Source organism: Ambystoma mexicanum, chromosome 12 (genome assembly GCF_040938575.1).
Source record: "Ambystoma mexicanum isolate Mex_15411 chromosome 12, UKY_AmexF1_1, whole genome shotgun sequence".
NCBI lineage: Eukaryota > Metazoa > Chordata > Amphibia > Caudata > Ambystomatidae > Ambystoma > Ambystoma mexicanum.
The window spans coordinates 431023035-432176467 of NC_090936.1; the positions used below are offsets into that span (position 1 = coordinate 431023035).

The 1153433-nt window shown below is 46.1% G+C and overlaps 2 protein-coding genes across 3 annotated transcripts in view; one reads left to right on the forward strand and one right to left on the reverse strand.

Moving 5' to 3' along the window:
- Nucleotides 1-284689, forward strand: part of B4GALNT3 (beta-1,4-N-acetyl-galactosaminyltransferase 3) — a 946759-nt gene extending 662070 nt beyond the window's left edge. Inside the window, exons 5-20 of the mRNA XM_069628599.1 lie at nt 547-637; nt 42035-42135; nt 63228-63295; nt 95582-95660; nt 96737-96803; nt 137135-137278; nt 141224-141333; nt 150319-150419; nt 152204-152283; nt 168211-169312; nt 236803-237107; nt 249336-249489; nt 254354-254426; nt 259449-259602; nt 278388-278514; nt 279299-284689. Coding sequence (XP_069484700.1) covers nt 547-637; nt 42035-42135; nt 63228-63295; nt 95582-95660; nt 96737-96803; nt 137135-137278; nt 141224-141333; nt 150319-150419; nt 152204-152283; nt 168211-169312; nt 236803-237107; nt 249336-249489; nt 254354-254426; nt 259449-259602; nt 278388-278514; nt 279299-279407 — 2865 coding nt within the window. The 3' untranslated portion in view covers nt 279408-284689. The remainder of the gene's footprint in view (nt 1-546; nt 638-42034; nt 42136-63227; nt 63296-95581; nt 95661-96736; nt 96804-137134; nt 137279-141223; nt 141334-150318; nt 150420-152203; nt 152284-168210; nt 169313-236802; nt 237108-249335; nt 249490-254353; nt 254427-259448; nt 259603-278387; nt 278515-279298) is intronic.
- Nucleotides 284690-337009: 52320 nt separating this feature from the next.
- NINJ2 (ninjurin 2) lies at nt 337010-925817 on the reverse strand. 2 transcript variants are annotated; one of them, XM_069628600.1, is made up of 4 exons: nt 925670-925817; nt 427364-427595; nt 411073-411258; nt 337010-339255 (listed from the first exon to the last, which is right to left on the reverse strand). In XM_069628600.1, the coding sequence occupies exons 1-3, from the start codon at nt 925700-925702 to the stop codon at nt 411095-411097; spliced, it is 429 nt and encodes a 142-aa protein (XP_069484701.1). In that variant the 5' UTR covers nt 925703-925817; the 3' UTR covers nt 337010-339255; nt 411073-411094. The 2 variants fall into 2 exon arrangements, with proteins under 2 accessions (XP_069484701.1, XP_069484702.1); XM_069628601.1 differs by lacking the exon at nt 925670-925817 and adding an exon at nt 537686-537860.
- Between the last annotated feature and the right edge of the window lie 227616 nt (nt 925818-1153433).

The following is a 1153433-nucleotide window of genomic DNA, read 5'->3' on the forward strand; positions in this document are numbered from 1 at the left end:
CAAATCTTAGTTTAATATCTTTCATAACCTTAATGAGTACTTTGCCGATTGTGTGCACGTGGCGATTGATAAATGTGGTTTCAGCTAAGTGCAGACATATGTAGTACATGAGCCGAGGGAGCACCTTCTGAAGATGCAAGGCAGGAGCTTGTTTTTTTTCTCCACACTGCATGGATATACTTGAAATTATATGTTTACAAATCTTGCATTTAGCTGCAAAACTTTGTCATGAAGGGTTAATCAAGAAAGTCTGGGCTAATTATTGTGATCGGAGCTCAACAGAAACCGCGAAACGGAACAAAGTGGGGTGAAACATAAGAGCAAACTTTATTTGGTTGGATGTTAAATGAGTAATGTCATTCCTGTTGATATGCGTGTGGATGTCATTTACACAAGAATTGCCACAAATTGCCCATTTGCCTCTGTAAGAGTAAGACCAAATGGGAGAACTCATTCCAAGGAATACAGTATTTGGCTGTTGACAAATTGTTAAGTATTTGCTGTGTGTGTGTGTTTGTTGATTTGTGTTCTTTTTTTAAATTCTAGACACGAACAACAGTGAAAAAACTGGCCGTTGCCCCAAAATGGACAAACTACGGACTGCGTATATTTGGCTATCTGCACCCTTTTATCGATGGTGAGAACGGGTAATTTCTGGGCGTTTTCTTTCTGGATCCTGCCTGCTGACCTTTCCCCCAAACCTCAAGGACTTCCCTACATCCTGCATATCACAGTGGATCACTTAAACTGTACCAGTTACTACCGTAGTGGTCTTCGGAGTGGGTCGGTGTAGGTGAAAAGCGAAGCAGGGAGGGGAAAGAAGGGAGGCAATAGAAGGAGCGGGTAGCCCACAGGGGGAGCTTGGGTAGCTCAAGAAGATGGGGAGAAATGCTTCATACTGCTTGGATGTCTGGGATCTCACGGTTGGTGGATTGGGCGAGAGGTAATGCTGAAGAAGTAGTGATAATGGTGAGCCGCTAGTTAGTCTCTTTGAGGAAGGTTTATATTCCACATTAAGGTACAAGTGAATATTGAGGGTTGTGTGATGGGCTTGACATGTGCTCACCTGGGCCATTGACGTTTGGGGGGAATTTAAGCTATGGAATTGTATGCTCCATCCCAGATTCAGCAATGTCTGCAGACCCTTTCTTAAAGCCAACATGAGTGCAGTTATTGAGTAGATGATTACGCATTTAAATCTAAAATTGTGATCATTGGCCCAGCTCCCACCCTGTGGCCCGCATAGGTTTGGTCTACAGAATTGAACATCTGTCCTAACACAAGCACTGTGGTAAAGAATTTGGGATCTGCAGGGGGGGGGAGGCAAGATCTTCCATTGGGACCTCAGGATCCATGCAATACTTAACATTGGTTACAAAATGTCTGATTTAATTACTTAAAAGACTTGATAATATAAGTGCACATTGTTTTAGGTATAAATCGCTGGGATCTAGTGGTGTATAGTGGAGCAGTGCATTGATTTTTAATACCCTGTGTAGATTCACCAGGCCTTTTTTGACTAAAGAGCTCCACCTCTTTAAGAGAGGACGACCCGCTGTATTAAACTTAGATCATTTAGAATGTCTGTCTAATACTTCTCTTGTGAATGAGCCTATGATACACACGTCTTGTATAAGAAGTCCAGGATTCTGCTGAGCTATGGAATTCCCTGCCCTGTATACTTGTCCTCATGAGAGCAGCGTTAAATTTAAGAACTCAAAACGTCTTGTGTCTTCTGTGAAGCCTCATTTTCACTAGCTTACTCTGTGTACTGGTTGTGCCAAGACGCCGATGAGTGGTAGGTTTGCAAATCACAGGTACAACAACGTAATGTGCTAGTTGTGATGAATCTAGTGAAATTATCACTGAAAACCCAGTATGGGCCTCCTCTCGTGTGGGCAGGGGAAGACAGCCACTACCTAATCCTGACCCTGGGGGTGGTAATATGTGTGAGGATCACATGGGAGGGGGCTCTTATAGGGGGAATCAGGGACCCCTTTAACCAATGATTCCCCTACTCTTCCTAATGTATTGATGGCATATTATAAAATGGAGGAAACCAATGTAAAAACAAAGAGGTGATGGCTGGAAGGTTTAGACTTAATCTTAACCACTGGCAGTGCTCTGGGCAACCCTCCAGACCACCGTTCTTCGCCTGCCAAGCCATTACAGAAGGGAAAGACCATATGCAAATCAGGCTTGGCCCCACCCCAAAAGGGGCAGTCCAGCCCGAACTGCTAGGCCACATCCCCTCTGCACGAGACCACAAGCATCCCCAAACATGTTTCGCCCTTGTTGGGGCTCATCAGTGAGGAGTAGCCTGGGTCTCTAGGCCCAGCAGGCACGGGACCCACGTCTGGGCATACCCGTCCCACTCGGGGTGACATAGCAAAAACAAAGAGGTGATGGCTGGAAGGTTTAGACTTAATCTTTACTATGTCACCCCGAGTGGGACGGGTATGCCCAGACGTGGGTCCCGTGCCTGCAGGGCCTAGAGACCCAAGCTACGCCTCACAGATGAGCCCCAACAAGGGCGAAACATGTTTGGGGATGCTTGTGGTCTCGTGCAGAAGGGATGTGGCCTAGCAGTTCGGGCTGGACTGCCCCTTTTGGGGTGGGGCCAAGTCTGATTTGCATATGGTCTTTCCCTTCTGTAATGGCTTGGCAGGCGAAGAACGGTGGTCTGGAGGGTTGCCCAGAGCGTTGCCAGTGGTTAAGATTAATTCTAAACCTTCCAGCCATCACCTCTTTGTTTTTACTATGTCACCCCGAGTGGGACGGGTATGCCCAGACGTGGGTCCCGTGCCTGCAGGGCCTAGAGACCCAAGCTACTCCTCACTGATGAGCCCCAACAAGGGCGAAACATGTTTGGGGATGCTTGTGGTCTCGTGCAGAAGGGATGTGGCCTAGCAGTTCGGGCTGGACTGCCCCTTTTGGGGTGGGGCCAAGTCTGATTTGCATATGGTCTTTCCCTTCTGTAATGGCTTGGCAGGCGAAGAACGGTGGTCTGGAGGGTTGCCCAGAGCGTTGCCAGTGGTTAAGATTAATTCTAAACCTTCCAGCCATCACCTCTTTGTTTTTACTATGTCACCCCGAGTGGGACGGGTATGCCCAGACGTGGGTCCCGTGCCTGCAGGGCCTAGAGACCCAAGCTACTCCTCACTGATGAGCCCCAACAAGGGCGAAACATGTTTGGGGATGCTTGTGGTCTCGTGCAGAAGGGATGTGGCCTAGCAGTTCGGGCTGGACTGCCCCTTTTGGGGTGGGGCCAAGTCTGATTTGCATATGGTCTTTCCCTTCTGTAACGGCTTGGCAGGCGAAGAACGGTGGTCTCGAGGGTTGCCCAGAGCGTTGCCAGTGGTTAAGATTAATTCTAAACCTTCCAGCCATCACCTCTTTGTTTTTACTATGTCACCCCGAGTGGGACGGGTATGCCCAGACGTGGGTCCCGTGCCTGCAGGGCCTAGAGACCCAAGCTACTCCTCACTGATGAGCCCCAACAAGGGGGAAACATGTTTGGGGATGCTTGTGGTCTCGTGCAGAAGGGATGTGGCCTAGCAGTTCGGGCTGGACTGCCCCTTTTGGGGTGGGGCCAAGTCTGATTTGCATATGGTCTTTCCCTTCTGTAATGGCTTGGCAGGCGAAGAACGGTGGTCTGGAGGGTTGCCCAGAGCGTTGCCAGTGGTTAAGATTAATTCTAAACCTTCCAGCCATCACCTCTTTGTTTTTACTAGGAAACCAATGTAAACCATTTTGGATTTCAAGATCCATAATAGCCGTGGTACTGGGATGAGGAAGAAGGGCCCATAGTTAGTAAGGATCAAAGGTGCCATTGACCAGAATGTATATATAGAACAAGACACCTGGGTGGGACATTTAAACTCTGGAATGAGTTGCAGTTGAATAGAGCTGCAGTAGTTGAAGCAGAGGCAGCCCAGAGTGCTGGGATTGCTGCAGAAGTAGAAGGAAAAGAGCAAGCTGATCCCGACACGAGAAGCGAAAGAGTGAGACATTGTAGAGGGCGCGCAGCAGGAAGCAGCATAAAAAAAAAGGCCAGCCAAAGGGGAGACGTGCTCCCAACCAGACGTGTGGCGCTTCGGTGTGCGAGAGGACAAGGAGGAACAACAGAGCTGGCAGAGCTCCAGAGAAGAGCCGTATGGTCAGCTGAAGATACGCAGGAGCTGGCGACAAAGCAGGCAGGATGCAGGAAGTCCGCCACAGCAACAACCAGGGAAGCGGAGACGCCAAAGAATACTGGCGAGTTGGCCTGATGATAAAGGTGACGCCGGGCGCTCTGAGCAGGACAATTGACAGCAAACAATAATTTTGAATACTGAACAAATAATGTAAAGAGGCAACAAGGGTGCAATTCCCCCTTTATGGGATACCAACTGGGGGAAACCTGCAACCTGTATTGCCATCAGCCAAGAGGCTGTAACATAGCAGTATAGAGGCAACAAGGCTGCAACGCCCCTTTTTTGGGACATCAACTGGGAGAAACCTGAACCCGCATTGCCAACAGCCTAGAGGCTGTAAAGCAGTAGTACAGAGGCGGCAAGGGCGCAACTGTCCCAACTGTCTTCAGAGTCTGAGTAACTCCCCTTCCCCTCACCTGATTTTCTCTGACTGGTGGAAGGAATACCTTCTTCACAGTCCTTCTTTCCTTTCTTCTTCTTCTTGGTGGTTTTTCTTTCCTTGAAGAGGTAAGGTCTGTCGCGGGGAGAAGCCACTATGTCCGTCTGGATAAACAGGCGGACTAGTGGCTCCCTCCCCGGAACAGCCGGGCATGGAAAAAAGTGAGAAGGCAACAAAAAAAACAGAGAAGGATTCGGTAAGCAGCAAGTCCAAAGACAATTTCTTTGAGAGTGAATCCTGGCAGAAGCTGGGAGTTACAGATCCAAAATATAACTGTCACCAGCCCAAGAGAGAGGGAATTGGCAGGGGGGAGGGGGTGCAGGAGACAAGTGGCAGGTAAGAGGCACACAGGAAACAGAGGATCTGAGAACAGGCGAGTCGAGTGAGCCACAGGGAAACCAGGAGGAGTGACAGCGAGCCAAAAGGGGGAACCAGAAGGGGCGACCAGCTAGCCACAGGTGATCCAGAAGAGTGACCAGCTAGCCAAAGAGATTCCAGAAAGAGACCAGCGCAGCACCCTAAGTGAGAGAGGAGCACAAGCAAAAGGTAAGGCAGTCCAAAGCAGCGAGTAAAGAATAATAAGCAGCAAGCCTAACTACCGTTAAACCCATAAGGACATACAGGGGTTGCAAAGTGCTGTGTTGAGAACAGTGAAGGGTTTTAACTCCCCCAGTGGCTGCCATGTTGGAAAAACAACTAGACCGTAACTCTGCATTTCGGAGTTGCGTGGCGGCTCAGTGATGGCGGATTGTCCATCTGGCCCAGAGATGCCACAGGGGACACGTTGTGACAGCAGCAACTCTTCTATGGGACACCAACTGGGGGAAATCTGTAACCCGCATTGCCAACAGCCAAGAGGCTATAAAGAAGCAGTACAAAGACGACAAGGGCACTGTTCCCCTTTTATGGGGTACCAAATGGGGTGTTAGGCAGAATCTTGTGCAGTTCCCTTAGGGAGCACTACAGAAGATTAAGACTACAGGTATATGCAATAAATCCCCTTTGGTATCAGTCTGTACCACAAAGATTTAGTTGGTAGCTGTGGCTAAGCAGTCAGACTTATCTCAAGAGGGAGATGAGCAGTATTCAGGGTTTACACATTAGGACTACAATACTATGGGACAAGGAAACACTGACCAAAGCTTTGTATCAAAAATGATATATATATTTATTTTACACACTGATGTTCACACACAAATCACTATTATAAAAGCAAGTTAAATCGGTCAAGAAAAGTATATACAACTCCCTATTTAAATTGTAGACAAGTTTGAGCAAGAGTGAAAACTGAGCAAAACAGCACAGTGAAAACCAAGCAGAAATGGCACTCTAACAATTTCTCAAGAGGGAGGGAAAGGACAAGTTATACAGGAATATACTCTTAAACACACCAGCAACACTTCCCAAGACGATTGTGAACAAGTTAAGCAAGGCAGTACTTTAACATGTATAATACTGTGGTAAAAACCGAGCAAAATGGCACTTGATAAGTTTAAAAAGAGGGAAGAAGAGTTAGGTGCACCAACACATTTCTAGGTGAGAAGCAATCTAGAGAAGGTAGTTGTAACAGATTTAGCCAGAGTCAATAGGCCTGTGCCAGAGTCAGTGGTACAGGGCAAAGTGCCCAGGAGAAAAATGTTCTTGTCGCTGCAGTCAAGTCTTTGTTAGGTAAGTAAAGGATTTAAAACACCTTTAACCAGTACCCAACGAAAAGGGAGGCCTGGCAGAACAATGTACCTTAAAAGTGGAAGAGGCTCCTCCAATGGCGGTAATTGCTGGCAGTTCCTGGAGTTCGGGAGATCCAGCAGTGGAAGAGTGGCTCTCGTCGTGGAGGAAGGTTAGAGTTACTGCACTGCTCAGGGATGAAACCAGCCGCGGTGCTGCCAAACGAATAAAAGGTACGCTCCTTTAAATCACGGTCCGGGTGGACGGGTGCCTGGCTACCCGTTCTCCTAGTGCTTGGCACTGGAGTCGTTGGAGAAAAGTGGTGAGGATCTGCAGCAGGGCTTCACCGGTGGTTCAGTCGTTGCAGATGTCTTTGTCTTCTCTCCTCTTTGGATTCTTAGTTCCAGTGGTGACGTCTTGTGCTCCAGTCCTCAGGACCCTGCTTTTATGCAGCAAGACCCCCATTCATACAGCCTAGCTGTCACTCACACAGTGGGTTGGCTCTCCTGGTGGGAGAACCCCCCAGCCTATCAGGGCAGAGTGCAACTTGGGTTGCGTAGGCAACCCTGCCCAGGGTGCCTATTCCCCTTCCCACACATCCTGTCTACCCCAGACTCGGTGGCGCCGAGAGGAGGGCTTCTGTGCAGAAGCCCGCCAAAAGGACGAACAAAGGATCCCCGACCTGGGTTAGGACTATAGAGAAAGACACGAGAAAGAAATTAAATCAAAGTTCTGGCAATAAAAACCTACCGGAGTAAAGTTAATATTAAAATAAACCGGCGGTATGTTAGAGGCTGTCAGTAAAAGTGGTAGCCTCGAACAATGGGAAAATCCCATAGGAAAATATTTGCGGTCGAATATTCACAGTAGTAACCACTGCCACCAGCCAGAAACTTTTGAGAGAGGGACTGTACGATACCCCCTCGAAAATTAACACTAGGGAAAAAATATTAACCCTTCCCAGTACCTCCATAGTAAGATGGGTTGTACTGGTTTTGTTCATAAGATTTGACTAGTAAAGTCAATGGGGACTTTACATGCCGTGGGAGACAGTCAGTCCCAGGGAATGGAGTTTGTTTGGAGGTCACTACGACACCCCTGTGGTACGGCACGGAGGGTGCTGTGTACCCCACATGTAAAAAGATGATTCCTATGAGGGTGAGAAAAACCCCATGTACCATAAGCACACAAGATAGCCTAAAACACACATTAGCAATCTGCCTAAGAGTGGGAAAAAAGGGTCTCACTCTTAGCAAGAGAAAAAAATAAACCCCTCAAATCCAGCAAAGCTGCTGGGGGACTCTATAGGTAAGGGAAATTAGCCATAGAAGAGAATTCGCCCTAACAGGGGGCAATCTGTAAACAACATTGCCAAGAGTTAAGAGACTATAGAAAGAGTCTGCCATTGTTCAGCCCTTCCCACATGGATACTGGTGTGGAGAAGCTTGGAAGAAATATTGCCACTAAGATCAATTATAGCTGTATGAGTTTTCTTCCTGGCAAGCAAATACACCAGGAAAAGGATTGTAGTGGTTAGTCCTGGCAGGCGAGTACACCAGGAAAGAAGATGTTATGAAGAGATTTGTTTGTGGCAAAAAGGTGTGGTGGAAAGAACTTGTGTATATAACTCTATTATCATTTTGATAAATTGTTCCATCACCAAAGGTAGTTGCTGTGCTATCCTGGCAAAACTATTCCATTGGAGGAATAATTGTGATATACTATTACTTTCTTTACATCCTGAGGAGAACAATTTCCTTGGTGTATCAACCTTTGTTTTGTAAGAAAGACATTTGCTCTACCAAGAAGGATATTGTGGACGATACCAATTGCTTTGATTTTTGAACAAGTGTTTGTGAAAGAGACATTTACTTAACCAAGTGGAAGGACGCAGTGGAGGGAAAAGACATTTTGAGTTGAACAGAACTTCATTGAATCGGAACCTTTCCAAGGGTATTCCTGAATTGAACCAAGGGAAGGGAGCACAACCCTGGTCACAAGGAATACTTTGAGTTCGAACTTTTACACTGTTTTGTTGATCTGAAGACAGCCAATTTTTTTGTTTGTATTAGGGTGAGGGTTAGAGTCTTTGTGAAGAGTAGGTCATCTTTCTTTTGCTTTAGTTTGCTAGGTAGTAACATCCTTGTTTGGATAGGGAAAGATGGGCATTTATCTCACCCTTTGTCATTTAATAAATGACAAACATTGAGAAAACTATACCTTTGTGTCCATCTCGCATTTATGAACCCTCACATGGTGGACCTGGACTCCTGTTGGAGGTTAACCAGTCTGGGTCACATGATATCACACTGCTAATTTCCCCCACTCCTGAGCCAAGAATAAGTAATTAAAAATGTTGGTTAGATGGAAGATTGGAGTTGGAGTCATACTTTCAGATTGTATCTGATTCTGTGGCTAAACAGAAGTAGTATTCGGACTAATGACTGACATGTTCAAGTGAGTTTATTAAAATTAAAAGGAAATGCCTCTCTAGCCGTGCCTCTATGAGGGAAGTTCCCTGCCTAGAAACTAAAACTAATGCTGCTCGTCAAGAAAACAGTCCTTACTCCAGATCCTATTCTGTGGCCTTGCCCTACCAGTTATGAAAACTTAACAGAAAGGAGGAGCCCGGAGCAATAGCCTCTGTTTGGCTTTTGCCTGGCATAACATCTGGATTTCGTCTCGAAGAAGCAAGTTTTAAAAGTTCATCAATTCCTTGCAGTACATTCCTCAGCCTCTCTGCAGGTTCTGTGTGGCACGGTTCTCAGTCTTTATAAATGTACTTCAAACGGTTTGCTTTTCCACAGGAAATATAAGATTTTAAATAAAAGTTTGTGAAATTTTGGGTCTCTTTCCAAAGGAAGGCTTTAAACAAAAATTCATCAAATTCTGAATTTATTTGCAAATAAGGGTTTTAACATATAGTTCTCACAGGGTTTTTATGGTCATAGGGCTTTTCCACAGTTCGTTTGCCCTTTTGTATATATTATCTGGTAGGATCTTGCTTTGGTGCCTGCCCACATCAACGTTCCGGTTTCTTGCATTCCCATGACTCTCTTGGCTTCTCCAACCTTTGATATTAAAGTTTTTTGGTTTCTCAGGGCTCTCAAAAATCCTTGTGGCTTTCCCAGCTTTGGATATGCAATTCTCTCAGTTTCTCCATTTCCTAGGGCTCTCTGAAGCACTCTGGCTCTCTGATAGCCTTGCTTCATCTCTGTTGGGGTTTATCTGGCTCCTGTAACCCTTGTGGCTTTCCCAGCCTCAGATATTCTATCTCTCAGTTCCTTGGGGCACTCTGAAGCCCTCTGGTTCTCTGCTAGCTTGCTTTTTCGCTGTTCGGGTTTATCTGGCTCCCGTAACCCTAGTGGCTTTTCGAGCATTGCTTATTCAAATCTCTGGGTTTCTCCGTTTCTTAGGACTCTCCAAGGTCCTATGGCCTTTTGGTAGGCTTGCTTTCTATCTGTTGGGGTTTATCAGGCTCCCCTAACCTTTGTGGATCTAACAGCCTGAAATGTCTCTGTTTGCCTCTTCCGACGCGTTCTGTTCGGGATCGTTCAGTTCCCTTCCGTTGCTTGGATCTACAGCTAATATACTTCTCGTGCAGAGCATCGGGATTTGGTCTCTCTGCTGCACTCTGGTCTCACCATCAGTTGCCAGGACCCAGGCCCACCACTGCTTCCATCGGGTCACGCCACTAGGCGAGACAGTCACTTTACCGTACCTGACTCTTTCCTGACCCAGGCCTCTTTGGCGGTCAGGACACCAGCCGTCTGGCATCTTGCAAGCGTGTCCTTAGCTCTCCACGCTACCGCTGGTAGGACCACCATCTTCAATTCAAAGTTCCTCTTGGTTTTATCTACGTCATTTCAAACAAATTGAGTGCGTTTTTCCCCTTTGACTATGAAGTTCAGGCGAGGTACAGCATTTCCTGAAACCAAAGTGATTGAAGAAATGTCACTATTTTGTGAATTCAAAACAAAAGTAACAGCAGTATTTGCAATTCCCATCTAGACAGATAACCTACGCTGGACTGGGAGTTCCCAATCGGAATGGGAGGCCTTGTCCCAGAGAGGGGAGTCACTCCCTGTGAGGTCCCACTTTTCAAGACCCCTAGGGGGAGGGCCTTGCTAAGCGAGCTCACCCCCTACCCACAAAGGGGTTATCTCTTCTCTGGGGACAAGGGACAAATTGTCCAGATTCATCACAATACCTAAAACTGAACTAGAAGATGTACAGGCTTATTTCAACTGGACCCAACATTTTAACATGGTTTATTGCTTTATGTGAGCCCGTTGAAAGGATTTCAGTATTCATAGGCTCAACCTGACGTTTTGGGCTTCAAATTTGTTCAATGCTATATTCTGAATATTGGAAAGCCTATCCACCTGCTTTGCAGAAAAACCTAGATTATTAGAGATGAATAATTAGTTTAGCAATTGATATTGGTTTCAACTACAATTGACCAAGAGAGAGTTTTTCACACAAGATTCAAATACAAAAAATAGTACTGGATCACTGTACCAATCTCCCCCAGTGCGATCATTACATCATCCACTGTTACCCACAGATATTGAGCTTTAACATAACTTGAGAAGTCTTTGGACCAAACATAGCGTGATTCAGAAAGGCTGGTCCTCATGTGGTGTACCTGCTCTAATAATGAAAATCTCCATGTTGATGTTATGTGGTTTTAGCCGTTTAAGCGAAATCTTTTCTGTTGCACTGGAGGAAGCCTCTGAGCTGATCATTGATCATCTTGTTCTCCAAAACAGGATTGTGTCCATGATCCCCTTATTCATGAACTATCTAAAGGCCCAGCTATTCTAGGACTTCCTGTGCAAGCCTGCTCGGAGCAGACATGGCTCTCTGCTATTGGGACTCCCAAGACCTACAGTGGCACCCCTTTCCCGATCCCAATCACTTCCCCTTGCTCTTGTTCTTTGATAGAGTGCCTGACGCCAGTTTAAGTAATCCATTAATCCCAACAGAGAAAGGTATGAGGATTTGATAGCCTGTTTTCATTCTTAAGGAATTCCCAACATCATCTGTTGTGGAAGCTTCATTAATGTTTTAAAAAACACTATTCCTTTGTGTATATATGTTTTTGAAACTGAAAAAGGCGACTTTTTATTTTATTGGCGGTTTTTATCGTGCTATGTTGCGAGTAAGCTATTAAAGCATCTGACGGGGACAGACATTTCTCAATCATCTCACTGCTTTGTCTGTATGAATGTTTGAATAAAATTGAAGTCAAGCAGCCAGCTTGCTAACTGTATTTTTTTCTAGATCCCTGCTTTGCAATTTTAAGTGAGGCACTGCAGTAAGATCACGTTTGCGCATAGGCCACATCGGGTGTAAATGAAGAGATAAATGCTTAAGCGTTCCATTTTTAGAATTCTTGTTTTTAATTCAAGGTGAGCACAAAAAATAGGAGTCAATGCCCAACGTGCTAGTGTGTTCTATTTTGACAACAAGCCTTTCACCTTACTACTCCTTCAGGGGACTAAATTAACATAGATCATGTGGCCATGTAAGAGCTATGGGGCCCAAGAGGTGGATGACAAATGGAGGATTGTGCAGCGGTGTGATTCTGTAGGTATTAAGTGTAGTGGAGTAGAGGTGTCTTCTGTGGTATGGAACAGGTTTTCACTGGAACAAGGGTGTAATCTGTAAAGTCAGTAGCTTTGCTGCAGTAGGCTGACGGGGTGTGATGTGTTATGCTATGGGTTTATTTCCTTGAAAATATTGAGCCGATCTGTAGATTTCTTTGGGTCCTCCATTATTGGAATTTGCCAGTAAGGGTTTTTTGCTTGTGAAATTGTTGCTGGGCATTCTTTTTCAGTGTGTACGGAACGCAAGCTTGTCGTCTGATTTAAGGTTTTCATGCCAGGTTCCCTCAGGTTTCTGGCAGCTAATTCTCGAGTCATGCATTTGTTGTTGAGTTTCTAGATGTTTTTTCACATAAGGCAAATGAGAAGAACTCAGTTCATGAGTTTATAGTTCGATTCTCTTCTACCTGCCAGATAAAAACATATTTTCAGTCCCTTTAGTGCTCAAGAGAAAGCCCTGGAAATACACACAGTACTCTACTGATTAATCAGTGGCAGTTGTTTGCCCTTACTCGTCCTCACTATTAATGATAAGACTGTCGCCATAAACATGAAAATAGTGGTTGTTTGTCAGAGCCCAGGCTAAAATCTGAGTAGGAGAACCTAAGGTGAGCCAGATAATTGAATTTCCTCTCCGATCATGACCTTCGGGTTCTCTGTGATTTCATACTAACATTGGGTGAGGTTCGGGCAATAATATCTCAAGTATCCAAGCATGGTTATGTACTTTCACCCTTACTCCTATAAAAAAAAGATGAACTGTGCCCTTTCCCCAGTACTCCCTCCTTAAATGATGATGATGTAGTGACTCCTTCATGCTCTGTGTACAGATCTGCAGTTTCCCAAAGCTAGGCCTGTGCTCTATAGAGATCCCCAAATAAAACCAAAGTGTATAGATGCTGCCCATAAAACTGTGTCTTCGCTTGGAATAGGAAAGATTATTTCAATACCTCCCAGCTGTGGGTGATATTCACAAGGATCTTGTTTGGATGTTAAATGGAGCCGGCTCTTTTAAGCTCACGTTTTTAACCTTTTCAACCTTTTGGTCTCTAATTCAAATTTTTTGCACAATGTGCAGAACTTTGCAACGGCTCCCCGCCCCCACCCTCTGCTTTCTGTTTGCAAACCTCTTCTACTTTTCGGGTATCGAGGCTTGTCCTTTTTCTATCTTCTGTAGAAAGGCTTTTCTCCTGGTGTTATTAGTTTGAGCGTCTTCTTCCAAGGTGTTCTCTTCAGTTACTCTTTTGGGTCTTCTCTTTTGCAGTAACTTTGCTTTCCTTTCCTTGCCACAGCCACTGTCTCTTCCACATGGAGATTGTCAATATTGCGCCATTATCAACTAATTCTCACAGTGCAATGTCATCTTTGTGCGTAGATCCCATTGCACCTTGTTGGTACACATTTCTGCTTCGTTACTCCCAAAATGCATATCGATTGCTCAAACTTTTATTATTTCTATCGAGTATTACTTGTTATTAACATTAAAAAGTTCAAAGGCTCTGTTGAACTTCCATGGGACTGAGAAGCATACCATGGTCTCGGTATCACAGACAGCTTTTGCCAGTGTTTACAATGAAGGCTTTGGGAGCCCCCACACGCATGGTACATTTGCAACTCTCCAGAGACAACACATCAGATCTCGCTTAAGGGGTACCATCGAAACTCCATGTAATCTTTGGGAGCGCATTTCCCCCCTGATCCTGGTCATGTTTTTCAGCTGTAGGTACTACAGTCTTAAACAGGGTTGATTTTATACCTGCAGTGTTGCAGGAAATCTGTGTGAAGAGTCCCCATCAATGTCTTCCTCATAATCGGCCATGTACCCACTAGTACGATTTCCAGGGACTGGTAGCCACTATTTGCACAAACTAGGTTGATATAAGGGCCAGATTCGGGTCTATTTGTTTACTTGGATCTCTGCTCTTGGTACGGTGCCAATTCCCTTTTCCATATCATCGGCCAAATGCCAAGCTTTTTATTACTTCACCCAAAACCACCACCCATAGGTCAAGCTTCTTAATACTTCACCCAAAACCACCACCCATAGGCCAAGCTTCTTATTACTTCACCCAAAATCACCACCCATAGGCCAAGCTTCTTATTACTTCACCCAAAACCACCACCCATAGGCCAAGCTTCTTAATAATTCACCCAAAACCACCAACCATATACCAAGCTTCTTATTGCTTCACCCAAAACCACCACCCATATCCCAAGCTTCTTGTTACTTCACCCAAACCCAGCACCCATTGGCAAGCTTCTTATTACTTCATACAAAACCACCACCCATAGTCCAAGCTTCTTATTACTTCACCCAAAAACCACCACCCATATGCCAAGCTTCTTAATACTTCACCCAAAACCACCACCCATAGGCCAAGCTTCTTATTACTTCACCCAAAACCACCACCCATAGGCCAAGCTTCTTATTACTTCACCCAAAACCTCCCCTCATAGGCCAAGCTTCTCAATATGTCACCCAAAATCACCACCCATAGGCCAAGCTTCTTAATACTTCACCCAAAACCACCAACCATAGGCCAAGCTTCTTAATAATTCATCCACAGACCCCCACCCATAGGCCAAGCTTGTTATTACTTCACCCAAATTCCACACCCATAGTGTACCAAATCCCCTGCACCTTGTTCAGCTAAATAAGAGTGCACCCCCTGGCTGTGATCTTCGTCTGACAGCAGCGCTTTTGGACTTTTCCTGCTAAACTCGGAATGTCTTTAGGGCACGAAATCCCTTGAATCTTCACTTCCTTCCTTCGATGGTTTGGACCACAGTTTATCAAAAGTGAATGTATATTGTATTTGTTTAAATGCTTTCAACTGAATGATTTGCGGACCGCTATTCATGTGGAGGATTAGGACAGCCCACAGTGTGCAATAAGCCTGCTACAGCACACGCTATTTCTGTGCCCCATAATGTTATGTTTCTGGCATTTATATTGCACACAGCTGCCATTTCTGTTGTCGCTGTGTGGGTGTTTATCTCTGTACTGTACTGGACTCTTGTAGTTTCCTGGAGTAGATCATTAGTTTCTAGGTTATTGATTGGTGCTGAGCCTATGTTCAGATGGGTATGCAGTAATAAAATCGCGTCAAAAAATGTTGCCTGTGCAAAAAATCGCGGCAAAAATGCAGTGGTTTGACCCAGTAAAGGTGTACCCCGTTACACTGTTTAAGGGGAGCAGAGTTTGTGGTGGTGTCCTCCGCTCCCCTTAAATGGTATAATGGGTCTTGAGGTTGTGGGGGTGTGTCCTGCATCCTTTAGATGGATTGTGGTGTCAAAACCACAGCCTTTTTGCCGCGTTTTTTGTGTAAATGGCCATTTTGCCGCAATTTTAACACATGCAACCGTTCAGATGGCATCCCTCTGTGATTGCCCGCTATGTGCCATGCAATTCGTCCCTGTGCTCTCAGTCTCTGCTCTTAATGCGTGCCAGATAGTCTGAAGGAGAATTTGCTATAGAGAAACATGACCTGCCGTGTGTAGTTGCCAGGGTGTTTGGGCGAGTTGGTTGTTTGTTTATTTGTTTGGTAATGCGCACCAAGCCCTTAGGTAGACGAGCGCAACAGAAACAAGAAATCTTAAAACTTAGTTGCAGTACAAGGTAGCAATACATAGAATAGTGATTGCAGTAGGAGCAAAAATACTGGTACAAGATACATTAAATGCAAAGCAATGGTCTTGGTAAGTCAAGGAGCCATTATTGTGAGTAACAATATATGCACAAATACATATACAGATATGTATATACAACCTTACATGTCTACGTTAACGTGTATCCATGGTGCATGCAAATATGACAGAACAGACGACCATGCGTTTATAGTTAACCAATCTACAGTGTAGTTTGAGGGAACAAAGGGTCGTGTAGGGGCTGGAGAGGAGGAAGTGTAGTTCGGCAGTTAGGTGTCATTAGTGTGTAGCCAATTGAGTATCTTACGTCTGAATATAGGGTAGGGTTATTCTAGTCTGAGGTCAACTGGTAATTTGTTCCAACATTGTGCCGCTTTAACAGGGAAGCTGGTTCCTCCTGCTGTCAAGCGTTTGAACCTAGGAATCTCTAACATAAATGGGTTAGCAGATCTCGTAGGGCGGGTAGCTGTTCTCCTGGTAATTTTATCCATAAGGTATGGGGGTGCTAGGTTATTCGGGCATTTGGAGGTGAGGGATGCTGTTTTGAGGATAATTCTGTCTGTTATTTTCAGCCAGCTTGTATCTGTGGATGTATTATGTTATGTGGACTGTGTTGCTGAAGTTATTGTATTCTAGACTGGAGCATGTATCGCAGTTGTAGAGGACAGGGGGTGCGGGGTGTTTACATTTTGTTGTATCGTCCTGGGCGCTGCCAACGCTAAATAGTGCTGCCGCAAAACTAGCATTGGCGCTCTATTTAATTAAGTGCTTAACTCCCCGCTCCCATGCAGGAGCGAGGAGTTAATCACTTCAATACAGCGCAGCTGTCATACCAAGATGGGGCATCCTTTCAAAGTCTGCCCGATGCTGGTTTGACAGCAGGCATATATTGTAATAAAAAGCACCCTGCTCTCCTGCTGCCGCGCTCATTGCCAGCACAAGAGCAGGGTGCATTTCATTATAATAGGCTTATTCACTTTTGGGTTGCTTGCACCCTCTCTTAACTGTCCATTTTCCTTTGCACTGTCTCTTTGCTGTCTCTCTCGATTTCGGGTCACTTGTACCCCTCTTCTTACTTTTGGGTCTCTCTTGTACCCACTCTTGGCTGTTTCCGCTCGGCCAGCGCACTTTGCTGTCTTTCATTACTTCTGTGCCTCTAGCGCACCTTTTCTGTCATTCCACTTTGCTTTCTACCACCGCTTTCCAGCTTTCGCTCACTGGGCTCTTCTCTCAACAGCGCTCCTGCTCCCGGTCCAGCCACCCGCAAGCTACTGAGTTTCTGTATGTCTCATGAGAATCACCAACAGTAGCACAGCAATGGGGAGCAGGTCCAATTGGTTTGAATCGAGGTCAGGGTCCCACCACCTGACCCTCAGACACTCTTTGGACCGGCACACTTCCCAAGGGAAACAAGCATTTTACTGAACACGCCAGCAGGCTACAGGCTGCCTCGCTCCAGCTCCCTGGAGACATGGCTCCCGAGCCACGCTGCAGCCTCTCACGTACTCCGGGCCAGCATCTCGGCATGCCATTCCCTTCTGGATCCTCCAGGTTTCTCTTCCTGCAGCTCCCTGTTACTTGGCCCGTCAATTGGAGTCCGGTGTGCACAGTTGGGGAAATGTGCATGACCTAGCCTGACTCTTAGTGGGACAATTCAAAGGTGTTAGATGGTAAGCCTCACTTTGTATCCCAATGTTGTTTCTGTGGACAATTCTCATTTCTCCCAATCACCTCTTCCTCGTTTTAGTACTTATTAGAAGTGGGGAGGAGGAGATGGGACAAGACCATGAGGGTTCTTGCAGGGCGAAACGTAATAAGGTGGTTGAAGTTGGGGAGAAGGGGAACACCCAGCTTGATTTTTTTATATCACCGGGACAATTACCTTTTCCCCATTTCGTTTTTCTTTACTGGCGATTTGAAATTGTTTGGACTGATATGGATAAGAAGTCCTTTGACTTGAGTTGGGGAAGGACCCATTGATGTTACAGCTAAACATATTCTGTTCCCTTGTGTTCCCGTACTTCCCCACCCTTGACATTCTTCTATGATGGGACTTCTCTTCCTTATTCAAGCGAGATAGACCTGATTATCCTATGAAGGCTTCAGGGATGGTTTCCTTACCCTCTGTTATCCTAATCGGATACCGCATCTCGCCTGAGTGTCTCCCATATGTATTACCCAAGAGCCCCCTATCTCCACATCACCGCTCCCAGGGACGAGGTCAAGATGAGTCTGTTGTGTCCCGGCCACATGAGAGAGGTCTTTGACCCAGGATTTGGGAAGAGTCAAGGCTGATCCTTCACAAAGCCCCATCCAGTTGCCAAAGAAGAATAGAACAGGATTCCTAACGTTGGGGTTTTTGAGTCTACAGTCTTCTAGCAGACACGCATGTGTCCCCCCACTTTATGTAGTCTCTTGTCCTGCAAAAGGGCACACATTATGATAACAAGGACGTTCTTCCGTTGATGTTTGGGTATTTGCTTTGCTTGTGGCCTCCTTGTGACTACCCTCTTTAACATTTTTAAAAATGGAGCAGCCGTCATCGTCTGTTCCACACACTCTGATTACATCTTCTAAAGTCATGCACAATCAGTGTTCTGTCTTTCACGAGAAGAGGTTGGGCCCTAGCCCCTGGTCTGCAGCCTGCTGGGAGTAGCCACAGTGTTCAGGGAAGCAAGATTGGAACGCGCTGAAGCAGAGATTGGCCTGGGGGTAGCGTTGCTCCGCCTTCGCAGGTAAGAAGATGCAGCATCCTTGCTTCTCCCGAGCCAGACCAAGGAAAATGGTAGGACGTGTGCTAAAGATTATCGGGCACAAAGAAAAAGTGGCCCACAATCACACATGGTTCCCTTTTCACGCAGTTTGAATAGTACCCAAGGGGTAGGTTTTCAGTAAAAATGTGTTGCAAATTATACATTTTAAAGAATATTTGTTAATTTAACACTGGTCAAGACTACTAGCTGCACAGTGAAGTAGCTCATCAAACTAGCCCACGTTGACCAGAAAAACGGGCCCACACAAGCATGTTGTGCCCACACTTCAGGCATTTCTCTATTGTCCTATGGGCCAGTTAAGCCTGCCAAGAAAACCAGGTGGGGTTCTATGTAGTGTGTGGGAGTGGTGAAAACGGGGGCGATGGAGAGGGGCAGAAAACAGAAGGTTGCTGGTGATGAAAGGTAAAGGGGGAGTGGATGGAAGAGAGATAGGAGAGCAGGTGGGAAGGGAACATTGGTTGACGGAGGTTTCCACATTACTTTTCGTGCTTCTCTTTCGCTCTTGTTTTGAACTGTTTCAATAGCTCAATGAACGCATTCATGTTGAAAAAAGTGAACATACTTTTCATGCTTCAGGCATGATTATTTGGGATAATTCACTGCAGGCTCTTAGTTCAGGGGTCTGTGGTAAACAGTTTTAATGTGTCATGCTGTGACAAAGTCTATATCCTTAACGCGGCAGGAGAGAGTGGATTAAAGGTAGAGAGTAGCAAATGGAAGCTGAAAGGAGTAGGGGTGCTTCAGGAAGGTTGTCTGGAAATGGGGGGCACATTTCCCACTTGCAAAAAATGAGTGATCTTGGTCAAAAAAACCTTGTGAGGCGACTAGGTTGTTTCCAGCCAAAGGCAGGCCCCTACACACACAACTACAATGTAAAAACCATGAAACATTTGTCCCTAAAGTTGGTCATTGTCACGCTCCTGACAACCATTAACTCAATCCACCTCAAGTTTAGCCTTCATTGCCCACCTCCCCCGGGCCCTCTGTGAATCTTGCCCACTGGACCATTTAACAGACATCTCCCACTGTTTCAAATGTAACAAAACTACAAGTCCCAGAATGCCAGTCACAAGCAGGACAGGATGGCCTTCTCGTATATGGCCATGGGAAACTTGAGAGCTCTGCTTTTACCACTGTCTTGTGCTCCTGCATGCAGGCACGGTATGGCTCTCCGCTTCCTATTCTCCCCTCGCCCCCCCCCTCCATTAGTCCCCCCCATACCTTCTAAGTGTGAGGACTGGGGATCTTGCGGAGCAGCAGCTGTCAAGCCTGTTCCTCGCAGCTGCTGCACATAGGCATGACAGGGCATGTTTGCTTTCTAGCGCGTCCTAATGAGGCCGAATTAGAGCCCCGGGATTGGCCCTACACTGCACGTCGGGCACCCTACCGCCGCTTCAGTAATGCAATCGGATTAGCATTGCTCTAGCAGTGTATTTAAGGTATTACAGTCGTCGACCAACTCCACATGAAGCTCTCATTAGAGGGAGTCATTATTGCGTATCATCACGCCCACCTTTGTGTAAACGGCCGCACCTTCCTTCGCCCACAGGCAGGCCGCTGCCATTTGTAATGCTCAATTGTGCAGCACACCTTTCACGTTTTTGATGACCAGGGTCAGATTAATCATAGACCCTAGAGAGCATTGCATTCTCCCAATGGTGCTGGCTGTTGCAAAGTGAACCCCTGGGAGCATGGTAGCTCCCAGGATGTTGTCATGGGTCACGTGGCAGTAGCCACGTGACCAACATAATAAAAGTAACGGGCCGCTTCCGGATCGTCAGTCTTACCACCATCAGGCACCAGCGTCGTTCCTGGGAGCACCATGCTGGTGCTGCGCTGGGCCCAAGGACGGGGCCCAGCTCCAGGACGGTGCCCCTGCCGGGCAGCGCAGTCCCTGTGGGTCCACTCTGCCCTGTGAGGCGGGCTAGGGTGGCGACCCCAGCCTGGGTGCCCTCAGAGCCGGGGCCGCTGGGCGCCGGGTGTCCCTGGCCACGTGTGGAACTCCGGTGTCCCGGAGCGGGTGGGATGAACCCCCACCCATGAGTCTGCGGTGTGGACACCGCCCTAGTGCGTCCTGTCGGGTGTCCCCCGACCTGAGTATGGGGCTGCCTGGTGACCCGGAGCAGCCCCCAACACTGGCCACAGAGTGTGGTGGCACTCTTGTAAGAGAAATAATTTGCATTCGGCTAATTCAGGTTTAACGCCGTTTGCGCTCTCCCTTGAATGAGTCTTTTAACAAGCTACCTCCACCAGCCAGGCCTGCTAATTTATGAATGTTTCAAAGGGCTGCGCAGCTTTTGCAACAGTTGTGCAGGTGTTGACTTGCTACATTTGTGCAGTCTATTTTCGTACACCCCTTGTTTTACTGTGACGTGTTTAGGTGCCAGCTAGACGGAATACAATAAGCAACCTGGAGACCGCTTGTTGGTGCCAGTAGATATCAGAGGGCTAAAACTCTTTCCCGGTTCTTGAGTGTGTTGCTGCATTTGCTGCCGTGTCCGTCCACCCTGCGCTTTTTATTGCGTCTCTTTGTGTCCACTGAGGCGTGCACTGGATTCAGATTGCACCAGCCCTGCTGACATTTGCGACAGGGCCGGGTATCGGTCACTGCCTGGAGCGGATGTGGGACCCCTCCCAGCCGGAGGTGGGAGTTGGATCGCATCCTTCTCCATTCTCCCTGTGCTTGCATGCTTGAAAGCACCACCGCCAATCACCCCATGCCTGCACAGGACCATTCTTGTTAGTTTCTTTCCGTTTGTCCTACAGGACTTCCAGTATCTGCAGCCTTAATGGCGGGACAGCTGCCCAGCCCCCAGAGAGAGATACTGAAGAGAGGGTCCATGGAATGCCCCTCCTCACCAACCCCCACAATGGACACAAATGTCTTTATGGATACAAATGCTTCAACAGTGTTGTTGGACTCGAATGCATCAACGGATGACGTTGACTAATGCCGAAAAACCAATGTGCTTACGTTATTAGTGACACCACGACATAGCCACGTTAGTCATGAAGTACACTCGCAACCATGCAGAAAGTTACACAAACACACACGTGAACACACAAAGAACATTCTTACACAGTTCTGTAGAGAAAGGACCGATACATATGCATAATGTCAAAAGCTTTTATTATTTTTTCTCATTAGCTAAGTGCAGAAATGCTGAACGCAAGGCAACAAAGAGATGCAGAACAAGCTTGCAGATGCTTATGGCAACTAACGTTAGGGAACTACAGGATCACATAAGAAGCCTGGAAGGACCAAATATGACTAACCCATGGGAAACATAGCATGGTATAGATACGTAGAAATTGTAGTATAAGTATAACGAGGATCACATGAGGCCACAAGCCGCAGGACGAGACACGCGGGAAAGCAGAACCAAGCTGCACAGAACACCAGGGCTCGCAGTCAAGGTCCAAGACCAGCAACACATTCCAAACCTAAAATGAAAAGGGGCCATCTTCAGAAAAAGGGAATACATTCTCACAAATGCAGATAAGAAGAACTTGATTTCGTGGTCCTCAACCACGTGATGCAGCCGCGCTAGGCAATGGTCATTCACCCGCGGTAGGAAGATGAGCGGTTCTCAGCAACACAGACAGGAAGTGAAACATGCACGTGTTAACAACATTGCAATGTTGAGAGCACTCTCACAGGCAAAAGTGGTACTGCTAACAGATACTTGAAGAGGTGCACAGAGCGCTGAGAACATTGCTGGGTCCTAGGCCTGGGGAGACCAGTTCCAGCCAATCAGGGGACAGAAATCCAGGGGTGGATGGCAGAGCGCAAGGGCCAATGGTAATCCTGTGACCCTGCAACAATGTCATAGTTTCTTGGGGAAGGGGAAGGTCAGCCACATGCAAGGGCCAATCAACTATGATCTATAGGGGTTATCCATAAGGGATACAACTCCAATCACCCAACCAAAAGGAGTGATTGGTTTTTCAGGGAAGGGCCCATTTTGTGACGCAAGAGGACCACAAAACTGTCCGACACAGGCTTGGGAGGTGTGATTCTGGGAATGCTCAAATGTCCTGAATGATCCCTGTCTGTTTTTGTAATAAACAACAGTAGTAACTTGCCCTTGGCTGAGTCCTCTGTTTGTTACTAGGGGTGGGTTGTTGGGCCCTGGGAGTTGAACATGTAAGCTCTTAGTAACCCCCAGACATCTGGCATATCTAAGCCAACTAGACGAACAGTGAAGATCTAGAGCAAACCAAGCTGATAAGCTACCCGCACCAGCGCGAGCCAGAGAACGGAGCATCCTGTCTTCATTCACATGCTCAGAGACAGTGGACTGGACCAGCTCATCACAGCGGTTTTGCTGCATTTGTAGTGGGGGGTGCTAGCTTTTTAAATATCTACGAGTAGTTTGGGAAGTGTTGGGGGGCATTTAGGGGGTTGTGGCATGCTTGCCCCCCATAAAATGGCACGAAAAATGTATGGAAACGGCTTCAATGAGTTGGCCCCAGCAAGTTGTACGAACTCTGGGACAGTGAACCGCACTAGCACAATACCAAAGCAAGTCATAACACAGTGTTGCAACTTGGATCCACATGCTCAGAAACATTGTACTTGCCTACGCAGCACCCTCACCAGCCAGCCTCTGAGAAACTGGCCAGGGAGCCCTCATGCTTACTGGGACAGTGAACGCTGCGGGCTGCCACGGCTGGAGACTCGCAGACTGTGTACGGAAAAGGGGTGGGGCTTAAGACTCCTTTTGTATGGTTCCTTGCTTGTAACAACTCTCCGGAAGGAGGACAGTCAGTGGTTTGCCCGGGGGAACCAGCAGAGAGAGAGAGCGCCAATGGAAGGGGGTTAGGGGAGGTGAGGATAAAATGGAGGACAGGAAGCAGGAATGTATTGGGTGTTTGGGTGAGGTCAAGGGAGGCGAAAGAAGACCAAGATATGTAGCAGAGCACAGTGAAGGAGAATTGCTGAACGAGTGTGCAAGGTGAGGTATTGCTTGGTGGGAAAGAGTGGTACTTGGGCTTGAGTGTCTAAGGTGAGATAGGGTACTATAGAGAGAGAAGAGAGTGAATGGAAATGTGTCTGGGGAAGTGAAAGGAGAGTGATTGTGAGAGTAGGTGTGCGAGGAGTGAGCAGTAGCCTGGAGAGGGGGAGAGTAGTAGTAGACTGGAGAGGGGAGAGTATTAGTGGTGTGGAAAGGAATGAGCAGTAGTGTGGAGGTAGGTTGCAGAGAGAGGAACATCAGGAGAAGCAAGTGTCGGGCAAAGCGAGGAGAGACGGTGGGTGGAGTAGCAGGGAGGAGAGTAAGAGGAGGAAAGGGAGAATGACCGAGAGACACCGGGAGAGAAACATCAGAGCAGGGAAGGATAAGACCAAGTGGGTCTGTGTTTCCGGAAGGCACAAACCCTTAAGTTACATAACAATGGGGAACTTAGAGCAGGGGCCACATAGATTGCTCACAGAGGGAGCTTAGCCTTTAGCTAAGCAGTTTTTTGGATAGTTAGGGCTACCAATCTCCAGTTATAATCCGGGGTTGAGGGCCAGCCCCTTTACTATTAATGGGGTAAGGTGGACTGGAGAAAGGGGTTCTACCATCATGCATTTCTGTTTGGGCTCATTCCCTTCCTGTCCCACTCTGGATAAGATGTAGTAAGGCAAGGGTCACTTGCAGCAGGCACTGGCCCCCTCAAGCAGTCTTTCTTTTGTCCAATCCCCAGTCACAATTTACATTTGTAAGGAAGGGGTGTCATCCACACCTTCCTGGATGTATTTTTGGACTACAAGATGAGAAGTATACATGTTTAGACCTCTGTACGGAGTGCAGTCCATTCTAAAGTCCTCTGCTTGAGAGTGAAGACAGAAGGCATCCAAGGGAGAAGAGAGCTATGCCCCTAACCATGCCCAGGAAACAGTGGGAGTGAACTGCTGTTAAACCAAGGCCTCACTTCTGGCTGCACTGCAACCATGACCTAGTTCACTAGAGGCAAAATGATCCCCTGAGTGTTCCAGCCAAGCTCCCTGGAGTGGGAGTGCAACCAAATGACTTGCTAGTCACTGGAGACCCCGGATTGGGCGTCCCAGCAGAAAACCTGAAGTCAAAGAACAGCTCTGGTCCCCGATTCCTGCATTGGACCGCTTGTGAGCTACACCAACCCAGACATCTCCTGCTTGTTCCAAGCTTCCTTGTGCCACATGCTGTTGCTGCTTGGACTGCACTATGTGTTGAACCCAATTGACCAGCTCACCAACCCAACTCTGAATCACTGCCTCAGGAAGGTTCTAGAAGCCCGGCCCAACGCTGTTGGGCTCCAAAGACAAAAATAAGTTACTTTGGGGAGGCCCTGCCCTACTAGTCCACTTTTGGGACCACTATGACATTCAAGCAAACCTCAATTAGGTTCCTCTATAGGGCATCTTCCAGGAGCACTGCATCCTCACTGTGCATTAACCCGGTTTCCTAGCTGTCATTAAGTTCTGTGTGCGGGGTACACCCATGCATGATTAGGTCCATCACTTTGAGACGGGTTAGAATGTTTTCGATCCTTAGATCAGGCTATATCGAAAGTCAAAATGTTTTCAGAAGCAAAAGTGTCAATTTTCTCCCAGTCCTGGTGAAAACGCCAATGCTGTACACAACGAGGAGCAAACTCATAAGGTCAGAACAGTTCAAAGGTTTTTGTCAGTAATTACCACAGGTGTGTCACCAAAGGGAAACTTGCCGATTGAGTCATGCATTTTCTTTGGTTATAGATTATTTGTATAAGACTTATGCTGCCCCGAGTCCGGTTTAGAGTTCTGAGGACCGTTTTTGGTTTTGTGCATTTTGGCAATTCTACTTATCGTTTTACACCTACGATATGGGTGTGATGGGGTTATGTTTGATCATGCTTCATCGGAAAGGGACCCCAATCAATTATTTGGGATACCCATCAAGAAAAGGGGACTCAAGACCTCTGCTGTTTTGGGGCGAGGTTAACGGAGAGGGTGCCATAGCATTTCGGTGCTGGACTGCCCATGTGGGCGGGACAAAGACTGATATGCAAATGGATGTTTCTCATCTGTGAAAGGTACAGTGAGCAAAAAGCGTGTGCTGCAAACTCTCATCTCAGAACAGGTTATCATGCCATGTTCTTTCTGGAGAGGAGCGCCTGCTACCTTTTTTTCAAATAAGGTAGAGGGTGTGCCTTCAGCCAAGGCACCAACTACACCAACCAGGGGTCACTGGGGATTTTCAGGATCTGACTGAGTTTGTACGGGAGGTAGATATTCTTGCATTTATCTCTCATTGCATCCCCTTACTCCATGACGATCTTTTTTTTACTCGGAAAAGGGCCGTCCTTTCTACCCACTAAAATTCTTATGTAAAATTTGGCTTAAAGTCTTTTCCAGACAAAATCGCATTATCTGCTGTTGGATAGCAGTCCAAGAACCACAGCTGTTCCACCCATAATAGTATACTACTAGAAGCCCTTACATTGCTAAATATATGCACTGAACAGGCACATGATGAGCTTGTGTAGATAGCAATTCATGTGCATTCATGGACTGTGATGCTCCAAGTCTCAGGTTAAGTAGTCATGCCCAACACCGCAAGGAGGAAGTTTATTTTGGGTTGTGATTCTCTTCTGAAGCCTATACATTTGTGTTGCTTCCTTTGTTGGCCCAAAATACACCATCTTTTCTTTTGTAGGGTTCTGGGCTATGATTAGAGTAACTGAAAGAATTTACTTTGTTTCTGCACCTGCAGTTCTTGATGTCTATAGGCATTAATTAAGCCATTGCACCTTCTGGGGATTGAATTCCCAGGCATTAGGTGCCCCAAAGTCCAGAGTGAAGCGAGGGCATTAAGGAGGGCTCTGGGCACTGAATGCTCTGTAGTTTCCCTATCCACTAATACAGATTGGTAGTAGCACTAGGGCAAAGTTTGCCTTGGAACAAAAATGCATTGAAAATGTATGTTTTTTTGCGCTAGGGCAATTTTTGCCCTGCTGCTTATAACATGCCAAACTGCACTTGTCACTGTGAAAAGGTTTTCTATATGTCACATTGTTTTAAAAAATAGGGAAAACCTTGCCCTAGTGCTAATACCATGCAAACTTGTAACGGTGCACATTTTCTATAGTATGGCCCCAGAAGAGCAGTACAAACCTGTCGTACCTGCAGGAAAATTTGCAGCAGGGCATGGGGAGATCCTTGTGGGGAGATATCTTCTACTGTGTTGTATGTAGCAAAGAATTATACTAAACGTTAGGTCTCTGTTTGCAGTCTCAGTACTTTTATACACAATTCAGTGCACAAGCTGTCTGAAAGAGAATGTAGTTGATGGTATAAGGCCCTTCCTGGATCCCGCTACTGTTTGACCCTTCAATGCTGTATGATCCATAGGGGGCGAGATGAAGTAGCGAAGCTAAGCAGCCTTGGAAGTTTTCAATTGTTTCCAGTGGGGGTTAGTTATCACAATGGGGACATAGCCCTACCGGCTACGTTGTGTAGTTAAACGCATAATTTGTAAGCATTGCCTGTTAAAACAATACATTACATGTGCTAGTTGCACATACCATAAAGAAAATGGGTACGTTAAGTACAGATGAGCTAAAAATAAATTGGGGTTATGCGATTAGCGTGTCCTCTGTGGCAAAAGGCTTGCAGGAGCAAAACCATTGAGATTGTATTCGCGGATTACCAGGATAGAAGAACAATTGTAGAAGCAAAGGCTAGTTTGCAGAATGAACACAGGATGGCGGACATATGTTTAATTACCTTGGCTAGCGGAGTCGGAGGGTGGTCCTCTAGCCAGCACTGATGAGCTGAGCAAATAGTTGTTTGAGGAGGCCTTTCCCAATTGCGGGTCACATTACCACCAGTCACCCAGCTAAGAGCAGTAAGATATTACATGTATCATCTGTACAATTGCCCGGTGTCGGAACCTGGTGGGAGAGTCTCAATGTACCAACGCTAGACCCGGCGACTTCAGCAAAGACTAAGAAAGACCCAGCGAAGGCGAACCTAGAAGAGAAGGATACTATAAACTCCAGGGAGTGAGTGGCTGTTTTCTGCCAGTGAGACATTCCTGAGGAGAGAAGAAATGACAGAGGTCGATAGACCTAAAGAAAGTCTGATTGAGTTGTAGAATTCCAACACCCATTCATGGAACACAGTCAAAACCTGATCCATGTTTTGTATATAGGCCACACACATGCCGTATGCCTAGTGAGGTCCTGAATGGCATGGGATAGTCTACATTCTGAACCATTATGCCAAAAATATGCCATTTTGAATGTGTTACTTTAAAGTTAAAAAACAAAGTGACCACTGTGATGCATTATTTTTGGGGGATTTAAGAAAGTTGTCTATTTGTGATTGTCTGTTTTTTGTAAATAAATAAAACAAGCTTGCTTATTGTATTTTACTCTGTAGTGTATACTTAATTTAATTGTATTAGACAAGCATCATTTTAGTTAACGTAGCGTGTGGGCATGTCTAGTGTGACGAATCATGGCATGACGTCACATCTCCCCATGGGGGAGCCCTTCCCTGTAAGGTTATGGTGGTGCGGCAGCTAACCAATAATCCCCCTAGGGGTTGTAACATGTGTGAGGACCTTCCAGGGGAGGACTACCCTCTTGGGGATAGGGACGTTCATCCATGACTCACTTCCCTGATCCCCTTTCCTCTCACACCCCAAGCTCCTCACCACATCCTCACACTACTACCTTAACACTAAGGTACTATATTGTAGCACTAGTACCTTTCCGAGTACTGAGATGAGGAGGTCCCGAGGAAACAGATTACCACAGCCTATCCTCAAGGTACTGAAATGAGGAAGCCCAGAGGAGACCTAAAGATCACTCCATGGAAAGAAAAGACAGACCATGACAGCCTGATGGGGAGGAACCAGCAACCAGGTATACAAACTGACAAAGGAATTGTTTGTTTTATTGATTGTGTATGGCGTGCCAAACCCAAAGGTAATGGGGTGCTACATAGAACAGGAAAACAAGATTGCTTAAAAACTTAGTTGCAGGCATAGTATAAATATATACATTACATCACATGAAAAAGAAAACAGTTGGGAGATAAACATATGTACAGTCAGGTTAATAGGTAGGGATAGTACTTGATTAGTCAAGGAGGTCATTGGACTGTAGCCATGCAAGAATATTCCATCTGAAGCTATAGTACGACTGGTCTGTTCTGATGTCAAGTGGGAGAGCATTCCAGTATTGGGCTGCATTAACTGGAAAGCTGCTGCCACCTGTTTTTTTTTCGTCTAAATTTGGGTATCTGAAGGCAGTAGGAGTTGGCGGTTCTGGTGGGGTGGGTGGAAGTTTTTCTTACAATTCTGGCTGCCAGGTATGGGGGGGCTGCATTATTGAGACATTTGAAGGTGAGTGATGCTGTCTTAAGTGCGATTCCGTCACAAATTTTAAGCCATTTGTGTTTTCTTCTAGTGTTGGAAATGTGTTCTTTAGAGGGTAGGTTGAGGGCAGTTCTAAGGGCATTGTTTTGCAATGTTTGAATTTTGTCAATTATGTATTTGTTAGCTCCCAAAAACAGAGCCTTGCAGTAGTCAAGTTTGGAGAGTATTAGGGCATTGGCAATGATGATGCAGCTGGCTTGGGCAAGGAAAGCTCTACCTGTCCTAATAAGTTTACACGTGTAGGCTGTAGAGGATGCAAGGGAGTTAACTTGTTTCTTTAGGGTTAGGGCTGAGTCGAGGTGAAAGCCTAATGTTTTTACTATTTTGGAGACTGTGATTATGTTGCCATCAATGTTAAATGCTGAGTAGTTGGGGCTGAGTTTTTTTTAAATAAATGTATTTGTTTTCAAAAACAGTACAATATTCAACAAACTTCGAACCCCCTCTCCCCAATCCCCCGGGGCAATATCTTCATTCTGTAGGTGGACCGCTCATCCACGAAATATGTCCGTAATTTTTTATATTATGGGGGCACCACTGTTCCATGTAGTCTGACTGTAAATAGTCCTGTACTGCACCCCATTCTTTTACAAATGTGTCGCCCGTGCCTTGGATTGTGTGAGTCACCTTTTCCATTGCCATTTGTGCCCATACCTTCTGTAGCCATGTAAAAATCAGCGGGGTGTCTGTCTTTCTTCCAACTTTGGGCAATTGTTGTCCATGCCGCTCTAAGCAGTCCCATTATACTTCTCCATTGTGGCTTTTTGTATTTCCTGGCTGTTTTGTCCTTCATTCTCAATAGCCATACCCCTAAGCCCCATTGTCCCACCTCCTGGAACATTTTCCCCATCTCCACCATTACTTCTTCCCAGAAGCTCGTAATCCCCTTGCAGTCCCACCAGATGTGTCTCCATGTTCCCACCTCTTCGCACCCTCTCCAGCATTGGTTTGACGTTTGTGGGAACATTGTATGCAATCTTTCAGGGGTATAGTGCCACTGGGATAGAATTATGACCCACATTTCCCTTGTTTGTGCCGAGCGGGTCATTTTCGGGATCTGAGTCCACAGCTCCACCTATTGATGTTTCGTTGGTACCTCCCCCAGAGTGTTCCCCACTTAATCATATATGATCATTTTATTTCTTCATCTTGGGAGTTTATAAAGGAGTATAGTGTCGAGACCCATTTCTTAACCCCTGAGTTATTGGTGACATATACTTCGAATGGGGTGAGATTTCTGGTGGCTGCTTTCGTGATCTCGGCGTCTTGAGCCAGTGTCTAAGTTGATCGTATTTCAGTTTGTTACCCACTGCGAGGTGTAGAATTGACTTGCACTCCCCGAATGATCTGATTTCCTTGTCCACAAACATTTCCCTTATTTTTGTGTACCCCACCAGTTCCCATTTCTCGAACGCCCCTCTCTCCATTCCTGCGGGAATTGGGGGTTCTGGCATATGGGTGTAAAGGGGCCCTCCGCGGAGGACAAAATGCCCTTCTGAGTTTGATTGTCCCATGCCTCCAGTGAGGTCCTCATTATTTCGCTTATACGGAGGTTGGGGTGTCTATGTTGTTTTTGTTTCCACAGCAGTTCCACCAGTGGGGTTCTGGCTACGACTCTGTCTTGTTTTGCCCATATAGGAATTGGATCTTCCCCTATCCACTCCCGTAGCACCCTAAGTTGTGCAGCCTGATGGTATTTTCGGAAGTGTGGCAGTGCCACCCCCCCTCCCGAATAGGTGCAGTCATGGTCCCCCTGGCTATTCTCGAGGGTTTCCCTTTCCATATAAAGGATGTGACCGCCTGGTTGAGAGCTTTAAAGAAGGAGACTTCCCCTGTGTCGTTTTGCTCGAAGTATTCCTCCACCATCTCTTTAACTGATTCCCCCATTACGGGGTCCAGGAGTAGGTCATGGGGCAGTCTCCATTTCCACAGCCCGTTTTTTTCCCCCGGTAGATCCAGTTCGAGCCATAACGGGGCATGATCTGACAGTGAGATTGTCCCTTTTTCCACCCCCTGAGTCCTGCCCAATAGACCCACTGCGATCCAGAAGTAATCGATCCTTGACATGGTATTGTGGACATGCGAAAAATATGTGAATCCCCTCTGGTCCCCCCTGCGTTCCCTCCACACATCGCATAGGGCCATATGCTCCATCTGTTGCTTAAGACTTTTCGATGGTGCCCCTATCGCTTGGGAGCCCCCGAGCTTCTGTCTGTTTGAGGGTGCCATGCCATATTGAGGTCTCCCCCCTAGGATCACCTCTACCTTTGCATAGTCTTCCAGCTTCCTTAGTGTGTCTCTCAGAAAGCCATCCTGACCCACATTGGGGGCGTAGATTGAGGCCAGGGTGATGCGGTAACCCTCTATCACCGGATTGACAAATGCATATCTTCCTTCCTTATCTGTGTGCGTGTCCACTAGATTGGCGTTCCATCCTTCCTTGATCGCTATTAGCGCACCTACTCTCTTTTCGGGTGCGTTTGCCTGCGCCCAGATTCTATATCCCCTTATGTGTATTTTCTGCTTGTCCCTGGCTCTGATGTGCGTTTCTTGAAGTAACAGAACCTCGGCTTTCTCCCTCTTGAGCAAGTGCTCAAATTTCTTCCTCTTCACTGGGTGGTTTATGCCCCTGAGGTTAAATGTTAGAATTCAGATTTTCCCCATTAGATCTGGTTCAGGTCCATTGTCCCAGAATCCACCTACTTTCAATGCGTGCCCCTTTTCTTGCCCCTCCTCCCTCACCCCATAACTTCCCCCCAAATAGAAACTTTAAACCGCATAACTGTCCCCCGAGTGGGGCACAGGTTCCTATGTATGCTTGGGCGTTGCGCCCATCGCCCCCTGCCCTCCATGAACTCGGGAGAAATATCGCAGGGATCCTAAACCCCACATTTCAAGGTGTCCTTACCGGGTTCCGAGGCCATGATTTCGCCCCAGGCTGCCTCGTCGAACGATTCTCGATATGCCTGCGTCCCCACCGTGTTGACCCTAGGATGCTTGTCGTGCCTGGGTAGTAGCTCAGTTGCCTTTGCCGCTGTGTACGACCCCTTCGCTCCATCTATGGCGACGTCTTGCGGCTTTCCTTCCCTATGTTTTTCTTTCTTTGTCTGACGGTTTCCCATCCTCTTGGCCTTCTCTGTGACTCTCTCCTTGTTTTGGGATCTCCATCTTCCTCCTCTTCAGTCTGTAGCCCCATCATGTTGAGGCCTTCCTCCCACGTCGTCGCTCTTCTCTGCTTGCCCTCCCATGTGAACAAGAGTCCAAATGGAAAGGTCCATTTATATCGTATTTGTGTCGCCACAAAGCTTTGACTAGGGGGGCCATCACTCTTCTCTTTTGCACTGTTACCAGTGCCAGGTCCTGATATAATTGGATGTCTTCCCCATTCATTCGAATGTGGTCCATCTCCCTTGCTCTTCTCAAGATTTGCTCTTTTTGTGGATATGATGATAGGGCCACCAGCACATTTTACGGCCTCTCCCCGGGCGCTCTGGATCTTTTCGGACCCACCCTGTGCACTCTATCTATCCCAACTTCTTCTGCATCTTGTGCTTCCAGGACGTCTCTGAATACCTCTTTGACTGCCATCTTAAGATCCTTGTCTTGAACTGACTCTGCCATGTTCTTAATGCGTATGTTGGATCTCCGCGATCGGTTCTCGAGGTCCTCGCATTGGATCTCCAGATTATGGGTGAGCCTCACCAGGTGTTCCTGCGTCTCACTGACTTGTTGAATTTCTTCTTCCATACCTTGGACCACTCTTTCAAGTGGGTCCGTTCTCTCCTCCAGATTGGCCACGTCATGTTTCAGGTCTGGGACCACCTGTTTCAAGTCGTCCTTCATCATTGCAAATTGTTCTTGTACTGTGGACATGAATTTCTCCTGGAGTTCCGTGAACCACGTCTGCATATCTTCTCTTGACGGCATCTGATGGTGTGGCCCATGGGCTTTGCCTTCGCCTTGGGGAAGGTCTTCTTGTCCCTTTCCTCTAGTTTGCATTGGAGAGTCTGTTGACCACATCTGAAGGATGTTAGCATCCTGTTTCGTGTTCTGTGCGGCTTGTTGTGTCAAGCTCCCTTTCCCCTTGGCTTTTGACATGGTCCCTGGGGGGATGTTGGGTTGCTTCTATGTTCGCCGGGAGAATTCCCCCCTTCTCACTGCTTTCCAGAGAAACCCAGCCGTAGCCTGTTCCGTGGCGTGTGGGAGGGTGGTTGCTGAGTTATAATGTGGCCAATATTCCTTGGGGCACCGTTGTTTGCACCAATGAGGACCCCCTCCTTCTTCCTTTTGCTTACTCTGTTTTCCCTGTTCCCTTCTGCTTGGCACCCCTTTCCACTGCCCCCGGTGAGGAGAGAGAGGGCCCCCCTCTTGGTCTCCTTCTGTCTGTACTGCGCCTTGGAATAGCCTCTGCTGGTCGTGGGGGTGGGGGGGGGGGCAGCCCTCCCGTACACCGTTGCGCAGCCTTTAGGGGGTGAGGGGTATGAAGCCTTTGTTGGGACACCTCTTTCTTCGCTGTGCCTCCTGGGTTGCTGGATTTGCTTCATCGGCCTGACCCTCGGGCTGGTCTGACAGCGCTGTGTTTTCCTCTTATACCAGGCAAAGTCCCTCCACCACTTCTGTGGGGGAGGGTTAATGTCCCACCGCTCCGTGGGTCAGATCCCTCTCCCCCTATATCCCGTTGTCATCACCCGCCTGGGGGGGGAGGAGAGCCGGCACCCCACCACCCCAGCATCCAGCCTATTAGTCCCTTAGGATCCTGTCCTTGCACTTTGGGGTCTCAACTCTGGCTGCCGAGCCACACCGCTCACAGGGCCACTGAATTTTCTCTGCTCTTCTCTGCTCTCCTCTCGCACTGTGCGGGCCTTCTTTGTTGCTATCCGTTGTTGGACTGGGTGCCCGTACAGCGCGGCCGTGCTCCGTAACACACGGTTCCGTTCCAGTGTCCACCACCCTCTTCACTCAACTGGGGCGGGGACAGCTCACCTCCCCAATCCGCCGCTCCTCCCGTACGACTGGAGTCTTTTCCCACTCGTGGCCCCAGTGCCACAGGGTCTTTATGTGCCCGCCACCACGGTCCACCTCCCGCACAGGCAGGATCTCTCCTCTCTCTACCGGCATTGCCGGCTGGTATCGGCTGCGCGTCTCTGAGGAGGAGGGGCAGTCTCCTCTTCTCCGCGTTCCGCCACCCTTCTGCAAGTTATTTTGCGGATCGGCTCACCGCACTGAACACCGGGGGCCCGCACCGATGGGGGACTATTTCCATCCCTTTTCCTTCGATGAATCTTCACTTGTTGTGCTTTATTGGGGTGGCCTGGGCGGAGAGCGCGCTCACTCGCGCCTCAACACCCCGGCGGCCCTCTTGGAATCGGGCTGAGTTTTTTAAAAATTGGCGATGGATCCGATCCAGTAGTATTTCGGTTTTATCATCATTCAGGCATAGTCCATGTGTGGTCATCCATGCCTGAATGATGAGATATATTTTGTTTACCAAGGCCGTATCTCTATTGAAATTGCCCTAAAGGTGAATGAGGATCTGAGTGTCATCTGCATAATTAGTGTAGGTGACACCCAGTCTGTCCGATTTGTCGAATAGGGGCTTGGTAAAGATATTGTATAGTGTTGGTGAGACGCAAGAACCTTGGGGTACACCGCAAGTTATTTCGATAGGGTCCGCTAATGCCAATGTGGAGAAGAATCTCATTGTGCGGTTGTCCAAAAATGATTGGATCCAGGTTATAGCCTTGTTTGAGAAGTGGGCAGCCGATGCCAGGTGTTTGCACAGGACTGCGTGATCCACCAAATCAAAGGCTGCCGACAGATCAAGGAGGAGTAGTATGGCGGTATTTCCCTTGTCATTGAGTTCGTCAATCTGTACTTTAAGATCAATTAAGGCTGTTTCTGTGCCGTGCTGTGGTCTGAATCCTGATTGGCGGGTGCCTAAGAGTTGGTTAGTTTCAAGACAATGCTGGATTTGTAGTTATGCTACTCTGTCTATTATCTTGAGGAGAAATGGTACTGTGGTGATAGGTCTATAGTTAGTGGGAATGGCAGGATCTAGAGTTTGCTTCTTGAGGAGGGTTAGGACCCAGGACTCTTTTAGGTTACTTGAAATGGTGTTGTAAGAGGAGGCATTGATCAGTTTGGTTATGAATGGGGCTAAGTCTCTTGCAGCATCCTTAATTAACTGGGCTGTGCAACTGTCACCCTTACAGTTGGAGGGTTTAAGGGATGCAATGATCTTTTCTGTTTCCGAGATGGATATTTTTTTTTTAACTTGAAAGGGTCGAGGCCGGGTGAGTTGATGGCCAAGGTGATAGTGGTGACTGAGGTTTCATTGGAAATTAGGGAGTCTTTTTTAGCGGTAATTTTAGTTTGGAGTGTTTTAATTTTATTTGGTAGGGCATTTTTGATGCTGGTGCACCTTTGTTTGTCTTTGACAATGTTGTCAGGAGGTGGTACTGGGGATTCCAGCTCTCTTAGGTTGGTAAATAATTCTCTAGTGTTGGACGTTGCGTTGCAGATTCTTTAATTGATTTTTATTTTTGTGAGTAGGATTTCTTTTTTGTGATTATTGGCGAAGAGTCTAAGATTCAATTCATTTTCATCAGATGGGGTGTGGCCCCATATAGACTCTAGTTTCATTTTTTGTATTCTTAGTTCTTTTAGGTATGGAGTGAACCAGGCATTTAGGTGAGCTTGTTTACTTTTTTTGAGTTTTTAGAGGGGCAGCGGTATCTAGTGCTAATTTCATAGCATTATTGTAGCTTTCTACCAGGAGCTCTGGGTGCTGGTTGTTTGGAAGAGTAGGTAATAGCAATGGCAGGAGATTGTCTGGGGTTATGGTTTTTTTGGCTCTAGTGGGTAGGGGGGATTCCATGATTTTCTCTTTGGTGGTTTGTTTAAATTGTTAATGTGAAGTCGATAAGGTAGTGGTCTGACCAGTGTTGAGGGGTAATTTTGGTGATAATGGTATCACAGTTCAAGGTGGCGATCTAATCCAAGGTCCTTCCTTTGTTGTGGGTAGGGGTGAGGACTTTTTGGTTTAAGCCATGTTCAGCTAACATAGTGGCTATAGATTGGGCTTTTTTGTCGTCTGGGTCGTTAAAGCCTAGATTCAGGTCGCCTAGTAGTAGGATTTGTGAGGAGTCTTTGGTGTTATTGGCTAAGAGACTGAATAGATCCTCTTCGAAGGTCCCAATAGGGCCAGGTGGCCTATATATTAGGTAAATGGTTAGTGTGTGGCAGTTGGATATGGGCAGTTTGGCTATGAGGAGTTCGCATGATTTGAGAGGGGATGAAGTTTGAAGTCTGATAGCAAGGTTAGTTTTAGCTATAATAGCTAAGCCCCCTCTTTGGCTATTGGGTCTCTCCATTCTGATTAATTGGACATTTTCAGGGATGGCTATTGAGAGTGCAGGACCTGCAGCTTCATGTAGCAATGATTCGGTGACTGCTAGGAGGTCAAGGTTATTGGATAATAGGGTGTCTGCTATTTCAGTGGCGTGGGCCACTAGGTCCTGGCATTGATCAAGGCACTGGATAGGGTGGTTACCTTAGGTGTGTTTTGGATTTTTATAGGAATGAGTTTGGGCTGGGTAACATTGTTGCAAGGGATAGTTAGGTTGGGGTGCAGCTTAATGTACCGTGAGGTTGGTATATACTGGGGGTTAGGGGCATTGTTACTGTGACATATAGGTTCATAGAGGCAGGGTAGTCTGGCTCTAAGTCTATTATTTCTGTCCATGGTGGGGCATGGGACGCATTTATAGGAGGACATAATGAAGGCAATGCTGAGTATGGTGAGGCAGAGTAGAGATGCTATCTGGGTCTTAAGGCACATTGTAGTGGGTAGTGGTGGGTCAGAGAACACAGATATCTATAGTAGCATTGGGCAAGATAGGCCAGTATACAATAGGTAGCTCAGGGCAGGCAAAGTACACCAGTATACAATAGGCAGCTCAGGGCAGGCAAAGTTGGTGAATACACAATAGGCAACTCAGGGCAGGCAAAGTAGGCCAGTGTACAAAACTCAGCTCAGGGCAGGTAAAGTTGGCTAATACACAATGGGCAACTCAGGGCAGGCAAAGTAGGCCAGTATACAATAGGCAGCTCAGGGCAGGCAAAGTAGGCCAGTATACAATAGGCAGCTCAGGGCAGGCAAAGTAGGCCAGTATACAATAGGCAGCTCAGGGCAGGCAAAGTAGGCCAGTATACAATAGGCAGCTCAGGCAGGCAAAGTTGGTTAATACACAATAGGCAACTCAGGGCAGGCAAAGTAGGACAGTATACAATAGGCAGGTCAGGGCAGGCAAAGTAGGCCAGTATACAATAGGCAGCTCATGGCAGGCAAAGTTGGCTAATACACAATAGGCAACTCAGGGCAGGCAAAGTAGGCCAGTGTACAAAACGCAGCTCAGGGCAGGCAAAGTAGGCCAGTATACAATGGGCAACTCAGGGCAGGCAAAGTAGGCCAGTATACAATAGGCAGCTCAGGGCAGACAAAGTAGGCCATTATACAATAGGCATCTCAGGGCAGGCAAAGTAGGCCAGTGTACAATAGGCAGCTCAGGGCAGGCAAAGTAGGCCAGTATACAATAGGCAGCTCAGGGCAGGCAAAGTAGGCCAGTATACAATAGGCAGCTCAGGGCAGGCAAAGTAGGCCAGTATACAATAGGCAGCGCAGGGCAGGCAAAGTAGGCCAGTGTACAATAGGCAACTCAGGGCAGGCAAAGTAGGACAGTATACAATAGGCAGCTCAGGGCAGGCAAAGTAGGCCAGTATACAATAGGCAGCTCAGGGCAGGCAAAGTAGGCCAGTATACAATAGGCAGCTCAGGGCAGGCAAAGTTGGCTAATACACAATAGGCAACTTAGGGCAGGCAAAGATGGCTAATAGACAATAGGCAATTCAGGGCAGGCAAAGTAGGCCAGTGTACAATAGGCAGCTCAGGGCAGGCAAAGTTGGCTAATACACAATGGGCCGCTCAGGGCAGGCAAAGTAGGCCAGTATACAATAGGGAGCTCAGGGCAGGCAAAGTAGGCCAGTATACAATAGGCAGCTCAGGGCAGGCAAAGTTGGCTAATACACAATAGGCAACTCAGGGCAGGCAAAGTAGGCCAGTGTACAAAATGCAGCTCAGGGCAGGTAAAGTTGGCTAATACACAATGGGCAACTCAGAGCAGGCAAAGTAGGCCAGTATACAATAGGCAGCTCAGGGCAGGCAAAGTAGGCCAGTGTACAATAGGCAGCTCAGGGCAGGCAAAGTAGGCCAGTATACAATAGGCAGCTCAGGGCAGGCAAAGTAGGCCAGTATACAATAGGCAGCTCGGGGCAGGCAAAGTAGGCCAGTATACAATAGGCAGCTCAGGGCAGGCAAAGTAGGACAGTATACAATAGGCAGCTCAGGTCAGACAAAGTAGGACAGTATACAATAGGCAGCTCGGGGCAGGCAAAGTAGGCCAGTATACAATAGGCAGCTCAGGGCAGGCAAAGTAGGCCAATACACAATAGGCAGCTCAGGGCAGGCAAAGATGGCTAATACACAATAGGCAACTCAGGGCAGGCAAAGTAGGCCAGTATACAATAGGCATCTCAGGGCAAGCAAAGTAGGCCAATACACAATAGGCAGCTCAGGGCAGGCATAATTGGCTAATACACAATAAGCAGCTCAGGGCAGGCAAAGTTGGCCAGTATACAATAGGCAGCTCAGGGCAGGCAACATTGGCTAATACACAATAGGCAGATCAGGGCAGGCAAAATTGGCTAATACACAATAGGCAGCTCAGGGCAGGCAAAGGAGGCCAGTATACAATAGGCAGCTCAGGGCAGGCAAAGTAGGCCAGTATACAATAGGCAGCTCAGGGCAGGCAAAGTTGGGTAATACAGCACAGATCATAAAAGATGCAGCTAGGGATCTCTCCCCATTTATCACCAAATTAATAAACCTGTCCTTCGCCAACAACATGGTCCCCAGCAATCTGAAACAGTCCTGGGTCCTACCGCTACTAAAAAAAACTACTCTCAACCCTGACATCCCCACGAATTACAGACCCATTACCACCGTCCCATTCCTACTAAAAATCTTGGATAGAGTGGCTTATTTACAAATCCAGGACTACCTTGAGGCCAATCACCTACTAGGAACTCGCCAATCTGGCTTTCGACCACAACACGGGACAGAAACGGCCCTTGTTGATCTCAAATGCCAGATAGACGAACTCAAAGACAAAAACAAGGCTGCCATCCTTCTACTCCTTGACCTCTCCGCTGCCTTTGACCTGGTCGACCATAAAATCCTGTGCAACCATTTGTCTCTGGCAGCACACTTCTCCCATTCTGCAGTCACATGGATCCAATCTTTCCTGGACAACAGAACCATGCGGGTCTTCTCCCCCCTAGCCGCGGCTGACCCCATCCCCATCACCTGCGGTGTCCCACAAGGATCCTGTGTCTCACCTACCCTTTACAATATTTTCACCAAGCCCTTATTCGACAAGCTGGACAATCTGGGTGTCACCTATAATAACTACGCAGATGACACCCAGATACTCCTCACCCTATCAGGCAACTACAACAAGGACGCCAAATGGATCAATGAAGTCTTTTCCATCATTCAGGCATGGATGGCCACACATGGCCTATGCCTGAATGATGACAAGACTGAATTGCTTCTTGTCGGCTCACCGAACACTATCAGTAAACTCTGTCCCGGCTACACTAGCTTCACTATTGACGGTAACACCATACCCATTGCCAAGAGCGTAAAAACCCTCGGTTTCTACCTAGACACGAACATCAACCTAGCTAAACAAATCAACATGACCGCCTCAGCCACTGCCTACACCGGTAAACTAATCAGGGCCTGCAGACCACTGATCTCCCCTAGCAACTGTCTCATCCTAGCCAGAGCACTCATTCAATCTAAACTGGATTACTGTAATAGCCTCTATGTAGGTGCCAACAAAACAGTAATCAATAAATTGCAAGTTTTACAAAATAACGCACTCCGTGCCGCCCTCAATATTCCTAGAAGGGAACACATCTCCGCCACCAGAACTGCCTGCAAATGGTTGTCCATCCAACAGAAAATTGACTTGAAAACCATATGCCTTACTTACAAAGCCCTCAATCATCTTGCCCCACCCTACCTCTCGAACAAATTTACACTAAGACAGAACACTAGAACCACCAGATCGTCCAACTCATTACAACTAACAGTTCCCAAATACTCCCTCAAAAGAGCTGGAGGATCCAGCTTCCCAACTTTGGCATCACAACTCTGGAATTCCATCCCACTGGATATTAAATCTACACCTACTTTCCAACCCTTCAGAACTAAGGTCATTTCCTGGTTAACCAACAAATAACTGTCCTACCACATATGTATGCACTCCGAATGTCCAATTTTATGTATATTGTTTGAATACTATTATCTATGCCCTATCATTACTGTACTATTGTCTTTTACCTGTAACCTGATGTTCAAAGCGCATATATACCCCCGGGTCAAGAGCGCTATATAAATAAATAAACAAACAAACAAACAAACACAATAGGCAACTCAGGGCAGGCAAAGTTGGGTAATACACAATAGGCAGCTCAGGGCAGGCAAAGTTGGCTAATACACAATAGGCAGCTCAGGGCAGGCAAAGTAGGCCAGTATACAATAGGCAGCTCAGGGCAGGCAAAGTTGGCTAATACACAATAGGCAACTCAGGGCAGGTAAAGTAGGCCAGTATACAATAGGCAGCTCAGGGCAGGCACAATTGGCTAATACACAATAGGCAGCTCAGGACAGGCAAAGTAGGCCAGTATACAATAGGCAGCTCAGGGCAGGCAAAATTGGCTAATGCACAATAGGCAGCTCAGGACAGGTAAAGTAGGCCAGTATACAATAGGCAGCTCAGGACAGGCAAAATTGGCTAATACACAATAGGCACGTTTACTAGAGAATCAGTTTAGTGGAGAGGAAAGTTGAATCGGACAGAGTCCAGCAAGGAAGCTGGAAACCCTGGGAAGTTGGAACCTGTCAAGAGGAAGTCCCAGCAGCAGGTCAGTCAGAAGCAGTCGGTGGAGCAGACCCAAGAAGGAGAAAAAGCTGACCAGATTAACAGCTGGAGGGACAGTAGCAGTGGCGTGACCTCAGCGGGGTGGACCTAGTGGTCCAACAGCACGAGACCAACGGCTCTCAGGCCCTGTTGAAGCAGGGCGTAGTGGCGAAGAGCAAAGAAAGGCAACAACCGCTACCAACACCCCATGATGAACTAGAGACGGGCCGCCTCCACGAGAGGTAACAGTGGCTCTGGGAGACCCGGTTGGGGTTTGGGTGTAGAAGGTTGCATCAGGAGTGATCTCCCTTGTCTCAGTACTCCTGTGAAGGAATGCATCATTAAGAAGTGCATCAGGAGTAATCTCCCTCAGCACAGTACTCATAAGAAGGAGGCCATCATTGAGGGGTACATTGGGAGTAATCTCCCTCATCCCAGTATTTCCATCAAAGCTACTGGAAGAAAATACTTTGAAGAATGTATCAGATGTAATCTCCCTTGTCCCAGTGACGTCTATAAAGTGGTTGACTCTTGTCAGAGGGGACAAGAAAGGAGTCTCGGCACCCCTGACAGGAATTGTGGCCAGAGATGCAATTGCTGATGAACAGTGTTGGTTGAATTTAGGAAGAGGCTGGTTTACCAGAAGAAGAGAGGCATTCTCCTAGCCGCCTTTGTGCACTTGAACTGTTATGATCTCCACTAAGAGACTCTTTTGTTACTAGGAGGAGGGAGTCATCCTCCTAGGGGTGCTATTTTGTTATTTTCTATTTACTAGTGATGGGGTCAGATCAGCAGTTTTGGACAGAGGATAGGCTTATTACTTATAGGGACATTCTTATGACTTGCACCCAAGATTGTTTCTTAGGTAGGGGAATCACAAAAGTGTTAGGGACAGTTAGGCCTTTATTATGTGTTAATAAACCACGCTCTTAAAACATGCCAACCTCGTGCCCGACACCTGCTTCTTACGCCTTGTCGCACTAGCCACGTATTGTATTGTATGTTTTATGGCATTATGAATAGTCTTTTTCTAACATTACATTTTCTATCATTTCCATTTTTGTATTCCTATAAAATATAAATGAATACAATACTTTTATGTTGTTCATGAATGTTTGTCAGTAAATGAACCTAGTGCCACATGAAATGATTGTTTTGGTCTGTGATTTGGGCTAATTATTTCATGAACTCTTCATTTTAAACTCTATATTTTGACTGGTCACCCCACAAAGCCTCCAATGACATGCCGGTGTCTCTTGCAGGCGAGTTCCAGTTTGCCATCGCTGCAGATGATAATGCAGAGTTTTGGCTAAGCACGGATGAAACGGTGCATCGCCTGCAGCGCCAGGCCAGCATTGGACCAGTAAGTTTAATTAAACCTTTTTTATTCTTTAACTCATCTCAGCCTTGCTATTCAACATTGTGTTAAAACGATCCTTTGTTTTGATTGTATGGTGCAAGAACCCTGAGGGTGTTCTCCTGAGTAGACCTCGAGAATCCCTTATTCAGGTGGCCAGGGAATGGCTGGCACTCTCAGATCCAAACCCTGGGGGTGGACGAGCGAGGGAGGATCACCTGGGTAGGGGAGCTCGGGAGTTATGCTTGGAGAAGTGCTCCAAGTGAGAGACGCTATTATACCGGGGGAAAAGGAGAACAGGATGAAATCCATGAGGCCTTTGTAGGCTATATTACATCTACCCCCTTTCTCCATTGAATCCCTCTCATTCAAAAGCCACGACCCCTCGATGTCTGACAAGTCCGATAGGAGTCCAAACACTGTTGCACTCAAAACCCACAACTCCCAGATTCCTTGGTTTCCTGTTTTCCACTCAAATACTCCCCATCCTTCGTCTCCACGTCCTTCTGGTTATTCTTTTCGGAACACCCAGTCTACTAGGACAAAACACTAACGTTCCCACAATCCCCCTTATTTATTTCAAGATAGTAAACCTGGTCATTCCCGTCTGTCTCACAAATCGGATCAGTTTCAAATCTTATCAGTTTCACCCTTCTAAGTTTATCAACCCCCCCCGGTACAAACTCTAGAATTCCCTATAACACCTCTTCCCCTTCCTGTCACGCAGAATACTTGGAAACTCTACATCTCCCCCTTTTAAGACACAAACACTTTTCGACACCATAAAAGACAACAAACTAACCACTGAGCCGTGTACTGGGCATGTCCCAATACAAGGGTCAGGCAAAGTCAGGCTATTGACCAGAATCACACACACCTGACGGCCCTTTCCTTTCCCCACATGGATAAAAGGTGGAGCAACAGAGCACAGGACGAGCAACGCAGGCCGCACGACGAGACAGTTAATCAAGCCCGGCAGTTTAAGACAATGAGAAAGGCGGCGAGAATCGAGATGGTGCAAAGGAGAGAAGCGGCCTTATCTTTTCTGACCCAAACCTGTGAAACCTGCAAGGAAGAAAACGCAAGCCAGAGAACAATAGCTATACAGTCTTGCAGCAGATGTCAACGGTACAGAGGGAATGCCAACGCCGATAAGCCGGAGCGAGGGAGACTCCTGCTACCGTGGCACCAGCCTTCACTCCAGATAGAAGGAAGGCCAAGCAGTTGATCACAGCCGATGAGTCGAAGGGAGAACCGATAAGGACCGGGCTGTGTTGAAGAAAGTTGCAATTTGAGAGAAGCTGAAAGAACTTTAAAATTGTTAAAGGAAGACCAGCTGCAGAGGGGACCAGCACCACATGGGTGCTGTCTCGAGAAAAACTGTGCAGGCTTTCTAGTGGCGGATCCGTCAGGATTTGCGTCTTGAGTTGCCTTGGTGTAATAATGTAGTAGCATTGATACATTGTTGCTACGTAGTGCTTTCAGAGAGTCTTGCAGCTTCTTAGCAGGTGGTGTGTATTCCCTCTGCCCACCCCTCTCAATCCGTTTAAGCAGCCTCGACGGAAAGGAACGATAGAGCCGGGCTCACCGGCATTTCTACCTGTGGCATCCAGGTTGCACATACGATTTCTCATCAGGAATATTAATTTGTTACCCCATATTTCCTGCTTTAGTGCAACCCATTTAAGGATTACATTGTATGCATTGTCCACTTTTTTCATTGGCAACCGCATCGCCGTTGGTGCTCTGGAACATTGTGGTAAAAGGAGTAAGCCTGTCTACACATGAAAGCACTGGGGCTGCTGTTGGTTGAAAGATTTTGCAGAGCAAAAATCCGACCTGTGGCAGTACGTCTGTGGACACTAAACTATATGCATGGTCGCCCGGCAAATGTTCACCACAACTTCATGAGAACAGAAGTTTCATGCATCATTGTTGGTCGTGTTCAGTGAATATATATATAAAGGTTAGTTTTGCGCAGAAATGTTTATAGGACATGTGCCGCAATACATGTATGTATGCAACTTTGCACAGTATTAGCCCCGGGACACAAATTGCTCTGTTGCAATAAACATATTCTTCCAATTAATATTTTGCTACTGTGTACATGTTCTCCTGCATTGGGTCAAGGTTTCTGTAGTGCCTGTCCATGGTGCACATTTGTTTGTGTGTCTGCTTTCATATTATGCTGAAGTCTTCATGAGCACAGTATTCAGTCCCATAGCCCCTTATCACCATACGATGCATGTAAATCCTAACTTGCTACTACAGCAGGAATGTAAAATAAGTGTGTGTGATGCCCCCACCCCTGATACTGTTCATCCTGTCACCCATATGCTCCAGGATCCCAGTTGCTCTCGCACATGCGTGGAAGAGAGTCAGACATTTGCAGATGTTCCAGGCTCACTGCAACAGGGCCAAATGCAGCACTCCAGTGTTCCCCAGTCATCCCTCACTGCTGCTCCTCCTTATTTCCCCATACATCCCAAATACTCAATGTTTGAAGCAGTCCTGTGAGGGAGGCCTCCTATTCTTTAGACCCAGGGCACCGCTATGGCAATGAGGAGGGGGATCTGTCTATCCAACGCTCACAGATCATCACAGCGGGAATCCATCCTCCTTTTTAAACCTTCTGTGACCAACTCGGTTTTCTTTGATAAGTAAGAACATACTTGCACAACTATCCTTGCCCCTTCTCCCTCGGAATAAGAACATACTTGCACATCTATCCTTGCCCCTTCTCCCTTGGAACTGGTTGAGGCAAGTGCCCTTTCTCTCGATTCCTCCTCTGTTTCTGTATTTTCTTGCTTTTTCCCTTTATAGCAGTCTACGCTAGCTAAACTCAATCATCTAAAATCCGACCCAACACCCCACACCCCCTTTAGACCCTGTCTTTTCACTGTCCTGAAGCAAGATTTCTGGTACTTACCCTCTTTTATCACTCTTCATCTCCTCACTGTTTGAGGGCTTTTTAGGGAAGGGCTTCAAGAAAGCTGTGCTGGTCCCTCTGTTGAAGAACTTCTCATCGATCCCTTACCAGCTAACGTCCCATTTCTCGCCTCCTTTTAGCATCAGTGCACCTTGAATCCGCAGCCACGGCTCAATTAAGAGCATTTCTTGAGTTATCCAATGTTTCGGGTCATTTCCTAGTCAATTTACAACTTAATAGGGAGTGGAATCAGTCTGGGTCTGCCCTAGGTGTGCCATGCCTCTGATGTAGACAGTGTCACCACCCTGAACTGTGTTGGATCTTCCAGCAGCATTTGACACTGTTGACCAGAACATCATATTAAATTACATGGCAGAGGGAAACAATGGAGGGGTGGTAATGGACCGATTCTGATCTCACATTCTCTTCATTTAACAGAAACATGTGCTGCCCCCAACCCAAGAATATATTTCTACTCCCTGAAAGTCCATCACAAGGTTTACTTCTTACTCGGCAAGAACTTAAGGCTATAATGCCGTATCTACATTCATCACATCAAAAGTTAACTATGGTAACTCTGTACTTTGTTGTCCCAAAATACCTGATGTGATGCTTTGAAGTCTGTAGTGCATTCGCTCTACTGTAACTTCTATTCTTGAAGAAATTAACTCGTTACCACTCAAGGACAAGGTTAAGCTTAAGGTACTTTGTATCATTCACAAAACATGTTGGGCCCATGTTTCTTGCAGACTGGCGTTGCCACTACAGCAGTGATCTTCTAACCAGATTATTTTCGCAGTGCCTATGTTCCACCAAGAACATAAAGGAGGTTTTGCTTTCTCGGTGCATACCCACCTCTGGACCCAAATCCCCTTCACCATCAGTGCTTTATCCAATCATCTTTCGAAGATAGGCCTGAAAAACTGAACTAATCAGTTATCCCAGTAGATTTCCTTTTCCCCCTGATTTTCAGTAACAAAATTCCTCTGTGTGAGTGAACACTCTGTAAGACGCATAGCCATCCATTGCAATCTTCCCATCATGCAAAGTGCCACACCACCTCCTTTCTTGCCTACCAGGCAAACCTCTCATAGTACGGCACCGTTGGTACTGAGGATCTCGAGAACTATCCAGAACCGGTAAATGTCATGGTGTCTGTAGCAGCAAGGAAGGAAGACACTGCTGGTGAACGTGCTGGGTCTATAGGGGCGATTGATCTTTGGAGGTCTAGTGACCCAAAATGATGAGATTTCACAGCAAAGAGAAAATGGCATTGCATCGGCTGAATTTCAATAACAGAATACAAGACACCCATGAAGCCACTGAAGCTTGCATAGTGAGAATAAGGGGAGTGAGCAGTGAAATGAGATTTCAAGCATCAAATGGGCAGTGTGAACAGCTACATGGTGACCAATCAATGGGAAGAACCCCAAAATACAGGATAAAGTAATACAAGTGAAAGATCCTTCACTCGATGATGTAATGTGCAGTAGCGTAGTCAACGTAAGAGGCAGTGTTATGCGGGGAAAATGCAGACAAACATCCTGCAACACAGTGAAGTGAATGACTTGTCACACATGGAAAATGGGTTTCCAGTGATTGCAAAGTTTTCAAGAAAGGGAACTCAAGCTCAAGACCACAAAAAGATTACAAGGGACAGGTGCATTAGACAGAGACACCTAGCCAACAAAAAGGAATGCCCCACCCGAGACAAGCTATCTTCATGTGACCGCATGGGCCATTTTGTAAATGTGTGCTTTGAAAAACACTCCCGATAAGTAGCAGTGGTCATGGAATGTAACGGCGATGAAGGCCTCGGATAGAATTGTGAAAACTGAGATGTCGGGAGAGGGTGAAATATATAACTACTGGAAAGCCACAACCACACACTGGACCTCCTGCAGCAAAAGTTGTAGTATTCAGTCCGAAAACTTTGAAATGAGACGTGCCAGTCACAAGAGGGAAACCTATGGCCTTCCTGCAAGATTGAGTGCATGCATCTTCAGACGGAGATGGTCATGGAAGAAAATGTTATCCTTGTAAAAAGTGGGAGTCTACAGTATACATATAATGGAAGGCCTGTTGAGGCCATTCACTACTGCCATTAAGAACGGATGGTACAGAAATAACTGCAGAACTGGATTTAATAATGAGATTCAATACAATAACTTAACCCCGCTCCCCACCCCCACGTGACATGCGATCGACAGTCATGGAGCCAGCTCATGTGGGACACATGAGCACCCACCCGGACAAAAAGCAGGTTGAGGGAAGCACATTGGTGGTCCGGGGCGGGCAGAGAAATAGAACAGAAAATATATAACTGCAAAGCAGGCCCCTCACCATGACAAACATCACAACACCAGGCAAGCTCCACTCCAACGCATGTGGTGTCCGGAATGGGTTCCATGTGTTAATATCCCCGCATAAATATCGGCATACAAAAATATCGCCATATTTTTGCGGCGATATTATGGCATGGAACCTGCGGGGAACACCCCCTGCATTATTTTTAAAGGAGCGGGGGACACCCCCGCTCTCAAAATCCCCCAAAATTATCCCCCACCCCCCAAAATATCACATTATGGCCATTCCAGACGACCATATATACGATATTTTTGGTGGGGAGAATATGTAGTGATACCCCCAGAATGGTGTGAGGGAAAGAAAAGTGGTGGTCTGACAACGGAGCAGATGCAGCCTGAAAGTAGAGTCAGCCTTGTGTAGGTGAACTATTTGTCTGAGTGGATTAAGTTGACATTTGTGTTAGTGATAACAAGGAGAACCGCCTGTCACATTCTCTAAGACTTTTCAAAGAGAGGACTGGTGATGGATCATGACATTATCTTCCAATTGCAGTTGCACGTGATAGGAAATTACCTTCCGACATGGAACATCAAGCAAGTCAAGGCAGCCATATATAACCCTGAGCAGTGTCCAATGACCAGTGTTCTATAGAAGCACTGTATAGTTACCATAAATAAATACATGTCCAAGGGCCAATAGATTAATTTTAAAAAGCCTGCAGTTGGAAGCCTCATCTGGTCAGGAAAGAGAAGGCATAACCCTCACAGTGGTAGCAGCTCACAGGTTCACTCCCTACATCACATGGGAGAACCCTTTAAAGTTGATGGCGAGGCAGAGAGTGTGTTGAATTCCCATACAGTCATGGTTGCCCAGTTTGAAAAACAAAGGAGCCCCAGGGTTCAGGACACACTGTAGAGAGTCGGAAAACATCAGCAAAGCAGAAAAGAAAGGCCTCACTCAAACCAACCTCTCACGCTACCGACAGCAAGACAGACATGCAGTGTGGATCTCTGGTGAGCGTGATGAAAGTGGGATGAATGTGGAAAAATGTCAAATGCGGGAGGCGTAGCTAAATACATTGGAAACAATAAAAGATAAGCAAAGAAGATGCATTCCTCGGTAGCGCATCCATCCAGAAAGAACACAGTGGTGACGCAGATACAAGCAAAACCAGTGATCATGCAATAGGGCACACTCCACAGATCTGACGGAGAAGAAAAGGCCTACCAACTTCAGAAATGAACTTGCCTAATCACAGTGCCCGTCCATTCTTCATTTAACCAGGAGAGATTTGCGGCACACCTGCTTCAGAGTGTTATAAATCTGTGATTTTCAGGTAGTCCCCACCTCAACCCATTCTGCCCATTTGTAAGAAACCTGTATTGCAAATTAATCTTCGCGCCGCACACTTATGTATTCAATAGGAGTACATCATATACATTATACTGACATATTCACGTTTAGAAACAATTAAGCTAATGTGTTTGTGTGAAACTATTCAGGGAGCAAATGACATCTGTAAGATTTCTGTTGGCAATGGCAGGCGTTGTAGGCGTTGTACTAATCTTTTCACACAATGCATGTAGGTGCCATTGCCAGGGGGTTGGAATCGGGCTGCAATCAGCTGCTAGGTACAGTGGGACGTGAATATCCATTCATGTTATGCATTTCTGGTGTAGTTGCACATGGTCTCGTCCATTCCCAGGCATTGAACATCAAGTATGATGACCTCTGGAAGGGAGAATACAGAAGGTGTAAGGGTGCAGAAAAAACCAGTCTGACGCAGTGGTGGTATGTAGGTTGTCAAATACTTTTATTTATATAAAAGTACAAAGAACAAAAGCCTATCTTGCCCTATTTCTATGAGCAGTTGCCCTACCTCAACAGAAATACTAAGGACTCTGTCAGGATGTCTTGTAAAGTAAAATGTCCAGCTTCTGGCATCCCTTACATGCTAAACTAAGGAAAGAAACTGGGTGTCTTCTTGATCCAGAAGGAGGCTTCTCTCGTTCTGGATACAGGTTTCAAATGTTCAGTTCTTGATGGGAAAACACGACAAGGGATTCTTTAACTTAGAAGTACTTGATCCAAAATGCTCTTCCAAACTTATGCAAAAACAAATACATTTCCACCCAAGTATTAGGAGGTTGTGGAGACAGTGAAAGTCTCTTTCCCTATTCTTCTCGCCAGTTTGTAAACATAATATCAAGTCTGGTTCACTATCCTGCCAGACTTGACTGCAGAATTTCTTATCACAAAACACAGATCCCAGGTATTAGCGGGAAGTCTCTTCCCCTGTTCTTTTCTTCAGCAAAACAATGTACTGTCAAGTCTGGTGCACTATCCTGCCAGATTTTTCTGTAGATCCTAAAATTCCAGAAGCATGTCTCTTCCCTTGGTAATGGGTCCTCGACCCCTTGTTTTAGCTTTTTGCACCTCTTTCTTACACGATTTCCAGATCCCTCTGAGCTATCTCAGGGTCTCCCTAACTTGCTTTGTAGCTTGTTTCTCTTTTGTGTAGGTTCCAGACCCCCTTATATCATCTCAGACTCTACTAGATTTGCTCTGGTCCTCAGCCCCTTGACTGTGTGTTTATTCAGTCTCGTATGGGTCTTTGACCCATGTGTTTGGCTTTTGTGGGGTTTGCCCAACTTCATATGCGTCCCAGATCCTAGCATGCTGTTTTTACGGGTTTTCTACCCGAGATTCACTCCATGTCCAACTGAACAGATCTGGTGTACTCTCCTGCCAGGTACTGCTCCACATTGGATATTTTGTAATGTTTGTTTCAGCTTTTACAGTTCATTATTTATCCCTTTCTGCTTCTCAAAATATTGGTATGTGTCTTTTTAGCTTATCTGGTGCCCTCAGTCTCTCACCAGCCGGCCCAACCATTTCCCTACCTTTGGGAAATGTTGCAGTCTCTGGTCTGTCCTGGGAGTAGAACAGGGCTTCTCAACTGCTTCCACGTTCAACATCCTGCTCTTGTTGGCTCCGCAGTGGCAAGCTTTCTCTCGCATCCTCAGTTGCGCGTCTTCCTCATGCTGTGGGTTTGCCGGTCGGTTTCCTCTTTCCACATCACCGGACAGGTTCCTGCTCCCTGGAGCTACTGGAAACACTTGTCCCTCTCGTTCTCTTCTCCTCTGGTCTCTTGCCACGGAACCGGCATTTGGTTCCTCGCTCCTCCAGGGCCGGCTTAACAAGGTACACAGTCCTTCTTTACTCTTAATCTCCAGGGCCATCTTTAGTAGACTGGACCACTTATGTTGGTTCCGCGTTGGGCTTTTGCCTCCTTGTCTGATCTTCTTTGTGTCAGTGATTGTATGCACTCCATCTGGGTAAGCCTCACGCTTCCTCGTCCCAGTAAGATCTGTATGAACGAAATCCTCTACTCTACAGAGGCACCTCCAAAGTCTTTCATATACATCTCCCACTCATTCAATTTGCTCTGTCTACCTATTCTCACAGAAGCCTGAGGGATTAACTTTGTCTGTGTTTGATATGGATTTACCTTCTCGAATGCTCCATGAAGCTTTCATGGTTATTTTACCTTTGACTGAAAGGGATTCCTTTCCTCTGAGCATCCCCTACTTTTGTTTTCTTCCAAGATTTCTGGTTGGCCACAATAAAGGAAAAGGATGGAGCCTGTATCTATATCTCATTCTAAGAAGAAAAGATTGTTTTTCAAAACTAAAGCCTTAATCATTCGTGCCCCAAAGTCCCAGCTGTCTCCCCAATATCTAGTGTCACCCGGGTTGCAGGTGCACACATGCCCTGTAGAAGGGGCTCCTGTGGCAGACCGACAAAACGCATGACATAAAAAGTAATGGTTCAGACTTGATTACTTTACAAGTACGAGGGGTTTCGGATAAACATATACATGGTCTGGTGGTTTATCGTCAAGTTCTGATCTGAGCTAACAGTGTCAGGCTAGCTCAAACATTGAACGTTTACGTGTCTGAGTTCTCTCTCTCGTGGATTCTGGTCTTGCTCGGGGTTCCCGACTCAACAGTCACAGGGATAGCGCCCAGCTGCTTCTTTGCCAAACATTCTCTTTACGACGAGACATCACCCAGATCGCCATCTCTAATCCAGCTGGGATAGTGCCTAGACCTCTTTTACTGGATCTGAGATTAAACTGCCCCAGTAGACTCTTAAGGAAAGTAGTGCTCTTCCAACTAAAAGCGGATATGGTGGCTTTCTCACCAGCAATCTGTTTTGTTCCCTTCAGAATACTGAGGCCGTTCAGCTCCTAAAACCGTTTCCTCAGCCCCAGCAATTGGGTCAGCCTGCTCAGTTGGCTTAGGATTCAGACCTCTCCTCTCCTGGGTTTGGGTCCTGTGTCAGGCTCTCCTGCTTTGTCTTTGTGTCCGTTTTTCTCTTCCCTCATATTGCTACTGGCTCCAGAAGGGCTGATTCTCCTGCTTTGTCGGTCTCCTTCCTCTCCCTTTCCCTACCTGCTTCACTTGCTCCTACCTCCTTATTTCTTTCTTTTGTTCTTTTAGATTGGTCTGGTTCTTTCGCCATGTGACATAGCCTTTTAATGGCTTTTTTAGGGATTTTCTTTTCCCCGACCAAAGCCGTTCTGTACCTTTTTTAAACTTCTAAAAAGCTTGGCAGCCATCTTGTCATCAGGCAGAGGTCCTGTCTCTGTGCCGCCTATATGCTGCCCCGCGTACACTTTATGCCTCACCTCAATGGGACCTGCCCGCTTATGCATTCTCTTTTTCTCTGCAATGCTGATCTCGTTGGACTCTTTACTGATGACATGGGTTGCAAAAGCTCTCACATGGATACTGGCTTTTGCAGAACCCTGTGTCCGCACAGTGCTATTCAATTTTGTTTTGTCTGTGCTGCCACACAAGAGGCAATTTCCCATTTTGCTGTAAAGATATTCCCTCTGACATACAGATTCCCTTTGTTTTATCTCATTATACAATCTTAGGTTATGAGGATTTTTAGGATGTTATCCCAAATGAACACCTATGTCTGGAAACGGTCCTAAAGCACCCATGGCACAGGTATTGTCAAACCCATATTTGTATCACCATTGGTGTCTTCGTCTCCCAAATGCATACAAGAGCTAGGCACAGGGTATTTATTGGTCAAAGAAGACGGGTGTAACTGAGACCCCATCACTCGCATAAGGACGACGAGACAGGCACCTGCCCTGCACAACTTCCATATAGGTCAAGGAAGGATGGATAGTGAGGAAGGATAGCTAATGGGCAACGCGTTTTGTCTTGGAAGCAAGACAATGCAGCGCAACACAGGTTCGAATCCCAATCCTGCGCTTAGAAACCACTTGCTGGTATTGAGCGAGTTAATAAAAAAGAACAATTATAATAATTATGAAGGCTGTTGTGATATTGTCCTGGTAGGTCAGCTTTTCTTGGCTGCAGAATCCCTTCCAGGCCTTGTGACAGCATTGATTGATTGATTGATATTTTATTTCTATCGCTCGTACACAAGTGTTTCAGAGCGTGGCAAGGGTGGGGAACAGGGCAGAACAAAACAGCGATCTTACTAGGCTCAGTGACATTGAGAACGCGCAAGTGCATGGGAGGGGGGGAGGGGAAAAGTGCATGGGAGAGGGGGGAGAAGTGGAAAGTGCGAAGCAGAGGAGAAACAGATAAATAACAATAAATAAATAATAAAGGCAACAAACAGTGGTAATGCAGCCAGCAATTTGCAAGTGCTAGGTTTAAGGCAGCAGATAGGGTAGGGATGATAAGTGCAGGAAGAAAAAGGGGGGGCTGTATGGGTACAGATACAGACCCCCATTGCAAGGGGTGGCCCGGAGGCAGTGCGGGAGGGTGGCAGGATGAGCAGGTACCTGGGCCCAAAGGACGGAGGGTGGCCAGGTGCATGGTGCCAAGAGAGAACAGATCAGCGGGGCACAGGGGGAGCGAAGGCAGAAGAAAAGAGGAAGGTCTTGAGGTGCTTCCGGAACCGGAGATGGTTCTCCTCAAGTTTTAGAGTGGCAGGGAGGCTGTTCCAGAGGGAGGCCCCAGCCGAAGACAGAGATCTACCCCCAGCTCGTTTCTTAGAAAAAACGACTGACCCCGAGGGAGTTGGAGGTAGAGGAGCGAAGAGCTCGAGAGGGTAGGTATTTTCAGAGGGATAGCTGAAGATATTTTGGACCCAGGCCCCAGAAAGCCTTGTGGACAATGCAGAGGGTTTTGAATTTAATCCTTGCATCCACTGGGAGCCAGTGGAGAGACTTCAGAGCTGGAGAGATACGATCCCAGGACTTGAGGCCAAGGACAAGTCTCGCAGTCCTGTTCTGGATTAGTTGCAGAGGGCGGACAGTAGAGGCAGGTAGATTTAGAAAGAGGCTGTTACAATAGTCCAAGCTAGAGAGAACCAGAGCTTGGGATACCATGAGCTTCTGGGGGAAGGAGAGGAAAGGCAGAGTACCTCTGAGGAAGTGCAGTCGGAAATTTGACTTTTTAGAGACCTCAAAGATGTGGGCGGAGAAGGAAAGGGTGAAGTCAAAGATGACCCCGAGGTTCTTAGCCTCGCAGGTGGGGGCAGGAGGAGGGCCAAGGGAGGCCGGCCAGAGAGTGAGGGAAAAGGATGGTGAAGGTATGCCGATGAGGAGGATCTCCGTCTTGCTGGCCTTCAGGCAAAGATCATTGGCGGCACAACAATCTTGAATGGCAGTTAGGCAATCAGAGCTGAGAGGGAGAGGAGGTGGCCGAGGGCAGCCTGAAAATGAGTTGTGTCGTCAGCGTAGCACTGGAAATTTGAGCAGAAAATGGCAATGCAGTGGGCGAGAGTTGCCAGGTATTGGTTGAAAAACCAGGGCGAGAGGTTAGACCCCTGGGGAACACCACAGGTAGAGAGGAAGATAGATGAAAGGAAGGACCCATGTTGGACCTGGGAGGGTTGATCTGAGAGGAAAGAGGTCAGCCAGGCCAGAGCCAGCCTGATCAGTGATACCCAGGTTTTCACAGAGACGGTTGAGCAGGATGGTATGGTTGACCGTGTCGAAGGCAGAAGAGAGATCGAGGAGGATGAGGACAGAGGGAATGTTCGAGTCAAGGTTGGAGAGCAAATCTTCTTTGTCATACTACCCAGTATTTCTGACAGAAGTTCATGATGACCTGGAACTGGAAGCAACCAACCTCATCTAATGTTAGGGCTCACTATTTGAAATGGCAGAAAAAAATACCAGAATCTGTAAGAAAATCTCTGAGCTTTTCAAACTTGTGCAGTTTCTTATGGACCCTAATGAACTAGCTACATAACATTGGCGACATGAGCTTTGTTGGAAAACCTGATCGTAATGGATACCTTCCTCTGACAAATTTCTCATTTGATCAAATAACTTGTAAGTTCTCCAATAGCCCCTAAGGGGCGTACCTTGGCTCCTCTCTGACAAAGCATCATTGGCGCCTCCAGCGGCAGACATGACTTCAGAAGTATATAAGGGGAGTTGTACAAGCTTCATGACCGCCAATCCTTTTTTACACATGCTCAGAGACTATTTATGGAACCGCTGCACTGTTGTTGGTGCAACAAGTTTCCACCCAAGGTCTCAGTGTTCAAACTCTGATGCAAATTAAGATAGATCGATCCGCACCAGAGGTAAGTTTGGTGCCTGGGGCTGAATCAATACACTGATGACTGTGGTTCCTGTCAGTCAGTGCACAACAAGGCCATCAGAGGACCGGTAGTTAAGGTTTTAAGGCCTTTCGCCACCCTGACAAAGGGGGAAAAGTAGTGGCGCTATTGCTCCTCTAGCCAATTAATTCTGCTGGTCGCGCCATTCAATTTTCCTGATCCAACACCCTGCCCAAATATTAAGGAAATGGAGATTACTCTCACATAGGAAGTCATCCAATTTGAAGCACCATTCTTCTTACTCCTTCAAAAAACTGTACCACTGATCCCCCTGAACCCGCACCCCACCACCCTTTTGTCACCTCACTCGTCGGAAGAATCAGTACCTACTTTGCTACCTGAAACATAAGTACCTTTCCCTAAGACCTCCTCTATCATTGCTAAGTAGGAATGCTTCAGATAGTCGGTTGGATAGCACAGCGAGCTGAGCGCTTGCCTCGTTATCTCTGCGCAGCCTGCTGTGGTAGGTTCGAATCTCCGCAAGGTCAACTCAGCCTTTCATCCTTCCGAGATTGGTAAATTGAGTACCACTATGTAGCATAATAATGTCATCTGTTATTCTCAGCGCTCTGAGACCCATGGCTGTGTAGTGCTAGATAAGAAAAAGATATTATATATTATTATAAAAGGTGTACGACATCTTCCAGCAGGCTCCAGTCCTGGACACAGGGCCCATGCCTCCTGCTCTTTTGCTGGATACTGGGGGTTGCAATGCTTTCTGCAACTGAATGCCTTTTGGCTTCGTCCTGGGTAATGTTAAAAGGTCCTTTGGGCCTAGTGCCATTGACTTTGGTGTTTGCATTGTCTTGCACTTGTGGTTAGCCAGTGCCAGGTTAGGCACAGCTTCTACCAGGGGCAACGCTTTTCCTACTGACTTACCTCCCTCTCTCTTCAGTTTCTTCCGCAGGATTTGATTTCACTGATCACTTTCATGAGCTTGATTTTTAAGATTTGGCTACTTGATGCTTTATATCCCTCCTCTAAGGTGAAGAAAACAGCAGGCATACACCCTTTTGGCAGTGATTTACATCATTCCATAAAATAGTAGCCAAAGTAGTTGACCGCTTACGTCTTTATGTCCCGGGGCAGAATGGCATGTAAATGCACTGTTGGACATCCTTGATAATTAAGCCTTTGCTTAATTTAACTTGGTCCCTGACTGAAACATGGTTGCCAGTTTGGGATGCACCCTTCTTCATACTAGAAGATTCAAGGAAACCGACTAAAATGCACAGATCGCCCCATTGTGAATCCAGTTTATCAGGCCCACCGGACCCTGGAAAACGTTTTCACCCTATTTCTGTGTCTTTTGCAATTTCCCAGTCTAGGGATTGCACTTCATTCTTAGTGAGGGAATGTTTGTGAGGACACCTGCTGCAGTACCTACGCGCCCCGTTAAATTAAAAGGGTTTGTCCATGAAAGTTGAGGTGATGTTAAAGATCTTGCGTCGCACCAGGTTTAGCTACTACGGAGACTTAGAGTCCCTCCACTCCGTTTGTGACAATATATAATGGTTGTGTTGAGCTATCCCTTGATAGTGCGCCGAGAAATAATGGAATGGCAAGTAGTGATGATTAATAAATTCCTTTTATTTTTGTGATGTTAGAGCCTTTGTGGATGACACGTGTTTCGGCAGGGCTGCCTTTTTCGAATCCAGGCTATATAGATAGCTCATAAGTCACTGCATAATGCATAAAGGTGCTGAAGTTCACTGGGATGAATCCCTCCTGGTACAAAGAAGTCCTCCGTATGACACTCGTACATACAGAGGACTTCTTTGTACCAGGAGGGATTCATCCCTGTGAACCTCAGCACCTTTATGCATTATGCAGTGACTTTTGAGCTATCTATATAGCCTGGATTCGAAAAAGGCAGCTCTGCCGAAACACGTGTCATCCACAATGGCTCTAACATCACAAAAATAAAAGGAATTTATTAATCATCACTACTTGCCATTCCATTATTTCTCGGCGCACTATCAAGGGATAGCTCAACACAACCATTATATAGGGATTGCACTTGTTAGCCTTGTTTGCAAGGCTTCTGATGACCTAGGTGGGATGAATCTGATAGTCGTCACTGTTCTCCTGGCGGGGACCTCCTCCCATGTGGCCAGGGGATGGCAGCCGCTACCTGATCGTAACCCTGGGGGCAGTTATATGAGGGAGGATCACATGGGGGAGACAGTCTCTGAGGAGATGTCTTGGCCTCATCAGATGAAACATGGTATGCCCAATTTTCCCTTGAGGATAACCCTCCCATACCTAATACCCTCATGGCCTATTGTCATACATCTCCTCATCCTCTTATGAAGGGTAGTGACAACCTTTTCCCAAGACCCATAGGCCAACCTTCCATCTCTGATCTGCCTTGTGAAACCTATGAAAACGCCTTCTCCAGTTCCACCTACCAATCATCCAGGACTGACTTGCCCTTGAAAATCATTAAGAATGTTTACCCAAGTTTATCATGCAAATTGTCAAGAATGGACTTCCTTCCCAAGAATTACCAAAATACTGGGACGAAGAAGAGGAACCAAGCAATTTATTTATTTATATATTTGTATAGCGCTGCAGCCCACAGGCATCAGAGCGCTCCACAAAAAGACAGACTAGAGTATAGAAACGGGATAGGCCAATGCCACATGTAACAGACATATGGAACAGAGTTGGGCTAGCTGGCTAACGGAAGTAGGGATCTTAGTTAAAGAGAAGTGTCTTGAGATGCTTCCTGAAGAGTAGATGGTTAGTTTCCAATCTCAGCACAGGAGGAAGTTTATTCCAAATGAGGACTGCCTTGGTCGTGAATGCCCTACCTAATCCTTTAGCTTTTTTAGTAGGAATAACTCGCAGGAGGCCAGATTTGTTAGACCTCAAGTTGCAATGTGATTCGTACCACACAAATTGCTTTTTTAGGTAAATGGGGCTTTTCCATATAAGCATCGGTGTACCAGGGTAATGGCTTTAAATGTGATGCGATCCTCGATCGCCAGCCAATGTAAGTCCTTTCTGTCTTTTGTGATGTGTTCTCTCTTGGGTCTATTGGTGATTGTTCTGACTGCGTTATTTTGCACCACTTGGCATTGTTTTAAACATTTACTGCTTGCGCCTAGGAGTAAGGAGTTTCCGTAATCCAACTGGGAGAGAATTGTGGCTCTTGCTATTGTAGTACTGTTTTGTGGGCTCAGCAGGGGTCTAATTTTTTTCAATAGTTTCTGATAATATTGACAATTCCTTTTGAGGTAGGCAGTGTGGGCTTCTGCTCCCAAGGATGCCTGAAGATAGACGCCTAGTGTTTTAACTTTTTCTGCTATAGCTATCTGTGTCTCTTTGATCTTGAATTCGGTGTATTGTGGACTAAGTTTTTTCCTAGCATAAGGAGAACCGAAGATCATAAGTTCCGTCTTGGAGGCATTTAAGCACATCCAATTGTCCTTCATCCAACTCTCTATCATATTATAGATTCTCGAGAGTTTTTCGCTGTCCTGTTCGTAGTTACCATTAAGCTCGAACACTAATTGGGTGTCGTCCGAAAAGTTGGTGAAAAATATACCGAGTTGGGACAGAAGTGAGCATAGGCATCGCATGTACAAATTAAACCGCAGAGGGGAGAAGCTTGCGCCCTGTGGGACTCCACAATTAACTGTTTTTGGTTTAGAAGAGTGTTTACCCCAGACGATCTTAGATTGCCTATCCTGCAGAAATGATGACACCCAGTCTATGGCCTCAGCAGAGCAGTTTCCTGAGGAGAGATGGAGGCCACAAGCCCAAGGAGTGCTCCAGTTGTTACACACACACACACACCTGTGACTGGGAAATTTAAAGAGAAGAAGTAGAGAGTCGCAGTGTTCTGTTGGCAGGAGAGAGCTGCACCTTTCTGCGTGTATCGAGATACTGAAAGGCTGAGAGCAGTGCGGTGGAGCCGTCCGGCTCGTGAGCCAATAGGAAAGAAGCTGCCACGCGAAGAGGACACGCTGCAGGAATGTCGGGAGCGGACGATAGATTCCTTGATGTTTGCAGCTGTTGGATAGTAGCACCTAACTCACCGGAGCCTGGAGCGAAGCAGACCAGCCCAGCTGAAGCCCGAGAGAAGGGAAAGCCAGTTGTGAGAAATAAAGAAGTGAAGAACCGTCACCGGCTGGCCATGGGAGAAACCAACAATGCCAACAAGAACTGGTGAGTCCACTGAGAGACGGCAGGATCATAGGGGCATATCAGTGCCCACGCTGAATGCAAGCAAATGTAAATGAAGAAACCAAGCGAGAGAGAGCGCAAGAGAGCTTATTGTTAAAAGAGGAAATGAACTGCGAGTGAAAACCTTACAATTATGTGAATGTATACAGTGCAAGTATATGGGAAACCCAAGCAGGAAAATATATCAAGAACATATATTATCAAACAAAGTAAATGCGCAAGACTGGGAGAGGGCAACGAGTCTGTATCAACAAGAAGCTCTGGCAAGAGAGTATACTAGGCAGTTACAAGTGTTTGAATACAAGAAGCCTGTTGGAAAAGGATTTTGATAACCAGTACAGAAGGAGCAAAACCCTGGCATGAGAGTACACAAGGTATCCTGAAGGAGACAAAATTACAAAACCAGACTTTTTTATGTGTCAGTGTTGCTGGTCAAGAAAGGAACAAGGAATGGGTACTTGTGAAAATATCAGAAAGTAAAGAGGAATCCAGGTGAAGGGAGCCAGCCTCTGGAGCAAGGATCTTTATCCATGAGGAACTTTTGTGCTGGAGCTAATTATTCTTCCTTTTTTAACACCTTTCTAACCCAGCCAAGGCTAAAGACATTACCATCTTCCCCTTAGAATTTAGTTTATAGTGTGAGGGTCAGAATAGAGCTTTGGACACAGGGCAGTTTTGTTTTGGACAGTCTGACGCAGACATATCCTTATTTTCTGGTTTATATAGGGAAATTCCTCCTAGAGCAGGATCAGAGAGGCATTTTCCCAGCCCCTTTTTTTAACCGAAATCTTGGCTCACTTGCGTCTGTTTCATTCCTGACTCCTCAGAGGTCAGTAGTTCCAAATTTGGGGCAGTATGCATGGCCTTCTGTGGGTTTTGCCACAAGTGGCTCGTTATTTCCCTAGGTGAACTGCAGCTATGCCCCTTCCTACAGGTGAACCATAAGACAACCTCAGCCTCAGGTCTCATCCATTAGTTCTAGATACCACCTTGAAATGGTGGGGGTGCACACTCGCAAGAACTGTCAGTGAGTGGCCGTTCAGGACAACACGACTGGTCTGCTCACAACAACCTCCTACAACTATATGCTGTGCACCTGGTCATGGTTGCGTTTCTTCTGTCAATCAGGGGGAAAGTTATTTCAGATATTGATGGAGAACACAATGGTCATGCATTCCCTCAACAAGATGCAAGGAGGCCATATTTGTGTGATTTCTGGGCTCTGAAAAACAATGTTTCATTCACCATTGCTCACATGGAAGGCAAGGAGAATGTTCAGGTGGGTGCTCTTTGTCGTCATGCAACCGCATTCTGTGAGTGGGTGTTGTCAGGAGGTGTTGGAGGTGACTTCTGTCTTGTGGAATGCCCAACAAATCAATCTTTTTGCATCCATTCTGAACCAAAAGTGTAATCTTTTCTGTGGGGGACAATTTCCTACCCAATCTTTTCTGTGAGATGCTCTGTGTGGACTGGACATTCAGCCTCTATGTAATTCCTCCAGTTTTACTTTTCCTAGTGGTACTGCCACAGCTTCTGAGGGTTTGTGCCTTTAAAGATCCTGATTGCTCCAGATTGGGTGTGAAGGACATGATATCCGGGCCTTCTCAAACTGTCGGTCTGCCATCCTTGGAGGTTGCTGCTTCGAGAGGGTCTGTTTTGGCAAGCTTACGACATAATTCTTCGAACGTCTTAAGTCTTCACCTCTATGCCTAGCTTTGGAAAGGCTGAGATACCAGCATTGTGACCTGAGGATGGTATGCAAGTGATGCTATCTGCCACAAGACCTGCTACTAAGTGTATCTTTGCATATGGTTAGAGGAAGTTCTCTTGTTGGTGTCTTGCCAACTTTGTTGACTCACTGGTTTGCAGATTGCTCTGTTATTTATTTGTTCATTGTCCCTAGCTAAAAAGGTTTTTTGTTGCCACATATATACATACAGGTTATTTAGCAGTCCTACCAGCCTTTGACGGGACTCCTGAACCACCTTTCTGTCCTGTGACGCAGTTCTCGAAGGGCTTAATGAATGACTTTACACCCAAACCCTTTGTCATCCCAACTTGTTTTTTTCAATTTGGTTTTAACCTTCCTCATGACGGCTCCTGTTCAGCATTTAAATTCATGTGTTTTGAATTTGTTTCCGCTGAAGGTTATTTTATTGGTGTCCTTCGCCTGTGCTAGATTCAGGTGTGAGCTTCCCAATCTGAGTTTGGAGCCACTTTTCCTGGTGCATTGTAAGAGAGAGTTTACCTTGAGTGATGGCGCATCGCGCTTCTCCAAGGTTCTCATCAAATTACATCTGACGCAGGATATTCTGTTTTTCCAGCTCCTTGTACTTCCAGAGAGGAGTGTTTTCATAGACATGATCCTAAGCAAGCTTTCAGCTTCCACATCTCTGGGACCAAAGAGTCCCATGAGCATCACCAGCTGTTTGAAGGTTTTGCAGGGCTTTATAAAGAATGAACTGTTACCACCCAGGGCGTTCTGACTGGATTGTTCTGTGCTTTATGGTGTGTTTTAGACTAGCAGCACGAAAGTGCCCTTTGGTGTCTCTGTACATACTAAACAGGGCAGGTGGCTACTTCAGTAATGGTGTTCTCATTCTGGTCATTTTTCAGGCCACTATATGGGTGGCTTTATACGTCTTTAGCAAGTAGCATTGCTTGTACATGCTGGCAGAGGTTGATGTGCTTGGTGCTCCAGTGTACCTTTTCTAGATCGGGTTCCTGGAATCATCCAAAAAGTCCAAAAATAAGACCGAATGGGACAATTGGCCGAAATTTCAGCCGATCGAAAATTCTGAACGGCGAAAAGTTCACCCAAATCCCCCATTCAGTCCTTGAGGGCTGCTGGGGCTCTGGGGGTGTCTCCGGCACCCTTGTCCACTATACTGTGAGTCAAATTTGCAGGGGTGTCCCCCTCAGCCGATCCCGTAAAAAGTTTTTTTTTTTTTTTTTAAAGAAAAAAAGGACCCTGTGGCGCCAGTTCCCGATCACGGAAGTGAAAGGGAACAGGCGTTGCAATGACACAGCGATTCAGCGGCACACAGCAAAGTGTGCCACCGCAAGGTAAGTAGGGGTGTTGGCATGGCAGGGGTATGCAAAGTCTGAAATGTTGAGGGGAGAGAAGACCGAAAATAATATTCGGAAAAATTACTTTTGGTGTTTTCTCCCCCGAACGTTTCAACCACGGGCTTCCAACCCCAATCCCTGGTTCCTTACGTTCTTCCCTCCTTCTGCAGTTATACTGCTGTGGGAGTCTGCCTTCAAGTGAGGAATCTGTGGAAGGAAGCTATCTATTAGATCAAGTGACTTAACTTCAGTTCTTTCTGATGGATATGTTCTTCCACCCACCTAGCCCTCTTTAGCCCTCGATTTCAACCCCTTTTACAAATGGTGCATAGCGAACGCTTGGATGTTCTTCCATTTCTTGGCCACTGAGAGCAGGGTCAACTGGTGGAACTTAAGACGTTGTGCTTCTGAGCCTCCTTTTTTCAATCCGTGCACGTGCCATTGCGGGTGCAAAGCCGCGGTGCGTCCTCTGGCAGCTGTTGAAATTGCTTCTGGACCCATCTTACACCTGGAATGTGTTTCGTCAGATTAGAAATCCGTGAGAGGAAGGACGTAGCCAACCAAAAGAACATTACAGGAGGTAAGTCATGTATTGACCAGTTGTGTTACGGGACGATCAGAGGTTACTAAGATACAGCAGAAGATATGGAATAGTGAGCAGGTGAAAACCAAATATAACAATTCATTAAATTCTACACATATTCTATTCAAAGGCTTCTCAGATGAAGATCTTGGCCAGTGCCAAAGATTGTCTTTAGCAAAGGGCCAGAAAGTGGCTTTGAACTTAAGATGAATATACATGAACTGGAGAGAGTTCTAACAACATGTAAGCTATTTGCCGCAACCTAAAGTCTCACAAACTGTTGTTTCACGGTTGTCTTGTCTTATCTTATGTTTCTGACTCTATTTGTATTAAGTATCTTGAACTTTCATTGCTAACTCAATAAATGGAAATTACCCTTTTGTACAGACTGGGAAAGAGTGGACAGCACCCGGGGAGTTCGGCAAATTTAGGAGCCAGGTATCAAGGCCTCTAAGGTGAGTTGCCATCTTTCCTTTTTAAATGCTAAGTAGTAAACCCTTTCTGGCGTGCCAGTATTTACCAGTAAAACCAGTTTCAAAGTACTTATAACAATTTATAATAAAGATATAACATGAAATTTGAGACAAAATGAAAATAACCAGTACAATCAATGTGATGCATACAAATGTATCAAGCTAGGCAACACTAAAAGAAGACATGTTTCATGATGGCCGATAACAAGTATTCAAGGAACAGCATGCCCAAGCCTTTCCAGTTAAAGAATGCTGCTCTTTGGTTCGCACACCGTGCTGCAAGGTCAGTAACATGCAGTTTCCATGTGTGAGGGATTCCTGTCAGTCGAGGCATGCAACACCCGTACAGGAATCGTCCCTCCGACAAAATGGTGGCCTCTGCAAAAGGTAGGAACTAAACCCTCAAGAGGGAAAGGTGCTGTTCTTTTATTTATTGTGCTGCCCCAAGAGGAGTAAGCAGAGGGCTGAAAGGTGCCAAGAAGCCGAGTAGAATCAACAGGAGGCCGTCACCAAAGTAGTGTTTAAAACAAAGGTTTATTAAGAATATGTACAGGTATGGACAATATTAGAAGAATGCAAAAGATCTTTAACAATACCAGGATGGCTTTTCCATTCTTAACAGTTCAAGTCTTTCTCAATTCGAGTTCCCTTCCTGAAAGAAATAACAAATTCACTGTCGCTCACAGTCCTGGGGTTTAAAGTTTCCCTGACCTACTTTCCCGTCTCCTTTGGGTGGTGACTCGGGTTGCTTTTTGTCATAGTTTCTCCTTTACATCCTCACTACTTTGCAGAGTGCTCAAGCCTCCATCCTTTCCAGCCTCTTTCCCCCCTGCCTCCGGAGGGCTGACTCTGACTTCTCCTGTGGTGATTGTCATGCACTCCTCCTGGTCTTTCCTTTCCCCCTCCTCTCCCTCTCAGGATTCTCCTCCCATCTCCTCTTGATGTCTCCTTTCAGTCCTCGCCTCCTCTTTTCTAGTATCTCCGTCAGCACCTCTCGATGTCTCCTAGAAGCCTCCTCCTGCTCTCTAATCTCTTTCAATCTCAGCCTGACATCTCCTTTGAACTTCCTGCTCCTCTCTGGTATCACTTTCCAGACACGCTCTCCTGTTTCCTTCAACCACCTCGTTCCTCTTCATAGAAACCACCACCTCTCTGTGTCCCCACCAATCTCCTCTGCAACTTGCTTACCAGCTCCTTCTTACCCTAACTACTGCAAAACAGTTCATACCTTTAATAGGGTCCTAGCCCTTGCCCCATGGCCACCCTCTGCAGAAATATGTGCACCTGCGTCTCATGATTGATTTGGTAACTCGATTGGAGTGACGGGGTTAGGAAATCTCAAACACCTGATTATCTTGTCCTGCCACACGATGCTGCAATCAAGACCAGGCGTACTTCTGGCCTGTAAGTCAACATTGTTGCCACTAATTCATGCAGGACATCAGCAAGTGTATTGTCATCACTCAAACCTTTCCTCACTCTACCATATAGCAGGTGTGTTTTCCTTCCGCGTGCCCATAGATTACCCTAAGGATTCGATCTGTTTGTTCCCCACAGGTGGCCTCCAATTGGGGCATGGTCCACCAAACCTCTGGGGCTGAATGACTATAATGAGCATTTCTTAAAGGGACAGATGCTGAGTCAGTAATGATGGGTTGGGTGTCTCAAACCCCCCCATACTTCATTGTACCCAGCATCACACTACTTGTGACACACCCGGCACGCGTGACTGCCCACCCTCGGGCTCAGGCAGAGGACATTGTCACCAAGGGTAGGAGGGGGATTTGATTAGTCAAAGACCTTGGAGCATTTCCGATCAGTTAAGTGCAGTGGGTAGGGAACATGGGCACGTGCAGAAGTCAGACATCCTACAAGCAAGTGTACGGCCATTTAATCAGCAAAGAACATCCCTACGGGAGCAAATGGTGCATACGTCCGCTCTGGTAATCTATCAAAAAAAATTATAATCTAAAAATCTGAGTGTGCCTTTATATTTTATTCTTGCATATATCCTTTGGGAATGAAAGCGAAGAGACGAACAGGAATCAAATAATATATATTTTTGAAAAGAACGTTATTAGCGTTTCCTGGAGTTCAAAGGGTTCTTGAACTCTGTCATCGGCCGGTTGTTCTTCAAGGCAGCACTGGTGACGTTAAGTCCTGCTGTGAAATCTCTTCCCAGACTCCTTGACACGCTTGAGCAGGTCTAGAACCTTCGCGAGACACGCCACCCATTGCGCAGTAAATATTGACAACACCGAATCGATGAGCAGGGCAGAGGTATTCGTATGATTATGCCGGGGTGGAGGGAATCGTCTATTGTGTTCTTGTTTGAACCCCGATATCTTATCCAGCCGTTCCCGGAGATGCTGATCACGTGCCACTGGAATGCTGTGGCCAATCGGATTGTCCATTTTGCAAAATGGAGTGTCTGTTTGGACGTTGTGTTTATTGGGACACCAAGCACCCCCCCCCCCCCCTTGAGTCACGGCGTGGGCATCTGCTAAAGCAGTGCATGCTGGGTATTGCACTCTCCGCATGCAGCAGAGTCCACAGGTGCCCCAGCACCGCTCCAACTATGGGCGGAAGAGCGGAAGATTGCACCCGCAAATAGAGCGGGGGGCCCTTAAACACGTGCATCTTCATTTCGGCCTGTTGAGCACCAGGTCCGGTTGCAAGGATCGTTTCAAACCTCAATATTACTTGTTGAATGGATTTCAAAGTAAAATCGGCGCGTTCAGTCAAGTGTTTGCATGAGTCAGATGACCTCTGCTTTGATGTAGTCTTTGGAAGGCTTGCTTTTATCCATCTTGTTCCTATAAAAAGAAGCAAAAAGGATTTGTGCAGAACTCTGGACAGTTTTAAAAAAAAGTCATATATATATGATAAGGTAGTTATGTGACTTCTTTTGCATTTGCATCTATTTCACCCCAATCCAGCGGCGGAGTAGGAATACGTTGCGTGCCTTATGATATGATGGGTTGTTTATAACGGGCTTAATACGCAGAGGTTTCTAAGCGTGGACCTGGGAATCGAACCTGTATTGCTCCATGTCGTCTTGCTTCCAAGGCGAACACGTTGCCCCGGAGCTATCCTCCCGAGACTCAAAAAGTTCCAGTCCCCACTCTCCTGGTATGATTTGAGGGACATCACAATGCAACCGCCAAATGAGTGCCTATAGGGGACGTGGATCCTCCACAATGGGCTGCAGGTTGTTCCCCACAACCCAATGTGCTCGTTCTATGTGGGGTGTCTTCCCTAAGGCGCAGAAGATGGTTCTGCAGTTGCTAGGCTGGCCAGCGTGTATCTGTGCACAAACACATCCTGCACATACCATGGTGCAGGGGACTGTGGGGACATAGTACAGTTCTTGCGCAGCTGCATAAGGCCACAGGTGTCCATGCACCTGGATCTACATATGTGGTTGGACGGTGAAGGCCTCCTGGATCCTTCAGCATCGCTGCCAGTGTTTCTGCACTGCCGTGCACCGGTACACACACTGGCAGTGAAGCTGTATCACAGGCTGGCTGCACGGTCTGGAAGCTGAACTCAGAGTCTGCCTCTGCCACCAGAGCCGGGATGGGAAGGCGGTGATATAAATAAAAATGGTCTAAGTAGTGTGTGGCATGCCTGAACTCAATGCAGTTTTTTTGGGGGGGGGGGTGGCAGTGCAAGACATACCCATTCTGGGTGTGGTTTGAAACTGGCACAGTATTTTCGTTTACAGGGGATTACATGGCATGCGAAGTGCTTAATGGAACCAATAAGTAATTGGCCAGGGCCCTTTTAAACTGTTGTGACACTTTTCCGGTGGAAATATTAAACCGGCATGGGGCAAATTCTTTCAAACCTTGGTATCAAGGGCCACTCAGTGTAGAGATGGCTTAGCAATATGGTGCATTATTTCAAACCTAAGTACAGTGAGGTGAGGTTCATGATTTGAAACATGTGCACCAGGAGACCTTCAAATTCCTAAATGGGAATCGCCTTAGAACAAGTCTCCTCAATGGCCCTTTCCCAGGTGCTCTAGTCACATTACAGGGACAGACCAAAATACACATCTTCTTTTTGGTTATATATATATATATATATATATATATATATATATATATATATATATATATTTCTGAGGCTTGTGGAATCTGCTTAGATCACATGTTGTGCATAAACCGACTTCTAGTGGAAGCTGCGGAGTATTAGTTTGTTTTTCGAAACTCAAAAATGGGCGTTGACACAGGGCGTGCCAGTAATACTATCCCTAGTGTGACGTCCACTGTACCCATGATCCCTCACGCGTCTAGGACCCTCAGATTGTTTTTTTCTGCCATACTGGTTGGAAGCATTCCGCGGAGTTCCCTGGCCTTAGCCATACTTTTGCTAAAATATTGTTATATTTCCCCATTTCTCCACCCCAACGTCGAGTCACCGCATCCACACTCGACGCCGGCCCGGAGAAAGAATCGACCGTCGAGAGCTGCACGACGGATTTGGGCCTCGGAAGGCCTCTGGCCTCGGAAGGCCTCTGGCTTCGGTCCTGCAAGTAGGGAGAGTGGGGGGTGGACATACTCTACACTCTTTTGGTATATAGGTACATTCTTAGATATTCCTACACTTATTAGCCCGCTGCCACAAGGTGCGTATGGAGGGTTCCCCTTTCCAACTTTGCCCCAAGTGCAATCGCAAGTACCCTTGGGTTGACAGGCACGCCACGTGCAATCTCTGCTTACCGAGGGACCACCCAGAGGCTAACTGCAGAACGTGTAGTAGGTTCAAACCGAAAACACTCAAGGACCGTTCGATCAAGCGTTGGGCCCACCACGCCAGGCGTCAAGAGGCCATGGCAGCGGAGGGCACCTTCAGCGATGGCAGACACGCCGTGCTTTCGGACGGCGAGGGCAACGTGGTGTCAATTGACAGCCAAGCGCAAGTCCCCGACCTCGGAAGGTCGTCCGGCAGGGCGGCTAGGGGGTAAGACCCCTGGCGACACAAGCGCTACCCACAGTACTTCCACAAAACACATCTAGTCCAACCGAGACTCGACGCGCGCTTCGAGTACTCAGAAAGAGTCCTCTGGGCGTTCTCGCCACATGACTCCAGGCAACCATTCACTGTTGCCAGAAGTGCCTCGCTCCCCAAGGTAACGGAGGTTCGATCGTCGGAAGACGAAACCGACCTCTATCCCCAGTCCGCACTCCAGGAGTCGGCGTCAACAGGCCACGCAACGGCTGCTCCCGAGTCCCAACCTCCACTATCCAGAGATAGGGACAATACCCCCAAGCCTCGGCGCCAGGCATCGCAAGGCTCTGGAGGGGCGAAAAAACAGGGTAAACACTCTTCCACACACGGGGAAGGGGAAAAACAACAGAGGAAGCAGTCTCAGCCTCCTTCCACACCTCAAAAACTTTCTACCCCACATAAACCGATGGACAAGTCTCGGTCTTCTGTTATCCCAAAGACCCCTGTTCAAACCAGTAGATCTAGTCTAGATAAGACAGGGAAAAGCCGTCAAGAAATAATCCTTGCCAGTTCAAGAGAATGGTCTACTGATGACATAGACAGAGTCATGTCAAGGATGTCATCATTGGCAGATTTCTACACCAAAAACCCTGAACACTTTCTCTCTTTTACCCCCGACGGGTCAACTCCCTCAGGCTCTAAGGATCCTATACCCCCCAAGTAAGAATCCCGGGTTGAAGCTCCTACTTCAGACCCCTTCAGTATACAGCCCTATTCTCAATATCAGGGAGATCCATCCCTTTATAAGGATCCAGATTTGGGCATGTTGGAAGAACAAACTGGGACGGCCTACTGTGGGGATGACGAGGACCAAGAGGAGGAGGATGAGGACAACCCAGAAACCTACAGGGTAGATTCCCCGGTAGATAAAGAACCCCCGGTTACTGACTCCCCTGTCGATAACCAGCCTCTCTTGAATGAAGTGCTGTCCAGAGCGGCAGAACACTTCCACATTGACACCCAGGGTGCTCAGGAAGAGAGGGACTTTGCCGAGGAGTTAGTGAGAGAAAGGAGACCTGTTGCACAGGCCATCCCTATCGTTAAGTCAATACAAAGGAGGATAGACCCTTCCCTTGTTAATCCCTATCTCACTAGGGCGGTAAACCCCAGAGTTGAGAAGCTTTTCAGGGCAGCCCAAACAGACCCACTGCACATAAGCGGGCATCTGAAACCGGACTCCCTGGTAGTTATAAACACCCGTAAGAGGGCGGGAACACCCTTGTCATCGTTGGAAGTTCCTCCCGACAAGAAGAGCAAGAAGATTTATGGCTTGGGCAGGAAAGTAGCCTCCACTGCTGCCTACCAGGCAAGGATTGTTAACTCCACCACCCTGCTGGTGAGTTACAACTGCCACCAGTGGGAAGAAGTCGCGGCGCTCATAGATTCCGCCCCAGAACCCTTAAAAAGCCAATTGGCACGAGTTTTGGTGGAAGGAAGAGCCGTGTCCGGTTGCATATTAAAAGCAACCTTTGATGCCGCGGATAACGCCGGCAGATTGATAGCAGAAGGTACTGTTATCAAAAGGCATGCTTGGTTGCAACAGTCTGGGGTTCAAAGCCAAAACCCAGGCTTCATTGATAGACAAACCGGTGGAGCCGGATCTATTGTTTGGAAAGGCGGTCGAGGACACGCTGAAAAATGGAAAGGACAAGTATGAGACACTAAAATCCCTAGGCCAGCTAACCAATAAACCCCCAAACCAGAGAGGGAATGGCAATTTTCGTCGCCCACGCGGGCAAAATTCCCAGAGAGGGTCTAACTATTCCCAGGGGCAGGGTACACAATGGAACAACAGCCAGCAGTCTACCCAGGGTTATGGCAGGGGTAATAAGAGAGGGCGTGGTAAGGGTAGAGGCAGCCCCAGTAGAGGCGGAGGCACGCCTCCACCAAAACAGTGACGTTCCGTTCATGGTCCCTTCTCACACATCCCCAGTAGGGGGACGCATTTCCAACTTCACCCAAGCTTGGGAAGGAATCACTTTAGACAGATGGGTGCTGTCCACAGTGTCCGCAGGATACTGCATAGAACAGTTAGAGCGTCCCCAAAACCCCCCTCCACGACAAAGAATACATTCTTTGGACCGCCAGAAGATCCTCATGAGGAGATCGTCAATCTTCTAGCAAAGGACGCGATAGAACTCGTCCCGGGACACCGGGTAAACAAGGGTATTTATTCAACCTACTTCCTTGTGCCAAAAAAAGATTTGACAATGTGCCCAGTATTGGACTTGCGGCCTGCAAACAAGTATGTCAAGCCCCAAAAATTTTGCATGACTACTCTCCAAGAGGTAATCCCCTCCTAAAAAAGGGGGATTACATGGCAACATTGGACATGAAAGATGCCTATTTTCATATTTGCATGTTCCCAGCGCACAGAAAGTACTTGCGCTTCAAAGTGGACAGTCGGCAGTACCAGTTCAAGGTACTGCCCTTTCGGGATAGCCTCGGCAGAACAAACATTCAAAGGACGATCAACCTCCTCTTCAAATTAGGCTTCTCAATAAATGAGAAGAAGTCAAGTCTGGTGCCAAGCACCTCCAAACAGTTCCTAGGAGCTATCCTAGACATGCAAGAGGGGTTGACCTTTCCATCAGAGGAAAGAATTCGGAATATACTGCTGCAAATTCCGCAATATCAGGCCGGTCGCCAGATAATGGTACGCAAGGCAATGTGTTTGCTGGGCATGATGGCGTCATGTATTTACCTGGTCCCCCACGCGCGCCTGCGCATGCGTCCCATGCAAGAAGGGTTGGCGAAACAGTGGTCTCAGGCAAGTGGTCAGTGGGACGATCTAGTGGTCGTTTCGCCAACACTGGTACTAAGCCTTCACTGGTGGACAAGAGAAAATCTGTCCAAGGGGAAACCCTTTTACGATCCCGAGATACAGGCGGTAGTCACAACCGATGCATGCCTGACAGGATGGGGAGCTCACCACCTTAATCACACAGCTCAGGGTCTCTGGTCTCACTCAGTGGCCAAGAATCACATCAACCTGCTACAGCTTCTGGCAGCATTCAGAGCACTTCAAGCGTTCAAGCCCTACCTGCTGAATCTGTCAGTGCAGATCCGGACGGACAGCACTACAGCCATGTTTTACCTAAACAAGCAAGGAGGGACTTGTTCGCCAAATCTGTCCAAGCTTGCCCAGAAAATTTGGATATGGGCACTCAGACGGAAGATCTTCCTGTCATCTCAACGTGTTCCAGGGGATCTCAATTCTCTGGCGGATGGTTTGAGCAGAGATCCCCTTCCAGAGGAACACGAATGGTGTCTACACAGAGAAATCGTAGAAGATATCTTCTCTCAGTGGGGTTTCCCCACCGTAGACCTATTCGCCACAAGCGAAAACAGCGAAAACAGACAGTGCCCAGGATTTGCATCCAGGTTCCCCCAGCCGGACTCCCAGCGGAACGCCCTGTGGATGAACTGGTCAGGGATGTTTGCGTACGCTTTTCCACCAACACCTCTCATCAGGAAGGTGGTCAACAAGATGAACAGAGAATCGATGACGCTCGTCCTAGTTGCTCCCATGTGGGCGAGACAACCGTGGTTCCCACACCTACGCAGACTAGCGGTGTGCAAACCCATCAAACACCCGGGCTGGTACAACCTACTGTCCCAGCACCATGGTCAAATAGTGCATCCTCAACCCAACTCAATGAACCTAGCAGCATGGCTCCTGAGGTCATAGAGTTCGGACATCTCAAATTACCACAGAGATGTATGGACATCCTAACAGAATCTGGGAAGCCAAACACGAGGCACTGCTACTTTGACAAATGGAAACGATTCGTTATCTGGTGCCAGAATAAGCAAATCAACCCAGTTGACACATACATGCTCCACTTGCTGGATGCAGGACTGGTATTTAACTCACTGAAGGTACACCTGGCAGCGCTGTCAGCATACACCACATCCCATAACAAGGTGTCGTGGTGGAAGATACCAGTGGTTAAAGCTTTCATGGAAGGAGTAAAGAGACTTCACCCTCCTATTTTAAACCCACCACCAGGATGGGACCTTAACGTGGTGCTATCTAAACTCATGGGCCCCCCCATTCGAACCCATGTATAAAAGCAATCTCAAACACCTGACTTATAAGACAGCCTTCTTAGTAGCAATAACATCTATAAGAAGGGTCAGTGAAATTCAGGCTCTGTCAGTGCAGGATCCATTCTTTACAGTTCATAAAGATAAACTGGTTTTACGTACACACCCTAGGTTCTCACCTAAGTTTATTTCTAAATTCCACGTGAACCAGTCCATTGAGCTTCCGGCTTTCTTCCAAGACCCACAAAGCTCGGCTGAGGTGAAACTACACACCCTAGATGTGCGTAGGGCGGTCCTCTACTATGTAAACAAGACCAGACCGCTAAGGAAAACAGATCAGCTGTTTGTCTCCGTAGATACAGGCAGAGAGGGAGATTGCGTCTCTAAAGGTGCCATCTCTAAGTGGATTGTTAACTGTATCCAGCTGTGTTACTCTCTTTCTGACAAAACTCTGCCTTTCACACCAAGAGCCCACTCTACAAGAGGCATTGGGGCCACTCTGGCTTTCATTGCAAATGTACCCCTTGACACCATTTGCAAAGCAGCTACTTGGAGCTCTATTCACACTTTTACTCAGCAGTACTGCATTGACACCTATTCCAAGACAGATGCTCAAGTGGGACAAGCAGTTCTAAGACATTTATTTGCTCATGACCCTTCTCACATCCCACCTCTTTCTTCTAACACTGCTCGCTAATCTATGCACAGCATGTGATCTAAGCAGATTCCACAAGCCTCAGAAGAGATACATTACTCACCGTAATCGTATTTTTGATGCTTGTATCTGCTTAGATTCACATGCAACCCACCCTTCCTCCCCTCTGAGAGAAGGCGCATGGATGCTTGTAGTCTTATCTATCTATCTATCTGCTTGGCTTATCTGTACTCACGCTACTCCTCATGCTACCTCATGTCAGAAAAAATACAATCTGAGGGTCCTAGACGCGTGAGTGATCATGGGTACGGTGGACGTCACACTAGGGATAGTATTACTGGCACGCCCTGTGTGAACGCCCATTTTCGAGTTTCGAAAAAAACAAACTGTAATACTCTGCAGCTTCCACTGGATGTCAGCCTATGCACAGCATGCAGATACAAACATCAGAAATACGATTACGGTGAGTAATGTATCATATATATATATATATATATATATATATATATATATATATACAGCAGAGCAGAAAAAAACGCACTCCAAACAAGAGGTACTGCAATCCCAAAAAAGGAACCAACTCAAATCTAAATAAACAAAACAAGTTTAATAATGGTAAAAAATGGCAAAGCACACACAACAAACAAAGCAGGATGCCAGGGCAGTGTCCTGAATGACGCATTTCGCGCTTCCCTGAGCGCTTGATCACTTTAGGGGACCGGAAAAACAATCACCATACATCTTACAGTGTAGTCCTCCCATTTTGCCTATCTCCATAAGTCAGCAGCTATTCCTGCGAATCGGGGCGGCCATATTGGACTAGAGTAAAGTCCCACATATACCCATAGAGAAATAGGTAGGTTATAACAATATAATACATTGCACATTGAAATAATTCAGGAAGCATGTTTAAAATGTCCCAAAAATGAGAGGTAAGCATAATTGAGATGATATGAATGGCGCACTGTCAAAGGAAATTGGCAGTAAATAGCGGCAACATAAAGTGCAAGTGCATTTCCATTTAAACATATCGACATAGCAGCATAAAGATGCAGCCCAAAGCTACAGCATAAAGTGCATGTGCATTTCTGTATAAACATATCGACATAGCAGCAATATACAATTACAGTCCAGGAATAAAGTGCCAATATCACTAAATAACATCTAATGATAGTTAAAAATAAATGCAACCCTCAAATTAAAACATGTTTCGTGCAAAAAATCAAAAAGTGCAAATGCAGTAGTAAAATGAGGAAACCAACCCATGGTTGCAGTGTAAAGGACAAATGCATCTCAATGTGGACATATCGGCATAACAGCAATAGGTAATCAGAAGGGATCGGTAAGCATAAACTGCAAGTGCATAATTTATGAGATCTTTCTATCATAAAATTACATATTCCAATACAGATGGCTGCAAATTGAAGTACACATAAAAGCATTATTTACCCTAAAATCTAGCAAAACGATATAATTTGTTTGTTCGAGTCCCCACACGTTAGGAAGCAAGTATACAGGAACAAAATCAACTAGACAGTACTGCACCTGGTAGAGTAACAAATGCAGAGAAAGGACAAAAATGGGATGAAGAACGCAATATCTATGGCAAAAAAAATGGGTGAATTTAAGATAAACATATCATATTGTAAGCATAGAATCACGTTCCCCTAATAGATCAGGATGACAAAACAGCCATAAAGCCAAATGAATTTAATTGAATAACAAAGATAATAGAATTAAAATAAATGGGGCATTCCCAGGCCAGGGCAATACATGATATTGATAACTAAGAGAAGCAAAGTTGGGTAATCGGGGAACCAAAGTCAAATGAACAAAAAAGGAAAAAAAGGTTAGACAAAAGGAACAAGATTATCAATTTCCCATAAAAGTATGCAGCTCCTCATCAACATTGTGACCATTGGGGTATTTAGTGTCAAAGTCTAAAATGAATCTGGTTTCCAATTGTCTCAGTCTCAGGGTTCGGTCACCTCCTCTCGGGTGGGTCGGAACATGGGTCACAGCAAAAAACGTAAGAAGTTGAACATAACTGTCATGTTCCTGCCTGAAATGTTTAGCCATCGGGTATGTAGGGTCAAAGTTCTTAATAGCTCTAAGGTGCTGGAAGATTCTGAGCTTCAATATGCATGTGGTAGACCCTACGTACCATTTCCGGCATGGACTTGCAAGGACTTACACTACAAAGGGGGTGTCGCAGTTGATGAAATGTTTTATCCTGAAAACAATGCCAGTAATAGGATGTATACATGATTTACAGGTAGTAGCATGAGGGCAAGCCTTGCATTTTTGACATTTAGTAAAGCCTTTTGGTAGACCTGGTAGCCAATTGGTCATGGTAGGATTTTTTTGAACAGGAGATAAGTAACTTGAAACCAATCTGTCCTTTAACGAAGGTGCTTCTTTGTACGTTAATATAGGACATTTAGGTAGTACTGGGCCAAGATCTTTGTCAAGCATAAGGATGCGCCAGTGTCTCATAATAATTTTCCGGACATCATATGACGCATTATTGAATGTGACAATAAGGCGAGGATCATCATGGTCCTTGTTTTTCTCGCTGGTTGGACCATGCAGTAACCTTTCCCTTGAACGTGCACGTGCTTTAACAAAGGCCATCTCTATGATCTTTTTGTGGTAACCCTGTTGTAAAAAACCAACGGCAGCCAAACTGCAACACCGGTCAAATTCATTAATGTCTGTGCAGTTGCGCCGAAAGCGAATGAATTTGCCATAAGGGATACTGTTCTTACACGAGGGCGATTGATATATATATATACCAAGAAAGTTATGGTGGGTTTGAAAAAAAACCTTTCACCTCTATTTCAGCTGTGTCACACTCCACAGCGCCGCTAGTAGCCCTGCAGGAAGTTCACCTCCAGTTCTGAGCCACAACAGCAAGGCATTGTGGGTATGCACATTAGCCCAAATGCAAATCTTTTTCTCCAGGAAAGGGTCTTTGTCTAAGAGGGCAGTGATACTTTATGCATAGCTTAATCAACACAAGACAGACATTTGCAAGGCTGCCAGGACAAGTACATACCTGGTTTCACCCTTATTAGGGATGATCCGTGCGGTATTGTCCGGACAGCCTTGTGGTTGGAGCATTTGACCATGTTTTCACAACACCAAGAAAGTTATGGTGGTTTTAAAAGGTTTGTAAAAAAAAAACTTTCACCTGAAATTTAAAAGTAGGAAAATCCATTTGAGCCGAAGCACACACTCAGAAAAAGGTTTGCAGTTGGGCTAATTTGCATACCAGGATCGCTGATTTATATTACCATGCCTGATCCTGATTATACATCCATGGCCTTTGGTGAAGCAAGAGGATTCATTGCCTCATAAAAATCCCTCACAGCATTCCCCCTACCTGTAGGTTTGCACAAAGAGCACAGAAATGAGCCCTGCCGAGCAGAGGGCCCTAAATGCTAGCAGAGCCTTGCCAGGCTGTGCAGAGCAGAACCCTGGGAACTTTGCTGAGACACTATGCAGTGCACTCATCCCCACTATGGATTCCTGTACTACTGATGGGATCCACTTGCCAATGGAGCAATATGAGCTTCTGCAAAGAGCACACAAGTGTTACAAGAGCCACAGACACTGCTGAGAGGCTGTGAACGGGGTAGGAGAGCTTAACACAGAAGTGGGGGGTCGCCGCCAGGCCTAAAGATTGCTGCTAAAGCTTTTCAAACTTCAGAAAGCAACACATCTGCTACAGCTGGGGATAGTGGTACAGTTAGACATGTAAGAAGATTCAATTCAACACTACAGCTAAGTCAATGCCTAGTCTGGGATACTGAATGGAAACCCTTATTGATATATCTTTATGTCCAGTTCATGAGCTCTGGATGACTACCCCTATATAACACCCCTCTCTTAGAATCCCCCTGACCCCACTGAGCCAAGAAGTAGTTCTGTTTTGCAAGTTTAAAAGGTTTATTTGAGAATTTAAACAATATATATATATCACACTTTATAATAAATTAATATCTGATAGTACACTTAGACATATGATGTTGATCAACAATGGGTAATCTGGCACTAGCACACTTCTTTACAATCAATGAGGAGTTAGTATGGGATGGATAAAGTAGCAAAACTACTTTTATCATTTCAAAGGAAAAGCAATGAGGAATAAATGCAGTACAGAAATACTTGAGATGCTTTTAGCAAAAGATAATATAATCACTTTTTCTCTGGCAATTCACCCCCCTCCCCTATGCAATGTAAGACATGGAAGTAGATGGAAAGAGGAGCACACAGTTCTCAGGAATGCAATCAAATACAATACGAAATTCAGTCCCCCCCCCAGCAAGCTTAGAGAAAACCGGTATGAGTTTTAAAACACAGGCCCAAAATGCTTTTTAAATGTGATGGCAATGGATGAAAAATATGCTGAAAATGCTTTTAATTCCCTTTAGGAGGTTCAGGGGGAGTGGTAGCTACTTGGGATGAGTTCAGGCTCACTTTAGCAATGATTCAGGGATGGTTCTTAAGATGCAAACGAATTTTAGCAGTTCAGGCAAAAGCAGCTATCTTTTTACAAGTAAAGAAATCGGTCCAAATCGCAAATCGCGGCAAAATTCGCGAGTGTGTGAATCGTGATTGCGGAAAAAGTATAAGGACGATTAAATAAAGGTAGTTTTTCGGATTTTAAGTAAACTCAAAATGACAGGTGACAGCTTTGCAGCTGCAGAATTGACAAATGACAGTGGTGCAGCTTTACAAAATGACAAGTGACAACTTCTAGGGGGCGGTTCTGGTTAGATTAAAATAGTTTGGATTAGATTATTTTAATTAAGAGATTGGTTCTGCACAGTTCTGCTAGGTACTCACAATATATTTTTGAAATAGGCCTCGCCACAGATCTGGTCAGGTTTTGGACTGGACTCCGGTTCTGGTCTCGGCACTTCACAGTGATCTGGGTCAGCTCTCTTGCTCTGCTCACAGCGGTCTGGGTCACTCTGGATCTCTGGTCTGTCCGGATACAGAGGTCTCTGCACGGCTCCTGGATCTCTGCACTGGTCCTGGCAAAAGTTCTTGGCAAGGGATTCAAGCAGCTCGCCCGGCTGTGAGTAGCTTGCAATGATTTGAGGCCTGCTGCAGAGAACTCAGCTTGTGGTTTTCAGGCCTCTGATTTAGGTTCTAAAGTATAAGTTCTAGGTTCTGGAATATGTAGCTGGAGTCAGTCTGGAACTGGTATCTTCTGGATGTTGTGTGGTCCGGCAAAGCTTCCCGCAAGAAAATGGAAAATGAAGTCCTCTCTAGATTTCAGTGGTCCCTTTTTATGTGGTTTGAAAGTGGGTGGAGAGGCTAGCTTTCTAGGCCCAACCCCTTCAGAGTTCTGATAGGTTGGAGAATTCTTTGCGTTCTCACTGGAGAGCAGGATTGTGTGTCAGAATGATGTCATTTAATGGCTTGCAGAAAGGACACTCCCCTGTCAAATTACACACAAATCTATATTTGACCTAAAGACATATTTCATAAATACACAGTGGTTTGAAATTACATGCACCCATCACATATCACATGAGGTATACTCTGTTCAAACTCTGCTCTTCCTGGGGGCTTGCATTCAGAAATGGCAACATTTTGCGCTTTTTAACTGGTTTTGCAATATTGGTTTTTCATTAAAATGTATAGAAATGTACACCCTCCTACTACACATATCTCAGTAACTTTCCATTTGTCTAGCTTAAATACAGTGTCTGTGGTGTCAATAAATGGCGGGGTTTTGCCCCAGAACATCACACAAATTGGAGTTTGGGCTTGAATTGTAGGCAAAGTTTCCATTTTAAGGTTCCCCACATTTCACATTTCTATCATCCGGTTACCAAGAGTTATCAGTGTTTCTGTAAAATATATATTTTGCTTTTAATTCAGTTCTCAGTGTTGGAGTCCGCCTCCAAGACTTGGGTGGGTCAGTGATCACATGTCTCTTCTGCTGGGAGCTCTTTGTGTACAGTCAACAGTCAACATCAGCATATTCTATTCAAGTGCAAGAGCCTATTGTGTGGTCTCTGGGAGGCTGAGGTCAGCAGACCAGGGAGCCACTTTGCATTTGGTTAGTATGACCATGTGGTTTCCTGGGATTCCTGAGGTGAGAAGGGTTCCCAGCCTTTTGGCCTGTTAATTAAATCAGATTGTCTTCTGGGAACAGCATGTGGTTAAGATTTTAATTAACTCCCAGCCTTTGATGTAAAGGCCTCTCCTGCAACTCCTGACATGCAGTTTCCCTGTCAGAGTTTAGACCGCTAGCGCCGCCTTGAGGTATTTATCGGTACTGTGTCCATTTTTTGGGTCAGTCTTGAATGAATGCATTCCAAACAAGAGATTTTACATGGAAGTATATTATCCAGGTTCAGCACATGGCACTGGTGTGGTTCTGCAGTAAAATGATTTTGTGCCCGTTGAAGGAATGAATTCCCAATAGTTGTGGGTTGCTTTTGGCAATCGGCATTGCCCATTTTGCAATGGTATCAGGCTACTGTGTGGGTAGCCCAATGGTGGTTTTAGGCAGTGCCCTCCTGTGCTCACAACATAGGCAAAAATGGGTGGCAGCCTATTCTTCATGCATTTCCCTGTGCATTTTCTGGGAAGTTCTGGCCATCATGATGTTTTCCATGCCAGTACTGCACAGTTTTCCTATTCTGGCGTACATGTGGGCTTTTTGGCCATCTTGGATTTTCTAAGCCCACAGCACCAAATGTTGCAGCATGATAGCTCAAACGTGGGTCAGGACACCCAACAGACACCAAAGCCTATCCGGAGGCTGCAAGCAAAACAGAACAGCGATCCACCAATGCGAGGCTACAATAGATCTGCCCTTGAGGAGAGCGGTCCATATTAGGGTGGAAGTTGTGATGTTTATAGCAACCGTCTACCAGGGAGTGGAGAAGGATGACCAGGACTCAAACCAGAAGCAGCAGCGGGAAGAGAACGCAAGCCAGACATGGCTATACCAACTCTCAGAAAGGGAGCCAATTATCCTGAGGTGATAGAGAGGTCTGACCAAGCTGCAGGTGCTTCTTGTCTGGTTCCATCCAGTGTTGGTGGAATGGCCGACAATGTAGTCTGCCTAATATTAGCTCTCTTTCTCCCGGTCCCAGCATTCATTATTTCTTTTGGTCATGATTTTGACCATAAGCTGCCAAAATGTGTCCTCTACATTGCAGGATGCAGTGTCTTCTAGAATCTCACGCAGGGAGTCCCAGCACGCACCATGTCTTACAGTTTGGACCTTCTATTCCTCCAATGAGTTCTAGGGACCAGAAACACCCACCCTCCCCATTCAGCTTTATTTTTCTACTCAGGCTTTTTGGTGGATTCAGGGTTTGACTTATGCTTGCTTTCTCTCCATCTCCTCATATCGGTTTACTTCACCTACTCCGGTCTAATGCATATGTCTGCATGCCTGCCCATCCACCTCGGCAGCTGCTCTCTGCTTCTCATGTGCACCCCTTGGTGAGTCGCCACCCAGCATTCCTCCAGTGCCTCAACTCTCCTGTGGCCCACCTTCGCCACCTTTCAATATTGCTCTGGTATCTTCGACACCTTCAAGGGATCTCTCCTCATCCTTGACACTTTTCAGTATCTGCATGGCAGACATCTAGGACACCTGGTCTCGGCCTCCTTCCTTCATCTCGGTTCCTCCACCAGCAGGACAGTATATGGATATGTCAGACTCCATCTGCTCCCATTTTTTATTTTGTCAAAATCTTTTTTTATTGAAACATTGACAAACATAGAGTTCATTCAAGGAAGACAAATCAATAGCAATGTGCAATGTCAATTAGTCCCAGAAGTGTTCCGCTTCTAAAGTTCAAGAGTAAATCCAACTGGGATCTTAATCTTTTCCCGAGAAAGTCCATTGCCCTCGCGGCTCTCAGGGATCTGAAGATGGAGCATTATGCTCTGAGGCTTTCTTATTATGCAACAAATATTTTCTCTCATGCCTAATCAGATAATCAACTTCAACAGATAATAAGTTCAACCTTTATCATTAATCTTACAACTCTGATCAACTTGTAAACAATGCATCAACATTTCATTTTAACTGCTTTGTCATTTCTTTTGTGAATCCGTTTTGTAGCCACCCTTGGGGGTGTAGTATTGCTTTGTGTCGTAGCTTTCCTGGCAAAAGAAAAGTGTAAGAAAGAGGGGGAGGAGAGAAAAAAACAAAACAAAAAAGCCAATATATTCCTATCACCATATTTATCCTAAGTTTGCGGCTTTACCCTCCGTGACCCTGTCATGTCTCTCGGTTTTGTGTTCATGTGGGCGGGCGTTTCCATGTTCCGTAGACTTATCAGGGTTGGAGCAGATATTTGACCAGTCTAGGCTGGAAGAACATGTGTTCTTTCTCTGCCACGTGGTCCAGGAAAGAGCCCCAAATGTTTTGGAATTTAACTGACCGGTTCTCTATAGCAGCCGTCAATTTCTCTACTCCGAGAAGTTCCCATACCTTGACCCACCAGTACGCGATCTGAGGGCCCTCTCGCTCCTTCCAAAATCGAGCTCGCGTGATGCGAGCTGCCATCAGTAGTTGTGTAATTAGGTTTGTTCTGGGACCAGACTGAGGGTAGGTCCCGTCATCCGGGGTGTCTCCCAATAACAGCACTAGTGGATCCATTGGAAGAGTGGTTCCACAAATGTCCTTAATCTTGGACCTGACCTCCAGCCAAAATGATTGAATGGTCGGGCAATGCCACCATAGGTGCCCCAAATCCCCCTTCGCTCCGCAGCCATGCCAACACACCTCAGGGTATTCTGCATTCATTGCATGCAATCTCTGTGGCGAAAAGTACCATCGATAACATATCTTAAGTGCGCATTCCCTGACCGTAGTGCATCTAGAGGCCTTATGTGCCAAGTCCCAGATTCTCTGCCAAGATTCTGAGGTAATCTCTTTCCCCAATTCTCTTTCCCATGCTATCATGTAGGGGAGTTTCTCTCCCTCTGGTACATTTTCCAGATGGCGATATGTTGTCGCCACTCTATGCGATCGTTGTCCTTCTGATACCGTTAGCTCTAGGCCTGTGGCGGTCCTAATGGCAGCCTTCGTTACGACCGGATTAGAAGCCCAGTGTCTAAGATGGATGTAATTGAATCTCTCTAACTCTGCGAGGTCAAATATTTCTTTACATTGGATGAAGGTCAAGGGGCTGTTATCGGCGTAGAGCTCTTGCAATCTCAAGGTTTCGGTTTTGGACCAATTGCAGTATGATTTAGGTTGGAGTCCTGGGGTGAAGGCTGGGTTCTGGGTGATTGGGATCAGGGGGCCTAATCCCCGGGTGATCCCTCTTAATTTGTAATGTCTGTCCCAGCAGTGGAGCGTAGTTCCTGTGGTGGGGAGGAGAGGTCTCCGGGAGGCCCGAACTTCACGCGGTTTGAAAGGGAGATGGGAAAGGGGAGCGTCTGCAAACAGTTGCTCAATACCCTGCCATTTGGGGGGGTCGGATTGGATAGACCAGCCCAGGATGGGGGCAATTTGGGATGCCCTATAGTATCTCAGGATAGAGGGGACGCCCAATCCTCCCAGCCTCCTGCCTCTCGTGAGGATTTTGCGCTGAATTCTGGGCATTTTACGCTGCCAAATAAACCAGCATATTTCCTTCGGTAAAGTATGTAGATCCCGTTCTAAAATTTGGACCCGAAGGGCTTGGAATGTGTACAGAAGCCGGGGCAGTAGGGTCCTTTTAATGGCATTTATGCGCCCCAAACCATGATATTTCTTGAAGGGTCAATTTTTGCAGAGATTCCTTTGTGTCTTTTATCAGTGAAGGGATGTTGGCTTTCCCCAGGCCCGAGTATGTCGGAGTTAGGTGTATGCCCAGGTAAGCGATTTTGGAGTTTCCCCAACTAAGAGCGAAAGTGTTCTGTAAGGCGTTTAGGACCTGTGAGGATTCAGACAAGTTCAGGCCCTTTGATTTGGCCTTGTTTATTGTGAATCCCGAGATCTGCACAAAATAGTCAAGAAGACTCATAAGTGGGGGGACCGAGGTTTGGGCCTCCTTTGGGAAACAAAGCACATCATCTGCATAGAGTGCTACTTTATGACTCTGGTCTTTTACTTCGAACCCTCAGATTTCAGGGTGGAGGCGGATGTGTTGGGCCAATGGTTCCATTGCCAGGGCAAAGACCAGTGGCGAGAGGGGGCACCCTTGCCTGGTTCCCCTGCCGAGGGGTATCTGTGGTGTCCAGTGTGCATTGACCCATACTCTAGTGGAGGGAATTTGAAAATTGGACAGCACCAACTTAGAGAATTGTGGGCCGAAGCCAAAACCTTCCAGGACCAATTGCAGATAGTCCCACGACATGCTATCAAAAGCCTTATGTGCATCTAGGGAGAGCAATGAAAAGGGGCCTGACAGGGTGGGGGCCAGAGATATTAAGTCAATTGCTCTCCTGATGTTATCAAGGGATGCCCGGCCCTGGATAAAACCCGTCTGGTCCCTATCTATTATTGTGGGTAGCACTTCCCCCAGTGCTGCGCTATAATTTTACTGAACAGCTTGGCATCCGTGTTAAGCAAGGCTATGTGCCGGTAGGATGCGCAGTCCTCCGGATCTTTCCCCGGTTTTAAGATTAAGGTAGTGTTTGATTCAGCCATGGACGGAGTGACCGCCCTGGAGTCCCATACCTCGTTAAATAATCTTGTGAGGCGCGGTATGAGTTCCTTGGCAAATGTTTTGTAAAATATGTTCGTGAATCCGTCTGGGCCCGGGGCCTTGCCCATAGGGAGGGCTTTGATAGCGCACTCGACTTCTTCCGCGGATATTGGGGCTTCTAAGGGTTCTAATAGTGCCTGTGGGAGCCGTGGGAGATCCGCCTTAGTTATGAACTCTTTGGCAGACTGTGGGTCCTCTTTATGTGGGGTTGTATGTTCCCTGAAGAATTCCTCTATAATACGGCATTTACCCTCCTCAGAGTAGGCGCTTTTGTCTGATGTGTCCCGCAGAGAATCTATTCTGTTTTGTTTATTTTGTTTACCCAATTTGGCTGCCAAAAGTTTATTAGCCTTATTTCGTATAAAAGAATTGCTTGGTGCGCATCATCCCATAGGACGCCCTCCCCATGTGGTGCGTTTCGAGGGCTTTTTTCGCCATCCTCATGTCTAGCAGAGCCCGCTGAGAGGGTTTCTTTTTATGTGCTTCTTCTAGTCTCCGGGCTTCTCCCTCCAGCTGTTCCCGCAGTAAACCCTGGGCTCTCCCTCGTTGTGCTGCTTGTTCTATTAACTGATCCCTAAACACTGCCTTACTAGCGTCCCAGATAATGCCCCAGCTCACCTCCCCGGTATCATTCTCTGCATAGTACAGCTCTATCGTTTCTCTGATGTGGGTATGCACCGCTGGGTCGTCTAATAGAAATTAATTTAGTCTCCATGGGGGTTTTGTACTGGGGAGAGGCTCAAGGGGAGTTATTGACAATAGGACTGGGGAGTGGTCTGCCAGTGCTTCTGGGAGAATGTCCACCTCTAATACATTGTCAATGAGCGTATCTGCCAACATAAACATGTCCAGCCTCGAAAACCCCCCATGAACTGCTGAGAAGTATGTGTAATCCCTTTCATCTCGATGATAAAATCTCCATACCTCAATCAGAGAGTGGTCTTTCAGTAGTGCGGTAAGGGCCCTAAAGTTGTTCCTGTCATGGAGTGTTGGAGCTAGTGTTTTATCAACCAAAGGGTTAATCACCGCATTAAAGTCTCCCCCCTAGTATCACTTCTCCTTCTGCATGGTCAGATATGGCTTTCGAGAGTTTCATAAAGAATCGGTCTTGGTTAGTGTTTGGAGCATAAATAGAGACCAGTGTTACCCTTCGGCCATCTAAAGTGGCATTCACCAACAGAAACCTTCCCTCTTCATCTCGGACCATTCCCAAGGTCCTGAATCCGATCCACTTGGGGACCAAGATGGCAACCCCTCGTTTTTTCAGCCCACTAGAGGCAAAGAATTTAGTGGGGTATAACTTATCATTTAAGCGGAATTCATCCTCCGGTTTTAAGTGAGTCTCTTGGAGGAACAGGAAGGATGCATCTAGGGATTTCAGTCTGTGGAGGAGAGATTTACGTTTCAGCGGGGAATTCAGGCCTTGCACATTAAGTGATATAAATTTGTAATTAAGGGCTGCCATGTTGTGGTCGTTCAGGTTTTCGCCTCAAAACCGTAGGAAACTTCCTTAGGTCAATCAATTCCATCTCGGGTGAAAAAGTATTGTGGTGAATCGGACCAAAAAATCCCTCCCCAGGTTCCCCGGGAGGGTCAAAAACATGAAATGTAAAACAGTAAGTAGGACAAAAACAGAAAAAGCCAATTAAATCTACTACTATCAACCAAAATTGCACATTTTCCAATCCTTTCAATAGTTTAACCAGATTCAAAGTCTGTCGGGCGCCATCCATTCCGGTGCCCAAGTCAATTATTAATAACAGAATTTTCTAACACTGAAATCTAACTCCGCAAGAGATGAAGAACGGCGGGCGTTATCCTAGACTCGCGCGAATTTCCCATGTGGTGTGATGGTTACACTCTGGCCCCCGGGCAGGGTTCCAACCAAGGCGTCTCCCTGAGCAGTCAACCAGGGTTCCAAGTGGGCATGTTGATGTTGGGGTGAAGTTTTCTCCCAGCACCTCGGCTGTTTTCTTGGGACTGGGATCTCGAGGTGGGTTTCTCGTGGTTTGTGGTCGTCGCCGGGAACTCCCCCGTCCCGTTTTAGCTGGTTGGCATAGAGTAGCGCTCTTAGTCTCCTGGGGTTGGGGACCGGAGTCAGATTCCCCAGGTGAGTCGGCCATCAAGCTTTTAGCTTCTTCCTCTGTGGAGATTACGTGATGTTGATTGTGGAATTCAAACATCAGCTTGCAGGGGAACCCCCATCGGTAGCGAATCTTTCGGGCTCTCAACCAGGATGTTACCCTCTGTAGGTGACGTCTGCACGCCAGAGTATAGGGAGCCAAGCCCTGAAAGAATTGATTCTTCGCGCCCTGGAAAGTTATGGAGTCTGCATCCCTGACTGCCGTCATGATGTCTTCTTTCTGACGGTAGAAGTGCACGCGGGTGAGCACATCTGGGAGTATATTTTTCCTCATTTGAGCTGATGAGTATACCCGGTGGGTTCTATCTAATTTTATCTCTTCATTCGGGTGAAGTGCCAAGAGGGTTCTAAACATAGTTTCTACATATTCCGCCAGATCTCGATCATCTATCTGCCGGGGAATCCCCCGATGGCGCACTGTGTTCCGTCTCGATCTGTTTTCTAGATCGGCCTGTTTCGCCTAGATGTCCTCAAGGTGCTCCTCAAAGGCCTTTACTTTTCCCGTCAGGGCTTTGTTATCATGGGATTGCACGCAGGTTACATTTTCAAGGTCGTTGACTCTGGACTCCAAATGGGACGTAAGGTCTGCCAGTGACTGAGCCAGGGAGTCCTTGGAGGTCTTAATTTCCTTTTTGATCTCCTGAGTGATGTCGTGTTTAAAGGACTTCAACATGCCCTCTAGTTCATCCCTGGACATTGCCATCTAGGAGGTCGGTTTAGTGGTCGAAGCCGGGAGGATTTCAGTGACAATGTGGTTGGAGGGTGGCTTCCCCGGCTGTGTTGTTAGATAAGACTGAATGCCGCGCGCTTTCTTTCTCGCCTCTGTTTTGGGCATCCCTTGGTGGTATTGCAGGTATTGCTCACTCGATTATGCCTGCTGCTGGGAGATTTCAAAGTAAGAGGCGTGCAGGGGCTCGTTGTGCTTATGCCCAGTGAGGTGTGAAGAAGTTTCGGTGGGTTGAATATATGGAGGGCCGGTGTGATCCCCCATCCCAGTCCAGGGACCTCTTATAGTGATCTTGCGCCTATAACACACCACTCCCGTGCCAAATTCAGACACTCACCGGGCCTTATGTATATGTCTGCTGGATTTTCGGCCTCGCTTTCAGCGTCTTGCATTCGGGGTGTTTTCTCCCCGCGTGAGCCACCTCCGTGTTAGATTTCCTTCAGGGGATTTCCCGGGTTCCGCCCACGGCTACAGTCGGAGGCCCTCTACCGCCGCTCGTGTCACCCTGAGCGGAGCTCCAGGGGCCAGCACCGCGCTATTCCTGGGTACTGAGATTCAGGACGGACATCTCTCATTCACTGCGGGGTTCTCCTTCGGGACTCTGGGTGCCGCACATGCGTAGCTCCAGGATGCTAGCGCTATGTTATTTCCGAGCTCCGCCGCCGAGGACAGCAGGGGAAGCGGGTTACGCTATGTCTTTGGGGCTCTTTCAGCGAGACCGAGGGTCTGCTGGCTTCCGTTCCGCTCCTCCCGCTGATCGCTCGTCACTCCTCCACCACTGCGCCCTGGGTTTCGCTCCTTTGAGCCGATTCAGCTTGGGACCCAGGCTTCGGTATTGGTTCCTCCAGGGCGTTGATGGGGATCAGCGGGTCGCATCCTCTGCGCGGCTCGGTCCTTCCTCTTACCAGGGGTGATTTAGGCGCGCGCCGCCATTTTGTTGTTGGTCACGGTCAGTTCTCCGGTAACTTTCGGTGCCCCGAATTGTGTTCATTTGAGGGAGTTTGTAGATCTACACCCCATCAAAGGCATCAGCTTCTCTTCTTCTTCCCTCCGGAGTCAGAATCGGGCGAAAACTCTCTAATTAAACGGTTGAAATTACATGACTCGGGCGTTACGGAGCGCAACTCACAGGAAACACGACCGCATGCCGTGCTTCCTAGCCACGCCCCTCCATCTGCTCCCATTTTAAGTTTGTACAAGAGCACCCTATAAGCTGAAACGATTGCATTGGAGTACAGATGGGGAGAAATGGCATATATGAGGAGGGACAGAAAGCTTGTAGATGTTTGATTATTTGCGCACCCACCATGCACATTCTAATCACTATGGCGATTCTCACCGAGTTCCCGCACCTCCCGCCCCAAACACATCCGCACAGGAACTCTTTGAGCTCGCATTAATCAAGCTATACCATCAAAATTTACACTTGAAGACCATGCCAGTCATGGGTGTAGGGGAGACCGGGGTATTTGTCACTCCCAAATTTTAGGGCACACCATTTTGTCCCACTCATTTTGCAGGGACCCCTTTCATTTAGATGTCATGTGCCCCCCAACATTTTCTGCAAAGTTACTCCACTGATGCCAGGGTTTTCTAAAAGCTGTCTTCCGGGAGTTCATAATTTATTTGGAGTTCTAAACGCCCTACTGGTGTAATAACAATGTTTTAACCAGGTCTGCCTTCAACCACTACATTTATAAGCACTATGCATGTTCTTCACTGAAGTCCTGTTAAAAACAACCATGTGCAAAGCCAACATTTTTAACATGTGCATATGTAGTTATTGGGCATTTGCCTGGCACTGCTATTAGATGCCCAGGTATTCGTACCATTTTGCACCTGCCACCATCAATAGCTAGTTAATACCACTACGGCAGTGTGTGGCAATTGCCTTTCCCATGCCTACACAAAAGCCCCAACTGTTGGCCTTGCCAAAGCATGTTACAGTTGATGTTCGTAGCAAAGACACATTACGTGCATAGCTTCTCCAGCAAAGGAAGTGCCCCCCCCCCCTTACTGGTCTCTAACAGGGCTTTCAGCAGTGACATGCTACTTGCTGGATCACCCAACCATGGTCAGGGAAAACAGACTGCACATATGTTGTTCCTCTGCCCTTTCTGTGGGTGCACTTTCTCGCACTCCCCTTACTTTTCTCCCCTCCGCCCCGCTCTGTATTCCGGCACTCCCTACGCCTTTCTCCTTCCTCCCCTTGTTTTCATCCCCCTTGAACAGACAAGGCTATCTGAAGCAGTCCCCTCTTACCCTCGTTGTCTCTCCCTCTTCGCCCCATCCCCTTCCTTTCATTTTCTGTGTTTTTATGATTTCCCTCTAGCAGGGACGTCATTTCACCAAAATGCCAGGAGCAGCGGAAGTGACATCACGCGACCCTTGACCCCCTGATGGCATCACAGGAAGTGATGTCATTTGACCCCACCCCAAAGTGATATCGCGGGAAGCGATGGAACACAACCTTTCACCCGTTGACAAAACAGGAAGTGGCATCATATAGCATTGTACACTACGAAAAATATGGTTACGATATCACTATAATGTGAGGTACATTTCATACCTGAATGGATCGCCATATGTATCATTAAGATCAGTGTGTATAGGCCCATATTACCAAATTACTGTGATTGCAAGCAGAAGTCCATGACCAAATGATAATGATGTGTTATTATATAGCACTTACGCTTAAGCGTTTTACATAGAAGAAATATACACCCAATATCACCCAACGTGTGTTGGTACCTATTTATCGACCTCAGAAGGATGAAAGGCTGAGTTCAGGCGTTTGAGAACAGACTAAATCAGTGACTCACCCCCTGAAGTGTGCCTGAAATAAACCTTTAATGAGTCTAGCAATTATTGTATAGAATTCCAGAAAGACACATTTTTTGGCATTCCTATTCTTTCTTTTTAGGTTGAGTGCTGAAAGTGTTAGACTTGTGGCCCTCATGTTCTTATTTTTCTTTTTTTTTTTTAAGGGGCCTGAACAAGAAAGCCAGGCACTCCAGAATTAAAGGGTGCTGGCCACAGCCCAGGAGCTTGAATTGCAAAAAAAAAAAAAAAAAAATTTTTTTTTTTTTTTATAGAGGTCGCAAGGGAGACCTCAAAGGTCGCACTTGCGACCTCTGGCAACCCCCAAATGACGTCCCTGCTCTCTTGTCTGTGACACTGCCCTGATGCTCTCCTTCCTTTGCTATGGCTGCCTTCTTCGTTGTTCAGGAACTTTACTTGGTACAACTGGTACGTTTCGGCAGTGGGAAATCGAACGCTTTTTTCGGAGGAAGGGATGTTGGTGACCATTCATAAACCCAAATAGCCACCATAATTATAAAATAGTGTATATATTATAAAATACATATCATGAATATATGAAAACTAGCCAGGAAAGGGATTACTAATTTGAGTGGCACATTGTTAATATATTTAGAACAGCCAGAAGCACTATCCACACATTTTAATATACTGCATATAATTACGAAATTCTGGTCAACTCTGAATCGAAAAGGAAAAAGTACACGACACACATGTAATCTGATTTAATGGATCGAAGTGCACAGGTAATTAAATTGGTAATATATGTCAGGAAACACAATGTTCTTTCTCTGTTTGACTGTCTCGACAAAATTGTTTTATCCGTTTCTGGCAAATGAAATGTTTGCAGTTCCACCGTTTTCATTCTGCTCTGCTTGCCAGGGGTTTACGAGTGACTTCAACATCCACCTTGACTCTTCGTGCACCACGTCCACTCTCTTCCATGACCTCTGCACCTTGCTCTCCCTCTCCATTCTCCTCACTGGACTGGACACGCCCTTGATGCCTTTATCCACAAAGATCTCTTGGTCTTCTCCCCACTTACCACTCCTCTCTCCTGGTCAGCCCGCTCCCTCTTCTTCTCCCATCTGCACCTCCCCTAACCTCCAGCTCTGCCAACTTCGTTCAGACATACGCCCGAGGAAACGAGGGGCAGTTGCTGCCTTTGCATTCACCTTCGTCCCACACTCTCCTCCCACTGCAAACTCTACCTCCGATTCTGCTCTCAGCATCCTCCATCTCGCCATCTCCAACCCTCTCAACATTCTTGCCCCAGTCATGAGGATCCGCCTGAAACATCCCATCAAGTGTAACACTTGGTACGATTCTGATCTAGCGACCTGAAGCGGACATGCAGAGCTGCAGAACGGAAGTGGCAGACCACTAGCTCATCCTCTGGCAAACTGGCCAGTTGTCTTCTCCAAAGGAAATACCGCCTCACCATTTGTTCTAAAAACAGCGCCCACATCCAGGCCTGTATCTCTGGAGCATCTAACAACATGGCTGAACGCTTTAGAATCTCCAAGGAACTAGCCAATCTTGCCACAGTTTCCACTTCTCCTCTTCCCTCTCTGGCCCTTTGAACTTCACTGGCCACCCATTTCACTGCTAAAACTCAGGACTTCCTGAGTACTCTATATTCCCCCCTTACAGCTCTCCTCCTTTCCCCCTGTGAGCCCCGGCCTCCCAACCCCCCTCAGCCTTTCTCTCCTTCTCTCCTATCACACCAGATGAGGTCACTAGGGTTGTCCGCTCCATGAAGGTCCCTTCCAATCAGGTCTCCCCCTATTCTTCCAGAACTTTTAAGGACATCAGCAGCTCTCTTGCCCCTGCACTTGCTGATTTCTGCAATCACTCTCTTGCTACTGGGTCTTTCCCCTCCTCCCTTTGGCACTCTAGTGTGCGCCCCCTTCTGAAAAAACATTCTGTTGTGCCGTTGTGTCTGGCTAACTACCGCCTCGTCTCTATCACTCCCTTCCTTGGGAAACTTCTTGAAAAGCTGGTCTACCCCCAACTGGCCCAGCAGACTGAGCTCGTTGGTTGCCTACACAACCATCAATCTGGATTCCGAGCATCCAGAGGCACGGAAAAACTGCTCTTCTGAACACCTGTGAAAAACTGCTCCCATCTCTTGACCCAACTCTCCCGCTGTCCTCATTCTACTTGATCTTTGCTCAGTATTTGATATGGTCAACCATTCCATCCTCATAAAATGGCTCCACAATATCCTTGTAATCTCAGAGCGGGCACTGGACTGGCTGACCCCCTTCCTCACTGACCGTCCCTCCCAGGTCATCCTGGGGCCTTTTTCCTCCATACCTCTGTCTCCAGCTGCGGCGTTCCCCAGGGCTCTAACCTCTTACCCTGGCTCTTTAACGTCTATCTTGCCCTGCTTGCTCACCTTATCTCGACTTTCTCCCCCCACTTCCAGTATTATGCAGATGACGGCCAACTCTTCTTCAAACTTCCCTCTGGTGCTCCCCTTTCTTCCTCTACCATTCTAGACTGCTTATCTGCTATCCAGTCTTGGTGTGCCTCCAATGACCCCTGCTTCAATACCAGCAAGACTGAGATCCTTCCTATTGGGACTCCCACCCCCTCTTTCCTCCCTTCACTCTGGCCATCCTCCATGGGCTCTCCGCCTTCTCCTGCTTCTGAAGCCAGAAACCTTGGAGTCATCTTTGACTCCTCTCTCTCTTTCCTCCCTCACATCTTGGACCTTGCAAAGAAGGCCCATTTTCAACTCCACCTCCTCAGAGGTATCCTTCCTTTCCTTACTTTTCCCCCAGAAGCTCAACATCTCTAGAGCCCTGGTACTCTCTAGGCTTCACTACTGCAACAACCCCTTCCTTAATCTACCCTCCTCCTCTCTCCACCCCCTCCAGCTTGTCCCAAATAGAGCTGCAAGACTTCTTCTTGGCCTCAAGCCCAGGGACCGGATCTCTCCAGCCCTAAAATCCCTCTACTGGCTCCCGGTTGTTACACAGATCAAATTCAAATCCCTCTGCATCATCCATAGGGCTGTCTGGGGCTGAGGACCAATCTATCTACAACTTGCTCTCTCCAAATACCTTCCTTCCCGATCCTTACTTTCCTTCTGGGTCCAACTCTCTGCGTGTCCGGCGCTTTTCTAAGCAGAGAGCTGGTGTCGGATCTCTCTCCTCAGCTGGCTCCCTCCTCTGGAACAACCTCCCCTTCCTCTCCATCTTGAGCCGGATTTTCTCAAATTCCAGAAGTCTCTCCTCTTCACATCCCGCTCCCCCCTCTCACTCCCGTGCTAATACCCCTCAGTTGCTGAGATTGGTGGCCTGGGACCTTATGTGTCCTCTGGGTCCTGGCCGTCCACCCAATCGCCTTCTGCCTTCCGCACCATCCCAGCACTTGCCTTTCAGGCACCCATGGCCTTGTGTTTCACAGGCTTGCACTTACTAATGGCCGGTGATCTAGCAATCTCTGCCATGCACTTACTGGTGTACACAACTGATTCCTCAGCCCTTCTCTCTGTGGAACTCCTAGCACTTAACCAGTTACCCATCCCTCTCTCTTCTCCCTGCACTTGCATGTTCTGAATGCTCAGAAGGCCTAGTAGGGATGCCCCTATTCCCTGATCATCTGCAATTTTGTTTTGTGCTTGTGTTCCTATGTTCCCTCCCTTGCCCTATACTGGACACAATTTCTTGATTTATAAGCATCCTACAAATGCACAACAAATAAATGTGACGGCTAAATGCTGCATTTACTTTTACATTACTGCTTCCTGTATTCTGGTTGGTCCTTGATGATCCATCTGCCCGCTATTGAGAATATGTATCCAAACTCACCTCGCCAACTATCTTCTATGTGATTATTTTATTTTGGATAATTATGGCGTCTCGTCCGGGTGTTAAAAAGCACCGGAGTACTGTACAGACCTATTCGTATCAAGAATATACTTGGCTTACTGTGGCAAATCAACTTGCGGGGCACCAGTGGTCCAGGGATGAATATCTGTTTCTAAACCATCAAGTACACCAGAAGGGATCTGAACAGATTGGAAACACAAGCAAATTATAAAGTTTCTTGTCCAATTTCAGTAACGTGGACGGAACGGGAGGCTAATCTCTTCAAGGTTGTGGATTGTTGATTGCAACACTGTGAAAATACAATTGTTACCCAATGCTAAAAAGGGACTGTCCAGTGAAGGTTGTATACAAATATCTACTTCATTATTATTCAACAGACAGTTCTAGCACACTACAAAATACAACCCACCCTGTAAAGGAATGCAGAGGACAGACCATTTCAAGAAGTAAAAGGGATGCACTCTGGATACTGACAGGAGAGTAGCCGGTAAAGTAATTGATCACAATAGTTCCAGGATACTTGGTTTCAGCAGAAAGGGAGCAACTACGAGCCTTCAGAGAAGGATCAGGGGGACAGAACCTGGTGCTTGTAGAAGTTCTTGGTGCTCGACTGTGTAGAGTCGATTTCAGGGCGCTTTGCAGCTTCTGCAACAGAGTTCAAGAGGGGAGACAGCTGCTGGTATCGGGCGGCAAGCAGTTCGGCGAGCGAGGATGGACAGACTGCTGCAGGCTGGCCTACATGGTGGCTCAGGGTCCTGAATCGTTGTCTCAGTTCTGGTTGGCAGGTCTGAAGAACTGGTCCAGGCGTCTAAGAAGAAGTTGGCGGCTGCGGCTTGAAAAACAGTCAGCGGTGCAGTCAGTTGCAGCTGGAGGGGCTTGAATGTCCTTTAAGGGGGACGCTGGTTGATGCTTGTCGATGCACTCCTAGCTTGTTAACTTAGCTTGTGTCGTCCTTTAAGATGGACGGCCCAAAGCGAAGGAGTGTTGGCGGCAATGGCCTTGTCCTTTGTTTGGTTCAGAGACTCTCTGGCACTTCCCACCAAGGAAGCTTTCCTGCAGATCCTAGCAGGGCACACTGTGTGCTGGCTGGGTACCGGTTCTGGAGCTGCGGGAGGGTACTCTGGATTCAGCATCTCCCTCTGTTTCCGGGGAGATGTTTAGGGGAGGGATCTTGCTTACCTCTTTGGAAAGCCTGGCCTTCCTTCACTGGCGGAAGCTGTAAGGCAGACTGTACCTTCAGCCAAGGTCCAAATGAGTTCTTCTGGTTACTCCTTGCAAAGTCTTCAGATGATCTCCCCGAAAGAGGGGCTCAGCCCTCTTTTAAAGCCAAATGAGCCACAATGATTGGTGTAGGCTAAGCCTACCTTAATAAACTAATCCTGGGTCCCCACGCACAATCTCCTGTATGCATTAGGTCATAACCAGAGTGCTTTGCAACAGAAAAGGTACAGGGGTGAAAACATGTCCCACCCATCTTCCTGTCTGTTATGAATCCAAAGGTCTTTCAGGTTAATCAAGCTCTCTGTGGTTCCTAATAGAAGCGTCAAGTCTCCCTTGAAGCTGCAGCGAGAACAGACTTTGTCTCCTGTAAACCACATTTTGGTACCTTCTGAGTAGGTTCCCCCTGCGGGGGCTGCCTACTGTAAACACCTATGCCCAGACATGACAGCTCACTGTCATTGATAATTTAGGGCCGGTGCTGGCATCAGGTTGACACAGTGCATATGAAAAGTGTGTTGGGGTTTCCTGTCTCCTTTGTTGAGCCTCTTCAGCCAGACCCCATGTGGGCCTGTTTGGATTAAACTTTGATTGCAAAGCAGCCACCAGCAGCAGAGCTTAGACAAAGGGAAAGGGTGGATCCATGGAGCCTTTGTTAGTTAATTAGGCTGGCCATGGCAGGAGGAAGGTTTTGCCCTCCCCCTTCTAAGATGCCTTGATGTACTCTTGCCTGTCATTTCCCAACTGAATACGACAGGAGGGACGGCACCTGTAGGCTGTGTCCACCCAGAGTATCCAGGTCTATCTGTGTGTCGTGCAGTGAGTATAGGAAAATGTGTGCGGCATAGCCCCTCACATTATCCGGAGGTTGATCTACCATCATTCAATTTCACTGAATTTTTTTTTTGTTAACTAGGCGATTGCACACCGACCACACGGATGGTCAAATTCCTCACACTTATATTGGAAGCATGGGTGGGGGTGCAGATCGAAAGTCGCTATACGTTTTCTAACGCAGGTTTGCACGTGTTCAATTTTCAAAGTTTTAATGTTTCCTAATCTCTAACTTTTTTTCCCTTTTTTAAAAATGTTTATTTTTTGTCTGCTTTCAGGTTATCGGCCTCAAACAAGTACTATTTTGAAATTCTGCACAAGCAAAACGATCACGGCACGGATCATGTGGAAGTGTCGGTACGTTAACTGATTGTGCCCGCCGCACTCTGTGCCATTGCATGTAGTGCTCGGCCACATTTTATGTGCCCAAAAGTAAATCCGTTGTACTTTGGTGTAAAATTTGCTTTGTAGTAATCCTCAATCACCTAAAAAAGGGTACAGTGAGAAAATGTTTACATCAAATTGACCTTTGGCATTTTGAGTGTCCTGTGGGTGCACGTGCCCAATGCTTATCTTGGTCACAAGGTTGTTAAAAAGCAACTTTCGTATTACCTGCATCTAGTTTGTTAATGGGCCACATTTAGAGAGGTTAATTTGATCTTGCAAACACAAGCCCCTTCGTCCAATCGCCGAACAGACGACGTGGTTAGAATGATAGATGCACATACTTAGACCACCATCCTCCCTAGAGGACTTGTGGCTCCCTACCACTGCCCCACGCTGTCATCCCATGCCTCCCTGCTGTCTGACCTCAGTTTCCAAGCTTTCCGGTTACCTAAATCCCTCTCAGACCCCCATATGTCATTGTGCCTAACTAGTCTCGTATGTAGCCTTCCCACTGCGTAACAAGAGAAGCACACAAATCTCTCGCTCTCCTAACCTTTAACCGGAACGTAAACTAAGTTCTACTAGGGTGACCCAAAATGTTAAAGTTCCTAAACCTTGGGTTGCTGTACAAACAGCCATCCAGGATGGGCTTGACCCCAAACAACCCCAGCCCTACGCAGGAGGGCGCGCATGCTACGCATACCAGCTTGCAGCCTACCTCTTCCATGCCATCCTTTATCCAACAAACAGACCAGGACAGAGAAAACTCTGGATGCGCCTGAAGACCCTAATGCCCTGCTATTAAAAAGGGGGAGCCTTATGCCTCCCCCTCAATCCACTGTTGAAGCATATTTAAGCAGATAGAAACTTTAGTGAAAGCGCTCATGGAAAAGGGACATCTCACACATTGAACAGCACACCCAGTCTTTCATACCACCTGCTTTCTGCCACCTTCAGCCTTCGTTAGAAAAATGCATTTATGTTCCTTTACTCACCAAAGTGCCACCGAAGGGGAACTGAGCCACTATCATTTCTTTTATTTGCAGTGGAGGCCAGCTCAGCCCGGGATGAAGTTCACCGTCATAGGCTCCCAGTACTTGTCGCTGTTCTGTAGTAAGTTCATTGTGTTGTGTTATGTGGCATTTGTATAGCGCCTTTTACCATTGGTATGATTCCAAAGTGCTGTAGGTTGAACACCCTTGGGGACCGTATTCCAATGTCAATGGAGAGAGTAGTGTAGTGAATAAGGATTAACGTGAATTAATCGAATCTAAAATGTCTGACGGAGAAAAACCCAACGTTCTTTCACTGAAAATAACTTTAGATTTCCTCTCCGCAGACATTTAGGACAACCCTCTTTCCCCCACGCCCTTACTTAGCGGTGGGTGGCACACCTCCTTGTGTGCCGCCGTCTTCTGCATCCCTTTGCAATCCCAGTTCCCTTCACTTGCATGGATGGGAATCAGTGCCGCGTGGTCCTCTCTTCTTTTATTCGCCCTAAACTTTATTCCAACTTGTGCAGGGAACACTCCCGTAACTCCTGCTGCCCTTGTTCACTGTAATGCCACTGAATGGGGGAGTTGTTAGAAGGTTTCCAGCTGTAAGTAATTTTCATACGGCCGAAATTCGGTCAAGTCTCCCATTTTGGGTGTGGGTGCAGCAAGGGCGGATTAAGTGGTGTGTAGCTGCATTCTAGTGCTAGGCATGGTGCAGTGGTTGTTTGAGATCAGTATGATGTGTGCAGCAAGGCCAAATGGACTTGGGATGCTGCGTTCTGGCGGCGGTGGAGTTTTTTAATGGGATTGTGTGTGCAGCTAGGCTGATTTTTGTGGGATATAGCCGCTTTCTAATGACTGTTGAGGGGATCATGGAGGTCTATAAGTATGTGTGCACCTACACTGAATTAATTGAGGGGTATAGCGATGGAATTATGCCTGTAGGGAGGCCCAGATGAACACCTGCCTCCTTTTATTCATTGATTTTCTTGCCATCTTTCTTTCAAAGGATCGGTCCTGTGTACTCCTACTCCCCTCTCCATATGGTCAGATCTACAGCAAAAGCATCCATGAATGTTGACTGAGTGTGTGGGGAAACATACTGAACGCATGTGGAACTCTTGGTGCACATGATGTTGGAAATTCCAGTTGACTAGTTGCAAATGGTTTCTCCCAGACCCAGGTGGTATATGGGTCTTTTGAACACTGTACAAGATATGTCCAGGACAAAAAAACCAGGGGAATTGTATTGGTTAAATGAAAAGTCTAACCAACTAACGCACAACTTTAGTCCCCTATAACCTGTTCCAAGATGCAACTAGAATGGTCTACATAGATGCCCAGACACCCCTACAGCAGCATCTGCATCCTATGGGAGCCATTTGTAACGAGTTTTCTAGAAATCCCACCAGTGGATGCAGAGATTGTTTCTCCGCTGTTTATCCAGTGTCTGTCTTTACAGGTTTTGGAGCAGCGAAATGGTGAAATGGGTTTTTTGGTTTTTATCCATAGTTGTATGCAGTCGCACTTGGAGCAGTCCATGTGCTAGATGGAATTACCAAAGAACGATCAAAGAACCAAATAACCAGACCGACTAAAAGAATATGGGAAAGTACCATCTTATTATCGGCTCAATAAAGTAGGGAAACCTGCTGAACAAACAAAATGCAGGTCACACAAACTCAGAATACATTTTGATTAAACAAAGACTTTATACCCCGATGTACGTCAGCTATGGTGTCATCCTACGTGGCAAATAGTAAAAACCTATTGGGCGGAGGGATTGGTTAAGGGAACATATACACTTATATTTTTGATAGGTGTTAGTAACACAGTTGGCTGCCCCCTGACTGGTAGACACTGTAAGGAATGCATGGTATCAACAGGAAGACGGACACAAGTGACCACAGTATAAGGGTGTTTATTGAACTTTCACAAGAGTGATATAATGCCTATGTAAACCTAAATCTACAGATGGGAGCAAGCTACGACCATCAAATCATAACAATGCAGTCCTAGTGGAGTCTTGTCAAATTAAAAAGGGCCTATACTAAAAAACCTATTGCCAATCCGTACCTCTAATTTACAAAATAAGGTGGGGTGATGTTCATGAAAAAGAAATAAGTGTTCACAAACGATAAGTCAGGATGTTCAGGCCGTTGGTCCCCCTTGCCCACGTTTTCAGCACGGGACAAGGCGGTTCACTCGAGCAAAGCATGCACTCTGGCTTCTGCGGCACGAGGATACAGTTCCATTTTCACAGTTCAAAACCTTCTGTGTCCAAGCGTCTCTACTTCTTGCAAGTCTCTTGACTCAGAGGGCCTGGTATACAACAACAGAAAAATGTTATTTTCCTATTCCGGCACTCAATTTGGGTGTTCGCCCCGGATCTCCCTCAACTGGCCTCAGTAACTTTCTTTTGCTCAATTAGTCTTCCCTCTGCCAGGCTCAGACCAATTGTGATGTACATAAAAACTATCAAAGTATCGAAGACTTTTGAATGTGCACATGGTTTAGCTTGACCCATTGCATGACCACTTCGATCTCAATATTCCTTTTTCTCACACTCAGCATCAGTTGGATACCTAACAGACTTTTGAATGAGCACCCAGGTGGTGCCGGATCACTATGTGTATGGTATCTTTTCTTGGCCTCCCAAAGTTCATTTATAAAGTTCAACTGCTCCTTTTTAGTTTCCAATTATATCCGCGTCGCTCTTTGCAAATGCCTCGCCCATTGTTCTCTTTGTACAATGTTGCCGCTTGCAACTGTGCTTCAAAACACAAGCTGGATCGGTATCATTCCCTCCGACTCATCGGCTGTGCTGTCTTTTCTGATGCCACTTTGTCGTTGGAGCCAAGGACCGTACCAAGGCAGCAATCGCTTTTCCTCGCCTTGGTTATCGACACGAGAGAACCCCGGGTACCTCCAACACACTGTTCAGGTTTGATCAGCCTTAGTTCCTGGTCTTCGGTTTCTTCCTTTCCAAGGCTCACGAAAGTAGCAGTCTTTAGTGGGCACAGGTACTTCCCTCCTTGTGACCCTCTCTGGTCTCTCCATCCTTCTCCTTGTATTAAACTGCCATCTTGCAACGGCTGTTTCCTCATGTGGTTTCCCTCGTTCAGAGTGTGCTTTCATGCTCAGCCTGTTATCTGTGTGGGGAAGTGTGATGGAAGTCAGCTGTGTGTAATAATCCATAAATGCCTGACCTTGCTTGTCCATGGTGTTGGGATACATCAGGTATACAGCTCTGGTGTTAATTCATTTTTGCTCACAGCAAACTGTCCGTGAGAAACTGCTTGTGTCTGAAAAGGGGATGGGGAGGTTGAATTCCTAGGTATCCTACCTGGTAGGATGAGGAAACAGTGTTATTGGGAAGGGGATACTGTGTCTCATCCTTTGGTGTCCCACTTCTACACCCCGAGGAACCCTCATCCAGGTGATTCTCCCGCACTGGTCCACCCCCAGGAACTGGATCCAAAAGTGATGGCGTGTCCTGGCCACCCGGATGACAGATCCCCGGGGACTAGTGGTGACAAACCTTCAGGTTTCTCACAACACGCCTTAAACTACTTTTGACAATGTATGATACAGATTAAGAGTAGAATAACAGCAGCAGATTGGCTTCTGCAACATTGTATGATCAATTGCTACATGGGCCCTTGTGATTGGTTGCATTCTCTCCTAACCTTGGACATTTGACTGGTTAGCAGCACGTAAGCAAAATGAAACCCAGGTGCAGGGAACATCATACTGCTTCCAACCTGTCCACCATCTCTCAAGCCCTAAACCAAGGCTGCTTCTTTGTAGTTTACCTTGCTGAGTGGTCTCTTCCTTTGGACTTTTAAGGGAGTGTATGTACATCGCTATCTTCAGTTGGAGCCTAATGAATAGGACTTGTTTTTGAGTCTTGCACCACCTGTGAAGAGACCCCGATTTTGTCCATTTCGACCTTTTATTTAGTGCTATTTAATTCCATTATGCTGGGTGCTATAACTCCTCCCTGCCTCTAAAGACTTGGTTGCTCCCTCTTGCATATACTTTCTGCATCCTTGATTGTTCGATACTTATGAATGTTCTTCTTTTATTTAAACTAAGAGAAATAGGTTGTGCGTATGTAGCTTATACCCTCTTACTCCTTTTGTGTCTTGCAGTTGCCGATTGATGTGGCATCCTTGATTCCAAGCCAAACAGATTTTTTTTTCTCTGTGCGAAGCAGTTTTTCCAGCACCTGTCGGCTCTGCAATCCTGGTCTCTCTCCTTAGTCGTCTTAGCTTATATTATACTATACCGGCGTCCATCTTTTCATCATGGACACTTTGTCCATGTTATATTTACTACCGCAGCAAGCTTCTATGTGTCTCATTCTACCTTGCGTTTCTGTGTATGTACGTTTACTGCATCTCTTCTTACTTATCTTCTCAGTATGTATGAGATCTTTGTACTTGCATAGCCAGTTACTTTGTTACTTCAGTTCTCATGTTTATTCTTTAAGTATTTGTGTATTGTTTCAGTGTGTCCTTATAATTTCTTTCTGACATTACTTTACTCTCATCTGGTTTCACTTACAGCTCTTCTATGTTTGATGGCGTATGCAGACATCCTTCAACCTCCTCAATGCAAGGGTACATTCGACACGGTTGTCTAAGTGTATAACGTCTTTCATATCTTCGATGCAGTATTGGGATGATACCTGGTGTCACGGACTGTAACTTCTTGTCCTTTCAATGTGATGGAGGTGATGGGCTGGGCACTAGAGATGACGTGTACATCTGTCTCTCTACAGTTGTCTTTTTCATTTTACCCTGGCCTTTTCTGTAAGAGTTTTTAGTTTCACTTAAACATGAGAGTTTAGAAAATGGATGAATTTTGTCTGTTTTATTCTATTTTATTTACAGCTTCATGACTCGCCACCAGTTTTTAGATAATCTGTGTTAGAGGGTTTCGTATCCCCATGAAGATGGTAGCCTCAAGCACCCTCTCATTCACCTGCACGTAACAGTGCCGAAATGAGGGACACAGAGCCAAGAGAACGTATGCTTTCTTTAATCTTAACTTTCACTTTCTGCTGCGAATGTGGCAAATCCCCCCTGCGCTTGCGCAAGTGTGCATAGGTTCTATTGGCTGTGTCTGGCGTGACGAGACTCCTCGTCACACCAAGTTAACTGTGTTTGTGCTGGACACGACAGAGGAGTGTCTTCAGTGCTCGGCCACATTGCCTCCTATTTATCTTCCCCAAGATCCCACTCCACCCATCATAAAGTGGGGATTTTCTTTGTAAATATGGCTTATGGCTTAATTTTTGACTTGTAAAATCATCACTTGACTCTTTTAGGTGATATTGTGTGGCTTAAGTCTGTTGGGCATTGTAGAAGTGGTACCTTGGACTAGTCTATGGTGCAGGTCAAATACACTTGTTTTTGTTGGTAAAAGTGGGCCTATTACTAATCAGGCCTTGGCCTGGTTGACCACCTTTCTCACCGTTATGCGGATGACACTTGGTTCTCTTTCAGGCTGCCCTCAGCCATCTCTGCTTCTTCTCTCATACCAGACTGTCTGGCCACAATTCTGGAATGGTGTGCCGCCAATGATCTCTCCCTTAATGCCAGTAAGACTGAGATCCTCCTCGTTGGGACACTTGCTCCCCCCCTTTCCTCTCTCACTCTGGCCACCCACTCTGGGCCCTCTTCCTGCTCCATCCTGTGATGCTAAGAACCTTGGTGTCCTCTTCGACTCCATCCTCTCCTTCACTCCTCACATCTCTGACGTATCTAAGAAGTCAAACTATCAGCTGAACCTCCTCGGAGGTATTCTTCCTTTTCTCACTTTCACACAGAGGTTCACTGTCTCCAGCGCTCTGGTTCTCTCTAGGCTGGACTATTACAACAGCCTTTTTCTAAATCTTCCTGCCTCTAATCTTCGACTTTTACAACTTATCCAGAAGAGGAATGCAGGACTGGTCCTTGGCCTCAAGCCCAGGGATCGTATCTCTCCAGCTCTGAAATCCCTTCCCTGGCTCCCTGTGGCTGCCAGGATCAAGTTTAAGACCCTCTAGATCGTCCACAAGGCTTTCTAGGGCCTGGGACCACTCTAACTCCAACTTTCTCTTCCAAAACATATTCCTTCTCGAGCTCTCCGCTCATCCACCTCCAACCCTGAGGGTCAGACGCTTCTCCAAGCAGAGAGTTGGGAGCAGATCTATCTCCTCGGCTGGGGCCTCCCTCTGGAACAGCCTCCCTGCCTCTATCAAACTTGAGCAGAACCACCTCTGGTTTTGGAAGCAATTTAAGACCATCATTTTCGCTTCTGCTATCTCTCTTCCTCACCCCACTGGCAACCTGTTCACCCTCCCAACTCGGGCCCAGGCTGCTGCATGTCCAGTTGCCCTCACACTGCCTCTGGTATCCCCGGCACTTAAGGGTCTGTATCTGCAACCCTACAGTCCCATTTCTCTGCACTTATGAGCCACCCGCTGGCTGTTCTTGTGAGTTAACTGCACCTCACTCTTCCCCTCCCCCTGGCACTTCTCCCCTTCCCTCTTCCCCACACTTGCACGATCTAAATGATACAAGGCCTAGTAACATTGTTATTTTGTCCTCCCTTTGTTTCCCTCTCTTTGTCTTGTCACGCCTGGAAACCCTTGTGTACAGGCGTGTTATAAATGCCACTTCATATATCATATCATTCATGGTGCAGCTACTGTGGTAGTTTTTGTTAAGATGGATTTCTGAACTCTGATCTGGAGGGGCAGGGGTTCAGAAGGCCAGCCTAGTTTCTTGGAACAGGGTAACCCCTGGACAAGCCAGACCAATCAGGGTAGTGTTGGCGGCGGTGAAGACTAAGTCTCAAGAGGGGTGAGGGTGATGGAAAGATATCAATGAGCACACAAAGCAAGGACACTTACAAATTACTCCAGACAGGTGTTATATTAAAAAATATAGACACATTTATTACAAGGCCTTTGTAACATCGACCATAGCAAAGAATCACAATAATACTAAAGTAAACCAACACATCACAATCAATACAATATATATACAAGACCGCGGGGTCTAAGGTGTTAGGAGCACGTAATATGTAGACCACCTAGATGGGGAGGGAAACAGGCAGTGCAAGGAATCATTAGACCCAGTTCGACATCCGAAGGAGCTATATGCTCAAAAGTACCTGCACGCGCTGGTGCCAATGGACAAATGAGGGCCTCTTCAAGGATATCAGGCAGTTCCGGAAGGTGAATGAAGCGATGCAGAACAAGTCCCCACTACTCAAGCAAGGCCTCCACTTGTGGGCAGAGGCAGGGTGAGAGTGCGGGATAGAGTCGCTATTTCGCAACAGCGGTAGAAAAGAAACGGGCTCCTGCGCGAGGGGCCACCGGTAGGGGTATGGAACTCACCGGTCCCCGATGCAGGCAGACCCAGACTTCTCCAGTTCAGTTCACGTTGCTGGCAGGTTCAGCTGCAATAATCGGGACGTCTCGACACCGTGTAGATTCTGCGTAGCAGGATGCAGGGCTGAGGGTGTCCCAAATGCAGCAGACGTGCACAGGTTGTTACCACAGCAGGGCAACACAGCAACTGCATTTACTCTGGTCCGGGCGCACTCGTGTCACTTCAGACCTGGGAATGCCAAGTGTACGAATTCGGTGTGAGGGTGCCGTGGACACAGAGCACGCAGTAAACCACGTTTCGAGGACTTCCCCGAAACGGCGGTGGTGACAGAGCAAAACGTCCTGCGTAAACTGGTCAGCCCACTGGTTGGCCCAGAGACACTTCCGAAGAGGCTTACTTGCAGGGTTTGATGAAGGTGCCGGGAATAGGTGATCCCACTATTGCAATGGGTCAAAGCGCCTTCGCAGACCTTCTAGGACGATCAGATGCAGAAGGGTCTCGCAGGACGACAGCAGTTCAGGGTGCCAAACCTTCAGCGGGTCACCAGCGGTTCCTCGACTCAGCTTCTTGTTGCAGGATACTCGGCTCCTTATCCCTTGTTCGGTGTGAACTCAGGAGATCGACATGGTAGTGGTGTTTTCAGCCTCCTCTTATCCAAAGTTCCCTCCATGCCAAAACAGAGAGGGCCCAATGGGAGATCTGCTCACAAACACTCACACCATACGTGGACCTATCACGGACCACGGTGGTCCCAGGCATTCAGGACACACTAGATTCTCTGGCACCCAGGATGTGTATTGGGAACAGACATCCCAGCCACATCCTGGAGGCACACTCAAGGCATGCAGAAGCCCTCGAAAGCGTTGTGTTTCGCGGGAAAGTGCATGACCAAATAAGGACTGCCCCGGGTCGGCTCGACCTGGGGGAAGGTGAAGGGGCAAGACGGTCAGCGGACAGGACAAAGAACCTTGTGGCATGGCCATTTTGGGAGCCAGGCCAACTATTCATGCCAAACGCGGTAAGCACGGATACATGCCGAAAAAGGGTTCAAAACACAAGAGAAACGATAGCTGCCACCAGTCCCGTCTGTGACACACTTGCACAGTTCATAATAAGTCCAGCGAGAGTTTCTAGGGCCTTTGGAACGACTAGAGACCCAAGAGCGCGGTAATGTAAGTTACGGTGCACTCTTGTTTCATGTTGCACAAAAGCTGCAACATGAGGAAAGGACTAAGGGAAACAAAGTCTCCCAGTACTGACTGTCTTAAGGGCATGTCAGTTTCCCCATAAGAATTGAGCGAAAGCCCAGAGGAGTGCGGCGGAAGGCTGCGCTTCTCTGGCAAAGTCTAGATCAGGGTGTAAAACAACAGCAAAAGGTTTGGGGGTTGTCACATGGAGGGAAAATTACATACAATATGAAATCTTTCCTAACACTTTTGACCCGTGGTATTGAACAAATATTCTTTAAAATGCACAGTAAGCAACATATTTTACCAAAATATCCCCCCCCCCCCTGCACACTATTGACACTGCATGCCACAAAAGGAATCATTTGTAACTTTGGGCCCGCGCTTTGTTGCCTGGGTACATTTTATGTCCTGCCCAGTCCCGACCCTCCAGAATTGCTGTTTCAGGCTTGCTGCTAAATAGAACTTAGTTTGTTACTACATATACTGAAAAGGAAAGTTATAGCCTTAAAAAATCAATTGATCACCACCGACCAATAAGGATGCTGTAAAAGTCATCACATGACCATTGATGCCACTCACAAATAACATCACAGGAACTGACTTCACATCATGTTCAACACAAATTGACTGGCTAGTACCTTGTTTACATTTTTTATTAGCAATCCTAAGTGAAAGCTCGATGTTGTGCCATGTTGATAAACTGTACTTCAGGACAGGCACAGACAACGTTTTAATAAACCAGCAGAAGCTGAAGCCATTGCCTTTTAACGGATTAGAAGTCAGATTGCTTAAATCGCAGGGGAATGCAAGTCCATTCACATGATTGCAAGTGGCAACAGAGTGGCAGTGATTGCTACCATCCATAAATAATTAAATAAAGCCAGCTTTTAAATCATGCTTCCTGTCGGAGACCAGCCTCTAAGCCGGGACCAGGATTTGGTGCCTATGAGCAATCCCCCCGGTCCCGCCCTGATGGCATTTAATAAATGGAGAACAAGAGAGGAATCCAATGAGGATAGCTATGTCCCCTGCACACTTTCTGTAAGGCCAGAGACGGCCTAATGGAGGTTAAGTAGAGGGTTTTTAGCAATTATAATCACTTAGAGTCTCATATGTAGGCAATTTCAAATAAAGAATTCGATAGTAAATTTGTGTTTATAAAAATCAATTTTTGCTTTTTATTTGTATCTTTGTAGCCCCAACGCGTTTCGAGTTATGTACACTCTTCAACAGGGGCAGCATATTCAACAATTAAAGTCTACAAAAAAGAAAGATTACATACAACAATATATTAGCATTTGTTTAAAGCAACTTTTGTAATTCAGTTAGTATGAACAGTGAAATCATGATAGTCAGTGTTGAGGCAAAATGCCTCTCTTTTTTTAATAATAAATAAAACATCCTGTCATCTGTCTTCACTAGTGACCCCGTAATTACTCAACATGAGAAGAGCAGATACTAATATGAAGAGGTATTCCAATTAATGGATGTTAGAGTTATTGGTCTATGGTTTCAACACATTTCTTTTATACCAAAAGTGGCCCAGCGAGTCCTACCCCTATACTCAGTGCGGGGTAAACTTAGAGAGTGTATTTCATGAGGTAGGAAAAGTAAATATCTAGATTGGGGTAATGACCCTCCAAGGATGGTGAGAATAGGTTAATATGGATGGTGCACGAGTTAAAGATAACGTGCATGTTAGAAAAAAGGGGGGATGAGCAGCATATTAATGAGAAGGAAGTCATCATCTTACCAAAGATTCAAGGTTAAGTAAAAGCTGATGGATTTAGTGGTCAGAAGTGGAAGCCAGCCGGAGGAACTCCAGTCGTTTTAGAAAATATCTTTTCTTATGTATATTTGTTCTATATGAAGCACTTAAGCTAAGTGCTATATAATAACACATCATTATCATTTGGCCTTGGACGTCTGCTTGCATTCACAGTAATTTGGTAATATGGGCCTATACGCAATGATATAAAAGATGCATATGGTGATCCATTCTTGTATGAAATGTATATCACTTTACAGCAATATCGTAACTGTATTTTTCGTAGTGTACTTAGAAACAATGCTATGTGATGCCACTTCCTGTTTTGTCAAGGGGTGAAAGGTTGTGTTCCATCGCTTCCTGTGATGTCACTTCAGGGTGGGTCAAATGACATCACTTCCTGTTATGTCACCAGAGGCCAAGGGTCATGTGATGTCATTTCCACTACCCCTGGCATTTTGGTGACTGGCAGGAGTCCTCTGAAATCTATTATTAATATTGCACTCTATAGGAAATGTTGATGCACATTTTTTTAGGTTTAAAAGGTGTGCACATTTTATACTTTGCTGACAACATGATAAGAAACTGGGCTATTTTCCAAGTGTTCATCATTATTCTTCTGAGGGGCAAATGTTTATGGAGGTGAGTAAAATACTCACTCTACGCCACTTCCCGCTCCACCATCTGCGCTGCATGGGATCCCCCAGGAAAAAGGTCAATTTCCACCACTGGTCTTCCTTGCTGCCGTTTGCATCACCTTGTCTTACCCTGCAAGCCGAGTTAATTGCCCACCATTTCTCGCCTGTCTGCACTATCTGCTGTCACGTAGCAGGCCCACAGCTCGCCTTCTGCTTCTTTTCTGAATTTCTGCCCTGCAGTCAATAACTTACATGTTGTCAATCACAGATATCCAGCCTCTAAAGCCGGCGTGTTGAATGTCACCTTACTTAATGTGCATAGTTGGAAAACAGCACTTGGTAGGTGGACTGAGAGGCGAGTGTAAAGCGCAGGTCTCTTTAGTCCAGCTCCTGGCACCTGTTTGAAAATGAGTGCTGCTCGTGATGTGTGGCGGCGTTGGAGTAACTAAAAGCACCAAAAATAGGAAGCCGAGTCCCTATGGCTCAATTTCTCTCCAAATCAAGGGTCCCCCTCCCTTATGAAATGTTTCTCAGTAAACGCAGTCTTTGTCTGTACTGCAGTCTCTCAGACGTTTTTCACCTTTTTTCTCAAGCAGGCTACCCTCTGTCCATTGCTTTCCAGGTACCCTCCCTCTCTTTCCTGGGTTGACAGCAACTCCCAGGTTTTTTGCACTTTTTGGGGCTAACGGCACCTCTCTGATGTAAATATATATATATATATATTTTTTTTTTTTCGGGATCTTGGCACCTCCCGGTGTCTATGTGCTTTTCAGGCTTCTTGTCAACTCTCAAGTTTGAGGAGCATCTGAGTCTGTGAAGTGCCCAGTTTCATAAAAAAATTGCCCAGACAGGCCATTTTTCACCAAACGGCAGCCTGTAGGGGAACAACACATGCGCGTACTGCGCATACAGGAAGTGGGCGCCGCCACCCGTCAGCCAATGGTGAGGTAAGGCCGTGGTTTCGGGAGCCGTAGGAGTATGTGTATGCGTGTGTGCATGTGTTAGGGGGACCAGATTTTCAAATAAAAAAACTGCGACAGGGCAACTAACATAAAGGTAGGACTAACTTTTGACACTGGCAGCCAGGCACTACACTTCAGTAGCGGTTGAATGGGGGCCGGGGGGGTTTGTGTCATGCATTCACCATACTAACACAACAGAGCTAGTAGGCCTGTCGGAATGAGTTTCAAAAGCAGTCTCAGTTGTGCAATCGTTTAGTGCTACAGCTGACGATAAAAGATTGGTGGTTTCAGTCCACCCAAGGATGGCTTACCTTTAAACGTGACTGTTAGAATAAACACACATTCTAATTAATTTATCACAAACTACCACTGTTGGGGGTCGCCTGCCATGGTCATCCGGCAGGCGCCCCTGGGCGCTATCTCTGCTAGCGCCGTGCAGGCCCACCATGTGTGGGGTGGGGGCCTGCCATGGACATCCGGCATGGCCCCTGGTGCCATGGGCCTCGGCACCCTGGCGTGGGGTCAGAGCCTGCCAGGCCTCTGACTGAGGGGACCTCGGCTGCCATCCTGGCATGCGGGTCCCTCAGTGTCTGGGCGTGCAGGCCTGTGCCTCCACGTGTAGGCCTGGGGCCTACATTGATAATGAGACACGGACTCAGTCGTTCCTCTTTGGGAGTCTGCAGCCGCTCTGTCTCACGTGCCTGCAGGAGCTCCTTTTATTAGCTTGGGCCATGACACAGTCATGGCCCCTCTTAAAGGGGCAACACACGTGGGAGGAACACATCCCCTTAAAGGGGCAATGCACATTGGGAGGGTCACCCGTAACACTCCTCCTTTTTCATAACAAACAAACAAACGTGGCTGAACATACTTGCGTCCCAGTGGTTACAGAGCGACAAACTACTTCTTGCTTCAGACCCTGCTGAAACAACCACATGCTAAGCTATGACACGGCCACATGCATAAATAACTCAAAATGATAACAAAACATCACACCAAACACTTCTAAACCTACTCCGTGGGGAAACAGTCACGGGGTGAGCTACCGGTGGAATGTAGGCATTTCCCCACAGTTTACAAACCCTTTATTAACCTGGGGTTAGAACCTGCAACCATTAACAAAAACACCATGTTCTGCGGCTGGCGCTATGTACGCCTCGTATATGCGGGGCCACCGCTTCACCTTATGGCTCACTACGGAGACCACTCTAAGCATGTTAGTAATATACAGGTCCACAGCGGCAATGCACCAGATTACAGAGTCCTCTTTACGCAATCATAGGACCGCAGGATATCATCTCGCCTACTACTGGCGTCAGCTCAGGATTCACTTCCCGGGTCCAGGTCCAGTGACCGTACAGTCCATGGTCGGCAAAGCCGAACCTGGGGGTACCAGGGGCCACATCGGCCTCGTTCCCTGATGTTCATAGCCGATCAGCGGGACACCGGTCACCAGTCATCGCGCTTCTCCTCGGGCTGTTGGCGGGGCCCGTTGCTGTTGATCGGGCGCGGGGTGATCGGTCATCACCTGCCCCTTCTCCGGCGATGTTCCCCGGTCCGAAGTGTCTCCTTCCACCAGGACCGCACACGGGCGGACAAACCCTCATGCTGAGCTGCGACTCACTTCTCCCTGATGTACTGATCCCTAGGGTTGGGATCCAGGGCTTTCTGGTTTGCTAGTAAGTCACACAGACCTTCGATGTCGTAGCATGCAGGGTGTCCTTGGCGACCCGCTGTCTGGGCCCACCAGTCTGGCAGGCAGGGTGGCTCTTGTTCCGCTGTGTTCCGCTGGCACTGTGCCGGGAGATGACCACCTCACTGTGGGTCGACCTCCCCTTGTCCTTGTTGTTACAGTGCCCCTTCCTTGTCTGGCTGGCATCGCTGCGGGATTTCGCGTCACCGGTGCATAGTGGGACCCGCCATCTCGGATCACCTGACAGCACCCAGCGCCCCTTCCCCGGAGTTGGGGCCCCCATACGTTGTCAAGCCCTGCAGCACCCAGAATACTGGACGTCCCGGTACTCACAACTGTGACCCGTGAGTGGCGTGAGGGTGAAAAATCCCACATAGGCCATGGTGAGACCATGGTTGGCGCTGGGTCAATGCCAGCCTTCAATGGTACAGGGCAGTCATTGGTGCACAGTCCTTCGTCCCTTCCGCATAGTGCAACTTACTCAGGTGCCCTGTGCTCTGAGTGACGCTGTGGTGCTGGCGGATTGCTACTGCCCCGCCGCTAGTGCTGTGCCGACATGGCATACATGATCGCTCACATTCCGCTGGACTGAATGGCCTCACCCCGACCTGCCCAGTGCACCACCTCTTCATGGGAGTGTCACGGTCAACCTCCACTCCTTGGTCCTCAGGTGGTCCAGTGGGGACTTCCGTGGCAAGACGTTGAGGCCCCTTGCAGGGCGGGCACAGAGTCCTCCTTGTTGGTTTGTCCTCGCACTCGATGATGCTGACATCCCGGTGTACAATGCCCAGGGATTAGGACAATGAAACGATCCGGAGTACACTGCACAGGACGTGGGATGCTGATCTGTTCCCGCTCGGGTTCTGATGAACATGAGGGTGGAAGTCCCCGGTTGATCACAACATGGCTATCCAGTGGCCACCTACGGTGTACTGGGGTCATTTCTTCCTCAGGCCGGAGCACGCACCTGTGGTAGTGCACCACTCCTGACTGGATGAGGCTGGTACCGCTGCGCCGGACGTGGTGTGGGCAGCCACCTGTTCCTTGTTGGCCATGATGGGCTGGGCTCTTCTTTCACGGCTCCAGGCCGGAGCAAGTCCTTGTGTGGCCCCGGGGTGATGCTAGTAGGCCGGCAGGGCCACCAGCTCCTTGATCCTCCGATGGTCCAGTAGGGGATCTTGGTGGGAGGGTGTCGAGGCCGTCTGCAGGGCCGGCAAGACGTCTTCGTTGTCAGGGTGATCTATCTTTCTATGGCCCTGTCACTAAAGTGTCCAGAGTGCTGGGCGTCGGATGCTGAAATGTCCTGGCTTGGAGTTCTGAGGAGTGTCGATCAGCAAATTGCCACCGTTTGTGCGCCGAGGCCATTTGTTCTTCAGGCAGTACGGCGCACCCATGGCCGTGGGACACCCGTGACAGTTTGATGTCGACAGCGGGGTTCTGTGAATGGTGTCGGCAGGCACCCGAGTCTTACTCAGTTCCCGGGGCAGGCGTCTGCGCTTTTGATGCATTTAGATTATCCATGCACTGCCACATGACCGCCATCGCTTCCCTTCTTGTTTTCTTGTTGGCACTGTGCATGGAGGTGACCACCGGTGCAGGGCACAGCACTTCCCATCATTACTCGTGTCCCCGAAGTTCCATTGGAGAATCCTGCCCTCAACCACTTGCCAGAGGGGCCCGGGATTACTGAAGAGCCGTCACTTCACGCCCTTCTGCGCCGATGACTGGCGCCGCAGTTACTTTTAGTAATTTGTCTGGCGCCGCCGTTACTTTTAGTAATTTGTCTTCCCTTGAGGCCTTCCCCTCCATGAGCCCTCTCCTTCCTGGGGGGAGATGCGGCCTCACCTTCTCCGGGCGGGGTTTGTTTTGCGGGCAGGCTCCCTCCCTCAGGGATTTTCTTCCACACTGCGGCGGGGCCAGCAGCAGCACATGCGGCCGACGCCGCTTTCCTTTGACGCAATTTTCATTGTTTTTTTTTTTTTTTAGGGCCCGGGTGAATGTTGGGGCCGCCTCTGGGGGGGGCGCGGCAACTGTTTGGCAACTCCCCCTTTCTTTTTCCTTTTTTTTGTAGTGTCCACGCGGGTGGGGGAGGGGCACTCAGCTCACCTCTTTGTTACGGCTCCCGAGGGGGGGAGGCGGGGAAAGACATCGTCACTACAGGGCAGCCGGCAACCATTCTTCTCCCGCGGGGGAGGGGTGAACAGCCGCCTTCACTTTGTCCATCTTCTCTTTTTTTCTTCCTGCTCCGGTTCCCGGAGCACTGTCCAGCCCCCGTGGGCCCTGATGGTGGGGGCCTTAAGGCGGGGCGAGGCTCTGTCTCCCCACGTCCGCGGCCACCTCCACCGCCAGACTTGTCCTCACGAGGAGAGTGCATCAGCTGGCACCGCCCCCTTCACGCGGCACAGTGCCGCCAGCATATGCATTTTCACGCGGCCGACGCCGCGGGTCAGACCACCTCCACATGGTTGGGGAAGGCGGCTCCATCCGTTGTCTTCTTTGCGGCGGAGCGCCGCCGGGTGTGCATCACACCGCGGGGCAGCCCAGGCCTCCATCGCCCATGCTGACGCCGCGGATCAGACCACCTCCACATGGTTGGGGAAGGCGGCTCCATCCGTCGTCTTCTTTGCCGCGGAGCGCCGCCGGGTGTGCATCACACCGCGGGGCAGCCCAGGCCTCCATCGTCCATGCCACGGCGGTGAGGCGCAGGCCACGCGAAACCGCGGTGGGGCCGGACGCTCCTCTTCGAGTGCACCTCAGCGCAGGGCAGCCGGGGTCTACACCGACCATGTCGCGGCCACGCGACACCGCGGTGGGGCTTGATACTCCTCTTCCTCCCCCTTTCCACTTACTGGCAGAAAGGTTCAACGCGGGCTCGTGGTCCTCGTCGCCATTGTTGGGGGTCGCCTGCCATGGTCATCCGGCAGGCGCCCCTGGGCGCTATCTCTGCTAGCGCCGTGCAGGCCCACCATGTGTGGGGTGGGGGCCTGCCATGGACATCCGGCATGGCCCCGGGTGCCATGGGCCTCGGCACCCTGGCGTGGGGTCACAGCCTGCCAGGCCTCTGACTGAGGGGACCTCGGCTGCCATCCTGGCATGCGGGTCCCTCAGTGTCTGGGCGTGCAGGCCTGTGCCTCCACGTGTAGGCCTGGGGCCTACATTGATAATGAGACACGGACTCAGTCGTTCCTCTTTGGGAGTCTGCAGCCGCTCTGTCTCACGTGCCTGCAGGAGCTCCTTTTATTAGCTTGGGCCATGACACAGTCATGGCCCCTCTTAAAGGGGCAACACACGTGGGAGGAACACATCCCCTTAAAGGGGCAATGCACATTGGGAGGGTCACCCGTAACAACCACTTTCTTGATTTGCAAAATGCAGCATTTCTTAGTTGCGGAATTGTGTAAATCTGCCTATGGGCAGCAGCTATTGAAGACCCTCTACCCAAAACCAGGATGACGAGGTTTACAAATGAAAAATACTCTTAAGAAGGGGCAAACATAGCACTCAATTCCGGGACAGTCCCTGCAAAACTGGGAAGTCTGGTCACGCTAGCATGTGTGTATTTATGGATCTGTTGCGAGACAGGCATGGTATCAGGAGAGACACAGACACACGGGATAACATTTGAAAACCTTTATGAGATTGGTCAGGATGTGTGAAATGCCTAACTGGCCCTATTGCTACGGCTGGAATTCCCTGCCTAAATAAACGAAGGAATGTCAAAGCGAGTAAATTCAAACCAAGGAGTCTGTGTAGAAGCCTATGCTTGCCCTCACAAGGAATGCTAAAACAAAAGTGAAAGGGGTGGCTCAACTCAAAGGTGATAAACAAAGTGTGGAGCAGTTTCTAGCTCCCTTCTCGAAGTTCAGGAAACAGTTCTGATGAAAGGGTCTCAGAGGATTTAGACCCTCTGGTTTAGATTAGGAGGCACCTTTAACTTCAGTTCTCAAAGTTCTCAAAAGCAAGATTCTCAAGACGCTCAGGGTTCCCTTCCCCAAACTTCAGGCGCCTATTCACAATAATTCCAGTTAGTAAAAGTTCTCAAAATGGAAAGTTCACAAAAGGCAGTCTTGGTATATTCAATCACGAGCTCGGGGCTCCCTTCCCCAAGCTCAATGCAGTTCTCAGAAAATATCTTCAACTTCAGTTGTTCCAGTTCTCAAAGCAAAAGTTCACAAGAACCCCAGGGCTCCTTTCCCTGTGCTGAATCCAGTTCTTTCTGAAATAACAATGTTCACAGGTTCTTCTCACCTTGCTGTTCTTTCGTTGGAACCTCCTGGTCGTGGCGCAGTTGCAGACCACACGGTACACCCATTACAGGTCACTCAGCCATTGGATCTTTGTACTTGGCATAGTTTTGCTTTATGGGCTCTCTCCAGGTATGTTAGGGCTTCATGGTTTAGGCACAGTTGTAGGCAGCACAGCCAACCCGTTACAGGTCACGCAACCAGTTAACCTGGTTCAGCCCTCAGCCTCTTCTTTCTCGTGACTTTCAGTTTCATGTGTTCCAGGTACTCCTCTGCCCCCCACCCCATAATACTTTAGGACTTTCACTTCTTTTCAGGGTTATGTTTACATTTTGTGTTTCGTCATGTCGGCTCTTTCTCTCTGACCCATACATCCTTCTGGCTCTCTTGCCTGATTCTGGCTTTTTTAGCTCGCTTAATACATTTGCACGCTTTTGCTCCCACTTAGCTAGCTCCCCTCGGCAACTTCTTTCACTTCTCAGTCAGCGACTTCGGGAGTTGCAGTTCAATACAATTTTTCCCCTGATTGTCAGTTACCGCTTAGGCTTTTCATTCATTCTTCAACTCGTATGCCTTTAAGAGCATGCCAATCATATGCAATCCCCCGGCTACTCTGTACTAATTCGGATTAGAGGCGTGTCAGGTTTCTTTCGTATGTAGATACTCACCGGCGGTAGCGTCTGGAATTCTGGCGTTCTCATCCTTCTTCACAGAGGTCCGGGTCTTCCCACCTGCCCCTCAGACGGCCCTGGGTGGGACTCCCAGCCAGGGTAACAGGCAGTCTCTGGCCACACGAAAAGGGACCACCAGCATACACAGCTCCCTTTAGTTCCCCTCACTGGCTCCCTCGCCAAATGAGCACCGCCTGCCTTCCAGTGCAGACTTCCAGCGATTCGGTGCTCTGCTCTCTCTGGGACATTCACGGGTTGGATTGGCCTTCCTGCTGCTCCTCGCTATCTTTGTGCTCTACTGAGGTTCTGTCTTTTATACACCTGTACCCTGTTAAGGGCTTCCATGTGTGCCTCCCTTGAATGGCTTGCCTGACTTCAATCATGCCAAACACTGGGACATGCCTGACCTTCAAAGCTCCCAGGCTTACTCTTTCTCTTCCCAGCACCAAAGTGGTTTTTCTTATAGGTAATCTTCATGAATCGAGGAGGCCTCCTCCTCTTCCCAATAGTTTGTGTACTGTTGAGGGGGAAGGTATAGTCAGAGTAGCCTATAAAGGGGGAGAGGGTGTAGGATGGGTTATCTTCAGGACAGGGGGAAGGCCATGTCTCTACCTCTGGCACCCTCTCTCTCTCGCAGTATGGTAGTGATGTTTCTTATAAGTACCCTGCATTATTACTGATAGAACTTGCTTCTTCTTAGTATTTGGCAGATATGACGGAAGGAGAACTGGAGAAGATATTTCTTCAGATTATGGGGAATTTTCCCTTCCTTTCTTCCCAGAATGGATTTGGTACTAAAAGTCTGGTGGTACTTCAATTTGGCTGGATCCTGGACTGGTCCTAACACAAGGTGCATGAGGAAAATTAGACTTTCTTCTTTGGTGTCCCCTTCATGCCCCATTGTTTCATAGGGTTGGAAAAAGGCCCATTTGGTGGGGTTGACAATAGTCCACGAACGCTGGGGGAGGGGTGGAGAGGTTAGGCTTCGGAAGGGATAAGTACCGTGTCTCGTCTTCAGGCATTCCCATTCCAAGAACCCTCCACCCAGGCGATCCTCACAAGCGATGGCCCTCCCCTGACCACCTGAATATTAAATCTTTGGGGAGTAAATGTGAGAAGGCCTTCGGGTTTCTCACATTGTGTGTGTGTGTGTGTGTGTGGGTTGCATGTGTTTGTGTGTATATGAATGTCTTTAAAGTCGGGAACGGGAGGACAGGTCAGGAGTTTGGGAGTGGCAGGGGTGTCACCACGGAACGCACAACAAGGCAAGGGGGAGGAGGGCCATGCAGAGAAAAGGGGTTGCAGGGATTTCCCCCCTGTGGGACAGACCATGTAAGGGGGCCCCTCCAAGGTAATGATGTTTCCCCACAGTGCCGGCACCAAGCTCAGGGAACCTTGCTTCGATGAAATCAGCCTGCGGGGTAAAGTCTGAGATCCTTTCTCACTACCTCTTCAGATATAGGTGCTGTTCACAGTTCTTGACACAGCTCAGATTTAAAATGCTTTCAAGGGTTTTCAGCGCCTCTCCGCAATCCTACACACTCGTTCCCGTTTCCCAGCTCCTCTCTGGTTCCAGGTGTTTCACGGGGTTCTCTGGACAATTTATGTTCCAAATGCTTTTCAGAGATTGCTGCCTTGCTCAGGTTCGAGGTGCTGTTAAGGGTTCTTGATGCCTCCCAGGTGCTTGTTGGATTTCTAAGCACTCCTCAACTATTAGGTACTTTTTGTGGTTTGCAACATCCATTAGGTTCCAAGTATTTTTCAGGGTTCAGTGCTGATTAAGTTGTGGGCGTTTCTCAGATGGTTGTTGTGAAGAGCCAGGAATGAGACGCGGACACACAGAGCCCATAGTTTTGGCTATGAACTTTTATTTAATGATTAAGGGGTTGGGAAATGTCTCGCTATCCCTATGCTAGTAGGTGGTTTCCCTACATCAACACAAACTAAGGGTCGGTCTGTTGTCAAGATGTCCAAATCAAACTGTCCTGTGTCCAAAATCCTATTCTGGCCCTCACACTTCAAACAAAACTGTAAGGTGAAAAGGAGTAATTTCTTTACCCTTGGCAGTGCACAAGTTGTTCAAGTTCCAAAGTAAAGGCGTAACTTTCACACAAGTTCCAATGGATACAATCCGCAGTTCTAGGGAAATGTTCCCTTGCCTAGGTTTTCTCTTCACCAGCACACTCCAACACAACAGTTCTCAGGGGTATGATTCTTCCTTAAATGTCTCTGTACAACAACAAAAGTGACTTGTATGTTAAGCAACTCGGCTTCACCTGGTATACTCCCCTGCCAGGACTTTCCTCTTTTATGAACTTCATTTGGCACACTTGTAAACTTCACTGTGCCTGGTGTACTTTCTTGCCAGGGCTTTCCCTTCATGAACTTTATTCAACACACTCGTAAACTTTGCTGTGGCTGGTCTACTTTCTTGTCAGGGCTTTTCCTTCAACCAATTTCGTAATCTTCACTGTGCATGGTATACTTTCTTGCCAGGGAGTTTTCATCCATCTCTCAATGCACTTTTGAACTTGATTCACAATAATGTTTGGTGGTGGGCTTAATGTGTGCCCATTTTCATAACTTCTTGTTTTTCCTCTTTGCCAATATCCATTATTACATATATTTTGGCTCACTTTCTCCTTTGGAGTCCTCCCTCATGTAGCCGCTCCCAAGATCAGGTAGCGGCTGCCATCCCCTGGCCACATGGGAAGAGGTTACTGCCGGGAAAGGAGTGATGGCATTGTCGGATTCATCACATTGTTCAAGCATGCAACTTCTTATTTGGCAGTCAGGTACTCAGAGTCAGAGGATGTCTCTATCAGCCTCTTAGAACAGCAGCTTCCTCCTTACTCAAGATGCTGACAACTGCTGTTTGCTTGGAATTTCTCTCCTATTGCCCACATCATGTGTGTTTGGTTGAATCTCCTTTTGTTTGTTTCAGCCTCCTCTTTTGTCTAAGGGTTGCGAGACTAGTTCTTTCTTCCTATCTTGCTTTTCTTCTACCCCTCCTCTTGGCTCCGATTGGTAGGGAGCTTCCCTTTATTTTCAATTCAATTACCTTTTTGAGTTTGTTTGGAAATTGTATCAGAGACATTATCCTTCTCTCCTCGGTGACACGAGTTGAGTAAAATAGACCATAAAAGCATCGGCCATTTTGGATTTTGACAAGGTTTGTTTGTGGCGACCACCACAAAGAGCAGTTCCATTATGGAGAAAAAGGTTGCTGAAATGGCAAGCTTAAGTTAACCCACCAATTTTGTTCTTGGTGTAAGGTGTGATTCCTCACATATGGAAACAGAATCTCTTTCCAGGCATGCTAAAAATCTGAGGGGCAATCCAAAACAATTTGCTGAAGCCTTTACCTGGAAGACTGCAGACGGAATGATGGTTTCAGCCAAAATGAACCAGAGGTTGTGAAGGCATAGCAACCTCATTTGAGGTGTGATGATCTCGGGGATAGGGACTAAAGAGGTTGGCATTTCCCTGCAGAAAGATTTGGTCTGATCTGTATAAAGCAGTGCAGTTTGAAGTTAGATGGACTAGTATATTTTAATGTTAAACGCCCCTTCTTCATTGAGTAGTTTAAATGGGCTGAGAGTTGATTCTTAGAATAGACGTGTAATTTTGTAACGGGTCCTTTTGCAAATACACAGGTGTGGCTGATTTGGGAAATGGCCGTCATTTAAAGTCATTGATGGGCCTCTGCAGTGGTCATGGCAAGTACTCCATTGAACCCTGTCGTTAATTGTTAGAGTAAATGAAAACCGGTGTAATAGGTCAATCGGCCAGAGGTTAAGGAAGTCCTACCTTTTTTCCATGTGCAAAAGTTCCCTACCGTCTGGGGTGTGTCAGTGCACGGTAAGCATCTCATAGGCCTGGCTGAGCGTGGTAGAAATATCTGAATAGTGAATGCATGATTGCATATGAAAGTAGCAAATGCAAACATTGAGTGTCAATGTAGTGGGGTTGTGGGCAGCTTGGGGGTGGGAGGTGAGGTGGACCAACATATTGTGCCCTTCCCCCCACGAGGGTGTCAAGGAAGAGCTGTGTGCACTAGATGCTGCTGACTTCAACTCCCAGTAATATGTTAACTAGTGTGAGTGTCAGAAGAAAAAGAATTGCAACTATATTACCTTTTGACCTGGGAGCCAGCAGGGAAGGTGTGCTTGACTGATTCCCAAAACCCAGTGCCAGCCTGCCTGAGACCCAGGCCTGTATTGCCCACCTTACGTGCTTCATGCCTCTTGCCTGTAAGGAGATCTCTCTTTCCCCTTCCTTCAGCTTACAGGCAGAAAACGTTCCATCTGTACTTTATTTTTGCAGGGCAAAATCTTTTTTTGTTTTGGCTAAAGCACTTTAATAGTGCGATTTTTATTTTAACAGCCGTGACATACCCAAGTGTATCATCCTTTTTCTTGAGGATGAAAACCCTGCCTCTATGGGTAAAACAAGACATGGTCATACATTTCTTACAACTTCACCCCCTTTAATCCCACATAAATGAACGTATTTGTGTAGACTTGAACCAGGGACATGCATATACAATATATGACAAGGAAAACAATGTAGGTCCTATAGTGAGTACTGATAAAGTAACTGAGGCGAGGAGGCCAAATGAGGATGCATGGAGTAAGCATGGGAGCTACCATCAATGTTCTAGTTGTCCTTTACTAAATGAAAACACCAAAAGGATAAAAAGTTGAAAAAGGACAAAGCAAGTGGGAGAAGGGCAGCAGTAGCAGTGATGGTTTGGAGTTGAGAAGCAGTAGCGACAGAGTGAAGCAGGGGAAACTGCGGACGAGCGAACACCCAACAACAAACGGCTAACCCTTGCATCTGCTTGGGGACAGAGAAGCATGAGAGTAGTGGATTGGGGAACACCGATAAGCGAATCAACGGGTAGTGGTTCGTTCGCGACCTCCTACTCGAGTGGGAAGTTGGTGGAGGAGCCCGGAGACGTCTGCTTCCTCCATTTGTGCTGTTGTCACACCAGAGGTTTGGGAGACCCACACAGGCAAACCCAAGTGGCAGCTAGACGCGCCACACGCTGACCCTGGATCACAGATACCTTTTAATGAATCCAGGCGCCGGGTATACAAAAGACTGGTGACAAGGCGGGTGTAATGTACCCCAGAGAAAGGACTTGATAATACAACCCACTGAAATCTACACTAAAAGTAACTGGTAGTTGGGCAGGAGAGTATACTCAACCAACCAGGAAAACCAAAACAAGGAACCAACGGGCATAATTTGAACACACATGCCTGTTCGTAGTACCACTCTTCCTCGTCCCAGTGTTTTGGTAAAAGAAAGGCAATACTTAGGCTAGTAAACCAAGTGTGCAAATCTATAGTGAATATGAAATACAAACACTGTAGTACTTGCGCTCCAAAATGAAGTTTATTTTTGTTAATATTTTCTTTTATCTCATGAGTCACTTTTTTGTTAGAATTGATTGCAATTAATTTACCCCCGACACGTGTTTCCCGATTGGTCACAATGGTTCTTCAGGAGGGTAAAAGCATTAATATATGGTAATACTGTAACATAATTTAACAAAAAACAAAATTAGTTTGTCATACTAACTGTGTAACGAGCCCAAACCTGACTCAGGAATTATTTTTTTTTTTTATTTTTTTTTTTTTTTTTTTTTTTTTTTTAAACTTTTATTTTTGCTGGCAGTGGCAGTTGACATACACACACATCAGATCGAGAGTATGGTCTTTAAACATGACAAAGTACATTACACTGGGATGTTCACACACAGTAGCATACATTTGCAGATAAAGATCAGCTTAGTGCCATATTGGGGAGCACAATGTACAGAAATGGGGTCTAGGGCGTGCTATCAGCCAAAGAGGTAGCATCGAGAGCGTTGAGATAGCTGTTGAAGGCAGTCCAAATGTTTTTGGGCCGGGACCGGCCTGGGAGGGTAATAATGTAGTCCTCCTCGCAGTCTCGGGACCAGGTCACCAAGTTACGCCATTTCTGGAAAGTGGGGGGTGCCGAGCGGTTCCAGTTTTGAAGAATACATTTTTTAGCAATTGCACAGCATACATTTAATAGCCTGGCCTCTCCTCTGGCGCCCTCAGCATCCCACTGACCAAACAACACCCCCATCGGGTCAAGCTCAAGCACCGCATCACAGAGTGCGGACATGGTCTTAAGAATCTCATCCCAGAATGGGGCCAGGTTGGGGCAATCCCAGAACATGTGGAGATGACCGGCATCTTCCGCCCCACAACGGGGGCAGAGTCGCTTGTCGGAGTGGGCGAATTTGGAGAGTCTGCGTGGCGTATAGTATAGCCTATTCAGCAGCTTGTACTGCATGGTGCGATGTCGAAAATTAAGGGAGACCCTACTGGTGTGGGAGCACATTTTACCCCACAGCTGCTCTGAAATAACAACCCCCAGTTCAGAGGCCCAGTCCTCCCTCGCCCTGGGGGGTGGTGTTGCTGAAGCAGTGAGCAGGAGTTTGTACAATGATGAGACCACTCCCCGCGCCCCCCCGGAGTTGGCAATGTAGGAGATGGCAGGGTGGTCTGGGGGTTCGCTGGGGAAAGTGGGCCAAGCCGCCCGGAACGCTGCGCGGAGACGGTAATACTGAAGTAGCTCGAGTGGCGAGCCCGAGTGGGCTGGTTTCCACGTCTGTGGCGTTATGAATACCCCATCCGGGTAAAAGTCTGTAAGGGCCAGATAGCCCAAGTCCCGCCAGTGCCGTGCCAGGGCTGAGTCATTCGTGGGCTCCAAACTGGGGACCCGCCATGCGGGGAGCCATTTGTAGTAAGGGTGAGTCTCGGGGGCAGCAGCGAATATCTGCCTCCAGGCAAACAAGGTGGTCTGGACGGGGTCTACGGGAGAGTCAGGTTCATATTTCGGGTGTAGAAGTAAGGACATAATGTTAGCACCGGAGGCGGCAATGATTTCAAGCCTGACATGCGGGCGGGGAGGAGGACCAGGATACCAGTATGTGGCAAATTGTGCCTGCGCCGCAGTCCAATAGCTCATCAAGTCAGGGGCCGTGAACCCGCCCCTATCATAGGGAAGGGACATAGCACCCCACTTTTTCCGCACCGCGCCGGAATGCCACAAGAATTGGGCACACAGCTTGTGCAGATCAGTGAAGAAACTATTTCCAGGCCAGATGGGAACATTTGTAAACGTGTACAGGAACTTAGGGAGCAGTATCATCTTGACCAGCGACAGCCGCCCGGCTAATGATAAGGGAAGAGAGCGCCAGCGCTCTAGTTTGGTTTCGGCCAGTGCAGCCAATGTCACATAGTTGTCAGCCAGAAGGGTCTCCCTGGCCAGGGACACATGAACCCCCAGATATTTGATCCCATTGGGAGACCACCTGAGCGGGTATTCAGTGGCCGGGTGGAGTGTGGAGTGTGTGAGGGGGAAAAGTTCGGACTTTGTGTAATTTATAGTGAAGCCTGAAAAAGTCCCGATGCGGGTGATGTCCCGGAGGAGAGGGTCGAGGTAGAGATCTGGGTCCCTGACGAACAGAAGGACATCGTCCGCGTATAGGGAGACCACCTCGGAGGTGCCCCGGAGAGGTATTCCCCCGCGCACGTGTCGTTCCCTGATAAAGTCCGCCATAGGCTCGATGGCAAGGGCGAACAGAATTGGGGAGAATGGGCATCCCTGGCGGGTACCCCGGAAGAGTGGAAACAGTGTAGAAGTTTGAGAGTTGACGCGGACCCTGGCAACCGGGGAGGTGTATAATAATCTGATGTAGGAGATCATTCCAGGACCGACGCCCATGGTTTCCAGAACCAGCCACATGTATCTCCAGGAAACCATGTCAAAAGCCTTCTGGGCATCCAATGTCACCGCAACCGCACTCACGCTCTGGTCTATGCGGGCCATTACGTTGAACAGCCGTCTAATATTGTGTGATGTGGATCTGCCAGGGACAAAACCGGACTGGTCCTCATGAACCATATAAGGCATGACCGGGAGAAAGCGATTGGCAATCACCTTGGCGAAGATCTTCGTATCTAGGTTCATGAGTGAGAGGGGGCGATACGAACCACATTCATCGGGCGGCTTGCCAGGCTTAAGGAGAACCGTGATAACAGCTTCACGTAGGGATGGGGGAAGAGAGCCCAGGCGCAGGGATTCATTCCAGATCTCAAGCAATTCGGGGCCCAATATGGCCACGTGCTCCTGAAAGAATTCGGCCGTAAGCCCGTCGGGGCCCGGTGCTTTACCCTTCGGAAGGCTGGAAATGGCCTCCACTATTTCGTCCAGGGTGAAAGGGGAATCTAGCTGTTCCCTTGTAGCATGGGAGACGACAGTGGTGGGGATCTGGGCAAGGAGCTCGCGCATCAGCGATTCGCTATGTTCGGGTGGCTGCGAGTACAGTTCGGAGTAAAAGTCTGTGAAGGTCTCTAAAATATGTTGGTCCAACCACTGGGTCGACCCATTGCTACCTTTGACGCAGGTGATTTGGGCTGGCCCCCACTCCCCCCTGGCCAGGGCGACCAGAGTTTTACCAGGTCTGTCCCCCTCACCGTATTTCCGCGCCGCCTGAGGTCGGCTAAAGTACTGCACCTCCCTGCCGGCCTGCTCGTTGAACAGCTTCAGTTCCTCACTTATCTGGGAAAGGATGACAGGGTCAACAGAGGTGGGGTGGGCCCGCTCAAGATCTCGCAATTTGGCTTCAGATCGCGACAGGGAGGCCCTAATGGACTTGAGAACCCCGGACTCCCTAGAGATGGCTGCCCCCCGAATGAAAACCTTGAAGGCGTCCCAGCGGACCCCCCGGGTGGTGTCCTGTGGCGAGTTGAATTCAAAGTAGGACCGAATATCCGACAGAATGTCTGCCTTGAAAACGATGTCTTGCAGGGCGGCCGATTTAAAGCGCCAAGTATTCATGGTGGGGGCTTGGAAGCCCATGTTAATGATCAGTACGACCGGTGAATGATCAGACAGAGTTCGTGCAAGTATACGAATATCTGAAACCCCACCAATGAGTTGGGCCGACAGTAGGATCAGATCAATTCTAGAAGAGCTGTCATGTACCGATGAATAATACGTGTATTCCCGCGTTAACGGATGGAGAGCTCTCCAACTGTCCAGGATATCCAGTGACTTGCAGTGTGTCAAGAGCCTGCGCGCTGCGCTCGCTAAGGGTCTGGGGGCAGAGCCAGTCCTGTCCACGGCAGGGTCTAAGATAAAATTCATGTCCCCACCCCAGATGATCTGTACACCCACGTATCTCAGGAGTATGGACACCACCTGATCAATAAACTCAGGGGAGTCTACATTGGGGCCATAAGTGTTAACGAGTAGGTAATCTCTGTCAGCGATGGCGCAATGGAGGATGACGTACCTCCCCCCCGGGTCAATATAGCTTCTGTGGAGAGAGAATTTAAGAGACTTATGAATTAGTGTCAGCACTCCACGGGCCCTTGTTGAGTAGGTCGTGAAGTACCTGAGGGGACCCCATGTGGGCGCAATGCTTCTGGCCAACGGGCCAGTGGAGTGTGTTTCCTGCAGGAGTAACACCTTGCAGTGGTGCCTATTAGCGTAAGCCATGATCCTGCGACCCTTGGTGTAATTGCTGAGGCCCCGGACATTCCATGTCATTATTGTCACAGCCATACTAGTATCCCAATCAATAACATCCCATTGCGGAGAAACCAGAGATAGTGATCCAACGTCAGAGGACGCCAGATCCCACCCCCCCCCAGCACCGGCCCCCAGTGCAATGGTCACCGGATCTCCCAGTGACAGAGTGCCCATGACCGAAGCGGACAGATATATCTCATTAAGCTTAGTGAACATCCCACCACAGATGCTGAAATGCAGAAACAGAATGATGTACAATTGGAGCATTGCGATCCGGTGCGCAACCTGCTGTCAGTCCGCCACTGCCATTTTCGAAAGCATGTCCCCAATCCCCATCCCACCCGCGTCCCACCCTCACTGCCCACCCCCAACTTGCAGTGTGAAACCCCCACCCCTCCCCGCAGGTATCTCCAGCTAACCCGACACTCCCCAGAGCATGGAGGTCGGGGGGCGACATCCAACAGGGATGACACCCTACCCATGCCCAACAGGGGCACCAAAGCAGCGGGAACCAAAAAAACAAGAACATTGCAAATGCAGCGAGGTGTGCTGTGGCCGTGTGGGCGGCTTTAAGGACAAATATGCATGACAGCAACGCCGTCTGTGACAGGTTCTGCAGTATCCGGATCAGAAGACAGGCCATCATAGCCAGCCGAGCACTTCGCCCGGCTAGGCACACAGGGGGCCTGAGACCATAGGACTGTTGTGAATTGTTACAATGACCACGTTCCAATTGACGAGTACCACGGACAAGATAGAGCAGGCCAGTTAGTGTGTGGCATCGACTCAGACATCCTCAGCCTGAGCTCCCGCCGGGCTGGGAAGCGGTAGGTGCGCCTCGATGAATTTCACCGCCTCCTCTGGTACAGTGAAAAAGTACAATTTCCCATTGTGTGTGATTTTGAGACGGGCTGGAAACAGGATAGCATAGGGGACATTCCGTTCTCTGAGTAGTTTCTTGACTCCAATAAAGTGACGCCTCTCTTGCTGGACCGCTACAGAGAAGTCCGGGAAGATTCTCACTGTGTGAGACTCAAATCGCAGGTCTCCCTTCTCTCGGGCCAGGCGGAGGATAAGATCTCTGTCTCTGTAATTGAGAATCCTGGCTATGATGGGTCTGGGAATGTCCCCTGGCTTGGGTCTGGGTGACAGAGCCCGATGAGCGCGCTCGACGGTGAAGTATGGGGACATGGTGGGGTCACCCAGGAGGGACCTCAACAATGATTCGACCGCGTCTTCCATGCGACCCTTTAAAGCGTTTTCTGGCACTCCGATAATACGCAGATTGTTCCTGCGGGAGCGCGACTCGAGATCCTCACACTTTGCTTTCACATTCCGCATATCTTGGGACAGTGATGCCACAGTATCTTGTAGCGCATGTATAGCATCTTCATTAGTTGATATACGGTTTTCGGCGTCCGTGATCCTGGTCCCCGCCTGATCCACCCGTGTCTTTAAAGAGGCAACATTGGCATTGATATCATCAAGCTTCTCGTGAAAGGAAGCAAAGTTTTTGGCCATAGCTTCCATGATCGTGGTCAGGTCAGGGGCCGCAGGAGAGGGGCAAACGTTGTTCTCCAGCTCCTCAGTAATAGGTAAGGCCCGGTCAGCCTCCTCCCTCTGGACAGCCCTTGCGAATCTATCCATGGCACCCCCCTTGGAGGATCCCTTGGTCTTGCTAGGCATCGTGGGTTGGTGCGCGAGGGTGGAGTAAGCGGTGGTCCCAATGTCAGAGAGAGGAGTGCGGGGGAAATACCAGGGGGGAGAACCCCAGCTGTGGGGGCCTCTCGGGTGAAGGAGAACAGGGCCCAGCGGGGCTGACTGGGGTGTGCTGGTGTTGGGCAGTACCCAGGGCCCACAGTGTGGAGAGGACCGGCCGCAAAGGCAGGCGACCCGGGAAGCGAATCTGGGGGGGGGGGGCGCCACCAGGCCAGTCTCAAGCGGGTTGTGCCAGCGGGCCCCCCAGTGGGCCGCAGTCCGCCCGGGGGGGCCGGGCGAGGATGTAGGGATCACTGGCAGCCGCTCCTTACCTTCCGGGGGCGCACCCCCCCGATCTCCCAACAAGGGACCACAGCCAAGGCACTCACACGGCCGGCGGAGGGCCGGGACGCATCCGCGTCGTCACCAGCCACGGCCGCTCATGGGGGTGTCAGGCCCAGGCCCAGGACGCCCGGGGGCCGCCGCGTCTCCGATCGGGCCGCAGTCCGCCCGATCGAGCGCCCAGGAGAGGTGCAGGGCCCTGAGAAGGGGGAAGGCCTCGGGCCAACGTCGCGCCCACTACGTGGGAGAGAGCCAGTCTCGTGCGGGGACCTGGTGGCCTCGGTGTGCTGACGAGTCCCCCAGCGGGCCGCAGTCCGCCCGGGGGGGGCGGGCGGGGATGTAGGGCAAACCGGTAGCCGCCCCTCACCCTCCGGGGGCGCACCCCAGCAAGGGACCACAGCCGAAGTCCTCTCACGGCCTGCGGAGGGCCGGGACGCGTCCGCGTCGCTGCCAGGCACGGGCCCCCAGTCAGGCCGCTCCCGGGGGGTGTCAGACCCAGGACACCTGGAGGCCGCCGCGACTCGGATCGGGCCGCAGTCCGCCCGATCGAGCGCACAGGAGAGGTGCCAGGCCCCGAGAAGGGGGGGGGCCTCGGGCCGGCGCCGCGCACACCGCGGAGGAGAGAGCCGGAGTCAGGCCGCCCCGTCCAGGACCCCGAATTAGGTCGCCTGACTCAGGAATTTTAACCATTTCTCCAGGTCTCTGGAAAGATCCTGGAATCTCGGGAATTTTGGTGGGGGGCAGCTTTCACTGATTGCCCTTTTTTGTTTTGTTATGCTTGCAGGACTGCGCCGGCGTGGACTCCCTACCTGAGTTTGGCTTTGTCTCTGCAGCAATGACTGTAACGCTTCCAGCACATTGGCAAAAAGAACGCAGGTGAAGCAAAATAACTCGCGTTTATTTTGCTTCACCTTTCATTCTTTTTTGCCGACTTTCAGTGCGAACGCACGTTTCTTTTGCTTTCGTTTTTTTTGCCCAGGGTAGAGTGGACTCAGCCCCATTGAACCACAGCCATCAGGTTTGCAGGCTGGACAACTCACCACTGCACTACATAACCTGAAGAAAAACAACTAAGGTGAAATGTCCAATTTCAGTACTGCAAAATTCAGGGAAAACCTTTCTATTGGTTCTTGGAGTTTACATGTGCACATTTTGACGTTGATTTTATGGAAGGCAAATGCCTTTTGTCCTATGCAATGTGGGTGGTTATGATAAGGCAATTTAATGAAATATGCATATTTCAATTTGAACTGCACATTTCCTACATCACATCACATTACAAAAGAGTTTACCTTTTTGACATATGGGCAGAGTCATGTGAAAATGGGCAGAGTTTTGTGTGACTGTGGATGGGGCATAAATCTCAGGAATTTTGATTTTCAAATGTAGGCAGGTATGATCGAGACCCTCTCCCCCTCTGACGTAGGGCTGGAGCCCTCCTCGCCGCTCCAACGCTGCAGGAGCAGCTGATCCAACTCCTGGTCCAGTCCGCTGCAGGAGCAGCTAGAACGTGAGCCGAGATGTTAAGTGTTTGTAATACAGAAGCCCTGCAACATCAGCTGATCAGGTTAGCAGGAAGAAGTCTGCCAACTCCTTTGGCTCAATTTTCTGATAATTCGCCATTATCCACGTGGAAGTCAATGGCCGCCGCATCGTTTGCCTGCATTGTTGTCCTCGGTTGTTAGGCAACCACTATGGCGTGATTATAGGCTGCTTCCGGTGAACGGAAGGCAGAAGCCATGCCCACTGCGATGAAGGCCCACAAGATAAAGGCCATCACCTGTCTGGACCTGGCCGGGCCGACCCGTGGCCGCAGGATGCCAGATTCTGCCCTTCACACACCTACCTAGCAGCCTGACCGCATCGCTGTTTCCACAATCACACATTGTAGTCCCATTCTGATTGTCAGCACTCGCACCTACTATCTCCCCTTTTGGCTGCCGCCTCCTAAACAGGCTGCTACGAGGGACCCGGTCTGATGGTGATTGACCCGAGCTGCACCTCCAGACTCTCTCTCCATTCTATGCAAAACAAAATGGCTTTATATTCTACGTACAGTCGTTAATAAGTCCCACCCACCTAATTATGTTTAATTAGCCATCGCGCCTTACCTCGCGACATACATGTAAAACATGTCTGCCGTTACCATACACTGTATGCCTGTATGACCCTATTTGCTCAAGTTATCTGTAAAATTGACACCTGCTTCCTAGCAAATATGCCTGCCCTCCCACGTATGCATTTATAACATGCTAGGTATAACCACCTGGCAATACTGTCGTCGCACCTCTTGCAAACAGACTTGTTTCTCTGCTTATTGTATGGTGTACCTACATGTCACCTTTTACCGCTGCACGTCCCCAATTAGTTTACACTGTAGTACGTCTGGTCTACGTCTTAGTCTACAATATCTGTGACCAGCAATAAATAATCTGTGTGCTCAAACAAACGCACTTAGCCTGGCCCACCTCCAGTACGTACTCAGTCTAATTTGTCTCACTGTGCCTCGCCACATTCAACCAACCTGTTAAATGACATCCGTACAACTTGAGATAACCCCTTAAACACGCTGTTCGCACCCTTATACTAACAGGTTGCCGCTTTGATATTTAGCAGGGCCACTAACCTGTGTTACTTACCAGTGTTATTCGACTGTAATATTTACTTGATATCTTAGCAGTGCCCTTAGATGTGTTACTCACCAGTATTATTCAATTGTGACATTCATTTGTATTATCCTAGCAGTTCCATTTAACTGTGCTACCTTAGCGGTGATAGTTACTGTTTTTTTCCAGTAGCCGTGATATTCTACCACTGGGATAACCAGCTGTGATAGCCAATTGTGTTACCAGATCTGCACACCCTCTGCTCATGGCCTCCTTACGTAGAGTCACGCTCACTATGGCCTCTATTCTCCCTCTATTCCACTCCATCCCACCAACAAACTTCCTAACCGCCTTCCTCCCACATAATCACACAAAGAAACTACCACTGCCTATCGCACCAATAATACTGGCACCACTTGCAGCCCCCTCAGCCCAGCGGATTGGATCCAACATTTCGCCTTGCCACCCACTCCACTGATACCTTGCCCAGTGAGCTCTAGAAATGAAAGATTAGGATCTCGCTTATTAAACTGCAAGACCAAGCCCACTGGTTGGCCCCCCTCAACCAATATACCCACTACTATAATGGCTGAAACGATGGAGCCTAATGAAAACTCTAGCCTTTCGCCACACATTTCCCAACATACGTTAGCCTTTCATCTAGCCTCCTACCATCAAAGGAGCCCTTATCAATGCACAGTCATTGGTCGCACATGCACTCGATATTGCTGATTTAATCTCCACCAACGGCCTAGACTTCCTCGCCATGACCGAAACTTGGCTGCACCAGGCAACCGGCCCTGCTCTCTCTCTAGCTCTCCCTGAGGGTTACACCATCATCAGGTCAGACGGAGACACTGGCAAAGGAGGGGGGGCAGCATTCATGGCCAAAACCTACCTTGGCCTTAGCCATTTCCTATGCCTGCCTCCACTCAGCAGAACTCCTGTCAGCTAAACTCATCTCAGCAGCCCAAACATTCCTAATGCATCTACTCTACCGACCTCCGGGTCCCGTCTCATCCTTCGAGGAAGATTTTACTGACCTCCTAAATCATAATACCAAGCCTGGCTCGCAAATGATCCTGCTTGGAGACTTCAATTTAAGCCTGCACGATCATAACGATACCTCTGTGGAAAACTCCCTATCCCAGCGGGGCTTTAAACACTGTATTCTGGGACCCACGCATAACAAGGGCAGAACGCTGGACTGGCTGGCAGTTCTCAATTGCGCCACCACAATCCTCCAGAATGAACCTACTGCATGGTCAGACCATCAATGTATCTTTCTCCATTCAGAAGAATGCACCCACCAATCCTAACTCCATCATTGCCCCTCAGATCCTAGCCAGAAATAATCGGAACATAACGCTCCAAAACTTACGACCTCTGCTGTAGGCCATCCTGGATCTTCCCAAATACAAGGACCTAGATTCTGATAAATTGGTTGACCTATATAACACCTTAGAACTTGCCATTAATAACATCGCCCCTATCAAACTAAAAAAAAGTTAAACCAGCAGCCCACCTTAATAAATGGTTCACGTTGGAACTAAAAACTCTCTGCAACGCCAAAAGGGCTGCTGAAGCCTTGTGTAGAAAATTGCCTACTACTCCTAGCAAAGCAGTGTTCACCTCTGCTGCTGCCACCTATAAACTGGCCATCCTCAATACCAAAAAAGAGACCTACAACAACAGAATCCTAAATGCCAAATCCGGCACCAAGTAGCTCTTCGGCATTCTGAGGGAACTGGAGTCTCTTACCCCACCAACAGAAGCATGCGTCAACGACGCGGCTTGGAGCGCCAAAATTCAGAAGGCTCTATCTGATAAAATTGCAACTAAAATAGAGACCAAAAAAATCAGTCTAGCTAATAGTTCCAACCCCCCACCTGCCCTCCCTTCTCCTTCTCCGTCACACCTTAGGAAGTGGAAAATATGATCCTACGCCTAAAACTGTCAAGGCGCCAGGGAGATATCTGTCCCGCACCAGTCATTAAGGAGGGCGCCAAAGACCTGGCCCCTTTCATTGCCGCTGTGATCAACTCCTCATTAAACGCCAGCTCGGTCCCAAACAACCTCAAGGAGGCTTGGGTCATGCCCCTCCTAAAAAAATGAACTTAGACCCCAATATCCCGACTAATTAAAGGCCTATTACTACTGCCCCGTTCCTCTTAAAAATACTGGATAGAGTGGCCTATCTCCAAATCCAAAAACACCTTGAGGATAATACTAGGTCTCCGTCAATCTGGCTTCAGACTGGGACACGGTACTGAAACGGCCCTCCTGGACTTAGAAATCCAAATGGATGAAGCCAAAGACAAAGGCAATCTGGCCATGCTTCTACAGTTTGACTTCTCTGCAGCATTTGATCTTGTCCATCACCAGATCCTTACAGAGCACCTAACCACAGCTGCTGCCTTCTCCACAAATGCTTCAAATTGGATCCAATCCTTCCTTTCTAACCAGTCAACGAGGGTCTTCGCACCTTCAGCGTCAGCTGATCCAATCCCCATCTACTGCTTTGTACCTCAGGGTTCTTGCGTCTCCCCAACGCTTTACAACATTTTCACTAAGCTCCTCTTTGATCGTCTTGACAACATGGGTGTCACTTATACGAACTACGCAGATGACACCCAGGTTCTCCTTACACTGACTGGTTGCTATGAAGATGACTCCAAATTGATAAACTAAATCTACCTGGAAATTCAGGCGTCGGTGGCAGCTCACAGCTCGTGACTCAATTATCAGAAGACGGAGCTACTGATCACTGGATCCCAAGCACGTCTCAACAAACTTGCCCCTCATTTCACGTCTTTCAACATTGACGGGAACACCATAACAGTTGCAATGTAGGTCAAAACACTAGTTTATCTAGACGCCACACTCTCACTTAAGATACAAGTCCACTGCATCAACAACTGCTTATACCAATAAGCTGATTAATTCCTGCATATCTTACTTGTCCCCTAACAGCTGCATCATGCTAGCCAGGGCTCTAGTCTTAACAAAGTTAGACTATTGTAATACTCTCTTTTAAGCCTCCTCAGAATGGAAGCTCAATAGATTACAGGTCCTTCAAAACAACGCTTTGAGATCAGCGTTAAACATCCCTAGATCTAACCATATATCAAGTTTCAGATGGGATGCTCACTGGCTTCCGGTGCGCGATAGAATCTCACTCCACACTTTAGTTATCATGCATAAATGTCTGACAAATTCCGCCCCCAAATACCTGTCTGACAAATTCTCCAGAAACCTACCAGCCAGATCTTACTACTCACATTTCCCCAATATCCCGGGGTACAAACTAAAAACGTCGGGAGGAGCCAGCTTACCAATCTTGGCTGCCAAATGGTGGAATTCTCTCCCTCTCATGATCAGAGCTGAACCCTCTTTCTGGTCCTTCAGAGCCGAAGTTCAGAACTGGCTCTTAGACAAGAAACACTAACCAGACACTAGGCTCTTCTATGATCCTCCTCTGCTGAAATCTATGTACCTGAACATACCTTGCATTGTATTCATGTTTTTCCTATACTGTCGACCATACTGTAACTGCCGGCGGCATTTCCATGCACTTACCTGCATTACTATGCAAGCAGACTAACCTGTAACCAACGGTTGGCAAGCATTGCTGGCTAATGAACTCTATATGTATCTGCCTGTAACTTTGTCTCAAGTCAAGCGCCCAGTTACCTCAGGGTTAGGTGCGTGTTACAAATAATTAACTAAACTCAACTATCAAGTATCATTTTGTGTGGTGACCCGGTCAGTTTCATGCATGCATGCATGTAATGTGTTTTCAGATTATGGTCAAGGGGGCTTGGCAGGGAGTGTTTTAGTGTGGTGGTGGTAGTGTGGAGGGATGTGGTGTTGGTTAGGATGTGAGGCTGAAAGGTTAGTTGGTGGTTAGTATTCCCTTTGGACACGGCCACATGTCACTGCCAAGGGTGCCTTCTGTCTAGTTCACCATTACATAATAACATATGGCACTGATTTAGTCAATTGCAGAATGGCAAAGGTTTTGCACACTTGTGCTTTGCAAATAGGCATTCAAATAACATTGTATGCGGAATTAACGAAAGCCCCACCCCACCCCTGCGCCCCCATACATCCTTGCAAGTTTTGAACAGTGACCATCTTGTGAAGAACAGCCACATGTTGAAATGTTTGCAAGCAGAGCAGCAGCACAACTGAAGGAAGAATTATACTTTAAACAAGCTGGACAATAGGACTGTGAGTAGTAGTTGAAAGAGAACAAATATTGATTTCATTTTCGAGTTAATCTGGTGAAGTGCATGTTTGGAATCTGAGGTGTGTGCATGTGATGAAGAAAACTCAACAATTTTGGTAAGTAAATGTAGTAGCTAAATTGGCTAACAAGGCAACCTAATTGGTAATGACAGGCGTTTAGTGCTCTCGTTTTTGATCCTGGAGTTGACTTCTGTTGTCGGTGGTCAATCGTACCCTCATATTGTCTCGCTACGCAGTTTATCTGGCCATGAAAATCAGGTCATGCTTTGGTTTAGAGCAGTGGCAGTTGGTGAATATTGTAACCGGAGGGTGCGAGCATTTTCCAGAAGCGAGTAACCGAGTGTGGCAAGGGATCGGCACTAACCCAGGAGGCTTGCTGAGGGGGACTCCCACCCCCATGAGCACGTTTACCATCATGGATTCAAATGGTGCGTTTTACAGCACCCTTTATGTGGAAAATTGTGTAGAAAGCTATATAATTTATAATCTGTTCAGTAGGGAAAGACAAAACAATCCAATAGATTCCAAGTCACCAATAGTACACAGAAACATTACCCAATGTGATTTCGTGATACTTGGACCCTTAAGATATGCCGGCCAAACAATTGCTAAGAAACGCCCGCCCTTGCCTGTTAGATCCCCCGCCCCCTCGTTTCTTGGTTCCATAACTTAGTTCTTCTCCCTGTGATTGTAGCTAGCTGTGCGCTCAATAATCACTCTAATAGTAATAGAAAGGGTTTGACTGTGGCTATTTTGTAACCGGCTGAGAAGATACTAGAATAGAGAGATACCAGTTGGCCCGCTTGGCAGGTTTAGCCTTCATACCACATCTCCATGGATTGATCTGAACAGATGCTGATTCCCACTGATTCTCAGCCAGGAAGATTTCTCAGTGAGTTGAAGCACAAGCTTCATAGGGCTATGTGCAACCTGCAGTGACAGGTTAAAATTCCAGCAGGGTCAGCTCTGGCATTCATCGTTCTCTGGTTAATAAATTGAATAACATTACGTTGTGTAGTAAAAATACCCATTTGTAAAGTGCACAGAACGTGGACAAATCCAGCATGTAAGCCCTACATGAACATATTATTATTATTATTATTATTATTATTATTATTTAAATATGTAAAAGTAGGAGTTGGTCTTAACAAAATTCTCCCTACCATTTCATCTGCAGATTGCATATTTATTAGAGAACAAAAAACAATGTTCTTTTTTCATCCCCAATTATGCTGCATTTGTCTGATGGCCTCATGAAGGGCATTTTCTCTTTGATAGCAAGGTTCTGTTCCAGTCCGAGATTAGGAATTGGGTCCAGATTTACGAGATGGACCTCAAAGGCTAAACGAATGACATAGCTGTGGTTACACTGGGTGACCTATTTTAGTGTTGTGTGAGAAACCGGACTGTATTCTCCCACCCACTCCCTCGGGATCTCCATTCAGGTGGCCAGGGAAGTGCCATTGCTTTTGGATCCCGACCCTGGTGGTGGACAAGCGAGGGAGGATCGCCTGAGTGGAGGGTCACAGGGGATTGGGCAGAAGATACCTAAGGGCGAGACATGGTATTTCCCCAGTCCCAAAACCACCCTAACCTACTCTCTCTCAGCCTTTATGGGGTATCTCCAGTCTCACCCCATCTCCCCCTGCCCATTTCCACCAAACACTGAGACGAGGAAGAGGTGATGAGGATCAGTAAGGATTACCCATAGGAATAACATGGGGAAGTTGGGAGAAACCTCCCATATAGAGAACTCCAGCTGTCCCACTAGCAGTCAGGCAGGGTCAGGCATTCAACAGTAACCATTGACACCTGACTCCATGTGAATGGTCTTTTCACTATAGAAGCTGTGGTCTGGCACAGGTGTATGAGGGAGTAGGAGAGCGAGTGGGCGAGCCAGCAGGAAAATGAGTTGGGAGGGAGCCAAGTGGCCAGCATTATCCAAGAGCAGAGGCCAGAGACCGGAATGCCGAGACGCGGAGGAACTGACGTGCAAAAGGGCAGTAGTGTGGCGAGAGAGCTGTGTCTCCAAGGAGCCAAGAAAGGTCTGTACACAATAGTCGAGGCGCATGCTGGTGCCCCACAGGATCTGTTTGTGAATGCTCGTTCCCCCTGGCCACTGAGACAGCCCATGAGTGTCTGAGGGACAGGTGGCGAGACCCTGACCTCGGAACATAGAGCCAGATTGAAGCAGTGGTGCAGAAGACAGCTTGGTGAGTCGGAACGCTTTACTGACCCAGGTTGTGAAGAGCGCGATACAAGGTAACGCCATAGAACGTGTACAAAAGCAGATTGCATTTGTATGGGCGTTCATTGAAGCTGATGGGAAAATCTCCCACAAAGATGAAAGTAACAGCGTAACAGTGTAAGCGCTTGACGTGCGTGTGTATGCTGGACTATAACATAATATGAATGAAAGTGGGCCAGAAGCCTGTGGAGAAGGTGCAAGAGGCATGAAGGAAAGGACAATGTAAAAGAGGGTGCAAGTGACCCAAAGGGGGCCGGAAGGCCATGGAAAAATGAGCAAGAGGCACGAAAAGAAAGGACATTATAAAAAGGGTATGAGTGTCCCGAAAAGAAAGAAACAAGTTTAATAGTGTGCGAATGCATGAAAGAAGCGCATAAGGGGCACAAGCAAGATAAAGGTCAGTGCAAGTGTGCACGGAAAAGGGGAAGGAACATAGGAGAATGGTGTAGGAAGTTGCAATGTGTAAAAGGAAGTGAAAGTAACAAAGCAAGAGAGGGACAAAGGGTCAAGGTGGCCGCGCTGAGGAAAAGTAAACAGCCTAGCGTTTTAGAAAGCCTCTGATATCACCCCACAAGAGAATGACATGCAGGAAAAGATTGTACATAAAGAAGGCACATCCTGACCTTTGTTGTGAAAGCTGGAAGAAGTCTGCACTTGAGGAAGGGAATCCTGATGGGCCTATTGAAGAAACGGACTTTGTGTTTTGCATTTAAAGCTGAAAGTGAATCAGGAGTTTGAATTCACGTTAGGGCCCTGTGGAGAAGGTCGTACGAACAACACTGGTGATTGAACCCTCTTTGTGGCATTGACCAAATTGCACCTGTTGAGAAGACCACCTGAAACCAACTTTGGTTTCGTCATTTTTGTTGAACCACTATTTTTCCTTTTCAAGAAACTCCCTATCATGTTTTTGTACAGCGTGAGGGCAAGCATAGGTTTAGACACAGACTGAATTTTATTATGGACTACTAGACTACGACGGCCATTAGAAACATCAGTTAAGGGAACCATCCTTTTAGAGTTGGGGTCAGTCAGGCATTCCACCACCCTAGGAACCTTAGTAAATACAGCTCTTTAAACAAATACTTTTGAGTATGTGTCTCTTGCTACCACGCCTGTCTCACATTTGGCGTATCACCTTTCCTGACTGTCACTTTCTGTTCTTCAGATGAATCCGGCCTGAACATGAATGAAGTTGGCCACATCCCACAAACAATGGCCAGCCATCAGGGTTCTTCCATTGGAATCTCTGGAGACCAGAAGCACCCTGCAGATATGCTCAGACCAGACCCCAGGGATAATATCCATACAGGTAAGCTGCTGCTGCTGCTGCTGCTGCTGCTGCTGCTGCTGCTGCTGCTGCTGCTGCGTGGAAGTCTGTGGATGACCCAAGTCAGTCTGTGTGAAACAGTGGAGGCAGAAAGAATTGTGTAATACGGCTATAGAATGATTTGCGCCTCCTTCTTCTATTCCCCATTGCCCCCCTCCACCAATAACAGTAAACTTTGAATTCCCTTTTTAACTGGTGTGAAAACATTTAAATATAAAATAACTTTTGTATTACTACATTTAGAATAGTACCATTTGCATTGAGGGAGTTTTCCTATTAAATGCATTATTTTGTTTTTACTTTATTTTGTTAAATCATTCTTGTCCCTTTTTAGTTTCTCCCTTTTAGTTTGCTCCATGGCGCCCTTTCTATTAATTCTTGTTGTGTTTTTTTTTCTTTTTTTCTAATTTGCCTTTACAATTTTCTTTAGGGGAGGGGACATCCATGCATTATCCCACAGTGCCCTACTCACACACCCCTTCCTCCAGCCCATCCCCAAATTCTTTATCACTCATTAATATTTTAAAGTCTGTACTTCCATAGAAGACATTTTCACATTTCACCAGCACTGTATTGTTTGGAAATTGGGATGAGGGCAAATATTAAGACTAATGGTTCCCGGGGCAACAATGTTGCGTTTTTGGGGTGTGTACCACACTGTTCTGCCATTTTTATGGTCTGCATTGCATGCATTCACCTGAATCTGAAATGTAAAAGAGGGGGTACTTAGGGGAGTTGGGGAAAGGACAGCTGTTGTGCGTTGCTGTTGGTGAGTGTAGAACAGGGAGCAATTGTCATCTGTATGGGTTTCTTTTCTGGGTGGATTGCGATTTGAATCCCAGATGTTTGCATTTCCAGATGGGAGGCCTAGGGAGTCTGGGGAAGGTCTTGTTGCTTTGGACTGTGGCATGGGTTTGCAAGTCGATAAGGGATGTAGAGTTGCAGCTGGGTTGAGGGTTTTGTTTAGCGTTTTGTGTTGGCGAGCATGTGTTAAGTGATGGTGGATGAAAAGTTAAGTTGTTCGTAGGTTACGCTCTTTGTAAGCCATGATAGTTTGGCATACTTACATTTCTCATTGGTCCTGATGATGACATTTTGAGAAAGTACTTGTTTCCTAAGTTCCTGGTTTCAGGGCATGTTTGGAGATCTATCCTGTGGTCTCTGGGGTCCACTAGCCGAGAGCTTTTGATGGATTGCCCCTTGTGTTTTCCTATCCTGTAGATTTGTTTTGTGTTTGTTAGTGCCATGTGTGATTCCCGGTCCTCTTGTGGTGGATCTGGTCATGAAAGGGCTGCAAATTGGGTTTTCCTTTTAGATGTGTTTCTTCTTGTTTGTTCGTTCCATGTGTGATTAGCGGGTCCTCTTGTTGGTTCCATGTGTGATTACTGGGTCCTCTTGTGGTGGATCTGGTCCTGAAAAGGCTGCAAATTGATTTTTCTTTTAGATGTGTTGCTTCTTGTTTGTTGGTTCCACGTGTGATTAGCGGGTCCTCTTGTGGTGGGTCTGGTCTTGAAGGGCTGCAAATTGGGTTTTCCTCTAGATTTGTTTCTTGTTGTTTGTTGGTTCCATGTGTGATTCTCGGGTCCTCTTGTGCTGGGTGTGGTGCTGGAAATGGCAGCCCCAGTTTGACCTGGCCGCCTGATGCTATTGGGAACTGTCATTTGGGTTTCTGTTGGTGGTTCCTTGTTGACTATTTGGTCATTGTGGAATTGGGGCATTTCTTGAGTGGCTACCAGGTTGTACAATGGTGGTGATTTTGTGGCAGCACATTGTAGTGCATTTCTCTCTGTACAGGATGTGAGTAGTTCTTTACCCTACAGTTTTCAAAAGCCATGTATTTTGCAGTTTTATAAACTTAAAATGGTCTTTTGTTGTCCTGATTTCTTTGCGAGTGGAGTTACACAGTTGTGTTGTGAAGGCGGGGAAGGTGGCACCTCCATATTTGCTTTTCTCAAAGTGCTTGGATTTGTTGTGAAGGAATTCAGCTCCTTGACTATGCAGTGCTATGTGTGTGATGCAGGGTGCTTTAAAATTGATTATTTCCTTCACCGGCAACAGTGGAGGCTTCTCATGGTTGAGGTGATGTGTTCCATCCTATTACCATCTGGGTTTCTCCCTCCTCGCCTCGCTGCTGCTTGTGGGCTCCATATCCAACATTTGCTAACCCTCCTCTAGTTAGCACAACTGCAATTCCATAAGGGCTCCCCTCTCACTCGTTCTTACATCCTTTTCCCTCTCCCGCTATACTGCAGGTAGGTCACATGACTATGCTAATGGCAACATAACTTTTGTTCATGTTTTGATTGAAGTGGCAGACGTGACCTCCCAAGTCTTAAAAATAAATTGCTTGTGCTCGCTTGACTGTGTGGGCAGCAGCCCTAGCCCACTTGTGTGTAATACTAGCCTTAGTAGTGGCAGAAAAAGGGTGGATTTCCCTATATCGGCATCCCACTGGAGATCTGAGGTACCCAGCATTCCCCACGGGTAGCTTGCATGGTATCCTGCCATATGGTCAGCATAACCACTTTTAAGTATTTGCGGTTCTGAAATTGTCTCAGAATGATTTAAGCCCTGTGTTGTAAATCAACTTGACTCTTCTGTTGACCTTTGGCTATAACATTGCACCAAATATCCTTTGCCCCATGCACTAGAAAGGAGACTCTGGCAGTGTCACCCCACATTAGCTATTGGTAAACAAGAAATGTGTGGGTTTCTTTAAAACCCCAGTGAACATAGTCTCTATGCTTTGCAAGTGTAAGTACTTTTAGAGGGTTTGGCCCAAAGCAAACTGGCCCATGAACGGAAAAATTAGGCAAGGGGCTGGCAATGGCGGTTGCATGTTTTACAGGTAATTTCAGGTCGTCATACCTATAGCCCAAACAGAGAATGTTAACCGTGATTTTTAGGAAGCTTAACATGTTTTGGTATTAGAGCACCGAATTAAGAGGTGTCTGTTGGATATGGTTTACTAATGATGTTAATGTATACGTTTAAGGTACACAGGATTAGACATAATAGGCAAAAGGATCCAGCAACACTCTAGCGAGGCCATACAGAAGGTTTTGCATTTTTAAAGCGCTCACACAGCCCGGGGGCATCGAGGCGCTGTTACAGGAATATGTCTCTTAGTTGCGTATTTATAACGTGCTTAATACCCGGGGGTCGAACCTGTGTTGCTTTGTGTCATCTTGTTTCCAAGGCGAGCACGTTGGCGCTGAGCTATCCTCGTAGGCATGGGAAAGGCATTTGCCAGGCACTGCTGTAATGGTATTAACTGGCTATCGATGGCAGAATTTGCAAAAGGTGCGAGTACCTGGACATATAATAGCAGTGCCTGCCAAACGCCTAATAAGATAGCCCAGCGGGTTGAGTGTTCACTGCTGCAATCTGTGTGTGGTCTGCAGGTTCGAATCCCGGCGAGGCCAACTCAGCCTCTGATCCTTCCGAGGTCAATTAAGTGTCAACTCAGGATGGGTCATATGGTATGTATATATGTTCTATGTAAAGCGCTTGGGCTTGAGCGCTGTATAAATAACACACAGTTGCAAGCCAAAACTGTTGGCTTTGCCAATGCTTGTTTTAACAGGACTTCAGTGAAGGACACGCATAGTATTTAGAAATCGAGTGGCTGAAGGCAGACCTGGTTGACATTTTCATTACACCAGTAGCGCCTTTACAGCAAGCCGCAGACGACTGCTTGGAAAAAATGAGTAACCTAAAACTGTACACGTTTTCTGTAATCCAAGTTATTTGGCTTGTTTGTTGCTGCTTCGAAATTATTCTTTAGCAACAAGATTTAATGGACAAACGTATTAATGACGTTTCCACAAGACTGCCTTTGAACTGTTGAGCTGCCATTTCTCAGACCTAACGTGACGCACGCGCTCTTACTGCCCACGTGACTCTCCTCTCGCCCTTCTCTTCTAGTGCCGCTCGTTAGCAAGATGCGCCTGCGCAAGGTTCTTCCTGAATGCAACTACAAGCCCAGCTACCTCATCAAGGGATACCCGCTCCAGCGCTACCAGGGGCTTCAATTCGTAAGTCCAACCTTGAAGGATAGTGTGGCTTCTGTGGAGGAGGTCGCTTAAATGTTTGACCAACCTTGATCACTTAGAGATCTGCAATGTCCATACAGGTTTCTGCTTCTGCCTACATGTTCACCATGTCATTTACAAGATGGTGTTTTGTGATATTAAGATATATATATATATTTTTAGAAGTGTTCTGAAAGCTGGTCTCCTACACAGTACAAAGTAACCTACAGGAGAAGTGTTGGGGGTGATCTGACCCCAATGATGGGTGCAGGAGCACCACTAGTGCTGCTTAACCACTCGAAAAAGAGAGGACTGCAGTGCACAGATGGGAGAACTTCTCACATCTGTACACTGCCGCACTGAGTACAGCCAGTGGTGCTCCAACACCTGTCCTCGGGCCATTTCACCCCATCACTGCTCCTTTACGTTACTGTGTCCATCTGGGCTAAACATTTCATTTTGCAGACTATTGACTCGTGGCGGTGCTGTACATCCTGTCTCTGTCCAGATGTTTTGGACTACTGTTCCCTTGACCCCTCACCATTGACTGGGCTGGCTAGGGGATGATGGAAGTTGAAGTTTTTAAAATGTGTGGAGAGCCAAATGATCCAGACTTTTAGTAGGCATACCATGTGCGAACCAAATGGCTTTTATTATTGTGTTGCCCAAAATGCTGAGTTTAAAAAAAATGTAACTAACATAATATTCTGCTGCATTGGACAATTCATTGGCTTTCGAAAAAGTCCCAAAGATTCTGTCATGTTTCCACATGTTTTGCTACAGTATTAGGTGGTATTATGTGAGCAGAGAGCGCCACCACGAGGTCATTTAATGAACGCCTCATTTTGAGCTGCAGAAGCACATAGTAAACAAGGTTCCCGCAGCAGAGTAGTTTTTACTTTGAGAATGCCCAGTGCGGAGCTATTCACGCAGCGTTAGTTTCTCAGACCCAATACTAGAATGCCACCAGTCATGATATCCAAACAAAAAAGATCCTAAAGACTCAGATCGCAAGTGAGATGACAAGTCGACAGTGTGCAGACCTGGTGGCGTCCCGCTTTTTCCAATCAAATCTGTGGACCTTTTTTCCCGCCAAGTACTTGATCATCTGTTTCCAGTGAAGTGCCTGCGACAGGGACATGCTGAAAGGTTGCTGTTCTCTCCAGCCGGTATCCTTAGAGAGATTTTTGCTTTTACATTATTAAACACCCTATATCAGATGGTTGCGAGTGAGGTGCTGGGAGGAGAATTAAATTACTCTGCAACTCCACCCGTTAGTATCATCAACAAATCACCCTGAAACTGCATTACCTCCAAGTCCCCTTCTCACTCGTCCCAGTCCATTACATCAATAAATCCGGACTGGGACGAGGAAGGGAATGACTATGTGTAATGAAGATTACCAGTAAATAATCCCAGCATTACCTCCCCGTCCCTCTCTGCCTCGTCCCAGTCCAGACCTCATGGTCTAATAGACTGGGACAAGGAAGAGCAGGACAAGCCGTAATGAAGACTGCCAGTAAGTAATCCCTGCATTAGGTGACATTGGCAGCAGTGCTTAATTTGTTGGGGTGTTTGCCCTGGCACTTATTTTTGAGCCCCGGCACTTATTGTCTCAGTCGCACTTTAATTATGAAGTGGTGATAGTCAGTGCATCCATCAACCGCAATGAGCAGGTGCAAGCTGTGGTGTAACCCCAAATATGTCAACACTGTGGGGAGCAACTATGGGTGGTGGCAGCTGTTGTGCCCCCCCTCAAGGCCACAGGAGTGCTAGAAAATAGTTGGGCCCTGATCACTGATTGGCAGCAACCTCTTGATTGCCTTGCATTTGGGTCATTCTGAAGGTTCGATACTGTTGGATTTATCATCTGCAGATCGCTGGTGATTTATGGAGCACTTCGTGCCCGAGTCCCATGGGTCAAACCCATGTGGCACAACGTCGTCCTGTTACCAAGGGCAACCATTTCCCCCATAGCTATCCTCCTAGCTGGTCGTTACAGTAGTCTATGAAATCCCACTTGACCTGGTGAAAAATATTGATGGGGATCTTCGGCTTAGCCTTTCAACGGATCAGTTGCTTCCTGTTTACTGTAGTCACCATGGACACAGCAGCTTGGTTGAGCAGAACAAAGTACTAGTGTTCACTCGCCAAGGATCTTAGTTGTTGCCACTGCTCGTAAACGTTTACATGTGTTTGCTGGCATGGCCAGTGCTAGCCATGGGCAGTCTGTGTTGTCATCCAGGTTTTGCTTAGATATCCTTGATATGTGGTCATGGAATACCGCACAAATTATTGACATGCTGAAACATGGTGTCGTTTGCCATCTGTATTAGCTGAAAGCTGTTTCTGTCGATAAGTGGGTACCTTACCAGTCTATAACTCCTGAAAATTCTGCCCAGTTTGGTTGGCGTTCTGGCAAAAGATTCCTTTCCAATATCTCCTTTTAGGATTTTCTACATCGCCTGAGGCGGTAGCTTGTGGGGCAGATTCCAGTGTGGGCTCTAAAGCATCGGGGGACGAGAGCGTGCATTTGTCCACTGTGCACATCCCTGATTCTGAGGATGCTCGACCCTTGAAAAGCCAGAACCCCACAATGGCCTTCCCATTGCCATATGTTACACTGTAGTCGTATACATATGTTTAAACCAAAAGCAGGAGTCTGCCAACTGTGCCTCTCCACATGTGTAGGACTGCAACTCCCATGATCTTTCACCACTGAATTAGCTGACTAGGGTTGATGGGAGTTTTAGTTCAAAGCATCTGGGGAGCCGAAGATTTCAGAGCCCTGTCCTTTACCTATTGTGTCTTTGAGGTTTAGAAAAATAATTCTTTGAACGTCACTTGCAAATCTTCCCCACATCCTTGACATGGTTTATGTGGTGGTGTGGTGTAGGACAGTTTGGACAGGTACATGGGCCCATCCTTCTTAAGGGCCTCAATTAGCATTAGACTGACTCCAAGGCAGCCATGCTATTGGCGCGTCTATGTGCCACAGTTGTTGCCCTTTCCTTTAGTCTCTCTCCCTCCTTTTCCATTCTGTCTGTACCCCGATCCCTTCACCCAGCTGTTTTTCCCCTGTACATTTTTTTATGCTAAGAATTTCCTTTTTTTCTGCGAGAGTCCAGCTCTCTCTGTAAGCATTTTCTTAAAAACCACCTTTTAATTTGTATCCATTTATGTCAATGTGCCTCATTCTAAGTCTGGCAGTCCGGAAATAAGGGTGCCGGTAGCAGGCTTCATCCGTCCATACTTGAACAGAAGATATCCTTGGAAAGGCGGAACCAAGCTGAGCTGAAAACCATAACAATGTGACTGTGAGTGACAGTAAAAGGCCACTGCCAAAGACTTTGGGAGAGTGAGAGACCTCAGCACCTGAGCGTACAGCCTAACTCTCAGGAAAATGAAGGTGACTGCGGTTGAGGCATTGGAGTGTGCAGCCTCATTCTGTTGATTTCCCCCCACCCCCTCCCATGGGATCCATCAATTACTAACCACTGAACTGAGCCGACTCCTCCAAAGTGGAGGCCTACTGCCAGAAACCCTGCCCAGCTAACAATGCTGCTGTGTCCTCAACCAATGAGATACTCTGCCCCGGGTGGGGCTGGAGGTTGAGACGGAGAGACGAGAGCAAGCGTCTCACACTTATTAGGTCTGTCTCCCCTTCATTGAGCCTGCGTTGCAGGCAGCTGCTGGAGGCTTCTTTTCAGACTGTTGACACCCTTCTGGGATTAGCCGCCTATTGCCCGGAAAGCAGACCTTCTCTGATTGAGAAACTTGGTCCTGGAGCATCCGCTGCTGGTATTGGGGCACGTGGAGCAACCACTTGAATTTGAGACATACTATCTGGGCGTCTATTCTGGGGCTAGAACCATGGACTTGACCTGAGCAGGAACAGCAGCCAACAGATGAAGCCTTTCCCACCAGACCCGACCTTGCGTCTGCTGTAGATGAGCTTGTGGGAGCTTTCATTGGCCAGTTGCGCCGGGTAGAGCACAGTGAACGTGTGAAGTCAGAGCTTCTGTGTCATCGGATGAGTTAGCAGAGCTGTGAGGGTTGTTCCCTAAAGATGTTCTGCATTGGGGAGGGTGGGGTAAGTTATCTCTGGGTGCCTGAGTGGGTCATGGACGTGTTGCCAAATGAACGGGAGCTGTGGCTGCATTATAAATAACCACGTGTTTCCAATTTAGACAATGTTTGAGACCACTGTGCGGTGAAGGGATGGGATGAGGAGTCTTACAATGACTAACAGTATGCTGGAGACATGAGTGCTGCATTTTTAAGCAATGGCCAAATGTCTCTGCCAGACTGACCTTACCTAGTATATCCTGAAGCCGATACCTTCTCCTTCTAGACAACCAGTCCGGAAGCCTCTCAGGACTCTGCCTCTGGGACTACCACCCTTCTGTGCCCAAGGGGAGGGGGTCCTCTAGACATCCACTCCAGAAGTCTCTCAGGACTCTGCCTCTAGGACTACCACCCTTCTGTGACCAAGCGGATGGGGGTCTTCTAGACATCCAGTCCAGAAGCCTCTCAGGGCTCTGCCTCTAGGACTATCGCCCTTCTGTGCCCAAGCATAGGGGGGGTCTTCTAGACATTCAGTCCAGAAGCCTCTCAGGGCTCTTCCTCTAGGACTATCACCCTTCTGTGCCCAATCAGAGGGGGTCCTATAGACATCCAGTCCAGAAGCCTCTCGGGGCTCTGCTTCTAGGACTACCCTCCCTTCTGTGACCAAGCATAGGGGGGTTTCTAGACTTCCAGTCCAGAATCCTCTCAGGGTTCTGCCTCTAGGACTATCGCCCTTCTGTGCCCAAGGGGAGGGGGTATTATAGATATCCAGTCCAGAAGCCTCTCAGGGCTCTGCCTCTAGGACTACTCCCCTTCTGTGACCAAGCATAGGGGGGTCTTCTAGACTTCCAGTCCAGAAGCCTCTCAGGGCTCTGCCTCTAGGACTATCGCCCTTCTGTGCCCAAGCATAGGGGGGTCTTCTAGACATCCAGTCCAGAAGCCTCTCGGGGCTCTGCCTCTAGGACTACCCCCCCTTCTGTGACCAAGCATAGGGGGGGTTTCTAGACTTCCAGTCCAGAAGCCTCTCAGGGCTCTGCCTCTAGGACTATCGCCCTTCTGTGCCCAAGGGGAGGGGGTATTCTAGACATCCAGTCCAGAACCTCTCAGGGCTCTGCCTCTAGGACTACCCCCCCTTCTGTGACCAAGCATAGGGGGGGTTTCTAGACTTCCAGTCCAGAAGCCTCTCAGGGCTCTGCCTCTAGGACTATCGCCCTTCTGTGCCCAAGGGGAGGGGGTATTCTAGACATCCAGTCCAGAAGCCTATCAGGGCTCTGCCTCTAGGACTACCCTCCCTTCTGTGACCAAGCATAGGGGGGTTTCTAGACTTCCAGTCCAGAAGCCTCTCAGGGCTCTGCCTCTAGGACTATCGCTCTTCTGTGCCCAAGAAGAGGGGGGGGGTAGTGGGTGGTCTTCTAGACATCCAGTCCAGAAGCCTCTCAGGGCTCTGCCTCTAGGACTATCGCCCTTCTGTGCCCAAACATAGGGGGGTTTCTAGACTTCCAGTCCAGAAGCCTCTCAGGGCTCTGCCTCTAGGACTATCGCCCTTCTGTGCCCAAGAGGAGGGGGGGGGGGTGGGTGGTCTTCTAGACATCAGTCCAGAAGCCTCTCAGGGCTCTGCCTCTAGGACTATCGCCCTTCTGTGCCCAAGCAAAGGGGGGTTTCTAGACTTCCAGTCCAGAAGCCTCTCAGGGCTCTGCCTCTAGGACTATCGCCCTTCTGTGCCCAAGAGGAGGGGGGGGGTGGTCTTCTAGACATCCAGTCCAGAAGCCTCTCAGGGCTCTGCCTCTAGGACTATCGCCCTTCTGTGCCCAAGGGGAGGTGTATTCTAGACATCCAGTCCAGAAGCCTCTCAGGGCTCTGCCTCTAGGACTATCGCCCTTCTGTGCCCAAGCATAGGGGGGTCTTCTAGACTTCCAGTCCAGAAGCCTCTCAGGGCTCTGCCTCTAGGACTATCGCTCTTCTGTGCCCAAGAAGAGGGGGGGGGTAGTGGGTGGTCTTCTAGACATCCAGTCCAGAAGCCTCTCAGGGCTCTGCCTCTAGGACTATCGCCCTTCTGTGCCCAAACATAGGGGGGTTTCTAGACTTCCAGTCCAGAAGCCTCTCAGGGCTCTGCCTCTAGGACTATCGCCCTTCTGTGCCCAAGAGGAGGGGGGGGGGGTGGGTGGTCTTCTAGACATCAGTCCAGAAGCCTCTCAGGGCTCTGCCTCTAGGACTATCGCCCTTCTGTGCCCAAGCAAAGGGGGGTTTCTAGACTTCCAGTCCAGAAGCCTCTCAGGGCTCTGCCTCTAGGACTATCGCCCTTCTGTGCCCAAGAGGAGGGGGGGGGGTGGTCTTCTAGACATCCAGTCCAGAAGCCTCTCAGGGCTCTGCCTCTAGGACTATCGCCCTTCTGTGCCCAAGGGGAGGTGTATTCTAGACATCCAGTCCAGAAGCCTCTCAGGGCTCTGCCTCTAGGACTATCGCCCTTCTGTGCCCAAGCATAGGGGGGTCTTCTAGACTTCCAGTCCAGAAGCCTCTCAGGGCTCTGCCTCTAGGACTATCGCCCTTCTGTGCCCAAGAGGAGGGGGGGGGGTCGGTGGTCTTCTAGACATCCAGTCAAGGAAACCCAGAACTGCCCAGGTAATCATTCTGCATGATTTTTGTTGTTACCTTTCACAGGTTCTGATTTGAAGAGTATTTTATGCTTAATATCGCATAGTTTTCATGTTTTACACCCTCTTCCACAGTTGGGTACTTTGCCCAGGCGTTGGCTATAATTGTGCGCAGAAAGAGTGACTATACTTAATAATGCTACTCTTCGAGAAGAGAATACAGCCTCCATAGCTGTTAGTTGGGCAGAATCTTAGAGAAATGCTTGTTCTCAGGATACACAATTGGTGGCCCTCCAGATGTTTTGCACTGGAACTCCTATGATTGTTCATCACTGACTATGCTGGATGGTGCTAATGGGAGTTCTATTCCAAAACACATGGAGGGCCACGATTTCAGTATCTATGAAGGTTCTATAAATGGGGGGGGAGAAGGGGGACTAGTGGTGGTTATCAATACTACATATAACATTTATGGGGTTTCGTATGGCATTCAAGACCCAAAAGGCCTGCTTGAGGTGGAATAAAAATGTTATTTCCCATGTTAAGCGAGTTGGAAACTCGTGGAGTGTGTTTCCAGTGAGAATGCCGGCAGTAGCTACGTGCACGTATCCACTCCTCTATACCCCATGACCGGCGAGCGCTAACATGAAGCCAAAAAGGGGGCACATTTATTTAGTTTATTTGAAAAATCCTGCACACATTGCAGTGGGTTGGTAAATTTGCATGAAAATGTTTGATCCCCGGATGCAATGAAAATAGAACATTTAATATGGGTTTGAGTGGGCACTTGAGCTCATAACATTGAATTTTCACATTCAGGACCCCCTTATCCTGACTTAAAATTAATCATTTTCTGACAGAATGGGTGGTGCACAAACCATGATTCTGTTCTAAGAGCGCTGTGGCAATTGGCTACCAAGAGGTCTCATACCAGGTGCAACAACCTAAGGCGTTTGTGTATTTTTAACCGGCTTTACTTTGCAAGCTGGGATCATTAGGCCTATGCTTATAATTGTAAAAAGCCAAACTACCAGTCCCAGCGTGCACATTGCTGCTGACGAAAGTCCATGACTAGCTCCAGGTGTGGAACATCCTTGGGGGCCAGTGGGCAGCTAAGGGGATACGCTTGTCAAACTAGAAATTATATCGTGCCTCCTATTGCTATGAATATATGTATATTGGCCTACGCCAAGCTGCTAACAAGCTGCTTATAAACTACATGTGAATAAACTCGCATTGCAAGGTCCTGACCGTAGAAACCATGTAAACTGTCATTTTGGGTCAAGCCGCCATTTTAGGTTTTCTTGCTCTATAAAGTCACCATGTGAGCTAAAATGGTAGCCTATGTTATTCAGAACAGAACTTGATTGTCATGACCTCTGTACAGCTAATGTATAACTTGCCTGCAGGCCACTTGTTAGGGTCATGAGCTGAGACCTTGTCCTTCTGCTGACCTGTGTGCAATGGATTACCTGTATCACCGAAACTGATCTATAATTGAATGAGAACACCTGCTTAACTATATTGTATAAACTAAGTCCCGCATTGTAATGTTAGGCCTAGAGCATACATTATTACCATTTCTTCTTGTTAATGTATAAACCAAAGATGAACTAGATTTGACCTGGCAAGCGACCCTAGAGCAGTAACTTATTTATGGAATGGTTAACCTGAAGAAAGGCTGGACAACAGGCTGGAGAAATGTATAAAAGCCTGACTGTTTCAATGAATATTTGCACTCACTGAGCACACCGAACCACGCCGGAGTTCGCTGTGTTGTACTGAGGGTGGATAGCTATGTGAATTCTGTTCTGTTCTTTTGTAACTGGATTCAGTATAAAATAAAGTGCTTTGTATGTTCCTTTGTAACCTGTTTGGTGTGTTTCCTTTTTGGTTACCCTGCCTCATATTATTTCCTTGTTTTCACACGCTGTGGGATGTTGCAAACTATGTAGATCTTGCAGGTTCAGTGTGGCAGAAAAGTAGGTGGTCTAGAAGGGTCTTTCGGTCCCTGGGTGCTGCAAATCTCTTAAGTGCCTGCTCCCAACTGCTGGGTCTTCTGCTGTGCAGAAGATCTGAGCTGCTTCCTCTTCCTCCTCCTTTACTTTGATCATTGATGGGACTCCACTATCAATGGCCATGCCCCCTAAAGTTCATGGCGCAACAAGCACTTTGCCGCCAATCAGATCCGGGCACGCGGCAACAGATCCAGAGGCACTGGTGTTGGACTAAGCTAATTCTGACGATCATGCGTAAAGACAAATTGATAAGGGCCTGTCCTACTTTAAACGTCCTTTAATGTCTTGTTTGTTTCCCATTTCACCTGCAGGTCCATTTGGCGCATGTGTATCCCAATGATTACACCCGGCTGACTCACATGGAGGCGGAAAACAAATGCTTTTATCACGAGAATGCCTACTTGCTGGAAAGGTACGCCTTGTACCCCGGGCTGTGTCAGGGTAACCGTGTAAGCTCATACTAAGGAGAGGGGAGGAGAAGAGCGGCGGAGATGCAAATCAAAGACTCTGGCAAGCATGCCTCACTGCGCGAGCATGCGTGTCCAGCGGGTAAGAGGTTACCTCCCACAGGCTTGTGTGAGGGCCTTCCTACCAAAAAAGAGCTAGAGATGGCTGAGATTCCCAGCTAGGGTCTCTACCTGTAAAAGAGTGTCTTTGACGCGGTGTGAAGGCCAGCGCCTTGATGACGTCATTGCACAGCTGATAACTATCTAATCACAAGTTTAAACAAAGATTGAGAACACTTTCCAGTGCAATTTCCGCGGAATCTACCCTTACAATCTGTAAGGCCAGTACATATGCAGTAGCCGCACCCATAAGGGACTGACCAGAAGTTCATTTAATGTATTGCCTTGAAAAGGACCTAAGGTCGAAACACGTGTTGGCACACTTGGATGGACTGTGTTCTACATTAGAATACCTGGCCATCAAGAATTTATTAAAATGGTTAATGGTTTATTGAAAGAGCTGTGCGATTATTTGCAGATAAGCGCAATGCCAGCAAACTAACCAATACTGTTAATCATTCAGGGATTTAGATCCCAACCTTGCATAGGTGTGCAGCTGTCCTGAAACAGTAATATAAACACTTACATGGACTCATTCTCACCCAAGCGCTCTTACTGTCCAAACAGCTCCGAATTTAGTATCTGTTTTGTGCATTCCATACACAGACAGACCAATTTAGAGACCGATCACGAAGTACACCGCAGCGAGAGGAGTAGTGTGGAGGAACTACAGGTGAGGCCAAGTTACAGTCCAAACCTGGTGCTTGGTTGTGAGCACTACGTTTTCATTGCGCTTGTAGGCCACTGCCCACCAGAGTCTAAGATTGTAGTCCCCATAGCGTCATGACTCTTTTTATTATTATTTCATTGTTCGGTTTGGTTCCAGAACAGAGCCTGCATTCAGGCTCATGTGAAGCTTTGTTAGAATTATTGTGTAAATGCATTTTTCTTAGATGTGACATGATGCCCCTTGCTTAAATTATGCGTTAGTGATCTTTAGGGCTGTAATATTTTATGGCTGGCGAAAGATTCTTTGAGAAAACAATAACATTTTCGCAGGACATTGACTTGCAAATGTAATGCTATTAAAAAAATCAGCCACTATTGCAGGGACAACAAATAAACATGCTGTAGGCTAAAAAATAACAAAACGTGCAAACCAAAAATCTCTCACCCAGATGGGCGCAGCAGACATCTCGCTCACCTCTGGCCATTAGCAGTGCATAAAGGAAAGGGGCAAGGGATTCTGGGTCCCTGTGACTGCCACATTCCATTGGTGATGAAACCTGGGCAATTGTGCAGTTTCCTTTGCAAAGCTCCCAATGCCTTACAAGACCTCCCACTTCTCGCCGCTCTTCTCTGCAAATCACAGAACTAGAGAGCACAACTAAATCCCTCGAGAGTGATCCACTATACGTGGAATCAGTGAGCCCTTTCAACTCTAATGTTTCTTTCATCTCACTCTTCTTTTTTCCAAGCTTGTATTTTTTTGTGCCCAATTCTGCTTTTTCTTTTGATTTAAAGTTCCCCAAACATTGCACCATGTTCTCGATGTGGCCCAGTGGAGTGAAATACTCTTTCCCAAGTCCTTCCCGCAGGGTGATGGATGCTCAGCCTTTCGTGCGTTGGGAGGACCACATGTAACCTCTTGGCTGATTGCTGACCTCTCTGATCTCTTTCCCTTTGCTAGGTTTGGATTTTATAAATTCATGGAAATGGATCCTCCCGAAAGACGGATGCAGGAAAACCAAGTCAATCCAGAAGAACCAGGTAGGTTGTCAAAAGACCAGCGTGCTGTCAAGGGGAGTCTGTTGCTAGGGCAACCATTGAGGGATGCTGGGCCTGCAAAGGGCATCTTCCCTAGTCATGCTCTAAGGCCACTTGGTCCAAACAAAACCCTGGCATCAGCTGCTTCGCTTAAAGTTGATTTGCCCCGGGACCCATGCTAAAATCTTGAGGTACTATTTTCTTATTGTATGAGTCTGTGCTGTCCAACCTCCCACCCTTGTTGACGTAGATAACACATCTTTAACAATATTGTAAGGCATCTAGCCACATATCTTTTCTAAGAAATCTTTTCATTCCTTCTTGGTTTTCTCCCTGATCAGTTTCTTTTTCTGTGGTCACAATTATTGAGTAGTGACAAAAACTGAAAAAGGAAATAGTCAGCCCGTGGTCACGCTGGGGAAATCTCTCTGCAAGGATTTCCACAGTTTATTGAATTGACAAGACCATGAAATTGTAATATTGGTCTGTTAGTTATCAACTGGCTAGGTGTATATAAATGTGAGCAAGTGGGTAATACGTTCTAAACAGCAGAAGAGGGCACCAATGCCAGCCATAGCTCCAGGGGAAGACCGGGTCTGACTGAAGGCCCGTCATGGCGGCAAACGCATGCCACCAAGAGTGGAGTTCTGGCGAGGGCGGATGAGGGTTGCTCAAGACCTCATGCTGATCATCCGCTTGGCAACCTGGGGCAATCGGGCATGCTCTTGCACGCCATGTGCGAAAGGTGCCTGCCTTTGCCTAATGGCGTCGCAAACCGAGTTCTGCATGCCCACATAAATTGTTCCCCTAAATCTTTTTTTATTAAAACAAAATAGCACCAGTTCGGTTGCATAAACACTGAAAAAACATAATTCCACATTTTGGTTAAAAAAAACCTGGAATGTCTTCCCTTCCCTTTAGGGGGTGATATCCTCCGGCACACCCCTCCCTTATAATAACACATAACCCAAGGCAACTTTTATATGGGAGGGAGTCCCACGTGTTCACACTCTCCAACTCCATCACAACACTTGTTCTCTCTACTTCTTACCCTTAAAAATGCCTTTTTTTGTTTTCTACATTATTTTTTTAATTATTTACATTTTTTTGCAAATTTCTGATTTTGGTAAAACAGGATTGGGGGCAACTAGATTGTCAGGTGAGAGGTTACTACAACATGGACAACAGACTGGCTATCTATTCAAGAAGAACCGAGTACAAAAACAGTTTACAGGGTGCTTACAGTTGTCTTCAGTCTTGGTTCAATATACTTAAACTGACTGCAGCTGTGCTACACCACCCACACCCCACCAGTGGCAACTTCATATTCACGGGCCTGCACCCTCTGAGCGCACCTTGAGCCGGCGCTGTAGTGTGGACAGGGGGCTGCTGCCCCCATGTGCCCCTCATTCGCATCCAGGTGGATACCCAACACCGCTGCATTTTAGCCTAGTTAAAAAAAAAAATACATACACAGGTAAATTGGTGCTGGAGTCCCCCCTGTGAGCTGAGCAGCGCCACGCATTCTCTGCTTGGTGCAGCGTATGGGTTGCTAGGCAACTGAGTTCAGATCCCAGCAGGGCCGCACCGTTTATTATTTACAACCCCAGGATTCCCGAATCCTGCTTCACCAGATAGGAGGGAGAACTGATCACTGCATGAAAGGGTACGTTTGTTTTCCCCAAAGAAAATTGCTTGGATTCGAATTTTAGGCAATGTGTGTGTTTGCACACAAGTTTGAATACGTGCGCATGTGGATGTATGCGTATGTTTCACAGAGTGAGTGTGTATGTTTTACACTGAAAATGCTGGCAACTACTCAAGCTTTTTTGAGGTATTAAGTCAAGTACCTTAACTTGTGCATGGGCAACTGGTTTTGAAAACTGCACGCGTTTCTCTTCTTTGTTCTTTTTTGAGAAGGTATTCCTAAGAGGGTCGGACTGGGGCATAAAATTGTCCCGGGCACCAATACAAAAGGGGCCCACAGTTTGTTTCAAATGGCCATTCATTGCTTTTGTGACAGACTGTTTGAGTAGTACCCAAGGGGGAGGTTTTTGATATAATGTGATGCATTTTAAAGAATATGTATTCAGCAACACTGGTTAAAACTATTAGCCGCATGGTGAAGTAACTTTTCAAACTGGCCCACATTGGCCAAGAAACTGGCCCACACTAGCATTTTGTGTTTTTGGTTCGGGCATTGCCCTATTGCCCTCTAGGCCAGCCTGGGCCTGATTCCAACAGTGTCATTTGAATTGATTACCTAATTGTCAAACAAGTTAAGGGCCCACCCCAGACAATTGTGTTTAGCCTATAGGATAAAAGTTAAAATACTGCCAGGGCAGACTTGCCCCTTCATCCGTCCGTGGCCGATAAATTCAGTGTCCTTGAACTAGGTAATGAAAACACCTATTACAGTGCTCGATGGAAGGGAGAAATCTGGAATGAAGCGCTATATGAAAGCATATCAGTATTACTTGTGTGTAAAGGGTACTGTTGGGGCAGAATACATTTTTGGGGGTTCTTCAGTATCTTTTTAGGGATCATTAAACTTTTTGTTTTTCTCAGTTTTAATCTTTAGGATTTCTGACCTCCTTTTCTGGTACAGTCATTCCCTGGGTATATGTGATATCTAGGGGAGACCCTGTTACTACACTCAATTGTTCGTTTTTTTGGGAGTGTGGTAACCTACGGGAACCTTTCTGCTGTCTTAAAGCCACTGCTGCATTTTTAGAACCAGATTTGACCTCACTGGCTGGGCTGTGTGTCCAGAGCCAAGCTTCGGTTCGGATTTCCGGCTGCTGGTCATCCTTTTTAGGCTGTCCCTGTTCTTCCCGTGCCCTCTCCACTGTTGTCTGGGCCATGACTCTTGTGCTAAGACCTTTTTCTGGCCCTTTTTACTGCTGCTACCTCCATTTAACGCCTGCTCTCCAGCCTTGGTGTTGGAAGCATCCATTGCCTGGAAGGATATTGGGACCCCAATACCCCATCTGCTCTGCTCATCTGGGCCGTCTTTGGTCACCACCACTGACATCTTCTTTCTGAGATCGCCATTTGCTGGTGGGCCACCTTTCTTTGTCCTTAGAGCCGCCGGAACCTGCTTGACCAGGCTCTTATCACCTCCTGGACAGGCTTGGACTGGTCTATAGGGCAATATGGCAATGCTTGAACCAAAAACACGCAAAACTCTAGTGTGGGCCAGTTTTTTGGGGTAAAGTGGGCCACTTTTTGGGCCAGTGTTGGGTAGTTGACCATTGTTGTTAAATAACTATTCTTTAAAATGCATAATGTGCATCACATTTTATCAAAAAACCCCTCCTTGGGGATTATTTAAACAGTGTCACAAAAGGAATGAATTGCCATTTGCAGTTGTGGGCCACCGAGACAATTGTATGCCCCAGTCCGGCCCTGCTCCTGGAGCCACTCCTCCATTCCATTCACTTCTAACTGTTGGTGCCCACTCCAAGCAAGGGCGATTTGCTCTTTTTGGCCACCGGGGTCATGAGTGTAATGGGGTTCAAGTCCCTGAATGATCGGATGCCTTCACTTTCCCTGCATAATAGGCGCTGTTGTCAACGTGTTGTTTTGTCTTCCTGGAACCATCTTTTCGGGAACAGACAGTGAGTACTTGCCTCTGGACCCTGGGTTTGATCAGTCATTCTCAATACTTACCCTTTGGGCTCTGTGGTTAAAGATCTCTGCATCCTTGTTTTTACATTGGCGTGCATTGTGCCTGGATCTTTCTGGGCCGCATCTCCTCCTGGGGATGCTAAGTTTCAAACCTGGCCCTGGATCTCTTCAGGGGGATCTTCTCTGATGTCCTCTGGTGGGGGTTGCCACCATTACTGTACTTGAGGGGTGAAACTTGGACTCTCGTTTCTTTTCACCACAACCGTAGATCTGCATACCAACTTTGTCCTGTATTTCCTAAGGTACTTTGAATACTTACTTAAAATGCTTCCTAAAGTGAATTTTAAATGTCGTTTCCCAGCCATTGATATTTTTCCTCAGTCCCCCTGGTCCCTGGAGTTTTAGGTCCAAAGACTGGAATTTTAGGTCTGGTAAGCTACTGCCAGAGGTTTCTTTTTCAGTTTCCCATCTGGGCCAATCTATTAATCACCATCCTCTCGATCAACAAGTTCAACCCTCTGAGATGAAGTGAACCTGCCGTGAAGACTTGCCAAGGCCTAACAAGTGCATTGTGTAACCTGTGAGTTTTAATAACCCTAGATTGTAACCATTCAAACAGATGCACCATGCTTGGGGGCACACCGATGAGACCAGGATAAGCCAGTCCAGTTCACCAGTAGAAAACCCTTTCCAGAATCTTGTTATTCCATCACCAAGCAGGAGTGTTTGTCTATCAAGTTTGCAGTTACTTGTATAGAAGACACTTCATCCTCGTTACTGGTCAGACTATCTTAAAACAGGAACTCTATTGCAAAGGTGTTGAGATGGCTCCTAGCCATGCAAACCTTTCATTTCTTCTTCATATACAGGACCAGAAAAACACACACAAAAGCAGATTTTTTAAACTTTATTTATCTTGCTACTCTGCTGCCTTCGAGACTAAAGCAGAGACGAGGAAGGTAAGGGGGGAAGATCTGTGGTGAAGTTTCATCTTAGACAATGAACCATCAGACGAACCAGGAGTCAATCCCGTGCAGAATCCTGAAAGACCTGTCTAGTTGGGAGATGCCGGGTACAGACCCTAAGAAGCGGAACCAAAGCGGAGCAGCTAGAGGAGCTCCAGGCCAGGAGAAGCAGACGCAAGGCTGGGGAGTAGGACGGACAGAGAAGACGGCAATGCAATCCAAGTTGGACAGTGGCTCGCAAATGCACCGCTGGTGGAGATGGGATAGAAAGCGACTCGCCCATCCACCTAGTGACGGGTAGGCATTAGAGGCTGGTGCTAGTAAAGGCATTGATAAAGTGACCGAAAGTGGAAACGTTCAAGGCTGGAACCGTGGGGGAAAATTCATAGAGCACATTCGAAAAATAAATTAATATAGATGGAAAATAGTGCAAAATGGAACTTGGAGACATTCCTAAAAAACTGGGAGAACGTGCACAGGTAGAGAACACAGCCGGCTAGAACAAGGGGACAAATATTTCTAGAGCCTACTGAGAAAGCGGATACAGAGATAGAGGTGGCATGTCGGAACCATGACAAAGCGTTCCTTGAGAAAGAGTACATGTTGGTGCTTGAAGGGAATGACCCTGAAACATTCAAGAAACCGATGTCTGCAATAAAGAGGGCATGGGTCTGTTGAGTTCTGGGTCCTGAAGTCCATTCCCTGCAACACTTAAAAGGCTGTGCAGTAGGGGAAATCTTGCAGACTGGGACTTGAAGGGAAAGCTCTCGGATACAACTAAAGAAAATATCAATAGGAGGCCCAAGGACAACCCACAGATAGGTTTTAGAGTTCACGACTACCTGCCATCTTTAGAAGACTAAAGATGGCAGGTCTGTCAAACCACAAGGTTCATCTCGTAAAAATGCTAAAACAACACATCTGGCTGCTCCAGACTAGCTCTCCCCCCTGTATCCCATGACCCTCTTTGAATTCAAGATCTCCATCTGGAGCAGTCTGTGGCAGCTAAGTGCACAGTCTTACCCAGGGAGGATCACAACAGTTTGCATTAGGGCACTCTCATATCCACACCAACACACCAAAAAGCAACACTGCATCATGCATGCACAGATAACAGAAAGATTGCAGGATGCGAGTGGAAGGAAAAGCAGAAAAGCAAAGGAACCTGCTTTCACAATGCCTACAAATCCATATTTGCAAGTCAATAAGAGGTAGTCTCACTTATCCTTAAAGTCCCCTCATGGTCTTTATCTCTAGATCACTCGTCAAACAACATCCGACACAGACAAAAGACAACCAAGTATCACCTCAAGCAAGCAACACAACGCACAGAGAAAAACTACAAAACACAAGAAAGCACACCAAACTCAAAAAAACAACCACTTCCACGACCGCTGGAGCTACACAAGCAAACTGATCAACACTTAGAAGCATTTCACTCAGCATTGATTACTACTACGCATGCTATCACAAAGCATTTGTTTCCCCACTGAATCCCTCTCACCGGTGTTTCTAGAATCTATTTCCCCCTTTTCTAATCTCTTATCTTTCCCTTGCTCATTTTCTTTCCTCTAGCAGCCCATGGACTGACTGCCCCTGGTGAAGGCACAGCATGTCATTCGCATGACAAGTCTACGCACTCTGAAACTACTACGCTGGTGATTTGGCACAGTGTAAACGCAAAATAATATCCCATCAAAAAACAACACCTTACCACCATTCCTTGCTGGAGCAGGGCCACCAAATTGATCCCAAGAAGAACCTACTCCACTTGTTTGAAGTTGAATGCAACAACACATAGCCTTCAGATGGCCATTCCCAAGAAGTGAACAAGCCGACCGGCTTGCTCGGAACCAGATGCAGCCTCATGAAGACAGGTATATCTCTGTACATTTTACTGACACTTATAATCTTGTATGCAGGACAGAATAGACGCACTTTCAATTACAGAGACTTTGCTCTCAGAAGATCTTACTATGGTTAGACACAAAACCATTCCTGCATACGTTTGCCAAAAGAATAGTTGAGAGGAGGAGGAATTGCCTTTGTTCACAGTCCCTCCATCAAAGATAAAACACCATTCTCTAACAACATCCTGAAGTGTGAATCACTTGTCTTAATCTGTTCAGCCTCACACATGTGCACGCTAAGTCTTCTTTCCATCTACAGGCAGCCATTTTGCAGCCCTTCTTTCAGAATACCTGGCTGATATAGTTTGCAATCTTTATACAGTCAACCCCTTCAATACATGGGTTGAGTAGGGCAGCATGGCCACAAAGTCACTCTATGCAAACCTCAATGTGCTACAACCCTAATGACAGGCTAAAGGATGATTATATGTGATAGTTGCTCCTTTTGATGGCCGAAAACAAGAGAATGATTTATTTTGGCCGATTTTGGTGTAGCCTTCAAAATCCTCAACCTCTGTGAATCTGATCACCTGCCTGCCCACACGCTCAAGCGCTAGTGGTATTTTGGAGAAATCGGGGGGGGGGGGGGTTTACACCCCCAAACCCATTTTTCCTTCGTCTCCACCTCCTTTCCTCACCCAATCTATTCCCCACAACCCCCACCACAGACTCACACACAAACAGGTACATGTACCCGCCCCCTTTCCATCACAAACATTCCCCCTTCTCCCCAACCCAGACATACAGATAGACACACACACACACACACACACACACGCACCCAACCCTCCACCTCAAGAGAAACACTCACCTGGGACTCCTGAGGATCCTCTTTCGGCCTAGCCACAGCTTTCGGCCCCTGCACTCGCTTGTGTGCATCCAGGGGCTGACAGTTCAATTTAGGAAGGCTGCTTGGGGCAGTCCTACTAAATCAAGTTTTTGTGAATGCGAAGAAGCGAAAAATAATGGTTTATTTAAGACCTAAAGGACCGATCCATGATTCTGGACACATCTTCTGCAACGAGAACTTCACTGCCCTTGCCTCCCCAGTCCAGTTACCCAAATAAGGTCACCTCACCATCTCTTTCACCAAATTCACCAGAGCACCAGTGCTCACGAAATCATTCAAAGCACCCCAACGTTAACCAGAGTATGGAAAGAGATCCAACTGGACATCCTCATGTAACAAAAACGTGAAGCCTCCAAATCCCATCAAACAAACAAAATAACACCAGTCAATCAACTGAACAATATCCACTACTGTGTAAAAACTACCTTGGACAGAATAGCACAAAACAAAACCTTCAAGCCCTCATAAAAGAAACAAGTCACCAAAAGGTTCACTCCGAAGCTTAATCACATCAAAAAAAGAAAACCAAAAGCTCAAGAAAATCTGGAAAAGAATCTACCTTCCTGCAGAAAAATCTGTCTCCCATTGGCAGCTCTGGTTCTAGAAAGTGAGAACTATCAAAGAAATAAAAGCTCATTCATATCGATTCGAGTCAGAAGCAAGTCTTCAAAAATCATCCAAGAATTCAAAAACCCTCCAGCCTGCCACATGGCTCTAACACATACGCACACAATTCTGCAACAACATCTCTACAGCTGTCGGCTATACAATTCTACAAATCCAAGACTACTTGAATCAACAGCACCTCTCATGCCAACATTAATACCTTGTCATCCTTTCACCAACCTGGACTTCCTCGCCACAATCCAGTCCAGTAACTCAGCAGGTTCTCCGAAAGACCTGTGCCCTTTATCCCCAACGCATGCAAAGCAGGAACTAGGCAACCTGGACTTGCACCTTCCTCTCAAACCCTGCTCAGTTGCTCCCCTGATCAAGTGGTCATCCCTCTCGCCTTCAAAACAGACTTCCTCAAACCTCTGCTTAAGATACCTGCAGCAGACTTAAATGACCCAGCAAACTACTGGCCAATCTCCAACACACCGTCCATCGCCAACATACTTTAGAAATGTATCTATCAACATCTATGAGAGAGAGTCTAAAACAGCCTCCACGTATTCAGGCCAATGTGAGGAACTGAATCCACACTATGCTATATATGGGACATCCTCAAGAACAACACGGACAACTCATCCAGTGCACTCTCAGTATGCTGGATGTGTTGGCTGCCTCTGACACCATCATAGGTGGGAAACTACTAAAAAGACAATATGACATTGGAGTAAAGGGAGTCACCCAATGCTGGATTGCCTCATTGCTGACCGAGTGGACTACAATGCAGGGCCTATTTTTAGGTCACACCATCACAATCCGACACTTGGACCCCAAGTATCCAGCCTTTCACTTCTCTTCAACATCTTCAAAAACCCACTATGCATTTAATGTACACATTCACAAATGACCCAACAATGAACAGCACATGCTCTCCACATGTGACCCGTTCCATGGATTCAAACAGACTTATGCTCAACCCAGCCAAAACAGAGTTTATGATCTGAGGTGCGACACCACCAAACCCCACACCAATCCCCTGGCCAATTGCGATGGGTACTTGTCTACTGCCCACTTCAGCAGCGTGGAAACCTGGAATCAAAATGGACAGTGATCTCGTACTGTAACCCCTGGTAAAGATATTGTAATCAGTGGTTTCTTCCACTGCCTTACAATCCAATGCATCATGCCCTACCTTACCTTCACACACAGTACCGTGGCAGTTCTCACACTTGTACTATCAAGACTAGAATATGCCAACAGCGTTCACCCTGGACTCCATATCGACTCAATAGATTACAAAGAGTACAAAACATGTCAGTGAGGAGTGTTCCTAAGTCTGAAAATATAAACGCATCACCCCAGACACTGCAATGGCTCCCAATTAAAAGGAAGATTCACTTCAAACCCCCATGTATAGCCCACTGCGCTTTCTGTGACAGCAGCCCTAAATCCATTACAAGGAAAGTGACGTGCTGCCTAGCATCCAGAAAACAATGCACCAGCAACAATGCACCAGCAACTGTGCCAAGCTTCAGCTAGAGGAGATTATCTTTTTTTCTGTCCAACCAATCAAACTCTGGCACTCTATGCCCAAACACCTGGGCACTGGGGAACCACCTGACCTTCAGGAAACAACTAAAATGTAGCTATTCAACCAACACCAACAGGAGATCGGCACCAAAACATCAACCAACAGCACCTCGACCCTGGCAATATCATCCCAATGGATGGCACTCCCTAAATGTTATGAGCAATTTGGTAACCCACACACACACACACACACACACCTCGCCGACCAAGACTATTGAAAAATGAACTCTTCCAGGCCAGACACCACGAAACCGAAAGGGATTCTAAGAAATACTACCACATGCTGGTTCCATGTGTTAATATCCCCACAAAAATATCACCACATTTGTGTATTAAGCCATGGGACCTGCGGGGGACACCCCTGCAACCCCCATAATTATTTTAATGGAACGGGGGACAACCCCTGGTCCCAATAACCCCATAAATTATCCCCACTAATAGTATCGCCTACGGCCTTACCCCACTACCATATATACAACGATATTATTGGTGGGGATAATATTACCTGATACCCACATACTGTCATCTCCCCCCAGAAGTTACCAATCACCAATTCCAAATAGTGCAGAGAGCTTCACCCTGTCTAAAAGTACCCCTTCTTTTGTCTACACCATTTTCTCCCCAATGAAGCAACACTCCTCTAAAATCTCCTATCACGTTAAAGTGCACACACATCCCCATTAATTGAGTTGTGCGACTTAACTCTGCTCTGTAACCCTATCACAGCCTCACCCCACATCTGCAGAGTCCATGTGCTTTAACCCATCATATCTGGGGCTCTCCCTGCAGCCAATATATTCCCAAGTGCCACCACCAGACCCATGGTATTAGAACAACATTCAGGACTCTGGTAATCCTGTCCTGAACCTATGAATACCACAGGTGTCCCACCTATCTCTTGATCAGCCCCCATTTTCCTAACAGCCATGCATAGCAAGGCCACCAGTGATAGCAGAGGAATGCTATTTGACACCACTTTACATTATAACTTGTACTTTTAATGAAAGTGTTGAACTCTGTTTTGAGTTTACATCGTCATTGTTCTAGAAATCTCATTGCATGTGAAATAATAGATTCCCAATATGTGCTTTCCCAATGTTTACTTCACATGTATGGCTTTAACTTGTCAGTATGCAGCCAGTTTTCATATACGGTGAACGTCTCCAAACCTGGCTTTTGTAATGGGGCGAGGATGAACAGGACATCTGAGGCCAATTTAACGTTCTAGAACTGAATTATTCTCATCACAAAAAGGAATCTGGCTTGATTGATGCGATTGTGATGGGAATGGAAATGCTACAGCAAACACTTCTGCAGCTCCCCAGCCCTTAAGCTCCGTTAGGTTAGTGTCCTTCTGCCTCTCCCTTATTTCCAGGCCACCTCCCAGATAGTTCAGTCACTCCATGTTTAGGATTGTATAGTGTTCCAAAGACTTGTTTCTTGTGTCTGAATCTTTCTTGGCTTACGTTCGGGTGGTCCAAGTCTTACATTGGTCATCCTGGACTCGGCTACCAGGCACCACCACCACCTGGCACCCTTAGGTTTTTGGCCGTCATGCACAGAACATTTGGGCCCAAGGGTAGTATATCCTCTCACGTCTTGTCAGGCTACTGAAGTCTTAAAGATTACCTACCACTTGGCTCTTTCTCTGATTTGGCTCTGGCCCTAAAACTGGCCCCTCTCCACCAGCTCTGCAATACTTTCCTGGCCCAGGTCTTAAAAGGCTTGACTACCTTCTTCTCTCTTCCAAAACATACTCCTCTTCTATCTTCCATGGGATTCCCCCTCCCTTCTCTAGTTGTTAGTCCACCTCTTCTCTGCCTCTCTCTGTTAGCACTCTGTCCTTGCCCTCTTGTAGCCCATGTCCCAAATTGGGCTCAGCTAGACAGGGATGCATACTTTTCTGCTAAGGGAATATAGAAATAAAGACACAGACACCAGGCTGGATGGAATGTTTGCTAGAAAACAGACCCAAGCTCCCTGGGCCAAGAATGGTCTGGGCAGGGGAGAAAGGAAAAGCAAAAAAAAAAACGTTAAAGAAAAAGACAATTTAAGGAAAAAGAGAGAGAAGCAGAAAAAAACGCTCCCTGGAGGGGGGCTTTGCCTCGAGCAGCACCCGAAGTGCCTAGACTCCTAGATGCACATCTTGAGCTGTATGTGGGGGGGGGAGCAGGGGGTGGAGTGATCCAGCGTTTGTACCGAGGGCACGAACTGCGTCCCCGGAGCAGCTTGGGCAGTGGGCACCCACGGGGTAGGTGGATGTCGGCCCGCCTCGGGACCAGAACAGGGAGGCTTATTCAGTAAACACCCCCCTCCCTCCCTCCAGCTATGTGCAGTCGGGGCCAGGGGGCAGGTCGGAGGTGCTGCTCCGCCGAGCTGTGTCCTCCAAACGGAGCAACGCAGCCTTGCACCTGGTCGGTCCACCTCATTGTCGGTGAGGCTGACCCTAAAGAGAAGTCCTCCCGGGCCGCGTCAGCCAAACGGCCCAGGAGGTGAAGGTGCAGCAAAGTGTATTCCACCCTGGCACAGCGGTGGAGAAACTTACCGGAAAGGGAGAGGCCATGGATGTCCTGAGCTGCCCCATTAGGCACCCTGGTGAAGAAAGGTTTGGGCTGCTAAGTTGGAGCAGCTGAGGTGAAGCAGGGATCTCTGGCATGCCAGTCGGGGCACCAGAAGATCTGCGGCCTACCCCCTGCGTCCCTGCAACGCTAAAGAGAGGGGGCGGAGCAGTGTGTGTGCAGCAGGCAGAGCAGTTAATGACGGAAGCCTGCCCAAGGCAAGGGGGGGGGGCACATGGAACTAGGACTATGTGCGGTGATCAATGGGTCACCCAAGAAGATTTAAGGGCAGAGGGCTGCAGCAGTGACCTAATGCGGCCCATAGGGTATGCAGTCCGCCGAAGAGCAGAGGTTGTGTCACAGAGCACAGTGAGCAGCGGGCCCCGCAGAAGGACTTTTTTGTGTGTGCAGGACCCATGCATGGTGTTAAATGGGTGGCCCTCACATGGTGGATGGGACCACTTGGATGAACAGACTTGAGGAAACAGCCCTTATTTCATCCGGGGCAGACACTGACCACCAGTACAGAGCCATTCAGAGGTACTGAAAAGAGGTGGCTAGCCGCAGCAATCACCCTTGTGTAAAATAAGGTTTTATATGTTTTATTTGTTATATGTCTACATGAATGTTTATAGTTGTATAGATTGTAGGAATAGGGTTTGAAGTGTATTTAGGGAATGTTAATAGATACGTAGGGAATGTGTGTAGGGATGAGAGTAGTGCATTTGAGTGTTTGGGAAGGGAGTTAATTGGGGGGTAGAAAGGGTTGAGGATGGTTTGTACCATGGTGTGGGAGAGGAAAGTGACGGTCTGCCAGAGGCTGCCATGGGGTGGAACCATCCACTGAGGCCATAAGTAAGCCAGTAGATTAAATAAACCACTGGTGCAATGGCCTGGGCTCTATTTTGTTAACCAAGTCATCAGCGATTTGAACCACATGGTCCAGCAACCAAACGCCGAACACCCTCACAAATGTACCACATAAACTGGTTGAAAGCATGTAAATAGCAGTGTCACAAGCTACTTCATTTTCTGGATCATTTTGGGGATGTTTTCTCTAATAAACCAATGAAAGTGAAGGATTTCGTCTTCCTGCAGATTTTTAGCTGCGTTGCTTATCCCTTGTCATAAATCGGGAAGGTAATTGAAAAAGTAGGCATCAACACCTACACACACCTTACACGTGGTGTTTGCAAATGCCTTTGGCCCGTCAGAGTAAGGAGAAGGCCACCTTTTCGAGCCAGGAGGGATACTTTCAGTTTACCATACTTTGTTTGGGCTGTGTGGCATGCCATACACGTTCCAGGGGTTAATGGAGCAAGTCTTAAAACAACAGCAGGCATAAATAGGAACTATCCTGGATGTCCTTGTCATCCAAAGCAGCTCCTGGATTGAAAAAATAAGCCATCTTAATTTGGTAACTTGGCCTTTGTGGAAAGTGGGACTGAGAGTTAGCTCAGAGAAGTGTTGCGCAACTTAACCCACCATCAAGTACTTGGCCCTTGGCCATAGGAAAAAAGGTAGATCTGAGGTCTGGGTCCTATTGCCAATCTCGATGCAGTGGAAGAGAAGGACACGGATGGTGACAAATAAATGGTCATGGCTGCCTAATGGTGTTGGGGAGTGTGGGCCAAGTCTGACAACCAGGAGGGCAGCGGTTGCAAAAGAGTCAGAAGCCTGATCCCAGCACAGACGCCCATGGCACCAGGGGGTGGTACCAGGTATTCCTCAAGTCATGGAAGACCAACCTGCTTTCCAGACATGAGCAACACAAGCAAAGAAAAATCTTAGAACAAGTCTTGAATGAAATATGGGGCACTAGAGACTGTGAGTTGAGTGAGTCTTTGCTAGCAGGAAGGGAGACGGTTGGTGGAGAAAGGGTGAGGACTATGGTCCTAAGCAGGCCAGGATAAGGCCCTATAGTGGTGCACCTGTTCTGGTGTGCTGTGAAAAATAAACCTACTGTAAACATTGACTTGGTCTCGAGTCGCTTTGTTGACCTACTTAGTTGTGACTCTCCTCATAGCAAGGGAGCAATCTTGCATGGCACTGTAGCACATCTTTGAGCAGTTTACAATAGGGGGACAACAGCACCTTCAATGTGGTTCCATGTCATTAAGGACCGCCACATTATCGGCTTAAAATTAATATCAGACCCTCATTGAGTTAATTATTATATATAAAGCTGAATGTATGTGTGTATGTTTGTCCGGCTATACAAATCCACACTGTTGAACCCACGTCTACCAAATTTTGCATGGATGCCTCTTTTGTCTGGGGCAAGATCGTAGTCTGTTTGGCTGCAAAAATCTTACATGCAAAAAAAAATTGGATGTGTGTGTGTATATTTGTGTATATTTGTCCGGATATACAAATCCCCACCATTGAACCCACTGCTACCACATTTTGCATGGATTCCTCATTTGCCTGGGACAAGATTGTAGTCTGTTTGGATGCAAAAATTCCCTCCGTAGACACTCTCATTTACTGATGCTCACCCCGATTCACTACAGTAGGTACTAGAAGGAGGCAAAATTTGGAAAAGTGTCTGAAGCAAAATGTTCGATGTGTTGGTTATTCCTTTGAAATGTATTACTACTGTATACAATTTGAAAGTGTTTATTAAAGCATTTTTAAAGGAATACATTTTTTTATCACGCCACTCCAAATATGGGAAATGGCAAGGTTATAGTTTACTTAAGTTCATTCACAAGAAGAGAGCACAATAAATCAATCTTTCTTGGACATTTTCTCAAATGTTCTGAACAGAGGCGGTGCTAGGGGGGGTTAAGTGGGCTATAGCCCCTGATCTTTTGGTTGTAGCCCCGGATAGAATCTCAGGAGCTACAGCCAAAAGGCTGGCTAGCCCCCAGTCCTGACAGCTCCGACATCAGCGTAGCCCTGGGTCTTTTCCAGACCTAGCAACACCCCTGGTTCTGAAGCCATTGCGTGACTGAAGCATGCCGTACAAAAAACAAACATCACTTGGAAACGCTCCATCTGATGCGAAGCGAAAATCGATATCAAGAGCTTCTGAAACACTGCAACAAACAGCAGCATGACTTGCCAACCAGAGGACAAGAGCAACTTTCTCCAGGGCAAATGAGATGCCAGAGCAAACTGAAGCAAGACTTGCTGACATGAGCAACATCCTCCAGGGCACATGAGACACCACTCGATAAGAACCTCAGGTAGTCAAAAATAAATGTGACATGTCGAATTCAAAAAAACACCCACATTTTTTCCATAAGCAGCGTTGACAGAGAATGAATGCCCTCCTTCTGTGACAAACCTTTTCCTCTCCCTAACCCTCTAGCACCCCAACCAAAATAGTTACATGTTTTTGAAATTATATTAATTCAGACTATATTAAAAAGGGATATTTTGAAATCTTTATTTGTAGACTTTGTATATTGAGTTCGGCTTTGACCAGTCAATGTGGATGACTGGTTCCAATTAGGGACAGTAGTGTTGGGAACCATTGGAAGGACATCAACTTGTTTTAGTTCTCGCTTTGGGATCCAGTGTAGTTGCATCTATATTGGTTTCACCTACTATCTTAGTCACCTCTTACCTATGGAGGTTTACACATTCAGGGTGAATTTGTAGAGGTTAACTAAATGCAGTTTGTTTAAACATGGCACTGGGAGATGTAGTTGGTCATTATGATCACAACACATGCGATGGGCAAATTCACACTCTTTACGGCAACAGAGATGAACTCTGGTACAATTCTCAATATATGCTGCTTTTGCTCTGCTTGATTCAAGGTTGTCATCTTGGTAATTTGAGTCTGTCACCTTCCTGTTTTTCAGGTGCACAAGCTGTGAAGGAATTTGAATACATTGAAGGGGATGAGCTTAACCAAGATTTGCCACTGGATCCTGAATATGTAGAGGACAATGATGAGCAAGACCAGATGAATCCTGTGGCTGTGCAAGAAGGCGTACAAATAGGCGATGACTACACTATCCGTAGACACCGAAAGCTCCTGGTTGCCACTGAGATTCCAAAAACATTGTTGCAAAGCAAAAGGAAACGAAGAAGAAAGCACCAGCTTCAGAAGATGGTTACATCATCAAATGGGGAAACCACAAATCAGACGAGGAATGTAACTGATATTGCTGGGGAAGTGCGGTTGAAGAAGCGTTGGATGAGGGCAAAGGGCAGAGACTACTCCCAAAATGCCACATTGGTTGACAAAAATGCACATCGAAACCACACACTTCGAAGAAAAGCAAGAAAGGGGTCAGTGCAGAGAATCATTGAAACACATGTATCTATGGACCCCATAGAAAGTCATAGGAACGTTTCATCCCAAATTTCTAATTTCAGGAAGAACATTTCTACCAGCAATGTTGGAAGGTATAGAAGAGCAGACAACTCTGTTTCACAGACTTCCATTGCAAGGGAAGAAACAGCCCAGAATTTGCCAGTTTCTATTGCATATGAGCAGATGATGCGTCATAAACAGTGGCTCAACAAAGTTGAGGCCGCCATCACTGCACAGATGAATCAAGATGCGGTACAACCCGACACTCAAGCCCAGAGCCCAGATGTGAGGATGAAGTGGCACGTGGTAGGTCAGAGCGAGGATCAACCAGTCATTGAAGCACTCAAAGAGGTTTTGGTGAATGAAGAGCAGAGGAAGGAAGAAGAGGATGACGACGTTAAAGAACAAGATGACGAGGAGTCTGAGGTGGATGCAGATGACGATCAGCTTGAATATCCATCAATCTTTGACCAGCCTGTTAACTGGGGACAGACGTTCAGCATGATGAACCTGGATTTTCAGGCTCTTAGAACGGACTGGATAGATCTCAAGTGTAACACGTCTGGTAACTTACAGCTCAAGGAGCAAGAAGCATTGGATATCACACGAGTGTTTCTCAAGAAGCTCAACCAGAGGAACAGAGGGTAGGTACATAGTGCTATATTGTCTTATGTTGTCGAACAAAGATCATACATCATTACAGGGGATTATCCAGCATGGCAGGAATGGTGAAATTAAATATTTTATTTATATCACGCTGGTACACAAGTGTTTCAGAGCGCAATGGAGGGGTCACACTGTGCAAGAATTCCCTTTTTTAATAGTATTTATTTGTGATATCTTCATGGGCTTCCATGTTCCACTCTGACAATACCAGTACAGTCTGGAGCAGTTGCAACTTGTGAATGTGTAAAATGGGGTCGGGGGTCTGAGGGGAAATGTTTTTTCCTGGTTAAACTGGGCATGCTCGCCTGAACTAATCTATTAAGGTCTGGTTAGTTCGTCTCCTTGGACATTTTTAAAATAATAGGTTGAAATCATTAATTTCATACAAGATTTCAGAAATGTTGGCCACCAATGTAGAATGTACCCTGTGGCAACACAGGGAACACTCCAATAGATTATGCCAGGTCACTAGCAGGTGTTGATGTTGGCTGGCCACAAAGAAAAAAACAAGGGACCTCTGGTGACAATATATGCCAGCATTGCCCCACTTTCAAGCAGGTTCTTCCCAAACCAGAGGTTTTCTTTGTGTTCAAAGAAAGTAACGAGGCTGGTCTCTAGCAGCATCACGCTTGTAAAACCATTTTCATGCTGCTATTGCCAAATAAAGGCCCTCTCAACAACATATGCTTGCGATGCCCACCTTATATGCTGCTAGTGCCCAAATCAATCATGAAATCTGTCTCAATATATGCTTATGTTGGCCCCAGTTCTGCACCGTGTCGGTCTCAGTGCCCACAGACTGTGCCTATGCCCTGCACACAAACAAACACGTACACAAATACACTCATGAAAACAAGCATGCACATACACATGTTTAAATGCTCCCTTTTTCTTTGTTATGAACCTAAAAGCCAGGAATGTTCTTAATAAGTTGAAGTGTTAGACACCGCCAGAAGATCAATTGAGATTAACCTTTATGGTTAACATTGTTTAAGGAAGATATGCATAATGCACACCAAACAAGCATCTCTAACAGTTGGGCAGAGCTGAGCAAAGGGCTACCCCTGCATTGTTTGCCTAGTCTTATCCCAGGTACTCACCCACAGCAAAACCTCAGGCATGGGGGTAGGCTGACTCTTCAAATGGTGGCTTTGTCAATTGCTAGGCCTTGGTCCATATCTATCTGCATTTCACCATAATACCATGTAAGGATGAGTGACACTACAGTTGCAGTGTCCGAGATCAGTGGGTAGTCAGAAGGGAGGTCCTAGGCAACTGAATAGAAACAGCGCCCTTGCATAGCATCGCCTGATGTCGCATCACTTAGCCTAACATCATAGACTATGGCATAATAAGGTAAGACGGCTGGAGAAATAATGTGTTGCATAGATATACACAAATAAATGTGACCAACTGTGATGTTTCCAAAGTGAAAATTGTCCTCAGTTATTGAGCAGTTGGTTGGGCAAGGCCATAGTAACAATAATCACCTCAAAGGCATTCTTCCTCCCACCTTAACAGACAACACATCTCATCACACAACCCCAGTACTGAAACAACGCAGGTTACACAATGGAACCTACACCACCAGAAGACACATGTCTCCACTAAACCTCCCTATACACCATATTGATTGTGTTGGGAAATTTTAATTACTGGGTGGAGGGTAAGGGAAATGTTCAAGCACAGGCTTTCTTGGATTAGGATTGGCTCCATTAGTCGAGGGGCCAACTCATCTAGCTAGCCACACTTTAGACAGCGTCTTTGACAATTCAAATTCGGTAGAGGTGTCCCATCCCAGACCAGTTCTTTGGTCCGATCAAGCAGCCATTTTCTTTAAAATACAAATGGAGTTTTGCCCCTCATCCATTCAGGACGGTTAGGAGTTGTATGAATTTCATAACTGGGATAATATAGATGTGGATAAGCTCAGACAATTCTTTGAGGTTGTACATCCAGCGGATTCCCTATCTGAACCAAATGTGGACACTTTCTCATCAATTGGACCAAATGGTCTATTGGAGACATTTTATTACAAACCCGTGAGGGCAGTGGAGCAGTTGACTCCAGGCTCACTGAAGAAAAGGAAAAATAGTGCAGAAAAAGAAGGAATGGTTCTCTGTTTAAATTAAGGGAAGAAAAACAAAGTTAGGGTGGCAGAGAGAATGTGGTGGAAAAAGGAGGAGGAAAATGTTAAAATAGTTTCTAAACGGGCACTCCATTCTTCTAAAAGAATGATTAGGAAAGCTAATAGGAGTTATTACCCCAATCAGATTTTCTCCAAACCGAATATATCTCAGGAAATCTTTATAGAGCTGAAGGAATTGCATGAGCCAGTGGCTATCAAAAAGACCATGATACATTCTCAACAGTTCTGTGAAGACCTGAGTGAGTTTTTCCTGGATAAAATAAATAAGATCCAGGAGGAATTTCAGGAACTAGATCTCAGCAGGAAGACCTAGAGGCACTCTCGGACTGTCCAACAGCAGGGGGCTTATTCTCAGCTTTTGCACGGATCAGTAAAGCTCACCTTTCTGAGGTTATGGGGATGCAGAGACCTTCAGGATATATTTATGGTCCCTGTCCAGCAAAAATTTTGAAAGCAGTTAGGGAAGTGATTGCGCTGGATCTGTGTCAGATTATTAACAGAATTATTTTAAACTGGCATAGTGCCTGATATTTTTAAAAAAAGGCTGCCATGACTCCCTCCCTGGACCCCTCCGGCTGTACCAATCATAGGCCCATTTCACTCCTTCCTTATTTCAGCAAACTCATGGAAAGCTTGGCTGTTGAACAATTCCAGGGTTGGTTGGATATAGCCCAGGCTGGCTTTAGACCCAGCCATAGTACAGAATTAGTAGTCTGATCTTCTGTAGATGGGCAGTTGATCGGGGAGGTGCTGGGGTCCTTATTCTTTTGGATTTATTGGGGGCCTTTGACACTGTGGACCACAATATTCTCTTGTCTAGACTAAGGTGTTCCGGGGCGGAGAGATTGCACTCTGAAGTGGCTTGCTTCTTTTCTATCGGACAGATCAGAGGTTGTGACATGCCCGCCTTTTGAATATAGTGTAAAACCAATCTCATGTCGAGTTCCACTGGGCTCTTCTCTGAGCTTGCTGCTTTTCAATCTTTATATGAGAACTTTGGCTCAAATAATGAGGTCGGCCGGGGGTTGGTTTCTACATTTAGGCTGAAGATAATACGCACATTTTTCAGCTTGATGATGCGGTCATGGAAGATAGGTTTAGATCATGTCTGGAGCAGGTCAGTATCTGGATGCGCCAAAACAAACTGAAGTTTAATATCCAGAAGACAGAGCTGTTGATGGGTTCTGCTCACAAAGCTGATGGGGCTCCTAGGGGACCCTCGCGTATGGAAACCAGGCACAATCACCACACACAAACTGATTTGCCAGACACGAGGTTCACTTCCCAAAAGCTAGGGTTTATTGCAAAGCAAATAGTCTGTTGGCCAACTGGGTCTCACGTTCCGCAAAGTGTCTCCAGACCCTGAGGGATGCAAGAGGGCGAGCATTATACAACAGTTACATATATACAAAACGAACATCTCACTATCAGTAATGACATGTTCAATACCGCCATAATGTATTTCCTTTGACATGGATTCGATGATTGATAATTGTGACAAATATGACACCTTCAGACATTCATTTAGCAACAGTTTGCAATTTGCGACTTGCAGACATGATTCTTTGTTTTAGAGAACACACTGCTCTTCCTCTTTCAAGCAAGCTGCGTGCAGGGGAGAGACACATTCCAGGCCTTGCTATCTTCTAGTTTCTATTCATGTGCTAGGGGTCAACTCGCTCTACAGGGCTCAGTGAAGGGGGGCCGTAAAAGATCATAATTTAAGATATTAATTGTTTGTTCTTACCATTTCTACCGCATCAGTGAAACTAGCTGACACCTGCATAGTGATTAAATGCCTTGTTGCTTACTTCTAAGGACTTGTGAGGGAGGAGACCGGGCATTGCTGTCTGGATTGCCTGCGTTGGGTTTCAACATGTATCTTGTGGCCTTGCTCTATGCATGAGCAACAATGAAATAGCGGAATAGAATAAGCTTACAGCAAAGCAGTTTGAACAGATAGCAAGAAGTGAAAATTAGACAAAATGGCGAATTCTAATCCATCAAAATGGACGCACTTTGGTCATGCAATGAGTCTGTACTACCGATGCTGAATACATGATGTGGTTGGTTTTCGGCCAACAAAATACATTGCCTATGGGAGGGTAATTTCTAGACTCACAAACCCTCCTCTTGGCCGTAAGCCAAACGCATCATCCATACATTGCACCCTCTTCTGACCAAGTATCCGATTCCGAATTTTGCATAATACTATAATCGTCATCATTGTCAACAATATTGAATGACATGAATTCTTTTACCGTCTTCATTTCATGATTTATTTGAGTATCCGACCCAGGAGATTTTTCCCGTGTTACTATATGTACACACTCCACACTTATTTCAGTGCAAATTATTGGTAAACAGTGTATGCAACAACAACATGTCATAAATATTCCTAGCACTGCTACTAGGATTGCTACTAGTTTCCAGCCCCATGAGCATAATATTTCCCAAAACCAGGAGCTTATGTTTAATTCCCAACTACCTTCTGTGGGATGGAGGTTGGAGGTTAAAACGTGCAACTTTTTTATTGCTTCAAAAATCGTAGGAGATGAGTCACTTACAAATACGCAACACGATGATCCCACGATTTTGCAAACTCCCCCACGATCAGCCAAAATTACGTCAAGAGCCATCCTATTTTGGAGTGTCATCAATCTAATCCCTTTTTCCTCCAATGTCATGTTGTATAGTACATATAGTCTGTTGTCCCATTTATCGTTTTCTCTAATATTCTGGACAGTTGTCTTATATTATAGGAGCTTATTGCTTGGCCCCAAAATGGTATAAATGATTTTGCTATCTCCTCCACAATTAATCCTCCCTCCTCGTCTCGTCGTGGTCTGGGTCTGGATAGTTGGCTATGTCATCTGTTTTTGAAAGAAACACCCCTGGAAACAGAATCCCTAAATAACAAGTACCTCCCCAATTTCTAGGGAACCAGGGATAAGCTTTTTCTCCACATATGAAATAGACAGGGTCACCTATATACACTGGTTCTTCCTCTCTCTCAAGGATTGCAATGTTCATACATCGGGTGTATGTCCCTACTGAATAGGAGCCTTTTTTCTTTAGACAAAATGGAACAGAGCGTGGACTGTAATTTACTGCACAGGAGGGGGCCACTGTATCTCTATTTCTTTCTAGGTTCATATGAAACGTAATTACAGATGATTTATATGGCACATATAATCTATCTCTTGGTGCGACTGCTGGTCTTATTAATTTTGCTTTGGTAAATATAGAGCAACCTAAAGATTTCATTACCATCTCCTTGAATTCATCCATATGTGTTCTATCTAATTGACCCGTTTCACTCTTATTCCATTTCCCATAGTACAATGCACTTAAGGATGTGTAACATGCATAATTTAATGGCAATGGCTGCACATACCAACCTATTCCCTTACCTCCATGCTGTGGTAAGTGAGCACACACCCAACAATTGTTTCTTCTCAGAATTGAGTGTGTCATATTCATTATTAGCAGTAGTGTGTTATTTCCATATCCTTCCCTATGTCTCTCTTCCATTGGGGACAGAGTATTAGTAATTACATGGACCGGACTTTCAGTAGCAGAAATATTTCTAATCGGCAATAACACTTCTAATGGGTGTATTTCTTCTAAGTACCATAATACCAATACTGTCATTACCGGTGCTATTATACTCATAACACACATGACTATCGTTAAGATCAGAATATAATTCTTTCGGCACAGTTTTTTCGGCATTCTTAAAGTCTCTATATTTACTACATTATCAGCATTGGTGCAGGAGGGGGCAGAAGCTAGTGCAGACATTTTTCTTGATTCTTCTTCTCCAACAATGTTCATCGTGAATACCTCTTACCGTTGTACTCGTTCAAATATTAGTAAGTTCAGGAATGTCAATAAAGTGTTTTGCCAGTTCTAACCAGCCTCGATTGCTATACGTTGGGCAAGATTTATCGTGCTTCTGCACATCGCTCAAATAACTCCTGAGCAGTTATCAATTGCCTTCATACCATATGAGCCCCTCCTGTCCGTGAGGGGTGATCTACACATGGATTTTTCAAAGATAGCACTGGGGAGCCGCGTTCTTGAGCTATCGGATTTGCACAACTCCCACACCTCTCTCCCCTGGGCCTCCGCTTCCCACTTCATCTGTGATGGGAAACGAAACAGAGGCAACAAAGATCAATAAAACGAAGATTTGATCACTCCTTGTTTCGAGGCCCTAAATTATACCGCCTTATTCCCGGTACTGTGTGATCAATGAATAGTGCGGGTGCACTTCCGGACCCAGGCTCAGTGTCAGCCTGTGGCGCAACGATAAGTGGTGGGCGCCAAAGTGTCGATGCGGGCTTGGTGTCAGCCAGCAGTGATGCAGATTCTGCTGGACAACGTTGGGGTACTCTTACCCCTTTCTCCGTTATAGCAATCCTTCCAGGCTTTGTTTCAGGATCAGACAGATTTTGTGACAAGGAGCTGGCATTAATTTCTTTCGTTTCTGGGGCCGCTGTCTCTCTTTTGTCGTCTGGATCGGTCAATTCTTTCAATGGCGATGGGACCTTCTTCACATGTGTTGCATGTATCCACGCCTTTCTACCGTTCACACGGATTGCAGTCTGTGTTGCCAAAAGGATTTGGTAGGGTCCACGCCACCTGGGTGCGAGCGTTGATTTTCTTTCAAAGTTCTTCAACAGAACCCATTCCCCTGGCTTCAGCGAATGCTCCGGACCAGTATATCTGATGGGAAGAGCCTCCTGCACCTGCTGATGAATCCAACGCAATTTCTGTATTAACAGGTTACAATGTGTACTGAGCACAGGATACTCGACTTCTCTCAATCGCCTTGGCGCTGAGGCTCACACCAAACATTCGACGGCCTCCCCATCACGATCTCGTAAGGGGAGAGCCCAGTCCTTGCCTGCACCGATGTGCGCATGCACAATAACGCTAGGGGCAACGCGTCTGTCCAACGCAACTTATTCCCCGCACAGATTTTGCTAATTTTGGCTTTTAATATGCCGTTCTGGCGCTCAACAAGGCTGGCACTCATGGGATGTCTGGTGCAATGGAATCGTTTGTCAATCTGGAGACCTGCGCAAATCTGTAGTTCCACTGCGCCCACAAAATGCAGGCGAATATCTGACCATATGACCCGGGGCAGGCCAAACCGGGAGAAATACTCCTTCAACATCACTTTTGCAGTCCTCATGGCAGTGCAGTCCTTCAATGGATATGCTTCTACCCACTTACTGAACGCACATACAACCACTAGTATGTATTCAAGTTTTGACACATTTCCATCTCTATGAAATCAAAATGGATTACCTCAAATTTCATAGAAGGTGGGCCAAAACTACCTGTTGGTGTCGCTGTCCCCTTCCCCACATTGTGTTGCAGACACGTAATGCAATTCTGGACCAGTCTTTCTGCATTTTTCTTTGTGTGTTTTTTGCCATACTGTGGCTAAGTGCTGGACTATCTTTTTTGCTCAAATGTGTGTGGGACTGTGGGCCATTGTGACCATCGCGGTTACATAGGAGTTGGGCAACATCCAATTTCTATTTTTCTTATCCACCCAGCAACCTTATAGATCTAATTCTGCGGAGCCCTCAGCCCATTCCTGTATTTCATCAGCAGTGGCTTCTGCCTGCATCTCTAACAGTCGCAATCCCATTCTTTATCATGCAAGGCACTTCCTCTGACTGTACTGTTAACATCTTGGTATTCAAATCAGTGGCCGTTTGCTTCGCAATCCTGTCTGCAAATGCGTTTCCCTCTCCCACTTTACATGTTACTTTTTTATGCGCCTCGCATTTCACTATCGCTAAGCGCTTTGGACACGTAAGTGCAGACAGCAATCGCACAATCAAAGGCCCATGTTGAATTCTAGTTTAATGTGATGTCAAGAAACCCCTCTCAGCCCAGAGTCGGCCAAAGTTATGTACCACCCCAAAGGCGTACTGGCTGTCAGTATATATGTTTACACTCAGATTTTCAGAAATTTCACATGCTCTGGTTAATGCTATTATCTTCGCAGCTTGTGCAGAGTTTTAGGGGATTCTTTTACTTTCTACAATACTTTTCTGTGTCGTAATAGAATAGGCAGAAGTAGATGTGCCATCAGGTAATTTGAAGCAGGAGCCATCACAAAACAGTTCTCCATCTGGTTCTTTCTGTGGGGTGTCTGTTAAATCAATTCTTCCTCTCGTTTCCTCCTCAGTAACCATTAAACAATCATGGGGAGGTGATTCACCCTCACCTAGTTCTCCATTGGGCAGTGGCATTAGTTCTGCAGGATTCAAAGTGCTACACCTCATAATTTGGATGTGTGGAGCAAATGGGACAATTTCATATCTAGTCAATCTAGCTGACGTGAGGTGTTGCGTCTGCGTTCTATTTAATAGAACGTCTATGGCATGTGGCACCATTAAACTGAAAGTGTGCCCCAGCACCATTCCTTCAGTTTGTTTCACTGAAGCAGCAGCCGCTGCAACAGCTCGCAAACAACATGTTAACGCGCAAGCGACAGGGTCCAGCGCGGAAGAAAAATAACCGCATGGTCTATTTCTTCCACCTTGTTCCTGTGTCAAAACAGCCAATGCGCAGCCTTCATTCTCATGCACAAACAATCTAAAACATGTTTCATAGTTTGGTGTGTCCAAAACTGGGGCGGAGCACAATGCAGTTTTGAGCAAATCAAATGCTCTTTGGCATTTTTCATTCCATTGCAAAGGCATCACAGCATCCTTTTTTGTCAATGCCACCATTGGTTTCACAATCATTGCAAAGTTCACTATCCACTGCCAGCAATAGAAAGCCATGCCTATTATGGCTCTGACTCATAGGCATACCAGCAATACTCTCTATTCTTTCTGGTGTCAGTCTTCTCCCCTCTTTCGAAAGTAGGTAGCCCAAATAAGCCACCTCCTTTCGACAATACTGGAATTTCTTCAAACTAGCTTTATGGCCATGTGCTGCTAAGTGTGATAATAACAAACTTTCTTTACAAATTTTCTCAGTATCCGCAGCAATTAATAAATCATCTATATATTGTAATACGCAACCTGCCGGTAGTTCTAACATATCTAGCTGTTCTTTCAATGCTCTGCTATAAATACTCGGACTCTCTGTATAGCCTTGTGGAATGCGCATGAATGTGAATGACCGTCCTCCTAAAGTGAAAGCAAACAAGTATCTGCTATCTTTGTGTACTGGGATGCTGAAAAAAGCATTTTTAAGGTCTATCACACTAAAATATTCTGCCGAGGCGGGGATCATTGTCAAAATCGTGGTGACGTATGGGACCAATGGGAATTGAGGGTCAATTACTTTGTTCAATGCGCGCAGATCAATTATGAAACGATACAGTATCTCATTACCTCCTTTCTTATACACCGGGAGAATGGGGCTGTTACATGCGCTACCTGTAATTTCTTCAATTACCTTCAATTTGACCAAATCTGAAACAATACTTTTCAATGCTTTCTCTCCCTCCAATGAAATCTTGTATTGTGGAATACGTGGCAACCTTACTCCCTCCTTCAAAACAATTTTTACTGGCTCTATTTTCAAGCATCCCACATCATTGTCATTCATTGCCCATATGCAAGCTGGTACCTCACTCAACTCCCCCGGCAAAGGTTTGGACAAAAATTCAGACACTGGTATATTCTGTGGCAAAATTATCAAGAACACTCCAACAGGACTGCAATGGATAACTGCACTCAGTTTTTTCAACAAATGTAATCCTAAAAGATTCTAGCCACAATTTTCTGTTAAGAGAAATGGACAATATTCAGTAAATGGACCTAATGTTACTGGAACTGATTGGGATACTGGATTGATTACTGGCGTACCTGCAAACCCTACTGAAATATTACTTTGCCCTGACAGCGGTATTTCCGGAACCAAGTGGTGGTCTATTGAGCATTTTTGCGCACCTGTGTCTACAAGGAAGTTGTGCTCTCTATTCCCGACTTTCATTTCTACGTAGGGTCCTTTTTGATTCACGGGAATAGACACTGGTTCTGACCCCTGTCTTGGGCTGTCCTATTGGGGATATTGGGGAAAAACAACACATCATCCGAGGTGTAGTCACCACAATAATATGTATTGGGTTGTGAGGAAGGTTGGTGTGTCAAAAATGTTTCCGCTTCTGCCTTTATTTTGCCCACTCTGATTTTGGTTATAAGGAACCTGACTCTGTTCTTGGCTCTGATTCTGAGTGCCATTTCCTATGATTATTCTGGTGTTGCTGCATATTATTATTTCTACTCTGTCCATTTGGTCCCGGGTGTCCCCTGTGCGGTCTTCACTGACCAAACCCATTCCTGTTTTGCAAGTGTGGACATTGCGCTCTCCAATGACCCTCTTCTCTACAATATGCACACTGATTTAATCCCAGAGGCCCTCCATGCATGTTAGAATTACTTCTCCCTTGCGCATTCCCTCTCCCTCTATTGTGTCCAGTCGCCTGCTGAAGTAACACCCTCGTTTTCAAATTTACCCTGTTCTTTGCCTCTTTCTCTTTATCTGTGTTCACCCTATTCTCATAATATTGGGCCATATGCAATACTTCACTCAATGATTTTGCTTGCCATGCACTTTCCGATGTCATTATCAAGTTTTGAATTGGAGGTATTAATCCTCACATACTTATCAACAAATAGCCTTTTACCTGCTTCCGTGCTTACATCCTGTCCATTAAAATCTGTAAACACTTCTTCAAATCTATTAAAATAATCTGTTGATAATTCAACTTTGTTTTGAACACATGCAGTTAATTTGTCACATACAATTCTTTTTTCTGGAACGATTGTTTTCAGTTTTAGTATTATTCGTCCTGGTAGCGTTGCCATATTTGGCGATGGTTTATCACCTGCTTTTCTATTCTTATCCTCTTTTGGTAGATTTTCCCATGTGGCACCGTAGGCCTCATCATCTACTTTCCTTATTTGCTTCCATATATCCCCTGGAAAAATTACTGGGAATATTAAGTCTATATCATTCATTGTAAAAATGTACGATCTCAAATAGGACTCTATTTCCTAATAGAATCCTGCCGGATTCTTCCTCAAATCAGGAATCGTTTGTTTTATGTTATTCACCTCTTGTCTGGAGAACTGGATATGTACATACTGTGCTGTATAATGCGTTTCCGTTACCTGTGCTGGTTGATTACCTGATGCAGGAATTTCTACTTTTGGCACACAAGTAGGTGGGACTTCCCTCATAGGAAATACCACACTTACTGTTCCTCCTCCCTCCCTCATATGCAATACTATTCCCAGATCAAGTGATAAGGCTGTTTCTCCCGTACCGCGTTCTATTGCTCTTTTGTATATTGCCATCAATTCGGGGGGCAAGCTTGTTTATTGTCTGTCTTTGTCCTGCAAATATTCAACCATCACCTGCAATACTTTTCTCTTCATTGGCAATGTCTATTGATCAAATATTTGATGCACTTCCATCGTGGGTATACTAGGATCTGTAATCCATTTTAGCGTGTGTACATATTTTGAATTTTTCACTCACCTGTTTTGACGGCAGAAGAAATCGCCGCTGCACATATGGTACCGCCTCTTTCCTATACCTTCTTATATCTTTTATATATACCCCGGCATGGCAAACATTTCAGCACATGCATCATCAAGTTCATTTTTAAATTCAAAAAGCCTGTCCACATGTTCTTTTATTTCTTCATCTCTCTCTCTACATCCTGCCAAAGCATTCAGATCCCGCAACTTCTGCGGCGGTACCATTCCAATTAACTGCTTCCATCTCTCCATTAAATATTCTCCCATGCATTCCAACAATACCTGCTTTTCACCAGTCTTTCTGAAATCATACATCGAATCCAGTGTTGATATTTCATAATTTCCATCTATATACATTTCTGCCTGTTCTTTCATCTCCCGTTTTCTCTCCTTGCTTGCCTCACTACGGGTTACTCTAGTGCACTCACTTTGTGCCATCCCCTCTCTCTCTATCGTCTTCTCTCATTACAGTGAATTCAAGTTCAATGGACGGAGGGGGAAGGGGAATATCTTGGGAGGGAGATGCGGATGGAACAAACGGACCGGAAACGGGGAGTGGCTGCTGCGGCGCTGGAGTTGTGGACCTCGGTGCTGCTGGCTGTATGATCTGTGGCTGTACTGGAATCTGAGCAGCTGAGAGGGGCTGGGCAATTGAAGGGGGTTGAGCAATAGGCACTGGTGCAATCCTCTTAGTCTCTCTTTTTGGGCGCTCTTGCCTTGTCTCAGTTAATATTTTATTTATTAACTCATCTGATGAATGCAATTCTCGTTGAGGATATGTTTTGTCTACCCCCAACTGACCACATCTCTCTGACTTTCACAAATTATCATCCCATTCCTTTTCATCCCGCTCTTTCACGCTTTCTGTTTTTGACTTGTGCCTGCGTGCATTTTTTACCCTGCTTTTCCAACGAAGCATGGCTTCCTTCCTCCAATCTCTGACGTCAAATGCGCAGGGCATGTTTTTTTTTTTCCAGCAATACTTTTTCCAAATAATCTATCCTTGAAATCTCATAACTCCCGTGTTTTGGCCATTGTAAATCTTCTTCGTGCCTGGTTTGCCTATGCCAAATTTCACAAAACATTACCGCCCCTACACCATACTTTACATACATTTCATACGCCGGCGACCCCACGGGTGGCGCGACCTGGCCAGTTTCCAAAGATTGTCTACCGCAGTGGAAAAAACCCACTAGGCAGGAAGACAATACCCCAGGCATGTTTTAACCTTACCCTGGGCGTTTGATTTTGCAAAACCAACTCTCAACCAATATCAGGGTTATTTAGAATCGGGGCACGACTCACCTGATCAACCAATTCGTCCTTAAAGACGCAATTTGTCCATATACAGACGCAACCAAAAATCGTTGTGTCTGCGTATCTTGGCTCACTCTGCCTCGTTTCGGGACCCTCTCCTCCTTGTTATATGGCCGGACACGTCGATCAGGGATCAGCTGTATACAGATCTGCAAAGGAGTCTCATCACTTTCACAGGGGCGCCCCGAACTCCTCTTGATCCCGGCTCGACCGTCTCATCCTCGCTTCGTTTCTCTTCTCGCCTTCTTTATATTACAATGTACACGATGGAACAAGTGGGGGAGGGTCCCTGTTCGGGTGCCATTTTGATGGGGCCCCTAGGGGACCCTCGCATTTGGAAACAAGGCACAATCACCATACACAAACTGATACGCCAGACACGAGGTTCACTTCCCAAAAGCTAGGATTTATTGCAAAGCAAATAGACTCAGTTGGCCAACTGGGTCTCACGTCCCGCAACGTGTGTCTCCAGACCCTGAGGGACGCAATAGCGCGAGCATTATACAGCAGTTGCATATATACAAAACTAACCTCTCACTATCAGTAATGACATGTTCAATACCGCCCATAATGTATTTCCTTTGACATGGATTCGATGATTGACAATTGTGACAAATATGATACCTTCCGACATTCATTTAGCAACAGTTTGCAATCTGCGTACTTGCAGACATGATTCTTTGTTTTAGGGAACACACTGCTCTTGTTCTTTCAAAAAAGCTGCATGCAGGGGAGAGACACATTCCAGGCCTTGCTATCTTCTAGTTTCTATTTGTGTGCTAGGGGTCAACTCGCTCTACAGGGCTCAGTGAAGGGGGGGGGCGTAAAAGAGAGCATAATTCAAGCCATTAATTGTTCGTTCCTATCATTTCTACCGCATCAGTGAGACTAGCTGGCACCAGTGTACTGATTAAATGCCTTGTTGCTTACTTCCAAGGACTTGTGAGGGAGGAGACTGGGCATTGCTGTCTGGATTGCCTGCGTTGTGTTTCAACATGCAACTTGTGGCCTTGCTCTATGCATGAGCAACAATGAAATAGCGGAATAGAAGAAGCTTACAGCAAAGCAGTTTGAACAGAAAGCAAGAAGCGAAAATTAGACAAAATGGAGAATTCTATTCCATCAAAATGGACGCACCTTGGTCATGCCATGAGTCTGTACTACCGATGCTGAATACATGGTGTGGTTGTTTTTCGGCCAACAAACTACATCGCCTATCCTATGGGAGGGTAATTACTAGACTCACAAAGCCAGACGTTAACTAGGGTCTGTCAGGAAATTGGAAGCGTCCAGTTGGATGCCCACATTTTGGCCCTTCTCTTTAGGACAATGTCCATTACCTGTGCAAAAAGCCAACAGTCTAGGTTTCTGACTTGACTCCTTGTTATCCTTGGAAGAGTCAAATATTGGATGTTTACAGAGTATGCTTTTTTCTGTAGAGGTCTAAATATAGGTTGGAGTTTTTTAGTTTTGTACACACATTTCAAATTCTAAATGCTTTTATTTCCAGTTGGCTGGACTATTGTAATGCTTTATGATATATGATATGATATATGATTGTTTATTTATATAGCGCCTATACACAGTGTTTCAAAGCGCTTCAAGGCAATGGAGGGAACAAGGGAAAATACAACCACATTCTTACAGGCCATGAACAGTAAGGATGTGAAATTAACTATCGTACTCGGCCTGACGACATTTCAGATAGTGCTGGAGGGATGGTGGGGAGGAAAAAAACAGTAATGGGAGGGTGGAGGAAACAGACGAGGTTGCTATCATATTAGGTCCAGGGACAATTCTAATAGAGTAAGTGCATTGAAGAAAGTAAGGAGACGAGATAGTAAAAGGGACAAGGGAAAGGAGGAGAGAAAAGAGAGTAAGCAGTCAAAAAGAGTGGAGAAGCAAGAGTGGAGAGCGAATACAATTGCAGAAGTCAGTAGTAACATATAATGTTATACCATGGACTACCAAAAACGGCCATTGGCCGGCTCCAGAGAACTAAAAAATACTGCTGCAAGGGTCCTGAAGAAAGCCGTTCGGAGTGAACACGTATCGTCAATCTTGCAAACCCTCCACTGATTTCCGGTGGAGAGCCGGATAAAGTTCAAGACGTTGTGCATCGCGCATTCTATGGCCAATCGCCCAGTTTCATTGATGCTAAACTCCTTTGCTATGTTCCAGGGAGATGTTTATGTTCGGCCTCCACCAATTTACTTTTGGTCCCCACCTTTAGATGGGTGAAATAGGGAGGCTGTTTGTTTAACATGTAGGGAGCACGGCTGTGGAACTCACTACCTACAAACCTGAGGAGGAGTGAAGGACATCTGGATTTACATCACAAAATAAGACGTTTGTATTCTCGCCACGAGTTGAGGGTTGGCAGCTTGGGCGGGGAAGGGTTCTCTGTCCTTTATCTGCTTGTGTACTCTTTGGCCCACTTGTTTCAGCACCAAAATGCCTCATTGCGAGGTAAAACGCTTAGTAAGTGTCGGACCATAACTCACTACAAATGGACCAAGAACACTCTCCACACTCCTTAAACAACACTCCGACTGACAACCATACAAACAATTTACATTAGTAACCCGCAGTGTACATTAACCACTGCTCCAGGCAACTCACAAAGTATCCAAAATGTGCACACTACAGAAAGCTCTAGCTTTTCAGATCTGCACATAGCAACATTGCAGCAAAGCAGGCTTTCCCTGTTCATAGATTAGTCCCCGACCCTACCTTTTGCAGATCATGAAGCTCCAAGAACCTGTGAAAACAGTGGAAGGCGAGTGATGCAAAACAAAATAGCATATTCCAACAAGGCATCCTAAAGAGTTTCACTTTTTTACATGTGGGGCAGTACTCTGGACGGTACAAGGCAATTCAGTGATTGGCAGCAACAGGAGTGGAAATTAATGTTGGTTCTGCCACAGACACTTTGCTATACTAGACTCTCTCGTGCACTGGCTGCTGATAACACCATGTATTGTTCTGTCAAGTCATTTTTTATTGGACGGAGGAAGAGCAACGCAAGTATAATACAATTCTAGGCGATGGTATCAAGGCCCAGTGGCAAATGAGCACAAGTATTCTGTCGCTTAAATAATTAACTCTACTCCATTTGAGTTGCACGCCTTTGAAACCCTGGTTCACAGTAAACCTTGCATCCGGTTTCCTCTATAGTACTGCCACAGATGCCAGATCAGCAGACACTGAGCATGCTGGCAGCCTCCACCAGTTGAGACCTGCCACTCATAAAGCCAAATACCTGAAGTGACCTACACAGAAGAAGCCCAAGTGAATGTAGGAATGGCGGTTCTTCTTGAAATGTTGCCACTGAACTGCATATGCAACCTTCACCAGCAGAGCTGTCTCTCCATCAAACAGTAGCGAGTACACTGTCACCACTTCACTTCCTTTTCTTCAACTCTCCCACAGCTCTACCGTTATATTGCTTGCTGAAAGATCAGCCTAACCGCTTCTCTGCCACCACCACTCCTGAGTCCCAACCTCATTTTGACCCCAGCAATGAATGGTCAAGTTTAGAAACTGATGAAGATACCTGATCATAAGTTACCTTACACTCAGCTACCCTGGACAAATGTACCCAAATGGTCCTGAACACGAGGCCTTCACTTTAACATTTGGCCACTATATTTAGTTTTGCCAGACCATGCATAATCAGTACTAGTATCTTGTTTTGTCAATCAGAAACCTGTCGGACTCTCCCATTATTTACTACAAGAGACTTACCCTTTAACAAGCTTCTTATTCTAAAACTTCAGGTGAACTTTGACCTTGCTGTTCACCCTGCCTGATAGAGTAAAGACTAAAGAATGCTCTGTTCAGAGACCTGAGATGATCTAAACCAGAATGTATTACCTATTATTGTGTCTATATGTACAATTCTAATTTTTACATGATCTAGTTTTTATACAACCTCTTGCTAGGGTCAGGTTCTGTCGACTGGTTTTTGTGCTGTCATGGATAGCATGAGCTTATGATTTCTACAACCATCACATCCAGTAATGGAAACCATATGCATTCCAGAAAAGAATTGTTCATGATAACAGTCCCTTAGTGGATTTTTGGGCTGTGTCTAGTATCTCGTTCCTGAGTGACTCACAGGTGATTGTCATGCCTATAGGTATAGTACACTATGCAGAAATGCACAACCTTTCCTTAACATCTTTGACTGACCTTCAGGCTACCCTCAATAGTTTAATTGAACAGCCAATGCAATATCAGTGTTGGTGCACTTAATTCTGTTGAATAATAGCACCTGTTGGTGCAGAGTCACAAAGTTGGCCTTGTACTCTTCCATGAATGGAGGTGATGCCGGTATAACCCCAAGTTTCTTTCACCTCTTGCAGATTATTCTTAAGCACAGTCATGAGTGTGATGGGGGCTTGTTGGCACAAGCCTCTCTAGTAAACAGGAGAGGAGAACTCAAGTGTGCCTGATCTTATAACTGGTTCAAATAAAGGCTTAATCGCAGACTGACTACTGTACTGATTCTGAAATATGCCTCCATCTACCAAGTATACATTTAGGGCGTGCATGGTCCTTTGAGGAACAAACCATATGCAGTCAACACGTTCAACAGAAAATAAAACACCTCTTTATGGAATACATTAATCTGGTTTATAATCCTAGACCGGAAAGCTGTGTTCCGTGGCTTAGCAGCTCTATCTCTTAACCTAAATCTTTATACTCTAAGAGTTAGCTATATCCATGTTAAACACATCTAAAGGACTCGGATTTCACAGGTAAACTTTGGCTAGAGTGTTTTGCTTTGTAATAAGTTGAAAAAAGTAAAGGGTGTTACTGCTTCTTTGGAGTACTTGCAGGGATATGTATTAATACAATCTGTCCACGAAGTAAGCTTGAGTCCAAGACCTCAATCATATTTATTTAATGTTTGGGAAAGTGATTTTTATTTTGTTTTTTACAGGAAATTATTGTTGAAACCACTTTTTTTGTCATGTGATTTGTATGGCTTTTGATGGTGGCAGTAAATTGGATATGTTAAAGGTTGTATATGTCTTTTACACATTTCAATATATTTCTGGTACAATTGTCATATTTTATGCAATTTGTTTTATTTCCTATTCATGAATTTGGGGATTTACTATTGGTATAATATATATTTTTTAACGTTCAAACAAAGATTGAAACACTATTTGTTTGCTTGTTAGGCGCTTATGTAATAGGTATATACTGTTTCAAAGCGTCCACCGGGCAGGGCGGGAGGGTGAGTGGGAAATAAATTACAACATTACAATATAATATTTAAGAGCAGAGGGGGAAGAGGGAGTGGGCGAGCCTACTATGTCTTGTGAGTATTCAGAATGTGCAAGTGCAGAAAGGAAGACGGAAGAGGGGGTAAGCGCTGGGGAGTCTGAGCCCATGGGCGAGCCAAGGACGAAGTGCTAGTAATGTAGAGTGCTACACGGCCTGGGTCGCGAGAGGTGTAAGTGCGAGTCTCCAGAGCAGAGGTTTGCAGATGCATAGTGCTGTGGAAAGACAGGAGCTTGTATGAATTGGTGGATTCAGCAACTGTGGGATTATCTTAGGAGAGAAGGAGGGAAGGAGGAGGAAAAGAGGAACGTCTTGAGGAGCTTCCAGAATTTGAGAAGATCCTGCTCAAGACGCACGGGGAGGGTTTTCCAAAGGAGGAAGCCCGGAGAGGAAAGTGAGCGACCCCTTGCCCTCTGTTTAGCAAAACGCTTTACACACAGAGTTGGTGCCAGAGGCGCAAAGTGGTCTAGAGGGAGAGTATTTAGTGAGATAAAGTTGAAGATATTGTGGTCCCTGGGCCCAGACAGCCTTGTGGATGATGCAGAGGGATTTGAATTTAATCCGTGCAGCAACCGGGAGCCAGGGAAGAATTTTTAGTGCAGGAGAGAGATGTGGTCCCTGGGCTTAAGGCCAAGGATAAGTCTTGCTGCTCTATTATGGATAAACTGCAGGGGTCACAGAGTGGAAGAAGGAAGATTCGGGAGAAGGCTGTTAGAATAGTCCAGTCTAGAGAGTACCAGGGCTTGGGTCACATTGAGCCTCTGAGGGAAAGTGAGAAAAGATAGAATTTTTTTGAGAAGGAAGAGCTGATAGTTGGACTTCTTAGCAATGTCCTAAGTGTGAGGGAGGAAGGAAAGAGAGGAGGCAAAGATGACTCCAAGGTTCCTGGCTACAGTTGATGGTGCTGGGGGAGAGACCAAGGAGGAAGGCCAGAGTGAAGGGAAGAAGGAAGGAGCGGGGTCCCAATGGGAAGGATGCTGGTGGGTGCAAGCAGTTCAGCAGGGAGACTGAAGAAAAGCTGCGTGTCATCTGCGTAACATTGAAAGTTGAACGGCGAATAAGGAGATGAGGCGTGCAGGGAGAGCAAGGTAGATGTTAAAGAGCCAGGGGGAGATTATAGAGCCCTGGGGGACACCACATGTGGAGATGGAAGTAGGAGAGGAGAAAGGTCCCAGGATGACTTGGGAAGAGCGGTTATTGAGGAAAGAGGACAGCCAATCCAGTGCCCAAGTGTATCGTGGAGCCTTTGTATGAGGATGGAATGGTTGTGTCAAATGCAGAGGAGAGATCGATAAGGACAGCTGGGGAGATGGTCCAGAGATGCGAGCAGTTCTTGACGGGTGTTCAGAAGAGCAGTTCAGTGTGAGAGTTAAGTTGGGGCAAGGCCAGCTTCTCAAGTAGGTTGCCCAGGAAGGGGGTGGTTGAGATAGGCTGATAGCTGGTAGGGCAGTTAGGGTCAAAGGATGTTTCTTTCAGGAGTGGGTCCACAAGGGAGTGCTTAAAGGGGTTAGTGAAAGATCCAGTGATAAGAGTGATAGCAGAACTCGGCGAGAGCAGGGGCAAGAGAGCCAATGTTATCCTTGATGCTCGTGCATGAGCAAGGGGGGGCCTGTTTAGAAGTGACATTCATGGAGCGGACAACTCTGGTAACTTCTTCCGGTGTGACGGGAGCAAAGGAGGTGGGAGGGGGGTGTGGTGGTGGGAGTGGGATGGGTTGTGAGGGAGTATAGAAAGGGTGGTAAGTATGTACTGAGTTTTGGGGGCTATGTGTAAGGCCAGTGTATTGCAGAGGGCCTGGGAAGGAGAGGGGGAGAAGGAGACTGCAGAGGGGTTGGCTAGATCCCTGCAGATTTTGAAAAGTTCAGCTGCGTTATTGGATGCGCCGGATAGCCCTGCCTGAATGTGGGCTCTTTTCTTTGCACAGATGGTGAGTCTCTATTGCTTTGAAATTGAGTTCAAGGCAAATTGAATTGAAAAGGGAAAGAACCCCCCCCCCTCTCAACAAGACTGTATTAATGTGCACAGTATACTGGATCCAGGTATTCCTTTGATTCGGCTATAAACACCCCCTAAATTCGTTGCTGAAAAGGGGTTATGGGGAAATAGAAACTTAAAAAAAACAGATCCCCAGGTTGTCTTCACTTTAAACAATTGGTCCATGGGTGGAGAAATAACATAAATCTCTGAGAGACACTAAAATATGGGAGAAATTTAAACATACATGCCACACTACACTCTCTTAAGAACATCATTATAACACCAGCATAGCAAACACTACTTTTTCTCTGGCGCACAGGTGGGGCACTAAAAGCGTGGAGCTTACGTGGCACCTACATAATAATCACCACTTCCTCTCTGGAGCGCGTACAGGGCAATGAAGTATTGGCTCAAACATAGTGCCTAGATTGCTACACACGCATTTTCATGAGCACCTGTCAAGCGCACAGGCAGCAGCACTAATGAAGGGCTTCCAAAACATGTGCAATCTCCTCCCAGAGGTACCTGCGGGCCACTTGAACAGCAGTGCTCTTATGAATGATGCATTGAAAGTTAGAGGATAAATGTGCAGCTGCTAGACTTGCACCCTGAATGAATTAGGTGCAGACACCAAAACCGCACAATTTGAGTTTGCTGAAACCACCCTGCAGTGAATTATTAGGGGATGATTATGGGTTTTTGCGGAAGCGTACACTCTTAGAACAATGCTTTAGTCTCCACTGATTCTAAGGCATGAGGCACCTAGGCCACAAGGCCCTCCTCTGTACAATGACTTTTATCCACTGTCTCCTGACAGGTGCCCAAGATTTCCTGTGGATATACCTATGGTAACGAAAGGCAGCAGTGACCCATACAGTTACAGTAGGCCTCAAATTGTGTACACATGATTGGCGATAAGGAATTTCAAGGAAGCGAGTAAGGATTTATATCCTCCTGGAATGTCTGATGACCGAGCTCCTGGGGCTCGTGCCTGTCAAAGAAAGAGCGGGAGGCCTTCTTTATGACCTTACAGTGTCCCCAAGTCTCCCTGACTGGGTCAGAGTAAAAAGAAAATTAAGCACAAAAGAGACATGGCCCTGCATAATGATCCCCTACCTCCAAGGGAAAGGCGAATATGGTGCAATTCTCCTGACACGAGATGCCAGTTGGAAGACTTCCCAGGACCCCTCTTGCCTTTTGCATATTTTAAGTAACTGTGGGTCTGGCCCTAAGTTACATGGGGAATCCAGACATGGACCCCTTGCTCGCTATTCTTAGAGAGGCACAGCACCACCCTACTGATGAGGTCTAGCCAGGCTGAAACACGTGTCTGGGGTTGCTGTTGGTACTTTGCTCAGAGGAGAGTTGTAGTATTTTGGTGCTGGACCGCCCCAGGGCAGGACAAAGACTTATATGTTTTGGATATTTCTTCTCTGTGAAAGATAGTGAGCTAAAGAATCTGGGCAAGGCTCTCGTAACTGGGACTAATGTCTGGCAGAGGGACTTCCCAGGACCCCCCTTGTTTTTTGGAATCCTGGAACCAACATTGTCAAGAGCCAAAAGAGCTTGTAAGAGAAATAAAGCGGCAAGGTTTGTACAATTCTCCTGACATGAGATGTCAGTTGGGGAAACATGGAAGAAGCATTGCCAAGAGCCCAGAGACGTTATAAAAGAGGTTGGCAGAAGGCGCTTGAACAAGCCCTCATATAAGGGATGCCGGTATGAGGGACATTGGTGCAAGTGGTAACTGAAGTCCACAAGAATTGCACCACTGAAGAGGTGCACTTGTAAGAATACCAAGGGAGGGAGTAAATGTTGCAGAGAAGCTTGAAAAGGGTATCGGGTAGTGAAAACTTTTTGGATGGCGATACCTGGCAGGACAGTACACCGGGGTATCTAAGTGAGCCTAAAGGGGGATATTCTTGGCAGGAGAGTAAACCAGGAAATCAAGAGTTTTCAGTTGAAGTTGAGAGGTTTCCTGGTAGGGGAGTGTACTGGGAAACTTACTTTGAGTTGATGTTAAGGCTTGGTCATATTAAGTTCTTGTTTCAATTGAAAATGTCAACCAGAAGCTTTGAAAAGACGTGCCTTGAATCACTGTTATGAAAAATATATTTGTGTTGCCATCCTGAAAAGTAGTAAAGACTTTTCTTTGCCTTATCCCAACCAGCGCTGTGAAAGGAACATTTGTTTTATCATCCTGAGGAAAGTGTTAGGTAAAAGAGACATTTGTAATACCCTTAAAAGACTGGTCTTGATACAAGAACATTGTGAATAAATTACCTGAAGTAATTCAGCGGAAGGCATCCAACCCTGGTTAAAGATGTGTTTTTGTGGAACTTGTATGTTTGAGTTGTTGCACTTTTCTATTAAGTTGAAATTTGAAACATCTATCTTACACTGTTTGCTTGTATATGTTAGTATGAGGGTCAGATTGGGTTCGGACACAAGGTCATCCTGCTTTTGTTTTAGATTCATAGGAAGGGACACTCACGTTAGGATAGGTAAAGTTAGGCCTTCATCCAAACCAATTTTTTTGTTAATAAAATGGCTAATGTTGAGAATGATATCTCTGTGTCCCCTCCTCTTATTGCTGACTGCTCACAGATCTTACCTAAATGACAGTTTGGTCCACTGGGCCAAACACCTAACCCAAAATGAATTGGTGAAACAAATGTTATGACAGTTAACACATTATTTTTAATTATGGATGAATTGATATTCATTTACTGCGTCATAACATTTTCTGATCCTGGTCATTTCTTTCAAGAGTGTACATATATATATAATAATCCTTTGTATCCTGCTCTTTGTTGGGTAATGGTTATGATATGATATGGCATTTATAACGCGCCTATACACAAGTGTTTCATGGTGCGACAAGGCAAGGGAGGGGAGCAGAGGGAAGACAGACAATGATCCTACTAGGCCAGGTATCATTCAGATCGCGCAAGTGCATGGGAAGGGGAGGGAGGGAGGAGAAGTGCGAGGGGAGGGGGAGAGGGCAGTGCAGTACATAGGATAAGAAAATAAACAATAAGTAATTACGGCCAGCAGGTGGCAAGTGCAAGGGTAAGTGCAGACATCAGGTGTCAAGTGCTGGTGGTGGGTCTGTAGGGATACAGAAAACCGTCTCCAAGTGTGGGGTTGCCAGTAGGGCAGTGCAGGAGTGCGACTGGAGCGGGAGGGGACCTGGGCCCGAGATCAGAGGGAGGCCCGGCAACCAGTGCAATATCAGTGTCAACCAGGAAGTCAGCAAGGGAGAGGAGGAGAAAAAGCAGAAGCAAAGAGAAAGGTTTTGAGGTGCTTCCGGAACCGAAGATGATTCTCCTCAAGTTTCGGGGAGCCAGGGAGGCTGTTCCAGAGGGAGGCCCCAGCCGAAGAAAGAGATCTACCACCAACTCGTTGCTTGGAGAAGCGACTGACCGAGAGGGAGTTTGAGGCAGATAAGCGAAGAGCTCAAGAAGGATGGTATTTAGGAAGGGGGAGTTGAAGGTATTGTGGCCCCAGTCCCCAAAAGGCCTTGTGGACGATGCAGAGGGTTTTGGACTTAATCCTCATAGCCAGTGGGAGCCAGTGCAGAGATTTCAGTCCTGGAGAGAAACAATCCCTGGGCTTGAGGCCAAGGACAAGTCTTGCAGTCCTGTTCTGGATAAGTTGCAGAGGGTGGAGAGTAGAAGCAGGCAGGTTTAGAAAGAGGCTGTTGCAATAGTCCAGCGTAGAGAGAACCAGAGCTCTGGAGACATTGAGCTTCTGGGGGAAGGAGAGGAAAGGAAGAATACCTCTGAGGTGGTGCAGTTGGTAGTGTGACTTCTTAGAGACATCAGCGATGTGAGGACAGAAGGAGAGTGTAGAGTCGAAGATGACCCCGAAGTTTTTAGCCTCACAGGTGGGAGCAGGAAAAGGGCCTAGAGAGGCCGGCCAGAGAGCTAAAGGAAAGGAGGGAGGGGATGTGCCAATGAGGAGAATCTCAGTCTTACTGACATTAAGGCAGAGATCATTAGTGGCCCACCACTCCCGGATAGCAGACAGTCTGAGATGAGGGAAGTAGAGGAGGAGGCAGAGGGTAGCCGGAAGATGAGCTGGGTGTCATCCGCTTAACACTGAAAGTTGGGGCAGAGAGCGACGATGCCGTGGGACAAGAGTTGCCAGGTATTGGTTAAACAGCCAGGGAGAAAAGTTAGACCCATGTGGGACACCACAGGTAGAGAAAAAGATAGCTGAGAGGAAGGACCCAAGTTGGACCTGAGAGTGTCGGTCGCAGAGGAAAGAAGTCAGTCACGCCAGAGCCTGACCAGTGATACCCAGGTTATCACAGAGACGGTTGAGCAGGATGGCATGGCTGACCGTGTCAAAGGCAGAAGAGAGATCTGACACAGATTGACTAACCTTGTCCAACCTAAAAGGTGTTGTTTATGTGCCAGGTCACCAATATAATTAGGTAGAACCACATGATTGGAGAAAATGTGCTTTAGGTTATTACAGTGACAATTCGCACCATTCTAATGAAACCTGGAATTGTCCCAAGTGTCAGCTTGACATACTTATGACTTTATCTCGGATAATATGGATACTAATACCCTTTTTTAACGTCTCAATTATATATCATTGTCGATTTTTGTAGGGCTCTATTCAAGTTTCATAGCATGTTTCTATGAGTCATGATTGACATTTCAGGGGCTTGTATATGTGTATTATGCTTTTGCATTTGTATTCGCTTTTGTGGATTGTTTATCCGAAATAAAGCTAAAAGAAAGAAAGGATTCCTAGAAGTTTCAGATTTTCAGGCCACATATGTGCTACATATGTCTAAATGACATATGAAGATTTTAATTTTAGAGTTATTTATTTGTAAGGAGAGGACCATTCTGATTTTGTTTAAATTGGTAAGGAACCTCTACATCCTACTAATGTCAAGAGAAAGCTATCCTCTAGTATAACTGGATGTGCTACATGTAATTGTTATCTACTATCCTACTCTCTAATACCAGTGTCCATAGTGGTTTCGTGTAAATGTTGACTAGAGTAGTCTGTAGAGGTGAGCGTTGAAAGACCTTCAAGGGCAATTCTACTTGGATGAATTGGACTCTTCCTCATCTAAAGAAAATAAACAATTTATTAACTCAATTACAATGTTTTAAGGGCTTTCCTGAAGGTTATCAGGCAAGGAGGTTGATGAATATCCAGGCCAATGGTATTCCAAAGACCAAGGTCTGGACTAATAATGGTCTCTGACCTTTATCATTGTATCTTGCATATGTGATCTCTAACAGCCAGTGGCCTACAGAGTGCAGCGCTCTCTTAGGTAGTGTGAAGTAATACCATGCTTTTTCTGGGAAATGGCGAGAGTCCATGGTGGCTACATGTCACAAATCATCCTGCAATGATGGACCAAGAAGAGGAATACATGTGATTTCCCAAGCCTCCCGACCCATTCCCAATCTGGTATGCAAAATAGGACATAGCTTATTCCCTAAACCCATTACCCACTACCTTTTTCCCAAATCATATGCCCCGAATGATGGAGCTCTTTAGAAGACTTGTCTATGTGGAGACTGCCCAGCCAACAGTTGTCTCAGGACCCTGCGGGTAAACCAAGCAAGGTATCATTGTTGTATTGTATTTTATTTATATCGCGCACCGAGCCCTGAGGCACCTGGGCACATTTCTTAGATACAGACAGATAAGCATATGTACAGTTACATGAAATAAACAAAACAAGATTACCAGCATGGACGGTAAGCAGAGTGCATAGTGCTTCTTTACATAATATTTACATAGATAGCATGGAGCACAGAAATATTTGCACGGATTGCATGGGGTACGGGAGTATATATAGAGAAATTGTGAGTGAGTGTTGTGGGTTAGATTTCATTCTGAATGAGCCAAGATTTAGCTCCGTTGCGGAATTTGTGAATCAAGCCTGATGTTGTGCGGTAGTGTGTTCCAGGTTTTAGCAGCGAGGACAAGGAAACTTCTACCCCCTGCTTTTTCCAGTTTGTACCTTGGTACGGTAAGGAGGTTGGAGTGGGAGGATCTGGTTTGTCTGACTGAAGTGTTGAGTTTGAATTTGTTCGGGAGGTATTTAGGTGCTTGGTTGTGTATACATTTATGTACGAGGGAGAGGGTCTTGAATTTAATTCTTTGGTTGATAGATAACCAGTGGACTTTACGTCTCAGATCTGAGATGTGAAGTTTTCTGGGGAAGTTGGTAGCTGCTCTGAGCGCATTATTTTGATAGATTTGTAGTTTGTGTAGGTTGTATTGGCTGGTGCCTAAATATAGCGCATTGCAATAGTCCAGCTTGGTAAGTACCAGAGCTCTGGCCAAGGTGATGCAGTTTTCAGTCGTCAGGAAAGGTCTACAAGCGTTAATGAGCTTGCATGTGTAGGCTGTAGTGGATGTTGTGTTGGTTTTCCTAGCGAGAGGGTGGTATCAATGTACATACATAATGTGTTGACGTCTTTAGATACTTTGATGTTATTGCCGTCAATATTAAAGGTCTTGAATTTGTCGTCCAATTTATCGAGTCTCGCTTGGGTACCCACTAGGAGAAGTTCAATCTTGTAGTTGAGGCAGAGACTGTGTTGTGCCATCCAAGCTTGGATGATAAGGTAGATATCGTTGAGTCGTTGTGAGTCATGATCGTGGTTGCCTGTGATGTGCATGAGAATTTGTGTCATCAGCGTAGTTAGTGTAGGATATGCCCAGTTGGTCAAGTTTGTCAAAAAGTGGTTTGGTGAATATGCTGTAGAGTGTGGGGGAGACACATGAGCCTTGTGGGACCTCCCATGCGACAGTCGATGGGGGTGCAGAAGCTGAAGGTGCAAACACTCTGGTTGTTTTGTTGTTAAGAAATGATTGGATCCAAGTTATGGCGTTATTGGAGAAGTGGGCTGCGAAGGAGAGTGTTTGCAGAGAGTTTTATGGTCAACTAGGTCAAACGCAGCTGATAAGTCTAGTAAGAGAAGGAGGGCGAGGTTGCCTGAGTCCTTGATGTTCTTAATTTGGGTTACTAGATCTATCAGGGCTGTTTCGGTGCCGTGTCTAGGTCGGAATTCCGATTGACGTAGCCCTAGCAGGTTATTGCTTTCCAGGTGGTGCTGAATCTGTAGCTTGTGGCCACTCAGACCATCGTCACCTCACGATCCTCCTGGGCACTACATCCCTCTACCATGTGACAACCGATTAAACTACAGGATGTACCGCAACCAACCTGGAAATAATCTACCCTGGACGTTACCCTTGCTTTCCTACTACGCTAAGGACTATCAGGTACCTGCCAGTGCTCCAGTCTGTTATCTACTTGCCGCACTATTAGCGCACCCTAAGCACACTTTTTACCACAAGCCACGTACAAAAGTGCAACACTCGACCTTTACCCATAGGTAATAGGCTACCTCGCATATGCCGTCGATTCTGCTACTACTCAGGCTAGCCTTAACTCTGTGCTTGCACTTACCACCCCCCATTGACATCACACAACAGACTGTACCCAACCATCTGAAAGCTATGTTGCGTATGATTGCAGACCTCCTGTGTATGCCACACATGTTCATACCCTATGCCAGATTATATGCCTGCTCTAAATGAACAGATTCTCTATATAGTCACTGCTATGCATGCCTTCCAGTAACTGTCTAATGAACAGGCCACTCTGACACGCATACCTGCCCACTTGTTCTGAATGTACCACTTAAAATGTACTGAACTGTATGTACCTCTGAAAATGTACTGATACATATCTCGACTCTAGTCGGCACTTGTATCCTGTGATACACTCAACCACAGCCTGCCTGTAACCCCTGCCACTAGCCCGATATCTGGCAACCCTAGTAATTAAGATCCCACCCGCCTTTGTTTCAACACCCTCTACTAATGCCCTATGGCCACTCTGCATACCAACCTAGCAAGGCTACTACCCTGCCTGCTAACTTAAGATCCCACCTGCTGTTGGTCCCAGGAACGAGCGTGTCAAGCTGCTGGCTTCATGAACACGTGTGTCTGCGAGCTGGAAACTCCATCTCTCCCCGAAGCTGACCACTTCACAACACAGCACAATCATACACTGAGCATACCTTGGACTACGGAGCATGTCCATGGTAGACTGACATACAATGTAAATACAATCCAGGATGGCGGACAACCCTTTTCAAGTCTTGGTCTGAGTGTCCATGAAGCACCACGGAACACAACCAATTTCACCTGCAACAAACATATACATATATTTTGTAATTCTTTGCAGTTGAAGAGGTGTAATCATATATGGAACATTTCAACATGCCGTCAAGCAAATCGATAACATGACGATCACTGCTCATTTTTCATAGTTTTCAACGTCCAATTTCTCCACCCAACTCCCTCACTTCGCCCTTCCCCCTTGATGGCCGATGGGTTAATAATCTGGATCCAACTGTAAGCAATATCCTGGGCATGTCCATCGTCCTGAATCCTCTGGGGTAGCCTTATGGCTCGAGATTGTAGACACTATCCCACTAGGGTCTGGGTCTTCAGGGAATGGATTTGTGCACGTTTGGTCTACACACTCCTCCCCTACTCTTCGTGGCTCTCCATCAAGAAAAACCTCATCTAAAGACGTAGACAAACCATAATTATGAAAGAAGAGCCCCCATTCCATTTCCCCTCAGGTGTATAGCTTGTGAATAGCACTTGTAATGTTCTCCATTTCATAGACCTCCCTAGCCTTAAGGGCCAACGTTATTTTGCTCAGCAGCTCTGGACATTTCCACCTTATGACCATGCAAACCCTTGCCACCAGAAGCAGGAAGTGAGACATATGTGAAAGGTGCTGCCATTCCCCTTCATCCTCTAGGCCGAATAACACCAACAACTGGTCACAAGCGCTCTCTATCCCCTCATGGTCCTTCACTCACCCCAACAATACCCTCAAAATTCCCTGTACCCTCGGACACACCCACAACATATGCCAGTAGTCCGCCCATTGGCCACATCCTCTCCAACAGGAATTATCAGAACCTTTAAACATCTTAGAGAGACAGTCCGGATCATACTGCCACCGATAAGAGGAGTTTCAAGCCTTGCAGCTTATACTGACAGGCGATGGACGTCTGTCTGTTCCTACAAAGGTGCTGCCACAGGTCGTCCTGAAACTCTCTTCCCAGGTCCCTTTCCTATGGTTTCCTGAGTACGTCTGTACCCCTCCATTTGGCTGCTAACAGTGCCTTATATATATTGGAAATCAGCCCCCTGGTGGAGGTGGCATTGCTCAGGATCCCCTCTGTGACCATTAGATCACGCTGTATCCTATCCTTCCACTTCTCTGACATCACGACCCCCTTTAACTGTAGGTAGTGAAAGACTGATAGACCCCAAAGTGTAGCACATCTTCCAGTTCCTTCAAAGCAACAAAGGTGTCTCCCTTGACTACCCATCCCACTCGCTCCAGCCCGGCATCAAATCATTTTTGAAAGTAAAGTGGCTCCTTCATATTGTCTCTTATTGGGGGAGCCCGTATGTGGCTCATTGGCGAGGGCCATGTGGTGATGCCTTTCATGGCATGCTTTGGCCACCATAACTTCAGGAGTGGCCCCAATATCTGGTGCTCTAGCCCCTTCCTCGGGGCTGTTGACTTTGGAGCCCACAGTCATTCCCCACACGTCACTGGCCCGAGTACATGATTTTCCATCCCCACCCATTGCTCATCTCCGTCTCCACTCCAGGGCGGTATCAGATCTCTGAACTGCGCCGCTTGATAATAGCTGTACATGTCTGGAAGATACCCCCTCTCTTTGGGTTGTATGAGGATCGGATACGCAACTCTGTCTCTGTCCCTGCCATAGGAACCAATCAATTCTGCACTTGAGCTCCGCAAAGTGTTCCCCAGGCATCTCAATGGGTAGCATCTGATGTAAATATAGGACCTTGGGGAGCAGCGTCATCTTGACTGCGTCAAGGTGCCCCAGCCATAACATGGTCAATCCTGACTACCTTTCCAGGTCTGAGAAAAGGCCATTCAGGAGTGGAGAGAAGTTGGCCTCCTATAGGTCCCTGGTGTCTTTTGTGACCTGTACACCTAGGTATCTAATCGCCCTTTGCTCAATAGGGATTCCCAACTCTTCTAGATCCCCCACGGTTGCACCCGCTTCCCTACAATAGGGGAAAAGCACCAACATTTCTATATTGAGCCCCAACCACTGCCCAAACTCTCGTATCACCAGTAGGCACCGCAGGATCAAGGAGGAGGGGTTAGATACACCAGCACATTGCCTGCATACATTCCTAGGGATCTATGTGATCACTGAGACCAAACAAAATTGCGACGGCCGAAAATGCCGACTTTTTAAAAAATTAAACCCTCTTTGCACCACATAGATATGTGGGGGGAGACCTCCCGCAGCCCCCCATACTACTATAATATCCCATTCCCCCCACATATATATGTGGTGTAAGGGGGGTTTAAAAAAAAAGTCGGCATTTTCGGCAGTCGCAATTCTCAGGTCGACATTTTTGTACGATTCCATTCCTAGCTTGTATTCTGTCCTGCCAATCTTGACTCTCCTTCGATTCTCATCTTTCCTGATCATGATCCCCAGGGGTTTGATGGACAGTGCACAAGGCAAGGACGAGAGGGGACAGCGCTGCCTGGTTCCCCATCCCAGGCTGATGTCCCTAGAGGTTTTTCCACTCACAACTACCCACGCTGTTGGGTTCCTGTACATTGCCTGCACCCCTCTCAGGAATCTCTCTCCTAACCCTTATTTCCCATTTCCTGAGCACTGCAAATAGCAACCCCCACTCCACCCGATCAAAAGCCTTTTCCAAATCTAAACTTAGCAGGTCATGGTCCCGCCTTTCATACGAGAGTGCTGATATTGAGCGTTTTGGGCATTGCGTCTCCTCCCTGTCTTCCCAACACAAAGCCAACCTGGTCCGGATGCATCAGCCTGGGCAAGATCCCCTCTAGATGCATGGTCAAGGCCCTAGTATGTCTTTTTTTCATCTAAGTTCAGAGGGGATATTTTTGGGTATGATTTGAAGCTACCAGGGTCGCTTCCTTCTTTCGTGATCACCGAGATCAGGGCCTTGTCAAACGAGACAGGCGTGACCCCGAGCTCCAATATGTCGTTGTACAACTTAACCAGATTGGGGACCAGAACCCCTCATGCATACTTATAAAATGTCTCCATGTAGCCATCCTCTCCCGGCGCCTTAGCACAGGGTAACCTATTGATACCCCCTTGTACTTCATCCGCTGCTAAAGGAGACTCTAAGGATGAAATGTCATCTATCTGCCACAAGTACTTTTCAATCTCTTCCTGGACCCCTGCCCCTTTTCTTTTATACAGCCCCTCATCATACTGTGCAAAGCACTTTGCAATATCGTTGGGGGAGACCAGCCACCGCCCATCAGAAGCGCGCACATCCCACACCCACCTTTCTGCTCTTTGCACCCTCCACCTTGCAGACAGTAGTGAGTCAGCCTTGTCCCCTTTTTCATGAAACTGTTGCTTCAGGAACTGCAGTTTCCTAATGGTATCCCCCACTCCTAGTACTTTCAACTCCACCCTCTTCTACTATAGGGCAACAAGCTCAGTCTCCTTGTAGTCTTGACTCTCATGTAGCAGGCGCTCCATTTCCACAATTTCTCTCTGAATTTTGTCCTCTACATGTCTGCGCTCGTACTTTTTCCTGGCTCCCTCACTCAACAACTCTCAGCGTACTCTTTATCATTCACTTCTAAGTATTCCTCGGTGGGGATGGGCATATTAACGCAAAACAGGCCCAGCACTTAAGAAGCAAGTACATGGTTGTACATAAAGCAAGTTGTACAAAAGCTCTGGGAAGTGTTTAGAGGGTGTTGCAGGACCAAACCAACCCAAGTCTCAAACCTTAAAAACACTCCCAGATACATTTACCATCCATACCCAAATATGATTGGACAAAACCTCTTCAAAGAAATACCATCTTTTCCCAATTATTCCATTTTCATTGGCCAGGCTTATTTTCATTATTATCTTCAGATCATATTCAAAACACACCTCATCTTGGGATTTGTCCGTAGTAGGTCATGACGTCGGTGCATGGTTAAACATTAGTATTGAAAACATAATTAATTGCTAGCAATAACTGGCTTAAGGCTTTTAACATTAAGTATGATTGCACACCATCCTGCTGACGTATTTTGGCAAATAGAGGAAGGTCTGCATAAATAGGATTTTCTTTGAACTGCAGATTGTGATCTTCATTCCACAGACTCCTGGCATCTTAAAAAAAAAAAAAAACCTAATTTATGTGGCCACATACAGCCTCTGATGAGCTGTAAAAACAGTTAACCGTCGGACCCTGGCTTCGGGCCTCATGTTTATTACCACCAAACAAATGACTAATCCTCTAAATATTTTAATACAAAGGGCAAGATGACATCTGTTCCCTTGCAAGGCCGTACGACCTTACTAGGTGATGAATTCTCTTTTCCGTCAATGTCCCTGGCTGCTTAGAATGCATATGTAACAACTAACCATGGAGAAAAGCACACCATTGTGTGGATTTGTGTTAGTGTTGCATTTCCAGTTTTAATATTGTATCTTTCTATGTGCATGAAAATCTAATATGTATACATTCTAAATAATTGTTAACACTGGAAGTAACATATAATGAACAGCATTCAATTCATATGGATTTGCAACACTATCCCAGTTTGCTGCCAACCCCCTGCCCCCCGTCATCGATATGGTATGCACAACATGAATCCCTCGTAATAAAGAGGACCCTCCTCGACCACCCCAAAACCTCCACCGCATCCCATGGTTGTCCGGCAAAGACCAAGTCATTACATCTCCACTGCGAGTTCCCTCTGTTCATCCCAGCCATGTCGAGCACTATGCAGACCATATCATGGTCAGACCAACCCACTGGCTCAATCTCCCAGATGCACACCCGGGCTATGTTTTACCTATTCAAACGAAGGTAGTCTATTCTCGTGAAGGTAGCACGTGGTCCCGAGTAAAATGTGTAACCCAACTTGCGGGGGTGTAACACTCTCCCAACATCGGCCGGTCCTCTGCTCTCCAGGGTCTTCCTGAACGTGCTTCTCCACCCGGTTGCCTCTGCCTGTGAAGAGAGCTACTCTCCAGCTGGTTGTGGCACCTCCTTCACCGTGGCTAGAGGCCCTCAGTCCGCCTTGATCTTCTCTCCTCTCAGTGGTGCAGGGGCTACATTCTCTGACTGGGCCCACCAGCCTGCTTCACCCACTTTGGTGTCTCGGTCCTGATCACTTGTGGTTGCTTTACCATGTAGGGCCATCGTGCGTCTCCTCCCAACAAGGAGGGAGCTTGGTCATATATCTGCCCCCTTGTCGGGGTACTTTTGTGGCTCTACGCTCTGCACCTTAGTGCTGTTCATTGGGCCTGCAGGGTGCTTCCCGCAGTCCCCCACTTCCTTCTTACTAGGGGTGTCTAGGCACTGCTCCCCCGCAGCACGCTCCTCCCTCCTGGGTGTGGGGAGGCCTGTACCAGCTGTCTCTGCCCGGTGGGGAATGTGCCCTGGGGCACTCCTCTGAGCTACCCCAACCAGGTCTCATTGTCTGCTGGAGCGCTGCGCTTCCGCTTTTGACCCCTCTGCTCATGTATGGGAGCTTCAGTGGCTGTGGGACTCTCTCCTGCTTCCCTGCGCTGCGGCGCACTCACCTTGCTCTTGTCTGTGACTGCCTTGTTTCCTAGGGTGGATCACGCTCCTGGCTTCTCTGCTGCGGATTCAGTGCAGGGGCACCCTGCTTCGTTTCCTGCTTGGGCTTCTGGCCCCCTCTTTGCACATCTTGGGACTGTGCCTCCTTCTCTGATGATATCAGCCGCTTCTACAGTGAGGTTCTGACACTTCCATGGGCCGTACCTTTCAATTGTATGCACAGAGGCACTGCGCTGCAGCATCCGGCAAGCCCCTTCACTTCACTGCACACTTCGCTGGCTTGGGGGGTGTGTTGTCCAAGGTCCGGGCCTAGCACCCTTTGCTACTTGGTTTTATCAGTGGGCACTCAGTTTCAGCTGGACCAGGCAGCGTTCTATGCTCTTTTGTCCTCTCATGTTCCTGCAGGTGCCGGAGCTGAATTACAGGTGGCCATTACCTTCTGCACCTCCTGGTGGTCTCTGCAACAAATATTTTTGAAGAAGTTAACCAATCACTGTATTGATCTCATGAGGGGAGACAGCTGAGCTTGGTTCAACATTGAGAGGCCCCTAGGGGAATTCCAACTGCCGCTAAGAAGCACAATTCTACATGGCTGAGTGTAGGAGTTGGGAGTTCTAGGCTAGTGGGGAGATGCTGGGTGTGACAGACCAGTAACGAATTCGAGGAGCAGAGGTGCAGGGAGGAGAAGTTGGAAGAGTGGAGCACCAGTGGTGAGAAGAACATGGATGATGAGAGGTACTGTGGAAAGAAGTTGAAGTAGAAGAGGATTAGCAGGAAGAACTAGAAAAAGGTGAAGAGGAAAGATGAGAAGAACTTGGATGAGCAGAGGCAGGAATGCAAGGTGCTAGTTGGAGCATTGGTGAGAACATTTTGCTTACTGTTGCTCCTCGTGCTCTGCGTTCCCCATTATCCCTGGGTTGTCACTGTGTTCCTTTTATACTCCATGCAAAGGTCGATATGATGCAGGTGATAGTAGTTAGTTTGAAGTGTCTGACTTTGCCTGACCTTGTTAGTGGGACACATGTATTAAAAGTACTGGTTTGCCTCTGCTCGCATCTTCTCAATACTATAATGGTTTCTTTCATAGGTAATCTTCCTCACTCGAAGATGCCTCTTCCTCTTTGCAGTACTTTGTATGTTGTCAAAGGGTAGGTACTGTCACAGTAGCCTACAAAGGTAGGGGGGAGGGGGTAGGATGAATTCTCGTCGGGACAGGGGGAATATCCAGTCTTGCCCTTTGGCATTCTCTTCCCAGTCCCCGGAGACCCTCTACACAGGTGATCCTTACTCGCTTGTCCACCGGCAGGGCACGGGATCCAAAAGCGATGGCCCTTCCCTGGCCACCTGAATACTGGGGAGTAAGAGTAGACCAGTTTAGTGCTGGGTCGCCAACCTAAGAGAGAGATAAAAAGTATGAATTCTGAAACCCATCCAGCTAAGGCCTCTGCATGTTCTCTTGCCACAGTGGCAGGAGTGCATGTGCTAGTAGTGACGTGGACAAAAAGATGCTATGCGCATCAGTAGGTCTTTGAAAGAGTTCTCTTTAAATGGAAAGGTTGTGTGGAAATCATGTTCTAAAGAAGCCTAGAGGAGAGAGAGCGGGTCGAGAGTTGTATTTTTAGTAACATCTTTCTAAATGTCTTCAATCTTCGTTACAAAGGGGTGGCTGAAGGCTTCACAGCTCTCCTGAAAAGGCATGAGTTCACCCTGGGGTTAGGATGGAGCATGAATCTCTTGGATAATTTGGAACAGTTCATGACTTTTTCAGAATGATTCAGTCCAAGTCAGTTTGTAGATTTGCTATAGTTTCCAGATGTCTACATTCATGTCATTTTCTGAGGTAAACCAGTGGGTGGTTTTAAGTTTTTGTTTAGCCTCTTATACGGAGGCAGCCAAGTTAGCAGCTTTCTCCAATGATGATTTGCAGAGCATTGAAAAGGACTGTATAAGAGGGAAATATGGCAGAGAGGATTATTACGATACAAAAAACGGTTCTTTCGAAAAGGGGATTTAAGCTTTTTCTTTCACCATACAAGGTCTAGCTCAATGAGTAACCCGGTGGGGACAATTGGTCAATCTGTTAAAAAGATCGAAGAAGCATAGGGCCCGGTCAGACCAGTTTACCACATATGTATCAGCGTTCCGACACATTACCAGAATCGGGCAGTGACCGTCCTTATTTGAGTGGGACATTTCAATAAAGTGATCTGTATTTTAGATGGAGGCCATCACACACAACTTTGAACTATTTGGTTTAAGAGGTCAATACACCCAAAAGTTGAAGCCACCAACAATCATTAAATGAGAGGCCTAGTAAACCCCAAGTTATGACAGCTGGCTAGACACTACATTAATACTCCCATTACTGCCTAGTGTGCATTCTAGCGCATAGGAAGCCTGATTGTCCAGCATCCTGTTTGAGGGCACAGACTAGTTTCTCTAAATTCTCTCATTTTAATTGAGATGCTTTTAATAGATCCCGGTTTCATGAATTATGTTGTGTATAAAGGCTGCGGGAAGAGAGGGGATATTCATTTTGCAATTCATTCTTATACTATGATGAATATGATGATGTCATCACTCCTTTCCCGGCAGTAGTGTCTCCTCATGTGGCCAGAAGACGGCAGCCGCTTCCTGATCCTGGGGGTGGCTATATGAGGGAGGATCACATAGGGAGAGGCGACCATTGGGTGGAAGGACAGTCATCATCAGATGAGACATGGTATCCCCACTTTCCTTTTGGGGATACCCCCTCTATTCCCTATGCCTTAATGGCATATTATGATAAACCCCTTCAACAGCCTATCAAAGCTGCTTATAGAACCCATGAACATTTCCTACCTTTTGAAACAACATGTACCGAGACAAGGATTGCAAAGAGCAAGAAGGCGAACCATAATGTGCAGTCTAGTGCTTGGAGTCATGTGATTGGTCCAGGAGCCTTCCAGCCTGGAGGAGGGAGTTTAAATCAGCTGCTCTGAGAAGATGGAGAGACCTTCCTTTTCCAAGCATCGGCCTGGAGGCCGATGAGAAAAGCAGTTTACAGTGCAGAGCAGACCGTGTCCCAGCCTGGAGGCGACCCCTGAAGGGGGGCGAGTGGAGGCAGCGAGAGAGAGAGCCGACTCGAGCACTCTGCGCCGTTGGGGTAGACCAGGAAGCCGGCTTAACCGAGAAACCCATGGCTGCAGAGCGCTGCCAGTGGAAAAAGAAGGGAAGAGATGAGCTGCGGGCCGGCCGCGTATTACAGCAGAGCTGGTCCACCAGAGAAGCGCCTGAAGAAGAAAGTCACAGTGGGACCTGGAAGCCAGGACAGGCTTCGTTCCAATGCAAGGGGGAAAGCTGCTCAAGGCAAGAAAACACTAAAGTGTGTACCCGAACGAATGCGAGTAGTTTGAAAGAACGCAGAATTGGTTGGTGAGCCCTGAGGGAAGAAGGGGATTCTGAAACTGAGACAAAGGGACCCTGAAAGAGTCACTTGGTTACCAAGTGTGGGGAACAAGTAACCCTCATTGGAATCAGTGTCATCTTCATCATTGCAGTACTTTTGTCATAAAGTAATTTGTGGAAGACCCATGCCCCCTTGTACTGAATGAGAAAGAAAGATTGAATTGAAAAGTCCTGGCAGGAGAGTATTTCAGGTGAAGAGCGGATCTGGGATTCACACCCATAAGTAATTATAGAAGAGAACCTGGCAGGGGAGTATACCAGGTGTATAGCGAGTCTGGGGCCCTTACCTAAGTTGTGAAGATTGGCATTGCATTGAAAGTGGAATACTGATGAAGGGAGTTATTTTGCCTGGATTGAGTTGCAACACAAGAGGAGGGAGTTAGTCTCTTGATCTTTAGAGCTTGGTTATTCTTTGAACCTTTGTTTTGGTGGAGTGTGTCCTGGGGAAGGGAGTCATCCCCATTGGAATGGTGAACATTGATCATTGGAAATCTTTTTTGGAGTTACACCTTTTGTTGGACTTGAACGTTTGTGCACTTTTGAATAAAAGACAATACCATTTCATACTTTAGAGTTGGCTTTAGAATGTGAAGGCTAGGATACAATTTCAGACACAGGACATGTTTTGCATTGGACATCTTGACACTGGATAGAGCCCTAGTTTTGATTGAGGTAGGGAAATACTTCCTAGATTAGGGACAGTGAGGCATTTCCTAGCCCCTTTACTATTTGAGTAAATGTCTGTAACAACCATCATGATCCTATGTGCCCATGTCTCATTCCTGGCTTCTCACAATACAAACACTAATTTCTACCAGCATTGTTCTACGCCAAGGAAGGTGATGAATGAGGGAGAAGACTATTCTAGTAGTATGCAGCAAGCTGAATTATTTATTTGTGCATCCAAGACAAACAGAATCGTCCATGATTTGTAAATAGAACTGAATACGCTTGTTCCTCCCGTTTTTTCTTTGTTTTGTTCCTGATTTTAGAAAATATGTGAGCTCAGGCACAGCAATGATAGTTTTTCACAGGATGACAGAATGTTGGTAAGCCAGTAAAGACAGTTTTAAACATTCTGGTCTGCTGTGTCTTCTTCATAGTTTGTCTGAAAGTAATACAGACCTGTCAACTTATCCTGTGGACCACATCTCTCTATTAACCTTGGGGATAGTTGTAGCTGCCTACTTTTTAGTACACCCCTTTTCTCATTCATGCCATGGGGCTAGAATATGTGGGGAGATTTTGGAATTACTTAACACAAAATAGATTGCATGCTGGTTTCCAACAGAAGAATGGACATATAATGTTTTTGGTTGTGATCATTTCATAGGTAACACGAAAACCGCAGCTACTACTGGTTTATGCCCATTTTCCACACTCGAGTAGTCCAAGGGAGTCTATTGAGATGATCCTTAATATTAGAATAGTATTACATTTTTGCCACACTACCTATGGTGCCACCATTTTGTTTCTGCTCTAAATTTGTAGAGTTACAGTAGGAAGCCGGTGCCATGATGAATATAAAATGCTGAAGGTTTGAACGACAGCGCGGTAGTGAATGTTACATTGAGACAAACCTTGAGATTCCTATAGTGGTTCAGCTGTCGATGTGGTATTAGGTATTGCAGTAGCTGGGACATTTCATGCAAGTAAACCACAAGAGCATGTTCTTTAGACTTAGAAAGGATTGTTACAACAACGGGGCTGTGCAACATAAATTTAGTTCACTCGATTGTATGATTATTCAAAAGACACCTGGACAATAATCTTCCAAAAACCGTTCTAAATTGATAGAGAAAATGTCATAGCCAAGTCCAACTGAAATACATTAACTTAGATTGCTGATTTTGTGATAGGGAGTAATGAGGTTTTTTCATTCCAATGTGTATTGTGCTGTCTATTGATGAACATTGCATGACAGAGCTCAAGAATAAGTAACCATATATGATGGGTTTGTTAATATATAAAAACCTATGAAATTCAGTGAAAATACTTTGTTAAAGGGGCGTTATGGTTACAGGTAAAATCAAAACAATTCAAGAAATTTGCCAGCTATGATGAGCTATAAAACCATAACTCGTGCCTCCATCATGCACTGCTAACACCCATGACATCAAAGATGACATGATCAATGATGACATCACATATCTGGGGGGTTGCTTTTGCTGAGTGACCATATTCATTTTAAGCTGAGGACTTCATGTGGTTATGCTACAATAAAGCCATGATAACCATATCATAAGGGCACTGTGCATGTAGAGCTTGACCTTGTGCTATATTCTGAAGTTCTTTTCCCTAGGTTTTACCCTGAGGTCATAATGCACATACATAGAACAAGAAGTAGGCCCCATGCAGATAATACCGTTCTTAAGAATTTGATCATTGTACTACCTAAACATACCAACTTAATACATTAGTTCTATGGTCCATACTGCATTCATTGTTTCTCTTTATATAATATTTGATTGATTTATTCACAAACAAACTTCACTAAAACGTTTATTTTTCAATAAGCATATTTTATTTGAAATGAAGTAGTGTATTGCAAAGCTACTTATCACCTTTGATATGTTGTAAATGAGACTGTAAGTGGTACACCTTATTTCAATGTTCCATTGGCATTGTTACGCAGTAGTAATATCATATGTGATGTCATATGTGATGTCATGGATGATGTCATCTTTGATGTCTTGGGTGTAAGTGTTAGCAGTGCATTGGCGGTGGCGCGTGTTGTGGTTACATAGCTTACCATAACTGGCACATTTCTTGGGTTTTTCGATTTTACTTGTAACCATAACGTCCCTTTAACAACATTTTTTCAATGAATTTCATAGGTCTTGATGAGTGAAAAAGTTTCATGATGTTGCATCACTGTATGCAAGTTTATTAATAATTCCTCTTTTAAAACATATATGAAAGGACTATAAACCTCCTTTAACAAACATTTTTTGCAACGCATACTGATGTGTGTCATTATCTGCAGCGCATGCTGGGCATGCAAGTCATGCTTGAATTACCTAGGATATGAGGCTCGACCATGACCCCAGCCCCGCCAAACCACTCCTGTTATCCACTGCACCTGCCCTGCATCCTAGTTCAGTGTCCACTATACCCTCATAATGTGACCAATGGCCAGTGCTCATGGCTTGCAAACCGTGGCCAATCTCCACAATCCATAGAGCATGTGCTCCGGCCATGTCGCATGCCCCAGTAAGCAAATCAGAGTAGACATTTGTCATTGCTGAGGGCCAGGCCCACTTCCCATGCAGCAAAGTTATATCACTATTTTTTGTACTTACATTTTGACACTTTCGAAAAAATATACACAGGGCACATTTTGCAAAAGAATGCTTTCAGATCCTTGCTGATGCTCCTCATGCAGGTTTGTTGTAATCCAGTGCAACCGGGCTGCAACCACGAGCAGAACTTTTCCCATTCAAACCTATCCTGATTTCAAAAAAACGTTGCCACATAGCCGGTCCTTGGTGGCCATGCCCACTTTAACCCCATTGCCGGTCCCTCGTGGTCATGGCCAGTAGCTAGGTAGTCCGGGTCATGGCCATGACAATGGCTACATGCTATACCTCAGTCACCAAAGGTATTTCACTATTTTTTGTACCTACATTATGACACTTTTAAAAAATAAAACATGGACACATTTGCGAAACCATGCTTTCACGTCCTTGCCAATGCCCCTTGCATGTGTTTGCTGCAAATCCGTCCATGTTTTATTTTTTGAAAAGTGTCAACATTTATGTACAAATAATAATCATATAACTTAGCTCCCACTTGACAAAATCCATTCAAACTTAGTTCACACATTCAAGCCATTCAAATAGGTTGGGACTCTGGCCCCCCCACCCCTCTCTCTCATTTTGCACCCTCTTGGCAAAAAAGCACCAAACTTTGCAGACCCATTCGAGGTTGGGTCTAAAATGATATTGCAAACTGTCATGCAGTTTTATTTAGTGGCGCAAAAGTTATAAGCCATCCAAAAGCAGAAATATGCATGGATGTTCTGGAACCTTTGGCAAGTTCGCGCACATCACAGGAAGGTCCCTGAACATCTGAGATGTTTGCAGACTTCGCAGACGACCCCCTCCCCCCTCGATTTTGGGCTTTTTATGGCCATATCCAATCCCATCCTCATAACCCCCTCACCTCCCCAGAGTTTGTTTAATTAGTTTGACTAGATTAATTTTGTGTTTTTTAATATATTTTTACAGCGATGTTCGCGGACTATGGGTGCAGTCCGTGGATCCAATATGGTGACCATTTCAAAATGTTTGACGCAGCTCATGTTGTTCAACAATCAGTGTTCGTGTTTGATGTCCGCGAACATCACTCCCCTCTCTGATTGGTCCAGACGTGTCCAGAGACACCGAACCAGGAAATGAGTCTGCGGATGGGACGCAGATATGACTAATTTGTTTTTACCTACTTTTTGGCCATTTAAAAAAAAACACACTGGATGGATTTACGCCAACTTTGTAAAAGCATGCTTTCGGGGCCAAGCCGCTGCTCTTTGCACAAGTCTTATGCAAATTCATCCAGCGGTTTGGGCTGTAGGCATGACCAAATAATTTTCCATTATGTCTGTGGATTTCAAAAGTGTTAAGACCCCCCCCCCCACTGCTTAGTTGGCAAAACCACAGCAAACTTCGTCGTATAATCATTCAGAGGTGGCCATATACTTTTCTTGCAAATGACATTTGTGATGTCATCTTTGATGTCCTAGGTGTTAGTCTTAGCAGTGCACTGTGGTGGCACAAGTTATGGTTGCTTAGTTTACCATAACTGCCGAATTGCGGGGGGGGGGGTTCGGTTTTACCGGTAATCATAACGTCCCTGTAACAACATTTTTCCATAGAATTTCATAGGTTTTTCCTAGTGCCACTTAACCATAACGTCCCTTTAACAATGTTTTTATTAGTGAATTTCATAGGTTTTTAGTAGGGCACTGTAAGCAGAACGTTGCTTTAGCATAGCATTTCTGTAAAGAGGATAGGTATTTGGTACGGCAACATAACCATAACATGCCGTTAACTACAGTTTGTTACTGAGTCCTTGGCTGCCCTCATGATAAACGTGTGGTAAGGGCAAATTGTCTGGCGTATGTATCCATTTCCGCTACCCCTTACTTTTCCAAATAGTGTTGGCGTATCATACCAATTACAGATGTACATAGTAAATGTTGTTCAGTGTATGGGTAGGCTCTCTTTTTGTGTCAACAGTGCATGATAAATCTGTGCCACACACTACTGGCCGAGATGAGTACAGATGAGCAATATGGACGTTTCCAAGGGACACTGCACCTGCTTGGCGTATGTGCGATCACACGAAGTATCCATATGACTCCATTAGTGGGTGCATGTCCGCATCTTCAAATGCACTTTTAAGTAGTTGTTGAATCGCACGTGTTTCCGTTCTACACCTAGACCCATGCATAGCTCATCTACTGTATACTAGTAACACCACCCCTGCCGCCAGCCCTACGGATTCATGCAGTAGGCTACCACATTTAAAGTGCTGCTGCCAACTTAGTGGCTGGCTCTGCAAACCTTCCAATGTGTGGCTAAAGTAGTCCTAACTGTATACCGTCCACTAGTAAACAAGGAACAGCAATCTGCAGTGTCACGTGGGCGTGTTAAATGTCGCATTACTTTGATTTATCTGCTGCTTGCCTTTCCATTACCTGTGAAACAGATACATTGGGCCTGATCATGACTTGGGCGTTACTGCCGGCGGTAATACCGCTGCCGGTAATAGCCCTACCGCCGAACTCCCCGGCGTTAATAGCGCTGGATCACGAGTTCGGTGGTAAAGTAATTAACCATTCCCCATTGAGCCCATTCGGGAATGCCCCATTCCCCATTGGGCTCAATGGGGAAAATTCACGCTCTTACCGCCAGCGGATTTCCTGCCGGCGGTAATAGCGGGAATTTTCGGCGGATTTCCCCCCAGCTAAGAGCTGGGGCGAAATCCGCCGGAGTCCTGATTTGGCGGACCCTTAAATCCGGCGGTATTAGCGCTACTGCCGGATTTAAGGGTTACTGCCAAAGTCGTGATCAGGCCCATTGTGTCTGCACTGAGCAGTGTGACGGAAAGTATCAAGAGGTCACCAGCCAGTCGTACAGTTGAACAAAACATGTAACTACAGGTGTGACGGTTTGTAATAAGTCTGCAAAATGGCAAAGCTGGTGCACCTTCCTCACGCACATACTAGTGCATGTGAAGGCAAGTAAGGAAACAGCAGAATAGGCGGAGTGCAAACCACCATACTGGTGGTTAGAAAAGCGCTGTAGCTGCATCGGTCGAACACAATAAATGGCTTCCTGCTGCATGTAATGAGGATGTGTTTCGCGTTGTTGTAAACATTATTTTATTCCACAATGTATGTATATCCGTTAATGCTACCCTTAACACTAACGGTGTAGCATAAAGGGTTTGTACTGCATGTGACAACTGAAGTGAAAGCACAAGGGACCAGTGGACAGGCTACCGCCCTTTCAACGATTACGTGCAGTACTTTCATGTACACCATTTCCCCCATCTGCTGCAGCCAACAAGCGGGGCACTCCTGTAGGGCAGCAGAGCTGTAAAACCTTTGAAAGCCATATGCCGCACTACAGACCCTTACCCGGCAAAGGGCATTGTATTATGCATGTAATGCAACGCGCTACTGTACAGAGGGAATGTACTTGGAAGAGTGTGGGGACGTCCTTACAGGAGGATTAGAATGACTGGTGCCTATGTAGGCGAGTGCTACCCAATAGTTCAGTCTCCCGGCAGGCCCCCTATAGTATCTAGGAAGGTGCTGCCCCTTCTGTACCGGGCCTTTCCTGCTGTTCGATCTGTGGCGTGTGTGATAAGACCATAATAAATGAAAATAAAGTGGGAAAGGAAAAAAGGTAAATATAGAAAGCACCTTTCACAGATCAACAATGCAATTGCCAATGCACGCATGCAGGGCGGGAGGCGTGGCAGTGTAGTAAACACTGCAGTTCAATTGGTTAGAAAGGGGGTGGCTGTACAAAGAGGTTTTGTTACGTGTTGCAGACCGTTTTCAAGTGAATCACAATGCAACACTAAGTACTAAAAAATATCACTACTTTCAAGAAGGGCACCAAGCCCAAAGTAGATGGGGTGTGAAAAAATCGGGATGGCTGGCGTAGTAAGGAGTACGTTATAGCTGTGGAAAAGTATTCGTGCTGTGAAACGCCATATTCCCATGGGGGCAAAATATGCCATTGGCACATGTTGAAAAAAGGCCAAATACACTTCTTTGCAATATACTGCGAAGTCTGCTCACCGACCAAATAGAAAATGACGCTGCCACATCGGTGGCTGCATAATGCGATAGAAACGTATGCAAGAGATCGGAAACAAACGCATGAAGAAGTGGCTCTGTAATCGCAAACGGCAGTGAAGCTCGTGTAACATGCTGTGGAATTTTCCCTGCACAATGAACAACAGTAATATTGGCATGATTGCAAGTCACCAAAGTGTCACACAGAGAAACCAAAACCAGGCATTTCATTGTAGCTACTCCATAGCACTACACATGCATGTGAAAGATTGCAAAATGAGTAGCCACTGCACAGTGTTTTTCATTCACTTTCAGTCAATGTATGTCAGAATCACATAAAACCTGCACACTGTGCCTCGTAAAACACACAGCCATAACTGCACCCTCTAGATTTCTGTTGACAAATACACTGTGTAGCACAGTCTGTCCGTGCACACCACGCCCACAAACTTTATTGGCCAATCCCGTAGCCTCTCCAGGCCCATTTCTATGGCCATTATCTGCATCTCCCTCGTCCACCAGAACAGTTCATTCCAGCTGCACCGACTGACTTCCCCCATGACTGCTACGCGGCATTGCAGCTGTGTCCCTAACTTCATTTCTTATTTCATTGCTAAAATGCACCTGCGGCCCCCATCCAGGCTTATTAAGTAAGTTCTCATTTTACCAACAATATTAGCAGTTGTATTTACACCATCCGATGTTCCGACGAGCGCCGCCTGTCCCAAAATGGTGGGCGCATCGCGGCACGAAAGCGAGGCTGCTTTTGGTTGCTAAGCAACCAGCCCGCTCTTGGCCCAATCTGCTGCCCCGGCAGGCAGAAGCCGGCTGTGGGAGAAGGCCAGGGAAAAGGCCCTGTTTGCCTCCTGTTCGCTGGTGCGAGCCACAGGACCCTCATCTGATGGGGTACGTTCTCTCACGAGTCATCTATTATCTTTTGGTAGGCAATCCTCGTCCTGCCACACATGCCGGGCCACAATAAGAATTTGTCTCTGACTTTGATTATTTGCTACCACTACTATCACTCGACTTTGCATCGCCTTGCTGCTGTAGACTTACTACATCCAGTTCTTCAATCGCCACACTTGTCATCTATAGACGTTCAATGATACATGCCCCATTTACAAGCTTTGTACCGTCTAGCTTGACCACTGTATTCTGGTTGGTCCAATACAATGCGCAAAAGTTGTTCCTGCCTAGTGTGCATGTAATGATCCAGTCCACAGTATTCTAAGTAAACTAGCCTACTGCTAACTAGCCTACTGTTCTCATAGTGAACCAGCATCCTATTCTCAAAGTGAACTAACCTAGCCTTCTGTACTTCAGTGTGCCTACCCATTGATCCTAGTAACTCAGCCCACTGCTTATGGAGCATTCGATCTAGTAGATCATAAGACCCTATGTCATCATCTGTCCTCCACTGCCAACTTCTCCCCTAAAGCCTGCAAATGGATATCATCCTTCCTCAAAGAGAGAGTGATGAAGGTATTCTCCGACTCCTCTAATGCCATCCCTAGCCCCATCAAATGCGGTGTCCCTCAAGGGTACTGGATATCAACAACTCTCTACAACCTCTTCACGAGGCCACTGTTCCAACTTCTTGACGCCATGGGCATCGCATATACCAACTATGCGGATGACACACAGGTGCTCATACCTCTGACTGGTGACTACCAGACAGACACGAATACTCTCAATCGCATCTACTCCACAATCCAGTCCTGGATGGCTGAAAACTGTCTGTGCCTAAACAGCGACAAAACAGAACTCTTGCTAATTGGATCCACAACCACACTCAGTAAACTCGATGCGCAATACAGCGCATTCACAATAGACAACATCCCCATTACCGTGTCCCAAGCCATCAAGACTACCGAGCATGACCATGGACAGACAGGTTAATGCCATCGCTTCCTCAGCTGCTTACCACTCCAAACTAATTAATGCAGTGAGGCCTTTTTTTATCACAAGACAACTGCATCACCATTGCAAGGGCCATTATAGGTTTGAGGCTAGATTACTGCAACGTACTCTATGCCGGCACCTCCCAAAAACACCTGGCAAAACTTCAAGTTGCTCAAAACAATGCCTTGAGGGCCGCAACAGGTATTGATTGCAGAGAGCACATCTCTGGGGTAAGAAGGCAGGTCCACTGGCTGCCGTCAAAGAAAGGATCATTTTCAAAACACTGGCCATTGCACACAAATGCATCCATGGACTGGCACCTACCTACTTAGCTCAGAGGATCGCCATAAAAACACCCGCCAGACCATCCAGGTCTGCGTATGCCAATCGCCTCACTGTTCCTCATACAAGAAGAGTCAGAGCCGGTGGCTCCAGTTTCCCTACTTTGGCTGCAAGTCACTGGAACACCCTCCTAGCCCAACTCAGGATGATCGAATCACACACAACCTTCCGTAAAGCCCTGAAGACCAAGCTTTTTACCTAAATTGCCTCCCCCTACTGTATCAGTCTGACTGTCTATGCTTACTGCACCTGACTTGTAACCTACTGTATTTGATGTAACTGTTCTATCAACTGTACTGGGCTGCGATCTTGTAACCCTCAAGCAAGCCTGCATATGTATTCTTCTCAGCGCCTCTATGCCCACGGGTTGCAGCGCGCTATACAAATACTAAAATAAAAATAAACTAGCCGGCTGTACTTAAACTGATCTAACCTACTACATATGTGTGAGACTACTACTCTCCACTTCCATAGTGCCTTAAGTTCTCCACACTCAGAATTGAGCTAGACTCTGCTCTGCTGTTGAACTAGCACACTGAGACGCCCCTGCCTATATGGCCAACCTCTGCAGTGTCATCCTAACTATGGCGACCTTCCTCCCGCTACTCAACGCATTCTTACCGTCTGACGTCCTACCTCCATTGCAACCATATCCTTTGCTGCAATCTCCACATACCCATGTAGAGTCCACAGATTGCAACAACTGTAAAATAGACTCCTCACCCAACTCCTCTCCCAGCCCTTCAGAATAGATCATCTCTTTGCATCACCACCCACAGCGTGGACTCCCTGCCCAGTGAAGGCGAGGGACCTAAGACTATGCTCCCGGATCCCTCTCCGTAGAACACTTCACAGGAGAGACCACCAACTCCGCCCACCTAAGCCTACACCCACCAGCCCCACTCCTCGCCCGTCTAAAGCACCTGAATCACCTAGCCTAGCTAAACAACCTATCATTAGAGGTGCACTCATTAATGCCCGATCCCTGGTCGCCCATGCGCTTGACATTGCAGACTTAATTTCTAGCAATGACCTCCACTTCCTTGCAACCACCGAGACCTGGCTGCATCAGGCAGCAGACCCAGCATTATCACTAGCCATCCTGGATGGCTACTCAATAGTATGGAAAGATAGAGATGAAAGCAAAGGAGGCGGAGTAGCATTCATTGCGAAAAGGTCCCTAGGACTTAGAGCAACCCCCACTGCCAGCCCCCCTTCAACTGAACTACTGTCAGTCAAGATCGCCCTATCAGCGTCCCAAACTATCCTCATGCACCTCATCTACCGCCCCACAGGTCATATCTCCTCTTTTGAGCAAGATATCTCTGACCAACAACACCAAACCAGGGTCACAAATAATCCTGCTCGGTGACTTTAACCTAGGCCTCCTTGATCCTAGTGGCCTCAATGCTGCATCCCGGGAAAACGCAATCTCCCAGCTCGGCTTTAACCATCGTGTTACAACCCTGACGCATAACAAAGGAAGAATACTGGATTGGCTGGCAGACCTCAACTGCTCTACCACCATCCTTCAAAATGAACCCACTGCCTGGTCTGACCATCATTTCATCTCCTTCACCATCCAGGGGAACGCACCCACCACACCAATTCCCCACCTTGCTCCGCAAGTCCTTGCCAGAAACAACCGAAAAATACCGCTGCAAAGCATACGCCCTCTGATTCAGAACATCCTAGACCCAGCCAACTACAAGGACTTGGACTCAATCAAGCTAGTTGACCTCTAGAATGAGACACTTGAGGCCACTGTGAACAGCATTGCCCCTATTAAACTAGCCAAAGCTAAACCAATAGCCCATCTTAACAAATGGTTTACTCCAGAACTAGGCCCATCACCACTGTTCCCTACATCCTAAAGATTCTAGATAGTGGCCCATCTTCAAATCCAGAAACATTTATAGGATATCAACCTACTGGGCTTCAGACAATCAGGCTTCAGGCCAAGACATGGAACGGAAACCGCCCTCTTGGACCTTAAAATCCAAATGGATGAGGCTAAGGACAATGGTAAGCTTGCCATGCTCCTGCTGTTAGATTTATCAGCAGCATTCAATCTTATTGATCATTAGATCCTCATTGATCCTGTCCACAGCAGCTGCCTTCTCCAGCAACGCCTCTGTCTGGATACAATCATTCCTGTCCAACCGCACTACTAGGGTCTTCGCACCATCTGCCTCAGCGGACCCCATTCCCATCCACTGCAGCGTACCGCAAGGCTTGTGTGTCTCGCCAATGCTTTACAACATCTTTACTAAGCTCCTTTTTGACCGTCTTGATAACCTGGGTGTCACATACACGAACTACGCTGACGACGCCCAGGTTCTCATCACGCTACCGGGGTGCTATGAAGATGACTCTAAATGGATTGAGGTATACTTGGAAATCCAGGCGTGGATGGCAGACCACAGCCTTTGCCTCAATGATGAAAAAACGGAGCTCTTGATCGTTCTCTCCCAAACACACCTTAACAAATTAGACTCCTGCTATGCATCCCTCAACATTGATGGAAACCCGATCAAAGTTGACAAAGAAATCAAAACCTTGGGGTTATACTTAGACTCTACCCTCTCTCTAAAGAAGCAAGTGAATGCCAGCGCCTCTTCCACGGCCTACACTAACAAGCTATTTAACGCCTGCAAGTCATTCCTCTCGCCTAGTAGTTGCATTACCTTAGCCAGGGCACTAGTGTTGTCCAAGATTGACTACTGTAACACCCTCTTCCTAGGCACCTCCGAACAGAACCTCAACAAACTCCAGGTTCTTCAAAATAATGCCTTAAAATCAGCATTAAGCATCCCTAGATCTACTCACATCTCTAGCTTCAGACAGGACACCCAAGGGCTACCAGTATGGGATAAAATTGCCCTTCGCATGCTCGTCATCACCCACAAATGCCTTTCAAATTCCACCCCCAAATACTTGGCAGATAAAGTCAACTAACGCCAACCAGCTAGACCAACTAGAGCTGCGTACTCACACTGCCTTACCGTTCCTGGATTCCTCCTAAAAAGAGCGGGGGGAGCGTGCGTCCCTGTGGTAGCCTCCAAACAGTGGAATGCCCTACCCCTCAGCCTTAGAATGGAACCCTCTTTTTGGACCTCTTCGGTAAGAAACAGGAGTGATCAACTATCTCTCCCTCAAATACTTTTGCCTGCTTAGTCTCTTTGTGTCCGCTGTAACTCTAGCAGCTTGGTATTGTAACTGATTCTTTCATCTTTCGACCCCCATGTGTTAAGCGGCTTCACTTCAACACTACAGCTAAGTCAATGCCTAGTCTGGGATGCTGAGGGAAACCCTTATTGATATATTTTTAGGTCCAGTTCATGTACTCTGGATGACAACCCTTATATAACACCCCTCTCTTAGAATCCCCCTGACCCCACTGAGCCAAGAAGTAGGTCTGTTTTGCAAATTTAAAAGGTTTATTTGAGAAATATAACAATATATATCTATCACACTTTTATAATAAATTAATATTGGATTGCACACTTTTATAATAAATTAATATCTGATAGTACACTTAGACATATGATGTGGATCCACAATGGGTAATGTTACAGTGGTAAACTTGATTACTTAGGGGTAGTATAGAGGATGAGGTAGCTGAAAATGCTTGATGGTTTCAAGGAAATGCAAGGTGGAATAAAATGCAGTACAGCAAATAAACTTGATATGATTTCAACCAACAACAATGTAATCACCTTTCTCTGGCAACTCACCCCCCCCTTTATACAATATAAGGAGATGAAAAGGAGAGCACACATACTTCAAGAATCCCAACAAATCACACTTGATAATGATGCAATACACAGTTCCAGTTCCCCCGGCAAGCTTAGAGAAAACAGGTATGAGTTTTAAACACAGGCAAATTACTTTGAAATGTGGTGGCAATGAAGTGAGAAGATGCTAAAATTGATTTTAATTTCCTGCAGGAGGTTCAGGGTGAGGGAGAGATACTTTATATTAGTTCAGGCTCACTTTAGCAGTGCTCTGAGTTATTACCAGGTTGCAAACGGATTTTAACAAAGGAAAGAATGGAGCTGCTATTTTGACAAGTGGAGCAATTGAGCCAAATCGCGGTAAATTTCGCGAGTGCGTAAATCGCGATTGCGGAAAAAGTATAGGGAGTAGGAAGTCGGTTCTAGGTTAGTTGGAAAGCCTAGACTCACAGCTTTAAAATGAAAATGAATTTCGTTCCTAGCCCGAACGGTTCAAGAGATACGGACGATTTAATAAAGGTACATTTTCGGATTTAAAGTAAAACTCAAAATGACAGGTGACAGCTTGCAGCTGCAGAATTGACAGGTGACAGTTGTGCAGCTTTACAAATGACAGATGACACGATTTCTAGGAGGCTGTTCTAATTAGGTTAAAATAGTTTGGATTAGATTATTTTTAACTAAGAGATTGGTTCTGCACAGTTCTGCTAGGTACTCACAATATAAATTTGAAATAGGCCTCGTCACGGATCTGGTCAACACATCCAGCGGCGGTTCTCTCTGCTCGGCGGGTCAATCAGGCACCGGTTCTGCTCACAGCGATCCGGATCTCTGGTTCTGCTCACAGCGGTCTGGGCCTGGTCTGCGGTTCCGGCAAAAGTTCTTGACAAAGAATTCAAACAGCTCGCCCGGCTGTGGAATAGTTTGCAGATGATTTTAAGGATGCTGAGGCCTGCTGAGAAGAGTTCTCAGTTTGTGGGTTTAGGCCCTTGCTTTAAGTTCTGAAGTAAAGTTCTGGTCTTTGGAGATTGATGGATGTGAAGTCTGGAGTCTCCCGGCAGAGCGTCCCTCAGAAAATGGAATTGAATCTCTCTACCTGTCCCAGCAGTCTCTTTTTATGTGTTTTGGAAGTGGGTGTGTGTGTGGCATAACTGAGCCTACCCCTCTCTACTTGTCATTGGCCCGATTCTCCCCTCTCCCATGATTGGGGGAAGGAAATGGATTGTCGTCATGATGAGGTCTGTTTATGGGTCAGAGGATCCTCCCCTGGTCAATTTGCCCACAAATCTATATTTGATTCAAATACATATTTCCCAGATACACAATTTGTTGAAATTACATGTAAACATTATATATTCCTTAGGGTCCATGCTTGTCTGCCTCTGATCTTCCTGGGGGCTTGCATTCAAAAATGACAACATTTTGCGCTTTTTGACTGGTTTACCAATATCGGACATTTACCAAAAATTACACACAAGGAGTATGGACATTAATTGATGAAGTGTCAGATTTTTAACATGAGGACATTTGGAGTAAGACCCTATTTTCCGCTAGCAACCCCCCAGAATACACCACAGGGTCCTAACGCCTCTTAAAACGTGCACAGAAAAATCACAAGAATAATGATATTACTTATATAATTTTGACCAGTCTGCACTATGAGTTATCTATCTTTTTAACGGATGCCCAAGTCAAAAAGGGGTGAGACTTCCCACATCACATGGTGGAAGAACTGGTTTATCCACTTCCCCCAAGCTCAGCTGGATCTCACAGGCACTTCTCCTCCCACTTCTCCCAAGAGGAAGACACTTTACGGCCCCCCCAATATAACATTTGCCTGAGTCCATTGAATGTTTCCTGCAGTCCCCAGGTAATTCAATCAGGGAGGTGTCGCCTCCTTTTGGTGGGGAAGCAGGATGCAGCTAGGCCTGGGAAGAGTGGCTGAGCAGGTTTCTCCTGTCGGGGGTAGTTGTCAGGCAGAATTCGGCTAAATGTCACTTTAGTTCCCAGTTTAAATCAAACTTTTTTCATATACATTAAATAATTACTTCCTTCAAGTCATTTCAGAATATAGTTTTACATTGTATCCACCTCTTAGCAAGTCTTTCCTTGGTCTGGTTTGGGTTCCTCTGTTCAGTTTTACACAAAAGTCTGGTGGTTTTAAAACGCCGGCTTTCTGATAGTGGTGAGTACCGGTATTGCAACCATTTTTGGGATTAAGAAAATGAATTCCCCACAGTTCTGAGTTGCTTTTTGGCAATCAGCATTGCCATTCCCAATGGTTTTAGGCTACTGTGTGTAGCCCAATGGTGGTTTTAGGCAGTGCCCTCCTGTCCTCACAACAGTGCCCTCCTGTCCTCACAACATAGGCAAAAATGGGTGGCAGCCTATTCTTCATGTTTTCCCTGTGCACTCTCTGGGGAGTTCTGGCCATCATGATGTTTTCCATGCCAGTACTGCACAGTTTTATGGTAGGGCTTGGATGCATGGGTAAAAACTGTCTTGTTTTCCTTTTTGTTTTTGTTCTAAACTGTCTGTAGCTCTTGCATAAGCTTTGGCGCCCAGTTACCTGAGGGTTTGGTGCATGGTACAAATAAAGAAACTAAACTAAAAGGGCCGTATGAAAAAAGTGCCACCCTGCAACTATCATGATATTTGCGCAATTTTCGTGCTGGGCGCACGCGGGAGTGGGGGAATAACTTTCAACCATGGGAGCGGACGTCGTTAGTTGTGGTGGCTCTTAAAGGAAACTTTTTTTTTTTTAAACGTACTGCTAGAAACAGTTTTGTTGTGGTTTCCATATGTAAATGTGTGTTTTCAACGTCAGTTCACATTCCTACAATAGGGTCTTCACTGCAGTGTGTAGATTGTGAAACATTTCATTGCCACTGTGCGACAAAGACATGCCATTCGGCTTGAAACGGTGTATGTATCGCGAATCAATGTTCTTATTCTCACAGGAGAATTCTGTTGATGAGACCCCATCCAGCCTCTGGCTGGCGACAGCAAACATTGGAATCCTTCCACACTACTCTCAGGGGGTATGCATGAGAAAAGCACTGTGGCAGTAGGAAAAAAGCGCTGCACTGCTTTCATCGTAATCTTCAGTTGACGGAACACACGGGAACAAGGCATGTAACCCTTAAAAAAGGCTCCAAAGTGCACGATTGCAACATCTACAGTTGCTGAAGAGGCCACGCGTCGACATTCTACAAGCAGTCAGCCGAAACAGCACGCTTCCACACTGCACCACAAAGCATCCACTTCTTCCGAACCGAAACTGCCAGACAAGTCTTCTTGGAGGGCATACACGCACAGATCTTCCACAAAGCCATCACCCACGACGAAAACTGTGCATCTTGAATGTTTGCCAGCTGCACTACACAAAGTAATGGGAAAAGTGAATGCCGCCTTTTCCTGTGAGGTAAACCTGAGCACCTGATTGGCCAAAGGCGATAGTCCCATTTCCATTGGCCAGCATTCTGAGAAGCACAGTACATGGCACGTGCCATTCTTCAAGTACCGCGAGGGCCATGCCCCAGTAAAGCAGGAGTCATCGTCCTTCGCATTGGCGCACTTTCCTGTGACACACAGCAATGGGACAATCACTACAGTCCCATTTCAATAGGTCAGCATGGTGAGAAGCGCCGAATGTGGCACTTGTGGGTCCCCAAGTGCGTCGAGGGCCGGGCCCGAGTGAAGCAGGAGTTCCTCTTCCTATTGTCGCACACCCTAAGAATCTGATTGGGCAATCCCCATAGTTCCATTTTCTTAGCGTCACCCGCAAAATCCCCGGATGTGGCTTTTGTGCTGCGTGTGGGCTTGGGGGAATAACTTGCAACCAGGATAGGGGGAGTTAGTGGTCAGGGGCGACTCTTGTAAGAGTCTGTTGCTTTTTTTATGCTTCTACAGAAACACCTTTTTTCAGTTTTTATTAGCTTTTGTGTTTTCTTATGCTCACATTAGTACAATAAACTGTTCACCGCATCCTGTAGACGAGCAAACAAAACTGCATTGCGAATGGGTGACAACAAAATGCCATTTTTTTGGACAACTCTGCATGTGCACAACTAACGATGTCATTGTTGCAGAAGAACATCCCACGACTGGACAAAAAAGTGTAAATGCTTCTGTTGATGATGCACCTACCTGTGTCTGGCTCGAAACGACATCCATGAGCATTGGGCCATTCTCCTCATGGTATTATGGATGAAGAAAGCACCTTGGTGGTGGGAAAAAGCGTCTGCACCACATCCAGCAATCTCCTCAGTCTACGGAACAAAACTAAGCAAGGCAGTTAACCCATATACATGCCGCTGTAATGGATGACGATAACATGTACTACTGGAAAAGTGGCAAGGTCTTTGCAAAGTGCATGCATATTGGTGAAATTGCACTCATACACAGCGTTGCATAATGCTTCCACTCCTTGCAAACCAACATTGACATCAAAGTGTCTTTGCAGGGCATAGTTGTGCTGATCTATGACAAAGGGATCACCTACAGTGAACACAATGTGGGTCGCCATGTATAATGTACAACAGTTTCACCTCCCCTTCCTGTTAACCACACCCACACTACCTGATTGGCTAATCCCCACACTGCCATGGCAATTGGGCAAGGTGGTGTAAAGGGCAGATTTTGGCACATGCGCCTCCCAAAGTAGCGCAAGGGCCTCACCCCTGTAAAGCTGGAGCAGTCCTTCTTCCCTTTGCACTACCTTCTGTGCAACTCGACTTCATTGGGTTACGCGTAAATAGGCACACACACATCCACCAATCGCATCGAAGCAGCCATCATCCAACACTGTCACTCCTGTACAACAGTCGAAATTTACTGTAACACTTTTACAGTATAAATGTCATGCCATTCCAAAGCATGAAATGGGAAGGTTGAGGTTTTGTTGTGCCAACTTTCGTAGGTCCTGCGCCCAAATTTAAATGCTAAATACTAGGGTGTCACAAATGTGTGAGGAGAAAGAGGCAAAGTCCCATACCTTTTTGTTTTGAAAATCAAGTAAATTCTTTCCTCACACACACAAAAACTGCTCCACACAAAATCAATGTGTTCAAAAACATAGTCTTGTTTTTTAATCATGAAACATAAAAGTTGAAACTCCTATAACGTGGTAGTGCCCTTTTAGATTACACGTGTTTCAGCACAGCATGTGCCTTTTTCAAATCAGGGCAAATTCAATCAAAACGGATTCAAATAACTCAGATTGATGGTCTATTTTCCATCTTCATTAAGTGTCATACTCACAAAGTCTTCCTGATAGGCCGACGCGGGGAGACTGGGACGATACTTTTCACTCCTACCCAACCTGCGCATCGCCATGCAGCAACAAATTCCAGCAGTTAACATAATGTACTAACAAAACACTTGTGTCACTACCCACAACATTTTCACAACATTGGGCTTATCTCAACAAATCTGCACACAGCATAGGCCTTGAACACACCCACAGCGCAACGTCATGCCACCATGCATGTCACCATGTCACCAGCTATGACCATCCGCGCACACACAGCCCCACCAGCACTCCTACCCAACCTGCGCACCTCCATGCAGCTATGCAGCAACAAATTCCAACAGTTAACGTAATGTAGAAACAAAACACTCTCTCATGCACTCCTGTACCCTTTCATTAACATACTATGGGCGTACCCACTTCCATTCAGAAACTGTCACTGGCAACTTACCCACATTCTGTTCGCAACACTGGCCCTACTGCAACCAATGTGCACAGACACACTATGCAAGCACCACCCTCTACCGAATGTAGAGTCAAACATGGGTTCCTGCGGTGGGTATTTTGCAGCCCTACACTCTTGAGTGCATGCCCTATGGCCTACGACCTTCGGCCATGCACCCAATAGTGTAATCCTTCAAGAGACCATCCACACCTTCATTCACCTATGCATGCCACCATGTGCCCAACTACTGCATTCCAGCAGCAGCGCAGAGCCACCCCCGCTCCCACCCAACCTATGTCATGTGCAATTCACTCCCCTTCTGCAATTGACCTGCCACCACTCACCATGAAAAGAGGTTGCCGCAAACGGGTAGCGCGAGAAGCTATGGGCCGTTACGACAGCTGCCTCCAATCACCACACAAAGTACTCACCTAAATATGTCACATGAACCATTTCTCACCCCCCCACCCGTTCCCTCCCTTATTGCTGCCAACACATTCCGGTCAGCACATTTTTCAGACCCTTCCACCACCGCACTGTCCTCTGATGCACCATGGCGGCCTTCCCAAAAAATGTTGACGCACACCACGCTTCCCTATAGCTAACCACCGGCTGAGTCCAAACTTCTCCATCAGCACGCCGTACTGCGAGCCAACAACACTTCTGTCCGTGGAGCGAACAGGATATCACACATTTTTTGGGACGTGCATTTCAGTTCTTTGCAACAAAAGTACTGGTCGGATTTCCACCAAACACACAAAAGCACGCTTTCTGACCCAAGCCCCTGCCGCAATTTTGGTGAATATTCATTTAGCCGTTCGGCCTGTAGCCATGTGCAAAGTTTTTCCCCATTCAGTCTATGGAAAAAAATACCCCCCTATAACTTTGCCCTCCCACCCCCTCCCCACACGAAACCTCTCCCAACTTGGGGAAAAAATTCAGAGCAAGCCATATACTTTTTTTGCAAAGTTTGGTGAGGATTCATCCAGGGGGAGCAAAGTTGTAAACTGCCGAAAAAGTGCTCTTGTTATGAGTTTAGCAACTTAACCATAACTACATGGCTGCTACTGCGGGCCGTGTAATAAACACACACACACATACACATATATATATATATATATATATATATATATATATATATATATATATTCCAATGTTGAAAAACATCAAAAGACGCAATTCAGGCGAGCAGCACTCCACACATAAATGTTCCAATAATGGTCACGTATAACCAACGACAAACGCTGCTACTCCAGTTGCACGTTATAAAAACCTTTATTTTCGTTAGTAGCAATTTAAAAGTTCAAGTTCTCCCAGTGAGAATCTCTTGCCAGACGGCAGCCTGACGCGTTTCGCCACAACCTAGTGGCTTGTTCACAGTAACCCATCACACACAGGAAGTTTATTTTTATTAAAAAACACCATTGTGAAAAACATCAAAGAGGTGACTTGCAAAATTGACATAGTGGTCAGTGGCCATCTTGGCTTGGGCTATCGAGACTGATAATACATCTTGTTATGTTATGCCAACCTTACTAGTGTGTATTATACAAATGAAACATAGCGCTTTAATAGCCATATTGGGAACATAATTCTAATTATTTAAATTGTATCATCTCTGGACTGAATAATGGAATATCACAATGACAGTGTTGTTAAAGCCAAAGTTGCAGAATCCATGTTATAATGGCCCCCGTAATGTGGACAAAAAATAAAATAACACATTTCTGTATTTTCAGATTACCGTAACCGTTGGTAATAATGACACAGTGCATTAGAGTTTGGGGAGTATATTTTGCAGACCAATAGCAATTATAGCGTGTAGGCATTACCGTTACAAGCTATGTAATTATATAATTAAAATTAACTTTGCATTGGTCAGACAGTGTTGTGATAATATAAAGTGCATAGTGATTCCAATAATAAAATACATTTCACATTTTAAAAGACAACACTGTCAGGGTCTAAAGTGCATAGTGCATGATTGTTGCTTTCTGTAAACGGTAGTCACATGATCACAATTACATAATTAATTTCTAAAGATGCAAATGTAAACATGCAGAGCAACATACGCAAGATCGGCCTGCAATGAAAAAGTACAATGAAACATTCCTATGGTTACTATATGCATTGAATGGAAAAGATAAATATAGGAGAGAAATGTGCTCAGAAAGTGCTATGTGCATAAATAGGACAAAAGATAAGATTGTCCAGGCGCTCTAAAATCAGAATAGTACTGTTTCGAATGTAAAAATATCAACAAGATGTATAATAAATACCACTACTTGAGTAACATATTAGTAATAAGATTTTTGTACATGCCGATGGCCACATGTGTACATTATGTTGTTAAAAAATGATTATATAGGTCATATTGCAAGTCGCCATAAAAAAGTGAGAATTAAGTGATGATCAAAATAGAAAAGAATAAAAGAAACTTAGCACAAGTAATTAAGGACAGGAAATTACAGTGTATAGTCATAAGCTCACTAAGGTTTCTATACTGTATCAGATACAAGTCCTTATGTCCCTAAAAAGGTATTGAGCTCTTCATCAATATTGTGTCCCACCAGGGTCTTACTTTCGAAGTCTAAAATAAATGTAGTCTCTTCTTGTCAGAGTAATCTCTCATTATCTCCCCCCCCACCCCCCGGGACCTGGAATGACTTTGTGTATGCCAAAGAATGTAAGACACGCAGGATCGGCATTGTGAATTTCAGAAAAGTGTTTTGCCATTGGGTAGGAGCAGTCTTTGTTAATAATGGCTCTGACATGTTGCAGGATACGTACTTTCAACTTACATTTTGTACTTCCAACGTACCATTTAAGACATGGGCACATCAACATATACACCACCAGCTCTGTTTCACATGTGATTGTACAATCAATATGAACCAGATGTTTCAGTATTGGGTGAGCATAACTTTTACAGTTTCTCGCATATTTACAAATTTTGCACATTTAGAGAAACCAACTCCTGTTGTGGAAAGCCAATTAGTGCCTGAATCATTCTTTTCTGTAGACATATAGCTTTTCACCACTAAATCTTTTATGGATGTGCTTTTCCGAAAGGTAATATCAGGGTGGTTATTTAGCATACTTCCTATGTCTTTATCAGCTTTCAGCACCTTCCAATATTTATTAATTATCCGTTTGATAATTCTCGAGTGGCTTCCAAATGTCAAAATGAGCCTGATGGTGTTCTCCTCTTCTTGCTTGTTAGGTCTTTCTTGAATGTTGTTAACATTTTGTGTCTGTCCATTTCTCGGACCTTCAGATATGCCCTTTCAATTATCTTTTTGGGTACTGTTGTTGTAGGAAGTTTTGGGCCGTTATTTTACTGGCTGAGTCAAAGTCCATGATCTTGCTACAATTACGTCTAATACGGATGAACTCTCCATATGGAATACTCCATAGAAGAGGCTTGGGATGTGCACTATTTGCGTGTAGATGAATGTTAGCACCTGTAATTTTTCTATACAGGCATGACTCAATTTTTGTGCCTCTATCTTTACCTCTACATCCAGAAACACTATAGACTGACGACTGTGGTGTTCAGTAAACTTGAGGTTTACGTTGTTAATGTTAAGTGATTTGACAAACTCGCACCACAGCTCAATAGAGCCATCCCAAATTATAAATAAGTCATCAATGAAGCGAAGCCACAGCACTATTTTCTCATTGTATTTTTAATTAGTTTCTGCCCATAGTGTAGTTTTCTCCCAATGACCCATCATCAAGTTCGCATAGGCGGTGCGAAGGTTGTACCCATTGCAGTCCCCTGGGTTTGGCGAAAAGTTTGATTATTAAATATGAAGACATTGTTGTTCAAGCACATTTTAATCATCTCAAGGATCATTGTTGAGTGTTGCAAATGATTGAGAAATCTTGTATTGAGGAAGTTTTGACAGGCGGAAATCCCATTGTTGTGTTTGATAGATGTATATAAAGACACCACCTCCATGGTTGCCAATAAATAAGTGGGTTCCGACGGTAGTTCGTCAATTTTCAGTAAGAAATCTGTGGTGTCTCTCACATATGATGGAAGTGTAGATACAAAGATGCACAGGACCTCAGCTATAAATGTGGACATATTTTCCAAGAGTGACCCGCACAGTGTCACAATTGGTCTTCCAGGTGGTTTGTAAGGATTCTTGTGGACATTTGGAAGGAAGTAAATGGTGGGAGTGACCGAGTTCTTGGAAAATAGGAATTTCACCATTTCCTCCTCAAGAATGTCTGCCCTTTGCCATTTAGTTAGGAAAGTCCATACATCATTTTCCAATTGCTTAATGGGACTGTATTGAGCCGTTCATAACAGTTCACATCGTTTTTTTGTTTATAAGCTTCGACACTGTAAAAACATAGTTAAGGTGCAGTTAAGTTGTGCAGATTTAACCCAACTAAACACTTAAAATTTTGCAGATGTCGGAAGTCATGACCAGTTTAACTCTGCACGCTCCCATTGATGTCCCCCATAATGCATTTTGTATGTCATTGTGAATCCCTTCTCTTATAATATGTATGTGCTTATGAGTTATGCTGATCATGACTAACCACATCCACCGAATTTCAAGTGTTTTGTTGCGTTAAATCTGCGCAACTTAAATGCACCTTAACTAAGGTTTATTCAGTGAATTTCAAGGGTTTTGTTATACCATCGTTTTTTTATGGGCCACCAGCCATTTTTAAAACACTACCGAGTCACTAGCCATGGCCTTTGGCCATGTCCACTGTACATGTTCCCCATGTATGTTTCTTTTGGACCCACTTGGTGGCCACTATATATGTCTTTCGGGCCCACTAGCCAGGGCTTTTCGGCCCTGGCAAGTGAGCATAGTCCGTACCCACGGTATATTGTAAAACACTACCAGGCCTCTAGCCATGCCCTTTGGCTGTGTCCACTTTACATTTTCCCCCAATATGTCTCTTTTGGACCCATTAGGTGGTCATGTGGCAGTGGCCACTGTGCATATGCTGCATATTGCACATTCAGTAAAGTAACCCAGTAGCCATATCCTTTGGCAAAACCCATTACCCCGCCCCATCTCACTTCAACTGTAATATTTCACTTTATTTGGATTCATCTCTTATATTTAACTCTTTTTATTAAAAAAAAAACTTTCTTCAAATAACTTTGATTATTATTAGTAATGTAGTACAAATAACCCCGGTTATCTGGAAATGACTGAAAAATACTGTGGTCATCCGTAAAAAGTATGCACAATCCAAAACTCTTCCCTGCCCTCCCAGGCACTCACCAAGTGTCCCCCTCCTCTTGCCATGCTGACCCCCCCCCCCCCCTACTCGCCTCAAGTCTCTTTTCCCTCCCTGGCTCTCTCCCATTCCCCCCAACCCTCATCATTTCATGTGATGCACTTTCATTCCTGATCGCTTTTTCTATTATAACCACGGCTATCCCACTGAATAAATCTGGTTATGCAAAAACGTTCAAGCTTGGCACTTGGCCACCAGTCATCTCCCCCACTCCCCAATTTCACATGGTGTCCTCTGTCCCCCTCCCCACCTGTAGCCTGGTGCCATTTCATCCCTTTTCCTTTTTCAAATAGTATTTTTTTCCTCTTTTTGTTTTAACTGTGGTTCTCTCATTGAGCAACATAAATTACCTTTTTTTCATTTCTGAAAAGCCTTTCTCCTGCAAAGCACCATGGGAGATATAGCTATCATTTTGTGAGAAAGGGGCACCCCCTTCTCCATCAAATATTTTAACAACTATTGGACGGGAAAACCCCAGACACCACTCCCTATGGAAATCGAGTTAACGCTTCATGCCCAAGTTGTAATATACCTGGTCCAATTCCGTCCAGTGGTTTTTGCTGTGCACTGCACAGAAATGTGTACTTTCTCTCTGGGGAAATGAAATGGGCCAAAAACAGCGTTTTATTCCTTTCATAATAATCTTTTCATTTTTTTCCCAAACTCTGCCGATTGCTGGGCCCTGTGGCAAAATATCAGCCAAATCCGTCATGCAAGCAAAATGTTATTAGCAATTCAACTTTTGGGTTTCTTACGGAACTTGATACTCAACTTAACTATAGTCCGACGAGCGCTGCACTATAACATTATAGTGCAGTGAATGGCGCACAATAGTTGTGTATCAAATTCCATAGGAAACCCGAAAAATGAATTGCTAATAACCTTTGACTTGCATGATGTATTTGGCTGATATCTTGCTGGCAAAAGTGTACTTACGCAGCCCCCCACACTGGACATTTTGATAAGGTTTCTTTATAAAAATAAAGAGGTTATTAAGACGACATAAAAACTCAGTTTCAGCCTAGTCCCCATTAATTTTCCCATCCAAGAAAAAGTTAAATGTTTGTTGAAGCGCACAGCCCAAACTGCTGGACGAAATTGGACCAGGTACGAAACAACTTGGGCACAAAGCGTTGACTCGATTTCCATGGGGAGCAGGGGCTGGGGTTATTATGTCCAGTAGTTTAAAAAAATGATTTTACAGAGAAGGAGGGGTGGGGGGAAGACACTTCTCAAAACAATATATAAGGATATCTCCCATGGTGCTTTGCAGCAGAGTTTTTTCTGAAATGAAAAAGCCTCCATTTTTGTTTTGTCAGATGCGGTCGATATTAGCGAATATTCAGGGTAATAGTTGGGGTAACCCGAAAACGAAAAGTTGAAAAAATAGCCTTTGGGGTAAGGAAAAAGGATGAAATGTCAGGCTAAAGGTGGGAAGGGGGAAAGAGGACACCATGTGAAATTGGAGAGTTGGGGGGATGAGGGTTGGGGGTTCTGGGGCTTGAACATTTTTGCATCTTCAGGGTTTTTTTTTTGTATCTTCTTGGTTATTTTTCATATTCGGAGGACTTTTGTGCATATTTGCGGTTACAAACCAAAAAGATATGCCCACTGGGAATGATATAATACATCCTCTATCCAAAATAATATTTATTTGCCCAACAGACCTTTTTCCGTGTTCTACAGGGCAACCTACCTACTGTGGCTAGACATTCTACACTTACCGACCCAACTTCAACCATGTAAAATTCATTCAACAAATTCATAGAGCACTTTTTAAAATTATAAATAAGAAAGAAATTAAGTTTATTTTGCATTACACAAAATTGTAGTTATTAACCTGGATAAAATGTATACAGAAAACAATCACATTGCAAACATATTGATATCTCGACAAAATTCACAAAAAATCAAATGAAGACACTCGAGGATTACAGAAAAAGGGGCTCCTGTGCCTAATATAACATAGACCAACTATGATCACTATAATCCTAACGTTAGCGAGTCACCCAAAAGCAGTCTTAACAATATATTTCAAGGCAGTATGCAAGATTGCATCTGTCCCTATGGATTAACTAACGCAGGGTAATTCCAACTGCACTTATTTAGGGCGACATTCGCACACAGTCACCACCTTACTAAACAGTCCACATAAGTTTATGGGTCATCTGATGGTCGAAGTATATCATAATGAGACGTATATCATATTGAAGCGTACTTAAGCCATATGTTTCTGTGGGGAAACAAATTAAACCTCCTTTGTCAGGACCACCATCAGGGAAGCAGAACTAATTGCACCAGCGGTTGCTTGACATTAGAAGGGGAGCAGGTCAAACAGTGGCGATAAATATTAAATCCAGCTCACAGAATGCTGAAGAGGAAATCTTTCACTAGTAAAATGCCTTCCTTTGTTTGCAGGCCAAATAGAGAGAGCCTACTCTGTAGTAATACAGGCTAATGCACGTGGGTCCAAAATAAACATACAGGGGGAACATGTACAGTGGACATTGCCGAAGGCTGCGTTTACTGGCCAGGACCACAGGCCCTGGCGAGTGGGCCCATAAGGCATGCAAGGCTGTGGTCATTGTGAGGACCCAGAAATGAGACATGGACACAGAGGATTCATGATTGTGGTTATAAACCTTTATTCAAATAATAAGGGGGTTGGGAAATGCCTTACTGTGCCTAATATATGAGGTCTTTTCCTACCTCAACCAAAAACTAAGGGTGTGGCCTGTGTCAAGATGTCCAAAGCAAAACAATGCCCTTTGTCTGAAATCCTATCCCAGTTGAGGGTATTGTCTCTGGCTTGATAAGTGCACAAATGTTCAAGTTCAACAGAAAGTACAACTCCAACATAGACTTACACTTGGATGGTATTCACAGTTCATGGGAATTCCTCCCTTCTCCAAGTTTCCATCCAACAAAACAAAAGGTTCCAAAAGAATACTCACGTTCCTTGTAGCCCAAGAGGATGACCCTCTCCTCTTGGCATCGCAATTCACTCCCGTGCAAAAGACTCTCTTCCCCAGGTCCTTTCCACATTTAAGGCAGTTCAAAATCCTAACGGCATGAATCTTCCTTTTTATCCTCTTTTAAATTGCCATCAATACAATTCAAGATCCTAGGGCATGTATCTTCTGTGGGATTCTCTTTTCAGTACCACTATTTACATGTGGGCCCCAGACTCTCAACACCTGGTGTACTCCCCTGCCAGGTGCCTTCACAAGTGCCTGGTTCACTGTCCTGGCCAAGCTTCTCACAAACGTTCACAAGTGCCTGGTTTACTATCCTGCCAGGGCTTTTCACAAAAGTTCACAAGTGCCTGGTTTACTATCCTGCCAGGGCTTCTCACAAAAGTTCACAAGTGCCTGGTTCACTGTCCTGGCCAAGATTCTCACAAACGTTCACAAGAGCCTGGTTTACTATCCTGCCAGGGCTTCTCACAAAAGTTCACAAGTGCCTGGTTTACTATCCTGCCAGGGCTTCTCACAAAAGTTCACAAGTGCCTGGTTTACTATCCTGCCAGAGCAATTTGAGGTGCAGGACTTAAACTCACACAAGACTTCAGCCTTTGCCATACTTGTAATGCGCAACGGGTTAGCGACCCTCCTCTTAACAGCTTGTTATTTTTCATCAACTCTATAGTGCTCTGTCATTTCCCACAGTGCGCTGCATTTGCCATGAAGCGCCCTGGCCTCCCACTTTCCCCAGCTGGGCTCAAGGGTAATGTGATGCTGCTTCGGCATCCCACACAAGCTTCTGTGGTTGCTGCAGTTTGCCGTAGGCCGGAGAAGCGTCCCATCCTTCCTCCGCTCTTCACCTGACTTCCGATATCTGGAGGCAGCGTTCTGCTGTCACTGCCCGTGCAACGTGAGAGCTCTGACTCTCTCACTTCTCCTTCTCAATGGTATCGGCAGTCTTTGAGCGTTGGGCAGCACTCGGTCTGCTCCTCCCTCATATGCACGTCTAGCAGGCAGTTGTGCTCTTGACGAGCCATTCCTTCTTCCAACAGGAGCCGACTGCTCCTGTCAGTTTCTTTCCTTCCTGTAACAGCTGTTGGAATTTTAAAGATCCTCCTATGGCACCCCTCCTTCCAACAAATAGAGTGTATGTTTGGTTTCCGGGCTCACCGGATCTCCATTCCTCTATCCCTCTTCCTCGTCCCAGTTGTATAGCTTGAGTCATGAGTATGTAGGGAATTATCAGTCGGGTTTGTTTCCTTTTCTACAGAACAATGTCGTAAGGGCATGAGGAATGTAGGGGCTATCCCTAAAAGGGAAAGGGGGGGATACCATGTCTCATCTGACAATGTGTTACCCGTCCACTTAGGGTCACCTCTTCCCATGGGATCCTCCCTCGCTTAGCCACCCCCAGGGTCAGGATCAGGTAGCGACTGCTGTCCCCTTGCCACATGAGGAGAGGTTACCTCTGGGAAAGTGATGACATCAAATTCATCACACCACCTAGTGGGTCCAAAAGAAACCTATCAGGGGAACATGTACAGTAGACACTGCCGAACCCCATGGCCACTGGCCATGGCCATAAGCCTGTGGGCACTGCCCATGGCTAGTGACCTGTAGGAAAATGATGGTATAACAAAACCCTTGAAATTCACTGAAAAAACCTTAAAGTTGTGCAGATTTAATGCAACAAAACCCTTGAAATTCAGCGGATGTGGGAAGTAATGACAAGCTTAACTCTTCGCGTTCCCATTGCAAAGCCCCTGAGCACATACATATTATGCAAGAAGAGAGTCACAATGACATACACAATGGCATTATGGGGGAAATCGCATTATGGGGGACATCAACAGGCACGTGCTGAGTTAAGCTGGCCATGACTTCCCACATCCGCCGAATTTCAACAGTTTTGTTGCGTTAAATCTGCACAACTTAACTGCACCTCAACTAAGGTTTTTTAAGTGATTATATATATATATATATATATATATATATATATATATATATATATATATATATATATATATATACTTTTTCTTTTTCAAAAAGAACCAATTCCCAGATCCGAGATGGAACCGGGAGAAAGTTGCCGGGATGCACTCCCAAGAACAGTAGAGAAAGCCAAGGTGACTCTCCACAAAGAGACAAAAACTCCAAAGTTCGTCCAGACTGACAATCCTTTATTTTTTAAGTCAGCATGGCAAGGAAAAAGAACAGAAAACGACTTGTTTCGTGGTGCACAGATCGCTTGGTCACGTATATATATTTATAATTTCATCTATTGCAGGTCAATATTTGTGATTTTGTTGATGCAACACATTAACTAGTGGCCTTGCGTCTTGATGAAGATCCCTTACCATCGTTAACAGGGTTGAAACATGCATGTTGACACATCCAGATGTGGCGTTAAGGTTTTATTAAAACATTTGATAGCGTTTCTCTACACAAAGTTGTTTATATGTTTGTGTTGTGAATTCTGTGCCCAATAGGAATTGTTTAGTTAATCATGTCACTATTTTGCACCGCTTTACTTTTCCCCTGTGAATGCGTACTGTATTTCGATATGTACCTACAAATAGAATATGAAATAGGTTTATATACATTTTAATTGCATGACTACTAATACATTACTAGAACACGTTTTCCTGCCTACATTGTGAGAGTATATAGATTAGCTCGAGAAGTGTAGACATAGAGTCTCTGTGAATAAAGGTTTCTAAATAAGCCAGATGTTTGTTATAATGCCATTGCGACATTCTGAGCTTTTCATTAGAATCCTTGAAACCAAAGCATTGTTCAATGGGGCTAGTATATCCGGTTTAAGACAAAATACTAATGGCCACCTTTTGTTTGCAGGACATACCAGCTTCAGCGCATTGTGAATGTGGAGAAACGGGTTGATCGTCTGCGGGGCAGTCGCTACTTGCTGGAGTTGGAATTGCTGGAGAAGGGATCTAAGATCGTCCGCCTCTCGGAGTACGTCTTTGCGAAAGACTGGCAAGGCAGCTACCTGGAAGAGCAGGAAGACACCAGGGCTATGCAGAACCTTTTGTGGGGTCATCGGCGCAGGCGGCTGTTGGCAGATCAGGTGGAACCTCATCTATGCTGGCCGGCAGGTTTCTCCTGGCACCACCAGGCTGTTGTCCATATTGTTGTGCCAGGTATGGGCTGACATATACACTCGTTAAAAAGTAAGCTTTTTATGTTACGATGACTAAATAGCTGTCTTTTCACCTCTCCCCCCCCCCCACACTACTTAAACATTTTCACCCTAGAATCAAGAATTGAGCAGTAAGTGTTGATGAAGGCATGTTTGTGTCGGGAAGGCCAAAATGTATCCATCAATAGTTCTAGCTAGAATCTCAGAATAGTGTCATACTCCAGGATGATTGAAATCTAGCATTGTCAGATGGTTTGCAGCAAAGTACTTACTTAGTGCAGACCATCCCTCTAGTAGGAGTATTTACAACTCCTAGTACTTGCCTTCTTATTTGTGTGCATACATTCCATAAAGTGCAGAGTCACAGGTCATTTCTGACCTCTTTCATGTATGCCGGATTAATGTTCACCAGCACAGATCTTAATTTTCTGAACAGTTTAACCACCACATAACCTGCAAGCATTTTAAACAGTAAATCACTAATGTAGTGACTTGTGTGTTCTAGTACTTGAGTTTAATGACCAGGACTGTGTGGAGATGCACAACTTCTTGTCAACAAGGGCCGTTCTGCTGTTTGATTCTTTCAGATACCCAGGTGTCATGCAACAGATGCTGCATTTCTAAACCTTACACAAGTGTGATCCCAAACTTTTAGATTCTTGTTTGGTTTAAGGAACATGGTACATTATATAGCTGGGGAGTTTTTCTTCGTCCCCATGTGTCTGGCTGTTGTAGCTGTTGGAGGAAAACAAACGCAGGTGTGAATTTACACGCATGGCCTCCCTGCTCCTCTGTGGGGTGAAAAAAGAGATGTTGCGGTTCAAAACTCCAATCTGCATTTTAAGCAATTGTCATGTGGTGAGACCAGGAAAACACCCATTGTGTCGTGTTTGAAAGAACAATGGTCAGGAAGGCTGCCCAGAGTGATGCCAGAGGTTAATATTAAAGGATAGTTCCGGGACTTTTTTTTTATTGTCCCTACGGTTCGGCCATGTGTTTTTAAGCATAACTCGGTAGATCGTAGAAAACTTTCCTATGGACCTTACCCGACTTTTCGTCCATTAACGCACTCGAAATCAGCCACCATTTTCTGATAATCCTATCATTTCCCCCCATCGCCCTGGCTCACCTGCTTTTGCGGCACTAAATCAAATCCCCCACCCCTGAAACAGACTTTATCAAAACATTCATATTCCCCGCCTCTATCCGTGACGTGACTGTGCTGCGTAGGCAAACGCGCCCAGGCGTCTTCTACGCGACTCCACACAGAACCCGGAAACCAACACAGATCAGCTCACAACACAGCGCGCCACAATTCGCAATATGAAACTGTACTTTTAAATCAAACCGCAAGATTGTAAATTTGGTAAAGTACATTTATTTGACATCAAATGTTTAGAGAATATTCAGCGATTTGCATTTTTATTTGGTCAGGTTCCAAAAAGTTTGTTTTGAGGCACGCGATGTTCCTTTGCTGTACACAGGGTCTTAGATCATCTCACAATACAGCGCCACAATTCGGAATATGAAACTGTGGTTTAAAAGCAAACTGCAAGATTGTACATTTGGCAAAGTACATTTATTGGACATCAAATGTTTAGAGAATATTCAGCGATTTTCATTTTTCTTTGCTCTCGATCCAAAATAGTTCGTCTTGAGGCAAGCGATGTTCGTGTGCAGTACACAGGGTGTTGGTTTACGATAACATAAGCTCTTCGGTCGCACTGATAATCGCATGGCTGTTCCAACAACGAGGCACTAGGCCACCACAGCGGTCTGTATGTTGCATCTAGCCGTTAGTACCGCGTAAGGGCATACTTGTACTTGGCGATCGTCCCATAAAATGGTCAGGGTGGTAACGTTGTTCACGCGGAGAAGCAACTGGCGGTTGAAAAAGCCATCCGCCGGTGTCTGGTACTCGTGACACAGACAATAATGGGTGAAGTACCTGTTTGAAAAACATAAAAAATGAAATTAGTCTCACCATCAGATCTTTATTAAAATTATTCATTTTATATATTCGGTCGGTAAATTATTTCATAGCTAGGACAGTGCAACTGGGTTTTAAACGTCAAGGGGGGGGCTGTAGGATACTGAGACAGTCCACCAGTGCAGGGGTTGACAGGGAGTGCAGGTGGAGAGTGGAAGGGCCCAGGACCGAGATCGCAGACAGTGGACCAGTTGTAGCAGGGGAGAGGGAGAGAGAAAGCAGAAGCAAAGAGGAAGGTTTTGAGGTGCTTCCGTAAAAGGAGACGGTTCTCCCCAAGATAGTGCGCGGTACAAAACAATATGCCACATAGAACGAACAAGTCCAACTTAACCCGTCTTTAAAGCTACTGTATAGTAATTAAATTGCGGTATAAACTCATCTAAAGAGTTACTTACATTATATTTGCATTTTCCATTGTGTCTGTGCGTAGGGCAGTCCCGAAATACCACTCCTTCTATGCAGACGTTATTTCTTCTAATGAACGAACATGAAATGGCTTTCGTTTCTGAAATTATATTCATTATCGTTTCTTACGTGGTCCCGGCCTGTCAAGGTCAAATAACAATAGAACCTTATACTGAGTCGTGGGCCATTCTGGCACCCTAGAAAAAATCAAAGCAGCTGACCTTCACTTTGAACGAGCACACATTCCTAGTTAGCTACATTCAGTGTAAGGCCGTCTCACAGGACTTGAAATTAACACTCCATCTTTGCATTTTGTCTGCGTGCTTTGCAGCCCCACAGAACCATAAATACGGAGACATTCTATATTTTTTGAAAAATGATTTATATTACTGTTTGGTTTAATTTAATGCGCAAATGAACAAGGGTGGAGAGACACATTGCATGTACACTGAGCAATCACTTTTATTTACACAATACATAGCTACACATATTCAATGGGCCTGCGACATGAGGAGACTCGAGAGAACAGACAATCAAATTACAATCATTTAAACCGTGATGTGTATTTCTCAATGAGTTCTTCTTTAGGTGGACATGGAACAGAGGCAATGTTGGGTGGCAATGCAGTTGTCCCCTGCACAGGTTCGTTCACAACTCCATTTATGTGCCTATCTAGGACGTCAACAATAAGTTTCTCAATAAACTCATATTGCATATCCTCAAACACTGGTTTGATCACCCATTGTTTACTTCTTTTAGTGAAGGCCTTATTGTAGCGAAGCGTCCCTAAAGTTCCGGTCGTCCTACTTTGTTGACGGCCAACATTATGGTTATGTGCCAAGACCGCTAAAAGAGTCCGATTTATCATGCCCTCCATGCCAAAATGCAATCGTTTTGGCCTGTACTTTAGGCACATATTGTGGAACACCTCCAAATCTCCTGTGTGGCAGAATTCCGTGAGTCCCCTCAAAGCTTTTGTTATAGTTTTATCAAATACAATCTTTTCAATGGCTTTGTGAGTGGGTGATGAAGGAATCAACCACTTCTTCTTCCGTGCCTCCTCTGTGGACAAATGGCCATGTTCACAATTGTGGAAATGTTGGTTCGTGTTCCATCGGTGAACGTTCGTACAGTGTGGCATTACTGACCGCCATTTTTCCAGTAGAATTTCCAACGACCCTCCACATGTTTTTGAGCTCCACCAAAAATGATTGCTGATTGACTTGGACCACTGTGAAATACCTTGCAATTCTTTTTTTTTACCTGCAGCCGACAATTTTTTATTGATTGATTTTGCAAGATGCCAAACGTCAAATTGGTGATTTATATTTTTGTACTGTTCTCTCATTGTCTTGGCAATTGAAACGTGTCTGTCCGTGGCTATCAGGTCGATCACCATTCCCCGCGATTGTAGTTCTTGCAATGATGCTACAAAGCCAACTTTCTCCATGGCCACTGAGGATGTACTTTGTGACACCTGCACGACCACCGAACTCACAATTTTCTTACTTTCCATGTCCTGAAAGTGGTAGGTGCAGTACTTGGCTGAAAATCCTGGGCTGTCGCACTGTCCATCACCGGCTAGCCTGAACCGTTTGCCCGCGAATGTACTATCAATAGACATTTTTTTCCATTCTCCAAGCTTCGCTAATGGCTGGAAATAGATAATCGGTTTGGTATTTGTAGAACTGAGTTTTCGCAATGAAATGGATTCCCACAAACTGAAAGAAAGACTCTAATTTTTTAAAACTTGAACCACTAAAAAGTGCAGCCGCTGCACAAAGTAGATTGCCTGCTGGCAGTTGTCCCAGCATAGGTTGTGCAGACCATGAGAAAGGATGATATTTTGTACAGGTGGCATGTATTTTAAGGTTAGTGCCTCGAATTGCACGAGTCACATTAATGAATGGCTCCCCACATACTTCCCCACCAACCGAATGCCCACATTTCATCCGAATAATAATATCAATCAAACAACTATCGAATACAATGAATTTGGCCTCTTTCCTTATACTGTCACTCTGCATCCCAGCTGGTTCGGCCTGTAACGTTGAGGACATGTCACTCACATGAAAGGTAGAATCTCTGATATCGTCTTCCGCTATGTTCAGTGATATTGATGGTGTTTCATTGTCGTCCACTTCATTCTCTTCCATTGCAACATCTGTTCCTTCTCCGGAGATGGGTGAATAAAACAATTTCTTCAACTTTCTCGCGGTCTTAGTTTTTGCGGGTGTGGATTCTGTGAATTGATCTCCGACTGCATCCAAACTACCAGGAGGACATTCACTATCAATGGCTGGTGGTGGTATAGCTCCGTTGTCAATCACTTCATATTCTTCCCATTGGCACGATGCATCTCCAGTCTCAAGTCCCTGCCAAAAGGTTTGACGAGCAACATCTCTCGTTCGCTTCACTGTCTGTGTAGATCTAGTTCGTACACCCACTCGCAACTAGAGGACAGATTGGAAAAGGGATGTTCAGTTTAAACACAACTTACAGTATTGAACTATTAACAGTGAAAAACAACATAATATAGTGACCAGGACACTAACCTTCTTTTGCTTTCTTTTCTTTGAAACTTTCTTGCCTCGAACTTCAACATCAGGACGCTGTTGCTCCGACTCGTGTGTGCATGTCTCCACTTCCTCTTGCGCTGCAACGACTATATTTTCATGATAAGCACATCCATCACGCACTGACGCTCCATCGACTCCCTGAAACATAGAACTTTCATTAGTATGTATAATAATATCGAAAACACAAAATGTACTTGGGGACCAATACCCACGTACATCTCAATAGCAAAACACGAATGAACGCTTTGTGTAGAACATTCAAACGACAATTATTCACGCATTGTTGATCTAGTTAGATGGAACTGTCAAGATCCATACCTCGGGCTCCTCATAGACTTCCATTGATGATATTATTGAAGATGATGCTTCAGTGACTCCCTGAAACACAGTAATTGCATTAGTATGGTTTTCTATTTTGATAAAAAGAACAGAAACTTTGTGCAGGCGTGAACGGCTCATCTAAATAGACCTGCACAAATGATCAGTTGTCTAAAATAAATAATGGATATGTAAATAAGATTCGATTTGCTCGATCGTTGGAAGTGTCACCACCCAGAGATCTGCATCAACTACTAGGGGTGATGTTCTTGTAGAAGAAGCTCCGTCATCTCCCTGAAACATAGTACTTGCGTTAATAAAGAAGGAAGTATAGCGGATGTAATCACGTCATATGATTTCGCTTGATCGAACTGTCAGTATCCATACCTCGAAATGCATAAGAACATCAAGGGACGATGTAACTGCGGTGCACACTTCTGCAAGCTGTTGCGCCGACCCGTAACTGCATGCTCCCCCTTCTTCTTGGACTAATGCTCCATCGACTCCCTGAAACATAGGACTTTCATTAGTAATGAACACAATATTGAAAAAAGAAGACACATAGGAGGGCGACGACAGAAGGACATATCAATGGCTAAAAACGAAAGAAACATTGTGTGTAACAATCACGCTACAAGAATGCAAGATCTGATGATCTCCATCGATGGAACTGTCCGGAAACGTACCTCGAGCATCTGAGTGACATCAACGGTTGTCGTCAATACGTTGGACTCCTCAGCATCTCCCTGAAAGACAGTACTTGCATTATTTTGGATAACAATAATTATAACTGAAAACAAAGACTAGAGGACGAGTACAAGGGTGTACCATTAGGTAAAATAATTACACGATAAATTAAAACTATTGATTTACATGCCTAAAACAAGTCAGTGGCAGAATAGCCAAGTAAGATTACCCGATAGGCGCTTGAAGTGGCTGATGACTGCAATAACGACACGGATGGAGAATCTTCCGCCTTCATATTGAGTGGATACATAAATGGGGAAATTATTGTTAGCTAATGCTACACACTACCGCAAGGCCGAGAGATAAATACGTAAACTTGACTCACCAGTGGAGGGATGTGGACGAATAGAGTGGGAATAGCGGTTGAGAGCAATTTTCGCCTCGCTCGCGGTGTGTTCTTCTTTATTAGCAATGATGTGGAGTACATGTCAGAGGTAAAGTGCCTGCTGCAGATGCGGTATCGATCACCCCTCTTGTCCGCAAAGACTTCTAGGACTCTACTTTCAAGCTCAGAGGGTGGATATCCGCAATATCGGACCCATTCTCTTATCTGATCTATTGTCTTAGGGAAAACATGCATTATAGTACCTTCAGATTTATTATGGGTCTTCGAAGGGCAACCGCCAATGGAACAGGCAGGCATTGTGGAAAGTTCTGAAAAGTAAAGATCAACAATTCTCTATGAATACCAATGTGTTAAAAAATTAAATGACACATAAAAGGTTCAATGCAAGGTATGTTTTGGTTCTTGGAACTATACACGTTATTCACATGCGGATAAGTATTTGAATAACTTTAAAAAAATAGAAAAATAATTTGACTAAACTCAGAACATGTGACTAGTTCCTTGCACGTACTGTCTTGAACGAAAAGAAATTGGACGCAAAATGAGTATGGTACATGGCCTTACCTTGACGAGCAAACAGTTAGATGCAGGGATCAGAGTAGTTTCTTGTCGTAGAACAGGGAGCAGTTCACAGCTTGCAAACTGACGAGTTTCCTCGAAGTGGTCACGGAAGTTCACAGAGACGAAGAGCAGATAACCAGCACCTTCACGGGTTGACTAGCAAAGCGCAAAGAAGTTCTCATTAGAAATATGAAGTGGGTTATAAAGAATTCGAAACAGGGGTGTGTTTGTGAATGAATGACGTGAATATGTCGTGGCATTATGCGGTTTGAAGGGGGGCGTCCAGCGTGAGGGGGGATGCTTGGCAGGAGACACGGGGTCTGGAGGTAGACATGGGAACAACAACCCATGCTCTATAGACCACTTTGAAGTGTACATGGTCTTTGGCACCTCTTGGCCTTTATCGCTCCCTGACAGCTCCACTTGCCAGCGCAAGTACCCCGGTGCGAACTGCCTTTGATAGGGCCGGGGGTGGATTGGGGCGGTGGTCGTGCAGACAAGACACAGGAAGACTCGTGAATGGAGACACACTTATGTGGATTGCAGGGGGCCGTCCAGCGTGAGGGGGGATGCTTGGCAGGAGACACGGGGTCTGGCGGTAGACATGGGAACAACAACCCATGCTCTATAGACCACTTTGAAGTGTACATGGTCTTTGGCACCTCTTGGCCTTTATCGCTCCCTGACAGCTCCACTTGGCAGCACAAGTACCCCGGTGCGAACTGCCTTTGATAGGGCGGGGGGTGGATTGGGGCGGTGGTCGTGCAGACAAGACTCGTTTGCCGCAGGGCCTCACCAAGGAGAGGCCATCTAACTGCATGTAAGAGGCAGGCTGCAGGATCTAGTACATGGAAGGCAGGGGGGTGAGTTTATAAATACCTCACCCTCCCAGGAGAATATATGGGTGCAGTTCACCCTGGAGACCCTGGATGCCTAGGCAGTTAGTCAGCAGCAGGCTGGCCTGTGGTGGCAAGGCGGCACGGGCCAGAGGGGGCCATCTCTGTACCCGGTGCCCAAAAGGATGATTTATTATGATCAACCATATTGATTATTTACCTATAACCATGTTTTGTATCAATAAAATCCAACGGCCTTCCTTTTATTGCCAACGCTTGAACAAAGTGGTGTGGTAAGTATTTTTGGGGGAGGAGGCAAGGCCGGGAGGCTTGATGCCAACCCGCAAAATAACATATGTATGTCTGCTGCATATGGGTTCAACGGTTATGTGGATTGAAGGTGGGCGGCCAGCGTGAGGGAGGATGCTGGCCGGAGACATGTGGTGTGACAAGACAAGGCACAGGAAGACTATTCAATGGAGACACACTAGATTCATTTAAAAAATCAAAACAACCATTGTTAAAATATATGTTGGGTTTTATTTTAGATCTTAATTTCAATTGAACATAAATAATAAACATTACACATTGTAAAGTTGCGGTTGCAGCACATCCAGGGAAAATCCGCGGTATTGTCCACTGTCGCTGGGGAAATGTTGTCTAATGGCAAGTACCGCACAGGCAGGTATTACTCTCCGAACGCGGTGTCCGAGCCTCCCGTGAAGCTTCCAAGTGAAGCAACGATAGGCCACCAGCCTGTACCACCTGTGAAAATGAAAGATGCAAACTGTATTAAAATGACAACTTTCTTATCACTGTCGATTCAAGTACAAAAATGTCATTCTGCTTTGAAAAAAATTCTATCTAGAAAATGCACAACATGGAACCAATTTACATGCATTCGAATGATATGTAGATGTAGTTTTATATGTGGGAGACGACCATGAAATAGTAGTGGCATCACTGACATCACAACCAGAGTATACTTACTCGTTACTCGGATTACGCGGACGAACAGTGCCGCAAAGTTCGTGCATAAGCACCATCATCATCCTCAACACTGTCCGTGAGAGGCAGGCTTCCCTGAACTCTGGCAGCTCGGTGATGCATTGCGGACTTGGCTCGCCTTCCGAAATGTAGGCCAAGCACCCGGAATTTTCACGGCAGCAGCAGTTCTCCTCCTCAGTTGGCATTAGCTCGCACCGATTGCACGTGCACCAGGTGGAGACGCCGTCCATGCGACATGGTCCAGGCTCTTCATCCGTTGACTGGTCCTCCCAACTGCCGTCCGAATCCCCATCGTTTTCGCGTGCTTGCCTTTCCAGTAGTTCTTCCTCGGTGTACTCGGGCTCGTACATATACGGCATTATTGTAGCCATTGTGTGGTAAAGAAAGTAAAATAATTTACAGAGATGGTACAGGTGTTCACAAGGCCTAGAAGCGGCGAAGGTAGCTGACCAGAGCACAGAAACGAGTCACAGAATACTCAAAGTAACACAGAGAGAGTAATGGAATCGAAAATCTGCTGCTGTGTGTTGTGAAACGGTGTGTTTATACTTATTGAGGAAAGAGGCGTCCTGCCATTTCCATGGCGACACGTCATTAGCTGAGGCGCAGCGATTGTTGACACGAAACGTGCTTTGGCGTTGGGAAATGGGCGGTACGCGTCTGCTGATGTCAGGCTCAGGGGCGGGGGATTTGATTTAGTGCCGCAAAAGCAGGTGAGCCAGGGCGATGGGGGGAAATGATAGGATTATCAGAAAATGGCGGCTGATTTCGAGTGCGTTAATGGACGAAAAGTCGGGTAAGGTCCATAGGAAAGTTTTCTACGATCTACCGAGTTATGCTTAAAAACACATGGCCGAACCGTAGGGACAATAAAAAAAAAGTCCCGGAACTATCCTTTAATTGTAAACATTCCAACCATCACCTGTTTTGTTTTTCTTTAGTCACCCCAAGTGGCACGGTTATGCCGAGACGTGGGTTCCATGCCTGCTTGGCGTAGAGACCCAAGTTGCTCCTTGATGATGCCTAATGAGGCTGAAACATGTCTGGGGAGGCTTGTGGTCTCGTGCAGAAGGGATGGTTGAAGGCCTAACTTGCCCTATATTAAGGTGGGATTTCCCTACCTGAACAAAACTAAGGAAAATCCTGAGTCAGTGAGTTCAAATTAAAAGTCTATCTGTGTCCAAAACCTATGCTTGCCCTCACAACTTCAACTAAATAAGGTGCAGGGATATCAAAATCAAAAGAAACTGTGTTCAACTCAAAGTTCTGAGCTCCCTCCAGCTCACAGCTTTCCTTCAGCTCCACCTTCCCCAAGTACAAGAAAGTTCCATGAAAAAGGCTCACGATTGCCTTTCTCCATTTCAAGGTGTTGCAGTTCAAGATCGCTTCTTGGGATTCCCTTCCCCAAGTTTCAAGCAACACAGTTCGAAATAAAAGGGGTCCTGAGACTGCGTTCTCAAGACAACAAGTGTGATCCCTTTAAGTCTCAAGGTTTCCTGCCCCAAGACTTCAACTATGCCACTTATGCTTGCTGCAGTCTTTCCAAAAAGTCTCAACAAAACACTAGGTCAACCTCGCTTTGCCAGTTCATATGCAGTGGTTTCATTAGACTGTTGCTCGGTGTCCTTATATTTCACCATTCAGGGCTCTCTGGTCTAGACGCAGTTGTTAGACTGCACGGTCCACCCATTACAGGTCGCGCAACCAGGGCCCTGGAACTCCTCAGCACACACACACACACACATAGGTTCCTTGGTACATGCTCCTGTGCACCAAGTTACCTTCACTTAGTTCCTTTGGTCGGCTTCTTGGCTTTATGTGTAGTCTTTCACTCTGTTGACAACTCCTTGTTAGCCTTGTGGCCTTTCCACCACGTGTCACACACCTCCTGCCAAGCTGTGGTCTTGCCACACTGCAATTACTCATCAAAGTTCACTGTGCGGCTTCCTTTAGACTTTGGTGTACTTAACTTCAGGTTTTAGGTTAAATCCTTGTGCAACATACATTTAGTATTGTTTATTTTCAGTTCAGTATTCAAAGTGCACTGGTGTTGCTTAATTGTAACATCTCATTCAGTTCGGTATTTAATATGAAGTTCTTTGCTTCAAGGTTACATTTTCATTTAGTTCGGTATTCAACATGCATTTATAGGCATCAAAGTTACGTTTCCATCTAGTTTGGTATTCAATACACTGACCCCTATTCACTTGCGGTCCTTCAGGAGTGCCCCTCTGCTTATAGGCCCCCCGACACACCCTAGCCTTTCACAAGTCTTTCCGGCGGTTCCCACGACTTCCTCTGGACTCACGAAGTCGGCAAGCCAGCCGGTGCGAGCCATGCTCGCCTGCGGTGTTCTTCTCTCTCTTCAGGCTGGCTCAAAGGCTGCTCTCTTGACACGGGAGGCATCCTTGCTACACTGGGCTTCTCAGCACCTCCTGCTGCTCGCACTTGGAGGGGGAGACTCCTAGACCTGGGGAAAAAATACAGCTCCCTCGCTTTGGGTCCCTCATGTCCTCTGGGATGATTGCCGGTGTCCTGGCTCTGTCTCTAGTCCCACCATGGATGCCTCCTCATAAGGGTTTGCTGCTTTACCTTTCGTTCTCCTCCCTGTCTGGGTGACTTCCTTTTATACACCTGCAGCCCCTTGACTGGTGACAGGTGTGGATGTCCACTTAGCCCTGCCTGACCACAATTATAGGGACATTCCTGACCCTCATAGCTCCTAGAAGTCATCTTCTTCATCCCAGTAACAAAGTGGGGAAAAGGTGTAATCTTCACTGCTCTTAGGGGTCTCTTCTTCGTCTCAGTACTGTCAAGTGTAACATGTGGAAAACTGATGGGAGCTGGCTTAAAATGGGCCATAATGGTTGGGGAAGGGTTATGTTGGTCGTCAACAGGAAAGGGTGGATACCATCTCTCGCCCAAGGGCACCCCATTCCTCAAGGACCCTCCACCCAGGTGATCCTCCCTCGCTTCCACCCCCCCCCAGAGTCAGGATCCAAGAACGATGGTCTTTCGCTGACCACCTGCACAGAGCACCCAAGGGCAGTAGGAGTGAGAATACCTTCAGGTTTCTCACAATACTTGGGCAGGCTGAAAGATTCTTGAAATGTGTTTAAGCCATATCTTAAATTTCAGAGCTCCTCCGCTGATGGGTGATAAGTATAGCGCTGCCTGGTACCCTGTTCTTACTCTTGTTTCAAACTGTGTGACCAGGTATACACTCACTTATAATGTATTGTTCCTTGTCTACATGTTTCTGCCATATAAAATGTAACAAGTTTTAGAAAAAGTCACTCTCGTTTTGCTGCTGAAGAAAGCATTGCACCGACAGCTGTGAGTGACAAGAACCTCTCTTAAAGCTCCCTAGTGTGTGGCTTTGTAGCAAATTTGTCACATACTGTTTAATAGTGTGCTTGTCCCGGCTCCTCCCTTCTAGTGAAGAACCAGGCCCGCTGGGTTCAGCAGTTCATCTACGACATGGAGGAGCTGTACCGCGTCACCCGGGATGTGCATTTTAACGTCATCATCACGGATTACAACAGCCAGGACATGGATGTGAAGGCTGCTTTGGAAAGATCCACGTTGCCCAGGTAACAAAAGATCCTGCAGAGTTAGAGGAAGGGCTCCAGATATCGTCTCGAAGAGCATGGGCTTTCACCCTAGTTTTTGATGTTTGAAGTAATATTACGTTTTATGGAGTAACAGTGTAATACTTTTCATGCCGGTGACGTAGCCTATGTAACCTATATTATATTGGCTGCCAGTTTTGTGTTAATCAGTAAGTTATTCATAGCGAGCAGATCACATAAAGTGTGTATTTATTTTTAAGTCCCTCTTTCGATCAGGCTGTTACAACACCAGAGTCCTTTGCTGCAACACTGCACTCTTTGCCATTGATCTCTGGAGCAATGCAGGTAGAACCAGCAGCAGTCTCCTGTTGCAGCTTACTCCCTATCGTTTCAATGAGAATATCAATAACATTTTTATTGGGGTATCCGTTATCAATCTTTTTTGATGAGATTAACGTAGTTCCTTTTTTTTCTTTGTTTCTAGCGTTTTTAAAGCTGGGACCGTCATCCCACCGTACAATAAAATCCAATCCGGTTACCCAAATCCAGGGGCCAGATTTTTCTGCAGAAAATGTAGATTTGATATGAGCATAAACTTTCAAAATTCTCAGCAGATTTTAGAAATCACCTGCAGATTTCTAAATGTTTGGACAGTGCCAGCAGATTTACACTAAATAGCTATGGAATTTCCGACTCCACAGTAAAATATTCCTGCAGATTTTCTCAAGGTTTTCTGTAGATTTGGGCAGCCTCTTATCAGGATATGCTCAGTGAATATATAAGATCAAAATGAATGTTCCTACGGTGAACTGTATTGGGCCCACAAGCTCAACCCTAGGCATTAGCTTGATCTGCTTTTTCCATTACTTTTAAGTCTTCTCTGCGTGGGGTTTGGTATGTTGTGTCTCCTAACGTTCGAGAACAAGACTGGTGGTCTCCTCCAGAGCAGGAATATCATCTTTCAAGCCTGAGTAAGGCCTGAACTGACAGATGTGATTTTTTTTTTTTTTTTAATGGGTTCTATATTCGGATTTCTGTAGTGTAGAGTGATTATCAAAGGTTGAAATCGGGGAATTCTGCATAAAAGGCATTAAAATAGGCCAGCATCGAGTATGATAGGGCTTCAACCTCAAGGGTTGGCCAGGTTTTTCGGGGGTGCAAGGGCTATTTGTGGAGTGAAGAATGAGGAATAGTTGGAAGAAGGCTGTTGTTTTTAAAACATCATGCATTTGGGAACTTTAGATATGCTAGTAGTAACCCTTTGAGCAGTGACTCAGACTACCGGAAACTCTAAGATCTGCCAATGGCAATTATATCCAGTATATATAGGTCTATAGGCAACATAGGACCCTTTTCTTCTGATGTGTACTTTAATCTGAAGGCCAGGATCTGAAACCTTTGCTTCTCCAGATGTTTTAGACTGACTCCTATGATCCCTCCCCATTGGTAGTGGTGGATTAAGCTGATGGGAGTTGTGGTCCAAAACATCTGGAGAGTGAACACGTACAAACCCTCTGTCCCAAAGACAGTCAAAGTTCAATACAACTCCTAGGATGTGATCAGAAATATCGATGGGACAAAGGGAGATCGGGCCTCATTACGACCCTGCCGGACCGGAAACAAGGGTGCAGTAAGTGGTTGTATTCTGATAGGGGCTCGTTAAATAACTGGTGGCGCTAATGTACAGGTTAAGGAGTTTTTGGAGATGGGTGTGAATGCTCCCATTTCTAATGGTTGCTTGTAGAGTATATTAGTGAGCATTGGAGATGCAGAAGGTAGTATTAGGTTTTTAGGTACAGCAAATAGGAATGTAAAAGAGGAGACATGAATGGATAGAATGAGTGTTGAATTGAAAGCCCTAAATGCAGAGTATATCTATTATGGGGCCCAGGTCAATTTTAGAAGAAAATAAATAATTGGTTTAATAAGAAAGAAGGCTACATGCAGTTTTGTTCATGAGGTCTTTGGTGTACCTACTGTAGTTGCCCAGAATTATGGAAGTGTTGGTGGAGGGTCAGGCACTTCAAATCTGGTAGCTGAGAGTGTAAGTTATTGTCAAGTTTCGCAAGGCTTTTGCTACCAGTATATTGCAACGATGGTGGTCTGTGTGGTGTGAGTGTTGTGAAAGTCTGTTCATAGTGATTGTTAAAGGTCATGCCACTATCTCTCAGTGTGCAAGTATATTTTCCCAAGTAATGATGAAGTCGGGCAGCAGGAGGGTGGCCTGGCACGTAGTCAAGTAAGCGAAGGGTTGCATTTTGACTAAAGAAATTGGCCATCCAATTTATGATGAGAAATGTGATTAGAGATAGTTTGCTGATTGGCTACCGCAAACAAGAGGTTGAGGTGGGCACAGTGGATGGAGGAGGCATTGTTTAGAGAGATTCCGCTATGGGCGGGCGGTCAACATTACTGCTAGAGGGAGGAAGGGCAGCGATTCCAAGGGTATGCTTTTATATCTGATATATTGCTACTGTGATAATGGTTTGCACAAGTTTCGCATGAACATTTGTAGCATCATAGTAAGGTGCAGGAGCTCCAGAAGTGAAAGTAGAGAAAGGGAAGAAGGCGGAGAGCCAGATACAGGCTGTTGGTGCCATTGGGTGCAAATGTAATGTAATTGTTCTTGTAATGTGACAACTACAGCCCGAAGGCATGTAGGCACTGTGGGAAACGAGAGAATGTCTCACCCGCTGGTCACCGGGGATCTCTCTCTCAGGTGGCCTGGGCACGGCCATCACCTTTGGGGCAAGACCCTGGGGGTGGACCAGTGCGGGAGGATCACCTGGGTGAAGGGTCTTCAGGGAGTGCGGGTGAGGCAGCCGATGGTGAGACATGGTATTCCCTCTATTTTGTTTATCCAAGCCATCCTATGCTTTAGGATGCTCCTATGTCCAACCCCCCTTTTTACACAACCACTGGGCTGAGGAAGAGGGTGACTGAGCGGAACAACATTATCTTTTACACATCGTTCTGGACATGTCCCGGTATACGGGTCAGGCAAAATCAGGCACTTAATTCTAAGTGTATACACTGGATACCAATTGGCTCTCTTCACACGAATAAAAAGCAGAACCCAAAGACACACTCTGAGTAAGGCGGAACACAAGTACGAGCACGGCTTCCGGCACTAAGGCAAACCTACTGGAGCAGAGCGATGGACCAAGGGACGAGAGCAGCGTGTCAAAATCCCAAAGAGTTCCCTACTGGAGGTCGTTGCCTCCGACAGGCCACGAAAGACACGTGGAGAAGGCCAGATTACACAAGTGAAGACTGCATTGTGTTTCAGGACACAAGCGACCCTCCCGGGTGAACGGCGAGTTGGGGAGGCGAGGCCAAGCCTGTGGTACTAACCTTGACTCATGAATTGAGAATCGCAAAACCATGAAGAGACGCACAGAGTCAGCGAATTGGCAAGCAGCCTGAAAGACCGGTGTGTGTTAAAGTTTGAAGTAGAAACATTTTATCGAAAGTGAAGGCTGAACACGTATTAATGAAACACGAGGGGAGACAGACCCTGAATGAACTTTGAAGTAAAAGAAAGCTGCGAAAAACATGAGCGATACTAAGTAATGGAGTGGTCCGGCGAAAGGAAGTAGCCCAGTCGAAAGTCTCAGTGAAAAGTAAATTGTTTGAAGCGATAAAGCGTATGAACAGCAAAAGTGAGATAAAGAAGTTAAACTCCTAAAGAAGGGGAACGTGAAAGTTGAACTGTAAACTTTGAGTCAGTGGTCCTTCAGTGGTCTGTAAAGAAAGCCACCCACATTCGTAAGTCTTAGACAGCTGAAAGTGGTCCGAGCTTGACAAAGGGAGACCCGAAGTTAAATAGGCTTAGGGAAGGGAGCCCCCTTGCAAGTTTGTGTTGAACTTTAATGTGAGAAGTCTGAGCCCGGCAGAGGGGGACCTATGAGAACTGTGTGGTGAAAGGTCTGAGCCTGACCGAGGGGGACCTTTGTGATCTTTTTGGTTGAAACATTATTTTGGAAGTCAAGAAAAGAGACTTGCACATGGAAGGCCAGACTGGCCACGATCCACGTTTTGGAAGTGTTTTTTGTGTTGGAAGCCAAGCCATAGTGTGTCATCCTGCCTACAGGGACATCCTTACTCTGTGAGGTCTAATGTAGGGAGGAGAGCTGGTCCACCCACATTTATTCATTTGAACACTGATTTTTCCTTTTGCATACATTTCTCCTTTTTAGACTTTTTTGTACAAGAGATAGGGCAGGCATTAGGTTTTGTTAGCCTAGGCCATTTTGATATAACAGACTCCACTAGGACTGCATTATTTATTATTTGATGGTCAAGACTACTCCCATCTCAGTTATAGGGCAAAATGAGTTTCTCCAACCCCAACAATTTCAATAAAGTTTTTACAAATTGTACCATTGTGTCAGTGTCACATTTGTGATACCATGCTTCCCCTGCAGCACTTAATAAGCATTGGCCTTTGCTATATGGCTGTTACTGAGCTAGCCCTAGTGACTAGTCCAGCGTGATGCACCTACACAAGTGTATAACATGCTTAGAGAAAGAGATTTCCCAATAGCAACATCATGTCAAGGCATGATGATACTTACCCCTTATCAGGGACATTGAGGAAATACTATACCTTAGCTGTTTCCTTTACCATTGGCCAACAAAACGGAACCACCCTGGTCTGATGGGATAAGATAGTGTCCTTTATTAGTTTTTTCAGGGGTATATTTTTAAAGCAAGTGGACAACATACAAATCAAGGTTCTTCTTAGAACTCTCCCGTCATCGTGCATTATCCATTTATGTTCTTTGCTATTTCTTCTGCTGCTATCTTCTCCAAAAATGGTGTCCTTGTTTCATTGGGAGATTGTAAGTGCTGCGAGATTAACGATCCTCTCTCTCCTTTGCAGCTACCAGTATGTTAAGCTGGAAGGGAATTTTGAGCGATCGGCTGGTCTGCAGGCTGGGATCAACCTGGTAAAGGTGAGTTCATGAAGAAGAGAGGTCTCCATTTTTGGAGAAAGGTGTGTGTGCGCGCGACCACGTTATGTGGAACCAACATACATTCATATATCACTACAGACCAAATTGGAGGCCCATCAGTGTCATGGTATCAAAATACATTAGGCATCTACGTACCGCCAAATGAGTCAGCCATCAGACCTTCAGTTTTTAGCATAATTTCAGAAGCAAAGCTTTGCCATTCCTAGATGTGTAGAAATGTTTAGCATAATATAGTTGGTCAAGAGGCGGACTAAGATAATCCTGCAAATAAGAACGGAAAATATGCGGTATAGCTCCCACTAGGTTATAGGTACTTTTTAAATATGCTAATCATTGCACAGCATCTTACGAGTATCTGATAGACAAATATTGATTCAGATAATATTGGGTAGAATTCTTGAGAAAATAGGAATCAGTTTTGAGGTTTTTTTTTTCCCTTGTTTCCATTTAAGACATGGTTTACAAAAGCTGTTCGACACACATACTGAGCATTTGGTACCGAGAGGGCGTAATGTTCAAGGGTATACCGCGCATTGTTGGTCTATTCTGATGCAGAAGCCTTATAAAGATAAACGTTTCAGTAGTATGGTGTGGGTGTCCGATTATGATATGTTGTTCTGCAGCTGTGCTAGAACATTTTGGACACACGGGATCCAGTCCAAAAGTAGACTGGCCGGTGGTCTTACCAAGAAACAATATTTCAGCGTTGACTGATCAAATCCTATTCAGTTATCATTTTGTAGCTTTTATTTCTTTACACAGATGTTATTACATGTGATAAAATGTAATGATCATCACTGTAATTTGCTTTGAAACATAATTTAATTTAGTTGACACTCTAATTGTTTTTATACTAAGCTATCACACTGGTTTGTATGCAAGGTCCATTCGGCCACTACAACAATACAACTGTGCCGTGCCTCACAATCTGGACCCCTCCAATATTAAGAACAAATGCTATGGCATCCCAACTAAGACGATCTAAGAAGCAAGACCTCTCCAATGTTGAGAACAAATGCTACAGCGTGCCCCAAATTAAGACAATCCGAGAAACAAGACCCCTCTAATAGTATGAACAAATGCTATGGCACCCCAAAAAAGACAATCTAATAGACCCTTCCAATAGTAAAAACAAATGGTACGGCATTCCTTAAGGAACTCGTGGTGGCAACAGTAAAGACAGACACAAGTGATCACAGTTGAAGGGTGTTTATTAAACTGTAAATGTTGGGTGGAAAAACGCCTAACCTAGATTGGAGCAAGCATTGACTATCAAATGAAAAATAAGGCTGTCCTTGTGTCCTTTTGTCAAAGTAAAAAAGGCCTATACTAAAAGAAACTATTGCCAAATAGTTACAACTAATTACAGAAAGAGTGTGGGATAGGGTTTTCAATAAAGAAAGAAGTGTTCACAAATAATAAGTCAGGATGTGATTGCCACAGGGGTCTCTATTCCCCACGTGTTTAGCACCGGACCAGGTGGGTCTCTGGAGCACAGGACACACTCGTGCTTTCCCAGCATGAGCCGATAGTTCTGCTCCAGCTATCAGGTTCTTCGATGGTTATAGTCTCTTTTCACCAAAAAAAGTATCTTGCCCCCGAGGGCCTGATAGTTTCCACAAACAAATGCAAAGTTCTAGTTCACAAATATTTTTGGTGATGACTTCACCCCTGGGACCCCTTCTGCTGGGCGCAGACCCCTCCCGTGTCATATTCAACAATTTAATCAAACAGTTCCTTTCTCAATGAACTTTGGGTGATGACTCTCCACCCCTGGATCTCCCTTGGCCGAGCTCAGACCCTAAATGACAAGGGGGACACTTCACCCCTCCCTTATCTTGCAATACTTCTTACTTCACAAATCTTAGCTTTTTACACAGTTCCTCAGGATTCACCCCTGTTTGTCGGCCTCCCTCCGCCGGGTTCGGCTTGGCTACCTTTGGCAGAACAGTTCAATGTGAACATCCGTCGATAGGATTCACTCCTGTCAAAATTCTGTTCCTAGGGACAGTAGGCTTTGTCCCTTTCTGTTCTCATCCCTCTTCCGGCTTCACTCTTGCTAACCTTTACAAAACAGTTCACGATGGGTCTTTTAGACTTCGCCCCTTCTCGTTACCATCCCTCCACTGTGTTCACTCCTGTCAACCTTCACAATGCACTGTTCGTAAACTCTTTTCACCATGCAGGATTTGTTCCTTTTTTGGTTCCCAATCCTCTGCTGGTCAAAGACTTTCGACTGCACAGAGGTTTTGACAAGACCCCCGTATGACCACTTTGACCCCTTCCGCCTTTCCCTAAGGCCTTCTGGTTACTGTAGTTCAACAGCAGGGTAATTGCCTAGCGTTTCTCAAGTGAACACCCACGTGGTGTCTGATTCTGTTATGCTAGCTTTCCCCTTTCCTCATAGTATTAGTTCTTTGTTCATTCAAAGTTCAATTAGCCGCTTGCTACTTTCATTTAGCACAGTTCCGTCTCTTTATCGGCTCTCCCCTCGACTCACTGGCTGTGATGAACTGCTTTGCTTTCCTGTCTGTAGAGTCAAGGCCGGTACCATTGGGCCATGCGTCTCTCCTCGGCTTGGCTGTCAGCGGAGGAGGCGCCTGGGTACTATTGGCATCTGCTGCAACACACGCTGGCTATGGTCTGCTGTCTTACAATTCCTTCTCTTGAGGCTTCACGGGTCTCTGCCGATAAGGTCAAGGTCACGTCTCCCCTTGGTATCCTCAAGAGTCACGCTGTCTTTCGCCTTCTCTTGAACTGTGGTGCTGAGTTAGCTCTCACCTCGTGTGGTCTGCCTTGCTCGTAGTGTGCTGTTGTGCTCCACCTTTTATCCCTGCGTGGAAGGGGAAGGGCCGTCGGGTGTGTATGATTCTGAACAATTGTCTGACTTTGCCTGACCTTTATAGTGGGACATGTCAGGTAAACGGCTCTGGTGTTGGTCCTTTGTCTTTCGTGTTGTGCGAAAGTGTTTGTCTCAGGAAAGGCGGGGCTGTGTTTTGGAATATCCTATGTGGTAGGATGGGGCAAAGGTGTTAAAAGTGTCTCACCCGTCGATGTCCCACTCCCTAAGGACCCCCCTTCCAGGTGATCCTCCGACACTGGTCACCCTAAGGAACTGAATCCAAAAGCGATGGCAGTGTCCTGGCCACCTGGATGACGGATCCCCGAGGACCAGCCAGGGAGATATTCTAAGAATCTAGACCTCTCCAATAGTAAGGACAAATTCTACGGCGTCCCGAAAAAGACAATCTAAATGTGCAGCTGTTTTGATGACAACTCATTGGTGCATAAAGGGAATATTTTCTTTTGCGGTATTAGAAGCTTGTTTGAATAAAAAGCTATTCCTGTCCGGACCCCAGATTTGTACTGCGGGAAGACTGCATGGACTGCAGAAGAATCTTCTAAGTGGGGGAAAAGGACATGCCCTATCAGCTCAGCAAATGTGTTCTTACCAGTGAAAAGGGTGCCTTCAACCTTCCAGACCTGCGAGTTTACCACAAGGCCTCATTTCTTCACCAAGTGAGTTGGTGGGAGATGGACAGTAGTCTGGAGACTTCCAAGATGGTGCAGGTTGGGGCGAAGCCTGGCGAGCAGCCTTAATCATAAAGAAATACTACACATAAGCCACCTGGGGGAAAAAAGGCAAACTCCCAACAGCATCCTATGCAAAGGCTAAGAGTAAACAAACCTTCTGGGGAAGATCCCTCTGTGTATGCCGATGCCCCAATCTTAGACACTCCTCCAATAAGCGAAGAGAGTACTCACATGATCCATTCCCTACATTGGTTCCCCCTGCATGTAAAGGATCTTTTTACAGACAAAGGTCTGATGGACTGGAGTAAAAAGACGCACCTCTACAGGGCTCCAAAGTGTAATGGAAAACGGTTTGTAGACTTTTGAAATGGAAAGAAAAGAAAAATCATGCAGGGCTAGTCTACTTGAGCAATGCCAAGATAGCGAGACAAGTACTCAAACTTTCAAATGTGTACAATAATCCGGCCAAACTGAGGGAGGAAGACCGCAGCCAGATAAGACAAAAATGGGAACTAGAATTAGGTAGCAAAGTCTCACATGAGGCCTGGCGAGACATCCTGTGCTATATTAGGCAATGATCACACGTGGCCTGACCACCCGTCTGATGCAACAAAAACAATGTTCAAATTGATTTGAGCGTCACCAGTTAAAATGTTCAATGAAGGAATTCAAGTAAATGACCGGAGGAGAAGCAGACTTAACTTGCATTTTCTTGGCATCTGATGAAAGTGGAGGACTTTCGGACTGAAGTGGAGGACAGAATAACTAGTAATAGGAGCCCAAATATCCCTTGGTACACAGTCAAACTCAAAAACCATGAGTTTAACAACCTCACTGGACCACCTGAATAAAGGACAACTGCTGTGCATCATTCGGGCTGTCACATGCGAAAGAAAAGTTGTCCGGATGGTATGAGAAGTGAAGACCAAACCACAAGTGGACACTTGGCTACTAGATCTAGATCGACTTGCCCTGCTAGAGATAAGAACCACAATCTGCGAGGGGACGATAGAAAGACACCGCTGTATTTGGTAAAGCTTTGCAGACTTGTGTGGCAGTTGATTAACCATGCCTAAGATTTAGTGACTAAATGGAAATTGTTGCCAGCAATCCACCTTCTTACTCATTACCTTCCCATTTTGTCTGCCCACTCTACTTTATCCTTCGCCTTATATTGACTGCTACCTATGAGCAACTTGAGGGACTGTCCTTGCATTAATGAATCTGAAAGGATTTCTTTCTTGGAGACAGTTTGAGTAGACCTTGTTATGTACAATACACTACCCCAATACATCTGTTTTTATTTTTTTAAAGAGTGAAATCTAGCTATTGTAAACTCATGATCACCCACTTAATGCACTCACCGTGGGCATGCAGTAGGCAAGGTCCATGATATAGTTTGCTATTGCACTGGAAAGGGGCACTAGGGGATCAAATATATTGTAATGCAAGTCTTTTTGTTTTCAGAATCCACATAGCATAATATTCTTGTGTGACCTCCACATGCACTTTCCAGCTGGGATTATAGACTCTATCAGAAAGCACTGCATTGAGGGGAAGATGGCCTTTGCACCCATGGTCATGCGGCTGAACTGTGGCGCCTCTCCACAGGAACCTGATGGTAAGTTGTTGTAGCTGTAAGATCTCCCGTACAAATCCATTCTATCAGCTGACGAATTTGAGAATGATACTTTACAGGGAGCTGATGCTTTCTGCACCTGAAAGAAATCAAAGGTTAATTGCAAAGTAAGCGTTGTGATGAGAGGAGCTTCTGAAGGAATGGACAGCATGTGTGAACTCCAGGTGTTCAACTATTATCATGGGATCCACGAGCGTTGCTCAATTTCTTTTTTTTATGTAATTATTTTGCTGTTTTAATTTTTACCACAAAAAGCAGGGGGAGACCCGCCCGCAATCCTCTTTCACTCCTACCGCCCCATTCTACATACCTTGCCCTTACCAGCTTTATGTGGTAAATAAAGTGGTATGAAAGGCGGCAAAAATGGGTAATACCATTATATCTCACATCTTTTTGGTGCTTCTTCTGCTGATGGCTGTGGTACAAGGGCCCCAATGTTCATATCTGTACTTCCTCCATTTGCCAATGTCTTTTGATGCTAGGCAAATCACTCCATCCCCATACCACTCTGCTGCCTTACCAGCCCAAATCTGGAGCACTAACCAATGCTACTACTGCTCCTTCAAAAAACTGGAGATTTAAATCTGTTTTCTGGTCCTAAATTATGTCCTGCTCCTTCCAAATGTAATTTGAAAAAAAAAAATACGATGCATTCTAAAATGACACATTACCATTTCAACAAAACGTTATAGTATACACCTAAAATCTCCTCTATACACAGACACTCATACTAAAATATGTATCTAAAAAAACATACTACCATCGCCATACCAATTTCACAACAACAACTTATATTCACATGTCAAGTACAAACAAGCACATATATAAAACATTTACAGGTAACAACATTTCAAAACAAGTTACGTTTTAAACAATTTGTCATTTTTAGTGTTTAATAAATTGCTAAACCTCAATTTTGGCTTTCTCAACTAGTAAGCATTTTCACTTTTTTTTAGATAATTACCTTAAATGTTGTTTTAAGCATTTCACCTGCTACATCACTGAGAATCAATTGTCCCTCTGCAGTTATAGTTAAGGTTGCTTTCACACTGGAAAAGAACATTTTGTGATGCCAATAGTGGTGGCACCATTTGATAATGATAAATATCTACAAAATGAAACCGTATCCTCAGAATTTCCATCCATCCATCCATCCATCAAGGTGGTGTGTCTGGCTCAGCAAAGAGGCACTAGACACAAAGTATGATTGAATTATTTATTTATTAGATGTTCTTATATACATGGTAGTGTTGGTGTATTGCCTACCTGTGCTACTGGTGTATCTACAATGCAAATGAACTGATTAAACAAGGTGAAGGTCAAGATAACCCCAAAAAACGTTTTGTGATGAGGATCTTCCCCCCTCCTTAAAAAATCCCAAGTCTTCATAAGTTGACTCCCGTTGAGGCACCCTAATCTAAAAGGTCAAATGGATCAAAAGGTGGCCAAAAGAAACACAACACCCTATTCTTGATCAGACCCTAGCCTCCAGGCTACCCTGCCTTAAAACAGAAACATCCATGGCTTCACTAAAGCAGTTGTCCAAAACCTACTCTGAAAAGTCTTTCCATGATCTAACATCATCCACGGTAGTTTCAAGGAAAAGGATCTCATAGCCAGTACTCATAGTCCGGTCCTCCATTCAGGACTCTCCGCGTACACCTCCGCTTCTGAGTCTTTTCCACAGGCTCTGCGCTCCTCAAACCACCCGGTGGGCCCACGTATCCACCTGATGGGACCCTGGGGTGCGCAGCCATGCCCAGTAGGCAATGCCTTCCTATTACTGCTCAAGCTCGTTGACCCGGCCGGTGGTCTGTAGACCTGTCACTGAAAACCTACTTTTTTTGGGGGGGGGTCATATTTTACCCCTCTGGAACACTGTTCCCTTGCCTAGGAATGGGTGATCCCCCATCTAACTCTAATATTCCCCTGGTTGGTTGCCCCATGACCCGCGGGTCCCCGGCAAATCTGCAGCACAATGCCAATTTTTCTTTCAATTTTGGAGTGGAATTTGAACCCCTCAGAGGTCAACCCTATCTTTCCATAGGACCAGTGCAACCGTCAAGAGGGCTGCAATATGTCAGTTATTTAAATTTTGTGGCACAGGTTCTGGCTAAACCCACTTAAAGTGCATTGGCCATGTTGGTAGACCTGCAAACCTGTCAGCCCCCTAGCACCCAATCAGATTGGCTGTCCTGGAGTGGCCAATCCGGTGCCTCCTTACTGCATTTGCAGCCCATGCCAGGTCAGCTGAGACATATTGACCAATTGAAAACCTAAAGAGTAGTATGTTAGTCTTATCAAACCCAGATATCGCTACCTGGGTTTTGGCCAGTTTTAAAACAAACCACTTGATAGGTTTGCAAAGAAAAAGTTTCAGGACTAGTCCCACGCCCCAGGCAAATGTTGCTCTTTTTAAAAGTTGGAACCAAAGTCGTTCAGCCCTTTGGACTGTAGGTGAGAATACACTTTCTTTCGACTTGTGGAAATGAACGGTTTTTGGACAACAACGCTTAACTTTGTGCTCTCCACCCCCCATCGAAGGAGCATCCCAAAACCTTTCAAAACAATTCAGAGGTGGTTTTTATATTTTTTTCAAACATTTTTGTGACGGATTGTCGTACTGCACCAGAAAGGTTCGTGAATATTAGTCAAACATTGCCAAAGTTATAGTGATCTCAAACAGTGCTCTTACTATGACAAGTCCAACTTAAAGAGAACTACATTGTCGTTATCGTCATTACGCAACTACATGACAACTACATTGTCGTGTTATATATTCTGCTTACATGGGGAAAAAGAGAACTTTGGACCTCATCTATGCAAGTTCACCAAATGTGCCATAAAATGGCTTGGACACATGGAAACACATGCCAAATACAGTTAACTTTCATGGATGTTTTAATTTTAAAAATGTGCAAAAAAAGTGTTTTTTTCCATTGACTAAAAAAAAAAAAAACACTTGTGATTTTCGAGACTTCCAACATAAATCTATCCCTGGCCTGGAAGTGTGGCGCGGGATGCAGACATTTCGAAAATAGGATTAGCAAAACGATATATGCTCTTTGTTTAAATCCATTATTGTATCGCTTTTGAATGTGCGGGTCATCCTGATATGTAAGGAAATATCTTCTAATGAGGATTGCGTATTAGCATTCATGCGCACAAATGGCGAATACGAACAATGTGCTCGGAGCACAGGTATATACATACTCACACACTCTGTTTGAATCACCCCCGCCCCCGCAAGGTATTACCTCAGACTAGCAAACGCATATAGAATAAGCTTGAAATACGGGTAACCACAATATACACATATTTTGCGCTTAGAATGTTGGTGCGGGCACCGATGCACTCGGAGTAAGCAAGCGCACAAATATTTTGTGAATAATATGCACAAACGCACACATACTCACCAGCACAAACCGTGAACTTGGATTACCCACAACTATCAACCATGTACTCCAAATAAACAGAGACACGTACAATCTGCTAGAAATATAAGCAAGCACAATACCCAGGTATATTACTTACAGAATGTAAGTGACAACAGACGTTATTACCCGTATGCCCCTATACGCACTTTGGATATGGCCGACCACCAGCCTCACGCGTGCGAATACACACACTAAGCTTACATGCATACATACAGTGGCGGCCCAATAAAAGTAAACAAAAGGCAGATCTACAATATTCACAGAATAGAAGTGAATGTAGACAGTACGGCCAGAACTATAAACCTGGAATGTACGTGATGTTATGAACTACTGTGATTTGAGCTGGGTGAAGGGACTGGGGTGGCCATGGGTGCCTGTGCCGCCACCTACAACGTAATGCAGGCACCAGAGGAGATAAACGGAGGAACCCCCAAGCCATCATTCCATCAACAGTCTTAGGAGCACCACACAACAGATACATTGTACTAGAATCCAGGGTAGAGCAGTTTAAGACCCTGTAAGGGGTAAGCACCCCAAAATAGGGAACATCTGAGATAGAAGTGAGGGGCTCAAGGGTTGAGTGGGGTATGGCATCTGGTAGTCAGCAAGAGGAGGCTGACCAGAGCAAGGCGACAAACCCCTTGGAGCCACCTAATTATCCCCTAAAGAAGCTGCCTACTGGCCTTAGTGGAAAAGCCATAACCCATGTAGTTATTGCAGCAGGCAGAACATGGTCTCGGAATTTGCTGCCACAGACAACCCATTGCTCGGGTCTGAGGGATATTTGCACCTTTCCCATGGCTGTACAAAATAGTCATGTGTCCATTGAAATGATTGTTCTACTCCTGCGACTGCTGTTAAGGCTGGTCACAATATACAAAGAAACACAAGCTGGTGAGAGAGGCTTTCATAGGGAAATAGTTTTTGCGGATGACACTCATGATACAACAAATGCAGGGCCCTGGGAAAATATAAACACAAACATCCAAAGTTGGTTTTTCAAGCAAAGATGTCAAGCTGAATGCGCTCTTCACACTAGTGTCCAGGAGCCTCAATGCACTTTGATGCCTACAACAAGCATCTACAGTGCTGTCTTACTGCAGAAACACTTGGAATCACAGGACTTTCCTGAGACGTCAACAATACAATGTGAAAAACCAAGAAGGTGGATCGCCCTAGTAATGCTTGGTACGAGGGCTAGCACGTCACTGTAGCCATACATCAGTAAGCACATTCTGGGACAAAATCTCCAGGTTTTTCTAATGGAAAGAGCTATGCACTGATCATCAATTAGGGGCCTGCTTACAGGACACATGAGTGTACTCCCAGTGTGCAAGAGGTGGTGTATGAGTTTGAGAATGGAGGTCCCATGCAAGTTAGGTGGTGGATCACTGAAGCAAAGAGTTGATGAAGCAGAGTAAGGAGGAGTACAAGACAGGGGAGAGTGGAGGAGGTAGTATAACAAAATCCAGGACGTTGAGGGAGACCAGAAAGAGGGTGTGTGGAGGAGGCTGGAAAGATCAGAACGGGGTGAAGCAGAAAAAGGAGGAAGTGGGGGCATAGAGAAAGTGAATGGAGGCGGTTGGGAAAGTCCATTAGCTTGCCGAGAAGAACGAGAGCAGGAGAGAGAAGGGGAACAGAGAAGGTTAGAAAAGACCCCGGTGGTGGAGCACAAGGAGGATGATGACCAGCAAGAAGGGAGAGACTGGAATAGTTGGTGTAACAGAACAAGTAGGAGGATAACAAGAGAGAGCAGAAAGCAAGGGAAATAGACCATTCAGGGAGTTGAAAAGATGAGGCCTGCGGAGCAGAATGAGGAGATGAGCAGGGTGCACAGAGATTGGAGAAGGCAGAGAAAGATCAGGAGGTGCTGGAGAAGGAGGAGGGGCGAGAGAAAGGGAATGGAGGCAGCTAGAGAGTAATCTATCAGGGAAGGAGGAGAATAGGCATTTGGAGATGAAGAAGGAGGCAAGAGAAGAGAGGAAGAAACTATAACAAAGCGAATGGTATAGGGCCAGAATGTTGCAAAGTGGTTGAGGAGGAAGAGGGGAGCAAGGCAGCAAAGGCTAGAGGGAAGACAGGGGGGTCAGGAGGAAGAGGAGGAGGAGGAGGAGTTGGAGGAGGAAGAAGAGGAGAAGGAAGTGTCCAATACTTGCAACACCTGAATCACAGGGTACACACCAACTCTGTGCCGGTGGGTACTACCAACTGCACCAGGGGGCCTGGCCTTGCTATACCCGGGTCTAGGGGTGTCTGTTCGAGCATCAACAAAGCCTGGAGACACACCCCTCGAACTCCAGCAGAGGGTGGAATTTGCTACCAAGCAGATTGACATTCTAACAAGTGCATAGAAGCTAAGAAAGAAGTGCCTGGCACCTAAAACCCAAAAAACTGTAAGTCACTTTATTTGGCCACAGGCTGGTGGCCAGAAAGGAAGAGAAGGGTGGACTACAGTCCTTAAGCAAGTTGAAATAGTTCAACATTGTCTTAAATTATACTCTGGGCTTCGATGCTCTGTCCAGCCAGTGGAGCAAATCACATTATTTAAAAACGAGTTAAGGTTTTACTAAATATATATAGGTGAATGCCAATGTTAAGATACAAAAACTCAGTCTGAACTTTAAAGAAACTAATGGTGAAGTCTACAAATGTGGGGAAAGCCAACATAAAGATGCAAACACTAAATGTAAATTAGGTATTTACCTAATGCAAGCAAAGCCTGCACATTAAGCCTTAACGCAACACGCACTGCACCACTACTTCACAACACTTGCTTTAAATTAAGATTACACACATTAGTGGTATAGTGAAAGTAAGTCTTAAGTGGATGTAAGCTTTTTGCTGGGCTAGGGATATAGCCAGTTACTTTTTCTTACAACTCTGCAAGGCTAGTTTGGGTATAGCAGAACATATGCCATGGTGTCTCTGAGAGGCTAATGTTGTCACGGCTCTGTGGGCAAGGTATAGTTAGTAATATGTCTGGAACATTAGTATGTCAGTCGCATGTTACGCCAAGGCCTCCGGGAGTTTGGAGGAGCTTCGACACAGGCAATCTCATGCTAGGCAGTTGCCTTTGGGAGGCCGGTGGGCCCAGAATGCCATCAGTCACCTCTCCACTCTTGGTCTCTGGAAGGCTTGCCAGACTGATGGCTTTGAGAGGCTGGTAGCAGCACAGCCAGTTGCATAGCAGGCTGGGCCTCTAGAAGGCCAGCTTGGAGGTATTGCTCATATGTTGCGTCTTTCACCCTTGAAGGCTGGTGCTGCGGGGCATCATACAATATGATGATTGTGTTTCTGTACAGCAGATGGACCTGGAGTACAGTCTGTCCGGCCTTGTGCAAGAAAAGTCACAGGTCAGGTATCTGAGAAGCTTGTGAGTCTGATGGGACAGCGTTGGGAAGAGTCTGAAGTCAGACCGGTGCCTTCAAGAGGTGATGGGGCTAGTGCTATATTGGACAGATGCCAGAGAAGGACCTAAAATATTGAGCAGGGTCTGCTCCAGATACTGTGGCATGTTGGCATACAGCTTGGGAATTTCAGTTACAATAGTACCTCACAAAGCTGCAATGCATCCAGTCCACCTTCAGGTGTATTTGAGTATCTCCATGTGTTTGTAGTCATGTATTTTTGCCCGTTTGATCTTGATATCTTCAATGCTATGATTGGATTCCAAAAAACTCTCACACCATAATGTCCTTTGGGCTATTGTTGATGCTTTGCCTAGGGTTCATGCCCTTATGCAATTGTTGTGCCTTAACCCTCTCCATAGCATCACTCTTGCTACCCACCGCCCATGGCATCTTATGCACATAATTAAGTATACAATGCCAGATGTGCCTGTGAAAATCCCTGCGATTTTGTTTGCCTGCCCTGTGTGCAGAGTCTGTATTGTAATACAATAGTGGCTATGTGAAACGTTAAACACATTTCGTTTTCACATGGCATGCTTCAATTTTCTAAGGTATGCACAGCAGTTTGCTTCTTACCATAATTAATTTGAGATTAGGATCTCTTTCTCTCTCTCTCTCTCTCTCTCTCTCTCTCTCTCTCTCTCTCTCTCTTCTCTCTCTCTCTCTCTCTCTCTCTCTCTCTCTCTCTCTCTCTCTCTCTCTCTCTCTCTCTCCCCCAACCTGACCCATGTGCTTCTGTGTGCTATACATACCTTTCAGACAGCAGTAAAGAAGCTTGTGGGAGTGCATTTAATGTCTTTAAGGGGGATGCTTAACCATTGAGTCCTGTGATGAATCTGGGCTATTCGTCCCTTCTCCCAAAGGGGGAGCCACCCCCTTTGAGGCTAGGGAGGTGAGCACGCTCCACAAGACCCTCCCTAGGGGACTAGGCAAGGGGGACCTCACTGGGAGTGACTCCCCTCTCAAGGACAAGGACTTCCATTCCGATAAGGAACTCCCAGACCAGTGTACATTATTCGCCTACATGAGAATTGGAAAGTCTGATGTTACTTCTGTTTTGAATCCACAGAATACTGACATTTCTTCAATGTCTTTGGATTCAGGTAATGCTGGATCTCGCCTGAACATCAGTCAAAGAAGGAGGACCCACTTTTTTTGTGATATTTATTTATTGAACATTCGTAAGGCGCCTATACACAAGGGTTTCCAGGCACCGAAAGAGAAGTTTGGGGGAGGAGGGCATGAGAAAACAACAAAAACAGTTTTATTGGCCTTGTGACAATCCTACCTTGCAAGTACAAGACAAGGTGGTAAGTGCAGGGGGTAGGGTAGAGGGATAAGTCCAGGAGTGGAATGCCCAAAGGAGGAGGGTGGCAAGTGCTGGGGGGGCCAACGTGGCAAGTGCAAGGGGAAATAGAAGGCGGAGAGAGGATGATGCTGTGGACAGGGGGACCAGGTTAGGGCTAGTCTGGGGAGGCGAACCTGAGGGAAAGTGCTGACAAGGGATGCTGAGGGGACTGGTAGGGGGTGGTCTAGCCCCTGTATGACTCTGAAGAGACCAGGCCCAGTCGCAGCGGCAGGGGGGAACATTAGCACGGGAGACAGAGAGGGAAGGAAGAGGAGAAAAGGAAAGTCTTGAGAAGTTCCCGGAATTTAAGAAGATCCGGCTCAAGTCTGGGGGGGGGCAGGAAGGCCATTCCGGAGGGAGGCACTAGCCGAGGAAAGGGATCTACCTCTCCCTCTCTGCTTGGAGAAACATTTGACCTGCAGAGAGTTGGAGCCAGAGGACCGAAGGACTCTGGCAGAGAGGTATTTAGGGAGGGAAAGCTGGATGTAGAGAGGTCCCAGGCCCCGGACCACCTTATGAATGATGCAAAGGGTCTTGAATTTGATCCTTACATCACCAGGAGCCAGTAGAGAGATTTTAGGGCTGGAGAGATGCAGCCCCAGGGCTTGAGGCCAAGGATACATTTCACAGTCCTATTCTGGATTAGTTGAAGGGGGTGAAGGGGGTAAAGAGGCAGATTGAGGAAGAGGCTGTTGCAGTAGTCGAGCCTAGAGAGAACCGGGGCTCTGGAGACGTTGAGCTTCTGGGGGAAGGTGAGGAAAGGTAGAAGGCTTTGAGGAGGTTGAGTGGAAAGTTGGACTTCTTGACAAGGTCTGTGATATGTGTCGAGAAAGAGAGAGAGGAGTCAAAGGTGATCCCAAGGTGTTTTGCCTCATGAGTGGGTGAGGGGAGGGAACCCAAGGAATCTGACCAGAGAGTGAGGGGGAAACTGGGCTCAGGTGTCTCAGTGAGAAGGCTCTCTTTCTTACTGCATTAAGGCAGAGATAATTGGCAGAGCACCATGCCTGAATAACAGTCAGGTAGTCTGGTATGAGGGAGGAGGGGGACGAGGTAGAGGATGGCAGCTTGAAGGAGAGCTGTGTGTTGTCTGCATAACACTGGAAATGCAGGGAGAAGGTGGAGATCAAGTGGGCCAGAGGGGCCAGGTAGATGTTGAAGGGCCATGGCGATAGGATAGACCTCTGAGGGATGGAAAAGGTAGAGAGTGAGGCGGAGGAGAGGGAAAAAACGATGTGCACTTGGGTGGGCCTGTTTGAAAGGAAGGTCAGCCACACCAGTGCCCTGTCCGTGATTCCTAGGGTAAAGTGGAGACCGTTTGAGGATGGAATGGGTAACGGTGTCAAAGGCAGAAGAAAGATAGAGGAGGATCAGAACAGAGGGAGTATTTGAGTCCAGTGTAGAAAGCAGTTCTTCACGGGTGTTCAAGAGAGCAGTTTCCATGCCCCAGGATGCCCTGAAACTGGACTGATGGTCATGGAGAAAGCCAGCCATTTTGGTGTGGAGGGTCACTTGGGGGGTGACCAGATTCTCCATAGTTTGTCCAAAAAGGGGTGATAGAGATAGAGCGATAGTTAGCTGGGCAAGAAGTGTCAGCAGACAGCTTTTTTAGGAGAGGGTGCAAAGGAGAGTGCATAAGGGGTTGTGGGAAGGAGCCAGTGGCAAAGGAGTGGTTGCAGAGGTCAGCCAAGGCAGGGGGAAGAGAGACAATGCTGGAGGAACAGGCGAACACCTGTTTAGAGGAGACTTTCATAGAGCAGACAAATCTAGAGATCTCGTCTGGTGCCATGGGAGAGAAGGAGGAGAGTATGGGAGGAGGAGGGGGCGGGGGGGCAAGGGAAGCAAGAGAAGAGGGGTAGGGGGGAGCAGATGAGAGGACAGGATGTCGAGAGTTTTGGAGACGTGGGTGGCCAATGCAGTGCAGAGGGCCTGGGAGGAAGGAGGAGAGGAGGAGACTCTGGTAGGATTGGCAAGTTTCTTGCAGATTTTAAAGAGTTCAGCCATGTTATTGGTTGCTCCAGAGATGCAGGCTTGGACATGAGCCCTCTTCTTGGAGCAGATGGTGAGCCGATATTGCCTTTGGAGTAGGAGGCAGGGCAGTTTGGCGGAGGATGAGCTAGATGCCTGCCACCTCCGCTCTACAGCGTTGCACTTGTGTTTCAAAGCTGCCAATTCGGAATCATACCAAGAGTTGCATTTGGAGGCAGCTTCATGCTGATCCTCATGATGGGGGCAAGGATGTCCAGGTTGTTAGAGATAGAGAGATGGAGGTTAGCTTAACAGAGTCAAAAGGAGAGTCCAATGAAGGGGGCGGAGGAGGAATGACGGAAGAGGCAAATGCAAAGACTGGCACGCACTTCATAGGTCGAATGGCGGAGAAGGAGACTGGCAGTATGGGCGGAGGCATCATCTGGGGACTGGGGAGGTCAAGGTGGGAAGAAAGAAGAGAGGGGGTAGTAAGAGGGTTGGAGAGTGGGATGTCTGTTGAGTTGAGAGCATCCAAGGTGTGTCCGGCAGAGTGGGTTGGGCCAGAGGGAAGGATAGTGAGGGAAAGAGAGTTGCAGAAGTCACGAAAGAATACAGTAGCCATATCCGGAAAGTCGAAATGGATGTTAAAGTCCACAAGGAAGATACATCTGGGGGAGGAGGCAAGAAGAGGTGGACAAGTCCGCCCATTTCGAGAGGAAGAGGGTGGTTGGCCAGTAATAGAGAAGGTAGGCGAGACAGATAGCCTGCAGACTAGGCTTTCAAAGGATGAGTAGGTTTGAGTTGTGATGATTGAGGCATGAACTTACTCGGGGAAGATCAGAGCCACTCCTCCACCAGCCCCGGTGGATCTGGGATTGGACAGGATATTGTAGTCCTCGGAGAAAAGAGTGTCAAAACCAATGACGGAGCTGACCTTGGACCCTGTCTCGGTGAGAGCAAGGATGTCAAGGTCTTCAAGGAGGAGACCGATATCAGAGGAGTGTTTGATATCAGAGCGGGAGTTGAGGGTAGCTAAGTGAAGTGTGTTGCCCCTTTTAAATGATTTGTGGGGGGGGCACAGGGAAGGGGTGTCACCACTGGATGGGATGAGTGATGGAGGAGTGACATGAGAGGGGGTTGAAGAGAGATGAAAGATGCCTGTCAAGGAGGAGGTTGGGCTAGGAACCCTGGGTCATGGTGGTGCCATTGTGATAGACATCAATGGTGCATTTGGAAGATGTGAAGTAAGCCCAGACACCGTCCCATCTGGTGCCACGAGTATTGGGTGAGGTAGAGAAAGGGGAGAGGACAAACTATATGGGGAGCCCATAGGTTAGAAGAAGGAACAGCAAAGAGAATGTCAGTGATAGTCTGTCTAGAGGAGACATTGATGTAGGTGTCTGCAATGGGCAGACCAGGGTTGGATCTCAAGAGGGCCTTTTCAAATTTGGCAATACCAGGGTTGTAAAAACTGGGGTTAGAATGGGATAAAACCTCTGAAATATACCGGAATTGTGCACCCTCGAGATATACTTGTTTAGTCAAACTGAGTGTGCTCAGGTTTTCTGACTGGGATTTTACAAATTGACTTTATAGTGCAATAGCTAACTGGGAATATACTAGTATTGCTCAAACAGGTAATATACTGGTAGTATGCATACTAGTGGTATACTGGAGTTGGGTACACTGTGCTACAAGGTGCAACATGTAAAACTGTTGAGATTGTCAAATTGATAAAGAACTAGGTGTTGGCAACACTGGAATCATACACTGGTAGTAAAACTAGAAATTTACTGGCATAGTGCAAATTGGATCTATACTGTTTTTGCTATACTGGAATATACAGTTGAGAGTCCTGACCACTCCTGAAAAGAAGACATTGTTGGGAGCAACAATATTTTTATCTCCTACTTATCGGCATTCTCAACATATGCTAGGACTGCTACTCGCCGGAATCACAGAAAATATTTAGCATTTTCCAGAATACTACTATTTGGAATGGCACAACCCATGTGCCATGCTTGTGGCAGAACAAGATGACCTACATGTCTGCCCATACCTAGACAAGTAGCTGGGAAGATAGCTGACTGTGAGGGAGTGTTTTCCCTAGACCACACCACACCATAGTACTGTTGAAGCTGTAAAACATGGAACCTCTAGTTTTGTTTTCTTATTCTGGCTTAGTGATTTCTTGTATTGTCTGTTTTTTTTGTGTTGCGCTCTGAGGCCAATGGGCAAGTAGCGCATTATAAAAATTTTAATAAATAAAATAAAGACACAACACAATGTACTTTCATGCCAGAAGGAACAACAGGCATCTTGAAGCCAAGGTCTTAAGGTTCAGGGGTCTTCAATACACAATACAAGGTTGCACAGAAATCAATATGACACACAAATCAAGCTCTCTAGAGAATAATAGTAAACACGTCCTTCTCTCTCTGATTTAGACTGTGCCCACCGGTAGTAAAACATTAACCGTTTGTGTACTGTCTACGCTGGTATATGGGCACATGGTTGGAAGCTTGTCTTTCACGTAAGTTGTTCTGCTTTGTAGGTGTAACCGCCACCTCAGGTACACAGGGTTGTCTGGATGTGATGTGGCCCAGGAGTCGGACTTCTTTTGATCTTGGCCAAAATCATGGTTGTTAGTCCCTGCCACAACCTCCTCCAGGAGTTGGGTCTCAAGTACTCCATCATGCTTTTGCTCCATGTCTCGGGCATCCCTGCCACAGCCTCCTCCAGGAGTTGGGTCTCAAGTACTCCATCATGCTTTTGCTCCTTGTCTCTGGCACCTCCTCTGGAACGGTCGCCCTTGCTTCAGAGGGAAGTCGTATGGAGCTTTGCTCACCTCCACTGAAGGTTCTGTGGTCTGTTGTCTCCACTCCACCAGGCCTATCTGCATATCATTGAAAAGCCACTCAGTTGGTATAGTTCCTCATTGTTAACTTCAGTTCCGCAGGTCAGCAGGCACTTGAGGAGATGGTTGTCTAAAACACGCATTACATTTCCTAGCAATGCTAACAGTCACATTATGGAAAGAAGGTGGGGTCTCCACATTAATGTGCTGGGGTGTTGGCCTGTAGGACCTAGAGGATCTCCCATTTACCTCCTCTCAGCAAAGTTCACATTGCAAGCGGTGCAGCCTGGCCCATATACCTCCCAGAGCCCCATACTCTGACCTGGAGCAGGGGACTTGTTCACATTACACACGCTGGGCCTCATAGTCCATGTGGAAAAATGAAAGCAGATGCTTGCACAAACCTGAAAGTCTTGTTTGCCAAGAAAGGGAGGGCCATTATCATCCACTTAGATCACGTGTCTACAACCTGTGTCTCTCCAGATACTTCGGACTACAAAACCCATCACCCCTATCCAGCACACTCAATGTTCAGGGTAGTGAGTAGTGAATACTCAATTTAACACGTTTTGTTCTGTAGTTGCAGATACCTGCACACCTAAGAGTAAATGTGTTCAGAATCGATGACAGCTAGTGAATTCTTAAATTGGCGGGGTGGAAATGTTTCCCACTCGTATGCGGGACCAACCCGCTGTAGCTAGGGCCCCCAAACCAACCATGAGATGGGCAGGGGAGGAATTTGCTCTAGAGACAACTTTTAAAATAATGGATTAAAATGGTGCATTTTACAGCACACTTTCTGGGATAATTGGGTAAAAAGACACAGTTTGCAACGAGTGTTTTTGGGTAACTCATTAACAAAATCCAATAGATGCATGTCACTAACAGTGCACAGTAGCATTTTCCAATGCATTTTAATGATGCCTTTTCCCACAATATATGCCAGAGTACAAAATATTTTCACACTGCCTTTGCCCATACATTTTCATGCTGGCTGCAACAATATGACATTTTTGAAATATAAGAACATACTGTTTGCTTTGTGCATAATGCCAGTAAAGATACTGTAAGAAACATGTTCATGCTGGTGCTGCCAATGTATACCAGTATCCCTATGTAAGAACATACTTCTGTTGACTTTGCCAGTAAAATTGCTATGCTACAATTGGTAAACAAACCCATAATGGCTGCACCAATTACGGCCAGCATGATCACATGACACTCATAATGTTGGCTTTACCCTCGATGGCCAGTAAAGAAATACCATACCACAGTAAGAAAACATGTAAAGACTGACTGCACCAATGTGGGCCAGTCTAGCCACGTAACAACACTTACCCTGTTTACCTTACCATTGATGCCTAGTATAAAATGCAGTCCCAGAATAAGAAAATATAGTCAGTCTGGCTTTCCCAAAATAGGCTAAACTAGCTAGTACTAACACTAATCATGTTTTCTTTACCATTGATGCCCAGTAAAAATCAATACTATGCCACAGTATAAATATGTATCCAGAGACTGGCTTTCAATGCCCCTTGCCCAAATCAGCGACCCCCATGCCTGGAACAGTCGCAAGGTAAAAACATTCACATAGCATTCACTCCTGATTCACATACACCCATAAAACATCCACTCGCCCATTCACAAGGGCATCCACACACCATGCTCATTCATAGATGCATACATTCATACTCTTTTTCACCCTCTGCGCCAGGCCGGACATTGCTCCGCACGCAAGCAGCCATGAAGGCCCTCTGACTCCTGTGCAGCATGAAATAGGAACCAGAAAGCAGAGGCGCGCGTCCTGCATATGTTGCAGAGATGCTGGAGTGCTCCCCAATGAACGTCCCAGGCTGTCTGAATGTGCAGAGGGATGCAGGAGCGCCCCCTACGCACATTCAGACCTGCAGCCCCCTGGCTGTATCCCCAATGGGCCATGCAAGGCTGGGGAAGCAGCCTTGCATGGCTCATTGAGCATGCTCGCTAGGGAACCCAAACCGTTTCCCTTTGACAGTTAAATCCAGCCCAAGAGTACTACCTCAGCTGCAGCAAGCAACTGAGGGAACACTCAACGTTATCACTGGGCTGGCTTGGTTTGGCCAGAATGGATAGCAGGTCAACACCCCATTGCCTATTATGGATGAGCAGCCCCTGTTAAAAAAAAGTCCTTGGAGTGATGACTTAGTGAATGCAACTGGTATCAAGAATTGGATGTGCCTATAACAGGAGTCGTTATTAGATTAATGTAGGCACTCAGTAAACATAAGGAATATCTTGGTTCTTTGACACAGCAGATAGTAGGATTTCTAAACCAGCAGACACTTTGATACCTTGTGGAAACGTATGAAATTCAAAACCCATCACCCCACCTGAAATCGCCATGGTTTGCCCCTCACAGGGGGACACTGTTAATGGTTCTGGGGCAGTGAACTTATTTGCCATCTTTTTCTACAATGAGAACATTAGTCGAGACAAACAGGACAATAGGATGCAAAATCTTGAGACAGTAACTCATTCAGGACCAATCTCTTCAAAAATGCGGTTGTGCTGTTATTATGGCATTGGGACAGAAACAGGTGCATTGTCATTGGTCACGAAGGTCCTCTTTTTGGTCCAAATACAATCATAATCAGCTGATAAGATCTAATGGGGCCTCAAAGGGCTAATAGAGGATCTAACAGTATCCAGTGATGATAGAGAATGCTATAACAGAGAAAAAAACATCGAAAATATTTAGAAATAGATTTGGGGGTGGAGTTGAGGGGTAAAACGGGTGGGAAGGGGTTTGGGGTTGGTTTAAGCACATAGAGGAACAGGGTTTGTCCCCCCCACCCCAAAGAAATTCCGATATGTTTTCATTGTTATTGTTTTTGCCGAAAAAGGATTCTCTGTTATGCATTCTCTATAATCACATAGAACCGGATCAAACATGAAGGATGTATTGCAGGGTCAGCATTAAGCAGGAAAATGCTTGGAGAAGAGTAGGGAACCAATGAAACTGTTGTGGGAATACCTCTTCTAATATCCCAAAGTGCAGGGGCCTCCTTAAAGGACTCCTTGATCCGGTAAAATATTCTGTGAAATCTATGCAATCAGTGAAGGCTGAATTTAATGAAGGCAATAGCAGAAGTCAGTTCGGACATTGCTTAATGCGAGGTAGACTGTTTCATGAGTGTAGATCTCCCTTGGGCCCCACTCATCTAAGCTGGCGTGATGGTCAAATTGAACCCATTTCAAAAGTGAATTTTGATCCTTGTAATCCAGGGGGAATGCCAAAAACAACAGTCCCCTTCCTACTTAAAATCCTTGATCAGGCAGTCTACCTACAAGTGTAGCAATTCCTTGAAGCCAGCCACGTCCTAGGAATGCAGCAGTCGGTTTCTGCCCAAGACATGCTGCAGAATCAGCCCTGATGGGCTTCAAAAGCCAATTGGATGAGATCAGAGCAAGGAAAGCCGGTACCTCTCCTCCTCCTAGATCTGCTGATTTTGACCTTGTCAATCACAAACTCCTATGCCACCACCTTACTACCTCTGCTAATTTCTCCTTTATGGTTACTGACTGAATTGCATCCCTTCTTGATGGAAGAGTCATGAGGGAATTCACAGAGAACGCCAATGCCTCAACATCCCCTATACCATGTGGGGTACCTCGAGGCTCGTGCATCTCGCCAACCCTTTACAACATCTTCACGAGGCCCCTCTTTGACATCCTGGATTCCCTCGACATAGCCTACACTAACTATGCTGACGACTCAAAGGCAACTACGTGGATTATTTCAATACCCTTGACAATATATACTCCTTGATCCAGTCGTGTATGGCAGCAAACCACCTAATCCTCAATTAGACAAAACCAAAATCTTGATTGCTGGACCCTCCGCAGCCCTAAAAAATCTCAATGAAAAATACACTGCCTTCCGGATTGACAACATCATGGTCCTTGTCTCAGTGACTGTAAAAACCTTAAGCGTGTATCTCGGCGACCCTCTCTATGTCCCACCAAGTGAACGATATTGCCTCTTCAGCAGGCTACGCCACCAAAGTATTAAACGCTGCAAGACCTTTTCTTTCCAAAGACAGCTGTCTAACAATAGCCAGAGCAGTCATTGGATCGAGGCTAGATTACTGTAATGTCCTCTTTGCAGGGACCTCCTCCAGAAACCTTCACAAACTACAAATAATACAAAATAACGCCTTGCGTGCAGCGCTTAACATTCCTAAAAATGCTCACTAGCTGCCTATCCGAGAACGCATAATTTTCAAAACCCTATGCATCACTCATAAGTGCCTGTCCTATAAAGCCCCCCAATACCGCTCTCAGAAAATAGACAAAGCCAACTCAATAAGACCTACCAGGACATCCTACTCTCACTACCTTATCCTACCGAAAATGAAATGAGCAAAAGCTGGTGGCTCTAGCTTCCCCTACCTCGCAGTCAAACAATGGCACTCCCTTCCGCCCTTGCAAAGAGCAGAACAAGTCTACTGGGTATTTCTCAAAGCACTAGAAACACAGCGGTTTAACTAGACTTAGCAACACTCTTGCTTAGCTCCTCTTCCCTCCTTGCAACCTATCCATCATCTACTCAAATGTATCATATGTGAATTGAATGTAAGTAACCTGTATCTGTAACCGCCTCTCAATGCTGTTTGTGCACTTTATAAAATAAATAAATTTGGAAACTGGCCTAGAGTAAACACTAATGCCTGCAGAGTTCAGGATGAGTATGGAAAGATGTATTTCGACATGATCTGTTTTGTGGAATTCTGCAGTTTTTGGCTAGGGATCGTTTTTGGTTGGAGTCAGACAGATTGTACAAGGCATTTGTCCTGGGTATGAAGAATTGATGTGGGCACACTAATACAATAAAGAGAAAATGAGCATACTAGTAAGCGCACCTAGGACCATGGTGTTATCCTGGGGTGTCCGGTCAAATGGTCGAAAATAAAAGATCGAATGACCATTTGATCGAAGTAAAATGGTCGAAAAAAAAGGTCGAATTTTTTTATTTATTTATATATTTTTTTTTAATTTTGGTTGGTTAAAAAATATTTTTAATAAAGAAAAAGGAGGTTTGGGTGGGAACTCCCCCATAAAATAAAATAAAAAAATACAAAATTCGACCTTTTTTTTTCCGACCATTTTACTTCGATCAAATGGTCATTCGATCATTTTGTTTTCGACCATTTGACCTACAACCGTTATCCTATACAGGGGCACAAGCTACAGAAGAGACTACCCTAAACAATGTGGTCCGTACTCGCGGTCCTGAATGAGTTATGGGGGAGCAGGAGGGGGGGGGGGGACACTCTCACTAATTTGTAGCTCTGGAAATGGAATTGCCACTTCACCAACTCTTGAAGTCACCAGGAAAAGGTTGTGACTGCTGAGTGGATTGCAATGACAAACCCTGCCGCAAGGGGCATGGCACGAGCATTGCATGGTTTCATTTTGACCAGTGGACAGTGCCCTCTGTCTCTGCACTTAGGTAACGACAAGAGGACTTGTGTTTTTTTGTTTTTAATTAAGATAAAGATGTCAGGAAAACTTTGAGCTTCCAGTTGCACGAAGGTTAGATTGGTCGTTCCTTCGTGCACTTTCTTGTTCCAAAATGACATTCAAATTGTACCGCGTTTGTATTAAATCAAGTGCCGGATTATCATGTATTCACAGTTGCTAAAGCTTTTCTGTTTTGAACAGGACAGGCCAGGTCTTGATGATGCTGTTATTTCTTAATTCCTCTCCAGGTTATTGGGAAGTCAACGGGTTTGGACTTTTGGGCATCTACAAATCGGACCTGGATGCCATTGGAGGAATGAACACTATGGAGTTCCGCGACAGCTGGGGCGGGGAAGACTGGGAACTTCTGGATAGGTGAATACATTCTTTTTCCTTTGTTAACCCATTCATTTTGACAGAAGTCCTCTTTGAAGGAAGTAGTGCCAACTTCTCTCATGAAAAGGTATTGGCTACATCTGGCTATCACGTCGTCTGGAAGCTTGGGCTCTGGTTTGCTTTCCTCAATGGCGGGTGTGGATAAAATGTGAAACCTCTCAATTTAAACTTTATTTGGTGACTAGAAAAGGAATTTGAGTTAACTGGTTCTTGGAATTACACTATGCACAGATGTGTAGAGTGGCTGTGATTTGGTTGGGGGAGTGGCTTCATTGGGGGTGATAAGAAGTTTGATAGGGGTCGAGAAGGAAACTCATCCCTCTGAATGGCCATTGTTTCAGGCTATAGTGGGTTGCAGGTGTGGCAGTGAGAGGTTTGAGGGAGCGCTCTAGGAGCTTTGCCATGGAAATGAGTGAAGGGAGACTCATCCCTCCAAATAATTGATGTCGATGGCCACTATTGGAGGTTTTAGTGCATTTTGTGTAAATTGGAGGTTGGGTGGAGCAAGGAGTTTTGCAGGGGCGTTTGAGGACGGACACATTTTTTTTCGAATACCTATTGCCATTGGCCATTGCGGGCTATAGTGTTTGGTGGCTCTCTTGTACCCTAGTGTCACATTTTACTAATATATACAGGAACAAAGTACTTGGTGATTGTATTCTGTTGAAAGTTGTAAATTCCTCGTTTTAAGATCTCCACAGTGTAATCTACCACTGGTTTTGCCTTTGTCTAAGGCTTCCATTTTTGTATGTACCCACTGCAGGATTATCGAGGGAGGTCTGGAGGTTGAAAGGCTCTCCGTGCGCAACTTCTTCCATCACTTCCACTCTAAAAGAGGCATGTGGAACCGTCGCCTGGTGAGGACGTTGTAACGTTCCGGCCAATATGAACTTTCTCCAGGGACGGAGTAACAGTGGACGCTTCTTCCAACCTGCAACCCATTTGGAAAAGTAGAATAGATGGAGCAAGACATTAGACAAAATACTGTACAGACTGTTATGTAGAGTACTTGATACAGAACATATCAACATGTGAATGCCATAGGATGACTCCACCTCAAATGAACTATGATACAGGTAGCCAACAGGATCAGAGATTGCGTTCAATCAATTTCCCTTCCTGGCCCAAATAAGGCAAGCGTGAAATTGGATTGATGCTGGACGCTATATGAAGCACTGATGACACTATGAATTATTAACAGTTTTTGTATCTTTGTAACGAGGCGGGATAGGTCAACTTGAGGGCCAAGGAACAATCCCCACCCTTGTTCGTTGTGGAAGATCGAAAGGTTCCTGCGGCTAATGGACTAGGGTAGCCGTGCCTGCTGAATCTCTGCAGCTCTGTTTTTCATTTCATTTGTATAATTGCAAAGACTGTAGAGCCTTGGTGACTTGAGGTCTGTGACCCGACTACAATCAAATGTCCAAACTCCTATGGGCAAGTGGCATCCACACTGGGTGGTGGTGTGCCTGCCAAATTACCGCTTGAAAAGGGAATTCAGAGCCTGAGCGCCATTTGTTTATCCAGCTTTTTTTTATCAGGGTTATTTATTTATTTTTAGGAATACAAAACTGTGGCCATTTCTATTGCTTTAGACTTGAAGGTAAGTTCAAACGCCTTGACATTGTGTGGTAAAATGAATAGGAACGTGTAGCTCCCACGCTGGTTGTTGTGTATGAGGGCTGCGCTACAAATGCAGTCATTCCGTGGAAATGACGACAGTGGGGTATATCCGTTAGGAGCCCATGATTGCTGTTGCACTGTTGTGGTTGGAATTCTTGGCCCACGGGGGGTGTGTAAAAGCTGACTGTTCGGTACTCATTGTTGCACTGAGTGATGGGATCCTCTAGCTCTTCAAGAGGACTTCTTTCCGTAGGACAAATGAAGAAAGTAGAAGACTGAAGAAAAGAGGGCAGAGCAGATATAGGAGCCTGGCGGAAGTGATGAAGGATACACTGTTCCCTTGTACTTCTTTCTGATGATGGCGAGGCCTTATGATATGCTTCCTATGATGGTAAACCCTCATGAAAACCATCCTCTCACAAGAGGAAAGAGTGAGTTGAATGCTAGAGTGGTGAATGGAATCGCAGGTAATAAGCCTCTGGCCCCAATCTTTTCATGACTGAGCCTTAGCGTAAGTGACTGAAGGAGTGCACTGCCCCCCTGATACCCACTTTTGTAAGGAGACTCCGTTGTTAGGAGTTCTGGACCCAGGCAAGCACATCCTTTTTTTTGAAGGATGATATTGCACTCTTCAATGGACCGGTCTACTTGGTTTCTGTTGGTTGTGTCTATGCTGCTAATTAGTGAAATGCCTGATTGTGTCGAACAGGTCTGCATCCTCCACCTTCATTTCCTAAGATTCTGTGGTTGATTGTTTCAATGAAGTAATGAAACTTATACGGCACTTGCGTGAACTTACATGTTCACGGCCACCGGTACGGATGAAATCCCTTGTGGAAAATGTTGTTAATGGGATAGAAGACGCAAAATGGTAAAAAACTCGAATGAACAGCGAGGGAAGGAGAATCCTAGAAACGGCTTTCGGAATCGATATGGGCTAGAATTAAGCACTGATGTTAATAAGGTTGCTATTGCTTAGTGCTGAATAGCGGGTACTCTTCACGGTTGTGCCTTACCAAGAACACTCACCTAATTTGTGATTTCTATGGAGAACCACTGCCGTGGCTCCTGAGGACTTGGAGAAGATAAAGAAAGGGTTTTTGTCCATAGACCATGGCATCGTAAACCGAATGAAAATCCCCCCGCCCATAACCGGCATGGATTCGCTTCCAGTGACCGTGACCAGTCACACTTGGACAGGTCCTCCATATCCCGGGGCCGATCAGTCTCCCCTTAATGATTGAATTGTTGACAATCTTTGTCAAACGCATTTCAAGACAAGTTCTACCCGCTCCAATTCACTGGTGAGTAAGTAATGTATGGTTGGATAGGCACGCGGGCCACTCATGTGGAGTGAATGGGGTGGCCTGGGAAAAGCATTGGCAATTCCAAGATATGTTTATCGTTCATACACGATTGGTCCTTTCATGTCATTTCGAAACTTAAAGTGGCTCCTCTTTCCCAGCTTAAACCAGCAAAGTAATTATTAAATGAGTTATGTGGACCGCTCTTCTTCTCACACCCGGCATCTATACTTCCTTGCCACTAAATTCCAGTGTATCTTGATTTGATATGTCTTGTGATACCTCAATGGCCACTCTTTATGCCCTGTTGTGCCATCTAGCATGATAGGCACCATTCGTCTTAAACTGTACCTTTTATGTGTAGTGGTTTGTTATAGCTTGCATGGCAGATGATTTTGGGCACTTCTGATTGCCATCTGACCGCCCCCACCAGGCAACACTGGTCTCTGGTAGGGCATGCAACAAAAAAACATCAGGAGCGCGCTGTAGTCATGTTGAATATGTCGCCAGTCCCGAGCGACTTTTGTAATATGTCTGTGAAGACCGAGAGATGCTAATGATGTTTTGTGATGAAAGCCATGCACATGTGATATTTAGAAAACTTCATTCAACCCCCTTCTCGTGTAGTCTGGTCCGGTATAAATTCTTAGAAAGAGCCAACACATAGGGCATTGTGTTCCCTAGCGTGGTCGCCCTTCTATATTTTTTGCGACCTTTTCCAAAATTGCAACCGGTATTCACTTCGGACAACCATTGTATTAATCTGGCCAAAATAGTTTTGTTTGTATTTTTCCATGTGGTTACTGACATTTCTACGTCCTACTTTAGTCATGTCTTTTGGTGGTACTCTTGCTGGCCACGTGGGTGTGTCTTGCATTTTTATGTCAATTTCCCTCCGTTTCGCTTCTTTGTTGTGCTTCCTGTTCGTTTTACTCACTGGCACCGGAAGCAGTTGCCCTAGTGACGGGATGGACTTTTTGTTGCCACAAGTGAATGATTTGTAACAAACCAAATCCTGTTTGTGCATCTCGAAGTATAACTCGCCTGGAAGCATAATTGACGTATCAGTTGTCCTATACATTGCGCTCTTTCTGTCACTGTGCACGGAGGAGGGCAATGTCAAAAGCCCAAACCTTTGAGCACAAGCAAATAAATGAAATCATTTAAAATGGTTGAAACGGATACACAGATAGGCTGTGTGGTTGTGAAGGCAAAGGCTAACCAATTGCATGGGATATTTTGATTCTGTCTGATCGTTATGCCATTATGTGATACAGCAATTTAACACTAACTTCATTAATACCAGTGTACACTGCACTATGCCATGGTTCAAGGGCTTCGTGGCTGACAGGTCTGTGGATATCTGGTATTTTACTGTCCATTATAGATGATGGGAAACCTACCTCGATACCTTCTGTGCGCAGACACGAAAAGAATGAGCACCAATGCTGTTGGCAAATGTGGTCTTCATGGGCATTTTAGGACCCCCCCAGATGGTGCACTCAAGTTTACATTGCTGCTGCCTCAGTCTTAGAAATAAGCACATTTGTGATTCGAAACGGAATTGTTTGACGCTATTGTAATTCCTGTGTGTAATTGTGTATAGCTCAGGCTCCAACAAAATGTGCTCAATTTCACACCTCTTGTACGCTTGCATTAGTATAGAAAATACTGTATCTTTGTTCATACAATTCAATGGAGACAAAATCTGTCAAATTAGAGTCGCTCATGGAGCATCCTTACCATGCTGTGGTAAAATGCGTGGTGGCATGTGGCTACAGCAAGAGGGCAGACACATATGAAGTGGCATGCCATGTCCAAAGTCGTGAGACGTGCCTGCAGATGAAATACTAAGGACCTGATTTTAGAGTCCAGCTAGACATCCCGATTCTTTCTTAAGACGCTGGACAAAACACTCTTGGCACACGGTTTCCATAACGGAGATACTGGAATAAATCTGCAATTGGCACCCTTCAGCACTGCAGGGCACAGCTTTATTGGAATCGCAGCAGTTACCAGACAGAGGAAAGGTGACAGCATCGCCATCATGGCTGGCTTTTGGCATGGGCGACCCGAGTGCTCGCCCAGGTCACCACATTAGTCTCAGGGCTAGCTTTAGGCATGGGCGACCCAGGTGCTCGCCGGGGGCGCCACATTAGTCTCATCGGGCGCCACATTAGGCCCCCTGCCATGCCGGCTCGGCGAGTCTTTCAAGGGCTCCCTGAGCGCTGGTGTGGTGAAGGCGCCCTATTGAAATGAAAAGTTCCCCACTATCATGCTGGCGTCGAACACTCCAGCAGGAGAGTCAGGCGCTTTCCATTTCACTGGGGCTCTGCTGCTACACCAGAAAGGGGCCCTTCGAAAGGCTGCCCCTTGCTGGTGTGCAGACCAACACCAAATTTGGTACCCCTGCCTGGCCGGGGGTGGGGAGGAAGAGAGATGGGGAGGGGGGCACATTTTGTTAGGCCCCGGGCGCTGCCAGAGCAAAACCCTTTTTCTCCAGCGCACTTACTTTGCATTTTTAATTATTTTCAAGCATTGCAGCTTCACTGTCCATGAACCACAGGGATGTTGTATTCTAGAATACTGGAGTACTGTGTATTCTATAATACTGGAGTACTGCGTCTCAGTCTGACCAAATGCTGTGATTCCTGACCAACCTTTTTCGCTCTCTGCCCCCTAACCTCAGTGCCTTTTATGTGCGGAAAGCCCACCGAAAAAGGTGCACTTGCTATCAAGTGGTGTAAAAACGACTTGGTGTTGAGCAAAATCGATTTTTGTGTACCTTGCCTGCCTTTGTTCCTCACCAATTGCCGTGGCTCAAGTGCCTTAATAGCTCGGGCCTCCTCGAATGAGTGCTTGTTTACAAATCCTACTCCTCATCTCCAGTGTGACGCGCCCACCTCTTGGGGAGGTAGGCGGGGGGGGGGGGGGGTAACTCTGCCGGATCTTCTGTTCCGGCCCAGACCTAAAACACTTTAGCAATACCAGAAACAAGGTCCGCGGCTTGGTTGTCACAATTTCAAAACTCCTGGCTAGAATCATGTGTAAAATTGTAATTCTTCCTTTTTGTAAAGCTAATGTCTGAAATTGTGTTTAATGACTCAGCTGGCATTCATGAACCAGTGCCTTGGATAGAATACGCTCTTGTGATTACGATGCCTTAGCGTTGATATTGCACCCTGTTGCCTTTAGATGACTGATCAATAAAGGTCCTCCGTGTTCAAGTGCTATGGTGCATGTGTTTCCATTCTGACATATTTCTTCTTTTAAGGTTGAAAGAGAGAAAGAATTTGCCATCCGTTTCGTCCCATGTGGCTGGCCAGCTGGCTACCTGGCTCTCTACTGTGTGATGTGAGGCGGTGGCGCCTCCTCAGGACAGGGCTCCGTACTGCAGAATTCACTTCCCTTCAGCTTCAGCCCTGCATGAGGAACATCTCTCTTTTTTTCTTTTCAGCTGAAAACCTGACTGGTCACTAATTTCTTGCACCTTATTCAGGGCGGTATATGTGAAGAAACACCACTACTCGGTGCGAATATCACCAACACCCCCTAGCGGAATGCCATCTGGATGTTGGGGGTGCCTAGCTGACACAAATGCTGCAATTACTTTAAAACAACTGTTTACATTCTTTACTCGGCTGCCTTGCCATAGAGGTTGCCTCAGTTAACTGTTCGTAGGGGTTACCGCAGCTTCTTATCCTCTGCAATGCTCGCCCGCGTGTTGCCACACCATGGATCGGTTCCTGATGGTACCGACTACTCCTGCTTACCTGTGTGGAAATTCTAGACGAACAGTTTCTTGGTTTATGATGGATCCAATGTGTAGCATACAGGTTTTTTATATTACATGCTATATGCCCAGCATAAAAAATGGATGGATTCTGCTGATTATAAAAGCATGTGAACTGAAACCATTACACACGACTATGCAACAATAAACTAATCCAACAGGCAAAAGTTACTCCTTTTTGCTCCAAAGTAGCTCTGTCTTTGCCCAAGCTCCATTAGTCAGCAACTGGATCCAGCAGAAAACACATGTAAAAGTAATTCTTTAATTAGTAAAAAGTCAAGGACAAAGAAGAAAACGTGAAAACGACGCATTTCGCGGCAAACACACCGCTTGATCACGTTTAGGGTGTGAACACTAAGAAAGAACTTATGAACTGGCGTGATCTCTATGGTTCCAGTGTATAGAGTGACGTACATATCCAGGCTGTTTGTTGTCAAGATCCGCCATTTTTGAGCGATATGCTCAGCATAGTAAATCATTGTAAATACACATAGATATTTTCAAAAGAGCATAAAAGTGAGTAAACTATGATCCTCATTTCTCAACAACATCTAAAACTCCACTACAATATTATATCCGAAATGAATATTAGAACATGTTGATTATATACCATCACAACTGCAGCTTGCTTGTAGTGTGTGCTGAATATAGAATCTCATTGTGTACTGCCTAATTGCTGTTTACGTTTCAAATATGGAAAAGCAAACAGCAATTTAGGCTTGGATTACTGTGCACCATTAGGTAAGTTAGACAAACGGATCGGATTAATGCACGACAAGAGTGACCTTTGTATAGTAAATTGCCATTAGAATTCGGGGTCAGTGTCTATTTGCCGTATAGGGATACATGCTGCAACGTTCTGTGAAGGCTGGTCAGTTCGGTCTTAGGGTAAAATGTGTATGTGTTGTGAGATGTAATACTCACAAGGTGATACGGTGCTATGGCTAAAGTGCATAGTGCTCTAGGCAAAGATATGTTCAGGTTCCTATGTCAAGAATTACCTCCTTGAAGTGCAAATGCATATTTATACTATCTGTGCAAACTTGCAATATACAACTTAATGTTGGTAAAGTGCAATTAGCAACTAAGAAATAGTATTCCCTATGTACGGATACATAAAGTGCTTAGCGCATGTAATATCTGGGCATTGGATAGCCATATTTTTCATAGCCTAGAAAACTGGATATTGCTACAATACATAGATTAAAAACATCAAAACACCTTAATAAAACCTTAATACATTGTACACCTAAAACCTTTTGCTGACCAAATGTGCAGTTTAGAGGAGACATAATGGATAGTGTACATAAAGTTATTAGACTACCAGTTGTCCTCTATTCATAAATGTTTAAGCAAAAGCATTGCTCACCCTATTAAAAAGAAAGAAGTATAAAATAAGATAGCAAAAGGAGAGGGAATCTAAAATTCATTCAATTCCTCTTTTAAGAGTAGAATATTGAATTGACAGTTCCTCAAACCTAAATGCAGGTGAAAAACACTTTCCTGTCACAACAACAAACGCACACCTTTATGCAGTAGATCACTTTATATTGAATCGATAGAAACCACCTATATAAAATGTATTGGACATCCATTAGGATTATACTAGAGGTTACAAAAGATCTCATCATATAAGGGAATGTTAAGATCTGGGGTCCATGTAAAGTGCATACACAGTTAACTCTAAATATATTTCATTGTGCTTAAGTGCCTAAAAAGTTATAAAGTTCTTCGTCCAAGTTATGGCCTTTTGGTTTCTTAGTTTCCAGGTCTAGGATATACTTGATCTCAGATTGTCTGAGGAGGAGCTCCCGATTGCCCCCTCTTGGTGTCTTAAGAACAGTGTGTATACCAAAGTAAGCAAAGCCTTCTAGTTTCCTTCCATGTTTTTCCTGAAAATGTAAAGCCACGGGGTATGTGGGGTCGATATTTTTAATGGCTCTTATATGTTGAAGTATCCTGAGTTTCGATTTGCCAATGGTACTCCCCACATACCATTTGTCACACGGGCAGGTAAGTACATACACAACATACTTTACTTGCACTAGGGTTGCACAACGACTCAGAGGTGATATTCTTGGGTCTGCATACATACACAACATAGTCTGTTTCGCATGTGATCCTCGATTTTATGATCACATTCTTGTGTAGTACAGGATGGAGGTAATTTTTGGTATTTTTGGCAAACTTTCACGCCTTGCATTTCATACGTTTCTGAAAACCTTCTGAATTGGCACTTAGCCAGCCTTGACCTGCTTGAATAGTTTTAGGGCTCATGTAACTGGATACTAAGTTATCCTTGAGCGAGGTAGAGCGTCTAAAGGTGATATTGATGTTGTTACCCAAAGTGCTTCCCAGATGCCCATCTTGTTTAAGTATATGCCAGTGTTTATGCATTATGTGGTGTATGTTGTTAGAGGCTTTACTAAACGTCAAGATGACTCTGGTGTCTATTACATCCGGGTCTGCCTCGGTTAGAACTTTGGACATCAATAAAATAGAACAATCCTTTTCTCGTGCTTTGTTATACGCTCTTTCCAGCACTCTCTTAGGGTAACCTCTTTGTTGGAACTTTAAGGCCATACTTCTGCATTCCTTATCAAAGGTTTCGAGTTGGGAACAGTTGCGCCTTAGGCGTATAAATTCGCCATAGGGTATGCTCCACTTAAGGGCTGTGGGATCGTTGCTTTTTGCATGTATGGGTATGTTGGAGCTTGTGGGTTTCCGGTAAAGTTCAGTCACTAATACACCTTGTGCCACAGTTACAAGAATATCTAGGTAAACGATCGCAGTCTTGCTGTGGCACTCGGTGAACTGCAAATTAAAGTCATTCACATTAAATGACTTGACAAACTCCAAACATTCAACAATCGGTCCATCCCAAATTACAAATAGGTCAACTATATAGCGTAACCAGAGTACAACTTTATCTGTATAGTGACTATTGGTTGGGACCGACACTATGAACTTCTCCCACCAGCCCATAGTTAAATTTGCATATGAGGGAGCGAAAGTTGTCTCCATGGCTGTTCCTTGCAACTGTGTATAAAAATGATTGTTAAATAGAAAACTATTTGTCAAACAAATATTATATATATGTGGATGGGGTTAAAACAGGTGGGGAGGGGATAGGGGGTTAAAACATGAGGAACTAGGTGGCTTGGAGGGGTGTGCCTCCTCAATAAATAAAGAACTCAATATTTTTACTGTAACATTGTTTCAGTAAAAAATGCCTTTACTAAAATGTTTTTGGTAAAATCACATAGAACCATCTGACTGGTGAACTGTCGCCCACACCAGGGTAGGCCCCTGAGAGTGCCCATGGATGGCTTTAGCCACAGAGCGCAGGGAGTGTGAGGCGCGCCTCACACCTTTGAAAACACAGCGGGAGGCAGTCTATTGAGGACACTTAATCCTGCAGACAAAATACCAAACAACTAATTAATTATGCTGATGCACACATCGAATAGCGTTACTAAAGATAAGGGTGCAGCTCCTTGAGTAGCTTCAGTGCGTCTTCATATTGTACACCTCCCCCTCACTCTGTGGCACTATCCCACCTCCCTGCTATAGGTTTAGATGGGCAGATGCTGTCACTTCTCTGCTTGAAAGAGAGAATGATACACCTCACAACCCCCTTTACACTTAATTCATGGAAATTATATTGAGTGTTGTTGAGCCCATGTTACACACACCTTATATTGGTGCAAGTGAAATTAGTACTAGGATAAAAAATGCATTATTCCCCCATTTTGAGATCAATCACGCATGGCAACATCCAGCATTCACAGAAAGATATATCGTTTACTGGGGACGCTATATTGACGACCTATTACTGATATGGAATGGTGACACAAGGAAACTACATGAATACATCAGTTATTTGAACACAAATTATTACAACATTAAATTCAGAGACAAAATAAGCCCAGAGAGCATAGAATTCTTGGATTTACAAATCTACACGGATGGAGATAAGATCTTGACTGATCTATATATAAAACCTACAGCAGTAAACAAAGTGTTACATGCAGAAAGTAACCATGTGAAGCACATAATTAAAAATATACCTTATGGTGAAATTCTAAGAACAAAACGAAATTGCAGCTCAAAAGAAAAATATGAAGAACATGTCCTACTTCTCAAAGAAAAGTTTATAAAGAGAGGCTATAAAACTGAGGAAGTAGAAAGAGCCATAAGAAGATCTGAAAAAATATGCAGAACTGAATTGCTGAAAGACAAACCAAAGTTGAAAAATAAAGAAACAAAGGTAGACTTCATTACCACTTATAATAGTGAAGCATACATTCTAAAGAAAATTCTGAAAAAACATTGGAATATTCTACAAAGTGATGATACGTTTTAATATAATATAGAAGCTAAACCAATGATAATTTATCGAAGAGCTCCAACATTGAAACAAAAAGTCAGCCCAAGTCATCTCAAAGAAGATAGAACTGAGATTCTCAGTCAATTTCTAAAAGTGCCGGCACCAACAGGAACTTACAGAAATTGTGTAACATGCAATCAAATGGAAAATGTAATTAAAGAAATAAGATTACCAAATGGAAGATATGAAAAGATTAAACAATATATTAATTGTAACACAAAATATGCGATCTATGCAATTACGTGTATTTGCAAAAAAAAATGTGGGAAGTACTATCAGAACACTAAAGATCAGACTTCAAGAACACATAAGAGATATTAAGAATAATGATATGCATTACAATCAAGAACATCAAATAACTGAAATTAAAGAAATAAAATTTCTAGGCATTGAAAGAGTTGACACAATGGAAAGAGGAGGAAATAGAGAACTTCAGTTAAGAAGAAGAGAAGCCAAATGGATATGTACCCTGGATACGTGTCACTCTGGCCTGAACTCTGAGCATGAGATGGCGTATTAGCTATAGAAAGCTTAATTTTGAAAATAGAGTGCTAGACCTTTCAAATATATAATTTTTGTTCTTATTATTCCCATGCTTTATGCCGATAATTCTTGATTATTAGTATAATTGCTTATTCCTTTGCTGTGTATCAATATTATGGAATGCATTAAGACAATTATAGATTGTTGATTATGTATGTTAAAAGGTTTTCTTTTTAATGGACTGATTTATCCATCTTTCCTTTTCTCACTTTCTTTTTGTTCCTTACCTTTTACCTGTAAAGCTGCATCTGTCCGGTCCCATACAAATCTTTGATCCATATATAAGAGGCCTCAAAGGAAGGATACACTCAAATAAGGAACATACTAAAAGAACATATATTTATTATCGATATATCAGAATTTTGTAATAAATAAAAATGGATGAATTAGTCTGGTATCACAGCAAAAATAGTCAATCAAAATGGCCGCTTGACGCTATGGCATGACGCGTGACGCCATCATGTAACGTGATGCGGTGACGTCATGCGTCACACGATCGCGGTCTTTATAAAGGACAGAAAATTTAGTAGAAAGGCAGCGCGGATCCTGGCAGACTGGAGGCAATCGTACCGAGTTGAACTGAAGGTAATTTTCTTTTGAACAGGGAAAGCAAGTAATAGACTCTGGGCTGGAAAGATACCTTATATATTTTTGGTAAAATTTAGCTTTGGGTACCATGGAGAGATTTATGGAAACCATGAATTCCACATAGAGTTTGGGCTAAACTTATGATACCTTCTCTCATTATTTACAGAAAACTTACTAAACAATATCTTCTCAAATGAGAGAGACAAAAATGAAAACGGAATAAATAAATTACAGATATAAGTGCCTAATGAAGAATCTAGGTGAGTATAACTAATAAGCAATGTAATCATAATTGCTCACCGCATTTCACCACCACTACTCATGATTTAAATATACATAACACAGCTAAAATTTACTTATATTCTTTTTTTCTTATTCTCTTTCATATTCTCTTTCTATTCAGTATCTCTCCTGATGAACCATGTGCACAAAACGTGGGGAAACACGTGTTGAGAGGAAATAAAATCAGTATGTGAATTAATGAATGAAAAAGGAAATCCTGTTGATGTGACGTATATTGTTTTTACCCGAAGCGCATTCCACATAAGTGTCTTCTAAAAAGGATTATTCCCCCAGGGAAATGTTTGCCCTAGTTCTAATAGGGAGGAATTTATTCTGGTTCAAAATGCATATAAAGTATACTTTTTTGGGGTATTGGCATACTTGATCATAGGCCAAATTGACCTTTTCAATTTGACCAAATTTTTTGATAGTTTTTGGGGGGAATTCCGGTCAAATTAAATTAATATGAGGGGTGGGGTAAGGGAATAGGTTGAAGTGGGGGAATTGGGGGTGGAGGGGCGGCAGCGGCGGTATCCCCCCAGCACTTTTAGTCCCAAATGATGCATCGATGAGACCCACATTGATTGGGCCAGCGCACAGTTTACTGGTCCAAGGATGAAAGTAAAGTGCAATCTGCATGCGTGTTTGATTAGGACTCGGAGGTTCCAGACACACAGTGTAACATGGCAATAGAGCACTGTATTCTGCTCCATTCAGTAGCTTCTTACAGGAGACAAACCATTTTGAGTAGCGATCATGGAGGTTATGTTATAGGTCGCAGCTCCCTGGTGATGATTGTCCAAATAATAGATCACCACTGCTTGTTAGAGGGGGGAGTACCATTCCCTCCAGCCCTCCCCCATTTCCAGTTTAGGCTTTAAAGGAACCCAGAAAAAAGAAGCGTTTACCCTGCCCCATGAAGTGTCAAAATTGTTCCTCCCATCCGGATCCCAGGGTAGTTCTGTTCAATATCCCATTTTACCCCACGGAAGAGTAGCTACTTGCCCATATTCCCTCCAGCACTCCCTCCAATAAGGCTCAATATTCGGGCTGGATCTCAAGACACGTGGAAGAATACCTACTTGCCCTAATCTCCTTCAAGCACTGCTTCCGGTAAGGCTCGGTATGTAGGCTGAATCGCACATGCGGAAGAGTACATACTTGCCCCTACCCACTTCAGTACTCCCTCCAATAAGGTTCAATATCCGGGCTGGATCTCAAGACACGTGGAAGAATACCTACTTGCCCTAATCTCCTTCAAGCACTGCCTCCGGTAAGGCTCGGTATATAGGCTGAATCGCACATGCGGAAGAGTACATACTTGCCCCTACCCCCTTCAGCACTTCCTCCAATACGGTAGTATATTCAGGCTGCAGCTCACATGCGGAAGTGTACCTTCTTGCCCATATCCCCTCCAGGACTCCCTCGAATAAGGCTCAATATTCGGGCTGAGTCTCAAGACACGTGGAGGGGTACCTACTTGCCCATATCCACTCCACACCCAAGCCCTCGCTTCAATAAGACTCAATAGTTTGGTTGAATCTCAAGACATGTGGAAGGGTTACTACTTGCCCATATATTCTCCCGACACCCTCCCCCACCCCCAGCACTCCCTCCAATAAGGCTTAGTATTCAGGCTGGATCCCACAACATATGGAAGAGTACATACTTGCCCAGACCCCCTCCAGTACTCCCTCCAATAAGGTGGTATATTCGGGCTGCAGCTCACATGTGGAAGTGTACCTACTTGCCCATATCCCCTCAAGCACTCCCTCGAATAAGGCCCAATATTCAGGCTGACTCTCAAGACACATGGAATGGTGCCTACTTGCCCATATCTTATCCCCCCTCAGCACTTCCTCCCATAAGGCTCAATATTCGGGCTGAGTCTCAAGACATGTGGAAGGATTACTATTTGCCCATATACTCCCCCGCCAAGCTCTCCCTCTAATAAGGCTCAGTATTCAGGCTGGATCCCACAACATATGGAAGAGTACCTACTTGCCCATATCCCCCTACGGCACTCCCTCCAATAAGGCTCAATATTCAGACAATCTCAAGAAATGTGGACGGATTCTGTAAAGACATCATGAAGAAGGACACAGCCAGCAGATTACAAATTCAAAATATCCAAGTTTATTAACTTAAATGTCAGGATGGAAAAAGGCCTAACATGCCCCATATTAAGGTGGGATTTCCCTGCCTAAATAAAACTAAGGAAAGTCTGAATCAAAGAGTTCAACTTAGGAATCTGTCTGTGTCCAAAACCTTATGCTTGTCCTCACAACTATTAACTATACAATGTGTAGAGAGGTCCGCAATCAAAAAGAATAGTGTTCAACACAAAGTCCTAAACTGCATCCATATTGCATCTCCCTTACAGCTCCCTTCCCCAAGTATAATATAGCTCAACAAAGTAAAGTATCAAAATTCCCTTTCTGAGAATTAGAATGTAATAGTCTCTTCGAGTCTCAGGGTTTCCTCCCCAAGTTAGGACTCCCGAAGGAAAACCAAAGTTCCAAATCACACAATTTAAATGCCATTGAAATGAAAGACATCTAGTCAGGACTCAGGGTTCACTTCAGCAAGTTCTAAATGTCACAATTCCAAAAGAAACACAAACATGCCACTGACTTCTATAGTATAGTTGGATTTTGTTTTTAAATGAACAGTTTAGATATTGTTGTAGCTTTCCCACATATTGAAAATGTCACTGTAAATCAGGCTTCAGTATCCATTGTTTGACTGTTCTTTCCACATACTTTTATAGTGCAACATACAGTGATTTATTTATATTATATTCATTTTAGCACTTCAATGTATGATAATTTATATTGATTTAAACTTTCTTTCCTCCTTTATATTTCAACTGTTTAATTCAGTTTAGTAGCAAAGTCTTACATTTGTTTAACAGCAAAGTCTTAATTCAATCCGGTGTTCAATAATTGTTCATTTCATATTAAATGCATAGTTCAATGTGCAGAGACCTTTGAAAATGTGTTTATAGCCACACACGATCACTCTGATGCAAGATATTCCCTTTTATTTAATATTGAACAAATGTAACTGTTTGTTGTATTGTAATTGAATAGTTTGGTGTTCAGAGACTTTCTAGACCGTGTTCTTTGCCATGTGTGACCACTTTGATGCAAAGTGTTTCCCTTTGTTGTATTGCTAATAGATATAGTTGTTAGTTTCCCTTTAATTGAGCAACAACTCGAAAACGTGTTTCAGGCTACACGTGGCCACTCTGGTCCAATGTATTTCAAGAAACGCTTCAGTTCACATATGCGCACCGGGTTTCTCAAGCATTAGAATGCTTGTGCTGCAACACGGATCACACAGCCCTTCTGTGTTGGGCTCGAGTTCCTTCCCCTCAGACACTCCTGGGGTGGTCCTCCACCCCAGGCGAACAAGCACGCTGAATGGAAAGGAACGGGACAGCCTTCCTGCAACTGCTCCCTTCAATTGTCCTAGTATGCCCCAGGGAGTCCCCACTTCCAAGCCACACGGTCAGGTTCTCAGATGCCTGCACCAACCTCCTGGTCCTGTCGATTCCGTCTGCCACTGGGTTGGGCTCCATTTATACACATGCAGCTCCTTCACAGGCTGCAAGTGTGGATGATTATTCAGCCTTGCCTGACTCTCATTCCGAAGAGAATTGCCTGCATTTCGGTGCTGCACTGCTCTTGGGCAGGACAAAGGGCCTCATTATGACTCTGGCAGTAGCCGTGCCGGTAAAACTAGAAAGGCTGCTGCCGGAGTCATTTTTTTCCAGCGCCCGGAAATTGCACAATTACTGGGGGATTACAGCCCCGGCGGACCCGGTAATTGCCCATTCCCGGGCGCCGGAAAAAAATGCTCCCCATTCCCATTTGAGTCCCATAGGGCTCAATGGGAATGGGGAGGTCGGATGCACCGGCACCATTCGTGAATGGTGCTGGTGCTTCTGACATGGTCTGCTCGCGGGTGCCGGTCCACCCGCTAGGTCAGACCTGGCGGGCGAAAAAGGCACCCGTGAGAAGACCTTGTAGTTTGCCGGTCCGGTAACAACAGTACCAGCAAGCTTACCGGTACCATTGTTACTGGACCGGCAAACTCACAATGAGGCCTAAAGACTGATATGTAGAGGACCTTTCTCTTCTGTGAAAGGATGGTGAGCTAAAGACTCTGGTTGAGACTTTAACCCGGGATATAGGCCGGTAGATAGACACTCCCAGAACCCCCCTTGTTTGTCTCACTAAAGGGACATGCCTGGCCTTTACTACTCTTAGCAGGCATCTTCCTCTTCCCAGTACTAGAGTGGTAAAAGATCATAGACTTCATTGCTCTTAGTTGCCTCTTCTTTGTCCCAGTACTGTCAAGGGTCAATTGTGGAGAAATGAGGGGAACTGGCTTACAATAGCCCATGAAGGTTGGGGAAGGGTTGAGCTGGTTGTTACCAAGGAAAAGGGGATACCATATCTCACCCAAAGATACCCCACTCCCAGTTCCCAAGGATCCTCCACCCAGGTTGTCCTCCCTCGCTTTTTAACCCCCATGGTCGGGATCCAATAGCGATGGCCTTTCCCTGGCCACCTGTGCAGAGGATACAAGGAGTCCAGAAGTGAGAATACTCTCAGGTTTCTCACATACCCTTCCCCGATGTGGGTTGGACCGGGGTGTTTCACAGTGAAACAGAGCAGTAAAGTTTACCTCATCTTGCTCTTAATCCTCTCGTGGTTAAACTATGATGCAACCAGTTCAATGGTCCAAGAAACCCTGCATATCCCTTAGGTTAAATTCTCTTTGTTGAGATATTGAGTCTAATTCCAACACATTAACATTTTCCTCCTAACTAGCTTTTTGGTTAAATTGGGGAGGTTCTGGTTTCATAAGGCGAGGAGGTCCAACTACAGAATTTTTAGAGTTTATTTGGGCTACCCTGGAGACCCATTGAAGAAAGTGGGGTATAGCTCTCCCTAGATCAATTGAGTTGGTAAGTGGGAGATCACTGCCACATTCTTATCTAGGTTCTTTCCTAAAATGGTAATAGGAATTCTGGTTAACAGGTATCTTTTTGCATGGCCATATAGACAAGTTACCTTCTCTTTTCCTGCTTCTTTACACTCCTGTGGAAGTAACTCTGTTCTTATGGCACTTTTCTTACTTCCAGTGTCCAATTCTGCCCAACTCAGTTTTTCCTCCTAAGATAATGGATTTTATGAAGTTTTCCCTTTTGTATATGAGAAAACATCAGGTCTTCTTTGAATCTGATCTAGTTCTCTAGTTGATGAAAAATTGGGAAGGTCAGCTACATTCAATTGACAACACTTTGCAATTTGCCCATACCTTTACAGGAATAACATTACCTATAGGGATTGGGAGATGGGTTTATTACTGCAGGGTACCCTTCCTCATTTGCTTGTTCCCCTAGGGATTCAGTTCTTACGGACCCTTGCTCTAAAGATGTTATCTGAGGAAGATGGATATCAAGTAAAGTTGAAGAGGAAGGTAAAGCATGACCAACTGGGACTCTGAGTATTTATTGAGGTTAACGCATTTTTCTCTTTCTCCCTAGCTTTTGGAATTCCGAAGCTTTCTGGAGTATGGGGTGATTCTACTAACCTATCTTCCCCACAATTCTTGTGTTTCTGCTTCTAAAGGATCAAAGATAAGACTTTGACTCCTCTCCTTACCAGAGATTTTCTTCCAATAATTCTCTCTCAAAGCTGGATAGGAAGAAGGTTTCCATAAAATGTCATACCTAAGAATCCCTACCAACTGGCCCCGTTTGATCTCAATGGGGTCATCAGAAAAATTCAATTGAACCAACTTTAATTCCTCTCTCCATGAGAGTGGAGGCAGTATTCTTAATCCTTTTCCTTTACGTGGTAATTTATAAATTCACAACCCATAGGGAAAATCAAAGAGTAGACTGCATGGGTTCAAATCCTAGTACAGTGCGCTATGCCCACTCAGTATTATACGTGGTGGCAAGCTGTGCCAAGCCTTCCCCAAGGTTCACCCATAAAGGCCTTGATTATATAATGGTGAGCTATGGTAGGGATTGCACTGTCTCGCGCTCTGCCTCTTGAGATTTAGTAAACTAGTTAGTTGCCATAGAAATTGATTCACTGTGTCCTTGGCAAATTCTTCCAATAGAACGTTATTTATTCTCAGAGTAAGTCAGCCGAAACGTGTTTTGACCTTAGTAGTTTTCTAGGCCATTGCTCATTCCTAATCATCATAATGACGATATCTGGCTGTTGAGCCCAGTTAAGATTCTTTTGTGACAAATCACATATGGGTTGCTTTCAGCATGGATATTCAAATGTAAGCATTCTTACGTATGAACAATGGCTGCTGGTTTAGTAATGTTGCATGTTCATAATGATGTGAGGTTCTATCCCTCGAAAAATCTTGCTGTAAGTCAGTGACCAGTTTCACGTTGCTAGCATGGGTTCAAATACCCTCAGCGCCACACACGAGTGCTCAGGCGCGATTAATGGTCATTATAATGATTAAGAATGAGCAATGGCCTTGAAGAGTACGAAGTTCAAAACACATGTCAGCTGACTTACTTTGAGAATAAAACACTTTGTATTGGAAGATTTTGCCAAGGGCACACTGAACTCATTTCTATGTCAACTCACTAGTTTACTAAATCTCAAGAGGCAGAGCGTGAGACATTCCAATCCCTACCATAGCTCCCATAGGGAAAATCAAGCTGTAAACCTAAAGAGACTATTTTGTCTCTCTGGTACTCGACGGTCATAAGGACAAAAAAGATGGAAGTCATTCCCCTCTGCTGACTTCCTTATAGGACAGATAACCTGTGTGTTAAAAGCCCAGAAAAATACACCTACCGGATGATCTACCTCGTTGCAAGAGTTATTTTCCCAAGGACTTATACTCTGTGAAGTTGGCCCGTAGAAAACATGTTGGTTAGCCTCCATCTGTTGAGCGTTTAGTCCATTGATGGAACCGGTCGATAATATAGTAGTGCTGGTTTTCTGGCAAGTCATACATGTCTGCATTATAACTTTAATGTTGGCGTCCATTCCAAACCAGAAAAAAACATTCCCTTAAATAGGTTTGAAGTTTCAAATGGTCCGGTGATCTTCCATCAAATGTGACTGTGCTTTATTCAAGACCATCTTTTTATGACACTCTGGGATCACCAACTGTAGTTTCACCTTACACTCTGAGGAGGTACTTCCCCTATTGAGAAACCCTTGTTTCAAAAGTAAGAAAAGCTCCCCTCTTTGCAGCCCCTGTGTCTTAAACCACTTGTGAAAAGGCTTCAGTTAGAAAGAGATCATTTCATTGGGCCACGGCTAAATCTGGAGGGGTTGTTGGTTCTAGCTGATCAATTTTTCCAGATTCTGGATTAGAAAAACCACCCAAAGTCTCATCTGCCTCTCCAAAACCCTGAGTTCTTTCATCAAGGTTCTCCTTCTCTGCCCCTTCTTTGAACCTGCAAAGCATTGCTCTCTCAATTACTCATTGAGCAATCTTATGGCCTTGGATAACTCGAATGGGATATTATCCGTGGTTTTGTAACAATACTTCAACATCACCTCAGAGGTTTGGGTCCATTAACCCTGCTAAAACATGAATCCCATATTCCCATGCTAACCCCCAATTTGGGTGCTAGTCTAATATATGTATTAGGTGGTGGAATCAATATTAGATCAGTGGGTACTAGGCTTCTTTCACTGGAGGAATTATTTCATCCTTGCTGATATATATATTAAACCCGATGGAACCTTTAGTGGCTACTGAGGGGTCTGATGCACTGGCACTCAACTTTTAGGGTCCCCCAACTTGTAACAGTTGAGCTGCATCCCATCTCTGACACTATCTGTAAAAGGCATCATGAAGAAAACACAGACAACAGATTCTGAATTCAAAATAACCAAGTTTATTAACTTCAATGTCAGGGTGGAAAAAGGCCTAACTTGCCCTATACTAAGGTGGGATTTCCCAAGCTAAATAGAAATAAGGAAAGTCTGAGTCAAAGAGTTTATTTAGTTATTTTATTCATATTTATACAGCGCTCAACAGCCCGAAGGCCTCGTGGTACTTGTTACAGAAACATACTTAGTTTCAGAAAATATCAAGTGACATTTGTTACATAGCGTGAGTATAATTGTATAACATACTTGTACATTTGTCATGTGAAATATTTAGAGATAAAATATATGTACATAGATTACATTCTATTTAAATTACATTTATATTACAATATACAAATTAGGAAGAGTGGGAGTGCTAACAGAGTTAGTTCAGGAGAGTGGTCTTGAAATTTTTACGGAAAGCATAGATGGATGATTCAGCTCTAAGGAGGGCAGGGAGTGAGTTCCATAATTTAGGTGCAATGGATGAGAATACCAGCCCTCCGGCTTTAGCTCTCCGGATATGGGGGGATGTGTAACTGGTTAGTGTATTGAGTTCTGGTAGGGCGCGTCGAGGCGGTTCTTGATATAGCTTCTGCTAGGTATGTGGGAGCTGTTCTGTTGATGCATCTGTGTGTGATAGGATTTTGAGTGTAATGCAGTCTTTGACCTCGAGCCACTGCGCTGCTTGTCTGGCTTGTGATATATGGTCTCTTCTGGGGATGCTCATAGCAGCTTGTAGGGCATTGTTTTGTGTGGTTTGTAATCTGTGAAGGTTTTTGGAGGATGTGCCAGCAAAGAGAGCATTGCAATAATAGTGTTTGGCGCCTATGGTTGCTCAGGCTATTACAAGGAAGTTGGGTGCGGATAGGTAGGGTTTAATGGCATTGATAAGTTTGGCGCTATATGCTGAGGCAGAGGCTATTGCACTAACTTGTTTGTTCATAGATAAGTTTGCATCGATGTGGACACCTAGTGTCTTGACAGAGGAGGATACCGTGATGGTGGAATTATCTATGATAAAGTTGGCGTATTTGGGACTTAGCTTTGCTATTGTGGTTTTCTGCCCGAGGATGAGGATTTCAGTCTTATCCCCGTTAAGACATAAGCCATTGACAGCCATCCATGGTTGGATTGTAGCATAGATATCGTGTAAGGCAGTGGCGTCTTGGTGGTAGGGGCCAGTTAGTGGTAGGAGTACTTCAGTATCGTCAGCATAATTGGTATATGCTATACCCATAGTCAGGTAGGTCAAAGAGGGGTTTAGTGAAGAGGTTTTAGACGGTGGGGGGCTGTACACATGAGCCTTGGGGTACTCCCCAATGTATGGTTGTGGGGTCGGCATTCGCTATGTTGGGGAACACCTTCATGGCTCTGCCTTCCAGGAAGGAAGTAATCCAGTATGCTGCTTGTTTAGAAAAGTGGGCTGCCTGAGTGAGAATGGTTGTTAGGGTTTTATGATCAACCAGATCAAATGCTGCTGATAGATCGAGAAGGAGGAGCAGGGCAAGTTTACCTTTGTCCATGTTCTGGGAGATTTGATTCTTTAGGTCTCGTAAGGCGGATTCTGTTCCATGCCCTACATGGAAATGGATTGCCTTTTACCCAGTATGGAGTTGGATTCTATGTATAGTTGGATCTAGTTGTGAGCTGCCTTGTCCAGGATTTTCAGAAGGAACGGGACTGTCGTTATAGGCCTGTAGTTGTTGGGCTGAGTTCAATTTAGGAAACTGTCTGTGTCCAAACCCTATGCTTGCCCTCACAACTATAATTCTACAATGTGTAGGGATGTCAGCAATCGCAAAGAAACACTGTTCAACACAAGGTCCCGAGCTTCTTCCAGCTCGCATCTCTTTCAGCTCCCTTCCCCAAGTATAAAATAGTTCAACAAAGTACAGTCTCAAAATTCCCTTTCTTAGAATTAGAATGTAATAATCCCTTCAGGTCTCGGGGGGTTTCCTTCCCCAAGTTCCAAATTACACAATTTAAATGAATTTTGAATTGAAGGACTTCTAGTCAGGACTCAGGTTTCCCTTCCCCAAGTTCCAATTCCAATGTCACAATTCCAAAACAAACAAAAAACGTCCTTGACTTCTATAGTGCAGTTGAATTTTTTCAAATGTACAGTTCAGATAGTTTTGTAGCTTTGCCACATGTTGAAAATGTCACTGTAAATCAGGCTTCAGTATCATTTTCTTTGCCTGTTCTTTTCCCATCCTTTTATATTACAGCATATAGTGACTGTTTTATAATTATATTAATTTTAGCAAATCAATGTATGATTTATATTGATTTAAACTTTTTCTCCTTTAGATTTCACCTGTTTAATTCGGTGTAGTAGCAAAGTCTTGTGTTTAACAGCAAAATCTTAATTCAATTTGGTGTTCAATAATTGTTCATTTCACTTTAAATGCATAGTTCAATGTGCGCAGACCTTTGAAAACATGCTTCTAGCCACACGCGATCACTCCGATGCAAGATGTTCCCTTTTATTTAATATTGAACCAATGTAACTGTTCGTTGTACTGTAGTTGAACAGTTCAGTGTTCAGAGACTTTCGAAAATGTGTTCTTTACCACATGTGGCAACTCTGATACAAAGTATTTCCCTTCATTGTATAGTTGTTAGTTTCCCTTTAATTGAGCAACTCACTAATCTGAGACCTTCGAAAATATGTTTCAGTCTACACGCGACCACTCTGATACACTATATTTCAGGAAACGCTTCAGTTCACACATGCACACCAGGTTTCTCAAGCAGGTACTCACTGGTCACTTTGAATGCTTGTGCGGATCACACATTGGGCTCCATTTATACACCTCCAGCCCCCTGACAGGCTGCAGGTGTGGATGATTATTCAGCCCTGCCTGGCTCTCATTAAAGGGACATGCCTGACACTACTCTTAGCAGGCATCTTCCTTTTCCCAGTACTAGAGGGGCAAAAGAGCATAGTCTTCATTGCTCTTAGTTGACTCCTCTTCGTCCCAGTAATGTCAAGGATCCAGTGTGAAGAAATGAGGGGAACTGCTTTACAATGGCACATCGAGGTTGGACAAGGTTTGGTTGTTACTAGGGAAAGGGGGATACCATGTCTCACCCAAAGGCACCCCACTCCCAGTTTCCAAGGATTCCTATGCCCAGGTGATCCTCCCTCGCTTCTACGCCCCCGGGATCCAATAGCGATCACCTTTCGTGGCCACCTCCACCTGCACAGAGGATCCAAGGGGGTCTAGGAGTGAGAGCACTCTTGGGTTTCCCACAGTACCTACTTGACCATATCCCCTCCAGCACTCCCTCCAATAAAGCTCAATATTCCGGCTGAATCTCAAGACATGTGGAAGTTTACATACTTGCCCATATCTCCCCCTGTCTCCCAAGCACTCCCTCCAATAAGGCTCAATATTCAGGCTGGATCCCATGACATATGGGCGAGTACCTACTACTTGCCCATATCCCCTCCAGCATTCCCTTCAATACGTCTCAATATTGAATCTAAAGACATGTGGGGGGTACATATTTACCCCTACCTCTTCCAGCACTCTCCAATCAGGGATATTATTCGGGCTGGATCTGAAGACATGTGGAAGAGTACCTACTGGTCCATCCCGCCACTGCCCCAGCACTTATCTCAGGGGTCTGCAACCTGTGTCTCTCACGTGTTTTGGACAGCAAGCACCATGGACAATTAACATTGACTATGATGGCTAAGGCTGACAGGATTTGTAGTCCAAAACATCTGGAGCACCAAATGTTGCAGATGCCTGCCCTAGCCGATTACTCATGTCCTGACTGAGAAGGATAGCTCAAGGGCAACACTCTGGTCTTGTAAACAAGACTACAAAAGTAACGATAGGAATGAAGTTCTGTGTAAACTTACTGTCAGACTATTATAAAATAGTCAATAGCGCCCCTCTGGGAGAACAAACACGGCTAAATGACCTGTTCTTTGGTAAGGTACCCTTTCGAGAGTCCGCAGCCACATTTTAGCTCACTGTACCTTTCGCAGAAGGGAAATATCCATTTTGATATCACTCTTTGTCCCGCCCACATGGGCAGTCCAGCACTGAAATTCTATGGCAATTGTCTTCTGAACAAGAGTACCAACAGCAACCCCAGACAGTGTTTCAGCCTTGTTGGGCCTCATCAGTGAGGCGGAGATGTGCCTCTCTGAGCACAGCGAGTAAGGGTTCCATGTCTGGATGACCCTAGGAAACATCGGGTGACTAAACCCAAATCCCTTAAACAAAAAATAGTCAAAGCTGCCCCTCTGTGAGACTGAACATGGCTAAATGACCTGTTCTTTGGGAAGGTAACCACTCGAGAGTCCGCAGACGCACTTAAGCTCACTGTACCTTTCACAGAAGGGAAATATCCATTTGCATATCAGTCTTTTCCCACCCAGACTAGGCACATAAGGTCTGACTGCGCCCTGTAGCTCTGAGAAAGCCTCCGATTATTCCACATTGGTTTTCTGGCCCAGTTTGATCAGTGTCCCTCTAGGGGAGTTGTGCGCGTACTACGTGCGGAAGTATCCACTGGTCTTAGATATGTGAGCCAAATGCAGTTGCAGGTTAAAATCGTAGCAGGCCTTTCATCCTTCCAACGTCCATTTATTGAGTTTCATACAAGTGAGGTGATGATATTATCTGCTGTGAAATAATGGAATCATTTCTAAAGTTCTATTGACTTTTTTTTTTACATATACCCTTGCATTCTTCTTGGGGCATGCACCTGCAACCGAACCATTTGCATACAATAAGGTTCAAATGTGCATTTCATATAAGGCTTCAACTTTATAGTGTCGTCCATAATTATAGTAGCCCCAACATTGGCCATGCCATGTGTATTTCAAATTGAGGCCCAGGGTTAGAAATTGATGGGAGCTAGGAACTATTTGCATCCTGGATAGGGCCTAGAAGAGCCTGGTTGAATGGTCCTATGTACTGGACACAAAATTATAGTTGCTTCACATTTGAAAGTTAGATTTGTTGTGTATACTGCCTATACTGCCTCATTCGGATGGAGCCGCAGGGTTAAAGAGTAAGCAAGGTCACATCACAAGGAAAAAAGAGGTGGCAGCACAAATTTAAAAAAGGTTGTGGCATTAAAGCAAAAGTAAGATTATTGCAATAACAGATATATTGGCAGAGTAACGATGCGGCGGCATAGCTAGGTAAAGACGAAATAAGTAGCAGCAAGATGGAAGAGCTGACAGAAAAGAAATGTAAAAGAAATAAAAAGGAAAGCAAAGTAAAGAGAATATAAAAAGTGAAGACACGTAAACAAGGCCGTCAGAGGGCGGGGTGCAAGAGGGGCAAACTGCCCCGGGCCTTGCACCGGGGAGGGGCCTTGCGGCACCCTCTACTCCAGCCCCCGCCTTCTCCCAGTTGCTCTCCCTCTTGCCTGTCTTCTGCCGATTCAGCGTTCCTCCGCACTTCCTGCAGCAGCAGTTACCTAGACTCTGCCGAACTTTTCTTCTGTTCAATGCGGGGCTTGAAGTGTCATTGTGGGCCCCCAACCCCTCACTCACACTGGTTTCAAATGGAGGCTGTTTCTCCAATATGCTCACCCGTGATGCAGACTGGGGAGGCCACGCTTTTTCCCACCCATAGTGCAGAACGAGGGCGCTTATCCCCACTGCTGCCAGAAAGAAGCACAGAAACATCTTCAGCCCTCATCAAGGTTGTGTGAGGTTCTCTCGTTCGCAGCATCTCCAGCTGGGAACTTTGGGAACAGTGATTGTTGACTATAAATCCTCCTGTCCGACCAGTCCGATATGTGTTTATTCTGACAAAAAATAAAAGTGAGTATCCGATACAAGTACCAGCAAGTTTTGTTTTGACGAATGACGAAATAGGGTCAGTAATTAAGCTTGACTTCAACATGTCCTGTCGCAACATCCTATGCTCATGTGTGACATTTCCACATAGCTATACTTTTTAGCTAACATCGCTGCATACATCTCACTTTGCATGCATCTGACTTAAAATACCCACATGAGCAGTACAAATTAAAGTTCAGACTGCGAAGTGCTTTTCACTTTAAGGCCAAGACACTGGTCTTTTTTCTTAAAGGGCAGTGGTTTTTTATACACAGCTTTTTTTAATCCAAGGAAGGCAGCTCTCAAGAATGCAGACATATACAGCTTCAATATTAAACATCTAAGTGATAGATTGACATCCTTTTTAGTTTTAGCTATTAGGTGTGCCACATATAAGTCAAAACTATTGTATTAGAGTACAGATAGGGAGAAATGGCACAAAGCTTGTAGGTGTTGTCTGGATACCTCCCTCTACACCACAATGACTGCCTATGGCCATGCTAATACCTATGGCAGTTCCCACCCAGTCCCTGACCCCGCCCCCCAAAAAAAACACCTCCTCATGGCAACACTTTGAGCTGGCTTTAATCAAGCCTTACTATCAAACTTTACACTCAAAGTGCCTGCCAGTTTTTTCTCAAGAGTCTTCTTAGATTTAATGACTTAATGGGCACTGTAAACACAGCACTGGTGTAATAAAAATGTCTCAACCAGGTCTGCCTTCAGCCACTTTATTTAAAAGTAACATGCGTGTCCCTTACTGAAGTCCTGCTGAAAACAAGCATTGGCAAAGCCAACAGTTTTGGCTTGTGCATAAGTATTAGGCATTTTCCAGGCACTGCTATTAGATGGGAAGGTTCTCGGACCATTTTGCACCTGCTTCCATCAACGCTTCGTTAATTCCAATACAGCAGTACCTTTCCCATGCCTACACGAAAGCCCAAACTGTTGCCATTGCAAATGCATGTTTTGCTTTACCCTTGAAGCACAGGACCATGCACCAAGGGTAGAGCAAACTTAAATGTTACTACATGGCTAATCTGGACCACTTTGAATGTAGGTCAGTCTAGCCAATAATAACACGGATGGTGTGCAGCCAGCCTGGATATACTTTCTGGGAGTCCTTATATGGTAATACTGGCATATATTAGTGCAGCCTGCATGGACATGCATGGGAACATCCAGCATTAACATATTTTTATACTGGCATATGTTTTGGGAAAAGGCGGCATGAAACTATTGGCTTGTCCATATGCTACCATACAACACCAATTACAAACTTGGCTTTCTACCAAATTGTTTTAAAGAAAGTGATGTAAAATGCACCATTTCAACCCAATGTTTCAAACATTTTCTCAGGAATGAGAACCCCTCTCAATGACCCCTTGTTTGGGCCCCCTCACCATCCTCTACTGTACATGTCACAGAGTATGATGTGTGTTGTAATGAGCATACAGGAGCTGGACCGCCCTTAATGCTGGCGCCTTGCACCACACGTCGGCATGTCATCCTATAAATATTTATGCATATGATACAAAGGTTAGTCTGACATAAACCTTTCTTCAGTAGAAAAACCTAACTTTGCTGTAGATTCGCAGTTGTAGGAATACACCTTATTTTAGTTCCTCCACAGAAAAACTCAACGGGATATTTCTTGTGTCTCCTGTTTGCGGCTTTACCGCTGCTGGCCCAGTGCAAATAATCATAAGGGGGCCTCACCACATTTTTTGCCCCGGGCCTCACCACACCTTGTGACAGTCCTGCACATAAAGCAAATTGGCACGAGACAGAGGATTCAACGGAAATAGCAAAAGAGTACAAGACAGCACAACACAGCAATTGAAAGAGATCCAACACATGAGCATCTTTGGTTGCATGCCAACATTTGGCGGAATAAAAACAGGTGCCACCATCTTTCAGGCACTCCACTCATGAAACTGGACTTAAATAGCTCAATAGCTCCTGGGTCACGATATGTAACCCCTGTGTCGAAGCGTATGTTATGCCTGTGTGTGGAAAGCGTGTGGCGCAGTGAAAAAAAGACGGAGACGGAGGTCTGCAAAGCATGTCTTCTTTATTCACACATTAACTTCCAACTGCCCTGGCCCCGCCTCCCCCCGCCCATCACTTCCCTTTCTGTGATGCACTTCCCTTTCCCTGAACTCCCGCCCTCCCCCCATGTAACTATGGGGACATCAACATGACATTAACCCCCTTTTTAAACAGGTATCGGGTCTTTCACAACAGGTGAATGTCTTATGTGGATGATCAGTCCATTTCCTCAATTCAACGGCGCTGCCTGTTCCGAGCCCTTTGAGGACGGGTGATGGCAAGTTCTGGGAGGCTTCCAATGAACCCATTGTCGGGGACACCCTGGGGGTCCGACCCGTCAGTCTCTCCCCGATTGCCCTGATATGGGACTTCAGAGGTATAGTCTATTGGAATGACGACACAACCACTCAGTCGGCAGGAGCCCGGTTGAGGAATTCCTTTGAAATGTGAGGAGTTCTGAGTGACAGTCCCCCCTGAGCCCTGCGCCGTGATCATGGATCCCTTCTTCTGCATGACGAGCAGGGGCTCCTCCTGAAAGACCGAAGTATGTTTTTGAGTTTGTGCTTGCTTGATGGCAACAACATCACCTACTTCGATCTGGGGTGCTCGAGCTCCTCGCTGTTGATCGTCATATTCCTTCATGCACTCCTTGGCCGCTTCATCTCGTTCTCTTATGTCTCTGTCACGGTCCTCGGGCGGACCACATGAGCAGTGTGGGATATATTTACCCATGCCAATGCGCCCCACTACACCCCTTTGCCAATGGGGGAAAGAAACGGCCAAAAATGGATGCGCTAACCCCTGTGCACGCCAACTCTGTAAAACTGCGCATGGTTCATAAATCACAAAAGGCTGCACAGCCCTGCCACACACAGTCAAAGTTGGTGTCAAAAGAGGACTCTCTGCAGGAGAATGCCAGTGGGTACTGTTACTTGTCACATGAAGCAAGGCCACATAAGTGGGCTACAATCCGAAAATGCCTTTAAAATGCAGTTCTCCCAATCAATTGCAACCTTCAAAGTGCTGTTTTGGTGCTAATTTCAGTTATTTTCCAAGTTAACTATTGAAATGAAAAGTGTGCTGAAACCACAGATCATCCAGTACAGTCAGAAGAAACCAGGCCTCACTGACTGACAGCAACTAAGAAATGTATTTCATGCAAAACAAATCGTAGCACTCAAAGACAGGATAATGCTGAGTTAAATGTGTGTATGCTGCAAAGAGAAAATTGGATGTAAAAACCAAGTTTAAATGTGTTTTTTCCTGAAAAAATTGCCTATTTAACAGCATGTTTGTGAAGGGCTTAATTCTTTTAAAAGTCCAAATCCCTTATAAACTGTGTTTAGTTTTGTTTTCAATAAAGGACCTTAAAGTGAATTTTAAAGTAACCTGGTTTGGAGTAACTGGTTAATTCTGACTAGACGGTGCCCAGCCTGAGAAATATGACACTTCAGACCGACACCCCCCTGCTACAGGAAGACTCAATGGGTGCTGGAGATTCTCACATATTGACAACAAAGAGAGCATCAGACATTTGTCTCTGGCCAGCCAAGGACAATGGCAGGCTGCCTATTGATCTCTACAGGGGAGCTTCCCTCCCAAGGAAGATGACACCCCTCCCTGATCAAAGGGAATGTGACAGCTGTTGCCTGTTGAAAGGAAGTTACAAAGAGAAAAGAAAAACTGCCCAGAACATTTGGTGTTCATAGGCTTCATTGTGATTAAGTTTGAAGCTTGTTTAACTTTGCAACATAAAGGAGGACACATTTCAAAATTGGTAGTTGTTAATCTAATTTTAGGCCCTTGCTTTGAAGACATTAATGAACCCTGTACCACCTAAGGAACCAAAGTTACAGGAAAACCATAATTGTACAAAACTATTAATGCTGCATGTCTCGGATTGTATATTCATGCTCCAGTGATAATCGCCCAGATATGTACTGAATTAGAAATTATTAGTCCAAACTGTTATGATTAAAATTGATAAAATTCTATAGAATGACAAAGACAGCTCTCGCAGGGATGGGGATTGAATGTGAAAATACCCATCATATATGCAATGTATGTGTCAGATTTTATTAGGGGACATCATTTTAGAAATGCATATTTTTTCAAAAGTTAAGTTTTGGTCAAAATCAATGTGGGAGTTCCTAAATCGCACCATAAAGATGATAGCTCTGTTCTGACTGCCAACCAGAACAAGGCAAGTGCCTGTGGGCACTCGCAGCCATGGGGGGCGTGTTTTGAAATTCTGCCCACATCATAAACTTTGTGATGTCACTTGGTAGGATAAATATAGTAACTTCACCAGACATTGGGACAGACTGCTTCCCGAATACATCCAGATTTCCGTGCTGCGCTTTGTTCCAGAACTCTTCATCTTGTAGCTCATTCCAGACTTCTTTGCAGAATCCAGACCTTAGAATTGCTGAACTCGTTTTAGCTAGACCCAAATTCAACCATCCCAAACTTAAGAGAATTTAATTCTGATCCAGTCTGGCTTGCTACCATCACGCTTGACTACTGACCTTGCCATCCAGCTAAATCTACCGTGTCCAGTGACCAGAAGGGCCAATCCAAATCCAGTCTGAGGTGCAGTCCAAATTGACCAGAACCGCCGCTGACCATTCCGCCAGAAGTGCCCTGCTGCCGGTAGACCTGACACAATCCGATGACCAGAACCCTGATGGTCTAATCTTAATGACAGTGGACTGTAAGTATCAACAGGAAGAATAGTAACCCATAGTATATTGCCTTGTCTTATCCCAATCTGAACCCATGCTCTCTTTAACTTAAGAACTTGTAGTAGTGTCACTGCAGTCTGCTTTGATTTCTTGTCATAGTAATAATTTCTTGAAAATCCTTTTTTGTCTTTTGAAAATCCCAAACCCTTCATATTATCCCACGGGTAATCCGACTGAGTCCTCCAAGGCGGACACAGAGGTGCCGGGGTCTGGTTTTCGCAGACCACCCTGGGGCTTACTGTGTTTCAAGCTGGTAACCAGCCGGAATACCCTAGTTTCGAGCATCATTGGCATTGTAAGAACTGAATTCTGTTTTCATTTTCGCGCCTATTTCTTCAAAAACGCCACTTACTAAAACCTCTAACTTCTTCAATTTTATTGATAGAAACGTAATTTCAACTCTCACTGATACCTAAGATCTGTAGCTACATCCACAACGAAACACTGCACCGCATAGTGAAATTTTGCTGTGAATTTACATTGTAGCAACATTTTAGCAAGTTTCCCATGTGTCTTTTTCCCATTCAAAGTGTTTCCCAACTCCCATCCTGATCTAAAGTGTGTACTGTTGTTTATCTTGTACCTCATGTGTGTTAGGACCTGTTTAGTGTTGCTTTCCTAAGAATTTTGATCCATTTAAGCATTTTTGCCCACTTTGCATTGTTTACAAAGCCATTTTCACCTGTCAATTTAAAAGTGTACATTTCAAAAAACGGTTTCCTCTCTTGTTTGGGGAGGGAAGATTGCATTCAAACTCTAGACATCGTCTTTCATCCCTGAATACCTGCTGCTTACTTACATCTGTGTAGGATTGCTCATTTGTGCCTTAAGAATTTGCAGGGGGAAATATTAACCTAAACGCTATCTTTTCACAAACCAAAACTTTTTTTTCCTGTTTTCTATTGTGCATTACTATAAGTGAATTCAATTGCTTTACTTATTTTCTGAATTGTATTGCCACCACTTGGTGATTGCTGCCCCACCTATATATATTAAAATGTATGTGTGATTTGAATATTAACTAAATAAATGAATATTTACCTTTGCAAACTAGCCTGATTCCTGCTCCAGTGTGACCTGGGGGGTATTTTGAGATGGGTGTGATATGAGTGGTATAGCATTCAGAATGTTGAACCTATAGACATAAAAATAATTATTTCACTGTGCACTACATGCTAGGCAAGATCCGGGTGTGTGCCTGATTGAAATACTTAACAGCGGGCCTGTGGGATCCTCGTTTGGATGTGTCTCCTGAACATGATCTTGGTCAGTGTTTTCCCATGGTGCTGTGGGGGGTGCCCCGGTAGTCCTGCATCAACTGGTTGAGTACTTGTTCATATGGCTGCTCCGTAAGCTTGGCGATTTGGAGGGACCTCTTCAAGTTGGCCAAGAAGCGTTTGTTCATTCCATTAGCCTGTGGCCACAACTGTGTTATCTTCCGGTGATGGAATCCGAGGTACTCTGCGAATTGCGTAAATTGATGCCCGTTGAATAGGGCCCGTTGACTGTCTTGAGCACTTGTGGGATGCCATATGCGGAGAACATGCGGTCAAGCGCTGGTATGACGTGATGAGCAGCCGTCGGGGATACTAGCTGGGCTTCTGGGTACCGGGAGTATTCATCCATCACTGCCAGTACATATTTCCCTCCTTCGATGGGCCCAAAGAAATCAGCAGCGACAGCTTCCCATATTCCCTGCGGAAGCTCCGACATCCTCAATGGTTCGGGGTGACGGTTGGGGGTGATGAGGCTGCACGTGGGGCATGATTTTAAGGCTTCCTCCACCATCGAGTCCATGCCAGGGAACCAGACCTTTTGATGCAACATACATTTGGTCGTCACCATCCCTCGGTGGTTCTCATGGGCGAATTCAAGGACTCTGGCTTGTAACGATGACGGGATTACCAGCTTGCAGTCTTTTAGGAGCAGGTGCTTCTCGGATAGGGCCAGTTCATCTTTAACTTGCACTAGTCGTTCAACCTCCCCTTGCACTTGGTCCCCTGCGGCACATCCCCTATCACGGGCTCTCCTCCACATGCCTGACTTAAGTCCTTCACACACGATTTGGCAGGCCAGCTTGTTTTCAGTCTCTTGCGCTACTGTCCCAATGTCTATCCCCTCTGGGGTGGTTTGCTGTATGAGGTACCGCAGATACCGGTCTGCTAACGAGGGTTCGGGCGTACACCCTTCCCGAGGTCTTCTGGACAGGAAGTCCGCTGGGTTTTCCCCTTTTCCTGGCCGATGTACAATTTCGAAGGCATAGTCTTGCAGTCTTAGCCCCCATCGGGCTATTCGAGGGGGCATCTTCGCCTGGGGGTTCCCGTATAGGAACAGTAATGCCTGGTGATCTGTGATGACTCGAAATGGCTTTCCATATAGGAAGAGGTGGAAATGTTTGCAAGCCCAGGCCATGACAAGACCTTCTTTTTCTGCCGGCTCCTCCTGTATGCGACATGTGTTCTTGACTGGTCTTTCGGGTTCACTTGAGCCCAGATGGCTCCCAGGCCTACAGGGCTGGCATCTGTCAGTTCAGTTTGACAACTGGGATCGTAGTATGACATATTTTCGGCCTTGGCAACCCTTTCACGAATGATCTCGAAGGCCTCCTGGCACTCGTCTGTCCAGTGGAATTTGGCATCTTGTCTGGTTAAGAGTCTTAGTGGCTCGCTTACTGTTGTGAAGTCCCTAATGTAGCGCGTGCAGTGGCTGGCGAGCCCAAGGAATGATCTCAGCTCTGAGACATTTGCTGGTGGTGCGGTCATGCAGCGCAGCGACTTTGTCAAGATCTGGTGACATGCCTGCTTCCAAGAATATATGTCCAAAGAATCTCAGTGTACTCTTCCGGAACTCGCACTAGTCCCGATTTAGCATGAGATTGGCCGCTTCCAGCGCCTTGCACACTTTCATGAGTACTTTGTCATGCTTGTTAGTATCAGCACCAAAGACCAATATGTCGTCACTATAATTGAGGCAGTTCGGTATGTGCATGATTACATTGTGCACCTCAGCCTGGAATATCTCCGCTGCAGAGGATACACCGAAGCTTAGCCTTTTATAGCGAAAGAGGCCCCGATGCGTGACGAAGTGGTAATGTTCCTGCTTTCTGGGCTTAATACAATTCAGTGGTATCCTTTCTGTAGATCTAGTTTTGAAAAGACCTTGGCTCCATTTAGGAGGTGAATCATGTCTGATATACGTGGGGCCAGGTGCCTCTCTCTCTGTATGGCTTGGTTGGGCCGCCTCATGTCCACACACAATCGGATTGCTTCTGTTCCCTTTTTGGGCACCGGCACTATGGGGGACACCCAGGTGGTGGGGTCGTGGCCGGCTCGATCATGTCCTGCTCGAGTAGTTTATGTAGTTCGTCCTCCACTTTCTTTTGGATGTTAACCGGGATCCCTTGATGGTGTTGGGCCACAGGACGTATGGAGTCGTCTACATGCAGCTTTATTGTCCGATTCTTTAACTTGCCAATGCCTCTGAATATGCGGGGGTAGAGATTGTTAATCATCTCCACTGGGTCGATGTGTTTGTGTACCATGATGTTGTACAGGATGTGAATGAGTCCCATGTTGGCTGCTGCATTGAAGCACAGAACACACCCACTGTCTGTTTCTGTTGCCAGGACGTGGATGGGTATCCTTTTCTCGTGACCTTTGTACAGGCAGGTACCCTCAAATTGTCCTAGGCACTTGAGGGGTGTTTTGGCCCCATATGTGTTGATGCCCACAGCAGCAGGGCACAGTTTTGGTGACGTGGGGAGTTCCTTGAAGACAGTTTCGCTGATGACATTAACCGTAGCCCCAGTGTCAATGAGGAATTCCGTGGGCTGCTCGTTTAGTTTAATGATCAGAGTGGGGCTATGTGCTGTGGCGGAGGGGTTGCCTAAGGCATAAACGTAGGCCTTTTTCTTCTGGTCGCTGCCCGACGAGCTAGGGTCAGAATCATATGGTGATTGCTCTACCAGGTAGCGCATGTGGCGTCTTTATCTTCGCTCGGGCCCTGCGCGCAGCACAAACCTCCTTCTGTCCCTTCTCTCCCTTCTTTGCCAGTCTTCCCCCGAATTTCTCTCTCGGGGTTCTGGGAGGGCTTGGTTTGTTGGCCCTTGGGAAGACAGGCCGGGGTGGGTCCCTGGGGAAGGGACGACTCTTGTTCTGGGTCGGGATGATGTTTCCTTAGCCCGCTCCTTACCTCTGTCTCGGAACAGTCTGCAGAGTGCTTTAAAGTGCCCTTCCTCACCACATGTGGCACACCACTGCCTGATGGCTGGACAGGTCCCTTCATGAGGGTACTCGAGCCCACACTTGTAGTAGAAGAGTTCCTCTGATCTTCTCTCCTGCTGTAGTCTATGAACGCTCTCTCCTGGTGTGGAGCTGTTAAAATTCTCAACCTGTGAGTCAGTGGCTCTCTCGGCCCTGGCTAGTGCAAGGATTTCATCTAACGTTCGTTGCTTCTGCAGCAGCTTCCTCCGAAATGTCTGTGATTCACAACCCGCTATGATCTGGGATCTGAGCGCCTCCGTGTGGAGTAGTTGGCCAAGTCACAGTGTTTAATTTTTGTGCGGAGCCGCTTGATGTAGGCGTCCATGGTTTTGCCTTTGCTCTGCTTGGTGCTGTGAAAGAGATGCCTCTCGTAATCCACGTTGGTGTGTGGAGTGAAATATGCGGCCAGAGCGTCTTTTAAATCCTGTAGGGAGTCGATAAGAGTCAGAGGGCATCTAGTCTATCATGTCACGTGTAGCTGAGCCTACGGACAGTTTTAAGAGGCATTTTTGCCGGGCATCCTCTATGGACCCCGTGGCCCCCATGTATAGTTCAAAGTTTCTAATCCATTTGGTCCATCTGGGACCCATGTTGCTCATGTCCGTGATGTCGAACACCCCTGGCATCTGTGCTGCCAGCATGTCAGGCAGCCTGTAGGGAACCTGGGCCACCACTTGGGGGCCCTGCCCCTGTTGATTTTATCCTTGTGCCTGTGCACCCTGGTCATTGTCCTGACCCAACATCACTCTGGGTTACTTTGTGGGTGCTCTCGTCCTTCCTTGTCCCCACCCAGAGATGGCTGCTTCCTCAGCGTTTGCCATTTTTCCTTCAGTAGGGTGAATCCCTTTTGGAGCCACGGATGGCCGCCCCTATTGGGCACGAGCACCATCCATTAAGTGTTCTGTGTAGACAGAAGTCTCCCTCCTGGAGCTCTTCCGTAATGAAGGGCCCTTCCCCTCTCATCTCACGTGGATGGCCTCCACACTTTGCTGGGTGTTGGCTGCTTCGCCGTGTGTTTATTCCCCTTCTCTTTCGTGGTCTTACAGCCATGGCCCGGGAGGAACTGATTCCTTTGTTCCACCTCTGCGTCCCCCGGAGCGCCTGTCCGCCCATGTGGGGACTTCTCCACCCACGTGGAGAAGAGAGAATGTTCTGCTCGGCGCTCCTGCGCCACCCGCGAGCGGCCACCCGCTGCTCTGCTGCCTCCTCTTGCAGCATTGGCACGCAGAGGCTGCCCGCCTCGTCCCCACTGTCCAAGCGTAGTTTATGCCTGCGTGTGGCGCAGTGAATAAAAGACAGACGTGGGTCTGCAAAGCACGTCTTCTTTATTCACACATTAACTTCCAACTGCCCTGGCCCCGCCTCCCCCCGCCAGTCAGTCAGTTCCCGTGATGCTCTTCCCTTTCCCTGAACTTCCGCCTCCCCCATGTAACTATGGAGACATCAACGTGACACCCTAGTCAAAGGAAAAATCTGAAACACATGAGCTACTTCTGAAAATCAACCCCTGTTAACAGTGCAGCGTTTATCTTGTGTCCTGCACTGCTATGGCTCTGTAGTTCACCCAGGTCAAGCCAATATAACATACAATGTTAGGGGTGGGCCCTAAGCCCAGTATACCCAATGGTTGTTGCGCTACTGTGTCCAGGGCCACCCGCCCTCAACTGCCAGTGTCATCATGCTGGGTACATTGTGCTCAGAGATCTGCCTTTGGCCCCTCAATTGTGAGCGCCGCACAGGTGTGGCTGCAACAAAAAACGCTGTACCTGGCCACAATGCTGTGGGCTCCAGCCTGAATGCCTACAGTGCCGTTCCCAGCCTTCTGTGGTGGTTGATCGCTCTGGCAGCGAAGAAGTGTGAAGCAGCGGCAGGCCACAGAGTCTTCTGTCAGGAGAACAGAAAGAGGACGTTACTCATGTAGCCACGATTCCCGCTGTCTGCTCTCCTCAGCATCCCAGAAGTGGAGCAGCTAGCGGCGAAGCACCAGCGCAGCACTTTCACAGCGACTCAAACACAGCAAGCTCCTTTGCTAGGTAACTACTTTTGATCAGAAGCATCGGCTCACAGAGGACCAAAATAACAGCGAGCTTATTTTAATTGTTTATATGAGCAAACTGTTTTAACTTCTTGTGTTGACTTATTACGTTCCACCTATTTCACCTTGTTGTTTTGGTTTATTGTATTAGTGCCTCAGCCATTCCATGGGAACACTGAAACACGTTTTGATACTTACTTAGTAGCCATTGGTGGGAAGACCTCTAATGCAAACAGACCATTATTTTGAACTGCTTAGGACTGGGAGGGTGCAGGGTCTTTGAACCCTCTGAATCAGGGAAACAGTGAGAGGGTGGTGTAGGCCAATTCCCCCCCCTCCTTTCATAAGTAATAAAAAGAGATGTTAGCCAATTTGAAATAAAGTAGCTACATAATGTCTTACTGCAATTAAGGGGTGCCCTTCTGCAACTCAGTGCTCATGTTTCTAGGAGTCTCTACCATGGCAGTGGAAGACGGGCCAGTGCCTATTGACACATATTTTTGAGCAACACATTACATAGTCTGGCTCAAATAAAAGCACAGTGGCTCAGCAGGACGAAATGTTGATAAAATAACGTGGTCAGATCCAGGGCAATCAAACCAGGAAAGTCCAGAGTCATGGTAGAACTAATGTAAGTATTTATTTCTTTGCATTTTTAAAGTGCTCACACAGCCCTTGGGCATCGAGGAGCTGTTACAGGAAAATGTCTCTTAGTTGCGTGTTTATAACGCGATTAATAGCCAGAGGTTTTTAAGCGTGGACCCGGGGATCGAATCTGTGTTGCTTCATGTTGTCTTGTTTCCAAGGCGAGCACGTTGCCGCTGAGCTATCTTCCCGGGACATGGCCTAAGCCCTCCAAATGTATTGGTACATGAAAGCCTCAATCGTATATCCCGGTCAAGGATTACTCAGTAAATCTGGACCTGCTGAGCAATGAGACTGTTCTGTCCGCAGGTATAAAGACCCTACTATGCGCAAATATTCCAGCAAGATATGCTTTAGCTTTTCGGGAGGTGTTGCTGTTCCATGAGAGCTGAGCCATCTGAGGACGAGCCACATGGATCGAAACATATACATGTCATGGCTGACATTTTGGAATCATCACTGTTGAAAGTCAACGTTATTCTGTGAACATGGAAATTAAAAATGTGTTAAAGAAAACAGTGAAAAATTGTGAAAGTTTGGAATGTTTGAGCATAGTAGGGTCATTATACCTGTGGATAGAACAGTCTCAATGCTCAGCAGGTATTCTGCTGCTTTTCAGGCTTCTTGGTAGATCTATCCTGCAACGTCTGGCGGCAGAGCATGGGCCAGATGAAGTACACCTCACAGGTAGGAGCAGGAGGGACATTGGGTGGCGATATGGGCCTCATGCAGGTTCAGCAAAAACGGCGTCTCAGTGCTCAATATCCACATAATCTCAGGATAGATCAAAGTGTGCTGCACATTTACTCAAAGATTTTCATTAGCATGAAAAACCTGATAAATCTAAATGTTTAAGCAATGCTGGAAGGCCTGTCTCTGACTATTGACCCCACAATCGACTTCTTGCCGATTTTGCTCTCAAGTGGAATTAATGCATATTTATACATGTAACTTTAAAACTACTTCATGAATAATAGACATTGGGGGGGCACATGCTATTTGAAAGTTGAATTTCTTTATATCTGGGTCAATTCACAGCTGTAAGCATTATCTAGTATTTCTTGGAAAGTTAGCAAAAATGCCCAATTAATTTGCAATTTTCTGTGCTTGTTTTCGAATCACTACTGAACTGTACTGATCAAGCCTTGCTGTCTTTGCCAGTATATTTACATCCAGTGCAGGTTATCAATCCAAGATAAGCATGCTGGCTGAGAATATGTGCGTGTTGGGGGTAGACGCATAGCACTAAACCTGTGAATGTTGTATGTGGGTCTTCTGGTGTTAAAATGCTTGTTAAACTTTAAACTTACTGTGAAAAGTATTCAAGAAATTGAACAATTTGGAAGGTCATATTAGCAATTTGATGATGGAAGAAACGCCTGACGCTCCAAATGTATTGTGTTTAAAAGCAGGGCTGGTGCAACTAATAATCCACTGGGGTGCTACTGAAAATAGAGGACCCTGATGGCACTATGCCTGCAGGGTACGCGCGCTCCAAAGGGCCACATATGCTCCAGCCAAGCTGCAAAGCCATGCAGACTTAGAACGTGCTCCCTGGCTGTCTCCTCCTACCTCCTTGGACAGCCTAAGGTTGACTAGTGGAAATCCTGGGTAGACTTGGGAGAGAAAATATTTTGCATTGGGTAATGGCTGTGGTGTGTGTTGTGCAAGTCAGCAACCTCTGCCCTTACCACCTTATCTTCTTCCGCCCACAACAAAGTAAGTCTGTAATGAGCTATTGACGAGTCAGAGTGAAGAAAGCAGGCAGGTTTTCACAGTGTACCCCCTGTACCTGCCCCACTCCCCAGCCAGCACGTGGTCCCTTATAGGAGCTGCTGATTGGGTTAGAGTGTCATGTAAAAGAGGAGCGATCCACATGCATGGGAGCTATTAGGCTGCATGGTTCCAGAGCTCACAATGTACCTGTTCGTTGTTAGCAATTCTTGCACTTTCATGGCTTATGCTGTCCAATTTGTCTGTTGAGGGAGCTTGCTCTGACCATGCTGAACCTGTACTAGGTTAGGACGGAAACCTGCACCGGTCTAGCAAATGCTGTACCTATATCAGTGTGTGAGGAAAGCTTGCACTGACCCAGTCTGTGCCAGAAATGTACCAATTTGAGTGGCACGTGCACAGGCCCTTGAAACCAATTGCTCTGCTAATGCTGCATTTGTTCATATTTGTGAGTGAACCTTACTCTGGCCCTGGCATGCTGTATGAGTACCTGTTTGCACAGGACATGCCCTGCCTGGCATGCTGTGTGAATACCTGTCTGCCCTGCCCATGCTGTGCCTGTTTGTTGTGGATCTTGCAGTAACACTAAACATACCGTGTTTGTGAGGGACGCTTGTCGGGCCCTACCCATGCTGTCCATGTTCCCATTTGTTAGGTAGACATGTGATACACTTGTCCATGCTGGACTTGCACCTACTTTATACGTGTACCTTTCATGAGAGACGCTTGCATTGGCTTTTTGTGAGGCAACCTCCACTTGACCATGCTGAACCGTCTGTGAGAGAAACTTTTATCTTATATAAAAGCTGTATTTGTTTTAGATGCGATGTTGCACTAGCATTGTCCATGCTGTGTGTATATGTATGTATATATATATATATTTGTTTGTTAGGAAAGCTTTTAGTGACACTTCACATGCTTTACCTGCCCTGACCATGCGGTTCCTGATGCATTTTGAGGAAAGCTTGCAATAGTCTTGTCTATGTTGTACCTTTTTGAGGAAAGCCTATGCTGGTCCAGCCTATTGTGCCTGTACCTGTACATGTTCTGTTTGTGAGGGAAGCCTGTGCTGGCCCTATTCAGATAGTAACTGGATCAGCTGTATTTGTGAGGAAATCTTGTACTTTTGTAAACGTTGCAGCACTGCTGTCTAGACAGTGATGGAATGGTGCCTGTGAGGGAATTTGGACCTGCTGCTTCTGGTGCTGTACCTGTTTGGTGTTTGATAGTAACTTGCAGTGCTGCTGCCCGTTATGCATCTTTCCAGTGTGTGAAGGAAGCTTTCAATTCTGCTCCCTATATGGTCCATGTTCTTTGTGTGAGGGTATCTTGCTCTGATACCAATATTGTCAGAGAAGTTTCTTCTCCTGCTGCTTTTGTTTTCTTGTATTTTCTGTGTGTGAAGGACATATGCACCATTTGTGCCAGTACTGTGCATGTTAGTGAGTTAAGGAAGCAGTGTGGCACACAATCCTGAAACACAATTAATAACTTTATGCAGCAAATTCATTAGTACTAGGAGGACCTTTTTTCGGCAGTTTGTGACAAATTGGACATTTTAAGTAACATTGGGCCAGTAAAATTGGTTAAAACTCCCAGCTGCATGTACGCTAAAGCCCCTGTTTAAAAAGCTTGGTGGAGGCAGACTTTTCACCACAACTTCTCTGAATCTCATGGCTACCTGACTGTGAGCCAGAGCCAATGCCCCATTTTGATATACCTAGCCCTAATGGCAGCCCACTGGCGGTCATCAGCCTTGCTAAACCATTTTCACTAAGTGGATTTCCTGAAACACCAGATGGTGCTTTCCACCTGCTTGTGGGAGGCAGAGGATGTCTCACTCCTCTTCTTGCCGTCTCTGAGACAGCACAGCATCCCTCCACCCACTTGCCTGCAGTGGAGTAAAGGGCCTTTTTCTGCCACCCCTGTTATCTGTAAAGAGGATGTGAGGGGGCGTGGGGGGGGGGGCTGCCAAACAGAGCTAGCCGTGGCGGTAACAAAGCTACTGACAGCCACTAATATCCTCTCACTTTCTGTGACTGGAGCAATGGTTTCTGCCACCCCTGTTATCTGTAAAGCGGATGTGAGGGGGGGCTGCCAAACAGAGCTAGCAGTGGCGGTAACAAAGCTACTGACAGCCACTAATATCCTCTCACTTTCTGTGACTGGAGCAATGGTTTCTGCCACCCCTGTTATCTGTAAAGCGGATGTGAGGGGGCGCGGGGGGGGGGGTGTGTGTGCCAAACAGAGCTAGCAGTGGCGGTAACAAAGCTACTGACAGCCACTAATATCCTCTCACTTTCTGTGACTGGAGCAATGGTTTCTGCCACCCCTGTTATCTGTAAAGCGGATGTGAGGGAGAGCGGGGAGGGGGCTGCCAAACAGAGCTAGCAGTGGCGGTAACAAAGCTACTGACAGCCACTAATATCCTCTCACTTTCTGTGACTGGAGCAATGGTTTCTGCCACCCCTGTTATCTGTAAAGAGGATGTGAGAGGGTGCGGGGGGGCTGCCAAACAGAGCTAGCAGTGGCAGTAACAAAGCTACTGACAGCCACTAATATCCTCTCACTTTCTGTGACTGGAGCAATGGTTTCTGCCACTCCTTTGAGTGGATGCGTAGAGGATGACACCAGGGGTAGTTTCACCTCCAAATCTGGAGTGCTTGCAGAGAGCCAGTGAGGTGGCGTGTGTGTAGAAGATGTCTGAGGCTCATTATTTTCAATTCTACTGATATTGATTTTTCATGTATATTATATTTTGTGTGTGTAAGAGTGAGTGATTTAATTTGACCTTGTTATGAAAAAGTCTAAAACATGACGGAGAATCCGCAGCCGGTGAAAATGGCGGGCAAGACATGCATGTGATGTGGTGAGGACACATCTGGGATGAGGGGAATGTATAGTTAGGACACATAGGTTTGGTAGTGGGGGCGGCAAAATTATGTTTTACCTAGGGTGCCAAACATCCTTGCATTAACCCTGAGGGCGGGGCGCAGGACATCTTCCAGGCATCAGAGCGACTGATGCAGGAGCACTTTGGGCCCAAGTGGAACATTGTCCTAATGTGACATTTATTTTTCGTGCATACTCCAGGGCCCAGTGAAAAGATGTCAATGGAAGTCATTGCTCTGCTCAGTGTTGCAAAATAATGCGACTCTCTCCTTGGAACACGCTGTCATAAATGGAAATTAACAGCCCCCAGCATGTGTGAGTTACCAGCTAATGAGCTCCACCTGAGTTGCAATCACAAGACTGAGCCAGAGTGAACTGTGAAGGTATGCTTGCCAGAACTGCGTTAGTCTAGACCTCCTGTCACCCCAAACACCTATGTTGCGCCCGCAAGGCCACATGGCGCAAGCGTGGGAAGAAGGACGACATTACCTGTGCTTACAGCGTTGAGAATCAGAGAAATCAGACATCTGGACAAAGACGTCCAAGCGATGAGAGATCAGGTTGAACACTTGATCAATGCCCCTAGCAACACCCTAGCTGCATTGTATGAGGAGGGCATGCATTCTCCATGGTGCCATTTCAGTCTTGATGGCAACGAGCTGCAGTGGATGACTGATTCAGGGTTCATGCTTCACAGTCATGGGAGCTGACATTTGGACTGGCATGAGGTGTTAACTAGCCTAGTTGGGCTCACTTAAAGTATTTCCCAAGGCATATGGCCGAGTGGACATCGACCTTCTCGGCTTCACCAACTGTTGACATTGGATACCGTGTACGGAAAGTTCAATAGGGCCAACAAGGGATCTCCTTGCTCCCCTGGCACCACCAAAGGTGCTTGGTATCCGACTCGACAACAATACCAAAGAAACAATATTTGGGGAAATGAGAAGAATTTGGGAAATTAAAGGCTGGGGAAATGAAAATCATTGGGGAATGAAAGAAATTGGGAAATGAAACAGAAAGAAAGAAAACAAAAAAGATTTTTTTTTTTACCTAAATGGCCATGGGTAGAGAGGGAATGGATAGGGAGGGAGGGGTTTACCTGATGGGGTCATCTGGCTGTTGACAGGGGGACAGGGGCGGTTGAGGAAGCCAAACTCAGCGGAGATTCATGAGGTGTGCTGGAGAAACCAAACACCTGTAAGATAACTCTTGGCTCGATGCTCAATGAAGCTTGTTGTGGACATTTTAATTTCCACCTTGACAACAGGTCCTACCTCTTTATTTAGGTGGACTGTAAGGGGGGCCTTTAGGGATGGGGTGGGATAAGGGGAGTGTGGTTTGGGGTGGCTGGTATGAATGGAGGGGAGATGGGTATGCCTGTGTTGTCAGCGCTATGCTAGGTGGCCGCGCCACTGAAAACGGCTTTTGGCGTGCGCCGCCCTTAGCAGGGAGGCCCACTAGCCCTGCTCCAGCCAAGTGGGGGAGGGAGGGGTATCTGACCTGGCTGCCCCTTCCAATATGGAAGGGGGAAGCCATGTCAGGGTGACGGGTGGGGAGGCAGGGCCAAAGGGCAGCCTATATAATGATCAGCAAGCTGGTTCCAGACAACAAGGTAGGCGGGAGAGGTTTTTTTTAAGATTGGAGGACGTCACAGTGGCAGAGGAGTGGGCGCAGCTACATCTAAGAAGGTCCAAAAAATATCAGGGAGGGCAAGGAAGGGTAATCACCCTCCACTGTATTAAGGGAAGCCCATGCTGTCCTGTGGCATGCCTAGCAACATATCTGAACATAAGACCCCAAGGCAGGTCGGAAGCACCACTCTTTTTACACACTGACGGGGTAACCCTGAGATGGTACCAGTTTAAAACCGTGATGAACCTGCCGCTAAAAGACATAGGAGCAACAGAAGGGGTCTTTGGAACACACTCGTTCAGGATTGGAACAGCCACCTCGGTGGTGTGGCTGGGTGTGATGCCGTAAGCAATTAAAAGGGTAGGGGTTGGAAGTCTGTTTCAAAAGATACATAAGGCTGGATAAAATGTGACACTAATTCATTCCCATTCCTCATCTCTCCACGCCAAACAGGACAGTTTGAATGGTGGGTCACTCATTTGTGACGAGAGCCAAGGCAAGATGGACCACTGAAAGACATTTTAAGATTGAGTGGCATGGGGTGCCAGGGATGAGATGGGGGCAGCTGTAGGAGCTTGTGCAAACGCTACTAGCAAAACACCCCAAACCCTTCATCTATGGGGAAACAACCTCACAAGGTTGGGCAAATGTGTGTTGATGAGGGAAATGATGGAGACCCTGCAAAAATTGGGGGTTTGTTTGGAAGAGACAGAAGTCATGCGGTCGGAGATCATGCCAAGACAAACGCGGAGGGGAGCAGATTCCCAATCAGCAGTAGAGAAGTCTAGGAGGAAGTTGAACGGAGCAATGGCCAGGTTCTGCAGGGGCAGGGGTTTCACGCAGGTCAGACATGGCTTGATCAACTTAAAGTCACCTGAGTACTACGAAGGGCACTGGGTGCATCTATCAAAAGGTGGCATGGATTTTTTTTTTCTGGAACTTTTGCACAAAACGTCTGGAACTATGAGGCCACAGCGTGGGGGGAGCCACAGATGGAAGTGGACCCATCAATGATGTGGGGGTGTGTAAGCAACCAGTGGCACAGAAAAAAACTACAAATGAGCTTGTGAAAGCGGGAGGCGTTTTCGCTCTTTCCGGGATCAGCGCTCCTCTGAGGCCTAGCGGCAAGGGCGCTTGAAGTATCTAAGAGGGCTCGGCCCCCTGCCCCTGTCAGCAACAACACTCCTCCAGCTCAGGATCGCCTGCAGGGTCAGGTGGAGCACGGACCAGGGTCGTTTAGGGGAGCTTTGGCCTGTAGCGGAGTTGGTTGCAAATATGGGGGAAGCAAGATAGAGATGAGGCAGTCGGCTGGTTGCCGCACCAGGAGAACAATTCTGCAAAGAGTGTTTTGCTGTGATGACAAGCATGTAGTGTTTTTGAGGAGTGATGTGTTTGTTATAATAAACCTGCAGCCTTTTATGCCAGCAAAGAAACAACTGTCCATCAGATTTGGGATACATGGAGGAATGCAGGGGTACAAGATGGTGATATGCAAGTATGTTTATGGTGTAATATGGTGTAATATGTGGACAAGTGTCCAGGTTGTGGCAGTGATAACGGGGGTGACCTCAAGGAGCCACCCAGATAACAGGGCTGTGTTCCGCCCATGCTCCCCTGATAGGGGGATGCAGGTGAAAGCCCGTGAAATCGGGCCTCAAACCCACGAAAGGAGAAAGGGGCGTGATGCCTGGGAAAACGGGCAGCAAGCCTGCGAAAAAAGGAACAAAGTAAAGGGATGGGGGCCGACAGGAAGCGCCAGCAGTATAAGGGGCCACGCCTGGCAAGCAGCAGCATCACTTTGTTGCAAAGAAGCTGGGACAAGGAGAGCCTGGATTGTTTTACTTCCCACCCACCCTACATAGGAAATTCTACAGCGAGGAAAGTACAGACGGAGGGCTTCACCGTTGAAGTTGCAGAATGGTGGGCGATGTGTAAGCGACCAATGGCACTGTAAGAACTACAAATGAACTTTGGAAAGCGGGTCGCGTTTTCGCTTCTCCTGGGATCAGCGCTTGTTGGGAGTCCGTGGTGACCCCCAGAAGCGATGTCCGTAAGCCCCCAGCACCCACAGACAGACACGTCTGCTCTGCTCGGGCTTGCCGGTCGCACTGCCACGACCGGGAACGCCCCTTTTATTTATAATGCATGCGGCGGCGTGCAATGTCACAACGCCGTGTGTTTGTCCCTTAAGGGGGCAGCACCACATTCCTCCTTTTCCATGAGGACAAACAACAATATGTCAATAGTTTAGAACACCAACAACTAACAGTTCAACCAAAACGTCAAATCTCCACCCACCACTTTATTCACAACCACCCTGGATCCCCTTAATTAACACTAAAGGCCCACGGGCCAGTTATGAAACATGTCCCAACACATAATCGCTGAGGTAAGTGGGTTTCCCTCTCCCAGCCCTCTGGGGGTACCTCCCGCTTACCTCCGGCACGGGCAGTCCATCCGATGGCACTCCCCGGGAGGGGGACACGGACACAGAGTGTTGGCCTCTGCCGCCGTCCGGCATTTCCATCAGGTCCGGTTCGAGAGGTGGTTCAGTTCTGGGATCCCCCAGCTTCTTGAAGAAGCTCACATTCCGGATGACGGCCACCCTCCTGTCCGAGGCCGTCACCACGGACCCCTTGACAGCCACCACATCAAGTGGCTCAGGTTCGTAGGGGAGAGAGAGCTTTCCATGGGGATGTCTATTCCTGATAAGCACCTCATCTCCCGGCTCCAGTCGTTGTGGGCGGAGTCCTCTCCTGGCATTCTCCTGCTCTGTCCGCAGCCGGAGATCCACCTCCACCTACTGATCATTGATCACCCTGGGCTCCTTCTCCCCCACCTCGGGCAGCAGCCCCAGGGGTACCGTTTAAACAGGGCCTCAGCCGGCGCCACTCCCGTGCATGCATGGGGGGTAGTGCGATACACTCGCAAAAACTGGTTGCGCTATCCAGAAGGTCTTGTTTAATGTCCTCATCAGCCTCTCCACCTCGCCATTGGCCCGCGGCCAGAGTGGGGTGATCTTCTTATGTCGGACCCCATACCCCTCCATCAGCTCCAAGAAACGCTCGCTTTGGAACAGCGCCCCATTGTCGGAACACAGAGTGTGGGGAAACCTGTGGGCAGCAAACACTTTTTCGATGGCTACCACCACATGCTCAAAAGCCACCAAGTCTACGAACTCGACCTCCGGGTATCGAGAATACTCGTCCACGACTACCAGGAAGAGGGTGCCCAGTGTGGTGGATCCAAAGTCTGCATGCACCACTTCCCAGGGCCGCGTCCCCCGGGGCATTGCTTCAATCGCCGGTTCTCTCTGTAGAGGGGACGCCGCCCGACACCAGATGTAGGCAGCAACAAAGTCATCGACCTTCCGCTCCAGCTCCGCAAACCGCACCTTGAGGCATAGCCGGGCCTTGGTCTTCGCGGCGCCTTGGTGTTCACGGTAGGCCAGAGTGATCACCTCCTTAACTTTTGATTGGGGCACGACTATCCGGTCACCCCTTAGCAGACGGCCGGAAGCCGAGAACGACCACTCCTCCCTCACCTTACACAGTTGCTCCAGCACCACCTTGGCTTCTTCAGTGCGCCCGGTCAGGGACTCCAGCACCGTCTTCCATGAACCCTGTTGCATGGCGTGTTTCAAAATTTGGAAGCACTCATCTCCCGCTGCCGCTGCCTCCAGATCGTCAAGGGGCATGGCGTTGGGGGTGGCCGCCTCCACCACCATGCGAACATGATCATCCGCTTCCTCGGCACACGTTTCCTGCTCCTCCCCACCGTTCAGACTGTGATGCCTGGACAGAAAGTCTGCTGTATTGTTCGACCCTGGCCGGTACACAAGGGTAACCCTGTACTCCAGGAGGGCAAGCATCCATCGTTCTATCCTCACCGGTGGTTTGGTCGAGGACCCCGCCAGTATGGGAAGCAGGGGTTTGTGGTCCATCACAACAGTCACCGGGCGGCCCAGGACGTAGAGCCTGAAATGCCTGCAACCCCACAGTACTGCCAGAGCCTCACGTTCAATTTGTGAGTACCGCTGCTCAGTGTCGGACAGCGCTATCCTGGCATAAGCCACTGGGAGGACACCGCCATCCTGACCGACTTGTGTCAGCACGGCCCCTAAAACAAAAGGGCTAGCGTCCACGATGATTTCGGACGGCAGGGTGGGGTCGAAGAATGCCATGGTGTCCTCAGCCGTGAGTGTGCTCTTGATATCCTTGAACGCCGCCTGCTCGAGGGGGCCCCAATGCCATGTTGTTTCCTTCTTTGTGAGGGTCCTCAGAGCCTCAGATCTTGATGCAAGGTTCTGAATGAATCGTCCACAGTAAGTTACCATGCCAAGGAAACTCCTCACATCAGACACCGACTCGGGTGGTTGGGCCTTCTTAATGTCCTGTACCTTTCTTGGATCTGGCGACACACCTCCTTCCTTGAAAATGAATCCAAAGAATGCAATGGTCGGGTGCAGAAACTCACACCTCTCCCTGTTGAGCGTGAGGCCCAGTGATTGTAGTCTTTGAAAGGTCTTGGCCAGTTTGCGCAGGTGGTCCACCTCAGTTCTGGCGAACACTAGGATGTCATCACTAATGTTTAAGACGCCATCCAGGTCAGCCATCCAAGTCAGCGAGGTCACCACGGATGATGTTCTGAAACACCTCTGCTGCCGACGACGCACCAAAACTGAGTCTCTTGTAGCGGTTGAGTCCGCGGTGGGTGGTGAACGTGGTTATATATCTTGACTACGGGTGCAGGATGACCTGAAGGTAGCCGGCCCGGAGATCCAGTTTTAAGAAAAACCGAGCACCTTGCACCTCAGCAATGATGTCGAGGGTTGGGGTAAGATGTCTCTCCCGCTTGATGGCCTTATTGGGTAGCCTCATGTCGACACATATGCGGACGGAGTCCGGTTGCTTAGGCTTCCTTGCCACGACAATCGGTGACACCCACGTGGTTGGAACCTCCACCTTCTCGATGATGTCTAAGTTTACGAGATTGTCGAGTTCTTTGTCTACCTGCTCCCGGAGATGAAAAGGCACCCTCCGATGTTTCAGGGCAATGGGCTGGACAGATTCATCGATGTGCAGCCTCACCAGGTCACCAGCCATTCGTCCAATTCCGTGGAACAGAGCGGAATATTTGTCCAGAACATCACTGATGTCCTTGAGATATACCGAGTAGGCAAAGCTGACAATGCCGAGGGCCTCTGCTGCAGCACAACTCAGGAGGGTATTTGTGCCCACCGGCGTGACATAGAAACAGGCGGTGATCTGCGAGCCATCATGTTCCCCTTTTGCTACAAAAGCACCGTCCAAAGGGATCTGTTCCGACCCCCCAAAAGCAAAGATACGGGCCTTCGGGCTGACCAATTTAGGAGGTGTGTCCATCGCATAATAATGTCCATGGGCCATCACATTGACCGAGGGACCCGTGTCTGTGAGTACTGGGACCGATGACTTGTTTACCTCCACCACACACCTCGGTTGGCATCTATTCGTCGACTTGAGGACCCCCACACTCGACACAAAGATGATGTTCTCTTCCTCTTCCGCTGGGGCTCCCTCCTCGCCCTGGTTCACCTGGACCATGTTCGGGGGGCGATTTTGATGAAGGAACCCGGACCGAACCAGGCCTTTGGGCACCATGACCGGCAGGGCCGCCTTGCACACACAGGAATAATGATCTGCGAGACCACACCTTCCACAAGTTCTTCCCACCGCAGGGCACTCAGCAGGGTGGGGTAAATCATACCCACAGTTCTGGCACGACTTACCAGCTCTCCCGCCCCTGTTGCAGAGGCCGGATCCAGGTCTTCTGACACCTTTGTCACCCCGCCAGATGGCACATGCCTCCTCAGTCTTCGCCGGGCGCGAGCCGGCCTCCATTCTGGACGCCGGGGCCTCGGACACTTCATGGCAGTGTCCTAACTCCAGGATACGAGCAAGCATGGTACCTGGTTCCCTCAACACCTGCCGTCCCAGTTTACCTGATGAACACGCCTGAATGAGCATAGTCCAGATCATGTCCTCCGCATCACCCCATGCACATGTGAGGGACAGGCGTCTGAGGCGGCCATAAAAGGTGTCCAAAGTCTCCTCCTGCCTTGCTGACAACATCACAAACCTCTCATAGTCCGCGTTGGTGAGGGGCAGAAAGTGAGCCTGAAGAGCAGTCTTCGCAGCCGCATAGGTGCCGTTCGCTGTTTGGAGGGACTCAAAGATTTCCTGCACCGCAGGTCCAGCCGCATACAACATGGTGGCAAGCTTGCTGTCATCATCCGTTTCCATCGTAGCCCTGAAATACATGTCTAGACGGTCCACCCATCTTTTCCACCTGGGCCCCAGGCTGGATGGTGGGCCTGAGACATCGAACTCCGGGATAGGTTGCAGCGTCGCCGGGGCCTGCACTTGCGCCATGACTGGAGGGGGTTGCTGCACAACCGGTTGTACCACTGGTGGAGCCTGAGGCAGTTGCTGAGCCTGAGGCTGCGCTTGAAGTTATGGCTGGGCTTGGGGTTGCTGCAGGTCCGCGGGCTGCCCACCGTCCTGGTCAGCAGGCACATTCATGGGTTAGAGCGCCCAGGCTCCCCCAGCATGAATTTGGGGGGGGCGCAACTCACCCCCAGCACCAGAGTTCAGTCCCCTCTGGGGGTTTCAATTGCCACCAGTCCAGGCACACAAAGGCAACACAAGTCCAAACCTGGTGGTGGTGGTGATGATGATGATGAGTGGCAGACACAGCAGCAAGTTATGATGATGAAGATGGAAATTCTCAGCTACAGCAGTGCTGTGCTCTAGCACAGATGTCCCAAAAATTGAGCCAGGGAGGTTTCAGGGCTAAGCAGGCATGGGCATCTCACCCCTTCTCCTCGCTTTCACTCAACGCAGTAGGCCCAGAAATCACAAAAAATCCAAAATCTGGGCATGAATGCGCAGGTTTATCTGCCTGCAATCCGTTTTTCCAAAAATTGGGCATAGATGCCTTTCACAGACCCAACCGGAGCTCTGCGAGTGTCCACTGCCCGAAATTCAAAATGGCTGCCTACTGCGTGGTTTCTGCACGGCCTACAGTGTGAAACGAAAAGCTTCAGTGATCTCCGTTTCAGGAAAAAAATTGAAGGAACTTTCACCGTCGGGCCCAGGCATTACACTGAACTCGTCGCCACTGTTGGGAGTCCATGGTGACCCCCAGAAGCGATGCCCATAAGCCCCCCGCATCCACAGACAGACACGTCTTCTCTGCTCGGGCTTCCCGGTCGCACTGCCGCAGCCGGGAACGCCCCCTTTATTTATAATGCACGCTGCGGCATGCAATGTCATGCTGCCCCGTGCGCGTCCCTTAAAGGGGCAACACCACAACGCTCCTTTGAGGCCTAGTGGCAAGGGCGCTTGAGGTATCTAAGAGGGCTTGGCTTAACCCATCAGAAACGGCACTCCTACATCCCATGGTCGCCTACAGGGGCAGGTGGAGCACGGACAAGGGTGGTTGTGGGAACTCTGGCCTAGAGTGGAGTTGGTTGGAAACATGGGGAAGCAAGACAGAGATGTGCCAATCAGCTGGTTGCGTACCAAGAGAACAATTCCACAGTGTTTTGCTGTGAAAACAAGCATGTAGTGTCTTTGAGGAGTGATGTGTTTGTTATAATAAACCTGAAGCCTTTTGCGCCAACAAAGAAACAGCTGCCTCCATCAGTTTTGGGATACATGGAGGAATGCAGGGCTACAAAATGGCGATATGCAAGTATGTTTATGGTGTAATATGTGGACAAGTGCCTAGGTTATGGTATGATCCCATCTCCTGCTCGACCCTAGTTTGTGTAAACTGGTGTCAACGGGACTCCACACTACACTGTTCATTGTAAAGGCACCTCCGCTGCTCCTAAGTAAAAGGCCTGATCTACTATATTAAAACAAGAACAACAAACTTCACGTTAAAAGGGTGTACATGTGAAGAAGAAGTTTGTGTGTGAGGGCACTGCAGAGGCAGAACCATGCCTTGATACCCGCCACACCTGTCTGGTGCATGAGCTCTGATCAAAAACAGGATGGGCAGGTGCCCGCCCGGGCTTCCAAACCTGTTCGATGGCAGCGGGGCCGGGAAAGGCAGGTCTCCCCGGTTTCCTGACTCTGCTTGTTAGATGTTTGTGTTGGGCGAGGACCTATAATCGCCCGGATCCCGCAGGACTGTGAAATGGCAGAGTTCACGTATCACGCTTTGACCTGTGACCTTTTACTGAGACACGCAATGGAAAGAGAAGCAGCGCACGAGCAAAGGTTCATGGGATATGTATTGTTTCCTTGAGCTTGGATGCATTCTAAACGCAACACCCAGCCCAGTGCGTTCCAAGAAGGGCCGTTTAAATGAAATGTGACGAAGCACCCAGTGGCTGTTCAAGGGTTTTATTAAGGGCCACATTTCAAGATTGAAACATTTCAAGATTGGAGTTAAGGAAGGGGGTGGGGGGGACTGGTAAACGGAGATAGGGGCAGAGATTTCATGAACAAAATGGGGCATTTTGCCATGTTTAACAGCATTCTCCGCCTATATATGAAAACTGAGTTTGAAAGTATAAGCTTTGCACGCATGGCTCAAGTTGAGGGTGCACGTGGGTGGACGGAGTCCCCCCCACTTTTTTTCAGAGGGAACTTTGATATGCTAATTTCTGGTGACGCCACATTCAATTGGTATGTAAATGACCCCTGCTTTTCAGCAATGCTTTGAATCCAACATATTTTTGAAAAGCTGTACATTTGTGCCCCATTCAGAGAAAAGGTGAGCAAAGCAGGTGGGGCTAGGCCCAGGCATGGCAAAGAGGCTGGCTCGGGCTTCGAGCCATTGCCAGAATATTACATGGGACAAGCCCTGCCTGCATGCAAAAAAAAAAGGTAAGCGTACATTTATTTAAAAGAATCTTGCAGGTCGTCTGCTGAGAAAATAGCGGACAACGCACACAAATTCTGCAGGTGCAATCCCTATTAAACCCCACTCCCCCTTTTCAAATCAAAGCAGGTGCAGGCAGCCTCCTCAATTACTGTATTCCCCCTCAAAAAAGCAAACCACCAAAATGCTACATTTCTAACCCACCCCCTGACCCTACAATCATTGGCAGTCCTCTTCCTCCACCCCAGCCTACCCCCACCATGAGTCGACCTCACAGCCCTCAGTAGGTCTTAGAGAGAAGGGCCTGACTAACAACATGCGCCTGACACCCATGTGTTTGACACCAGAAATGGCTCTTTTGACTAAGCATGCTTAATGATGGCAACTACAACAGCTGCATGATGAAGGCATGTGTTTTGGAAAGACTCACACATGTCCAGGTAGCTACCCACATCTTCTCTTTCTTGCAAAATATACAGCCACCAAACTCCGGTTTTTAAACTGCCTGCTATATTTCAATGATCTCTGCAAATCTGACAGACACAAAAAAGGTTTTATTTTTAGAACTTCATATTATCTTGACATCATGCATGATTGCAATCAGCATGAACGTGTCAAACATGGATTACAAGCAGGTGACTACATCATACCGTTTCATTCAGGCCCCTCTGCTCAACTGCATTCAGCCAGTGTGACACCCGCCTTGCACTCGGTTCACAGTCACAGCACACCCAATGCCCTTCCACAGAACTCAATGGGCTCTCACCTGCCAGAAAGAAAAACATTAGATTTCACCCACCTTGGAGTCTCAATAAGTTGAGATGTATGTTCAATTGTTGTGGGGGCTTGAAAGTACAGTTACAGAACCCGTGAGAGTGTTATTAGGATGATATTACTTTGCATTTTTAACTTGTAGCCTGCTCATGAAGGGGACTGTTAAACTACAATCCGTTTTCTTTGCTTTATATGTTTTTAGAAGGAACCACATATTTGACAAGTTGGTTTATTTTCTGATTTGTTAATTTTTTTGACTCATCTCCATTAAGCACAGTATGTTGGCCTGTAGATGCCAGGCATGAACATACATCTATATCAACTAGAACTGAGAAGATATGTGGTCGAGTGCCTCAATTGGAGACTGGCCTCAAATCCTGGTTTCATCACTTAAATAAACTGTGTCATCCTGGGCAAATCATTACATGGTAAAATTGTGAGTCCTTAAAAGACATGTAATTTGCAGAGTCCGCCATACAAAAACAACTTTATGCATGGTTAATAGCTTATAGCAGTCTTGTCCTGTGTTTAATAAGGAGTGACTATTCACACTTTGCACACAAAGTATTTGTTTCTTGAGGCCCTCTTGGTAACTTCTTGTAATGTAGCGTGTCATGATGCCCTTGACTATTGAAGATTGATATTAGACTCGGTCATGTCATTGTCTGTGATGTCACCATTGGTAATGTCAAAGCACAGGCAAATTATGTGGCTGACACATGTGTTGCTGGACATGGCCTTGCATGTCAACGGAACTGTCCCTGGGTTCCACCTTCTCTCTGATCAAACACGAGGTGGCCAACACAGGTGGGGGTGTGGAGTCAGGACAGCAAGTGTGAGTGTTTTGTTGTAAGTGGTGGGGTGACCGGACATTAGCAGTTGGCATGCCTATTATTTTGCCAGCTCAGCTTGTGTTCCGCTTTATCTCGAGGCCGGAACTGCTGACTCCCCCACCACTGTGCACGAGCCACCAACAAGTAAAGATGGTGTTCCAGTTCCGCCATCTTCCTCGACAGCTCACCCACAAAGTACCATCAAATGGCCCCAGTGCACTGACTTGCCATGCACACCCCAACTGGCCATTCGAGGCATCAGTGTGTTGGTTATCCTGCCACCTGGGCTCCCTGTGAGACTTCTCACCCCAACTGCCACCCAGGATGCTTTGATAACATGGGGAAATCGTCCAAAAGGACCTGTCCAAAATTCGTAATTGCAAAACAATAAATTGCAACAGACATGAATTGGTTGCAGGGTATATTACCCTACACTCCTAAACATTGCAGTCAATGTAATTGAGATGACTTTGCTTGTGAGGCGATTGCTAAGGAAACGTGACAAGTTCATAATGCTTGTATTGCTGACTACTACCACCCACCTTTCTCAAAGACTTATTTCGAAAAACGGTGCAGAAAAACAGCTTTCAAGTTGCCCCTTGCACTGTCCGGTATTCTCTGCCAGCCCTGGTGTTTCCGCTCAGAGCAATTTGCAATACGGTGCAGTACTTGCAGGTTTATGTTCACTCTATCAGTGCAGTTCTACAAACACCAGGATGAAAAGTGACGAAGCCAAAAAGCCAGGGCCAGCTGATCATCCCACAACTGAAGTGGGACATCCTGAGCCCTTCTGATAAAGATATCTGCTTGTAGTCATTGACACCTGCATGCTGCTTGTTGATGATTTGATTAAAAGGTACAGTCCCAGAAAAAAAAAGCAGGAGGTATTCTGGACATGGGCCTAGCACCTTTTAAGAGGTTTTAAGAAAAGGGTTTATTTACAGTAGTTATTCAGCTTAATTATTCTTTTGTCAGACGTGATAGCAGGTTGGCAGAGAAACTGTGGGCTCTCTGGGATTTTGGCATTATGCTGCTTAGGGGCCCGTCCCACCTCTGACTAACAAAGCATTCCACAAATAAGGATCTGGCTGTAGCAAATTATTGTGCGCTGAAAACCAAGAACTAAGGGGCAGATTCTGCAAAATCAATGCAAGTAAAAAAGCGCAGAGGATGTGCTTCCTCCATTTATATTCATTTTAGAAATACACGGATCACTGTCTACACAAAGATGAGCTGCACATTTCCAGGGGGCTGTGCTGCAGCACAAATGATGCGCTGGGCAAGCCCCTGGCAGACTTGGCATGAGTGTCAGGAGCGCACTCCTGCCGCTGATGCATAACTTGCTCCACGCAACCACGTTGGTGCTGGGAACGCATTTCACAGTGGTGGGCCCTTAAAGAGTCCGTCAAACTGAAATGCTAAAAAAAAGAAAAAATGCATTTCTATCCCTGCTTCACCACAGTGGTAAGAACTGCTGCTTTTTCACTTAAAGCAAAAATCATGACTGGGTCAGGAATGACCAGGGCTGCATTGCGTATCCCCCCCTGTGCCTTTTCCAAGTAGCCACAGGGGAAGTGTTTCATTTCACTGTGTCCCATAGCAGATCCTGTTTGCGATTTTGGAATGCACATTGAAATACGCAGACATGCCCCTCTTAATTGCGCAAAGGGGGTGGGAAACGCCTCCTGACTGTGTGCCTATCCGAATATACCCCGGAGGGCCACGCTGCCATCCCGGTCCCTGCTGTGCATGTAGCACCTGCCCCCTTTTCCCAGCTGCCCGTGGGGCGTGACAGTCTCAGCCGCTGCATTACTTTGCCCTGTAATGCCAGGCCACTCCCAGGGTCGAGCTGCAATGACAACTTCAAAGCAAGTTTGGTGGCACGAAGTCATTGCTTGCCCTCAATGATTGATGGCATTAGCGAGAAGGGTCACTGGAGGGAGGAGAGTCTCTCTTTTAACTCCCTCCTCCCCCCAACGCATCGCTGTGTTGGTGGTCTTGGTCCAGGAAGGGGGTGGGGGAGTGGGGGGGCTCGGCTCCTGGAAATATTAGGCTATGTGAGGCGTGTACATATTGCAGCAGCTTGGAAATGTGTTTTTGGTTGGATTATTAAGAAGGCATCATTTTAAAAACAAAAATGAGACCATTTTGCTGCCTCCATTTTTTATGGGTGGGTTTGACAATAGATGAGCCATTCAGCGACCCCCCTCCCCCCACCGCCCCCGCCCCACCACCACCACCGTCGAATTCTGTCCACACAAAAGATAAGGAAACGTTCAAACGGATACATATTTAACCAAATGAACATTGATAGAATGAAACAAATTTATACAATTCACTTTTTTTAATAACATAACATGAAATTAGGGAAAAGGGTAAGAAAAAAGTAAAATTAAGAATAAAGGGAAACATTTAAAAATTAAACATTAAAATGCAAACGAGGGACTGATCACATAAGAAAGTAGAAAAAGGATGATTGGGAAGATAGCAGAAACAAGTATAATCCGTGGCTTTGTGTGCAAATATGGTAACAGGGTTTCAATGTCATTTTTGTTTTCGAGTCAATGAGAAGGACGAATAAAAAAAATAACCGGGCCTCCGTGTAGCCTCCCACGGTCGGGATGCAAATATCTCAGCCCTGGACCTGGACCTAGACCTGGACCAGGAGGAAAAGGGGGCTGAATCTCTAGCCGTCCTAAGAGGCAAGCTGGAATATTTACTTCTTCCACAGGCCCAGATGAAGGAGAACCCTACAGGCCCAGCATTACCCAGGAAGGCAAGCTTTGGTGACTTTATTATAAGTGATTTGAATCTCTGTCTGTAGGACTTCCTCTTACATGCCGTTCATACTTAAGACATGCATGCCACAGCATTCAAGAAGTGCAAGCGTGAGATCACGTAGGTCAGTCTACGTTGCCACATGCACATACATGGACACTCTTTCAGGTTGCACTTTATGCTCACAAAGAGTTAAGCGCAGTCCAGTGCATGACTGATCACCTCAATTGGTCAGTTTGCCCTAAAGGGCCCTAACACCGGGCCCAGGTCAGAAATGTCTTTGTGGTTCTGGTAAGGAAGACACTTTCAAACCTTCTCTGCTGAGAGTTGAGGTTTGTCTCAGGTCCACAGGTTTCTGTGTCCCTAAAGAGCAAACACTTTAAAAGAAATATATATATATATAAGATGGCGTTCCAAGATGTTCAGCATGGGTGAAAGGTCATTGCACCGCCCCTCGCCACAGAACTACATCTGTGTTGCTCTGCGGCATCCCTTCAGAGAACTCCCTGTGGGGGCTTAGGCACACCTAGGCCTGCAGGCGTGGAATTCAGAGGCTAGGGTTTCTGCGCTGGCACTTTAATGTTGGAAATACATTACTTCAGGAATTCAATATGTCCTCCAACTCAAAGTTTAGGATTTCATGTACATTATTTGCCAAATACATAGGGGTCAATTCGTGGAGAGCTCCTTCTCTATGTCTACTTTAGGATTTCGTTCTTAGAGCAATCGCTTGCATTCCATCAACTCTAGCCAAATATTCAATAGTACATTTGGGTATTATAAATAACCTATCATATCATATGAAGCAGGAAAGGGTTTCAACTTGATTGCTGGGTAACTCATCCAAGAGGGAGGCATTTCTGACCCCAAGCTGGCATCGCCAAAACATGTCAATAGCGGGAAACCTTGGCCATTCTTGGGCAACACAAGACAGTGCACAGTTATTTTCAAATATTAGTTTTACTTTAATTTTCTGGAAGCCCACAGTTGATCTTCTCTGGAAATGCTCCCAGAAGTTTTTTTTTTTTTTTAAACACACATAATAGGCAAAGCGGTACAACGATGTCGGCGCACGGTCACTTCTTACTGAATGCAAATCAAAGGCAGAGCAGGGCAAAGTAGAGACACACACTTGGCTTGGATGTTCTTTCTCATAACTGCGATTTCTGCATAAAATATGAAAATTGCAAGAAATGTTGAGATGACAAGTACATTTTCCCTGGTGAACATTCCAGTTGCACATGCGTTCCACTGGATGCAGTTACAGTGATCTGAGTTTTGGACATTATATATATAAAGTAGGAACAATGGGGGGGGGAATAAACTGGTGAACTGAAAGTGTCTGCTGATTAGACACTAATAATCAGTTAACGAGGCAAGTGGAAACTCCTGGGATTCTGTCCATAGACATGCGTTAATCGGAACGTCGGCTGTATCGTCAAAACATAACCCCTGCGCAAACCACGTGTGGCCCCATTTTACCTACAAGAGCTGCTGTTTGGTATTTCCGAAGGGCCCGAATAACTCCCTCTGTAACATCCAACGCATGCCCACTGATGTTCCGGATGCTCATTGGAAAGAAGGGATTCCATCATTTTCATGCGGGTGTGGCCACATAAAATGAGGTCCTACCATTGGCTTGTGTGCCCAAAAGTATTACCAAACCATCCAAACAGACAAAGAAGCACCTGTGTGCACATTGAATGTTGAAAAGCAGGAGGTACCTGACATTCTGTGTGCACCCCCAAGGAGTCCTTATTGAAGCCTAAAAGGCCCACGGGCCCTGTGCCGACCCACCCACAAGGAGGCTGTGCGCACAACCTGCAGCCCTTGGCCCGCTTCCAAATGCAGACCGTACTCTGCTGCCCATTTCAATGTGCAGGCACTCTTACTTTCTGTGAGTGCCTGTGTACTGGAGCCTTTCCTTCATAAAGCATCTCTGAGCCCTGGTTTGCTCACATTGGGACTTGGACACTTTTGGCGGTGTCCAGTGATAAAGTCGTCTGGTAAATGGTTGCCAGGGGGCGGCATTTCCCCGAAAATGCACCCTCCGTGAAATCAAACACTTTCCCCAAATATTCTAGGATGGGAGTTTATAATATAAAATTATACCCCTACTAGAATATTTTGGGAAAGTATTTTAGGGGTCAGGAACTTTTTCCAGGCGACATTATCACATGAAACCCTTTTGCATGTGTAGACCCTAGAAATTCCTCAAAGAAGAGGTATTACCGCCACATTTAAGGGCTGGCCCTATCAGGAGTTGGGTGCTAAATGGGCTGTTTTACTTCCAGCTTTTTTCTGGAGGTAAAAACCCCATTTAACACCCTAGTTTCGGCACAATTACCGCTGGCTATATTAGCGCACAGTATTTGCCCCGAAAATGCCCCTTTGGGCCCAACGGACCCAATGTGGAATGGGGATTTAACAGACCGGTAGGCGCTAACGCAATTACAGTTGGGCGGTATTACAGCCAGGATACCACCCAACTCCTGATGAGGCCCTCTGTTTGATGCCACAGAGGTGTGAGCAGTAAGCACAGAGAAATGCTTGCTTACTTTCCCCACATGCTTGTGCAGCAGTCGGAATCTTTAAATAATGCTTTTCAAGCAGCGAAAGCGACCTGCCTTTCTCTTCTGCAGGCAGTTCATGTGTACCCCAGGCATTGAGTTCACTAATTAGAACGTGTTCACTGATTGTTTATTTAGCTAATTTACATTGTTCACACCCTATTCATGGCCGAGTAGAAGTTAGTAAATGCTTAAATGAGGCATTTTGGAAGCAGTTTGCTAGCTTAGTCAATGCTTTCATTTTGACTATGGCGCTTTCCTAAGATTTGCGATTATTTCAACACGATAAAGGCCTATTAAGCATTCCTTAGGAAAATCCAAAACTCTGCGTTTTCTTTCATGTCCCCTGCAACGGCAACATTAAGGTGCTCCTACTCCACGCAGTCCACATCACTTGCGCATGCGTGGAGGGATGGCGCGGCCGCGCAGGACACTTTCCACACCACTTGCGCATGCGTGGAGGGCTCTCCCGCGACTCTTCTGCCATCATTTGGAATGGGGAAGTGCCACATGAATTTAGTAACATTAAAAAAAAAAAGCACAGAACACGTTAAATCCCCCAGTGAGGGAGATCTCTGGTTAATGTTGAAACGGTCGTTTATCCTCGAGAGTACTCCACGATGCTGCAGAGGCCAGGAGAAGTCTTTCTTCAGTATCACGACGCGCTGAAAGAGAAAATAGATAGTCACTTTATTTCGTCCAACAGTAGTGTAGGGGATGATCATTTGTCAATAATTGTCACTATTGTAACAACGGGAGGTTTCGGGGAAACTGATAGGGTGCCTGTGACCTTGACAAGATAGGGTAGGGCCAGTCTGCCATAGACGCACAAACAATGGAGACTCAAATGCTGAATGGCAGGAACGTTGGCCAGAATTAGGGTGACCAGATTTAAAAAGTAAAACAACGGGAAAGGGCAACTAACATAAAAGTAGGACTAACTCTTGAAAATGGCTGTCAAGGCACTACACTTCAGTAGGGTTTGGAGGAGAAAGGGGTTTAAGTATTGCTGTTAAAAGAAACACATAATTAATTAATCACAAACTAACACTGTCTTAAATTGTAAAATGCATCTTTTCTTCTATGCGAGGTTGTGCATTTCTGCCTGCCAGCTATAAAGACATACTACAAAAAACCGGCACCACTGCAGTTTCCAATGGGAACACAATCTTGAGAAAGGGGGACAGAGCACCAAATACCGGGACAGTCCCAGTAAAACCGGGACGTCTGATCACCATAGCCAGAATACACAATCCATACAAACTCAAAAATGAACACTGGAGCCCAGAAAGAACAAACATTACACTTCTATAAACCAGAACAGCTGTACTGAGAGGTTTGCATAAAGCTGCACAGAGACCAAACTGGAGCGGGGTGGACTGGTTTGCATCTATGTACACAGCAGTGGCTGGCTCACTTTGAATTTTCTTTGCAATGTCTGTTATACATTGGCACACATGAACACTCCCAGCTGCAGCACAGAAGATTGTCACCATTGATTCCCCTGAATGGAAATGAGGGCTAAAGTCGAGGGTACATGCAGGTGGACAGACTCCCCCACCCCACTTTTTTAAGAGGGTGGACTCAGTCCCCCCCTCCCCCCAGCTGAAATGAGAAACATTGAACATTGAACTATCCTTGCATTTATGAATTATAGCCAACATGGGGATCGAACTGCAGTCGTTAGGTTTGCTGACTGGGCACTTCACCACTGCACTATATAACCTGATGGAAAATAACAAACCATTAAAGGTGAAATGTCCCATTTCGATACAGCATGTTCCAAGGAAAACATTTGTATTGGTTCTTGAAATTTAAAACAAGCACACCTTTTTACGAAGAAAATATCCTTGCTTGGTTTTTTGTGTGTGTGTGTTGATTTTATGAAAGGCAAATGACATTCATTCTGTACAATTTGGATGGTTTTGCAAAGCCAATTTAATGAAATTTGCATATTTCACCTTGATATGCTAATTTATTGCGACGTCACATCCCATTGCGTTTGTTGATGAGTCCCCCCACTTTTATTTTTAGGACTTCACCCTGCTGGAAATGAAGAGTTTCCCTTTACACACACACATGCACTGCTCATGGGGCAGCTGTCCATTAAATTATCTGGGTATACAAGATACTGACAACCCCAGAGTGACGTTTAGTGTAAGATCCCTATTAAGGCCAAAACACGGGTTTCCTCCAAAATCACACTTTATTTGCAATCTACAGCCATTTCAGCAGAGTCTTGTGTTGCCGGCTGTACAGCCATTTCAGCAGAGCCTCGTGTTGCCATGTGTGCAGCCATTTCAGCAGAGCCTCGTGTTGTCAGGTGTACAGCCATTTCAGCAGAGCCCCGTGTTGCCGGGTGTACAGCCATTTCAGCAGAGCCTCGTGTTGCCGTGTGTGCAGCCATTTCGGCAGAGCCTCGTGTTGCCAGGTGTGGAGACATTTCATCCAGTGACTCAGGCCCAATATGCCATATATATGGAGTCTGCAAATCGGAATCCACATGATGCCGTATAAAAGAGCAGCACGCGGCCTGCGGTACTGCGCACCACTTACACTGGGACATGCAGCTACAGCAGGGATGCACAAGATGTGGCCCTCTCTGCTGCCATGGCCATAAGGAGGTTGATGTGGGCAATTGGGAAGGTCTAGGCATATCAGCCTCCTTCGGAATTCAGCAGATGCTTCCAGTGGCGGCCAATATTGACATTGCTCTGATGTGCGTATACCACAACTTGGGGTTGCACCACAATTCAGTAGGTTCTCAAAGGGGCATTTATGGAGCAGAAACAGCGTAAACCTAGAGGAGGCACAGGACACACTACCATCTTCAAAAGGCAACACTTAAAAGAGTTCCTCAGAGCAGGGTGGTCTTGATTCTGTCAAGACCCCAAGGAAGGCAAAGGATTTCAATGCCCAGTGAACTTTGAGGGCGTGGGAGTATGTTCTCCAGGTCAAATGGTTTACCATTATCAGCAATGCCCGGTGTAGAGATAAGGAGCATCTCATTATGGATGTGTTATTTCAGATAATCTATAACATAATCCATGCTTTCCGATCGAGTGGAAACAATACTTACTCATGGCTCAGATTTAAGTGCAATATCTTTGTTTACAAAGAAAGAGGGTTGGATGAAGATCCACTAGGGGAAAGGGTTTCATCAGCAGAACAAGATGGCCTCCCAGGCTTTACTAAGCATACAGTGGCTGGAGAGGGAATGGGAGGACTATAACGGTGTTTACCTTCCCAGAAATGGAGCTCAGGTCCCCCCTGGACCTCAATAGTTAGTGCTTGACAGGTAACAGGGTGGGCTTAACTCAAAAAGTGTCTAGGCTAGGAAACTTCTTATAACTTAAAAGGGACCAGATCTGAGTGAAAGGGTGTCACGGTAGAGTAAAGAAATATTTTAAAATGGGTTTTGTGAACAGGAGCTGGCATCAGAGTGTAAGTCCCTGAGGCCCAATTGCAAACTCTCTAAGACTTACTGTGAGATTGATGGTCAAGTGCCAAGGTCCCTGGCATAGAACTTCCAACACTTATTTGTGGTTCCTCCCAGGATGCTGCTTGGGCCCCTTCCCAGGCTCTTGAAGATTGTTGTACCACACGCCGACCACCATTAATGTATTAGACCTCCATGGCTTAGGGGATATCCAAGAAGACTACCCTCAGGAATTCCGCCACCCAATTGGGTGCATGTCAGACTGAAGTCCTTACCCAACAGCCTTGGGTTGCCCTCCTGGACATGCGCCCACAAAAAGGTATGTCATGTTCTTTCTCTCTTCCCTGGATCTCTAGTTTCTGTGAGGGTTTGGGTTATAACCCCGAGCTGCCTAGCAACTACTCTTCCCTCAAGATGGCAATGACAGTATTATGTCAGGTTCTGGGTTCGCCCCAGTAGGCAAGCAATAGACCTTTTCTCCTTGCCTGTCTGCAGCCTGGATCTGGGTGGTAGCCTCCAGCCATCTTTCTGGAGCATGCCTGCTGCGCTGACTGACTTGTGTCAGGGACTGAGTTACAGATCTCAGTAAGCTCTGTCTCCATGCTTTCACCTCCTCACACTACTCCAACTCCCTGGACTGCCATTCCACTCCTTCGCTCTATGGTTCCCTTTGTCTCCTTTCATACTGTGCAGTATCTCTTGAATGCACAACAATAGACCGGATTGGTTGGCTGTTTACCCATGAACTATGGGTCCTGGGACTGGTCAGGTTTTTCTCCCCAGAATGAGTTTCACCCCTCGTCCTTATCGCTGCCATGTGCTCTGCGATTCCCTACTCCCAGTGCCACTTAATTGCTTGATTTTCATGGAGAGTGTAGCTTAGGGCTTAACTACCTCCGCCACCATCTTAGAGTCAGGCAGACACCATTTTAGAGTCAGGCAGACCTGTCAAGGCACCTGTGCATCTCTGCACACACCTCCATCTGATTTACTCCTGGCAAAGTATCCTCTGCGATGTATGTATGTATAGGATATTTATAGAGTGCACAAAGACTGTGAGGTATCGATCTCCCTGTGTTTAAGGGGTTTGTTGGTTCCCCAAACTCCCCCTTTACCCTTAGTGAACATTTCTTCTCTTCTGTGAGCGGGCGTTCTTGTGGATCGTCTAATCTGCTGGTGGACCGATGTGATTATTAATGCTTTCTTGTCACTTCTATGCATGCACTTTCTGCAGGAGGGTCTACCACCCACAGGTCCAGGGCCAGCGCAAGCCCAAGGTGAGGAAGGCGCGCGCCCAGGTCACTTTAATGGGGGGGCGTGGTTGCCATTCTGGCAGAGAAAATAGCCTATTGAATTGATCAGCAAACAAGGTCACTTCATTTTAGCACCAATGCAGTGGCCCTGTGCAGCTGAAAGTTAAACTAACCTTGCATAGGAGAGCTGCACTGGCCCTGCAAGTACGGGTCGGCCTGGCAGGGAAAGATTGTTACCGAACATATCCACGGGTCTGGAGTCAGAGCGAGAGGGAGTCTTGTTCACTCAATATTAAAAAAGTGAAGTGTAAAAAAATGAAAACGTGTTGGTGTTTGTTTGAATGTTTGTGTGTTTGCGCTTGTGTGAGTCAGTATTCTTTAATGTATTAACTTTACATGCGTTGTAACAAGGGTATGTTTTGACATAACAACTATAATAAAACCACAATTTTAATAAAACCACAATTTCTGTACTAATGTTTGTGAAGCAGCAGCCCAAAAGCAGACGTGCCCGGGCCGCCCCACCCACCCCAGACACGGCAGTGGCTCACTTTTGCGCATGTGCTTTGGGTTACGTTTCTTCGGGCGCGAGAGACTGCGCTGAAGAACTTGGCGGGAGATTGGTGGACCCGCGGAAGCAACTGTAGTTGAAGTGGGATCGGTGCTGGGATTACAAAGCCTTCTCTCCTTCACCAAGAGCAGGCAACTCCAAAACAAACTGTGCACCAGCCAGGTACACAGAGGCTGGTTCTGCACCAGCAGAGTGCTCAAGTGCACTGTCCTTTGAGGCTTACCAGGCAACATAGGCAGCTTGCCCGGTGGCACTGAGAAAAGTACTCTGCTCCCAGTTTAATGTGTGCACTGTAGCGCGCGGGAAAGCTGCATGCCATGTCTCATGTGATGACTGGTGACTATTTAAGGCCCGGGTTAGGTTGCACTATGCAGACAATTGAGGAGTAGCTCGCATTCTGTAGACATGTGAGTGTGTGGGTGTGTGTGTGTGTGTGTGTGCAGTGCACACGTGTGTGTGTGTGTGTGTGTGTGTACATACCACAACTGGGTAGAGAATGTGACGTGCAAAACCGCGACAGAATATGCAAATATTGGCATGCATTGTTGTGCTAGACCATGTGATATTCTTTGGGTGCTATTACCAGCATGACCAGGGGCCAGGCCGGGCATATAGGCACTAAATGATAGGCTTGCACCAGGCCCCTTGCATGCCATACATGCCAAGCATCGTGCTCACAATATCTCTAAAGATGTAATGGCTTGCTGCTGAGGACATGAATTCCCCACATCTGGCCGTGTGCTGCCAAAGTGCGGGATGTGTTTGAGGGAAATATAATGGCACCAGCTCTGCTTGAGAGACCGCTGCACACTGCCAGGAGGCCCACTAGTAGTGCTTGGAATCGCCACTTCGTCAAACATACAATTTGTTAGATGGAACTTCACCGCACCTCCATCAGTGAGCACAATCTGTTGGAGGAGTGTGCATTCTCCAATGCACTAGGCATGCTCCTAAGACATCTGGGTTAAAACCAGGGCCTATCTGAGTACACGGCTGCATATCTGTGCCTCGTTCATGTGGGGAAAGAGAGCGGCCTGCTTGCAGACCTACAACAGGACGCGGCTATGTGTACTCGTATACTGTTGATAACTTCACTACGTCTGTACACATTATGTTTGCACTGATGGGAGTGCACTTTAGGGTCGGGATGTTTCATGTTTGGGAAGCTCATGCTTTGGCCTTCTATTAGTAACATGGACATGTGAAAAGAAGAATAGACCACATGGTCAAAATGGCAGCCAATTGAGGGCAGAAATAGCAGACGAATGCTCTTGTATTCCTTTATCCAAGATGGCTACCAAGTAAAGGTGTTACAATATAACACATTTGAGATCACTCAAAAGAATATTGACCTACTCTTTTGCATGTAGACTCGCTATGCAGGGGCGTTGCTGGGGGGCGGTTTAGGGGGCTATAGCCCCTGATCTTTTGGTTGTAGCCCCGGATAGAATCTCAGGAGCTACAGCCAAAAGACTAGCTAGCCCCCAGTCCCAACAGTTCCGACATCAGCTTAGCCCCGGGTCTTTTCCAGACCTAGCAACTCCCCTGTCGCTATGTATCCTAGTTTCTAAGCATAGTGTACAGCCGCCCCCTTCAGCCCCAAATACAGGCAGGCACCAAGAACGGTACCTGGCCCCTAAGGCAGTGGTCTGTGGGCTCCCAGGCCCTGCAGAAGTGGATTTTTGGGCATTTCACTTATTGACGAGTAAGGCCTGCTGTTCCGGGTGCAGGTGGACCCTAGAACAGACAAGACGGCAAGCATATATATCGTGAGAATGATTTTGGCTAAAAAGAAAAGTGTTCATGTACAATGGGCTTTTTAATTACATTGTTTCCTAGGGACAACCATTATTTCCTGTGGTCCTTCATTCTGTTCAATGGACTGCATTGATTTCAATGTGCTAGAATATTCCAGCATTCCAGCGTTGCTGCCTAACCCGTCCCCCAGACCCTATTTTTCAGATTTCAGTTGTGACCCGTAAACAATTCTACCTTGGGCTCTTCCACTCTTCCTATCCCTAACATAGAGGACGGGTCTAGGCTACCTCCCCATCAGGAACAGACAGCCACCGTTGTCTAATTGCAGTCTGTCAGTTAGACACCTTCTGGAACCTCCATTTGTTTATTTAATCTTATGGAAATGAAAACGTTGTTTAATTTCGTTAGTTATTTATTTCATTGTGTCATTTTAATATTAGGAATGTTGTTTTAGTATGTATCTTTCATTTGCCACTTTACTTTCCAGTTATTATGTATAAATCTGATTTGGCTACCGCTTTATAGGTAGTGGAACTGCCCAGCGCCCCCCCACAACCAGTTCCTGGTGGCTATTTTTACTACTAAACCCCTGGGCATGGCGTGCTTTTCCCTGTACACCTCCTGGCGAGACTCTGCAGGAGTCCATGTATTGCTGTCAGGCCTACCTGAGGCCTGTCCACCTGGCAGGCCCTTAGTGCTCCTGTGCTGCATTCCATCCTGTCATTCCAGGGACCTCTGCAGGTGCTGTGCTCCGTGACTTTGTTTCAGCATCCTGACCCATTTGGACGCTACTCCGAGCTTCCTGGAATCTATGCTTGTGCGTATCCCCCCCCCTGGGCCCTGGACAGATCCCAATCCTTGGGAGTCCCTCTGGTTTGTCTACTGCCTGGCCTTGTTTTTCCTTTGAATTTCCCTGTTTTAACATACACACACATCTGCTTTGATTTGAGTGGTTTGCTTAACGCTGGTGCAGTAACCTCCACCCATTAAAGGTGGCTTTGGACTCCCTTTTACATTGACTCCCATTTTGTGAGTAATTCCTGTGATTCAGGTCCAGTGCAGTACCTACACCCACATTTAGTGGTCTCCGCTTTTGTAATTGAGTTTCTGTACTGGCCTGTGTTTCTGTTGTGCTGAGCACGTCCCTGGCTATTCTAGGTCATTTCTTTGGAGGTTAGAACTTTTAAGTCTTCATTTGAGCATTTTGTGTCCCTTTTTAGAGGGTGAAATATACTGTAAATAAGTTTACCAAGCCAGTAAAAGTGTGTGTGCTTATAGAGTGCTTTGCTGAACTAAAGCTCCACATTATTATTCACTGCTCCTGCACAGGATTGTGGGTCAGCTTTGCCCCAGTGCTTTTGGGAGATGAGAGGCTGGTGCAGGAGTTTCCTCCATAGGCATTTCATCAATACCACCTTTGCTGGTGGTGACATAAAAAGATGTTTAAAAAAAAAAAAACGATTCCAGTCCTTTTCATCATCCATGTGAAGATGGACATGAATTATGTACAGTAATGGGTCATATCACGAATGTGCATTTTTAGTATGGACACAAGGGTCAACTTTGACTCTTTCATGCATTACATTTGTAAGTTGTTTAGAGGGTTGGCCAAGCAGATAAACACATTTTCACTGTCTTAACATGGCCCTTTGTAAAAATGTTTTAAAAAAAACATATTTACTGTCTAGAAGGTAAGTACATGGGCTTTCCTTCTGTACAGTATTAAAAGTTATTTTAAAAACTGGGGCCAGTTCTGATGTTTTAACCTCCACCTCTTGGGGGTAGGTAACAATGGTTAGATTTTCTGCAATAATTCTGCCTAAAATACTGGCACAGATATTCCCATGGAATACTGCTGGTCGTATTCGATCAATACCTGCATTGGGCGGATGGTAAAAATGACAGAATTTCCGAATACTGCCGATAATACTGTTATCACCCAATTATGAATGACCTCCTTCGTCAGTGATCATTTTTATTGTCTTGTCAAGAACACTCTTCTCTGACCAACAAAAGACACATATGAAAATTAACAACAGATGCAGATATATTGATACAATGTCACATGAACACCAATACATCTTTCCACCTATACTTCACACAGTCACAAATACACTGAAACATAACACCACAGTCACTGAAACTCTCTCTCTCTCTGTCCTCTCTCTCTCTTTCCTCTCTCTCTCCTCTTTTTCTCTCCTGTCTCTCTCTCTCTCTCTCTCTCTCTCTCTCTCTCTCTCCCCCCTCTCCCCCCTCTCTCTCTCTCTCTCCTCTTTTTCTCTCTCTCCTGTCTCTCTCTCTCTCCCCTCTCCCCCCCTCTCTCTGTCTCTCTCTGTCTCTCTGTCTCTGTCTCTCTCTCTCTCTCTCTCTCTCTTTCTCTCTCTCTCTCTCTCTCTCTCTCTCCCTCTCTCCAGCTTCCTTGAAAACACAAATAAATATAACAAGTCGTTCTTGCTGCCTCATCATTATCAGATCCTAGGTGGGCTCCCCTCACAGTTCCCTCTGCTTCCATGAATTGGAATATGCAGCCGACTATCCAAGAAAGGGCAACTTGGGAGCAAAGTGGAAGCCAAGTCTATTTGGCGTCTTTCACCTTGCATTGTCCCAATGGAGACCCTATAGGCTGACTGGCAAATCAAGGTGGTCTGCTGTCTTCATGTGCGCCAACGCAATGCAAGATTGGTGACTGAGCAATGTGGGCAAGGGAAACGGGTGAGGGCAAGGTAAGGGAAGGGTATGGAGTTGAGGGTTAAATAATGGAGCAACGGCAGAGTAGAGATCTGAACGGTTGTGAAGAAAGGGGTATCAAGGATCTGGGGCAAGGGAAGAACCCCGCAGGGTGATGGGTACATGCATACATATACATTTTTATTCAAATGTCTCTATTTACAGAATAAAATAAACAATGTACAAAAAAAGCTGAACAACTCCCATCCAATCTGAAAATCCTAAATATCCCACAAGCACATTGGTGAAAATCTGACCCAACATCCTACAGATAAAACCATTAGAACATGTTTTTAAATTACAATTTCTTAAACCAGCACAGAACGTCATATAAAACATAGGTAAAACAATAAAGGCAGGCTAACCCCCCAATAAGCCTGAGTGTGCTACCGGCATGGAGCATGGAGTTTCAAAGCTACTTTAACACACTCGGTGAGATTCTAAATAAATGTCACATCACCATAGTTGATTACAAAGTCATTGCTTCTTTACATGTTTTCAACTTATCACATTTAAAGAAAGGTAGAAGCAAAAGCTTTCGTGCTGCTGGGTAGCGTGGGCAAATCAACAAAAAGTGATGCAGGTCTTGCGCAGGAATATGTTCTGGACCGACTCCAATTGTTTGTAGTTCTGGTATCTCCAAACATCACTGCCATAGAGCATCAGGCTATATGTGATTTCATCACTGGCAATAAACACTGAGGGGTAAATGATATTATTTTTTTTAACTCACTAAACCTCCTTCACAACCTATTTTAGGACTTGTGCAATTATATAAAATACTCCAGTCCTAGAATATTTGGGGAAAGTGCTGGATAGTGGCTTAGAAAAAAAAATTGTTTCCCCTCGATGTTTATTTCCAACGATTAAATAATTGGGTACCAGAGCATCATAAAAGAAACTTTGGCCTTGGGCACTTCCAGGCACTTCTTCAGTCTATAAACAGTACAAGCAGGAACAATGGAGAAACCACTTGAGTCTAAGTGTAGCTCTCTCCACAAGCTGCTTTATGGGTCTAGCCCAAGATCGGTTGCTACAAAAAGAAGTCTGAGGTTGAGAAAAGACTCAACCTCTTCAATTGGTACCCCATTTAAGGACCACCTCAGGGGTTTTCTTGGCCTGCCAAGAACCACTATTTTAGTCTTGGACCTATTTAATTTCAGCCTACGTGTTTCTAGGTAGCTATTGGCATTTTTGAGCCCTCGTTCAAGCCCCTTCGGTGGTAGATGAATAATGGGCGTATCATCCACATAGAGAAGTGCGCTGGATCGAGTTCTGTTCAGAATTGGTGCATACATATCCCCTGTGACCCCACAGGGATCAAAATTAGACATGAATAAAATAAATAGTAAGGGGGCTAACGGTCAACCCTGTTTAACCCCCTTGTTGGTAGAAAATAACAACGTTACAGAACCCTATCTAAGCTATCTTACCGAGGCCTCTGTATCCACATAGCTCGCGTGACCGGTGCCCAGTGTTTTCATTGCTGCAAATAAACATTGAGGCACAATGAGGCTAAAACATGTCTGGGGATGCTTGTGGTCTCGTGCAAAAGGATGTGACCAAGTACTTCGGGTTGGACTGCCCCTTTTGGGGTTTGGACCAAGCCTGATTTGCATATGGTAATTCCCCCTTTGTAATGAATAGGCATGCGAGGAACTATGGTCTGGGGGTTGCCTAGAGCAATGCCAGAGGTTAAGATAAATTCAAAACCTTCCAGCCATTACCTCTTTTGTATTACTCTATGCATTAACAAATTAATGTTGAGTCGATTTTTTTAAGTTTTCACACTTTCCATCTAAGTGTCTTTAATATACTAGTTGTTGCTATGTACCCATATAACGCAGTGCAACATCGACAGCCGCACCACTCAACCTGCACCTTGTCTTAAAAATCAGTCGTTGAAGACAAAAGGGACCACTGAATAAACATCATTTCAAAATACTTCAGTCCTTTCGAAATCTTTAAGAAATACCGAATCCAAATCGGACAGTCTAACAGATGTTGGACACATAGCAGCTAGAGCCTGGGTGTTTCATTTCTAGCGCTATGACCTACACAGATTGAAGCTCTCATTTTCTGTATTTTAAGCTCCAACCTTTCTTTGGTGGAATAATAATACAGCACTATAATGCACCCCGGGGATACAAAGCTGAGACTACAATACTCGCAAGGTTTTGTTTTTTTTTACCAGGAAAATGACTTACCATTTCTTGAGAATAGCAAGTAAACACTTCACAGGAGGAAGTTGGAAGGTTTTCGAACAGCTGAAATAAGACTCCAGCCATTCAACAATTCGGATGCCCACCTCGTGGCCTGCTGGAGAGTTTCATCAACATTTCTTCACGCTCCAGAGAATGTATTATACCCTACAAAGGGTTTAAGATGAGGGGCCAGAATAAGCGTATATTGGCTACCTACACCACACGTCTACACTGCTGGGAGAATAGCTTAAAACATACCGGGTATACATCTAGGTTTGGACTTGTCAGTGACTACTTTGGGGACTTCAGCTCATTTGAAAGGGCTGGTTTGCAGGGGAGTTGCTAGGTCTGGAAAAGACCCGGGGCTAAGCTGATGTCGGAACTGCTGGGACTGGGGGCTAGCCAGCCTTTTGGCTGTAGCTCCTGAGATTCTATCAGGGGCTACAACCAAAAGATCAGGGGCTATAGCCCCCTTAGCCCCCCCCACCCCCTAGCAATGCCCCTGCTGGTTTGCAGAAGTGGCGGCAGTCAACCATGCTGAGCTACAAAGGGTGGGGAGAAGAGCGCAGCAATGTTGCTATGGTGGCACGTGGCATTTGGAATGTTCTGAAAGCTTTAAAGAATCCCAAACATGTTCCCCTGTTGCCTCTTGGCTTATGGATTGAGCTTTCAACATAGTGGGCGAAGTTGAGGCTCCAGCGAAGGCATCTGTAGGGCATGCGTTGCCACGTTAGTACCAGTACGTTTGGGGGTAGCGCCTATCATTGCATTGCGTAGACGTGTGTGGAATCCTGCATGAAGTGCTGAAGAAGGACACACATCATTATTATCATAAAACACCCCTATATACAGACAAGCCTCGGTGCCATAAGTCCACTGGGTGCAAGGCACAATCTTATCATTAACACAACGCACACTGCCGTTGATTAGCCAGTGGCCAGTACAGCTGCATTTCAGTCGCCAGTGAACCATTAAACGACGGCCTTGTGATCGTTACTGAAGGGTCCAACAGCCTATTTAGTTGCCAGTGGCCAGTTCCACTGTATTTTGGTCTCTAGTACATGGTGAATTTGCATTTTGAACACTAGTGGCCCAACTGGCACATGACCTTCCCACCTTGGTCATGTCACTGCCCACCACACGCATGATACTGCATGTCCACCTCTTCCTCACTGTATCTCAACATTTACCAGGGCACTCCAGGCAGCCTCCTGCACAGTGGCCATCCTTGTGCCCCTTTCTGAACTCCCAACCAATCCTGATCCTTTCCACTCTCCAAAACTACTCTCAAATTCCTATGCTCACACCTGACTTAATCTCAACTTCCCCTCTACCTGCTGAGGCACCTCAACCCTCTCAACCCACTCAGCCCCTCCATCAAACGCACTTTAGGGGCCTGGAATGTGCCACTCCCAGTAACAAGACTGCCTTCCTAGTTCACAGTTTCAACTCGCACCACCCCCACCTCAGCGTTCTAGCTACCACAGAAAACTGGATCCTCCCAAATTGCTTCCACACTAGCAAACCTTCACACAATCTCTGCTGCCTTCTACCAGTCCACTTGCTTTTAGAAGCAGGGTGGCAGGGCGGGCCTCCTGGTCAGCAAAGACACCCTTTACACGCAGCCACCCACCCAGATGTCATGCCTTCCTGTATTGGACGCATTGCGGTTTAGTTCCTTGCTCCATCCTTTCTCAAAATAATTATTATCTGTCGCTCCGCCACCTTTTCCATGACTGTCACCTCGTCATTCTCTGCCCACTAAAGTCTGGCCATACTCATGTAAGACTTGAACCATTAATAAGGCACACTGTCTTCAACTTGATTCCCCCCCCTGAGACCACGTTCGGCCCCCCTCCACAGCCAATGAATCCACACTCATGGCAATTTATCGCACATAATCTTTCATCCGTCCTTCCAATTCTCATTGTCCCCATCGTCCACTTGCCCTCAGTCCACTCCTCCCTGAACTTCCCTGCAAGAGCCACCTTCCACTGTGCTCTGCTCTCTCTCCTACCTCCATCTATGTTGAAATCTGGTCGCTGTCTCTCCCGGCCTACAGGAAATCTCTAACTGGGACTCTGCCAACAGTTCCTGCTAAACCAACCTAATCTCCTCTGTCTGCTCTCGCCTCGTCACCTATACAAGACTTCGGTACTTTCCCAACCCCCACCACTCTCCAGTTCTCCCTCTAGTTCTGCTGATTACTCTTCTTGCTACTTCTCTAGAAAAAGACCGTAATCCATGAGAGCCTCATTACCATGGCGAAGTGCCGCCATGACAGCAATGGCGGTAGAAGTCTTCCCGTTTTCTGATCACATGGCTGGACCAACGAACCATTCAAAATGTGGAAGCCTGAAAGAGCAGAGTGTGCCAGAAGTCCCCAACAGTTACACACTCAATGGAGGGAGGAGAGACGGTTCACGACTGATGCCGATACCAGTGCCGGAAAGCCAACACTGAGTGAGGAGGTCACAGCTGGAGCTACAAGGTGCAGAGCGGCGAGGACGCAGGAGAACTTGGGAATGCCGGCATGTTCCAGAAGTGCAGAAGAGACAGAGCTGAGAAGAGAAGGTAGCATGGAGGGAGCCTTGGACGTGGAGTGTGTTAGACAGTGAGGTAGTCGAGAGTCGGGGAGGTGTAAGAGAAGAGAAAGACATTCCCCCAGTAGAACCCCCAACAGGAAAGCAGCAATTGGACCCTAGGGTCCTGAAGAGAGCAGAGAAGATGTGATATGCCACAGAGTTGGCTGACTCATGCTCTGTGAAGGGAAACCATGTGTCATTTGAGTTGCATGTTGAGAGATGTGGTCAAGATCCAGCAACAGTCTAAGGGCTGAAAGAGGGAAAAAGACTTGAGGTGGATATTGAAACAGGTGGTTCAAGACCCAGAGGCAATGTATCAGAGAGTGAGAGGGTCGCGTGAATTGTAAATGGTCACAGGACCCCAGACGTCATCTAAGAAGACCTGAAATAGTAAAGAAGTATTTATGTTACTCTCTGGGAGATGTGTTCCAAACACCCAGTGACATCATACGAAAGATTGAGAAATCATGTGTATTGGATGCCGAGACGGTTTGGATGTAGACTCCAGCTGTTATCAAAGAAGGCCTGAAAGAGTGAACAATATTTGAGTTTCAAACTGGGGCATGTGGTCCAAATCCCAGTGACCACCTAAGTGAGAGAGACAAATCATTTGAATTGCATGCTGGGAAAGGTGATCCAGCAATGCACTGCTTGTCTGAATAGGACTGAAAGCATGAAGAAGAAGAGAGTGATAACTGATTTGGATTACGTGCTGAGAAAGGAGGACAAAACTCCCATGACCATTCAAGAGAAAGTGAAAAGTCAGTTGAATTGTTGCATGTTGGGTAAAGTGGTCCGATGCCCCATGGACAGTCTCAAAAGGATTGAAAGAGCAGATAATCACTTCAGTTCTGCACTAGTAAATGTGGGTCAAAGAATAGGAAACAATATAAGAGAGAAAGCAATTGAATTGCATGTTGGGAGATGTGGTCCAAATACTCACTGATTAACAGGATTAACAGAGCATAGAAGTATTTGAGAGAGTGAATGGTATTTATCGTTTCAAATGCACGCTTGCCAGCGTGGCCCCAACACAGCACCAGGCTACGGCGGAATTAAAGAGAACGGATATTTTGGAGGTATACACTAGGAACATCTTGTCCAAGGACCCAGCAACAATCTAAGCGCAAGAAATCGTGTGAAGATTATGGAACGATATCGCCCAAAAACCTGATGACCATGTGAGAAGAACAATTATTTTAACTGTGCATGCTGGGAAGTATGGACCCAACGTCCCAGCAACTGCTTGAACATACTTGAAATGTTAAGAAGTGCTTTGGTGATAAAAAAAAAGAGCCATGCATGCTCTAAGACCTCAACCACAGTCTTGGAAAGACTGAGAGGGGGATCAGGGAAACCAAGGGTCTGGAGCCCCTGAGGAAGGATGGAAGGAGGAGAAAGGAATGGGGGACCAATAAAGCTGTCACATGGTGTGGGTCCTGAGATCCGGAACTGCATTGAGACAAAGAAAAAAAGATGCTCTGTTGAAATAACATTAAGGTAAATAATGCTTCATTGTTAAATTGAGTGATGTCATTATATTTAGGGTTGGAAATACCTACTCTACACTTCTTTCAGTTTCTTCTTCTCTTCACCCCCCATACTCTCACCCCGTCTATTCTCTCTGAGTTATCTCCGACCACCACTTTGGCCAAACTGGCACCCATCCTTTGGTCTGACAACCTCTCTTATGTAGACCTCTTTTCACCCCTGTTAATGAACAAGAACTCCTTAACGGCACCTTCCTATTTGCTCTCTTTAATCTCTCCCTGTCCTTGACCCCTAACAGACAGCTATAAGGTGTCCAGCATAATTCCTCTCTTAAAAATACCCACAGCTGACCCCCAATAACCATGCTAAATAACCATTCTTGCTTCTCCTTCATTGTTCTAATTCCATGGAAGTGCATGGACTCAGTGACTCCCTCCATTGTGGGTTCCACGGTTGGTGCTACGCCAGTCGTCGCTCCACGAAAACAGTGGTCATCCATGTCTCAAATTCCTCCCTACTGCCCCTCACTCCCAACAATCCTGCCTCCCCATGCCCTTTGAGCTTCAACACTGTTGACCACAACTTTCTCCTGACCTTTTCTCACTTAGGCTTCTAGGGCACTGTTTGCATTGATGGCCTCCTACTTAGCTTGTCACTCTTTTTCCACTTTATAGAATGCTGGGAAATCCTCTGCAGTCCCTCAAGGGGTGACCCCTGTCCTCTAACACCTCATATATTGGCCAGTTCAAATTCTCCTTTGATTTTTGTTTAATCTCTTTGCCGATGATGCATACATGTTTTTCTTCTTCACCCCAGAAATTATTTCCTGCATTACAGATGATCGCAATGCCAAATGTCACTGATGCTTAACTCCTCTGAAACTGAGGCCATGTACCACCTGGTTCCTAACTTCAACAGTTCATTACCCCTATTGCTAGGGCTGCTCAGCTTAACCTTCTCACCATCATCAAAATCTGACCCTTCCTCATATCACTCCACTAAAACTCTTATCTCCACCCTTGTCCTGAGCCGGCTAGGTTTCTGCTCCACTCTCCTCATGGGATTCAGTTTCTTCTTAACTTACCTTGAAAAGGTGCTTAACTGCACTCGCTGAACCTCCTTGCCCTCCCCAATCCTCAAGGCGGGTGGCTGTTTATGTACCATTGCCACTCCTTCCATTCCTCCTCCTCTTCAATAAATCGACTAGGCAACCTAACCACGCCATTCCTGGATAACGTTGCATCTCATAACTCCCCTTCTTGCGTCATGAGCTTTCAACCCCCTCATCAACCTCTCCATCCACTGACCTCTGTGCGCACTGTAAGGAAGGCATGGTATCAACAGTAAGACAGACACAAGTGACCACAGTTCAAGGGTGTTTATTGAACTTCAAAAAGGGTTTGCAAAAACATCTATCTAATCCTAAATCTAAAGATGGGAGCGAGCATCGACCATCAAATAATAATAACGCAGTCCTTGTGGTGTCTTGTCAAAATAAAAGGGCCCATAGTAATAAACCTATTGCCAATCCTTACCTCTAAATACAAATAGTGTGGGAAATAATGTTATTCAAAAGAAAGAAGTGTTCAAGAAATGATATGTCAGGATATTCAGGCCATTGACCTTCCTTCCGCACATTTTCTGCACGGGACAAGGCGGCACACTGGAGCTTAGCACAGTCTCTGGCTTCTTTAGCACAAAGGTGCAGTTCAAACATTAACATCAGGGCCTTCCGTACCCAAGTCTCTTTGCCTTTCAAAGTCTCTTCTTTCAGAGGCCTTGATGTAACAAACAAACAATAGGTTGTTTTCTTCTTAGGTTTTCACACATACTCAAATTCTCAGGTGATTCACTATTTACCTCAGATCCCCTTTAACACAATGCTCATAGGATGTCCATATATCTGATTCCTCTGGTAATTCACGGTTCACTCTGGATCCCCCTCCGCCAGGCTCAGTTCCATTTTAACACAGTATTCAATCAGTCTCCCTTCACTGGGCTTGAAACAATGTTTATTCACTTTAACACAAACTTGCTTTAACCCAAAGTTTCTCAATTGACCTCCTTCATTCGGGCTCGGACCAATATCTACTTCGTCATCAACTTTCTTGGCAGTATCAACATCGAAGATTTTCGATTGTGCATGGGATTTTGCTTGACCCGTTGCAGGACTAATTTGATTCACAATCCTTTGCCACTCTTTCACTTTTGCCACCTCTCAGTTGGACACCTTACAGAGACCTTTGAATGAGCATGCACACAGTGCCGGACCACTCTGTCAAAGGTATTTTATCTTGGTTTCAAAGTTCAATCACTCATCTGTTGTTCAATTTTACTTGCATTGGTTATCACATGCGCTTCATCTACTGTTCGCTACAACGCTCACCATACAATGTTGCCGCTTGCAACCTTGGCTTCAACACAGACCTGTTTGGTATCGTCTTACCCAACTCACTGGCAGTGTTGATTTCACTGGCACTGCTTTGTTGTTGGAGCCAAGGACAGTACCACGGCAGCTGCTGATTCTCCCCGCCTTGATTATTGATGTGGGAGGGCCTTTGTACCTCTGACGCACAATGTAGGATTCTTCAGACTGGTTTCCTGGTCTTACGCATTCTATTTTCGAGGGTTCGTGAAAGTAACGGTTCCTTGTCAAAAAGGTAAAGGGCTCTTCCCTCCTTACAATTCTCTTCTCTTTTGCCGTCTTTCTCCTTGTTTTAAACTGCCATCCTGGAACTGCTGCTTCCTCATGTGCTTTGCCCCGCCCAGAGTGTACTCTTGTGCTCTGCATTTTATCCATGTGGAGAAGTGTAATGGAAGTCAGATGTGTGTGATGATCAGTAATTGCCTGACCTTGCCTGACCATTGAATTGGGACACGTCAGCTCTATGGCGCAGGTGTTAGTAAGTTTTCTCTCATAGCAAGCAGTCTGTGAGAAAGTGTTTGTGTTGTAAACGGGGGAGCCGGGGGTGGAGTTCCTAAATATTCTACCTGGTAGGATGGGGTAAAGGTGTTACAGGGAAGGGAATACCATGTCTCACCATCCGGTGTCCCACTCCCCGAAGACCCCTCACTCAGGTGATCCTCCTGCACTGATGCACCCCCAGGAACTGGATTCAAAAGCGATGGCTGTGTCCTGGCCATCTGGATGACAGATCCCCGTGGACTAGTGGGTGAGACACCTTCAGATTTCTCACAGCCCCCTGTTGCTTTTTCTCCTTCACCACACTCACTCGCTGCACTGGCACGCAATACACCTTAGCATCAAGTCCATCACCATGCTGGCTTCACTAATACTCTACACCCACACCTCTGTTCTCTTGAAGGGCGACTCATGCTATTTGGTGGTATTTTCCCAATTTGACCCCCATATCCGCCGATTATGCTTTATGCATAGTTGTAAATACTGTAAGCAATCATCTTTTAACAAATGCATAGACCTCAAATTGTTAATGCTATAATATGTATGTGTGTTACAACATGCCACCCACTTCTGCTGCCCCTGTGCCTCCATGCTACACCTAGTGTAGCAGCAGTTGTATGTATGAAAACATGTTATTATTACTGCAGTTCACTGACAATGAACTCCCTTCTTTAGGGGTATGCATTTCCCCGAGTCTTCTATTCAGCATATTCGTGAAAGCTGTCAACTACATTTCAAAATCATATTATGGAGCTTTGCTGACCTTGCTATCATTTTACATTATGTCATATCTTCCCATTGTCAATTGAAGAGGGGCAAACAACAATTAACCCTTTCACTGCCCGCCCCCTCAGTAGAGTTCCTAATGGCAATTAGGATGTGTATATAGAAATCTAAAATGGGTGAAAGACATAATCAGGGTAAAATGGGACTGTATAGGTATTGGAGGGGATAATCATTCTTTTTGTTTGTCGTGTTAAGAAGTGCGACAGGTTTAGGGTCCACGAGAGGGCACCATGGGAAGAGGTATGGTGGCAATCGCCTGCAGGGCAGAGAATCCAAGCTGGAGATTTAAGCAAAGGGAGAAGTTCCCAGCCAGGCATGGGTTGGAGCAGGATCTGCAACCTTTGGCTCTCCAGATATTTGGGACTACAACTCCCATCAGGCCCAGTCAGCATAGACAATGGTGAGAGATCATGGGAGCCATAGTCCAAAGCTTATTGGGAGAAAACCTATTGGGAGCCTCTGTTACAGATCCCTGGTAGAGGATGTTAGCTATTAGTTGACACGGGAAGAATTCGTCCAGAAGATAATACTGTGAGTATAAGGTCCTCACTGTGAGGTGGCACGGCATGGATTCTAAGAGTTTTCAGTAGCATATGAACACAAACTTTTTTTCTTTACATCCTCTAAGTTTACCTACTTAACATTCAGGGTCATATAACCCTAAGGATTGCCTTTTAGAGAATAGTTTGCCCCGCTCAGTTTTCTCAAATATTGTTTTGGATTTTGTTAAAGTTCTAATGACACTGAATGGCGCATTGATGGGCACGGAGCAGCCTAACACTTTAAGAATAGGCCAGTGCTCAGAAAAACACAGAAGTGCATCGGGGAAAACACACATGTCCCTGTTCAACAGGTGACGTATCACTGAGTACACACAACTCGGGAACCACCCTTAGCCTCAATGAAGGGTCGTACCTAAGGATCTGGAAACCCGACTCGAGGCTGTGGGGTCTCTGGAGATGATGTGATGGGATGGACGTCAGAAGTGAACGGGCTGTACCTGTGGCACCAGCAGCGCTCAGGAGGCAGAGGCAGGGCGTCAAGCACTGTGGCCGAGGTGATGCAGGACGAGGTCAGGTTGTGCTTGCATGGTGTTAAGTGTCTCTCAAAGTGTGGAGTGATGCATGAGGGAGCACACCTTGGAGCAGGAGCTCCACTCATGCGCACAGGCTGAGTGTGTTCCTCGTGATGTCAGAATGGCTGAGACCCTTAGCCTGCCATTATAAAAGCAAGGAGCAACCCTGTATCTATGTTTCATCTCTGCTCCTGTGGCTTGGCTGAGCTTGCTCCTTATTTCCTGTATTGCTCGGTCTACAGCTCACGTGATTCACTCTACTCCTCCTCTTCTTTGTTTGCGCAGTACCTAGTCTTCAAGCCATCAAGGCGCCGCTGCCAGGAGTGTATTCATGTCTTCGCATTACATGAAGAATCCAAGGTGGTCGCCAGTTAAGCATTACTGATATGGCCCTTCCGTTTTGCCAGCGGTTCCGAATTTATTTACAGAACCAAGACTTAAGTCACTATCAGTGGTAGAAGTGTACCAAAAAACATAGAGGGACTGTGCCCTCGCGACAGACGGGGGAGGCGGTAGCATAAACCCCTGTCACGGGGTTGGGGCTGAGCCAGTTTGGCAGTCAGGTGAATGGTAGTGGGCCAAAGCAATATACCCGCAAACATTTCGCCATAAAAGAATGGTGCCGTTTTTTTGCGCCCATTTTACCCCATGGAACCTGCAGGGGACACCAATGCAACCCCCATATTTTTTTAAACGGAGCGGGGGACTCCCCTGCAACCCCCACTCCCATTTACCCCATAATTTATCCGCATGAATAATGTCGCCTATGCCGTTTCCCGATGACCATATATACGGCAATATTATTTATGGGGATAATATTACCTGATACAAGAGTGGGTAGCCCTGGATTGTTTCTCGGTCGGTCAGTCAGTTCAAACATTTACATATTGCCTCCACTTGCTATTCTCAACTCCGCTACACCTGCCTGAACAGATGCCGCTTCAACAGGAGCCTTGCTCTGTCATTAATAGAATGTGGACATGTGTTCCAAGGCTCATTCCCAAGACTGAAGCCTCGTCTCTTCAGGTCGGACAGAGTGCTATGGATGTGACTGTGATCCTCCATAGCCCCGAGGTTCCCTCCCAGGGTGCACTGTGTGATGCTATCCTGAAGGCGAGACGTGAACAGACCCACGGATGGATGATGCAGAGGGATGCAAACCGAATTCTCTACCCCACCGGAAGGCATAGCAGACTATTTAAAGCCGCTTGGACATGATCACTTGTTCTTCATCCAGAAACCATTCCGTTTTGCGCCACCTAAGCAATGTAATTGAAGCATTCTGCAGGAGTGCATTGCAATAGTCCAAGAGACTAGTCAGCAGCTCTCCTGCTACAACTGCAGCCTTATCCATTGCCCTGAAGTGATACATCCCACATAGGCACCTGATGTTAAAATAGCATCCCTTGTGAATGGGCTGGACATTTAGCATGTATCTAAGCATTTAACCAGATATTAGAGCTTGACAAGTCTTCTAAAAACTAGGAGGAGATGGGGATTGAGGGGTGACTCCTTCTTAATTTTAGCAGGAACTCCACCAGCTCCTCCTGGCTCAGATGAAGCCAACTAGAGTATATCTGGCTGAGATATCATCCAGGCTTCATACCTGTACGCTCAGACACATTTCTATTTAGCTGTACCTAGTCTAGGGTGGTCAAATGAAGAGGTATTTGTTGTGATGTGCTTGTCTCTGCATGTGAAAGCTGGTGATGTCATGTGGAGTGTTGCCCTGTGAATGTCGGAATGTTTACCCAAGGATTCCACACCCAGCCAGTTAGAGCTCCCCAGCCTGGGTGATGGGAGCCAGTGTTATGTCCTGTCCACTTATGTATATAACTTCATGTAACTGTGACTTAAGTACTTGTAATAAACATATAAGTTCCCAAGAAGCCTGGAAGTCACTTTACAACATTGGCGACGAGGTGGTCTTAAAAAGAAGAACATGCGAGCAAGAAACTGAAGAAAGTGGAAGAAGCCTGCTGCTGGGGGTGCAGGAAGAAGTTGGAAAAGAAGGACAACACTGCCCCAAAACACAAGTAAGACCCATCACCCAGGGCACCAAAAGGGAGGAAGGAAGCCCTATATAGGAAGGATAAGCTACCCATAAGGTGGAGGGAGAGCTGGGTCCTGGGGCTGAAGAGAGGAGCATGGCCTTGAAGGGAAGCTCAAGAAGGGAGCTAGGCCCTTAAGATTGAGAAATCTGGGTGAAGAAGCCAAGCCTGTTAAAGAAAAACCAGCAGTGTTGTCTGTTAAGTGAAGATAAAAGGAAGCTTAAAATGATACCTCGGCCCTTAAACTGAAGAAGGAATCCCACCCCATTAGTTTAAGAAACCTGTAGATTAAACAAAGCTCGTAGTGAAGATGACTCCCATGAGAGAGGGAGGAGCTAAGGAGCTGCGGGCAAGAGAAGACAGCTGAGGCCATGACTAGCAGCATCTCTTTGTGGTAGGAAGGTGTTCCTGGGGTATGGCGTGCTGGGTGAAGCTGTTGCCTGTCAGAGGTTGCATTGCAAGTGCGAAGTACTGAGGGGTGAAGAAGAAAGCTCTGCAGTGATGTTTCCATTCACCAGTCAAAGTATCATTCCCCAGTCATGAAGCGCAGGGATGTGATGCTGTTTACCCTCATATGAAACCAAAAGTAAGATTTGGGGAAAGTAAGAAGCCCAGTAAGCATTCTCCCATGTAGGAGTGTAAATCTGCTTTGAGTTCATAAGTGGGACTTGGAGAAGGATGTGAGACTGCGGACAGTGAGCTGAGGGGTTCCCCAACGAGCCACTACAATGTTAGGGAAGATTTTGAAGTGACAGTCTGGAGTGAGCAGCGAGTACTGGTTCTGCATGTCCCAAGCGCAATGTGAACTAAAGGTTAGACCCAGGCAGCGCTAGTCTGGTAGCGTATGCTCAGGGAAAGGGATGCAGGGAAAACTGCCTGTGTGCCACTTTGCTTTCAAGGATCAAAAGCGGATTGTGTTTTGGATGCAGTGAACCGTTTTAAAATATTGAAGTTGAAGCGTGACATGCGCTGGGTCGAGGTACGTGGTATGAGTGACGTTTGGCTTATGAAGATCAGCATTGCCCCGAAGCAGAAGTGTGACTGGTGACATCACAGCTGGTTTAAGGGAGTCGGCGATGCCATAGAATGCCAGATTCAAGCATTATGTTCATATTAGAATGCACTCACCATGACAGATTCCAGCCGGTAGCCGAAGTCGTTAACCGAGGCAGGATGAAGAATAAAATAAATGTTATGAGGAAAGAACCCAGCGACATGCATTGCTGTGCACAGGAAGAGGAGAGCTGAAGGCATTGGGCTGTAAGATAAGTGAATACGCCTAAGTGCATTGTGGGGTGAGAGGAGAGAACCCCTTACGAATCATCTTCACAGTGTGCCTACGATTTTATGGGTATTATCCGGCTGAGAGATGTAGAGCGCTGCTGAGCACGTCGGTGAGTCAGAAAAGTAGACAGGAATAAGAGCGCAGTAGGAAATCCGAATTCCACTATAGGATTTGCCAAGGATGTCATTATTGTCATCATGAGTGTCGTTCCTGGTGAAGGGAATGCGACAAATTTGGGTTATGGTGCATCAAGGTGCTGCGACTGCAGAGGAGGCACAAGGACCGCATTTGAAGTAATGGCTGCAGTGTATCATTTTATGTTTCAGTGATTATGATGGTCACAAATCTGGTCTTTCAGAAGATAACGTTGGACATTCAGGAGCAGCAACGTGTATCCTTTAACTGTTTTTGCATTAAGTTTGTGTTACCAACCTAGTTTTGTAACAGATTAAGGATTGACAAGCATGGGAGGTGCACGAGAAGCTTTTGTGTGGATATATACGTGCAGGAAATGAGGTTAAAAGTTAAATTTATTAGATTTAACACATTTGAGGAATTTCAGGTTCAAAAGGACCTATTTGGACATTCTGAACATGCACAATATGCGTAGATGTGTGCAAGTCAGTAGCAGGGTGTGAGAGAGGTTAGAGAAACCATTGAGGGATTGCAGGGTAGGCTGCAGCCAACATGGACATGTAGGAATAAATGCGCATAATTTCTTGGTTACGCCATAAGGGCTGTGTACGCAAATGTCACTATGAAGTTGAGTTGTTAGGCAGTGTAGACACAAGTGTTTGTGGGTGAGTGCCACAGAGGTGCAAGAACATAGTGTATCAGAGTGATTGTGGGTGAGTGCCACAAAGATGCAGGGTGGTACATGAACTTGCCAAGGATTTTAGGAAATGTAATTATATAGTTTGCTATTGCTTTAATGGTGAGAAAAGAAGTATATATATTGTGCAACATGGATTATTAGGATGGCAATTTTTGCAAAATGGTAATGCAAAATGTTGTTTTATGTGACTCATGTATGAAATGGGTGCACATGGGTAAAACATGTGTTTTGCTAAGAGTCAAAGAGGTCGAGTGTTGGGTAGCACCCAGAATATGTATTGTATGTCGGTGAAAGTGCCACACAGGTTTGGAGGTAGCGACTCCAGTGTATATGTAAGTATGAGTGTGGTTGAGTGAAACCACAGCTGTATGGGTGGTAGCACCGCCATTAAACTAGAAAAATGTGGTGAGTGTGCCACAGCGGTCTGGACGGTAGTACATCCAGTTGTGCAGGGTAAAGGTGGTGAGCCTGCGTGACCATTTGGGTATGTTAGAGGTGAGTGTGGTTAGGAATACCACAGGAGTTGTGGAATACCACAGGTGTTGCTGGGAGGTAGCGCCTCCAGGCATACTCTACTTCCCTTTCAAGCATTGCAGTGAGAATGTATGTGAGTTGGGAGGTAACATTTACAAGCATAACAGTGAGGATTTATGTGAGTTTTCATCGCTTCATAATAAGATGCATTTATGTTCCCTCATTGTTCCAGTGTGGCTTTATGTGTGTAGATTAGGAGATTAATGCGGAGTACCATTCTCCATTAAAAGGCAGATTTTAGAGAGATGCGAGGTTTGGGATGTTATGAAATAGTGTAATGGGTGAAGTGAGGTGAGAGCGAGGGTGAGTCAGAGAAGATGTGAAATGGGGCAGCACCCATAGTGTGTGTAGCCTGTGGATGTGCTACAATGAAGTGAGGAGGTAACGCCTCCGTGACTATAGTGGAGGTAGCACTTCCGTGAGTACAGTGGAGGTAGTGCCTCCCACATGAGGAGCATGAAAGTATTTTTGGAGGTAGCGCCTCCGCCAGAGTAATTGGAGGTAGTGCCTCTGCCAGAGTAATAGGAGGTAGCGCCTCCGCCAGAGTAGTTGGAGGTAGCGCCTCTGCCAGTGTGATTGGAGGTAGTGCCTCCGCCAGAGTATTTGGAGGTAGTGCCTCCACCAGTGTAGTTGGAGGTGGCGCCTCTGCCAGTGTATTTGGAGGTAGCGCCTCTGCCAGTGTAATAGGAGGTAGCACCTCCACCAGAGTATTTGGAGGTAAGACCTCCGCCAGTGGAATTGAGTAGCGCCCTGCCAGGGCCCCAGTGTAGTTGGAGGTAGCACCTCCGCCTGAGTAATTGGAGGTAGCGCCTCTGCCTGTGTAATTGGGGGGAAGGGCCCCGCCAGAGTATGTGTAGGTAGCGCTTCTGCTTGTGTCATTTGGTAGCGCCCTGCCAGAGTATTTGGAGGTAGCGCCTCTGCCTGAATAATTGGAGGTAGCGCCTCCGCCAGTGTGATTGGGGGTAGCGCCTCCGCAAGAGTATTTTTAGGTAGCGTGTAGTGAATCTGCTAGAGTATTTGGAGGTAGCGTATCCACCAGTCCGATTGGAGATATCACCCCAGATGCTTGAAGGTGTAGGTGGGTGTGTAGGGTTAGTGGCCTACAGAAGTAGGGAGAGTGTCCCTAAGAATTGATATTCCCCATGCTGGTGATGGATGTGGGAAGGAGGGGAATATGCTGTGGTGTGCTTGTCTGTGTGTGTTGACGTTTGAGAAGAAGGGAGATATGTTGTGTCTATTTGATGTATCTGTTTGGGTGCAGTGTGAATCAGTAAAGGAAGATGTGTTATATCGTGCCTGAGTGTGTTTGTAATATTTATCAGTAAAGGAAGGAGATGTGTTGTGATGTGCTTGTCTCTGCATGTGAAAGCTGGTGATGTCATGTGGAGTGTTGCCCTGTGAATGTCGGAATGTTTACCCAAGGATTCCACACCCAGCCAGTTAGAGCTCCCCAGCCTGGGTGATGGGAGCCAGTGTTATGTCCTGTCCACTTATGTATATAACTTCATGTAACTGTGACTTAAGTACTTGTAATAAACATATAAGTTCCCAAGAAGCCTGGAAGTCACTTTACAACAGTATTTGTTAAGTCCAAAGAGTATAGTTCCAGGAAAGAGGAAAAGGGTTATAAAAAGTAGTAGAATGGTTAACTGTAAAAAATAAAGGTGGTTGAACGCCACTCCCGATAGTTCCCGCTCACTTTGACCTCTGCTGCTCGCAACCACCAGAAGTCTCATTAAACTTGACCACTTAAAGGTTGTTTCTTGTTCCTCTGTATGACAATGAACCCTTTCATCACAATGGATTGGAGGACCATAGCCATTCCCTTTAGGTCAAATGGAACTCTGATTGCACCGGTAATATTCATTGCTCCTAGTACTATTCTACGTAGTCATTGTAGTTAAAAAGGAAGTAACCTGCCTGCCAACAGGAGTCTAGTTCCAAACAAAATTCTTTTAATTATTATTTTAGAATCTCTCCCCCTACCATCTGAGGTGTAAGACTCCCTCTGCTCCATAGATCATCCTGTTTGTGTCCTAGGCGAAGATGATGGGTACTCCTGAGGTAGACGTAAGAACTGTGAAGGGGAAGAGTAGGACTAGGGGTAATGTAGATTACCAAAAATAATGAAAACATTTCCTCCACACCCCCACTTCATCATCCCAGTACTCACTAATGAGATCTCCTGGAGACAAAGCCCTATAGCCCTGTGCCGGACCTGGTCTGGATTCCCCCTGCACTCCCAGAAAGGGAATTCCTGAAATGGTGAATGTCAACAATCTGCTAATGGAGATGTCCCAAAGGGAATGTCAGAGTATATGAAGCGGGCTGTTCTGTCCCGGGTAAGCCAGGACGACTGGTCTGACGTCCAGGGAATCAGGAATCTCCTTGCCACCAGGAGGAGAGGTCGCGAGATCCTAAAGGCTGATCACTTGTGACATGTGGCACCTTGGAACTAAAAGAGTGGTAACAAGACAGGGGGTTGCTGCTTGGAGACTTCGTATTATCCAGAGAGGGGTACAGAGCACTGCCCCCAGATCGCTGATCAGGAGGGTAGATTGGAATGGCACTGTAAATACCATCCTCGTCTTCATAGCAAAGAATTTGGTATTTGCGAGTGCCAGGGGATCAAAGGGAAGACACTGGCAGGTCCTAAAGGACAAGTGGGAGACACCAGAAGGGTTCCAGTGAGCTAATAGGTGAGTAAGAGATGGAGAAGCTTTTAAGGAGTCCTGATATTGATGTCCTTGTCAAGTGACCCTCCCCCCACCCCCACTTCAGTAAAGACTTTGAGGAGTGTCCCTTGAGCTTAAAAGGAGAAATGTTCCAAGCCAAGCAGTAGGCCCCCCTGAAGGAGTTAGGTTATTGTCATGAAGTCGCATTGCAGGGGAATAAGATTGCTTCTACTGCACAATGGAGTGAAAGAACCTCAATGCATGGGAAAAGATTTGAGGGCGGAAGGTCTTCATGACCCCTGAATGCTGATGCCAATCTCTCCTGATGATTATTATTCTTAGGTGGGCATACCCTTCAAGACCCCCGCATCCCACATTACATTTTCCTTGTGGGGGGTCCCTGGGCTCCCAGACCCGGGGAGGGAATGCAGGAAAACATGGGGAGAGGGCACAATGCTAATTGCAAGACTAAGGCTAACAAGGATGATCTCACCAAGTAGGGAGTAATCTGGGGCAGGTTGTCCCGGCTGTCGGTCAGTTCCAACAGAACCGTGAGAATGAAGGGAATGGGGGGTACATGCATAATGGAGGGCCTCTAGCCATGTGTTCATTAGTGCACCTGTCCCCCCAGGTGCCTGGGTGATGGACCCTTGTACAGAAAAAGGTAGAGATGTTTGTTCCCTGGGGAGGCATAAAGGTCGACCAGTGGCATGAGGTGTGTGGATGTTAATAATTGGGAATTCTTGGATCATAATGACAGGAACAGGAAAACTGAAAATGCCCTGCTCAGTGTATGTGCCACAATGTTTTCCACCCCTCTGATGTGTGAGGCAGTTGGGAAGAACAGTCTCATTTCTACCCAGATGCCCAGGGCTTAACAGAGTATTTACAAAGGTCATGCTTTCATGTTCCCGGCCAGTTTACAACAATAATGGCCCAACATGTTGTCCAGGCAACAGTTTCAATACCATGAAACTCACCTGCAGTTCGAACACATGCTAGATTCCTCGGGTGACCACCAACCTGGGACTGTCCATCTCCCTGAGTGCTTCCCAAGAGAGCTGGCATCTGTGGTGATGACCGTGGTGATTGGGTTTTTAGGCGCTATTGAGGTACTGCTACTCATTCCAGGAAGGGTGAGATTGCTGGGGTGACAGAGACGTAGTCCATTGCGCTTGTTTGCCACCAACTGTGGAGATGAGAGAGGGGGGCAGGTGTTCAGTCTGGGTGTTATAAAAATGCAGACCTCCAGCAGATCCTGAACCCTCCTTCGTTGGCTGGCTGTTTCATACTGTTGGAGCAGTGGGGACAGTTCTGCTGCAGTTAGATTCTTTGGGTTTCTGTTACAGATAAAAGGCTGTGGAGGTGAGAACCTGATGAACTGGATGTTCTTGGATGGAGTCATGTGGGGTGCTTTTCTGTTCATAAAGCATCTGTAGGCATCTGTTTTTGAGATGTTCCCATGATCAGCCAGACATCAAGGAATGGATGGATTGCTATACCTTCCTCGTGCTACCATCCAGCCAGGGAGTGCAGAACCTTTGAAAAAACTCTTGGGGTGGAGCGAGTTCCAAACATAGGGATTATAAAGCACACTGAAATATTGAGAGCATGTGGTGAAAGAGAAATAGCTGGAGTCTATTCTGCATGTGAATGTGGAGGTGATCGTCTGAGGCAAAGAGATGCAAGCAATTCTCATTGTGTGTGGGGGGGAGTTCCATGTGTTTTTACTGCATGTTTTTACCAAAGCGCCCATCTTTCCCTCCCTGCACCCAATTATCTGTGGGATGCTCTTCATTTTGAACATGGTGGAATTCACCCACCTGTTGATGTCTTGTTGACTTTGGAACCAGAAACACAGTAGAGTGACTTACTTGTTCTCTCTGATGTTTTGGTACAGGTCCTGTTGAGCCTCTTTGGAGGAAGTCCTCAATCTACTATTTCCCTATGCAGTGCTGCCTTCTTCACTGGCAATGACGTTTATTCCATGACTCTAGATGACTCTAGATGTTCAATGGGAGTCAAACGCTAAGCGGTATCCACTCTGATTGTTTTCATCACACAAATATATGTTGCAGTTGTGGTTCACTGGAAAAGAAAATTATGTAGTCTGCCTCGGACATGACTGTCTGTTGGTGAGCCAGCCTAGTCAAGATCATCACTATTGATTGGGAAGTTTGAGGGGTCAGAAATGTGAGGCAGACAACTTTGTGAAGGTTTTAAAGATGCCTCGATTTTTATTAACTAAAAAGATTGGATAGACGCCTCACTTTCCCTATCCTGTCAAGTATGTCCCTCACACTTAAACATAGAACTTAACAAGATAATGCAGGCAGTTCAACAGCAACTAATAGGACAGTTAAATTCACATAATAACCAATGGTTCTCCTTCGAGTCTAGATGAATTCCCCTTCCACAGAGGCAAGCAGAATTTTTTTCAGTAGTTCCAAATAAGAGTGAAAGAAATCCTGTCTTGTAACAAAGTTCCACTTCAGTTCTCTTTGTTCCAAATTGATAAAACAAAAGTTCAAAATGTTCTTCAACCAACAGTTCACGATTATTCAACAAAGTACTTGCGTCAAAGATCTTGAAACACTTCCTTTCATCAATATAGAATAGTTCCTTAGTTCACGGATTTCAACAAAAATGTGTGTTGTCAGGCAATTTCTGCGTCATTTCACAAAACCACTTGATTGTATTAAATACTTCTGCAGCAGGTCACACCACACTTGCTTCAGTGATAATAATTTGTCAGGATGATTCTGCATTACTCCAAAAAATACTTAAGTGGTTTCTTCAACATCTTCAAGATAAAGTCTTTATCAAGATATTTCTGCATCAGTTTTTAAAAAAAGTATTTGAAAATATTCATAACTTCTGAAGCAGTTCATACAAAACTTTCTTCAGTAATAATAATTTGGTAGGAAGATTCTGCATAAATCCACAAAACACTTTAGTAGTTCTTCCACTTCTTAAACAACTTCTTCAAGATAGTTAAACCACCCCACAGTACTTCAAATGACTTCCACCTGGTCCACTCACCTGCCGGGCTTACTACGACACAGTTCTCTGTTATGGTGTACTCTCCTGATAGCATAGATCAAAATACTGCAATTATCTCTGGCCTGGTGTACTCCCTTGCCAGGGCAGAGTAAACTGCTACTTCTAAGTACTTATGTGGTAAAGATTAAGCTTAAACAGGTTAGCAATTTCTTTTGCTCCACAACATCTGGTAAAGCAAATTCATCAAGGGAAACAAGAACCACACTGGTGCTATATGTTACACCTCTGTGTTCACCACACTCTCTGTAGGTTATCTTCCTCTCCATCTGAATATATTTACTCAGAAGGGCAGCCGGCCTGACACTCTTGTTTCTCCCCTTTAGCATCAACCAACTGCTAATAAGAATTCTGTTTCACTTTTACAATTCTTTGGCTTTGGCAATGTGGGTTTAAACCAATTTATTTTAGAACCTCCTTAACATATGGGCAATAGTACTTACCTTTGCTAACATTTTCAACTGCCTTCTTCTGGCTTTGGCAATTCAGGTTATTTCGTAATTGCCTAGGTATGTTTTCCTTTTAGCTTTGGGAATGATGGTTTCTCTTTGCCTCTATGGACATGGCTCCCTCTTGTTGTTGGCTTTTATTAGGCCTCACAATGTCACAATCACACCCCTTTGGTATGATAATTAAGTTCTTGTTCTGCCCTCTGTGCTTTTTTTTTTTTTTACATCAGCTTGGTTCACAACAGCAAAATGTATCTGCTTTGCATTTGTTTGGTGTTCAAAAGACATCTTCCCCTGCAACTGTACTTTTTAAATCTCATTTCTGAGACTAAGATCACTGGATTGTGCTAGTGGGCAGTTACAGAGCCCTCCAGGGCCACAATGTAACCGTGAACTCACCGGGTTTGACATGCACGTCTGCTCAGTTCGCTGCCTCCAGGTCTTCTGCAATGATTTCCATGAGTGGCCAAGCAACCTCCTCTGCGTGGCTTCCTGCAGCCCACCTCTGTCAATTTCGGAGTACTCCTGACCTCTGCAGATACTTGCATATCGTCCACCACCAATGCACATTTGACAGAGGGAAATGATACAAAAAGGTACACTCTCCGCTGCGCGACCTCTGCAGCTGCAAATTCAAGCCTGGGAGACCCTCTCAGGACCGGCATTCCAATTACACACCGCTGTGGTCCCGGTGTCTCTACTCACATCTGCCTTCTGCTGCCACGTGGAGTTGGAAAAGCTACTCCATCGTCTACTACTTGCTCTCTCCTAATGTCTGCAACTCAGGGGGCTTTTTATGCCTCCTAGTCCTCCTCAGGTGTGGGTCATTTTCCTTAATTGACTGCAACTGACAGTCCTGTACCTCTGGAGTCCTCTTCCTCGTCCAGTTCTCTAGGAATTATAGGACTTGAAGTTCCCAATGTAGAATTTAGTATTTCCAGAGAAATTAGTATCACTAAGTGTATTACTCTCCTTATACATATTCCCAAAAAGAAGTCCCATAAGGATACCGTAAAATATGTGGTTTTACAGGAAAATAGAGTTTCTCGGGGTTTTAATTGGTAACAGTTAAAGACTGTAAATAACTCCCTTATTTTCTGGGACTCGTAAGAGCTTTCATTTCTATAAATGTCAGTAAGCGTAAAAGGATTTTTCATACCTTCTGTACCTGACTGAGTATCACTGTCTTCACCCCTAATCCGACAGTCAGATTGAGAAAATAAAGGTGATTGCTGACCACAAGCCATTACATATTTCTTTATTAAGTATATTCATTTCGTTGAGGAAAAGAGATACCGTGTCTCATCCCACAAAGTCCTCCTGTTACCCTGGGGCCCTTCACCTCCCAGGTGATCCACCTGGCTATTACCGCCCACAGGGTCAGGATCAGGAAGCGTCTGCCTTTCCCTGGCCACCTGGTAGGAGACTTTAGGCAGGGTTTTTGTGAGGACTCCCCAGGGTTCAACACAGATGGGACCAGGCTTGCATTGAAGTAGAGGTCTGTGCTGGATCATCAGTTCACCTGGAACTGGGGCTTCTTCTTCCCCCGAAAAGTGTCTGTCTGGAACCGAAGGGTTGAGTCCTGTCCTTTCGCATTGGTCCAGCGTATTTGTCTTCTTTTTGGATCTTGTGGGCCTTGTCTTGCATTTGGTCCCCGAAGAGTATAATTCCACGGAAAGCAAGGGTAAGAACCCCACCTTTCTGGGAAGTGTCAGTAACCCAATCCCTGATATGGATGTTTCTTCTGCTGATGGCTGCCGTTGCCATCACCATCACCATCGCCAGTGGCACTGCTTGAACTGTAGGGTAGATCAGTGATGAGCTCCACTCCCTTTGCTGGTTCACTCTTTCCAAAGGTTCTATGCAGTCAGATCTTCTTGTACGGCTCCTGAAAGTTCTCCTTCGGTGCCAGTGCCAGGTTTCAGGTGTGTATCTAGGTACATAAGGATAGATGAGTGCCTGTATATTTTATCTTGAGGGCACCATCTACCTTTTGGTCCACTGGATCTCTGAGGCCCATTGACGGAATGGAAGAGCCAGTAGTGAGCCGATTTCCAAGTTTGGAGGCTCAAAACACTACTTTCCTGCTAAGACTTACACTTCTGCTAGACATCTGGGAATTGTGATCGACCAGGCTCTCTCAATTCCTTCATTATCTTGGCTTTTTGGAGTCTTCATTTGCCACCTCTGCAAAAAGTCTGATGGAGGGTTCCCCGAAGGGCCCGCGTATTTCTGCTTTAGGAAACTACATTCTTTGTTACACCTGCATGAGATTTTTTGGTATGTAAAGGGGGTCCATATATTTCCCTTTGGGTCCCCAGAGACTCGACAATCAATGTGGTGTCTCGGAGAGTAAAGGACCTTGTGGAGGATAAGAAAGGGGTAATTCTGCTGGACTTCCTCTTTCATCCTTATGTTCCTGGGCCTGCTGTCCGAGGACGTGTGTGTTTCTGTTGTCTTCATTTTGGTGGTGGAGAATAAGTAAGGGAAAACTAATCCAAGGTAGAGCAGCACTTCTCTTTGGTGCCTTTTTGGCAGAGCATGTCCTGTGAAGTGCCTTTATATGAGCCGCCAACTGTTAACTGGGGCCTCAACAAATTAGCCCCCTTTTTATTGTGTAGAGGGCTTAGACATATGCACTTCGTTTCAGGGACACGGGGTGGCGGGCGGCATGTGTGGAGCCCTGAATTGCCATAACATTTCTGGGTATCCTGGGTGCTAGTGATGTTGAAGGAAACTGTATCTCCTGCAGCGCAGTGTGCGGTACCAGCTCCAGCGGGTAAGGACACTTGCCTTATTATCAGTGCTGTGGCTCTCTTGTATTCAACCGTGAATGATTGTCTCTCTCAGTCACTGTGACCTTCCTGGGTGGGCATGGAGAGAGTTCTCTTCATCGTTGTGTGGGCTTGCGGCCTATACTTACCATGGACAGTCTGAGTTGCGGCTCATCCTCCGCACCCAGGGGAGGTAATAGTTCTGAGGGGATACGCCTCTGGACCACCAACAACAAGCAACAGAGCCAGCTCTCCCAGGTCTCGGGAGGATAGCTCAGAGGCAATGTGCTCTCCTTGGAAGCAAGACGACACGGTGCAACCAGGGTGTGATCCCCGGGTCCGCGCTTAGAAACCCCTAGGTATTAAGTGGGTTAAAAATAACCTATCATATCAGAATAGACTGGCACCTGCCAAGCAGACCCCACAGGGCCTTACCTGAAGTGCAGGAGACAAACAGGATCCTCTACTGCAAATTAGGGCGTTAATACCTTGGATGAAATGGGGAAGGGATATGAAATAAAAAAGAAATGATTTTTGGGACTAGACGTCCATGGGTGCCTTCATTGGTAAATTCTGTGTGGAGAAAGAGGGATGTGGGGCATAGGGGAAGCCAGTGCCGCACTTCTCTTTCACAGATTAGCTCTGCCATGCAAGGTAGGCGCTGATGTATAATTGCTGATATTGCAACTGGCTTGCTTACTCTTCGTTGTGTCCAGATACATTATGCAGCTCTAAGCTGCATCTCCCTTTTTTCGGATTTGCGTGAAATTACTGAGTTGAACAGTCAGACCACCAAAAGTCCCCCTAACTTACACCTATACATTTTTATTAACTTTACCCCCACACATATACATATGCGAATAAATGGGGGTCAGACCTTTGGTAGTAGGACTTTTCTACTTAGGTAATTTCGTCCGAACCCCTTTTCTCTGCTTCCTGTCCTAGTGTTCATTCCACTGATGGCCCACTCCTTCCCCTCCTGGCCCTGGCTTCCTGTGGCAGCTGAACTCAGCCCATATTGCTCATACCTTGGCCACTGTTTCCCCTTCTCACTTTCATGATGTCCTCTATCCAACCGCAATGCTACTGCAGAAGTAGGCTGCGGCGCTGCCAGTGCACCCTGCTGATAAGCCTATGGGTTTAGACATATTCAGATCAATCTACTTATAGAGGCTTAAGGCCAGGTGTGTGCAATTAAAGAAAAGAAAAACAAACAATAGAAAAAGCACCCTGTGGCGCGACCTCCCACCCACATTAGTGGGAGGGAACTGGCACCCCAGGGGTACAGGAGAGTCGGTAGCACATTTCTGTGTGTGCTGCCGGAAAAGGTAAGTGTGGGGTTGGGGGGTGGGGGTGGGGGAATGCAGGATGGCTGACAGTGATCTACATGATCACTGCGCAACAGGATTTTGCAATTCGATCTTTTCGAATTCGCAGTTTCCCAATGCGCAGAAATCACGTAGATCCCCCCACCTTGCTATCCAAGATGTTTGATCCCAGTCAACTACATACCGCCTGCCCTCTCACATTCCAAACAATATGATTGCAGGCTCTCACACATTTCTCATGCCAACTCTTTACACCTAAAAAGGTACAATTTACCCACTCAAAATGATTACTGATATTGCACCTTTCTGCAACAGGTTTCTTAACCCGCCATCTTGTCTTCTCAAACTCTCGCTCTCTGATTATTAAACAGCCATAACAATCGTGACAGCAAGGCAACATTGGGAATTTTATCCAGCACCGGCAACAGATTCCTAGCTGCAGCGTAGAAGCAGAAACAGCTCACGTTTGTGGCACAGATTTATCTATGGAAAATCATGATCTCTTTAGATTTTGGATAGAACTTCCAGATTTTGAAGATTTCTGGAAAATACCAGACGACTTTTTACTCTGTGCCTACTGAATTTCGTTCATCAGCCTCATAAATAGTTTTATTTGATAAAAGGTCACTAAAAGCATCAACAAACAATATTTAAGAAAGAGTCAAGTTAAATAAGGAATTCAAACAACAATAACGTTTTTGAGCTTCTTTCTTCTCGTCCAAACTTTATAAAACATTGTGCTACACTAAAAACTACTTCCGGATAATCTATGGATCAACAAAGCTGCTACCAATGTCCCGACCCTGTAGTTTGTGATGAATCTGATGTTGTCATCACTGTTTTCCCTGGGATAGCCTCCCCCTATGTGGCCATGGGACGGCAGCCGCTACCTGATGCTGACCCTGGGGATGTCTATATGAGGGAGGATCACATGAGGGGAGGTAACCCTCCAGACGGAGGAAAGGTATCATCAGATGAGACATAGTATCCCTCGTTCCCTTATAGGGATACCCCCTCCACTCCTCATGCCATGATGGCATATTGCAGTAAACCCCTTGAACACTTTGCCAAGACTGGTGACAAACATCTTTCAATATCCATCGTTTGAAGGTACTGAGATGAGGAGGAAGGATGGAGTAGTGAGGAGAGTTTGAGGCAGCAAGACAGCGCAGTGGTCTAGTGTTTGCAAGTTATTGAACAGTGCCGGGAACTTTCAAATGGAAACAGCTGAGAGAGAAAGAGAGAGATACTCTGCAGCACATGCCGATACAGAGTGGAACACGGAAAGTGGAGATCCAGAGAAGCGCAGCGACAAGGTTGCTTGAGGGAGAGAGCCTCGCAACTGTATTCTAACACCAGTCAGGATCCCAGAGGCAGGCAAAATGGGGAATGCAGCATGAAGGCTCTCACTGGTACCAAGCACAGTGAGCGAGCCGCCGAGAGTGTCATGTTGGACGCCCACAGGTACACGAAGCACCTGAAAGCAGAGAGAGGCGGTGCAGAAGCCAGCCGGCTAACTGCACGCCTGCCGAGCCAGCGAACAAAGAAGGAGAAGGAAGCAGAGATGTGAGGAGCACCTACGCTGCACCGTGAGCCCTTAGAGAGCAAGGGGGGAACCGTAGCGCATAGGGGTGAATGCCGTGTCGAGATTGATGGAACGAACAGTTATGAAAAAGGGTCAAGGACACGCTTGTTAGAAGGCGAAGGAAAGTCAAATACGAACTTTGTTGTAAGAAGGGCACTGGCCCTAATGTGGAAAGACATAAAGAGATGGCTGAAAGAAAGAATGAATAAGAGGAGAGACAGCCTGGCAGGCTAGTGAACCAGCCTGTGTGAAAATGGAAGTGAACCAGGAGAAGAGCATCATTCATCCTAGACAACCCAAAGGGGGGCAGCGTGCATTTTGGAATTGTAACCAAGTCCTGGTAGGAGAGTATACCAGGCAAAGCCAAGTGAAATCAAGTGTGTGGAGTGAACTGCAAAAGAGAATCGCAAGGAAGATTCATGCCCTCAGGATTGTGGAGTACATTAGAGGAGAAAGAAAACCTTGTAAGAGAGTATACCAGATACTGTGTGACTCTTAAACCCGCATTCAAATTATGGTACGTTGAAAGGAGAATCCTGAGGAAGATCCATGCCCTCAGGATTGTAAGTTGCCTAACGTGTGGAAAGGACCTTGGGGAAAGGAGTAATTTCCCCAGGAGTGGACAAAGAACTTGGTTATTCTTTTGAAGTTTTTTTTGGTGAAGAGGAACCTGGGGAAGGGAGTCATTCCCTAGAACTGTGAACATTATCCTGTTTTAGCCTGTCTGTTAAATTTATACTTTTTCAGTTGAATTTGAACATTTGTGAACTTTAAGAGCCAAAGACAATATTATTAGCACCTTAGATTTACTAGGGTAGGATTAAGGACTCAGGAACTTTTTTGATTTGGACATCTTGACACAGGAAAGACGCTTAGTTTTGGTTGAGGTATTGAAATACCTCCTAGATTAGGGATAGTCAGGTATTTTTCCAGCCCCTTTTATTCTTGAAAAAAAAGTGGATGCCAATCACCATGAATCCTCTTTGTCCATGTCTCATTCCTGATTCTCAGGTTGCTCATACTTTTTGCTCAACATTTATTTTGTCTAAGGTTTTTGTACTCTGTACATGTGAAGAGAAAAAGTTCAGTGGGTCCTGAGATCCGGAACTGCATTGAGACAAAGAAATAAAGATGCTCTGTTGAAATAACATTAAGGTAAATAATGCTTTATTGTTAAATTGAGTGATGTCATTATATTTAGTGTTGGAAATACCTACTCTACACTTCTTTCAGTTTCTTCTTCTCTTCACCTCCCATACTCTCACCCCGTCTATTCTCTCTGAGTTATCTCCGACCACCACTTTGGCCAAACTGGCACCCATCCTTTGGTCTGACAACCTCTCTTATGTAGACCTCTTTTCACCCCTGTTAATGAACAAGAACTCCTTACCGGCACCGTCCTATTTGCTCTCTTTAATCTCTCCCTATCCTTGACTCCTAACAGACAGCTATAAGGTGTTCAGCATAATTCCTCTCTTAAACATACCCCCAGCCGACCCCCAATAACCATGCTAAATAACCATTCTTGCTTCTCCTTCATTGTTCTAATTAGATGGAAGTGCATGGACTCAGTGACTCCCTCCATTGTGGGTTCCACAGTTGGTGCTACGCCAGTGGTCGCTCCACGAAAACAGTGGTCATCCATGTCTCAAATTTCTCCCTACTGCTCCTCACTCCCAACAATCCTGCCTCCCCATGCCTTTTGAGCCCTTCAACACTGTTGAACACTACTTTCTCCTGACCTTTTCTCAATTAGGCTTCCAGGGCACTGTTTTGCATTGATGGCCTCCTACTAGCTTGTCACTCTTTTTCCACTTTATAGAATGCTGGGAAATCCTCTGCTGTCCCTCAAGGGGTGACCCCTGTCCTCTAACACCTCATATCTTGGCCAGTTTAAATTCTCCTTTGATTTTTGTTTAATCCCTTTGCCGATGATGCATACATCTTTTTCTTCTTCACCCCAGAAATTATTTCCTGCATTACAGATGACCGCAATGCCAAATGTCACTGATGCTTAACTCCTCTGAAACTGAGGCCATGTACCACCTGGTTCCTAACTTCAACAGTTCATTACCCCTATTGCTAGGGCTGCTCAGCTTAACCTTCTCACCATCATCAAAATCTGACCCTTCCTCATATTACTCCACTAAAACTCTTATCTCCACCCTTGTCCTGAGCCGGCTAGGTTTCTGCTCTACTCTCCTCATGGGATTCAGTTTCTTCTTAACTTACCTTGAAAAGGTGCTTAACTGCACTCGCTGAACCTCCTTGCCCTCCCCAATCCTCAAGGCGGGTGGCTGTTTATGTACCATTGCCACTCCTTCCATTCCTCCTCCTCCTCAATAAATCGACAAGGCAACCTAACCACGCCATTCCTGGATAACGTTGCATCTCATAACTCCCCTTCTTGCGTCATGAGATTTCAACCCCCTCATCAACCTCTCCATCCACTGACCTCTGTGCGCACTTTAAGGAAGGCATGGTATCAACAGTAAGACAGACACAAGTGACCACAGTTCAAGGGTGTTTATTGAACTTGAAAAAGGATTTGCAAATACATCTATCTAATCCTAAATCTAAAAATGGGAGCGAGCATCGACCATCAAATAATAATAACGCAGTCCTTGTGGTGTCTTGTCAAAATAAAAGGGCCCATAGTAATACACCTATTGCCAATCCTTACCTCTAAATACAAATAGTGTAGCAAATAATGTTATTCGAAAGAAAGAAGTGTTCAAGAAATGATATGTCAGGATATTCAGGCCATTGGCCTTCCTTCCCCACATTTACTGCACGGGACAAGGCGGCACACTGGTGCTTAGCACAGTCTCTGGCTTCTTTAGCACGAAGGCGCAGTTCAAACATTAACATCAGGGCCTTCCGTACCCAAGTCTGTTTGCCTTTCAAAGTCTCTTCTTTCAGAGGCCTTGATGTAACAAACAAACAATAGGTTGTTTTCTTCTTAGGATTTCACACATACTCAAATTCTGAGGTGATTCACTATTTACCTCAGATCCCCTTTAACACAATGCTCATTGGATGTCCATATATCTAATTCTTCTGGTAATTCACGGTTCACTCCGGATCCCCCTCCGCCGGGCTCAGTTCCATTTTAACACAATATTCAATCAGAATCCCTTCACTGGGCTTGAAACAATGTGTATTCACTTTAACACAAACTTGCTTTAACCCAAAGTTTCTCAATTGATCTCCTTCATTCGGGCTGGGACCAATATCTACTTCGTCATCAACTTTCTTGGCAGTATCAACATCGATGATTTTCGATTGTGCATGGGATTTTGCTTGACCCGTTGCAGGACTAATTCGATTCACAATCCTTTGCCACTCTTTCGCTTTTGCCACCTCTCAGTTGGATATCTTACAGAGACCTTCGAATGAGCATGCACGCGGTGCCGGACCACTCTGTCAAAGGTATCTTATCTTGGTTTCAAAGTTCAATCACTCATCTGTTGTTCAATTTTACTTGCGTTGGTTATCACATGCGTTTCATCTACTGTACGCCACAGCGCTCACCGTACAATGTTGCCGCTTGGAACCTTGGCTTCAACATAGACCTATTTGGTATCGTCTTACCCAACTCACTGGCAGTGTTGATTTCACTGGCACTGCTTTGTTGTTGGAGCCAAGGACAATACCACGGCAGCTGCTGATTCTCCCCGCCTTCATTATTGATGCGGGAGGGCCTTTGTACCTCTGACGCACAATGTAGGATTCTTCCGCCTGGTTTCCTGGTCTTACGCATTCTATTTTCGAGGGTTTGTGAAAGTAACGGTTCCTTGTCAAAAAGGTCAAGGGCTCTTCCCTCCTTACAATTCTCTTCTCTTTTGCTGTCTTTCTCCTTGTTTTAAACTGCCATCCTGGAACTGCTGCTTCCTCATGTGCTTTGCCTCGCCCAGAGTGTGCTCTTGTGCTCTGCCTTTTATCCATGTGGGGAAGTGTAATGGAAGTCAGGTGTGTGTGATGATCAGTAATTGCCTGACCTTGCCTGACCATTGAATTGGGACACGTCAGCTATACAGCGCAGGTGTTAGTCAGTTTTCTCTCATAGCAAGCAGTCTGTGAGAAAGTGTTTGTGTTGTAAAAGGGGGAGCCGGGGGTTGAGTTCCTAAATATCCTACCTGGTAGGATGGGGTAAAGGTGTTACGGTGAAGGGAATACCGCGTCTCACCATCCGGTGTCCCACTCCCACTCCCCGAAGACCCCTCACTCAGGTAATCCTCCTGCACTGAAGCACCCCCAGGAACTGGATTCAAAAGCGATGGCCGTGTCCTGGCCATCTGGATGACAGATCCCAGTGGACTAGTGGGTGAGACACCTTCAGATTTCTCACAGCCCCCTGTTGCTTTTTCTCCTTCACCACACTCACTCGCTGCACTGGCACGCCATACACCTTAGCATCAAGTCCTTCACCATGCTGGCTTCACTAATACTCTACACCCACACCTCTGTTCTCTTGAAGGGCGAATCATGCTATTTGGTGGTATTTTCCCAATTTGACCCCCATATCCGCCGATTATGCTTTATGCATATTTGTAAATACTGGAAGCAATCATCTTTTAACAAATGCATAGACCTCAAATTGTTAATGCTATAATATGTATGTCTGTTACAACATGCCACCCACTTCTGCTGCCCCTGTGCCTCCATGCTACACCTATTGTAGCAGCAGTTGTATGTAAGAAAACATGTTATTATTACTGCAGTTCACTGACAATTAACTCCCTTCTTTATGGGTATGCATTTCCCCGAGTCTTCTATTCAGCATATTCGTGAAAGCTGTCAACTACATTTCAAAATCATATTATGGAGCTTTGCTGACCTTGCTATCATTTTACATCATGTCATATCTTCCCATTGTCAATCGAAGAGGGGCAAACAACAATTAACCCTTTCACTGCCCGCCCCCTCAGTAGAGTTCCTAATGGCAATTAGGATGTGCATATAGAAATCTAAAATGGGTGAAAGACATAATCAGGGTAAAATGGGACTCCATGATTCGTATATTCCTTTCATAATTCAGTGAAAATGTGGGACTTTTGGGTTACATATGATTTTCTGTATAGGTATTGGAGGGGATAATCATTCTTTTTATTTGTCGTGTTAAGAAGTGCGACAGGTTTAGGGTCCCCGAGAGGGCACCATGGGAAGAGGTATGGTGGCAATCGCCTGCAGGGCAGAGAATCCAAGCTGGAGATTTAAGCAAAGGGAGAAGTTCCCAGCCAGGCATGGGTTGGAGCAGGATCTGCAACCTTTGGCTCTCCAGATATTTGGGACTACAACTCCCATCAGGCCCAGTCAGCATTGACAATGGTGAGAGATCATGGGAGCCATAGTCCAAAGCTTATTGGGAGAAAACTTATTGGGAGCCTCTGTTACAGATCCCTGGTTGAGGATTTTAGCTATTAGTTGACATGGGAAGAATCCGTCCAGAAGATAATACTGTGAGTATAAGGTCCTCACTGTGAGGTGGCACGGCATGGATTCTAAGAGTTTTCAGTAGCATATGAACACAAACAGTTTTTTTCTTTACATCCTCTAAGTTTGCCTGCTAAACATTCCGGGTCATATAACCCTAAGGATTGCCTTTTAGAGAATAGTTTACCCCGCTCAGTTTTCTCAAATATTGTTTTGGATTTTGATAAAGTTCTAATGACACTGAATGGTGCATTGATGGGCACGGAGCAGCCTAACACTTTAAGAATAGGCCAGTGCACAGAAAAACACAGAACTGCACCGGGGAAAACACACATGTCCCTGTTCAACAGGTCACGTATCACTGAGTACACACAACTCGGGAACCACCCTTAGCCTCAATGAAGGGTCGTGCCTAAGGATCTGGAAACCGGACTAGAGGCTGTGGGGTCTCTGGAGATGGCGTGATGGGATGGATATCAGAAGTGAACGGGCTGTACCTGTGGCACCAGCAGCGCTCAGGAGGCAGAGGCAGGGCGTCAAGCACTGTGGCCGAGGTGATGCAGGACGAGGTCAGGTTGTGCTTGCATGGTGTTAAGTGTCTCCCAAAGTGTGGAGTGATGCATGAGGGAGCACAGCTTGGAGCAGGAGTTCCACTCATGCGCACAGGCTGAGTGTGTTCCTCGTGATGTCAGAATGGCTGAGACCCTTAGCCTGCCATTATAAAAGCAAGGAGCAACCCTGTTTCTATGTTCCCTCTCTGCTCCTGTGGCTTGGCTGAGCCTGCTCCTTATTTCCTGTATTGCTCTGTCTACAGATCACGTGATTCACCCTACTCGTCCTCTTCTTTGTTTGCGAAGTACCTAGCCTTCAAGCCATCAAGGTGCCGCTGCCAGGAGTGTATTCACGTCTTCGCATTACAAGAAGAATCCAAGGTGGTCGCCAGTTAAGCATTACTGATATGGCCCTTCCGATTTGCCAGCGGTTCCGAATTTATTTACAGAACCAAGACTTAAGTCGCTATCAGTGGTAGAAGTGTACCAAAAAACATAGAGGGACTGTGCCCTCGCGACAGACGGGGGAGGCGGTAGCACAAACACCGGTCACGGGGTTGGGGTTGGGGCAGTTTGGCAGTCAGGTGAATGGTAGTGGGCCAAAGCAATATACCCGCAAACATTTCTCCATACAAGAATGGTGCCGTTTTTTTGCGCCAATTTTACCCCATGGAACCTGCCGGGGACACCAATGCAACCCCCATATTTTTTTTAAACGGAGCGGGGGACTCCCCTGCAACCCCCACTCCCATTTACCCCATAACTTATCCGCATGAATAATGTCGCCTATGCCGTTTCACGGTGACCATATATACGGCAATATTATTTATGGGGATAATATTACCTGATACAAGAGTGGGTAGCCCTGGATTGTTTCTCGGTCGGTCAGTCAGTTCAAACATTTACATATTGCCTCCACTTGCTATTCTCAACTCCGCTACACCTGCCTGAACAGATGGTGCTTTGACAGGAGCCTTGCTCTGTCATTAATAGAATGTGGACATGTGTTCCAAGGCTCATTCCCAAGACTGAAGCCTCGCCTCTTCAGGTCGGACAGAGTGCTATGGATGTGACTGTGATCCTCCATAGCCCCGAGGTTCCCTCCCAGGGTGCACTGTGTGATGCTATCCTGAAGGCGAGACGTGAACAGACCCACGGATGTATGATGCAGAGGGATGCAAACCGAATTCTCTACCCCACCGGAAGCCATAGCAGATTATTTAAAGCCGCTTGGACATGATCACTTGTTCTTCATCCAGAAACCATTCCGTTTTGCGCCACCTAAGCAATGTAATTGAAGCATTCTGCAGGAGTGCATTGCAATAGTCCAAGAGACTAGTCAGCAGCTCTCCTGCTACAACTGCAGCCTTATCCATTGCCCTGAAGTGATACATCCCACATAGGCACCTGATGTTAAAATAGCATCCCTTGCGAATGGGCTGGACATTTAGCATGTATCTAAGCATTTAACCAGAGATTAGAGCTTGACAAGTCTTCTAAAAACTAGGAGGAGATGGGGATTGAGGGTTGACTCCTTCTTAATTTTAGCAGGAACTCCACCAGCTCCTCCTGGCTCAGATGAAGCCAACTAGAGTATATCTGGCTGAGATGTCATCCAGGCTTCATACCTGTACGCTCAGACACATTTCTATTTAGCTGTAACTACTCTAGGGTGGTCAAATGAAGAGGTATTTGTTGTGATGTGCTTGTCTCTGCATGTGAAAGCTGGTGATGTCATGTGGAGTGTTGCCCTGTGAATGTCGGAATGTTTACCCAAGGATTCCACACCCAGCCAGTTAGAGCTCCCCAGCCTGGGTGATGGGAGCCAGTGTTATGTCCTGTCCACTTATGTATATAACTTCATGTAACTGTGACTTAAGTACTTGTAATAAACATATAAGTTCCCAAGAAGCCTGGAAGTCACTTTACAACATTGGCGACGAGGTGGTCTTAAAAAGAAGAACATGCGAGCAAGAAACTGAAGAAAGTGGAAGAAGCCTGCTGCTGGGGGTGCAGGAAGAAGTTGGAAAAGAAGGACAACACTGCCCCAAAACACAAGTAAGACCCATTACCCAGGGCACCAAAAGGGAGGAAGGAAGCCCTATATAGGAAGGATAAGCTACCCATAAGGTGGAGGGAGAGCTGGGTCCTGGGGCTGAAGAGAGGAGCATGGCCTTGAAGGGAAGCTCAAGAAGGGAGCTAGGCCCTTAAGATTGAGAAATCTGGGTGAAGAAGCCAAGCCTGTTAAAGAAAAACCAGCAGTGTTGTCTGTTAAGTGAAGATAAAAGGAAGCTTAAAATGATACCTGGGCCCTTAAACTGAAGAAGGAATCCCACCCCATTAGTTTAAGAAACCTGTAGATTAAACAAAGCTCGTAGTGAAGATGACTCCCATGAAGAGGGAGGAGCTAAGGAGCTGCGGGCAAGAGAAGACAGCTGATGCCATGACTAGCAGCATCTCTTTGTGGTAGGAAGGTGTTCCTGGGGTATGGCGTGCTGGGTGAAGCTGTCGCCTGTCAGAGATTGCATTGCAAGTGCGAAGTACTGAGGGGTGAAGAAGAAAGCTCTGCAGTGATGTTTCCATTCACCAGTCAAAGTATCATTCCCCAGTCATGAAGCGCAGGGATGTGATGCTGTTTACCCTCATATGAAACCAAAAGTAAGATTTGGGGAAAGTAAGAAGCCCAGTAAGCATTCTCCCATGTAGGAGTGTAAGTCTGCTTTGAGTTCGTAAGTGCGACTTGGAGAAGGATGTGAGACTGCAGACAGTGAGCTAAGGGGTTCCCCAACGAGCCACTACAATGTTAGGGAAGATTTTGAAGTGACAGTCTGGAGTGAGCAGCGAGTACTGGCTCTGCATGTCCCAAGCGCAATGTGAACTAAAGGTTAGACCCAGGCAGCGCTAGTCTGGTAGCGTATGCTCAGGGAAAGGGATGCAGGGAAAACTGCCTGTGTGCCACTTTGCTTTCAATGATCAAAAGCGGATTGTGTTTTGGATGCAGTGAACCGTTTTAAAATATTGAAGTTGAAGCGTGACATGCACTGGGTCGAGGTACGTGGTATGAGTGACGTTTGGCTTATGAAGATCAGCATTGCCCCGAAGCAGAAGTGTGACTGGTGACATCACAGCTGGTTTAAGGGAGTCGGCGATGCCATAGAACGCCAGATTCAAGCATTATGTTTATATTAGAATGCACTCACCATGACAGATTCCAGCCGGTAGCCGAAGTCGTTAACCGAGGCAGGATGAAGAATAAAATAAATGATGTTATGAGGAAAGAACCCAGCGACATGCATTGCTGTGCACAGGAAGAGGAGAGCTGAAGGCATTGGTCTGTAAGATAAGTGAATACGCCTAAGTGCATTGTGGGGTGAGAGGAGAGAAGCCCTTACGAATCATCTTCACAGTGTGCCTACGATTTTATGGGTATTATCCGGCTGAGAGATGTAGAGCGCTGCTGAGCACGTCGGTGAGTCAGAAAATTAGACAGGAATAAGAGCGCAGTAGGAAATCCGAATTCCACTATAGGATTTGCCAAGGATGTCATTATTGTCATCATGAGTGTCGTTCCTGGTGAAGGGAATGCGACAAATTTGGGTTATGGTGCATCAAGGTGCTGCGACTGCAGAGGAGGCACAAGGACCGCATTTGAAGTAATGGCTGCAGTGTATCATTTTATGTTTCAGTGATTATGATGGTCACAAATCTGGTCTTTCAGAAGATAACGTTGGACATTCAGGAGCAGCAACGTGTATCCTTTAACTGTTTTTGCATTAAGTTTGTGTTACCAACCTAGTTTTGTAACAGATTAAGGATTGAGAAGCATGGGAGGTGCACGAGAAGCTTTTGTGTGGATATATGCGTGCAGGAAATGAGGTTAAAAGTTACATTTATTAGATTTGAGGAATTTCAGGCTCAAAGGGACTCATTTGGACATTCTGAACATGCACAATATGCGTAGATGTGTGCAAGTCAGTAGCAGGGTGTGAGAGAGGTTAGAGAAACCATTGAGGGATTGTAGGGTAGGCTGCAGCCAACATGGACATGTAGGAATAAATGCGCATAATTTCTTGGTTACGCCATAAGGGCTGTGTACGCAAATGTCACTATGAAGTTGAGTTGTTAGGCAGTGTAGACACAAGTGTTTGTGGGTGAGTGCCACAGAGGTGCAAGAACATAGTGTATCAGAGTGATTGTGGGTGAGTGCCACAAAGATGCAGGGTGGTACATAAACTTGCCAAGGATTTTAGGAAATGTAATTATATAGTTTGCTATTGCTTTAATGGTGAGAAAAGAAGTATATATATTGTGCAACATGGATTATTAGGATGGTAATTTTTGCAAAATGTTAATGCAAAATGTTGTTTTATGTGACTCATGCATGAAATGAGTGCACATGGGTAAAACATGTGTTTTTCTAAGTCAAAGAGGTCGAGTGTTGGGTAGCACCCAGAATATGTATTGTATGTGGGTGAAAGTGCCACACAGGTTTGGAGGTAGCGACTCCAGTGTATATGTAAGTATGAGTGTGGTTGAGTGAAACCACAGCTGTATGGGTGGTAGCACCGCCATTAAACTAGAAACATGTGGTGAGTGTGCCACAGCGGTCTGGACGGTAGTACATCCAGTTGTGCAGGGTAAAGGTGGTGAGCCTGCATGACCATTTGGGTATGTTAGAGGTGTGTGTGGTTAGGAATACCACAGGAGTTGTGGAATACCACAGGTGTTGCTGGGAGGTAGCGCCTCCAAGCATACTCTACTTCCCTTTCAAGCATTGCAGTGAGAATGTATGTGAGTTGGGAGGTAACATTTACAAGCATAACAGTGAGGATTTATGTGAGTTTTCATCGCTCCATAATAAGATGCATTTATGTTCCCTCATTGTTCCAGTGTGGCTTTATGTGTGTAGATTAGGAGATTAATGCGGAGTACCATTCTCCATTAAAAGGCAGGTTTTAGAGAGATGCGAGGTTTGGGATGTTATGAAATAGTGTAATGGGTGAAGTGCGGTGAGAGCGAGGGTGAGTCAGAGAAGATGTGAAATGGGGAAGCACCCATAGTGTGTGTAGCCTGTGGATGTGCTACAATGAAGTGAGGAGGTAGCGCCTCCGTGACTATAGTGGAGGTAGCACTTCCGTGAGTACAGTGGAGGTAGCGCCTCCCACATGAGGAGCATGAAAGTATTTTTGGAGGTAGCGCCTCCGCCAGAGTAATTGGAAGTAGTGCCTCTGCCAGAGTAATAGGAGGTAGCGCCTCCGCCAGAGTAGTTAGAGGTAGCGCCTCTGCCAGTGTGATTGGAGGTAGTGCCTCCGCCAGAGTATTTGGAGGTAGTGCCTCCACCAGTGTAGTTGAAGGTGGTGCCTCTGCCAGTGTATTTGGAGGTAGCGCCTCCGCCAGTGTAATAGGAGGTAGCACCTCCACCAGAGTATTTGGAGGTAAGACCTCTGCCAGTGGAATTGAGTAGCGCCCCGCCAGGGCCCCAGTGTAGTTGGAGGTAGCACCTCCGCCTGAGTAATTGGAGGTAGCGCCTCCGCCTGTGTAATTGGGGGGTAGGGCCCCGCCAGAGTATGTGTAGGTAGCGCTTCTGCTTGTGTCATTTGGTAGCGCCCTGCCAGAGTATTTGGAGGTAGCGCCTCTGCCTGAGTAATTGGAGGTAGCGCCTCCGCCAGTGTGATTGGAGGTAGCGCCTCCGCAAGAGTATTTTTAGGTAGCGTGTAGTGAATCTGCTAGAGTATTTGGAGGTAGCGTATCCACCAGTCCGATTGGAGATATCACCCCAGATGCTTGAAGGTGTAGGTAGGTGTGTAGGGTTAGTGGCCTACAGAAGTAGGGAGAGTGTCCCTAAGAATTGATATTCCCCATGCTGGTGATGGATGTGGAAAGGAGGGGAATATGCTGTGGTGTGCTTGTCTGTGTGTGTTGACGTTTGAGAAGAAGGGAGATATGTTGTGTCTATTTGATGTATCTGTTTGGGTGCAGTGTGAATCAGTAAAGGAAGATGTGTTATATCGTGCCTGAGTGTGTTTGTAATGTTTATCAGTAAAGGAAGGAGATGTGTTGTGATGTGCTTGTCTCTGCATGTGAAAGCCGGTGATGTCATGTGGAGTGTTGCCTTGTGAATGTCGGAATGTTTACCCAAGGATTCCACACCCAGCCAGTTAGAGCTCCCCAGCCTGGGTGATGGGAGCCAGTGTTATGTCCTGTCCACTTATGTATATAACTTCATGTAACTGTGACTTAAGTACTTGTAATACACATATAAGTTCCCAAGAAGCCTAGAAGTCACTTTACAACAGTATTTGTTAAGTCCAAAGAGTATAGTTCCAGGAAAGAGGAAAAGGGTTATAAAAAGTAGTAGAATGGTTAACTGTAAAAAATAAAGGTGGTTGAACGCCACTCCCGATAGTTCCCGCTCACTTTGACCTCTGCTGCTCGCAACCACCAGAAGTCTCATTAAACTTGACCACGTAAAAGTTGTTTCTTGTTCCTCTGTACGACAATGAACCCTTTCATCACAATGGATTGGAGGGCAATAGCCATTCCCTTTAGGTCAAATGGAACTCTGATTGCACTGGTAATATTCATTGCTCCTAGTACTATTCTACGTAGTCATTGTAGTTAAAAAGGAAGTAACCTGCCTGCCAACAGGAGTCTAGTTCCAAACAAAATTCTTTTAATTATTATTTTAGAATCTCTCCCCCTACCATCTGAGGTGTAAGACTCCCTCTGCTCCATAGATCATCCTGTTTGTGTCCTAGGCGAAGATGATGGGTACTCCTGAGGTAGACGTAAGAACTGTGAAGGGGAAGAGTAGGACTAGGGGTAATGTAGATTACCAAAAATAATGAAAACATTTCCTCCACACCCCCACTTTATCATCCCAGTACTCACTAATGAGATCTCCTGGAGACAAAGCCCTATAGCCCTGTGCCGGACCTGGTCTGGATTCCCCCTGCACTCCCAGAAAGGGAATTCCTGAAATGGTGAATGTCAACAATCTGCTAATGGAGATGTCCCAAAGGGAATGTCAGAGTATATGAAGCGGCCTGTTCTGTCCCGTGTAAGCCAGGACGACTGGTCTGACGTCCAGGGAATCAGGAATCTCCTTGCCACCAGGAGGAGAGGTTGCGAGATCCTAAAGGCTGATCACTTGTGACATGTAGCACCTTGGAACTAAAAGAGTGGTAACAAGACAGGGGGTTACTGCTTGGAGACTTCGTATTATCCAGAGAGGGGTACAGAGCACTGCCCCCAGATCGCTGATCAGGAGGGTAGATTGGAATGGCACTGTAAATACCATCCTCGTCTTCATAGCAAAGAATTTGGTATTTGCGAGTGCCAGGGGGTCAAAGGGAAGACGCTGGCAGGTCCTAAAGGACAAGTGGGAGACACCAGAAGGGTTCCAGTGAGCTAATAGCTGAGTAAGAGATGGAGAAGCTTTTAAGGAGTCCTGATATTGATGTCCTTGTCAAGTGACCCTCCCCCCACCCCCACTTCAGTAAAGACTTTGAGGAGTGTCCCTTGAGCTTAAAAGGAGAAATGTTCCAAGCCAAGCAGTAAGCCCCCCTGAAGGAGTTAGGTTATTGTCATGAAGTCGCATTGCAGGGGAATAAGATTGCTTCTACTGCACAATGGAGTGAAAGAACCTCAATGCATGGGAAAAGATTTGAGGGTGGAAGGTCTTCATGACCCCTGAATGCTGATGCCAATCTCTCCTGATGATTATTATTCTTAGGTCGGCATACCCTTCAAGACCCCCGCATCCCACATTACATTTTCCTTGTGGGGGGTCCCTGGGCTCCCAGAACCGGGGAGGGTATGCAGGAAAACATGGGGAGAGGGCACAATGCTAATTGCAAGACTAAGGCTAACAAGGAGGATTTCACCAAGTAGGGAGTAATCTGGGGCAGGTTGTCCCGGCTGTCGGTCAGTTCCAACAGAACCGTGAGAATGAAGGGAATGGGGGGTACATGCATAATGGAGGGCCTCTAGCCATGTGTTCATTAGTGCACCTGTCCCCCCAGGTGCCTGGGTGATGGACCTTTGTACAGAAAAAGGTAGAGATGTTTGTTCCCTGGGGAGGCATAAAGGTCGACCAGTGGCATGAGGTGTGTGGATGTTAATAATTGGGAATTCTTGGATCATAATGACAGGAACAGGAAAACTGAAAATGCCCTGCTCAGTGTATGTGCCACAATGTTTTCCACCCCTCTGATGTGTGAGGCAGTTGGGGAGAACAGTCTCATTTCTACCCAGATGCCCAGGGCTTAACAGAGTATTTACAAAGGTCATGCTTTCATGTTCCCGGCCAGTTTACAAAAATAATGGCCCAACATGTTGTCCAGGCAACAGTTTCAATACCATGAAACTCACCTGCAGTTCGAACACATGCTAGATTCCTCGGGTGACCACCAACCTGGGACTGTCCATCTCCCTGAGTGCTTCCCAAGAGAGCTGGCATCTGTGGTGATGACCGTGGTGATTGGGATTTTAGGCGCTATTGAGGTACTGCTACTCATTCCAGGAAGGGTGAGATTGCTGGGGTGACAGAGACGTAGTCCATTGCGCTTGTTTGCCACCAACTGTGGAGATGAGAGAGGGGGGCAGGTGTTCAGTCTGGGTGTTATAAAAATGCAGGCTTCCAGCAGATCCTGAACCCTCCTCCGTTGGCTGGCTGTTTCATACTGTTGGAGCAGTGGGGACAGTTCTGCTGCAGTTAGATTCTTTGGGTTTCTGTTACAGATAAAAGGCTGTGGAGGTGAGAACCTGATGAACTGGATGTTCTTGGATGGAGTCATGTGGGGTGCTTTGCTGTTCATAAAGCATCTGTAGGCTTCTGTTTTTGAGATGTTCCCATGACCAGCCAGACATCATGGAATGGATGGATTGCTATACCTTCCTCGTGCTATCACCGAGCCAGGGAGTGCAGAACCTTTGAAAAAACCCTTGGGGTGGAGTGAGTTCCAAACATAGGGATTATAAAGCACACTGAAATATTGAGAGCATGTGGTGAAAGAGAAATAGCTGGAGTCTATTCTGCATGTGAATGTGGAGGTGATCGTCTGAGGCAGAGAGATGCAAGCAATTCTCATTGTAGGGGGGGGGTCCATGTGTTTTTACAGCATGTTTTTACCAAATCACCCATATTTCCCTCCCTCCACCCAATTATCTGTGGGATGCTCTTCATTTTGAACATGGTGGAATTCGCCCACCTGTTGATGTCTTGTTGACTTTGGAACCAGAAACACAGTAGAGTGACTTACTTGTTCTCGCTGATGTTTTGGTACAGGTCCTGTTGAGCCTTTTTGGAGGACGTCCTCAATCTACTATTTCCCTATGCAGTGCTGCCTTCTTCACTGGCAATGAGGTTTATTCCATGACTCTAGATGACTCTAGATGTTCAATGGGAGTCAAACGCTAAGCGGTATCCACTCTGATTGTTTTCATCACACAAATATATGTGGCAGTTGTGGTTCACTGGAAAAGAAAATTATGTAGTCTGCCTCGGACATGACTGTCTGTTGGTGAGCCAGCCTAGTCAAGATCATCACTATTGATTGGGAAGTTTGAGGGGTCAGAAATGTGAGGCAGACAACTTTGTGAAGGTTTTAAAGATGCCTCGATTTTTATTAACTAAAAAGATTGGATAGACGCCTCACTTTCCCTATCCTGTCAAGTATGTCCCTCACACTTAAACATAGAACTTAACAAGATAATGCAGGCAGTTCAACAGCAACTAATAGGACAGTTAAATTCACATAATAACCAATGGTTCTCCTTCGAGTCTAGATGAATTCCCCTTCCACAGAGGCAAGCAGAATTTTTTTCAGTAGTTCCAATTAAGAGTGAAAGAAATCCTGTCTTGTAACAAAGTTCCACTTCAGTTCTCTTTGTTCCAAATTGATAAAACAAAAGTTCAAAATGTTCTTCAACCAACAGTTCACGATTATTCAACAAAGTACTTGCGTCAAAGATCTTGAAACACTTCCTTTCATCAATATAGAATAGTTCCTTAGTTCACGGATTTCAACAAAAATGTGTGTTGTCAGGCAATTTCTGCGTCATTTCACAAAACCACTTGATTGTATTAAATACTTCTGCAGCAGGTCACACCACACTTGCTTCAGTGATAATAATTTGTCAGGATGATTCTGCATTACTCCAAAAAATACTTAAGTGGTTTCTTCAACATCTTCAAGATAAAGTCTTTATCAAGATATTTCTGCATCAGTTTTTAAAAAAAGTATTTGAAAATATTCATAACTTCTGAAGCAGTTCATACAAAACTTTCTTCAGTAATAATAATTTGGTAGGATGATTCTGCATAAATCCACAAAACACTTTAGTAGTTCTTCCACTTCTTAAACAACTTCTTCAAGATAGTTAAACCACCCCACAGTACTTCAAATGACTTCCACCTGGTCCACTCACCTGCCGGGCTTACTACGACACAGTTCTCTGTTATGGTGTACTCTCCTGATAGCATAGATCAAAATACTGCAATTATCTCTGGCCTGGTGTACTCCCTTGCCAGGGCAGAGTAAACTGCTACTTCTAAGTACTTATGTGGTAAAGATTAAGCTTAAACAGGTTAGCAATTTCTTTTGCTCCACAACATCTGGTAAAGCAAATTCATCAAGGGAAACAAGAACCACACTGGTGCTATATGTTACACCTCTGTGTTCACCACACTCTCTGTAGGTTATCTTCCTCTCCATCTGAATATATTTACTCAGAAGGGCAGCCGGCCTGACACTCTTGTTTCTCCCCTTTAGCATCAACCAACTGCTAATAAGAATTCTGTTTCACTTTTACAATTCTTTGGCTTTGGCAATGTGGGTTTAAACCAATTTATTTTAGAACCTCCTTAACATATGGGCAATAGTACTTACCTTTGCTAACATTTTCAACTGCCTTCTTCTGGCTTTGGCAATTCAGGTTATTTCGTAATTGCCTAGGTATGTTTTCCTTTTGGCTTTGGGAATGATGGTTTCTCTTTGCCTCCATGGATATGGCCGCCTCTTGTTGTTGGCTTTTATTAGGCCTCACAATGTCACAATCACACCCCTTTGGTATGATAATTAAGTTCTTGTTCTGCCCTCTGTGTTTTTTTTTTACATCAGCTTGGTTCACAACAGCAAAATGTATCTGCTTTGCATTTGTTTGTTGTTCAAAAGACTTCTTCCCCTGCAACGGTACTTTTTAAATCTCAATTCTGACACTAAGATCACTGGATTGTGCTTGTGGGCAGTTACAGAGCTCTCCAGGGCCACAATGTAACGGTGAACTCACCGGGTTTGACATGCACGTTTGCTCAGTTTGCTGCCTCCAGGTCTGCTGCTATGATTTCCATTAGCGGTCAAGCAACCTCCTCTGCGTGGCTTCCTGCAGCCCACCTCTGTCAATTTCGGAGTACTCCTGACCTCTGCAGATACTTGCATATCGTCCACCACCAATGCACATTTGACAGAGGGAAATGATACAAAAAGGTACACTCTCCGCTGGCCGACCTCTGCAGCTGCAAATTCAAGCCTGGGAGACCCTCTCAGGACCGGCATTCCAATTACACACCGCTGTGGTCCCGGTGTCTCTGCTCACATCTGCCTTCTGCTGCCACGTGGAGTTGGAAAAGCTACCCCATCGTCTACTACTTGCTCTCTCCTAATGCCTGCAACTGAGGGGGCTTTTTATGCCTCCTAGTCCTCCTCAGGTGTGGGTCATTTTCCTTAATTGACTGCAACTGACAGTCCTGTACCTCTGGAGTCCTCTTCCTCGTCCAGTTCTCTAGGAATTATAGGACTTGAAGTTCCCAACGTAGAATTTAGTATTTCCAGAGAAATTAATATCACTAAGTGTATTACTCTCCTTATACATATTCCCAAAAAGAAGTCCCATAAGGATACCGTAAAATATGTGGTTTTACAGGAAAATAGAGTTTCTCTGGGTTTTAATTGGTAACAGTTCAAGAATTCCCTCCCTTATTTCTCTGGGACTCGTAAGAGCTTTCATTTCTATAAATGTCAGTAACCGTAAAAGGATTTTTCTTACCTTCTGTACCTGACTGTGTATCACTGTCTTCACCCCTAATCCGACAGTCAGATTGAGAAAATAAAGGTGCTTGCTGACCACAAGCCATTACATATTTCTTTATTAAGTATATTCATTTCGTTGAGGAAAAGAGATACCGTGTCTCATCCCACAAAGTCCTCCTGTTACCCTGGGGCCCTTCACCTCCCAGGTGATCCACCTGGCTATTACCGCCACCAGGGTCAGGATCAGGAAGCGTCTGCCTTTCCCTGGCCACCTGGTAGGAGACTTTAGGCAGGGTGTTTGTGAGGACTCCCCAGGGTTCATCACAGAAGGGACCAGGCTTGCATTGAAGTAGAGGTCTGTGCTGGATCATCAGTTCACCTGGAACTGGGGCTTCTTGTTCCCCCGAAAAGTGTCTGTCTGGAACTGAAGGGTTGAGTCCTGTCCTTTTGCATTGGTCCAGCGTATTTGTCTTCTTTTTGAATCTTGTGGGCCTTGTCTTGCATTTGGTCCCCGAAGAGTATAATTCCACGGAAAGCAAGGGTAACAACCCCTCCTTTCTGGGAAGTGTCAGTAACCCAATCCCTGATATGGATGTTTCTTCTGCTGATGGCTGCCGTTGCCATCACCATCGCCGGTGGCACTGCTTGAACTGTAGGGTAGATCAGTGATGAGCTCCACTCCCTTTGCTGGTTCACTCTTTTCAAAGGTTCTATGCAGTCAGATCTTCTTGTACGGCTCCTGAAAGTTCTCCTTCGGTGCCAGTGCTAGGTTTCAGGTGTGTATATAGGTACATAAGGATAGATGAGTGCCTGTATATTTTATCTTGAGGGCACCATCTACCTTTTGGTCCACTGGATCTCTGAGGCCCATTGACGGTATGGAAGAGCCAGCAGTGAGCCGATTTCCAAGTTTGGAGGCTCAAAACGCTACTTTCCTGCTAAGACGTACACTTCTGCTAGACATCTGGGAATTGTAATCGGCCAGGCTCTCTCAATTCCTTCATCATCTTGGCTTTTTGGAGTCTTCATTTGCCACCTCTGCAAAAAGTCTGATGGAGGGTTCCCTGAAGGGCCCGCGTATTTCTGCTTTAGGAAACTGCATTCTTTGTTACACCTGCATGGGATTTTTTAATAGGTAAAGTGTGTCCATATATTTCCTTTTAGGTCCCCAGAGACTCGACAATCAATGTGGTGTCTCGGAGAGTAAAGGACCTTGTGGAGGATAAGAAAGGGGTAATTCTACTGGACTTCCTCTTTCATCCTTATGTCCCTGGGCCTGCTGTCCGAGGAAGTGTGTGTTTCTGTTGTCTTCATTTTGGTGGTGGAGAATAAGTAAGGGAAAACTAATCCAAGGTAGAGCAGCACTTCTCTTTGGTGCCTTTTTGGCAGAGCATGTCCTGTGAAGTGCCTTTATATGAGCCGCCAACTGTTAACTGGGGCCTCAACAAATTAGCCCCCTTTTTATTGTGTAGAGGGCTTAGACATATGCACTTCGTTTCAGGGACACGGGGTGGCGGGCGGCATGTGTGGAGCCCTGAATTGCCATAACGTTTCTGGGTATCCTGGGTGCTAGTGATGTTGAAGGAAACTGTATCTCCTGCAGCGCAGTGTGCGGTACCAGCTCCAGCGGGTAAGGACACTTGCCTTATTATCAGTGCTGTGACTCTCTTGTATTCAGCCGTGAATTATTGTCTCTCTCAGTCACTGTGACCTTCCTGGGTGGGCATGGAGAGAGTTCTCTTCATCGTTGTGTGGGCTTGCGGCCTATACTTACCTGGGACAGTCTGAGTTGCAGCTCATCCTCCGCACCCAGGGGAAGTAATAGTTCGGAGGGGATACGCCTCTGGACCACCAACACCAAGCAGTGGGGCCAGCTCTTTTCAGGTCTCAGGAGGATAGCTCGGGGGCAACGTGCTCGCCTTGGAAGCAAGACGACATGGAGCAACTCCGGTTCTATCCCTGGGTCCGCGCTTAGAAACCTCTAGGTATTAAGTGGGTTAAAAATAACCTATCATATAAGAATAGACTGGCACCTGCCAAGCGGTCCCCACAGTGCCCTGCCTGAAGTGCAGCAGAAAAACAGGATCCTCTACTGCAAATTAGGGCATTAATACCCTGGATGAAATGGGGAAGGGATATAAAAAAAGAAATGATTTTTGGGACTAGACGTCCATGGGTGCCTTCATTGGTAAGTTCTGTGTGGAAAAAGAGGGATGTGGGGGCATAGGGGAAGCCAGTGATGCACTTCTCTTTCACAGATTAGTTCTGCCATGCAAGGTAGGCATTGATGCATAATTGCTGATATAGTGACAGGCTTGCTCACTCTTCGTTGTCTCCAGATGCATTATGCAGCTTTTAGCTGCATCTTTTGTTTCTGCTTCCTGTCCTAGAGCTCATTCCACTGATGGCCCACTCCTTCCTCTCCTGGCCCTGGCTTCCTGTGGCAGCTGAACTTAGCCCGCATTGCTCATACCTTGGCCACTGTTTTCCCCTTCTCACTTTCATGATGTCCTCTATCTAACTGCGATGCTACTGCAGAAGTAGGCTGTGGCGCTGCCGGTGCACACTTCCGACATAGCCTATGGGTTTGGGCATACTCAGACCAGTCTACGCATAGAGGCTTAATGCCAGGTGTGCGCATCCACACACGCGCACTACCAGTGCTTCAGATAGATGCTCAAACTCTTATCCTAGGACTTACGCCCCTGGCACACACTCTCTGTGTCCATTGTCCCAGCACGTGCTCCCACTGCCTCATGGGGTCAGAGCTCCCAACTCCTACGCTTATTTGCGGACGTTATGTCCCCTACAATGTAGCATGTAGAGTGGATGAATGGGAGTGCTGACCAGAGAAGTTGAGATGACAAGATGGCAGCTGCTTTTTCTCAGATTAGGAGCAGCACTAATGTCGTACTCATGGCCAGATGGGATCTAATCTGTCATTGGTTCTTTTGGGGAGGTGCCACTTTATACAATATCGGATTCTTCTGCCATTCTCTGTGGCACTGACTCTTGCACTGTGGGTGCACTTTGTTGCTTTCCTGGCTGCTGTGTGCACTTCTGGCTCCCACATGATCCGTGGCTCCCAGTTTTGGGGGTCTGTGATATTGCTGGTTATGCCTACGTCTGTGAAGATAGACCAGGCTATTGTTATGTTTCCAGCTCTTTTAGCTCCCATGCTCTTGTTGGGCACCCTACCATCTGCATGTTCCAAATGTCACAAGGCCTAGTAGGGCCGTTATTGCTATCTTCTCCCTTGTGCCCACCCCCATTTTTTGTATTGTGGCGCCTTGAATCACCATTTGTTGTGTAGGTGCCATACAAATATCCAATCAAATAAAATAAATAAAAATAAGTTGTAAACCCCAAGCATGAACATAGGCGCCATCTTGGAGGTCTATCCCTCTTACATCGCAGGAATCACACTATCATCTTGCTAGTACGCTCGGCCATATTTTCAACAACGCCTCTTAGCACCACTCCATTTCCACCCATGGAGATCATGACTGTTTTGGCGAGTACTGTTCCGGAAACCTGACATACTGAGGATTGCCCTCAAATAAATATCCCACTAATCTGAAAGGGGTGGCATTCTACAAAAGAACCCTTATTTTTGTTCTTACTTTTAAATGGATGGTGACTAGTTTAGGAGTGTTGCTTAAACTTACCAGCGAAGGATGGAAGAGACATTTGGACTCAAGCATGGTTTTATACTCTCAGACCTGCGTATATATCCCTAAATCCTCCCCTTGTTGGGTTTACCCCAGAATATTGGGGGGAAAAAGCCGAATCTCCGTTCACTGCGCCTTCAGCATTAACCAAAAAAATCGAATGCCATACAGAGGAGCGGGTGTTGCAGGGATGTCACCTGCTCCCCCTGTTCACCATTTTGGGCTTCAGGGGTTGCGGGGGTGTCTCCCACTTCCATGTCATTGGAAGCGGGGGACAACGAAAGAAAAGAAAAGAAAACACTATAGAAAAAAGGACCCTGTGGCGCAAGCTCCCACCCATGTTAGTGGGAGGGAACTCGCACTGCAGGGGTACAGGAGAGTCGGCAGCACACTCCTGTGTGCCGGAATAGGTAAGTGTGGGGTTGTGCGGTAAGGGGATGGCGGATAATGATCTACATGATCACAGTGCAATGGGATTTTGCAGTTCGATCTTTTCAAATTTGCAATTTTCCCAATGCGCAGTAATCACGTAGACCCCCCCCCTTGCTAGCCAAGATGTTTGATCCCAGTCAACTACATACCGCCTGCCCTCCCACATTCCAAACAGTATGATTGCAGGCTCTCATACATTCCTCATGCCAACCCTTTACACCTAAAAAGGTACAATTTACCCACTCAAAATGATTACTGATATTGCACCTTTCTGCAATGGGTTTCTTAACCCGCCATCTTGTTTTCTCAAACTCTCGCTCTCTGATTATTAAACAGCCATAACAATCGTGACAGCAAGGCAACATTGGGTATTTTATCCAGCACCGGCAACAGATTCCTAGCTGCAATGTAGAAGCAGAAACAGCTCACATTTGTGGCACAGATTTATTTATGGAAAACCATGATGTCTTTAGATTGTGGATAGAACTTCCAGATTTTGAAGATTTCTGGAAAATACTAGACGACTTTTTACTCTGTGCCTACTGAATTTCGTTCATCAGCATCATAAATCGTTTTATTTGATAAAAGGTCACTAAAAGCATCAACAAACAATATTTAAGAAAGAGTCAAGTTAAATAAGAAATTCAAACAACAATAACGTTTTTGAGCTTCTTTCTTCTCGTCCAAACTTTATGAAACATTGTGCTACACTAAAAACTACTTCCGGATAATCTATGGATCAACAAAGCTGCTACCAATGTCCCGACCCTGTAGTTTGTGATGAATCTGATGATGTCATCACTCCTTTCCCTGGGATAGCCTCCCCCTATGTGGCCATGGGACGGCAGCCGCTACCTGATGCTGACCCTGGGGATGTCTATATGAGGGAGGATCACATGAGGGGAGGTAACCCTCAAGACGGAGGAAAGGTATCATCAGATGCGACATAGTATCCCTCATTCCCTTATAGGGATACCCCCTCCACTCCTCATGCAATGATGGCATATTGCAGTAAACCCCTTGAACACTTTGCCAAGACTGCTGACAAACATCTTTCAATATCCATCGTTTGAAGGTACTGAGATGAGGAGGAAGGATGGAGTAGTGAGGAGAGTCAGAGGCAGCAAGACAGCACAGTGGGCTAGAGTTTGCAAGTTATTGAACAGTGCCGGGAACTTTCAAATGCAAACAGCTGATAGAGAAAGAGAGAGATACTCTGCAGCGCATGGCGATACAGAGCGGAACACAGAAAACGGAGATCCAGAGAAGAGCAGCGACAAGGTTGCTCGAGGGAGAGAGCCTCGCAACTGTATTCTAACACCAGTCAGAATCCCGGAGGCAGGTGAAATGGGGAATGCAGCACGAAGGCTCTCACCGGTACCAAGCACAGTGACCGAGCCGACGAGAGTGTCATGCTGGACGCCCACAGGTAGACGAAGTACCCGAAAGCAGAGAGAGGCGGTGCAGAAGCCAGCCGGCTAACTGCATGCCTGCCGAGCCAGCGAACAAAGAAGGAGAAGGAAGGAGAGATGTGAGGAGCACCTACACTGCACCGTGAGCCCTTAGAGAGCGAGTGGGGAACCGTAGCGCATAGGGGTGAATGCCGTGTCGAGATTGATGGAACGAACAGTGATGAAAAAGGGTCAAGGGCACGCTTGTTAGAAGGAGAAGAAAAGTCAAATACGAACTTTGTTGTAAGAAGGGCACTGGCCCTAATGTGGAAAGACATAAAGAGATGGCTGAAAGACAGAATGAATAAGAGGAGAGAAAGCCTGGCAGGCTAGTGAACCAGTCTGTGTGAAAATGGAAGTGAACCAGGAGAAGAGCATCATTCATCCTAGACAACCCAAAGACGGGCAGCGTGCATTTTGGAATTGTAACCAAGTCCTGGTAGGAGAGTATACCAGGCAAAGCCAAGTGAAATCAAGTGTGTGGAGTGAACTGCAAAAGAGAATCCCAAGGAAGATTCATACCCTCGGGATTGTGGAGTACATTAGAGGAGAAAGAGAACCTTGTAAGAGAGTATACCAGATACTGTGCGACTCTTAAACCCGCATTCAAATTATGGTACGTTGAAAGGAGAATCCTGAGGAAGATCCATGCCCTCAGGATTGTAAGTTGCCTAACGTGTGGAAAGGACCTCGGGGAAAGGAATAATTTCCCCAGGAGTGGACAAAGAACTTGGTTATTCTTTTGAAGTTTTTTGTGGGTGAAGAAGAACCTGGGGAAGGGAGTAATTCCCTAGAACTGTGAACATTATCCTGGTTTAGCCTGTCTGTTAAATTTATACTTTTTCAGTTGAATTCGAACATTTGTGAACTTTCAGAGTCAAATACAATATTCCTAGCACCTTAGAGTTACTAGGGTAGTATTACGGACACAGGACATTTTTGCTTTGGACATTCTGACACAGGAAAGACGCTTAGTTTTGGTTGAGGTATGGAAATACCTCCTAGATTAGGGATAGTCAGGCATTTTCCCAGCCCCTTTTATTCTTTAAAAAAAAGTGGATGCCAATCACCATGAATCCTCTTTGTCTGTGTCTCATTCCTGATTCTCAGGTTGCTCATACTTTTTGCTCAACATTTTTTTTGTCTAAGGTTTTTGTACTCTGTACAGGTGAAGAGAAAAAGTTCAGTGTTTCTTTTCTGCCATAACAGACTATACAATCAGCTGACACTCTTGGATTCCCACCCTTCTCGGCAGTCGCCAGAGATAAGATAGCAAGGTGCATTCTGAGATGATGATTTATGAGTTGAAACTTATATACATTGTCCCAGTAGATCTCAAAGCCAACCCAGCTTTATTTCAGAAAGTTAAAGATGACAGACCCATCCCAATTGAAGCTTCTTTAACATGTAGCACCAAACAAGATGAGTTTCCACTCCCAATCTTGATGTGGTCCAGAAGTACTTCTCTAAAAGCATTCAGGCTTAGCTTTCACTCTAAAGAAATCCAATGAAAGAGAGGCCTAATATACAATTCATTAATCATAATCATGGAAGGTAGTTCAAAGTGTACAAGGCACTTCAGGACACTTCTAGGCACACTCTGTATTTTCTTTAAAAAAATATTTTCCACAATAACCAGACTGACTGTTGGCATTTACACATCCCTAAATTTCAGCACCAATACAGGTGCAGGAAAGAGCCTGTTTCTCGTGCACCTCTAACGCGCACCTTATGATATGATATGTTATTTATAACGCGCTTAATACCCAGAGGTTTCTAAGCGCAGACTAGACTAGGGGATGGAACCTGTGTTGCTTTGTGTCCTCTTGCTTCCAAGGCGAGCACGTTGCCCCTGAGCTATGGACCTGTTACCTATCAAGTAAGTGAATTTGGTTGTTGCTGCACTCTATTTTAATAGCGAGGGCCTGCTTTTGTCCTTGAGTTTCACCAAGTCGCCCCAGGTGCTAAATCTAAAGTCTAGCTCGTCGAAGTGAGTGACTTTTTCAATTGTAACATTTTCTATCATAATGTACAAAGTTGCAATTTTTTGCCTTGCAGGCCATCAGTTAAGCTTTATTGCTATTCATCTGCAGGCCTTTCTGAATGAAGAGCTCACAAAATGTCGTATGTTTCCTTTTTCAGGCCTATTTGGAGTTTTGAGGCTAAGAACCACATCGTCAGCAGAGAGCAAAATGCCTATCTTTTGACCATTTCTTTGAGGGGCTTCAGCATTTAGACTCTAGATTGCACCAGCAGTCTCGCTATTGTACATACAGAATAGTAGAGGGGCCAGCTCACAGCCATGCCATTCTCACTTTTCTGTGGGCAACTCGCGAGATATCTCTCTCTTTTTGATTCTCATCTCAAGCAAGTTGTGTTCTTGACATATAATTCCATAACAGCCACTCAAATTTCTCAGGAGTTATTGTAGGTCAAACGGCGCTTCCATAACTCAACACAAGACACACTTTCAAAGGGGCCTTCAAGGTCCACCAACAGTAGACATAAACAGCACTTTCCCTTACTTTTTTCCTGTACTCTCTATTAGTGATACTGGTCGATCATTCCCAAGGTCATCTTTCAACCCTCTCTTGTTTTGACGGATCATCGCTATCATTTTCCGCAAATTAAGCATCAACGATAGACTGCAAATGTATGAAATGATCGAGTCAGAAAGAGAACTCAGACTAGCAGTTCAACTTTATATAGGTATCAACTAGCAGTCTATCTGGGCTTTTATGAGCCTCAAACGCATCCTTGAATTCTTCAAACGTAATACATTCCATCGGGGGAGAAGTTGCTAATTTCTCTGCAAATTACCCAACATTATCACCAAATATTGGCATTTCTTCTTCGTATAATTTTCTGCAATTGGAGAACCACCCACTGTCAGTTATACAACAATCAGTTATATTCCCAAGGCCCTGGACTAATTAGGTGGATTCAAAGGTTCTAGGTGGATTTCCCTAATAGCTGCTGATACTTCAAAGGGAAAGGGTAGCTCTTAGGGGAATACACCCAACATCTTCGAGGGTGTGTATTTTTACTTCCATTAACTTTTTATATTTGAGATGGGCTACTACAACTGCCCTCTTATCTTTGCCTAACTACACTTTCAAACGGTTAAGAAGTCTGCCTTTGGCAACTTTAGATTCCATGTCATACAATGCATTCATCTGTGGTGTCAAGTACAGGCACAGGAATTCATGAAAAACCTAGAGGATTTATGGGAAATGGAGATTAAGAGATAGGAAACATTGGTAACCTGTAGAAAGCTATGGAGGGTTATTCCATTCCAATATGGTGGCTATTGGTTTCAATTTAACACAGGAAGTTAGAAGTGCTTCCTGGTCATGGCGACCATGCCTAGTAGTTTGGGCTATTAGGTGGCACTCATGCCACTTATAAGCCAAAACTATTGCATGAGAGTACAGATGGGGAGAAATGGCGTAGGACGAGGGACAAACAGCTTTTAGGTGTTGTTTGGTTATTTCCCACCCATTGACTGGCCATGACAATGCTAATCCCTATGGCCATTCCCACCCAGCTCCTACCCCTCCCCGCCCAAAACACAGCCTCCTGGGAACTCGTGGAGCTTACTTTAATCAAGCGTTACCATCAAACTTTGCAACAAAATGTCTGCAAGTGCTTTGTCAAAGTAGAAAAGACTTAATTTGAGTTGTAAACATGCTACCAGTGTAATAACAATGTCTCAACCAGACATGCCTTCAGCTGCTTGATTTATCAGTACTATGCCTGTCCTTCCCTGAAGTCCTGTTAACAACAAACACTGGACAAAGCCAGCAGTTTTGGCTTGTGTATAGGTATTAAGTGCCTTTGCCAGGCCTACACAAAAGCTAAAATGTTTGCTATTTTCAATGCTTGTTTCATATGGCTACTGTCCTTGTGGCTGCTATTGTTAAAAAGTGTTCTGTACATATGCTAGAAGAAAGGTATGCTCATCGTGGACTCTTGAGGTTGTCCTCGAAATGCTACTTTATTATTCTGATTCCAGCAGGAGTACGCTTCCGGGCGGCCTGGTGATCGTTCATTCAGGCGTTGCCAGGTGATTGAGAGCATCTCTGTAAGGCATTAGCCAGCTGAGCTTTTACACTTACTGCAAGTGGAACCTGAAACCGCAGGCTACCCACAGTCCTCTGCAGCAGGCACCTTACCATGCGAAGCTATGTTACTGGGACTGAAATCTGTAGCTGCTAGACTATTTCACCCGCATGCCCTCGGTGATTTTCACAAGTGCACAGTCATCCACCTTTTGCTGGGTCTTGAGAGCTACAGGTTACTAGCATTTCACGCAGCCCCTTGTTGAAGCACTCGAGAAGTCACACGTTCCTTGAGGCCATTGCTAACAGGTACCATTACCCGCAATAATAGCAGTTATTTCATCACACTGTAAAGGAGGAAAGGCTAAAGTGACCTTTAGGAACTACATACCCTTTGTAACTGTGACACCAAACAGAAAACAAAGCTGGAGACTAGTGGTGCATAGGTTGGCTAGCTGATAGGGAAAGGTAATAGTTGGCCATCACCTCTGCCTCTGCATAGCTTTTGGGTGCAATGAATGGTGGCACCGCCACACCACCTCTTTGGAACTTATTCCATTCACTAGCCCGGGCATCACGAAGAACATACACATCAACTCATTGCCATGACCACCTCTCATGATAGCAACTCTTCACATGTGGGCAGGATCAGCTATGATGCCCTGCAGCTCTCAGGAAGTCCTGCAAACAGCCCAGAAAGCTGTCTCGTAGTAAGGTCATTTCATAACATATCTTTGTTGGCTGTTAATGACAGTTACTCTGAACTAATGTCAAGGATGAATAAACAGGTGTGTACAGTTGGTTAGTGGGTGCTTGCCACATAGGTGCAACCAAACAGACACATTCGGCCGGCAAAGAGGCTGGCTGCCCGGCAGTGGCGTCGCCAGGAATAAAATTTAGGAGGGGTACAGAGGGGGCCAAAGACAGAAATAGGGGGGCACAGACAAATGTAAGGGGAGAACATGGTCACTGCTCGTCTTAGGCAGGGGGGCACAAGGGGGCACATGGTTTCACAGGGGGGGCCTGACCCCCCAGGTATCTCCCTAGCGACACCACTGCTGCCCTCAGCACAAGCACTTTGAGAGGGCAGGTTCAGCTGTTCCCAGCCAGCGATCAGAGACTAATTTATGAGCTCTGCTCCTATTCGTTTGTTCCTTTTGCCTTTGTATTTCAATTACAAAGAAAAAACAGAACAGCACAGACTCTCTCTCAAGTATTTTTTATAAGACGCCTTTCTTATCAGCAGAGCATTTTAAACGGCGAGCAATTAGTGGTAGATGGTGGACAGCATCTGCAGTCATCTACGGTCATCTACGGTGGATGACTGCAGATGCTGTGAGTCAGTAATTGGCAGTCACTATGGTAAGTTGGATGCCACTTAAGAAGTTCAAATATCGTGTGCTTAGAAACGGGAGGTGTACACAATAAGCTTAATGCTGTCGTAAAACAATGACTGCAAACAGGTGAACGTTTATGCATTTTCTTAAACTGGTGACTTTAAGTCTCAACAATGTTGCTGTAAAACCCAGAGAAGATTTATTTCTGCACCATTTAGGTGAAATAGGCCCTAACTTGCAGACTTGGCTCAAATATATGCTTACCCACTTAACCAAAGTTTGTTATCCTGGACAAACCATATAGTCCTACTGTGCCTTACTTACCAAATTGGGGGTCCCTAGAAGTGATTCAGTTTGCTTTGTGCACTATTAAAAAAAATCCTCACTCATGTTTTACTAGACTATAGTTATTGACAAAGCCAGCAATTATTGGTTGTGTATAATGTATTCCCCAGACAATGAAAGGTGGGAACCTCCTTTAATGGTCATATTATCGATACCATAATAATAATAATAATAATTAGGCTTTTATATAGCGCTACAAACCCTCAGGTATCTGAGCAGCAATTAGCATGGCAGATACATGCCACCAGTCTTTATAACATGCATACGCCCGTTGCTTGCCTTTGAGATGGTAAATAGACAACTTCCATGGCATAAACTAAATGTCTGGGGTCTCCCATCCGGACTTCTCAACATTTTGGTCCACTTGCATAGTGAAACAGCATTAAGAGTTAAACTTAACTTGAAGAGTCAGCTCTCTTGCGAGATTGATACTCACTGTGGACGAAGACAGGGGTGCGTTTTCCCTCTGCCTGTTCAACCGATATATTCCCAATATTGGAGATACGTTGGACAAGGCCGCTTTTACATATCCTACCATTAGTGTGGTAACATTTTGCTGGCTGTCAGATGCGGGTGATGTATTGCTTGTAGACAACACGTAGATCTGGCTACAAAGTTTACTATTGGCATTTTATGGGTTTACACTAACCAATAAACGGATTATTAGTGCCAGGAAAACAAAGATTATCCGACTTTCAGCCTTGAGGAAACAGATAAGACGTACCCTGCATACTCATAATCACATATCGGAGACAGTCAACAAATTATAATATTTAGGTCTCTGTATCTCGGCAAGATCTACTAAATACCTATTACTAACCCACATTAAAAATAAGGCTGTATAGCTTCTGGGGCAAATGAAAAACATTATAAACAAATACGGGAGATGTGCTATACTCCCAGATATTACATTTTATGAAGGAAAAGTAGTACCCTCACTAATTTATGAGCTAAAAATCCATAATTCTTTAGGTATTATTGATTTAAGTTCCATTGGGGGGGTTTGTTTGGAAGGGTCCGATCCCTCCCTAATATGTACCTATGCCAATTATCTGGCATGAGCTGGGCTTGGTTTCGTTAAAAATTAGAATTATTTGGAAAAGACTTTTATTGCATAAAGAATTCATGGAACCCCCTCCCATTTCTTTATTTATAGATTTCTTCAAACACCTCCAAAAGGAGCAACTTCCATCTGCTTCCAAGTGGAGGAGTCGAGGGTTCTTTGCTCCACTATCTTAACTTTGAATCCCATACTTTTAAAGCAACAGCTGTGATACAGGGACTGGTGTGATACTAACTGTAAATTAAAGAGCTACGCGTTTTTCGTACATCTTCAGAATAACTACAGGAAGCTTGGCACCATGGTGCATTAATAGATTAAGTATCCCAGCTGCAGGATTCGTATCTATTTTATGAATTTCAGGCTTAACCTTCTCTTGACTAGAGAAAGCATTTGCCCACATGATAGGCCCTACTGCCTAGTGAATGTAAATACTGCTTCATGGGTAGAGGACATATTACTGCACTGTCCAGTACTTACAAATGTCTGCATTACGCACTTTTGAGAATTTGTGTACAATCTTAGTTCTGTATTCACTGATCATCGTTGGGGCCATATTTGAAGCACTTGTTCAATATCGTTGAATTTAGCCGCCTCACGATTCTTAAATAGTTTAAATGTAATTAACTTATATTGCTCTGCAAAGTAGGAAAGTGCAATCTTTAATGAATTGCTGCTCAGGCAATTTATTCCCCGCCATCCTATAGTGGTGATCAGCATTGAAGTTAACCTAAGACAGAGATTAATGGAATTTTGCTAATGAAGTACTCATTAAGGTGGACATTTTGTAACCATGAATTATGATGTTAATATGTTATTTGTGGTTTATTTATTTTTCTTTAATACTGTACAATATTTTCTCTTTATATGCTAATATCTGTATTTTACACATCTTGTATAATTTTTGTTCAATTTTAAGGAAATGGGTGGGTCACTCTGAAGGTCTTGGTTGGTTACAGATGCTGTTGCTGACTGTTGAGAGGACTTTCATCAAAATAAGTCTGAAAAAAACATATGTGTGGTCTTTGATGACTAAAGGGGGATATTGGATTGAGTTAAACATTCAATTAGGAGCAAAACCATCTAAAAATGAATTATGCAACAGTAATAAAGACTTTTGCAGGACCACAATCTTGGAGATTGTGCTTTAGACAATACAAATATACATGTGATAATGAATATTGTCAACTTTGCTGTGTCTAATTTGACTTTTAGGTACTTTATATATAAGTCAATATATGTAACTTTTGTCTATAGGGCAGTGATTTTATAATGTTGGGGAGGGGTGGCAGTATGGTTTCCTGGAAAGGAGTTATGAACATCAGGTCCAAACCAACACAGAAACTCCAGCCCTTCGTTGTAAATGTAATACATTATGATATGATATGTTATTTGTAATGCACTTAATACCCAGAGGTTTCTAAGTGCGGAACCGGGGACCGAACCCGTGGTGTTCTGTGGCATCTTGCTTCCAAGGCGAGCACATTGCCCCTGAGCTATCCTGCCAAGACAAACACAGGTGGCACCTTTGTTTGGTTTATTTTATTTCTTTTATTTTATTGTGCATTTGTAATGCGCCTATACAAAAAGAATTGTGTTTCCAGGTGCCACAAGGTAAGTGGGCAGGGAACAAGGGTAGTAAATAAAAGTGGGGAAAAACAGTGGATATACGATCACAGTCCTACTATGCCTTGTGGCATTTGGACGTGCAAGTGCAGTGAAGAGGAGTGCAGGAGAAAGGGAAGGTGGCAGGGGTGAGGGGAAAAGGTAAGGACAGGTGCTGTTGGGGGGCCCAGGAGGGAAATGCCAAGGGGAGCCAAGGGAGGGGGCCACAGGCTAAGTGCTAGGGCAGAGGAATCCCATGGGAAGGGTGTACAACTGCCAGGATTGGGGTCCGCAAGGGAAGTGCTGGGCACGTGGGGGGTGCTGATGTTGACTGGTTAGAGGGCCTGGTAACCTGTGAGATTCTTAAGGACCAGGCTGCCAGTCTCAGTGGCAGTAGAGGAGGGAAAGAGGCAGAGAAAAGGAGAGTTTTGAGAATTTCCAGAACTTAAGGAGGTCCGGATCAAGTCTGAGAGAAGCAAGCAGGCTGTTCCAAAGAGAGGCATCAGCCTAAGACAGAGACCTGCCCCCCATTCTCTGCGTGGAGAAGAATTTGAGAGTTGAAGTTAGGGGAGCGGGGGGCTCTAGCAGGGAGGTATTTAGGGAGGGTAAATTGGAGATCACATGGTCCCAGGACGCTGAAGGCCTTGTGGATGATGCAGAGGGTCTTAAATGTTATTCTCATGGCCACTGGGAGCCAGTGGAGAGATTCTAGGGCTGGGGAGATATGGTCCCTGGGCTTGAGACCAAGGAAACATCTTGCAGTCCTATTCTGGATTAGCTGGAGGGGGCATAGAGAGGAAAGGAGAGATTGAAGAAGAGGCTGTTGCAGTAGTCCAGCCTAGAGATGACCAGAGCTCTGAAGACGTTGAGCTTCTGGGGAAAAGTGAGGAAAGAGAGAATGCCTCCAAGGAGGTGAGGCTGGAACTGGGCCTTCTTGGCAAGGTCCAAGATGTGAGTCGTGAAGGAGAGAAAGGATTCGAAGATGACCTCAAGGTTTTTGGCCTCACAGGATGGCGATGGAAGGGGCCCCAAGGAGGGCAGCCAGAGAGTAGGAGGGACAAGGGTGCAGGTGTCCCAATGAGAATGATCTCCCTCTTACTGGCAGGCAGAGCTCATTAGCCGAACACCATGCCTGGATGGTGGTCATACAATCTGGGATAACATAGGAAGAAGAGGAGGTAGTAGAGGAGAGCCTGAAGGAAAGCTGTGTGTCATCGGCATAACACTGGAAATGAGGAGAGAAGGAGAAGATCAGGTGAGCGAGAGAGGTGAGATAGGTTTTGGAGAGACACAGTGATAGGATAGAGCCCTGGCGGACGCCACAGATGGAGATGAGGTGATGGAGGAGAAAGGGCCCGGTTGCAGCTGGGAAGTCTGGTTAGTGAGACAAGAGATCAGCCAATCCAGTACCCAGCCGTGATTCCGAGGGAATCGTGTAGCTGTTTTATAGTTTTATAAGGATAGAATGGTTGATCGTGTCAAAGGCAGAGGAGAAATCAAAGAGAATGAGAACAGCAGGAGAGTTAGAATCAAGATTTTTGAGCATGTCTTCAGGGGTGTTCAGGAGAGCAGTTTCCATGACTGTGGAAGCCCGGAATACAGATTGATGGTCATGGAGGAAACCAACAAGTTCAGTATGAAGGTTCAGTGGGGGAGGACAAACTTCTCTGAGAGTTTACCCAGGAAGAGGCTAGTGGAGGTAGGGCAATAGTTAGCCAGGCAGGAGGGTCAGCAGATGGATTTCTTAGGAGAGGTTGCACAAGTGAGTGCTTGAGGGAAAGAGCCATTGGCAAAGGAGTGCTTACATAAATCAGCAAGGGTTGGGACGTGAGAAGAGATGTTGTCCTAAATGGTCCTAGAAGAGCAGTGGTGCACCTGTTTGGATGAGACCTTCATAGAGCTGACAACTTTAGATACCTCATCAGGTGTTATGGGCAGGAGAGAGGAAAGTTCAGGGGGTGGAGGAAGGGGAGCCAAAGGAGGCTGGTGAGCTGGAGCGGGATTGGAGGTGGGGGTGGTGGAGAGTGAGGGCAGCATGTCCGGAGTTTTAGATGAGAAATGGGAGGCTGCAGCGGTGCAAAGAGCCTTGGATGGAAGTAAGCCAAAGGTTTAGGCTTAATTGTGTTTTCTATGCCCCCCACAATAGAAGCATTGTCCCTGATTTAAAAACTTCCATGCTTTATGGATGCATACTTTTCAATGTTCAATTGTTTTCCTCTCATTGCACAAATGTCCCGGTCGTTAAAATGGAACCCAACTTCATGAAAAGATAAATATGCTTACGTATTGAAAAGGCATCCAGCTAATTCACAGCTGCAAAGAGGTTCCATGGCATGGTCAACAAGGGTAAAGTGTTAGTAGCTTTTTCCCCTGGTTCCTCTCTCCTGGAAGTGTGGTGTTCTGGTGACCTTCAGAATCCCTGGTGGACCATATTGAACTGTATATTGCCATTTTGTTATATCTTCCAAGGAGTTTGTTCCCTCTTCCCTGTGTTTTTTGGCCGGTCATTAATCCAAACATGTCAATCTGTCAGGTTTTCCTGCCATGCATTTTTTGGGGCGATTGAAGATATGCCTTTGGCTGTCTTGGTTCAAAGTTTTGCTTTAGTGAAAACATGTAGGTTTCATTACAAGGAAGACCTCAGTGGTCCCACCCATTTCTGACATGCGTGTTCTGAAATAATTCAATGTGCCTATCATAGCAATGATCACATTTATAAACTACACTTTTTCTCATTTGCTTTGGGAGAACAGGCCAGCCCTGAACATTGCAACACAACTGGCATCTTCGAACCCACCGTTCCTATATAGCAACTCATAGAAGGCATAGAGCTGCCAAGTGGAGCCATGTCATGTGCGTTACCACTAGCCAGACCTGCCATTTTAGCCAAGAGTGCTTCAGATCCAGCTACAAAGAGGACAACGCTTATTATAAGAAAACAAAACTGCAAGCCCAGGAATAGCTGAAAGGGTCACATGTGATCAGGGGGACACCTAGGAGCTATGTAAGCACTAACATATTAACCAAAATGTCTGCAAGGAAGAGGTGTGAGCTCTCATTGGACCTAAAGGATAATGTGCTTTTTTAGCATTGCACTGAGACCACATCCTTACCTTAGTACTGATTTGACATTCCCTAGGGCTTCCGAGTGGGTCCTACAGGATACAGGCCACTCTTCTGCACCCCAAATGCAGTGATGAAGATGTTCAGGACCACAGTGATGAAGACCAGGGCCATGACCACATTGTTGAGCATGTCCAGGTTCTGCTGTTTGGCGATCACATTCAGGTTCCTGCGAGCTGCAAGGCAAAGGAGGGGAGATTGTTAGTCTAAGAAACGACCCTGACCGTGTATAGTATGTATATTATGTTGGCCGGAAACCAATCGCCTCATATGACCAACATCGCAAACACAGAATCGTCAGTATAACAAGTATAACAGCAGGGCATCCATTTTGTGTAACATCCGCCATCTTGCTTTTTTCCTTTCTGTCAAATGCTTTGCAAAATGTATTTTATTCTGAAAGCTCATACATGGTGCGAGGCCATAGCTGCATGTTGAAAGAGCAAACCCAGACAGGAATGCCAAACAGTGCAGAACTACATTGTTTTCCTCCCTCACAAAGTCCTTGGAGGCAAGCAGAAGCGGCATTTAATCAGTGGCCCAGGTGCCGGCCCGTCTCACTAAAGCTGTAGCAATAGGCAGTTAAAGCATGAATTATACTCATCAGCAGTCAGTCAGATCAGGCTGACCTCTAGTTCATGAATAGAACTGAGTAGATAACGTGCTATGGAATGTGTCTCTTTCGCGAACACGATATCCTTGCTGAACAAGTGCTTTATGTTCTCCATAACAAAGAACTGTCTCTGCAACTGTTGCTAAAATGAGTATGATTAGATTGAATAAGAAACCTGTCATAATGTGTCATATTTGTCATTATTTTCAATCACCGAACCCTAGCTCTAGAAGATACATTATGGGCGGGTTGATGTGCCTTCAAAGATTGTATGTTTGTATATATGTCGCTACTTGAGCGATGCTCGCTCTCTTGCGTCTCACGAGGTCTGGGTGACACACGTTGCAAGATGTTAGGCCCAGTTGACCGACTGAGCATACTTTGCAATACACCATAGTACTTGGAAATCGAACCTTGTGTCTGTCGTATCGGTGATTGCGCCTTAGTTTCCATATACGGAGGGTCTTCAGGGCCTAGCAAGATGAGAGTGTAGAAGCCTCTGGCCCATTTCTCTGTTTCCCATCACACTCTGTCAGAATGGACTCCACTATGTGACCTAATCCCTGGAACAATCTAAGCCTCGACCCAAGATTTCAACAAGATCCCCTCCTGTTCGGGCCGGGAGGATAGCTCAGGGGCAACACGTTTGTCTTGGAAGCAAGACAACACATAGCAACACAGGTTTGAATCCCGGTCCCGTGCTTAGAAGCTGGTCTCAGGTATTAAGTGCGTTATAAAAGAACAATTATAAAATGACATAAGGAATTGAAGACTGGTTTATTGTGTTAGGCCTTAACAGAAAAAGCAGGACTATTTGGGAACTATGATAGACTTGGACATTAAGCCAAATATCCAAAGACTAATGGGCTTTGCTTCTGGAACAATTACTCTTGAAGAGATTAACAAGACTTTTGGAATGTTACCTGCCACAATAAAATGACGTTGTTTCAGCGAGTGGCCTCTTGTTGACTTATTTATTTTTCCCACCTATCACCAATAGACCTTAAATGAAACTAATGGCACCTCTCCACTCTGTCTATGTTGTGGCGTTAGTTCAAATCACACTGCTCATGCACATGGTTTTGGCCTGGTGACCTGGTGCACTGTGCTCAGACCTATGCAACCTTGCACTGGCTTCACAAGCACAGTTTTGCTAGTGATGTGATTTTGGACAGTCGGCCCTGAAAGAGCAGCAGTCATGAGAGCTGGGATCGAATATCACCTCCTCCAATGCCAGTTTCTGTTAATCATGTTGCTTTAGTTTGCACTTTGACAAATATAACACACACATAATGGGTTAAGCGCATGTGCGCTTTGGGCAAGGATTTTCCTCATGGCTTGGTGGACAAAGGGTGTGTGCATGTGACACATCATGTGTAATAATGTTTGATAATTGGAATCCCTTCACAGATCAAAGTGTACAGGCGTGGAACAGGCTTCTCCACAATTACACTTTTCAATTGCAGATGTATACACTTAAAACGACGGGGTTCTTTGTTGAAATGTGCACTACTGTTTTGGTCCTATTTTTGGATTTCTTTCTTTTGCCTTTCGGGTTACCACTTGCTAAGTGCATTCTGATTCTGAATAGTCTAATGGTGTGGTGTACAATATCGACTTATGTACACTTGGAGCAGCAACTAGCTTTGCAGCTTGGTGTCTGTGGGGCTGTATGCACTCGCTGGGCAGCTGGATAGCTGGGCATAGACTCTCCATGTATGAGAATGCTCAGGTTCTTAGCTTCTTGACGACCAACAACCTTTTCTTTTTAACAAACAAAATATTAATAGTTAGCTGAACTGCTAGCCAGGGATAAGACCCTCCCCTAATACTAACAGTACCAGAGTACATCACTATACCTCTGGTCTGGTCAGTTCCCATCGCTCTCGGGCCATTCATGGTGGGTGCGTCAGTGAGTTTTCATTCTGACCCTGGTGGTAAGGGGTTAACGGCACCGGTAAGGATGCCGGTGATGTTAACCCCGTACCGCCGTATTCCGAGGTCCCTTAGCGGGTCCCACTAAGGCCAGCTGGTTTTACCAGCCACCCTTAGCGGGAGCCGCTAGGGGACGAGGGAGCTAATGACGGGCCCGATATTACTGGGTCCTCCAAGGTTGGAATGTCCCGGTAAGTCCCCATTCCGAAACCATGGACCCGGACCCGGGTTTGGAGGCAGCCATAGTGCTAATAGCACCATGGCTACCTCCAAAACCGGAATGACTTAGGGCCCTGAGCTGCTTATATATGGAGCCATGTGTTAGCCTCCTGCAAAGGTCTGGCCCACTTTCGCCTTATGATATGATATGATATGATGTTTATTTATATAGCGCCTATACACAATGTGTTTCAAAGCACTTCAAAGCGACTCTTTGAGTCTTGAAGTGGTGTGGATATGCCCCTTTTCTGTGAGTTACTCAGTATTCAAGGGGTGCTTGAGCGACACTATTGGCCACTTGTGATAGCTGGTTGTGTTCATAGTAGTTAGTTTAAAATGCATCCATTCTGTGGGGCGGATCTGACACCCAGCTTGAGAACAGTGTTCATCATGTGGTCCCACACCACTGGTCCAAGGTGACCTTACACCAGCCTTATTGTGCTGCGTGCAATAGCTGCGGCTAATAAAAATAAAAATGGCCTTGCCAACTACCGGAATGTACCCTCCACACTTTTCAGTGCTCACTGTATCACTCTTTTCGGGCTGTCTCTGCAATCATGCAAATGCTATCAAAATCATATTAATTACCACCCGTGTGTACAGTACACAGCGTGAATGTGAATTTGTATAATTTTCTATTTTAGTCATGCTCCCACTCAGATGGCCAGCAAACCCACATAGTGTGAGTTATATATTTTGTTACAGTGCATTACACTACTGTATAAGGCAAAGCATGAATTCTTTGTCAAATGCATATCTGTGGAACAATCTACCAGTGCTACAGAAATACATTCCACTCTGATTGTGTGTCCCAAACCCTTTTACTCCTCCATCTACTGATAGGAGGTGCATTCATGCTGTTGACTTTAGAGGCACAAGCTCTAGTTTCCCCACAGGCGGAACTCATTTGGTTACAATGCCCTCAGTCTTCAACTCTAACAATCCTTTGTATAAACTGTGACTATAAAAAGGTTCTATGTGAACATGTTGATTTTATTTGGCCGATTTGGTGCGGCCCGTCATATTCAACATATTTCACATTTAGGGGAGGAGTCACCCCCCCAACCCTCTTCATCCAATCCTCTGCCCTCTCTCCTTAAAACGAAGAAATTGCTCCTCCGCCCTCCCTTCAAAATACAAACCCCAACAAACAGATATGCTGACGCGCCCGCGCGCACGCACACACATGCAGGCACACCTACAATATCACTTACCTCAGTCTCCCGCGACTGCTCTTCCTGCCTGTCAGCCCCTGTGCGCACTCCTGTGCGGCAGGGGCGTGCCACCTCGATTTAGAAAGACCGCGGTCAAAGAGCGGTCTTTCTAAATCTGTCTTTCTTTCTTTTCACATAATAGAAAAATAGTTTTCCACTTAAGACCTTTAAGGATACTGTACTATGATATATTTCTGTGTATGGCCTTTTTCCATATCAGTATATCTGGCTCACAGGCAGGATGGTGACCATGGCCTTCTTCATTTCCCAGCTGCCTCAGAGCCACAGGCATTTAATGGGTAGTGCTATTTGGAGTTTTGGTTCAAAGCATCTAAGCCAGGGGTGCACAACTGATTTTGACAGAGGGCCGAAAGTACCTTACATGAGGGCTATAGTGGGCCGAAAAGTAAAAGTGGGCGGGGCGGTAGGCGGGACATGTCAGGAGGCTTTTTCAACCCCCAATTTGCATTAAACACATGGAAAAAGATGTTTTTGAGGGGTAACGATTTTTATTGCATTTCAAACTTACATTTTGTACTACACATTTTCCATTGCTATCATTTATTTCGATTTAGTTATTGTATATCGTCTGTTTAATTAAATTATATATATTTTATTGACCCTTGATTGGACATTCCGTTATTTTGGACTGCTATAGTTTGCTGTTTGGGTTACCCAAGAGGAGTATGGCCTTCGTTGAGTCAGGTTTCCTCAAAAAAGCAAAGGATGTACATCTCCTAACTGTGCCTGTTTTAGCTTTATTATTGAGTTCACTCTTGGAGTGCAACACTATGCCCCATGGCTCCCATCCCCAACCAAACACTATGCCCCATGGTCCCCTCACCCCCAACCAAACACTATGCCCCATGGCTCCCATCCCCAACCAAACACTATGCCCCATGGCCTCCTCACCCCCAACCAAACACTATGCCCCATGGGCCCCCTCACCCCCAACCAAACACTATGCCCCATGGGCCCCCTCACCCCCAACCAAACACTATGCCCCATGGGCCCCTCACCCCCAACCAAACACTATGCCCCATGGCCCCCACCCCAACCAAACACTATGCCCCATGGCCCCCACCCCCAACCAAACACTATGCCCCCTGTCCCTCACCCCCCAAGCAAACACTATGCCCCCTGTCCCTCACCCCCAACCAAACACTATGCCCCATGGCCCCCTCACCCCCCTAACCTCCAACCAAACACTATGCCCCATGGGCCCGTCACCCCCAACCAAACACTATGCCCCATGGCCCCCACCCCAACCAAACACTATGCCCCATGGCCCCCACCCCCAACCAAACACTATGCCCCCTGTCCCTCACCCCCCAAGCAAACACTATGCCCCCTGTCCCTCACCCCAAACCAAACACTATGCCCCATGGCCCCCTCACCCCCAACCAAACACTATGCCCCATGGCTCCCAACCAAACACTATGCCCCCTGTCCCTCACCCCCCAAGCAAACACTATGCCCCCTGTCCCTCACACTCAACCAAACACTATGCCCCATGGCCCCCTCACCCCCCTAACCTCCAACCAAGATTCTAAGCACTCTGCAGCAGGGTCAGGAGTGACCCTTCTCAGCCTGGATCATGAGGCTTTCAAAAGTTAAACTCAAAACAAGCCCTGGTACAGGTATGCAAAATGGGAGTTGTGGGTTCAACGGTTCCCGAAAAGTCCCCCCCTTGTGCCAATAATGAGAACACTAATACCACGCATATGGTTGCAATGGCTCACGATACAGTCACTCGCCACAGTTCTCTTTTTGTCTTTCCAGATCTGAATCTCCTACAATGCAACACCAAGCAGCCAGGAAAACCCAGACTGGAGCCAAACAACCAGAATCCCAGAACTCCAGCCATTCAAGCAGACTGGGATGCAGCACCATGTGCCAACCAAGACCAACACCCAGCAGAGCAGACATCTCATCAGCAATGCAGAAAAAAGAACGTTCAGCCCATAGCCTGGCAGAGAAACACTACATAACTTGTAAAACCATGCAGGAAAAGGGGGAGGGGCTTTTAAGGATAGTCGTGCAGCCACCCTCCTTCAGAAAAGGCAGGCACTGATTGGTGCAGGGAATCAGCTTAGCACTGCAACCAATGGTGGACGGGGGTGAGACCGCCCCTGCATATAGTGTCCTGCACTATAACAGCAGACAGCAGCAGAGGCACAATGTGGGTCGTACAGGTGCAGTCACAGGTGGAGTTAGAGAACGACCACGAGACCAGGTGGAGGAAGAATGACAGAGCAGAGTTTTGGGGAGGCGAATTTTGAGCAGGTGAGGTATTTGTGAGAGAATGGTATCAGTGGTGTGCAGTGCAGGAAGTGGAAAGGGAGAGCTTAGGAGTTGGGAGTGAGAGAGAAATACTGAACATAGTGTAGGAGATAGACGTTAGAGAGGGAGGCTAGTAGGGAGGGCGTAGAAGTGGGGTGCAAGGAACAGGATTTATTAGGGAAGTGGGCAGGGGCTGAAAGTAGTGAAATTGGGAATTGAGAAGGGGTGAGCAGGACACCATATCACTGAGTTTCTTGCATTGCGAAGAGGTGAGTAGGGCACCATATCCCTGGGTTTCTTGTATTGTGAAGGTGACCTGGGCATCATATCCCTGAATTTATTGTATTGTGAAGGGGTGAGCAGGGCACCATGTCCCTGAGCTTCTTGTATTGTGAAGGGGTGAGCAGGGCACCATACCCCTGAGTTTCTTGTATTGTGAAGGTGAGCAGGGCACCATATGCCTGGGTTTCTTGAGAGAATAGGGAAGGGGTGAGCAGGGCACCATACCCCTGAGCTTCTTGTATTGTGAAGGTGAGCAGGTCATCATATCCCTGAGTTCTGTGAATAGTTGTGATAGGAGTAGAGCCGGAAGTCTCATAGTAGAGTGGAGAAGGTAGGTGGAGTTGGTAGGACAGAGGAGAGTAGGGGGAGGGGTAGAGTAGTAAAGCAAGGGGAGTGATAAGAACAGGAATCACACATACACCACGCTCTAGAACTCACATCTGTGTTAGTGTAGAATTAGGTAGGAAGTCCCTAAGGGAGACACCTCCATGGGGCAATTGAGCAAAAAGAGAGTAGGAGTTACCGGTCTGTAGAAACTAACCATATCTTCAATCCCTACTTGCCTCACTCCAATATGTAATATTATGTTATGTTATGTTAACTTATACCATGCACCGCTACCACCCAGGGGCAGTCTGCGGGCGCTCTAGTATGCTCTGGCATATACTATGCCCGCCATCACTATTAATCTTATATCTTTGGTAATGTTTAATCATTTCATTTGGCATGACCTTTTTGCATTTTCTGCAATGGCGTAGAGTGTGCAGCTAATATTTCAAAAACTATTTGATACATTGTTTTTACAGTGCTCAGGAGTAAGGTCCCTGCTAGCATGCGAGACTTTATAATCCAGAAATAAAACCCACTTTAGCTTCTTGGGAACTGTTTGCACTCTGATTGAGGTAAACTCTTTCAAACAAGTTATAACTCACATTTAATCTGATTGAATATGTGTAACTTTAAATAATACGATATGTGCATTTATTAATTGATCAACTAATTATTATATTGACATTACAGTCAGAAAAACGTTCATAGTTAGGTAATCAATTAACAACTTTAAATGGTTTGTCTGTGAAATAGGAGCTATCTCTCCTTAAACAAGTTTATATAATGATGTAATGAATTGCATTACTAGCTTATTCAAAGTAAAATGAAGAAAATTACAAACATGTGTCAAAGCAAACAATTACAGCCAAGCAGTACACATATACATCCAAACAACTATTAACAACTGTGAGAACTTTATAATGTTCTGAGGTTAAGCAGCGGAATTATCTTTATGCAACACGTTTCAGGTAAATGTGCTCTTCTTCAGGGGAAGCTCTGATTTTTTTTTCCTGCAGTAACTATGGATATTTACACCTTTGCCTCTTTACTTGTCCCCCAATATCCTACCTGTTTTTTTCTTTTCAGGGGGTCCCCTGCTGAACCACCATTTCCTATGCCCCCATCACTCCACGTGGACTCTGTCACCCACTACCTCTGTGCTGCTCCACCTCCTGCTATCCTTGTCATGATTCCCCCTTCAAATAAAAAAACAGCTATACCCCCCTGTTAACCCCAGCCCTCCTCCCGCCCCTGCCTCCCCGGCCCCCTCCCCCACATTACAAGCATACTCACACCAAGCATTCCCACACCTGTCCAAGCCAATCACCTCCCACCTTTTAAGCATATCCGGCAATTCATAACTCCACCCCTGCCACTCCCCACCTTTCAAGCACATCCCAACCATGGAACCCCCCCCCCTTTCCCACCACGGTTCCATCCTCACCTTGCAGGTTGGGGTCCCTGCTCATCATTATATGGTCGATCACTTGGATAGTTTGACCTGTTTGCAGGATCTTCCAGTCCAAACTGGTGACTGCTTAATGATGAGCAGTTGTAGCAACGAGCTATTGGGGTTGAGCAATAGACCTGGTACAAAATATTCCACATGGGCATTGCATAGCGTAGATAACTTGTGTAGTGTGTGACAAGGCCAGTGTCCTGGCCTTGTCAAGCAGGGATGGAACCCCTCTCAGTCCGGGTAAGAGGACTTCCAGGGAGTACTCCACAGCCAGTTCTACCCATGAGGTAGATGGTTGCAGTTCAGCGGGCCCCAATGCATGTCCCACCTCAAGTTCCAGTCTGTTTTTTGCAGAATGTAATTGCATCACCCAATGCCTGTGACCTAAAATGCTTGCAGAGTGCTCTCTTCTAATTTCATAAATATGGAGGACGAGGAGATGAACTATCACAAAGAAGAGAACCGCGGTGCCCCATGCACAACACTGAGACAAGAAAAAACAACCCCAAGAGAAGGAGACGCTGACCTTGCAGCCATCAGTGTATGCGCACACCTTGGTGCCTGGGCAGCAGGAGAAATATAGAGTGGAGTGGGAGCTCCTACACGATAGAGCGGTCAACTGTGCATCACACACCAGCGCCGGGACGCCTGAAGGGGAAACGCAACGGGGCTCTGATACCACCAGGGAGTTAATCAAGGGGAACAAACCCTAGTAGAACAACACTCATCTTGAGGGGAGTAAAACATGGGCCCCTAACACAAACTTGAATGCTTCGCAGCGGTTCTGTAACTAAAAAAAGGTGGGGCTTAGCTTGTCATTTAAATTTGTTTTGTCTGTAACGCCTCCCGGGCGAGGAAGACGATCCCAATTGGACAGGGAAAGGCTGCCAATCAGAGGACAAGAACACCCCCCAGGAAACAGGAAGGTGTTGGTTGTTCCTTTGAGATCATAAGAGATGGAGGCGGCAGACCAAGAGACCAGCAGGAGGAAGGAGGATGGAGAGGACTATGGAGGCAGATGTGTAGAGCAGGTGAGTCATTGGATATTGAGTGCATATGGTACTCTATTGTGAGTGTGAGTAAAAGAGTAACCAAAGTATTTAGGTGAGAATAGTGTAAGGAGTGACTGTGAAGTGTTTGTGACTAAGTAAGAGGAGTATGTCAGATTAGGAGGTGGGCGGAGTGCAATAGTGGTGTGGAGAAGGGATTCGTGGTGTGGAAGAGGGAGTAGTGCATTGACTGAGCAAGGAGTAGTGTGGCAGAGGGAGCACACGTTTGGAGAAGGGAGTTGTGGTGTGACAGAAGCAGTAGTAGTGTGAAGGAGGTGGTAGTAGTGTGGAGGAAGGAGGGGTAGAAGTGTGAAAGAAGGGGTAGTGAAATTGAAGGGTGGGGGTGAAATTTAGAGGCACTGAGAGGCATTAGAGGGACAGAGTAGAAGGATGTAGGGAGTGGAGTCCAAAATGGGAGGAGTTGGCAGGAGAAGAGTAGTGAGAGAAGAGCATTAGACAGTGAGATGGAAAGGCAGAAGTGGGCATGATAGACAATAGACCAAGCTGGGCAGAGTATCTGGAAGGCACATTCCAATCCCATAAAGAATTACTAGCCCCTGGATAGAGTAGAAAGAGTTACTAACCACTGGATAGAGTAGGGAAAGTCTAGTAACTCTTTGAGGCAGTAAAGATAGAAAAGTGGGACACCCTTTAAGTCTTCATCTCCAGCAGAAGGCAGAATTTAGACAGTAGGGGTCAATATTGAGTATTTACTAAACTGAGGTGCAGGCATGCCTGGGTTAGGGAGGAGGGGCTTTATTAGACAAGAAAGAGAGGGACGGCAATAGAGTCCATTACAATAATAACAAAAAGCTTTGAACCATCTTAAAGACTTGGAGTGTTTCTTGTGACATATGTGACAAGTGTCACACATTGATGTATTTTGTAAACAATTCGGTTTGTCACTGTGTGGGTGAATACTCATATTACTTTTGATGATATAATGGCAATGTTGGCTATTATACCATGGCATTGTACCCTTAAATTCACTCCTGGGTAATACCATTGTTGAGCTCTCTGCTCCAATCAAATTATCTCTTATTGACTGACCCTTCCTACAAGGAAACGTGTTTAATTCCCTAAAGACATCTTTAAGTAATATTTAAATTAAAAAACCTTTAAATGTTTTCGGATAACATTTTCTGATTTGTCTACTCTGAACAGAATGGATCGCGATATACAGCAATTTAAATTAAATTTGTTTTTCTTTTTCACCCAGGACATCCATTCTAGATACTTGTTTAGTTTTCCCTAATACAAAATCCAGTCATTCTTGATTATAGCCTCGTTTTGCAAATTTTTCTGTCAAATTCATACTTTGTGACTTTCCGAAATGTAAGGAATATGTTTGATCATATTTGGTGGATGAAAGCTTTATGATAACAATACACTGTTATTATCAGTTGGTTTTGATTTAACTGTTTGGATTTTGTTATTAGAGTAATATAACTCTGCATCCAAAAAATGAATTTTCTTGACATTTTGCTTCATTGTGAATATAATTTGCAGATGCATTGAATTCAAATGCTGGACACATGTTTCTCAATTCTTCTTTGGTACCCTTAAATGTACCAACGATTTCACCAATAAGTATTTTATAGAATACCCAATGCTAATTATATTGTCTTACTTGTAATGCAAAATGGGCCCCTAACACAAACTTGGACAATATACAATGTGAGACACCATTGATGCTTCACAGCGGTTCCGTATGTCTCCCCTATTCCTTCTTGTTGTGGGACAGATGTGTAGAGACTAAAAACATCCATAATGAACAATATCTCTTCCTCAGGTTGAAGGGATACATCTTCTATCATTCATAAAAACATGACCAGTGTTCCTTTCCCTCTTCTGAATTATGGGTTGCACAACAGTGTCAATATATATTGAGAGGGATTCCAAAATACTCTCTGATGCTTCAATAATTGGTCTTCTCAGTGATTTCATTTGACATTTAGGAATTTTAGGCAAAATGAAAATGAAACTGAGTCAGAGGGTTTCATCAAAAGCTGTTTAGTCTTTAAACTTTGAATAGAGTATTTGCATTTTTTTTAAAGTGCTCACACAGCCCTGGGGCATCGAGGCGCTGTTACAGAATGTGTTTGTTGTTCTTGTCTTAGTTGCATATTTATAACGCACTTAAATACACAGAGGTTTCTAAGCGCAGACCCCGGGATCGAACCTGTGTTGCTTTGTGTCATCTTGCTTGCAAGGTGAGCATATTGCCACTGAGCTATCCTCCTGGGACAGCTCAGTGAAGTACAGAAGGAGTGGAAGGGCTGAGACCGGTCTACCCTTGCTGAGACCAAGCAGAGGCTGGAGACTATGAGAAGATGAATCCTGGTCGGGCACCGTACCCCCTTCTACTCCTGGAATTGCATCCACCCAGTGAGAACATGAGCACAAGGCATGTGGGGTGGATGCACCAGTGAATGGTGAAGGACTGGGGGAGTTGAACATTCCCCAGGTGGAGACCTCCTCCTTGCCCAGACCCAGATGTAAGCGGAATATGTCGTCCAGGTTTTGTGATTATGACATGTCATGAATTGTCCCCCCACCGCGTGTTGTATAGTTGTTCTAAGTTCCTGTTCTCCCCATTTCCTTGGTTGTTCATTTTCATGCGCTTATCCATTTGTTTATGCTCTTGATGGGGGATTCTTTGTGCAGCATCTAGCTCATGACTTTTCAGCTTACTTTCATCAGGGGACCTCATGAGCGATGCTGCGGGAGTTTGCTGTGGAACGGTGGCTCGAGTGCATCGAGTGAGATGTGGTGACTTTGACTTTGGGAAGGAGAAAAAACGGCCTTGTATTAGTCTCCAGCCTGCTGTGTGGTTCTTGCAGAGTGCCACCCAATCTGGGTGGCAGCTCAGTAGATATTCAGAGCTGAGGTCCCCATGCCGAAAACATCTTCCTATGACAGATGTTCTTTTGTGCTGTTCGGCAAGGCATAATCCTTCTGTGTACTATATATATATATTTGCAATGTTCTTGGGGCTACATCACCAAAAGTGTGGTTACTGTACAAACTGCATGTAGTGCATTTTGCCATTTAGGTGTAACACTTGGTTAACACAATACTCCTGGATGTGGCCATTTCTTATTTGCACAGTGGCGTGTCCACCTTGCAACTAAGGGGTGCCCCTTTCCCTGCAAGTATACTCTTAAAACAGAAGCATGAGCAAAGGCAAAGGCGCCCCGCCAGGTGGATAGCTAGCTGGATCTTGGGGCCTCCTGGGAGGACGCATGGAGGATCTTAGGGATTTTAGCAGTTTCAGATAATGGGGGGGACCCCTACCGCCCCCTACAAAGAAGAGAGCTATGTAAATAAGGATTATTAAAATGCTCTTGTAAGCCCACAAATGAGTTAAAAAAGAGAAGTGAATGCATAACATTCTACTCAATGATTAATTGCATGTATTGGCCATGGAACAGATCACCTGTGCTTTATACTTTATGCTTTATACTTTATACTCTTATACTTAGGAAGCGCTTTCACAGTAAGTACAATTTTGGAGGCAGCTGTGTTATGGAATGCTACAACACTAATGCTTGCCCTATTTCACCTGAAATTTCTCACTTGCCCTTAACCTATAGGGGTTCCATGTTCAAAGGTCAGCATCCATGTGTGTGTTGACCTGTTACAAGACTGTTACCACAGTCGACTTTAATTGAGTTAGTTTAAAAGTCGACTTCAAAAAGTCGTCCCTTGCGAATGTTGTCTTTTTTTTAATTGCTGTTCCTGGGGAAAGCTGTGTTCCAACAAGCTCCCGTTTCCCTCTCCATCCATCCCATTTTCTCTACTACTCCAATGGTCTTTGTATACTTTGAAAAATCATTATTAGAACATTTACCCGTAACCCTAACACTTTCCTGACTCCTTTATTCTTGGGCACTATTTGACCGGAATAGATTTTTTGAAGATCAACCTTTGGGCAGGTCGATAGGTCCACCTTCTTCATCAGTCTTATATTAGTCGACGCTCAAAAGGATGTAGACTTTTGAAACGGATGGATCTGCAACTTCTCCAACGGTGATCCTAAGTTCTGTATGTAAATTAGCCGAAAATAGACGTCCTTGGCATTGTGGAACTAGGATGTTTAATTCCAGAGAATTGCATTTCTGTTTACGCAAGACCCTGCCCTGCTACTATGTAAATTTGTAAATTGTATTTGATGAACCTCTGTATAACCTTTGTATCACTTGTATATTCTGTAATATTGTGTATTTCTGTATCATTTCTGTAACATTGTAAGCCTCGCATATTCTTCTGCTGCGCCCAGTTACCCCTGGGTCTGGCGCGCATTACAAATAAAATAAACAAACAAACAAACAAGCAAGAGCACAAGATAGTGTACTAAAAATGTCTACAGTGGCAAAGAAAAAGGAAGCCTTCTAGGCGTCTGTGTTGCTGGAAATGCATTGGAGGGACAGGGCCTCCAAATCCTTGTTCTTTACTCCTTTATCATGTGTGTTCTGTCAAGTTTTCTGCACAGAAGTTCATGTGGTACTCCTGGTGGTGCTGCTCTTCCTCTTTTTGGTTTGCTGAACAGACCCGTGGGATACCTTTATGGCACCCATGGGTGGGAGTACGACCCTGTACTCCTAGTGTATGTTTTGGGCTACTGTGTGTGGCCCACAGAGCAGGGTATGGGCTGGTGGCAGCTCCATGCTGAATTTGACAGGTGCTCTGAGTATCCTACATTTTGGGATACTCAGACCCTGCCATTGGAATCCATTGATTCCTGATGGGAAACAAGATGGCCCCTGTGGCCTCTTGCTTTCTATTGCCTGTTACCTTGTATTCCCGATGTCCCGGGAAGCCCTGACTCTGTCCCTTCCCCCTTACTGGCTGTTGGGTGGAAGTTCCATATATGGTAGTGTGGGGAAGTCCAGGCCAGACCGGTTGGAGCCTTCCCCAGGACTGTATGTTGTGGGTACGTCCGTGGGGTGGGACCTGGTGAATGGTGAATGTGACGAATATGCATTTCATGTTGTGGGTGTCTAGTATCTGGTGGTTGACACAATGACTGAGACAACTGGTATGAATGCTGTGTTGAGTGCTGAATGGCAGAGTGCTTGTCCGAATCCACATTCCATATTGTGAGTGTCTGGATGGAGAAGAATGGCCTGAATGCACTGTGAGCCTGATTGGCTGCCTGATTGCATGATTGCCCTTCTGAATGATTGGTTGCCTGAGTATGACCCAGCAGAGTGAATGGGAGATCAACAGTATATCTGGGGGCCTCGCACTGATGGAAAACGTTCAGAAGCTGAAGCCGAAACTGATGCTTAACCTTGAAGCCCACTGGAAGAAGAACTGCTGCTGTCCTTCGCTAATCTGAAAGCTGCGTGACTATCAAGGAACTGATCCAAGAGAGGGCCTGGCTAGGAGACCTCTTCCCGAGCTACAAGGGACAATCGTGCACCAGCTGATCTTTGCCAAAGCTCCCTGGATGCCAGACCCTTGAAAGGCTGCCAAACGGAGACAGGGACTTACGCGGAATCACGAAGAGAAGCGCCCGGACATTGAAGTCCACCACCATCGAACGGCCGCCGTTGCCAACCAGAGCTGCAGTGCTCCTTTGCCTAAGAACATTGAAACAAGCACTCCCTTGCTCATCCTCGTTGACTGCTTTCATCCTACCGGAGAAAGTCAAGGCCGCCGACGACCGAGGAGAATCCGCTGGTGGGTTTCACGCCACCCGAAGACCACAGAGACGCAGGCAACCCGATGCCCTTGCTGGGCCAAAGTACTTCATTACCTCTCTGCGGCAACCAACACTCGTCGTCGAGGTGCACCGCACGCCTCAGCTTGCAGGATGTGTTTAACTTATCGTCAACGAGCACCACAAGAACCGAAGCTGCTGCCGTAACAACAGTGTTCACCCTTTTCTTCACCAACTCTCAACGACCCGTGGCTCCTGCCTTAAAGGGAGTGCACTCAAGAAGGGCCCGTCGATGACTCACCGAAGAACTCTACGAAACCAGGTACTTTGGGGTTGTAGAACCTTTAGAGAGAATCAAGACTATATGAGGCATAATTGGACTGGGCTTGTCAATACGCTTTATTTATAGGTTGCTCAGGTGGGGGGATCCTGTCACAGAACTGTCTCTAGGTAGCCGGGCGACTGTTCTGCCATTGCTTGACTTAACTTGCTTTCTTTCTGTGTCTATCGTTGATGCATCTTACAATCTGATTTGTATGCTATTTGGGGCTGTTAGCCATGGTCTCATTTCAAAGCAATGGATAGAAAGAGTGGTATCACATAGACCTGTATATATTTGCCATTATAGTATTGCCAGAGTACAATGTGTGCATTTGTTATTGTGTATATAACGTGAACCTTATTTATATAAAGACTGTGTTTTCACTAACAGCATGTGGACATTCCTTTTTGGGTGCTTGGGGACTACATTGTATTTAAGAACCAGCCCAGATCACCTCCTGAGAGCTAAGCCTTGATTGCTCACCACGTTTTACCAATGTAGAGAATCTTGGCTGGGGTGCTCTGTGCCTCTCCTCTACGATATAGAGAGCAGGAGTACAGATGCCTCCCTCCAGTGCTTTACAGCATCAACCATTAGTTTAGCCAGAGGTATTGCTGTGGAGGGGAGGACTGACGGGGCTATAGCCCTGGGTCGGTTGGGTCTAGCCCCGGATAGAAGCTCAGGGGCTACAACCAAAAGGCTAGCCAGACCCGAGTCCTGACAATCCCGATTTAAGCATATCCCCGGATATTTTCTAGACATAGGAACACCCCTGAGTTTAGCCACTGGTATGTTGTCCAGATACAGTAATGGTTTGGGCGCCAATTGCCTCGACCATCTGCTCATATGAAAATGCAAGCATAATCCTGAAATAAACCACTTAATAACCTAGTTTTCTTCAACGTACCGATGACGATGAGCATGATTCCAATCACCACCTGGAAGAAGAGAGATATGCTGATGAGGACGATGAGCGTGGTGTAGTACTGGAACGGCGGGCCCTGCTCCAGCACGGCCTTAAGCTGTGTCGCGTTGGCCATGAAGAGCGCCACATCCAACATGCTCTCTGCCACGCTCTTCTTCGTCGCGTAGTGATTGATGTTGATGGGGATCTCTTCTCTACGGCTTGGATTACCCATCTTGGAAAGAAAAGTGAATATGTCTGAGTAACACTGTTCCATCTAACTTTAATAAATCAAAAGCATTTTTGTCTGATTGTTCAGTTCACGAACCATCTAGCTTTCAGTGTGAAAATCATAACCCCTGCAAATATGTATTTTTCTTTATATGCATTTTAGAATAATGTATTGCAAAAGCAAATTTGAGGTTTCACACTAAGTAAATCACAGGTCCATCCTTATAACTATTCTGGAGCTCATGTTCCATACTGGAGTAAGGCTGATTAAAAATGCACAAAACCCTTGAGTAAGGCTTTAACGCCTTTCAATCATGCCACATCAAATAATCAATCATTTGTGTGGTGGCGAGGAGGGGCACAGCACATCTTGTGTTTCTGCCGCTTTCCCTCTTCTCTGCCATGCAAATGCTGGCGATCACTACGGGGTCCATTGGACATGCTGCCTGCATGCTTGCATGGCAGGCAGCATGAACTATTACAATGAATCGCTGCTTGACATACAATCTGTGCATGGTAAGCAGTTTTCACAATAAAAATAACATGCTCCCTGACATGCAGGCCTGTCCAGCCATGTGCAATTGTGAGCGCTGCTTGGCATGGGAGCATGGCAAGCGGTTCTCACAATTAAAAATAAACGCTGCCTGCCAGGCGACGTGAATTCCTGGTCATATCCTGGCATAACTTGGCCAATGCTAAAAGTACCTAGGAATATGATGATAATACCTGCCATAAAATGGCAACGTCAGGTAAATCATTGGGGTGCCTGGGCCTTAAATTGTAAAACTTGATGTATGGGGCCAGCACTTGGACATTTGATTGAAAAACCTGGCATATTGTCCGAGTACCTTTACATATGTATCTTAAACTGTTATGATTATATATTAAGCTGTCTGTAACTACGCTGTGATACCTAAGGGTTTGGGCATATTATAAATACAATAAATAAATAAATATGATGGCAGTTACTATAAAATGATTTAAGTACACCAGAATTTGATGGCAATACCTGGCATATGATGGCAACGCCTGGCAAATTAGGAGCGTGTCTTGGGATTTTTGGACAGAGCATGGCACATGGTGTGGGTACCTTGGCATATGATGGTAGGCTGGCGAGTGATGAAGTGCCTAGGCACGTTGTGGCAGAACTTAGGAAATGGTCTGAGTACCTGGGCATGTAATTGCAATCCCTGTTATTTTATGCAAATGCCCAAGCTGACCATTTCATGGCAGTGCTGTCAAAGGATGGTAGTGCTGGGCATATAAGGGCAAAAGCAGTCAAATGGTGTGAGTAACTCGGCATAGCATGGCCATGGCTAGCAACACAGAAAGCATGCTCATTATATACAAAGCTAAAACTGCTAGCTTTCGTTTCTTCTGCATTTTTTCAGATGTCACTTTTTTATTACATATTTTGAACTGCAAACCTGGGGACTGAAGTGTGACACACAATTATCTGAAATGCAAATTCATGTTTAGGTTTGAAGCTTCCTGGATCAGCTAAAACATTTTACTCTCAATGGATTACACATGCAGTTCACAATAGGCTTGCAATCATGCTGCAAGCAAAGGACCCCAACACGTCCATTGACTCTTCACGGTGCCACATATGATCCGTCAGTGTTTTCAATAAAATGGGATGTATAATAACATTCCATTAAAGGGAGTCTTTGCCCCAACTTTCCCACAAGGCAGGGTTTACTTATGTTATACCTACATCCCTTGTTAGCATGTCTGAAGTGTACTTGAGCATTAAGTCAACATTAAAGACTAATGGGCCTCATTATGAGTTGGGCGGTAATTCTGCCATTACTGTCGTGTTGTCTGGTGTAAATACTGCCATATTACAACTTGGCGGGAGTGTGCACACACCAGTAGCAGTAACAGTAATTCTCTGAGGCGGAATTACTGCCAGAAATGAATATCGAATGGTAATGGAATTGTCAAAATTACTGTCAGCGCCATCACATTTGGTGGTAATTCCAACAGCGGAAATCGTGTCCATCGCTGGTATAATCCATTCCAAAACTCCCATTTTCTGTCGCCAACCCGGAGACCAGACCTGGTACAATCTTGTCACAGGAAAAGAGGAACTCCAGGTGCAGTTGATAAAGCTGTCTGTCACGCTGAGGAGCTGTATGGGAGCAGACAGCACAGGCCTTCTGGCCCGAGGAAGGCTGCCATCTGGGTCACCAGCAGGGGCAAGGTGGGTGATGGCAGTGGGCATGTGAAGACTGCCGTAAGAGGTGGAATGAATGCACTGGCCAAAAGCATGCGTCACCCAGCATAGATGAGCATAGATGAGCATAATGGGCAGGGGAATGGGCAACCACATGGCAATCAGTACAAAGTGCCAGGGAAGGTGGGATAGTTTGGAATGCACATGCACTGTAAGGGAAATGTGCATGTGAAGCCATGGAACCATGAGAAGCATCCATGCATGCTGCGATGGTCCATGCTGCCAAGTGACCCTGTGTGCCACCACAACAACAAGCAATATTGGCAGGTCAACAGGCCACGTGCACATGCATGCGCCATATACACCCACAGTAGACACTACTCTCACCTAGCAGTAGTTGTACTCAATGGCCTGAAACCAACCATGCCCATCATAAATGTGTGTAGGAAGATCAACATTCAGGTTGCCCGAGTGTCTTGCTAGCCCACTTACTTGTACACATGATGACGACCTGCATGTCATTATCCACTCAACAGGTACACTGAGGCTGAAGAGGCAGGGCTCTCCACTGCTCAGGAGATCTCCACCACTGGCAGTGCATCCACCTCCACCCCTGCACAGGTCAGATGTGGGAGTAGCGGAAGAAAGAGCAGGAGGGAGGCACCAGGGCCACAGGAGACCAGCACAGTGTCAGTTGCAAGGAAATGTAGGTCCAACACAAGCTTCAGCAGCGGCGGTACGGCAGTTCTAATGTTAATCCTGCTCTGTCGTCATGGATCAGGGAGTGTAGCTCTACAATGGTTTCCCTGTTCAGCCGCTACAGGGTGATCAGCTGGATGTCAATGAATGTCCAGGGTGAGGGCCTGACCCGGGGAATGTGCCATTGCCTTGCATGGCATCTCCTCATCCCGGTACCGCGTTGTTTTGCTGACGCAGAAGTCATTTTTGATGACAGAAATTAATTCAAAAAACTCTTTGAAATATATAGGCGTGGCCAGGGTAAAGGGTTAAAATGGGTGGGGAGGGGCCTGGGATAAAATCATTTTTAAAAAAAAGACATTACATTTTTTCAAAGTATTTTGTTCAGCAAAAATGACTTTGGAAAAATGCGTGTCGATGAAGGGGTATAGAACCGCCATCCTCCTTTCTGCACACTGTGCTGCTGTTCCTGCCTCTGAAGCTCAATGTGGAGCAGGCAGAGCTGCATGTCCCAGTTAGCGATAGCTAGTAGCAGCATGGCGTTTGAAGGTGGGTTTGGTCAGGCGCAGGCCCTTTGTAGTCTTCCAGAGTGGATTGGGTGCACCTCTGACTTGTTTTCCATCACCTGTATGCATTTACCTCCGCGTAACTGCACTGTATTTTCGGTGGAAATACCACCAATTTCCGATGGTATTTCAACTTATGAAACAACGGAAATACTCTTTTCACTCTTGGTGGCGGAATTAGCGTCTGGGTAAATTCCACCGGATGTTGGCAGTAATTTCACCTGTCATAATTCTGCTGGGGCCACGTCCGCTGGCAGAATTAGCGCCAACTCCTTATTTGACGGAGTGGTAAAAGTGGCAGCAATTCCGTTACTGCCACTTTTACCATATACCGCCAAACTCACAATGAGGGCCAATCTCTTGTATTTTTAGCCTATCGAGGGAAAATCAAAGCAACTTGCCATTTTAAAGATATATGAGCAAGTAAGTTTGAGGATCCTGTATAGCTGCCTCCTGAACATGGTTTTACAGTGGCAGTTAAAGGGTCATTTGCATGGGGCCTCTTCTGGCATACCATGCACAACTTTTTTCATTCACTGCATGCAATGCCACTGCTGGTGGGTGACACTGGACTGTTGTTCATTGGTATGCTTTAGGTCTGCTCAGGCCCTGTCTCTGCCCTGTCAGGTTACGCCATACACCGAAGGCCTACATTGTACCACTCCATCTGCCAATCCAAAAAGATGCTGGGTTGGATCAGTATGCCACTGACTCCGCCCAGCCTGTCACAGACAGGGATAGGGATGGGGCTCAAGGTCGATGTAAGCCGATGGGGCATCACATTTCTTGGCCACAGGCTGGCATCTGGGGATGACTTAACAATCCATGCAGAACTGCCAGAGCCACAAGGGCAGAGGTGTTATGACATTGTGGGAGAAGAGCACTCCGCTCCACACACAAAGGGCGCAGAAAATCGCTCTGCTGAGTGACAAGCGCGGCATGCCTATTAGGAACTGAGGTGCTCTTCATGAGGCTGCCAATAGCTCAGCAACTTGACTTCTGGGAGGGACCAAGCTTATCTATTAAGTTTAGGGAGGCTCTGCCCCACCTCCCCCATCGGACCAGCCACCAATGTAGTATTTGCTTACCCTACACATACCTCTACAGAGAGCGTGCAGTGTATTTTTGAGTTTTCCTTAAAAGAGAGTCTTGTATGAATTAAGGCACGCGCAAAGGTCCAGGCTGAGACTTGGTGCTACTTCTCACAAGCTCCAAATCGAAGTTAAATTGTCTAACGTTAAATTGAAGTTAAATTGATAAAACGTTGACATACATAGGCCGTGCTGTACTTTATGTGGACACAAAGCACATTGTCTTTTATACTTGGTGTCATCCTAAAACATGGTTACAGACAGTATGTGTAAAGCACCGAATTCTAAAAAGTGTAAACCTACCTTGACACCAATTGTAACCAAGTCAAACTTTTGGAAAATTGATATGGTCACAAGCGAAGGGACATTTGCATATTGCATATTGACATTTGCATATTGATATGTTTGCACTGTGACAGAACCAATAAAACTGGTTTCTTAATTTTACGGACTTAATTTTCTGAGTCAGCATAGTATTGAGATGAACACCCATGGGAGCTATGGAGGCCCTCCTCACTCTCAGTAAAGGATATGGTGCCCTCCTCACTCTCAGTAAGGGATATGGTGCCCTTCTCACTCTCAGCAAGGGATATGGTGCCCTCCTCACTCCCAGTAAGGGATATAGTGCCCTCCTCACACTCAGTAAAGGATATGGTACCCTCCTCACTCTCAGTAAGGGATATGGTGTCCTACTCACTCTCAGCAAGGGATATGGTGCCCTCCTCACTCTCAGTAAGGGATATAGTGCCCTCCTCACTCTCAGTAAAGGATATTGTACCCTCCTCACTCTCAGTAAGGGATATGGTGTCCTACTCACTCTCAGCCAGGGATATGGTGCCCTTCTCACTCTCAGCAAGGGATATAGTGCCCTCCTCACTCTCAGTAAGGGATATAGTGCCCTCCTCACTCTCAGTAAGGGATATAGTGCCCTACTCACTCTCAGCAAGGGATATGGTTCCCTTCTCACTCTCAGTAAGGGATATAGTACCCTCCTCACTCTCAGTAAGGGATATAGTGCCCTCCTCACTCCCAGTAAGGGATATGGTGCCCTTCTAGATCTTATTAAGGCATATAGTGCCCTTCTCGATCTCATTAAGGGATATGGTGCCCTTCTCGCTCTCATTAAGGTATATGGTGCCCTTCCAATTCTCAAAGGATAAAGTGCCATTCCCTTTATTACGCAGTTTAGTCCCATCAAGTGCGTCAGGCCTTGCACTCTAGTCTGGGCCTTTTAGCACTCTCAGGCCTCTTCATGCTCCTAGGCCTCTCTGATGTTTCAAGCCTTTAACTCACAGTCGCTCGCAACCCCCGCCACAATGTTAAAGGACCGATTAAGAAATACAATGTGCAGCTGCCTAGTCCCACCACTGATCTATACAAACTATTGCATGGGACTAGATTCCTGGGCATCGGACAATTTCACTATTCCAATGCGATCTCTGCGGGTCTTTCAATAAAAGCTGATTGAAAAATCTGAGCTACAATCTGCTTTGTGATTTATAATGACATGATATGTTATTTATAAGGTGCTTAATAAATACCCAGAGGTTTCTAAGCGCAGACCCAGGGATAGAACCTGTGTTGCTCTGTGCTGTCTTGCGTTCAAGGCGAGCGCATTGCCCCTGAGCTATCCTCCCAAGTCTGATGCATTGGCTTTACAAGAAGAACACAGTACAGCCTTATTTGGTAAACTTTACCCACAACAGATGTTAGTACGGCTGTGGGGGGTGTTGAAAAAAGATGGAGGCAACTGGGGGAATCAGAAGGGATACCAATAAGAAAAACGAGAAGACAATCGGTGCTATAAACTGACTTGACACTTGGAAAAAACAACCACGTCAGAACCGAAGCAAATTCCCCACATTGGTTGATGGCCAAGGGGTACGTTGAAAGGCCTATGCCTGGGGCATGGCGTGCTCTAGAAGCATTCGCCTGGCTAGTGTGCTGTTTGTTTTGCTTTTCACAACATTGCCGCTCTTTTGGCACTAATGGCAATTTCGTGTTCGGGTGCAGTGTGTTGTGTGTGTTGCTAGCATGGCAATGTGGCATCCCGGGAACGTTGGACAATGCTGATGCACGAGTACATTCATTCATGCTGTATTTCCAGTGTGTTTTACAACAATTTCGTAGCACAAAATGTAGAACATAGTTAAGGTACCCTTCTGGTGTCATAGAAATTGCATTCCAATGTTGTGCAGGGGTAACTACACCTATTGGGTGCTCTTTTGAGTGGATCTTCCTGTTAGGTGGTGCGTAGCACTGGTATACCTGCCATTCCTCTTTTTTCATCAGACCTGACTATAGGGGTCCTGCAGAAGATGGGACAGCCAGTGTTGTGCCACCCGTAGTGTCTGGGCATACATGGAAGAGGAGTGCGCGGGCATGCAGCATAAGGGTGGACATGTATGCGATGTGTGAGGCGCAACTTCTTCCATTGTACCGTGCTAATAGGCCACTGTGGATCTTTTGGACACAGTTAAGGATATATTGAGGCCAACAGGACTATCCATACAGTCACCCCTGTTCATTTGTGTAGCTACTGGCAGTGTTGCGCTTCTGTGTGACTGGCTCGTTCCAAGGAACTGTAGCCTTGTGTCGCATCCTGGGCTTTCCAGTGTGCTGTGTAGCCCGTGTTAAATATGATGCTACAACAGACGGGGACCGTCATAAAATTCGCTTCTGGTACAGACAAACTAAACACCGTTAAGACAGGGTTCTGCGGGTTAGCTCAGCTCCCCAACATCACACGGGCTGTTGACTGTACACATGTCAGCTTGGTGCTGCCACTAGCCAGAAGGACATGTTTAAGAAGGGAAAATGCAGTATTTGATCAAGGTGCAGATGTTTTCTTTCTGATGATCCCATCGTTACACACTGCTATGCCAATTTCCCGGGCTCGGCCCACGACGCGTTAATACTACGGAGCAGTTCAATTCCTAGAACCATGATGAACATGGTTCATACTACGGAGCAGTTCAATTCCTAGAACCATGATGAACACGGTTCATATTACGGAGCAGTTCAATTCCTAGAACCATGATGAACACGGTTCATGCTACGGAGCAGTTCAATTCCTAGAGCCATGATGAACACGGTTCATGCGACGGAGCAGTTCCATTCCTAGAACCATGATGAACACGGTTCATGCTACGGAGCAGTTCAATTCCTAGAGCCATGATGAACACGGTTCATGCGACGGAGCAGTTCAATTCCTAGAACCATGATGAACACGGTTCATGCTACGGAGCAGTTCAATTCCTAGAGCCATGATGAACACGGTTCATGCTACGGAGCAGTTCAATTCCTAGAACCATGATGAACACGGTTCATACTACGGAGCAGTTCCATTCCTAGAGCCAACTACGGAGCAGTTCCATTCCTAGAGCCATGATGAACACGCAACAAGAGCAGAACTGGTTGCTAGGTAAGTGTTGCTACCTTTTAGTGCATGCTAGTAGACGTGTGGTAGGTACAGTGTCATAAATGCCTACACCAGTGGCATTCCAATGGAGACAGTGCTTCGCCCTTGAAGGCTTTGCAACTCACCTGTATACCGTCCCCACACAATCAAGTGGAGTAAAGATAGAGCATGGCCTCACACATGGACATGGAACCCAAGAGAGTATTCCTTTGCACTTTTGAAATCTAGATTCTGGTGCCTACATATTAGCAGAGGTTATTTACTGCACTCTGGAAACAATGTTTGCTGACTAGTTGTGTTATGTTGTACTTTCCCTGGCAGTGCCATAAGATGAAATGTGCCACTCCCAGAAGAATGCCAAGACCTCTCAGACCACACACAAGTCAGAAGAGGCATCAGAGCCACCTGACGTAGCAGAAGCTGGACATGAAAATGGAGCGTCTCAAGGAAAAAACTGTAATTATCAAACATATCAAGAGGACATTAAAGTGAGCAATGCAACATGTTACTTAGTGCTGCGGTTTACACTGTTCTCAATGCTCTGCGCCTTAAATGTACTTATAGTCACAGTATTGTCTCACTGCAATTTACAGTAGAGTTTTGCAGTACTGATATAAGTAGTGCAGTACTTATGCTATATGTATATCATACAATTCTTCAAGGATGTCTGTGCATTTGGGACTAGTCAAGCACACAGCCCCATATGCATAGAAATGCTCTCGGCCCTTCCGCAACCAGCCCTTTTATTTCAGACAGATTTGTCGAGCATAATGGTGTGTAGTCATTCTTATGTTCCCAAAATGCTCTTTGACCATTTGCAAAGGAGTCAGCAAGCCTTGGTGGTGCCATTGGCTCGTTTCCTTTCTTATAGGGTATTTATAGGGTGTACCAGACTGTGCATCTTGGAATAATAGCCTTCTATTAGAAAATAATTGATTTGGTTATTCTAGCTTTTGCTCAGAAGATGAGTGTAACGTTATATTATGACTACAGTATAAACTGGAAGTGATCATTAGAAGTGAACACTGTAAAATGATAAAAGAGACAACCTTTCACTGAATAGCTTATGTTGCTGAGTATACACCCCATTTTGTTTTTCCATGTCCTGTCTTCTTGGAAATTGTTGCACTCAAATTAAAACCAATGATCTGTTTCTTCTGTGGGCACGGAGGCAATATTTCATTTGCGTGCTGGCCACTGATTGGGTGGCAGTGCCACTCACCTGTTACGCTATGGGTATACACTAATAATCTCAGACTGCTCCTCTGGTCCCTTACAAGGTGTGTCAGAACCCAGCACCCGCCGCAGAGCTGCTCTGTGTCCGCCTCACCTCCCAGTGTGGAGATGGCACCCTCAGAGTGATGGGGACATTTCTGCAGGGCACACAGGTTGACAACGTATGTTGCCAAACACCAGAATGGTCCCTCCCTCTGAGACACAAGACAGGGGTGTGTAGCCTCGTGCATTCTCCCTGTGTGTGCTACATAATCAGAGAGCAACATATCACCCTCGCATAAAGGTAACACAGCAGCGTCTTCAAATGCCTCTTCACGGTGGTGCGCTTTGTTCTGGTCAAAAATGCGCTCTCTCTCTCTCTCTCTCTCTCTCTCTCTCTCTCCCTCACTCTCTCTCTTTCTCTTTTGCTCTCTCTCTCTCTCTCCCCCCCTCTCTCTCCCCCCCCATCTGTGTGCACTTGGTAAGGCCTCTTTATCATAGCCAGGAAGCTGGGTTATGGGCAAAGGCATCACGCTTAATGACGAGGAGAGATTGGTGCGTTGGATACAGGTGGAGCTGTGATTGGCTGACCGCATCAGTCACCCTTGTCTACGGATTTGCGTTCTGTGCTGACCTGAAACAAAAATGTAAAAGAAGTGATCTCAAGAATAACTCCCCACAAACCCAAGGATGAGCATCAACCTGGAAAAATATGGCCATTGTATCAGGATTTAATTACAATAACCTGGAAAACTCCACACCCTGGCCACTTCCTTTTACGCGTTGTGTTATCTGTATCACCTGACACTTTAAACCTAAAAGAAATCCCTTTTGCTTGGTCCAGTAGGCCTGAGTGGTCTCACGCCCTGCGTACCCCCACCATGGAGGCATTGATTCTCCATTTCGGACTTCATGTGCGTGAGGCGTAAGCAAAGGGATGGAGCAACCTCACAATATGAAGACCCCTTTGTGTGGAAGGGAATTTTTCTCTAATCTCATGGGCATGACTTGGCACATCAGCACCCTATATCTAGAGAAGATTTACTGTGCTTGGCTTCCTCTGAGGTTTATATATCCTCCCCCACCCCCCATAATGTAGCACGTGGCCCAAGTGCAGCCCAGCTAGGCAGGGCTACACGCGTGTCCCCTAAGTGACACCAGGGTTATGAATGCAATATCGTGTTTAATGTTTATGTAGTGTGTGCGTTTTAAGTGTTTACTCGACTGATCCATCCAGCCCCCCATGGGTCTGCATGGAATGATGATAAAAGGAATATCCCAGCACCATTTTAATTCCAAGGGACGTCCCCATGAGGACACCTCCTAGACTCCAAATGATGCTGCTGGTGTGGTGGTGATGTGATCAGCCCCCAGGCCATGGGGCTCGCCGGAAGACGAGAGAGTGGCCGTGGGAGCGTCGGGAGGTGGTCCACCAGGCTACGGGGCCACGCCAAAGAAATCAACTGGCGGCAGGTGCAGCAGTGATTTTGGCAAGGGGCCGCCAAAGAGAACAGTGTTTGCCATGGATGCAGCGGTAAACATGACGGGCGCCACTGGGAATTGGGGCCACCTATTGACAGATATAGGGCGCAGGCCACGCATGGCGAGTCAGGGTGGCCCCACGTGGTGGACAGTGCCACCCAGAAGTGGGAACTGTGGGGGCCAGGCCCCATTTGACATCAGGGGTAGACCCCCCCATCCTCCAGGTCATCAAGGGGAAATCCACCACCAGGATATCTTAAAATAAGGTACTAAGAAGGGATGGCTGACTGCAGCAGTCACCCTTATGTGACATCATATATTACATATTTATGTCATTGTATATATTCAAGAGTAGGTTTAGTGTTATGTGAGGGGAATGTTGTGTGTGGGAATGTTATGTAAGTGTGGGAATCTAAGGGGGTAAGTAGTTGGGATAGAGGGTTTGGTACACTTGTGTACAGATAAGTAAGGGAAGTGGCGGCCTAGAGGAGGCAATCCTCTGGTCTCATGCTTGTGTGGGTGTTACCAGGTGTAGTAGGGGCCGTCAGTCTCACCCTGTGGGTCTCTCTGTCAACCCTCAAAGTAAGGGTGCGCTGATGGGAAAATTCTCTTGTTAGAAGGAATTCACATCAGATAAAATTTAGAAGGAATTAAGAAGTAGAATACAAATGTTGTATATTAAAGGGTTTAAGTGATATTATAAATAAAGAGGGGTCCCCGTTAGGATCCCTACAAAATTCACCTTGGTGGCTGTGTCCTACGAATGTATAAGGTAAGAACTGAAGGCATAGCCCATCTCCTGTTAACAGTGATTTTATTTTCCTGGTACAGCTACTTCCCTGCCCCTTCTGGGTTGAGCTGTTGCACCAAACACCAACAAAGTCGCCTGCGCCACCTGACTCGCAAGACGCTGTCTGCCCCTCAACCCCACTGCTTTTCCGTTTGTGGTCTCCATTTTGTAGTAAGAGCTTCTTTCCTGTCCCCCCACACATCTTGACACGGTATGGCCTCCTACTTCCTTGTAAGTGTTGTGGTTGCATTCCTCATATTTGCCACTTCAGAAACTGGACTGGGCAAACTGAGAGGCTCCGTCCACTCTGTTCTACCCCAGTGGTTGTCTGCCATGGGGCCCAAGTATCAAATGTAATGGCCAATGTTCCCTCTAAATCTTTTGGGCTGTGTGCATCAAAGAATAGTTGTGTGCGGGCTGTTTTTCAGACATCTGCGCAACTGAGTGATGCGTCGGTGACGGTCGGTGCCCCGCCAGTGCGCAAGTGTTTAGTGATCCATACTGTGCAAGCAAGGAATGCTAATTTGCGGCACAACAAGTTCTACTTCAAGGGACATTTGGGTGCTCTATTCTCCTCCTAGTGAGTTTTTGACCTTGCTCCAACTTTGCTGGCATTTCACGTCTTCCAAGACCACTTTGGGCATAATAGCCACCTGCCACCTGTCCTCCACTTTGGAATAAACCTGTGGCAGTTCAGAAGTCATTGAAAGTCTTATGTTTGCAATGAAATGGCTATTGACTTTATGCAAACGTGCATGTCTGGAAAGACTCCCTCTGTGCCACCTGAAAACTATTCTAAGTTCTTCTGGGTCTTCGCCAACACAACGAAGGTGACCACATAAATGGCCAATCATCTGCTGAATCAAGTCATCATCAAGGAGAAACCACCTGGCCAAGGGGCCAGAATCCAATGGAGGATGCATTGCACACCAGCACTGTCTCACCATGTTTTCTACTTTGATTTTAATTTCTTTATCCTTATATCATCTATATTTACCATAAACATTTATCTATGTAATTTCTGTCACAAAATCACACCACCACACACCTCCTTCTACTGCAATGCAATGGGTAGCTGAATGCTAAAGTGCTTGCATGAGAGTTGCAGACTGGCATGAGGCACTGCACACTTTGAGACATTACACACTAACATTAAGGGCCTCATTACATGGATGGCGCTAAGGGATTACCGGCACCGGTAAGGGAACCGGTGCCGGTAATCCCTTAGCGTCATACTACGAGGTCCCTCAGCGGGTACCGTCCTTAACGTGTGGCCAGACCACACGTTAAGGAAGGGACACGCTGAGGGACTTCAGGGCAAATAACGGTACCGCTAATAGCGGTACTGTTATTTGCTCCTTCCCCATTCCCATTTGAGCCCTCGGGGGGCTCAAATGGGAATGGGGAAGGGCCTTGGTGAATGGGGAATTACCACCCCACCAACCTTGGAATGGGGTGGTAATTCCCCCATTCAGCAAGGCGGAATCGGTAAAATACCGACGGCAACCATGGCGCTATTAGCGCCATGGTTACCGCCGTCCGTGTAATGAGGCCCTAAATGTTGCACATTTGCACGTGACATTGACTGGCATGATACATTGTACACTTGCTCCAGGAGGGGCAATGACAAGGAGTAGGGCTTCCCCTATTGTGGGAGGATTCAGGGGGATTTTCCGCAACTGCAGTAGTGCAGAGTAGTGCAGTGCAGACTCTGAACACTTTCTTTCTGTTGGCAAACCTGTCTAGTTGACTGACCAGTTACGACTGGACAATATTTCTACGTCATTTATAGGAATCATATGCCCTATGTATTGAACTGTAAGCCTACACTCCTAAACAGACCACCTTAGGGGCACATGTTCTTAGACCGCTATGCTCAGCCAGCTCAGCTCTACACGGGCCTCTCTAGCGCCAGACTAGTAGGCACACTAATCCTATTCTCAAAAGGCCCTGCACTGACATGCTCATAAGGAGGCTTGCATCTTGTTGAATCAAGCATTTTTCGTATATACATATATACATTACATTTAGTTTTTACGGGACAAAAATAATCCAAATAGGCGGTTTCTACTCAGCCGTTGTGTTTGCAGTCCCTGATGTCACATTAATTTAGTCTGTATATTCCGGTATTGGTCGTTTTGACCAAATCTAATGGTTTGCCATTAGGTCTAAAAATGCTACCACCAAAGGTTCGAACACCAAAAGTTCGATCCTTTGGTGGTAGCATTGTAAAAAAAAAAAAACTGGGGCTGCGGTGGTGTCCCCCGCATTGCCCCGCTCACTATACTTTATAGTATAGTGAGCAGGGGTTGCTGGGGACAACCCCACAGCCTTCTGTAAAAAAAAAAAGAAAAGAAAAGGACCCTGCGGCGCCGGTTCCCGATCACGGAAGTAAAAGGGAACTGGCGCTGCAGGGACCCAGCGTAAAGAAGAAGGTAAGTGAGGTTTGTTTATGTTGAGGGTGTGGGTGGGGGTGTGTTGAGGGTGTTGGTGGGGGGTGTGTTATGGGTGTCTTGTGTGTGTGGGTGTGAGTATGTATGTGTGTTCGCATGAGAAGGGTGCAAACTTTTGGTAGTTTGCACCTTCCTCGTGCGAACGTTCCGGCCGCTGCAAATTCAGCCACGGTCGGATCACTTAGAACCTTCATTCCTAGTACATGGAGGGCAAATATTAAGATATAATGCTGATAATCAAATTGTGTTTCACTAACAGGCTATATGTTATAACGTTGTGACTCATGTGACAGGCTGTCCTCAAGGGTTAAGCAGCCAAGTGATTTATGCAATGGCGCCATGACACCTCCACAGAAGTGTCATGGTGTGATGTAATGAAGCAGAACCCCAGTGCAATGACTTTAGGCTTCCGGTTTTAGCTGCGTTACGTCCATGTTACATGATATGACTGGGACCTCCATGATGAGACGCGCGTGGTGGGTATTTACTCTGGTTGCACAACGAAGGCATTGCCATTTGCCACCATTTCACAAGAAGGCATTTCAGAGTGGCTAGGAAAGGGAGGAATCTGCAGGGCGTGCTGTGTACACTAGAACGTGCATCCTAGCTCCCTCAATCCATTTAAAGTAATCGCCATCGCAAGCCACTGAAAAGACGTTCACTGTTTCACAAGAAGGCACTGAACACTGCCTAGAAAATAGAGGAGTCGTACGGCGCAGTCTGTGTGCAACAGAAAATGCATCCCTCATGATGCCTCATTCCATTTAAAGTAATTACCCCACCAAAGTCATTGTTTCCTTTTCATGTGTAAGGCTATACAGAGTCTTAGACATAACAATGTGGACCAAAGGAGCAGGATAAATAGGATTTCATTCGACATTTCAAACACTTACTTTGAATAAGGTAAACACACATATCTCCAGATTAGAATCTGTAAGAAAATTGAAAAATGAGGCAGCAGGCTGATTGCAAAAGCTGTATATCAAGAAGATTTAATAATGTGTTGAAAGGAGGTAAGTAACTGTTTTGGGTTGTTGAAGCTGCAAGGGGCGTCCTTCCACTGATGCTCTGATGCCATCTAGGGAAACAGATCTGTACCAGAGCATGATGTGCTGCAGAATGTGATAACCCAAGCACTGCATGTGTGTGCATGCAAAGCCACACTTTCTGCAGTGTCTTTACCCATTCAGGCTCCCAGACCCCATGGCCATCGCCAGTCCTTTCATTGCCATAGTTTGGACTGAAACATCGCATGGTAGCTGCACTTTTCAGCTAGCTCTCTTTTAACATTGTTTTCTTTTCATCCTACACCTGTGTTCTGCAGTGCAGTGTGCCACACATCTTGTGCGTGGAATGTTTTCTTTCCGTCCTACACCTGTGTTCTGCAATGCAGTGTGCCACACATCTTGTGCGTGGAATGTTTTCTTTCCGTCCTACACCTGTGTTCTGCAATGCAGTGTGCCACACATCTTGTGCGTGGAATGTCTCAACTTAGACCATGGCTGGGATCTCTGTGTCACCTGTGAACCACTGCCCTTAAGGACCTTGCAATTCAGGATTTCACTGCATCTCACATTTTGGCACTAACCATTCTTCATCAGACATAAATGTGCTGCTTAATAAGGCGGTATCGGGTAACATATCAAATCCTTACTCGCCTAGGGAACATTAAAACCTTATCCGTTCGTGAGTGTAAGTGCACTTCTAAACAGACATGGCATCTTCCTTCCAGATCACATGCACCCCACAATGCGCAGCCCCTCCTACCCGTGGATCAGCCAAATGTTCAAGTTACAACCTTCTACAATTGCATACTTGTACAATATATGACCACGTGTAGTCTTTGTCGGACAGCCTTGCATTGGCATGTATATACCCGCTGCCGCGTGCTCACGAATAGACCATTCACCGATTCCTCTCTTAATCCCATGCCCAGATACACAACCTGCACACACCCGCCCACAATTCTATGAGCAGACTGCCTTGCACCCATGTGACGCACACTACTGGCCTACGTTCATTGAGAGCATTATGTTGGTTGTTGTGTCTGTCAGTATCAACCCTCGCTCAGGTTTCACTTACGGCAAGTGACCTGTCTTGGCACCCTCACCAATCCTATATCCAGACAATTTACAGGGGGGATCACAGAATGTGCAAACGTTTCGGACCATACAGAAAGGCAAATGGACAGGCCCAGTGAAGGCCAGAGCAGGAAACATAACGCGTGCACACTGCGCAGTATTAATCAGCCTCTCACTTGTGCAATGTATAGTGTAAATGGCCTGCCTGGGCCACCGCCACTACCACTGCTCACTGCCACTGCGTAAGGGCCTGAAAAAGGCTGGAGCACGCCTGTACGAGCGATCGCAGGTTCACACAGCCCAACACACCACGCAGAGCTCCAAAGGAGGTGCCATGCTTTATGCATGCAGACCATCGGAGTGGGAGGCTGGAGCAACCCTGTTTAATTGGCTGTGGCAGTGCAGCACGTGCAGCCAAGCGCTGCTACAGCCAATCAGTGTCCCCCTCTTCTTTTTTTGGGCTGTGTGAGCGTGTGAGCCAATCACATGACCAGCCTGGTGTGAGTGACTACAGACTAGGTCAGTGCTTTGTTGGTGAGACAGCCTGATGATTGGATGAAGGATGAAACAGAACAGTGAACGCAATATACAGTGCACCATCCATGGTAAATCAATGCCAGCGCAGTAAAGTAAACAATATGCGCAGCTTCATAATCAAAGGTGCGCGGCCGCACAGCTGCTCACCTTACAGGTAACATTGGTAGTGGCCCAGCATTACACATAAGTGTGCACACACACACTTACACATTCATTCATTCATTTAAAGATTCCATTCACCATACACTCGCTCATTTACATGCGCACCGGGCCCTCACACATCATACACTGATTCACACATACATTGCATACACACTCCTTGCACACATGCATACATAATGAGCTAACATGCAACACCCTTTAAAACTGCTAGTTTCAGAAAAGGCTTCCTCGCATCTCAGACTAACAAAAAGCAAGTGTGCACATCCGCTTCTTCCCCTCAGATGTGAAAGAGCAGGTAACATTGCTATATGTTTGCTCGCATTGGTCGGCAGGGGGCTGATGTGTGCATTCGATTTTTGTTAGGCAGAGAGGTGAGGGAAGCCTTTTTTGTAACCAGCAGATTTAGCGTTTTGCTGCGTTTGTGCAAACACATTTTTCTGCACAAACACAGTAACACTTTATAGCCGCCGGTCTCAAGATAGGCTTCTTTCCATTCTTTGATTAACACAGAGCTATGCACGCAAGCTCACATTTGGGGTAAGGGGGTGGGGGTTTCTGAAGCCTGATTAGTTCAATGGCGTTCCACGGGTGTCTCCTTATCACAGAAGCGGCCAATGCGTACCTTACCGATTGTATCAAAAAAACAACTGACACTAAGTTCAAAGTTATATGATATGATAGTTTATTTATATAGCGCCTATACACAATTGGTTTCAAAGCACTTCAAGGCAAGGAAGGGAACAACGGAAAATACAATGACATTCTTACAGGCCATGAACAGTAAGGATGTGAAATTAACTATCGTACTCGGCCTGACGACATTTCAGATAGGGCAAGAGCTAAAACATAGATAAGGAAGGGAGGGGGAGAGTGGGAAGGAAATGGAAACAGACAGGCGACTGCCGTACTAGGCCTGACAACATTTCTGGTAGAGCCGGAGAAAAACAAAAGGTCAGGGAGATGGGTGCAGAAAGGGAGGGGAGCAACAAAACAAGCAACTATCGTACTAGGCCTGACATTTCAGATAGTGCTGGGGGGGGGGACAAGTAAGGAGAGGGGGAAGGAGACAGACAACGTTGCATTCATACTAGGTCCAGGGACAATTCTGATAGAGTAAGTGCATAGAAGAAAGTAAGGGGAGGAGATAGGAAAAGGGAGAGGAGAAGAGAACAGAGAGTAAGCAGTCAAAAGAGTGGAGAAGCAAGAGGGGAGAGTGAATACAATTGAGTTAAGAGCAGGAAGAAAGAGGCGGGGCTAAGAAGGTGGGTGGTGCTTAGGCCAGGTGCTCGGCTGTGACCAGACGTGATGTGCTTGGCACAATAAAACACCACAAATAATTAAAAATTACGATAATTTACCCCTTATTGTTAAGTAAGGGGTCTTCCCTTTTATCAGCTTCATGCATTTCCCGCATAGTTAGGGTATAAAGGAAAACAGGAAAAACATTGCGATCCGCGTGACGTAGAAAGCCCCTGGAGAACTTCTTGTTCGTGTCGCAGATCGCCTCTTGAATGTGCTACATGACCACTAGGTGGCGCCACAGTCAATCAGTAAGTCCGTGGCGATCGAATGAAAAGCTTCTCTGCCCAGGTTGCGCTCCAAGACGCTGCTGCCAACAACAGTAATTACATTAAAAGGCATTTATTTATATTAAATTTAACAAGCTTAGGAAAACGTACCCAAGGGCGTACCACTGGCAGAAAAATCCCAGTGATTCAACCTTTCCCTCCAAAACCTCTATCATGTTTCAGTCACGTCAAACGTGCTCGTACCGCTCTTTTTGAAATTCCGCTGCATTCTGCGCGTTTAGCTTTGCTGTGACCTATAACCTCGTCAGGCTTTTAGTCACGTTTTCACATCTCCCTACCGGAGAACTGCTATTTCCCAATATTAGGGGGTTGAAAAGAGACCTCTTGAGTCCAAAGCACAGACAGGCTCCAACCCCGGTCGGAATTGTGTGGCCACAAAGGAAGCTAACAATAGTCCCAGCGACAATGTATATCCGGGGCAGTTTACATAGTGCACAGCACAAACTTGTGTTTTGCGGCCTAAATAATACGTGCTATTTATTCACAAAAGCCAATGGTAGTCCTTATGGCAACCTTGGAAGGATGAAAGGCTGAGTCGGCCCTGCCAGTTTGAAACTTGTCACTTGCAAGTAGCAAAGGGTTTAAAGATCCAGAAATTGCGGACACTCATCCCCCCTTTCCGATCCGAAAGCTGAGCCTTTGCCTCCTAAACTGGTGTCACCCGATGTGCTCCCTAAATTAGGCATTCCCCTTTGCCAGTTTGTTGTCTGGCTGAAGTTATTTCACCCACTAGCCAAAGGGTAGTCCTCCGGGGATTGATTCTGTGTTACGGGCTCCGGTATTTCCGGGGCCCGGAGTTATGGGCCCAGCCAAACACACGACATAATGACGTGAGGCCACGGCACTTAGTGGTTGCTTAGCTGCCGAATGGCAATATGCTTAGCCTTTTTATCGAAACTAGCCACGTGACCCGGCACGCACCGCTGGGTGACGTGCTGCTAGCACGAGCACCTACCCATGTGACCACCCTGGCACCTGCGGTGTCCTGGTGTAGTCACAACATCCAATGCCATGGGTAAAGAACAAGTAATACCACAATGAGAACAACATCAGACAGCATCGACAATTTACATGTATACAATTGGACTGCTGGCTCCAGGCTGATGGTAGAGCACTGACGGCCAAGTCTCTGTACTGGGCCCACTTTACGCATGGGGCCATGTAGGATCGCAGCATTGGATGACCCTCAATGTTCCTTTCAAAGTCCAGTGTCACTTATGACAGAGAGCACACATCTGCACGTGTGCAGGCAAAGCCGCACCCGGTGATGCCTGGGGCCACAACTGCTTTGCGTCGGCAGTGTCCTTGGGGACCCAGTCTCCTGTCGGTGAGCTAGCAGCAGGGTGTCTGACTGGATCGGACTTCGCCCTGTTTACTGATGGGGTGGAAGGGTCTCTAGGCAGTGGACTTGGCTGCGCCATATTCAGGCTCTCTCGGGCAGGAGTGTCTCTCCCATGCAGGAGCTGTAGCAGGCAGCGGCTTATCGGCCACGCCACATCATGACTCGTCTTAATAAAAGGGGCTCTGCTGGCACGTGAGACTCATTGTAGCAGAGCCCCAGGAAGTGGCAACTTTGTCTCAGTGTGGTCCTTGTGCGTATGTTGCCGGGTGACCACGGCCTGTTGATGCAGCCACGGCCTGGGAGCCCCCAGAGCCGAGGCGGCTGGGAGCCCCCTGCGGTCCGTCCTCTGCATGCTCACAGGTCCGTTGTCTGACAGGTGATTCCGTCAATCGATGCGGCCTGCCTGGAAACGAAGGGGCAGGTCGCCACATTGGCGACGAAGGTGGTCGCCTGGACCTGCGCACGTCTGTGCGGGCTGCCAGAAGCCTATTTGCTGCCCGAGGTGGAGGAAGAAGTGGCGTCGGCTGCGTGTGTGGGGAGCGGCGTTGGCTGAACAAAGGAAGTGGGTGTGGCCTGGGAAATCCCAGGCCTGCGGCGGTCAAAGTGCAGAGGCCTGCCAGCATCTCCCTGCGCTCCCTGGAGGGAGGAAGAGAAGCAGGGGAGGAGCAGCAGGCCCTCGCGCACCAGCTGCAAGGGAATACGGAGTAGGGTGAGTGAGGCCGCAGAAAGAAGGGGCGTGGCCTATGCACACCGGGGCCTGCAGTGGTGAAGCGTGTGGAACGATGCGGCCTGGTGGCACACCCCACAGGGAGGAACAAAGACTTGCACGTGTGCGCGCCATGTCCAGCAGTGGAGTGAGGAGGAACTGCAGTGCCCGGGTCCCCCAATCACATCAGGACGGCGGGCACGAGCAGTGAAAGCCCCAAGTGAATGGAGGTACTGGGGTTGGGGCAGGTGTGGACAGCTGACCCCAGAAGGCTCTGAGATACGGGGCATGGCCTGTTTGTTTGTTTGCACACGTGTAGGCAGAGCGTGAGGCTCTGAAATCACTAATTCATGTGGAGAGGGACACATCAACCCCTCGTAGTTTGTCAGCTGCAGTCCCCCAGGAGGTGTGTCTACTTTCCACCAAGAAGAAATACCAGGGAGGTGCTGAAATCATTAAGGAGGGGACAAATCAGGGGACAAAACGCCCACGCACAGCCTGTCAGCTACCTTCTCCCAAGAGGAGAGGCTAAGAAGGAGGAAGAGATGCCTGTTGTGGCACGGGATCTCTGCAGTTGGGTGCCCCCCCATAGAGTCACTGGTGGGGAGACCAAGGTACTTGGAAGGGCACCGGCTCCAAAAGGAGTGCTTGTGCACCCTCAGTGACAACCAACTAACTGAGCCATGTGCCCATCAGCAGTGAGCACAAACTGCACAATGTCAAGCAACCATCATGGGGGATGAGGAAAATGAAGAGGCGTGTCGACAGAAGGGCCAGCTTACACCCCTGTATCCCTTCAAGGTGGTAGGAGCACCTGCCAATCTAGGACCCTGGTGGACGGCGTGGGTGGAGAACCTCGAGCTATACTTCGAGGCCGTCGAGATCAAGGAAAGAGGTGAAGAACCCAACTCTCCTGTAGTCAGCCGGCCAGGCTGTCCAGAGCCTGTTCAAGACCAGGCGGCCCAGGGCCAATTGTATGAAGCAGTCATTGAAGCACTGAACAAGTACTTTATGCCCATGGTGAACCAGGACTATGAACGGTTCAGGATGAGATGCACCAGGCAAGAGGAAGGGGAGAGCATCGATGCGTTTCATGGTAAGGTTTGTGGCATTGCGTTGTCCTGCGCGCTGGGCAACTTCGAGGATGACGCGATCAGGGCTCAGATAATTTATGGATGTAGCTCTGCTAAACTGCTGAAACATTTCCTTAGGGGGCCGGGGCTGGGCCTCCACCGAATCCTAGAACTGGGCTGCGCCCAGCAACTGGCGGTGGTGCGTGCCTCAGCGATGGACCTCTCCAGGCAACAGCTCAAGGTGGAAGCCCCCATCCAACAGGTGAAGTTGGAGGTGGTGTTGGTCGTGGGCAAATGGCAAGGAGGCAGGCCAACAAGAAAAGGGGAGTGGCCAGGCCACGGAGAGAGTCAGGTGCACTGCTATTCCCTCAGTGCGGATGGGGCTTCCAGCACGAGCATGAGTGCCCAGCCAAACGACATATGTGCAGGAGGTGCAGAAAAGAGGATCATTTTGCACGGGTGTGTCCCACCCCGATACCTGCCAGCATGGTCGAGCCAGCAACAGGGAGTGCGTCAAAGGAGACTACAGTGAGGAAGACCCCCAAAAGAGCGACATTGCAGGTGGCAGAAGACTACATGAGGCCATATGACTATGTGGAGGATGAGAAAGATGAGAATGTGTTCTTTCTGTCTTGCAGTGGCACAAGTGGCCACGAGTGCCATCAGCGGAAGCCCGGGGACCGGAGTGTGACTCCGCAGGAAGGACAGTTTGATCCAGGCATATTTTGATACCAAAATGGGTCACTATACCTTGAGTGGTGTGTAAACTGTAATGTACCACAGTTTGCTGTGATTTTGTAGGTGATAGGAGTGGTGCCTGGACTGGAATGCACCATAGTTGTGGGCCCACGTAGAGGGTTGTTGTTTTGATGTGTGTTGTGGTTTTGGTATAATAATGGAGGAGGGTTGTGTATCGCCCATTTAACTGGGGGCGTATTGCCCCTTTAAGGAAACGTGTCATGACCTCGTCATGACTCGTCTTAATAAAAGGGGCTCTGCTGGCACGTGAGACTCAATGCAGCAGAGCCCCAGGAAGTGGCCACTTTGTCTCATTGGGGTCCATGTGTGGATGTTGCCATGTGACAACGGCCTGTTGGTGCAGCCATGGCCTGGGAGCCCCCAGAGCTGATGCTGCTGTTTGCCCCCAGCCACAGTGTCCGAGTCCAGTGATCCGGACTCTGCAGGGTGCCCCCTGCGGTCTGTCCTCTGCATGCTCGCAGATCCGTTGTCTCCCGGTTGATTCCGGCAATCGGTGCAGCCTGCCCAGAAGCTATGGGGCAGGTCGCCACAGTGACCACCCTGGCATCTTCCGTGTCCAGGTGTAGTCACAACACTCTTCAGACTCTGGCTTGTCCTGTCTGCTTACTGGCTCCTGTCAGCAATGGAAAACCAATTTCCAATAAACTTGTAGGAAAGTCTCTTCCTCGCTTCCTGACCTTGCTCAGTGTCTGAGGACCAGCCTCGAGCGGGCTATTGCACTTTCTCCTTCCTGGGGTATGGTTTTCCCCAGCAGCTGAGTAGCAGCCCTCCGCAGGCTCTGGCGTTTCCTCCTCTCCAACTTCAGCTTTCTGGCTGGGCCGTCGTTCCAAGAGTGCCAAACTGAGTCAGTTCCTCTCCCTTTTTATAGGAATTTGCACTACCTAGATTATCTAATCACATGAGAGATTGGTTGGAAAATGTCTTTGTCTCCCGCAGGTCGCATGATTGGTCGGCCTCTCTCCTCCCCTGTTCCTCAAATGTGTTTCACATTCCCTAAGTGATTGCTCTCAGGTGTTGTTTTTTCCTCTTACTCATTCTCACCAATTGTTCCATTGCTGTCCATAATGTGTGCAGAACAAACCCTCAGCCCACCGTGTTGAGGTCAGGCGTAGTGTACGCAACAATGTGCATCTGCGCATCCTACCTCCAGCTTCAGGGATGGGCTTACCAATGAGTGAGTTTGGTCAATGCCGTCAATAGATTGCTGCCAAGCCCCAGGGCCTCTCTGTCTACCAGTCTATGTGTGGGTAAATGGTCCTTGCAGAAGTGGTAGTCAGACCACTTTTGGGACATGCCCCTAGATCACAGGTGCGCAACATACGGCCCGCGGGCCAGTTGCGGACCGCCATTCTGTTTTTTCTGCCCAGCGAGGAACAAAGACTTTCCTAATGGAGTGCGGCCCGCAAGCAGCATTGGCCGCCCTCCATAAGGAAAGTCTTTGAAACTCTTCTGTTCAGGACAAAACACTGGCCCTCATCGTAGTGCGTGTGTGCTGCACCAATGGAGGGCCAGCACTACGGCTGGCGTGGCCAGTAAGGCTTGATGCCGGAAGGCATTTCAGCCTTGGCACGCCCACGCCAGCTGTACTGCCAGAGACCTCGCCAGCGTTCCAGCTAGCCTGCCGTTCAACACGTCCGGTAAGTGGTCTGTTTGTTTGTGTTTCTCTGTCGGGTCTGTTCAGCCTGTTTGTTTGTGCAGTATATGTTGAGATGCGGGGGTGGGGGGGTGTCAGGTCTGCATGAATGTTTGTTTTTGTATGTTTGTGCAGTGTATGTTGAGATGCGGGGGTGGGGGGGTGTCGGGTCTGCATGAATGTTTGTTTAAAAGTGTGAGTGTGGTGTATGTTGAGATGCGGGGGTGGGGGGTGTCAGGTCTGCATGAATGTTTGTTTTTAAGTGTGAGTGCAGTGTATGTTGAGATGCGGGGGTGGGTGTGTGTTGGGTCTTCATGAATGTTTGTTTTTAAGTGTGAGTGTGGTGTATGTTGAGATGCGGGGGTCGGGGGGTGTCATGTCTGCATGAATGTTTGTTTTTAAGTGTAAGTGTGGTGTATGTTGAGATGCGGGGGTGGGGGGGTTGTGGGGTGTGCATGAATGTTTGTTTTTGTAAGTTTGTGCGGTGTATGTTGAGATGCAGGGTGGGGGGTGTCGGGTCTGCATGAATGTTTGTTTTTAAGTGTGAGTGTGGTGTATGTTGAGATGCGGGGGTGGGGGTGTCGGGTCTGCATGAATGTTTGTTTTTAAGTGTAAGTGTGGTGTATGTTGAGATGCGGGGGTTGAGGGGTGTCGGGTCTGCATGAAGGTTTGTTTTTAAATGTGAGTGTGGTGTATGTTGAGATGCGGGGGTGGGGGTGTCGGGTCTGCATGAATGTTTGTTTTTAAGTGTAAGTGTGGTGTATGTTGAGATGCGGGGGGAGGGGTGTCGGGTCTGCTTGAATGTTTGTTTTTGAGTGCAAGTGCAGTGTATGTTGAGATGCGGGGGTGTCAGGTCTGCCTGAATGTTTGTTTTTGAGTGTAAATGTGGTGTATGTTGAGATGTTGGGGTGGGGGGGTCGGGTCTGCCTGAATGTTTGTTTTGGAGTGTAAGTGCGGTGTATGTTGAGATGCAGGGGTGGGGGTTCGGGTCTGTATCTGTGCATGTTTGAGAGTTTGTGTGCTGAGTTGGGGGGTGGGGAGTACTGGTCTGTATGGGTGCATGCTTGAGAGTTTGTATGCTGAGTTGGGGGGTGAGGGCTTTGGGTCTGTATGGCCGCATGCTTGAGAGTTTGTGTGCTGAGTTGGGACCCGCCCTGCCCCCGCTCCTCCCACATTTACTTTTCGGCCCTCTATAGGCGGGGTTGGAGCCATGGGGCATAGTGTTTGGTTGGGGCTGGGAGCCATGGGGCAAAGTGTTTGGTTCCGGGTGGGAGCCATGGGGCATAGTCTTTGGTTGGAGGTGGGAGCCATGGGGCATAGTATTTGGTTGGGGGTTGGAGCCAAGAGGCATAGTATTTGGTTGGGGTGGGAGCCATGGGGCACAGTGTTTGGTTGAGGGGTGGGAGCCATGGGGCATAGTGTTTGTTTGGGGGTGGGAGCCATGGGGCATAGTATTTGGTTGAGGGGTGGGGTCCATGGGGCATAGTGTTTGGTTGAGGGGTGGGAGCCATGGATCATAATGTTTGTTTGGGGGTGGGAGCCATGGGGCATAATGTTTGCTTGAGGGATGGGGGCCATGAGGCATAGTGTTTGGTTGGGGGTGGGAGCCATGGGACATAGTGTTTGGTTGAGGGGTGGGAGCCATGGGGCATAGTATTTGCATGAGGGTGGGGGCCATGGGGCATAGTGTTTGGTGAGTGGTGGGAGCCATGGGGCATAGTGTTTGGTTGGGGGTGGGAGCCATGGGGCAGTGTTTGCTTGAGGGGTGGGGTGCATGGGCATAGTGTTTGGTTGAGGGGTGGGAGCCATGGGACATAGTGTTTGGTGGGGTGGGAGCCATAGGGCATAGTGTTTGGTTTAGGTGTGGGGGCCATGGGGAATAGTGTTTGGTTGGGGATGGGAGCCATGGGGCATAGTGTTTGGTTGTGGGTGAGGGGCATGGGGCATAGTGTTTGCTTGAGGGGTGGGGCCATGGGGCATAGTGTTTGGTTGAGGGGTGGGACCATGGGGCATAGTGTTTGGTTGGGGGTGGGAGCCATGGGGCATAGTGTTTGGTTGATGGGTGGGGGCCATGGGGCATAGTGTTTGGTTGGGGGTGGGAGCCATGGTGCATGGTGTTTGGTTGGGGGTGAGGGACATGGGGCATGACGTTTGGCTGGTGGTGGGAGCCATGGGGCATAGTGTTTGGTTGGGGGTGGGAGCCATGGGGCATAGTGTTTGGTTGAGGGGTGGGAGCCATGGGGCATAGTATTTGCATGAGGGGTGGGGGCCAGGGGCATAGTGTTTGGTTGAGGGGTGGGAGCCATGGGGCATAGTGTTTGGTTGGGGGTGGGAGCCATGGGGCAGTGTTTGCTTGAGGGGTGGGGTGCATGGGGCATAGTGTTTGGTTGAGGGGTGGGAGCCATGGAGCATAGTGCATGTTTTGGGGTGGGAGCCATGGGGCATAATGTTTGCTTGAGGGATGGGGGCCATGGGCATAGTGTTTGGTTGGGGGTGGGAGCCATGGGGCAGTGTTTGCTTGAGGGGTGGGTGCATGGGGCATAGTGTTTGGTTGAGGGGTGGGAGCCATGGGGCATAGTGTTTGGTGGGGTGGGAGCCATGGGGCATAGTGTTTGGTTGAGGGGTGGGGGCCATGGGGCATAGTGTTTGGTTGGGGATGGGAGCCATGGGGCATAGTGTTTGGTTGTGGGTGAGGGGCATGGGGCATAGTGTTTGCTTGAGGGGTGGGGCCATGGGGCATAGTGTTTGGTTGAGGGGTGGGAGCCATGGGGCATAGTGTTTGGTTGGGGGTGGGAGCCATGGGGCATAGTGTTTGGTTGAGGGGTGGGGGCCATGGGGCATAGTGTTTGGTTGGGGTGGGAGCCATGGGGCATGGTGTTTGGTTGGGGGTGAGGGACATGGGGCATAGTGTTTGGTTGGGGGTGGGAGCCATGGGGCAGTGTTTGCTTGAGGGGTGGGGTGCATGGGGCATAGTGTTTGGTTGAGGGGTGGGAGCCATGGAGCATAGTGCATGTTTTGGGGTGGGAGCCATGGGGCATAATGTTTGCTTGAGGGATGGGGGCCATGGGGCATAGTGTTTGGTTGGGGGTGGGAGCCATGGGGCAGTGTTTGCTTGAGGGGTGGGTGCATGGGGCATAGTGTTTGGTTGAGGGGTGGGAGCCATGGGGCAGTGTTTGCTTGAGGGGTGGGGTGCATGGGCATAGTGTTTGGTTGAGGGGTGGGAGCCATGGGACATAGTGTTTGGTGGGGTGGGAGCCATAGGGCATAGTGTTTGGTTTAGGTGTGGGGGCCATGGGGAATAGTGTTTGGTTGGGGATGGGAGCCATGGGGCATAGTGTTTGGTTGTGGGTGAGGGGCATGGGGCATAGTGTTTGCTTGAGGGGTGGGGCCATGGGGCATAGTGTTTGGTTGAGGGGTGGGACCATGGGGCATAGTGTTTGGTTGGGGGTGGGAGCCATGGGGCATAGTGTTTGGTTGATGGGTGGGGGCCATGGGGCATAGTGTTTGGTTGGGGGTGGGAGCCATGGTGCATGGTGTTTGGTTGGGGGTGAGGGACATGGGGCATGACGTTTGGCTGGTGGTGGGAGCCATGGGGCATAGTGTTTGGTTGGGGGTGGGAGCCATGGGGCATAGTGTTTGGTTGAGGGGTGGGAGCCATGGGGCATAGTATTTGCATGAGGGGTGGGGGCCATGGGGCATAGTGTTTGGTTGAGGGGTGGGAGCCATGGGGCATAGTGTTTGGTTGGGGGTGGGAGCCATGGGGCAGTGTTTGCTTGAGGGGTGGGGTGCATGGGGCATAGTGTTTGGTTGAGGGGTGGGAGCCATGGAGCATAGTGCATGTTTTGGGGTGGGAGCCATGGGGCATAATGTTTGCTTGAGGGATGGGGGCCATGGGGCATAGTGTTTGGTTGGGGGTGGGAGCCATGGGGCAGTGTTTGCTTGAGGGGTGGGTGCATGGGGCATAGTGTTTGGTTGAGGGGTGGGAGCCATGGGGCATAGTGTTTGGTGGGGTGGGAGCCATGGGGCATAGTGTTTGGTTGAGGGGTGGGGGCCATGGGGCATAGTGTTTGGTTGGGGATGGGAGCCATGGGGCATAGTGTTTGGTTGTGGGTGAGGGGCATGGGGCATAGTGTTTGCTTGAGGGGTGGGGGCATGGGGCATAGTGTTTGCTTGAGGGGTGGGAGCCATGGGGCATAGTGTTTGGTTGGGGGTGGGAGCCATGGGGCATAGTGTTTGGTTGAGGGGTGGGGGCCATGGGGCATAGTGTTTGGTTGGGGGTGGGAGCCATGGGACATGGTGTTTGGTTGGGGGTGAGGGACATGGGGCATGATGTTTGGCTGGTGGTGGGAGCCATGGGGCATAGTGTTTGGTTGGGGGTGGGAGCCATGGGGCATAGTGTTTGGTTGAGGGGTGGGAGCCATGGGGCATAGTATTTGCATGAGGGGTGGGGGCCATGGGGCATAGTGTTTGCTTGAGGGGTGGGGCCATGGGGCATAGTGTTTGGTTGAGGGGTGGGACCATGGGGCATAGTGTTTGGTTGGGGGTGGGAGCCATGGGGCATAGTGTTTGGTTGATGGGTGGGGGCCATGGGGCATAGTGTTTGGTTGGGGGTGGGAGCCATGGGGCATGGTGTTTGGTTGGGGGTGAGGGACATGGGGCATGACGTTTGGCTGGTGGTGGGAGCCATGGGGCATAGTGTTTGGTTGGGGGTGGGTGCCATGGGACATAGTGTTTGGTTGAGGGGTGGGAGCCATGGGGCATAGTATTTGCATGAGGGTGGGGGCCATGGGGCATAGTGTTTGGTGAGTGGTGGGAGCCATGGGGCATAGTGTTTGGTTGGGGGTGGGAGCCATGGGGCAGTGTTTGCTTGAGGGGTGGGGTGCATGGGCATAGTGTTTGGTTGAGGGGTGGGAGCCATGGGACATAGTGTTTGGTGGGGTGAGAGCCATAGGGCATAGTGTTTGGTTTAGGTGTGGGGGCCATGGGGCATAGTGTTTGGTTGGGGATGGGAGCCATGGGGCATAGTGTTTGGTTGTGGGTGAGGGGCATGGGGCATAGTGTTTGCTTGAGGGGTGGGGCCATGGGGCATAGTGTTTGGTTGAGGGGTGGGAACATGGGGCATAGTGTTTGGTTGGGGGTGGGAGCCATGGGGCATAGTGTTTGGTTGATGGGTGGGGGCCATGGGGCATAGTGTTTGGTTGGGGGTGGGAGCCATGGGGCACGGTGTTTGGTTGGGGGTGAGGGACATGGGGCATGACGTTTGGCTGGTGGTGGGAGCCATGGGGCATAGTGTTTGGTTGGGGGTGGGAGCCATGGGGCATAGTGTTTGGTTGAGGGGTGGGAGCCATGGGGCATAGTATTTGCATGAGGGGTGGGGGCCATGGGGCATAGTGTTTGGTTGAGGGGTGGGAGCCATGGGGCATAGTGTTTGGTTGGGGGTGGGAGCCATGGGGCAGTGTTTGCTTGAGGGGTGGGGTGCATGGGGCATAGTGTTTGGTTGAGGGGTGGGAGCCATGGAGCATAGTGTTTGTTTTGGGGTGGGAGCCATGGGGCATAATGTTTGCTTGAGGGATGGGGGCCATGGGGCATAGTGTTTGGTTGGGGGTGGGAGCCATGGGGCATAGTGTTTGGTTGAGGGGTGGGAGCCATGGGGCATAGTATTTGCATGAGGGGTGGGGGCCATGGGGCATAGTGTTTGGTTGAGGGGTGGGAGCCATGGGGCATAGTGTTTGGTGGGGTGGGAGCCATGGGGCATAGTGTTTGGTTGAGGGGTGGGGGCCATGGGGCATAGTGTTTGGTTGGGGATGGGAGCCATGGGGCATAGTGTTTGGTTGTGGGTGAGGGGCATGGGGCATAGTGTTTGCTTGAGGGGTGGGGCCATGGGGCATAGTGTTTGGTTGAGGGGTGGGAGACATGGGGCATAGTGTTTGGTTGGGGGTGGGAGCCATGGGGCATAGTGTTTGGTTGAGGGGTGGGGGCCATGGGGCATAGTGTTTGGTTGGGGGTGGGAGCCATGGGGCATGGTGTTTGGTTGGGGGTGAGGGACATGGGGCATGATGTTTGGCTGGTGGTGGGAGCCATGGGGCATAGTGTTTGGTTGGGGGTGGGAGCCATGGGGAATAGTGTTTGGTTGAGGGGTGGGAGCCATGGGGCATAGTATTTGCATGAGGGGTGGGGGCCATGGGGCATAGTGTTTGCTTGAGGGGTGGGGCCATGGGGCATAGTGTTTGGTTGAGGGGTGGGACCATGGGGCATAGTGTTTGTTTGGGGGTGGGAGCCATGGGGCATAGTGTTTGGTTGATGGGTGGGGGCCATGGGGCATAGTGTTTGGTTGGGAGCCATGGGGCATGGTGTTTGGTTGCGGGTGAGGGACATGGGGCATGACGTTTGGCTGGTGGTGGGAGCCATGGGGCATAGTGTTTGGTTGGGGGTGGGAGCCATGGGGCATAGTGTTTGGTTGAGGAGTGGGAGCCATGGGGCATAGTATTTGCATGAGGGGTGGGGGCCATGGGGCATAGTGTTTGGTTGAGGGGTGGGAGCCATGGGGCATAGTGTTTGGTTGGGGGTGGGAGCCATGGGGCAGTGTTTGCTTGAGGGGTGGGGTGCATGGGGCATAGTGTTTGGTTGAGGGGTGGGAGCCATGGAGCATAGTGTTTGTTTTGGGGTGGGAGCCATGGGGCATAATGTTTGCTTGTGTGATGGGGGCCATGGGGCATAGTGTTTGGTTGGGGGTGGGAGCCATGGGGCATAGTGTTTGGTTGAGGGGTGGGAGCCATGGGGCATAGTATTTGCATGAGGGGTGGGGGCCATGGGGCATAGTGTTTGGTTGAGGGGTGGGAGCCATGGGGCATAGTGTTTGGTTGGGGGTGGGAGCCATGGGGCAGTGTTTGCTTGAGGGGTGGGTGCATGGGGCATAGTGTTTGGTTGAGGGGTGGGGGCCATGGGGCATAGTGTTTGGTGTGGTGGGAGCCATGGGGCATAGTGTTTGGTTGAGGGGTGGGGGCCATGGGGCATAGTGTTTGGTTGGAGATGGGAGCCATGGGGCATAGTGTTTGGTTGTGGGTGAGGGGCATGGGGCATAGTGTTTGCTTGAGGGGTGGGCCATGGGGCATAGTGTTTGTTTGAGGGGTGGGAGCCATGGGGCATAGTGTTTGGTTGGGGGTGGGAGCCATGGGGCATAGTGTTTGGTTGAGGGGTGGGGGCCATGGGGCATAGTGTTTGGTTGGGGGTGGGAGCCATGGGGCATGGTGTTTGGTTGGGGGTGAGGGACATGGGGCATGATGTTTGGCTGGTGGTGGGAGCCATGGGGCATAGTGTTTGGTTGGGGGTGGGAGCCATGGGGCATAGTGTTTGGTTGAGGGGTGGGAGCCATGGGGCATAGTATTTGCTTGAGGGGTGGGGGCCATGGGGCATAGTGTTTGGTTGAGGGGTGGGAGCCATGGGGCATAGTGTTTGGTTGGGGATGGGAGCCATGGGGCAGTGTTTGCTTGAGGGGTGGGGTGCATGGGGCATAGTGTTTGGTTGAGGGGTGGGAGCCATGGGGCATAGTGTTTGGTGGGGTGGGAGCCATGGGGCATAGTGATAATGTTTGGTTGGGGGTGAGGGACATGGGGCATAGTATTTGGTTGAGGGTGGGAGCCATTGGGCATAGTGTTTGCTTGAGGGGTAGGGGCCATGGGGCATAGTGTTTGGTTGCGGGTGGAGCAATGGGGCATAGTGTTGCACACCAAGAGTGAACCGAATAATAAACCTAAAACAGGCACAGTTAGAAGATGTACATCCTTTGCTTTTTGAGGAAACCTGACTCAACAAAGGCCATACTCCTCTTGGGCAACCCAAACAGCAAACTATAGCAGTCCAAAATAACGGAATGTCCAATCATAGGTCAATAAAATATATATAATTTAATTAAACAGATGATATACAATAACTAAATAGAAATACATTATAACAATGGAAAATGTGTAGGACAAAATGTAAGTTTGACATACAAATAAAAATTGTTACACCTCAAAAACGTATTCTTTTTCCATGTGTTTAATACAAATTGGGGGTTGAAAAAGCCTCCTGCTACGCCCCACCTACCGCCCCACCCACATTTACTTTTCGGCCGACTATAGCCATCATATAAGGTACCTTCGGCCCTCTGTCAAAATCAGTTGTGCACCCCTGCCAAGATGCTCTATCAGTGTTCTATCGGTGAGTAGAGTATCCCCAGCACTTGTGCCTTGCTGTGGAGATGTTTGAAAGCAGAAAGGTTGGAAGAGTCTTCAGCCCCAGCAAGGTTGGGAGCAGTGGTGTCACTAGAAATCCGTATTAGGGGGACAAACCATGGGGCTCATATACAACAAGGTAGGGTGGGGCGGTCGGACAGCAACTAAAAGTCAACATGCCAAACTGGTTTAAATATACCTATATGTTACCAAACTGGTTACAAAAATGTGGCATTAGTCAATGGGTGGCCCCTCCATGCAGGTGAACTCCTAAAAGCCCCAAGACAGTCTCACTCCGGCTAAAACCTGAAAAGTGGATCCTGCTCTCTGCTAAGGGCATCCTTGGGTGAATGGCTGCATGCCGTCATCTCCTTTCCCCACTCCCAACCGCCATACTTTTTATCATTTATTTGATTTGTGTCCCTGATGCTCTCGCCTTCTGGACTTTCATTATTTATTTATTTAGACTGGTTTCCTTTCTGCTCCGCACTGCTTCACTACAGCAGTGTGCAGCGATTTCGACCACGGCGGAGATCTCTGGCTGAAGAAGATGAGCTGGTTATCCCCACCATGCTCAAGGGAAGAAGACTTCAGACTGGATCTTCGCTTAGTGGTCAAAGGGTAGATAGCTCAGGACTGCAGCGGGGCTTCACCGGGACGGGGTAGTTGCAGCAGGCATCGTTCTATCCTCTTCTCTTTGGTTCCTTGTAGTTCCAGAGGCGACTCTGACTTCTAGCCCAAGAGACCTGCCTTTTATGCGCAAAACCCCCATTCACACAGCCTGGCTGTCAATCACGCAGCAGGGGGTTGTCCAGCCGGGACAACCACCTCAGCCAATCATGGCAAAGTGCCACTTGGGTTTCCTAGAATACCCTGTGCAGGGGGTGACTACACCCCTCCCTCACATTCAGCCCACCTAGACACCCAGGCGCCTTGAGGAGGGCTTCTCTGCAGAAGCCCGCCAAAAAGACAGTGAACAAAGAAGGCAAACCTAGTTTGCTGCACAAAGTAAAACACAAGAAGGACTTTAACAAAAAGAAATGGCGAATAAACCCAACCGGAGCCAAAAGAAAGACGATTTGGTCAAGCGGGTTTATGTTCAAGGCTAATATAATAGCCAAGAACAGTACCACGTGTATCTAATATAATTGCGGTAAAAAAGTTAGGGTAGATACCACTGCCACCAGCCAAGTCTAGATGTTAAAAAAGCAAAACAATGCTCAGGGAGGTACAGACAGAAAAGGAGTACAGATTAGCCTTTGGCCCCTTTCCAGTACTCCATGTAAGATGTGGTGTACTGGGTCTGTGGTAAAAATGACTATGTAAAGTAAATGGCAACTTCACCTTTCTCTGGCGGACAGTAGTCAGCCCCAGCGAAATAGAGTCAGAGGGAAGTCTAAAAGACAACCCTGGGTTACTAAACTGAAGGTGCTGTGTAACCCATACAAGAACAGGGGCACCTGGAGTGGTGTGCTCCAGAGCCCAAGATCACACAATGAGTAAAAACACATAGGCCAAAACACATGTAAGAGTGGAAAAAGATGTACACTCTTACCAGGTGGAAAGAATAAACTCCAGAAATCCAGCAAAGCTGCTGGGGGACTCACTAGGTGAGGGAAATTAGCCCTAGAAGGAGAATTTCCCTAACATAGCCATACATCACATTTAGATATATTTGTGAAGATTAGCTATGCTTCACATTAGATAGAATTGTGAAGATTAGCCATGCTTCTCATTAGATAGAATTCTTAAGATTAGCCATGCATCACATTTAGTTAGAATTGTGAAGGTAAGCCACTGGGACGAACTTAAACGGCACCCAATGTACTAACCACCCTGCTCCTGCTCCCCTCCAACACACCTCCCAAGTACTATACAGGCCCTATGTGCTAGCCAAACTACGCATAAACACACACCCAACATAAGTAACACTCACACAATCCTAGGCACTGGACCTTACCCCTACGGATACAACAAGCAAGTGCGCACAACCACAATATTAGCTACCATCCAATCTACACATTAACACACACCCAAAATAACAAACATTTCCATTCAACAAACAACCCAGGCATTGGGCCTCACCCTTATAGATACAACAAGCCAGTCCACGCATTCAACTCATCTGCAAACCAACACACACAGACGCCAGTTTCTCCTGGTTCTGGACCTATCCTATGAATCTATCCTCACTAACCCACCCTGTCCTCTTTCTTACAGAGCCACAGGAGCACCTGGTGTCAGACTCCAGTAGTGGTAACAGTGCACGGTATAAGTCAACATAACATCACATAACATGTTCAGAGTAGGTTTAAGACAATACACGTTTTCCATCAAGTTAATACACATCCTAAAATGTTAATTCCCTTTCAACAGGAAAAATATGCACTCAGCAAGAGAGGGCATTCTTTTAACTCAAGCAGACATTACTCCTAGCGGAGCTTCAAATAACGTGTAGTTAGAGGTGGCATTTAGCAGAAAAGACATCACTTCCAGCTCAGCTTTGAATCATGGCAGTCAAAAAGAGTCAGTTTAACTCATATCTCAGTTTCAAATGATAAGCAAGGACAGTCTGTTTAACATATGAAATACTGCCTATAAGTGCCAGCTACAGGGGTAAAGGAGACAACTGCTCCCTTGGTTCTTGAGCAATGGTTGCAGGAATCTCATGTTGCCCCAATAGATTTGTTTACAGTTTTCAGCTTCCGGTTTTACATCCCAGTTGCGGCTGGTGAATTTTATTATTAGAGGGATGTAAATATTTGCCCCAAATATGCCAGAGCGACCAAGTGTAGCGAGAGAGCCAATCATACCAATCAAGAGGGGCTGTGGGGAGGAGGTGTTGCCCCCCCCTAGAGGTTTTTGTTAAATAATGGTGCATTTTACAGCACACTATTTTTGAAAAATTGGGTAAAAAACTGACCAGTTTGCAAGTGGTTTTGTAGGGTAACTCATGCAAAAAATTCCAATAGAAGCAAGTCACCAACAGCACACAGGTGCATTTCCAGGGTTCGAAATTGAGGGGAGCTGGGAGCATTTTAGCTCTTGCTTGTAGCCTTCAAGAGCCTGGTTAGCATGATAACAACATCTACCAGGGGATACTTTTGGCTCCCCAGGCCAACTGATGCCAAACCAACACATTTATGTGAATTTAACTCTGTTCATTTGGGATAATCTGCAAATAAACATTAGGACACATCTGTAAGACTTATAAAGCATAAAGTATCATAAATTATGGGCAACGTTATATGTTTGCATCTTATGTCAAAGTAAAATTTGTGGAACGCTATATACCAGCTCCTTGTTCCCTAGTATTCGCTCCTGGTCCCTTGTTCATGCTGGATACCCAATAGCTGCTTTTAGCGCCTGCTTATCCATTCTTAATTTTGATCCCTTATTTCCCCAACACATTTTTATGTCTTTGCTCACAATATATGTCAGTATAATACATTTTCATGCTGGCTGTGCCTATATATTTCCATGCTGACTGCACCAATATATGTCAGTATTCCCTATAAGAATATAATCATGTTTACTTTGCACATAATGCCAGTAATGACATTGTAAGAAAACATGTCCACGCTTATTTTTACCTGGACATCTATAATGACCCCTGAGCCCTCCAGCACATCGCACAGGGAGCTGATTTTGGCCAGTGGAAAGAGCAGTTGAGCAACAACAGCATTTTTTTTAAAAATGCCATTGTTACAAACCTCTTTTCCCCCACACATGCCAAGATCAGCTTCACAGCCCTACACGCAGACACACAGACACGCACACACATTCACAAAACATTTGCATGCAGCATGCATTCGCACAATCACACGCAAACCCATCATCATACACTCATTCATTACACACAACACAAGCATTCACGCGTACATATTTAAATTAACAAACTTTCTTCCTCGATCCTGAAGTTTCATTCCAGCACTCCATCTCCCGCATCGCATGAGCAGGAACCAGGAAGCAAAGAGCACTTCCTGGTTCCTGCACATGCACCCTGCTCTGTTTGTATGTGCGCGGAGGTGCAGAAACGCCCTCTCGCACATACAAACCTGCAATTCCCCAACCAGCATTCCCAATGGGCCATGAAAGGCTGCGGATGCAAAATGCACCCGGCTTTGCATGGCTCATTGACATGTGTTTTTGGGGAACAGAACTGTCAAGCGGAAACAGCTTTTCCCTTTGACAGTTCAAGACAGCCAAGGAGCGCTCCCTCAGCTGCAAAACACAGCTGAGGGAGCACTCAGTTTTTACACTGGGCTGGCTCCTTGGCTCCTCCATAGTGGGTGAGGGTGCCGGTGGGTCGGTGCCCCCTCTCTCATTATGAATGAACCGCCACAAGCACATCCTCAATGAATCTATGCACTGTGTCAGTGTGGCTGCAGATGAAATACTGTTGACTTTGAAGTCATGTACATGAACTGCACTGTTGGTAATGCATTGATTTTGAGCCCATTACGGGATCCATAGACTGGCCCTTTAGTAGAAGTTTACCAGGGTAGCTCAGCAGGTTGAGTAACTGTTGCTGAGATGTTATATATTTATTTAAAACTGACTGTTGATCTAATAACTTTTTGCAATTCCTTGCTATAAAATGTGTTCAACCAGGGTATGGGTTGGGCTAGTCGCTTGCTTATATTCAGGGCGGAGTTGGGGGAATTTCTGCCCATGTAGAGAAAATCAAAAGTTGGCAACTTTGAGCCCACAGTTTAGTTTCCTAATAACTACTGTCAGCCAAATAGAACCATTTATTTGTGATCAAGTAGTTTGACAAGCATAGAACATCTTCAGCAATACATCCTGACAGTAGGGGCACAAAAGAAAGGGCGCGGAAATCACAGGGTATTTGTGTGATAATCAAATAAAAAAACTAAACATAGTTTAAAGAAAACGTATGGATATGATATGATATTTTATTTGTATCGCGCTCATACACAAGTGTTTCAGAGCGCGACAAGACAAGGGAGGGGAACAGGGAAGAACACAAAAACTATCTTACTAGGCCCAGTGACATTGAGAACGAGCAAGTGCATGGGAAAGGGAAAAGGGAAAAGTGTATCGAAGGGGGAGAGTGAAAAGTGCAGAGCAGAGGAGAACAGATAAATAATAATAAATACATACAAATAAATAGATAATGGATAGTAAACAGTGGTAGAGCAAGTGCTGTGTTACCGGCAGCAGAACTGGGTAAGTCTGATAAGTGCATAAAAAAAAGAAAATGCGGGGGGACTGTATGGGTACAGATACAGTCCCCAAGTGCAAGGGGTGGCCAGGAGGCAGTGCAGGAGGGCGGCAGGGTGAGCAGGTACATGGGCCCTGGGGAAACAGAGGGTGGCCAGGTGCACAGTGCCAATAGAGAGCAGATCAGCAGAAGAGAGGGGGAGCAAAGGCAGAAGCAAAGAGGAAGTTTTTGAGGTGCTCTGGAACCGGAGGTGGTTCTCCTCAAGTTCCAGAGGGAGGCCCCAGCCGAAGACAGAGCTCTACCACCAGCTTGTTTCTTTGAAAAATGACTGACCTTGAGGGAGTTAGAGGAAGAGGAGCGAAGAGCTTGAGAGGGGAGATATTTGCAGAGGGATAGCTGAAGTTATTTTTGACCCAGGCCCCAGAAAGCCTTTTGGACAATGCAGAAGGTTTTGAATTTAATCCTTGCATCCACTGGGAGCCAATGGAGAGATTTCAGAGCTGGAGAGATACGATCCCAGGGCTTGAGGCCAAGGACAAGTCTCACAGTCCTGTTCTGGATTAGTTGCAGAGGGCGGAGAGTAGAGGTAGGTAGATTAAGAAAGAGAATATTCAGATGAAAGAGCAGGTAGTGATCTTGGATCTTCTGATCGGGAAATTGAACTAGATAGGCAGGAAGTTCATTTAGGGCTCTGGTTTCTATATTGCATCTGAGAAATCTTTTGTAGTGCGTTTGCTGTGCTTGAGTTTTAATCCAGTCATTGTGTTGTAGTTTGCGTTTTGCATATTGTGGTGTTTGAATCAGCATTTCTTCAGAGATTTCTTCCTGTTGCATCAGTTTCTCATTCTGTGTTGACCAGTGGGATAGTGCCGTCATGTGCATTGCGTTCTATTTTTTCCGAAGAATCTAGATTGCAGGGATTTTTTCGTTTGCTATGATTTTTCTGAATAGATCGATTTGTTTCCACACTATTATTGGGTCTAGTGATTGTAGCGCGAGGTCGTATCGAATTCTCAGCATTAGAAAATTTGATGGTAGTGCAGTGTTTTCCTCCAAAACGTTGCTTTGTACGATTACCACTTCATATGATGTTGAGTTTCTCCGGCGTGGGTATGTATAGGAACTACTTTTTGTTTGAATAGAGCTACAGCCGGTTTAATTGAAAATATGCCAAATTTCCTATGAATAAAATGACCTTGACGCGCGATAAATTGCGCTTTTGTTTCTAGGTGGCCTTTCCATTCCTGTTCATTGAGAAATGGGTTGATCATTGCACCTAGATATTTAATGTGCTTTAGTGTTTTAATAGGCTAACCTCTAAGTGTGACTGCTGGTGATTTTTGTTTCTTTCCTTTTTGATTTGACAGCGTCATCAGTTTTGTTTTTGCCATATTGATTTGGAACTCATTGTCAATCATATATTGATCTAGCTTGTTGAGGCTGATTTGGAGGCCGGTCCCTGTTTTGTCCAGGATAATGATGTCGTCTGCGTAGATGAGTGTTTGGACGGCTTGTCATTTAACTTTGGAGGATTTGTTGCAGCGTCTTGGATTTGATTGACAAAATCTGAGGTATAAAGGTTGTATAAGGTCGCTGCCAGTGGGCATCCTTGTTTTAATCCGTCCAAGTGTATATTGGGCTGGTCACCATTCCATCTTTCATTAATCTGATTCGTATTGTGGTGTTCAAGTACAGCTGTTTGATCGGGTTTCGGATTGCTTCCGGGCATTTCCACGCTGTTAATTTTCCCCATAGTTTTTGACAGTTGACTGTGTCAAATGCTAGTTTTAGGTCTATGAAGACCGCGTATACCTGTTGTTTTTTAGTTCTGGCTTCTTGCTTGATCAAGTTTAAGATTAGTAGGTTGATATTGGTTCCTACGTTGCGGATGAATCCGGTTTGTCGTTTAACCAGTCTTTTATTATCGGTTGCCCATTGATTCAACCTTTTCAGGAGGAAGGACGCCAACAGCTTTCCCAGAGGTTCGAATAATGCTATGGGTCTGTAATTTTCCAGCTTTTTCCGGTCGCCTTGTTTGAAGATTGGGATTAGTGTTGCAGTTTTCCAGCTATTTGTTATTTGTTGTGTGCGCGCGATCAATATGAGCAGCTGTGCAAATAATGCTGCCCACTCTTCTGGGGCGGCTTTTAGGTCTGCGTTCGAGAGGCCATCAGATCCCGGTGCTCTTGATGTTTTTAGGGCCTTAATTGTCATTTCGATAACTTCAATATCCCATTTGAGATCCCATGGCTTGCTTGAGTTAGATATGTCTGTTGTATTAATGCCGGTCCTTTTCTTGTACATGTTTGTAAAGTACTGTGTCCAATCCTGTTCCTCGACTTCTTGGGTCATCAAGGCTGACGATTTTTTGTTTTGGTTCAGGAGCGCCATTAGTTGTCTTGTATTTGTTTGATTCAGGGCTGTCAAGATTGCTTCAGCATCTGTTTGATATAATAGTGCTTTAGTTTGTTTTATCCAGTTTGTGTATTTTTGTTTTTCTTTTTTGATTTCTTGCCTCGAAGTTAGTGTGTTTTGTTTTTTTAAAGTGCGTAATCTTTTCTTTAAGCTTTTTTTCATCTGGTTGATCTTGGAATTGAAATGTTTGTGAAGTTTTTCTGGTTTCGCCTTTTTTGTATTTCGTTGTTGGTAATCTTGTAATATCCATTCATAGTTTAGTTTGTTGTTTTCTGGTTTCACCATAGAATCAAACTTCTTTAAGAGGGCATGCATGTGGTGTTGTTTTATACAAAGTTTTTTCGTGCCATTGGTTAATTCTAATTCAGGGAGTTTCAGTCGCACCGGATGGATGCGTGCGTTTTCCCAAGCAATTGCTATTAGATGTTGGTCGCTGTTCTCTTGCAGGTAATTAGTTGCGGTTGTCAGTGTTTGAGATATTCCCTCTGAGGTGAATATATAATCTATGATGTCTCTTCAATGGGCGCGTGACCATGTTGGTTGCATTTGTCCTTGGTCATCTAACAGTTTCCCTGTCAGCGTTAGTTGACGAATCGCTATTTCTTTTAGCCATTTCCTCGCTCTCGGGATTAGGTCGCTCAAGTCCCTTGGTGTTCCATTTACATTAAATAAGTGGATGTTAAAGTCTCCAGCAATTATGAATTCGATCTTAGCGAACTTTGACAAAATGTCTATTTTGTCGCATATCGAGTCTATGAACTGGTTATCGTTCATAGCAGTGGGGTTCCAGTAAATATAAAAGATTCCCAGATTTTTCTGTGAAGAATCACTGGCCGGTTGGTTCGTCTCTATTTGCTTCATCAGTAAAATCAGGTATTGGGCCCAGGGTTGTAGGTTCTTCTTTGTTAGTATGGACCAGTCGGAATCTATTTTGGTTAGTATTATCATTCCCGAAAATGGCCCGCCCTGTTGCGGTTGGATTGCTGGATTCATATATGTAATATAACCTATACAGGTTACTTCCGACATCAGCTATGTCTCTTGTAGACATATTATGTCAATTTTATTTATTTATTTGGGACTTTCCGCGAGAAGATGGCTATGTCCTCTGGTGTTCCAAGATCCTAGTGAGTACTCTTGTTGTGGCGGGTCAGTGATGGTTGATGGTTATAAGTATGTTGACCAGGGGTTTCTGTGATCCTTATGAGTTTCTTGGCTGTTGTTTCCATGTTGATTGTTATAGGTCATGTCCCGCCAGATCTCCTGTCTCTTTTGAGAGGTCATTGCGTTGTATTCTGTGTGCGCACGTGCTTCAGTATGGGTATATGCGCCATCTTTGGGAGTCTTTGGTTGTTGGTTTCGTTCATAGTTATGTTTCTCATTTCTCCATGTTTTTTTAATTTTGATATTACCGTAGGTGTAGCTTCTGGCTACTTCATCGCAGGTAAAGCGCAGTCTGGCTAAATGACCTTTTTCATGCAGGATGTGCTTCATCATTGTTTTTAGTTGTAAGTCTATGTGGACCAGCTGGAGTTGGTCATCGTTTGGAGAAAAAAAATCACATCAATGTCTTTGGATCGTATTGCGGCCAGTTGGGGGATTACGTTGAACAAATGTAATATTTTATCTCTGTTTAATATTGTTGTCTCTTGTGTTTTCGGATTTTGTTGATGCAGACAGATTCTAAATGTTTTTGAGGCTTTTTTCGGGTTAACAAATTCAGGAGGTACTATAGAGGATTCGTGTTCATCATCTTCTGGTTGGCCATCCTGTTGTGCGGGCGAACCCGCGTATGATACACTGGTTTCGGTGTCAGAAATGGTAGAGTATGAAAGTGAAGGATTTGTCGACTCGGCGCGAGAGATGGAGTTGATTTATTGGGCTTTGTGATATTTGTCCAGCATTATTAAATCTTGGTCTTGTGGGTGTTTTGTTAGGTCAATTGTCGACACTTGGTTTTCTGTATGTTCTGGGGATGTCGGTGGCAGATCGTCTTCTGGGTGAGCGTTCTGCTGCGAGTGTATTATTGCTATTAGCGTGTCAAGTGGTTCTTCAGATTGACGAGGTTCGGCTCATTGTGATTCCTCAAGGTTTTGCGTCGATTTGTTGTTCTGGTGTTGCACGGTCTGGCGATCTTTTGGCGGGTTCTTTCCTTCATGGTCTTCTGCGTCAGGTAATTGTAGTTTTCTCAAGCAGGCTCTTCATCCTGTTTGATGTTTTTTGATTTCTTTCTTTTTCACCTTGTTTGGTTTCATCATGGCTTCTCGTTTTGTTAGGTTGAAGATGTGAAATGGGGTGCACGGTGGGGCAGAGCCTTGTTTGTTTGCAGGTTTGTGAGACCATCTCGTGGGCTTTGCAGTGTTTGCTGAGCGGATTGTTGGGGTATAGTTAATTGTGGGCCATTGGCCATCTTGCTTTGCGGCACTGCTGTGTTCAGTGTGGCTGGGGAGACCGCATCTTTTTTCCCTTTGTCCTCCACCACTTTTTTGGTTATTGCTGCCAGGGTCTCTGTCAGGTATTGTTTGTCTTCTCGATCTGCTCTTGCGATCTCAGCTAGGCGATGTTGCCATGTTCTAGTAGCCCCTGCTTCATGGTTTAACCAGTCTTGTAGGTTTGCTATAAATGATTCTATGTTTATCTGTTTGGTGTGGATCAAGGCCAGTAGTGTTGCTTGGTCTTTTGTGGCGTCGACCATGACTTCTTGAATTTTTAAGAATGGGACAATGGCTACTGAAAGAAGTGCTATTAGTGTGTTCTGTAGATCGACCATGATGGTTGGTATTCTGTTGTAAGGATTCGTATCATTGGATCTTGGGTGGTGTTGCTCTTCCCGCATTTTGTGGGTGGTTTCCAGATTTGATTTAAGGCACGGATCTCGTGTCGTATCTCCGAGGTGGTTAGATGCATTATTAGGGAAGAATTTGGCTGATAATACTTTGTTCTTTCTTGGGTTTAGCACTGGAGTTGAAGTTGTGTGTATGTTGCTTGTTTTCCTTTTGTAAAAATCACCAAAAATGTCCTTTTTTCTTTCGTGCAAATTCATAATCGATTCTATTTCTGTTATATCTAACGATAAGCGTGCATCTCTCCCACCTGGCGGGGAGTTTGTCTTCTCCCATGGTAGATCCGTTGTAGCTAATTGTCTGAATGTTCTTTGCCATTTTTGTTTTGCTAGTCTTGCTTTTTCTTTCAAACAAATATCTTTTGGTGTTTCTTCTTGTTGGTTTGGGAGGTTGCATTGATGTGTTTGGATATTCTGCTTCCGATGGCTTAGGGTTTTCCCGTCTTTACTGCCGCTCCCTGCCGCACAGGCGGGGATCTTCGTTGCAGGGAGGGGATTTGCGGTTTGTATCTGTGAGTCGGTTTGATTCATCTTTCCTTGTGTAGCAAGGGGTTGAGCTATTGTTATGTCTGTGGTGTTGAGGTTTGCAAGAGGCTGTTACAATAGTCCAACCTAGAGAGAACTAGAGCTTGGGAGACAGTGAGCATCTGGGGGAAGGAGAGGAAAGGCACAGTACCTCTAATGCGGTGCAGTAGGAAGTTTGACTTTTTAGGGACCTAAAATGTTAGTTTAGGAAGCATACTTCAGTTTGGAAAGGTCTTTTTTTCTTCTTTTTTCTATGAAAGTGAAAGCTGCACATTTGTAAAACAATATATAGAAAGCCTGCCTTTATTAGTGATGGCCCCCGCCCCAGTAATATTCATGGCCCATTGATTCCCGTGGTGTCCCCTTCAGGCCAGAGGAAAGAACACAGACTTAGCAAATAAAGAGCCTTCAAACGCGCAAGTGCCGGCTGGGCGAAGGAGCATCTTAATGACTCCTGGAAATAATTCTTTGCCTATGCCTGGGAGGATGTCTGGTAGAGGAGGTTGGGTGAGGGTGGGGGGTGAACCTTCTTAAACCACCTTTCTTTAGTTTTTCACAGGGCTCTTGGGCGTCTCCTGCCCCTGGAGTCACCCCATCCTACACCGGTGGTCGCCTAAATGTGACTTTGTCACGGATGTCATACCCTGACATGACATAGCTCGTTATGACATGGCATATCATTATAGGGCAGAGCATGGCATAGGACATTCTATCTTGACATATAATGACATGATATTGAACATTACAGATCACATGTCACGAGCTATCATGACATGATATACCATGCTTAAACTTTTAGTGTCCCACACAAGATTAGGTAGGACACCTACAATTCCCACAGGCATCACATTAGACAGGCACCAGGAGCTCACTACGTGGTACCATAAGCAAAGGAGACAGGGAAAGACTGGCTGCCCCTTCCTACACCACCCACTATCCTTAGCGAACGATGGTGGACCACCTATATATGATAGTGGATAGAAAAAGTAGATGTTCAAAAGTCAATTCTGTTGCGTATGCTAGTAGTAGTTCTGTATGCAAAGTTTACACCTCCCATTATTTTATTTGTTTTTAAGAAAGATTTTTATATAAGGAGACACACAACATGTAGTGACAAAAACAAGCACAACTACTAACTAAATAGAAACACTTAAAACATATGGCGGAAATGCATTAAAAAAGATTAAAGACACTTGGGGACTCTTACTTTATTAACCCTGGAATCCGGTTCCCCGTTATGGTAATCTAAAAACGAATTCTGAAGACGCTGGATATCATAAGGACCACTCAAATGATCAAGGTAATTCAGGTTGCTACATAAAGGTTTATAGCATCCCTGGCACAGTGTCAACTGGTTTCAGTGACTAAAGTTTATTTAGAAGTGGCCTTCTTCAGGACCGTCTTCCTCTCATACATGTACCAAGTGCCATGCCTGATATATACGAGTTACAGCCACTCCATTAGTTGAGAGGGATCCTGAGTCAAACTTGGCAACCCTTTCCTGAGTAATTTCATGAGAAACTTCACGAGAGGCTTAAGTGCACCTAAAAAATAGACACACAAAAGAACACAGAACATGTACTTAATGTCTGTGATTAATAACACAAAATGTCCTTAGCTGCACATAATCTTGTCACCAAAGAGGCGTTATGTACTTACTTAGTTACAGATTTTTATTAGGCTTGTTCAGCTCCCCCCTGACCCGGGATTCATATTTTCTGCACTCTTCCTACAACGAACAGAGACGAACAATTTCTTTAGAATTTTAAACATGTGAATTGATCTCTTAATGCTGACAACCATGTTTCATCCACACGCCACTGAGAGAAATGCACACCGTAGGTAATAAACATCCAGAGGTGAAGCCGCTCGGTTCCCATACACCAAACAGTTGAACGGGTCGGCCCGTTTGTAAATCGATCCACCCGGGATCACATGATGCATCCATTGTAGCGTACGCCATTGGTAAGAGATCAAGTAAACAGAGTCGCACCGCACTAGCTTTTCATTCGTAACGCTAAAGTTACGTATTATTTTGCACTTGGAGCTCCTCAATGCACAGTGTATATCATACTCTCAGGCGCCCGTGTTAGAAAAAGTGGACTCACTCCCACTGGTGTGTTAAGACTAAAGGCTCGATTCATGGAATAATCTGCGGGCGAAATAGGGAATTTACGTGGCAATCTGCGCACACATCTGCGTTCGGCGATTCATGAAACCGACGGTGTGGGACTTTCTTGGGACTTGCGTGGCGTTTGCGCAGGCCCAGAACATCTGTACGAGTCATCGAGCACCTTGTGCGAGACACCTAGCAGAGCATGGGCGTGGCTTGCGCAGAGGGGGGTAGCGGACGGAACTCAGAAAATGAGGAAGAACATGTGAAAAAGTGGGCGTTACGAGGGACCGCCCGCAGGCCGTCACTCGCACGCCCCCATTTGCGCCAAACAACACGTATTCATGGAAACATCCTTGCAGCCTCTCGGCATAGGAATGGCCATGCAAATCCCTCGATCACTACACCACCCAAAGGCAGGCGTAAGTACACTTGGCATAGGATTCGCAGCACAGAGGTTGTTTGCATGTCAGATTAGGGGTGCGTGTACGCAACCAGAGTTCCCATGTAACTTAGGGGTGTGCTTAAGCAGTGTAGCAGGGTGCAGGGACGGTTTACGGGGGATCGCACGCAGATTTTCAGAGTTTAGACCGAGTTACGATTTTTCATACGCATGTGATCGGGGTGCCGGCAACAGTTACGGGGGACCCTGCGCAGGGTCCCCAAGATGCAGGCCTGTTTGCGGTGGAGCCCACACACTGTTTATATTCACGCCATGGGAGCACTCAAAGGTAGCTGTTATGGCTGTTTATGGTTTGAAGTGGGCGCGTCAGGGGCGTTCAGGGCAGGACTTGCGAATACAGTTACATTGCACAGTGAATTCCATGAATATGCAGAGGTGCATTTTTTATTCTGTGTGCTGGCTCACGCAATGTCCTACTTGGCGCGCGGCCCTTGTGGGATTTCGGCACACATTTCCATCAATCGGACTCTATGCTGTCCTGATCAAGGTTTATGGGGCCACAGTGAATGCTCAACAAACGAGGGAAGATCACAAGAGGCTGCCAATATCTGCCCAAGTTCTGCCCACTAACGAGGACTGAACAGAACTGCAGCCAAACAAAGAGAGATCGTTTGTCACCAGACCCGAAATAGGGACCAGTCATTCATATCTGGTGCAAAAAACATCTGCATTTCAATGAGGTGTGCCACCTGCAGAGAGCTCAAAAGTGGTGTTACAGTGTATCTACCTCAGGAGCGAAAGAAATATGAAAATGTATTAATCACAGCTAATGCTTGCCAGCAGGTGTTCTCGTTAAGACCAAAAACTTCTGTATGAATCCTGAAAATCCGCTGCTGTTCTCTCTTGAGCAGGAGAGCTTGTATGTTCCCACTGCAAGCTGGTCGGGTCACTTTTTCCAGCATAGTCCAAGTAAAATCGTTTTCAGTATGTTGTTCAGAGTGGAAATACTCCACTAAGGTGGCTGTCATTTTCTTGGTATGGATACAGGACTTGTGCTCAATCATCAGTTTTTTTTACCACCCTCTTTGTCATTCCCACATATCTAAGTTGGCAGGGACAAGTTATGAGATCAATCCCATCAGAGGTGTTAAGGTTGGTAAAATAATTTTGTCTCCATGGAGTGCACCAGCCTATATCCATTGTAAGGGTGGGATATGTCTGCTTAGATACAGAACACGTCCCGCACAGGGAATGTCCCTGGGGTTGGCTTATATTCCACAATGTCTGTTGTGTTACTACGGGGGCACTAGGTTGAAAGGAGTGCACCGCGGAATCACAAAGATTTTTTACCTCTTGATCACAAATCTGGGTAACAGCATCTGCAGCGACCCAACATTGAGTATAGGCCACAGTTTGATTATCTGGTTTTTCAGGGTATTGACTCATGGGGAATAGCTGTGTATGGCAGTAATACGCTTGTTCTCTGCCTTTTTTTTGTCTTCTTTCAGTGTGATCTCCTGGGGTATGTTTCGGGCATGCTTTTTTGCATCTCGTGAAAGTCTTTTGGGATACCCTTTATCTTTTAGATGTGAGACCAGTGATTCTGCTTGGATATCATATCATAGACTTCAGTCTTCGAGCAATTATGCCGGAATCTTAGAAACCGGTCGAAAGGAAGATTATCTCTTAGGGACCTTGGATGGAAACTGTTATAACTCAGTAACGAGTTCATATCTGTTGGTTTCCTAAATACCGACGTGCTCAGTTTCCCTCCTTTTACCCGAATTTCAAAAACCAGAAATAGACCACTTATTTATTCTGTGTGTATGTAAAACGCAGGTACCTGTTATGAGTGTTAAGCCTGGTCATGTACGCTTCAAATTCCGGTAAGTCCCCCTGAAATATCATGTAGATATCCTCAATATAGCTTGACCACAATCTGATATGATCATCAAAAGGGTTGTCTTCTGCATATATTGTGATAAGTTCGAAATTAGCCACGTATAGGTTGACCAGACAGGGGCAAAGTAGCCCCCACACCGGTACCCGACACCTGCTCATAGTATTGGTCAAGAAAAATAAAGTAGTTATTTGTTAAAGCTATCTCAGCCAGCTGGAAAAGGAACAGGCGGGGAACCACCACGGACGGGATTCTTTCCTCTAGTATTTTGTCAATAACAAGTAGAGTCTCCATCTGGGGGATTTTGGTGTACAGGGACTTGATGTCTAATGTGACTAGCATTTGAGTTACTGGGTGAAACTGTACGTCATTCACCAGATTTAATACTGCAGTGGTATCTTTAAGGTAAAGTTTCATTTTCAGGACCTCAGATTGGAGAAAAAATCCACAAGTTGGGACAGTGTTTCCAAGATAGATTCATTCCCTGCCACTATAGGTCAACCGGATGGCAGTGATATGCCCTTATGTACCTTGGGCAAGGCATAGAATGCAGGAATTTTCAGGCACAGGGGACACAAAAACTCTGCTTCCGTTTGGCTAGTGTGTCCCTCACTCAATGCTTCTTCCACTATTTGTGTGATCATACTCCTCAAGGAATCAGTCGATCTTGAGCTAAGCATCGAAAGTTTGTTCTTTTATCTAGAAGTGAAGTGACCATCTGGTTGGGGTCACTAGTGTTCATGACTACGAAGGCCCCTCCTTTGTCGGCGGGTTTAATAGTAATCATTTTACTTCACTCAACTGTTTAAGAGCCGCTTTTTCTTTTCTGGAGAAATTGTGGAAGTACCTATTCTCACTGGATTCAATTTCTTCGAGTTTCTTAAGAAGGGCCTTCTTGAAGGTGATGGATTGTGCACAGATACCAGAGAAAGGAGGATAAAACTTAGATTTATTATGTAGAGCTTTGGCATCTGCACGAGTGACACCGTCATCGAGGCCACCGAAATATTGTTTTAACATCATTTTTCTTATCAGTTGTGATATTTCAATTTGGGTCTCAAAAAGATCGTAATGGGCAGTTGGTACAAATGTCAGGCCCCTTTGTAGAACCTGCAACTCAGCTGCTGTAAGGGTATGGGTGGATAGATTCATTACTAATAATCCCGGGGGACATGCCTCCCTCTCCCGTGGCTCCTTGTAAACCTGTGGGAGATTGCTTGGCCTCTTCCTCATCTGTGCTGCTGTAAAAAAGGCTTGTTTGGCCTATCTGAGGGCGGGTGGGGGGTTGGATCCATCCTGAAAGTGGACCGACATGTCCCTCAATTGCTCGCTATCTAGGCCGGTATAGGGTCCTGTCTGGTTCCTGTGGGTTCTTTCAACTTTAATTCTCAACAGAGGACAGCATACAGTGGGAAGTGCAGGCACATATATATATATATATATATATATATATATATATATATATATATATATATATATATATATATATATATATATATATACAGGCCCAGGCCTGCAATGATGACAGGAGCCTTCAGTAGGTTAAATCTGCTTTATTCCATCCCTGTGGCAAGCTGCCACTTCCTGGGATCCTTGCTGTGCATACGTGAACATCACGCACACTGATTGGCCCATATGCTGGAGCTCCGAGGCTCCGTTAACTGTGCTCTTGCCAGGACACCACAGGTCCTGCTCGAGTCTCTTCTTCAGAACCTTTGCTCAAAAAGCTCCAATTTGAAGAATTGTTCTTTCTGAAGTTTTTCTTGTTTCGCCATCTTGATTGGGCTAACCATGGATAACCTTCTCTGTTATTATTCTCGTCATAGCAAGCGTCTGTGACATATGGATAGATTGGTTATGGGTGAAAGGATCGAATACAAAGGATTGAAATGCAATACATTCGACTCAAAAGGACCAAAAAAAAAAGACCGAATGTTTTTTCTTTTTTTGGGGGTCCCCCCAAACGACCTATTTTACCACAAAAACCATTAATTTTACCAATACCAAACCCCCCCCAAAAAAAATACATAAAAAAAAGGCATTCAGTCTTTCTTTTTTTCAGTCCTTTTGATTTGAATGTATTGCATCCGATCCTTTTGTTTTCGAATGAATGACTGGACACCGGATAGATTCTCTCATGTGTGACGGCTACTATGTCCTTCTAGAGTTTAATAATATTCTTGTGCAGATTAAACTCTCCAAATTCTTCCACTGTGACGTCAAGTTCCTCTAATTAATTCTTCAAGGGCTCTAGAACTATTTGCAATTTTAGAAGATCTTGTTTTAACTTCATTGAGACTGCCTTTGTTGTATTAATGATCAAATTAGCAAGGTTTACCAGGTCTGTGCAAACCAGGGCTGTGAAAGGTGCTTGCTGGGAGGCCGAGGCAGGTGGGGTCTGGCATTTTAGCCCACCCCAGACAAGGTGCAAGCCAACGGCAGATCCTGCTGTGCCCACTGCTAACTGCAACCTTGCTGCCTGTCGCGGGCCTGGACTGACCTGGGGGGGATTGTTGTATACCCTTCCTGGTAACACTTGCTGGGAGAGTGCAGGTAAACCCAGGTAAAGAAAGGCAGCTAAGATTTAAGTGAACATAACAGAAACCAGCCATGATCTGGGACCTAATGGGAGCTGGAAACGATGTGCAATTTGGACTTAATGTAAATTGGTAATGATCTGCTAAGCGAGCATGAGTTAATTTAAAGCTTGGCATCATGTAGACTGGTGAAGATGGTAAAGTGGGCTAGAGGCCGTCAATTATATGCTAACTTGGCATAATAGAAGCTCTCAATTATATGCATCCTTGGGAGCTCCCTCTCTGGGGTTGTTCGAGCTATGTTTAAAATAGCGCTGCCCTATAAAACAAAGACAGTTTTCTGGAGCAAAGGGCACTTTTACATACCCACAATGCATTGCTCAATGGCTCCAAATTGAAGGTGAACTTCCAGGAATGGCTACTGGAGGGTGTTGTGCCATTTCTGGCTCAGCTGAAATGGTCTATTCTACTCTCACGTTTCAGGCTGAAGTATTTTTCCACGCACTTTTTAAAACCCAACAATAACAATGATGGTGGTGTGTGTGTGTGAGAGAGAAAAAAATGGAGCGAAAAATGTTTGGCTCCGTATAGTGGCTTTGCCACTTTCATTTATTTCTAGACCCCCGTTCTACCAGCAGCCAGCATAAGATTTAGGCAAGGGGTCCAGCAAAGGGGGACCAGATCAACCCACTTTTCTAGTCCTTGGCTTTCCTTTTACACATCATTTGTTCAACAACCAGCATGCAATGTTTTGTTGCTGAATGAAAACCCAGGAATGGAATAGGACGATGTATTACATGGAGGAGTTTGGTCACAGTAGTCCGGGGTCTACAAACCTGAACAGACACAAAGCAGCTGACAAATGACCCAATGTTCATTACTGTATCCAGCTGGCTTAAGAATTTTGGGATATTTATCTTTGGACTGCACGGAGGACGACCAGCTGACCCAACAAAGGAAATCCAACTATGTAAATAATAAAAGCCAACTAGGATTTCCTGAAATACTAAACTGAAGATTCACGTGTTGATGAGCGCCAATGTGGATGCGGCAACTGGGTGTGGACTACCTTAACGATGCTTAGTCTCCAGTTTGGCTAGAAACTAATTAGAGACTTCCTCCCTAGTGCATTCTCGCGAGCATATTCTCAGCCAGTATTGTTCAAGTGAACTTCAGCATAAGATTTTCCTCTACTTTGTTTCCTGGACCTATTTTTTGCAATTGTTGTAGCTTTGCTTTGATATGTGTGCGTCTTTTGTTTCGTTTTTCTGCGTATGTCTGTGAGATGGATGTCTGTGAATAAATGGTTAGGTGATTCAAACCCCATATACCCACTTACTGCACAGAGCAGCCTGAGCATTGAGCCTCGCTATCAAATGATGAGTTCTTATAAATGCCTTTGTAGAGCCTGTGCATTCAGCCTCGCTAGCAAATGGTGAGTTCTTATAAATACCAATGTACAGCCTAAGCATTGAGCCTCGCTAGCAAAGGGTGAGTTCTTATAAATGCCTTCCTACAGCCTGAGAGTTGAGCCTCGCTACCAAATGGTGAGTCTTACAAATGCCTCTTCGACTTTCAAATCAGTGTTGTTGTGCAAGCCTGGGTATCAGAGCTTTAAAAGCAGCACATTTGGAATCCCACCCAACCCAGTCTTCCTGAGTTGAAGGTATTATAATGTTCATATTATGCAGAGGACCGAGAATATTTATTTCAACATATTAGAAAAAAGAAACACCACTAATGTAGATTTCTGGGAAAAAAAGGGAAAAGTGAAAACAATGCATTGAAAAAAAACCGTCATAGTCAGAAAACTGCTCCTGTCTGCAGCCTGAATGGAAAATAGCCATTTGTTGCCCAGCGCAAACTGGTTGGTGGTGGCTGTCTGCGAGATCTGGTTCGGTATACCGCAGTGATGAAAGTATCAATAATCCCCCCTATAGTGGACTCCCGTAGGTAAGTATCGATAATCGGCGCTCCTACTGTAATGCCTGTTCCCCCCTATAGTGGACTCCCGTGGGTAAGTATCGATAATCGGCGCTCCTACTGCAATGCCTGTTCCCCCCTATAGTGGACTCCCGTAGGTAAGTATCGATAATCGGCGCTCCTACTGTAATGCCTGTTCCCCCCTATAGTGGACTCCCGTAGGTAAGTATCGATAATCGGCGCTCCTACTGTAATGCCTGTTCCCCCCTATAGTGGACTCCCGGCGGTAACGTATGCACGTAATTATGAGCTTCACCTATTTTCATGCAAGCACCCCCTAAACGAGCGGCATTATAGTGCTATTCTATTGAATGCATGCAGCACATAGGGATATAAGCAAAAACCATTAAAGTGCCCACTTAGTGACTGACAGAAAGATAAGCATCAATAATAAATTAAAAAGCAATGATAAATTATGAGACAACGCATAAAAAATATGCGGCACAACAAAATGGCAGCGAAGGGAGGTAATGTGTAAAACTGTGGGCGGGATTGGCTGTCTATTTTGAACATGGCATACGGATATGTGGAGGAGGGAGACGGCCAACGTTGAGAAAATGTATACCGAAGCTCCACGGCACGCCCCCCCGCCCCCCACGAGAGACCACGGAGCTATGTGTGAAGCTGTAGTGTACAGTCGGGCGAGTCATGAAGGGTCGCTGCATACTGCTGCCTTTCACTGCTGTGCACGCACGCTGCAGTCTGATACCGTGCTTCGACTGAGCAAATACCTCACCCATGACTGCACGAGGGCGGGCAAGTCTGAACAAAATAGCTCGCTCATGACTGGACGAGTGTTCAGCAAGTCTGAACTACTGCGGACCTGCTGTTCTGGGCCCGAGAAACGCTGCGTCACAAGCTGGGTCAGGGGCAGAGCCGGCTCAAGGGGGGAACCAAGTCGTGCGGTCACACAGGGGCGCGAATAAAGGGCGCCAGCAGCTCACACAATGTAAAGTGTCAGTCACTGATTTTCTATTAGTGAGTGATAGTGTGTTTAGGGCCGCTCCTGGCGCAGTGTGATTCTTGCATGTACACTGCCGCTGCGCCTCTGTCACTCACCAAAATAAATGAACTAATGATGAATTAATTAGAACAGATTCCTGATTTTTGTATAATTGATCGAATTTTTGTTTTAAAAAAACACTCTAAGTAAAAAAAGAGCAATCATTTGGTTGGAAATTAGGTTTTTCCGGCAGAGAAAGTGCAGAGCATCTAAAAGTAAACTGCTTAAGGATGTCATTGGATAATTAAAACGAGAATAAAGGTAACGCTTGATACATTTTTGTTATGGGCAATTTTTGATTGTGCAACGTATTTAGACCCCAGCTTCTAACAGTAAGGCCGGGGACACCCTTCAGTTAATAGACTCACTAATAGAAAGTCATTGGGCCTCATTACAAGTTTGAGGGTGGAAATTACGGTGCCAGTACCAACGTACCGCCACCCTTTCCGGACTGCCAAACTGTACGTTTGCTGGGAGGCGTATGGAACTCCTGGCAGGCAGGACCTGCAGGGAGTTCAGGCCCCTACCGGCATGCTTTTCCCTGAAGCACCGGCCCCGTTAGTAATGGGGAATGGAAATAACCGTTCTGCCGCTGCCTTTCCTGCTAGCAGCGGGATGTCACATGACGTAACAGTGTTACGGGGTTGGCGGCAACCCGCTGAACCCGCCGGTAGCACTGGCGGAATACCGCCAACCTCGTACTAAGGCCCGCTTTACATGGCACTTTATATTGTGTGAGCTGGAGGTGCCCTTTATTAGCTGCGCAACTGCTTCCCAGTGGAGGGGGAGGTGCCTCCACTTTACACTTAGCTAGTGTGGCAAGGGCAATGTTTTACATTGGGATTTTCCTGTTTTTCAATGGGATTTTCCCATTGGGACATAGTTTTTGCAAATCAGGCCCAAAGTGTCTTAACAGCAAGTGCAGGCTGCTGGGAGCAAGGGAATTACTAGGGTAAGGTTGTCTTATGGGTCAAGGCTTGGGCTGTCTGTAGAAGGTTAAAGGCCTTTCCAGAGGGGCCATGGAATGTATGGACAGTGATGGAAACTGGAGCTCAGGCTGTGACTGGAGCGCAGCGTTAGAATAATGATCGGGATGCGGCCACCCTATGAGCCAGCAGGCAGAGCCTGACAGGTACAGGCCTTAGACAGTGGTAGAAGTGTTAACTTAGCCAATATGTATACTCCCCAGTGGTCTTATGGTGCCTGGACTTGTCCGTAAGGTCGCATATTGTGACTCTGCCATGGTGTCGCCAGATCCTTATTCTGCAGAGAGAAAGGGGAGGTTTGGTGAGGAGGTGATAGGAAAGAGCAATTAGGCAATAGAATAACCAAAATCAGAGAGGAAAAACAATTGGGATGACTGGGACGGCATAGGGTTGTGGAAGTAGGGATGCGTGTTTCTCAACTGCGATAAATTATTGGTAAGAATGAATGCAAGACTCAGGAGAGTACAGCTTGGTTAAGAGCAGAGTTTTATTATGATGGCATTATCTAGACCTGACGAAGCATGCTACTAGAGGTATTGGCCCAAAATACAGAGAAAAAATGCAGAATGTGCATTTACTGCGTATTTGGCTGCAACCATAATACTGAATCCTATTATGTCGAACAAGGGGAGCGGGAGTTGCAGGGGTGTCCCCCCCACCCCTTGTTTGGTATAATGAGTTGTGGGGGTGTCCCCTGCTTCCATTACATGGATAGCCCGGGACAATAAAGTAAAAAAAAAAAAATGAAAATAGGACCTTGCAGCGCCAGTCCGACCCATGTTACTGGCATGCGCACGTACACGCGCCCCTTCGCGGCGTAAATACGAGGATGCCGCTAATAGGAGGACATCACAAGTTACGCGGGCATGCACTTGCCAGCATCCCGAAGGCGGTAATTAGGGCCTGCAAGACAGCGGCAATAGAGGCATCGCGGACCACCCGTAAGTAGCAACCTGCAGTGTAGGCAACTGCCACAGGTGCACACAATTACCACAGGTGGAGTCAATGGAGCCTGTCCCAGTACAAAAGGAGTACACCCACACACCACAACCCTTCCTACACCAAAATGATACCACTAGCTGTTGTAATCATGGGGCTGGAGGACATGCCATTACTGCTACAACTACAGCAACAACAGCAACAACAGCAACAACAGCAACAACAACAACTACAGCTCCAACAACAGGCAGCACAGAGGAGACGCAGGAGGAGAAGGAGGGTGAGACAGGCCGAGCAAGTCCCACCAGTGCAACCAGTGGGACCATGTAGGCAGCCACCAATCCCTCGCATCAGACCCAGTCCATTCAATGTAACCCATGAGCAGATCCACACCCATTACCGTTTGGACCGGGACACCATCACCACCATAGTGGACATGATACACGACAACATCGTCAGCCTCATAGAAATATGCACTGCCATCCCCCCGCTACTAAAGGTGGTTTCTGTGCTCCACTTCCTGGCCACAGGCACCTACCAGCACACAGTGGGCCAGCTGCAGGGCATATCACAACCACTCTTTTCACGCATGCTGACCCAAGTGCTGGATGCCCTCCTGAAGCACGCTAGCACCCACAGATCCCTACCATGGACTGCCCAGGAGCTTGCTGACACTAAAGTAGGCTTCCATTCATTGGCAGGCATGCCCAATTGCGTCAGTGCCCTCGACTGCACCCATGTCGAATTGGTTGTCCCTCATGCAATAGAGGCGGTGTAACGCAATCGCAAGCAATACCACTTCATCAATGTGCAGATGCTATGTGACTCCTGCAAGATCATCACACATTGTTGCGCCAGATATCCCGGATCTACACATGATGCCATGGTGCTGCGTAACTCCACTCTACCCTGTTACATGGAGCGACATGCTGGACGACGTGCCTGGCTGCTCGGTAAATTGCCTGACTGGGCCATGGCAGTGCATCGTGGTGGTGAGGTGGGGGGATGCATACTCCACCTGGGTGGGATTGGGCGGTGAGTGGCAATGCACTCAGAGCTAAACACTGTTGACCTGAATATCCAAACCTGAACATGACACATGAATTGCATACATAATACCAATGCTGTACATCAATGACAACATGCAAGACGCACAAGCAGGCCACCATGGATATGTCAAGCGATGAATGACTGAACATGATTACAACTGTGCCAATGCCGCTAGTGTGAATAGGTACAGAGTAGCATTCACTCAATTATGGGTGGCATGACATCGTCCCGCATCCACAGTACATCCGCATCAGCATGCAAGAGAACACCCTGCATCATCTGTACAACGGAATCCACACTAGCAGACCATAGTGCAGTACACAACGCATCAAATGAACCTGTGTACATACATACAGGTATATGTGCATGTCAACACCAAATAGCTGCAGCCATGGCGGTGAATCCTAAAGGTGTCAGCTCAGATTGACTCACACATACCTGTCTGTGCTCCCATGCAGGTGATGGAGGCTATCCCTTGACGGAACACGCGTAACAGGCATGAAGAGGAGTACAATCAGGTACATAACTGTACCAGTATCGTGATTGAGCAGACCTTTGGCCTGTTGAAGGCACGGTTCCGCTGCCTAAGCAGGTCTGGTGGAGCACTCCTTTATGGCCCTGCGAAGGTGGCAACGATCACTATGGTCTGCGTAATGCTGCACAACATGTGCATCCGGAGAAATGTACCACTGCCACCTGACATTGACATGCATGCACCGGGTGAGGATGATGAGGATGGTGATGGAGGAGAAGCAGCACCCCTGCCAGTACATGATGCACGAGATGGCCGTGCTGTACGCCAATCACTGATTGACGATTACTTCTGAACCACAGGGACGTTGATGATTATGTGTCAGTGCTACACTGAGCACTGGGGCCGTGTGGACATGGACACAGGGTGTGTGGGGAGTTGGGCACTGTGCGCTGTTGTGAATTGAATGGACAGACACGAAATGAACAATGTCCAGGGATTAAATGATTTTGAACACAACAGGTGTATTAAGGATATTTACAAAAAAGTACTTCCACCTCCACCACGCACACGCCCTCCCCCCAAAACACCCAAACACCCCATACCCCAACAAACACCCCATACCCATCAATGAACACCCCCTTATTCCCCTCTACACCACCAACATCACCTCTCCCCTCCCCCATTGTCATCCCACACTATTTGTGTTTTTTTTTGTTTCCGGGGGCAGCATTTCAGTCTGCCTAGCACTGTGCCTCGTCATCCACACAGGGCTGGAGGGAGCAGAGCTCGCAGGTGTGGACGATGGGATGGATGCGGATGGGATTTGTACCGCCGGTGCAGGTTGTTGGCGCTGCATGTGTTGGAGCATGCTGGTTAGGACCTGCGTGACGGCCCCCAAACTGTCACGGTCCATGACTGCACTAGAATCTATGGCCGCAATGGTCCCAGAATTGGCCTCTCGGATCTCTCTGCGTGTTTCCTTGCCGTCAGCCACATATTGGCGCATCAGCTTGTTCATCGAGCCCTGCCAGGCCTCTACCCATGACAGGCGTGCCTCAATGTCAGTGAGGGCTGTGGAGGTAGAGGGTGCTGCGGCTGGGTGGGCCATTGCAGGGCTGGCCTCTGGGGTGGTTGTGAGATCTGGACTGTGCCGTTGCACTGCAGTATCCAGCATGGGGCTGGACAGTGTGCCCTGAGTGGTGTGTTGGGGGGTGGACGGGGCTTGGGGTGTGGGGACATTCCACATGGATTGTTCCATCAAGGTCCGCATGCTCCTCCGCTTCCACATCCACATCACTGAGTGGGGCTGTGGCTGCTGCCTCACCCAATGAACTTGTGGCAGTAGACTGGGTGCCATCAGCCCCCCCTTCAGCTGTTGTTGGCAGCTCAGTAGTCGCAGTCTCGTCCACTGCTGTGGTTTCCTCATGTGCCTGCCTGGCCTGTGCATGTGCCCTGGGTTGCACTGTGGGCCGCGGTACTGCCCCGGAGGTGGAATGGCCAGTGCCCTGTGGTCTGGCCCTGGATATAGAAGGCCTTGGGGCAGGGTCCTGACTTACACCTTCTGCATCAGTGCCTGTGGTGGAAGAAGATATGCAGGGCATCATTGATGGTGCTACATACAAGATGCATGAGTTGGTGCTGCACAGTATATAATTTCTCATGCATTGCAATCTGATAGGTGTGTCACACAGGGTAGTTTTAGGGGGGGGCATATTGGCATGAGCCGTGGCGTCTCCATTCGGCACTGATGCGTACCTGGTGGCCAAGGTTCTTGTGATGTATGACATGCAAATTGTCCCTGTGTGTTGGGTGTCTGTTGGTAATGGTATTGGCACACAGCATGCACTTCATTGTGGCAGGGTTTGGGCCTCCATCTGGACATGGATCTGTATATGTGTGTATGATGGGCTATGCATTGCCTTGGCTCACTTTCACATCAGTTGTACTACGTCATGGTATGGCCTAATGGGGTTTGCAGGGTCACTCACCTCCATCTCCCGATGTCGCGGCACCCGTCTCCATTTCCCCAAAGCCCTCTATTGACTCCATTTGGATGGTCGTGCTGCAGGTTTCCTCTGAGGGCGTCAGTTTCACTGGTGAGTGGGCAACCCCGCCTGTGGCCATGGCCTCCCTGCGATTGTTGGCCAGTATGTTCTGGACCCTGAGACGGAGGTTGTCCCATCTTTTTTTACAGTCTTTGACTGTGCAGGAGTGGTGCCGACAGCTGACACCTTGCGTGTAACCTCCTCCCAGATTTCCTTCTTCCTCAGCTGGACCTCCCTTTTGAGGTTATTAGCAAAAACCTCTTCTGCATGGGCTGCAAGGGTGTTTGCCAGCATTTTCAGCTCCTCATCAGAGAAGTGCTTCTTGCGCAGGCGGGGGGTGGTTTTGCAGGTAGCCTTCGACATGCTGGGTGGTATGGCACTGCTCTCTCCTCTGTATCACTGCCGGATTGGGAGGATGGCAATGGATTGTGTTTTTTAATGATGGCCGCCGGCGCATTTCTCATTCCGACGCAATGATGTTACTTCCGGGTCCGTTATTACGAGCCCGGTATTATCATAGTGTTATTACCGGGTCGTTATTAAGGGGTTGTTCCTTGGCAGAGGCGGTATCGGCGGGTCCCGTGATGCCGCTATCGGGGGGTTGGAGGGCCTTTTAGCGGCATGGCGGTACGGCCATTACCGGCATGGGGGTTCACGCGTGCTCGCGCACTCGTAATCAGCCGCTATTAGCGGCGTCAAGGGAGCACGGACCCGCTACTTCCTCCATGCCGGCAATGACTCCGTTTTTAGCGGGATTCTCGTAATAAGGCCCTAAAACTCCTCCTATCAATGCACACTTGTCCAGTGGCATAAAGGGCAAATGCCATATAGCCACCTGATGCTAAAATAAAAATCCCACTGAAATGGCTTGAACCTTTATTACTGTATCATGCAGGCATTTCACTTGCAACAGCTTGACAAGTTTTCCAGAGATCATTTCTTAGTCTAAGCAGGACCTCCTCCATCTTCTGACCGTTCAAATGTAGCCAGATAGAGCCCACCCAGGCTAAGATGTCATCCAGCCTGAGATGTCACCCAGACTTAGATGTCATCCAGCCTAAGATGTCACTCAGCCTAAGATGTCACCCAGACTTAGATGTCATCCAGCCTAAGATGTCACCCAGCCTAAGATGTCACCCAGGCTAAGATGTCATCCAGGCTTTGTGAATGGACAGTGAAACAGATTTCAGCTTGGATAAGAACAGTTCCAGAATGGTGTAAGCTGTTTTAAGAAGTAGCGGTATTCCACTCCCGATAGCTCCCGCTCACTTCGACCTCTCATCGGAGAGGGGAGTAGTGCTATGAAGTGGAGCGCAGATTCGGAAAGAATGGAATTTACGCAGTGTTGCCGATTGACCAACATGATAAGAGTGGACAAAGCCACCAACAGCCTCTGACCCTTCATTGCGTTGCGTGAAGTGACATCACACACATTGGACCCAGGTGACATCACAGGAAGCTAGAAGACCATGACATTCATCAATAGCAGGACTGGGGCCGCGCCTCTCTAATGGAAGGCCCCACACTTCAGATGCCAAGCCAAGAGATGAATGCAGGGGCACTTAAAACCCCAGGACTGTGAGTGACTTTACAATAAAATTTGAGCCGCAGAGGAACCCAGATGGGGAGTTCAAAGACTGAGAGTCAAAGGTGTCAAGCTCACAAAGAAGCTGTCCTACTGTTGTTGACACCTTTAAGTTATATTGCCCCTACCGCCCAAAGTATAGATTTCCCCCAAGAAACTCCAAAGTTTTGTTTCAGCTCCATGTTGATCCCACTACGCTTCGAAGCACTGTGCATTTCCATGGGGCAGTGCTGGGGGCAAAAGATGCAGTGGCCAGCCTTTAAGCATACATTAATATGACTAGCGTGCTCCTGACACTTCATATATGACAGGTTCACAACATCCAAGTGGGTGCTGGGATCACATGTCCCAGCGACGGACTGTTAAAGGGCTGTTACTATGAAATGCTAAAAATATTTAAACACATTCTATCCCATTTTGAGGGATAGAAATGCATTTCTGTGCATTTCGAAGTTCCTTCCCATTTGTGAATTTGAGATGTACTTTTTTTAAAAGCACAATTGTACAAAGGGGCTGAAAAGGTCAGCCAGATGTGTGCACCCTTGATGTACACATTTAGGCGTCCTTTGTGAATTCTTGGCAACTTATTTTAGTGCTAGGGAAGGGGATGCACTTGTACAAACCAACACTCGCGCCAAGCAATCTTTTAAGAATTGTGCCCGGGGTGTCATTTTCCAGGCAGTGTGGAACGTGGACATGCTACACGAACCATTGTGTGTGTGCCCGTCGTGAACTGTGTGATCACAAATGATTTGAGAGGAGGAGCAGGAGCAGGAGCATGGGTGCTATCTACAAAATCCAACCCCCCCCCCCATCGTGTGTACCTCAAAAACTTGTCGACACCTCCACTCTCATCCGAGCTGGATGTGGAAAGAGATGCTTGGAAGTCCCGTGGCATCTGCGTTGCTTGCCAGAATCCCAAGGAATCCGTGTAAATGCCGTCTACCGTTCACAGAGAAGGCAGGCCCGACCCACTGTGTGCATGGCATGCCCATCACAGGGAAACCCAGGTCTCAAAGTAGAACCTTGGACAACAACAATTGAAATAGCACGGAACAGATTTCTGCCACAAAAATGCAATTTTGAGCAAACCTCTACGTGCCATCTGTAGTGTGAAGAAATGAGCAGAAATTCTGACGATATGTGCATAGGAAAACATGTCATCTGGAGAGTCTGACGAAGAGCCCTGGCTGACTCTTGAACCCAAGTGTGGGGCGGCCACGGGGACTGGGTGTCGCCACCTGCCAAGAGATGCTTGACCAAACCACACCCAGTCATTTGGCAAGGGCTTGTCACAGGGAGTTAAACCATTACCCTGTCCCATTAAGGGACGCCCCTAGTATGGATAAATCCTTTCAGGCACCAACCCCCTCTCTAGGTACTATGAAAGCCAAACCATGTCTCGTGATGAATTAGCAGGACCCCTGCCCCTAAACGAGGTTACAGTAAAACAGTCATGACATCTAGTGTGGGAATGACAGCGTTTTTATGGAGAAGGGATATTGTTGTGCTTGTAATGGCGTATCATTAATGGTTTTTTAATAGGTGTGTTCAGTTTTGATATTATCTACATGTAATTTAGTTATTTGGGTAAAAGATCAATAATTGAGCTACATGCCTACATTATAAAACTATATATAATAACAAAGACTGATATGTTTAGGAAATGTCTCCTCTGTGAAAGATAGTGAGCTAAAGAATCTGGCTAAGGCTCTTGCAACCAGGACTAATGTCTGTCAGAGAGACTGCCAGGACCCCCCCTTGTTAATTTGCATAATTTAAGTAGTTTTGGGTCTCACCCTAAGTTACTAGGGGAATCCAGACGTGAACCCCTTGCTTACTACTCTTAGAGAGGCACAGCTCCATCCTACTGATGAGGTCAAACCAGACCACAACACATGTCTGGGGTTGCTGTTGGTACTCTTGTTCAGAGGAGAATTGCCTAGCATTTCGGTACTGGACTGCCCCAGGGTAGGACAAAGACTGATATGTTTTGGAAATGTCTCCTCTGTGAAAGATAGTGAGCTTACAAATTTGGGTAAGGCTCTCGCAACCAGTATTAATGTCTGGCAAAGAGACTCCCAGTACCTCCCTTGTTAATTTTCATAATTTAAGAAACTTTGGGTCTCACCCTACGTTACTAGGGGAATCCAGAAGTGAACCCCTTGCTCACTATTCTGAGAGAGGCACAGCTCCACTGTACTGAGGAGGTCCAACCAGACTGAAACACGTGTCTGGGGTTGCAGTTGGTACTCTTCTTCAGAGGAGAATTGCCTAGCATTTCGGTGCTGGACTGCCCAAAAGCAGGACAAAGACTGATATGTTTTGGAAATGTTTCCTCTGTGAAAGATAGTGAGCTAAAGAATCTGGGTAAGGCTCTTGCAACCAGGACTAATGTCTGGGAGAGAGACTCCCAGAACCCCCTTGTTAATTTGCATAATTTAAGTAGCTTTGGGTCTCACCCTAAGTTACTAGGGGAATCCAGACGTGGACCCCTTGCTCAATATTCTTAGAGAGGCACAGCTGCACCCTGCTGATGAGGTCCAACCAGACCGAAACACGTGTCTGGGGTTGCTGTTGGTACTCTTGTTCAGAGGAGAATTGTCTAGCATTTCGGTGCTGGACTGCCCCAGTGCAGGACAAAGACTGATATGTTTTGGAAATGTCTCCTCTGTGAAAGACAGTGAGCTGAAGAAACTGGGCAAGGCTCTCGCAGAGAGACTCGCAGGACCCCCTTTGGTAATGTGCCCCATATCCATTGACATGTCGTCCCAGAGGCATTTGTTGCCAATCCACATTACCTGTTAAAATCCACACCTAGACCACAGCTTGGTGACAGCTCATAAAACCCCATTAGCAGATATCACAACAATCAGAACCCCCCCCCCCAAGTCAGATACATACATTGGTATCACATAAACCCCTTCTGGACACTAAAGGTTGCAAGGTGTTATACAAAGGTCACAATGATAACACAAACATATCCATCATGTTCCATGAACTATGCCAGTGCCGTGATCAGACCAATTTCACGTAGAGGGTCTTCGTAGAGGGTCTGTAAGAATGCCATCCCAAAGTTCACCAATCATTGTGCCATCCCTTTTATGGGGTAACTGCCACCTGCACAATAGGGCAGTGCACTGCTGTAGTCAAGTCATCACCCTTTAGTTACAGAAGCCCATTTCCATTGTTTCCAGATATGTGGCCCCATAAACACATTTACACAAAGTGACATTGAGGCCTCCAAATGGCATGTGTGTCTGACCTGCCCGTAACCATCAATGCCTGTCCACACATCACCTCGCTTTCCACATTCCAACAGGTTTTGTGACAGAGACCGACAGCACCCTCTAGGAAGCCTCAACAGGGCAATGACAGGCACCACACTGGCACCAGCCACTGCAACTTCCACCTTCACCGTAACTGTGACCACAGCCGCCATCTTGACCACTCCATCATCCTGTGTGAATGGAGGGAGACAGAAGAAATAGGCCAAGTAGCTGGAGTGATATAGAACAAGCGGGGCCCCCGAGCTATCTCGGGAGGATAGCTCAGGGGCAACGTGCTCGCCTTGGAAGCAAGACGACATAGAGCAACAGAGGTTCGATCTCCGGGTCCGCGCTTACAATCCTCTGGGTATTAAGCGCGTTATAAATAACCAATCATATCACAGTCAAGTCAGTTACAGGCATAGGGGGGAGGAATCTGGTCCCAAAAGAAAAAGTGGATCTGGAGAGTAGCGTAGTATGGCATGACTCTTTCCATGGGGTGTGGGAGCGCCACGAGGCGGGTATTAAAAAATGGCGCTAGAGGCATTATTGCATGGTGGTTTTCTCGAATCGGACCAATGTTGGGTCGATTGTCTCCTACCATTGCCCCCAGCCTCCTGCACCCTCCTTGTTGTGGTGGTAGCATGAAGACCGGAGGCGGAGATTGGAGGCCCGCTTGTCTGCCGAGGTATCACAAGATTGTTGGACATGACACACATACTGGGTTAGTGCAGTGCACGAGGCACCAGCAGTCGGGCCGAGTGAGGTGGTGTCTTTTTGAGTATGTCACCATTCTACCTACCTTAGTTGTCGGTTGAGGTGTCAGAGAGGCGAAGAAATGGGGCAGCCAGGTACAGCCGCCGCGCCGCGTGAAAGAAAATTTATGATGTAGGCAGTGTTTGGCCTATGGGTATGTTCAAAGGGCAGTTTGCCACCGCAGCCAATGCGGGGCCAATTTGGAAGGGACGGAGTGCAATTTTAAACGTATCACTTTTGCAGTGTTAAATCCAGGGAATGTCGCTAGCCAGAAGGAGATTGGGGATTAGCAGGGGACGGTGCACAAGAAGACGAATTGCTTGCTGCGTGAGGTGGGTTACACTTGGGTGGAGACAATGTGGGTGCTGGGGCCCCACGGCATGGTCAGGCTATTATCGTACTACAAGTTATGCGGAATAATGAGAGTGGACTGCTTTGCTGGGTCCCTGACCCACGGACAGGATGGTTTATAGTTGCATGTAACAGGCATTGGGAAGGGGGGACTCGTTCTCGCCTTTGAGGTGAGACGACACAGAGCAACACGCGTTCAAGCACTGTGTCTGCTCTTAGAAGCCTGTGGGTATTAAGCGCGTTATAAATAACCAATGAAATAAGGGGGCAGCTTAGCGTAGGCAATTGATTGGTTTGAATCTACTAGGAGAAGGTCAAGGGTTTGGTCGTATTCACCTGGGAATGGGGATCCCGCTAGCCGGAGGGAGACAGTTCACTCAGTCACAGCATAGGTGGCAGCTGTATGCAGGCATTTGCAACAGTGGGCAAGCATTCACTTTTACACTGCACAGGATTCGGGGTCAACGCCAAATGGAGACTGGTTGGCCAAGCTAGCATGACCCTCCCTCCTTAATCTTTTCTTACGGCCAGAGCCACACAACGTAAGTTAAGCGCTTTGTAAGTTGGGTAACTTTGTTAGACAACTCTCGGTGTCAGGTCTAAATCATGCAACACGATTTTGGGTAAACCAGCACCTTTGGGGTGAAGGTAATGTGGACGGTTGCTGTGCCCAGTTTGGGCTCACATGGGTCTTTTTGTATAGTTCAACCTGGCCCACTTGACTGCCCAGGTTTGGGGGGACAACGGTTCGAGTTGCTGTCTATCCATCCGTGGACGAGTTGCATACGGCTAGTAGTTTTGACCAGGGTGGCTGAATGACCATGCGTTGAATGGCACAGGACAAGGTGGGGGTACCATGTCAGGCAAGGTCTGGTAGTTGGATTTCGGAAGATAGGTCTGGGGGACAGGTGGCAGGCGTTACCAAGCTACAAGGTGAAGTAAGAAAGGTTCATTTTGAAAATAAGGTGTTAAGCAATGCAATGGGGTACAGTGTTGGCACTGGGAGCAGAGTTGGATTAACAGGTCAGCAAGTCCAACGCAGCCTTTCATCCTTACGGGCTGATGAACAAGTAACAGTGGGGATGATGCATCTGATAGGTAGCATTGTGGGTTTTTAGTAGGACGCTATTTAAGTGCCTGAAAGATGGCCGAGGATGGCCTAAAGGGAACAAGGACAAGCTCAGATTGTCCAGGTCTTGAACGGCACTCCCTTAGCTGGGGGTCGTCTGCGGTTAGGCAGCCCATTGGGACTGCGGCTGGGGAGCTTTGGCCTGCTAAAGGAATGGAAGAGGGGAACGGATGGCCCAGCTCCTCCCGGTCATGAGCGGCACTCCTCCAGCCCGGAAAAATTCCTGCAAGGGCAGAGAATCCACTAAGGATTAGGGTTGGGGGGGTTGGCCCTACATGACAAGGAATACGGAAGGGGGGAGCCTTCTTTTAAAAGATAAAGAAATTGATCGGATTGAGACAAGGAGCAAGGAAGGCAAAGTCAGTTTTGAAATTACAAGCAAAAGAATATACCTCAACCTCACCTGTCAGGAACAGCGGTCTCCCAACATGGTAACTCCTGCAAGGGCAGGCAGTGCGAGGATAAGTTGGTTGCGGAGCTTTAGCCTAATAAAAGATGGAGATGAACCTATTGCGGGTGAGGTATGATGAACAAGTTGCCCAGACAGCCGGGTTAAAAGCAGGGGCCGGTGGTTGAGCCATTGCAAAGCCAGAAGGGTTTTCACTCTTTCGGACCAGCGACTCCTGGGACCCTAAACGGCAGGGGCATCTGGTTGTAGCAATGAGGGCTCAGCTTCCCCCCAACAAACGGCGCATCTCTCAGCCCAGGAACGCCTGCAGGGGCAGGCTCAAAGGGCTGGGGGAGTTGTGCTGATTATGGACTTTGGGACAAAGGGGGAAGCAGGTTTTGGATGGGGCATGGAGGTGTTACTAAAATTGTGCACAAAGTACACTAAGCCCCTGGAACTGTGAAGGAGGAAAGGGGGAGCCGCGGTGGGCGGTAACCCACCTTCGGCGTGGCAGTGTTTTGGCGACCAGTGACAAGAGACAGACTCCGAATGAGCCATTGCACAGCCAGAAGGGGTTTCGCTCTTCTCGGACCAGCGCCTCTTGGGAGCCTAAACGGCGGGGGCGCCTGGTGGTAGCAATGATGGCTACCCCGAAGAAACGGCGCTCTCCCAGCCCAGGAACACCTGCAGGGGCAGGCTGGTCTCAAGCACGAAGGGTTGGGAGAGTTGTGTCTACTGTGGACTTTGTTTGGAAAGGGGGGGAAGCAGGTTGGTTTTGTACACAGAGCAGTCACCGCACCTTTGGAACTATTTTCACAATTGTTTGCTGTGTTTTCTATTATGTGTGAAAATAAATCTGCGGCCTTTTTTATCCCAAAAAGTAGGGCTGTACCGAACTTCGGCTTCGAGTCCCTATTCTGCCGAAGTTTGGCTGAAATACAGCTATCCGGCTTCGGCAGAATAGTTTCTGTTTAGGGACTCGAAGCCGAAGTCCACTTTCTATGATTAGCTGCCCTCTCCCTGTTTGGGAGATGACAGCCAATCATAGAAAGTTTGACAGTGTTCAGGCTGCAGAAGCCAAACAGGCTGTTTGCCTATTGGCTTCTGCAGTCTGACCACAGAGGAACCAGCCTAACGTGTTGAAATAGGAAGCGAGGGAAGGGAACAGTTCTTCCCTTCCCTCGCTTCCTATGCCAACAGACGGGCTCCAGCAGATGCCAGCACCCGGACCCGGAGAAATCACCAGGTAAGTGACCCCCCCCGCCATCACCCTCATCACGGTGAGGCCGCGGGGGTGACAAACTATTCGGTATCCGGCCGAATACTAAATATGCTATTCGGTACAGCCCCACCAAAAAGAGACATGTCTCATTCTGCACCTTACTGGTGGGGAGAAGAAAGGGGCTGAGATGAACGTGCAAGAGTAATGTGCATTTGGTATAATAATGGACAAATGCCCAGGTTATTAAGCACGTTATAAATAACCAATCATATCAAAGTCAAGTCAGTTACAGGCATAGGGGGGAGGAATCTGGTCCCAGAAGAAAAGGTGGCAGGTGTATCCTTGCGAGGAGAACCCGGAGAGTAGCCTAGTGGGGCTCCAGACCAGATCCAAGTGGTAACTGCAAAGCATCTGCAGCCAACTAAAGGTCCTTGCAACATTGGAGAAAGCCTTGGCTGAGGGGTCGGAAACGCTGCAGCATGGCAAATTCCCAAGTAGGGGCGGTGGGAGGACTCCTAAGCAGGAGATTTCCTAGGGGAAAAGGGGAAGCAATAGGCCTTACCTTGGTAACACAACACAGAGAGCTATGACACGGGGCTGTATCGGGGCCCTTTAAACCACCCTGGGACTGATCTGAAGAATATTCATCCTGGGTGTGGAAACCCCAGGAGCTGCTGACGTAGCTCAGGCAACCGACATTGCGCTCAGGACGCTAGGTCCTATCAGACTCAGGGTCCTACTGGGCCGTCGACTATTCGGCCCGTGGCCGGGCCGATCACTAGTTGGAGGGCGAGGCCCTGGGGGGGTATCAGGTAATATTATCCCCACCAAAAATATCGCTGTATATTTGCTCATCGGGAACGGCCATAGGCGATATTTTTAGTGGGGATAATATCAGGGTTTTTTGGGAATGGGCTTGCGGGGGTGTCCCCCGCTCCTTTTAAAATAATAGGGGGGGTTGCAGAGGTTTCCCCCGCAGGTTCCATGCCTTAATATCACTGCAGAAATATGGCGATATTTTTGCATGGCGATATTTTTGCGGGGATGTTAACACATGGAACCCCTGGGGGGCGGTCTATAAGTGTGCCGGTGTTGAGCCAGCCAGGTACATATTTCACCGTGGCCATTTTAGCAGTAGCCTGGGTACCTTTGTTATCCGGTGTCTTGAAACACAGGGTCACCAATGCACGCACCTAGAGACACAAGCCCATGGCGGGGTCAGTGTAAATACAGTGAGTGCATTATGCAGCCATGCCAATCCTGTACGCTGTGCCAGTCCATTGCACGGAGCTGTGATTTGTGGCTGTGTGTAAGAAGCACTCAAAGAACGGATGAAAAGGACAACAGCAGTTGCGCGCAGCGTTCATCTTTCCGACACAATAGGACATTCGTGTGGCGACTACGGAACGTGAGCATGGCAACCAGTAAAGACCTGTAGTCAGTGCATAAATAGGGGGCAGTGGGGGGCGGCGGGGCTCTGTGAGAATGTTATGTGTTGCTAGGGTTACATCTTCGTGTATGATTCCAGAATGTTGATGGGATCATACACGAAGATGCGGCTTTGTTGAGGAGGCCCACTCGGGGGCTCCTCCAAATAAATATACTGGACTTAAGTAAAGTACATCAATCTACTTGCGTCAGATAATTGTATTTTACTACAATTGGCGACGAGGACGCGGATTAGTGGAAGGAGCCCGCAGAGTTACGAAGAGGGATGTGTAGCGTCATGCGTTGTTGATGTTGACGGAGAGGAGTCGTGTGCTAAAGAATGTGTACGGTGAGCGGCATGACAGTGAAAAGCAAAGCATTGTTTTAAAAAAAAACAAGAAATATATATAATCACCGGCAACAGTTACAGTGGGCTGTGCGCGAGGTGCGTCAGTGTGGATCAACCGTCGTTCTACTATAGAGGAAAGGACCTTTGTGCGTGTAAAACGTGCCGCCATTTTGGGAGGATCTGTTAGTTTCGTTCGTACGACGAACAGCTGTTTTGATACGTCAACGAAGCATGTGAAAGGGATAAACAAACGTGCACAAGTGCTACATGGAGGAACTGACGGTGTAATTTTTTTAGAGTGATTTTTGCTGGATGCTGGAAAAGTTGAGTGACATTGAGACATTTAAAAAAAAAAAAAAACTGTTTGAGAAGTGCAAATAAAATAATAATATAAGGAGTGTACAAAACACCTACTGGAGCATACCAGATATGAGCAGAACATTGCATACGAACCATCATCAAGCTTTAGCCATGCAGAACACGACTGCTCCAATAAAATTTTTACCGGCTCCTGGGAATCCAACATGCCCTTGGGAGCAGTGGCAAGACAATTTTCAAGTATATTTGAGAGCAATAGGGGGAGCAAAATTTAACGATGATCAGAAAGAAGCAACTCTGTTGCACTGCATTGGTACAGAAGCATTGAGGATATTCAGATCATTGCCTGAGTTGGAGCAGGATGAAGAAACATGGGGTGAAGCTTCAAGTGGGTCAAGGAAGTATGATATAGCAGTAGCTAAATTGAATAAACATTTTGGTAATAAATCCAACATTGTATTGGAAAGGTATAGGTTTTTCACAAGGAAACAGGGCAAAGAGGAAAGTATTGATTCATATTTGGCTGCTTTGAGAGGATTAATGGCCACGTGTGCATTCACAGGAGTTACGGATGAATATCTGCGTGATCAGATAGTATTGCATGTGGCTGAACCGCGCATTCAGCAACGATTATGGCAGGCGAAGAACCCTACATTGGAAAAGACTGTGGAGATAGCCAGGTCAATTGAATTGGGTGAAAAATGTATGAGAGAGGTTCAAAGTAAACCGGAGTACTCTGGAATTAAGTCAGTTCAAGAGATAACTGATGATCAGCAAAACAATCAAGAAGAGAAACTGATTGCTTTGGTCAAGAGAATGGTCAGGTCAGATGCATCTGGTGTACACAGACAAGAAGGAGGAGGTACATTCAAACAAAGTAATAGATGTACATGTTGTGGGTGGAATAAACATGAAAACATGGAAAAAGAGTGTCCGGCATTCTCGGCAGAGTGTTTTAGGTGTGGACATACAGGACATTTTGGAAAGATGTGTCGCAGCAACAGAGGAAGAGGCAGATATAATGGCAGGTTTGGTAGAAATACTGGACTATTTTATAGAACCAGAGGTGCCACTACTATGGGTGTGAGAGCTGTGGAGGAAATTGCTGGTTCCAGTAATTTGGTGGCGATAACAGATATGGCAGAAGATAGAGTCCAGATACTTACTGTCACACCAAGAGATGATGGAGTAGGATCTTGGGTTCCCCTGGATATTGATGGTATAACCTTACAAGTGATGGTGGATACAGGTTCCCCATATACTATGGTTGATGTGCACACATATGTCAATGTTTTAAAGAAGAAGATGGAAGATTTACAAGTGACAAACACCAGAGCAACAGGATATGGAAAGACACCTATCAATATCATAGGGTGTGTTTGGGTGAAACTGAAATTTGAAGGACGCAAGACTTACTGCAGGTTGTATGTGGCGGAGAATTGTTTTTCGATAGTAGGATGGTGGGAGCAAGCTTCATTGAATATCAAGATTCATCCTGGAGAGAGTGTACCCATTCTTTGCATTTCTGAGAATGTGTGTGACAATGCAGAGAGTTTAGCAAAATCTTTTCCAAATGTCTTCAATGACAAGATTGGTTTGCTTAAAGGATTTGAGCATCGCATTATTCTCAAAAGAGGTGTAACACCAGTTGTACATAAAGTGAGAAGTATACCCATCGGCACCAAGGACGCATTAAAAGCTGAATTAGAAAAACTTTGCAAGCAAGATGTGATTGAACCAATTGAAAGTTCGGAGTGGTTATCGCCTATTGTATTGGTTAAGAAAACCGACGGATCTATTAGGATGTGTGTCGATTTAAGAGATTTAAACGCCAACATATGGATAGATCGACATCCGTTACCGAACATTGGAGAGATGTTGTCCACCATGAGACCTGCGAAATATTTCACAACTTTGGATTTGTCGTCAGCCTACCATCAGGTGGTGCTTGAGGAAGGATCGAGACATTTGACATCATTTGTGACACCGTTGGGAGCTTTTAGGTACAAGAGAATGCCGTTTGGATTAGCTTCGGCTGCAGCAGTGTTCCAGAGATTAATGCATCATCTTTTTGACGGTCTACAAGGAGTGTATTACTTCCAAGACGATATCTTGGTGTCAGGAATGTCTCAGGAGGAGCATGATGCAAAATTGTTAGCTGTTCTACAAGTGTTACAGCAGAAAGGAATGACACTCAAAATTGAAAAGTGTAAGGTAAAGAAAAATGAAGTCACATATTTAGGACATCGGATAAATGCCAAAGGCATCATGCCTAAAGAATCATTGGTAGACACCATTCTCAAAATTCCAGAACCAAATAACAAAGACCAGTTGAGGAGTTTTTTGGGTCTCACAGAATATTATTCTAAATTTATAGATCACTACTCTGATAACACTGAAAGTATGAGGAATTTAATGTGTAAAGGAATGAAATATGATTGGTCAAAAGAATGCAAAAAAGAATTTGAGCAGATAAAGACTATGATTAATAGAGCACCAGCTTTAAAAATGTTTGACTCAAGTTCCAAAACAAGGATAGCAGTTGATGCAAGCAATGTGGGCTTAGGTGGTGTTTTAGAACAAGTTCAAAATGGTGAAGTTGTTCCCATAGCGTTCGCATCAAGGACATTAAGAGGTGCTGAGCGAAGTTATTCGACCATAGAAAAAGAAGCTCTGGGAGTGAAGTGGATTTTAGAGCATTTCAAGAGTCTCATTTGGGGAATTCCTGTGGATGTCAGAACAGACCATAAGCCTCTTGTTTATATTTTGAATTAAAAAAATTCGCACATGATGTCTCCACGCATAAGAAGATGGATCCTGATTATTATGCAATTTAATGTGACCATAAAGTACACTCCGGGAAGAAACAATGTGGTTGCGGATTGTTTCTCCAGATTGCCATGTGAAGAGGATGTAAATGACCGTGAGGATGAACAAATGTTCAGAGAGGAACAGCACATGGATTGTATTATAGCCCAAGTGCATCCTAGTTTTTCAAAAAAAGAATGGATAGAAGCGAAGGACAGTGACATCGAACAAGAAATGTTGAAGAAGGCTATTGAAGCTGGTTGGAGAGATACTGATGACAAGTTAAGGCACTGGGAAAGATTTAAGGATGAATTGTCCAGTGATGAAGTATGTGTTTACAGAGGAGATCGTATAACACCACCGACAGTTTTAAGGAAGAGGATCATGGACATGGCGCATGAGGGCCATGTTGGTAGAATGTTGACTAAAAGAAGAGTAAGAGAAATTTACTGGTGGCCCAACATGTGGAGTGATATGGAAACTTTGGTTAGGGATTGTACAGCTTGTGCGGTAAGCGATAAAAGCAAATCCATACGAACAACTCCATTACAACCTGTGGACATTCCTGTTACTGTTTGGACTAAATTGGCTATTGATATAGCTGGCCCATATGAATCTTTGGAGTCTCAGAAGATTTATCTTATGGTGTTGGTGGATTATACATCCAAATGGGTGGAATGTGGTATAGTAGAAGAGTCAGTGTCGGCTGTCAAAGTTGTGAAGTTCTTGGATGAAATATTTAGTAGAGAAGGAGACCCGCAAGAAATTGTCTCAGATAATGGAGCCCAGTTCATGTCGTCAGAGATTCAAGGATTTTTAAAGGACAGATCTATTAAACACAGCACTACTGCATTGTACCACCCAATGGGTAATGGGCTTGTAGAAAGAATGAATCGTTTCATTAAAGGGATTATACAGTTAGCTTGTGTTAATGAGTTACCATGGAAAGAAACACTTAAGGAAGCTCTCACTACCTATAAAGTGACGCCACATTCAATAACTGAAGAAGTACCATTTACGTTGATGAGAGGAAGACTCTTTACCAATAGGTTGAGACCTGCTTGGATGATGAACAATGAGAGTAAAAAAATCAACATGGATGACATGGTGGACAGAGTGAAAAGGAAACAAGAGAAGTATAAAAGTTATTATGACCAGCAGAAGAATGTTCAAGAGAGTAAAATAAAGGTAGGTGATATGGTGAGAGTGAGGGAACCAAAACGTGTGATGAAAGGGGAATCTAAGTTTCGCGCTCCTCAGAGAGTAACGGAGTGCTCAAGGAAGTCTGTGATACTTGAAGATGGCAAGAAGTGGTCATGTGATGATGTTGTGTTGGCAAAGGAGAAGGAAGTGATGAGATATGGAGGAGATGGATTGGTGGAAGTTGAAAATTTCGAGAATGGGTGTGATGAACCCAGAGCATTGGTCAACGAAAGTTCACAAGGAAGGAATGTACAAGAAAGTTCAATTGAAGGAAGAAATGACAGTGTTCAGTCAGGATCAAAATGTAGGAAAAGAGTATGGAATTACAAGCAAGACTATGTGTATTATTGAAGAGTTCAACACAGTTACATGTTCCAAGACTGGCTGTATATCTAAGACGCATGGAAGAAGATGTATCCTTTATTGGTTGTTAAAATACAGTGTTAGGTCATTTCATAGATTAAGTGTTTTTAGTTAAATTTAAAAAAAATATATTTTTGGTATACAAATTGAATTTTATTGTTAAGGTGGGGAGATGTGAGAATGTTATGTGTTGCTAGGGTTACATCTTCGTGTATGATTCCAGAATGTTGATGGGATCATACACGAAGATGCGGCTTTGTTGAGGAGGCCCACTCGGGGGCTCCTCCAAATAAATATACTGGACTTAAGTAAAGTACATCAATCTACTTGCGTCAGATAATTGTATTTTACTACAGGCTACAGTGGTGCCTCACTGATGGGTCATTCCAGTCCAGAATTTCGCGTGGTGTTCAAAGACCAGCTTCTTCCCATGTACTGAACGGCCCGTCCAGGATCACACACCTCTAGCTCCAACGGAGGAGCCGGGATTCAGTCTGCTGTATTTGTGGGTTTACTGCCCTCTCCCCACCGAGGGCAGTTGAAATGCCCCGGCGCAGTGTGAACGGGAATGGAAGCAACCATATACCACCTCCTTTTTACACAATAAAATAAAATAGCATTTTATAGCTGAAAATTACTGAAATCTATTTTCCTGTTAGCTTTTCAGTTTGTGTGAGCGAACCATTTCTCTCACTGTCTTGCAGTGTTTCTTGTGAAGAGTTTGAGGCGCTAGTGATGAGAGGCAGGTAAAAGGTGGGCTCAAAATGGGCACAGCATTGACTGGTTATCCTGCATTCCCTTCAAACTGCTTCTAGACACTTGAATAACACGTTTTCCCTTGTGCAAAACGCGGGCACACATTTTATCCACTCAACACTCTGCTTACACATATCTTTGCAGCAGGTACTCAACCCACTGAGCCATACCCCCCCCCCCCAACCGGACTAGGGAGATGTGCACAGGTACACTCACAAAAATACACCAGCCCTTGAGTGTCTACCCAGCGAAGAGGGAATGCTTCTGCATGTAGCAGGTGTACAGGGGGGAGGGGGTCTAGTCCTTACCGAGATACGTTTTCTAATCCCAGCTCCTCCATCTAACGCAAACCATATGATCCTGGGCGAATGCTGTATCTCTGAGTCTCGGGTCCCGTCCACTGCCAAACTGGAGTAACTGTTAGAAGTAGATGAAAGATCACTATTAAGTGCTCTGTTACACAATGGAAGCTCCCGATTCACACAATTCCTAACGCACCGACCCCTACACCCCCCACCTCACAGTTTGCAGGTGTTCTTGTTTTTGTATTGCAGAGGTACGTACCTATTTTTGTGGGTAGATTGGAGGAAAGTAAAGACGATTCTTGGCTGTTTTTAAAGGTGAGTGCTTTGAGAGGCGGCATTTGACTGGGCTACCCACAAACCCCCCTTATTTGTACCATGGTTCCCCAGGTAGGCTTTATAAATCCCGTACATACAATCCCATTCAGAGAATTTCACAACTCTAATAGCCGCCCCCTAAAAGCAGGGCCATTTCCAGGGGTGGGCTAGGGCCCATGGCACCCATGGGAAGCTGTGCGGAAGGGACAGCCACCCAGCCACAGGGGAGGGCCGCGTGCATGTATTTTTAAAGAATAAGGGGCAGTCTTTGTGTGCACCTCTTACACCCTGGAAATGCAATATGGCAAACAAAAGAGCCACAGACTATCGGGTGCGCCGCCGGGGCTCTGTGCAGGTGACACGTGATATAAAGCCACATGACAACACGTGAATCCTTATAGCAACACGTTAAACCAAAAGAATATCATTGTGACTTTAATTTTCACAACCTGAATCGTAAACTGCAAGTCCCAGAATGCAAGATAATGCCAACCTGAACAATCTATGTAAATGCACTGTACTTTCCGTGATTAAAGACATGTAATACAGGAAGTTGTGTGTAAAAAAACGAAGATAGTTATGCAAGATGCCCTAGTCGCAAACTTCCAACTCGTTGTTATGCATGATGTTCAAAACATTTCATCAGTGACTTTAACTATCACAGTTGTGCGGTGCTTTGCAAGCTCTTTGAGCTGGAAATGAATTGTTCCATCGTACATATGAATTGACGGGATTCATGGATGATGGTTCGAGGGCCACTTTTTTTGAGGCGAGGCCTGGGCCACTTTTTTTGGAGTGTCAGCGCCTATTTCTTGTCCCCGTTCGACCCTGATATGGGCTCTCTGGTGAACTAAATATATCTCTCCTCCCACTTCCCATTACGAGGCAAAATAAAGGTGTTGACACCTTCCTGCCTGTTGTGTTTTCTCTGTTATCCGGGGGAGGAATTGGGCCGGAACAAGACTGAGCATAGCTCCAGCAGAAACGATCTTGCCGGAGCGCCGTTCTGTGTAAATTCCAAACGAATTTGTAAGGTGACAACATACAACCGCAGAAACAGGCGTTTATCAATTGCCACCCCCAGATTCTGTAACTCCCTACTTTGTACTTTAAGGCAGGCCCCCTCACTTTTAGCTTTTCGAAGGCCTCTTCAAACCATTTGGTTCCTGAAATAACTGCTTAAGATAGTGTGATGTTCTAATCGCTATGTTTACAGTGTCTTAGATATTTTAGCCTTACGAATGTAAATGTAAATTGCATTTTCTGCTGCTGTTTACATATGATTTGTATTTATTCTATCTTATCTTATTGTTAAGCGATCTCTGAGGCTCTGGGGACAAAGTTCATGCTATTTTCAGCACTTTTAATAACATGCAAATTATTTTATTTGTAAAATGGAATTTGTTACCTTCACTTTTAATGCCCATGTTATTGGTAGTTGTGAGTTCACGCTTGTTGCAGCAGACTACTGTTGAGCACTGTGGCGAAGCAGCACCCAGTACTTGTAGGTAGTATTGCTCACAAAGTTGTTTTCATTTGTAGGATAGTGAATAATTCTTTGGTGTTGGATTTGACATTGGCTATTCTGGCATTGAAGGTGGTAGCTGTGGGGTGGATGGTAGTTAGTTTGCACAGCCTGGAGGCCCTGGTGAACGCCATCCTTAGGGCATCTGAGGGGGTTTTCTTCCAGCGTGATTATGCAAGTAGTTTTTTTGATCAGGGGTCAGGGGCGAAGCATGGTTTGATGTGCCCTGCAGGTTTTGCTTTTTAGGAGCTAAGTGGGCGATGGTGTCAAATGCAGTAGTTATGGTTGTGGCATAGAGGTCTGCTAGAGTATTAGGGTATTGTGGGCCGAGGTACTCTTGTTTGAGGGCATTGAGAAATGGTAACATGTGATCCTTGGTTAGTTACCGAGAGCTACGATCCCAGGACGGCGGTAGTGGTAGGTTTAGAACGTTGGGGAGTGGAAAGGTGAAGGCAATGATGTGGCGGTCGAACCAGGGGCAAGGAGAGTTTGATCTGATGGTGACAGGGCAGTTGAGGTCTGCGATCCAGCCCAAGGTGTGACCTTTAGTGTGGGTAGCAGCATTAGTGTGATGGCTGAACACCAGGGCATTGAGGGAGTTGGCCAGCGAGGAGGCTTGCAGGTCGGTAGGGTCGTTGAGGCCCAGGTTCAGGTCACGAAGGAGGATCACTTTGATGAGGGCTTGAGATTGTCTCCTAGTGTGTGGTGTAAGGAAGGCGTGGTATCAAAGCAAGACAGACATAAGTGATCACAGTTCAAGGGAGTTTATTAAACTTAATCTAACCCTAAATCTAAGATGGGAGCAAGCTGCTACCATCAAATAATAATAATACTCTCCAAGTGGAATCTAGTCAAATAAAAAGGGCCTATACTAAGAAACTATTGCCAATCCTTACCGCTATGTTACAGAATAGTGTGGCATACTGTTCATAAGAAAAGACAGAAGTGTTCACAAAATGATAAGTCAGGATGTTATGGCCGTGGTTTCCCTTCCCCACGTTTTTAGCACTGGACATGGCGGGACTTGTGAGTAGAGCACACTCCTAGGCTTTTCCAGCACGAGGTTACATATCAGGACCTTCTGTGTCCAAGTCTCTTTCATGCAAAGTCTCTTGTTTCTTAGGGCCTGAAGGATCCTAAACAACAAAACTAAAGTTCCTTCTCTTTATCTTCACGTTGGGTGATTATGGTTCACCCTTGGATGTCCCTCACTGGGGCTGTGATCCTTCCCTCAATCATCAGCCTCCCTCAAAACACTTGTCAATTTAAACAGAGACTGCTGAAAGGCGATCTCGTCTCGCTGGGTCACTCTGGTTACCTATGGCAAGTGCAGGCTTTACAAAATCATAGTACGCACAGAGTTCCCCTCAGGAGGGCGCAAATGTCATTTTCACAATTCCCTCAGTCGGGTTCACACTTTCCACAGTTCACAATTTCTTAATCTCATCAGAAAGCGGGGTTCCCTTCCCATAGCTTTCTCTTGGCATCCCTCCATCGGGTTCACATTTGCCACAGTTCAAGTTTCAACAAAAAGTAATTCTAGACCCCTTAGGTTCTTCCCTTTACCTAAGTCTGGGTCTCAGCCCCCACTCAGGCTTTCTCTACAGCCACCAGTCAGGCTTCGCACAGTTCATTCACCACAATGTTCTGGGGTATATTAGGATTTTCCCCAATTCGCAGGCATCCCTCAGTCGGGTTCACGTTTGGCCGGTTTGGTTTGACCCTTGTATGACAACTCTGACACCTTACGCCGGCCTCCCCTAAGGCCTCATGGCACTTGTTGTTTCTCCTGGTTCTGGAGAGGGGCACCAGCCAGAGACCTTTAAATGAGCGCCCACATGGCACTGGACCACACTATTTCTGGTGCCAGTTTTTCTTGCAAATGTTCCCAGGGGTCTCCCTCGGCTGGGCTCAGACCTGTCTCATTATGTTCACAGGGGTCTCCCTCTGCTGGGCTCGGACCCTTCCCTCAAAGTTCCCAGGGGTCACCCTCTGCCAGGCTCAGACCCTTCTCACAACCTTCGCAGTCTTCAGAAGGTATGTTTTTGTACTCCCAGTCCCAGAGCGCACTTGTTACAATTTTACTCCCACTTCACAGCTCTGCAAAATGGCATTTCATATTTTGAGAGCTGTAGGAGCCACAGGGGGATGTTTCACTGAAGCCAGGGTCTTACCTCCTGCCCCTCATGTACCTGGGTTCACCTGCCTGGCCCCAGGGGAGGGGTCCTGCTACAGGTACTGCTAGGCAACCCCAGCTGCCCATGGTCTTGCCTTCTGGAAGTACAGCTCCCCTCCACCCTGCAGTCTCCTCTGAAATAGCAGGGCCAGTGTTTGGGCGGTTTTCTCCTCCTCCAGGTCATCCAGGACTTCTGCAGCTCACTATGGCTCTCTCCTTTTCTCCGGCACCTTCCAGCATCCCTGACTCGCTCAAAGTGTGCTTTCCAGCCCCGCCTTTTATACTTCCTGGGAGTTTTAATTAGAACCATGTGTGAGTGATTGGAAGGGAATGCATGGCTATGCCTGCCCTCGTTAGCGGGTCAGTCTGCTGTAGAAAGGGGAGAGTCAGTTGTCTGTGTTTGTAGTTCCCTGTTGGTAATCCTTATCTTTCCAATCTCTCTCCTACTCGTCCCAGTGGATTTAGGGAAAAACACTGTGGAGGGATTATGGGAGTTGTACTTTTTCCGAAGTATGCTGGAACATCCATGTGGGTTTCCACCAGGGTGAAAGGGGTAACTGTAGTGTTGTGTACAAATGGGTTGTTGTAGAATATGGGGTGACATATGTACTTTCCTTCTCTCAGTTCTCCTATGTTTCGCTGGGTAACCTTATGGGTTCTGAAATGATGTATGGCGACTGAGGGAAGGTCGGGTAGGGGGTTGTTAATCCATTGTCCCTCACAGTGAGTTTTCTGTAGCAAAGTGTCCATTTTGGCAAGGGGCGGGTTGTGTTCCTAAATATCCTACCGTGCAGGATGGGAAAAGGTGTCACATGGAAACCGGTACCGCGTCTCACCTGGGGTATTCCCCTGAGCATAACCCTGTGTTTCCCTACCCAGGTGATCCCCCGTCATTCATCCACCCCCAGGGTTGGGATCTGAGACTGCCAGCACTTCTCTGGCCATCTGAATAGGGGATTCTTGGGGTCTACTTGGGAGAACACCCATAGGTTTCTCACAGTGGAGAAGGTCACCTCAAAGGCTAGGATTGGGCCCGGTGGGCGGTAGACAACATGGAGTGTGATACAGTTTGTGGCTGTGGTGGTCAGTTTCACTGATAGGATGTTACACTCAGGGCTGTCACAAGATGTGGTGAGGCCTAGCGCAAAACATTTGGCAAGTTCCCCTTACAATTTTTTGCGCTGGGCCAGCGGCGGCACCTCAGCAAACAGGAGAATCAAGAAATGTCCCCTTGAGTTTGTTTGAAGAATCCCAAATATGGTTTATTACTACAACTGCAAATCAACTACAGCAAAATTAGATTTCTCTACCGAAGAAAGGTTTATGCCAGACTAACTTTTGTATCATATGCATCTATATATAGGATGGCATGACGCATGTGGTGCGTGATACCAGCATTAAGGAGCACCTTGCCCCTGTGTGCGCATTAAAACACACATCATACATAGTGACAGATAGATGATGTACAGTGGAGGCTGGTACATTTCTGAACTTAATAGGCTTAAATGTTTGCGCCAATTATGCAAGATCAACAGAGCAAGCACAGTGAGGGAGCCCAAACCAAACAAGGGTCGCTTGAGGGGGGTTCTCACTCTCAAGAATGTTTGAAACATTGGATCAAAATTATTCATTTTACAGGACTTTCTTTGCAAAATTGGGTAGAAACCCATACAGTTTGCAATTGGTTTTGTATGGAAGCACATGGAAAATCCCAATAGATGCAAATCACAAACCGGGCACAGGAACATTTTCCATTACATTTCATGCCGCCTTTGTACACAACATATGCTATTATAAAAATATATTCATGCTGGTTGTTCCCATGTATGTCCATGCAGGCTGCATCAATATATGCCATTATCACCATGTACACACTCCCAGCCAGTAAAAATGCCATGCCACAGAAAGTATGTCCAGGCTGACTGTGCACCATAAGTGTTATTACTGGATAGATTGGCCAAAATTCAATGTGGGGCAATTTAGCCAAGTTGGATGTTTGCTTTAACCTTGATGCATCGTCCTGTGCATCAAGGGTAACGCAAAAAGAGCATTGGCAATGCTAACAGTTTGGGCGTTCGTGTAGGCATGGGAAAGGCACTTCTGTATTGGCATTAGCTGGCAGTTGATGGTACCAGGTGCAAAATGGTTTGAGTACCTGAGCAGCTAATAGCGGTTCCTGGCAAATGCCTAATACTTATGCACAAGCCAAAACTGTTGGCTTTGCCAATGTGTGTTTTTAGCAGGATTTCAGCAGAAGATACACAGCGTGCTTTTAAATCGAGTGGCTGAAGGCAGACCTGATGAAGACATTTTCATTACACCAGTTCCGTGTTTACAACTTCAATGAGTCATTAACTCTCAGAAGACACCTTTGAGAAAACACTTGCAGGCACAATGAGGGCAAAGTTTGATGGCAAGGCTTGAATAAAGGTAGCTCAAAGAGTTCCAATGAGGAGGTGTTTTGGGTGGGGGGGCAGGAATTGGGTGAGAAATGCCATATGGATTAGCATGGCCATGAGAAGTTGGGTGGGCAAATAACTTAAAATCTGCAAGCTATGTGTCCCTCCTCATATACTATTTTTTCCTATCTGTACTCAATGATGTTATTGGGATCTGGCAAAAAAAATTACTCACCAGATCGCAGATACAGCGCCACAATCTGGGAATCCTATGTGCACTATATGTTTATTTTAGAACTCTGTGGTGTGTTTGTGCCTTAAACTATGTTGGCCAGGGATTTGAACCATGGTTGCTATGTTCCACAGTGAGACACTTCACCACAAGACCACTTGAGGGTCTGAGCGGGAGCCCTGTGGAATCCCTTGTCAATGTTGCACTATACGGGAAATACTGATGTGCATTTTTTAGGTTCAAAAGGGGTGCAGATTTTGAACTTTGCTGACGATAAATCCTCTGCGGGGAAGAGGCAAAAGTTCATGAGGGTGACTCAAATATCTGCCGTAAACCCTCCTAATCCTCCCATCACTGGACCTGGCCCATTTGACTGCCGTAGGAGGGATGCCCCAGAAAAAAGGCCCACCACTGAAATGTTTTGGCTTATTGGTGGCACACCTAATTATCCAAATAAAAACAATGCCCTGCAGTGGTGCACCACCATTGAGCAGAGCAGGCTCTAGCCCCCTCCTGAAATGATGGGCTTTGTTGAATCGACCTGGCTGCATGGGCGGTGCCAGTCCCTGGCCACTTTGAAGCAGAAGGCCTCTTTCGATGTGTCGCCAGCCCATAGCACTTCTTATGGAGCGGCATTGGCATCAAACATGCAGAGCACAAAAACCTATCCATGCAATATCAACAGACTCACTTTAATAAAACCAAAGTCTTAACTTCTGGTCTCAGTCTTTAGATAGCTCACCTCTCCAGAGATTAGCATAGCATTATGAAAGTAAACAGCCTCTGAATTTGGGTGAAAGGTACGACTAGTGGACAAAGGGAATGTGCAATAGCTATTCGGTTTCCTATCTGGGTTCAGGGAATTGGGAGGGAAATAGGAGCAGGGCTGGCTGAAGATGTGTCAGTGCTGGTGGGGCCCCATTTCTTTTTGATGTTTGGGGGCACCCCTTGCCTGACTGTTTGGAAAAAATGACTAAGGCAACTGTGGAGTGCTTAAATCAATAATGAAGTCAAAATAATGCAGCAAGGTGGTTAAAAGCTGCATATTATCAGTAGGTTTCTGTGCCATAAGAATATCAACATGGAGGCAGCTGCTTGGGGGCCCATTTCAGCTGTAAAAGCTGAAAGGCCCAGAGAGAACTCCTCTCCTATCAGTCAGTTTGTTCACGCTGAGCAACATGAACACACTGACTGACAGGAGAGGAGCCTTCTCTTGTCATTCAGCATGTCCACGTTGTCAGCTGAATAACGGGAGGCAGCTGAGCTCACTTCTGAGCCGTGTGGTCTCCCATTATTTTGCTGTTTGTTGCAGAGCCAAACGGTTTCGCAACAAACAGCAAAATCATTGCAGGGGCAAAGAGCAGAAAACAAAGTCCCCTGTGCGCATAAAGGACACTGGTGGACTGTGCTGCCTTCTACTTAGGAGAGGGTGCCGCGAGGCCCCCTGCAAGCGTGATGCCCGGGGCAGTTTGCCCCTCCTGCCCCCTGCCTGGTGACGACCCTGGTTACATTGTATATTATGGGGGTTTTAAAGGGCCTTATATGGATATGGTCTTTAGCTATAAGGGCGACTCCTCCGCCTCTGGCGTGAGGTCTATCGTTCCTGAAAATGGTATATCCTGTAGGGATGTTTCAGTGATGGCCAGGGCATCAAGATTTGCTGTGGTGCGGAGGTTGTGGATGTCAAGTTTGTGGGCGGGTAAAGAGCGGACATTGGTGTGGGCAAAGGTGAAGGAGGGCCCTGTAGGTTTAGTATCGTTTAAGTTGGGGCTGAGGGAAGCATGTGAGATGTTAGAAGCATTTTCCTCAGTATTTTGGGTAGCTGGGCAGGTAAGATGTTTGTTGTGGTTGAGGGCAAAGCAGGCGTGGGGGCGCAGCAATGGCAACATGGTTGTTGCAGATCGCATTTTCATGGAATACATCTTAAGCAAAGGTTGAGAATTCTGTCCTTGGCAGGGTTAGAGGTCAGGGAGCAGTTTACATTTATAACATGGTTGGAAGCAGACACATTTGCATCGAAATTGGGGGAACAATTGGCACTTTTAGCATGGCTGGAGGCAAAGTAGGTGGATGCAGAAACATCTACATCCCTATTGGGGGAACAATTACATCAGTACTAGCGCAACTAACGATGCTGGGGCGTGAGGTAACCTCTAGGCAGGTGCCTTTGAGTGCACAGAGGAAGGCGTTGCTCTGCAGGTGGTGTGTTCTACGCCGCAGATTACGATTTTGCTGCTTTCATGAGGATGGGCGCGAAATGTTGGAACATTTGATGACAAACTGGCAAGTGATGAAACGAATGGAAGGAGCCGTCCAGTAGTAAAGCGTGTGGGCGACCTGCAAACGCTGGGACGGTGTGGTGGGTTCTGAGCCACAGATTGCTGTTTCGCTGCTTTAAAGATGGCGGCCATGATATGTTGGAGCTTTTGGGGAGAAACCGACGGGATTTCATACAAGTGGATGGGGGGCTAGTGAGCCTGCTGGTGGCAGTCCGTGGGAGGCGAACAGTAGTGGTAGAGAGGGTGAGGGTGCAGATACGCCTGGCAGGTGGCTCAGTGCGCCCGTCTGGTTCTGCGAGGCTGTCGGTGGCCACAACACAGGCCCCTGAAAGCTATTGCGGAGCGGTGGGAGGAAGGGGGCGGGTGATGGGGGAGAAATGCGTGGGGCACAGGCAAGAAGGATGAGGGAGTGCACAGCCACAGTTTGCCTTGGGGATCCGCAATGGAGAACATGCACCCCGAATCACAGGACTTACTTTGGACGTATACAGTAGTCTGAGTGCGGGAAGGCCGCATGATGGTAAGCCCTGGTGTGCTGTAGGAGGCCTGCGGGGCACAGCGGTCTCGGCGGAGCCCGGCAGAGACTAACAAAGGCCTTAGATTCAGGCCTTGCTGCACCTCCCGGATGGGGGCTGTACTTTTCATTTCTGCAGGAGCTGGCCCATCGTCTTTCAGGCTGCTCTGTGCCTTGGGGCTGCTGTAGTTGATCGTAGTGGTGGCGGTGGCCATTTTAAGACGCTTGGGGTCCATGGTGATTCCTGTCTCTCTCCTCATGCAGAGGTCTGTGGGATCCCAGGGGGGATCAGGATGAAATGCCCCGGGCAGAGACAAAGGCCTTGTAGACAGGCCGGCTGCGCCTCCCAGCTGTGGGCTGTACTTTTAATTTCTGCAGGAGCTGGCCAATCGGCTTTCAGGCTGCTCTAAGCCTTGAGGCTGCTGTAGTTGATCGTAGTGGTGGTGGCAGCCATCTTAAGACGCTCGGGTCCATGGTGATGCCTATGTCTCTCTGGTCATGCAGGGTCCTGGACGGTTCGAGGGGGGGCTCAGGATGAACATAACCGAGATCATGATACCAAACTTACTGCAGATCTTGTCCTGCTCTTCTGAAGACTTGCAACTTGACACCGTCTCTGCCCACTCCAGGTGTTGCTCTGCACTCCGCTCCACCAAATTGTCAAAGACCTGGAATTAGAGCCAAGCCAAATCTTCAGCCAACTGCAGCTTCCCACATGCAATGTGCCTCACGAATCTTGATATTGCGCCTCTATATCTCCTCAGAAGCACCCCAGCTTTCTCGATATGCTTGTCCCAATTAACTTATGGAAGATACTGGCAGTCCAAGGTAATCAAAGGTGATCATCTGCTCTATGGTTTCTCCCTCAATGGAGCATTGTTACTTTGTTACTTGGGAAACTTCCATTGTGTGTTTAAAAGTTTTCATTTCATATTAGCGCAACGAGCAAGCACTCGTATTTTGTTTACTTTGCTGCATTTCTATTGCATTTCTATTGGAACTACAGTTCCCAGGTGTCCTTGCCGCCTACATCTAGATACGTCAGGCGCTTTCAGCGCCGCGCTTTCAGGGGCAAGCCGGTCTGCGCCGGTCCTCGCCGTCCACGGCGTGCAGGGTGGAAACCGTTGTTGGTTTCTTCATAGACCGTAGTAACATCTTCACAGGCAATCATGGGGATGTTCCCCATTGACAAGCTCACGTCTGACCTGAGTAAGTACGCGCGCATTAATTTGGTCCAAAAAGCGGTGGATTCCGTCCTTGACCGTACCAGTCAGGATACTAGGGAACAACTTGCCATCAAAAGGCCCGCTAAGAAGGAAAAACTGATCGCTCCCCCCGGTACAGCTCCGAGCCTCACCCCTCAACTTAGCTACACCTACTAAAAATGTGCCTGCTAAACACACGCTCTCTTAATAAACATGCACAATGTGTTCATGACAGGATTATCAATGAACAAATAGACATCTTTTGCATAACTGAAACTTGGCTCAAGGACCCTATTGGCCCCACCTATGACACTGCACTACCGGAAGGCTACTCCATCTTCTACTCAAATAGAGAAGAAGGCCGGGGGGTGGTGTTGCAGTCATTGCAAGAGACTCCATCCACATGTTCCCCAACAGCATAGCATGCACAGTCTGTGAAATATTGCACCTCAAACACACCCCCACGGCTAACAGTAGCCTAAATTTGATCGTACTCTACAGGCCTCCCACATACACTCCACATTTCAACGACAAAATAACACACCAACTTAACATGCTTAAAGGACCCAACACAGCCACATTAGTCATGGGAGACTTTAATCACTGGTATGGCGATTCTAAACACAAAGAAGCTGGTAAACTACAAAGATCCCTAAACAACATTGATTTTGAGATCAGTAACCAAGAGCCCACAATGGACAACGGCCATCTTCTTGACTGGGTTGTCTCTAACAATCTCGAAACTCGAGAGCTTAAGACGGAAGCGTGCATATGGTCAGACCATCATAGCATAGCCTTTCACATCACTCTGCCTCTTCCCAAACCTAAAACCCCCAACCGCCCCACTCTCTCGACATATCGTAACTACAAAAACATCGACAGGAACCATCTCATACAATGCCTGGCAGAGGTGGATAAAAATCAAGCTGAGAATGGCTCCTGTGAAACTATGCTAGCAAACTTACTCAGTCATCTCGAAAAATGTACGGACCAAGTAGCTCCCCTCCAAACCAAGTCAACTAGACCCACTCAAAAAAAAACAACAATGGTTCTCCAAAGAACTAGCAGAACAAAAAAGGGATAAACGAAACAGAGAAAATGCTTGGCTAAAAGATCCCTCGTCAGCCATTAAAGCCCTCTGGAAGGAAAGCGAAATAAAATATAAACATATGATAACCGAGGCTAAGAAAAACTTCTATAATAAACAGACTTCTACAGCGCTAATTCCACCAGCAAACTGTTCAATATTCTAAAATCTATAAAAAAACCTAAAGCCATCACCCCTCCTTTCCTACCCTCACAAGAAGAAAGTGAAAATACTCAGATCGCCTTCTTCGACAAAATCGCAAAAGCCAGGGACACTATCATAAACTCATTGACCAATAAAAAAACGGCAGTCACCTTCCCAGTCGAGACCGCAACATCAGGTATTGGAACTTTTAAGTTCACAGAGATCAACAGCAGTGAAATGATCAAGGTACTGGCGACAATGAAACCCACGACATGTGCAGAGAATATCATCCCGCCCAAAATAATATTGGACAACTCAGACATATTCGCCCCCACCTTGACAAAGATCATTAACGCCTCTTTCAGAGACCAGAAAGTTCCTGAAGCCATCAAAAAGGTCACAGTAACCCCCTGGTAAAAAAGAACCAATCTCGATCAACGGGACCCGAATAACCTTAGACCCATAACAAACTGCAACTTCATCCTCAAAATCATGGATAGGATCGCCACCATGCAACTCCAGACACATGTGGAGGAATCAAACTCCCTCCACCCACAACAGTCCGGCTTCCGCCCTGCCCATAGTACCGAGACAGCCATGTTAGACCTTCAGACCAAAATGCTTGGTATTATTGATAAGGGTAAGACAGGCCTTCCCATCCTACTTGACCTCAGTGCTGCATTCGACCTCCTCGACCACAACTTACTCCAGAATGCATTAAAAAAGTCCACCAACTGCTCCGATGAAGCCATCAGCTGGATTATGTCCTTTCCAAAAAACAGAATATCCAGGGTGCACTGGGGGGACAAGTTCTCCTTGGAAAAAGAAATCCTTTGTGGAGTTCCCCAAGGGGCCAGCATGTCACCACTGCTGTTTAACCTCTACTTGAGGTACCTATGCTTTGTTCTCGACCATATCAACACCTGTTTCACTAACTATGCTGATGATATGCAGCTTCTATTTGAACTAAGTGGCAACTATCAGAAAGTCAACGAGCAACTTACCACGATATATAACTACATGGAGCAATGGATAGACTCCAACTGGATGTGCCTTAACGGGAAAAAAATGGAGCTCATGATTTTTGGCTCATCCTCTGCCCGCGCTAAGCTATGCCCATCTTACACATCCTTCCAGATCAAGGATACATCCATACCGGTCTTAGGCAAGGTTAAAACCCTCGGTATGCTGCTGGAAGCATCCTTGGGGGCGGATACCCAAGCACAGTACATTAAAAAAAACTGTGCCTACCACCTCCAACTAATAAAAGCCGTTAGACCCTTTATATCAGAGGACAACTGCGCGACCATAGCAAGAGCCACCATCTTGTCGCGCCTCGACTATGGCAATGCCTTAATCCTGGGTGCCTCCAAGCAGTGCCTACAAAGCTACCAAGTTGTACAGAATAACACCGTAAGAATCGTCAAGCTTAAATCTAGAACAGAGCATATCAGCAACTCCAGAAGGGAGCTTCACTGGCTGAAAATTGAAGATAGGGTGCACTTTAAGACCTTAACCATCGTTCACAGATGCATCCACGGAAAGACACCAACGTACTTAAAAACGAGAATGAAAATATACGTTCCAAATAGAACACTTAGATCGTCCCAACTCGCCAAGATTTCAACGGCCCCACACAAACTCAAAAGCGGCCTAGGCAGAGTCTTTCCGACTCTTGCTGCCAGTCTCTGGAACAACCTTCCGCACCATCTAAGACTGGAAACCAACTATACCCGCTTTCGCAAAATGGTAAAAACCCACCTCTTCAAATAAACCGCCAACCATTATACTCCCAGTCAGAGTAATCTTATGTGTTCGTCCCGTCCTATCCGTCCTTTCACCATTTGTCTGTCTTTCGTGTTCTTGTCTCTGCGCCCCGAGGCTCGCAAGCTACCGGCGCAATATAAATATTAAATAAATAAATAAAAATAAATAAATTGTCATTTGAGGATCTTTCTTCTCTTCCTTGAGAACACCATTCTTTATGTTTTTGAATAGGTAATGCAGAGCCTGTTGTCTTTCACAATGTTGTTACATTCAGCAATCTGCTTCCATTGGCAACACAGTGTTGTAAAAATAAGGACGCTGTTGTCTGAAAACATTGAAGTAGGGTACTATTGGTCCTTAACCAGGGAGGGTTCGTCCATGTCAATGGTGAACAGTTAACTGATTAAGTGTCAGGTTTCACAGACAAAGAGTCAGGGCTCACCTGATGAGACTTCATGGAAGGCTTCTTCTTGGAAGGCAACTTGGTCTTCTTCTTTGCTGTGCGGGTCTCATGAAGAAATGGATGAGCTTCCTCTGACGGTACCCTGCTTACCACTCAATTGCCCAAGCAGGCTGACACCGGGGACACTGCCCAATACAGGAAAAACCCAATAAGGGGAGAAAAACCTGAAGGTGACGTTGGCTAATGTAGCAGGCAGCGAAGGGATAAGGCATCCAAACAAGGTAAGGACCAGGATCAGAGAGAACAATCCGGACAAAGGAACCAGGAGAGGAATCAGGAGAACAGGGACTCCAACAAACAGCAGGCAGCCAGGAGAGAGGAGGAGGAAGGTAAGGCAGGAGGAGGAAGGAGGGTGAGCAGGGCACAAGGACTAAAGGTGCGCTGAGCCAGGAATGCACAAACCAGACGGTAAGAGCAACCGAGCGTTGAAACACAAAGTCACGGCTCCTCCGGCGCATAAGTAACTGCGGCCGGTGTAGCCACAGCAACTAGACCACAGCCCTGCGTTCTGCACAGGCTTGACGCGGCCATCTTGGGCGGAAAAATGACCACCGCGATAACGCAACGGCTCCTTCAAGCAACCCAGAAGGGCCGGGCATAGCACTGCACACCATTATCTATTTTGAATACACGTGAGGTCTCACTTTAGATCCTCATCTCAATGTGGCCACATTATTAGTTATTATTTATTTATTTTATTTAATGTGATTTAGGTAATAAATACACTTTTCACATATTTAAGACAGAAGATAATACCATAAATAAATAAAACAATGTTCATCAAACCTACTAAATATACTTATAGATCAAATATAAATTCAAATACAATTTACAAAATGTCATTATTACATTTTTTTTAATATAACATCTTTCAAACAATTCTTTTACCAGCCACCAGTCACACTCTGTAAAGTGCTAAGTACAGTGTTTTATTTTTGGAATTTAGCCAGTATATCCAAATTGCCAGGTCTTTAATAGAATCTAACGCATGAACATATTGGCATAGCAGGCTTATGTAAGTTGATCCCAACTCCTTACATTCTGTTAGCATGTGTCACAGTTTCTAAAACTGCATTTACCTTACAGATTAAACAAAATGTTTTGACAATGGGCAATTTCAATGCAGGACCATCAACAGACAGAACAGGAAGAGGATTAATACGCATTCAAAGTAAACATAGGATTGTGTACTTTTAAAACCGTATGTTGTGTTGACAACACAACCATCACTATTTAATCTTGATAAATGATCAAAATGTCATACCAATCCCATCCCTCAGGCTTCTTCACAAAAGATTTTTTCAACACCTGAAAGTCTTCAGGCCAGTAGGGATGCCAGTCTATCCTGTCAAAGAACCCAGTGATCGATTATACATATTCATCACTCGGGTTCAGTCGCATGAAATCCCCAAGTAAGGATAACAGGGGGCAACTGGGATTCGTCATAGCTTTTATAAATAATACTCCCTGTTCAATCAAAACAATCCCTGTTTAATCAAAACAATCCCTGTTTAATCAAACCACTGGCCTCCAATTAGATTAGACGCAGTTCTAATCTCAGGATTGCCATTGGTACACAAATTGGCAAATTTTAAGTTTTCTTTCAAACCCCCCTCCAGTAAATGAAGCCATGCTAAAATATTCACAGTCAAAGCCTCTAGACCATAGCCGATCGCAGCGTAGAAGCATTAGGTGGAAGATACCATCCAAGCTGAAACCAGCCGTTTGTTTCAAGAATTTTGTCATTAACATAGTACGTTGGCCAGCCTTCCTTTTCTTAAAGGCAATACAGTCAGCATAATCATGTCTGGTACCAATATCAACTCCCAAATATTATATCAATGCCATCAATATAACCTACAGTACCTTGGGGAGATGTAAACTTTAATCTTTTAACCGCCTTGCCAGAGAAAAGCATGGCTTTTGTCTCATCCTGATTAATTGCCAAGTGGTTTTCTTCAGCATATCTCCACATTTCACTGGTAGTTCTCCCCAATCCATAATGAGTGTGGTCAAATAATACAAGGTAATCCAGATATAGAAGGCAGACCACCTGCGATCAACCAACCTTAGGGGGACAGCTCGAAACTCACCGAAGACAGATAGATAGATCTGCAAGATAATAATTACAAACATTGTGTGTTTCTACTGGGTACACACCACCACTTGACCCAGTTAATATATCTATTTTTTATCTTTTTTATGATAGTCAATCATAACTTGGGGTTATTATTGCAAATCTTAGCATGGCATTTAACCTTGGCATACATCTCTTAGCATCTCTGACTTCCCTATGAACAACTATTGTCGTCCTGGCGTCATGAACAATATAACTACCTTTCTGCAGGGCAAGACCCTCTGAAAAATTTGACACCCAACTTTCAATCTCTTCAGTACTTAGTTGTTTCAAATGCTCAAACATTTAATCCCCAAATTGTCGAGTGAACTTAACTGCTTTCTCAACATTCTTACATGTCCACCTAATGCGGCTACCGGCATGATTTACATCCACATCACAAATTCTTTCATTGGGTTGCTCATATAGTCTAGAGGAACAATACCCAGATAATGTTGCATGGCCACTACAACTATTACTGCAGACATACAAAACTTCTACAAGAGGGATCAAGGCCTTACTGACAAAAGAATTATCTAAAGTTGCTTTCTTTCTGCCACTCCACCAAGTATAGTTTCCAGGATTATCCCCATAGTACGTCCATTTAGCATGATGAGATCCCACTTGTTTAGGATATCAGTCAAGAGTTTTCCATGTCTATTAGACATCTTCTACAACATAGTACTTCTGCTTTTAACATTTCCAATATCAGTACAGCCATTATGGCATAGGCAGTGGGCATTTAAATCTCCCCCCAACAATATTGAATCACCATTACCTCCCTCAATCCAGTCAGTAAGTAATTCTGAAATAGTATCAAAAGTGACCCTGTAAGGGCACCCCCTGGAGGGTCGTATACATTTATGACCAACATTCTATGATCACTAACAGGACTAATGCCACTAATTTCAATGGCAATAATATTATTGTCATGGAAAGATATTGTTATTATATCAGCAGAGAGAGAATGCCTCACTCCAACCAATAGACCCCCATAGGGCCTACCAACATCACCCTTCTCGGCACATATTTAAAAAATCTGAAAGCCATCTATGTGCATATTGGATAAGAACCAGTTTTCCTGCAAAATAAATATTTGATTATCCACCAGAAATGTCAAATGAACCAAAACGACTCAATAACTGGTTAAAGCCTGGGTGTTCCAAGTCAAAACAGAAAAACTTCATGGGCATGTGACCTGGTTGGCCGGTAGAGAATCCAATAACCATTTCAGCACAGATTGTACATCATCCCTTGAAACCCCTCTGGTTACCATTTTGCCATCAATATTCGTAATTATTTGCAAACCTCCCAATGATTTACCACCATCATCACCAGTAGTTGCACCAGGTAAGCACTCATCAACATCAATTTCATAGCCCAATTTTAAGCACTTTTCAAAATAAGTGTGTTTCATGCCTGCTGTTTCTGAATTATTAGTGTATGAGAGATACATTGGGATTAGAACACTCCAGTGGCTCAAGAAAATCCAAGTCATCAGTTTCTAAAACCCACAGAGGCAGAGTTTGCTTTAGTAACTATAATAAATTGGAACGACTAACCCTCTTATTTCAATTCTTTTGATCTAACCACTTATTCATAAAGATCTTACTGTCTACTTTCGAGGTAGCGACATTGTCTCATCCTTTATCTGAGTTTGTTGTGTGAATGACACTTGCAGGCACAATCCTTTCTCTATTTGGGTGTTCAAGAGTAGAACAACGTTCATTGCATTTTATACTGCAGGTTTTAAGATACACTACAATAGGCTCCAGATCATCTTCTTGAACTGAGCTAGTTTCAACACATTTCCATTAATCAGCCAGCTAGTCAATGCACCAGCTTTCTTATACATTCTTTTTTCGTTCAAATTACCTTTTTCCTTGCCCTTTTACATTCTTTGTCATTATTAGGTGGAATCATTTCACTCGATAAATTATCACCACTTAATTGGTTGGGTTGCTGTTTAACACTACACCGCTTAAGGTTTTTATGTTTAATTAACCTCTTCTGCTGGCGCATTAAATAAATGGTAGTAGAATCAGACTCCAATGTATCATTATCATCTGTTTGAGCCAAAATGTGAACAGTTCCACTCAAATTTGCAGGTACAAGTGTAGAAGTAGCAGTTTTATCAGAGATTACTGCTGAATTGTTATCTCCAACCACAACGGCTTGAACTTTAAAGATCTCCTCCGCACCACATACTGGAGGCTGAGCAGAGATACCAACTTTTTTTTACTCTTTCATGGATATTACCGCAAAGCTTTAACAAGACTTTCATGGAAAGTTATCATAAAAGATTGTATCTCCACCTAGGCCTCATTCTCATTGTGCATTGTATTTGCCCTATCAATCCTGTAAGATGACACACACAAATTAGGTGAAGCAGACATTCTGCAATTTAATTCATTTGAGGGCGGAGGTTTCACCACAGTTTGTTTCTCATTTGTATTATGAATGTGCCCACTAAGCAATGAAGACACATCCGCTACGGCAGCAATACTCTGTTGGAGCGAATAACACATATCCAGCAAGGTATTGTTATCGATAGCAGTAAAGTTAAGTGATCATGTTCATCAAGTGTAACCAGCCCGGGATTCCCTATATTCCCTATATCTCGAATGGCCTTGAACCCTGTATCCCCATGCAACGCCACTGACTCAAAAGGCAGTAATCTTCCCCTTAGGATTATTTCCAGCTTTATCAACAGGAGAGTTCTTATCTCACTTGTCCAACCCTATGTGCTCATTGTCCGTCATATTATTGCAGGGATTAACAACACCAATTAAGATCTTTTTCTTAGTCTTAGTAAGTGTTAGCAGTTGGTTTTTGCTTTCACTTTAGGTGGCATCACATTTAGTTGATGATTTGTGGTATCCAAACACTTAATTGCAAGATTTCAATTTAAGTATAGTATACCTTATTTCAGAGAATACCCATCCAACTAGCTGCCGAAGCGGCAATTGCAGGACTGCACACTTCCTGCATCACTTGCCAACGTGTGCGCTGACGCACATCTTCCTGTTTTTAAAGTTGAAATGGCAATGAGTTCAAAGGATCGCCGAAAAAACAGAGCACTCTGTGACTCTGTGAAATGTGAGGCAGATGACTTTGTAAAGAGTGTTCAACTTTAGCCATTTTATTAAATAAACAGGTTGGATAAACGCCTCGCTATCCCTACCCTGACAAGGATTTCTCTCCCTAAAAGAAACCAAAGGAAACATTCTAACAAAAAGGTATTTGACCCTCACGCTTGTACAACAGATAAAACAAAAAGGAAATATATGGCAATTCAGTTCAATAGCAATGTATAACATAAGATCTGATTCACAATAGGATCAATGTCTCTTCTCATTACCTGGGTGAGTTTCCCTTTCCCAGATTTGAACAAGGGTTTTTCTCCACAGTTCAAAGAAAACAAGGAAAGCTGGTTTAGTACAAAGTTCCAATACAATTCTTAAAGTTTGATTCTAAATCACACAAAGTTCTGTTGCTTCAATAAATTATTGCAAGGAATCACAAGTTGCCACCCCTTCCGTAATAAGAACTGTCTCCTGTTTTGTCTTCTCCAAACAAGCAACAACACTTATGTTTGTCAGGATGATTGTCACAATGTTCTAGCTTCAGAACGAAATAAACTAGTACTACACTTCCTAGCATAAGAACAGTTTTCACCTTGGAAGGAACATCAAATGTCTTTGTTAGTATGGTTTACTGTGATTTTGGTTTCAAAAGAAAGAATTGTAGTTTTTCTTTAACAAGCTTTAACAATTCTTCAAATGTTATGAGTAAACATGAGTTGTTGTTAGAACCACAGTTCAGTACTTGCTTCAACTGCCCCACAATACCTCATAGACAGACTCAATAGACACTCTTCCAACCGCCCCACTAGAACTGCCAACTCCAACCTCCTGTCTGTGCCCAGATTTAAATGTTTCAAAACCGGAGGTAACAGCTTCCCGGTCAAAGCCGCCCAACTCTGGAACGCCCTTCCTCCCGCCCTAAGGGCTGAATAAACCTACCCACACTTTAGGCACAAATACATTCACTGGATCAAGGAAAATGACTGCTAAGGTATAGACTGTCCTAAGCCCTTGTACATAATCTGTATATATATGCATATTACTGCACAGCAATGTAATCAAAGCTGAATACTTCCCTATATATATATTGCACATATGTGTTTATAATTGTACAGCAATGTAACCGAAGCTGAAAACTTTCATACTGCTTTTCTGCGTCCTGATACCCTCAGGTCTCGTGCGCATTATAAATAATAAAACAAAGAAACAAACAAACTACCATCCGGATATTTCCTTTTCCAGGCTCTTTTAGGCAACCACTTCTTGCTCTACGGGTATACTCACCTGCCCATCTACTCCTTTGACAACAAGAACAGAAAAGTGCTTTAGTGGTAGTTTCCAACTTTAAGAAACAACAACTTCATAAAGGCTTCTTTAAAATCAATCTTTAGACCAGTTACGGGGAAACCAAGGAAGCGCGTTGGTGTTTTTTAAGACTTCTTGGCAACTATGCTCAACTCCCCCTGGATAACCTTCTCCAGAAGGGCAGCCTTTTTGCCACCTTTCCTTGCCATCTGTACCAGCAACCAAATAATGACCAACAGGTAGTCTCACTTTTCCTCTAACTTGGCTTTGGCAATGTAGGTTTCTGTCACCTGAAGATCTGTATGTCATAGAACATAAGCAGTACGTCTCATAATCATTAAGCCTCTCAATCTTCCCCTCTAGCTTTGAGCACTGTTTGTTATACTGGTATTGATGGCTGGTAATATACACTTGGCTTGGGCATTTCCGGTCAGCTTCCAAACTATTTACAGCTTTTCCCGGGGGCTCTTGGGCTTTCCACACTCTCATGTGCTTATTTATACAGTCATTTTGTTTTAACAAGTACCACTTTTGCCGGTTCCGCACAGTTCGGTATTCAACATTACTTCTACTGTTGCTTTCACTCACACGTGAGTGAAGCAGACTGCCGTGAACAGCAGATAGTGTAGGAGCACTCAGGAGTCATTTACTAGCTGTGGACTCAAGGGGTAAGTCACTCCATTACGGTTCGCTTGGTGCTCGCAGGTCTTTGTTACTTGTCGCTCCTCGCGGCAGAGCGGACAGCTTTCTGTGGTCCTTCTCTGCTCACACTACTAGGGATTGAATCCTCTTCTGACACTGAGAGGGTCAAGGACAGCCATGCCACCTGGAACCTCCAAAAAGGGAATGCTTCCCTCCTTACTGCTGCTTCCCGCTGTACGAGCTCTGAACAATGAAATTCTTTCGGGCAAGCATCTCTTCCTCACGCTTCCTGCTTCACGACCACTGCAACAGGGAGAGTCATAGGCCAAGACTTTCTCAGGACCCGCCATGGCTTCTGGTGTTTCCTTGGCCCCAGTATCTTCTCTCGCCACATACTTCCCTCTCAGCTGCAATCTCGGACCACACTGTCTCTTATTCTTCCACTGCTATGCTTCCTCTCTCGCTCCTTCTCTAATGCCTGCACCTGAGGGGGCATTTTAAGCCTCTCAGTTCCCTTCAGGTGTAGGTCATTTACACTAATTAGTATATCGCTCCCACAGTAGTGTTCCTTTACATCCCTCTTCTTCGTTCCAGTACTGTGGGAATTATGGGACTTGAAGTCCCTATCAACAAAGTTAGGTTTCGTAACGCTTCGTGATTTGCTGATTTGCCTTCTAGTTTCTGTAACATTCTTTAAAGGAATTTCATGCAATTCAGTGATCAGTCTTGTTGGGAAAGAGGAATAAGGTGTTCTAGTCTTTTGGTCATTCTTATTTACAGACTTATTTCTATTACCCCCTATTGAGTTAGGGAAGCATTTAGCCCTAGAGGCTTTAGAATGGGTGTTATTCACTTTTATACCACATGAGCTTTGCCAGATTTCACCCACATTTATGTGTTTCAAATGTGGAACGGTTATATTATTGTGGCAACAAGTGGTTCAGTATTTTGGCCTTTGTAACATCTCTTACTTTGGGGAAGGTAAATACTGTGTCTCACCCCACTGATTCCCTTTCTCCTCGCAGCTGATTCTCCCACAGAGCACCACCCCCAAGGTCAGGATCAGGAAGCATCTGCCTTTCCCTGGCCACCTGGGAGGAGACTTTATGCAGGGATTCGGTGAGGAATCCATAGGATTCATCCCAAGTCCCAGCCTAGGCAGAAACAATAGAACACTGTTGCAGTTCACTCTGCTCTGTTTCGCTCGGTTTACACAGCACAAACTTAATCTGACTGCAGGACTGCACACTCCCTGCTTCACTTGCCGACACGCAGGCTGACACATAGCGTCCTGTTTTTAAAGATGAAACATCAGAGATCAAAGGATCTATGAACAACAGAGCACTCCCAAGCAAAAACAGCAGAACACTGTTGCAATTCACTCTGCACCGCTCAGTTTACACAGCACAAAGTCAATCCGAAAGCAGGGCTACACACTTCCTGCCTCACTTGCCGACTGGATTATTATTAAATAATCGTAGGACAGCAGAAAGTAGCACTGGCGGAATACCCCGGCTTTGTAGCAAATTCCAAAGATGATTACGAGGAGCGCAATCAATGCTGTTCTAGGATGTACAAACATCATATACAGATTCATTTTCTGCAGGGTTTCATATTTCTATACAAATGAATGTAATCTTAGGCCTTGGTCTATAGTACTGATTCCCAACTGGAACCCTGCTTGTAGGTGGTGTATAACCCTAGTGTCTCCAACTCATTCCTCCAGGTGGTTTAAGACACCCTCACACATGTTTTGCCCCCTGTGTCAAGCCACGAGATGGGTTGGAAATGTGCAGCGTCCTTGCGTCTCCCCTGTTAATATATTGGAAAAATGTCTGCTCTGGTCCACGCGGGAGGAGCACTATTCAATGCTACAATCGCAATATGTATGTTGTCAAATATGGAGCCCATATTCCTATCTTGGTCCTTTTTAAGCTTATGCACCTCTATAGTCGTCAAACCCTCATTCACTCCAAATACCAGCGGAGCATGGTTTATTCTCAGCCCGCACTCATCTGGGATGAACCCTCAACAGTGTAGTGGTTTTTGAAGTGGTCGACCCATCTATCCTCAGTGATGTTTCCATGCAAGATATTTCCACTCTTTTTCAGAGTTTATAACTTGCCAAATTTTGGCGCCATCCTTAAGTTATGTTATGAAGCTTTTATACTGTGCCAAACCACCCCCCCTCGAGTCTCAGGGAAGCTGGACTTATCTGGAGGTTGGTGTATTGTAGCCCTGTACAAGGTATCGAGAACGTAGCCTGCAGAGGAAACGGGCGTGGGGACGGAGGGTACAGCTGCCATAGACTTAGACAACAGTGGGGGCCTCAGGGGAAGGCATCATTGGTGATAGATTCGGGTCATGTAGGTCCAGTTTAGCTAGCCTATAGATCAGGTTTGCAGAAAAGAGGGGGTGCTATATTCTAAGAAGTTTGGCAGCAGCTGGGCTGTCTAGGTTAGGCAGTGCCTATGGCAATACGCATGCATAACCAAATGGTGTTTGTTTGAGTGATAGGCTCAAGATGTGCGTGAAGTGTGGTGGCGTTTTCCCTGGATTAAATTTGCATTTCTCCCACAGGGCGACTCCGGAATGGTAATTTATGAATGGTGAATTTGTATATCCAAAAATAAGTGGCAGTTTTTAAAAAAATGCTCCTGACAGTTGGCCTGCATATGATTAATATTAGACTGGAGCAGTTGGCATCTGCAGAACTTTCACATCAGGACTATACCACGTAAATATAATTGTGCCAGTGTTTGATTGATAGGCACACAATTGTGAAATTGTTGGGCTTCCTAATTGGCAGATATTGAATCTTGAAGAAGAAGGAAGGCCGCCTGGCTGAAGATTCCTTCAGAAGTATCCATTCTGAAATCGCCCTGTTGTGTTACTAGCTAAATTAGTCAGTTTAAGGCGATGGAGGGTGTTATACATAGCTGAAAAAGTTATATGGGATTCACCAACCAAAAGATGCTCAATAGTGTCACTACTTGGGTGTACTGCAGAAATTGGCTCTCTGCTATATTCTGCGATCTCTACTATATTAAACGTTGTTTGGCTTTCTGTACATTTCCCAAGTCGTTTATCCACAAATATGGCCCCAAAAAGGGCAACACCTGAAATGTACATGGTAAGTTAAGATGTTGCCATATTTTACTGTTTTTTTTACTATTGTTTAATATCACATGCATTCGCTGTATCACACTAATCTCAGTGCAGCTGGAATCTTACATTTCTTAAGTTTATTTTGTTTTAAAACATTTGCAATCTGTAATTAAACAGCTCCCCCCGTCTCTGGTTGGTTGAGCAAGCCAGGGATCGCCAGGGATCCAGTCTGTGGATCCTGATTTCGAATATGATTGTCTTTAGAGTTGTAAACATGGTACTTGGATGCCTACAGAAGAACGTCCCAGAATGTCTTAATCCTAGAAACCTCGGCTTGGTTGAGGGAAGACTCCCGAGGATTCCAAAAAGTCAATGTTACACCGGGGAGATCGGGCATCCTTACTTCATTGGCCAAAGCTTTGGAACCCACCGCCTCCTGGTTTTCTGCACTCCGTGTAAATGCTCAGGTGTGGAAAGAGTTCAAATCAACGCTCTATCCCCAATACTCCAGCTCTCTGCACTCTGCACTCTCTGCAGAATAAGGATAGTGCCTTGTGGTGGTTTATTTTGTAAAGATGTGTGTGTTCAAAACCACACACTTTTTGTAGGTTGAGCATCACGAGAACAAAAAAACAATACGTGTAAAAAGTCATTCGCTCCTTACCCAGTAACTCACTCTCTCCTCCTTAAATCCCTCTTTGAAAAATTGTGAATACCATGTTATTCCAAGAGTTGACTCACTACTCCCTTTCCACTTTGCGGTTTTGTTTCTCTGCCTTCTTCCTACAATAACTCGAGGGGAAACAATATTGACCTAAAATGTATCTTCTTTAAGTAAGTCACAGTTTTGTGTTTTATACTATTTTTCTATACTTTCCTATTTGTAGAGTGAAAGTATAATAGACTACTTTCTGTTCAATACAACTGATCCCGTTAACTCTTTATGGTATGGCGGCAATCCTCTGGGACTGGTACTGAATTTTCACCAGTATTTGTGTACTAACAGCAGTGCTTGGTGTCTCCAACTATCTCTATTTCATGCTATTGGAAAATGCTTTCCATAATTCTTTCTAGAATATGTGTGTGTCTCGTGTGTGATGGTATCCTGTATTCATAATGATATTTTTTGAGAATGTGCTGCACTCACTCCTTAAAGCCTGCTCCATGAGTGGCAGTTTTCAATTAGAATCCCAAGCTTCACCTGACGCCTTTTCCGAACATAGCAAAATGCAAGACATAGGGAGCCGCAGCTGTGACATCACAAAGACCCAGACAATTGGCAAAAGTAGAATACCACTTTTACAATAAAAAAAAAAGAAGCACTGAGGGCTTTTACATTGTAAGAAAACATGCATAGCAGCACATTCTATAGTATAATGCCTCATTACAAGTGTTGCGGAAAGTGCTACAGGTGCCGTTGTTACCTCTCCGCAACATTACGAGTTCTGCTTGCCGGTGCCGGACTGCCGCATGGTCTGACCAGGCGTGCAGACCGGCACCCGCGAGCAAAACTCGTGATTGTACCGGCACCGTTATTGACAGTGCCGGGGCAACCTGGGCAGAATGGGGATCGGGGGGCCGGCCATACCGGCACCCGCGAATGGGCAATTACTGGCCCATTAAACTTATGATGGGCCGGTAATGGCCCTTTCGCGGGTGCCGGGGCCGGTAGCGAGTTTGGCGGTAGCTGTGCCCTTAATAAGGGCACAGCTACCGCCAAACTCGTAATGAGGCCACAGTGTGTTTTTTGGTTGCTATAGAGATTTGAGACCCACAGTCCATCTTCCACTAAATGAAAGCAACATTCGGTTGAATCTAAACTCGGAAACCTATTTATGATCCGACTGAGCATAATTAGTCGCATAATGTTGAGTGTTTCAGCGTATACTGTCCTCTTTCTCTCTGACCTACATGCACTTATGCAGGACTGCATACTGCATGTGTGGACCAATTGTCCATTCATGCTGCCGTTTCGGGTGGCGCGGGGAGGAGGTGCAGTCTGGACCAATCCGCGCACTCCCTATTCAGAGCTGCAAAGCCAAAATATGAGCTACGAAGAAAATACACCCCCCATTCCTCCCAAATTGCATATTTCAGTGAACACTTTGCGGAGGTGGGCAAACATCTTGTGGTGACAGCTCACCCATCACCTTCTCTGTACACTGAAGCTTCCCTTTGCCCCTCTCTTTCTAGAGAGATCTCTTCACCTGCACTTGCCCACCTCCCAGGGTGGTCAGCTTGGGAGACGAAAGCATGGCAGCAAACACCAGTGCTGCCCTCGCTACCGCCATGTAGCCACCTCCTTCTTGACACAAGCCAAAGGCAATGCCTACAGTATTGAAATGCTCATGTTACCACCTCTTATATCGCCTAAAAAACCTGTCAACGCCATGGCTCTTCGTATAATAGCTTTCTTCTAGGGTCCAGACATCATCCAGTAGTCTGTGTGTGGGAGCTTATGTTGTGCACCAATAAAACACACTCTGCTTTGCTGTGACAGGGTTCTGTAGATTTTCACATTGTCCCTTAAATGTGGGGAAATGGACCACTAGGGTAGAGGGGTTTTATAAACCCCCTGTGCTGCTCTCTCCCTCCTCCCACAAGCCAAGCCCACACAAGATGTCCATGCACGCGTGGGTCGCACAGAAGTGGCGGGAGCACATCGAATTGACACAAACTCCTGTTGTAAAGAAACCCAAGCTGGGGCAGTCACTTGCACTGTTACAGCGCACAGTCTTTGATGTTTGCTTGGTAGACTTTTCCCCCTCCCTGACTGTTTTGGGTGCGCCCCTGCCGGTACTGTAAAAACAGTGTTATTCATGCCCACGGTACAGTGGAGTGTTGCTATGTCATTTGCATTCCCATCATAGGGTCCTCTCAACCTCTCGCTTTCTATTTTCCAAATCATGATGTCCTCTCTGTGACTCCTCCTCCTCTCGTTCTCCAGCATCCTCTTGCTTCTCTTCTTATTTTGTGTTTGGGATTTTCGTTTGTCCTGCTTCCTTACCATTTTCCTCATGGCTCCTGATGCAGCTTTCCATGTCCTAACATCCTTGATTGTGACAAGCATCTTTCCCACTCTTGTCACCTAGATGGGGGACCAGTACTTGAACAGTGGGCCTCATTACGAGTTTGGAGGTAGCCATGCCCTTATTAAGGGCATGGCTACTCCCAAACCTGGATCCGGATCCGGGTTCCCTGCATGGGGAAATACCGGTCCATTGCGACCTTGGAGGGCCCGGTATTTCTCCATTCAGGGAACTCGGACCATCCCCATTCCCATTTGAGCCCCAATAGGGCTCAATGGGAATGGGGAGCATGCTAACAACTGGCCCGTTAATGACGGGCCCGTTGTTAGCATGCTGGGCTGCTTGCGGGACCCACTAAGGACGTCTGGTAAAACCAGGCGCTAGTAAAGCTGCCGGCACCGTTAAACCCCTACCGCCTCACTCGTAATGAGGCCCAGTGTGTACTTGCCATTCATGAGGAACCTTATTTTCTCTCGGTTACCTCTTTGACGGAGAGTGCTCCACTGAACTTTGCTGATTGAACCATTCTTGTTGATCTCTAGTCTCTTTCTTACTCTGTATTTATTATTGTTATTATTATTAGTTCATTCTTATAACACGCCAACATGCCCATGATCCGCAGGGCGCCCATATAACAGACAAGGACAAACAAGCAAAGTTTACAGAAGTAGAAGGGGAGAAGGAGGTATTGACATCTGCTTCGCTCATCCTGGCATCAGGTAAAACAAGCGCGTTTTGATGGATTTCTTGAACACAGACAAAGAGGAGGATTTCCTCAGGGACAAAAGAAGGACATTCCATTCTTTGGGGGCTTGCACATCAAAAGTCATCCCACTGAATTTTATAAACACGTGGTTGTGCAAGTTTGTGGTTATCTGTGGACTGCAGATTTCACCTGTGTTGATCAATAACAAGGCGGCTCATTAGATATTGGGGGCCCAAACCTGTTTGACATGTGATTGTCAGTGACAGTAGTTTGTGTTTGATCCTATGCACCAGTGCAGGGCTCCTCTGGATGGTGTAACATGATCATGCTTAGATAATCTGTGGATGGCTCTCACGGCTCCGTTTTGCAAGGTCCAAAGAGCGTGAACATTAGCTCAAGGTGTTCCGATCAACAGACTGTTGCATTAAGCAAGTCTTGTGTTACCAAGAGCAGCTGCAAGAAAGGGTCTGTTTTGAAACGACAGATAAGGTCTTATCTGATGTAGGAGCTTCATGACGTAGCCACAAGAGGAGCGTAGATGAGAAATATGAGGTTTCATAGTCAGCTGCGCATTCAAGTAAACTCTGAGAGTTTTAACATGTCTGGCCACTGGATTTTGGCAACCGGAGATTGAAAAGTGTCTATAAAGAGAATCTAGCTTCTTCATTCGATGGCCCGAGGCAACCATTAGAAGCTCTGTCTTCTCATTATTGAGAGCAAGAGAGTTTATGGCCATCCAGGATTCAATAGCTGAGTAAACTCTGTTTATGGCCTCAGTGTCTTGGGAGTGATTACCAGATAGCACAGGGAGAATCTGGGTGTCTTCAGCATAGTTGCCGTACTGGACACCCAGACTATCCAAGAGGTCGTGCAAAGGCCTGATGTATATATTGAATAAGGTTGGTGACATGACCAGCCAAACAGGCTTGAGGTACTCCACAGGTGGTAGTGATAGGAGTATCCTGGGCATCCTTAGTTGCCACTCTAGATCTTCTAGGGCCTAGGAAGGATTGAATCCACTGGGTGGCTGACTCAGAGAAGCTTGTAGTGGCCTTGAGGCCATCCACCAATAGTGTATGGCCCAAAAGGATGAAGGCGGCAGAGAGGTCCAACAAGATCAATAAAGTGGGATGTCCCTTTTCCACAATACTGATAATATTGGACTTTAAGTCCAGTAGTGCTGTCTCCGTACCAAGCTCAGATCTGAACCCTGATTGAATGTCGCCTAAGATGTTATTGGTTTCAACGAATTCTTGGAGCTGCAAGTATGCAACCCGGTGCAGAATCTTCAGAAGGTACGGGACATTTGTGATCAGACGATAGTTTAGTTTTTTGGGTTCAGACTGCTTTTCTCCAGAAGTGGAGTAATCCATGCTTCTTTAAGGCATAAGGGAACCAAACCATCTCTAAAAAAAGGGTTGAGGGATTTAGTGATCCAAGGAGCCAGCAAGTCAAGAGATCCTTTGAAGATATTGGCTGGAAAAACATCCCCAATGCAAGATGTTGGTTTCAGTTTAGATACTATTTCAATAATCTCAGTTTCAGCGCATTGCCTGAATTCAAACTTGGGAAGAGTGGGCTTAATTATAGGACCGCCTGAAGTCTGAGAGAACCCAGTATCCAGACCAGAGTTTTTCAGGGAATATTGATGAGAGAGAATTGCCTGTTCATGGCTGACAATTTTCCCTACGAATTCATCCTGTATTTTCTGACACCAGGCTACATTCCTTGCTGGTAGAGGGGGTGCTGGGAGTTTACCCTCAAACTCTTTTAATATGTCTTGGATATCAAAGTGGCTACTGTACTGGTGCTTTGGTCACTAGGAAGGTAGAAGATTTGAGCATGCCCTTGGGCCTCTCATTTGGAAATGACTATCCCATTAACTTAAGGAATTTGGAGTACGGCTTCTGGCACCTCTAGCTAACAGTGCAGTTCCTTTGTCTTTCCTTTCTGGTGTTTCAGCGAGTTACAGGCTTTATTATATTAATCTATTGGCCCTCGGCCCTTGTCTCTTGGCCTGGGTGAATATGTTGTTATGTAAAATTTTCCGGTCGCTCAATCGTCTGCTCATCTCATTTGACCCTAGCTGGACTATCCACCGGTGATCATCTCTTTAGGATATCATTCTCTTCCAAAGATGTCTTCTCACATTTTGAGTGTAGTCTTCGTCGTGATCTCGCGTGAAAGATATAGAGTTATATGCTGGGGTGAACTGGTAAAAGAAGCTCACAAAACTATTGTAATTTTTTCCAATGAAGTACGCTATAAAAAATATAATACAGATTAACCTTTCTTCAAATCCATGTATGAATTTGTTTAACCATGCAATACTATTTTCCAACAATACAAACATACATAAATCTATTAATGATTCTACATTCCTGCAAAGGTTCATCACCATGTCAAGTAAATAGTGCTTCATAAAACCATTACCACAATACTGCAATGTGTGTTTCTAATAATTACCACTCTTTTAATTATTCACTACAGTTCTGATTATTTAAATTGCATAAGGATCAATCTATTGATACATGGCTAATTATTGTAGCCAAAAGTAAGCAACAGGTTTCGTTCCTGGGGTTCAATGCAATGCAAATGTATTGTGGTGATTCGGTGGGAAATGTTCTCCATTTCTGAAAATGCAATGTCTTGAAATTTTGAGCTTTTTCTTTCGCACAATATTACAAGGACGAGGAGTTATTTGCTCACAGTACAAGGCCAGAGCTCACTTTCTCTCCCAATGTCTACTTAATGCTTTGTTGCTATGATGGCTTGGAGCAAAAGATTATTACTGAAAGAACTTTTCTCAAAAGCGTTTCTTTTCTCTTAGAAAATTGTTTGAGGTTGTCACAATTCTGTCTCTGAGGTTGTCAGGATGTTCTCGGGGACACCCAGTGGCACCTCCAGTATCTGCTTAATGCAGACCACAGATTCAAATATCTGAGCATGTTTTTGTTTGTTATAAAACACACTTCTAGCTTGCGCTCCAAAACAAGCTTATTTCTATTGGTATTTATTTGAAGAACAATGATGTCCATTTCACACATTTACAGATGGCGGAGCCATTCCAACGAAGGATGCCTGCACAACAGCACAAAGATGAGAACAGCTGTTAAGCCAGTTAATAAGGGTGTGAACAACGTGGAACATAGACCAGGGACAAAACAAAACACAGATATAACAGAAATAGGTGACTCACAAAGATATCTAGGTCAGCAAGTGCTTCAAATCAAAGAGGAGTACTTTAAAAAATAGATTAAATGACACTATTGCGAGGCTCTAGGGGGAATAGTGGGTTCAGGTAGGGATAATGTTGATCTATTGAAAGGGATGGATGAAAAATGCTCATTTAAATGCTTCTTTACAAGAGGGGAGCCCTTTATGAAACATTCAATCCCATTACTGTTAAGCTCTTTTGCGCCTTTACAAACGAGGATCAACCATATGAAAACCAATCTTGACCCTGGCCCAAGGCAGCCTTCCAACTTGACCTCTCAGCAGAGCTGGAATAGGGACAGATTTCCCCAGATTGGGAAACCGGCAAAAATGGTCTCCCCGGAATGCAAATATGGGAAAAATTAAAGCCCCTGCCCAAGCTGGCAAAAACCAACAGTGATCAACTGTTCCCAACTTGCTTGCTGCAGCTGAGGAAGGGCTCCTGAGCTGGCTTAAACTGTCAAAGGAAACATGGCTCCCTTTTGCAGTTTAGTTCCAATGGACCATGCACAGCAAGGTGTTGCTTCCCCAGCGTCGCAAGCCCCATTTGGGATGCAGGTTGACCATTCGGGATGCAGGTTGGGGAACTGCATGTCTGAATATGCGTGGCCATGCCCTTGCCCGCATATCTGGACAAATGGGGTCCCTGACAATGGAGCGCTGCAGTGCCTGCCCATATGGAGGAACCAGGAAGCACTCTTTGGTTCCTGGTTCCTGTTTGTGCTGTGCGGGAGCTGGAAGGCTTTCGTGGAGGTGCCGGCAGATCTTCTGGACCGAAGTTGCAGGTAAGAGGAATTTTATTATACATCATTTATGTGTGAATGCTTCAGTGTGTGATGTGTGGGTGTGCATGTGAATGAGAGAGTGTATGGTGTATGGTACACAGGTGAATGTGAATGGTGAATGTGTACACATGTGTATGAGCAAGTGAATGTTGTGTGAATGTATGTGTGCTTGTGTTTGTGCTGGTCTGAGCTGGTTTTGTCGGGTGAGTTAGTGGGGCCTAGGTGGTGGTGGGCAGAGGGCTAAAGCAATAATGACATATGTTATTGCATGGCTAGACTGGCATTTTGGTGCAACCAGTCTTGCTATTTCTTACTGTGGCATGATATTTTTTACTGGGCATCTATAATAAAGCAAGCATGATACGTGTTATTATGTGGGTAGGCTGGCATTTTGGCGCAGGCAGGCTAGCTATTACTGTGGCATGACATTTTTTACTGGGCATCTATACTAAAGCAAGCATGATAAGTGTTATTACGTGGTTAAACTGGCATTTTGGTACAGCCAGTCTAGCTATTTCTTAATCTGGCATAGCATTTTATTTTGGGCATCATAGGTAAAGAAAACATGCTCAGTATTATTAAGTTTCTAGACTGGCCTTCATTGTTCCGCCAGTTTGCACATGTTTTCTTATAGTGGCATAGCCTTTTTAATGGCATAGCCAGCAGGATTATGTTCTAACGTGGGGGTACTGTCATATATTAGCATAGCCAGTGTAGACATGTTTTCTTATAGTATCCTTAGTGGAATTATGTGCAAAGTAAACATGAGTATGTTCTTATATGGGAATACTGGCATATATTGGTGCAGCCAGCATGGAAATGTATGGGCACAGCCAGCATGAACATCTGTTGGGAAATGCCCCTGTGCACTGTTGGTGACTTGCATATAATGGATTTTTGGAGTGGTGTTACCCAGAAAAAAACAATTGCAAACAGTCTGGCTTTTTAACCAATGTTCCCAGAAAGTGTGTTGTCTAGTGCACAACTTTAACCCATTATACAAAATGTTCTCTGGGAGATCATTTCTGAATCCCCCCCCACTTGATTTGTTCAGGCTCCCTCGCTATGGATGGTCGCTCTGGCATATTTGTGGGAAATAGTTACACCCCTCCAATAAAATAATTCACCAGCCACCACTGCTAAAGTGTCTATTAACATTCAATGACTGCTGACATGGCAAAGAGTGAATGACTAGGAGCTGCTATTTTCACTTTCGAAGTGCTAATGTTGGGTGATTAGAAAAGAGATGAGTGAATAAATCTGAATGCAATAGGAAATGACTATGAGCACTTTAAGTGTGCAACTTTCAGGTTTGATAATTCAGTTAAAACCCAGATTCTGTTATTTAGGCTCAAGATACTTGGCGTGCTGGTAATTGTTGGCTTCCATTCAAGATAGGGAAGACCAAGCTACAAACACTTTCTTTGTTCAACATGTTACTATAACAATTTATACATTGTCAAGTTGGTTTGTTGTGTGATTTGGGTATGTTTCAATTCATCCCCAGAAAACAGTGTTATTTTCTGTTTTTTACACTTTTTACAATCTTGCTAAGAGTACACCCCCAACCCTGCCCCCTCCCACTACCTTGCCTCTTGCCATACCCCCGCTCTGTGGATTTGTCTTTACATTTTCAGCACTGCTGTTAGGCTATATCCCCCTTGTAAGGGAACACAATTGAACCTCAGAGATGTTTGAACCATGTTTCACCTCATCTGTGTGGTGCAGCTTGAGTTCCTGTAGCACAGCGAGCATGGGCTATTCATCTGAAGACCCTGCTCTTCAAAGAACATGTCAGCAAGAGCTGATGGCTTCATTCAACTCTACTTGTCACCCTCTAAAGCAGGGATAGACTGGGGACAAAAAATGGACCCTGAAAATATGTTTTAAAGTGTCCCTAAATTACACCATGCAAGCAAGGCCAACCCCTCTAAGTAGGATTTGGGGGGTTTCCCCCAAAAGGAAAATAGGCAAAAATGGGTCCAAATAGTGCATTTTAAAGCACATTTTTCCCTACTTAGAGATTAAAAAGTAGTTAAATATATTCAAAAACGGGCATATAACATTTATTTAGAGTGAAGAAAAACATACTGGAAGTTTCATTAAAAATTCTTTACTTCAAGGGGTGTGGAGGATGAGGAGAGATGGAAGGAAGGGAGTGTGCTGACTGGGAGAGAAGGCAAGAGGAGCAGAAAACCAGGGTACTCACACAAAAGAGGCCCAACATATAGAGGCCCACAGAGAACTCTCCAGAGTTCCCTGTAGGCCAGTCCACCAGTTCCCTCGCTCTACTTGTAACCCTTTGGGAGAGTCGGTACTAAGTGAAAATACCTTTTCCAAAAGATCTTTTGCAAAAAAAGATCAATTTAGAAAGAACGCGCTGTGACCGCACAGAGCGGTCTTTCTAAACCGAACGGTCATGCCCTTGCCACACACGAGTGCGCAAACCGGCTGACAGGCACGGCGAGACAGAGAGGGCGAGCTGCGGGAGTGTCAGGTGACTGTGTGTGTTTGTGTGTGTGTGTAGTTTGTGTTTTAGTGCGTGAGTGTGTGTCTACGTATAAGAAAAGGGGAACTAAAAATGTATCAACAAACGGCGCTATCCCAGCCCAGAAACATCTGCAGGGGCAGGCGCGTCTCCGGGACGAAGGGCTTGGGGTAGTTGTACCTATTATGGACTTGGAAAAAAGTGGGAACCAGGTTTTGGATACGGAGCAGTCGCTGCACCTTTGGACCTATTTTCACTATTGCTTGCTGTGTTTATTATGTGTGAAAATAAATCTGCAGCCTTTTTATGCCAAAAGAAAATATGTCTCATTCTGCTCCTACTGTAGGGGAAAGAAAGGGGCATAAGCGAATGAGCAAAGGTGATGTAAGTTGACATAACAAATGGACAAATGCCCAGGTTATGTGTATGCAGTGGAGGGGGGCGGGGGGCACAAGCAGCGGGAGGGACGGGTTGAGGAGCTGAAACCCCTCAATTTTTTTTTTTTTAAAAGCCTGGGTCAACATGTCCCTTTTTTTCTTTCTGAGGGAGGGCTGCACAAAATCTACCGAAATGAATCGGTCTTTTTAAAGTGCGACCTTCAGCGGCGGAACATTGTCATAGAACCGGGAGAGTCCCCTATGTGCAGCGCTCTGCTGCTCACCAACTGGGTTCTCTCCATACATACACACCAGCCATTACCTACTTGGCAAGTATGCCCCACTTAGGAAAACTCGCTGAGAAAAGCAAAAGTGATTTAGGTCCATAAAACGGTATTCAAAAACAACAAATATAAGACAACACAACGATTTCTCTACAACAAACCTTCAGACTGGCGCCTGCTCAATACGTTCAAAGTAACAGTCAAGAAAGCCCTTTCATCACCTGAGAGATTTAAAAGCTCTTCCTGAATTTGTTGATCGGCGCAGGATCTATGCCTTGTGATGGGAGCAGACTACCATTGCAAATAAATAATTACGACGTCATCTCAAGTGGGCATTTGGAACAGAGAGCCGACGACAGTTCCAGTCGTGACGCTGCACCGCGGGACTTTCACGCCTGGGGTAGAAAACAGGTAGGAAGTCCAGTGTCCCGTCGACCCCACTCGCCCCCCCCCATGCCCTCCTCCATCATTATGCATTCTAAAAATGGGGCTTTTCGAGCCAAGAGCCATGCTTCAATTCCCCCATAAAAATGCAGGGAGGGAGAGCAGCAGTTTTTTCAGGAAGACTGTTGCCTATGTGTGCTTTCCAAAAAGCAGACAGGCGGCTCCTTGTTCTTCTGAAGAGTGAGCGTTTGAAGGAATGTGGACGCATAGTTCAGACTTCATCGGGGTGAGATAATAATTCAGTTATTGACAGTCGTACAGAGCGCATTGGCACTTTTTTTTTTAAACACTCGCCATTTTCTTTTCCTTGTACTTTTCAACTCCTGCAAGCATCAAACTCGGAGGCCATTCCAATGTTACACTTGCGAAACCCCATGGAGTCCCTTGTGTGGGGTGATCAGACAGTCCGGAATTATGTGGGGTGATCAGACAGTCCGGAATTGGGCCCTCTGCCCCCCCCCCGCCCCTCCCGAGAATGTTTTACATTTCAAAACCCTGTCCCGGTTTTGGGCAAAGAGCGGGTGACAACAATTTATAATTGTAATTATTTTCACAACTTTCAGAATTTTGAAGTTGGAGGATTGGCTTGAACCTCAACCTTTCAGCCACGACCCACAACACTTACTGACTGTGCTACAGAGACTGGCTTGGAAATAATTATACAGCAAGCCATGTATTAGCAATTAGAGCAAAAGCTTAATTAACATGCCAAGATTCATAGACAAAACTGCACAATTTAGATCATATATAATTTATAGAAAGGAGAAGTGCTGGAAATAGTGTTGGGTGGTGGTTGCGGGGGGCCTGTTGGGGGAGGGGCGGTAATGAGTGGACTGCAATTGGATAGTCCTTCTTTTATGTTGTTAGCAGTCCCGTTTTTTGTGTGGAAATCTGGTCACCCTACCCTTACGTCCCCCGCCTTGCGCTCCGGAGATGGGTTATCTTCCGTGTCTCTCAGGGCTTTATGTGGGATTTGAAATCGAGGGGGGGGCTCATTTGGGGGCATGGCTTTCATGATGGGCGTGGTCTGAAAAGTACACAAACCATAGTAAGGCGCAAACAAATATATACATGTATGTAAGCATTTATATATTTGTATGCATACCTTACTGTGGGTTGTGTATTATGCAAGCCATCTTGTATAAATATAGAAATATGTTAAATATTTCTATGTTTATAAAAGATGGCTTGAAAAGTACACAAACCATAGTAAGGTACTCAGATAAATATATAAATGCTTACATACATGTATATATTTGTAATACCTCTCATTATTAACCATTAACCTCTCAACAAACACGCAGGTGTTCCTTATGTTCATGGAATTCGCGAGGCAATATTCATCTTTTTCAGCAGAATAACCAAAACCTTAATAAGTTCCAGATTGTGTGTCTCCAGGAGACAAGGCTGGTTCAGCAGCCAGTTTGAAAAGGCTTCCTTACTTTCTCAAATCCGGCGATACAAGGACCTAAAGGATGCCCCTCAGCAGGACTCCTGACCTTAATAAAGGTAGATGCAAATTTCAAAATCATCGACTCTATTAACTTGAATCCTTGGATCCAAATTACCAGTCTGAGACACCAATCACTGGTCTCCAGGAAAGAATGTGACAGGACCTTGCCTGCCGACAAAAGGACATTGGTAATTGTGAACTTATGCTGGAATCTGGTGGCTATAAATGATGAGGTGTTTATAGACGCCGTCTTTACGGCCATTAACAATGCCATTGTACGATTCCAATAGACTGAATTTATCATATGCGGTGACCTGAATCTGAACCTCTGTGATCAACTAGGAGTCAGATATGACGAATCAAAGCTGATACCTAGAGCTCGACGATGATCCAAAGAAATGGACGATCGAAATTTCTGTCTCACGACCAACACACTAAACGAAAAAGGGGAAATATAGCCCACCTGGTCGCAATGAATGTCTATAGCGATCATTGATTACATTTACATTTCACAAGGAATTAAAGAGAAACATTTCAAAACTGATACTATCTACTCTAACAAGAGCGACCATTGGATGTTAGATATAGTTTGGTCTGAAGCGAAACCAGTCAGACCAAAACTGATCCGCCCCCAAGTAGAATTAGATGGAAGACAAACTAGACTGAGAATGACTAAAAACCAAACAGGAAGTCTCCCTGAATCTTTCCTAATGACGACGCGGCAAGGGATCGACAAATTAAACCACGAATGGCTTTGAAGTCCCTTCCAACAGAAAACATTTTTACGATCAAAGATAGACCGCAACACACTCACTGCTTTAGTTTGCAGATCGAAGAGAAGAAGACTGAACTGTGCAGGAAGATCAGCGTTATACTAAAGGGCAGTGAAGAAAACAAGTGTAAGCTGATCAGAATTGAAAAACAATATTACACAAATTGGACTAAATCTAATAGAGCTCTGGTACTCCAATATGAAGCGGAAAATATGCTTGAGGCTTTAAAGAACAGAAACTCTAGAAATGTATGGAATATTCTTAACCAACGCTCCAACACCAGCGATAGAATAATTCTGGATGTGCCAGAATCAATATGGATCAGCTATCTCACAGAGCTATACAAAGCAAGATGTATTAAATTCGACATTGTACCTGGGAAACACCCAACCAATTGGACACTGACTATACTCATGAGGACTTCCTGACCCTTATTAACAATTCGTATATGTCCCGCGCACCAGGACCGGACGGGTTATCCAACACGGTCATTAAATAGAATCCCCAATACTGGGTAAAACTGTGTATGCAACTATTCGATCTGATTGTGGAATCAAATTCCATACTTTGAACATGGCAAACAGCTATACTTGTTCCGATTTTCAAGCAGGGCGACGGAAAGAACCCAAGCAATTATCACCCATTGCCCTGCTAGACCCTTTAGGGAAAATGTTTGCCTCATTTTTATTACAAAAGCTAACCACTTGGGCTGTGAGGAATAAGCGGCAGGCAAAAAGACAAACAGGATTCATCAAAAAAGTCGGCACAAAAATCAATTTATTTCTATTAAATCTGTTAAAACAAGAAGCTATAAGAGATAAAACTCAGATATATGCAGTTTTTGTATATCTGCAGCTTGTGTTCGACATGGTTAGTAGAGAAGCACTTTGGGACAAACTCAAAGCTTGGGCATGTCCCTGCAAAATTGTGGAACCTATTAAACAATTATATAACAACACCAGCATTCAAATTCGCATGACTGCGGACGGCGTAGTGACAGCGCCGATTAAAAGATGGAATGGGTTGAAACAAGGGTTCCCCCTGGCAGCTACCCTTTTTAACCTCTTCACCTCAGACTTTGATGACTACATGAACATTCCAAATCGTAATCCCCCAAAAATAAATGCTATTCAATTGCTGCAGATGATGTACGCAGATGATATCATTATCTTTGACAAAACTCAACGAGGTTTACAGATATGCCTCGATCAACTGGAAAGCTACATTAGGGTGAACGAACTAAAAATAAACAAAAAATGAAAATCATGCTGCTAATAAAGAAACGGACAAAGGCTCAATTTACCTGGTTTCTAGAAAACAACAAACTATTGCAAGTCAAAACAGTGAAATACCTGGGCATGTGGATCAACCAAACAAAGTCCGAGGCGAATGGGTCCAACACCTGAAATCCAAAGCACATACCCTAGCTAGACAAGGTGCTTACATCCATAGGAAATATGGGAAAGTTTCATTGAAACCAGTGGTAGCCTTCTTTAGACAAAAAGTGTTAGCAATTTTAGCATATGGTGGCGAGGCAATGAGTAAAATCGAACCCTCAATATGGCAACAGCTGGAAGCTATCTTCTGGCTCAAAGTACTAGCGTTGCTTCCCTTGTTCCCCATGGCACGGATCCGTTATGAAATTGCAACGCAGTCATTGCAATCCATGATATTGAAGCACGTAGATCTGTACAGAAAAATTCAGAGTGAAGATCAGATTCAAGCCATTGAGATTCTCTGTACAAATTCTGCAGCGTTTAATAATTACGCTCTGAACAAATGGAAAAGTAAAATGGAAGAACAGCTTAAGAAGTCAGAGATTTCGATGGAAATGTTGACTTTACGTCCACAGCATGCTAAAAAAAGAATAATGCAAAACGATTGGATATCTACGTTGCATCTGAAGAGTCAATATCAAATGGACCTAAACTGTAGATCTGAGATAAGGCCGATCAACCATCTCCCGAAATACCTGAGGATCTTTCCGGATAAAGAGATTTGAGACCTGTTTTTGCAACTTTGTCTCAATCTGCTTCCAATGCGAGAACTTTTATCGTAAACTAAGCAAATAGCGACTACTCAGGCCTTTTGCAGATTTTGTAAGGAAACGGAAACAATAGAATCCCTTTTTCATGTAATAATGGAATGCAAGGCACTGACTGAAAAGCGAACTATCTTTAGAGAAATGTACCAGACATCCACATTACAGTTAGACCCAAAGGAACGATGGGCACACATTTTGTTAGGAAATGATAAAAAACTAGTACATACGATTATCCAATTTTGGATCAATATAACAAACGAAGATCCAAAGCTAATCAATAGAAATAGTTAAGATTGTATTTGACTGTTACTGTTCAATGTACATAAATGAAAAGTTTCGAAATAAACGATATCATTTTAAGAAAAGAAAGAGAATATGTGTATGTATATATATATATATATAAATGCTTACATTTACACATTAATTTGGGTGCCTTACTATGGTTTTTGTACATAAAGATGGCTTGAAAAGTACACAAACCATAGTAAGGTACACACACAAATAGATAGCATTTATATGTCTGTCTGTGTGCCTTATGGTTTGCATACTTTTCAAGCCATCTTTTTTAAACTTTCTATGTTTATAAAAGATGGCTTGAAAAGTACACAATTTAGTCCATCGTTTATAAAGCTTAACGACGGGCAAAGTCTGAGGCGTCTTTGTCCGTCGGCAAAGCTTTGTAAAGGATGGCTTGAATTGTGTACTTTTCAAGTCATCTTTTATAAACACAGAAATATGGCACTGAGTCCCCAGGTTCGCCGAGGGTCAAAGACGCCTCAGTGACCTGGGGATGAAGAAACAAAAGGATACTAACTTCCTCTTGTGAACCCTCGCGAGGGGTGACAAGAGGACGTTACAGTGACTGACAGAAGTGACAGCCAGCCACTTCAGTCAGCTTGCCTGACTCGAAAATGGCAAGTGCATCTCCTGTTGCTGCTACGGCCCTGGCGGATAATGTGTCCTGTCGTGGTGTGGTGGGGCTGGTGGGCCCCAGCTCAGCCCCACTTTTTGGAGACTGCCGGGGCCTGGCCCTGGCCCACTTAGAGCACTGGTGGCTCCAACACTCAGGAAAGTGAGGATTCAGGAGGTGTTGTGTATCAGCCGCCTCGCCCCACCACGGATGGATACCAGCAGGAAAGCAATGAGGCAGACTTTCTGCACAGTGTCTGAGTCGTGTCATCCCTAACATGGTATCAGCCTTAATGCTGACATCACTATGCCTGTGAGGCCTCATTCCTTAGAATGTAAGGGGAGTCAGGATTTCCTGAGGGTTTGGGGGGCTTTGGTGGTTGAAGGGGAAGTTAATGATATCTGGGCAGGGCCTTTGCTTTTATTAAACCACTTTTGTCCGAACCTCTGCTTGTATTTGGATTCTTAATGCTGCAACACTGCGTCACTCCTATCACCCAAGGAAGGCCCCTGTGTGACTTACAGTGCACCATTTTTTTCCAGCTTCTGTACAGTATTGAAGTTTAAGAGTAGTTTAATGCCCTAGTTGATATTGTTTTTTAATATTTATACATGTCTTGTTATTTCACATTTCATCGGACTTCAATGGCAGAGTGACATCACTCTTTTGTGAAGTCACTGGAGTAAAAGGTCATGTGATGCCACTTCCTGTGATGACATTAGGAGCAAATGGGTGTGAGTTTCACACCCACTACGATTTGGGCAAAATCACACCTGCGGCCTACTTCAAAACATTTACTGTTTTTCACAATAGAAAGTAATAAGGATATTGCAAGTCAATGAGGAGTTCTGTACCCAAATAGAGAAACAAGGCTAAAGACCATGTTCCTTTGTAAGGTCACAGAACTTCAAGATGACTTGCCTGTTCTTTTTACATGTGGTAGGATATATTTTATCCTTATAATATATGTGTGGTGTTGTAATGATGGATTGGGAGCCAGATACATGTGGGAACTCTCTTTATTCTGGGATTGCTCACACTCTCCTTCCTCCTTCTACTTTGCTCTCCTTTTCCTTTCTAGGTCTGAGGTCTTGGCCAGGTGAAAGGCATCCATCTTTGCCGGATCCACGGCAGTGCTGTTTCGCAGAGACGATGTGTCTGATGTACTTGACACTTGTCAGGCAAAACAAGCACTTGCCCACACTGACCTTTAGCCCTTGCTCCCTCAGGTTATCCAGCACCATCATGAGCCTCCTGTTGTGTTCATCCAGGGTCTTCCCAAACACAATGATGTCATCTAGGTACACTAGCACCTCCAGGAAGTTCATGTCGCTGACGGTCTTCTCCATGAGATGCTGGAAATTTGCTGGCACATTCCCTGAAGCATCCTGATGATCTCGTAAAAGCCCAATGGACAGATGAAAACCGTCTTCTCATGATCCACCAGGCATGGTGTGTTCGTCTAGAACTGTGCAAGTTTTAATTGACAGTAGTCGATGCACATCTGGACATCCCGTTCTTCTTTTGGGTGACCAGGATGGGAGAACCGTAGGGGCTACTGGACTCCTGGATAATCCCTGCCTGTAGAAGATCATCCAGATGGTGGCGTAAATTCTGCACGTCTCCTGGGGCCAGGTGTCATGACCGCTCCCTGAAGGGAGTGTCATCAGAAACCTGGATCCAGTGTTTCACTCTGTGGGCCTTGCCAATGTCCAAGGGGCTTGTAGAGAATGCCTCACCATGCAGGGTGAGCTGCTCTTTCAAGTGGTCCTTGTCCCTGTCCGCAATCAGGGAGTCTCCAAAGTCCAAGGTCTTCGGATCCAGCAATGTCTCAGATGAACTGGTAGCAACATTCGCTGGGGCTACAGAAGCGGTCAGAAGGAACTGTGCAGTGATGGTCCATCCTGGTACACAAATGGCCCTATTGTTCACATTAATGACTGGTACATTGATGGTCTTCAGGTCTGTTCCATCCATTGTCACCAGGGTCTGCTGTACCAGTAAACCCCCTGGGAGCTTTCCACCTTCTGGTGCCTCCATCACCAGACGTCTTGGTCATTGCTCCCGACTGAGCCACACTCTACCCGGAACCATCACAGTGGCATGTGCTGATATTGTGATCTGCCCGAACTGGGTGGTTGAACATTTCCAATGGGTCTATCAGGTGGAGCTCTGGACTGGAACTCTCTCTGCAAGTATGCCTGTTGGTACATGGAGTGCATGGACAATGTGCTGGCATTTTGTAGTCCAGCCAGTGCATTCGAACTTCGAGGAATTGGTTCCAATCACCACCAGTGTTGCAGGATCTTCACTCTGACTGTTGCAGATCAGAGCCAGGGTGTTGTTAGGAACACTGAATCCAGCTATATCCTTTGGAATTTGCAGTCTGACCCAGATGCCCTACAGATATTTTGCCGGGGTTGTCTCCCACGCCGAGAAGGTTAAGCTCAGCCAAGGGCTCCAAGAGGATGTGCGCCATTTGTTTTCTGTAGAATGGCTCATAGACTACGGTCACCTGTGAACCGTTATGCATAAGCGCTTGTGTCTGTCGTCGAGCAATGGTGATTGTCACGTGGCTGGTGGGCCTATGAGCCCTTCAGATATTGCCGATTATGTTGGGGTGCTGCGCTTGCTGGTAGTGAGATTACAGGTGATCTCCCTTTCAGATGGACTAGCTGGTCTGAGTGAATGCTGGTTCCTAGATGTCTTGCCCACTGGTGGTTTCACTGCAGCCATGGGCCTGTCTGGTGGCACAGACTTGCTGACTGTATCTACTCGGTCAGAGTATACTACTGTTGATCATTCAGATGTGGTCCACTTCTTGGTCCTCGCTGGCGTTTCCCACCATCGTGTGTGTTGGAGTATTCAAGGCCTGGAACCCTGCTGTGACTTGGATGTAATCTGGTGGGCTTGTGCACATACAGAAGGGGTGGCCCTCCTCTCCAGCCAAGACAATAGTGCCAAGGCTAGAGTGGTGCTGTACGCCATTGGTTCAATTGGGGCTGCCATGGCTCTTGAGCGCAACGGAAGAGCTGGTGTTCTCTCTCGCAGAATGGCGCTGTAGAACCTCATCCGTGCTCTGGTGGCCTGGATGTCATTACCGGCAGTGTCTTGGCCGGCACCATCTGCAGCTGCATTGCCTGAATGGTTTGATGCAAGGTGAGGCAGTGTATGGAAATACCAGTTGACTTGATAAACTGTACACTGTGTCCTCCATCTCGACACTTCCAGAGTATGCTCATCTCGGACCAGTTCATCAAAGGGTGGTGGTTTCTGGACCCATTCTCAGAGTTGTAACTGCAGAAGTAATAGCACCAGTGATTTGGCTCCATGCATGACCTGTTGCAGCCTGACCACATTCAGGCTTTTTGTCTCAATCCCCTTCATTTGCAAAGCCAGCTGAAGAATCGTCTCGGTCCTCACCAGATATCCTGAGAGACACCCACCCTGTTGGAGGAGGGTGGCATAGTACTTCACCATTAACTCCACACCGGACTCAGTAGATCAAAACACCCCATCCAGCATGTACATGATCCCTTCGCTGTGGGGTCTGGATGCGTGGAACAGAGCTCCGGGATTACTCTCAAAGCAGGACTGTGGAGACTATCAATGATGCGACGCCTCTTCTACCAGTCTGTAGCTCTCTAGTCATGTATCATCTGGGTGGTCTGGTCAGCCCAAAGTTGGTATTCCTCTTCCTCCCTCTGGGTTGGTTTCTCCCTAGCAGCAATCACCCCATTGTGATATTGTATTTTAAGTTGTAGATATGTTGTGAGTCTTTATATACATGTACATAGAGTTATATGTGTGTATTTATTTAAGCATTTTTATGTAGGTTAAATGTTAAGTAGGGGGAGTCATGGAATTGGGGTAATTTGTAGGGGGTATGTTAAGTAGGGTAAATGTTAAGAAGGGTAGAATGTTTAGATGGCCATTATAATAAATGGGGGGCAGAGGGGAAGTATTGTGGTGTGAGGTAGTGTGATAGGTTGTCAGCCTGCTTGAGGACACCTAGTAGGATGACGGTCACCCACAAAGGCCATCCTCTGGCCTCGCACTCCATGTGGGTGGTGCCTGAGGTTAGGAAGGGGAGCGGTTGCAGCAGACTCACCCCAAGAGTCCCTGAGATCCATCCAAGGAAAGGTGAGCTGACACAGCCGGTCCCCACTTAGGTGGGGCTCACGCCAGGGGAAACCTAGGGTAAAGTTTTAAGATCTTAAAGTGTTTAATAAAGAGGGGTCCCCATTGGATCTCTATAAAAATTCACTCTTGTGTCTGTGTTCATTAGTCATCGAGGAACTCAGGGTGTAGCCCATCTCCTGTTAACAGCAATTTTATTTTAGCAGGTGCAGCGCCACTCCATATCCATCGGGCTAGGGTACGGGGGTAGTGGAATCCATGGGAACCGTTCCTGCTTCAGGGAAGGGAAGGATACACCCTTTCACAGACCAGGGCTGGGAAACAGGGGCTACATAATGTAAGAAGTATTCCATTTGCTGATTCATATATTCAATGTAGAATCTGGAATTAAAAAAGCTAATATGCAGCTCCTAATGCAGAAAATTGTAGTTCAACAAAAGGCCTCGCAAAAACGTTTTTGTTTCGTTCTTATTAAATAAGTAATAACATGCAGATTCTCGCTCACATGTGTTAAACTCTAGCAGTGTACAAATGAAACATTCAAGTATAAACAGGTCCATGTCCATTAATGGCTGTAAAGTGTCACAGAAAACTATTTTGCCAGCAAGGAATTTTAAAATGTATCCCAGCTTTAATTAAGTGCTGCAGTGACGGCTGGAAGCATAATAACTGATTACAGAGCAGTTGCGATGTCATTTTCTTATTACAGGACAATTGTGATGTCACAACTAGCTGTGAAGGCATCTTGGAGTAAGACACAGACAGCAGAATCTGAATTTAGAAATAAAACTTTATTAACTTAAAAGTCACAATGGACAAAGCCCTATCTTACCCTATACTATGGTGGGATTTCCCTACCGTAATAAAACTAAGGAAAGTCTGAGTCAAAGTGTAGAGATTTCAGCAACCAACAAAACAGTGTTCAACACAAAGTTCGGAGCTGCGTCCAGCTCACAGCTTCATTTCAGCTCCCTTCCTCAAGTATAAAACAGTTCCAACATAAAGTCTCTGAAATGCCTTAAATTCAGGATGATAGAGTTTTAACCAAGACTCTGGGTTCTCTTCCCCAAGTTCCAAATAATACAGTTCCACACACAAAAGTATCTTGAGACTACGTCCTCATGTCGATAAGTGGGTCAAGCCTCGGGTTCCCTTCCCCAAGACTCACTTTCAATGTCACAGTAGTATTTCCAGTCTTCTTAAAGTTCTGCACCACACTTGCACCCTCTTTATATGATTGGCCTTTGTACAACATATCTTGACTGATAGTTGCAGTACATTCAGCTTTCGGAGTATATTTTATCATTTGCCATTTCTCTCACTTTGTTGTTTAATATGCCCCTCTTTGGTTCACTGTTAAAGTTTGCCTCCCAAGTTCCATTAACGTTGGAGTGCAATATGTGGTGGGTTCACTTGCATTGTTAAAGTGGTTCACTTTAAAATTCAGTATGTATTGGTTTCGGTTGAATTCAAAGTTCTTGGTTTCACTTAAGTTCAAAGTTCTGTTTACTTGAAGGTTATTGGTTTCATCCAAATTCAAAGTTCTGTTCACTTGAAGGTTCAGCATATATAGATTTCACTTTTTTAGGTTTCATTCATTTCTGGTGGTTTTATTTGAATTTAAAGCTCTATTTACTTGTAATCCTTATAGGTAATAGTTCTGCTTCTTTACTAAGGTTTCATTCAGTTTCGGAATTCAATATTCATGAAGATATATTTGTTAAGGTTTTCATTTGGTTCAGAATTCAATAATCATGAAAATATATTTGTTAAAGTTTTCATTCAAGTCATCACATTGTTTCATATCTTTGTAGATTGCCTTTTATAACATGCCCGCCACACAGAGACTTTCGAAACCATGCTTTCTTATACACGTGACCACTCTGCTACAAAGTATTCTCAATTGTTCAATAGTTAAGAAGGAATCAGATCGGAGACCTTCGAAAACGTGTTTTATCACACATGCGACCACTACGATACAATGTACCCGCGAAAGGGGAATCACCGGGCTATTCTGACCTCGGCGGACCCTGTATTTCCCCTTGTACGAGTGCCAGAGCAGGTATGTCCCCATTCCCATTTGAGCCCCCATAGGGCTCAATGGGAATGGGGAGGATGGTAGCAGAGGTACCGTTTATAACGGTACTGTTGCTACCATCATGTTCTGCTCGCGGGTACAGGTATGTCCACCTGGTCAGACCAGGTGGCTGCGAGGGCACCCTGCGAGCAGAAGTCCTAGCATGGTGGTACGGTAGCAACGGCACCGGTAGCGATACCAGTGCCGTTGTTGCCTTACCGCCATACTCCTAATGAGGCCCAGTCTCTCTGCACGGCTCCCTTTCCAGCGTTCCATCAGTTCCACTGAGCCCCAGCTCCTGGGCTGCACTCCCATGAACCATCAGCATGCTTCACAACAGTGCCTTAAGTGGCACCACAAATCGAGCCGGGGCTCACAGCGGGGGTCTTGATGCTCCGTTAGGCCACGCCCCCTTGATGAGCCCTGGCTCAATGGGCTACTGGCATCCCTGCCAGGCAGCCTTTTGTAGAGATTAGCACCCCCTCTCCTATGGGGGAGAGGGTGCTGATCTCTGCATTTATATTCTATAGGCTTGCCTGGCAGGGGACAGCGCCTCGCTTATTCAGCCTTAATGTTGGTGCTGCCCCTCGCCAGCTGGGGAGGGGCAGCCTCACCATCAAGGCTGGAAGGGTGAGGCCACTGGAAGCAGAGGCCTTTTTCCTACAGACTGAAACTCCTGCGAATCCGCGGGAGCTTCAGTATTTAGAAAGCAAGGCCTCTGCTTCCAGCGGCCTCACGTTTTCTCCATAATGGTGGCGCCAGCCCACGTGCATCACTTGATTAAAGGGATGCCTCGCAGGTGCGGCGCCACCATTATGGCTGAAAGGCATTTGTTTCTGAAGCCTGAAACTCTCGCACACGAGCGAGAGCTTCAGGCTGTAGAAAAAAATGCCTTTTCGTGTAGTGGCCGGGGCTGCCAGGGGAGATTAGTGGGCCCCGGCAGGGCCTGGCCTCAAAACGAAATTTCGGAGCCTGCCGGGGCATAGCCCCGGCAGGCCCCGGCACACTTAAAGCCCTGCTTCACAAACACAGCTCCCTGCTGCTTCTCTTGGCCTCTCTGCTTCTGCTCCAACATCACTGCCACTGCCTCCACTCTTCCCTTCTGTTTGGGGTTCTTTTTATACAGGCTGCAGGTGTGAATGTGCAATCAGCCCTGCCTGACCATCATTAAGGGGAAATGGCTGACCTCTGCAACTCTCAGCAGGCATATTCCTCTTCCCAGTACCAGAGTGGTAAAAGCACCGAGTCTTCATTACTACTGGTTGCCTCTGCTTCGTCCCAGTACTGGCAATAGTCACATATGAATAAGTCAGGGGAGTGGATTTACAGTGGCCCATGAAGGCTGGGGAAGGATTGAGTTGGTCATCAATAGGGAATGGGGAATACCATGTCTTTCCCAAAGGCATCCCACTCCTTGTCCCCAAAGACCCTCTACCCATCTTATATTTAACTCCCTTTGCTTTCTTCCTGGCCTGGACTGAGAGTATCCCATAAACCTTTCTCGGTCAATGGGACATGGATAACAATATCCCATAACTGCCCTTGGAATAAAGGTTTCCTACTGGCAGGGAAGTGGGGAATACTGTGTCTCGCCTAAAGGCACCCCACTACCAATTCCCAAGGACCCTCCACCCAGGTGATCCTCCCTTGCTTCTCCAGGGTCGTGATCCAAGAGCGATGGCCTTTCCCTGGCCACCTGTGCAGAAGGCCCCAAGGGAGTGGAAGTGAGAATGCCCTCAGGTTTCTCAGATAGCCGGTAATAAGAATATTTCCAGGCTTTTATATGGACATGGCAGTTGACCATGTATTATAAAGAGATATGAAGACGCAGTGAATACTTATTCTTTTTTCATGAACACACAATGAACAAGCTGCTGTTATTGTGCATGCCATATTTGTATACTGGCTGAAATCCCATGTGATCAAATGCACTTCTATTTTTTACTTGATTCCTTTGGTGAAAGATGGACTTTCGAATATTTGGTGTCGGCTGTGTTGTAAATTGTATGGCACGGCATGGAGGCTTTCTATTATGGGTATCACTCTTTCATTTGCTCTGCAGCTGTACGAAACAAAAACAAAACCAACTATAGTACCCATAACCCCCTTCCTCTCACGTAATACGGTTCTCAATCATTTTGGCTCCCCAATTTGAGAGATCTGGTGGTCCTTGCTGTCCACTTTGTGTGTATGGGCAGACGCACGTGCGCAGTCGTGCATATCTTTCGTTCTCCTCTGAGCTTGCTATAGGCAGCACCCCGGTCCTGGGGATAGGTTACTTCATCCCTCGAGGATAGAGTGCTTGGGCATTGGCGCAGGAGATCGGCAGCAGTCCCTGTCGGCATACAGTTATCGCAGTGAGCGAACGCAATATGTTAGAGGTTAGAGCAATGGACCCAAGCGTGACACGCATGCTTGCGCATCCCTTTGCAAATTAAAATGGTTGTTTATGATGCAGTCTCACTTTTATTTTTCAAGCGGAAGGGTATTTTTATGCATCTCTCATCCATTTTACCCTGTCTGATGATCTGGAGGATAGGGACGAGGGGGAGCCGTTAATAAATCTCACTTAGAGGATGCAGATGAGGAGCCAGCATTAGAAAGTGAATTGTGGAATGGGCAGTTTATATCCTTTGTTAATTCGTCTCTGTTCCAGGCAGTGCACCAAGCACTTGACCAGAAATTGATGGCTCTCAGTTCATCCAGTTCTCAGTCTCCCAGGGTTTAGCCTCTAGGATTCCCAGTGCCTCTCAGTTTAGACAGGCTCCAGGGGAGGGGAAGGCAACTTGTTGTCTAGGTCTGGTACTAATACCCTGTCTAAGAGAGGAAACAACCAAAACAGGCAACCTCCTATGGTGGCTTTCATCTGTCTGGTGACCCCAGGGCAGGGACAGTACTGGGACCACCCATAGTGGAGCTTCTGCAGTCACTCTCGAAAATCCTCTGGCATGGAAGAGGTGCAGAAACAACACTAAGAGGGTGAGCATGGCAGCTCTAGACCAGTCACCATGGAAACCCAGCAAAGGTTCCACCCCTTATTTGGATACAGAGCCTGTGGGACATTATGGACGCCTTGAGGCAGATTGAGATCTGCTGGACCCAGTTGAAGGTCCTTCAGGGCTGCAGGATGCAGTGGGTGACCACATGTTCTGGTGGATCACATTACCCATCACAATTTCAGAGAGTGGGTCCCCTCTCAGTCAGCAGGTGAGTGTATAGGGGTTTTCTATGTTGCAAAATAGACTCTTCAGCCAGATACAAACTAAAAGCTGAATGTTCTAGATCTAATCTCACTTTGGGTTCTGCAGCTGATCCTGTATAGACACCAACATTATCACCTTTTATCAAAATACTGGACAGATGTGTCTAAAGGAGTTGACAGGGCTTGGCAATCTAGCCAAGACTGTCTTTGCATGTCTCTGGGCTCCCGGGTAAAGTCCTGGTCCTGGATGAGGAGCTAAGGCAGCAAGGGAAATCCTTGGAGACTTAAGATCAGCAATTAGGCACCACCTGCAATATGCTTTATGGGGTATACTAATGCCACTATCATGCAGGAGAGGCAGAAGGGCATCCTTCTCAAGATCATTGCCAAATAAGGAGGTTGAGCAAGGTTCAACGGACAGAGGACATGGGTTCTTTTTTATTTGGGGATGAGGAGTTGGGAAAATATGTTAACAACTTTACTTCCCTTGAAGAGGCACAGTCCTTTTTGAAAAATATTGTCTCCCTGTGTGTCCCTTCCAAGGCTGGCCATAGCAGGGGATGTCAGGACGAACAAGGTTTACAATCTTAAAGGCCCATTGTCCACAGACAGGCAGACTTTATTCAGAGCCCACAATGACCTAGACAACCCTTCTTCACCGAAAGGAACCATAGAAGCGGCGTCCACAGCATCATAGGAGGTTGCTGGAGATCAGCCTTCTCCAAGGGTAGGTATGCTCCCTTTTCCTGTAAGGGAAGGACTGGCATGGGGGAGGTTGAGGTACTTCATTCAAAACCGGTGGCTTGTTTCTCGAGACCCTTGAATACTTTAGACTACTCAGAGATTTTGGCTGAAATGTTCAAAACTTTACTCATCGTAGATGTCCCAGGAGATTGGTATTTTTCTCCAGAAGGGATCATTAGTTGGTTTCACAGGAAATGCAGGTTCTCCTGAGGAAGATTGTGGTGGAAAGAGGAGGTTTCATCCCCTGGAAATTTTAAGAAAAGAAATCCTGGTCAGAAGGAAAGACAAGGTGTTCAGACCTGTGTTAAACCTGGTTGAATTGAACGAGTTTGTAGTCAATCACCACCAAAATGGAGATGATTGCCACATTAAATGATGGGTTGTGGCCAGGTGATTAGTTCTTGGGACTGGACCTGAAGGGTACCTATCTCACGGCCTTTGCAGGGTGTTGTGGGATTGAAAATAAAATCAGTCTTCTGTTTATTTTCTGTCCTTTGCTCTATGGTGTTTTATTAAATTGCTAAAGCCTGTAGCAGAGTATCTCAGGTCCCAAGGGCTTTGCGTGATTATTTATCTGACAACATCCTCATCATGGACAGGTTTATACAAGTCATGCGCTCGCATGCCCACGTGGTGGTGGGCTTACTGCAGGGTCTGGTGTTTATCATAAACATCTTACAATTATAGGATCTGTTTCCCTCCCAGAGGGTACAGTTTTTTTGGTTTGTGATAGACTCCAGTGCAGCAAACCCTGGTGTGCCTCCCAGGCAATTGGTGCTGATGATGAAAGAACTCATCAGGACCCTTAGACTATAAGTTATTTCGGTCAGACATATAGCCAGGTTAATCAAGCTCCTCTCATCTTACAAAAAGGGTATATTTGCAGGTCCTTTGCATTACAGGGCCTTGCAGTGGTTAAATATTAACACTTCATGCAAAGTCCTTTGTTATGCTGGATTGGTACCATTTCCACAGAAGCAAGAGAAGAACTGCTTTGCTGGGTAAGGAACCTAGACCTGTGGAATGGAAGGGCTATCTTTGCTACCTCCCCCTGTCATCAATTGGAATCTAATTCAAGTCAAAGTGGTTGGGCCATGAGGTGGGGCACATTCTTGACTGAAGGGCTTTGGTCTCCTCTGGAGTTATCAAAGCCCATAAATTGTTTGGTGATCCTTGTCAATTCTTTTGTGATCAGATGCTTCGCAGAGCAGTTCTCTTATTGCATGGTCTGTCCTTTAATAGACAATGCAGTGGCAGTGTGCTATATCATTAGCTTAGGGGGGACCCATTCTGGGTCCCCACCAGACTTGGGAATAATGTTCTGGAACCTTTGACTCCATTACTGTGTAGAGGAGGAGGCACATGTCCTCTCCTTAGTCCCTGCCCCCTTGCCACCATCATTTTGGGATGACAGATGATGAGCCATGACGGGGAACACATGCTTGAATCCTTGCAATATTCCGGCACCAGGTCCAGTATATGAGAGACGATATGCACATAAACAACCCTTCAGAGTGTAACCGCAGGCTGACATAGTGGAGGAAAAGCTGCCTTAGCTAACTTCTGTAACCATTAATTTGCCTCTGGCTCCTTTCCCCCAGCCCTTAAGCACTCCCTTGTGTGCCCTCTCCTATGAAAGCCACCCGCTGACCCTTCCTGCACGCTAACTATCTCTCCTATCCACTTCCTGGACAAGCTCTTGTAGAAGTTGGCCATTCTCCAACTGATCCCCCATACCAAACTTGCTGACTGTCGCCATGACCACCAGTCTAGCTTCTTAGCATCCAGAGGCATGGAAACTGCTCTCCTGAAAACCCATGAAAGCCTACTCTCTAACCTTGCTTCCTACTCTCCTGCGGTTCTCATTCTCCTTGATCTTTTCTCTGCCTTTGACACGGTCAATCATCCCATCCTCATAAAATGGCTCTGCAATACCCTTGGCATCATGGACCAGGCACTGGACTGACTGACTGGCTGACTTCCTTCCTGTCAAATCATCCTACCCAGGTGCAACTGGGCCCTTTCCTTTCCTCTTCCTCACTCTCTACCTGCAGCATTCCTGAGGGGTCTATCATATCACCGTAGCTATTCAACATCTATCTTGCCCCTGTTGCCCACTTGTTCTCCTCTCCTCCTTCTCTCCTCATTTCCAGTGTTATGTTGATGACACACAGCTCTCTTGCAAGCTTCCCTCCACTTCCTCTGCTTCTCCCTCTCTTATTCCTGACTGTATGACTGCTATTCAGGCATGGTGCACTGCTAACGATCTATGGCCCTCATTACACGGACGGCGGTAAGGGTTAACGGTCACTGTTAATGGTACCGGTGACCGTTAACCCTTGCCGCCTTACTACGAGGTCCCTTTGCGGGTTGGAGACTTTAACGCCTGCTTTTTGCAGGCGTTTAAAACCAACCCGCAAAGGGACCAGGGAGCTAATTACGGTACCGCAATTTGCGGTGCCGTAATTAGCACCGTCCCCATTCCCATTATGCCCTATGGGGCAAAAATGGGAATGGGGAGGGGCAATGGGGGAAGGGGGAATTACCGCCCCACCAACCTTGGAATAGGGCGGTAATTCCCCTTTCCTCCAAGGCAGTGCCGGTATTTTACCGGCATGGACTAAGGTGCTAATAGCACCTTGGTCCACCGCCGTCCGTGTAATGAGGCCCTATGTCTTAATGCCAGTAAAACTGAAATCCTTCTCCTTGAGACCCCAGCTCCCTGTTTCCCCGCTACTCTCTCTCTATCTGCCATTCTTGGGTCCTCTCCCCTCACCATCTTGTGAGATCAAAAACCTTAGTGTCATCTTCGACTCCTCTCTCTCCTTCTCCCCTCACATCATGGACCTAGCCAAGAAGGCCCACTTTCACCTTCGCCTTCTTACAGGCATTCTTCCCTTACTCACCTTCCCGCAGAAACTCAAAGTCTCTAGAGCTCTAGTGCTCTCTAGGCATGACTACTGCATAAGCTTCTTGCTCAACCTGTCTCTTTCTTCCCTTCGCCCCTTCAACTAATCCAGAATAGGACTGCAAGACTTATCCCCGGCCTCAAGACCCGGGACCGCATCTCCCCAGCCCTAAAATCTCTCCGCTGGCTCCCAGTTGCTGCAAGGATCCAATCCAAGATCCTCTGCATCATTCACAAGGCTTTCTGAGGCCCAGCTATATCCAACTCTCTCTCTCCCTAAAAATCTGCCTGCTAGAGCCCTTAGGTCCTCTAGCTCCAACTCTCTACAGGTCAGACATTTTTCCAAACAGAGAGTGGGTGGTAGATCTCTCTCTCTTCAGCAGGTGCCTCCCTCTGGAATAGCCTCCCTGCCCCTCTCAGACTTGAGCCCGACATATTCATGTTCTGGAAACCTCTCAAGACCTTGCTTTTCTCTACCTTTTTCCCTCTCTTGGTGATTCCACTTCTGCTGCTGTGACTGGCTGCCTGATCCCTCATGAGTCTTATAGGCTACCAGGCCCTCCTTGACCAGTTTTTGCCAGCACTCCCCCTTACCAGCACTGCCCCCCTTCCCGACCAGCATTCCTCCTAAGTCTGGTCCTCTCCCTTCCTCGCACCACTGTCGGTACATCCTGGCGCTTACCCATGGGCCCCCTCAACACTTGCCTAGCCCTGGGATCCCGCCTCTACCCCCTCCTCTGCATAATGTGTAGTTCCACCACCTCAACCCCTCCTATTTTCACTAATCTTTACTGCACTTGCACGATCCCAATGTCACAAGGCCTAGTAAGACCGCTATTGCCGTATTATTTCCCTTGTTCCTGTGGCCTTTATTGCCTTGTGGCACCTGTAAACACCTTTAAGGTTTTCTTATTGACCCTGCTGAAATGTATCCTGAACAATAATCTTTTCTGATTTTTTCAGGATGGATGTTCTCAGTTCATACACCGCAATACCACATGGCGATGGATTACATGCAGTAAAATGGTTCATTTCACAACATGGGGAAATTGGTGCAAATAAGGTTTTGACCCTGCTGAAACACATCCAGAACAATAATGTCTTCAGATTTCAAGACCGATTTTATCTTTATATATCTAGAACAACCTGGGCTCTAGTATGGCCCTCCCTATGCTAGCACCTGTATGTACCAATTTGAAACACATTACATACTCCAAAGATGTGGTCACGGTTCCTTAAGGTATACAAACAATATACTATGACGTTTTGTATCTGGCCAGGTACTCAAGAAAAACGTGTTTTTTAACACAAATAATGCCAAACTGAGAATGCAATTTACTATGGAACACAATAGGATTTCAATACATTTTTTAGATTTAAATTGGATGCTCAGGTCTATCAACTATCTGCTAGACTTTTCGTCAAATGACCAGACCATAGTAAACATTTTCAAGCCAAAGGTTTTCATCCATTAAATACACATACAAGGATTAACTTAAAGTCAATTCTTAGGAATCAAACACATAATTTCTGATGAAACTGAATTAGAAAACAAAATAGAATTATGTTGAATACATTTCAGAAAAGCACTTGTGATAGTGGCACTTTAGGGACAGTTGCTATCAAAAGGACATACTTATTGGGACCAACCCAAAAATCAATATAGCGCTCAACCAGGAGCTTTCGACTGCTGCTCAACTGAACTGAAATTGAGCACTGGTTGAGATTTCCACATGCAAATTAGATTGCTAAACTCTATGCAATCCCTGTAATTGCTCAATTAAAGCTCAAATACACTTCAACTAGTCCTCAACTTAACAAAATGAGGGTTTGTTGAGCATTGGTTTAGTGAAGTGCTCAACTCTCAGCGCTCAACGTGTTTGACAATTTCAATGGGACTAATAATGGGGCTCAACATGCCTTGAATGAATGCTTGGTGAACGCTCATGTAACATTTATGCGTGGGGTCCAGAAAGACTTCCAATTTGGTCTATGTCATATCATATTACTCGTATTATATTGCTTACATCTTTGAGGGTGTGAGCACAAAGGGTAGCGCTACAGATCAAGGGTATCTCAGCACGCAGTTACATCGGAGCTAGAGACCGGGATCATCAGAACAGAAAAGATTTGATACATTTTCTAAAGGTAAGATTTGTCTTTGATATTGCAGAGGTCCGCTGTCAGGATGTCCTAGAGTTTTGCAGCACCACTGGCTCCTAATTTTCCCAATTCTGTCTCCACTTATTCATGACAAAATTCCAAAACTAAGGGCCTCATTACACGGACGGCGGTAAGGGTCAACGGTCACCGTTAATGGCAACGGTGACCGTTAACCCTTACCGCCGTACTACGAGGTCCCTTTGCGGGTTGGAGGATTTAACGCCTGCTTCTTGCAGGCGTTAAAATCCAACCCGCTAAGGGACCTCGGAGCTAATTACGGCACCGCAAAATTGCGGTGTCGTAATTAGCGCCTTCCCCATTCCCATAGAGTCCTATGGGGCAGAAATGGGAATGGGGAAGGGCAATGGCGGAAAGGGGATTTACCGCCCCTCCAACCTTGGAATGGGGCGGTAAATCCCCTTTCCGCCAAGGCGGTGCCAGTAATTTACCGGCATGGTCCAGGGTGCTAATAGCACCCTGGATTACCGCCTTCCGTGTAATGAGGCCCTAAGTCAGTCATACAGAGAAATTGGAAACATGACCAACCAACTCCTAAATGATTCCCTGAATTACCTATATTTGCTTATCCAATAGGACAGTCTCTACGAAATCTTGTTGTAATAGCAGAACCTATGCCATCAAGGTGTTTTTCAAAAATGTGGTACATATCCTTGCTTATCTTGTCAGAATTGTCACAGTCTTATTCGAGGTAACAGTATTAGACATCCATATACTGGTGCACCTATTAAGCTGAAGAGTTATGCTGCATGTGATTCAAGAAATGCTATCTACGGAGATGCCAATGTGGCCTTTATTATGTGGGCATGACCATAGAAAAAGTAAAAAATGTGGTGAACTAAATACAAATCAAACATTTGAGCTAAACCTTCGAAGTCGCGGGTAGCGACACATTTTTGGTACATTGTCATACTGTAGCTCAAATGCAATGTAATCATCATCGAAGTTATCAGAATACCACGTAGAGGCCGAAAATGTACAATTGTTACAACAAACAGAATTCTTTTGGATGTAATATTTGCCAACTTTCTCCTCTAAAGGAATTAATACAGAAGGGGTCTTGGGATGTTTCATCTAGACAACATTATACAAATAATGGGATATAGTTGTTAGAACTATGTGGGTTCAATGTAATGTGCTTTATTACCAACATGATTTACAATAGTACAATGATGGTTGTCATTGAATGTTGGTTCCATAAGTAGTTCTGCATACTTGCTTAGTCCATATACATTTTTGTGCAGATTGTGCTTGTGCAATTTTGGTACATTTTTTTCATTATGTTTAAAAAATGATAGAGGTCATGCACCACCCCTTGTTTCGATGCTAGGTGAAAGTGTTAAGCAATGATTAAAAACCTACTCACATCTGTCACCTAGTGCAGTGCGTGCGTGTCCCTGCCTTAGTATGATCAACATAGGCATTGCGCATTTGTGGTGGTTTCAGGCTGGCACGGAGTGTGGCGAGGCCCCTGCTTTGTGAGGAGCTTGGGGTGGGGATTCAGCATGGCTCATCGGGCCGTGGGGTATGCAGGGGGGAAATTGTGTGCTACCTGTGAGAAACCTGAGGGTATTCTCCTGAGTAGATCCAACCCTAGGGGTAGGCAAGTGGGGGAGGATCACCTGGGTAGGGGAACTCAGGGTTGTGCGCGGGGAAATACTCCAGGTGAGGCGCTGTATTTCACTGAAGAAAGGGACAAGGAAAGACGAGCTCTTAAAACCAACACCTCTGCAAGACCTCAACAACCAGACAAGGGTAGAAAGCCCCAGCCACAATAATCTGTGGATACTCGAGAGGAAGACCAACTCGAGTTCTATGCTGGAAGGCTTGGGCTGACAATCTGGATGTTCCACAGATAGGTCTCTCAGTGAAACACCTCTGTCCAACCAGCATTGGTGAGGGGTATGTGAGAAACCCGAGGGTATTCTTCTGAGTAGATTCTGGGATTCCCTTATTCATGTGGCCAGAGATGTGCTGGCCCTCTCTTAATCCAACCCTAGATGTAGACGAGTGGGGAAGGATTACCTGGGTAGGGGAACCCAGGGTTGTGCTCAGGGAAATACTTCAGGTGAGGCACAGTATTTCACTGAAGAAAGGGACAAGGAAGACAAGGTCCTTGAGGATTTTGTAGGCTGTAACAAATCGACCTCCCTTCTTCCCAAAGAATCTTCCCTATGTGAATCCTCTTCGAACCACAAAACCAAAATACTTGCAGTCGCTCTCTCTCCCGTTCCAGTGATAATTATTTTGCGAACCCCTCCTTCTTCTGAATTTACCAAAACCCCTAGGACAAACAATACTGTTCCTAATGACACCCCTTGCTTTTCAGACATGAACACTTTCACACACACCACAAAAAACGATGGACAAACACCAAAGCCATCTACCTGAACTGTCCCACCACAGGGGTCAGGGCAAAGTCAGGCAATTGACAAGAATCACACACACCTGACGGCCCTTTCGGTAGCCCTGTGATGATCGTGAAGACGAATCATCCCGTTTTTACTTTTTCCAAGATGGCCACGCCGGGGTGTGACAGAAGACCCAGCAACGGTCTAGTTGATCCTCCTCTTCGAGCAACGCAGGATCCGGAAGTCACTTCCTCTTCGGTATATCAACCGGGAGTTCCTGAGGACCAGCGCGTTGCTACTCTCTTAGGAGTGCCCAAACGCTTAGTGAGTTTAGCGATCCTGCTCTACGATCTATCCTTGTTCCCATTCCTTTACATTCACTTATCCATCCTTACCTCCGTTTTGTTCTTTCTTCTGTCTACTCGCAGCCTTCAGCAAACAATCAGACCGAGGCTCTCGAAACCGAAACTTCCAAGCCACGCCCCCTTGGTTCGCGACTTATCTCGGCTTCGTCTCACGCTCCCTTGGCAGGTAGACTCCCCATCTAGTCCTTTTCTTTGCTACCATCCGTTGTATTTTTGCACGGTTTATGTATTGTGCTTGTTATTACAGTGCAGTCCTTTACACTCGAAAAGGCAGTTCCTGATCGCCCGCCGCTTCTTTGCCTCAGACAGTTGAATGCTGTCACGTAAGGGACATATCTTCTTTTTTTGTTTATCCTCCTTCAACCTGTATCCCTTCTAAATCTTGTGTTTCCTCTACAGTATTGAGAACACACAGACTCTTCTTTTCCCTGATACTAGACGTTTCTGTCTAGAGGTTCTTATGGTAATTTCGATCCTCTCATTACATTATTACTCCTGGCTGTGTCCTTTTTCTCTTTTCATCCTGAAACTGATTCCCGTGTCTCTATTCCTATATCTCTTCAGCATCAAAACAGCAAGTAAAGAAACATCAGGAATTCGAGACGGATCTCCAGTCCCTTCCTGCCCGTCTCGCTAAGACAATGCTCCCCAGCAGCTCCTCCCAGGGTTTTTTCCCGCGTGAGGATTTCCCTGTTATCCCTCCGGCGGCCAAGTGTTTAAACTGGGCTCTGGAGGGGTTTCCAGGGGGATTCCTATAATCTGCAGGGAAACCAATTTATACTCCACACTTCACACTTAACCTCCAATACCAGATCAGAAAGGATTCAGCCATTTGTCCGGGTTCAGGTAGTTGCAATATGTAAAGGCTGAATCATTACTGAAAACAAGTTTGTCTTGATTATAACAAGCCCACAGGGATAAAAGGTGGAGCACGAGAGCACAATACGAGCAAGGCAGTCCGCACAACGAGAAAGTTAACTCATGCTTAATAGTTCAAGAGGAGGAGAAAGACGGCACAAATCAAGAGGATGCCAAGGAGAGAGGTGACGTTTCCCTTTTCAACAGAGGCCCGTGAAACTTCCAGAGAAAGAATTGTAAGGCCGCGAACAATAGCCATCATGTGTTGCAGCAGATGTCAACGGTACATGGGTGCCTCCTCCACTGAAATCCAAGCCAGGGAGAGATGCTTGGCCCCATGGTACCGGCCTTGCCTCCACAGACTAAGAAAGCCAAGCGGTTCATCACAGCCGGTGAGTTGAGGGGAGAGCCAATAAGAAACCGAACTGTCTTGAATTAAACTAGCAAGCGGCTGATGAAAGAACTGTACAAAGCACTATTGATACACAAAGGGAAAGTCAGCATAGCAGAGCCAAGCACCACATGGGTGTTCACTTGAGAAACTATTGTAACCAGAAGGCCTTGGGAGAAAGGCGAGAAGGGGGTCAAAGTGGTCACACAGGGGTCTAGTAAAATCCTGTGTACAGTCGAAAGCCTTTGACCGACAGATGATGGTGAAACTAAGGGAAGCGAATTCTGCATCGTAAGGTTGGCAAGAGTGAACCCAACCGAGAGATACCGATAAAAGGGGGCGTAATCTGAAGTCCCGATTAACAGTGTGCTGAGAAGCGTGAACCTGGCTGCGGGATGTCCACAAGGAACTGTTTAAAAAGACATTAAGATTTGTGAGTAAAAGGGGGCAAAGTCTGAAGTCCTGATTAACAGTGTGTTTACAAGTATGAACCCGGCAGAGGGATGTCCACAGTGAACTGTTTAAAAGACATTTAGAGTTGTGAGTGTTACAGATGAAGATTGTGTTGAAAGCCATAGTGAACCCGGCATAGGGATGTTAGAAATAGAGAGGGGTCTGAACCCGAAAGAGGGGGAGCCCAGGGGTGAAGAACTATCACCTAAACACAAATAGAGACAATCAGAGAATAACTTTCGAACCAGTGTTGACCTTTTCTTTGATATTCAGGGAGCTCATCAGACCCTCGGAAACGAGAAGCTTGATTACCGAAGGGCCCGATACTGTTGAAACTTATTGTAGATCTGAGCCCAAACGAGGGGGATCCAAGGGTGAAAAGGTATCACCAAACGTGCAAACTGAAAGGAATTTTTGTTTCTTATTTTGGTGAAGACATCAGGTCCTCGGAGGCAAGAGACTTTTTTTTAAAGAGACTTAACCACCAAAGGCCTTGATAAACTGAGAGCAGAACTGTTAGCTTTTGCTGGGAAAGCTCGAGCGTGTGCTGTGCTCTGGAGTCATACCTTGTCCCGTGTTCAAAAGGTGGGGAAGGGAAACCCGACTACTGCATCCTGACTTATTATTTGTGAATACTTCTTTGTTTCCTGTGAATGCTATCCCACACTCTTTGTTGTATTTAGCCTAAGGATTGTCAATAGGTTTTTCTTAGTATAGGCCCTTTTATTTGACAAGACGCCACTAGGACTGCCTTATTGTTATTTGATGGTCGTAGCTTGCTCCCATTTTAGATTTAGGCCTAGATTAGGCGTTTTCTCAACCTGAATACACAGTTTACTAAACACCCTTGAACTGTCATCACTTGTGCCTGTCTTTACTGTTGCCACCATGAGTTCCTTACAGTACGCCACTGGGGGGAAAAACCTCAAGTCTTTCAGAATTAGCCAAAAATGTGAGTGCCCCTCTACTGAGCACACAAATGGTTTAAATAACCTGTTCTGTGGAAAGGTGCACACTCAATCACGTGTGCTTATCATTTGGTGCAGGACTGGCCTTGTGGGCTGAGCAAGACAGATTTCCAAATGAGAATTTCGCCTCTACGTGGTAGCAGACCCTCCGGAAGGACTTTGTATGCTGCACCAAAAAAGAAATGGAGGCCATTTTCTAAGTCACCAGAGTTTTAAAACAGGTGTAAAAACCTGGCATAAAGGTGTATGCCTGATTTTGCACTGTGTTTGTTGCATTTTCTTTTTCTGGTAGGCGGAGCAGTGGTATAGAACAAAGTTACCATTTCCGCCTATCCCATACGCACCCCCTAAGTAAACAAACGTGCATCCATGAGAGCGTCACATTTTTATTATGACGTTAATGCATAAGATTCCTGTGGAATCTGCCTGTTTTTTTGGTATTACCCAAATTGTTCGTTTACAATTGTTCGAATGAACAATTGACCGATTTTAAAGGGTCACAATTGACCTTTTCACAATTGACCATATATATATATATATATATATATATATATATATATATATATATATATATATATATATATATATCTCATATGGGGTTTTGGGGGGTTTTGCGTTGGGTGGGGGGTTGCGGGGGTTTTCCCCCGCATATATTTTACAATTGACCTTCACAATTCGGTCAATTGTGAAAAGGTCAATTGTAATTCGAGTAATTGTAAAACGAACAATTCGTATACAACCGTTGTTTCACCTGCCTAAAGCCCCCAGGACCCATTGTAAATGCTTCCATAAGGGTGCATTGCTTGAGGCATTTACACTTCTTTATAATAATAGTGAGACTAACATTGAGTTCTTATAGCGTGCTTAGTAGACTCCTGCAGCTTCTAACTGCTATGTAATGACAGGTGTTATTATTGCCCCATTTTGAATGGTACTTGATTTATCACCCTCAGAAGAATGAAAGATTAGGAATGTCCCTGCCGGCCGGATTCAAAACTGCGAAGTTCAGGCTACTCTTGGGTCAGAGAGCAGTGCTTTATCTTGCAGCTGCCCACCCTTCTTTACTCAGCGAAGTGCAACACATTCACGGTAACCTAAGTCTGCTAGGTTTACCACATGTTGTGCACTTTGTAGGGCACATGACACAAATTGCATGAAGGAGACGGGCGTGCACATGTTGGCGGTTCCCGCCATGCAATTTCCACATCTTAGGAAAGGACCCCGGGGTGCTGAAAGAAAAGGCTAATTTTAGTGGCCAGCTCAAGAGAAGACATGATACAGATGGAAGTGCCTTCAAATGAGGAGGGATTGGGCGATGGTGCCGGAACATGGGAGTGCTCGGGATGTGTGCATCTACAGGGAGAACATTGATTCCCAGAGGAGGGAGTCAGCACTGGGGAATCCATGTTCTGAAATCACACACAGCATCTTTTGGGGACAACATGAATTTCAACAAGCAAAGCGTATCCATCTGAGCTTTCAAGAGGAATGTGTGGGGAATTGCCGCTCTGTGACACATGATATCGGGATTCTTTATGTGGACCCAGATCCTCGCTCCCAGAAAGATATGGAAATTAACTGGTGGTTTTCAGGGTAAGAAAATGGGTTTACATTGTAACAGAATATTTTCTGGGCAGGTGTTGGCATGCTCTCTTGGCAGGGCTAGCACTGGATCACCAGTGTCCGGATGTTTGAAGAGTGCCATGAGAGTAAGGATGGCCAAGGCTGCATAATGTTCCCCAAGGTATCTGACTAATGCGAGGAAAGGGCAACAGGTTTCCTAATCAGGGACTCAAGACTATGGACTTCCGCTCTAGTATCGAATGGATTCTTTGATGCAAAGTCCGGTGTCCGAAGAGTCCGACGTAAAAATCCTCAAAGTCTGTAACAACAAAATTCCCCAATAGAGTGGTAAAGAGTCTTCCAGTGGCCAAACAAAAGTATCTTATAAAGTGTTTCAAGGAGGTCATCTCCTATCCTTATGCTGTACCCATACAGAGGCTGGCTTGCACTTCTGGCCTTGTCGTATCTCAGTGGGCACGCTCTGCTCCGGTCCCATGGCTCTCAGGCAGAATTATTTTTTGGTGGTCTGCTAGACCTTTGCCTCCTAGGTGTTCTCCCATTTGTTCGATCAGGTTTTTGCTTGCTGGGATGGTCTTGCTGGCCTTGGTGGGGTTGGAAGGGGGTGTGTGGCCCTGATTCTGACTGCCCACTTCTTCCTTCAATACCTTTTCTAGGTCATGACTGATTCTCCTGGCTCTTCCTAGTTTCGGCTTCCAGCTTCCTTTTGTTTCTTCTGGCATTCTCCTTTATCTCTTGATCCCAAATGGTCTCTCCCTGTTCTGCTCCTTGGTTTCTACGTCACTCCTCTGTTGATACCTAGCCTCATCTCTGCCCCAAATATTCTCTGTCCTTTGATGGTCTCCATCTGTTTTCTCATTCAACCACTCTCTATCACCCCCCTCAATCCAGGGTTTCTCCCCAGTCTCTTTCCCTTCAACCTTATACTATCCCTCGCCGTCACTTTTCCAGCAATCCCCCTATCCATCTATCTAGTGTAGAAATATTCTCTTCACAATCCCTTCCTCCCAATTCCCAGCTGGTCCTCCTCGCTTTCCTTCTCTGATGCAGTACCCTTCTCTTCTCTTCCAAGACAATTTCTTTCTCTCTCTCTTACTCTTCAAAACCTAACTGATGTTCTACGGTCCCATCTACTTCGGAAATGGTACCCCATACTGCCTTCACCAAGCTGATACCCTCTTTACTCTGTACCCTTCTTTCCCATGCACCCACTTTAGTTATGCTACACAACACTTCTACCAACTTACCACTCAGCATGGCTTCCTCCTTGAGGCACTTCACTGTTGTGGGATGCTCGCTGGTCCAGGTTTTCCAGAGGTCTGATGCTCCTTTCTGTCCAGCTCTCCCCAGATCTTTCTTCCTCCTCTTGCCAAGCCTCCCGCTTGGGGTCTTCTGGGATCTGCCTTTCTCTGCAAAGCTCTTTCCAGGATTAACAGCGGCTGCTTGGGCTGGATTTATTTTATCGGGTGACTGCTTTAGGGTGATAGGCTGCACATGTGTGCTGTTGGTTTTGCCATTCTCTTATTGGCCTATGTGACTGGGGTCAGGTGGTCTCTAAGGGGCTGGCCTAAAGCTATAAACGGGTGAACCACCATTTTGAATGCCATACTGACCTCTGATGCATGTGTGCTTTCATCTCACTCCCCTGAGATCTTTTCTGTGGCTTTCTGCTGTTGTCTATGGCCCTCTGTATCTGTATGTTAAGTGCATGTTTTCATCCTATGTAAACCCTCCAGTAAGGCTGCAAAGTGTTGGTTACATTTGTTTCCTCTTCCTAGGGTTTAGGACCAGAAAATGGAGGAATGTAATCTCCCACTAAGCTTGTTGGAGAGAGAGCACAATGCTTGATACATTTCACCTGTGTCTATTTTCTTTTCCTCAGTTTAGGGGAAATATGAGATAATGGGCCTCATTACGAGGAAGGCGGCCGCGGAATGAACGGTGACGGTATGGGACCGGCACCGTTCATTCCAGGCTGCCACATTACGAGGTCTGCAGCGGGTCCCGTTCGTCACGCCTGGTCAGACCAGACGTGCAGAGCGAGAGCCGCTAGCAGACTAGGATGCTAACAACGGACCCATCATTAACGGGCCTGTTGTTAGCATCCTCCCCATTCCCATTGGGCTCTATGGTGGCTAAAATGGGAATGGGGATGTACCGGGTCCGGGTCCTGCGAAAGGGAATTACCGGGCCCTCCAAGGTCGGAATGGCCCGGTAAGTCCCCTTTTGCGGGACCCGGACCCGGTACCCAGTTTGGGGGTAGCCATGCTGCTAAAAACGGCATGGCTACTTCCAAACTCATAATGAGTCCAATTTATTTGCATGAGCTTTCAGATCAATTTACCTTAGCAAAGCTGCCAATGAATACAAAGTAACAGAACCATTGTCTGAGTTTCTGTGAAAGTTTACCCTCAGTTGTTTAAAGGCACCAAGTCTCTTTTCTATACCAACATACTGGGTCTGCATTCAGGGAGATTGAAACCCTCGTACACAAACTGGCTCTGCTTCAAAAGTTATTTTCTGGCCAGTGGTGCTCTGAGCTTCCCAGTTCAGGTATGTATTTGCACTCAGTGACAGCCCCCCTGGTCCCCCCTCAGAAGGGCTGTCTCATCACAGTAGACATACAAAAACATTAGCGACTAAGACAAACAATATATATGGCAGACCAGAAAGGCTAGGCCGCAGAATTTTGGAGTATGCATTATTTTTCTGTTTTTTATTTCATTGAGATTTGGGATCTTGTTTTAGGGACATTTTGGGGTTCTTCCAACAATTTCAGAACCCTTTTGTTTGATTTAAGTCGTTTTAGGAAGATTTGTTTTCTGTAGATGACTGATGATCACTTTTGATAGGGTCAACACTGATGAACTGGTTACTCATATATCACTTCTGTTCCTTTCTCTCCTTGCAGCCATCCTTCATTTTACTCACCTTTCATTGCCTCCTCTCTTCCTTTCCTTCACTTCCTCACAGTGAGCCTCATTACGAGGTTGGCAGTAGGGTTGCCGCCAACCCTGTAACACCGAATCCGGCGCCTGACTTGCCGGTGCCACCGGGACATTGCAAGTCCTGGTGGCACGGGAAGTCAGGCGCCGGATTTTGTAACTCCCCATTCCCATAGGGTCCAGTAAGACTCTATGGCAGTGGAGAGACAGAAGCGCCGGCGCCGGCGCTTCCGTGGAGAATCTGCCTACCGGGGCTGCTGATCCTGGCAGGGTCAGACCTGTTGGTCACAGCGGCCCTGGCAGGCAGACTCGTAGTGTGACGGTCCGGAAACAAAGGTACCAGTAAGTTTACCGGCACTCTTGTTTCCGGACCGCCACACTTGTAATGAAGCCCGGAAACAAGGGTACCGGTAAGCTTACCGGCACTCTTGTTTCTGGACAGCCACACTTGTAATGAGGCCCAATGCCTTTCTTCTAATCTGTAAGCATTATTTTCATTGCCTATAAGCAGCTCACATTCTGGCAGTACTAAGAGATGCTTATGTTCACACAATCTCTTCCTGGCACATTATCATACTTATGCCGGAAAGATAGCTAAGCGGGTTGAGCGCTCGCTGCTGCGATCTGAGCTGCATCTGCAGGTCGCAGGTTAAAATCCCAGCAAGGCCAACTCAGCCTTTCATCTTTCCGAGGTCGATAAATGAGTACCACTTTCGGTTGGGTGATATTGTATGTAAATATGTCCTCTGTAAAGCGCTTTGGATTAAGGCGCTATATAAATAACACATTATTATCATTACCTTGCAGTTGTAACTTGACCTGCTCAGAAATATGGCAACAAAAACTTGTAAATTTGACTGTTTTGCAGAAGCTTGTTGGGTCGGGAAGCGTTAGGGTGGGGGAGGTCAGGTTGTGAAAAGTATAGGTCTGTCCCCCAAAAACGAAGACATCTAGCCACCCCCTCTTGTGAGCAGTCCCAGTCCGCTTTAGCAAACAGTGACCTACAGACCGTGAGAATCACACTTTGAAGTGCAATTGCGGCCCCAACCCCCTTCCTTCCCAAAGCTACTAAGGTCCTGCTTTGTCTGTAGGAGGATGGAATGAATCACGGCCCAGAGGAAACAAACGATGGAAACAAACCCTTGCCGGATGCTGAAAGTGCGTGCCATCATGTCATTCGTAGGTGTGAGGTTCCGGCCAATGGTGGGCAACTGAAAACAGACTCCTCTGAAAACGCATTGACATAGAGAACGTTCTGCCTGATCCAAGCAAGCTACAGCAATACTAACAATAGGGAACGATTGACCATAAAATGGCTGCTCAACACAGCAGTGCCATCAAAAAACACCCAGCACCTGCAACTGCCTCTGGCAATGGCATCCCTCAATTCTACACTGTGCCGCTGATTTTGGCTCACATAGGCGGTGTGTTGACTTTCATACAGCCGGTGCTTTACAACATCGAAGTGAGTCAAAGCCCAAAAGGAAATTCCACACTTCAATATTTGTCTTTGATGATGCCGCAAATCACCTTGTTACTAGCCACCTCTGCCGCAGGTACTAGGTCAATCCTGTGATTCTCGGCTTCTTAAGATGTGCTCGAGTCCATGATGCTGTCCATAGGCTGGCTGCACCGTGCCATTTTGTCCTGAGCTAGACTGCAGTAAGATCAGCCAAGGTCGCTTTTGACACGCTATGGACTTGATTTACAGATTAAGTGCATAGACCCTGCAAAGTACTCTGTGCGTACAATAACTTTGAGCGCAACTGCCCACCAAAGTATCTTCGCGCGAACCGCGTATTTATAGAATCCAAACTGCAAAGTAACCCAACCTGCAAACCAAACCGAGCTGTGCTAGGAATGCCCACAACACGGCCACACACAAATCAAAACCATTGCCAACGACCAACCTATGCGCAAACATTTGCGTCCACCTCTGGCCTACAATCCGGCACCCCTGTGAAACTGCACGCGGTCCTGTGTAAGTGCAATGGCTACACCTCTGCTAAAGTACATGCAGCACCCCGTAAGTCAACGCTACACAAAACTGCACGAGGTTCGCCATAAGTAACGCCTGCATCCCTGCGGAAATGCATGAGGTCCCCCGTAAGTAATAGCTGCACCCCTGCAAAACTGCATCCCCCGCAAGTAATGACTGTCGCCCGCAAGTAATGTCTACATGAGGTCCCCCATGAGCAACGGCTGCACCCATGCGAAAGTATGTATCGAAGCCCGCAACTGCTGCACTCCTGCAAAACTGTGCCAAATCCCCCTTAAGTAATAGCTGCACGGGAGCATGTGCAATTTTGCTGGGGTGCAAGTAATGGCTGCACCCCTGCAAAACTGTGTGTGGTCTCCCATAAGTAACGGCTGCACCCCAGCGAAACTGCAAACCATCCCCCACTACTCCCAAAATGCTGTCATATAACCCTAGGTCATAGCATCCCCCTAAAGTCCAGTCAGTAACCACCAGCCCCCTTACCTTCGCCACTATCCCCAGGCAGCTCCCCCAAGTCCTGACACCAACCACATGCCCCTCACACCTCCACCATTACCCCAGGCAGCCCTCTCGCGGCCCAACACCACCCACCAACCCCCCACCTCTGCCACTATCCCCAGGCAACCCCCTCAAGTCCTGACACCACCCACCAGCCCCCCTCACCTTCGCCACTATCTCCAGGCAGCCCCCTGACAGTCTGCCACCCTACCAGTCCACTGTCTAGCTGCAACTTACCTCAACCTCCGTGGTCTGCCTCCACCATGAAGCAGAATTGCCACATGTCCACCACCAACACGATTAAATGGTAGCAGTGGTGTTGAACATCTCCTATCACTCGCTAGAAGACCTGAATCTGCAGCACCTCAACTGGACAGCACACTGTTGCACCACCTACACTGTGGTCACACATGTACATGTGACATGTGAATGCAATGCAAAGTGGCACTTGCATATTGGTCATGTGTCATTGCAAAGGCCTTAAAGCACATCAGTACACAGAATAATAGATCAGGCATATCCACGAGGAATGACCAAGCTCATTACAGCCTGAGCAAAAGTAGCCCAGGTAATAGGGGTGGCAAAGTCCCTGTTAGGGACGAAAACCTGACAGGCCAGTACATGGGTGATGGGAAGCCAGTCAGAGAGTGTGTGACTCAGTGAGACAGGAAATGTTTGCTGCCCCACGGAAACAGCAAACATGGGACACAACTTCATTCCAGTGGCAGAGTTGGTGCATGAGATGAGAGCAGGTAGTGCATGACTGCAGATCTCAGTGGGTGTGTGAGCTTGGCATGGGAGTGACACAGCAATGAAATGTCAAATGCACAAGTGTTGTTTCCAGGCCACCCATCCACAGAGAGCCCACTTCCCACTGCAGCAGCTGCAATGCTAAATACACACCACAGTGAATAGAGTGTGGGCCCATACACAATCCCAAGTATGCACATAGGGTACACATGAACAACAGTGGACCTGAAATTAAAACAATGCAAAAGAAACACCAACTCCAGTAGCAAATGTGAAGAAGCAATACAGATGACACCAGATACGACACACAAAGTAAACATGTGGAACATGCGGAAATACATATGAACAGGTGGCAATCCATCCCTAATGAGAGTCAACAAAAACCATCATAAGACATCCACACATCATCACAACCACACCAGTATGTACACCATCACACACAACTGAAGCCTTCACGCCAACCACACTGACGAACTGACGCCCATGCACACATAGTGGAAAATTAAAATCATCCAGTGCACTCTCAAGGTGTCTGATGGCCACACACCGACATATCAGGCACATGTGCACCCCTCCACCAGCAAACATCACAGCATCAACATGGCGCACACAGTCTGCCCACAATACACATGACCTGCAATGAACAGATGCACTGAGAGAACTTTAAAAAATCTGTGTAGACAGACAAATAGACTGCACGAAGTAATGGAAAGCCTGTATTGAAATACAGCTATATGCATGAAAAACAGGGAAGGAAAAAGAGAAAATAAAGTCACAAATGAATTCTAATCCTAAAAAAGGAAAGATGTATTGTATGAATCAGACAGACAAACCTATGGGAACATGCAATTAAAGGTACCAAAACTTAACTACTTTATAAAACGAAAGAAATTTGTGCAAGATACCTACATTGAAGTACATGGACTAATTATTTATTTTATCAATTTTCCTTTCTCCTTTTTTGACATGCTTTTATTTAATTGTTCTCTATACCCTATGAATCCTCCCTATTACCAACCCTTGTTTCTCTGTGATTGTCTATTAAATATTTGTGCATACCATATCCATAATGATTGCGATTTAACTCTTTGACCTTCTATCAAAACCCCTTCACTCTTCCTACCCTCCCTCCATTCCTCTTTCTTTCTTTCCCATTCCACCTCTTATTCCTCCATTTTGTTTGGTGGTTTAATCCACATAATGTTGATATATGTTGATTGATCTATTCAACAATGTTGTTATTTTGTATGACTTTGAAATTGGCAAACTGTCCAATTTACCAACACCATCTATTTTTTCGTGTCGTAAACTTGTATAAATAAGGAGTGACTAGGCCCTGATTTGAAAAAGGCTTTTCAATACAGTCGAAACACGTGTCAACAACAAGGGCAACTTCAATATAATAAAACAAACACTTGTTTTTGAGAAACTGGATTTGGCACTGTCTTCTATCTGAGCAATTTGAGAGGAACTGTATTGAATTGGAACTATATACATGAAAAAAGGGAAGGAATGTCTTCAAAGTCCGGAGGGGAAATAACTATATACAAAGGCAGCAGGTCAGTCCTCACCAATCTCTGACAACCTTTCCACCAGGGCTGACTCACAGACCACATCCTTCTCTCTCAGGCGGGCCTCTGTTGTTGCCTGGAGAGCTTTCAGGGTGGCCACAATCTGTTGTTTGGCCTCCTCTGCTGACCTGCAAGTTGCCTCCAGGATGGCAGCACACCTGCGCACCCACCGCAGCACCACCTCAGCCCTCTGCTACCAGCTGCCTCTGGTATCGCCGGAACACAGGCGACAAAGCCTGCATGGCGCCCTATCTTCCTCCTGCCTCATAGGTGCCACCTGCCTCATCGGGATAGTGTGACCTGTCACTGTCTGCCTCCTCACAGTCGCCATCTGCTGCTGCTGTGCTGAGTGCAAGCTCTGTAGGTACGCCCTCTGACGTTATGACTGTTGTCGGGGGTATTGGCACCTGTACTGCTCCTAGGTGCCTATTGACCCTCCACTTCCTGCGACTGTGCTGGTGCCTGGGTAGGCACAGTGACCACCTCACTGTTTATTTGTAAAGTTTTCATTCAGTTTGGTATTCAATAAAGGGGCTTTGCTTTCATAACACACTTTGAATTCGACTTGCTGGTTAATAATGCTTGAGTTTTCTTTAAATGTAAAACTCTGTTTCAAAGTATTCCGGGTAATTCACTAGATGACAATGATTCATGACGGAGACCTTTGAAAACGTGTTTCCTTAAACACGTGACCACTCAGATAGAAAGTATTCCGTTAGAATGAAAGAGTTCAAACACTCGCGCACCGGGTTTCTTACTTGTCAGACATTCACTGGTCGTCTTCACAGGATTCCCAGAAGTGCGGATCGTATGACCTTCTGCTTGTGATATCAGGGGTCCAACTACTGCCCCTCAGGAACTCCTCTGGCAACCTCCTGACACAGGGGAACAAGCACCTTGACCTCAAGGAAAAGGAACAGCCTCTTCACAAGGCTCATTTCACAATGTTTGGTTTGCTCCACAGAGCACCAGCTCCTGTGCCACGCTTATATAGATCGTCTCTCTCTGCAAACCTCAGCATCTCAGCATACTTTCCATGTAAAGTTCCCTGCTGCTTGCACCTGCCTTCCTGCTGCTTCTCCAGTCACCCCTCTGCGGCTGGGCTGGTCTCCTCTTATACACCTGCAGTCCCTTGATAGGCTGCAGGTGTGGATGTTCAATCAGCCCTGCCTGACCACAATTTAGAGGGACATGCCTGACCTTCACTGTTCTTAACAGGCCTCTTCCTCGTCCCAGTACCAGAGTGGTAAAAGAGTGTAGTCTTCATTGCTCTTAGTTGCCTCTTCTTTGTCCCAGTACTGTCAGGGTTTACATGTGGGAAAACAGGGGGAGTTGACTTACAATACCCTAAAAAGGTCTGGGAAGGGTTGGTAGTCAGTAGGGAAAGGGGGTTACCATGTCTCAGCCAAGGGCTCCCCACTCCCACTCCCCAAGGACCCTCCACCCAGGTGATCCTCCCTCGCTTCTCTGCCTCCAGGGTCAGGATCCAAGAGTGATGACCTTTCCCTAACCACCTGCGCAGAGGCTACAAAGGGTTTAGGAGTGAGAATACCCTCAGGTTTCTCACAATTCTCACACATTTACTTTCTGTGGGTGTAATAATTTAGTCACGGCAAATGTCGGTGCCGATGTGTGTCTGTCCACATGCATGTGTGTGTACCCTTCCACATCAATGCATGTGCATTGTTTTTGAGGTTGCACTTCCACAATTGACAGCCAAATAATGGGAATGTGCAGCACTTATTGCACTTGAGCCATTGGCAGTATTTGTCACATTTGCACCCTTATTCATGTCCTGCATTCTCTGTGCATGTGGACTCTGTGTTTTTGGTTATTCACCACTTGCCTCACTGACCGTTATGATGTCTTCCTACTGCCACCGTTCTCCTACCCCACCCCATGTGTCCTATGGGGCCATGCAAGTGTGCTCCCTGTCCACACTTCTCTTTGACCTCTGCCAGAGCCTACTCCATACCCTTATGCGATACATGACCTGCCCTGCTACAATTACAGACGTCCATTGTCAGGTCTACACGTCATTCATTGCTCCCCTTCATTGCCTTGCCTCTGGTAACAAAGATCTGGCCATTTGTCTCTATTGACTCCACAGGACTGGTTTGGCACACTTGGTGCATCTAGGGTTGTACTAGTTTACATACGTGTACCTCTGACAGACTTTACCTGTGTACCCCAATAAAGTCACTTGTTGTTCATTGTTGTTTTCAGTATGTTCTTTCCACCTGGATGTATTGCATGACTTTGTTTTTAAATTATTTGTTGTTCAAATCCAGCACTGTGAGTGACTGCACGGTGTGTTGTGAAAGCATCATGACGCAAGACGCAGACAACAGATTCAAAATTCAAACTGAAATGATTTATTAAATCAAATGTCAGGATGGTAGAAGGCCTAACTTGCCCTATGCTAAGCTGGGATTTCCTTACATGAACGAAACTAAGGAAAGTCTGAGTCAAATAGTTCAACTTAAAAGTCTGTCTGTGTCCAAAACCTATTCTTGCCCTCACAACTAAAGCTAAACAATGTGTACGGATGTCAATATTAAAATAAATGGTGTTTAACACAAAGTACTGAGCTTCTTCCAACTCTTCACTTCCTTTTCAGCTCCCCTTCCCTAAAATCAAGAATGTCCCACAAAAGTCTCAAGGTTACCTTTCTGAAGTCCAACGCAATACAGTTGCACACAAACCTCAGGGTTCCCTTCCCTAAGTTGAAGGCAACAGAGTTCAAAAGAAGAGGCTTGAGGCACTGTTCTCAAAATTGCATCTGCAGTTCATAAAGTCTCAGGGTTCCCTTCCCCTAGACATCAGCGTAGCAACTTGTGCTTGTTTCCGGTTTTCAAAGTTCATCAAAAATCCAGGTCAACTTGACCCTCCTTCTGGATTGCATCAACAGTTCACTTATACTGCTCCTTCCTGGTGTATTTCACAATGTTACTATTTTTCACAATTTAGGGCTCCCTGGTCTAGGCAAAGTTGTCAGACAACCCGGTCCACCCATCACAGGTCGTGCAACCAGGGGCCCTAGGCTCTTCAGCCCACACAGGTTCTTCTGCATTTGCCCTGTGTCCCAATTCACATTCACTTAGCATCTCTTTGTCGGTCTCTTGGCTTTATGTGCAGCTTCACACTCTTCTGGCTTTGCCTGGTCAGCCTATTGGCTTTGCCACAAGGTGCTGCATGCCTTATGCTAATCTTTGGCCTTCCCACACTGTCTCCATTCATAAAGCTCACTTTGTGGTGGTCTTATTGATTTCCCAACTTTCACACTTGTGCTTTTTTTCATAGGTTGTTTTCAAATGGGCACTTCACCTTCTGACTTTCATCAGCTAACAGTTCTACCCAGAATGTTTCATGCAACTCGGTATTCAATGCGCATGATTAGCTTTGCTACGAATGTGCACTCAGTTCAGTATTCAATATGCCTAATTTTACTGTGCTTCAAGTTTTCATTCAGTTCGATATTCAGTTTTGCTTCATATGGCCCTTTGTTACTCATGCGTAGCCCCTCAGAGTGCCCCGGCTTCGAGTGTCATTTTCCTGCACTCACCGGTCCTCGGCATTCCTCTCTGGTGGCTCTGCTGCTTATTCTGTGCTTCACAGGCTGGCGGCCTTGTCTCTGTGAGTCCAGCTCACTCTCCGGGTGCTTCCCAGCACACACAGGTAGCTCTGCTCCTCTTCCCTAGACACAGACGGCTTCCTTTCTTCTTTCTTCCTTTTTCCGCAGCTCCAGCTCCTTACACGGAGGCTCCCACACATGTGGCAGTCTAGCGCCTACCTTGATCTGGGCTCCATGGGTCCTCTAGGTCTTCTGCCAGCGCCCTGGCTTCCTCTTAGGTCCCACCACAGATGCTTCCTCAAAGAAATGGTTCCCTACTGGTCTCGACCATAAAGGCCTCCCTGTTGCTCTCGTGTTGCTCCTTTGGTCTCCTTGTATACACCTGCAACTACTTAACAGGTTGCAGGTGTAAGTTCCTGATTGAACTTGCCTGACCATAGTTAAAGGGACATGCCTGCCCTTCACAGTTCTTTGCAGGCATCTTCCCCATCCCAGTACTAGAATTGTGAAGAAGTGAAAGGAGTTACTAGTGTTCATTATTCCTAGTCGCCTCTTCTTCGTCCCAGTGCTGTCATAGGTAAAGTGTGGGAAAATTATGGGAGATGTTGTACAATAGCCTATAAAGGCTGGGGGAGGGTTAACTTGGTCTTCAATAGGGAAAGGGGGATACCAGGTCTTGCCTGTGGGCACCCCACTCCCAATCCCCAAGGACCCTCCACTCAGGTGATCCTCCCTCGCTTCTCCAACTCCAGGGTCAGGATCCAAACGCAAAGGCCTTTCCGTGAGAAGAGGATCCTGGGGGACTAGGAGTGAGGATACCCTCAGGTTACATTGTGGGCACATGCATGTGGAACGCTGGCCACCCCCCTCCACCCAGCTTCAGTTCATCTGTTGTCCCTGTAGGTGTTACCAGTGTACCCTATGATCTCCGCACAATAACTGGGACTGTCCCGTCCAGAGTGTGTAATCTGTTGGAAGGTGACACAACGGTTTAGGACGATTTTCCCAAAAACAAATGGTCGCAATGACCATTTGTTCTAAAAATACTACCACCAAAAGTTTGAACACCAAACGTTTGAACCTTTGGTGGTAGCATTGTAAAAAAAGAAATGGGGGCTGCAGGGGTGTCCCCCGCATCACCCCACTCACTATACTTCATCGTATAGTGAGCGGGGGCAGGGAGTATGGTTAGTGAGCCATGTAGGAGGACATGCTTCCTCTGGGGCTCCTGCAGATCCGGCTTTCATCCGACATAAAACCGCATAAAAATGAACACGGATGTTCATGCTGTTCAAGGACCATGCGTGTAAAGACACAGGGTGCAAGAAGTTCCATTGTAGCATTGGCAATGGAAGGGGCTGATATGGAGAAAATCGAAGGAAACTGTTGGGGACCGAAAGCTGTGGTGAAGAAAATGGCAGATTCCGGAGCACAAAGGGTGAAACAGCTGATCGCTGATCCGGGAGGATCGTGTCCCCGGCTGCAACAGACAGTAATATGCCGCAGCAAAGGTGTATTAAGTGTGGTGCGAGACATCTTCAGAACGCGTGGCAAAGAATGATGACAATCTGCTACTAGCAGCGGAGGGCAGGCGTTGTTCGAACCGTGGAAGGGTTTGCTTGCTGACACTGCAGCATTCACAGCTGCGAAGCCTCTGGAGTGGACGCAGCTGAGCTGTAAATTGAGCTGGGCCTCGCCAGTGAAACATTGTTGCAGTGGCATAACAAGACGAGGTGAGCGGGCTGGACTCACGACGCCCGAGCCTTCGGCGAACGATTGAAGGCAGTGCAACATTTTGGATACATTAGTATCCTTGAACACTTAATTCAAGCAGGGCTGGTACGCTGTGCGGAGTAGAGCACAGTTACATGCCACAGAGAGGCAATCTTCTGCAGGGTGTCTGCCTTGCACAGTGAGGCCCTTGAGTACCGGAAACTGCACATTGGAGAGACGGTTTGCCTGCACATGCTTATCGAGCGGATGGCACTGGCAGGGGGAGAGGAATAACCTGCTAAGGTGCCCCAAACAATAACATTAACTGGAATTGCTGTGCAGGCCTGGAGCATATGAGGGCACAGAGAAGGCCAACTCAGGAGGGCTGTCCATATAGGTGTGGTGGCAGTTGGAGGCAATACGACCAGTGGCTTTTAGCTAATGGTCATCTATGATTGGTGCACTGGAGGATCCCCTGTGGTGTTAGGTGGCTAAAGGGAGCGGGTGAGGCTGCGAGTCCTGACGAGGCACGAGAGAGCATTAAGGCCCTCACCCATTGAAAACTGATATATATTTGAGAGCCCCTCAACACAGTCTGGAGTCCCACGGAGATGGGAAGAGGATAATGGATGCAAGAGTGACAGGTGCACTATACCCTAAAATAGGGCTGTAACAAGATACGAGAATTTCCAAATTGTAAAAGGCACAGGAGAGGTGGCCACACGGAAGGTCTGACAGGCAAAGACAAGACACGCAGGGCGCGAGCCGGAGCTCGCAAGCACGACCACAGGAGAGGTCGAAGTGCACTGTAGCTGACCTATTCCTGCCACACAAATCAGAGGTGCACCCATGAGGTGACCACGATAGACAAGCAGGCAGAAGGAACATCTATCTGCAGGACCTGCGAGCGACGGAAGCAGATATGGTGGCTAAGATGGGCAAAGCTAAAGGAAAACAGTCAACAATGGAAGAATTTACCAAGGCCTCCCCTGCGCCGGAGGAATCAAAGTCAAAGAAACAGGACGTGCAAGTGGAGGGGCCTCAGACACAGGAAGACCACCAGATCCTTGACGCAATAGCAGAGCTGAAGAATTCCTGGGCAAATAGGATGGACGTGTCTGCAGCAGAACTGAAATCCTCATTGGAACATGCGGTCTGCGTGGACATGAATCTCCTGCGGCTGGATGTCAGAAAATTGGCAGAATGCACAGGGACTCCGGCAACAAGTGCGCAACCTGGAAAACAGGGCGGAGGAAGCAGAAGGGCGGGCATGTAGGAACAATGTCTGCATTATTGGCCTGCCGGAGGGAGTGGAGGGCTTGGACCCGAAGAACTATGTAGAGACCATGATGCTGCAGGAGATTGGAGGCGGCACACTTTCTCAGGGATCCACAGTAGAAAGGGCACACAGGGCCCTGATCAAGTGACCAAAGCCAGAGAGCCCCCCGGGCCACTGAACGCCAAGATCCTGAACTATAGAGATCAGGAGAGGATACTGGATCATTTCCAGAAAGGTGGTACGATCAGTAGAGGGCCTGCGACCATCAGGGCTTACCCGGACTACACCTTTTTAGTACAGAGGCAACGACTGAATTACGTATCGATAAAAAGGAGACTTCGGGATGCGGGATACAAGTACATGTTGCTCTATCCAGCGAAGCTGAAAGTAATACACAACAGTAAGGCACACTTCTTCGACACCCCTAAGGAGGCAACGGCATGGTGGGATGCACGGAACTGCCCAGCAGGCGCAGATGACCAGACGGAGGGCAGAACGGACAGGTGAACATTGGAGATCTCTCTGATACATTGTAAATGGCACATGGGTGGATATGCCGCTTTTCTACATAGTTAATGTTATGGGCCAACTCTTGGAGGTCATGTTAGAGACACATAATGGTCCATGTATGTTAGACCCTCTAGAAGGGAAATGAGGCGGGTATGGGAAGTTTAACGCAGGAACACAGTTGAAGCGTGCTATCACCTTTAGTAGCTTAGGGCTAGATGCAGGGGAGCCTGCGATCCATGGATGGAGCTGGGCAATTGTTTGGGGAGTTGGGGAGGTTTAGGGTGGGGGTAGTTTTGTTGGGGGTTTGGGAGGCGGGGGGAAACTTGGGGATAAGGGAACAGAGATAGCCTGTAATCACGAGTCAGTTTTGGAAGCAAGAACACGGGCCTGTATTCACGAGCCATGGGGGAGGATAAGAGGTGGAGGAGTGGGGATGAAGGGAGTAGGGTATGGTTAAATGGGAGACCTAAGAATAGTGACCTGGAATGTGAGGGGGGTTGAATTCCTATATAAACATAACAAGGTGATGATGTATTTGAGAAGGTTGAAGGTTGATGTGGCACTACTACAAGAAACTCACCTGACTAAGGAACGGATGAAGGTGGTAATAAGGAAATGGAAAGGCACGACTTTAGGAGTGACATTTTCGGCTTACGCAAGGGGTTCCTCACATGGATTGCACCACATGTCCCGTTCCGTTTATTGCAGTCCACCATAGCTAGAGATGGGAGGATGGTATTGATTAAGGGATTGGTGGAGAACACAGAGGTAAATATCATAAATGTGTATGCCCCGAATCATGACACTGGGGCCTATTTTAAGAATGTATACACCAAGATTAGCCCATATATGGATAGGGTGGTTATATGGGGCAGAGACTTCAACTGCACATTAGACCCGAGGCTAGATAGATCAGATGAGAAGGTGGGATGGCCAACCCCTGCTGCCGAAGCTCTTATTATCCTGCTGCGTGGCTTTCTGTTGGAGGGTGTATGGAGAGTACAATACCCGCAAGATAGGGGGTATTCACATTATTCTGCCCCGCAGCATCTAAGCACTAGATTAGATTATGTATTTGTTAGATCGGAGTTACTAGACACAATGACAAAGGCTGAATATAAAGCTATAGTCCTCTCTGATCACGCGCCACTGATAGTAACATGGCAGATTTCACCCCCTAGGGCGAGAGTTCCAACGTGGAAACTTAGAGCAGAGGCCTTGAAAGATACAGCGTTCAGAGAAGGCCTGAGGAAAGACATAGTGGAATATTTTCTAATTAATACTGGGAGCGTGGAATCGGCTGGGACGCTGTGGGAAGCGTTCAAGGTGGTGGCAAAGGGGGCAGCTATATCGAAGGTGAATGGGATACAGGGTAGCATCATTAGTGACCTGAGTAAAGCGGAAAGAGAGCTAGAAACTACACTAATGGAGGTGGGGAAATCCCCAGAGGTAGCAGAGACTATAATCCAACTACTGCAAACGTGTAGAGGGCACTGGGACAGGCTATGTAATTTGAATTACAAGAAGTACGTAGAGAGACAACATGCTGAAGGTGATAAACCAGTCAGGCTGCTGGCATGGTTGTACAAGAGCGAGGCCCCACGGCAGGTCATTAGGGTGGTTAGAGGTGCAGATGGGCAGTTGCAAGATACCCAAGAGAAGGTGAATTAATGTTTTTATGAATATTATAAGGAACTGTATGCAGAGTTTATGGATGAGGGTGGAACCAACATGATGGAAGCTTAGATGGAAATGACCTTACCACTATTGGAGGAGGCAGAAAGAGAGTGCCTAGAAGCGCCTGTGCCGCTAGAAGAACTTGAATACGTTATCAAGACACTACCCACTAATAAAACCCCTGGAAGAGATGGCTTACCGAGCGAGTTCTATAAGGCATTTATGAAGGAGTTGCTCCCTCCCATGCTGGCCATGTTAACCGAGGCTTTCGAGGCCGGTGTACTGCCTACATCTCTTCGGGAAGCAATAATTATTCCACTGCTCAAGCCTGATAAGCCGGAGGTGGAGTGCGGGTCCTACAGTCCACTCTCGATGCTCAATCAAGATAGCAAAATATTGACGGCGGTGATGGCAAATAGATTGAGCCCCTGCTATATAAACTTGTTCATCCGGACCAGTCAGGTTATGTCCCGGGGAGGTGCATATCAGATAACCTTAGGCAGCTACACCATGTCATAGACCAGACAGAGGGAGCTCGCTGGAGATAGCGATAATCTTGTTAGATGCAGTGAAGGCATTTGACTCAGTCAACTGGCCGTGGCTGCTGGCAGTTCTGGAGAATTATGGGATAGGGCCAGGATATCTTAAATGGGTGAAGCTGTTATACAGCGACCCGTTGGCCCGAGTCAAAACAGGGGTGACTATATCTGAATGTTGGCGATTGGGAAGGGGCACCCGACAAGGATGCCCTTGGTTCCCGATGTTATTTGTCCTGGCACTTTAGCCCCTCATGGCGTACCTTAGACAGCAGTATGGTGAGGTCGGGATCAGTACCAATGGGAGGCAACACCTAATCTCGCTGTATGTGGACGATATGCTGTTATATTTACATTACCCTGAAGAGAACCTACAGTACATTCTGGAAGTCATGGAGCAGTTCGCACTGTTGTCCACATAACAGTCAACCCTGGGAAGTCCAGCATATTCCCTTTCAATAGATACGTAGGGGTAACAGCGAACAGACTCCCAGTACTGCAGATCAAGTGGGAACTCGATACATTCCGGTACCTAGGGATTAACATGTATCATAAGATTGAGGCGGAACATGAGCAGAATACGGTAAAAGCAGTGGCTAACATTAAAAACAGTATGATATTCTGGGCTAAGCTGCCCTTGACCATGATGGGGAGGGTGGCACTGCTGAAAATAGTGATACTACCTAGGTTTTTGCATTACTTTGCTAATATTCCGTATCTGATATGAAGACTCTTCTTTGTAGGTATACAGAGCATGTGTAGGGGGTTTATATGGCGCAACACCAGGGATAGGATTGCGCTGTGGAAGTTACAAAACCTGCATGAGAAGGGAGGGGTCCGTCTACCCAATTTTGAAGTGTATTTCTTGGCCAGCCAACTCCAATATGTGGCAAGGTGGTTAGCGGACAATACCATGTCCGAATCCAGGTTGCTTAGAGACGAGTGTGCCCCTCACTTTTTGAATGAATGGATGTGGTTACCAAAAGGGAAGTGGAAAAGCAGGTCAAGACTGTTAGACGTGGGGAGAGAAGTATGGCAGAGAGCCTGCCAGCTACTAGGTAATCCAGAGCCATGTTCCCCGCAAATGCCATTGGTAGCATTAGATGGGATTGATCACCAGATGAGGGGGATACTTAGAGGACAGTGGGAAACTATAGGTATAGCGACGCTAGGTGATATATGGCAAGAAGGTATAGTGATACAATTCGAGGAGTTGGTGAGAGATACTGGACTACACCGAGGTCAGTGCATCACATACGCCAGGTTAACAAAGATAGTTAAGAGTAAATGGACCGAGATAGCTTTAGCTCAGCAGCCAGACACTGTGGTGGGAACATTCTGTGATGTGTCAGAGGGAGGGCACGAGGTCTCTCGGATATATGAGTTATTGATGACCCGAGTGGGATAGGAGTTAACTAAAGTAAGACGCGATTGGGAAGAGGAGGGTGGCAAATTGATGGGGGGGCGGGTTGTGGCACAGAGTGCAAGGGTATCATTAAAAAAAGTCTCTAGGAATGTAAGCCTACAACAAATTCAGCTGTTTGTAACCCACAGAGCGTATATGACCCCTGAGAAGATCGCTAAACTTAAAAATGCAGGACCTCAGGCATGCCCGAAATGTGGAGAAGTGAACGTTGGAATGGCGCATATGTTCTGGACATGCCCCGAAATCAAGAGGTTCTGGAGGGAGGTGGCGCACCCACTAGCAGAGAAGGAGATAGTGCTGCACCTAGACTCCCTATGGGCGGGGATGCTTGGCGGGTTCCCTAGACCACGTAACCTTTAACATGTAAGAAAGCTTCAAGAACTGGTGTATATACTGGCAAAACGTAAGATAGCTATGAGTTGGAAATCAAAGAGGAGGCCGAGTGTGGAGGCCTGGTGGCAGGATCTCCAGAAGTGGGCGAATGTCGAAACAACAGTATGGCAGGATGCCACGAACAGAGGGGAGGATGAGGAGGGGCATGCGTTGGTAGATTGGAGACACCTAGTAGCGTCCCTGTTTGAGGGCAGAATGGATGACTCTGGGGAAGAGGGCTCCTCAATGGATGACACACACCCGTAAAAGCAGCTTAGGAAGATCGAAGTGAAGAGCAGGCTATGGGGGGTGGGGGAGTTGAGGGGTGAGAAAATGAAAAATGTGGTTATATAATGCAATTATAATGCAATGTTTTGATGTTTGATGTTTGTGTTAAACCTAATAAAAATTGTTTAAAAAAGAAATAGTGAGCAGGGGCTGCAGGGGACACCCCCGCAGCCTTCCATTAAAAAAAAAAGAAACAGGGGCTACAGGGGTGTGCCCCGTATCACCCCGCTCACTATACTTTATGGTATAGTGAGCGGGGGCTGTGGGGGACACCCCTGCAGCCTGCCGTTAAAAAAAAAAAGAAAAGAAAAGGACCCTGCAGCGCCGGTTCCCGATCATGGAAGTGAAAAGAAACTGCCGCTGCAGGGAACCAGCGTGAAGATGAAGGTAAGTGGGGTTTGTTTATGTTGGGGGTGTGGGTGGGGATGTGCTGAAGGTGTGGGTGGGGGGTGTGTTGTGAGTGTGCTGTGTGTGTGTGTGGGTGTGAGAATGTATGTGTGTTCGCAGGAGAAAGGTGCAAACTTTTGGTAGTTTGCACCTTTCTCATGCGAACGATTTGCCCGCGGTACTTTCAGCCTCGGGCAAATCACTTGGATTCGACACAACAGCTGGGTTGAGTTGTCATGTACATTTACTGCGGTATTCAACAGAAGGGGTTCGTGGTTGGTGCAGGGTCTGGAGATGTTGAAATGACTTATTTAAGTGGATGTTGGGGTCATGGGTGTCTTTCTGGTTTACATGCCATGGTGGGTTGAGCGTGTTGTTTTTGTGATGAGGAGCTGAGGATTGCCCTTTTACACTTGGCCTTTGTTTCCCAGTCTACCCTTCGCCCTCACCCACTATTGTCCATCCTCGCCTCCATCATGTGCTATTTTTCAATCTGTGCGCCTTCCAGGCTCTCAGACCATGCTGCATTTTTCCCAGTCTTTCTGTCTCTGTATTCCTCTCTTCACCACCTTCTCTCTGCTCTTACCCACTGTGACGACCAGCATCTCTCTCCTCATCTCCCCATGAGCCAGTCTCCTCCTTTCACCACGATTCCCCCGTATGGTATCCGGTCATTGCATTGACAACGAAAGCATCGACAGCCAAACCATCTAAAAGAAAGCATTGATAAAAAAAGCATCTCATGCATTTTTCTGGACGGTAAAGGGTTTAGTTTAATAAAAATGGGTTTTTAAGGTTAAAAAAAGGTGGGTTGGGGGGGGGAGAACCGCATTTTAAAAAAATGGGGAATAAATGCAGTAGATGGTTTTGTTTAGATGCTTTTTTTTAGATGGTATGGCATTAGATGTTTTGGCTGTCGATGGAATAACTATAAACCTTCCCATATCCCTTTCTCTCTCTGCTGTGCAGCTACACATTCATCACTCTGTGTCCTGTCTCCCTCTTGGCCTCTGTCATCCTTCACACAAGCTCCCACACTTGTACTTGCACTCCCCAGACCTTTGCCTCATCACGTGGTGTCCTTTTCCTCCTCTGCATCCATGGGTGACCCAAAGGCACGCATGACACCTGACAGTGGGTGTGAAGAACGTGTATTCCTGTAATCAATGGCCCCTACTTGTGCCCCCATCCCGGGGAATGACTGACACCTGTTTCCAGAGTGCATGGCATGCTGTGCTTGAAATCCATTTGCTTCCCTGCCAGTGACTTCTCTGTTGGTGAGTTTAGCTGTTGTAAGGTGGATAGTTACTCGCGCTCTGTTGTTTGTAGTTCTGAATGTTGACACTGGGTGGTCCCTGGCAGTTTCTTTGCTCCATATGGGAGTCATCAAGGCTGTCCAGTTTCTTTACTTTAATGCAAGGCATGCCTTTGCAAGCTTAGAATGTTGTTTCAGGGGTGTTGCTGTGGATGTGAGGCAGGTGGGTACCTTGTACGGGTAAATTGAAGTCACTCAGGGGGGTGCAGGTTGTGGTGTCATTGGTGGAAGGGAGTCTGGACTGAGGTGAGCAGGTCTGGCTTCATGGATGCGGGGACACATGGTGATGGTAGGCTCGTGAGCCTATGCTTGCTGTTTTTGCATGGCAATCAGGGGGCACTAGTTGCGGGGTGATTGTTGTTAGGTAGGCTGTCACTGTAGGGTGTTTATTTATTAGTTCTCCAGAGGTGAGCATGTCTGGCTGCATGGGTGCAGGGACACATGATGATGGGAGTCTGACAAGTGGTTGCTTTCAGTTTCTGCATGTGTCTTGCCTGCCATGCGGCATCCCGTTCACTCAGCTTTTCTTGGCATGACTAGCAACGCTGGCAGTCCACTTCTGGTACTTCTGCCCCTTCTGGGTGAGCTGTCCCGAGACAAATCCACACACAGCACAGCATTGCAGCCATTTGGGGGTTGCCAGGTGCACCACAGAGCCAGGCACACGCCATTGGCATGGTGTTATTGTTTGCCATGAGGACATGTATCATGCACAGAACACCAGCAAATATTTTGCTGCATGTTGACACTGCTCAGTGCATCTCAACGCTCCCTTCAGTTCCCAGCACATTGGTCCAAGGTCAGTCCAGTCCCTATGAACTCTGCTTGCCCTTCCTCTTGCCTGTTCCCTGCTCCCTTTATGTGCCTGTCTCCTTGACCTCTGTTTCTCATTAATTTCTCTTGTCTGCTTGTCTCTTTTATGCCAGTTGCCTCTGTGCCCTCCCTTCCTGTATGACTGTTGCCTCTTTGACCAGCTGCCTTCTGCTGGATCCTGTCTTCACTGCAATTGAAGAGACATTTGCATTCCATCATCTTAAAGTTTCCATCATCGGCTTCCCTGCCCATGTTTACTGCACTGTCCTGATGCCACGTTAATCAGGGGATGCCATATTGTGGCATTGGAAGTGCTTCCAAGAGGATCCTGGGTTTCCAACCTCACAGTGATCTCTATTTGGGAGTCCTCTCACTGTCATTCTGACCCACAGCCGGATCAGGCAGTGTACGTTTTGTGGGTGGGGAAGGTGTCACTGTGTGTGGTGTTTTACTTGCATTGGCCTGAGGTGTGCGGGTGTGTCTGCATGGGTTCAGGGATACATGATGATAGGTGGCTGGAGAGTTCCTGCTTGCATTTGATGTATGGCACTCAGGGGGCACATTTAGCAGTGTAATTGGGTGCATTGATGTGTTTCCTGCTCTGACCTTGTATTTTTTGAGCCTACCAAGGGATTAGGCTGGTTTGTGAGCCTACCAACGGGAGGAATGTTTCATTCCAGGATGAAGCTGCAGCAGGCTCACAAGAGAAAGGTGTGAGGCGAGATGTGCATCTTTCTTGTAGTGAACCTGTCATTTTCAAATTCTGTGTGACTATTTTGATGTTGATGGGAATTGTGGACATTATAGTTGTGAGGGAATGGGGTGGCCACTCAAGCTGTACATTTGTGTGAGTCATACACAGGGTAGCCAGGGTGGTCCACACAAGCTTTAGTTGCAGATTCAAATGTGTGCTGTGCCTTCCTACTTGTGTTCTCCTCTGTGTTGTGGGTCTGTGTGCACTTTTGTTGGTGGTGGCCATGTGACTGTGGTCTGGGATTTCATTGCTTGTGTTGTGTGCTTTGGTGTGTGCAACACGGTCACTGTTGTGTACAGTTGCTATGACTGTATCAGTGTTTGTTGCAGTTTATTTTATGGCTATGGCCATGAACAGTTTGCCTCTCCCAGACACATATTCTTAGGGTTTTGTTATGGTCACTTAGGATTGGCCCCAACTCATCATTGAATGGCACCAGGGATATGGCTTCACTGTGTGTGCTCCACAGGGGCAGATTTTCATGAGAAGTATGTTTGCACGAGCTGATTGCATGCAGACTCTCCCTTTGCCCTTTGGCCGACCAAGGGCAAGGGTGGTGCCTGTGGCTGAGGGCGATGACCCTCCTGCATATCAACTGGTATGCCACACCGCGTGGCAATATTGTGCAGGGCATATGCTGCCAGGATGATTTTACATAGAGCTGGTGCGGCATATAGAAATACCCCACCAGAGTGGTCAAAGGAGCAGCAATGTGACCTGCACACCCTGAAATTGCGCTCCACTATGCCCCTAGTTTCTATATGTGCTGCATTGTATCTCACCTCAGCTGGTGTTGCCGGATTCCTGAATGGCATGAGCAAGAATCTTGATAGCGGGTAGGTACTGTCCCATGTAAATGTGTTGATGGTTGTTATTGCCATTTATTGTCATGGTCAGTTGTTCACTGTGTCACATGAGTGACAGTTAATACTCGCCTAGGAGCCAGCTGTTTTCGAACTTTCCCGATGCCAGAGCCCGGTAGGGTGGTGACTGGCGGTAGATGTTACTGGCACGTGCGCTGCTGGGAAAATTGGCGTTGACTGCATGATAACTCGTTTTGCATCACAGATGACCTGCAAATTGATGGAATGCCAAATGCTTCCGGTTGCGGTAAATGTGCTCCATTAATCTGGGTGGGCATAGCGCAACATGTGTGCAATCAATGGTTCCAAATAAACGTGGGAAGTGTGCTACCACATATAACTACTGGCACACTCTCTACTTTTCCTGCAGTGTGCATAGCATGTATATATTCCTACGCGCACTCGCACGTGATGTTAAACATGCTAACACCTGGCTGAGGCAGAGGGTTTGTGTGGTTTGAGATTGCCACCCACAATAGCTCTGGTGCGCCGAAAGGAGCCTGTGGCGAAGAAAAGGAGTGCTGTCAGCACCTTTTTCATGGGGTTGAGGGCATGGGAGCCGATGGTGGGGGATACAAGGTCTTCTTGCAACTCCCTGACCAGTTCTAGTATGACATGGGGTGGGAACCTTGCTTACACCTGGTCGTCTGGCAACCCAAATGACATGGTGCATGTTGTGAAAATCTGGGGTCTCTGCGTCCTCCTCCTCCTTCTGTGCCCAACTGGCTCCCAGTATTCCTGCATTCATTGGGCCTCATTCTGTGGTGGGCGCAAAGGGATACCGGGTAAAAAAAAAATGACACTGGTGTCGGTAATCCCTTTGCGCCCTATTCCGAGGTCCCTTAGCGAGTCCCTCCCTTAATGCCTGGTTTTACCAGGCATTATGGACGGGACCCGTTAAGGCATACCGGGCTCAATAACGGTACCGCAATTTCCGGTACCGTTATTGACGCCTTCCCATTGAGCCCTATGGCGGCTCAAATGGGAATGGGGAATGGCTTTTACAATGTGGACTTACCGGTCCCGCCAAGGTTGGACTGGACTGATAAGTCCCCATTGAACGAGGGCAGACACAACCTCGTAATGAGGCCCATTGTGTCCGACCGACGTTAGAATGGTGTGCATTGTGCGCTTTATACATGTTGTTTCCTTTGCACATTGTACACACATTGTACTTTGCATGTACACGTGTGAAGTTTCTTCTCCCTTCAACACTCTGGTGTGGTATTGTTATATGCTGCACCAGAAGTATGTAAAATCATCCTGGCACAATCAGCTTATGCAAACATTCTTCTCATGAAAATCAGCCGCTGTGGAGCACACACAGTGATGCCACACATCCCTGGTGCCATTCAATGATGACTTGGTGCCAATCCTACGTGCCCATAACAAAACCCTGAGAATATGTGTCTAGGAGAGGCAAATTGTGCATGGCTATAGCCATATGTGGCAGTGAGAACAGGAGGGCTGCACGTGACTTTTCCCGACGTGACGTTGCGCGGTGAAATCCATACATTCGGTTGTGTTTGCGCTTTAACGGGTGTGTGGTTTCTCTGCGTGGCCCGTCCTTCAAAATGCCCACGTTCTTCCTCATTCTGTCATGGGATGGGGTATATACATGTTCCGCCCCCTATTAATTTCCTTGCGTAGGCCCATCCTGCTCTTTGTGTGAAGTCTTGCGCACTGCATTCGACTTCACGCGAAACCACAGAAGGCATGCAAAGTCCACTCCATGAATCAACAAAAGGAGTTTTGCAATGGGGACTTACCGGGTCATTCCGACATAGGAGGACCCGGTAAATCCTCCTTGCAGGAACCATTCCCCATTCCCATTTGAGCCCCCATAAGTCTCAATGGGAATGGGGATGGAGGTAACAACTGGCACATTATAAGTGTCTCGTTGTTACCTCCTTCTCCCCCTCGCGGGACCCGGAAAGCACGTCCGGTTTTACCAGGCGTCCGATCTGGGTCCCGGCGATGGGAACCCTGTAATCAGCCCTGACGGAATGAAGGGGGCCGGTCCCGTACCGGCCCCCTTCATTCCATGAGCGCAAGCCTCGTAATAAGGCCCATTGTGTTGTTCCTGTGGCCTAGATTTTCCTATATTCAGGTAAAATAGTTTGCATTATATCAAATTTGTACGTATAGCACTTCATAGCTCACTCCTCCTTCTTCTAAGCACTGTAAAACTAGGTTTTAGTACTACCAAATGTAGCAGTTAATTTATCAAGCTCAGAAGGATGAGGGCCTGATTCAGCCCTGCTGAAATATGAACTTGGAAAGTGCAGGCTAGCACATGTCAGAGTTCAAATTTAAACTGAGCTATTCAATTGCGGTAATTTCTGAAAATAAAATATAATTCTGCTATTGTAACATTTACTAGTGGGACCTGGCATATTCCTCCTGCTTCTAACCACTGTCATAATACATGTTGTACTAATAAGAAATGTACCCCCAGAGCCAATAGATTTCCAAATGCTGTGATATGCACGTTTAAGTAGAAATGTCTAAAGCACGGCTACATTCAGAGGTGGGTGTTAACATAAGCACTCTACCATCATGGAGGTGACAATATGGTCCACTATGGGACCCTCTCCCTGGTCCCTTCTGCCTCCCCTTGTGATGGCCCTGGTTACAGGGGTCCCCTATGCAAAGCCTCCATAGGGCAGGGGAAGCATGGTGCTGCTGTCTGGCACTCTGGCATTCCTCACGCTCCCTGGCAGACCCGGAAGTAATGCGCACTGAAAAAGAATGGAATGAAATCAGTGTGCTGAAAAGAAGGCATCCCCAAGTGTACCCTCTACGCGGTGGCGCCCCCAGACCATTTTTCATAGGGGGGGGGGGCTGGTGAGGTCACTTGGGGTGGCACACGAAGTTGCATTCATAAGAGGCAGGTGGCCCGTGGCCCCCTCTTGGCCACCCCTTGGTGGCGCCTCTGCGGCTCTATGGGACCCCGGAGATGCAGGTGCACTAGCCAACCAGAATGTGGCGGGTATACCTTTGGGCAGGTTGTCACCCTAGCCGTGTGGTGAGCCTGCATGCCCTGAATCATGCTTATGCCTTCGCTGCACCAGAGCTTTGAGAACAGAGGAGGCATCATGCATCCCTTTGCACGAGGAACCTAGGGTGCCACCTGGAAAAGGTGCTCACCCTAGGGGTCTCCAGTCGCAACCATTGCAATGCTTCACCACTCAGCAGTTAAGTGACACTAATCAGAAAATATGTGCGCGCTTTAAAAATAAGACATTGTGCTTTGCAAATCAGGAATTTCAGGCATTCTGGGTAGGGCAGACCAAGAGCTTCCGGCCACCAAGGCCTTTACTCGCAGTCCTGCACGTTCACTTAACAAACCTCTGCATTCTTGGATTTGAAGGCGTGGTTTGCCTCAGTTGACCCGATTGCACCAAACCATCAAAAGAAAATGGCGTGCAAAAGGAAAGCCTGAGACTGGAAGCATTGGGTACAGTTGCGACTGGAGACCCCTAGGGTGAGCACCTTTTCCAGGTGGCACCCTAGGTTCCTCGTGCAAAGGGATGCATGATGCATCCTCTGTTCTCAAAGCTCTGGTGCAGCGAAGGCATAAGCATGATTCAGGGCATGCTTGTGTGATGATCGGGGCTTTAAGTGGGTAGCGGAGGAGCCCCAGCAGTCTCAAAAAATGGCGTGTGAGCAAGGGCTTTGCCAGGGCTCCCTTCTGTGTCCCACAAACCTAAGCAAGATGCGCAGCACGACTGACGCATGCGCACGGCACACTAACACAAACCACACTCCAACTCGGAGTCGTCGCTAGGGAGGGGGCTTTAGGAGCGATAGCCCCAGGTCTTTTGGTTGTAGCCCCGGATAGAAGCTCAGTGGCTACAATCAAAAGGTTAGCTATCCCCGAGTCCCGACAGTCCCGACGTTAGCATAGCCCCGGATCTTTTCCAGACCTAGTAACACCTCAATACAAAGGAGCGGGCGCTCGGGCGGTCCTGAAACAGCGGGATGGGTGCCTGCCTCCATGATCAGCTGCACCCTGGCAGACAGAGCAATCTCTGCCTGCGCCTAATACGCCTTAACCACTTCAGTCACGGACAGAGCATGTGGCTAGTCAGGGCACATGTGATCAGTAAGGGCACAAGATCAGCTGTTACCAGCTGGCGCGCTGAGATCTCTGTCCCTGATCTCATGTGTTGTGCGCGTTGGATTTGTGGCGCAAAGGATGACAGGGGCATCTGAAGGTCATCAGCAGAACATTTAGAATGGGTGATTAGTGGATCATTGGGAGGGGGTGTTGTTGGTGTAGTAGGATGTAAGTGTCAGTACTGTCGGATTAGATAAAGCAAGCAGTGCATGCTGCATGCTGCATACTGTCTGAAACATGGACTCCAAGCAGGTGGCCTTATCAGTGGTCGAAGTGGGCAGGAGCGGTTGGGAGCGGTGCTCCTATACTTTAAAACAAGTTGTACTGTTCCTATACTTTTTAAAAAGAAACCGTTCCGGAATTATTTCGTTTTCAAATAAAAGTGCAGGAAGAATTTGAAACGTGCACTGCACTGAACATTCTCTTAAACAGCGGGTGCATTTGATTAGGGGGTTGGATTGCGCATGCGGTTAGCGCGGCGATGGGTTTATGAGGACCGGCGGCAGGCTAGCAGGGAACATAGTTCCACTACTTCTTTTCGTAAACTTCGACCACTGGGACTTATGCATTGTCCTTTGCTCTGCATCGTTCCGCCTCTTCAGAATGGCAAGAATAAAGCCACAATCATTTCGAGGGGACATTATCCTTAATGGCTCTTTAGGATCATTTTCCGAATCTGTAGATATGCGACACCCCTGAAGAAGAGAATCTTTTATCGAAACGCGTCGGGTTCAGCTGCTTTTTGTTTGAAAATTAAAACACAAGTTGTGGGACATTGAATTGGAAGTCTAAATGTGTTTTTCATTATTGGATGATCATTGACTAATTACTATTGACACCTTACTGATATGATAGGTTATTTATAACACGCTTACTACGCAGAGGTTTTTAAACACGGACCCGGGGATCGAACCTGTGTTGCTCCGTGTCATCTTGCGTCCAAGGTGAGCACGTTGCCCCTGAGCTATCCTCCCGAAACTAATATATTTAGTGTTACCGAAATCTGCTCAATACCATGTGGCCTTTTAGGCCACAGGCAGTGTGCAGGGGATGTGAGTTCCCAGCGTTGCAAACCCTTCGTTTTATCATGTTCTTATAGGCTCCATGTGCCGGGACCTTGCTTTCTCCTCTGCACCTTGACTTAGTTTCTTCACCATACTTTAGATAGAATACTCTATTCATTACACCACATATACTTCACAGAGAAGGTGTGCCCTTAGTCTAGATTCTTTTGAAGATTAAGACCACAGTCAAACATCTTTATTTACTCAACATGTTTGTAATATGATTCATATATTGTTAGGTTGGTTTACGTCATTTGTGTACTTTAATTAAGGGCGAGCATGTTCGTCCTGAATTCCCATAGGAAATCATTGTAGGCGCCGCCCACTCCCGCAGTTAATACATTGGCTATCCTAATCAAGTGGAATATTAATGTAGTCCTTTGTGGCCAAAAAGTAACACACAGCTGAACCAACTACAGCTGGGATGATATCTCTTTAAATGTGTGGACTGTAGAGTGAGCAAACATTTAATCTCACTGTGACTTTGTTGCCAAAATTAGCACCTGCCAGAAATGATTCCGTTTGTAGTGAACGCAATTAAAAACAAGTCTTGCCTGTGAATTACTAGACTATAGAGCAGTGTTGAAAAAGCCAAGCCTTTTGAATAGCTCAAATGTTTTCTTGGTTGCAACGTGTTCACTGTTTTCATAAGTATAACCAGAAAAGAATATATATATGAGACTAGAAAACAACATAACTGGTTATCTACCCACGACAAAGTCCGACTGAAAACGCCACCTCTTATCCACAAAGGCCTCAATAATAGACAGAAAGAATTAACAGAACATCCTCAAATAGACCCACAAGAACAGTCAACACTAACTGTCTCCTTGTGCCACGATTCAAATGATCAACTATCGGGGGCACTAGATTCCCGGTAAAAGCAGTACTATTCTGGAATTCCCTGCCACTCCCCACCCCCCACGGAGAGCAGACCAAACATTTACCAAATTCAGACAAAACCTCATCAACTGATTCAAAGAGAATGACAAGTAACATCTCCAGCCCAGTATCTCGCCTGATAAATAACCTAATTGCAGTGTATATAACATGCCTGCCTGTACTCTGGCTTATTCCTCTATATGCTCGCACTTACTTTAGCTTGCGTATTCTGTATTTTAGGTCTGCACACCATAATCTGTACTTTATGCTTGTATCTGCATTTATTTGTTTATTATTTGCTGTATACACGTATACCATGTTTTGTACTTTATGCTTGTATCTGCATGTATTTGTTTATTATTTGCTGTATACACGTGTACCATGTTTTGTACTTTATGCTTGTATCTGCATTTATTTGTTTATTATTTGCTGTATACACGTGTACCATGTTTTGTACTTTATGCTTGTATCTGCATTTATTTGTTTATTATTTGCTGTATACACGTATACCATGTTTTGTACTTTATGCTTGTATCTGCATTTACTTGTTTATTATTTGCTGTATACACGTATACCATGTTTTGTACTTTATGCTTGTATCTGCATTTACTTGTTTATTATTTGCTGTATACACGTATACCATGTTTTGTACTTTATGCTTGTATCTGCATTTGCTTGTTTATTATTTGCTGTATACACGTATACCATGTTTTGTACTTTATGCTTGTATCTGCATGTATTTGTTTATTATTTGCTGTATACACGTATACCATGTTTTGTACTTTATGCTACCTGCAACTAAGCTGAATGCCGCCTTTTATTGTCTGCGCCCTGATACCTTCGGGTCTGGCGCACATTATAAATAAACAAACAAACTGTGCAAAGAAATATTTGTTGTTTCAAATATGTGTGCAGCCTGACGAAAGGGGCGCTTCTATGGAGGCCCCCGGGGGCGTGCTTTCATATTGCCTGGCCCCCTTTTGGATACCTCTTGCAGTCAGAAGCAGGATGCCCGTGGGCTGTCCTGTGCTGCGCACAGAACCTGTGATGTAAGAAGCATCGGAGGGTGTTGTGTTCCTGTCTAGTGCATTCACCAGCTGAGCTATGTGCAGAATGCTGCTAGTGTGAGCTTCAGTGTTCCAGTTCTACCACAATACCTGTGCCAGCAAACAACTTTAAAAAAAATACATCCTGCCTCACGCTTTCCTCATTTCACTGTCACTTTGGCGTACTCTAATGAGCTATCATCGTACAGATGTGTGATGTGCAAGTTGCAGGTTCGAAATCTGGCACAATCAAATAAGCCTTTGATCCTTCGGTTGTTGTCACGTGCATGCTCATTTTAGTTGGGTAATAATAATTGCATATTAAAGTGTCCAGTATGAAGCACTTTGGCAACAGTGCTATATTAGTAACCGATTATCTTTATAAATGCCTGAATGTTAGCATCAATAATTCCAAGCAAAAGCTCAGAATAACGCGCTAGTCTTTCATTGGTGTGTAACTGACATGAATGACTCTTGGTCATCACCTTCAGAGAGGACGGTATGAACACCATACCCAAGCGTTCCTTTGCTCCCTTCAGACGTGTACAGATCTCACATTGTTACACTGGCATGTCTGAACCTGAATGAGGCTGGGTCATGGATGGATAACAAGCTAACAAAGCTTACTTGAGCAAAAATCCGAATGTACATTTATGAATGGCTCCATCCCATCCCTGCCTGAAGAAGTGGTGGAGAAAGGACTTTCTCAGGCAATTAATATATATGTGTATGTGTATATATATATATATATATATATGTCTGTATATATACATATATTCTTTGCCTGATGAAGTCACTTCCTTCAATCGAAAGGGTGGCATCTGTGAGTGTCTGCCCCTGATGCCGGTCGACATTCTGTGTATTTATATTGGCAGGGATTATTTATATCTGATTATTGTGATTTTTAAGGGTTAAAGGAAGTATGCGAATAATCTTTTTTTTTCCTAGGTCTTTGGTTTGGACATTATATTCTAGTTTGTTTGTTGGGGGTGGGTTTGGGGTTCAATTATTGTTGAATTTTAAGGGGGGGGTTAAGTTGTATATGCTGAAGTTATTGTGTGTGTACTTGTTTGATGGAAAATTTGAATAAATTGGTTCCAAAAAAATTAAAAATTAAAATAAAAATAAAGACCAGAGCTACCAGGTGTTGTCTTCATGGAAACGCATGACACCTGTAAATCTGGTTTAGCAGCTCTTTATTTTACCGTCAAGCAAGTGAAAGTGGGAGACAGACAGACGCGTAAAGGAACTTGCAGAAACTCTACAACTAAAAAGGGATTTCTCTATAGAACAATCGCTTATGATGGGCTAAGACATGAAGTCGTTCTCTGGTTCTGATTCACTAAATATCTTAACTCAAACGAATGCCTGATCGTCATAGGCCCCTGTTCCTCCTGGGGCACCCTATGCTCAAGGACGTCATTTCACAAAAATGCCAGGGGTAGCGGAAGTGACACCACACGACCCTTGACCTCTGCTGACATCACAGGAATTGATGTAATTTGACCCCACCCCAAAGTGACATTACAGGAAGCGAAGGAACACGACTTTTCACCCCACGACAAACCAGGAAGTGGCATCACATAGCATTGTTTCTGTGTACACTACGAAAAATATGGTTACGATATCACTGTAAAATGACATACATTTCATACAATTACGGATCACCATATTTATGATTGATATCAGTGCGTATGGGCCCATATTACCAAATCACTGTGAATGCAAGCAGACATCCAAGGCCAAACGATAATGATGTGTTATTATATAGAAGTTACGCTTAAGCACTTCATATAGAACAAATATACATACAAAATCACCCAATTATCAACCTCAGCAGGATGAAAGGCAGAGTTGTCTTTGCTGGGAGTCGAACCTGCAACCTGCAGATCACACACACATTGCAGCAGCCAGCGCTCAACCCACTGACCTATTTTACCAGCTATAGCCACCAGGAAACCAGCCACTCCAGAAACAAAGAGCCACCGTTTAAATAACCCTTTTTTTTAGGGGTAGCAAGGGAGACCACAGGGGTAGCAAAGGAGACCTCAGGGATTGCAGTTGCGACCCCTGGTGACCCCTAAATGACATCCATGCCTACGCTACATTGGAAATGTTCAAATTATATGGCCAACAGAAAGTCTTGAAACCTAGTCGTCTGTCCTTAGCCTCCCAGTTACCCTAACCTAATAAAATAAAAGTGCCATGGTTTGGCCACAGCAAATAGTTCTTCACAACAGGTCTCCTCCCAAAATTTGGTTTTTAGGTATTCAGAGTGAACCGTTTCAGGATTCACAGCCGGCCTCTCTCCTAGGCCTGGACTGGCAGCATTCACAGCCTTGGGGTATCAGGATTCACCCCTCCCCTTACTCTACAAGGGTCGTGGAAAATACTCTCCCTTTCTTCTCATCTAGGTATCACTGGGGTCTGACTTCAGGGATTGGCACAGTCTCTGGTCATTACAGGACCCCTCAAGCATGGGTGTTGCCCTACCCTTCTCAGACCTCCTTCATGCAGCCAGAGCCGCCTGGATTGCGCTTCAGAAGCCCCTTCCCTGGGCTTGACCAACCAGGCTAAGGTCCCCCGTGACAGAATCAAATCAAGGGAGTGGAGCTCCCCTCCCCACTGCTCCCCTGATCTCCCCTTTCCTCGCCTCTCCCCGCAGCAGGGACCACCAACCTTCCCCCCAGAGATGCACACAGAATTCTGCTCTCCCGCACATTTATAGAACCCCCCCCCCCCCCCACACCCTCCCATGCCTTCCCTTTTCCTGATTGGCCCTTTCTCAGACCTGCAGGAGCCTAATGGCTCTCATTCCTCACCATATGTATCCTTTACTCCCACTGGAAGACTTGCAATGCAGTCTTTCCTCTATTTTTAAGTCACAAGCGGGCTTAAAATATCTGGCGGCCACCTTGGTTGAAATTGAAACCAATATGGTGCCTTTGTACAAGGTGCTGTTGGTGTGCTCTGCAGTGCCTTGTGGATCTGATGTCCCTGTCCTGCTGCTTGGCCCTTCCTGGCCTCAGTAGTCTTCCAGCTCTTCCCCCTGGCTCTCTGGTCCTCTGTTATGTGCTCGGGTATTTGCTTGTGTGGGAATGCAAAATCCTGGCGTGAACTCCGGAATCCGGGAACTGGAGTCACATTACTCCAACCCAGCGTCAGCTGTGGTGAGGGATTCTTCTGGGTGTTATATATTTTTCCTGTCTCAGTCTCTGGTCCCATTTTATATTTAAGCTGTCCAGAATTGAGTCTGGATTTTCCTTCCTACAAAGTGGTGCTTTATGGGAGATGGAGACCAAAATAGCCTATTTCCATGTTTTGGATATAAAGCAAATGGGCCTTTGGATGCATGCTTCCCACTACCTCGGGATCGTACCTCAGCCATCTAATGGGTCTCCCTCACTTCCAGTGAGAGGTACCCTACCCACCAAATGTCTCATATCACTTACAGCACCGGCGGTGATATCACCGCCAGTGGTTGCCTGTCAGATCGCACAGCGAGTAGGGCGCTCGCTTTGACATCAGTGCAGAGCCTGCTGACGCAGGTTGGAATTTCGTCGGCACGGCCAAACTCCGCCTTTCACCTTTCCGATGTTGATAAATGAGCACCACACATGTGGGTAATAATAAGCAGCGCTCAGATGCCTGAGGCTTCGTAGCGCTCTGTAAATGCTGAAATTATTATTATTATTAACGCCACTTCAGAAAGCTAACCCATTGTTCTCAGTTCCCGCCAGTTGGAGGCCTTTTCACACAGTATGTGGCAGTGAGCCTTAATTTAGTCCCTGGTGTGTCCCTTTTTCCTGCTCTAAATGCAAAGAGTGTGCGTTTTCTGCCTGCGACTCTTAATTGTAACCCATCAGGCCGAAGCTGGGCCAGAGCGAGTAACATCACACAGCTTTCACAGCCAACGCCCCACGGCTCCAACTGCATTAAAAATAGAAGCCGCCGACGGGATGTAAAAGGTGTTATTATTAAGCCAGGAAGATGGCAGACCGTCCAAGCGAATGCCACTTGCCTTTCTTTTCCTTCTTTGCAAGGTTTGCCTTTTATGGCGCTGGGCTGCTAGCAGGTCCACTGCAGTCCAGATCACTGCGCCCTCCGTTGGCAGCCAGGTCACTGTGGCCCCTTTTGCAAGCCAGGTGACTGGTTTCAGTTGCAAGCCTGGTCATAGTCACTAGTGCGAGGTCACTGGTCTCTAGTGCAAGCCAGGACATCAGTTGGCATTAGTAGCCAGATCACTGGAGGCCAGGCCACTGGTCTTTATTTCAAGGAAGCTCACTGGTCTCTATTGCAAGCCAGGACATTAGTTGGTATTAGTAGCCAGATCACTGGAGGCCAGGCCACTGGCCTTTATTGCAAGGAGGCTCACTGGTCTCTAGTGCGAGCCAGGACATTAGTTGGTATTAGTAGCCAGATCACTAATCTTTACTGGAGGCCAGGCCACTGGCCTTTATTGCAAGGAGGGCCACTGGTCTCTATTGCAAGCCAAGACATCAGTTGGCATTAGTAGCCAGATCACTGGAGGCCAGGCCACTGGCCTTTATTGCAAGGAGGCTCACTGGTCTCTAGTGCGAGCCAGGACATTAGTTGGTATTAGTAGCCAGATCACTAATCTTTACTGGAGGCCAGGCCACTTGCCTTTATTGCAAGGAGGGCCACTGGTCTCTATTGCAAGCCAGGACATCAGTTGGCATTAGTAGCCAGATCACTGGAGGCCAGGCCACTGGTCTTTATTTCAAGGAGGCTCACTGGTCTCTATTGCAAACCAGGACATCAGTTGGCATTAGTAGCCAGATCACTGGAGGCCATGCCACTGGCCTTTATTGCAATGAGGGTCACTGGTCTATACTGCAAGCCAGGACATTAGTTGGTATTAGTAGCCAGATCACTGGAGGCCAGGTCACTGGTCTTTGTTGCAAGGAGGGCCACTGGTCTCTATTGCAAGCCAGGACATTAGTTGGTATTAGTAGCCAGATCACTGGAGGCCAGGCCACTGGCCTTTATTGCAATGAGGGTCACTGGTCTCCATTGCAAGCCAGGACATTAGTTGGTATTAGTAGCCAGATCACTGGAGGCCAGGCCACTGGTCTTTATTTCAAGGAGGCTCACTGGTCTCTATTGCAAGCCAGGACATTAGTTGGTATTGTTAGCCAGATCACTGGAGGCCATGCCACTGGTCTTTATTGCAAGGAGGGTCACTGGTCTCCATTGCAAGCCAGGACATGAGTTGGTATTAGTAGCCAGATTGCATGGAGGGTCGCTGGTCTCTATTGCAAGCCAGGCATTAGTTGGTATTAGTAGCCAGATCACTGGATGCCAGGCCACTGGTCTTTATTGCAAGGAGGGTCGCTGGTCTCTATTGCAAGCTGGATCAATGGTCTATATGTTGTGCTTGATCACTGGTCAGTACTGCAGGCAAGGTCACTGGTCTGTACTGTGGGCAGGGTGCAGATCTGTACTACAGGCCAGGTTGCTGGTCAGCAGAGCAGGCCGGGTCATTGGTCTCTAGTGCAGGGAAGGACAATGGTCTGTATTGGTGACCAGGTCACAGATCTCGACGGTAGGTCAGGCCATTGGCCTCTTTTGCAGATCACGTTCTTGATTGCAAGATGGTTCAATGGTCTCCATTTTATTCTGATTCACTGGTCAATATTGTGGGACAGGTTACTGATCTGTTCTGTGAGCTAGGTATTGGTATGTACTGCAGGCCAGGTCTCTGGTCGGCATTACAGTCCGGGTAACTGATGTTCATTCCATAACAAAATGGTCTGTATTAGTAGCCAGGTCACTGATCTCTACTGAAGGCCAGGCCACTGGTCTCTGTTGCAAGCCGGTCAATGGTCTTTATTTTGCGCTGCATGACTGGTCTATAACCCTGGCTGGGTCAATGGTCCTTATTTTGTGATGGGTAGCTGGTCTATAACCCTGGCCTGGTCAATGGTCTTTATTTTGTGCTGGGTAGCTGGTCCATAACCCTGGCTTGGTCAATGGTCTATATTTTGAATTGGGTAGCGGGTCTATAACCCTGGCCGGGTAAATGGTCTTTATTTTGTCATGGGTAGCTGGTGTATAACCCTGGCAGGGTCAATGGTCTTTATTTTGTGCTGGGTAGCTGGTCTATAACCCTGGCTGGCTCAATGGTCTTTATTTTGTGCTGGGTAGCTGTCTATAACGTTGGCCGGGTCAATGGTCTTTATTTTGCCATGGGTAGCTGGTCTATAACCCTGGCCGGGTCAATGGTCCTTATTTTGTGATGGGTAGCTGGTCTATAACCCTGGCCGGGTCAGTGGTCTTTATTTTGTGCTGGGTAGCTGGTCCACAACCCTGTCTGGGTCAATGGTCTCTATTTTGTGCTGGGTAGCCTGGCCGGGTCAATGGTCTTTATTTTGTGATGGGTAGCTGGTCTATAACCCTGGCCGGGTCAATGGTTTTTATTTTGTGCTGGCTAGCTGGTCCATAACCCTGGCCGGGTCAATGGTCTTTATTTTGTCATGGGTAGCTGGTCTATAACCCTGGCCGGGTCAATGGTCTTTATTTTGTGATGGGTAGCTGGTGTTTAACCCTGGCCAGGTCAATGGACTTTATTTTGTGCTGGGTAGCTGGTCTATAACCCTGGCCGGGTCAATGGTGCTTGTCATCATTGTGGATGTCATCAAGGTGGAAGTTCAGGCATCTTGTTTGTTACCCGCTGTAACAATCTAATTGGCCAAATTGGTTATTTTCATCTGGATTAGGGCAAGAGTGTTCTCTCAGTGGTGGGCCGTGTCCACAGCCAAGAGTTGGGTGGTCCCAATGTGCTCTGCAATGGCGCAAATGTGGGACCTCGACCTATCCCTCATCCAGAAAGAGGCAACGTGGGACCTCGACCTATCCTCACCCAGAAAGAGGCAATGTGGGACTTCGACCTATACCCACCCAGAAAGAGGCAATGTGGGACCTCGACCTATCCTCACCCAGACAGAGGCAATGTGGGACCTCGACCTATCCTCACCCAGAAAGAGGCAATGTGGGACCTCGACCTATCCCCACCCAGAATGAGCCAATGTGGGACCTCGACCTATCCCCACCCAGAAAGAGGCAATGTGGGACCTCGACCTATTCCCACCCAGAAAGAGGCAATGTGGCACCTCGACCTATCCCCACCCAGAAAGAGGCAATGTTGGACCTCGACCTACCTATGCTTGTGCACACTCATGAGGGAGAAAAGAGGCTGGGCTCTGGCAACGCCGAGGAGAGAGTATTAGGCTACCCTCTTACCGAGTGCCAAAGTCCCCCGTAGGCAGGAAAGCTGGTGAAACTCTGGGCACTCTTTAACCAGGGGCGGCATGGAATCTACATATCATGCATGCCATTGGAGTTTACTTACAAAGTGTCTTGGTAATCCAGAAAACCCTGACTGGATTTTACTATTCAGTGAGTCAACGCGCCCCATCCTATTCTTCAGTTGCACACCCATTGGGACCAATAAACTGGCCACAAAGCAACGTGTGAGTTCTGTGGTGACTCAGTGTTCCTTGCATTTTACCACTGACACCCTGATATTTTGGCTGTTCCATTTAAATTGTGAACAAATGACCCCCATTCCGAGGTTGGCGGTGTGGTAAAAAAATGGAGTGGAATTTACGTTACTGCCACTTTTGTAGCAGTAATGGAATTACAGAAATTTTTACCACAGCTCCAAATTCCGAGGTAAATCCTCCACTCTTCCTCCAACAAACAGTGCATTTACCAGGGAAAAATTACCGTTCACTGTAAATACCCCAACACCACAAGGGAGTCCTATGCACTCCAGAAATCGGGGATTACAGCGCCCTGCCATCACTCGTAATCCTGTGGTAAACCCATGCGACAGAGTGCCAGCAACAGTAAATGATGAATAACCGCCAAACTCGTAATGAGGTCGAAATCTTTTTGGTTTTTTATGTGGTTCTCTATTTCCGGGAGCCTCTTTTTTTTTTTACCGCTGTGCCAGCATTGAAAAGGCGTGCAGACAGGAAAGGGGCACAGCTGTGGGATTGTTTTCCTCTATTTTCTCCCCTGAAAGAGCAGCTGTGGCGGCACCAGAAATCCCCCGCCTGCGGTTACTGGGGCTGAGGTTATAATTGGATGAAGTAAGGGGACTTTGTTCTTCTAACGATCCCTCTCTCTCTGGTCATTTTCTGATTGGACTGGTCGGCTGGCTTTAGAAAGGGGAAGTGAAGGGAACTTGGGCTATTGCCATCATGTGACTGTTGCCGCACTGGGAACTGCTGGCGGATATTGATGGCCTGCCAACTGCTGTAACACACACTGAAGGCGTGGTGGCACAATGCCACAATATTTCAGCTGCCGTTGACAGCCACGCCGCTCCACCTCTTTCCACCTTCCTCCCCCTCTTCTCTTCCTCACTTCAGACACTTCTGCCACCACTCTCCGACCCTCCATTGCCATCTCGTGCAGGCTCCTCTCTGCGCGTGCGCACGTCAGGAACATCCTTTTGATCCCGCAAGGGTAGAATGCGTTACTCGCGACTGCCTTTTACTGCCCCTGCTTATGAGGTCTTGGACAGGGATTGTAAACCCTGTGCCAAGGACGTAAAGCAACCCTATCTCTCTAGAAGACATATTCTGTGGCTTCACATAGGACGTAACGCCGTCGTTGAAGTGATTGGTTTAATCACAGACACTTAAATACAGCTTTATACATTCAGCAGTTGCCTCACTGCTTCTCGAGTTCACTTGAGTACATACAACATTTGCTTCACTGCTGCCGGAGTCAATTAAATTCTCTCTGGAAGTCTCTGGTTCCCTTTGTTCAAATGAGGCCCAGGCCACTTAATGAGCGCTGGGGAACGTCCACTTCCTCCCCCCATGCGCATTGTAGTCTCGCGACGTCATGGCGGCCGCCCTAATCTCGCAAGGCTGCGTCCTCACATACCTCCTTTGGTCGAGCAGCCTAGGACTACTCCATCACGAAGTCATTGTACTTTGTCCGTTTCCTTGGTGATGTAGTCTCTGCTCCTTCTGCTCTTCCTTTGGCTGGTAGTAACAGGTCACCTTCGCTTTGCAGCTCTCTCGCCTCCTGTGTGATGTCTCCTGTGCTGCTCATCTCCAGAATCTCCGAACTGGTCTCTCTTCCCAACTCTCCGGTTCTCTGTATGCTTCTTGATCCTGTGCTGCTAGTTCTGTCATGGACGACTCTCTTGACTCGGGGAGCAGCCTTCTAAATATAGCAACTCTATATCTAGATTCCGCCTTCTACTGTCTAGCGTGCACACATGATGAGTGACTTCTTGCACTACTTCCACAGGTTGACTGTACCTGGATCCCGCTACTTACTCGTTGTGTGGCAATTTTATCTTCACCACGTTCCTTTCATTCATCTCTGTTCCTAGAGCTTCCCTGCGAGTGTCACTCTGTGCTTTCATCTGGTGTTTGTTTTTTTGGATTCTCCAAACCACGTCTTTCATGTTGACAGGGTCATCCTGTCTCACTTTGGATAACCACACGGGTACCAGCGTGGAGGCTGCCGTCCTCCCCCTCAACAGGTGAAAGGGGGACACGTGAGTGGTTGCATTTGGGCTGGGTTAGTGGGCAGCTATCGATTCCTTAACTGTTATATGTTTTGCATGGGTACAACCCCAAGGCGGCAGCGATTTGTAGGGCACCTTTTATAAACCGGTTCGTCCTTTCCACTAATCCGTTAGCCTGGGGTACTAGAGACTTGTTTTTATTTGCTTGATATTATGGTTTTGCAAAACTTTCTCCATTTCCCTCGATACTAGCTGGATGCTGTTCTCAGTTAATATTTATTTTGATAGGCCTTCCCTCTGAAAGACCATGTTTAACACCTCTATGACAGTACCTGTGCTGATATTAGGCACAGATTCTGCCTATATCCACTTTGACAGGTAGTCTATCATTAACACTTCATACCTGTGGTCAAGCGATATTCCATCAAGGGGTCCAATGAAGTTGAGGCCTAACTTGTCCCATACTCCTTCAGGAATCTCTGTGGGGATCAACAGCGATTACCATACCTTGAGTCCCTTGTTGCTGTTACTGCTTTCATGGCATCTTTCAAATCATTATTCTGTTGTCTTTTGCCTTGTTGATGGTATTGACTTTGTGTTGTTCTCTACCGTTTTCATATTGTATTGTTCTCCATGGTCCGTGGCAATACACTGCATTGTCTATATTTTTCACTTCCAGGTTCCTGTTGAGCTCTGTGTTTTGCTTTTTGGCTCTGTATTACCTCTGCTTTCCTACTTCTAGGTTCCTGGTTGCGGTCTATGCTTTGTTGTTGGTTATGTACTGCATCTGATTGTTAGATCCATTCTTCTTGCTTTTTGTTGTGCTTCTCCCCCACTCGTGTTCCCTTTTGTACCTACCTCCTGTCTCCCCCCCTTGACCCCTGCTTGGGCTGCCCCCTCCCTCCTCCCTCTTTCCTCCCCGCACCCTCTATAGTGCTCTCTGTCTCACCTAACTTCTGTAGCTGCTTTTCTATTGACTATCCTATCCCTCTCACTAAGTCTGGCAGGAAGAAGCTCAAAAGGGACATCCTGGTTTCACACCCAGTCCTCCCAATCGCTGATACCCACACCGGTGCTTCCCCCAGACAGACCCCTACCGACATACTCTTTGTCGTTCCCTCTCCAGGCCTATGGACCCCCCATTTGGTCTCTGTTCTCTCTCCTTTCTCCTCTTCTCCCATTAATGATGGCGACCCGGTGGGAGACTCTCCTCTCCCCATTCCACTCCGCTAAGACCATCATGAATGTTTACTTCCTTTCCTCTCCTGCTATCCCTTCTTATCCCTCTTAGGATCCTCTGCTGTCTCCTTCCTCTGCCACCTCACTGGGACCTCCTGCTGCTTCTCTAGCCACCCTGTTGCCTCCCTACTCTGCCACCCCTACGGCACTTTCTTCTATCTCTCTGACTACCCTGCCTTCTCTTCCTTCCTCCTCTGCCCATCCTGGCGCACCTCTAACACTTCCTCAGGGCATACATCTGGCCTGTACCCCTCCCAGAAGTCCTTCAAATATGGCAACCTGCTCCACATCGGTACTCTCAACTCTTGTTCAGTTGCCAAACATTCCTCTGACATCTGCCGTCTCCTGCAAGAGCTTGATTTGGATGTACTCAGTATCACCGAGGCTTGGTTCACAGCCAGCTCTGTCACAAGTTTTGACACTCTCCTTCCCGATGGCTACAAGATCCTCTCCGAACCCAGAAACAACTGTCCCGGTCAGGGTGTAGCCTTCATTTTTCCTGAGTGGATCCCTGCTTCTATCATTCCAATGCAGGGCTACTACTCCTTTGAATGCCTGGTCTGCAGGTTCTCTATCTCTCCAAGCCTCTCTCTCACTGTGGCCACTATCTACAGGTCACCTGGCAAGGTCGCCCTGTTCCTCTCTTAGTGGGCGGAGCTCTCCTTCTCCCTCCTTGCCTCTTCCTCTCAACTTCTCCTCCTTGGAGACCAGAACATCCACCTGGATGCTACCAGCCCTTCTTCGGGACTCTTTCGTGACCTCTGCGTCTCTCTCTCTTTTTTCTTCCCTCTGGCCCGACTCACTCTGCAGGGCACACTCTAGATGTTCTGATCTCCTCAGACCTCCCCCTCTCTAACCCTCTCACCACTCCTCTTTCTTGGAGTGATCACTTTCTCCTTTCCTCCCACCTATCGCTCTCTCTCTCTACCCCTCAGGCCAAGCCGACTCCAGCACTGCCACCTACCTTCTCGGTCATACGACCCATGAAGGGTGTGCCAGTTGAGGCTTTCGCTGCTACTTTCTCTCCTCCTCCTCTTGCACCTTTGGCTGACTCACACCCTGACACAGCCCTCTCTAACTTTCATATCTCTATCTATAACACTCTGGATGTCCTTGCTTCTGTCATGAGGATCCGCTTGAAGCCCAAATCCAAGTGCAACTCTTGGTACAACTCTGACCTCGCTACCCTTAAATGCAAGTGGAGGGTGCTGGAGAGGAAGTGGAGGACATGGGTCGCACCCCCAACAGAATGGCCTGCTGCCTGCTCCAAAGGCAGTACAGACTCTCAGACCTCTCTAAGAAGAGAGCCTACATCCAAGGCCGCATCTCTGCGGCATCTAACAACTTGGCCAAACATTTCAAAATCTGCATGATGCTGGCCAATCCTGCTGCAGTCTCTACCTTTCCTGTTCCCTCCCAGCCCCTCTGCACGGCCTTGGCTTCTCATTCCATCACTAAAACTCAGGACATCCTGCCCACCCTCTGTTCCTCTACCTCTTCTTCCTCCTCCTCTATGACTCCTGGCCCGCCTGAGGCCATCTCTCCTCCTTTCTCCTCCTTTCCCCGGTTCACCCCTGACAATGTTTCTAGACAGGTCCGATAGATGAAAGTCTTGTTGAAGCAGGTTCTCCCCTGCTCATCCGAAACCATCAAGGATCACATTGACACCCATGCTCCAGCCTTGGCCGATTTCTGCAATCACTCCTTTGCCACTGAAACTTTACCCTCTCCCTTAAGCACTCCCCTGTGCATCCCCTTCTAAAGAAGCCCTCAGCCGATCCTTCCTCTCCTGCTAACTATCGTCCTATCTCCATCTCTCCTTTCCTGGGCAAACTCTTCTAAAAGCTGGCAATCTCCCAACTTAATCTGCATTCTGAATCTGTTGGTTGCCTCCACGACCACCAGTCTAGCATCAGAGCTGCCAGAAGCACAGAAACTGCTCTCCTAAACACCTGTGAAGACCTGCTCTACAATCTTGACTCTCATCTCCCCTCTGTCCTCATTTTCCTCAATCTATCCTCTGCTTTTGACATGGTCAACCATGCCATCCTACTCAAACGCCTCTGTGATAACCTGGGTATGATCGATCAGGCCCTGGCCTGGTTGACCTCCTTTCTCACGCACCACCCCTCTAAGGTCCAACTGGGGTCTTTCCTCTCTTCCATCTCTCTCTCTACTTGTGGTGTTCCCCAGGGGTCTGACCTCTCTCCTTGGCTGTTCAACCACCTCTCACCCAACGCATTGCTACTTTATGCTCCAACTTTCAGTGTTATGCGGATGATACCCAGCTATCTTTTTGACTCCCCTCAGCCACCTCTGCTCCTTCTCCCATACCAGACTGTCTGGCCATAATTCCGGAATGGTGTGCCACCAGTGATCTCTGCCTTAATACCAATAAGACTGGATCCTCCTCATTGGGACACCTGCTCCCTCCTTTCCTCTCTCTCTCTGGCCGCTCACTCTGGGCCCTCTTCCTGCTGCTTCCTGTGAGGCTAAGAACCTTGGTGTCATATTTGACCCCACCCTCTCCTTCTCTCCTCACATTTCTGACGTCTCTAAGAAGTCAAACTACCAGCTGCACCTCCTCATCGGTATTCTTCCTTTTCTCACTTTCCCCCAGAAGCTCACTGTCTCCAGAGTTCTGGTCCTCTCTAGACTATACTACTGCGACAGCCTCTTTCTAAATCTGTCTGCCTCTACTCTTTGACCTTTACAACTTATCCAGAACAGGACTGCAAGACTTGCCCTTAGCCTCAAGCTCAGGGATCTTATTTCTCCAGCACTGAAATCTCTTCACTAGCTCCATGTGGCTGCAAGGATCAAGTTCAAGACCCTCTACATCATTCACAAGGCTTTCTGGGACTTGGGACCACTCTACCTCCAACTTTCTCTTCCAAAACATCTTCCTTCTCAAGCTCTCCGCTCATCCATCTCCAACACTCAGAGGGTCAGACGCTTCTCCAAGCAGAGAGTTGGGGGCAGATATCTCTCCTCGGCTGTGGCCTCCCTCTGGAACAGCCTCCCTGCCTCTCTGAAACGTAACAGAACCACCCTGGGTTACGGAAGCAACTCAAGACCTTCCTTTTCGCTTCTGCTTCCTCTCTTTCTCTCCCCTGCTGATGTACCTGACTGCTCAGTGCACTTGTCACCTGTATACCCTCTGAACTCGAGACCAGGCTCCTGCATATCCAGTTGCCCTTGCACTGCCTCCGGGCTCCCCCAGCACTTAAGGGTCTGTTCCTGCAACCCTGCAGTCCCTTCTCCCTGCACCTATGAGCCACCTGCTGGCTGCACTTATTGATTTAAATGCACTTCCCCCTTCCCCTCCCCCCCAGGCACTTCTCCCCTTCCCTCTTCCCTGCACTTGCACAATCTGAATGACACAAGGCCTAGTAAGATCATTGTTTTGTCCTCCCTTTGTTTCCCCCCCCTTGTCTTGTTGCACCTAGAAACACTTGAATATGGGCGCGTTATAAATGCCATATCATATAGGTGTGTACCGAATAGTAGATTTAAGTATTCAGCCATATACCAAATAGTAGGACAAGTATTTGGCTGGAGCCGAATACGTGCCGAATAGTTGCCTTTTAAAAAAAATAAAGTTATGCAGACAAGAAAAACACTTTGTAAATGAAAAAACACACTTTAAAATATGTACATTCATCCATTATTTCATTTCCTCTTCTTTGTAGTCTACAGAAACTTCCTGGATGGTCCTTTCACTGGGCCACCCATTTTGAGCCCATTCGATAACTCTTCTGAGGGTCACATATTTGGCCGACTGTTCCATCCAATGATTTTCACTCATTTATAGACATGTTCTGCTTCTTAAATCACTCACAGAAGCCAGCACACATTTATCTTTGTGGAACGTGGTGACTGATTCTATGTGCTCTGGCAGACGCGACATGCAGGCTGCTTGTGCATTCTTCCACCCTGCTATATGTCTTATTTCGTAGGTCTACTCTTGCAGTTTGCCTGCTATGCACGCCGGTTTCGGAGTGGACGTCTTCGTGTCTCCTGTGCTTGACATGTGAATCAACGGTTTGTAGTCTGTGACCCAGTGAAATTTTGTGCCCCATACCTAAGTCCTGAAATACTCCACTGCTCATGCACATGCAATAATTTATTTTTCCTAAGCGGAGTGTACGTTTTTTCTGCGTCAGTCAGTCATTTGGATGCAAGCGCAACTACGTGTTCCGTGTCACCTTTCATCTGGGTCAGTGTGGCTTCTAGCCTGTAAGCACTGGCATCAGCGGTTATATAGGTTTCCCTCTCGCTATTCCTTATCTCCCCCCTTACTCTCAATGGGGCTGTGGTTTCTGAAAGGTGGGGAACGAATTTTGCATAGTACTCCGCATGTCCGAGAAAGGATCTCAGCTCATCCCTTGAGGTTGGTGCTGGGGCTTTAACTATGGCTTCCAAGAGATTCTTCTTGGGACTGATGCCATCTTTCGAGTTTTTATACCCCAGGTATTCCACTTCACTTGCTTTGATCTTACACTTTTTCATATGCCTCTTGAAGTTTCACTAGTACCTTCCTTAGGACTGTATTGTGAGTCTCTGCATCTACATTTTATACAGGGTAGCGGATAACTGTCCGTTATTGGTTATTACAGGTTCAGACTGCGCAGGTAAATGCACACTCCATTATCGTTCGACTGATGTTTCTCGATGAGTACAACCGGGCTCAACCATTCAGAGGACTCCACCATCTCAATGGTACCTTCTTTAATCTTTTTTGCTTGTTAGGCATGTAGAGCGCTTGTTGTGGTTGCAGGCACAGGTCTCACCTTGTGGTTGATCTGGACTGCATTTGGTCTCAGACGGATCTTGTTGACGTCGTTTTTATTTTCCTTGGCACTTCGTAAAAGAGGGTGGGGAATGAATCTCTCAACACTGACGCTCCTCCTGTTTTGATTCACAGCATTTGATCATCTGTGCTGCAATCCAGCCTAATGTCCAGCTTGTGCTGGTCATCCCACTCCAAGACTGCCAGACCTTCATCGGAAAAATAAACTCTGGTCGTAGTTTGTCTGCCTTTGAACTCAATGCCCACATTGATGTGGCCCAAACGTTTCACTGAGGCTGCCCCAAACACAGTGCGTCTGAGGTCCTTCTTACCTCTACTTTGTGCTTCCCCACCATGCCCTTGTATGTTTGAAGAGGCAGAATGGTTAAATCTGACCCTGAGTCAGCCATCACTCGAGTTTCGTCCGCCGTCCACTTTTATTATACAATGAGGCTTCTCTCTTCTCACTCTCCAACTGTTCACAATATTGACTGTAAAACTATCTTAATCACCCGATCGTCTCCACTCATGTCCCTCTCGCCTTCGATGTAGGTAACTTTCTTTTCCCGCCATTTTCAAGCTATCGCGATATGACGAAAAATCTCCTGCATTTTGAGAATTCTTTACTCCTTGCGGGACAGTCTTTGTTATTTGCCAAGTGGCGTGTGCTGGTACATCTGTGGCATTTCAGAGGCTCTCTCTTCCCTTCCTTTTCATCTAGGAACTCGCTTCTGGGTTTGTCTCTTTGTCCCTTGCATTGTACTGCATGCACATCAGTGACTGGCACCATTCCGGCCATTTCTTTGTGCCTGCATGAGGTCTCTTCCTCCGCTCTAGCTATTTGGACGGCTTTATCCAATTGCAACTCCTTTTTCAGTAAGAATTTGTCCTGCACCTTTCTGCAGTTGATATGCACAACCAACATGTCACAATTCATGTTCTCTGCATTCTCACCATAATCACACAGTGCAACCAACTCACGCATCCTGGTGACGTAGACATCTACTGGCTCCTCATTCTCCTGTTTCCCAGTGTAAAAGTTCAATCGGTGCAGGACGGTATTCTCCTTATTCGAAAACCTCTAAATGATTCTGCGAATGGCCTCCTTAAATGAATCGTCATTGTCCCCATCCACCGGTTCAGGCTCCAAGCCAGCGAATATCCTGTGTCCTTCAACCCCCATAGCGTTGAGCAACATGGCCTTCTTTCTCCCAGCTGTATAGTCCATGCCACCCACGGCCTACAAGTACATAGTAAATAGCGGTTCCCATTGCGGCCATGGTATGTCTTGTCACCCTGTCCCTTTTTCGTTCAAAGCAGTGAATAGGAGGCTGCTTAGGGGGCAAGGGTGACACAAGGGGGGGATCCGCGCTCACCTTATCCCTCCCCTAGTCTCCCCTAAGGCCTCTATTTACAACCAGGAAATAATTTGTATTTGTATTTGTTTTATTTATAACGCGCAAAACCATCAGTCCTTCAGGCATCAGGGCGCAATTTGTGCAAAGTTACAGGAATGCATATATACAGACATAAAATTACAGAAATTAACAAAAATAGAAATATTGACAAGGTTCCTATCTACAAATATTACAGTGGTTTCAGTGCCGCTAAGGCTTAGCAGTGGATATACCCATAGGGTGTACAGAAAAAATAGAAAGGAGGTCGGCAGGTCAGAGCATGTACGACATGGGTGCTTAGCATGTCTAAAGTTGGTCGAAAAGCCAGGATTTGGTTTTGGCCTTGAATGTGTTGAATGAGTCTTCAACTCTGATTGTAGCGGGGATGGAGTTCCAAAGCTTAGAGGCAAGGACAGGGAAGCTCGAGCCCCCCGCTTTTTGCAATTTAAACCTCGGGATAGATAGACAGTGGGTCTGGGCAGTTATTAGTGGTCAAGGGGTCGTGTGGCACGACAGCCGGCTGCAGAGGTAGATGGGGGCCTTGTTAGCCAGGCATTTGTGCGTAAGGGCGAGTGTTTTCAGTGAAATTCTCTTCTTGACAGCTAGCCACTTTAGGTTGGTTCTAGATTCTGAGATGTGGTGGTTGCGGGGAATGTTTAGGGCAGCACGAATAGCATTGTTCTGGGTTGTTTGGAGTTTATTCAGGTTCTCTTGGCTGGTGCCTAAGTAAAGAGCACTGTAATAATCAAGTTTAGCCATAATGAGGGTTCTAGCTAGTGTGATACTGTTAGGGGTGGTAAGAAACGGTCTGCAAGCTGCAATAAGTTTGCAGGTATATGCCGAAGCAGATCTGACTGCATTTATGTGACGGGATAAAGAATGGTAGGGAGGAGGGACGGGGACAGAGCCGAGAGAGGGAAAGACTGGGAAAAGTAGCTGAAGGAAGACCCACCTCTGGCCCTCTGACCAGCAGCCATCAGGAGGGTGTTTTGCAGGGCAGGCCCCCATGCTCCCACAGTGCCCTTTCCCTTGTTGCACCCAGTGCCGATCACATCTGTGTCAGAGGGAGTGGGCATGGCTCCCATAGTGCAGTGGTGCTTGCACTGTCCAGCCTTTTACACCCCCTATCTGTGGGAGCATGGGTGATACTGGAGTGGGAGGAGCAACATTGCTCTTTTCCCTGTGTAAGAGGACCAGGCTCCGCCAGCTTCCACAGACCTGAAACAAGGAAAAGTGTCTACATCTAGAGACACTCCCGTCCCCTGCACACCATTGATACTGATACACTATCAGTCAATAATAATGAAAAAAGAGTGTAATCTTCTAATAAGTCAGACTTTAAGCAAAGCAAACAGTTCTAAGTACTGTAAAAATCACTTCAAATCAACATAAAGGAATAAAGGCATTCAACACATAGAAATAAGCCATTGATCATGAGAAGAATACATACAAATTAGCAACTGAAATAATAATATACAATCCAAATTTTCAAATGATGAATTTCGTGGTAGTGAACTCAGATGATCAGATGCTCTACGCGTTTCGGGAAATAACCCCTTCTTCAGGAGCAAAGTAATCTGAAAATGTATGCATCAAAAGTACAACATCAGTATTTTGATTCACAATGTTAAAACAAGGATGTACACAAAGATTGAGCAATCCAACACCGCTAAGTGCAAGAGTACAATGATTTTAGCTTATTCACAAAAGTACATGAAAATCCACATTAAGGTACACATAGGTGATCAAGATATAAAGATCGATTTAACCAAGGGTGTGACTCCAAAAAGAGATGGGAAAATGAGTGGGCTCAAAAAAAGCAAATACCTGAAATAAACACGGGCGTACTGAATCTGATGTACAGCGGTGCTGTGTGGAGAAGAATCCACAAACTGCTGAGGTGCAAATAAACTTTTTTCAAGGTCATAAACCTGGTGTAAAAAATAAATGAATATGTATAGCCACTTGTGTGAGACAAAAACCTTTTAGGTCAAAGAAAATTAAAACCTGCTGGAGAGACAGTTAACAATCGAGCTGCTTACCGCAAAATTGAGCTGCAGTCGCTTAATTGTATTAAGATATTCGGGGTTACAGCTGAAGCAATCAGAAAAGGTCCAGCTTCAATCCTAGACACTTCAAGAGTCAATCGAGGAAGTACCCAAGTAATGCCAATCTTGTGTGGAAGACTACAAGTACAGTACTACATGTACTAAAAAAGAAAAAGAAACAAGAATTACCACTAAGCTAACCTAAGCATCTAACTATAGCAAAAACTCTTGGGCTATCATTCTAGAAATGTGCCATACAGGTAAACAAACAAAGAACAAACCAAAGAAAACGCGTGAGGCAGGTAATGCACATGGAGTGCACACCCAAGATAATTACCAAAAACTGAGCAAGGAAAACGTGGTCCAAGGTACATTCATTCAAAGCACCAAGTGGCAAAAAGTAAAGAAGAAGCCTTAAACTTGGCGCACGGATGAAAGTGCCCCACATAAATAACAAAGCCTAAATAGAACTTCCAAACTCACCGTGGAAAAACGCAAAGAACATCCGCGCACGTCACCGCTCCAGTAGCTCTGCACGCTGATGCCGGACGTGTGTTAAGTAGTAATGACTCATAATGAGTCATATGACAAAGAGATGTCACATGACCCCCAGGGTTGTGGACGGAACGTTCTAATCGCGGAGGCATAGGCGGAACAAACGGTAGCTGTGCACCACTGAATGCACAGTATACCGTTAGTCAAGAGTAATAGTAAAGATAAAAAGAAACACTTACATTTAGAGGAGGGAACAAATATAAACTGAAATACGGCGCCATATATGGAGAACTAAGTCAAGAGAGCCAAAAAATAAATCTAAAGCGTGAACTTTAGATTTATTTTTTGGCTCTCTTGACTTAGTTCTCCATATATGGCGCCGTATTTCAGTTTATATTTGTTCCCTCCTCTAAATGTAAGGAGGTCATGTGACATCTCTTTGTCATAAGACTCATTATGAGTCATTACTACTTAACACACGTCCGGCATCAGCGTGCAGAGCTACTGGAGCAGTGACGTGCGCGGATGTTCTTTGCGTTTTTCCACGGTGAGTTTGGAAGTTCTATTTAGGCTTTGTTATTTATGTGGGGCACTTTCATCCGTGCGCCAAGTTTAAGGCTTCTTCTTTACTTTTTGCCACTTGGTGCTTTGAATGAATGTACCTTGGACCACGTTTTCCTTGCTCAGTTTTTGGTAATTATCTTGGGTGTGCACTCCATGTGCATTACCTGCCTCACGCGTTTTCTTTGGTTTGTTCTTTGTTTGTTTACCTGTATGGCACATTTCTAGAATGATAGCCCAAGAGTTTTTGCTATAGTTAGATGCTTAGGTTAGCTTAGTGGTAATTCTTGTTTCTTTTTCTTTTTTAGTACATGTAGTACTGTACTTGTAGTCTTCCGCACAAGATTGGCATTACTTGGGTACTTCCTCGATTGACTCTTGAAGTGTCTAGGATTGAAGCTGGACCTTTCCTGATTGCTTCAGCTGTAACCCCGAATATCTTAATACAATTAAGCGACTGCAGCTCAATTTTGCGGTAAGCAGCTCGATTGTTAACTGTCTCTCCAGCAGGTTTTAATTTTCTTTGACCTAAAAGGTTTTTGTCTCACACAAGTGGCTATACATATTCATTTATTTTTTACACCAGGTTTATGACCTTGAAAAAAGTGTATTTGCACCTCAGCAGTTTGTGGATTCTTCTCCACACAGCACCGCTGTACATCAGATTCAGTACGCCCGGGTTTATTTCAGGTATTTGCTTTTTTTGAGCCCACTCATTTTCCCATCTCTTTTTGGAGTCACACCCTTGGTTAAATCGATCTCTATATCTTGATCACCTATGTGTACCTTAATGTGGATTTTCATGCACTTTTGTGAATTAGCTAAAATCATTGTACTCTTGCACTTAGCGGTGTTGGATTGCTCAATCTTTGTGTACATCCTTGTTTTAACATTGTGAATCAAAATACTGATGTTGTACTTTTGATGCATACATTTTCAGATTACTTTGCTCCTGAAGAAGGGGTTATTCCCCGAAACGCGTAGAGCATCTGATCATCTGAGTTCACTACCACGAAATTCATCATTTGAAAATTTGGATTGTATATTATTATTTCAGTTGCTAATTTGTATGTATTCTTCTCATGATCAATGGCTTATTTCTATATATTGAATGCCTTTATTCCTTTATGTTGATTTGAAGTGATTTTTACAGTACTTAGAACTGTTTGCTTTGATTAAAGTCTGACTTATTAGAAGATTACACTCTTTTTTCATTATTATTGACTGATAGTGTATCAGTATCAATGGTGTGCAGGGGACGGGAGTGTCTCTAGATGTAGACACTTTTCCTTGTTTCAGTTTTTGCACAAACCCCGTGTCAGGGTTTGTATTCCTCCCCAGCACCCGTACTTTCTGAAGTTGTTCAATCTTTAATGTACATTTGTTAATTTGGTGTGCACCTATCCAAACCCTTCGTTGCTAGCTTCCACAGACCTGCCATTCAGATCACTTTCCCTTCGCTCCTACACAGATAGGTCAGTGGAGCCCTAAATTTAAAGGGGTTTAGGACAGAGAAGAGGTAGCAGGGTGAATTGAGGGGTTGAAAAGGCTGTAGGGACACATGAAGCAGAGCTTGGGCACTTGAGGTTGGCAGTCACATGTGCACAGACCCAGTGAAACCACATGTGCCCTGGTACAATATATACATGCTCAGTAACAATCATTTAATGCATATAAAATGGCTGATCCTGAGCATATGCATAGTTGCCAACATGACCCGTTCCAATCTGTAGGTGCTTATCCAGTGATGTTTTTTTCTTTGCATTCTGGGACTTTTAGTCTCAGTTTTGTAATGTGAAAAGTGGAACTACAAGTCCAAGAATGCAAAGAAAAATGCCAGAACTAGATAAGCACCTACGGATTGGAATGGGTCATGTTGGCAAGTATGCATATGGTTGTGCCACACCTATAAGGCTGAACATTGCACATGACTTCTATGACTAACATGGCATTACTTACCGAGGCATTTGAGGAGTAGCGTGGCCTATGATGGCAGCACCTGGGCCCGTGGAGGGTGCACTTGAATAGGTTATGATAAAATGGTGACAATTCCAGACATATGAGGCCTTATCAGGCATTTCAGGCTACACCTGACTTATGAATGCAACAGTGGGGGTTACACCCGATCTTTGAAACATCACCTGGCATATGAGGGTACTACTAAGACATGTGTGGCTGTACTTCACATATAAGGAACAATGTTACCTGCCATGTGAATCTATAACTGGCATACGACTACAGTATCTGTGATTATGAAATTCCATTCGATATATTATGCCAGCAACTTTGAGCAGTGCTCTGCTGCCTTCTAGATAGATATACAAATACCATAAATACCGTATTTTGTGGCGTATAAAACGACTTTTTAACCCAGGAAAATCTTCTCAAAAGTCGTGGGTCGTCTTATACGCCGGGTGTCATTTTATAGGGCGGGTATATCCCAAACTCTATATTTTAACTGGAAAAGTTGGGGATCGTCTTATACGCCCAGTCGTTTTATACGCCGGAAGATACAGTACATGCATACTCCTCGGCCTGTATGGTGACTATATACGGTAGGTAAGGCTATATCTGGCATAAAATGGAAGTAACTGCCTATATAAGGCTGTACTGAGACCTAACCTCTGCTGGTGGTGCTCAATGCTGAACCCCTAGTATAGTAAAGTGGCACCAGAGGTCATACATGGTTGCTAACAAACAGAACATTGTGTTTGCTTTAGTACATTTGTATAATTTCGTCAGAGGCCGGGAGGATAGCTCAGGGGCAATGCACTCGCCTTGCAAGCAAAACAACATGGAGCAGCACAGGTTCGATCCCTGAAACCTCTGGATGTTAAGCTCGTTATAAATAACCTCTTATATTTACAATCAGTCTCGTATACATTTTATTTTTTGTTTACATCTCATTAGGGACATGATATGACATGATATGGCATTTATAATGCGCTTATGCACAAGTGTTTCATTGGAACATCACTTCCAATGACATCATGGTCAAATGGTCAGGAGAAGGCAATTTCCGTGATGCCAGGGGGCACATGATGTCGCTTCCATTATCTTAGGGATTTCGCTGAATTGGCGTTCCTCTTGCCCATCCCGAGCCCTTGCCCTGTTTTCTCTCTGGCACTGCCCCAAATGATGCAGCCTAATACCATTACAGCGCAGGCAGAAACACGTCATTTCTGTGCCCCAGCGAGACCCACACATGTTCCAAATAGTGTGGATGCCGACGTTGAGGGCCTGGATTAGTTTGTGTGTGGATAGTTTATCGTTTTTGTCGTTGTTGAGCAATGCCTGTTGTGTTGCAGCTGCCGCACAGCTCGAAAATCACAGAAAAGGGATTTGTGGTACACAAGAGAGGGCAAAGGAGTGCAAAGGGCAAATTAACAATATCAGGATCGAGCAGATCCCACAGTGGGTCACCATCCTTTGTCAGCTGGGAAGCAGTGGTTGAAGTGAACGGGAACGGTCGGGAGCAGTGTTCGACTACTTTTATTTTTTACAGTTAACAGCTCCCCTACTTTTTTACAACCATTTTCACAACTTTTGTTGGTACACGTCTACCACTGCTGTGGAGGAGTTGAAGGGTGAGGATATCCATTGTTCTATCGCACATGAGATTGGAGGGAAGAAGCCTGTCGTAGGCGTCGCAGCAGCCAGAGAGGTGGGGACGTAGTCTGAGAGGTAGGTGAGTCGTTCAGCCTCAGCGCCATGTGAAAGAGGTGGTCTTCAGGCCTATCTGGAACTTGAAGAAGACCTTTAACAGTTGTAGGTGGGAAGGGGAGCCATGTCAAAGGAGCAAGCGTTCTAGTTCTAGCAGCATGCCTTCCGGAGTCTGGTGAGTGGGAAAAAAGAAGATTCTGATTGGAAGACTGCCAGCATCGAGCTGGGTGGTATTATTGGCCGGTTATTCATAAGTGCGTAGTCCTTGGCACCAGTGGTGAAAGTGGAAAAAAAGAACTAGAGGTCCTCTGGCTTTATCCAAAAAGGGACAAGTGGAGGCAGGATGGGGCTCAGAGAAGATGGAAGGGCAGGGTGAGTCTTGACTTTTGGTTTGCAATCTTCATTGGCTCAAAGGTTTTGTTGCAATTGGGCTTCACTAGACAATGCCTAGAATAACTACAAAGAACATAATGTAATGCAATGGGAACCTAAATACCAGGACTGACTGAGCATCAAATACCAGAATGCAATAGGGAACCTAAGTACCAGGACTGACTGTGCATCAAATACCAGAATGCAAAAGGGAACCTAAATACCAGGACGGCCTAGCACCAAATACCAGAATGCAATAGGGAACCTAAATACCAGGACTGACTGAGCATCAAATACCAGAATGCAATAGGGAACCTAAATACCAGGACTGACTGAACACCAAATACCAGAATGCAATAGGGAACCTAAATACCAGGACTGACTGAGCACCAAACACCAGAATGCCATATGGAACCTAAATACCAGGACTGCATGAGCATCAAATACCAAAATTCAAAAGGGAACCTAAATACCAGGACTGACTGAGCATTACATACCAGAATGCAACAGGGAACCTAAATACCAGGACTGACTGAGCATCAAATACCGGAATGCAATATGGAACCTAAATACTAGGACTGACTGAGCATCAAATACCAGAATGCAACAGGAAACCTAAATACCAGGACTGAATGAGCACCAAATACCAGAATGCAATAGGGAACCTAAATACCAGGACTCACTGTGTTAACATTACATATTCTTAGTCATATTTAATACAGTCTGCATATTATGGTGTGCATGATGTTAATACTGGTTGCATTGGCACAAAACAAACAGTAGGTACACACATGAATTGGATTTTTTTTTCTTTTAAGGTTGTTCCAATACAGGGTTAGCAAGGGGAACGGAAGATCTTTGAGCCATCATTGCTTTCATTCACGTGTTCTTGTTCGCCTTTGCTTGAGCAAAGAGCGTGCTCAGCAGGGCTTGAATTTCGCATTCAGATGTAAGCGGCCCTCTGCCCTGCTGCTGAAACACGCTTTGTCTGCAAGGAAAATCACAGCATTGGTAATTAGAGCTTGACCCTCAGGCTGGATGATCCTGCCATCGACATTCTAATGAAGCATAAGGGCGAAGCGGTATAATCACTGCACGCCCTGCCTCCTGCCTGCCACATCCTGGGCGCAGAATGAAAGGAACTAAAGACGTGCCCTGCACTTGCGCGATCTCAATGTCACTTGGCCTAGTAAGATCGTTGTCTCTGTCCTCCCTCTGTTCCCCCTTGCCTCGTCGCGCCTTGAAACACTTGTGTATACTTGGGTTATAAATTCCATATCATATGATATGATTGGATATTTATAACACCTTAATACCCAGAGGTTTCTAAGCGCGGACACTGGGATCGAACCTGTGTTGCTCTGTGGCTTCTTACTTCCAAGGCGAGCATGTTGCCGCTGAGCTATCCTCCCGAGACCATCTATCATGTCATAACTAGTGGTGCGGCACACCAATGATTAACATTACACTGCCACCTCTGCATGTACTGAAGATTGAACTTTCCTTGATGGGAAGCCAGCACAGTGACCTCAGTGCTAACGGGTCATGGCATTTCAGGCCGGTGGTGAGTAGGCAGGCATGAGTTTCAACTCTTTGCAGATTGATTTTGGGAGCCCTACGTAAAAGTCATTGGAATTAACCTTATGATGGCGCCTCAAGGACTGAAGCAATTTTGTGGGTGCATTTTGAGAGTTAAAGAGCCCCTCCTAGCGGGTGGGAGTCAAGCCCGTCAAAAGGAAGGGGAGAAGGACCCAGTGGCACAAAGAGAACCACCGCACTTCTGTACACACCCAGAGGAACTCTGGAGACAGCACTGCGGCATGAGTGAGCGTCACATGGATGGTAGGGATTAGAAATGAACTGTGGCTAAATCTCAGAGAACTTATATTTTTATTTAGGAGTTTAGCACAGGATGGCCAAATGACAAAATCAGGAAATAGGTTCATGATAGATAACTCAAGGGGTCACATCCCAGCACCATCTAAATGGTCCCAAAATGAGAATGAGGGGTGGTTCTTGCTTTTCTTGGTTATTGTTACAAGACACACTTGGCCAACTTAGGTCAGATTTTATGGTTCCCGCACACTTCCTCTTGCTACCATCTTACAACGTCCAGGTTCTGGCACCCGTGTGATCTCTTCCTCATCTAGAGGGCGAGGGTTTCCTGCACCTTTTTCTCACACTCTCTCTTGGGCTTTACAGATTCCTGAACCATGTTTTCTCTCTGCCAAGCCCTTGGCCATAAGGATGTCCTGCACCTCTCTTCTCTCTACTGGTCTTGCAGGTGTAAGACCCTGGTTTGGTCTTTGGGAAGCCGGTATTCTCGTAGCTGTTGGGATGGTGCCTTCGACTTATGTGAAATCTGGAACAACTTACAAAGGTGCTTTATGTAGAGTCGAGCAGCCTGGACAAGCCTCAGCGTCCTCGTTGGCCCAAAGAAGTTTCCCTGATTTTCTAAAGCCTGGAAGCCTCCCCTCCTAGTTGTATCTCTATGCTGGTCCTGGCCCTCCATGGCCTCCTCCCAACATGGCTCCAGCACGTTTTTCCTCTCCCCTGTCTTGGGTCCAACCGGCCTCCTTGAGCCTTCCTAGACCCTATTTATGTTTGCTTCTGCTGTTCTTCTGTCACCTGCCTTTTGATTTCTGGTTGACTTCTCCTTATTACCACCTTACGGGGTCCTTCAAACTCTCGTCTCTCTCTTTCACCTCCTCCTAATCTTTCCCCCTCCCACCTTCTTCCTTGGGCCACCTTCTTCTCTTATTCCCCACCACCTGTCCTATTTACCATTACCACCTCCTCTTGGTTGCCACCTACCTTCTTATTTATCTCCCACACCACGTCCTGAGGTTACCAAAGCTCTTTCTCAATTCCAAATCCCTCCTCCTTCTGCTTTAACACACCTTTGCTTCAATTCCTCCTTCCTCTTTCTACTGATGTTTTTAACCTTCCTCTTAATTTCTCCTTCCACCTCCTTCTCTCCCTCTCACTTCCAACTTCTTTTTCCTACTTCTCCACGGCCCCATCTTCTTCCTACTCTCAAACCTCCTCATTCTCCTCGGCAGGCTTCTGTCTAGTTCTAGTCTCCTTTTTTCTCTCCATGCACATTCTTGCCTGTAGTTTCTTCTCCAAACACCCACAGTGCCCGACAAGGAGTTTGGGCTTTTATCTCCCTGTAGCCCCTCCCACTGGACCCGCCTCTCTGTGAGGGTCTGCACCTTTGATGGCAAATTGCTGAGTGGCTGGGATTGAGACTCTGCAGGGCTTAGATGGACCAAAAACATGCAGATGTCTTTCAAACTATAACACACTATTGTTTGCCAACTACAGCTTACAAGGTAACATTTCTAGTTACTGTGGATCCATCGCGCTCTCACATTGGTACAGGGAGAGAGAGATCTAGATACCTAGAAAGACATGTCAATTTCCGCTATAGTGTTTACTGTGTATTGAAGTGATAACATGTGGCCCTGTATTTACTCTTGGACAACCAGGCCGAAACACGTGTCTCGGGTTGCTGTTGGTACTCTTGTTCAGAAGAGAATTGCCAGGCATTTCTGTGCTGGACTGCCCTTGGGCAGGACAAAGACTGATATGTAGTGGAAATGTATCTTCTGTGAAAAGATGGCGGGCTAAAGACTCTGGTTGAGACTCTAATCCGGGATATAGGCCGGTAGTAGAGAAACTCCCAGAACCCCCTTGTTTTTACTCTTGGAGAGACATTGTAGTTTTATTTGACCAATGGCAGCCTGCCAGTCATTAATCTATTTTTGTTACTTTGTAAACGTTGCTGCAGAACATTCATTCTAAAAATGGCACCGCATTGGAGTCAATTCAAGGGTTCATTTTGGATAGCAATGTGCACAATTTCATGAAGTTTATTGCTACTCTTCCAGGTGTCACCAATGATTGGTTAAGTAGTTTTTTCTATGATATGACATATGATATGATAGGTTATTTATAACGCGCTTAATACCCAGAGGTTTCTAAAGGCTGACCCGTGTTGCTCCATGTCGTCTTGCTTCCAAGGCAAGCACGTTGCCCCTGAGCTATCCTCCCATGCCAATATAACATATGATGCATGATACCACTCCCTTAATGAGGAAATGGGGGGTGGAAAATGACAAGGGGCATAAGATGAAACTGACAGAAAACCCTAATACATGACAAATGAGCAGGAAACACACAAGACAAATAGAACAATGCAAAGCTACGATCTGTCATTTGACTATGACGTGAGACAGGCAGGTGCCCAGAGTGCTCCTATGGGGAAGATGGTCCCCCAGGATGTGAATGAAGGGCAGTCACAGTCCAGAGCACTTATGGAAGGCAGACAAGTTCTCAAAGTGTCCATTTGGATCATGCATGTGCTCAGTTTGTACAGGGCTTACAGGTCTGCCAAGTGTGTATGAAAGGCAGGGGATTACCCAGAGTGTGTATTGAGAGCAGCATGGTGCTTTGTGCCTGCGCATGCGTGCGTATCTGTGCGTGTGGGTGTGTGTGTGTATGTGCGCGTGCGTGCGCGCGTGTGTAAGCACACTTGTTCCCGAATGGTGTGTGTGTATCATAGGTAGATTATTTAACAGGGCTTCACCTGAGATCAAGGAAGACCCTAAGAGAATATATCAGGGTCAATTGCTACTATTCGGGATAGTGACAAGATTGGGCAACTCATATTAGATCTTCCCAAACAAACACAAGACGGTCAGGATGGTTCTCTCCTTAGGTTGGGTTCCTTGCTCTCGGAGTCCTCATCCTTGTATATGTCTCTTCTGCATATGCAGGTTAATTTGCCTTCCCGGCGTGAAAAGCAAAGTCCAGTCCGTACAGCCCGAGGTGTTTCCCCACCCCTTCTGGCAATGTGGGCTCTAGGGTCACCTAAACCCTTTTCCTTGGTCTGAACTAGTTGTGTGCTCTCCATGGTCCTGGAACCATGACTCACTCAATAACGTTTGTGTGCAATGTGGTCAGGTGGCTATAGCTGAGAGGGAGAGCTAGCCAAGTGTCTCTGGAGTCTATCTAGGTTACCCCTTTGCTTCTCTTTCCCCACCTCTCTAAACACACAGTAATCTCCCTGACTCCAGCTCAAACCTCATTCACCGTCTTGTCCTGCTTAGCGCCAAATGGATTCGCCGGAACTGGCCTGTTTTTACTAGCAATGTGTGGTCTATCTCTCTTTTCCTGGTCCCTTTCTTTGCCACTTGATGTTCCTGTTTTGGCTTTCCTTTCTCCTGTTGATGATACTACCTCAGCCTCCTCCCTACCACTTTTAGTACCTCTACCACTACATCCTAAGGAGGTTCCCCCTTCAGCCGTTCCAAGATTATGTCTGCAGGGCCGAGGAATTCTCTGCATGTCCCGCAAACCTCATGAACTGATCCCTTTGATGTGTCACTGATGGTTGAAGAAAGACTCTCAGAGATGGTTCAAGGATTTTTATTTGATTCTTCAGGGCCCTAGGGTTGTCCCCCTCTTCCTTGTCTAGAAAGCACCTATCCTCCGTAGCCCAGGCCTTTCTACTTCCCAGGTTGGTATAGACTGTCTAAGTTCTGGCATCCAGTACATTAGCTATAGACACTCCCGCAGGGATTTCTAAACTCACCCTATGCTATCCAGGTGTCTGCAAAGAAAGCTTGGATTGTGTCTATCAGACAATCTGTCTGATTCAGCCTCCTTCCTATCATGCCCACGTACTCCTCTCCCTCTTACTTCCTGATGCTCCCTTCTTGCTACTCTGCACCGTTCCACTCCGCCCACCTTCTCTATGCCTTGCTTCTTCCTATTCTGTCCCTCCAATGTCTCTCAGTCCCTATATTCTTTACTGCCACCCTTTGATGTTGCTACTTTCTGTACTACTCTACTACTTCTTGATGCTGCTCCCTCCTCCACACTACCACTGCCTCCGCCACACTACTACTCCTTCCTCTAGACTACTGCTACTACTAATCCACCCACCTTCTACTCAAATACCCTACTTTCACTTACACAAGCACTACACATCCAAACCCTACACTTTCTCTCCTAAGCACACCCATCACTCTGGCATGCATACTCACAATGCAGCACCACTTGCACTCACTAACCAACGCCTCACCTGCTCCAGAAATCATCCCCACACTCCGCTCTACAGTCCCTCCTCTAGCCGGTCTCTTGCTCTGCCACCACCTCCTCTGACCTCACCCGAACAACCCACAACGCCCTGCTGTCTGGGTTCTCTTATAACCCCCTCCCTTTGCTCTCGTTGGTCTGCTATCCCTGGACAATCTGGTCCTATCTTCCCCACTTGGGATGTGTAGCATATACAAAAATCTTTATATAGACCCTTTATCCCAGCCCCGTTTCTCCATGCGGGCCTGCTGTAGTGCGATGACGGAGGTTCATCTTGTGCAGTATCCTAGCTCCTGTTAGGGGGTCCCCCTAAGACCTCCTGAAAAAGCTGCTGGTGGGTCACTGCAATTGTCCCCTGTTATATGGTGAGGACCAAGGTGTGGCATTCAAGGCATACTCCCCATATCACCCCAGGCAAAACATCCATTTGACTGTGGTGCCCCCCCCCCCCCCCCGAGTCACCACCCGACCAGTCCTTAAAACCATGCATGGTACTTCATCACAGTCTCCAGAATGTATGTGTAAGGCAGACAGGTACACATAGTCTGTTTGTGGAACAGGCTTGGGCCTAGAGCTTGTCTACTTCATCACAGTCTCCAGAATGTACGTGTAAGGCAGACAGGTACAAACAGTCTGTTTGTGGAACAGGCTTGGCCCTAGAGCTTGTCTACTTCATCATAGTCTCCAGAATGTACGTGTAAGGCAGACAGGTACAAACAGTCTGTTTGTGGAACAGGCGTGGGCCTAGAGCTTGTCTACTTCATCACAGTCTCCAGAATGTACGTGTAAGGCAGACAGGTACAAACAGTCTGTTTGTGGAACAGGCGTGGGCCTAGAGCTTGTCTACTTCATCACAGTCTCCAGAATGTATGTGTAAGGCAGACAGGTACAAATAGTCTGTTTGTGGAACAGGCTTGGGCCTAGAGCTTGTCTACTTCATCACAGTCTCCAGAATGTATGTGTAAGGCAGACAGGTACAAACAGTCTGTTTGTGGAACAGGCTTGGGCCTAGAGCTTGTCTACTTCATCACAGTCTCCAGAATGTATGTGTAAGGCAGACAGGTACAAATAGTCTGTTTGTGGAACAGGCCTGGGCCTAGAGCTTGTCTACTTCATCACAGTCTCCAGAATGTATGTGTAAGGCAGACAGGTACAAATAGTCTGTTTGTGGAACAGGCTTGGGCCTAGAGCTTGTCTACTTCATCACAGTTTCCAGAATGTATGTGTAAGGCAGACAGGTACAAATAGTCTGTTTGTGGAACAGGCTTGGGCCTAGAGCTTGTCAAATAGTCTGTTTGTGGAACAGGCGTGGGCCTAGAGCTTGTCTACTTCATCACAGTCTCCAGAATGTATGTGTAAGGCAGACAGGTACAAATAGTCTGTTTGTGGAACAGGCGTGGGCCTAGAGCTTGTCTGACGAGCAGGTAGGTTCCAGAGTGTGCCTGTGGCATAAACAGCAGTGTGTGTAAAACAAGGTGATACATGTATGCAAAGTAGCCGGATGCTCAGACTATCCATGCAGAGCAAGCAGGTGCTGAGAGGGAGATGTGTATGTCTGTATGTGTGTTAGGCTGGTGACTAAAGCATATATGTAGGGTGAACAGATGAGTAAATGGGCTGTTGATGCCCATATTTTAGCCCATTACCGATTTGTCAGAAAACCCCAAGACGGACAGACGCCATGATCAATTAAAAAAAAAACAGCATATAGCCCATGAACCAATGAGGGAATTGATGAGGTTTAGTCATGCCACAAATCATAAAGCCTTCTGGTAGATGGTGGCCAGAGGTGCCACCCCCTGGGACCCTATGTGGGGCTCCCACATAGGTGGGCTGACTAGATAACTCACTGCAGCTAACTTCCCAGGGCCCCTGGAGGCCACGATTGGTTCATTATGCTCCCCCACACCTGCAAAGGCATGCTCATCTCTTCAGTGGAATGGAAATCTACACGCAGGATATGAAAGTCCATGATGAGCACATGGGCACTGGGGACATGTTCAGACTTCATAGGGAACACTAGACCGATGGTTCTGTTCAACTTCGCTGCCACTGCGCAGACGCTTAGAAGAAGGGCTTCATTGTGCCCTTTTTATCTGAAGCACTTTCTACTTGTGCCAGCAAATTACATGCCAATTTGCCTTTAAAATGTCACGTCAAGAAACTTGAAGTGAGTCCTCTTGCCTACAATGGGAGCGTTCACTGAATGAGAAAATGAGCCTGAGTAAGCCATAAGCAAGCGTGGTTCGCAGGAGGGCACAGTGGATCAATGTTTTGTATTGAATGTTCTTGGAAAGTATTCTTTTACAAGGGATATGATAGGATAGGTTATTTATAACGTGCTTAATTCCCAGAGGTTTCTAAGCGCGAACCCGGGGATCGAAATTGTGTTGCTCCGTGTCGTCTTGCTTCCATGGCGAGCACTTTGCCCCTGAGCTATCCTTCCCTGATGATCCTTTCCTGTAGTTTTCCTGGATCCAAAGAAAATGTCTTTGAGAGTGTCCACTCTCCTGTGATAAACTGCAAAAGTATTCTTGCTCACAGGAATTGACCCTTCTTTGGCGAACCTTATTAAATTGATTTGCTCTGATTATCGCGTGCTTGCCCCTTTGGGGTATCAGATCATTGCATTGACAACCAAAGCATCGACAACCAAACCATCTAAAAAAAAAGCATCTAATGCATTTCTTTTAGATAGTAAAGGGCTTAGTTTAATAAAAATGGTTTTTGAAGGTTAAAAAAAGAGGGTTTGTGGGGAAGCCCCCCATTAAAAGAAAAAATGTATTAGATGCTTTTTTTTAGATGCTTTCTTTTAGATGGTATGGCATTAGATGCTTTGGCTGTCGATGGAATGACTATAAACCTTGCCGGGTACTTTTTCAATGTCTTCAGTAGTCATTTGGGCATGTTTACAGACGACTGCTTTGTCTAATTAAAATCTAAGCTTTAGAGTGGCAATGTAAGGATAAGGATGGCCAGAGGATGTAAGGCCTGATGACCCCTATTCTTCTTTATGAAGACCATGGCATTCTTCTGGAAGAGGCTGAAGATAAGCTAGAGAACCCTCTCTGTGCTTCACACTCATACCACACAAAGGAGGGCTTAGCATTGAATGCTGCTAAATCTGAAATACTACAGCTTCTGAAATCTGCTGCAGGGGAAGCATTGAAAAGGAATGGCTCGCTCCTTCAAATAGAATAGGTTCATTATCTTGGCAGCCAGAAGGGTGGAACGTATGTATAGGTGTCCTTACAAGGGAGGGAGCTTTAAAAACACCAAACTCAGCCACAACCACATTGTGGCGTTGAAAGTCTCCTGCCAAAGAAAAGTTGGCAGGTCCTGCCCTATGTAAAAGAGCAATCCATGTAAACCTGGCCAAATAAAGGAAGCACCCACCATAGACATGGGGGTTGGGGGGTTGCTGTCGGCAGCTAGGAGTGAACAGGGAAATGCCAGATCATCTGGCCGGACAGGAATTGGGGTTGGATTCTATCAAAGTCCTCTCTCAGAGAAAGGATGTACATTAGGTTATGGCAAACCTTTAACCAGGCATTTGAAACTAGACTAAACAAAACATACACTGGGATATGAGACCAATTGCGCTACGCTCTAACCAAAATAAATATCCTTTCACAATCAGCAGGGTTCCAAATCACAAAAGACTCGTCAATTTCGGCATTTCTCTTTACTGGGTAGCCAACACGTGTTTCGACCTAATGTACCAAAAATGGATGAGTCTTTTCCTTCTTTTCCTTCTATCTCGGCTCCTTCTTTAACTCTGGCGGAGTGCTTTGGACAGTGCAAGTGTCCCAAAGAAAGTCCAGGTGAAAGTCCCCAGAATGTCTCTTCGTGCCATAAAGGCTTCTCGAGGAATTTAAGGTATTCTACTGAAGGGCTGCGAGACCCCTTCTTTTAAGGGCATAAGTCCTCAGTTGATTGGTCTAAAGTTACCCTACTTTAGGGGCCCAATCCCTGCTCCTGGTGGGAGTGGACTTTGCCCTCTTGATCTTGCACCTAGAGTGCTTTGCTCCATGGTAGGTGCAGGAGACAGGAAAGGGAAAGAGCGACAGCGTGAAACAAGATGGTGGAAAGCTTCTTCAATTGATCAGAGCACTCCTGCCTATCCTACTCCCGCCCCGTTACCTCCTACTGACAACATAGACATTTAGACATGCAGCACCCTGGTGTGAGGCCACTCCTACTGAAAGAGTGTGCTCCGTTAACAACTGGACCCAGGGTCGCTGCCTGCTGTGCAGCGGTTTCTGCGGGAGAGGGTTACTGGCAATCACAAAGAGAATCTGCGTCCTCTGGGTTTCTCTCCTGCCGCGTGGCAATATCGGCCCGTCTGGACCTAATACACATTTCCTTCCACAGCAGAACTGACCCACTGGAGCTGACACATGTACAATATCAATTGGTTTGTGGCAGCCATGATCATAATTATCACCATCCACCATGCCTAAACTCAGGCATAGCTTATTCTTAGAGATTGCCCTGCCACCAGCATGGGGTATTCATGATCATCGTAGTTTGGGTACTGGCGGCATATCTTAAATACCAACCCTGAGCTGCAGTGACTTTGCTCTCACTGCACCGGTTGTGTGGGCATCTTTTAGCCTTTGAAACTTCTCTGCGCCGCAAGCAGAGCGGGTGCTGTAGATCGCACTACTGATGCAGCAGGGCATAAGTGCACTATGCTTTTCGCATGGAGTTGCGACAAAGGGGGATATGATATGATAGGTTATTTATAACGCGCTTAATACCCAGAGGTTTCTAAGCGCGGACCCGGGGATCGAACACGTGTTGCTCAATGTCGTCTTGCTTCCAAGGCGAGCATGCTGCCCCTGAGCTATCCTCCCAAGACAATGGTGTGGTTAGTAGATTACCCCTTTGGAGATGGAATCACCTGCATCATTTTAGGTACTAAAAATCAAAAAAGCCCGGGCTCTGCACCCTTGACAGATGGCAATTCCTCACATGCACACACTGAGACAATTATGGAACCCCTTAGTACATAAACCAGCGTATAAAATGGGGACAGTGCTCAGAGCTGGTGTGGAAATTCAGAGACAGTCGTAGAACATGTGAAGGAGAACAGGAGGCAGCAGCCAGCAGTGACCAAAGGGGTGGAAGAAGGATAAAATCAGAAGGAAGGAGGATGAGGAAGAGGAGGAGAATTTCCAGGTGGGAATCATCCGGAGGAAGACGAGTGCAGGGAAAATGGGGGAGGTGGAGAAAGAAGAGATCAAGAGGAAGCGGGAACAAAGTTGAGAGAGGACAGGAGGTGGAAAGTGACAGGAAGATAGTGCTCTCGGAAGGAGGAGGAGAGGAGAAGGTGGTGGAAAGTTGGGTCCAGAGAAGTAATCCAGAATCAGCCAAGTCAAGAAGGCCATGAATAAAGGTGGGTTGGGGTCTGGAGGTAGAAGGGAGTACCAGCGGGGCTTATGATGGAGAGGGATCAGATTGTCAAGCCTGAGATGGATGAAAGACTTGTTGACCTGAGGTCCAGAATTGGAAGGGCCCAAGCCTGTACACCCTCAATAAAACAAGTGAAGAAGACAAGAAAAGGCTATCCTTAGTCTTGGGAGGATAGCTCAGCGGCAACGTGCACGCCTTGAAAGCAAAACGTTACGGAGCAACACAGGTTCGATCCCCGGGTCCGCGCTTAGAAACCTCTGGGTATTAAGCGCATTATAAATAACCTATCATATATGGATCATATCCGGAGTCTTAATGTGAGTATGGTGGATCTGGAAAATCCACCATTGCTAATGAGATGAAAGACTGAACCTAGAAGACAGGCTAGCTACTGGGTGCCATATTCTGTATCTCGTAGAACTCGCAAGCCAACTACCAACTCGAAAGATCATTAGCCTAGCAGTCCCGAGTCAGTTACTGATAAACCGGGGGCTCAGTTTGGTATCAGAGTGCAGTAGGTGGCATAAAGGTAAAGCCCGGGTGTGAAAGCAATGACCTGAGCCAGTGAGAGGCTCTTACAAGAGACGACTAGAAAAGAAGAGAAGAGGAGAGGAGGAAGGTGTTCCTCATAACTGGACCTAGAGAGGGACAGTCCTTGTTAGGGGGATAGAGTGGTGATGGCCCGACAAAGACCCAGATCAGACAGGAAAGAAATAGATTATAGATGGCAGAGCGAAAATTCCTCTCCAGTAGTGCCAGCCTTTGCCTAGAAACTGGTCAAGCATCCAAGCTTCCCAGGACTATGACCCCCAAACACTGCTGATCTTGGACACCTGGATCAGAGGTTCAAAGTACTTTAAAGAGACTTTCTGCAGCAATGGAATGAATCAGACTCAAGAAATAGGAAAGGCCTGGTTCTCGCTCATCGAAGAGAAGTTGATCAGATCTGGTGTTGAACTTAATTGACTGGCGTAGAACTTCTACAAAGGATGGCAACTCCGCTAATTAATGTCTGTCAGTCTTGAGAACCCTTCTGCACTTGCTCTGTTTTCCTTAGCCGCATGTTTTCCCAGGGAAAGGATGCAGTTTGCTTGGTTCCTTTTCCTCCAAGTCCCTATCCCTTTGTACACAATAACAACACATTGTTCTCTCAGCCTTTACTTGACCGCACCCTTCGTGACAATACTTGCTATGTTATGTTACATTTACATGTAGAGCGCAACATTTGCCACAGAAGCATCTTGGTGCTACTCAGAAGGACAGCAGGAAAGAAATTAAAAAAGAAAGGTCTTCAATGCCTGGCGGAAGGAGAAGTGATTTGCTGCGGCCCGCAGGCACAGGGCAGAGAGTTCCATAAGGACGAGGCCGCAACAGAGAAGTACCCGCCCCCAATCCGACTAAACTTAAACCTAGGGGTGGGGAAAAGACAAGCATCCGCAGAGCGCAATGCTTGACCAGGTACATATGGGTGAAATTTCGCCTTATGGTACTCAGCCCCATGACCATAGAAGGCACGGTGCACTAAGCTTAAAGCTTTACATTGAATGCGCTGGGCGACAGGGAGCCAATGCACAGGTGAAATACGAGCACAGCGTGGCGTAGAAGTGGCCAAAGGCGCTGCCGTAGTCTGAAGAATCTGGAGGCGTCATATAGATCTCTAACTCATGTATGTGCATTTAAAAGATTTTTCTGTTCTTCAAAAACAATCAACTATTTTTGTACCACTGACCAATGATATACAGAAAGGACTGTATCTCATTCATAAGATAACATGGTGTCCCTTACAGCAAAACATACAAAGAAGGCCACATGTTTGCAAGACCCGCTCTAAAGTGTAAACAATATACATGCAAGGACATACAAAAACTTCTTTAGACAAACATGCTAAACTGTTAGAAACACGCGACATACAACGCAAATATCTTGCTTTCCATCGATGATTACTGCAACGGTCAAGACTTTTTGGACAACATGTTTCAACTTTCCACACGTTTCCATTTTCACCCTAGTCTTCCTCATGGTCTCCGACTTTCTCCAAAAAGAACTGCCCAGAGGTCCAGAGGACTGGCACTCTGCATGGCAATAACCTGGGGCCTCATTACAAGTAGGGAGGCAGCCATGCCCTTAATAAGGGCATGGCTACCTCCATACCGTGTTCCAGCACCGGGTTCCCTCAATGAGGAATAACCGGGTCATTCCAACATTGGAGGCCCCGATAATTCCTCCTTGAAGGAACTGATCCCCATTCCCATTTGAGCCCCCAAACGGGCCAGTAATTAGCTCCTTGGTCTGCTGGCAGGACCCCGGAAAGGATGTCTGGTTTTACCAGACATCTGTTCTGGGTCACGCAAGGGAACCTCGTAATTGCGCATCCCGTAATGAACGGAGGCGGTCCCGTACCGGCACCCTTCATTACGGGAGCACAAGCCTCGTAATTAGGGCCCTGGTATATTACAGACCTTGCATACACTCTCCCAACTATGCATTTAGCATGACTGGGTCTCCGGTTTTCTCTTTACTGTAGTATGTGTTCTATTCCATGACATGTAGCCCAAGTGAGGGCATCTCACTGATGGTGGCACAGTGTCTACACGGGGAGACGGTGGAAGAATCATGCTGTAGACATGGTGAGCGCCATTTTAAACATGTGTAGTCATCCGTTCCTCGTTATTATGCTCACTCAATACACCACCCCCAGGCATTTCAAATCTGGGCAAGGATTTAGAATAACATTGTCATTCCACCCCCGCACCCCCCACCCCCTCCCCCACCAGGCTACTTGCATGGAGGGGACCCCTTACCCTAACATCTGCGTGTTAGCAGTCGCCACCAAACCATCTTACTGGTGCAGGGAGGGTGGTTTGGGGTGACAGGCGTATACATTTTGTTTCATGCCCCCGCCCCACCTTTTTTAAACCATATAGTCCACCAAGTGCTTACTGAGATGTAAAACCATTGTGTACCTGATTTACAGCTGGGGGAAATGAGGGCCTGAATGTTTAACAATTTAGAAAGCGAGGCGTGGCTTTCACGGTTGTGGCAGCGAGAAACATCGAAACGTGCTACCGTAAAGTGCCAGATCTATTGCACATGCCTTAAGGCGTTGGCGTTACCGAACACACAACTCCCATAATAGGATCCAGGAGACGGCCATGCTGCCCTCGGGCCATTGTGGAGCAGGCGTCGGCAACCCAGGGGTGTTGCTAGGTCTGGAAACGATCTGGGGCTACACTAATGTCGGGACTCGAGGCTAGCTAGAATTTTAGCTGTAGATTCTGAGCTTTTATCCGGGCCTACAACCAAAAGACCTAGGGCTTTAGCCCCACCCAGCCCCCCTAACGACGCCTCTACTGCAACCTTTGCTCCACCAGATCTATTGCACTTTGACTCTCATGATCCCTCACCATTGACTTTGCTACCTAAGGCTAATAGGACATTCCGATAAACATCAACAGGTTGCCCACTTCTGCCCTAGAGGACAGCACCAGGACATTCAAGCACTATATAAATATAAAAAGAACTCTCAGCCAAGAAGCACTTTTTAATTATGAATGTATTGATATAAAACAATCATGCTTCTGTGGAAACGAAAGCACCTATTTACCGGATCAGCACTAATGTGCATATGGTAAACACACGCCTTGGCTTTTAGATCCATTGCTTCAGCTAGAAACAACTTTATACAACCTGGTGTAGCCAATTTTCCCTGCATGCGAAATCGAAATGGTGGACACCAGTCGTCACTGACAACCACCCAGTCAAAGTTTGGACTGTGATGTGCAGGTTGCACAACTGGCCAAGAAAGTGGTGCATTGATCAACTGAGCTATCTTGCTTGCATTCACATAGTGCATATATGCCCACCGTACACGTTTTAGAGGTGACAGGCAGTTCAAACATTTTAAAACAAAAATAAGTGCCCGAACGTCAATTGGTAGTTAGTTATTTATAACATCCAAAGGTTTCTAAGCGCAGACCCGATCGAACCTGTGTTGCTATGCGGCGTCTTGCTTCCAAGGCAAGTGCATTGCCCATGAGCTATCCACCTGCGATCAAATGTTTTGCAGCACACTTGTGTCTGCTACACAATCGGTTGGCACTGACAACTACCAGCCCTCGCACTACCAGGTCAAATGGCAAAAAGTGCTTCTAAACAAGAATAATGTATGTATTAAATATCAGACTCTTGTTAAAGTTATTTTAGTTATATGTGAATTTACCGACCACAATTACAGAGAAGTAAATTTCAACGTGGAAAAAATACTGTTTTTTTTTATTTGGGGGTCCACTCCCAAGCCCCACATTTATTAACCCTTAAAACGCCACCCTAACCCCATTCCGAGCAATTTTAAACCCTTTACCCCATTACCCCTTAATTATTTAATTCGAACCATTAGAGCAGATTCTGTTCATGACAGTGGAACTGAGATAATAAGTGTCAGGGATGAAAAATAAGTGCCGGGCTCAGGCCTGGCAAGCACCGGCATGAGTTACGCACTGGCGCCAGATCTGCTTGTCAAGGTATGCTGCAGTATCGCATTCAACCAAGAGACAATGAAAGCGGGCTATACCATCATAGCTGCACATTTCCCTGCCCTCTCTTACCACGCTCGGTGCGTGGTAACCAGCTTTATACCAGCTTTGCCAGTGCAACTTGCTGATTGCTGTTCTGAGCCTGCAACCGCTTTCATTCATCATTGTGTTCTAGCACCCTTGTGCTAGGTCATTTTGCCAGATCAATAGTTGAGGAATATGCCAAGAGACGATGTTTAGCAACAGTGAGCCACTTTTATGGGAGGCTGGGAGTTTTGTGTTGTGTAATGGAAGGATTGGCAACTGACAGAGACTTGAATTGTGTTAAGGATAACTCGGCCAGTTATCTTTTACAGGTGAAACGGCTGAGGGCCATTATATTTGCTAGTAATAGCACCTATTAGTCCAGTGTTAGAAATGGTACAAGAGCTCAGCACTCATAGATAGAGAAAATATATGCACTAAAATTGGAAAAATACCTTGTGTGCACATTGTATTCAGGATTTTACTGCCTCTATGCAACTACAATATGGAGACGTTTATAAATCGAATTCTTTCACGTTATGGTTTTAGGATCTATACTGCACACCAGGGCCGTTTATATCAAAAGCATTTTAATACTAGATGTGAACTGTGATACAAACACAGTTTTAGCCGCATATTGAGTACGAGAATACGCCAATGAAGCACACGCTTTCCAAATCCGTCGTTGCTTGTTGTTCGCAAAACACAGACAACCTTTTGCGATGTGACACCTTTGCGAAAGCCGAAACGTGTGCTTTGCACTCCACTCTTGGGAGCCGGCTCCCCTGTTTTTTGTTTGAGACAGGTGTATCACTTGTCAAAGCTGTTACGTGACAAACCGAAGTCCACCTCTGCGACCTATTAGAACATCTGATATTACAGAAAAGACCTGGGGCTACGCTAATGTCAGAACTGTCGGGACTGGGGGCTAGCTAGCCTTTAGGCTGTAGCTCCTGAGATTCTATCCGGGGCTACAACCAAAAGACCAGGGGCTATAGCCCCCTTACCCCCCGCCCCCTCCCCCAGAAACGCCTCTGCTTCAGCACAAATCAAGTTAATATGAGGAGTGAGGAGAGTGTAGACTGTCAAGCATTAAATAAATAAATATTCCTATGTAGCGGAGGATGTACGTTTTATTTTAGTTATTCATTTTTTGATCCTGTGTCCTGCACTTGCTCGTGCACCCTTCCCCCTCCCCTGCACTTGCGCGATCTCAATGCCACTTGACCAAGTAAGATCGTTGCCTTGTCCTCCCTTTGTTCCCCCCTCCCTTGCCTCGTCGCGCCTTGAAACACTTGTGTATAGGCGCGTTATAAATACCACATCATATCATATTATGGGAATGAGACAGCAAAGGAAGATACTAAAAACAGACATGCGCAAAGCTACCAAAACCCAAAGGCGGCAATGCAATCTTCCATTCTCTCCGCTTCATGTGAATAGTTTTGGCCAAAACTAAAAATGAAAAGCTGTTTTATGGTAAAGATGCAGGTAGAGTTTTTCCGCTTTCAAAGTCTGAGGAAATAAAATGGAACATAAAGTAGCAATTGCATTTGTAAAAGCCTCCAGAAGAGGCATGTGTAAGAGTACTTTTGAGGTTTCAGCACTGACACTGGCAGCCTTATTTTAAAGTTACAATGTGCAACCGATGGAATTCTTTTGCTTCCTGACATCTTTTACTTTTTCTGAACATAAAAATGTCCCCAAAGGCTTATCTGAGGCACTGGATGACAGTGACCTGAGGTAGGCCATGTTCCCAAATAATGCCCTGGAGTGCAGGTTCATTGGTAACGAGGTCGCCAGAAAAGCGACAGGCCTCTGTCGACTTTGGCAGTAGACTCGGTGCGTGTGGGTGGCGGCGTGTACGGACAGTCCTTGCAAGAGACCCGCGGCCTTTGCAGCATGGCATCTGTAGAAACAGTGTGCCATCAACAGAATTCCTCCTCAGTGGAGGAACGCTCGGTGGATGCTCCCTCACTTCCTCAAGCAAAAGAGTTTGTCTGGAGGCAGGAGTCCGCAACCTTCGCTTGCTGGATGGTTTGAACTACAACTCCCATGTTCCCTCACCATTGACTATTCAGGGATGTCATTTGGGGGTCACCAGGGGTCGCAGTTGAGACCCCTGATTTCTCCCTTGCTACCCCTGTGGTCTCCCTCGTTACCCCTAGAAAAAAAAGTTTTTTTTTAATTTTATTTTTTTTACTTTTTTTAAAAAAATGTATGCTCCTGGGCTGTGGTCAGTGTCATGTGGGTTTTTATTTTTGGAGTGTCGGACTTTCTTGTTCAGGCCTCTTAAAAAAAAAAACGGGGATCCACAAGTGTATCACTTTGAGCAGTGACCCTAAATAAGAAAGAATAGGAATAACACATCATGTGTCTTTCTGGAATTCTATCCAATAATTGCTAGACACCTTAAATGTATATTTCCAGGCACACTTCCGGTGGTGAGTCTCTGATTTAGCCTGTTCTTAAACACCTCAACTCAGCCTTTCACACTTCTGAGGTCGATAAATGAGTACCAACACAGGTTGGGTGATATTGTATGTATATTTGATCTATATAAAACGCTGAAGTGTAAGTGCTATATAATAACATATTATTATCAGGTGGCCTTGGACGTCCGCTTGCATTCACAGAGATTTGGTAATATGGTCCTATACACACTGATATTAACGATGCATATGCTGATCCATTCTTGTATGAAATGTATATGACATTATAGTGATTTTGCAACCATATTTTTCGTAGTGTACTTCAGAACAATATGTGATGTCCCTTCCTGTTTTGTCAAGGGGTGAAAGCTTGTGTTCCATCGCTTCCTGTGATGTCACTTCGGGGGGGGATGAAATGAATGACATCACTTCCTGTGATGTCATCGGAGCTCAAAGGTCATGTGATTTCACTTCGGCTACCCCTGGCATTTTGGTGAAACGACGTCCCTGACTATGCTGGCTAAGGCTGTTGGTAGTCGTAGACCAAAACATCTGGAGTGCCAAAGGTTGCATACCCCTGTGTTAAGGACAAGCAGAAGCCATCGGGATGAGCCAGAAATGCCAGGACGAAGCAGTAACAAAGCAGGGCAGGAAAATGGCAACCAATGCAGTAGACCAAAAGAGGAACTGGCCGAAGACACCGCATGAAACAATACATCCTTTGACGTAGAGCGCTAACTTTGCATCTGGTTCTAATGTTAATTATAGGCTGCTAATGGGCTGTTGTTGGCATGCATTCCATACATGCCAAGGAGTGTTTTTTCTGACATGGGTTCCAAGATTTTGAGGTGTGGGTCGCAGTGCAGGTTCTAGCAAAGGATCAAATGGAATGTCCCGATATGTGCGAAGAAGCTCGATGAATGCAGGGGTCTGCAACCTCTGGCTCTCTGGGATGTCTTGGACTACAGATCCCATCATCCTTAGCCGGCACAGTCAATGACAAGGGATCATGGAAATTGCAGTCCAAAACACCTGGAGAGCCAAATATTGCAGACCCCCGAATTAAGGTGATTGAGGCTCATAAGTCTGCCAGGTGAGTCATCATGACCATGCCCTCATCCTCAAAGACAGTTTTGGGAAGTGTGCTTTTCTGCCTAAGGAACAGTAAAGAGATTACTTCCTGGGGTCTCTATTCATGTTGGCTCCCCTCAACATAGTTCCTCCATATTCCTTGCTTCTGGTGCAAGGATTGAGAGATGCTGTCCCTCACTGGTACAGATGGGGTCTGTGGGACATGGTCTGTAACTCTTGCAAACCCACTAGCATCCCCTTAAACTGGCACATGTTAAGGGTGGCTGCGTTATCCATTCCCCTGGCAGCTTGGTGCTGATGCTCAGCAGCACATATAACTTGCGCCCATCTGGCAAGCAGTAGGCACATCATTGTGCTGTGTGACAATGAGGTGCCATACCCCCATCATGGCATGATGTGACCTAAAAATATAAAACTATAATGCGACAAAGTGCTGCTCCCATTGTAGATATCACTTTTAAAAATTCAAAACCTTAAACGCTATGCTTACACAGGCGTACCTGGAGCCATGTAAGGACCTTTTTATGGCATTTCATCCATGTAGTTGGCACCCAAGGCCAACTGTTCGAACTTATAAACTAGGCATAGGATCTGCACAAGACTGTAATTCACTTCCGGGACTTGTATTATTGGCAAACGCTCATACAGTGTGCAGTTGAGTATGGGAGAGCCGGATGAGGGCCCACAGGCACCTTCTGCAGTAGAAGCATGTAGTCTTCTGGAACTACCCAGCATCCATTGCTCCAGGGTGGGTTTAACAATGTCTGCTGGAACCGACTACATCCAAATAAAGGTTATTAATCAGTCCACCTTTCCACGATGAACAAGAGGGTTGATGCCGTTCACGTCCAGTCCTGATACCCTTTATTGGGTTATCTGAAATTAGTACCCAGCAAGAGACAATCAGATTAACAACAATCTGATTGGCCCTCGCTGGGTCGTTCCGCAGCCGACAAAGACTCACCTGCTGCGCTCTGATAAGAGAGTCTAGTCCCGTTGATTTCCTTTTTTTCTTCACCGACCGCCATGGAAAGGGGTCCGTTCTCCACAATCCATGGTGGGCATTTTCTTTGTTTTCTTTTATTTTCTGTTTTTAATGGCTGCCATGGAAATGGAGAAGGCACTACGTGTAGTCCCTTCGCCCTGTTCTATGGTGGCCTTTTTCTTTGTTTTCTTTTTTTTCCTATCTTTTTAATGGCCTTCAAAGAAAGGCAGAAGGGACTAATTGTAGTCCCTTCTCCCCAATCTTCCCAATCCATGGCGGCCATTTTTTTGGGTTTTATTGCTTGAGTCGACAAACGATTGACACGCAGTTTCTCAACTTGAGAAAAAATACTATAGTACCCTAGTACACCGTGCATGGGTACTAATAGCAATAGAATGCTCAGAGGGAGGGGCATTACTGGTTGGGTAATGCCCCTGAGCCTATGTTCAAGCCATTGCTTCGCTCAGACTTGTAACTATCGCCCCAGGGCATTCACGGACGGGTAATGCCCCCCTCCTCAGGTTCTATTGCTTTAATATTATGCTGAGATGGTAGTTTCATTATTTTACAAAGTCTCTCAGACGTCATCAGTGGTCACGCGGTAAAAATATCACTCTAAAAAAGCACAAAGAGCTGGAGATATCTCAAATATAGAAAAAAAGGCATATTGAGAGAAAATTGGCCATTGCACTATGTGCGCTCGGGGAACATTTCTGCATTGGTTCTATCATAGGCAGGCCAGTAGGTGTAAGCAGAACCAAGTTGTACAGTAGGCCTGCTTGTTCTACTGTACAACACTAGCACAACATGGAGATTGCAAAAACATGCACTTTCCTCTGGCAATATTTAGTTTCAACACGCTGGCCTGGTGTGGTTGTTAGGCTGTGGATGCCAGACACATGCAGATGAACGTTGCATTAAAAAAAACGTGGGAACTGGTGGAATTGCTCATGCCTTGCATGAACATTTCCATCTTAGGATGTTGAACGCAGGCAGGTTGTGTTTAGGCTGCTGCCCACACAGCACTTTCCGCTGCACCTGCACTATGACAGGGGAGACAATGGGCATGGGAAACTGTCACATGGACAGCGGCATGCTGGAGTGCATCCCTTCATTAACCACGGATGCACTCCCGGATGTTTCTGGCACAGGCTGGTATGCCCAATGAATGCACACTGTGTGTGTGGTACACATCTGACTGCACCAAGGCATTTGCGTGAGCAGGTTCACGTCTCTGCGTCTCTTAAGGTGGTAGGGTACGAACACGCTGATAAGGTAAAGTTGGACAAGGCAGGGAAGAGCTTAATGAGAAAGGCCTAGGGATTTGACATTGGCAGCCTATCCAGGAATCTCCTGCCTGTACTGGTCAGAAGTCTTCTGGGTAAAGACGAGGAGGATATCATAGTTTTGGACTCTCCCTAGACTGGCTATTTGCTGGGTTGAGAACCCAACACAGATGCTCTTGCGGCAGTCAAGGTCGAACATCTTCCTTGCAAAAATCTGTGTAATTCTGTGTGGCCGGTGCATCTTAGGGAGGGTCTTCCACAAGGTGTGCAGATAGCAAAAGGTATTAACTTGGTGTTTCAACGCCCTTTCAGTATTGAGTAAATTTGGCATGCGAACGGTCCACCGGATCAAGTTGGAGGGTGGACCTCGATGGATTTACGTAGAAACGATTCACTTTTCAACCTTGACCCTCCTGGAGATAGCCTACAAGGATCCACAAGGCCGAACCTTGCACCTCTACCTCAGGCCGCCGCATGGCAGTTTCCAGAGGGAGGCACCTCGATGGACTTTCTCTGAAACTTTATGGAAAAGTCTTTGTGGAAGCAACCCTAGAGATTGTCTTTTGGGTTCATATTGTATTGTCTTTTATGATCTCACCTACTCAAAGGAAGAAGAAAGGTTATGTGGCTGGATGTTTTTCTGAACTCAACATTTTTTTGTATGCGTAAAAGATAAAACTGCATGTCCATTTATTCAGAACTCAATCATCTACGAGGGTGCTTAAACAGAAGGACTGTACATTTTTATAAAAACTGCATAGGGCAGGTGTCTACAATCATTGCCTCTCCAGATGTTTTGAACTACAACTTCCAACAGCCCTGGTCAGCATAGTCAATGTTAAGGGATCAAGGGAGTCGTAGTGCAAATTACCTCTGGAGAGCCACAGATTGCAGACCCCTGGTATGTGTATACATTACAGCTGTCCAGTTGGTCAACCTCTAAGTTGGATACCGGTGATCAATCTTTTGATGGAAAAGCAATACCATGGCATCTTGTGTGACTCACACCACGATATGTTTTGCTGTTTGTTGTTCTGGGTTTCCTGTTGCATAACAGGACTGGAAAAACCAGAAATAAATGAAGGATTCAATTAGGTTGTGAAAATTCTAAGATGACATTTCAAAATCTGGGTCACTTGGCAACTTGGCTGGGGTGGGTATGTTGGCTAAGGAGTTCTGGCTCGGCTAATACACTTGGTTTGTTCTTTCATGCAGAAAATTCTACACAACCAGCTAACAATTACACGGCAATGAACATGTTTTAGGATTCAAATTGGAGTACAAAAATATCTTTTTCCTACCATGCCTTTTCCCACCACTGCAGAAATGGTAATGCAGAGAAAGGCACGTGTCGCTACTCCACCACTGCGCAGTGGTCTGGATTCCCAAATAGATATTCTCTGCTGAGTCCTGATGAGTAGCTTTGTGAAGTGTGGAGCTATTTTGAGAAATCGGCAAGTCAGTGCCAATAGGGAACACAATGGCTCTTTCAGGGAGATTCTGGGAAGAGAATGACTTAAGGGCCGAACAAACCTATGTGTACGATTCCCGCTTGCATTAACCAAATGCCGCCTGCCATCGCTTGCTTGCACACTCTCCACTTTGGAAGTACAATCATTTTTGTCTTAGTGGTTTAAAAATATGTCATTTTTTATCTGAACACGTGTACTTTGTTTATTGTGTAGTTATGGTTAAGTAAATTGCTCAACCCATAGAAAGAGTGCTTATTGGGTGGCTTATAACTTTGCCCCCCCAGGATGAATCCTCACGAAACTTGGCAAAATAATTATAAGACCCCGTCAGATTGATTCTGCAAAGTTTGGTGAGGTTTCGTGCAGGGGGGACAAAGTTATGGGAGGGTCCCAAAAGGTGTGTTTTTTCCCGTAGATGCAATGGAAAAAGAAATGTGCTCACTCCTACAGCCCAAACCGCTGGACGGATTTTCACCAAATTTGCGGCAGGAGCAGCAGCTTGGTGCAAATACACCCAGTGTTTTTTTTTAAACGGCCAAAAAGTAGGTAAAAAAAAATTAGGAATATCTGCGTTCGGTCCGCGGACTAACTTCCCTGTTCGGTCAGCAGACGGGCCTCCGATTGAAATCGGACACGCCAGCTAATTGGATGGTGAAAGCGTGAGGTGTGTCATATTTTTGGGAAGCGCCCGCCATGTTGGATTCACAGACAGCGTCCGTGAACATTGCGCTAAAAACATATTAAAAAATACAACATTGCACTTGAATGAATGAAACAATCTCTGGGCAGGTGAGGATGGGATGGGATATGGCCCTAAGAAGCCAAAAAACTGGTGTTTTTCATCCCCAAAGTCCACGAACAGTCCGGATGTTCGGGTACAGTCCTGTGAAGTTCGTGAACACTACAGGGTTGGTGAAAAGCAGTTTTTGGATGACTTATAACTTTGGCGACCACCAAATGAAACTGCATGAAACTTTGCAATATCATTCTAGACCTGACCCTGAATGGTTCTACAAAGTTTGGTGCTGGTTTGTCGAGAGGGAGCAAAAGTAGAGGGGGGTCCCAAAATATTTGAAAGGCTTATATATTTGGTGCCATTTGACGAATCTGCACAAATCTTTGCAAAAGGATTTTAGAACAGGAATTAAATGGATTTGCAAGGTTTGGTGGGATTTTGTCAAGAGGGGGCACAATTAAAGGGGTGATCGCAGCATTTTTAGATGGCTTATAACTTTGGTGCCATTTGACAAATGTGCACACAAGAGTGCAGAAAGATTAGAGCCCGAACCTTGAATATATGTGCAAAGTCTGGATGGATTTTGTCACGTGAAGGCTAAGTTATATGACTATTTATGTATGTACATTTTGACACTTTCAAAACATTAAACATTGACGGATTTGCAGCAAACCCATGCAAGGAGCATTGGCAAGGACCTGAACGCATGGTTTTGCTAATGTGTCTGTGTTTTATTTTTTGAAAAGTGTCATAATGTAGGTACAAACAATTGTGATATAACTGGGCAATGTGCCTGGCACTGAGCAAGGACAAACTCTGATTTGCTTATTGTGGCATGCGGCATGGCCGTAGCACTAGATTGGAATGGGAAAAAGAAAATCTGCTTGCGGCTGCAGCCCGGAGTGCTGGACCAGATTGTAGCAAAGTTGTGCGAGGAGCTTCTGCAAGGGCCTGAAAGGATGCTTTTGGAATTCTGTCCTGTGAAATTGTCAAAACGTAAGTACAAAAAATAGTGATATAACTTGTCAAAACTTAAGTACAAAAAATAGTGATAACACTTTTATGCCGTGGGGTATGCGCTGCTGATAATGACTCACATAAGTATGCGTTGCAAAAAATATGTTTGTTAAAGGAGGTTCAGAGTTCTTTCATATATGTTAAAAGAGGAATTATTAATAACTTATATACATTGATGTAACATTATAAACCATTTTCCCTTCTAAAACCCTACTCAATTGACAGACAAAACTCTGTTAAATGGAGGTTACGGTTAAGATGTAACCCACCCTTGGGACTCCTCTGCCCTAGCAGTTAGCTGGTGGCCTCCCCCTTGGGATCCTTTGGCACTTCCCTCCTGGGCTTCCATGAGCATCCATACTTCCCCTTTTATTTATGCACTTCTGTCACTGCCAATGCATATATGCATTTATAGAAGCACTATGCACAATGTGTTGATATACATATGGGAAATGTAGATGCAAAAGATTTGTAGAACATTTTTTAAGTGGCAGTTGGTGGGTGGAAGTTGATAGGATATATGTAGAATTTTTGTAAGTGGTTGATAGATATATGTGTGAATGGTTTAAAGCAGGCAATGAGCGAGTATCACAAACATAACAGTAAAAAGAGTAGAAGGGCTGTTGTGTGTGATGTGTGCATGTGTGATTTGGGTTTTCAAATAAGGCATGGGCTGGACAGGGGAATGCGGAGACTGTGGATAGTTATAAATGGCAATGGATTATGGTGTTTATTGTATAACAGAGAGAAGAATTTTGGACAGAAATTTGTTTCTGTGCTTTTTTCTTTAGTATACAATTATCCATTATTTCTATTAGCATAACACACAATGCTAATGGGAATGTTGGAGAATCTTATTGAATCTAACTACTTTACTGAAAAATGTAAAGTAGATGAAGTCTATAAGCTTATTTTCTTAGTTCTATTGTTTAACTGTGAAAGGTGATTCCTAAAGGAACCCTTTTAAAATGTGTTTTATTTGTTTTATTTGTTTTTTTGCAGGAGAGGCCAGAAAGTAAGGTAGGGAGGGACATGAGGGAAGGGGCACCAACCACAGATATCGAGGGGTAGGTGGACAGTGGAAGATGTTGCACACGTGTTAAATCTGAGGTAGAGGGCAGTATTTCTCATGCTCCTTGATTACAGCTTCAAAAGCACTTTGACATTGTTCCCCCCTGCACAGTAGTGTGTGGCAGTATATACAGAGTACTGTAGTTTTCGAAAGATATGGATCAACAGCCTCTTCTATTGCTTGCAAGGTAGCTGGTGGGATTTTGTGTCCCACTGACGTAGGCTGTGTTGTTACAGTATTGGTTGAGGAAGATGAGGTAGAGGAAGACAGCTTTCTACTTACTAAGAAAGAATCAACCTTTCTGAGTGCATTGCAGTGGTTGGATTTGGTGTGGCGGTGCATGGAGTTGGTCCCGTAGGAGTACTCCCAGGTTGTCCGTGACGGAGCACTCAGTGAATTTCACTTTGGTAGCTTTAGCCTTCGGTACATTTCCAACTGTGGTAAAGGACTGCCACACCCATGATTCTTTCTGGGTGCTAGAGGTAGGCACTTCCTCTACCTCAGCTTCCTGGTCTTCTTGATTGTCTTTTGAAGTATTGGGCTTCTTTCATTCAGTAGGTCATCCAGCCGGTGGTGGTGGCACTTGTGGAGGAGGGATCGCAACAGCTGATGGCATTTGTAAGATAAATAGCAGTTTTCCCAATATATATTCTTCCAAGTATGTGCTGCGCGTCAGATTGTTAATGAATAATGAGGAAGAATAGGTGTAGCAGCTGTGCAAGGGTACATTTTGAGCATCAAAGTTCCTAGATCGGCTGAAAATGCAGTTCTGAACTGTTCGCGAAGCACAGACTCGTTCGTGAAGTGCAGACGTATTCGCGGACACCATCATGCCATGCGCAGGCGCGTGGTCACATGACACTGTCCGAAAAGTCTGCAATGAAGTCAGACATTTGCGAACAAAAAACTGTGGAAAAAGTTGCAAAAAAGTGTATAGAACGGTTAAAAACTGCACGGTTGTGGCATGAGTTATGGTTGCTTAGCTTACCATAACTGGCAAATTTCTGGAGGGTTTCGGTTTTACATATATATAGTCTGTATAGACTATCCCATCTACATTTGATAATGTGTTTTATACAAATGTTGCATTATTCTTAACCCATAGCAGGAGCAAAAACATGCTCTGTGTGTACTTCTGGTGTCTGAGTTTAAGTGGGAACTGCAGTCACCAATGCAATTCCTCTCTCCGTAAGCTCTTGTTTTCAGTTGAGGAAGGACTGTAAAGGATACAAATAGGATGTACACATTGAACAAGTATTTTTATTTCGTCAGTGGGATCACATTTTAGGATTGGTGGAGATTGCATGGGTCTGCCACCTGCTGTCCAGCCTCCTGCAGCAAAATGATGCAGAGAGTGACCATGGCAGACCCCAAGGTTCTTCTCTTTCATGTTGGACGGGGGTCCACAACCTTTAACTCTCCCAATGTTTTGATCTGCAAATCACTTTAGCACTAGCCAGCCTAGTCAATTCGGAGGGATCATGGGAGTAGTAGTCCAAAACATCTGTTGAACCACAGGTTGTAGGTCCCTGATGTAGGGTGATTCCCGGTGATACCACTATTAAGACCTGGTTTTAAAACTGTTATCTACGTTTTCATTTATATATTCTGTATTGATTCAACATAAAGCGCTCCCTCAAAAGTAGGCACTGTCCATTAAGAGGAAGTGGCTTGTTAAATGGAGGTTTCCTGGCAGACTCTGTGACTTGTGCTCCATGCAAAGGCTGGCAGGGCACACATAGACCCACAAACTACGGTTAGCACATCTATCATTTGTGTACTGGTGGGCTTCACACATTGCTTGTCTGTGCCATAGACTGCGAGCTATGAAGAACGTTGCCTGACATCTTACTTGCTCCCTGAAGAATTCACAACAGACAGCTCAGCGCTGGTGACTTCACGCACGTGCTGGCAGACTAGCCCCTTCTGCAGATGTGGAGCAAAACTAGGAGGGGACTAGGACGGGGGCACCACAGAGGGCCTGGCTGGCTCTGACTATCGCATCATATGGCTATCAGGAGACTAGGTGTACAGCAGGACGGTCCCCCTGTGAAAGAACGCCCACTGCAGAGGGCCTGTTGGAGAAAGAGATGCTAATCTGTGTCCACCAATGACACGAAGGGTGAAGGAGAAGCAGGGACGGAAGGTCACAGAGGGGTGAACAGGCCGGAGGAATACACTGGTACGGGCTAGAGAACCTGGAGTGAAAGGCGCATTAGCAAGCCTGCAGTAAGCTCGCCTGGATGTGTCTTATCCTTGGCTGACGTACATTTCTGCGCCCTGAACCTGGGTGTTGCTTCACTAGTTGCTGGTCCGTGTGCATGGAAGACGCCTGGGGTGGTTTATGTATGCACATTCGGCTTGGGGTCCCGTCTGCTTTCAGGGGCTTATACTTTCTCCAAGTATCCTCTGAATCGCACACACCAGTGCCTTGCTCAAGCACATTCCCAAGTTGAGGCTCGTCTTCTCTGCATCTGCCCTGTCAGTCAGCACGTTAGGAAACATTTCTAAATCTTTGCTGTTCAAGACACTGCCCCTTCATCCCGACGCCAAAAATGTCTGAAAGCTCAGGAGTTTGTAAGAGGGTCAAACAAAGGCCTAGATGAAAAAATGAAAAACCAAATTAATCAAATAAAAATGAATTAAGCTGGAAATAAACACAATGCGCAGCTGGGGAGTGGCGCTGGCCAGTAAGGATGCTTGGACCATGGGTGTAATAATGTGGCAGTGAACGCCCACATTTGTTGTTGACCTCCCACTCTTCTCCCCTGGTTCACCATTTCGTTTCCCTTGAGCTGGCCCCTGCCTGCATTCTCACCCTTGCCTCTGATTCCTACACACGCCACACGACTTACCTGGAAATACTTGCTTCACTTCTCTGCTGCCCATGGCCCAGCAATAGAAATAGAAAAAGGCTCCCTCCCCCTCGCATAAAAACTGTTTGCACCCAGGACAATGGATGCTCAGGGTGTTAGTAGCCCTCATACCCGCATACTGAGCCTTCCACATGGCCCTCGCTTCCTCAGGCTGTGAAGCCGTTAAGGGCCAAGCTCGCCCATGAACAGGGCTATTAACGCTACTTGAAAGCCTTCTACCAAAGGAACCCAGGGACAGATTTGAAGGTGTGGGCTGGCATCTGGTTATTTTTTGTAGCAGGCACAAGTGATTTGCAAATATGGCCTGTGTCCCATAATTGCTCAAAGGTAGGAAACTACCCATGAAGCAATGCAAAGGGCAGAACAAGTATCAATGTGGTCCGCTACCAACTTACCAACATGATTGATTCTTGTGTCTTCATTTTAGGATTGTTCAGTATTGTGCTCTGTGTCAGTGTAAAATGGAACATTATAAGAGGTCTGGGAGCTCCTCTACTGAGAGGGAACAGGGCCAAATAACCTGTTCTCTGGGTAGTTTCCAACTCTGGAGGGTCTGCAACCATGTTTTAGCTCGCTGTTCCTTTCACAGAGGTGAAATATCCATTTGCATATCAGTCTGGTCCCACCCACTTGGGCAGTCCAGCACCGAAATGCTAGGCAATCCTCCTCTGAACAAGAGTACCAACAGCAACCACAGACACGTTTTTCAGCCTTGTCGGGCGTCATCAGTGTGGTGGAGCTGAGCCTCTCTAAAACACAGTGAGTAAGGGGTCCACGTCTGGATTACCCTGGGTAACTTAAGGCTAAACACCAAGTATTACAGCATTAGAAGAGGTGTGTTCCATTATGGAGAGTGTCCGGGGGTTCATTAGAGAATGCTGGATGGATCTTGGGGTTTGATTTGGAAGTGGGGTTCTTGACAGGTGTGGCAGTTGGAAGGAAGCTAGGTCCTGGCTGGAGATGCATGTGGGTGTCTACTTCAGCCATATTGTCAAGTTTGGTGCATTTTAATATATGCCAACGGATCACCGCCCATGTTAAGAGGCCCAATCACACCAAGTCCCGAATCCTCAAGAAAGGAGAATCCCCTTGGTCACTGCTGCTAGGCCTTCTTATGATTCAATTACTGCTTCATTATGAAGGTCACTCCAGTGAATAATGCCCTCTGTGAGCTAGCCGTTTAGATGCCAAGGAAAGCAAGGCAGTGCTTAAGGGGAGTCTCTAAACTAATCCTCAGATGTTATCGGCTTGTCTCATTTCAAACTAAGTGTGGGAAGTATCGCTTGCCTTTAGCCTTGCTATATCATAAAAATTGATGTCTGTCAACCCTTAGAACCAGCTTATGCGAAGGGCATGTAGAGGCCAACCCTTTTGCATTAAAGTGGAAAAACAAAGGTTCTGACTCCTTTTCATTTGCTTGTAATACTATAATGTAATGTACTCTGGTCTTATATAGCGCTTTTCTGCCAATAACGTTGGCTTCGCTGCGCATGGCTCTGTAAGAAAGGAGGTCAGGGTGTGTTAGTCGGACAGCTGGAAGAGAGATGCAGAAGGCTTTGGTGTTGATCGATGCAGGTCAGAAGTACCTGGTACCTGTGTGCCGATATGAAAATCTCTATGTTGTTTGTGGTTGGTGCCAACTGGCAGTTTAGTAGTACCACCTATAACCTGGTAGTCCCACCCACCTAATTTCTTGCCAAGTCTCAGCCTTCTCCAGATCTGCACTGGAACATGATTCCTCCAAATCAAATAGTTGACTTTAGTCTGCAACCATTTACAAAGTTTTGGGAGCGGGACAATCATTGGTTTTGGGAGCGGGACAATCATTGGAAGCCTGTCAAAAAAAAAATAATTAGGTGAAGACAGAATGCACATCTTCATACTTTTAATCCATCCATTATAGCCAAAGGATGCCCCATTCATCGATGCATCATCGTCCTCACCTCTTATTGTGCACATGGAACTAGCATGTCTTATGGCAACAGAATATATCGTATACTTTCGCTTGGCTTCAGGCAGCTTATCTCCTGAGTGTTCTGCCCACACTATGTTACCTCAGTCTGTGATACCATGATATGAGCATTTCCCAAACTCGTCCATTTCTGCATCTGTGTTGGGTATTTCCTCCCACAAGCTGTATTCTGGGATATGCCCATCTCACAAACCAATCATCATCAACCAGCACTTGAAACAAAACTGCTCAGCATTAAAGGCTCTGGCAGAAACATATTCTAGTAAGCACATTTACAGGGATAGGACTTATAACCAGCTATCTATGCCCTAGTCTGAAGTGTAGTCAGTTCCTCTCCAAGTCACTAGTATGGGGGCTAGCTTGCTGTCCCCTGGTGTAGCACACGTCCCTGTTTTCTTCGTGGAAGATGTAAGAGTGGTGCCTACACCCCACAAGGGCAGCTAAGCGTGCAGGCGCTGCTGGCTCAGTGGGACTGCCACTTCTCGATTCCCTTAACAGGGCAGGAACATCTACAGTGGCAGGTGATGACAAGACCAACAGATGCTAAGAGAGTGATAATGAGTAGATGTAGCCTACCACCCTCAGCCACAAATCAACTGCTCCACCAGAGTCCACACACATGCACACACCTGCAATGTGACAGCAGAAGGACTAAATGAGATGGATTCCCATGCACACACGTCCTAATCTCCTCTGCCTGGGGCAATAGTCATGCAGCTAAACAGGAAAGGAAGAATGCCCCAGCCAGTCCACTGCATAATCCCTTAGAAGGAGGTCTCTTTAGCTGGCACCTGACTTATCCAACATATATACAAACCCGGTGAGAGTAGTTTGCCCCACACACACTTTCATCTTGCATGCAAAATGTGATGCCAAGTAAGGCAGCAGGCCAGTCAGTCTCTCCCCACAGCTTGTAAGGAAAGGTTACAACAGATGCCAAAGTACAATTATGTTTTCATCAACCAATACAGACTAGCTCGAGTATCACTCAGCAGCAATTAGGTACTGCCTGAATCCGCCCTAAGACCCAGGAAACCCAGCGTGGAGGAATGCTGGAAGTTCTATATCTAGCACTAGATTGCAGGATACTTTAACTGCCCCCCAGGACCAACACTCAGCTTTAGTCGTTTCCCGTGTGCACCTTGCAAGGCTGAAGTCTATCACACTGAGTGGCGTGCACACGACTGTCTTTCTCACAACAACCTTTAAGCAAGGTGTGAATTATACTACCGATGTCCACACTAACAACTGCTGTCCTAAGAACTATCCAATATGAACAAACCTGCACCAAATTCTTTCCATCTCGGACTTCGGAGTGTCGATTTCTTATTCCGGGCATTGTCACATTTGTCTCCATACGATGACATAAAATAGTATTCGTATTTCACGACTAGGAACTTTATAAGCATATAACACATGTCAGCATGCAGCTGCTGTATAAAAGCCTGAACATCATTGTCTTTTAACTGGTAAGTTGTGACATCACTAATGCGCGAATTGCGGAAGTGGATTGCTGTCTCGCTGAGTTGCTGGAAGACTCTGGTGGACTGCCTATTCAACTCCGGCTGCAAGTGTGTTTTTGCCGGGCAGCGAGCCGTGTGTTGACCATGCCCCTTTGACTCTGTTGGATTGGCCTCACTGGGTAGGCGAAGCACCTCATTGGCCTTTGCACGAATATTGAATTTTCTCCCTTTTTCCATGATTCTGATCCATTTGTTCTTCTTTGTTTGTGTAGCACGCTGAGCCCGCCCCCCAAGCCACGCTCGCAACTTCCTTTAAAAACACCCTGCATGCGCGAATGCGCACGCGACTTGCGGAAGTGAATTGCCGAAGTGTATTGCTTTCTCGCTGTCTAGCTGGATAGCGGGAGAACGGTTTCGGTTGTGAAGTGAGGTTGATTGATTCTTTTTTTTGTGTGTATATTATTGATTGTTTCTTATCCTGTGTTAGTTATGTCCCGTCAAATTAACTCACTAAAAACGGGTATGCCAGAGCATGTGGCAAACACTTACAATCTTTTTCCCCCTCTGACTAAGAAAGCCTTAATTGTTAAAAGACTTAAAGACAACAAAGACAGAAAGCGTGCAAGCTCCCTAAATGTGGATATTCGCACTTTCTGTACAACAGATACTGTGGGGATGGAAAAAATAATGCCCATTCCCCTACAAAGTGAGATAAACATGCCTCTGATACCCACCTCGTCCTCGGTCACAGCTCCTCATTCAGCCTGTCCTAATGCTTTGGCTTTGGCAGAAGTACCAACGGCTGAAAATATCGTCTCAGAGGAGGTCATGACAGACTTAAAAGCATGTCCTGTTAATGTGCAATCAGAGCAGTTGGGAACAGAAGTGGTGGAAGCCACGATCGCATTAGCATGCAAAACAGGTGAAATATGTATTTCCCAATTGACTACTAATGTTGACATTCAAGCTAAGGCACATCCCATAAAATCGCCCACAGCTGTACCTATGTGTTCCGCTGCAGCTTAGCATATACTGCGAGCTGAGTATGGAAAATTAACAGCAGTGGGTGAGTTTGGTGACGATACCTTAGCGTCTATGAATGCGTCTAGTCCACATGAATCAGAAACACCTGAAGTGATATACATATGCTTCAACTCAGGTGACCTGATCCAATTAGTTGACAAATCACACAAACATACAGCTGCCTGTATTGGGAATGCACAAACATTGGATACCCACTGGAGAAAGAGAATCAAGATTTGTACAAATCACCAGTACTATTCGAAAAATCTCCATCCAGTATCTCAAATCTCTCATTTGTAGCCCCATCGCCTAGACGCATCAGATTCAATGAACCTGACACTAATCATCCGTACTTTATACGTGATAGTCAGATGCCGTGTAAAGACAATAGGTTCTCCTTTCCAGAGACACCGGCACTTAATAACACATTGAGTGCAATGAACACGGCACTATTGTCCATAGCAAAGCTATATGAATCATTGGACAAAAAAGTGACGTGTCAGAACAGAGAAGTCCAAATGCTATATTCGCTATGTAAAAAAGAGCAGCAGGCACAAAATCTAACTTCTCATCCTTGTTCATCTAGGTTGATAAGTCAATCCACTCAGACAAGCATTCTACAAGAACCGGATGTGATGGTAGATTTGTCGATAAATTCAATAAAAAATCAAATTTCTGCAAAAGTTGCTATCCAGGAAGCAAGTGTTCAATCAGCATCTGCTAATCTGACGGAGGTAATCCCGAAAGTGCAAGGTATATCATTTGCACCGATGTTTACCAATCTGAAAGTTCAGCCCTCGGTGCCTGTTCGGCTCATTGAGCAGGATATAGATTGTACAATTCAACAAACAACTGTTAACAGGAATTCTGTGTCTAAAGCTAAAAAAAGCCGCAAAGCTAGTGATCGCTGCTAAGCAAAAAAGGAAATTGAACCTGAATATTGAAAGCCAGTTTAGGAGAAAGGAAGCCCTAAAATATAAACCACTTGATGACTTGCTTGCTATTGTGACACCACCATCCCAAAATCCATTGGGACATAGTGAAAATGTTCCAAATGTGCTTATCCCCACACAAGTGAAAGCTATAGAGGGGCCTCAAAACTAATCAGCTGCAAACAAAGTGCAGGTTATGAGTTCCACTGTAGTCCCTTCTAGAGCTACAGCTATGAATGAAAATGCACCAAGCACTTCTATTTACATCATACAGGACCTACCAGAAGAAATAAGGGCCTCATTTGAAAGACACTCCAAGGTAAATGATGCCCTTGTACAGTCCTATCCAGCTCCTATTAGTGAGAACCAGGCTAATAAATCGAATGGTGTCTTTGCAGAAGCGAAAATGGTACATGCAAATGAGTCAAATAATACTGATGGCATGCTACTAGATTTGCGTGATGAAATACGAGCTTCTTTTGAAAAATACACCAGAGAAAATGATGCTCTTACGCAATCCATTAGGTTAGCCAACCAGGGAATATTAAACAAGTTCGACCAATTTAATCAGGTTTCCCATAAGGACATACCTAACATTGAGCTTTTGTTGAAAGGCCCAAAAATGCTACAAATAACATCACCCCGAGAGTTTGCAGATCAGGGGACCGTGGGGTCTACAACTATTAGCAGGCCGCTCAAAATCCAACAGAGTGAGCTTGACCCTGTGGTATCTAGGCATCTTGGCAAAGCTCAATACAAAAACCATCATCGTCTACTTATTAAATGTCGTGGCTATCCATTTGCCACATATGACCTCAATCGAGCCAGCTTTTAGAATATCTGTGCGGAAATTACCGCTCTTGAAGATTTAACATCAGCCGATATTAGCCTGGTGGAATTTGTTAATGATATTGACCTAACAGAAGCACGGTTGTTCATCCAATCAAGGGTTGTTTTAAATACCTTGTGGTTAGCTCGAACTGCATTTTATAATTTGGGTTTCATTCTAACACAAGATGTGACCATCCATGACACGAAACAAACAAACATTGATCGCCCAAAAATTAGAACGTATGGTGACAATGCAACTTCTGCGTCATTGGTGGCAGGGAACACACAAAATGTGTGGAGAAATGACAACTGTAATGTGAGATCATAACAATCCCAGACGATGGAATCCATTAGCCTACTCTCCTGGAACACAAGAGGACATAAACATTTTATTAATAACAAAAGTAAGGAGCTCCTCCAATTTGAAATATTAGTGTTACAGGAGACATGGCTTCGCGTGACACCAGTATGGTTTGCTGATGGCTTTTAGAAAGGATAAGAACCTCGAAGTCATTTGGCATAGTTCTGTCGTGTCTCCCAACATTCGCCACCATCAAGACTCACGTGGCCTACGTGTCCCTGCAGGCGAGCGGCGAGGGTCTCCTGCCAAACAGAGGAGACCCGTACATCACGGCCCGAGGGATCTTCGCCCTTTCCTTCACTGGCACCTCCCGTGGAGGTTTTCACACGACTGGCGCTGCCGATTGGGCACACACAGAACCGCACGTCACGTGACAAGGCATCCACAACGGCCTTCGTCACCATCACGGGTCATGTGACACAGACTACTCACGTTCCCCTCCCGTGATGTGATCACGTGACCTTCCACACAAGCTAAAGGGAGCAGAGAAACACGGAAGCACCGCTTCACAGCTGCTTCCTTCACGGACTGCTTTGGCGTTTTATGGATTTTGCTACCACGACTACTTGATCACGGAACTGTACACGGATTGCCTCATTCTTTATCCCGGATATCACGCTGTTTGTTTGCTACTGGTTTCTTGACTCGGAATTGCTCACTGGACTGCCTACGGATATTCCCTTGAACACTGAACTTTGGTTATTGACCCCGGAACTGCCTATTGGACTGCTCACGGATTGTCCCACGTATATGCCTCGGAGTTTTACATCACGCGTCCTGTCAGAGACACAATCGACCAGTGCCTGCTGTACCCCACTACTCCACCACACATCTCAGGCCACCCTCTCCTTCACTTTCGGGTAAGCCCCTTTTCTGTTATCCTATCATAAAGGCTTTGTTGTCCATTCCCTGTGTTGATTAACCCTCTGTTGCCTTACAGTGGTCAGGGGGTCCTTGGCGTTTCTGGTTCCTGATAAGACGACGTTCTCCACCTGTGGTTTCAAGCGCTGCACGGGCTGTGTTATTATTTCCTGCCTGGGTGGTGCTTGGGGTCGGAGGTGGTAGGACGAATCTGCACGACCACCAAGGGCTAGACAAGTTCTCCCTCCCCCTGCTTTCAATATTTTAAGATCCAGCATGGCCAACGTTTTTGTGCCATAGTGAATATCTATTGGGGGAAAAAACATCTCTCCTCAAATGTATTTTTTGAAACCCTAGCCACGATTCTTGATCAACTGCTATTAGATGACACCATTACTAATACATTTATAATGGGAGATTTAAATCTACATCTATTGCCATCTAAAAACTCGGGATCTATGCTGGATGAATGTCGTTGGTCATCTATAATGGCTGATCGAAACTTTGTTATGGTTAATGGTTCATTACAAAGGGATGTTCCTCCCAAAACTACATGGCACAATGATGGCAGTAATGCAACTCTGGATTATATATTTGTGAATGATCACTTCCTGAACAATATAACCATGTTCTCTGGTAAGTCAACTATTTTGAGTGATCATAGCCAACTTCTTTTGACATGCGATTGGCCTAAAAATAAGAAACTGTCTTATAGTACTAACATGTCTAACTTACAGGTTAACAACGCTGGCAATCGTGTAAAATGGTCGAAGTCGAAACTATGTCAGTATAGAAATGTTCTGTGTGATTCATACTCTGTTGACAGTGAATGTGATAGTGGATGTTATGTTCATGCTATGCAGCTATTCTCAACACAGAGGGTACACCCTAAACGAGGTATACAATCCCACCTTGAGGTCAAATGCAAGAAGAGTGAATTAAGGAGGAATATAAAAAAAACTATCCAATGTGTTTGGGTCGAATCCAGTGACTAATCATGAGCAGATAAAACAACTAAAAAGTGCGTATAAAATATGCTCAAGAGGCCGCCATGCCTCCCAATATCAACATGACGAAGAGGTAATGATGAAACAGATCATCCTTAAATCATCAGGGGGCATATGGGCCTTGTTAAACAAAACCTCAACCAAAAACCAGCCTGCATTACAGGTGAACTCCATCTCACAACTTTGTTGGAGGGCCTTTTATGGTAACATATATACCACGCCGTTCTCGAACTCTGGTTTAAACTGGGATGGCATTGTAGCTAATCACAATGTGAATTTTGATCGTGATGACATACTCTTCTTTATATCAAAACTGAGTGTCTCAAGAGCTGCTGGGCCAGACGGTCTGCATAATGCTATAATAAATCAAAACAGACACCTATGGTCTGAAATATTATATCTCATATTTAAGAACATTATGGTGACAGGTTCTGTTCCCCTGAACTGGAAAACATCAATCATTCTCCCTATATTTATGAAAGGAGACAGGGCAAACCCGGGCCTCCTATAAACCCATTGCCCTGTTAGACTACCCGGGGAAAATTTTCGCCCGCTTCATTTTGGGCGAGTTTAATAAATGGCTAAATCTTCTAAGCCATAGAGATCCCTTTCAAACAGGGTTTGTACCCGGTTTAGGTACAGATATTAATCTAATCACCCTGAATTCCATCATTCAGCAAACTAAACAGCATAAACAACCAATATACGCTGCATTTGTAGACTTCAGGTCAGCCTTTGATCTTGTTCCCAGGGAACTACTTTTTAAGAAGTTGATGGATCTGGGGTGCCCCTGGTACATACTCAAATGGATAATTGAATTACATTCAAATACATCAATTCAGATTTGCATGAATAATGATGGCCTGCTGTCTGAACCCATAGAGACCTCACGTGGTTTGAAACAGGGCTGCATGTTAGCCTCTGCACTGGTTAATTTTTTTCTTTTAGACTTTGAAACCAGTTTCAGGGGGTTGATTATTGATCCACCAAAATTGTATGGAAGAGCCATTAATTGGCTTCTTTATGCCGATGACATGGTGCTTTTGTCTAAAACACCAGCAGGTCTGCGCATTATGTTAAATGCGTTAGATACCTATGCCAAGACAAATTACATTAGCATCAACACTATGAAAACTCAAGTGATGCAATTTGGTGTTAAAAAAAGGACAAAAATCAGGCCGTTGGCAACTACAAGATACTGATCTTTTGGTTGTAAAGTCATATATTTATCTAGGGGTATGTATGAATAGTCATAGGTCTGATAAACCATATGAGGACCATCTTCAGTTGAAACATCTTAGTGTTTTATCACAAGTCCGAATAATTCAGGCAAAATATTGCAAATTTACCATAGACCCTATGATCACATATTATAAGCAAAAATATATCCCCACAATTTTATATGGATCAGAAGCCAAAAAATGTCAAACCTATGCTTACTGGACTAAATATGAAAATGCTTTCTGGAAAAAATCACTCATGCTACTAAACTCAGAATCCATGCCGATTATTAGACACGAAATGGGTTTAATATCATTCTACGCAGTATATAAATGGAAAGTTTGCCAATTATACAGAAAAAGTATTATGAAAGATAATACTAATGGGCTGCTTACCATTATATCTCGATATCTACTGTTAGCAGATGATATTTTTGCCAAAAAATGGCGTGATTGTGCTAAAAAATTCTTACAAGTAGCAGTTGTCTCTGAAACCTTACTCATTGAAAATCCTAACAAAGCTAAATTTAAACTGTGGATATCTGATTGGATTAAGACAAGAGACACCTGCATGAAAATACTGAAAGTCAGTCTGAATCCTTTTGCCCTAAAAGCACAAGGACATGTAGAAAAATATCTAAAGCAGTCTCCTAATCCTAGTCATCTAGCAGATTTTCTGCGTTTCAGATTGAATATATGGCCCACAATAGAGATATTATACAGATGGAAGAAGACATCGGCCCAAGTATGTCGATTTTGCAACCAAGAGGTAGAAACGCTGAAACATTTGGTAGTTGAGTGTGTTTGTCTGTTAACAATGAGAATATTTTACTTCATACATTTGTTTAATGAGTCTGCGGTCATCATGCATGACCAATTATGGCTATTATTGCACAGAGGACATTCAAAACGATTAAGATATGCAGTAGTAAACTATCTAAACTCATTGAAAATTAAGCCATATGATACCAATGATGACTAAGCCTTGGAAATGTGTAACTGTTTTCATACAATTTTTATGTATACTGAGTTGAATGACATTGAAAGTGATTAATTATTTAATTTGTGCATATTTTAAGGTTACTCTAAAATGATTTGAAAGTTTGTCTAAATGTAGAAATCAAAAGATTTATTTAGTTTTTCATTTATCAATTTTAAAATTTTGTAATGAATTTGTTGAAAGGTCAGGTTCTACTGATCAAAACAACAATAAATAAATAAAAAATCACGAATTACCTGTAACAAGACAATGACATCACTGTAGCAAATGCAATCTGTTATTACAGTTTGGTTGTGATGTCAACATGCCCACTGCTGGAGCCTGAATTCCAGCTGTCACTGCAGCACTTCATTACAGCCGTGACTAGCTTTTCCCTCCTTTGAAATATCTTTCTGTGACATTTAGCAGTCATTCATTCATGAGGAGCATGTTATGGTAATGTGTTTTATTTCCTGCGCTGCTATAGTTTAACATCTGTCTCCAAATTCTCATGCATCTGAAACCACAAAATGGCTTCTAGATGCTGTTTATGAAACTGCTTAGCCTGTCTTTATGCAACACGCTGCAAGTTGCCTATTGCGGGGTTCTTTTCAATCCAAACCGATTCTGCATTGATTAATATGTAACCCTGGTTTGCTCAGAATTACTAGTATATATGTAACACGTTTACTGTGCAACCTATTCTATTGTAACCTTACCTACTTCTCCATGTCATTCCACCTATACCTCACTGGCTGACTAATTATGCTTCCGCATTTCTGTACTTGACTTGTATGTGCAACAGCGCCTCAATGCCTCTGTGTTGTATGTGGCTATAAACATGAAATAAATTAATAAATAAATGTATCAACAACTGGAAGCTCTCTTACTTTAGATTAAACAAGAGGCCAGGTATTACAGGGGGTGTCAGTGTGTGGCCATGTGTTATATGGAATAACCTCCCCCCCACCACCCCCAGATCGTATGTAAAAAGGATATTGCAAATCAACTCAGCATTCAGTGACCTTATAGAGGAACATGACCTTCAGCCTTTTGGTGGCTTGAATATCCTTATAATGTATGCTAGGTGGTAATGTATCCATATATTATATGTTACCTGTCCTTTGGTTCTTATACACTGCAACACATCTTGCCTTCCTTCATGCACATGTGATTTTAATATATGGCTCATGGTAAAGTACATTCATTTTTCAGACCGGGCATAAGTTTACACTCTCATGTTTCCTGTGTGGAAACCACAGCATAAAAGGTGGTCCTAATTTATTTAAATGCCCCTTTTTTCATTGCATACACCTTCCTTGCACAGATTGCACTTCCTACACCAATGGTAGGCACTTCCATGTTGGGACTCGATACTAGTCAACCATCTAGTGATATGCCCCTAAGATGTCGCTTTATGTCCTGAAGTTCTTCTTTGGAGGTCAATGGATAGTTGGAACCATTTTTGGAGAATTGTGTTCTAAGCATTTTTCGAACGTTTTCATGTTTGACTAGCAAAATGTATGCGTTCTCCCAACAGGTTCTGTAGACAGACATGATGACACTCTCATCAATTGTTGAAAATCAATGATCCTGTAGGTCGCTGTTCCGATTCGCTTATCGCTCGATGTGCTTTTCATCCTGCAATAAACTGCACTGAGAATGGGGCGTGTGTGGCTGGCTGACATACCCTGGAACAGACGCTCGGGGGAGGCGTGAGTTGGTGTGCTGCTGCATACTGGGACCTTCTGTGCTCTCTCCCCACCGGTCGCCTCTCCCTGGCGTGGTGCAGTTCATTGTGGTGCATGTGTTCCTAGTGTCCGGACTGGTCTTTCTATGGCCAAATTGATATTTGCTGATTTTTGGCAACGGTCTCATGTGTGAAGGTGCTGAAATTCGGGTACAGGGATGGGGTGTTCAAATGTTATGCATCCAGTCATGTCAGGTGGATCCTAATAGGTAATTATACAAAATGTGGTGCAGATTGGTGAAACGGTGTGGAATTGTATAATGAACAACGCTTCGTCAAGCCACAAACCCACACATTTAGAGTTTTGCTGGAATCCAGGGAAAGAGGTGGGGTGTCCAAGTCTCATGTAGGCAGTATTGTCCGGAGGGCCCTAGCAGGTAACTGTGCAAAATGTGGTGCACATTGGTGAAATGGTGTGGAATTGTAGAAGGAACAACACTTTCCCACAAACACAGCCACCCACACATTTTCACTTTTATAGATATGGACAGACAGACAGGCAGATAGACAGACAGACAGACAGACAGACAGACAGACAGACAGGGAGATAGATAGATAGATAGATAGATAGATAGATAGATAGATAGATAGATAGATAGATAGATAGATAGATAGATAGATAGATAGATAGATAGATAGATAGATAGATAGATAGATAGATAGATTTAGGACTTTTGATATGGAGGAAGTCATAGAGCTACAGTGCAAGAAAAGAGAAAACATCATCCCCCAGAATTGGTGGGTGTAAACATGCCATGTGGAAAGTCTTTAAGCAGATATATATTTACTAGGCAACAGTGGCTGTGCTCACAAACTGCACCTTATAAATCAACTATAAATATTCACATAAATACATCTTTTTAGTAATACCAAAATAATATAAATACGCCAATGAGTGAATGGGGGACAGTAAAGTACAGCTGTATGAGAGTTATACACCCCAACGCCTGACTCCTGCAGCAATTCTTGTATTAACACTTTGTACCACCCATAGGGACTGTGGGGGTCATTACAAGGTGGGCGGTAAGATATTACCAGCACCGCTAAGGAGACCGGTGCCGGTAATCCCCTACCGTCCAATTCCGAGGTCCCTTAGCGGGAACCGTAAGGGACGTGTGGTCGGACCACACGTCCTTTACGGGTCCCGCTAAGGGACCAGGGCGCTAATAACGGGCTTGCTACTCGCGAGCCCGTTATTAGCACCCTCCCCATTCTCATTGAGCCCTATGGGACTCAAATGGGAATGGGGAATGGCATGTGCAATGGGGATTTACCGGTCCCGCCAGGGTCGGACTACACCGGTAAGTCCCCATTGAACTACACCGGTGCCGGACCTGTTATTGGTGGCAGTCATGGCGCAAATAGCACCATGACTATGCCCAATCTCGGAATGAGGCCCTGTGTGTCAGAGTCAGGGCTGCCCAGTGCTGTAGGTGGCCTGCACACTCGAACCAGGGCTCTTAGGGGGCATGGCCTGGCATGGGGTTGGTGCCGCAATTAGGAGGCAACACTTACCTCACCTGATTGCTACCTGTTAGGCCACGCCCCCGTAAGAGCCTCGGCTCGATTTTGCAAGAGGGCAGGGACCGTGGCCTAACAGGCCCCATTCTGGTCAGTTAAGTGTTTCATTTTCTTTTAATTGCGGCGCTGACCGGCTTCCAGGCACCCCTTTCATTGGAGATGCGGGGATCATCAACCTCTTACAGAAGAAAGGGATGCCTGGCAGGGGGTCAGAGACACTTTTTTTGTGTGTAAAGCCTGACGTTCTCTCTTGCACACGAAAGCTTCAGGCTTTACAAAACAAAGCCTCGCCTTTAATGGTGTAGCCAACCTCCTGCCAGACACTGCTTCCATTAAAGATGCAGGGAGGTCGGCGACACAAAGACAAGGCAAGGCTTTTTTCTAAAGCCTGGAGCTCTCGCTTACACGGGAGAGCTTCAGATTTTACAGAAAAGCCTTGCCTACTACCAGCCAGGTGGGCTGGGTTTAGCAGGGGACTTCAGATCCCATGCAGGACCCCGTCTCAAACACACTTTTCGGAACCTGCCAGGGCTCTGTCCTGGCTAGCCCTGGCCTAGTTAAAGGCCTGGGGGTAACATGGTACATGAGAAATCGACACATGATTGAACCAAGAATGAACTTGCCAGTATGAAGTAGAGTTCTCAAGCAAGGTCGGACATATTTCTGAATAAGTGACTGAAAGGATAGTTTGCAGCTACTGATTAAAAAAAAATATCCTTTGCTAGTATGGTAAGTGTGTTGGAGTCAGGGCTATTCATCAAACATAGTTATAATGTAACATGCTATTGTTCTCATTACTGCAAATGGAAAAAAATACTCTGGGAACACTCTCCTCCATGGGCGGTAGGGTCAGGGGAGGGTGGTAGGGGACGGAGGGGTCAGGGAAGGCAGGTGGGGCAGGGAGCGGACAGGAGCATGGGGCAGGGCTCCGGGTCACACAAGACAGAATATCTTCATGACACCCAAGCCTGCTGATTTGCATAAAAGCAAAGATCATTTTGGGAACATAAGAAAGTCTGTAACTTGTGAGACAAATAAACCAATTTGGACAGCTCTGTGAGGATGTAAGGCTTTGGCTGGTTCTACATTGAGTCGCGCTGATTGGCTTGGGAACAGATCTGGGAGTTTTCTGGGCTAACCCCTGTCCCATGGGATGGAGCAGATTTCCTACCCGGCTTGCTCTCCCCCAAGAAATGATTACTCTTCGATTGTATCTAATTTGTGGATATCAACTTTTCAGGTGTTGTGTGGCTCTTATGTAGGCAATGGATATCTCCTGTGCCACCACATTGAGCTTTGTGTCGATGGCACACTAAATAAAAAAGGGCACATTCCGAAGGCAATCCCCCAACATTAACATGGCGCTATTGAATAGTAATAGTGACAGGCTAAAGCCCAGGATGTGACATGTTGGAGGGTGAATGTCTGAGAGGCTCTGCTTCATGACCACTCCCTGTGTTTGATCCTGTAGAGAAGAACACATCCCCTGTGGTTTAACTCATGGAGGTCTGCAACCTCTGGCTCTCCCAGTGTTTTGGACTACAACTCCCATGAGCACAAGCCAGCATACTCAACGGTGATGAATCCTTTGAATTGTAGTCCAAAACATCAAAAGAGCCGCAGATTGCAGACCACTGCTTAGTATTCCCCCATAGATTGTATGGTCTTTGATATCAAACGTCATGGAGAGATCCAAGCAAATAGCCAGTCTTCCAGCATTGCAGTCCATGTGGCTGGCAGTTCACCCACGCCAAGAAGGTCTATGCTTCTATCTGGTCCAAAAAGCCTGATCACTGTATTTACAGCAGATGAACAAATACTCCTCACTCTGTTCTTCTGGGCGGAGTGTGTGCTCACTTGGTCTGGAATTTGGCACTGCCCGCTGCGTGGCCAGGCTTTCTCGAGGGCATTGCCAGTGGTATGCATGTCTCCCGGTTCAAGGTAGGTGCGCCTCGAGCTTCTGTCAGTGAAGGAATGTGTTTTTTGGCATACTATGCCAATGTTTGCTTGAGGTTTATGTGTCTTAAATAGCAAATTGGAGATGGTACTGATGTTTGATTTAAAATTCCAATGTAGCTTCTTTCGTACTCCAGTCGTATTGACATTCTTTGTTGTGTTTAAAAGATTTTATTTGAAACAAAAGACGTACGAGGCATATAATAGGTGCAGAAATGCTTCAGGGTATAGAACTTCTATATAGAGTATTCATTACAGAATAGAAACACCTGGTACGAGTAAAGTCCTATTGACATTCTAATAAATATAGAATTACTATTGCATATCTTGTAAATGTAAGGACAGGTGCTCCTTGCCAGGCATCCTCACTGATGCCATAATAGAAGAAATGCATGTTGGGAGGAAGAAATGACACAGAAGCAGCATTTCCCTTTAGCGTAGCTTTACCCCAGGGTTCCTCTTATCTCGCCCCTCCCCCTCCGCCCATGTTATGCTTCACTTGAGCAAGTGTGAGCTAGTGCATCTCCTCACTTGCGCCAAATAAAGCAGCAGCCCAATCCACAAAGGGCATCTGACTGAGTGTCTTAGATGCGCTCATGCAGATGCCCTTTCCCGCCTTTGCGCATTTGCGCAAATCAGGCGGCATTTCTGAGCATTTTTTAAAGCACATCCTGAATTCGCAAACGGGATGCTGCTTTGGAATGCACTAAAAGGAGGGTCAGCCCCCTGCGACATTTGAAACAGGCCGCAGGGGGAGGCGCAAACCATGAGAGGGTAATTTCGGACCCTCTTATGGTTATTTTTTTAAGTGTGATAGCCGCGATGTAAACTGCAGCTGTCACGCTTCCTTGTCCGTCCCCCAGCGAGGGATGGAAATGCTTTTTTTCTCAAGCATTTCACAGAGATGGGACTTCTGAGGGCCCATCTCAGTTAAATGCACTCCCAGCAAACACGTGGTTTCTGGGAGGTTGCCATACATTAGTGTCGGGCAGGGGGGACTGGCCGATAGGGAACCCTGGCCCTCTTTTGTGTGGTAACATATTTTATTTTCATATGTTCTCATAGGAAAAGGGCTGGGCTTGCTGAAAATGTGTAAAATCGGTAGGGTGACCAGACGTCCGGGTTTTCCTGGGACAGTTCGGGGAAATCACCCGGCGTCCCGGGAGTTTTTTTATTTTATAAACCCTGTCCGGGGTTTCAGCTATGGTCCCTTTTTTTGCCGGGACCCGATTTCGAAATCTCAAAATCGGGTCCAGGCGCAAATCTTTTTGCGTGAATGGGGGCATGAAATGCTTTTCCTCCCCCTTCCCCTCCCAGGCGCTCTCTTCCAATGAGAGAAGTATGCCTGCTGGCACACACCCTCCCCGACCCCCGCAACAGGCCAGCAACATAGAAGTAGAACTAAAGTTGTGTGTGTGCGTTTACCTTAGTCCTACTTCTATTTCTATGGCCCGTCCGGGTTTCTTTTTTTAAAAATCTGGTCACCCTAAACATGGGGCCACTTGGAAAATGATTTCCAGGGCCTCTTTCGATTCGCAGTCCACCCCTGGTGTCAGGAGCAAAGAGGCTGGACTGTGCATCTTTGCGCCGCTGACCAGCCGCTCCTGAAATGTTCAGGTCACCTTTCAGAATACGGTGACCTGAGCATTTCGGAAAGTAGCACAAGTGAAACGAGCACGTTCCCTGCGCTCCTTTTATTTAGGCTTCGTGTTGGGAATCCAGCCCACAGTCTCATATCATAGGTATATCAGGTGTCAGCCAGTATGACACATGTCACCTATAACTAAAGCTGTTGTTCAGTAAATTCATAAGCAAGCCACAAGCAACCCTGCAGCAGTGTGCATGCTTGCTCAGAGGTCATGCTGCCAGTGAGGCCGGCCGGTGCATAGCAGTCTGGCAATCAGGGGTGGCCATGCTGTACCAAAGAGCAGTGTTGCAGTAAAGACTCTCACAACTGCATTTCTTTTTCCCCACCATAGACCGAGTACCACATGACCCAGCAATTTCTCACACAGCACACTCCCCCACAGAACCAGCTTCTTCACAATCGCTTTGAAACTGAACCTGCCTCCTGCCCCCCACCTCCACTCCAAGTCACACCTGACAGAGTGCCCGCAAATGAGGCCTACCGTTTTTGACACACCAGGTCCAGCAAGGTGGCTCGGTGTCGCAGCACTGCAATGCCTTCTCTGGGGGGTGTAAATGAACCCCCTCAAGGTGAACCCCTGCCGAAGCATGGCATCCCCTCAACAGAATAAAGTAGGTCTGCGCATGCTAAAACCTCTGCTGACGTCACAACAGTTGAGGTTACTACCTACAAAAAGTTAAAACCTACAGATTGAAAATATCAGCACTAAGACCCAAATGAGCGTTTCACATGAAAACAAGTCTAGCTGGACACCAGCAAAAATGAATCACGAGATACTTTAACACCATCTATGATGTGACCTTAACTTACCCTATTAAAAAACGGCCACAAAATACAGAAAAGAAAAAACAATGTTTACTCTTCTGTAGAATAAATCAGTTGCCTGTTACTGTGTATCTGCCTGCGAGACGAGCCATGCCAGGCATCTACTCTTATCATCCCATTGCTCATTGTAGCTTGTTTTGCCCATGTGCAGGGAGCATGGCCTGAGGGCTTATGGGCAGGGAGAAATGCTGGAAATGCCGGAAATGATGAGGTCTAAACTAATATCATGAGCATGCTTTTCTCTTCTTCCTCCCTTTCTTTTTTTTTGTTTTCTTGTTTTTCTTTTTGCTTCTTTGTTTTTTGAGTTTGTGTTTATAGTGATCAATTGAACAGTGTTTGGTAAACACCAATAAAATAATTAAAAAAAAGTTTTTTAAAAAAAAAGGATTGCTCAGGGGCAGCGCTTGTCTGGGGAGCAAGACCACGCCGAACAGCATAGGTTCAATAGCCGCCCCCGCGCTTAGATGCTGCAGCCTGGCTATAAACACCCTTTGGAATGGTCTCTTCTTGGTTTCAAGCAGCTCGCGATAATCTCTAGACTAGCATTCGTCCTTATACCCTGCTGGCATGCTTTCAACCCCACGTGCAGGAAGTCCAGATTCACCCTGTCCACTCCATTAACACCATGCCGCTCTCACCACCTATCTATTTATTTTATTTTACATTTGTAGCAGCGCTCTAAACCCGAGGGCATCAAGGTGTTGGTTGCAAGCCAGGTTACAAAGTTGCAGACAGTAATAGGTTAGAGGACATCCAAAGTCTGGGTGAGTGAGGGGCCTCTAGGTGAAGAGCCAAGTTTTTAGGTGTTTGCGGAAACATTCCATAAAACATGCAGAGATGCTGCTCCCTGGTATGTCCTTGGGGAGCTGCCTATTTTGGAAAATGTAATTGGCAATATACGCAATCTCGGTTGGCGGGCACTGCATTAAATAGAACAACTTTGATTAGATTATGATCTGCCGCTCCAGCTACTGTACTCGAGATGTAAACAGCCATTTGGAAACATCAGTCAAGGCCCGGATGTAGCTTTAAGATTAGTTATTTATAACACGCTTAATACCCAGAGGTTTCTAAGCGCCGACTCAGGGATCAAACCTGTGTTGCTCTGCGTCGTCTGGCTTCCAAGTCGAGCACGTTGCCCCTGAGCTATTGCACAACATGTAGGATAGGTGATCCGCCCACATCCTGTGCGTTTTAAAATGCAAATGTTTGCAAAATCGAAGTTTGAAAAGTTTGAGGGCTCTATTTAAAACAAGCATTGGCAAAACCAACAGTTTGTTTTTTTGTGTAATCATGTGATAGGCATTTTCCAGTCATTGCATAATGGAGGTACTTGGCCATATAATGACAACAGCTGGCAAATGGTGTTACACCTAAGTGTATTATGGCATTGCCATGCAAATGTCTACCAAATGCCTACACAAGAGCCAAAACTGTTGGCTTTGCCAATTGTTGTTTTCACAGGAGGGCTTCAAAATCAAGCGGCTGAATGAACACTTGGTTACAACATTTTGAATGCACAGAGAGCTGGTTTACAGATGCAGTTAAGCCATTGCCTTTAAAGGAGCGCTCAGAAATAACGTTGCCATCTCATTAAAAGCACGCCAGCGGCTCAAAGAGACACAGTAGGGGCGATTTTGGTGGGGATGGGCAGGTAGGGGTGGCAGTGGCCATAGGCACCATTATGCCATGGCCGGCCAATGGCTACATAAAAAGCCAAGCTACACCCATGCGCTGTACGTCCGGCCTCACATCCCATTTCTCCCCTATCGTCACTTCTTATTGGCCTATGGGCACGGCTTACTGCGACGCCAAATAGCCAAAACTAAAAATGGGAATTGCATCGAGGTAACAAACGTATCATATCAGCATTTGGCGTTTCAGTCTTAAAGTTTGGAGATCTTTAACCCTTGTCACAAAGCGGAGAGGGATCAATTTCAGGCCAAGCATCAATATGCTATAGTATCAGGAATTCAGGGCCGAAATAACAGAAGGGATCTCTACAAAAGAATCTCGTCCCTTCAGGCTATCGAAATGAACTCTGGCCAAGCCTGATTCCTGGTCCCGGCCAGGCTTTGGCCCTACAGAAGAAAGTAGCTCACGGTCCAGAGGTTGCAGTGCCGTCAATACTTTCTTGATTTTCCTGCTTTCCTGGGCTGCTCTGATGTCACACGCTTGGGTGGTGAGGTCATTCCTCGTGGTCTCAGGTTTGCTCGCCAGTCACTAAGTGGATTGGCGGTACAGAACAAGCATGGCTTTAATGCAGTAAAGGCCCCAGAGTTTCAACCACACGTAAACCAAGCGCAGTGTTTCCACAGAATTTGCACTGAGCAAGTGACCATATCCCTTTCTTGGCATCCTGGTTCTACTGCCCACCAGAACCCCTCTCATTTTCCTTCTGGAATCTCACCACATGTTTGTACCTAAGGGAACCTTTCTTGTTCCCTCTCTCTTCTCTGCACTCTTTGCCAGGTTCTTCTGTACCCCGGTGACGCGTCTCTGCATGCTTGCACCGCCACCTCTATTCAAACTTAAAGTTGACCTCCCCTTTCTCTACTATAACTACTTGCTCAGCTTTTTCTGGCCCCGGGATCTCCTTCTTTCCAAGCTCCTCCTTCATCTCTTCCTCCTTCTCTCACCCCCAGAACTTTACTTTTCCATCCAGTATGTCTCTCCTCCTCCCTCCTGCTTCTGTGTTACCGCCTCTCCTCTTCTGTCCTCCTTTCACCCAACTCCTTTATTTGTATGTTGTTCCTCCTCTCCCTCTAACCACTCTTTTCATCCTCCTCTTCCAACCTTCCGCTGCTCTACATTTCCTCCTCTACACTCTTCTTGTCCTCCTTCTTGCACCTCCTACTCTCCTCTCTCCAGCCTCTCTCCCCCAGCCGTCTCCAAATTGCCCCTTCTCCAAACTCTTTCACTAAAGCCCCTTCATTTTCATAGGGCTCTGACCTTTCCTACCACGCTTGTACCAGCCTAAGAGGCCACAGGTGTGCTTCCTTTGGGTTTCTGCAATGTGATTGGTAGATATGATTTGCTCTTTGACCTTCCTGTCACCATCATTCTTTTATTAGGCTGATCATGCACATTATGCAGATTACAGGCCAAGCAGAAGCCTAAGTGCATAAAGCCTTACAGCACACTATGCATTTAGCACTGATCACTTTTATACTGATGATGATCCAGATGGTGAGATCTCAGTGCCTGCAGAGCTGAAATCTTCCATTGCAGATTGGGACAAAACTATATTAGAGCATGGAAGCAGTGCAATCTTGGGAGAGTACAGAGCCTTTGGCAACCTGAGAGATGATGAATGGTGTGCATTCTCTATTTAGGCCTAACATTTGCCAATGCAAGCCTACACAGCAAGGTCAAGGTCCTCCGAGCCCCGTTCTACTGCAGTTTGCAGCCAACCTGTGCCTGCCATCAATCTTAACTTTATCCCTGGTGAAGGAAGCCTTGTCACCTGATTCGCTCAATCTGGGCCTTTGTGGCTATCTGTGGGCATTTGGGCCATTCCTGGACATAGCTGTCAACCCCTGTGCATCTGAAGCTGTCTCTGGGCATAGGAGAATTAATCGGACCACTGAGGCTGCTCACAGGCACACAAGGCTTTCCCTGTGCATACGAGGATAGTAGTGCAATCCGGTACCTAAATCATCAATGTTAAATTTGACAGGTGCCCGTCCCCCCATTTCTGGTCTAAGATCCACCCCATTGATATCGACTTGATATAAAATTAATATACGTTTTATATACAAAACAATATCAACAAATGTTTCTATCTTTTTATATAAAATGTATATAAATATTAATATACTATTTTTATATATGTTGTATATATATTTCTATATAACATTTTAATATAAAATTTGATATCAAATTAATATATTTTTATATAAAGTTGGCATAAATTTGAGAAGAGCCCCAACAAATTTGATAACATTTTGATATACATTTTATATAAATGTTAAATGAACTCGATATAAATTCTATGTATAGTATAGATGATGTCATGATTTTATAAACTCAATTTAAAAATTCTACATATAGTATAGATGATGTCATGTATTTTACACAGGCTAGAGAGTTGAGTTAGCTGGATCACCTAGTTACATTGAACTTGGATATAGATTTTATATAGCGTATAAATAGTTGCTGGCATGGCAACCCACAGACCCTCGATGGCAGCCCAAAAATACCCCTATCTGAATTTGCTTTATATGTACATTTTGGTTCACGGTGACAATATAAAAGACCCCAAACTATTGGCTTGGCCAATGCATGTTTCTTTTTTAATATTGAAAACAACTCGTGCCCGTGAAACTTTTACATTAAAACTATTGGCTTTTGTCAATGCTTGTTTCTTTTTAAATGAAGACATTGCACAATCTTGAAACTTTTACATAAAAACTATAGGCTTTGGCAATGCTAGTTTATTTTTAAATTAACACAATGCACAATCTTGAAACTTTTAAATAAAAATGATCAGCTTTGGCAATGCTTGTTTCTTTTATAAATGAACACACTGCAGATGGAAAAGGTTGGTTGTAGAATCACTGATCTACATCAGTCCTTCACAGCCTTCAGAAACACCAAGCCGTTTACAGAGATACATGCCTCATGTAGCTGACAAATGACTGAGTTGGTGGCGACATGCAGATATGAAGCCAGCATTGCAGTGGGGATGTGGTTTTGCTTTGCAAAGCTCAGCCACAAATGATGCCATACACTGACTTAGGGGCTTTGGAATGTCTAAAATTCCATTGACTCACACTGGTATTTCTGCATTTTTGCTGAGTCAGCAACTGGATGCACGTGGAGACAGCTAAGAAGGCCTTTTATATTTAGCTCTGATGAGACAGCTTTTGCAGGACAGGGGTCCCAAAATACACAGATGTTACTTGGTATTTTCAGCTTATGACAGAATGATGACTCGGTGATATGAAAGCCAAAAGAAACATCTCCCAGAGGGTCCAGCTAAAATTAACGTTTGCTACAACGACACAGGAAGCCCATTTAATGCAACGCAAGCAGGAAATCTAGAGGGATGGAACAAAGGGTAGATGCATGAACCTCTGTGACTGGAAAACAGCACTGGGGATGGGGTGGGGGGTCATCACCCCTTAAAAGGGAGACTTCAGACTGCAGCAGGGCCATCTTCCAAGGGCCCTGTGGATTTACCCTAGAACTTAATTTTTGCCAAAACCTTGTGCTGACATCCCATGCTGTGCTACTAACTGACAGGCCCTGTGTGGAAGCTTCACTATCTGGAGTTATTTGGATCCCTTTGGAGCTGATGGCAGGCCTGGGGCAGAGGACTGAGGCACCCTGCTGGCGCATTGATTGGAATTGAGCCTCTGTGTTTGCAAATCGCTTAAGGACTTCCTGTAAGAAAAGGTGAGCTGCTTTTTTTTATTTTCAAACTAAACATTAAGGTGCTTTTGGGGTATTTCAAGATTTGTATTTTAATGTATTGGTTTTTGTATTTTTGCAAAAATGTACATTTTCAGGGACCATGGCTGGACCTTTAACTATTAAAGCATTGACAATGCTTTTGGTTAAAGGGTGTTTTGACGTCTGAAATATTTAGGATCCATTCATACCCTTTTTGACGCAGGCTGGTTAAATATGTTTTTAGCGTTGTTCAGTTGGTGGCTTTGCATGTCAGCTAGGATAAGTCATAGGTGATCAACAGGCACGGACAAAAGGCTGTCTATGGTAGAGATGGATTACATCTCTGTATTGTCATGTGTGAGATCACATAAGTGGTGCTACTGGGTGCAGAGCCTATGTTCTACAACTGTTTTGAGATTTTGACTACAGTACTTTGGAACAAGTTGGAATTGCGTAGAGGTTTTTGTAATTATTTATGGGGTGGGCACACAATCAAGCATTTGACCTAATTTTAGTTAACGTGTTAAAAGACTGCTTTTAAAAGATGGCATTAAATCTTGGAAAATATGAAGTCAAAATTATAGAGGGGCTGAAACCCCGGCTTCATTGTTTACCCAAAGTGTGTGATCCTGTGCAATTATCTAAGCCTACACTGATTTAACAGTAAACAATGGGGTGGGGTCCTATTTCAAATAATGTGAACTCTTTGCAAATTTAGGCCTTCCAAATGTTGGGGTGGTTGATGAGGGTTCCACGGTAAGGATAAGTTTGAATTGCGCGTGCCATATTGGTGGCTGGGATGACAGCGATGTTGGCATAATGTATCAATTTAGTATGAATCTAGTGTAACTAATGGGAATTAGATATGCATTATGTTAAGTGTTGTTTGTGTTTTAGTTGATACATCTTTGAATTGCATGTGCGCAGCATGATAAATGTCAAAACTGCTGATACACTATAAATGCAATATAGGTGTGTCAGGCCACATAGCGCTTAACAACTAGGCAGCAAGGAGCTCTACATGTGCATGCAAGGTAGGAGATTTGCAATGGGAAAATCAGTGTGAGGATATGCAGTAGTCCTGAACATACATGTATAGGTACACATACATGGGGGTCTCTAAGGAAATAGGTTTTGGGCAGCATGAATATACAGATCTGTTTTGCCACAGAGTTCTCTGATAACTTAGGAATTGTGTTGGCTGAAAACTTGGGTTGGGCAATTAAACTCTGTGTCTCTGAGATACTCGTTTTACAAAGTTGGGGAAAGACAGAAGCAACTGCAATGAATATCAGATGGTCAGTTTCGGGCAGGCCTTTTTTATGGCCGAGGTGCATTGTGATGGGCAGATGCAATCTTTGTAAGTATATGGGAGTCTGTAATTGAATCATGTGAGGATTCCAGCCAATTGGTAGGGCTGTATTTTAGGGCCGGACAATTAAACCTGATGCTAGTTGCTTGCAGGCAAAGGAGCACCGATAGAGCATGGATTTTCAATAGAGTTGTTTAAGTTTGGGTTGGGACAATGTGGGCTGGAATGGTAAGTCGCATTGTTTAGAATTGAATGTGGACACCAAAGCATTTGGGGGATTAAACCAGCAACAACAGTTCAAAAGAAAATGTGTTTGCTCTCCTCCTCTTTACATCAATGTAATTTCCATGGAATAGCCGTGTGCGTCACAAGTAGGGGTAAAGGTTTCTAACCAGATGGAACCTGTGTTGTTTGTAAGTTGTGTAAACTGTGTTATTAGGAGATGGAACTATGACCAAATATGGAAAGGCCACAGGGAGGGATGTAGTGTAAATATGAAACATGCAATCATAAGTTGAAGAGGATGGTGCTTAGATGAATGTATCCAATAGGAAATGTGGGAACTAAAGGTAGCTAAATGAAATATTGTTACATTGTATAGGTTTAACCAATCATGTGTGGGACGTTGACTCTGTAACAAAACCTTTGGGAGTGTTTTAACTGTTGCAAATTGTATAAAGTGCGTGTTCGACCAAAGTGGTAAGGAGGTCAGGGAGGCAAGCAGGGAATCCGCCCGGTCAGGATTTACTTTGACTTTCTTCCATAGAGGAGTGCAAATGGGTGGCCTTGGAGCTGCCAGGGTGGAGGGAGGGTCTATTGTTGAGAGAGTGATGAAGATGGCCACGTGGTCCATCCAGACCAGTATTTGAGGCATAAGTGGTGTGATGAGTTCTGGAGAGCTGAGGATTTCATCTAAGGTATGGCCTACACAGTGGGTAGGTCCTGATACTAGTTGTGCTAGATGCAGGGTTTTCAGGTTGTCCAGAAGGGATTGTGTCGTGGGGTTGTGTGGGACATCAAACCAGATATTGACGTCCCCTAGCATTGCGTGGATGGGATGAGAGACCATGATGGCTGCTAAGGAGTCATTAAGTGTTTCTGCAAACCCTCTGTTGGAGCACGGGGGTCTACATATGAGCAGGAAGCTGTGAGTGTGTGAGGGAGTGAGCAGAAATTTTACTAAGAGGGATTTGCTGTCTGAGTTGCATACTTGTTCCTCCGGGGGTGAAATGGGGAGGTATGATTTGTACAGGATGGCAATGCCACCTGCCCTGCTGGTTCTGTTGTGCACAATAGGATTGTAACTTGGAGGGAATGCCTCATGTGCAATGGGCAGGAAGTTTTGTTAGTACCAGGTTTCGGGGATGAAGAGGATATCGGGGTATTCAGATGAAATTAGGTTGTATATTTTGTGGCTATTTTTACCAACCAATCTAGCATTGATCAGGATGCACTTTAGTCCGCTGATTGGTTGATTGGTTGAGTGTTTAATGCAAAGCATTGAGGATTCTGGGTAGGAGCAGGGAGTGGGGAGTGAGAGCTTCGAAGGGGAAGGGGTAGTATAGAAGTAAGGTTGGGTGAAGGCTGATGCAGTGTTGGCTGCAGAGGGGGGGGGTCTGCTAGGGGAGGTCCCTCGGTTGACTTGAGTGTGTGGAGTAGTAGGGTCTGGGGAAGCAGTTGGGTACCGTGGCCGAGTTGTGTTGGAAGGTGAGATTTCTCTTGGGAGAGGCCTAAGATTTCGGTTGGAGGGATAGGTGTTGCTGGTTGTGTATATCGATGGTGTATGTGCGAAAAGTGCTTGCGAGGTTGGTGTCCTCTGGGTAGAGGAGGAAATAGTGATTAGCACGGGTGGGAGTGTGTGTGTGGGGGGTGAGAAGTGGAGACCCCTGTCTGAGATGTGAATGAGAATTTGGATAATGTGTTGAGAGGGGGTTAGGAGGGTATGCAGGGCTGCAATCTTGTTTCCAGTCGAGAGAGACAGTCTTCTAGGGTCAGTAACATAGTCTGGGGACTGACTTCTAGAGGGGAAAGGGGAATGTGTCTGGGGGCATCACTAGATGTGGTATTTACCAGGTTAATGGGAGATTTCACTGCGTTGGGTGGCTTGGGGGAGGCTGTGAGCGTGTATGTGAGGGGGATGCCATGGGTCTGGAAGAGAGATAGGGTGAGATATGTTGTATAGAAAACGCCTGGTTAGCGCAGGATCTGTTCTGTGGGAGATTCAGGGGGGAGCAGGAGGATTGTGTGTGTGTGTGAGGGTTGGGGAGGCGGCTAAGTAGGGTTAGGGAGCAAGGATTGCATGGATAAAGTTTAAGGATGCAAAGCGTTGGTCATGGGGCGTGATTGCGAGGTTGGATTGTGCAAGGGTGTGGTAGTAGAGAGGTCCAGCGAGGGAAGGGTGCTGGGAAGATATCCTGGGAATGACAGGGGGATGCACAAGTGGGTGATGCGAGAGTGGGGGTCTGGGTTGGACGGGGGTGTCATGTACTTTTATGGGTGCTAGGATGAGGAGGCTGAGGTGGCATGTAAGGGGAGTACAGCACCGCTAACTTTGGAGCTGCCAGGCATGGGCAGAGGCCTGCACCTGCACCCTGAGGGAGGGAAATGTAAGAATGCTCGACCAGTGCAACAATCGAGATCAAGAGTGAGGCTGCATCTGGTGGGGGGATTCCGAGGGGTGATCCAACTGGGGACCATAGCCTGTCGATGGCGGTTTGGTGGAGGGTCAGCTGTGGCAGGACACAAAGTTGTAACAAACCCAAACCTACGAAACCCAGAAGCGTCATGCGGTTGATCACCACATTAAATAGCTTTAGTTATACCCACCTGTCCTAGGGAGCATTGTCAGAGTAGATTGAAAATGCAAATAGACCTATATTAGGAAGCACTGTGCAGACAAAATTCAGTGTGGTGGGAAAAAAGCAGATATTTGAGATGCAAGCACAACTCAAAAATTCCTGTGGAAACAAAGTGCAGCGCGGTGGACCAGAACAACAGCAGGACTCAAAAATGCAACCCCACACCAAGATCCCTGTGTAAAAAGATTCAGTGTGGTGGAGCAAATCAACAGCGAGATACAAATCAAAAAACACCAGCACTAAAATCCTGTGGAGACAAAATGCAGTGTGGGGAGAACAAACCAAAAGCGAGATTCAAAAGAGCGAACCCTGCACAAAATTCCTGTGGAGACAAAATACAGTGTGGCGGAACAAACCAACAGCGACATTTGAATAGATGCAACATTAGAGCAATAACATGGTCTCCTAGCTCCTATCCCTGGCAGGGATGGGGCGCCTGGGCGAACAGGCAAGCGGGGATGGTCTACGCCCAAGCAAGGCACCCTTTGCCTGAGCCCTTTGCTAGCTGCCTGGGCAAGACTGTCCTGTGGGACGTGTTGAAGAGGGCTGTGGAGCTAAGGAAGCCAATCGGGTGCTAGGATGCGGGCTGGGGGCGGGACAGAGAAGGGCCTGGAGAAGGGGAGGCAGTGGAGCACGCAGAATCCTCTTGCGGCCTGCAGCCTATGAGCTTTTGTGGACGAGCTGCAGGAGGGGGCCGTGGGCCCAATTACTCCCCTTCTGGAGGAGGTTGCTGACACTGGCATGTCGTGGGCAAAATTGGCATATGGGTATGTACAGGGCTGTACGTGGAAATGGGAGGCAGCATCTGTCGATGTAGGACAGTAGCGAAAGAGTATTTATAGTGAAAATGGCAACTGATGTGTAGGGACAAAATTAACATATTTTCAGAAAATGACAAGTTGCTGCTTGAGTATAACAATGATTTATTTACAAAAATGCAAAATTAGTATTTGGGGACATGAGTGCCTTTTCAGAAAATGACAATGGCATGTTTGGGGATAAGATGTGTTACCTTGATCAAAGTGTCAGAGCCACGATAAGGAGCCAAATAGTTTGATGACTATTTGTTACTCGCTTTTCATTGTTATGTTTGTATATTTCGACCAGGCCAGCACATCATTGACAGTTTATATTGTCAACGTTTAAATTAACTCAATAACTCGTGTACACTTACTTATCTTTGCCAGTTTCCGCAATGCCCGGTTTGCACACCATCGCAGACTTCCAGTGCACCCATGTACATCATTGATAGTTTGCATTATACCCACTTTGCACATCATTTCCAGTTTCTGCTCAGCCCCCCACATGTCTTAAACGATAGTTCCCCAGTCACTCGCAGTAGGTTTTACCTCCTGTTGCGCTGTTGGAAAGAAGGGAAGCGCTCCTTGGAAATGTACTGCTGTTATCTATGTATCTGCATTGACTTAGTACTGAAGGCACTTCATCTGAAAATAACCATATCAACCATATCTTTAGCAGATGAAAAAGAATGTGAGAGTGGAGTGCATCTAGCTGGCCCCCTGTGGCTGCAATGAGTTGCAAGGTCTGTGTGGCCTGAGAGTTAGCTTTGCCTCTGGTGTGTGTACTATCTACCCAGCCAGAGGGATGGTTCTGCTGGATGAAGACTGAGATGGTGAGATCTGTTTAACTGTTCGAGGTCCTCTCCTGCCGCATCCAAGGAGTATCCACAGCAAGTGATGGATGCCTGGTGACCCAGTTGGGACTCTTCCATGTCCCTGCGGATGTCAAGTAGATGGGAGCTCAGCAATTGATAGCCCTTCTACCTTGGGTTCCCAAGTGAAAGGACCAGTAGGAAAAGATGCTCTATTCCAAATGAGAGTCAATAGAGTAGACCAGCCGCCCCACCTCTAGACTCGATCACTGGTATCTCACAACCGGTACCAAGCAGCATCAGGGCCTACTTCCCACCGGGCCCCCGCCATCCAGCATTTTGATGGAGTACCAGAAGACGCTGTCAGTTTCAGCAGATAGCCAGGAATCAGCGCTTGCTTACACCTGCTGCAGCTCAGAAGGTAAGGATCCCCAGGTCCCTAGTTTTACAGAACTGTCTAAAGAGTTTCTTCTTTAGTTGTGTGCAATTCTGTTATGTTTTCAAAAAAGAAAAAGAGAAATTGATCTTAGATACAACATCTATTTCCTTAATTATTTATTTGTTCTTCAATTTAAGGTTAGAGTCTTGTTGTGCTCCATGTGCTGCGGCCGACCCATGTTTCGTGTTAAACACTTCTTCAAGGACATCACTTATTTTCATGTATTGTCATAATGGTGTATTGACAAGCAGTGCATTTTTTTACAATAAACCCAGTATTTTTTACAGCTATAATTCTTGTAATAAGTACAAATTAATATTCTCATGAATCATTGTGACTACTGAGCCACTTGGATTACTGAGTAGTTGCTGGCATGTAGGTGTACGCTTGATTTGCTTGTGCTTGTTCACCATGGTTGCCTGTCTAGTAGTCTGTTCATTCTTTCGGCCTGGTCACTCCGTTAAGTACACTTTGCTACTATAAACTTTAATGAACACACTAGTGGAAAGACAAACTTGCTGAGAAAGCACAATTGAATCAAGCATCAATCTACATGTCAGCGACTACTTGGAAACCCAAGACAGACTGATAGGCTGGGGCAGGTGGTCGGGGGTAAATATTTGGTTGCAAGAGTCTCCCCTGCATACACAAAGAGGTGGATTGGTAAAATAGAAGGAGAGGAGGGGTGTTGCATGGGTCTAGAAGCACCCGGGTAGCAAAAGGGACCAACAACCATTTGTGGGAAAGCAGGCAGAGCGTGGCACGTGAAAAGAGCCCCCAGAAAAGGGGCATGCAGCAAAACAAGACTGCTGGAAAACATTATAGAAGCAATCAGGAAGCCATTAACACAGAACCAAGACAGTCAAGAGAGCACTCTGGCACTGGGGCAACCTGGAAAGCCATAATGGCCACCCAAACTTTCCTAAATGGGGGAAAACGTCAGCACACCTGCCCCTCCAAGGTTCTATGTCATTTCATCGACACCCTTCTTTACAACGTTTTTTTAACGAGATTTTACTGAAAAAAATAATTGAAATGTTTTCAATTATTTTTGAGGGGTTTCTCCCCCTTGCACCCTGTCCTCCACCTTTTCTTTAGATCCCGTTCCCGCCAACCCATTATATGCCGTTTACCACCCCCAAAAACATTTCAAAACTTTTTTTGGCAAAAACTCATCGTAAAAACCCCCGTCGTAAAAACGGGTGTCGATGAGAGGACGTCATACCCCCCTCTACATGCTGCAGAGAATGGAGTGACGGAACACAATGTCAACGTCAACAGCTATTAAGTTAAAATAGACCCCGCCTAAGCTTTCAAAAGTTTTACGTCAAATGGATTTCGTATAGCCAGTTAGGATACAATATTCTGCAAAATGATTGTTTCTTTTAATTTCACCGGTGTTTAACCTCCACTATATAAAACCATACATAATACTTTCGAGTCTTCCTTCGCTTTCTTTGCAGGGCGCATGTGCTCAAAGGGTTCCTGGCTGGGCCAAGCTTCCAGAGGCGATTGCTGGTGAAAAGAGACTCTTGGGCCTCTGCCTGGTTTCCTCTGCCTCCCTCCACCTCCAAGTGGTCTGTGGCGCCTTCCTCAAGATAGAGATCATGTTCTTGTCCTCCGTTTCTCTCTTCCGGGTCACATGATCCAGGTCTAGTTGTGTCGTCCTATACAGCTGATTGGCCATGGCATGCACGTCATTGCAAGCAAGATCAGAAAAGTCGGTGTGTTTGGTATTTCCTCCCCTGAGTGAGTCCAGATATATCATGTACATATAAGGCAGAGTCTGGGGGCGCTGTAGAGTAGACATGTCTTTATCCAAACCTCCTTAAATCTTGTGTAAATCTTATGCCTTTCAGCGAAAAGAAGGAGTCCAGAGTGCAGAGTGCTCGATCGGGCTGAAGAGGCTCTTCCGTTGAGGGAGAAGTAACCTGCTGCACTGCCTGGGCTGGTACAGCAGCAAGGCTGCCGACTGCGGCGGTTCCGTCCCAAAGCTTGAGCTCCCGCGGGTCTGGATGGAGCAACCGGGTGAGTGAAGGGACATAGGCGCTACATTTAGAAGATTGCAGTGGCCTTTGGGTTCTTTGGGGGGAGTCTTCACAGGGGGTGCACCTAGCCTGCCGCCAATACTGGCATCCCTTCCAGCTGGACTTTGGGGCAGCAGAGCAGGGACCCTCCCTCAGGTTAGTGGCTCTAAAATTCGGCACCTCCCCTCCAGTAGAGCCTGGATAGGAACCAGTGGACTCTAAAGACCGGCATGGCGGACTTGCGATGCTGGAGGCAGAGACAGCGAATGGATGATACTCCTTCTTGTCACTGGTCATCAAGCCAAAATGTATAATTATGCGAGATCTACCACCAGCATGAAACCAATGCTTAGAACTGAGGTGAGTGCGCCTCCAGGTGATAATACTGATATGACCCCCCCCTTACTCGGTTGCAGAGATTGTTTAGGCCATCAAGCACATTAACGAATTGCTAGAACGTACAAGCGATACAATTGGTCCAGGTGAAGGTCTCTAGTGACAAGACCGTCATAAACTGTTATGCAGGGTCGGGGGAGCAGAAGAACGAGTACCAAAGGTCGAGGATGCACTTGGGACCCTGTAAAAACAAGACAAGTCTCTCTCGGTGAGGTCACAAAAGTTGCAAGAATGAATGGAGGACCCAGAATGCCACACGAGGCAAAGTAGCATCCAAATAGTTGGCCTGCAGGAGAAAACTGAGGGTCTGTCAATGGAGCTTTACCTGGAAGAACAGTTGAGAGAGGTCATCCGATGGACGGGCCTGTCTGGATTCTTTTCTGTGAAGAGGGCACACATGGTGCTGACAGGCCCTCCCCCACAGCAGACCTCTGAGACTGAATATTCATAATCTCATTATCGTGATTGAATTGTTTACTGCACCCCATATACCCTGCTCATTATTGTGATTGAACTGCTTACTGTCCACACACACGCGATAGCCACCCATGTGCATACTGAGTAATACTAACGGTATACTGCATCTGCATGCTCTGACCTCATCGGCGCCCACACTACATAATGCAGAACACGCATACACCCCGGCACCAAATCATCCACTACCCACAAGCAATCATTCTCACCCTTGCCACCCTTCACATCGTCACCCTCTTCACCATGACTAACTACATACCCATCAAAATGGGGAACGTACCCTTCCCACCTAACCATCAGCTCCAAACCACTACCATTCCTAAGCCTCAGTCACTGTCACAACGCTCTCACAACTCACTACCACCACCTGCATGCCACCCAACACCACTTCCAGACTACTCAGGCTCAGGGCCCGCACAGCACCCTCTCTATATGTAAGCACACCCAAATCCACTGCCATGGGGAACACCAGCCCCAGTACCCGCTTCCAGCCTATCTTCCGCATTAAACTCCCCTCAGACTCTAAAGTGCAAAATATCTCCAGGGTCTTGTGCAAGACTACCAACCTGTCCAGGCCCACACCTCAAACTCAAACACACACAGATCACACACTCCCCAACAGACAAGCTTACGGCAACAAAAAACCTATCTCCAAACCACTATACCACACTAAATCTATCCATACCTCACCACCACCCCCCTCTTAAATGTGCTCTCATTAACGTGCGTTCACTACCTACCCACGCCTTAGAAATCCATTACCTGCTTTCCCACCATGACTTAGACTTACTAGCCATAACAGAAACCTGGCTCCACGAAGCCTCGGGACCTGCTATAGCCTTATCCCTACCACCCAACTACGCTATCCTTAGAAAAGACAGACAATCCTCCAGAGGAGGAGGCGTAGCCCTTATCGTAAAAAATTCAGTCTCCGTTAGACAGCTCAACCACCACTGGGATAGTCAGGTGGACATTATCTCTGCTAGACTCTCACTATCTCCTAGCAGCACCATAAACGTCCACACCATTTATAGAGCGCCCATCACCACCCCTGAATTCCAAGCCGAACTCCTGCACCTTCTAGGAGACAACCTGAAGAAAAACACCAAAACACTGTTATTAGGAGACCTCAATCTCGCCTTCAATGACCCCAAGGATAAAAGTGCAGCTGCCCTTGACAAAGAACTCTCCAACATGGGATTCCAACAAACTGTCTCCTCTCCCACACATTGTAAAGACCGTACCCTAGACTGGGTGACCGACCACAACTGCCAGACCCTCCTCACAGATATCTCAGCCCTCCCCTGGACTGACCACAATTGCATACAATTCTCGATTCCAGCATCTCAACTAGTCAAATTACCAGTAAAAGCACCTCCCACGCTAGCTAGAAGTTCCAAGAAATTGACCAAGGAAAACCTCCTTCCTTACCTTGACATACCTGCCCTTAAACCTGCTTTCTCGAATGACCCCACCACCCTGGCCAACATCTACACTAGCACGATGACCAAAGCCATTGATACCATTGCCCCATTGGAAATCAAGAATGAAAAGAAATCACTTCACGCAAATGCCTGGTTCTTAGACGAACTAGTAACTCTAAGATTATCTCAGCGTGAAGCCATGAATACTTGAAAATCCATCCCTAACAACATGACAAAAGAAAACTTCAAACAAATATCTGCACAATACAAAAAAGCCATCTCCCACGCCAAAGCCGTCTGCTTTAACGCACTAGGGGAACTCTTCTCCATCTTTAAAGAGCTCATCGCCCCTCCTACCACCCCTGATGACATCATCAAAGACGAAACATGGTGCTCAAACATTCAAGCAGCCATGCTAAAAAAACAGAACTACTCCAGGATAAAATCCAAGCACAAGCCAAAACCCTCCCGAAGTACAACCCTACGTCACCACCCACCCGTAATTCTAAGACTCCCTTAAACAGATCTTCTCCTTTCAGGATAATAATAATAAATAATAATAATTTTGCATATATATAGCGCTACAAACCCTCAGGTATCTGAGCGCTGCTTATTATTACCCACAGTGTGTGGTGCTCATTTATCGATCTCTGAAGGATGAAAGGCTGAGTTTGGCCCTGCCAGGATTCGAACCTGCGTCAGTAGGCTCTGCACAGATGTCAAAGCGAGCGCTCTACTTGCTGTGCTACCGGACCACCGGATGTCATAGAAGTAGAGGTCATCAACATGCTCAAGCAACTCAAACCCTCCATGTGTAAAGGCGACATATGCCCCCCCAACCTAGTCAAAGAATGCTCCAAGGAACTAGCACCGCTCATCAAAGCCTTCATCAACGCCTCGTTCTAAACCTTGTCTGTCCCAGCCAACCTCAAAGAAGCTTGGGTTCACCCGCTTCTAAAAAAACCTACACTAGACCCTTCATCACCTAATAACAACTGCCCCATCACCACTGTCCCCTTCCTTTTAAAAATCTTAGATAAGGCAGATCACAACCAAATACAACTATTTCTGGAAACCAACAACATCTTAGGCAGAAGACAATCAGGATTCTGTAAAGGCCATGGCACGGAAACCGCTCTTCTTGACCTTAAAAAAAAAATCAGATCCATCATGGACAAAGGTAAACTAGCCCTACTCCTTCTCCTAGACCTCTAGGCCTCCTTTGATCTTGTAGATCACAAGACCCTCACATCACACCTTGTAAACTCAGCCCACTTCACAAATAAAGCAGCTACATGGATCACCTCCTTCTTAAATGGCAGAGCCATGAAAGTGTTCTCCAGTCACGCCAACGCCACACCCACAACCATACACTGCAGAGTCCCTCAGGGCTCCTGCACGGCCCCCACACTATACAACCTTTTCAGCAAACCAGTCGTTGACAAACTTGACTCCCTCGGTATAGCTTACACGAACTATGCCGATGACACTCAAGTCCTCCCCCCCTCTCACAGGCACCTATGACACAGATGCAGCGGCAATCCACTTCATATATAGCACAATCCAAGCATGGATGGCCACGAATGGACTTTGCCTCAATGGTGATAAAACCGAGGTTATCATCATAGGACCTAAAGAAATCCTAGCTAAGCTCGACCGCCAATACTGCAACTTCACCATAGATAATACAGTCATCCCTGTCTCTCAGGCTGTCAAAACCCTAGGTGTCTACTTAGACTCCACACTGTCTATGACACGCCAGGTTAATGCAATAGCCTCAGCCTCTGCACACACCACGAAACTCATCAATCAAGTTAAGCCATATCTATCAAAACAAAACTGCCTCACTATAGCTAGAGCCACCATAGGAGCTAAACTTGATTACTGTAACGTCCTCCTTGCAGGCACCTCCAACACGAACTTAAATCGGCTCCAGGATATTCAAAATAATGCCCTTAGAGCGGCCCTCTACATTCCTAAAAGGGAACACATCACTCAAGCAAGACGTGAAGTACACTGGCTCCCAGTAAAAAACGAATCACCTTTACTCTTACTCACAAATGCCCCATCTTACCTTTCAGATACCATTACACAAGATGCCTCCACGCGCCCAAAAAGACTCTGTCACTCCAATAAACTTTGCATCCCCACTATAAAAAGGAGCAGAGCAGGAGGCATTGGCTTCCCGCACATCGCTCCTAAACTATGGAACGCCCTCCCTAATTCACTCAGAGCTGAACCCTCCCTCCCAGCATTCAGGAAAGCCTTAAAAACCACCCTCTTCAACTAACCCCACGGCGACAGTTAGACTCACCCTAGCTATATGCTGCACGTACCACTCTGTTTCTTCCCTGTAACTAAGAATGTACTGTTTTGCTTCTTCACTATTTATTATATTATATACTATGTATTTAAGCCTGTACATACATGTAACCAGCGCCAGGATGCCTTTGGGCTGCTGTGCGTTCAACAAATGTGAAGAAATAAATAAATGCATTATTGATGCAAAGCTCCTGAACTATAGAGACCGAGGTGCGGTCCTGCAGCCGGCAAAGAAAAGAGACACGCTAGAAGTTGATGGCTCCAGGGTCACTATATTCAAGGACTTCACAAAGGTGCTACAAAAAGCTGAACAGTCCTTTGACATGGTCAGGAGGAAGCTGTGTTTCATTAAAATAAAATATACCCAGATGTACTCAGTCATTCTTAAGATTATGGTGGCAGGACGTAGTCACTTTTTTACCGACCCATATAAGCTTGCTATTCAATTGGGCAGAGGGCCTAAAGTGACTTGGAAATATAATCCGTCTATCAATGTGCTGGATTATTGACATTGGGTCCCCATTAACAGGAAGTGCAGACAGGCTGGAGAAGATTATGTCGCACCCCACTTTTGTAATTGTTGTTTTGTAAGGGTCGACAGATGCTTCTAGTTGGGTGGAAGTATGGGGTGGGAAGTATAGAAGTCGTTTATATGGTTAAGGGGTAAAAATGATACTAAAATGATTCCAGAAGCCCCAGAGAATAATCCAGAGGGTTCCAGTTTAAAATGAGATATGGTGTGCCCGGCGGTAGCGACGACTTTGAAAACACAGCTTTGCTCACATGTATGTCATGAAATGGGAATGGGATGTATGACAAGCTGGCACTTTTACACATTTCCTGACCTGGCATCGTCCCAATGTTGTTTTACTTTTTTTTGATTATTTTTTGTTATTGATTGATTTGGCTGATTTACAATCAACCTTTCAATTTATAAGTAAATAGACAGTAAAAACAACAAAACAACAGATTGAGCAGTGTTTTACAATTCACAAAAAATGATACATATTTGCAAATTACATAACATTTTGTGTAATTCTTAGTCCTTCCACTTTTTTTAAAAGGAAAAGTATCATAGTATAAACATATATAAACTAACACAGTAAAATTGCTATGGTCAAATGAAATCACCAAAAGTCAACCTGCATCGATTTCACTGTAACGCACCAAGAAAATTGATTGTGACAATTCTGGCAGATGTTCGATTTGTACAAAATATATCTTGCCATAACTCTTCTGAGTTAACAATTTTGAAGTGCTTGAAATGTCTTTTCAAATAAAAGGTGCGCTTATTGTAAAGCTTCGGGCATTCTGTAATAAGATGTTTCAATGACTCATGCTGCCGAGGGGACTTGCAGAATCGACATATTTTCTCAGCTTTGTCGATGATTTTTCGTCTTGCTAATATGTCATTTGTCGACCACAGAATCGCAAAAAGGCCTTTCTAAGTAAAGGTGATGGACACTTTGCTTGATATGGCTCCAAGACGCAATATTTTTTATCACTGAAAAGATTGTTCTTGAAGTCGGCATATATTAGACATACTTGTCACGTTTTAATCCAATCGTATTGAAATAATATTTGTTTAGCGCATGTTGGATTATCCAGCAAATGTTCCATGGAAATATCTGCAGCTGTCAATATGTTTATGTTGGTGGTCTTCCAAATAGTTACGAATCTGGCGATGTTGCATAGTAAGCTAATATATACAGTAACATGTCTGATTTGGGTGCCAACAAACATTTCCTGTATAATGAGCATAATTTCCATGCATACATGCCGTAAAGGGATATTAAACCCAATTCAAATCTAATCATAGCAATTGGTAAACATTGGGGAAGGGTTAACACAAGCCTCCAGACCCTCCCTTCCATTTTATACCAGAATGCTTCAGAAAAGACACTCTTAGTCTCTGCAGCATACAACACCAACGGTACAGCCTTCTGATTAAAAAAGAGTCAAAACTGGCACACATGAAAATTTGCCGTATTTGGCATGTATCACTCTTGCCTGAGAAATTGCTGTAAGCATCTTAATCTTAATATCAGCAAGATATGGAAGGTCACGGGCTTGATCATTTACATTGACATCTAGATAGTGATAATCATGTACTAACTCAAGTTTAGTACCATGCAGAGACCAACTAAAGGATTTACCAGCACTCTGTGTCTCACCACAATGCATGACTTTTGTTCTATCTAGATTAATTTGCAACTGATTTTCCTCGGCATAAGTGCCTAGTACATTTAGCAAGTTCTGTAAGGCTTTCAGAGTTTTTGATATTAGCACCAGGTCGTCTGAATATTGCAGCCATGGAATTAATTGAATTCCTAATTTAGGTGCCTCCACCATGATGTTATTAAATCTTTCTTTCAGATCCGAAATGAAGAGGTTAAAGAGGGCTGATGCAAGGAGCCCTGCTTTAAACCTCTGTGAGTGGAAGGAGGTGCAAAAGAACTCCTGCCAATGTTAATCGTACCTGAATAGAGGTGTTGGTGTGTAGCAAATCAACTAGAGAGCTAATAGATGATGGTCATTCTGCCTTACATAAGTTGCTCATCAATAATTGTCTGGAAACACAGTCAAAAGCTGATCGAAAGTCCACAAAGGACAAATACAGTTGCTGTTGTTGGGAGAAGCAGTGAGCCTTTATAGCACTAATTGTCATGAGATTAATCTCAGTGCCCAACCCGCCTATAAAAGCTGTTTGGAATGGGTCCCAACGCTGGAATTTCATTGTCCAATCATTGAAATCCCTCAAGATGAATCGGGCAAATAATTTGCCAGGAGCATCGAGCAAGGCAATGGGCCTATAGTTAGCAGGAGATTGTCGATCGACTTTCTGAAAGATTGGCACAATGATAGATTTAAGCCATGACATTGGTAGCAGTTTTATTTTTAATACATATGTAAAGATGTTATAAAGAATTGTGGCCCAGGCCTCTGGTTGTCCCTTAAACATGGCATTGTGAAGACCATCAGGGCCTGAAGCTGTCGAGTTACTGGATCTTTGAATATAATACAAGATTCAATGAAATAACGTTGTTAAAGAGATGTTATTGTTACAAGTAAAACCGAAAAACCTCAGACATTTGCCAGTTATGGTAAGATAAGCAAGCATAGCTTGCACCACCACTGTGCACTGCTAAGACTAACACCCAGGAAATTAAAGATGATATCACAAATGTCATTGATCAGATCACTGATGACATCACATATCTGGACCACTTATTTTTGTTCAATGACATATCTAGGCAAGGAGGTTTTATTCACTAACAGTCAGAACATTAAAATTCAAAAGGTGCTATACATCTAGTTGTTAACCTTGTCATATTTTCTTAACGTATATTCCTTACGGTTTGGTCTCAGCTCATGGTGCACATGCATGGGGCAATAAGCAGGCCTCAAACACACAATTCATTTGTATACATGAAGATAAACTTTAATGTTATTAACATTTTCTGATGATGCTGTTTCTTTCTTCCTTACTTTAGTTTCCCTGTATGTGTTTCTGATTTGTATGCATTGTGGGTCTTCATATGTATTGTTTGTACTAGCACAAGTGCGTAGTAAGTCTTGAATTCTTAGCTACTTATTACACGTTTAACGGTACTAAAAATTCTGATAAGCTAGCATTCATTATTTTACTATCCAAAATGACAAGATTATAAATAGTGTACTTCTATGGTGCATGCTGCAGCTATTGCCTGTGTTTATGTATGATTAGGTTCCTGTATTAACAACAACACTCCAATACAGTGTTGTTTAGATTAGTACATTCTTTAATAGATTAAGTAGTTTATTATAGGTCTCCTGATCACCCCTGACATCTTGTTAGCAACATTATAAACACAACCCCTTGTAGGGAATTTTCATCAAAATCAATTTCACATGTGATGTCATCAGTGACGTCATCAATGACATTTGTGATGTCATCTTTGATATCCTGGGTGTTAGTCTTAGCAGTGCACGGTGGTGGCACGAGTTATGGTTGCTTAGCTTGCCATAACTGGCGAATTTCTGAGGTTTTTCAGTTTTACTTGTAACCATAACGTCCCTTTAACAACGTTTTTTCGTTGAATTTCATGGTTTTTTATTAGTGCAATTTAACCATAACGTCTCATTTACAAAGTTTTTGTTAGTGAATTTTATGGGTTTTTACCAGTGCATGCTATTTTCCTACAACTTACTAATATCATACCTACCCCAATATAGCAAAATGTATGTCCAATTTACAAAGTTTCACCCTAAAACGCTTCCATTTCCCACCTTCTAGCTTCATTTTTAACACTTTTATACACTTTTTGCAGCTTTTTCCAAAGTTTTTGCATCCGTCGATGTCTGTGAATGTCTGACATCATCGCAGACATTCCGCACATTGCCACATGACCATCCACTCATGCGCAGCATGATGACGTGTCCGCAAACACGTCCACATTTCGCGATCAGGTCTGTGCTTCGAGGACAGTTTGAAACTGCATTTTCTACTGATCTAGGAACTTTCAAGCTCAAAATGTACCCTTGCACAGCTCCTACACCTAAACTTACTCATTATACATTAACAATCTAGTGCAAAGCACATACTTGGAAGAATATTAGGAAAACTGCTATTTATCTTAAAACTGGCATCCGTTATTACCATCCCTTCTCCCCAAGAGCCACCACCACCACCAGCTGGAGGACCTACACATCAAAAAAAGCACAGAACTTTTAAAGACAATGAAGAGGACCAAGAAGATTAGTTAGAGGAAGAGCCTACTCTAGCACCAAGTGAGAATCATGGGTGTGGCAGTTCTTTACGACTGTTGAGAATGTACCAAAGTCTAAAGCTACCAAAGTGAAATGCACTGAGTGCAACTTTGTACTCAGTCGCGGACTACCTGTACAGTTCTTCGTCGGGACCACCTCCATGCACCGCCACACCAAATCTAACCACCGCAATGCTCTCAGAAAGGTTGTTCCTTTCTTAGCAAGTAGGAGGCTGTCTTCCTTCACCTCATCTTCCTCAACCAATACTGTAACCACACAGCCTACTTCTGTGGGACACAAAATCCCACCAGCTACCTTGCCAGCTGATGCTGTTGATCCATATCTTTCGAAGACAAAAGTCCTCTGTATATACTGCCACACACCACTCTGCAGGGGGATGCAATTTTGAAGTGCTTTGGAAGCTGTAATCCAGGAGCATGAGAAACACTGCCCCCCACCATAGAAGTAACACACGCCCAACATCTTCCCCTTTTCACCTGCCTCTCCATATTAGTGCTTCGTGCCTCTTCCCCCATTTTCCTCCCCACCTTACGTTCTAACCTCTCCTGCAAAAAAAAAAAATAATATATCAAACAACAACAAATGTTCCCTCAGGAACCACCTTTCACAGTTAAAAAATAGAACTAAAAAAAAATCTTATGGACTCCATCTACTTTACATTTCTCGGTTAACTACATAGACTCAGTAGGATTTTCTAACATTTCCATTAGTATTTTGTGTTATGCTAATGGGAATCAGGTACTGGAACGGGGGATAACGTCCCGGCAGCCCACGTTGTCGGCCCAAACGAAGGAAAGGCAGATAATGAGGACTCCGGACCGTTATCCCCTGTTCCAGCCCCTGTAATGGGGGCTGATAGCCATTACCACTGCGAGTTCCAAAAGAGGTAACCAGGGTGCTAAAAAAAAAGGATGTTTCTTCCTACATCGGGACGCTTGCGGTGTCCCGCTATAGGAAGGAAAATCCTTTTCCAGGATGGCCACCATAGAAAGGGAAGGCGCAGCTCTGTACAGAGCCCCTCGTCCTTTTCCATGGCAGCCTGCAGAAGGAGAAGAGAGAACCCTATGACCATATTACAACAAGCACAATTTTGTTTTCCCTTTCAAACCTATCCCACTTTCGAATAACTTTACCACATAGCCGGTCCCAGGTGGACATGGCCACTTTAACCCCATTTGTCATTCCTCGTGGTCATGGCCAGTAGCCAGATTGTCCGGGTCATGACCTTATGCCATGACCCGGACAATCTGCCCACTGCCCATTGGCACAGGCTATACCCCAGAAACCAAAAGTATATCGCTATTTTTTGTACTTACATTAAGACACTTATCAAAAAATAAAACACGGGCACGTTTGCAAAACCATGCTTTAAGGTCCCTGCCAATGCTACTTACATGAGTTTGCTGGAAATCTGCCCATGTTTTAGTTTTTCAAAAGTGTCCAAATGTATTTACATACAATAGTCATATAACTTAGCCCCCACTTGACCAAATCCATTCAGGCTTTACACAAACATTTAAAGTGGGGTTGATAATCTTTCTGGAAACTTTTGTCCACATTCGTCAAACGGAAACAAAGTTATACGCCTTTTAAAAATGTTGAGACCCCCCTCTAATTTAGCCCCCTTCTGACAAAATCCCACCAAACTTTAGAAAATCATTAATATCTAGATCTAAAATGTTTTTACAAACTTGTGTGTAGATTCGTCAAATGGCACCACATTTATAAGCCTTGACAATATTTTGGGACCCACCTCTAATTGTGCCCCCTCTTGACAGAATCCCACCAAAATTTGCAAAGCCATTCAAAATCACGTCTAGAATAAAATGCATGCAGTTTCATTGAGTGGCGCCAGAGTTATAAGCCATCCAAAAACTGCTTTTCACCAACCCTGTAATATAAAAGTAGGCCTAGATATCCCCGAACATCTGAAGTGTTCGTGAACATCATAGCATTTCCCCCGAACATCTGTACTTTTAGTAGACTTCGGGGATGAAAAACACCAATTTTATGGCTTCTTGCGGCCATATCTCATCCTATCCTCGTCAATCTTCACCTCCAAGAGATTGTTTGATAAGTATGACAAGTGCAATGTTGTGTTCTTTTATATGTTTTTACTGCGATGTCCGCGAACACTGGCCACTGTCCGCAAATCCAAAATGGCAGGCGTTTCCAAAAATCTGGCGCACTTCATGCTTTTCAACATCCAAACAGTGGGCGCGTCCGATGTTGCGGACATCACATCGCCCTCTAGGCCAATCGGATGCCCGTCCGCGGACCGAACAGGGAAGTGAGTCCACAGATCAAACCCAGATATCACAATTTTTGTTTACCTGCTTTAAGCCCATTTTAAAGAAAACGACTTCATGGATTTACACCAAATTTACAAAAGCATGCTTTTGGGACCAAGCCGCCGCTCCTGCCATAAATTTGGTGAAAATCCGTTCAGCAGTTTGACCTGTAGGCTTGAGCACATTTTTATTTCCATTGCATCTATGGAGAAAAAATAATTGGGATCCCCTTATAACTTTTCCCCCCCTTGATTAAACCTCACCAAACTTGCCAAAGAAATTCAGATGGGGCCATATACCTTTTTTGCAAAGTTTGGTAAGGATACGCCTAGGGGGAGCAAAAGTTATAAGCCGCCCAAAAAGTGCTCTTCCTATGAGTTGAGCAACGTAACCATAGCTGCAGGGCCGCTACAGCAGGCAGTGTAATATATATTATAGAGATGCTGCTTGCTATATGTTCTGGGCTCTCAGGGAAAAATGTACTTTTTTATTTTATTTTTGGAAGTTTTATACTTTCACTTATTTTCTAAGATTTTATAAAACTAATTGTCATGGTGTAAGTAGACTGGGGGACGGGGGAAACTTGGAATTATTTTAATAGGTTGAACTGATTCAAATCTCTTCAAATCTATATGCACCTATGGGCTGAAAGAATCTTTAATCCGAATGAGCCACGTCACTAGCCAGTTACCAGCACCTTCTCCGGACAGCCATACTCTGAGCCTGCCAGTAGGAGCATGAACTACATGCAGGCCTGACTTGCTGGTATTTCAGCCCCCTGCCGGCAGATCATTCACCGAAGCACCAGCCCTGTTAGCAACGGTACCTGTGCTTCTGTGGTTCCCAGCCCATGGATGGAATGAGAACTTACCGTTCCTCCGCTGCCCGTAATATCCCGGTAATACTGGTAATACTGGTATACCGGGCGGCAGAAGCAGTAAGCAGAGGTTGCCAGTAAGCACGGGAAGCTTACCGGCAACCTCGTAATGAAGTCCAGTGTGTACTACCCACTTTGTAATGATCGAGCCGATCCGAAAAGCTCCAAACCAATTCATGGTGCTATTGATTAGAAGCATTTCGAATAGGCTCAAGATTCGTGTCATTGAAAAAAACCATTGTTTAAGTTTTGAAACACTTTAAATCAGTGTAAAGTGATTCGAAAAATCTTGCAAGAAAGTTTAGAAAAGGTTCCACCGGGCCTAGTGCTGAGAGCTACTGCGGGACCTTTGCATGCTATTAATTAGCATTTTTTAGCTGACGATCAGGTACCTTGCTGTGCTTTGACACTTCTGAGGCCAATTGAATTAGTACTTGGGGAGAGAGGCCTGAATAGTGTGTTTGTGTAGTTGAGTAATGGGTTTAGCAGAGGTATTTTATGTTATGTTAATCGTTTAATACTCCACCAGCCACCACTGTAATTGTTTAAAAGTACTGAGGCTTGTCCAGAGAGTAGTGCATTGTGCCGCCGCCAAGACTATCCAGACATTAGACTGTGGAGGAATAGGAAAGGGAACCAGGAGAGAGGAAGGATGAAGAGAGAGCAGAGTTGAAAAGCTTGTAAAGGGAAGAAGAGGGATGGAATGTAGGTATGAAGATTGTGATGGCTTGTATACCTGTCATGTCAGTGAAGAGTGATAAGGGCATCCCGCTGATCTAGAATGGTGCTAACATAACGTTCAGACGAGCGAGTGTATAGCCTGTGAGGGCAGTTTATAGTATTTAAAGAAGTGCTGAAATTCATCAGTAAGTGGTTAACCGTCTTGGTTATGCTTCAGAGTACCCTTGTAGTATTGAAGCGTGCTACCATAACCCCTCAAACTCCAGATGAAAAAATCAGGATTTATTTATTTATTTATTATTCGCTTGTTAGGCGCTTATACGGCAAGTAAATTCAGTTTCAAAGCACCCAGGGGGCAAAGGGTGGGCAACATGAGAATCAAACACATACAATACACACCAAGAAATGAAATACAGTGGAGGAGAAGAAGAAAAAGATGAACCTACTATGCCTTGTGAGTATTCCAAACGTGCAAGTGCAGCAAGGAAGAGGGCAGTGGGAATAGGTGCTAGAGTGTCCGTGTTTGTGGGTGAGCAACAAATGAGGTGGATGGTATGGTAAGTGCTACACGGCCTGGAGCCGCTTTGGGTAAAGTGCAAGCCTCCAGAGCGGAGGGTGTGCCAAGGCAAGTGTTGAGGGTAGACAGAAGCTGGGGCGATTGGGTGTGGGAGGTCAGAGGCCCTGAGGATGCATAAGGACCCAGGACACCAATCACAGCAACTGTGAGATTAGCAGAGGAGATAAGAAGGGAAGGAGAAGGTAAGGAGGATATTAAAAAAGTTCTGCTCAAGACGCAAAGAGGGGGGATGGGGCTGTCTCATAGTAGTGAGCCAGCTGAGGAAAGCGAACAACCTCCTGCCCTCTATTTATCAAAATGCTTTATACACAAAGAGTTGGTGCCAGAGGAACGTAGGGGTCTAGAGGGAGAGTATTTAGTAAGAGAGAGTTGAAGATAGTTTGATCCCCGGCCCCTGACAGCCTTGTGGGTGATGCAGGGGGGTTTGAATTCAATCCCTGCAGCAGCCGGGAGCCAGTGAAGACTTTTTAGGGCAGTGGAGATGCAGTCCCTGGGCTTAAGGATAAGGATAAATCTTGCTGCCCTATTCTGGATTAGCTGCAGGGGTCGCAGAGTGGAAGCAGGTAGATTCAGGAGGAGGCTTTGCAATAGTCAAGCCTAGAGAGAACCAAGGGCTCAGGTAACGGACTTCTTGACAATGTCCTGAGTGTGAGGGAAGAAGGAGAGAGAGGAGTCGAAGATGACTCCAAGGTTTATGGCTTCAGAAGAAGGAGCCTGGGGAGAGCCCTTGGAGGAAGGACAGAGTGAAGGGAAGAAGGAGGGAGCAGGAGTCCCAATGGGAAGGATCTCAGTTTTACTGGCATTGAGGCAGAGATCATTGTAAGTGCAACAGGACTGGGTTTCAGATAGGCAGTCAGGAAGTTTGAAAAAGAGTTGTGTGTCATCTGCATAACACTGGAAGTTGGAGATGAGGAGTGCCAGCTGAGCGAGGTAGATGTTAAAGAGCCATGGGGAGAGGATAAAACCCTGGGGACACCACAGCTGGAGAAGGAAGTAGGAAAGGAGAAAGTGTCCAAGAGAACTTGGGATGAGCGGTCAGTGAGGAAGGAGGTCAGCCAGTCCAGTGCCCGTTCCAAGATACCAAGGGTATTGTGGAGCCTTTCTGTGAGGATGGAATGGTTGACCGTGTTAAAGGCAGAGAAGAGATCGAGAATGATCAGGACAGCTGGGGAGTTGGAGTCCAGAGATGTGAGCAGTTCTTTACGGGTGTTTAGAAGAGCAGTTTCCGTGCCTCTGGATGCTCGAAATCCAGATTGATGGTCGTGAAGATCACCAACAAGTTCAGTGTGCGAGTTGAGTTGGGGCAAGGCCAGCTTCTCCAGCAGTTTCCCCAGGAAGGGAGTGATGGAAATAGGGTGGTAGTTAGCTGGACAGGTAGGGTCTGCTGAAGGTTTTTCCAGGAGGGGGCGCACAAGGGCGTGCTTGAGGGAGGAGGGTAAAGATCCAGTGGCAAAAGAGTGGTTACAGAAATCAGAGAGATCAGGGGCAAGAGAGACAATGTTGTGTTTGATGGTTCTGGACGAGCAAGGGGGAACCTGTTTAGAAGAGACCTTCATAGAGCAGACAACTCTGGTAAATTCTTCAGGTGTGACAGAGGAGAAGGAGGAGACGGTAAAAGGAGGAAGGTGAGGAGCCAAGGTGGGCAAGGGGTGTGGGATGGGTTGGGAGGATGAGTAACAAGGGTGTTCAGGATGTCCTAAGTTTTACTGGCTGAGTGGCCAGTGCATTGCAGAGGGCCTGGGAAGGAAGAGGGTGAGGAGGAGACTGCGGAAGGGTTGGCTTGTTCCCTGCAGATCTTGAAAAGTTCAGCCATATTGTTGGATGCACTGGAAACCCGTGCCTTAATGTGTACTCTTTTCTTGGTGACACATCCCGGAGTGTGACAGTGACTATGAGATTATTTTATGAAGCTTGTTGTCATCCATTAAGGGCGAGGAAAACAGAACTCCTACTTGTTTTGTTAAACATGAAGCTTGTTGTCATCCATTAAGGGCGAGGAAAACAGAACTCCTACTTGTTTTGTTAAACATGCTTCTAAAACAAATTGTATATTGTTAGGTTCGTTTATTACATGGTTTGTATACTTCTCCATTTATTGCTATATAACAGAGTATTTTAAGTTCTTGAAACTCAAACCTTGACAAACATGTGTAGCGACAAGAGCTGGGGAAAAATGTGCTCATAAGGAAGAGGACGGAATCTTGGAAACAGAGTGGTGGCAATCTTCACACCAAGACGACTAAGTCCATAGAGTGTGGTGCCATGAGTAAACACGGGCATGCTCTCCTAGGTACAAGGCGTTCTTTCTCTATGTGAAAGAGGGGGAGAAGACACAGAAAATAATTAATCCTATGGTGTCCTGCCAGAAGAGAAATCGGAACTTCAAACGCTGCAAGGATGCAGACATTAGGTTTCAGGTGGAAGGAATGTCTCGCGCAGATGACAAAGCGCGCGAGGTACAGTGTAACCGCCACACGAGGGCGGCTGTTTCGCCAGGGGATGGATGGCCTGTGTCAGTAGAGAGGTGGAATTACAAAAGGGATGAGAACCAGAGCCCCACTCCCTCCCCCAACAAGCAAACAGTTCTCACATCTGTTCAATTCCTCAAGCGGATTTAGTTCTGTACTGCGCGCAATGCCTTCACCCCATGACCGTTTACTGCTTTTATCCTTCCTGCGGTTTTTTCCCTCAGAAATCCCATCTTTGCTGGAAAGTGAAATTGGACACACGTCGCAGGCCATTCAAGCGAACCCACTCCCGAGTATCTGCTCTGTTCCTATGTATCAAATCTCTGACCATGTAGTCATGTATTTGGTATTTATTGAGCATTTGTTAGGCGCTTATACAAGCGAAGTGCTTCAAAGCGCCGTCCCATGACTCTCCCACACCACGGAAAGCCGTGGTCAGCATGACGTACATCCCCAGGCTCTGCATGGTATTAACCAATGTAATCTGAGAAAGAAAGAGTCGGCGGTGAAAAGTATCGCCCTGAAATCCAGGGAGCACGTGAGCTAAATATACATCAACCACCTCCACCCCCCTCCCCCCACCACCCCCTTTAAGCTTATCCATCGAAATCGATGATACCTTTAAAACAGTGGAAGAGCGTAGGGGGCCCTTGCCACCCCCCCACCCCCCGCCCGCAGGGGTACAAAGGCATAGCCATTCGCTGACCAGGTGCATTATTGCAGACTGCTTTTTTACCACCACATCCTGCACTTTTCGTTTAGTGCTAAGAAGCCAGCAACGGAGAATGTGTGTGGCATAAACACACATGCATTGCCCCCTCGCCCACCGTTCTTCATATGAGTGTGCGGCAGGATTTGGGTTGGCCCTGGTATTTGGGGCTCTTAGTAGGTCAGGGCGTGGTAGGTTTTGGTGTGGTAGGTCTTGTTTTGCCCTGGTAGTGGAGACCCCCGATGTATCCTGCATGTGGCAGGCCTGGGTGTGTCTGCAGGAGTTAGGTTGGCCCTGGTATTGAGGGCTCTTAGAGAAGCCAGAGCCTAGTAGGTTTTGTTGTGGTAGGTCATGTTTTTCCCGGATAGTGGAGGCCCCCGATGTATTCTGGATGTGGTGGGCCTGGGTGTGTCTGCAGGATTTAGGTTGGCCCTGGTATTGGGGGCTCTTAGTGGAGCCAGAGCGTAGTAGGTTTTGGTGTGGTAGGTCTTGATTAGCCCTGGTAGTGGAGGCCCGGGGTGTATCCTGGATGTGGCAAGCCTGGGTGTGTCTGCAGGATTTAGGCTGGCCCTGGTATTGGAGGCTCTTAGTGGAGCCAGAGCGTAGTAGGTTTTGGTGCGATAGGTCTTGTTTTGCCCTGGTAGTGGAGGCACCTGGTGTATCCTGGATGTGGCCAGCCGAGGTGTGTCTGCAGGATTTATGTTGGCCCTGGTATTGGGCCTCTTAGTGTAGCCCGAGCGTAGTAGGTTGGTGTGGTAAGTCTTGTTTTGCACTGGTAGTGGAGGCCCCTGGTGTATCCTACATGTGGCAGGCCTGGGTGTGTCTGCAGGATTTAGGTGGGCCCTGGTATTGGGGGCTCTTAGTGGAGCCAGAGCATTGCAGGTTTTGGTGTGGTAGGTCTTGTTGTGCCCTGGTAGTGGTGGCCCCGGGGGTATCCTGGATGTGGCAGGCCTGGGTGTGTCTTCAGGATTTAGCTTGTCCCTAGTATTGGAGGCTCTTAGTGGAGCCAGAGCATTGTAGGTTTTGGTGTGGTAGATCTTGTTTTGCCCTGGTATTGGAGGCCCCTGGTGTATCCTGGATGTGGTGGGCCTGGGTGTGTCTGCAGGATTTAGCTTGTCCCTAGTATTGGGGGCTCTTAGTGGAGCCAGAGCATTGCAGGTTTTGGTGTGGTAGGTCTTGTTGTGCCCTGGTAGTGGAGGCCCGGGATGTATCCTGGATGTGGCCAGCCGGGGTGTGTCTTCAGGATTTAGCTTGTCCCTGGTATTGAGGGCTCTTAGTGGAGCCAGAGCGTAGTAGGTTTTGGTGCGATAGGTCTTGTTTTGCCCTGGTAGTGGAGGCACCTGGTGTATCCTGGATGTGGCCACCCGGGGTGTGTCTGCAGGATTTATGTTGGCCCTGGTATTGGGTCTCTTAGTGTAGCCCGAGCGTAGTAGGTTGGTGTGGTAAGTCTTGTTTTGCACTGGTAGTGGAGGCCCCTGGTGTATCCTACATGTGGCAGGCCTGGGTGTGTCTGCAGGATTTAGGTGGGCCCTGGTATTGGGGGCTCTTAGTGGAGCCAGAGCGTTGTAGGTTTTTGTGTGAAAGGTCTTGTTTTGCCCTGGTATTGGAGGCCCCTGGTGTATCCTGGATGTGGTGGGCCTGGGTGTGTCTGCAGGATTTAGCTTGTCCCTAGTATGGGGGCTCTTAGTGGAGCCAGAGCATTGCAGGTTTTGGTGTGGTAGGTCTTGTTGTGCCCTGGTAGTGGTGGCCCCGGGGGTATCCTGGATGTGGCAGGCCTGGGTGTGTCTTCAGGATTTAGCTTGTCCCTAGTATTGGAGGCTCTTAGTGGAGCCAGAGCATTGTAGTTTTGGTGTGGTAGGTCTTGTTTTGCCCTGGTATTGGAGGCCCCTGGTGTATCCTGGATGTGGTGGGCCGGGGTGTGTCTGCAGGATTTAGCTTGTCCCTAGTATTGGGGGCTCTTAGTGGAGCCAGAGCATTGCAGGTTTTGGTGTGGTAGGTCTTGTTGTGCCCTGGTAGTGGTGTCCCCGGGGGTATCCTGGATGTGGCAGGCCTGGGAGTGTCTGCAGGATTTAGCTTGTCCCTAGTATTGGGGGCTCTTAGTGGAGCCAGAGCATTGCAGGTTTTGGTGTGGTAGGTCTTGTTGTGCCCTGGTAGTGGTGGCCCCGGGGGTATCCTGGATGTGGCAGGCCTGGGTGTGTCTTCAGGATTTAGCTTGTCCCTAGTATTGGAGGCTCTTAGTGGAGCCAGAGCATTGTAGGTTTTGGTGTGGTAGGTCTTGTTTTGCCCTGGTAGTGGAGGCCCCTGGTGTATCCTGGATGTGGTGGGCCTGGGTGTGTCTGCAGGATTTAGCTTGTCCCTAGTATTGGGGGCTCTTAGTGGAGCCAGAGCATTGCAGGTTTTGGTGTGGTAGGTCTTGTTGTGCCCTGGTAGTGGTGGCCCCGGGGGTATCCTGGATGTGGCAGGCCTGGGTGTGTCTTCAGGATTTAGCTTGTCCCTAGTATTGGAGGCTCTTAGTGGAGCCAGAGCATTGTAGGTTTTGGTGTGGTAGGTCTTGTTTTGCCCTGGTATTGGAGGCCCCTGGTGTATCCTGGATGTGGTGGGCCTGGGTGTGTCTGCAGGATTTAGCTTGTCCCTAGTATTGGGGGCTCTTAGTGGAGCCAGAGCATTGCAGGTTTTGGTGTGGTAGGTCTTGTTGTGCCCTGGTAGTGGTGGCCCCGGGGGTATCCTGGATGTGGCCGGCTTGGGTGTGTCTTCAGGATTTAGCTTGTCCCTAGTATTGGAGGCTCTTAGTGGAGCCAGAGCATTGTAGGTTTCGGTGTGGTAGGTCTTGTTTTGCCCTGGTATTGGAGGCCCCTGGTGTATCCTGGATGTGGCAGGCCTGGGTGTGTCTGCAGGATTTAGGTGGGCCCTGGTATTGGGGGCTCTTAGTGGAGCCAGAGCATAGTAGGTTTTTGTGTGAAAGGTCTTGTTTTGCCCTGGTAGTGGAGGCCCGGGGTGTATCCTGGGTGTGGCAGGCCTGGGTGTGTCTGTAGGATTTGGCTTGTCCCTAGTATTGGAGGCTCTTAGTGGAGCCAGAGCATTGCAGGTTTTGGTGTGGTAGGTCTTGTTGTGCCCTGGTAGTGGTGGCCCCGCGGGTATCCTGGATGTGGCAGGCCTGGGTGTGTCTGCAGGATTTAGCTTGTCCCTAGTATTGGGGGCTCTTAGTGGAGCCAGAGCATTGTAGGTTTTGGTGTGGTAGGTCTTGTTTTTCCCTGGTAGTGGAGGCCGCTGGTGTATCCTGGATGTGGCAGGCCTGGGTGTGTCTGTAGGATTTGGCTTGTCCCTAGTATTGGGGGCTCTTAGTGGAGCCAGAGTATTGTAGATTTTGGTGTGGTAGGTCTTGTTTTGCCCTGGTAGTGGAGGCCCGGGGTGTATCCTGGGTGTGGCAGGCCTGGGTGTGTCTGTAGGATTTGGCTTGTCCCTAGTATTGGAGGCTCTTAGTGGAGCCAGAGCATTGCAGGTTTTGGTGTGGTAGGTTTTGTTGTGCCCTGGTAGTGGTGGCCCCGCGGGTATCCTGGATGTGGCAGGCCTGGGTGTGTCTGCAGGATTTAGCTTGTCCCTAGTATTGGGGGCTCTTAGTGGAGCCAGAGCATTGTAGGTTTTGGTGTGGTAGGTCTTGTTTTTCCCTGGTAGTGGAGGCCGCTGGTGTATCCTGGATGTGGCAGGCCTGGGTGTGTCTGTAGGATTTGGCTTGTCCCTAGTATTGGGGGCTCTTAGTGGAGCCAGAGTATTGTAGATTTTGGTGTGGTAGGCCTTGTTTTGTCCTGGAAGTGGAGGTCCCCCGATGTATCCTGGATGTGTCTGCTGAATTTAGGTTAGCCCTGGGCATGGGGGGATTTATTGGAGGCTGGCTGGCCTTTGTGGAGAATCCTGGTATTGGGGTTCATTATGCATGTGCGTTTTAGAGCAGTATTTGCCCAGTTATCCTATGTTAAGCATAACACACCCTATGAATATTCTTGTCTGCAGTGACCAGGAAACGTGTCCCAATTTACAGGTGCAGGGCCTCATGATGAATTGTATGTCTGGGGCATGGGGCCTTTGCCTAAGTCGCCTGCATCTCCTTATGGCCACGCCCAGAACAATTTGACCATGCCCCCTTTCCAGAGCCCCCCCTCAATTTCGCATCCCACTTAAAGCACTGAATAGCGCACAATAATTTGAGAGGGTCTCTAGTCTGAGGGGAGGCCCTCACCAGGCCCTCCAACCATGTGGCAATGTGGCAGAAGAGAAGTTACTCATGACAGTCTCAGAGGCGAGCATCCACAGGAGAACAGCGGCCTGCTGCGTTCCATCATCACTCTCCCAATGGCGGTTGCTGCAGAACGTATGCATCAACAGTCGCTCTTTGAGCAGCGAGGACAGGGTTCAAGTCGAGGCTACACGCGGGTGGATGGAGTCCGCTTACTTTTTTCAGAAGTCCTCCTACTTTTTTCAGAGGGCACCTTGATAAGCTAATTTCCGGTGAAGCCACATTCAATTGGTATGTTAATGAGCCCCACCACTTGTTTTTTTTAGGACTTGAGCCCTGAGCGAGAAGAACGGAACGCTTCAGAATGGCCAGAAACAAGCTCTCTCATGTTCCACACAAGCGCTCCCAGCCGCGCTAAGTAAGGGCTGGGATCGCTCAGAGTCCAAAATTCCACCATCCTCTTCCAAACCACAACATAGGGAGCACCTGTTGACAGTGAAGTACCATACAATATGCTCACACGAAACGGGTTAAGTCTGCTGGCAGTGATACCCTTGTGCTAAGCCTGACCTCTTGAGCACACAGTCTCAATGCCTTCAGGCTTAAAAGGCCTACATGAGCACAGGGCTGAGCTTACTGACAGCTGCCTCTTACTCCTCCTTTTAAGCCATCTGAAAGTCTTTCCCCTGGGCAGCATGCTAATCTCTGCCCACTCTGCTTCCTGCTGCCAACATATCTCAGCGAAAGCAAATATAACTAAGCGCGACTCCTCTTCGGCACTTTCAATAATTTAATAAAACACTTAAGTACGCTTGTCGCAACAGAAAAGCCTATTTAAATTATTGGAGACAGGGTGTTGGGGATACTTGCACATAGGCCCTCATTATAAGGTTGCTGGTAGGCCGCTAGTAGTACCGGTAACCTTGGCTTACCGTTATGCAGCCGCCCGTGCAATGGCACGGTAAGTTACCATTCCCGTGGAGTCTGATAGGGAATGGGAATGCCGAAGCACTGGTACCGTTAATAACAGCGCTGGTGCTTTAATGAGTTTTCTGCCGGTAGGGGCCTAAACCACTGGAGGACAGGCCTGCCGGTAGTTCACTGCCCCTACCGAGAGAGTCTGAGTATGCCGGTCCAGAAAAGGTGCTGGTAAACGTTTTTACCAGCACTTTTTTCCGGACTGGCATGCTCGTAATGAGGGCCATAGTGTTGAAAACACAGCAGTATTAAGAGACAGGTCATCAGGGCAAGCAGAAGGAGAAGGAGCTTGCCTGGCTGACCTTGAACCAAGTCATCAGTGATGGCGACCACTCGAGGGTCTGGGATATGATTGCTGATGGTACAAGAGAACCCTTTGATTTCATAGGATTAAATTGGAATGAAAAAGCATGAACCTGCGTTGAGAAATTCTCTGCCCTTTATGGGGCAGCCCGACCTAACGCGCAATATCGATGTTGGACCTAGAGAGATGTTGAGCTGTAGTTGTCGGCAGTGATACCACTAAATTCCTTGTTTTACCAAAGTGGATTGCCATCGATTTAGAGAACGCTTTTAGCCACAAAAGTCCTGATCCGGATATCTGTCTGGTGGATAGCTATAAACTTGAGATCCTCTTTTGGACACAAATCCTGACAGCTCTTTTCAAAGCAGTTTGTGATCGTTCTGATGTTCCCAATAGTTGGAAGCTCGGTTGTAACTTGTTTCCCTGCAGGCCTATTTGATCGAACCCTGGTTCACCAGGGCCGATCACTGCGCTACGGGGAAATAACATTTCCCATTGGGCGCCCTTTTTCCACTAATCTCCTTTGCGGGGTACACCCCCACAACCGTTATAGTCTGCTGCACCCTTCCCCCCGCCACCACTTATCCTGTGTTCGGCAGGGGACACACTTGGTCCACTCTCTGTCCCCCACTCTCCCAACCCTCCTTCCCATAATCACGTTCCCACAAACACACAGACATACACATATACAACAACACACACACAACATACCCAAGTCCCCCTCCTGAACGAGCCATCCAGCCCAGTGAAAATACTTAGTGCCCCCTCAGCTGCTTGCTGCAGGCGAGGGAGCGCTCCTGGGGTGGCTTTAACTGTCAAAGGCAAGCATGGCGTTTTGCTTCCCCAGCCTTGCATGGCCCATTCAGGATGCTGGATGTGTCTAGGGGGTGCTCCTGTGCCTCCCTGCACAGTCATACGGCCCAGCACTTTGATTTTCAAGCGCTGCAGCTCCATTTATTATCCCTCTTTCTTCACCATTCTCTATCTTTACCCCTATTCTTCCTTTTCCTTCACAGACTACAGTCTGAATGCGTGAGGGCACAATATGCCAAATTTATCCAGAGAGACCGGGGGCTCAGAGACTGCTATGGCGGTTATTTGGAGCAGTATATATGTCCCATAACATAACTAACGTGTCACAATTACTGGCCCCTCCTCTGGCACGCAGTTTCTCTCTTCTGGGTATCATCCCATAACAATTTTTCCCATCTGCATACACCTCTCAAACTCTAACCAAACACAACCACAAGCCTATAAACACAGCAATCCGCACAAACTTCACTGCACTGCAACAACAAAACAAACCACACATAGACTCGCACAGCAGTACACGACGGCTACCGACCCGAAAACACCCCAAGCCCAGCCAACGGGCCCACCGGGCTGAGGTTGCCAACAGCACATCACTGATTTCTTGCACTTTTCCAGCTCATTCCCACTAACTCACCCCCCCTCTCCCTTTTTCAGAGCCACCATAGCGCCAGGGGACCACTCCAGTGGTGATAGTGTGCGGTAAAAATATCCTTTAACATTAACATTCTCTACTAATTTAGCAGTACGGCTAAGTATTTTATGCGTAGGTCGGAGATCACAAATTGTCTCATGTCAAGAGAGGTATGTTTTGTTTAATAACTGTACTTATATGTTTCCCTTTTTGTGTTAGAAATCTGGGACTACAAGTTCCAGAAGGCAGAGTAAAACATGTCTGCACGTTCTTCTCCAGCTGAGTAATGGACAAAGTGAACTCTTGGGGAAGCCTATAAATAAATAGCAAGGTCTGTAAAAAGAAAAGAGTATTTTCTCAATTTTGAAACACAAGCATGAAATTAGGAATAAGGAATAAAATACTTTTATTTTTTTTTTAAATAGTCACAAATTGCAGGTTAGAAATTTGGGCCACATTGTTTTGGTGCCTGGGACAACACTTTGGCTAAGTTCAATCCTACTTGAGCCTCACCCTTCGAGGATCTGAAAAGAAAAAAGGCTGGTATTTTTCAATATAAAATGAGGCAGAAGCTCTTCATGAACATTCCTAATCAATGTTGGTCTTGCCCCCCCTCAATGCTGATTTCATGCATGTTATTATTAATTGTAAATCCTTTTTGAGAAAGGGTTTGGGAATGTTTACAAGATATCTTCAACTTTCATGACCCGTTAACTTGATGATTGGAATTTTCATCAACCCAAACATGAATTCAATTCCTTTGACAAATGTATTCAATCTTTTTGTCTGCTTTGGATTCCATCCAATTTCGTCTAATTGCAAAAATACTGCTGATTTGTCATTCTTACCTTGGTGGAACTTCATATCTTCTATAGACAGAATTGAAAAATGTGCTGGTTATTCTGAGAGCATGCATTAGCAAGTGGAATGTTTTTACTAATTATCTCAATAATAGCTGATTATCACTCCTTTGAATTGTATTGGTTTCTATTTAATACTGTTTATGATACCCCCCTTCTTCTGTTGTCTCTCTGTCATGTTTGTTCACTTTGCTCTTATCATCGATATTATATTTTAATGTAAGAAAATATTTTATCTTACAGTAATTGCCATTTTACATGTATTCAATTTCTTCTTTGTTATTCAAATATCGATTAAGCTTCACTATATGCTGTAATTGTTCATTATTAAGTTTAACTTCATATTTTGTTTATTCTGAAATCTTAATACAAATTATTTAACACAAAAAAGGTGGCAACCCTAGCATGATGGCACAATGACAAAGGTTTGGCATTGAACAAACATACAGGTCAGGATTGCCAACTGGCCCTGGGTCATCAAGATCACTTTCACCCAGACCAGGGGCCTCATTACAAGTTGTGCGGAATGCGTTTAACGGCACCGATAATGGTGCCAGCACCGTTAAACGCATTCCGCACTATTACGAGGTTCCCTCGCGTGACCCGATGTGGACGTCTGGTTTATCCAGACATCCATAGCGGGTCCCGCGAGGGAACCAGGGACCTAACAACGGGCCCTCTTGTAACAGGCCTGTTGTTAGCTCCCCCCATTCCCATTGAGCCCTATGGGGGCTCGAATGGGAATGGCGAAGGTCCGGGTCTGGGTTTCCTGAATGGGGAAATACCGGGCCCTCCATTCTCGGAATGGCCCGGTATTTCCCCATTCAGGGAACCCCCAGTCGTAATGAGGCCCCAGGATTTTTAGCTAGAAACACCTTGCATGTTGACCCTTGTGTAGAGTGGGTAAAGTGATACTACAAATCCCAACAGGCAAAGCGATATTTGCTAATAGACCCGGAGTGGATAAAAGATTATCTTGATAGCAGAAGGCATGATGATAGCTGTGTAGGCTCATCCTATTTGTATCTCTTCATTTTCAGAAAAGTTAGCTGGATCGCGTCACCAGGGCCCCTCTTCGTCAGTGCTGAGCTTTCTTTATGAAAATCATTGATATCGGGGCATCAGAGACTACAGTGGTCCTGGATCCTGGTGTGCTGTTGTCATGGAGTCATCTGATCATCCTAGGAGGGTGAGGTGATCAGATAGATCAACGCAGAAGACCAGCACAAAAGCAAAGAAAGGAAGCAAAAGGCTGCAAAGCGGAAAAGCTCAGCCATAAGGAGAAGTTTGTGTAAGCACTCAGCTGCCGTGTTCTAAATTAAACCGCACATTATCATAGCTTGCATTTCAGAAGCTCAGAGGAAGTGGGTCATGCTACTTCATGCACTGGCTGTGGCCTAGATTTAGTGTGCTGCTGAGGCTCCGAGCCTGCTGCCTGGCTTTGGTTGGCAGCTAAGGTCTGCGTGGAACAAATATTTATTTAGTTATTTATTTAAACATTTATAAAGTGCCTCAGGTCCTGCTGTAAACGGGTGCTGTAAACGAACAAAAATAGAACAATGAAAAACAGGAAAGCCTAAAATACCAGAAAAGCAAGATGTGCTCCTAAAACCCCAATAAAACCAATGAAACCAAGCGAAATCAACAAACGTAAACAATACACACATTACAAAGGATAAAAGACAGCAGCCGGAGTAAAAGCACTAAATATAAAAACAATCACGTCAAATTTAAAAATAGCAAATATATAGGCGCATAGCAAGTAAAAACAAATGTTTTGCAGCTTCAGAAAAATAAAAAGTTTTGAGCATCTTCTTAAAAGCATCCAGAGAGACCTAGGAGCGTAAATAGGCAAGGAGTCCACTCCCGAGGCCAGGGGCCAGAAAATTGAAGGAGTGTCTGCCTGCTCTTTCCATTTTATAGCATGGCGGCACAGATAACATATTGCTGTGACTTCATCTGAGCACACTAACATTTTGTTTAAAGCTCAATCTCTGCTTAAGATAAGCTGGACTGCTGCCAAACAGACATCTCTGCGTGATGGTAAGCAGTCTGAACTTGATCCGATCCCTAACCGTGAGCCAGTGGAATGATCTTCTGGCCTCAGTGACATGTTCTCTAGGCTTTAAGCAGGCCACTAAACTTGCTGCATTGTTCTGCTTTGTAAGAGTGCTCTCAGAGGTACCAACCAGAATTCTCCTGCCGTAAACTATCCAGGCTCCAACAATTGCCAGGGGACCACTCCGGTGGTGACGGTGCATGGTACAAATACCTTTAACATTAACATTGACAAGCAAGAGTGGCACAATTATTCTGAGAAATGAAGTGCCGAATCCAGCCCAACAATCTTAAATAATAGGTTGAAGAGAATGTAACGAAACTGACATGATCATTCATAAACAAAGTTGAATTAAGATAAACCCCAAAGGTTTATTTTACCTTGGGAAGCACATTGACTAGGCAGCCTGCGATGGAGAACTTCCTGTAAGACTCAGGAAGTTTGTCCAATCTTTGTTGTGTCCCAACTAAGAGTAGTTCTGATTTATTCTTGGTGAGGGCAGAACCATTATGGGCCATCCATCGTTGAATGAGATCAAAAATAAAATTGACCTTAGCAGAATCTGCAACATAATTTCCTGAAAACTAACAAGATTTGTGTGTCGTCAGCGTAATTTGTGTAGGGGACATCTTCTTTATCAATATATTTTTCATAAACATATTTAAAAGTGTGTGGGAGAGGCAAGAACCCGGAAGTACATAATACCAAGTTTCAACTGGATCAGCAGTCGCTTCGCCACTAAGAACGCTTCCATCCGATACAAAAGTTAAAAATCCAATCCGCTGCTGATCTGGATAAAAAATGCTTCAGATTGAACTTTGTTGAATAAAATGTTAATATCCACCAAGTCAAAAGCTGCCGAAAGATCTAACAATAAAATCAGAGAGACATATCTTTGATCAATGTTCATTGTCAGATTGGCATTAAGTTCAAGAAGAACTGATTCTGTACCATAAAAGGCTCGAAAGCCAGCCTGCCTTGGGCCTAATAAGTTGTACTTCTCCAAATGAGCCTGAATTTGTAAATATGCCGTCTAGTCTAAAATTTGTAAAAGAAAAGGTACATGTGTAATGGGATGAAAATTCATCACAACATTGGGGTGCAGGGAAGGTTTATTTAGCAGTGGGGTGAGCCATGCTTGCTTACCAGAACATGGAAAGTGTGCAGCCTGGAATGAAGACTGAACAAATACAGTGATTGCCAATGCAAGGCTAGAGGCACATGTTTTAATAACTTTGGAGGGACAAGGATCCCCTGGGCAACTGGTGGGTTTAAGATTCAGCAGTAATTTTAAAACGTCAGATTGGATCACTTTTCTAAATTCAAAAAGGGGTATAGAGGTAACAGAAGGGGAACACATATTCACAGGTGCATAACATTTGCCCTCTTAGCAGCAACAGTCTTCAAGTTAGATACCTTGTCAAGCAGAGCCTGCTGGATCTTAATACACCAGTCTATATCCTTCACCACATGATCCCCTGGAGTAAGATTGGGCTTTTCTAGCTCTTTCAAGATTTTAAACAACTCTTTCGTATTTGAGGAGGCACTGCAAATAGGGCCATCAAACGATTCCTTTTTTGCCTGCACAATGGTCTGCATGTACTGGGCGGAGGCAGAGGTATAACTATCTTTATCCAATGTAAGAAATGATTTCTGACAGGATCTATAGGTTTTGCTCATTTTGCATCTAAGAACTCGTAAGTCCTGTGTATACCACGACTGGCCATTCACCATGCCACTGATGGATTTACAAGTCCTGGCCAGGATATACCTTCTAGGGCTGATGTTAAACACTGGAAGTAACAGGTTGCAAGTACATCAGGCAGATCAAAGAATGGTAACTTACTCAGTGGTTTAATAAAAGGCGCAACCATTACAGATGTAATGTTTTGCAAACTGCCTTTAACAACTCAGATGCTAGAGGGATGGACTCGTGGTTGAAGGTCGGGAACGGGAAGCACACAATATATAAGAAAGTGAGCCAGGTCCTTGAGCTGCTCAACTAAGATACCACTGGTGCAAAGCCAGTTGAGAATGTGGCCATCTTTAAGCGTAGCTGCGGAAACCACTTGAACCAGGCCTAGGCTCTTCAGTAATTGATTAATAGCTAAGGGTATACGGTCTTGTTGATCATTAAACCAGAGATTGAATGCGCTGAGAATAATGAGTTTAGGAGATAGTTTCAACAAAGAATAAAGCATGGAAGAGAATTGTCCTTCAAAAAGGGGCAGATTACGACAGGGTCTATATACAGTAAAATAAAACTTATGTGGTGCAGTGATTGATCTGTAGATTAACCATCAGTGCTTCCAACCCCTCCATCTCCTCCAAGTCTACTTGATGGATGTTCAACGTAGCACGGAAAATTATGGCCAAACCACCCCCAGTACCACTTGACCTGTTTTTACATAAAATGCGGCATGCTGTTGGGACGGCCAGAGTTAGGACTGGGCCAGATGTGTCAGTTATCCACATTTCAGTTAAGAAGACAATATGCACGTTTTTTAACTGTAATAAGATCAGACACCTCCACTGCGTGTCTGGGCAGGGAGCGAGTGTAAAGATAAACACAATAACGTTTCTGCATTACAATTTTTGGGTGGGAGGCAATCTGCAGGCAATCATTCATAAAATCCAGATTGAATATATTAGACGGCTGATAATCAGAGTTTATAATGGGTGAAACTGTGCTTGGTAACTGTTCCTTGCTCACAATGCCAACGTGGAAATGAGCCAGCCCAGCATTATTGCCCGACATATAGGCCTCAGCAAACAAGCCAGCAGCCGAAACAGAATAGAGACCCTGCAATATTTCTTTAACTACGAAGGCAGGGCATTCACTCCTATTGCCCTCAATTAGCCATGCAATGCATACTTCTCTGCGTCTCACTATAAAACATAAAGATTGTGTGTTCACTGTAGCACAACTTGTGTAATCATTAGATCCTTAGATCTAGCAATGACATACCTATCAAATTCAGGCCCTATAAAAAACAACTTCAGAGGCACAGCTTTCTCCACCCTCATAGCAAAACTATGGAACTCCACTTCCAAAGAAATCCAGACAACAGAAGACCACTTAATGTTTTGACTGGGAAAGGGAACAATTCACAGCCCACAGAGAGACAAATAAGCTAGAACACAGCACGCAAAACTTCCACCATCATAAGACCTGACTCCCACCAAACAAACACATTGCTAGCATGAACATAACCAAATACTCAATAAGGAATGCCCCGACGAAAACACAAATTGCAACAATCCAATAGCACCGGATTAGAATGCCATACAGCCATAGCCCTTCTTACGCCACCACCACCAGATGACCCTGAAATTACCCATGGAACTAAAGAACAACAGGAGTAAATCTACAGGAAAACGCAAATAGTAGCCGTCCAAAGGCTTTGGACTAGTATCTCCCACAGACACCAGGATAGAGAATAACTCACAATCAAGCGAGGAACAAACAATTACAATACACAGTCATAAAGAATCCCCATGAGAAGCCATGACACCCGCCCAACAGATGTCCTGGCGAATGAACAAATGGAACAAACACTCAACAAGGACAAACCTGCTGCAAGAAAATGCAAACTCCATTAACTTTAATGATCTTGAGACAACATGCCATACAGGCACAACCCATCTAGCATCACTGCCGTAGGAAAACCCGACACCCATCCGGCAACAAAAACATCTCACCAGGAAGAATGCAAGGAACTAACTAACAACTATTGGCAAACATCATACGGAACTCACACAAAACACCTTGAGACCAGCACACCACTATAACACAACCCATTAGAACTAAATTAATCAACCAATTTTCTTTGTAACATGACCCAAAACCACAACAAAGGTGAGAATTTAAATCCTCTTTCAAAAGGTTTGCCATCACCAAGACTAATTAGAACCATCTAAACATGTCAAAAGTAACTTTGCTTGCAAACAATCCACAACAAATATACCCCACTAACAACCTCATGTTTCATCCACTCTTACTCACCACATGCAGACCAAACTCGCCAATACAAACAGCTAAACAAAACCCTCAACCCACACCAATACAGTCACAATTCTACACCTCTTGGCTCAACTTGCAAACCCATACACTGGCTAAAACACCCACATCCTGCCCACACAGATCAGGTCTCCCATCTGAAACAAAACGCCAATCACTATTGACCTAGAAAACACACCCAGAGAGACGTCATTTTCTCTTGGTTCTTCATGCATCAACAATTAAGCACAACACCTAGGGGCTCATTTTCGGCGCTGCGTAACGTTAATGAAAGACTTAAAAGCCTTGCGCATGACAAATTCCAATAACATAACATACTGCTCCAGTCACCACCGTAATGATCTAACATCACTGAAGCTTGTCCGGAAAGCGCCATATTGATCCCGTGCAGTGGGAATCTGGATCTTAATATTTGGATAAAGGGAAATATGATAGAGAAGTTGCAATCATTCTCTTTTTTGCATGGTTTATGTGATAAGGATTTTTTTTAACATATCATTTTGGTTTATCATGTGATTTGTGTACTTTCCAAGTCAGGGTATTTATTATTTGTCCTACCTTCAGAAATAATTGCACTTTCCAGGATGATGAGAACTTGGAAATGATACAGTGAAGTGCCAAAATTAAAATTGCAGACTGGCTTAAATCCCTGCTTCACCACTTAACCAAAGCTCGTGATCAAGAGCAATTCATTTAATCTCATGGTGCCTAACCTTTCAAAATGTCCGACCCTAAAAGTAATATAGATCTCATGGGCTCATGGTAAGTTCCTTTAAAAAAATCCTCATTGATGGTTTAACTTACTATAGCCCTCACCAACACTATTGTAGCACAAGGCTTCTCCCGTAGAATTGTCAACCCTACTCATGACAAAGGACGTTCTGTGGACTGGATAGCTGATCATAATTGCCCAACCAACATACTAGCCAACAACCCGTGCCCCTGGTCTCACCATAATGTCATCCTATTTTCGATCAGCAATGTAACTCGAGCAAACCCTCCACCCGAACTCATCCCGGCGGCACTATCCAGAAATCGGCGGAACTTCACCCCAGACAAAATGCTCACTATGGTCTTACTACTACCTACGTACCCTAACACCACTTCTGACACCAACTCTATGGTGTCACTCTACAACCAAACCCTCCAGGCTGCCATTAATAAAGTTGCTCTGTTAGGCAACCGTAAAGCTAAACCTACAGCCCACATAAACTCCTGGCGATCTCAAAAATCTACATACCAAAAAAGAACGGCGGGGAGCCTCTGGAAAACAATGCCTAAACATACAAATAAATAAAGCTTCAATACGGCAGCCATAGAATAAAAGCTATCCACTATCCTAGCGAAAGGTAATTCCTCCAATGCGAGAATAGAAAACACCAACTCAAGCACGAGAGAGATCTTCACTACTTTACGCAAGCTCAAATCACCAGCCCCATCACCAGACCACTGTATCAAGGATCTACCCTGTGTCTAAACATACAAAACACCCTCATCGGCAAAATTGCACTCCTCCGATATAAAATCGAAGACAAAAAAGAGCAGCTCGCCCCGGTCAACCAACACTCAGACCCACCTTCATGCCACACTCCTAGCTTTGAATTCTCCCCAGTCACTATCTCTGAAACTACAAAAATAATCAATGGGCTGAAGCCCTCAAAATGTCAAGGAGACATCTGGCCAGCCTCTCTCATCAAAGACTGCGCTGAAGAGCTTGCTCCATTCGTCACTGCTCTGATCAACAACTCCTTCTCCTCTAGCAATGTTCCTGAAAATTTGAAAGAAGCCTGGGTACTCCCACTGCTCAAAAAACCTACTTTAGACCCTAATGTCCCGACGAACTACCGACCAATCACCATGGTCCTTTTCCTCCTAAAAATACTAGACAGAGTAGCATACGTCCGAATCCAAAAAGATTTGGAAACTCACAACCTCCTAGGGCTACGGCAATCATGCTTGCGTCCTGGTCATGGTACCGAAACCGCCCTCTTGGACCTCAAAATACAAATGGACCAAATTAAAGACAAGGGAGATCTTGCCATTCTCCTTCTAGTTGACCTCTCTGCAGCCTTCAACTTAGTCAACCATAATATACGCTGTCAACACCTTGCCCTAGCTGCCCACTTCTAATCAAATGACCTTAGATGTATTGAATAATTCCTCTCCAACCATTCCATGAGAGTATTCTCCACTACCGCGGCAGTAACCCATGCCCCTGTCACCTGCAAAGTCCCACAAGGCGCCTGTGTCTCGCCAACACTGTACAATGTATTCACTAAGACATTTTTCGACCTCCTTGACAAGTTGGGAGTCACGTATACCAACAATGCGGATGTCACTCAAATACTACTACCGATCTCAGGAAACCATGACACTGACTCCAATCTACTGAGCAAAATCTTCCTCATCATCCAGGCCTGGATGGCGCAACATGAGCTTTGTCTTAATGACGAGAAAACAGAACTTCTCATCATTGGCAACCAATCTCGGCTGAATAATTTACCTCAACTCTACGAATACTTCACTATTGACGGCAACCTCATCATGGTAGCAAAAGAGGTAAAAACACTAGGACTCTATCTGGACTCATCACTCTCCTTAACTAGGCAAGTCAATGCCATTTCCTCAGCAAGGCTTAGACCTCCAAACTGATCATCACCAGCAGACCCTTCCTATCTACCGTCAATTTCATCACCCTAGCCCGAGCCCTGATTCTATCAAGAATTCATTACTGTAACACCTTATTCGCAGGCACCAACCTCCAAAACATCAAAAAAACTGCAAATAGCTCAGACTAATACAGTAGGAGCTGCCCTCAACATACCCCAAAAAGAACATATCTCTACTGCCAGATGGAACATCCATTGTTTGCCAGTGCAGGATCGCATCAAATTCAAATTCCTATCATTAACTCACAAATGCCTCTCCAATAATGCCCCAATCTACGTAGCTAGACAAATCTCCATAGTACAGTCTAACAGACCTACCCCGTCAGCCTACTCTTGCCACCTTGTCACCCCAAGATTTAGAAGGCAAAAAGATGGAGGATGTAGCTTCCCAGTTATCTCTGCCAGACACTGGAATTCTATGCCTCTGGCCCTAAGATCAGACCCGTCACCCTGGTCCAAAACTTGGCTTTTCTCCCAAGACACCTAGCAGTTCCTTAACTTCTCATTTTTCTTCACTGTTCTCTCTATGTAACCATCTTCGTAAGTACCATCGGGATCTATCGTACTTGAAAGCTACCACTGTAACCCACCTGCCGTAGCAAATGTGTCTAAGTAAATGTAATGTAATCCAAAGGTGAACGTTTATGTATTCCATGAATTTACCATTCCAATGTTTTCACTGTAATGAATGTCTTTTACCTATGTAAGAATAAACACAAAATGGACTTTAGCTGTGAGGTTGCAAGACACTGCTAACACAGTTTTTTTGCACAAAAATGAATTTTATTGCAAAAATACCATCATTACTCAAATTTAGTAACTCATAAAAAACCCATGTACATTCCATATTTCAACATCCTATAGTTCATTCCAACATACATCCACATTCTCTGCATATCACATCATAATCAATTATACAATCAAATGGGTTATCAATGTCATAAAACCATTTCAGCAAACTAATAAATCAATTAAACCTAAGCACCCTTTTCAAACTACAAGTGTGTCCATCTGTTAAACAACACAAAGACCGCTTGTCAAACACGGTCTACATGTGTTTCGGTCGATAGTGGGCTTCTGATGTTGCCCTGCGTTCACCCGACCTTCTTCAGGACAAAAGGTGGGGCATCAATATCACCTCACCCATACACAAAATCCAATGAAAGATGTCTTCAACAACATTCCAAGATGTAATTGTGGGGGTAGTGTAAACCATGGAACCAATCCCAAATGCTCCAGTGACTAGACCAAATCTCAACAGAGCTTCCAGTTGTCAACTGGCAAATATCAATGTTGCCTCGCGTCCTCTCACTTTGGCAACCTTGTTCGCAATGTCAAAACTTTGCGGATTACTCACTAGGGAGTTTCCTTCTGGCGTGGTTCACATATATTCCACTGCCTGTTCAAGTATCCAACCGGCTAAATGCCAGATATCAGTGATGCCTCGCATCCACTCACTTTGGCAACCTTGTTGCAATTTCAAAACTTCACAAATTTCTCACTGTGCAGTTGCCTTCTGGCATGGTTCACGTGTATTCCGCTGCCCACTGCAGAAACAGCGTGCGTGCCTCGGTCTTCAGCAGGATACCAAATGCCCACTACTGCATGAAACACATGTAGACAGTGTTTGACAAACTGTTTTCGTGCTGTTTAACAGATGGACACACTTGTTTTTTTTAAAAGGGTCTTTAGGTTTAATTGATGTATTAGTTTGTTGAAAGGGTTTTTATGAGATTGATAACCCATTTGGTTGTATAATTGATTAGGATGTGATATGGAGAGAATGTGGATGTATGGTGGAATGAACTATATTATGTTGAAATTTGGAATGTACATGGGTTTTTTATGAGTTAGCATATTTGAGTAATGATGGTATTGTTGTAATAAAATTCATTTTTGTGCAAAACAAATGTGTTAGTGCCTTGCCAACCTCACAGATAAGGTCCATGCTGTGTTTATTCTCTCATGATTCTTACCTGGAGGAACCTTAGCTTTACAGGTACCCTTATATTTGGAATAGTATAATTCTACCTATGTAAGCAATGTCTGGAATCAATACTGAGATAAGCATTACTGTAACGAACCTGCTTAAGCTAAAAGCGCCTAGATGCCTACTGACTTGGTGCGCTATACAAATGTCAAAAATAAATAAATTAAGTAATACATATAGTGTTGCTTCAAAAACATTAATAGTGACCAATGGTAGACTACACACCACAATCTGTTTCTTAGCCCTCTTGTGGCAAAAAGGCTGGAAAACAATGGCCTACTTTTAAATCTCAGACTACTTACTGGTACATGCACCTTCCTGGTAACTTCTAATTGGTATCCTCTAGTAGACTATGGTGTGTGTACCTTTCTCATAGTTTCCAAGGTGTCCCCTGTAACCACACTTCAGCACTTGTACTTTCGGTCAGCCTGCTAATCTCAGTTCTGTGTTTTGTTGGGGTATGTATACCTTTTTCATACAGCTATAGATCTGTGTCCTACATCTACCTCTACCTCTACCTCGGAATGCCAGAACACCTGCTGAAGAAACTACAACGCATCCAAAATGCAGCAGCTAGACTCCTCCTCAAACTGTCTAGAAGAGATCACATCACTCCAGCGCTAAACGTTTTACATTGGCTTCCAATCAAACAACGTATCACATTCAAAACAATGTGCATAACGCACAGGGCAATCAACTGAGAGGGAGCAGAATTCCTACGAAAGAAAATTACAAACTACAAGCCAACAAGACTCCTCAGATCGAGCAATGAAATCCGCTTTGTACCAAGACCATATGCCAAGAAAAAACTAGGGGGCTCCTCTTTCTCCCACCTGGGAGCAAAAACCTGGAACAACCTCCCAAAAGGAATAAGAAATACCAAAGACCACCTAAAATTCAGAAAATGAAATAAAACCTGGCTCTTCAACACCTCGGAACCAGATGGAAACAAATGAAACAATGAAACAAGAAACACAAAGAAAGGGCTGAGAGAATCACTTGATGGCACATACAACACCTAGAACCGACTTAGGGAAACTCCCACACGAACAAGAGAGACAATGCTAGGTGGAACCGGTGACAAGCAACAACCATATCAGGACAGAACAATCGCAATAAGCCTAACACAAACAGGCACCACCACCAACCTTACCCACTCAGACAGGACATTGTGTACGGGCGTAGGTCGCAAGTAGACTGATCTGAGAGGACCAGTTTGCACCAACCACAGACTGGGATGTAGGGAAGAAGATAGAAATGCAGAAACTGAATAACTTAACATAATGACAGAGAGATAAGAGACCGCCTTGTCATGCTGAAACTAGATCAATGAAAGGGAGACAACCATGTCTAAATCCCAAAGAGAGACAATAGGAGTGTGCATTTCCTGGGACGCCGATACTACTAACCAACCCTACAAAAAACTTCTAATAACCTCACCCCTCTTCACACACTTCTCACACCCTAACTAAATACAACCACACCTCTAAAACCGCAGCAACCTGCACGCACTTCACCACACTGCAACAAACACACCACACATAGCCCCACACAACAGCACACGACGGACTCGGACCGTATACCACACCAAAAAGCTCTGCGAACGGTGTTAACCGAACTGAAGCGCCAACAGTACATCACAGCTCCCTTGCTCCTCTCCAAACTTTGTCCTACTAACACGCCCTAACCTATCCCCCCCCCTTTTTCTTTCAGCTCCTCCAGAGCGCCAAGGGACCACTCCGGTGGTGATAGTGTGCGGTACAAACATCCTTTTAACATTAACATCTATTCTAAGCCCGGTCTGCCTCCCTCGTGACTGCTAGTGCACACAATGTGTTGTGTACTAATGCTAGAACTTGAAATGCTGCGCATTCATGATTCTCATTGCAGCACAGCATTAATGAGTGGGGTAAGGGGGTGTAAGGATGGGCTCGTGCTTATTTGTTATCACTGCCAGGGCAACATTACAAGCTATCGGTTCATTGCGATCGAGTAAGTGGCACCACCAGAAATATTTGGGGCTAATTCATTTTTTTGGTTTGGGGGATTTGTTTGTTTTTGCACCAGTCCATAAAATCCATTAAGGCGGTCTGTGGTCAGTAACTCAGCCAGTTCATCGCTATTCCTTATTTCTGTTGGTACCCCTCAGCCCCACGCCTCCCTCTGACCCTTAAATACTAGCGTGTTTTTTTTTTCCCGCCGCATTAATCATGCTGTGGGACAATCTCTTGTGTGGGTTGCACAATTCTAGAAGCACGCCCGTTACGTCACAGGGATGAGCGCGCCTAACAGGCTGAAACACGCGTGCGATTGTTGACATAGTTTCCAGGCTGCCTTCTGAAGACGCGCGTGGAGTGGCGCTGCCTGAGCGCCTGCGCAGCGCCTCCTTGCACTCTATCACAGGGCTGGCCAGCATAGTGCCCCTGTGCTCAGGGAGTCAAAGGCCCAGGCCCACCTCTCACCATGCGGGTGGAGCGAAGGTCCACATCTCCAAGAGCATTAAAAAAAAAGTCAAATAATGGCTGCGTTTCAAATCACATTTCTCTAAATATACGGGCTCAAAGGGCACTGGTTAATATCTGTCACTGTGCCCAGAAAGATAGTTCCTCTGCAGTCTAAAGTACGTGTATGTACCACACCCATGATAAACACGATGGGCCTCATTACAATGTTGCCGGTCAGGAAACAAGGGTGCTGGTAAGCTCACTGGCACCCTTGTTAGCGGTCACGGCAGGCAAACCCTTCATGGAAGCACCTGCACTGTTAGAACCGATGCTTGTGCTTCCGTGCCCCCACTCTCATAGAGTCATATGGGACTCTATGGGAATGGGGATTAACAAATATACCGGTACCTGACTTCCCGTCTGCCAGTAGCTTCGGCAGGGTTACCGCCGGACCCGTAATGAGGCACAATGTCTCACTATGAGTACGATGGTGTGGCAAAAAACGGTGGTATTACCCTTACATTAATGCTGCATTACCGCACCGCTGCACTACAATTTGAGTGGTAAGGTGGAGGATTTTCCTCCTGCAAAATGCTGGTGGCAAATCCTCCAGCTTAATGCCAAAATACTGCAAAACTGGCAAAATAACCACCGGCGGTATAACAGCCAGCAGTCATTTTGCAGAAATCCCCATAAAGTCATATGGACGCTAAAAAAATGGGGACTTACACCACATACCACCACTTGCAATCCAGCAGTAAATCCGTTGGACCAAGTGGTGGTAACGGTAATGCTGTTTGGTAGTATTTTAGCATATTTACCACCAAAACACGACCAAACCTGTAATGAGGCCCATATATACTGTGCACTATACAAATAATTAGAACATAGCAGTCTATGGTCGGTACCAAACTAGAAATGATGTGCATTGAGGAACACAGGCCCCAACAGAAAGTTTAATATCTTTCTTAAGTGGTCATGTAGGGTTTCAGCTCCCCCTTGCAGGCTGCCTTTCTTTGTTTGGCTGTGCAGGGTCCAATACACCTATTCAGGATAATCTACAGATATTATCCCCTTCCTTTTGCTGCTTTATCTAAGATTTTCCACAGAATAAAGTCACAAATTGTGGCCGAAGATCTGCACATATTACACAAGGAAGCATCAGTCTCACAAACTAAAGGCTGTGTCACTTTAAATGTGCGATGGAAAAGACCTCACAAGAAGTGTTCACTACTAAGAGACATAGGCCTCATTACGAGTTTGGAGTCCAAAATTGTGTCCGGGTTCCTTGAATGAGGAATTACCGGGTCATTCCAACCTTGGAGGACCCGGTCATTCCTCATTCAAAAAACCCATCCCCATTCGAGCCCCCATAGGGCTCAATAGGAATGGGGATGGGGCGAATAACTGGCCTGTTAATAATAATTAATTAATCATTCACACGCCCTCTCATGTTGATCAATGCTCACCCTGTAGAGATCGCTGACCTCATTTCGTACAACAACCTTGGTGCCCTGTTCATCACTGAAACATGATTTACCCCGTCCTCCCCACATGTTTTTGACAAACTCCTACCCCCAGGCTACTGCATCCAACATGCTGACCGGCCAGGAGGGCAGGAGGCGGAGTGACAATCATACACAAAAGTGATTGGCCATGCTCCATCATCCCCTCTCCGAGAACAAGCTCATTTGAATCACTCGCCTGCTGATGCCATCCATCGCACAAGGAATGCATCCCCTTCCACCTCATCTACAGAGCACCTCACAGGAGTAACTCTTTCATTGCAGACACCTCCAACTTACTCTCCTCTACATCACAATCAAATAATGTCTTTCTTAGTGATTTTAATGTCCCCCAGTCATAGGCTGACAACCACCCTCGATTCACGCTATTCGCACTGGGCGCTTCCATGGACCTTAAGCAAATTTTGATCTCCACCATGCACAACAAAGGCAACACCCTAGACTTAGTCTTCACATCATCCCCCTGCATCACCTGTGCAGACCCAATCCCACTTGACTGGTCTGACCCCACCGCCATCCCATTATCCGTCACCCACTAGACTATGACTCGCAAGGTCAGGCGAAACACCCCCTCATTCAACGCCGCTCATTCAAAACCTTTCAGGTCAATGAGCTGGAAGCAAACTTTGCAGATTTCCCCGCCGCAAGGAATGCCTCGGGCCTCCTGGAATTATTCAGCAACTCTGCTATGAAACCGGTGAACACTCATGCCCTCCTAAAATCGAGTCGGGCTAAGACCAAACCATCTGCCCCATGGTTCACCTCAGAGCCCTAGAGAAACGGTGGCGCGAACACCATAACTTGGGAGACCTCACCAATCTCAAACCTCTACGCACAAACCGTAGGATTCTAATTACCGAGCCAAAGCTGCTTATTACTCCACCACCATTGCAGCAACCTCTAACGGGAGCAAAGCCCTTTTTGAAGTAGTAAAGCATTGTACTAGCAACAGAAGAACAATGCAACAGAATCAACACATTTGGATTGAAAAAATAGACAAAATCTGTGGACCATCAAATAAACCTCTCACAGCAGTAGCATCCCCTGAAACCAGGCACGCACACTGCCTCTCTGGACAGAATTCTCTTATCTCTTTCCCCCAGATCTCCTAAAAATGATTGCCTCCCTCAAACCTACTTCTGACACTAACAATATCATTCTGGTCTCCATCACTAAACAATTGATGGGCCCGGCGCTCAATGCACTACTCAGCATCATCAATGCCTCCCTCACAGAAGGATCATTCCCGGACACCCTCTAGACTGGTGTCATTCGACCTCTTTTGAAAAAAACAATCCTAGATCCAGATGACCTGGCCAACTAGAGGCCCATTATGAACCTCCTGTTTATTGGCAAAGTCTTGGAAAAAGTAGTTGCTACACAACTACTCACCATAATCGAACAACTCCACCTACTAAATAACTATTAGTCAGGGTGCTGCTCAAAGTGTAGCATCGAGAAAGCCACCATGCAGGTGGTGAATGATGCTCTCCAAATCATGGGTAAGGGAGACACATGCCTCCTCGTGCTCTTTGACCTCTCGGCTGCATTCAACACCATTGACCAAAGCATCCTTCTCTCCCTCCTTGCTGGCAAGATGGAATTCTCTGGCACTGTCCTGAATTGGTTTACCTCCTACCTCTCAGGCAGACACCAGGCTGTCCAGATTAACCTGTTGTATTCTAACCAACTCCAGGTCTCCTGCGGAGTCCCCCAAGGCTCAAACCTCTCACCAATCTTTTTTAACCTTTACATGTACCCTCTAGGTACTCTCCTCAAAGATCCCAATGTAGCCATCCACTATGACACTTGTACGTGAGAGTAAACAGTGCAGTACATCATTCATCTCGACGATTACCTAGCCATCATCATTCTCCAATTTTGCAAATCTCTCAAAACAAGTCTCTCTCAACAACACCTAACAAGGACTAATTCCAATGGACACACATACCGGCGCACATTCTTCACAGTACTTCGTTACTGTTAAATGATGCCAGCCCAAATGCCAGCTTCCCACGTTCTTTACAGCACTCCGCTGCTCTCGAACTAGGTCTATGCTTTAAACAATAAAATAAAAAATAAAAATAAATATATGATCAATTCAAAGTCATTTGTAGTGCTGATGGGTTTAATTGCCACTGACACTTCTTTGTTGTCCCCTTTGTTCACCGTCTCTGATCCTCTTCTCATTCCCGATCTCTAGTGTCCTCTCTTTCTGAATCTATGGGTCCTGTCTCGTCCCACACATTGGGCCTGGGCAAAGGTGGAAGTTGGAGTACGACAGAACTGAACTAAATCCTAGAGCTTCCACGTGCAGGCTGCCAGTCTGACTGTGCTTATAGTCCTTGCTTCTATTCTTTCACAAACCTCCCTGTCTCAAGGCATTGTTCCCCAGGCTCCTCCATGCTAACTAGTTACATGACCCCAGTTGTAGCATTTTTATGAAATAAAGATATATTTTTGGAAAAACAGAAAATTCATATGCCATTCTTCGGCTGGTTCACATGTTGTGCTACCAAGTGAGGGGATCTTGTGAATACATTGTTCCCCAACATCCTGTCCTCACTCTCCCCCTCAATGGCTCATCACATTCTCTTGCCTAAGGGAACCTCTCTTCCTCCATGTGTTCTCTCCTTATCCAAGACCTTAATGTTTGGGCAAATGCTTGTACCTCCACCCTCCTTAGTCACACCCTCATCGGCCGTTGTGGGGGGGGGTGGGAGGGTGAGAGTCTTTTCCTGACCTGACCTTCCGGCCACTTTGGTGGTTATTTAAACCTCCTCGAGTCCCTCTTCCTCTCTTTAATATCTCCTTCACCCTCACCTTGGTGTCTTCTTCTGCCCTCCTACTTCTAACCAATGTCTCCTTCAGTCTTGTCCTGGTATCTCCTTCCATTCTCTTATATCTCCTCCATACTCCTTCTGGCACCTCCTTCCAACCTCCTCGCTTGCTTCGATTTCTCCTTCAGCCACCTCCTGTTTCCTCCTAACCTCCTCTTTCCTGTCCCCTCCTCCTTTCTCTTTCCTTTTCTGCTCCACCTCATGCCTCCTCTGTTCTCTCTCCTCTTTGCCTCCACGTCACTTCACCACCAACCGATTCTACCACTCAGCCACTACCTCTGTTCACCCTCAGTAGTTATTGAATGGCTCTGGCCTTTTATGGGCCCTAACACCACACTCAGATCCGTCCATTAAGGAGGTCTTCGAACCTCTCTATGATAATTAGCATGACACAGGAAATGCCACTCTGAGCCGTTCTGCAGACAAAACCTAGTTTAGGCTCTTACTCCAGCTTGGTGTTCACACCTGTAACTCTGTCACGTCGACCTTGTTCACAGAGGATTTCTCCATTGGGCGGCCACAGCAACTGTGCTACTTAGAACGCTGCAGGCCTAGTTGCTGCACACAATTGAAGGGTTCGGTCAGACTTACACCCACTTTCCTGGCTCAGTTGACCTCAGCTGAAGGTGGACACATCGGCGTAGAATATGGCTCTGGTTCCTCACATAGAAAGGAAGACTTTGTAGCAGGAAATACAGTGGATGTACAAGCCACTAGTGACATTCTCCTGCCATTGCCCTGGGAGAGGTGGGGTGGTCCGGGGAATCCTTCATGTACCTTCTCCAGCCCAGGATCACGACATGAGTGGCTCCCCCATCTACGATATGCCCCACCTATGAGCCACAGGCACAGCCACCGGACTTCAGCACATGGGGGTAAACAGACATTCTGTGGCATGCATGTTTACTGGTGGCATAAAATATACGAAACCGTTGCAAGCAATAAGCCATGTGCGGTGTGTGTTAGCACAGTTGGCAGTTGGACGGAGCCTTTTCATTTCGTGTTGGAGTCTTTCCACCATTTTGATCTTGCTGTGGGAGAACGCACCTGTGGACATTACAAGTTATCATCCCAGTGCAGAGCCTTTCCAGTGTGGTGTGCATCTGGGAGTGTGCGGTGTGTATTAGCACAGTTGACAGTTGGTCGGAGCCTTTTCATTTTGTGTTGGAGTCTTTCCACCATTTTCGTCTTGCTGTGGGAGAACATACCTGTGGGATTCAAATTGCCTTCCCAACGTGCAGTGCGCACAGGAGTGTGCAGTCTGTGTTAGCACAGTTGTCAGTTTGCAGTTTGGCGGTTAGACGGTGCCGGTGATGACAGAAGAGGGGTATACACCTTTTTACCTCTTAAGGTGCATGTATAAACTGCAGAGCAAACCTGGCTGAACTCATATTAGTGAGGAGCCGTTGTCTGCCTAACAGCTGGTGGCAAATTTGCCTTTTCCTTCGTCCCCTGATGCTGAACTGTCAGGGGACGTAGGAGTCACTTCAACCAGCGCAATAGCTGTTGGAAAGAACTTAAAAGTAACCAAGATTACAACCTCTTTAATCCAGTGCAACTCTGCTCCTCCATTGGCGGTACAGAAATGGAGTCCCCTTGTAACGAGGGAGAGCATCCTAGACATTTTTTGTCTATTCCAGATGACTTGTTACTTAATGTTCCGGCAATGGCTGGCCCCTGCTCCGCGACCGGTAATGTTGTTTTGCCAAGCACACTGACAGCTGATCTACCATCTACCCAAGGGAGACATGTCTGTTCCAACAATGACTCTTGTCTTGATACACCACCAATTTTCTCAGAAGTAGTCATGCAGGACTCTGATGCATCTATCACATCTTATATTTCGACGCAGGGATCTGTTCCTCCGAGGAGACTTTCAAGTATCGTTAAACAGATACATTGCTGGTCTGATGGGGGCAGGAAGGTGCCCGGTATGAAGGGGTACTTCAAGAAATGAATCAAGTCCTTTTCGTATTGGTTTCACTATGTGAAGGTCTCAAAGTTGAAACTAAGTCTAACTCTACTTTTTGAACTTGAAAATGTTGGTTTGCAATCCCGGTTGAAAGAATTCTTACAATCCAAAATAGGTAGCACCCAGCCCATTCATCCTAATAGATCCTGCTTGCTAAGCCCCCATGCCCTAAGGACTAGGTCAGCATTTGAGATTCAAAAGGCCATGGTTGGGATGAATGGTAACATCCGTCGGCAGGATACAGCTGCACAAAGGGCTACCAGTGACATCGTCGCGGGTCTATCTGTTGCTCGTGGTGCAGATGTAAGCAACATGCTTGGCAGGGAGTGTTTGGTGGAGGACCTGGACAATCTTCGGGATGGGGTCGAATTAAGTGGGCCTTGTGTCGAAGTGCCAGCCGCACCGTTAAGGCGTGGTAAAAGGGGAAACCTTATACAACAGAAAAAAGTGAAAAACAAGCCCCCATGAAAGACAAATAAGCCATCCTACAGGAAGCCTTTGAGAAAACTCAGGAATCAGCCCTCTATTAAGTCTGTTTTTGTGAAACGTAAGGAAAAGGCCAGTGCTGCAGATAACTTGCAGAGAAGTGGTCAGAAGTACATAACGTTGGGTTTGACAATCAAGGGTCGTGAAGCATTTGGAGGAGTGATTCTGGGCTCAGACCAGTCTTTGTGTAAAACTCATTCTCAGGCTTCTATGGCAACCCAAACCGTTACAGCTATTCAGAATGACTCAATAGTAACGTGGTCGGGAGTTGCTCAAGAGCCGGCCGGGCCTCAACGGGAAGTACGATCTGGCCTGCATTTGTGTTTGTTCGCGAATGGATCGTGGGTTCTTGGGAATGAGGCAGTTGAGAGGCGGAGAGGCTCTGATTGTGAGTGATACCCATCAGCCACCTGCTAATAAACATCTTGAGAGTCAGGATCAAAACTCAAAACATTGTTGGACACATAATATGGAACACCGCTGTAACCTGGGCTCTCTCTTTCATTACAGCGGGACCAAGGCTAATAAACAAGTATATCGCATTCTTAAGAGCTCAAAGGGAGCAGAGACTGTTGCAGAACCTGCAGTGTCATGTTTCCCAAAAGGTCCATACCCTATGACGGGCTTATTTAAATTTGCGGAACATAGAGGTGGTAGATTATGTAATTCTACCCACGTCCTGGTGGAAAGTGTATTGCCTGAAAATCGTCATGTTATTATGAATCTCTCAAATATTCTGAGGTTGCTAAGTGAGGTTCTTAACCTGAGAGCAATCTCAACCAGGGATATTGAAAGGGTTGATTTTTATAGATCTGCATAGAACAGACCGGGCGATTATGGATATTGGTTCCACTATTTTTCTGGAAACGATCACGAAGGAACTTCAGGCATTAAGACGATTGGGTTTTGATCTTTCTGTTCAATTGCCTAATAAGGGTGATAAAGGGCACCCTTTAAATCAACGGGAAGAGTATCCCTCATGTCGGGACATTGCTGCCACTGTGAACATGGGTTCTCACAACTCCAGGAAGTTCCAATTTAACATTGAGTTCCCGCTGCTTTGCCCGAGGAGAGTAGGGTTGAATAGGATTGGCCTTGGCTGACTATTGCTTGACAGCATCCAGTTCAGCTGAAGATACACAAGGACACTCGCTCTTCTTAGAGTGATGTAGGCTTAAAGATAATTTCCTAGAATTTGCGTGGGAACTTGAACCGTTTCACAAATCCTGAGTTGGGAGGCCTGCTGAAACTTCATGATATAATTCTTCAGCAGGAAACATAGCTTATGAACTCTCCTACATTTGATGGCTATGTTACCCTGTTTCGGCCAGCTATTAAGGGACGCCTGGGATGGCCGTCTGGTGGCATCACGACTGTGATAAAATCGTCTAAACACCTCCATATTATTTGCTCTGAAAGTGTATGTAGGGGTGTATTGGCTACCCATCTGTAAATTGTCACCGCTATTGATAGAGTTGAAGTTCTTTTTCTCAACGATTGGTGTTTAAGAGTTAACAAAAGGCATATATTAGTATCTGGGGATTTGAATGCTCCATGTATATCTGTCCAGTGATGTTAGGCCTTCTCTGAATTATAAATCACAGAGGGTTTGCCATAGTTTTGGCTGGGTGCTCTGATTGACTGGAATGGGTTTAACAGTGTTGAGTGGAGTAGTTCAGGGGGACATACCAAGCAAAGAAACATGGTATAGATGTGACTCATCTTCAACCTTGGATTACATCTGGCTTTTTAGCCGATGTAAATGCTTGAATCTTGAGGAGTCAGATTTAAGTGGCCATCATCTCCTATCTGCTAGCTTCAATATTTAATTTTTACCTGGGGAAATGTGTGTTCTAAGTAATTTGAATATTAACTCACCTAAAAATGGAATTTCCTGTAACAAAAAGAATTTGTCTTTGGAGATAAGTCCATGGAAACCTGTCTTAGAATGACCACCCTGGATTGGAAATGTCTTGCTTTTAGAGCTGATAATTTTACTGGTTTCTATATTCAACTCTATCTTTCATAGTGGTGGGGCCAGTGGCCGTTTGCGGCGGGCGAATGGGCGAAACACACTCCTGTGTATGATCCACTACTAGTTGATAGGAAAAGATTGATGAGAACAGAGATTAGAACTATTAGGGTACTGATGGGATCCGAACTGTTGGGAGCTGCTAAAAGAATTTTAAAAGTAAAGCAACGATATATGAATTGACTAGTGTGTAATTGTGCCCAGAGATCTCAGGTAGATGCGGAGGGAATGCTGGCTACACTAAATGGCAAGAACTCGTCAGCATTTTGGAAGTTGAGGAACAAGATGGGCACCTCCCAGGCAGATGTACAACATCATTGTATCTGAAAAAGAATGGTGCTGTCCTTTTGAAAAATGGTATGCCGCGAGGGTCCCGGAAACCTCTCAGCTAGCTGAATATGGGAGGCATTTGATAATAACAGTAAATCTTTGGTCCCTGTTGGGGCTTCTGCAGACTCTAGTATCCTTGGGTATGAGGAGGGAGTCGAAGACAATTGGAAACGTTTGGTTGATTTTGACTCAATACTTAGTATCCTTGGCAGAATAAGCAACTCACGTGCTCCTGGCTCCAATGGACTCTTGAATTTGTTGTTTAAGAGCAGCACCAGTATTTAGGCTACGATGTTGATGATTTTGTTGGGGCAGGTTGCAGAGACATTAAACTTTCCTGTCACATGGAGAACAGCGTACATGGTGCCAATCTTTAAGAAGGGCTTACGTGCAGATCCCAGAAACTATCGGCCCATCTCTGTACTGGATGCAGACAGCAACATTTTTGCCTCATAGTTTTGGAAACATCTGGAAAGCAGGCAGTGAGGTTGGGCGTATTAAAAAATGGCAAATGGGATTTAGAAAGAACGTAGATACATCGCTTAATGGATTCATGTTGAAGTCCATATACACATTTGGCATGGTCCAAATGCTATGAGCCTGCTTTTATCACGTCTGTGGAGCTATCGGTGGCCTTTGATGCTGTCGACAGGGGGCTCCTATGGAGAACGTTGAGGCATTAGGGTCTCACTGCTGATCTTTTGCGTCTTATCATAGGTCACTAAGAGCATTCTAACATCTAGGTAAAGATAGATCAGTAGGCCACTCTTTCCTGTAAAATTTCGACTAGTGTTGGAGTTAGACAGGGCGGTGTACTGGCCCTTGTCTTTTTAATCTATATGTCTCCGATATCGAGGAACCATTGGAGCCCGCCGGAATTGCTCCACCAAGACTGGATCATCTTAAACGCATATGGTTAGCATATGCGGGTGACTTCTTGCTTTTTGACTGAACACACAGGGGGTTACAGCAATTGCTAAATGCTTTTACCAACTATGCATCGACCAATTCAAAGAAAATAAATCAGCAGAAAACAACAGTGATGCAGTGTACCCATAAAAGAATCCAACAAATTATAAATGGTCGATCTCCATGGATACATTGTTACGGATAGATAGTGGTGTCTACTTTGGCTTTCCAATCCTTGCAAAGCCCCACAGATCACAGTATAAAGAATGGATGTTAAGGATGCCCCTCTCTAACCAATTATGCAGATTGAACTCTAAGTATGGGACATTTTCCTATATCCCTCAAGTGAGATTCGATTTGGGCAAAATCATTCCAAAGATCCTTTACAGTATTGAAGTACAAGTCCTCAGGGTTTTAGATGTTCTTCCAAGGTTAGAAGGTCTTATTTGGTGAAAAGCGCAAAGGTTACCTAATTCTGTGCGTGTTGCTTGCAACAGAATATGAGCTGGGGATTAGTTCATTAGTGCGTATGGCTCACTGCAAAATGTGACATTCTTTCTCAAACCTATTGCACCTCAGGCTGGTTAGTTATTTGAGAATTTGTACATCATTATGAACAAGAACAAGGTGCAGTCGCTAGCATACCTCTGAGTTTTGGAGTAAACTACTGAGGCAGCTGGACTTGACTGAGAATGGCTTGAAGAGTAACCCAGGAAATATACATCGTAAGCTCTATGGGCTGGACTGGATGGCAACGATTGAGTTATTTCGCAGCTTTGGTTCATTGAAATATCTGCATATGGAGCATAAAAAGAGTAGGGCTTGGGAACTGTATCTTTCACTTTACCTGTATCGAGTGATACAGAGTTTATTCTTAAGATTCAGGTTAAACCTATTTCTAACCAAACAAGCGTTGGTCAAATATGGTGCATTGGAGTAGGGTAAGGATCTTTGCAGATTCTGTAATAACTTGAATGAGAGTGAAACCTTAAAGCATCTTTTGGTTTACTGTCCAGCCCTTCATGGGAAGCTTATTATATCATTTAATACGTTTGTGTATTCTGGTGTCGCAATAGATTGTGAGGTTTTGACAATAAAGAACAATTTTTTAATGTATGCTTGTAAATGTTGTTTATTGCAGCTGACTCAAATTACCAATTGCCTCTTTATTGCATTGCAGTGTGATGCATGACATCACCTGTGTGTGCATGTGTCCATGCATCCATGCCCTTGTCTAGTCTCCAGGTTTAGCTCGGAGACTCCAGCATTGTTTTATTTACTTATTTCATATTTATAAGGTTCCTGTACACAAGACAAAAGGGGGGGCACAAGGATATAAAAACAATAACGGTCCTACTAGGCCTTGTGACATTCGGATCGTGCAAATGCAGCAGTAAGAAGGGGAGGGGAGTGAGAGGTGGGATGGAAGGGGAAGGTGGGCCCAGGGATAGGCAAGTACTAAGGGGGGCCCACGAGGGCATGGGCCAGGAGATGACGGGGAACACCGTCAAGTGCAGAGGAGGGGGTGGACCAGACTTAGCAGGGGCATCAACCCTCAAAGTGGTCAGGGAGGGGGCCCAAAAGGTCGTGCTAGGTTGTTAGGTTGGGCGGGCGCTGAGGGAGATTGGACGAGGCGGTCTGGTGCCATGTAGAGACTCATAAGGGACCAGGACACCAGTCTCAGCAGACAGTGGGGGCATTAGCAAGGGAGGGCGAGAGGAAAGGAAGTATAGAAGAGCAGGGTCTTGAGCTGCTTCCGGGAACTTAAGAAGAGAGCTGGAGCTAGAGGACTGGAGTGCTCTAGCCGGGAGGTATTTAGGGAGAGAGAGCTTCCACGCTCTTCTCCGGGTCTTCAGGGAAGAGCATGAAGTCTCTGGGATTTCCAGGTGTCCCAGTAACTCTGCCCACTACTCTATGTGATTGGCTACAAAATTACCATTAATGTTATGCTATGTTAAAGGTTCTTATGCCGGGCACTGTTGCCCCATGCGTGGTCTCTTGGCTCTCTTATTAATGGCCACTTAAATGGATATGTGGGTCGAGACACGGCATGATGCGGTTATCCCTTGCATATCTGGCGCTACATCACCACACCGTGTAGTGTTTAGATTTTTTTTCAACACGTGACGGCGGGTCGGGTGGAGTCTCGCGCAGGTTTGGGTGTGGTGTATGGTGACGTAGATCGCTGGGTTTTTGCTTTTCAAATAGCCTGGGCCCGTGCCAACCACAGGCAAAACACATGACCGAACATAACAGACTGACTGCCACTTGACATGGGGCTTTTTGAGTGATGGGCGACCTGTGTAAAAATGTGCCAGTGAAATAACTTTTGAAGCAAGATAACTTCATTTAGTGGCCTAGCTCATCTACTCGTGCTTTTTTCTTTACATTCTACCACGCGTAGTGCTACATTTTGAATGGGAATGCTGAACTACCAATACAAATTAGCACTCTGGGTAGGGGTGTCAGCCAATCGGGGACCTTGGAACGCGGGCTGAATCCTTTGGTATAAGCCCACCTGCCCCATATCGCTTTTAGCACTGGCGAAGTTGAATCAACACTGAAGATGGACTCCTGTCCCGATGTGGCGTCGCAAAACAGGGTAAGCTTTCCCTTTTTAAAAAAAAAATGTTAACATCAGGGGTCGAAGTGTACGAAAAGAATGTCGATATAGGCCCCTCGGCGGCAGGCTGACCCTCTCGGCACCGCCGCTACGCCTGAAATGGGAGAACTTCAGCATTCTGCCCACAAGACCGGCGGTTTGTAATGATGTTGGTTATAACGCCAGACCTCTGACTGGTTGACGATGTCACGCCTGACACATAGCCATTAGGAAGCTCCTGTATGTATGCATGCTATGTTTGTCAATAACAGATCTCACAAGTGGTCCTGTGCCAATAGATCGGCGTTCGAGTTCTAGTTTTTTAGTAGCTTTACTTCCGGTAGAATAAACGTGTGACTACAAGTCCCACAATGCAGAGTGCAAAGCAGGACTGTGTGAGCCCCTCTCGCTGACATCGGACAAATTGATAAGGGCGTAGATTTGCATTGGCACAAAACGTTGCATGGTATTTGTTCATCCTCCCCTTCTCACTCCATACTCTCCACAACCTTTGGCCTCCAAGCAGTCCAGACTCTGCTGGCTAGAGCTGCAGGGGGGATGAATGCGTCATGACATGTGAAGGCATCGCTTGCAGCAAAGGGCTGGCAGCTGCTGGCCACTGCACTTCAAGTGGTTCAACAGTTCAGGCCTGGGGAGAGGGGATTCGTCATGCTATTCTAGGCCGCTTCGTTTACAGTATTCGTCAGCTCTCGCGCTGGGAGCAGAGGAGGGAGTCCGGGTACATCCCAAGGTGGCCAGGCGTGTTATTTATTTTCACCCCTGGGGCACCTGCACTGCCAAGTGAACAATGCACGAGACGCTCACGTGGCGGTGCAGGTCACGTGGGACGCTGGCCACCCGTGTGGTCTGTACGGTTTCCACAGGCGTGAGGCGTATAGGCCTGTGAGCAGGTGGCAGATTTCCAGACCAGCTTACGGTGTCTATATAGGAAGGTATTTACTGTTCCAAATCCAGGCTTAGAAAATGTGGGGAACTTTTTGATTTTGGATCCCTGTGGGTGGAGCTACATGCATCCACTCAGGAGAGTGGAGAGAACACGAAGGTGTAGTGCGGAGAAGTATGTCGCTTTTTATTCAGCCTCGCAAAAGGCACCAACCTGTCCGAAAATCTGGCGCTTTCACTAAGGGCCTGTCCGCCATTTTAGGATGAGCCTGTCACTGTAGTGGGACCCGCCACCGGATCACCAGGGAAGGCCGCTGCGGATGTCGGGTCCACCCAGGCAGCGGTCACCCTGCAAGTCCGGATCACCGGAGTACGACACGTGGGCTGGGGGCACCCAGGCCGGGGTTGCACAGACAGCCATGGTCACACGGCCCATACCTTCAAGTGGGACGGTGTTGCCCAGCAGGGGCACCGTCCTTGTGCAAGGCCTCGCCATTGGGCCTCCTGCACACGGTGTAGCACCAGCATGGTGCTCAACACCGGAGTTATCTCGTGGTTAGACTGACGAGCCGGAAGTGGCTCATCCTTTTTATTGGGATAGTCACATGGTAACCACCACGTGGCCATTACATACATCCTGGGAGCTCCCAGGCTCCCAGGAGGGGATGACATGCAACACTCCTCCTTTTTCATAACGACCAAAAAACATAATATAACACCACACTACAAACAATCCTCCTAGTACTATTAGTGCAACTAATCTTCACATAAATGGGGGCCTAGGTTACCCACAGGGTGACAGTCAAAGTTGGTGGATTACTGATGACATGTTGGAAACTCCACTTGAAAGCACACCCTTTATTAACCTGGGTGAGTGGATCTTGCACCACTGACAAACACCATGGCTCACACCTGGCCCCCGCCACTACACATCCCACAAAGGAATGGGCACAGGTTCACACAACATTTTGGCTGGGCCATTTTAAGCATGTCCCGTGCCTGTGAGCTCCCAGCCTTGAATGGTACGACTACTGGGTCCACTTCCCGCACTTGCAGGTGCGCAGGATACCAGTCCGACTTCCCTTGTAATCTTTTGAGTACAGTTCAGAGTTCCAGGGCCGGGAATGGCGCACCTGGGGACACCCAGGGGCCACATCGGCCTTCTCCTTAGTTGGCGGGGCAAAGACCATATAGGATGCAGGTGGTAACAAGACGACAGATGAGTGCACAGTTCACAGTTCCACCCTGGCCACGTTGATATGAGGGGTATGCTCACCGGTGCAGGGTACTAGCGGCAGGGTGGCAAACCTCTCCCTTTCACTTCCCCTTTACCAAGGGGCTGTTGGCAGGGAGACACTGGTGACAGGGTGTCGGGCCACATCGCCTATTCCGCTCCCCCAGATAGGAGCCTCTGTGTCAATGGGAGGGTGCACAAGTACTCATCAGAGCTGCAACCCCCACTTGCCGTTCTCCTAGACAGTCCTTGTCATCGTCAGGTGGCCCTCGAATGTGGGCGGCCATACACCTCCTTTTCCTCCTTGCTTTCCCGACTGTGGAGGACTCCCACAACCTGGAGCACCTAGGTTGCTACCACCGATGAGCCCAGGATGTTTAGTCGGGGCCCACCCATTCACTTCTTCCTTCGGTAGCCTTAGGTCTTGTTGAGCTGCCGGCACAGCTGACAGGCTTAGATGGTGGGGGTGGGCACAGAGACTCACCTCTGCCACCCGCCGCTGCTTCTTGCTCCTCCAGTCAGCAGCCATGGCAGGGGAAAAAACACACCTCCCTATCTCTACAGTTCTTCTCCTTGGAGCTTTTCACCAGAGTGCTCCTTTGTTCTACTGCTGGGCCGAGTATGTCCCAAACCGGAGCACTTTGTTATTTTTTTTTCTTGCAGGTGTGTGATGGCCTGCAGCCTATGGGCCTCATTACACGGTATGCGTTAACCATGGCGCTATTAGCGCCATGGTTGCCGCCGGTATTTTACTGTGTCCGCCTTGGTGGATGGCAGAATTACCGCCCTACTCCAAGGTGAGCGGGGGCGGTAATTCCCCATTCACCAAGGCACTTCCCCATTCCCATTTCTGCCCCCATAGGGCTCAATGGGAATGGGGAAGGAGCTATTTACGGTACCGCAAATTGCGGTACCGTAATTAGCACCAAGGTCCCTTTGCGGGCCCGTTCCTTAACGGCTGCTAAAACCAGCTGTTGAGGTCGGGTCCGGCAAAGGGACCTCGTAGTAAGGCGGTAAGGGTTTACCAGTACCGGTGCCCTTATCGGTACCGGTAAACCCTTACCGCATACCGTGTAATGAGGCCCATATGTCCAGCTGCGCTGCAGCGCACTGCACCCCACCGTCACCGCCGCAGGCCTGGTGTCTTGGGCCACACTCACTTTGTTGATGCTTGAGGGGCTGTCTGGAATCACTGGCGGCCCTGTGCACAAGCCCACACCCAGTGTCCAGCTTTGTCAGCTGAATGCTTACAAATGTGGACAAATAAGCCATTTCGGCAAAGTGTGTCGGAGCAACAGAGGAGGGGGCAGGTTCAACACTCGCTATGTGAGGAATGCTGTCGCTATGGAAGGGGAAGAAGTACAGCCATGACAAGCATAAAGGCGTTGGAAGAAGTTGGCGGCCCAAGTAGCCTGTTGGCGATTTCAGACCAATTTGAGGAAGATATACAACTACTTGTAATCACACCTGGTTAACGTAGTCCAGGCCCATGGGTGCCGATGGAAATTAATGGAATAACTTTACAAGTTATGGTGGATACAGGCTCTCCGTACACCATGGTTGATGTGGAAACCTGTGTGAACATTTTAAAGAAAAAGATGGAAGATTTGCAAGTACCCAAGATAAAAGCACATGGTTATGGAAAAATGCCCATCAATATTATAGGTTATGTGTGGGTACATCTGGACTTCGAAGGAAGAAAGACATATTTTAGATTGTATGTGGCTCAAAATGGGTTTCCCATAGTTGGATGGTGGGAACAAGCATCACTGAAAATCAGGATACATCCAGGTGACAATGTGCCCATTCTTTGCATCACCAGTAATAGTTGTAGTACATCAGAGAATCTAGCCAAGAGTTTTCCTAAAGTCTTCAATGATAAAATTGGTGTCCTTAAAGGTTTCAAACATTGCATCATACTCAAGAAGGGAGCTAAACCAGCAGTACACAAGGTGAGAAACATTCCAATCGGCACTAAAGAAGCATTAAAAAATGAGCTAGAGAATTTGTGCTTGCAAAGAGTCATTGAACCAATCGAAATTTCTGAATGGTTATCCCCGATTGTTATTGTTAAGAAGCCAAATGGAGCAATCAGAATGTGTGTCGACCTAAGGGACCTAAATGCCAACATCTGGGTGGATCGCCATCCACTTCCAAATATAGGGGAAATGTTGACCACGATGAAGCCGGCGAGATACTTCACAACACTGGATCTATCGTCGGCATATCATCAGGTGGTTTTAGATGAGGAGTCTAGACACCTAACATTGTTTATAACCCCTTTCGGGGCATTCAGGTATATGAGAATGCCCTTTGGATTAGCTTCGGCTGCTGCCGTATTCCAGAGACTAATGCATCACTTATTTAACGGTCTCCAAGGAGTGCATTATTTCCAGGATGACATCTTGATATCAGCAAATTCTGAAGATGAGCACGATGCTTAATTATTAGGTGTGCTGCAAATCATACAACAAAAAGGCATGACACTCAAGATAGAGAAGTGTAAGATAAGGAAAAGCGAAGTAACTTACTTGGGTCATTACATTCTCAAAATGCCTGATCCTGTCAACAAGGATCAACTCCGGAGTTTTTTAGGCTTAACAGAATACTATTCTACATTTGTAGATCACTAGTCTGATAGGACTGAACAGATGAAAAGCTTGATGTCCAAAGGCATAAAGTTTAATTGGTCAGAGGGATGCAAGAAGGAATTTGGAATGATCAAGGAACTTTTTAACAAAGCACCAACACTTAAGATGTTTGACTCAAGCGCCAAAACCAGAAAATCGGTGGATGCCAGCAACATTGGCTTGGGGGGTGTATTAGAGTAAGTACAAGATGGCGAAATAGTTCCCATTGCTTTTGCCTAGGAGCTGAGAAAAAATTATTCGACTATCGAGAAGGAAGCCCTAGGAGTTAAATGGATCTTAGAACACTTCAAAGGACTTATATGGGGCATACCTGTTGAGATTAAGACAGATCACAAGCCATTAATACATGTTCTGAATTCAATAAATCCTCACATGACTTCTCTAAGGAGGTGGATACTGATCATTATGCAGTACAATGTTAGTATAAAGTACACCCCTGATAGAACGAATGTGGTATCAGACTGTTTTTCTCACTTGCCGTGTGATAATGACTGGGAAGGTTGTGATGACAAAGAGGAATTAACAGATCATCAGAACAATGGAGTGCATAATAGCGCATGTACATCCACGTTTTTCAAAAGAAGAATGGATTGAAGCCAGGGACAAAGACATGGAACAAAGTCTATTAAGGAAAGCTATTGAAAATGGGTGGAAGAATATTGAAGAGAATATCAGACCTTGGGAGAAAATGAAGGATGAATTGGCCAGTGACAATGCATGTTTATATCGTGGGGATCGAATAATACCACCTGTGTCTATGAGAGAAAAGATTATGGAAATTGCACACGAAGGTCATGTAGGGAGGAATCTAACAAAAAGGAGAGTAAGAGAAGCTTACTGGTGGCCCAATATGTGGGGTGAGTTGGAGGCTATGGTCAGAAATTGTACAGCATGGGTGTGCAGTGAGCGATAAAAGTAAATCAACACACATCACACCATTACAACCAATAGAGATTCCCTGTACGGTTTGGACAAAACTGGCAATTCATATAGCTGGGACGTATGAAACCTTGGGACCTCAAAAAGTTTATTTTATTGTTTTGATTGATTATACATCCAAGTGGGTGGTGTGTGGAATTGTTGACGAGTCAATTTCAGCTATGAAAGTTATAAGATTTTTAGAAGAAATGTTTTACAGAGAAGGTAAACCACAGGAATTGATATTTGACAATGGATCTCAGTTTATGTCACATGAAGTGCAACAATTTTTAAGGGAAAGAGCCATCAAACACAATACCACAGCCTTATACCATCCCATGGGGAATGGATTAGTAGAAAGAATGAATCGCTTCATAAAAGGCATTATTCAGCTATCCATAGTCAACAATCTACCTTGGAAAGAGACGCTGAAGGAAGCTCTCAACACGTACAAAGTTACCCCTCACTCAGTAACGGAGGAAGAACCATTCACTTTGATGAGAGGGAGAATTGCTACAAACAGGCTTAGGCCTGCCTGGATAACAAAGAAGAGGAATAAGGAAATTAACGTGAGAGAAACTGTTGATAGAGTAAGGAGGAAACAAGAAATGTACAAAAATTATTATGACAAACAAAAACATGTGCAAGAGTGTAAAATTGAGAAAGTAGATTGGGTTAGAGTGAAAGAACCCAAATTGGTGATGAAAGGAGAGTCAAGATTTCGTCCTCCACAAAGAGTTATTAAATGTTAAAAAAAGATGGTGTTACTTGAGGATGGTAAGAAATGGTCCTGTAATGATATAGTCTTGGCAAGAGAGAAGGAAGTATTCAGATATGAAAGAGAACAAAATCCAAATGAAGAAATGTTAAGAGATAAATTCAAGGACCAAAGACTGATGGACAAGGAAGATACACAAGAGAAATTAACAAATAAGGAACCACATGGGATGTTCTGTTACCTTGACTACAACTTTGTGTATGGTTCTAGAACAGTCAAGTAGAACCATATACGAAGATGTCGTGTCCATGAAGGTTGGCCTACTGGGGGCTCCTCCCAATAAACCTGTAAGTCATATTAATATATTGTGTATGACTTCTTTATTGTCTAAGAATCCGCAACACTGGCTCCCCTATATCAAAATGGAAGAAAAAAAAGAGAAAATATTACTTTTACCATTTTTTTTGTCTTTATTTTTTTTTTAAATGGACGCTTCTGGGGTGCGGGCAGTAGGCAGTGGCGATGACGTAGCGTTGTTGTGACACTATTCACATTCCCAAACAGCAAGTGGGCGCGTGGGCCACACCCCGTGTCAAAGTTCATGATGGGAAGTCTGGGGGGGGGGGGAGAAGTTAGAAGAATGCGGCAAGACATGACGAGCGAGGAGTGGAAGGAAGGAGTGAGACTGTGATCGGAGGGGCAGACCTGGCTTCAGGAAGTCTCTCCATCCAGGACAGGCAGCACAGGGTGAGTGTGTGTGTTCTTGTATCATGGCCACTGCATACCGAACGTCTTCTAGGCACTCAGAATGTGTTCAGATAAGGGAACTGGTGAAGTGATATGATTGGATTGGAATCACAATATGTGCTCACAGGCGGGGATGCTGGGTTTTGAATTCTGGGTCTACAGTCTGCATTTTAAGCAATAGGTCACATTTCTTATGCACGATGCAGGGGCACTGAACCAGAGGGAAACTACCAGGTGCCCATGCACACAAGACCATCCCTAGTGTTGCTAGTTGGTGACACTTTCAGGGGAGGCACAGCTTCTATGCTGGTGCCAGCTTGTGCAATGCTGGAGAGTGGCCCAGCTGCTGTGCTGGTGCCAGCCATTGACACGCTGGAGAAAACTCAAAGTCCCATTAGTGCCGCCTTTGACCTTGCAATCCGTCCAGCCCAGAGGTGTAATCAGAGGACACCTGAGACTTAATGGAAAGGCAGTCCCATGTTCCCACTAGCGTCAACCTAAAGAAAGGGTCTCTCCCTACTCAGGATGTCAGAATGTGCCGAGAACACCGCCCCTTCTCTACAGACATGTGTGAAAGGGGCCCTGCTAATGTTTCAGAAACTATGAGGCACTTAGTTAAATGACCCCTTGGCAGCAGGGTGATGGGACCATATCTGCAGAGAGTGGCTGAGAGTAGAGATACGGGCAGCGCCAGCGATTGGGCCGACTCTCGGCGAATCCGAGATCAGGATCCAGCCAGAGTCATATAAAAACGCAGCACTTTCACCACCAGCTACCCACCTTCCCTACACATAGGATGTGGGTTAACTACTCCCCTGGTGATAATAACTATCAACCAACTGTGTGTATTACCATAGACCAGGTGTCAAACAACATATTTTAATAGACATGTAATTTCACACAAATACAAAATTATTAAAAGACAAATTCAAATAAAAGCCACATCTAGTAAATCTTGTCAATAGTGTTTTTGAAGAAAATGGAGAAGACAATATTGCTATGTGAACAGATCAACCCAATATGACAAATCAAATGTAACTTGTTCACTCAGTTATGTGTAATGTTAGTAATACAGGCGGTGATTTACATCCATGAACAGATTTCTTTGGAACATGGAAGCTCCATGTTCCATAGAAATCTGTACATGCATGATTTGATGATTTGTCATATTGGGTTGATCTGTTCACGTAGCAATATTTTTGTTATCGTTATTGACCCCGAAGTCCCTTTGCGGGTCCCGTCCTTAAAGCAGCAGCTAAAAGCAGGCGTTAAGGAAGGACCCGCAAAGGGAACTCGTAGTAGGGCGGTAAGGGTTTAACGGCACCGGTCTCGTTAGCGGTGACCGTTAACCCTTATTGCCATACTCGGAATGAGGCCCTCTGACTCACTTTGATACCGAGCTGCAGGAAAAGCAAACTGTAACTTACTCTGGTGACACTGTGCAAGGGTGATCGGTTTGCTCCCCGTGTACATGTGCCGATCATCCTGTGTATACATGTACTGAGCAGGGTCGAACTGGCCCATTAATCTGTCTCAGGCACCAATGAAAAAGTGGCCCATTGTTGGTAATGGCAATTCATTCCTTTTCTGACCCTGTTTGAATAGTACCCAAGGTTTTTTTTAAAATATAAAACGGGATGCAAATTGCGCAGTGTAAAGAATATTTACTCAGCAACACGTGCATTTTAAAGAATATTTACTCAGCAACACTGGTCAAAATTATTATCCTCCTAGAGAAGTAACTCATCACCAGTGCCATGGAAGTGGTTTAAAGTGGAATTGATATATAGTTTGGAAAAGAAGCAGCGTGAAAGAAATTGTGCCGCTTTAAACTATTCTCGAAATTTCCTTTGATCGAGGGTCAACTGCCAGCTCTTCCCCCCTGAACCCCGGCCTCCTCGGGCACCGCCCACTAAACTCCGCCCCCACCACAGCCCTTGTCGGATCCCCCACCCGTACGTGCCATGTTTTTATTGGGCCTTTGGGTAAACCTATTTTGTACATGCTACAGCAGGACGACTACCAGCACCACTGAGGAGTCGCAGTCCTCCATTTTGGGAATAGAGGTGAGAGCCCTGCATGATACTGGGGAAAATCCCTAGAACGGCTGTTGTGCCCTATGAGGCCTGTGAGTCCTGGCCCCGTAGGGCGGATATAACAACGTGATTGAAAGGCGCGCACCAGACAGGAAGGGTTCGTTACTTAAGATGCCCTGAAGAGCTCAGACGTGAGCATTCCCCGGAAACACATGAAGTACCCAGCATATTCGCTCCGCACCTCTTCGTTCTTTAACATAAGAAACAAAAAAAGCAACTGAGTGTAAAATGCTTTCTGCAGCTGTTGCTTTGGGTATTACCTTTAAAATGTGCAATGGCATATTCTGAGCACCCTTGCAGAGCAAGCAGTGAATATTCAGTTTGCGGTAACTTGCCAGCTCTGGTTTTTGTTGCATTCTGGTACGTGTAGTTCTGCTTTTCGTATTAGACTACAGGCTTCAGTATGCACATAAACTCACCTGGATGAGCAAGTGGAAATTGGCATGAGCCGTTCTGGGAACGGTGTTACGCCCTGTCCCCCTCTCCCCCATGCACAAACGTACGTTTTTACCTTCACGTTCATTCTACCAAATTGGTTTTGGCGCATTACTAGCCCAGGTCACTACCTGTTCTCTATATTCTGCTTTTGTCCACATATGTCCGTTTATAAAGTACCCTAGCTGTCTGTTCCTGCTGCGTTACCTTTCCGGCCCTTTCAGGTTAGTGAGACTTGAGGGTGAGAGAACATGTGAGCACGAGGATGGACTGTAAGAAGAAGGGGTGTTAGGCTGACAGATACAGTGGCGCAACACCATTGAGCTGACCGGGCTTCACCCCGCCCCTTAAATTTTGGGCTATGTTGACTCCACCTGGCTGCCCCACAGAGCCTTAGCTCAGCTGGACACAACAGGACACAGAAGTTAACTGGCGCTTGGGCTTCAAGTTAACAATGGCCCAGCAATTGCTAACGTAAAGCATTTCACTGGTAGCACCTGCATTGAAATGCATACATTTTTATGCAATTGAAATCGTGATGTGGGGTTAGTACTTGCATGCCAGGGGAGTGATTGGAAGGGTACAAGGGGGACAGGAGACTGCTCATTCTCACAACAGACCTTAAGTGGGTGCTTTCAGAACCAAATGAGAGTGTTAACTGCTTGTAACATTGAAGCTGGACTGGAATAGTCTCATTAGAATGGGTAAAGAAGTAAGATGTCCCCCACACAAATAGGTTTGCCCCTCCTCCACCGTCTCTGAAGTTAACACCTCTCCCAACATTTGAAGGGTTAGCCCCGCCCCCAAATGTAGGTTTCGGTGCACCTCTAAGGCTGATCAAGCATAAGCGAGACGTGAGTTTGAGATTTCATAGTACATGAGTGACTGACTGGTGAGAGCGATGAATGTAGAGTGAAATCCAGATTGAAAGATAGCATAATGTTCAGGTGGAGGAGGGGCAGACTGGAAGACTTGGGGAGGGAGGTTAGGGCAGGGACCAAAGACTGATATTTTAAGATCTCGTAACTGGAGGACAGGCGTCTGCGACAGTAGCAGAAATGATCTTGCTACAGGCGATCGCATCTTCGTCTGTGGCCTCATGTTTCTGATGTATTCAAAAATGTTGCCACTTCCTGTTTTGGCAAGTGGTGAAAGGTTGTGTTCCACCACTTCCTGTGATGTTACTTGTGGGTGGGGTCAAATTACATCACTTCCTGTGATGACATCAGAGGTTATGAGTCATGTGATGTCACTTCCGCTACCCCAGGCATTTTGGTGAAATGACATCCCTGTTCTGTGGAGTGGAAATGTGTTATACGGACCTGTGGCAAAGAAGCAGCTGAATACTATAGGCCTCTGATTGCAACCTTGAGGCAAGCAGCGGCTAGGTGCTACGTCCCTGAATCTGTGTTATATTGAGAGAACCAGGGAAGACCAGTATTCCTTTGATAGGAATATCCCTGACGCTTTGTTTACCCCCCCTAACACTACTAAGGTAGACCCTGAGTAGAGAAGGATTTCAGACAAACCCCATGACCACAGGAATGTATCCAAACCATCTGCTGTTTGTAAATAAATTATTTTAGGACCTGTACTTTACGATTCATGGGTTTTGTTGACGTGCCTCAACATTCCCCTAAAATGCTGGACTTTCTTTCAAAATACCACATTCCAGGAAGTAAGCCAAGTGCGTCCAGCATTGCATACAGTGTATTAGTTGATTTTAAAGAACTGTATAGTTTGGGATTATTCAAATTTGGATTGGCGTATCACAACTAATACAAAATGGAACAGAGATGATTCTGCAAATCCTCCTCGGCAAATGGGACTACCTCGGGGCAGTATGTGCATAACTCTTTAGCCCATCTGTGCCTTTACAGCGGGGCGCAACCGTATGGAAGTCGGTCCAACTCCACTCCAAGAGTAGAGGTCTAGCTCAAGATACTGGGTGACACCGCACTCCAGGCAATAACAAGGAATCCCACAGGTGTTTCTGACTCCTTGGGCTTCGCCAGGGAGGCGTTTAAGTCAGGATGCATCTAGCAAAGGGTTCCCGACCGGACGTATCCACTGCGCTTGGGTAGTATTAACATATAAGGAAAGCAGACACATCTGATGAATATGTTTGCTTAAAAACAAGTGGGATTTTTCTGGGCCCCATTTTTCATAGTTGTGTGGCCTGTCTTGGTACATGATGCGTTACCTCGGCATACATGTGTGTTCCGGTTGCTAGGATGGTTACACCTGGATATATGATGCTGTGCAAGGCCATGTGAGGTGATACTCAACATATGAGGCTCCAACCTGGGCTTAAGAGGCCGGACGCGTGTAACTGTGTATGGATTAAATGACAATTTGGGATTTAGGGACAAAGGCAGAGAATTTGGTAAAAATAACAAGATGATGTTTGCTTGGAAAATTAGTATTTTTTCACGAAACAGCAAGCCTACATTTGTAGAAACAATTTGTGTATTTTCGGAAAATGACAAGCTGATATTTGGGAATACGCATTACCGAATACATTTACTTAAAAAAATATTTTTATAGGTTATCAAAGTAAGCGTATTTAATGGAAATGAAAAGCTGATATTGGGGCGTGAGGATTGGGGATAGCTCTCAACCATTTGTGCCGTAAAGGCGGGTGAAAACACCAGATTTTATTTTTGGCAGGTGAGAGGCCCATTGAAACGAATGGGCGTGCAAGAGGCTTGGCGGGAGAGTCATCAGTTTACAAGGCGGGTGACACCCGTCAAAAGCGTGTGAGTTGACAGCTATGGAGGCACTTCTTTTGTCATATGGGGCCCTTTCTTGGCGCTGATTCTATCCTATGAGGCACTGCATGGTTCACGTGGAAAGCTTTCTATGAACTTAATTATCATGACTACCCACCTCCACTTTCTGCCCCAGGATGGACTGCACTGTGGGGAGCAGCCTCGCAAAATCACAGGAGCTGCCGTGACCTTGCGAGAGTAGACAGCGCGCATGCGCGAGAGGCGCGAGAGGAGACGGGAGCCACTGGGAGACCAGACGGATGTTTCTTAGAGCTCCTCCGGCAGCAGACTAGAGGCCTGCTACAACAAAATCACCTGGACATAGAGACTGCCTCAGGGTGAGCAGTATGCACACAGCAGTGAAGCAACTGCTGTCCCATACTTGCCAACCCTACCGATTTAGGCGGTAGGATACCGCTTTTTAAGCAGTCCTACCGCCTACCGATTTTTTGACACCAACTACCAATTTTATTGTAAAAAAAAAAAAATGTTTTTTTTTTATATATATTTTTATTTGCCCACGCCAGCTCGGGGTAGTCTTTCAAGGGCTCCCCCGAGCTGGCGTAGCGGGAGAAGGCGCGGCATGCAGGCTTTTGATGTAAAAGGCACCCACGGCGGTGGGCTAAATGCGCCCCTCCGCTGCGGGTGCCTTTGACAAAAGGCGCCATTAGCCCTCCACCACGCCAGCTCGGGGGAGTCTTTCAAGGACTTCCCCCGAGCTGGCGTAGTGGGAGAAGGCGCAGCATGCAGGCTTTTGATGTAAAAGGCACCCACGGCGGTGGCCTAAATGCGCCCCTCCGCTGCGGGTGCCTTTGAGAAAAGGCGCCATTAGCCCCCCCACCACGCCAGCTCGGGGGAGTCTTTCAAGGACTTCCTCCGAGCTGGCGTAGTGGGAGAAGGCGCAGCATGCAGGCTTTTGATGTAAAAGGCACCCACGGCGGTGGCCTAAATGCGCCCCTCCGCTGCGGGTGCCTTTGACAAAAGGCGCCATTAGCCCTCCACCACGCCAGCTCGGGGGAGTCTTTCAAGGACTTCCCCCGAGCTGGCGTAGTGGGAGAAGGCGCAGCATGCAGGCTTTTGATGTAAAAGGCACCCACGGCGGTGGCCTAAATGCGCCCCTCCGCTGCGGGTGCCTTTGAGAAAAGGCGCCATTAGCCCCCCCACCACGCCAGCTCGGGGGAGTCTTTCAAGGACTTCCTCCGAGCTGGCGTAGTGGGAGAAGGCGCAGCATGCAGGCTTTTGATGTAAAAGGCACCCACGGCGGTGGCCTAAATGCGCCCCTCCGCTGCGGGTGCCTTTGACAAAAGGCGCCATTAGCCCCCCCACCACGCCAGCTCGGGGGAGTCTTTCAAGGGCTTCCCCGAGCTGGCGTAGTGGGAGAAGGCGCAGCATGCAGGCTTTTGATGTAAAAGGCACCCACGGCGGTGGCCTAAATGCGCCCCTCCGCTGCGGGTGCCTTTGACAAAAGGCGCCATTAGCCCCCCCACCACGCCAGCTCGGGGGAGTCTTTCAAGGGCTTCCCCGAGCTGGCGTAGTGGGAGAAGGCACAGCATGCAGGCCTTTGATGTAAAAGGCGCCCACGGCGGTGGACTAAGGGCGCCCCTCCACCTCGAGTGCCTTTCACAAAAGGCGGCATTAGCCCCCCGCCACGTCAACTCGGGCGAGTCTTTCAAGGGCTCCCCCGAGCTGGCGTGATGGTAGAAGGCGTGGCAGGCGCCTCATTGTCATTGAATACACCCGCGACGGCGGGCTCATTCAATGACAATGGGCTGCTGACGCGCCCTATTCCTATCATTACCTCCTCGCCTGACTATTTTTGAAACTTTAAGATTCCTACAGATTTTTGGTCACAGAATGTTGGCATGTATGCTGTCCATCACATATACACTCCTGCCCCTTTGCTTAAAAAGTGATTATCCACCGCTATGTGAATTGTACATAATAAATCTTCAACTTTACCTCGGGCCTGTCGTTATTACGCCACTACATGCACTTTACGTCCTTTTGTCCAAAGTGCCACATTCTTAGAAGCAGAACTCTCTTACTGTTGCCTCGAAATCTGTGCTTCAGACAGTGTCGAAAACGTTTTTGATTAATGCTTTTAGGGTCAAAGAACCGTCATGTTATGAACTCACGGTTTGAACTTGCTGCTTTCTAAGTACGTCATCATGCTTTTCCTTGGTAATATTTTGAAGGAAAAGGTGAATTTTTCTGAAATAAAATTGAATGAAATGAATGGCTCCGCTGTCTTAAGTGTCAACCTACAAGATCAGTGTTACCCAAGGGGGCCCTCTGTTCCTGGATGACCCCATGGCGGTGCCTTGGTGTAGCTCTGCTTTCTGACCATGGAATCTGTTTACGAGGAGGGATTTCTGGGCTGTTTAACACATGAGTGTGAAATGAGTGTAAAAAGTGTGATACAACTGAGCATTATGGAGACTGTCAGTGGGCTGCATTAGGAGGATGGTGGTATTCAGGGGCGTTGCTAGGGGGGGGCTAAGAGGGCTATAGCCCCTGATCTTTTGGTTGTAGCCCCGGATAGAATCTCAGGAGCTACAGCCAAAAGACCAGATAGCCCCCAGTCCCAACAGTTCCGACAGAAGCTTAGCCCCGGGTCTTTTCCAGACCTAGCAACTCCCCTGGTGGTATTACCGGTGGAAATACCACCATACTTATCTATCATTACTGCCACTCGTTTTCCTGACACGTATGCCAAATTACTATTCATGGGGTGGCGGCAATAGTCGGTTGCGGTTAAGAATGTTTACAAGAGGTGGTAATTTAGACCGTGGTAAATCCTCGCATTCCTCTGGTGGGAAAACCCCAGCAAAGTGCTGCAGGATTTTCCTCCATCTTTCCCCCAATCTCGGAATATGACAGTGTGGTAAAAGTAGCGTTCAATCCATTAGTGCACCTTTTAGTTTGCACCTCCATACTCGTAATGGGGGCCAGTGTGTGGTGCTGGCATCGTGGGAAATGGCGTGGTGTACTGTTGGGCATAAACACCACCTGGCTATGTGGGTTATCTGGAACATTGTAAAAACCTGCCCAGCACGCTTTATAATGGGAAAGAGCGCTTGTGGTGTTATGGCACACAGCTGTGCTTTTCCTCCACCGTGCACTGACATGATGCATACCTCTGTTGTGGAAGACATTTTTAGAGTGTCAACAGAAACCTGCTTTTCCTAGTGCTGGTCACATGATAGTTGTCACACAGTATCATGAGCAGGCCTGTCTTGTAGAAGAACACTCTGGGCCGAGAGGCAGTTCTCTCCACACCCCACACTATACACATGATCTACTCTGCTGCGCTATAGAGAAGAACAATCTTATTTTGCCAACAATCTCTAGTCGCACAAAGCTCATTTCTGTTTTTTGGTACACTGCAATGGTTTGCCAGCACTCTGTGTTTGGAAACACTTTGCAGTGGTACGATGCATAGCTCTGATCTCTGCACACCCTGCGATTGTGCTAGCACATATTGGCTGCAGCACTTCACACTGAGAAGCGCCCAGTGTGGAAAGTTTGCTGATTCGTGGGGGAGGGTATAGATAGTGGCCAGTCAAGGTCAGATGCATCTTAATATGATATAGAGCTCTGCTTCAGGGAATACTTTGCAGTGGTGCAATGCATAGCTCTGATCTTTGCACACCCTGCGATTGTGCTAGCACATATTGGCTGCAGCACTTCACACTGAGAAGCGCTCAGTGTGGAAAGTTTGCTGATTCGTGGGGGAGGGTATAGATAGTGGCCAGTCAAGGTCAGGTGCATCTTAATATGATATAGAGCTCTGCTTCAGGGAATACTTTGCAGTGGTGCAATGCATAGCTCTGATCTTTGCACACCCTGCGATTGTGCTAGCACATATTGGCTGCAGCACTTCACAATGAGAAGCGCTGAGTGTGGAAATGGTATAGATAGGGGATTCGTGGGAGAGGGTATAGATAGTGGCCAGTCAAGGTCAGATGCATCTTAATATGATATAGAGCTCTGCTTCAGGGAATACTTTGCAGTGGTACGATGCATATCTCTGATCTCTGCACACCCTGCGTTTGTGCTAGCACATATTGGCTGCAGCACTTCACACTGAGAAGCGCTGAGTGTGGAAAGTTCGCTGATTCGTCGGGGAGGGTATAGATAGTGGCCAGTCAAGGTCAGATGCATCTTAATATGATATAGAGCTCTGCTTCAGGGAATACTTTGCAGTGGTGCAATGCATAGCTCTGATCTCTGCACACCCTGCGATTGTGCTAGCACATATTGGCTGCAGCACTTCACACTGAGAAGCGCTCAGTGTGGAAAGTTCGCTGATTCGTCGGGGAGGGTATAGATAGTGGCCAGTCAAGGTCAGATGCATCTTAATATGATATAGAGCTCTGCTTCAGGGAATACTTTGCAGTGGTACGATGTATAGCTCTGATCTCTGCACACCCTGCGATTGTGCTAGCACATATTGGCTGCAGCACATCACACTGAGAAGCGCTCAGTGTGGAAAGTTCGCTGATTCGTCGGGGAGGGTATAGATAGTGGCCAGTCAAGGTCAGATGCATCTTAATATGATATAGAGCTCTGCTTCAGGGAATACTTTGCAGTGGTACGATGCATATCTCTGATCTCTGCACACCCTGCGATTGTGCTAGCACATATTGGCTGCAGCACTTCACACTGAGAAGCGCTGAGTGTGGAAAGTTCGCTGATTCGTCGGGGAGGGTATAGATAGTGGCCAGTCAAGGTCAGATGCATCTTAATATGATATAGAGCTCTATACTTTGCAGTGGTGCAATGCATAGCTCTGATCTCTGCACACCCTGCGATTGTGCTAGCACATATTGGCTGCTTCGTTTCACACTGAGAAGCGCTCGCTGATTCGTGGGAGGTGGAGATAGTGTACACATAAGGTGAGTCTTGTCTTAATAATCGATTCTTTGACCAAATCTTGGGAGCCTGAATTCGAAAGGGACTGACGGGAATTAGAGCGTTTACAGGAAAGCAATGTGTGACAGCATTGTACTCAGACAGACCCTCCAGCTTGTAGCGATTTTGCAGTCTCGTACAATAATGCAAAAACGTGAGTTTAAAAAAAAACTTGAAAACGGCCGTTTTTGCAAAAATATATTTTTTTTCAAAAAGACACAAGGGGCGAGGTTCCCAAAACTTTTTTTGACACAAGAAATAAAATAAACAAGCACAACTCATCACTTGCCACAAAAAAGAGCAACCAAATCCGCAAAGTCATCTGAATGGGCCGATCTTAGATGCGCCCATTTAAATGGCCTTTTTCACCACTTTTCGCATTTGCGCAAATCAGGGGGCGTTTCTGCGCATTTAAAAGCACATCCCAAATTTACAAACAAGATGCGCTTTTAAAAAGCACAAATTGTAGGCAACCCTACGCACCTGCTTTAAATAGTTGCACGTGGTGTGCCTCCGCATGACAGGATCATTCCTGACCCTGTAGTGCAATTTTCTTTTTAAGTGTGATAGCAGAGGTATACACTGCTGCTGTCTTACTTGCAATTCTGTCCTCAAAACGGGATAGAAATGCGTTTTTTGGTCGCAATTTACAGTGGCAGTCCCCGTAAGGGCCTGTCACAGTGAAATGCACTGGCGGCCTGCAGAACATTGTCGGGAGAGCGATTCTGACACAAGCTTCTGAGCCTCGTTAGAAGAGTTGTTGCGGACAGGTCTTGAAATATTTGGATGCTTCACCTGTCAAAGTCAGTCTTGTCTCGTTCCCTTGCCTTTAGCACAATTTCCACCTTCTGCTTGTAGTGGGGGCATTTTGCTATAACCGATCGATCGTGGGCCGTTTGGGGGACCTTCTCCCCTGTGGATCCTGTCAAATTCGATTTTGAGGGGCTGGTGATTTTTCAAAGAGGACATTTATGAGAGCTTTGACCTGCCATTCTAGCAACTGTGGTGTCTACCCGGGCGTCTCTTTCAAGCCCATGATCCGTATGTTGGTGCACCTCTCCCTATTTTCGAGGTCATCAACCTTCACTGCCAGGTCCGCTTCCTTTTGTTCGAGGTCGAGAAAGCGGCTTTTCACTTTAATTTCAGTTACTGCTGCTGATTGTTGATTGTTTTTTAAGGCTTCTAATTTGTCTTCCACTTCATCCATTCTTGTTTGGAATGACGTTAGTTACTGAGATGCTGCTTTTCATCGACCTGATTTCGTCCACCAAGAGGCGTATGTCTGCCTTTGTCGAAGCCTCATACTCTTGTCCAGGGATGCTCGGCCCACTTCCCTGAGACTGAGTCTCCATTGTGGGAACTCCCCGTTGGAATGACTGCAGGGCTGCTCTTGTGCTCGGGTCCAGCGTGGCTGCTACTGCGGCTGGGCGAGCTGTGCAATGGGGCGATGCCGATTTGTTCTTTTCCCGGTTTCTTAATTGTCTCCCTCTTATATGATGACCTGCTCGGCTCTCAGGCGGGTGGTGCTGAGTTCAGCTATTTCCCCCGGGGCTGCATCCACTGTGGTGCAATCTGGCAGCGGCCGCAGCTTGCTAGCGCTGAACACTTGGCCTTAGCCCTCCAAACCCACAACAGGCTCCACCGTTTTTTGCTTTCAAGAAACTTCTATAGCATTGCGTTCCGCCGTCGCTCTTCCAACAGTATCCACATGGCGCTAATGGTGCAAGCTTGTCTGTTGCTATGGCTTACGTGGGGGTGCCCCTACTCTGGGCCAGTACGTCTGCTCTATTAATTCAGGTGCCTGAGGTGGTTGGCAGTCTTGCCCCTAGTAACTTTCTGATCAGTTGCACTTCATGCAGCGTTGGTGTGGCTCGCGCAGCGTAGATGAAGCGTTATTGGTACTGGCACCAACTTTGTCACACATGGTTGTGTAAGGAGCTTATCTCCTAATGAGGGGACTGTGATGATTACTAGTTATAACCACTTGGCCTCCATTGGATGGGCCTGTGCTGCCATTGCTTTACCAGTGTGGTTGGGCTTTGCTAGAGCTGTTGGCTGCACATTAGTGTCTGCTCCTCAGAGCCACTCGGCGTGTTCCGTGTCACTATTTCAACTCACTCGGCTACTGTTCCCACCAGCCGCAAAGTCATACCTTGCACTCTTCCTCCTAGCAAACCAAAGCGCTGGGCTTTCTGCATAGCGTGAGCACCACCACCATGGGGGAGCCACCTGAAATGCTTTAGCAGACGCGGCTTTTCCTCATCTGCTTTGGATGCCTCCGCTTGTGTGTGGGGCCAGCACGGACGCACGCCATACTTCCCAGGCTTCTCGTTGCGGGACTCTAGTGCACGCCCCGTTACTGCAGCTGCCGGTAACCCGGGTCGAGCTTGCCCCTCACACGGCGCTCCTCCCTGCTGCCTTCACGCACTTGTTGCAGCTCTAGTGATCACGCTGCAGTCAGGCCCCTGCTGGCAGCTTGATGCCTCGTGTGCATGCCCTGCAGTCTCTGCTCACGGGGCCTTCGTAGCAATCTCCTTCACCAACCTGTTTTAAAGTTTTTCAGACTCCACTAAAAAGTAGGACATGGCCCTTCATACTTGCTCGTCTGTACGTGATATGTTGTGCCTACATCCACGCAGGGCCATTTTAAGCATTTTTGGGGTCCTGGGTATGGACATCTTTAGGCCCCCCTCCACCAAACCAAAGGAATTAAGTGATCAAGAATATCTGGTGGTACCCCCCCCTCTATCTCCCTCACCGTGAGCATAACCCATAGGTAGATATGCCACCTCGCAGCATTACAAATAAGCATGTTTACTCCATTTAAGTCCCCTTCCGTCTTGCTCTAATCAGAATGATAAACAGGTAGCATTTGAAGGCCAACATTAGCAATATACGAAGAGGTTACTTCTCTTTTCTTATAGAAACAGGATACTTTTTATCAATATGTTGAATCTAAATGTATGCCCAATAGCCTCTCTGTGGAAAGTTGAATTCAGAAATGCAGTTAGATGGTGAATTTTTGAAGAGTATGAAAGTTGAATTTAGAGGTACATTTAGAAGTTGCACTCAGAAATGTGCCCAATAGCCTCCCTGTGAAAGTTGAATTCAGAAGTACAATTAGAAGATACATTTAGAAGTATACCCAATAGCCTCCCGATGAAACAGAATTAAATGTATGCCCAATTGCCTCCCTGTGGAAAGTTGAATTTAGAAGTGTGGCCAATGGCCTTCCTGTGAAATTTGAATTCTGATGTCCACCCAATAGCCTCCCTGTGAAACTGAATTAAATGTATGCCCAATAGCATCTCTGTGGAAAGTTGAATTCAGAAGTACAATTGGAAAGCTGCATTTAGAAGTGTGCCCAACAGCTTCTCTGTGGAAAGTTGCACTTAGAAGTGCGCCCAAAAACCTCTCTGTGAAAGCCGAGATTAAAAGTGTGCCCCATAGCCTCTCTGTGAAAAGCTGAACTCAGAAATGTGCCCATTAGCCTCTCGGTGAAAGTTGAATTCAGAAATGTACTCTCTGTGAATTTTAGAAGCATGCCCAATAGCCTCTCTATGAATTAGAAGTCTCCGAAAGGGCATGTAACCCATCATATCTCACAAACACGCTTACTCTCTCCTTACATCACCACTCAACTAGAACACAGAGATACTATGACACCATTCGGTATAACTGTTCTCATATCAACATTCGCCGCTTACTCCACATCATTCTAAGTACTCACTGCTGGTTACACACCCCCCAGCGAGGCGTTCTCCTCAGGCCTAACGCAGCCACATCCGATCTGGATAAATCCGGCCAGAACGAACACATACTCCTGACCTCTCAACCACCACACCCACCGCTAGAAAACAGCTATCACATCGATGCCGCACGAGCTGTACACATACCCGGTGCTCACACGCACCTTTTGACTATCTCTACTCTCTCTACTGATATGAACTTCGGTTCCCAAGGGCGTTCAACCTACCAGCGCCTTCAGACCATACCAATGGTATATAAGGCGCTATATAAATGCAAAATAACAATAACAATAACAATAACAATATCATCCGGGAAGGTATACAGCCTGTAGTATTAATGCAAGACTGTATGTAAAAGGTACAAGTAACCCAGAATAGGCAGAGAACTCACATTAGCTGCCTCAGAGAATGTAAAAGTGTTCAAGCATGGATAGAGTAGACCATTTGTAAGGAAGGAGAAAGCTACACATAGCATAGCATGGATAGTGAATCCAAATTAGAAGCTACCAGGAAGGTGTCTCTATCCAGACAGACCGAGATTAGAAGTGGGACATGGTTTTCAAATAGTGTTGTCATTAGAGATCAAGCGAACAAGTGCCTGTGGTGTGCACTATATCAATGCTCACTATTATAGTGGAAGCAACCCTATAGCCAGCGAAACCATGAGTGAGGCTTTTATGAAGATCATACCCTGAGAAGGAAATCACTCTGAAGGGCTGACCATTTTTAAAGGTTTAGGGACTGGCAATTCTGAGAGGTTAAGTAATACAAGATTAAATGAGATGCCCAGGATCACACATTGCTTAAGGGGTGAATCTGGAATTTGTGCCAACTCTGCAATTTCTACATTTGAACACTTTCTTTTCCAGCTTTTACCAATGCCTTGTAAAGTACACAAATCACATTTCCAGACCTGACCATTTTTAAAACCAAGATATTACAGAAGGGTGTTATGCAAAATGGGAATGATTTACCAATCGATGTGATTTAACAGATTTAATATAGGTATGTCTTTTGTACTTTTAAGCTTGAAATACTTCCAAAACAATGGTTTGTTAAATTGTCATTCATAAACGTGCAAAAAAACCTTTGACTTTTATACAAAAAGCAACATGTTTTTTGTGTCAAAGGAGTAGACCTTAAAATATGCTTGCCCAAGTCCTACAACATCTCGTCCGCTCTCTCCGGTCTACCACCCCTTCCACTCAAATTACCTACAGAAGAAGAAAGATCAAGTAATGAGCTAAACGATGCCACCAGCATGCAAGAAGGAAAACCTCACAGAAGACAGCACAGTAATGCAACCTTCAACTCTCTCTTCCTAAGTACCTTCCTTCTAGAGCCCTTGGGTGAGTCGCTTGTCCAAGCAGAGATAGGGGGGTAGAACTTTCTCATCTGCGGGTGCCTCCCTCTGGAACGGCCTCCCTGCCTCTCTCTGCCTTGAGCCGGTCCTCCTTAAGTTCTGGAAACTCCTGAAGACCTACCTTTTCTCCTCCTCTTTCTCTCTCCCTCTTCCCTGCTAACCTTCCTTTGCTCTTGCTATGTCTGCTGACTGGCTGCCTGGTTGTCCTCTGAGTCTTACAAGACAAAAGCCCCACCGCCCCACCGACCAGTGCCCCTGCACTTGCCGCCTGGGCCCACTTGCACTGCCTCCTGGCTAACCTTGCACTACCAGGCTGGGATTGCCGTTTGTACTGCCAGCCTCCCATCACTTAACTCAGGTCCCTGCCACTCTGGGTGCCCTTCTCCATGTACACTCTCCTCTGCATTTCTTGTTTGCGCACTTGCACGATCTCAATGACACAAGGCCTAATAAGATTGTTGTCTTGTCCTCCCTCTGTTTCCCCCTCCCTGTCTTGTTGCACCTTGAAACACTTGTGTTTAGGCGCATAATAAATAACAAATCAATCAATCAAAAACATCCAACTCCGAAAAAAGCAAAGCTACTCACTGGCCCCATGGCACGTGTGCTCCTTTCAACCAGGCAGCAGGTTTCACACATGAAATGGAGCCACTGGATTGTAACAGTGACCTCTGCGTGTAACACAAGCCATTATTGTGTTGTACAGATTAGGGGACAATTATTATTGGCTGTATGATTACAAAAAACTGATAGCACAGCAGGTTAAGCGTTCGCCCTGGGTATCTGGGAGCCACCTGCCATGGCAGCAAGGCACATGATTCAGCTTGTAATCCTTCCAAAAGCGGCACAACCAGTAACTTTAAATTGGGTAACACTCCCTATGATTTCACTGCATAGAAGATGACGGAATCCAACATGAAGAGCTATATAAATATATGACGTTATTATAAGCCTGTGGCCCAGAGGATACAATGTTTCTCGGAAATCCTAGCAGGAAATGACTGATATGTTGTGATTAACAGAGACGCGACACGCCTGTTTCTAGTCACCTGGAAGTGAGTGCTATGTCTGCTAAGCACCTCGCCTTACATCCATTGCCAGTCCAGTGAAGGAATCTCAGTGCACGACTCAAGTAGCCTCGAATCTTCTGGAACACGACTCACCATGACTCACTGGAACCAGCTAGGGTGGCCAACTTTTTGATATCCTTTTGTGGGACACTTGCCCACAAGGTGGTGATGATGTCACAGCGTCATTCACGTTTGGCCCGCCCCATTTGTAATTTAAATTTGTTAATGGCTCTTAACATCTGGCTTAATTGCAATGCAAATGTTTGTCCTTGGGAGGTGATGGTCACGTTTTTTATCTGCAAACATGACCATCACGACCCCAGGAACAAAGCATTAGCATTGGAAGGAAGACGGGTGTCAGAGCGTTAGCAGCTCGGCCTGTAGGCTCAAAAGGAGCCAAAGCTGCAGAGCTGCCCAGAGAAAGAAAGCAGCAGGCGGCAGCGCCGTGGTGTGTAAACGGCCACTTAATTTTGCAGAGGGGCTGTGCTGGAGGCAGGTTGTCCTAACTTGCTGTCTCCCGAGAGTCACACTCCAAGGAACAAAGTAAGTTTGACCAACCTTCTTCCCGCACAGCCACTCTGCAAACTGTGGGACATAGTCCCCAATTACGGGACAATCCCGCTAAATATGGAACAGTTGGCCACCCTAGAACAAGCCCCTGAGGCGAATCCCGGGGCCAGAAGTTGTTCTGGGCCTCCGCCGAGAGGGGAAGGAAAGGGGCTGCAATTTACCTCGGCTTGTGTTGGTGGTCAGAAGGGAGGGCCACCCTCAGCATCTACACAGAGCCTGAATCTGACACGGCACCTGGAGCTGCTTGCGCTCTCTGGTACCTCCCATTCATTTGTTGATGTCTCTCAACGCCTCTGAGAAGTTCTCTGTAGAAACTAAACAAGCATTGGCAGAGCCACTGGTCTTGGCGTTGGAAAGCAAGTCTAGGTGTGAGGCAACGAGGGGCGGTGAGGAGAGAAAGAGGAGGCCGGGGAAAGAAGGGATGAGGGAAAGGAGGGTGAAGAGGAGTGAGCGAAAGAGGGGTAGTGGAGCGAAAGAGTGGCACTTTCATGTCACTCTCTGCAGATTTATAGTCGTGGGGAGGAGGCTTGAACATTGTAAAGGGATCGACCAAAATCACCACTGAAACGTTCTTCAAAGTGGTTCAGCAGATGTACAAAAGCCCATAGGCAATTGGATTCAGATGAAATTCTTTGGTAATAGTTAAGTAGACTTTCCAACAATGCCCTCTGCCCTCAAGTGTAAAAACATGCATTGGCAATGCCAACATGTGCAGGAATGGGAAACGCACTTTCTAGGCACTGCCGCTGGGCATTGATGGTAGCAGGTACAAAGTGGTGCAAGTAACGAGCATCTAATAGCATGCCTAATACTTATAACCAAGCTAAAACGGTTGGATTTGCCAATGCTTGTTTTAACAGGACTTCAGTGAAGGACACGCATAGTGCTTATACATCCTGTGGCTGAAGGCAGACCTGGTTCAGGCATTTCTATTACACCAACGGTCAGTTTAAGTCATTAACTCTCAGAAGACTGCTTTGGAAAAAACATTGGCAGGCACTTTGAGTGCAAAGTTTGATGTAAGGTTTGATTTAAGTGAGCTCAAAAAGTTCCCATCAGGAGGTGTTTTGGGCGGCGAGGGGCAGGAATTCGCACCACATACAAGCTGTGTGTCCCTCCTCATATGCCATTTCTCCATATCTGTACTCTAGTGCAAACGTTGCAGCTTATAGATGACACAAGCGCCACCTAATAGACCAAGCTAATCATATAGGAGAGGATGCTTACGGTAGCGATGGACTATTGCAAGAGGCTCCATGTCAGCTGCAGGGAGCTCATCCAAGTAAACCTGGAGCCCTGCAACATCCTGCAGCACCACGCTGCCATCGAAGTCTGCGTGCTGCAGTGGCAGCTAGACTTCCAGCCGTACCCTGCAAGCCATCCTGCTCCTGAATGAGGAGCCCGATACCCGCTGCCTGCAATCTCGCCCACTGTGGCACCCTGTGAAGGCCCATCGTGCTGCCTATATGGTTTGAAGTGCCCCCTGCCCTTTTGCCACCACGAGGAGCCGTTGCTCCGGATCACCGAAATCTAAAATGGCCACCACCAGGCACCCGCGATATTTGTTGTCATCAGTTGCCTAGCAACCATTCACAGCATGAGATATCAAACCACAAGGTAAGCCGGAGGCGGAAGCCGGCCCACCTCACCGAAGGCCCACCGAGACAAAGGCCCCTTCCTGTCTGCACCTCCAGCTCACTTCCATCCAGGGCTGGAGCCCTGCAACATCCTGCAGCACCACGCTGCCATCGAAGGCTGCGTGCTGCAGTGGCAGCTAGACTTCCAGCCGTACCCTGCAAGCCATCCTGCTCCTGAATGAGGAACCCGACACCCGCTGCCTGCAATCCCGCCCACTGTGGCACCCTGTAAAGGCCCATCGTGCTGCCTATATGGTTTGAAGTGCCCCCTGCCCTTTTGCCACCATGAGGAGCCATTGCTCCGGATCACTGAAATTTAAAATGGTCTCCGCCAGGCACCCGCGATATTTGTTGTCATTGGTTGCCTAGCAACCATTCACAGCACGAGATATCAGCCAACAAGGTGAGCCGGAGGCGGAAGCCCGCCCACCTCGCCGAAGGCCCACTGAGACCAAGGCCCCTTCCTGTCTGCACCTGTCCACACCGGCAGCACGGCGCGGGACACTTGTGGCCACTTTGACCTTTTTCGTCACCTTACACTCCTCCAGAGCTCTACATCCCTCTACCAGGCGACTACGATTTAAACTACAAGGCATACCGGTAACTACTGAGAAATAATCTACCCTGAATATCACCTTTGCTCGCCTACCACGCTATGGACTATCAGCAAGCAAGGAAAGGCTTGTGCATCCTGTAAGTACTTTTTATTGCCCACACCCTTGTGTGATCCATGCATTTACAGCGTCTTGACTTTCCCACTGTGCACCAAGGTGATTATTAATCCCTAATAGTGTCTGACCTCCCTAAGCAATGCGCCCCACTTAGCATACTACTGTTTGTACAGCGCGGCCATCCACAGAGCATCGCACTGCTGCACTACTGTTATGTCATTTCATGTAATTTTGCCTGATCCACAGCCCACCTCATTTACCTCCTTGCTTACTCGTGCTCACAATTGCCACTATGCTATACATCTGTGTACAGTGCCATTTGTAATTTTGCCATCTTGCATTTGTTTATTGTTAGCCCTGTGTAATCCCACTCCTGCTATAATCTGACCCTCCAAACTTGCATATCTGTTACTCCCCTGTATAATCACACCCCTATAACTCCTCCACCCTGCACCGGCTTATCTACCATCTCCCCGTGTAATTTGTTATAGTTTGCTCTCTATCAGTACCTCCCGCCATGCAACGCCCTCACTCAAACAACATCCCAGCCGCCCACACCCCTTCCCCACCAGTATTCCCCCCACCCACTTCCTACCCTCTTTTTTCACTAAATGTAACATCAGAGCAACCGGTCCCACATCCACCATAATCTCACGCCCACGATCCACCAACATCAGAAATAAACTCCTGGGTCTCCGCTCAAGATACCCTAGCACCTTAAACCTGGCGCCACCAAACTCATTCAAAGTCACGGACCCACCTACAAACACATCCAAGCCAGCCCCACCCACACCACATATGACACACCGTAACCCTACTACACGTGGACCGCCAAACACCGCCCCAACTGTAACTGAGAACCCCCACAACCTGCAATGTGCCTTGATTAACGCTAGATCCATCCCTGCACATGCCACTGAAATCCACAAACTCATAACCAACCTGGACCTAGATATTCTAGTTATTACCAAGACATGGCTACACAGCGCCGCAGGGCCTTCCCTTACCCTAGCCATACCGCATGGCTATTCCATCATTAGGCAAGACCGACTCATCACTGTAGGAGGAGGTGTGCATTCATCATGAAAGATTACCTAGAGGCCAGACAAATCCCATCCAACTTGGGTGGCAACACTGACTCCCTTGCAATAAAAATCGCCCTCTCCCCCAACTCCACCATTATCATCAACCTTTTATACCACCCACCTGGCCCTTTACTGGAGTTCCAGGAGAACCTCACACACCTCCTGGCAGAAAACCTAAAAATCACCTCTAAGAGCATCCTTGTAGGAGATCTCAACCTTGGATTCAATGACAAAAAAAGACAAACAGCCAAATCTCTCGCCCAAGCCCTACAGGAACTAGGCTTTGACCAAAAAATAAACTCACCCACACATGGCAAAGGGCTCATCCTTGACTGGATAGCCGACCACAACTGCGAGGTTGACATTGGCTCCATCACCCCCACTCCCTGGTCTGACCATCGCCTCATTCATTTCCTCATCCCCACCACTATCACTAAGGCCAGCAAGCCCAACACTACCCCCCAGCCTTGGCAAGAAGTGCAAAAAACCTCACCAAAGAAAAGATCACACAACACCTCAGCACCCTTACTAGAAATCTCGAATCCTCAGACCCATCAGTGCTAGCAGACATCTACAAACGCACCATAAGCTCTGCAATAGATATCATTGCCCCTCTACAAAACAAAAAAGCCAAAATAGTGAAAAACTCCAACACCTGGTTCTCCACTGAACTAAAAGAGATCCGCTCTCAGAAACGTAAGACGCTGAACATTTGGCAGAGGTCACCTTCCCCAGCCACGCTATCCTTGTATAAAATAATTTGCTCACAATACAAAAAAGCTATAATTATAGCGAAATCAGCGTCCTATAACGAAAGAATCACAAATGCCAGTGTCGAATCCAAAGAACTCTTTGCCATTTTCAAAGAATTTACCACAACAGCTACTAAATCCCAAGATATCGTTAAAGACCAAACCTGATGTAACACACTACAATCTGCCCTACTAAATAAAATCGAACTCTTGCAAGAAAAAATCAAGGAGCATCACAAAAACCTGTCACAACACATTAAACTAACCACTAGCACAGAACACAGGACTACCCCCAGGAAAGTGCCCCCGACCACCAAAGTCCCCATAACTCCATTCAAATTCAGGGAAATAACTGAACTCGAAGGTATTGAGATAATGAATAGGATTAAGCCCTCCAACTGCAAAGGAGACGCCTGCCCAGCTAAACTAATTAAAAACTGCTCAGAAACACTTGCCCCTTTTCTCAAGTCCTTCATTAACGCTTCCTTTAACTCTAACACGGTTCCAGACAGTCTAAAAGAAGCCTAGGTGCGCCCCCCTTCTAAAAAAAAAACACCCTGGACCCAGAAATTGCTAACAACTATAGGCCCATCACCACCGTAACATTCTTGCTTACGATGATGGACAAAGTTGCCTATACACAATTCAGGAGTATCTAGAAGCAAACCACATCTTAGGTAAAAGACAGTCAGGCTTCCGCCCAGGACATGGGACTGAGTCAGCCTTACTCGATCTAAAAATACAACTTGGCGACATCATGGACACAGGCAAACCGGCACTTCTCCTCCCTCTGGACCTGTCCGCTGCCTTTGACCTTGTCAACCATGATATCCTAGGCATGCACCTAAAAAACAAAGCGCATTTCTCCCCAGGTGCCATCGCCTGGGTGGCCTCCGTCCTAAACGGAAGACTCATGAAAGTCTTCCCAGACACAGCATCTGCCTCACCCACTACCATCCACTGCGGCGTCCCTCAGGGCTCATGCACCACCCCTACTCTCTACAACATATTCACCCTCCCACGCTTCAATGATCTCGACTGTCGCAACATAGCGTACACTAATTACGTTGACGACACTCAGGTACTACTCCCACTAACTGGGAGCTATGAAGATGACGCGGCAGCCCTAACCAAAATCTACTCAGCCATCCAGACTTGGATGGCTGCCAATGGACCTTGCCTAAACAGAGAAAAAACTGAGATCCTCCTAGTAGGTACTGGTGAAACTCTTAATAAACTCCCACCACAATACAAAACCTTCAACATTGACAACTCCACCATCACAGTCTCTACAACTGTTAAAACCCTAGGTGTCTGGTCAACCCCATAGCCTCCTCAGCCGCACTCACCACTAAGGTGATCAACGCAAATTGCCTTTCCATCGCGAGAGCCACAGTAGGCACTGAACTGGATTACTGCAATGCCCTCTTCCTGGGCACCTCAGCAAAAAACCTAAAAAAATGACACTTCACTCAAAATAACGCACTCAGGGCAGCGCTGAGCATTCCCAAAAGGGAACATATCTCTTAAGCCAGAAAAGAAGTCCATTGGCTACCGGTAAAGGAACGTACACTCTTCAAATCAATGGCCATCACACACAGGTGCCTCTCATCAGATGCCCCACCCTACCTATCCGAACGAATCACCCCCAACTCCTCCAACCGACCTACTAGATCACACATCTCCAATCAGATATATGTACCCACATTCAAAAGAACGAAAGCGGGAGGGTCCAGTTTTCAACACCTCGCACCAAAAAACTGGAATGCCCTGCCTACCACACCAAGGAATGAAAAATCCTACACCACCTTCCACAAAACGCTAAAAACCTTACTGTCCTGCTAAATGTACCTAATTAGCCTGCATTCTCATGCTGTTGCACTGTAACCATAGCAACAGTATGGAATACGCGTCCTTCTTTGTCATCGTCTGACACCTGTTTATTCTATTGTATGCATTACTGTCGTACTCCCTGTGCAAGCTCAGCAATCTGTAACAGCGCCACGATGCCCAAGGGCCGTTTGTGTGCTTTATAAATGCAAATAAATCAAATAAAATAAATAAAAAAAGAAAATAAATGGCATTAAGTACATGGTTTGTACTGGATCCATTTGAAGCATAAGGATTTTAATTTGCAATTCAGCTGATAATATGAAATCAGCTCTGGACCTTTCATGATAGCAACTTAGGGGATGTAGAGACACCCAGCTGGGAGCCTGTCGATCCACTGGAAACCATTTCAGAAGAGTTCACTGGCACGTGCGCCAGGACACCCTGCTTCAAGGTGAACAGCAGGAGACCGCAGGTCGCTATTTACAGCAGCATGGGAATGGGCAATGGTCGTCTACAGGACCCAGTTGCCTATGTACGCTTCATTTGACAGGAAGATAACTTACACACATGGCAGAAAATAAATAGGGACCCATATAATGCACCATTACAAAACAATTGTGATTGCAATACGCAACCTTCTCCCATTGTTCACTAAACACAGAGAACACACAGGTTTGCTGTTCCTATGCGTAATAGGAATAAGTACTCCTTCAGTTTTAATGCGCCGTCAAATGCATGATATGTAGGGCATAACATTTCAAGTCTGTGTACTTTGTGAACACCTTTGCAGTTTGGTTCCTGTTTTAATAAATGTTTCTTGCATTATTTAAAATAAGCTGAGCCCTGCATGTTTTTTTTTTGTATAAATTGCAGCGTAGGGAGCCAAAGACAGACGAACAATGGGTTGTCTGCTATAAAGTGTTGCATACAGAAGTGTACGGGTGTTTCAGATTGTATTATTTAATACGTACATAATTCCCCTTGATTTTTTTTAACTTGGCCCAATGCCAAAAAAACATTTGCTGCTAAAAGACTCAGTAGAAACCATTTGCAATTGACCAACTGAAATGTTCTGTAAACAAAAAATGATGGGTGTAAGGTTTTGAATAAGTCCCTAGCACTAGCAGCGCTCTGGGCGACCCGCCAAACCATTGTTTTTCTTAGCCCATCTACATCATTGCAAAGGGGAACAAGCCATATGCAAATGAATCTTGGTGCTGCCACCAATAGGAACAATCCAGCTTGATCTGCTAGGCCACGCCCCCTCTGCATGGAAACACAAGCCACTCTAGATATGTTTCGACCCTGTTGGGCCTCATCGTTGGGGTGCAGCTTCGTAACCTATGGTGCAGTGAGCAAGGGACCCACACCCTCTCACTTACAAAGACAAACTATAACCAAAACAGTAAATGGTGCAGATGAAAGCCAAACCTTCTCTTCTATAACCAAAACAGTCACTGATTAAAGGTTGTGTATTAATCATAAGCACTGGCAGTGCTCTAGGCAACCTTCCATACTTCTGTTTTTTTAGCCATCTGCGCCATAGCAAAAAGGGCCCAGCCATATGCAAATCAGTCTGGCACTGCCGATGGGAGCAGTCGAGCCCAACCTGCTAGTCCACATCGTTAATTCATAAGCTTCCAGCCATCAGCCTTCAGTTTTGCAACAGAAATGTCTGCCAAGATTGTATCATATTCAGGGAGGTGTCTTTTTGGAACTGTTTCATAGTGACCGGGGTCAAGTGACTGCCTTTCAGAGAAGCTTAACTGCAACAGTAGGACCACAGAGACTCCCTCAAGTTTTGGGTCACTTGGGCAACCAGTAGATAGCAAGTGAAGAAGGGTACGCTGAGGTGATTTATTTATACCCACAGGGTGTTGTTTGAAATGCCTTTTCGCCCTGGTGTTATCCCCGAGTGTCCCGTAGCAAAAGGTTTGAGGGCACATAACAGTCTAAAGTGGGGATTCTCATAGTTAGCATTGGGAATATTTCGGTCCAATCAGATATATGCCTCCTGTTATGCGAGGATTATGAGGTGCAGATGATACATGGGATACACAAGGTGACAAAGAGGAGTCTTTCCTCGCTAGCGGTGGTCGCTTAGTAGGCTTTGCACGGGTGCATGGTGCTCATCATAGACCGGGAGGGCGCCGGCGGTATGATTAGCACCTGACAGTTACATGTTATGTTATGTTAAGTTATTGAGATGTATACCATGCACCGCTCTCATTTTCATGATCTCCAGGCACGTGGAAGAGGTGGCAGAGGTAGAGGGATGTGTGTTTTTATTGGTAGCTGTGGGTGAATATGTAGGAAAACTGAAAATTTAGTAGGGCTAGCGGTGAGAGAGGCCTGTGTGTTCTTGTGAGTTGATTTGATTGGGGTCAATTCCTTGTATGGTCATTGGCGTTAATATTCTTTCCCTTTATTCAGCCAGTCCAGATTCAGTTGGTTCGGTTTTGATTGTTTAGGTTTGTGGTGTCTCTCCTTGTGTCGTGATCGGGTGTTTATCTATGATAATACTTCCTGTTTAGGTGGTTGAGTTGAAGATTTCTGAATGTTAGGTGTTTGTATTTCCCTGGGAAGTGAGTTCCAAAGTTTTGCTGGAATGCAAGAAAATGCTGATCCACTAAATTTTAGTGGTGAATATTGCTTTGGTTCGAGTTGATGTCACTGCTGGATCTCAGGGCTCACTTTTGGTTTGTAGATGGAGATTTGTTCCTGTATGAATTCCGCTTGTTGGTCATGTATCGCTGTGTGACGAGGGTTTTGTAGTAAATAATTATTTGGACTTGTATGCAGTGCAGATTTTTCAGTGCTGGTCTGATGTGTTTTCTTAATGTGTTTGAGGAGTAGTCTTCCTGCCACGTTCTGTATTCGCTGTAGTTTTTTATTGAGGTAGTCTGGCATTCCAAGGTATATGCTGTTGGCCCAGTCTATTCTTGACATGATGATGGTGCATGTTCTGTGTGGGAAGGTGAGGAAAGGTAGTATCTGTTTGGCAGATCTGTCGGCGCACGCTTTTTGTGAAGCGCTGTTTGGCAAGGGCTGTCTACGGCTGGACTCGCTGCTCTCTCAAGGATTGCTGATAGCTGTGCCTTTCTGCTGCCTCCTTCCCATGACTTCAAAGGAAAAGAGAACGAAAATAAAGAAGGGACTGCCTTTTTTCCTCGAGCCCCTTGGCCCCGCCCTCCTATCCCATAATCCATTTAATCCTGCACACCCGTGCTTTATGCGCGCGCGCTTTTTGTGAAGCGCTGTTTGGCAAGGGCTGTCTACGGCTGGACTTGCTGCTCTCTCAAGGATTGCTGATAGCTGTGCCTTTCTGCTGCCTCCTTCCTGTGACTTCAAAGGGTATGAACATTGCTGCTGACACGATCTGTGCAAGCCGGAAATAGACTGATTGACTATTTTTCTGATACTATTTTTCTCTATTCCTAGAAAAGAGAACGAAAATAAAGAAGGGACTGCCTTTTTTCGTTGAGCCCCTTGGCCCCGCCCTCCTATCCCATAATCCATTTAATCCTGCACACCCGCGCTTTATGCGCGCACGCTTTTTGTGAAGCGCTGTTTGGCAAGGGCTGTCTACGGCTGTCCACGGGTGTTGAGGGCGTTGAGGGCGCACTGCCCTGTCTGTTTTTTATTTATTTATTTATTTATTTTCTTTTTTCTTTTCTTTCTTTCTAATTCTTGCATAATTTACTATGTTCACCCATCTTCAGTCTCTCAAAGTAGGCATGCCTGATGATTCTGTAATTGCTGCTAATTTGACAAATTCTGTGATGAATAATTTCTGTGCGTTTCGTAGGTTGCCATCACTATCTGCTCCCCCATTGCAATCAAAACGGAGACCCACTGATAATTTTCCTCTGCCAAACCATGACTCAATTATTGCGGCACGCAACCACACTCGCACATCCCTTTGTCAACCCTTAACTCCAGTGCACGGTACGTTTGCCTCCTTCCAACACATGGCGCATGCTCCGTGCTGCTGGTCCCCGTCAATGGGCAGCAGGGTCTCCAATAGCCCCAATGTCACAACTTGTTTCTGATTCAACTTTGCTTGCTGCCGAAAACCATTGCTTCAAAACGCATGTCCTGCCAGTAGCTCCCACTTTAGATACCATTTATGAATGTCTTACCCCTGTAAATAAGGAGACCATTTCTTCTTATGCTGATTTACCCCATTCCCCATTTTCTGTGGCTAGTATCCATGATCTAGCCCAGCCACATGAAATCTCATCCATCAGTAATGTTCCAAGTGATGCTTCTCTTTATGCGCATCCGACTCCGCGTGCGCAGCCTCATCCATCTTCGCCGGTTTCGGCGCCTATCACTTTACCCACTAGGCTTGAAATTACGCTTGCCATGGTGTTAAGTCTTTACAAACTGTTTGAACGCCTGGACGATAACATTTCTACTCAATCCCTGCAGATTGACACCATGTATGATTGGATAACTTCCCTAACTCCTGTGCCAAACCAAGCGCCTGTTCATCCAGTCTCCACTCAGCTGGGACCTTTTCCAACTGTTACCTCATTTGAAGAAATCATTCGCCCCACTGAGGATGATCCCGTTAACGAAGCCATTGTGGTTAATGATTCTTCTTGGGAGAACATCTCCTCGACTCAAGGAAACCTACCTCATGTGATTCCTGAGTTGGTGATTATTGATTCTATTCAACCAACTCCTCCTATCAGCCACCCTCCCGTTCCTTGTCCTGACGTCGCTCAGGAGCCTTTAAAAGGCAAACGTCAAAAGAAAAAGAAATTGCCGCTTAGGCAATCACTTATCAAGAAATCTAAAAACATGCTTGCCCCGAAGCTTCCGAAGAATTCCATTGCCTCTTTCTTTAAACCTCCATCTGCAAATTTCCCACAGGTTCCATCTATCAATAAACCCAAGCCAGCGTGTCAAATTGATAAGAGTGGTCCTAGTGGCAGTCCACCTCCTCAATAATTTTCATTACTCTCCTCTACATAATTTCATTAATGCTTTGGAAAACTCGGTGCCTCCTGCATGTTCAAAGGCTGCTACTTCCATCACTTCCATTCCAATCTCTGCGCCTGTTTTGATCACCTCCGGCCCCACAATTTGCCCTGATAATTCATCCACTGCAAAAATTGCTCTCATCAAAAATGCCATTGATGAGTATCTTTCCTTGAAAAACCAGTCTATTCTTCCTACTTGTGTTCCCACTCAGTCTATCGATGCTGTTCCCCTGATTTCAACCAACAATCCTTTCAGAATGGCGCCTACAAGTGTGACGCCTCCTCCTCCAGTTTCCACGTTACCTCCTACCACAGTTCAAGATCAAGCTCCTAACAACACGCCGTGTGGCAACTCTTTACATAATTCTGATTTGATGACCTCTCAGCTTAAATCTTTAATGGACGCTTTTCTTGGAATGCTAAGCTGATATTGTTTGAGATGGGATTTCGTATCTCTCAGGACCCTGATCGATCACAATCTCTGTTCACCTCAACAAATTTATCAGCTAGTGACTCAGGTAAATCCCTTCAAACCACACGAGTATATCAATCTACCAAAAATGGCTGTCACAATTTATAACCTCAAGATCCCCCGAAATACTGTTCCATTTCATTAGGTTGTTGGAACACCAGAGGCCATGTTCATTTACAACATTCTATTGATGTGTTCACTCACTCTTATGATATACTGGCTTTTCAGGAAACATGGTTTCTAACTCCTCCTGTTTGGGACACTTATGCAATTGCACTTATTTCGGCTGTAAGAGGTGAGAAAGGTCGTCCAATGTCGGGCCTCCTGGTAGCAGTTAGACAATCTTCCGACCTAGAAATAGTTCCATGGTGCGCTTTCGACATCTATATACAATTAGTTAGAGTAATTGGCTGTGGAGGTAATATGGCCATCTTCAACATATACCGGAATCCGGTAAAACTCTCTTTGAATTTATTCCTTAGAGAACTCTCCAATAGTTTCTCAGGCATCTGATGTCACTGCCACTTTTCTTCTTGGCGATCTTAATCTTGATTGTTTTAATCCAACTTCTGAATTTACTGCCCAGGAGGTCTTGACTTGGTCTACCTTCATGTCTCACAATAACTTTATGATGATCAACAGGTCTATGCCTGGTGATCTTCCAGCCTCAACTACTTGGCGCCGTGACTTAAGCACCAGTACAATTGATTACATATATGCTGACTCAAATTTGTTTGACAATATCACTTCATTAAAACATCACTCCTCAGATGTATAGTGACCACAAGCTTCTGACACTACATTTCCTAAGACACCTGGCTATAGTGCCATCTCATATTAAAAGGTCCTCTCAACAACTTGTTATCAATTCCTCTGGTAATCGCCTCTCGGTGTCCTCTTGAATGTTTTGGACGTTAAAACAATCAGTTGCCCCATCTACGGTGCCCAATTCCAATTCTAAGATTGAATATACACACCTTCTACAACAATTTCAGAACAACATTCTTATCTCTAAACAGAGGTCGATTACTCATTTACACTCCTTTGATCATGAATTACATCATAGAAGGACTAGTTATAGGCAGGAACGGAAATTATTGCTCTCCTCGTCACTAAACTCTCGGTTTGCCCACGCAAGGCAGGCAAAAACCTGCTATACCAACTGGGTTCGTGGGCATAGAGCCTTGTTATTTCAACAAGATAGTGAGCTTATGCTTAACACTCTTGCTACAAAAAATTCTGCAAGTATATGGAAACTACTTAAGCACAAACATTGTAATCATCAACTAGATGCTCAAGCCAATGGCGTGCAAGAAGCGCAATGGGTCCAACACTTCTCCGAATTATATTCTGATCCGGAGTTCAGTAATTTTAAATACCAAATGCATTCCACCACGCAATGGTCCCTGAACTGCGAGATGGAAACCATTATTCATTACATAAAACTGGCTAAAAACTCGAGAGCTGTGGGACCCGATGGAATCACCAATTTAATGCTTAAATCCAACATAAACCATTGGGCCCAAATTATCTTCCTTCTATTTCAAAACATTTCGACCACTCGAACACTCCCATCTTCATGGTACTCATCTATTCTCGTGCCCATTTACAAAAAGGGAGTTCGTTCGCTCCCCGAGAATTATCGACCCATCGCGCTTCTTGACTCGCCAAGCAAGATTTTTGCAAAGTTTTTGCTGCTTGAATTTTCTGCATGGACATCAATCCATCTCCATCGCAATCCGTTTCAAACAGGTTTTGTTGCCGGAATGGGCACAGCAGTCAACTTGGTCCTCCTAAACTCCATCAAATCTTTGTGTCACATTCAAAAACAGCAGGTCTACTTTGCTTTTGTGGACCTGCATTCTGCATTTGACCCAATTTCTAGAGTTAAACTTATGTCTAAACTTATTCATGACAAATGTCCCCCCTCCATTACCGATCTTATTTATCATTTCCATTCCACCACCACGGTTCAGGTTAGATTGACGTTGAATGGCCTACTTTCCCATCCGATTCTGACTACACGCAGCCTTAAACAAGGCTGTCTGTTGGCGGCAGCCATTTTTAATTATTATATCCAAGATATCAAATATTCCTTTGAACCCATTCAATCAGATTCTCCGAAAATTAATGGTGTCCCAATTAAAGCACTGTTCTACGCTGATGATATCGTTCTCATCTCAAAGACCCCCAATGGTTTACAAAAACCTTTATCAGCACTAGACCATTATGTCGTAGAGAATGATCTAAAAATTAATTCCACAAAGACTCAAGTCTTGATGTTCAATCCTCATCTTGGCCTCCATATTCGGAAACATTGGTTGATCGGTAATAATATTTCTTTGTCCCTGGTTTCATCATATACCTATCTAGGTATTATTTTTGAAGCCTCTCTACATTCATTGAAACACATGGCTCAGATTGAAGTCAAAATTCTTACAGCGATTTCACAATCACGTATTCTTCTTGCAAAATTTGGAAAATTTTCCATAATCCCGGCCTTAACATTTTGGCAGATGAAAGTCATTCCCACCGTATTATACGGTTTGGAAGCAGGACCCCCCATACCATTTACTACTCTTGACAAATGGGAGGCTAAATTCTCTTGGATAGACAACCTACTTAAGGTATTGTCGAACTACATCTTTACGACAGATCACGTCTTTATCCAAAGATGGCTGTCAGCAGTTTTCAAGATCTTAGCTGACGCAGATATTTCAATTGAAACCCTTCTGCAAAACCCTGATAAGGCTAAACTAAAAATTAATCAGAACTCCTGGATCATGAATCATCAGAAATGTCTCACCTATAAACATGCCTCGAGTTTTCGTTTTCCACCACATAAAAGAGGCATTACACAATCCTATTTATCAAGAGCCCCTTCACCGAAATATAGAAATGTAACCCTCCGTTTCCGGCTACATATATGGGAAACGAGAGATCTCCTTTATACGCGTCACCTTATAGGACCTCTTCAAAATTGTTGTTGGTTTTGTCAAACAACCAAAATCCCAGAAACCTTAGCCCATTCAATCACTACATGTCCTAATCTTACTAGTCTGAGGCAATTGCATTTTCATAAATATTGCCCTGGATTTGCTATGTATGAATCTGATGCTTGTTGGGATCGCATTTTTGGCTCGACAGACTTGAAAATTCAGATAGCAACTGTAAATTTTGTTCTTTCCTTAAATTTAGATCAAGGGAAAATTCTTTGAATTTGCGATTGAATACTCTTAGTTGAACCTAGTATGATGAAATTTAAGACACTGTGTTCTTTTCTTGAAGATACTCTGATCAAATTGTGAATATTGGATTGTTTAATATCTATTTTGTATTTACTGCTTGTCCAAACTGAATGATCTTTTGAGAAACGATCTTAAATTGTTTTAATATTATTTTAATCTACCTTGTTCAGATTGTGTTGATATGTCATGTTTATTGAAAAGTTGTAACATAAAAAAATGCAACTAAATCAATAAATTTTTTTTAAAAAAAGTATATGTTTGATTGTGCATAGGTGGAAGACGCATTTCTTTATTACTGGATTAACTTGTGGTTAGAGTGTCAAGTCGTTGGTCCTAAGTATTCTGAGATTTTTTAACAATTTTGGAGGTTCCTATTGGTTTCGCATTTCGTTAGGCCATGGAATGTGATATTGGTTCAACGGGTTGTTGCGTGTGATCATGATATCTGTTTTGTCCGGGTCGAGCTTAAGGTTGTTGGTGCTCGTAAGCCAGTTTATGAGGTTTTGGTTTGATTCTCCACCAGTGTTGATTTTATAGATGATTTATGTGTCGTTTGCATAGTTGTAGTAGGTGAGTCCATGCCTTTTGATGTGGTTGATGAGTGGGGTCATATAGATGTTGAAGTGCAGAGGCGAGTGTGATGGGCCTTGTGAAACACTGCAGGCTGGTGTGCATGGTTAAGGGGGGTAGCCAGGTTCTTTCTGTTCTTTCTGTTATAAAATGACTTTAACCATAGCAAGGCCATGTTTCTGATTCTTATTTCTTGGGTTCTTTTGATGAGGGTTACATGGTGGACTGTGTTGAAGGCTGCTGATAGGTCTAGTAGTATTAGCCCTGTCAGCGTTAGTTTTTAGGTCATCCCAGATGGAGAGCAGCACTGTTTCCATTCCTATCATGGCCCTGAAACCGACTTGTGTCTGGTCTAGTATTCGATTGCTTTCTACATGTTCCAGGATTTGTTCAAATAGTTCACTAGCTTTCTACTCATAGCTGTCAAATGAACCTATATTGTAGATGCTGGTCCTCCTTTTACCTGGGTTGAAATTCCAGCCAGCCAGTTACAAATTGTTTTACTAGATCCATCTGCTAGCATGTGGGTTTTTGGTCATCGCATGCACTACCATGGAGACACATAGGGGCTCATTACGTGTATGCCGGTCTGGTAAAAATTGTAGATAAAATGCTGGTAATACCGGCTCTGTCATTATTACCAGACTGGCACACTCCGAGTGTGCCGGTGGGGGCTTTGATTCACTGGCAGGCCTGACCTGCCGGTAGTTCAGGCCCCTACCAGTACATTATTGGTGCAATCACTGGCACCGGTAGTACTGGTGATGGTGATTGCAGCAAACCAATTCTATGGAGTCCTATCGGACTCAATGGAACTGGAACTTTCTGCCATTGCCGTCACCCGTAGTATCCTGGTAACACTGTGATATCGGGTGCCAGTAACGGTAAGGCGGGTTTGCCAGTAACTGGCCAGTAATTCCAGCGGTTTACTGGCAAACCCGTGATGAGCCCCATAGAGTTGAGTCTAATTCCACGTAGGTGCTTGTTTTGTTATGCTTAATTGTCTGATGGTGGTGTTAATTGATCAGCATGTCTATGCATCTAGTTAGCTGCCACTGAATTATTGATTTGAACATGGTTCAAATTCTCACATCTCCTGTTGGTGGCAACCCTTGTCAGGTGGTAAAAAGACACGGGGACCTCGCCAAGTATCTGGCCGGGGCCTCAGCAAATCTTGTGACATCCCTGTCTTCAATTAAAGTTCCTACATCAGAAATTTGAAGTACCCTTCGAGTTATGGTGAAAATGTGACTCCTTGTCACCACGACCCAACCTTTCCAGTCCTGGGCTTTCATTTGAAATATTATTGTTATCAAGTGCTTGTGTCTTGCGAATCCGGTTTGTTAACAAAGACTATAACTCCCACAATGCATTAGCTTGTTAAATGACGCCCATGATTGAAAAGCTGAATTTTCCTACCTGCAATGTTCCCTCTTTTACCACATTGTAGTAACTACCGACTAGCTGCTGATGCCCGACTCTGTTCATATGTCAACTTAGATTAGGGGTCTGCAACCTGTGGCTCGCCAGATGTTCTGAACTACAACTCCCACGATCCCTCACCATTCGCTATGTTGGCTAGGGCTGCTAGAAATTGTAGACCAAAACATCTGGAGAGCTGAAGGTTGCAGACCCCTGACTTAGATAGAACAGTGTACTAAAGTACCAGAAATGCTTATGTTTACGGGGAAGGCAGTTCTTGTGCGCACCGAAAATACCTCTTCCCTGTCATATGTGAATAATCAAGGGGGCCCATGGTCTCCATTTGTGGAGAACCTGGCTTTGTCCATAAGCAGTTGGGCAGAATCCCACTTGTCTTCCCTGCCTGCAGTGCATATCAGGGGATTGGACAATGGGACCACGAAAAGACTCAGCAGGGTGTTCCCTGTTTTGGGGGAGATGTCCCTTTGTCCAGCAGTACTGCAGCAAATTTGCAGGAGGTTCAGTTGGCTCTGGGTAGACCTATTTGCCTCCCCTTGCAATGTCCCACTCCCCACGTTCTGTTACAGGGCCCCCTCGCTGGGAGTTTGTGGGGTGGATGCTCTAAACTTGGACTGGCTCATGACTCTGCAATATGCCTTCCCCCGATCCTTTTAATCCTGAGGGTTATCAGGAAGATCCGGGAGAGTGCAGGATTTCGGGATAATTCCAGGGTATCCCGTGATTTTACCAAAAATGGTTTTTCAATGGATTTGTTTAACCAAAACAAATCAATAGAAAAAACACTGCATTTTTATTGTAAATATATATGGGGGAAGGGGTTAAAACAGGTGGCGAGGGGTTTCGGGTGGGGTTAAAAACACAGGGAAATGGGAGGCTTAGGGGCTGACTCACCCAAATAAAAAAATAAACAATTCAGTGATTTCTTTAGATGGATTATTTTGGGGAAAAAATCCAGGGAAAAAATGTTTTCGGTAATATCACAGTGAAACTAATGCTAGTGATCCCTTAGTGGCCTAGAATGGGGTGGTTACCAAGTCTCCTGGAACTACAATTGGCTCCCCCTTGGGTAATGCCTAGTTGGCGAGCCTCGCTGCTGGGGACTCTCTCCCACCCCACTCATCACTCATTCCATTGGTGGTCTGGAAACTCAGAGGGCTCGACTGCAAGACGTAGGCCTCACTGACAGGGCGGCGGGAGCAGTACAGATGGCCTGTATGTCCTCCATGCTTAAGACCTATGATCAACATTAGGCAAACCTTCTTACATGGTATAGCAAGAAGGATATCCATGCCCTGCATTTTGGTCTCCCCGATATATTGCAGTTCCCCCATGAAGGGGCTGAAACTGGGTTGGTTTTACAGGTGTCCTGCTTGCCACCTGCTGGGAGTGAGATTCTGGTCAATAGACTTCTTAAAAGTATTTCAGTATCCTACGAATGGATCCAGTGGGTGACCCTCTCTGGGACCTTCCTCTGGTCCTGTCCATGTTACAAAAAAAAGTATTAATCTAAAGTGGTTGATGCCAAAGTCAAGCTTTTTGGTGGCCATCACTTCTACCAGGCGGTTGGTTGAAACTGGAGCCCTCCTGTGTAAGACAACCTTTCTGGTGGCCAGGGAGGAGGCTCTCCTTCTAAAATGTGATCGACTTTCATCCCTAGGTCCCCACCAGATTCCACCATTCCCACAAGATTGTCCTCCTGGGCTTCTTTCAGAATCCAGGCTTCCTGAGAGAAGAAGCCTGGCATTTCCTGGATGTTAAATGGGCGTTGTGGCATTATCTTGATCACACTCAGTTCATTAGAAAGATTGATTATTTGCTCATCGCTTTTGGTACCGGGGGCTGTAGCCCGAACGTCTCCACTCCCATCATCATCAGGTGTTTATCATCTCTGGTTATTATAGCACATGAAAGTCCTAGAGGCCAGATACAGGGTCAGTCCATAGGAGGGGTGTCCGCCTCCTAGGCTAATGTACAATGGGCCCCTCAGTTGGACATCTGCAGAGCTTCTACCTGGGGCACCCCCAGCACTTTTATTCTATACTACCAGACCAACATTGCTGGACCCAGATCTATATCTTTTGGGGCAGGAGTTCTTCGATTGGTAGCATATTGACTTTGTCTTCAGTGATTCACTGTTTCGTTGACCTTCCCCTCTTCCTTCTCATGAGAAGAAAAAGAAAAATGGATGATGAAGACGTGGAACATTGATCTTGGTGTGGGCGTGCTCATTGAACATGGGCCTCTTCCCATGTTCTAGCTTTGGTACACCTCTAAGGTAAGTACTTGGACGAGGAAGAGGGACGTGGCGGTAATGCCCTGATTATTTACCGGTAATCTTCATTACTCCTTGTCCTACATTTCCTCGTCCCAGTAAAGACATCCCTCCTATCCCGCCTGTGGGAGAAAGTGCCCATGTTTCCACCTTTGGATCTACTGAGGAATCATGGGTAAGAGTGAGGTTATACCTCCTTGAGGGGTGAAGACAGAAGCAAGAAGTCTTAAAAAGAAAGACTTCCTAGGAGGGAGGGACACCTTGAAGGTAAGTACGGGGATGAGAAAGAGTAGGACTAGTAATAAGGAAGATTGCTGGTAAGTATTCAGGGCATCATGTGGCATCTAACCTCTTGCCGTGGAAGCACTATGTGACTTTCCAGCCCAATAAATGCCCAGGCAGGTGACGTCACAGAAAAAGGCAGGACTCGTGTAGAAGGTAAGTATTTTCATTATGTGAAGACACTCAGGTGAGCAACTGCAGGACAACAAAGTGGCAAGCGGTTTAACCGTCTTCGAACCCTGCAGGCGCAGCTGTCAACACAGCACATGCAGCTTGCGCAGGCGCGCCCTTTGCAAGAGAAAGCTTCTAGCCAACATCACAAAAGGGAAAGAACACAACATATCATCCCCCTTTTATGGAAAAAATAGACAATGTGATGAGTAATAAATGAAGCATAACAAAGTAGGAGGTAATTCAGCAATAAAACAAATGCATGGCGTGACCTTTGAATCTTGGCTCTGCTCCCCTCATGACTGTCCAAAGTCTGGGGCTAGGGGACATATCATCATTGACCGCATCTCTTTTGCTGGCGGAGGGAGTAGGGTTTACAGGCCATGAGAAGTGACAAGAGGGGAACTTAAGACGTCATGGTGTCCCGGAAGTGGAGCCACTGTGACCAAATGCGTCCCGGAACCCCCTTAATCGTTATATATACCCAAAAGGACACACAATCCAGATTCCGCCTATCACCAGCCTCCACTCATGCAGAATCTCCTATCCGCTCTCTTCCTCTCTTGAGGGTAGTGCTTCATCCTGTTCCCAGGTTTCTTCAGACCCACCCAGTCTTCTCTGCGATTGTTGTGGGTATGTTAAGACACCACTTGCAGATTGTCAGTCCCTCTGACACACAAGTCATGATCCTTAACAGCCTCCCATCTGAACCTACGTCACTCAGCCGGGCACAACTCAGTGCAAGAAAATCACCCACTCATATTTTGAAGAGGGTTCCATGGTCATGCTGTGATGTGTGGTGTGATAAGAAATACATTTGGTTGGTTGGAGTTGAAAGGATGACGGTCCCCTGCGCAACCGGCAAGAGTTAATGGGTGTGTGTAATAGCACCTGTGTCCTGGTACATGGTTTGTCAGGGAACCAAAACTCCAATGTTCCCTGTGGGTTGGTTGCCGGCTGGTGATTCCTGAACTACGGATCGCTTTGCCCGCATTTCCAGTTTGGCTAACCAGCCCATCGATCTCAAACTCAGGGAGGCTCTTCAGTCGCTCCCTTCCTATCCAGGATCAACCACCTCCTCTGCCTTGTTAAACCACCTCCTCGTGCCTTGAAACACTTGTGTATAGGCGCGTTACAAATGCCATATCATATCATATCATATCAAAGACTACGGTTGAAGCGTGCGTTGGATTTTGTTTCACTTTCAACCAGCACAAATTGCTAGACTTGTGATCAATGTGCCTTTTTTCACATTAAACCCTTACTGATAGTAATGAGTCAGGAGTCCTTTCTCCATTATTTCAAATATCAAACTACCTAAGCAATCTAAAGCCACAACCTTGGTTAACAACCTAACATCAGCGCCATCACTAAGCAAGGTTTGTCAGACCAGCCAGTGATAAGATATACGTAACATGAGTAACTCACTTGGAAAGTCCCATTCATTCTGATTAGGGATGTCACGGTATTAGTTTTATGACAGTACAATGACCTTCTTGCCAAATGACGGTATATCATGGTTATCGCGGTATAGCAGGTGGAGTTAACTAATATTAACAAATATTTTGTAAAAGGTCATAAATTGTCAGATTCATCAACACAAACAAAACCAGGCACCCAGGGCCAGAATTGGGCTTTTCAACATACTTTCCACTGAAATGCCACCCCTTGCTTCCACCAAACATAAACACACGTGTGGAGAGGAGGAGGAGGAGGAGGGGGCCTGCTGCGACGGGCAAAGCAAACTGAATAGCTTTTCTTAAGTGGTCATTTAGGCTTTTAGCTCCCCCACTGGCTACTGCTGAAGATGGCCATGTTGCCATCTTGATAACCTGCATGCCACAGATCAATGGAGGCTGATGGTACTATACACTTGTTTGCATGTTCTCTTTCTCTCTCTCTCTCTCTCTCTCTCTCTCTCTCTCTCTCTCTCTGCCTCTCTCTCTCTGCCTCTCTGCCTCTCTCTCTCTCTCTCTGCTTCTCCCTCTCTCTGCCTCTCTCTCTCTCTCTCTTTGCCTCTCTCTCTCTCTCTCTCTCTCTGCCTCTCTCTCTCTCTCTTTCTACCTCTCTCTCTCTCTCTCTGCCTCTCTCTCTGCCTTTAGTTTACTTGTGGGCCAAAAGGTGTTCAGTAATCACGGACATGTTACCCTTTGGTATGGCAGCAGGGAATGCCCACAGAGATGAGTGAATTTTGCGGTGTGCCTTATTATAAGTAAATTCAATGATAGAATCATGGAAATCCCCCATTGTCAGATGTTTAGAAAACATCCATTATAAATATATAAACCCCAAAGCCACCAACCCAAAGTAAACCCTTTTCCTTCTTGGAACTGTGTTTATTCTTCCTATTGCTAACATATTGATTGTGTGTCAGGCACGTGTGGTTTATGGAATGGCATTAAAAACTGCTCCAACTGAAACTACTTGGCAGACGGCACATCCAACAGTGCAAGACCAAGACTGCGCAGCACTTGCTTACTGCAGCCTTTCCAAATCAGATTGAAAAGCACACTTAACGGTATGAACGGTATACCGGTATAAACAATGTGACGGTTATTATTGTTCAATTAAGTGGTTCACGGTATCTTTAACGGTATACCGTTATACCGTTACATCCCTAATTCTGATAGCATAACAGGACAAACACCTTCTCGACTAACCCGTTTCCCTGTGTTTGAAAAATGGATCTACGTTTGCATACAATTTTCCTGTCGCTAAAGAAATCTATCTTGTCTTCATAGGTGTATTGGACACCATTATGTGAAACTATCTCTTGAGTTAGGAGCTCACTGATGAATACCTTCTCAAGAAATGTTCACATCTCCAACGTAAGTCCATCTCTCATAGGTCGCACTATGGGACACTGGGAGTAGTGACCAACTAAGCTCACCAGCAATTCATGGAATGGCCAGGTATATCAGTCGATACGTTGTTCCACAGCCCGTCTGTGAGGATAACAGGCGTCATAGGACACACTCTCGGAACAGCACTTTAGTCACTCATTTCTCAAACCTGGCAGGCTTGTACACTCATTTCCACATATAATGCCCATACGATACCACCAACACACCTCCCCCAACGTATGTCTGGTACAATTGATTCCAGGATGATCCTGATGTGCCAGAATGATTAACCTGTTCCTAACACTTTCCAGTGGTATCATCTTGTCATTGCGTATTAGGGAGCCATTCCTAAGGCTTAGTTCTTCTGAACACTTATTATATGCTTGAAAATGGACTCTTAGTTTGTATTTTGGGGATATCCCTTCAGGAGTAGTGCCCTACTAACTGTAGTACATCACCCCATGTCTGACTTCCTACCATTCCATTCCTTGGCAAACAACCAGACTCACTGATCCACAAAAAACTTTGAAATGACTACTTCACACTAGGAATCCTACTCCATAATCCCACTGTCAACAGGCAAATGGGAGATGAAATGAACTTCAAAATTATTTTTCCCCAGGTATATAAATCTACTTTAAACCCTTATTGTTGTAATCTGGAAACTAGTACCATAAGCCTCGACGATGGCTCCATTCCCTCTCCAGGAGACAATGCATTACCAATTCTTAAAGTAAAACTTCTCCCCCACAAGTACATGTTATAGTGGTCCACCTCCAAGGGGCAAGCTAATGCTTCTCGCTAGATCACTTTAATAGTTGTATTCACTCTGTATCAGGGTTCAGGATGGCCAAGCTACAGTCATATCGTCCCTTCTTTTTTTTAGAAACTTTATTTATTGATGTTTAAACAATATAATGGTCAAAACAATATGTACAACTACAACTGCTTGCAACTGGGTCAATAGTTCCAGGAATGCCAGTGACATGAGTGCATACTAGGGCACTGGATAAAAGTCTAGTTCGATTTTTTTCCTATTCCTGCTGGTACCATTCTACAGGACTGATGGAAAAGGAATCTGGCCCAATAGTTTGAAATAAAACAAAGGATTTGCTGGAATATATCACGCCTTCCATATCACAACATTATCCATCACAATGGTACAATAATGAAAAGCTATACAAGCAAATCGGCCATCATATTTTGCTTCTCATTCTCCCTATTCAAATACTTGTTGAACGCTGGCCAACCATCTTTAGCTTTACATCCAGGACCAAGAGTTCCCTGTAAATATCCTGCTGTGTATTACAGCAGATCAGTGGGTTGTACCACACTTCTAATCTAGGGGGGTGACTGTCCATCCATCAGAGTACTATTTACCGACACCTTGCCAACAACAGCCAAGGAATCTACATATATCCAGTAGCAAAGATGAAGACATCCCCTATCGCACAGAGGAAGAGGCCATATGTGATCCCCTGTTTGGTTATTGCTGCGTGCTTCTGAACCCCCCCCCCCCCCGAACCTCCAGAATTTGGTGATCTTTGGGCTCAAGCTAAATGTAGGAAGTCCATCCCCCACACTATTACATTTAGGGCAAGACGAAAAAGCTGCAGGGTCAAAGCGTTTGATTATCTTCGGTGTAAAATATACCTGTTTTAAGCAGTAGAGGTGAACGAGTCTGTGTTGTTTCTGCTTCATGGATATTTTCTGGGGGTTGCTTGCTCACCTTAGACCACACCCCATCGTCAATGGCCTTGGCTTGGAGTGTCTCCCCCTTTATTTCAGCCCCAGGGCCAGCCTGTTGATCCAATAGCCCCATCTAGTACAGTACAGCATGTGCAGACATGGGCGCCGTCATCAAATACTTCAATGTAGGGTGCTCAACAGGGGCCAAAGGGGAGGTTGGCAGGATTCTTACCAATTTGCTGTGCCACCTGTAATATTCAGCTTGTGAATCGCAGAGATGCCCCCGGCTGCTCTAAATGTGTCAAGCGCGAAGAACCGCTCCTCAAGGGATCGATCCATCAGCTTCACAAACCCAGGCTTTGTGAGCTCCCTTGTTCTTGCCCCTCACAGGAAAGATGTTGCAGCCAGATCATATCCAAAAACACATTGAGGGTCGCCTGGGGTCCCTGTCCCAGTTTCTTGAGTAGCTTCTGAGGACCCATGAGTGCTGAGTTCACCATGTGAATATTAGCTATTGATGGCCGAGGGATACCCAAGATTGCACCCCTAAGACCCACTGGCGCAACCACTGCTCTCTCAATTGCGACGTTTTGTGCATATTGCGTGGTCTCATACCAGGATATGACATGGATGATCTGAGCTATATAGTAACATATTTCCATGACAGGAACTTCCGAGCTACCCTTATCCATATGCAGCGTAAGTGTACAACCGGATACCCTAGGGTGACCACCGACTCATATGAACCTCAGCAGTGTGGTCCTTTGTTCGGAAAAATCTGATCGGGAAACCGGATGGGAACACTCTGGCCATCAATGATAAAGTTAGCTTCATCCATTTTGTAACTTTCTCCTCTAGGAGGGCCAGCAGTTTTATATAATTGCTTTGTTGGGGAACTACTGGCGCGCCGTAGAGACCCAGATACCCAAATGCTGAGCCACATCAGGGCACCACTTAAACACCCACCGGTTTCCCTGATGGCTAGTTTTCAGCATCAAGAGCTCGGATTTCGTTCAGTTTATTTTGAGACCAGAAAGAATACTAAATGCATATACACTATCCATTATTGAAATTATATTCGGCTCAGGGTCAGCGACGTAATCAATAGGGTATGACATTGTTACATCGCCAGGCTTTTTATTCACTGAGTTTTTTGCAATACATTTGCAGCTGAAAAAACAGAGGGGTTGGGTAAGGGGATTAAAGAGGTAGGAGGGTGTGGGGAATAGGGACTAGATAATAGGCAAGGCTTGGGGAACCCCCCAAATAAAAAATAAAAAAAAGTGATGAGTTTATTTCCACCAAAAATATTCGGCAAAAAACTCTGCCAAAAAAAATCTGTCAATCTAAGAACATAGAACCAATCACTAGATCAACTGCAAATAAGAATAGTATCATTTTTTGTGTGAATAACCGAATGCTTGATCACTGTGTTTCTCCTGTCCCGTGCCTCGTTCCAGGGACAATAGGTGGGAAGAGCAGCCATTACCAATCACTCTAGCTCTTGGTTGTATATAAAGGTGCTTAACCAAGGTCAGAAAGATCTCACCCATCCCCATTCTCTGTAGCACTGTAAATAGAAACGACCGCTCCAGTGAATCGAAGACTTTCTCATAAGCTTCTCTTCTCAAGGTGGTGCTAAAGCAGAATGCAGTCCATAAATAACAGCATTCACCATAAGGGTGCATTCTTTGAGCACATCAAAATCAACCAGTGAGCTGTAACTTTTAATCTTGTAATAGTGCTCTTATTAAGCAATAATCCACGAGACGGGGCTGCATTACCGGGTCAGGTAATTCCTCCAGGGCCCAAAGCGTGAGGGGCTTAACGAAGGCTCAGGTGCATTACCTGACTCATTAAATCCCCCCCGGCGAGAGGATTACTATCTTCTTAGTAGCCCGGCCAGTTGGACCGGGGTACTAAAAGCTTCTTTCTTCCTTTGGGAAATGGTCTGGCGTTTCGCAAAGGAGGGAACAAAATAATGAAAAATGGCAGCCGTGGAAGGGAAAACGGAGTTGGTCTCCCTTTGCATGGTGGCCATTCAAAAATTAGGAAAAAGGTAAACAAAAAAATGGCCACCATGGAAAGGAGAAAAGGGACTATGGGCCTCATTACGACCCAGGCAGTAGGGGTTTAACGGCGCCAGTAGAGCTGCCGGCGCCGTTAACCCCCTACCGCCTCATTACAAGGTCTGCTCGCGAGTCCCGTTAAGAATGCCTGGTAAAACCAGGCGTCCTTAGCGGGTCCCGCGAGCATACCAGTATGCTAACAACGGGCCCGTCATTAACGGCCTGTTGTTAGCATCCTCCCCATTCCCATTGAGCCCTATGTGGGCTCAAATGGGAATGGGGATGTACCGGGTCCGGGTTCCTTGAATGGGGAAATACCGGGCCCTCCAAGGTCAGAATGGCCCAGTATTTCCCCGTTCTGGGAACCCAGACCCGGTACCCAGTATGGGGGTAGCCATTCCGCTAAAAGTGGCATGGCTACCTCCATACTTGTAATGAGACCCTTTGTGTGGTCACTTGTTCCCATTCCATGGAAGCGTGTCGCAGATCGGGAGCGGACACACTGGGGACAGAAGTTTTCCCAGTGCGTCCGCTCCCGAAGAGGATCAAAAAAGCAGGTAAGTGGACGGAAGGGTGGGGGAATCTGTGGAGGGGGTGGGGTGAGAGGTGAAGTGGGAAGGGGCAGACTTACCTCATTCCACAGCGGGGGAAGATGGCGGCCTCCAGCCCTGAGAAGGATCAGAGCAACGGGATTACCATGTGGTAATGTCCTTGTTCCGAGTCTTCTCATTGGCTGAGAGACTGCCACTCCCCCCCCCGCTGGCTATTAAATATCCATAGAGCACTTTGCAGTTGTTTCCAACCGTTCATACTGAGCACGTATGCTAGGCGGGAGGAGATCCATTTTGAGAGCAAAGGAGTCAAAAAGGTTTGGAAAAAATTCTGCAAGCCCCAGGAATGTTCACAATTGGTCAGCATCATTGGGACAGAGAGCCTTCTCAATTGCTTCAAGGAGCTGTATTTTGGGCTTTGTTAATTCGCTGGATATGACGTGACCCATATATTCAAGCTCAGGCACTCCAAATCTACACTTCTCCAATCTTAGTGTGATCCACTGTTACACAGAATCTTCAACATCTTATTTGTTTATTTATTTATTTATATTTATATAGCACGCAAGCAGTCCAGGGGCATTGAGGCGCAGTTACTTGCAATAACTTAGTTACATGGTACAGGCATGATAGCGATTGTTGACACATTATGAATACTACAACACATCATAATGTTGTTACAGATATTTCATTTGGTCGTATATTACAACATATATGATAAGTATTCGTGCTGATGTGTCAGGCCTTATGTGAAGAGGGTAGTTTTCAGAGTTTTGCGGAGGGTGGTGAGGGAGGCCTCACCTCGGATAGTGGGAGGTAGGGCATTCCAGTGAGTGAGCGCGAGATTATTTAAAGTGGTATCATGTTCAGCTTTGTTCTTACTGTAGATTGATATGTTGTGCTGAAATGCTACTGCTCCTTTCCCCCTTTAAACAAGGTAAACATGTGCTATTGGAAAATGGATGCTGTACTGGCCAGTTCAAAAGGGGCGGATAAATATGAAGAGACAATCAGATATAAACAATGTGGTCCGGTTCACAGATGATTCATGTAAGTGTACCTGATAATAGGCACGTGTCACATCAAGGTTAGAGAAAATTCTACCCCCCCCTTCAACAGTGCCAATAGTTCTTGTAAATTTGGAAGTGGGTGGCAATCTGCGTCTACAAACTCATTCAAGACACACAAATCCACACACAACCTCTGTTCCCTTCAGGTTTATCAGTGATGAACCCATGTGATGTCCACTCCAAGCTTTGAATTGGTTCAATGATTTCTTTCTTGGAGATCTCCTCAAGCATGCTGCTAAATACCTTTTGCAGAATTATGGGCACTTCATGAAGGTTATATCTACAAGTAACAGCTTCCTTCTATAAAACTATCTACACAGCGCCCTTGAGTGTGCTCACCTCTGGCTGGAACTCATCCGGATACTTGTCCAGAATAGTGTGGCAACAAGGAATGAAGAGACTGGCCAAGTGCTGATATAGTGATTCCAATAAGCTTTTATTTTAAAGAAAACAATAAACCTTTCTGTCCTTAACTCTAATGGGGTTTCCCTACTTATACTAAAGAAACTCGGGTGTCCGTCTTGAAGTCTGTGAAAGTCTAAAACAAAAGTCACCGTCCCAGTCCAAAAGCTCCTATGCTATCCCTGTCACTACAAGAAAAACTAATACAGTTCGGGCTCTGATCGTAACCCAGAAGAATGACTCCCTTCTCCTGGATGTAATGAGTGGCAAAGAAACCAAGTCTTCTTAAAAATTCCAAGTCTTTCACAACAACAAAAACAGTTCTGTAGGATCCTCGTGGGGCTAGGACAATGACTCCTTTCTCCTGGCTGGATCGCCAATGTCCTTTATAGATTTCAACAAAACTTGTGATTCTTTCAAAGAAGTTTCAACACACTTGTTTTTGTCTGATCTTTATCCTGTCCTTACTGGTCGGCGAAGATGCTCCCTGAGCCTCTCTCGACTTTCCAGCACCATGCTCTTGTGGAACTGCCTAGGAAATTGCGCTACAAAGTGATTTACTACTTCATCATACACTTCTTCATGGTTTACAGTCTTGAGTCTTCCTCCTCCCTCCCAGACTTGTACTTGTTCCCATTACCTTATCCCAGGGAACTCTTCACCGGCTTTGTCCGGGGTCTTGGGTTCACTCTCTCTGTTTCAGCTTCTTCTTTCATGCTACTTCTGCGGTCTGCTTCTCTATGCGGCCAATTACTGTTGGTGGTCTCTGCGCAGTTTTTGAACCACCCATAACAGGTCACGCCACCACCACAGTCTTTTGTCCTCTTTGCACACTCGCCTACTCAGCTTTGCTGTAGGCTATGGTAGGCAGTCTGGGCACCATTGTTGGACCAAATGGTCCACCCACTACAGGTTGCGCCACCACCTTTCCGTCTCTCCAGGGTTACTACACTGGTTCCCAACCGGCTCGCAAGCCGATTCCTGGTTATCCTGCTGTTCGTCTATTTAACTTTGGAAATGCACCTCGATGCGGGTTGTAGGTCAAAGGATCGACAACCAAAGGATCGAATGGTCAAAGGGTCGACACCAAAGGACCGAAAACAAAAGGATCGAAAAAAAAATATATATTTTTTTTTAAAAATTTTTTTGGGGGGGTCCCCCCCAACCCCTGTTTTTTGTGGTAAAAACCACTTTTTTTCCATAAACGAAACCCCCCCAGAAAAATGTAATTAAAAAAAAAAATGTGATCCTTTTGTTTTCGGTCCTTTGGTGTCGATCCTTTGACCATTCGACCCTTTGTAGTCAACCCTTTGACCGGACACCCTCGATGCGGCCACCTCACTCGCTGGGTTCTCCTTATGGACGTAAAACAGCTCTCAGCATACCAGAGATGCACAGGCCACTGCCGAATGGGTCAGAAGATGACAAAGGGCCTCATTACGACCCAGGCGGTAAGTTACCGCCTGGGTCGTACCTTTACCACCATGGCGTAAACTATGTTTACGCCATGGTGGTTGGCGGACTTACCGCCCCATTCCGAGGTGAGTGTGGCGGTAAGTCCCCATTAACCCATTTACCCTTCCCCATTCCCATTTTTTGCCCCATAGGGCATAATGGGAGTGGGGAAGGCGTTAATTACGCCACCGTAAATTACGGTGGCGTAATTAACAACAAGGTCCCTTAGCGCCATGGATTTTAACACCTGCTAACAGCAGGTGTTAAAACCTCCATGGCGCTAAGGGACCTCGGAATCAGGCGGTAAGGGTCGGCGCTGTTTACGCCGCCGTAAACCCCTTACCGCCTGGGTCCTAATGAGGCCCAAAGAATCCAGTCCTTCTTTGCTGTTCAGGTTAAGTAGCAGGGACAGCCCCAGCGTAACATCAGTCACATTGGTAGCACCTGATCGAGTATGCCTCCCACTTCATTGTAGCGTTCTCAAGCTCTTCTTCATCCCTGTACCTATTAAATCAGGGTGGTTTAATATTTTACAATACCACACATGTTCAGACGTGATATTATCTGTAGAAGATTCAGGAATTAACATTAGCCTGCAGGGTTGGGGTTTAAAGGGGCCATGTCTCCCGCTCGCGTCCTTATCCCCAGGAGGGGAGTTCCTCTCCATAAGATCCTCCTGCATGTTACCACCCCTAGGTGGACTATCGGTTAGTGGTTTCACCCCCCTAGCCTCATGGAAAGGGGCTCCCCCGTGGGGAGAAATGACGCTATCTGCAGGATCATCTCAATATGCACTAAAGGAGTTTCAGCCATATATAACACTTGCTCCTCCTCCCCAGGATGACATTACATTTGATTCCTAGATCCCCCTGATGGATCCCTCCTCGTACATGTACACCATTTACTCCTGCATACACCTTGGCCAGAGTAGTCGGACCCCTATATCCCAGATGCATTGGCATAAAGCGCTCTATAAATCAATCAATCAATCAATCAATCAATTAGAAGGCACTTAACATGTCCAGTAATCTCAATTTGCCTCCACCATAGACCCCCAAAGCAACATCAGCTTCCATTCCCCTATAATTCCCCAAAACCTCTCAAGATAACACACCATGACTTCTCACGGTCATCATTCACAGTCTCGCCCTGAACCACCTTCACTGACACTGTTCATTCACTATTTATCAGATTGACTCTGCCACAGGCTGTCATATGAAGTAACACGGCTAAGTGCTGCCATCCTTTACAAATAGGATAGATTTTGTCAATGGCAGGGCATTGCTTGTAATTTACCAGGTGGCCATGGCTTCCACCTGAAACAGCCTTTGCATCAGCCACTTGGCAACTGGTAGCAATCAAACCCAACAGCACAACACTCTTGATGGATTGACCGGCTTACAAGGCGAATCCCATCTTTAACTCTCCTCGAATTATCCGAGAACTCCTGTGGATCCTCTAAATATCAAGACTACACAAATCCCTCCTGATGACGGCCACTCAACCAGAGTGGTGAAGCACATGTAGAGGGCAAGAGATTACCACTTCAAAGGAGGGCAAGAGATTACCACTTCAAATAAGACCGAAATGGGAATAAGATATTGATTACACCAAGGAATGACTTCAATAAAGACCCAATGGGATTCGACCTTTCCATAAACAAGGATTTTCAATTTCGGTCATGGCTTCCACACCTGAAACAATTTCCTCTACGTATTCAGATTTCATAAACACTTTTGTTTTGTTTATTTAACGCAGTATTCGCATGTGAACTTTGAGCTTTCCACCCTCCACCCAACAGGTGGACTGGGAACCAAAAGAGGCCCTGGAAATAATTTTGAAAGTGGCCCCATATTACACATTTTCAGCAACCCCAACCCTTTTCCTATGGGAAGAGTTGGAAATACTACTGAAAAGAGGCCCAGGGTGCAGAGGCCACCCGGCATATCTCCAGAGTTCCATATTGGCCAGTTCACCCGTGCTCCAACCCCGGCATCCACTTCCCTGTTGTGCCTGCACAGGCCGCCTCACAGCCCTCTCACCTCCCCTGATTGGCCTTGCTGCTTCAGAAACAACCCAATGAGGGTCTAATGCTCCCCATACTCACCCGAGCTCACAGATCCACCTGTAACTCACTTGTAAGTAGCTGGCCCTGCTGCGGCATCCAGCGATAGCATTCAGTGCAGAATTGGGCCTTTAAAACAAGTAATTTGAACCCTGCTCTTTCCACGCTTTCCACCTACCAACCCTGGCATCCACTTCCCTGTTGTGCCTGCACAGGCCACCTCCAAGCCCTCCCATCTCCCATAATTGGCCTTGCTGTGCCAGAAACAACCTGAAGGTGCAACGTCCCCATACTCATCCTTGCTCACAGATCCACCTGTAGCTCACTGGTAAGTGGCTGACCCTGCTGCAGCATTCTGCAATAGCATTTTGTGCAGAATTGGGCCTTTAAAAAAAGTAATTTAAACCCTGCGCTTACCGCGCTTTCCATCCTCCACCCCCGGCATCCACTTCCCTGTTGTGCCTGTCCAGCCCGTCTCCCAGCTTCTGTGATTTGCCTTACTGAACCAGAAACAACTCGACGAGGGTCTAACGCCCTCGTACTCATCTGAGCTCAAAGATCCACCTGCATCTCACTGGCTCACTGGTAAGTGGCTGATCCTGCTGTGGCATCCCGCAATAGCATTTTGTGCAGAATTGGGCCTTTTAGAAAAGTTATTTGAACCCAGCCTTTTCCACACTTTCCCCCATCCACCCCCAGCATCCACTTCCCTGTTGTGCCTGCACAGGCAACCTCCCCTGATTGGCCTTGCTGTGCCAAAGCAAACCTGGCGAGGGCCTAACACACCACCGTACTCATAGAGCTAACAGATCCACCTGTAGCTCACTGGTAAGTGGCTGACCCTGCTGCAGCATCCTGCAATAGCATTTTGTGCAGAATTGGGCTTTTTAAAAAAGTAATTTGAACCCTGCGCTTTTCACGCTTTCCACTCTCCACCCCCAGTATCCACGTCCCTGTTGTGCCTGCACAGGCCATGTCCACCCCTACCATCTCCCCTGATTGGCCGTGCCATCCTATTAGGACATCCTTCCAGGGTAGCCTCTACTTGGGCAGCCAGTCGGCTAAGGGCCACAAGGCAAAAGGCAGCTACCGAAGAAGCGGTTCCACTCTGTGTTTGTCTGTGCTCATCTGACAATCCTGCCACCATCAACCAGCAGCGACTGAGAAGGTAAGTGTGGTTGGGGCATGGAGTACAGCCATTTCTGTACTCTAGTAAAGCCCCACCACTCTTAATATGTACTATAACATAGCCTATCCCTGTCACTCTGCCATCTCACACTTTTTTTGGGGTAATTTCTGCTCTCTTCCATCACTGCTATGTTTCAAATCTGGATGTTTTTCCTATTACTGCTGTGTTTCAAATCTAGGTATGCTTTCTCATTACTACTGTGTTTCAAATCTAGGTTTTTCCCCATTGCTGCTGTGTTTCAAATCTAGATGTTTTCCCATTACTACTGTGTTTCAAATCTAGGTGTTTTTTTCCATTGCTGCTTTGTTTCAAATCTAGGTGCTTTTCCCATTGTTGCTGTGTTTTAAATCTAGGCGTTTTTCTAATTACTACTGTGTTTCAAATCTATGTGGTTTCCCATTGCTGCTGTGTTTCAAATGTAGGTGTTTTCCCATTACTACTGTGTTTCAAATCTAGGTGTTTTCCCCATTACTGCTGTGTTCAAAATCTAGGTGTTTTTCCCCTTGCTGCTTTGTTTCAAGTCTGGGTATCTTTTCCCATACTGCTGAGTTCCAATTCTGGGTGTTTTCCCATTGCTACTGTGTTTTAGGTATATGTGTCTCCCCTTTAGCGCTGTATTCTAATTCTAGGTGTCTCCCCATTGCTGTTGTGTTTCAGGTCTAGGCCTTTTTTCCAATATCTGCTGTGTTCCAATTCTAGGTGTCTCCCCTCTAGCGCTGTGCTACTATACTCTGAGTTTTTCCTACTGCCGGGTTTCAGTTCTAGGTGGTTTCTCCCATTGTTGATGTGTTCCAGGTTTAAGGGGGGTCCCCCACTCCTGCTGTGTTTCAAGTCTAAAGGTTTTCGCACTGCTGCTGTATTTCAAATGTAGACGTTCTGTCCCATTACAACTGTGCTACAAGTCTAGGTGTAGCACCATTACAGTGGTCCCTCAAAACTAGGCTGTTCCAACTCTACTGCAGTGCTTCAAAACTAGACTTCTCCCTCTAGTGCGGTGCTCCAATTCTAGATGTTCTGCCACCACTCCCGTGTTTCAAATCGAGGTGTTTTCACACTATTGCAGGGTCTTCCACCTCTGAGTTTTTCCACTACTCCTGTGTTCCGATTCTAGGTGTTGCCCACTACTGTTGGGCTTCCAGTTTTGAATTTGATACAAGTATGTAAGGCAGCCGAAACTCGCACCTGGCAAATTGACTAAGGTACCCACAGTCTGCAGTCAGCCACTTGACTAAAGTAGGCAAAGTTTGCAAACTAGCAGAAAGGTGGAAAGGTAGCCAAAATCTGACAGCAGCCTAGTAGTCCGAGGAGGGCTGAATTCGTATATAGCGCAAGTTGATAAGGTGACCTTAAGCGTGCATTCAGGACCCACCATCCAACCCTGCGCCACTAGGACTTCCACCCTCACCCACCTGCACCCTCACGGGTAGTATTGCAGACCTTAATGCCCTATATGGCCAGAGACACCCTGACTCTGAAAGCCACCCCCCGACTGAGTTACACTCACAACTCCCCCAACAATAACTACAGACAACAGAAGCCACCAAGAAAACTGCAATTTAAAAAGGGACCCTCAAACCAAACAAACAAGAAATAAAACAACAAGGCCAACAAAAACTCAGACCAACGTTGCAGGAGGGCTAGCAGCCCTGTGACCCAAATACAACATAAACTCTGAAAACCAAAGGACCAAAAGAAGGAAAACTAAAACTATAAGCGATTCATAACCGTGAGATACCCTGAGCCTCTAAGTAGCCTAAAAGAAAACCACTAGAAGACTAAGGAGAACAGAATATGCCATTCCAGAGAATAGGATGACGTGAGAGAAACTAAGGAGAAAGGATAAACAAAATGGAACCACATCAGGCCACCACACCACCAAACAGCAACACAGCAACGGAGCACACACCCACAAGCTCAGCGGTTAAAAGAACCCAATACAAAGCCGACCTACTTAATGATGAAACAGACCTAACAGAACACAAGACACATCCTGAGGATAGTAAGGAGAATCACCAGCAAGACCACCTAAAGACGCAAGCGAGAACAAAACAGGCCACTGTAACGAAAAAAATGCACTGAAATCTAATCCACGCCAGATCGATGTCCAAACACAATACGATCTACTCTGCGATGGGGGAGTGGACATCCTATTCATCACAGAAACCTGGCTAGCTGAAAACTACTAAGTCGTACTAAACAGCTGTCTACCTGAAAACTTCAAATGCATACAGGCAAATAGAAAAGGAAAAAGAGGAGGAGGTCTTGCAGTGGCTTACAAAGAATACCTAAAAATAAAAACAGCTGACCCACTGAACATCCCAAACTGAAAATACCCCGCCCCTTCATCTGACCTGGATGCAATGCTCACCTATACAAACCTGATCACAACAGCACCACCAATACAAATACTATGGAGCGTCCACCTCATTATACCCTTTGTGATCCAAATACCAACAAAAGCATCCCAAAAGTCCCAAAAGAAACCCCGATCTCAAAAAGAAATTGAAAAACCATCAAAAGCAGTAACCTAGAAGAACAACTAGAATCCTCGTTGCAATCGATTGAAACCTTGGATGCAACTGACATAGACGAAATAACAGAACTAATCCTGAAATGGATTGTGGAAAACAATTGATAGCATCTGCCCAGAAAAAAACCCTCATCCCATCCCGAAAGAAAGCTGTGGCAAGATGGCTCACGCCCCAACTCAAAGCAAAGATAAAAAAAGGAAACTAGAAAAAGAATGGAGAAAAAACTATGATCAAGCCCAAAGAATAACATATCAAAAACAAATCCGATCATACAAAATGGAATTTCTCAAAGCAAAAAGAAATACTACGACAACCGGATCACAAAAGGCACCAACGCTCAGAAAGAACTATTCAACATTGTAAACAAGATGAGAAATACCCCCTAATGCAATAACATACCAGTGACTTTGCAAAAATGATGCGATGATCTCGCAGATCATTTCAAGAATATAATCACTGACATACATCGGATCATACAAAGATGAGTGATCAATCAGACGGTGCACCATTCCCTACCAACCCTGGGACTACAAAACAGACTGAACAGTTTCACCGAAATGTCAAGAGAAAAATTCCTCAGTTTGGTGAAAAAAAGCAATCTAGGCCCCGCAACAGACCCCTGTCCACCAAACAGCTATACAATCAATCCTTACACAGGGTACATCATCGGAATGCTAAATAAACGTCCTCAATCTATCACTTTCAATGGGGAGAGTACCTCGAGCGTTCAAATCTGCTTACATCAAACCGCTCAAACTGCAGACCGATCTCAAACATTCCTTACACAGCAACATTTTTAGAGACCTATGTCTATGAACAAATACTGGAACACATAGAAAATAACCAACTATTAGACCAGGCACAAGTAGGCTTCAGACCCATGAGAGGAATGGAGACGGCACTACTCTCTATATGGGTTGACCTAAAGACCAACGCAGAGTACAACACAAACTCAGTACTGATACTACTCAACCTCTCTGAAACATTCGACACAGTCAACCATAACATCCTCGTCAAGAGACTGGAAGAAATAGGGATCGCTGACACAGCCTTCCTCTGCACGAAATCTTTCCTGTCCGAGAGAACAGAAATAGTATGGATAAAACCATTCAAATCTGCACCACAGGACACCACCTCTGGAGCACCACAAGGCTCCTCATCATCCTCGCTTCTCTTCAACATCTATATGGCATGGCTAATCAACCTTATCAAAAGAAACAGAATCACATGCAGCAACTATGCAGATGATACCCAAATCATCTACAACATCGTCGATCAATAAGAGGAGAATACAACGCTAATAGATTGTCTCAAAGAACTCTACCAATGGATGAACACTAACAACCTCAAAATCAACCCAGACAAGATGGAAATCATGATTACACCTGACAACCAAGGAAACAACCAGTGCATCCTGTGACCCACAGAAATGGGAACTAAACCCACACCATCCAAAGTTGTCGAAAACCTTGGAATCCCAATTGACAATGCTCTAACTCTAGAACCGCAAGTAAACGCAATCATTAAGAAATGCTTCTTCCACCAACACGCAAACAAAATGATTGCACCATTCCTCTCCTTCATGCACAAAAAATTGGTCATCATCTCTCTCGTCCTGTCCAGAAAAGATTACGCCAGCAGCGTATACCTCGGAATGCCGGACAACTTACTGAGTAAACTGTAATGAATACAGAATGCAGCTGCCAGACTTCTTATCAAATTCTTACGAAGGGACCACATCACACCAGCGCTAAGGATGCCATATTGGCTCCCAGTCAGAAAAGGAATCACCTTCAAAACAATGTGCATAACACAGAGCAATCTACGGCCAAGGAGCTGAATTCATACAAAAGAAAATCACCATCTACAAGCCCACTAGAACACTTAGATCGAGTGATGACTTGTAACCTAAACCATACACAAGGAAAACACTTGGTGGATCAGCATTCTCGTGAATCGCTGTAAAACATTCGAACTCCCTCTTAGAGAAATACAAACTATTAAGGACCATCTAAAATTCGGGATGAAAATGACTGAACAACTTCCACGCACTATGAAACAAACACACAACAGAAAAGGAGTGGGGAGTAGACCGGACCAAAGTGGAGAGCAGGGGAGGAGAGAGGATCTGACTGGGAAGGGTTGTTTTGGACCTGAAGTGTATCCGTCCTGATAGAGGGCCAAAGGTGGAAACAGCAGAGGGAGCTATGTCCCACTTAATTGTACCACCAAGGATGTAAACCTCATCACACATAAAGCAATGGGGCTGCATGCAGGAACCAGGCAGCCCATGAGCTGACCATGGGGCACAGACAACACACTACCCCTGGAGGATCGGGTGGCGGTGGTAACTGCTACACTTACACTCTAGAACAGGGGATGCCAAATGGTCGATTGCGAGTGACCAGTAGCTCACCTGAGCCTTTGAAGTCGCTCACGCATGACTTTCAGGAAAAAAAAAAGAAAAAAAGAAAGAAAAAAAATGATGCAAGGAAGTGCTCTGACCAATCACAATGCTGCAAATCTCTAAAAACTACAGAACGAGTCCTGTGATTGGGCAAACCAAGTTCCTTGCTGAAAGCTGTGCCCCCATTGGCCGGGGTGGTTTTCCTTTGTGCTCTGGAGTTAGCCTGGGCTTTTTCATTTAAAAGCACCATGGAGCACAGTAAGATACTCTGTAGTGCCAGAATATCTTTTTGGATCTGCTTGGAGCTGTGCTGGGACAAGGACAAAGGCTCGAGTGAAGCTATTACATGAGATGAGGTGAGGTCTGGTCGGGGGAGATGGATGGTGATTATTTCATGTGTTTTCCTGCCGAGTTACTGCGGACCGTCCTCCTTTCATGTGCGCACAGTTGTTTGCACTGTGGGAAGAGGGGTGGGCAGCTCAACAGCAACTCATGGCACAAAGGATCCAAGGCGAAACAGAGGCATTTAGCTATCATGCTTAATGTCTCTGCTTTGTCCTGGGCTCATTTTCATTCATATAAACTACCTTTAGATGGAAGGGCAAGGCTCCTGTGAGCAAGCCCTCTCAGGACTTGCTCGCCGGAGCCCTGCCGTTTCTAAGAGTAGCTTATATGATTGAAAATGAACCTAGGACAAAGCAGAGACGTTAGGCATGATAGCTAAATGCCTCTGTTTCACCCTGTGCTCATTATCTGTCACAGGAGCTACATTTGGAAACGGCAGGGTTCTGGGAGCAAGCCCTGCTCCTTTCCCAAGTGTGGCAGCCGAAAACGGTATCCGTGTGAAAGACAGTCACGCGGATACCGTTTCAGGCTGCCACACTTAGAAAATGAGCAGGGCTTGCTCCCAGCGCCCCGCCATTCCAAAGGTGGCTCCTGCTCCTTGGGGTCGGACTGGTCCATAAAATGGTTTCCGACACCAATTAAAAAGTGGCCCACTGTTGCAAATGGCTATTCATTCCATTTGTGAAACTGTTTTTATAGTACCCAAGGTAACTAAAAATGAGCCCAGGGCGAGGCAGAGACATTAAGTATAGTAGCTAAATGTCTCTGCTTCATCCGGGGATCCTATTCATTGTTAGTACATCCATTCATGGCGTACACTTTTGGCAATTCTGGGCACTAATGGAAAAGTGGCCCACAGTTGCAAATGTCAATTCATTCCTTTTCTGACACAATGAGTAGTACCTAAGGGGAAGGTTTTTGATAAAATGTTATACAAATTATGCGTTTTAACAAAGATTTATCCAGTAGCACTGATCAAAACTATTAGTCACATGGTGCAGTAACTTATCAAACTGGCCTACACTATCATTTTGTGTTTGTGGTTCGGCCATTGCCCAATAGGCCTGTCATAGCCTGGGCGGGAGTGTCATTTTGCCCCTGTGGATATTCGGCATGTTTGTCACCAAAAATGAAAACAAAAAAGGTGTGGGTACTGTGCTTTTAATTAACTTGGCGTAACAGGATTTGTGTTCCCCCCTCACGCTCCCCTCTTGCTGGCCTGATATTTATTGAAGTGTTAGCAGGCATCTTCAAAATTAGCAGGTGCTGCTCAATTAACAGTGAAAGGCTGCTTCATCAATATGGCAACTGACGCATAAGTGCATGGTCGAGGACAGAACTGGACAGGTCAATGCTGTTTGGCAGGTGCAGAAGTAGTGAGGGGAAAGGCAGAGTTCCAAAAAGCAGAATGCTGAGGAAATACAGCTCAGCAGGTTAGGCGACTGTTGCTAAATTGTCATGTTTAGGAATGCTTGTAAATACGTTTGCTTTGTTTCATTATTTTTGCTGCTTGCTGTGCTCCAACATGGCTTGGTTTTGACATGTGGATGGCCCCCTCGCTTCCTTCAGTATGGGAATTTCTGCCCCTGTAGCCAAAAGAACTGGGCGCCCATTCCAGGATTAATTGGCAGGGTAGGGGGATAGGAGATGGCGCATTCTCAAAACAGTCCTTAAGTGTGGCTTCAGATGTGAAGGAGAAAGTTAACTGCTTGCAACATTGAAGCATCACTAGAATAATCTAATTGAGGCAGATTTATTGATTTTAGGGACAAAATGGTGTGCTATCATGTGCCTGTTCATGGCCCCATGTTGTCACCTACAATTGCTTTATTGTTGCACTGGCCCTCATGTAGTCCCATATCACTTGATGTGACAGGCAGATAGTCTCAGCATCCATTCATACCAAACAATTTTGCACAGAGGACTGACTGTAGCAGGGCCAACATTACTGTTCTGCTATGATAATGTGTTCAATCAATTATTTTGACTTTAGGACTTTTAAGGGCAGTCAACAAAGTAGGCTTTGACCTTCATCACCCTTGGCTAAATTCTGTGACTTGGCATAGCTGAATGCCACAAAGTTAATATTTGCAGGAATTGCGTATGTGCTAAAATGCCATTGGTTTTTATTTTTTGACTAAGCAATTATTTTTAAAACCATAATAACATGTTGAAATCCTCCTCAGATTACATTGCGCGTGCAGTCCCAAAAGAAACATACAAACTACACTTGTTGAAATCACAGATGCAGAAGTAGGCGGACCATCTAACAAGAGGCGAAAGATGTATAATTTTCATCAAGAGTGGGAGACAGATTTCGTTTTTTCAAGCGCAAAAGGGAAGTGTGTGTGTTTAATCCGCAGTGCCAAAGTTGCAGTGGGAAAAAAAGAATAATGTCGAGAGGCATTTTGCAACAATGCATACAAATTATGAAAAGAATTTTCCTAAAAGAAACCGTCTGCGATCCCAAAAAGTTGCTGAACTAAAAGCTGCCCTGCAGATGCAACAATCGTTTTTTACCCAACCAGCAAAGAAAGCCAGGGGTGTTGCTAGGTCTCAAAAAGGTCAGGGTCTACGCTAATGCCGGGACTGGTGGAACTCGGGGCTAGCTAGCATTTTGGTTTAGCACCTGAGCTTTTATCTGGGGCTACAACCAGAAGACCTGGGGCTATAGACCCCTCAGCCCCCCCAAACCCCTAGCAACGCATCTGAAAGCAAATGTTGCAACAGAGGCATCCTTTAAAGTTGCACATTATTTGGCGAAACACAAATGCACTTTTAAGATGGTGCAGTTGTGAAAAGATTTTAAAAACTGCCCTGAAATTATGTCTGCCATTTCAGATGTGCAGTTAGGTGCAAACAGAATAGCAAGGAGGGTATCTGCACTATCAGCCAATGTGATGGTGCAATTAGAAAACGATTTGCGCATATGCTATTTTTTTTGTTTTCCATTCAGTTTGATGAATCAGTTGATGCAAGTGATACTGCCCAGCTGGCAGTGTTTGCTCGAATGGTGTTTGAAGACTTCATCAACAAAGAGGAATACTTGACCTTGTTGCCTCTGAAATCCACAACCAGATGTGTTGATATCTACAATGAGGTCTAGAATTATTTTATCAAAACAAAAATTCCATTTAACAAGTTGGTGGCAATAACAACTGATGGTGCACCAGCAATGACCGGGCGTCATTCTGGTTTGGTTGCATGTTGCAAAGCAGACCCTGATTTCCCTCCATTATTGCACTACCAGTGCATTATCCATCAGCAGGCAGTTTGTGCCAAAGTGATGGGGTTTGATCCTGTAATGGCCCCTGTTGTGTGAATTATTAATTCAATTCGTGCAAAGGCAACACAGCACAGAATGTTCCAAATATTCCTGAAAGAACTGTTTGCCGCACATAGTGATCTATTGCTACACACGGAAATCCGATGGCTTAGCAGGGGAAAAATACTATATCGCTTTCTTTCACTTTTACCAGAAATCAAAGACTTCATGGGGTCAAGAAATGAAGACATCAGCCAATTATGCAGCATTTCTTGGCTTCTTGATTTGGTACTTCTGGCAGATGTTACAGAGACATTACATACTCTGAACTGTGAACTGCAAAGCAAAGGTAAAACCATTGATGACATAATAAGCGCAGTAAAGACATTTAAGTCCAAACTTAACCTTTTCAGTGAACAAGTGGTGAAAAGGAAAATGCATAACGTTCCTTCTGTGAACCAAATGCTGACAGAGAATACAGCTAGTCCGGAACTCCTGAACATTGACAAATACTGCAATCTCCTGAGCAGGCTTAAGGAAGAGTTCAGTGACCGGTTCAGGGATTTTGAATGAATTGAACCATGTGTGATGTTCATGGAAGTCAATGTTTGTGAATTTACAGAACAAATGAGTGAGCTGTTTAACCTGAACAGTTTTGCTATGGAAATGGAGATTGTCAGCCTGCAAGGGTACATTCAGTTGAAACGCAGACAATCTCACACCAACATCTGGACCCTTGTTGATTACAAGGAGTACAGTAACCTTTGCACAGCAGCATTAAAAGTGACTTCTCTGTTTGGTTCCACCTATCTCTGTGAATCTGCCTTTTCAGATATGAATTTCTTCAAATCGAAATTTTGCACCCACATGACCGATGAGCATCTGAGTGACTCCATCCAAGTTGCTGTATCAAGTTATACACCGGACTACAGAGCACTGGTGGATGGCATGCAGCGTCAGCCTTCACATTGAAAGTCCCAATCGTTTTCCTACATTGTGAAAGTCTTCTTATGAGACAGCTTCTAATAAAAAAGAATGCAATAAAAAGTTTTTTGAACTTATTAACATAATTGTGGAGGCATATGTTATTCCCTCTATTTATAAAGGGAAAATTAACAGCTAAAACATGAGTAGAAGTTCCGATGTTTATGATTTCCCCTGCAAGTAGCTCTCCAGTATTGGCCCTCCACTGAAAGTAGCTCTAGCCAACGTGAAGGTTGGAGACCCCGCTCTAGAATGATCAACAAGGGAAGTAATATGGATTGCATTTAGTCAGACCAGCAGGGCTAGGAAATGTACTGCCACTAACAAAAACCGTACTAAAAACTCACCCGTCTGCATACACCTCTCACACTAAACACGACCATACCTCTACAGCACCTCAAACCGCACGTACTTCACAACACTACAACAAAGAAACAAACCACACATGACCTCGCCCAACACCCCATGGCAGCCACCAACTAAACAATCACAACTACGCTCACTGAACGGTGTATCCGAACTGAAGCTGCCAACAGCACATCACAGCTCTCTTGCTCTTTTTCCCACTCAATCCTGCTAACCACCCCCCTTGGCCTCCTTGCATTACAGATCCGCCACAGCACCAAGAGACCACGCAACAGTGCGCGGTATAAGAACCTTTAACATATCATAACAAGCCTTCTCATTAGCCTGCCCTTAAGCATGCAAGGCGAGCTGGGATGGTAGTTTTCAGTGGGGGTCGTCACGTGCCGGTTTACCCATGGACTCCCTGTGAGGTCTTGAGATAATTACTTCAAATTCAGTTACTTCACTGCTAATTGGAATAGTTGGACACTGGGGCAGAACCTTTTCACATTGGCTCAGCGTGAACATGAAACTACTTCTAAAAACAGTGTTTCACAACATTCCAAGAAGTAGCAGTAAGCCAGAGTCCCAGGACCACACTACCTCCCACCCGCCCCTCCACTTTCCGCACTTTCTTCCCTCAGTTGAGGAGCAGGTCCCGCAATCAGAGAAAACTGCAATTTAGTTACCTCCTGTTTGAAATAAGCCTTTGGCCGATGGAACAATAATAGGAACTATTCTGCATGCAGTCCGAACTTCCACCACACTGCCCACAAGGCAGACAAGCACTTTGGGCAGCCACAAGGTGACATATTATACTAAATATAACCAAGAAAAAATACATTTAAATGGGTCTCAGTCCATCAAAAGGGCCTGTAATGCAGAAACATACACCCCTTAAATGTTGACCCAACAGGGCATTTTTCCCGCAGCAAGTTATCACAAGATACAGCAAATGCACACACACACATTGGGCACCCCAGCTCACAGAATGTTGGTGTCAGTCTGAAGTAGGGGTTCATTCTTCCTGTCTATTACTCGCCTTAGCAACCACTTGCCACCGCCCACCTCCCCCACTCTACTAGAGGCATCTATTTAGCCATGCTTGTTTTCTTCTTAAGATCAGGGCTCCAAACAACTCTGATTTAGCCTTTTAAGTGCTATGGTGGATTATCATCTGCAAGGGTGAGAAACCCTAATTTTTAAAATGATTATTTAAACTGATGCCGGTCATTCTGCTACTAAAATGGATGTCTGCTAATCAGGCACCCTATTATTAATGTTCCATGCCAAACTTATAGTACATATATGTGCCTTTGCTGAGACGGCCCCAGGGCACCCTCAGCACCGGCTCCTCAATGGCACAGTGCAGACTCAAAGGCATTCCTGACTGGTGTTGGAACACAAGTTCCTGCAGGCAGCGGTGGCTTTGCAATCTTCTGCAGCTCTGTTTCCAAACTTAATCATGTATGCTTTAGTCAGTCTGGTGGCGTTTAAATCTTGACATACAAGCCATGCCTGGCATGGTGACTACTAAGAGCACACCATTATGCAGCCACAGTAATTTGATACCCCACTAGTGTCAGCTCCGTGAGCATGTACCAACTATGACAGTACTTATGTATATTGGTGTCTGGTGTGACTCTCTCCTAAACCACCATGTGGAACAATGGTCAGGATGCTGCTTCTTTCATCCCTCATCTTTTGGTACTGTGAGGGGTCAGCAAGGTGAGCCGAACAGCTATTTGTTTTTTTTTCAAAATATGCCATTTTATTCGAACAGAAATAATATGAAAATGTCTCACTTCCCCTATATAGGGTCGTATTCGCTACCAAACAAAACTAAAGGAAACCATTCTAACACATGAGTTATGGCCCTCACACTACACATAAATACAAAAGAAAAAATATAGCAATTCAATTAGCGTCAACAATGACATTTACAATATACTGCTACCCTTTTCGCAACCTGGGTAAACTCCCTGTCCCAGGACGCAAGGTGTATTCCCCTTCAATGTTCAACAAAAAGAATATAAGGAAAATCCACATAGGTAGTAAAGTCTCAGATCAGTTTTTGAAAAGTTAATATCAAGGTAAAGATTTGTTAACCAGATTCCAACAATAACAAAAGTTCTTCTTCCGATGGAATAACGACCTTCCGCTTCCTCAGAATAGCATCAATGCTTTTCTCAGCCACGATGCCCTTTTGACCACTTCCATTCATCCATGAAGACTTGGCACAGTTCAAAAGAATGATAACTCTTAGAATGTTTATGGAACAAAAGTCTTGGTTAGCAATGATTATTTGTCTATTCAGGTTAGAAAGCAGAGTAGGTATATTTGTCAGGATGACTTCTCAGTACTGTAGCTTCTGTTTCAACAACTTCACTTCTACCACTGTTTACTATGAGTACATTGTCCTTGGCCCCACAGCGTTCCACTTCACTTGAAACACTGAAGTCTTGCATTCACTGACAACCCAAATATACCACCACAGCTTCAGTGTTTTGTGTTGTAAAGACAGGTTTGGACTAGATTCACTTTAACGCACTGCAACACCTTAAAATAAGCAAGGCACTCTTCCTTTGAATATCTGTTCAAAAGGGGCAGCCTCTTTGCATCTCTTAACTGTCTACAACCACGACAACTTCAGTATTGTATATAAGCAACACAGTTTCCCTTCCCAAACTTTGCTTTCCCCTCTTTGCCAATGTCAGCTACACAATTATCCAGAAGACTAAGTACCACTCTCTGTACATTTAAGTTAATTTAAATTAATGTAATAACTAGCCCAAACTTTTTTCTTAAAAATATATTTTTCCAAATTTGCTTAATTGCAGATCCACTGAAATGTTGAACATATCACATACATCAATTTAGCCCTGAAGAAGGCGGCACACTAAAACTGTAGACTTCGATGGCCAAAACGTATGTTAGCAGTGGCAGTGTTTTTTTCAAACATGTCTCTCTAAACTCATTACATTGTGAATGGGTGGAGTATGTATGCCGCACATTGTAAACCATTTAATGATTTGAATTCGTCCTATTGACATTAGTCTGGATTGAAACCAGACTTGTTCTCCAAAGCAATGTGTGTGGAGATTGTTTTGTGTTTGGATGGAAAGTATGTGAGTTTGCGTCATAATGTTGATCTTCATGTGTATTGTGATATTTCCACCCAGGGATCCGTGTTACAACTTTTCACTTGTATTATAATTGTGTACTGTACTGTAATTGTAGCTTTTTAGAATGATTTGTCTATTATATCAAATGACATTCATCACAAATTTTTTTTTAAAGATCTTTTTTGCATGTATTATCAATTTGCCCGAAATTAGCTTTCGTGACTTGGTTTGAAATTATCCAAATGAGAGAGGAAAAGAAGTAATTAAAAAAAAAAACAAGCGTTGACATACTACCTTTGGTGCTTCTATTAATTCAATTTTAGCTTTGGTCATTACATGGTGCTTCAATCGCTGCCTATTAGCAGAAACAATTGTCGTGGGAAATAAAGACATTAGCAAAATGGGGTGTAAGGAGGGGCACACAGCCTGTGGGTGTTTGCCCTTTTACCCACCTATTGACTGCCCCATGTCTCGGTAGTCCTTATGGACATTCCCACTCGCTACCTGCGACACACCACCCAAAATACATCCCACTGGGACCTCCTTGCTCTGTGCTTTCTATGGAATCTTCTGGAATGTAATGGCTTAATTACAGCTATAGACCAGCTCCTTGTGTAGTAAAAATATTTTAAGCAAGTGTGCCTTCATCTCCTTCATTTATACGCGCAGGCATATTAAAAACAAGCATTATCATGGTCAACAGTTTTAGCTCATGTAATGGCATTAGATATGTGTTTGCCAGGTACTGGCCAGGTTCTAAAATAACTTGTTGGCTTTTGCCAACTTATGGCCTGGTAGTGTCACTGTGGCAGTGCCTAGAAAGTGACTATCCAATTCTTACACAAAGGCTCAAACTGTTGGCTTCGTCAATGCGTTTTTGTGCTGCCACATGTATAGCAATTTTTTGTTTTAATGTTGCATCCTGACAGGTGCTTCCATTATATGCAAAGCGCAACGTCAAATACACCACATTTACTAGCGAATGGCAGCTCATACATGAAAGGATTTAAAGAGGAATTCATAGAGCAGTTGGGAAGTTCTGCCCTAATGAATACTTGTGAAAAACAGAAAAAGTGTCAAAAAAACATGCATTTTAAAGCTGTTTGGACAAGTAACACTAATTCAAAACTTGATGGTCCACAGATGTTCAGCGCCTTGGTGCTTTCGGGCCATATTTTGCGCTTTATACATTCCAAATAAATAAATAAATAAATGCTGGAGACGTTCACAAAGGCATGTTTAAAAAATGATTGTTATATCACGAATCGGAAAACAAATTGGACCAGCAACACGTGCAAGTATAGCATGCATACGAGGCATTCCCTGGCACTGGGTAGAGTATAGCATGCATACGAGGCATTCCCTGGCATGTGCGGGTATAGCATGCATACGAGGCATTCCTTGGCACTGGGTAGAGTATAGCATGCATACGAGGCATTCCCTGGCAGTGGGTAGAGTATAGCATGCATACGAGGCATTCCCTGGCACTGGGTAGAGTATACCATGCATACGAGGCATTCCCTGGCATGTGCGAGTATAGCATGCATACGAGGCATTCCCTGGCACTGGGTAGAGTATAGCATGCATACGAGGCATTCCCTGGCATGTGCGAGCATAGCATGAATACGAGGCATTCCCTGGCAGTGGGTAGAGTATAGCATGCATACGAGGCATTCCCTGGCATGTGCGAGTATAGCATGCATACGAGGCATTCCCTGGCACTGGGTAGAGTATAGCATGCATACGAGGCATTCCCTGGCATGTGCGAGCATAGCATGAATACGAGGCATTCCCTGGCAGTGGGTAGAGTATAGCATGCATACGAGGCATTCCCTGGCATGTGCGAGTATAGCATGCATACGAGGCATTCCCTGGCACTGGGTAGAGTATAGCATGCATACGAGGCATTCCCTGGCATGTGCGAGTATAGCATGCATACGAGGCATTCCCTGGCACTGGGTAGAGTATAGCATGCATACGAGGCATTCCCTGGCATGTGCGAGCATAGCATGAATACGAGGCATTCCCTGGCAGTGGGTAGAGTATAGCATGCATACGAGGCATTCCCTGGCATGTGCGAGTATAGCATGCATACGAGGCATTCCCTGGCACTGGGTAGAGTATAGCATGCATACGAGGCATTCCCTGGCATGTGCGAGTATAGCATGCATACGAGGCATTCCCTGGCACTGGGTAGAGTATAGCATGAATACGAGGCATTCCCTGGCAGTGGGTAGAGTATAGCATGCATACGAGGCATTCCCTGGCACTGGGTAGAGTATAGCATGCATACGAGGCATTCCCTGGCAAAGGGTAGAGTATAGCATGCATACAAGGCATTCCCTGGCACTGGGTAGTATCACTGGGGCCTTTGGGGCTGCGCTTGGCATATGATGGAATCAGCTGAGCGTGTGTGGTTGCAACTTGCCTGTGCTGACTGTACTATGCGCACATTGTCCTTGAGCTATCCTCCCAAGGCAATGCCTACAACTGATAAGTTAGTGCTGGAGATTTGCACTTAGCCTTAAGATTATCAATCTGCTTGTGTCATACAGTTTTTTGCTTGTAATTCACAGCCGACACGTGTTTCGACACCTTGTCGTCCTCAAGGCAGCTATATCTGGGTATAAATATCCCTGCTGGTTGCAAAGCCTTATTGTCACTGTGCCAGACTGGCTCCAACGTCCATCTGATATAGTCACAAAAGTATCACGTTGCTTGGGAGTGTTACAGGCGTCCTCTAAGTTACAGCGCCAATACGTTGGGTAGAGTCTGATCTCTAAGTAGAGACTCAGGGCCTCATTACGAGTTTGGAGGCAGCCATGGAGCTGTTAGCTCCATGGATGTCTCCAAACCAGGCTCCATTACCGGGTTCCTGCAATGAGGAATAAGCGGGTCATTCCGACATAGGAGGACCCGGTAATTCCTCATTGCAGGAACCATTCTCCATTTCCATTTGAGCCCCCATAGGGCTCAATGGGAATGGGGATGGAGGTAACAACGGGCACATTACAAGTGTCCCGTTGTTACCTCCCTCTTCCCCTTGCGGGACCCGGAAAAGACGTCTGGTTTTACCAGACGTCTGATCCGGGTCCCGCAAAGGGAACCTCGTAATCGGCCCTGACAGAATGAAGGGGGCCGTTCCCGTACCGGCCCTCTTCATTCCGTCAGCGCCAGGGTTGTAATGAGGCCCTCAGACTTTACTAGGTATCTTCCATTCATCAGGTTTGTTCCCGGGCCCCGCTGAAAATGTAGATACTTTTGTGACTATACCAGATGGTTGGAGCCAGTCTGGCACAGTGACAATAAGGCTTTGCAACCAGCAGGGGCATTAATACACAGATATAGCTGCCTTGTGGACACCAAGGTGTTGAAATGAATTATTAGCAAAATAAAAAAACACAACTTTAACATATAGGGCCTCATTACGAGAAGGTAAAAACGGGTCCATTACCGGCATGGAGGAACTAGCGGGTCCGTGCTCGTATGACGGCGCTAATAGCGGGTGATTATGAGTGTTCGAGCACGCGCGAACCCCCATGCCAGTAATGGCCATACCGCCATGGCACTAAAGGCCCTCCAACCCCCCATAGCGCCATCACAGGACCCGCAGATACCGCCTCCGCCTAGGAGGTACCCCTTATTAAAGACCCGGTAATAAGAGCATGCTAATACCGGGCTCGTAATACCGGACCCAGAAGTAATGTCATCGCGTTGGAACGGGAAATGCGCTGGCGGCCATCTTTAAAAACACAATCCATTGCAATCCTCCCAAACCACCAGTTGTGTTCAGGAGAGACCAGTGCCAATCCCATCACCATGTCAAAGGCTACCCGGAAAACAACCCCCCGCCTGCGCAAAAAGCGTTTTTCAGATGAAGAACTTAACATGCTGGCAGACACCCTTGCTGCACATGCAGACGAGATCAACCTGCAGAACCTGAAGAAGGAGGTGCAGCAGCGCCAAAAGGAGATCTGGGAGGAGGTAGCCCGCAAGGTCTCGCAGTCGGCACCACCCCACGGACAGTGAAGGACTGCAAAAAGAGGTGGGATGACCTCCGCCTCAGGGTTCGGAATATCCTGGCCAGCAACAGGAGGGAGGCCATATCTACAGGTGGGGGTCCCCACTCCCCTGTCAAACTGTCACGCTGGGAGGAGACTGCAACCACGTTTATTCAGATGGAGTCCATCGAGGGATTTGGGGAGATGGAGACGGGTGCTGCAACATTTGCAGACAGAGGTGAGTGACCCTGCAGATCCCTGTAGGGGAAACCATGACGTAGCACAAGTGATGTGGAAGAGAGTCTAGGCAAGGCAATGCATGTCCCAACACACACATGAACATATCCTTGTGCAGATGGAGGGCCAAACACTGCCACACTGAAATGCATGCTGAGTGCCAATCCCATTACCAACACACAGCCAACACACACCGACCGTGCCCATGTAATACATCACACAAACCCCAACACAATGGCATGCCACCTGCCATGCATCAAACGCCAAAATGCCCCCTTCAAACTACCCTGTGTGACACACCTGTAAGATATGAATACATGATAAATGAAATACTCCACAGCACCATATCATGCATCTAGCATGTAACACCATCACTGATGCCCTGCATCTCTTCTATCCCGCAGGCACCGATGGAGAAGATGCCAGCGAGGATCCAACTGCAGGGGCATCCACGGCCCGGCCAAAGACAACGGCCACCAACAACACCACCTCTGGGGCAGCCTCGCAGCCCACACCAACACCCAGGGCGCCTGACACCGTGGACACTGAGCTGGCTCCACCAGTGGAAGGCGAGGCCGTTGACCCACTGAGCAACACTGATACCGCAGTGGAGGAGTATGTGAACCAAGATGGACTGACCCATGTGCCATGTAGACGCTCCTCAAGCCCTGTGCCCACCCCCCCCACCCCACACTCAGCCCTCACCCACCTGCAGCAGTGCAGATCCCTTGCTGCAAGATTCTGACCTCAGCAGCCTCCCAGAGGACAGCACTGCCAATGCAGGCCCGGTCACAGCACCCTCGACCACTGCTGCTCCCACCAACAACCTTGAGGCACGGCTAGCGAGGGTGGAGGCCAGACAGGACTCTATGTTGGACCTGCTCAGACAATATGTCGCTGATGGGGAGGACACGAGGCGTGAGATAGCCCAGGCCATAGTGGGGACCACAGCCGTCGTAGCGGCGGACACTGCTGCCCTCAATGCTTCGGCATTGTTGATGAGGGACAGTCTGGGGACCATCACGCAGGTCCTCACCTCCATCCTGCTGCACATGCAGCAGCCACAACCCGCACCAGCAGTGCAAATCCCCATGGCTTCCACCCCATCCACCACACCCGCTCCTCTGCCCCCACTTCCTCTGCACCCTCCAGCCCTGTGCGTCTAACAAGACAGAGTGTGAGGCACTCTGAAATGCTGCCCCCGGACATCAAGAAGTCCAGGAAATAGTGTTGGAGAACTATGGGAGTGGCTCAGATGGTGTTGGCGGTGAATGGGAGTATTAGGGGGACTTAATTGGGGGGTTTTGGGAGTTCACTGGGGGTTTTGGGAGTTCACTGGGGGTTTTTGGGAGTTCACTGGGGTCCTTAGCGGGGTTGCACTTTCTTCAGTTGATATCAATACACCCGTTGTGTTAAAAAACATTCAATGGCTGGACATTGTTCATTTTGTGTGTATCCATTTAATTAATGACGTCGTACGGTGCCCAACTCCCCACATTCCCTTTGTGCATGTCCACATGTACACAGTGTACAATGTGTCACTGACACATATCTCTCAACGTCCCTGTGGGTCAGAAGTATTCATCAATCCGTGATTGGCGTACTGCACGGCCATGCTGTGCATCACGTACTGGCAGGGGTGCTGCTTCTCCTCCGTGTTCATCCTCATCATCCTCACCCAGTGCATGCATGTCAATGTCAGGTGGCAGTGGTACATTACTCCGGACGCACATGTTGTGCAGCATGACACAGGCCATGGTGATCTTTGACACCTTCTCAGGCGCATAAAGGAGTGCTCCACCAGACCTGCTTAGGCAGCGGAACCGTGCCTTCAACAGGCCAAAGGTCTGCTCAATCACAACACGGGTACGGGTATGTACCCGATTGTACTCCTCTTCATGGCTGTTCTGCGGGTTCCACACAGGGGTAAGTAGCCACGGCTTCAAGGGATATCCTCCATCACCTGCAAGCGAATACAGATAGGTCTATGTGAGTCACTCTGAGCTGCCACCTTCAGGATTCACAGTCATGGATGCAGCTATTTGCTGTCGACCTGCACATGTCTCTGTGCGTACGCACAAATATTGTTTAGATGCATTCTATACTGCAATATGGTGTGGCAGTCTGGATGGCGTTGTACAGAGGATGCAGGGTGAATTCATGAATGCTGATGTGGATGTACTGTGGTTGTAGGACGATGTTTTGCCTCCCATTTTTGCTGTGCATACTACGCTGTGCATGGTCACACTAGCCACATTGGCACGGTTGCAATCATGTTTAGTAATGCATTGCTTTACATACCCATGTTGACCAGGTTGTGCGTCTTACATGTTGTCATTGATATACGTAATTGGTCAAATGTGTGCCAGTGATGTGTTACGTTGGATTTGGGAGGTTCAGGTCTGGAGTGTTTAGCTCTGCGTGCATTCTCCACTCACCGTCCATTCCCACCCAGGTGGATTATGCACCCCCCCTCCCATTCCCACGCAGGTGGAGTATGCATTCCCCCCCATTCCCACCCAAGTGGGGTATGTATTACCCCCCCCATTCCCACCCAGGTGGAGTATGCATCCCAACACATCACTACCCCAATGTACTGACATGGGCCAGTCAGTCAACTCACCAAGTAGCCAGGCACGTCATCCAGCATGTCGCTCCATGTGATGGGGTAACATGGAGTTACGCAGCACCATGGCATCATGTGTTGATCTGGGAAATCGGGCACAGCAATGTGTGATGATCTTGCCGGAGTCACATACCATCTGCACATTGATGGAGTGGTATTGCTTGCGATTGCGGTACACCGCCTCTACGGCATGGTGGACTACCAATTCTACATGGGTGCAGTCCAGGGCACCAACACAATTGGGCATGCCTGCCAGTGCATGGAAGCCTACTTTGGTGTCGGCTAACTCCTGTGCAGTCCGTGGTAGGGATATGTGGGTGCTAGCATGCTTCAGGAGGGCATCCAGCACTTGGTGCAGCATGCGTGAAAATAGTGGTTGTGAAATGCCATGCAGCTGCCCCACTGTGTGCTGGTAGGTGCCTGTGGCCAGGAAGTGGAGCACAGACACCACCTTTAGTAGCGGGGGTGGGCAATGTGCGTATTTCTATGAGGCTGGCGATGTTGATGTCTATCATGTCCACTATGGTGGTGATGGTGTCCCGGTCCAACCGGTACAGGGTGTGGATCTGGTCAGGGGTTAGATTGAATGTACTGGGTCTGATGCAAGGGATTGGTGGCTGCCTACGAGGTACTACTGGCTGCACTGGTGGTAATTACTGGGCCTGTCTCACCCTCCTTCTCCTCCTGCATCTCCTCTGTGCTGCCTGTTGTTGGTGCTGTAGTTGATGTTTTTGCTGTAGTTGTAGCAGTATAGGCATGTCCTCCAGCGCCATGATTGCAACAGCTAGTGGTATCATTTTGGTATAGGAAGGGGTGTGGTGTGTGGGTGTACTCCTTTTATACTGGCCCAGGCTCCATTGACTCCACCTGTGGTGATTGTGTGCACCTGTGGCAGTTGGCTTGATTGCTGATTGCTGTTTACAGGTGATCTTGATGCCTGTAGGGCCGCCATCGTGCAGGCCCTAATTACCGCCTTTGGGATGCCAGTATTTGCATGCCCGCATGGGTTGTGATGTCCTCCTATTACCGGCATCCCGGTATTTACTCCATGAAGGGGCGCGTGTACGCGCCCATGCCGGCATGAGGGCACGGGACGGGCAGTGGCGGTATTGGCAGGTTGTCGGGTTGTAATGCCCCGGACCCGTTAATGATGCCGGTATTACCATTCTGCCTTCCTTTTTTCATTACCTCCATTCTCGTAATGAGGCCCATAGACTTTGTTATCAACTGTATGACACAAACACATTGATTATCTTAAGGCTAAGTTCAAATCATCAGCACTAACTTATCAGTTATTTCAGTTTCTTGCCAGTTTTACTGGCTGGGTGTGCTTGTAAAAACATCAATTTTTTTCGGGGCATAAACACCACTGTCATCATATTTGGGGTGTGTAAGGATTGGGCAGCAGCCACCAGTCCACCCATAAGGCCGCTGGACAGAGACCAAACTGAATGACTTGTCCGTCTAGAAAAGTTTTGTGAGTCCCCCATGTGAGTACTATATGTAAATATAATGTGGGTGTCACTCATCCACTCTTCTCCGACACACAGCTTGCACACTCAACTCTGTATACGCAACATCCCTGGCTTTTCTTCCTTCTAGTCTAGATGCCAACATTGCCCAGTGCTAGGCATCCCTCTGTTGACTGACCCACTCTTGGCCTGGTTAGAGGGGGCTTGTATTGGAAACTCTGGGGAAGATAGGTGGGGTCACCTTTCCGTTTAGGACTGTGTCAAAAGGTCGGCTGGGTCATAGACAATGCTGAAATGTGCAGGGCTGGTGAGTTTTAGACTAGAGGGGTAAGTGTGAGTAGGGGCCACGTGCATCTAGCTATAAGCCAACAGCCCTTGTAACACTGGGACTTGTATCCTGTAAGCAGAAGGTAAAAGCCAAACTACAAGATCCAGCATGCAAAGGATTGATGGCTAAAAAGCCGGTTCCATGTGATAATGTCCCCGCAAAAATGTTGCCATGCAAAAATGTATTCTTTTTTTTGAGGTGACATTATCATTAGGATTTTTTTTTTAAAGGGAGTCGGGGACACCCGCACAACCCCTGTTCCTTTTTACCCCATATATTGTCCCCATATATAATTGTCGCCTTTCCCGGCGACTATAGCTATGGCAACATTATATACCGGGACAATATTACCTGATACCAAAAAGCCAACAGTGCATACAATTGCTCTCCATGGCATAATGGAGCCAATTAGCAGCTCTGCGTTCGGTGTTCATGGCTAGCAGTTTCCCGGCTCACTGGCAATGCTCGTCAAAAAGCACAAATCAAGTATTCAAGGATGTCACACTTTGTCTGCAAACAGTAAAAGGCAGCCTAGAGCATCTCTCCTTAATGCACAATCTCTCCCCCTAGTGCTCCTCACATGTCCCACCTGATCCGAGTAAAATGATTTCCAGCAGGGCGCAAATGCATAAACATTGAATGACCCTAGTGTCACGTCAAAGGGACACAATGCACACGTCTGTCTCGGTGACATCCTAGGGAAGGGGGATATGGCCTGAGGCACTATATACAAAATAAATGACCTGTTGGTGACGGTTAACACTACAGGTGTTGGGTCACGTTTTGAGGTGTCTCCAGGGTGCCTCTTGGTGCTGGTCTACTAATGTGAGGGCACCTGATTCCAGAGGCGTTGCTAGGGGGGTGTTAGGGGGCTAGAGCCCCAGGTCTTTTGGTTGCAGCCCCAGATAGAAGCTCAGGAGCTACAACCCAAAGGCTATAGCTAGCCCGGAGTCCTGACAGTCCCGACATTAGCATACCCCCGGATCTTTTCCAGACCTAGCAACACCCCTGCCTGATTCTTAGGTGACTGCCGCATATATTTGCTGCGCTTCCTCCACTTAGAAGGGATTTCACAGCGCTAAATCCAAACTGATGTGACCCGATTAGGAGCTCGCGAACACAATGTCATACCGGTTTTTCTCAGACCTGCAGACGTGATTATTCAAGACTGCGACGAGTTGAACTATGCTGATATGATGAAGCTGTATAGAATGGCGACGTTGTCTTGGAAATACTGAACCAAGCAGCGTGGGAACCAGCGAGATTGAGTGATGCTAAAGTCTAAATATATGACCATAAATATTCAAATTGAATGTATATAAGTGCAGTCGGATCAATTAGGAACCCTGTATCATATCATCGGTGTACACTGGCCCCTGAAGAAGTTCCAGTGACTTCTCACATTGCTTAATGGAACTACACATGCAGGGCAGGCCTTTAGGACAAGACTAGCTGTAGCCGCACTTTGTCATTAAGTGCAACTATATTACTCGGTATATATTGTACCTAAAAGCAGGGCTGGACTGGCCGTATCGGTCCATCGGCCACTGGCCGATGACCTTTGGGAACTGGGGGCCAGTTTTTTCCCCGAGGGGCCGTTTTGTTTTTAATTATGGGCTGTTTTTTTAAAAAATATTATCATTATAAAAATGTGGTTTAGTATTTACATGACATACTACAATCATTTGGCATGACATAATCAGGGTTGGATAGGCCCATCAGCCCGGGGCGTCGGGTGAGGGGCCAGTTTCCAGCCTACGGCCAGTCACGCGCCGGCTCAGGGCTGCCTGCAGGCCCTGCCTACTCTGATCTGCTCTGCATGAGCAGGGCCTGCAGGCAGTGAGTCGGCACGAGAGACACCATGGCGCCAGTCGCCACTTTGCAAGTGAAGGAAGTGTTACTTTTTTTACAAAACACTGGGAGCGGGCCAGGCCGAGGTCAGCCCGCCCGCTCCCAGTTTTTGGCAAAAAAGTAACACATCCTGCAACTGCTCGCACCTGCGTGCCCCACCGCCTACAATAACTACCCCTCTCACTGCACAGCCCGTCTAACTGTCAAGTCCCTCAGTGTAAACCCCCCTCCCTTTCCCTGTGCTCCACAGCATGAATCCCCTCGCACTTCTCCCCTAGAGAACTTACTAGATGAGGGTCTCTGCTTCCGAGCAGACCTCCGACGTGGACCATGGGGGTATGTGAGTGCAGGAGGTCTGAGGGTTTATCCCCATTAGAGCCCTCCTTCCGTGACAGGTAAGGAGCAGCGCAGTAGGTAGCGGCCTAAGAGCGTGTGTATTCGTGTGTTGTTGTGGGAGGGGCGGGACCATGGAGCCGTACATTGGAGAAGGACTGTTGCTAACATACATTCAAACAAAAAAATCTAACAGCAGGGAACAAGAGGAAAAAGCATATTTTCGAGTCCTGTTTGTTTCTGCTGCTTTCACATCCAATTCCTGTTACCTTCTCATTCAATTGGAGGTTGTTTTCCTAATTGGAATCGCAAGGCCTGTTGCAGGTTTGGATTGAGGGGCACTGGCAGTGCTGTGTGTAGTCTTTGTCCTAGAATGGATGTATACAAGCATACATGACAATATGTCCCATTCCATGCAGAAGTTGTAATTCTATTGCAAGTGTTTCCATATGTGCAAACATTATCTATTCCATTCAGGAGATGCTAGTCCGCTCGGTTTTAACTTTGCATTCGTGGACTTGTAGTCAGGGCCCCCTCCCCCCCCCTTACAAATCCCAGAATCAAGGTTAAAACAAGACCAGGCTATGAATGACCACATGTAATGGATAATGTTGGCATGCATGTTTTTACTTTGCAATTTGGAACTTGTAGTCGCCCTAAAATCAAGGACTGCAAATACCAGAATGCAAAGTAAAGACAATAGTGGACTGGTGTATTATACATTGTGAGTGGAATAGAGCCTGATGACACATGTGCTAAAGGTCAGGATGGAGGTGCACTGACAGATGTTTGTGTTATCTGGGTCCCAGTACTGGATTAGTGGGAGTGCTGTAGCCTGTAGATCATGGCTGAGGTGTATTCACAGAGCTCTGTGCAGGTCCTAGTATTGGAATAGCATGACGTAATGCCAGCAGTATTGGGATGCATTTGCAGCGTGTCATTTGATGTGTCATTGTTCTGAGAATTGTGTGTAATTTTTAGTGCTGAAATAGCATAGGTTCAGTTCAGGAGTGCAGTGAATTTCAGAAGCTGTACGTGGGCCCTCCTGATAGTGCTCTAAGTCAGAATGTAGGGCATTGGCAGAAATGTGTGTTGGTACCAGCACTTATGCTATGCCCACATTTTCTGATTTACACTGATTTTATGAGCATTCACATTCACACCACAAAAATATATGCAATGTGCCAGGCCTACCTCCACTGCAATGCTTTCTGTTGGATATTGTTGAAAATGATTGCATTTAATAACTGTTCTTAAGCGATAGTTGGCATCACAAATAATGTGTGCTTATTTGCTTAATGCTGTTGTCAGAAGGGCAGCGCATATATAGGCTTACAGCCGCTTATTTTGATCCAGGCGGAGGGGTACTTTATGAATCGAGGGACTTTCGTGCCTTTTCAGCATGGAGCTGGGTGCAGTGGTAAAGTATGCATCTGTCTCCAAATCCTCTGTGCAGCAAATTTGCATGCATTTCAGCCTTCATGGATTTTATTGCTGGTGGTGATGCTCGAGTCACAACTGAATACCCACTTGTTTGTTTTTTATACATGAAAAAAGAGGCATATTCCATAAGTATGTTTATCAATGCCACCTGCTATTCACATTTCTTGCAAGCACATTTACCGTTTGTTTTGTTATTGGATGCAGATACGATATGGAAACCGGGGCCATTTCCATGTGTATAGTTACACCTGTTGTGTGCTGTATGTGTGGTGACACAGGCTTGTAATTGGGGGTTGGGTTGCCCTTTCTACAGGACATTGGTCAGATCCATTGTTAAGCAGGACAATGACATTGCTCCTGAAGTCTCAATCCAGCACTCCATTTCTCTTATCAATGGAACAAATTCTGTATAGATTAGTCTTGGGCTAATTCTGCCTGTTGGTGCCTCAGAATATCAAGACCTTTGCTCATTTTACTATATCCGTTATGATAGCTCATTGGGTTGAGCACTCGCTGCTGTGACGAGTGTGAGATCTGCAGGTTGCAGGTTCGACCCATCTCAGCCTTCCATCCTTCTGAGGTCGATAAATGAGTACCAACACAGGTTGGGTGATATTGCATGTATATTTGTTCTATAAAAAAAGAGTTAAGCGTAAGTGCTATACAATAACATATTATCATTTGGCCTTGGACGTCTGATTGCATTCACAGTAATTTGACAATATGGATCTATACACACAGATATTAATGCTACATATGGTGATCCATTCTTGTATAAAATGTATATCACATTAGTGAAATCATAACTTATTTTTCGTAGTGTACTTAGGAAAAATGCTATTTGATGCCACTTCCTGTTTTATCAAGGGGTGAAGGGTCGTGTTCATGCCACTCCTGCGTCTCGGAGCTGTGTACCCTGTCACAGAACTGTATGCAGCTTTATGTTATTTTATGAGTTGTGTTGTAATGTAACAGACACACAAACCCTCCATAAGTAGGATTTTCTGTAAAGTCATGAATTGACACAATTCACGGTCAGATGATGGTTTGAGGGCCACTTTTTTTAAGGCATGGGGTGGGCTACTTTTTTGAAGCGAGGGGTGGGCCACTTTTTTGAGGTGAGGGGTGGGCCACTTTTTTTTGGGTGTCCGGGCCTATTTCTTGTCCCAGTCCGACCCTGCCTAAAAGTGTTCCTGTATTTTTGCAGGACAAAGTCAGTGCAAATCAGTGCATAGTCAATTTTGCAGTACAAAATGACTTTGCACTAACTTTCCTGCAGAAATACACTGCACAGTTCCATGAATCAGGGTTTGTGTCGACGGTGCAAAGTGAGTTTTCAGCAGTGCAAAGTCCCTTTGAACCATGCAAAAATTCCATGAATCGGGCCCTTTATGTATGAATGTGTGAATGTGAGTAGTTTGGATTGAGAGATGGTAGTTGGTATTTTTACGTACGCATAAGAAATATATGTTTTATATGCATTGTTGTGCTTACACTTGTTGAATTGCATGTTGGGTCTTCTACTTCTTTACAATCATATTTTTATACCACTTATTACATTGTATGTTTAATAACAAAGATTTATTTACCAACGCTGTGGTATTATATATGCTAGTGGGTTTGTTGTCTACAGATTATTAGAATCCAGGGGTACCCACCTGCGTTGAACCCTGGGGTCGCTTTATGTGCGTGGTGAATTATTTCCTCTTATTCCTGTTATATTTGCCAATAAAATATGTCATGCCACCATAAGAAAACATGTCCAGACTAGCTGCACTAATGTAGGCCAGTCTAGCCATATAATAACACTTTAGATATTTGCTTTACCCTTGATGCACAGTTATAAAATACAATGCCACAGTAAGAATATATGACCAGACTGGCACCATCAATGGCAGCCAGTTTAGCCATGTAATAACACTTGTTTGCTTTGGGATGACCTCCACCTGAGGGTGCACAACCTGCTGTCGGCTTACTGCAAGGAATGCCTGGCCACTGGCGGTGGGACAAGCTCACCTATCAAAACTCATGCCATGGGAGGGTATGTGCAGCATTGTGCTGCACATTGAAGGGCCGAGGGAGTCACATCAATGGAGGCTGGAGAAGGGACATCAACAGAGGGCGTTGAACACAACATGCCACACCAGAACAAACACAGCGGGCAGGCAAATGCAGTGCAGAACACATAGAGACATGCCCAACTGCATGACACAAGACCACATCCAACCCATGCAGTGGGCAACGCACCATGGCTGTTGACCAAGGGAATAGAAACATTGTGGCAAAAACCCTCTTTTTTGTTCACGGGGATGCCTGACTCTGGAGGGTGGATAAGTAACAGAAAACCGGTAAGGAGAGTCAAGGCTACCCCTCTCTTTGACGCACAGGAGGTGCTAAGAGACCTACAGAAGGATAGGAGTTATTTATAAACTAGCTATTTTTGACCACACAAATGGAGTGAAAGAATGCTGATAAAACAAAATGTGTTCTAGATACACAATAAAAACAGGAATATACTGGTGAAGATAATTATCATTCACAAAACATGAACTATTAGAATTCTGTAGACTGTGATAGTAGCAAAACAGATGTTGTTTCATGTACTGTAAACCATTAGCAGCACATTTCTACTGTCGAAGCAGTGCAGAACACACAGAGACATGCCCAACTGCATGACACAAGACCACATCCAACCCATACAGTGGCCTACAAACCATGGCCGTTGACCAAGGGCACACAAACATTGCCCCCCAACACATCCAAACACACATATGCCCACATAAGTACTGTACATGTGCAGGCATTGACGACATGAGAGCCAACACATACACAAGGCACCCCACGCCTCCAGGTGGCATGCATGCACTATGTGCAATGTGCCCCCATGACACACACATGTATGCACGCATTCTATCTGTCCTGACCGAACTGGACCCCCCATGGTGCACTGCCTATCTGTCAGACCAACCACCCCAAGTGCAATAGTGGCCTTCCCACACCTCCACCTCACTTCCTACCTGTGTCGTCACTCAGGGCACCATTCAATCACCATGGCTCCCCAACACCTACCTTGCCCCTCTGGCCCACTCAATCGCCACCATTACACCACACTCCCAGTGTAATGCTGATGACACGCCACCCACCTACAAACTCCCATCCTGTACTACCTCTCCATTCTTCCTCATACATAAGTGAATGACTGCTAGGCATGCAACATGATCTGCTGACAACCTCTGCCTCACTCCCAGCAATACAGAGAAGCCCCTCATCGTGATACCTGCACCCTGTACCCCATCCACTTCCTGACCACACTCCATTGGCCCCCTCCCCACACCTCCCTGAGAGCCCACAGACCTTGGCGTCACCTTTGACTCATCCCACATCTCGCATCTGCACATCACAGACCATGGCAAGAGGTCCGTCTTACAGCACCACCACCTCAGAGGCACCCACCCTTACATTGCCTACCCTCAGAAGCCCAATGTCTCCAGTGCACACGTTCTCACTGGGCCTGACAACAGCAACAGCCCTCCCTTACTCTGCCCTTACCTCCCTTCGCCCGCTCATGCAAATCTAAAATAGTCTAGCATGATTCAACCAAGGCCCCAAGCCTGGGGGCAGCTTCCCTCTAGGCCTGGAATCACTGCATGCCTCCCTGTGACCGCAAGGTCCAATTGCAAAACCCCCTGCCCCATACACAAGGCTGTCTGGGGCCTGATACCCCATGAGTCACGCTGATGGCAGCCCATCCTCAACAAGACTCCCCTCCCGCACCAGCACTCCTCACCAGCACTTGGCCATGGCTGCCCTTCCCCAGAATAGCTGGAATCTGGAGAACCTGATTGTTTGCACTGTACTCCCCTCCCCCACTCACATCACTTGCACTTGCGCATGTGGCTCCCATCAACATGTGCCCAGCCTCCTGTGGTCCCCATCCCCTGCAATACACCCCCTCCCATCCCGGTACCCTCACTCCTCCCTCCCCTGCATGACATTGTTCCCTGCACATGATATGATATGATATGATATGATGTGATATGGAATTTATAGCGCACCTGTACACAAGTGTTTCAAGGCGCAACGAGGCAAGGGGGGGACAGAGGGAAAACAGAGCTCGAGGAGGAATATATATAGGAAGAGTTGAAGGTATTGAGGCCCCAGGCCCCAGAACGCCTTGTGAACAATGCAGAGGGTTTTGAACTTAATCATAGCAGCCACTGGGAGCCAGTGAAGAGATTTCAGTCCTTGAGAGATACGATCCTGGGCTTGAGGCCAAGGACAAGTCTTGCAGTCCTGTTCTGGATGAGTTGCAGAGGGCGGAGAGTAGAGGCAGGCAGATTTAGAAAGAGGCTGTTGCAGTAGTCCAGCCTAGAGAGAATCAGAGCTCTGGAGACTGTGAACTTCTGGGAGAAGGAGAGGAAAGGAAGAATACCTCTGAGGAGGTGCATCTGGTAGTGTGACTACTTAGAGACATCAGAGATGTGAGGAGAGAAGGAGAGTGTGGTGTCGAAGATGACCCAGAGGTTTATAGCCTCACAGGTGGGAGCAGGAAGAGGGCCAAGAGAGACTGGCCAGAGAGTGACAGGAAAGGATGGAGCAAGTGTGCCGATGAGGAGGATCTCAGTCTTACTGGCATTAAGGCAGCATTGGCGGCACACCACTCCTGGGTAGCATAGAGACAGTCAGAGATGAGAGAAGAAGAGATGGCTAAAGGGAGTCTGAAAATTAGCTGAGTGTCATCTGCATAGCACTGAAGATTGGGGCAGAGAGCAGCAAAGTGGTGGTCAAGAAGTGCTAGGTGTTGGTTGAACAGCCACAGGAACAATGACACAAGGCTCCTCATTTCTCCACCACCTTCTTGCTGGTGGCACTTGGCATATGCGCCATACGATTTTTCAATGCATGAATTGTAGACACCATACACCGGCATCATGTCACACGCTGTCTGAATTGCATGTAGCAAGGCCATAGGAGGGCACAGAGGTGACTAACGGCATGGCCATCTCATCTCCACAAGCACATCAACTGACAGCGATCAAGGTGGACCAAGCACCTCACGGGCAAGCACACAGAGGAGCAGAGCCATGCCGTGCCAAACCAGTGTAAAGGCGACAACAGCACTGGCCACGCAAGGCACATGCCCAGTGAGCATGCTGCCTTTCCCAACAGAGGCACAGCCTGCAGCCCCTGTCAAAATTCCTGCTGCCCCAACAGAGGCACAGCCTGCAGCCCCTGTTGTAACTCCTGCTTCCCCAACACAGGCACAGCCTGCAGCCCCTGTCACAACTCCTGCTGCCCCAAAAGAGGAGCCAACAGGATGGCCATTACCCCGCCGCCCACCACACCAGTCTCCCATGTACATGGGAGCATCTACAGATGATGATACCGGACAGGATGTCAGGGCCACAATGGAGGGCATATCTGAACACACCCCCTACCACCGTCCCTCATTCAGCCCCTCCAACATCAACAACCCACCTCCACCACCCATCCCCAGCATCAGAGAAATGGATGCACGCCTATGGCGATTTGAGGAACGTCATGAGCAGATGGCAGGACTTGTGCGCCAGCACCTGGAGGAGGCCAGGTTGATGCGGGAGAACAGCTTAACCTGGGAGAGCGTGCAGGCCACCGGCTGGCTCTGTGCACGTGCCCTGGGATCCTCATCATGCGTGACGGTCCTGCTCACACAGAGGATCTGGGAGGGGAATGAGGCCATATCAGCAATGGCTGAGGCCCTCTCCCTTTCCCTGCAGGCAGCACTAGAGTCCAAGGACATGGCAGGTTCAGACCCACCCTCAACCATCACCACGACTGCCAGCTCACAAAAGAGAAGCCTGAGGCGCAGATTCCTGCACCTGTCAGGCTCACCTCAAAAGAGCAGGCCAGGTGTTCAGAAGCCACGAAAATGAGCCGGTTCCAGACATGATGTGACACTGTTGCTACCTAGGGAGTGTTTTTGGGATGGTGTGTTTTGGAGGCTTAGTTGGGGAGGGTCACTGTGGGGGATGGTTGGGAAAGGGGTAGTTGAGGGGTTAGTTGGGGATGGGTTAGTTGGGGGTAGTTGGGGAGGGGTTAGTTGGGGGTAGTTGGCGGGGTGTTGAGAAGGGGGTAGGTGTGGGGTAGTTGGGGATGTGGCTTGGGGAGTGGGTGTTGGCTCACGTGTTTCTTGTTTGTTCATGCAAAAAAACACATGGGTCTGCATATGAATTCACGTTTGTACATTCATTATGTGTAAAGGAGTGCTTTATTTGTGCACTGATTCACATGCTGTGTGTGCCTTGGGTCATGTGTAGGTGTTGTGTGCTCAGGAGTAGTTCTGTATGAGATTCTGGCGGGCTGCACGCCAATCCCTGTCATCCCTGTGATGGCGGAGTCGCATGTCTGCAGCTACATCCTCTTCGCTGTCATCATCATCATCCGCCGGAGGCATGCCCGTGTCCGGGGGCAGGGGAATGTTGCGCCGGATGCACACATTGTGCAACATGCCACAGGCCAGGACTATCTTCCCCACTTTCACTGGCCTGTACATCAGTGCCCCACCAGAACGGTGAAGGCAACAGAACCGTGCCTTCAACAGTCCAAAGGTCTGCTCAATTGACACCCTGGTTCTGATGTGGGCACGATTTACACTGATTCCTGGTGGCTCTGTGGATGTCTCACAGGGGTCATCAGCTATGGTAGTAAGGGGTAGCCGGAGTCCCCTGCATGGAGAGGGACACAGGAAGGTGGGCCATGTCTTTGAGGTGACTGGGCAGTGCATGCATGTTGTGATGTGGATGTGTGTCATATGCATCTGGGTCTGTGCACATGCGGCCCATCAATCACCTTGGTACACCATGTAGCAAGTAATGCTGGTCGGGGGATATGTGGGATCTGACTCCCAGGGATGGGTTGGTGGTGGTGGGTGGGGCACAGTGACGCTATTCTGTTACTTATGACATGAGGGTGATGCATTCAGGTTCCTGTGGTGCATTACATGTGCCTGTCCATCCGTGGCCACATTGTGCCGTTGTGTCCTTCCGTGTACTCATGTGGTGCATGTCAGTCGTAGGCACTCACTCTAGCATGCAGATTGCGTCCCTGCATTTGCAAGGTGCCTGTGGGCCATGCACTGGTGACAGTGAGCACCCCCCACCCCAGTACACATGCAATGTGGTGTATGTGTTGATCCGTTCACTCAGCCAATAGCCAGGTCTGCTGTCCACGTGACGCGCCATTTACCCAGGAAGCGTGCTATTGCGCATGAGTATGGAGTAATGTGTTGATCCCGGGAAGCGTGTGCAGCAGTGTGTGCTCGTCAGGTCTGCATCACAGACGACCTGCACATTCATGGAGTGATGCAGCTTTCTGTTCCTATACACCTCCACTGTGGCGTGGCCAACCACTAGCTCTATGTGTGTGTAGTCCAGTGCTCCCAATATGTTAGGCATGCCTGCAAGGGCATGGAATCGAACCTTGGTGTTGTTCACCTGTGCTTGTCTCGTTGGTAGGACAAAGTGCTGGGACACATGACACAGGAGGGCATCCAGGACCTGCACAAGCACTTTTGAGAATGCTGGCGGGGAGACTCCATGCAGCTTCCAGACCGTGTGTTAGAATGTGCCTGTGGCAAGGCAATGCAGCACAGACAGCACCTTCAACAGGGGGAAATGGCAGTACAGATGCCATTGATGCTCTCAACATCGTCCTGGGTGAGGTCCACTATTGCAAGGATGGTCTCCCTGTTCAGGCGGTAGAGTTTGTGGATATGCCTATCAGACAGGCACCAGGATGTGGCCCTTGTGTAGGGTTTGGGTGCACGCCTCTGGGGCCCAACTTGCTGCCCATTGTTCCTCAGCATCCTCATTCTTCTCCTCCTCCACTGCATGTTGGCCTACTGCCACTGGTGGACCTCCTGCTCATAGTGCTGAACTCCTGCATGCAGCATCTCCATGTCCATGATTGCTGCTACGAGTGGCAGCATGGTTGTGTTGGAGGGTGTGCGTGGTTTTGGTGTCGTCCTTTTCTGTAGTGCCTGTGCTCAGTGTGTGCAGCTCGGTCGATTGGGTGCACCTGTGACCTGTTTCTGTACACGTGGACCTGGTTACCGCCTGCTCTGCGGTGCCAGTGTTTCTGGCACTGTTTTCCTTGTGGCAGCAGCATTTTTGTGCCAGTGTTTCTGGGAAATCTGGGGTTATAGTTCTGCCTTATTTCCGTAGTGTCAGAGTTTCCGGCACTGCTTCACATGGGTCTCGCTGTTTTCATTACCTGTGCTATTGGCAACAGTGGCACAATGTATGCTGTTACTGGCGTTCCCCCTCGTAGTGCGATGGTCCAAAATGTGTGCCAGTAATCAGAAATAATGGCACGTTGTTTCCGGACCGCCACACTTGTAATGAAGGCCTATGAGTCAAAACTATTGGCATGGGCAGTGAAGAGAATTAGTATGTAAGTAGGGTCAAGGGTCAAGGGTCCTGTGGTTGTTTCGCTTTTTACCCACCCATTGACCACTCACAGCCTTGCTAGGCCCAACAACCAATCCTATTGGCTTATTGTACCTCCCTGTCCCAAAATCTCCCCTGGGATCTCTGAGCTTTTACTAAGCAGTTTACTGATAGGTAGTGGTTTTATTGCACCTGTAGACCAGCTCCTGGTGTAAAAGAAAAAGTCCCAGAGTAGTTGATGAGCGGAGAAATCTCAACTACTGAATAAAAGCAGTAGCCTACCACCTGAATCTCTAGGATTGCCAAGTATGCGGCAAGATAAATGTCGGGCAGCCCTCTTTCTTCTGGAAACTGGATGTTATAGCCATGCCCTGGCAAGGCTCATGATACTGAGGGAGCAGAGAGAGCCCAGGGAGGGTGTTGGTTGTAGTTGCTGTGAGTTGACCCAGAGCTTCCTTAGTCAACACCGTTTCATGCAAGGCAATACTGCGCAAACATTGACAGAGGTCCCGTCTGGCTGAGGGGTGTGCCAAATCTCCATCTCAGCTAGCGCAGAGACACGTCCCCGATCATGCTGAACCAAAATCTATGTTGCATGGCTCCTGCTGCCAAGAGGTTAGTTCTGGCAGGATCTCTGGAGGCAGAGGCGTTGCTGGGGGGAGGGGAGGCTGAGGGGCTGTAGCCCCGGATCTTTTGGTTGTAGCTCCAGATAGAAGCTCAGAGCTACAACCAAAAGGCTATAGCTAGCCCCGAATCATGCCAGTCCCGATATTAGCTTATCTCCTGATCTTTTCCAGACCTAGCAACAACCCTGTCTGGAGGGATTCTGGCTGAACCAGAGTAGCTGAACAAATAAATGAGACCCAAAACAGTGTCTGTTCCCCTTAGCTCATGCTTCTTGTGTGACCTAGGCCAGTCCGCTTAGTCCTCCCACAGAGGTCCACGCATGGCTATTTCTAAACACCGATCATTGAGTGCCCAGGCCATTCCTCCTGTTAATGACTGGGCTTTAACCCAAGTTTTAGGGATAATCTCCTGCAAGGATTCATGCCGGTTAATCGCGACTAGAAACACTTGTGTACAGGCGCGTTATAAATGACTCATCATATCATAGCATAATAGCACACCCCACTACATTGCTTAGTGTGTGTTTTTCTAATTTATGGGGCTTCTCCACAGAGATCCGATATATTTGATTTTCTTTGGTTTGTTTATTTGTGTAGTGCACAATGCAGCCCAATGCGGACCAACTCGGGAGGGATTTAGAAAAAGAGGCACCTCTGCAAAATATAACCCTAGAATGACCAAGCAAACAAAGGCAACCTGGATCAATAATTAAATATTATATTGTTATTGAACTTTTTTTTCTCCCTGCAGACTAGCTAATGTGACCTTTTCTTTTCTACCTGCAGACCAGCTAATGTGACCTTTTCTTTTCTCCCTGCAGACCAGCTAATGTGACCTTTTCTTTTCTACCTGCAGACCAGCTAATGTGACCTTTTCTTTTCTACCTGCAGACTAGCTAATGTGACCTTTTCTTTTCTCCCTGCAGACCAGCTAATGTGACCTTTTCTTTTCTCCCTGCAGACCAGCTAATGTGACCTTTTCTTTTCTCCCTGCAGACTAGCTAATGTGACCTTTTCTTTTCTCCCTGCAGACCAGCTAATGTGACCTTTTCTTTTCTACCCGCAGACTAGCTAATGTGACCTTTTCTTTTCTACCTGCAGACCAGCTAATGTGACCTTTTCTTTTCTACCTGCAGACCAGCTAATGTGACCTTTTCTTTTCTACCTGCAGACTAGCTAATGTGACCTTTTCTTTTCTCCCTGCAGACTAGCTAATGTGACCTTTTCTTTTCTCCCTGCAGACTAGCTAATGTGACCTTTTCTTTTCTCCCTGCAGACCAGCTAATGTGACCTTTTCTTTTCTACCCGCAGACTAGCTAATGTGACCTTTTCTTTTCTACCTGCATACTAGCTAATGTGACCTTTTCTTTTCTACCCGCAGACTAGCTAATGTGACCTTTTCTTTTCTCCCTGCAGACTAGCTAATGTGACCTTTTCTTTTCTACCCGCAGACTAGCTAATGGGACCTTTTCTTTTCTCCCTGCAGACTAGCTAATGTGACCTTTTCTTTTCTACCTGCAGACTAGCTAATGTGACCTTTTCTTTTCTACCCGCAGACTAGCTAATGTGACCTTTTCTTTTCTACCCGCAGACTAGCTAATGTGACCTTTTCTTTTCTACCCGCAGACTAGCTAATGTGACCTTTTCTTTTCTACCCGCAGACTAGCTAATGTGACCTTTTCTTTTCTACCTGCAGACTAGCTAATGTGACCTTTTCTTTTCTACCTGCAGACTAGCTAATGTGACCTTTTCTTTTCTACCTGCAGACTAGCTAATGTGACCTTTTCTTTTCTACCTGCAGACTAGCTAATGTGACCTTTTCTTTTCTACCTGCAGACTAGCTAATGTGACCTTTTCTTTTCTCCCTGCAGACTAGCTAATGTGACCTTTTCTTTTCTACCTGCAGACCAGCTAATGTGACCTTTTCTTTTCTCCCTGCAGACTAGCTAATGTGACCTTTTCTTTTCTCCCTGCAGACCAGCTAATGTGACCTTTTCTTTTCTCCCTGCAGACTAGCTAATGTGACCTTTTCTTTTCTCCCTGCAGACTAGCTAATGTGACCTTTTCTTTTCTACCCGCAGACTAGCTAATGTGACCTTTTCTTTTCTACCTGCAGACTAGCTAATGTGACCTTTTCTTTTCTACCCGCAGACTAGCTAATGTGACCTTTTCTTTTCTACCCGCAGACTAGCTAATGTGACCTTTTCTTTTCTACCCGCAGACTAGCTAATGTGACCTTTTCTTTTCTACCCGCAGACTAGCTAATGTGACCTTTTCTTTTCTACCCGCAGACTAGCTAATGTGACCTTTTCTTTTCTCCCTGCAGACCAGCTAATGTGACCTTTTGTTTTCTGCCTGCAGGCTAGCTGATGTGACCTTTTCTTTTCTCCCTGCAGACCAGCTAATGTGACCTTTTCTTTTCTACCCGCAGACTAGCTAATGTGACCTTTTCTTTTCTACCTGCAGACCAACTAATGTGACCTTTTCTTTTCTACCCGCAGACTAGCTAATGTGACCTTTTCTTTTCTCCCTGCAGACCAGCTAATGTGACCTTTTGTTTTCTGCCTGCAGGCTAGCTAATGTGACCTTTTCTTTTCTCCCTGCAGACCAGCTAATGTGACCTTTTCTTTTCTACCCGCAGACTAGCTAATGTGACCTTTTCTTTTCTACCTGCAGACTAGCTAATGTGACCTTTTCTTTTCTGCCTGCAGACTAGCTAATGTGACCTTTTCTTTTCTCCCTGCAGACCAGCTAATGTGACCTTTTCTTTTCTCCCTGCAGACTAGCTAATGTGACCTTTTCTTTTCTCCCTGCAGACCAGCTAATGTGACCTTTTCTTTTCTACCTGCAGACCAGCTAATGTGACCTTTTCTTTTCTGCCTGCAGACCAGCTAATGTGACCTTTTCTTTTCTACCTGCAGACCAGCTAATGTGACCTTTTCTTTTCTACCTGCAGTTTTGCTAATGTGACCTTTTCTTTTCTCCCTGCAGACCAGCTAATGTGACCTTTTGTTTTCTGCCTGCAGGCTAGCTAATGTGACCTTTTCTTTTCTCCCTGCAGACCAGCTAATGTGACCTTTTCTTTTCTACCTGCAGACCAGCTAATGTGACCTTTTCTTTTCTCCCTGCAGACCAGCTAATGTGACCTTTTCTTTTCTACCTGCAGTTTTGCTAATGTGACCTTTTCTTTTCTCCCTGCAGACCAGCTAATGTGACCTTTTTTTTTCTGCCTGCAGGCTAGCTAATGTGACCTTTTCTTTTTTCCCTGCAGACCAGCTAATGTGACCTTTTCTTTTCTACCTGCAGACTAGCTAATGTGACCTTTTCTTTTCTACCTGCAGACTAGCTAATGTGACCTTTTCTTTTCTCCCTGCAGACCAGCTAATGTGACCTTTTCTTTTCTCCCTGCAGACCAGCTAATGTGACCTTTTCTTTTCTCCCTGCAGACTAGCTAATGTGACCTTTTCTTTTCTCCCTGCAGACCAGCTAATGTGACCTTTTCTTTTCTACCCGCAGACTAGCTAATGTGACCTTTTCTTTTCTACCTGCAGACCAGCTAATGTGACCTTTTCTTTTCTACCTGCAGACCAGCTAATGTGACCTTTTCTTTTCTACCTGCAGACTAGCTAATGTGACCTTTTCTTTTCTCCCTGCAGACTAGCTAATGTGACCTTTTCTTTTCTCCCTGCAGACTAGCTAATGTGACCTTTTCTTTTCTCCCTGCAGACCAGCTAATGTGACCTTTTCTTTTCTACCCGCAGACTAGCTAATGTGACCTTTTCTTTTCTACCTGCAGACTAGCTAATGTGACCTTTTCTTTTCTACCCGCAGACTAGCTAATGTGACCTTTTCTTTTCTCCCTGCAGACTAGCTAATGTGACCTTTTCTTTTCTACCCGCAGACTAGCTAATGTGACCTTTTCTTTTCTCCCTGCAGACTAGCTAATGTGACCTTTTCTTTTCTACCTGCAGACTAGCTAATGTGACCTTTTCTTTTCTACCCGCAGACTAGCTAATGTGACCTTTTCTTTTCTACCCGCAGACTAGCTAATGTGACCTTTTCTTTTCTACCCGCAGACTAGCTAATGTGACCTTTTCTTTTCTACCCGCAGACTAGCTAATGTGACCTTTTCTTTTCTACCTGCAGACTAGCTAATGTGACCTTTTCTTTTCTACCTGCAGACTAGCTAATGTGACCTTTTCTTTTCTACCTGCAGACTAGCTAATGTGACCTTTTCTTTTCTACCTGCAGACTAGCTAATGTGACCTTTTCTTTTCTCCCTGCAGACTAGCTAATGTGACCTTTTCTTTTCTACCTGCAGACCAGCTAATGTGACCTTTTCTTTTCTCCCTGCAGACTAGCTAATGTGACCTTTTCTTTTCTCCCTGCAGACCAGCTAATGTGACCTTTTCTTTTCTCCCTGCAGACTAGCTAATGTGACCTTTTCTTTTCTCCCTGCAGACTAGCTAATGTGACCTTTTCTTTTCTACCCGCAGACTAGCTAATGTGACCTTTTCTTTTCTACCTGCAGACTAGCTAATGTGACCTTTTCTTTTCTACCCGCAGACTAGCTAATGTGACCTTTTCTTTTCTACCCGCAGACTAGCTAATGTGACCTTTTCTTTTCTACCCGCAGACTAGCTAATGTGACCTTTTCTTTTCTACCCGCAGACTAGCTAATGTGACCTTTTCTTTTCTACCCGCAGACTAGCTAATGTGACCTTTTCTTTTCTCCCTGCAGACCAGCTAATGTGACCTTTTGTTTTCTGCCTGCAGGCTAGCTGATGTGACCTTTTCTTTTCTCCCTGCAGACCAGCTAATGTGACCTTTTCTTTTCTACCCGCAGACTAGCTAATGTGACCTTTTCTTTTCTACCTGCAGACCAGCTAATGTGACCTTTTCTTTTCTACCCGCAGACTAGCTAATGTGACCTTTTCTTTTCTCCCTGCAGACCAGCTAATGTGACCTTTTGTTTTCTGCCTGCAGGCTAGCTAATGTGACCTTTTCTTTTCTCCCTGCAGACCAGCTAATGTGACCTTTTCTTTTCTACCCGCAGACTAGCTAATGTGACCTTTTCTTTTCTACCTGCAGACTAGCTAATGTGACCTTTTCTTTTCTGCCTGCAGACTAGCTAATGTGACCTTTTCTTTTCTCCCTGCAGACCAGCTAATGTGACCTTTTCTTTTCTCCCTGCAGACTAGCTAATGTGACCTTTTCTTTTCTCCCTGCAGACCAGCTAATGTGACCTTTTCTTTTCTACCTGCAGACCAGCTAATGTGACCTTTTCTTTTCTGCCTGCAGACCAGCTAATGTGACCTTTTCTTTTCTACCTGCAGACCAGCTAATGTGACCTTTTCTTTTCTACCTGCAGTTTTGCTAATGTGACCTTTTCTTTTCTCCCTGCAGACCAACTAATGTGACCTTTTGTTTTCTGCCTGCAGGCTAGCTAATGTGACCTTTTCTTTTTTCCCTGCAGACCAGCTAATGTGACCTTTTCTTTTCTCCCTGCAGACCAGCTAATGTGACCTTTTCTTTAGCTAATGTGACCTTTTCTTTTCTCCCTGCAGACCAGCTAATGTGACCTTTTCTTTTCTACCCGCAGACTAGCTAATGTGACCTTTTCTTTTCTACCCGCAGACCAGCTAATGTGACCTTTTCTTTTCTGCCTGCAGACTAGCTAATGTGACCTTTTCTTTTATCCCTGCAGACCAGCTAATGTGACCTTTTCTTTTCTCCCTGCAGACCAGCTAATGTGACCTTTTCTTTTCTACCTGCAGACTAGCTAATGTGACCTTTTCTTTTCTACCCGAAGACCAGCTAATGTGACCTTTTCTTTTCTACCTGCAGACTAGCTAATGCGACCTTTTCTTTTCTCCCTGCATACCAGCTAATGTGACCTTTTATTTTCTACCTGCAGACTAGCTAATGTGACCTTTTCTTTTCTCCCTGCAGACTAGCTAATGTGACCTTTTCTTTTCTACCTGCAGACCAGCTAATGTGACCTTTACTTTTCTCCCTGCAGACCAGCTAATGTGACCTTTTCTTTTCTACCTGCAGACTAGCTAATGTGACCTTTTCTTTTCTCCCTGCAGACCAGCTAATGTGACCTTTTCTTTTCTACCTGCAGACCAGCTAATGTGACCTTTTCTTTTCTACCTGCAGACTAGCTAATGTGACCTTTTCTTTTCTCCCTGCAGACCAGCTAATGTGACCTTTCTTTTCTACCTGCAGACTAGCTAATGCGACCTTTTCTTTTCTCCCTGCAGACCAGCTAATGTGACCTTTTCTTTTCTACCCGCAGACTAGCTAATGTGACCTTTTCTTTTCTTCCCTGCAGACCAGCTAATGTGACCTTTTCTTTTCTCCTTACAGACCAGCTAATGTGACCTTTTCTTTTCTACCTGCAGACTAGCTAATGTGACCTTTTCTTTTCTACCTGCAGACCAGCTAATGTGACCTTTTCTTTTCTACCTGCAGACTAGCTAATGTGACCTTTTCTTTTCTACCCGAAGACCAGCTAATGTGACCTTTTCTTTTCTACCTGCAGACTAGCTAATGTGACCTTTTCTTTTATCCCTGCAGACCAGCTAATGTGACCTTTTCTTTTCTACCTGCAGAAAAGCTAATGTGACTTTTTCTTTTCTCCCTGCAGACCAGCTAATGTGACCTTTTCTTTTCTACCTGCAGACTAGCTAATGCGACCTTTTCTTTTCTACCCGCAGACCAGCTAATGTGACCTTTTCTTTTCTACCTGCAGACTAGCTAATGCGACCTTTTCTTTTCTCCCTGCAGACCAGCTAATGTGACCTTTTCTTTTCTACCTGCAGACTAGCTAATGTGACCTTTTCTTTTCTCCCTGCAGACCAGCTAATGTGACCTTTTCTTTTCTACCTGCAGACTAGCTAATGCGACCTTTTCTTTTCTCCCTGCAGACCAGCTAATGTGACCTTTTCTTTTCTACCTGCAGACTAGCTAATGTGACCTTTTCTTTTCTACCTGCAGACTAGCTAACGTGACCTTTTCTTTTCTACCTGGAGACCAGCTAATGTGACCTTTTCTTTTCTACCCGCAGACTAGCTAATGTGACCTTTTCTTTTCTACCTGCAGACTAGCTAATGTGACCTTTTCTTTTCTCCCTGCAGTCCAGCTAATGCGACCTTTTCTTTTCTACCTGCAGACTAGCTAATGTGACCTTTTCTTTTCTACCTGCAGACTAGCTAATGCGACCTTTTCTTTTCTCCCTGCAGACCAGCTAATGTGACCTTTTCTTTTCTACCTGCAGACTAGCTAATGCGACCTTTTCTTTTCTACCTGCAGACCAGCTTATGTGACCTTTTCTTTTCTCCCTGCAGACCAGCTAATGCGACCTTTTCTTTTCTCCCTGCAGACTAGCTAATGTGACCTTTTCTTTTCTCCCTGCAGACCAGCTAATGTGACCTTTTCTTTTCTCCCTGCAGACTAGCTAATGTGACCTTTTCTTTTCTCCCTGCAGACTAGCTAATGTGACCTTTTCTTTTCTACCCGCAGACTAGCTAATGTGACCTTTTCTTTTCTACCCGCAGACTAGCTAATGTGACCTTTTCTTTTCTACCCGCAGACTAGCTAATGTGACCTTTTCTTTTCTACCCGCAGACTAGCTAATGTGACCTTTTCTTTTCTACCCGCAGACTAGCTAATGTGACCTTTTCTTTTCTACCCGCAGACTAGCTAATGTGACCTTTTCTTTTCTACCCGCAGACTAGCTAATGTGACCTTTTCTTTTCTACCCGCAGACTAGCTAATGTGACCTTTTCTTTTCTACCCGCAGACTAGCTAATGTGACCTTTTCTTTTCTCCCTGCAGACCAGCTAATGTGACCTTTTGTTTTCTGCCTGCAGGCTAGCTGATGTGACCTTTTCTTTTCTCCCTGCAGACCAGCTAATGTGACCTTTTCTTTTCTACCCGCAGACTAGCTAATGTGACCTTTTCTTTTCTACCTGCAGACCAGCTAATGTGACCTTTTCTTTTCTACCCGCAGACTAGCTAATGTGACCTTTTCTTTTCTCCCTGCAGACCAGCTAATGTGACCTTTTGTTTTCTGCCTGCAGGCTAGCTAATGTGACCTTTTCTTTTCTCCCTGCAGACCAGCTAATGTGACCTTTTCTTTTCTACCCGCAGACTAGCTAATGTGACCTTTTCTTTTCTACCTGCAGACCAGCTAATGTGACCTTTTCTTTTCTGCCTGCAGACTAGCTAATGTGACCTTTTCTTTTCTCCCTGCAGACCAGCTAATGTGACCTTTTCTTTTCTCCCTGCAGACTAGCTAATGTGACCTTTTCTTTTCTCCCTGCAGACCAGCTAATGTGACCTTTTCTTTTCTACCTGCAGACCAGCTAATGTGACCTTTTCTTTTCTGCCTGCAGACCAGCTAATGTGACCTTTTCTTTTCTACCTGCAGACCAGCTAATGTGACCTTTTCTTTTCTACCTGTAGTTTTGCTAATGTGACCTTTTCTTTTCTCCCTGCAGACCAGCTAATGTGACCTTTTGTTTTCTGCCTGCAGGCTAGCTAATGTGACCTTTTCTTTTCTCCCTGCAGACCAGCTAATGTGACCTTTTCTTTTCTACCTGCAGACCAGCTAATGTGACCTTTTCTTTTCTCCCTGCAGACCAGCTAATGTGACCTTTTCTTTTCTCCCTGCAGACCAGCTAATGTGACCTTTTCTTTAGCTAATGTGACCTTTTCTTTTCTGCCTGCAGACTAGCTAATGTGACCTTTTCTTTTATCCCTGCAGACCAGCTAATGTGACCTTTTCTTTTCTCCCTGCAGACCAGCTAATGTGACCTTTTCTTTTCTACCTGCAGACTAGCTAATGTGACCTTTTCTTTTCTACCCGAAGACCAGCTAATGTGACCTTTTCTTTTCTACCTGCAGACTAGCTAATGCGACCTTTTCTTTTCTACCCGCAGACTAGCTAATGTGACCTTTTCTTTTCTCCCTGCAGACCAGCTAATGTGACCTTTTGTTTTCTGCCTGCAGGCTAGCTAATGTGACCTTTTCTTTTCTCCCTGCAGACCAGCTAATGTGACCTTTTCTTTTCTACCCGCAGACTAGCTAATGTGACCTTTTCTTTTCTACCTGCAGACCAGCTAATGTGAACTTTTCTTTTCTGCCTGCAGACTAGCTAATGTGACCTTTTCTTTTCTCCCTGCAGACCAGCTAATGTGACCTTTTCTTTTCTCCCTGCAGACTAGCTAATGTGACCTTTTCTTTTCTCCCTGCAGACCAGCTAATGTGACCTTTTCTTTTCTACCTGCAGACCAGCTAATGTGACCTTTTCTTTTCTGCCTGCAGACCAGCTAATGTGACCTTTTCTTTTCTACCTGCAGACCAGCTAATGTGACCTTTTCTTTTCTACCTGCAGTTTTGCTAATGTGACCTTTTCTTTTCTCCCTGCAGACCAGCTAATGTGACCTTTTGTTTTCTGCCTGCAGGCTAGCTAATGTGACCTTTTCTTTTCTCCCTGCAGACCAGCTAATGTGACCTTTTCTTTTCTACCTGCAGACCAGCTAATGTGACCTTTTCTTTTCTCCCTGCAGACCAGCTAATGTGACCTTTTCTTTTCTCCCTGCAGACCAGCTAATGTGACCTTTTCTTTAGCTAATGTGACCTTTTCTTTTCTCCCTGCAGACCAGCTAATGTGACCTTTTCTTTTCTACCCGCAGACTAGCTAATGTGACCTTTTCTTTTCTACCCGCAGACCAGCTAATGTGACCTTTTCTTTTCTGCCTGCAGACTAGCTAATGTGACCTTTTCTTTTATCCCTGCAGACCAGCTAATGTGACCTTTTCTTTTCTCCCTGCAGACCAGCTAATGTGACCTTTTCTTTTCTACCTGCAGACTAGCTAATGTGACCTTTTCTTTTCTACCCGAAGACCAGCTAATGTGACCTTTTCTTTTCTACCTGCAGACTAGCTAATGCGACCTTTTCTTTTCTCCCTGCATACCAGCTAATGTGACCTTTTATTTTCTACCTGCAGACTAGCTAATGTGACCTTTTCTTTTCTCCCTGCAGACCAGCTAATGTGACCTTTTCTTTTCTACCTGCAGACCAGCTAATGTGACCTTTACTTTTCTCCCTGCAGACCAGCTAATGTGACCTTTTCTTTTCTACCTGCAGACTAGCTAATGTGACCTTTTCTTTTCTCCCTGCAGACCAGCTAATGTGACCTTTTCTTTTCTACCTGCAGACCAGCTAATGTGACCTTTTCTTTTCTACCTGCAGACTAGCTAATGTGACCTTTTCTTTTCTCCCTGCAGACCAGCTAATGTGACCTTTCTTTTCTACCTGCAGACTAGCTAATGCGACCTTTTCTTTTCTCCCTGCAGACCAGCTAATGTGACCTTTTCTTTTCTACCCGCAGACTAGCTAATGTGACCTTTTCTTTTCTTCCCTGCAGACCAGCTAATGTGACCTTTTCTTTTCTCCCTACAGACCAGCTAATGTGACCTTTTCTTTTCTACCTGCAGACTAGCTAATGTGACCTTTTCTTTTCTACCTGCAGACCAGCTAATGTGACCTTTTCTTTTCTACCTGCAGACTAGCTAATGTGACCTTTTCTTTTCTACCCGAAGACCAGCTAATGTGACCTTTTCTTTTCTACCTGCAGACTAGCTAATGTGACCTTTTCTTTTATCCCTGCAGACCAGCTAATGTGACCTTTTATTTTCTACCTGCAGAAAAGCTAATGTGACTTTTTCTTTTCTCCCTGCAGACCAGCTAATGTGACCTTTTCTTTTCTACCTGCAGACTAGCTAATGCGACCTTTTCTTTTCTACCCGCAGACCAGCTAATGTGACCTTTTCTTTTCTACCTGCAGACTAGCTAATGCGACCTTTTCTTTTCTCCCTGCAGACCAGCTAATGTGACCTTTTCTTTTCTACCTGCAGACTAGCTAATGTGACCTTTTCTTTTCTCCCTGCAGACCAGCTAATGTGACCTTTTCTTTTCTACCTGCAGACTAGCTAATGCGACCTTTTCTTTTCTCCCTGCAGACCAGCTAATGTGACCTTTTCTTTTCTACCTGCAGACTAGCTAATGCGACCTTTTCTTTTCTACCTGCAGACCAGCTTATGTGACCTTTTCTTTTCTCCCTGCAGACCAGCTAATGTGACCTTTTCTTTTCTACCTGCAGACTAGCTAATGTGACCTTTTCTTTTCTACCTGCAGACTAGCTAACGTGACCTTTTCTTTTCTACCTGGAGACCAGCTAATGTGACCTTTTCTTTTCTACCCGCAGACTAGCTAATGTGACCTTTTCTTTTCTACCTGCAGACTAGCTAATGTGACCTTTTCTTTTCTCCCTGCAGTCCAGCTAATGCGACCTTTTCTTTTCTACCGGCAGACTAGCTAATGTGACCTTTTCTTTTCTACCTGTGGACTAGCTAATGTGACCTTTTGTTTTCTACCTGCAGACTGGCTAATGTGACCTTTTCTTTTCTCCCTGCAGACCTGCTAATGTGACCTTTTCTTTTCTACCTGCGGACTAGCTGTGACCTTTTCTTTTCTACCTGCAGACTAGCTAATGTGACCTTTTCTTTTCTACCTGCAGACTAGCTAATGTGACCTTTTCTTTTCTACCTGCAGACTAGCTACCTGCAGACTAGCTAATGTGAACTGACTAGCTAATGTTCATAAATAGAAACAGTAGTGAGTAGAAAGGTAGTGTGCGGTAGGAAAACTGTTTTTCGTCCCTCTGCATGCTCTTTTTAAAATAATTATGTATGTATATATACATATTATAGGGCAGCAGTCACTGCCCTATAGTTAAGGTGAAACTCGTTGCCATAGACTTGCCCCAAAATTGTATTACTAATAAGTTTTGACTCGCTGGGCGGTTTTGGATGAACGATTCCCCAAAAAAAGTTTGTCCAAGGCCCACAAACTCAACATTTTGGGGAAAATTCGTTTAACGTTGGAAATGTTATTTAAAAAAACACAAAAATTTTGTTTTCAGTCTTGTCCCATTCATCTTCCCATAGAGAAAAAGTGCTTAAAATGAACACCAGTAGGGCGAAAACCTCTGGGCGGATTAGTACTAAATAAGAAGTAAGTTTGAGGTAAATCCATTCAACAGTTTTTAAGATGATGTTTGACAGAGAAGGGGATGCTACTTGCTACCTAAAAACCTTTGTATATCTCCCATGGTGCTTTTCAGCAGAAAGACTAAGAGGTCTCCCAGAAAGGAAAAGACGCCATTTTCTTTTGGCTTGCAGCGAGTGATTCCTGTAGTAATACCGAAAAAAGCCAAACATGTAAAGTGCTCAAAATGATATTTGGAGGAGGAAAAATGTTTAATATCAGACTGCAAGACTATAGGTGGGAAGGGATAAAGAGGAACAGATTCAGTGGGGGAGTTTGGGGTGGGATGGGGAGCCCGTTTGAGGGAGAAACCTTTTAGGTTATTGGGGAATTCTACGGGGATTGAAAAGACAATGCGTCGTGCAAACCAGAGAGTGAAAGTGGGTAATGGCAGAGGATCATAGAGAAAATACACATGGAACGGGAGTGGGGGACCTAGAAAAGGGCATGGGGACACATGCTGACTGCCAGTGAGGGCAGGGAAGACTTTTGAATTATCGAGCATTTTCACTTTACTGTGGCAATCAGCAAACGTTACCTTATCGTGGGAATCACACTGTATTATTTTGGGAATGATTAATGGGAATGATTCAAATGGAAGAAATGACTTCATGAAATAAGCTAATATTTGTTAGTCCGATAAATTATCCTGGGAATAAAAAAAGGGGAGACAAAATAACTCAGCGCCTGTGGAGCACTAGAGCTTAGGCAGAGAAGTAGGATGGTTCTATGTGATTATAACGAATAAAAAAACAGAGAAGTATTTTATAACAACTTTTACAACGAAAAAATACCCAATTCTTTTTTGTTATTTGTTTGTTATTACTTCACTCTGGGCTGCAACCCCCTCGCGTCACAATCAGGCTTCAGGGTAAGGGCAAGGATTTATGCTGCCTGAGATGAAGCAACATTTTTGGAGCCCCGTGCCATTTTAAGTCAACGTGGTATCCCCTTGCGCCCCGCTGAAGGACACGACTTTGGATTGGATCAATGTGATTTTAACGAAAAACAATTATAACGAAAATAATGTTAGTGATCCTAAATGCCTAATTTTGGGACACCCCCCCTAAACCCCCCATTTCCCTTGGTTTATAATCACAACCTAACCCCCTCCCCATCCATTGTAATCCTTTACCCAACCCCCCCCATGCATATTTCTTACTAGAAATTCGGTATTTTTCGCTATTCAGGTTTCGTTTAAAATGTATTTCGTTATTTGCGATTCGTTAATATCACTTTGGGTTGTCTTGTCATAACCCCCCTTTCTGACTGACTCCACCCAGCTTTCATTTCTTCATACAGGGACACACTTTCCCCAGCAAAAGCATTTGAATCAGCAACAGGGGCACACTTTCCCCAGCAAAAGCATTTGAATCAGCGGGGGGCCGCGATCTGTCTTGATAATACAATATGTACGACTTTGAATCCACTACCTCTGGTACAGGGGCGTAACACAGAATACTGGAGGAGCCCCTGCAGGGGGGGGCAGAGTGACTCCGCTTCAAATGTGCGTTTTTTACCGACAAAATATATACACAGCAGGGTGCCTTTATGATAGTTTACACATTTTAAATACCTTTGACACTTAATTGAATCCCTGTATTTGTAATGCTGATTTCATGAACTGATATTAAAAACTAATGCTATTAAAATGATTAGAGGCATTTGTGTTGTAAATCCCATTCAATTAAAAACCCTGTTTTTCACATTCAAACAGAGGCAGAAACTGATATTGAACACACGGGGCTTTCCGGGCCTGCGCATTGGCGGCGGCACCTTTTGGTACAAGGGAACACCCGCATTCTAAGTGCCTGATGCCTGAGGGTTTGTGCGCACTTTGCAAATGATATGATACGATGTGGCATTTATAACGCACCTGTACACAAGTGTTTCTTGAAATGAATAAATAAATAAATAAATAAATAAATGATGTCTCATTGTTAGCGGCTGGCGGATGTTTTCAGTGGAGGAGCATAAACATCTACCTGAGTTAGTGTGGACCACTGAGCATAGCGGTGGAGCCCAAAATGATATTATGGAGTTCTGGGGACTTGGGGGGATTCTCCCAGCAAATAATGGGTTACAATTGTGCATTCTACAGCACAATATTTAAGCAAAATCGATTACAAACCATACCATTTACAATTGGTTCTCTAGGATGATGCATGAAGAGACGCAATAGATGCCAGGTCGCCAACAGTACACAGGAGCATTGCACATAGTCCCCTCATGCCTGTGCCCACAATATATGCTAGCAATGCCATCAAACACACCACAAATCACGTTCATGATGCTGGGCCAACAAAATAGGCCAGCGGTACAAGGGTAAATCCCTTTCATGAAGCTGCAGCCACAATATATGCCAGCAATCATGCTATCCATCACTTTCATGATATCACAGCCACAATACATGCCAGCCTTATTACAGTCCATCACTATCACTTTCATAATGCTGGTGCAGCCCCTATGCCACCAAACAATGCGCATGCACTTATCGCTCTCACGCGCACACACAAACACATACATGCACACACCCAGACTCACATGCAAGCCCACACTTTCATTCAAACTCTTACAAAGATGCATTGCTTAACTGGGTGCTTGGGCATCGAGTTCTCTGGCTGGTGGGGCTCAGGTACAGCAGGATGCGTCAACCTGCTCCGGGACCAGTAAGTGGAGGCAGGGATGTGTTAGCTATGCAGCGCAGGCGAGGAACCTCCTGATTGCCTAACAGCAACAACACATGGGCTGCTTGTCTCCTTAGCAGTTCACTTCTGCACACTGTTTTCTAATCACTAATGTTATGTTATGCTAAAGGTACTTATATAACGCACCGTCACCAACGGAATAGGTCCTCAGGAGCTCTACTAATGAATGAGTGCTGGCAGCACCAATATACTGAGTGGCAGTGGGGGTGCACTCGGACAGAGGAGGGCTCCAAAGGCGGTGGTTGGCTGCACCACTGTGGCTGAGAGGGCACAAATTGGATCACAGTAGGGCAGGAGGGGCAAGATTGTGGGGCTAGGGCGACGGTAGTTACACTCCTGTTCTGACGCAATGTTTCATAGGACCAGCCAAAACCTCCAACTCCTGCACCCATGAACAGCATTTGAGGAGGAGTTATATCATAAGGTTGCATGGTGCGCAACCAATCATAGCCTGAAACACCAAATGACATATGTCTTGTGAAGTGGATCACCATGCTACAATCTGGCCGAAAAACCTAAAAGCAAAGTGACAAACAACACAAAATGTAAAAATAAAGTGCTGGCTGTAAAATGGTTGTAATATGGTGCTCAACTGCAGTACAAGCAAAGCAGTAATTAAATACTTGTAAGTCGCCTTACAATAACTTAACAGATGGGTACAGATCTACAAAAAAAGTAAATCGTCCACTCACACCGCTTGGTAGCCGCTTCACTGAACCGCCGAATATGGGTAACATAGTTTATCAGTTACAAGGTAAATAACAGTTAAACACAGAGAGCAAAGAAATCGGGTAGTATGTTGGTGTGTGACAGAATCACTCAGCCCATTAATGAAATGGTTATTAGTAGTAGATGTAGTAGTTGTCATTTATATTGCGCTTTTTCCCACTTGTATGGCCTCAACGTGCTTTATGGTACGGACGCTCTTGGGGACCGAAGTGGGAACATTCTCAGAAAAGGCTTAGATTGCGTGTGTGCATTTGGCCAAGATTAGGAATTAGGTGGGCTGGTTAGGCTCCAATAAGCAATGCAGGAGGTTAGGCTTGTCAATGGGCGCTGAAGGAGGTCACAAGGGAGGGCGAAGACGTTACGTGTCCAGCTGGACTGAATTTGTTGTGGCCGTAGCAGCATTCTAAAAATGTGTGATGGATAGCGGTCCCTGCGTCAGATGTCGACCAAAGTGGTGCGTTTATACATACAATAAGTTTAGATGGAGCTTATCTTTGATCTTGTTGTGTGATCTGAGGTACTACCCAATTTGATGGAAATTTTATTGATCGAGTGGTACATCTGACTGAATTCGGCCAGTACCATTCGATCGAGAAAATTAAATCAAATTGTGTAATAAATGCTGAACATGGGGAGATGGGGTTTAGGGGGTGTCTCCCGCTCCCCATGTTTGGCATTGTTTGCCTTGGTGGGTTGTGGTGATGTCCCCCAATTCCTGAAGATTGGAAGCAGGGGATGAAAACAAAAAAAGGGGACCCTGCGGTGTCGGATCCGACCCACGTTAGAGGGACCGAACTGATGAGGATAGGCAGCGGCCAAGGAAAAGGTAAGCGGGGTGATGGGGCAGGATGTATTGAGGGTATGGGGGCAGTGGAGTAACGTTGCTGAAAATGTTGGGGGGACATGTCATCTGAAAAAAAAATGCCCCATTCAAATGAATGGGGACAAAATCGTGTGCTATGAAAGTTGGGGGGGACAAACACCCCTGTCCCCCCTAAAATGACGCCCATGTATGGGGGAACAGAGATTTGTGGACTTTGGCTGCCTTAAACTGCGTTAGCTGCGAAACTGACTACACTCAATTCCGCCGTGAACAATTCTGCCATGGCCAAACAACACAGATCGTGATTTGATCGTCATAAGCGCCATTGTTATGTTCATATTTTTTTCATACCGTGTCAAATCACCATTGTATGCAAAATATGCATGCTCAGGTTGTGTTGAAGCTTGGAGTTGGGTCAAAACACTGTAAACCTTTTGCAAACCGATTATTGCAGCATACGGGTATTAATGCAGCGTAAGGGTATTAATGCAGAAAAGGGTATTAGAGCAGAATCTTACTATATCAGGATCGTTGAATAATGCCTCCATTTTAGAGGATTTGTTTGAAAAAGAAGAAAACAGGCTTTCAATTCTCCAGTGCTGAGGTTCATACATTTTAAATATAATATATATAGCATATATAATTTTAATGTAGGTGGGAAGGCATCAAACTTGGACATTTTCTGTCCAGAGGTCCAGGTGACACCTTACACAATCAGAGTGAAGCACGAGTAGTCTATGACCTCACACAACACCCTGAGGTGAAACCACTCCCTTGTTGATATCTGCCAATGTACAATGTTATGCTGCGTATGCCCCGATCATCGCCCCCCCCTCCGAACCCCTCCATACTCAGGCCCAGAGCTGTCGCTGTGTACTAACAGTACGGCAGATGGAGGGCCAAGTCATGTGGGGGATCCATAGACAACAAAATATAATTCCTGCGGTCCTTCCACACTCCTCGTGCTTCCCTCGGGTATTTTACTTCCTATAGAACCCCCTTCACAAAATGTAGAAATACCTGACCTCCTTACATCCTTCCACACTTCCCCTTTGTGTCTTAGTCAGTCTGAAAAAACACACAAAAAGCGTTGCCATCCCGCCTCACATGACTCCTGTGACGCTTTCACCTGCCCCTATAAATCACCACAAATTCCTGGCTCTCTGTGGCCATCACCTTTGACCTCAAAGTACCCGCTCCCTTCCTTCAAGGCAAAAGGTGAGGACTCAGGACTGCTTCCGCAACGGGCCCGTGTCTCCTGCGGCAGCAGCACGCTGGCAAGTAGGCCCGTTGCAGAAATATGCCTCTTCCAGGCTCACGGTCAGCAATATGGCGCTTGCTGACGAACGCGGAGCTGCGTGTGAGTCGCGACTATTACCAAGCGTGACACTGCTCACTAACACTCCAGTAATACCCCTGAAAGGCCTGCTTTTGATTACGCTGCAGGCCCAGATGGCGCTCTGAAGAAGTTCCACAAACCACGTGATGTCGGAAAATTGCATTTCAAACGTCCGTTTTTATTGATACAGGAAGTGGTTGGGATTAACACCCACAGTGACCAAGGGTCTATCCACAATCAAAACAGGATTGCCTCCTGGGGATTGCTCTATTCTAACAGTGTCAGGGTGGGACAAACATGAAAGTTTCCAAGGTCTCTGATCTCACTATTTTGGGAATTCTTGCCTTACCTTGTTTTCTAATACAACATAGTCTCCGGGAAATAATAGTACCCAGCCGCGTGCTTCTTGGCTCAGCTCACAGTCGCAGTGTCAGCCGCTCCTTTGCAACGCATCCTATTCACAGGGTCATAACGACCTGCGCCATTTGTAATCCGCACTAGAAGGATAGTGTCTGATACACCGGTTCATGATATGATACGATAAGTTATTTATAACGCGCTTAATACCGAGAGGTTTCTAAGCGCAGACCCGGGGATCGAACCTGTGGTGCTGCGCGTTGTCTTGCTTGAGGGTTAGGGTGCCCATTCACACCCATAAGTGACTTCTCGCCCTTCTTTCCCGCTTGCTGGCTTTATCAGGCAGATAGTGCCCTTCCCAGTCTAAGAGATATTGTGCTCCTTTCCTCAGCCTATAAGCGACATGGTGGCCTTTTCAGCCTTGAGCTTCTTCTAACTCTCCCCATTCATGGATATAGATTTCTTCTCCGTGCAATGGAGGTGGTGCTCCTCGCTCCATACATAACACGCGTGGCCACTCAATAGACGAGGCAACGAAAACAGTCCACAGATACTGTGATTTTATAATACATTGCGGGTATCTATCTGGGCATGTGTAGCCATCTGTGGAAGAGGACGCATTGTGGGATACAGAAACCTAGCACAAAGGGAAAGAAACAACAGCCGGCTATCATATATTCCTAGTGCCATTCATTATAGACTTAAACATACTCATATTTACAGCTAAACATAGGAAACAGGTATTTTGGTTGGAGAGTACTTGTGTCAGTTGGAGAGGGTGTGGATAGCCCCTTCGTGGGACAGAAGGTGGGGCTTGAGTATGGCCTTAAAGTACTCAAGATAAGAGGTGGTGTTGATATCGATTTGGGGGCATGCGTTCTAGTGAAGTGAGGCAAGTAAGGCGAAGATGGAGGAGCAGGGGGAGTGGAGAGGTGAAGGAGGGAGGAGGAGCATAGGGGGCCTGAGGGACAGTACAGGCAGATGCAGTCAGCAAGGTGGGGGAGGGCCGGCAAGCCTGCGGATGGATTTGAACACAAGAAGGAGTTTAAGGAGAGAGTGGTTTGCATTGAGAGCCAGCCAGCATTGTGGTGGTGTGCAGAGGTGGTGGGGGTACGGGAAGGTGTGAGTAACGAAGTTCAGGACTTTGTTGAAGGGATAAAAAGAGTAGATGGGGGAGTCTCGAGTTTACTGAGTACGAGAACAGAGGTAAGCATTTTGGCTGAGTGAAGGGTGAGGTGAGGCAAATAGTTCTAATTGTTGAGGAGATTGACTCTTGCAACTGGTAGGAACAGTAGTAGATGGGACCTCAGAGTAGGGTAACCAGATTTTCTAGACATAAACCGGACGGCCAACAACATGAAAGAAGGACTATCGCCTCACAGCCCTTCCCCCAACCCTGCACCCGCCCACTCAAACCGCCCCCACCTCCAACCCCCCCTCCATCCCACAGTATTTCCAGCGCTGTTCCTGCATATAAATTGCATGGTTTTGACTGTTGGTATCAGCATATTACTAAAAAGAGATTTTGCTCTGATTCACATTCCAGGCCTTCTAGTTCATTCTTTTACCAACTGGTCTCTGTGGCACTATCAGTGAATGTGTGTGCCTAGGACGGGGTTCGAGCCCAACCTACTGTGCAAAAATCTCGAGTCTATTATAATATTTATGTACTTTATAACTGTTGAAGACCCTTCATTTCCCGAAAACTGGGACTGGGTTTTAAAATTTAAAAAAACTCTCGGGATGGGGGTACAGGAGACCCATTTTCGGGACTGTCCCAGCAAAACCGGGACATCTGGTCACCCTACCTCAGAGCAGCAGGCGTTTGAGAGTGGAGGACACTACAGCCATGCAATGTTTTACTTCCAAAAGGGGTAGGCAACCTGTGACTCTCGTGGCCTCTTCCTCCAATGAACCCACAACACTGCAGGGGGCGTGGGGGGGGGGTGTAGTTATGGATAAAGTGGTTCCTTCCTGACCCCAGAAAACTCCCTGCCGGGACAGAGCACATCTTGTGCAAATGATAAGCCTCTGTCTCTGTGTGGGTTAGGTTCTGTGCCTACCGCACTGCCCCCTCCCGACATCCCATAGGAAGGACAGCCCCCAAAATGAGATCATTACTGCATGCATGTTTAAGAATGCATGTTTTTATTGATAACTTGGAAATCCTAGACTGAAGGGTGACACGCCCTTCTCTGCGACGCGTGGAAGTCCCTCTGCCATGGTATACAGTCTTTATCGAAAATGATATACCGAATCACTTATATATCCAAACATATACCTTGAAAACCTTTATATCGAATATATTTATGGTGGGGTAAAGGGTTAATTTTGGGGGGAAACGGTCGGGATATGTTTTTAGGGGTCAGAAACAGGGGTTTGGGGGGACACCCCAAAAATTAAAAAAACATTTTTAAAAATCATTATTCAGGGTTTCAAGGTATATGTTTCGATATATTAGTGATTTGGCATATAATATCTCTGTATAAAGACATGTAATCCTCTTCCATGGCCCCAGCCATAATCTTGGGCCTAGGAAAAGTGTCACCTTGCCCGTGGTTGCCTGTGCCTGCCTGATGTGTGCAGCTTGCTAATTCCTTGGGGTCAGCTTGCAGGTCACGACAACCTTTTTCCCATTTGAAGTATATCCATCTGTCCTGGTGTCTTTTTAGCAAAGCTTTCTATTGAGCTCCAGCAGAAACCAGTCCCTTATAAGGGCAGTCCTCCTCCACTCAAGACACGTCTGTTTCGTTTAAAAAGTTCCATACTGTGTGCGTTCAGGTGATTGGGTGATTGGAGAGGAAGGCGCAGCTGAGCACTTCCAGTTTCCCACCCTGTGTAAGGCTGCAGGGAGGGTGCTCAGGTGAACCGCTGGAAAGTAACACAACGATAGAAAAAGTGTGCAAAGGCCTTCCAGCGAATAAGATGGCGACTCAGACATTAAGTGGATTCAAGAAGGTCCCCTGCAGTCAAAGGGTAGGGAACGTATAGCGTAGGCAAGGTATGCTCGTCCTTTTTGCATAGACTTGCATATTAGCCTGGCACTTAAGGGGTTAAAGGGTCTATGGGTCAGAAGTAGGCAGGTAAATGGACAGCCAACATAGACCTGCCAATCCCCAACTGGCTTCACATTGCAATATTATTACACCGGCCTATCAATGCTCTTTGCGTGGTATGATTGGCTCCCCATGCACACGAGTCCACCTGCCTTGAGTGGGAGGAGGGTCTGAGTGGAAGTCACCCATATGTCTCTCTTTTTAGTTGCTAACTTATTTTATTAACTCTGCCATGGATCCAGATAACAATAAACTGGACCATTTGATGGCCTCAACTAGATTTCATGGCGCCCCATCTTGCCCTATGGGTTGTACCATAGTGCCTAATCCCTGCTCAGAACCAAATCCGCATTGACGCTTATATGGGGCCACCAGCAAAATAGCCCAGATGTTGATTTCTTAGCCAATAAGGCCAGAGGCTGCGGCCCATTATCACATAAGGTAATGCTCCCGGGGCCCATGGTTACAGGCCCGAGCGCAGCCCACATTCTGAGCCCCCCATTGGCAGGGAAGCCGCCACCCTCCCCCTTGCCGGGTACTAATTCAATATACGGTCACTTCTGGGTGGAGCGTGCCCTGCATTTCCACAGGGCAGGTTTTAGACCACGGTGAGCCAAGGGACCCAGTTCACGTCATAGGAAGGTAACATTTCCATTCGTTAAATATGCACATTTCATTCAACTTGTCTTGTGTGGTTGTAGAAAGTACACCAGACAAATAAACATATGTCAATAGAATATGTTTTCCCATTGCATTGTTGATGGCTAATTGTAAAAAGTACACACCGTAAAGGATCCAAGAATCATGAACAAAACATGTCCTGTATAGCAGGATGTCAATATGAGACATTGGCTCTCATTACGAGTTTGGCTCCCGGCGAGTTACCGCCTCACTCGTAACAACGTTCCACCGCCTGATATCCCGGTGCCACCGGATGTCAGGCAGTGGAAATATTAACTGATGCTTCTGTGAAAACCATGCTTGCAGGGGCCGGATCAGACCTGCCGGGAGCAACGGCCCGTGCAGGTATAGTTGTAATCTGCCGGTCCGGAAACGATGCCAGTAGGTTGCTACCGGCACCCTTATTTCCGGACTGCCAGACTTGGAAGGAGGGCCATTGTCATGCTGTATGGTAGATGATTCAAGTGGTCTTATGGTTAAGTGTCTTCTCTCACAGCTAAATGACCGGGGTTCAAATCCCAGCTGCAGCACTACCCACTTCAAATGCATGCACCATTTTTTTTATTCCATAGACACACAGGGGGAACGGCGTCCAGCCTCTCAAAAAAGGTAGACGGATGCCGTCCACCCACGCGGGTCCTCGGCTCGTGCCCTGCATGAGCCTAGAGAAACTCTGGCGCTTCCTAAGGCATCTCGGAAATCCCTTGAGAATGACTTGGTGAATCGCATTTGCACATGAGCATCTCGTAGCTTCCTCAAGTAGCCCCAGATGTTCTCCACTCGAAGGCTTTGTGACCAGGGTATATGGTAGCAGGGGGAAAATCTGAAATGCTCACTGCATCGCCTGATTTGCTCCACTGCATGCATGTGTGAATCAGCTTCAAAACAACCCTTGTGACAATAGGAGGGGCATCAAAAACACACTTGCCCACAACGACAAATATCCCTCCACCACTGCCTGGTCTTCTCCTTTTCAATCAATCTGATAATTTTGTGACCAGTCCTAAGAATGGTAGAATCTGTGTGAAAATTAAGAGAGGTACTGGCGGGGGGCAGTCAGGTGGTGAGGGGGTACGGGGCGATGGACAGCTCCCATTGCTCTGGATAATCTCCTACCCTGTGTTTAAGCACCCTTTAGCCATAAATTGGCTCTTAAAGAGAGGCGCATGTCTTTACGTTATAACAGGTTGGTGGCAGCAACTGAAAATTGGCATCATTACTCTCACAGTGAGCAAATGCACTCACCACCATCCTAGCTTTTCAACTCACCTGTACGTTTGCACCTCTGCTGATCAGTAGACGACCCAAAGGGTGAACCACAGCCATGCCACTGGCAGGGTACACCGTCCTTTTATCGACAGCTATTTTTTCGACAGGTTTTTTAACAGAAATATTTTGCTGAAAAAATCCATCGAAAAATATAGGGGAAGATGGAGGGCATGTAAAGGGTTGGGAATAGTAATACAAATTATATAGATGGGGCTTGTGGGGAAACCCCCAAAATAAAAATAAACATTTTCCAATGGGTTTTTTCAGCAAAAAAATGTTGGTAAAAAACCTATTGAAAAAATAGCTGTCGATGAAATGACATAGAACCCCTGGCCGGAGGGACATTGGCCCTTCAGCTCATCAGTAGGCTGCGGTGTAGAGAGGGAGGGTAGTTCCAGAGGAGGAAATGTAGAGTTAAGGAGGGGCATCATTTAGGGGTTGCCTGGGGTCGCAACTGTGACCCCTGGAATCTCCCTTGCTAGCCCTGTGGTCTTCCTTGCTACCCCTAAGAAAAATGTAAAAAAGAAAAGTTTTATTTTTATTTTAATTGCGGCTCCTGGGCTATGGCCAGCAGATGTGGCTCTTTGTTTCTGCATTGGCTGGTTTTCTGGTAGCTATAGCCGGTAAGGTAGCTCAGTGGGGAGAGCTCTCGCTACTGCAATGTGTGTGTGATCTACAGGTTGCAGGTTCAACTCCCGGCAAGGTCAACTCAACCTTTCTTCCAGCTGAGGTTGATAAATGAGTACCAGCACAGGTTGGGTGATATTGTATGTATATTTGTTCTATAGGAAGCGCTTAAGCGTAAGTGCTATATAATAACACATCATTATCATTTGGTCATGGACGTCTGCTTGCATTCACAGTAATTTGGTAACATGGGCCTGTGCACACAAATATAAACCATACATATGCTGATCCATTCCTGTATGCAATGTATATCACTTTACAGTGATACCGTAACCATATTTTTAATAGTGTACTTAGAAACAATGCTATGTGATGCCACATCCTGTTTTGTCAAGGGGTATAAGGTTGTGTTCCATCGCTTCCCGTGATGTCACTTCGGGGTAGGGTCTGATGACATCACTTCCTGTGATGTCATCAGAGGTTAAGGGTCGTGTGGTGTCACTTCCGCTACCCCTGGCATTTTGGTGAAATTACGCCCCTGGAGTTGAGTGAAGTGGTCAGCGATTGGTGGAAAGGTTACAAGGTTGGAAGAAAAGGTTGAAATTAAATACTCGTATCAGGCGCTGCCTGGGTTTCAGCCCCTCCACCCCCCTGAAATTTGAGCTGAGGAGCGGGGCTTCTGGACATAGCTTTGCATTAGTCAGAGAAGGGAGAGAAGCCTTTCCTGAAACCTGCGACTTTAAAGTGATACTGTGTTCGTGCAGAAACATGCATTTGCACAAATGCAGCAAAACTTTAAAGCTGCCAGTTTCAGGAAAGTCTTCCATCACCGCACTGTCTTACAAAAATGAGATCCACACATCAGCCCCCGCCCCACCCCCCCACGGATGCAAGCGAACATATAGCAACGTTATGTGTTCTTTCACATCTGAGTGATGGGGCTGATGTGTGCACTTGCTTTTTGTTAGGCAGAGATGCGAGGGAAGCATTTACTAAAACTAGCTGTGTTAAAGCGTGTTGCATATTAGTTCATTATGTATGTGTGAACGAGTGTGTGGTGTGTGAATGAGTGTATGATGTATGCGGGTTGGGTGCGCATGTAAATGAGCAACTGTATGGTCAATGGGATGTTTAAATGAATGAGTGGTTGTGTAAGTGTGTGTGTGTATGTGTGCGCTTATGTGTAATGCTGGCCGAGGAGCTGATTCTGGCGGGTAGTGGGTGGGAGGTGGGGGACGGCGGGGTTGGTGGTTTGGTGTGAGATGGACGGGCGGGGAAAGGGGTATATATGGGTTCCATCCAGACCCCCCCTTGGGATAAAACAGAGGGGGTGGAGCCTCTACGTTTGCCCGCCCCGTTTCTGAAGTGGTCCTGCCCATCACCAGTTAGCCCCGCTCCCCCTGAAATGTTGGTTTCGTTGCACTGCTGACTCGTATGCATATTTATATGCATGTATAGGGAGCAACAGAGGTACAGGAGAAGAACAGGTGTGAGGGAAGAGCGCTGGACGGGGAGGGGCGTTACAGGGATAGTGCCACAGGGCTTCGGGGGCAAACGTGGCTGCTTAGGCTGCAGTGAAACGTGCCCTTCTGCAGGGGAGACCCAGACGGACAGAATGACAGCTCCAGCGAGAAAATGCAGCAACAGCGACTGTTCAACATGATTCATCAATGGATACGGCCCAAGGCGCTCTTCCCACAAAGGTTGAGAGCGGTGTGAACAGGCCAACAGAAAAGGGCTGTGGATTTGCTGTGCTGAGAGTGCAGGCACGCCTCCCAGTTCCCACGCCCAGGCCGCCACTTCCAGCAAGTCATCGTTTGGTGGCACAGAGGCCTATAGACAAAACAGCACGATATCACAGTTGCGTGGGAATACATTAGCATTACACCTGAAGACAGCGGTGAGGGACAGAGAAGATGTGAGCACGGCCTAAAACAGTGAACAAGCGCAGGCTCGAACTGCCCTAGAGGGCAACAGGGCAATGCCCGAACCAAAACCGCAAATGCAAGTGTGGGCCAGTTTTCTGAGTCAGAGTGGGGCACTTTTTTGGCCAGTTTGATAAATGACTTCACCATGCGGCTAGTAGTTTTGACCAGTGCCACTGAATGAACATTCTTTAAAATGCACAATTTGCATCACATTGTGTGACAAACCTTCCCCTTAACAGTCGTCACAAAAGGAATGAATTGACATTTGTAACTGTGGGCCACTTTTTCATTGGTGCCCGAGACAATTTTATGCCCCAGTCTGACCCTGTGAACGAGGGTGTTGCCAGAGCAGAGTAGGGAAAAAAAGAATTAAGAAAGCAAATCTTCGTATCAGGTGTGTTAGCTGGCCCTCTGGCTGGCATCGTAAATCCAGAGGTTACTCATAGTCTGAGGAATGCAGGGCTGGCGGAAACCTCTGCACAGTCTGGCGCAAGATTCTCACGATTCACCCAGGGAAGCAGGTCAACTGGAAGCAGTGGCTCGCGTCACCTTCTAATGCAAGCTGTGGTCTAAGAACAGCGCAGCGCAGAGTGTGCCGGGAGAGCAAACTGTTGAGGTTTTGGTGGAATGTTTTCTCTTCACAGAAAAGTGGCTCGGGCCTCTGTAAGGTGTTGCCTTTTCATAGAATGTCGAGGTGTCTTCTGGGCGTTGTCTCTTTGAGTGGCGGGTGAGCAGCCTTTGATGTATTGCCTTTTCACAGAGAGGCGAGTCAGTGGGTGTCTTCGAAATGTCTCTTCACAGAGAGGAGGGTGATGGGTCTTTGAGATGTGGTGTAGCGAAAGGGAACTAATGGCGTGATATCATGAGTGGTATTCCAGTAGGGAATGGAGATCAAACAGGTGACGAAAGGAACGAACTTGAGGGTTTGCACAAAAAACTGATTGGAACGGAACTCCATGGCTCCATGATGACTGAATACCTCGGATCACACACACACACCAATGGGATGATTATCTGAGTAGAGCCCCAGACATTTTCCGGACCACATACAGTTTCGAAAAGATTGGAGTTACATTGCGAACAAGTGCACCAGAGACTGGCTGATTTTAATCATCAACCAAGCTAAGGATGTCTCTGTTTACATCATGGGTGAAATCGAACAGAAATTGAAAATAGTGCTCGATGCATTTAAGTAGAAACTTGAGGACTTGGATGCCACCATTAAAGAGTTCCGTGACTTCAATCTTAATAAGGAAGTAACGAAACTTAAAAAGATATCACAGCCTTTTCTCCTGAGAGGTTCTCCCCCATGTCACTGATGAATATTATGCTGAGAACAACACCAGGGAGACATACTTAGGGCCACTGGTGTAACAGGGGCCCCCACAGCCCTTGCAGTGTGGGGGCCCCGCGACCCCATGTCCTGGGAGGGGGCTCCATTTGGAGAAAAAAAAAATTCTCAATTTTTTTTGTTTCTTTTTGAATTCACTCTGCAATTATAAAGAAATTATATCTGTAACAGAAATAATTTCTTTATGAAGGCAGAGTGAATACAAAAATAAACTTTCTTTTTGAAGTCGGGCGGGCTACTCCCACCCCATGACATGAAGCCCCTAGTTTGGAGGCCTCCATTTCATGGGGTGGGAGAAGCCCTATGACTTCAAAAATAAATAGTTTATTTTTGAAGTCACTCCGCCTTCATAAAGAAATTCTTTTCATTATGGTTCAGTCCTTAACGGAAATAATTTGTTTATGAAGTTAGAGTGACTTTAAAAAGAAACAATGTATTTTTGAAGTATTATGGCTCCCCCTAACCCCATGACATATGTGAGTGTATGGTGAAAGAGTGAACACAAATGTATGGGTGGCTGGGTATACGTGTGTGCGTGCACGTGCATGGGGAAAGGATGCCCACTTAAATGGATCAGTGGCTGCCTGTGTGAGTGTATGATGAAAGGGTGCACACAAATTTATGGGTGGCTGGGTGTGCGTGTACGGTGAAGGGATGCACACTTAAATGTATGGGTGGCTGCCTGGGTGGGCCTGTATGGTCAAAGGATGCACACTTGAATGTATGGGTGGGTACCTGGGTGTGTGTGCCTGTATGGTGAAAGGTTGCACACTTAAAAGTATGGGTGGCTGCCTGGGTGTGCCTGTATGGTGAAAGGGTGCACACTTAAATGTATGTGTGGCTGCCTGGGTGTGCCTATATGGTGAAAGAGTGCACACTTAAACGTATGGATGGCTGGGTGTGCGTGTGTATATATGGTGAATGGTGTGTGTGCTTGTGTTCAGGGGTGCAACAAAACCTACATTTCAGGGGGGCTAACGCTTCAAATGTTGGGAGAGGAGCTAACTTCACATGTGGTGGGGAGGAGCAAACTTATTTGTGTTGGGGCATCTAACTTCTTTACGCATTTTAATGAGGCTATTCTAGTACAGCTTCAATGTAACAATCAGTTAACTCTCTCCTTTAAGTCTGAAAGCACCCACTTATGGACTGCTGTGAGAATGACTGGTCTCCTGTTCCCTCTTTAACCTCCCCTGGCATGCAAGTACTAAACCCACATCACAATTTCAATTGCTTAAAAAGTTTGGCATTTGAATGCAGGTACTAACAGTGAAATGCTGTACATTAGTAATTGCTGGGCCGGACCCTTGTTAACAGCGAAACCCAGGTGCTGTTTAACATCTGTGTCCTTTTCTGTCCGGCAACTGCTCTGTAGGTTAGCCAGGACAAGTCAACATACCCACCATTTCAGGGGGGAGGGGGTGAGTGCTGCAGCCCAGTCAGCTCAATGGTGTTGCATCACTACTTGTATTTAATGTCTTGATTACTTATTGGTAATCTTCATTACTCCTACCCCTATTCTTCCTCATCCCAGTACTTGTGTATGAGGCAGTACTTGTGTATGAGGCACTATGTCCCATACACAAGTACTGGGATGAGGTAGAGGTACATGAAGGTAATGCCTGACTTAGCTACCTGTAATATTCATTACTCCTAGCCCCACTCTTCCTCATCCCAGTGCTTAGCTATGAGGCAAGGAGCCTCATATGGAAGCACTGTGACAAGGAAAAGGGACGTGGAGGTAATTCTGGGCCAATGAGCGGATTTTGGAGGTTGGGGTAGTAGGGGATTGGAGGAAGAGGGGGATATGTGGGGGTGGGATTGTGAAATAAATCAAAATGGTCTTCCATGCCCATGCTAAACAGGCATGAAATGTGGTATTAGTGGCTAGAGAGGCATTTTGGTGCAGCCAGTCTAGTCATTTCTCAGTTTGGTATGACTTTTTTAAACTGGGTATTTCTGCCAAAGCAGTCCTGCTAAGTGTAATTACCTGGCTAGACTGGCATTTGGGTTCTGCCAATCTAGCCGTTTCTTACTGCGGCACTGTATATTTTTCTAGGAATCTGTGATAAAATTATATGATAAGTCATATATAACGCGCCTGTACACAAGTGTTTTCAGGCATGACAAGACAAGGGAAGGAAAACGGGGAGGATAAGACAAATGATCTTACTAAGCCTTGTGTCATTCAGATCGTGCAAGTGTGAGAACGAGAAGTGCAAGGGGAAAGGGAGGGGGAGGGGGGAAGTGCAAGGGAGAGGGGAGGGGAAAACAGGGCAGCAATGCTCCGAGTAAGTGCAGCCAGGGCAGCGCGGCTCTGGGTAGTGCAAGAAGAACAAGGGCCTTTAGGGTTACAGTTACAGCCCCTAACTGCATGGTATGCCCGGAGACAGTGCAAGTGTGACTGACGAAGAAAGAATCTGGACTCAGTGAGACTGAGGGTAGCCGAGCAACCAGTTGGTACAGCAGACAGGTAGGTCGGGCAGGTCAGCAAGGGAGGGAGAGAGAGAGAGAGAAAGCAGAGGAGAAGAGGGAGGTTTTGAGCTGCTTCCGGAACTTCAGGTGGTCCGGCCCAAGTTTGGGAGGGGCAGGGAGGCCATTCCAGAGGGAGGCACCAGCAGGGGAGAGGGATCTACCCCCCACTCTCTGCCTGGAGAAGCATCTAACCCTTATGGCTCGGGAAGGAAGGTATTTTGGAAGAGAGCGTTGGATGGAGTGTGGATCCCAGCCCCAGAAAGCTTTGTGGACAATGCAAATGGTCTTGAACTTGATTCTTGCAGCCACCGTGAGACAGTGGAGAGATTTCATGGGTGGAGAGATATGCTCCTTGGGCTTAAGGCCAAGGGTAAGTCTCGCAGTCCTGTTCTGGATTAGTTGAAGAGGGCAGAGAGTAGAGGAAGGCAGATTGAGAAACTGGCTGTTGCAGTAGTCCAGCCTAGAGAGAACCAGGGCTCTGGAGAATGTGAGCCTCTGGGGGAAAGTGAGAAAGGGAAGAGTCCCCTGGAGGAGGTGCAGCTGCTAGTGGGACTTCTTGGCGACGTCCGAGATGTGAGAAGAGAAAGAGAGAGTGGCGTTGAAGATGACACCAGGAATGTGCGAGAGCGGAGAGTAGGCTGAAGCAAGCCTGAAGGAAAGCTGAGTGTCATTCGCATAACACTGTAAGTTCGAGGAGAAGGTAGATATCAGGTGGGTCAACGGGGCCAAGTAGAGGTTGAAAAACCAAGATGCAAGGATAGAGAGAACACCACAGGTAGAGAGAGGTGGCAGAGTGAAAGGGACCATGTTGGACCTGGGAGGGGCGGTACAAGAGGAAGGAGGTCAGCCACTTGAGGGCCTAATCTATGATGCCCAGGTTCTCACAGAGTCAACTGATCAGGATGGCGTCGTTGACCATGGTGAAAGCAGAGGAAAGTTCAAGGAGGATGAGGACAGAAGGAATGCTGGAATCAAGGTTAGAGATCAGATATTCACATGTGTTCAGGACAGCAGATTCCATGCCTCTGGCAGCTCTTAAACCAGATTGATGGTCATGAAGACAACCAACAGATTCAGTGTGGAGAATAAGCTGGGAGATGGCCAGCTTTTCCAAGAGTCTGGGAAAGGGGAAAGATCCAGTGGCAAAAGAATGATTACAGATATCGACCAAGGCTGGAGCAAGGGTGTCAATATGGTCCTTGATGATTCTGGAGGAGCAGGCGAGCACCTGTTTGATGACATTTCCATAGATGGCACTTGTCTAGAAACCTTGTCAGGTGTTAGAGAGAAAGAGGAGAAAGGAGGAGGAGAGCGAGAGATGGCCAGAGGGGGACTGAGCGAGGAAGAGGGAGAGGAAGAGGAGATAGTGGACAGGTTGTCCTGAGTTTTATCGGAGAAGCGAGAAGCCCTAGCTGTACAGAGGGCCTGTTCAGGGAACAGGAGAGGTAGAGACCGCAACAGGATTGGCCAGTTCCTTGCAGATTTTAAAGAGTTTGACTGCGTTGTTAGAGGCCACAGAGACGCAGGCTTGAATGTGTGCTCTCTTCTTGATGAGTCTTATTGCTTCGACTGGCATTTTGGTGCAACCAGTCTAGGTATGTCTAAATGTGGTCTGGCATGATTTACTGTAATGTTATTACGTGTCTACGCTGGTCTACATTGTGCAACCAGTTGGACATGTTTTCATTTTGGCATGGCATTTTTAATAGCAAAGCATTAATGTTCATGTGCACTGTTGGGGATTTGCATGTATTGGATTGGTGTTACCCTACAAAACAATAGCAAACGCTCTTGTTTATTAGCCAATTTTCCTCAGAAAGTGTGCTGTTTATTGCATTAAAACACATATTTATATCTTTCTCCTAGTGCAGTGTGCGACACACCCATTCAGCAGCACGTTCGTGCGTATTGCGCAAGCGTGGTAATCTAGGCCGGCCCAGAGTGTGGCACGCCCCGTGATTTGTTGCCGAGTTGGGGCGGCGGCCCTCAGCATGGCTGGCAGGGGGGCCCTCAGATCGTGTGTAACGCCACTGCTTAGGGCTGCAGCAGCACAGGTGGTCACAGAAGAGATACAGAAAGCCCAACCCTTCGAATTTGGAATTTCTTGAGTGGGAGCTCGGACAAAGATCCACAAGCGTGTCTCTCAAATAGCTCAGAGAGGGAGAACCACAGAGACGGAAGTGTCTACTTCTAGGATGAAGCACACCAATCAAACACTGCCCCAGCAAGCCAGCCTTTTTTACAGCAACAAGGCAGAGGTCGCAGACAAGGCAGAGGCATGGAATATTCCTGAAGGATCATGAGGACCCGTGGGAGAGTGTGCTACACCCAGACATACTAGTTATGAACCTTTCGACCCATATATTGACACAGATTCAAACCCAGGTGCTCCAAAGGGGTCTTTGTTTGTACCCACCGCCCGAGGTTAAAACAATATTTAAGTGAATGCAACCAGACAGAAGACAGAACCAAATGCCACGGGGTTACATCCCAAATCCAGTTTTTATCCTCCCTTTGCAAACATTATCCTGGAATCCATTATGTTCGAGAAGGTCCTATTGAGGAAGGTGGCAAAATTGAAGTCTAAGGAAGAAAGACAATTCCATAATTTTTCAAAATGGGAACTAGCCCTGAAACAAATCAGTGACAACAAAAGCATTACCAGCAAGCCGACCATCAGAGGTGGGGCCATTGTCATTATGGATACCATTGAGTACAATGCCATGGTTTCTCACTTGATAAATGACAGAGACAACTACTTACAGCTGGCTCAGGACCCCACATAAGCTTTGCGTGGGATGATCACAGCTCTAGTCGAGGAAGCTCTTTGTAAAGGACCCCTAAGTTTGAAGGAAGCAGAGTTTTTGTGCCCCCAGTTTCTGAGGATCCCAGCGTTTTATGTTTTACCGAAGGTGCACAAGTGGGCTTCTCCAATACCAGGATGCCTTATCGTGTCTGGGATTGGATCCATTTTGCAACACTAGTCCCAATTTCTTGACGTTTTCCTAAAGCCAGAAGTCCCGAATATAAGATTTTATCTGGAAGACACAACAGCTGTACTGAGCCTCCTGATGGATAAATAGTTTGTCCCTTCGGAACAATTTCTTGTCACTACGGACATCGAGATGCTCTATATCCCAGATCGAGACTTTGAGGGTCATAGAAGGCATCTTGACAGAAAGAGTTCCACCCGAGGGGTGCCATTGCGATTCATCATGCAAGTGGCGGAGGTGGTCCTGACTACAAATTATTTCATTTGTTTCGATCAATTCTAGGAACAAGTGCCAGGAACCGATATGGGTGCTACATTCACCCCATCCCTGGCCAATTTATATGTGGCAAGGCTCGAAGAGGATGTGATGTACTACATCGACCCATTTGGTAGCCAAAGAGACCCGTAGGCCCGATACATTAATGATATCATGATATCAATATGATCTTCAAGGTAAACCAACTGTCACTCACAGACTTCATTACTTGGCTTAACCAACAGAGTAGATTCTTACATTTCACGCACACTGCGAGTAAGGAGATAGTTCAATTCCTGGACCCTGAGATTTATGTCTTGGAGAGGAAACTCTCCAACTCAGTCTTTAGGCAATCCACCAACCGGCACTCGATTTTGAACTATGAAAGCTTTCACCCAAGGATAATTTACCATTCAGTCAGTTTCTGAGATTCCACCGAAATTGTTCTGAGACAGGCACATTTGATTGGCAAGCTGAACTGCTGGCCACCAGGTTAGTCGAGTGAAGTTTTTCTAGACACCTTTTAAAACATGCCCGGAAGTGGGTAGGAATATGCCATGAGCAGTTACCTTGAAACAAGAACAACAGCGTATAACTGCAGTACTCAGCTTCTCCCCTCGAGTTAATGAACTCAAAAAGGAGAACACAAGATTGTGGCCCATCTTGAACATAGGGCAGACCAATATTCTTTGTCCTAGATTTGCCATTAAAAAAATATGAAGTCTGCGTGATGCCCTAGACCGGTCATGCACACCGGTTGAAATCAGAAACACAATTAACCATGTGGCACACTTCAAAACCAATGGGACATGCCCAGTGCGGGGGTGGCTCTATGTGTAAGCAGATAGCCCGGTCACCAGAGATAGACCTCGGCTGGCGCACACCATGTCGTCAAACTCATTTTACTAATTGTAACAGCCCAAATGTCATTTATCTCATTACCTGCCCGTGCAATTTAAGATACGTAGGTGTGACCAATAGACCGGTCAAAAAACGAATGGTGGAACATAGGTCGTGCATTCGGACCAGGAAAATGACAGCCCCCGTGTTGGAGCATTTTGTGCAAAGGGGACACTTCGAGAATTATTTTTCATGGACTGTTCTGGATTAGGTGATCTACCCCATCGGAGGAGGTAATATGCATTCCCTCCTATTTAAAAGGGAGCAAAGATGGATCTTTAGGCTCATTACTGGCTCTGTGGGATTGAATGAAATGATTTTCTGGCAAGCATTCGCTGTCGCAATTGAAGCATCCCTCCCAACAGCTGGTATTCATCTGGAACCACAAGGGATAATGGGGCCAAATGCATACTGGTCAACTGCAGTGATCAACCACCTTTTCAGATGTACAAACAGTACGGGCAGGGGGAGTGGGTGAGCAATAATTTGAGGGGGTAAGGGGAAGGTGTGGACAAGGTGGCCATTCTGAGTTCTTACTGCCACAAACGCAATTGCCCAATTGTGATGGTAGCATTGCCGCTCAATGAACATCTCGTTGAGACGTTCGTAGATAACAGTGTGTCATTTGTGCACACATATTGGATGCACCCTAGAAAAGTATAGATGCCTCCACAGCACAATATGTAGAAGAAACTAGCATAGCATACATTTGAAAAGTAATGGCTGATTTGTTAAAGATAACCAAACTCTTCGCCGACAATGGAGTCCATCATTTATGGGTTACAATGCGGCAGCTACGCGCAACGCAGTAACACGTGATCACGGAATGAATCGCTGCCGAACAGTGTTCAAGCAAGTTTGCTGGCAGACTGGGTTATGGCTCACATTGCGAGCAGTTCCGGTCTGTGTATTATGAGGGAGAAGCGGGCGGAGATCGCGCATAGTGGGACCGGGGCCAATTGAAAGCGTCATACTCTAGTCGTATCATACATGGGGTACGTTGTACGTTCATGTGTTACAGGTGGAACTGAGTAGTCGCTCCATATGGTGAAGACAGAGAGTGTGGTAGTGATTGCCTACAGTGAATACACCGCATTGGTGTTAAAAATATATTCTTGAGCATTCACCACTTCAGACATTATCTGTGCATTTGCAGATACTAAGATGGGCGTTTTCTGTATTGTTTGTTTAGGTGCAGAAAACACACATAATCCAGTCCAGGGCGACAGTAACAACGGCCAGCAAGTACCAAGTCTATTGCATTCAATGATGCGTGTACAGGGGCACATTGAATGGCATTGATACATTTGAATAGTCGAAGATGGCCCTGAAGAAGATGGCCACAATGGCACAAGGCCATTGAAACTGGTTGGCACAAATACTAGGATCAACGCTGAATTGGAGCAAATCCCAGAAGTTCGGATCTTATAGAGCTATGCCAATAGATCTCACTACGTCTTCGTAATTCTGTATCTTCAGAATAGTAATACAGCATTTTAAGTGAAGTGTCTATGGATCTAGGTAGAATAAAAGTAGAGAAGTCCTGAGATGGTGACACATTGGTTTTTTAACTGTTTTGCCTTAATGTGCATGGTTGTTTTCATTTGAGCACTTTTTTTCAAAAATACCCTCAAAATAATCTATTGATGTTGTCTCTGGAAGGTGTATTGAGAAGCAAATTACAAACCACGTGTAAATCCTCGTTTTTTTTCTTGTTCTGTCCATCCTTAGACAGGCGGCACACCAGCACCCTCTAGGTTAAGTGGGTGGGGGAGATCGCGTCAGCTAGATCTGTGCTCAGTTCCTTATGCCAGTTCGAATATTCTCACTACACAGTTATTTGTCGGGATGTGTAACTGTGCATTTGTTAAAAGGTTTATGTGGATGCTTCTGTTCCATGTGTGGTATAAGCAGTTTTTTGGCAGATCCTGCTTAATTTAAAAGAAGGTCCCTATTGGTGGTTAATGTGATGACGGGAGCGTCATCACACTGGAGGAAGAGGGAGAGAGAAACGGGAGAACAGAGCCCATTCCGTGGGATACAATGCATAGCAATCCACAAACTGGTGGGTGCGTATTATTAACTACTGGACTCCCCATGTACAGTTATGTCCCCAGCAGATCCTAGCACACCGGAGCAAGACCAGCGTGTGCAGAGCCCACAGTGCACAGGGATCCAGCAAGGCCACTGGCACACACAACCGTCGGGCGACACAGAACCAGCTGAATCTAAGGTGGGTGCAACCACGAGGTAGGAGAGGCAGAGAATCAGAGCAATAATTAACTGCAACTGGGCCAATCGCACCTCAATGTAATGGCGTGCATCAGTGAACCGGCACGAGTGCCAGCTGTGCTACGCATCAGGCACGCTAGCAAGGGCGAATTATAACACACCTGTCTGGACAGACGGCTCACACCAGAGAAGGAGACTGTCCCACTATTAAGTCCACAGCCAGCTGGTCAGCCACAAGTGCTACCACCAGCGTGGTCCATAATTTTGGAGGAGCAGCCCCTAATGTTGGCAAAAGGAGGCGGCACAGGAATGTCACAAGAAATGCTAGGCGGCCTCAACCATGATCCTGAAGCGACCACGTGTCCGGACTCATCACAGGGGACATTTATGAAACCATCGGAGCAGTTTGCAGGGGCCAGAAGAGGCAGAACTAAATAAATTGGAGGACCTGCACATAATAGAAAAAATATCTAGCCTAACGCCATGGGTATGTATCCCCGACGGTGGTCATCAAAAATCCCAAACAGAATGCGGAACTCATTTGCATAGAGATGTGCTTACCGAATGTGGCAATTTCCCGAGAACAGCATATCACACCAACAATAGAAGACCTGCTAGTCGACCTAACAGGAGCCACTGTCCTCAGCAAGCCAAACCTCAGATCCAGCCACCAACAGATTAAGTTAGCGAAGGAGTCCCGTTATTTCACAACATTTTCCTCGCTCATGAGACTGAGAAGGTACCAGCGACTGAACTTTGGGATTGTTTCGGCTGCGGAAGTCTTCCAAAACAAAATACAGAAGGTACCTCATGACTTGCCGGGCACCACAAATGTCCGTGATGACATCCTGGTATATGGCACGACCGAGCAAGAACACCACAAATGACTGGCAGCAGTGCTACAACGTCTAGAAGAATCAGGGTTAACACTACATGGCAAGAAGTGCGAATTCGGGAAGAGTGAACTGACATTTTTCAGGTGTATCTTTAATGCAAGTGGAGTATCACCAGACCCAACTAAAGTGACAGACGTAAAGAATGCCAAACCACCAACAAACGTGACGGAAGCTAGGAGTTTTCTGGGAATGGCCACATCCTGTGGCCAGTTCATCCCGCACCTAGCCACTGTGGCAGCCCCACTAAGAGATCTTATGCGGAAAGAGGCAGCCTAGACTTTGGAGGCAGAACAGATGAAAGCATTCAAGACCATACAGGACTCACTGACAACAGGAACGACAATGGCGTTCTTTAACACAGCATGGGAATCAGAACTTCTCATAAACGCCAGCCCAGAAGGGTTTGGGGCAGTCCTCACCCAGACAGATCAAGATGGTATTAAACACCCAATCATGGATGCCAGCATAGCCCTAACAAAACAACGGAGCAAAATTATGCACACATTGAGAGAGAAGCGTTATCGATCCTGTAGGGCTCTCAGCATTTCCAAGTGTACCTAATGGGCCACCCTGCAATGGTATACACAGAACACAAGCCACTTGTCCCCATTCCCACCAGCTAGGCTGGAAAGATGGATGTTGCAGCTTCAACCATTTGACATTGAGGTCCTGTACCGAGCAGAAGCTGACAATCCCGCAGACTACCTGTCAAGGCACCCTCCACCAGCAACATCATCGGAACAAAAATGTTTTGCATGAGAAACCAACAAATATGTATGCCATGGGAAAGCCTGCTGTAGACCAAGAGTAATGAAACTACCTGAGATAGCGAAGGAAACAGCCCTAGACACATGCCTGCAGCTAACAAAGGAATCAATACTGACCGGAGAATGTGCAGGAGATGTTACCAGGCCTGTTCGGAGTTCGCCATGAAATGTCTGGATCACTTGAGGGGTGATCCTCAAGGGACACCGTCACCAACAAGTCTGGAAGAGTGAGCGCTTCGACTAGCCCACAAGGTACACCAGGGGATGATAAAGACGCAAGCATTTCTGAAATCATGAATTTGAATCCCAAACATGCAGCAGAAATTAATGACACTAATTAGCTGCAGCATGCCAGTGGTCACAACGTCAGGGACCTCCGGAGCCGATCGCCAACGCCCCACAGAGCCAACTGAGATGCAGCACCATAAGCCTGGACTTTTGCACCATTGCCAACAAAGCATACCTCCTGGTTGCTGTTGATGAGTTCAGCAGATATCCAGAGGTTGAACCTGTCAAATCCACAGATGCATTTTCCATGATAACGGCGCTTGACATTTTGTTTGCTGTACATGGAATACCGAACAAAATAAAAAGTCACAATGGGACCCCCTTCAATGGGAGGGAACTCCAAGAATTCTTGGATAACATGAACATACAACATCACAGAATCACTCCGTGCTTGCCCCAAGCCAATGGGAATGCAGAAAGATGTATGGCCCCCCTCAACAAAACAATCTGAATAGTGAAAGGACTGTGGTTACTAGAAGTGTACCGATTCCTACTCTCATATTGCCAGATGCTGCACTCCTCTAATCATGTGAGTCCCGCTGCTCTGATGTTTGGACTGCTGACCCAAGTAGGACTCCCAGTGCACCCGACAAGGACAACACCTGAAGTCAATCATGATCAAGGGCAACGGAAGTGGCAGATGCTGAACGAGAAAGAGAGCCAAGCTCGGAGAGCTCACCCCAGCAAGCACAAGCCGGGTGATAAGGGGCTAGTGAAAACCAGGTCACCGCCAAAGAAAACAGCTTTATCATACAAATCATGTCTGTGGAAAATGAACATGAGATGGTCACAGCCTAGTAAAATGAAGAGACAGTGATGAGGAATACATCACTCTTCCGGAAGGTGCCCTCCACCATATGGAAAGAAACAACATCCCCCGGAATATAACAGCAACAACATCCCCCGGAAGAGGGGAGATCCCCATAGAGACAACCGTAGAACACACTAATGTTCTTATTCGGACTCGACCATAGAGATAACCGTAGAACATACTAATGTTCTTATTCGGACTCGACCATAGAGATAACCGTAGAACATACTAATGTTCTTATTCGGACTCGACCTAATCATAACGCTACAGCAATCTGAAGTGAGTATAGAAACCCCATTTGGAGCTGTGTTTGATACCAGTATATCTATTATGTATGTATGTAATTTGGACATATAGGTATGACTGACTCAAAGTCATTGGTCCTCAATACGAGTCATGCTGTAGCCATGCTGGTAAAACCGACAGGCTGGCTGCCGGAATTGTGATTTTTCTGGTTCCTGGCTTCCCGGAATTACCGGCGTATTACGACCCCGGCATTCCTACAAGTGTTGCGCTGGAAAAATGGTATTCCCCATTGTCATTTGAGTTCCATAGGACTCAATGGGAATGGGGATGACAGTAGCACCAGCACCGTTCATAACAGTGCCGGTGCTACCGTGAGAGGCTGCGAACGGGTGCTGTTCCGCCCGCAAGTTCAGACCTGGCAGACAGGAGGGTATCCGGCTTACAAACTTGTACTCTGCCGTTTCGGTTACAACTGTGCTGGTAAGCCTAACAGCACAGTTGTTACCGGACCAGCAGGGTCATAATGACCCTCATTGTCTGTTTGTTTATTATTTAGATCAAGTCAATGTACCCTCCTGGTGAACCACTAGACATAGGTGGGGAAACAACTGTTGAGGGACCGATAATGTACATAGGAATTGAATAGAAAGACTCCTCATATTCAAGAAGCAATAAAATGCAAGCCATTGGCACAATATCACGGATTCCAACAACTTATTTTTTTCATATAGTATCTTGAATATTGGACAGCCTCAATATCAGTGGATCCGTTTTTGCAGCTCATAATTTTTAAATCAAGATCAGGTGAACATTAAAACTAACAACAAGGACTCGACATCAGTTGCTCTAAGGCTGGAACATCATCTAAACAGTGCTTGCACTGCCCCTGCACACGGTAATCCCTGATGTGCTGTCTCGTGATGCAGGCAGACGGGGCGAGCGGACAGCCACATTTAAACATCTGTGTCTCCCATGCTGTGCTGAATCCCTGTACTTTCTACCGTCCAGCTACCTACCCACTGTGAATAATCTGGGAAACCCCAACAATAGCAAGACCACAGGTACGCGTAGCCGGCATTCAGCATAATTTGACAGATTGAGATGGCTAAATCCCATAGAAGACCTGAATAATAATAATAATTTAGCATTTTTATAGCGCTACGAACCGTCAGGCATCTGAGCGCTGCTTATTATTACCCACGGTGTGTGGTGCTCATTTATCGACCTCGGAAAGATGAAAGGCTGAGTTTGGCCCTGCCAGGTTTCGAACCTGCATCAGCAGGCTCTGCACAGATGTCAAAACAAGCGCTCTACTCTGTGCTACAGGACCAGGACGTGGACATGGAGCTCCTGCATGAACTTTGTGAGGAATTACGGGCCCTTCCTGACAAAGTCTCTTCACTGAGCCAAGAAAACTTGGTGCATAGGACTGCAGTTACCCAGATTACTGTTGCACTCATGACAGAAGGCGTAAATGGTTCACTCTGGCGCTATTTAGTACGACGGTGACCCGCGTACCCAAAACGAGTTCTGCAATTTTTGCCAAATCCAGTTCTTGTTCCATCCGGTACACTTAATGAGTGATAAAGCAAAAATCGGGTATATTCTTAATAACCTCCCTGGTACTGCACAGGTGTGGATGGCACAATTTGTCTCAACCCGTAGTCCCATCCTGGACAACTTTGCTGCGTTTGAGAAGGTGTTTTTAGACGTGTTCCAATCCCCCAATCAAGCAGCCAATGTGCAAAATCGAGTACTGGACTTAAAACAAGGTTAATTAGACATAATCTAATATGTGAGTCACTTCAGACAGCTGGCATCCAAATGCCAATGGCCAGACATAATACAAAAAACGTTGTTTTGTCATGGTCTACGGGGTGAATTTAAAGACGAGTGGTACACCCTCCCCGGGCCTAATTCCCTAAAGGTCCTTATTGACTTGGTGATCAAGATTGACCATAGACTATCTGAACACCGTGCAGAAAGAAGCCGCCAGGGCTCGACCGTAGCTACACAGAGGACTGTATTTCAACCACCGCCTAGCAGTACTCTAGTTATGGAAGCTCCATCAGAACCTATGTAGCCTGGTTCCATTAGGGGCCCCCTCTCTCCAAGGAAGAAAAGAAAAGACGCCACCTGAATAGGCTACGCCTGTACAGCAGAGCTGGAGGGCATTACCTTGGAACCTGTCCCATGAGCCCCCAAGATGGAGGGAAACTAACAGGCTTGTTGACTGAAAGAAAAGAATCAACAAGCCCAGGAAGTCCTGCGAATATCATGCCTCAGCCTATGAACCCGCAACATGTGCATGGAGATTCAGTGGGGACCTGGTCCCCTCCATTGATTTGCGAAAGCGGAATTGGATTGTGGAGCAACTGGTAACCATATGGACAAAGGTTTCCTTGAATGCAGAAAAATGCCCAGACAACAGAAACCCTTCCAGATGGCTATTCACAGAATGAATCGGGCCCCACTTGCATTTGGTCCGGTCAGCCAGCAATCTCTTCCCCTGACACTTACGATAAACCAACATACTGCACGGATCTTCTTTGATGTGATCAAATCACCCTCATTTCCACTGGTGCTGGGGACTCCTTGGTTGGTTTATCAAAACCTGTTCATAAATTTGAACACATGCACGCTACTGTTTGAATCCTTTACATGTCAGTTATGTGCGTGTTCTGTTGTTGTTTCTGCTCCCTTGGTTCAGTCAGTCCCAGACTCCATCCAGAAAGTGTGTTGCCGTAAACGAGTACTGTCTGAACACCAACATTTCCAGAAGGGGTTTTCAGGCCCAGAAGAAATACAGCTTCTTCTGCATCTGTCCTTCAACTGAGAGATCCGATTCTTACACGATAGGGACATGCCGCATGGACGCTTCTACTCCTTGACAGTATCAGAGAAAGAAGTTCTGCGGAAATATCTACAAGACTGTCTGGAGAAAGGATATATTCAACTATCACAGTCCCCAGGTGGGGGGCCCCTGTTCTTTGTGCCAAAGAAGGAAGGAACTCATAGGCCCTGCATTGAAAACAGGTTGTTGAATGACATCACTGTGAATCCCATGATCCATGATATCTTGGAGAGCCTACACAATGCTCGCCTGTTCATTATAATCGACCTGCGTGGGGCCTACCATCTAGTCCGCATTAAGGCAGCTGAAGAGTGGAAGACCACCACTAAAGCAAGTTTGGGGCTTTTCAAGTATCAGGTTATGCCCTTTTGTCATAACAATGCCCTTGCAGTCTAACAGAGGTTTACAGATTCGATCATTTCTGCTCTCCTCGTTAATACTATTTGGATTTATTTGGATGAAATTCTGCTGTTTTCCTCCATTCTGGAAGACCATATCCACCATGTGTCTACTGTCTTGGAGTTTCTGCAATCCCACCACCTCTATGCCAAGGCAAAGAAGTGTGCTTTCCACAAGTCCAGTATGGAGTACCTCGGATATATCATAGGGCAAGACAGAATGCATACGGACCCAAAGATGGTTCGAGCCGTGGCTGAATGGCCCAGCCCTTGGGATGTAAAATATGTGCCAAGGGTTTTCAAACTTCTATCAGTGTTTAATCTCTCGATAAGCTTAGTTGACTACTGTCATAACGCGGCTTCCCCGCAAAGGATATGACTTCACCTGGAATACCACAGCTGAGAAAGTGTTTTGATCCCTCGAGTTGGAATTCACCAAGGCTCTGATTCTTCAGCACCCTGATGGGAACAGCCCTTTCATTGTGGAGGCCGACGCTTCAGCTGATGCTATTGGCAGGGTTTTACTCCACGGGAGCTCTGGCATTAACCAATAACACCCCATTGCCTCCTTTTCACAATAACTGACTGCAGTGAACGGAACTGTGCCATCATTGAAAAGGAGCTACTGGCCATCAAGAATTGTTTCAGGGAATGGCGACATCATCTTTTAGGTGGAAGGCATACAGTGGAGGTCCATACTGACCACCGCAATCTCCAGTTGATGCGTTACCTGGATTGTACCAACGGGTGCCAGGCCCGCTGGGCACTATACTTCTTCCAGTTCAACTTTCATATAACGCACATTCCCGGAATGCTGACCCTAAAGGCAGATGCCTTATCCTGCTGTGCCGAACGTATCATTGAGAACAAGCCTGTGCCATCCTTTCTTCTGCCCAGAAAGCATTTCCTTACTGCAGTCCTTTTTTACTTGGATCAGATACAGCACAATATCGCCAGTGCTCCTTTGGTATCAATTCTCCTTCAGCGCCCAGGTATATGTTGGAGAGACAGTTGGCTGTTTAGTACCCAGAATTTGTATGTCCCCTCAGTCAACATCAGGACTGCTATCTTATTGTGTGTCCATGATTCACGAATAACTGGAAACTTGGACAATGCACTACTATGGATCTGGTCTCCTAACAGTTTTGCTGCCCTATGTATAACCAGATTAAGGAATACATCGATTCCTGTCCAATCTGTGCTCAGAACAAAAATCCTCACTCTAGGGCTGTGGGTCTTCTACATCCTCTGGAAATACCTCCACATCCCTGGCACACAGTGGCCATGGATTTCATTGTTGAATTGCCACTGGGTTATATGTGCATAATGGTGGCCATCAATTGCTTGAGTAAATTGGCTCATTTCATCCATGAGATCTACAGGCTACACTGTCCACCAGCTAAATTTGTTTCTGAACGGGGACAACAATTCCTGTCCCGTTTATGGGTGGCTCTCTGCCATGCCTTACAGATGCAAAGGACCTTCAGCTCAGGTTACCATCCCCAGCCCAATGGCAAGACGGAGAGAACTAATCAAACACTAGAGCAATACCTATGGTGCTATAGTAATGCCCTCATCTGGATACCCTTGAGGTCCCCAACATACCTCCACCAAATGTAGCTCGTATTTCTGCACCTATGGTTATCACCCTAATTTGCTACCTATACATCCTTGTGCAGTGCCCTCTGCTAATGCCATGATCCTGCACCTCGGGGAGCTACATGAGTCGGTTACCAGCACCTTAACCGAAGCCAAGAAGACTCAAGCCACACAGGCCAACAAGACATGGTCTCTGCCCTTGTGCTTGCTTACCTATCTCTTGTGCCCTGTTAGTCCTTTTGCTCCTTCAACCGCCTTGACTGTGCTACTGTGTTCCATCTCCAGCATCTCGGATCAGTGCTTGCACTGTCCCTGCCCACAGTAATCCCAGAGGTGCTGTTTTGTGGTGCAGGAAGACGGGTCAAACTGACAGCCATGTTTAAACCTCTGTGGTTGGAGAACTGTGCTGAATCCCTGTATTGCCTACCTTCCAGCTATCTGTCCACTGTGGATAATCCTGATAAGCCTACCAATATCAAGACCCAGGTACGCATAGCTGGCATCCATCGTACTTTGAAACTGCTGCCCTCAACAACATTCTGTCTGAACCAACACTACATGTGTCCCATGTGAAGGGAAACCTCAAGTCTCTATCTCAATATGCTTCATGAAATATACCACAGCACCTCAGTGGAACCCCAGAGGATTTTCTTCCTGTAAAGAGGAAAGCGCTGCCCCACAACCGGACCTAACCTCCATCTACATCTTCATATCCTCTTTCAAATGTATCCCAACATGTGTGATCTAATTCAAAACTATTGCTGTCACCATCGCACCCGCACGAAGACTTGGTATGCAGATCTATATGGCTTCTTCCTCTGCAACTTACTGTCTTCTAACTTCGCTTCAAGAACAGGAACCTGTGTAAGGAAAGAGTGACAGTCGTCATTGCAAGCATTATAATGTGCAAAGAACCACCAGGCCCTGCTTCAGGTCCTTTTAGTAACCAATTTATAAAGCCCATCACAAGTCCAGTATTGGTCCTGGTAAGCACTGTGATACATGCTGATGCCCAAAAGCAATTTGGCATCTTTCTAATGTGACAAGGCCAGTGTGTTGGCCTTGTCAAGAGGGGGTGCAACCCCCACTCAGCTGGGGGGGGCGGGGAGGGGTGAGAGGCCTACCAGGGACAAATCTAGCGCATGTCCTACCCCAGAGGGGGAAAACTGACAAATGGGCGATCAGTCTCCAAAACCAGATGCCTCATGCATGAAGCACTGCGTTGGCAGGCCCCAGGATATCCCTTGAAACTGTTTCTCGTCTGCCAGCTAGATGGCCATGGCCAGCAAAGCAAAACAAACTGCCCCTTTACCTTTAGAAGAACAAATGTTTTGGGGGTAGTACACTTTGCATTTGCGGCTTCTGCATTTGGAATCTCTTCCTTCTACCCCTCTTCTTGGAGCTGTATAAGACCTAGAGAGGTCTGATAACGTACATGTTGCAGCCTATCTGAGGCCTGAATCCAAATGGCGCCAGACTTCTGAAGTGCCAGAGAGTGTTTAATACCCTCATCATCTGGTACACTTACATCCTTTAGCATTTCTCCCGTCGCCCATCTCACTACAGCCCCCATCCTCAAGTGGCTTGAACAATGGTGGACTGGTGTACAAGGAACTCTGGAGCTTTCCCGGTGGTCCTCTGCACCATGGGCCTCTTTCGAGTGGGAAGTAAAGAATATGTTACAAAGCTTACAGCATCGTACAAAATAATAAAACGCCAGATGTATGTTTGTCCGATGCAGTCATGCGCAGTAGAGACTGCCCGATTCGCCTGTTGTCACTGCTAGAGGGAGCTGTTGCCTTAGGAATAACACGTTACTCTCTGAAAATGTTTCTCCTCATGCACTTTGGCCCGTGTACACGGGCTTTCACACTAGTATGTTAATATGGGGCCACTTTGAAAAACATTTCCAGGGCCACTTCTGGTTCCCAGTCCAGCCCTGGGGTTGAAGCAGACTGCCATGTGAGTTAAGCAGAACAACTAAATTAGGTCTGTACATACATAAATACATACACACATAAAATGGAAGTGTGCCAGTCCTGCATAATGTGATCTTTTCCCTCATTCTTCCACTGCTGCACAGCACTCGTGCCTGATGACAGGCAGGCTAAAGATAAGGGCTTCTTTTTAAAAATAGCAAATGCTCAGTGTGTGGGGTGGGAGGACTTTCCAGCTCTCTGAAAGGAGATAGTCAGGCACTGAAAAAGTAGCAACATCCCCTGTGCCAGCATGTCACTTTCTGTGACCCCCTGGCACAGAACTGACACGGCGCCCCGGCACAGGCTGGCACTCAATGCATCTCTCAAAAGCTGCCCACGCAGATGTAGAGCAGGCGATGAAGCGGCTTCTGTGCCGATGCTGGGCCCTGCTGCAGCCTTTCTATGCCGCATAGAGAGCGTTAAAGTGGGAACCTAACCTGTGGTTCCTGCTGGTGATTCTACATAAGGAGAACAACGTGGAGGATAGGGGATTACCAAGGCCAGTTTAGGCAGGGAGAAGAGCACCGTGGAGGATAGGGGATTCCCAGGGCTAGCTAAGGCAGGGAGAACACCGTGGAGGATAGGGGATTCTCAGGGCCAGCTTAGGCAGGGAGAAGATCAGGCCAGTTTAGGCAGGGAGAAGAGCACCATAGACGATAGGGGATTCCCAGGGCTAGCTAAGGCAGGGAGAACACCGTGGAGGACAGGGGATTCCCAAGGCTAGCTAAGGCAGGGAGAACACCGTGGAGGATAGGGGATTCCCAGGGCCAGCGTAGGCAGGGAGAACACCGTGGAGGATAGGGGGTCCCCAGGGCCAGCTTAGGCAGGGAGAACACCGTGGAGGACAGGGGATTCCCAGGGCCAGCTTAGGCAGGGAGAACACCGTGGAGGACAGGAGTTTCCCTGGGGCAGTTTGGCAGGGAGAACACCGTGGAGGAGAGGGGATTGCCAGGGCTAGCTAAGGCAGGGAGAACACAGTGGAGGATAGGGGATTCCCAGGGCCAGCTTAGGCAGGGAGAACACAGTGGAGGACAGGGCGTTCCCAGGGCCAGCTAGGCAGGGAGAACACCGAGGAGGACAGGGGGTTCCCAGGGCCAGCGTTAGGCAGGGAGAACACCGTGGAGGACAGGGGGTTCCCAGGGCCAGCTTAGGCACGGAGAACACAGTGGAGGACAGGGCATTCCCAGGGCCAGTTTAGGCAGGCAGAACACCGTGGAGGACAGGGGATTCCCAGGGCAAGCTAATGCAGGGAGAACACCGTGGAGGATAGGGGATTCCCAGGGCCAGCGTAGGCAGGGAGAACACCGTGGAGGATAGGGGGTCCCCAGGGCCAGCTTAGGCAGGGAGAACACCGTGGAGGACAGGGGATTCCCAGGGCCAGCTTAGGCAGGGAGAACACCGTGGAGGACAGGAGTTTCCCAGGGGCAGTTTGGCAGGGAGAATACCGTGGAGGAGAGGGGATTGCCAGGGCTAGCTAAGGCAGGGAGAACACAGTGGAGGATAGGGGATTCCCAGGTCCAGCTTAGGCAGGGAGAACACAGTGGAGGACAGGGCGTTCCCAGGGCCAGCTAGGCAGAGAGAACACCGAGGAGGACAGGGGGTTCCCAGGGCCAGCGTTAGGCAGGGAGAACACCGTGGAGGACAGGGGGTTCCCAGGGCCAGCTTAGGCACGGAGAACACCGTGGAGGACAGGGCATTCCCAGGGCCAGTTTAGGCAGGCAGAACACCGTGGAGGACAGGGGATTCCCAGGGCCAGCTTAGGCAGGGAGAACACCGTGGAGGACAGGGGATTCCAGGTGCCAGTTTAGGCAGGCAGAACACTGTGGAGGACAGGGGATTCCCAGGGCTAGCTAAGGCAGGGAGAACACAGTGGAGGATAGGGGATTCCCAGGGCCAGCTTAGGCAGGGAGAACACAGTGGAGGACAGGGGATTCCCAGGGCCAGTTTAGGCAGGGAGAACACTGTGGAGGACAGGGCATTCCCGGGCTAGTTTAGGCAGGGAGAACACTGTGGACAGTCCACGGGATTCCCAGGGCCAGCTTAGATTCCCAGGGCCATCTTAGGCAGGGAGAACACCGTGGAGGACAGGGGATTCCCAGGGCCAGCTTAGGCAGGGAGAACACCGGGGAGGACAGGGGATTCCCAGTGCCAGCTTAGGCAGGGAGAACACTGTGGAGGACAGGGCATTCCCAGGGCCAGTTTAGGCAGGGAGAACACTGTGGAGGACAGTCCACGGGATTCCCAGGGCCAGCTTAGATTCCCAAGGCCAGCTTAAGCAGGGAGAACACCATGGAGGACAGGGGATTCCAGGGGACCAGCTTAGGTAGGGGGAACACCAAGGAGGAAAGGGGATTCCCAGGGCCAGCTTAGATTCCCAGGGCCAGCTCAGGCAGGGAAGTCGCCTTTCAAAAGCAATTTTATGGGACAATCTGGGGCAAACGTGGGCATTATAAAGGAGGTTTCTCGAATGCATTTAACGATATGGGGTGAGATGCAAAATATGCCAACTGTGCTATGTCATCGGTATCACCTTTATTAAGCCCTGGGACGTGCATGGTCATATTTAGAGCAAGGAAATCAAAACTACAAGTTCTAGTATGCAAAGTGCTGTTGACTTAAAAGCCAAGACAGGTTAAAGGTGCTCCTGATGACAGAGATGCTAGTTGCCAACTCTGGGAGAAAGTAGAGAACAAGAGAATTTATTTTGGTTTTTTTGTTCAACAAGTTGTCCCTCGAACATCTTGGCAGGAATAACTAATTCGGGCTGAGTAAACACCCTCGAATCCACCCTCAACCTTTCACCTCTCTCCTTTTACCTCTCAGTTGCACAGCTTTCGTGGGGCGTGAGCTGTTTTGGAAACAGTCGAATAATGCACCATAGAGGGAAAATAGCACTGTGAAAGGCTTGTTTGCGTTGGGTTTTTGTTCGTGTGTTTTTGTGTCGGTCAAAAATGGTTGTTTGTCTGCTCTGTCAGCTGACAGTGTTTGCTTCTGAGTGGGATGTTGTTGATAATCGCCCCCCAGCTCCCTGTTGCAGCTGTGCTGACTCATTGGTTGCTCATGACAACAATGACGGCTCAATATCGAATAGCGGGCCCAGCTTGCAGTCCAATCCTTCAGTCGCTGTCCACAACCATTGCTCCACCACGCAACCCCCCCGCCCCTTTACCCTATGCAAAGTCTTACATTAAAACGTGACAGTGTGTCCTCGCGTGGTGTTTGCTGGCTACCATGATCTTTCGTTTTTTTACTGCTAAACTGGCAGTTATTATAAACGCCAGATTCAATGCTGCTCATGTTTATAGGTTTAACTGGAAACATGCTGTTTAGGGAAGTCCACAGTAAAGGTATTAACCTACCCAACAAGCCCAACCTCTACTGCCTGGGAACAGAAATATGCTTTTTTAAGGCTGACTAGAGAGAGCTTTTGGTGGGTGGGAGCCATCTTAAAAGTACTCTGGTTAATCATAGTTGCCAACATGATCCATTCCAATCTGCACATGCTTATCGTGTCCTGGATCTGCATTCCGGGACTTGTAGTGATGAGTTTTACTATGGGAAAAGCAGAGCTACAAGTCCGCAAACGCAAAGAAAAAATCCAAGAGTGGATAAGCCCCCACAGATTGGAATGGGTCATGTTGGCAGCGATGTGGTTTCAATTGGCTGCTCCGTGCTGGAGAAAGCGTGCCGGACTGGTCCATTGCTTCATGCCCGCTTGCTTCCATCCACCTCCCCCCGACATGCAGACACAGGACATACTCTGTCCACCACCTCTCCGCAGACACACAAACACACACACACACACATATATGCATCCGCTACACCAGCTCCGCCATGCGTCTCGTCTCCTCTCTCTTGTTGGTTCTCATTATGAAAGAGAGGAAGGAACAGGACACTCTAAGACCAAACATCAGGGTTTTCGCACTGTCCATGGACAGAAGGATGGGGTTGCAGTTAAAGAAGGGGACTAAAGAAACAGGAAGTTCTCTGGCACAGTGAGAGACACTCCTGAAGCTTGCTTTCCCTGCAAGATGGTTTCTGTTATCAGTATCCTAGTGTTCAGGAGGGTTGAAGCCCTGTGATTCCACCCCCTTATACTGGGTCTCAGGGATGGGTTAGGTGGATTCATCAGGGATCTAGGGTGTTCCTAAGTGGCCTAGGGTGTTCACTACATAAGAAGGGAATGTAGACTTCTACAATCCTAAAGTGACAGGGTGGATGAAACAATACAGGGTATAGTCCCTGCTCATGGAGTCCAAAAAGTCCAGGCCCTACTCTAGAAAGCAAGGTTCCAGAGTGATGTCAACTATAACAGTGTCCAACAAAGTTACTCACTATCTTTGTGGTAATAGTATCACACTGCACCTATTTCCTTGCCAGGGTACGGTTATCCAAGACCCGGTTGTCGCTTGGTGTCTGTGCCTCGGCTGCATAGCCTCTTGGGACCCTGACATGGTTTCCAGTGATGATTGGACCACTCATGTACGTAGAAGTCTGATAGCCTCCACATTGGGTAGGTGTATAGTTCCCCCTCCTGCCCTGGGTGTTCGTGGTGCTGAATTATCTTGCTTAGGACCACTCACATAGGTCCCCCCCCACCCTCGATGTGGGCAGTTCTGCATAGGAATTCTCCACCATCTAACTCTCTCCACACTGGCATACTGTCCCCTTGCCCCACATGGAATTCCGTTCCCTTTTACATTATGGATAATAAGGGATATCCAGTGAACATCTTGTCAAGGAAAATGCTGCCGCGCCGCCAAATATGCACCCTCAGTAAAATCAAACACGTTCCCCAAACGTTCTAGGATTGAGGGTTATAATCGTAAATGACACCCCTCGAGAATATTTGGGGTAAGTATTTTCAGGGTCAGGAAAATAAACTTGCTTCCCTTACAACATTTTTCAGGTGACATGTTACATGCAACCAAAATAAGGTGATTTGGGGCCATAGGGGGCCTGGTTCACTGGCACATCCCTACATGGGCTTCCTTGGCCTTGACTGGCCCTTGCCAATAACCCACCTTCCCCTCTTGTGGGTAAACCCTCCATTTCCTTGAATCCAGATGAGGCTAATTGAGCAATGTTCCAATTTGGGCCCTGCCTCAGTTCACCATTCTAAGGCCAGGCAGAGAAATCATGTCGGACTCACGCACAAGTGCCTGATTCCGACATTTGTTCTGGTTGCTGTATATTTTGCTCTAAGATCCAGTCCATGACCCATGTTATGATATGATATGATACAACATTTATTGCGCGCCTGTACACAAGTGTTTCTAGGTGCGAGAGAAAGCTGCCGTCCCTCATGCGCGTTCAGCTGGAACTCCCCCTGCACGCATCGACCCACAAATTGGGTTTTGATCACTCGTTATCATCATCGGTTTGCGTAGTCGGCCATCAAGACCTCAGTTACCGTTTCTTTCTCATTGACTGCCTGCCTCTCAGATCGAGTGCCCATGCCCTTCTCACATTGCTGCCGTGGCCACAATAAACCCTGAGGCTTGATGAATGGACCTGAGATTACGAGATCAGACAGGTTAGTGCAGAAGTGTTCAACAATAGCACTATGTACACTAGAGTGACAGTGCATTACATGTATAGATACTTTCTCTTTTATACCTTGTATAGTTCACAACATTTGACATCAGTTAGACCTGAAGAAGGGGAGGCACGCCCCGAAACGCGTAGTGTGGTGTCTACAGCAAGCATCACGTCAGGAAGACTTAGTTTAGTGGCACGGTTTGGATAAGACACAGAACTGTGATTCATGCACACGAATAAATGTATTGAATCCTTGTCAATGTTTATTGTGAGAGATATGATGAATAGGGTGGCCTTAAAACAACTCCTCCATTGAATGAATCAAGGAGAGTAATAAACCCGGATGGGGTTTACAATGAGTTTTTGATGTTAAATCATTATTTTGAAGAAGAATTCAGCAATTGGATACTGAATCCGTGTTTACTGTGTATGGATGAATAATTTCAGTGTTTTTTCATTAATGTCAATACATTTCTGAATATAACAAAGGAAGAGGTCTGCTGTGACCTCATTAGAGTGACTGCGTCATGCCTCAGTGTGTCTGATGAATTCTGTTGGCACTCTACAATAAACCCTCAGGAAAAGGGAAACACGAACTATCCTACAGGTATTCCCTAGGGATCTGCTTTTACCATCCCATGCCAACCACAACACATCACCAACAAAGGCTGTACATGATATGATGATCTGTAGGTGCCAGCTTCTTTCTCCTCTAGTGCAAAACACTTTCTGTGTCTGGACACGGTAATGGGGTCCATGAGGAGACAGCCGGCAATGGAGTCCGTTGGATATGAAACCCCATAACAGAGTAGACCAGGACAGCACTGCAGCATTGTCGGACAGGCCTTAGGGAACAGGGCACTCGCCAATTGAACCTGTGCCAACAGGGCCAAGCATTCTCTTCCTCCGAAGGTAGCCCGACCGCAGTGGGCACGCCAGGTGCCAGGAAGCTAGCCCAGCCAGGTTCCAAACCAGTCCCTATCCACAGTCATGCTTTGACACAGCTAGCCGCTATTTAAAAAGAGTGTGCAAGGATTTGGGTAAGCATGAGATTTGTAGTGTTGAAACAAACTGAAGAGGGCCTTGACAGAAACATATGCATTCTGGTTATTACTTAAATGACAATTTAATTGTTTGCACTATAAAACACAACGCATAATACTTATAGTATTTTATTTATTTATTTTGACATTTGTTAAGCGCACTTAGCCTGAGGGCATCTAGGCGCTGGTTACATAAGGGTAATGGTTGCCATGGTTTTCTAGGTTACATAAGTTACAATCAATCACATGATCGTGCTTGCAAAGGTGTTCATGGTTACGTAGGTTGCATCAACGTTGGTAGCTCTTAGGTTACATTTGGCAGTTGGTTACATATTACATATTACAGGTGCGGTTCAGTTAGGGAGTCTGAAGGTCGGGAGGTGGGCGTTGGGGGGTATCTAGTTCCCTTGAGTGAAGAGCCAACCTTTCAACCATGTACTAGCTTATCCAGAATATGCATTTTGTGGGGCACCCTCAACTCATCCAGTTTTCTCATTCTGCACTGATTTCAATTGATAGGTTGCACACTGGGAGAGAAGGGGAATCACAGATGACACAACACCTCAGCATGTGGTTCAACACACTATTTTATGACAGTGAGCAACAACTGGAGCAAACTAAGGTGTTCTGCTTCCCTACACATGTCTTTGGCAATGATCAGTGGCGGGACGGCCTTCAGGGTGGACGCTGTGCCTGGTCTGCCTTGGAAGCCTACTCTGGCTCTGGTGCTCCTTTCAGTCACAAGTCCACCACCGGCTGAGGGCCTCCAATGTGTTCTGAGCCTGAGCCCTCCAGAGGTTCCATTGGCCCAATCACAAGCTCTGGTAGCCTGGCAAGCTTGGAGCCAACCACAACCTCCAGAGGTTCAAGTGGACCAATCACAAGCTCTGGTAGCCTGTCAAGCTGGGAGCCAAACACAGTCTCTGGTTTCCATCAAGGTGTAAGATCACTACAGGTTCTGGTCATTGGCATATCAGCCCCCTGCGGTGTGGGAGGCCCACCCTGATGAGGACCACCGCATTGGCAGGGACCTCTATCTCCCCCACTAATAAGCACCCAAGTAATGTCTCCTGTGCACGCGAGCAATACATTGATAAGCCTTGACAGGAATGCATTTAGGGAAATAAGAAGTCGCTCTCTGCCCAAGCTTCACACCCAAGAGATAAGGCTGTCCACATGACCATTTGCTTCGTGGGATTTGAAGACATGTTACTGCTAGGGTGAGTGTTGTGACAAATGAAAGCAGCATTAAGGCCAGTGTGCGCTACATGCGCAGTTGGGTTTCATTCTTAAATCACCGTAGCAGACATGTTTGTCAAATATAAACATCTGTGGTGGTTCTTATGTTTCCAAAAAGCTATTTCCTTCTATGCAAAGCAGCCAGGAGCCTCTAACAGCTGGAAGTTTGGGGAATAATGAAGATGTGGTTCCTCAACAAACTTAGTGGTGGGTAAAGGGATGAATGGGCTACCTGTGATCCCCTACCCAGGTTCTTGGCAATATGGGGTAGGGCCAGCCTGGCATAGACGGACAAGGAATGGAGGCGCAAATACTGAATGGCAGGAACGCTGGTTAGAATACACAATCTATCCAAACTAATGTGAGCACAAAAATTCATACTGGACCCCTGAAAGAACAAAGGTGACACACTTCAGTAGAAATCAGCACAACTTTAGTGGCAGACTTGTATCAAAGTTCACCGGGAGGATACTGGAACAGGGAGGACTGGTGTGTATCTATGTACACAGCAGGGCTACAAGCCAGCAAGTGGTTTTCTCACTTTTACTTTACTTTGCAATGTCTAATCAACATCACCAAAATTAGCAGTAATAGTGTCTGCAGAAGCAATTAATGTCTATGCCGCTACTCAAGTGCTTGAAGACGTGTATTTTCTCATGTAATGTAAAGCCCCTTTTCAAGCTTTGTGGCAGGAATGATGATCAAATGAGCGAATGCAGCTTCTCCATTCCAATGAGTGTGTTACTCTTCCAAGTCGCTGTATTTGCAGTAGGTCCTTCTGTTTGTCAGTGTGTATAACTGAGCATAAATAATCACGTTTTCTGTGTGTCTGTTCACAACAACCCTATAACTGGGGCCCGGCCCAGGTGGCATGTTGCAAGGCACTTGGCAAGCCAGGCGACAATCACCCATTTATGAATGTGTGATTTTTCAGCTGCAATGAGACGTAGGCAGATGGAGTGCCTTTTTGCAATGTAGTCTGTAGTATGCCATCTTTGTGCATTCGAGTCCTGGAGCCCCAAACACAATGATACCCTTTAAGAATACATTTGTAGGATGAGATGTTCTCTCTGTACCACATATAAACCCTTTGTGCACATTTTTTCTGAGGCAAGTGGCTCTGCCGGAGCAGTGTGAACAGTCATCCTTACTGATGTGCAGCAGGGGAGTTGCTAGGCCTGGAAAAGACCCGGGGCTAAGCTGATGTCGGAACTGTTGGGACTGGGGGCTAGCTAGTCTTTTGGCTGTAGCTCCTGAGATTCTATCCGGGGCTACAACCAAAAGATCAGGGGCTAAAGCCCCCTTAGCCCCCCCCTAGCAACGCCCCTGATGTGCAGCACGGTCTGTCAATGGGGGGCACAGTAACAAGTTGTCAAGCCTTTTGCTATGTGGCATTATATTGGGTAATGATAAGGGATACGTGTGGGAGTGGCGTTATCTTCAGCTTTACTTATTTATTAGGCACACATTGCAATGGGCACCATGACTCAAAGCAGAACCTCTATGTATCCTTTGTGTCTCCTCTCTTGTAAAGGTCATGTTTATTATAATACGAGCGAGAGAATTGTGATGTTGTGTGTTTTCTTTCAGCACAGACATATCTTACTAAGTCACCTAGTATTCCATAACTGTAAATCACATTATCTATAATTGTTGTGCCATAATACGTAGGCTTACTGAGCTATCATAAAGCCTTTAGACAGTTTGCCAATTCTTTAATTAGAAAACAGGAAATTAATTTTAAAAAAAGGTCTGTTCACCTATCTATCACATGCATTTGATAGTTCTTTCTAACTTAATAGCTAGCCGAGCAAGCAAGAATGTGCAGCCATGATCAGAAATAATATTACTTACCTTTGATACCCTTATATTCTTCAGGCTATTATAATTTGTTTCCCAACTTGCCCAATGGCAGAGAACATTACCGTGCTGAGTCACTGCAGCTGCCAGTCTAACCACGGGGCGAGGTGAAAGGTCTTTACCCTCTGATGGTTGAATGGGGCCTGTTTGAAGTATGTGGGCTGTATCAGCAGCAGTCCATAGTGCCCAGCTCTACCAGGACACAAGGGTCCTCCTTGCACCCTTAATGCCAATCTCAGCAGAGTGGCTCATGCCAGAATAGGTTTGCTGAAGAAGCAATGTGGGGAAGTTTGAGCGGCTCCTCACTTTTCTGTGCCATTTGGGCAACACTGAGATTTCTTTTTCCTGGGTATCTTAGTCCAGCAACCGTCAGCTGTTTCTCAATATCTTCCACCAGTAGAGGAGTGAGCATAAATGTCACAATGCCTGGGTAGCATGTTGCAAGTACTCATTGAGCCTGTGTCAGGGTGGCACTAGTAGTCACATGTCGGGCAGAATGCTTCAGGTAGTCACAGCATTGCTGGGGAAAGTTGCTAGACTGGCTTGGTGCAGCCAGTCTGGACATCCTTTCTTACAGTGACATGGCATTGTTAACTGTCAAATCCAACAGGAGAAAGTTCTTATATGGTAATACTGGCATCTACCTGCATGCCAGCAGCCAGCATGAACATGTTTTTTTATACTGGCATATATTTTTCACCCACATGGAATTTAAAAAAAACTACAAGTCCCAGAAATCCAAGCAAAAGCAGGACTGCATGGCTTTCTCACACATGGCCATGGGAAACCTTAGAGCTCTGCTCTGTAAGGCAGTATTAATGTGGGCCTTGAAGTACATTTCAATATTTGTACCAAGAGCAGCATGAGCAGTATGTGCTCAAGTGCGTAAGTGGGGGGTGCCAATCTGACACTTTGCCTAGGGTGGCAAAATTCCTTGCACCGGCACTGCGAATGCAGGCTGCTGATTGGGTTCCGCAGCACTTCGTCTTTATATTTCTTGTTTTCAGGAAGACCTTCCTTTCATCCATGTCAAATTTACTGAGCCTCATGAAGAGGTAGCTCTGAGCTGCTCAGCTTCCTGCGTGCGTGTCCCAATATTATATTACCTGACACACCGCTACCCCCACACCATAACAATTCAATAGACACAACACAGAAAGGCAGGGGTGGAAATGAATCCCATGTGACTCATTTGAGGAGGTGCCCCTACAACGTGGTCACCAAACCCACATCATTGAAGTCACATAAGCCTGCGTGGTGTATAATTGCAGACTAGTCAGTATATTGTATGGCATCGCTCCAGTCCAATACAGCAGAGGACACATGAAAAAGAACCATAGTAGCTGGTACTCTCCCATTCTGAAAGAATACACAAAATGTGTTACTGAGAACACAGCTAAGTAGAGTGCCACAAGAATTATGATGAGGAAACTCCGGGAATATAAAATAACTCTATGAATCTACAAGAAAGAGTTGATGAATGAAAATATATTTTATAATATATTTTATGATAATAGGCTCTTTGGGAGACAAAACACCTTAAATGAACTCTTTGCCATCTGTAGTGAGCTTCAAGAGATCAAATCTGCAGCTATCAGGGGCACTTGTGTGGGAAGGAAGATCCGGCTAATTGGCTGGGTTATCGCCCGAAATACTGATTCCACATGTGTAGTCGCTTGACTTGGGGCGCTGGGTGGGAATGGAGGACCTTTTTACGCCCTAAAGGTTCACTCTACTTCCAATTCCAGGAATTAGGGATTACATACTCCCACCTAAAAATCCTATCTCGCTCTTTGGCAGCTATTATAGTAGTGTGTGCGTGCGTGCGCGCGTGCGTGCGCGCGCGCGATTGCTTGCGTGTGTGTGTGTGTGTTTGTGTACAAAGCTCACACTATGAGTTTCACCCTTAGATTGCTTGTTTGCATGATGGGACCAAATAAACACTACCTGTATGAGGACCCAGACATCCTGGGACCAGTCCACATAATGCTTAAGTATCTTTTTTAGACAACCAAGTGAGTGCATTCAAATTGTAAAGGTGCACCAACTTGGACCCAAGTCAGTCACTTTCTCTGCTGTTGTGTGCTTGTTATTCTGATGAGTATGGGCAGTGCGGACCAGGTGAGGCTTATGAACATTCCCTGCAGGGCATTGTGTAGTGGCGCAAGGGCCACCTAGAGACAGTGGCGTTGACAGGTTCACCCAGCCATTGGGTGGAAGCACTTCTGGTCTGTGAGTAGGCGAGGACAGTTGAGCCAGCATAGGACCCAGAATGGAGAATCGGGGGCAGGGGCACTGACTGGCACTGTAGAGGCCTGCTCTCAGGTGCGTTCAATGTGTACCTTTTAATTGTGGAATGACGGCATTAATTATTAAAGAGCGTAGAAATGGGAGGAATCCCGAATAAAGGTCTACTTAAAAATGTGATATTACAATTAAATGATAGCGATACAGAGCCTAATGGTGTACCTGAGCGCATGGTGGCAATAGCTGGCAAATGGAAATGGAAGCCGAGGATGGTAGGCAGAATAAATGCCAGCAGCACGGAGCGCCTGGGAACATGATGTCAATGCCTGGAAATGTGTCCACCTGTATAAATTGTGGTAACAGCTGGTGGCAAGGGTTCTATGTGAAAATGTCACCAGGACAATGTAGTCATGCGAAAATGTACTCAGCAAATGTATTCGTTTTCAAAATGTAGTCATTCTCTACAAGAAATGTAAAGTGTGAAAATGCTGCCTGTGATAAGGTCACCAAAAAAGCTATTTTTACACTCTCAAAGTCCAAGGCTGCAACCCTAACAATGACCGACACCCACAATAAAGACAGGCAATCACCAAACCTCCACAGTCCTCCTTTCCCTAACCCTTACCCTAACAATGACCGAAGACCCTAATAAAGACAGGCCATCACCAAACCTCCACAGTCCTCCTGTCCCTAATTCTTACCCTGACAATGACCGAAGACTCAAATAAGGACAGGCAATCACCAAACCTCTACAGTCCTCCTGTCCCTAACCCTTGCCCTGACAATGACGGAAGCCCCTAATAAAGACAGGCAATCCCCAAACCTCCACAGTCCTCCTTTCCCTAACCCTTACCCTAACAATGACCGAAGACCCTAATAAAGACAGGCCATCACCAAACCTCCACAGTCCTCCTGTCCCTAATTCTTACCCTGACAATGACCGAAGACTCAAATAAGGACAGGCAATCACCAAACCTCTACAGTCCTCCTGTCCCTAACCCTTGCCCTGACAATGACGGAAGCCCCTAATAAAGACAGGCAATCACCAAACCTCCACAGTCCTCCTTTCCCTAACCTTTACCCTAACAATGACCGAAGACCCTAATAAAGACAGGCCATCACCAAACATCCACAGTCCTCCTGTCCCTAATTCTTACCCTGACAATGACCGAAGACCCAAATAAGGACAGGCAATCACCAAACCTCTACTGTCCTCCTGTCCCTAACCCTTGCCCTAACAATGACTGAAGCCCCTAATAAAGCCAGGCAATCACCAAACCTCCACAGTCCTCCTATCCCTAACCCTTACAATGACCGAAGCCCACAATAAAGCCAGGCAATCACCAAACCTCCACAATCTTCCTATCCCTACCCCTTACCCTACCAATGACTGAACCCTCTAATAAAGCCAGGCAATCACCAAACTTCCACACTCCGCCTATCCCTAACCCTTACCCTACCAATGACTGAAGCCCCTAATAAAGCCAGGCAATCAGCAAACCTCCACAGTCCTCCTATCCCTAACCCTTACAATGACCGAAGCCCACAATAAAGCCAGGCAATCACCAAACCTCCACAGTCCTCCTATCCCTAACCCTTGCCCTAACGATGACTGAAGCCCCAAATAAAGCCAGGCAATCAATAGCCCTTCACAGTCTTCCAACCTCTAACCCTTGCTCTAACTAACACGAACTAGGGGTTCTTCCCCTAACCTGTAGGCTTTTCCTAACCCTAACACACCAAAGCAACTCATTTGAATGTGATGCAACACAAAAAAACAAATAAATCAATAGAAAATGAATAGTGCCCCTAACTCCAACCTATCACTAGCCCTCCACAAATTCCATATTCCCTGACCTTACCCCAAACCATTGCTCAAACGCTAAACTTAGACTTACCCTAACCGGAAATCCAACATTTACCCTAAACGTTCCTCTACCCTTACCCCTAGGTTTAACCTAACCACCTATCTCACCCCAACATCACCAGCCTTACTCAACCTCCCTCTCATATTCTTCAAATCTAACCCAAAACCTAACTCTGTTTACCCTAGCCTTACCATAACCCCAACCCTGACATTTACCCTAACCCTTACAGTACGCTTACCTCTAACCAAACCCCATCAGCAGCCCTCTGCAATAACCATGACTCTAACCCTTACCCTAATTCTAACCAAAGTATTTACTCTAACCCAAACCCCCGGCCTTTGCCTACCCTAACCCTAAATCAGGCAATCTAACACCCTTAACCCTTGCGCAGACCCTAACCGCCCTGCACTTCTGGCCACTTTTCATCTGTAGTATTTGACTTTGTTTCGTGGCGGCTTTTTTACTGCACATGAATTTTCACCAAGATGTGTTTACTGACTTCATTTTTGTTGGCAACACTGGATACTAGTGGCCAGTGGTATGAGAAACTTGCCATTCTATGGCAATACCTTCCATTTGATATGAGTAACTGAGCATACCCTTGTCTGTTTCCTCCACCCTCCCATTACTGTTTTTTCCTCCCCACCACCCCTCCAGCACTATCTGAAATGTCGTCAGGCCTAGTATGATAGTCGCTTGTTTTGTTCCTCCCCTCCCTTTCTGCACCCCTCTCCCTCACCTTTTGTTTTTCTCCGGCTCTACCAGAAATGTCGTCAGGCCTCGTACGGCAGTCGCCTGTCTGTTTCCATTTCCTTCCCACTCTTCCCCTCCCTTCCTTATCTATGTCTTAGCTCTTGCACTATCTGAAATGTCGTCGGGCCGAGTATGATAGTTAATTTCACATCCTCCTGTTTATGGCCTGTAAGAATGTGGTTGTATTTTCCCTGGTTGCCTCCCTTGCCTTGAAGCGCTTTGAAACACATTGTGTATAGGCGCTATATAAATAAACACTCATATCATATCATATCATACCCTGGCAATACCTGGAAAGGATGAGGGCAGTGCTACTGGGAGTGGCGTATATGATTTCAACACCTGAGAAATCCTGTAGGCACCTGGGCATGTGATGCGAACAATACCGAGCAACCAAGAAGACATTTCCACTGCACAAAAGCCAAACTACGGCTATTATCAATTTTTGTTTTGCGGGTTATAAAGCAAACAAAACTGAAGTTTTATTTTAGGAAATGATTTACATTACATTAAAAGTAATGTGTCGGGTGACCTGATGATTCCATGTGCTTTGGTCTCACAAACACATGCAATTGGATTTTTGGGACTTTTGTTTACACATCGTGTAAATGTAAAGCTCGGGCTCGAGGAGTGGTGCCCCACGACAGAGTGGCACCTGTTCACCAGGGGCGTCATTTCACCAAAATGCCAGAGGTAGCGGAAGTGACATCACACAACCCTTGACCTCTCATGACATCACAGCAAAGGGAGTCGAACCTGCAACCTGCAGATCACACACACATTGCAGCAGCCAGCTCTCAACCCACTGAGCTATCATACCGGTTATAGCTATCAGAAAACCGGCCACTCCAGAAACAAAGAGCCACATGCTGCTGGCCACAGCCCATGAGCTTCAATTAAAAAAAAAGAATAATAAATAAAGTGGTAGTAAGGGAGACCACAGGGGTAGCAAGGGAGACCTCAGGGGTCGCAGTTGCGACCCCCTGGCGACCCCTAAATGACGTCTATGCTGTTCACACTAGGCATTGCCCACATCTAAGATGCCCATGGCCCTACGTTAGCCTCTGTAGGGTACCTGGTGAAGCATGCGGAGGGGGGTGCTCGCTGGCAAGCAGGGATGGGCTGGCAACCAAAAGAGGCCCTGGAAGCGATTCTCAAAGTGGCCCCGTATTACACTTTTCAGCCAGTCCAACCCTTTTCCTATGGGAACATTTGGAAATAAAATGGGTGACCACACAGAAGAGGCCCAAGGAGCAGAGGCCTACCCGGACACCTCCAGAGATCCTTATAGGCCAGTCCAACCCTGCTGGCAAGCCTGCGTGCACTGCAGAGGCAGCTTAATTCTTCATTTCGGCGGCTAGGCTTAAATCCGCTCCCTTCCCTTCCGTCCTGTAAGAAGATTACGCTGCTCACTCCGTTTCGTTTTTAAACTTTAAGCGCATTAAACCTTCCCCTGCCTTTTTATAAGCACCTTAAATACTGAAACCTGGTGCTATTGTATAAACGCCTCAGGCCGCCTCGCCGGTCTGCTCCGGCCAACCGGCGTCACAGCCACATCCCTACGTCCTGCGCGGGTTGCGGGGTGCACGCGGGGTCCAAATGTTCTGTTTCTAATCGATGTTATGCAAGTTCGTAGCCATTTAAACTTTGGTGGAATACTTTTAGGATTACCTTTCCAAATAGTCAAGAACGGCATTTGTCAAAAGCTAATACGGATACAAGAAAGGCTCAGAAAGGACGTTTTTTAAAATCAAATTTAAACACGCTCATTAAGACACTATAAGCAGTGTTAATGCCTCTAAAATGAATTACCACAAGTGGTTATGGTAATTTGACAGCGCAGTTTAGGTTTTTAGTGACTGACTCCTCCGCTCTGAAGTCCCATAGGACTTCATTGGAAAGTGGCGGAATTACCACATGCAATAACACCTCCTGCACCATTACACCCACAAACAGTGGGTGTTCGTGCCCTGTGGATTTCAGAGCCCCTAATCAGGCAGAGTGTGTACAATGCCACCTGTTTTGCAATTACCACAATGCACATAACGAGTACCGAACGGTCGTTCCTGATAACGTGCTTTAAAAATGCAAATAAATAAATAAATACATAGACGTACTACTTCATAACTTAACTGTGCTGATAATAAAAAGAGGACTTAACCAACATGCTATTATAAAGTGTGTTTATGAAGTTTGAATGCAGGTGGACAATGCTGATATTGGTCTCCAGCAGAACGCTTGGCCACATTTTGGGTATTCGGCTAAAAGTAAACATGCTAAATCTATAATCCTTAGTCCCAAAAGAGTCCCTGCATGTCTTGCACATGGCAAGTGAGGTGGGACCCTTAAATATTGCTTATTTAAGGTCACCAGATAACACTTTGTCACACAGACACCCTTTTCCTGTCCTGGGCTTTCTTTTTTAGAAATCACTGGTGACTGGTGCTCAAATCCAGTCCAGGAATTAAACAAGACCGCTGTTCCCAGAATGCATTAACCTTTTCAAATGAATGCCCGGAACCAGGGGCGTTGCTAGGGGGGGCTTAGGGGGCTATAGCCACCGATTCTTTGGTTGTAGCCCCGGAAAGAATCTCAGGAGCTACAGCCAAAAGACTAGCTAGCCCCCAGTCCCAACAGTTCTGACATCAGCTTAGCCCCGGGTCTTTTCCAGGCCTAGCAACTCCCCTGCCCGGAAATACTCCCCCTGCAATTTACCTGTACATGTCTATGTATGCCCCATATAGACAGCTCTCTGTGGCTTCCCAGCTTGGTCCAAGCAACACAAACCCCACACATGTCCACATACATGTGTAAAAAACAAGCTAAAAGGTTTCCTTGCTCACAACACCGGGCCGTATTGGCAGATGCAGCCCAACTTCTGAACAATCTGATTGGCTATGGCACAGAAGCAAGGTTCTATCAGTGGCATCACTAGAAATCAGTATTCGGGGGGCAGGGGGCACAAATACAACAGGGGGTGACACATCATATAAGGGTCAATAGGCCAAACTGATTTAAATATACCTATATTTTACCAAGCTGGTTAAAAAAATGTGACATTAAGCATGTTCAGAGTATCTTTTAGACAATACATGGTTTGCATCACGTTAATACACACCCTAGAAAGTTAGCTCACGTTCAACAGATTTAAAAATGCCCCATGCACTCAGCAAGAGACTGCATTCTTTTACAGTTCTCCGACAATACTGCCAGCACAGCTTCAAATCATCTGTAGTGAGAGGTGGCATGGGAAGAGCCATCACTTCCAGCTCATAGCCAGTCACAAAGACTCTGCTTAACAGATGATATATCACCGGCAGGGGCCGAGTACAAGGGGACAGGGGGAAACTGCTGCCTTGGTTCTTCAGCATTGGTTGCAGGAATCTCACGTTGCCCCCATAGGAGTGTGTGCAGTTTTCAGTTTCTGGTTGTACATCCCAGTGGCGGCTGAATTTTTGAATTGGAGGGGTGTATATATTTCTCCCAAATATGCCAGAGCGATCGAGCGTAGCGAGTGAGCCGAAACCAATCAAGAGAGGTTACCACCTCCAAAAATACTTTTTTTAAAATAATGGCTTAAAATGGTACATTTTACAGCACACCTTTTTGAAAAATTGGATAAAAAAGCCGAACAATTTTTAATTGGTTTTGTAGGTAAGCTCATGAAAAATCCAATGGATGCAAGTCACCAAAAGTGCACAGAAACATTTCCCCAACACATTTTCACAATGTCTTTGCCCACAATATGTGCCTATATAAAAACATGTTGATGCTGGCCTTGCCGATACATTTTCATGCTGGCTGCACCAATATATATATATATATATATATATATATATATATATATATATTATTTTTTATTTTTATTGTTTTCTTGTTAGGCGCTTATACAGGAATTAAATACTGTTTCAAAGCATCCACAGGGCAACAGGGAGGGGACAAGGGGATGGGAAACAATTAAACAATTAATACAATTAAATACATAAAGAAATACAGAGGTTGGGGGGAGGACGAACCTACTATGCCTTGTGAGTGTTCAGAACGTGCAAGTGCAGAAGGGATGTGGAATGGGATAGGTGCTGTGTTGAGTGAGCAACCGGTGAAGTGCAAAGAAAAGTAAGTGCGAGACTCCAGGGAGGGGGGTGAGCCGAGGCAATTGCTGAGGACAGACAGAAGTTGGGGGAGATTCATTGTGGGAGGTCAGGGCTCTGAGGATGCATAAGGGCCCTGAGCACCAAACAAGCAACTGTGAGATTAGCAGATTAGCAGATTATCAGAGGAGAGTGGGGGGAAAGGAGGAAGTAAAGAGGAAAGTCTGGAGGAGCTTCAAAATACACAGAAAGATGAGTCTGGAACAGTAATTCTAAATTAGTAATTTAATAATTAATATAAAAAATGATGGCAATCATATAGTCAAAATCAAATCAGCGGTAAAAAAAGACAATGAACATAAATTGGTGCAATCATCAAAACTATATTCCACAATCACATGCCACACTCTCACATTCCACAACTCCAAAGAATTCGTACACTTCCTACAACATCAAACAATAAATGTAAAACACAAAACGGGTGTGGTGAAATCCACACATAATTGACATAACAAACACTACAAAGTAATAAATATAAACAAAAATAGCCAGTAGGAGTGAAGGTTACTGAACTTGTGTAAACATCTTCAGGCTACTTGGTACACATCGACCGGTTTCGACATAAATATTCATTTAAACACATCTTCATCAGGGACACAGTATGTTAAATAAATGGCGGCTATATACCTCCAAGTGGCCTAAATAAAAATTCCTTGGCGAGACTGGCAAGAGGCTACTGCGAAGCAACGCATTTGATTTGCTAGGTCACCCCAATGCGATCCAGTCAGAGAGCAGTTGGGTTAAGAGCATGCATGCGTTGGTTGCCAAAGCCACGGCATCAACAGAAGGATGTCCCGTTTAAGTTAACAGTTCACCCACAAAGGAAGGTAATGGCATGAATGGTTAAAGGGCACAGAATCTGCAGATACACACAACTTATCTGTGTAGTAGCAGTTTCTGACGGTTGCCGAGTTAATCGTACTCAGGGGACAATGCATCGCAAAATCACCATCATTCCCCTGTTTAATAACATACTCCAGCTGGCTTTATCATTATAAATGCCATGCCAAAATATGGAAACATGTTCAAAATGGCTACATCATAATGCCAGTCTAGTCACGTAATAACACTTAAAATGCATCCATTATCCCAGATGCCCATTACAAAATTTCATGCCAAGATAAGAAATGGCTAGGCTGGCTGTATTAAAATGCCAGTCTAGCTATATAATAATATGTATCATGTTGGCTTGATCATAGATGCCCAGTACAAAATATCATGCCTGCTCCCTAACCTCCCACATGCACACAATTAATGTGAGTCATGGTATTTTTTACTGTGTATCTATTATAGATTCCCAGTAGAGAAATGCTGTGCCGGGCCCCTGATCCCCCAAGCACCTCACATTGGGAGCTGATTTTGGCCAGTGGAGAGGCCGGTTGTGCAACAGCAGCATTTTTAAAATGCCATTGTTGTAAGAAAACCCACCTGCCAAAATCAGCTCCCCCAGCACAAACACATGCACACACACACATTCACACAACATTCACACGCGCACCCATCATCATACAGTCACTCAACGAGCATACATGCATGCATACACATTTAAATTAACGTATTTTCTGCCCCAGTCCCGAAGTTTCCTGCCAGAGCTCCAGCTCCTGCATAGCATAAACAGGAACCAGGAAGCAAAGAGTGCTTACTGGTTTCTGCGCATTCACTTAAGAGCAACGCTGATGATGAAGTGCCCTACTCGGTTTGTATGTGCAGGGTGGCGCAGGGGTGCCGCCTCGCACATAGACACATACAGTTCCCCAGCCAGCATCCACAATGGGCCGTGCAAGACTGGGGAAGCAAAACACCCCCGGTTCTGAATGGCCCATTAAACATGCATGACTGTAGAACAGAACTGTGAAGCGGAAACCGCATTTCCCTTTGACAGTGCAAGCCAACCCATGAGCTCTTTCTCAGCTGCAAAAAGCAGTAGCCGTGGGAGCACTCAGTGTTTACACTGGGATGGCTTCTCCATAATGGGCGACACGACAGTGCCGGCGAGTTGGCAGCCCCTCACCCATTATGGACAAACCACCACTGGTACATCCTCAATGAAGCTATGCACCGGGTCATTGTAGGCAGAGCTAAAATACTGTTTACTTGGAAGTCATGCACATGTACTGCACTGTTGGTAATGCAATGATTTTGAGCACATTAAGGGATCCACCATAGATGCGCCCTACAGTAGAAGGCTTCCACAGTAGCTCAGCAGGTTAAGTGACTGTTGCTGAGATGTTATATATTTAAAACTGGCTGTTAATCTTATGACGTTTTACCATCCCTTATAAAAAAACAAGTGCTATAAAATGTGTTCGGCCAGAGGCGGGTTTGGGCGGGTCACTTGCTTGTTTATATTCCGGAAGGGGGAAATTCAGCCTCTGTAGTGAAAATCAAAAGTTGGCGCCTATGAACCCACAGTTCAGTTTTCTAATAACTGCTGACAGCACAATAGAAGCATTTATTTGTGATTAAGCAGTTTGATAAGCATATAACATCTTGAGCAATATATCCTGTGAGAAAATACAAAGGAAGGGACACAGAAATCGCAGGGTATTTCTGTGATATTGAAACAGTTTAAAGAAACCTAGCGGATGCAAGTTTAAGAAACATGTTTCAGTTTGGAAATGGCTTTTTTGTTTTTTTTCTTTGACAGCATAAGGTGCCCATTTGGAAAACAATAGTGTGCCCAGCATGTAGGAAGTTTGCTTTTAGCAGTGATGTGCCCCATTCCAGTGATATTCAGGGATGTCATTTAGGGGTCGCCAGAGGTCGCAACAGCGACCTCTGAGGTCGCCCTTGCGACCTCTAAAAAAAAGCAAAAAAAACAAAATAAAGTTCTTTTTTTTTTTGTAATGCAAGCTCCTGGGCTGTGGCCAGCACCATGTGGCTCTTTACGTCTAGTGTGGCTAGCTTTCTTGTTCAGGCCCTTTAAAAAAATAAGAAGTAGAGTGCCACAAGTCTAACACTTTCAGCACTGACCCTAAATAAGAAAGAATAGGAATACCAAATAATGTGTCATTCTGGAATTCTATACAATAATTGATAGACTCATTAAAGGTTTATTTGAGGCACACTTCAAGGGGTGAGTCACTGATTTAGTCTGTTCTTAAACGCCTCAACTCAGCCATTCATCCTTCTGATGTCGAAAAATGAGTACTAACTAGGTTGGTTTATATTGGGTGTATATTTCTTCTATATAAAGCACTTAAGCGAAAGTGCTATATGATAACACATCATTATCATTTGGTCATGGACGTCTGCTTGCATTCACAGCAATTTGGTAATATGGGCCTATACACACTCATCTTAACAATACATATGGCCATCCATTCTTGTATGAAATGTACATCACATTATAGTGATATCTCAACCATATTTTTCGTAATGTACAATGCTATGTGATGCCACTTCCTGTTTTGTCAACGGGTGAAAGGTCGTGTTCCATCGCTTCCCGCGATACCACTTCGCGGTGGGGTCAAATGACATCATTTCCTGTGATGTCATCAGGGGGTCAAGGGTCGTGTGATGTCACTTCCGCTACCCCTGGCATGTTGGTGAAATGACATCCCTGGTGATATTCATGGTCTATTGATTCCCACGGTGTCCCTTTCTGGCCAGAAGAAAAAACACAGGCAAAGCAAAGGGCCTGCAAATGCGCGAATGCCGGCTGGGCGAAGGAGCGCCTGTAAGACTCCTAGATAGAGTTCTTTTCCAGAGGGGGGCAGACAACCTATTAGGAGAAGGGGGGGGCAAAGCAACACATAGGGGGACAATTGACCCCCTTTACCCCACTCCAGGGACGCCTATGGTTCTAATTAAGCAACAATGGTGGATTACTGAAGGTGGCCTGCAGAAGGAGACGGCGTCCAGGGCCCCACGAGAGGCATGTGGCAAGAAAGGGGTGCTGGAGAGAATCCGGCAGAAGAGGGGAGACCTCACGGGGCAGAAGATGGCAGTTGCCCCTAGGAGGCATGAGCCATTGCTACAGCATCTCATAGGTGGCCTGAGGTGACGGGGGCATGGAGGCATCTGTCTGGATAGCTGATGCAGCATGGGGCAGAGAGAGGCCGCCGAAGTCTAGTGGAAACCAAAGGGAAGACTTCACAGTGCAAACGAAGGCCTCTCCATATTGACCATACCCACTGCAATGCAATCTGGGAAGGGAAGCGGTAGGCTATGCTCGACAGGAGACGCAGCATAGTGCAGGTGGCACATGGATAGGCTGTGAAATCAGGCAATGGTTAAGAGTGGGGCGTGGAAAGGGGCATGGCATCTGATAATCAAAAGGAAGTAAGAGTCGGGATACGCCACCGGGGCAGACACACGAGCCAACAAGAGAACGCTGGCTCGGATCAGTGCATAAACCCTGTATTCCCAGCCGCTCCCAGATTGGATGGCGCCATTGGTGATTGCTAGAGGTACAAGAATGGCTACAGTGAAGTATTTTTTTTCTTCCTTTCATTAGATGCCGCTCTTAAAGCCACTACAGCACTCTGCTCACATTAACGATACCTCTGCCCTGCCCTACACCACCAGAGAAAATACATATCGCATGTCGCGCTCTGAAACACTTGTGTACGAGCGCGATATAAATAAAATATCATTTAATTTCATGTCATACATACAAACAAATGAAAAGAACTGCAGTGCATTTTTGATTGGATTGGACCCAGTGATGTTTTCTCTTCTGTGCTACAAATGCCTGGGCATAAAGAGCCGAGGAGTTGGCAAACAAACCGAACTTTAGATATATATATACAAGTAAACATGATATTCAAGGGCATACAATCTACTTCATGTGACCAAATGCAGGCAAAGGAGCTTGCACAGTTTGCATACTGTTTTCTATTGCGGAGCTAATATGTTTGCTTTGGGTTATGAAGTGGAGCCGATGCGGACAGGCAATCTATGATGTAAGGATTTTCCTGGGCAGACTGCTGCAGTCGGGGGTGGTCTGGGCTGCTTCGATTTACAAGATCCGGGCTGTCCAACTCCAGGGCTCGAGGGCCAGAATCCTGAAGGGTTTTCAGGATATCCCGCATTAATATTCATGAGAAAAGATTTGCATACATGTAGATAGAATCATTTGTATGCAAATGTATTGTTCTTTTAAATGGATTCTCAGCACTCTTAAAAGTCCAGAGGCAATATCTCCAGCAATGCTGTTACTTGGTGCAAGGTCAAAAAGGCATTTAAGCATGTTTTGAGACATACATCTGTTGATGAACCCCCGGTCAAGCCGCCCAGTGCTTCACACACGTGGCTTCCTTCTGCGCTGCATGCAGGGTTAGGTTTGTGGAGCCGGCCCTGATATCCAATCAACACTTTCTGTTCAAAGGCGGCCTTGCTGCTCAATCCTCTTGGGGCTCGCTACATCCAAGCACCTGGACCAAATCATATACTTTTGCTGCATAGAGAAGTGCCAAGAAGGCTTGACTGATGCTGTTGAGCCTTCTAAAGGAGACCACGGCAGAGAACTTCCGGGCTGTGTCCTTTCCGAGTCTGTAGGCTTGACTTATGCGGTTGAGCCTTCTAAAGGAGACCATGGCAGAGAACTTCCGGGCTGTGTCCTTTCCGAGTCTGTAGGCTTGACTTATGCGGTTGAGCCTTCTAAAGGAGACCACGGCAGAGTACTTCCGGGCTGTGTCCTTTCCCAGTTTGATGGCTTAACGGATGCGGTTGAGCCTTCTAAAGGAGACCACGGCAGAGAACGTTCAGGCTGTGTCATTTCCCAGTCTGAAGGCTTGACTGATGCGGTTGAGCCTTCTAAAGGAGACCACGGCAGAGAACTTCCGGGCTGTGTCATTTCCCAGTCTGAAGGCTTGACTGATGCGGTTGAGCCTTCTAAAGGAGACCACGGCAGAGTACTTCCAGGCTGTGTCCTTTCCCAGTTTGAAGGTTTGACTGATGCTGTTGAGCCTTCTAAAGGAGACCACGGAAGAGAACGTTCAGGCTGTGTCATTTCCCAGTCTGAAGGCTTGACTGATGCGGTTGAGCCTTCTAAAGGAGACCACGGCAGAGTACTTCCGGGCTGTGTCCTTTCCCAGTTTGAAGGTTTGACTGATGCTGTTGAGCCTTCTAAAGGAGACCACGGCAGAGAACGTTCAGGCTGTGTCATTTCCCAGTCTGAAGGCTTGACTGATGCAGTTGAGCCTTCTAAAGGAGACCATGGCAGAGAACTTCCGGGCTGTGTCCTTTCCCAGTCTGAAGGCTTGACTGATGCTGTTGAGCCTTCTAAAGGAGACCACGGCAGAGAGCCTCCGGGCTGTGTCCTTTCCCAGTCTGAATGCTTGACTGATGCTGTTGAGCCTTCTAAAGGAGACCACGGCAGAGAACTTCCGGGCTGTGTCCTTTCGCAGTCTGAAGGCTTGAATGAAGCGGTTGAGCCTTCTAAAGGTGACCACAGCAGAGAACCTCCGGGCTGTGTCCTTTCCCAGTGTGATGGCTTAACTGATGCTGTTGAGCCTTCTAAAGGAGACCACGGCAGGGAACGTTCAGGCTGTGTCATTTCCCAGTCTGAAGGCTTGACTGATGCTGTTGAGCCTTCTAAAGGAGACCACGGCAGAGAACCTCCGGGCTGTGTCCTTTCCCAGTCTGAAGGCTTGACTGATGCTGTTGAGCCTTCTAAAGGAGACCACGGCAGAGAACTTCCGGGCTGTGTCCTTTCCCAGTCTGAAGGCTTAACTGATGCTGTTGAGCCTTCTAAAGGAGACCACGGCAGAGAACCTCCGGGCTGTGTCCTTTCCCAGTCTGAAGGCTTGACTGATGCTGTTGAGCCTTCTAAAGGAGACCACGGCAGAGAACTTCCGGGCTGTGTCCTTTCCCAGTCTGAAGGCTTGAATGAAGCGGTTGAGCCTTCTAAAGGAGACCACTGCAGAGAACGTCCAGACTGTGTCCTTTCCCAGTCTGAAGGCTTGACTGATGCTGTTGAGCCTTCTAAAGGCGACCACGGCAGAGAACTTCCGGGCTGTGTCCTTTCCCAGTCTGAAGGCTTGACTGATGCTGTTGAGCCTTCTAAAGGAGACCACGGCAGAGAACCTCCGGGCTGTGTCCTTTCCCAGCAGGAGGCTTGACTGATGCTGTTGAGCCTTCTAAAGGAGACCACGGCAGAGTACTTCCGGGCTGTGTACTTTCCCAGTCTGAAGGCTTGACTGATGCTGTTGAGCCTTCTAAAGGAGACCACGGCAGAGAACTTCCGGGCTGTGTCCTTTCCCAGTCCTCCTAGACACCCTGATCCCCAGTCCTTAGCTTTGGCCCTAACATGTGCTTAGATTCCTAATCCCTAGTTTAGCCAAATGCATTGAAGTGATTATTTTTGTTTTGTGTTTGCCAGTTTCCCGCATCAATTTGACAATTTTTCATATTCCTCCTGCAGTCCATTGCTCGGTTTATCTGTCTGCCAACTGTGTATATATATTTAGTCACTGTTACAGTGTGCCTTTTCCTTGCATAGGTGGTTAATTAGTGGGTTTAGTGATTCTGTGCTTTTAGTAAATACAGTTATTTTTGGAAGGCCTCGCTTGGACATTTCCTTTATTTTGGTAGTTGCCGCACAGTTGTTTGTTATTTGGATGCTGCTGCTGCCGACCCGTATCTCTTGAGAGTACAGCCTGTCCTCTACCCACGCTACCAACATAGAAGTAAATGGCATATACCACTCGCTTTTATCTGTATAACCTTTCACCCTGAAGCACCTTTTGCCCGAGCTCTGATAAAAGTTTAGCAAGCAGTGCCTTTCCTCTTGCTGGCTTCCAGCCCAGCCCCGGTGCATCCTTTCAGCCTGCTCCGTCTGCAGAGAATATGGAGCCCACACGCAAGAGCACTCATTCCCACTGTTCCTCATCAGGGCACTATAACACCTTTCTTGGCCAACCATGTAGAAAACAGTAAGTGGATTAACCCTGTCTTTGGCAATTAACCACAAAAGAGGGCTTTGAAGGCGACCTGATATTATTGGAATACAACGCCCATCAGCCCCAGCATTACTATTCAATGGTGGGGGATCATGAGAGTGGTAGTGCAAAACATCTGGAAAGACGCAGGTTGCAGACTCCTGCTGCATACCCTTTGGTTACCACCAGGAGGCACCATCCACTTGCTAAGTACCTTCTTTTATGGTATTACCCAAGTTGACCGGGCCAATTTGCCCGCAACCGATCTGGCCGAATGTTTTGCAGCTCTTTTGACTGCAAATATATGTGGGGGTGGGTTTGGGGTAATAAATAATATAGGGTAATTTGGGGGGGGGCTTGCAGGTGGTTTCCCCCGCATATATTTCCATTCAAAACAGTCAAAACAACAACAAAAAATGCCCGATCGGCCACAGGCAAGTTGATACGAACAAATCACATACATCCTATTTTATCGCAAGATGTATCTGGAGAATTTCAGACCTTGGGATGTTCAGCCGATGCAGAGTAGACCAGTTTAGCGGAACAGGACCTGGGAAAGTGGGTTTAAATCTTCCATGCTTTCACCGACTACGTGCCCAGGTGAGCGGTGAGAGAAGGTCTATAGGAGTGCGTGCATTAAGGAAGGACCTCTGGGAGCAGTCGAAAGCACAATATCCAAGCTTCAATCCATTTCTGAGCCATGTGAGATGAAGCCTTTCATGGACATGGGAAAAAGAAAGTGGCACGCGCATGAGTAACCGACTTAAAATAATAACTGTCTGGGAGACAGATAAAGGCTTCTTGGCCAGGCTCAGAAGGGTGCGTGTCATCTCGGTGGCATGGAGGACTACGCCCATTTCTCAGTGAAGTGCTCCAAGTGAAACTTCATTTAAGGCGCTGCAGACGGGCTCGGGTTTAAGAGAAGAGACATTTACAAGTAAAGAGTCAGGTGGAAAAAGAAGGTTTTGAATTGTTCAACTATATGGCCACCAAATGAAGTAAAATGAGTCATTAAGTGTTTGAAAGCAGGGTCGGACTGGGACAAGAAATAGGCCCGGACACCCCAAAGAAAGTGGCCCACTCCTCACCTCCAAAAAGTGGCCTACTCCTCGCCTCAAAAAAAGTGGCCTAAAACCATCATCCGTGAATCGCGTAAATTCACAACTTTACAGAAAATGCTACTTATGGACGGTTCATGTGTCTGTTGCATGTTATGTTTTGTGTAAACGCTCTAGAAAGTGATAACATTCCTTTTGTTCTTTTTTATAAAAAAAAACGACATCATCACATAGCTAAAGACTTATTTTGCAGACCCAGACTCACGGCCTGTCTACTCGTTGACACCAGTAATGAAAGTAGAGATGCATTTAATAAGCAGTACAGCCAAATGATGACACCGGACAACAACACCAAAACCAACCCAACATCACCCATTGACCCCCCACTCCTTTTCCCAACAGAGATACATTTGCTCTCGATAATTACCGCGTACTTTTTCTATCACTTAAAATGCTGTCTTAATTGTACGGAAAGAAAACGTGCTAAACTAGTTTAGCTGAAGAAAGATGGTGTAGGTTAAGGTGGTATTCTGAATCCCGAGTAGTCCCTTTTCTGGAGCCATTTAGGTAGGGACAATATTATATGTTCAGGGAGACTTGGAATTGGTAACAATTTTAAATCTGCCAGCAAAGCCATCCCACAACCACCTGTGAACTGGGTGGAGGTGGAAACGCAATTACCCACTGCTGGGCTTCAAGTTTTAAACTAAAGGGGAGTCTGGGAAATGTAGTTCTGACTCATGTTATGAAGCCCAGTGAAGGCTGGGCTTAGAGTTTGGATACCAGGGCGGCAGATCAGTGATCTGTTTGATGCCTCGTATGGGACTAAGCTTATTAGGGGTGCTTTAGAGCGTGCCATGGGATCATATTAGAACCCCGTGCCCTGCCAGAGAGAGAGCGAGAGAGAGACAGGGCGTGCATTATATCGTCCTGCACATGACGCCCCCATCTGCAAACATACCATACTACATGGAGAAAGGTAGCCAGGCTATTCTGCGTTAAACAGGACCCCAACCAACAGCTTTCCCGCATAAGTATTTATTGCAAATGCGCTGCTTTATTTTTAGGATGTGCAAATTAGGATGTCAAATACCACTCGTAAACAACATTTGAAGATACACATATGCCCTAAATAATGCGTGCCCTGCCCCATTTAGACCCTTAAACATCTCCCCTCAGGTTGGGCTCTGCAGTTGAGGCACTAACCTACTAGATATGCAGTCAATGATTTACCTCACAGGCGATACCGTCAAATTCAATAGCCTGTTAAAACTGGAGTACTCCATCTCACCAGCACACCCCATTCTTCAAATCCTGTGGTTTTCTTGTACAGATATTTAGTATAAAAAAAGGTGTGCTTAAGTCTAATTTATTCAAATGGGGATAATGCAAACTACAATTCCCAGTTTAAGCAATAATACCATATCTTGCGGCTGGATTCTTAGACCCTTCTGGAGTCTTCCGGGTTTTTCGACCATTTTCAATCTGGTTTCCGCCCCGGAAGAGGAATTGAAATCGTCCTTAACTCTGTGATGGATGATCTCTCTTGGCTAGTCGATCGCAGCGGGGTTGGAGTGGTGTTGTTGTTAGATGTGTCGGCGGTGTTTGACACGGACGACCACCCCACCCTCCTGGCACGTCTGTCTGATGCTGGCATTTCGGGCCAAGTCCTTGATTGGTTTCAAGCCTTTCTTTCCAACCGGACTCAGTCAGTATCTCTGTCCCCTTTCTGTTCCCTTCCTGGTGTGCTCTCCTGTGGAGTTCCTCAGGGATCTGCCCTCTCCCCCATCCTATTTAATATGTATATCCATCCTCTCCTGCTTCTTATTCTGTCGCATGGGTTCAGATTTTATTCCTACACCGATGACACACAGATTCTTGTCCAGCTTGATCGCACCAGAGCTGACATCGCGACTCGGTTAAGAAGCTGCCTGGAAGATTTCGGCGCTTGGATGGCTGCTAACTGGCTGAAGCTCAACAGGTCCAAAACGGAGGTGCTAGTGGTCGGTACCTCCTGCCCCCTCTCCTTCTGGACCCCTGAATTCTGGCCAATTTCTCTAGGCACCTGCCCTTCACCTGCGGCAACAGTAAAAAAATCTTGGTGTGACATTGTCATCTTCTCTATCCATGGCACCCCAGGTGGGGGCTGTATGCAAGTCTGATCACTTCAAACTGCATATACTGCGCAAGGTGCTCCCCTTTGTGCCAACCGAATACCACGCACCAGTGGTAGCTGCCTTAGTGTTGAGCACCACGGACTACTGCAACTCCCTCTACTTGGGTCAGCCAGGCTACCTTATCAACCGCCTTCAGCTGCTGCAAAATGCCACTGTTCAGGCGGTCACTCGCCCTCCTTTTGGAGCTCACATTAACCCGTTCCTCAGGCAACTGCACTGGCTGCCCATCGAGAAGTGCATCCTGTTTAAGTCAATGTACATTGTGCACCGTGCTTTTTATAAGCAGGGCGTAGAAAACATCCCAACAGAATTTCCCTGCTATGTGCCGTCCCGTCCTCTGCGCTTCCAGTCTGCTTTTCTGATTTTCATTCCTCGAGTCAGTCTCTCTCGTATCGGCGGCCGGGCTTTCTCTGTCACTGCCGCAAAAACCTGGAACAGTCTTCCACTGCCTCTTCAAATGGTAGATAACCATCTGTCTTTTCGTCGTGCCCTTAAGACCTATCTCTATTAGGCTCCTCTGAATCTACTGCTGCCTCTGTATCACTTAGCGCCAAGATACCCTCGGGTGTATGCGCGCTTTAATAATGTATACAACATAACATAACATAACAGGCTTTCCTTATCAGCAAGGGTAAAGGTGTGGTTACTGTGCGAAAAAGCACCCGAGATAGGATATTATCGATGTTAACATCCTGGCATAAAGGCTAGGGTGGTAGACGCTTTTATTTTGGCCATAACAGAAAAAATGCAAGGAAGGCGCAAAGAGTTTCTAATAGCAAAAAAATGAACAAAAACACTGCAAACAAAGATGGCCACTATGGCAATAGAAAAGGTAACTCATTGAGGTCCAGGTTTCATTTCCAACTGAGCAGAAAGGGAGATGGGAACACAAGAGGGGTAAGGAGGCAAGTGAGGTGGATCTGAAGGGATGGCACAGAAGGGGGAAGGGAGGTCTGAAGGAGGTGCAAGAAGCCTGCACGGAATACTTGCTTTCCTGGGTGAACAAACTCTATGTTACTTGTGTACTGACTGGATGGAACCTCTCACCTCCTTCTCCCCGGGTAATAATAAATAAAAGCCTACACCTGAAACAGTGGGGTTACAGTGAGCTCTCAACATTGTATGGTCTCAAGGAGGGTGAAAACGCCCGATTGTATTTTTCACGGGTGAAAGAAAGCCCATTGGCTTTTACGGGTGCAGAGGGAGCTTGGCAGGTGAGCCATCTGCCTGTAGGGCGGATGACACCCACCAAAAGCATGTGAGTTGAGAGTGGAATCAACCATCCACCTACAACCAAATTTCACATATAGGAACAACTGTACCGTTACTTACCACTTCATTACAGATTTCCGTTGCTACCCAACTTTGTGATAATAGGTATTTTTTACCCAAATCAGTGGATCCCGTATTTAACTGGTTAAATAGAATGTCCACTGGAGAAGGCTCATACCACGTGTTGAACAATAGGAGGGGTTAAAAAACAAAGACCGCTACTCACCTGCTCACCTCTCTTCATTGACAGACTGAGGGCCTGCCAGGGGGCTGTGTATCTGAACACAGGACGCACGTTATCCTGCTGGCCTGCGTAATACAAATCACTGGGAGGGAGCAGGCCAAGCTGAGGCAGCCCTGGCCCCGCCCAGCCCTGCCGCTCCCTCCCAATGTTATCCGCCGGCGCACCGCATTCATCAAAAAAAGGTAACACTTTGGTGTTACCTGTCTCTGCATCGATAGCGGGCCAGCGGGGCTGCAAAATATAGTAAGTTACGGGGCCGGTTCCTGAAGCCCACGCCTGGGCCGGAGTCTGGCCCAGCATGGGCTTCATGAACCGCCCCACCCCCCTCATCAAGATTTCAGCCCGGCCACGGTCCGAATGACCGACGGGCCAATCCAACCCTGTTTGAAAGTGTAGTTACTGCAATACTCTTTTCTATATAATTTTCAATGGGCCGTGCAGCTGAAGTAGCCCATTTCTTCTAAATGTTGCGCCTCTAACACGCCACCTTGAGCTGCGTGCTCAAATTGAACTTTTAAATAGCGCACATCGTACAAATGAATTTATGTGACTAATTCTTTATACTGTCTGGTCCTAACAATCCAGACCACACCCTCCAGCCTCCAGTTCGAGAAAGAGCTGAAAACTTGGTGATTTCATTCACCCATTGGCATTACCTAGACTCTGAGGCTACTCACCAGCCAGGGGAACGTCTGCAACGCAACACAACGGTACTGCATTCATTGTTTTGTGTGCACACACAGTAGTCCATTACGGCCTGCCTGTTAATGTTCCCCTAATCCTGCTGTGCAGCGCAGCAGCGACCCTGAGCTGTTTGCGCTCGCTAAATATGATAATAATAATAGTGACAATACTGTGCGAATTGACCACTGTAGTAGAATCAGAACAACTAGACGTGTCTTAAAAAAGGTGAACTGCGCCCCCATTAGACCATAATCTACAAAGAAGGGCGAAATGGGAGCCCATTAGAGTAGGATAGAGAAAGAGGGCACCAAACAAAGGGCAAACAGGGTCTAGAAAAGCAATAAGGTTAAGAGGGAAGCTGCAAGTGATTGTGGAAACTTGATTGCGTGAAACTCAATAACCATGAATGTGATCAAGTAGTGTGGAATGTTGCAGTGCATTCCAAGATGTCTGTGGATTAAGGAGAGTTTACTTGAGGGCATCTTAATATACGCTATTATGAACTGTAGTCTATGGCTGAGTGATGGACTTGAGAAGTGCCCAAACTGCCCCTTGAACTGCAGATGCTTTTGTCATTTGGGAACAGATGTATTGGCTGCAACAAAGCCAACTCCAATGCAGGATAGCATAGGGGCATCGCGCTGCTGACCACGCAGAGCAATAGAGGTTCGAATCCCGGATCCGCGCTTAGAAAACGTACTCAGGTATGGTATTAGGCGCGTTATTAAAAAACAATTAAATAAATAAATCAAAAGCAATAATGGCACTGCCAAGCCTGAGGGCCAAGAATGGGCCAGTTCAGGGTGAACTGTACGATCGGAGAATGTGAAGAGAAACATGGGGGGAGACGGGTGATAGAGGTACTAACTTATAGGAAGCTGTACACGCCTTGGCACCATAGTAATATGAAATGGTTTCTGCCCTCAAATTATGTAGGCCTTGTCGTGGGTGCCCAAGAAAATATGTTCAAGTGAATAGAGAATACCTACAACAGGTGTGTGCTCATATGTCGTAGTCGTCTAGCAGTGCCAAAGCTTGTCCAGAGAGTAAAGTATTTGCCAAAGCCAGGGGAACCCAGAGCTGGGTCTGCTAGAGAATAGAAAGGGGCAGCAGGGGAGGGTAAAGGAGAAAGGGGGAAAGGGTTACAGGCACATGAACGATTTGTACATGTAATAAAGTGATTGAGGATTAGGGATGGCGGTTGTGATAGTTTGCGTGCCTGTAGAGTATGCGTAGATTGATCAAAGCATAGCTCTGATCATGAAAGGGTAAGCGCGTAATGTTCCTGTGATCGAGCGCATGCGCCAGTGCACATCTTCTAGTACTTAAAAGGAAGTACTGGAATTTGTCAGTAAGCAGTTGCGTGATGGACTTGAGATGTGATCCAGCCTACACTTGCAGTGGGGTGGCGTGATGGACTTGAGATGTGATCCAGCCCGCCCTTGCAGTGGGGTGGCGTGATGGACTTGAGATGTGATCCAGCCCGCCCTTGCAGTGGGGTGGCGTGATGGACTTGAGATGTGATCCAGCCCGCCCTTGCAGTGGGGTGGCGTGATGGACTTGAGATGTGATCCAGCCCGCCCTTGCAGTGGGGTGGCGTGATGGACTTGAGATGTGATCCAGCCCGCCCTTGCAGTGGGGTGGCGTGATGGACTTGAGATGTGATCCAGCCCGCCCTTGCAGTGGGGTGGCGTGATGGACTTGAGATGTGATCCAGCCCGCCCTTGCAGTGGGGTGGCGTGATGGACTTGAGATGTGATCCAGCCCGCCCTTGCAGTGGGGTGGCGTGATGGACTTGAGATGTGATCCAGCCTGCCCTTGTAGTGGGGTGGCGTGATGGACTTGAGATGTGATCCAGCCTACACTTGCAGTGGGGGCTTCATTGTCCATTTGATGTTAAGGTAACCTGCTCGACCCCAGAGAGTCGCATCTGGGATTGCCCAGTTGACTGACAGGGGGGACAGAGCCCACAGTGGACGGTGTGCAAGGTGAATGAGTGGGACACAGAGCGGGAGAGAACTCGGGTGTGTGGGCCGTTCCTCAGAGTGCCGTACTAGCCTGGCCACATACTGTGTGACAGTTGCAGAGGGAGGGAATAGTGTTATATTCTGATAATATATTGTAATATATTCTCTGAGAGTGAAGGCGCTGCAAACCTCTGTGTTCCTGTACAGGGGACTGTATGTGTTACATTTCTGTCACCACATAAGGTTTGGACATCCTAGTACAGCACGTTGTGCCACAATTAGGCCATAGCTTGGAGGGTGAGGCAGTGGGTAAGGAGTTATTTAGGCGGCAGGCCAACAGTGTAAGCACCAGCTTGCCCAAAGGTTTGTAAGGAAAGGTGCCTCAGCCCAAATGGTCAGTTCTATAGCAAGGTTAATTGGGCGGCCTTGAAGACACTTCCATTTTAGAGTGTTTAGGTTCCGTGATAAGAAAACTGCCCTGCTGGTACTGGCCAAGTGGTCACTGGAATCGGCCAGCAAGCCTTTTTGATCTTCCATTATATACAGAGTAGTGCACCCCAGCCTTACATAATACTGATATTAAAACCACTGGGTAGCTCTGTGTCAAGCTCTCTGTAAAGGCATGGGACGCAGAGGTTTACACCTCTGATCCTCCATGTTTCAGCCTTGCACTTGTACATTTCTGTTCAATTGTTCTCATCTTCTGTGCATTCCTTTTTGCTGCCTCCTCAATTTGATGGACAGAAGGGTTGCAGAGCACCTCCTTCTCATCGCTGGATACTTAGGATGCGAGCCCTAGGAAATAGTGGGTGGAGGGTGGCAGAGTAATGCAGCCATGCTGGAATCGGTAATGCAAGACATTGTTTGCCCGCTCAGCCATCCTAGAATGCCAGCAAACTAGGTTGACTAACATCTTAAAATATGCAAAAAGTAGCCTTTCACTGTCTAAGAACAGAACCCGAATCGGATAGTCAGCAGTGTTGGCCCTCAACACACATCTCTCACCCCAAAAAGTGAGTATTGAGGCTTGGGGACCGTTGAGAGCAGATGAATTGGTTTACAAGATATTTTCTGCTGGTCCCTGGCATATGCCATGAGTGTGCTGACCACTCTACTGGCAGTGTTTCACCAGCTACTGGACTCTTCCCAGCTGGGTGCCAAGGAGAGGCTGATCGCCTTGCAGTCAGCGTTGTGGTTTAGTTCACTAAGAAACGGTTTGTGTTTGTCACATGTAAAGTATTGGTAGAGTAATGTATGTGTGTTTCTCTATCAGACGAGTCACTCAGGGAACCTTCTGAAGAAATCTACCACTGATTTTAAAAGTCTGTGGCCTTTTGTTTCCCAGATTGTGCAGAGCTCTTGAAAAAATCAGCGTGGCTGATTTGTTGTGGTTCAGTGTGGCAATCGGCATCACCAGTATTGGAATTGGAAATGATTTACTGTGGCGTGCTACCAGCGACGGGGGTAGGGGATGGTGTCCTAGGGGGGGAAGATTTCTCTCAACCCCACACCAACGCAAATAAAAATGTTCCTTTCCGAGATTAATCATTAACCCCTAGAAAATAACACATGATTGGAGCGTTTCATTTCCGTTAAGTTTGCAAGCAAAGTTTATTAAACAGCAGGGTCGGACTGGGAAAAGAAATGAGCACGGGAAGCTTCAGAAAAGTGGCCCACAACAACAGCAAACAGGTGGTGCACAGTGTGACCCACATCCTCAAGTTCCAGTGATTTCTGACACGTTGCAAGTTCTTACTTTATTATGCTGCTGCAACCTGCAGCAGAGCAGCCAAGTGTAGCATAGCAGGTAACCTTGTGATCAGGGCTGGTCTTAGACCAAATGACATCCCAGATCAGAAGGATCCATGGGTACTCGCCTCTCTGGCTTGCTATCTGATGCCCCACCGTTGCATGTTTTTTTTTTTTTTAATTTCGAGCCATTGTCCCTGCACATTCACTTTGTTCAATGCTATGCTTAGAAATCTTGTGCTGTATAAGTGATCATATAAGTGAGGAGGCTTGTGCAAGCACAGCACTCAGATTCCAATCACCCCAAAACAGAATAGTCCTATGTTTAAGTATTTAAAAAACCAAATAGTAGTTCCTGATTTAAGCAGTCTCAATTTGCCAAATAAGTGGACGTAAAGAAGCATATTATGATTTGCCCAGGATGACAAACTTTACTGATGTTCGGGAGCCAGGATTGTAAGCCAGGTTGCATGGCCCCAAATTCTGTACCTCCACCTACAACATTTGCACAAAAAAATAAATTGCCAGAGCAATGAAACTCAATTACAGCAAGCCCCTCTCCCAAAGGAAGCAACGCATTTTTCAGTTATTTATGTGTCTCTTGTAGACTCGGACTACATAAAAAAGCCTCCAGCCCACAACTCACCAAACATTATTCAAATAATATTAATAATACTTATTGATAAAATAACATTACATAAGAGTTCATTATTTATTTTAATGTTCTTTAAGAGAACCATGGCTCATCAACACAGGTGAAGTTGTCATGAGTGGGCTTAAAAGCAATTCAGTCTGTCTTGTGCAATGTATAGCTAGTAATTTTATGGAACAGCACTACAGTGTGTTAAACTGAATGAGTGAGGCTAGTTATATAGTGGACATCTACCCAAAATCACCTCAAGATGCTCACAATTTTAGCAGCTAGTGATATATATATATATATATCAGTATACAATTAGAACAACAATGAGAACACTTGCGCAAATGATTGCGCAGCTGCAGACTGCTTAGAAAAATTATATCAGCAGTGCAGGCCTTTCCACAATACATAGACGAGCAACAGTGAGGAGGCCTCAGACAATAAATGGGAGATTGTTCCCTCTTCTAAGCAGTATTTAGGTTTAATCACCAAATTTAGCACACTCATGTTATCAACCTCGGAAGGAATGAATGGCAGCGGTCAGCCCAGCTGCGATTGGAAACTGGGACTTCAGGTCCTTATCACATACATTTCTAAAGTGGGCGTTTAGTAAATGGGAGTTTTTGTGAACACAAAACAGTGTGTCCAAGAAAGTTCTACAGCTTTTTAGGACCCAGTTCAATAGATGGTGCTTGATCATATAACGCACCTGTTTACCTGTCATTTGCCAAGGGGAAAGGACAGTGTTTTTGAACACCCCCGCGATTCGGTGCATTATGACCTAGAGATCCACTGCAGATCATTATCACAGACATATTTAGGATTCTGAGATAATCACCCATCCACCATGCAGGCACACCACTGAGAGGTGGACTGATCTATAGAGAAGTTGATGGATCACTCAACAAGCTAGAGAGGCAGAGCCCATCTCATGTCAAGGAACTTTCTTTTCCCCAGTCTCATAGGCCTTTAAGACCTCTAGCCTGTAAAGTAATCTCCCATTCTTCCTGGAGGCCATACAGTGGGCCAGCCAGCCTTGCACAGGGTAACCAAAGCATATCACAATGCACCCCGTATTATTCGAATTTGTAACCAAAATGTTTAAGAAGTTTATGTAAAACGTAAGGTGCAGACGAGAACAATCAGTCCCGGCACATGGACCGAACAACAAAAGTGAACAGAAAGGTTCCCATAAGTAGGTAACTCCCATCCATTGCACACTTTCACAGGCAGAAATTGCAGCCAAGAAATTGGAGAGAAATCTTAGAATCTTTGAATATAAGGTAAAGCAATTCAGTATGAGAACATTTTCATAGCACAACATATTTCACTACATGACACATTTCTATTAAAAAAGTACATTTAATAGTGGGACCCAACGCGTTCCGAGTATGACTCTCTTTATCAGGGATCTTGAAAAGATGTTCATTCTATAATTAATCAGATAAGAGATAATCTCATAAGTACATTTGTTATGTCATAATCACTCAATTAGTCATTTAAGTGTTTTAGATAACAACACATATCTACCTTCGTAGTCTCAATGTCTTGTGGATATTGGTGCTCTAAGAGTGCTCCTAACCGGAGCCAAATGATGTGTGTAGATGGCAATGAGATCTTGATTACCTGGAAGATGATAACATCAATAAGAGATTCCAATACCTCCACAGTCCTGGGTTTCTTATTATTCTCATAAGATATTATGAAATGTCTCACCTTCACCACCAATAGTGGGGGCCTATCCATCCCTCTGGTAAAGCCCAATGGCGAAAGGGGCGAGGTAGTTGTCCTCCAATGTCCCACGTCCATCTATATATTCTTCCTCCTATGGGTAGACTTCATACCAAGTATAAGTGTCCAATGATGGACCAGCAGGGTCCCATATTCTTTGGTTCTCATATTCACATTAAAGTGCTCACCCCCTCATTGACTAGTGTAGCTCACAGATGAGTAAAGGAAGTCCCGGTATTTATAAACTCCATCTTGTGCAGTTTAGTTATTAACATGTCCTTCTCTGTGATGGATAAAAGGTATAGTGTTCAACCCGCTAAATAGCAAGTCCAAATGATGTACCCTATTGAGTTAAGTTATAAATAGGGCTTTTAGGGAGGGTCGAAACAGGGAGCACCTTCCCGCCAATAGGAAGTTCACTGAAGTGGATTAGAGGTACACACAAACCTTACCGACTCCGCCCTGGTGAATGGAGCAATTACCGGTCCATTCCAAGGTTGGCGGGACCGGTAATTCCCCATTCACCATGGCCCTTCCCCATTCCCATTTGAGCCCCTATAGGGCTCAATGGGAATGGGGAAGGCGCTAATAACGGTACCGCAAATTGCGGTACCGTTATTAGCTCTAAAGTCCCTTTGCGGGGCCTGTCCTTAACGCCTGGAAAAACCAGGCGTTAAGGGAGGACCCGCAAAGGGAACTCGTAGTAGGGCGGTAAGGGATCACCGGCACTGGTGCCCTTACCGGTGCCGGTAATCCCTTACCGCCCACCTCGTAATGTGGCCCACAGTATCCATCTCTTGCCTATGTGGACTTGCTACCTTTCAGTGTGTTAATCACTCACTACTGATCTCTGTATTCACTTTCAGGGTCATGTGTAACCCTGCGGTACCAAACTAGCCTTTAATCCTTCTGAGGCTACGACATACACAGGCACAATGTACTACTCACTGCTCAGTGAAAAACGGCCAATCCCTTTGTGGGGCTGATCATACAAACACAAAATACCCAGTCCTAAATGTTAAAACGGTAACAAGACTGGCTGCTAATTATGTTGCAGGAATGTTTCTGCCCCTGAAACTGAACCACAAGCAGGGCCTGCTGGTTCCCAAATACACATCCATGCTCTCCTATTGGTTATGTGGGCTCTATCGTTTCTTGTTTAAGAATTATAGAATGGCACCATTTTAGTTAATTTTACTTCCTAATATGTCCCTAAACCAAATAGAACATTTTTGGCACAAATCATGTGTTCTCCTGTAAATTAGTAAGATTCAGTGGTTGTTAGGCTGTGCTTGCCAGCCCCTCCCTATGTTTGTACTTTATCTGCTCCTTTTTTGCCCTACTGATGGGTATTGAGTGCTGCTAATCACTGGGGAAGGCTAACAACCCAGGCCTTATAGTAAAGATTCCCAGGTTACCAGCGCAACTAATAAATAATCCACGTCATGCGGTTTATATATTGTTAAAATGTATGTGCAAATTCTCTTTCATTACATCACAAATTGCAGTGGGTTAGTATCTTTGTGGCTTTAACATCCTGACATGTTAGTTTGGTATGCAGCCAAAGAAATTCACCCGTTGGGATTTTTCAAGGCAGTTTGTAAAAAATAAATCTTCTAGTCCTTCATTGGTTAGATCTTGTGTATTCTTGACGTTTCTATCCTTGTTGTTTTAAGTCTAGTTAAAATTTCACGGCCTTGTATAATTCAAGATTTACATGTTCTTGTTTTATTCTGTGCTATCATTGTTGATATCCTACAGTGCGCTGCTTAGATTCTATATTTGTCTTAAAATCAGGGATTAAGTTCCCCGTCCTGATCTGTGGTCCGTTCGGGAAGCCGCTCTGTCAGGTCTTATGCCTGAGGGGCGCGCAGGCCTACTTGCGCCTATACCGCAATGAATGCAACCATACACTGTTGCGGTTAACTCAATGGCTTTTTGGCACGTTTTGTGTGTCTACATTAACTGTTGTCATGTGGCCGTGACCCTGGCATCACCGTGCATCCCGTGATCAGGTGAATGTGTACTACGTTACATCTCGCCCAAAAATAACATTGCCCTACCCCATTTCTTCGATCCATCTTCTTGGCTTGCAGATAGTGCAGTATGGCCTGTCTCCCGCTCGATTTTGTGTTCCTTCTTCAGCTTCTGGTTCTGTCAGAGGGATGTGCTCCTCTTCATCCGAGTCGTCCTCATCCCCTGAGTATGCGGACGTTTCCTTCATCCGAGCATTGTCCTCGCTCCACGTCAACCCAGTCACGGGGGGGGGCGTTGTCTGTCCTTCTGAAGAACGAACTTTTCCTTGTTATTGTCCAACCAGCTCTCACATCCATTACCATAGATCCCTTCATGCTGGTGATGGTCAAAAGCTAGGGGTCAAATAGCGGCATGTGTTTATGAGACGAGTTCTGTCACACTAGGACGTGGTCACCTACTTTCAGATCAGCATCCCGACCTTGGTTCAGGCGGTCAGCATACTCCTTCATTCTGTCCTTGGCCTGGTTATGTCTTCTTCTCACCTCTTGTTCCTTGTGACTCTCCTCCGTAGGCTGGACTTCATGGTGAATTCTTGACCACACGGGCTGACCACACATCAGCTCTACTGCACATACTGCTGTGGAGTCGTGGGGGGTGTTCCGATAATCTTGCAGAAACTGGTATAGGGATTGTTTGAGTGGCATGTTTGTGATGTTGGCTATCCTGATGGCCCTCTTGACATTCGCCATGAAGCATTTGATGGCCCCATTCGCCTGTAGCTAGAGTGGTGTGACCTTCCGGTGGTGGAATCTCATGTAGTTGGCGAAGTTGTGGAAGTCTTTGCTGGTGAACGGGGGACCTTTATCCTATTTGACCACCTTGGGGACTCTGTATGTGGAGAATATCTGGCCGGAATCACCACTGTGACAGCTGTGGAAGGCACTATCCCTGCATTTGGATACCTGGAGTGCTCATCCAGCGCCACTAGTATGTATTCTCCCGATCTCAGTGGGCCGTAAAAGTCAATCGCAACCTCTTCCCATATGCCCTCTAAAAGGGGTGTCATGTTGAACGGTTCAGGGAATGCTGGGGGCTGCAGGCTGAGGCATAAGTGGCAGGATTTCAGTGTTGTTTCGATCAATTTGTCGATGCCAGGGAACCATACTTTCCTCTGGAGCATACGCTTCATTGACACAATACCTCTGCGGGTTTCATGTGCTATGTCCACAGCTGGTGAAGAAACGCTGGTAGCACTATTGATTTCCTTTGAGTATCAGTGACGACAGTGGCAGGGACAGTTCATCCTTGGATCTTGCAAGGGATCTGAACAGTGGTCTGTCTATTGACTGGTTGTTCCGTTCTGACGATTCAGCCAAGCTCCACCTATCATTCAGAATGCATGAGGTTGCAAGGGCTAGGGTGGCGTCTTCAGGGGTGCCTTTTGTAATTTCCGCCATTGCTATGGTTTATGGCACTGCTTGGTGGATGATGTAGTTGATGTACCCATCTGAGCGGTTGTTTGATGACTGGGCGTGGGCGAGTGGGTGGCAAGAAAATAAGTCTGCAGGGTTTTCATCCTTACAGGGCTTGTGAATGATTATTTATATTCTTCCAGGTAGAGTCTCCATCTTGCTAGTCTCTGCGGCTTTTGAGCGGCCGGCTTCCCATAAATGGTGACAAGGGCCTGGTGGTCCTTGATGATGGTAAAGGGTTTGCCATACAGGAACAAGGGCAAGTGTTTGCACGCCCAGACAATGGCTAGGGCCTCCTTCTCGGCCTGTGAGCATCATTGCTCCGCCTTGGTGAGACTCTTTCTGGTGTACAAGACTATTTGCCTCTGTGCGTGATCACTTCCTGAATTCTGGGCAAAGATTGCTCCAAGCCCTACGGGGCTCGGATCCACTGTCACTTCTGTGTGCATATTAGGGTCGAAGTAGTATATACAGATGGCTGCTGCGATGTCCCTCTTGATCTTCTCGAAGTCCCCCTTGTAAGTTGGTCCCCAATCGAACAGGTGGTCTAGCTTTGTTAGGGAGCATAGAGGTATGCTTGTAGTGGCAAAGTCTGGCAGGTAGCGAGTACAGTAGCTTGCTAGCCACAGGAAGGACCTCACCTGAACAACGTTGATCGGGTGTGTAGCTTCCGTTAGCGCTCTGATCTTGTCTGGCTCTGGCCGGATTCCATTCGCTGAAAAGCTCTGACCCAAACATGTAAATGTGGTCTTATTGAATATGCACTTATCTCTGTTAAGCGTGAAGTTTGCGTTGCTGAGGGCTGTGCAGACTTTCATCACAGTGGCGTTGTGAGGGAGAATTCTCAGAAATGTGCTTATTCCCTTCTACCTTAGAGACCCCCAGCTACTTTGCTGGACTTTAGGACTTTTCATTTTTATCCTGGAGAGAGTGAGATCTTTTTTACACTTTCTCTTGTATTTTACTTTGATTTGAACACTGTGTTTCTTTTGTATTTGGAGTCTGACAAACTCCATAGGCATCATCTTTTTACATTGTGACACACAGCACCTTCAGTGCAGTGGCACAGGACAGTCCTTTAGATTTCCCAAAGGTTTAAATACCTTCTCTTGGTTGAAGTGCTGTTTCCAAGAGCAGTAAAGTGAAATTGACTTTACTTACCTTTGACAACTTTGCAGACCCAGCACACACTATCTTACATAGAGTGCTGGAGGGGTTACTTAGTATCCCCTTTGTCTACTCTCTCATGTAACATTTTTATGTTACCCTTTCTACAATTAATGGCTGGTGGCAGTGGTTTACTTTTTCCTACCATTGTGTGTTTTTACCGCAGGCTGCGTTCACTGTGTGAGTAACAGCTAGGCTGCAAATGAATGGGAGAGACCTGCATAAAAGGCAAGGTCTTTTGCAGGTAAGGCAGAGTCGGCCACTGGATGAAGAAATCTGAAGAAGAACTTGGAAGAGAAGCTTGCTGCAACCCTTGGACCGTTGGTTTGCCCGGTGAAGCCCTGCTGCTGTGCTGAAGCTCTGAATTTTCCTTGACTTCCTTGACTAGAGAAACCCTGCAAAGAACGACTCCTCCCCTTGGGTTGGTGGTACCAATGGACCCCAAGACAAACTTGACTGGAAACCCTCTTTCTGCTGGCTGTACTTCCATTGCTGCTGCAGGAACCGAGTGCCAGGGGACAGGAACACCAGAATCAAGTGCATCGTTTTAAAGCCAGACCCGAGCACCAGGAAGATCCTCCAGACTCCCTCAAAGCAGGGCTCACCAAGCCTGAGCCACCTCAACAGAGTGCTGGACACCAGAAGCAAGGAAAGTCCACAAGATCCACGGTGGTGCTATTCGTGAGAAGCTGAAACCGTGAGGTGCAGCTGTTCTGAACTTTGCCCATTGCTGCCACCGACCTTTGAATCGTAGTGCAGGAGTCCCCAGACGTCCTCCCTTGTGTCCCCATGACTGAGGCCCAGGAACAACAGGATCTGCCATACTACTACAGGAACAGAAGCCAGCTGGAACCAATTTCTTCAGACCTAAGGTACTGTGAACTAAGGGGTACTTACCTCTTGTTTTGTAGCTTGCTTGCTATCAGTTGAGACTTGCATTTGCTGCCTTTTGCAGAGTTGCTTGCAGCTTTGCCCATCACATGCCTGCCAGCTTGTGGACCAACAGTGATTTCTTTTTCTACAACATTGTGCAAGACGTTTTACTTACCTTCAAGAGGTGCCTCAGCTCCCCTAAACTTTGCTCATTTGACATTAGCTGTTCTGGCTCCTTGAAGACTCTTCTAACCTCTGACTTTGTGTTTTGATTTTTCCCTCCAAAAGTCATACATTCTTTACTTGTATAGCTAGGAAATGGTTAATCTACATTGCATTGGGGGGTTAAAACGTGCTTACCTGTTTGAGAAACGTGTTGCCATTGTTTCCTTCCATAACCTTTTCCTTTTTGACATCAAACTCAGTAGTGCTCTAAATGTACCAGTGATATATCAATGTCCACATTGTCATAGTCATTGAAGTCACCTCAGGGTGTAGGAAGTGTCTGTGTGCCATTGCAAAAGGGTATCTTCGGATCTATTGAAACTGAAGTATGTTTAACTGTTGCATATTTTGCTTCTAAAGAAGGCTTATTTTAAAACTAACTATTAAATTAATAAATAATTATTTTTCAAGAAACCTTGAGTATAAGTGTTATTTGGATACTTGTCACTGTGACACTCTATGTTGCAACAGACTTATACCAAAGGTTGGGTTACCTATTGCCAGGAAGCACAGTCTTATTTGTCTTTCTGGTTCCTTTTTTGGTACAAGCACTACTAGTGAGACCCAAGGAGTTGGTCCTGGAGCAGGCTCTATGATGTCTGCCTCAAAGAGGGCAAGTAGTTCTTTTTCCACCATGTGATGAATGTTAAATCGTATTCCTCGGACGTTCTGTGCTATTGGTTTGACTGTCTGGTCCATGTGCAGATGGATCTTCCATCCTTTCAGTTTTCCGACCAGCTTGGGGAAATTCACCACTATCTTGGCAGCGGTTGAGATTTATTTGTCTCCCTTTATATGATACAGTATCTGGATGAGCCTCATCTGAACAGCTTATCTGAAGCTGAAGACACACCTGCTAGAAACTTCTGTGGCTAGGACATGGATGAGTATGCAGTCATTCTTGTCCTTGTGTCGGCAGGATGTTGTAAAGGCAGCTAGGCAAGTTAGTGGTTATTTCGCCCCGTATGCGTAGATCGCCACGTGCGCTCTCTTCAGCTTGGGACATTGGGTGAGTTTTCGGTATTCGCATTCCGGCATCGCACTGATTGTCGCACCGGAGTCAACGAGGAAGTCAAAGTCGTTTCCTTGGATTATTAGTGGTAGTGTGGGGCTGTGTGCCGAGGCTGTGGGTTTGCCTAGGGCATCTGTGCTGGATTGGGATTCAGACTCACTTGTGGAAGGCGTGTTTGTGTGTAGATGGTGGATTCGCCTGCTTCCCTTACGGCGGTTGTCTGGCGATGGAGAGTTGTTCGTCCGGGTGTGACGTCTCTCTGTGGTGTCGTCTCTCTGGGAATCTAGTTCTTTCCCCCGGTATTGTTAAAATAAACAACCTGGATATTTCTAAGTTGCTCAGACTGGCCCACTCTAACTTGTTTTCCATTCAGCCCTTTGCCGAACTGCCCTATGGCCTGTCCAGCCCTGTTAAATGGTGCACACCTTTTAAACCTAAAAAGACGGTAGTTAAAGGGATGGTCTAGTAACATTTTTTATTTTAAAAATAGATAGGCAACATAAAAAAAAAATACTAGCATTCTCTGTTTTAAAACTTCCTATGTAAAATTTTGAGCTATTCAAGCTCAAAATTCGCAAAAGCAAGCACATGGGCGCATCCATTTTGTGAAATGGAGGCCCTCCTGTGCTGGCTTTTGCTTTTGCGGCACTAATGAAGGAAAAGCCAGCCAGCTGCAGTAAACAAAGGCTACCGCTGGGTGGCTTTCCCTTCATTAGTGCTGTAGGCGGAGGACGGGGACCGAGACCAGGGCAGGAAAGCTGCACCTGAATCTCGGTAAGTGCTATTTATTTTTTTTTTAAAAAAATAAGCACTAGCTGCGTTTTTTTTTCTAAGTTTTCCGGGCTGGAGGAGCCAGGGAAACCCCCGTGGGGAGCCCGAGAGCCCCAAATGGGAAAGCAGATTCAGGCAGAAACAACGCGGTTGTTTTCCGCAATGCCGCGTTGTTTCTGCCTGAATCTGCTTTCCCATTTGGGGCTCTCGGGAGCCCGAGAGCCCCAAATGGGAAAGCAGATTCAGGCAGAAACAACGCGGTTGTGTTGGAAAACGCTGCGGTTTTTCTTTCCGAGTTTCTCAGGCTCCTCCGAGCCGGAGGAGCCTGAGAAACTTGGAAAGAAAAACCGCAGCGTTTTCCAACACAATAACGTTGTATTTATGTTTGCGGTCGCTTCAAAAGCAACCGCAAACATAAATACAACGTTTTTAAAGCTGCGGTTTTATTTCTAAGTTTTCCGGGCTCCTCCAGCCCGGAAAACTTAGAAAAAAAGCTGCAGATAGTGCTTATTTAAAAAAATAAATAAATAGCACTTACCGAGATTCAGCTGCAGCTTTCCTGCTCTGGTCTCCGGTCCCCGTCCTCCGCCTGCAGCACTAATGAAGGGAAAGCCACCCAGCGGTAGCCTTTGTTTACTACAGCTGGCTGGCTTTTCCTTCATTAGTGCCGCAAAAGCAAAAGCCAGCACAGGAGGGCCTCCATTTCACAAAATGGATGCGCCCATGTGCTTGCTTTTGCGAATTTTGAGCTTGAATAGCTCAAAATTTTACATAGGAAGTTTTAAAACGGAGAATGCTAGTATTTCTTTTTTATGTTGCCTATCTATTTTTTAAATAAACATTTTTACTAGACCATCCCTTTAAGTATTTTCTTCAGAGTACTATCCTAACAAGCGATTTCACAGGCATTCTGCCCAGACGTTTAAGTGGTCTTGTGGTCAAGTGTCTGGATCCTGTGGGTTCGAATCCCATCTCTGCCATGTTTAAGCAGGTCAAAAACACTGAAACACATGAAGAGTGCAAATAGAATTCGAAGATATGGGGAGACTTTTTTTTACGGATCCCATATCCGGGAGAATTCAGCTCAATGACCAGCAATGGTTATCAAACAGGGTGTCGTTCATGGATTGTGGTTTACAGGGGGCTTGTTGCACAGCATGTGTGATATGTTTCGATACTGTCGCAGAATTACTTGAAAACATTTACATTTCTCTTCTTTAAGCTTTTCCCATGTTAATTATATTCTCACATGGAATGCACTCCATATTACACAGTGGCACGTATGATTTATGTGTTCTGTGCTCTTACACTAACATAAATTATGCACTTGCATAAGCATATTCACATCGGAAAATGATACACTGCTATATTCCCTAGCTTATGCTAATTAAACTCTCACGTATGATACGTAGGTTTGGTATAACATCACCTACTTTGACTTGTGTGCTATAATCCACTTGGCTACTACCAGAGCTGGAGTGATGGTCCGCAGGTCACAATTAAAGAGGTGTTGTTTGATATTTCTTAAATACTACAGTGTGAAGTACCCAGAAAAACGGATGATATGAAGTATACAACCTAAATCGTTTGCATTTTTGGTTGAGAAGGTACCACTGTCCAATAGCGGAGTAATGGAGCAGTTAGTGAATCGGTTTTATGCTTCTGGAGAGTGTTGGGTGAAGAATTTGGGGATTTAGTGCTTTTTTTATAGAGAGTAGATTAACCGACATCTGGGATTGTATCACATTGATCGTGGTGGATGTTTGATACATTTAAAGAGAAACATTTCCAAAGATCCATGAATAAGCTTTGGTGTCATCAGTGTAGATGTGAAAGCCGAAGATGGAGTATCTGAATATGTGTCTTAGAAAATGCACTGCTTATTGAAGAGGGTGTGTGAGAGTATAGAGCCTTGGGGGACACCACAACTTGAGAGGACTGCAGGAGTTGGGCCAATGTCAGGCTTGAGAAAGCCTTTGTGACAGAAAGGAATCAAGCCATCAGAGAGAGTGCGGGGAAATGTGGGCCACCCAAATTAGACATTGTAGTAGATGTGCTCCTCTGCTGCAACTGAGGAGGCATCAAAATAATTCACGGGAAGTGACAAAGGTCGTCTTCGGTCAGTGTTTATTGAATATGATCCAGAAGCTAGTTAGTTTCAGGAAAGGAATGGAGTTGTGTGGTGTCTGAAGATGTAATAGCTTGAGCTAGCAGCGGAAGAGAAGCCACCACTGGAGAATCCATGCCAGGGTCTACTCTCATCTGAGGGAAGGCCACTTTGGGAAGCAGCTCTAACATGAAGGACCCATATTTGATGTACCCGCCATTGCTTGATTGGTATCAAATGAAAAGCTTAAGCAGACATACTCCTTTGTAACGACTGCACACCTGTGCAGGTGCACACCCACATTTTGACACGTGTGCTATACTCTGAAAACAACATGTATTGTACTTGGGCATAGCATGATTCAATCAGAGTAATAATTCAACAAACTTGATGTGTGTTACGCTCTCACACTAGGTGCACGCACACACATTCAAGCTTGCGTCACACTTACAAACCCACTTTGCCCTTTGATATACCCTCACAACAGTATTTATTACACTCACACATAAATACATTCGAACTAGTATCATGTACACCCCTTACACATATCTACAATCCCAGAGTGTACGATTCTGACACTGACGCATGTTTAAAACGCTCACACTTTGGCAGCCTTGGCATACTCTCATGCCATCCGTCAGTATGCTCACAAACGCACATATTGTCTATGCAAATAGGTACACACCCTCTACATGGCTCCCGGAGTGACACCAGTTGCACACACGTATTAGCATCACACTTGCTTCAGACTCCTGCATCAATGCATAATGTAAGGTGGTGGTTGCTCCAATCCACATACTGGTGATACATGATACGTGTTACACTGGCATATTTACTCACACTGATTGCATGCTCGCACGACGTCATCCACAGGGCAGTGTGAGCTTTTATCTATTAGCTAAACTCTCAACCTCTGTCGACACATGTTCCATGAAAGAACTCAAGAAATAAGACTGGTTGAAATGGTGCAGAAAAAATACAACACTTTGGTACCCACTATGGGGGCTGTTCAAAGGCATCTCTTCGGCATGTCCAAAGTATCTAACCAGCAAAATCCTTTATCCCTTCTAGGCTCAACAAGAAGAATTATGGTCATATTTAGTTTTTGGCATGAAATATAGCATACATTTGGCATAAAGGTGCAGACGAGCACTTTCTAGAGAAAACGTATCGCAGCAGAAACATCTTAAACAAGAGTCTGAAACCTGCTGCCTTCACTATGTTTTGGACCACAACTCCTATGATCTCTCTCCATTGACTACGCTGGCTAAGGCTGATGGGAGTTGTAGTCATAAACATCTAGAAAGACAAAACTTGCAGACGCCTGATTTAGAACATGAGAGGTGCTGTTATAGACAAATGTGATGAGTGAGGCGCAATTGCGACTGGATTACAGAAACCGCCTTGTAGTTTCTTCTGAAGGAGACATGTAATTGAACGTGTTAAACGGTATGAACAGTGGCGGAGGCAGGGTATGTGCCAGAAGGGCCCAAAGATAACTCAGTGGCGGGGGGGGCGGGGGGCATTCAATACCTCTACGCTACTGCATGTCTTCCCCACATAGCTCTATTCCTGTGCACCTCTTTCCCTAACCCCTTTTCCCTGTATGTACCTCAATCTACGATATCACTTGATCTTTGTACAAACCAGTCTTATCTGCATCCTTTTTTCCTCATGCACCTCTGTCGCTTTACTCCTCTTGTCCCTCCCATGCACATTTCTCTTCTTCACACTTCAGCCTCCCCGAACCTTTCCATTCTTCGCACTTCAGCCCCTTCTCCAATCCTACTTGACAGAGAATCTTACTGTGTCAGTGATTGTGTTTATTCAGAGCCTATCTTTCACTCTTCCGGAACATTTACTTGGCCCTCGTAGAGCCTTCTATCTCTCTAAATGCCCCCTCTATCACCATGTCTCCTGGACATTTGTCTCTTTATACTTCTCTTTCTGAAACCTTGTGTCCCTCCTGTACCTCTCTGCCTCGCCTCAGTAATACATTATCTCCAGTCTCTTTCTCATATTGGCACCAGCCACACACACCCGACATTCTACCCCGCACTAGGCAGCCCACTGTTCTCTGTACTTTCTCCCATATCTCCCTCACCTCCCTTTCCATAGTTTCTGGCTGAACCAACTCGAGCGCTTTGCTCCTCTACCTCTAACTCCCTTCGGGTCAGTCGCTTCTCCAAGCAACAAATTGGTGGTAGATCTCGTTCTTTGACTGGGGCCTCCCTCTGGAACAGCCTCCCTGCCTCTCTAAAACTTAAGGAGAACCATCTCTGGTTCCGGAAGCACCTCAAGACCTTCCTCTTTGCTTCTGCCTTCTCTCTTCCTCTCCCCTGCTGATTTCCTGTCTGATGCTGCACTGGTCACCTAGCTACCCTCTGATTTCAGGCCCAGGTCCCTGCCCGCCCAGTTGCACACCCGCACTGCCTCCCAGCAACCCTTGCACTTGGGTCTGTATATGTAACCCTACATTCTCCCTACCTGCACTTTTGGACACCTGCTATCTACACTTACCCTTACACCTTCCACCTGCTGGCCGCACTTCTTGTTATTGTTTTGATCCCATGTACAGGATTGCCCCCTCCCCTTTCTCCTGGCACTCTTCCCCTCCCCTCTCCCCTGCACTTGCGCGATCTCAATGTCACTTGGCCTAGTAAGATCGTTATCTCTGTTCTCCCTCTGCTGCCCCTTCCTTGCCTTGTCGCACCTTGAAACACTTGTGTATAGGCACGTTACAAATGCCATATCATATATCATAGCCTCACTACCCGCTGTACCCATGCTCCCTTTTCCCCCTTCTCCTTTGTATCTTTCTATCTTGAATTGGTTAGTCCTCCTTGTTTCTTCTCAACTCCACTCACCTGCAGGCATGTTCCTTCTGGACCTTTGGACTGCACCACTCACTCTGTGCTCCCTCTGAACCACTTTGTCCTCTGCACACACTGTTTCCTTCTGCTGTGGCCCTTCTCTCACTCTGGATTTTCTCTCTGTTGCATCTCTCCCCCTTCCTTCATATTATCCCAAGCATCTGGTACCCCTCAATTACAGAAACAAAATAAGGAAGAAGACAAAAGAGCTGTGGTCTCATGCAGTGTGCACAGGCATGAAAGAGTTATGAATTTTTCCCACTGAGTGATATGAAAAAGGGGTCTATGTTCTAAATTCCACCAAACTTGTGACTTTTCACTTTAAGTACTTTCTATAAACCAGGCACACATTATGAAAGCTCCCCTCTCTTTGGGCCCGGAGAGAGAAATGGCCTTTAACACAATGACTCGGGTATCAGTTGTGGGGAACTTTGAAGCAAAATACCATTCACTGGAGTAAACTGAGAACAGAATTTTTTTTATAGACTGAAAGAGGTGCTATTCATAAAATGCTATTCATAAAATGTTGTTATGTGTAGGAGATTGTTGCCCCTTACTCTGTACCAGATTTGGGATGCACCTGCAAAAGACAAATTGTTGTCTGTGCACCCGAGGGACATATTTCAACAAAGTAAAAGACACTTTCACAGAATGAAACCATTCCTAAGACCCTTTGCAATAGGTTTATTGTCAATGCTAAGGACATACCAAGAAGTGTACTGATTTAAAGCTAAATGTTTACATGCAAAAAGCTTTGATTTCATGCTTTAAGTTGTGTATTTAACTGTTGCCTGATCAGCATGTAAGGCCATGCAAAGAAATGCATATGGAAGTAAGAACTTTTGCGATATGTAGAAAAATACTACGATCCAGGCATCTGGAGTGTGATTATAAGCAAAAGAACTCAGCCTGGGCCCTAAACACTCCTTTTCACAGCCCTGAAGCTTTAAAAGAGCTCAATTTCCCAGCATATTCCTATAATTGGGATGCCATGTGTAGAGAAAACACATCTGCAAATTTAAAATGTGTACCTTTCTTCCAATGATGAGCTCATGTGAAAATGCAATTATAAATGAACCATCCTAGGATGTTACCACAGTGCCATAGTTCTAATATTGTTTGCATAAGATGTACTTGTGGATCATAATCAAACATAATTCAAAGTTCCATTGTATTTTGCCATGCAGTTCTCTTCACTTTGAATAATACGGTATTCTTATTTATCTTGAACTGAGACATGTAAAAAGTATTGAATTGGTTCACACTTTTGTAAGATGAAAAGCTGTGTATGAATTTCTCTGCTCCATTGTACATGTAACTGGATTCGACCAATGATTCACCTCCAGCAGACCCAAACCGTAGGCTTTTTTTGTCATAGGTCCCCAGATCACGAGGTAATGCTTTATTTACTTAAAGTAAGAATCACAGGCAGAGAAAGGCTTGCTCAAAATGGTTTTTCCAGGCCCTAGTGATAAGGCCATGTTTACTTTGAATCAAAGTCATGTTAAGCTTTCTATTGAAGTAAAATTGAAAATAGCCAATTACGCATGTATCAACAGTGACATTTGTAGGCCGAAATCAGCATTTATTTGAATTATAATTCTTGTCAAACTGACGAAAAAGTTATTTGTGGGCATTTCAAATAAAAAAAAATAATCATTTGAAAATTCATATCTCCATATGGAAGGTCCTACCAACTTAAAACAAATTGCAAGTAGATTTGCCAGGGGAGTGATAGAAGAATTAGAGATACATGTAAAAAAATGATTATCTTTGGAAATACACAATGCACAGCAACATTAAGCATTTTGAATTCTGCATTCTGATTTACAGATTATAGATTATGGTGGTCTGTAATTTATTAAATGAGAGATTTTAATCAAAAGTTAGTGCAATTAAATAAAATGTCCCTCAGCAACATGAGAAGTGAAAGTCCCTCCCACCTATGCAGTTATGGGACTTGGATGGTAGATCTCCTCCTATCATTTCAGAAGACAAAGGGAAGACCTGACGATTATAACAAACTTTGCACACAGAATTGAGATTATTAATATGCAGAGATTAATATGGAAGAATACTACTGGATACATTTGGAAGGAGGTGGCTGGGGAACAGAGATGAAGCCATCTGGGTGACTGGTTCCCAGGCAGGCTGGAGAGAGGAGCCCTTTGAGGAAGCGAGGAGTAAGCCATTCTGGAAACTTGGTTCCAGACAGCCATCTGAAAAGGACCTTGCTGAGGCAGTAACTCCAGATTGAGGATCCAAGTGGATGCTCCAAAAATAAGAAGCCACATTTAAAATGTAAGAATAGAAACCCCAAAATAAAACTCAAAATTGCTCATAGTGTTATCATCTATGATTCTGCACTTTCTTTTGGTTTCTTTGAGATACATCGGATGCAATGGGACTAGCCTACAGATTGCCTAAGAGAGTGGCTGACCAGCTGACACATCCATGCCAGGCGAGGTCACAGAGCTAAGCTGTGGAATGCGTGATGCCTCAGGCTGCCGGTGCCAGTTCAGGCTCTGGCTGAGAATGTACTCAGTAATGACGCTGCTGGCTCAAATCCCAAGGCCAGAGGCTGCCTGCAATGGCCCTGAAAGCCTTTTGCAACTTCAGGCTTCAGCCGAATTGGACCTTTTGTTATCATACATGCATTATACGTGCCATTTCATGGGTGGAGAATGGATTTAGCTACTCCATTTGTATATACGGATGAACTAGGCTTGGGAGGGGCAGAGCAGTGAGCACCCTCCCATGCACTGGTGTGTGTTTGCATTACATCTAATTTCTCTCTACTTCTAGTCTCCTGTGTATTATTTGTGTCCAAGTGCTGAATGCCTACTGTGCCTGAGCTGACGGGGAGGAGCTGGATGAGCACTGGTATCGTGAGGAGCAGGACGTGCCTGTAACAATGGGCCCCGCCATATTGCGTGAGCCAATCTCCCGTAACAAAACAATATGGCTGCCGCCATAGCAAATAGAAAATGCACATGCATTGCCCTTTCAATTTCAATTTCTATGGTAGCCCGATGGGAAAGAGAGCTAGAAGGCCCAGCAGGTAAGTGGGGTGAGGGGGTTGGAGGATGATGTGAGGTCGGAGGGGTAAGGCAAGGCCGGGGAGGTAACTGACAGAGGGGCTGTGGGCCAAGGTGCCTGGGGGGTGAGGATTCTCTGTAATGAAGGTGGCAGGCCACGTGTGTGTGGGCATGAATGAAATCATGCTAAAAGAAAACACAAACAGAAAGCATATGGCAACTGTACAAGCATCCTCTTACAGTCATTAAGAAAATATAGATGTGGGAGCTGAACTTGTGCCATGGGTCAATTTTTGCATTTGCTACATATTTCTGCCAGAGCATTGTCAGACCTTTAAATCCATATCTGTGTGTTTCTTAGTGAGCATATGGTTACTATGTGTTTCTGTGTTAATGGGAATCTATGTGTTCTTTTGTGCATACATATGCTTATTTGCACACTTGCAGGTTTCTGTATATTTTTGTCTGTTTCTGTTCATAGATGTGTTTTCCTGTGCCTATCCGTGCATTTCGATAAATAAGTATTCGTGCATATGTGTTTTCGGTGTATTTGTGTCTTCACATATATGAGTTTGTGTCCTTGTGTGAGTTAGTGTTTTGTTGCATATATTTTCTTCTGTCAATTTATTTTTCTGCTGTCATTTACCAATATTGTAATGATTGGCCGTTCCAAATACTCAATTTAATAGCAGTTTGACCGCGGAAGGACGAATGCTTTCATTACTCACGACACTCTTTATTACTCAGGGTCCAAGCCTTGCTGGTCACAGTCCTTACTCTTTTGAGGATCCAGAACTGTGTCTAGAAAGGAGGACTAGAAAGTGATGGCGGGAATGGCCTGATAGGATTCAGCAGTTTCTATGCATGAGCTGAGACTAATCCCGAAAAGCCGGCTGGAGGCATCTGCGGATCAGATGCTTTATGGGACATCACGCCGCCTGAGCAAACATTTCTGAAGCTTTTTGGGCCGCTTACTTTGAAATCATGGGACACTGCACTGACAACTAGCTGGAACACCCCTCACCTCACCGCCCAATTCGGGGTCCCCGAGCTACCAAACCCAGTCTGCGCAGCTCCGGTCTACCCTCAGCACTTGCCTTGGCACACCCTCCGCCTTGGAGGTTCACACTTACTCCTAACGTGACCCCTGGCCATGTAGCACTCAACACGCCAAGCAATTCATCTGCGCTCACCCATGAGCCCAGACTCCCCAGCACTTACGCCCTCTGCCCTCTTCCTTGCTGCACTTGCACTTTCTGAATACTCACAGGGCATAGTAGGTTCCTACCTTCCTCCCTTTTCCCCCATGAGCCCAGACTCCCCAGCACTTACGCCCTCTGCCCTCTTCCTTGCTGCACTTGCACTTTCTGAATACTCACGGGGCATAGTAGGTTCCTACCTTCCTCCCTTTTCCCCCATGAGCCCAGACTCCCCAGCACTTACGCCCTCTGCCCTTTTCCTTGCTGCACTTGCACTTTCTAAATACTCACGGGGCATAGTAGGTTCCTACCTTCCTCCCTTTTCCCCCATGAGCCCAGACTCCCCAGCACTTACGCCCTCTGCCCTTTTCCTTGCTGCACTTGCACTTTCTGAATACTCACGGGGCATAGTAGGTTCCTACCTTCCTCCCTTTTCCCCCATGAGCCCAGACTCCCCAGCACTTACGCCCTCTGCCCTTTTCCTTGCTGCACTTGCACTTTCTGAATACTCACGGGGCATAGTAGGTTCCTACCTTCCTCCCTTTACCCCCATGAGCCCAGACTCCCCAGCACTTACGCCCTCTGCCCTTTTCCTTGCTGCACTTGCACTTTCTGAATACTCACAGGGCATAGTAGGTTCCTACCTTCCTCCCTTTTCCCTCCACTGCTCTTATTAATGATTGTGTTTTGTGATGTATTTCACTCCCTTGTTCCCTCCCCTCGCCCTGTGGACGCTTTGAAACAGTATTTTACTTGCTGTATAAGCGCCTAACAAGCAAAAAATAATTTTAAAAAACAAGAAAACATTCAGCAGCGTGGATTTCACCCCTTCACCAAGCATGGACTCTGAGGATGGAAACAGAAAAACAGGACAAGCTCACCAGTGCTTCCTGCTCAGATAAATTGGACCTATGATAACACTGTAACCACTACCTATCCTAAGCTTTTAAGATAGCTCAGCGTGTACCTGCACCCACTGCAGTGATGTATGTACCAAACACTGCTTATTTTCAGGATTTACCAGATCCACTTGAGCTATGCAATGGACAAGCTTGGATTTTTATTTTTTTTAATGCCTTTTTTTCAACAGAAAGCTATATTTGTGCCTGCAAGGTGGTCTTTCTCCAGAAAGCATGAGCCTCTCACGCGATTGGGCAGTTGCGGGTTCAGCAATGAGCTCGCCCTCCTTGCTCCTCCTACCCAGCACAATCTCTTCCACCACAGTGGGAAAGACAGGGACCACATTCTGAGAGTGCTGCGCACTCATGACTTGTCGGGCCGCAGCGCACTTGCGCGCCCTGCTATGGTCTTCCCTGCGCCCGGTCCAGGAAAGAAGGTCCAGGTTGCGAGGCTGCCCTGGGCGGTAGTGGAAAACGAGCTACTCCGCGGAGAAAAAGGCTGCATTCACTGAGCATATGCAATGAAGGGGAATCATGAGAAGTATGCAGTTGCTTCTTGAATTTCTATTTAAAAAAAAACGCTTACCCTGCAGGCCCGTGTGCAGCCCCCCGGGACACAGGAAGGGCACACTAGGACACAGGTGGGCCAGGAGGGGCAGAGGGGGCAACCTCTCCCTCTGGCCGTTGCCTATCTCCGCCACTGGGTGAAATTTACACTTGACATTTTTTATACTTACATGACATATATATATATTTATCATGTAAGCACACCCGAGGTGATATCAGAACTGAGACCTCCTGGTTGCAAAGTCAACATTTTAGCCACAGAAGAGTCCGAGCAGCAATTAGCGCAGCCTGACAAAAACATGACATCCATGAATAATACGTGTTTGTACGGTGCACATTTAGCTCAAATCTAACTCAGAACCCGCTGTTAAGACACTAGAGCACAGTAGTACTTGTGTGAAGTGCAGTATCCATGAGTGGGGGCAATGAAAGGACATTCCACTGCAATGTGCAGCAGAAACCAAACCCCCAGCGGCACCTAAACAAGGCAGGGGAGCTATCATACCCCAAAAACAAATGAAAGCTTGATCATTGGCTCCTTGCAGACATGGCTGGACTCGCCGAGAATACCCGAGAACTATGCAAATCCTCTCCAGTGGCATTCATAATATGCAAATTTGCTTCATACATATTCATTGTGGATATCCTGAAAACCTGACTGGATTTTACTATTTTGTGGAGCAGCCCCGCGTGACTCAAGAAGAGTAGTTAGGTCTTCAAAGCGAGCGGCAACTGTCCTGTTGAGTCTGCTGCTTTCATCCACCCCTCTTTCGCAAAGAGCATCTAATTACTTTTTGCAGGACAGCGGCAAATGACATATATGTGGCTTGGAATCTCAACTGTTGCTTTGCAGGATGACTGTGGAATTTAACACAAGGCTACAAGACTAGAGAAATGAAAGGGAGAAGTTGGCGTCCTTAGGACCCCACCGCTGCCCGGGTTGGACTCACTTGAAGGCCGACGGTGTCGCGTCCTGATACCATAGTCGTTCCCGGCACTGCCCGCTGCTTCGATCTTCTCCGCCTGGTCCCCTTCAGTCTTTTTCAGCAGCTCCAAAGGGCAGCTTAGTTTTAGAGCAGCTCTGGTGTTTTAACTGGAATGGAGTACAGCTGCGGGAACAGACCGGTCATTCATCGGCTTGAAGTGACTTGCTGTCCCGGCGCCGGCTGAGGGTGGCACCCGAATTCTTAATTGTCTCTGAGATGGCAAGAGGGCACTGTAATTAAAATATACAGACAAAGAACGGCCATATTTCACAAGGGCCAGTGTGTTTTTCCTCGGCTTGTACAGATTTCTTTATGCATATTAACATTCTGAGGTGAACCTACTGACCGATTTAGTCAGCGCGCGGCAGTTACAGATCTGTTGAGTCTAGTAGGCAAGGAAATGATCCGACTAGGTGGGCCTGTTGCTGTTTGTCTGCTGTTACTTTTAATGAATCAATTAATTTTGGCAAGTCTGTATTTGCTTGATGCTTCTATCGATTTAGTCATTTTTTATACCCAGTGTGTTACGGCGCTACACAACCAGGGCCTGTGCTATGCAAAAAGGACAGTTTGGTATTTTGGTCATCTGTCTAGGGCACCACCAGTCAATTAGAGAAATGGATACCTGGGCGTAGTCATGCCAAGTGCCCCACCAGTCAATTAGCGAAATGGATACCTGTGCGTAGTCATGCCAAGTGCCCTGCTTTGGAGACACAGGTGCAAAGCGCGGTTGTTCTGGTGGATTCTTCACTCTCCTCATTTTATCTCTTAGATTATTTCTTCCTTCACCAGCGAAGTCAACTCGCCAATGCATTTGTGTCTGGTCGTCTTGACTTATGGCAATGCTAAAACTCAAATACATGGGCCGCATTACAAGTTTGCTAGTCCGGTAACAACGGTGCTGGTAAGCTACCGGTACCATTGTTACCGGGCTGGCAAACTACGACTTCCGCAAGCAGGTGCCTTTCCACCCCGGTAAGTCCCCATTGCCGGGTGCCAGTAAATTCATGACTCCGGTGGCAGCCGGGCCGGTATTTACCGGCACGGCTACTGCCAGGGTCATAATGATCCCTGCAGACTTCCATTGGTTCAGAATCCAGCAGCCAGATTGATCTGGTGTCTTGGTCGGAGGGAGCCTAGCTCCGGTGCTCTTTGCACTCTCCACTGGCTTCTGGTGAAAGGGTGCACTTCAAGAACCTTTCTCTGGTACATCCTGCAAGGTACAAGGCTCGGGTTTTTACAAAGTGTTTTGCTTCTTGTCCCCTCTCCAGGTCCATTAGGTCAGCATTGTTTACCTGATAAATGTCCCTAGAGTCAAGTGGAGAAGATCATTCTCTGTCCTGGCGGCTGCCCTCTCGAACTCCCTTCCAGCGGAACTCTGTCCGAGTCTGTCTTCAAACCACCTGGTTTTTAGACGCCATCTTTTCCCAGGCTAGTCAGCTGCATGCTGCTTATCTGCACCTTCATTGGTGATAAGGCGCAGCACCAAGATGCCTTTGAAAGGCGAATGCTTGCGCTATAGAAAGGTTTGCCACCACGCCATATCATGCCCCTTATGTTGCCATGGAACATACTTCAGCGTATGTAAAAAGTGCACACAATCCATTATAATGGACGCAATCTATCACTTGCTCTACTTGTGGCATCTCCCAGGGATATAAGTATCCCCTTAGTTCTTCAATGTCTACATGGCCCCTCTGGCCCACAGGATCTCTACCTTCACCTCTAACTTTCAGTGTTATGCGGATGAGACACAGCTCTCCTTCAGGCTCCCCTCGGCCTATTGCTCCTCCTCGCTCATTCCTGACTGTCTGTCCTCAGTTCAGTCCTGGTGTGCTGCTAACGATCTCTGCCTCAATGCCTTTAAGACAGAGATCATCATCATCGGGACCCCTGCCCCCTCTTTCCCAATGACTTACTGGCCGACCTCCCATGACCCTGAGCCCCAACCTGCTAGTGAGACAAAACATCTGGGGGTCATTTTTGACTCCACTCTCTCCTTCTCTTCTCACATCTATGACATCTTCAAAAAGGCCCACTACCAGCTGCACCTTCTCAGAGGTTTTCTACCTTTTCTCTCTTTCCCCCAGAGGCTCACTACCTCGAGAGCCCTGGTTCTCTCTAAACTGGACTACTGCAACAGCTTCTTTCTCAGTATTCTGACTTCTACTCTCCGTCCACTACAACTCATCCAGAACAGAACCACAAGACTTATCCTTGGCCTCAAGCCCAGGGACCGCATCTCTCTGCCGCTGAAATCCCTCCACGGGCTCCGTGTGGCTGCTAGGATCAAGTTCAAGACCCTCTGCAAACCCCTCAAGATCTTTCTCTTCTCTTCCTCTTTCTCTCTCCCTCTCCCCTGCTAACCTCCTCTCTCTTTCTCTCTGCCTCACTCCTCCATCCCTCCCATAACTCTACTCTGCTTTTGCTGACTGGTCGCCTGGCTCACCCCAAGAGCCTCACAAGTCCCAGGCTCCGCCGCCAGTCTTTGCACTTGCCTCCGGGCTTCTGCACTATGCTCAGCACTACTGCATACGTGCCATGAGAGGGGTAACCTCTCTGCACTAAACCCAGGGCCCTGCTGGCCTGGGCGCACATGTTCCCCCTCCCCCTCCCTTGCACTTCTGTCTGTACACTCCCATGACCTGATTTTACTAGGCCTTTAATACATTTGGTCTTGTCCCCCCTTTGTCTCCCCTCCCTAATCTGGTTGCGCCTGAAACACTTCATGCACTTGCGCAAGGAGAAATGCCGTGAGGCCTAGTACGCTAGTTACTTTTTTGTTAGATCATTCGGAAACCTCAAGGCCTAAGATTGACTACTGTATTCCCTTGTTCCCATCCCGCGTTTAAGCGCTTTGAAGCACTTCACCTGTGGATAAGGCTGTACAATTAAACAATTAAAATTAAAATAATGTTTTTAACAATTGTAGACCGTTGTGCGCTATGCATATTCCCCAAAAAACTTTACTTCTATAGCATCAGAGGTGGATTTAGCACTCGGGTGACTGACAAAGGGCAAGCGGGCCCTGCCTTGTCCCAATCCGACACCTCCCCAATCTCTTCTCACCAGCCACAAAATACACACGCCCTCATCTCTCCTTGCTGGCAGCCAATCACAGTGAAATAACAAAGAGCAGTTTTAGCGCTTGCTCACTAGGCCCAGCTAAACATTTGTCAGGGCTCCTAGGGGCCCATTACAATATAATTGCCCCCCCTTGCCTACAGTTAGGGGGCAGAGACAGTCTGTGGCACCCTTGGGTTGCTTAAATAAGAATGGATTCAAGGAATGCTATTGAATCTCACAGTGCAGGCAGCTAGAGGGGAGCTGAAACACTAAACTGCACTGAAACGGTAGTAATGGCTCTGTCAGCAAGGTGCCAGCACAGATGGAACCAGAGTAAAAGCCAAAGAGTCTGTAGCTGCAAAGCACACACTTAAAGTCTTCAGTTAAGGTGACAGCAGCAAGCAAAGGGCAGCCTGTAAACATGCCCACAAGGCAAAGTGCACATTTAAAGTCTTCAGTTACCGTGACAGCAGCTAGCAAAGGGCAGCCTGTAACATGCACACAAGACAAAGTGCACATTTAAAGTCTTCAGTTACCGTGACAGCAGCAAGCAAAGGGCAGCCTTTAACATACACACACGACTTTGGGCCTCATCATGAGTTGGGCGGTATCCCGGCGGTATTACTGCTGGGATACCTCCTGTCCAGCGCTATTAGCACTGGATCAAGGGTGGGGCGGTAATGGGTGTTCCCCATTCCCCATCGGGTCCATTGGACCCAATGGGGCATTTTCGGAGCAATTAGCGCCTGCTAATAGCGCCACGCTAATTGCGCTCGGAAATTGGCATTTTTCTGGTGCATTTACCCCCAGCTTGGGCCTGGGGGTAAATTCTGCTAGACTCGAGATTGGGTGGACCCTTAAATGCGGCAGTAACCCATTTACCACCTCATTTAAGTGCTAACACCCAACTTGTGATGAGGCAGAAAGTGCACATTTAATGCTACGAAAGTGAGAAATATGTCACTGTCTAGTCAGTGCTTAATTTGTGGGGGTGTTTGCCAGGGCTAAGCCTTGGCACTTATTTCTGAGCCCCGGTACCTATTGTCTCCCATTGTGATGTGGAGGTTTGGCAACTTTATTGTAAATGCCAGTCACATAGTAAACACCTATAGAATCAGAAATGTAATAGATGATTGCTTTTAAAGACACACTTAAACATTTGTCTCATGTCAAGGCACAACGAGTAGGTTATTTTAGGTGTATGTTGATTGGTATTTGTTAATCACACATCTGCCATAGTGACTGGGTATATCCATCAACCACAATAAGCCGGTGGGAGTTGTAGCTTTAACCCCATATATGTTGCCAGCATGGGGAGCAGCCGTGGGTGGTGGCAACAGTGGCCGGGGAGCTGCCCATCCTGACGTGTCAAGGGCATGTTAAATAAGGTTTGGGTCCCGTCACTTATTTTTTTAACAAATTAAGCACTGTGTGTAGTAGCCAAAAATGGAACAGCTGCTTGGGCCCTCCCCCTTCCATGAGGCTCCTAAACACATACACAGAACAACAAAACCACAACACTGTAGGGCTATTAGGCATACAAGTCACTGATATGTTCTAAATTTTCTTCCAGACCTGTCCAGCACCATGAATCCATTAAAAAAGGTTTTCACATGTAAGCCAAGAGAATAATGTCCTGTGGAATATATACATATTCACTATTATTAATATGCAACAACTCAATAGTTTAGTAAACCATGTGGAGGGAGGGTTGGGGCGGTTTCATGGCAGAAATTGCAACCTAAATCACTTCTAGCGACACCCAATGGGAGCTGATCAGGCACAGTGAGATTAAATTATTTGCCTAGTATCACATATTTTTTTAAAGTGGTGACATCAGCATTTGTACCCAGGCTGTGATTTAAGCACTTGACCACATATCTTCCCAGTGATAGGTCACACATACGTTTTAAGGTTGGGTTTCCAAAAACAAAATAGTTTTTTTTCAATGCCTTGAAAATTACACAAATCACATAAGAAACCAAACTGACAATGTATATATATTGTTATAGAAATAGGTCAAGCAAAAAGACATGTATACCTTCATTTTTGCCACCCTGAATGCATGATGACAGTATCAGCCTGCAAAGGAATGTGGACCTAAAATCAATATCATTTGGTTTTTGAAAAAGGTATTCACAGTGAAAGAGAATGCAATATAAGGTAATCTGTTTGAGCCATTATTTTACACAGCATGTAGCATTATCCTCCCATTTCTTTTCACCAATTGCACCTTCTAAGGGAGAACAGTCCTTACATGGGCGCCCCGGTGGCTGGGTCATCAACCTCCAATCAGTTTATTGAAATGAGGTTGACACAAAGCTGAACCTGGGCATGCTGGGAAAGCAGCGGGAAAGACTCTGTGCTTCCCTGCACTTTTAACTATCACACAAAAAGTGTGAGCTGCGAAGACTTTGGACAGCTGATCCTGCTTCAGAGGAGAAATGGCAGGCCTTATTCCTGTCCCGAGATGGCTGTGTGCGTGCCACGGCCCATGACATTGGGACAGTTTAGCAAAATGCAGGAGGGTTGGCCACCCAGCCCTGTGCCCCAACCTTGGGTTTCATCTGGGCTTGTTTAGCTGCCAACTTGGTATGAGTGAGTGTGTGGGATAGGAACACCAGGGACATGCACAAAATGATTCTGCCTGCTGTAGGAATTATCCTACAGTGATATCACCTCCTGTAATGTCCCTCCCCATTTCCTTGAACCCTGTCATTTCCTACATTAGATTCAGGCTTGATCATTCAATGCCACCATTGACAGCAAAACCTGACGAGGAGGACCAGCAGCGTCTAGCTACAGTCAGACTCCAAAACACAACTTTCATCCCTAAAGTTTGCAACTTCGCCTCCATGATACGGCCACCTGGGACCCTCAGTAATTTTTGCCCGTTGGGCCCTTTGCCTTAAATCTGCCACTGATAGCATGATGCGTAATCAGTTTTCACCTTGATTCCATTGAAGTATACGCCCCTCCTTATAGCTCTCAACCTTTCCTTGGCCCTGTGTGGGTGAAAACACTCGATTTTGCATTTGGTGTGTGGAAGCCTATTGATTCCTATGGGCGTGTAGAGAGCTGGGCGGGTGAGAGAGCTGCCTAAGTGGCGGTTGACACCCGCCAAAAGCGTGTGAGTTGAGAGGTATTCCGCCAGGCTCGGACTGGCCTATAGGGCAATAGGCCCATGACTGAACCAAAAATGCTAAATGCTGGTATGGGCCAGGATTTGTTGGTCAAAGTGGGCCACTTTTTTGGCCAATGTAGGCTAGTTTGATGAGTTACTTCACTATGCGGCTAGTAATTTTGACCAGTGTTGCTGAATAAATATTAATTAAAATGCAAAATTTGCATCACATTTGATCAAAAAACTCCCCCTTGGGTACTATTCAGACAGTGTCACAAAAGGAATTAATTCCCATTTGCAACTGTGGGCCACTTTTTCATTGGTGCCGAGACAATGTTATGGCCCAGTCCGACCCTGTATGCCATGCCCCAGAGCATGGAAAGATCTTACAGCAGCATTGGGTACACAGCCTGTGTGTAAACTATAGCCCATAAGCTTGCAGCGCGCAACGTAAACGCAATTGCCCGAGCATTCATTTAATTGGAGCAGGAGTTCCATCAGTCCCAGGAGAAGAACAGGAAGACACATTGCTGTGACCTTTGAAAATGGGACAGTAAGTCTCCCACAGTTTCCCCTATCACAGTAATACAAATTCATGGATCAGAGTGTGAGGGACCCCTGGAGGGGTTCTAAATTCAGCCTTGAGAATCCCCCCTGGCAGGGCCCACAAGCATGGCAGGCCCCTCCTCCCACCTCTCCAGATGTGCAGCATCCAGCCGACTCTAGCTCAGTAGGGCTTAACCTTCAAGGTGTGGAGGAGACACAGAAACAAAAAGCACAGAAGAAGCCGATAAAATACATGAACACTTCACCAATTCATGAATGCTTGAGAGGGCTGTTGGTAGGAAAGGCACTCTTTGTTTTGTTATAACATGCCTTTCGTCTTTCGAGGAAAAGACATTTTCAAATGTTATTTTTTTCATAAGCAACAAAGTGGAGGGTATGTTTTTGAGTTTTTGGCTGGTGGACTGTCATAATCAGACAGGAGCCTCAACTCTTCTATTTCTATTTCTATTTCATTTATATTGCGCCGGTAACCCGCGAGTCTCGGGGCGCAGATACATGGACACACGATACTAACATTAATCATGGGACAGGCGTGAGTTGTGCGACTGGATGGATGGCTACAGATCAGTTAACTAAAGATATGAGTCTTCACATGCTTCCGAAAGCTCAAGTAGTTCACTTCTTTTCCTATATTGATGGGCAAGTTATTCCATAGGCCAGCAGTAACTGTCCGAAAGGACCTTGCTTACGATTATGCTTTGCTACCATAACTTTGTTTTGGTCAGCTGATCTTAGAGAGCGGGTGGGAACATATGTATGGATTTTTGATTTCAAGTACCCCGGAGCTTTTTCCATGAATGCAATGATGTGCAATGGGTAAGGGCTTTGAATTGAATTCTGTTTTCTACTTTAAGCCAGTGCAACTCTTTCCTGGAGTTGCAGATGTGGTCGCGTTTGGGTATGCGCTTAATAAACCTGACTGCATTATTCTGTATGATCTGGTAGGCTTTAATGCATTTGTTGTTTGCCCCTACCATCAGGGCATTACCATAATATAGCTGAGATAAAATGGTTGCCCTGGCCACTGTGGCACAATTGTCCTCTGATAAGTAAGGTCTGATAATTTTAAGGAGTCTAAGATAATAGCTGCACGTTTCTTTTACATATTGCGACTGTATTTCAGCTCCTAGAGATGTTTCCATCATTATGCCCAGCGTTTTAACTTTTTCAAGGACCTTAATCGGTGTATTATCGATCTGAAAGGAGTTGTATTCTGGGGAGAGAGAATTTCTGACCTGCTGACTTGCTGGAGTCATCTATGACATGCATTATGTATACATAGTTCTGCAGTAGTCACATTATCCCTTTGGGCTACTTAACTGGTATGGAACATGCTGGCCTGCAGAGTACGAGCTAATCTTTGCAGCCGGCACTTGAGCAGCACGATGTAAGTTACAGGGATTGGAACCTGCACTGGCCCATATCATTTGCCTGGATCTTCCTGCTGTTTTGTTGAGTACCCTGTGTCAGAAAGATGCCTGTGTCGGTCCTGCACCTGCTCATTATGACAACAGATCCTCCTTGTCTGCTGTGTTGCTTGTGATACTCTGGTTGCGGTTCGGAGACTTCATAGCACCCCCCCTCACCTCCACCCTTTCTGTAGGCGTCATGTTATAGGACTCTTTACTATGGTTGTCCAGTATGGTGCTTGACAGCATGTCTGAGACTGTCAATGGATCAGTCCAGTTTTGGGTTGCGTTCAGTTTCCAGAGTTCCAGTTGGTGTTTTGCTTCTTTTCTTGTTTGTTACGCATCCCACTGCTGGCCTGGCTGTTGTCCAGTTTGTCATGAAAGGATTCCTTCAGTCGGAGTCATCTGATGGTGGCTTTGAGACCGCTGCACAGTCCTACATTGTCAATCGGTTTAGAAGCGCTGCACGTGGCCTCCCTAGCCAGTACTGAGCTTTCTTCGTGTGCCTTCATAACAGCCTTCTAGAGACACAGGGTTGTGGTTGATGGTGTCACCACCGATCCTGCGGAGGAATTCTTCTGGCTTATGGTTTGCTCTATCTCAACACGGCCAGCCTTTTGGAGACAATGGGCCTCATTACGTGTTTGTCAGTAACCCACTGATGCTACGTGCAGGGTGCCGCCAAACTCGTAACGCCGTTTCTGCCACCGATACCCCCGGTGCCACCAGGACATTACTACAAGTCCCAGCGCCTCGGGATATCAGGTGGTGGGAAGTGTAAGTCCTCATTCTCATGGAGGCCTGTAGGACTCCATGGGAATGGGGACACAGAAGCATCAGCACCGTTGCTAACAGGGCTGGTGCTTCTGTGACACTTCCGCCTAACAGAGCCGTTGCACCGGGCAGATCATACCTGCCAGGCGCAACGGCCTCGGCAGGCAGAGTTGGAGTGTGGCAGCCCGGAAAGGGTGCTGGTACGGTGTAACCGACACCCTTATTTCCGGACCGCCACTCATTGGGCCTTTGAAAGAGGCCCAATGACTGGACATGTGACTAGAGGTCTGACTGGCCTCCAAATGCATGTGAATGACTGTGCTGTCTATCCGTAATTTTAAACATAGATGGGCACACTGGGCAGTAGATGTAGTCAAGGTGAACATCATGCTAGCTCTGTCTAGCGGCCTTCAACAGGTTTGCACCTACCATGATTGGCACTACCCCATCCTTTCCTGCCTTCCAGAGTGCAGCCAAAGTGATTCTTTCTCTCTTGTGCATAGTTTACAGCGCACCATTTAAACCTTTCAGTCAGGGTTAACCTCTGCTGTGTATGTGTCTCTGTCAAGAAACTACAACTCAGAAAGACAGACAGGAACAGATACAGAATCCCAGAGGCGACTATTTAAATAGTCTTGTTTTTTAAAAGCTTTATTCCATCTCTGCCTGAAGAACCGATCAGAAGACAATGAAAGCTTGCAAATAAATATCTGCTAGCCAGATTAAGTTATCAGCTTGTCTTTATTGGCGCATAAATGCACTTTCTTGCATATATATATATATAAATATTTTTTGTTTTTTTTGTTTTTTCTTACTGTAAATAAATACATATCGTGGCAAACTGGATGACAGCCAGGCCAGCAATTGAATGGATAACAATGGCAACTGATGCCAGTCCATAGCTAAGATAAAACCTATGAACCAATGACTTCTGTGAACATTCTATTGCTAATACCCTTTGACTCAGTGAACAGGTCTGGCAAAAAAAAAACCAATTACGAATTTGGCTGGCAACTCCACCTCCAAACTGGAAAAATAAAAATGGTGGTAAATTCATCAAACGATTCCAATTCACTCAGCGTAGAAAAAACTATTTTCGGCTTATACTCATTCATTGTCTCAGAGAAAAGGGTTGTGCTTTAAAAATACACGCACAGCGAAAACCGTATGACAGATTTTCACCAAATAAGAAACAAGTTGGCCGCAAAACTTTGCAGATATTCCTTTTTGTAGTTTGGTGTAAATTCATCCACTATTTTGTAAAACATTTCACGAGGAATGCAGTACCTACGGGTCCAAAACAACTTCTATATATCGTAACATACACATAAAAGCACAGCATTGTAAAATACAAAAAGTCATATACTTCAATACATTTAAGAGTTCATATTTTATATTTTCATGAAAAATAAAAAAAATAAACAGTAACCGATTTAAGAATGTTACAGAGCAGATAAGTTAGTACTCCTGTGCTTTAATGCTTGGCGAAGATAAGAACAAAGCACCACGCAGATTACTGGTGCATCTTCTAAAATCAAGTAATGCAATGCAGGGCGACATTTGATAAAGCCTAAATTATGTCATTTAAGTAATACAATTCTATGTCTAGAAATGTGATAAAAAGGACAACAAAATATATCAGATTCTCAGATGGATCAAGACAAAGTAAACAATTATTTTTATCTGGATTGGCCTTCCATTTTGAGGTTATGGCTCTCACATGTAAAAGGTTAAACTTTGCCCTAGTAATTAACGCACAATCAGATGGCTTTACTCATTAGTAAGGTTGTATACTGATGGTAGATATTATAGCATGTTGCCTGTTAGCAGGTTTCAGTAGTTCATAGTTTTCCCTCTCTGTGGAATAACACCCGTTTACGGCAGCTTTAGCCGGCTGGGAGGTAAACAAAGTAAAGGTGGGAAAAATTTTAAATAATCTGCCCTCGTTTATTCTCAGCAATGGTTGATAAACAGAATATAGCCACGGAATATGTGTATGCGCCGAAATGGTCAGCATTTGCCTTAGCATCAACTGAGTTAGAGTGGTTTTTCTACTATGCAAAATTTGTAACCATAGGAAAGATGTTCTATTATCAATTTGTCCTCGGGGAACGGAATCCTGAATTCCGTATTAGCTGCATATGAAGGGGCTGAATCCTGAAGGCTTTTTAGAAATGTGTTTCCTTGGACTTGTAGTCTTACTGAGTTTGCATGTCCCCACAATACTGGCAGATATTTTCAAAAGCAGCAAATACCTCTAATGACCTGCGGATTTGGAGAAAACGTCATCCCCACATAAACAAAGCTTGTGACCTGCGAAAAACTGTGGAGCTGGACGGATTTTGTATCTAATCTATAGCATAGTGTGGCTGATTTCGAGGTGTTTATTCTCAATTCTAACCTCCCTTTAAAAGCAGTGTATCCATCGAACAAGCATTGTTGAGATCATGGAGTCCAAGCTATTGGAAGAGTGTCATCTATGTAACCTAGGACTGGTATATATATACCTCCACTCTTCAGTACATCCGTTTTTAAATTCACAAGTTCCTCATATAGACCATGAACATTTAAAGAAAAAAGTAAAGGAGCCAAAAGGCATCCTTGCCTAACCCCTGCGTTAACATCAAAGTGTGATGTGCATCTACCATTATTATTTATTTATCTACTTTTTTTTGCATTTATTACAGTGCACAAAACCCTCGGGTATCTAGGTGCTAGTTACATTAAGGTAAAAAGAGAAGAAGGGAGGGGCTGGGGAGATGCAGTAGGGGGATGGAAGAGTCTTAGGAGGAGCAAAGTTATTTGAACAGCCAAGTCTTTGTGTTTCTGCGGAAGGTCCAGTAGGCCTGTTCTTTTTGGAGTCCTGGTGGTAGATTGTTCCAGAGTTTGGTGCCGAGACCTGGAAGCTCTTGCCCCCTAATGAGAGGCGATTGAAGTTGGGAATCTTCAGAAAGTGAGAGTTCGCCAATCTAAGAGGTTGGATGGGGAGTATTTCTCCATGCAAAGTGAGAGATAGGTTGAGGCAGTGTTGGAGAGACATCGGTGGACCAGGGACAATGTTCTCAACGTTATCCTTTCCCAGATGGACGAGCAGTGTGAATCTCTCCTGGCTTTGGAAATATGATCAGATTTGGAGAGACCAATGGCCGCTCGGAGAGCATTGTTCTGAATCGTCTGGAGTTTGTTCAAGTTGCATTCAGAATTACAGGTAAATAGGGCGTTACCGTAGTCGAGCTTGGCTCATTAGCATTAGCTCCAGCCCTTACACATGCCTTGGTACCATCATTTAAAAATTCTTCAGGGTAGTTCAGAGCTGTATGGCCCATCCATAACTTCGATCTGTTCACCTTATCAAAGGCGGTGCTGAGGTCCAGAAAGGCCAAATACACTGCCTTGTTTTTGAAGAACAGAGAATTGGCAATCAACAGGTGTACATTTAAGGCAAGTTTGTTGGTTCCTAGGACCTTACGGAAATCCTAGTTGAATTGTTGACAGAATGTACTTATTCTCGACCCATCATTCTTGTTTATGTAATATGGCCCTACCAAATATTAGAAATTGTAATGCAGCAATGATAATGGCCTATGTGATCCAGGATTACTCTGTGATTCTTTTTTTTAAATTGTGCAGATCACTGCCATTTTCCAAGAAGCGGGATCATAGTTTAATTTCATTGTTATATTAAACATTTCCATTAGCAAGGGGCCTCACAACTGTTCCAGATTCCAAAAAAGTCAACTGGGATACGGTGCGGGAAAGGAGAGTGATTTAATGTGTGTTTCCTCAAAATGGCCAAAGTGTCCTTGAGGGCAAATTTGGTGTTACCAGCGTTGGCACTAAACTCCTTTGGGAAAACCACCCCCATGAAGTCATTAGCCACAGAGGCTTGATGCACCATGAGAAATGGGTGGTCCAATTATTATTATTGACTTGGTGTCAAGGGCCATTGTTAACCAGTTGCCAAAACCGCCTAAAATGTACAACCCCAGAAATGTCAATAAAATCCTGCCAGGCCTTGAAATCAAGATCTAATTTGCGTCTTGCAATCTCTTGTTTATATTTCATCCCGGCAGACACTATTTCAGACCTATCTCCCATGGTGCATTGCCACACTGATGTCTTTCAATTGAAAAGTCGCCTTTTTTATTTGTTTGAGGAAAGTGATTCCTGTGATAATCCCTCGGGAATGCAAAAAGGAAAAGTGTTCAAAATGATATTTGGAGTTGGGAAAAGGGTGGTTTATCATCAGGGTAAAGAAGGTTAAAGAGGACGAAATGGCTAGTTGGGCCTGTGAAAAACTAGAGGGTGTTTCACAACATAAGCCCCCGGGGATCCTGTACTCAGGTGGCCAGGGAAGGGCCATCGCTTTTGGATCCCGACCCTGGGGGTGGACAAGCGAGGGAGGATCACCTGGGTAGGGGGTCCTCGGGCAGTGGGGGAGAAGCATCTGATGGTGCGACATGGTATCCCCTTCCTTCCACAACCCATCTAACCCCTATCCCACTTATTTTATGGGAAACTACAGCACCCACAATTCTTCCCCATGTTACATTGACAACACTATTGAGCTGAGGAAGATGAGGAATGAGGTCAGGCAGATCATCTCTACTGACGTGCAATGGTTCTGTCCATGTAATGAGGACAGACAGAGTCAGGCATGTAATACTAACTATGTACACCTGCCACTTATTAACACTCCCTGTCAGGTGAATAAAAGGTGGTGTGCACAGGCACACTTTGAGCTAGACTGGGTACGAGAAGGGGCAGCTCTCCCGGGGCTGATGTGAACTAGGTGATGGAAGTCGGAAGTCCAAGGGGCTGATCTACAGTTACGGAGGTCGAGACAGAGCCAGGCGAGAATCCCACACTTTCAGGAAGCCGTAAGCATTCCAAGATGGAAAGCGAGTGAGCAGAGGAAAAAAACTTTGTTACCAGAAAGTAGTCCACTACCCTCTGGGGTGAATGGCGGAGTTGGGGAGGAGCAGAGGATAGCTGGAAACTGTCTTAACTGCTGCATGAAGAGTGTTGATGAAGGAAGACTGATTAACACAACCAGTGAGTTATCGAAGACAAAAAAGCCAGTTTGGTGTTAAAAGCAAAAGTAACAGTAACTCAAATGTTGAAGGTTGCACATGTGCTGCTAAAATGCATAATGGAAAGGACATTTGCTGAATTGTAAAAGGAATGCATAGAAAGTAACAGATGGTCCTGCAAGGTGAAATTGCACATTCAAAAGTCTCTGTGAAATGTTCTGAGTTGAACAGCAATCAAAGGCAAGAAAGTAACTGCGATCCCAAAAGAAAGTTAAATGATTGAAAGCAAAGTATGAGAATTCTGAATGTGCCAAGAGGGCAAAATATATGAACGGTGAAAGAGGCCAAGAAGGCAAACCAAAGGAATAAGAAACTACAAGTACCAAGAGGCATAAGTGTTAAAAGAAGAGGAGGATTGTGGATTAAGAATTATTGAAAGAAAGGTTGAAGTGGTCATGCAGAGGTCAACATAAAATCCTTGCAGTTTTGAAAGTATTCGACAGTGAAAGGACACCTGAGATAAAATGTGGGGAAGGGAACCCACAAGAGGTGAAAGTGAGTAAACAGGCTCGAGCCCGTCAGAGGGAAGCCTATACAGAACTCTGTGACAATCTGGGAAAGTAAATGTGAAAGCGGAGACGGGCTCGGCCCAGCAGAGGGAAGCCTGTGGTGAATTGTGGAAAGTTAAAGGTCAAAAGTGGAACTGTATATTCATGATAAGGCGGAAGAAGCCTAGGGAAGTGATTGAACTGCCAGAAGCTTGAAGCCCAAGCTTGAACTGTTCATTTGTACCAGCAAGCCAAAATGTGCAAGATTGAAAGAACTGTGCCATCTACCTATCCCTTTTAAGAAACCCTCTAGACCCTGTGATGCTGAACGTGAGGAAGGGAGTTGTTATTTAAGCCATTCTGACATTTCATTTGAGACACTATTTACTTTTGTATTCCCTTATCACATTTGTTATTTGAGAAGGACAATGTTAGGTTTATTTTAGTATAGGCCTTTTTATTTTGACTAGACTGACTTGGACTTGTTTGTTATTCATTTAATTGTTGAAATTACTCCCATTCTAGAGTTCGAGCCAATTAGGAATTCTACCAACCCAAATACCAAATAAAGGTTTTCAAAACTTGTATCCATTGTGTCTGTGTCTACTATTGATAGCATGCCTTCCTTGCAGGCCCTTTGGGGAGTGCTGCACAGCTTGTTTTGAATCTGATAATTGTTGTCTTAAAGGGGGAATCGTGTGAGATTCCAGAAGGAAACATGCAAAATATTATCGGAAAGAAAAGTGTGTCACGGGAAAGAGCAGGGGACAAAGGATATTGGAAAAGGTCAGGAGGGATTTTCACAGTTGAGGTAAATTAGAGGGGTGACCATGTAGAATGGCATTGGGGATGCAGAAGACTTTTAAATTATTGAAGGTTTGTGCATTACCACAGTAATTGGATAATGCTGTGGTTCCACAGGAACCATTCTCGCAGTAATACAATACGCATCCCCAGTGGTCACAGTATTGCTTTTGCAGGAAATATTCTAGCGCAATATATCAGAAATCAAAGAAGGGGAAAATGGGGCGGGGCAATGACCACTGGACATGCCCAGTAGCACATGGTTATTTTACAAAAAAAAGCTTTATTTAGGTTTTTTGGGTAAAAAACAAGACGCATATATTGATTACCAGAAATGAAAATACACAAACCACAATTAACAATCAACAGGTCACCACCAATTAATTAGCTTGTTGACATCAGTGATCAGAACCCCAGAACGTCCCCATATATCTATCACCCTGCATATATTATCCCGTCCACGTCATCTTCCCAAGCTCTCTTGTCTGATGCAAGCCAATTCATTGGATATCTATAGCAAATGAAAGTTTTTCAATAATATCGATTTGTGGGTTAAATGCCCAAAAGAGCCTAAATAACTTATCACTTGATACCATGTCCCATACAACGTTTGATAAGAGTCATTTAAAATGGCTGTCATTTTTTGCCTGGCTGTCATGTCCCATATTCTGACCCACAATTGTGCCATTACAGGGCCTGCCGGTGCTTTCCATGAATATGCCAAGTTTAGTCTGGCGGCTATCAAGAGGTGAGCGATTACCCTGGCTGTCGCCCCCCTCCAGGAATATATTCCCTCCTCGTCTGTATTTCCCAGAATTATCATTGTAGGGTCCCATGGGAGGGTCACATTCGTTAGATCCTTTATGTGTGACAGTATTTATTTCCAGTAGACTTGGGATACCCTAAAGGACCAAAACAGAAGACCAATCGTATCTCGTTCCCCACACCCCCTCCAACACATTGCTGCTATCTTCCCATCAATCCCATTCAACCTACTCTGTGGCATATACCATCAGAAAAGAATGGTGAAAGCGCATTCCTTCACGCTGGTGCTCCGAGATGATTTATGAGCTCTCTCCCAGATGTGGATCCAAGAGAGGGCTTGTAATTTAGTCACCAGTTCTTCCTCCCATTTCTGAATATAAGCTTGTTTTTCAGTGTCATCTATAGGGTCCAGCAGTTTATAGCATCTGGCTATCCATTCCTTTGTGAACACCTATATTAGGTGTAGCTCTAGGCCCCTGGGTCAATTTGTGCTTTGTTCCCTCACCTCTAGCTGGGTGATCCAGTGTCGTAGTTGTGCATATTTAAATCTTTCCCTTTCTGGTATCACAAACTTTCTTTTGCAGTCCTCGAATATTGGCAGAAGTTGCCCTAATGTAAGTTTGCTCATAGATTCTCACGCTTTAAAGGCCCACTTGTGAATGCCTGCGGTAAATTCTGGGTTAGACAGAACTGGCGAGAGTGGGCCTAATCCTAGTGGTATCTTCAACCTGGTTAATCCCTTGTCCCAGTAGAAGAGGGAGGTCTTTGTGGCGTGGAGGAGATGGTTTCCCTGTCTCTGGCATGTTAGAAAAAGAAAGGTATGTTATCTATAGGTACTGGGGAGCCTCTTCGTCTAACCTATTTTTTCTCCTCAACTGTGGCTCAGTCAAAGAGTGCTTTGATGTGCGCTGCTATTAAGTATCATTTGACCGATGGTGCTCCCAGGCCACGATGAACGAAGAAGCGTTTCCCAGCTACTCTCGGTCATTTTTTGACCCAAATGAATTTGAATGTTTTGCCCTGTAAACGATTTATATTTTTCATCAGGATTTTTACTGGCAGCTCATGAAAGGCATATAGCGGTTATTTTTCCCAGCCATGATGTTTGTTGTTGATCCCATCTATTCAGGTCTTCCTCGCATTATCTAAATAGGGTTGGGAAATTAGCTTTATATAGGGTGCCATATGATGGAGTTAATGCGATTCCCAGGGATTGCACCTTGTCCATAGCCCATCTAAATTGGGGGGTGGATTAAGTTGTATATGGAATCTCATTGGGTTCACTGATATTCATCCCCACCGATTTTCTGTAATTAATGGAGAATCCCGCTTTTTTCCAAACTCTTCAAATTTAGTAATGGCCCTTGGGATGGATTCAGTTGCATTCCCTAGGGATAGAATAATATCGTCTGCATATATTGCGATTTTCTGCTGTGTTGTCCTACCTCAGATCCCAGTGATAGTGTTAACCTCTCTGATGTTTTGTGCTAGGGGTTCAAGCAGCAGAGCGAAGATGAATGGGAATTGTGGGCAACCCTGCTGGGTCCCTCTCCTAATTTTGATAGGGTTGGTGAGGTTACGATTGACTTTACTTTTTTTAAAGGGAATTAAAGGAAATGAGGAACGCTTTTTGTTTTGAACAGGTGCACCAATCAATTAAATTAATTGAACGTCTGATATTGTCAAAAGTGGAGTGGCCCCAAATGAACCCCATCTGATCTGTGTTTATTAATTTTGGTATGATTTTCATCATGCGATTAGCAAACATTTGACTGAATATTTTCACGTCACTGTTGAGAAGCGCAATGGTCTATAGGAGTTACAGTCTGTGGGGATACTTCAGAATTTAGAGCTGGTGGGAGGAGGTACACGACGATGCAATCTCAGGGAGGGGTCAGGGAGTGTAGCATAGGAGGGGCCAGAACATGGGTGTCCTAGGGAACCCCTTGAGCCCAACACTGAGAAGAGATCACAATCATTTGGTCCAACGGTTTTTCAGAAAGCACCTACTCCTTCTGGAGTTGTCCGGCTGTGTCCAGCCATGGAAGTGTTGGCCACAGAAGTCTTATGCACAATTGCCAATCAACCAGTGTTTGGGAACTCCCTCAAAACCCACAACTTAAAACAAAGAGTAGGTTTACCAATTCGACACATAAGTAGGATCCGAACCAAAGCTGACCAGCTGAACTTTGTATGAGAATGTGTATTTTATGTTGGCTTTCCCTGAGAGGTTATAATGAAAAGTCAAGAGGTCTTGGTAAGAGGTTAAAATTGAAGCAAGCTGAATTTTGTTTTTTTTATTTTAATCCTTTTACTTTTTGGGTTGATTTCTACATTTACCTTACCTAACTCTCACATCACCCCCTGGAGAAAACCTTAATAAAACACTACAGTTGGACACCAGACTAGGCTTGCCTTGTGTTCCCCACTCAGCACACTCAGTGAGTAAGCGCCTAAATCCTCTAAACTTCTGCCATTACCATTCTGCCATTGCTGCCATTACTGTCCTTATTCTCCTCGATCTTTCTTCTGCCTTTGACACGGTCAACCATGCCATCCTGCTCAATCGCCTCCGTGATAACCTGAGTGTCACTGATCAGGCCTGGCCTGGCTGACCTCCTTTCTCACTGATCGACCCTCTCAGGTCAAACTAGGGTCTTTCCTTGCCTCTATCTCTATCTCTACTTGTGGTGTTCCCCAGGGGTCTAAACTCTCTCCCTTGCTGCTCAACCAATACCTGGCATCTCTTGCCCACCGCATCGCTTCCTTCTGCTCCAAATTTCTGTGCTATGCAGATGACACCCAGCTCGCCATCAGGCTCCCCTCACCCGCCTCTTCTCCTTCTCTCATTCCAGATTATCTGACTGCAATTCAGGAATGGTGTGCCACCAATGATCTCTGCCTTCCCGCCAGTAAGACTGTGATCCTCCTCATCAGAACACCAGCTCCCTCCTTTTCTGTCTCTCTCTCTCTCTCTCTCTCTCTCTGGCCACCCAGTCTGGGCCCTCTCCCTGCACCTACTTGTGAGGCTAAGAACCTTGGGGTCATCTTCGACTCCAGCCTCTCCTTCTCTACTCACATCTCTGACATCTCTAAGAAGTCAAACTATCAGCTGCACCTCCTCAGAGGTATTCTTCCTTTCCTCACTTTCCCCCCGAAGCTCACTGTCTCCAGAGCTCTGGTCCCCTCTAGGCTGGACTACTGCAACAGCCTATTTCTAAATCTTCCTGCCTCTACTCTCTGACCTCTACAACTTATTCAGAACAGGAATGCAAGACTTGCCTTTGGGCTCAAGTCCCCAGGTCGTATCTCTCCAGCTCTGAAATCTCTTCATTGGCTCCCAGTGGCTGCAAGGATCAAGTTCAGGACCCTTTGCATCGTCCACAATGCTTCCTGGGGCCTGGGACCACACTACCTCCAACTCTCTCTTCCTAAACATCCCCCTTCTCGAGCTCTCTGCTCATCAACCTCCAACTCTCTGAGGGTCAGTCGCTTTTGCAAGCAGAGAGTTGGGGGCAGATCTCTATCTTCGGCTGGGGCCTTCTTCTGGAACAGCCTCCCTGCCGCTCTCAAACGTGAGCAGAACCAACTCAATACCTTCCTCTTCACTGCCGCTTTCTCTCTTCCTTTCCCCTGCTGATGTCCCGACTGCTCCATGCACTGGTTACCTGGCTACCCTCCGAACTTGGGTCCAGGTTCCTGCATGTCCAGTTGCACCTCACACTGCATCCCAGCTGCCCTACTACTTGTGGTCTGTATCTGCAACCCTACAGTCCCTTGTCTCTGCACTCATGAGCCACCTGTTGGCTGCACTCCTTGGGTTACCTGCACTAAGCGACACGTTGGCTGCACTTTTGAGTTACCTGCACTTCCCCGCCCCCCCCAACCCACTCGGCATTTCTCCCCTTCCACTTCCCTGCACTTGCGTGATCTGATTGACACAGGGCCTAGTAAGATCGTTGTTTTGTCCTCTCTATGTTCCCTCTCCTTGTCTTGTTGCGCCAAGAAACTCTTGTGTACAGGCGCATCATAAATGCCATATATCATATCATATCATACCATTGGTATTTTAATTCTGGGAATAAATATTGAAAGTGTAATTACCAAATGAATTAGCAAGAAGGACATTTTTATTTTCAAAGAGACAATATGATAAATCAAGCAATTGCACGCGTATGAATACCAACACAACAAAAACATATATAATTAACATCAGAAATTGGACATATTTAAGTGTTTCCCACATAGTTTACATTCCTGTCACATATTTTCAAATATTCATTTGCTACAAGCAACACTGAGGAAAGTGATAGCGCAAAAACACAACAGATCTAACAGCACAGTGCAACTAATGCCATTACAGTAATATTAGACTGAAACATAGAGGCACTTTGTTATTTTCAGTGGACTAAGATTAAGTGACAGAAAAGGACAAAGACTTGAAGACTGCCAGCTTCGGCAACAGATCTAATGCCCCAACTAGAAAGATCCCAGCCTTCCTCAGGGCCTGAATCACAATAAAGAATACTTATGGAAATTCAAACACATAGATCCGAAACATGATGTTGATGGGCACCAGGCCCCTGAAAAGGGCTCCACGACCATAGATTGTGTAAAACCCCATCTTTTATAGGCAAAATAGCTGGATGACACTGGGAACACTTTCAAGTGAGGGTGGGCATCCATTTATAAGTTCCAAACTGAGTGCAATGTCCTGTGTGTCCACTACTGACTAGTCCTCCTGTTGGGGTAGCTGCGTGTTCGGGTACTAATGGTGATGTCAGGACATGGCTCATCATTAGCGAGTGTTGAGTTCCTTCACTTCTGCAAACTGCCTCTCTGCGCTGCCACCTTACAATAAAAGGGGCAGCAAGGAGAGCCCTGAATGTGTACATAGGGGATTCATTTAACGTATGGGTACATAGCTATGCAGGGCCTTTGCAGAATACACAACTACATTATGACTTAACAGAAAATGTGCACGCTTTGAGAGTTCTCCAAGAAAACTTCATATTAGCTCAGAAATCCTACAAAGATGAACTCCATCTTGGCTGTGTTGAGTTTGTCCTCGTGTTAATGTTAAAGGATATTTGTACCGCAAACTATCACCACCGGAGTGGTCCCCTGGTGCTCTTCCAAATGATTGTGATCTCTTCTCAGTGTTGGGATCGTGGAGTTCCCTATATTCGAGGGAACTCCATGTTCTGGGCCTTTGGTCCCTAGGACACCCATGCTCTGGCCCCTCCTATGCTATACTTCCTGACCCCACCCCCCTGAGATTGCATCATCATGTGCCTCCTCCCGCCAGCTCTAAAATCTAAAACTTGTGTCTTTAGCAAGCCAGGTTGCCAGATAATGAAAGGTTCCTCAAAGCTGTCATGGATGAATACCCATGCTACCAAGTGTTCCTTCTACACCAGGTTGGTGCTACACTAGAGCTATTCCAGGCGGCTAAGACATTTCATCCATGTCAGTGATCCGCAAAAGGGCCATCAGGCAGCTAACCACCAGAAAACAGTAGTCAGGATAGTGCACCTGCAAAGGGATAGTTTTCAACCTTTTCCAAAAAATCAAGAACTGGCCAATGATGTAGACATCATGTGGGTGAGAGTTCAGGAGTCTAGCTGCTAAGTCTTGGTAGGACCGTCTCAGAATTTTGATGCTTTTGAAGCAGGGGATATTAACCCTGAGTTGATGCCTGGAATGCAGGTCTCTGCTGGGGCTGTACCACTTGACTTACCTTTGCAAATTTTGCTGGCCAAGGCCATGCAGAGCTTTATGGACCAAAGTCAAAGCCTTAAAAAAGATCCTAGATTTTCCCGGGAACCAATGTACTCTCCTCAGGGCCAGCGCAATATGTTCCCTCTTTGGGGTGTTCGTCACGATTCTCGCAGCCTTGTTCAGGAAAACCTGAAGGTGACTTTTTTGATTGGTATAAAAAAACAGGACATTGCAATAGTCCAGTGGGGCATTCATGATGGCACAGATTATTGTATCACAGTTTGCTTCCAATAAAAAGGGCCAATAAGGAACAGGTGCATTAGATGGAAACTAGTCAAGCTGGTGATTGTTTTCGCATGAGCCGCCATGGACATGGAGGAATGTGCGATGACGCCCATTGATTTCCTGTTCTTCTCTGTGGGGACGGAAGTTTCTGCAATGGAAAAATTAGCATTGCTAGGTTTGCCTTCTGCAGATGTTTAGAGGCGAGGAGTAAGAATTCACTTTTCTTCTGGTTATGGCTGAGCTAACATGCCTTATTCCATGTCTCAATGAGAACAAACATTAATTTTTAAAACACTTAGATTATTAGCAGGGCCTCCAGAGAGTCTGAACGGAATCTGAGTGCCATCAGCGTAGTTATGAAACAACACTTCTTCTCTAGCAAGTCGGGTTAGGGTTGTGGGGGGGCTTGACGTAAACATCAAACAGCTTGGAGGCAAACACGACCACCTGTGAAACTCCAGAGTCAACTACAGATGGAAACATCTTTCTGCCATGTCTGTTGGCCCCTCAACCTCTCTATCTAAATATGGTGGTCAATCGTATCGAATGTGTACGACTGGTCTAGCAACATCAGCAGGCCCGTACCCTCCGTGTCCATTAGCTGCGGTAGGTTCTCCGATACATCCAGCCAAGGGGGCATCTCCTCTTCAAGGAAGGAATGAGTGAACTGTTGCCACCTTATCCAAGATTTTATTAATAGAAAAAGCACGCTGTAGTGGGCACCACTGCCTCAGGGCTCCCTTAGAACACGTTATCCCTAGCAAGCATATGATCTGTCCCCATTGCAAGGAAGATGGCGAGACTTTGAGTGGGAATCCTGGATCAAGCAAAGGACAGTGATTTGGCATTGAACACGTGTGCACTGTAAGTTGATTTTAGTTGCCTAGGTCGCAGAACCACTCCACCTGCTGGGAAGTGTCTTCTTAGACAGACATGGACATTTATCTCAGGTTAGCTGGATAGAGTGAGGTGGAGCCTGGTCTGGGCAGGTAACTAACCGTGCAGTATCAAATAATTTACAGTACATTTTATAATCCGATAACAAACCTTCTGAGGACATGTCACCCCGGGAAGAGTTTCAGGGTGCGGCAGCAAAGAGACATGCAAGTATTCATTACCATTCGCGAACCTTTCATGCAAAAATATGGCCAAGTGTTAAAACAGTGCTGTCTGCCTAACACTACTGACTGACCGCAGAACACTTTGGAGCTTCTTGTATGTGTAAATGCTTTTTTCCCTATGTCCCCACAATACGTGTAACTGGTTTTGCAACAGCACTTTGATGGTCTAAGTGAGCGGGAACGGTCGGGAGTGGTGTTCCCCTACTTTTATTTTTCACTGTTAACTGCGTCGCATCTACATCGGATTGATTGAAGGATAAGATGCCCGCGCGTAGATGAAACTTGAATGATAGCAGGTGCCACACTTAGAATCAAGAACACCAGCCTGCGCCGCATCCAGATTAAGTTAGGAATGTTAGCATGCCCACACCTAGACAGATTTCTAAACACTAGCCTGCGCCGCACCTAGAAAAGTCTGTGAATGTTGGCATGCCCACATGTGAAGGCCAACAAGTGCCAAACTTAGACAAAACTGTGAATGTTAGCATGCTAAAGGTCATGTAACCCACTAACCAATATAAACTCAAACTCTGCATACTTATCTCACCCAAAAAACTCACACAACCATCTCCGATCCAATACCCGCACCAAAGCTCAGCACCCGGTGTACACCGAGTTGAAGCTGCCAACAGAACACTACTCCTCTCACTATCCTACTCCCTCTTCACCTTACTAACCCATCCCACCTTCATCATTTACAGATCCGCCAGAGCGCCTGGGACCAATTCCGTTGGTGACGGTGTGCGGTACAAATACTTTTAACATTTAACATTTTAACATTTAACATTTAACATTTAACAGCTCCACTACTTTTTTAAACCATTTTCACCATTCGGGAACGATTCTTTGTGAAGTTAAAGCACACGCATCCACTTTACCACCGGATACCAGTTACAGCTGAACTGAAATCTGTTTCAACTCCATTGGCTGTCAACCAGCATGACTGCAACTCTTGAAAGATGTTTTGCACAGTGCTCTCTTCCTTCCTACTCTGTTCCCCGCCGGAATCACAGTTCCTCGACTTTTTTGGTACACTTCTATCACCGGGTTTAGGTGGTTTACAAATGTAAAAAATAAATAAATATTATACAAGGGAGGCAAATGCTGGTTGGCTTACTCCGGGGGCAAAGGGCTTACTTCAGGGAGGTGGGTGCATCAGCGCTCACAGGTTCTCACCCGAGCAGGGCTGCCTCAACACTTTCCTCTTATGAGATTTCTAAATTGAGGGCCATTTTATGGGCAATATTAGTAACACCTACGACCTCATCGCTTAGAAGCATGGTGATTCTGGTACCTTTAACCCTAAAATGCTTTATCTTAACTGACAAAACTCCTAAAAAACAGTTTGTTTGCCTAAAACACAAGTTTTCCAACACCTTAAACTAACTGACCTAAATGACAAAAGACCTCTAAATGATCATTACTGGTCTATATGTGTATGTTATTATACTGTAGATGGGAAGCCAGGGCTGTTATTCCCAGCACTTACTGCCAATCCTGGCGGCAGGGGTTTGGATCCCCTGCCTGTGCCACCGAGGGTTTGGCACGATAGGATGAGAGGGGAACACCCTGCTGCCCTCGGCCATACGAGACGCCTCTGTTTGCTCTGCACCTCACTGGAGAGAATGTGTTAGGAATCAGAAGGGACCCGAGAAGTCTAAAAATACCAGTTCTGAAGAAGGCAGGCATTTCGCGTAGGCCTGGCAGGTTGGGCGGCGCGTGCCACAGCAAAGGAGGCATGTGGCGCATGCGCAGGAATGAAAGACTTGGGAAAGACCAACGGTGAGTGAAAGCCCCATTCAGGACAATGAGCTGCAAAGATGTCCCCGGAGGAGCACAGCTAGTGACTTTACCAAAGGCGGCAAATTTACAGAATACCTCGCGCACATTAGAAAATAACCTGGAAAACTATGAGGGTATACGTTACACTGAAACGTTTAAAATGTGCAATTCTTTTTAAATTGTGCTACAATTGATGTTATGTTCTTTACTAATGTGTTGAAATACGGCCAGTCCTGACCTACTCTTCCCTTAGTCATTCCCCTCGCCTATTTCCCCTCCTTTTTCCTATCTTTTCTACCCATTATGATTAAAATAACTTTATAATGCGAGTTTGCAATACGTGTGCACTTTCAATCGATTGTTATCTTTTCGTAGGTTTTCCTATTGTGCAATTTAATGATATGATGTTTTCCTCTCGACGTATGTGTTTATTTGTACAGACCAGTTCTATTGTTTTCCTGTATCGACCGCCTTTCTCTTAATACCAACTTTTCTACAATAGAATGGAGGCCTACCCACCTCTCAGCGTGCACAGGACCACAGGGGATCCACCATTTTGAGGCAAAACGGAGCACAGAAAAGGTCTGCACGAGCTGTTACTTTATGTCCCTAAAAGTTGGCAAGGAGGGAATACACAGGCACAAAAAGAATTAAAAAGTTGCAACATTTCCCCCGACCTCATCCTTGTTCACTGGCAGCAGTACACGCATGTTAACAGTGTGCGTGATTCACAGACATAGTATTGCACTTAGGATTCTGCAAATATGATTACACAAATGCAAGGAAATAAAAGTGCCATCCCCACTCGTTGCACAGCTAAAAAATGGCCGTTTGTGGATATGCGCCCACAGAGGCCCTTCCACAAGTGCGTAAATCATGGTAATGCGCAATTGCGCAGGTGAAGGTGGTCTGCCATAGAGGCAGCTTATCCCTAGGCCAAGTTGGGATGCCCTTCGAGTGCGACCCCAGAGTCACTTGGTCGCCTATGCGAAGCCTATGCAAAGTCAGGCTAGGAGCTGGTGAAAGTGCAAGGCCCACAGGAGCTACTTAATTCTGACTGCTGCTCCCAGGGGTGTTGCTAGGTCTGTAAAAGATCTGGGGCTAAGCTAATGTCGGGACTCGGGGCTAGCTGGCCTTTTGGTTGTACCCCCTGAGCTTCTATCCCGAGCTACAACCAAAAGACCTGGGGCTATAGCCCCCTCAGCTCCCCCAGCAACTCCTCAGGGGTGTTGCTAGGTCTGGAAAAGATCCGGGGCTATGCTAATGTCGGGACTGTCGGGACTCGGGGCTAGCTGGCCTTTTGGTTGTAGCCCCTGAGCTTCTATCCCGAGCTACAACCAAAAGACCTGGGGCTATAGCCCCCTCAGCTCCCCCAGCAACGCCTCAGGGGTGTTGCTAGGTCTGGAAAAGATCCGGGGCTATGCTAATGTCGGGACTGTCGGGACTCGGGGCTAGCTAGCCTTTTGGTTGTAGCCCCTGAGCTTCTATCCGGGGCTCCAACCAAAAGACCTAGGGCTATAGCCCCCTCAGCTCCCCCAGCAACGCCTCAGTGGTGTTGCTAGGTCTGGAAAAGATCCGGGCCTACGCTAATGTTGGGACTGTCGGGACTCGGGGCTAGCTGGCCTTTTGGTTGTAGCCCCTGAGCTTCTATCCCGAGCTATAACCAAAAGACCTGGGGTTATAGCCCCCTCAGCTCCCCCAGCAATGCCTCAGGGGTGTTGCTAGGTCTGGAAAAGATCCGGGGCTATGCTAATTTCGGGACTGTCGGGACTCGGGACTAGCTAGCCTTTTGGTTGTAACCCCTGAGCTTCTATCCCGAGCTACAACCAAAAGACCCGGGGCTATAGCCCCCTCAGCTCCCCCAGCAATGCCTCAGGGGTGTTGCTAGGTCTGGAAAAGATCCGGGGCTACGCTAATGTCGGGACTGTCGGGACTGGGGGCTAGCTAGCCTTTTGGTTGTAGCCCCTGAACTTTTATCCCGAGCTACAACCAAAAGACCTGGGGCTATAGCCCCCTCAGCTCCCCCAGCAACGCCTCAGGGGTGTTGCTAGGTCTGGAAAAGATCCGGGGGTACGCTAATGTCGGGACTGTCGGGACTGTCGGGACTCCGGGCTAGCAAGCCTTTTGGATGCTAACATTTTCGATGCATATTTTTCGTTGTAAAGTGTTTAGTTGGAAACATTTTCGATGCAATTACCAGATACCCATGGCAGGCTATCCAGGTCAAAGGAGACATTCTCATTAAGGACAACACTATAGGAGGGCGACTGTCCATTGTAAGGCCTGTATGTAGAGGTTTTCTAACACCTTGGGTACAGGCTTTCAAGCAATCCTGCACAGCATAGGTATGTTCTAGCGATGCCCAATGAAACCAGAGAGTACACACTCTTCTACATACTCCCTAGACTACGAACGGCCATGAGCAGCTAGGTTCTATAGACAGGAAAGCTGGGAGGAACCACAGGCGCTCTCAAATAAATGAGGGTGGGTTGATCTCTGGCTCCTCTGGGACTAGAAGTTCTTAAGGCCTGTCAGAAGTGTTATGGGGATGCTAATGGAGGCATCCTATTGGGCTGAGGCTGAGCTCTTCTGGGAGTTAATCAGCAGAATCCAGCTTTGTCTACCCTTCTCAACTTGGGCTGCAGTTACCTTGTCCCTGTGTAGAGGGCAGCAGGGCAATGTTAAGTTCAGAAGGATTGTAGTGTCTGCACAGCAGCTTACATTTGCAGGTCTTCATTGGGTGTTTCTGAACTTGTCCTGGTAACGCTTAATAATATCTGGGTGTTGATGGAATGCTGCCACCTTCCATCTGCTTCATAGCACTTGACGGCCTTGTACAATGCTACATGACCCTGCAGTGAAATTACATAACATAATATAGCATTACAAAGCACGACATATCATAACATGGTCTTATAACAAAAGCACCATTATATTCAAAATTGATGGGGGGCAAATATACAATAAATGAAATGACAAATGAGCAAAAGTCTATTACAAACAAAAAATGGCCTTCAATGGCATCATTGTAGGTTGGAAGGGTGAATTAAAATCTAAAACAGGGACGGAAAGAAGTGGCAGTCCAGCAGGAGTGGGTGTGTCTGGGGATGTAGAAGAGACATGTGAGGCCCACCAGCCAATGCAGAAGCAAGGTGTACATTAAGGATGGAAAGAGTATGTGTGTTGGGGTGGAAACCCAAATCAAGGTAGAAAGAAGGCGCACATTGAAAAGAATAATACATTTCCAACAAAAACATACATCTTAACATGATAACTTTGCATAACATGTTCCCACACACACATAGACCCATTACCCAATTTCCAGGCTATACAAGTCGGTATGGCTCAGAAAACCAGTATAGCCCGAACATTGCCCAATGGGAAGGCACACCCTTATCCCGGGGTTGCCTGTCGGCATGGCTGTCGGTGCAGCGCCCCTACTCATCACAGGCGCGCCGCACTGACAGACATGCTGGCAGTGCTGCATGGCTCTCAGCGCAGCGCTGCCCTCATCATGGGAGCACTGCGCTGACAGCCATGTGGACATGGCTGTCGGCACGCGCTCCCTCGCTTCACAGAAGTGACGTGCTGACGGGCCTGCTGTTAGCATCGCTCTCCACCTTGCCCGGGCTGCACCTGACAGACGCATCCTGGGCATGAGAAATGACCAGCCCCCTGCGTCTACTCCTATCTTCTTAGGGTGGTGGGCGGAGGCCCCCCGCCCAGTGCTGCTCTCATCCTAGCTGGGCCACACCTCACAGAGGTGGACCGGGCACGTGCAATCACCTGCCCCTGCCCTATTCCTTGCCTTGTTAGGATGGCGAGGGTCCACTGCTCCCCCGCGCTCCTCTTGTTGCCTGCAGTCTTTGTTGGGCCGCACCTGGCAGATGCAGCCCGGCTGCAGACTAAGCCAAGCCCCTCCCTCACCCCCCTCATCATCACTTTCCTTAGGGACATAATAGCATAATAGCTTTATAGACCATGTCCTCGTGCTGCACTCCTGCCTTTAAGTAGGCGCTCAGGGCCTGTAACTCCTGGTACTGCCCTCAGGCGAGGTCTATAAAGTCTAATTACAGCAATCTAATATTCAGCCACTGAATCTTTTAGGCAGGTCTTGAGTATTTGGCGCTCTCTGCCTCCAGGACAGAGGCCTAGGATGGAGGCCTGCTGGCCCCAGTTGGCCTCCTTCAACTCTGGGCCAGAGTAGCCAATGAATATTTAGAACTGCAGGATTCACTGCTTCTGGCCATTCATTGCTTATTATGCAGACAATGAGCACTGATTTGTGGATACAGGCCTGTTCAAAGTGTTCAGCAGGGGTACACATCCCTTCCCTCAGAATCTCCCTGCAAGAGTTACAGAATACCGTGTCATAATGCACACTCAGCACTTTTTAGTGCTTATCATGTTATAGAGCAAACAGATGATACTCTACTTTGCCATTTACAAGACGAGGTTCCATCTGTGGTAGGGTGTCTCTTTGTATAAATGAGGGGTCGTCATTCATCATTTTCTTTCGAAGGATTAAAGGAGTCATCAGTGGCACCGTGGAGAATTGCATTTCACTATATGTAAATATTCAAGTAAGCCCCCAAAAGGTCCCCTCAAATTAACTCCTGCGGTGAGCTGTGGGCGGCCATCTTAGAGTGAATATTTGCCACTTATGATATGATATGATATGATATGGCATTTATAACGCGCCTATACACTTAGCTGCAACTATTGCTAAGTAGCGAGGATAGACTGATGACTGGACGACTGACGTTGTTCAGCTGAGGCTAATTTCTATCAGAATGTAAACACAGGGCCACGTTGTGTTGCTACACTACGCAGTAGACATAATGACCCAACGTACCCTTTGTTTACTACACACAGGAAGTAGCCTGAGCTAAACAATATCAGGCTTCAGGTTCATTTGTAAAGGTTTCTGCAGCTTGGCAAAGTTTGAATCTTAGAAGCCTACAGGAGTCAGTTTGAGGGCTCATTTTGAGCGTCGATTTGCACATTTGTTAATAGTTATTTCCAATTCTCCAAGGCACTACTCTTGATTACATATTTCAACAAATTGTCATAAAAGTCAAAGCAGCTCATAAAAATGATTTCACTCCTTCAAATTGAAAAACGGGTGTTTTGGATTAACACTGGCGTGGGGCTTCCACGCAGATGCAGCGTGTATCTGGCCAATCAAAGGTGAACCTGGGCCGGAAGTTCACCTGCGCAGTGAATCGACGTTGCGTCCTGTTTGCCCGCCCTGCTTCCCTTGGTGTAGTAGGTCAGACTGTTGGTGAATTCACGGCGCATGAGGGCTCAGCCATTATTAACTGTGTAATTTGAATGAATGTTCTATTATGCGGAAGAGTTGTGGGCTGAGTCTGGATGAGTGAGGTGACTGGTGTGCCTCAATGTGCCTCAATGTTATGATAAGGCTTAAATCGACTTGCTACCTCCTTGAACGAATAAAGCCTTCATGCTGTTTAACGAATAAAGCCTTCATGCTGTTTACACGTCTTCCTCCTGAGTCACCCATGAGCCCCAATCATAAGTCATAATAGTGGGTTACAAGAACTGTTCCATGTGTTGGTACATGCCTGACTTGGTTGTACGTTGGGGGTAGGTGTGTGTGTGTGTGTTTGTGGGCGCTTGTCTCACTTTTATAGGATGCTCTTCATTGACAATGTTGTGAACCCTAATCATAAGTCACAACAACCACATACTTTGGTACAGAGTGGAAATAGGTTATCCGACAGCCCTAGAGGGTTTGTAAGATGCAGTGCAGAAGAAAGAAAGAAAGAAAGAAAGAAAGAAAGAAAGAAAGAAAGAAAGAAAGAAAGAAAGAAAGAAAGAAAGAAAGAAACAAAGAAAGAAAGATTGATTTCCCTATAAACATGTAAATCATTCACACAGCAGACTCGAAATCCACCACTGCAAACAGGAAAAGATCAGAAAACCAGTCTTCTCTGCCTGTGCTCCCATACTATGGAACCTCCTCTCATCAGCATCAGACTAGCCCCCACACTCATACAATTCAGAAAAGAACTCAAGTCCCACATCTTCAAGGAATCTCTCTGCCTCAACACCTGGCCCATCACGTCGCCCCTCGCGCCACCTGACTCGCTATACACGGCACACCCCTCTCCTTCCCGCCGACCGGATACAGCTGTACCCCTCCTCTGTGCCCCTCTGTATCCCACCCACCGCTGTATATCTGTTTTGTTCTTACCTCTGAAAAGTGCTCCATTATGCATCTCTACTGTTGTATACCTCTGTAAAGCGCTCCGTTAGGTACCTGTGTTGTCGTGTACCCTCTGTAAAGCGCTCTGTTATGTACCCGTGTTGTTGTGTACCCTCTGTAAAGCACTCTGTTATGTACCTGTGTTGTTATATACCTCTGTAAAGCACTCTGTTATGTACCTGTGTTGTTATATACCTCTGTAAAGCACTCTGTTATGTACCTGTGTTGTTATATACCTCTGTAAAGCACTCTGTTATGTACCTGTGTTGTTATATACCTCTGTTAAGCACTCTGTTATGTACCTGTGTTGTTATATACCTCTGTAAAGAACTTTGTTATGTACCTGTGTTGTTATATACCTCTGTAAAGAACTTTGTTATGTCCCTGTGTTGTTATATACCTCTGTAAAGCACTGGGTTGCTTCTCAAAGCTAGGTCTGCGCTCAATAAATACCATGATGATATGATGTACTTTTATGAATTTTGTTAGTTATTTTTGTATGTATATAGGTATGTTTTTGTGTTGCTATTTGTACTTTGTATTATGGATTGTGTATAAAAAGTCAAAATTGTTCTTTTTTTGGCTATATCACAATGAAAAATAAAAAAAAAAATAAATACCATAATAATATTAATAATAATGGGGGTGCGTATATCAGGAATAATGCCAAGACAGGATTACCACAACCACCTAACAGCAAATAAAGTGTTTCATGTACCCCAATACGTTCACAACACACAAAGCCTAAAGATGGGCAGAAAACATTCACAGGTGTTGGGGAAGAGCTGGCCCCCAAAACAGGGCTCTCACTGTCAGCCCCACCCATCAATCATTGCCCTAGATGCCAACCCCACCCTACAGGCAGGGCACCCCTAAAGGCGCCAAGCAAAATGCCATTTGTGCCCCGTCTCCCTTGTATCAGTGCTAAAGTGGCATCACCCCTCGGTGCCCTCTGGAGATGACAACCAGGCAGCTGCTTGTAATTGTTTGATTGTAGCACTGGCCACGCCGGCAGGTTTCACTGAGGGTAACCCGCACAAAATGCCTCAAAACAGGCTAAATGACTTAACTATTAACAAACTCACAGTCAGAAGTGAAGCTTGAAACAACCATCTCCTTTTTTCCGATCACGCTGGGGGTATCACCACAGGGTTTCTCACACCAGGTACACAGCACACATACGCATTGAGGAAGGTTGCCAGATTTGCTCGCCTCTGAGTTCTAAGCAGGGCCAGGGGGGCTCTAACTTCAGGGTTACCTACACAAAAATCTCTAAGGAAAGAGCAGACAGCTGAACTGTCTATGTACTCACAAGTGCTGCAGAAGGATACCATACAGTACCCTCCAACAGCCAATGGCCAATGTTGCACTTTCTAAATGCTGCACACCATGACATACAAAGTGAAGCACACTGCTAAAAGGCTGCTAAGACTGAAAGGTGGCATGCAGCGTTCATAAATTGTACGCTCTCTTCGAAACTCAGACACTGGGACGCAAAATCTGGCCAGTAAAGTTTGATTCCATTGCACAGCAGAACAGGGACATGAAATGTGGTTGCACTGACTTTGAAGTTGCCTAGTCTCCTTTACGTGGTCCCACTTGCTAAAACGGTCCCTCTCATACATCAGACTCAGTTGCAGCACTATCAAACACTATCAAGCTGTGTTCCCCGCAGAAAGGAGAATAAGTTGTAGGCCAGCATCCTGTACATTGCTAAAGCCATGTTTTCACAACATCTTGAAGTGCTTGGATTTTCAGTGCTGATAGGGTTCTGCAAGTTTGTTCCCTGAGAGCCCTAACCGCACAAGGTTTAAGTGTAACCTCTGTCGTTCAGTTGCTCATAGCGCCAGCACACGTTTTGCACTGTCTTGCACATGATCAAAGCTGACTACTTTGTATATTGTGAGACTCCTGAACCCCTCTGATCCTCTGCGCAGGTGGCCAGGGAAAGGCCATCGCTACTGGATCCCGACCCTGGGGGCGGAGAAGCGAGGGAGGATCACCTGGGTGAAGGGTCCTTGGGAATTAGGAGTGGGGTGGCCTTGGGCGAGACATGGTATTCCCATTTTCCTATTGACAGCCAACCTTTCCCCAACTTTCATAGGCTGTTACAAACCCGTTCCCCTAATGTCTCCATCATTGACATTGGATAGTACTGGGATGCAGAAGAGGCAACTAAGAGCAATAAAGAACAGGGCCTTTTACCATTCTGGTACTGGGATGCAGAAAAAGCCTACTAACTCCTGTCAGGGTCCGGCATGATCCTATTAATTGGGGTCAGACATGGCTCATTGTCTGCTCACACCTGCAGCATGTCAAGGGGCTGCAAGTGTATAAAAGGAGCTCAAAGAGACATCAAAGGAGAGCAAGGTCTGGACAGGAAAGGCAGCAAGGAGATTGAAGCAGGCGGCAGAGAGCCTTCCCAGAACGAGACACTGGGGACCATGGAGGAAAAGGGTCCTTGGAAGTGTGGTCAAGGAGCTGGGACTATGTGGAGCCGAGGGAGTGAAGAGAAGGAAGCCACGAGGAAAGGCTATCCCTTTCCCTCATGTCCGCATTGTTCAGTCCCCTGTTTGGAGAGGCTCAAACAGGTGTGCCTAAGGGGCAGAAGGAGGAGGCTGGGCCTTTTAAATTGGAGACTGTGTGCTCCGGGCAGCAACAAGACCTGTCAGAGCGACCAGTGAGTTTCTGGTAGCTGGGAAATCGGATGCGCGGATGTGTGAACTTTATCTTCAAGAGATATTTTGTGTTGTCGCATGCAGCATAAGACACATTTTAGACGGTCTCTGGACATTGGGTAATCCACTTAAAGCAAAACAAACTAACTTAAACACTTAACAGAGAACAAACAAACGTCAGACAATTACAGAAGCATTTAAAGCAGAACGAACAACACTTCTTGAATAATAGACACTGAAAAACTAAGTTACAAGTTAAAATCACCGTTATTGAATACTGAACTAAACTAAAGCTTTGCGAACAGCAAGAATCAATACCGTTCGAAGCCAGAGAAGGAACGGGACCCTAAATTCAAGCAAACTATTACATGCAGAATTCCACAGTGAATTTAACTCTAACAAACAAGCAATTCATCACATGATGTGCTTCAAATTGATTTTAACTCTGAGGAATAAACAAAACAAAGAAACCCTGAAGTAGAATTTATATTGTAACTTTAAACGTAAATCACAGAAAGTGATGTTATTTACAACATTTATGAAAACTACTAGCTGCCAAAAAGAATGTTTGAAAATTGGAAACAACAAAACTGTGAAAGTTGAAGGGGAGCAAGAAACTTTCCTTTTGAATTGTGTTGTTTAACTGAATTACACTTCAGGAAGGGAACCCTTGCGATCTGAGACATTAGCTGAGGTGAAGACAGAGTCTCAAGGTTCCTTTGTGTTTTGTGGCTTGGAACTTGGAGAGGGGAACCCCAAGCCTTGGTTACATCTATATCTTATTGAATCCAAAAAAGGTAACTTTAAGACTTTTTGTGGAACCACTTTACACTTGGGGAAGGGAGCTGGCAGAAGCTCAGACCTTTGTAACTGACCCCTAAACATTGTATAGAATTAGTTCTGAGGGCAAGCATAGGTTTTGGACTCCGACAGATTCCTAAGTTGAAGTCTTTGATTCAGACTTCCGTTTGTTTTATTTCGGTAGGGAAATCCCACCTTAGCATAAGGCAAGTTAGGCACTCCATCCTGACATTTAAATTAATACAATCTGTTTGTTTGAACTTTGAATCTGTTGTGTGTGTCCTCATTCATAATGCCTTCACAATGTGGAATCCAAAGGTTGTAGTCAGTGACAAGCTGCATGATTTAGTTACATAATTTATAGTAACTACGGATTGGGGAGAACATAAAGTGAAAATAAAATCTAAGAAGAAAGAAGAAAACAATTACATTTGAAATCAGTTATCTGTTGTTTTATTACTGATAGCAATCTGAATTATTTTCATATGCTTGAATATACCATTCACTCATTTCTTCACTAAGCTGATATTCACCATTTGATTATATGCCCGCTTCTGTAATGTAACATATCACACTTACCTCTCAAACTTTTATGTTCCCAGGGTGGGTGAAAGCCCATAGAAATGTATGGACAGGTTAGGGCGGTAGCGGGTGAGTGAACTGACTTCTTGGCGGGTGACACCCATCAAAGGTGTGAGATGAGAGGCATATATAACAAGTTATCAACTTTGTTTTTATTGATAGCAATCTGTGTTGGTACATATACTGGACAATGGGCCTCATTCCGAGATTGGCGGTAAGAGATACCGGGCACCGGTAAGGAGACCGGTGCTGGTAATCCTTTACCGCCCTACTACAAGGTCCCTTAGCGGGTCCTGGCAGTAATGGCAGGTCTGACCAGCATTATGGACGGGACCCGCTAAGGGACCAGGGAGCAAATAACGGGCTTGACATTCGCAAGCCCATTATTTGCACCCTCCCCATTCCCATTGAGCCCTATGGGGGCTCAAATGGGAATGTGGAATGGCATTTTCAATGGGGACTTACCGGTCCCGCAAAGGTCAGACTACACACATAGGTCCCCATTGAACTATACCGGTGCCAGACCCGTTATTGGTGGCAAATAGCGCCATGACTACGACCAACTTCGAAATGAGGCCCAATGTCATGAAAACATTTCTCCGGATGGCTTAGGCTGACTATCGAATTCTGGACTCACAGTTGGAATGTTAAAGTCCTGTCTACCTAAGATACAATTCATATATCAACCAATTTTGTGTACATTAAAGTGGCCAACTTTACAAAATGGTTTTGCGTGGCACTTTAGGTGTGGTAGAGCATCAGAAGCGCCTGCAGTGTGTGCGGTTCCTTACAGTGTAATTCACGCCCCCCCACCATCAACCTTTGGTAACATTAGTAGGGGGTGGCATTTTAAGACATACGCAGCACAAAAAATAACAAAACTGTAGGTCCATCATGCATGCAGGACACAGACCTGTTAGACATCTTATAAATAAAAAACCATCAGTTACAGTGCACTCGATGTGTGGAAAATACTCTCACCCAAAAAACTAAATATACTCAATTTTCTACGATTTGGGTGAAGGGAGGAATAACTGCCCTTGCACGAAGCAGTACTGTGCATATGAGGACAAGAGCCCTATCTATGAGCCCTCCCGTCCCCTGCACACCAGAATGCCAGAATACTGGTTTAAGTAATTTTATAGGTAGTTAAAAAAACGCTTCCCAACACAAAAACACATATACTGTAATTCAGATGAAATACATGTTTTTAGTCTTTGATATTCAAATATAAAATAGATATTCAATCCAAATATGTAGTCGATGCTCAACGCATTTCGGGGAATCAATCACCGTCTTCAAGAGCAAAGCTGTAAAATATATATATATATATATATATATATATATATATATATGTAAAATTTCTTTATACCTCGGTATAAAGTTGCTGGAGTGCACTCCAAAAAGCAGTCCAGTGAGACTGTTTCACACCGAACACAGAGTCCAAAAGCCAAAAATCTTAAAGCATCAAAAATATTCTTTAATTAAGTAAATGCCATGGATAAAGGTAGAGTGAACACAAAAACGACGCGTTTTGCGACAAACTGGCTGCTTGATCACGTTTTGGGTGCAAACACAAAGGAAGGACATATAAACCAGCATGCTCTCTATGGTAGTGATGTGTAGAGCAACGTGCACTAACACAACTCGTTTTACAAGATCTGCCATATTTGAATGTGTTGCAGACCACAGTAAGTCGTGTTGAATACACTGGCATACATTCAAAAAAGCATCAAATGAACTGTCAATATTACTTTTTTCTCAACAATGATTTTGAACAATAGTTAAACCTTCACCGTGTTCATTTAATATTCCCAATATAAACAATATGCAGTGGTATGTCTGGCATTCAAAGAGTTACATATAGAGATAATAAAAAGGCATGCGGCAGTGGAGCATTGTATTGTTATAGGCAAAATATTGCCATGAACATAAAGATCCACCAAGTGTGGGGTCATAATAGCCCTATAGTGTTTGCCTGCATGCCCGGTAAGAGTCTAAATTATTGTCAAAGAACGTATCTGTTTGTGTGGCCGGCACAGATGAAAACTGCATATTGATGTAAATAAATGAATGGCCAGCAAACTCTAGAGTTTGAAGCTGTGTCTATCGAGAAATATATTTTCTCGCAAGGTAGTATATGGTATTTCTAAAGTGCGTGGTGCTTATGGCAATGGCATGTCAGGGTTATATGGATTTTATTTGAGTTATGTGTGAGGTGTTTTAACGTTACCTAGGTATTGCCTCAATAAAGTGCAAATGCCTCTGTGTGCTATCCGTGCGATTATGCAGTAGCTAGTCTATTGTTAGTAAAGTGCAAAATGCATTTGTAGCAGCAATTGTAGTATTCCTTAAATAGGGCTACATAATGTGCAAGTGCCTTTATGTGCAAATATGCAAAAACCAACCCTTAGTGGGTAAGGTGCAAAATGCAATTTAGCAGCCAATGATAAACCCTGTATGGGAATTTATAAAGTGCTTAGAGTATGCATTACCTAAATATTAAAAAGAAATAACTCACATTGCCTAATGAGTAGGAACACAATTAAAATGCATAGTTAAGGAAATATAAAACCACTATTATAAAACCTTAATACATTTTAAGACACACAATTATTTGCTAGCCGGATGCGCAGTTGAGAAAGAACTTATAAAGTGCACGTTTGATTGTGAAGCTGCGGGTTAACTAGTGTTCCTAAATAACAAAGCAAAAACATTGCTCACCCTTAAAAAAGAAAGAAGATTAAAATTAGATAGCTAAAATGGAGAGAGTCTAAAATTCATTCAATTTCTCTTTCGCTTTAGTCAGTAAAATATTGAATTTATAGTTACTCTGTCCTTAAAAGCTAATGTGAAAAATGTTACCTGTGTCAGCGAAATATAAACCTCTGTATGTTATCTATCAATTACATGATGAGTTACTGAAAAAACCCACCTATGTAGGATGTACTAGTATGCCTGGAGGTTATATTGACAGTTGCTAGAGAATTGTGCAAAATAGAAGAGAGGTAATAGTGATCAAATCTAAACTGTATGTATAATGCCTCCATTACAGATTCCACATACAAATTCAGTCTATTTGCTCAAGTGCCTAGAAAGGTATAGAGTTCCTCATCCAGATTATGGCCCTTTGGCTTCTTTGTTTCCAAATCCAGAATGTACTTAGTCTCTGATTGTCTGAGGAGGAGCTCACGATTGCCTCCTCTCGGTGTCTTCAGAACTTTGTGTATCCCAAAGTAGGCGAAACCTTCTAATTTACCTCCATGCTTTTCCTGAAAATGTAGGGCCATCGGATATGTGGGATCAGTATTTTTGATGGCTCTTATATGTTGGAGTATCCTCAGTTTCAATTTGCCTATGTTACTACCCACATACCATTTGTCACAAGGACAGGTAAGTACATAAACAACATACTCAGTTTCACATGTGATCCGAGATTTTACAGTCATGTTTTTGTGTAGTATTGGATGGAGGTAGTTTGTAGTATTTTTGGCAAATGTACACGCCTTACATTTCATGCATTTTTGAAAACCTTCTGATATGACACTCAGCCAACTTTGGCCTGCTGGAATAGTCTTGGGGCTCATATAACTGGATACAAGGGTGTCCCTGAGTGAGGTAGAGTGTCTAAAGGTGATGTTGATGTTATTACCCAGAATGCTTCCTAGACGTTCATCTTGTTTTAATATATGCCAGTGTTTGTGCATTATATGGTGTATATTATTGGAAGCTTTACTGTACGTGAGAATTCGTCTAGTATCTTCTGTATCTGGGCTGATCACAGTGGAGACTTTGGACATCAGCAAAATGGAATGATCTTTTTCTCGTGCTTTACTATACGCTCTTTCCAACACTCTCTTGGGGTAGCCTCTTTGTAGGAACTTTAAAGTCATACTTCTACATTCATTGTCAAAAGTTTCAAGTTGGGAACACTTATGTCTTATACAAATGAATTCACCATAAGGTATGCTCCACTTGAGGGCTGTGGGGTGGCTACTTTTTGCATGTAGCGGTATGTTGGAACTTGTAGGTTTTCGATAAAGTTCAGACACTAATTCACCTTGTACCACAGTTACAAGAATATCTAGGTAAACGATAGCAGTCTTGCTGTAGCACTTGGTGAATTGTAGATCAAATTCATTTACATTGAGTGACTTGACAAATTCCAACCATTCGGTAATTGAACTGTCCCAGATGACAAAGAGGTCATCTATGTAGTGTAACCAAAGTACAACTTTGTCTGTGTTGTGACTGTTGGTAGTTGTCCAAACTTTGAACTTCTCCCACCAGCCCATGGTTAGGTTGGCGTATGATGGAACAAAAGTCGTACCCATAGCTGTTCCCTGCGACTGAGTGAAAAAGTTCTTATTAAACAGAAAGCTGTTATTTGTCAAACAAAGATTTATCATTTCTAGAATCATCTTCCCGTGTTCTAGGTAGTTGAGTGATCTAGTTTGTAAAAAGTATTCACATGATTTCAGGCCATCGTTGTGCTTAATAGATGTGTAAAGGGAAACCACACCCAGTGTTGCCAATACATAAGTCTTTTCCCAAGGTATTCCGTCAATTTTGTTAAGGAAGTCCTTAGTATCTCTGAGATATGATGGTAGAGTGGTAACAAATTTGATCAGGGTTTCATCCACTAATTTCGATACATTTTCGAGAAGTGCTCCACACAACGTGACTATGGGCCTCCCTAGCGGTCTAGTTTTGTTTTTATGAACATTGGGCAAAAAATAAATAGTGGGCATTACCGGGAATTTGTGATGCATATATATATATTCAGTAAAAAAAACTTTGTTAAAGGGACATTATGGTTAAGTTGCACTACTAGAAACCTATGAAATTCACTAAAAAGCACTTTGTTAACAGGACGTTATGGTTCGCAGTAAAATCGAAAAACCCCTGAAATTCGCCAGTCATGGTAAGCTAACTTGCGCCACCACCGTGCACTGCTAAGACTAACACCCAGGACATCAAAGATGACATCACAAATGTCATTGATGACATCACCGATGACATCACATGTCTAGCCAGGTGGCTTTCTTCACTGTCAGTCAGGAATTAAAAAAATAAAAGGTACTAGATTTGTAGACCTTAGCCTTCTCATGTGGTCTTACAATACCTCCTTAGGGTACAGTTACAACATATGATACATATACATAGGGGAAGAAGGAATCCTGAAACACAAGAATCTTTTCTGTGCATGAAGTTAAATAGTTTGGTTATGAACACTTTCTGGTAATACTGCAGTTTTTTTTGCTTACTTTACGTTCCCTGTATATGCTTCTATTTGTATGCATTGTGGTCTCTTTATGTTTTGTGTGTAATAGGACAATTATGCAGTAAGGGAAGCATTCGTAGACATTTATGTTTCACAGTATGAAAAATTCTGTAATGGAAGCATTTTTCATTTTACTATTCAACATGGCAAGATTTGGAATATTGCACCTCCATGGCGCATGCTGCAGACAATGCCTACGTTTCTTCATGAGGTTGTTCATGTACTGAAAGTACTCATTAATGCAATGGAATTTATATCAATGCATTGCTTAATGAACTATTTGGCATATACATCTCTGCCAATATTATAATGACAATCCCTTGTGGAGGCTGTGCATGAAAACTAAATGCACATGTGATGTCATCAGTGATGTCATCAATGACATTTGTGATGTCATCTTTGATGTCCTGGGTGTTAGTCTTAGCAGTGCACGGTGGTGGCGCGAGTTATGGTTACTTAGCTTACCATAATTGGCGAATTTCAGAGGTTTTTCAATTTTACTGCGAACCATAACGTCCCGTTAACAACATTTTTTTTGTGAATTTCATAGGTTTTTAGTAGTGCAACTTAACCATAACGTCCCTTTAACAAAGTTTTATTTTACTGAATTTCAAAGTTTTCTAGTAGGCCAACTTAACCATACTGTCCCTTTAACAAAGTTTTTTTGCTAAAGGTCATCGTTTTGTAGTAGTGGCATATAACCATAATATAAAGTAGCTTCTGACTTAATTGCAGACCTATTAGCTGTTCTTTTAAAAAAAAGCCTTCCGTAAACAAAGTAAATTTTCCTGTAACAACCACCTTTCACAGTGTAAACATACAATATAAAAAGAAAAAGTCCCATACACTCCATCTACTTTATATTTTTCAGTAAAGGGCATAGACGCAATAAGATTTGCAATTAACAATCTAGATTTGCAAAGCAGTAACGTGTGCTACTAAAAAATAGGATTTTGCATTATAATTCGGAAAGCCTGTGGCGTCCCGTATTACAAAACAAAATCCTTTTACAAGATGGCCACTATAGAAAGGGAAGGCGGCTGTTCCATAAATGGCCCATCTTCGCTTTCATGGCATCCTGCAAAAAGCAAAACTACGTGCCGTGACGCAGAACCTGAAAATGAACACACAGCGACGTACAACGTAGCACGTTACATTTTGGAATAATAAACTGCTTTCTAAAAGAAAACATTAACATTTTAGATTTTGTAAAGTACTTTAAGAACCACCTGTCACAGTGTAAACATATTTTAAAAAAAAAATCCCATACACTCCATCTACTTTATATTTCTCAGTAAAGGACATAGACGCAATAAGATTTGCCATTAACAATCTAGATTTGCAAAACAGTAAAGTGTGGTACTAAAAAGTAGGATTTCGTGTTATAATTCAAGACGCCTGTGGCGTCCCGTATTACAAAGCAAAATCCTTTTCCAAGATGGCCACCATAGAAAGGGAAGGCGGTTGTTCCATACATGGCCTCTCTCTGCTTTCCATGGCAGCCTGCAAAATGCAAAACTACGTGCCGTGACGGAGACCATGAAAATGAACACACAGCGACGTACAACGTAGCACGTTACATTTTGAAATAATAAATTGCTTTGTAAAAGAAAACATTAACATTTTAGATTTTGTAAAGTACTTTTATTTAACAATAAACTGTTCAACACCATCTGACTATTCCCATTTTCAATCAATTAACTTTGTTTCTTGGGTCGTCTTCGAAAATGTTAATCGTGATGCACACCTTGTTCTTTTCACATACGCAAAGTTTTTGCTTTGGATAAAGCAACCGCTTCGGTCGCACAGTGATTTCCAAGACGTCGGGATGCACTTCGGCCTACACCACCATAAAACATGTTATGTTATTCCTAATGGCCACTCCAGCGTATGGACAAATGGGTCTGGGCCTGTCGTCCCACAAAACCATAACGGTTAGGCAGCCGGACACGAGTACGTGCATCTGGCGTGGAAAGAAACTGTCACTTGGCATTTGGAATCCATGCCAATCATAGTATGGCAGAATGTAGCTGTTCGGAAAATGTAACAGAAAATGCGTATCAATACTCAACCTTCATCATACAATTTCAAAAAAGACAAAAATAACGTGGAAACTGCTACACAAATCGATGTGGTCATACATGACATGTTAAAGAAATAATAGCGGTGAACATGAGTTAACCTAGTGATAGTCTGCACTCTCCATAAGTAAAAGAAAAAAAATGCCAACTACACATAAAGATAGTACTTCTGTTACAAAGGCAAATTATTGTTGTGGTAATAAAAAATTAAAACTTGCTCCGGTGTAGAGTCGTCAAAAATAAACGTACACGATAATTTACTGTCTCCATTGTCTTCGTTAAACCCAGACAGCAATGTACGTGCACCAAAGAATCTTTGCAGAACTGATATTACATGAGTCTTACAAACGTTTTGAATACGTAACCTTATCAAATGGTATTTTTTCCAAACTTTCACTCCCTGCATTCTTACTAAATATTCCCTCTGGCTCAAGGTCAGAAAACAATTGACCCTTATGGGTTCAGTCGCATGCGTGGGCCTACTGAGCTTGCAACCAAAAAAACAAACCAAGTGACCTTCACTCAGAATGAAAATACATTCTGATTTTGCAACAACATATCTGAATGCATGAATGAGAACTGGTACTCCCATACACTTGCAGAGCCGCTGTTTCCTTCAAACAGTGTAGGTGGCTGCCTCAGATTTCAAACTCTAGGACGCCAGTCTGTCTGCAATATTATTTTAAATACATTGTAACACAGACGCAGTAATCCTTCGCCTGTACTTAGTGGACACTATATGGAGCAGCAACTTCCAATTTACCGTATGACTTTGGTGACAATAAACCCCACTTTTTGACTTCCTGCTGCCACACCCCATCCCAGCCTCATTAATCCTCACCTTCCGAAACAGTATTTCCTAAAATGAACAAGTGCAATGGTGTGTTGTTTTATATGTGTTAGCGGCGATGTCCACGTACACCAAGACACGAATGAAAGATGGCGGGCGTAGCGAAAGAATCTGACGCACTTCACACCGTTCAACATCCAATCAGTGAAGGCGCCACATGTCCGTGGACATGAAGCTATGGATTAGCCAATCGGTATCTGGTCCGCGGAGCGAACAGGGATGTGTGTCCGCGGAGCGGACATAGATATCACTAATTTTTTGAGGCACACTTTCTGGTCGTTTTATAGAAAACTACTGGACGGATTGGCACCAAAATTAAAAACGCACACTTTCGGGACCAAGCCGCTGCCCCTACCACAAATGTGGTGAAAATCCGTCCAGCGGTTTGGGCTGTAGGCATGCGTAAAGTTTTTCCCACATTCAGTCTTTGGGAAAAAAAGACGTTTTGGGACCCCCCCTATAACTTCCCCCCCCCGGACCAAAAATCACCAAACATTGCAAAAAAATTCACAGTGGGCCATATACTATTTTTGCAAAATTTGGTGTGGATTCGTCCAGGTTGAGCGGAGTTATAAGCCGCCCAAAAAGTGCTCTTCCTATGGAAACAGCAACTTAAGCATAATTACACAGCCACTACCGTGGCTGTGTAATATATATATATATATATACATACATATGCACATATGCCTTACAGTGCTTCTTAGAAGAGAGAGGCTGTATCTTGCTTTGCCAGTGACTGGTGACCCATTTGGGCCACAGACGTGTGTGTTTAATGGGTTTCCATCCCAATTTGGTCTGGAAACAGGTATGGAACAACATAGGTCAGTGATATTTTTAATGGGATAATGACAGCCCCCTGTTCAGTCTCTTGTTCACTACCTTTGAGATTTAATTATGGGTGTTTCTTGGTGAAGCACAGACTTGGTTGTGAATGGCAGCACATCTATTAGGCGATCATTAACTAGGATCACGGGTGACGATGGAGCTACGATGCGCTAGTGTTCTTTCTTTTAAGTGGATTGTCATTGATTGGGAACCTGTGGATGACCCAAGTAGAATTAGATTAGGCTGGGAACCCTTGGCACGTTGGTTTGTTCTTTTTTAACGGGTTTTGTGGTGACTGTTTCTTTGAAGTCTTGGTTACAATGAATTATTCAAAAATTGTCTTTTTCTTTACTGTTTACAGCTTTGCTCCTAAAGAAGGGGATTGATTTCCCGAAAGGCATTGAGCATTGACTACATCTTTGAATTGAATATCTATTTTATAGTTGAATATCAAAGATTAAAAACATGTTCTATTTTACAGTATATGGGTGTTTGTGTTGTGAAGCCTTTTTTTTACCTGTCTATATATTTACTTAAGCCAGTATTCTGGCATTAGGGCATGCAGGCGACGGGAGGGCTGGTAGAGATCTTCCCAGGTCCTGTGGGGTTAAAGACATGCAAACCTCCAATGTACATATGTACTCACACAAAGAGAAGTGACTTTACAGAAAAGGGCAATGCAAGCAGCATCACCAATCTTTGATATGTGTCACCATGGGAAGTGAAATTACAAGAATTTGTCATGAGCAAGCTGGGAGACAAATAGCACTGTGGTGTGAAATACATGACTACTTTCTGCTTGACTATATTTATTATCATATAATCTATCAATTTCGTGTGCCATTAAATCATTCCCCAAATTCAATGATATAGTGTGAGGTCAGGGTATACATACTTTACGTGAGATGCCGGTTTCACGTGTGGATTTTATAGCGTCGATATCAGACACTCCCACTAGAAGTTTCTTATGTAGCAGCTGAATGCTACAAGATACAAAACAAAAAGACATTGGTAATAGGAGCTGCTCTGTTTTAGAACAACGCAATGTTTTAAGAGCGAGAACCTAAGATTAGAAAACGTATGGAGGAAAAGCTTTCCTGCACGCTGTAATGATCACTCATTGGGGGCACCATAATCACCTGTCAAGCTGTAGTCCTACTCTTGTTTTGATAGTGGGCCTAGCTTTATGTGTGCGTGCGTATCCCGGGGTAATATGGCAGCTGCAAGTTTGCAATGTACTCTGAACGTATCTAAACACAGGATAAGGTATCAGTTTCATATTGTAGCACTTGCAACATAATCCAGTTCCAAAGGTTTCTTGTTATTGTTAGTTTGAATCATTAATTGAGGCAAATAATGTCATTTTCACCACAGAATTATTGCCTAATTTAATTCCTAAGAGAGAGCCATCATGTGGTGACTCAGCGACTCCCTCAGTGTTCTTGTGAGAAATGTAGTTACCGGTATATCTGTTGAGAGTGTGGGCCTAATTCACAGAATATTTTCCAATCGGGTTTTGCCATTATAAAATGCTTTTGTGAATTAGGCTGTGTAATCAAAGGCCCCCAAAATAACGGAACTGAAGGGCCATGTGAAAAAGGCCTAATTGTCATTACCAAAAGAAAAAAGCAGTGTTTTAATTCATAAAGGCAGGAGAAATTCAAAAGCTTCCTTCACATGATGAACAGGACTTTTAAACATTGACACAAAAACAGCTTTGCACGTGTGCTTGCAAGTTAAAGAAAGACATGAGAAAAATGTCCCCCTGCCAACATAAAGATGTTAGGAAAAAGACATGGGGCCTCATTACGAGAGTGGCGGAATGGGTAAACGGGTGCCGCAAAAGGATGCGGACCGGTTAACACCATTCCGCCACATTACGAGGTCCCTTCGCGGGACCCGCTCTGCACGTCTGGTTTTACCAGACGTGCAGAGCGGGTCCCACGAAGGGAAGAGGGAGCTAACAACGGGCCGGTCGCCCTATGGGGGCTGAAATGGGAATGGGGAAGGTCCGGGCCTGGGTTCCTGGAGGGAGGAATTACTGGGCCCTCCGAACTCGGAATGGCCCGGTAATTCCCCATTCTGGGAACCCGGACCCTATTTTGGAGGCAGCCATGCCGCCAATAGCGGCATGGCTACCGCGAAAATCGTAATGAGGCTCATGGTGTGTGTGCTGACAAAAATATAAGATAGATTATGCCTCATATGCAAAACCGGCAAACATTTGAAAAGAAAAGCCTCCTTGGTTGCCATGAAAAGCTCCTGTAGGTCTATGTGTGTGTCTTTCTGCAAGGAATTCCAGAGAAAGTAAAAACAAAAATGTAATCCAAGTGCAGATTAGGAAAGCACGTCACATTACTGGCTCAGAAATTAAATGCAGCATTTTCACTAAAACTGCCACTCATCAAAAGGTGGTGCACTATGGCAATTCAGACTCACTTTTCAGCAGGAAAATGAACAACACATAATTAAAAGTGTATTTTATTATTGACTGAAAGAAACAGCCCTGTACTTTCAGCGAAAATGCAAAGTGGACCCTGAAAACACACAGTATGTCAAGAAATCAAGGCTGATGTTAGAAAATGCAATATGTGAGTCCATTTCAACTAAGAGAAAATGGTGGGGCTCTGGGCAAAATTCACAAAGAACTCCCCCACTGAAACTCTGGCTGGCATCCCAACTGTTTATAACTGCAATAACATGTATCCTGCTAAGTGGTGTAGAAAACAGACTTTCCCTAGACCTGCCGTCTCTGAGGGCAGTTCTGAGCAGGCCAAATGCGCAGGCTGGTGCATGACCAAAGTAGTGGAGAGGTGTGAACACAGGGGCTATAATTAAGGCTGAACTCCAGAGAAAAGAATACAGGAAAATTTAAGCTTTTCAGATAAGAGGACAGGATGCCAGGTGTCTGCAGTGGGGGGATCTCTGGGTAGCAAATGTATTCCCCATTTACAATCTGCACCCTGCACCTCAAACAACAAAGATACTAACCAAACAAATTGGCCGAGAGATACAAATGGCCTGGAGGAAGGGAACCTCATATTTTTACATATGAAGATTCCCTTTGTTTAAATGGACTGTCACAACTGTGGCTTTTCCTCAGAAACTACAAATCACACAGTATACATATATGTTTTATTTTGTAGATCATTTCAAGGCGATTTTGGTGATATAAAACTCCCACATCTGTGACTTAGGTAATTGTAATGGCAAACTAACATGTGTTCCTGGCTGGGTTTAACATGACCCAAATGCAAGAGTTGGAATGCTGATGGAGGGTTAAACTGGGAATATGGGTAATAAATTACATGCTCCTAGCTGTTATTCTTTTTGTAAAAATGGCAGACAATTACCAAACAGCTGTGCAACATAGTGCAGACGCGGCTGTTGTTTTATTAAATTCCTCTTGAGTAACTGAATTGGAAAATATATGTATATTATGGCAGTTGCTAGTCTAATTATGAAGTTTTGCCACATAACTAGTTCTTGCCAAAAATAAGACATGAGAACAATCCTCAGAGAGGGGATGGATTTGGGAGGAGAGAAAAGGGTAACTGACCAATCCTATGTGCGAGAACTCTTGCAGGGTATTCCACAAGATTGTAAACTTGATGGTGTCATCACTGCTATATTAAGTGGATGCACTATGAGACAAAGGGATAAGGGACAGAGCTACTGAAATTTACCATCTGGGAGAGCTGCTGAAAATTACCATCTGACAGCTGCCAGTAAACACCAAAAGGAGACTTTGCCGAGATTGCCTCTGGGTGGACTTGTTTATTTCTGGGAAGGCCTAAAAGCTGACTGAATCCTATGGTGGAGAGCTGGTGGAGAGCTGTGGGCCATCCTTGAGAGTGGAGTGGCCAGACCCCTGCCCTGTCCTTACAGAGGGTTCTGGCATGCAGCTGGCTTTCCCGAACGTTAAACAGAGGTTTTCCATGTAAGTATAATTGCACCCTTTGCAAACAAAAGGTGAGAGGGTCTGCTGGCCTTAAATCCTTTCCCTTTATGGTGGGCGGGGAGGGGGGGCAAAATTGTGTACACCCTTAGCCTATTTAACAACAAATGAAATCCAAAATTCCCAAATCATCCCAGTTTTTACCATCCAGCTTCCTCAACACAGGCCTTTAAGTGCAGGCAGGTCTGAAAGTCAAAATTCTTCAATCATCCCATTTTTACTGTCCAACTTCCCCAACACAGACATTTCAGTGAGTGGGGTCTGAAAACAAACTGCTAAATCACTGTGTGTTTATTTAAAACCAAAAGTGTGGGTGAAATCATTATTGCCATATGCATTTGTACCAATCTATAAACCCAACAGCTCGCCTTTTAACCGTGCAGGAAAAGCTAAATTGCACAGTATTACACATGTAAATGACTTTTACATGGGATTACATGAAGGATTACAACAATCCGTCAATGGCCTTCATATTTTTGCTTCAGAGCATGGCCTAGTACCGAACACGCCAAAAACTAAAATAATGTGCTGCAGTAAGGAGCATACGGTGCACTGACCTTTGTGTGGAGTTTGGGTGGAGCTAAACTGGAGCAGGTGGTGGAATATCATAACTTGGGAGTTGCTATTATACCTTCGCTCTCCCCAGAAGAATTTGATATGGGGGTAATGCACAAGGCTTGGGTCAAATGGTTGTCTCTCAAAGAGTTATCAATTCCCAGGTAGGGGGCTCCATGGAGGCCAGGATCATGGTGTAAAGGGTTTTGGTTGTCCCGAGCATCCTCTACGCTCTAGAGGTGTTTCCTCTAAGGCTATTAGACTGGCTCCCCAGGTTAGAGACTAAATTGCTCTGCTGTGCTCACTACTTGGTGTACCTGGTTGTGTTCCGGTGGAGGCTATCTGGCTTGAATTAGGCCTGTCTTCCCTGTCAATGCTATGGAAGTCTGCAGCCATTAAGCTCTGGGCCAAGATGCATTACAATATCCTGGAGGCTCTCTGCCTACTGGGCCTAGTGGTGGCCATTGCAGGGAGGTGCTCTAAGAGCACATGGTTCAGAGACCTGGATTTATTGGCCAAACAATACTTGAAGGAGATAGGCATTTTCAAGGATACTGGGACATGGCTGGATCTCCATCTCAGTAGGGTGGAGGTGAAGCTAAGTCGATTGGATATGGGTGCATCTTTAGACTACTTAGCTGGGCTCAGAAAGTATGAGGCCTATTCTCATCAGGCCTTCCAAACTGGAACCACTAAATCTTATTTGATAAAGTTACGTGCCCCAAGACTGGTGAGATTTATTGTGGCCATGCGCCTTCAGACTCTTCTGGTGTTTGAAAACACAGGAGCATGGGTGGGTGTTCCCTGTTCTGACAGAATATGTAGACTATGTGTTAAACAAATAGAGACCATTCGGCACATTTTAACTCATTGTGGGGCGTGAGCTTAGAGTATAGTAAGGCATACAAAGATATCCATGCACATACTTCTGACCAATTTTGGGCTACGATACTTGGAGCCGAAGCCTTGTTGTCTGTTGCATCAGCCTTTCATGTCTGGCAGCGGGCAGTGAAGAAGCTTGACCTGGCTTCATAAGTCTTAGGAAGGGGTGCCCTGTTATTAGGATTCCTGCAAATCAGAGTTGATAGCATGGAAAGGAGGTTGTGAGCTCTTATGTTATCTTAATGTTTTTTCAAGTTTGTTTTTTTCATTTGAATGTTACTTACAATGAACTGTGATGGGAGTTTCTTTTAAATACCATGCTTCTAGTCAACATTTTGCCAATCATGTTATTATTAATGTATTAATGTAATAATGTTTTATTAATATTTACAGTATAAAATTGTTTTAGATGTAACCAGAGGAATGCATAATAAAACATAAAATAATTAAATTACTTTTGTTCATTGACCAGTTTGACTATTTCTTGAAGTGTAATCTGTAAAAAAAAAAGGAAAGTATTGTAATGTGTGTGAATTATTTGTGTAACAAGAAGTTAATTGTGAGCCACAAAGAAGGTGGCATGTGTAGGTTATTGTGATTTCTATTATTTCTAATTTAAATAAATGCAAATATGCTTCCTGTACACTGGCCTGGTTCTTGCCTCATTGGCAGCTTAATGGGTGGGATCATAGGGGTATTCGATGAATTGGAGATAGAGCTGAATAAAAGAACTAACATTAACCGTTTATTGTGTGACACTTAGCTTGGGGAGGGAAGGTGCTCCCTGTTTTGAGGGTGGTCTCTCAATAAACCGTAACAAGGCTCTGTGTCTCCAAGTTAACGACTATGGTGCCTATGTTAAAAATATAATATGTGAGTTAGAAGTCACCAAAAGCAAATGTATGGCACAAGCATATCAACAAGTTCATCTTTGTGTGGGTGAGAGATTACTATAACTACATTTGAGATGACACGTAATGGTTATATGAGTGTACTAAACAGGTATAACTCTGCCCAAATGTGAAGTGCATAATTCGAGAAGATCTAACATAAACGTCGGCCTAGAAACAGTGATAATTATTTTGAACCCCTTCTTCTATCCTTCATTTTTTATGCATTGACACCACTTCATGTTGTTTAGGAAACCTGTTGCATAAAGTAATGTAGGTCCCATTAGGGATGACTGGAAGAAGATATACATATTCCAAGAGAATATTAAACATAGCACACGGATAGTTCACAAAAGGATTAGAAACACTTAAGGCCTCCTAACTGGCAGAGAGCAGTCCAATAATAAAAAGTATACCATTAAAAATCATGTATTGATGCAGAATAGTTAATGTTATTTAACGTAACAGTATTGCCAATTCATCATCTTGATTAAGTCCTTCTTTTGTTTCATGCATTGCATACATAATAGTTGCTTCATATTGCCTCAGCAGTTCTCATCACTTCTTCTGGGGGGCATAAGCACACATTGGATTCCAATAAACCTTTTTTGTCCAGTCATGGTTACGGTGCTGTTCCAGCAAAAGCAGCTCCAGTGTATATTGATGGTCTTCATGTTTTATCGCTCATAGGTGTTCACGGCTGCGATGGTGCTCCCTATGTAAAATGTATCGCAATCTCATAAAATCATGGAGAGTATATTGCATTTGATAGATGATGAAATTCTTGATCTGAAATTTAAAAAGCCCATTTGTGATTTGAATGATTTCATTAAGTGCACGGGGACACGCTGTACATGGCCCACATTTATGGACGCCCTGTAGTTTGTCACTTAATCATCCCCTGGGTAAATCCCCTTCAGTTCCAAATGGTTTGGCCATTCAACATGTGTGCTTTCTTGTATGCCATCTTTGGTTGGTGTGATATATATTCGCATATTTCAGGATCTACCTAAAAGAAATGACAGTTTTTCACAAAACCTTTTGTGAATGTCTGTTGTCACCTGAACATGCGCAATAAATCTGTCTTCCTCCCATCAACGCTGATGGGACCCACATTGCTCTCTGAATCAGGTTTCCTAAATAAAATATGCCACAAATGCATAGAAAAGCAGGTAAGAGGGGATACAAACTAATTATCACTGCTACTTAGGGGGGACTTTGCTCATCATCTTCCAAAGTCAGGCATTTGGTGAAGTGGCTGTTCCTTGTAGCAGAAGCAAATGTAGGACAAATGCAGTGAGAAACAGGTGCATCTGCCCATCATTCCAGCAACCTACTTTTGTAATAATCTATATGTAAAGATCTCCCAATTGAATTCCCTGTATTCAAATGCATTTTGTGGGGATATCCTAAATCAAGGAAGGAATGCGCCCATTGATGACGCCTGTGAAAACCATTTGACGTGGACATGAAAAGAAGAGGCTATAACTTTGTCATTGCAAAGTTGCATTGTGAGCTATTTTTCATGTTTGCAACATTCACGTCACAGTATCCTGTTCCTTTTGCGCAGACCACAGGGTACATTATCTTGTGTGAAACCCACACATCCTCTTGCTCAGGGTTAGAGCGAGATTGGGGAGATAGGCGCCACTGTGTCTCATGTGCAAACCTCATGACTGTCCGCGTTCTCTACGCAAAGCAACCCACGCTTTCTTGCAGGCCTATCATGTGCCATAGGACCTGACATGCCCTGACAATTGCCAGCTGCACAATACTCCACACCGCATCCTCAATGCATAAGACATGTATAGAGTTAACAAAGAAAAAAGCGATGGCTACAACAGGAGCGAGCAAATTGTACACTCTGCCTGGACGACATCCCGCGGGCAGCTGCAGATTACGTTACCCGATGTGCCCAAACCACAAGTCTATGAGTCCAACGAAGTGTCACTGTCACATGCCTTTTCCTGTATTTAAAAAAAAATAATAATGATGTTTTATTGTGTTATAGTTCAAAAAGAACTTTTCCCATTACAACAGACAATCTTGATTTTAAGATATTTTACATAACGCCCCTTTTACGTCTCATTAAAATAAAAAAGAAGAAAACAGGAAAAATCTTACATTATTAAAATGTCATATCAAGACGAAATTCATCATATTTGACATGTTCATAAAATAATACAGCTTTATCACTTCCAAACCCAATTTCTTTAAAATTGACATCACGCATAATCAAAACATGAGCAGTAAAAGAGAGCTAATGAGAGATTACAAAGTCAGTCAGCTGCTCTGTTGACTTCTTTTATACTACAGCAAACGTAGCCAAAACCTCTTCTATAAAATGTATCGCAGCCAGTGACCATTTAAAAGATTTATCTAAAGGTATACGTTGCCATAACCAACCTGGATGAAAGTTTTTGAAATCTTTCAGGGCGTGCGCAAAATGTGTCTGCCGTTGGCTACTAAGCGAGGAGCATTCTATAATCAAATGAGAGATTGTTTCAACTCCCTTGTGTTCCTTACAAAACCTTATCCACCTTAAACCACGGGCTATGCCTCCTCCTGCGGCCACAATTTCATTAGTAGAATATAGATTAATTCGTAAGCGTGGGCACAGAGAATGCCAATACTCCCCCAGACATTTACTGAGCCAATGGGGCAAGATATTATATGGCCTAACATCCAAGATTCCTCTTGCATAAAGATGGTTGGCACCATCTCGACCTTCCTTTTAAAGACTTGGGAAACTTGAATATATTTCTTCACCTGTCTTTTCGACAACTTTTTTACACTGTGATCTTCTTTTTGTAAAAATCTTAAGGATTAAAATACAAATAAAAAAAAGATGGTATTCCCTAAAACCATCAATGGCCCTTATCCAATCTCTTTCCCAGATTCTCTTTTTTACCTTTACTGCATTAGTTAGTAGTCAAGTGTCAAGAGAGCTTAAACTATCAAAACACTGTGTCTGCCTTACTCTCAGAGTTTTAACAGCCCCCATATAGACTTATCTTCCGCTGAGTAAATCTTCTGTAGAAAATCTAAATTTTTCCAGATCGCTACTGCTTCTAACGATATTAGCCCCAATTCATGCCTTATCACCGGAGCAGACACCTTATTTGGCACAAATTTCTCCTCCAGAAGGCACCTTCCAATTTCAACCATTTCCCCTTTAAAGCAACCATGATCCTCTTAGCTCCACAGGTCATTACATGTACCACCTTTTTGCAATAAAACTCCCTGGCTGGCGCTATGGGGAATTGGCCACATTTCTTATTTATGTGTACTGCCTTTGCAGCTAAGGCAGTACTTGTTTTGGATCTTTGCTGTGAGCAACTGGAACCTATTTTCTTTACTGAAAATTGGGAACCCTGGGTATATAAATGATTCCACTTTCTCCAGTGGCTCTGACTTAAAATCCAATTAAAATGTCCTCTTACTTTCCCCATTCTTTTTAGCAGGGTAAGTATTTTGGAATTTTCAGTGTTAATACACAAGTTGTTCTTCTGTCGCTGTAGCCCTATAGGCATGTGGTCCATTAAAACCATGCTATTAAAATCATGCCATCAGCATACAGTACATAATTAAGATGGGTACCATCAATTTTGGGTGGAAAACAATGAATTCCAGAAAAAACCTCCACGATATCTGATAAAAAATAAGTTAAATAAAATTGGAGCCAATAAACATCCTTGTTTCAACCCTCTTTCCGATATAATCAGTGATGATAATCTGCTCAGTCTATCCAACCTAACTCGTAGAAAGATGGCAGTATGTAATGCTATAAAGCTATCCAAAACACATGACGGACAACCCCACTTATCTAATTTAGCCCACAGCTTACTCTTTGGCACTGTGTCAAAGGCCATAGAAAAATCAACAAATGCTACATTTAGCGGCTTATTGCATTCAATGGCCTCCTTCTTTTGCTACTCCATAATAAATCCTCTGTTTCTACCCCTCTACAGAGCCCTGTTTGAAAAATACCCACCATTCTGGTATTTTTGGCCCAACCTATCAAATTACGTAACACTCGTCCCGCAAAAATCTTTGCTGGGTTTTCCAATAGTGATATTGGCCTATAATTAGTAGGGCTTAACCATGAACCGTTTTAAAATATTGGAACCACTATGGCTGTTGACCATGACACCGGGAACGCTTTCTCCCTTAATGCTACCTTAAAGAACGTGTCCAAGATATCGACCCAGACTTCTGGATTATTCTTCAATACAATCATTGCTAACCCATCTGGCCCTGGCACCATTGATTTTTCACTAAGTCTAATTAGCTTGTGCAGATCCTCTCCCCCCCCAAGTTAGGGTCCACTTTTTCTTTAACCCATCCTTCATTAGCCACTTAAACTTATAGACACTGTCTACTTTATAAATCGCAAAATAATTGGCTTTCCAGGACTTCTCCGTAATAGGATTTATTTGAGAACCAGTTTGCAAATTATCATTAAATGTAATCGTATTCCAGAAGTCATAAGAGTTTTTACTCGCTATGACTTTCATCATTGCTTGAGTGTCCTTCAATACTAACTGGTAACGATAATGACGTAACCAATTCTTACAGACTTTTATTCAGATTTTACAGAGATCGCCTTGCAATTGCCCTTTGACAGATTTCCGTAACTCTCTTCTTTAAGCAATATTTCCCTATCGTATTTATGAAGGTGCACCACTTTTGCAGCTTTCCTTTTGGGAAGATTCTCATAGATTTCATCCCATACTCTTTGGTAACTGTTCCCATTAAATTGTTCCCTAAAGAATTTAGTGTACTCCTCTGATGACAGGATTGTGTTAAATGCATGCACTCTATACTTGTGTCAACAGACCCGATTGGCCCCCGTATTTATTTCCAAATTATTGCCATATCTCTCAAATAACTGACCCCCACAGTTTACTGACCATAGTATTCTTAAAGGGAGATGGTCACTCAGTGTTGTTTCTTCTATAATCATTGTACAAATCTCTGGGTAGATAACCTCTGAGACATAGCAATAGTCCAAGATGTTTCTTTGAGACCCCCTCACCCAAGTATGGTGCAGTAACTCATCCCCCTTGGTGTGACCATTTAAAATTGATAAGCCCCAATCCTCCATTTGGGCTCCCCACACGCATCCCCTTTTTCAAGCTAATTTTTCTGGTCCCGTAATCTCTTTGCCGGCGGGCCAGTCCAGGCATCCAGGTGCTTTGAAGCACTTCACTTGTGTATAAGCGCTTTACAAATAAACAATTACAATTACAATGACTCTTTAAGTCTCCACATATTATTGTTGATTTCATTCCCAGGGAATGCCAGCTGAACAGGATCTCTTTCACTGAATCTAAAAACTTCGTTTGCATGATCTTTAGAGGATTCCAGTAAATATTCAGCAGAAGAGTATCCATCCTACCCAGGAAACCCAAATGATTCCAAGCAAGCCTTGGATTAGGCCGCTCAAACATCACAGCCCCATCCCATATTGCATTAGAGAACCCTATCATCAGTCCTGAGGAGGGGTAGCCTCTTTCTCCCCTAATTGTCCCTAATTGCCAGGGATAACACTACAGAGAACTAATCTACAGTAGGCACCACCCCAACCATTATTCTTGCAGGCAGGACAAATCAACACTTAATAAATCCACTCTCTCCCTTTGAAACAAATGGGAGAAGCCCCTACAATTCCATGAAAGCATTCCGACCTCCATTTGTACCACCCCTTCCCGACCTCCTTCATGCTGTCCCACGTGGCCTTGCATTCAAGGTAGCAGCCACCCAAACCCAATATGCCCCCCTCTCTGAAAGTTCCACATCATTTCCCATGTTCATAATTTCTCTGCGTTGTGAACTATCCCCGGAACACTTTATGATTATTTTAGCATGTGCCTATGTAGGAACAGCCTTCCGGGGCCCTTTCTGGGCAGTACTCTTAGTTTCTTCATGCACAATTTTGGGAACAGGTCATTTAAGAAGCTCATTACCCCAGGATCTGATTGTATCAACCTCTGCCAGCAACTGGCTAAGCTGCCAGCATGTGTTGCGTGGGGCCTGGCCTCTGGGGTCCTTAGGCAACACTGTATACCTTATCCCCCATCTCCAAGGAATCCTCCCTCTCATTCTTGTCCCTCCCATTATCTTCTCTGCTTGTACTAACCGGGGTCAGGTCATCCTGGTCCTGGCCCTGTGACCAAGCCTGAGGGTCCTTGCTGGCACCACCAGATTCCTTGTGACACACACCCAGCCCCTTCTCCTCCACTCTTAATATAACTTTTCCCACACTCTTTATCCTTTTTCTTGGGTCCCTCAGGGGAAGTCTTAGGGCCGGTGTTGTTAACAAATTCTGAACAAATTGCCTGCCATTTTTCCTTTTAACCCTTTTTATTTCTAGGTTTTGGCACATTCATGTCCATTGATTAAAGAGCAGTTCCTTTTTTTTCCTTTAGCCAGACTGAATATCTCAAATCCTCTTTTATCCCCCACAATCTTTCCCCATTATCAACATTTACGCTCCCGTCCCCGTTTATTGGCGGCACTTAATAGTTTTCATTCATTAACTCCTCTGCCACCTGGAGGATTGTTGGCGATATAGGTTGCAGGGGCAATTTGCCCTCCTTCCTTCCCTTGCCTATTGGCTCTGTTTACTTCCTCTTATACCTCAAACACGGAAATGGAGCAAACAATTGGGGATGTTCTCGTGTCCTCACATTCCATTTCCATCCCTCGTGCCCTATCTTTATTTGCTCTGAATCCTTTTTATCCCTTGTATAGATTCAATAAAGTTTATTTTTGATACCAGTAGGAATATTGCTTCCCCTTGATTAGAAACAGCTCGTCCCATTGACGTTTGAGTAATTATCAACGTTGACAAAGCTGCTTCCAAAGATTTAGATACTGTCCCTAAATTCGCCATTACCACATGTGGATCGTTCTCGTGATTTTGTAGGTTACAACTCACACTCATATTTTGATACTGTGTAGTAGGCTTCCGATGCACCGGGAGATCCCGGCTTATTAATACCTCCTGTCCCTCTTTATCCCCAAATTTCTCTCTGAGCGGAGGCTTTGCAATAAAATGCCACCTCCACTTTTGGTCCTGCTTCTCTTCTGTCAGGGGTTTCCGGGCCACCTCTCCCATTGCTGCCACTCCACTAGGAAAAACAAATTTGCTGTTCTTTTGGGTTGTTTCTGAAGTGAAGGGAAAGTACACTGGCACCATATTTTGATTAGACATTGGCACTCTTAGTTTGTCGGACACTGCCAAAGGGCAGATAGTGCTACTAACTCCCCTACCTGGACCTGGTTTCCCCTAGATTTCTCACGCAATGTTTCACCCGTATCAATATCCGTTTCTGCCATTAAATGGTTAGACTTTGGGCATTTGGGTTAAGGTGAGTAAATAATGGAACTTAGAATCCTGTCCTCTGCGACATTACTCTGCCCTTGGTGTTCGACTCACAAGTGCCTTCCCACAGTAATCCCAAGGTCCTTATTCTTCTTGTTACACCCAGGCAGTTGCACAAACTCAAACCCACTAACGGGTAGTCTATTTGGTCCCTTAATAGTTCCACACAAGTCTCCATTTTCTTCTTCTGGCACGAGGCTGCCCCCCTTCTCCAATGAGATCTGGGAGTTCGACAAGTCTTGAAGGGCTAGTAACTCCAAATCGGTAATTTCTTTTAGCAGGTTTTTCGTTGCCACATTACGTGATTGCACAAGTCGTCCATGTTAGGCACCCCTGCCAGTTCAGTAATCTGAAGTGGTGACACCATACTTTCCCCAGCTGAATATCTTGCTGAGACTGTTGCCCTTCCCTTGTGGCAATCAGCGTTGATGTGCACAGGACATTCAACGTTTCTTCACCAGTACCTGATTGAGGTTGGCAAGCTTTACGCATGTTTGCAAAAAAATGCTTCTTTAGATGTCTGCAGTGAGTGTGTTTTCTCTTTTGTTGCATGAGTTTGCGTTACGGTATTTAAGCTGTTTTCCTACCTTATGTGCATCATCTGCCGCTTGCATACAGCTTTTTTATGCACCTCGCTGACCGGCACCGGCTGGAGGATAATTTTACTCCTGAAGCCTGAAGTGTGAGAACCCTGAAGGTGTCTCACCAGCTAGTCCCTGGGGATCTGTCATCCAGGTGGCCAGGACACGGCCATCGCTATTGGATGCAGTTCCTGCGGGTGGACCAGTGCGGGAGGATCACCTGGATGGGGGTTTCTCAGGGAGTGGAAGGCGGACACTGACGGGTGGGACGCGGTGAGACCCCCCTTCCCTATAACAGCTTTTCCCCAACCTACCCCGTAGGATATTCAGAAGTTCAACACCCTGTACCCCCCTTTTCCAACACAAACACTTTCCTACACTGTGACAGAAAACGGACTAACACCCGAGCCGCTTACCTGACATGTCCCAACACAAGCATCAGACAGAGTCAGGCAATTGACAATAACTACGCACACCTGACGCCCCTTTCCTTTCCCCATAGGGATAAAAGGAGGAGCACAAAAGCACACTTCGAGCAAGGCTGAACGCATGAGGAAGCATTTAATCCTGGAGGATCACAGTTCAAATGGAGGAGAAAGCAGGAGAGATCTGGAGGGATGAGGAGGAGGAAATCGCCCATGCCCTTTTCCCTTCAGACCCGCAAAGCCTGTGAAAGGGAAATCATAAGACCAGGAAGTCCAGCTGGCGCGTAGTGTGACGGGTGTCAATGACACAAAGGGCCCTCATGGGGTGAAAGTCAAAGTGGGGAGAAGCGATTGGCACCGTGGTGCCCTCCTTGACTACCAATACAAGAGACGCCAACAGTTCAGCACAGCCGGTGAGTCGGAGAAGACAGATAGTGGAGTCGAACTGTGCTTGGCTGAAGGTTGCAGGCGGCAACCTTGTTGAACAAAGAGCTTGTGTAATTGAACTTTAAAGGAACCCTAGTAAAAGGTTCAGAAGCAGAGTGGTCAGGCAGGGCTGGGGCACTCATTTGAAGGACTCTGGCTGAAGTCTTTTTGGGGTTATGTTGTTTTGTTGAAACTACAAAGACCAAGAGGCCTTCAGAGAGGCTAGTGTAAGGTGTCAAAGTGGTCCTGCGAGGGTTGAGCGAAACCCCTCGTACACTCCAAAGTCTTTGACACATGGGAGAAAACGGATTGAACTGTGAAATTGGCAAATGTGAACCCGACAGAGGGATGCCTGCGAATTGAGGGTAAATAGTGATATAACCGTGAACATTGTGACGACAACTGAGAACCTGGCTGAGGGATGTCCACAATGGATAGTGAGTGAAAAGCCGTAGTGAAACTGATTGAGCAGGCTAACGTTGCGAGGAAGATCAGAGCCCGGTTGACGGGGATGCAAGAGCCGAAGTGCAATCGGCCAACGTGAATAGATTGCCAAAGGAACTTTTGTTTGTTCATTGTTTTGGTACGGTTGGCCTTCTAAGGCAAGAGACTTTTGCAGGAAAGAGACTTGGCCCAGAAGGTCCCAGGCATTGTTGAAAGGAACTGTAACCTTGTGCTGGCGAGGCCCAGGAGTGTGCTGTGCTCAATGGTCCTGCCTTCTCCAGCGCTAAAAACATAGGGAAAGGAGAACCAGCCATACCATCCTGACTTATTAACGGTGGACACTTCTTTCTTTTCTTGAGAACATTATCCCACACTATTTTGTAACTTAGTTGTAAGGATTGGTAGTTTTTTTGGTATAGGCCCTTTTTATTTGACAAGACGCCACTAGGAGTGCTTTATTATTATTTGATGGACGTAGCTTGCTCCCATCTTAGATTGAGGTTAAGATAAGGCGTTTCTCTCTCCCATTATATAGTTTAATAAACACCCTTGAACTGTGATCACTTGTGTCTGTCTTTACTATTGCCACCATGAGTTCCTTACAGATGCCATTAAAAGTATAGAGCCCGGAGCAGGGTTACAAAGTCAGCTTTTCCAAAGAGCAATAATACACGATCGATCTCAGCACACACTAGGTGCTCGCCAGTCACCCGTGGCATACTGTAGCACTCTAGCACAAAACCATAGCCTGTTTGACCGTAAAACACCAAAGCTTCTTTACTTGTAGTACTCCGACCTGTGGCTGGCTGGAAATCAATGGAGCCGCTCGCGGCTCCGAATCCACTGATCACACCAAACACGCTGTGCGAACACTGCACACTCACCGTGAGTGTGGGTGTTTGTGAAGGTTCTGCCTCAAAAGTGTGTAGAATGTAAAGAAAGACTGCCACACGTCCTTAGAAGCAGAAAGACGTTCCAAGCAGTAGGCAGGACACACCAAACACACTGCACGCTCACTGCATTTGAGGGTGTTCATGAAGGACCTGCCTCAAAAATTCTGTAGAATGTAATGAAAGACTGCCACACGTCCTTAGAAGCAGAAAGATCTTCCCAGCATTAAGCAGTAAGCAGAACACACCAAACAAACAGTGCATATTTATCTGGTGATGTGATCATCTGAAGTAAGGAGGGCTACTGATATGTAAGCTGCAACTTTAGCTCCTCCTTCCTGAACAGTTGCAATGTAACATCATCATACTTTTGTGCCAGGGTAAAGAGCTTTCTGTTTGTTTTTTTGTTTGTTTGTTGGTTTGTTTTTTTTTTTTTAAATGAGTAACTCAGTACTGTTATAACCTTGTTTGATTCTGTACTTCGCCTTTCGTGATGATGTACTGAGTGTGGCTGAGTAGACTGCACTACTTTGCAGCAAGCACCCAATTCTGTGATTTTCCAACACGTAGAAATTTGATTAAGACAACCAAAATGGGTGGCAATGGTTGAGTCATCACCCCGGGACCACTTGGAATTTCTTTGACTAATATTCCATTCTATAGTTTTTTATTCCATTTATGTCAGTACAAAAGGGAACCAACCATTAGAATGCAATTTCTAATCAGTGATAGTCCTACATGAATAGGGGCAGTCCTGATCCACCGAAACACAAGCAACCACCGGCCTATTTCAGCCTAGAGGTTTCCTGAAGGAATATGATCAACCAGGTAAACAGTGGCAGCAATTTTTATTTAGGATACAATTTTCCATTTTGGATACAAAACCTTTTTGGAAAGTAGAGTTGGGTAACTAGATATCCCACACAAAGTCCCTGAATGACCCCAGCTGGGGAGGGTTCCCAGAGTGCCAGCACAGGTTTTCTTGTAGATTAACCATGGTGCTGCCTCCATAGGGTCATCTGAGTGGATCCTTACTGCCACAATGCACAATATGATTTTCATCTGAGGAAAGATGAATACCACTTATTGGAATCCTGGCACAGTAGCAAGTTTCCGGGATCCCCTCACCCAATGTTCATAAACAAAAGTCAGGCAACAACACAGCAACAAGGTGGAATCCACCAAGAGGATTACAACATGCCTTAGAAAATAAGAGCCAAACTTAAGTTGCTTAAGACTGGCATAGAACTCAGGGTCTGACATTATGCGTGGCAATGTAGTTGGAAGACACTGAAACACCTCTACTTGGCCTGTCGTGTGTGTTGCCATCATCGGGGTGCCCAGTGGTGTCAAGGGCAGTCTGGTGATAGTTTGCTACTAGCCATGATCCTGAATGTAATTCAAATGTGGTTGAACATATCCTGCCTAAACCAATCACGACTGCAAAACAGCCCCATATTTGATAAAATACATGTTATTTACACACAATTCATATGATAAAACTTTATTAGTTGAAATGGCTAGACATTTTCTTTTTTTCCATGACATCTCCCAGGGTCACCCATCCCTTGACACTGCCCTCTACATTAGATATTTTGATTTTTTTAGATGGCATATAATCCTGTCTGCATGCACCTATACTTTAATAAATAATATTACATTCAGATACCAATTTGCTCTATATGGTCCATCCAAGATGTACATGTTTCTGTCTGGTAATCGCTATCTTGGCTCAGACATTCACCAGGGGTCTTATGAATCATTTCTCATTGCGAGAGGGAGTGTGACCCATCCATGATCTATCCTTCTGGCACCATTTATATTATTTTTTCTGATGTACTTCTATGTTGCTATGTTAGCTTTCTTTAGAATACTCTTGGATGCATTTATCTCAGTCGCCAATTTAAACAGGGATGCAAGGATTGCAAAACACTGCATCAGGGTTAATTGATCAATCTTATAGGTATTATTTCACTAGAGTATATTCTCTGTGATACTACGGTGCTAATACCTGCATACCTGTGACTCTTAGGGCCAGATTCGCTATACTTTATTTTGGCGTAAGTGAGAAGATGTGCGAGCGAATCTCCTCATTCGCGCAAAAAAAAGGAGCAGCCCAACTCTCAAAGGGCATCTGAATGCGCGTATCCTACATGTGCTCATTCAGAAGCCCTTTTTCCCCCTTTGCACATTGGGACAAATAACAGAGCGTTGCTGTGCATTGAAAAGTGCATTCCAGATTCACAATTGGGATGGCCTTTTGCATGCACATACATTAAGGTCTTCCCCCTGTGCCTGTTGGCACAGGGAGAGGCACAAATCATGACAGGCTCATTTCTGACCCTGCCATGATTCGTTTTTTGACTGTGAGAGTCGCGGTGTAAAGCACAGCTCCTCTCACACTTTCATTTCCATCCCCCAAATGTGGATGGAAATGCTTTTTTATTTTCTCGAGCATTTCACAGAGACGGCCCCTCTAAGAGCCAGTGTAGGTTAAATGCACTCCCAGTAACCATTGGTTGCCTGGAGCCTGCCATTCATTAGTGTCGGCAATGGGTGCACAAGGCCTGCACAGCGCATCTTTGTGCTATTGTCCAGCCCCTCCTGAATGGCTCTGGTCCCTTTGAGAATAAGGGGACCTGAGCATTTCAGCAATGTGCCCCCTTCAATTGCGCTCATTTATGAGAATCTGGCCCCTGGCGTATCCTCATTTGTGTATCATTCATTCTTATTTAGACTGTTATTTCTACATCTAGAGATCAAAAATCAAATGGTTAATACATTTCCAAGGGACATTCCTTATTAAATTTACATATTATCCTATTTCACAGATCTAATTTTGTTGGAACTCTTCTGTTAGTTGTTTGTCCGATTTCCCAGTACTGTGTGATTATTGGGAACCAAGTGACTTTTAGATCTCTTGTCCTCCATCCGAATTCGATCTCAGTTTGTATTAACCCTCCATGTAACAATGAAATGGTAGCAGGGAGCTTCAATTCTTATCTGAAATCTACCGCTACAGCGTCACTAATGTGGGAAAGTCAGAAACTCTTTTACTCACCGCATACATTTATATCGAGAGCCGCATATCCTCCTCTCCTGTAGGCTGTTGACCAACAAGACGTAGCCACCATGTAGTGTTCTCCTTACATGGCCATGTCCGTGAAACACGCATGGATTGTGATGCTACGAGGCCTATGGGAATTGTTGTCTTCTCATCGGTTTAAGTCTCTGGTTCTTCGATGTATATTTGTGTCTAGCGACGTAGGCTCGGTTATTCAGTATTCCTCTCTTTGATCTTTTTATATTAATCTGTTATAGTTTATCCACTATTGTCAAGGTAGAAATTCAGTGGAAATTATAGATTGTAATTGAATTATGAATATTTTCCAATGTCTAATAATCCTTATTATACTCTTCTTCATGTAGTAAAGAGCACTAAGTGCACTATTCCTACATATTTAATCATTACTTTTCTTCGTATTATTTGCTGTCTCTGGTTCCCATTCAGTATTTTCATTCAACCCTATTTGGTCAAATGGTTTATGATGTTGTTGAGTCGTGAATTTGCTGTAACATTCCCCCTTGAATGCTTCTGGTTTGTTATTTACTTCTACGAAATGCTTTGCCATGGGGGATAACAGGACTTGTTTCCTTACACTACTCTTGTGTTCTTTCATTCCACCATTGTCCGGTGACTCTGCTTTTCATACATATTCCAACCCATCATTTATATGACATTTATAGAGCGCCAGTTTGTACAACTTTGCAGTTTCAAATTTCTCTGTAATCCCAAGTATACTTCATACTATCCCCCCTCCTACTTTTAGACTCAAATAATGCAGGACTTTTATTATTCCAGGATGTTTGAGCTCCTCTTCTCAGGCTATGTTCACATCCTCTATCGCATAGTTTGACTCTCAATTGATCAGCCTCGTCTTCACATACGGTCTCAAAAAATGGCCTATGGCAATGCTACCTTTTGGATACTTTGGGTGATGGCTCTGCCTGTGAAGCCTTCATAAGCAAACATTGTTAAATCCAAAACACAGATGTGATCGCCAGTAAAGAGAGAAGTAAACTGGAGATATCTATCTGGGATATTAAGCCACTGTGTTCATTCTTTTGCCTGCTTCCATTTACCCTGCAGGTTAAAATGCTGCCATCTATAAATGATGCCCACTCTACAATGTTGCATCTGTGCGGGGGTTTTACATTATACAATGCATTTCCCTCAAAGTGATTAACATAAATATTTGCTAGATAGGGGGCTACTCTAGCCACTTTCACTGTTCAGTGCATCTGTTCTTGAAGCACCCCTTGAAACGGGACTAGTTTTCTGTAAGAATTATTTCTGTGCACCAATATTCCTTGGGTCAATATGTTGAGGTCGTCTCTGTTTCCAATATTGCTCTGACTACTTCTGATGTAGATTGTTGGGGTATCTTAGTGTGTAATGATACAATATCCAAAACAATTAGAAAATTAATTCTGCTATCATATGGTATGTCTTCTAAAGCATTTATCACATATATGGTATCCATCACATAAAACGTCATGAATGGTATATATCTTTATAGAAACATAACTGCATATAGTGAGAAAGGTTCAGTACTCTCCTCTCTCTTCCCCCCTCTCTCTTTTTCCCTGTCCTCCCACCTCCCCCCTCTTCTGTCTATATGGTCTTCTCAGACACCACCCCTTTTTATCTCTACCACGTCCCCACTCTACTGACTACTCCTTTCTACCTCCAACCTTCTCCTCTACAACTCCTTCCTCTCCGTCTCATCTCTCACTCTCAACCTCCATCTCTTTCTCCTCCACTATCTCCTTCACCCACTATACTCTCAACCTACCTCTGTACTATGTCTAGCTCCCTCCTCCACTATCACTTACTCTCACACACACTCTCATAATAACAGCTTAATTCTTTCCACTCAGTACCACTCTCTCACATGCAATACCTCACCTGCACTCTTTACCCAACTCCTCCACAGATTCTCCAGTACTCCGCTCCACTTTCCACATTTTGCCTGGTCTCTCTGTACAAATCCACACCTTTTTACCTCACCTGAACACCTTTCAGTCAGCCTTGCTCCTATTTGTGTTGTATATTGTAATTCAATGTACTGTAAGTGGTCTTGCATAGCACTTGTCTGCCACTATTGGTGGGCTCGCTTCATTTGGCTCTGTAAGAAAAAAGAGCAGTGGGGTTCACCAGTGGGAACAGCAGGGACCAAACCTTTATACCAGTCCCATCTTGTTTCTGTCCTTCTCGTCTCCCGGCATTGGGTCTGCATCTCTCCTGACTCTTAGGCCCAAACTAAACCCAACTTGGGTCATCACAGTGTACAGCTATATAGACCTCTGTAAGCCCCGCTCACCTTGTTTGTTTTTCCCACTTGCTGTTAGTTTGGCGTTCCACTCGATCTGAGCTGTGGTGAGTTACATTTCTTGTCTGGAGTTGACGGGCATTGGAGTTTCAAAATCTGTATTGAAGCAGTCTGATTCCTTCAGTGGATTGCTGGGATCTCCTGTTGCCGAATTACATTGTGGTTCTTATAGTTCATAAATGAAATGTAGAACTCGGGCCATAAATTATGGTGCAAGGCATGGAGTGATTGACAGTTGTGCCAGTATCAATATTCAAGCCACAGGTAGGGAATTCAGGTACTGGGGCCCTCCCAACTCCCTTACCCCACCTTAGGGGTAGAATAATCTCTGTCATACTCCTTGGGAGGCTGCCTACCCCAGGTCGGGAGGGGTCCTTGCCGCTGCCGCCACCCCACCTGACAGGGTCAAGCCCTTGAACCGTCACATACCACTAAGTCCACCTCTTTGGCAGGGTTCCAGGGCTCGATCTGTTAGCCGTTGGAACATGGCTGGTGCTCCATGCAAGCCAAATGGCAGCACTGGCAACTGAAGGAGCCATCTGGCCTGGAGAATGCTGTTCTTGTTTTTGGCTTCCGAAACTGCAGCACCTTTGGTAAGATTGAGGTGGATATAAGTTTGGCGCTGCCCGATGTCACCATGAACGTGCCATCAGATAGCCATCAAACTCAACAGAGCAAAGAAAGCCCATTAATGAGAAAAGAGGGTGATCGTTCTGCTAATACATGATTGGTTATTCATAACGCGCTTAATACCCAGAGGTTTCTAAGCGCAGACCCGGGATCGAACCTGTGTTGCTCCACATCGTCTTGCTTCCAAGGCGAGCACATTGCCTCTGAGCTATCCCCCCCGAGACTCAATGCTGATGAAGATGCCTGGGCCTATGTCTGTGTTATAATAAGAAGGGGTACTTACTAAAGGCATGTAAATCATATCCCCTATGAATCTCGTGAAAAGAGATCACCCACATCTTTTGGGGAAGGAGATGCTGCACGGATTCCGTGTTTCAGTGAGCTGCCCTTTAAAGTGTGCCAGTGTTGGTGTTAGGTCTTTGCTTATGTTGAAAGCTATTTTGTCTTTTTGGGATCTGTACTCAGAGACCAGCTTTGTTGGATTCTAGTGCCTCGGGTATGTATATGGATTACATTTTGGCCAAAGGAATTCGTTTCACAGTGGTTGCCAAGATGGAAGCTGCTCTAGTTGATGGTAACCTATTGGCATCTTGATGTGTGGCTACACCAACCGAGTTAACTGGATTTCAATTAGAAAATCACTGGGCAATGTCTTCTTTTGTTCTAATAAAACCACTTAAGTTTGCACTCATTTCTGCATTTCCCTGGTTGCAAGGACGTAATTATTTATTTATTGATTATTATTATTATTATTATTTGCATTTATTTCAGCGCACCGAACCCTAAGGCATCAGGGTGTTAGTTACAGAAAGTGCATAGAGTACAAGATTACAGCAATGGTAGGTGATACAAGCACACTTTCGTCTGGTCAATCAGAATCACGTCGTCTGCATATAGGAGACGAGGAATTTTGGTTTTCCCTAGTTTAGGTGGAAACGTTCTGATCTTGTTTTCTGAGTACTGCAGGTCCCCCAGATAGTTGATAAAGAGTGCAGGAGCAAGTGGGCACCCCTGTTTTACACCCCTTTCCACTTATTTATTTATTGATTATTATTATTATTATTTGCATTTATTTCAGCGCACCAAACCCTAAGGCATCAGGGTGTTAGTTACAGAAAGCGCATAGAGTACAAGATTACAGCAATGGTAGGTGATACAAGCACACTGTGTTAAGCCTCACCTCATGGCGCAGGGGCTACTTCAGGCATGAAAACAAGCATAGCAGGCAAGATAGGTGAGACTACACAAGCTGGCAAAGCCTCACCTCATTGTACGGGGGGGCTGCTTCAGAGAAATCCTTGCACTAAATGGAATCTCTGGTTTGTGATTATGGGGGTCTCTTTTTGTGAAGAGAATTGTTTGCCTGAAAGGTGATACTGGTCCCCTCTCAATGGAACCCTGTGCTCAAACCATTAGAATTAATCCAGACAATGTGGATGTCAGAGAAACCAGGTTTATGGATCAGTTTATCGGGGATGACAAACAGGGACGTTTTTTTATTGTCTTGCAAGACATGAAACATAGCATTTCCATCTATTGGGAACTGACTGCTCTAACCTGACCCGCTCTCCAAACCCCTCACCTTTAAAGTTCACTAGTAAGCTGACCGATGCAGAACCCAAGAATATTCTGGAAACTCTCACTAGGCCTTCCACCAGAATATCCTGCCTCCTGCAAACACAATACATCATTTCATTCACCTCTGGTACTTCTTTGATATCAATTTCCTGGTATGTAGTCACATGACGAGTTCCTCTCATATGCGTCCCACCGAGGGGAGTGCATGCCCTCCCATCATGTCAGCATTTACGCTTCCTGAGCTATCCCTTATTGGTTCCGGACGCAGCCATGGGTCTAAAAGACATTGGCCTCAGTTCCTGCAAGACAGCACCTTTCAGTCCTAGCTTATGCACATGCTCGAGAGTCCATCAGGAAACAATAATTGTCCCAATCCAACCTATTAAATTACATTGTAATGCAACAAAATCTGCTGGCAAAAGCAAAGGACATAAAGAGATTTAACAATATGGTAAAGCAGGAGGGTATTAAAGAGACATTTGGTTATCCTAGAAAGGAATTACTGGGGTTTAGGAGCAACATAAATTGGCTTTATATGCCAAGGATGTCATGATGTAAATGAATAACCCATTGTCCACTCTCCCCAACGTTATGTCAGCCTTAAAAGACTTTCATGAGGTCTCGGATATATCCTCTGGACTACTAATAAGGTTAGGTGTGTGATGTAAGCATTACCACAACATATCCCATGTTGTTTTGCCATAGCATGCCATGCTAATTTTCTTCTCTGATTTAAGTGTTGGCGAGATGAAGAAAAAAGGAGCTTTTATGGTTTTGACTAACGATAGTGGTTAAAATGACTATACATGTTTCAAGCCCTTCCTTTTATTAGGATTCCTGCTAAGGATATAACGACAATGCAACAGAAAATTGGCAGATTTATTTGGCCAACAAATCCCCTCAGGTCTCTACGTCAGCGCTTGCTGCTCCATTAATTGAAGATCGTTTGGCATTACTAGATATTGCTCAATATTGATTTGCAGCTCAGGTAAGCATAGCTCTGGGCTAGCCTGTGCCAAATAATTCTAAATTGTGGATACACCTGGAGAAGTCGGTAATGACTTTGCCCTGGGGGGACATGTCATGTACTTCTTCATGAGCCAGGCTAAGTCTATCTGCATCCTTGGATTGAACTCTAACAACCTGTTGGTATTGAGCTACAATGAGGAAGTCTTCTCGAGTATTTACCCTGTTTTCTCCTTTAACCCCAGTCAGTCCCATTCCGTTGTGGCCTGGTGGTAGGGAGGCTTGAGATGGCTCTGATAGTTGATTCAAAATGGCCGTCCAATACAATTTGAGGCGTGCAAACAAACCTTCACTCTACATGAAAAGTAACATCGTCATTATTGTCATTTGAGGCACTGGATATGCCAAACAGGTATTAAAGCTTGAGGAGGACAAGATACGACAAAGTTTGAGGATGTTAATCTTGCACAACCTCTAAGGAAAAGGATTCCTTTAATCTATAGATTGTTGTCTGTAACTTCTGCGTCCAATACTTATTGATACATGCTCAGTGAGGTTGCGTAATGTCTACTACACACGCCTACTTTTGTTTTGGAGATGTTTGTTAAAGGGGGCGGGGGGCAATGATTCATTGATAATGGAGCTGTTGTGCAAAAATACCCTTCTGGAGAAACGTTCCCCTGCAGTCTGGGGAGGATAGCTCAGAGGCAACATGCTTGCCTTGGAAGCAAGACGACATGGAGCAACACAGGTTCGATCCCCGGGTCCATGCATAGAAACCTCTGGGTTTTAAGAACGTTATAAATAACCAATTACAATTACAAACTAAATTGATTACTGTGACTGAATTTCCCCAAAAATCATCTAGTAGTATATCAAGACAATCTATACATTTTAGGTCTTATTGTCAAAACTCATTGCACATTGCTTAGCTGCACCAAGAATGGTCATTGCTAGAAATTGGTTAACTACTAAAGCTCCTTCAATTGCAGCATGGTGGGCAACAAATTGGTAAATATTAGCTGTGGAGAAAATTAAGTCTCTCCTGGCTGATAAGATAACATGATTTCATACAACGTGGGACCCTTTCATTATGTTTATAGCAGGGAAGAACTTTCCTCAAGTACACTTTAAACCACAAGACTTGCCACACTTTTCTGTTCAATAATTGTTTACATTTGATTAAGAAGAAATAATGCTCAACAAACTAAAGAATGGTTCCTGCATTATATCATAGACCTCACACTTCTGCGTTAGCATGCATAGTTTGATTCAAGGTTAATGACGTTTGCTGCTTTGTAGCTTCCAGTCATTAAGCATGTTCTTTTGATTACTGGATAGTTTTATTACCAGAAACTTTCTTCAGGCATTCCCATGTGATTTCATTTTAACTCAGTTATATCCCACCATTGTTGATGTCATTGTATTGTTCTTCTATGCAATGTAGATACCAACGTTAAAACATGAGAAATGGCCATCCCTACAAGCACAATGAATGTAAGGTATGACTCATAGTGACTGACAAGGGGATCAAAGCAATTGAGTAGGAGTGTAGATGGCTTGTTTGTCCTTTAGAAAGGTGAGAACGGCGAGGGCACAATAAATGTAGCACAGGGCTGTAAATGTGTTTCTTTCTAAACTCAGAAGCCAATAAAACTTGGTGAGTAGTGGTTTGGCCTAAGTGTGACAAGGGGCATTAGAAGCCAGACAAGAGACTGCATTGAATTCACATAGTCCTAACTTGCCAAAACGAGAACAGCAACAGCAACATCTCTGAGATCAGGGCTGGTGGGTGGAGGTAGGAGCCAGGGATTTAGTGTCAGGATTCACCTGCTGCTTGGGACTGCTCTAATCTGAGAGTGAAGTTAAAGATCCTGCATAATTTTGGAGCAAAGAATGCAACTAGAGGGAGTAGGGATAAGTATGGGATTCATCTCTGTATGCCAAAACTGCGGGTCCCAATATTAAATACCACCTTACATCACTGTGCTTTGCCTGTGCTAATCTTCAACCAATAAAGCTTCTTATCATCTGCATACATTTGAAATTGGACTTGTTGGAGGTCTATCAAATCTTTCTGTGTGCAAATATAAGAAGTGAATAAGGGCAGGGACAAGAGCGAAATACCCATTCAAGTGTCCAGGTTCTTTAGTAGGAACATCTGGTCCACTGTGTTGTAGGACGACGCAGATAGGCCCAACAAGATCAGGACTGTGGTAATGTCCTCATCTAGAAATGAAAGTAAATCCTTGTGGATGTTAATCCGGGCTAATTCCGTATCTCCCAGTGCTGTGAAGCCAGGTATTCAGTCATATTATAGAACAAGGGGGGCATCCTGCCACATATATTCTTATATTTACATTCATTCATGCACATTTTTTGATTCCATCATCTAGTTCTGTAGCAATGGCTTTGCATCATTAGCCCATTCATGATTTTAATAAGGATGTCTACTGGTGCCATCATGCAAAAATAGTGACACTGTACCTAATGAAAGTCACAACACATTTATTATTTCATTTGTGAACTTATTTTTTCTCTTTGACAATATATTTTGTCATTTGTTTTTGTTTGCCTTCCTTTTTAGTCATTATTCATTTGTCAAGACTTATATTGGTGCAGAAAACATATATACAAAAAGTTTACCATGTATTTTCAAATCTCACACTATTGGTACCATTGTAGTGCAACACAAATCATCACATACAAAAAGTCTAATTTACAACTTTGCTGTACAAAGGGTGTAGTTTGCAACTTAGGTTATTGAGAGAATGTTCATTGTCAGACTCCTCTCTCTTGACCTCTCTGAGGTCAGAAATGTTGGACAGAAGGGTGACCTTACTATAGATCTACGTCAGGGGGTAAATCAATTGGTCTTAGTGAGGACGGCTAGGTCCAGTGACGTTTCTGCTGTTGAATGGAATTGCCTTCTTCTGGGCCACAGAAAAGGTCTCCCTTTAGGAGGAACATAAAAATAAACTAAATTAGTGAAGAACTAATCTTACCTGCATGTGTACACAAAGAGTGTTTAAAATCTGGGACAGATCAAAGTTAAAAAACCGTATCATGCGATGGTAGTTCTCATGCATGCACGCCAGTGGTTCACTGACCTTGCCTGTTTTTCTCTAGGAAGCTCCCAGCGATAGGGGCGGCTGGTGGCTCGTGGTGTCTTTTATGTGGGTCCAATGTGGCGTCTATAGAAGAGAACACCAATTCTGTGAATGAGGGAGGGAAGAACAAAGAGAATTGTGTATTTTCTTCAATATTTCTCTTATTTCTCTCTCTTCTCTCTGGCTGATCCATACAAATGGATACCTGCTACTGTGGAGTGGGTTAAAGGCCATGGTGTTACCTGGGAGTTTGTCTGTATAGCCCCTTTATCCAGAAAATGTAGAACTGGGATGCTTATATCTTATCCGTGATTTTTCGATCAATGCGGCACCCTGTGAAGGTTAAGGAGCTGTGTTAAGTATATGTCAAGCCGGGCGTCTGGCTGCATAGTAAAAGTTGCGCTCCATCCTGGGTCTAGATTAGTGTGCGTGATTATATTGTATTGTTGCGCACCTACCTAATGCTTCGTCGGTAAAGGTTCATATGTTCGTCTGCTCGCCGGGTGGTGCCTGGACATCTGTGCGGCGTCCACTCAAACCAAGGGGTGACGGAAAAATGCTCAGAGAAATGGAAGAATACCGAGCTGTATCTGATGTGTGATGCGCATGTGCATGAACGTTAGCGTCTGCACAAAGCTGTGATGCGCATGTGTGTCAGCTTATGCATCTCATTGCTGGTAGCAACCAGGTCAATCTTGGTTGCAGCATTGTGTTGGAAGTCGGGAGGGGGCTGAGGGACAATGGAGTATCCAGCTGCTGGTACGTGATGTCTAGGATTATTGAAATAGGCTAGTTCACTTGTCTACTGATGCACATGAAGCTAAAGCAGGATATATTAGAGCCTCATGTGTGCGAGCGGAGGAGTGGCTGGTACCAGTGTAAAATGTAACAACAAACCGGGTAAATTACTGTAAGCAGGAGGGCACGGACAAGCCCTTGGGTTCCTTTAAACCGTTAACAGGATAGACATGGTAGCACAAAAACAACGGTTTTGTGGGAAGAGAGCAATTCATTGGTTTCTATGAAATGGGGAAATGATGATACGGTTTGCTCAAACTCAAGAACAAGGCGGGGAGTGTAAGAAGGGGAGGCAAATCCACTTTGGTTATTTCAGCACTGTCCAGAACTTTGGATTGGATTCTGAAGTATGCCTTGATGTAATTGAAACGACCTGGGATCAGGTCAACTATTCGTATTCCTTTTTGCGTGTCAATCTTTTAATCATTCCCATAGGTCACATCAAAACGGAGATACTTGCAGTTCAAAATGTGGAAAAGCCTGGTGGCAGGCAAAATAAAAGGGCCAAGGGGCCGTGGGGTTTAGAAAGGCTCTTATAAAAAGTGCACACTCTTTCCTTCTGAGTGTGCACAGGAATGGTTTAAAGACACAATATCTTCTTCCTTATACTCGAGATATTTGCAATGGGTCATGAGAGCCCTCATGACCACGGGGGTCGACCACTTTCAATGGCTTCTAGGAATGATGCCATCTTCATCAGGACCAAGATTCAATAAAGGATCAAATCCGGAAAGTTCAGATTGGCTGAACTAGATCAGGAATCTCCTCAGTGCACAGCTGGCGTGCTGGAGGAGGTAAGATCAAATTCTGGCAGGCATCGCTGTAAGCGGTTGCTGAACAAAGCACCGAAGGAGAAAGCGGCTGCTCCTGAGGCGTCGTACGGCTCTAAATGAGTGTACCAGTGTAGCCATCTACTGGTCAATAGTCTCTGAAGGAGGGAGCTGCTGTGTGCAGGATGAATTTGTGCCTGTAGCGGACAGTACAATGGGTGTGCTGCCGTAGGCTAGTATACTTGTGTAATGATGCATGCGAAACGGGAGAAGCATATGTTTGGGTCTCATATACACCAGCAAAGGTACAGGAGAAGGTGAAGGCTGTTCTTCTATCCACTGAACCTTGTGAATGTATGTGTGCTTGGCCGCCCTATGTTATAGATACCAATGGCCTGAAACTAATTGTAAGGACCTGTAGGTTGTGCCTCGTTCAGACCATTGGTTGTGGATTTGAATCTGAAAATCCACCATGATTCTTTGTGATTCAGATCCCTTGTCGCATTGGGGGTGTTGAGGACCTTATCAATGACCCACCAGATCATGTTGTCAGGGCCATGTTGGTGCTCCATATAGTGAGAGACTAATGGTGCACTGTGGGTTTTGCAACAAATGCAAGATCTGTGCTCTCCAATCCTTTTGTTTATCTGCCTCCTGGTCTGCCCTACGTAACGTAGCCTGCAGGTACATTCTATCACATATACTACATTTGATGTTTTGCAGTTCGAGAAATGCTTAAGTTGCCACTCCTTGTCTTCCACCATAAATTATGTCATTTTTTTTCATCATTCTGCATACGGTGCATGTTCCACATTGGTAGTGTCCTCTAATTTCCCTCATATTCCATAGTTCAGTCCTTGTGTTTTTTTTGTTTAGTCTTGCATGAGTTAGGACCTCCTTCAGGTTTTGTGTGCGTTTTAGTGCCATTCTGGGTAGTGGTTCTTCAGGAAGGCTGAGCTGGATCAGAGGCCAGAATTTTGTAATTAGTCCTTTAAGTTTGGTGGTAGTCGGCCCAAATGTTGTGACGCATGTCATAATGCTTCCTGCGACTCACGCACTTTTGGTAGAAGGAGTCCCTTGGTGTGTACTGGGCTCTTTACATGGTTTTCTTGAGGGGTTTTATGGGGTATCCTCTGGCTTGCAGTCTAATTTGCAGGTCCATGGTGTGTTGTTTATATTGTTCCATGTCTGTGCAGTTTCTGCGGTCTCTCAGAAACTGTCCGTAAGGTAAATTGTCCCTTAGATTTTTGGGTGATGGCTCCTGTAATGGAGAGGGTGTTATGGTCTGTTTCTTTTTTGAAGAGAGTGCATGTAAGTTTTTTATTTGTAGACCAGATGGTAAGGTCCAGGAAGTTGATCTCCAAGTCGCTCTTGTTCACGGTGAATTCAATTTCCTGGGTTTGTGAATTGATCCAGATAAGGACGTTTTCCAGAGAATCATTGTCACCTTTCCAAATGAAAATGATATCGATAAAGCGATACCACTGGGAGATTTTGTCCATAAAGGGGGTGGCGGTGTTCAACACATAGTTATGCTCATATTCAGACATGTAGACGATGGCCATGCTGGGCACGAAGACCGCCCCCATGGCGGTACCGAAAAATTGTTGGAAAACACATCATCAAATTTCAAGAAATTTTGTGTCAGAGCTAGTTCTAAAAGTTCCACAATAAAGTTAGTCGGAACCTGTCTCTGGGTCATATGGTGTGTTAAGTAGTGGCATATACACTCCACTGCTATGTCTTGGGGGATGCTCGTATAGAGACTCTTGATGTCCATGGTTGCTAGTAGATCCTCAGTTTGAGTAAATGGTTGGTTTTCAAACACTGTTATGGTGGCCATTGTATCACGGAGATAAGTAGTTGTCTGTTGTTTGACTGGTTTCAAAAAATGATCCACAAATTTGTATACTGGTTGTAGGATAGACCCGCAGCCAGAGACTATTGGTCTACCTGGTGGATTTGTCCTGTCTTTATGCATCTTGGGGAGGGCGTAGAAAGCCGGGTTCTGCCTTAGGAAGTATTGAGGGGGGTTTCTTCTGTCTCAGATATCCAATTATGTTCAATCACGTCATCTCCTGAATGTTCCTCTTAATTGTCAGTCATATACAAGGTGGATGGATCTCATTGAGTATTGTACTTGCTTTGCAGTCACTACTTTCATAATCTTACTAGGATGCTCATATTAAGTATGGATAGATAGCTCGATGGGTCATTTGGGTTGGATGTTAGTTTCATGATGATCATCAGTTTATATGCCTTCAGATCTATTCCTGTTTCGATTGATGAATTTAGGACTTTTGTTATTTATTGTACAAAGGTATTAATATTTTGCTTACTGTAAGAAGGCATGGGTCCATTAGGAAGTCTGAAGATATAATTTTCATTGGTGGGCTTCAATTAGAGGCAGTCTTCTGTTTGGATAAAGTGATGTTTGCTAGGTGGCAATAATTGCTTTGTAGGTCTTTGAGATCATATCATAGAAAGAGCAAGTCTTCAGAAAGCAGAGGGACAGCAGAGGACATATTCTTGGTAGAGGATGGAGCTGTAGTGTCACTGTATATTTAGAACAGTTCACCTGTTTAATTAGGCACATCTCCAATAATCCTCAGATTAAATTTTCTTCAGTTTGAACAGTGTGGTTAAATGACCAAAGGTTGCTGATTGCCATAAAGATCTCTCATAATTGAGTCGGAGAGTAAATGTTTCAGTGTCTGGCCCTCACTGGTTCAATTGCCATTCTGCAACACCCTGACCCTAGGACCCTCAACCGTGTGTGGCACAGTCAGGGACACTATGTCTTCCGCCTCCTCCTGCAGCCAAATGTGGCTACCTGCCATTACATCAACCCTATGCCGAGGCAAGAAGAGAACTCATCCTGCTGCCATTTGGCTCCCACTCCTGGAAACCACATAAGAGAGCTTACCCTGAGAGTTTGGTGGCAGATGCTACATGAGGCCATGGTGTTTACAAGTCTTATAGAGTTGCAGTGCTGGGTATGCATCTGCTTGCTCCTAAAAGGAGACATGACCATCCGCACATAGTCGCCGCAAGCTCTTGGGCAAACCCCTTCTTGGGTGAAAAGGAACTGAAATTCCCCGGGTCACATGCCCAAAGGTCCCAGTGAGCATTTGAGACCTGTTTTGTTATTCTCACAGTGGTTTTATTTGCTGTCCTCAAGTAGGGGGAGGCTTAAAACAGTCCTATGCTTATCTCAAAAGAAATCACCAACAAAACGATTATCTAAGAAACAGTGATCAAGTTAGAATCTCAAAATTAACATGTACTGGGGTTTTCTCTTCACTCAGGTCAATCTCTACATAATCCCATCTCACAGACCTGTGGTTCTAGGATTAAGGCCAACTGTCTGGCTTGCGTCAATCATAAGCCAATGTACAAGGATATGCACTGTCCAGCTATTCTCTCAGGCATCCCCCGCTGGCATTCTCTGGAAATATAGCCATATGTTCCTCGGTAGGAAAGTGGTGTTCCTGGATGTACTATTCAGCATGTCCTTTGGACTTAAGCAGGCTTACCTGTTGCATTGTATTTATTTATTTATTTATTCTTTGCTTGTTAGGCGCTTCTACAGGAAATAAATTCAGTTTCAAAGCACCCACAGGGCAGCAGGGAGGGAACATGGGATAGCAGTACAATTAAATACAGAAAATGCAGATGGGGAAGCGACGGCCAAACCTACTATGCCTTATAAGTATTCAGAGTGTGCAAGTGCAGGAGGGAAGAGGGCAGTGGGGTAGGTGCTGTGGTGTCCGTGCTTGAAGGTGAGCCGCAGAAGAAGTGTAAGGTATGGTAAGTGCAGGGGGATGCCCCGCCTTTCTGCGTATTTCAAAGCGTATCCTGTGTGTGAATTCGGAAATTGCTTTTACATGTGATTGAATGCCCCCTTATTGGCTCCAAAATGTCCCAAATTTGTGCAAAAGCGCCAAGGTGGGAAAAAGACTTTCTAACTGAGCACACCTAAGATGTGCTCCTTCAAATGCACTTTGTGAATTGTGCTGCTCCTTTTTTGGCACAAGTGATGAGATGCACTAGTTTTGAGAAGTCTGAAAGATGGCTGCAATCGGGAAAGGTTACTGAGATCTTTGAGAGGGCGCCTATTCTTTAGCACGCTACGAAGCATGAAGAGCGGCAAGAACATGAGGAATGCAGGAAGCCGTGGGAAATACTTCCTCTAAGAGGTGCAGCAGAGATTTGAATCCAGGCACCTGGGATTTAGAAGTGCCTTGATACTAATGGGCGCAGAGGAACAGAGGAAATAATGGACCAGAGAGAAGTGATGAACATGAAAGCATGTACCCCTTTGAGGAATTAGAATTGGGGGAATAACTAGAGACTCGCAATATCGAGCAGACTCTTTTATCCTAACAGAGTGAGCTGATCCCAAATTTGTGCGAGAAAGTCGGGGGATTATTATGAGTTTTGGGTAATCGTAAATCCTGCGGTATTTGCAAAATACTATCAAATTACCTCTTGCCTGTTCGAGGGTTACAGCACGACTGGTGTTCTAAAGGACTACCACAAGAGGCATGGCTAGTAGGAATTTCAGATCAAAAGAATCTGCTTATTTTTATCCCCACCTCATTGGTGGAGTTTAACATTTTTAAAATGACCATCATAATGTTAGCACTTGCTTTCAATATAGCAAATAAAATGTTCACATGGGGGCACTCAAAAAAGAGAGAGAAAATGAGTATCTCTGGGGACTCTGCCCACCACCTTTCCCAGATAATGCACAGAAGGGTCAGAAATGTGCCTTCTGTTCATTTAATAAGTGTACAGTAGTGACATGAACCACTGCTCTACACAATCTATGTTCTGCCTTCACATTGAAGGCGGGGCTGGGTAGAAATGGGCGCTCATAAAAATTGCTTTTAATGTTATCAGTGGTGGTAGTGGTATTGCTGGAATACTGTCAGTGGTATTACAGAAATACCATCTTCACTAATGGTAAACTCCGAATAGGGTGGATTTGCACAGAAATAGTACTGGGATATTTCTGCAAAAAAGACTACCCAGCTCATAATGAGACCCTTGGGGTTCTAAAACAATAATGAATGGCAGGTTGAGACAAAGGGCCTCATTACACGGATGGCGGTAAGGATTTACCGGTACCGGTAAAATACTGGTACCGGTCAATTCTTACCGCCTTACTACGAGGTCCCTTTGCGGGTTGGGGGTTTTAAGCCTGCTTTTTGCAGGTGTTAAAAACTAACCCGCAATGGGACCCAGGGAGCTAATTTGCGGTACCGTAATTAGCGCCTTCCCCATTCCCATTATGCCCTATGGGGCAAAAATGGGAATGGGGAAGGGCAATGGTGGAAGTGGGAATTACCTCCCCGCCAACCTTGGAATGGGGCGGTAATTCCCCTTTCCGCCAAGGCGGTGCCGGTATTTTACCGGCATGAACCATGGCGCAAATAGCGCCATGGTTCTCCGCCATCCGTGTAATGAGGCCCAAAGTAAACATGTTCTAGATCCAATGCGTTATTTGCAATTTGTGAGCCTTTCCCTGTTTTCTCAGCTCCATCATTTCTAACTGTATCGAAAGCCGCAGCTCTGATACCCTTACCATGTATATAGTCCCGGGTTCAGTGACACTTCATAACCCTCATGCACAGGCTCCCCAGTGTTCCAACTCATGGGGCCTCATTACGACCCAGGCGGTAAGTTACCGCCTGGGTCGTACCTTTACCACCATGGCGTAAACTATGTTTACGCCATGGTGGTTGGCGGACTTACCGCCCCATTCCGAGGTCGGCGGGGCAGTAAGTCCCCAATCCCCATTTACCCTTCCCCATTCCCATTTTTGCCCCATAGGGCATAATGGGAGTGGGGAAGGCGTTAATTACGCCACCGTAAATTACGGTGGCGTAATTAACAACATGGTCCCTTAGCGCCATGGATTTTAACACCTGCTAAAAGCAGGTGTTAAATCCGCCATGGCGCTAAGGGACCTCGGAATCAGGCGGTAAGGGTCGGCGCTGTTTACGCTGCCGTAAACCCCTTACCGCCTGGGTCGTAATGAGGCCCATGGTGTCTTTCTACTGAAAATCATTGCTTGATATTGAGGGGAAAGTGAAGGTCAGGGCTTTCCATGCATTTCCAGGTGAAGTTGGGAGGTCAGGAAGTAGCCAAACAGGTCATGAATGCCTTTGTCTATTATACCTTTATCCACATAAAGTGGCTTGCAGGGACCACCTTGTGTGTGTATTTCTTGACCGTGCATTGATTGTTTACTAATGTACATGAATGCGTACATTGCACGTGAACCATTGTAAATCATGTACCTGTTCGTTTTTATTTTTGCTGTTTCTGCCCTGTTAGCATTAGGTGGTGGCGCATTGTGACGCTCTATTTTCCGGGTGCTCCAAAAAGATACCGGGTGTGAGCCATACTGGTGCCTCTCTCCTTGTACCATAGGAGGTGAGAGCCATACTGGTGCCTCTGCCCTTGTACCATAGTGGGTAAGAGCCATACTGGTGCCTCTCTCCTTGTACCATAGTGGGTGAGAGCCATACTGGTGCCTCTCCCCTTGTACCATAGTGGGTGAGAGCCATACTGGTGCCTCTCCCCTTGTACCATAGTGGGTAAGAGCCATACTGGTGCCTCTCTCCTTGTACCATAGTGGGTGAGAGCCATACTGGTGCCTCTCCCCTTGTACCATAGTGGGTGAGAGCCATACTGGTGCCTCTCCCCTTGTACCATAGTGGGTGAGAGCCATACTGGTGCCTCTCCCCTTGTACCATAGTGGGTGAGAGCCATACTGGTGCCTCTCCCCTTGTACCATAGTGGATGTGAGCCATACTGGTGCCTCTCCCCTTGTACCATAGTGGGTGAGAGCCATACTGGTGCCTCTGCCCTTGTACCATAGTGGGTGAGAGCCATACTGGTGCCTCTCTCCTTGTACCATAGGAGGTGAGAGCCATACTGGTGCCTCTGCCCTTGTACTATAGTGGGTGAGAGCCATACTGGTGCCTCTGCCCTTGTACCATAGGAGGTGAGAGCCATACTGGTGCCTCTCCCCTTGTACCATAGTGGATGTGAGCCATACTGGTGCCTCTCCCCTTGTACCATAGGAGGTGAGAGCCATACTGGTGCCTCTCCCCTTGTACTATAGTGGGTGAGAGCCAAACTGGTGCCTCTGCCCTTGTACCATAGGAGGTGAGAGCCATACTGGTGCCTCTCCCCTTGTACCATCGTGGATGTGAGCCATACTGGTGCCTCTCCCCTTGTACCATAGTGTGTGAGAGCCATACTGGTGCCTCTGCCCTTGTACTATAGTGGGTGAGAGCCATACTGGTGCCTCTCTCCTTGTACCATAGTGGGTAAATTGTACCATAGGAGGTGAGAGCCATACTGGTGCCTCTCCCCTTGTACCATAGTGGGTGAGAGCCATACTGGTGCCTCTCCCCTTGTACCATAGTGGGTGAGAGCCATACTGGTGCCTCTGCCCTTGTACCATAGGAGGTGAGAGCCATACTGGTGCCTCTCCCCTTGTACCATAGTGGACGTGAGCCATACTGGTGCCTCTCCCCTTGTACCATAGTGGGTGAGAGCCATACTGGTGCCTCTGCCCTTGTACTATAGTGGGTGAGAGCCATACTTGTGCCTCTCTCCTTGTACCATAGGAGGTGAGAGCCATACTGGTGCCTCTCTCCTTGTACCATAGGAGGTGAGAGCCATACTGGTGCCTCTCCCCTTGTACTATAGTGGGTGAGAGCCATACTGGTGCCTCTGCCCTTGTACCATAGGAGCGAGGACAATAGGACGTTGCCTAGGATACCACACTATCCAAGATTGCTGTTGACACATCTAGGTCAAGGTAAAAAAAAAGAATACAGCATCCGCTGTTGGCAGAGAACGGCATAGAATAGCGGAAGAGCTCTGGAGTCCTGATGTCGTGACTCAGTCTGCAGTACTGATGTGGTTAGTTAGGACCCCAGTGACCACTGCACAAACAGGCAACTACAGAACGTGGATGCACTTACTGTGAAAAGTGTGGCAATTATCAATTGTAGTTTTTTTTACCTCCCAATTACTCCACCATTGCACATTATTAAAGTGGTTTAGGAAGGCGTCTTGTAGGTCCTGTGGCCTTTCACTGGTATTCCCCATCATGCAGAATCCACAATCAGTATCAGTTCTACAATAAGGCAACTCTAGGGCACCACCGACAGGGAGGTGGCAGGGGGCACCATATTGGATGCAACAACCTCAACTATAACTCCATTGTGAGGTGCCATAAGGGTGCGTCATAAATTCTTGCCTCAGCCCTAAGCATGGAATACACGTTGGTATGCACAAATATGACGTGTGCGCGACCACAAAGCAAATTCCAAAATAGTTTGAACGAGAATGGCGCAAATCAGGGCATCAAACAGTGCAAGCTCACACAAGAAAGCAGCGCAGGCCCATTCTCACATGCGGGCAGGACTCCCTAGATCAGCGAGCGGAAGACCACGTGACCGTGGCGCGCTGCAGACGCAGCCGCTGCAAATGGAATGCTGGGAGTCAGAGGGCGAGCAACTTAGCAGCTCATTTACCTTTTAGAGAACACAAATAAAACAGTCTAAAACCCTTTCATATTCCCATTTGCATTCCAGAGAGGAGGTTAATGAAAGTAGCAACCACACCATGCAGAATAAGTACCCGAGCCACCACTTTAATAGAGCGCAGCTCGCCAGCTGTTGCGGCGTGGTGAAGCACCAGAGCTGAGGCAAGAGACGAGGAACTCCGCACGTGGGTTCAAGATGTCTTACAAGTGCAACATAACTGTGTGCCACGCAGGACACAAGATGGAAGAGGACGAGGCCGACACTCCGCCACTGAGGCTGTAGCTCTTTCACCAACCACCGTTTAACTGACAACGTTTCCGAATAGAATCAGAACCCTCATACGCACGACCACATTCCATACACAACGGCTGCATTACCTCCACGTCCACTCTTCCTCGTCCCAGTACTTACTTCATGAGGCCCCTGCCTCCGACACAGGACCTTCTTCTATTTCTTTAAATTCCTATAACTCCTCCCCCACATCCACGTCACTCAGTTTATTTTTTCCTGCCTCCGGCAGGTTGGACTTTTACTTCCCGGTGCAGGGCACTGGGGAGCACCGATTGCTGGCCCCCTGGGGGGGGCTTTTGGCGGGGCCCTCGGCTCCCTCAGGTGCGGCACTGCTCCTGAGCCACCTATGGGGTTTGGGGTCACAGTTGAGCGGGATTGCTCGCTCGGTTCTTTGCTGGGCTCCGGACCACAGCATGAGCATTGTGTCCCGGGTCCTGCATGGCCCGGGGAAGGTAAGGAGAGGGGAGGACTGGGCTTGATGTTTTTTCCCCTCTCCTCCTGTTTTGGCCATCTTGATTCGACAGGCCTTTTTCTCGTGCTCTGTGTACACATCTTTATTGGAAATGATGGCAAGCACTTGGCAGTATGGGTTAGCCTTCCCTTTTGTTGTGTGGCCTCTCTGCTTCTTGTCGTGGGATGACAGTGGCAGAGAGTCTTTGAAAATGCAGGGGCTCTGTTCTGTCGCAGGCATGTCACATACCACCTGCTCCTCAGACACACACAGCACAGGATGCACCGGATGTTAGCTGCATTCTCTGGGGGAAGGTAAGGAGAGGGGAGGACTGTGCTTGATATTTTTCCCCTCTCCTGCTGGTATGGCCACCTTGACTCCTTCAACATGCTGTTTCCTCGTGCTTTGTGTACACCTCTTTGTTGGAAATGATGGCAAGCACTTGGCAGTATGGGCTAAGTCTTCCCTTTTGTTGTGAGGCCTCTCTGCTTCTTGTCGTGGGGTGACAGTGGCAGAGAGTCTTTGGAAGTGCGGGGGCTCTGTTTTGTCACAGGCATGTGACATACCACCCGCTCCTCAGACACACGCAGCCCAGGATGCACCGGATGTTGGCTGCATTCTTTGCGTGCAGCCTGTGAAAACGGCACAGATTTGGACAGGTCTGCAAGCGGCCGGAAGGGTACCGGCCTGGCATAGTCTACACTTCGGGTTCGAGTCTCTGCGGTGCTGACTCAGCCCTTCATCCTTCCTAGACCAACGCATTGGAACAATTTAGAGCTTGGGGCTACCAGCTACTGGATACAGGGCTCAAGCCACCTCTCAGCAATGTGGCGAGTTAGTGGTGTGTTTGGGTCTGTGCTAGCTATGGACGCGACGCAGACTCCTTGTCCTGTCCTCTTCCTCTGAAATGCACGAGGGAAGGTCAAAGGAGATGATTTTCTTTTCCCTTGTCCGGCATGGAATTATAGAAAATGCATCATGGAAGTAATGGCCATTCAGAGGGTTCCCAGTGTCTCTTCTTTTAGGGCCTAGGTCCTCCGGTGCCGACGTGTTGCTTTCACGCCTCCTATCAGACTTGTGGGACGTGATATGGCACATGGTGGCACATGTCTGTGCTTGGAGGGGTTCTCAGAGTCCCTGGTGTCGGTGGAGGAGGATGTCACTTCAGTGGGTTTTTCCAGTGTAGGAATACCCCAGGTGGGGGGTTGCCTTTCATGTCTGCTATCCGGGATGGATTGCTTTGCCCTGCTTTGTGACAGTACTCTGCCCTTTTGACGCCTGGTGGCTCCTCTGTCGGCTGGGGGGGGGGGCATGGTCTGCTGTGGGATCTTTTTGTGGGCTGACAAGCATGCTGTTATATTGTGGCGCAGGCATGCTTCAACGTCCTGTGATTTTCCTCTGGTGCAAGTGCAGTGACTGGCGGTTTTCCCTGGCTCCTCGTCTCTATCTTCTCGGAGGTGTATGGGACCGGTGCGGTTCGGCTTCCTGGGTAATGGGCTCCTTCCGGAGGGGGGTATCAGTTGCAGTTCCTGTCTCCTCCTGTCCAGGTTTGCATGGTTAGGACTTTGGTACCCAGCTTACGGTCCAAGTAGTTGGCCATGGGATCAGTTCTCTCCAAACGATTGTTGTGGCTTACCGTCTTGCCCATTCCTCTCTCTGTTCAGGGTCAAGTTTTCTACTTGCGGGTGTTCCTGGTCCCTTTGCCTTCTAGGATGTGTCATCTGCTTATGGGTCTCACGACCCTGCACTGCTTTCCCGGACGTCTGGGGAGAGCGTACTTTGGATTTTGTGCCGGGGGGGCTCTTGCTGGCTGGTTTGGGCTGGGTTCTCAGAAGGCAGTGTGTCTCGGCTCGCCTGTTGCTGAAGTTACGGGGCACGTGGCGTCTTGCGTGTTTTACGGTTCCTTGAGCCCGTCTTCGGTTACGTCCCCTGGTGTCTTATACTCTCTTCCACTGGCTTCCGATGTCTCGGCTTTCGTAGTTGTGTTTTCAGTGTCCCCAGCGCTGCGAGTCTCCCTGCTGTGGTGGCGGGGGGTCTCAGGTCTACATGCTGAGGTGTGCATGGTCCATCCTCCTGTGGTCTCTCTTACTAGCGACGCCGGCAGAAAGGGTCTACATTGGGGGTCCTCTCAGCTCAAGGGTTGTGGGATCTGGGGAGAGCCGGCGATCATCCAATTGGCAAGAGTTGTGCCATTGTCCAAGCTCTGGTGTACTACAAGGAGTTGCTGGACGGTCGGCAGTTTTGATCCGATCGGACAATACGGCGGCCTTGGCATATGTCAACTGCAAAAGGGGTTCCGGCCACTCCTTGAATGCTCTGGCAGCACTGATATGTACCTGGGAGAAATCTCATCTGGTGTCTCTTGTGGCCTCGCGTATCGGAAGGGTGGCAATGTTCAAGCGGATCTTCTCAGATGCCGGTTTTCACTCCTCGGCGGAACTGGTCCTGTTGGCCCAGGTCTTTGCGGTGACCTGTGTCAGATTAGGGTCCCCGTTTCTAGACCTGTTTGCATCCCCGGCCTCAGCAGAAGTTCCCCTCTTCTGCTCTCGGTTTCAGGCCGGGGGGATTGGGGGATGGACGCCCTCTCTGCACAGTGGCTTTGGGGTTTTCCTTTATGGCTTTCCGCCTATTCCCCTTCTGCCCCGGGTGGTTTGGCGCATCAGAGTGTCCAGGGTTACTGTGTTGTTGTTAGCTCAGTTCTGGTCCTGCCGGAGTTGGCTCCCCTCTCTGTTGGAGCTTCGGTCCTAGGAACCTTGGCTGGTTCCGAGGTGGCCGTGTCCCCTTCAAGGGGATCTGCGGTTGGAATTCCACTGGATGCAATGGGCAGTGTGGCTATTGCTCGGTCTAGGTTGATATCTCAGGGGTTCTCAGATCCTGTAGTTGAGTACATAATGGATGCTCTTAGACCCTCCACTCTGAAGGTGTTCGGCAGGCTTGGGGCCATTTCCGAGACTGGTATGGGCGGTCTGGGATCCCTCCCCTGCGTTCTGGCCTCTCCTATCCTTCGATTCCTCCAGAAGGGCTTTTGACAGTGGCCTGGCCATTTTTTTCCCAGGCTTCACTCTCAGTTGGCCTCCATGAAATTGATTTTGGGGGACTCTGATGGTCACTTGGATGGGGAGGTGTTGGTGGGGAAGTTGCTCCAGGCTTTTTCTTCTTCCCGTCCTTGTGCTGATAAAGGGCTTCCCCCTTGGGATCTCCCTCTTGTATTACGGTTCCTTCAAGGGCCTCCTTTTGAGCCCTTTTCCGAGATTGATATAAAAAATCTTACACTGAAATCTGCTTTTCATATTGCCCTCACTTCTGCCCGTAGGCTTGGGGAGATTGGGGCTCTCTTATGTCACCCTCCTTTCCTGAGGGTGCTGCCAGACTCGGTGCTGCTGAGGTGTGGTCCGAAGTTCCTCCCTTAAGTTGTATCTCGGTTTTCACACCTCTCAGGATCTGGTTCTCCCTGACTTCTTTCATGATCAGAATGCATGAGGAGGTGGCTTGGCTTAACATTATGCCTGGCGGGACGTGTTTGAGTATTTGGCTAGGTTTGCTTTTTTTTCACCAATCTGATTGCTTGTGGTCCGGCTGGGGCTGGGCATAACACATCTGTGGTTTCCATTTTCCGATGGTTCCGGGTTGTGATCTCCAGGGCCTATGTGGCTTTTGACTTGCCTGTGCCTGCGCACGATCAGGGGCGGTCCGCCAGGGGTTTGGCGGCTTCCTGGGCCGATGCAAGGAGGGTTTTGTTGACCAAAGGGAATTATAACACATAGGCACACGAGATTCCTGTAGTTGAGAAACATACGTAAATTGTTTAATGGGGACGAATCTCTAGGCCTTTAAATTAACCCCATTGTCTTTAATTGTTAAATGCCGCACATCCCTCCCCTCCTCTGTGTGTGTGACCATGTGGTTTGGTGACCAGCGTGGTGTTCTTACAATTGTGCTTTGGTTGCAGTGGATTTGTGTTTTTCTCTGCGTGATGGGAATGGCACTATCCAGGATGTGGTTCCATGGGTGTCGGGTTGGTTTTTTGTATTAGCTCTGCTTTAGCTATTTTCGGGTGTTTTTGGAGCAAGTGAGGTGCTATCGTGGTATCTTGAGAGGAATATGTGAGGAATATTTGCATCTCTTGATTATCCTCCTTTCAGTCTGAATGGGGGCGTGATTGCCTTATGCAAGCGTGCCGAGAATGGGGATCCTTATTAGCACGTCTTGGATGCTACTATGTGATTGTATCTACTGTTGAGTTATTGATCTTCAGATGTTATTGATCTTCAGATGTTTTCATCTTAATTTCATCACCTGGTTGCTCTGTGACACATTGGGCCTCATTATAACCATGGCGCTCCCGTAATGAAGGGTGCCGGTACGGGACCGGCACCCTTCATTACGGGAGCGCCCATTACGAGGTTCCCTTGCGGGACCCGGAACAGACGTCTGGTAACACCAGATGTCCATTCCGGGTCCCGCGAGGAGACCAAGGAGCTAATAACGGGCCCATTAGTAACGGGCCCGTTATTAGCTCCTTCCCCATTCCCATTAAGCCCTATGGGGGCTCAAATGGGAAAGGGGATGGGTTTTTCCAGTGAGGATTTACCGGGTCCTCCATGGTTGGTATTGCCCGGTAAGTCCATATTGGCAGAACCCGGTACTGGAGCCCAGTATGGAGGCAAACTCTGAAACTTATCAGATTCTTCACAAATTCCATGCTGCTTACGCAGCCCTGTGCCTGCAAAGCCTGAAACACATTAGATTGCTGAACACATTACGCTAAAGCAACAGGCTGCCAGGCAAACTCTGAAACTTATCAGATTCTTCCCAGATTCCATGCTGTTTACACAGCCCTGTGCCTGCAAAGCCTGAAACACATTAGATTGCTGAACACATTACGCTAAAGCAACAGGCTGCCAGGCAAACTCTGAAACTTATCAGATTCTTCCCAGATTCCATGCTGTTTACACAGCCCTGTGCCTGCAAAGCCTGAAACACATTAGATTGCTGAACACATTACGCTAAAGCAACAGGCTGCCAGGCCCACACAGAACTCATTAGATCACACACATTCTCCATTAACTGCATAATAAAAGTTATGGCATAAGTAACATACCCGTAACATCAAATCAATAAATAAAAGGCAACACATTTCATGACGGATGTGCGAGGTGGAACGCCCTAGAACATCACCAGAAACCAAGGTTAATCTCCCTAAAAAACCTAAGGAGATCCAGGTCAAGTTCTTGGAGCACCCAAAGATAGTCCCCCCACCACACATGAAGCAGAAGCTCAGGGAAGCTGCAAGTCTTCTGTGCCCTACCGCACAACAGTGCGTCCGAGTACAGGGTGTACACATGCCCATACCAGCACCCTCCGTACAGTACCTTGATTCCTCAAACTCCTCAAAGAACAGCATCCTGAGGAAAGCACTTTTGGTTGGCACCCCCGGCGATCTCCCACACTGCAGCATCAGTAGGACGCCCAGGCGACACGGTCTCTCCAGCAACGGCTCCACCGGAAACCACAGGCTGATAGCCGCTGTCATTCAGCCAGGGCTGTTTATGCGCCACAGCACTCTCCTTGATCACAGAAGGACCTCCTGTTGCAGCAGACGGCCAATCTGGCAGCACAGTCAGGAATGGGCCTGTCATCACCGACCTCGCCACTCGACTGGCAGAGTCCAGGTTCATCCCCAGCCATTGCCGTCAGAGATGACATGCTCTGCGCAGGGACCACAAGTCGACAGAGAACGGAGCCCGAACACGGCACCTAAGGGAGACTTAGCTCGGCAGCAGCAGCCTTGGCCGGGAAGCCCTGGGTGCCGGAAACAGCGGGCGGCTCCTGTCATGTCTGCACCACCTGCAGAAGGGAATCACTTGTTGCCAGTATGTTGCAGCGTGGTGAGCCACCAGAGCTGAGGCAAGAGACGAGGAACTCCGTATGTGGGTTCAAGGTGCCTTTATTAGTAAAACATCATGGTGTGCCACGCAGGGCACAAGATGGATGAGGACAAGGGCCGCACTCCGCGACCCAGGCTTTAGCCCCTTCACCAACCACTGTTCAACGGACAATGGTTCCCTGTAGACTCAGAACCCTTACACACAAACCACATTCCAACACACGCAATCGCATTCTCAGACACTCCCATGAATACCAAAGATGACTCTGGCACCTGGTAAAACAGGTGGCAACTACAATAGCCAATCCAATAAAAAAAAATGTCAAACTAAAATTTATCGCAACTAATCCCTAGGATTTGGGATTCTGTAGTCCTGTAGAGGAGGCACTATTTATTTTTAGCACAAAATATTGTGTTATATGCCCAAACAGTTGGGCGTATCTGGGATCCTCACCACCAACAGGTAGTAAAAAATGGAAACAATGGCGTAGTGAGAACAGTAATCTTTGTTAGGCCACCATTGTCAAATAGCATGGAGCAAGAGGTCTCCTACACCAACTGAAGCAACAGTCTAACAGGACAAAAAACTCTCCACTGGACAGTGCAATCAGCACTATTCCAAGAAGGAAGCCATAGTAAGGATGAACCTTGTAAATTGCAACTCTGCTGCATAGTTTGTAAACTTGTTTTTATAACGCTCTTCATGCTACACTCTGGCCTCTAAACTCCTGACCGTGTATAGAACCTGTGCTGCTCGGTGTTGTCCTGTTTCCAAGATGAGTGTGTTGCACCTGAGCATAGTCCCTGTGTCTGTTTCCTTTGTCCTAAGTAGTTCAGGAAATATTGCTAATGAAGCTGTGACCCAGAAATTGACAAAGATACAAATCTTGAAATGCGCCCACTAGACGAAGTTCACGAGAACAAGGGTTTACTCTCTCCTGGTTGAATTCGTTGAACTCCTTAGTTAGGGGCAGCCTTTTGCACAATTTCACGTATCACGCAACATTTTTATTTTGTGGGCGTTCCAGCGTTCGTAGGATTTGGATTACATTTTATTAGTGCAAGGAGAAAATGTTTTGTAAATGTGGAAGCTCATTCAAGAACACAAAAACAAAACTCGACAATGAATCTCCTCTTGGTATTGAAAACAGAATTTAATTTCCATATACAGGCTTTGGTGTAGGTAAAAATCAATTTCTGGCAATCATTCAGAAAACACAATTAGTGTCTTAATGTAAAATGGCACCGAAATTATTGGTGGCTGATGGCATTGCTAGGTTTTATTAACAATCAATAAAACAAAACAAGTCTACAACTTCATTCAAACCAAAGGGTATGAAAGAGCTCAAATTGCACATAGGAATCTTTTTTTTCTCATTAGATCCTTAGGTGACAAGTTTCAAAATCACAAAGGTCATTTGGTCTACTGTATGTGGTGCTGCTGGTAACTTGATGCCAAGATCCCTAAGGTTCTTTTTTCGGATACTCTCATAACGCATGCAGGAATAGAAGTGATCACAATAACACTCCCGTAGGGATCTACTCAGTACATATGTTATACAACACTCAAAGGAATGCAATTAACCTCGAGTACCAAAAGGATGTCAGAGTAAGTTATACCAAATTGTTTTTATTTAAGCAAGCCCCCGCCCGGAGGGGTTTATTGCTATTAGCATTTCAGGATGTTTTTCAACAAACAAACATCAAAACTACATGGCTGGCATGTACAAGGGAGACGGGAACTACATTGCTGGGAATCCTTATATATTTTGGGTAAGACATAAAGGACCACTATGATAGGATTTGCTGCTGTATGACATATTTCTGTTATTGAGTATTTTTGGAAATTCAATAGAGGGTTCATTTGAAAGTTCTAAATAGAGACATCTAGCAATTGTCTGAGGCTTTCTGAGTTATATTATTGAGTCATGTGATGAGGTCACAGTATATTCTTTAACTCAGAGGAAGCAGCATAGTCTTGGAATGTGAGACTGCATGGGAACAGATATTGTAGAGCAGAGGTCATAAACCTTTGGCTCTCTCTAGACGTCTTGGATTACAGCTCCCATCATCCCTAGCCAGCATATTCTATGGTGTGAGATCCTGGAAGATGATGTTCAAAACATCTGGAAAGTCACAGGTTACAGACCCCAGTAAAATCATAGATGTGTGTCCTGAAGAGAGTAAGTGAGCCACTTGGAGAATCCACGGCTCATGTATTGCATATCTGCGCTCTTGACAGGAGCCGCTATGCAGGAGAGGAATTGGGAAAATTAGCTAGATCTACACAACTGCCATCTCAGATCCGTCTTACTTCAAAATGGTGGTTGAACCTGTTCATCCCTGAAGTTGTGGCACAGAAACCCATCATGTACATAAGAGTAACGATCAGTAAAAGAATATTCTAGAGATTAAAACAATCCTCTGGAGACAGACACACCTGACGAGGAGGTGAAACTGCATTGCAAGGACCAATCATAAAACGCAAAATAAACGGGGTTACAGACCCAAACAAGTCATGCATAACAAGGGGTGGTCAATTCCACATGCGGGAGTGGAAGAAGGGAATGGTGTTGTTGTTACAGTTAGAGATAGCAATGGGTGCCTGGAGGACATTAGAACACATAGAGTGCAGAAAGAAGAGAAAGAAGCTAGAAACTTGCTGCATCCAGAGAAGGAAACCCTAGAACAGGGACTGCATAAAAAAGGGCAGCCTGCGAATAAGGTAAGTGAAAGGTGTCATAGCTGGAGGCCTAGAGCTCAAGCCAACTGGAAAAGTCTTTTGTTCAGAGTTCAGGGGATTATAGGTAAAAACTTTCACTTAAACAAAAGTTAGAAGGGAGAGAAGGAGAGTAAAATCAAAGGCAGGCTAGTTGGGAGCTATAGTCCAGAATCTGGTTGACACCACAACAACACAGCTCAAAGAAAATGAAAGCTTGGTGTATAAACAGAAGGCCTATGTATAGGAATAATAACATCTGCCTAGAATTATCACTAAAACAGGAGTATATACACGCTTTGCTAAGCTAAGATCACCTAAAATGCAAAGGCTCACAGCCAATCCCTCTCACCCCTCTGATATTACCATAAGATCCGATGTACCTGAATTCCACTTTGCTCGAGTCTCCAATGATCAGGTCCTCAATACCATAGCATCCCTCAAACCCTCTAATTGCAAAGGCGACAGTTTCCCAGCCAAATTAGTCAAAGACTGCGCCACCACACTAGCACCCATCATTGCCAAATTTGTTAATAAGTCCTTCAACTCAAGTGAAATTCCAGCTTCTATTAAAGTGGCATGGGTTACAGCCCTTCTCAAAAAACCATCATTAGACCCAGTCTTCCCCACAAACTAGAGGCCCATCACAACGGTGCCATTTCTCCTCAAAATCATTGACAAAATAGCTTACACCAAAGTTCAAACGCACCTAGAACAGAACCACTTGCTAGGAGATAGACAATCAGGATTCCACCCCAATCACAGTACTGAGACTGCCCTACTGGGCCTAAAAAACTAGATGGATGTTATCAGGGACTCTGGCAAATTATGCATCTTACTACTACTAGACCTATCTGCGGCCTTTGATTTAGTCGACCATGACAAATTATGCCAATCCCTAACCACCAACTTTCACTTCTCCAAGAAAGCCACCACTTGGATAAAATCGTTCCTCTTCGACCGCACCTCTAGAGTCACCCTAGGGGAAGAAGCTGCTGATCCCATCCCCGCACCTCTGGGAGTACCGCAAGGATCCTGTCTCTCCCCAACACTTTATAACACCTACACGAAATTACTCTTCGCAGCACTCGATGCTATGGGAGTAATTTATACTAACTTTGTCGACGACACACAAATACTTATACCCATCACAGGTAACCTTGAACAGGACACAGCTTGCATTAATAATATCTACTCCCTCATACAAAATTGGATGGCTAACAATAGCCTTTGCCTCAATGGAGAAAAAACAGAGATTCTCATAGTCGGCTCCCCAGCCAGACTCAGCAAACTACACCCCAACTACACCTCCATAGTAATAGATGGCACCTCCATCACCATATCCCACAAAGTCCAAACACTAGGAGGGCACCTTGACTCCAGTCTCACTATGAATAACCACATCAGCGCTCTTGCCTCATCCACGGCATATACAGCCAAACTCAACACATTAAGCATGCCTCTCCTTTCCGCTGAAAACTGCCTGACATTCGCCAGAGCACTGATCCTCACAAAGATAGACTACTGCAACGTTCTACTATTCGGCACCTCAAAAAGAAATTTAAATAAACTACAACTCCTCCAAAACAAAGCCATCAGAGCAGCCCGGAGCATCAACAGAAGAGAGCATATTTCTCATCTCAGAGGAGAGGCTCACTGGCTTCCAGTACAAGCGAGAATTCTCCACAAAACTCTCACCATCACCCATAAATACATCTCCGATAACACCCCCACCTATCTCAGTCGCAGCATTTCTCGAAAAAACATAACCAGAACTCTCAGATCCAGCACCAAGACACACCTCCACATCCCACGTTTCACACCATCCAGAGCAGATAATGCCAGCTTCTGCATAGCAGCCCTCCACATTTGGAACTCACCTCCCACCCATCTCAGCAATGAAACCTCCTTCCCTAAATTCAAGAAACAACTCAAAACCTGACTGTTCAACAAATACTAACAATGCTAGAGTAACACAGTGTGTCCTCTCTACCTTGTATACCACCAAATCTGCACTTTCCCTGCGCTTTAATATTGTGGAACCCAATGTGCCCCCTCCTATACCTATGCAACTGCTTAAGTATCCCAAGATATATGCAACTGTTAAGATGTTTATGATATGTCTAACCTATGCCTGATTAAGCTGTCCAAGTTGGATGCTAATTTCCCAAGACTCTTAGGTTGCATGTAACTGCTTAAGTATCCCCAGATATATGCAACTGTTAAGATGTTTATGATATATCTAACCTATGCCTGATTAAGCTGTCCAAGTTGGATGCTAATTGCCCAAGACTCTTAGGTTGCATGTAACTGCTTAAGTATCCCCAGATATATGCAACTGTTAAGATGTTTATGATATATCTAACCTATGCCTGATTAAGCTGTCCAAGTTGGATGCTAATTGCCCAAGACTCTTAGGTTGCATGTAGCTGCTTAAGTATCCCCAGATATATGCAACTGTTAAGATGTTTATGATATATCTAACCTATGCCTGATTAAGCTGTCCAAGTTGGATGCTAATTGCCCAAGACTCTTAGGTTGCATGTAACTGCTTAAGTATCCCCAGATATATGCAACTGTTAAGATGTTTATGATATGTCTAACCTATGCCTGATTAAGCTGTCCAAGTTGGATGCTAATTGCCCAAGACTCTTAGGTTGCATGTAACTGCTTAAGTATCCCCAGATATATGCAACTGTTAAGATGTTTATGATATATCTAACCTATGCCTGATTAAGCTGTCCAAGTTGGATGCTAATTGCCCAAGACTCTTAGGTTGCATGTAACTGCTTAAGTATCCCCAGATATATGCAACTGTTAAGATGTTTATGATATATCTAACCTATGCCTGATTAAGCTGTCCAAGTTGGATGCTAATTGCCCAAGACTCTTAGGTTGCATGTAACTGCTTAAGACGCCTATCATTTATGTAATTGTTAAGATGCCTATGATGTATGTAACCTACGCCGTGACACCTAAGGGTTTGGCCGTGTAATCAAATGCAATAAATAAATAAAAATAAAAAAGGGGGTAAACTGTCTTTCCCGGGACCTGCAACACCTGGCACAGCGTCACAACGCCTATACATATGGCGTGTCTTATAACATAAAATAATGAATACTCAGTATTAGGTCTGAATGAATCACATAGAAGTATTGAACGCTCCTGTCCTCGCTTCTTGTAGATCTAAACCACTAGTGCAAGAGACTGTGACCTCGCCATGCGATAGACACAGCAACGGCACTGCAACTGCAAAGTAGTTTGCTGGGAACTTTGCGCCGTAATAACTTACGAGGCCAAAGGACCCAAATGAACAAGTAAGTAAGCACATACAACTGCAGCCTTGAAACTAAATTGACATCCACAGTGAATGGGACACACTACGAAAAGTAAAATGCAACTCAGGGCATTTCTCTTGTTAGAAATGTATGCATGAAACACTGTAGTTCAAGTAAAGTGCAGCTTCTAAATACTTACATATGCGGACTGATGATATATGGACAGTTTTCATTGTCTCTATAGATTGAACATTGCTGTTGTTAATGAGACGGACAACTACATCTAATAACCAAGATGAATCCATGACAACTAAAAGAAAGGCATCACACAATCACATGAGTAGCAGGTCAGTACCATTGATTAAAAATAGATAGCATTAATTGTAATCATTGAAGCTTCTAAAGAGTAACAGACATTAATTAAATTGTTTTAGGCAATAATAAGAAGCCAAGTCCTCATCAAGAATCTGTAAATGATGTCAAGATGCCCAAATACAACCTGCATATGAATACAAATGTTAGTGCCCAACTACACCATCCAAAGAACATGACTCTGCACTATTCAGGTTTTTAAAATAAAATCTGTTTTTTAATTGATTTTTATATATGTTTTTGCATTATAGAGCGTGTGAAACATAATTTCAAAAGAAGGGGTTCCTGTGAAGCAACCACAAAATGTGTAAGAAATTGCTGTCCTGAAGACGGCAACAACAATAGAAAAAGGCCCCAGGGATAGTGCCTCATATATTTATAAATAGCCGAAACGTATGTCGAGAATTCCAAAGGCTATAATATCAAGCCTAATTGATGGAGATTAGAACTTAGAATCTCCTTAACAAATATTGTGATTGAAAAATAACAAATTAGTATGATTTGTACAGTTTATATTCCGATTCGCAATCCTGCACAAAGATAACTAAGTGTGCGAGAGGACCGTAGGATCACGTACTAACCCCACTTCTTTGAAACAAACGCCTGTGTGAGAAATGTATAATAATTTTTATGAGTTTACAATAACTGTACAGCAGTTGTTTGACTGCAATCTTTTAAAAAATATATATTATTTGCTAAATTAAATTTTAATAAACTTTGTTTTATACTGAAATGGTGTGGAGCTAGTTCAAATTGCCTGTCTACAAAATTGTGTAAGTATTCAGGGATCAGTTTGTGCACGTTGCTTAACAAGTTATATTTAAGGAGGGGTAATTGCCTTCATAGCCTTTTTCTTATACATAATCTTCCCTGTGGAAGGCAATCCCCTGATAACAAAAAATAGGGATACACCCATATATAAATACCTTTATTTCATGCGGGCATTCATTTCTTATGAAAGATGTTAAGCAGTTAAACAGTGTACCTGCAATTGAAGAGACGAACAAGCATTGCCCAAGCCAAGAGTCTCCCCATACTAATATTGAAAGCAGCCTTTCGCAGAGCCAAAAAGCAATCTAACTATTACTGTGAACCCAATAACAGTTCAACCTTGCCTAATATACAAGTGTTCAAGCAATACCTGAATCCAGGAGCGTGGCACCAAGGCTTCTGGGTAATTACTTGGGATAACAGATGGCAGAAAGGTGAAAGCAAAGTTGAGGAAGGGAAACTTGCTGCTTGTAAAGATTATTTGAAGTTGACACATACAACCTATATTGCCAAATATTGTGAAAGAAAGAGAGAAGTGGGTCATAAAGGCAAACTTATGTTGTTATTGTGGCAGACAGACAAGAAAGACAAAGAGTCTGCCCCTTTTGAAGAAAGATATTCAGAGGAAGAGTGCCTTGCCTACTTGAAGGTGTTGAAGTGCTTTAAAGTGAATATTGTCAAAACCTTTCTTGAATCACAAATTAATGAAGTGTAGAAGTTGTCCCAAGACCTGGGAGGATAGCTCAGGGGGCAACGTGCTCGCCTTGGAAGTAAGACAACACAGAGGTTTGATCCCCAGGTCCACGCTTAGAAATCTCTGGGTATTAAGCGTATTATAAATACATATCATATCATATCAAGTACTGAAACTGTGGAAGTAGTCCAAAGTGCTGAAGCTGTGGTGGTATATTTGTTTGTCAGTAGATGCAACATTTCAGTCATCATTCAGGCAAAGGAGACTGTGCTCATGGTAAACCTGAGTAGAAGTGAAGTTGTTGAAGTAGAAGCAGCAGCATTATAAAGTCATCCTGACAAATATACCTATTGTGAATCCTAATTCTGTAACTAACGACATACTAGCTGTTAACCACGAATGATGTTTAACTGACATTGATAGAAGTTGCACTTCTTGTGAACTGTGACAAGTCTTCTTGGATTACTAGAAGTGGTGAGAAAGCATTGCGGCTGGGATTACCTTTGGTGCTGTTCCGAGGAAGTTGAGAATCCTTATTTCACCAAGGAGGAAATATTTGCAACTTTGGTTAACAAAACTTTACTTTGACATTGAAAACCAAGAACTGATTTGAGAGTGTCTTACCTACAAGGGTTTCCACTACTGAAAAGGCCCACTCATATACAGTTTAATAGACAATCTTTTCAAATATGTTGGAATTCAAGCAAATATGATATATTAAACTTGTTGTGTACTCCTCACAGTGCCCATTGCACGTTTATCTCCTTTCCCCAGCCTACATTCCACTCTCTCTTTTCATCAATTCAATAATAGTGTTTGCAATGTTTAAGGGGTAGAGCACCAAAGGCAGTGTCTCTCGCCTCAGTCAAGGGAACACCGGCGTTGCCTGGTGTCATGAGGGACACCTTACTCTACTCATGGGCTTTGCTTTTACCTTAGCTTTACTTCAGAGCAATGTATTCCATCAAAGAGACCCACCACTACATCTTCCAGAAGGCAATGTATGGAGAAGTCAATGCCCAGCAATAGGACATGGTGTGTCCCCTGACATAGAGTCATTGGCAAGACTAGACACCATTTGTGGATTATGGCCCACTTCTCAGTGATAGGTGCTTCTTTATTAGTACAGATATTGGACATGTGTTCTCTGATCATCACAATCTACCCTAATTGCCAGTGCCCCCCCTGGTTTGTGTGTGCTCTTGCAATGAATTATAGAGACTTTAAGTCACTGTACTTAACTCAAAATGTGTTCTAAATTGGAAAGGACAGTAGGATTGCTCCCAACATATTCTAGCCTGCCAAGCAATTACTAGCTTCGATCTCCAGGGCACAAGGAGGATAGAATAGTCAGAAGAGGCTGGAAAGAGTTAAAAGCAAACTGAGGCGCACAGAGATCAGATTTATGGGGCTGTCACCAGTAGTTGAGGGCCCACACATCTGAGTGTATTTTAGAAAGTCAGCCACTATGGCTATCCAACTTCCTAACGTTGCAGGAGACCAGAGGCCCCTTTGATACCGTGAGAGCTTACAAGAAGATGACACCTAGAAAATTGTCAGAGACTGGCTGCTGGAGTTCTATGTGATATTTCCGCATATTGAAGACAGAACACAAAAAAAGACCACTTTCTTTCAGTCGATTTTGTGTGGCCCTCAGTATGCAGAAATTTAACATTACATGACATTACATGACCCCAACACTATACCCTCCATGAATCCCATCCCCTGCCTGCCCTCACCCTTCCCACACTGGCAACTTTATTTGTCAATCGAGGTGTTTTAACCCCTAAGCCCCCCCTTGCCTCCCACACCACCCCCTTCCCCGCCAAAAGCCATTCTCCCTTCCCACCCCCCACCACAGAGACACTAACAGGCAGATAAACATGCACACACTTACATTTACCTGCTCCCCACCCCCTCCCCAAATATTACTCACAAACACACACACACACACACACACAACACTCACAAAAACATTCACATATCACTTACCTCGGGGACCCGCTTCTCCCCTCTTCCGACTCGGCCACGCCTGTCAGCCCCTGTGTGCTGTGGGCACAACCCCCATACCAGGCTATGTCCACCATGGCTGTGAAAGGTCTGAAAGGCGTGTGAAGCGACTCACAATTTCAGTGAGATAAAAGAGAAGATTCACCAGTATCAAATGTGCAACAAGTAGCACTTTGCCAATGGCACAGTGGTCAAAACCATTAATCCAAGGATAAAAAATAGCCTAGGGATCACACCTCCAGATGCATAGTGCACAACAAGAGGTCCCATAAACGTAATCAAAGTGTTTCAACAATCTGTAGAAATAGTGAGGGGGAGGGTATGGATCTAGAATAGGGTGATCCAATGCAACAGAACCAGTAGCAGCAAAGACAGGAGCATGAGGGTCTCATAGGAAATGATGCAATGCCCCCTCAACTCATACCACATAACTCCCTGAGTTCTCAATCTAAGCCCAAGCTAGAGTTTTGGCCTCCAAGCTTGGTAGAACATTACATATTTTTAGCATTATATTTTATTTTTTTGCATTTTTAAAACACACACACAGCCCGGGGGCATCGAGGCGCAATACGTACACTCCAATCCCTCACCAGCTAGTTGCTCTGTAAGGCAGATATAGTCTTAGGTTGTTCACTGACTCTCATGTTGCCCTGTTCCTTGTTCTCCCAACCCACCTCATCAGATGTTTACTGGCTCTTACTATGCCCTGTAACATCTTCCATTTCCCGGCCTAGTGTTATATAGAATGTAATTGTTCAATAAGTGAAGGGGGTGGCACGGGCGGCATCATACACCGTAATTGAGTGATGTCATAGTAGTATGCTGAAAATGACATTCTGAAATGTAGAACTAAAAGTAAACCATTGGAGGAGATGGGTGTGAGACTGCTAGGATATGGTACTCCTGTGGGGTCTATATCCTGCACACTTATAAAGCCTCTATATCCCCATGCACAACAGAGTGACGAGTTCAGAGAGCTACTTTATAAGGTTTACCATTTCTTATTGGAGTGGAGTCCCAAAGCAGGGCATACTGGAAGTATAATTGCATGGCTTTAAGATTTGCATTGGGAACTAGTTGATTTCAAGTGAAAGATTTGGATGTGGGTGGCAAAGCAGTCTTTTGGTGTCCAGAGCATAAAACCGGCCTTTAACCTCATCTACAAGTGGCACTCAGGTCCAACTAGATTACAAAGCTTTAGTCCAGGTGAATCAGAGTCTTTGAAAGAAGTTGTGGGGGCTCTGGATCTTTTTTAATAACTTTTGGTTGAAATTCGGTATGCACCAGAAGTATTGGGAGAAGGTGGTTTTTCAAAGGAAGGACATTTTAAATGTTATGTTTGTGTATGATCAGAAGGTATTGCTTCTAGATGTTTGGCAACCAAATGATTTGGACTCTAACTACCATCTGCCATAACCAGCATGGCTCCAGCCAAGGCACAAAAGAACTGCACTGAAAGTGCTGATAGCAGGAAATAAAGGTTACAGTTGGGCAATTCAGGGGCCACCAAGACCATTATATCTGAAACAGATACAGATGGTTACGGCGTGTACAGCAGCTCATACCTACAACCATGACTGAAAGAGAATATAATAGAGTTAGACATGGAAGTCATGCACTGCTTTAATGCATTGTTGTAGCTCAAATGATACAGTTTGAAAACATGAAAAATGTATGTATCCCACATGGATAATACATTTTAGGATGGAGAAAGCAATGGCAAATGTAAATGTAATTGGATCCTTGATTAGAAGAGCATCTTTTAACATCAGTGCTAATAGTGAGTTGAGTCCATAAAACAACTGCACACAGTATTAATCATACAGTAGTCAGTTTGCTTGAGGATGCTCTCACAAAAAATGAAAAAGGGGCAAATCCTGTCAGACAGAAAGTAAGAAAGTAAGAGCTTGAAAGAGGAAGGAGTAATCCATTCCATCGAGTAGGCTTGGTGGTTATGTCAAATTGCTGTGGCATGCAAGTAGACAGATGACCTCAGGCTGTTTGTCAACGTGCGGTCACTCAATGGCAACATATTTATTTATTTATTTATTTATTTGGCATTTATACGGCGCCTATACAACAAGACAGTGTTTCAAGGTGCCACAAGGCAAAAAGGGAAGGGCACAAGGGAGCGAATAAAAAAGTACAATGACATAACAAATAAATAATAACAATAACGGTCCTACTAGGCCTTTTGATATTCTGAGCGTGCAAGTGCAGGGAAGGGGAGTGCAGGAGAGACGAGAAGGTGGTAGAGGGGAGAGGAGGATATGATAAGTGTTGGCGGGACCCCCAGAGCGGAAGTGCCAAAGGGTGCCAATGGGGGAGGCCACGGGTTAAGTGCTAGGGCGTAGGAGTCCTAGGAGGCAGGGACAAACTGCCACCTGGCAGTCGGGTGTGGGCTCAGAAGGGCAGTGCTGAGGGAGGTGCTGGTGGCGACTGGGCAAAGGGCCTGGTACCCTATAGACAGATGAAGGACCAGACCGGCAGTCTTAGTGGTGGTGGGGAGGAGTAGCAGGGGAGGGAGAGAGGGAAGGAGGTAGAGAAAAGAAAGGTTTTGAGGTGTTTCCGGAACTTGAATTGGTCCAGTGCCAGGTGGAGGGGGGAGGCTGTTCCAGAGGGAGGCACTAGTCAATGAGAGAGATCTACCCGCAGCTTTCTGCTTGGAGAAACATTTGATTGGCAGAGAGTTGGAGCTGGTAGAAGAAAGTGATCTGGAAGGAGAGTATTCAGAGAGAGAGTTGGAGATAGCGTGGTCCCAAGCCCCAGAAAACACGTGGATGATGCAGAGGGTCTTGAATTTGATCCTTGCAGCCACCGGGAACCAGTGGAGAGATTTTAGAGCTGGGGAGATACAGTCCCTGGACATGAGGCCAAGATCAGGACTTGCAGCCCTGTTCTGGATTAGTTGAAGGGGGTGAAGGGAGGAAAGGGGAATATTAAGGAAGAGGCTATTGTAGTAGTCTAGCCTGTCGAGGGCCAGAGCTCTGGAGACATTGAGCTACTTGGGGAAGGTGAGGAAAGGGAGAATGCCTCTGAGGAGGTGGAGCTGAAAGTGGGTCTTCTTGGCAAGGTCCATGATGTGAGGAGTAAAGGAGAGGAGTCAAAGATAAACAAAGATAACCCCAAGATGTTTGGCCTCAGTAGAAGGAGAAAGAGGGGTCCAATGGAGGGCGGCCAGAGAGCTGGAGGGAAACAGGGCACAAGTGTCCCAATAAGAAGAATCTCGGTCTTACTGGCATTAAGACAAAGATCATTAGAAACACACCATGAATGAATAGCAGACAGGCAATTGGGGATGATGGAGGAGGGAGAGGTAGAGGTAGAGGGGAGCTTGAAGGAAAGTTGTGTGTCATCGGCATGACACTGGAAGTGAGGCGACAAAGAGGAGATCAGGTGGGCAAGAGGGGCAAGGTAGATGTTGAAAAGCCAAGGTGAAAGGGTAGAGCCCCAGGGAACACCACACGTACAGAGAGTGGTGGAGGAGGGGAAATGACCCAGTTGCAGCTGGAAAGGCAGATTGGTAAGGAAGGAGGTCAGCCATTCCAGTGCACGGTCCATGATACTGAAGGTGTCTTGTAGCCGTTTTATGAGGATAGAATGGCTGACTGTGTCAAAGGCAGGGGAGAGATCAAGGAGAATGACAACAGAAGAAGAGTTAAAGTCAAGATTAGCGATCAGGTCTTCATAGGTGTTTGGCAGAGCATTTTCCGAGCCTCTGGATGCCCAAAATACAGATTGGTGGTCGTGTAGGCACCCAGCAAGTTCAGTATGATGGGTCAGTTGGGGGGAGACCAACTTCTCCACGAGTTTGGCCAGGAAGGGGATGGTGGAGATGGGGCAGTAGTTGGCTGGGCAAGAGGGGTCAGCAGAAGGATTTTTAAGGAGAGGGTGCACAGGGAGGGCTTGAGGGATAGAGGGAAAGAGCCAGTGGCTAAGGAGTGGTTACAGAAATGTTTTTCCAAATGTATACTTTTCAGACTGAATAGGTAATATCATCCTTAGCGACATCCTTTTTCTTTGGTTATGAGATGCAACTGCATGCCTTACGCCTACCTCCTTGGTGTGAGAAATCTAAGGGCATTCTCACATTTAGCCCTTCTAGGATACCCCCTCAGGTTGTCAAGAGAAAGTTAAGGCTGCCAGATCCCGACTCCGGGGGTACATCTACAAGTGAGAATAACTTGGGCAGAAGGTCCTTAAAGTATAGGAGTGAGGTGCATGAGGGCGAGACATGGTATCCACCCTTTCCTGATATTGACCTACGCTCCCCTCCCTTAGCCTTCATAGGCTATTGTCAGTCTCATTTCATCATCCCCTGTAAATTCCCTTTGAGTATTGGGAAGAAGAAGTGGCAACTAGGAGCAATGCAGATGGCCCATTGTAAAAACCACTATGGTACTGTGACAAGGAAGAGAGGCTTAGATGCATATAACCATGAAGACCAGGCATGTCCCAATAACAGTTTACACAAAGTCAGGCAATTAGGAATGACTCGTTCCACCTGAAATCCATCAACAGTCAGGGAACATATAAAAGGTGGCGTGCAAAAGGAGGAAGAGAGAGGCTTGAGAAGTACGAGTGCCGCAGAAGGTGCAGGAGAACTAAAAAAACGCAGACGTGTCGTGCAGAGGCTGCGAGAAACCGAAGTGCCAAAACATCAACAAGGTTCCTGGGATTCCCAAAAGGAGTGCAGTGCTGGACTGGGAACCCTTGTCAGGATAGCAAAGAGAGACCGCTACGAAGAACGGAGGTGGAGCCTAGCACGAAGGCCAGGACGTGCGGAGTGAAGCACTCGGCAAAGCAGAGTTGCAGTCCGTTTAGTGTCAGTGGACACTTGAGACACTGGGACACTCCTATTCAGGTGAAGCACATGGCCAGTCTCAGCCGGCACATAGGCCTAACGTGCAAGCACATGCGGAATTTGAAACCCTGGAATAGGGATCTTCTAGAAATCCAGAATGAGAAGCAAAAACACCTGGCTTCACGAGAAGCACATGGCCGATTTCAGTCGTCACCTAGGCCTAACGTGAAAGCACATGTGGAATCTGAAACTTTTGCAAAGGGATCGCCACAAAATCCAGGATGAGAAGCAGAGGATATGGCTTTAGGTGAAGCACACAGACTATGTAAGAGGAGGAAATAAAGCAGAACATGACAAACGAAAAAAGACTTATGACATTCACTTAATTGTATTGAGATCTGTTGAGGCTCAGTAGATTAACATAGCAGAGTGCCGGATTTTCATGCCTGTTTGGAGGTAGCCTTGCCGGTTTTACCGGCAAGGCTACCTTCAACCTCGTAATGAGGCCCAGTGTGTTTTTTGCAGAATGTGGCAAGTGTGTAACACCCTCCAACCCTCCATTTTTGTCAAATGTGCACGTATGTGGGTGTCCATTGGGGTCTGCAGTATTGTTGGATATAGTTGTTTTACAACACAAGTCCTGGCACTGGGGTGTGGACCGTATATGTACATTTCCGTTGCTGGTATGGTGGGTCGATCTATTTATGTGCATGGGGTATGGTGAAAGCAAGATAAAATTAGTATTGGGGTAGAAGACGTGCGGGTTGAGGTGGACTACTAAGGGACGTTTTTATGGGAGGGCAAAAGGGGCACTTGCCCAGGGCCCCCGCCTTGGAGGGGGCCTCACAATTCTGCCTGATCTAAAGAAGTAAGGTTCCTTTGTTCACCAGACTTAAATAGCACACACAAGGATATTGTATTGTGTGGTGCTGAGGTTCTAAACCTATTGCCTGTCTGTTTTGGAAAGTACATTTTACCTCAATCAATTCATCATGTAATGCTTTCTGTGTTCACTGTGGAATAATATAGTTTGTGTCTTCCTTGCGGCACAACTCCTATAGCATTCTTTCCTTCCTGTGGGAATTATGTTGATCATGTGCCATAGCCACATTTGAAATGCATACTGGCAAATTGAGTGCCACAATGGTTCAGAAGTTAGCTCAGTGTGTTAAGCACTCATTGCAGTGATATGTGTTCCTATGCAAGAATAGAATTGCACATTCCTGTAAGGCTGACTGCACTTTTCCTATGTCTGAAGTTTATAAACCTGCCTGCATATGTACTTGGTCTTGCAGCACAACAGGTGCTATTATCAGCAATATACCTGTAGAAGGTAGGGGTTGCTATAAAAACGAACATATCATCCTTATGGTGACGGTCTAGAAATTGGTGTGCTCAGATGGAGTGTTGTAAAATCTAGGCAATCACCTCCAACAATGAGCATAAACTGTTAGTCCAAGAGATGAATAAGTATCAGAATTTGGAAGCAAAGCATTCATGCTTGTATCCTGGCTTTGCCAGCAGACAATACAGGGATCCTGGCCAATCATCTTATATCTTGTACATTATTGTACTGTCTTCTGTGAAGTTTGCCTCCTCGCATGCTGGTGGCATCGTTTAGCCCATTACTTGATCTTTCTTCTTATGTAGGCCCTTTGAGTGGAAGGGGTGGTAGACAGAAGGGAGCAGACCAGATGGTGAAGGGCACGGGCAAGCATATTTTAAAGTCTACTCGTTTGACACAAAAAAAAACGCTTTGCATTTTTGTAAAAGCCAAAGGTTTTTCTGCACGTTTATAAGTGACAATTTGACAAGCCAGTGTTTTGGAAGTATGTAAAGCTTTAAAATACAAAAGACCAACCCAGATTAAATCTGTTAAATCACACTGTGTGGTATGCTGGTACTTATATACGTCTCTTGATGACGGAGAGAATGAAGCTAGTATCATTCTGTGTTACACCCTTCTATAATATTTTGTTTTTAAAAATGGTCATGTTTGGTAATGTGCTGTGTGTACTTTCCAAGTCAGTTTTATAAAATGAGATTATTTTAGTTCAGGTTAAGAACTAGTAACTAAGATGTTCAAATGCAGAAATTGCAGAGTTGGCAGACATCCCAGCTTCACCCTCTAACCAATGTATGATCCTGGGCTTCTCATTTAATCTTGTATTGCCTAAACTCTCAAAATTGTCAGTCCCTAAACCTTTCAAAATTGTCACCCATTCAGAGTGATTTCCTTTTCAGGGTATGATCTTCACAAAAGCCTCACTCATGGTTTCACTGGCTATAGTGTTGCTTCTACTATAATAGTGAGCATTGATATATTGCACACCACAGGCACTTGTTCCTTTGATCTCTAATGGCAACACTATTTGAAAACTATGTCCAATTTATAATCTCAGTCTGTCTGGATACAGACACCTTCCTGGTAGTTTCTAATCTGCATCCACTATCCATGCTATGGTACGTGTAGCTTCCTCCCTCCTAACAAGTGGTCTGCTCTATCCATGCTTGAGCACGTTTGCATTCTGTGAGGCAGCAAATGTGAGATCTCTGTCTATTCTGGGTTACATGTACCATGTACACACAGTCCTGCATTAATACTACAGGTTGCTTACCTTCCTGTATTCTATTGATATAAAGTCTCCTGTATTTATGCTAGAACAGAAGTAACCTCTTTGTAGACTGATAAACAAGCAGCATTTGAAGGCCAACATTATCAGTCTGATTAGAGCAAGAATGAAGAGGGTAAGGGGAGTAAACATCCTTATTTTTAATGTTGTGAGGCAGCATATCAACCCAGGGGTTGTGATTGCGGCGGGGTGGGGTGGGGTGGTGTGGTGGGGGCGGGTCAGATATTCTTGATCACTTAATTCCTTTGGTTTTGTGGAGAAGGGGCCCCAAAGAAGTCAGTGCCCAGGGCCCCAAAACTGCTTAAAATGGCCGTGGGACTACTTGCAACTGAAATTCAGTAATTAATGTAGCTAAGCGCTTTGCTTGTTAGGGACTTTGCAGCAGTAGTATTATGGAGGAACAAGTTTGTTCTGTTTAGATGGACAGGTTAGCCTTCGGCAGTAGTGGAAGTGTGTTGTGGTAGGAGCAGAAAGGAGCAGAATCCCTGGGGGAATATCCTGGACTGGCAGGAGTAAGGGGATGAGCGTGTAGTGGGTAAAAGCTTGGCAATTGCCATTTAGGCACAATGTAGCCCTCATATTGGAGGGTTGCAAGAGAGAGAAGTTAGGGGAGGGGGCGGGAGTCAACTTTAAGTGTTTGTGGCTAATTTTACACGGGGCAGACCAAATGAAGGCATACAAACAAGATATCATGCGTTTACACCTTCATTTGGCCCTTTTTTCAATTGCTTTTAAGGTGGAGAACCGGGATCGCCAACCTCCTCCTCTGTCTGGAAAGTACCAGGATTTCTGTGGAATGCTCCTCCTCCGTTTAGCACCTGTAAGCAACGGCAGGTTCCATAGGGATCCATTGTAAATGCCATCATCAAAGCGCACTTTCATCTGCTTTTACTCTTTCCTTTTGCACTAGACATGGCAAAAGTTCAAAATTGCAATATTAAATAGATTTAGTCTGTCGGCCCATTTGTGGCAGTTTAGTAGTTATTTGTAAGCTCAGGCACGTCACAACCGCTTGAGAGGAGCCTGGTGTATTTTGCCCCCTTACCCCACCCCCTTTTCTGCTCCGTTTGCTCCCAAATACCCAGTGTTATTCCCCCCCCCCTCCAATTCAAAACCCCAACCTGGGCCCTTCCTTTTCCCCTCTCGACCATACACCATGCTGCTTTTTTAAACCAGTTCTCACAAGACTGAAGGAAACAATATGCATTTGAATGACCACTATTAGTGTGTCATTGTCCCCCCTCAGCATGCATCTTTATGCAGGCTCCCCCTTCCAGTCACCCACCATTCACAACTCTCAAATGACATGACCAGGACTATAGGCCACTGACACACCTCTCACATTACGTGCAAACACTTGTCTGCGCACACGAGGGAGGTTCGCTCGGTGGCACGTGCTCGCCTCAGAAGCAAGACGACAAAGAGCAACACAGGTTCGATCCCCGCGCTTAGAAACCTTTGGGTATTAAGCGCGTTATAAATAACCTATCATGTCAAGTACCTCCAGCAATTTCCAAGATGGCTGCCTGCTTGCTTGGGAATGGGTTTCAGGCGAGCAGCCCATTGAAATAAACAAAGAATAGTCAGCACTTGTGAGATAGGTTATTTATTCAATGCAGTTGACACAGGATTGTTATGGGCAGGGCAGTAGGTTCAAATCACCAGCTGGGCAACATTCCTTTTTTTTTAAGTGGCCTTTCCTACCTTCCTGGAACTTTACTCCAGGTCACATAAAGTAAGGGAACTATAACAGGTTTCCCTGAGAAGTAAGGGAACATTGTACCACTTGACCTCTGACCTCTGCACAGCAAATTGAATACTTAGATGGCGCTGCAGCTGGTGGCTAGATTGACGTGCCTCTAAGGAAGAAGAGCTCGTTTCCTCTGCTACTTCCTCCTCTTCGCTCTGAACCTCTCACATTTAATCATTGGGCACCTGTGGCACTTGAGACGCGCAGCCCTGGGCTCAAGTGAACTTCCTGGATCTGCCGTCCTTGGCGATATGTGGTACTGGTTACAGGAAATCACACGTAACAGCCGAGACTGCGGTTTCAGAGCTCACATCCCTCAACCCTGGCAGGGCTACAGGCAACTGCTCTTAAATGTTCTGTGCAGTAGTGTTTCGTACCCCGCCATTCGGAGCTTGGTTAGGCGCTCTGTAGTGCACAAGCTTGTGCTTTAAGCCCTTTTCGATAGTTTGGGCTCATGGAGGTGGCGCCATTTTGTTCTACAGTGACACATTTTGCTCATTCATATTCAATGCAGGATATCGAGTGGAGTGAAAAAAGGGTGGGTATTTCCGAATGTTTCTCCTTCCAGAGACACAGCCGTCACCCGCCATTGTGACTTCAGTGGATAACCACCATGTTGCTGAGGTTATCTGGACACTCGAAGGCCTCCCATAGAAATGTAAAATAGAGGTTTAAATAACGTACCTTCCTACTTAAAGAAATGTACAACACGTACTTATTGAGATCTCCTTTTTAGAGTAAGATTGAATATTCTTCCAACAAATGAGATTGCTCTAGAAAGGAAACAAATTGAGCAATCTGCTATGATCTGTCGCTTTTGTAAAACCAAAGATAGTGTTGAAAACCTGATGCATTGGGTGATAGCCTGTCCCAATCTCACCACTCTACGTTCATTTTTTTAATTAAAAACACACATGCTAATTACTGTAGACTTGGATCAAGCTTGGTGGGACTGGACGCTAATGGGCGAAAGGATTAGCCTATGGCTAGAAATGCTTACATTTATTGAGGCGATATTACTAAACATAAAGGAGAAGTAAAGAAAGAGGGCAGACTTTAAGTTGACTCTATTTAATGGAATCATCGTGTGGACACTTACGTGTGAAGAGAATTAATTGTTCAACAAATAGACTTTAAACATGAATACTAACAATTGGACATATTCACATACAATTGACAAGAGAGATGATTATACGACAATGTAAATGGTTTTATTTTAACAGAATTGGTAAAAAGTTAAATTGCTTTTTTGCCTTTTTTTGTATGTTATAACCAATAAACATTTATATTTTAAAAAAAGAAATTAACCTAAATGCTTAACACTTGTTCGTCACTTCCTGCTCCCCTGCATTTTCTATTTGTTCCTTTATTCCTTTCCCTAGTCCTCCATCTCCTCCCTCCAGCTTCCCTTCCCCCTTTATTTCCCTCTCCCTTATTTAATTTAATTTCTACCACAATCTGCAGACTCTTACGTCATGGGGGTTTCTTTGGAATAATATGAGGGAGGTAATTAGTGGGACAGAGATACTATTGCAAATCCTACCCTAACCTAAGGAGGAGAGAAATGTCATAGCTTGAGCAGTGGGTCAACCTTATTACAGCCAATCAGTGGCGCAACACCACTGAGCAGACCTGGTTAACCTACAAAGCCGTGGCTGGACAGAAAATGACACAGACGTTAAACGGCACCTGTGCATCACTGTTAACAAAGGCCCTGCAATTACCAACGTAAAGTATTTCATTATTAGCACTGCATTCATATGCATATATTTTTAGGCAATTGAAATCGTGATGCAGGCTTAGTACTTGCATGCCAAGGGAGTGGATGGAAGATTAGGGGGAGCTCATTCTCACATCAGTTCTTAAGTGTGTGGTTTTAGATGTGAAGGAAAGAGTTAACTCCTTGTAACATTGAAGTGGCACTAGATTAGTCTCATTAGAATGTGTAAAGACATTAGAGGGCCCCCACACAAGTAGGTTTGCCCCTCTCCCACAGTCTCGGAAGTTAGCACCTCTCCGACATGTGAAGAGTTTCCCCCCCAACCCTACCCCCTCTGAAATGTTATCCTCGATACACCCCTGAAGCCAATGGACCTGCAGACAACTCGAGGCAAAGTTCTGAGGTTCACAGATTAGGCTCAATTGAGGTCAGGCTGTGGAAAATCAAGGTCTATCCGAGGGACTGTGGTCCCCAGTCTTTCACTATCCACCTTAGATTGGCGGGTAAAACAACTCTCACAGTCTTCTGAACTTTCAATTGCTCAAGCACTTCTTTCTTGGTTAATGACGTTGTATGCTTGGCTTTCATTGAGTTGTCAGGATGTCGCTCTTCTCTTGGAGTAGAACCAGTCCCACAACTCCTACCTGTGGTCATCTAAATGTGGGCCAGACATCAGACTCTTTTGCATCTAAACAAAGATTGAGGTGGGTCCTGAGGTTGTCAGGCTTAACTCCCTCTGTGCTGGTCACAGACTCTGCCACAGCCCCTGCAGGCACTTGGGTTTCAACCACCCCTCTAGCATACTGTCCTTTGTCTTGTGCATCTCCTCCTCCTTATCCTCCCCCATTCTGTTTGTCTTGGTGTCGTCTCTTCTCCACACACCTCCTCTTTTCATCCTCAACGAGACACTCTGCTCTTGTACTCCACAACCGTTGGCTTTCCACCTCTTATGTTCTCCTGCTCCCTACCCTGTTGGTAATCCCCTTTGGGATTTCTCCTTTCCCCGCTTGTATAATGCTTCTTGCCACAACCTTTCCTTTGCCTCCTTGTAGCACCTCTCAACCTCATTTGCGTCTGCTTCTCTCTAAGATGTTTCCCCATCTCCTCCTTTTTGCTCCTCTCACCTTCCTTACCCTCCACCTTCTCCTCCACTCCACTACTACTGATAATCTCTGGCACCTTCTTACTGCTCCTCCCAAACTGGAACTACCTTCTCACTACTACTCATAATCTCCACCGTGTCTGCCCTGTTCTCCCTGCCACCTACATTACCTGACACATCACACCTCTCCTTGTCATCTGCCGTATTTTATACGCCAGAAGGTCCACCCACAGGCCTTGTAATTATGCAATTGACAGGAGCTGGGATTTGGTTGTCAGTGTGTGATGTGGTTATGGCACTCTGTAGGGGCCACACACTTTCCAAGTGTTTCTTATTGTACTGTAAAATAGTACTTTGACCCAGGCCTTTAACTCTGTAGGCCGCCATCTTGGAGTCATCCTTATGGACGATAAAGCCAGGGCTGCTCTGTGCAGGCTTACACTCATTCTGACATGCAGTTGGTTACTGTATACTTCCTTGTGCTGTTCTGGTCCCTATGAACCCCAGAAGTCTGAGCTTGTGGACACCTGCACTAACAAAATGCTGTTGCCAAACCTTTTCTGTGTTCGAACTACTTTGTCAACATGTATCCTTCAGCTTGCAGGTGTCTGCTGTAGTGGTGGTGCGGGCTGGTGAGACCCAGAATTTATCTTGCCTGCAAAACAAATCCTTAATTTTCCCATAACCATTAATTCTTTGTTTCTTGCTACATTCAATATTTCCTACAAGTTCACCAGCAAGTTCGTTTTGCTCATTACAAGATTCAGCCCTCAATAAAGGTTACAGATTCTTTCTGACAGGAATCTGGAGTTCTCACACAACTTGGCCAGGAAATGCTTGAATCTATAGCAGTGTTTATTCAATGAGGTCTAGGGAGGGATGAACTGGGAAGCCTGGGAGATTCAACATTTAGCTCCTTCAAGGCCTACCTAACTGAGCTAATGTTGGTCCCCCGACCACATAGTCCCACCTGTCCATCCTCCAGTCTGGGCAGTGGATTTCATCCTGCAGCAACCAGAAAGGATCCCAAAACTCCTCCTCTCTGCCAACACCAGAAATTAAGTTGATGGATATGGGCATGAAAAAGGATGGAATGCAGGATAGTGGCGAGGTAAGGTGAAAGAGAGAAAATACCCCTACCCCATGACTTTAAACCCTTACCACCGCCCCTGTGAATTTAGCTAGCATCAGCCTCCCCCCTAGCGCCCTCAGAGGAGATTAATCAGTTACATTTTCTGCAGCTCTAGATCCTAGTGATTCTGGTCCAAAGAGCTCCAAAAAATGTCTCTTTCATGGGCGAAGGCAATCAGAAATCTTTAACTCAGTTTAGAAGGGTTGAAGAGAAGGGCCATTTAAAATTATTATCTCAAGCTTGGAGCTGACTCAGATCTAAAGAACTGGAGAGGTCCTCCTCTTAATACCCCTCAAAAACCGGTATATTTGGTGGCTTTTCATGCTTCAGATAAGGGGGGAACCCCCATCTGATATGTGCACTTTATATCCTTAAGCGACAGCATCCATCTCTCTAGTTCATCATTCTCAGCTGATGAATCTGCAGCATTTGGTAAGGACAAAGTAAACTCAACTTCATCAAATCAGAGGAAGAGAAGACCAAACACCAAATTAAAAAAATAAAAGCATAAAGAGGGCTTGTTTGGTGAAGAGGGGGCAAGATAACCATCATTATCTATCCCTGTGATATCACCATCTGGGGGGAAATGGGGTAGACATGAACATTATGCAGAGGTTACTCCTAATCGGTCAGGACATGGAAAGTGATGTACAGAACTTAATTTGGACTTAATCTTTGGAGCTAGACAATCTTTTTAAGACTACTGATGTATTCAAGGGTAGGCTTTTAGATGTGCAGGTTAAGTAACACTCCTCAGTCTAATGGCTAGTTTAAAAAAAAGGCATACACTCAAGAGATAGCTGCAGAAAATCTTCCCCCATTCATCAAAAGCAGCAATCTCACTGCTTCGGTTGCTAAGGACCATCTGTCCCTGTCTGCTTCCTACCCTGCTTGCTGAACACTAGCAATTGGAAGCCTGCCCTAGCCAAGTGCCTTCTTCTTTGGACTCCCCTGATTTGCCAACTGTGTCATGTCCAACCACTTGCTGGTCTCTCCTACTTCATGTAAGAAATTCCCAGCTCCTGTGATCTTCCCTATCCTTCTGTACCAGAATCCTGCAATACATTGCTGAAGCTTCCTACCGCTCCATGTCATTGGGTGTCATCAAAGACTATGTCAGAGAAGACAAGTAAAATACATTTCTGTGATGAAGAGATGACTGTTCTGGTGGATGGAATTGTTTTTGAGGAGGCACACCTCTTCTGGTAAATTATGACTACATCTCCAGAATGAATGAATGATGACTCTCCTGAGAAGACCCTGCATCAACCCTCTGCCTGACCCACCCGTACCACAATCCATCAAAGATTCACTGCAAGCAACTGTTTCTTCATAAACAAGATCAGCATGATCCAACAACATATAGACACCAATGCCACAACTGACAGCACACTGCATATTTAATCCCACAAAACCAGAACTACCTAGACAACTTTCAAAACACACCCTATGAAAGACCATGCTGCCACCCTAGTATCACACAAGGCTACATTGCACACAGACAACACCCTCACAGTCTCCATACTCAAGACCCTCCCTTATCTGACAATCAACAACTGCTCCCTAGCTCAAGCCACCTTCCTCTCAACCCCAAGACCAGACAAATTCTCTCACTTCTCAAGAAACAAATGCTTGACTCTTAGGGCCTAAGCCACTACTGCCCCATCACCTATCTTCCCTTTCTAGGTACGATCATTGAGAAAGCAGTAGCCACGCAACTCCTCCAACACATTGAAGCCAACATCCACCTTCAGTCCTACTAAACTGGCTTCAAACCCAGATGCAGCACAGAAGCAGCTCCATCAAGGTAATCTACGAAGCCCTTAGATTCCTCACTGATGGCCATCCTTGCCTTCTGCTTGACTTCTCAGCAGCCTTCAGCACAGTATACCAACTCACTGGCATTTTACTTTGCCGCATGGGGATCAGTGAGATCATCCTCATCTGGTACAAATCTTACATTGCTTAGAACCACCAGTTTGTATAAATGGATTCGTCCAGATCACCAACTCTAGCCATCACCTGTGTAGTCTGTAAGGATCAATCCTCTCTCCCGTGATCTTCAATCTTTACATGGACCAGCTCTGAACCCTCCTGGATCCACATAATAGCCACATCCACCAATATGCAGATGACACTCAACTCTACCTCAAAATATTCTCGACTCAATACATCCACAGGCTCAAGGCCTGCCTCACATTGATCCAGTCCTTGATGCCCTGGGTTTACCTGGAGTTCAACTAACTCCATGCCAAAATTCCTACTGCTGGTCAACAACCCCAAACACCCTGACATCCAGACCTTTCTCTCTGCTATGAACCTTAGGTCTTCACAACCCAGCTGCCCCCCTGTAGCTACCCTCTTGTTTCAACATCGACAGACACCTCTCCTTTATACAGCACATTACTAGGAAGACACAAACGGCTTGTTATCAACTTTCTCTCCTGAATATCAAGCGCTTCATCCCAGAAAACAACTTCAGGTCTGCAGTCTTAAGCCTTGGTCCTCCCCCACCTGGACGGTGGCAATCCTCTCTTGGAAAGCCTTCCGGCGACTGTCCTGGCACCCCTGAGATGTGTCCGGTATGCTGCAGCACGACTCATCAAAGGAGTCTGCAAATTCGACCACATCATCCCAACCCTCATCAAACTGCACTGCTCCTGAAGTAAGCATGTATCATCTTCAAATCCTGCTACATCATCTACAAGGCTGTCACCCTGAAGTCCCTGAAAGGGAGGAAGGATAACTCAGGGGTAACACATTTGTCTTGGAAGCAAGACAACGCAGCGTAACACAGATACGAATCCTGATCTTGCGCTAGGGAACTACTTGTTGGTGTTAAGCGCATTATAAAAGAACAATTATAATAATTAATTACCTGTGAGGGCTCCGAAATGAGAGGCGGACACAAAGTGGTAGTGTTTTCAACATCAGACATCTTTATTGAAATAAAAGATTGGATAAAGGCCTATCTGTCCCTATCCTAAGGAGAGTTTCCCTACCTAGGAAACTTAAACTAAAGATCAGTCTGTGTCTCGTCATCAAGATGATATACACTGTCCTTGTGTCCAAAACATGACTCCGACTCTCACACTAAAGATGAACAACTCAAAGTGTAAGGAAAGTGTCTCTGATGTAAGTTTGGTAAAAGTGTTAAAAAACAAATAGATCAAATTCCAAGATGACGGCTGGTGGAGGAGGACGTTCGCGAGTGTCTCATTCCTCACCGGGCCACAAAAAAAGCTTACATGAAGCAACAAGGCAAATATAAACTGTAAAACAGTACTGCAGTATAAGAAGGACCAAGGCGAGGAGATTCCGGAGCCTCGTGTGAGAATGGAAGAGCACGGGAGGCAGAGTGAAGCTACCGGCATAGTGAAGGACAGGCTAGCACACCAGTGCGGAAAGACGGAACTCTGACTCCGGGAGCAAAAGAAGGTACAGCGTGGATCTCTCTGAGTCGGGCAAGGAGAGGCACTTGAAGGAGGGAGAGGTGAAGATCAGCCGTGCGGCAGGGCAGAGGCCATGCAAAAGAACCAGCACTCTAGATAATGAGTGAAGAACCCGCCCGGCAAACATGGGGATGAAAGAGGGAATCAGAGTTGGTCCAGACTCCCATAAACAACTCGGGAAGGAACTGAAGAGGAGCCAGTTCTGTGAAGCTGCCCAGTGACTCTGGGAGAACAGAGGAGAGGAGGGGGAGGCACTGCAGAACAGATCTCCCTAGGAAACAACAGGGAGCCAGTGGATGTACGGTCCGGTGGGAATCTAGGGGAGGCCTGCAAATCCCAAGAAGTCACCACGGGGCACAAGGGGTGTTACAGGGGCTCAATTCCCTAAATAGTCAGAGGGGCGGTTCCGCCCCCCCCCCCCTGGAAAAGTTTTTAACAAAAACCACTGGAATTGACAGGAGATTAAGGACCAAGGACGGCAGAGTGGAGACAACATCAAGGTTGCCCCCAGAACATTGCGCCAGGGAGGCTGGAGAAGGAAAGTCGGGAGAAACTAAAAAGAGGGCCCCCAGTATCAATAAAGAATAACTGTGAGACATTTGGAGTCTGCTGCCATTAAGGGAGCACCCAGTAGTGCCTTTATGTCTAAACTGAGGGGGAAGTTGGCGGTGGCAGCTCAGAAGACCCCCCAGATGAGACAAGAGGCGAGCATAAAACAGCCGTGGAGTGCAGAGACATCTTCGCCGTCGAGAACCAGGGGTACTACTCAAAGCCTAGCGATGCCGGGAATCAGGGAAGAAGGGGCGATGGCACTATGAAAAGAGGACATGCAGGGCTGGTTCAAGGAATTTCAGGACCAGTTTATGGCCTCGTTTCAAATGCAGTTTGAGACCTTGAAAGACGAAATGAAGCAATCGGTATAGGAGCTGAAAATTGATGTGGCCAAGCTTGAAGAGAGGACGGATACTTTGGAAAAGGTTGTCCAAAACATGGAGGAGGATACACAAAAAAATGAGGAAGCCCTGGAACACCTTTCTCGTCTCTCACATAACTTAGAGATCCAGTGTGAGGACCTGGAGAACCGATCATGAAGATCTAACATAAGGATAAGGAATCTTGCGGAGACGTTGGAGGACAACGACTTGAAGGGAACGGTCCAGCATCCCTTTGCAGACATTTTGGCAAATGATTCTGAAGATCTGATTCAGATGGACCGTATACATCGTGTATGCCTACAGAGGGTAGTAAAACCGGGCTCACGACCGAGGGATGTCTTGGTGGCAGTAACATCGTATAGCCAGAAAGAACAGATTTTGAAGATGGCTAGGATGGCAGGTCAGGTGCGAATCAAAAACAGAGACTGATGGGCCCAGTAGTGCCATTTTTGGCACAGAAACAGATATAATATACATGGGCATTCCCCTTTGGCCTTCTTTTTTCATGGGAAGGTCATCAACACAGGATTACAACATGAAGGAAGGGAAACAGATTCTGAACATACATGAAGAAGGTGCGGACCTTCGAGGAGTACAACCGAGAAGAGAAAGAGGGAACAAGAAACCGTGGGAGTGAAAACCAGTCTTGACGAAAGGCAAAGGGGAAAGCAAGTCTTGAAAGCAGAGGCAGACCCGTGCAGCTGGACTATATAGCAGAGGGGACTTATGAATCAGGAAAGCAATCAACATGTGAACACCGGAGTTGAGATCAGATGGGGAGATATCTGTTTATGAATGTCATTTTGGAATATCATAAGATTACGCTGGCCACGTTATATGCCCAAAACATGGATCAAGATGGCTTTCTAAGGGGGGTGCTCTTAGGATTGGAAGAATTTGTGAAAGGGGACATCATCTTTGCAGGGGATTTCTGTATGGCCTAGGAGCCACAATTAGATCGGAGCACCAGAGCCACACAACATACTCTGGCACCATCCAAGGTCCTTAAGAAAAATGTATGGCATGCTGTAAAGGGTCCGGCGCAGGCCTTTACTTACTATTCACATGTGTACTCATCTCTCTGCAGGATAGATTATATATGGGCCTCCACAGGTTTGGTGGGAAAAGTGAATAAAGTCGAGGTGGGATTGATATCTTTGTCAGACCACGCTCTGCTGTCAGTGGCGATCAGATTGGGGCATTCCCTGGTGGGATTGTGGAAATGGAAATTCCCAACAAAACTGTTGCGCAACCAGGTACAAGTTGAGTTAATCAAGGAAAAGATAGGACATTATTTTCTGGAAAATGAGACCCCAGGCTCTACACCTGAGATGATATGGGACGCAGTTAAGGCAGTACTGAGGGGCTGGGTTATAGCAATTAAGGCAGCTAGGACAAAACAGAGACTTAAATGGGAGAAGGAGTTAGAGGAGAAACTAAATGAGGCTCAAGAAGAAATAACCAAGGGCCCGAATAGAAAATTGGGGAGAACAATAAGGCATATTCAGGGTCAACTAGAGGTGTTCTGCACAAAACAGGCAGAGAACGTGCTATTACATACCAAGCAATGGTACTATATCAGGGCTAACAAGGCTGATAAGCTTCTCGTGAGACAGTTGCGGGGTAAAGCCCAGTCTAGGACGATTATGAAAATTAGGGACGTGGGGGTCGGGGGGTAGATAGAACAACAAATGAGGAAATAGGAGACATTTTCCGGGAGTATTACCACACCCTGTACACATCAGATAACCCTGCAAGCTCAAAGCAGGAGAAATATCTCTCTGGGGTCCTACTTCCACAACTCTCAAGGGTAGAAAAGGAGACATTGATGATGACATTAAAGAAGAGGAGGTGACAAAATCAGATCCCTTCCAAAAAATAAGGCCGCCGGGCCGGATGGGTCTAGAGATGGCTTCTATAAAAAGTATCAAGAGTTTATAGCCCCTAGGCTCACTAGCTTATTTAACACCTTTAAGAAAGGGGACATATAACACAGACAATGAATGAAGCCAAGATGATAGTGCTATTGAAGCAGGGTAAGGAACCCACATCTCCAGGCTCATATACGCCAATAGCCCTGATTAATTTAGATGATAAATTGTACAGAAAGATCCTGGTGAACAGATTGACAGATCTGTTGCTGAAGCTAATAGGACAGGATCAATCGTGTTTTATATCTCAGAGGCAAACACATGACAACACTCAGAGGATTTTTCACTTCATAGACAAAACTAAGGGACACATATGAGTCATTACGAAGCTAAAACGCTCCATTCAGATGAGGGAAATGTGGATTAAAGTCCTATTTTAATGGGACTACACACCAGATAAGTTACATGCTATGTACCGATCAGTATTGGAGAATTGCTACAGGGGCTGTAGAATGGTGGGGGGCTGGGGGCACATCTGGTCGGACTGCCCAGTGTTGCAACCCTTTTGGGAAGAGGTGAAAAGGCAAATGCAGGGGATGTTTCAAGGGGTGGAGCGAATGGAAAAGAGGGTGTGGATGTGCGGAATGTGGCATCCGAAGTCAAAGATATATACTAAGTCCCAGAAATGGTGCATTATGACCCTGATAATAGCAGCTTAGTTGACAATAGGTCAACGATGGAAACAGCAACGGACCCCTCCGAGTCAAGAGTGGCTTCAGAAGGTATGGGGTGTGGTGGCAATGGAATGGGTTACATACAAGCTACAAGGAGATCATGAAGCCTTTCGACATGACTGGGGTATGGTTTTGTGACACTTACAAAATGACTATATGCTGCAATGGTGTCCCCACAAAATTAGACTTTGGGACATTTTGTGAATCCTTGGTGAATAATCAGTAAACAAAATGTTGTGGACCCTCTCTGACAACAAGGGGAAGGGGAGGAGGGAAGAGCATGTTGTATAATTTGATGTTGGTTTGGAAAAGCAATAAAAAGATTTTGAAATAAATAAAAAATAGATAAATCCAACAAAATAATGCTTGGATCCAGAGAGAGAATTCCCTTCCCCTGGATGTCCCAGCTAGAATGGCAAAAGTGTCTCTTGAAGATAATGGTTCCTTGAAAATGGCAACAAACGTCTCTTTCAAATAATCACTTCTCAAGGATGGTAAAATATCTCATTCAAGCAATCACTTCATAAGGATTGCAAAATTGTCTCTTTCAAATAACCACTTCGCAAGGATGGCAAAATTGTCTCTTTCAAGCAGTTACTTGCTAAGGACAGTGAGGGTAGTTTTTTAAGGATAGTGAAAGTGTCAATGTCTCTTTTAAAACAATAACCTCTTATGAAGATCTCCCTGGTATACTCCCCTGCCAGGGCACCTTTAGTAGACTTCTCGGATCCCCTGGTATCTTCTCCCAGCAGGTATGTTCACACAATATGAACTTAGTTATTTTATTTCAACTTGCCCGGTGTTTGATCCACCAAGACATTTTTACTTATCTGTTTTTTACAGATCTCCCGGTATACTCTCCTGCCAGGTATCTGTCCACAATATCAGTAGTCACAGTATACTTTAAATGTATTTCTCTGTATACTTCCCTGTCAGGAATCCCTTTCTGATGTCTGCATATTCCCTGGTATGCTCTCCTGCCAGGTATCCTCTCCCCAAATGCTTACTGCCTGATGTACCTCTTCCACCACGGCTTCCTTTTAAATGTTCTCAATATCTGTCTTGTATATTACAGTTGTATTCCTTCACTGCCTATACTCTCTTAGCTTGAGGTACTACTTGTCCCAACTTTCCCCACATTGACATCTCATATGTGGAAACTTGTTTAAGTTCACCTTTTAATTCCTTCATTAACATTCATTGGGTTGTGGCAACACTTGCTCCAATCTTCCCCATATTCACATCTCAAACATGAGGATTTGTGCAAATTCTGTCTTTGTTTTCTACTTGGTCGGTATTCAAATAAAGTTCTTAATGGTTCCCACGGCTGTCGGTATGCCCTGGGGCTCCCAACAGCTCTGGGCCAACTCACTGGTGTCTCGCTGTTCAACAGATCTGTGGCGCATTGTTGCGGTGTCACCTCGGAATGACATTCTCCACTCTGCAGACCCTCTCTCGGTTCCTCTGCTCTATCCATGTGCCTTTGCCGGTATGCCTGCTGCTTTGGGATTTGACTGTGCTGTCAGCAACTCCTCTGCTGTTGCCAGTGGCCCAGCGTTCCTCTCCATCTGCATGCAGTATCTTCTGTGTCCACTCCGGTAAGCACTGCCTGCAAGTGGCAGCTTGAGAACACCTGTTCTCATCAGCACAGCCTGCTCCCATGCCTCTGCCTTCTCCCGTGATCCTGTTATTTTGCTTCTATCTGTTTGGCTTCTATTTGTGTTACAGATGCAGACACCATGTTTAAATGTCACGCATAGTGGGATTTCATTATAACCACAAGTCTGCATGTTTTGCTTAGTGGTTGTGTTGATCCATATTAAGTCCATCTTCCTCTTCCTCATCTCAGTACTTGAGGCTTTATGGGAGCTAGAGTGCATCGGTTTTATAGAACTTCTAAGGTGATTTTGTTTGGTATTTGTATTTAACACAAAAACATCAGAAACAGGAGGTGTTATGTGTGTGTTTTGTACATGTGAGATGTGAATGTTATCCTGCCTAGACTGTCTGGCAAGAAGGGGTTTTAGGGTTTTACAATTAGAGTGATATGTATAATGACAGCATGCTATTAGTAATTTAGGAATTATAGGGTCTTCTTCAAATGGAAGGGAAGAATACAGCGTCCCTCCACTTCACACCCAGGCTGAGGCTGGGTCATCTGCCCCCCCTCGCCGTTTCCTCTCGTGGCTGCTTTTAGATCTCTTGCTGCCAGAAATGCCCACCCTCGGACTCCCCATTGTTAGCTCCCAGCTCCCCTGTATATATGCTTCCCTCCAGTGTCCTTCCACCTATATTGTGTAAAGCACTCTGCTGCTTTCCAAAGATAGGTCTGTGCTCAGTAAACACCAGAATAATATTAATAATAATAAAATACCTTGTACTGGCAGGTGAATGCCATGGTCACGTGGCACGGCAGAGTTATGAATGTCAAAAATGGTTAAAAGAAGTACATTCATGGAAAAGTTTCGGACCATTCAGAGTAGTGGTAGCATGCCATAGGAGGCGAACCACCACACTGTCTGGTGTCCTCGAGGTAGGAGGTGAAAATGAGTGAGGAACCACATGCACACCTTTAATGTCTTTCGAGGAAGAAAGGATGCCCTTGTGAGCCCAGTGTCATAGAGGCCACCCCAGTATACTGCGGTCCCTGCAGTACCATAGACATGTGTAAGGAGAAAGGGGGGCTAAGGTGCACCAAATAGTATTTTGTATAAGGCCCCTTCATTATGTGACACACCAGTGCATTCATCCACAAGAAGGGCTGGGTCAGCAGCCCACTGGCACTGGGCACACCTGCCATGCCATATGTACACAAATCGCTGCCTCCAACTATCTGCACTGTCCAAGGTCAGGGAACATAGTGTGGTTGGTAAAAATAAACAACAAAAGGATTCTCACATTGAAGGCCAGAAGCTAAAGATCAGGGAGGCAGGGGTTCTTCAGTCACCAGCATATATCATCCTTGCACCACACCAACATATGCATACTACACCCATCCATCCACCCACCACTGCCATACAACCATCAATCTAAGGAATCCCTGGATTGCCTCCTAGCTTGCATGCATCCCATACAGACTAAATGCTGCCCTTGGTGTTGCCACACACGTTGCATCCCTGGCACAGTGCTGCCCAGCTGTCTACAAGGTCTCCCTCAACCAGTATGTGGTCCAAAGCAACTCCGAGCTTTTCTGGTAATGTGAAACCAACCACGCCTGGGCTGAATGAGCCTCAAGAACAGGCCCATTCCCTTCCTATCTGAGACTGTGGAATTGGCAGTGCCACCACGTCTTCTGCCCTTTCCTTGTCCCCATGCCAGTCCATCCGAGCAGCAGTGTAGATTGTGGAGTAGGAGGCAGTCACATCATTCTACACAGCTTCAGAGACCCATCTGCCTCAAGAAGAGATGAAGTGGACTTTGGTGTTTGTTGGGGCTAGGGTTAAGGGTGGGCATGTGGACTTTGGGGCACAAAGGTTTTTTTTCAGAGGAGGAGGACAGATTGGGGTAAGCACAATTCATTGTACTGAACTTATTTTAACACAGAACAATTATGGATACGGTCTTCTCTGGTCTTTACACTGTGTGCACCGCCACACCTCTTTTGTGGCTTGTTGTCCCCCTGATCATTCCCACCACCTCCTGCGGTGATGTGAGCACATTTTGCTGCATTGATGTTCTACAACTGACAACATGAAATTCCACTATGACACAACTTATCTGTCTTATTACGTAACAGGCATTCTTAAAGGGGCAGAGGAAGCCATTTTGGATATTTCAATAGACCCACTCAGTGCCATTGTGGTGTTTAATCTGCACTGTGTTGAATCAGGGCGGACAGGCTGCCTGAGTTGACTCACCAGCAACGGTTTCTGTGGGAATCTTGAATCTTCTGCAAAAAAGATGGGTAAATATCACTGTGAGCCCTTTTGCTACTTTTGCATGTATGCCTCAGCCACATCAGTATACGTATCTGTGAATGTGAGTGAAATACTTACTTGACACTTTCTTCATAAGAAAGACTGGCACCATTGACTTGTGTCCCATTGTAGGCCTAGCTGGGACCTGGAAATGTGCACTGAGTTAATGCACCCTGTGAATGACCCCACTCTGTCTAGAGAAGGATGCATCTTATTTATCCCAACTGCCCCAAAAGTATTGGAAATGACATTTCTAAGAGTCTGGTAAAAAAAAACAATGACAGAAATCCCTGTAAAAAATCTTCAATTTGTCCAAATAGCATATTTATTTTATTTTTTATTTAAAAAAAGAAAAATATTTCAGCAATCATTTAAAAGAAAAAAGGTTTTCTTGTATCTGTTCCTACTTCGTTTTTTTATATGCATCATATAAGTTTAGTTTTTTCATATGTGTAAAGTCAACACATTTTGGCTAGATCACAATCAAAAAATCCAATCAAATAAACTAAAAACAATGACAGAAATCCATTTAAAAACGCTTCTCTTTGTCCAAATAGCATCCTTAACCATTTGAAAAAGCATTTCTGACTCGTAACTATAAAAGACTGGTACACAATACATTTAGGGCCAGCCCTAGAAACAACCTCAAGAAGAACCTGGAGGCCTGCATTATGAGCGTATAAAAGAAGGTTCCACTGACACCTGTGCTAATCAAAGAACATCTTAAGAAAAGGCCCATGGATTTGTGTTAGAAGAAGGAACAGGGAAGTAGTCAGCACCCTCAGAACAAGGAATGGCATTGCCAAAACTCTCTCCAGTGACCAAGGAAAAATACCATTCACCGTCTGAAGCGCGAGAAGTAAGAGTTATATGCCTGCAGGAAGGAAGCATCCAGCAAATCCGCCCCAAGTCCTCAGCCAGGAAGTAGAATGTGGCACAGTCATTCAGGCTACTCTAAGGGGGATATTGTAAAGTGAATGAAAGGCCGTGCAGTAAGCCGGTTCTCTCCAGATGCAGATGCAGCTGTCCACACGAAATCCATACATAGCTTGCAAAGATGTGGACAAGCACGCAAGGCCGTCTATTGACCTGCTACAGAAGGTGGGCTGCAATGCCCTGGGCCTTTCAACCGTCAGGCTTGCACCAGTCGCGTGGCCACAGAACATGTCAATCATCTCTGGCAGTTTCACACATGCTGCCTAATATTCCTAAGAGGCATGCACAGCTGGCCAAGACAACCAAGACCAGATTTAGAACCGGGGCGTAACCACCTATTCACGGAGAGGACAGTGGTGAGACAAACACAGAAAGTTGGCAAAGCAACGGCGAGAGCACCTGAAGTCAGACTATCCACACCGAAGCTGCAGTCGAGAGTGGATTCCAGTTTGCTGCTGAGCAGAAAGACAGCTGCCTGAACCAGGGACTGAGAGATGAAGAGAAACACAAGTCGTGTCTCATTTCTCCACAGCAGAAACACAGCTGCCTGCAGACAGGAGAACCGAGAGATTCAGAGAAACTCAAGTGTGGTCTCATTTCTCCAGTGTTCTGATCCATCCCGCCTATTCATGCGAGATAACTGGGTGCTATTGGGATAAATGTCCTTGTCACTACCCCCAGAGCATTGGAAGGTGAACCCCAGAGGTCGGAGATGTATGGTTCGAGGGTAGTTAGCTTCCGTTCATTTAACCACATAAAGTGGTTTGCATTTGCGACATTGCGTGCATATTTCTTGGTGGATCATTTATTTTCGATACTGTATACGCATGTATACGCATGTATGTAGTGCTTACATGACATGCCATGACATGTACAGTCCACCTGTTATGCGATGGAGTTTTCCACCCACGGAGTAGGTGGAGGCACCCCACACCACTATATGGGCCGGGTCCCCAAAGAGCTCAAAAATGACATACCTTGTGGGATACTGAAACTTCACTCCTGTTATATCCTGTTATATCCTAAGAGCATGCAATACCCTTCCCATTACCATCTGGGTAAAAAATAAGATTGTAGACATTTCACTGCCAGATACACTACTGATGAGGTCCAACCAGACCGAAACACGTGTCTGGGGTTTCTGTTGGTACTCTTGTTCAGAGGAGAATTGCCTAGCATTTCGGTGCTGGACTGCCCCAGGGCAGGACAAAGACTGATATGTTTGGGATATTTCTTCTCTGTGAAAGATAGTGAGCTAAAGACTCTGGGTAGGTCTCTCGTAACCAGGACTAATGTCTGGCAGAGGGACTCCCAGGAGCCCCCTTGTTAAACTGCCAGATACACTCCCACTGCAACCTGGAGTGGATGTCGGAGGAGAACGTGGAATGGCTTAGTCTGTATTTTCCTTTGACATTTTCTTTTAGGAGCATATGGCCATAGAGTGTCCCAAGTTCCTCTGTGACCTATGGTGGAGTCAAACACCAGTGACCACAAGCTCCTAAGGATGGTGGTCAAAACTGAAGAGGGTCTCTGTGGGTCCTTGCCATGTTACCAGTGGCAGAGCTTGGGAGAGCCTTGCGTTATTCAGGAGGCTGCAGGCAGAAGGCAGTACTCTGTTGTGACCTCAGCCCAGTGGTGCCAATGGGAAAGCAATGATACTGCAAGAGCCTGTCAAGTTTCTCACCTGGCTGAGCAATTATTTCCAGGTAAATAATCATTAACATGGCAGCAGCAAACGTACAATATACCTCCTATGACGCAGACAAAGACTTAAGCCACCAATGATTTGCATCTCTTTGTGGAACTAATTATCCTCTGAACTGGGGTGAAAGATGCATCTTTTGGGCCAAACGAAGGCGAAAAAGCTATACAGCCTCCTGGGCTCAGAGGAAGGGGTGCGGTACACAGCCCAATGGATTAATGCCAAGACTGGTTCTCCAGCCCCCGCCCACAAACAAATTGTAAAGCTGGCTCCACCCCTGCATGTTAGGCGGGGATATCTCCAAGTGAAATCAACGAACTCCACTGCATGACAGTTTTATAATTCTTGACAGAGGTCGTGGAGGGATGGCTACATTGCTATACATGGTACACCTTTTCTAGACTGGGGCTTCACAATGCTGGCAAAGCTACTGTGTTTCTGTGTGCTTTTCAGTGCCGAGCAACAGAGTGTGTGGCTTTGAGAAATTGCCAAGGTATCCTTTCCATTCATTAGCACTGTAGAGATATGCAAAACCCGTCTGGTGCGCGGCTTCACTGTTATAATAACTAGGCCTGTTAATGTGAATTGCTGGCAGCCATTTTGTAAATATTTGCTCATCACTCTGAGGCGTCTATCCTTCTGTGCTGAGCAACAGACAGGCTCAGTCAGAGAGATTCTTTATTAACTCAAAGCTGTGTGCTAGCACTTACATGCCACGGCTTGGTTATGTGCAGGGGCGTTGCTAGGGGGGGGCTAAGGGGGCTATAGCCCCTGATCTTTTGGTTGTAGCCCCGGATAGAATCTCAGGAGCTACAGCCAAAAAACTAGCTAGCCCCCAGTCCCAATAGTTCCGACATCAGCGTAGCCCCGGGTCTTTTCCAGATTTAGCAACTCCCCTGGTTATGTGGGTGGCTGGCGCTTGTCGGTCTGCTTGGGAAAGTGGAACGTGGATAACCACTTCTGATCGATCACTCTTGGTCTGATGATCTCTGCTTCTTGTCACCTAAAAAAAGATCATGGGAAGTAAACTCAGGGTACCTGCTTTATTGGTTTTCTTCATTCCATGCATGATACAGTGGCAAAAACAACTTTTTAAAACGAATTGACAACGGCAATAGTTGTATCTATCATAAGCTTTATTTCGGAAATGTGACACAAACGCATTACAGAAGCCAGAGAAAGAAAGGGAAACATACTTTTTGTTACGCATTAAAATTCATCACAAGAGTAGACAATCACACATTTCTCACAGAAACTATATCCAACACAGTTTCATTAGAATGTGCATCATTCTTCATAATAACATTCCTACCTAAAATATATTTCAAATATGCATTAATCATGAACATACACAACATCCGACAGACCCATAGAAACAAAACCCAATTAATAACTATTGAAGACAGCGTCTTTTCTACACCAAGCACTGGTTAAATAACTTATAACAACCAGAACCCTTGATCCACACACCAGACTCTTACAGAATTCCAGTGCTCCTTTTAAAGTGGTGATCTTACTGCATCTGATTTGGGTGATCAACCATTTACACCTCAGATCCGATAATAAGGCCAGAAGAATGAAAAGTGGATCTCATCCCTGTTATGATGATTCCAAAACGGGACATGACTTTGTATCGTTCTTTGTCCATGAATGGGCCACAGCTTCCGGAGGGGAAATGCCAGTCTAAATTTAAAATAGAGGTTCCATGGCAATGCAGAATCAAGCCAATACAGATAGCTTTCGTATCACAAAGAGAGCTTTACACTAAAGTATCTGGTTGCCAGTGGCTCCATTAAGGGACCCTGCAGAGCCCAGTTACAATATATGTTTTTAACTAGATTAATAGATGATCTAGAAATTAATTTGGATGCTACCATGAGTGAATCAAACACAATTGATCAGGGTGTGTCTGGACATGTGAAGAAGTAAAGAAATGAATATGTGCACACAGTTCTTTGATCACATTCAATTATATGATTTTTATATACATTTTACACAACTAACCTTCACCATCTTGGTGGCGTGAGTCTGACACCTTCCCATAGAAACATATAAAATGAACACAGTTTATAACATAGAAAACAACATCTCTTGATATTATACAGATGGACCTTGTACTGTCAAGGTTTACCAGTGACGTGATATAATGCAACAAATGTCTAATTTTGACACATTTAAACAAAAGACAAGTCGACAATACAGTGTTTCGGCCTATGGAAACCAATGTGCTCCAATTGTGCTGGCCTTCATCAGGATGGGAGAAGTGAAAGTGTTGCCTCAATACCTGTGTTGTAGATCTACAATAAATTGACATTTGAATGCAATTAGTGTAGACTTGTTGTCCAGAAAGTAATTTAGATGAGCTCATGAGTAGCTGAAAGATGCGGCCCCGGGGTGGGGGCACCTGTGCTGCTTAAAAAAGCTTACCATGTCATGTAGATCGGACAGAGAGTGTCTGGTGCATCTCCAGAGTATGCAGGTTATGCATTCAAAAAAAGGGTCCAAAATAACTTTAGATTCTGTGTAAGTGTTGACCAACGTGGAACAATGCCTGTGGCCAAAACAAATGGGTAATACGTAGTATTGTTTTATGTTCACTCTGTTGTGGATATACCTAAATGAATCATGGATGGCTTAGCTTGTGTGTCACTAGATGATTAAATTCAACAGATACTGCGGGTGGTGAGGTTTCATATATTCAATGGATGGAACCTGGGCGGTACTTCTGCCCTTCTACTGTTGTCTCCTTAGTGCATCTAAGTAAGAATATGAGGCAAAAGGGTTCTATTAGTGTCTGCATGCATATGCATATTCTAATTTTCCAGTTATGGAGCATTCAACATTAACTGTCCTCACAGAATGCTCACTGCGATGTACTGCGCTGGCGTTATGCTGTTGTTAGACTTTGTGCTCCAGGGGACTAACTACCTGTTTCTCCGGATGCGTGTCTAGAAGATTCAGAAATGTAATTAGGGAATTGGCTCAAGGTAACCATCCATGATTCATTCAGGTATATCCACAACAGAGTGAACATATACAAATACTAAGTATTACCCATTTATTTTGCTCGCAGGCATTGTTCCACGTTGGTCAACACTTACACAGAATCTAGAGTTATCTTGGACTCTTTTTTTGAATGCATAACCTGCATACTCTGGAGATTCCCCAGACCTTCTGTGTTCGATCTACATGACATGGTAAGCTTTTTTAAGCAGCGCAGATGCCCCCACTCCGGGGCTGCATCTTTCGGCTAATCATGAGCTCACTTAAATTACTTTCTGGACAAGTATACACTAATTGTATTCAAATTTCAATTTATTGTAGATCTACACCACAGGCAGCGAGGCAACACTTTTACTTCTTGCGTCCTGATGAAGGCCCACACAATTGGAGCAAATTGGTTTCCATAGGCCGAAACAATGTAGTGTTGACTTGTTTTTTGTTTAAATGTGTCAACATTAGACATTTGTTGCATCATATATTACGCCACTGGTAAACTTTGACAGTACAAGGTCCGTCTGTATAATCTCAAGAGATGTTGTTTTCAATGTTATAAACTGTGTTAATTTTATATGTTTCTATGGGAAGGTGTAAGACTCACGACACCAAGGTGGTGAAGGTTAGTTGTGCAAAATGTATATAAAAATCATATAATTGAATGTGATCAAAGAACTGTGTGCACATATTCTTTTCTTTACTTGCTCACATGTCCAGACACACCCTGATCAATTGTGTTCGATACAGTATATAATACCTGGAATGGTCAGGCAGAAGCCAGGTGCCCCTTTTTGTTTTATCTACTGGTACCATGAGTGAGCATTTGAGATTCTCTTTCAAAATATAATTCACATGTACAAACCAGGGTCTATATTTTTACGTTGTTACTTTTTAGCACATCAAGCATTGCAGCCTTATAGGCACTCAGATCAGGATGAACCCATCATTTAATCAATTGCAATACTGTTTTTAATTGGGCAACATATTTGATTGCCCTCTGTCCAAGTTCCCATTTCACTGCTATGTCCGAGGAACCCAAAGGTAGACCCAACACGCGTTTATAAAAATGTGTTTTCAGTAACATTCAATGGGATCATCTGCTTGTATCCCCTTACTTCAGCACCATATAACACTGCACTTTGGCCCAGCGCCCTATCAAACTCAATGGTGGACGCGACCTTACTCCCTGTCTCTTAATTAATTTGCGAACTCCAATTGCCCTTTTTGTTAAAGCGAACACCTAAATAATCAAAATGATTGGTGTTTTAGATCATCATGACACTTTTCAATTCCAGGTGTATATTAGATGATTTCTTCATGCTACTTGCCATTATCTTGGTTTTAGAGGCATTACTTACAGGAACTGGTTTGGTGGTTAATCCCTCTTCCTCTTTTTCTCCCTGGACTTTGGATTTCTGGCCGTCCTCTTTGGGTGTGGCTCCAGTCCCTGTTAAGGTGGTTAATGATCTCAGCGTCAAGAGTATTTTTTTGCAATCTCCTGACGCCCAGATTGGTACCACCTGTAGTTCAGGTTTCTATAAATTGAAGCAACAAAAGAAAGTGATCCAGTACATCCCTGCCAGATTCTACGCCCCAGTCATTGCCGCCACTATTAACAGACGTCTTGACTACTGTTACACCTCTTTGCTGGCTCAACCCGCCTATCATCTTAACCGGCTGCAAATCTTGCCAAATGCAGCAGTTCGCCTGGCCACGGGTATGCCACATGGCCAGCCCCTTTCTCCAGCATGCTCTAGCCTTCATTGGCTGCCCGTTTAGGCACTCATCCTGTTTAAGACACTTTGCATGATCCATTGCGCATATATGGGCAAAAGTTGTCTACCTCGTCAAGAGAAGAATATTCCGTATTGCCCGACTAGCGCTCTGCAATCCACTAACGCTGCACTCCTTACAGTCCCTCGCTATCGTCTGAAACACTGTGGTGGCCCTGCTTGTTCTGTGGCTGGCTGCAAGCTCTGGAATTCTCTTCCATTTTCTCTTCGCACTTTCAAAGATTTTAGTCTCTTGAAAGCAAAACTCAAGACATATATCTCTTTAACTGATTTCAGTTTTTTCCCCATCTTGCTGTCTCTCATATCTTTAGCGCCACGATGCCTCTGGTGAAAGTTACGCTCTATGAGATAGATAGATAGATAGATAGATAGATAGATAGATAGATAGATAGATAGATAGATAGATAGATAGATAGATAGATAGATAGATAGATTGAAATCTTTTTTTAAACCCATTGTCGTAGTGGATAGAAGGACGGTGTCATCTGCAAACAAATGGCACCCTACCTTTCTCACCATCGATTATAGGGGCAGCTACAGCCTGAGGATGGTTTGCGATGTCGCCGATGAACAGTGAGAATAACAGAGAGGCTAGAAGGGGCACCCCTGGCGTGTGTCCTTGGTGACCAGTACAAAATTGGCTCTTTTGCCGCTCTACTCCTATCTCACCATTGCTGCATTGTTTCTATGAAGAGACTTAATGGGCATAAGTAATTGGGCATTAACTACTAGGAATAACAATATTACCCAGAGCAATTCTCTATTAACGTCATTGAAGGCTGCCTTAAGATCCACGAATAGAAGATAAAGTGGCATACACTTCTGTGCCACATATTTATGCATGGCCAGGCACACCCTTATAATGTGCTCACCCGTCCCAACTCCTTTACAAAATCCAGCCTGGGCATGGCTCAATATATTATTTTCAAATGCCCATTTGGTTAAGCAGGTCCCCAGACCCTTTGGGTATACCTTTCCTGGGCCGCCTGACAGGGAACTAGGGTGATCATTTGATATATCATTGCAGGCCCCCTCTATAAAGAAATTGGAACAATCTCTGCGGTTCCTCAAGATTTAGGAGGATGGGAGTCAGTATGAATGGAATGGAATCAAACATTTTAACCAAAACTGGTATCCATGTCATTGGGTCTTGAAGATGATCTAGGCCTGGGGCTTTTCCGCTCAATAGCATAGTACAACGCGTGTCTATGGTAAGCTGTATGACCCCCCAGACCTCTACCCCCCACTAGACTGTAAGGGAAGTTCCCCAGCATGAACTACAGCTATGACCCCATTGGGCAGGATGGGTTTTAAATGGTATAAATGCCCTCCATACCAATAAGGCCCTTCCCCTCACCTAGGAGTCCCCCCTCGGCCCATATATTAGGACATGTAGGAATTACCTTATCAGCCATTATAAGAATGCTCATATCAAGCAGCGTAGGAACATCCCCCACAAGGTAGTAGGAGAACGAGCCCTTGCCCCCACACACCAGGCAGTATAAGAATGACCACTCCCTAGCGGCCAATATAATGATGCCCCCACCAGGCAGGGTAGAAATGTCTCCAGCAGGTGTTAGATGTGTGATCCCTATCCGGCAGTACAGAAATGACTCTAACAGACAGTACAGGCATTACCCCCAGTGACAGTGCATATATGAGTAGCAAGCAGCAGTATAACTACCAATGCCATCAGGCTGTGTAGTTGCAAAGCCCATCAAGCCAACTAAATGTGCCTAACAAGCAGCCTCCATATAACTCCCACCAGTGTGCCCACACATACAAGCACCTCTCCCAGCCCACTCACAAACACACTTACACAAGCACTCTGAGTCACACCCACTACACATGCACATGCACCCCACCGCACAACAAGCACACATACATACGTGCATGCACACACACAAGCACATGCACATAGCAAACTTCCACAGGAACTCATATGTACTGTCAGAAACTTGAAAGTGTCTCCCTGACTAGTCCCCGGGGATCTGTCATCCAGATGGCCAGGACACAGCCCTCGCTACTGGATCCAGTTCCTGGGGGTGGACCAGTGGGGTAGGATCACCTGGATGAGGGTTCCTCGGGACACTGACAGGTGAGACGCGGTACGGTAACCCCTTCCCTATAACACCTTTTCCCCATCCTATCCTGTAGGATATGCAGAAGTTCTATCCCCCTCACCCTCCTTTTCCAACATGAGCACTTTCCTACATCATGATAGAAAGCGGACTGACACAAGGGTCGGGCAGAGTCAGGCAATTGACAATAACTACACACACCTGACAGCCCTTTCCCTTCCCTACAGGGATAAAAGGCGGAGCACACTTCAAGCAAAGCAGACCGTACGAAGAGGCAGCTGTTCCAGCACAGCTATTCAAGAGGAGAAAGGTGGCAAGAACCGAAAGGACGTCCAGGAGGGAAGTGCCCTTGTCCTTATCGACCCAGACCCGCGAGGCTTCAGAGAAAGGAATTACAAGGCCAGGAATAACAGCCAGTGTGTGGTGTACCAGGTGGCAACGGTGCACAGAACCCTCCTACACTGATAACCAAGCCAGGTAGGAATGCTTGCTACCGTGGTACCGCCCTTGACTCAAGAGACAAGAAAGCCCAATCGGTTCATCTCAGCCGGTGAGTCGGAGGGAGAACCGATAGTAAAAGAATTGTGATTGAGCGAAGGTTGCAAGTGGCGACATAACGGGAGTCACGGAACAGAACTGTTTTGAAAACTCAAGGGGAGACCAGGTGCAGAGTGGTCCGGCAACGCATGGGCGCTCATTCTAAAGACTCTGACTGATCCCCTTTTTTTGTTGTTGAAACTACAGATACCGTAAAGCCCTAGGAGGGCAGGCGCATGTGGTCAAAGTGGTCATACAAGGGTCAAGTAACACCCTGTGTACACTCTAAAGTCTTTGACCAGTAACCCAGAGGAAAGCAAAGGGGATCAAATCCTGCGTTGTGTAAAGCAAGAAGAACTGTACCAGTGGCAAATGTGAACCCGGCTGAGGGAGGCCTGCTGAATGGGGTGAGGTACAATAACCCTATTAACATTGTGGTGACAAGAGTGAACCCGGTTGAGGGATATCCACAGTGAGACATTGTTTAAAAAGACATTGAAACTCGTGAATACGATAAGTAAAAGAATCTGAGAAAAGGCCATAGTGAACCCGACGGAGAGAGGCCAACATTGCAGAAGGACCTGAGCCCAGAAAAGGGGGATTCTAGGGTGAAGAGTCATCATCCAATGTTAATATAGAAAGGACATTTATTTTGTTATTTTGGATACATTAGGCCCTCGGAGGCAAGAGACTTTTGCTGAAAGAGACTTGACCAGTGAGGATCCTGATATCACTGAGAACGATAGCCTAATGCTGGAGAAGCCCAGGAGTGTGCTGTGCTCAAGAGTCCCGCCTTGTCCCATGCTAAAAACGTGGGAAGAGAGACCCCGGCTATAACATCCTGACATATTATTTGTGAACACTGTTTTCTTTTCTACTGAACATTATCCCACACTCTTTTGTGATTTAGCGAAAGCATTGGCAATTGATTTTTTTTGTATAGGCCCTTTTTTATTTGACAATAAGGACTGGGGACTGCCTTATTGTTATTTGATGGTTGTAGCTTGATCCCATTTTAGATTTAGGTTTAGATTACGTGTTCTTCTCATCCATTCATACAGTTTAATAAACACCCTTGAACTGTGATCACTTGTGTCTGTCTTTACTGTTGCCAACATGTGTTCCTTACAATATCCAACCACATAAACACAGGTGCACATACAGGCACACACATGAAGGCATGCGGACACACCTTCTCTACCTCAGTCACGTTGACTGGTCACTGTGATTGTTCACTTCACACTTCGGAGCTCCCAGGTTCTGAAGCAGCAGAGAACAGGACAGATAGGTAAGGCTTTCCCTGGGCCTCTGCTTTTCACTCTGGCATTGGGGAAGGGAACCTTTGACTTTGTTTCTTGTGTGTTCACTATTGCTGAGGCAAGTTATTGTTTAATATGAGCAGGGCTATTACATGAGTTGATATTGGTGGGCAGTGGGCCCCTATGCCTAGGGCCAGGATAGGACTTCTTTAATGTGGGGTTTCTGGGTGCTGGATGAACCTCACCGTCAGTGACCTTAAACTGGTATTTTTGAGCAATGGGGCGTAAACCATTTCCTGGTGCCAAGACTAGTTAGTTGTATCTAGTGGGAAGAGACTGTCCACCATCCAATCACAATAAGATGTCTGGAATATTAACCCACCTACCAATAACAGAGACTTAACATGAGAAGAGCAAGTAGACTCCAAGGCACACTCCATAAAAAAGACAGATTTTTGGTCTAGTGGTTCTGCAGGTTAATGGCTGCTAAAATAGCACATATGGTCTAGTGGTTCTGCAGGTTAATGGCTACTAAAATAGCACATATGTGCTTTGTCTTAGGGATCCCTTACTGCCTATATACCATGGGATCGACATCTGCTGGAGCCATTACAAAGCCAAAACTAAAAAGATGCCTGAGGCCAGCAATTAGGGATCTTGAGTCACAGTTATAAATATGTGCAGGCTTGTCTTGCCTGATCTCCAGAGATACTGTTTGAAAAGGGCAGACAGGATGCCTGATCTGCCTGATTTTGCAAGTGAATTGAGTAGCATGTTTGCTGCCCATATTGAAAACCAAGACCAAGGCAATGATCATTTGGGATTTTAACCTTTGGCTGTGAAATAGGAATGACCCTATGGCTAAAAGGCTAGCCTGGCCTTTAATCAACATGTGTTAATTCCATCCTATGAGAAGGGAAATACCTTGGACTGGATAGCTATACATAATACTAACTGACTGTCTTGCCTTGCCCATGGTCTGACCATTTTTCTATCCACTGCATGGTAAAAACTGGTAATCCAATCAAGCTCAAGACAGAGGAGAAAAAAAGTGTAACAGCTAGAAATTTGAAAAAACGTACAGCTAAGGCACAAGAGCCATGGTTAACACCCATATCCAGGGGTGTTGGTAGGTCTGGAAAAGATCCGGGGCTACGCTAATTTTGGGACCGTCGGGACTGGGGGCTGGCTAGCCTTTTTGGTTGTAACCCCTGAGCTTCTATCCGGGGCTACAACCAAAATACCCGGGACTATACCTCCCTAAACCCCCCGCCCAGCAACGCCTCTGCCCCTATCACAAAAAATGATGTGTCTTACTACTGCCGATGAGATGGTATGGGTATATAGGCAGTCGATCCAGGAAGCCACTGATTTTTTGGCCCCCTTGAGAGCCAAGTGGTAGTTGAGAAGAAAAGTAATGCTTGGTGGTCTGCTGGTCTACAAAAACTGATATCTATAAAAAAAATGGCATTCATGAGAAGGAGACTTACAAGACTGCAGTCAAAGAATTTAAATTGGCAGTAATTGCAGCAAAAAAGAGTTTTTATGATAACAGGATCAGAAAGGCACAGTCTAGTACTAGAGTAGTTGGAAGAGCCATGCAACGTTAAATGAGACACTACGATAAAAGATGTTGCATGGTGTCCATCGATCCAGGATGCCATGATGGATAAAATAGATAAGATAAAAGTGAATTTTAAAGTCAATTAAAAAAGCTGTTTACGTCAGGTAGTTCAACAGAAGACCCCATTCAGATATCTGAGAACCAAGAACAGAGGTTTCATTTTAAACCCGTTACGGAAAGGGAATTGGCCACTATTTTTGCCAATTTGAAGCCAACCAATCACAAGGGAGACACTTGCCCAGCCATGATAATCAAAGACTGCACCCCCAGTCGATAGGCGCACTCTGTAGATATGTAAATACATCTTTTTCAGAGAATCATGTGCCTGGAGCACTTAAAAATGCATGGATCATCCCCCTGCTTAAAAAGACAGGTCTTTGTCCAAATACGGCGGCAAACTATCGCCCCATCACAAATACACAGTTCTTCTCTAAAATTCTGCACCGGATGGCATATATGAAACTGCCCATATTTCTGAACGAACATGACACTCTTAATAAGTGGCAGTCAGGGTTTCGGCAGGGCCATGGAACAGAGACGGCTTTGCTGGATTTCAAATCAAGGTTACATGGACAAGGGACATGCTGTGATGGTTATGTTATTGGACTTGTCAGCCGCCTTTGACCTGCTGGACCATGGTCAATTGGTGACCAGATTAAAGGATATAGCATGTTTCTCGGATAATGCGGCCCTCTGGATTGCATCTTTTCTGAGTAAACGTACATGTAGCGTATGGATTGAGTGACGAAAGCCCCTCCTGTATTCCTGAAGGTTGGCGTACCACGGTGAGCATGCTTATCTCCCTCTCTATACAACATTTTAGCAGTCCCATTTTGTAATACATTGGAAAAAAACAATATAGGGTTCACAAACTTTGCAGACGATAAGCAATATATCTTCCCTTTGTCAGGTCTACAAGAGGAGGATGAAAAAGTAATCAATAAGACCTATGAAATCATCCAGACATGGATGATGGAAAATGGGCTGACGCTTAACAAAGAAAAAACAGAGTTGATGGTAATAGGCACCTGTAGCAAAATAAAGAGGTTAGGTGAAAAATACAATCAGTCCATAGTAGCGGGCTGTAATATTGAAACTAAGAAGAAAGTAAGGACCCTAGGCATTGTCTTAGACCAGAACCTAAATATGAAAACGTAAATAAACAGGATGATGTCATCCACTGCATACCACATAAACAGGCCGATTCATGGAATAAATGTGCGCCGAAAATCCCGGCGCAGAGGGGCCAATACGTGCGCTGCGCCGAAAATTAGCGAAAAGCGCAGGGAAACCAGCGCACGTCGATTCATGGAAGTCCGTGCGCAAGAAAAGCAGAGGACGTGCGCCGAAAAAGCGCGCGGCGCAGGCCGGCGCACAGGTCAACCAACGTCGTGCGCCACGGCCACTGCGCTATCACTCCGAGCGCAGCGCACAGCTCTAAAGTAGGCGGAACACAGGGCGGGACACTCCGAATGGGGAATAAAATGGGGCACAACACTCGGAATGGGGAAGAATGTGGGCAGCACGGGAAAGTATAGGAGGCAAGTGCGCGGAACGCCCACACGCTCGCATACAACACGTAGTCATGGAATAGAATAGGGCAAAAAAGCGCACGCTCAAAGCAGCGCACAGGCACAAACAGGCACAAACACGACCGCCACAAGAAAGCAGGCGGTAGCGTCTCTGCGCCTGCAAGAAATGTGCGCTAAAAGGTGCGCCAACAAATAGCACCTATATACAGACATGATCAATGTCCAATACTGTGGCCCTCCAGGACAAATGACGTACAAAGGGGTACCCACAAACACAGACACGCGCTGAGAGAAAAAATAAACGTGTGCGTGCATACCGGGGTGCGCGGGAAGTTGCACACGCGATATGGCCGGGTACGTGGATTACAGGGGTGCGCGGGAAGTTCCACACGCGATATGGCCGGGTACGTGGATTTCAGGGGTGCGCGGGAAGTTCCACACGCGATATGGCCGGGTACGTGGATTACAGGGGTGCGCGGGAAGTTCCACACGCGATATGGCCGGGTACGTGGATTTCAGGGGTGCGCGGGAAGTTCCACACGCGATATGGCCGGGTACGTGGATTGCAGGGGTGCGCGGGAAGTTCCACACGCGATATGGCCGGGTACGTGGATTTCAGGGGTGCGCGGGAAGTTCCACACGCGATATGGCCGTGTACGTGGATTTCAGGGGTGCGCGGGAAGTTCCACACGCGATATGGCCGGGTACGTGGATTTCAGGGGTGCGCGGGAAGTTCCACACGCGATATGGCCGTGTACGTGGATTTCAGGGGTGCGCTGGAAGTTCCACACGCGATATGGCCGGGTACGTGGATTGCAGGGGTGCGCGGGAAGTCCCACACGCGATATGGCCGGGTACGTGGATTTCAGGGGTGCGCGGGAAGTTCCACACGCGATATGGCCGGGTACGTGGATTTCAGGGGTGCGCGGGAAGTTCCACACGCGATATGGCCGGGTACGTGGATTACAGGGGTGCGCGGGAAGTTCCACACGCGATATGGCCGGGTACGTGGATTTCAGGGGTGCGCGGGAAGTTCCACACGCGATATGGCCGGGTACGTGGATTGCAGGGGTGCGCGGGAAGTTCCACACGCGATATGGCCGGGTACGTGGATTGCAGGGGTGCGCGGGAAGTTCCACACGCGATATGGCCGGGTACGTGGATTTCAGGGGTGCGCGGGAAGTTCCACACGCGATATGGCCGGGTACGTGGATTACAGGGGTGCGCGGGAAGTTCCACACGCGATATGGCCGGGTACGTGGATTTCAGGGGTGCGCGGGAAGTTCCACACGCGATATGGCCGGGTACGTTGATTTCAGGGGTGCGCGGGAAGTTCCACACGCGATATGGCCGGGTACGTGGATTGCAGGGGTGCGCGGGAAGTTCCACACGCGATATGGCCGGGTACGTGGATTGCAGGGGTGCGCGGGAAGTTCCACACGCGATATGGCCGTGTACGTGGATTTCAGGGGTGCGCGGGAAGTTCCACACGCGATATGGCCGTGTACGTGGATTTCAGGGGTGCGCGGGAAGTTCCACACGCGATATGGCCGGGTACGTGGATTTCAGGGGTGCGCGGGAAGTTCCACACGCGATATGGCCGGGTACGTGGATTACAGGGGTGCGCGGGAAGTTCCACACGCGATATGGCCGGGTACGTGGATTGCAGGGGTGCGCGGGAAGTTCCACACGCGATATGGCCGGGTACGTGGATTTCAGGGGTGCGCGGGAAGTTCCACACGCGATATGGCCGTGTACGTGGATTTCAGGGGTGCGCGGGAAGTTCCACACGCGATATGGCCGGGTACGTGGATTACAGGGGTGCGCGGGAAGTTCCACACGCGATATGGCCGGGTACGTGGATTTCAGGGGTGCGAAGGAAGTTCCACACGCGATATGGCCGGGTACGTGGATTGCAGGGGTGCGCGGGAAGTTCCACACGCGATATGGCCGTGTACGTGGATTTCAGGGGTGCGCGGGAAGTTCCACATGCGATATGGCCGTGTACGTGGATTTCAGGGGTGCGCGGGAAGTTCCACACGCGATATGGCCGTGTACGTGGATTTCAGGGGTGCGCGGGAAGTTCCACACGCGATATGGCCGGGTACGTGGATTACAGGGGTGCGCGGGAAGTTCCACACGCGATATGGCCGGGTACGTGGATTTCAGGGGTGCGCGGGAAGTTCCACACGCGATATGGCCGGGTACGTGGATTGCAGGGGTGCGCGGGAAGTTCCACACGCGATATGGCCGGGTACGTGGATTGCAGGGGTGCGCGGGAAGTCCCACACGCGATATGGCTGTGTGCTCCCAGGCATTACCTGTACACCCTCCACGGCCCCTGCAGGCAGCACACACCACAGGGAACTACCCTGCACACCTGCTCATGTCTCCCACCACCCCCACCCCCCATCCACCAGGGACACCCTCCACCAGGCCCCCACCCATGTCTCCCACCACCCCCACCCCCCATCCACCAGGGACACCCTCCATCAGGCCCCCACCCATGTCTCCCACCACCCCCAGCACTGTGGGGAACCTGCCAGCAGGCCCCCACCCATGTCCAACCCATGTCTCCCACCACCCCCACCCCCAGCACTGTGGGGAACCTGCCAGCAGGCCCCCACCCATGTCCAACCCATGTCTCCCACCCCCCCCACCCCCAGCACTGTGGGGAACCTGCCAGCAGGCCCCCACCCATGTCCAACCCATGTCTCCCACCACCCCCACCCCCAGCACTGTGGGGAACCTGCCAGCAGGCCCCCACCCATGTCCAACCCATGTCTCCCACCACCCCCACCCCCAGCACTGTGGGGAACCTGCCAGCAGGCCCCCACCCATGTCCAACCCATGTCTCCCACCACCCCCACCCCCCATCCACCAGGGACACCCTCCACCAGGCCCCCACCCATGTCTCCCACCACCCCCAGCACTGTGGGGAACCTGCCAGCAGGCCCCCACCCATGTCCAACCCATGTCTCCCACCCCCCCCACCCCCAGCACTGTGGGGAACCTGCCAGCAGGCCCCCACCCATGTCCAACCCATGTCTCCCACCACCCCCAGCACTGTGGGGAACCTGCCAGCAGGCCCCCACCCATTTCCCCCTGGCCCCAGGTCCTGACGATACACAATCATGGCAGTAATGGCCAGCATACCCAGCACAAACACCCAGGCAAGGATTGCATGCACCCACATAGTGAATGCAATCACATGACACAACCCCAAAGGCAAGTATGCAAAAGAACACATGTCTGTCACACACACATACACAATGGGTGCAAGTGAATGTCAAAACCCATATCATGAGATGTAAGAAACCAAAGAGAAAATAACACAAGTGTAAGATAATATAAAAATGTATTAAAAACACAAATCAAGTAAACCAATAAAACTTACAACTATGTGGCAAAGTAAATAAAAGGTCCATGTCCGAGAACAAAAATGATAAACCAAAAAACAAAGGATGAAAAAATCAATATAATTTGTCCAAAGCAAAACCATGTAGTAGGAAATCAAAGAAAAACCATTACGTCATGGTGTAAACAATAAAAAATTTAAAAAATGTATCTCCCAAAATAGATCAATATATACAGGAATGTTCCAGGGTCCATGAGCCCAACAGCACAAATGAAACCTAATACTAACTAATAAAATAAATATGTACAAAAAAGTGGCCATTGTCCGAGCGGTCCAAAATAATAAAAATAAATAAAGGAAACCTAGCACTAACTAACTACAAAACTATATACAAAGGCAGCGGGCTAGTCCTGCGGCTCACTTGGTGATGCTGGCCAGGGCATCCTCGAACTCCATGTCAATGTCCTGGAGGCGGGACTCTGTCCTGGCCCCGAGGTCTCGCAGGGACAACCCCATGTGCTCACCAAAATCCCTGCGAGCCTCCTCGAGGCACTCAGCCCGCCTCAATGCCCGATGCATGGAGATCTCCGCCCTGGCCATGGCGAGCCGCTCCTCTTCCGCCCGCTGCCGCTCCGCACCTATCCGCTGGCCAAACTCCTCCCACACGGAACACACCGCCATGCCAGGGTTGCCCTGCCCTCCGGCCGATGCCTGCCCCTCTGATCTTGATGGCCCTGAGCCATGATGCCTCCAAAGTCGAGCCCGCTGCTGCCTCCGACGCCACTGCCTCTGCCAGCACGACGGCATCCAGGCTGATGGTAACCACCGACGCCGTCGTGCACGTGCCCTGCCCGATGATGCCGGCACATCTTCCATCTGCTGGGGTCCACTTGCTGTGTCGTCCACCCCTGCTGGACCTCCGACTCCCAACTGTGGCAGGGATGGGATCCCCACCGAGCTGGCTGCATTGGTCGGGGCAGGTCCACAGGGGGCCATGGTGGCATCTGGGCCGGAAGACGGCAAGGAGAACGACCGTTGGATAGCCTGCACAGAGGAGGAGAGGGCCGTCAGATTGGCCAACACATGCAGGAACCCCCCGAACATGGCCGATCCCAATTGGGCCACGTCGGCACGGTGCACTTCGTGATGACGTGCGTGCTCCTCCCGGGAAGCACGCACGTCATCACGAATCACAGCCGTGCGCATCGCGACCCCAATCAGGACCTGCTCCACGCGGCCAGGGGTTCCCACGGCCGCAGGTGGAGGGGAGTCAGTTGACATGGACATCCCCACTACCTGCGGACGGGCCTGGGACGGGGCATCCCTGCTGGTGCATGGTGGTGCACTCACAGGGTCAGGGACAGCGACATGCACAGGCACCTCCACGGTGACCTGTGCTGCCTCCTGCCCCTGGCCCTGGACTGCACCACTTGCACCAGCAGGGATGCTCCCACCAGGCCCCATGTGTGCACCAGTGTCGGCCTCCTCCTCCTCTGTGCAAACCACCAACCTGGATGGCTCCTCACCGTCTCCCGCCGTAGCAGGCCCCTGTGGGGGCTCACCCACCCCTTCCGCTGCAGCCGTGGGGGCATCCCCGCCGCCTTGCTCCACAGCGCCGTCTCCGCCCTCTTCTTCACTAGCCGCTGCGTAGAGGGAGACAAAGGACACAAGCATCAGGCTACTGTAAAATGGTCCCCTAGACAGGAAGCAGTAGCAGATGAGCACCCCTGTCAAAGTACACTTCCATCATGTCCCTCCACAACACATGGGTCAGTCCAGGCAAAACACACACAGTAACAGGCATGGTGCATGCCATGCACATTTCCATGCATGTCCAATTGACTCTTGAAACATTCAATGATATGTGACTCACATGCATCATGGCTCATGCATATCACATGCACACACTTCACCTCAGTCACATCCATCTGGCCCCAAACACAACGAACACAGGCGAAACAAGGGTTAGTTGGGTGCGTCACAGAATCTGTGCATTGTCACACACATGTGTCATGCATCCATGGCATGCACAAGTCACAGACACGCAGGTCAGGCACACAGACATGGCTACCATATATGTACCTGGCATCAGCACCCATCCTTCACCCCCATCCATGTCCAGGTACAGAGACTGGCATGCTCTCATGTCCTAAATCTGCATAGGGCTCCCCATGCCACATTTCAACACATGCAACAACCATGTGGGTCACACATCACTGGTCGCACATGCATTACCATGATGTCCCTGCACACATACATGCATACATGGCCCATGGCACACATACAGGCAAGTATCATAGAACCAGCACACCGCAACATGCCCTGTCTCACACAGTAATGCTTGCACACTTACCGCTCAACTCCAGACGGGCCTCCCTCTCAAGGACCTGGGCGTGGAGCGCTGGGCGTACGCGTTCCAGGACCCTCTTCTGGATGGAACTCATGCGGCCCCGGCCCCCCTCCACGAGGCGCCGGGCCTTCACAAGGGTCCTGGACCTCAAGTCCTCCCAGCGCTTCTTGATCTTCTGGACGTTGCGGGTTGCCACCCCCTCCGCGTTGATGGCAACCACACAGTCGGCCCAGATCCTCTCCCGTCCTTCCTTGCTGGCACGGGACGATCCAAAGAGGGCATCATACTGCCCCAGGACATGCTCCACCAGGACACCAACTTCGGTGGCAGTGAAGCTGGTGCCCCTCTGGCCTGGGGTTGCCACTGGTGCCAGATGTCGAAGTGCCCGACATGGCAACCCCAGAGGCAGGTGTGGGTGGGCAACTGGGTCCTGGGGCTGGGCTGTGGAGCGATGTAATCCCAGTTGGGAGTCTTCAGTTCCAGCAGGGGTGGACACAGCAACTGGACCCCTGCAGATGGCTGATGTGCAGGCACCAAATGGCAGGGCACGGTGGCAGCAGGCAGGCAGGCAGGCAGGCAGCAGCAGATAGCACGTGGGAGGCTGCTCAGGGCACTGGGGGGGCAGTAACTCGGCCTTCTGGGCAGGAGCGTGGTGTTTCGTGTGTTTTCGGGTGGCCAGCTTGATACGGAGTGATTTGGCACGTGAAATTCCTGCACGTCAGCGTGAAATCCGAGGAAAGGGCCTTAGCGCGTAAGTGCATCAGCACGCATACGCGATTCTATTGGACCAGAGTCCCTCACCGCGTAAGCGTAAGCGCGTCTGACGTGATCCGCACGGGCGTTCCCCACTCAGCACGTGATGACGGAGCACACGTGGAAATACTGCACGTCAGAGTGTCATCGCGTGTAATTGGCCAAAAGTGCGCGTACACGCGATTGGCCAATGTACGTGTATTACATCGCGTGTAATTGGCCAAAAGTGCGCGTACACGCGATTGGCCAATGTACGTGTATTACATCGCGTGTAATTGGCCAAAAGTGCGCGTACACGCGATTGGCCAATGTACGTGTATTACAGGGGTGCGCGGGCACTTACACACGCAAGTACGTCTGCGCACCTGTATGCCTGCTGCGTGGGAATTTCCACACGCTATTGGAGTGGGAACTAGATTCCAGGGGTGCGAGGGTCACACGCTCGCCTAGAACACGCACAAGGCATTAATTTGCGCACTTATCAATGAACAAGCCAGATGCCAGGATGAACATACCGTTCCTAGCAGCAGTGGCAGTGGGCTACCAAAGGAGGAGGAGGAGGAGAGTCAGGGCCAGAATATTCACACCCAGAACCAGCCTATTCGGGATGCCTGATGACCAGGTGTATGGGAGGTACAGGTTTCCAGCACACATCATACTGGACCTGGTCAGTGAGTGGGAGGATGACCTCACATCACCCACCCTGTGCTCCCAAGCACTCAGCCCCCTGCAGAAGGTCCTGAATGTACTGCACTTCTTGGCCACTGGATCCTTTCAGCGGACAAGTGCCATAGTGGGTGGTGTGTCACAGGCCACGCAGTCACGCTGCCTACACCAGGTCTTGAACATCATCACTGCACGGCCATCAGTCCGCAGGCACATATATCTCCCCAGGACTCATGCAGAAAGGCGGACGTGCATCCAGGAATTCTATGGTGTGGCTCAATTCCCCAAAGTGCTTGGTGCAATTGACTGCACACATGTGGCTCTACGTCCACCCAGGGCAACAGAGCACATCTATAGAAACCGCAAGCACTGGCATTCCATCAACGTGCAAGTTGTATGCAATGCCAAGGGAATAATCACATCAGTATATGCCAACTATCCCGGGTCCACCCACGACAGCTTCATCTACAGAATGTCTACACTATGCCGGGACCTGGAGGCTGGCCAGCATGGAGATACATGGCTGCTTGGTGAGCATGAATGCCACTGCACATGCATGCATGTCAGATACTGGGTCATGACACAACACCACTAATGATACCCATCACCACCTCCGCAGGGGACAGTGCCTACCCTATCAGCCCCCACATGATGACCCCAATCCGGAACCCCACCACGCCACCCGAGGTAAGGTACAACACAGCCCACATTGCAACACGGGGCATAGTGGAGCGCACATTCGGAGTGCTGAAGTCACGCTTTCGCTCCCTTGACCGTTCTGGCGGGCAGCTGTTATATGCTCCCCGAATAGTGTGCAGGATCATAGTGGCAGCATGTGTCCTGCACAACGTTGCAACACGCCGGGGCCTGCCCGTGGACATGGTGGTGCCCCCACATCCACAACCACATGCACGCCCGCTGCGCATGGGAGGGGAAAGGGCACGGGGGGTGGCAGCCCGTACGCAACTGGTGGCCAACTTCTTCACCTAGGAATCACAGTGCTGGCTAGTGCACACTGCTCTGGCACATACCATCTGACAATCAATGATGACACTACCTGACAATGTCACTAAATTACTCGACAATAAACTGTCAGATACACATCAGCCTGAGATTGTTAACATGGAAGTGTCACTATGTGTGCACCCCTACCTACACATACACCAGCAATGCATCACAACGAGAAGACACAACTCCATCAATCAAATATGCATTGCCACAGGCAATTCACTACATGACAACATTGCCATGTCACCCATCCCCTTCACAGTCCCGCCACTGAGGACACCATGTCATGGTATGTGAGAGCAAACAAACTGGCCATCACAACATGACACCGGTGTCACAAATAGCAGTGCCCCAAATGGAACATAGCCGCACTTGAACAGCTAACCGCGCTGGAGCCACTGCTACACACCTGTGTAAGAGTAATTTCTATCAAATTACACACCAACCCACCCTGAAGCCCACCCAAACAAGACACAATGCATGTAATCAATGGTAGTCTCATTACCTGATTCTGCTGGTATGTCCTCACCGTCCAGATGTACAGTGATGGCGCCACGCAAAAGTGTCAGTGCACATCTACCGACATGTAGTCTGACTCCAGAGAGTATGCCCGTGTGAAGAACTGTGTGAAATACCTGCAAAACATGAGCAACATATGTAAGTAGAGGCACATATCAAACCATCATGCATAGTTAGGTGCAACAACAATGTACACTATGAATGTCTACACAGTATTGACTATGGACTGGCCAACAGCTCATGGGAGTCCAATGTCACCGTGTAATTTGCTGTCACTTGGGCACACCCTTTGCAAGCCCATGGAAAGGGAAGCAGGAGGGGTGTGGATGTCTGCTACCCAAGCATCGAAACCAAACTCAGGACAAGCCTGCATGTGCCCAGCCACAATACAGTGTATGCCCAGGTACCCACACAAGGCAACACTCTTGGAAAAGAAAAAAGAAAATTGAGAAAAAATGGCCATGAAAGGGCCGGCGGGGGGGGGGGGGGGCACCTATGAGGTCCGAGGACAGGATGCACGCCACAATCCACCTGTGTGGATCATGGGAAACTAAAACACCCCATAGGCTCGTGGCCCACACGGCTACTCTGTTGTGGGAGATGAGTCGCTATCGCTCTGGCCAGACCCTGCAGCTGACTCAGGAGGTGGGGGAGCTGCCTCAGAAGATGGTGTGACAATGGGAGGCAGCCCACGCAAAGCACGAGTTTGCTCCTCCATGGCTGCAAGCAGGCGGGTCTGGTAGTTCTGGTTCTGGGTTATAATCATGCGGAGGTCCCCATGCAGTAACTCCCGGGATGACCTGACCTCCGCACGAGTTGCCTGCATCTCGGCCGAGAGCGTCCGTGTCAGACGCTCCAGCTGCTCCTCTGTCCTTCTATGGGATGAAGCCTCAAGCTCTAACAGGGTCGACCTGAGGTGACGGAATTCTTCCCTCAGGCCTTCCCTGTGGCGCTGGGACTCCATGGAAAGTGATTCCCGCAGAGTCGCCAGTGCCGCCCGCCTGTCCTTGTTGGACGCCAACATATCCTCCCTGTGTGCCTGGCTGATGGACTCTGTAGCCTGCTCCAGTCGCTCCATCAGCCTTTCTGGGGGGACAATGGAAGTGGCCACCCTATCCATGGCCTGTGCAATCATCTCGGATGATGCTGCCTGTTGGTTGGCCATACCGTAGATGGATTGCTCCCAAGCGGTATTGCCAGGTGGCATACGGCCACCACGTTGACGGGCACCACACCTGCCTGGGGCAAGGCGGACTGCGCCTTGCTGTGCCGGCAAGGCCTCAGGCTGCAGGACTGCATTCCCTCTCTGATCTGCAGCCCCAGGAACAGGATCAGAGATTGTGTGGTGTGGCCCTGCATCCGTAACCACCGGAGGCTGAGCTGCCGACACTGACATCCCCATTGAGGGCAATGGCCCGGCTGCAGGTGGGTCGGACAGAGGAGATTCTCTCCCAAGAACACTCACCTGCGACTGCACATAGGTGTCAACCTCCGAGTCTACACCTGAATACTGCTCGGGGGAGGAACCCCCAGAGACACCCCTCGACAGCACGACCTGCAGCACTTGTGGGTTTTCACCCACAAACACACCACGTCCCTCACTTGTGGAAGGTCGGCCCGGGTTGCCCTCCTGGGACGGCTCAACCACCACATCCCCAGCATCAACAAGTGCTTCGTCCCCTGCAAAGACATGAAAGAGAAAAATGGAAACAGGCATTAGCACCATGGCATGCAACAAGGGCTGATGAACAACAGAGGCAGTAGTTCTACGACACATGTCCCACATGACTGGGAGACCTCCTATGCATTCACCATCACTGGGTCTGTAGGGGAGGCTCAGGGCATACAATGTACAGATTGGAGAGCAACGCCTGCTCACCATGCTGCCTAGCACTGCCATCACACATTGGCCGGTGATTGCCATGTCAAAGGCACATGCCATCACACACATGGCATGTGACATAGCCACCAAGTGAAGAGGGAGAGGAGGGCAACTTTTTTGGATTTCTACCACTCTGGTCCTGACATTGCATCATCACATCAATAAGTTGACATGTTGTACATGGATCTGCTAGTCCAAATTGGCCACGATGCACAGTGCCTTGTCTACATCAACAAAATGCAGTAAACAATGAGATTCCACCTCCCCATCACCTGTAAAGGAATCATATAGCATTCGTGAAGCACCGGTCCAGAAATGTATGAAGGTACAGCGGAGCACTGAGGGGTGGTGGGGCAGTAGGGGATGCCAGTCAACAATCCTACTGGTGCTGGTGTCATTCATGTCACGCAAGTGCAGGGGTGGGTGGCACAATGATGTGCAAGGGGAAGTGGCGGCTGGAAGTGCTGTACAAGGTAAGTAGGACTTAACGTCAAGGGCAGATGGTGTTAGGCGCAGACAAGTGCTGGGGGGGGTGGCCTATAGGGGTACAGAGACAATCATGCAGTGCTGTGGGCTCGGAGGGGACAGGGGAGGTACACACTGCATCTGGCTCGGCAAGGTCCTTGCAGATTTCTATCTGTCCTGCAGAGTTGTCACATGCCGCAGATATGTGCCCTTGGATTGGGGATCTCATCTTGGTGAAAAGGGTGAGGCGCTATTGCCTTTGGAGCATGTGGCAGGCCAGTTTGCCAGAGGATGAGCATGATGCAGGACATTCCCTCTCTGCCACCCGGCACCTGTGGTCTGGGTTCACATGATCCGAGTCATGCCAGGACTCTGCATTGGCATGGGGCTTCAGACAGGTGGTCATGACCGTGGCAAAGACATCCAGTGTACCTGACATAGAGTGGAGCATGGAGTGGGCCCTGTCAGGATGGGAGTGAGCCTAAGGGGGAGCTGGATGGGGGGGAGATTTTGGCAGCATGAGCCTCGACTGACACACACTTCATGGGTTGGAATACCAAGAAGGTGTGTGACAGTGGTGAGGGTGGCTTTGCCTCTGGTGTGGTGAGGGTGAGCTGGGAGGAGAGGAGAATGTGATCACTCCAGGAGAGAGGAGTGCAGAGATGGACGGAGAGGGGAAAGTCAGATGAGATCAGAGCATCAAGAGTGTGCCCTGCAGAATGAGTAGGGACAGACGGGAGTCTAGAGGGTGAGAGGGAGTTGCTGAGGTCACAGAAAGGTCACGTGGGGGGGTCAACAAGCATGCAGGTGGATGCGTACAGCAACAAGGAAGAGGATTTCTGTGTCTGGGGACATGAGTGAGGAGGAGAGGTGAGGACACTCAGAAAGGAAGTAGTACATTTGACCAGTTTTCCCAGACACAGTACGCACAGTTTGTGAATGTCAAGGTGTGGTAGAGGGAGACGTCACACAAGCCATTCCAGAGTGGAGTAGGTCTAAGTAGGAGTGACAGTGGCAGGAATACCCTCAGGGAAGCCAAGGGCACACCCCCCCTGCACAGTAGTGGCGGGCAAAGGAGAGGGTCTCCTGAACATCAGGTAGGAGTGTGTGAAGGATGCAGACAGAGCTGGCCGTCAGACATGTTTCCATGAGACCAAGGATGTCAAGGTGCATAACCTCATGTAAGTGACAGATATCGGAGGAATGCCTGATGCAGCCGCAGTGAAAGGAGTGTAATTGTGGAGGAGGTTGACAGCCTTGGAGGACTTACGGGGAGTGCTAGAGATCAGAGGTGCAGCATGTGTAGGAGTTGGAGTGGGAGGCGGAGAAGGATCATGGGAGGGTGCAGGGAGGCAGTGCAGGATTGATGAGGAGAGAGGAGGGGGGACAGCAGGAGAGGTAAGGAAGTTGATGAGATGTGGCTAGCATTTCTCAAGGAGAATGAGGTTGGCCTAAGGGCCTTGGACTGAGATGCTCCCATTACCATGCACATCAATTGTGGCCTCTGAGGATTGGAAGGAGGCCAGGAGTACACCCCAACGGGTCCCACCATTGATGGTGGAAGAGGAGCAAGGAGAGAGGACAGGGACCATGTGAAGGGTCTATGGGACAGGCAAAGGCATGTATGAGCAGATGTCAGTGAGAGTTGGCTTTGAGTAGGCTCAGATGCACTTGTCAGCAATAGGGTGGGTCGCATTGGAGGGCAGGGTGCCCTCATTTGACTGTTAGCAAGCAGGTGTCGTGAGTAGGGCACGATGGTCTGAACTGTAGAAGTCAGGGAAGATAGACCATGAAGAGCAGCATGGAGTGTGAGGGAATGGGGCTCGAAACCAGACGGTACCAAAGCACACAGGTAGGAGGTGGATGTCAAGGCAACATCCACAGTATGACAGCATGTTGGTTGGCATTTATATACAGAGGACGCATTAGCATGTGGTATCATTGCATGTCAGGCATGTGAAGATGAAACTTGATTGGCTGGGGGAAAGTATAGGAATGGTATGTAAGACATCAGATGAATAGACAGGGGAGTATGAGCAACAATGTAGTGACAAAATGACAATTCAAGGGCAACTTCCATGGTGTAGGGCCATATGTGCACTGTTGCCAGTTGGGATAGTGCTGTGGGCAGATGGTGTTGCACTGAACATACTGGATGAGGCACATGGGTGCCACTATCTACTCTGCCACACACCCCCTTGACAGGCACCCAACATGGATGCTTCACACACACACCATGCACATGGATAATACACACATGCATGTGCACTCACCGGATGATGCCTCGTAATCAGGGAGATCTCCCACACCTTGGAGTTGTCCCTCGGTGACGTAGGATCCAGCTACGGACTCGTGTGGTGTGAGTTCTATTTCCTGTGCTGGGGACCCACCTCCAGTCACCAAGGTTGCGGCATGACTTGAGGCCAGCTTATCCTTTGCCCTGCGCTTAAGGTCATTCCAGCGCTTCTGGCAATCACTAGCTGTGCGCCTCACTACTCCAAGGGCACTTATTCTGTCAGCAATGGTCTGCCAGTGTGCCTGGCGTCTGGCATGTGTGGTCTTGGACCCTGCAACGATGACCATTTCCCTATCATGATCTGACACATACTGAACAAGTGCATTCAGTTCGGCGTCTGTGAAGCTTGGCTTCCTTGATGGGCCGGACTGTGCAGCCGTGCCTGGGGAATCAGCCTGTGCCGGACGTGCACTCTTCCTCTTGCGCTTGGAAGGGGGTGGGGATCCAGAGTGTCCTACGCCGCTGTGGACACTAGGGGCAGGAGCCGTGGTGGACTCAGTACTGGGTGTGTGGGATTGCACACTCAGCATGGGAGTAGGTGCAGGCATTGGGGGTAGTGGGATGGGGTCAGGCCTGATCTGAGGTGCATGAACTAGGACCGACACAGTCTTGGCAGGGTGTATGAGAGGTGGGGTGGATGGAGCCACACCCTGGATACGGGGGCCAGCAGATGACCTATCTGGCATAGATGCGCGTGCCCTGATGACACCAATGTGCACCGGTGCACGTGCAGTGGACCTGCTGACCTGGATGTCAGCGATGGGATCACCCTCGGACAGGTCTGCTGCCACAATGGGCTGGTCCAACAAGGGCTGATCAGGGTTGGTATCAGCCACATGACCCTCAACTGGGGGGGGGGGGGGGGTCATGGGTGTCCCTGACTGGTCCTCCAGACTGGGGGGGACAGGGGCACCCTGCAAGTCACAACCACGTCCCCTAGTGGATCCTCCACGGCCACCACGTGTGGCTCGGCCACCTTTGCCACCCTTACGGCTTGCACGCCTCCCAACCATGGCACTGATGTTATTGTGCGTATGGGAGTCGGTGTGCACAATTGTCCTGGGCAATTGGGTGTCAAAGGGGTTGGGTACCAGATGGTATTCGTACCCTAGTGCAGTGGCAAGGCTATATGACACCCCTGGGGAAAGATGACGGGTCACGCAACGCACAGGCACCCCAGAAAAGTCAAGGAACGTGCACAATACCCCTCCTAGACCACGTGTGCTGATGGAAAACCCTGCACTACGCTGTGGCATCCAGTAACACAATGAACGTATGCGTGTCACACGCAGCCTAGAATGACCTCTGAAGGGGTAGGCTACACACGGGGCAAGCACAGAAGTTAGATACGTGCGTGACTCACCGTCTGCCAGGTAAAAGAGCGTGAAAAATGAGCGCGTTTGGTTGGCAACACCCCCGCCAAAAGAAGATGTGTACGCTGTCTGAGGAGACAGGACAACAGTAGAAGGGGACACTGTTTGAGGGAACAGGCCCAGGTAAACCAGTACAAGAGGAAAAAGAGAAAAAGCTGTCAGAGGTAACAGGGAGTACGAACTGGAAACGCCGTGAAGTAAATCGCGTGTGAAACGACAAGAAGTACAGAATTCACCCACTCGCTCTCCACGAAAAGCACGTACAAGGAAATGGTGTTCAACACTACCTTATATACAGGCCCACACGTACAGCGTCACTTACGGCGTGTACGTGCTTGGCCCATGTTCACCAATCACACGCTTTGTCACTTCTGCGTGTGGATCCTTTTTCACCAATCACACGCTTTGACACTCCTGCGTGTAGCTCACTTTTCACCAATCACACGCTTTGTCACTCCTGCGTGTAGATCAATTTTCACCAATCACACGCTTTGTCACTCCTGCGTGTAGATCCATTTTCACCAATCACACGCTTTGACACTGCACGTGCAGGTAACTATAGACGCACATATGCTGGTGACGGGTTTTCGCGCGATTCGCTGAGTGTGGGGTTTTCACGTGCTAAATCACTCCCTATCAGGCTGTCCACGCGTCCAAACACGAAAGACCACGCTCCTGGCCAGGAGGCCGAATTACAGTCCCCCAGAGCCCTGAGCACGCTCCCACCTGCCATCTGCTGCTGCCTGACTGCCTGCTGGCCACGTGCCCCACAGTGCTGGTGGGTGGGGGTGGTGGGAGACATGGGTGGGGGCCTGGTGGAGGGTGCCCCTGGTGGATGGGGGGTGGGGGTGGTGGGAGACATGGGTGGGGGCCTGATGGCAGGTGCCCCTGCACTGCTGGGGGGTGGGGGTGGTGGGAGACATGGGTGGGGGCCTGGTGGAGGGTGCCCCTGGTGGATGGGGGTGCAGGGGGACATGATCAGGTGTGCAGGGTAGTCCCCTGTTTTGCGGGCTGCCTGCAGGGGCCGTGGAGGGTGTACAGGGTACACCTGTGAGGGCCCACCCAGCCTATTCGCGTGTGATAATTCCCACGCACCCCTGTGATACACGTACCCTGGCCAATCGCGTGTTCTACTTCACGCGTACCCCTGTAATACACGTTCCCTGGCCAATCGCGTGTTGAACTTCCCGCTACCCCTGTAATACACGCACCCTGGCTGTTCCCGTGTGATAATTCCCGCGTACCCCTGTGATACACGTTCCCTGGCCTATCGCGTGTTCTACTTCACGCGTACCCCTGTAATACACGTTCCCTGGCCAATCGCGTGTTGAACTTCCCGCTACCCCTGTTATACACGCACCCTGGCTGTTCGCGTGTGATAATTCCCGCGTACCCCTGTAATACACGTTCCCTGGCCTATCGCATGTTCTACTTCACGCGTACCCCTGCAATACACGTACCCTGGCCAATCGCGTGTTGAACTTCCCGCTACCCCTGTAATACACGCACCCTGGCTGTTCGCGTGTGATGATTCCCGCGTACCCCTGTGATACACGTTCCCTGGCCTATCGCGTGTTCTACTTCACGCGTACCCCTGTAATACACGTTCCCTGGCTAATCGCGTGTTGAACTTCCCGCGTACCCCTGTAATACACGTACCCTGGCTAATCGCATGTTAAACTTCCCGCATACCCCTGTAATACACGTACCCTGGCTAATCGCGTGTATAACTTCACGCGTACCCCTGATATGCACGTTACCCGCTTTGCGTTCCTTGTTTGGCAGCCCTGTAAACTGGTCCAGGGTTAGCGCAGCCCTTTGCGATGATTTAGCGATTTTGATGGCTTTTCCTTGCGCGAGGGCGTTCTTGGGGGCGTTACTGGCGCTGCTGCAGGGTCGCTGCGATACTCTGCGCCACGGCTGGTTTGGGTGCCTAAAATCCATGAATACGCTGTGCGCCGGATTCGGTTTTGGCGCACGCGGCTGGCGCAGACTATCGCACGCGCACGCTGTGCTCCAGCCGCGTGCGCTACTTGTGCGCTGAATTCTATGAATTACCCTGTAAATGGTTAGCTCAACTCCAGCCCTACATCTCCCAAACTAACTGTGAGACTGTAGCTAGGGCAATCATTGGGTCAAATATTGACTACTGCAGTAGCTTATTAGCAGGTATTGCAAAGGTGGATACCGCCCGTCTTCAAACACTGAAAAATAGCATGGTTAGGGTCATTGTTGGCCTGAAAAAGAGAGACTCTCATGGAATCCGGTGCACAAATGGGGAAAGGGCAGCTTGCTGAGAAGGACCCTGCCTGATCCGTGGCGCAGAAAAAAAAGGCACTCCCTGTGTTTTCATGGATTCAAAGGCGCATTTCTACCCGTTGCACAAGTAAAAACAAACTGTGCGAGGAACGCACACAACATGCCCCCATGCACACCAAAAACAAGCTAAAGACCAAACCAGACGCAAGCCTCCATGTCCAACCCTGAAAAACCATCCAGTACCCCTGTGAAAAGGCACGCCCTCCCCGCAGGCCCATGCTGCACCCCAGCAAAATCGCTTGCCTCCCCTCGCAAGCCCAGGTTGCACCCCAGCAATATTGCGTGCCTCCTCTCCGAAGTCCAGGCTGCACCCCAGCGAAAACGCACACCTTCCCTTGCAAAGCCAGATTGCATACCAGCAAAATCGTGCGCCTCACCTCGCAAGCCCAGACTGCACCCTCCTGACTGGGCACCATCCCGCAGCCCCCATCACCTGTGACACCCCCCCAGGCAGCCCCCTCCAGACTGGACATCAACCCCCAGCCCCCCCCAGACAGGACACCACCCCAGCCCCACTCACCTGTGACACCCCCCCAGGCAGCCCCCTCCAGACTGGTCATCAACTCCCAGCCCCCCTCACCTGTGACACCCCCCCAGGCAGTCCCCTCCAGACTGGACACCACCGCAGGCCCCCAAACCTGTAACAACACCCAGGCAGCCCCCTCCAGACTGGACACCACCCCAGCCCCCCTCACCTGTGACCTCCCAGGCAGCTCCCTCCAGAATGTACACGACCCCTCCAGCCCCCTCACCCGTGACACCCCCCCAGGCAGCCCCCTCCAGACTGGACATCAACCCCCAGGCTCCCTCACCTGTGACACCCCCAGGCAGTCCTCTCCAGACAAGTTACCACCCATCAGCCCCCCCTCACCTGTGACAAGCCCCCCCCCCGAGGCAGCCCGCTCCAGACTGGACACCCCGCAGGCAACCCCCGGGCAGTCTCCCACAATACCAGTGCAATGCATGTCTGCGGCTTACCTGAACCTCAGTGTTCTGCCAGAACCATGAAGTGGAACACCAATATGTCTACCGCAAACACGATCAACAGGAAACACCGGAGATTCATCCAGGACTGGAGAATTTGCTGACACACCCTTCAAGCCCTTAACCAGCCCACCCCATACACATGTGAAAAGTGAATGCAATGGCAAATGGCATGTGCATGTTGGCCATGGCACATTGCCTAGGCATCAAAGCACACTTCCATGATCCCCCTGCAACACAGGTGGAGCAACAACTATAGGTCATGCAGTCCCCATGCTGCTCCCACAGGCCACACATGGAGGCCAACATCAGGGGCTGATGGGCAGATCTGCAGTGCCTGCAGGCATGAAATGATATGATATGATATGATAGTGATATGATATGATAGTTTATTTATATAGCGCCTATACACAATTTGTTTCAAAGTACTTCAAGGCAATGGCGGAAACAAGGGAAAATACAAATACCTTCTTACAGGCCATGAACAGTAAGGATGTGAAATTAACTATCGTACTCGGCCTGAGAACATTTCAGATAGTGCAAGAGCTAAGACATAGATAAGGAAAGGAGGAGGAGAGTGGGAAGGAAATGGAAACAGACAGGCGACTGCCATACTTGGTCTGATGGCATTTCTGGTAGAGCTGGAAAAAATCCAAAGGTGAGGGAGAGGGGTGCAGAAAGGGAGGGAAGGAACAAAACAAGCAACTGCCGTACTAGGCCTGACGACATTTCAGATAGTGCTGGATGGGGAGGAGAACAAGTAAGGGGCGGGAGAGGAGACCGACGAGGTTGCTATCATACTAGGTCCAGGGACAATTCTGATAGAGTAAGTGCATAGAAGAAAGTAAGGAGAGGAGGGGAGGAGATAGGAAAAGGGAGAAAGGGAGAGGTGGACAGAACAGAGAGTAAGCAGTAAAAAAGAGTAGAGAAGCAAGAGGGGAGAGCAAATACAATTGCAGAAGTCAGTAGTAGCACATAATGTTGCATCCCTGCTTGCAGAGAGTGGGGCACACAAAGAAACCCTGAGTCATGAGTTGTTGGACCACAGGGCTGCAATCCATGAGGAACATGCAGCCAGCAGAAGACTGTTCCGCCAGAAGATGTTAGCATTGAAGCAGACAATTTTGGGGGAACTCTGTGCAACACATGAGGTTGTGCATTGTGACCTCCAAGCCCTCAGCTGCTCGTGCATTCATCAGTGTCACGCATGGTTGAGGACCAGGCCAGGGCACTGCATGGTGAGCCTCCAGCACTACTTCCATCTTCAGATTCAACACAGGATGGGGTTGCCAGCACAGACATGCCTCCCGGTCTACTGTAACCGTGTGGGCCGTGAGCCCATGGAGGGGATTTTTCTTTTCTTTTTTTTTCTTTTTTTTTTGGGACGTCCACCCATGTGGACATTGACTTGCACCCTGCCCCTCCTTGGTGGAAACTCCCCTCCCATGGTCCATGATGGACAGTTCTTTGTGTACCTTTTGTACACCCCAGGCCCGAATGTTATTATTTTTTAGTTCCACTTTCCAGGTTTATTTATTTTTTGTTGTTTTATTTTTACCTTGAGTTGTGCAGTTGCCCTCTCAAGGCCATGATGTTTGCAGTGGTGGACATGCAGGCAGACATGCATAGTGAGGACTACTTGCATGTTTGCATGGTAGTGCGCAGGATGGCATGTGCCGGTAACTATTGGTTCAGTGTATCCTTGCACATGTGCGCTTCTTCAACGCTCACCTGGTATCCACGGGGTGCCACCCAGTCGGTCTGCTTCACCCTTGGACCACTTCCTCGGACCCTCGTGCGGCTGAAGACCAGGTCTGAAACACAGGGGTTTACACTTCAGCTTTATGGTCTCTTGTGGCCCAGGGTCCACCTCCCTTACGGACCCACGAACCCCCCCTGGTGTCTTTCTCATCTTGCTTTTTGTTGAGGCGCACTCTACGTCCTGCCACTCAGAGCAGGGCCGTGTTGGGGTTAGGCTTGTCATGCCTAGTTACTTCACTGGAGCGACTCTCCGGGGTCCAGACCTGCTGTGACTCCGTTCTTCAGGTAAGTCTGTCTTGACTGTGTGTTCCTTGTTTGGTAATTGTCTCTTTCTCTCTTTCCTTTGATTTTTAGGTGTAGATGTTGTCCTTGTGATGTTGCGCAGTTTTGTGCACGAGATGGTAAGAAAGCGCGAAGCGCTGCGCTTTATGCTTTTCTTGTGCTAACCTGTTTATTTTGTCCTTCTTGCAGGTTGCGATGTTATTCCGGAATGCGCGTGCCGAAAAGATGAAGAGCGGTAAGTAGTGAGGAGCGAACCGCTTACTGACACTCTGGGTTGGACCAGACCTTCCGCCCTATTCAGGTAAGAGAGAGTTTCTGAATGTGCAGAATAAATGCCTACTAAAGTTGTTTTCTTTGTTTTCTTTTCCAGGTAGCGGTTTTCTCCATGGGACGAGGTCCGCCGAGATGTTGACTGTTCAGAATCCTGGAGCGGAGTACAGGAGCTGCTCCCAGGAGGTAAGCGAACACTAACGATGTCTTCTAACAGAGGGTGTCCAGCAATGAAGATGCGATCCACCGCATGGAACAGCAGCTCACTGCGATTGCCCAAAAGGTGACCCAACTGGAAAGCCGCGCCGAAGACAGTGAGGGGAGGGCGCGACGCAATAATCTCAGGATCCTCGGTATACCGGAGAAAGAGGAAGGCCCCAGTGCAGAACTCTTCCTGGAAGATTGGCTCACTCATATCTTTGCCCCGAAGAAGCTATCCAAATTCTTCTCGGTGGAAAGGGCACACAGAGTCCCCACCGGCCGGCCTATACCGGGCGCCCCACCCAGAACAATGATCGCACGCCTACTGAATTATCGCGACCGAGATGCAATCCTACAAATGGCAAGGGCCATGGGCCCGATCACATACAACGGCTACAAGGTTGGCTTCTACCCCGACTACACGAAAGAAGTCCAAAAAGCCCGCCAATCTTTTGACTCCGTTAAGAGAAAGCTCCAGTCACTATCCATCAAATATGCCCTCTTCTTCCCAGCATTGCTGAAAGTCCAGTATGAGGGCGCTACACACTTGTTTTACAACCCCAAAGATGCATGGGACTGGCTTGAAACTCACGTCCTCACGGAACCCAACGGGAGACGTGGGCCATCGGGCCCACCCACGCAGCGACCCCGACCTGGGAGACCCTCGCCCCCTCGTTCCCCGTCTGAGACAGACGACGATGCGTCAAGGACCCCGGCGGGAAAAGGATGAATACCCGGTACTGTAGGGCCCAAACTACAGATTGGTAGAGTGGAAATGCTCACTTAGCGGCCGCCGCCCCCTAAGGCTGAGCGTGCGTTACCACACCCGGGTCATCCCGAAGAAGTTTATAAAGTTATAGGTTTAATGTTTGGGCGACAGGTGCTCCCAGTTGGAGGGGAAGTACAGGGTGGGGGGGAGTTCAAAGTTCGTAAAGAAAACGAAACAAGAAACAAGAAGATACGACACATAGAAGCACTGGCAAGGGAGCCAGATATTGGATATGGGCAAGACCACAGACACGATCATCATCCAGGCAGGAGATATACCAACACGAGAAGACCTTCGGGCATCCCCCCCGAAAGTATAACGTTGCACAAATCTCGAGCGTACAGGACTACCATTGATCCTTCCAGATATCCAGATAAGCGCCCCATGCAGAGAGAATGAACTCCAACAAGGTGACCGTGCTCTCCTGGAACGTTAACGGCCTCGGCTCCAGTATAAAGCGAAGACTGGTGCTCCAGTACCTTAACCGTTACTCACCTGATATTGCCCTACTAAATGAAACGCACTTGCTAGGCACGAGCACAAACTTCTTCAAAAAAACCAACTACTCTCACACCTACCAGGCTGGATTCACAACAGGAGCTAGGGGCACGATGATCCTGGTTCACAAGCGAGTCCCCCTGCAGGTCAGGAAGGTCAAGATCGACCCCCGGGGCCGATATGTTATGATACTGGCCGACATCTGGGGCGAGAAATGGGGCCTCGCTGCAGTCTACGCCCCCCCCTCACAGACGAAAGAGCTACTCTCCGAGCTACAGAGCCGGTTGCTTGAGGATGTGGCCGATGTATGGGTGATTGGTGGGGACTTTAATGAAGTGATGAACACTACAATCGACAGATCTCACAGGAGGTCAGGTTCCTGTCTTGCCCCCACACCACTCGGCATGTTCGCCGAAGCTCTGGGTATGACAGATACATGGCGCGCGCTCCACAACAACGAGGCTGGGTTCTCCTTCTTCTCAGGTGTCCACAAGTCATTCTCCCGAATCGACTATGCCTTCATCCCCCGCAATGTAAGTCACAGGCTCCTTGACGCTGACTTCCTCGCAAGAGGTATTTCTGACCACTCTCCGCTCCTACTGTCTATGAAGAACTCTTGCCGTGGTCCGGATCGTAATTGGCGCCTGAACACATACCACCTACGTCTCCCCGAAATAGCGGAGGAACTGGAGAAGAAGACAACAGAATACTTCGAAATCAACGAAGGATCAGTGGATTGCCCGATCTCGCTCTGGGAGGCATATAAGACTGTCCTCCGCGGAGAAGTTATCTCGGAAGTTTCAGCCTACCAACGAAGACGAATCCGAAAGATCAAAGAGGCAGAAGCGCGCGCCCTGAAATGCGAACAACAAACCCTGGAACACTCCACCCAAGAAGCTAAGGAGGATTTGATCACCGCACAAGTGGCCCTTAGCAACCTGGCTCTAGACAATGCACGGACAGCCCATCAGTCAGTCCGGAGCCAAATCTACGAACGAGGTGACAAGGCGAATAAGACACTGGCCTGGTTGGAACGGCGCGAGCAGACCAAGGGACATGTGCGGGCAATTGAATCTCCAGACGGAACGCTCCTCACAGACGACTCGGACATTGTTGCAGCATTCGCCGCCTACTATGAGAAACTCTACACTCCACCAACCGAGCACTTGCCTCCCGAACCCACATGCTACCTTGACCGGTTCGAGATCCCGAAGCTCTCTCAGCGCCAAACAGACCTCCTGAACGCCGAAATCACTGTAACTGAGGTACAAGAGGCGCTCGCACAGCTCCAACCTGGGAAGACCCCGGGTCCCAACGGGTTCCCTACAGAAACATGGAAATGCCTCGGCGGTTCACTGCCCGCCCACATGCACCGTATGTTTCTACGCAGCAAGGAGCTGGGGGCACTCCCCCCGGACCTCAGGAAGGCATGCATAGTCGTCATACATAAGCCCGGGAAACCCCCGGAGGAATGTGCCTCCTATCGCCCAATATCCTTGATCAACGGCGAAGCCAAGGTCCTTGCAAGAACACTAGCCAATAGACTGCTACAGGTCATTGAGACCCTGATTCACCCCGACCAATGCGGATTCATGCCCAACAAATCCACCCGCATGAACCTGCGCAGAGTTCAGTTGGCGCTGAGTAGAGCCAAGGAAATATCAGCCCCACTGGCCCTCCTGGCAGTGGACTTTGAAAAAGCATTTGATTCTGTGGACTGGGAGGCCTTGTGGGCAATCATGTCTCGAATGAACCTCGGGCAAACGTTCATATCGTGGGTTAAACTCCTATATGCACACCTAGAGACCACGGTAAGGGTGAACGGCAGGTCTTCTCAATCATTTCCCTTGGGTCGGGGTACGAGACAGGGGTGCCCCCTCTCCCCGCTGCTTTTTCTATTGGCCATAGAACCTCTCGCAATTGAGCTTAGGACTAACACTACTTGGACAGGGTTCGCCTGGCCAGGGGGGGGAGAAGACCGACTATCCCTCTACGCGGACGACCTCCTCATATACCTAAGTAACCCACGCACTTCCTGCCCGATTGTCTCCCGCATCCTCAGGGAATACCAGCGCTTCGCAGGCCTCAAAATAAACGAAACCAAAACCATTTACTTCCCGATCCAGGGAGGTGAGTCTGCGATCCCTGAAACCTGCCCATATCATGTCTCCATTAGAGAACTCAAATACCTGGGCATAAGACTCGACCCGTCACTAGGTGGGTTCCTACAACTCAATCTACAGCCAATAATTGACCGATTCATTAGGGACACCTCCCACTGGCAATCACTCCCACTATCACTATTGGGCAGAGCGGCGCTATTCAAAATGCTGACCCTCCCCAGACTACTATATGTACTTCAAAACGCCCCCCATATAATCCCCCGTGACACCTTCGCACTCATTGACAGACGCCTCCGCACACTGCTGTGGGGAGGGAAACAATCCAGGATCGCCCTGGAGACGCTGCAGCGATCAGTGTGGGAGGGAGGCATCGGTCTACCATGCATTCGCACCTATTACCTTGCAGCCCAGATTGGGGTGGTAAACGACTGGATACATGCTGACCCCACACTCCCCCACATCCGCCTTGAAATGGAGAGCATGACCCCACTAACCCCACTACAGACCCTGTACGCCACCCACGACCAACCCCCGTCCTTACCCAAAATGACACGTCACATTTGCTGGGCCTGGCGGGATGCGCACAAACTGATAGGCTGGAAAGGTAAACCAACGCTATCTCAACCCCTAAGGCACAACGCACTCCTCCCAGAAATAGTGAAGATGGGCCCCTTGGGTCACTGGTGCGCGAAAGGGATACACACACTAGCACATGTGATACAAGAAGGCCATCTCCTTGACTTTGAGGCCATGCAAGAGCGTTTCGACCTCGCACCTATGGACCGGTTTCGACATGCGCAAATGACCCACGCCATCCGCACCCAATTCCCTGACACGACGACCATACCCCCCTGTACTCCCATTGAGACCAACATCCTTCCGCAACGCATTACCTCTAAGGTCACCTCCACGATCTATCAAGCCCTTAACTCCTTTGGGGCGACGCAGCTAGATGGGCTCAAAGAAAAATGGGAAAGGGATATAGGTCACATGGAACCAGAGGACTGGGTAGAGGCATTAATGTCCCCTAGAGAAATAGGTATTGATTCTAAACTCAGGCTTATACAACTGAAGATCCTCCACCGCACATACTATTCACGCACTGCCATGGTCAGATGGGGTGGACTGGAAGATGGGACATGCCTCAGGTGCAAAACAGAACCGGCCACCTTTTACCATATGTTATGGGAATGCCGAGTCTTACAGGTCTTCTGGGAGAGCTGTACCAACACGATTTCTGCCACCCTGGCGACACCAATCCCCAGGGACCCCAAAATGATGCTGTTGGGAATCCGAGGTGAAGTGGATCTCTCAAAACATGATAGAATATTTCTGGCACTGGCACTTGGGACAGTCAAAAGATTGATCGCGGCTAGCTGGGGCTCCGCCGACCCCCTATCTGTGAACCGATGGTGCAATGAGTTGGACAGATGTGCGGCCCTGGAGCGCCGGATTTACAACGCACGGGGGTGCCCCCGCAAATTCCAGAAAATATGGGGTAAATGGCTGGACGCTAACTGAAATGTACCGAGAGGAATAGAAATGTACTATTGTTAACATTGATTACCTGCCATACCCAACGAATGTCTGATGGCCCTCGGCCCCACCGGGCTCCCTCTGCCTCTTTGAAAACTGCCTTACTATCATGATCTGTTGTATGCCTTTGACTCATGCCTGTTTTGTTGTTGTGTTACTAAAACGTAATAAACAGAATTATTAAAAAAAAACGATGTCTTCTCTTTATTGTTGCTGGAGATCAGGTCTGGCGTGCAGATGAAGATGCTGCTGACCGCGGTCAACGTCACGCTGACACTGGCAGAGCACCGCAAAGCGTGTACTGGAGTCCGGGTGTGGCTTATATAGCCTGCAGGTATCCCAGGTGTCTCTGGGCCTGCCACACCCAAAATGCTAGACTGCATGGTTCAGTTCAGGAACTGAGCCATGTGGAAGCATCCATGTTGTTGCGCAATGCCCTTATGGGCCCAGATTACTGCTTTAACACATGAGCCTGACGCGAAAGGCACCAGGACTGACTCCAAGTGAGTCTGGGGTCAAATGTCAAGGCCCTTGAGGCCCTGATGGGGGTACTAGACGTAGCCCACCTTGCCTGGCAATCCAGGCCAAGGGCAGGGGTTGTGGCAGCTGTGTGAATGGTGCTTCACTATGCCTGTCGTTATGTCTTCTCCCATGTTGTTTCAGTAATCTGTAATGTGGCAGTGACTGCTGTCCCAGGGGCTACACCCTGCACCCTTTGACGTCCATGCTCCCCATGCCCTCCACCAGGCACTGGCCCTCATGTCACTAATTTGGAGACACAGTTCCTGGTGAAGGTGTTGCAGGATTCACACCATTTCGGCGCAGTCAGCGGATAAGCATGAGCACTGTCTTGCATGTTGAGCCTGCGTCATTGTTTCCCATGTTTGCTACATGTGGAAATTAACTTATATGTACTTTGCATGCTACCGTGCCAGGATGTTTTCTTAAGTGGTACTCATGTCACTGTGTTACCTCCCTCAGTCAACTCATCTATGCCCACACCTACTGTGGTGTAGTGCATGCCATTGGCCATCTCCAATCCAGGCAGCGTACTCTAGATGTGTGTTTAACTTGGCCTTCCCTCTCACTACCACTCTTTCTCCCTCTCTCTGTTGTGCTACGTTGCACTCATGGGGAGATCACAATAGTTGTACTGTCACCCTCTTGCACCCTGTGGTGCTTCTTCAATTGGTGCTCTCTGCATATTTTTAGGATCCATTCATGTGTTGTCATGGATGAGCATGTTATTTCTGTTGTTACTATGCATGTCATTGCATTTAGGGAAAGCGTGTCCTGATGGGTTGCATCGTATGCAAGGCAGGTGGGTACCCTGTGCAAGTAAGTGAAGGGAATTTGCAGATGCATGTGCAGTGTTTGGCTGGGAGTCTTGCACTGTGTGTGATCACTTTGGATTGACTTGTCTTGTGGGCACCCATACTACTTCATGGGTGCAATTTTCATAGGATGTGGTTCTGGTGATAGGTCCGGGCATGGTGTTCTTTCTATGGATTAGTGGGGCCACAGGTTTCATATTCAAAATTGTGGGAGTTCCAACTGTGTCGGCCTTTTTTGGGTGGTTGGGAGTGGGTGGCAGGTCTGGCTGTTTGTGACCTGTGCCAGGTGTTGATGATTGTGCTGGTGTGTGTCTCATTGCACTTTGACCATGTGCACTAAGTGACACTTCACATCCATTGCAAGATTCGTGGGCTAATGGTTCAATGGCACATTTGGCCTCTCTTGCTTAGGGTTCCCCAATTATGGTGTGCAGCCCCAGTAACGAGCCACAACCATAGAACCACTGATGCACATTTTTGGGATGCTATGTTGTGAGCCAGCACATTACGCTGCGCAGTGTTGGTGTTTTCACATGCATGTCCCATGCATGCTGCACCATGGTGTTTGCAGCTTCAAATTGACCACACTGGGTGCATGGTACTGCTGCATTCAATTGAATGCACAATTGGACCAATTGTATACTGTCACAATGAAGTCAGCATTGACTTTGCACTTTTACTTTGCATCCTACATTTAGCATGCATTTATCCTTGCTTGCAGTATCACATTTATTTATTTTATTAGCATTTTTTAAAGCACTCACACAGCCCGCAGGCATTGAGGCGCTGTTACAGGAATTGTTTTTTTTTAGTTGCGTAATTGTCTTTTTTTTCTTCTTAGTTGTGTATTTATAAAGCGCGGACCCGGGGATCGAACCTGTATTGCTTCGTGTGGTCTTGCTTTCAAGATTGTCACTGAGCTATCCTCCCGCGACATGGCTTTCTCTTGTCGATATCAAGGATCTTCGTTGGAGCAGGAGCTCACAGGCACTGCTGAAGCAGTGCCTCATCAAAGGAAGCACCTGGGTGCTTTCAGGTAAGCCTAGGCATCATTGCTGCCTACCTTCGGCATTCTTTTTGGCACTCAGAGAAGCCGCTTTCCTTTCCCTCATCAACCGACATAACTCAAAAGAAAACGAAATAATTGTGCCACTCACAGAGAATATTTATTTATTTCATCACTTGTATTCGCACTCCGCACCTCCTCCATTGCAAACCACGAGGAGGAACAGGTGCTAAAATGGCTGCCACCAGATTTGCCTGACTTCCATCACCCACCAGCAACCAGGAGCTGGAGGCTGATATGGATAGGCTGATCCAGTGCCTTTAGCCAATCCCGTATCACCGGCACGCTAGCGCCGGCCCACTACCAAAGGTCAGGCCAGTCATAGCCGGGAGAGCCTGAGGGCTGCCCAGGTTCACTCCCCATTCCCCTTCCCCACATCTGATTTCCTCACAACCCGTTGAACTTTGTGGGCTCCTATCTTCAGGAAATTAAAGAATCTATATATGCGGTAAGACCTGGTACATTTGCATTGAAAGACATGGTACTATGACTCTAATTAGCAACTTTACTGTCTACGGCTACGTTCGGCACCTGACCTTAACTTCACCGGTGGGCCTTGACTACTGATCTACTGTTCGCTGTGTTTTCGATTTGCCATTCCCCAAACCTCGCTACTCCGTACCCACCGTGATACACACCTTACCCAACGTACACATCGCTGCACGTGCTACCAACTTGAATTTAGCAGCACTGCAGCGGCTAGCTCACCCTTAACACCGTCCCTCCACACCTAGTATTGATTACTGTGTTGTTAGTGGTACACCTGCACTGTATTGACCTACCGTGATGCTCCTACTGCCACATTTGCACTGCATTGATTTACTGCTGCTCCCAGCGCTGTAGACCTACCTTGCTGCTCTGAGTGCTACGCTTGTACTGCATTGATATATTGTTTTGCTCCCATCGCCAAACCCACACTCTTCTGATTTATGGGCTGCTCCCAATGCAACACCCACTTTGTGTTGATTTACTGTGGCTCCGACTGCTAGACCGCAGTGTATTGGCCTATCTTGCTGCACATAGTGATTTACCTGTACTGCATTGATCCACTGTGTTGCCCCGCTTTGCATTGATTTATTGCTGGTCCTAGTGCTAGACCACATTATAATGGCCTATCTTGCCGCTCCATTGACTCACTGTGTTGCCCTCAGTGCCACAGCCACATGATATTGAGAATCTGCTCAGATCACTCACATGCGACCCGCCTTGTATCCTGAGCTTACAGGTATTCTACGCTAAGTTCAACATCTATCTACACAAGGTGTTCTCTGCCTTAAATAACGCTGTTCACCATAAGTTGATTTAGCCACGCAGGCACCACACCAGGCACTGACCATCCTCTTTAATTGCCTTGCCTGTCTGAACCTACTTCCATTAGTACTCACTTCAGCCAGCCTCCATCTGATACCTATGGACACTTCTACCAATCCCAGTGTGTCCATCATTTGCCTGTCGATGACATCCAGCCTTCCACCTTCAGTCCTTATACCACCATCAAGTTTTTTACCACCTTGTCTTCACTATGCATTCACCCACCTACAAAGGATAACACCACCAGGATTACACACCAAACCTAAAGCTTTGTATTTGACTAAGGCCTCTTCTCTCAACAGCACAACACCCACACATGCTATCGACCCTCCCTGCATTACTAACGACCGACCACACCAAACATCACACCAAATTCATTATCCACCTTGACATGCTCTACATTATATAGGAACCACAGGCTCAGCTCTTGACTTTAACAACAACACCGAACCCCTATCATTCATGACACTACCACAGTAACCATCATAGCGAACCCAACTGCCTCACATGCATCTGTACCTAGTCAGGGATTACCCAATGGTAAACAGAACAATACTTTACCTCCTATAAAAGCTGCCCTCATCAATGCCGGATCCTTACCGGCACACGCATTAGAAATCGCAGACCTTATAACATTACACAATCTCGATCTCATTGCTTTTACAGAGACTTGGTCACACAGCATCAGCTCCTTCTCTTGCCCTTGCCATTCCGGACAACTACTCTATCATCCAAACAGATAGAGATGCCAACATCTCCAAAGGAGGAGACATTGCATTAATATACAAAACATCACTAGGTTTGAGAAATGTCAATAATCTACCCCTGTCTTCAGCAGAACTTCTATCTGTCAAACTACCCACTTCACCCACCTCCACTATCACAATCCATCTTGTTTATCACCCACCAGGTCCTACCACCACTTTTGAAAACAATATTTCACACCTGCTATCTACTAATACTAAACATAACTCACAAGTCATCATCCTGGGAGATTTTAACCTAGGCCTAAATGACCCCAAAGACAAGAAAGCTTGCGCCCTCAAGTACAGAATGACTGAACTAGGGTTCACTCACCACATATCCGAACCCACTCATGATGAAGGCAGAATCCTAGATTGGATAGCTGACGATAATTGCAATATTGACATCCTTTCTAATACTCCATACGATTGGACCCACCACCACCTCATCTTGCTCAATATCAAAGAATCTGCAACATCCACCTCACAAACTCAAGCACCGGCCATGATGACTAAGGACAAACACAATCTAACCATAGAGAAATTCATTCCATTACTTCAACCTATTACTAACCCCACTACGACCACCTCAGACCCCACAACCTTAGTTGATTTGTACAATCACACCATTCTCAAGGCTAATAATACACTAGCACCCCTGAAATGATGCAAATCCAAACCGTGCGTCCACCTCAATGCCTAGTGCACTCCACACCTTAAGGCCCTCAGGAAGGAAAATCAAAAGATCTTCTGAGGCATTATGGAAGAGCACCCCCTCATTGGTAAATGAGACCAATTTCACTGCAGCCTCCTTTAACTACAAGCCATAATCCAAGCAAAAAAAGATAACTACAACGACCGCATTCCCAAAGCCGAGTCCAATACTAAGGAACTCTTTAACATCTTGAAAGAGTTAGAATCTCCTGCCCCACTGCCTGATACTTGCATCAAAGACGCCCTATGGTGCACCAATATTCAGAATGCACTCCAAGACAAAATCACCATGCTCCAAAACAAAATAGAAATGAAGAAATCTCTTATTACTAATGGTGACCCCATCCTGAACCCACCTTCCCCGACCAGGAACGTACAGCCCCAATTTAATTTTACACCACTATCCATAAAAGAGGTTGAAACCAACATCCTGAAACTTAAACCTTCAAATTGTCAGGGAGACGCTTGTCCCATCCCTCTTATTAAGGAGGCTGCAAAGGAATTGGCCATCTTCATCACTTCAGTTATTAACGCGTCTTTCAATTCCAGCATAGTACCCAACAACCTGAAAGACGTCTGGGTACTCCCGCTCTTAAAAAACCCTCCTTAGACCCTAACAACCCAGCTAACTACAGACCTATCATGACGGTTCCATTTCTGCTAAGAAATACTGGACCAAGCTGCCTATCTGCAGATACAGCAATACCTTGAATCCAACAACCTACTAGGTCTGAGACAATCAGGATTCAGACCTAGACATGGAACTAAAACTGTTCTTATCGACCTCCAGACTCAAATCCAGACAAGGGCAAACTGGCATTGCTTCTCTCACTTGACCTATCAGCAGCATTGGATCTGGTGAACCACAAAATCCTATGTAAACATCTCTCATCAGCCACGCACTTCTCTAACCAAGCTAATGCTTGGATTGTGTTTTTTCCTCAATAACAGATCCATGAGGGTCTTTGCACCCTCAGCCTCTGCTATTCCTACCTCAGTTACCTGTGGGGTTCCCCAAAGATCTTGCGTGTCTCCTACTCTCTACAGTGTATTCACCAAGCCACTTTTTGATGAGCTTGACCATCTGGGTGTCACCTATATCAACTATGCGGATGACACTCAGATACTCATCCCCATCACTGGTGATTACACTGTGGACAGCAAGACTCTCAATGATATTTACCTTCTTATACAAGCCTGGATGGCGAAGCATGGGCTCTGTCTTAACGACGATAAGACAGAGCTGCTCCTCCTGGGCTTGAATGCCAACCTGAACAAATTGGACGTGTTATTCACTTCTTTCAATATTGACTGCAATAAAATTTAAAGTCGCGAATGTGGTGAAAACACTAGGAATCTACATTGATTCAGCACTGACCCTAACTAGCCAAACTAACGCCATGGCTTCCTCCTCCGCCTATACCTGCAAGATTATCACAGCCTGTCGACCCTAACTAACTACAGCCAACTGCATCACAATAGCTAGAGCCTTAGTCCTCTCTAAGCCCGATTATTGTAATGGGCTCTATCTTGGCACTTCACAAAAGAACCTCAACAAAATGCAAGTTATGCAAAACAAAGCCATTCAAGCAGCTTTAAATATTCCAAGGAATCTTCATATCTCAGAAACCAGACACACATTAAAATGGCTTAACATCAAGCAAAGAGCAGCATTCACAACCCTGTCCCTCACTCAAAAGTGCCTATCGAACCAGGCTCCCATATACCTGTCCACCACCATCTCACACCACACCACAACACGGCCTACCAGAACTGCTATGAAGCATTGCGTCAACATACCTCGATTTAAGCAACAACAAGCAGGTGGGGTTAGTTTCCCTGTCCTCGTGAGGAATGCCCTCTCTCTTTTCCTAAGAGAGAAACCTTTCTACTCCCTATTTTGGAAAAAGGCCAAAGCATGGCTCCATGAGCAAGACCCCAATCTGCTTGTTTAACCATGTCCTGCACACTTCTATGTAAATTCCTGTATTCTGCAAATCTGATGTATATACCTAAATATGTACCATTGTACGTTCACATAATGTATACTTGTATCTTTTGTATCTTACTGTTTTCTATATCATGTCTGTATTTTCTGCAACATGCAAGCTCTGCGCCCAGTTTTCTAAGGGCTTGGTGCGCTCTAAATAAATAAACTAAACTAAACTTGTCTGCTTGTGTCTTCCATGCCAGTTGCCTCGGTGGCCAGCCTTCCAGTCGGACATCAGCTGCTGTGAATTGCTGCCTCAAGCATGATCCTGCCTGGAGTGCAAGAGGCGAGTATTTGTGTACTGGCATATGTGATGTCTTCTAATTTTCATGCAGCATGTTGACTGATGCGTGCATTGTGTATGTGCCCTCGTCTTGGGAATGGGGATATGTGACATGCACATTTGCTGCATGTCATTCAGGGAGACAGGCAGTGTGGGGGTTGTTGTTTGTCAGTGGTGTGTTTTGTGTGTTTGATTTGCATGCAGTGTGTAGGTGTTGCTGCATGTGTGCTGGAACACATGTTGATGGTTGTCTTGTGAGTTGTTGTTTGCATGTGGTGTATGTCACTGAGGAGGGCCAGTGGTTCTTGAGTTTTTGGGTGCATGGATGTGTTACATGCACTCTGTTTCATTTTGTTCATTGTATGCAGATCCTTCCATCAGGAATGATGGCTATTTCATGGGATGAAATTTGACTGTCGACTGGATGCCAAGGGGACAGGTAAAATGTGTATTTATCTTGATCATTATGGAATGGCTACATTAGTTGCTGCATGTCTGGATGTGGCCATTCTGGTGTGGCATCCTCTTCGTCACAATTGTCAATTACCTCTTGTTAATTTGTGATTTTGGGATAGGGTTTATTGTGGTCATGTTGCCAGATTGTGTCACATGTGGATCATTACTGCAGTGACTTTCTACACCCCACAACAGGGACATGTTTGTGCACATCCTGCATATTCTAGGACATGTGTGCAGCAATATGCCATTGTGCTTGTTGCATTTTGTGTCCATGTTAATCTTTGAAACCATGTATGGCTTGCAGCTCAGACACGATGTTTCAGGATTGATCGCTGCTTACACATTTAACAGGTATGTTAGTTAGTCATATGGGATGTTTTCGGTGCCAAAGGGGTGATTTCATTAAATGGTCAGCCTGGTGGTAGTGGTGTCCACCCTCTTCAATGTGTTTCTTTTGGAAGCACAAAATGAACTGTCTTTTTTGTGCTAAGGGATGCACACAAATTTGCACTTCCAAGGGCACTTTCTCAGGGTGGTTTTGTGGGCACAGTGGATTGGCCCATTGTGATCATTGAATGGCACCTGGAATTTGGCGGGATTGTGTGCACTCCACAGGGGAAGGATTTTAGGTGATAAAAGATTGCACAAGCTGGGTACGTGCAGCCTATCCACAATGCCCTTTGCCCAGCTATACACAAGCGATGTACCTGTGGGTGTTGATGCTGTGCCACCACCATGTCCACCAGGATGCCACACTGTGTTGCAACATTGTGCAGGACAGATACTGCCACAATGATCCTGCAGACTACCTGAGGTCTATATAGCAACACACCACCAGAGTGGTTAAGAGAGCGGAAACGTGTTTTGAGCACTCTGAATGTGCGCTCCACCTTGTCCTGAGTTGCAATATTGGAATTTTTGTACCTTACCTTGGCAAGTGTGTTGGGGTCGCGTATGGGCGTCATCATGTATGTGCTCAGAGGGTAGGCACTGTCTCCCGCAGAGCTGAGAATGGCTGTCATTGTCATTTGTTGACAGTGGCCCTCATTACGACCCTGGCGGAAAGTGACTGACCGGACCGCCACAGCGTAAATAGCGTTTCCGCCATTGCACGATGGAGCAAAGTGCGGCCCATTCCGACTCATCAGGCACGAGCACCACGCCATGGCGGAAGTGCAAAGTCCGCGATGGCGGAAATGACCCCAAAACGGCCCACACCGCCGCCGTACGGCGCCCTAGGTGCAATACCGCCACCCATCATAGCGGACACCGCAGTGAGCGCCAACCGGAAAGTACGGTGACCGTAAATATACGGAAACGGAAGTAAAAACATGGGCCCGGAACGGGAAACAACACCCCGTACACCTATAAAACCACAAAATACACACAACCACTAAAAACACCACCCTGAGACACATCCCAACCCGTCATCCACCCCAGTGAAACCAAGAAAAATGGGAAAAGTAGCGAAGAAAGCGTGCGACCGCAAGCGGCAGGTCCACTTCTCCCGTGAGGAACTCACCTTGCTTACAGAGACCCTCCAGGAGAATGCCGCCGCCGTCTTCTCCACGCAAATGACCAGGACGGCACTTGCGAACAAGAAGGCCATATGGGCCCTGGTGGCACAGCGGGTAAGTGCGGTGGGGACCGCACCCCGCAACCCACAGCAATGCAGGAAGCGGTGGGACGACCTGCGGATACGCGTCCGTAGCATACTTTCTGCCAACCGCAACATTGCCACAGCCACCGGGGGAGGGTCGGAATCACCCATCAAGTTGACCCCCTGGGAAGAAATCTGTGCCTCCACCATTGGAATGGAGAGCATAGAGGGAGTCGGAGGGATGGAGAAAGGAGTGCAGACATCCGGAGAATCAGGTAGGTGGCCCAAATAAAACCATGCCAAATCCACAATGTCCAATCATGTGACTCACATGTGTCCACATAGCGCAACAGCAACACATGGCCAGGAGAACGTCCACACACATTGGCCTGATAGCGCACTTTAAAACTCACAATAAATACATAAATAAGTAAAAACCCCAAAAACACCCACTACACGTGCAGCAGGCACACCCTAACTGCAGGCTGCCAAACAACTGCACCCTCACTCCACACACAAATGAAAGCACCTCCAAGGCCCCGACCCAAATCACCCTCAGGTACCACCCCAATGGATGTGATACATTGCCATTCCAATTCCCACAGACACATTAATAACGCTCGCCCTCCTTTACTCCACCACAGGGTCCGATCCAAACGACGAGCTCCAGGACACCCCTACCAGCACACCTGCAAAGAGGGCCAAGACCGACGGCCAAAGACCCTCCACCTCAGCTGCACGCATCAAGACACGGCAGCAGCACATATCAAGTGGCAGCACACAGGAGGGAACATCAACAGGCACCCCAGCAGCCAGCATGCCCACAACAGCACCACCACAGGTCCCCCCAATGGATGCCACAGAAGGTACTGCCTCTGGTGGCAGCAGCACCATAGGTGACACCCCATTAATGGCAGCATGCTCCGACACAGAAGACGGGGATGTCGAAGTCAGATCCATCCATGACCTGTCCCAATCCCCCTGTCTGTTCCATCCCGTACACCATGAGGATACCACGCAGGGGCACCCACAAGACGACGACTGGCCATCCCCCACAAGCCCTGTGGCAGGGCAACATGAGGCGAACAGCCCCTCTGTGACACCACCGCAAATGGCCATGGCCCAGCAGAGGCAACAGTCCCTCGACCAGTTAATCGTGCAACAGCAGCAACTGGCCACGCTCCTCAAGGACCATGCCGATGGATGTGGGGGCACCAAGGCAGACATAGAAACATCAACTGAGACACTTAGGGCACAAATGGAGAGTAGCACCGAGAGCCTGAGAGTCCAAATGGAGAGTAGCACCGAGAGCCTGAGAGTCCAAATGGAGAGTAGCACCGAGAGCCTGAGAGTCCAAATGGAGAGAAGCACCGAGAGCCTGAGGGGGGAACTGCATGCGACGTCCAAAGACGTATGTGCCGAACTTGCCGCAGTGCGCCGTGTGCTCACTGAGCTCTCACAAACCCTTAGGGACATGCATGGACGTGAGCAGGCAGAGACATCATCCGTTGCAAGTTCCGTCCAGGGCAGCCCCCAACGTAGATCTGGGAGGAACCTGCGCTCCACAGGCAGGGGTGCCCCTGATACCCGCAGAGGGGGCTTGCAATAGCGACTGCCCACTGACAATGAGCATCTTTGGACACTGGTGTTCGGGGGGGAGGTAGGAGGGTGGAGGGGGTGTGTTGGGCTCACTTGGGTGGCGGGTCGATAGGGTGTTCAACATGATATCACATATGCCATAAACAATGCACGATCAAACAATGAGATGTGTGGACAATGATCTTTGTGTACTAGGCCATCATAGGCGTACAGTCCATATTGTGCATGTACCAGACACACACAGTGCCACGAGTCCCGTGTCCATGTATCAGCCACCAGGCGTGAGTGCTAGAAGCATGCATCTATGAGATGCTGACGAATTTCACGGCCCTCCTGTGCCTCGCAGACTCCTTGAGGTGCTGCCACATCCCCACCCTCATCATGACCATCTTCAGGTGCTTGCAGTTCTGCGTCAGGGGGCATGGGCACATTTCTACGTACGCACATGTTGTGGAGCATGACACATGCCATCACCATCTTTGCAACCTTCTCATGGCGGTACAGGAGTGCCCCGCCAGACCTGCTGAGGCACCGGAAACGGGTCTTCAGTAGGCCGAATGCCTGTTCAATGACTACACGGGTACGTGAGTGGGCATGGTTGTAGTCCTCCTCATGCTGGTCCCGTGGGTTCCGGACTGGTGTGAGGAGCCATCTCTTCAGTGGATATCCGGCATCACCTGTATGTGGACGATAAACGAATTATGTGGAATGCCATTGCTACGTACGCACCCCCCCCCCCTTCCTGCCAGGTCATTGCCGCATCACATACCCCACATCATCATGCATGAAATGAGACTCACCGAGTAGCCAGGATCTGTTCCCTGCGTGTCGCTCCATGTAGCGTGGTATTGTAGAGTTCCTCAAGACCATAGAATCATGGGTTGATCCAGGGAATCGGGCACAACAATGTGCAATGATCCTGTTGGAGTCACACACCATTTGTACATTCAGTGAATGAAATTGTTTTCGGTTGCGGTACTGGGCCTCCATGGCATGTGGGACGACCAATTCCACATGGGTGCAGTCGATGGCACCAATGCAACCCGGTATGCCGCCAAGTGCATGGAATCCCACTTTTGTGTTGGTTATTTCCTGCTCCGAGCGTGGTAGAGAGATGTAGTCGTCTGCGTGCTGCAGGAGGGCATCGAGCACTTGCAATAGTGTCCGTGAGAACAGTGGCTGAGAAATGCCATGCAACTGTCCGACTGTGTGCTGGTAGGTGCCTGTGGCCAGGAAGTGGAGTACAGACACCACCTTCAGTAGGGGTGGGATGGCGGTTGGGCTATCTATCATGCTGACAAGGTCAGCCTGTGTCATGTCCACAATGGCGGCTATGGTGTCCCGGTCCAAACGGTAGAGGGTGTGGATCTGCTCATCAGTGAGGTTGAACGGATGTGCTCGGAGGCGTGGGATTGCGGGCTGCCTGCGTGGTGGTAGTGGCTGTGCTGGCAGCCCTTGCTGGCCCTGCCTTGCCCTCCTCCTCCTCCTGCGTCTCCTCCGTGCAGCCGGTTGTAGTTGGTGTTCGTCTTCTTCTTGGAGTTGGAGTACTTGCAGTGCTATCAGGTCCCCCAGGGCCAACATCGCGAGTCCTGCCGGTAGCATTTCGGAGTGGGTGTGGTTGTGGGAGGAGACTGGGTGTGCAATTTATGTGTTTTCAGGCTGTATGGCCTCCACCTGTGGTGATTCATTCCACCTGTGCAAGCTGCTCTCCCCTTTGGGCGAGCACGTCCCGCACACAACGCTGCAATTCGAGGAATGGCATCTTGCTATTACAATCATGTATTAGTACCCGATGGCCGTGTAACATTGGTTGATATGTTCATTCGGCTATGGTCCCATTGTTTCACATGCATTCTTTGCAGTCGCGAACAGACTTGTGAAGGGTCAGTGGAACGTAGTACTCGAGTAACGGTGGCCCTCATGCATCACTGTACCGAGGTTCACCGACGGGCGGGGCCTCCCATTTGTGAGTGAAGGCAGTTGCCATTTTCACACACAGCGGCACTAGATGGATTAATTTGTGATTTCAAGCGGCCACAGATGCCTTTTCGACGTGATGTTGCAAATGAGGAATTCGAAGGGCGGCGCTTTCGGTCTTCAGCTAGCGGCGAGGAGATGCCCACAGGTCTGACTGCAAATATAACGTTCTATTGTTCAGTGTCCTTGGGACAGGGGCCATGGCGAGGATGCAATGATTGATATGAATAGTTTGGGATGCGCAATAGCGAAGTGGATGATGAGGCCGGACGTTCCCAAATACATGTTACTTCACAACACTGGAATTACGGGCTGGGGCACAGTGGATTTTGCAGGCTGCATGACGCACAGACTCAATGGAGTTCTCACATGTTATGTGAGTATGGAAACAGGCGTTCTCATTACGGGATGAGGGAATGATGAATGGATGCATGGACAGATGATTTGATACGGTGTTTGCCATGTACAGGGCTTCTTGGAATCTGTCCGCCTCCCCTGCGCTATGTGATGCAGGGCTGCCATAGTGGGACCATCGTCTATCTGGCCTTGTTGAGCCCTCCCTGTCTCGACGCGCCTTCAGACACTTGTGTCCATGCACGTTACCAATCCCATCTGATGGATTCTGTTTTCACAGACGCATGCACAGGTACACTCGTTTGTGATGGTGTTTTCACCTCGATATGGATAGTTATGAGTCGCAAGTGGTTTTGGGGTGGTGATGATCCTTTGGAGTGGGCTAGCATGCATATGGCTGTGGATCTAGTGTGATCATTGAAGTGAGTTGTTCGAATGTAGTTCTGATGGCCATTCTATTCTTTTTCTTTTCTTTTGGTTGACAGGTATCTCCTCCCCTTTTGCCACTGCCATCTGTATGCCACTCCTGCAGATGGGTTTTACTCCCGACACCTGCTGCTTCGTGTTAATCAGTGGAGCAGCATTACGATCTTATGGGACGATCGCCAATGGGCCACATGCCCTTACGCAGTACTAGTGGCTCGGAGCAACATTTCGGCCTTTCAGCTGGACTAGTGCCTCCCTATTGGGACGGCCCTGCGGTTCTAGGCGCTTCCATGTTGCCTTTTCGTACGAGAATGTAGCCCCTGTGTACCATGAAGGAACAGGGCGTCACACAAGGAGTAGCTGGTCATTTATTGCGGATGCAGCCCACAATGGTGAAATGTGTTTTGGAGTTCATGGCCTAATGGCTGTATGGGCTTGGTGAATTTGTTGTGCATTAAATTTCTATTCTGATATGGGCCGTGTAGCGTTCTTCTTTGCAAGTGATGTGGCATATCCCTATTTGGGGAGCGATGTATTGTGAGGAGATCTGCATTGGGTTCCAGCTTCGGAGTATAGTTGCGTGGTACTGTGCTGGGCGCGTTTGCCTACGAAGCCCAGTGAGGTCAGGGGTGAGGGCTGCCAATATGACTGTTTGAATGATGTCATGCTCAGGGGCGGGGGATTAGGTTTTGTGTAACAGATGCCGGTCAGCCAGGTGGATTGGTGGAATGATGTGATTATCGGAATATTGCTGGTCACAGGTGCCTGTGTTTGCGTGCGTTTCTTGGTGGGAGACTGAGGTCATGTCCATTGGTATAGCTTCTGTATTCGTGCCATCTGTGCCCTGCAGCTCCCATTGGCCCCTCTTGTGATTCTTTTGTTCGTTGGCATGCATGGGTGACTTGTACATTTCACTGGTTGCATTGTGACTTCGTTGCACCTACGGGGAGTTGTACTATGTGGCCAGGGAGCGGTGTACAGGCACTCAGTGGGGCCGTTTACGGTTGATTCGCGATGCCGTACTTCTCACCATGGCGGAATGGTACTTTCCGCCGTGCTTGATGGCGTTAAGTACATGTCCGCTAGGGTCGGAATTCGCGTACCCTTGCGCCATGGTGCTAATTACGGTTTGGCATGGCGCGCGCGCGCGTACTTGGTGCAGTTAGCGTTGGCGTTCACTACGGTGTCGCTAATGGCATCATACTTTACGGTGACGGGTCATAGTCGCACCGAGCGCTATTCGATGGCGGTATTGCATTTCCGCCATCGTTTTTCGATTTCCGCCAGGGTCGTAATGAGGGCCAGTGTCTATTGGTCTGTGTGCAACATGCATGCATGTGCATGGCCATTCATACTCACCAATGAGCCATGTGTTGTCATGCTTCCCAGGTAACAGGGCGCGGTGTAGCAGGGACATCCGGAAGGTGTAACTACCATCTGTGCTACCAGGATAATCGGCATACACTTCAGTTATGATGCCCTTTGCATCACACGAAACCTGAACATTGATGGAAGGCCAATGTTTCCAGTTTCAGTAGATGGGCTCTGTTGCTCTAGGTGGAAGTAGAGCAACATAGTGCAATCAATGGCACCTAGCACTTTTGGGAAGTGGGCATCCCATAAATATCCTGGACCACTGCTTGCCTTTCTGCTGGTGTTCTGGGCATATAGATATTCCGGCGGACAGAAGGACGTGCAGTTATGATTGCCAACACCTGGTGTGAGCAACAAGACTGCATGGCCTAGAAGATGCCACCTACTATGCTGGAGGTCCACTGGAATGAGCCAGTGGCCAAAAAATGCAGAGCAGTGAGCACCTTTTCTAAGGGGCTCAGTGCTTGGGAGCACATGATGGGTGATGTGAGGTCATCTTCCCACTCCCTGACCAGCTCTAGGATGATATGGTGGGGAACCTATACCTGCCATAGACCTGGTCATCAGGCAGCCCAAAAAGGCTGGTCCTTGGGTGGAAGATCCGGGCCCTGGCCATCCTCCTCCTCCTGCAGTGTTTTTGAATATTTGCTGCAACAAATGGTGCATTCATCGTGGCTGTATCCATTTTTTTTAGCATGCATGCTTTTTATGTATTTGTTAGTGTGTACGTTGACGTTTACGTCTGCAATTGTTTGGCATAAGTGTTTCTGGATTTGCTTGTGTTTTATCGCGACCCAGCGTTCCCTATTCAATTCCATGAATACATTTGTTTTGCGCGCATATCGGCAGTGTGATTGTTTGACAGTGGAACGTACCTCATAACGCCCCCATTTTCGCTTGTTCTTCCCCATTCCATGTGTTCTGCCCCCTTTTTAGGTGGCTGCGCAGGTCCAGTTGGCCCTTCTCTTGGAGTCTTGCGCAAGGCATTCGTCTGATGGCAGTGACGTGGTGGACCAGCGTGGATTTCTCACAAGTCCCAGGTAAGCTCCGTGCATTATGATCCATGAATCGAAGAACGAGACTTGCGTGCGATTTCACGCACAAGTACCCTATTTTCAGCACAGATTATTCCATGAATCAGGCCCATGTCCGATGCCAGGCACAAACTGCACTGGCTACCAGTTGAACCTAGGATCCATTTTCAGATGCTAATCATCACGCATAAGTGTCTCAAAGGGAATGGCCCTAGCTACCTGGCTGAGGCTTGGCAAAAAAATAATAACGACAGGACGCTGAGCTCAAACAACACGAATCAATTAGAAATTCCAAAGTGTAATCTTATGCAGGTTATGAGGTGTGCTTTCTTTGTGGCTGCCTAAGGCATGGAATGATATCCCCCCTGATCTTAGAGATATTGAGTCAAAAGCGACGTTAAGGAAAAAGATCAAGACACTACTGTTAAAATAGGACCCTGTTTGATATTGTTAAATTTTGTTTACCCGAGTCATTTGTTTGTGTGTATGTCTTGCTGTTTGTTGCGCCCTCACGTCTCCGGGTTTTATGGAGCTCTATGCAAATGAATAAAGTAAAGGATCTGTGGAGGAGCAAGATATTGACAATTTTAATTGAAGTTTTAATAAAGTTATTCCTTAGACATATGCTTTGAATTGAAGGTTTAATAAAGTTATTGCTTAGAAATATGCATGCATAAACACAGAAAATGCGGGAATAAAAGACGTCAATGAAAGATTTTTTTACTTCCCTCTGCAAAGCGACATTCTATGGAGACTCCTTTTCAGTGTATTAGGGGAATTCTGGCACCCACCCTGATTCTGGATCCCAAAGCATTTGCCAACGCTGATGTGATGTACATTCCAGTCGACCAGGTACGAAATGCTGCTAACCCGACCAGTCACTGGCATATGTGTTTTTGCACATCAAGTGACCTACAATGTAGAAACACGACTGTTTCCTGATATTGGGTGTAATTCCAAGGAGTTCGTTGGCTAGCCTGTTTCCAGGAGATACACATGTAGTCCAGTTCCAGAAAACCCGTTTGCCACAACTGGATCCAGTAGAACGCATTTGTTTACGGACAACTCTGTAGCCTAGATTCACCGTGAGAAGTGATTTGTTGTACAGTGTGGAAGACTATGAATACTGGTGTTTTGTTGTGGTGCAAGAAATTAAACACACATCGAAGTACAAATTAAAGGTGCATACCACAACAAATCCCGTGTGACACTGAAGACATTACATTACACGCAGATCATGCAGTCCTCACATGGGACGTGTTCCTTCCATGTGTCTACTAGCAGCCACTGCACAACATCCCAGTAATCTCCCGCCCTCTCAGCACACACGACCCTCAGTGGTTCTCAATTCTCCTGCAATGCCTGTTTAATCAGAGCCAACACCCAGGACTCGCGGTCCCTCTGTTCCGCCAACCTATTGTCTTAATTCCTGTTCTTAATGCAGCCCTTTTCTTTTCTCCACCTTTCAGTCTGTCCGTTCGTTATATATTAACCAGAAGAACAACGGACTTTACGACTGTAGGAACACAGTGTCCATGGTGTTCACTGCTTCATACAAAACCTCGATGAAGTCATGGGGTTATAGACAAAAGGCCGCCCCACTGGCACCTAATTTCTATCCCTCCATCACACTTTCCTCCCCCTCTGTACTGTTATCCTTGGCACCCACCCAAGCTCCTCATCAAGTCTGCGTAACCAGTGGCGGCTGATCCATTTTTTTTAATTGGAGGGGCGTAAATATTTCCCAGAAATATGCCAGAGTGTCCGAGTGAAGCGAGGGAGCACGGACCAAAAAAGGAAAGTTCCTGAGTGGGGAGTGGGAGGTTCTCTGACAAAGATTTGTTTTTTATAATTGGCTAAATTGTTGCATTTTACAGCACAATCTAAGTGAAAACATGTTTAAAAAGCCAAACAGTCCATGCCCAACATATCCAAACTAGCTGCACCAAAATGCCATGCAATAACACATCATGCTTGATATATCATAGATGCCCAGTAAAAAATGGCATGTCACATTGAGAAATCCCGACCAGAGGCACCGGATGATTGGTTACTGCAGCGTCCCTCTGCACCAATCAGGCGGCAAGAAATTGAGCCCTGCCCCTTGCAAGGCTCCGTGAAGCCAAAGCCCAATGTTGTAGTTCCGAGCATTCGAAATCAACACGATCTGGAGCAGGAGCTCCCTATCACTGCTGGAGCAGTGATTCACTGCCGGATTACCTGTGCAGGACTGCACTAAGGTATGTGCACCATTGCAAGCCTTTCTGGGTTACTATTAGCGCTCTAGGCGCGGTAACCACCCACGCAAAATTTTGCTCAGAAAATATCATTTTAATCTGCACGCGCTTTCAGCACTGCCTATATGCAGTAAAGCTGTGGCTGACCCCTGTCTGAGCCACAACCATCTAAGAACACCAGCACAACACGAGGCTGAAGCCATTCCAAGATGGCCGTCAGTGCCATCTGAAGCCTCCCCTCCTGTGTGACTATTCTCCCGACCAGAGGCGCCGGATGATTGGTTACTCCACCCTACTTCTGCACCGATCAGGCACCGGAAGGCGCTAACCGGCCCTTTCAGGAAAGGCCCTGAGGGCAAGGCCAACAACTGTCCAGAGACTGTCCTGAGCTGACCAGAGCCCAGGGCCACACCCCCTGCTTGTTTTGAAGCTGTGAGTTATATTTGCCTTAGGCCATACTACCTGTCCCCTTGCACCCTATCCAATTAAACTGCTCTCCTCAGTGCTCTGCTAGCACCTGCCTTGCGCTGTAGTCACTGCACTGGACACTAAGGGTGCTTAAATTTCCACAACAGTGCGCCACCCTCGTCAGCCCTATGCCTTCCACACACTGTTGAGCATTCCTACTGTGCTTACTATGCCCTCTCACCCTTTGGCAAAACTACATTGCTGTGTTCCAGGCTCATACATTTTGCGCTTGTGTTCCTTTACATCTTAAATCAGTGCCTTTTTGGCTCCCCCTGCTAAAGTCGAATCTAGGTACCCCTGATTCATGCATTTATTGATGTCCCTCTGCATTTTAAGTTAGTGCCTTTTTGGCTCCCCCTGCTAAAGTCGAATCTAGGTACCCCTGATTCATGCATTTATTGATGTCCCTCTGCATTTTAAGTTAGTGCCTTTTTGGCTCCCCCTGCTAAAGTCGAATCTAGGTACCCCTGATTCATGCGTTTATTGATGTCCCACTACATTTGTGCCTTATGGTCGCCCACAGACCCCATTAATTGCTGTGTTGTGCCTTATGGTCGCATACAGACCACATTGATTATTGTGTTGTGCCTTATGGTCGTCTACAGACCCCATTAATTGCTGTGTTGTGCCATATGGTCGCCTACAGACCACATTGATTATTGTGTTGCGCCTTATGGTCGCCTACAGACCACATTGATTATTATGTTGTGCCTTACGGTCGCCTACAGACCACATTGATTATTGTGTTGCGCCTTATGGTCGCCCACAGACCCCATTAGTTACTGCCTTATTGTGCCTTATTGTGTGCCTTATTGTGCCTTATGGTCGCCTACAGACCACATTGATTATTATATTGTGCCTTATGGTCACCTACAGACCATATTGATTATTGTGTTGCGCCTTATGGTCGCCTACAGACCCCATTAATTGTTATGTTGTGCCTCATGGTCACCCTTTGAGAACATTGAATTGATCAGTGTTGTGCTTCTGTTCGCTAACAGACCGCATCTGCTACCTTGTGTACTAGCGACGCCACCCACATCATGTATTGGTACCTATCGACTCTCATCCACCTACTGCATACCTACAGTAGACACTGGTCTAGTCAACCCAACCCAAACTTTAATCAAGACACATCCACTAGTTCATCGTTGCCCAGCACCATGACACCCGCAAATCCATACCTGGATGATCCTGCACTCTGGATACGCCACTTTGCTACTAGACCAACACCTAACCAACCTTGCTCCGTTGCCACCAGAAACACTAGACTGAATTCTAGAACTAGACTACCTACTTATCCATGCTCTCACCACCCCAGCCTTTCGAATAGAAACGCTAGATTGAATTCTAGAACTGGCCCACCCACTTCCCCTTACTCTCACCACCCTAGCATCTTATCCAGAAACTCTAGACTAAGATCCCGTAGCATGAAACACTTGCATACTGACCATAACCTCAGCAATTCCTCCATTGACTCAGACAATCTAGCTCACAGCCTTCGGCACAGTCGAACGATACCATCTGAAAAATCTCCCAAAAAAGACATATTAATTAAAGTAGCTTTGGTGAATGCTAGGTCTCTGCCTGCCCATGCTCTCGACATCGCTGACTTTATAACTTATGAAAATCTTGATCTCCTTGCAGTCACAGAAACTTGGCCGAATGCTGCATCCGGCCCATCTCTGGCCCTCGCCATACCTAAGGATTATGCTATCATTAGATCTGATAGAAACACCACTCAAATGAAGGGAGGCGGACTCGCCCTCATATTCAGAAATACCTTCGACATTAAAGTCATCCAAGACACCCAAATCCCTTCTGCTGAATCCCTATCAATTAAACTACCTCTTTCACCCAACCACACGGCAACTGAGCACCTTATTTACCGCCCCCCCAGGACCCATCTCCTCTTTTATAGAGGACATTGCATCACTTATAACCATAAATACCAAACCTAATTCCCAAACCATCTTACTTGGGGACTTTAATCTAGGTTTCACGACCCTAAGGACCCTAACGCCCATGACCTAGCCAACACCTTATCTGAACTGGGCCACACACACATTATCCATGAACCTACTCATATCAAAGGCAGAACACTAGACTGGCTCTCCCACCTCAACTGCCCCATTGACCTCCTATCCAATGACCCTTGCATCTGGTCGGATCATCATAAATTAACCTTTACTATCAAAGCCAACACACCCCTCCCGGTGCCCAACATTGCCCCTGCCACTTGCACGAGAAACAAGAAAGATATCACTCTGGACAATCTCATACCTATACTACTCCCTATCTTGAATAATATTGACTCAGACGCCGACCCCACAGTCTTAGTGGATACCTACAACCAGGCTATTCTCAAAGCACTGAACACCATCGCCCCTCTAAAATTGCGGAAACCTAAACCACACCGACACCTTAACACCTGGTTCACACCACAGTTAAGAGAATTACGCAAAACTAAAAGAACCCCTGAGGCTCATTGGAAGAAACACCCCACAACATCTAATAAAACTGAGCTAACCCTAGCCTCCTCTAGCTACAAAGAAGCCATACTTCTTGCCAAAAAAGATACCTATAATAAAAGGATTACATAAGCGGTTTCCAACACAAAGGAACTCTTTAAGATTCTGAAAGAACTAGAATCCCCCATCGCCCCCACAGACAAATGTGTTACTGACACACTATGGTGTAGCAATATTCATAAAGCATTATTAGATAAAATAGCTCGCCTTCAAACCAAAATCAACGCTAAAAATCCTTACTACTAGCTGACCCGGACTATAAACAACTACCGAACAAACCATCTACCTTCAAATCAACCTGCAAACCTTTTAGCTTTTCACCCCTCTCAATCTGGGAAGTAGAAAACATCATCAGGAAACTTAAACCCTCAAACTGCCAAGGTGATGCCTGCCCTGCCCCGATCATCAAAGCGGCAGCTCACGACCTGGCACCATTCATTACCAACTTCATCAATGCCTCCTTCAAATCTGGAATAGTACCTGACAATCTTAAAGACGCCTGGGTCATTCCACTTATCAAAAAACCTACTCTTGACCCAACCAACCCGTCTAACTATAGGCCGATAACTACTGTACCGTTCTTATTGAAAATACTAGACAGAGCAGCCTATTTACAAATACAGGCCTACTTAGAATCAAACAACCTCCTAGGACTCAGGCAATCAGGCTTCCGACCAAGACACGGTACGGAAACTGCATTAATAGACCTTACTACCCAGATCCAAATCCTGAAAGACAATGGCAAACTCGCACTGCTCTTACTGCTTGACCTGTCAGCTGCCTTCGATCTGGTTAATCACCAAACACTCTGTCACCACTTGAAATCTGCAGCGCACTTTTCAGATGCAGCCACGGCTTGGATTAGTTCCTTCCTGACGAACAGAACCATGAGGGTCTTCTCCCCCAACGGATTCTGCCGAACCTTCACCTGTACCCTGTGGAGTCCCGCAAGGCTCTTGCGTGTCCCCGACACTTTATAACGTATTCACAAAACCCCTGTTCGATATCCTTGATTATCTGGGTGTCACGTACACCAATTACGCTGATGACACCCAGATACTCATTCCCATCACGGGTGATTACGAAACTGACAGCACCACCCTTAATGAAATCTACTCTGTAATACAAGCATGGATGGCACACCATGGACTGTGTCTCAATGACGAAAAAACCGAGTTGATCATCCTGGGCACTCATGCTAAACTCAAAAATCTTAACCCTTCATTCAAAGCCTTTACCATTGATGGCAATCTTATCCCAGTGTCAAACAACACTAAAACCCTTGGTATCTACATCGATGCCACCTTATCCTTCTCCAAACAAACCAATGCAGTAGCATCATCAGCTGCATACACCTGCAAGTTGATCACTGCATGTAGACCGTTCATCTCCGCACCCAACTGCATTACTCTTGCCCGAGCATTAGTCCTATCCAAAATAGACTACTGTAACGCTCTTTACTTGGGCACTAGTCACAAAAATATCAACAAATTGCAAGTTGTCCAAAACAATGCCATCAGGGCTGCCCTCAACATTCCCAAAAAGGCACATATATCTGAGACCAGACGTAAACTACGCTGGCTCCCTGTCGAACACAGAATATCCCTTAAAACGCTGGCCCTTATTCACAAAGCCAGGGCCAACCTTGCGCCAGCATACCTTACGAACCAACCTTCACCCCACACCTCCTTAAGACCACTCAGAGCGGCACAAACTAACACCATGACCATACCAAGATTCAAACTTCATAACTCGGGTGGAGCTAGCTTCCCTGTACAAGCCTCCAAATTATGGAACACCATCCCTGCATCCTTGCGAGCAGAATCCTCATTCAACCTGTTTAAACGCAACACTAAGTCCTGGCTTCATAATTTAGACTCTATTATAGCCTAACCTCCTTGACTCTCGCTGACACACCTTGTAATTTAATGTATATTTACGCACTTGCAATACTATGCTACCACCTATCTGTAACTGTAACGTAACCTTTGTTGACTGTTTAATTGTAATTGTAACCAGTTCTAATTTACGCGCCCGTATGCCCCCGGGCCTGGCTGCGCTTTATAAATAAAATAAATACAAATAGCTACACTGGCTGCACCAAAATGACAGTCTTGCCTTTTATTATAGACGCCCAGTAAAAGTTGGACTTCTTGGCAAGGTCGGTGATGTGTGGAGAGAAAGAGAGAGAAGAGTCAAAGATGATCCCAGGGTATTTTGCCTCACAAGTGGGTGAGGGCAGGTGATCCAGGCCAGAGAGTGGGTGGGGGGGACAAGGAGCAGGCGTCCCAATGAGAAGGATCTCTGTTTTAGTGGCATTAAGGCAGAGATCATTGGAAGATCACAATGCCTGGATGGAAGACAGGCATTCAGGTATGAGGGAGGAAGAGGTAGAGGATGGCAGCTTGAAAGAGAGGGGTGTGTCGTTTGCATAACACTGGAAATGAGGGGAGGAAGTGGAGACCAGTGGGGTAAGAGGGTACAGGTACATGTTTAAGAGCCATGGCGATAGGATAGAGCCCTGAGGGATGCCATAGGTAGAGAGGGGATGGAGGCGTCAAAAGGACCAATTTGTACATGGGAGGGTCTGTTAGAAAGGAAGGAAGGAAGCCATGCCAGTGCCCTATTAACCAGAAGAACAACGGACTTTACGACTGTAGGAACACAGTGTCCATGGTGTTCACTGCTTCATACAAAACCTCGATGAAGTCATGGGGTTATTTCTAATATGCCGAGGGAAACGCGAGACAAAAGGCTGACATCACTGGCACCTAATTTCTATCCTTCCATCAAACTTTCCTCCCCCTCTCTACTGTTATCCTTGGCACCCACCCAAGCTCCTCATCAAGTCTGCGTAACCAGTGGCGGCTGATCCATTTTTTTAATTGGAGGGGCGTAAATATTTCCCAGAAATATGCCAGAGTGACCGAGTGAAGCGAGGGAGCACGGACCAACAAAGGAAAGTTCCTGAGTGGGGAGTGGGAGGTTCTCTGACAAAGATTTGTTTTTTTATAATTGGCTAAATTGTTGCATTTTACAGAACAATATAAGTGAAAACATGTTTAAAAAGCCAAACAGTCCATGCCCAACATATCCAAACTAGCTGCACCAAAATGCCATGCAATAACACATCATGCTTGATATATCATAGATGCCCAGTAAAAAATGGCATGTCACATTAAGAAATAGCTACACTGGCTGCACCAAAATGACAGTCTTGCCTTTTATTATAAACGCCCAGTAAAAGTTGGACTTCTTGGCAAGGTCGGTGATGTGTGGAGAGAAAGAGAGAGAAGAGTCAAAGATGATCCCAAGGTATTTTGCCTCACAAGTGGGTGAGGGCAGGTGATCCAGGCCAGAGAGTGGGTGGGGGGGACAAGGAGCAAGCGTCGCAATGAGAAGGATCTCTGTCTTAGTGGCATTAAGGCAGAGATCATTGGAAGATCACAATGCCTGGATGGAAGACAGGCATTCAGGTATGAGGGAGGAAGAGGTAGAGGATGGCAGCTTGAAAGAGAGGTGTGTGTCGTTTGCATAACACTAGAAATGAGGGGAGGAAGTGGAGATCAGTGGGGTAAGAGGGTACAGGTACATGTTTAAGAGCCATGGCGATAGGATAGAGCCCTGAGGGATGCCACAGGTAGAGAGGGGATGGAGGCGTCAAAAGGACCAATTTGTACATGGGAGGGTCTGTTAGAAAGGAAGGAAGGAAGCCATGCCAGTGCCCTGTCCGTGATGCCTAGGGTATCATGGAGATGGTTTATGAGGATGGAGTGGTTGACTGTGTCAAAGGCAGAAGAATGATCAAGGATGAACAGAACAGAAGGAGTGTTAGAGTACAGGTTAGAGGGTAGGTCTTCACGGGTGTTCATGAAAGCAGTTTCTGTGCACCTGGCTTCCCTAAAAGCGGATTGGTGGTCATGGAGTCAGCCAGAAAATTGGGTGTGGCGGGTCAGTTGGGAGATGACAAGTTTCTCCATGAGTTTGACTAAAAAAGGTGTGATAGAGATAGGATGATAGTGAGCCAGGCAAGAAGGGTCAGCAGATTACTTTTTAGGAGAGGGTGCACAGGGGAGTGCTTAAAGGGTTGAGGGAAGGAGCCAGTGGCAATTGAAGGGTTGCAGAGGCGATGTTGTCCTTGATGATTCTGGAGGAGCAGGCGAGCACCTGTTTAGAGGAGACTTTCATAGAGCAGACAACTCTAGAGATCACATCTTGTGCAATGGGAGAGAAAGAGGAGAGTATTGGAGGGAGAGGGGAGCCAAGGGAGGCAAGAGGAGGGTGGTGTGGGGATGTGGGGGAGGGTAGGGTGCAGCAGATGACAGAGAGGACAGAATGTCCAGAGGTTTGAAGGAAAAGTGGTCAGTCAGTACAGAGCAGAGGGGCTGGGAGGGAGGAGGAGAGGATGAGACTGCGGTAGGATTGGCAAGTTCCTTGTAGATTTAAAATTGTTCAGCGTGTCGTTGGTGGCTCCAGAGATACAGGGTTGGACATGGCCCTCTTCTTGGAGTAGATGGAGAGAGAATATTGCCTTTGAAGTAGGCAGGAGGCATGTTTGTCAGAGGATGAGCTAGATGTCTGCTACTTCCGCTCCGCAGCTTTGCACTTGAATTTTAAAGCAGCCAAGTCAGAGTCATACCAAGAGTTGCACTTGGAGGCAGGCTTCATGCAGATCCTCATGACGGGGCAAGGAGCCCAGGGTGTTAGAGATAGAAAGATGGAGGTTAGCTAAAGGAGAGTCAAGGGGGAGGAGGAGGGATGAAGGAAGAGGCAAATGCAGCGACTGGCACACGCTTCATCAGTCGAATGATGGAGAAGGAGACCTGCAGTGCGGGCAGAGGCATCATCAGGGGAATGGGGAGGACAAGGTGGGAAGAGAGGAGAGAGTGGTCAGACCAGGAGAGAGGTGTAGTAAGAGGGGTGGAGAGTGGGATGTCTGTTAAGATGAGAGCATCTAAGGTGTGACCGACAGTGCATTGGACCAGAGGGAAGGATAGTGAGGGAGAGAGTGTTGCAGAGGTTGCGAAAGAGAACAGTGGTCAAATCAGGAGAGTCAAGATGGATGTTAAAGGCCCCAAGGAGATAAGTTTGGGGGAGGAGGCAAGAAGAGAGGGGGATAGGTCGGCCCATTCAGAGAGGAAGAGGGAGGTTGTTCCCGGAGGCCTGTAGATCGTAGCGAGAGTAAGAGCGAAAGTAGGCAAAACAGAGAGCCTGCAAACTAGGCTTTCAAAGGATGAGTATGTTTGAGTGGATATGATAGAGGCAGAGACCATTCAGGGAAGATAAGAGCCACTTCACCGCCAGGCCGGGAGGACCTGGATTGGACAGGATTGTGCAGCCCTCAGGAGGAGAGTGTCAAAAGCAGTAACAGAGCTGGCCTTGAACCACATCTCAGTGAGAGCAAGGACATCAAGGTCAAAGTCAAGGTATTCAAGGAGATGACAGATGTCAGAGTTGTGTTTGATAGCAGAGCGAGAATTGAGAGTAGCTAAGTGAAGATGGTTGCCCCTTTGAAAAATTTGCGACGGGGGTCACAGGGGTGGGATGTATCACACGGCGCTCCTGGAAGCTCTGGCACCATGGGAGAAACCACTGAACAGTACATCACATTACAGTCCGTTCCTTCCAGAGCGTTCTAGTGCTCCTCCAAGATGGCCGCGGCCGGCTTTATGTTCACTCGCATTGAGCGGTCCGGTGCGCTGCAACCATTGTGCTTCCTTTTGCTGAGACACTAGTGTTTTTCTCTGTCCTTGGAGCCGCGCTACAAACTGCTTTGTTTTCTGCCTCTTGCAGTTCTACCACGACGGTGTGTTCTGCCGTCGTACGTTTGCTTCCTATCTCCAGGCTGAATCTCTCTCTCTCTCTCTTTCTTCCTATTTTCTGGAATCACAGTTGTAATGCAGGAGTCATTATCACCCGTGATTTCTCGGGCATTCTATCACCCGACTCCCGCCCAGACAGCAGAGCTACCTCCAAAGAGTCACCAGAGATACCCGACTCTCAGTGAGAACGAGACAGTATTACACCTTTCATCTGTGGATCAGCCGAGTAAATACCTTACCTCTTTTGGATCCGGTCTCTGTAAGAACACCCCAGCTGGATCACCTACAGGGTTTTTTCATCCTTTCAGCCTTTTCCCTGTCTGGGGTTTGCTCCCGGGGAAACCACGTTGTTTGGTTACTCTTATCCGACAACGTGGCCTCCAAAGGATCTCACCCTTATCTTCACGAAACGAAGAAGGATCGGAAGGAAGAAAGGAGGAGGAAGACCAAAGGAAAGAAGAAGGCTGACCCCTAAAACAGCTCCACCGAGGATCAAGGTAAGGAGGAAGGGAGGGAGGAGTCTTCTGAGTCTGATAGCTTGCTACGCCAGGAACCCCCCATGGCCTCGTTGGAGCAATATCAGGAGCTGTATACCGCCTTACAGGTCTTGACGGCAGAAATTCATTCTTTGAGGTCTGAAAACATTGCCTTGAGGCAACAGATCACCGTACGAGATGACCACCGGGGTGATCTGCCACCCAGGCCTTTGCCTTTTGGGAAAAACAACGGGAATACAAAAACCCTCAAAGAATTAATGGAAGCATGCCTGATGTATTTCACTTTCCGCCCTCGAGCCTACGAGTCAGACCAGTCTCATGTAAGCTTTCTTGTCTCTAACCTGGTAGGGAACGCCTTAGCTTGGGCCACCCCATTGATCACTCAAGCAGACCCTGCAGCTAACAACTATAACCTGTGCACGCAGCTGTTTCGGACCTGATTTGAACAACCAGAAGTCCAGTACTCGTCTTATGAAGCCATGTTGGGCCTCAGGCAAGGAACACAAGACGTTCAAACTTACGTTTCAGCCTTTCAGAGACTGCCAATGCTGGATGGCCGGATTCTGCTCAACAAACTCTCTTTCGGAGAGGCCTCGAGTATGATATTAAAGATGAGCTTGCTCGGACAGCAAGACCTTCCACCTTCCAGGAACTTCTGAAGCTCTCTCTACAAATTGATTTCCGCCTCAGTGAGAGACGACAAGAAAGAAGATGAACTAGACCCTCCTTCTGTACAGGGAGAAAGGACCATCAGTTCTTCAGAAGAGCCCATGACAAATCGGGACAGCCCGAGGTCTCCTTACTCCGGAAGAGCGCAAGAGGAGACAAGACCTCGGTCTCTGCATGTACTGTGGATCACAGAAACATCTTCTTCGGAATTGTCCTGAAGTCCCACCATGTCGGCAGGGAAAGGCCACCCCTCGAACCTAAGTAGGGAAGGGTCTGAGGGTACTTCCTTAAGTCCCTGCAACAATACTCTCTGTTTCAACACAAAGGAGGACAACAGGCTTGTGGTGTTCCAAGGTACGTTGGCTTTTGATCCTTCTTCTACTTTGGAGGTGTTGGCTATGCTAGACTGTGGTGCCACCGGCAACTTCGTGGATGTGACCTGGGCAAGAGAAAATGGTCTACCGTTACTAGTGAAGCAGCAGTCCATAACCATGGAAGGGGTTGACGGGTCCCCATTGACGCCTGGTCCCATCATCCATGAGACCAGACCCATTCAAGTGACTATGTTTCAACATCATGAGATGGTGGTGATTTATGTTATCAGGGCCGCACACTTACCAGTCATACTGGGGATCCCTTGGTTATGCTGCCACAACCCGGCTATAGACTGGTCGGCCAACACCATCTCCTTCACTTCCCAGTATTGCTGACAGCTCTGTCTAGAACATCTGAACCAAACACCCTAGGCAAGCAGTGAAAGACCCTTGTCAGCTTCAGTGGTCCAGGTGATACCTAGACACTACCAAGAGCTTGCAGAAGTGTTCGAGGACAGGATTCTGCATACTCTACCACCTCACTGTAACAAAAATTGCGCCATCGAAACCATTCCAGATGTTTCTATTCCCTTCGGAAGAATGCACCCTCGGTCTCTCCCGGATCGGAAGGCACTTAAGGAGTACTTAGACATCCATCTGCAACACGGTCTAATCAGCGAATCCCAGTCGCCTGCAGGGGGATCGGTATTCTTCATCCCGAAGAAAGGCTCCCTTGAACTTAGACCTTGTATAGACTACCGTGGCCTTAACCACCTTACCATAAAGGATAGGTATCCTATGCCTTTGATAGCAGAAGTCTTGGGGGCGGTTCAGGACTCATCCATATTCACCAAGTTGGATCTCAGGGGTGCCTATCACCTGCTACATACTAGATCAGACGATGAATGGAAGACGGCTTTTCGAACACCGCCTGGGACATTTTGAATACCAGGTAATGCCCTTTGAGCTTGTCAACGCTCCTGCTGTCTTCCAGCAGTTCATGGACAAACTCTTTGCTGATCTCTTGTTTTCAACAGTCGTAGTCTGCCTAGATGACATCTTGGTTTTTTCCTCTAATGAAGCTGAACACAACAGACATGTATGCAAGGTCCTGTCCCGCCTAGGCAGCAACCACCCATACGCGAAGCCAGAGAAGTGTCGGTTTGATGTCCCTTCAGTGTCCTATCTGGGGTTTATCCTCTCCAAGGGCGGCATTATGATGGATCCGGGGAAAATCAAGGTGACCAAACAATGGCATGTCCCTAAGAACGTCAAGGACATTCAAAGCTTCTTGTGTCTCGCTAATTTCTACAGCTGCTTTATCCAGGGATTTTCTGAAAAGGCTCTCCCTATAACATCACTTCTCAAAAAAGGAGTTCAGTTCATCTGGAGCATAAAAGCTGATCGGGCTTTTCACACTCTCAAACAAGCTTTGACTACAGCTCCTATACTGATACAACCGGTTCCCAGTCAATTGGTCGAAAACATTTGGTCGACAGGACAACTGGTCGACACCATTTGCAAATGGTCGAATTTTTTTTTTTTTTTTTTTACCCCTTTTTTGGTTTTTTTTGGGCCCCCCCCCCCCAACCCCCTTTTTTTTCTTTTTTTTTTTCCCCCACACGAAAACCCACAAAACACATATATAAAAAAAAAAAAAAAATTCGACCATTTGGCATTCGACCAAATGGTGTCGACCAAATTGCAGTCGACCAGTTTGCTGTCGACCAATTGACTGGACACCGATACAACCAGACCAGACCTTGCCCTTTGTCATCGAAACTGACGCATCTGGTGGAGCTATGGGAGCTGCCCTCCTGCAAGAAGACAAGGACGGGCTCGAACATCCCGTGGCCTACCATTCTCAGACTCTCTCACCAAGTGAACGGAATGATTCCGTCATAGAAAAGGAACTACTAGCTATAAGACAAGCCTGTGAGGAATGGCGTCACTTGTTGCAAGGAGCCACACACTGCTTCAAAGTACGTACAGACCACAGCAATTTGCGAACCCTCCAACAGATGGAGTGTCAGAAAGCTCGACAAGGCTGTTGGGCTTATTTTTTCTCCCAGTTTGATTTCAAAGTCACCTACATTCCGGGTAAAGAAAACATCTTAGCAGATGCCCTGTCTTGCAGCCTTGGAGAAGACACCGCATCTATCTGGGCAAAGAGCTGTTATTGGCATGAAAGACATTCCTAGCAGTGGTGAATACTTTGCTTCAAGAGGTACAGTCTAGCCTACCCATGTGTACCTCACCCAGCATTGCTAAGTATCGTCTTGTAAAGAAGGATGGCCTTTACTTCAGGAACCACACCTTGTACCTCCCCTCCGAGTATCTACAGATCCAGGCCATCTCTTGGTGTCACGACATACCGACGGCAAGTCATAAAGGCCAGAAGGTGACTTTGGATCTCTTGTCCCGACAGTTTTGGTGGCCGACTCTCACCAAGGACGTTCAGGCATACGTGTCCACATGTCCCATTTGTGCTACCAGCAAACACCTCTCTTCCAGACCTATTGGTCTTCTTCAACAGGAACAAGCCCCTTCTCAACCTTGGGTCCATGTATCCACTGATTTTATCGTGGACCCCACAACAAAAGGACACACTGGCATAATGTTTTCCATTGATTCCTGAAGCAAACTAGCACACTTCTCCCTGTTACAGGGGATTCCTTCGGCTCCCGAAACCGCAGCAGTGTTCCTAAGGGATGTGGTTCATTTACATGGGCTCCCTGAGACCATAGTATCCGATCATGGATCTAAGTTTACCTCTGCCTTTTGGGCATCACTATGTCAACAACTGGGCATCCAACAGACTCTCTCTTCTGGCTACCACCCGCAGAGTAATGGACAAATGGAAAGGCTGATCTCTACTCTGGAACAATGTCTTCGATGTTTCTGCAATCGCAAACAAGACGACTGGAGCGAATACCTCCCCATGGCAGAATTTTCCTATAGTAACTCCAAACATTCAGCCATCTATATGAGTCCTTTTTACTGCACCTATGGGTACCATCCTCGCCATATCCCACTCTCAGGATGCACTAGTTCCAAAGTACCAGCCTTACAACAATTACTGGACTCCCTCAAACAAACTCTTAAACAAGCACAAGAAACACTGGACCAGAGCAGAAGGGGATACAAAGCTTGGGCAGACAAGAAACGACAACCAAATCCTCCATTGAAGGAGGGCATACTGGTATGGTTGGCTACTAAATACCTACCCCCATCGGTACGGAGGGGCAAGTTCACCCCAGATACATTGGGCCCTTTCCCATCACTGCCAAGATCAACCCAGTTGCCTTCCATCTCCGTTTGCCTCCCAGAATGAAGAGAGTCCACCCAGTGTTCCACACTTCCTTACTTAAGACCTATCTGCCTGACCCATATGGACGGAAGATTCCAAGACCCGCGGTCTAGAAGCCTGCTGAACCCAAGGAATACGAGGTCTCTCATCTTGTTGATTCCAAATACCAGCGGGGCATGCTGAACTACTTGGTACATTGAAAGCGGTATTCCGAGGCTAAAAGGACATGGGAACCCTGGAGACATCTACTTGCCCCTCTTCTCATAAAGAGATTCCATCGACTACATCCAGGCAACCCAGGATGCCCGCGAGGAAGAAGGGATATACTGTCACGTGGCGCTCCTGGAAGCTCTGGCACCGCGAGAGAAACCATTGAACAGCACATCACGTTACAGTCCGTTCCTTCCTGAGCGGTCCAGTGTTCCTCCAAGATGGCCACCGCCGGCTTTATGCTCGCTCGCATTGAGCGGTCCGGTGTGTTGGCACCATTGTGCTTCCTTTTGGGGAGACACTAATGTTTTCCTCTGTCCTTGAAGCCACGCTCCAAACTGCTTTCTTTCTGCCTGTTGCAGTTCTACCATTACGGTGTGTTCCGCCGTTGTACATTTGCTCTCTCTCGCTCCATTCCCTTCTCCTCTCGGGAGCGACTCTCACTCTCTTCCATGTTCTCTCCCTCGCTGGGTCTAGTCCCGACTTCTTTGGCATTCCTCTCTGGATCCTTACTATCTCCAGGCTGAGTCTCCCTCTCTCTCTCTCTCTCTCTCTCTCTCTCTCTCTCTCTCTCTCCCTCTGTCTCTCTCTCTCTCTCGCTCTCCCTCTCTCTCTCTCTCTCTCTCTTTCTCTCTCTCTCCCTATTTTCTGGAATCATAGTTCTAATCCAGCAGTCATTCTCTCCTGGGATATCTCGGGTGTTCTATCACCTGACTTCCGCCCCAGACAGCGGAGCTACCACCAAAGAGTCACCGGCGCTACCTGACTCTCAGTGAGAACGAGACAGTATTACACCTTTCATCTGTGGATCAGCTGAGTAAATGCCTTACCTCTCTTGGATCCGGTCTCTGTAAGAACACCCCAGCTGGATCACCTACAGGGTTTTTTCAGCCTTTTGGTTTTTTCCCTATCTGGGAGTTTGCTCCCGGGGAAACCACGTTGTTTGGTTACTCTTATCCGACAATGTGGCCTCCAAAGGAGCTCGCCCTTATCTTCATGAAAAGAAGAAGGATCGGAAGGAAGAAAGGAAGAGGAAGACCAAAGGAAAGAAGGCTGACCCCCAAGAAAGCTCCACCAAGGATCAAGGTGAGGAGGAAGGGAGGGAGGAGTATTTTCCGGGTCTGATAGGATGCCACCACTGGTGCGGAGGGGGGGTGAGGGAAGGACGGGTGGTGAGAGCAGGGGAAGTTGAAGTGTGATGGAAGCCGCCTGTCAAGAAGGAGGAGGTTTGGCTGAGAGCCCTGGGCCATGATAGTGCCATTTTGATAGACATTAATGATGCATGTGGAAGATGCAAATTAAGCCAAGAGCACTTCCCATCTGGTGCCACCAGTAATGGGTAAGGAGGAGAAAGGAGAGAGGACAAAGACCATATGGGGGATCCATAGGTTAGAAGAAGGAACAGCAAAGAGAATGTCAGTTATAGTCTGTCTGGAGGAAGCATTGATGTAGGTGTCTGCGATGAGGAGAGCAGGGTTGGATCTCAGGAGTGCCTTCTTAAGTTTCCTCCTTCCAGACCTCATGAGAGAGGGAGGATAGGAGATGGGGTAGCAGTTAGAAAGCGTAGGGGAGATGGAGAACACCATAGAGGGGGCAACAAGAAGCACTATGCAACAATAGAATCTCACGAGGTGGCCAAGCAGATGAAAATCAGTGGGCGTGCTGGAAAAGCCCAGATAAACAGATCATTAACAAATTGGAAAGCACACCAAGGTTTGAATCTTGCCAGAAAGCACTCAAAAGCAGTACAGAATGGTGGATGCAGATATGGAAGCACACCTAGGTTTGAATCTTGCCAGAAAGCCCTAAAAAGCAGTACAAAATGGTTGATGCAGAGATGGAAGCACACCTAGGTTCGAATTTTGCCAGAACGCACTCAAAAGAAGTACAAAATGGTGGATGCACAGATGGAAGTAACCCTAGGCTACAATTTTGCCAGAAAGCACTCTAAAGCAGTACAAAATGGTGGATGCAAAGTTGGATGAACAACAGTGAGAATAAGAGTTTTTAAATAATTAGTTTTCTAAAAACGAATTTTAAACAGGGCATTAGGAAAGCATTATAGAAACAATCAGTATGAGGTGTATCACGATGCATAGTACAGTTGGTGTAAAGATTAGAAGTTAAAGATTAGGCAGGTAGGAAAAGCAGGCACAATTTGAGCAGTCATAGTGTCCAAGGGAAGGTTGGTGGGCCAATGCCAATGCAATCCATATTGCTGACTGGGAAAGGGAAGTCAAGAGTTTGCTGAGGTTAGAGCGTGCAGGCGAACCAAGTCAGTGTGAGTCCAATGGGGGAGTTGCTGAGTAGCTGTAGGTAGAGGTGCTCCCTCCGGCTCCAGACATGTTTTCCAACTATGCGGATGACACTCAATGTGTCATCCCGCTGACTGCTTCTCATGCCACAGATGAAGGTCAACTTGACAGAGTCTATTCTCTGATAGAGAAATGGATGGACCGTAATAACCTCTCCCTCAACAGAGGTAAAACCGAGTTAATGATTGTAGGCACCTCATTGATGCTGACGAAGTTGGACTCTGACTATTGTTGCTTTATGCTTGGTGATGTGAAACTATCCCCACAGGCGAAAGTAAAAATCCTAGGGGTTACTCTTGACCAACTATTGAATATGAGGACTCACGTGTTTTGTCTCGTCTCGGCAGCTGTTTACTATGTGAAGCTGCTGGCGCACCTGAGACTTTTTATTTCCCAGGATAACACTGCTACCATAGCGAGAGCTATTATTTGTTCCAAGATAGATTATTGTAGTAGTACATTGGTGGGCCTCCGTAAAATGGACATTAATAGATTCCAAGTTGTCCAGAATGGAGCAGTCTGAGTCGTTGTTGGTCTCTCCCGCCGTGACCATGTCTCAGCAGCAAGGCAGGCTGTGCACTGGCTCTAGGTGGAAGCACGAATTTGCTTCCGCCTTTTGGTCTTGACATTTAAATGCAGATCCGGCCTTTTGCCCCTGTGTTTGCAAAATCTCATCCATAAAAAGGTCAATAGCAGATCCCAATAATCAAGATCTGCTGGTCTCGCCCAGATGTAGAACGAACAAGGCTGAAAATGGCGCCTTCTTCGCTGCACCCTCAAAGGCCTGGAACTTGCTCCCTCCCGAGCTATGTGGTTTGACCTCTCTGAATCTTTTCAGAAAAAAGTTGAAAACGTGGCTGTCCTCGTAACTTGATGGATGCGTCTCCTACCCCTTTCCTTTTTAACTAGCTCTGTGCTCTGACCCGACCTACTTGACCTATTTCCCCCTCTTTTTCTTGTGTCCATATTGTTATGCACCCTAATGCCTATGGGTCCATGGTTGAGCTATATAAATACAATAAAGTAAAAAGTAACAATAACAATCACATTTATCATGCTTGTTTATCAAAGATGCCCAATACAAAATGTCATGCCACAGTAAGAAATGGCTATACTAGCTACACCAAAATGTGAGTCTTGTCACCTAATAACACATGTTATCCTTGCTTTAGCAACAGCATTTTGTACCGGCCATCTATGAAAGATGGGCAGTAAAAGAATGTGTTGCCCAAATCCTCCCCCCTTCCACCTCCCAGCAAAATCAGCTCCCTGGCCCGGCCCAGCACAAACACACATGCACACACATTCACACAACATTCACTCACTCATTCACCCACTGCATTCACACTGAATCATTCAGAAGTACACTGATATACCATGCACTTGGTCATTCACATACGCACCCCTAATGACACACTCAATCATTACACAAGCAAATAAGCATACATACACGTACATAAACTTTAATTTAAATATTTCCTTCTGCCCCGGTCCTGATGCTTCACAGTGCGTGCACCTACACAGATGTGCCCTGGGCTCCTGTGTAGCACAAATAGAAACCAACGAAGAAAAGAGTGCGTCCTAGTTCCTGCATATGCATGCATGTGCAGGAGTGTGTCTGATGCATGGCTGATTTGTTTTTATGTGCGGGGAGGCACATGAGTTCCCCCTCACACACACAGACATGCAGTTCTCCAGCCTGCATCCCAATGGACCATGCAAAGATAGGGAAGAAAAACACCCAGAGTGTTGCATAATCCATTGGACATGCATGCGTGGAAATAAACTATCAAAGGGAAACCATGTTTACCTTTGACAGTTTAACTCAGGCCAAGAATGCCCCCGCAGCTGCAAAAAACTCCTACACAATCGCTGAGAATTGGACGAGTTGCCATTGCGTATGACCCTCCCTTTGTCTTTTTACTCAACCCTTGCCGGTGTCAATTAAAACTTCCCTGACACTTAATCAGTCAAGAACTGTCCTTTCGGTTTAATGTCCATTTATATATGACCTTGCGCTCAATAGAAAAATGGGACAACCCCAGGACTGCTCAAAGCACACGCACAGTCTCACCTGGACACAAATATTACGCTTGTATACAACAGGCTGTCATGTTCGTGTAATCTGTGGTTAGTGGCGGCCACTATTTAATTTTCTAAAAAAAATATATGGTTTTGTACCGTATTGATCATCAATTTAATTTTTCTTCCACATTACCAGATTTGGGATACCACATCTTTGACATTTTGGCAGAAATGACCAAGATACTGGATTTGGTTATTGAATCGCAGAAGTGGAGTACATGTACGCAAGTAAATATTAACTCTGTTTATGATGTGCCAATTGCAAAAAGAAAACAAAAATTGAATTCCATGATCCAGGCCACTAAAACATGTATTGCTGACTTAGAACGATGAGAATGTGTCACCTTTGCATGCAGTACAAGAACTGCCTAAGAATTCATAAAAGATCTATTAGTAGTGCCCAATGGCAAAATTTATTTTCTACGCTGTAATAGGAACTGCAAATTCTGGTACTACGTGCACAAACATATGACTAATAAATCCCATTTTTAAAAAGTCTTTGGCGAATCATGTCAGTACATTATATTATAAAGATAAGTTACAGGATCCTTGTATTGAGAATAGTATGCATAGACAACCTCTTAATCTTGTGAGTGAGTCCTCCTGGTATACATTTACTTCCAATGATATAATGAAAATGATCTTGAAATTGAAATCCTTGCAAGCCCCTGGCCCTGACAGGGTTTTCAATGAAACCCTTAAAGGGTCTCCTGAACTATAGGCAAATTTATTGCAGAATATTTGGCCTCACTGTCCTCCACACGCTCCTCGTACGGTGGCGCGTACCTGCTTTCCAGCAGTGCTACACATTTGGGGAGGCAGTCTCGCTGGCCAGCGGGGACCTGCACTCTCGACCTCACTACAGTCTGTGCAGTCGGGCCTCATATTAGTTTCTCTTGTCCTCTATTGACGGGTCTTTGGCATCGGCTAGGTAGGATACATGCATGTCGCTTCTGGCATGGCTTTGCTTCCTTCTTCCTTGGCGGCTCCGAGCTCCAAGCATTCATCAAATCAGCAGCAGTCTGTGGGATTAAATCCGAATGGATTTCTTTTTTCTCGTATTGATACTAATCAAGGATTAAAGCAGGGGTGTGTATATCTTTATATAACTTGTATGTGGCAGATTTAAATGATGCTTTTGAAGGTTGTAAGAACGTTCACCCTCATGCTGGTTCCTGGCCTCTTACTTGGCTTTCCTACACTGACGACACCAATATTAAGGCTAAAATGGCTATTGGCCTTCATAGTAATTTGGCTAAGCTATCTGCATATTCAAAAACAAATAATTTGACCATTAACCTGAATAAAACCAAGGGTATGGTGGTAAACAGTAGTAAAGGAAGCCGAGAAAACTTCCCCTGGAGGATTGCTAACACTGTAATTGAGGTTTTAGAGGATTAAGTGTATTTGTGATTACCTATTAATAACCAACTTGATCAGAGTATTCTTGCCAAAACCATTGCGACATAAATATGTAAAACATTTTGCCTACATAAAGCTTTTATTACTTCTCATGGAGGATATTCAATTGAAGGCATGCTTAAAATGTACAGAGCTAGTAGTATCCCAGAGATTTATATGGTCTGGAAGCCTTTTATGACAATCATGTTGTATGACTTGTCCAACTTGAAGGCAAACTTTGGCGCTTTTGTTTGGATCTTCACAATTCAGTGGCAACTGAAGCTATACTTTGTGAATTGGGTTTCACCTCCTTTATCACCTTGTGGAAAATGGCATGAAGCACTTTATGTTTGAATATTTTTTAGGGTAAAAATGATATTGAGACGATATGTACTCCTTTATTTAACATGATGAATGGGTCTCTAGGTACCACCACTGTGTTTAGGACTTTTCCAATCTTCCATTCTTCCATCATTTGATTGATTTTAAAATAAATTGATACTCCTTTTAGTCTAGGCTACTCTATAATTGATATGAAACGTAAAGCCAAGCAGTGGGATAGAGGATGGCTAATACAAAAACTCTCTTGCGAAAACTGGATATTAAGAATATATAAGACAGAGTTTTCCGTTCCCTGAACCTTTTAGTTATTTGATTAAATCTAATAGTACTCAATTGTGGCATTTTATTATGCATCTAAGGCTTAATATTGTATACACTTTCGTAATCAGTGTTGCTTCGGAAAAAATAGACTACACACATAGGCTTTTTAAATTATGCTAGGAGAAAGTTGAAACATCAGGACAGTCTTATACGTTACCCTAATCTTGCTGATCTGTATAAGAAAGGATATCAAGATTTGTGGTACCATTTACTCAGGGAATTCACTGGTTATTAGTGCTTCTGCCTTTTATATATATGGAAGGAATTTGAGAACAAAATGTCCTCAAAGTTTGACTAGATTGTATATGTGTTAAGAAAATACTCTTGAAGATTGAAAAGATTTTAGATGTGTCATGCAATATATACTTCTTATTGCTCTATGTATTTTGTATTCTTTTTTGTTGTTGCTATTTTTAATTTATGTTTTGTATTTTGACTATTGAAATGTGTGGACGGTTTGATATGCAAACCAAATACCCACAAAAAATACAAAAATAACTTTATTTTCTCCATATTTATCATCAATTTAATTTTTCTTCTACATTGCCAGATTTAGGTGCAATCTTAAAAACAGATCAAATCAAATATAACATAGTTCATCTAATCAAAGTAAGCATAACAAAACTAGCACATTTAACATTTTCTATACAAGCCCTAATTGTTTATTGTCTTGAAGTAACAATATATTATGAAAGGCAACCCTTCTTAGTTTGACTTATTACATAAGCAGGACACATTTGAAATTCAAATAGTTCTTATATACAAACTCATCAAGGCCCTGTCGTGTGATTAACAGCGATGTCTACACGTAACACATATGTATTGATATACATGATATCCTATATGTAATGTCCAACAAATTGCTCGACGTGGCATGTTTCTGTTCCTCTTACACTGATTTGCAAAATGTCATCAAGAGTTTAAGTGTTAGGGTTCTGTGTTAAAAGGGTTGTTTCTATTTCACTCCATATATATCAATTGTGCACTAGAATTTGCAAATAACACAAATTGTTTCTTATTGACCCAATATTGTTATTGGCCTTTATTGCTCTATGTACAAAAAGCACTCTGAAATTGCCACAGGAAAACACTGAGACACTAGATACAACTCTGAAATAAATAAATAGACCACAGCAGGGGTTGGACACAATGATGCATTTTCAGTTCTGCAGCTCTATGGTGCCTTGATCCCACAATAGTCCAACACATAACAGAACACAGGAAAGGCCACAAGTGGGGTTTAGCTTCAGGTGGAGCGGGTGGATGGGGTGTTCTCCCCTCCAATGTTCGCCCAGTTTCGGATTTGAAGATCCAGAGCTGTCATCACTGGTCTTCCTGTCTGGCTGTCCAGTGCACTTTCATTCCTGGGAACTGTGAATTACATATCTGTTGCCAGATAAGGGCTGCTCAGCAGAAAGCAATTAAAGGTAAAGGGGACAAAAGCATTTTCAGGGATCTTTCATATGAAAACCTCAAATTCTTCAGTAAAAGTGCCAATCTTGGGTTTCTTGTGGGGTGATGGTGCTATGTGCATTTTAAAGCCAAGTCCCCACTCTGGCTCACGGTACGTTATTGGTTAATTAGTGAAAGAAAAGGTCCACTGAATACTTTCAGAAAGGTACACAGTTACCTACTTGTTTGACAAGGAAAACGTGTTTTCATCCAGATAATGTGAAAAAAGCAAGAACACCTAATAGATAATATCACCATAGCACAGCAGCTCATACCTCAAGCTCAAGTTATCTATATGAATGGTACATCGAGCCCTCCCTCCTCTCCTTGCATTCTGTCGCTTGCCGCGCTGCATTTATAATGGAAAAGCAAAACTATGGGCACCGGACTGCCGATAAACAGGCAGCGGAAGATGCACCACTTACACACGACATTAGGGATTCTTCAATAGCTGCATTGGATATCCAGGTGCTGTGGAGTGAATGTTGTGTTTAGCGCCTTACAAATCATGTCAACCCACCAAGCTATGTTGTTGTCGTCTTCATTGTCTTGACATATATGCTGTTGCATGTGCCCGAACACACCAGACTAGTCAATCGCTAAATTTGATTAGCTTGTGGTTTGGTGCTTTGAAAGTCAGCTTTATTAAACACATAATGCTAGTCAATTCTTGTGATGCATAATTTCACTAGTTCCCCGCGTGATGTCCCTCTTTAACATAAGGGTCTGAGTCGCATTGTCATACAGCTGCTGCTCTTTTGTCTACCCAAGAGTTACATTGGTATCACAATTCGAAAAGAGGACTCAGAGGTCCTGATTCATTTTAAAAAAAAATCAAACCCACTTGAAACCGATCATTCAAGTGCCATGGAGTACAAAAGATGAGCCTAAACATATAGGCTATAACTGATAAATGAAGACTTCTACACTTTCTTTCATTTTTGATCAATTCACTGCACATTTTGACACTATAATTTGAACGTTACAAAGCATAACCTGAGGAAGACTCTTGAATTTTTCTTGCACTTTGTAATGATATACTGTTCATTTGGATATTGCAATTTGAACATTAGAAAGCAATACCAAACGATAAAAATACTTCTATAAAAATCAAATTGTTTTTGCGTTTTTGAACATACTTGGAACCAACATTGGGTTAAAAAAATAAGTCACTGGTGGCACATAGTCAACAACAACTGCAACAACCAAAAGACATAATACTAGTGTAGTTTTTGAAAGTCAAATATGTAGAACGCATTGCGCAATGATGTAAAATAAAATTAAAGGTAAGGAGATATGGAGAGAAAGGTATACAGAGTTAGTACAACTGTGGGAATATTTCCCACAGAAATACCACCATACTTGTACACTGTCACTCCCACTCACGCCAGTGGTACATTTGCCCAATTACAAGTGGTTGAAACTTGTTAGCCCCTTTCATGAAGTCACACAGAACTCCAATTTTGGACATTAAGGAATTACCCGAGGTGGTAATTCCACCTGCTCTAACTCCTGTAGCTTTTGGAGGTAACATTGAGAAATTACCTCCAGCTAAGTGTTGGAAATATTCCTCTACATACCCCCAAATTTGAAGTATGATTGTGTGGTAAAATTAGCAGTAAGTGCATTACTGCTACTTTTTTTACTGCAGCGCCATACTTACATTGAGCTCATTAGTCCACTGCCTGAATTAGAAACTATAGAGCCAAGACACGGGGCATGAAATCCTGGCTTCTCCATTTGACCAAAGTATGTGATCATTGGTAAATCACTTTCCATCACTGTGCCTTAGCTTCCTTATGTGACAACATTGTCATAGCTTTCAAGTGATTATTTTCAGTAGGCTCTTAACACACTACACTGTTGAAATATGTATGTGTATATATCTATATATCTATATATCTATATATCTATATATATAATTCAAGGAAAAAACTTTAGTTGCAAGGACGTTAAGGTGAGAACTTAATGCAACAAAACCTTGGAAATTCAGCTAAAGCCACCTCAACTTCAAGCCCTGTGTTGCGCAGCCTATTACTACATTGATGACATTGCAGATCACATCACTGATGACATCACTAATTACATGCTTTATGAGAACAATAATGACATTACAAATCACATCACTGATGCCATCACTGGTGACAGCACTAATTGCATTGTATGTAAATGATTACACCAATAATGGAATTAGACATAAGATCATGTATAAGTTAGCTCATGAAAAATGTGATTACCTTAATAATAATTTAGGCAGTGGACTTGGCCATGACAACGACTGGGGTCACTGGCAAGCACCAAAGGCCATAACTAGTGGTTGGTTAGTGTTCACAAATACCAATGTGCATGGTTAAAAGCCATGCTTAGTAGGCCATCACTGTTTTAAAATCTACAGTGGGTAATGTTGAAAGCTGTAGTCAGTGGCCATGGCTAGAAGCTGTAGCTAGTGCCCATTAATATGTCAGAATATACAGTTGACACAGCCAAAGGATGTGGCCACTGGCTAGTATTGTGTTGAAGACCATGGCTAGTGGCTGGTTGGTGTATATAATATACAGTGAGCATGGTCAAAAGCCATAGCTAGTAGCTGGTTAGTATTGTGTAATACACAGTGGGCACGGCCAAAGGTCATCACTTATTGCATTTTATTATTTTAAAATATACAGCGGACATGGCCAAAAGGTCAAAGGCCATGGCTAGTGGCCTATTTATATGTTAGTATAGTTTGCACAGCCAAAGATTGTGACCAGTGGCCAGTATTATTCTAAAGTCTGTGGCCATTGCCTAATCAGGTTGAACGCTGTATTCATTGGTAAAGGACAAAATCAATGGTTGGTAGCCTGTTAGTGCACATGGATGAAGGTTGTACCCACTGTCCATAGCTGAAGGCCATGAATAGTACCCATTCATGTGTTAAAACAGTTTTGGCAATACACACTGACCATGGCTGAAGGCCATGCTTAATGCCAGTTACTGTTGTAATGTAATTAGTGATGTTATCAGTGATGTGATCTGTGATGTCATCACTGTGGTCATAGGCTGTGCAACAGGGGGCACGAAGTTAAGGTGGCTTTAGCTGAATTTCCAGGGTTTGGTTGCATTAAATTCTGACCTTAACGTCCTTACAACTAAAGGGTTTTCCTTCAATTTCAAGGGTTTTGTTACAATGGACTGCTCACATTAACGTCTATGCAACTAAAGTTTTTTCTTTGAATTTCAAGGATTTTGTTATTCATACATAATTAACATTAATAATACAAACAATTCGGCTAAACAAAACAATGTATTATGCCTACAAAGTAAAACAGAAAGTAATTGTGCAACCACCCAAATAAACATGTTGTTCCAAAAAATGTGATTGCATATGAACTTAAAATTTGAAAGTATTTACATGTATATGTACTGTTCATGACTAGTTATTGAAGTGTTGCAGTAACTGTGTAGAAAGACTACACTCAATATATTTTAAAGTAAATATGTACAAGACTGCTGCCTATATATATGCAGATATATATATATATATATTTAAAAAGAAAAAATGATTTATAGCCGTGTCTACTAAGAATGCATGCGCGCCTACATGCAGAAACAACTGCGGGGGTTACCCGCATGCGCGAAAATGAGCCGGTAGACATCAACATCCTTCAACGCGGCTAAGTATCTTTGTGCCTAATATGCCAGCCAATCACATTGGTGCGGCTCTGCACCTACACATGAATTTCATGCCATCTGACGTAACCCGCACATACAAAATGAGCCAATAGGACATCAAACTCCTTCTACGCAGCTATCAATCTTCATGCATGATCCACCAATCAATGAAATCCCCCGCTGCTGCTCTGCACCTACATGTTGCTTTTATGCGTGTCAACGAACGACCCAATCAAACGTTACGATATATTGGCGTGGCTACCCCACGCTGTTTGACAACATCTGCGCATACAAGACTGTCCAATCAGACAGCACAGCAGTCTGTAGCCGCAAATAATCACCACATCCACAAAAAATAAGTTCATATTTATCATTGCTTTCTGTACTTACTAGTGAAAGGGTTTCTCAGTAACTCCAAGCACTTTTGGCACTTTACCCCTTAAATTCCTGATCCTTTTTACCCACCTTTCCCCCAATCCTATTTCCCTTTGTACTGTGATTTGTTCAGTTTGTGTATTTTTTGTTTTGCTTTTGTATAATTTTTGAAAAAACATTTTTAAATTTTTTGCAGCATTGTCTATTTTGTCTTCTCTTTTTGAAGGTTTTACTTTTTTCTTCCTACTAAGACATTCCAACATGTCTGAACATGAAAGCACAAGTAGTGACAATGTCATCATTTGTGACGACAATCCATCACCACCAAGGAAGAAGCACGCAGGAATGAAAAAAAACAGCTCACAGTTGGCACTTCATCAAAGTGAAGGAACACTGCTCCAGAAAAGAGGTGGAGGAGGTACTCTGCACCTTCTGTAATAAGACTCTACACCATGGGCCTTCAGATGTTCCATCTCAAAGCCTAGGAATATCAACAATGATCAACCATCTAGTGAGAGTCCATTGGGATGAGGTGGATAATGAATATCGAAAATCACATGAACATCACAAAAGGAAAATGCATGAAGCGCAGTACTTGCATAGAAGGCAATCAGCACCACCTGCAGAACTTCCATCCACCAGTGCATCAACAACTCCAACTGGAACTGAGGCCTCTACATCAGCAGTGGTATCCACTACACAAACTCCTCTCTTACCGACACCCGACCTAACCATGATGAAAGTCATGTGTAAAAAATGCTGCAAATGGGTAGTCAAGGAAGATGCCACATTTAACGGATGGCAGAAATTAATCGCACAACAACAGATTACCTGTCATCATTAGTTTTTTTAAGTGGCAAAGTTTGTGCCCCCCCTTTTCTCTAAAAAAAATACAAATAAAATACTTATAAATATGTGTTTCTTTTTATTTCAATTCCTTTTGTTATATGTTTCATCCTTATGTGCTTTCCTCCCTTATTTCACCCCCCCTCTTTCCATCCCCCAAAACAGCCCTTTTAAGGCCACCTTTTACGTTACAAGAATAGATCAAATTGAACACAGACCGCAAAAATATATTACTATATCTATTGTAATTTATTTTATGCAGTTTTAGTACTCAAAATTCCTGTAGCCGCAGTTAACAGGGGAAACCGTTTAGCCGCGAAAAGAGGTACCCCAGTCGTTGATCACTTTAGCCATGCAAGAAAAATCCTGCGATTCATTGACTAATACTGTAGCCGCGGCTAGAAATATTATTAAAAAAATATACAATGCACACATATATTTCTCAAAAGTCTTACCAAATACCTTAATACGGGTTCACCTCTTTCTTCCAAATTACCAACTCTGAAACAAAAGGAAATGTACTTAATATGTATTTATACCACGCACTATCACCACCAGAGTGGTCCTCCGGTGTTCATCATAACAAAATAAATACACAATCTGGGTTTTTTCATAATTATACTAAATGAATAATGATTGTATTCCATGTTCACAACCCTTAACAGGTTGTTTTCATTAATCATGCTGTAGAGGAAAACAGTTCTTGTTGGAGGAAAAAACATCTCTTCTGTTATTTTAAATATTTAACATTTAGGTCATTACAAACTAGTTTTTGCATTAGCAAATTCGAAAAAATAATTGCCCACAACATTCATAGTTCGTACATCGATAAAGGCATTTCACTTCAAAGCACAGATGTTACAATACTATGCAAACATTACATTATATAACATGATGAAAAATGTACAGATTACTTTATGCAACATTCACCAGGAAACCAAGAGATATAACCTAACTATGTCATGAGTTTTACAAATAAATAAATGAAGACATGCCAACGCTGTAACATTATTTTGAGTATTAATCTTTTTAAAGCATAGTCATACCTATATTTCAAATAATAGGTAGACAATAAATACCTTTCTGTGTAAACATATTAACACTTGGCAAAAACTACACTAATAACCTAACAAATGTCATTTCCATACTTCTTATAAAATCTGTGTGCGTCCATTGTTTGGCCGCCTACACACATGAGAAGTTCATAATGACATTTCCTATTGAACACATCATATTTAAAAAATTCATTTTAAATTATAGAAATGATATCTACATTGTCATTTCATAACTTCTTTCATAATTTGGTGTACATACTTTTTCTGGCCACCTACACACCTAAGAAGATAATAACAATTTTCTTAAACCTACCATACAAAATTGAAAAAACATGCACGGTTTCATGACTGAAGAGATTATCTGACTTTTCAGAAAACTTCACATAGAACATATTTATACATTTAACAAGCTAACCTTTTGAGAAAGGTATTTTAATTGTTTGTTATAATTTGAATAAGTTTTTAAAAACATTGTGTGTATACTTATTTGCAGCACCCATACACATAATAAGTAAACACAGTATATCTAAATTCTTCCTTAAAACGCATATTAATAGTTACATCTAATTTATTTTTCAAACATTGCACTATTTCAAATATTGCACTATATGTTTTTGTATCTGCAACCTACCGTTTACTTGTTTCATATGTGAAAGGTCATGGCCTTCTACACTGCCTCCCACTCAAAATAATGTACATGGAACCATTTATGTAATGTAGCACTTATGTGGAACACATATTAAAATATACAGTTTTTTACACAATAAAACGGAAGTAGAAGATTGCAAAATACTGTTTTCTCTTCTAATTTATAAAATCTTCAGATTATTACTTCTACATTTATTTAGTACTGTTTTTAAAGAACATCCTAGTAACAATCCATCTCCTACTTTACATAAAACACGTCTTACCCTAATTTTCCATTTCAAAGTTTTATTTATTCACAAAGAATATTATACATATATTTTAAAACTGCTTCTAACAACATTAAGTAAGCATTCTTTAAACCCTTTGGCAATCTAGCTTTGTGTATCACTATAGAGTCATTACAAGCAAGCCAATCTACTTCTGTATGCACCCGCGTTGTGAAAAGTCCCCATTCAATGGATGCCCCTTCATGAAAAATAATTGCACATGTTTTAAATGTTATCTTAGTAACAGAAACGTGGCCAAATCTATAACTTTGTAGTGACGTGTTAATTTTCCTACCATCTACACTGTATCTATGAAACATAACAATACACACTTATTAAAATCTACATTTTGTAGTGTTGATTGCAAATTACAACCATAGTCACTGCATTGCATATCATGTAATGCTTTAATTTCAAGATCAGAAAAGTGTAGATTTTTCTGATCTCGCACATGCAGATACACAAATCTTTCACAGAGATCTGGAATAGAATAACCTTTCTTACATTTTGGACACATATGATTCCACTCATAACTAATTCCTACATACCTATCTAAATTAACAGTTTCCTTCACTAATAAATCAAAGACAATCATTAAAAATTCTTGACTATCTTCCTGTGTATTTTGAGAAAATTGTTGATTTCCACTTGCAACAGCTACTACATTTCGGATTGACATTGCCGATTGTAAACTGTGTGGATTTTCATCTACAGATATTTTAAGAAATGAAATGAAATGATCCTCACATAACTGCTTCTCTGCTGTGGAAGTTATTTCTTGCATCAATGGAGTCATTTGAAACAACATACACATTGGAGACAGTTGGCTGTTTTGCTTGCTAGCTTTTTGTGAGAAATTAATATTAATATGGACCTACTTTTGAGAGATTTGATAATTAAATGGTTTGGATTTCGGGGAATGCTTTGGCTCCAAGTCTTTCCAAAATTGCTAAGCCTGAGAAGTAGAGGGCACCAAGACATCATACTAATTCATTGTGGAGGCAATGATTTGAGGAATGTACAAGGGGTGTCCCTTACTTTCATGATAAAACAAGACATGGGAAAACTAATGGAACTATTTCCTCACACCATTTTTATCTTTTCCAATCTCACTCAAAGGCAAAAATGGAGATGGACCACCAGATTTAACGGTAAAATTGAGAAATCCCAGAGAAATGTTAATAAAGCAGTTTCAGCATTCGTGATAGACCACAACCAATTATGGATTTCGAACAACATACAGTTCAACATGGCCAATTTCTATAGACATGATGGAGTGCACCTAACCAATGAAGGAAATTCAGTGTTCCTTCATAACACCAAAACAGTACTCCTGATGTGATAATGTTCTACACTCAGTATACTCCAAAACAGACCTTTAAAGGACTAGTCATCATACATAAATACACAAATACAATAAATAATATCAAAAACATCTTTTTTATAATACCCGTGGCTACAGTTCATTGACTTTTACCAAAACCACAGCTACAAAAAGTCTGTTAAAAGGGGGACTGACTTCAAGTTTTATACTACAATCGAAATTAAATGATCAATACAGTAAAACCCTACTCATGAGCTTATGTAAAGTAACTGAAAGCATGGAAAAATACATAACAATAAACTAGATAGGCAAATATTTCACAGCCATACAATATAATACCATAAGTGAGTATACACACCCTAAAAAACATTGTATGGCACATCTAAAACTAGACTGCAATTGCTCCTTTTTATATACATTTTGTTAAACTATTTTCTTCTATTTTTCTCCAAAGTCTCACCTGCTCAGAATTCTTAAAACACACTTTCAAAATAAAACCATGGGCAGTGATTGTTCACCCCTGATGCCACTATACATATACAAATAACTTTAGAAAATAAAGGAAACACAGACACCCCCAAAAATATATCTCTGACTACAGAACTACTCTTACCCATGGGTATCTGTAGTCCGTAACCTCAGGTATAGCCACGAATATCGGCAAACCGACCAAAAAACAAATACTTCCCTGCCCCTACATGCCATCACCAAGTGCCCGCCTCATCTGTGCCAGCTCCACCCACTCTTCCCACTCTTCCCACTCAGTTCCTAGACCCCCTCCAACTCCCTAATTTCACTCAATGCCTTGTAGCCATCCCCCCACCTCTACCCTGATGGCATTTGTATGTTTTTGACCTACCTATATCTTTTTCCTGGGTTTCATTTCCCCATAGCCTCCGTTATAGCTGCAAATATCTCTTGCATCAAGAGAAAAACAAGATGGTGGTCGTTTAATTTCTGAAAACCATGCACCATGGGAGATATCTCTATTTTTGAGGTGAATGGGGCACCCCATTCTCCATCAAATATTTAAATAACTACTGCACGGAATAACCCCTAACCATGCATGGCGTGCAAGTCAACGCTTCGTGCCCAAGTTGTTTCGTACCTGGTCCAAAACCCACCCAGCGGTTTGTGCTGTGCGCTTTGGCAAAAATTTACCTTTTTTGTCTATGGGAAAAAGTAGACTGCACCTTTGGAAGAAAAGATGATGTTTTTTACGCTTCATAACTTTTTAATTGTTTAACAAATCTTTATGAAACTTTGCACTCTGGGGGGCCCCGCAGACTTTTAATCACTTTCGAAATTCCGGTCAAATCCGTTACTCGAATCAAAAATTATTAACAATAGAATTTTGAGGGCTTCCTATGTGTCTCAGACGCACCTTAACTATAGGGCAGCTATCGCCTCCCTATAATAATACATGAGAGCCTGCAATACCAGCATAAAAGCCGGCAATAATGTTCTTATTGGCTTATTGGAGGCTAATTGTGACATTACCACTGTTCTGTTCAATTCAGTTATCAGTTATTACAGCTGAGTAGTGGCATCACAATGCCTGCTTCTTGAGCCGGCACAGAGCAGAATTCCATCTGTCAATAGAGCCTTTAATTAAAGCACTCAGTACCTTTTAAAATTCTTTACTCGTAAAAATGGTGCTCTGTGACACTTTACCGCCACTAATGGATAAGGAAATGTTTATGGTAGTATGTTTACTTTGCTAACGTCTGCAGTTCAGCACTTGAGAAAGAGAATCTTATTTTAAAAAGCAAAACTTTTTTAGATGTATTTTACTAAACTGCTTGAACAGGTTTTGTGCTACACATTCGAAGCTTCATATTAGGGTTTCTTAATCCAAACAAATTCTACACTGGTTATATGTATCAACAACTGGAACATCTATTGATTACATTATATGAGGCAGGTGGTCAGGTATTAAAGGGGATAACAGTGTGTAGCCATGAATTTTAAAGAAAAACACCCCCTACCCTGCATAAAAATGATATTGCAAGTCACCACAGAGTTCTGTGACTCAGTGTTCCACCTCATTCCTCTATTCGGTCACAGAACTCCTCTGTGACTTGCAATGTCCTTTTAACATACTGCAGTGTTAACTTATTCCCAAACATAATATTGACCATTTATACAGGGCAGCCCGCATGCTGAAGTGCCTCCTTTTTATACACTAGTTTATTTTGTTTAATAGTACAAGCTTAAAAACAATGTAACGCCACACACAGTTAATACAATATAGCATGGGACACCTATGAAGCACATACATATTTGTCACAATGAGTCACCCACATTCTTCTACTTTCATAAGCATGCCATTATTCATCTACAGAGGGTGTGGGGGTTTGGGATAGTTATCCGGATTATTCATTAAATGATCCCCACATTTGGTCATATTCTCTAATTGTCCCTTTCCTTTAAACAGATATTCCTTCTCCTGCTGCCAAGGCCTGCAAATCTTGCAGTCATTCTTCAACTACAGGTTTATTAATACCTTTCCAGTATTTTAATATGTGGTTCTTCGCTACTATAATTGCTCTATATACCCTTCTCAATTTATTTTTAGAAATATCTAATGATGCTGGTATTAAATTGATTGGTAAACGTGGATAGGGAGTACTTTATGTCACCGTTAGCAGCATCCATTTTGAGCAATGATTCTTTCCACTTAGATTAAGTGAAAAAATGATACTACAATGCTAGTAATATGAGTGCAGGATGGTTGCAGTGGTGGTTTGAGTGCAACAATTGGAATTATGTGCAGGGGACAAGGAAGGATGTCTTTAAGACTGAAATGCATCCATCAAATTTAGGGCACTGCAACAAAATATCTGAATACACTGCAGTCACAGTACCGTATAGCTATTATAAATAGTAGAAATACATGATAAAGGGCTGGTTACTAACTCGCTACTCCCTCCATTTTCGATTCGGTACCCCGCCTACCTTGTTGGGCACATTTGGGAACCACTTACCTGCCCCTCCCCCTTCAATATTATTGACTAAGCTACGCCCTTGGCTACAATAGCTTTTTTAAAACCTGTAAATGATGTTGTCCATATTAAAGACTACTTGTGGCATCACAGCTATCCCTCAATGTCTAACCAAAAGGCTTTGCAGGAATGTTCATGTTATTTATTAGTTTCAAAACGGAATCCAGAGTTCTCTAAGGCATAGCAGAAGGCACACCTGCCTGAAAATGTGTCAGTGCTCATGGGTACATTTCAATATGATGTTTGGTGTACACTTACCTAGAACTCGAAGAAAACAGTCTGAGGTACCTGTGGGATTCTCAAATTATTATTATTATTATTATTATTATTATTATTATTATTATTATTATTTTATTTATTGAGCACACATGTAGCTTCAAGAATCAACAGAGCACTGTACAGAGGTGTACAACAGTACAGATACATAAAGGAGTGTTTTTCAGATGTAATACACAGCGCGGGGTAGGACACAGAGGGACACAGAGGAGGGGACAGCTGCACTAGGTGGAGGGGAGGAGAGGGGCAGGCGGCGTCTAGCGAGTCAGGTAGTGTGAGGGGTGACGTGATGTCCTAGGTGTTCAGGAGGAGAGACTCCTTGAAGAGGTCTTGAGTTATTTTCTGAATTGTAGGAGTGTGGGGTCAAGTCTGATGCTGACGGGAGGAGGAAGTTCCATAATCTTGGGGCATAGGCAGAGAAGGCTTGTTTTCTGGTACTTTCCTTTTTGCAGCAGTGGATTTTAAGTCTGCATGTGCCGTGGCTTCTGGTGGTGTGCTGTCCACCAGAGATGTTGAGTTTCTCTGCGAGGTAGCTGGGTGACTTGAGGGAGACTGCCTTATAAATGATGCAGCAAGACTTGAAGGTGATTCATGCGTGCAGTGAGAGCCAGTGAAGGCCGATCTGTATAGACTCTTGATGAGGCGTTCGGCCACATGTAGGACACTTCTCAGGAGCACAAGGGAAGACAACGGGAGGCCTTCAAGGAGTGCATTGCCCCATCCAGGTGGGATAGGACGAGTGCTTCAACGGTGGTTCTAACGTTGTCCAGAGGGAATAAGGGCTTGGTTTTCTGCAGGAGGGAGAGCTGATACCAGGCTGTCTGAGTTTGTTTTTAGCTATGTGTGTCTTGAAGAAGAGGTGTTTGTCGATATGGAAACTGAAGGGACTTGGCACAGGTTAGCTTGGGTGTGAAGCCCTCAGAGTTCTTATTTCATAGTCAGGTCTGTATGTCTGGGTGTTCGGTGTTGTTGGTGAGGAGTAGGAATTCAGTCTTGGATGGGTTCAGCTTAAAGTATGCACTGGACATCCAAGACTGGATCAGCGAGAAGGCAGGTTTTGAGCCTGTGGATGTCCTTGATGGAGTTGATCATGAGGTATAGCTGTGTGTTGTCAGCGTGTTGGTGAATGTGGATGTTTTGTGTGGCTAGGAGGGCTCCCAAAAGCTTCATGTGTAGATTGAAGATCACTGGAGAGAGGACAACATCCTACGGGACTCCCCAGGCGATGGGTAGCATTGGCGATCTAGAGGAGTCCTTCTGAACAAACTGCTGGCAGTTGGCGAGGTAGGACTTGAACCAGCGTAGGACCAGGTTGCTAATTCCCATGCGCCGATGTAGGATGTCCGTAAGTGCCTGGTGGTCTACCGTGTCGTAAGCGGCTGAGAGCTCAAGTAGAACCAGGAGACAAGGGTGCCCGTCTTCAATGATATTGAGGGTGTTGTCGACCACCAGTATGTTTGCTGTTTCTGTGCTGCATCTGGGTCTGAACCCGGACTGGTAGATTTGGAGGAGAATTTTGGTGTCAATGTGTTGCTACAGTTATATTGTGGTTAAAGGAATGCAGCAAGGGTGTTAAGAGCTGTAGATTATCACAGGAGAGGCAGCCAGCAGGGAGCTGAAACCCTACATGTCTCTGAAAAGCTATTGAGCCCCTTTCTGTTGTTTTAGCAAGGGGCGGCAGATGAAACAGGAGTAAAATGTTAACAAGGTAATAAGAACACTGCTGGATACTGCAAGAGGCCTGATGGAGGTGACACCCTGAGGGTGCCAGCTAAGATGGCCTGTAGTGTGCGTGCTGCAAACCCCACATTTAGTGTGTGGATTAAAAGTATGGCGCTTTGTCATAAGACTGCCAAAATCGGGGCAGATGCTCGGGCCCACTGATGCTCGGGCCAATTTCAACTGAAAAAGTTGAAAGGTCCTGGTGCTGTCCCTGGTAGAAAGCTAGGTATCGACAACGCAAATATTTTTAACCAACTAGCCTGCGAGACATCATAGAGGAATGAGAGTGAATCTCTGCATCTCTCCCCTTTCCACCACCTCACTTGGGTCTGTGGAGACCGAAGGCAGGTAGGATTGTTTTTTGAAGAATGCATGAAGAATGTATGAAGAATGCCTGATTATTATGACTCTTTCTGGTAAGTCCAGTTGCAGGCGGATCAGCTTCAGGTAAGTGCTGATACACATAGGTAAGCACATCAAGGAGCCCCCAATGGTAACATCAACTTGCATATCCACTCCTCAAGAAGGTGCCACACACAAAATTCCACAGAGCTTGCACAGTGGCATAGCCAGGCTGTGGCCTGATGGGCAAGGCTGGCTCTCATGTCAGGGGATGAGTGCGGAGTGGGAAACTGCTGCTGCTGTTCTTGAGTTGACTGTAATGTTGATCACTGTGTTGATAAGTCACCGCACTTTAAACTGTGTGAGGGCTTCCCACCTGGTTGCCTGATGCAAAGAAGTCAGTACAGATTGTGTTTTATTAAAGAAGGTAACACAATGTGATTTTTTATAGTGCACTGCTGAGGCAATGAGTGTGCCGCCCGGCTGCTGTTAATAACGAAGGTCTGAATTGATCAATTAAGACTGTAATGCATTCTGTTTTCAGTGTAGTGCCTACAGTTTGTATGTTCACCATAACTCAACTTATATCATGTTTTCACCTTTCTTTGGGGAATAAATTGATCGTGCACAACAACAAACTTGAAATGCATGTTGCTGAGTTGTGAACCATAATGGTTCCAAAAATAGGTCAGCGCTGTTGCGGAGATCTGTGATCATAGGCCAGATCACAGTTCCAAATACCGGCAAGGCAGGCAGCCTTTTCTCTCTCAGATGCAGGTCAGCTTGAGTATGTACATTTTGGTGTACAGTAATAACTACCCTGGCACTAGAGCAACCTACATGCATCAGAAGGCTAGTTATGATAATTAGGACAGCATGAGGGTGGTGCAGGGCGACAGCAGGGTGCCTCCTAAACATTGGGAAGCCACCGCCAAAGAAGATCATAATTCATTAGTCAGAAGGGATGATTAGATAGCCAAATTAGAGAGAGTGGAGTCAACGCGTCATATCTGGCTTTGCCCCAGGCCTTCAGTGGAAGAGTTTGCCTTCACGCATTACGATGGCATTGCTAAGCCTATTGCCTGCGCTTTCTTTTTGAGTGGAAAGAAAGAAGACTTTTTTTCTTCACTTCATGAAGAACAATCTGCAAGTCTGAGTCAAAAAATGACGAAGAGCAGGTACACATATCACAACTGTTCTTTTGATTTTTGCTAGATGTGTTTAAATCTTGAAAATACACTAGTTAACTGAGATGAGATCCTTTAGGTGTGCATCACATTGTGTGCTTCATTGCATGTTCGTACCAGATTCGTACAAAAATATTGTAATTTTAGTTTATCATATGAATTGTTTGCTTTCAAAGTCCAATCTACAAAACTACATTATTTTTAGGTCATGAAATCCGAACATCGACAAACAATTGCACTTTGCTGTTTGACAACAATTGAGAAAGAATAGTGTTCAAATGCTAATATTGCAGACTGGGCCCAAAGGGGTGGATCCTGGGCAAGTCATTCCATCTCATAGTGGCTAGACTTTCAAAACCTCCTGTCACTAATATTTCCAAATTGTTAGATCCTAAAACTAGTCGAGTTCTCAGGGTATGAACCTCAAAAAATCCACATTATTGTTTAAAAGGCTCTAGTATTGCTTCATATATAATAATAATGACCATTGGTATATTGCACATCACAATTTATTTCTTGGCACACTCATGGCAGCGCTCCTTAAAAAACATGGCCTCTTCTAATCTTAGTCTATGTTTCGGTACCTACACCTTCCGCGTACCTTCTAATATGTAGCCTCTATCTATGCCGTGGTATGTGTACATTCATTGTTTCTTACAATCTTTCTCGGTCATCCATGCTCCAGCAGTTATATAATCTGTTTGGATGCTAATCTGGGTTCTCTGCCAATGCTGGGGTATGTGTACCTTTGCCACATGGAGTTCTCAACCATAAAGGAAAGCGCTGGGAGCCTCTGCAGAAAGACCATGTTACAAAAAAGAAGCACAAATAAATCCCCTTATTATCTGTGATATTCCAAGATCTGACCCAAGCAGGGCTGGCCATGTGTTTGAAGGGATATAGCACCTTTAAATGCAGATTTACAAATATCATGCATATTATACATAGTACCAACACGCTTCCATAACAATGACTACAACCAGGTGACTATCACACAGACTCTTCTGAGTTGGAAGCCTGAAACAAGCACAGACATACATGGGGTAGTTTACAGAGATCCCAAATTGTACCATGTCAAGCGTGAAATAATAAACTAGTTCTGCCTTTTAGTTTCACTTCGTATTGCATTCTAAAACATGTAATTTCTAATATGAATAGGAATACAAAGTGGCAGAAAGTCTGTTTCTTAAATGCCTGTGTTGCCCATGAGCACACCCAATGCTTTCCTATTTATAGAATGCGATTTGAGACCGGTTACGGAAACAAGTGATTTGCAAACCACTATTTTATTAGGTCGGGATCTGGGGGACACCAGGGCTGGTAAAATATAGGGAAGGCCTTTTGCATATGATTTCTCTTGAAGAAGGGAAGACACTTCCATGGCTAAGATCTATACAAAAAAAAGTGGGTTGACTGTTTTGGGTTTATTGTATATGCGGGAAACACGAGCAAGAATTACCAGTCAGAGCAAAGCAGAAATCAAGGATGCATGGGCCATCAGAACAAGAAGGAAAATGGTGGATGCCTGTAATCGGTTGAGCATGGGAGCACTGTATTTAACCAACAAAATAGAATATGGCTTTGAAATGTATCTGGATTGCATTGACCCTCCCTTTGCCAGAGCACTTTATATAAAGCATAGAACTTCACCAAGAGCTGGAGCAGAGGAAAAGGAGTGCGCTGCCAAGCCTGTGGAAGGGGCGAAGAATCACTCGTCCACTTCGTGCTTTGATGTCATGGATATGGATTATTGAGGAAGCATTATTTATTTCCACTGTTCGGATGATATGGTACCAGGAGCGTAAACGATGCGCTGGCTCACGGCGACTGATTTTAAAACTGTCTGTCATGTAGCCAAGTATATTCATACAGCCCGGCTGAAGAGAGCCAAACTGATAAAACCGCGAAGCTAAAACTGATTAAGGTGCCAATTGGAACAATGTATGACAGAAGAACTAACCAATCCTTGAATTAGGGAATCTTTTTTCATTCGGATATTATGGCTGAGATGGGATATTTTGTATTTTATTTTAGGTGTTTTATCATTTTAAATGTATGTAAGTGTAATTTTGTAATAATATTTTCATACCAAATACATTTGAAGAAGAAGAAATTGATTTGAGAGTTCTGTTTTGGCATATTTTTAAGAATCTGAAGTGTGCATGAAGGAACGATGTATGGTGAGAAAATTAAATTGCGTTTTTTTCTTCTGCATTTCGCCCCTTTAGCATACTTATGAATTTTCATAATCATCAGTTACTTTACAGGCATTTTACTATTCAGTGTCAGGAAAGAAAATATGCGTATGTCTCAATTCCGCAAGGGCCAATTGCACACTTGATTAAATGACTACTGTTTGGTTGGGTAATACTAGCAGGCATCAGCACACAAGCGGGAAGAGCCAGTCAATCAGATGACTAGGTACGCAGGCTTAAACTGCCAGTACAAGCCCACATTGCAAGCCGCCTAGCGGCCAAGTACCCCCGCCGCTACCTTACCCCCACCCTCCGGCACCATTGTATCTTTCCGCCCTCCATCCCCTGCTTAACTTATTTTGCTCTGTGCCACCGCCGCATCCGCTCCTTCCAATCGCCTCCTGCAGGCTGCCATGGAACAGGAAGAGGGGCTCCGTACGGGGTGCTAATTGCCTAGCTCGGGACGATAATTTGGGCTGCCGGGTCATTATCTCCTGTTCCAGCCCCTGGAACGGGGGATGAACGCCACATTATTTTATACTGTTATGAAGCTACAGTACCTATGTTGCAGTGCAATGTACTCCTTTACTTGTGACAATTCTTTCTGGTGAATGTGATTGTTTCAGGCATTCACAATGCAATAGATGCAACTGGTTTCAAAGACCCCAACACTTCCCCTTAAGCAATATAATATTTTAAAGCATCAAATTGAATAACATAGTTAACAATATTTCCTTTTTTTAAGCACTTCACATTTTTTATCACCACACGCATTTGTTGCATGCTCTTGCCAATGACTGCAAGCAGGTGCCCTTATAACACAGTTTTTTTTTAAATTTACTTCTTGAAAGAACCGTCATAAAACACAGAAGACATAATATTTTGGGTTCACGTTAATTTATCTTCTCAGACAATGGAAGCGGGCATTTGGTCGAATTGTGTTTCAAACTAGTTAACAGTGTTCAAACGCCTAGAAAAGTTAAAACGTTACCACGGTCCATGAGAGCATACGATAAAATAAGTCTGATGATGAAACAACAATATCAATATTTACACGGCGATGCTTTGTTCATTGTTTTCTTTCTCTTTTGTTAGATAGCTTCTATTGGTTGTACTTGACCCTAAACGAATTGTTACAATAAAATGCACAATAAGGATTTACAAATATATAAATAAATGCACCTATATCTACTTTGGTTGCGCTGGCCCCTGGACTGGGCCCGTATGTGTGATGTGCAGGCCTGCCCTACACCATTGCACATTCACTGATGCATCGGCATCCTCCAGCCATTCACTCTTGCCACATGTTAGAGAAAATGGGACACACGTTGCTTCCGACCTGCTTTAGAATGTCAAATAGGTTAAACTTCAGGCTAACATGCTAACTGTACATCTGTCATACTTCTATGACAGAATCTGCACTTCAATTCCTGTGACTTATCCGAGGTAAAGGGCAATCAGGCACTGCAGACATAGAAAGCAGTACAAAGATGGTTAACAAAAGTCACAGTAGCAAAGAGCCATCTGGCTCCCAGTAATAGGCGCCACAGCATTTGGCATAGATGGTTGGAAATGCCAATAACTGCACGCTGGTCTATCAAAGTGTTATAAGGCAATCGGGTTGTAGGCCTATGCAGAAGGCTGGATGGAAAAGCCTAGCCGGTGACTCAGATGCGTTAGGTCTTCCCTTCCTCTTACCTGTCAGGATAGGTGGGGTGATGTATTTCTGGGGGATATGTTTTGATCTAGTGAGCATCCCTCCCTCCCTTTCTGTTGAACTGGGTTCTTGCAGCTCTTTAAGATGAGTAGCAATACCCTGGAGATGGATGGGGATGCAGATTTTATTCATACATCAATAATCAAATCGACTCATGTAGTTTGGCAAAAGGGGAGTCTGTTTTATTAACAAGTATACAAAACAGGCAGTACAACGAACATCATGTCATGATGCCTACCCCCGGGCATCAGGACCAAGGCCCTCAGCTCTGGGAGAAGGCATCCAGACATTTGTTTAAACCTCAGCAGCCCCTGCTAGGGGCTGTCTGGGTTCAGTCCTGGCACCTTAGGCGCCAGGCTCATCATAGAAATCAGTACTGGCGCCAGGCTCATAGACTTTACTTACCTGATGCAGACCATGCTGCAAAAGAGTCCAAGCCTACATGAGGCCTGGATGGGACTATTTTGTTACAGGGACTATTTTTTACTTGGGCGTGGCTCTAGGGAACTTCTTACCTGGAACTACTTTGGAGGCTATTTAAACCACACCCGAACAGCAGCACATGCTTTGCGTTATTCTGCATCCAGCAGCGTGACGCTCACCATGCCTGCAGCCAGCATCCAGTCTTCTGCCACGCCCGCGTGCCTGCAGCCAGCATCCAGTCTTCTGCCACGCCCGCCTCGAATCCGGAGCTCCTAGAATAAAGAAGAAGAAAAGGACAAGGTTAGAAAACAAACTTATTTCAAATTCCTCACCTAATTCCAGAACCATTTCATCTCTGGACCTGGAAAGTACATCAGTCCTGCATGCGTCGCTTCGCCAGCTCCAGCACAGCGCCATACTCACCAGTTCTCATAGCATCTTTCGATCCGACACTGTCTCCATCATTTCTTCGCTGTAATCCGGCACCTACGGGACACAAGAAAAAACAAGGTGAGCCAAGGGAATCAACAAATGCAACCTCTTACCACCATAGACTTACCTGATTTACCACCGGCGGTATTATTCCATAACTCTCCACATTTTCATATTCCGCATCTGTAAAGAGGGAGAAAAACAACACGTTAACACATGCAATAGTTACCGGACAGCGTTGGGTAACACAGACTCTTACCTGAACGCCAGCAGCAGCTACAAGACCTTCTTCTCACAAACTCAGTTGCAACTTAAGGAAGGAAGGGGACAAGAGTGAACATCGGGCACATTGAACTCTTTGAACTTGATACTTACCAATCCCGCCAGAGAGTCAATACTTACCGGAACTCTCCCAACTCCTTCAAACCAGTGAAGTAACTGGTATCTACGCGCCCCTGCAAGACACGCAGGATGGAGAGGTCATCCTTTACGAACATAATGTGAGGTTACTAAGGGGATATCGGAGGTGATTAGTGGGGGAGAGCGAGAACATTTGGGAGGCCATCACTAAAAGCCACAGGTGGTTAATCCCTGTCTCCACTTGCAGGAAAATACTTCTTCGGGTCCAGCAGACTAGGCGGGCCAGTCCAGACAGTCATCTCTGCACTACGCATCACGTTGAAGGGGACCGCAGCTGTCCGGGTCCGATCGACACCCCTGTGGGGTCCAGGTGAGCGTAACAGAACGCGAAGCCTCTCTACAAATACCCACCAGGGTGTTATGGAAACCTCGGAAACCGACCAACTGGCCCAATTATTGGGGGAATTTAGGGCGGAAGTACATGCCGCTCGCCAAGAGACTAATGCCCTCAGGAGAGAACTGATTGTCTCAAAGGAGCGCACAGATGATCTGGCTAGGCAACTACTGCAAAACCAAGCTGGGCAAACACCCCTACCTGGATATGGGGGAAACCCAACCCCCGTTTCTTCAAGAAATCCTGTGCAAGTGGTTTTACCAGGAAATATTCCTTTAGCTCCACCAGAACGCTTTGCTGGGGACCCCAAAAGGTTCGCCGTGTTTATGAACCAATGCCGCTTGCACTTTTTATGCAGACCGGGAGCCTTTCCAAATGACCAAGCCAAAGTAGCCTTTGTATTGTCATATCCTAGTGGCAGCGCAGTGGATTGGTCCATTCCATTAGTCAACCAGGATGATCCTCTTCTCCGGGATTCTCAGGGTTTTCAAAGGAGCACGGAAAAACTATTCACCAGACACTCACAGGGTCAAGCCCTGGACAACAAACTTTTATCCTTACGACAAGGTAACCAGGATCTGTTAACCTATATTGCAACCTTCAATAGGTTGGTGGTGGAAACCGGGTGGCCGGAGGAAAAACAAATTACATTGTTTCATTGTGGACTTCAGGCAGAACTCAAAGATGTCTTGGCTGAAGCTGTGAACCCATCTCAGGATTGCACAGAATTTATAGACTTAGTGGTCCAGCTAGACCACTGACTTCAGAACCGAAAGACTGATCGAGCTAAGTTCGAGAACCGGTATTGGTTAAACCCAACGTTGCCCCCAAAGGAACAGATGCATCTGAACCTATGCAGATCGGGGGGTTAAAGGACCCTTAACTCAAAAGGAAAGAGAAAGAAGACGACAGATGCAGTTGTGTCTGTACTATGGAACCTCAGGACATTTTCTACGGGATTCCCCTACAAAACCACCCAAGAAGGTGGTAGGAGTTGCTGATAAAAGCCACATAGAGCCTGATTCGGGAAACGACCACGCCCGACAAGCATAGAGGTCCGCTTGCCGAGCTTAAAGAAGGACACTCAGACCTCGCATCTGATCATCCCAATGGTCCTACTTGATCCCAGGCAGCCATCACGTATGCACGCAGTAAGGACATACATAGATAGCGGGGCCGTAGGAAACTATATGGACCACGAATTGGTGTCAAGGATGAATCTACCTCTCTGCAAAAAGACCACTTCGGATGTCATCACCACAGTTGATGGAACTGAGATTGCCTCGGGGCCTGTAACTCATTCCACTACAGAGATGACACTGTTGAGTCCAGATGGGCATCGAGAGACTATTGTGTTTGATCTAATCAAAGCCCTACAGTTCCAGATAATACTGGGGATGCCATGGTTGGAAACACATAATCCTTGTATAGATTGGCGAGAGAAGAGAATAACCTTCCCGGATTGTGCACACACCGGTTACCCAGAGAAAACTTTGAACAAAGGCCTGGCTACAGTCGTTAACCCAATCGTGCAGTTACCTCAGGAATACCAAGAATTTCAGGATGTTTTTCAAAAAGAACAGGCCAATACATTACCTCCTCACAGATCATACGATTGTCAAATCGACCTCCTACCCAGTGCACAACCCCCATCCAGTAGAATCTACGCCCTCACAGAACCTGAAAATCGTCACCTACGACAATACTTGGACCAATACCTTGCTAATGGCTTTATTCGTCCTTCCAAGTCTCTTGCATCCTCAGCTTTATTCTTCATGCCAAAAAAGGAAGGTGACCTTAGAACATGCATAGATTACCGCGCATTAAATCAGATTACGGTAAAAAACCGATACCCATTGCCTCTGATCCCCGAATTACTAGACCAAGTAAAAGATGCTTGTATCTACACTAAGTTAGAGATCCGAGGGGCATATCATCTGCTACGTGTCAAGAAAGGCAACGAATGGAAGACTGCCTTTCGCACCAAGTACAGATTATTCGAATATCAGGTGATGCCCTTCAGGTTGTGCAATGCACCAGCAGCCTTCCAGTATTTTATGAACGATGTCCTTCGTGAACTCATTGACGTCTGTGTCGTTGTATAAATAGATGATATTCTAGTGTACTCCTCCTCAGAATCAGACCATGTTAAGCATGTGCGTGCAGTCCTTGAGAAACTACGACAGCACAAGTTATATGCAAAATTGGAAAAATGTGTTTTTCATGCTACGGAAGTTGAATTTCTTGGATTTATCCTGACTCCAAAAGGTGTCCGAATGGACTCTCAAAAGGTGGGCGCAATTCTCAAGTGGCCATCACCCAGTTCAGTCAAACGGGTACAAAGCATGCTCGGATTTGCTAATTTGTACCGCAGATTCATTCCAGACTTCTCCCATGTTGTACACCACTTTTGCGAAAAAACAAACGCTTCTTGTGGACCGAAGAGGCTGAAAAGGCCTTCCAAGAGCTGAAAGCGAAATTCACATCAGCACCTGTCTTAAAGCATCCACGCCCTGAGCTTCCACATATAGTAGAAACTGATGCATCCAGTTTAGCCATGGGAGCTGTCCTGTCCCAGAAGGATCCTGAAACCGGTCAACTTCACCCAGTAGCGTTTTGGTCCAGAAAGTTCTCAGCACCTGAGTTAAACTATGCAGTTATAGATAAAGAGCTATTAGCCATCAAATCCGCCTTTAAGGCTTGGCGGCACTATCTTCTTGGTGCCAGGGATACTATTACCATGATCACCGGAACCTGCAGTATTTAAAAACAGCCAAAGCCCAATCATCGTGACAACTTCGATGGACATTGTTCTTTGCCGAATTCGATTTCGTGATACTTATCGACCAGGCTGCAAAAATGGCAAAGCAGATGCCTTATCCCGAATAGGGATGGGAGGAGCATATGCAAACCCGGAACCGGTGCCAATATTTCCCGAGCAAAGAATACTTGGCATAACTACTCTACAGACACTAAAAGATATTCATTCAAAAATCCAATAACTCTTCGATCCAGCAACCCTGCAGTACTGGGTAAAGAAAGGCCCGGACTACTCAGTCGTCAATGACCTACCTTACTATCAAGGACGACTATTTTTACCACACAAGGAAATACAAGAACTAGTCATCTCCAATTACCATGACACCCTGATGCAAGGGCACCCAGATATCGCAAAAACTGATGTGAAAATTAAGAGACAGTTCTGGTGGCCCACTTGGCGAAAAGATGTAAAGTCATTTGTGATGTATTGTTTCATTTGCGCCCAAAACAAAAGCCAGAAGAAAAAACCTGCTGGCCTTTTACAACCTTTGGATATTTCACCTACACCATGGCACACCTTGTCTTTAGACTTTATTACAGATCTACCTCCATGTAATGGATTTAACACCCTCCTAGTTATTGTGGATCTTTTTCCAAGATGGCCCACTTTATTCCTTTAAAGGGGTTAACTTCTGCTTCGATTCTGGAAAAGGAGTTCCTCGAAAACATTGTTCGATTACACGGATTCCCTTCCATATTGGTTTCTGACCGAGGTAGTCAATTTATCTCGCATTTTTGGAAGAAATGTTGTCAACTGGCACAAATCGACGTGAGGCTATCAACAAGTCACCATCCCCAGACCGATGGTCAGACGGAAAGGACCAACCAGACCATTGAACAGTACCTACGCTGCATGCTACACCAGACCAAAAGCAATTGGAAAGATATTTTATGGATTTCCGAGTACGCATACAATAACTCTGTACATTCAGGAACCGGACAAAGCCCTTTTTATACCATATATGGACATCAACCCTCGAACCGCAGAACTCGATTCGCCTCAGCACTTAGAAATGCCCGCAGTTAGTCATTTGCACTCTACTATTACACAAGCCTTTAAGGAAGCCACAGAACATTTGAAACAAGCAAAAAAGAAATACAAGAAAAATGCTGATCAACATAGAAGTGAAACTCCACAATACCAGATTGGGGATCAAGTTTGGCTGGCTACAAAACATATACCTCTGAAGGGAACTCAGACTTTTAATCCTAGATATTTGGGACCTTACACCATTAAGGCCATTATCAACCCGGTGGCCGTCAAATTGGAAAAACCCTCTAATATGCGAATTCATCCTGTCTTTCATGTTTCACTTCTAAAACCAGTTCAACCAGGGACAAGATTAACCAAACCACCTGACCCCAACTTGATAGATGGAGATCCTGAATTCGAGGTAAAAAATATCCTGGACTCCAAGATGATTAAATCAAACCTTTTTTATTTGATCGATTGGAAGGGCT

Coding starts and splice junctions, on each gene's coding strand:
- NINJ2 (XM_069628600.1), bottom strand. CDS start 925,702: ATGGTATCAGGACGCGACACCGTCGGCCTTCAA. Junction 427,596..925,669: donor GCGACACCGTCGGCCTTCAA/GTGAGTCCAACC, acceptor TTTCTTTCCAAG/ATGGGTAATCCAAGCCGTAG. Junction 411,259..427,363: donor AATCATGCTCATCGTCATCG/GTACGTTGAAGA, acceptor TTTGCCTTGCAG/CTCGCAGGAACCTGAATGTG.